This window comes from Anomalospiza imberbis, chromosome 4 (genome assembly GCF_031753505.1).
Source record: "Anomalospiza imberbis isolate Cuckoo-Finch-1a 21T00152 chromosome 4, ASM3175350v1, whole genome shotgun sequence".
In the NCBI taxonomy this organism is placed as follows: Eukaryota; Metazoa; Chordata; class Aves; order Passeriformes; family Viduidae; genus Anomalospiza; species Anomalospiza imberbis.
The window spans coordinates 26244907-27195188 of record NC_089684.1 but is presented as its reverse complement, the minus strand read 5'-3'; the positions used below and the strand labels follow the sequence as shown (position 1 = coordinate 27195188).

General features: G+C 38.2%; 5 protein-coding genes and 3 long non-coding RNA genes across 29 annotated transcripts in view; 6 read left to right on the top strand and 2 right to left on the bottom strand.

The window, feature by feature from the left end:
• Positions 1 to 8561: 8561 nt before the first annotated feature.
• GPRIN3 (GPRIN family member 3) lies at positions 8562 to 37947 on the bottom strand. Of its 4 annotated transcripts, XM_068187594.1 has the most exons (3): positions 37817 to 37941; positions 35530 to 35632; positions 8562 to 13701 (listed from the first exon to the last, which is right to left on the bottom strand). In XM_068187594.1, the coding sequence occupies exon 3, from the start codon at positions 13607 to 13609 to the stop codon at positions 11231 to 11233; it is 2379 nt and encodes a 792-aa protein (XP_068043695.1). In that variant the 5' UTR covers positions 13610 to 13701; positions 35530 to 35632; positions 37817 to 37941; the 3' UTR covers positions 8562 to 11230. The 4 variants fall into 4 exon arrangements, with proteins under 4 accessions (XP_068043695.1, XP_068043693.1, XP_068043694.1 ...); XM_068187592.1 differs by lacking the exon at positions 35530 to 35632 and having other exon boundaries at positions 37817 to 37947; XM_068187593.1 differs by lacking the exons at positions 35530 to 35632; positions 37817 to 37941 and adding an exon at positions 37357 to 37503.
• Positions 25290 to 26218, top strand: LOC137473377 (uncharacterized). Its single transcript, XR_010998739.1, has 3 exons — positions 25290 to 25395; positions 25635 to 25878; positions 26078 to 26218. It is a non-coding gene; the product is annotated as an uncharacterized lncRNA (long non-coding RNA).
• A 101120-nt stretch (positions 37948 to 139067) lies between the features above and the next one.
• On the bottom strand, positions 139068 to 202263 carry SNCA (synuclein alpha). Of its 2 annotated transcripts, none has more exons than XM_068187590.1 (6): positions 202096 to 202263; positions 200512 to 200657; positions 194416 to 194457; positions 186556 to 186701; positions 140661 to 140750; positions 139068 to 139697 (listed from the first exon to the last, which is right to left on the bottom strand). In XM_068187590.1, exons 2-6 carry the CDS (start codon positions 200630 to 200632, stop codon positions 139665 to 139667), a joined length of 432 nt encoding a protein of 143 aa, XP_068043691.1. In that variant the 5' UTR covers positions 200633 to 200657; positions 202096 to 202263; the 3' UTR covers positions 139068 to 139664. The 2 variants fall into 2 exon arrangements, with proteins under 2 accessions (XP_068043691.1, XP_068043692.1); XM_068187591.1 differs by lacking the exon at positions 202096 to 202263 and adding an exon at positions 201872 to 201994.
• Positions 202264 to 224453: 22190 nt separating this feature from the next.
• On the top strand, positions 224454 to 265057 carry MMRN1 (multimerin 1). Of its 2 annotated transcripts, XM_068187588.1 has the most exons (8): positions 224455 to 225126; positions 237954 to 238073; positions 240234 to 240340; positions 245529 to 245627; positions 249207 to 249380; positions 253851 to 255830; positions 261533 to 261679; positions 262800 to 263741. In XM_068187588.1, exons 1-8 carry the CDS (start codon positions 224600 to 224602, stop codon positions 263219 to 263221), a joined length of 3576 nt encoding a protein of 1191 aa, XP_068043689.1. In that variant the 5' UTR covers positions 224455 to 224599; the 3' UTR covers positions 263222 to 263741. The 2 variants fall into 2 exon arrangements, with proteins under 2 accessions (XP_068043690.1, XP_068043689.1); XM_068187589.1 differs by lacking the exons at positions 261533 to 261679; positions 262800 to 263741 and adding an exon at positions 264855 to 265057 and having other exon boundaries at positions 224454 to 225126.
• A 13629-nt stretch (positions 265058 to 278686) lies between these two features.
• On the top strand, positions 278687 to 291509 carry LOC137472474 (uncharacterized). Its single transcript, XR_010998203.1, has 3 exons — positions 278687 to 278979; positions 285694 to 285825; positions 291297 to 291509. It is a non-coding gene; the product is annotated as an uncharacterized lncRNA (long non-coding RNA).
• Positions 291510 to 300958: 9449 nt separating this feature from the next.
• CCSER1 (coiled-coil serine rich protein 1) lies at positions 300959 to 928699 on the top strand. 14 transcript variants are annotated; one of them, XM_068187579.1, is made up of 11 exons: positions 324002 to 324142; positions 390087 to 391445; positions 394033 to 394220; positions 436402 to 436495; positions 476676 to 476796; positions 564287 to 564497; positions 616689 to 616766; positions 658089 to 658172; positions 698841 to 698918; positions 810821 to 810866; positions 927804 to 928028. In XM_068187579.1, exons 2-11 carry the CDS (start codon positions 390131 to 390133, stop codon positions 927887 to 927889), a joined length of 2301 nt encoding a protein of 766 aa, XP_068043680.1. In that variant the 5' UTR covers positions 324002 to 324142; positions 390087 to 390130; the 3' UTR covers positions 927890 to 928028. The 14 variants fall into 14 exon arrangements, with proteins under 14 accessions (XP_068043676.1, XP_068043675.1, XP_068043680.1 ...); XM_068187582.1 differs by lacking the exons at positions 810821 to 810866; positions 927804 to 928028 and adding exons at positions 754307 to 754406; positions 754844 to 755087; XM_068187580.1 differs by lacking the exons at positions 810821 to 810866; positions 927804 to 928028 and adding exons at positions 703275 to 703383; positions 706136 to 706454.
• A 1687-nt stretch (positions 928700 to 930386) lies between these two features.
• On the top strand, positions 930387 to 931948 carry LOC137472475 (uncharacterized). The gene is made up of 2 exons (XR_010998204.1): positions 930387 to 931031; positions 931070 to 931948. It is a non-coding gene; the product is annotated as an uncharacterized lncRNA (long non-coding RNA).
• Positions 931949 to 938982: 7034 nt separating this feature from the next.
• GRID2 (glutamate ionotropic receptor delta type subunit 2) overlaps positions 938983 to 950282 on the top strand; it is an 812539-nt gene continuing 801239 nt past the window's right edge. For all 4 annotated transcript variants that reach the window (XR_010998200.1, XM_068187568.1, XM_068187570.1 and 1 more), the window contains exon 1: positions 938983 to 939190. The gene's annotated coding sequence lies outside the window, so the exon portion shown is untranslated. The remainder of the gene's footprint in view (positions 939191 to 950282) is intronic.

The following is a 950282-nucleotide window of genomic DNA, read 5'->3' as shown; positions in this document are numbered from 1 at the left end:
CAAACAGAACTGTTCTAACAGTGCTGAAATGCCTTTGCAAAAGATAGCTCATCTGCCTGGAAATATGTTGAGCATCCCAGGGAAAGGAGCATTTAAACCAGTCCATTCCTTTCTCCACAGACCTTTCTCTTTGCTATCCAAGCAAAGCCCTGCACTAAGGTTTTCTTTCTAATTACATTTGTTTGTTGTACATGCTGCATTCTTAGGCAAGGAAACTGAAACCAAACCTCTTTTTTCTCCTAGCATCAGGAAATGTAGGAGTTTTTGGGGTTGGTTGGGTAGATGACCTTTCAAAGAAATAGGTCACAGCACTGAAAGACTCAAATAATTTATTCAAGCAAAACTTGCCAAACAAGTTTAAGAAGTATGAAAGCTCTTCTGGGGCTGGTATTGAATATCTCACAAGAATAGAAAGTGTGTGATCAGAGCAGACTGCCAGGAAAGAGCAGTGTGTACATTGTGCCAGTATATGTGCTTGGACAAGTAGAAGAGACAAGTGTGCCCTAGTAGAAGGAGGATTCAATGAAGATATTTTTCCATTTTCTGTTTGAGCCTACACTGGAGACAGAAAGGACCAGCTGTGCTGAAGCTGGACACAACCTCCATATGTATAGCTATTAAAAAAAGCTATATCTATACCACATAGCTCTCCTTTTGTCAGGGGTTCTGACAAAAGCTCCCGCTCTTAGTTCCGCAGAAATTAAGACCGTTTACGGACTGCCTTCAGTTTTGGAGGCTCTCTCTACAGTGCCATCAATTAGCTTGCAGTAGTTATTCCAGCCTGTATGTGAGCCAAGTTGGAAAGATACACAAATGAAATGGTACAGATTTTCTCCCTGAAAGCAAAGGAATGGACATTATGAGATGGTCACTGCAGCTTTGTGCTTTTGGAAAGTGTGCCATCTCAGAGAACTATCCAATAGAAAAAAATAAAATAGGACTGCTTTCTGCTCCACCTGTGCTACCAAAAGGGAACAGGCCAGAGAACCTGGCTTTGGCTTTGCAAAGGCAGAGAAAGATGAGTGACAGATAGGGAAGAGGCTACTTATTCACATCAGCCCAGGAAGAAAAACCATGTAGTTGCACGTAGTTTAGTGATGTCAGGATATGTCCCCAAAGCACAGGAATGTATGTTAGGAAATGCAAGGCAGCTGCCAGTATCACTCACGGCAACGTCCAAAAAGCGAGGAGCAAACGAGAGTGAAAAACCAACCACTTCATTCTTCAGCTGTCCTTCATCATCAGCTGAGCCAAACTGGAAAGGTGGGTGAGTTTGGGAGGGGGGAGAGAGAGAGCACTGTCAGCTTCCAAAATAAAGCCCAAGATGACAATGCAGAGGATAGTGCTTTCAGAGGGCTTCAGCTACAGTGAGTGCATTATTCTTTAAAATGAGATGAGTGCAGGAAGGAGGTATAGTTAGTGCATAAGCTGTACAGCAGGAAAGTTAGGGTGAATGCCAGTGTCAATGCCAGGAAGATTTTTGCATCAGGGAAATATGTAAGCATTCAGAACCATGTCAGTGAAGGCAAAGAGATAAACCTGTAATAAAGGTTCATGTAATGAACCAAAATTAGAGCTTATTTTACATTTGCCTTATGTAGTTTGCAGGACTCGTTACAGGTGGCTTACTTAAACTGCTCTACATATCTTCGCTTTCTCAGCCAGCATTTCTCCTTTAAATAGCTGTAGAAGTCACACCAGCTGCAGGGAGATACTTGGATATGACTTGAGCAAGTGCCAGTCCTATTTATTCCCCATTTTTCCTCTCTTGCAGCCAGAAAAAAAAAGGAAAGCCTGTCCACCAGCCTCTGCCTACAGAGCAGGAACTCAAGGTATCCAAAACCCAAGGGGAGTGCAGGAGTTCAAGTAGGTTGAGTAACCCAATGCATGGAGACAGTATCTCCCTAGAGGCTTTTCGCTAGCTTAAGGCTTACTAAACCTAAGCAATTTCTCTCATTAACTGGCAACTCAGTAGCTGTTCTTGAAAAAGTAAGGGACACAAGAAAGGAAGAAACATGAGGAGCCCCCAAACTCCAGAAGGAGCAGCTTCATGGATAGTCTCACCTCTGCCGATTCCCAGGAAGACATGGTCTCTCCTCCTTCTCACGGCCAGGGTGACACAGTCCAGCAGTTCCTGGCTCAGCCCAGATGTGGGGGCTTTGTAGAACCCAGCAGACATTCCTGCCCACCAGCCATTGTCCACCAGGTACTGAGTGAAAAGGTGGGTGCCCAGTGGTTGTGCTCTAGCTGCCAGGGTGTTTTTCACCAGCCTGTGAGAAAAATGTCCTTAACTGCTCAGCTCACTTATGTCTTTCTGATGTTATGTAAGTGAATTGAGAGAAAAAACACTGCCATGAGCAGGTTTCTAATTAGGAAAATAAATAAAAAGAATTATGGAATTAAGGCAAAACCTCAGCATGAATGACCCAAATCCCTTCCATGTGCTGCAATCCACAGCAGGCTATTAGAAAACTTTTTTTTAAAAAGAAAGTTGATTCATCACTAGGATGGCACAGCAAAGTCAAATTCTTTTGTAGGCTGGCACCTGCTCTCCCAAGCAACTGATCCCACTTAATTTGTCTATTGTAAGTGCGAAGGACACTTTAGAAAGAGATGTACTTTGTGACACAAGCACTCCTACAAACGTTGCTGAAATATGAGTAACAACGGGGCATACCACAGAGTCTTAGAATCATCAAGGTTGGAAGACACCTTTAAGATCATCAAGTCCAGCCATCCACCCAACACTACCGTGGTGACTCCTAAACCATCACCCAGCACCACATCCAGACTCCTGTTCAGCATGTCCACGCATGGTGACTCCACCACCTCCCTGGTCAACCTAATTCCACTGCCTGACCACCTAACAGTGGAAAGTATTTTTCTGGTATCTAATCTGAATGTCCTGTGCCTCAGCTTAAAGCCATTTCCTCAGGTCCTCACACTGCAAGCATGGCAGAAGAGACCAGCGCCCACCTCACTGCAGCCTCCTTTCATGAAGAGAGCTGTAGAGAAGGACGAAGTGCCTCCTGAACCTCCTTTTCTCCTGACAAAACAATATGAGCTCCCTCAGCTTCTGCTCATGAGTTCTCCAGACTTTTCACGAGCCTTCTTGCCTTTCTGTGAACATGCTCCAGCACCTCAATGGACATTTTAAAGCGAGGGGCCCAGAACTGAACACAGCGCTAAAGGTGCACTCACTCACCAGCACAGAGTTGAGAGGAGCGATAACTTCCCTAGCTCTGCTAACCTTTCATATGATCACCATTTCCTAATTTGCGCTGGCAACTTTCTGTGGGTTGTTTGCAGATTGTCATTGCTACTGAGAGCTGCCTACAATGAGTTACCTACTATCACACTGGATACAGGTGTCTCATCAACAGTGGCTTGCTTTGTGAACATTTCAAGCATCCACAGGTCTCCATGACCTTAACAGAAGATAAGAGCACTCTACACTTCTCACCAATGAGGCTGTATTTCTTTAAATACTGAGTTGCAGATGTAAGTGCCTCAGTCACAGATTTAAGTGCCTGTTTTAAAACATTGGCTAGCCAAACTAGTAATTTTATGGTTCTCATAGGAGCCAGTAATTTGAAATTTGCTGAGGAAATCTTTTTCCCTCACAATAATGCCTATGAATGGAAACACCTGTCACAGAGTGATTTTGATGGCATTTGAATCCCTAAGGGCATGGTGGTTTCTCCAGCAGATTAGGTGAAGCAGATACCCCAGGATGTCATGTGCGGCTGTTTGGAAAGCTCACATCCTCAGTAAATCAGTTGATGTTTGAACAAGAAGCCAGACTTACTCTCTGTTTTTGAAGGCACCATCTCCCTGAGATTGCCGTGTTAGATGACAAAGTCTGCATCAGCCAGAAAATGTGCACTGGTCATCACTGGTTTGATAGGATGGTAGCTTGTTTTCTGCACTAGTCCTTTTTCTGTTGGGTCAGTCCCTTCAGGGTGAGGGATCTTTAGGCTTTTTCCTTACTGCAGCAAGGCTACAAGGATGAAGTACAAAAGGGAGACCTCAGCTTTCCTGCCTACTAAGAGACCTTGACAAATGCAGCACAGAGCTCAGTGAACCAAGCTGCCACAGGGAAGCACCCCACTCTGGCAGCTTGGGGACTAATGTTTGGCAGACACTGGCATGCAGGAACCTGAACCATATGACAAGGAATCCAGCAAAGCTCATTAATAAAATACCTTCTGCAATTGCCTGAAGGACTGGGCAATTAGTTGAAGCACCCTGACAACTACAAGGCACAAATAAACAACTATTTTGGGGAATAGACTCCAGCTTACAGTGAGCAGACAGAACATCACTGGTAGCAGAGGTACCATGCAACTGCATTATCTCAGTATGTTCTGCTCCTGTCCTGTCATCATAGGAAAGTGTGTGCCAAGGTGGGGTCCTCATGCCTTCTAGAAGATAGGTACATGGATATACCATATCTGTAACAGCACTGTGTCAAAATACTTGTCCATAATCTGTTGTCTTATGCTATTTTGTACCATGAGACAAAACTTCCCTTTTTTGTGTTGGAAAATGGTTACTGTGATGCTGATACTCTTGCCCTTGTGAGTGGTATGCAGGCTTGCTGGTGGGTGGTGGTGATCATCTGCCACAGCAGTGACACTGCAGGGTTAAAGCGCTGCCTTTTCCACCTCGGCTCAGGGGGGGCTGTGCTGGGTGAGTAATGTGTGGTTGTGTGGCAGGGGGCTGTTGAAAGGCTGAGTGAATTGGTGCCAAAGGGCAGAGCAGCAGCTGATGCAGAAAAGCCTGTGCTCCTGAGCAGCTGTGCAAAGGCAAGTGCACTTACACAGAAGGAAACAGACAGGTCTCTTCTGCGGCAGGGACAGCACATGGAAGCTTCCACCACCACAGTGAGCTTTGTAAGGTGCCAGATCTCAGGCCTGAATCCAGAAAGCCCTTCGTAGCTGCTCTGACCTACACACATCCATAAATTCTGGCAGAATGTTCATCCTTAAGTCCTTTCTTTTCCCACCTCAGCCTACAAACAGAGACCCAGAATAATTAAGACAGAGCTCATTTTATTGTACTCAGCATGGAAACCAGATGTGAAACAGCAAAACATTAAATTCCTAAGGGACTCAGTCAGGTGGGTAACATTGCTTTAGTATCACTATATGACTTTTCACATGCAAACTTTTGTTGGTATATCTCAAATGAATGCCATGAATGCTGGTAGCCTAAGACTAGCTTTTATTTTGTACAGTACATCACATTCAATCAGTGTAACTATAAAATTAATAAAGCCACAATAATATTAGTTGTTGTTAGAAGCCTCCAAGTTGGTTTTCTTCTGATGCTGGCTGGCTCATGGCCATAGTTTTTTGAAATTAAAAGTTCAGATACACTCCCTACCTTTACTTCTGGGCAGAAATTCCCAATACTTTTCGGTGTCACTGAGACCTTTACTTCACAGCTCAGACTCAGTGATTTTATGCGCCACAAACACACAAACAGTTCTCTTCTATTTTATGGAAATTCCTCAGTGTAGTGTCTAAACTTGCTTCTGATGCACTTGAAACTATTGATTGTGAACTGAGCTAAGGGAAGTGCCACAAGGACCCTCCAGCAGAAGGGCCACTCTTATAGCAGAGCTGCTGAGAAGTATCTGAGAGGTTCGTATTCTGCAGCAGACAACTACTGGAGACTTTGCAGGCAAATTTGTCATTTATTTCTACTCCAAGAATTATCAGCCTTAGCAGAAAGCTAACAAAAACTTAAGGTCTTATATTTCAAATGGGGATTAGTTGATGTAATTCTATTCCTAAGGAGATGAGATGCTTCCTATCACCCACAGTCTGCTTTTTAAAGACCAGAGAAGGAGAAGGATTTAAACTTGCCTCAAGGTTGTAGAAAATGTTAACCCTCCAGCATTCCATCAGAAGGGCAAAGAGAAAAAATCATATTAGAGCGTGAGTGATGCATGAGATCTGCACACATGTACTTGCCTTTTAAACAGGGACACACACATAAGCTTACCTACATCAGGAGTTTTCCTAGAGGAAAAAATATTTCCTTTCTGTGTGCTTTGGCTCAGTAATAACATCACTTTTCTTTAAAGAAGCATGAATGATGAAGAGTAGGTTTCACTTTGCAAAATCTTCTTTGCCGGGATTTGATGCAAAATCGCCACTATAAACTTTAGGAAGGAAGAGCTACTCAGAATAACACAAAGCAGAAAAAACAATAAATCTCAGAGTTAAAAAAAAAAAAAAAAGAAAATCAGTTTGGCTCAATTCAGCTGTAATAGTTCAGTCTTCCTTTTAAACATCTACAGTGACTCAAGGGGGATAATTTAGGCCCCTAAAAGAATAGTGAAGCTAGTTCAAGTTACAGAACCTGACCTTCAGGTCACACCACAGCACCCAATGTCACCAGAGCTATTTCGTAGTGTGCAATATTTGGGTAAGGATCTACCTTCATGTCTTTGGGACAACTGGAAATACTGATCACTCATACAGGCATCACAGAGACACCAAAAATAAACCAGCAGAGACTGGTTACTGAAACAGGGAGTTAGGGAAAAGGAGGGAAGAGTTTCCCTCAGACCACAGCCCTTAACTTTCTAAGCCCACAGAGTCTGACAATCAGTTGTCTGTCATTCAGAGTAGCCATTCCCACAAGATGTGTGCAAAATTACTCTGTTGTGGTAGCATTTTGTGTTAATTTTTAAAAGGTGTAGAAGGATAGACACACAACAAGATAATGGAGCTAATAAGTTAATAAAATTTGTACTTTCATACAAACCTTGCATATACTGAGCTAACTAATAAAACACTGCTATGGTACATTCCATGAAGTTTCCAAACTGAAAACCAGTGGCAGCCAATTTGAATTCCTCATCAATACTGATTGTCATTTGGATTTCCACCTCTAACTTTAACACTTCAACATAGCAATGAAACTCAAGAGAAAAGCTAGTGCTACCTTTAGAGCATATATTCATTTTTTTGAATACCTTCAATATACTTCTTCAAACGGTACATTTTACAAGCTCTTATGCTTTAGTGGCAGTAACAAACAGGTTGACTGCTTAGAGATTTTGTTGAATCCTATTTGGATATATCTGTAAATACTAGCAAAATATACAGCCTTTGAAAATATTCATTTTCCTAAAAGACATGGGATGCCAATAAATTAAAAAATACATGAGGTCAGAAAACAAGTGGGTAAAACAGACATAAGAATGGGAATTCATTGTGGAGCACCTACACCAACTTTATTTTACTTCTGTTTTAGTCCTCCCCTCCCCATGTTTCTCAGCAGCTTCTTCTTCTGTGTTCAAAATAATGTTTTCTTCTCCTGAAATGGAGAAGACAGATATTGCCCTTCTTGTCCCTTCAGCTCTTTCCCCACTCTTTTCCAAACCAAGTCAGCAGAAATGAGGCAGAACTTCAGCACTTGAGCCCAAATAACACAAAGCTGGCAGATCCCAACCAAGTGCATACAGACTGATATCACAGCCTCACATGAAATCCAGGACTATATTGCAAATTGCCTGCAATGAGATGTTCCTTCAACTCAGGTATTGTATTGGCAACACCAAAATGTGCTTATTCTCATCTTTGGATCTAGGGGGCATCTAGTGGAAAGCTCCCTAAGTGAAACTAGAAGTAAATCTTCCATTCTTATTCACTGCTTTTATTAATGGTTCTTACCCAAAATCTGTCATCTTGAAAAAAAAAAAAAAAATTGGAGTTATTTCAACTGGCTAGGCTGCAACACAGGTTTGGTTTTGGTTTTCTTTTTTATATAGATTTGTTCTTGGGAATGACAAAGTATTTTCTGTTCTGAACACTCTATTAGCCCAAATGGATTTCCTTGGTTATTGCCTATCTAACTAATGCAACATGATTCTGAGTCATTGGGCAGAGAAAAAAATGGGGTGGTGGCACACGGATCATCTCCGCCTACTCTGTGGCATATCCCTACTCCAAGCACATTTTAATTTTTGAGACTGACATGACACCAAGAACAGCCTTTCTTGGCTGCTATAAGCACACTCAAATGCGTAAAATTTGCTAATTACTACCCCCAATGTGGTTGTTCTGCTGTTGGTGAAAGATGTATCGTCAGAAATGATTCACATTGTCACCTAGACATTGTATGCAGGAGAAAGCACTAATCAGCAATGTCAAGCCAGCAGGTTGCCTACAGTCTGCCCTAGTAAGGCATAGTCAAAACCTAAAATATTTTCCATGAGATGTGCTGGTGATTATTGACTCATTTTTATGTGTTCGCTTTTGGCACTTTATTGCTTGGCTTCCAACACACGTCTGCAGGACTTCTGCAGCCACCAGACAGTGCCATGGACAATTTGCATCTTTGCACTCATATTTGCCCAGAAGTCAGGCTGAGCACTACATTTTGTTTCAGTTATACCCATGCAGTTGTTCAGGTGCATCCATGCATCCACTCAGGAACTTGTCCATCGGCGCTTTGTAGTACAAATGCACTGGTTGAAATTTTCCTAGAAGAAAGGTCATTTGGTGTGAGGAAGGGAGGGTGGACCAGCTACTGAAGACTCACAGCTGAAAGAAGCTGCAAGGAACCAGGGGAGATCTCTCATTCCTTGCAAAGAAGCAGTAAGTCCAGAGCTGCCCCAGCATTCTGCTCATTCATTGCCAAGCCTAGTTTGGTCCCAATAAAGCAACTCATACCCATATCCTAAAAATATTTTGCAGAGCTGACACTAAAGGATAAAATTAATGGAAATCAGTGAATGAGTGATAGCTGTTTATTTTCCTCTGGAACAAAAAATGACAATCCATTTGTATATTCAGACGGAGCATATTTGTAAAGGGACAGTTCAGAATAAGCTGTCTCACAGCTACAGCAAGGGGAGCGCAGAGGGGGACGCGAGCTGAGCCAAGGGACATGGCTTCACAGGAAGACAGGCTGGGCAGCAGCTAGCAAGTGAAGGGGCAGAAGGGAGGCAAAAGAAGCAGCACAGAGCCTTGGAGCTGGACAGAACACAGCAAGAACTGCAGGCAACTTGGGGAACCTTGTCAGGGCTGACACAGACACAATGTGGGAAGAGACACTGAACTTGTCAACTAACCTGACCTAATGATACTCTCAATATTAATCCCACACAGAATTTCACATGAAACTCACATCTCAGACACTGCTAGGAAGTGGGTGGAAACAGCAGTACTAACAGAAAAAACGTTGGAGACTTTCCTCCTGGTAGGCAGAGGTGGGAAGACGCTCTCTAACGTGGTGTTTCAGAATTAAAAACTCAGCACCACAAGTAGGAGAGGACTTGAAATAGCATACAGAAATTGAACAAAGACGTGACATAAAGCCCCCTGGTATATATCTGAGGAAAACTAGAAGTCAATTCAGTACTATGTTTAGGGACAACTCTTTTCATTGCACTGGGTTAAAATGTTGTATCTTACAGTATTTTACTTTTCTGCTGGGGAAAAATTGCCTCCAAACAGCTACTATGAAGGTTTGGCAGTTGATATACTCAAGAAGTCTGGCCTCCTAAATAACTGGGGGCCACTTCAGGTTCACTTCACAGAAAAAAAAAAAGAAAAGAAAAAAAGATACTAATACTAATTTACATGGTGTAAAGCCATAAGATTCAGAATAAATTGTAAGAGTAAGATCTACATAGTAAGTCAGGTGTGTGGTACTAGAGACAGAAATAAATTATCATCATGATTCATGAAAAATCTTTAATGGACTAAAAGTATCTCCTATTTAACTCTAGTACTCTGCAGGATTACAATATCCAAATCATCAGTGCTTTGCAGGATTGAAAAGTAAATTTCTACAAACTGCAGGAGTTCCCCAGCCTCCCACAATGAACTCTAGTGGACAAAATACAAAGCTACTGGGAAACACATTTCCCAAGTTGAAAAATATTATTGAGAAATGAGATCAACATATATTTGAGACATTATTGTATATCATACTTCTGAAGAAACAGTCACTAAGCTACCTTTTATTAGCAGTTTCTATAACTAAGTTCAGAAATACAGCAAAGATTGTCTCAAGATTTCAGTACTGCTGCAAATTTTTCAAGTTAACAGTATAATGGTTCATAATATAGAGTGTTAGGTAAAACAAAATAACACATATGCTAAATAAATTGTATTTAGGTTATGAAAAGCAGCAAGAAAAGCACCAAAATACTGAATAAAAACCCAGGAGACTTGGCTAAGGACTTAAAAGGGAAAAAAAATCAGTGTAACACACTAGACACAGAGGCTCATGGACCCCAATGCACAGGAAAGCCTGCTGCTATGGGAAAACATTACTGTGCATCTCTGGAGAGAGAAGAAAGATCCACATCACTTTAAAGAGTGATTTAGAACGGAGGTGCTCAGCGCCATGGGAGGCTGGGACCAGGGGCTGCCCACCCCACCTGAGGAGGCAGAACAACTCCCTGATTTTTAAAGACTTGGCAGGAGTACCAGAGAAAGGGTGGGCACCATCCTGCTGGGTGCAGGTCCATCTACCGATGCACTCTCCTGTGCCTCGACGCCTTATACCTTAAGAGTGGCCACTGCAGGGGACAAAAAGCATCTCTCACCTCCCCTTCTGGCCACCAACATCCCACTGACTTAGCTTCTCCCAAAGAGAGAATCCTTCAGTCTTGATCCTCATTCTTTGCCTGGTTCTGCATTTCAACAGGAGGGGAAGACTGGGGGCTGAGAACAGCGCCCCACAGTATCAACAGGAGTGAGGCTGCTCAGTGATCAATGTCCATAGCCTGCTCATGGACTTGCCTCAGCACAGGTAACTCACAAACTATGAAAGTAGTCTTGTGTTAGGTCTTTACAGCTGTTGAACCTTAATTCCACCTCCCTCAGCTTCCTCCAGTCCGCCCCTTTGAGTAAGACCTCATAATGCACATAAATAAATTCCCATAATTCTGACAATCCCTCTGCTTCCTGCTTTATCAGAAGGTGCTGCTCTCCCAGCAGCAAGGTGGCATTGAAATTTGTGCTTTTGCTAAGTGCCTAGCGTTTCATCTGACAGCAGTCAAAGTTGGGGCACAACGTGGAAATACACCAGCTGTGACAATAATAATGGCAGGATGGAGCATGTGGCTAGTCAGAAAACAAAGGGAAATAATTTTCCACTGTTGCATCACAACTCCAATCACACAACCAAACAGTAGGACTTGAGGTGAGGGATTCTCTTCACCACCACAGGTATTTAGGCACCCCTGCAAACCATGTCAGTCTAACACAGAAGAAGGAGCAGGTCGGACGCAGCAATTAGGACGCCTAAAATTCTGCAGCATGGACTGGAACACATTGTGCTGCCGCCCTTTCAGTTTTTTATTTGAGGATGTATCTGAGGAAATGGATTTCCGGGTCTGACTGTTCTGGGCCCGGATCAGTTTCTCGTGTTCCCGTATTTGTCTCTGTAAGTGGTTCTGGATGGCAATTCCCAGGGATTCTGGATCGAGGGAAGCACCATAAACCTCCCACGTCATTCCTTGCTCATCCCAAACAACATCCCTGACGTGTTTGGACTGCTTCACCTGTACTTTTGCCTCCATGGCTGGGGTGGAATGCTTTTTGTTCTCCCCCAGGTTTGGCACAGCCTGAAAGGAAGCAGGAATCACTTCAGTGTGGAGATCGTGTCCAGACTGCCTGGCCTGGAGGCCCTGTTGCTGGGGAGCTGCCGATGCTGCCATGGAAGGGGCAGCACTTGCAGAACTCACACTCAGCTCGGGCGTCGGTCCTGCCTGCAGGTTCTGGCCACCAGCCATCTGAGACTGGCCACTGTCTCCGTGGCCCCTGCTCTCCTTCCCACCTGCATCCTGTGGGCACACCTTTGCACGGAGGGCGGCAGGCTGGCTGCTAACATTCAGCCCTCCTTTAGGATCAAGCACCACCAAGTTTTCTTCCTTTGGTTTTACCACAGATTGATTAGGACTGGCCTGCCCTTGACTTGCAACCTTGCTTTGTGCAGGCTTTTGCTCAGAGCTGCCCAGGACCTCCTTCTGCTTGACTTCACTGTCCTTGCCAGAGAGTAAAGGTGACCGGCTGCTTCCAGCATGAGGGATGAGATCTTGCACGTTGTTCTGGGTTCCTGGGACAGCATCAGTGGAAGTGGTGCTTGGCTCACCAGCGCCAGTCCCAGACTGTGATGGAATTTGATTACTGGAGTCAACTCCAATCTGCTCAGCTGGGATGGGCTTTGGTGGGACTGGAGCATCCTTTGGCAGCTGAGCAGCATCCTTGACATCACAGGCTGTACTGGTCATTTCAGCATTACCCACAGATGTTCCTTGAGAGGTAACAGCTGCAGGGGAGCAGGGGAGAACAGGTTTCACATTATCTGCTGATACTGGAGATGCCACATCAGGTGGGAACCCCGGCAGTTTGACAAGCTGGGTTTGGGCTGAAGCAGTCACAGCCACAACAGTCGACTTTGATGTGATACCAGAACATGGAGACTTTTGTTGTGAGGATAAACTGTCAGTAAGTGCAGCCTGGCTCAGCCCCATACCTCCTTGGTAAATTATGTGCAGTTCTTCCTTCTCCTCTGGAGGAGAATTCCCTTTTAAGAAGGTTGCAAAGATGCTGGGACTGGTGGAAGCTGATTTGCTCTCCACAGTAGCCACGGCCTGAACCTCAGCATCCCGCCATGTCCTGCTTACAGCTTCCTGAGTAAAAGGGCTGCTCTCTGGCTGAGCTGTCATTGTACCTGTTTCTCTGAATTTGGAGAGCTGGGTGGGGTTTGGACTCCCAGGCATGGGGTCCAGGCTGTGTACAGGATGTGGACTCCCGTGGCTGGACTGGCCTGGTGCCTCGCTGCTCTGCACCACTTCAGTTTTATCTGGGGGATGCAACTGCGGCGTGTCTGCAGTCCCACTTTTCCCCTCCAGATTGGTCTGCAAGTCTCTCCCCAGGTCAGCTTCAGTTTGCCCTGCTGCCAAGGCTAACTGACACACGGCGGAACCATTTTTCTCTGCCTCCCTGTCTTTTTCCCCTCTTTGCAGAAGGTTTGCCTGAGAAGTATGACAGAATTGATTAACCTCGACAGGATCACCTGGGGAAGAATAATTTAACACTTCAAGCGCTGGCTGATCATCAGTTCCCTGAGGTTTCAAGGCAGAGTCATCTATTTGTGTCAGGGAGCTCATTTTGGCCTGGCTGCCTTGCACAAACTGCCGGGAGCTCTGGGGGGCTGGCATCATCTCTGGCCCTTGCCCCACGGAGAGGGCTCCTGTGACAGCAAGGACTGGCACTGCCAGTGCTGGGATGTCCACTGGCTGGGAAGAACCAGCTGGTTTTATATCTGCAGGATGCCCCTCTGCAGTTATGCTGGCCAGCCTGGGAGAAAAGGTTTCCCGCTGGCTGTCATCATCTGTGTGGCACTGCTTGCACCTCTGTGTGCTGGCAGCACCTGTGCAGGTCAGGTGGAACAAGCGAACCTCCGCTGAGCTGGACGGTGCGCACGGGAAGCCATTGCTGGCCCTCTCGCCACTGGGGGCTTGGGGCTGGTGCTTAGCAGGCTGCAGGTCTCCCAGGTGCTCCTCCTCTGCAGAAGCTGAGACCAGGGAAAGTTTGGCAGATCTCAGAGGATCTGGTACAGTCCCCATGGACTGTCTTCAAGATGTTGTTTGTCCTCAGCTTCTCCTTGGAGTTTTCTCGCTGGGCAGGCTGTCGGCGACAGGTTTCCTGTGAAGCTAATCTGTTAATGAAACAAACACAGTGTTAGCAGCAGTCAGATTTAAGAAAAAGTACCCAGAACTAATTGACTTTACAGTGTGAAGAGAAGTACTTGCAGGCAGGGGGGAAGTGAAGCACCCAATTCTGCCTGAAAGTCACAAAAGAAGACACAGATTTCAAGCATTTACCAATTCTCGGGTCGGGATGGAGAAAACAATACTAGGGACAAAGCAACAACAGCTTCTGTGCTGTTGATACATTAATGAAAACATTGACATGCCAAGAGGAAGGAAAAGAAGAAATATGAAATGAAAGAAGAGGTACAGACTTTGCATGGAAGTTTGAGTCACCAAATAAAATCCCTGTGATAATATTCTCTAGCAAGCCATCTGTGGAAGGAAATGCCTATGTTCCTTCTGAACAGATCCCTAAGTTTGAGTGGATTCCACATCCTCAGTGAGCACCAGTTCCCCCTTCTTCTCAAGAATAGCCTTTCTAGCTCTACTATCAACAAGGGCATGGTCACAGCAGGCAACAGGTCAATTCAGACTGATGTGGATGAACTGAAACCTCACTGGTAAAAGGAATATGAAGGGATCACAACCTGCTGGGTGATGCAGATAGAAACCAAGAGGAGGTACTGCACACCAGGTTTGTGCACATACTTACTGCTGTCACATTGATATCCTTTGAAATAATTACAAAGAAGCCAGCTTGATTAAAAAATGGAGGTACAGATAACCTAGAAATCAACTTACAAGTAGGTGGTATGAAATTGAAAGGGGAACATCGCAGCACTGCAGAACAGGAGGGGTTCATGCCATACCCAGGGAAATGTGGGGGAGGGATTTTAAGCAGGTAGAACAGAGTAATCCAGGTTGGAATCATGCCAGGACCGCAGAGAAACCATCCCTTCAAACAGGAGGTGATCTCCAAATGTGCTTGCTGGCTTTCCAAAGGGCTTAGCACTTCCCAGCCTGGATGCTGCTAGACATCAAGGACGGGATCCATGTCAGCAGAGTGGTGGTGGCCAGTGATAAAATCCCACCGTACTCTTCTTTTAAACTGCAGGCTATGTGTGCTTGTTTAAAAAGCTTTCACTGGCTTATGCTGCCAGCAAAACACAGGTATGAGACCTGGGAGACACTCTTGTTAACCTGATGACAAGAACACTGCTGTACCTGTTTGTGTGCCCCTGTCTCTGCAGGCATACAGCAGGATCTCCCTTGCTACATTACTAGGGAGATGCTGCTGGAAGCAGTGGAGCAGTCACTCAGCTGTTCCAGACCCTTCCTACCCACTAGCAAAATCAACAAAAGCTTTCTCCAGAAAAAACTCTACTCTCCTTTTCTCAGCCTGAATGGCAGTGGTGTAACTTCCTTAGTTTCTGTAAAATCAGTCCCAAATTTCAACACCTCAGGATACTTTAAAAGAATAACAGAAGAGAAATGCTCAATGAAGGAAAATTTTAGAAAATACAGCCAGTCAATTTTTTCTAAGAAAAAGAAAGTGCTGCAACTTATTACATATTCATTTAGCTTTCTCTCTTCCAGGTATTAAAAATTTATTACTTTTATACCTCTTCTTTAGTCTCTGTCCAACCACAGAGATAGAGGCTCCTGGGTTAAGCCAGCCCTGAGAAACTGTAATCCTACTCCCGAAGGATCCCAAGTTCCTTAGCTGTAGTCTGTGACAGCAGCCCAGCATAAACCCACGATGGCTTTCCAGGAGGGCTAAGGATTGCCAAGCTTTTTGGGAAGTACTGAGTATGTAAACCAGGTGGCAAATCAATGGAAGTTTGTGGCTGCCTACATGTCTTGCCTTCATTTTGTTCTCACTTTAAGGACAGACAATATAGTCCTGAAGGAAGGACAGACATTCCATGTTCACCCTGTTGTGCTATAAACATCTAAGGGCTGTGAGGAGAGGAACAGATGGCTTTGGGTATCTGTTGGACTAAATTCTGTTACTCTCTTCTTTCCTTTTCCAAATATCTATGCAAACCAAACCAGTTCGTATAACTGGGCAGGTCAGATATCTTTCTTCCTTATTTTTTAGATACAGAATTTATTTAAGAAAAATTAAGCAAATAATGGAACAAAATCAATCCCCATTTTTAGGATGAGATGTACTACTCAGCAAACACAGTCAGAAGAAATAAAGATTTCAGAGAAAATCTGTTTGGTTCTTCACTATACAAAACCTGGGCAAGGCAAACGGAATACTGGAGCATTATCTTTTAACTCATACCCACTCAACAGAGCAGTGATTCCTAATTTTCAAATTAAATGAATTAGTTCTGGTCTAAATTCGGCACGAATTCTCCCCATCTGTTTAGTGGCTTTTTACTAGAATCACCTGAAACACACAGTTGAATGTCTGCCTCATATGGTGATTAAAAGAGATTTTGCTACCAGCCCTTGATATACAACATCAACAGAAGAAATACCCCCCAGAAAACCTACCTGAACCTATTATCTGATGTGGGACAACTGAGCATAGTCCAGACGTTTTGCCTGACCCTTGCATACCAGTTGAACCGTGGATTATTATTCTGCCTGGAATGACTCTGCATATGAGTTAGTTTATGAGCATAAGGTTTCTATAAATACTTTTTTGTCAAAGTCACGGGAATTATTTTCTAGACTGTCACTAAACCATCCTAATGACAGGAGCCAAAGGCACTGAAGTAGGCTAAATAAGCATGGTAAGTTAAGAAAATATTTGAATTTAGGAATTAGTAAAAATCAGAATAAAAAGCAAAGTCTTATGAAAGAGAGCAGCAAGGAAGCCCTACAGATTACAGAATTGGAAAGGCATTTGTGTTATTGGAATCTCATTTATGATTATTGTCTCATTTTTATTACTTGAGTCCTGTTATATAGCAATGAAGAACAACGCTGGGACCTGTAGGCAACACTACTCAACTGCCAAGACAGTGAGGATTCAAACAAACAAACAACATTGCCTGCAAGCAAATACTTAGGAAAAAGAGAAATACAAAACTCAGTAGAAGGCCAAAAAACATGTCAAAACAAATCAAGATCGCTGATGAATTTTTCAAGTCTTGCATGCCAGACAGAGAGCAATCATCAAAAATTTTATTTTAACAGGAGGTGAAATTAGTATCTCTACAAAGGTCAAAATAAATTTTTAGTAATAAGAACAGATTTGTTACACCAACAGAGTTCTTATCCTTATTCTTGCAGATCAAATTAGCCTGCCTCACTGTGTCATTCTCATCTCAACAAAGAATTGTTCTGCACCTTTAGCAGCAAGGGGTTTGTAACTTTGGTGAAGTCTATGTTTGGCTCTAGTGGTCTGGGAGGGTCCCTATGTGGCCAGCAGACATTCACAGACTCTTGTAACTAAGTCGGTCTTTTTCATGGGCTGTTAAAAAGCCCAAAAACCCTCAAATCCCAAGAAGTCTCAAGGCAACTCAATGCTGACAATGTAAAGAATCTCCTATTTATTTCAGTCATAACCAACCCCCAATAAAACAGCATTGCAATTTTTACACTTGCGTCTTATGAGAAACTCAACAAAACCAGAAAGTCTGCATGTTCGCTAATACAAACCAATAAATTTTCAGGAAATTCCTACATAAGATTCTGCCTTCCATTCCCTCTGGAAGAAATCTGAAAATCTGCAAAAGCACAAATAAGACTTCCAGCATTTCCACCTACCCTCAACCATAAAAACAACTAAAAAGCAGCTCCCAAATGAATCAAACACCCCTTTCCCAATTCTGGATTCTCATCACCTTTCCATTTCTTGAGTACCGTACTCTTCAACCTTGTCTCTGCAAATAGAAGAGCTGAACACTTGCTCTTAATAGTTGTAATCGTACAAGATCTCTCAGATCATCACAAAAAAATCATTATATAGCCACATTGGTTAAGAACAGAGATAAACATCTGCCGAAGTGGGAATTCAGGCTCCGTTCTCATTTTCTCATCTGGGGAAAAAGACAATGGCTCACTTGAACTCATATCAGACCACTTAATACAAAGAAAATAAAATATATTTCTTTAAATTTTAAATATACAAGCATCCTTCTAATTCTGCAGCCAGTGGGGTTTTTACCCTCTTTTCAATGTCAAAGGATGTTTGTCATCCTGGGTTTTGTGAAAAATTTGCTTTATGAGCCATCTTCTCCTAATTATCTGTTGGATCAAAAAGACTGGCACTACAAATGAAAGACGGCACAAAACAAAGACACATTCATTAAAATACATAAGAGGTTGCCTGAAGAGGTAAGATACAAGATGCAGAGTTTCCATCTTCCAGTGTGTTTTGGGATGCTGATGGGAGACAAATTATTCACTGTGATGACAGGGAGGGAAGAGGTGGTGGGGATGCCCACAGATACCTTGCACACCTGTGATTCTCACCAGAGACGAGGCTGGCATTTCAAGCAGAGTGCTCCAAGTCCCAGCTCCCCTTCTACACCTTAGGAATGTATATGTTATTGCAGGACAGACCTGCAGACAAAGCAGGAACCTGTGCCAGAGACAGGCAGAGAGCTGGACAGCAGAAGCAACACGTTCAGCACCACAGGGCTGCGGCACCCTCTGTGCAGACATTAAGCCAAGTGGGTGATTGTGTGCACACAACAACACCAAATCAGCTGGAACTACCAACAGAGCCACATGAACAGCCCTGAGGAGAAACCAGATCCAGCCAGGACTCCTTACCAGACCTCAGAGCTCTTCCTCCTGGATGCTGACACACAACCAGCAATGTCTATCAGGTTTGCTCAGAAAGGTGTCATGACACAACGAAAAATGGAAATAGCAGAGGCAAAATTGGGAATTAAGTCCAAACACAAAAAAACAGAGGCTAAGTGCTTTATAGTAAAAATGTGGTGAATCCCGGATCCGGGAAGAAATGATGGTGTCTGGCTCCAGATCAGAAGGCTGAAGGATAGCTTTATTAAAACTATACTATGTTACATTAATATACTATTTAAAGAGATACTATACTATTCTACATACTTACTTCTTACTTACCTAAGGAACGCAAACTTGTGACTCTCTGCTGAGAGTCTGAGACACAGCTGGATCCAATTGGTCATTGAACCCAAACAACCTTCACCAGAATCCAATCAAGCAATCACTTCAGGTAAACAATCTCCATACCACATTCCACGTGGGGAAAAACAAAGGAGCAGAGATAAAGACTGTTTTCTCTTCTTATCTCTATGCTTCTCCAAGAAATCCTGAGAGACAGAATTATGTCTCTCTGTCCAGAGAATGTGACTGTCACAGTGCTTGTCCTTGCTTTGTAATCGTGGTAAACTAAAGAAAATCAAGGACAAGATGTAGTACCATTTTTAGCCAAAAAGAGATGGCTGCCAATCAGCCTGACACCTACAGAAGATTTATCTAGCAATATTTGTACATGCTGAAGAAACACATTTTTCTGGTTGTTGACTCCTCCTATCTTGCACCTCTCTGCCAAGTATAGAGGTTAACTCTGCAGAGTGCAGAGCATGGGAACTCTACTTTGGAAGGACAAAGCTCAGCTTAACCTGCTGCCCACAACTTACAGATGAGAAAATGTGTAAAGCCAGTCCTACAAATGGTACAGTGGCCTCTGGAATTAATACAAAGCAAAGCAAACTGCTTTGCACCTTCCTTCATATCTCTTAGCTTCTGGCAAACCTTAAATACATCCTGCCAAGAGCCCTGAGCAGGACCTTGCCCCAACATTTCAAAGCAGTCCAGGGACACATGGGCACCTCAGCAGTCACTCAGGGACAGATGTGTGAGAATATCTGCAATCAGCTTTTAATAGGCAGGCACAGAGAATAAAAACTGTGCGGTGATCAACCATGATTCAGCTCTACCATCCTGCTGGCAGTTACCCTACAATTAGAAAGATGTCCATCTAAAAGGAAATACAGATCTGCTCTGAGACAGGATGTTCCAGCCTGTGTCCCATCTGTTCCCTGTGGGCAGCACCCATCTTGCCCTGGCCAGGAGACAAGCAGCAACCCCCACATCCAGCTCTGGCACCTGCTGATGAGGCCCTGGCAAGAGCCCCTGCACTGCTCCAGTGTTAGCAGTGCTCCAGTGCAACTCAACCCCAAAAGCTGCTGAAAATGTCATTGTCCTCTGGCCATGGCCAAAGGCAGCAGGCTGCTATGTGCTGTGGATGTGCTGCAAGAGCATCTTGTTTGTGTGGGAGTAAGAATCAAGTGGTTATGGATTTACAGATGCAACATGGTTTAGTGAAATTCTTCCACATTTCCAGAAAGAAAATGGGTTTGCCTTGCACTCCAACACTTTAAAGCAAGAAAAATCAGTATTTAGAAGTGATAGGAAATACACTATCAAGAAGATTGCTAGAAGACAACATTTGGCAAGGAGATTGAAAATCCTGGTTCAAATTAGGAACTGTGGTATCATCTGCTGCCATTGAAGTTTTGAGCCTCCAAAGTTCACTCCTTTTGCATAGACTAAAAGCCTTTTCCAGGAGAAGCTCAGATCCTCATGTAACTGTAGCCTCTAGAATCCTTCCAGAGAGCCTCACACATCATCAGAGGAGGGTGGCATGGGAAGGAACCACAGGAGGGCTGGATGAGAGCCTGAACGTCCATCCCCTCCACATTCTTCTCCCATATCATCCTGCCCCTCTACTTCCCCGCTCAGCTCACCATCCCAAGCCTGCTCCCTGCTGCAGACAGGGCCCTTGGGCAGCAGCAGGGGCTGCAAAGACAGGCTCTCTCCCTGCACACCTCCCAGGGCTACAGCACCTGATAAAAAGGCTTTCTTCAGCGAGGCACGTAAGCACGCAAAAGCCCCTGAACACTGGGCTTGCTGCAGAGCACTGCAAAGAGCCCATCAGTCTTTCTCCTCCAAGGTGAAAGGGAAGGATAAATGGCTTTATGAAAACAGCTAAATCAAACAACAACTACACCGACTGGCAGCCAGCTGTAACAGTTGCATAAGCTACAGCGATATTCCTACCTCATATCCTGGGCAACCCTGGAGGGGAAAAAACATGTGGGTAAAACCCACAAGGATATACCTTTTTTTGTTTAATTGCATGTTATTATGTTTAGCCTCATTATTTATCAGCAGTTTTTTCTTATTCTAGCAGCTGACCCTGGAAGTAATTTTTAAGGAAATGCCGTCTAACTTGAAGGGTAAGCCATGTTTCAGGAGGAAGTCTGCATGCACACTCCTGACAGATGCACATGAGAGGAAACCAGCAACCTGCTGTCCACATCAAGCAGGTGACTCCACATAACTCACTGCCACTGCTTATTTTTCTTCAGCTTACTATTGTGTAAAAACAAGGCATGGTTTTTGAGAAATGTGAACAGGAGGGTCATGTGTACCTCTCAAACACCACTTTTGTATCTGGTGTTGAAAGCAATAGAATTTCTAACAACCAATGGGAATTTCTCTCCTTACCTATCCTGCTATCTTTCTGATAAAAGCGTGGTGAAATCTAACCCCTCATTAATGCATATTATGCAGCTGACTGCATTTGAATGTTGACAGCTGGCAAACAAAAGCCCTTCATGAGCTTTTTGTGAGAGCAGTTTAGCAATGACCAACAACAAATATATATTTTCCTACACAGCAATGCCAACATGACTTCATAAAGCAGAGTGATCATCTTTAGTGATGGATGAAAGCATAATGCTGGCTTGTTGCCCATGCAATTCTTGCAATTCTTCTTTGTTGCCCAGACAACTTGCAACAACCAAGATGATGTGGTTTACATGGATATCCATCCACTGGTAGCTAGACTAAGATAAAAATCACATTTCTGTGGTCAGAAAAACATAACCACTGCTGAGTAGGTGTGTCTTGGAAAGGGTGGCTTCTAGGGACAAAGGCTATGTACTTCTAACATGCTTTCAGGTCCTTAAAAGGAAGTTTCCTGAATTTCATTATGACTTCCTTAAGAGCATTCCCCCCAGGGCACTGAATACAAACATTCATCTTGTGGCTGAAGCATCCACAGGAGCAGAGTTACCACCCTAGACAATCAGGCCTGATGTGCTGCTGAATAACTATATTATCAGAGCCCAGAGAAACGTATTGTAGCAGCACTTCTTATTTTAAAACCAACTTTGCAAGGAAATTCTGCCTTGGAAGAGCTGACAGCAGGATCAATGTCTTTTGCATAAGGTAAAACCCAAAAATGATAATGTTTAACTCTCATGCACAGTCTGAAAAAATTAAGTTCTCCTCATATATCATATTATTTTAATGAAGATGCTGGGCTCAGTATTAGAGAGGGGAATAGATCTATACATAACAGGCACCTGGCAAGGGAAGTATCCATTGTCATTTACAGGTGTTATCCTAACTGAAAAGAACTACTCCAAATGGCACGTAATTAGAGAAGAAGGATGCAGTGCCTATCCAGTCATTACTGTAACAGAAATTTGCTGTACTGTGTGATTAACCTAAGAAAGGCATGATGATGATCTCACCATGTCTGCTCTTACCTCTTGGCTATCACAAAACACAACTCATGTGAATAGAGAGGCTAGCAGCTGAAACAGCTATCACCATGTTGTTTTTTTTTTTTTAAAAAAAAACAAACCACCCAGCAGTTAAAAATATCTTGCCTTCTTCCTGCTGCCACCTCAGCAGTTGCTTCCTGTTTTTTCACATTGCCACTTTGCTCTGCTGCTGGCTGTCATTGACAGTAAGAGCAGTGAAAAGAACAAAATAATCTCCTTAGCAAACTGCCTCCTGCTAAACACCTTCTCAAGAAACCCACAAGAGGAAGTGCCATGTGCTGGGACACTTTTTGTCTGATGTATTGAGGCTCTGCAGGAAACCAAATGGCTGCAGGTTGGAGGCCTTCGGTGTTCAGGGATAAAATCTGAGCAGTTCTGTGGTATCTTTACAATGCCAGTAAATGCTCTTTTGAGGGCAATGACTCAAACCTGTGTGTCCAGCTAAGGACTCTAAGCTGCTCACCTCAGTCACTCAAGCTTATGATGTGACTTTACTAAGACCATTACTTGAAAAGCTGCCATCTCAGCCTCAGCCTCTTCCTTTTTCTTTACTTGAGTCTATACACTTTATTGTGTTGAATGCTGACCCTAGTGGAACTGGACCACACCAGCACCTCATTCATTATTTGTATGTGGGATGTGGGGGAACCAACACTTGTCATGTACTGCAGATAATCTGTGAAACCACTGTTCTTTGTATCCAGAAATGATGGACCAGCCTAACAGTGTAAAAGGCACTGTAGGTGGGTGACAGCTTCCAGTCACCTGACTCTAATGAAGGTCGATGCCAGATGGGAAAATGGTGGTAAAATATTACAGCTATAAACCACTCCGGGTTTCCTTTGGTCTCCATCCAGAGCTGACAGAAGGTGTTGAAAGATACATCTGAGTAACCTCCCAGATGACAGCGACTGCCACTATGGCAGAGTGATCAGGTAAAATTGAGAGAAACTTACTGCTCTGGCTCTTGGCTTGAGCAAAAGGCAGTTCTGGCACTGATAGCAACTCAGCGTTGCTGAAAATCAACTCCCAAACCTTGCACCACTAACTTTGAAATTCACTATGTAGCCAGAGAGTTCTTTGGGATGAAGAGAGGCTCTTAACTCTTCTCCATCCTGCACTTAGATGTGCTTGAACAAAGAGACTGCAATGCTTCCTGCAGGTGAAGCAGCCAAATCAGTCACCATGCCATTCTCTCAATACCTCCATCTTCCTACAGCAAAGAAAAACACCAACAGCTGTACTGTATGATGGCTTATTTTAGGAACAACTCATTATTTGCAGTCTATCCCACAAGTGTTTGATGGCAATAACTTTTTAAAGTTGCCCTTGCAGGGAGCCCAGGGGTGTGAAACTCTCTTGTGCTAACAATTGCAGGAACCATCCTCACTTCTGTTAGAATTGTTTCCTAACAATGGCTTATACAAAACATGTATTTTTATCCCTACATTCAATGTGCTTTTATCCTTCCAGCCCCAAGAAGGAGGGGGGCTAAGGTATCCAACTGTCTGCCACATTTTATACTGTGATTCAAATATGATTTTCACAGGCTTAAGAATAATTACATTCTCTGCTTCTGAGTTCTTAAACACCTCACTGCTCTTATAAGAAGTCCTTATTTAGTGTCTGACCTGGGAAGTCCCATCTGTGTTGGAACCAAACTAAGCCCAGGACCACTTCCTCAAGACAGACAATATTTAAGAGGTAGCAGTGCAAAATCTGGAGATCAGTTCAATAAAACAGGCTGGAAACAGAGACACAGAAGGTGTTGTAAGCCAAAGCTTTGCCCACTGCAGTATGGCACAGCCATATCCATACCCTAGACCCCTGCCTTATCCATACCATGTTTATGGTCCAGTCCACACCTGGAACTCTGCAAAGCTTACACCAGGCCAAAGTGACATCCCCACTCCTGCCAAAGGCTGACATCTTCCAAGTTAGAGCTCAAGATTTACACTGAGCCTTTTGCTGGCACACATCTTGTCCTTGTTTCTTCTGCATTTATGACAGGGGGATTAATTTACATTTATCGGGTGACTAAAGTAATGCATGCAGTGATGAAGGCACTGGTAAAAAACATTGACTTTGACTTCAATCACTGTCCCTCAGGATGATTGCCAAATTGGTTAATGAGAATAATTAGCATTAATTAAAATGACAGCTCAAAGGAGTTATATCACATCTGAGTTCAATTGAGTCTAAGGTTTACTGGAGCTGGCTGTCTCAACCACCTGGCCAAGCCCAAAGCAGACATCCCCATGGGCAGCATGACTGGCACTCCCCTGGCAGCTATCACTCCAGCTCACCTTCCAGCTTCTCACACTACACACTGCAAGCAAATCATGCCCCAAGCATTCAAAAAAAACCAAATTATGTGGCACCCCCCCAAGCAATCACTGAGTCAGCACCTCCCATCAGGCTGCACTGCTTTTTACTCCTCTTAGGAGCAGTTTTAGCTGCTCTTGCTCAAGCTGCCAGCATATTTAACCTGCAGATCTTAGAAGTGATCTAAGGTCAAGCTGTACCTTGCTAGAGTAGAGCTGTGAGTGAGCAGGGCTGTGGGATTGCTTTGTCCTTGTTTCTAAGTCAGCTGGAGTGGAAGCTGGCAGGGTGTGAAAAAGGATCATTCACGGCTTAGGGTTTAATTACTGGACTCACACTGAACATCAATGCCCCATGCACAGAGGCACGCTTGAAAGAGTGAGAAAACACGTGGCAACCTTAGAGCCAATATGAAAATCGGACAAGATGGTTTATTTCCACACAGGACCTTGAAGATATGTACTAGATACTTCAACCAGTCATCTGACAGCTGTGAATGCACAGCAGCCTTCCGACCACAATTTATTTTTATTGACATCCTGTTTATGGATATAATTTGAATTACCACAAACTATGCATACTTGCATGATTAAAGACAGACATACACATAAAATCTGATATATGCTAACAAAGATAGTCATCTAGCCTAATCTGGGTGATTAAAGCTGGGCATTGAAATCAAAGAAGTCTGATGCTCAAAAGTGCTGAATAATCAGAAACACCAGTAAAGCCACTAGGATTCAAAAGTTGCTCAATATTTTTGAAAATACAATTTTTTTATTCCTGTTCTTGTTTGAGAAAGACCAGAAGGTTATAACATACTCTGCCATTTTGCTGGATGCTACATGTGAGCATAGAGATAACAAGCATTCACCACTTAAGCAGAAAAAATACAGAGCAAAGGTAGGAACCTCTACTTTTTCTGCCTCTTCAATACAATCTAACACAGATGAAGATCACAGAGAAAGCTGTGCAACAGCCAGTGTCTAATGCCAGTGATTTAAGTACAGAACACCTTTCTTCTACATCTCATCATCTACTACTAAAAGCTGTGCAATCATAAGCCCAGCAATTCAGGCTTCAGTGATCCACCTCTGCAACATTAGCGAAAAAATACTTAAATGAATTCCTTCCCTTCCTAGATTCAAGTCCTGAATCTACAAAGAGGGAAAGAGACCTCTGCTAAATGAAAGGCAGAAAACAAAACAAGTGTATAGAATATGCTGCTGCTAGCATTTGCAAAGAAAAAAACCAAACCCCAGAAAACCACCACCTTAAAGCTGAATAAGCAAAGGATGTTACAGGCCCAGGAAAAGTACTTGCACAAACTCCACCCAAGAAAAATACTTGCAACCACTGCAGATTCATAAGTGTTCATACAAGGAGGTAAGCACTTCTGGAAAGGGCTCTGTTATTGCTCTTGCTCTTCAGAAAGCTCAGTCATGGCATGGGATCAGATGGGGTATGAACATATGACAAGAGAGAATAGGACATCCAGTGCAAACAGGGAAGCAGCCTATGAGATACTGAGCCAGCAATTCAATAATCTTTTCATCTTCTTACAGATGAGCTGCTTCTCTTGCAGAGAGCAAGGCTGGCAATTTGTTCTGAAACACCTCTCCTATAAATCTGCAGCCTGTGTGCCAGAGCAAGCGAACTCAGAGCAGACCCAGAACAAATGGAAGTAGTATGTGGACAGACGCAGATTGTTTCAGAGGATCAAATAATGCCATAGCTGTGAAACTAAGAGCAATTTATCTGGTGTGCACCATATTATCAAACACCCAGGCCACACCCCAAGAAACTTGGCTGTCAATAAGGTGGGAAGCCTTGTCCTCCATCCCTGCTCAGCCAGTCAGCACAGTCCAGGTAATTACTGTAGCTTCATTTTCATTATCTCAGCTCTCTTCACTCTGGTCCCTCATCTATTTATTAACAATCCTGAGCCACGAGTGTGGGCAGCCACAGGAAAACTGTTAGGTTTGTTTTACTCCAAGTCAAGAGGAGAAAAATATTTTTGCAAATGCAGACTGCCATGTGAGGTGGTTCAAGAGAGACAGATGTCTGATTAGCACTGCAGATGGGCTGAAAAATCCCCCATCACCACTTCAAAACTCTCACCCTTTTCCTTTTCCAGAAGGACCGAAAATGCGTTCTTTTCCCCTTGTGTGGGAGCTTTGCCTTTATTTTAAGGCAGAAAGTGCAACACCTAGAAATTCATTAGGCCCCTGGCCTTCTCTCTGGGCAGCAACTAGATTAAATGGCTAGGCTATTGAATTTCAAGGTTAGCATGCCTCAGTCCTAAGTTTCTCCCACAAAACTAGAGTGTTGATGCTGACCTTTGGGGAAGACCAGCCTTCTCCCACATGAATTCAGTGACTTCATTCCATTTATGAGGCTGACATACCTCTACAGCTGCTGAGTGAGTTCTCCCTATGTAAGAAGGCAGGAGGAGATAAGGGGTGAAGGGGTGACCTGCTCTTTCAGAGAAAAAATGAGGATGTGCAGAGGAAAGTAAGTTGGTTGGTCCCTGTGAATAAGAGAAATTCTTTGGCCCTCTGCCTCCTGGACCTAGGCTTGAATGCTCTTCCAGCACTGATTCCCCATCTGTCTCTTACTGTGTACTCCTTGCCAGACCATTTCACAGCTTCATATCGCTCAAGGCCAGGAAACTGTTCATAAATGGTTATTTTAAAATTGTCTTTTGCACCATGGCATGGAATCACTTTTGAAAGACAGTTTTAAGTACTCGTGATGTTGATCATGTTCCTATCTCTTGCTGCCTCATGTTGCATGTTCAAGTTGAATAGTGTAAACATTTCTTTGTCTTTCTAAGCCTCTGATGAGCACTTTTTCCCATTTTCTGGGGTTTTCTTGGTAAAGTATTAGGTCTCTCTTTTAATGGTTGACCAATGTCAAACACAATTCAAAAGGCTGCTCTCTGATCATACAGAAAGTATTTTTCTGTGTATATGGACATAGAAGAAAAAAAAAACAAAACAAAAAATCCACACCAAAAACTTTCAGACAAACAAAAAACCCCAAATAGACTTAACTAAAAAAATTGTTTATATGCATAAGGGGGGAAAGCCCATTTTCCCAAAGACTGCCCTCTTTTCAGTCACAAACAGAAAGTTCTCTTTCAAAACAGAATTAGTCATTAAGCATATATAACCAATTAAACTTAAAAGTTTCAACAGTGAAGAATTTAAGATCAAGACTAGGTGACCTCAAGATCTTTATGCCAGCTAAATTCTGGTCCTGGAGGTCAGCTCAGAAGCCCATGAATTGAATTCCCCATGCAACACACAAATGTTGATCCTACATTAATTCAAAGGGCGGTGTATATTTCCATGTGCATTTCTTCTTCAAAATGTTCTCCAAATGTAAGCTAACAGGTTCACCCCAAAACACATTTAATTGTATCTTTAAGTCCACAGTGCAAAAGAGTCACCATATGGTCTACTAGAAAACAGACACTTTTCATTCATCTCTACCTCATCTGCCCTACATTCATTATGAATCAGCCATCTAAGATAGGATGACTGAAAGGATGATGTGGTTTGGCTTCCTGTCAGAATGGCAACTTTGGCATTTGGAACAATTTCATATTAGTTTAGTATCTCTGGTTAGATGCCTCTGGTAAAAGGCCAGATTTACCTACTGTAAACTACAAAGGAATTACAGCCTTTAACTGCAAGGTCAAATTTCACCCATCTAATTAAGTTTCCTGCTTTGAGCAGCATGTTAGCTACTGACTTTGATGTGATTTTTACAATCAGGTGTGGCTCTGATTGCCAACTAGTTGAACTCATTTGGTCATTAAAGACTAATTTTAATTGCTGAAGTCAAGATTATAGATCATATTGAAAAAGAAGAAGGGTTTCAACAGACAAATGAGACAAAATGAGACAAACTGAGGCTGAGTAGGTGGCATTCATTAGTCACTAGAAGGCAGGCTCTGCTCCTGGAGGAACCACCACCACATGAATTGTCCTGGAGCATCCACACTGACGGAACTGATGAGTAACAGCAAATAACACTTCTTACAGAGCTACGTTCTTGGGACCAAAATATTAGAGACATAATGTAATTGAAGCTTGCTTTCCTGGTACACACTTAAGGAAACTATTTTTAGCTTTGCTGTCCTTTTACTTAATTTTCCTCTCCTAAGGCTTTTTAAGGAACGGCTCAGACATTGTGTGGGTTCTCTCCCTGTCATCTACATGTTTGAGCTGGCTGCTGGTAGGAAGGTCTGCTCATATTCCTGCAGGCATGCCAATCTGGACACAGCAAACACAAATAGTCTGCATGCAGGAATCTAGTAGAAAAGAAAAACAAGAAAAAAACAAACCAAAACCCAACCCCAAACAAACAACAAAAAACCACCCCAAAACCCCAGGGTAGTATCTCATGAACACATTCAGTCCATTCATCTTCTCATTAGGGAGCAAGTGTGAGTGTGCTTATTGTCCATCTCTTTGGCAAGCATCCTGCTACCTTCGTGTCCCCTCCAGCATGGAAAACTGTAATTCTAAAATAGGTCATTTTATTATGAAAATTTGTTTTCCAAGCAATATTCCCTTGAGGCCCTTCATATTAAGAGCATCTTTGAACTGGATAAATACTGTTCTCCTATTTCCCAATATCAACTCACATGCTTATGTGACAATGGCCAAGCATGGTCCAGCTGGAAGCAATTCTCAAATAGACCATTTAATAGAAGAGTATTTCTAAGGGAAAGCTCCCAGGCTTTATGATAGGATATTATCTGCTTTTATTGCACTGTGGCCCCATGACTTGGGGTTTGAATTTTTCATTTTAAGTTGATGTGTACCCTGAACCCAGAGAGGAAGTAAAAACCTCTTTTCTCACCAAAGGAAAGACCATCTCTGAGTTTCTATGTCTGCTATATGCAGGAGGAAACTGCTTGTCCCTTCCACTTCCCAGGCATCAAGCTAATTGAGACTCAAAACAATCAATAAAGGCTGGATTAATTCCTGAGTGCCAAAAGCACACACAGCTAAATTAATGAAGTTAATCCTTTTGTAGTACCCATTTGTTAAAACTTCTCTGCAGCTCCTGATGCAGCTTGCTTGACTTCCCAGGAAATGAATGAACCACTTTTATTCCTCAGTCACAGTTTGCAGTGAATTCTCATGCATTTTTAGCACCACTAGCACATGACCAAAACTATGGGCTGAATTCAGCCTGTGTTCTCAGGCATGGGGTAGCAGCACAGATTCTGCACAGTCCCAACCTGAAGCCATCACATGCAGTGATGACTTCCAAGACCAAGCAGCTCTTGGCTGAGGTAGGTGAAAACATTTGCAGTTACTAATGCTCTCAGTTATGGCATGAACGGGTTTATTTGAAGAATGGGGCAGCAGACAGGGACCTGAAAGCCTGGTCACTTTATTCTGCCATACCATGCACTTGAGGTGACTCTTTGAAACACCTCTTATCCTTTCTGTGAAAGTGCCTTTGGTGCTGCAACTAAGAATTGTCAAATGTTACCACAGCTGACTCTGTAGATGGGATATCTGTCCCTATGGACAGATGGAAACTGATGCTATTTTATGGAGTACTGAAACAGCAGATCTTGTAAGGCTACTGCTTAGCTTGAGCAGAAATCTGGGTCCTCAAACTCATGCAAACCTTCATAGCCTCTTTAACAGCTTTTAACAGATACTCCCTAACTATTAACCTCACGGGCAAGATTAACATTTTAATTTTAATTAACATGGAGAGGCTGTGGTGTGCAGCAGTATTATAAAAAGTTCTGAAATGCCAACCTTTTGGAATGGAATAATTCTGTCATCTTGTTTCCATACAGTTCTTCTCAAGACTATAATCTTTCTGACAAGTATTTTATTACTATTACTTCTACCCCTTACAACATTCCCCAGAATGCTTATTCTATTCCATAATTTTCTTAATGAGTCATCTCAACCTTAATCTTTCAATTGTGTGAAGTTTTCATGAAACTGATACTTCAGAGGAAGGAGAGTGACTGTAATGAAAGTGACCCTGTAGTTTATTAAATGCTGAAGTGTGATTATCCTTCACCATTTCCTAGCCAAAGACCTGGCTAAGTCCTCAACAGCCAGACTGCTTCTAGGAGAGCTGAGCTGGGAAGATTTAGGTGACTTTTATACCTCTCCACTTTCTGAAGTTGGGACCTGGTGATATCTGACTCATTCCTCAGTGCCCAAAGGCCCTCTTAGAAGCTGCTCTGAATTGTAGCTCCAGTAAGTCTAAGAAAACAGGGACTTGCTAAAATGGTACAGTGCCCTGTCCACATCACCTTCTTTGCTGGAAAATTTCTTACCTGCTTTGTTATACCAACTTTACAGACTTAATCTGTTATTTGACCCTGTTTTTGGCAAAACTCCACAGAGTCCTGGGGCCTATGGAAGGGGCTGTTCTTTGAACACTCAGCAGACATGCCACTTTCTGGATTAAGATCTCACTGCCAATACATTGAAGGTAATGCACCAGTCCTTGCACTTCAAAACATTTTACAGTTTCTTTACTAAGACAAAATGACTGCCCACAAGTAGAAAATAACTTTCAGTCAGGCTGGCTTTAGGTTAAGGGACTCTGCTTATGTGGCAAACACCACATTTCCCTGACCAGAGAAACCACGTGCCAGCTCTACCAAGAGGAACACACATCACTTCCCAAAACCATGTAAAATCAGACTAGTAAGCCGTCTGCTGTTCTTTTCCTTTTACGTTTCACCCAGGAAAGGAAAAATCCATCCATCTGAAAATTATGCCTAACCACATAATTTTTTTCCCACATAAATGTTAATGAATTGACTCCTGTTTATGCAAATTTAAGGTAAACATCAGATCCTTTGTTATCTTGTGTTGGAAATTCCTACTGTTTCCATGATAACATCTTGACTAATTTTCACAGCTTTCTCGTGATTATTTCATGCATGTAAAGAGGGGTCCTGGAGTCACCAGAAAAATTTCTGAATTAATTCTTCACTGACTTCACTGTCATCATTTGAGATAAGCCATTGCTTTTTATAGTATCCTTTTCAGATTAGTCATAATGTAGCACAGTATTCATGCCCTCTGTCTCAATCTGTTGGGTTTTTGCATGAAGAATATTAAAAATAATTACACATCTTGTTTCATTTTGGTTTTTTTCTTGTTTGACTTCCCTTTTAAAAACTGAACTTTGTTTGTTTGCACATTAGCATCACTGGGAAAAAGATTTTCACCATTAGAATGCAGTCTGGGATTCCAACTGCAGTAGCCAATATTTGTTCAATGTTCTCCAAAAGAAGTAGGAAGGCACATGTGCATATAGAAAGCCATCCTGTTCATCTAGATAAAAATGCCAACTGGTGATAATTGCATGATGATTTTGAAGAGCTGACAATATTAATTATCATCACTGAACTACAGGAGAATCTCAGGATAGAGATGTTACTGTGAGAATTCAAGCAATCATTGATTACTTCTCAATATTTTTAGAAACACCATATCCATTTAGCAGGAAAAATGCACCAAACATTAAACCAAAAACAAAACAGAAAAAGGGAAAATAAGTTGGATCTGTCTTTCCAAAGCTAAATGTTTGGTCACTATATTCTGCTTACATTTGGTAATGGTTTTCTTCAGAAAATAAGAATACTCCTGGTTGCAGGCTCTCTAGGCAACCTCCCCTACAGCAGTTACTTCAGTCCTGACCTATGCTTCAGTTTATAGCTGTAGCTAACTGAAACACTAACATAACTCTTCAGGAATCATCCAGACTACTAATGCTTCAGGGAACACTGCTCTTCCCCCAGCTTGTGTGTGCATTAATGTACAGGCACACAAATGGGAGGGGATGTGTTATTACTACGTAACCACGATCAATCCACAGATGATATGAATGCTTTTAAACTTAGCAATGCTGCTGCTTCCTGGATCAGGAGGTCACCAGACCACAGTGAAGATTCCTGTCTAGCAATGTGCTTCATATCTGTTTTATCATAGTTGAATTTGACTATGAGGGTTGCCCGAGAGGGAGATGATAAATATCTCAGAACACATACTTCTTATAATCCTCTTCTAAAAAACTTCTCCTCCACTCCCTCAGCATAATATTTCTTCCCCAAAGCTAGACAACAGTGATATAAATTAGTTTGGAAAATGAATTGTTACCACTTGCCAAGCGATACAAGCTTTCAGCCTCAGCTGAGAGCTGGTCTCCGCTAGGTTAGACGCAGATACCAGCAGTATGTAGCCATGCTGATATCACAGATACTAACAGTTTAACAGACGACTGGGACCTCTGTGTCCCCCTTGATTAACTCCTTGTTCTTCTAAAAGAACTACTGTCAGAGGGAGGAAACAAGCAAGCTCAACTGTTACTACCACATTCTGCTAATAAACAATAAGTTGAGTAAAACAATCAGTAGAAGTAACACGTGTTGTTAACAATTACACTCGGAGATAAAAGAGATACAGACACTTTTTCCTGGGTAATTTAATAGATACCGTATCTTCCTGGATGTCTGGCTGATATTGGCTGTGGTAATAGCTTTCATGCCTGCCACCAAGCTTTGTTAAAAAGGATCACGGATTTAGAGGCATGGGGGAGATGAGGGGAAAGAACTGAATCTATCCTCTGTGAACACACCTATAGCACTCTTTTCCCACAATGCGTGGTAATATTTATCACTGTCGGCATTCTTCCCTCCACTTAATTATTCTCATCAAGTGCACCACTTGTGCACTTGTCCTGCTGACAGAGGACAAATAGGTGCAAAATGCTATTATGCTGGTTCCCTGTCATTCCTACTCAAGTGCCCACCTTTTTCTTTGCCTTTCTCCCCCACAGCCTACATGGAGTTGCAGGTGTTGGCACTGCATTTTCTTCCCCATTTACTCAGCAGCAGGCTGACACCTCAAGCCTCTAGGATCTACTGCCAATTTACAAATGTGAGGTCCTAGCCAGACTCCCAAGAGACAAATAACTCGATGTTAATATGTAACTGATCATGTGTGATTAAATTTTTAATCTGTACCCGTCTTTGTTTCTACAGAACTGAGTTCAAAGTCCATACATATAATAAAAGATATATGTAGACCTTTTCTATTTTTACTATTTGTAAAAGTAAACTGTATTTGCATATACTTTCAAAAACTTTTCCCATTGGACAGTAACTTAATTTCATTCAGAATATGTCCAGAACTTGTTTTCCCCTAGTAAAATTATCCATCATTTTTGTTCTGACTCTTAAGAAGGTGATGTTTACCTAAACTGGGCAACATCAGGTCTTAATCCAGGATTGCTCCTAAATCCACAAAGGCAGCAGATTCAGCCTGTATTCTAACTCTGCTTTTAGTGTAGGAGTTTTTAAATTAAGAAGTGATGTGCTGCTAGGAGCATAATTCTCAGTTACGAAATTTTATTCTGACTGTATCTGTGAGACTACAAGCAGATTGCTTGTACTCCTACAGCAGTGAGGATTTCACAAACTGGAGGCAGGATGTTGTTCCCCTTAGCTTTGGTTGAGTCTGACAGAGGGAGTTTATGTTCTTAAAGTAACGATGTCAGTTTCAGGGCCCAAATCTGACAAATTTTACCACTGCCATAGTATCTTGTTAGTGAAATCTGTCTAACCTAGTGCTCGCTGGACAGTCTTCAGCAAGTCTGAGACTCAAAAATACTATCTTCTGTCTGTTTACAATTAATTAAAAGCCTGTAGAATTAATTAACAGCCACTATTCGTAATGCTGGGCTGACTCTGGATGGGCTTCAAAATTCATAAATGTGTAATTTTTGGGACCAGCCACCCCAAGTAAACACACAGATATTCTTCTGATTGCAAAAGGAGCTGAAGAAAAGGTGCAACCACAAGAAGGGAAAGCCTATGTCAGAAAAACTCAGAGATATTAGTCCAATCTGGGGGACAGAAGGCAAGTTTGAATGGGTGAGGGAAAGATACCTCTCAGGTAGTAACATTTCAGAATTTTGTATTGGGGGCTATACAATTGGACAAACACGCGAGAAACATTTCCTATGATGCTGACACCAGCCTGTAGAAAATTCAGCAGAATTCTAGAGCTCTATTCAGTCAGATGTGTTATCTGAGCTCTGTGATGATTTTTCAGACCTTTTAAGGTCTGTTTATATTTAGTACATCACTGTCTATACTTCATGAAATCTTATGAATAGACATTTTCTGGGACTTGTAATAAAAAAAAATCTTCATGAAATTTCAAGAACACTCTTTGTCCTGACATTTAAGTTGTTACACAATCACAATGTACTTTTCTTAATTTTAACACTTTGAAGACAACTAGGTCATTCTAAAGGCTGAAACCTGCTATCATTCCTGCAAACAAACCTTACTCACGGGTATCATCATATCACTTACTCCATGGGATGGTCTGCATGTAAAGACCTTTAATTTCCAGACTTCTTACACCACCCTCCCTCACTGTGCATTAAGCTCATAGACAGGGCAAGTCAAACACACAACTCCCAAACAAAAAATAAAAACAACCTCAACCCAAAAAAAAAAAAAGTTCATTTCAAAGAACTTTGTTTTGTACCATCTCCCACAGAAGGTGACTTCAGACTACTCAATCTCATCATTTTGTTGAGATTCGAGATGCTACCTACATGCTGCTGGAAAAATTGACAATATTCTGTCAAAGCCACCTAACCTCTGGCCCATACTCTCAAATATTGTGCTTTCTAGAGAGCTGTAAGTCCAGGCTTTAGCACACTTCAGAGCAAGTAAAACTCACAATGTTCAGGTTAAAGACTCGCAAAATAATGACACTGTGTATGTCAGCCTAGACATCAGAGCCAGTAGTGGGATTTACAGCTCTTTGAGATAGGAAAGCAATTATTTTCTCTCACCAACACTTGGAGGCACAGCTGAACAAAAGCAGTTACAAAAGCAATTCACTCTAATGGGCCCTTTGCAGTTTGTATATTACTCAGTGTAACTTCTTAGTACCATTTACTCCAGGTGACCTTAAACATATTTGAAGTTGGCTGGGGGAGAAGACAGACCTTTAGGAGGAAGGTCCTGGGAAAAGAAACTCCTCTGACTTCTAGAGGACACCAGAGGGCTATTGTGATTCCTGAGCTGCAGACTCCATGGAAGTGAGGTGATCTGAGGAGGGAAAAAACTCTAATATAGGCAGATCCAAAGGTATACATGTAGAAATATTTAATTCAAATGCTCCTGACAGGACAGGCATCCAGCTTCTGAGAAAACCTTGGCTTCCAAAGAAGTTCAGGGATCACTGCCTTTAACTAATGGAACAGAAGTTCCCACCACGTAGTCGTGGGAAAGAAAAGTTTGTACCATTGAGTGAATAGACAGGGGAATACTGAGCACGAGGTTATTATCTCCACACGTGACATTAACAAGGGCCTTCCTGGAACCCACTGTGCAGCACCAGAGGCCGGCAAGGATGGTGGTGGAGGCTCAGAGAAGAGCAGCCCAGACATTTCTCCTGGGGAGCATCTGCATTCCAGGCAGAGACCAAGAGAGTCAGGTCTATTTATCTCATCAGGGACAATGTTAAGTGGCTATTTAATTACTGCCCTTAAATACTTGAGCAGAGAGAGATGATCTGAAACTAGATAACCATTTAATTTGACAGGCAAAACATTACAAGATCTAGTAGCTGGAAGATGAAGTCAGAAAAGTTCAAAGGGGAAAAGAGATGCAAACGTTTAACAAAGCGATTAAAAATTGGAGTCAATTATCCAGGAATGTAGTCAATTCCCATCGTTGGAAGTCATTTAATCAAGACTGTTTGAAGAGGCTGGTGGGCCAGACCTTGGAATCACAGGGGAATAGTCTCTGCTTTATATTATGGAAGAGGTTAGGCTATGGGATCATAATAACGTATTATGACTAAAAAACCCACCACTAGCATTGTTATCTTCCTTGCCAAAAAAAGGGATGAAGGAATAAAGCATTAATGAAGCCAAGGCCTGTATGGGGTGCAGAACGCAAGCTGAATGTGGACAACACAAGCCACAGACAAGGAGCTGACATCATCAGTAGTTTTGTCACCAACTACAGCAAGAGAAAGAAAAGGCCGTGAGGGATTCGTGCCCAGCCTCAACACCCTGAGCCAGGCAAGGGACATCACCTGGCCAACCCTCACGCCTTGATGCTCCTTGACCATGACATCCGTGCTCGAAACCCGAGCGGACCCTCCCGCTCTCGGACGGGAGTCGCCACACCACGGTCTGGGGAGCCCCGGGCTCCGCCGACAATCACCTGGGGATACCCCAGCTCACCCTCACCACTGCGTCCGCCCGGCTTCGGCCCGGGGGACGCCCCTTGGCCACGATCCCCACTCCGGGTGGAGGAAGGCGGCGGCGGCCGCCTCCGGGGCATCTTCCGCGCTGCGACATCGCGGCCGCGGGCACGTTGCCGTGGCGACCGCGCCGCGCATCCCCCCGGCCCGTCCCGACGGTGGGGGGCATCTCATCATTATTCCCTCCACCTTTTTTATTTCTTTTCTTAAGTTTTCCGCACTCCCGGACCACACCTGAGCCAAAGTCGCTTACAAGCGCCGGTAAAAACGAGCAGAGGCTGAGAGAGGCGCCCTCGGGGCCGGCCCGGCCGCTCCCACTCGCCGGTGTCCGCTGGCGGGCGGCCGCAGCCCCTCTCGGCTCGGAGCGGGGCACGGCTCGGCTCCCCGGGCACGGCTCGGACCCCGCGCCGGGCACGGCGGCAGGGCGAGGCACGCCCGCCTCGCCCGGCACCTGCCCGCGCACCCAGCCCGCTGCTCTCCGGCGCCGAACGCCCTCGCTGGTGTGTGTGTGTGCCGTGTAGGTGCTCACCCAGCCCGCTCCGCTCCCCCCGCCCCTTACCTCCGCGGCGGCGCCTGGGGAGCCGCGGGCACACCGCCGCCGCGGGCAGGGATGACCTTGCGGAGAAATCCATCATCCGGGCAGGAAAACAAGCCGTTCCTCGGGGTGTGCGGCGGCGGGAGGGAGGAGGGCTCCGCTTGGGCGGCCCTTCCCGCCGCGGGAGCAGGACGGAGGCGATCCGTGCCACCGCCGACGAGGCGGCGGCGGCGGGAGGCGCGGGCAGCACGGCCGGGCTCCGCCGCCGCCCGCGGAGCTGCGCCTCCGGCCGCTGCCAGCTGCGGCTCCCGGCCGGCTCGGGAGGCGGGGAGCGCCGGGGCTGCGGCGCCGGGCCGGGCTCCCCCTGCGGCCGCAGCAGAGCGGGACAGCTCCCGGGCCCCGCCGGCGGGGAGGGACCGCAGCAGCCCCGGTGCGCTCGGCCCCGCACCCCGCCCTCCCAAACGCGCAGGGCGCGGACACGTACCTGCTTCCAGGGAGACATTTCCCGCTGACGCCAGCCCCACCCCGGGCCTCTCCTGCCTTTTGTCGCGCGGGAGCTGGCGGCTCCTGGCCTCCATCAGGCGCATAGGACTGAGCAGGGGGCCCTCGGCAGCCCCCCGGGAGACCTCGGCAGCCGTGCCAGAGCCCTGGGCTCGCTCTGTATTGCCACCTCTGCCAGCCGGCTTCTCTCCAGCTCCTAACCCCAAACTGGGTGCTGAGCTGCTTCACGGTAGAAGAGGTAGAACCTCGCACCTCAAATCTGCCACTTCCATCCACCTGTGCTAGCCATGCATGTGTCTTCGGAGGAAGCGTTCAGCCAGAGGGGCACCTCCTGAGCCCTCTGCTTGCGGGGTGGTACAGGTTTGCGCGGGGAAGTGCAGTGGATGCCAATGCGGTTCAGCTCTTGTCACGCTTTCAATTTGAGTTGTTGTTTTTGATAGGCAAATTTGGCTTCCTGTGTGAAGCACTGCCCTGTTTGCCTGGGGAAAAAAAAAAAAAAAAAGTGGAGTCAAGCGAAAAGCAGCAAAAGAGGTTTTGGTTTGGAAGTCTTAATTATCCGGAAATCTTTGATCTAATTTCGGTTTATTCCCACCACAGTGGAATTTTATCTCTCTCTGCTGCAATCACAGGAAATGGTTCTGCAGTGCCCGGAGACTCAAGTCAAGTATAGGTTTTCAACCGGGAAGGTTTTAACTCTTCTGCGATCCTTTAGGGATGAACAGAAGCAGGATTAAAAAAAAAAAAAAAAAAACCACCAAAAAACCCAGCAACAAAAACCCAATTACAAAAAAACCCACACACAAAAAAAAAAAAAAAAAAAAAAACAAAACAAAAACAAAACCAAAAAACCCAAACAAACAAAACCCAACCAACCAAAAAAAAACCAAAAAAAACCAAAACTAGGACAAGCTGTGAGGAGAACTCTGTTGCAATATAGAAAAAAAAGAACGGGGTATCTGAAAAATTAATTTTTATCCCTAAACATTGTAGGCATGAGTGAATCATATGAATCATATTCCCTTGATCCTTATGAATGGACCTGTATTTTATTTACTGCTTCAAAAAACACCCTCCACCTCAGTTATTGATCCTAAATCTCCTTGACTCAAGACTTAAGTGATCATGAAAAACACCTTGTATTTCCTACCATAGCAAAAGTAATTTCTTCCCCAACAGCTGCCACTGAGATCAGCTCATATTTGTGTAGTAGCCATTCCTGAATGTGGCTTTCTGACAGTTATTTAAGCATGAAAAATTTAAGATACGTTTTCAATGTTCACCTACAATAACTACTTTTTCTCATATGCCAAAGTTAATCCAGCAGTACTCTTAAGAGCCTGAACAGCCCAAGTATCCATCACTGGAAGGAGATTGGAGAGAGCGTCACACTTTATCAGGAAAAGATTTACAGCATTAGCACATCCAAGGCTTCCCAGTAGCTCTTCTTTACTTTGTTCTCTTCACAATCTTGCTACTTTTTTTGGTGCTCTGGAGGGCTGAACAAAGCCTGGTCCTCCCCTTGCCCGTGTCTGAATCAGGAATACAAGGTCAGCTTGGCAAACTGAGTCAGTGTTCAACTCCTCTTCATTATTCTGCTAAATGACCTATTTTTAAAGAAACATTGCCGAACTTCCTAGAATTAATCCTTCTGCCATTAACATTATTACAGGGGAGCTTCCCTTTTTTTGAAAAAGAAGGAAAAAGGCTGGATGATGCAATTTCCTTTTGTCAGCAATTACACTTTTATGAGGAGATAGCTGTCAGCACTTACAGGCCTTGCAGCTGCAAGGACTTTGTGGGACCTCACAGGCTACTCAGCAAGGGACAATTACAATTAGTGTTGTTTCCATAAACTTTCCTAAACATGAGACTCCTTATCTGGATTCTTGAGAGACCTTTCTGTTGACTATCCAGCCTTGAAAGTCACAGCAAGAAGAGTTATATACATTCAGCTGGAAAGACTTGGAAGCTTTTCTATGGGCTATTGTGTCGAAACCCTCATGGCGGGTGAGGGACTCAGTCCCAGAACCTGTGGGAAATTGGCATTCTGAGGCAAAAAAGAGAGGACCTGGGAGCATTTTTTGCCCCAAGTCCCTGCATGGTCATGCACCTCATAACTAGTGTCCACATGTTTTCCTTCTGAGTTCAGCTAAACCTTTCTTCTCTTTGTACAGCATTGCTGAGAATCCCCACTCAACTCTCAAGTAGTCATAGCTGAGCACTGGGTCTACTATTACTATGTCTGATGTACAAGGAATTCCAAGAGAGTAGAAGACAGTAATATGACTGAAATACTGCTCAGCTGATAATTTCTTTCCCATGCCCAGTAAGGTGTGGATGCTTTAGCTCCCAGATGCAGTGATAATCTGGGAAGCTGAGAAGAGGTATTAAAGAGAATCATTGCAGAAGCTGGTTGAGATGATGCACTTTGGGCATGGCCTCTTTGTTTATGAATTCTTCTCACAAACCTGTTTTTTCCCCTTTGCTCTTCCCTGAACCAGTCTACCATGTAATGGCTTCATTTGGTACATAAGGCAATATTGGTTTTAAAGACCGCTAAAGGATTTTCTAAACCCTTTTATGAGCTCTCAAGTCTGCTAGCCACTGTTCCAATTGTCAAGACAAGTTATCACATCTCAACACATCAGCGTGTCACCATATCAATGCAAACTAAAGATTTAGATAATTCAGATTTATTTATCTGAATGTTTAACTCCCTTAATCATCTATGAGTCATGGCCAATTTGCTACTACTTATCCATCCTTTTTTCTGCTTCAATCTCCAGCTATATGCATTTGATTAATTTTGACTTTTTGTAGGTCTCAATGCAGAAAGTATTCATATGGAGGGCAGCACAAAGATGGTTGCTTAGCTTTAGGCACTGTACTTAGAACTTTAAATAAAGTCAACATGTTTAAAATTAAGTGTGTGCATAGGTCTCAATACTTTTGAGAATAACAAAGAATTCAACCTCTTTAACTTGCTAGTACTGTCTGAGGTGAAAGCATAAATGTAATTGCAGAGGGTTTATCTTTTGATATGTGTTAGACCAGAGCTCAGGGCAACAGGAGCCTGGGCTTTTAGGAGCTGTCACAGTCCAATTAGCCATCAGAATGACAGCCACACTTCTGCAGTGCCCTTGACTCTTGTAGCGTATTTGAAAATCTCATCTTCAAATTGTATCCCTGTCTGGCTAAAAGAAATTCCTTACTGTAGCTGAAAAAAAAAATAGATGTGGTGATTTATCAAGATGATTAGTGGTATAATATGTTGAGAAGATGTGCAGTTGGCCTGAACTAGTGTGCCTTCATTTACTTCAGTAGTGCTAGGCATATTTGCATTGCATTGGTGTGGATTGGGTCTGTTGTTATTGCGTTGTTTCTACCATATTTCTTAGCATATTTTGATGAGTTTTGATGACATTAATAACAAATTTAAGTTGTGTGGAAGCCTTTTTTTTTAATGCAACATCTTTCATGTCTTCTTTAGGAAAAGGAGTTATGAATACTTAAAAAGTAAATAGAAGCATAACTTTTCCCCAGCAAAACTTCCGTTCAAGATTGAGCTGAAAAGGGCAATGAAGAGCAAATTTGTGATTACAGTCATTTAACATTTATGTTTTCTTGAAGGCACTTACAACTTTACTTTCCATTCGTGTGAAAAACAAGTTGAATGCCTGGATGAATATGTTTATTTGGACCAGGAGCTGAGCCAGAAAAGGTGCAGGTCCTCTGGTATGATAGCTACAGTTGACAGCTGTATCATTAGAGACAAATGTATCAAGAAAGAAAACCCTACCACACACAAGGTGATGTGGTGCATGTGTTTTGTGATCATGCACTTTCCGTCTGACCAGCAGAGCAGAGTAAATACTCATTCCAGGTATTACACAGCATCTCCCTCTCTCTCTACCTCTCACACACCTAATGGGCTGTACCAGGCACCTCACAAATGGATGCACTGTTTGGCCACGGTAATAACTCTCCTGGATCATTAGACTGAGACTGATAGTACAGTTTATGATTAGAAATAATGGGTTCTGTTGGTCATATTTAAGAATGTTTCCTTTAAACATTTTGGTCTTTTAAAAAATAATAGTAAAAGGGATATAAAGAAAACTGCATTGAACAAATAGTATGCCGTTGTGAGGGAACACGATATTTGGGATGTTTTTCACAGTGGTCCTAAAACCCTATGCATCCATGAGCTAACTGCAGTACCTCTGGCACTTAGGTCAAATTTCAGTTAAAAATATGTAAGCATGTGAATTTCTACAGCATTGTGAAAATGTTTTTTAATCTTGCCATGCACTTCTTGACAGCTTTTACCTCTGTCTGAGCTGTGAAGGTCCTCATGGGGAACTTCAACCACCCCAGCATATACAGGAGGGACAGCACAGTAGGACATAGGTCCTGGAGGTCCTTAGAGTATGTCAGCTTCTTCATCCAAGTGACAGAGGAGCAGAGGAGAGGTGCTCACTGCACCTCCTAACTCACCAACAAGGAGAGCCATGCTGAGGAAGTGAGGCTCAAAAGCAGCAGTGACAGTGAGATGGTGGAGTTTGGGGTCCTGAAAGGATGTGGGAGAGTAAAAAGCAAGTCCACAACCCTGCACGTCAGGGCAGCAGATTTTGGCCTTTCCAAAGGGTAGAGTCCCATGGAATTAAGCCCTAGAGGAAAGAGCACCCAAGAAAGCTGGTTAATATTCAAACATCACCTCCTCCAAGCTCAGAAGCAATATATCCCAATGAGGAGGAAGCCAGGCAAAATTTCTGCATGAAGGAACAGTGAGCTCTCAGACAATCTCAGAGACAAAAAGGAAGCATACAAGGAGATGAAGTAAGAACAGGTAATCTGAGAGGAATAGTGATACATCGTCAGAGCATCCAGGGGTGAAGTTAAGAAAGATAAAGCCCAACTGGAATTTAATCTGTCTAGGAATATCAAAGACAACAAGGAAGGCTTCTATGGGTACATAGGTAACAAAAAGAAGATGAGGGAAGATGTGGATGCATTCATTGCTGAATGAGATGGGAGACCTCTTTACACACGATCTGGAAAAGTATGCAAGAATCCCCTCTTCACCTCAGTCTTTACTAGCAAGACTGACCTTCAGAAATTCCAGGTCCCTGAAACCAGGGGAATCTCTGTATCAAAGACATAGCATTGGTGGACAAGGATCAGGTTATTAAGCAAACTGGACACGCACAAGAAGGTCAGGAAGAAAGACCCAGGCCAGTAAGCCACACTTCAATCCTTGGAAAGTGATGGAGCAGTTAAACTTGGAAACTGTTTCCAGGCACATGAAGGATCAAACAGTTGTCCAGAGTAGTCAACACGGTTTCACCAAGGGGAAGATGTGCTTGGCCAACTTGATAAACTCCTATGAATGAATGGCTTTGTAGATGAGAAGAGAACAGTGATTGTTGTCTACCCACACTTCAGGGAGGACTTTGGCACTTACTTCTCTAAGATTCTCATAGTGAACATGAAGTATGAGCTGGACAAACAGCGAGCTGGATTGAATAGTGGCTGAACAAATGTGTCCAGAGTGTGGTGATGTGTGGCAAGAAGTGTAATGGTAGGCCAGGCACTAGTGGTATATCCCAGGGGTTAATATATTAACAGTATTAAATAATACTAAATAATAATATATTAAACATGTTCATTTGTGATCTGGATGATGGTGCAAAGTGCACCCTCAGCAACTTTGCTGGTGGCACAGATCTGGTAGGGTGGCTGACACAACAGAGGGTTGTGCTGCCATCCAGAGACACCTCAAGGGGCTGGAGATATGGGCTGACAGAAATCTGAGGCATTTCAGCAAAGGAAGTGCAGGGAGGAATAACCCCAGGCATTGGTACATGCTGGGGCCTGCCCATCTGAAAGGCTGTGAGGTTGACCAACAACTGACCCACTTGCCCAGAGAAGGTTGGAGTCTCCATCCTTGGAGGTATTCCAAAGCCATTTGGATATGGTCTCAGGCTTGATCTAGCTGACCCTGCTTGAACAGGGGTGTTGGACATGGAGATGACCTCCAGAGATCCCTTCCAATCTGTAGCAGTCTGTGATTCCGTGATTCCTTTGGTATGATGGGACTTTTGGCCAATGTGCTGTGACACTTCTGTTTTCACCCTTAGACTCTGAGGAGGACAACTGGGTATGATTCATTTCACATTCTGCCATTCCCATTTAACACATTCTTGTATTCATTACGGTGTTCCTACATGTGAAGTAGGCCACACACACAAAAAACAACCTTCTCCCTTCTCCTCAACAAATTAAAACAAATGATTTGATGAGTCAGTAATTTATACTGTTTACCTCCTTTTATGTCAACAATCCCAAGACCTGGAACAACACATAATCATAATGATTATAGACATAATGAGCTGATTTATTACGTAGACACCACATGGTATTCTGGTGCATATTCAGCTGTAATGATGTCAAACAATACGACTGGAAAATCTATCTGCTCAGACAACTGCTGCCTACTGGGAACAATAAATTAAGCTAATGCAGTACCAGACACATGGGTTCTCTGGACTCAGTGCTCCATCTCTACTTAAATTGTGTATATATCAAAAGCCTTTGACATTTTTAGAATTTCAGGACAAAAGAAAATCAGTCGGGCATCCTTTTAAGGAGTTGTTATGAGTGCAGAAGGTAAATGTAAATGAAATACTCTCCCAGTACAGTTCTGTGATATGGAATCACTCTCCCAGTTGTACATTTGCTCTGAGTTTAAGAAATTGTTTATTCTGTTAGCAAGTTAGTTCTTCCTATTTCCTTGGCTGTGTAAAGTGTTATTCCAGAGGGGAATGTCCTTCAACAGGGCTGTCACAGCTAGTTTCATACCTTTGCATTTCATTGCACAAGACAGAAACTGCTCCTCATGCTAACAAAAGAACCATTCCCTGGACCACTACAAAAGATGTTTATGGCTCACAGTTGCCCCCTACAACATGGATTTTTATGCTAATTCATACAACAGGTAAGGTGAAAAGCAAATGTAATAGGTGCTGCAAGGTGAGTAGATAAATGATGGATATGTGCAAGCGTGGAGGATAAATACCACAAACAGTAAAGAGTGGAGATAAAAAAGAACTAAAGAGAGCAGAGGCTCTTGTTTAAATATAAAGAATGTCAAAACCCCAAGAATATATATATATATATATATATATACCATAGGTCAGTGTAGAATCATACATCCAAAAAGAAAAAAAATCTGGATTGAAATCACTTGTTCATATGATCTCTAAACATGTCAGTGCTCCATTGGAACAGAAAGCCTTACATTAATTCCAGGCAGCTGACAAAATAAAATGCCAGGTGTTTCTGTTTCCTGGATATATTCACTAATTTTCATTAGAATCCCACTGAGATGTGGTCTTAACTGTCTGTGATGCAACTGTGTTTTGTGAAACAACATTCCTGCTTATCCTCTTTAAATTATTCCTGTGTTCTGTGTAAAAATGTCTAATTTACTTTCTTTTGGCCATTCTTCATGTTGTACCTGTATCATTATGATGTATCTATTAGTAATTAATTATTTTTTTAAGTCTAACATTAGAAGTCAAACTTTTACAGATTATTGCCTTTTCATGCATCTATTGCATCTCTTGCCCAGCTATGGTTCTAGTAACATTATTGGTATCACAAACAGGTAATAACTGGTCTATATATCTGAATACATAGAAATAATATCTTTGGCTGAAAAAGCTTAGCTGTAGTTCAGTTGTACTCTGTGCAGTTGTTTCTAGAAGCAGAGCTTGATCTTTTAAAAAAAAACTATTTTGTCTTTTTTCCCCTCCTTTTCTTACCATGGAAGCAATTACCTCCACTTGATCAAACCAACTGATTTTACAGTTTCTCAGTTTAAAGTAGGTCAGGCCCTGTCTTTTGTTTGTGAGCTCTCACGCATGTTGTAAACAGCTCACCCGCTCACACAGGACAGCCTCATCTGCAGACTCAGCCAGCCCCTGGAAATGGACACAAATGTGCCCAAATGGACATGTTGCACCTTCTACGTGGGCTCCTCTGGACCAGGCTTCACCACGGGGATTGCACTGGTTTAGTGTCACTTGAATGGACAAGGTCTGCCTGAGAGCTTCTCCCTCCCTCTTTGTCCTTGTAGCTCTTTCTGCTAGGCTGATTTTCCACTCTGCCTTGGTTATGCTCCCTTTACAGTCCTTCCTTGCTGCAGGGATCATCCAAACACTGTTCCTAACACCATGAAGATCAGTCATTCAAGCCAGGACTGAACTGATCCACTGGGACATGTGCAGGGCCCATTCTGTAAGATTTCAGCATCTTTATGACCCGTGAACCTAAGGAAAGCATTCTGAGAGAGGCTTTCTGCAGCACAGACCATCACTGTTTCCCACTCCAGTTCTACCAAAACACGTCAATTTTGTCTTTTGGTGAATTGTATTAGAGGTAGAAGTGTGATTATAGTAGTGTGTTTTGTCTGATTATTATTATTTAAAGATGGTTTTTCCTCTGGAGCTTGAAACCTCCATCCAGATCATGAGCTAGTCAAGGTTCCGTGATCTACAGGAAGAATGGGAAGATTCCTGTCTCACAGCTGCAGAGCAAGAAGACATTTTTCTGTCAGTGCTAAGAAAATGTCAAAAAATTGTCTCTGAGCTCAACACAACAGACACTGAAGTTTCTAGGTGACTTCTGATCTCAGTGGACAAGGCAAAAATCATGGAAGAAGTCACAGATGGCAGATGAACAAATGTTTTACTATCCCTTTAAAGTCAACATCCCTTAATATAATTTCAGAAGAACTTGACCTTTTCTTTGAGTTAAAAAAATCTTCAGACTCCTGTTAACCAGAGAAAAGGGCAGGGAGAAACAGCTGAAACTAATTCTAATAATTTTATATTATCTTGCCTACTGATAAGATATTTGAATAGATCTTAGCATGGAAAAAGAAGGTACATTTTCCATCTGCATCTAATGTCACATTGCTTTATGACAGGAACTTTGATTAATTAGCAACATTATAAACTCAGAAACTAATGGCGTGTCAGTCTAGCTTGTCTCTACAAGGTGGTTAACTTAAAAGCCACTAAGACTTTTCTTTTTAGAATCATAGACTCATTTAGGTTAAAAAAGACATTTAAAATAATCAAGGCCAAGCATTAGCCCAACACTGAGTCACTCCCTCTGTCCTCTCCCTCTAGAATTTGTAGAATGAGGTACCTTCTACTAGTGAAGATGTTCTAATCTGTTCTTCTGAAGACAGTATCAAGGTTTTTCTCAACTGATATTAATCTTCTCACCTGGCCATGAATACAAATGCACTTTACAGTGTAGCTTGCCAGAGGGGGTAAGAACCACAACATCTCTGTACTTGATAGCAGGGGCAAGGCTATTTTTGTACCTGTTCTGTTGAGTGTTTTAGGCATATTTCAGGTAATGGCACAAGGACAAAAAGTATTTTACCACTGACTTTGTGAAATAAAGTTAGACACTATGTCTGACCAAATGACTTCATGGGTTTGGTCCATGGTATAGCAGTAAGGCAAAAAAAATTAATTCTTGTTTTATACCTGACAGAAAACATCCCCAGCATGTGTAAATTTTCTTATATTGGTCTCAAGAAGTATTGTAGAGGTGGAATAATAGTGGTGAAAACTCCCCAGACTCCAGAAAGATATGATATTTTAGAAAATACACTAAATACACAAGCCTGTCTCTGTCTTTCATTTAATCCCTTACTATTGTTATTTGCCCTTCTTCTGAGCTGAATATAAAGTGCTACTCTGTGTAGCTGAAGTGTTAAGATCAATGCTGTGTGCTTAGCTAGAGATATTAAATGGCACTTGCTGACACAATCAACAGTGCTGACCCTCCACCACCCTAAGAGCAAACCCCTACCCCAAAAACTGTAAAGTAGAAACAAATTATCTAGATGACCATCTGAGAGGCTGAATATTTTAGAATAAATTTTTTAAAGATGCACTCATGGGTTTCAGTACAGTTTACAGATTAGTCACCAGAACATTCCCAACTGGCACAGAAATGTGAGTGTTGGAGCTGTAGGACTCTAAGTATCTCACTGTGTTTTGGGTATTGACCAAGACTGGCTTGGGTACTTTGGGAATTATTTTTTTTTTTTTTTTTTTTTAACAAATATGAGAAAGACAGAAATGGTTCAGTGGTTGGAGCACTGAATTCTAACATGATTTTGTATCCATTTGAGCATAACCCCAGATCTCCTTCATGGTGCCCCTTAGGGCCTTGGTTCTCTCTACTTTACAGTTGCTCAAGAATAGCATTGCTGAAGAATAACAGAATTGGGACCTATTTGGAGCAAAGGAGACAGCTCTCTGTAAAACAGGGCTGCCAGGTTTGTAGAGTTTTTTCCTTCTTTTCCAAGCTTGCAGTGGAGTAGGACATATCTGAGTACTGTGATCACCAGAGCTGACAGGGAAGACTTGGTCTAGGTTTGCTTTTTCTGAGCTAGTATTGTGTGAAACAGGAAGAGACAGAAAAATCAGTGGTAGCCATGTCATCAGTCAACAGTTTACAAAACCTGCAGATTTGTTATTTGGGAATAGCAACTGCCTGAAACCTGCATCATATACTAAAATGGCACCTTTTTAATGGATAATAGAGTTTGACAGATTCTCCTGGGCTTTGACATTTCTTTGCACAGGGTACATATGACAGAAGCCAGGTAGTTCAGGCCAAGGATCTCACACATCTCCATCACACCAGAGCAGCTTTTTTCCCCCTCATTCTTCCTGTGCAAGGCTGACTGATCTCCTTACCTGTGAATCCTAAGGTGCTCCCAAGAAATAAATAAACTACTGTCTCCCAGGAAATAAAAATGTTAAAAGCAAAATATTATGAAAGTGGATTTCTTTGGGTTTTATATTGATATAATCCTTTTCAGATTTGTTTGCTCTGTTGGCAGCCTGATGCTCTGGGACTTTGCAAAAGGAAATCACCCATTTGCAGATACAACAGAACAAGCATGAAAAAATCTGTCCTGCTGTGCTCTGGTGAAGCAGCTGCTTGGTATTATGGGATACATATTGACAGGGTGTTCCCTTGTCAAGTGGCACAGAACTGTTTCCTGGCTGACAAAATGCTCTGGACAGCCTAGTGGCTTTCCCCAGTCCAGTTGCTAATTCCTACAGTCTCCTACCTTTAGAATAGCCACACAATCTTCTCTTCTGACACCACTGTTAAACACAAAGACACTCACCCTTATCAGTCTCCACCAGATCACATTCCTCCATGCTCCCATTGGGAATGACCTCGGCCTTTATGTGATGGTACCCTTCACCCTCCCATCTTTTTCCTATTTGTGATAAATGGTTATGAGTCAGTTGCCATTTTTTCCCTCCTGTGATGGCATCCTGATGGGATGACTGCAAAATCAGGGGCCTGGGACTAGTCCTGCCTTCCTGCTCTTCATCAGATTTGGCTGACATGAGATCCTGGATGTGGTCACTGAGCAGGATGCCAAAACAGTGAGAGTATAAAGCAAATAAAAATCCTCTTTCCTCTCTTGCTTCTATATAATAGATGAAAAGCTGCAAAATTCTCAGCCACTGTGACCAATGCTTTCTGTGGTTATATACACAAACACACACACAGAGAAAGACATAAATGCAGAATAAGGTTTTCCACGCCTACATCCTTATGTTGTATCTTCAAAGGAGCTGGAGCTCTCAGCTTTTTTTTTAATGCTCAGTCCCCTAGATATAACCACATTGGATTCAAATGAGCAAATTGTACCTGCTTTTCTTGCCAGAGTGCTCTGAGCCAGCATCTTGATCAAAGTGAGGCCAGCTGGCAATACTGTAAGAAGCAATCATTATCAGTAAACTGAAATCAATGAATTTCTGGCAATTTATACCAGGTAAGGATCTGCCTTTAGCAAGAGGGAAAGCCTTGGAGCTTGTCTGAGAGGTATGGTAAGACAGAGCAATCCTCATCACCATAAAGCTGTCACAATGGGCCTAAGCTAAAAGCTCAGGGTTAAGTGGGCATCCTGGGACTCACAGAATGACACTGCCAGATACAGGAACCCCCTGTTTGATGCAAAACCCCTGAGAGTTAAAGTAGATGGCTGCCACAAAATAGTCGTGAAACTGCTTTTGCTGGACATTGAGAGCTATAAAGAGCAGGGGAACACGGTGGTGGCATGAGCCAGGCTGGGTCCTGGAAATACACATGGAAGTCCAGTCAGAAAAATTCCTCAGTTATCAAAACCAATTGTAAATTAATTAACTCTGTGTGTTACCTTTTCGTAATACTCAGAGAGGGCATGTTTCTTACTTCCAACAAAATATCATGTTTCTATGTCAATGGAATAACAAACATTTTTAATTTATATGGGGTTGTTTTAGATCAGCTCTTTGTTGAGTATAAATCACTTTTCCTTCTTCCAGGGGAAGAAAAGCATAAATATGACTTGACATTCTTATAACGTATCCATTCCCCAACTAAAAGATTTACTGTGTTGCTCTCTGGGAAACATTCCTGTAGTTAAGGGACTCGTGTAGGAAAGCTTAGCTGTGAGACAACCTTATGTGTCTGGGAGATGTAAGCCAAACAAAAGTAATCTCCATGAATCTATATATAAACCTCATTAGCTGCCAGATTGCAAAGGATGGATAAGACTGGTATTTTTCACTTGACTTTGACATAACTATCGTAAAAGCCATATACTCTACAAAACTTTGTGATGTATGAGAGGCTTGTGGCCATTAAAATTTACTAGATTATGGCTTACTATTCAAATCAGAATATCTTAAGGCAATGAATTCTTTGCTAATATCTTCAGTGTAATTGAAAAATTGATTTGAATATGGTGAATGTTATTTGACGCTGTAGTCATCACAGATTTGCTCTAATTCCTTTTAACCTGAATGTATATGCAGAAGCACTCTGCTTCCAGGAGAAACCAACATCCTCTTTCAGAAGGGACCACAGAGATTTTTTTTTTAGTCATGTCCCCAGTTTCCTAAAAGTGTGCAATTACTTCATATGTTTCTGCTCTCCTGGAAAGGGTCACTTTGCTCATTGGTATAGCAGCCTAAGAACTCTCTTCAGCATAGGAAATTTGATTGTGACTGGTCTTTAAGTGGCTTATCCTAGTGGGCACAAAGGCAGCAGCTCGTTACAGATAGTGTATTGCCATGTTGATAGCACAGCTTGTAATTAAGCCTCATCCTTGGCAGGCCCTTTGGAAGAAACTCTGCCCCCATGTAACTCCTTTAGAGCTCAGCACAGCATCACACTTTACCACATACAAAAATAAACAGAAACTTCAGTAATTAATGAAGAAACTCAGTAGTGCTAAGTCTTCTTTTTATCATTTTCAGTAAAGCAAATGAATTTGCTTTTGATACTGATGGCTGTAGGATCATCTTCCTGTACACTTCAACTGTTGTCTATTGTGCATATACCTATAAAGAATTCATACTTTGTATTAAGAAGGGGGAAAAAAAGTTAAAATTTTGTTTATCTTAGCTGAAGAGCAGTATCAGCTAGTCACACATGAAGAAAACTCACTTCAGATTCTGTTCACCTGACTCAGCCCATCTTTTTTTTTTTTTTTGACCAAGCTAAATCCTTTGCACTCGAATAAATGACAGGCTGCTGGGAGATTTTCTAAATGAACCCTGGAAATCCTTGCTGAGTGATTGAAAGCTGCTTCTTCCTGTGATCCATCCTTCCTGGCAGGGATTGCCATCCTCAGGCCTGTGAGAGCAAAGCATGTTATGCTTAAAGCCATCTTTCTTGTGATTTTAATAAAAATCCTTGGAGCCTCACACACCCAAGGAAACCTTTCTCTGTGTTGACTTCATTCTACATACAGTAACCTGTAGTAAGGGAGTGGAATAGGCAGAGGAGGAAGTGAAAAAAAAAACAGATAAGTGAATTCCTGCTTTACTTGCATCAGAAAGATTTGCAAGTCCCTTTTTGAATTTCTTGAAAACATTTGTGGGATCATGCTAAGAGCCTTTGTGCACATGTTAAAGTGGCTCTTTTCTGCTAGTGATAAACCTATGCCATGAACTTCTTAATTCATTCCTGTCAGACTCAGACATGCATTTGTCTATGCTAGTTTTAATGTAGGAATAGTAATTATCTTGCTTATCTTTGAAATCTGTGCCTGTCTTGAGTATTGCAGTTTTTTCTTACCAGTTCTCTTTTCTGCCTTTACTGGTTCCCTTTTCTCCTCCTGTACCAATTCTCTGCATTTACTTTTAGTTATGCCATTTACCTGTGTGTGAAGTGAACCCTGAATTTATCATCGCTGCAGAATATTTCCAAGGAAGTTTTGGGTTGCCAAGGTTTCTATCAAAGGTCACAGGGTAATCTACACCTTTTGCAGAAGATCTCCTTCTCCCTATGATGCCATGCCAGGTTTTGAGCATAAAACCCTCTGCTGTTCCTTCCTTTCTTGGCTTAGGTTTGCCTTTTGCTGTCCCAGTGTACTCTCATCAGGTGATTTTGGCAAGTCTTTTGATCCAAACAAAGAAGCATCGCTGTCACAACAAGGTGATGCTGACAAGAACTTCCTATGTTGCCTGTTTCCTCAGGAGTGTGGCCTTCAGAAGCATCTCAACCAACACATAAGAAGAGCATGTCCTGTACTTTCCCTTAGCCGCTGGTGACTCTTCAGCATCACTGCCCATGAGCTTGCACACATCCACCAGCAGCTAAATAATTCAATGGCTGCTGAGGGATATATTGGAAAAATTCAATTGGTCTTCTAAAAAGTGTATATTAATGAAGTGTGTCTATTTAAGAAACCACTTTAATAGGCAGCAGGAGAATTGTTGAGAATTCTGCCAAGGGCAACGGGTACAATTTATACTGCTAACAGAGGCTATTACTCACATCTAGAAGAATAAATTGGATATCTCCAATGCACTGAATTACTCTCTTGTAATAGAGGTGGGGAATAGAAGAAAAAATAATATCCCAAAAGCATTAAAGAATCCATCAAAGAATTTAGACTTTTTATTAAAAACTGTAATCAAAGCTGGATCCCATTGTGCTCTCACTGTAGCTTAATGGTTGGCAATGCTCCTCTGATCTCAGTGGCATTGCTAAGAAGGAAGTCAGCACAGCCAGAAACAGATTCTTTTTAGGCTAATTTTTGTAAGTTAAAGGTAAACTGAAGAGAAAAACCTATTTATTTACCAAGATTGATGAGAAGAGGCTAGAGAAATGAAAGCAATATTCTCTCCTGTGTTCAGCTGTATTTTAGAACTGCAGGGATTAACCATGCCACCTCCAGGGACAGTCCCCTCCTTGTCACAGATGTAAGCCTTTCTGGCAGCAGGGCACAGGAGAATTTGCACACTCTGTGCCTGCTTGTTTGCCCCATGCTACTGTGTGGCCTCCATTAAGTGGCACCACAATGTTTATCAGGACTCATCTCGGATAAAAAGGCTCTCAACACTGGCCAAAGTTGAAGTTCAAATTATTTTGGATGTTTTTTAATGGCTTGGTACAGGCTAGCATTGTAAAGGAAGAGTATCCAAGGGAAAAGAAGGTGCAAGATGCACCCCATGCTGGGGACAGATAAGGCAAAGTCAGCTCCTTTTCTGAAACTCACTGGGAGTTTTCTAATATTCCAGAAAGAGCAAAACTGAATCGCTCATAAAAAACATCAGCACCCCAACCTCTGAAAAAACCTCAACCAGTGAAATGTCTCACAACAAGGTTGAAGCCCCGAAGTTTTTCAAATGTTTAATCTTCTGGAAAATACAGCATAGCCTCTCCCATGTGCTGAGCACTGGTATGCCAGCTTTAGTTTACTGACTCCTCAAAAGTTTAAGAAAATTGTGTAGGGAATGGACACAAATGAGTTATTTTCAAGTCTCTCACACAGAAGAGATGTGTTATGTTTGTACAGTAACCAACATGTTGCTTTTCTGTGTAAGTCAGCAGTGTGTGGATTTTTCTCTTGTGCTGCATGTGCTGTTTACTGAGTCATTTTAATTGTCTTCCCACAGAGGATAACAATGTGCTTGCTATCTATAGCCACTGAACTCAAACTTAGCCCTTTCTCCTCCAGGACTTTTCCCTGGCTGAATGATACAGGAGCAAGAGCAGCCACTTTGGACACATAAAATAAAGGTGCAGAGGGGGATTCAACAGGAGCAATAATGCAGCTACCTGAGATAGTTTTCTTCCCTTATATGGATTTTCTGATCCTCATGCAGCCCAGAGGGCTCATACAATACAGGGCATGCAGCTGGACAAAATTTTTTCTGGAGAACTGAACAAAGTTCAGGCTCCTGGAGGGTCCAGGGGGATGATGTAAGCTGCTAGACCAGAGCATTGTGCCTTCATAAATTTCAGCACTTTACCAGGGCCAGCTAGCACTCTGCTGAGAAATTCCTGTGCTTGGCTGGCTGGCAGATAGGATGCTCCAAGTCTGTGCCAAATCACCTAGTTGTGGAGGACACAAAAATTTACAAAATTTGATGGAGCTTGCTCCATGACATTTGACTTCATCCTGCAGCAGAGGGGCCACAGACACAGTGTTTGCTTGAGGGCTGCCAGAAGGATGTGGGGGAATGTAGTTGCAGGGCAGTTTTCAGTGCCCTGCCTGCCTCCTCCTCACAGTTGCACCCTCCTGCCTCTCCTCAGACCAGCATAAACATTTCGTTTCTTCCATGGTGATCTAGAGGGCTAATGAAGGCAAAAAGTATCACTCTCCAAATCATTAATTTTATCTATACCAGCTCTCCAAACCATCTTACCACAAGTGTACAGGGACCTCTGGCCACCTCAAGGGAAAGGTAGGAAGAGAAGTAAAACCTCCAGATCACAGTCTTGGCCTAAGTTGTTGTAGAACTGTATTTAAGCTGTGGGTAAGGTCCCAGCACTCTTCTACCACTTCTCTTTACAATGCTGGTATGAAAAGCAAATGTTTCTTAATTCTGCTTCAGAAACAAAAGAAGTGGGCCTTTCAGTTTCTATAAATAAAACCTGCCCCTTTTAAAATAAGCCATCATAGCCCGAGGTTTAATTCAAAAGGAAGAGTGGCTTTTTCAAGGTTTGAAAGATTAAAAAAATACTTTAATGGATCTCACCACATAGTGGTCACTAATGAAGCAGAGAACTTATGAAAATCTGTGGACATAGAAACACAGTTTGTCATGGGCAGGCTGAGTGGTCCCATACCAGTAAATAACTTGAGATAGGTACTGTAAACTCATTTGGTGTGCAACATCCCTCATTCCATATTTGCATAAGGCTTTACCAATGAAACCTCATTCTCTGTTGCTGCATAAGTAATGCCATAATATGACACAGAATAGCTGAACAGGAAAAGTAAGAAAGTTTCCTGCAGAAATCAGGCAGATGCATCCAGGGCCCTGCCTACTTTTCATTGGACTGCTACTGGAAGGCAAGTGTCTGTACAGAATTCACCAAAGCTTTTCCAGCTGAGAACTTCAAGTGGGTCAGGCATCCCTGCAGGACAGCTCAGTAAGCTGAACATACCATTCAAATTTTACCCACAAAAGTAAAAGCTTTCCCATTCTTCCCTTGAGAAGAACTTCAGGTGATGCCTGGTTGGCAGCCCTCTAGACGTTAACCTTAGAAGCCCTAAAATCTCCAATTCCACAAGCAGTACATCTGTAAAGCATGCCTATTATTCACTGCTGTGCTACTCCAGCTGAATTCCAAAGCAGTTCTGTAACTGGTGCAAAATCTGACTAATGAAGTGCTAAATCAAGCCCAGCAAGTAGAAGGGTTCAATTCTTTTTTAGTTCAAAGCTTTTGCAATTAAGGATAATTATGATCCAATATTTAAATTGCTTCTGTTTCAGTTTTCCTGAAGACGAGATTTGGGTTTTGCACACATAATACTATTTTATTTCAGTAAATATTTTAGTAATAGTATAAGTGCTCTATTATCATGTAGTAAAAATCTGTTGTAACATTTATTTACTAATAGCTGTGAACTATTCAGAAATGGCCAAAAAAAAAAAAAAAAAAAAAAAGAAAGTAGCAGCCCAGTCTGGAAATGCATGAATGAGTTTGCAAGAGCACTGTTTGCTTTTACCCTGTAAGCTTCTATTGCTGCAGGGAAATTTGATTTATGAAGCCCTGAGTCCATGTCTGCTTCAGACCCTGGCCTGTTGCTTAATTTAGCAACAAGGCATTGGCTGTGGATTGTCTGCCTTGGAGCAGCACAGCAGTTGGGCTCACTCTCGCTTTCCCTTGTGTAAGGTCACTTTCTCCACCGGCTTGAATGTGTGATGTGCTGCATACAAATAGACAGGAAAAGGCAAAAGCCTGTTGTGAAAACTGTCTGGCTCTCTGGTACTCATCAACAACATTCAGCCTGTTGAAGCTGAAATGACACTTACTCCTCCCCCCTTATACCTAAAACCTCCCTGTAGCCCTACTCTGTTTCTGCTAACCTTTTCCTTCAATCCCCCGTGCTTCTTGTTTGCGTTATTATTTTCTAGCACCTTTATCCAAGAGGCTTTATTTTGCAGACATTTGGAGTGGTGACAGACCATCTGAGCTCCAGACTGTTCAGTTCAATAGACCAAAAGGAAGGTGACATGACAGCTGGAGTAGGTGTCATACCATTTAACACACATGGTGGGAGGTGAGGGACTCTTAAGTCCTACAACTTCACATGCTGGCTGGCTGTAAGATGGAGGTATAATAGGTAAAAAACAACTAACAGGAGTCCTAAATGGTTCAGCACATAAATTTTAGCTTTATTTTTTTCCAGGCATGTCTCGGTGTTTTCAGAACATGAAGTAAAGTTCCTTTCTATTTTTACCTTCTAACCCCTTGAGTGGATATTCTTTATAACCCAGTTTAGGTCTGGAAGAGCTGCAGTTGCTTCTGCAGGAATCAAATGGAGGATATGGTCCATTGTAAAAATTTGCATTTATCAGATAACGAAGAACAGCGATAAAGCAATTTTTAATGTCCTCTTCCAGCAAGTGCAGAGCTTATATCTCTAAAATTTGCTGACCACTTTGGCTGGATTAACCCTTCAGTTATTGACTCCAGGAGGTTTTCTACTTGACTCTGCACCTTGTACCTTTTTGGATATACATATTCCCATGGATGAAAGCTGTATGGAGCTTCATAAGTGAAGCAGAGACCACCATTCTATCACCAAGGGACAGTGCTTCTACCAAGCAGCAGGCTTATTCAAGCAAAGAAAAAGTCTCAAGAACCCTTTCTAATGAAATTTTTCACAGAATATAAAAATAGACATTTCTGTCAATTCCCTCATTAATAAATCACAAAGAAGAAAACACAATTGCTGTTTACACAGGAGAACAAACCAAATAATCTAACCTTTATTTAGCATTGGTTTCTGCTATGACTTTTTTCATAGTTGACCTTTTCTACTTCAAGAGAGATCTTTATAAAGAATAAGCATGGATGGGGGGGAGGAAGAAATGAAATTATCTTGCTGAAGTGATAATTAAGCAAGACAAGGACCGTGAAAATAATATATTTTCAAAGGTCTGGGCACACTCAGTCGCCTTGGGCAACAGGACAACATAAGTGATGGTCTGCCCCTCCTACAGCCCTTCCTGTCCCTGATATCAGTACATCACTGTCATTAAATCTGTCATAAAAAATAGACAGGGCTGATGGGCTGGCTGAGAGGAGCTATGACAGCTGCTTTGTGTATGTCACTAGGTTTTATCACTCCATTACAGGATAATGATAATGATTAGCCTTGCCTTGCTCTCAGAATGGAAAGAGGTATTTTTGATGAAAGGAACTAAAAACTTGGTTTGGGCATCATGGCAAGATTTCAAGAATCAACAGCATCTGTCAGTACAACTCTGAGTTATTCTAATCTACATTCCAATAACACCCGGATGGCAAGTGTATGATACAATTCCTGGCCTGAAGGTTTAAAGAAAAGGTTTTCATAGGTTTACAGAAAAAAGGGATACGGTGTGGAAAGAGGAGGCCATTTTTATATGTGTTAATGTATAGTACTGACTGAAATACATGCATATGTGCATGGGTATTTTGTATACCAATATAGGGCAAGCCAGTTTCTAGCACTGCCTGTCAAGCAGCTCTTGCTTGTGGGACACTGAGCTACCTTGTACTCATGCCAGGTTGATTTCCCACTCAGCAGGTGATGTGGGACAACTCATGCAGGTTCTCTGAACTGTATGGCAGGCACCAAACTCTTCCTGTTACCTGTATGTGAAACCAGGGTATCCTGAGTTAGCTCCTCTGATTCGCCAAGACAGTGTTTTGTTCTGGGCTGAAAGCATTAGAAAATGAGTAAGAGGCTCTGGGTAGTTGCAGGCTTCCTTGTTGATGCTAAGGATTTAACAAAAGAGATTTACACAAGGACCTAATTGCACAGGTAATATCAATTTCTGTATTTTCTGAGAACTAAAGATTTCAGTCCTCATGCTCATTAATACAGTGTTTGAAGCTCTCAAACAAATGTGAAATGTTGCAGGTCGTTATATCTGGTAGCCATACATACTGGTAGATATTCTCACTGTTTCTAGCATTCCTCTCTTCCTCTTACAAAGGAAGTGGAAATCTGGCTGCAAACACACCAACACTAAGTGACCTGAAAATATATCTGGTACACCAGCAAGTATTTTGTGGCTCTCCTTGGGCCAGGGTCTACCATCTTTATTTAATTCTGAGCAGTGTTTTCTCAGGAGACAGTTCAAATACAATTAGTTTTTCCTCTGATTTAAGCGTAGGGGAAACAGACTCATGTCTTTATTGAAGTGTCCTTTTCTATGAAGATGAAAATGGAAGTTCTCAGCACAGCAAGCACTTTAAACTGTATCATGGGACCAAGGGTTCTGAAAATTGTTCAAATCACATTCTCAACTTTCCTCACAGGGTAACATTGTAGGTTGCTTGTTTGACAGCAATTATCTCTAACCAGGCTTTAATTTTTCCTACTTTTTGAATTTTGTCTCTTATTTCAAATGGACACTCCTTGGACATTAATGATTTTTCTTATTTTTTGAATCTTCAGGAGTCTTCTCTGTTGCACATGCAACAAAGCCATGGGCTTTTAATGACTATTTGGGACAAAACAAAGCCAGTAAAAAAAAAAAAAAACAGAGAGAAACACAGACATCTTTCCCTTTAATCAAATGGCCCCCAAATCAGATTGCTCTATGGTGCATGAGACCCAGCTGTGCCACTGTCAGATGAAAATGCGACTTGACATCCCTTGCCACTCAGTAGTTGGTCTGTTCTGCTCCTCAGCTGGAGCTCTGTCGTGCTGGGTCAGCTCACACTTCACTGACCACAGGGGTCATGGTCAAGATGGACTCTGTGCCCTGTGGTTCTATCACTTACTGGCATGCAGGCCACCAGAACCTCAAGCTCTTACCTGGACTCATTCTAATCAGGTGTCAGTGATGCCGGAACCATCTGCTGATCTTGGGACAATGTATATTGTATCTCAGAATGTGCAAATGGAGTTTTCTTCATTTTGTATGGTAAGTTATTACTCCAGAAGAACTTTATTCTCTGTATCCCAGACTTCTACACATGTTCCAAGGTTGATATGTTATATAAACCCCATATACAGGCCATAGCCAGAGAAGTCTAAGGTGTCATCTCTTCTGAAAGGTTCATTTCCTAGCAAAGCTGGTCCATACATTTCCAGCCAAGAGAGAACTGTGGATAGGCTAAGCCATAAAGCAGGTAACTTGTGAGAAGGAGAATAACTGCAACTTCAGAATACACTAGCAATACAAGATCCTAGAAAGACCTATCTGTGATCCACATGGTGAGTGTAGGATCTGGCTGCATGCTGCTGGTATCAGTGGAAGCAGAAGCATTCATTCCTCTGTGGGTGTGTAACGAAGTCAAATATAGTTTGGGAGTAATCCAAAGATATCAAGTTAATTGCTCAGTGCTACGTCTGCATGCTGTGCAGAGGAAGGAAATGGCAATTTCATTAAGCTTTTAGTGCAAACAACACACCTCTTTGTCTTGCTTAGTTCCTACATGTTACTCAAGATTTGTTGTCTTCATCATATTTCATTTGTATAAACTGAACAGTCATTTTGCAAAGGAGACTCTGGCTTTCATTTAACAATCAATAACATTATTTAGTACATTCTGGTTTTATTCTTAACAAGATAAAATATATGTGGTCATCATAATTGGCCTTTTGGCTTACAAGGTAAAGGTATGAAGTGCAAAAAAGCATGGTACTTTATGAGTTCTGGATTGTAGTAGTCTTCAAAAACCACCAGCAAAAAAAAAAAGCACAATATCCTGACCTATAATTACCTGAACAATATAATTTGTGGTAGAAGCACAGAACATTTTGCAGCACAGTGACATTTTAATACCTGCAGATAAATTCCTTTAGGTACGCCTTGAGAAGCATCATTTTCAACAGCCAGACTCTCCCACTAGCAGAGTAGGCAGATGGTTCTGTCCCATGGAGACGTGGGGGAGGAGTCACAGCAGGCAGCAGAGGGACAGCCTGCACATTTGGACAGTCTGCTTGGCTCAAGAGCAATGTAAACACCTCCACCCTTTTATCCCCTCTTTGCCATCCTCACTCAAGGGAATGCAGCTCTGGTTTAGGTTGCTGCTGCTGCTTGAGTGGAATGTTTTTAACCTTTAGAGACACAGCACCAAGAATGACCCAGCTCCTTCTTGTCCAAGGTGGTCCTCTACAGCACCGGGACCTTTGCTATCCCTTCCAGGCTGATTATCTCAGGCTGTCCCTGCCTGCCCAAGCTCTTCTCCCCCCTCCCCTCTGTGCTGCACACCTGCAGTTGTTCCAAGGCTTTGCTGTCTCCATCAGGTGTCCATTCCGCCCTTTGCTTGGTTACTCCTGCCAAACCATGCAAGGGCTTCAAGGTCACCTCAGCATTTGACCAACACTGACACTCTGTGTTTGTCATTTACTTCATCTTCTCCTGCAATGGCAGCCCCACAGCATTTGTTTAGAGAGGCAGAGAAAAGCCTAAAGCAAAACTGTAAAAGCTGCCTCAGGGATTCCCAGTGCCTGTTAAAGTGGGTGGAACCAGGCAAAGCTATCTCTTAGACATTTCAAAAACCTGCTAGAGGGCCCAATCTGTCACAATTTCATGCACTTACACTGTCAAGAAGAGCATTAGGAGAGAAAATTGAAATGAGTTTCTAACCTGAGAATATTTTTAGTTTCCAATCTAAGCATTTAGGCATTCAGAATTGTAACTGCATGGAATGGGCTGCAATTTCCCTCTTCCCTGTACTCATGTGATTTCTTGCTCCTTAAATCTTCAAAACAATTTTTAATGGAAACTGCACATTTTCCATGTTTTTGAGCAGCTATCTTCACTCATGTAAATGGGAAGCTTTTTATGCTTTCTAAGATTATTCAAAAATTTTAAATATAGCATCTTAATAAAATTTGGCTATGAAATTATGAATTTTGATGAGAAGAAAAACTTTGCAAAATACTTCTTTGCTAAAAGCTCCTCAATTGCTTACAGAGATGCCTAATATTTTAATGTTCAAACAATGATGAAAAGAGAAAAGAAAATTATATGCTTTCTCTGACTACCTCTATTACTTGCTGTTGGAAATCTTTAGTGAAGAGTACATGAACTTTGACTCGGAAAACAAAATATCTCTACATGTTTTACCTATGCAGTTAGTCTCATATCATTGCTGGGGGCTTAGCTGGCTGATTTCAGTACTGGCTTCTTGATTGGCAATTTATCTTTTACCTAAATACCTTGCAAGGCAATTTTGAGCAAAAGGCCTAAATAATTTTGTTTGTTTGTTGGTTGGTTTTTAAAAATTTCCCCCAGATTGGTTCCTAGGGTGTGGTTCTACAATTCTTGATGCCATAGTTGTATAAATAGGAGCCAGCTAAATTAACTTAAACCGGATTGAGAGTTTACATGTGGTTATGACATTTTAAATCTGATTTACAATTGATAGTTCCTTCAAAATTAGACTTAATTCATTGCAGCCAAACTAGTTTAAAACTAAACAGCCTTATTGCCAGACACAACTGTTTAACCAAATGAGTAAAATCACACCTTAGCGAGGCTGTTGGTCCATGATAGGTTTCTTTAGATCCCGAACACGGGTAAAGAGAATCTCAGAAAAGCTCATTATGCAAATCATGAGTTACCTGGATAGTTGTTCTCACCGTTTCTGGTCTTTCTTAGCACAGCCACGCTGCTGCCCTCTCTCAGCTAACCCTGTGCCAGTGACACTGAGCTCTAGGACAGCTCCAGGCCAGAGGCACTCTTTATACCAGCTTCACTGCACTGCAGATGAAGAGGAGGCAAGCTCAGGCACAGCCAGAGCACACCTTTGGCAGCCATCAGAACCTTTGTGACCAGCTGAGTGGGGAGGTTTGGACACCCACCCCTCTGCACCCCGGCACAGGATGTTTGCAGCCCTGGCTGCCCATTCACCTTTCTTTGCTGCAGCTGGGGCAGAGCCAGACATCCACATTTTGACCAGATGAAATTACAACTGGTGGGTCCAGGGGCACATGGGAAAGGAATGAAATGGGTGATTTCATGTGTTGTCTCTATTGCATTTCAATTCCTTTAGCTCAAAGAATGTAAAAATGTTTTGTGATATCCTACATCACTGTGAGCAAATGAAATAGAAATAACAAGGATGTGTCTGATTGCAAGTTCTAAAGGAAACTGTGGAATGTTTCCAGTCATATTAGATTTAATCTAATCTAGCTTTTTCCTTGTTTTTATTTTTTTTTCCGTAAGATAGCAGTCAATGTTCCTTTTTCATAATTTAAAGTGAAAATAAATCACTGCTGAAATATATAACACTTGCTAGCATTCACCTGCAGGAAGTCCATAACCCTGACACGGACAAGCAATACATTAAAGCATGATGTTGAAGATGAAAATAAGGCAATGGATGCTACATAATCACAGATGCAATCTGCAAAAGGGGCTTCAGTCTTTTGAATGAACACCCTGTTGTCAGTCTCCCATCTCTAGGCATAGTAAGGGATACAAAAAAGGACGCATTACTTTGTTTTCAACTTTTTTACTTTGTCAAGTATAAGACTTTATCTTTTTCCTCCATGTCAGTGGCCTGTTATTTTTTGGCTTTGCACCAGTCTGTTAAAACAGAAGAAGAAAAAGCTTTCAATCCTAAAGGTCCACATGGAAAAATATCTTAATTTTGATCTCATTTTCCTTTTAACATTAATTGCATGTTTATTTTTTGTAGGCAGAGGGCCAAAAAGCGAAATAACAGCTTCCACCATGAGCATGACTAAGGCCAAGCAGCAGAATTTGAGGCCATTTTGTTCTTAGTGTTTCTGGCACTGAAAATCCTCCACTCTGGCTCAGTCCTTCTATTGCCATCTTGGACGTGTTACCGAATAACCCTGTGCATCTCAAAGTGCAGAATGGAACAGGAATGTAGGTGCCTGCAGAGATTGAGATTATCTACACAAAAATAGCAGCTTGTAAATACTGCAGTGCACCCTCACTGCTCTTCTGCTATCTCTTCCCCTTAGCTCTTAAGCTGCACCAACCTCATTCTCATTAAGAAATGGCACTGAAGACTTGATACACTTCTTATTTAATCTGAAAATGTTTGTTCTTACCCTTTGCATGTTCCAGCAAATATAACCACTCCACTTAAAAAGAGAGCAAGTCATTTTAAAGAGAACATGCAGGGAAAGGAAACATATTTTCATTTGGTTAGCTCTCAGTGCAAAAGAGATTTGGTTTCCATCAGTGGCACAATACAAACTGAGCTCAATAATCAGCTCTTCACACTTCAGGAGCTGGGCTTAAGTTCATAACTTGATGTGATCCCAATTAGAGAGAGGAATTCTGATACAAGATAGCCAGGACAGCAGACCATGAGGGTGGCAGGCTGGAGATGGGAATAAAAATTATCAGTGGAATAAAATGGCTATGGTTCCTTCTTCCCAGAATTGACCTGAGAATCCCAGAGTCTTTTGTGAATGCTCTGAGGGGCTTGATGAGGACAAGAAGATGCCCTGTCATTGCTCTGCTCATGCTGGAGCTGTCTTCGCTCACAGATCAGCTCACCACAATGTCCAGGCAAGTTTGGAGGACCCTGTGTCTCAACCTGTGTTTTCAAAACAGGACAGAACTGGACCATTTACAGAAGACCTGAGTTCACCTTGGTGTGCCACAACCACAGCTTCTAATGCAAGCAGGAACAAGCTCAGTCAGGGCTGTGTTTTTTATTCTCAGCATATTTTGGGTATACTTATTACAGCATAAGCTCCTTTTGGTGCCATAAGGATTATAATAATTTAATCAGCTGTCATCTACTGAACTATTTCCTTCTTTCTACCAACACTATTATTCTTAGGTCTAAATTCTTTAGAAAAAAGCAATTAACGACAAACTTAATTTAGTTAACTAAAGTGAGAGTTCTTTTTATTTGTTTGTATTTGTTGCTGCAATAGTAGCACCAGTTTTGCTGGTTTGTGTTTGCAATGACTTAAGGGGAAGCAAACAAATTATTTTAAACATGTAATAAATACCTAGAGAAAAATAACAATAATTACACTTTCAATGTCAAATAAGTTTTACCTACCTTTATCCTGTGTTTCACAATTTTATAGTGTTTCCATTTTTAAAGACTGCTTTTAAAATAAATGTCAGCAAGTGTTCCCCAGAAAATAATGTATTTGATGGCATTTCTTTTCTTCTGTGCATGAATGGCTTAGGGACAACTGTTGAGTTTTCAGCTATAAATGCAAATGTAATCTTAACTCAGTTTACAGTTTGAATGTGTGCTATTTGCTCCAGCTGTTCTGTGTTTGCAAGGTGGTCTGATTCAATCCCCTCTATCAAATGACACTTTAAATTCTCTGGTTGGAAAAAAACACTGAAAGGTGAAGAAAAGAAAGTGATTTCAAGACAGACAAATACTGGTTTTCTGGTTAGATATGCAGGGAAACCACTACCTGTCCAAAAATTTCATAGGGCTTTTAAGCACCACATTTAGAGAACAGAAAGAAAACAGAACAGAATTTTTGATCCCAGTGAGACTTCTGTCACCTGTGGGAGAGGGGATGGGGACGTCTGGGAGCCCGCTTCTACATCTTCTGTGGAGCTACACGCCTCTGCTTTTTCCTGGCCACTCTACCAGGGAGAAGTATATTTTATTTTCATGCCAGGAATAGGCTTGCTGCTTGCTATACAGAGTCAGGGACTGAAGGCATTCCCTGTGGGAATGGGTATCTCAGCACACTTAGATTTTGCAGGCTGAGAAATCCTGGTAGCAGAGTGGCTGAAATGGTGAAAAATCAATCCTGGGTTGGTGAGGCTCAACATAAAAGGCACTTACATGCTGGAGACAGGAATGCAGTGGAAAGGAAAATCATGAATGGCATGATCTTTTGGGGAGGGAAGAGTGTTCTTCCTGGCTGTGCCTATATGACATCCACTGCTTGTCAGATGATCTGTAATGTCACAATATGGCTTTGTGGGAGCAGCGCCAAGGCTGGCAGAAGGGGTCTAACATACAGAGCATGGATCCTCCTCTGAACCTGCCCCAGGTTCCCTGAGGTTTTGATTAATGCTCATCCCAAAGGGTTTCATCATTTTGTTTACCTTTTCAGCTTGGAGCCGCTGATGTTATTGCCACAGCACTGCACATCTCGAGCTGAACACACCTCCAGTTCCCCTTGCATATCAATTGAATTATGTAGGTTTCAGTCACTGTGGTGGATTTGTCTTGTGGCACAGAGCCTGTTTATTTGAAATGCTGCTGCATCTGTGCTCAGTCCACATTAGGGTTGTGCAACCAATAAAAAAAAATACATGCAAATTGCTCTAAGTGCCAGTTTGGAAGCATAAATGAAATCTGGTTACATGCATTGTCAGATTGATAGTCTCTGCTACAGGAAAGAATAACTTTCATTTTATGGTAGTATTTGCTTATGAATCTACTGGGAGACCATTTCTTTGTTGCAGTCTTTGCCAGCAGCCTTGTGAAGCTTTGGCGTTCCCAATGTTCTTTGTCTTTCTGGTCAAACTTGGTGACCAGCCAGGATTTGGGAGTGTGACTCTTTTTCTAGCTCTGCACAGGCTACAGAGGCACAACCTCACCCAACTGCAGCCAGATCAGCTGCAGAAGTGGGTAAATTCTACTTCCTTTCCCCTTCTTTTTGTCTGATGTTTAAACATTTGGATTTAGGAGCAGCCTCCAAAGGTACATCCCTGATGCCCCTTTGCAGTGGAGAGGGGAGGGAAATATCCAGGTTGCCCTGAAGAAGCAGCATGAAGCAGCTCAGTCCAGTCAGTGCCAAGTCCCATACCCTGCCTGGCATCGTGTAACCAGAAGCACAAAGCTTCTACAGCTCAGATATTTCCAGAAAAGATCCCATCTAGTTCAGTTATCTTTACATTCTGCAGTGTGCAGCCACCTTTCCTACATTTCTGCAGCCCGGTGACACAAAGGGTTGATGTTTTACAGTGGCTTTGTGATGTGGGGATCAAGCTCCTCCAGGACACTGTGGTCCGCTTTAATGTAATTGAGGTCACTTTCAAGCAATGTGTCAAGCTACAGTTTGTCTCATCAATACAGGCAGGAGATGGAGCAGTTTAAAGACTTTGAAGACCGAACAAAAAGAGTGTAGAATTAGATACCCCTTTTTGGCAGCTGTTCTAATAGAAGGTAAAAAATCATTGTCCTTGGCAAGCCCCTTTCCTAACACTCAGAGACATGTACCAACCTCAAAGTAGATGAAAATAAAATAAAAAGAGCAACCAAAAAAAACCCCATTTTCAGTAACTAGCAAGGTTCCTTCATCAAGCCCTTGCTTCAACAACAGCCAGCACTAAGGCAAGGAAGGCACTGGGATGAAAAGAAGTAAAAATTGTCTGCAGGAAGCCAGCCCATCATCTGAAGGGGTGCTCTCTGCTTCCCTCCCCACAGCTTGTTTCTCCTTACAGTGTACCGTATGGCTCAGCAAATCTGCAAATGCTGAGACAAGTGTGCTGGGGAGCAAAGAAATGTTTCCTTATAGCCATGCCAGGCTGTCACTCCTCTGCCTCCCCCACTGTTAGGAGCTGCTAGACTCTCTCAACCATCTGGTGCAGGATTTGAAATTTCCTGCTGCTAACCATGGCCAGTCCTGGCATTGCTGTGCACTTGCTGTATGGAGATGAGACAGGCTTGGAAGTGTTTCTACAAAGCAGTGGAAAGACTGGAGGAAAATGAGTGGGAAGGTGTGAGCTGGAAACAAGACACACTAGTGATGGAGGCCTTAGCACATATTTCCCTTTTGTGGGGGATAAAGGAGAGAGCTTTGCCCTTAGATTTTAGCAGTCATGGGACACAGCCATGGCAGAACAAATTGTAGATAGCATGCCCCTCTTTATTTCCTGCTGGGGAATGGAGATGCAGACAGATTTCCAGAGAAGCACAAGGACATGAAGGCCTTTGGATGAGGAAGGGTCTGAGAAGCCATCTGCCTCAGTTTCTACTGCCAGCTCCTCCCTGTGGGATGCCACTCACGTGTGACAGTTGGGAAGCTAAAGAAACCCTTATGAGGTGTATTTAGACTGGCGTGCCAGCAACTGGGATCAGGACCAAGCTGTGCCTGCACAGTCTGCATGGACAAGAGAGGAAGTCATTGCTGCTCTTGTGGTTCTCCCTGCTGGAATCTGCTCTGACCCCAAGTTACTCAGGTTTGCTAATGCAAAGAGCTGTAAGGCAGGTGTTAGACCACTTTGTTTATGCACTTTTTTCATTCCACTGGCATTCAGAAACCTATCACACTAAATGCATGATTAATTTGACCATGTTCGAAGATGTAGCTCCTTCCATACACTCAGTGCTAGCAGTGCTAGCAAAAGCAGAGAACATCCCTTTCTCTGACAGATAGGAACATCCACAGCTGTCTCAAATCAGGCTCTGTGATCCCAAACTGTTTATTCATCACTGTGCACGTATCCCTTGTAGTCACTGCAATGAGTTTTGAGCCGGTCCTAGAAAGCCCTGAAGATTCCCAGAAATTCATACAGGTATTTTTAAAGTATTAAAGAAGTGTCACAACTTCAATAGGTGTTATACCTGGGCAAGAGACTCATAAGGATGTAGCCTCTGGTTGGCTAGAGTGGGTGTGTTAGGCTATTCTTAGCCAACATGAATACCCAAAATAGACACTGCCTTGAGTGAAATATGGACTGGGTTTTCCTCTGAACATTATTACACAGCAGACACAGTTTCCATGCAAAGTGACTTGACTTTTTCCCAGAAAGAATGATAGGATGGTCAAACAGTTATTCAGCTATCAATATCTGAATTTTGAAAATATGTTTGTTCCATAAAATGAGAAATATCTTAGAGTGTTTAGAAAAACCTTCAGTTCTCCAGTTTTAAGCAACTCTCTCAAATATGTACTCTAATACTTGCAGTGTGTATGGTGGGTGTAGCAGTATTAGTGCAGGACTTCTAAGAAAAATAACCCATCTTCCCACAGGCCAGCATGCAACTGCTTGAAAATAATGAGCTGGAGATATTATTTTCTATTTCCCAGTGAATAGTTGCTGAAATTATTTACAGTCTTCCCACAGTTACAATTATTTTGCTGTGTGGCCTTACAGTCTCTCTCTATGTGCAAGGCATTTTATTCCTGTACCTCCACACAGAGAAGATAATTTATTGGCACAAGCTGGCACAGCCAAATTGATTTTAGCTACCTGCAGTGATTTTAAGTTGTAATAACTGAGGATGCTTCTCACACTACATGCACCACCCAACTGTGTGCCCTGAAATTCAACTAAAGGGTGCCCATTAATTTGAATACTGTTTTGGTGAGGCTCTAACAAACATACTACCTTGGTCTTGTTTAGGGCAACATGGCATGGACTTCAACATGAATTCACTTTCTGAACAAGGAATAGATAACATCTGCCCCATTAAAGATGCAGCTACACTACAGTGGGGTGGGTAAATGTTGGTGGCAATGAAGATGATGGTGATGGTGATGACCATGGTGGCAGTGTGCTCCCCAGGTGTCATCTCACTACTTAGAGCGTCTTCCATTTTGCAGGCTAAATGCTGAACGCAGCGGTTTGCACTGCCATGTTCTTCAGATTGCCCTTAAGCGTACAGGATTTAGAGAAGAGGATGAGCTTTGGCAAAGCTGTCAGTGCTCCTGTCATCAGCTGACAGTCATCAAAGGAACATTACAACCATGGACAAAACAAGGAGCAGCTTGGACCATAAACAAGCTGTCTACATACCAACATCTTATTCTCAAAGAAAACAGTTCTCTTGGATGTGTGCACAGCCTGCTGCTCTTTCGATCTTCAGAGCACCAAAAGCATATTTTTACCTAAACATCCACCTGAACCCATCTGGAGAAACAGAAGGCCTTGTGCCCCAAGCAGGGCCTGTTTCCTTTGCCCCCTACAACACACAATGGCTACAAGAGTGGCAAATCTTATGCCTTTAGCATTTTTTTCGCCCCAAATCAATGATTGTGGTGGGATGAAAAGAGCACATGTTTCTGACTGACGAAACCAAGACTGTCATTTTCACCTGTTAAAAGAAGTCTGTCTACTAACAGTCTAACATAGCTGAGCAAAGAGATTTGACTATATTTAAATTAATTAGTACTTTATTTATAATTAAATTCAGGAAAAATGGAACCATATAGAACTATATACATGAAGGAAAAAGTCATTATATCACCTAACCCCCAAAATCCACCTAAGTCTGTGCTGAGAAATAGAAGTACTCATCTATAAATGAGATCATATTCTTCGTGAGTGAGTTCTGTCCTGCAAGTTGGACAAATGCTGGCAGTCTCAAGGACAACAGAGAAGCACTGACTGCAGAAGATAGGGCAACAATGGGGTTGGCAAAATCAGTTGTTCTCTTTGCACAACCCGGAAGTAAGGAAATCATGTGTATTGGGAGGAAAGAATTTGAGCATGCTGCTCTATTGGCACCAGATGAATAAGACTAGGAGGATCTGAAATCAGTCTGTTACCATTAGAATAATGAGAGACCCACACATCTCCCGGTGCCATCTTGGCAAAGGTCTCTCCCTCTACCTTCACCACCAAGAAATAACTTTGGAGTTTCAAAGCAACAGCTGTGCTTCAAGCCAGCTGCACACATCATCCCAAATTAGCTGAGTTGCACAGCTCCCTCTCTGTTCCATTTCCTGTCCCACAAAGCTGAAAGAATGACAACATGTGGATCCTCACCTCTGAGTTTTCATCCACCCAAACTGGAGAACTACCACGACCTGCTGACCATGCGTTAGAGGGGAAAGCCTGCACATTTGGACAGTCTGCTTGGCTCAAGAGCAATGTAAACACCTCCACCCTTTTATCCCCTCTTTGCCATCCTCACTCAAGGGAATGCAGCTCTGGTTTAGGTTGCTGCTGCTGCTTGAGTGGAATGTTTTTAACCTTTAAAAGAGACACAGCACCAAGAATGACCCAGCTCCTTCTTGTCCAAGGTGGTCCTCTACAGCACCGGGACCTTTGTTATCCCTTCCAGGCCGATTATCTCAGGCTGTCCCTGCCTGCCCAAGCTCTTCTCCCCCCTCCCCTCTGTGCTGCACACCTGCAGTTGTTCCAAGGCTTTGCTGTCTCCATCAGGTGTCCATTCAGCCCTTTGCTTGGTTACTCCTGCCAAACCATGCAAGGGCTTCAAGGTCACCTCAGCATTTGACCAACACTGACACTCTGTGTTTGTCATTTACTTCATCTTCTCCTGCAATGGCAGCCCCACAGCATTTGTTTAGAGAGGCAGAGAAAAGCCTAAAGCAAAACCGTAAAAGCTGCCTCAGGGATTCCCAGTGCCTGTTAAAGTGGGTGGAACCAGGCAAAGCTATCTCTTAGACATTTCAAAAACCTGCTAGAGGGCCCAATCTGTCACAATTTCATGCACTTACACTGTCAGGAAGAGCATTAGGAGAGAAAATTGAAATGAGTTTCTAACCTGAGAATATTTTTAGTTTCCAATCTAAGCATTTAGGCATTCAGAATTGTAACTGCATGGAATGGGCTGCAATTTCCCTCTTCCCTGTACTCATGTGATTTCTTGCTCCTTAAATCTTCAAAACAATTTTTAATGGAAACTGCACATTTTCCATGTTTTTGAGCAGTTATCTTCACTCATGTAAATGGGAAGCTTTTTATGCTTTCTAAGATTATTCAAAATTTTTAAATACAGCATCTTATTAAAATTTGGCTATGAACTTGTGAATTCTGATGAGAAGAACTTTGAAAAAGACTTTTGGTTAAATTTGCTTCAATTATCTACCGAGATTGTTAGTATTTCAATGTTCAAACAATGATGAAAAGAGAAAATAAAATAATATGTCTTCTTTGACAATCTCTACTACTTGATGTGGAAAATTATTTCCTCAAACTGATTCCTAGGCTATAGTTGCATGATCTTTTTTTCATAACTCTTCAAATAGCAACCACCTAAATGAACTTACACTGGATCGAGAATTTACATGTGGTTCTGGCATTTTAAAATATCATTTACAATTAATAGTCCCTTCAAAATTAGACTTAATTAATTTTCCAGCAAAACTTGTTTAAAATAAAACAGTCACATAGCCAGACAAAACTGTTTAACCAAATGAACTTTTGCCTTAACTGGACTAACCTAGGCACCCACATGGGCCCCTGTACACAGGCAGTAACTAAAGGGTGCATTTAAAGTTATCCTTGGAACATCTTGAAAGGGAGTCAATAGATAAAATGTGTTTTGCCTTTTCTTCTGTTTCATCTAATTTCACATTGCTTTTATAATTCAGTTAGCTGTTGCTATAAAAATAACAACTACAATAGTATGTTGTCCTTTACCACCTTCATCTCATGCCTGGTGTTTAAGGCCAGAGGATTCAAAACCATGAGTGGAATTAATCAAAGTGCAAACTTCATATCAAAACAGATTCAGGTCTACACAGCAGAGCTGATTCTGGCCCAGTTATCCACGCAGATGTGCTGAATTAATACATAAGCCAGAAGCTACACACTAAAAATCCAAAATCTCTTTCTGCAGAGCATCCTAAATTGGAAGAATAAAGAACTTGTCTCTTCCAAAGGAGCATCTGCTTCTTAGAGCTTGGCTTGAAACAGAACACAAATGAGTATGACATCGGAAAAGAGCAGGGAGAGAGTAATTTCAGTAGAAAAGAAAATAAGACATCCTTTCCATGACATCAAAATTAATTTCATTACTTCATACAGTTAATGTATAGGGAGTAGCCATTCTATCATTGCAGGTAAGCATAAATAAAGGAAAACTTTCCTCCCTCAGGCTCATCTGCAGATTTTATACTCAGTCTTTTTTTGTTAGGCTACATTTCTTGCTATCATTCTTCCATCTCAGTAGTCATTTGCCAGTTTGGTCAGCAAATTGAGAAAAATCACCTATACACTCAGCACCTTCAGAAGCGATCTGCTTAGCTGAAGATATTTGCAGTAGAAAACAGAGGGTTGTGACTGTTCTAGCATTGCGCCTCTAATGCTGAAAGAAACATAATATTTTCATATTATTAGGAGATAAATAATCATCCAAGAGTATAGAAAAACCTTCACGTGTTGCAGAATTGCATGGTTGGAGACGAACTTCTAAAAAATCCTCCATAATTTACAGAGGTGAAATTGAAATAGTCATCTCAATTCATTTTTGCATTGTGAAAAGTTGGCTACACTAAATTATTTAAATATATATTTTTATTGACTTTGGAAAGGAAAGGGATTAATTTGTTGATATTTTCTATTTCTTAAAATGAAACCCCTGACTGACAGTGCTGGGATGAAAACTCCTGGGATGGAATGTAAGTGGTAAAATGCGACCATTTATTTGCCCCAGTGAGTCTTGGTCCCAGCTTCCATTCCCAAGTATGGTGGTAGATTGGACCCTGATCCAGAAATCCTTATTCATGCCCAGTTTGGATTAGCTGCTACTTTTTTTCCCCTAAAAGCTATCAATATATCCAGAAATAGGTGCATTTGCTTTCTGTATTTTTTCTGGAATGATAGTGATTTGTTTGTCTGTTTATTTATTTATATTGAGGAAAAAAGGTCAAGAAGTATCTGAACTTCAAAAAAAAACCCCACATCGGACAGTTCCTCTAGAGAACTTCCATTTCCTCAGAGTCCATGGAGATGGTGCTTTTACAGCTGGGGTTTGGGTCAGCCTGTTCTCACTCATCATCTCACTCCATCTTTTTGTGAGTATGAAAGCTCGCAACTTGACAGGCAGCTCAATACCTATAAATGGCCATTTGTTATTCATGGTGATTAGAAAGTGTCCATGTTTTCAGACCTATTACGTATACAGTGATGTAAGGCTTCTATTTTAAAGATAGTATTTATTTATCATGCCAGAAGGGGCTAATGTCTGGAAAGGTTATATCGGTAAAGTAAACATCGAGCACTACTGAACAAAGTATAACCTAAATGGCCTGTTTGCATTCAGTATTGAATTTTTAATCTCATTTCCCCATTTTGTTACAAACGGTAAGGGGAAAAACTGATACAGAATCCATAGGGAAAAAAATCCAGGGCACTGTACACTGCATGTGAGAGAAAAGTCCCCATGATATCCTTCTGCTTTGTTATTGACAACAGTTTGCTCCCTACCAGTAACAGTAAGAGCAGCAGAGCTTCCTTTAAGTTCTGATTTTCCTGTTTGTACCTAAGTAAGTTTATTAGGGATGAAAAAAGCAGGTGGAAAGGGGGGCAGGAAGGAAAGAAGGCCTTTATGGTGTGTAGGTTGCACACTATAGAATATTTAACACCCTGGTACCCCATAAAGCCTGTGTTCCCAGGCAGCTCTGTTCTCTTGGGATGCAGGCAACAGATAAGGGAACATACTCCACCTTCAAGTCCCTTCTTATTACAGTTCTGAAAGTCAAGGTGAATGAGAATTAGAAGAGCCAAGAAAAGGGCAGAGAGAAAGAAGATCCAGATCATTAGCTGATCTGGAAAGGCATGGGAAGTCAGACAATTTCTGAGTCCTCTGTGGACTCAGTGCAAGCTAAGACAGAGTCCTACTTTCTTAGAAGTTATATGAAAAGAGAGCTACAAGTCATGCTGACCATGCCACTTCAGGTTTCCAAAGCCTTTCCAGATGATCCTAGAGGGAGCCTAGGCTGTTTGAATATCTATAGAAACAGCTCCATCTTCCACTTTGACATGGTTTTATTCCTAAATCTTGTTGTGTTTTTGGACATCTGCTGCCACATCAGTCTTAAAAGAAAAAAGAAAGTCTCGTAGTTTATTATTGATTTTAGAATCAGTAGAAGGTCAGAATTCTGATATAATTTCTGTGATGGCACAAGGAAGATTAAAATGGCAGTTTGCCATAGAAAGCTCAAGAAGTGAAAATAGGGTGAAATCCTGAAAGGAAGATTTGTCAAAACCTTTCTGAACAAAGCAAACTTACTTGATTTCATGCACTCAGTTGACACAACCCTCTTAGCCTCAGTTTTCCAATGAGAGTCCAACAGCCAAACCCACAAACATTTCTATAAACAGTGAAAGCAACACAAAGTAGAAAAGAGCAAGGCAAATCAGAACTGACTTCTATTGATTTTGTGATAAAGGCTCCATGGAGACCAGCTGTTAATTACCTTTTCAGAGAAGACATTTATTTAGCTCACAGCCAGGGTTGGGGTTTTTTGCCCCTTTCCTCTCAGGTACAGTAGACTGTACTGCTAGGATTAGCATAGGATTGAAACTATAAATGTGTATTGGGACACAGTTTTAATTATTCATCCATTTTATTATGGTACTGCTAAAGACCAGGCAAGAATTATACAATATACAAAATAGACATGCCCCATCACAACTGCTTTGCTAGTGAGTAATATTTTCAGCAGTTTAACACCACTTTCTTTCTAGTCAATGTTATGCCAAAGCAGCACATACCTATCCATCTTGTTTTCCTTTCCACTGCTGTTTCTACATATGTTAGTGACTTATCCCTGCCAGGTAAATGGCATGAATGACTTAACCCTGACAGGTACAGAGCTTTTCTGATGCCTTCAGGGTGGGGGCAGAGGGGAGACAGTGCTGTGTCTCTGTGCTTAGCTCCTCTCTGAATAAAACCAGTGAGTCCCAGCTGTACAAAGGCTCTGAGCTGTGCGTTGAGGGGCAAATGAGGCTTAAAAACCATCTGTTCACTAACCAGAGCCTGACATGGGCTGATTCAGTGTTTGCTGCCCTGCCTGGGTGATGTGAGCTGTTCCTTACAGCAATAACAGGTGCAAAGCTTTCTGGTGTAGTGTTGTTTTTAAACCCCTGAGTCCCTTTAGTAATCCAGAGAGGCTGTGGGCTGAGCTCTCCAAAGCCGTAGCACCAACTTTGTACATGCAACCTGGGCAATTATGGATGCAAAATGAATCCTGCAAGTGAAGCCACACTGTTCCTCACTTCTCAGAATTACTGGGGATAGTGTACACAGAGCAGGCTTACACACAACAGCAGGATGACATGGTTAGACTTTGCAAACACATATGCTTTTCCTTGAAAATCGCTCTTCTGCTACTAGGGCTGATGCAGTTCTGCTGGAAGTCCTGATGCAGAGGTCATGGAATCACAGAATTTCCAGGGAAATGTTCCACAAGACTAGGCTAGACTCAAAGCCCCGTCCAACCTGGCCTTGAACACTTCCGTTGATGGGGCCTCCACAACTTGTCTGGACAATCTGTGCCAGTGCCTCAACATCCTCACAGTAATGAATTTCTTCCTAACATCTAATCTAAATCTCTCCTCTTTTACTTTAAGACTATTTTCCCTTGTTTTAACACAATCTGCCCCCTCTTTTTAAGACCCCTTTAAGTACTGGAAGATCTTCCATTTTTTTTAGCTAACTTGAGAAAGAAGGTCAAAGAGAAAGCACATTGGTGACTGCAGTGCACAAGAAGATGAGCATTTAAATTATTCATTTTATACAAAATCTCCTTATACATGATTGAAAACAGGTGCTGCCTGGAATGACAGCTCATAGCTGATTACTAATACACCATCATTATGTGGTGTAAGGAAAAGAGCTATAGCAGATGGGGCTCTCTAAAACCAGACAGCAGCAGACCATACAGGAAAATGCATGACTCTGTTTTAGCTTACAAGCTGTAAGTACAAATGGTAATACGGTTTTGACTCAGAGGGAGGCCTTTGTGTGGTAAAACTTGGGAGTCTTCAAAGCCTGCAACCACTCAAAGTAGACAGACTTTGGTTAGTCACTCTTCTCCTGCCTATCTTGAATTTCTTTTTTTTTCCTGTGCTTGTATAGAAGCACAGCTAGTGCAAAATAAGCAAACAGAGTAAACTAGAAACAATCAGCATGATGATCTTGGTTCACACTTCAGCTCACACATCAAGAGTCTCTGCACCTTAACAAGCTGCAACTCACAAGGAAGCCAAACTCAGTCACAAATTAACAACTTCTGCTTGGTTTTGATTCCAGATCTATTGTGCCTTGGGAAATATTACATCTGAAAATACTCTGAGTTAAGGTCCCCCATGTGCTTCTGGAAATGATCTATAACATTTTTCATGTTAAAGAACAGCAGTGGCCTTGGTGCAGAATACTTTGCTCATTTGTATTTATATACATTCCCAGACCAGCAAAGTGGCCAAGGTGACTTTGGGAGGAAAAGGCTGCTAGAGTACAACCAATGCAATTGGGGCCCACAACTTTCTGTGCATGTCAAAAGTCATTTGCATATTCATTATCTTTTGATGAGCATTGTGTGGTCAAGGGAAATCTACTTTCCCCTTTAGTGCATATCTCAATTTGATCAGCCTTCTGTAAATCTCCCATGCCCTGTATCAGTGTGGGTATAATTTAGTCCATTTGCTGTATGGAAAGATCCTTCCCCCAGATTACTGTGGTTTTAACTGTAAACAAAATATTTGGGAAGGCAGAGAGCCTTGCAGGGAAGTTTGCTGGGGGCAAATCAATAATTGCTAACTTTTTAATTAGGACCAGTCCCTAGAAGTTTTCTATGAGATAAAAGAAGTTGCATGCTCACCAGTGTTGAGCAGCAGAGGCACTAGGCAGGGTTACTTATAAAGACAAGAAATTTTGGCACTGGGATCAGTCCTCAGCTCAGAGGTTATAAAAACCCCACAGCTCTTCCGTTCTCACAAGAAGGGTGAGAATTGAAGCAATTCATGATCCACCCTTAAATATGAGACAGAAGCTACAGAAGAAAGACTAGGGACACAGCAGATGAGCTAACCAGTGCAAGGGAATCTGGCATTGGAGAGGTCATGTTATTCATGTTTTTAGAAGCTGGATGTGCTTGGTCTGACTGCTTTGCTCCAGTAACACAAGGAGCAACCTGGCTTGCAGCTCTATAGGAACAATTCTGTGTCTCCCTCTCAGGTCTACTCTAACAGGACAGCAATGCCACTTAGTGGCTTCATGAAATCTGTTTTCTCATTTAAAAATTGCCTGTATTAGAGAGCAAGGTGTTTGATTGAATAGCAGCTTTTTGCTGAATTCTGAGCATAGCTGCAGACTAGGGATGAAACACCACCCAAAATTTTTGTCTTCATCTTTTCCAGATGTTACACAAGGCATGACCTCCAGTGGGATGATATATCCCTGCCTGAATGCCCAGAGCTGGCAGCACAAAGCCCACGTGCCTGGGAGGCTGATGGGGAAGGCAGGACTTTGGGCACAAAAGCCTACCTTGCCTTAAGAAGGAGCTCCATCCTAAAAGTGGTATTAGAACAAATAACCACAGTTCAGCAGGAAAAGCCATTCTCAGGAAAGGAGAGGAGGCTGTATGGCTCTCACTGTCTGCCAAGCGTGTTCACTCCCAGATTTGTCAAGGTGCTGTGCCATCTAGAGGAATTGGAAAGGCATTTTCCCGTGCCTCTGCAAAGAGCTCATGGCTGCCCCGTGCTGGCTGCTAAAGCTGCACAGGGAACCTCGCATTGACACCTGGTCCTGGGCCAAAACCACTCCTGGCAGCCCCTGTGTCTGATGTTCCTGCCCCAACGCAGCACCAAGGCACAGAGGGGATTTGTGTGAGTTGTACTAAATGCCTTTAAAATGTGTTGCTTTAACTGTTGTGTTTTCTTTACATCCAAGTGTGATTTACAGAAACAAAGGCACATCCCTACCCAAATACCAGGCTACTGCTGACAGGGACACCTGTTACTAGATAAAACAAGGGCTTCACCCTTTCACCCCCCCTCTTTGTTCATGTACACTATCACAAAGGAAAGTAAAATCCAGCTACCAGTGACCACAGGCAGAGATGGGCTTCTTGGCTTTTGGTGTGAGGTAAATTCAGGGCACACTAATGCTAATTAACATGAAAGAAGCTGCAGCCTGCAAATAGAGGCACAGGGTAAATAGCTGGTGAACGTTGCTATTGACTGAAAATAGTTATTTAATCTCTAAAAGTGTTAAGTTGATGCAAAATATTGCCTTCATTCCTTTCTTGCTCAACAACACCTCAGGTTTTCTTCGCCCCCTGAATTGGCCATCCTCATCTCTTTCCTGCCCCATGTGCCTGTCCTGGATCACATTTGTCTCCTCTGACTGGGAGCCATCCAAAGCTGATGGGCTGCCTGTAACTTTCCTTTGCATTACCAGAATAACTCTGTGCTCTCAGCCATGCACAACCCTTTTAGGCATCCTAATTCCTTATGTGATTCTGACCATCAAAGAGATGAGCCATAAATTCATAGAAAAACTGTCTGTCCAATTTGCTGTAAGAAAAATTAAGGAATTTCCCAGGTTCTCATGAGTTCAAAATCATCAGATGAAAATTCTACAGCCCACTTCCTTTTTGACTTGTCTTTAGTGTTGATGCCCTCTGCCCTTGATTTTGTCTCCACCGGCCTGTGGGGCAGTGCTGTGTGGCTCCAGCAAAAGGGTCGCTTTTTCTGGCAGGAGGTGACTGTTAGCAAGTGACTGTCAGAGTAGGGTGTTTGTTGTCAGAACCATCATCCCACACTGTTTGTAGTCTAGCTACAAAAACCCTAAATCCAAACAAACAAAAAAGAGTGGAAACAAAAAAGCCTATTGTTACAAAAAGTAATCCATTAGCATAATATTCTCTGCTTTTAGATTAGCATGTGTGTGGGAGGCCCTTTGTAAATTTTACTCTGCTTTTTTACTCTGCTTTCTAAGCTTTACTTTGCTTTCACAGCAAATCTAGAGAGCTCTTCCATGTCACACTTTAAAAAAGAAGATGATTTTTCACATCCAGAATCAATGTGCTTTCTCCTGATTATCCAGAGGATGAGGTCAGGGTCTTACAGGTTTGCACTTGAGGTGCTGACATCCCCCCCTTGCCCATGTGTTCCAGGTGCTGGACCAAGATCTGTTTCTGACTGTCATTAACTTGCTCAGTAACTCTTAGAAGTCAATTACTTCCTTCTGCCTTTTTATCCATGTCCTGCGCAATAGGGCATACAGCAGGAAGGAGAGAAATGAGCTTTCACTGTATTTTCTTTCCTTTTGGGATTTCTGCAATGTGCTCAAAATGAATGGTTTGTTTTGCACCTTGTCCCTTGTCCTCACAACCTGCTGGGTTCCCCACCTCAGCCTCCTCAGGAGAAAAGAAATAATTATTTCAAGGAATAAGTGAAACACTGCTGAAACAGCAGGGCTTCACATTTTAGTCTGATCCTGTAGTATCTGAGACCTATAGAAAACAGAAGAGCATATTTTAAATTCTAAAGGATTAGATTAAGCAAGTGTTCCAACCACTATAATTGCAGAACCAAAGGGCAGATGATTTATACACATTCAGCTGATTTCTGACCTGAAAAAGATGATATAGCTCCTCTGGGTGTAGCTATTCCTGCCTTCCCCATGCCAAACCCAGTTGTGCTTATTCACTAGGATAGACTAGAAGAGCAGGTTCAGTCAGTGCCTGGTAAGAAATGGCACCGCTGTCTTGAAAGTCAAATCAAGTAGATAAGGAAAGTACATACATACATTTTGATTCATGATATATTTATCAAAATTACCCTGTGTTCTGTGAAAGATGATGTGGAAGATTATGTGTATGTTGCAAAACAAGAAGTTAAAATGTGGCTGAGTAACTGGGTAAATGTGTAGTATTATAAAGAAAGTAATAATAACAATGATGATAATAATAATCTAACATAGAGTAGTAAATGACAACACGTGTCAAGGGTCCCTGTTGGGGAGAGTCTATGGAAGTTAATGCAGTGGGACCACAAGGTACAAAGGATTTCTGGGCTGATTGGTGAATATAAAAAGGTTAAGGTATATAAAAGAGTTCATGCTTTGAGTCACACAGAAATTGTATGGTTTGAATTGTCAGACAGACCTAATTGAGCGACGCAGAGATGCTGCCCTAGAATACAGCTTTGAAAGCTGACCAAAGTCTGGCCAAAAACTACTACATTTTTATGTAGGAAAACCAGGAAAATTCTTACAAAGTGCTATTAAACCAGGCCCTTTAGCACCTTGCAGGAGTATACAATTGTCCAAACTGCTCTCAGAAAGGTCTTGCACGTAAGCAATGAACACTATGCTTGGTAGAGATCGCACAACACAGATGGGGATAAGGGCTACAGAATGCTGAGTGTTGTACAAACATGCAAGGCATCACTCACCTTTAGGGCTTTCAGGACAGGCAAGCAGTGGTGGAGAAGTCATTATTCAGCACAATGGAAAGGTTTGCCAGTAAAGCCAGGAAGCCTGACCAAGCTTCCCAAATCCCTATCTGTCACCTTACCCCTAACTTCCTTTGGATGATATGAAAGAATTTTTACTGCTTTGTGACTTGTCTTATAGAAGAAAATCATAGGAAGGAATTCTCACAGCAACAACATAAAAATTAAAGAACTAGACTGTCTCTTGAAAGAAATTTGGGCAACTGCACAATGTAAATTGCATGTACTGGCCTGAAATATCTGTTTGGATGCATTGATTTCTTAGAGGATTTTTGGATTGATATCTCTCTATTTCAGTTCCCTGAGGGTCCTGGTGGAGAACAAGCTGTCCATGAGCCAGCAGTGCCATGATGTCCAGTGCTATCCTGGAGTGCATCAGGAAAAGCATTGACACCAGGTCGAGGGAGGTGATCCTGCCCCTCTACTGAGCTCTAGTAAGGTTCAGCTGGAGTGCTGTGTCCTGTTCTGGACTCCTCAGGACAAGAGGCACATGGAGCTCCTGGAATCCATGTGGAAGGCAACAAAGATGATTAGGGAGTGGAGCATCTCTCTTATGAGGATAGGGAGGACATCTTAATCAATACTTGTCAATAAGTATCTGAAGGGAGGGTGCCAAGAAGACAAAGCCAGGCTCTGCCCAGTGGTGCCAAGCAATAGGACAAGAGGCAATGGGCAGAAAATGAACACAGAAGTTCCACTTGAACATGAGGGAGAACTCACTGTGAGGGTGATGGAGCAATGGAACAAGGTGACCAGAGAGGTTGCAAATTCTTTTTCCCTGGGGACACAAAAAGCTGTCTGGACACAATCCTGAGTAACATGCTCCAAGGGGACCCTGCTTGAGCAGGAAGGTTGGATTAGATGATCTCCAGTGGTCCCCTACAACCTTATCCATTCTCTGATTCTAATTAAATATCTGAATGTTGAAATCCTTCAGGCAGGCTTGGAATCTTCAAAATGAGATGTGATTTCCCCCTGTTCCAGAGAGTCAAGACAAAAATTCTGGCTTCCTTAGCAACAGAAAGTAATCAGCCCATACTCTTAATCAAGCCTATAAATGACCTTGTAGTGGACCTGTACTTTTTGAAAAATGTCCTCCAAGCATGACATTGTGTGGTGCTGGATCATAGCCTGCCCTCAGAGCTAATCAGCATGTGTCTTAATGTGAAACAACTGAACAGCACTGCTCTTGCTAGTGGCACTTTCCTCCTAACACTGTAGGTGTCACTGTAAAATAGAAAATCTGCTTGTAACAGAATCTGTTCTGGTGACTTTGCAGGGGGATGTACACAGTTAGAGTTTATGGGAAAATGTTTGTCCTCTGATGCTGGATTAGATGCTATCCTCTATTCTAACACTGTTGCTTGATCTGTTTCCGGTGGTCATCATGGTTCTCACAAGGAGAACAAAATATTGATGTTATAAAAGCAGATTTTCCCCTCTCCTATGATTTTGCCATTTGTGAGAGAAAGGCAGAACATCCTTGGTCTGCAAAGCCAAACTGTTGCTTCGTACAAACGCAGCAGAGTAGTGAAAGTGCAGCAAATTGTAAAAAAGAAATTTGTTTCTTGGGCATATGATTGTCCATGGAATTTTGTCTTTCAGAGATGCCAGAGTAATTCTTAGCAGAAGGAAGTTACAAATGCTTTAATTTGGATGGGTATATCCAGTCCAATAAGTGCTTAGGATGACATAATGAGAAAATCCACAGCAGGCTCCTGTCTGTTATATGTGAGCAGTATTTTAACTTTGCTTAGCACAGTTCCATAAGACAGAGAGATTGTGTGCTATCACAAAGGTACATTGTGAAGATAAATGTAATAAAGAATGTGAATCACTTAGATATTTTAGGTGTGAATCTCAGATTATATGCCAAATGAGATTCATATCTCACTAAGAAAAACTAGGTTTTGCCTGTTGTTTTACTGTTTTAACTCTCTGATGAAAAACCATAGTGTGAAAGCAATAAAAAAAATCACCCTAATGGATTCTCATATTGCAAGCAAAATTATCCAGTTTACCCACAATTATAAAGATGTTTATAAAGGAAAAAATAAGACACAAAATCATGATTTTTTTTTGCATTATTTGCAAGCATTTATGCCTTTGAAACATCTCTAAGAATATATTTTAGCAAAATGAAGTTTGGTACATTTAAAAAAGTCATTGACACCTCTTTTAAGAATGATGCAAGAGTTTCCAGAGAATGTGACCTTATCAAATGGCATAAAAACTGTTTTAATTATGTGGATATATCAGAGAAATAAACTAGTATGCTAGCATTCATATGTTAGTATTCATACATTTGAGTACATTAGGACATCTCAGCTCAGATATCCTGGAAGGAGAAAGAGCCTAGCTGTCTAGGAAAGTGACATCATCACCCATTTAAATACCAGTTATCCAGGAAAGCCAGAACATCAACATCTCCACACTCTGTTTCTCAGGTTGGGCAGTGATTATTCACAGTCCCATATTAACTTCTGCAACCTGAACTCTCCAGTAAAGTCTCATCCACTAGAGTTCTGCCACTAAACTAAACAGCACTCAGAACAGACACTCTGCTAGGGGAGACATTTCCCTTGGCAGCTGTGTGTGAGGGTAACAAGAGCATGTGTGCAGGATCTGGAAAGAACAAGGCTGTGAACCTGCAGGAAAAGCACCGAAGTGCAGCCAAGTTGTGTTGTGCCAATATTGCAGGAAGCTGTCTATGTGGGATAAAGGTTCTCACCTCTCCTGGTATTTTGTGTTGATTCTCTTTCTACAATCAGGAACATGGAAAACTGTTGCTGCTGTTTTTCCACACTTCAAAGAAAATGTTTGCTTCAGGCAGATTTTTACCTTTGGCTTGTCCTGGCTAGTATTTTAACAGTTCTGAGAAAATGAAAAAGATACATCCTGATGTCATTATCATTGCTGTGCAGGGATTCCTTCCATTACTAGTATGGATACAGCATACCACTTCAAATACTGTTGACATCTCATATAATCTTCTGTTTCCTTTACTCCTGCCCTGGACATAAGGATAGATTATTTTAATTTCTTTTATTTCTAATGGTGTGCTGTTCCTAGATACTACAGTAGAAATTTTTTGGCAACTTCCATTTACATTTAACTTATCATACTTACTTGTCATAAGTAGTAATTCTAATAAGCCTGTGGAATGACATTGTTTTTTAGAGATTGCCTTTAAGTTCAGGGCTATTATTATTATTATTATTATTATTATTATTATTATTGTTGTTGTTGTTATCATTATTATATCACATGATTATTATTCTTATTTAGGTTGGCACATGAAGGACAGATGGATATGTGTTAAAACAATTTATTAGATTGTCCTTTTTTTTAACTTACAGTGTTAGAAGTCAGTTATAAATTGTATGTATTAGCATGGTGAAGAAATGAATGTAAAACTAAATGTGAAATATATGTATATACACTATGCAATTCCCTTCAGGTCACAAGCTTCAGAATTAATTATTTTCGTTGTATATTTCATCCTTTCAGTGTCCTGAAATGACAGCCTTGGTTCTTAGCCAGGGTTTTGGAGCAAACAAATTAATTCCAAGAGCATAAGGTAAGTAGCTCCTTTGTATTCCTGGATTACTTTTGATCCCTACAGTTCAACAAGAATTTATAGACCGTGCAATGCGTTGCCAGAAAATTTCTATAGTCAGAGAGTTTATTATGTGTTCTCATCTCAGCTTCAGTGAAAAATCAATGAAAGGAAGATTTAAAATCCCAAAATTGTGCATGACAGCTATTCTTATGTGCCCACATTAGAATTATTTATTATTAGGATCAGGTGGATTTGAAAGCAAGAGAAAGAGAAAAGGAGGAAGAGAATAGGGTGGGGTTTTTAAGTGCTCTCAGGTGACTTAAATATTTTAATTGATTTAAAAATATTTAAATTCATTTAAATTTAATTAAGCTCCTGCTTCTCTTTCTGGTAGTCCCAGTGGGTACTCACCCATTTGGAAAACTTGTGACTATTAAATATTTCATCTAAGACAGCTGAGACTTTGGTACTGTGCTCTGTCATGAACACCTGCAATGCTGCAGAAAGAGGTGCAAAACTCAAGATGTTTTCTTTGCCATTAGCTTTCAGGAAAACCCCTTCCCAGTCTCTGGGAAAACACCTTGGACTGCTTCATATCCACAGATCAACCCTCTGCATCTTCATGTGTTGTAGGATCATCTGATTAAAATCCGATTCCTGTCACTGCTCTTGAGTGGATGCCCCTAACCTGAATTCTCCATGTTCCTTTGCTGGACTGGGTACTTTGTTATCCTTTATACAACAAAATGCTGATAGCTCTGCCCTTGATCCTGCAAAACACTTAAATACATGCTTAAACTTACCTGCACATGTGCTTTGATGCACAGCAGCCTGTGCTCAGCAGTTTTCAGGTCCATTAGCTGGGGGGAATAATTTTGAAATAGTCTGTGAGAACTCCACAAATCAGAATTCTTTCAAGCAGACCAACACAGAGGAAAATATTTCTGTTGGTTTCTCACTTCTTTTTTTCCTTGGGCAGGAAGGAAATGGAGTGGAAAGATAATAAAAGACCTGATGCAGAAACCACATTCCTATTCCTTACTGGCACAGCAAACTTAGGACACACATTCGGTTAATAAAGTATCCTGCACTGTGATCTTCTCCTTCTGACTATATTCAGACTCATCCCATAGCTATATGAGAAGCAGGGAACTGTAAGAATAGCATAAAAGGGGAATTCACACATACAATTTATCATTTCCATCTTATCTAGGCCAAAATAATTGGTACCTTTTACAAGAGGACTGGATAATTGTTTTAGACATGCTCAGAAATGTGACTCTTTCCTCTGATTCTGGATAAGAAAATATGCAAACAAACCTGATATACACATTTACACGATGTACAGTGAAATTTGCAAGAATAAATATTATGGAAGAAAATTATAAAATAGATTATAGAGATATATTACTCAGACATTATTTAGGAATGCACTAATTTACTGCCTTAGAAAATTTATTTGAATAAGGGACAGAGACATATTTTTTTTCCATCTACTGTGTGCAGAAATAGATAATTTTGTCCAGTTTCATTACAGGAGGTAATTACTCTCACACTCACATACATAGGCATGTACTAACAGAATTTCATATTACTCTTTGCCTCTCTTTTCTCCCAGGGCAGAATTATTGACTGTGAGATTTTCCTTTGATATTGTTTTATTTAATGAAGTAGAGGTTGCCTCACTCATTTAATTAGAAAAGTACATATATTTATTTTTCTTGTTTGGTAATCTTGTTTTAAAACTAACAAATGTAAGAAATTTTTTTTCACACCCAAGGTAGGTAGAGATGAGATACTAATTTGAAGACCTTAATATTACACACAGTGGCAGACAGCATTTAATATTAAGGGCTGTAGTTCCCCTAAATCAATTATAATAATGTGCCTATTATCCAAATAGAAATTTAAAATCCATTTCTACTATATTACTACTATTTAATGAAGCACTATATCTGCAAAATCACTTAGAAACTGTAGTACTGCCTAAAAGCCCAGAGTGAGATGAGAAGTCATCACTTCATTCTAGTGCTTGTTGATCACATGCCTTCCAGAGGTTTGTAAGGTTTCTGCAGATTAGGGCTTTCACCAGTGAAATCCCAGTGCAATTAAGATTCTAAAGTGCAGAACAGTGAGATGCTCCACATCTGAATGTTTTATTTCCACCTGCCTAGTCTTTGGTGTCAAAACTGGCATGTATTCGACAGGTTTCTGTGAAGGCAGTATGATGATCCTACTGCAACACCTCAGCCTTTCATCTACTGACTTGATAGTCTGGGATGCCAGAAGCTCAATTACATTTCCTTCCCTTCTTGAGGCAGTTTCACTCTGTTTATTTCCCAATCTCCCCCTGTAGCAGAATGGCCTTAGCTCCTCTTGTTGTTGCATTTTGTATATGGTAATTGCACAGTCATCAGACAGAGAGACTCACCATGTTCATTACTTCCTCAGGCATTAGGCAGGACATGGGAATTACGTGGTGACAGCAAGTCCCAGTGCCAGGAATGAATCGTGCATCTTAGCAAGTCTGCATCAACAGGGAATCCAATTGCAGAATATGTCCTTCTTGTCCCATCAGCAGCCAATTGCCTACAGAGCCATTCTTACTTTCCCCAGCCAATTTAAAACAATAAATCAGTGCAATTCATCATTTTCAGAAGCTGCTAAAAATCTTGGAGACTTAGCACCTGAAGAACTATATTAGACACAACTATTTGCATTCTCAGAAGTTCCCCTTAGAAAGTCTTAAGGTTTCATCTTGTACTGAACTGGCACAGCTTCACTTCGTTTTCTCACTATTACAAGTTGCTGTTAACAAAAAAAAACCCCCAACTTATAATATATTAAAAATATTGGTTAGCACACCTCCATAGAAAAAACAGCAAGAAAGATGATTTTTCCTTCAAGTGATTGCTGCCTGTGAACTTGAAAGTTTGTTAATTTTAGCTATAATTAATCTAGTGCAGAGATAGAAGGGCTAAATCATAGTGGTTTATCATGCTTTCTTTCTAGTAAATGAAAGAGAATAGCTATTGACCATTCTCCAACGGCAAAAAGAAATTGGTATAATCAGTCCACTGTTTATATGGAGGAAAGAACACAAGTGCTCTATAAAACATACTCACCAGCAAGTCCGACCATTCTAAGACTGTTGCCAACTTTAAATGCTAAGTTTATCCAAAGGTCCTACAGTGATAGGATTTCTTCACTAACTTTGGTAAAGCTCGAGCTGGACCTAGTTATTACACTAGTAAAATAATATCAATTTTCTGGGATGTGGAGTTGTCATCTATTCATGGGAGTGGGAGAAAGATGAAGGATGTGAGTTGTCAATTGGATGCTGGAACCCCTCCAGGGTACTGGAGGAAATCTCAGCTGTGGGAGTCAGAGACATGCACCAGACAAAATGTAGGTAGGAAGGGCACCTATGCAAGCAGGTGTACCCCTGCAATCTCTTAAAACAGAACAGTCTGAAGGAGAGACTTGGGGTGAAGAGGACGTCTCATGGCCTTGTTATATTAATCCTTGATTTATGAGAGGACCCAGGACTTGATAAATTAGTTACAGGGAATAATCTAATTAATTGTTTGATTTTTAATTCTGCATTTTTATGCTAGATATGGCCATGATTGAAATGGCATATGTGGTTTTATGTTCACTAAACATTCTCGACTGGTTCACTAGGAGTTTGACTTAGGAAGGAGTTTTGATTTCTTTATTTACTGACAGTTTTCCCTGACAGGAGGAAGGTATTAAATGTTCCTGTCATCATAGCGCTGCAAAACTAAAGGCCAGAGAATAGTTTGTCTTGTGGATACATCCACCAGAATACTGACTATTGCATAAATGAATAGCCTGACTAGTTTTCTATGCTTAAGAGTAGAGCTCAGCTAGGCAAGAGGATGATTAGCATTTAAGGTGTGAGACACAAGCTTTTGGAAGAAAAAATCCCTCTTCCCTTCTCCCCATAAAATAAAAAAAGAGGATATGGAGCAAACTTTTCAAAAGATAATGTTGATTTCTGGTAGAGTTGAAAAATAGGAGTTTTATCCATTTCTGCATTAACTTAAATGATGAATACTCTTTGGCAAGATCTATGAAGACCAGGCAGGTAGGGCTCATAGAAAAACTCTCACAGCATCTTCCCTTGCTTTGATCTCTAATGAGAGAATTGCTACACTGTTCATGTCAAAACCTATGTAAAATTTATTGTGCAGTGCCCTAGAGGCCCTTTAAAATGCAGAAAAAGCCATGAGATATAAGGGAAATGGAATGTAATGCCTTAGGTTTACAATTTGTACTTTCTTTTTGGTTCTTATGGTTTTGCTAAAATTAGAACCATAGGCCACTTTGTACAATTCCCAAGTCACTGCAGCATTACACTGGGGGAGTGTATACACAAGGTATATGTTATATCTTATTAAAAAAAATATATAATCTCCCTCTGTTATACATCCAATCTCTATATATATCTAAAATAAAAGTATGTATGGAAAAGATATATTCCAAAAAAGGAACAAAAGGAAAATAAATAGGGAAAGAAATCTGTTCATTGTAGGGAAACATGTTCACTTTCAATTTTGAAAGGTTGGCTGGTAGTTCATAAGGAAATTTAGACACATGTCACTAAATGTGATATCACTGAAAAGTGACCTCTCTGAAGTACCTGCAAAAACTCCCCAAAATCTACACGACTCAAATAAAAGACATCCTAAATACTCATCTAAACTGTCTCAAAATGGGTTTTTCTGAGTCAGCAGGTTTGTTGCATGTTTGTATCTGATAACTACAGCATTACTCCCTTACTTTTAATAGCTGTGCAGAGTTCCTGTTTCCAAAACTGAATGAGACGCAACCCTTTCCATTTTCTCTACCAGAATGATCAGCTAAATCATTAAATACTACTTTTCAGAGATATATCTGTGGAATCTCATTGAATCCTATGCTTCATCTGAGCAAAAACATGCTGGCAAACTGCAATTAATATCTATGTGTGGTCAGCAGTAAAATAAATTTGGCAGGCAGTGAAAGAAATTCATACCAGTTCTGTCAGAAAAAATATGACTCATTTCATAGTGACTAAAAGGCATTTTGCCCCAAACACCTCTCCTTGTAGATCATTGGGAAAAGCTGTGGCAAGCTGCAGTTCTGACTCACAGATTAAAGTGTGAGAGCAGGTGCTGTAAAGACTGGTATTATCCTTCAGAAGGGTGAATTAGTATTTGATGCTCTCTTTACATAGATCTCAAAATGTTTTTAAAAAAGCTAGAGAGTAATTTACTGTCATTCTCTAGTGGATTGATAATGGACCCAGGAATAGCTTAAATTCATTTATCTGGGTTAATATTCACATGACAGTAGAGAGAGAAACATAATTTAGACTGTGCTATTTTTTTTCCAGATGGCTAACTCCATATTTGTTGGCAGTGATGGAGATATAATAATGCCAGAACAGAATAAATAGGAACTCAAAGAACTAAGAACGAGTATTTACAGACATCAGCAAGAAAGATTGGTATGAAATATCCAACTCTTCTGTCCATTGTCACAAGCCATTTTAAGACAGATTTTCATTCCTACTTCTCATAGAGATGCATCTACGGACAGAGTGGCATTTTTTATTATAAAGCAAAATAATATGTGTCTGGTTGCCATCTCTGGATTTGTATTCTGTCACTCCGTTTCACAGCTTGAGTTCCTGAGCCAATGGCAGTGGCAATGCACACACATCAGTTTCCTCCAGAGGCTTTGTTTACTGCCATTTTTCTGTTTCCCCACTCCTTTCTCCCTGCTACCTGGAAAGCTAAATCCTGCTCCCAGCCCTACTTGTGTAGCTCTGCAGTTTCCCACTGGAGGGACAATTTAAAATTTGTATGCACTTGTGGCAATCTGCCCACCTTTGCTGGTCCAAGGTTGGTTATGAAAAATGCTGCAACCTCCCAAAGAACAGGTAATAAGCATCGAGTCTCATTAGACTCTAGAGGTTTTTTATGGATTTCTTTCCTTGCAGATAAAAATCCACATATCTATACTGCCTTTAAGGGGTTTTTTTTTGTTTTTTTTGTTTCATTTCCCAGTGCTTTTCTGGTGCTGTGAGCACTGTGGGCACACCAGGAGGCTCCTTTCAAGATAGAGGGCTCAGATGAAGAGCAGTTTAAGAATATGTAGAGCTTTTTTCACTGTCACAGGACACTGCACTTGTCCAAACACACGGCATTTTAATCACTGATTTTGCCAGCAACATTCAAGGTTGTATTAGGCCTTGGTCAAGTCTTAGAGCAGCTTTTCTACTGCTGAATTTACATCTCTGCCACAACACCATTATTGGGATCCTCTGTGAAGGCCTAAAATGGGAGACACAGTTTTCATCTTAGCACAGTTCAGGCACTGAGGTCACTGTGTAAGGCAATTGGGACTTCAGACACTTCATTTTCCAGTCAGGAAATTCTCTGCCTTGGTAGCAAACTTCCCTGGAACTTGAGCTGTATCATGCTGGTATCTTCCCAATGTCTTCCCCTGATCTAGGACATCGAGTTACACCTGGAGATGAAAAACCATCCAATGTCCATCATCTCTGCCACATCTAGCACTGAATCTGGATGTAATGCTAAATCTAAATAGCATGCAGAGTCTTTCCAACTTACTGGCATCATGCTATGGCAATATTTTGAATGTGGTGAGGATCTTCTGAGTTTTGCATGCATATAATTTATTTCCTGCTTCCTGACTCACAGCATGAGGAAATTTAATTATATTACTTGAACACGTAATTTAGCTTTTAAAGCCTCAGCACTGATGTGTGAGGTGTGAGCTCACAGCTTCTGTAAGTGAACAAAATCAGTCATGGGTCATGCAAGTTCCTCTCCCCAGTGGCACCACATCAGCCACAGCCTGGAATTTCATGGAGAGCCTGGACACTCATGACAGCTCGCCAGACACAGAGGCTTGGGCAGATGGCTCTGAGATGAAGCAGAAGTCAGGGTCACAGTATTGCTTGGGGTGCATTTAAATTAAATTGTCTATTGGCTTCCTGACAAAGGCTAGTTTTCTCCTTGGATTACTCAAGCACAAAGAAATATACTCTGTAGGGACATAAAGGAGTGAAAATCTGTAAGCTAGGATTGCATTAAGAGAAATTGCTGCCTCAAGAGTGTGTCCTCAAGACACTGTCTCAGGAAAGTAATTTAAGGGCTGTAGAAAGCTCTGTCTGAGTAAAGTATCTGTTTATTTGGGCTACTACCAACCCAGTGTTCTGCACTGGTAATTCTGTGGTGGATGTAACATACCACACTGTCAATTAATAGGAATTAATTAACTTTGTGCATAGTTTATAACAGCAGCATGTGCAGGAATATAGATTTTTCAAATGTAAGTTTTCAGGAGAAAGACAACCTGTCTTATGCCCATCACTGTGTCAAATTTTCAGGAAATTGCTGTTATAGTTCCCAGTTTATGTAATTTTATGTAATTATTATCAAAATGAGACTCAGTATTACATACACATTTTACCTCAACACTGAAGAATGTACATAGCTATAAGCAGTGTGCCTGGTTTTCCGTTTCTGTTTTGTTTGGTTTTTTTTTCCCTGGATTCTGTGACATAAAAACTTTTAAAAAATAGGTAAAATTGTAAAAAAACCCCAAACATCTACTGCCCTGATAGAAACCCAAACAAGCAAAAAAATCACAGGCAAAACCCCCAACAAAACAACATCATTTGAGAAGAGCCTCAGCTGTAGTAACTGATAATTAGTAGCATTTCAGCCATTTTGGCTTTGAAAGTCACTTTGAACAGAAAAGTCTGCTAACGTTCATGCAGATGTCTCCAAACATAGCAAATAATGTAAAATTGTTCTAAGTAGGTAAAGACAATCAGATTTATTAAAAGGACATGGGGTACAATATTAATGGTAACTCTGATAATCTCTGCCATATTCAGTGCTTTAGTGGTATTAAATGCTCTTAGCCTTTCCCCGTTCATGAAGGTCTCACTTCACAAATAATATGTATTTATTTATGTATTTTCATATTTGGTAGCAGGATTTTCAGGATTTTCCCCATGCTACTAAATATACTATCCTTTGGTAGCACTAAATTCCCTTCCTGGAGCAGACTTCCAGCAGAACATCAAATATAAACTACCAACAGTGCAGGAAAGCCTCTCCAGGCAGGCAAAAGAGCATTGCAGCAGCTTGTCCATGTGATCCTCCTCGTTTCTGTAACTGAGGATATTCATCATCTTGACAGCCACGCTTGAGAGAACATCTATAGTTTCTTTCTCAGCCACATATCTCTGGAGCATGTAGAATCATAGAATAGTTTGGGTTGGAGGGGACTTTTTAAGGTCACCTAGTTGAATCCTCCTGTTAGATCAGGTTGCTCAGAGACTTGTCCAGCCTGACCTTGAACATTTCCAGGGATGGGGCATTTACCTCCTCTCTGGGCAACCTGTTCAAGTGTTTCACCAGCCTCATTGTAAATTTTTTTTTCCTTATATCTTATGTCTTCCTTATATCTTAGTCTGAATCTATCCTATTTTAGTTTAAAACCATTTAAAGCCAAATATGTCCTACAGCAACAGGCCCTGTTAAAAGATCTGTGTATATGACAGCGCACAGTTTTCTTCTGCTTTCTGGGATATTACTGACATATGGAATTGATGTGCACCTTTAGCCTGATGGCTGCTCCACTAAAAAAAATTATCTCACATCAACTTTATTCACGTTATTTCTACAGATGAAGATTTCATAGAAAGAAAGGAAGGATCCATATGTCCCTATTTGCACAGTGAGTATACCAAAATACAGAACTGGAGATGAAACTTACACATAATCCCAGAGGGAGGATTTAAGTCATGTTTTCATTAGAAACCTAGAAAAGAATTCATGGACATGCTCAACTGATACAAAAATCAGTTCAGGTGAGGCTGGCTGTGCTGTGATCAGGATCTTAATTTCCCTTGAAAATGTGTTTTTCTTGAAACTGTGAAATTGCACTAATTTGGCAAAACAGTGCCTGAGAGTGAAAGAATTTTTACAATAATGCAACATGCCACTTTTCATAAGAACTTAATTTTAGGTGTTTTATTTAGCAATTTCCTGTGGTATAAAGGAATAAAGAGTGTTTAAATCGATTTGGTTTCAAGGTCATTTTTCTGTTTAGCATGAAACTTAATTTGGAAATCAGAAAAACCCCAGACAATCAGACTTTGCATTCTCTACCTCACTTCTCCTCAGATGATTTGTGTTATATTTTTCTAGGCTGCTTGCTTTCTTTACATTGATTGGTGAAAATGAGAATTTATAGAAATTGCCCATGTCATGGTTGATAGAAATCATCGTGTATGAGGTGCTTAAAAGCCTTTGAAAAAAATCTTACTTCAAGTCTCTATGGTATAATGTGGAGATGCATGTAGATAAGATTAATGAACACAAGTTGGGCAGAGAGAAAAACATAATTAGGCTGTTTCTGATGTTTATCAGAGAGGAAGGAGCCATGAATGAAAAGCAGGCATTTAATCAGGGTGGAGAGACGTGCTCATAGCTGTAGCTTGCTGCGAGCAAACCTCACCTTGCTCCTTTAGGAAGCTGTTTGTCGGGAGCCAGGGCGGAGCAGTGGGAAGGCACAGGGAGTGGAGGCATGTACAGAGCACACCTCAGCTCCCCGTCTGCTGTGCCAACACTCAGCAGAGGGGCTGGTACAGGGCAAGAAATGGCAACAGAGGATTTGATGTACCTGATACTGCCATGAATGCCCCCCTCTCCCATGGAGCTTGGGAAGAGGATACGGGAGCTGAAGCACCGTCATGAACAGTTGTCCTTCTTTAATTGCTGGTGGCACCACTGGGAGTCAGCAGAAGCGGAATGTTGGGTAAGCTGGTTTCCCCACTTGGCACCACACTGCGCTGTCGTCGCAGCCCCAGCCAGGTAATGATTAGCATTGACTCCATGATTCACAGAAAGCTGGTCAATCTCTTTATTTATTAAGAAACCCATTGCTTTTATAGACAGATACGATACAGCTAGACTTGACTGGTCCTCCAATCCAAGCACCATCACCACTAGCTAATTAAGAAACCACCCTTTGGTAAACAAATCTCCATAACATATTCCACATGTTCACAACAACAGATGTAGCAAGTTAAGATAAGAATTGCTTATCATTCTTTTCTCTGATCTTCTCATAGCCTTCCCCAGGACAATGCCTGGGAAAGTTGTGCTTCTCTCTGTGGCTAGAGAGCTGCTGCCACACTGTGCCACCCAGACTTCGGGTCACAATTTTTAGGGATTTTTTTTCAAAAACATGTAGGAAGAGAGGAAAAAAAAAAAAACCCATAAAAATTTTCTTCCACTCTGAAAACATCCATCCATCTTGTCAGCCTGGGGCAGTCCATAACATCCCAAGAAGGGAATGGCAGATTCAGGGTCTTGAAAGAACTCAGAGCAGAAGAGTGGACTGCAGACTAAATCAACTGCAGGGATGGTTCCAGTTAAGTGTCTGACCCAGTACACAGAAGCCAAGTTTAATAGCTTTTTTAGTATGACAGTAACTGAGCTCTGGCACAGTTTTCCCAGAGGGGTTGTGGAGTCTCCATCATAGGAGATTCTCAAAAGCCATCTGGATGTGATTCTAGGCAGCCTGCTTAGCAGGAAGTATTGGATCAGATGACCTCCATGTGTCCCTTCGAGCCTCAGCCACTCTGTGATTTGTTATTCAATGAGATTATTACTGTTATTGTTGTGTCCACTTGCTGTTTCTCTGTAGATAGCACGGCAGAAGCTCCTTCTTCCAGCCTCTGGGCTGTCTGCTTACATCTGAAGCTGCTCCTAAGGCACAGAGAACCTCTGGTTCAGTAAGGTTGTTGAGAAACCGGGACCTCAGAGGCAGCTTATGGCTAATATCATAATACTGCACTTGATCTCACAGCCTCCTCACTGAGGGGGAAGGAGATAGTATTTTCAATGTATTTTCACTGAGTATCTATACAGGGTGGCCCAGAGATGGAAGCAGGACTTGGCTGCTTATTCCCATCTCCATAAGCTAGAAACAAAATTAGCCTGAGGTGGCTCACACAGATATTATGAAATTGTTATTCACCCTTTAGTGTGCAGCATCTGTTTTAACTACAAAATAATTACAAGCAGTAAATTCAAGCAATTTTACATCCTTTAGTTCCAGTCCTAGGTTAATACCACCTTGACAACAGCTGTAATGAGTTTTGCCTTCTTGGTCATGCTCAATTTGATAGATGGATGGAAAAAAGTCTGAGCATTGGAAATGCACATTAATGCCACAGAACCACGTGCATGGGAGCACATCCTGGTGGTGCCAAATGTAGGTGTATGTTGACTCTCAGCATTTGGGCAGTTCTAGTGCTGCTAACAGATGCCTCATCTTAGCAAGTGAGCAGAGAGTGCACTGAGCATCACTCTGGCAGTGTTTCATAATCAAGATTTCCCTGAGATGTGAGGAAGCGCTGAGAGTTTAGGCCATCTCACACTGGTAGGTGGAGGTGGACATCGAGGTTGAAAACCAGCCCATTCCCCCAAGTCCTTTTCCTTTCCCCATTTTCATGAACTGCAAACTGCCATTTAAATGTTGAATTCTTCATCCCCTCAGATGTAGCTAGAACAGCTTCAGGGACTGCCACAGCAAATGCAGCCTTAAACACACAGGCAATAAACATCTGGAAAAATGTGTGCAAGCATCACTGCACAGCTCTAGATTCACAACATTCTTCCCCCTCACAGAAACCTGCAAGGCTGAGCCTCATCTGGACAGGGTAGGGGCAAGTGCATCCTTTCCAGGAAAGTTCATTGGATCAGTAGTGAGGAGGGCAGCAGAAAGATGGATACATTGCACTCTCCCAGCTTTCTGTGGTGTTAGACACTGAGAGAGGGAAGGCAAAATATGTCATTGTTCAGCTAATGCAATTTGAAAAGGCTGTACCAAATACTTGCATTTTTTTATTCTTCCCAGATACAGCTTGTTTCTTTGAAGACGGCGTGGCTCAATTTAGTCCAGGTGTATTTACAGTGGCTTCTGTTGCAACCTCCTTATAATCAGGCTAAAATTGTTCTTTTGTTCCACATTTCCTTTTTCCTAACCAGCCACAGCTCCATTGTCCTGGCTCTTAACACTTGTAGCAAACCAGCAATTGCTGCCTGAAGTGCCGTTGTTGTCCATTTGCAAGGGATGACCTTCCTTTTTTCCTCAGCACAAGTCTCCTGCTGGAAATGAAATCTTTCACAGTTGAGTGGCTTTCAATACACAAGCAAAGGCAGAGTGAAAAAAATTAGCACTGCTATTAAAGCTGCTCTCTGTAAACAATTACTTGTCTTTATAGGGATTAATATAAGAAATAAGCATTGAAAGAAAGTTAAATCACTGCAAAGTCTGTCTTGCAGCTATAATTTCTTTCTGCAAATAGATCTGTGACACTACTAAGTAAGGCATTCTTCGTCGAGCAGGTAATCAACAGAGTGGGTGCAGAAACAGACTACACTGGTAGCCATGGGAAGAAAACCTGTTTGTTTGTTTATTTGTTGTTAATTGTGAAGACTGCAAATACATGCTGACATACAGAAAGCATATGCTATAAGGAGTTTGGTGGCTTTTCAGCAATAGAAAGTTTACATAAGACTTCAACTAAAGGACAAACTAGTGTGTGCAGAACACTAGAACAAATAAAAATAAGCTAGGTAGTAACTTTTATTTGGTTAATTTTAATGCACAGTCAGTTCTTTAGGAGCCACAGCAATAGAGAACTAACTACTCAGAGATGCACTAGCATAATCAGCTAGATTAAATGCAACCTTTTGAACCACTAATAAGATTACATTTCAGTGAGCTAATAAATGCAATATTGTGATTACACAAAGTTAAAATAGATTTTTAGAATAGAAATCAGGCCAGTCATTTAGATGGAATTAATAGTCCACCTTTCCTTGTTTTTACATTTCTTAAAATTCAAGCTCAGTGCTAATAGCTTTACAGAATCCTTTCTTTGTTATGTTCTGTCTATTTGCCATTCACTGGAATCATCATGTTCAGCCAAGTGAAGAGATTAGTAAAAATCTCTTGCTTTGTTGTAATGTGTGGAAAAGGGACAACATCTGGGGAGATGCTTGTCTCATTTTGCTAAGGGATACCAGTCACACAAAGATGCTAACAAGTGAGCAGCATAGAAAAAGACTTCTTTAAATGCTGAGTGTGGACCCTGCAATCCATCTAACTCCATGTTCTGGTGACAGTGCTGGCCTGCTCTGTTTCAGAATAACTTGTGTCTCACCTGTCTCAAGACAGAGGCTGTTCACATTCCTCAGCTTCTCCATGGAGCTCAAGAGGTAGCTCTGAGCTTAAGAGATTGCTCTGGACTCAGCCAGCAAGTCCCACTGAGCTGTGTGGCTTCCCTGAAGAACATGCATGTGGCCAGTCGTGGCACTGCCACCAGAGAAGCCACACATGCCACCTGCCACACATGCCACCTGCATCTCTGTGTGCTGAGCACCTGGATGCTTAGCAACAATTGTCACGTTATGTGATAGCAGCTCATTGGCACAATCATAAAGGCCCACACACATCATCCCCAAACCTGCTCCTTTTTACCTCCTCAGCCAGGCTCTCTCCTGACTGCCCACTGCCCTGTGCCCTTTGAGCAGTTTAACTGCCTTCTGCCTTTTTTTTTTTTTTTTTTTTTTTTTTTTTTTTTTTGGTTAAATCTTGTCTCCCTCAGTTTAAATAGTGACTTTTTTTTTTTTTCTGGTGGTAGAAATCAAATACTGGGCTCTAAGGGTAAGTAGATGAAAAGTGTTCTACTTTCTCATCTCTAAAAAAAACCCATGTATCTTGATTCAATCTGTCATATACCACTGGTCAAGGCTTTAATTTTTTTTGTCAGGTTTCAGAATTCTGTGAATTCTGAGGTCAGATGACAGGATGCAATGTTTATACAATTTGTTTTTTAATGTTTCTCCTTTAAAAAGCCATTAACTTGCTTTTTGATGGTCATGGTATTTAATACATTTTGATTCAGTGTTCATTTAAAATAAAAAATTAAATCTTTCACATCTTCAGCCAGAGCTCTGGGATGGAGAATATCCTATATCCCTCTTTTTTAACCTGTAGAATCTTTTTTACCCAGTTCAATGCTCAACTATTTATTTCTATAGGTGAGAGAAGCCTCTGCTGCAATCTTCATTGAAAACTGATGCCAGCTGTGCTGAATTCAATCCATCTCTTTACACCACTGTCCCCTTTCTTTTTTTTCCTCTATGAGACACTTCCAATTTCCTTTACGTGGCTAATATCTGCCTGAGAAGCAGCAACTTTTACTTTATCATAATTCTATAATCTCCTAATATCCTTTTTAATATCCCCCTAGTGCAAGCTTTATTATCCTTTTTTACTAAAATAAATAGCAATGAGAATATTATTAGTATTAAATTTTACAAAGATCATACATTTATGAATTCTATAAAGAGAATAAGCAGACAAATGCAATTGAAATAAAAGGCAAATGCCAGATTAGTGTGACATTCTTGCTGTCAGCAGCCTGGTTTTCTCCAAATTACCAGTTTCCTTCAACCAAGAGTTCAGGTTAGGAATACTCTCCCCATATATGGATGGTCAAGGATTTTGTATTGTTCCTCAAAGTAGAAAGGTTGCAATGGCTTTCTTTGCTCTGCTTGACATACATTTAAGTATATGTTAAACAAAAGCAGTTCCTGGGTTTTGTGGTAAATCACAGAAGCTCAATATGCACTGTGAGCAAAATTCACACTTTTCCATCTATACCCAGCAAGCAGCTTCATGGTGGAATAAAATACTGTCTGCAAAAGGCATATTCAGATAATTTTGTTGCTCTCTTGTGAACTCTTCATAATAACTGCAGAGGAAAATAGCACATTTACAGAAAATAATGGTATTACGTTGATGCTGTCAAAAGAGCTACAAAAGATCTGACAAAGGTTGAATAAGCCATTGAAATGCAATTTTTATGTTACCTGTTCAAAATGCAAATTGCACTTGGTTAGTTTTACATTTGTGACACACCTTCTGCCTGGAAATATAAATTGCTTAAGAGGCAGTTAACTTCTGTGTAAAAACCAGAAATTTAAGTCGGAGTGAAATGGGTCTATTTACATGATATATTTACTTCCAAATATGGACTTATTTTTTATTTTGCATTTGTGCAAGCACTTTAGGTACTTTTCATCAAAAAAAAAAAAAAAAAAAAAAAAAAGAAAAAAAAAAAAAAAAAGAAACTACCTAAGTTTTCCTCTGTTTTCTTCAGGTTTTCAAGCAATGAAAAAAAACCCAGGTAACTCCTTCCTGATGATCCAAGTACAATGCATTATGAGAGGGCACAGCTTGAGTACAGGACCATATCAATAATTTTGGAAGCATGATATACAGAAAACCAAGGAGGGTCTGAGTCCATACTCTAGCCTGTCTGCTTTTAATTTGAGCCATACAGAGTTTTGCCACTTACCATTGTCAGACCTGGCAGCCCAAATGCACGAGTTCATGCACTTACACCAAATTACATCTTCAAAAAAACTCCAGGGACCTGCTGTGGAGTAGTCTGGCCACAGTACAAACATGGAGAGGGCAACTCCATGTTTGAACTGGTACTAAATCAGCTTGCTATTTTGTTTCCTGTGTCTGAACAATGGAAAGCAATCAAGAAAGCACTTCTGGTTTTCTATGGATAAAAAAATTAATCTGGTATCACATCAGAAAAGACATCATCAGCTCCAGCAGGGTCTGGAATCACAAGTTTGCCATCAGCACATCTGGCTGGCAGGTGAGTACAGGAATGATGGTGAAGCACAGGACAACAGTTTTCTACAAAGAAACAGCAACTATTTCTAATTATACCTGTATCTTCTTGTTTCACTGCAGTCTTCTGAGCAAGTATTTGGAAATTTGCTTTTCTCAAAATGGTGCAGAAGAAGCAGATCACACCTTCAAAGGTGAAAAGAAACAGTTCTTCACAATTCTGCATCTACCAATTTTATGAAGAATGGTTTATATATCAATGTTTAGCCAAATATATCAGCTGCACATTGCCTCATACTACTCTGTCCACATATTTTTGTTTCCTTTTCTCCTCTGTTTTTACTTCCTTTGAAACAACCCCTTCCACTCCTCTCTCACTGCATAGAAATTTTCTTTCTCAGTGTTTTCACTGAATTTTTGCTTGCAATTTAACATGCCTGCAAACAGCCTATGAGCAAAAAAATCAAAAGCGCATATCTTATCTAGCTAGGAAAATGAAACCTAGAAGAGGGTAGGATTTCTCCTCAGGAAAATTGCAGAATGGTAGCTGCTACAAATGGAGAATGCTGTTAAAACTACTGGACTGTACCAGCAGCAAATCAAACAGGCACCAACCTGTTATAAATTAATTTCACTTGGATGTTTTGAGGGTTCAGTACTAGGTCTGAGCTTCCAGAATAGTCTTCTAACAGAAGCATCAGGATAATTCACCAGAGTGGTATTACAACAGTGTTTATCACCACTATAGTAAAAAGTTCATCCTGGAAAGTTGTAACACCAAATGACTGGAGGTCTTCTCCAGATCTATTAGCTCACATTACCAGTTGCCCAGTTCCTTTTCCTGTGCTGAAATTTCCTATGATTCTACATGAAAATTCATGCATTCAAAAAGAAAAGACAAATAAAAGCCTCCACACTAGCATCTCTCCATGCAGCCTTAGACTGGCCACATGCACCAGTCACCTCAGTCACAAAGTGAAACTGCTAACTCTCTAGTGTAGCAACACTTTGTTTGCTCTAGGTCTGCTTACCGAAAAATAAAATGCATTTTATTTGCAACAAACAGTAACACAGGTTTTGTAATGCTGTTGTTGTTACCTCACAAAGTCCTGTCTCTTTTTGTGGGGCTCAGAACATCTGTGAGTCAGTCGCTTAGAGAAGATAATTAGCTCTTGATTAACACTTACACCTAATTTTATATAATTTCACATTTTCTAGTTTTCCCAGCTTAGCCTGCTTGAGTCTTTCTGTACTGAATGAATAGCTTTGTCTTACCCTGTGCTCCTCTCCAGGGAAGCATTCTGGTGCTCTTTTGCAGCCTGGTTCTCAGACACATTCTGTTGCACTGTTCTGCACCAGGGTGATTCTTGCTAGGGCTGTATTTCTCCATGTAAACACACAAACAAAAGCACCTTTTCTAACCTATTTCCAATGAACTTCAAATTAAGGCAAGAGCACCCCAAAACTATAAAGCGCTCTGAGGACACAGTAGGGGCTTGACTGAATATGCATGAGGCACCTGGTGTTGTACTTAATGGTGACCCAGCATGAAACCAGTATGAGTTCAGACCTATGCATGTGTCTCGTCTGATGGATGTTTCTTTTTTGTTCTGCATCCACCAGCCCAGCACTCTTCTGGCTTCTTAGATGTTACACCTGTGTGTGAAGTAGAAAGCTCTTGGAAAGTTCCCATCTATGAAAATACACCCTCCCTCAGAAGAAAGAAGGAGTGAGTTTCTCTCTTCAGCATCAACCACTTTATCTGGCAGCAGTTGAATAAATATTTCATTTTTCATTAAAGTTCTGTTACCTTTGGAAATCTGTAAAGCTCCTGAACAGGTTGTTTTGAAGACAACTGAAGGTCATATATTTTGGTTGGTGGCTGGAATGTGCTGGAAGAATCAAGTGTCAAATCAGGCTCTGAAACATAAACTTAGTTTGGCTTTTTATTGAGAACATACATTTGGGGAAATGTCCTGAGGCCAAATCATGCCTTATCTTTAGATTTGCATGCTTTTATGTATTCAGACAATTAAACCATAAACTCTCAAGGTAACAGGGAAATCATCACTATTGGACAAGAATATTAAATATCAATCTTGGTTAGTTGGTAGCTGAGGACACAGCTCAAGCTTAGTCTTATGTGGGTACACTTACTTCTGCCTGTTGTCTCACTGTATTTGTGTGTCCTTTATTTTTCATTGGCCTCAATGCCCACCAATTTGAATAGGAGTTGCCACTGTTAATAATATCTGGGTGATGATAAATTGTGTAACTCTGTCACTTCTGATCATACTTTTCCCTTCATAAATGTAGCTAATGAATGTTGACCTTGTAAGTCCTGTCCCTATTCACTGGCTCAAGGTAAACAGTTTTTTACTTTCACAATTTTTGTCAAAGCCTTTCTGACATGCTTCACACATAAAGTATTTTGCTGCCTTTCTTGAAACAAGAAAATCTTTGCTGCAAAGTTAGAATGACCTTGATTTTTTTTTCCTGCTAAGATTACACCCCTTGCAGGTACTGCTTCCCTTTGAATGGTTTGCTCTGAGTTCTGAAGTAATTTTACAAGGTCTTCTTTATCCCTTCATCCCAGACTAATTCATTATAAATGTCTACAGTCTGTCTCGGACATTGTCAGTACTTGTACTGCAGTGGCTTTCCCAGCTGCTGCTGCTGCCATTGCAGTTTGTGGTGTGTCAGGCAGCTGTTTCACACCCTCCACACCCCTGGCAATCTTTCTGCAGTGATCTGCCAAATACTGCTGACCACCAGGTTAGACTGGCTCCAGTTAATGTCAGCCATTTTTTTACCTGGCTCATTGCTCATACTTATTACAAGATAAAAAGCATTAACATCAGCAGAAACCTTTGGTCTGGTCACAATGTCATACAGTAAAACTTTCCTAGCACTATGTTTTTTCTCCCATACTGGTAATTGCTCAGGTCAGACAGATGAGGTGGTGAGCACCTTTTAAAAGTAACACTTTAAAGAGCTGTCTGTAAACATGCACTTCTATAGTCTAAGCAAGAAAAATGACCTGTTTATCTAAAGGAAGATATAAGCTTTTATCCCATCAGTACATGTGAAACAATTTTTTTTGTGGTGGATAGACATCAACCCATTCATATTTACAGTACTTCTGTGTTAATGACACAGTTAATGTCACAGCTTTCCTGCAAATATCTCACAAAGTCCTTGACATCAGAGCAGACCAATGTCTATACGTCAGTTCCTTCTCTTCAATGAAGAAATGTCCATGTAACCCTGTCCTAAACATTACAGCAAGAGAAATGAGTCAAGATTTCATGGCCTTAAGAGGCAGCTGCCAAAAGCAAATCATGGTGTGTACAAACCTGCTCTTATTTCAATTGCACTGGCAGGCAAATCCAAACCTCCCAAGGATCCTGTTTCTCTGTGTGCTAAGCTGGCAAGGACTTTAACACAACTGACATTGATGGCATGTCACCCAGTCTGATTGTTTTCTCCCCAGATTTACTCAAGGTTACCTCCCAAAGTAAGGGGGAGGTAGACAGGGGAAATATTGCAAAGTTTAGATTTGCAAAGTTTAGATTCCTTAACAGCCCAAGTTGTGTTTTCCAAAGGAGAGGGGATCAAGCTGGCCTGTGCAGTGACTCAAAAACATTTTCAGATGAGTAGCCTTTGGCTGTACTTCAGATGACACATGCTGAAGCAAGCACAGCCACCAAAAGAGGCAATCCTGCCCTAGTCCCCAGCTGTTTGTTTCCACACTGCTTCCTTGTGCCAACACAAGCTTTTCTGTGAATATTCTGCAGTACTGAGAGACTGAAAAATAAATATTTTCACTGATTTTGGCAAGGCTATTTTTCAGCTCCCAGAGTCACACCTGTCACCCGACTACACAAATATTTGTGCTAGCACAAAGATGAGGCAGGTTTGAGGCCACAGAAACTACAGCCTTCCTAGCTGTAGTAATCTGCTCAGACTTTAAAAAAGACAGATAATCCACCAGCTGTCCTTTGTCAGCAATGCTGTTTCTCCAGGTGAGGGCTGCAGGCCCTGTTCCAAGATCTGTGCCACACCATGACACAGCCATGCAATACTGTACCTTTGGTCTTTCCAAAAGAAAACTACCATGAGTAAGTGATCTGCCCACAGCAAAACAGCCAGACTCATGGGTCTGTGAATAGCTCAAATGGCAGTTTCTCTACACATTAAAATGAGATTTTTCTAAGATGCATATATTTTCACAGAGTAGCCCTAATTGCTTTTTGTGCAGGGTGGTGTTTTTGTTCTTAAAACTTTACCTTGTAGGAACCCCTTTTAGGAGACAACAGAAAAAAAAGAAAAAGAAAAGGAACTTCGTAGTCTCATTACTGAACAGCTATTTCATTCTGGTTTCGCTATGTCTTTTCCATTCCTCGGTGTTCCAGCAGTAAGAGAGCAAAACCCAATAACACTTAAAGTAAAGCTGTGAAATGAAAACAACTGAGAAAGCAAAATAGAGAACAGCAAGTGGTCTAGGAGAGCACATCTGGCTCTGCCCAGGGAACAAAAGTACCTTGCCACTTTGTTAGGCTCATGATGACTGGGCAATTGAGCAGCCAAAACTACCTGAAAATGAGACTGTGGCTAGAGTTAAGAGCAGAAAGTGCCCTTCTGTGTGCCATCACTTTATCTCCTCCTGGAGGAGGTGGGGTGCCTGTGTGCATGGATGTTTCAGCCACAGCACCAGCACCAGTGAAACCAAGGATTGGACAGGACACTGGTTACAGGGGGACCCTAACGGATGCTTCAGACTGGATGATGCCTACATTTTAGGGACCTGAATTGCATTCTGTCTTAATACAAATAAAAGATGGTACCCAACAGTACAAGGTGTCTAATGAATTTAACTGTAGCTACTTGTATCCTTACAAGTTTAAGCTGAAATAAGGGGAGGCAATATTGTTGAGTCTAGTGCTCAGCTGTTTAAATAAACTAACTTGCTGAATAAACTACATGCAGGAATTTTTGGGGGGTTTTTAAAAAATTTTTGAAACTTTTTTTTAAATTACTTTTTTCCTCAACTACTAAACCTCTGTAATGTTTGGAGATAGATCTTGAGGAAAGTGCCCTTGTGCAAGACAAGCTATGATGTGCTGGTGACCTTCACCCAGCTCCCTAGAGCCTCCCTGAGTGTGTGATCATCCATTCACTTAGCAGATTCACTCTTCATCATGGACAGGGTTCATCCCATTCACCTTTAATCATGAAAGTATCTAACAGAAGCCATTTCTCTTATTTTCTTCTGTGTGGAGGAAAAAAAGTGGTCTCCAATTAGTTATAAAAAGCAGAATTGCAAGCAGAAACAGAGGAGAGTGTAATTGCAAATACTTAACACTTTTAATTCAGTAGAGGCTGTTTTGTAGATATTAATCTTTGAAATTTAATGCTCTGATTACTTTAAGACTTGCATGTTATGGAATGAAAAATAATTTGGCTTTTTGCTACTTTTATAAATTGAGCTTATTAATTGCCATTAAAATAATGCAGGACATACAGAACTAAGAAGTACATGTACAAATTACAGTACTATGTAGATTTCTTCAAAAGCCAACTCTCTTTCCTCACTGCTCTCTCTACAATTATTTTTATTTATATAACCAGATTTTTGACCACCAATATTACTTGTTTGTGCCTCTAGGCAATGAACGGATGCACCTCTCTTTCAAGTAATAATATTCTTTACAGGTGATGGTTTCTTAGTTCATTTGAGTCTAGAATTAATCTCTTCCAAGAGTATCTTTCTTTTGTTTAGCACTGCACAATACAACTGTCTTCTGTTGTAGCCATGTGCTTATACAACTAGTCCAAACCGGTTTCCTTTGTTCTCATTTCCCAAAGGGTGTATGAAACATCATTGACCATTATTCTAAGCTTGTTCTGCAGTGGGCACTGAGCTTTGTACTAGCAGGTGTTTACAGGACCTTCAGCCAGATTAAAAGAGAGAAGATTTGCTAATATTGCACTTCAAGAAAATCCTTCCAGCTAAACATCTGTAGTCATAGCTAACTTTACCACACGTGAAGTTTTCTGGGGCACAGACCAAATTTTTAAAATTATTATTTACTTAACATAATAAATATTAATATTAAACTAATATAAAAAGTAAAATCATTACTATATTTTAAAAACATGTTGCTACTTGTTAATAAGACTTATCATGCTGATTTTCTAATTAGTGTAATTAATGTGCTCAAATTGAAGTGCAATAAACACCAGGATCTTTCATACTTCTTTTTATGTAGATAAAATCAATTATCAATGTATAAATATATTTTATACCCACAGCTGGTCTTCCAACAGGTAGTTACTCTACCCTAAAAAGAGTTTTTCCTTGATTCTCAAAGATTAGATACTTTTGGCAAAAATAACCATTCGGCTACTGTATTTAAGGTCTTAGGTGTCTTTTCTATTTATCCATAATCTCAGGAGTATTTTCTGGTTCTAGTGATTCCTTTAGACATCCCAAAGCTGAAATGATTTCTTTATTTAAATATGCTAAAGGGCTGTTTTTTATTTTTTGCTTGTTTGTCTTTTTCTGAACAAAGCAAAAATATCCTGAGTGTTTTTGGTAGTTGGAATGAGCCACCTACCCCTGTCAGACTGAGCATCTTGCAGTCAGATTGTCTCAATTCACTTGATGAATTGACGTGCCATCAATCTGTGATGCATGAGCAGAATGACATCATTTTTCTTAATTTCACTTGATTTCTTACACCATTTATGCCTTTTTATACAAAGGAAAAGATCGTGTAGGTGAAAATAAGGGATTTGTTCCAACATTAAGCAATGCTTCACCAAGTGCTTAAATATATATATATATGTTTATATTTCTCACATCACCAACTCCACTTTTTCCCTACATTATGAGGGAAAAACTAGATTTGGTGATACAGAATGAAGGTGGAGAAGACCAGCTTCAAAGCTAACAGAGGAAAAGGATCCTTAAACTGGGAAGACAAAACAGCAAACCCAGCACCAGTTTTGAGCCCAAGACCATCACCCCCTTAGCCACAGCTGATACCTGTAATACCCCTCGGAAAGTTATCCGGGCATTTTAGCAGCATTTCCCGAGGGCTCTCGCCCCCGGCTGCCGGGCCTGGAGAGGGACTCGCGGCTGCCAGAGGGGGGACAGCGGAGGGGAAGATGCCCTGGCAGCGACCAAGGTGGCAAAGACGGGTCCTAGGGCTCCTCTCCCCGCCAGGCACCAGGTGGCGATGCACGGCCAGCGAAACCCAGCGCTCCCGGCAGCTTCCCACGGGAGATGCTCCCGGCCTGGAGAGCATGGCTGGGGCCGGCACCGCCCTCCCCGAGCACCTCTGACAGCTTTAAGTTCGGGGCAATGCCGGGTAGTTCCTTACTTAGCTCTCCCTCTCCCCACTGCTCACGAGGTAAATCTCTACTTACCCATGTGAGAGCTGGCAGATCCTGTTCAGCACGGCACAAGATTTATTCCTGACGTTATTTGTCTGCCGTTTTATTTTCCCATCTATTTCTAAAATATAACCAGACTAAACTGTTACTAAATACAGCAATTTTTCCTGTACGCACCCTGTCTGAATATTTGCATGAAGTATGTACAGCTTCCTCGTCAGGGGAAGAGGAGGGGCAGGCACTGATCTCTTCTCTCTGACTACTAGTGACAGGACCCAAGGGAATGGCCTGAAGCTGTGTCAGGAGAAGTTTAGGTTGGATATTAGGAAAAGGTTCTTCACCCTCAGGGTGTTTGGGCACTGGAACAGGATTTCCAGGGAGCACCAGCCTGGCAGAGCACAAGAAGTCTTTGGACTCTCAGCCCAGGGTGTGATTTTTGAGACACTCCTGTGCAGGGCCAGGAGTTGGACTTGATGATCCTTGTGGGTCTCTTCCAACTCAGCTTATTATATGACTCTATGTCATCCTTTGGGCCAGCTGAGATATGGCAGCAAGAATATTCATGCCTAAGAATTCCTTTGGATGACTGTTCCATTCAGTCATCTGGCAGTGACTTGCAACAACCAGAGGTCTCCAGTACTCTCAGATGAGCTGCTTAGATTGTATTGGGTATTCCTTCCCCACAAGGAGATTTTCTGTCTGTGTTCTGAAAGGCTCAATGACCTCAGATCATATTCCCTATGTTTGGAAGACCTTTGAGCAATAAGCTCCTTTGAGAAAAAGGATGTATGAATTAAAAAATGTTAATGCAGATTCCACTTCTATCTACAATTGAGGACACAATTAATTTTCAATAGTCTACGACTAACACTTCTGTAGCTGTGTTATTACTTGTGTCAATCCTTTCCATCTCTTATAGCCCAAGTAATATTTACAATTCAGTTGGAACACTCAGAGCTGTTTCTTGGAAGGGAAGCGAGAAGAAATTTTCATAATATTTAAAAGAAAGTATTATCTAAGTTAAATATGGGCCTTTTTTTCTTGCATTCTCTAAGGCAGCATAGCTCTGCAGTACTTTCATAACCATAAGCCGCCTTCAAAACCACATGATGGGTGAAATTTCAGAGTTACAAGATGAAATATTTTTGTTAGTCATTTCAGTTTTGCTGGATAAAGCTCTGCAAAGAAAAATTCACAAAAGATGCACAATTTCTAAAGCTGCCCTGAAAAGATTTCACATTGAGCACAGCTCTGCAAAAATGTTACCTACCATTAATAAACAGTTGATTGAAAAGGCACCTGCAAGTTTCACTGACCTCTCCTGGCCTCTCACACCCTGTAATAAACACCTTCTACCAGCAAGAAGAAGGATAGAAATGAGAAGGGATGAACTGCTCAAACAAAGAAAGTCAGAGAAAATTTCAGGGCACTCAGATATGACAACAATAAAAATGTAGGTAGGTTTATTTTGGCAGGAAGGAGCTGTGACTAATCGTGCACAAAGGAAGCCTCTGTAGAGTGGGAGTTTGAGGTGCAGGTGGGGAAAGAAAAGGACGACACCAGGAGAAAGAATATTAACATGACAGAGAATTTATACTTTCAGTGTCTGTCTGGGTTTCTCTTCCTGATGCCTCAGTCTGTGTCAGTAGTATTCATTAAACCCAGAAGTTGCCATGATGGCAAACTTGTACCTACCTTGAAATTTTAGAGTTCAAAGAAGAACGAGCAGATGCTCATTAGATGCTGAGAGCTTAGATTCAACTGAAGAGGAGGGGAAGGAGGGAAACAAGGCCATTATCTGCCAAACCTACTAACAGAGCTGTATTCACAAGTACAGGTCTACTTAAAATCAAGCCTAAACTCTTCTCTACGTCAACAAAAAAGTAACTAGTCCAGGAGTATGCATTAACTCCTCCTGAAGTCTGTTCATGCCAGCATCTGGGACACCAGCAGGTACATCCAGCTCCTGGGCACTGTAAATGCCATCAGGGAGCATGAAAACACAGACCACTGCAACATTTTACCTCCTCAAGTTGTGACCCCCTGTGTAGATCTTGAAATTAATTAGTTGATGAAAATTCCCAAGTTTATTTTACCTTAAAGAAATGAGTTTCATGTGCCTAAACAAAAACAAGAATCACCCCCAAAAGTCCAGACCTGTCTGTCGGTGGATGGTTTTGTGGTTTTTTCTTTTTTTTTTTTTTTTTTTTTCTTTTTTTTTTTTTCTTTTTTTTAACCTGCCATTGAAGAAGTTGTCACTCTTCTAAGGACAACTGGGCTTAAAACCAGGACCCAGCTCTATATTGGCCTGGTGATATTGTGATATTAAAAGTGGCTGACTTGGTACATAAGCGGTTAAAGGCAATTTGTCTCTAGATCACCTGTGTAGACCACTGGAGAGATGCTTCCAGGGCCTAGAAATCCCAGAAGAGGTGAAGAGAGCTTATTCTGTGAGCCTCATCTGCACCTGATGAACACCCATATCACAACCCACTCTTGGTGCAAACTGAGAAACAACCTCAGATTTTCAGCATTCCCATGACTGAAATGTAACAGAAATGGCCAGAGCAGGCCTGAGTGGAAGGGAAAAAAAAAATCTCAACTGTTAAACAACTATTGGGAATTAGCTGAATACTGCATTTTTAAAAACCAACCAGACCTTACCTTATAAGAACTCTCTGGAGGGATTTCAGCTCAAAGGAGCAGCTTGAAAAGATAATAAGTAGAAGTGTCTCAGGAGAGAGAAGAAAATATTTAGCCTTTTCAGAACAATGGGAAATCATCAACCAGGTAACTGCTGCTAAGATAAAACTGGATACTGTGTGCTGAAAATCACAGAAGGACACAACACTGAAATGAAGGACTGAACACTGAAATGAAGGACTGTGTATAAAGAACAGAAAAGGAGCAGACACCCATCCCCTGTAGATTATTAATTAGTTTCTTGGCAATGTCTGCTCTGCATTGATAGCTTAGATGCATAAGCCCAGTTTAGCTGGGAAATCATACACAGGTGAGACCATGCAAAGAAGTCAAGGCTAGGTGTTCAAGTCCTTAGATTATATCAGGCTCATCAGGTTTTCTACTGGAAGATTGTTTCTTCATTTGTACCTAGAATCAAAATGAAAACTACCAGAAGATTAAGTGAACAAATATGTCCTGAGCCATGAAATAAAAAATATGTGGAAGATGTTCTTGCAGGTCTTGCAGAAATCAATCTGAAGTAGGCTTGCTAGCTGTCTTATGAACATTCTAGTCTGAAAAATAAAATTATATACTCAATCATCATCATCTGAAGAATGAGAATATGTAGCAGTTTTACATCATGGAGTCAACAGAATTCTTATCCTTAAGACAATGATTTTCCTTTGAAAATTCCAAAACTATATGAATGGGTCCCAAATTCATCAGAATTCAGTCCTATGGCATTTGCAGGCCTTATCTTGACATCAACAGAGATTAGTACTTTTATATCTTTGAGTCTTACTGTGTAGTGTAAATTCAGCTTGGCTCTATATCTAGATTTTTAACACACACAAAAAAAGATAAGTTCAGAAGCACATGAATGTAGCCTGAGGCTTAAAGACATATTCCTCAGCTCCGTAAAACAAAACAAAAAAAAAAAACAAAAAAAAAAAAAACAACAAAAAAAAAAGAAACCAAGACTGCAGTTCTCATCTCTTTGTAAGTTTCAATAGAAAATCTGAATGGGGATCATCCATCCCTGCTGGGCAATTTCTAAGAAAGAATCTGTTTAATTGTGGGGCAGTTACATTCCATATTGCATGCATCTAAATTAAAGTAGAAAAGCCTGTAAGTTATAGTCCAAGCCAACTATTAGTCTAATCAGTGTATTGTGCTTATTGTAATTCAGTAATGAGTTGTCAGAGAGATTGCTCTAAGCTGTACAGAATGGCCTGGAAAAGATCCAGTCACTTCACACATCTGAGAATGTCACCAGGAGGAGAGGAATTAGATGTACAATGTTATTGTAAGAATATGTTCACATAATTTCCAATGTTTTTTTAGCACTCTCACAATATACAAAGGTGAATAATTTGCAGTGACAACACAGGGACTGTGAGTAGTAACATTTAGCTCAGGAATATTTTTGTCAGATACCTGCAGCCTAAATCAGGAAGGAAAGCCCAAATAAACCATTATTCAGAATTACCCTTTAAATAAAAGTCAAGCCTGCTAGGCATGAGTTGGAAGGATTCAGAGTCAATACTGCTGTGTCATGTTTGGAGGCAATTGGTTTGTTTTATAAATCTCTCTGCAAATAAAAAGCTATGCCTGATATGTCTAAGATTGTGTAAACATTCCCCATTTGTTGCATCCAAATTCTGTTTCAAGCTAAATAATTTAAAATGCTGTCTGCAGAAACCTTACAACAAATAATGAAGAATGTAAGCCTGACATTTCACTTTAGTATAGTTACTTTGAGATTTTGATTTCTGGAACACTTTTCTGGGTCCCTGGGTACGTAGTTAATGAATTCAAGGTTCAGAACCTGACCACACTCTGCTCCAGCCTCTAGAGTAAAAACATCCTGAAAGAGGGCTCCTAAAAATGCCAGTGCTCCCATGAGAGAGCTGCGATGGAGGAGCTGGAAGTTTTGGGCTGCCCTGAAGCAATTTATACAGCAGGGATGCCCATAGGACAAACACACCAGGGACTCCTTTGCTGCTTCACAGACCTCACGGCCAGCAACAGGAATATTATTGAGTACCTCTGAGTAAAATATTTACTCAGTTCTGGAGTAGCTGCTGAGTAAAATATTTTGCTTCAAATCTATTGTATTGAGGTACTTCTGAAATAAAGTTTTCTTTGATTCTCATTCACAGATTTCTTCTTGAAATAGAAGAAATCAAATTAAAAGAATCAAATAATGTGTCATAAACAGTGGCTCCTGGCTGTTCAGTGATCTCCATGTGGTACTGTTCTCTAGAATAAAAGTTTATTTGAGGAAAATTCCCATTACTTTTCTGCTGGTGAATAAAAGAATAACAAGGATACTGGGTATAGCTGCACTGCAGCATGCTTTAGTTCCAAAATACCATGAAGTAACTGCAGCCTTAACATCTAGACAAGAGAACCATACACAGTTTTGCCAGAATCAATCAATACAAGAATCTTTAAAACAATATCTGAAGTAGAAAGAACTCTAGCTCTGATCCATCACTGCTTTCATTCAAATAACATACTAATTTAAAAAACATCGCCTGCAGCAATCTTTAGTAGAGTAAAGAAGGAGGAAGAGAATGAATTTAATCAATGGGTTTTCCCTTCAGAAGAGACTGGTTTGATAAACGTCTACAGGGATCGCCAACAGGCATGCTGCTGCTTTCCTTACTTTTTCTGAATGGTGTCCTAGGCCTGAAGAATATCAGCTCCCTGCTCAGTTGCACCTCAGTGAAAACTGGCACCATGGGCACAAAGGTGACTGGGAAATTGTGTTCTTTCCTGTGCTTCCCAAGCAGCAGCTGCAAACCTGCTGGTGGTCATCCCTTCTACTTGAATTACAGCTCAGATAAATATTATTTTAGTATTTAAAGCACAAGTTCTGAAAATGAGGTCAAGGAGGCATCTAGAGCTGAGTTTTCCCCTCTCCCACCATCCCTAGCACCTACCTTTTCTTTTTTGCTCTCTGGGCAGCTTAGTGGGCTGAAAGTCATCCTCTAAACAGCAGCAGTACAGTGGAAATACTTAACCAACAACTGGCAAAGTAGACTCTGTTTCAGAGAGGAAAGTGAGGTGGTGTGATTTTCATTTGCTGTCCTCTTGGGCACTTTCCAGCAGTTCAGCGCAACTACTCTCACCAGCAGGTAGAATTTGGCCAGTGGCAAGATGACAGCACCAGTGCCTCAAAAGAACTGGAAAAAACCCTGCTGTCAGGGGTATGCCCAGTGTTTTCCAGAGGTATTTAAGATATAAGATAGCAGTAGTGTTCTTAAGAAAAGGCTAGCTTTGGTCAGTTTAGGGTGTAGAATGGTTTTTCAGCAGGAAATACTCCAGAGGTCCTGGGAAGTTGGATTGCAGCCACTTAAACAATTTCTAGAATGGTGTCAGTCAGTGTAGACAGCAGAGACAATGCAATTAAGCACTGAGCCTAAGCAGAGGTCAAGACTGGGCTGCCTCTGAAACCACAAAACCAACTTAAAAACAAAATCAGTGACACATGCAGAATGACAGCTCTTCTTCTGCATCTACTGGATACCACTGCCCCATCTCCTCTTTAATTGAAAAGTATGAGAAAGAATCCCTGGAAACCCAGACCTTGAAGTCTCCACATTTAGGCTGACTGAACAGGAGGGGAGAGTGGGAATTGGAAATCACCTTCCTCATGAAATGGCTGAGATGCCCCAATACACAGTGTGGTGCTCAATCTCTCCTTTCCAGATGGGACCTCTTGCAGCCTAAGAAAGGGTAGCACACTCTTCCTGCTGCCAGCAAGAGAAGAGGCTCCCACTGCTTGTACTCAGAAAACAGCCTCTCTGATGAGCACCTTAGTGCCTGACCTCAGACTGTTCTCTAGAGAAAGTTTTAACAGCACAGTGCCCCCCAAAAAAATACAAATACAAGTGACTAGAGAAGGTCTGTGGTGAACACCACCAGCAATTGCTCAGAGATACTGAAGCCAGTGAAAGCTGCTGTGATGTAACACCCTTGAAGCCAGGAGGTGCCTGGACCCCTAAGCAAGAAGTTGATTCTGGCAGGAACATCACCCAGTGCCTTTGGTGAAGATTTCCTCCATATTTGGAGGCAATTTGGAGATGTCATTTTGAGTAGTGATACAACAAAGGACTAAATGAAATATTCATCTCCAGCTGCTTTAGAAAATTAGCTCCATAGGCATCTTTGGCATTATTTATTAGATCATTAAAACTCTAGTAAGCATTTGTTAAATTATAAAAATTGGAGGTAAGGAGACAAGTTGCAAACACGTATTTGCTCAGCCTTGCCTCCCTGTTGTCATGTCTGTAGACTATGATTCATCAATACTGTTTTGGGGTTGGATTAACTTTTAAGCCCAGAAGCACACTTACATGAAATGAACAACTTTGCAATGCATTTGCTCCAGATTGTCCAAGAAAAATTAAACCTGGTAGTTCAAGTTACCCCGGCTGTTGGACAGCCTACAAAATGTTTTTCTCAAAAGTCTTTGCACAGCTAAGACTGGTTTTGGGTTTATTTACTTCATTACAAAAGGCAGAGAGGGACTTGTAACATCACTCATATAAAATGTTTCCAAGAAAGAGTTAATATAAAGAAAATGAAGCCAAGAAAATTATGCTTTTATTGTTAATCCCTAAACAGGAGCTAAAAGGATGGAATAAACACAATGACATAAATATTCTGCCTATGTTTCAGCTTGCTTGCTAAATATTTACTCACCAGCACTGTGGGATACAAAAGGGGTTTTAGGATGGGTTAGTTTTTCTCCCATTTCATTATTCCTATTAATAGTTTAATTGAACATTTGGCTGTAATATAATTGTATTAATCTCAGTTAAGACATTTGCAATTTGTAATACTTTGATGTAACTTAATTGGTTAAATACACTAGATAATGTGTGTACCTTAGGCTGAAGATGGAAAGGAGGGGAAAGGGAGAACACTGGGCTCGCTGCAATGGGTGAAGTGAAAAATCACACCAGATGCATAATTTCTAGGGAAAATTAAGGAACATTAATATTACACTGTTCTTGTGAATGACAGCAAATATTGCAGACAAAGAAAATTATTAGTTTGAGAATGAAAGCTCTTGGTTGGGAAAAAAAGATAAGAAATCCAGTTTTCAACAGAATGAATAACACCATAAACTGCAGCAGGCTTGTCACTATGAAAAAAGCAGCAAGTGAGTTTAATTAAAAATGCTGCTTTTTCATGTAAGAACATGCAGTCTGAGCTGTGTCAACATGCTGCCTGCTAATCTGAATATAAAAAGAGCTGGTAGCAGTGAGATAAAGTGCAAGCCAAGGCAATGGTTTGGTTGTTTGGATTTTTTTATTTTCTTTTTTTTCCCCTTTTTTTTAATTGTTACTCTACCTTGTGGATTTTTTTTTTTTAATTCCCAGGCATTAAGCAGCTTCACCCTCTTTCTCAAGATCCATATTAAATTGGATTATTCAGTTTGGAAATGTAAAACACCAGAAGATGGATCTAGATTGCAAAGGGAGCAAAGACATCCCTCTTGAATGTTTAGATACGTTGGACCCAAGAAGTTTTGGAGTGCTCTTGGCCTAAAGACCTATGAACATTTTTCAATTTATTGCAAACTGAGTATTTGAAGAATACAAAGGAGGGTTGTGGAGAGGGCATGAAAACTCGGTAAGGCTCTCACATGCAGCAGATATACTGAATACACTCAATGTTTTCCTGATCTGCAGAGGAAGTAAATTTCTATGTCATATCCAAGACTCTTACTAACCTTTAAAACCATTTTGAGGAAAACAGAACATGACCCAAAGGTCTTTGCAAATGTTAGAATGGACTTTGAGGAGTTTTGGCTCAGAGTAAGAGGATTCTCACTGTACAGAGTATATCCAAACATGGAATCAGTCAGACTAGGGGAAAAAAAGAAACAAAGAAGGATTAAATTCCAGAACTTAAACACACACCTCCAGCATATTCTGACACACCTTCTCACCATTTGGGAATTATCCAAGAAACCTGAAGAGTATAAAAATCAGTCAAGCTCTATCCATTAAGCACCTTTTTAATTTTGCTAGTTGGTACGTTTGCATGCCAATGATGCTACAGTTTTCAAGTTATAGTTACTGTTAGGAAATAAAGATTTCAATTGTTTGCAAATTATAGCATCCATGTTCTGCAAATTTCAGACTATAGTTTTAGTACTATGCTCTAGTTTCTTTTCTGTATATATCTGCTTGTTAGGAATAAAAAAACTGAAGTGAAAAATTCTATTAATACAAGCACAAGAGACTTCAATTCTCAAACACAATTACAGCAAGTCAAAACCGAAGACCTGGAGCAGAACAAATTAAATGGTGTAAGAACTAATAATTTTTTACCTTTTATTAAAAAAAAAAAAAAAAAAAAAGAGAAGAATTGAGGGAAGAAGTTTTGAAACCCCTGCTCAGTCTCCAACGCACCACAGTCAGGAGTAGCCCAATGTCATCAGAGCACAGAGACTTCCAGTGGCAGCAGAATCAATAGGCAGTGTAAAGCCATGTATACATTAATGTTAAATGTTCTTAAATCTAAAAATAAAATAGCAATCTTTCTGGTGACTAAAAGACAGAAAACTGCTAAAATACACATAATTTTCATCTGCAAAAATATCCTTAATTTAAAATTAACATAATCGTTTTTCTTTTCCCCCTGCAAATCAAGGCAGCTATTGCTGACCCTACAGTGTCCTTGATTTTTTCCCTGCCAATATTCCTGGCAACTTCTGTCAAAGGACTACTGAAGAGAACAATATGGGCATACAAAAAAAAAAGACAGAATCAGGTGTCTAGCCCACAAAGAGGTTAATTTCCTTTCGGCTCCTAAACAAAATGCAGTGAACTTTCTCCAGCAGATGTAGCTTTAAACAAATAAACAAACATACCTCTATTGTTTGACTATCCAGCAACAGTGCTCATTTATATACATTTTCAGGAGAAGCAAGAAATCATCTGATGACTTTAAGATTCATGTGAGTAGTGTAAAAACTTATACCTGGGGAAACCACACTGGAAAAAGTATTTTATACATTAATTCCAGCATGCAAACTTAGTGAATTTTCCCATCCAAAAATTCAAAAAAAAAAAAAAAGGAAGATGACCTAGGGAAATTAAGTTAACACCAGTCCCAAGCAAAATCATGGGGAAATTAATACAAGACTCAACTGATAGCAAGTGAAGGATGTAATTAATGCCATCAACACAGTTTTATGGAAAATATCCTTAGGTATCTATGGTTTGTTTAATAGAGAAAATTACAGGTACGTAATGTAGTGTAGTATAGTATACACAGACCTTGCTGAAATGCTCAGTTAATCTTTGCAGTGTGTTCTAATAAAAACTGACTTGAATAAACGGATTTGATGAATTGACAGACTGGCAGACACAAATTTATTGAACTACCATAATTGAAATCACATTGTTTCTAGAGATTATTTTTCATTGAAGTAAATTAGATCTGAAACAGCTCAATAGTTTTCATTAGCGATCCAAAAGTATTTTTCAAAACTTGGATGATCAGATTTTCAGATGACAAAGATGAGTAGAATAAAAATACTAAGACAGACAAGCAGTCATAGAAAATGACAGAGAATCTTAGAGTGATGAAATTTTCATTTTAACAGGTTTCAGTGCAAAGCACTGTATTTAAACACACAGATTACAAAACAAGCTTAGAAGATGACAACACCCATCCTCGAGCAACAACTCAAGGAGGACTCTGCCACAATATTCACAAATCCCACCCTGAAGTCTCTGTGTCACAGTATGATAGAAAAACAGGTCCTGCAGCAGACTTCAAGGGCCTGAACACCTTATTATGTACTGCTCCAGTGCTTCATAAACACAGAAAAAAAGGCAGTATCCCTTATCCCCAGAAATTAAATAGCACAAATGCAAGAGATGCAAATTTACTGACAAGTGAAAATCAGCATTCCCATATCCCAGCAGCATTCACGTGGGTCTACTGCAGAGGCCAATTAAAACAGCAAAACAGGTAACAAATCAAACATCACATGGGGAAAAGGGCAAGCGTGACAGTCTGAACCCTGCTGCATTTCTCAAGTTGAGCAAGAAAAGAGAAACTGTGCAGACACAAAGGTCCCCGAAACAAAGCCCAGTGCTGGAGCCAGCTGAGGCTGTGTGATTCATAGCATTAATGATCCTGGCTTCTGGGAAGGTCTGGGACCATGTGCATAAGCAGCAATAGCTGCTTATGGACAAGGATCAACTCTGACAGCAACAGCAGCACGTTTCACAGATGGAAATATGAATGCTGAGAGGAGGTTTGAGGATTAAGTGCATGGCACTTTTTTATTTCTGCACCTCTAACCCCTTGGCTAATCCCTCCTTGACAAGATTTCCCAGTGTTCTTCTCCAGGGGAAGGTGCAGGAGCTAGCTCTGATCCTGACTAAACAGCATCTTAGCAAAAGTGCAGTGGGAGTCTTCAAGGTCAGCTCTTAGCCTGGCTCCAGTCCTGGCCCTGGCAATAAGTCAGAGCAATCTAGGCTTGTCCTAACCTGTGACAACCAATTAGGACCACCAAGGGACCACCGACCAGCAGAGATTTGACATCTGTATGAGACACTTCCCCATCCCTCTCTTACTCATCCTCCTAACATGCCTTCTCCTTGGAGTCCTACACTAGTAAGGCTATGCTGGCTCCAAAGGCCACCTTGATGAATGTAAAGGACAAGCAGAGGGTTCAGGCATGAACACATTTTGCTATTTTAGGACTCCTACCTGAGGGGTGGAAGGCAGCAATGGCCTCTTCCACAGACAAACACCACTGTGAAGATCTGCCTATAGCACAGGGAAAGATTGGGAAAGCTGCTGTCTCTGGAATACCTAGCAGGGTTTTGATTACACAAACTCAATTTTTGGTCAGCGGTTCTTTGCTAATGCAACAATTCTTCCTGTCCTGCCACGCATACCAGTGGGAGTTCATAGCCTCTATATACAAGCTGCTGAACAGAAAAAAATACTCTTGCCACCTTATTTTACTGAAAAAGCCACCAAAAGATAAGAGGCCAGCAAAATCTTCACTTTAGAAAGCAAGAATATTTGTAAATTCTTGTTTAAAATCTATACTCTTCTGTTTCACAAAGATCCAAGTTGTTACCTACTTCAGGTACAAAGAATACATTCTGTGGACAGTAAAAGAAAGCTGCTGTATTGTAAATAGGGTGCCACAAAATGCCTCCCAAACATCTAGCTCTAGCCTGCATTGGTCAGTGAAGTCAGCAGGGCAGCACTGTGCCAGGTTTGTCTGGAATAATGTTTGAAGGTGCCTTATGCAATCTCCCTCATGCTGGTGACAGTCACTGAGGGGAGGCACAATGCTGTCCCCCTGCTCATTTCTTGGCCCAGACACAGGAAGTACAAAGATGCCATATCCTCTGAACCCTGAGCTCTTTGCATAAGAACATCTCATCCCTTCTCTATACATATGATTGCATATGATTCAGTGAGAGCCCACATGTGACAAGTTAAGGACAGCAACCAGTGATACAGATACCAGTCACTTAGATCTCATAACACCTGAACTTCTAAGCAGATGACAGACCAGAAGATATTAGTGCTGATTTCAGATTTTCCCCCTCCACTGGAATTAACGAGGTTCACCGACACCAGCCCAACGCCAAATCCAGGCCTATGCCAGAAATTAAATATCAAGTGGGTTTGAAGCCTTTCCATAAATGTTGCATGAATGTATTTTTCTCAGTCTGAAGTATAAGAAGCCTTAACCAGACAACAATTACCCTGAGGGCCAATGTCTGCTGTAGGCAGAGAGCAGGAATGCTTTTCAGCAGGCAGGTGACCAGCACCTCCAAGGGAGGCATCACCGAATTCTGCAACACCTCCCTTTCCTCAGAGACACAATGAGCATCCAGCTTCCCAGGAGAGACAAAACCTTGACTTCCCGAAGAAAAGCTCTGCGGCTTTGTTTACACTTGACATTTAATATATTACACAAAATCCACTGAGCTTCAATAAATGAAACCAGGTGATCATTCAACTTCTTGAAAATTTCCCTCTACTGTGCACACAGACTGGTACAAAGCATTCCTTCCTTTTCCAAGTGTTACAAGGCAACAGCACATGGTAACACAGATTTGCCTTCAAATACAGTGAAAAGTAAACACCTGCCATTACCTGATTCCTGGTAATAGTGTAGCACCTGGATCTTCAAAAGATCTCTGTAAAATAAACAAAAACAATGAGCAAATTTAGGTATCATTCACCAGTACAATAACCCAAAGGAGCAATTAGAAAGCATTTGGGGCATGAAATGTGTATTTGTGACTGCACAGCACCTAGCACAAGAGAATTGTGAAGCCTGATTAGGCTGAAACCCTTAGACACTGCCACCCAACAATTAATAACCATATTAACACGAAAAATTAAAACACAAGCTGACCATGTTGCTATGGAAATATAAGAATATGGCAAGTACACCCTCCTGAATAGCAGCCAATAACTGGGAATGGCAGAATGGAAATGAGCCTAAAATTAATTACCAAAATAAATAGAATTTCTTTAAAAATGGAAGGAAGAAAGCCTTGCCTAGTCATACATCAGGAACCACAGGTGCATTAGTATTTGCACTGATCTTTAGCTCCAATAATATTTCCCATAGCATAGTTACAAAAAGGATGGAAAGAAGAAAAATGAAGCAAACAAATAGAAAGTAGATAAATACAGTTATTAATCTAAAATCTTTTAAAAGCATAAGCTTTCTGTCTTATAAGAAACAATGTCACATCCTTTTCTGGTTTGAAAAGGAAAGCTCTACTACAATATATCAAGATAAACAATTTAAGTGCCAGAAGACAACTAAAGTGCTGTTCTTCACTGAAATTTATACACCAGCCAATGCAGGGATACATCTAGACGAGAAAGATCCTCTTTGGACTTCCTTTTATCACCATATTTCCATCTGGTAACTTCAAATCAGAGCATGTATCCCTGTGCCTCAGTCTGCATTTCTCTTACCCCTAAGGGAGGGCAGCACCTTTCCCCAAGTGCTGAGTCTTTACAAACTCTGTGTCTGATTCCAGTTCATGAAGACACTGGAGTTGGTAACCGAGAATAGTCATGGCACCTCTATGGATAAGAGGAGCAATTTAAACAATATGTGGATAAACTTAATAGAAGGGCAGTGAAGAGGCCCAGGAATAGACAGTGCTTGTTCAGGAAAGCAATGAGCAAGAGGGGACAGAAGTGCTTTTGCTTCTCTTTCCCCATAAAGCAGTCCATCTCCTGAAAGGTTTGCTTTTATCTATTGACAGAAACCTGCATCCACAATTTCTCACAGAATCACCTTCCCTGAGGTTCTGCTGTGTTCATACCTAAGAGATCTCTGCTGGTTTGTGTTTGTGCTATTCTATTCTCACAGCTTCTGGAAATTTCCTCACATGTACTGGGAGTTATTTCCCAGCAGAGGTGATTCATTTTTCACACACAAAACATTCTGGTGATTTTGAAAGCATTTATTTTTTTTTTGTGCTCATATATTCTTGTACTGATTCTCCCTCAAAATTGTGGCTGAGAATATCATTCTGTCATCTTTATGGTGGAAAAAATCCGATAAATATAGGGACAAGGACATAACTCTGTTATCTAAATCCTGGGCAGTACACTGCCTTTTGAAATACTGATATATCACTGCTTGAAGACACTCTTCTGAGCTGGATTCCCACTTCAGTATGAGGAAGCAGGGAAGACATCCCCCCACCTTGAAGCACACATTTTGGGGCACAGGTACCCCCACTGAGAGCAGCGGATTCAAAAGCTCCACTCTTTCAGGATTGCCCTGGTCAGCACCAGATGACACAGAGTACATGCAGAGCAGAGGAGCAGGCTGGTCAGACAGAGATTTAAAGGGGAGGGAGCAGGAAAATATACACATAAACAATATCTATACACCACCTCCCCACCTTGCCCTGGGTAGAAGACTGCTGCACACAGCCAGGAGCTGTGCAAGCCCCCACGTGAGCAGTTTGGTGTTAAAAACAGATGCCTAGTAAATGACATACATCTATATCCACATCCCAGTAACAATTTGTACTTTTCTTTGCCCACAGACAGTACACAGAAATACATTAATAATAACTTAAATGCCAGAGGTTATGGAAATTTTTCAGTAGAATAAAGCCTTATATAACACAAGAGACACAGACTTTATGGACAGAAAACTTTTACACAGCAGGTAGGTGAAAAAAAGGGATTATTAAAAGCAACTTGTCATTTTTCATTTAAAGACATAACCATCAATAAAATCAGTTCTTTGCCTCGATGCAAGTTCCCTTAGAGGCAGACTCCATCACGTCACGTTGAAATTAGAGTTGTGTCTGAAGCACAAAAAGAAGATTGAAGACTTACCTGGAGTAAAATAAACAAATTGCAGTACAAAGCCTGTGGGTATCTAAATGCTGTCAGTCCCTTTGAAAAATGTTTCACTATATTAGTAGAGTGACAGGAAGGTCTGCTTCTCATTTCATTGCTCTGAATTGTCTAAGTATTTAAGGGTCATTGACTAGGAATATTTTTCACCCAAGACCAAAAAAGGAAGTACCTATGTGTTGATAAAGTACCTAGGTGTTGATTATTGAGCACAGAACAAGATATCATTCTTTAGTTCACAGAACTCAAGCACTTCCAAAACAATTGAAGTTGAGCATCATGAATAAACTGCTGATAAATGACTGGGTCTTAATTAGAAAAAGAAAAGAGCCAACAGTGAAATATATGCTTTTAAAAAGAAAAGAAAGGAAACGAATGATGACTGATGTTACTTCTCCCCTTATTTCAACTGATTAAGTTCTCTCCCATGAAAAAACAACACTAGAAAACAATAGATCCAGAAAGAAAAAATACCAGCAACTGAGACAGAACAACACATCAGCTAAAGAGGCAAGCAGGAGCACCATGCCAGTGCTTTGAACAACAGGCTCTACTCCACAGAGGCTTTGTCTGGAAAGCTGATTTACCATTTATGCTTTATAGGCAGTGTTCCAATAGCTGGTCTAATCACATCATTTTTTTTTCCCTAATATTTTCAGGAAGCCACACAGGTTGCAAATGTAATACAGTGTCTGGTAGCTCGTGAAAGGGCTGTAAATGTGAGCAGAAGGGACAGAAGACCTTTGTTTCCATCTTTTCTAAACTGAATTTCAGTGCAGGTATTGCTGGGGATTGGATACAATACTAAGAAGTCTGTATTGTATTGACAAGGCAACAACCAGAATTGAGTTCTTACACTGAACTGGAACCCAGTTTGGACCTGAGACATCAAATGCTCTATCAGCAAAATTTCAATTATGAAGCATTAAAAGGCAAATTTTTAATTGCAACTCTCCAGCCCTCTGCACCTGCTCTAGACAGAAACAAACTTGCTCACTGAAACTGGAAATAGTGATAAAAATGTATAAAGAGGGAGGAGAACAACAGTGCATCCATAAACAGCATCTGTCTTTATAAGGGAGACATAAAAAGCTGGGGAAGAAATAACGAGTTTTATGGAGGCAACGAGAAAACAAAGATAATTAAAGCCAAAACTAAAACTCTTTACCATTATGATGCCCATATAAAAGCTTCCCTACAGGAAAATAAAGGAACTACATCTGAATATACATGTACAGGGGAAGAAAGTTCTCTTGGCACCAGAAGTAAGTGACAAATCTTTTTTGTTTGGTTGTTTTGGTTTTGTTTTTTTTCTTAATTCAAATGAGCACTAAAGAGACTTGACCTCAGCTCCTGTAGTGCTAGAAACATTCTGGTGCCATTGGCCTCCAGTCACTGCAGGAAACCCAGCAGAGGCAGGATCACTGTCACCTTCTCTCTGCCTGTGCTCCCCATCTCCAAGTAAGAGGTCTGTTTCTGTAGAGAGGGAAACCTTTGCCTTGTCTATCTGTTCAGCTAAGACAGTAGATGTAACAATTAATTTCACTTGTATTAATCCTTTCCTACAAGTGCTTATAAATGGAAACATTGCCTGGCCCTACAGCAATGTTCTGGCCACCCTGCACTTCTGCAGCTCTCCCACCACCCAAGCTCCAATACTCATTACCCACCATAAAACATCCCCTCCAGTCACAAAACTGTATGTGGTGCAGACACCAAGCTGTTTTGAGAGCTAAAATGCAAATAACTACCAATAGTTACACTTTCCTTCCTGCTCATTAGGAATATTCTCCAATCTCCAATTCTCACATGTTTTTAGCTGCAGTTAAAAAACACTTTTCAGGAATAATACCACACCATAGCCAAAATTCTGGCAGAGAGCATCCATTCCCTGTTCTTGTAGGCAGTGATGGACAGAACTGTACCTATTTCTCCATCTCTCCAGAAACTCTTCCAGTAGGAGATGCAGGAAACCTCACCTAACACCCTGCAACCTCCTAGTGCAAAACAGAAAGGCAGCTGAAAGCACAGACTGCACATATAGCTACTGCTGTAGGGATAGCGAAGATTCCATTTCAAGGCTCATCTAAAAACCCTTCCCTGTGCATGGAAGTCTGCCAGTGCTTTAAGGAGGTGACTGTGTGCCAAAGGCCCATTTCAGAGTACATATAACCATGCATGCCAGGGTGTAAAGATTGCTTCCTCTTCTTTTACACTCTGCTATTGTTAATAATGCAGCTAAATTTAAAATAATGGGCACCCAAGGTCTCTGGTGGGAATCAAAGCCTTTGCAGATGAAGCAGCTTAAGCCAAGAGCATCCTTTCCTGCAAGTCCTGTCTGAACCACCAGCTGTGTCTGCTAGAGCAAGCCTTGCCTTAATTCCCTCTCCAGACAATAAGGTCAGGCTGGTAACACAAGAGTTTTCTTGGAACAAGATTATTTTTAAAAAGCAAACACAAAAACCAGCCCATTAACAGCTCCATGGAAGCCAGTGGAACTTTAAAACCAAGATTTTCAGCTCTGTCTCCACATTGCCTACGACTTCATGCCAGGGCCCACCCCTGCTGCTGCTTCTTCACCTCCCCTTCTTCTTTGAACTCACCAAGCACATATTGTACAGCAGATGTGTGAGCTGCCTTCCCTCCCACCTTCCAGCTACCAAAGCCCTTTAAGTCACGTCTCTGCTGAAAACACTCAGAGACTCTGTCATGCCCTTGACCTTTTCAGTTGTGCTCATCTCTGTACCTGTTTGTACCATGGAAAAGAAATGCCCCAAACACACTTCCTGTAGGATCTTTACCAGGCTTCATCTTTGCCCCTTTCCTTGCTCTCTCCATGATAAAACCGATGAGCAAATCCCTGGAGGTCCCACCTGCCCGCAGCACCTTTGCTACAGCGTTCTCTCACCTGGGGAAAGAAATACACTGCATTTATCCTCTGAGAAACAAGACTGACTATAATTCTGGTGCACAGCTGAGAAGTATGTAATCCTGTTTATTATTTGCAGTAGTCTGCAAGACATCAATCAAAATTAAAGCTTTTGGGTGCTAATTAGAGCAGGCTGGCAGATATTTTATGAAGTTTTCTTCACCTTTTTGACCAAATACTTAGCCAAGAATATTAAATAACAACAACAACCACCACCATCATCAACCACACAAACAAACAACACCCCAAGTTCAATAAACAATCACAGAAAAGAATGTTTTGGATTCTTCAGACTCTTAAAGAAGCATTTTTCATTAATTCAGCAATGCAGGTCAGGTTAAGATACATGCTCAAAACAATTTAAAGCTGATGCAAAATGCAACAAAAGCTCTTTTCCTCTGCTAAGGGCACCTATAAACAGTTTATTTGTTTGAGTCATCTCAGTTTTTCTGATGGCCTCAGAGGAGACAACAAGCCTACCTCCTCCACTAAAGCTAGCAGATGAACAATAAATTTAAGCAGAACCCATTCTTCTCTTTTGGAAGGATCTGCTTAAGTTTCTCAATATGCTGTCCACATCTGTATGCACAGAACTGAGCATTTACCATTCTCCTGGACTGATTTTCCTTCTCTTTAAGGAATACTGCAGGGCTGAGGAAGTGTCAGAGTGTTATGCAGCCCTTGTCACTGTCAGTATTATTTCATACTGTTTTCTTAGCAACTCCTGCTGAGATTCATAAACTGTTTGCACATAAGGATTACTAATGAAGTTCAGCCTCATTCTTCAGCCCCCCTCCAGCCCACAGTGCAAAATATAGCTGTACTTTGGATTTAGAAGACTGACTTATCATGCAAGATACCTGTCATTTATCTATGGAGAAGGCAGCAGTTTCTACAAGAGGATTCCTGCCTTTTTCCCCTTTGCTCAGCTCTGTATCAAGACAGAAGGACTATTTTGTGGACAGGGAGGTAATCAAGATATCTAATCACAAAATTTCAGAATAGCAAAGGTTGAAAGGGAGCATTGGTGGGGTCATCTGGTCCAACCTACCTGCTCGAGCATTGTCCCCTGGAGCAAAATCTGGACCTTCCCTCTCAGGGAGGGGATTGCATCCAGGTAGTTCTTGAATGTCTTCAGGGATGGAGACTCCACAACTTCCCTGGGCAACTTCTTCCAGTGCAGGGTCCCCTACACAGCAAATCAGAGCCTTCACTCCCAAGGGAACTATTAGCAGGTTTCAATACCCTACTCTTTAGGAAGACTGCTCACCATTAAGAGATAAAGGATGATTGATCTAGTATTTATAGTATGAATCTGGGAGTAAAGATGCACCTTAAAGTGCTGCCTTAACCTAAATTTTCATATCTTGGTACTGAGCAAATGCCCTAAAGTCCAGTTAAACTGATGATGACAGATATCTTGAAAAAACCTGGCTAACACAAATAGCCTTTCACAGATCAGGTAGTTATCCCTTCCAGGCTGTATTTTATAGTCCCAAAATACTCGGTGTTAATATTCATCCTCTATTAACAATATCAAAGCATCATAAAAGTCCTGCTACACTTTCATACATTTAACAATTTTCAGGTACAGAACTTTTTTTCAAAAGCCTTTGTAGATAAGGAGACAAAGTTTAAAGATAGGAAATATTTTTCTGTGCATCAAATATCTATCTGTGCGGCCTTTACAAAGAGCACATCTGGAACAGAGAGAGGAAGAAAAATCTTGCAGAAAAGCAGACCTGTAATAAATTGGTTGCATGTCAGAAACTGTCAGCAGTGTGACTCATTCTGTGCTCATTCCTACTGTAACAAATTATTGCTTTTCCAGGTTTGAATTTTCTCACTCGCTGTTTTGCTACAGCACTGCACAAAATAACCCAGCACTGAGCACCCCACTGCAGGAGTGCCACATGCAGTTTATCATTAGCAATATAATTTTGGCAAAGGATGGATAAGGGTGGCAGTGCAATGCATGAATAAAGCAATATTAAACAAATAAACAACGTGCAGCAGCAGGTGGATTCAAAACAAACAGCAGGCCATAATTACAGTAGGCTATTTTACATTGAGGCATCAGTCCTGCCGCAGTTTGTCAATGTTTCTGCCATCAAGCAGCCACTTATTTTCCTATTTCTGAACCTGGTAGTGGCCACAGTTGTTCTGAGAGGGAAGATCCAGATTTTCAAGCAAACAGAGAACACCTATCAGCACCTAAGAGCAGAGAAGAAGGCAAACTATCACTGTGTCCCTGTTCTCCCTTTCCACACAATAGACCTTCCCTTCAGCATTTCTCTTAAGCTTGCTCAGCTTCTCTACTATCCTCTCTGCATGTCTCCTCTCTTCTAGCCTTGGCATGGCTGGTAAAAAACCTAAAAACCATTCCCTAGAAGGCCCAGCAGAATACTGTGAAATATCAGTGAATTCTGGACTTTGCCCAAACACCCAAAATTGCCTTGAGCTCCAGTGGGGGTAAGAAGAGAAACTGGGAGTACACAAGCAGACATAAAATAAGGAGGGTTCTGGAGTGAAAAGAACAGACTGGAAGACATCCCTTGCTGGGCATTTCTATACTGTTTTCAGAGATTGGAGGAGAAAGAACTGGCTTCACTCCCACACCTTCCTTGGGGACTTGCCACAGGGTTTTTAACTTGCTGAAAGAATAAATTAAAAACTCAATTAAAAATTGCATATCAAAAGTATTCCCCACCTCAAAGCACATACCCTCAGTCTCCTGTAAATTGAGTGATGAGGTAGTCCAAGGTGAGTGTGACAGGGAAGAGGCTTCCTGAAAGTCAGAGTTGATGCAAGAAATATAAATTCACTAATATGAAAAGAGATTTATCTGGTACAAAGTTAAATGATTGGTTTTACAACAGCTTATACAGAACACTAGTAGATGTTCACTCTAGTAGATCTTTCTTCTGTTCTAGTAGATGTTTCCCTCCGTGTTACTTACTGCAAGTGACAAAAAGATGACTGGTAATCAATAGTAATTTAGAAATCAAGAGCAGTCTCTGTGGTGTGACTGCCCAAAAGCACTGGTCAGGCTACAAAGACAAGAACCTACTCCCAAATAAAAAGAAAAGCCAAGAAAATCTTCCTAATCATGTGCATAGCACTGACATCTGTTCCTGAAACAGTTTAGCTTTAGTTCTCTAAAGCTAAACACCTGTGAGGACAGATTTTTTAAAGTGTTTAGACAAAGCTTCTATTTAAATACAGAGGTGAAGCATTTTAGGTGTTAGCACAGGTTAGAACCCTGACTTCCTGGAAAAATTTTCAGACAATTTTCAGACAAAAGGTTGCATCTATCTGTAACCCTGATATTTGTATTTCTGCATGTCCACCAGCACACAATCTAAAGGCTTGACCTGGAAATTCCCCAGGCTTTATCAGCCTGTTCAGCTGCACAAGACACTTCAGACTACATCTGCACATGTGCCAAAGGAAGGAGAAAATGGTAGAGCTATTATCTAGTGAATCAACTGTTCAAAGGTCTCAGTTCTAAACAGACTGAATGCTCCTCAGCTCCTCGTCTGACAGCATAAATGGCACACTGTGTTTAAGAAAAGAAAAAACCAAGGGTGTTGGTGCTACAAACCAGATGAGAGGGTTTTGGTGGTTCTTGTATGTCCTTTTAAATAAGAATCCATTTGAAAACAGAGCATAAATGATGACATATGAGTAACATTCTTGGTAGGGTTTTTAAAGTATATTCAGACAGGGCCCCAAAAGGTCATGATGGTTTTCAAGATACCTCACAGCAAGGTTAGACTCAACATTTGGGAGGGTCATTCATCTAAAATAATAGTAGTGATAAATGTACAAATCACCAGAATTTTCTGGGGGACGGAGGTAAAGGGAGGAAGACCTTGTTGTGGCATCCTAACAAAGTGAGAAGCATGCTGAGTGCTGGCTTATCTCAATACCTGATGTTTAGCTGCCAACAGTACTCTTCAGTTTCCTCACCCTTTCACCAGCAAATGCAGGAACATTGCATTGGAGGGTCAGAATGCAATCCCCAGCAGGTCAGTCTACGAGCCGGGGTTTTTTCCCAATTGATTCTGAAAAATAATCTCCCTCACTGTCAAGCGTATGTGATTGGTGGCAAACAGAGGACTGCTGCCATTCAAAACAAAAGTATTTCACAGCCTTTCTTTGCAATGTTATTGTTTATTTGCATGGCACTGGGAACATGCCAGATGTTCTAAAAAGGCACAAAAACTCCCCTCCCTTTCAGCTTTGTAAATAGCAGGCAATGCATTTATAGTCCTTGTCAGGTTTGTTTCTCCAACCTGGTATTTTAGAGCCTCTTTGCCCAATCATGTCTAGGGCCTGAGGATGCTCTCCTAACACCAGCAACAAATAATAACTGAAGCCCCTGGGATTTCTGAAACTACTGAGAGGTGAAACAGGCTGCCAACCTGTCCAAAGTATTTATAATTCATAACACCCACAAAAATGACAACAGCAAGATGGCTGATAAACTGTACATGACAGTCACAAACACTTATCCTCCTACAACCAGTATCATTAAAAATGGCATTGGAACTACATCATTGTGTGAAACTGGGTGAAATTCAACAGGAAAGTGATAGGTCCTTCCATGCTGTGATAGGTGAAGTGATAGGTGAAGCCTTGCATACCCACAAAAATTGTAGAAAGTTACTCTGATAAGCATCAGCAAAGAGAGAGGCAGAAATCTGAAGCCCAAAAGCAGAAATGTGAAGCAGGAAGAGGAAATTACTTATTTTAGGATTTTTGAGTAGCAAAGTATTGTGCAAAGTGGGATTCAAAAGCAACAGCAAGGTGACTCCCCTTCTGGAAAAGGAAATCATACTGACAAACACGAAAATAAACTAATTGGATTTCAATAAGCAGATTAATTAAATCTAGCCTCTGAGGTCTGGCTGACTTTTAATTGTCCCTATAGCTGAAAATGGATTTTGCTCTTCTGGGCATGTTCACACCTGGACCATTTTTTCCAAGGTTCCCTCTTGGCTCTGCAAACCCAATCTCACTACATTGTGACATGTAACTAAAATCACTGATACAGAAAAATGCCTGTGGGGAAGCCATTGCACTGCTGGTTTCCATCCTCTATCTCTGTGACCCTATTTCCTTTCAGATGGCTAAGATTGCTACTTAATGTCTAGTAATGTGCCCAGAAAAATAAATATGCTCATAACCACCTGGTTTTGAAATAATATAAATGAGAAAGACAAACAAAAACAGAGCAGAATTCCTTTTTAAAAATCAGCACGTATCCATTGTACCCTGCACTTTCTGTACATTATGTCTCCAAAGAGATTCCACTGGGAATCAGGGATGTGCAAGGTTTTGACCTGATAGTCAACACACCTTGAGCTTTGTAACTGAACACTATAAGATCAGCAGGAAGACAAGGATAAAAGGTAACAGAGAAAATAGGCTATTCTTGGGTAAGAGTTTTCTGGAAATAATGTGTAAGTGAAATTCTTCCCAAACTCTGAAGAAACAGAAAAGTCTAGGAAGGGTGCACTCCAACTCCTGACACTTGGGCACACAGTACCAGAGCTCACACTGGAGAATTGCTGGCCCAATCAACAAGTTCAGAGCCCAGGTGTCATTGGGGTACAAACCCCAGTCTTGGGGTCAGCATGTGGCTGTGGCACGATCCCAAGTCAGGGAAGATGGAAAAACTATTATCTTCAGGTACCCTGGCTGCAAACTGATGTTGTGCAATGATATCACAATGATATCCATGTGAATATTCATGTTCTAGTTTATTTAATTAAAAAAATAGAGAATTGTTTGCATTTCACATCTAACTGAGCCCATTCCTTGCTTTCAAGGTAAATTAAGAAGTTGGAAGAAAAGACCTGCTGTTGCTGTTTTCCACCACAGAATTATTAGTGAGATAATAATAATAATAAAAAAACATTTGGGTAATGTTTCCTTTTAAAAAACATCAGCCATCTATAAATAGTATGGCTTGGTCATTTTAACAGGAACACATGCATGTAAACAGGGAAACCTGCAAACTCATTTTACACTTTCCAGTTCAGTTGTCTTGATCTTGTCCTGTGTTTCTTAAAGTCATGAGAACTATTTAGCTCTGGTAAAAGACATAAAAAGTGTGACAGGAAAAAACAGAGGAAAAGAAACATCAAACTATGGCAACTAGCTACAAATGAATTTCCCCTTCCTTATATTCCATTGCTATATTTTGTCCACATTATAAAATTAAGTCAGGGTAGCTTGTAATAACACCTCTCAGATCTGCAAGCACTTTGCAAGAACAGCTATTTCTGGTTTAAAGTTGGGGTCATAAGTTCAGTTGAGGTGACTTCCCTACCACAACATCATAATCAAATAGCAGAATTTGAATTAAAGTCTCTCTGTATCTTACATTAAAGGACGCCCTTGTCTCAGTGTTGTGGGATCTGTATTTGCTTACTGATTTAGTTTTCTGATTGTAAACCTTCCTGCCCATCCCAGACACACAAAGCTGAAGGCATAGCCCTGTATTGGCTGCACTGCTTCAGCAGGTACTAAAGACACAGCAAAGTAATACTTCCCACTTACCTCTAGAAACATCTGCTTTTTGCAACATTGCAGTCACACACTTTTCTTCCTTTCCTTCCCTTTTCAGTTTCTGAGATAAAGTAAATCCCACTTAAAAGGCAGCATCTTCTCTGGAACTTACATCCCTGTCAGCCAGGTGGAGGTGGAGCTGGCTGAGGCACTAAGCAGGAGATGGAGCTGGGAACACACAAATACATCATTTTAAACAATGCAAAATTCTTTGATGTTGGGTAAACTAACATTTTTTTCATGACAGTACCTGTGATTTGTCTAATGAGAAGCCTGGCAGGAACTTAGGCAACAATTTACAAAGGGTTGAAGTAACCCACAGGGACTGAGAGCTGAACTCTGCTCCAACACCACTCATACCATTTTCCTGAAGATTTCAAAAGGGTCTCCAGAGGCACCACACTTGACTCTGTTCTCCTGGCCTCCAGTTTAACTCTATTATCCTTTTACTTCACTTAAGTTTCAGTAATATTTAAGGTCCTATCGAATAAGGGAATGAACAGTCATGGAAGAGTCAATGACCTTTCCCTCCAGCAACCTTGTGACGTGTAAGACAAGAAAAAGTGATTAAAGAGAGAAAAAAGAGGCGCAATTTATCAATGTATTAAATGCATTATCTCACCAAATGCTCTCCTCTTTTCACCAGTTCTTGCCTTTCAGATCCAGAGGGAGTGAGTGCTTGTGCTCTCATTTCTAGACTGACTTGCATTAGTCAGCTAACATCCTCCCAAAGCTGCCTTGTCATCAAGCTGCTCCAGAGCAGAGCTGCTCTGCTAACACTCATCTATTCAGCTGTATAGTCAAGCTCAGGATAATTCCCTTTATTTAAGCAGCATAGCCTATCTCCTTATGAGAGAGAGAGAGACTACCTTGATTTAACATGATTGTTTCCATAATGGTCTACCCTTGATAGGAAGAGCTTGCTGGCAGTCACACAGGAGCCAGTGTCCCACTGGCACTTGGGTTCAGAAAAGCCATGCTGTTCTTAGGAGCAGTAGGTTTGCCAAAAAAAACCCAGTGTCTCACTAGGAAGTGCCAGGATTTCTGGTAGTTATCATCACATGCAGTTAAGTGGTACTGGCACTATGACAACTGCTTCAGAAAGAGCATTAAGCACAATGTGGGGGAGAAAAACCGTGGATCTCAACTGATGGAGCTGTATCATCAAGAACACCTGGTCCAGAGGTGTGGTAGCAACAGTGCATCTTTATTACACAGTGTATTTCACTGTAAAGGAACAAATAATGTCAGTAACACTGCACTGTAGGTAGGATAAGCCACTTATACAGTTATGTGGTTATACCTGCAAAGCTCTGCTAATGCAGCTGTGGGCTGTTAGTTGTGAGGCTTGAATTTGGCAGCTTTCAAGTATGATACCTAGTATTTATATTAAATGCCTTAAAAATTGATTGCTTGAATTTGGGATAATTCCCCCACCCTTGAAGAAAATTACTAAAATAGTATCCCTTACAGGATCTAGTGATAGTGCCTACATATACTGAACAACAATTAGAGCAAGAAAAGATTCATCAATCTGTGAAATGCAGATTTAGTACAGGAGAGCTGTCGCTCTAGTACACAGTAACTGCCTTTGCACAGACTCTACCAGACTGGAATTATCATCATATTTGAATTTGTTGAGCTTTCATAAAACTGAGAATGAAAATTGAAGGCTTTCAAAAAAGTCAATTTATTTCACACCTTGGAACACCCAGTTATTAAAAAAAATATATCACTCTCTTGCTGCAAATCTGGGCCAGAAAGGAACACCATTTTGGAATGAGGGAGCTGAAGAAATAGGAGGAATTTTTTTTCAAGGGTTTTGTCAGAGATGCCACCACCTTCCTCTGCCAAAGAAACTAGACATTTACTTAGTGGACTGAGATCACAGATTTCATTTCTTTTTGGCCTTATTATGCATTGCTTGTAAATCACTGTTCTTCATATTCTCATCATTAACATGTTTTCCTATTTTACACAACAGCACTGTTATTTCTTCTTGCTAAGGCTGCTTCTTTTGAGATTTTTCTGGTTTGGGAAGTAGGTAATGCAGCCATTTCAACAGAATGCTAACATTAGATAACCATCTTTGTTATTTTTGCAATGATTAATGGAATTTTAAAACTGAAATTCACATTAATAAAATGCCTGGCCAAACAACAGAGAATACAACCCTAAGGGCATTGTGCAGTTTCCTATTCTGTTCAGGAGACTGATAAAATCAGATTTCATAATTTGGGTTTTTTTTTTTATTAATCTAGTACACTCCTCAGTCAACTGCTTTTGTTTTTCTGGTACAGAGGACTTCAGAAAAATAGAAGAGGAAACTTAGCATAAAAAGCCAGGTCTCCTCAAACAGCACAGGAATTCTGGCTCATGGAGAGTGAAGCATCCCTCTTCTGAATTTACCTGGCTTCTCAAGGTGCCAGTCCCAGGAAGCGTTGTAAAGCCATGGATATTTTCTATCATTAGCCTCTGACACCAGAAGCAGTGCCTGGGGGAGGGAGGCAGGATGAATGCCAGCCAATTCTCAGCAAGGCTCTCAGCTCTCATGCCTGGTTTTCTTCCTCAGCCATCCCTGAACAGCCTCTGTGCCTCCCCACACCTCAGTGCCTTTGGGCACTGCCTCTGCCATGCCTTTGGCTACTGTAGGGATGGAGCACAGCAAGGAGGAGACAAACCTCCCCTTTTCAGAGGGAGGATCAAAGACCAAAAACCCCAGCTCTCCAGACATGCTTACAGCCTCATCACAATGTACTAGACACAATGGCTGGAGTAAAATTTTGCAATAAAATGGACACTCAGCAATGGGTACAGGGTAACAGCTGACCTGCTGAAAATGTAGCAGATTAATGGAGATAAAGAAACAAATGGGACAACGGTGAATAGAAAGAAAAATAAAAGGAGAAAAAAAAAGGGAACAGGGAAAAGGGAACAGGGAACAGGGAACAGGGAACAGGGAGGAGGGAGCAGGGAGGAGGGAGCAGGGAGGAGGGAGCAGGGAGGAGGGAGCAGGGAGGAGGGAGCAGGGAGCAGGGAGCAGGGAGCAGGGAACAAAGTTGAGGTATCCCAGCAGTTGTCTTTTCATAAAACATTATTCTGGTTAAATCTTACGTTTAATCAGAAGTACATGGGTGCTTCGGCTTCCTGTGAAGAACTCTCCTATGCTGCAGCTGAAAAACACACACTTGTAATCTCAGACATTCACCTTTTCTGCAGAAATGTACCCTACAAATGTATCAGTTGCTGGTAGACTCTGACCTATGCAAAGCTGTGAATATTAGTGGAAAATGATGAAACCCCACTTTAATGCATCCACTGGAGGAAGCATTTGTGAAAGCATTTATTCCATCATGGGAGAAATCTCATCTGACCTAGTTTCCTAGTCTGTTTGTTACCTCCTGGCTGTCTCATCTGAGGTTCCACCTGCTGTTTCTCCATCTGCCAGTCTTTTTTATATCAGAGGAACCTTCTGAGTTACACGTTAAATGTCAGGCAGGCTGGAGAAAAGTTGTTTATGTCTCCATTTAAGCAGATGATATTTCCATTAAAAGTGCTTCATGGAGACACTAAAGGCTAAGATGTCATTTACATTTGGTTATTGCAATTCACAGGCAGGCCTGCTTGTGTGAAAACTCATACTATTATTTCAGAACTTCATGCATCCAAGCAGAATGACTATACCCTGTGAAGTTCATTATTAGTGTCTTTTCTAGTAATATTGAAAGCCTCACACTAGGGGCCAAAAGTTACCAGATAATTTAGTTATAGTCACTGGAAACCAAAATCACTAACAGGGAACCGCCTGTTTTCTCCCACTTACCTCCTAAGCTATTTCAGAGCAGAACACAAACAGTTAGTTTGGATTAATGTGTGAATAAACATCAGTTACCTCAAAGAGTAATTAACTCTAAGGTTGCAATACTTAAGGACAACCACCCCATTCAAACCCAGCACTTGAGGCATATTTTGCCAGCATATAAAACAAAGCTATGCTGAAAATGCCTGGTAAGGACTAAGCTGTGGGATTATCAAGATATCTATCTCTGCTTTTCTGCTACTTTTGCTATTCATAGGTACTTTGCAAAAGACTTCCTTTACTTTCAGCAAGTTAGGGATCAGGGAGCACCACCCCCATCATATATCATCTGCCTGACAAAAAAATTACTGCACAGCCAGTGCCTCAGGAAATGCTAGAATCAAGGGTTTCAGCAGTTATTTCCTCCCCAAAAAACATGCAGAAGAAATGAAGTGGAAAATGACCATGTCAGTGCAGACTGCCACACAATTTGTACAAGAAGATCAAACGTATACTGGAGCTATAGCTGTCCTAACACACCTATGTGAAGCCAGTAGAAAGATTTTCACAGATTTCAGTGAACATTGGATCAAATCTTAGGGGCAATTAAGTAGTCCTGTTTTGTATATTAAGATTTTATGAATATGTGTAGGCAGACATTCTGTACCTGTCTTTCACTGTGCTCCTGGAATTATTTCAGCCTTTAAAAGGACAGCTACAGATCTTCCAGTCTCCCAGTTCTTGGAGGCAGTGGTCTCAACTTGGGAGTTTGCTGCAGCTGTTTGGCCCACTGTCCATGTCTGATCCTTCCACATGAGCATCCCTGGGCCTAGACTATCCATGCTATGAAAACCAGGATGAATAAAATCTGTGCTTCCTGTAGAGATACAGGCACGTTACTTTACTTTGAGTTTTTGATATTGCAATTTACCTTAATTTGCCTTCAACTGTCTTGAAGGAATGAAGGAAAGTCTTTGGTGGGGAGAGGAAACACTTGAAATTCATTATATAAGTGTCATGTAACACAAGTATTAACACTATGATTTACAGTAATAAAAACATTATTACAATGTGTTTAATTAGAAACCATTACAATTCCAATTAAAGTTGTCAAAATAGAACAAAAAAGCAACATGTGTTTTTCCCCTGGAGGAGTAGGATATGGTGAGGCTCATTATTAACTCCATTAGACAACAGAAGAATGCTTTTGCTTTGAGTTAAAATCCAAGCTCTTAGAAAAAAAGAGCTCCGAGTTATATTCCTCTCTGGCAGACATTGTTTAAAAAAATTTTTAGCACACCAGCAGAAGCACTTTTTAATACACAGAGTAGACACTTTTAAAAATCTGAATTCAACAGAATCTATTTAGTTCACCTTCGGCGACCAACACAGTTCTGACAATTGCAACTTGCATGCCAATATCCATCTCACTGCAAAAAATAAGACACAATGACACTTGGTTTACCTGGAAAGAATGGTCAGGCAGCCATTAATGGAATCTAATTAAAATGCAGCTTGTTACTAGAGCAGTGCATCACACTGTGCTGCCATAGTAACCAGGGTCCCATGGACTTTTGGGGCCATCTGAGGGCACATTTGCAAGAGGCACACAAGAACCAAACTGATCACCTTTGGTACATTTTAAATGACCTAAAAACTCTGAATGATTTGCTGATATTACCAATTCAAGAAATTAATTAACTCTTACATGTTCAAACAAGGGACCAGTCTCAGAAACTTATTACTGTTCTTTATGATATAACACTCCCCACAGATCCACAGCTTATTTAAGAAGTGCACTACTTACTTGCAGCATGTGAGCAACCAGTTTAAATGGATTCCCTGGTAAAGAAGCAATAGAGAAATCAAGACCTGGGCTGTGAAAGTGAAGATGAACAACAGAAATACATATTCTATTTAGACTGCTATTTCCAGTGCTATTTTCTGAAGTACCAGGCACAAGACTCAGCTCAGTTGCTTTTGGTGGTTGATTCCCTGCTGCCATACTGGAGGGAGGGGGGGAACCACACTATAGCAACGAGTTTTTCTTTCCAAGTCCTTCTCCTAGAACAGAAAGATCCTTAAACAACATATATAATAAAAGCAGTATCTTACATTGTACCCCATCCTGATATAATTTTCCAAGAATGCAATAGATTTGTAACTGAGGCATTCATTTTTCACATTAAACATGTCCAGGTCAAGAAAATCTTTTGACACGTCACCTGTGAAAGAGACTTCAACCCACCTGTTGGTGGGTTGCTACAGATTACCATGAAAGATTTCTGAAAAGAAAAACTCACAGGAATTTAGATTCTGTTAAGCAATTAAACTATTGATGAAAGTACCTGAAAGTTGGAAAATACCTGAAAGTTGTCTGAAATGATCAAGGGGATTTTTTCATTGCTTTGAAGAAAAATAAAAATACCTCGATAGCAATTCTTCTGAAATAAATCAAAGTCCTGAGAAATATTGGGTTGGGACTGGGGGATGACACGGGAAACTGAAGCACTGGTATTCTGAGCACCATGAAATCAGCATGTTCATGTGACTTTGGTTCACAGTACTACATCATCAGCTCCTACTGTCCACAGATGGAATGAGCACATAGTTGCAAACATCTATTTCATCTTGGGCATGATAGTACCAGAAAGGTTGCAGAAAGCCAGAAAGGAGCTCAGTTCACAAACAAGTTGGAGAGTTCATCCTTCTTGGGTCTGTGCCTCTTTTTGAGCATATCAGTAACATGCATTATGTGGTTGTGCCTAAGTCTCCCCACCTTCAAAACCAGAAAATTATATTTACCTGTTACCCAGAACATTGAAAAGGGTAGCTGCAAGTCAAGTTCAAAATGCTACTCAAGACTAGAGAATCTTAAACACAAAACCACTTCAGGTTAGAGCTAACACTTGATCCAAAATAACAAATAATAAAACATGATAGAAGTAAAACCATCTTGCATTCAAATCTTTATACTGTATGGAAAAATATCCAGGCAGCACATGTCTAAAAATAGACAGTAGACAGTACTTCTGAAAAATGGGACTTTATACAAGACAAATTCATTGCAACTAAGCCATCACTGTATATCCCAGCACTTTAACAACCTTGGAACAGTAATTCTTCAAAGGGCCTCATGATTTCCTGATAATCTGCTGCAGCCCATTATTAATGGCTTCATTCACTTTCAGGCTGCCCTTACAACAGCAAGTTTATTAGCCTACAAACAAACCTATCTATCAGCAAAGCAGCACCCAGCTCCAGTAGAAGCCCTGATTTTCTCATTCTTCATGATTTTTGTACAGACTGGGCTTACATTTTCTGATTTTGCTCCTCCAGTTCCTTCAAAAGAAGCAAAACACCTTGAATGCTTCAAGAGGGGCTTTTGGAAGGCAAAGGTGGTGTTAGAAATCATCACTAATTTAGAAATTAGTTTTTAATGGGTTACGTTTTATTTGCTTCAGTTGAACACCATTATTTACAGACACAAGTTAATAAAACACATCACAAAACAATAAAATTTCAACAGCTAATATTTATAGGTGCATAGTTCATGCTCAATTACTTTTTTATATGTATAATACATACACATATATATAAAGCTCTCACAATAAGTCATCTCTGCACAGAAATAGTCATAGGAAACAAATAAAAACTGTATCATAAACAATATCAAATTACTGACAGCCTATCAACAAAACATGTACAGAATTAGAAATAAGCAGTAGACACTTAGGTGTTTTTTACTTAATATTTTCTTTTTTAACTTTTAAACTTGAAGCCACAATATCCACAGCACAACAATGACTCTGCCAACCGGCTTTCATTTCAGCAGGAGGGAAATGCTGAAACAAGGTGGATGCAGTCACAGATACTCCAATCATTGCTGATGGAAGACTTCAAAATACACTGTAAAAACTGTAAAAAAATTGAACGACTGGGCACATTGGAACTCAGCACTCGTACAGGATGGGACGTCTTTAGTAGTTAGTAGATTTCAGGTGATAGAAAGGAAGGAAAGGACTCTCATGCTTCAGGTTCATAGTCTTGATATTCTTCCTATTGAGGGAAAGCAGAAATCAACAGTACTGGTATTTTAGGTAAAGACATCCTATTTTCTCTATTTATTCTACTCCTGGTAGATTCAATGCCCAAATATTATGGATTCTCATGTGACCAGGATATGAAATGTATTTGTATTTTGCCATATTTTCCAGATTCTGTACCTTACAAGTCATGGTACTTAGAGGAGAATTAGACTTTTACAGTGATAAACACATCATTCAGCTGATGCTGCCAGGAACTCCTGAGGCCACCCATGACAATTCACTTGGAGAGGAAGGAATACTGCTTCTGAGCTGAACAGCACACCATGTGCTGCAGATCCTCATATGAGTCAGTAAATCATTTAAAGGAGTTTTTAACTATGGCCACATGAGCAGCATCCATAATTTCAGTGATATTCAAGATGTTACACTCAAGCCTTTAAGTCTTTTATTGGATCATGGCCTAAATTTTTCATATCTCTCATTCTAAGTCTTATCTGTGCTACCATAAAACTGCTAGTCCAACTAACAGTGCATCATGCCAGACATTGTAGATAGTTGGTTCATATAAACCAACAAAATAATTTACTCCCATAATTGCATTAACTTAGGATTGTGCTTCACAAAGCATGATGCATTGATGAGTGGCCAAGCTACTAGAACCATCTATGAAGATGTAGTTTATCCTGCATTCCCTATTAAACATACAGAAAAAGGATTCCTCAAAACCCAGGCACAATTGTTTTGAAACACTGAAAAGAAATTTCCATTAACTTCCTTATTATCAAAAAATCAAATAATTTTCTGATTCCCAGCACCGTACCTCTGGCAGATCTTGGCCAAAGCCCCCATGTTTCTGCTGTGCCCTTGCAGCTCCCAGCACCAGCCTGGGCCAGGCTCATGTAACTCAAGCGTGCAGCCTCCTCCTGTGCCCTTCTCTTACATGCATTCACAGCAAACACCACAACAGATTTACCTCTGGAGGCATTTCGTAAGCCTCATTCTCAGGATCCACAGCAACACCTGTATTATTCACCATTCCCTCCTGCAGGAAACCTTCTTCATTCTACATTTAAAATAGGGAAAGAAAAGTGACAGCGACTGCTTGCCTCATTTCCACAGTGTGAGTTTCCTCCCCATCAGTGGTTGACTTCTTGGCCTGTCCTTTGGTTGTGGGATGTTGCCAGGGGTTATGGAGAGTGAGGGGACATGAGTTGCAGAGAGATCTTCCCTGTATTTCCAGGGGTATCCATGGGAATGACAACTATCATCTTTTTTGAATAGCTGAGACCTCATTTTTCCCTTGCTATAGACAGGCCAAGAAGTCAATCTGAATAAAAGAACAGTACCACCACATGCTTGCTGAATATCTTTGGAAAATACTTTACTCCCATGGAAATGCTTTGGATGAGTCACAAAGCAAACCAAAACAAGGGGTTTTTGTGCCTTAAGAAACCAATATGGGAAACAAAGTCCTGCACAAATAGTTTAGGTATCACATTAAGTTATCACATTAATTCATGTTTAACTGCTTTGGGGAACAAAGTGACAGGTATGCAAAAGTGCCTGTAAAAACAGGCCAATATCAAGACACACAAATGAAACAGTAATTAAATTATTTATTTTTTCAATGTTATGGACACATCCACCCTCTCATAAGACATTAATTTTAAAGTTTTAATCTTTTCACAATACATTGCAAAAAGGGGGAAACATGCTGGGTTTTTTTCTTCTGTTTTAGAACCTAACTGTATTGGAAAATGCTTTTTTCCTTTAACGGGTCATACCTTTACATGCTTTCTTATGTCAACCAGCATGTTACTCTATGCACTACTGGTATATGATACATAGTATGATACCTTCCACCCAGCTTCTTCCTTTTTTTTTCCTTTATTATAGGAGCACTTCTATTATATACAGCAATTTTAGTAAGAGGTACTTGGAATTAACAAGATGGCAATGGTGTGAGGAATAACATACTGAATAATATTATAAAAGGAAGATTATCATTCTCCTAGAACCACAGATACTCTGTACTATATGAAACAAACACAAAGGAAAAAACCCACAACATTTGAATCGGGCCAATCCTCTCTGTAGTTGTTACTCCAGAAGCTCACAGAGGAGAAGCATGAGCTCTGCCAGAGCAGAGGCTGCTGGCTTTCATCCTGAACTGTAAGAAAATTGATATGAAAATAGGCAGAGTGTCTCAATAGATCTATTGTGACCATGCTGACTTATAACAGGTGTCACTAAAACCAATTACAGACACTCAGGAAGGAATTAATTTTAAAAACCCCACCTGCAGGTTGGTAGAGTAGACAGAAATACAAAATTAAGTAAATCATAAACCAGACTAATGAGAATTCTTCAAAATCTACAAATTATAAGACAGAGGTGTTAAATTAAATTTAGGATACAGACAAAATGAGGATAAGAGAAGCTAAATCGGAAATTCACCTCTGAAAGCTTAACACAAAATAAAATATAAAATGCAAAAGAGGTGACACGAAACCCTCTAACTTCACACAGTATTTCTCGTGCTCCCATATTGCCACATATTGGCTCCCTCTGTTGTTTAACCAGGTGACCTTAGTCATAACACTCTGTTCCTCACTTTCTGCACCACCCCAAGCACCAACTGTGACTTCATCTGCCAGATACCAACCCTGTTCTTCCATGGAATCAGGCACATTTCTGATACATATGCAGGTACACATTTTTCATCCTCATCATCCAAGGTTACGACATGCAGAATTTATATCCATAATATAGATTCTTCTCTTCAGCTCTTATGTCAGACTTCAAAAGGTCCAGTATGAAGAGGTATCTGATCCTATTACTTCTCTATGCTTTTTCCTTCGGAGGTAAGCAGCAGAGTCTGTGCGGAGTCTAACTGTTCTGCCAAGTTCCCTCCATGCATATGCCTGCTCTGAGTCAACACCCTGAGCTGCTCTATGGCATAGACAAATTCCAAAAAGCCAAAGGACACCGATGAATAAGGTTGCAAGTACCCTTAGGTATCTAATAGGCACCCGTGTCTTCCAGAACTGCCAACAATTTGGGGTGTTCAACATGAAAGGCCATTTTTCAGGCTTGAAGTGATGAGAAAAACTAGGCCCACTTACATTTCTGCCTCATCTTATTAAAACACTTGAGCTCCCCAGATTACTTGATTTCAGTATTTACTTACCTTAGCTTCTAAAGAAAATTTTAATAGCATTTATGCCTGTTTGCTTTTACTAGCTTTGACTGAAATAGCCAAATAAAGTGTGCAATGCAAATTTTACATCTGTGACTGTGCCCTTGATCTAACAGACCAGCTCTAAGGACCTAAAGCTCCTGTTGCATGCTCTCCTTCTTAATCCAAGATATAATTTAATTTCTGCTTCCCCAGTCACTAAGGAACAGCTTCAGCTAACATTCAGTTCATCAAGTAAAATTGTGCCCAAAATCAGGCTTGAGGATGCAAAAGAAACATGCATGCAGCTTAATGTTACCTGTAGCAGGAAAACAGATGGCAAGTGAAGTTGCCAGGACCATTATTAATGACAAGGAAAAACACTTCCCATCTGTATTTCAAAAAAGAGCTTCTAAGTTTGTATGCTTGTTTTTTGTTAGGAACCTCTGCAACAGATCTGGACTGTCCATCAGGATTGCTGAGACACGAGGCCTAAAAGACTGAATTTATCATCTTTCAAAGTCCCTTCAGCAAGCTCAGGATGTAGATTTCTCTACAGCTTTAAATAAAACCATCAGCAGCACTAAAAAAACACATCAACCACCACATTTTTCAAAGGAAGTAAATCATAAACCATAACAAACCTCCAAGGGAACTCCTTGCCTGGGAAAGGTTTATTGCCTTTGCCCAGCTGCAAACAGCAACAAACACCACCTGCCATGTTGATGTCACTGCAGTTCAGATGAGGATGACATTACTCAAGGTCATCTGTTACATAAAAGTGTATAGCAAAGGTGACCACCTCATTTTAAATGGTGGCATGTTCTGCTTCTGCCCTCCAAAGTAAGGGTATCACAAAAGTAAACCACCATCCCCAGTAACACAGAGCCACCTAAGGTACACCTTAAATCATATTTTACTTCCTTTAAAACAAACAAATACAATTTTATGTTGTCACGATCTGTAACTCCATATCCTAATTCAGTTATGGAAGAGGAAAACTACCCAAAAGACCGATTCTTGTCTTGGTATGAAAGACATTTTCCCCTAGAAGCTGCAACCTCTCTCAACCACACTGAAGGGCATTTCCAGAGGGAAAGATTTTTTTATTGGATCATCTGAAAAGCTCAACTAAAGCTCCTCAGAGATGAAGTCAGTTTTTAACTGGGGAGCATGAACTCTTGCTGAAAAAACACTTTTAAAAGGGGAAATTGCAACTCACCCAATAAACAAGGTGTTAGAAGAATGGTGAGGCGAGAACTTCGGCTCATCCCCTAAGGATTCCCTTAAGGAGAAATAAATACCCGCTGATATATCAGTTTGTAGCATGGTCATTCTGGCTAAGTCTTGTATATTCACTCCAGAGAATCTCATGCCCTCAGATCCCACTTTACAGGAAAAATCCTTTTGTGCTATCCCAAGCAGAGTAGACCACACTGCCATTCTCAGGTGTTAAGAGGAGTGTCACTCTGTGCTATCAGCACTTCTGCCTGCCTTGCTTGCTAAAGGCGTGTGCCTGTGAGACCTGCACAAAGCCCATGTGCTGCCAGGCCACCTGGTAAGCCCACACACATTTTTCCCAGGAATATGTAGCTACGTTATACAGTGTATACCCTCTCTTCCAGGAGGTTCTCTCATTTCATCAAGCATCTTGTGTCCTTTTATAAACAAAGAGATGATGTCCCATCACTGAGAAGTGACACTTTTGCATGACCCCAGGCGCCAGTTCTGACTCCAAGAACAGGTATGAAGATAATTGGTACACAAAAGCATGAAGCAGAACTGCTGCAATGGCTCCAAAACATCGACTCCTCCTCTTTTACTATGCTAAGCTTTGTGCACAACAGTGGGAAATTACCTACTTAATAAAGAGTATAATAGCAATAAAAAATAGCAGTAGTATAATAGCAATAAAATAGTAATCAAACTAATGAAAAACTCCTCGTGAAGACCTGGTCCTGTTAAAATACAGAATATTTTCCAAAACTTCAGCACCATTCTTTTTATGTTATAAATGTCACCAAATAGGTTTTTCTTATTTCAGTGGTTTTTGGTGAAAAATCACACCCCATTCTTTCCCTTCACTCTCTCCTACCTCATATCACTCTTGGTGGAAGGGAACAGACTGTTGAAGATCCCCCACCCATGAAAAACAGACCAAGTGGTCGACTCCTGGTACTGCTCCTATGTCAGCACCATGTAGTGAAAGGGTCACCTTCAGGAGTCTGCATTCTGTCCTCTTCGTGACGTTTTGGTGATCCAATGCCAAGTTACTGCCATCAGAAAGAAACATTATATTTGTAATTTAGTGGCTGATCTAAACACTATACTTTGCCATCTCCCAGGTTAGTAATATGTTTTTTCTCTCCATTATGAACACTGATGAAATGTTACAGTCATGCATAATTCTCATGATTACTGGAGACTAATTCCTTCTGGAATGATTTCACATCCTGAGATAAATAAACCAAGCTACCAAACTGTCTGCTCTTAGAACATTTATACTGTCAAGAGGCAGCCATCCTGGAAGCCAGGAACCATAGAGTTCAGAAGAGAGCTCCAGAAATTGCCCACTTTGAGCAGGTTGCTCAGGATCACTGATCAGGTTTTAACCATTCCCACAGAGAGAGACTCCACAACCTCACTGGATAACCTCTTCCAGTGTTCAACTAAATACACAGTGAAAAACCTTTTTTCTACATTTAAGTGGAGTTTCCTGCTTTTGATTTAGTGCCCACTGCTTCCTGCCATTTCTGGCCAAGAATCTGGTTCAATCTCCTTTATCCCCACCAGGTATTTATACTCACTGATAAACTTTCCCCTGCCCCTACCCGCCCCCCCCACCCCCAAACTCAAATGCATGTTGTTTCATAGCTACTGCTTTTTCTGTCTGTTCTTGGGACCTCTATGGAATTTTCCATGCAGATATTGTGGGAGGACCCTTTCTCTAGTTGAAAGCCTTACTGACCACAATAAATATGGTGAGGCTTGCCTCAAACAACGAAAAGATTAATGTAACCTGAGAAGTCATAGCTAATCCCAGCAAAATAGATTATTAAAACTCAATGAGCATCAGCCACTATACCACTTGTCAGTCCGTAACAACATGTTATTGAGTGTTTTATAATGTAAAGCTGTGAACCAATTAAATTTGATTAAATTAAATCTGTGTAAATTAATCAAATTAAAACTGTGAATCAAAAAAGCTATGAACCAAGACAAGAGGCATTATGGAAAAAGCAGTGAACTAGAATAGGGGAAAAGCTGGTTTACAAGATAATCTTCTGGAAAGTCCTTTGAGACCTCAGCAAAATGTTCCATGCAAAGCAATTTTCAAACAACCCAATTTGTTGTACACACACTTCAGCTGGTACCTGTGGGAACTCAAAATAAGAAAATACACACCTAAAAGCATGATTACCTTGAAAAATTATCACATACTAATAGAGCAATGCCTGCCTACCAGCCATGGCCATGTATATCTTTGTGGGCCCAGATGCTGCTTGAAGGCCAGTGTTAGTGAATTATTGAATTTGCTGTTGTTACAGTCTAGATAATTGCACTAGTAATCTGTCTTTATTTAGGGATAAAATTGTTTATCCCTAAAGCTATTGGTCTCATGCCTGTTACCGCATCCCAAACCTGTAACCAGGCAGGGCTGCCTCAAGCCCTTGCAACTGGTAACTCCATGTCCCCACAGCCTGACTAAGCCCACTTCATTTTTGTCTTATCCACCTTGTGAGAGCTTTTGTCAGGAGCTGTCAGTCATTATATGGCAGAGCTTAAAGTAAAATTTTGGGATTCCTTTCTTATACCCCCAGTGCAGCTGTTATTGTTCCTGTGAAAATTTGCCTCCTGCTACAAGTTAAATAACAATTTGCTGTGCTTATGGGCTTAAAATTCCATTTTGAAAAGAAAATAATTTGCATTCCTTTTTCTCCAAAATATAGTCCACCTGGATACTGTACTGAAGTGAAAAAAAAAAACCTGTCTTTCCCATTTGGTAGCTCACTATTTACAGATATTTTGACCATAAAGCCCAACTTTTCTGTATGGGAGAAAGACCTGTGAGCAAAGAATCCAACAAGAGGCAAAACAAAGCTATGCTAAAATTGTCTCAATTTCCTTTCCTAGTCCTAAAATATTATATCCATGGAATTGACCGAGTCATACAGTTATAATTGAGGTGCCAGGTCAGGTTAGGATGCTTCAAAGCTCCTGCTCACTCACTGCAATAGTCAGTGCCTCCAAGACTCAGCTGTAAATGACAAAGCATCATCACCAGTCCAGTCCAAAGCATCATCAGCACTCCAGAGGTACAGAGATGTATCTGTGCACTATCTAGAAATAAAGCAAGCTGTTTTAATTATCCCTAAGCTGAACACCTAAGTGAAGAAAATGATGAGAAAGCATTATGTGTGAAAGAAATTAGCTGTTCCAGTGCACAACTCATTTAGAATACCAATAAAATGAGACTGTCTCCCTCCTTCTCTTCAAATGGAGAGTTGAGATGAAGAGACATTTAATTAAACAAATAAATATCAGCATTAGCACAAATCCAATGAAGGCTAAAATAGTGCCTGCAAGTTCAACAGGCTGCATTCTGATTTGCATTTTTATGCCTTTCAGTTGGCAATGACAAAAGTGAAAAGGAAAACATCTGAGGCTTACATAGAAAGGAATGAAGTGTCTGTGGTAACCTGTAACCACAGGTCCACCTTGGTGTCTACAAATAGCTGGAAATAATTTCTGTTTACAGCAATCTACAAACTGTTGCAAATGCCTTGAAAAATAAATTTCAGTACAACATAGACTGTGTATTTTTTTTTCCTCTCCTTCCTTTAAAATCCCCCAGTATTACTTGTACAGATGAGATGCCTTCAGAGTACAACAGGAACATTTCTGTGAGAAATCAAATTTGCTGAAACTCATTCATGTTTGCATTAACCAGGCTGGTAAAATTCTTAATTAGAGCTTCTGGAAGGTTGCTATTTGCTGATAAATTAGTATTACATGGAGAGCCTGCTCATTGCACAGGCCAGACCAGAAGTTCATAGGAGTTCTACAGCAACAGACATGCATCAATTCCAGGTGACAAAGTCAAAGGCTGCCTAAGGGCTGAGTCAATGTGACATCAGCAACATGTGAATGCAGCCAGGACACACAACCCTTTCAGCATCATCCTCTTCTGCTTCCCAAATCCACAGTGACATTGAAAACTCCATGGGTAGGGAAAGAAAAAGCTAAAGCACATAATTTGGAAAGACTGAAGTTATTTCTAATTGCGGTATAGTGGGGGTGATGCTAACTAGACATCACATCAGAGATGTGGCCCAGATCTGCCTCTCCTGCCATTCTGCTGAACAAGGTAGTAACAATAATTTAAAAAAATAGATCTGTGTCATTATACACAACAAATATCCACTATCTACTTTGTTATTTACATTGTCAAAACTGAAATTTTGGACTGCAGTTCCACAGAAATCTTCAGTCAAATAATATCACCAATTCCAGTAAGGATTTGGAAGAAGGGCTAAGTAGTGCACTGAACTGTTTTACTTGATTTTACGCAGTAAGAAGGAACAATAAACAGCCTGAGTTTATTTTTATTGTGTTTACTACATAACTTAAAGATACCTTGACAAAACCAAGTGACTGAAATAAATAACATGCACCTCAATAGGAAAACGTGTAAGTAGGTGTCACTTAGGCACTCACCAAATCAAAGAAGACAAGCAAAGAGTGCACAAAAAACAATTACAAAGTCAAAGAGTAACATAAGCCAAAAGTGTCACCTTAGTGCAAAGAAAGGGAAGCCATTCTCTCATGCACTAAAAAGGCCTCTCCAGGCCTAGGGGGCCTTTTCCTGAATACAGAATTCAGTCTACACAATGCACTTGGCTGGGGACATTGGGAAATGCCAAAGGAAAACAGCAGGAATGATTGCATCCTAGAACAGAGAGGAAAATGAAGGAATCTGTCAGGAGCTCCATGGGATTAGCTAAACCCACCTGTCCCTTTCTGTAATGGAGGATTCTCCATTCAGTGTGAGCTCATTACATAGAATGACCTCCAAGGACGATATCTGAACAGTACCTTCACTACATAAAACTAGAACATAACACATGACCTTGACAGATCACATTAACAAGAAGAACGGTACACATCAGCTTGGAAGTCAGCATAGAAATGAGCAATATTGGTCAGACTCGGCTCTACTAGTTCAGTGAAGATGATTTTAAATAGTGCAGTCTCAGCCAGAACTGCAATGTTATTTTACTTTATTTGAAACAGTTTGAATATCATAATCGCATTTCAATGTTAAATACATTTTTAGTACAAATAAACTCCAGAAGTTACTGCATAGATTCCATGAATTTATATTCTCTAAGAAAAAATTAAAGGAGAAAAATTAATTTCCTCTCAAAGAATGCTCCAGTTACACAAGCAGTTGATTCAATGCTGTATTATGTAAAACAGCAACCTCTAAACCATAGCTATTTCTCCTACTCTTAGAAGAAGTCCTCTACACAGAACTGCAGGCCCAGCCACCCTTCGGCACTAAGAACAGCATGAGTTCCCTCTCACATGGCCCCAGAGAGAGCACACATTCCAGCTCTGCACCCTATCTCCTGTGGCTGTAGTCACAAAGCACTGGAGCAACTTCACTCACTCCCAAGGAAGTTCTTAAAGAAAGAGGAAGATTCTCTCTTCAGGTAGTGGAAAGAGGGTAGGTTTTGCTCCCTTTTGCTTTTCCCTACAGCATGAGCAGACAAGCTACTGCAATCAGCACTGACTCATTTGCTTATACTCTCCAGCACACTGAGCTGTGGGCTCACAGGTGATCCAGTGGCAGGATGTCACCTTCAAAGGCTGGAATTGATTGACAAGACATGTATGAATGAAGCAGTCACCCTTCGGTTATTATCAGTGAGCATCTCTCTAAAGTATTCCTTCAATTCCAACCTATCACAGCACTTTACCCAGCTGGGGAATTTTAAAATATATTTCTTCTACAGGTAGACCAGCACTTGCTTGGAAAAAAAAAAACCACCTGCAACAATTATTTGAACTACAAAGGTTTCAGGAGTATATCCTGCAATTGTGATCTATTCAGCAGCAGATCAAACACTACAAAAGACTCGAGAGACAGCCTACATTTTAAAATTTATATTCCTGAAGCGATACTCTTCATCTAGAAGCAAGTACACAACTATTCCAAGCTTTCACTTGAATTGGGAAAGGTTACATCACAAAACACAAACATCACGAACATCTCTTTAGCTTATTCTTCTCCCATAGAAGAAGAAATAACTCCTTTTAACTAAATGGAAAGAATTTCTTAATACTCTTCTTAGTATGGTGTAGTACACATCTACAATACTTGAATATTTGTGCCGTCTTTCCCTCCTTCCCTGCACTGCTATTGTTATCTTTGCTTTTCACTTCTGGCTTAGATGCAAGAAAGCAGCAGACTGAAGTCTGCCATCCTCTGCACTGCATGACAGTGGACTTCAAAGCACCAGTTACCCAGGCCAAATTCTGTTCTGTCTTTATCAGTATAAGCCCAGTGTAGCTTTCCCCTCCACTAAGCCATTTCCATACTTACACCTGTATGTCTGAGAGCAACCTGGGTTTATGACCCCCTTTTCAGACACCTGCTGCTCTCCCAAAAGCGATGGACACTAGAAAAATCTTCACTACTACTTCACACATAAGAAGTCAAAAAGAGTGTAAGTTTGGATGGCCTTTGAGGAATCACCCAAACTGCAACTCTGTTTTAGGGCAGGTTCAGCTTTCCCCAAATCATTCCCAACAGATGTCTGGGAAAAGCCACTTAAAAGCCTTAACATAACAAAGGTTTGATACTGGAAAAAAACATTATCCTGATTCATTTCAGTCTTCTCTGGACTAACCCAGCTCTTTCTGTCCACACAACACAGTTAGGAAAAACCTATGAAGCATCCGCTACCCTGTACCTGTGGTGCTCATTTATGAGAGCTGCAGACAAGTTACATCTTGCCAGAGTTATGATGTGGCCACTTGGTGTTCGGAACAGAGTCACGTAGGGCAGAGATGCTGCTCACCATGTTGCTGAGAGGGAAAAGGAGGGCAAGCCCCAGCAGTGCCAAAAGTCCAAAAACTCCGTGAACCAGTGTGAACTGATGATGATCTCAGCCACAGATGAAACTTCAAAGGGGAACTGTTGCTGCACTCTTTTTACCATAAGGAATCTTCTATTAATAAACTCTATTAAACCATTTGACATTAAAATGCAGAGATGCTTTTAAAGGATCAAAGCATTAAATGCCAGTTATTAGAATTGTTAAAATGTCACTCTCCCTATGGTCCTTTCTTATTATTAATCACAGTAGCTCCCCAAACTTCACCAGCTAAAGCAGGGCTGCCCCTAGAATGCATTTAAGTCACAGTGAAATGATCACCATAAACTGCTAGCATTCACAGGAAGCAGTCAGTCCCACAGCCACTAGGAACAAATGGGAAATATGACTTTTCGTATTGACTGCTCTGATTTGAGAGAGGAAATTCTACAGTATGACTAGTATTCTAGTCATATGGTAGCCCTCACCCTGTTTATATTTAAGCATACCAGAGGAAAAAATTATGCATACACACCATAGAGGTAGCACACTAAAAAAAGTAGTTGAGATAAAAGAATTTATTCACAACATCCAGAATAGCACGTAAAACCACATTTCTGCCAGGAGTGAAATACTGCTTAATAATTGCACTCATTACACCATCTACTTTAGGGATAAATAGGAAAAACCAAACCACTTTTCTTCAATTTCATGGCATAACAGTCAGCTACATTTGATTTACGGAAATTCAGATGAAGCTGAAGAATAATTTCATGTATATCACATCAATGAGATTGATTACCAACAACGCTTATTCTATGAGAGACAAGAATGCTCAGTTAAAACACAGGAGGAGTGAGAGAACACATGTAACCAGTTGATTACAGTTGGTATAGCTCTTTCTTCTACAAGCCACATTTGCAGCTCCTTAACAACAATACGCTGCCTGAAGCAATACAACATTTCCTCCATCATAGTGAGAACCTAAATGCTGCTCTTACATATTTTCAGAACTGAGGATGAAACAAAGACTGGCAGGATGAGTCCATGCTTCAGAAAAAGATATGTACTTATCATATGACTCCCTGTAGTTTGAAAACAACATAAAAACCTATCTGCTACCAGCCATAAAGATTGTTTCTCTGCATGTGCTGCCTGATGAACATTTGGATAAGAATCAGAACCAGATCTTGAGAATCACCCATGCAGATCTGAACACAACTGACTTGAAAGACTGCCACAGCTGGATGCCCAAGTGTTTCTAAACACTCAAGCAGTATCAGTTAGGCACTCAGCTGGTGAGTTTATGGGCAAATGCCATTTTAGAAATTACCCATACTAGAAAATTCTTCCATGGAACACAAGGCTAAGAGTAAATGTACTTTGACATGAACAAACAAACTAAATAAAATTCAGCACTATGCTGTATCGTCATCTGTATCATCATCTTTTAATAAAGACCTCTTAGCAGTTCTGTTTCAGTTATCTGATAAGTATTTGTGCACTCCCTCAATAGGGGCATTGCAATGGCTCTCAAAGTATGATTATTTTTGTAGTTGTTTAGCATAAAGCCAAATTATGTGCTTACTGTTCCATAACAAACATTGTTCAACAAGCAGATTCAATGAGGAAACATAGCAGTCATTTCTCATACACATGTGTATCATTTCTGATACAAGCAGGCAACAAACCAACTGGTCCTTGCTCTCTGGTTTAGCAGCTCATCTGCCTGGAATTATCCAAGAAAGGCAGTGGCATTGGAAAAAGCAGTAGTTGACTGCTCTAGTGTTATTAACCTCTTTCCCATACCTGTTACATTTCAAACATATATATGCAAAGTGTGGATGCTTAGTGGGCTACATTTACCTAAAGTCACTTCTGTCAGGATGCTTTCTGGATCATCTAGCACCCTCAAAAAGCTGTTTACAGAATGTCACCTTAAGACACAGAAGAAGAACTAGTGTCTTGAGTATTCAGAAACATTTTTCTGAATATATTATTGCAGAAAAGAAGTTCAACATGTTCTTTGCAACAACAACAACAAAAGTAAATCATATTGTGTGGCTGCATAGCACTTGTTTGCCAGCTGGACTTAAACCATAGGAAATATGTAAGCAATCTGACAAGAGAAGCTTAAAATAACATTGCTACTGAAAGCTTAAAAGCTAATTTACTTCAACTTGAATTATTTTTAAACATTTAAATTCATTCATTTGATTCAGCAAAACATTTTCAAGTATTCACTTAAGCAAGTAGTTAGTTGCACAGAAGTCAAAGCTTTCACACAGGTTTAATACTAACAAGACACTAGCAAATCAAGATTCACCTTCAGAAATTCAAAGTTTTTTCAGAGCCAAAAAAATCTATTTAATATGGTAAGGTAGGACATCTTGGATATTGGATGCAAATCACTTTCATCCAGTGAAACAGACTCAGCATGTATCCACCTGTAATCTCCCTGGTTAAATCAGTGATAAATGAGCTCTTCCATTGTATCCTCATTGCAATCAGAGCATTAGGATTCAGATATAAAGAGACAGCATCCAAATGAAATGTGTTCCTAACACCACTTTCAACAACCTTGTGGAAACCAAGATTTAAGTCAAAGCAAACTTAGGAGACAACATTCTCCCAATGACTATTCACTGCAGGAAAAGAATCCCTTCATCACTTGAGGATTTTTTTACTGCTGCTGATTACCCTGCGCAGATGAAAAATGCTCCAGTGCTTTGTGTTGTGTGGGTGATGCTCCCATTTCCCAGCTGAGTTTGGTTCAACATTTAGAGAAGGGATAAAGCATTCTGAATTGGCTTCTATCAGTAAAATGACTCAGTGATCACTGTGCAAGTGGGAGGACTTCAAGCACTTGACATTGCTTCTCACATTCTTGCTGTCACAAATGCAAATGTTGGGGAATTTAAACTCATTCCTATCTTGTCATTTTAAAATCCTAAAGGGACCTTTGATCATTCAGTGGCCTGTTAAATATTTAGCAGTCAGGATGAAAGTATTTTTTCTTTCCTTCTGTAATGGTTTAACTGGTTTCAAATCTAATACAGCTTCCTTTATGTGAATACAATGTATCACAATTTGCCCACCATTTTCCTCAGAGAAAAAAAAATCCCTTCAATTAAAAATTGATCTGCCTTCTAAACTAATGAAAAAAGACAGAAGTAATATGAACACACAGAACATAGGGCTATGAACCCCACAAGCTACATAATCTGTATGCACAGAACACATGAACATCTTGGGGGCTTAAAATTTAATTACTCGGGCCCCCTTCAAAATTAAGTGCCTTGCAAATATTGGCTGGGGACATGCTCAATTTGTTGAAGGCAGCACTGCCACCACCCCCTTCAGAGGTGCAAGGCTTTGGTTCTAAGGGCACCAATACCCCTACTGCACTTGAACCTGTTAATCCCACAGAAGGACACCATTGTTTTCATCCTAATATCCATCACACTCCATGAGGAGAGGTGTCTCTGACCTAGGAGCTGAAATGAAGCACCAGGGAGCACTGAGCTGTAAGCAGCCCTGTTGTGCTGGCTCAACTTTGCTAGCAGCCTGAGGAGAGATGGCTGCTGCAGCCTCCCACACAAAGCCTCTCCCCTGCTTGTTAGCATGCCTGCTATATTAATGACTCATCTCCATCGTAAAGCACCAGCTCAGACTCCCATTAATCACCTCAAGTGTGCTGGCTCCTGCAGTTTGCTCGGAGTCCCCACTAATTCTGGCTTCAGCATTACAAACACAGGCAAGGAGTCTGTGGGACGAGCCCCGCTCTTCAGCGAGGACTATGTAACTTCACAGAAAACACCTTACGGTCAGGATCTGCTTTTTCCAACCCAGTGTTGGGTAATTCCTGGATATTTTTTATGAGCCAAAATAACTGCTTTTGAAAAGCAATACTTAAATTGCATGGGTGGCCAGCAGGTCACTGCTGGTGCATTCCCCGTGATAGGCTCAGACAGAGAACTAGCCCTGTACCACAGACCAGTCCACATTTCCTGCAGAAAAAAAACACTGACTAGCTTGTTCAACAGTATGAAAAACCCAGAGTAAAAATGAATGCACTGTATTGCCAGTTGATTTATCCTTCAGGGGAAGAGAAAAAAATTCTCTCCAAATATTCTGAAAAAGGCTCTATACATGTTATGAGAATGCGAAAGCCACTGAGAAGAGCTGCAGGTTGTGACGAGGAAGCAGTGACTTTTCATGGTCTGTGGGCACTTTCTCTTGTATCCCAGCCACCACTAGATTACATTCACAGCTCCTTCTTTACACTTCTTTGGATTTCAATTACTGTGTCTTCATTACTTCTGTAATAACTTCATTTTATTCCATTTTACAGATGACCTTTTTTAATGCTAACTAAAAAGTAATATGGCTTCCTACTCTAGCTTAAAATTGGTTTTGCACAAATAAACAGTATGGCAAAGTGCACTGTTAGCAAAAACTAACAGCCTATAACTGATGTAAATTTATGTCCACCCACTGGTTAGCCCATCAATTTCTTCTCTTATGAAATGTCAAAGCACCTGTCAATCACACAATGTGAGAGGCTTCAACACAGACTAAAAGAACAACTCTGCCTTCTAACTCGCCACACCATTTGATGGGTGAACCATTCTATGCAGAGGTCAGAGCCCAGACACAGTGGATATGTATCAGAAACTCGACAGATACGTAAGCAATGCATCAACGCTGCACCATTCCTTGGCACATCACTTAAAATAGACGCTGGGTACCACATATGGGGTATCCATCTAGAACCATGAGCAGTTGCACTGACTTTAGACCCCACGATTGATCACTTATCTATCAGGACTATTTGCATTATTGGAGCACCAATTCCCAGGTGGCTGGCTAACCTGAGTTCAAGAGCTGTGCTTCATTCAAGCCAAAAACACACATCTTCACATAGAGCTCTCTCCACAAAGGAAGGGGACAGCTTCTCCCCTGACTGGGACTGCAGATTGAACCTACAAAAGCCTCTAACACCACTAAGACTGGATGTAGCAACCTATGTGGATAACTCCCCAGCATTTGTATCCTAAAAACACCACTCAATTTCCTTCCACAGGACAAGTGTCTGCAGCGACCCTAAAGGAAGTATTCATTCCTTCTTCCCTTGCCTACTTAAAATAAATACCTTTCTGGCACAGAAAAAAACCTACTTTTAGACATGCTACATATGAGCAATACATTTTGCTGTAAGACAACAGACTGAGACCTGAGCTTACAGCAGCAAGGGGCAGCCCACAGCTGACAAGACTCACAGATCAGCTGAGCTCATGTCACAGGCAGCATTGTTTTTCTGCCTGAAATACATTTTGTTTCCCCTTCTGCTTTAGTTTTTTTCTTTTTTGGCTTTGCACTTTGGGATTAACTAACCGCAAACCCGGCAGCCATGTGTTGCTGCCCCTCAAAGTCCCAGCTCCTCTGACGAACAGCCCCTGTGTGAGGACCTTACCATCCTCATCTCACTGTGCTTTTCACCTTGGGTAAGAGCAGTCCAAGCCCAGTCAGCACCGACCTGTGTAAGGAATGGTCTCCTGTTACATGGGAAAATTTCCTAGATAAAGGGGCCAAACTTCTGGAAGTGGTGAAGTTTCTCTCCTCTACATGCCCAGAGGACTACCTGCCTTGCTCCGAGCCCTGCTCATTGCCAGATGGCTGTCAGTGCAATTCCAGAATGCTGGCCCAATAGCTGAAAACTGCTAAAATGCACCAGTGACCAAACCTCACTGAGCACTCCAGCTTGGGCAACATCAATGCTGTGGCTTCACACATGGACTCTATTATAATTGACTCAAACACCTGAAATCTCAGTAAACCATCCAGTGGCTGTTAAAGTCTCCCAGCACAGTAAGAGTACACATGAAAATACGGAAGGAGCGTTCCAGTTCAAATAAAGCAACTTTTTATTTCCTCCCATAATGCATTGCTTTGGTCAGGGCAATCTGACACTGTTCAAAAGCCCATATTTAATCAATAGCAGTTAAAAGTTGTCTTTCTACATGGGAACTTAAAAGTAATGAATTTCAGCTGCTGAGCTTGCTAAGGACACTTCCGTGTCCAACATTCTCACACCATTTGAGCTGGGACTGAGGCCCCTTCACAGCTACACCCCCCACACTCACACAGAACAGTTTTCCTCACCAGCTGGACCCCAGCATTCCCACAGCACAGTCTCAGACATCTCCGTCTTTTAAGAAACTTAATCATGGTATTTTAACAAAATTACAGCTCCAGCTGGTGCCTCTGAGCAGGGATTCAGACCAAAGGAGCCCCTGGGCTTTCATACCCTCACAGTGTAAGGGCAGGAGAGTCTGGAATGATCAGCTCCTGCTGTGTCCCTGAGTGTCCAGTCCCCTGGCTGAGCCACAGGTCCCAGGGCCCTCTGTTCTGCACAGGGGTGGCACTTCATGGCCTCTTGCCTGGGGCTTGGCCTCCTGCCCCCCAGAGCTGAATCTATAACTCTACAGTACTGCAGCCACAGCCTAAGCTACCTGCACTAAATACAAGCTTGCAAAAATGCTGAGTGAACTCAGTAGAAATTCCAGATGAAGTTTGCACTGGAAAGTTTTGCTGTACTAGTGGTACATGTTTGGACCATGAAACCAGTCTGTCTTTATTGATATGTCTATACCTACACCAATTATTGCAATGCAGTTCTTCCACCAGCATAGCATATTCTGAAAAACTTTCTCAATTTTTTTCCCTTTTACTATAAAGCTTTGTTGACATTTGGGATGAAGTTCCTCAGAGAGCTCTACCAGTATCTGTCTACCTTCTAAATATAATCTTTCTTCAGACATCTATCACATCCTCCCATGATACACACAGAATCTGTTCAAGCTTTTTGTTCAGTCAGTGACAGATTTAACTCTGCATTTGCCAGATTGGGAATAGTGTAGATGTGCCAGCACATCTTTGACAACCTTTCTGTCCTATCCCATCAATTATTAAACTGTATGTAGCTACCTCTTGTCTCCCAACACCACATAACTGCTGAGAAAGAGCCTATTTTGAAGTTTGCCAAGTGCACAAGCACAAAAAAGGCCCTCTGATCCTTGTTCTTTACAAACTGCACAGCAGGAACCAGCTCCTAGTCCCTTCCCTGGATAACCTCTCTCCATTTCCCAGACTGCTTCTTGAGGTTCACTTGGAAGGGAAAGCAAAATATTCCCAGAGGATTGCCATGGGTTTGAAGTCAAAGGAATGCAATGTTTACTTGTGATTTCTGTTTTCTTTGGGAAGCCTTGGAGAGAAAAGTCAAAAATAAAATGCTCACTGCTGATACAAAGCAATGCCTTCCAAGCACAAATGTTTGCACATGTGCAGAGGTACTCTAGGTACCAGATGTGAACATAACAGCATCTCTGTTTTGAAAACATTATGATTAGTCTCACTTTTTTTTTGTGAGAAAAGGAAAAGGTTTAAATCCAGGTAACATTCTTCAAAAGGCTGCATTAGAGATGCAAAGACAAGCAAAGCTCTCAAAAAATCATGAAACGCCATCTGCTCTCTTATCTTCTAATGTCTATCAGCATCACCAGTGTTGCTAACATTAGTCACCCTCCTCATGACATTGGGTGTTTTTATGTTCTCAGCTCTCATAATCAAAATTATACAATAGCAGCTTAAACTAAAAAAGGGTGATGGCTGAGAAAACTGGTGCAAGTCAGCAGCTCAGAAAAGCAGAAAAGATAGAGCTATTTACATAGAATTTAACTGCTGAAAACTGTAATGATATTAAGTATACTCCAGGAACAATCTTTCAGAGTAGCTTAGCTTCCACAGAGGTACCAAAGAGATAATCACACTCAAGATCCAGGGTAGCACACTAATTCTGAATCTCTGAAAAATCTGCTTTTAACTATGACCACAGAATATTCAAGAAATCCTGTTGCAAGCCACATTTTTACAGATAAGTCAGCTGACCTCTGTGCCTTTAGAAGCCAGGCAGTACTCAAACACCGAGCCCCATATTGATTAGTCTCATTATCTCCTCATGGGAGCATCCAGGAGAGCAAGTGCAGCCTCTGCCTCTCCTGCCAACTTTACACCATCAGGATTACATCTTATTCAGCTGCTTCACACAGCTTTTATTTTTATATAAAGTGAAGAAAGTTCTTGCTATTCTGAAACACAAAGTACGTCACTGCCACTACCTGCTGAGACCAGGGTGCAGCTCATGACAAGTGCTGTAGGCACTGGAGAGTCACCAGCAGACCTTGGCTGGCGGGTGCAGCAGGGCAGCCCAGGAAATGCTGCTCACAGGTGTTTTTCAATGACTCAGCACAGCTGAGCTGGGACCCAAATTATTTAGGTCCCTTTGTACGTATTACCTTTCCCAGCAGCTGGGAAATACGCATCCATTATGCCCTGCTCTCTTTCCCCACTGCATCCCTAGCACACATGCCAACCAAAACCTCAGCCTCATCCTTGGCATTTAATAAGATGCAAAGTCTTTAACCTCAGCTTCCTGCATCTCCTGTTTGAGCTGGAAAGGAGGGGCTGCACTATGTGAAAGTATTCTGTTCTCTGCACACATGTTACAGCCTGCATCTTTGCAGGAGGCTCTGTGACTCATTTCTGGCTCATGAGAGACCTGTACCACCAACAGCATCTAGCACAGCCAGAAAACAGAGTACTTGCCCTCAGGTTAGGAGCTATTATAATGCCATGTGCGTTAAGGAAGAAACAACCAAAAGCCAAGGTAGCTGGAACAAGGAGACTTGAAGGAAGATGATGCCCTCATCCCTACAACCCTCACCCACCCCAAGCACTGGGGCTTTCACGAGGAAGATTAAACTGACAACAGCCACCACCTGAACTTGAACCACAGCACCCTGGCATCCAAATCCTGCTCAGAATTTTCTGCATATTCCCACTTGAGTTCATGCACCTACACAAGAGTGAACCCAAGCACGCACTTGGCCTTTTACACAATCAAGTCCTGGTCTTCCTGGTACTGAGATTTATGCAATGCATTTTTCAAAGTTTCATGTCATTTCCTATCTATATTTTCCAATATGGAACAGCAAAGTTAATAATTTTCTTACTGTTACAGCTTCCCCCTGCCAAGAGAGGGGAAAACCAGGATTTCAGAACATTTGAATATTTCTTACAAAGTCACCTCCCTCGCTCCTTCCAGCCTCAATAAAGCAAAGCCATTTCTCCCCCACATTTAAAACCACTGAGCTCATTAACTACTTAATGAGTTTTGTGCTTTCCTGCTGCACAAGCAGCAAGCCTCAGTCTATTTTCCAAGTTACAACTTTTTGGTTTTGGTTGTCATTTCTAATACATAGTTTTGTGCACAGAGGTTTCCTGAGAGCCATGTGGACCAAGACATGGTTCTTCACAGTAGGAAATATAGAAATTAGTAGAACAGCAGCACTAAAATGAAAAAAATTATTTGAGATGTCAAACAAAACATACAGCACCAAACTCAAGAGTTCCTTATTATATTATGCTAGATTAATAAAGCGGAGGCAAAATATGTAAAGTATCATGGAAAGAGAAAATTTGAACACTTACAGGGTATATTATATTTAGCAATATAATTTAACAGCACAGTAAAGCAAAACTGCTTAAGCATTGGACATGTATATCATTATAGTTTACCCACTGCAAGTAACTCTGCCAGCAGAGATAAGAAATTGTAAGTTGCCTGTAGGGAATTCTTTTGGATGAATTATCAGAGTGTGGTTGAATATTCAGAACAAGAGACATTTTAGAACCCAATTTCTCAAATAATATCCTCTTCAATTAGTCCTTCCAGAAAACCAGGCTGGATTTTTAATTGTGCATCTGTCAGTGCAGATCATCTAAACCAATCATTTAAGTTATGCTCAGTTTTTAGACATTAGTTTTAAGAATGAGGAGAGGAGAGATCACAAGATGATCTGCTTGGTTGATCTCTGGCCACTTCTGCCAGTAGAGCTGCTAGGGGGAAGCAGACAGACACATGCAGGAATCCATCTTTTTAATCCACTGCAAATCAAATGACCACCTGGGCAGCATTCAACAAATGCCATTAACAGCAGTCACCAATACATGTCTAGAAGGCATCTTTGAACTTATCAGTCAACTTCCAAACAGTAACAGCTTTCCAACAAGAAAACAAACATCTCCTATATTGCCACTTTTTCAAGTCTATATTTTACCTGATCAAAACCATATAAAGCTAACATACTTGGCATTAAGCAAAAGGCTCAGATCCAAAGTCAGTGCCATAACTGCCAAAAGCGTAGTCAGTTTTGGATTGAGCTGTGATTTATGTCATAGGCTTAACAGTCTTGGATGCTTAGGAATGATAATAAAAAGCAAAATGAAATGCTGTTAGCCTTAACACAAGTTACCTGCATCATACAAACTGTTCTAGCATTACCAGAACTCTAAACTTGAATGTTAGTGCAGGTGAAAGCAGACAGGAAACAGCAGTGACATTGAAAATATCACAATTTCAGGAGGCATACAGTAGCTGAAGAAAAGGCCAGTGGCAGCATCTTTCTCCACATCCCCAATCCTTCAATTACCCTGTGGTGAATCATGGGGAAATCACAGCCTCGGTCCTGGGAGGGAGAGGATATGGGGTAAACAGGGAGGAGGGGCAGAGGAAGTGGTTTTTAGGAGTAAGCATGTAAGCAGAGTGCACAAATCACCAGCAGATAGCAATAGAAGAATGGCGAAAAAACCAAGAATGGGTCCCTGCCACAGGCAAAAAAGTATGATCCTATCTCCTTGTAGTAACTTTTCCTGTCTGGAAAAGTCAAGCCAAGTGTCCTGCTGCCTGCAAAGTGGGAATAATTAGAGATCCGACATAGTCATTGCCTAGCAACACCTGTCCAAAGAAAAAGTACCTTCTATCAATTGCATAAAAATTTTTTTAGAAGAAATTTATCCTGACAACCACAAGTTCACAGAATTATACCTTTTTCCTTCTTTAAAACACTTATGTACTTAAATATAGAAAATAATGCTATTTTGCATCTAATAATTTGGCATAAAATCAAAGAAAAGAATACATGTAAACAAAATGCTTCAATAGCACAGGAAATATTTATTATCTTAAGATCTTATTGGGTTAACTCAATATGAAAAAAGGAATGCAATAGCAAAAGGTATCATTACTCATCCAACAACCCTGGCATAATGAAAGGAAAAGTCTCACAGTAGGTTTGATGAAACTGTTAGTCCTTGATTTTGATTGCTCTGTTTCTCTAGAGATTCTGATAGGAAATATGTAAGTGAAGTGAGGAAAGATATCTCTCAACTACTCAAAACCCATAAAGAAGCAAAACCCCAAAGCTAGTAAGACAGCTTCAGACACCTTCTTACACAAAATATCCAGGCCTAACCTGTCTTGCACAGGAATGATTTATGGGAAGAATGGTGCTCAAGCTCTGTCACAGAGTTAAAGTGAGATCAGAAAAGTCTGTACACCTCTGTCAGCCACATCCAAGAATTTCAGCTTTCTGAATGCTTTACTAAACACTGTGCTGATATTACCTTTGCAGAAGTCTACCCCTTGCTTACAATGGCATGCCAAGCTCGTATTTTACACAGATCAAGCAGAAATATCCTACCAGCTCTGCAGGTAGAGAAACAGACTTATTAGATTGTCAGTGATTAAATGCAAAGTTGCAGCCAGTTTATGATAGACCAGAACCATTCCTCCTACTTCTCCAGCAGCCTCCATCCATCCATTTGAAATTTAGATCCAAGTACATCCAAGGCATTTTAAGCTCTGGAGTTAAGAGTTAATTTTGCCTAGCAACATGCCCTTACATTATCTTACTTTCACAGAAGTTGTTTCAGTGATCCTTTTTGTTACAGAGGCAGTTTGGGCTCAGTATCAGCCATTTCATTTACAACTGGTACTGAAAGAACCTGGAAAAAGCTTTACTTGATCCATCCAACCTTGAGTTTTCTTCCCTGCTTCCTGCACTAATCCTTAATTGTGTATCACTGTCCCCATTTCCCTGAACAACAATTCAGGGAAATTACTTGTTTTTTTACAGTACAACACAATATATTAATTTGATTTTCTCTTGACATCTGTGAGGATGCATGGAGTTCGCTATGGGGTCACCAGCTGCAAATGTCACCTCCCATATTTTTGTGGAGCTTCTCTGGACTACATGCTTGTCTGCCATCAAGGAAGTTACCCTGCATTCTTGCAAGTGTCTCTGCTGGTTTCCCAGGACAGAACATCTAATTGTAAATGATCCCATGGCCAAAATTCACCAGCTTCATAACTACGCTCCACATAACTAGCTCATCTAAAGATGCTTTGACAAAGCCTTCACATATTCCATCTTCCCCAGTTTCACCATATGAAAAATTGTCCTTGTCCTTTGAATACCTTATAGTCTTTGAAGAAAATCCTCCTGGCTTATGCTTCATACACACACAGCTCCCTCCCAGTCCTTAGCAGGGACAAGGCACATAAATCCTAAGCACAGAACAAAGTTTTCCTCATTTAAACAGGTTTTCAGTAGGAGCCATATGAAACTTTGTGAACCACCCAAATAATGTGGTTCAGGATGAACATTCCTTTTGTTAACTTTTTTTTTCTTTGGCCAAAACTCCTATTGTTTCTGAAGAAAAAGGAAGCCTTAAATTGTTTCTCGGCCACATTCTCTGCATTGGACACCCTGCCAGATATTTGCTGATCACTTTATATGCTGATGCTGCTTTTTTTTTTTTTTTTTTGCCTGCTGAACTATTTTTTTTTATTTTCACATGATGTTCTTTGGAAAAATGAAAATTGTTTTCCCAGTTATGCAGCTCCCATCATTACCTTAGCCAAAAGTTGTGTATGTCTGTTTTGGCTACATCCCCTCATTACTTACTGTGATTTATGAACTCTGATATTCATTCAGCTCCCATGTTTACAACGAGAGAAAACTAGCCCACTAAATGCTTGCAGGAACTACACTACCTGTCATTCCTTCTGTAATCCCTGGCACTTCTGTTCATTGTCCTTAGTAGAAGAAGAAAAATTAAGGTAGGAGAGCATGCAACATCAGTGGCCTCTCTTCTGCTGAAATGACCATTTTATCTTCTGTTCCTCCAGGATCTGGAGTTGGATTCTCAAGGTGTAGCTGAAAGTATCACCTGTGAATTGCATGTTCCTCCTTGGGAGGCCATGCCACAAATGAAAAGCTCTAGGGCCAGGCTTCATCAGGTAGCTGATGCTGAGTTCAAATTGTTCACAGTAGTGTTATGCTGGCTGAAAACACAGTTCCAGGTTTTATTGGTGCAGTGATTTCTTCACCAGATCCCAGCAGGAGTCATAACTCATCACTAGCATGCTCATAGAAGAGATTTTTGACACACTGTGGCCATTTATTATTTCCCTTCTACCTCCATTCTAAACCTCAATTTGTCTTGATTCTTTTTGAGTCAGACTCAGAGTTTCTCAGGTAATTCTCAAAAATGACCAAGAACCCTAATAAAACTTACAGAATTATGTATCAAATCGTATTTTAACAGGGAATAACTTAATTGAAACATAACAGGTGCTGAACTCCAAGCAATTGTAAGGAAAATATTAGGCCAACACAGTGAAATGTTGGCCTAACCTTCTCAACTTCCAAACCCACTATCATTCCTTTTGCCCTAGTGGCTACAGCCTGTAGAAGAACCTCAATTTTAAATGTTCCTTGTTTTCTCTCAGTCACTCTGTGGTGGTGAAACCATTAGTATTTAGAACTGAAGGCTCTGGATAACAAGTTTATCTTACCTAAAAGAACATTCCTTTTGACTAAAAGCCAACAGTCCATGATGGTTGCCACCCCCCCTTGTGAGCTTGGGTAAGACCAGAGAGGGGAAGATGCCATCTCAGTGCTCTCTCACTAGGGCCACAATAAATAAGGTTTCTGCCTGACTTGCCCTCATGTGTACTTGCACTATTATGCACTTGGAGTCCCCAGAGCCCCTGACAACTCTGCACCACATTTGTTTTGAACACAACAAAATCCCATCTTTCTCAGAGGCCCAAAAAAATGAAACCAATGACCTTGTTTCATTTCCTTTTCCCTAAAGGAACACTAATTTCAGTGCTGTATTGTAGCTGGCAGAACAGTATGTCTTACAAATTAAGCAATGAGAAATAGCATTCCCAACATCACATTGCATAATGCAAGACACTGAGATTTACTATGTTATTCTTGAGCCTTAACATACTGTACTCATCTATTCACAGAGCACTGAATCCTCCTTTTTAGAAAAGGCTCCTACGTGTCCCATGGTAACAAAGATGACATTTACGAGTTTTACCATGAGTCTTTTTTCTCCTCAATTAATTTTGTCATGGTAGGAGTATGTCACTTATTTATGGCATGCATTTGGGTGGAGTGCGGGGTTTGAATCACCAACTGGAGGAATTTTTGTTGTTGGACATTTTGGCCAAAGCTGTGTTAATTTAAGAGTGGTTCAGAATTAGTAACAGTGAGGAGCACTTTAGGAATACCTATTTCAGGATAAGTAATCTCAGATTAGACACCCTGAAGTTAGAACCCTAATTATGGGTCACTCAATTGCCTTGGACAGTGACCTAATCTTTAATGCTAAAATGATATCATCTGTTATATTGCTGCTGAGAGGGAAACAAAGTAATTAGTTGGTGCTTTTCAACAGGACAATCAGCAATTTAAGTTTCATTTACAGGGAAATAGTTGAAATTGCAGAGTTATCTGCAAATGAATCTTCACTGAATTGCTTCTCCACTGCCAAAAATAGGCCCCCATTGCACAGAAAGCAGAGGCTGATGGGAGAGAACTGCATCATTAAAAAGCTAAAATGTGTATGTTATTCCACTTTCTCATGCAAACATTGCTTCTCTTTCACAGCCTTAGAGCAAGAGCATCACATTTGAAGGAATCCTTCTTTCTAGTTGCTTTGGAAGGAGTAAAATAACCAGCACAAGCCCACACAAACAATGTAAAAATATCTAGGGGTATATGACTTCCCCCTAGAAGTCATATACCTTAAGACTTCTTGAAAGTCTGGTTATCCTCTGACCAAATATTCTATCAAATACTTGACCAGACGTTTAGGTGGTCCAAAATGAACACTGATGAAAGTCAAGTGAAAACCACTGGCACTTCATGAACAAGAAGCCAACAGTTTGGGTGGGCATTTGAGAACTGTACCAGAGGCATGAAAGTTGCTCTCACAGGGAAAATCAGTAACTCTTGCACTGACTGTAATGGTCAGCAACTACACAGCTGTAAGTCTTGCTCCTGGATGGAAATAGAAACACAGGCAATACAGCACCAGAGCAAATCTTGCCTGAGGACACTGCTTCTTTTGCACAGAATCATATTATTAATCAATTAAGGGTGCACAGTCAAATCAATCTAGTTAGATTTTACCCAGGCAGCTGGTGTTGTACCTCAAAAATCTTAATTTAAGAATTAATTCAAATTGACTTGAAAAAAACCACAGGCCTTTTGAATTTAAGCTGTAAAGAAAGAGTAACAATAAATGACAGTGTTTCAGTTTGAAGGAAGGTGTCTCATCAGTTACTAAAAGAATTTTTTAAAAATATCTTCCTTAAAAGATCTGTGATAAAAAAGACAGCATACTAATCACAGATTTAGAAGTGGTAATTAAATGGAAGAAAATCTGATTACTGGCTGCAGAACAGGAACACAAAATCTAAAACCTGAATCTCAAACATTAAACTCCCAAAATTTATCCCAGAAATAATTTGTTCATAAACTTAAAATCTCACTAAAAAAAAACCAAAAAAACACAACTATTTGTAGCAGGAAATCTTGAAAACCTGAGCCAAGTGTAACTGTTACATATATGTATAAAATCCCAAAAATAGCCAGATGACAGCTCAGAGATGCCACATCTACCCTTCACTTCTGGCTATTAGGTCAGAAAACTAAGAACAAGAGCTTAAAGGTCAGCAAAATTAACTAACTAGCTCAGAAAGTCTTGCTAAACAACCAGCAAGACACTGATGACACTGTCTTTACAGTGCCTGTTTTAAAAAGTATCCATGAGAAGCTGCAGTCACACTAGGCCATTATGAAATATCTCAGAACATTGATGCAAACACAATTCTTGTAACCATTTCAATGACACTCATCATTCCTTTTATTTACGTTCTATTATCACACATATGAGAAGCCACTGCAAATATGCATGCAGTAATGTATTTGCACAGTTCCTTCAAAAAAGGCTTGGTGAGCTTGGAAGCCTTTCTATCCAAGAGCAAGAACATTCAGTGCTATCAGTGACCAAATGCACACTTCAAATAACAAAATGCAAACAGCAGACATAGCAACTGATAGACTGAAACAGCCAAATAATTTTGAATAATGGGCAAATAAATGGAAATTGAAATCTGTTCACACATCATTTATGGACACAACAGGTAAAATCTCTGAATAACAAAGTTTTGAAATAAGTATTAGAAAATACTACAAGAAAGAGATGGCTACCAGGATCAAGACTGGAAGACAATCCTTTCCCTCTCCCCCCCCCCCCAGTTTCTTATAATCATTCAGTCTAAGACAAGAACAGCACAGCTCTACTGGATGAGCAAGTCACATAAAAATGTAGGATTTCCCCTTTCTCATCTTATTGCAAGGCACATATTTTTCAAAAAGTGCAAATAGAAATTCAGTTAACATCAAAAAACATCAGGATGAAGAGCATCTCAAAGAGCTCAGATTTGGTATTTCTTTGATCATCAACTCGACCTTTGCCTGCTAAACAGCACAGAGATAAGGAAGGATAGGTCAGCTGTCTTCACAGCTGAAAATTAAAGGACATCAAATACAGTCACCAGTACCACAATCAAAATTTTCAAGTGGGACACTGGCTGCAGAGGGTTACATGGATTCAAATAACTGCTCAACAAGTTGAAAGGTACCACAGAGAGACACAGCATTTTTCATCCAATGGTTCTGGCACCTCTGGTTAGGAAGTGCCTTAATTTAAAATCCCTCCTGGCAAGGGAGTAGTGAGACCATGCCGTGCATGTCCAGCATCTTTGAGACGAGATTTGCATACCACACCAATGTTTAACTCTTCTTAGGTTCTTATATCCGATGCATTTCTAAACAAAAGAACTAAGACATCTAATGCCCATTTTTTTCCTTCCAAAAATCAGCAAAATAACACCATAAGAAACTTCAAACATGTCAGCAACAGTTGTAATTTCAAGCTTAAATCTACATTGCAAATCTGGCCCAATGTTGAACACTGAAGCAGCAGTACCAAAAGGTGCAGCTCTGAGTCCGAACAACTCAACCCAGTGCCATATTTGAATTTCTTGTTGCTCTGTGCAACTCCCCTTTGCCTTGTATTAGAAGCTTTTAAATAAAAATGCTGATCAAAGAGATGCTACCAAACTTTGTTTTCCTGTTACTATAAGAAACTTTATCTTAAGAAAAATGACAGTCATCACCCAACTAAAAATTTAATTCATTTAAATTTAAGAGGACAGGCAATTCATCCGGGTTGAGCTGTGCCTGACTAGACAGATGGCATTAAAATTTCTTTCAGTGTTCAGAAACTGTAGAAAGCACAGTTTCTAAAATGCTTTAGGAGTGCTGGTGTGTATTAACCAGTAAATAGTTGCAGGTGAAGCCCCAGAGGATGTTCCAATAAACCATTTAAACACTACCTGTAGGTGCCTAAATCAATACTGTGACAGTGATCCTGTGCTTACAGGTCCATGTTTGGCAGAGAGTTGACCAATTCAGGTTCATACCTCTAACATCAACACTTCTAATAGGACTAGTTAATGTAGCTCATATCCTTCTACCTCTCAAACAGCAAGGGAAATCCAAGCTTCCTGCCTTGTATTTCCAACAGAGTAGAAGCATCTGTTCTGAAGATGGAAAGTGGCATTTACTTTAAAGTTCTTTGAAATTAATCGCCATGCTTTTCAGAGTGTAAGGACTAATGATTTTTGTCAGTCTGGATGTTTCAGGATCCTGTTCTAGTGAGCTAGGTTTCTGTCACTTTTTTTCCTGGATAAAATTCAAGTAAATCCCAATGCAACAAAGCTTGCACAGTTGCAAACCCTTGAGAGGTGTATTCCACTCTGCTCATCCAAACTACACTCTTGGATACAGTGTGACTTCAGACAACCACTACAGAAGTCATCACCCATATCATGTGCTACTTGCAGTTCAAACTGTGTGTGAGGACACTGTGGCTGCTTAGAGGATGACCCCTGTGACTCAGAAACATGGTTTCTGTGGGTCTGGTCCATGCTTGCAAGTACAGAAAGAAAAGCATTGACACAGCAGTTTCAGGCCAGCACCGTTCCATCTGTGTTCCTCTTCAGTGTGATCCACTAAGGCACAAGGCATCCACCTCCCAAGGCATGCAAGAGGTGAAGTGATTTACTCTCTACAAGGATTGGACTCTAAGGTAATGTAGTTGATGCTGAGAGACTGACTAGGACTTGTGGGCTCACCATCTTCTAAAATGGAGTAGGGCCATGCAAATACAGTTATTTCTGCAGCACCTATGTCTATCATGTCTGGACTGATGACTGCTCAGGTGGCCTGAATACATACTTATTAACTCTATCTATAAATACTAACTGGCACTGAAAACTGAATTCAGTTTTCCATCTCTTTTCTCCAACAGAAATAGACATTCATATGTGGCACTTGAGCCAATCCTGTCTAAATAATGTGACACAGAAGGAAGTGATTGAAAAAAAACAGAATGGTACTGCTATCATATCCCATGATACTGCATGTGTGTTCTGGTAGGAAACACTTCAAATACAGCCCAACTAAGATGAGACTTAAATCACAAGAAGGAAAGAATTAGTACATGCACTAGAAGGCATAGTAAAAACAAGCAAGGCAAAATTCTTCCCCTGAAGTTAAAAGTGTAATTATTTTGGTCCAAAGTTTTACACATCTCACAGATATTTTAAGAGCTGCACGTCTACTCCTCTGAAATGCCCCCCTGTTGTAAACACGTCTCCACCCTTGATTACCAGTAACAAAACTGAAAAAAAAAATCCAAACTCCATAGGAACCACAAAAGTCCCTCTGTTCCATTTCCACCTAAACACCTTTTTTTCCAGTGGTGGACATTGACAGCGACTAGAAGTCAGGCTATTCTACTATTCTGGCTTCATAAAGCAACTGAAGACTCAAAGGCCACCAGCCTTGTGATCACTAGCTCATAGCAAATCAAAACCTCCCATCACCTCAAAATAACTGTCTGCTTCTCTGGCCGTATGAAGAAGACTAATAACTTATCACTGTATTTCAGAGTCTAAGGCAATGAAGAACCAAACTGCTTGGCTTGGGAAAGGTGGAAGGGAAAGAGAAAAAAAAAAAATAGTTCTAAATTATTACTACTTATCTCAGAGTTAACACAGTGATCTTTCAGAAGGGAAAAGGAGCTATAAGACAGTATGTGCCATCACAGTAGACTAAATGCCTATAGACACAATAGTACTTCAGGAAAGCAAACCGATGACCGCCTGAATGACCTGTCCAAGAGCATAGCTAACATCTGTGCTATTTTTTTAATTGCAAGACACTTCTGTGCAATGCTTGACTGATCATTATTTCATATATTCACAGTTAAAGAAGCAGTTTCTGTGACAAGAATATCCTATTGCCTAGCATTTGTACTTTTTACTAATATCCCAATTATGTTACTACTGATGAGCAAGAAACAGAATAAAGTATTCAGTAAAAAAATATGGCCATGCACCAGATTCTCAGATGTTCAGTCTACACAGTCTTAAAAAACAAACCTATTTGTATGGCATACAGAAGTACTCCAAGATCAGAACAATTTTGAATAGAAGGCAAAATAGAAATCAAACACCAAGTAAATGGAACAAGTTTTCTGTTGAGTAGGTTTGACTGACAAGATCATCTTTACTTGCTGTCAAAGAATGACAGTCCACACTGAGGTGGCTGAACAAGCAGTGAAATAAAAACCTACTGTCAAAGGAAGTAAGAAAACTTAACTACCACCAGCTGTCACTGTACCAGCCTTACCCTCTTGTTCTTAGTAAATTCTAGTTGTTTTCAAACTTTGCCAATCCAGAAGGCATATCAGGTTGATCAAGAGTACAAGACACAACTGACAGCTGACAGGCTCATAATAGCCCTTCTTCATGCAGCCAGACAGATCAAATGGGAACAAGGGATGAATTTAACAGACCCCAACACCATTTTGTATGATAAGACTATGATGCTATTTGCTGCTCTGTACTATTTGGATATTATCCACCCACTGCTTGATGCCTCTGAAGAGCAGCTGCCCAGATGACTCCCACAAAGGAGAAGTCAACACTCCAGATGCTATGGAAGAACAATACAAGGAACAATGAAGAACAAAATATTTTCATGTCACATTTAAAGCCAGAAAAATTGCACATCCCATTTATTTCCACCTTCTAGAGAATTATTTAATCATTACTCAATAATGCCTGGGGGCAAAACTGTCAGGGTTTCGGTTTTTTGTTTTGTCACAGACAATTACTATATTTTTTCTCTCATATACAACTTTACCAGACAATGGTTGAGATTATTAACAAAAATTTCAACACTGCAGCATGCACTGCTCCAATCATAAAAGATAAGCATAAACAAGTCACTGCGACCAACTGCTCAAATACAGAGTCCAAAAAAGCCCAGATATGGCAACATCCCAAGGGCTGACTTTACTTAAAGAAACTATGAACTCCTTTTAGCTAGTACACTTGGACATCTGACTGAGAAAGCCTATTGTTAACCAGAACAACTACAAAATTATGTACTAGCATTGTTAAAGTACATTAGAGTTCTACCTCACCAGTTCTATACACGTGTATGTACTTTAGATTACTTTATGTTATCAATATGACCATTCACTTCTGCTTGTTTTTCCTGCAATCACCTGTTAAACCTTCCTGCATTCTTGCCCAGCCCCAGTGGCTGCAGTTCTGCTTACCTGCTCACCAAAGCACTGTTGGGTGGCTGAAGAACAGCAGAGTCTTACCCTTGATGCACTTTCAGTCTTAACATTAACGTACTAAAGCACTTAAGCCTGTTTAGCACTCCTGAACAAAGACAATCACAAGAATCATGCACTCAAGCATAAGCAGGTTTTTACAGTGAACGATTCTCAAGCACATCCCAAGTATTTCCAGTGCCAGTCCACAGCACATGCAAGTGTTGCATGTCCTTTGATTTTGGAACTGAAGCAATCTGTGCTTCTTGCTAATGACAGATCAAGTCATCAGCCAAAACAAGAGCTTCTTGGGCCATCTCCCACATTCCTTGCATAGCTGGATCCCAGTAGCAGCTCTTCCAAGCTTCTGTTAGCTACTCATCCAAAACAAGTGAGGAAAGGAACTTCATACAATGCCTCACTGTGAGGAAGATTGCTCCTCTTAGGCAAAGATAACTTGTATTTCTGCACTTCTTTGCCCCCACTTCTCAAATCAGTCTCAAATGCTGGCCACAAGCAGAATGACGCTTTGTGAAAGCACAGTGTGTTCTAACAAAGAGCGACCAACAGCTAGCTGGGTGTCCTGAAAGACAAGCCACATGTCTGGGGATGAGCAAGGGAAATTCCTGCCTCTCCTCCAGAAGAGATTTTAAAAATCCCAAAAAATCCAATGCATCTCGGATATCACAATCAGACATTACATGATGGTCTTACAATAAGGGACATAACTGCTAGATACTGCAACACAAAAGCTTTTAATAAATTGCTACATACAGTAGCTTGAAACAGTCATGATTTTAACAGCTACATTGAAATGTTTTGGTTTTTTTTTTTTTTCTTTTTTGCAAGTAGTCGACAGTTCATGTCAAAACAAAAAAATACAAATTATTTCAAGTTTTCTTCCTTCTGAAAAATGTTTGGTAAATGCTATGACAGGTTTGTTTCTCTCCTTGAATGCCAGATACATTCAATTAAACTTAAAGAAAACTCTAAAAGTCACTTTAAGCTCTTACTTCTCCTGGATCATCACTCTATTTTAACAAAGATGTACCTAGCCAAGCTGCATACTCAGTTTCTCCTGCATAGCCACTGTGGATAAAAGTCTTGTACCTGTTCACCCATGGACAAGCAAAGTAGCATTCGATAGATTTACAAAAGTTAAGCTGTGCGTTAGGGTAATAAAAAGCCTACCCTGACTTGCACTCTGATGATTTGTAAAAAAAGCAGGAAAGCACTAATCCAGTTCTGATCTCTTACCAGTCCACTTGGGATATCAGGGCAAGAAGTGCACATAACAAATACTCTGTAAATTCTTTATACTTTGAAAGTTGAAACAGTTGGCACTTTCTTCAAGTGTCAATATCACTGCCAATGATGGAGAGTCACCCCCCTTGCCATCCTGGCAAAGGAGAGACAGGTGTCTATCAATACACAGCAGTCATCATTACTCCCACAGGACTGCTGCAGAGATAATGGCAAAGGAGCAGGGAAGATAATGGCTGGGGGGTTGGAAGCAGACAATCTTTAAGGTCTCTTCCAACCCAAGTCATTCCATGATTCTCTGGTAGAACAATATGATGATGTACTGGGCTGATGAAATAGCTAGTCAAACACTGAGCATGCAACAGAAATCAAAAGGATATTGGGCTTCTCTACAGGTCACAAGAGCACTTGTAGGACAGACAGACCTAAGGCCAAGATTTTAACAAATTATAGAACTCACTGGACAGATTTTAACCCACTGGAAAATTTACAAGGTATTCTGATTTTATTTTTAATGTGATAATCAATAAACACAAAGCACATGGCTGTAGATTTTTCTTAAACTTAATAATCTTTGAGAATTCCTTTTGGTCTTCTTTCATGCATACAAACCCATCCAAATTCAAGATCTTCAGAATCTGATAAGTTTCTTTCTCCTTGGGGCAAGGGGTACAAATTAGGTGAGCTAGTGAGAGGTCAGCAATCAATCTAAGAACATTTTGGTGGATGTGATTGTTTGCACACAGTTCAAAATATACCTCAGGCACTGAAGGATAGAATATGAAAGCAGAAGTGGAGGACATGACATGATGGACCCTGTACTGATCCTTTCAGATAATTTGAAATCTTAGCTGAACCTATGTCCCTGTAAAACAACCACTCAAATGCCCTGCTTTTCCAAACTACTCCAATTTTAGATACTAGGAGAGATATTCAAAAGCAGTCAGCACTGCAGTCAGCTCTGCTACAAATAAGTTTCCTGGCAATTATCAAAGGGATCAACATTAGGTCAGAAGCAGAGCACTTAATAGTACTTAATAAAAAAAAACCCCTAAAATGCAATTTATTCTTCCAAAAAGATTCACATTTATTATCAATATTCACCAAAAAGGCAAAACATCAGGCTGAAATATTGAAGTTCCAGGGCAGCTCAACTTGCCAGGCACTATTTTGCTGGCAAAAGCTGGGTATAAGACAAAGGTGGAATCCATTGCACATCCCATATCACAGTTTGAGCCCTTCTTCTTTGTCCCCAGAAGCAGAAAGATTTCTGAAGAGCGAGTTCTGTGCCAGCATCCTATACCCCAAGGAAACAGGATTAGAGGTTACCTCATGGTGCTTGAATAAAAGGGGAATCAGGAACTACCTTGTCTCATATATGGCCACTCTTGTCTCCTCCCACTCATTCCCTAATCCTCAAATATCATCCTAATAATCAAATAGCCCCTACCCAGTCTTTGCATTCTTCCTGAACCCAGCTATCCCCACTATTGACTGTAATTCCACAAATAGACTTTTGCTAACTAGAGGATGCAGAGAAAAGTTGGGTTTACCATCTGTCCCAGTCAAATCAGTTACTGTTTCCTTAGGCCAACTTAAAATCCAAGATAAACAGAGAAAACTTGAAGCAACTGCATGTCCCTAGATCTCTATAGACTACATTAACCTGACACCTTGACCAGCTATGATCATCCATTTTACTTCAAGTACAACCAAGAGGTCTCTACATTCTCGCCATGTAGCCTGCATACCAGGATGAGTTCCCAAGTCTGATTCTCCTTCAGGAGGCCTGCAAAGGCTTCCCTTCCCATAATGTACCACACACAGTCTAGAGGCACAGAGCTGAGCTAAGGAACACAGAGGCTGGGAAAAGAAGAAAAAACAAATCCATCACTACTCAACTGTCATCAAGATGTTTACAAGTAGATTTCAAAGCAAGGTCTAAGCTTTGCTTTCTAAAGTGGCTTCATTACTTCTCCCAGCCTCCCCTGTTTCTCAGTTTGGACAACAGCTGGCATTTACAGCAGTCCAACCAGCCACATTATAAAGCGCACATCTGAAATTTAGCTCAGGGAAAAATCTACAGAGACAGCTAAGACTTCAAAACTCCATCTCATAGAATGTGTGTAGGTGGTAGAAAGAGGCACTGCTAAATCTGTTACCTTTCCTGTGAATGATGAGTACACCACCCCTTTCAAAAATAGACCACAGAGGAAACATTATGCTGGTGACTGTGAAAAAGCAAGCTCACTACTCTGGCTCAGACATCAGGTCAGCTGTATGTGAGCACATGCCCTCGTTCAAAGCTACTGGAAGAACTATTACTTAGGTTTTTTTTAAAAAGTAAACATTGGAATCTATTGAGAAGAATGGTGCTTAAAAAAATGTGCCCTTGTTTCAAGAAGAAAATTCCATGCTAACAAAAGGTAACAACTGACATGAGGCTCCTAGTAAAAGCTTCTATCTTCCACCTGTTGGTCTGACAACCCTGTACTGCATTCTATCAAAACAGCCATCACTAATCCCACCTGCCTTAACCTTCTAAATTTTTGCTATGCAAATATATGCTCATAAAGCCTGTCTCTATGCTGTGGACAAGGAAGAGAGTTTAGCTGTTAATGCATTGGTCCAGCATCATCAAATACAACAAACACACTTCAGAAAAAAATCCGAGACCTCGGTAGGGATGAGGAGAAGGGAGGAAATCTTTCATCTGAAGATCTGTGCCAAGCCAGTGACTTGACTCTTGACCTGTTAGAATAATTTTCTCCAGAGAGGGAAATTAATTCAGCCTCCAGCTCTATTTGATCTCTGACCTTTCTCTACAAAACAATTTGCATACAGTATGTCTGAACTCAATTAGCTGTATCTTGAGGGATTTGTAAGATCATCTGCCGTATGCACAAAATTAAAAATGACCCAGCCATTAAAACTGATGCTACTAGGAATTTGAACAGAATCATTTGTTCAGATTAACCATATGAAGTATTAGCTAAGTCAGACGGGTTAAACAAGCAACTCTGAGTGCAGTCCTTAAATGGCTAAGATATGCTGGTAGTTAAGTAATGAATTGAAGTGTTTGATGCCACCAGAGTAATGTTATTATTTTTAATTGACATAAGTATATTCATTAGGCAAAGTATAAGCATTTCATGCACACATTATCATCTTTAAACTGCATTATGGATATAAATTCTACCAAACTGGCCAGCAACTCCATACACACTTATAATTAAACCACACATTTCAATACCTTTGAAGTATTAACTAATTACAAATTATTAGCTTAATAATTAAAAACACTCCAAATTAGAAGCAATCAGAAGCTCACAGTGAGTTCTCAGCACCAGAGATGCCAACTGGTTTTACAGCTTCCAGTATCCTTCCTGAAGGCTCACACAAAATCAAGAGAACCTGCAAATCTTAAAAGTGCTCTGTAACCCAGCTCAATTGCCCTTGTCATTGCCTTCCCCAAGCACATTTTGCATTACAAGCTGTAAAAATAATTTTCTTTAGATGTGATAGTTTGTTTCAACTACTACTTCTTGCCTTCATCTTGGATGGACATTCCCTGTTAGAAACACTGTCTCTATGGATAAGAAGAGATTTCTCAGGACTGGCACACAACCCAACATCTTAACTGAATTTTTCACACCATTCCAGGGCAATGCATGTTCATTTAGACCACAATGAGCCCTTTGGGCCTTAAAATCATCACAGGGAATTCATAAAGAAAAAAAAAATCCACATATTTTTCTTACATATAGGAGCACAAGAAGACCTGTATTACACAATTAAAAGGTACAGCAGAGGTCAGCCAAAGAAGCCCAGAGCCTTTGCTTCATCCCACAGCCCCTGAGAAGAAATATGCATGGCTGACATAATACTGGCAGGGTATCAGCTGCTCTAGGTGATGCCCCTTCTACACAGGATGGAGTGGGAGGTGGGACAGAGGGATTAGGCTGCTTCAAAGGCACAAATCCTGTTTTACATGCTTCTGAAGGAAAGGCAATTGCAGACAGCTCCTCTTTCTGTTCATAGCTAACCCACCAAGCAGGGTAAAAGCAGTTCTGCACTGGCTGCATCTCCTCATTTTGAGCTTGATTTTGACTTTTCTGACCCAAGTCTGGCAAACCTCCAGGGCATGTGCTAATAAAGCAAAAGGAAATAGCTCTGAAAGCTAACACCAGAAGCTTGGAGGGCAATCATTATGTCCAATACACTTCAGAACCAGGCTTTCTGCCTGCTTCAGTCTTGCAAAAATGATGTTTTTTTGAAGGACAATTTTAGCAGCTTACACCTCCAGTTTCCTCACAGGGCATATTTTGCATTAGATAAGCCACTGGCAAAAAAAGATGTTTGCAATCTAAATGTTCAGATACATTTCTGAGACAGTCAATGCAGCTTTGTCCAGTAAAAAATTCCATTGTCCAGATATATCATGGAAACTATTGAAGCACTGAGACAAGTACTTAAAAATTGAAAAATTATTACCAATCATCCTTATCCAGGCCACTTAACTTCCTCTAGTAAACAAATGAACAGAGTTGAAAGCAGGTGAAAGCCTGAGTTTAATGACAGTTTACTGTAAGAAAGATGGGCCATCTCTTCACTTTCATTATGTCCTAGCAGCTTCAAAAAAGTCCCAGACATCTGCAGGCTCTGCCCAAGCTTTTATCAAATACTCCACAGATTCTTTAATTTCTATCAGTGGTTAAAATAGGCATGAAAATGGTGTGTATCACATAACATCAATATTTGCTAATCATCACCAGTACTCTGATAGAAACTTCCTTCCATCTGGTAGTAACAGCAGCACTGCCAGTAATTGGGTAGTCCCAATAAAGCATCCCACCTTAGTTCTTTCATCCTCCTGCTCCCTCTTAACCTACAGGATTTCTTCAGGAGGGAGATGACATTGGATTGACATTCTGAACACAGATTAATCTCTGTCTCCAGAGAGAGGTTTTTACTCCACATTTCAGTTCTTGAAGTTCATACAACCCTCAACATCACATCAATCCAAGACCCCAATTTGCTACTCATGCCTATTAAACACCCCACTGCATTGCTTTGCTGAACAGACTGGCAGACATAAACACACATTGCAGTGCTTTGCCAAAATGTCATTTCAGCACCATAAACTTTCACTGCTAGCTAAAAAAACCTGCCAGCTGCAGTCCTTGGCTTTTACAACATCAGCAACCAGCTACTATCACAAATCCTCTGGAGACAATGACTTCCAGATAGATGCAGAATGAATCACATTTAAGCTTCTTACCTTCCAAGGCTTATACACTCCTCCTTGGCCAGCAGAAGAAAGGAGGACTGAAATGTGGCAGAAGATGCCAAGGATACAGCTTTAAGCTTGTAAAACCCTTACCTTAAGTTGCACAAAACTGCCACTTTACAATTTGCCCAGCTATCATGGGTTACATGAAATTATTTCCCATCTCAAATTGCTGAATCTTTCACAGAAAGTGGGCAAGAACAGGAATAGCTGGCATGAACATATATCATCCCCAAATGAACTTAAAGTATTCCTCTCACCAAATAGCACCTTCCTGAGTATTTAGCATAGGATTGGCAACTATTTAGAACAGGAAAAAAATTCTGTGAGTACTGCATGAAATCCCATAGATGGATATGTAAGAAAAACAGGGACACTATGAAATGGAACTGGTTCCCTAGTTACCCCGAGAGAATTCCATAATGTAATGGCCATAGCTAAACAAGGGAGATCATCACAGAAGCCTGGAATGTGCTGTGGGGGCATATTAGGTAAGTTAGATAGAAACAGGAGATGGAGGCTATGGGAGGTGGAAGGGAGACCAGAGTAAATAAGAGGGAGGACACAGAGCCGACTGCAGACAAGCAAACCCTTATAATAAATGCAAAAGGCAAAAAGGCATCCTGGTAAAGGATAGGGAATGTCTTTTGTTTCTCTCATAAATTGAGGAAAAAGAAAAATGGTGTTCTATTTGTAGATTTTACAAATATTATCTCATTAGCATGACATGAACAATTCCTTGTGGAGGAACAATTCCTTCTATAAGATGGCAAACAATTCTTGGAGACCAAGGGAGATAGGCATATTCAGATTAAGATCAGGGCACTTAATTTCTCCACAGTCAAAGATCAATCTGAGGTTAAGCAACTGCTAGAAAACAAAGAACAATATGATGCCACCCTAAAGCTCCTTAACTCAATCTCTCCACAGATAATTAGGAATACATTATGGTCAGAAGCAGTGAAGGCAGCAGGTAGACCCTGAACATCAGTCTGCACTAAAGTGTTCTCACAGCATGGAAGCCATTAGGAAACCAGGAAAACTGGCCAGACCTTTATATTACACTGACATTTGCTCCTGAGTTAATGAAGAGCAATAACCTCCAGGATATTTTGATAATACATTACAAGTTTTCTTTCCTCAAGTTCTGCTTAAGTCACAGATATGAATGCATGGAAATGCTTTGACAGAAAGAACATGGTTTTCCTTCAAATACTATTTTGCCCTTTGATAAAAAACACCAGCAACATGCCCCACAGTAGGAAAAGTATTTTCTCTGCCAACCAGGGAGGTCAAGCACAAGTTGATATTCGAAGTTCTACCAGCACTTCAACACCCTCTTGAACAAACACAAAAATTCTAGCACTTCTATCTACAGTCACCCATCTTCCACATTCTGCTTTTTCTCCCCCAGTTATTATTTTCTGTGCACATTCATTTCTATGTTGCCCAGCCTAATTTTAAGTATTTCAAACACAGGTGTTCAAAGTGACAAAATTAATCTACTCACAGCCAGAAGTGCTACCAGAATGCGTACATACCTGCCAAGAAGGAAGTGACAGGTAAGAAAATCTTATAAAGCAAAAGAAAGGTAGAAGAAAAACGTTTTATCTCCTCATTGGCTTTGTGACTTCTGTACCCTTCCTATTAATCAGCTTATTTTCTGTGGGCATCATTAGCACATTTCATCACATGAAATCTCCTGTAAACATTGGAGTCTGCTTCACACACTCCATGCTGTTCTTTACTGTGCCATTAGGCAGTATCAACATATACTAAGCCTTGTATGGAGGTTTGCCCATGTGGAAACGCCAAGAGAAAATAGAACTGCATTAATGAAACTGCATCGAGTAGCCTCAACTGCAACTGTAATGTGCTTCAAAAATAAATTCAAATCACTAAATCAAATCCACTTGCATTCCAACACTCACAATTTATACTGGATTGCAACACAATTTCACAGGTCTACTGATATTCATACTCTGTACAAACTAAATGATTCATGAGCTTTCCCATCAAAAAAAAAAATACATGTGCTGTCATGAGAAGGAGACTGTGTACATAAAACAGATTCAGAACTTTAATATCACCTGCCTATAGGTGCCTTACAATTCATAACAAATCAGTTTGTTTCTAGAATATGCATTAGCTTTATAAAATGAATTTGTTACAGATCAGTAAGAAAAGCTCTACCAAAATAAATCAGTCCAGTTACACTACAACCAAAGATATATGCCAGCTCACTGACAGTTCCACTTCCTTCAAGAATTTAAAGAAACAGCTAACAAACAGGCGTTTCCTTAAGAGAAAGAATCAGCTGTGAATCAGCTCCTGAGCAGTGTGGATGCCCTAATGGGAAATCTATCCCTCATTCTTCCACTCTCAATCAATCTACAGACATTAAAAAAGGAGACACTGCTAACAGCTGCTAAATAGCCTCTTTGTTTTGCAGCAGTCACTCATACATTACACATAGATCAAGATTAAAATGATGAGGGAAAAAGAAAACCTACCCCCGACTATACGCTCTGCACATTATGATTCAAACAAATTTGAGAGCAAGTGTTGTCTGACATCCAGTTCTGACTATCTGAGCAAGTCTTCTCCTAATAAATCACCTAAACCACTTTGGCTTCCTTGAGGAAGACTGTGTGCTAGTTATCCCACCAGAAACCACACTATGCAAGCTTGCAGGGCCAGGCTGATGAAGAATTGAGCAACCTGGTCTAGTGGAAGAAAGGTGTCCCTGCTTGTGGCAGGGGGTTTGGAACTAGATGATCTTAAAAGCCCCTTCCAACCCAAATCATTTTACACTTCCAAACCATTGCTGTAATTGCTCCCACACACCAGGCAGGACTGTCATACCAGAACAAAGGTGAGGGCCACACTGAACAACCAGAAAGCCCATCTCTCTACACTGCACAAGACAAAGTGGCACTGCTTGCCTCAGGCATAAAGGGCCAGACCTACAACTGCCTGGCAGGGCTGCCAGGGAACTAGATTATTTAATCAAACTTATCAATTCTCTACTTTTATTAGAGCCATAAAGGGTAAGAAGTAGTTGAGTAGGGCAATTAGATGCTGTACCCCTAAAGCCCTCCTGCTCTACAGTCCTTACAGAAAATAACTCCAGAAGTTAATTGGGTGTAGGCTGTTTCTGCATTTGGCATGTCAAATATTTACTGAAGTTTCCTCACTTAAATCAAGGCTTGATGTTTTGCTCATACTAAACCCTCTGGGAGATCTGCTTGTTCCAACTACAGAACAACAGTTTCAGTCTCATGCAACTTGCACTTACCATCCTGCTTTTCACTGGGGTCTGTTCACCTTTTGGGACACATCTTCAAATAGCAAGAAATGGAATGCAGAGGTGAAAAAAACTCTAATTACCTTTCTGAAAAAAGAAATTGAACATCTCTGCTCCACAGCTTTTCCTTTGTGTTTTTAGCCAAGCTTTTCAAAATTAATTGACTAACCTATAGACTGGAAAGATGGGGAATGGTGATGCTTCAATAAGCCAAGCATCCTGTACAGTATATTGAACATTAAGGTGGTCAGAGAACCAGGAGATCTTCATATTCTATCAAAATACATAGTTCCACCTACACCCAAATTCTACAGTGATTAGACCTACTACAATTCCTACTTCTGGAATTTTATTTGCAACAAAAAAAGTACAATAAAATTAATTTTAAAACTTTCAGGAATTTTCCATGTGGCATGGCAGTATTATGGCACTGTAGCAAAGAAAATATGCTAAACAGATCTCAAAAAGATAAGAGACAAAACAAAATTCCTGTTGATGCTTTTCAATTACCAAGCTAGGCATTTTTATTGTATGCAGTTAACAAGGAGAGCACTAAAGCAATGTTGGGGACTTTAATGTTGGTATTCAAACTTTGGGAACTGATATCCAAGATAAGTTAAATAGAAGTTAACTCTGCCTAAGGTTTCTACAGAAAGGTTTCTAAACTGATCTGTTTCTAAAAATCAACGTGTAAAGTGCAAAACCTCAAGATTTCATATTCAGCTTTTTTGTTTCTTTAAACCACAGATGGTAATCAAAACTTCTTTGGGAGCACACAGGAATCTCAACTTGCAACAAGACAAATCAGATATCTTTGAAAGAAGTGGTATAACTTACGTTTAAGAAATTGATGCTTAATAAAGCAGAAAAGTATCCTTCCTTCTCCCACTGAAAGACATTCTCAGAGACACTCACAGGGTTTGCATTCCTTCTACTAGTAAGACTTCCCAAATGAACAAGTACCAGATGACTGGAGTACACTGTGATGTTTGGTGTCTTAATCAAAACTGAGTTGCTCTCACCGAAATTAAAAGGTGTTTCATCATGTCTTTAGTCTCAGCAATGCACCATGTCTCATGGAGCTTCCCTGTAAGAAGGATCAAAAAGGCTTCTACATATTTTTCTATTTGATTATGGTGATTCCCCAAAGTGGATTCATTCACCGTAGCTCTGAAAAAAGTATGATGTCTGTGGAAAATTTTGGTGGCTCACAAGATTAGCCGTTCAAGAAAAGTAGTAAGACAAGAAATACTCTAAATCTGTGGGTTCCATTGCACTGAACGTTTATGCTATGGTACTTTGAACTCTAAGGAGTGCCAGGAAATGCAAGGGGTGGGAAGGGGAGATACAGCAAACTTGCCATTGTTTTTACTCTTAATTATCATATTAAATGCAATTAACAAGGGCTTCTGCTTAATTCCCATTTTCTATAGAAGAAAACACCTAATGCCTAAATTGTCAGCCTTGACACAGAAACTTTCTCTGAAAGCTTCATAATTAAACCAGTGAGTTTTATTACCTGCTTGGGAAATGTATCGCCTACCTACTTGTTACCTGCTAGTGCAACTTTGTGTTTCAAGTGCTATTCACTGCAAATGTGTTAAATTAAGAGACACTAGGAAAAAAAAAAGGATCTAGCACATAGAGACAGCAAACATTATCCATACAGAGCCCAAAAATCTTAAGGATAAGACCTGTTCTTCTATTTACTTTAGTAAAATCTACAGCACATGAAATCCATATGACCATAGTATCATAGGGTACTCACAGAACCTTGACATTTCAGTTTGACTGGGAATTTTGGTGCCAGACCAGTAAAAACAAAATTACTCATCATGGAAATAATAGAACTTAGCAACTGTTTAGTCTTGAGATGCCAGGGAACCAAATGACATGGATTCAGTGAGGTTAAGAATTCAATTTGTTAATTAACTATCTGAAAACAAACTTTGTAATCCGTATTTATTTTCAAAATATTATACACTAGACACTCAATTGCTGGTACACCCCCTCCCCCCCATTTTATCCATACATTCAGGCTGGCTTGCAAATAGAACATTCATGTTCATCTCTGCATTAAATGCAACTATCAGTAATTTTTACTTTTTAAAAACTCATTTAAAAGACACACTGTACATAGAAATAAATCACACACAGGCACACAATAAATGTTTTGTCATTCAGTAAAATACTGCTTGCAGTACATTAGCCCTTTTATAATAAATTTGACCCCAGTAACCACCACTACCCTGGCTGTGTTTAGCAGTGAGCTGCTGCCAAAGCAGAAATCCCCCAGGCAGCCTCAGATGGGCACTCACAAGTCATCCCTGTCTGTCACTGTCTCAGCTGTCACTCCACACTGCCTGCTTACACCAGCTGCAGGGCAGGTGGGTGACAGTGGGGTGTCACAGCAGCCCTCCAGCCTGGCCTCACTTGGCTGCTGAAGCTTGTGCTTCATGCTCCAAAGCACACCAGTTTTAAAGGCTGCACTAGGCCAGCTTGGAGAAACTTCTTAAGAAAGAGTTTAACCAAGAATTTGCTATATATTTCCTCTGCATAAGTATCATTGTATCCACAGGTTAAAAAAAAAATAGTGTTTTTGATTAGTTGAAAGTCAAAATCAAACTTCCATCACAGCACAAGAAAAATGCCAGTCACCACAAGACAGCAGGCTTTCACACAGGCAAGCAGCCTCAACACACACAACCTCACAGAGAGAGATAAACGACACAAAATTATATTGATACTTTGAATGCCTGGTTGGCACCTTCTGTTATCTCAGAAAGGCCCACCCTGCTTCCTTCAAGGTCCCACTGCTACTCTGAATGCCCACACCTGCCCTACCAAACTGTCAGTTTACCTGGAAAATCCAAGCAAAATCTATCTCATGTGCCTCCAAGCTGCAAAGGAATGCAAACCCACCAGGTTTTAAAATAACTTTGTATTACTCAGTGTTGATATTAACATTTTCAAAATGGCTACTCATCCCTTGCAAAACCAATTAAAGACAGAGATGCAAGGCAGTCCAGGAGGAGCCACAGATACTCATCAGCTACATGGCCATACTGCATAGACGACTGAGAATCTCAGTCTAAAAACATCAAATGAATGATTTTACATATCTAAAGAACAAAACACCAGTTCAGAATAATGTTGCTATTAATAGGAATAATATGCATGCACATTATGGATGTTCTTTCATTTCACAGATGTGATTTTATTCTGTTACAGCCATCACAACTTCTATTTAAGATTTACAATACAGAGAACAGATTTAAATGAAAGTCAGCAGATATTTGCTTTATAGTTTATAATTACAGGGATCTCTCCCTATAGAGAGAGATAAAAAGGCATTAGTTATGGTCAGTACTAAAGGGGCAATTGTGTATTACAGCACTGATGACCCTTATTACACTGAGTTTCAAGAGCTGTGACCAGAAAAGAATATTCTCAGCATAAAACTACACAAGAGCTTTAGCAGAAACGAAGGGCAGAGACTACTGTGACCACACCATATTCATGTATCCCCTGGCAGGTCATTTGATTCTCCATTTTGCAAATCTTCCCACACAGCTTTTACAAAGATCCATGACCACATCAAAAGCACCATGTTACTTACAGCTGAAAAAAGAGGACTAAAAAATCCCCCAGGAATATTGATTTGAAAGAGAATAAAACTGCTTGTGAGATGTTTCCAAGACAATCCACCACAGTGAAATGAATGCCTACCACAACGTAATAGCCCTTTTTGCTCCCCACAGTAAAGCACCAATAGGATTTGTCAGACAGACAGGACTACACTTCAGTAAGGATAAAAAACCTCCAGTTTTTAAGGATGCAATTTTTACAGTTCCTCTGGACACTAACTGCAAATAAGACACACAACAGAACTTCATGCTCAATTCCATGACAGTCATATTTCTGTGTAAATACTAAACATTCTTCCTAATCCTATTTTTTTCTAACTCTTAAATGTTCATACAGAAAACATCACAAAAGGAGGCATTTGTCTCTTCTGGGTTATTTTTGTCTCCAAAAAAAAAACACTACACACATTTTGGAAAGCATTGTTACTGCCAGCTGGGGTCACTTTTCACCTAGTGTCAGTAGAAGAGTAACTACAGTGTATGAATAAAAATACTTACAGTGTTTTATAAGATGACCTAGAGCAAAGTTAATCTAAATAATTGAGGCTATTTGGAAGCACTTTTGTGATAGTGCCACTGTATTAATGGAAGACAGTGACTCTCCAGACAGATCTTGACTTTAGATGCAACATGTCTAACCAGTCAGTAGATTGGTACACAAACCCTCCTCTCTACAAAAACAGAGAATACAACTTGTGCTGTTAAACCTGAGATTTGCTGCTTGACCTTTCAGCACTAGCAGATTGCTTTTCAATCCCAAATATATGGGGAAAACAGTTATATTTCCACAAAATTATACAGCTATCCTACAGCAGCAGGCCTTCACTAGAGGCTGCTGAGTTTAGAACCACTAGATCACACTTCAAGCCATGATCCAAATTAACTAAAACACTTCAGATTAGTAAAGTTCCATGCCTAATCCTACTCAAGTTCCCAGATACTGCAAATCACTCAAAACACTATAAACAGCAGACATCTTTGTGGTTTGTTTGGCACAACACAGTTAATCCTGCATTCACACAACTGAGAGACAGAAAGCACTCCATCTGCCCCTCAGTTCATGAGCCCCTCACTGCTCACTCCATCTGGAAAAGACTGTAAATAAACCAACCTGTTTGGCCAACTGGTCCTTCTTCACCAAGCCAGTGGCTGCAGCGATGTTCCCTGCTCCTTCCACTGTCTTTTGCGCCACCGCCGTCACTCCTGTCACCACAGCTCCCCCAACATTGGACACCTGCTCTTTGGTCTTCTCAGCCACTGAGGAGAAGCAGAAGATGGAAAAACACATTATGCCTCTGGGAGCTGTAAGTTTTTCAGAGAATTTATCACTGACAGCCTGACATCATGAAAAGCCATAAGGCCATTACATTTTCTGTACCCCAAGTGGATCTTGAGAAATTAAACTATCCATCTGGTAATGCTGGAGCAGCAGAGGTAAAAATAAGCCTTAGCTGGGGCTCAATTTCTTTCATGTGAAAGACATCTGACATTTTCATTCATGTCTAACCGCACTTTAGGGAAGAAAAGTCATTATTTAGACACTCTTATTACGTCCATCTCACTGTATAATATATCCTAGTTTGGAATTGCATTCCAATTAGTCCACCAAACACTTGCTGCATGATACAGGGACTGGAAGACACGATTTTTTGCGTTACACTCAAAATACATTGATTATTACTTTTTTTTAATTTTCTAAGATATATATAATTAAAAAGCAGATCTATTAATGCTCAACCAGAGAATTTAAAACAGAACCTTTTATCTGACTCCCTTGAGATTTTTGCCCCAATGGTGATACACAATATACTAATTTATAAAAAGACTGAATGTCAAAGCAAACTGGATTTATAGCTAACTTCCAAGCCCCAGGGAAAAAACAACTCATTTAGCCTACATATACATCAGCAGTTGCCATTCTACCTTTCAGAATATCACTGGGGTTTTTCTGTTCATTCATCCCCAAGGGCTCTTTCTGACAGCAGCTTGAACTACAGTCAAACTGCTCTAAAAAAAAGGGATGGAATGACTTCATGCCTTCAAGTTACATTCCCAGATTTTTAGCAAAACACACATGTACTCCTCTAAACAAGGGAGTGTTTTTCAAAAACATCCATCATATCTTTTTGCCATTCTAACTAATCCTATACTTTCCTTCAGGCTAAATTCCATCTGATCCATAAAATGTATTCATAGCTTTATCTGCATCCTTTATGAGCACAAGATGGATTCTGCTTCAAAGTTAGGCAACCATTTCTGAGTCTTTTTTTGGGAAGTGCACAAGAAAATTAGACTTTCTGTGGATAAATTACATTTCTTTAATTCCTTACACAAAGAGCATCAGTTGCCCCTATCAAAGGGCAGGCAGCATGCATTACTATGAATGATAATAAATAGCAAAAATTAGGAAAAAGCTAGAAAGCTAAACATGACTAATATGCAACTTTTATTAAAGACTCAAATTATAAATATCTGCTGACTGAAAATGGAGGCAGATAATTTAATGCTCATTCTAGCTAATTTAAAGGGAAAAGTTACCAACGAATTAAGTATTATCTCTTATGACCAGAAGCTTTCATTATAGAGTAGAACAACAGACTATACATTGTCTGAAATTAGAAAAAGTCTGTTTCTAATCAAATATCTCCCACACTATATGAGACATTAATTACCTAAAAGTTCATGAGAAATTCCACTGTATACATTCACTACTCTATTGCCATGCTTGTTTTGGGGGCTGGGGGGGTGAGCAGGGGGGAAGATAATCAAAAGTGTGTTTTTCTGAAAAACAAATGTTGCCCTCAGGGAAGGTTTTACTTAACAGTAGCAAGTGCAAAAAGACATCTGTTAAGATGCCCCCTTTGATTATTACCAGCTACAGACCACAAAAAGCTTTGGATTTTATGCATGAAATTTATATAAGAAGTTTTCCAATAGTTCTTGCAAACATATACCTTCAGATGTGTGTCCTCATAACATGCTATATCTTGCAAAGCCTAGGGAGACCTGATTGTGCTTGGAGTCTTTCAGAAAGAAATTGGGTAATGTTATGAAACAAACTTATTCATGTTGTTCCAAATGGCAAAAAGAATTCTAAAAAAATAAAGTAGCAGCTTATAAAAGATGCAAAAATCCAGTTTTCCAATAAGTATTTAAATTTTAAAAAATTAAAAGAGAATATATGTTTTGTGTACATTTCAGTACTGCTTTTTACTTTTCCTCTGTCTCATTCATTGTCTGGGAGAGATCCTGGGGTGTATCCAAAGCAAGTCAAGCAAGTCAAGGGAGGGGATTCTGCCCCTCCGCTCTGGTGACACCCCACCTGTAGGGCTGCATCAGCTCTGGGGTCCCAGCCCAGGACAGACCTGGGCCTGATGGAGTGAGTCCAGAGGACACCACCAAGATGATCAGAGGGATGGAGAGTCTCTCCTATTAAGACAGAGCTAGTAAGACCCTAATTGTGGCCTTCCAGTACCTAAAACTGTACAAGAAAGGTGGAGAGGATCCTGTGATCATGCTGGGACAGGGCAGAAGTAGATTAGTTCAAACTAAAAGAGGAGAGGGTTAGATACAGAAGAAATTCTTTACTGGGAGGGTGGTGAGGCACTGGAACAGGTTTCCCAGAGAAGCTGTGGATGCCCCATCCCTGGAAATACTCAAAGCCAGGGAGCCACAAGAAACCTGGTCTAGCAGAAGGCATTTTTGCCCATGTAAGGGGTTAGAATCAGATCATCTTCTTGGTCTTTTCCAACCCAAACCATTGGGTTTGATTCTATAATTCAGGGTCCTTTCATTCTGTTAATTTTTTTTTGTATGGAAGTGCCACACACTGTTTTGAAAATTACCCTTTCCAAAAAATGTTGAATGGCAGAAAACATATATCACCACTGAGTCAGAAATTACATCAGAAGGCTGAAAAGGCTAAAAAGCAGCCCATTTATTGAATCCTCTTCTTTCATACCTTGGTTTGCTACAGGTGGACCTGACTGGTCATTTAATCAACACATTTCACATGACTGGCTAATTAAGAAGACACCATCTTTGTGAGAAAAACAACTTGTTAAAAACACCACCTGCAGATGGTTTAGTATTTGATTATCATTCTTTCTCTCCAGCCCCCTGAAAGTTCCCAGACCAATTCATGGGAAAGCTTATCTAGCTTTCTCTCCCTGACCACATTGTCATCCACATACGTCACGTACAAATTCAGTAGGCTTGATGCTGAAAAGGGCTCAGTTGGCCTTGAGCAGACTCATCCTTTCTGATAAAATGATAAAGCATGGTTGTACTGTGTTGATTATCACAGGCACAACTCATGTCATTATCTCAAGTTCTTAAAGCACCTACACCTCAAAGTATCAAGAAACAGAGTGGAACTGAGTGCACTGTGGATGCTGCAGTATAAACCACCTGATTCTCAGTGCCATTATTACACCCACGTCTCTTACACTGTGCTGTCATGGAAAGTACAATCACCTACCAAGAGCAACTATCCAGGGGCTGCTGTTCCCACTACTACAGGATCCTGGGAAGGCACTGTCTCAAGTACATTCCCTCCTCCCAGAAACACATTATCCTAGCAAAGGCCTAGTACATACAAACTCAAATGACAAAGGAAACAATCAGGCCACTAACACTGTTTCTGGCACAACAATAAGATACTGACAAAAGTAGTAACAAAAGCAGTATACTTAAGACTGCTTCTATTTCAGACAGCCATGGTTTAACCCCAGCTGGCAACTAAGCACCACACACTGGCTCATTCTCTTCTTCCCCCAGCAAAATCAGGAAGAAGAGAATTGGAAGGGTAAAAGTAAGAAAATTCATGGGCTAAGTATGGTTCAATTGAAATAAAATACTAATATTAATAAAAAATTATAATAAAAAGGAAAACAACAAAGAAAGAAAGCTATAAATCCCACAGGTGATGCAAATCCAAACAATTGCTCATTGCCAACCAACTGATGCCCAGCCAGACCCTAAGCAGATGATTCCCACCAACCTTCCCCATAGATTTACTCCTCAGTATGATGCCATATGGTGTGAAATATCCTTCTGGTCAACTGGGGTCAGCTGTCCTGGCCGTATCTTCCCCTAATTCCTTGTGAACCCCCAGCTCTCCCACAGGTGGGGTGAGGTGAGAGGCAGGAAATGCTTCCATGTGTAAGCCCTGCCCAGCAATAACTACAACATCCCTGTGTTACCAACACTGGTTCCAGCACAAATCCCAAAGAGCCCCATACCAGGTACTATGAAGAAAATGACCTCCATCCCCACCAAAAGCAGCACACAGACACAGCATAAGAAAGCTGACACAGGACTTACCATGGAAGATCTCTCACACACTGCTTCAGAAATCAGAGCCATGAAAATAAATTCAGCAAACTATATAAATACCACAGATTGGCAAAAGCAACCATAGTAAGGAGAGAATCTTCTTTCCTGTCTCTAAGGAATAACTAAACATCAACATCATTACCAGAGTGACTCTGATAATGAGCTTCAGTCCGGTGACCCTAGGGCTCTGAAAATCCCACAACAGGAGAAGAAAAACCAAAATAAGTTTCCAGTCTCATGTATTTTATTGCTTACACTAAGTAGTAATGGGGAAAGTATTAAGTGTGCACAAACAAATCAGTCCACAATACAGGGGGTCGATTCCAACTTATTAAATTTATCTTAATGCTTAATGATCTTAAGCCATTAAGACTTTGTAAAATTTATATTTGCTTTGCATCACAGTGTTGAGAACCAGAGTAGATCACCTTCTGCAGAGCTTTTCTGTGCAATGGCCTGATTACTTCTTTTATCTATGCAGAGACTGTTCATTCCATTAAATGACCCTGGGACAGTGTACAATGACCACAGCAAGGATGAGTTTAATTTCTAATACTGATTATAGCACTGTGCAAAAAGTACTAGCATTGAAGTTGTCTTTGCACTACTTATTACAGACAACGGGGTAGCATACAGTATCAGTGTAAAACCTCTGGAGCAATTCAAAATCATAACCAGTTACTTTCAAACTTGAACAATAAAAGTAGATTCAAACCACAGAATTTCCCTGAATTAAAGAACTTACTCTTACTGTACCAAATACACTTTTGAGTAAGTATTTCAAATAGCAAGTTTGTCTTAAGTGCTTGAAGAATTCATTTACAAAGATGCCATAAATATGGTGGTTCTTTAACTTATGCAATTTTCTGTAAGATACCTGATAGCGTTAAAGAGCAGGACAACCAATGACTAAGAATGTTAAGAAAAACAAGAATGAACCTGAATAAATAAATAATTAAGCAAAACACTTGACTATGTTTTGCTACTGTCAATATTGTATCTTCACTCACTTGACTGAAGGACTAAGAGCTTTTTTGCCCTGACTTACTTACAAATCGTACTTTATTTAGAATATCTGAATATATTCATCTTTGATACTGTCCATTTTTGGGAGATAAAGATGGGTGGATTATGCATTTACAGTCAAAGGCCAGGAGACACTGCAATTAGGAAGGCGAGTCTAAACATGAGCATACACCCCATAAAATCAATAAGCAAAGCTGCTTTTATCAGAAGTTGAGAGAAAGGGTGACCTGAAAATAACAGACTTAGCATATTCCAGTGAATCACAGCCTGGAATCCTCATTTCACAGTATCTTCATGTCACTAAATCTGGTACAATCAGGTCACATTTAAAGCACAAAATGTCTCAGTCTAGTAATTCTGGGTTTGGAAATTAACTGACTGAAGAATGCAATTAGGTTTTTCAGCCCTTCAAGATGTGTCATTTCACCAGCATAGGGGGTTAAATCACAACTTATTCAAAGACAGCAAAACTATCAAGATATTGCAACTCAGACATTAAGAGAAGACTGACTGCAAAACAGTGAGCACTCATTTTGATCTGTGACTCTAGACTGTTTCCAACCTCTCAAACCATTTTTATTTACATAACAAAGTGTTTATTTCACCTCAGGTTTCACATGATGCACTGGGAATTTAGTATCGTAAGACCAGCACAACTTGTGAACTCCCAGTCATATGAAAAAAGTAGGTCTTTACAAGTAACTCAAAAGGCATTTTTGCCACATCAACTTTAATACTACTGATTTAAATGGATTTGATTTCTACATCAACCTCACAGCATCTCTGTATTCATGTTACACCTCACAGAATCACTAGAGTGAACCCAAATCTGTTATATCTACCTTCTCTTCTTGCCAGAAGAACTATTTATAGGCTTGCTATTACTTTTTTGTTCTTAAAATGTGTCCAAGAACTTGCTCTGTTCTTACACTAGCAAGTCCATACTGTTTCATTTTGGAAGCCATGACCTGTAGATTTTGCCTGAAGTCTTCTCACTGCCATAGTTCAATCTGTTCACTCCCTGTTCATTTTCCATTTTCATGCAACAGCCAAACTCGTCTCAAACAGCTTGAAAGGCCAGAAGGTATCAAACTGCAGCACAGAACCCATTATTCCCAAGTTTTGGGTGTTTCACTTCATGTCACCTGTTTCCTAAAGTGTGTCAGAAGCAGCTACTGTTTTGCCTAAAATCAACAGTAACTTCTCCAAATTTTCTATTCACAGGCACAGCACATAACAGGTGTGTCCCCCTTATGTTTGGCTTTGCAGTCTGTTTTGTACCTTCCAGAAGAAAATGCAAGTTATTTTAAAACCTATTAAAAATTCTATTCACTCACTGAAAATTTCCTGCCTAATTAATTATATTGCCATCACATAAAGAGAGGCACAGCACTTGAGACCAGTAGTTTCTTTCAGGATGAGGAAGAGAAGTCCCCCACTGAGGTAGCCCACTAGAATCCCAGTGCTTCAGCATGTTTCATACATGTGCAAATGCCCTTGACTTAGATTCCACCACATCCCAGCTTGGTGAACATCACCTCTATTAACTTGCTTCCTAGTGCTGTCAGTTGCTGCTCCCACATCTGTGATGATATTGGATATAGGTGTCCCAAATCTCATTCTACTTCAATCCTCTACTGGTCATAGCAATGATCCCTCTGAATATTTCTCTTAATTGAGGTCTAATGAGCTGAGATTTCAAATCTCACCATAGCAGCACACATGCTCAGCCTAAACTCTGAAGAACTATCCTGGATATTCTGTTTTGTTACTAGAAATACTCTTGACTGACTTTTCAACCATTAATGTGGGTTATGTATTAAGTACTGACATTTGTTTACCTTCCAGTGTTTATCTTTTGCCTTGGCTTATGTGAGCACAATGATACACTGACATGTCAGCTGAATGAGAGACTGGCTGTACACTAAGGAAAAAGAAATCCTTTTCTACTATCTTATTTGTTTCTGACTTTGTTAGGAGAAAAACATTTTCTCTTATCTTATTTGTTTTCTTCTTTTCTACTATCTTATTTGTTTCTGAATTTGTTAGGGGAAAAATTTATTGACCATGCATTCTCTTCACATCTCCAGAGCTCCCACATTCTACAGCAGAAAATTATACATTTTATTCAATGCCCTACGGTCAACGAAGGCTTTTCTGCACTCTGTAGATATCAAAGACTTCCATTCATTTTGCCCCTTAAAAAAAATTATTGGTTACTGGTTTCAGTTCATACCTAACATGATCCCTGCAAATCAATTTAAAATGCAAATTTACTCCTTCTTGGTGTAGAAATGCTATTGTGAAGATACATGCCTGGCATTAAATTCCAAGTTTGAAAGTGCTCTTGCTATTGAGAGATTAGTCAGTTAAAAAAAAATTCAAAACACTCATAACTGTGACAAATTCAAATCAAATAATGAAATTTGTTTATTTCCTGTATGCCATTTCCATTCAGTCTTTCCATCCAACCAGATCTCTCAGTTTTCCTATGCTTTTCCATCTTTCATAAATTATAGTGCTCTCAAAAAAACTCAATTTTTAATAGCTAAATGGCTGGTTAATCTCATGCAGCAAAGAAGCTGAACTCAAGAGATAATTATCTTACCTGTTGTAACACCATGAACAACTCCTTCCTTGGTCCTGGAACCTAAACAAAGAAAAATATTATGTTGAAAATGCATATTCTTAAGTACTGATAAAGACTAGATAGATGATAAAGAGGGATTAACATGTAGACTGCATACCGCTGCACACTATTTCCCAAGTTTATTAAAAATTAAAAAGAAATTCAGCCTAAGGGAAGAAGCAAAACCATCAGGAAAGAACAACTGTATGGATGGGTATTGACTGTGGAAAGGTGAGCAACATTGGAAACACTTGTACAGTACGTATGGACTTCCTTGCCATTTTCTGAATAGCTGTGTTAGGCCTCCCACTTTGGCAAACTCACACAGATGACTGCACAGACACCATGTTAACATCCCAAAGAGAATCATGCATGCTTTTGTAGAAGGTCTGAGCCACAGTTTCCAGAAGATGCTTAAAATTTCACCTTGCCAGATCTCAGTTTGCAGGGCTTGACAATCTCTACTGAACTACAGAAAGGCCAAGAGGTTAAATTCATGGGGAGATGGAAGTGCTAGCCAGATTTAGATATTAATTAATCCAAAAGAACAGCAATAAGCAGTAGATAGGATTTCAACATGAAAATGCCCCCCAGGGCACACCCCAGGTCTGCTGCATCCACTGCCCTCGCTGTCACAACTCACAGGTGATTTGCAGGAAGCAACCTGGAAGTTGTGCTAGACCAAGTCATAACACAAGACCTGTGTAAGCAATGTAACTCTGCCACACTGAAGACTGAAAACTGGTTTCTGCAACACCCATGCAAAAAGACCATTACTTTTCACCATGCTGCAGGAAAGGGAAAAATCTCCTACATCTTTAAGGGGAAGAGAAACTAATTAGCACATACTGCTGTTTAAAACATAACTAGGTGTCTTTTTCCTTACCAGCCCTCTACTTGCCCTTGTCAGGTTCCATAATTTGGCTACATTTCAGGGATTAGTATCCATCTGTGGACTATGATGCTTAACAATGTACAATTAACAGAGTTTATGGCTCCTAGTTAATCATCTTACCTAGTCTGCCAGAGATAGGATGACATTTTATTTTTCTTACCAACACAGAAATGACCTTATTTGTAATGCAATTTTTTTTGCTGTCATTCAGTATTTGAGATATCATAATTTATTCTTCTGACTTTACACTTCTAACATAAAACAAAATGCACAGACAAAAAATATTAGAATAAAAGCAACTTTTTGTCCAAAATTCTTTGCAATAATACAATTAAACACAGAAACACAATATAAGCACATTCATCAATATGTCCCACTTGCTACTAGTGCAAATTTATGGAACTTTAGCCATGTAGTTTTGGCACTATTAGATTGATTGCATTATTGAAAAGGCTCTCTTACTGATGAGTAAGAGTAGAATAATAATCCATGATAAATAATAGGGAAAAAATACTGCATTATGTAAAATTAGATGTTCCTTTAGCTAATGATGAGGTTAAACAGCTGAAAAGTCTTTTTCCCACTTTATTCCAATTTTATCTTTCAAAAAGGTTTGCTTTCTCTCACAAAAATATTTACCATTGAATAATCAGAAATTTCACTATATGCAAAGTGTTCCCACCTATGGACTTGTTCTGGTTCTCAATTTTGTAGCACCATGAGACCTGAAGAAGCAAAGCACATCCTGGAATTCAAGCAGATGATGGTTCTACAAACTTCTAGTAACTAGACACCACTGCAGGCTTACAGTATTGGAATACTTAATATTAAGCACGTGCATTTAAAGGCATTGTTAGACCTGGCCAATATCTCATTCATGTTGTTGAACAGACTATTTGCAAGCCAAGCCATTAAAGACATGGCAACCTGTGAATAAGCAAGTACCCAGTTCCCTAAGGCCAGAAAGGGATGGATAGTATGGCAGAACTCCCTGAGGACCCATGCAATGCACACATCTCCAGAGCGACCTAATCCAAGTAGATTCTTACTTTACTCACTCAGACAACACTGCTATAACCATAACTCGCACAGAAATGCTGGTCTCTTTCGTGGAAGACAGACTATTCTTTAAAAAAAGCTCAGCTCACAGACCCATATGGAACAGGAGTATGTATAGCCAGATCCATTAATTGGCAAACAACCAGCTGGTTGGTGTTCCAGACCCTACAGCATATGTTAGAGCTCAAGAGTACTTGCCCCACTGCTGCACACTTGCATGCAAGCAGCTGTTCCTGCCATGGCAGCTACAACAGCATCTAGAAGCACATTTAGGATCTGCCAGAACAGGCCTATACATAACAACAGTTGAATTCTGTAGGATAACTTCTGGCTAGCCATGAAGGAAAGCTGGTTGTCCACACTGGTTCCAGGATAAACTAGCTGTCTTTCATCCTGGCATTCCCAAAATACTGACAGTCTTGCTCACTGTGCCCTGCATAACTAGGGGAACAGAGGAATCAGAGTAGGGATAATATAAAGGCCAAGGAACATGACTCTAATCTAAACCAAGAAGCAATAGTAGTATGTGGTAATGCTACTTTTCCTAGCTGTAGTAGACATCAGTGTGAGGGGAGGGAGAACACTAACCAGCATTTTTCATTTGTTTTTTTTTTTTAATTACAAAAAATACCATAGAGTCTCTTCATGATTTATTATCATGGCTGTCACTGTGCCAGAATGAAGGAGTGTACCAGCAGTTTGCAAATACACTCATTTCTGGATTATTTGAGAGACCAACAGACTACTGACATTGCCTAGTCAGAGCTGGCTACAGACTGGGAGACATAAACCCAAATTAGAGGAAAGGGTTATCTATGTTTAAGGAAAACACTTGCTTCCAAGTCCTGAAGCCCATTAGTCTACCAGACCAACCCTGACTCCCTCAACTACTCTGCTGGCTTTTCTACAACCAAAGGAAAAAAAGAAATATTATGAAAAAGGAGTGGAGGAATTTGGATGGCTTTGCCAAATAGGTCATGACTACTCTGCTCTACTCCAAGGCCACGTGCCAGCACAGGAATTGTAAACAACTGTCAGCCACCCTACTGCTAATAAACTATTCCTTTGTTCTGCGAGCTTATGACACACCAAAACCATCAGACTGGAAACTTCCATTCCCGAGCAGTGAACATGCACTCAAGAGTCAACTGAGCAAAAACCTGGGCTCCCTGGAAGCACGCATGAAGCTCAGCAGACATGAACACTGCACCACCAAGAGTGTGTAAGCACATCCTTCTTACTCAGCTCCTGTTTTCAAAGCAAGTGGAGATTAAGTACTGCCACTCACTTCCTCTCTGCTTCACACTAAAAGCTCTTGAAGGATACAGAAAGATGCAGTTTTAAGTTTACAGCACAGACAAGACTGCTGAGCCCCAGTCCTTCTTTCTAAACAATGACCAGGACATTCTTTGATATCAAGAAAGGCCCTGATGCTGTGCTTGAATGAGTTAGAGAACCACTAATTTCAGTCAGCCAATGCTGAAGCCCATTGGCAGAGAAGGTTAAAGGGAAAAACCCCCAATACTTGAAAGCATAAAAACACATTGTAGGGTATCACATTGAGGGTGATCTTGGGTACTTAAAAGGAAAGTGGACTGAGGGAAGAAAGTAGAGACTTCAGCATGGACAGGAAAACAAAAATCCTAAATTAATCCTCCAATACACTGCGCTCCTACGTAGCTCTAAGTTTCTCCCTTTGCCAAGAGAAATTTTCCTTGTGCCAAAAAAAATGCTAAAATGCTAAAACCAAAACAAGAATAAAAGTACTACAATGACCACATTTCATCCCAAACAGCAGTTGTCGTAAAGAGAACTCTTACCTGGTAGAATTAGGTTATAGTCTTACACTAGTAATTAAGAGCAGCTTGGACAGAAAGGTCCAGATGTTTTCCACATTTACATTAATTGCACTGATTTCAGTGGGAAACCATATCACCTAGGGGATCTGGACCAAAGACTCTGCCTCTTCTTAATTCTCCAAGAGCAATTGGAGACTGAATGTTACGAAACTGAAAATAATTAGCAGGTCCCACTCAGCCCAGTGTTGTTAGGTTCTTTTTTGCAAGATGTCAGGCAGCTTTCACAGTATAATCTGGCTGTGAATCTCAAATCTGAAAACCCAACTATAGAAAAAGGGAGAAGTCTTCACAAGCTCCAATCAATTGTGCTCCTTCTCTCCTCTGCTCATAAAGGGCCTTCACCACCTTTTGCACTGCAATCATTATCAGCCTGGAGAACAAAAGATTATCACACAGGCCTTTGCTAATGCTGCACAGAGGAAGAGACAACTCTGCTGAGTGCTTGGGAAGTCGACAGAGAAACACCCAGCTCATGCTTTCACTATTTGAACTTGCTGAAATAGCCTGCCTGTATAGGCGAGCACACAGCTGGACATAAGCTGCCAGAGCTTCTGCAGATAGCTTCCAACCACAGGCTCTTTTGCCTGCACAACAAACTGTGCACATAGCCCTTGCCTCCTGAAAAAGAGGCACCTGGTGGGGGAAGGATCCTCCACCATTACTACAGTCACATGCACAAGTCCCTATCATGGCTCAGGGCTTTGTGGCCCCCAGTAATTGCTTGAAATTCTTGCAAAAAATAGCAAGCCTGCCCTCGAAAGTTCAACCTCAGCAAAAACGTCTCTGAAGACAACAGGAAATCTGTTGCCTTTGGGAACAGAACTAGATTCAAATGTTATTATGGTCTGGAGAACAGGTCAGAAACAAAGATTAATTTAGCACACAATGCAGGCTTCTAGTACAAAAAAAAAAAAAAAAAAAAAAAAATCAATGACCCCAGAAGCATGGCCAGGACTACAAGAAAACAATAAAAGTCCTACCTCTGGAAAATAATTCCAACATCAAGCACAATATACAGTGGAAGAACATCTATTTTGCTGCCTTGAAAATGAGCAGATGCTCATTTTAAAATAGATTCATCCTACAATTAGTGTTCAAAATGACTGCCATCCCTGCTGGCAAGAGCACTGAGCTTTGCTATGGCTTAAAAGGGAGGGAAGTATATTCCAAATGAGTAGTCCACACTATCTGGAGCAGAAATAATTTCTTACAGACTGGCACTAGCCTGCAAGAGGGAATCCAAAAAAGGAACTAGTATACCAGAAACCTCAGTACTCCCATTGAAAAGAAATGCCTCTAGTTTTCAGCTCTGTTTAACTTCTCTCTGTTATGTGAGCACATATCCCTCAGTACACACAGCACCCATAACAGAACTGACCTGCTACAAAATCAACAGAATAGAAATGACCTACAGGAAAGGGTATCTTTTCCCCCTCCATTCTTTTGTAGACTAGCTTTATTAGATGAATAAGAGAAACAAAGCCATAATAATTTTTTTATAAATAACCACTTACTTATATAGTCTTGACAGATTGTTTTTCCTGTGAATTTTTCACGACAGCATTTGCAAGACACTCTTCTAAAGCCCAATGCTTGCTAAATGAAAATTACTATCCTGAATGAAAGTACCAGTCAGGGATCTGAAAAGAATTTTAACTCAGGCTCTATGCAATACTAGTTTGGCTTAGAATAAGCACTAACAACTGCTTTGCTACGTTGGGGTCTACCTGCCCTACCTCATTAATCGTAGAGGCATTTCCTTGAGAAGTCATAGAAAATTTTTGCCATGAATTTGCAATAGGAATTATACAACATGAAATTAATTTCAGAAGATAACAGTATTGTAATGTTACCATTAACGTACCAAGCAGTTGGCATGTCTACCACTCAAGTCCTGAGCTAACCTCTCAAGTGTCTTCTCCTGAAATCCTATTCAAGCCCTACATGCTCCGTAGAATGTTACGAAGCTACCTTCACTTCCAGCTTTTACATTTTTTCATATTTATTTTTACTGTACCAACCATCCCTTCAGCCTTGATCTGGCAAACTTCTTGCATGGAGTACCACCCAATGACCTGTACTGTAAGGCACTTGGCTTCAAAGAACCAGAGCTCAGGAAGGCACAAATTTCCTCTTGTTTCTTTTGCAATGGTCTCCTATGAGCAATTATACATATCTTTACAGAAGAATGGGTCTGATGAGGATCCAGTTGTGAATGTTGGGGTGCACCAATCAGCAGCATGCTCTCTGCTGCCCACCTACCCACATAGAGGACTCCCTCTTTCGTCTTTCCTGCTGCCTCTGCCACACCCTGCTTGGTTTTTTCTGCTGCTGCTACGACTCCCTCCTTTGCCTTGGAAAGCCCTTTCATGAACACATCCATGGCTGAAGACTTTCTTCAAACAGCTCTAGGAAAAAAAAAAATACACACTTTCAGTAAGGTTTTTTATCCCAGAAAGGGGAAAAATAGTCTAACTGAATGGGAGCACAATTACTTTTAAATTATATTATTTATACCCCCCAAATTGTATAGCTATATGAAACAGACATCCTGTTTCCACAGAATCCTATGGAGAGGCTGCCAATAATGCAGTTCTGACTGGAAGATGGTTCCATTGATATAAGTACCTTCCTTGCCTATCAAGGCATCATTTCTCCCAAAGGACAGTTCTGTACATGTGCTGAATGCAAAATTTAGTCCTGTGATTTGATGACACTCCACCTCTCATCCAGAGAAAAAAGCCAACTTAAATAAACATCAGCAACTTGAAAAAACAAACAAAGAGACCAAACTGAAAACCAATACCTCTCATAAATGACAAATGTTCACTTGTAAGAAAATGCCATTACAGCTCAGGACTGGAGAAAATAAAAAATGCTGCATTTCCATTAGTCCAGCATTTTACACACAGTCTACATCATTCTTTTGAAAACTGAGTTTTCCTGAATGGGTTCCTTGCATGCATCACAACTGAGAAAATATTTTACTAAAAAGCAAAAGCAAGAACACAGGATTTTAAAAGCACTGCACTAAAGCTACCAAGAGAGTCCTCTCGCAGGTACTACAATCCAGTACTACACCGAAACCACTTAAATAGTAATTAAAACCCAGAATCAGTATCCCTTCAACAAATCCATTATCAGTAGTCCTTTCTCTTCCTCCACCCACACAGACAGAAGTGCTGCCTGTTATCGTCTCATCTTTGCCAGAGGCTGAGTAGGAGGAATGGATGTCTAGGAAGACATCTGGGCTGTCGCAGCTTTCCACTAACTCGTGACGAGCGTGCGAAGAAAGGCAGCGTTTGTGCTCCAGCCAAGCTGCCCACGGTACCTGCCGCCCCGGGGATGGCGAAGGGGGGTGGGTGCCTTACACACAGCGCCGGGGGAGGCAGCACCGGCCGGCGGGACCCTCCGGCTCCTCCACCGGCAGGGTCCCAAGGCCCGTCCCCGGGGCAGCGCCGCGACCAGGTGCGGGAGCACCTGGGGACCGCGGGTGCGGATCAAATAGCACGCGGGAACCTGCGGAGGGAGGGAGCAGGGCGTCGCGCCCATATATATGTGCGCGTATATGTAGCTATACATACACAAACATATAAATCCATGCACACAGCGAGGCACCTACCAAGGAAAGCAGAGCGACGCGACCATATGGGCACCCACGGGCTCCCGCGGACACGCCGTCGGCACACGGCGGACACGGCGCCCGGCTTCTCCTCCCTCCCCCGTGCCCACACAGGAACGTGCAACAGGACAGATCTATCTAGCTGTCTTTGGTATTAGATATACACCTATCATTCCATGCAGACACTGACGCGCCCCGAGCAGCCCCGCCCTGCCCGCACTCACCGCCGGGCTCCTCCGCCACCGGCGAGCGACCCGTTCCGAGCAGGCGGGGGCGGCGCGGGCTGCGGGCGAGGCGCGGAGCGGCCCGAGGGAGCGGCCCCTGCTCAGCACATCCCGAGGCGCGGAGCCGGCCGGCTTTGCTGGCACCACCCCGGCGGCAGCCCCGCAGGCGGCGAGTGCCGGCGAGGGCGGGGGGCGGGAGGATGCGCCGCGGGAGGGAGGAGCGGAGGCTCTTGCTCCCTGTTGAGTGTGCGCCCCCTGCACCCAACCCTATCACGCCCTCCGTGGCGGTGAGGTGGGAGGCGTGATAAACTGGGAGCACCTGTTTGCTGGGCGCAGACCAAGAGAGAAGCAAGGGTAAAAGGTGGGCCGGACGATTTGGTTCCCCTGGGACTCCGCACAGTCACCACTCCCTCCAAAGGCTGGAGCGCCTCATCTTAGAAGTGTAAGGAAGCTGTTGATGCGGCACAGCCCTAAGTCACTTCACCAAAGCCTTAGAAAATCTCCCCCAGCTTCTAATTCTTTTTCATCTACTTCCCAATCTTCAACCTTGAATGACTGCAGTTCAGTGTCACTGTTCTCACAAGATTCATGATCCCAGCTCATTTTAAGCACGGGAGGTGGGGCTGGCTCTTGCAGGTGTAATTCGAGTCTTAACTCTATTGCACACACACAAGAATTTTCATCCCAAATGAAGAGCAGTACGGCCAGACTTGCCCAACCTTTACCCCGCTGCTTGCATCCTCCACCACACAATCCATGGCCACTGCCACCCGAATCTTAAACTCAGGCAGAGAAGTCACTTTATCTCCAGAAAGGGAAACCTATCAAACCTCTCTATTTTGGTCACAGAATTTAAGCATGAAAAGCCAAGACCAGTAGGAGACAAGGCACTAGAACAGATGGACCTTCAGCTTCAGTACATCAATTCAAATCCTGCAAGACTTACAAAAACAGCTTGGGTTTTATTGCACTTCAAAAGGAGAAACAGAACATGGTATCGATGAGATACAAGGTTGTGAGCTGAAAGTAGCATCTTTCATCCATCATCCCGTGCAGACAGCAGATGCATCCCTGGTTTTCATGCTGAACATGTAGTGCAGGGTCTTATTCTTGTCAGGTTTCTTTGTAAGTAGTATTTCTGTATTGTTTGGTAAACTTTCTTTTGCTTCATTCTACGAGTAGTTTTAATCAACCAAGCATTAGGCAACAGATTTTACTTCTTTGCACATGTTAACTGGCCCAATTTAATGCATCTTAGTATGTAAATTAGCTCATTGAAAACCCTTCTGTCAAGTCATTTTCTACTACCCTGAGCAGTAAACTTAGACCCCAAATTAGAATTAAAGTGAATCTCGCACTCCTTATATAAGTATTATCTTCCAGATTTAAAGAAGGCTTTTCTTTTTCCATGCAAGTGACTATGAGTATGAAATGTTGCTTTTTATTGCGCTGATATAAATCTAGATAGACTTATTGTATTTAATTATGTTTGGAGAAACAGATCATCCTGTATGATAAACAACCTTGTATATTTATGGCTCTGTTTCTGGAAACTTTAGGAAGAAGAGCTCAGATATTTGCAACTCCTAGCTTTTGCAAGCAGTCTTTTTTTGCCTTATGTTTATCAAAAGCAGGCATTATGTTCTGTTGTTAAACAAAGTAACAGCTTGTCCTTTAACAAAATCATACAGCTAGAAATAGAGAGGTAAAGGCAAAAAGGATCAGTTGCCACAGTTGAAGTAAAGCTTAAAATTTCAGCTGTAGTATTCAAACTAGGCAGCTGTTAAAATCTAAATCATTGGGTAAGAGGCACAGTAAGAAAAAACAGAGTACAAATGTTGACACAAGAAATTCTTCATTCTGAAAATGAATGGAACTTAGGTGGAAAACAGAATTAAATATGGCAGAGAATGGGCATTGTATCTCCAAGGCAATTCCTATTTAAAACACATTGTCTACAAAAGCTGACTGGGGCTTTTTTCAGGTTGTCTCTTCAGTACTATTAGTATCACAGTAGGTTCTCCCCTGAAGCCTTTTCTGTCTGAAGAAAGGATAGTAGGAAACAGATTGCCCACTGATCACATTTAAAACAAATCTTTATTTAATGATACTGTTTACTTCACATGAGCATCTAGAGCAAAAATCAATTAAACAGTACTAAAATCTTCTTTACTTCATCTTGCCTTGCAGGCTAACTTATTGGTTTAGTTGCTAGTGGTCAAGTATATCTACTTTATCACTAAGAAAAGAACAATTATGGACAATTGGAAAAGGTTGCAGAGTAAAATTGATTGGACTTTATTGATTTTGGATTACTGACTCACACAGACTCCCTGTGTTACCACAGAACTGATAGGTGATGCTCCTCAGAGGAAAGGTACCTTTGAAAACCTGAAAGCTGCAGTACCAAGGGAAGCTGTATCAGGGCTCTGTGTTCACAGTTAACATTGATTACTCCACTTCAAGGCCCTTCTACCGATTGCAGATTATTACAGCCTGGGGTTCTCGGAGTCCATCCGACCCCGGCTGCCGTAGGTGTCCCAGATAGCGAGGTAAAGCTAAGCACAACCTGTCCAGGTCCCTCAGGCAAGCTCCCAGCCACAGGCAATCTTAGCAAACAGCTCAGCTCTTAAGTGAGATCAGCTCTTTGGTGAATTCAGCTCTTCAGTGATTTTAGCTTTGCTTGCTAAGGTGCCCTGGCAGACGCAGGGAGAGAGAGGAGAAGTCTGTATGAGGTTCCACAGCGGTGTCTTTATTGGCAGCTCCTGGAAAGGGTTTCAGCGACAGCTCTTCTGCTGAACTGGGCAGAAATGGGGGTTTATATGGGGTGCAGGCGTTTTGGGAAATGGTCCAATAGTAAGGGTCGAGGTGAATATGACCTATGGTCTTACAGAGAGATAACGAGGGTCCGAAGGCAGAAGAGGGGCTTCTTTGGTCCAGTCATCATGACTAGGCATTTCTTAGGCAAGTGACCACCAGGGAGGCCTTGCAGGGCCTCTGGCTGCTACAGCAGATAATCTGAAAATGGTCTTCATTGGATATATACATTAACTGTGAGAAACTGTGAACACTTTACACGCATATAGTCCAGTCTCTGGATTTCTTACAGAACAGTTTACTATGTGGATTGTTTTAGAGGCAACTAGGAGTTCAGATCAGTTTCCTAGACTCTTGCATCACAGTGTTTGCATTTCTATTCCCATTCAGCTCCCTCTGTGAACCATTGATGGCTTTAATGACCATGCTGTAACTACCTGTGTGCATAGCCCCTTTCTGAGAACTCAAAAATATGCTCAATAAAAAAAAAAAAAAAAAAAAAAAAAAAAAAAAAAAAAAAAAGAGGATGACCTCATCTTTGCTTATAGGTAAGCCTGAGATTTAACAAAACATTATCTTTTTCTATTGTCGTAAGTGTTGTAATTTCATACTGCAGAGCAAGCATGGTGTTCCCATGATGTTTACTCAACTGGAAGTTAAGCACATGTATAAAAGCCTTCATACAATCAAGATTAAACCCATATCAGAGTTAATTTCCCAGGGGAAGCATTCGGTTTATTAATTTAAAATTAATATTCATTATTATGCAGCAGTCGCATTGCAAAAATTTCTGTTTGTGGACTGTTTTGATAGATATAACTGGGAGCTGGGTTATTATGGGCTGGGCTATTGGATGTCCACTGTCATGCAGCTGTTGCCAAGAGATGCAAATAGAACTGATCAAAAATTTTTTAACTGATATAGACATATTTGACATCTATATATTGTATTGGAGTACTTGGATGTATGTACACACCTACACACACAGATGTACATGTACATATGTTTCAGGAAGATTGATGTACGTCTCTTATCTGGTGGATTTCAGCTAAGCTATACTAATCTTGACGCAACTCTAACCACCAGACAGAAGGGTCTCACAGCTTTATACCACCTCTGTTACAGGCAGAACCTGCCAGACATTTACCTCTCCACTTGCAGTCAACGGTGAAGTTACAGAGCCATAAGCAATGGTAACATTTCATTAATTAATTCCTCTCTTTGGGCTAGAAATTCAGTCCTAAAACGCACAGAAACTCTGTCTGTTGCACCTGGAACCTTTAGCAAAGCTTTACTGTGAAAAGCAGTATCTTGAGTGCCAAGGAAGCCATCTGGTAGCATGTTTCTACTCAGAGACAACCAGTAGGTCAGATGAGGCTGACCCAAGGGTTCCTGGCAAAATCAGTGATGATTATTCTTTAAGATGTTTCCCACAGAATTACAGAATATGCTGAGTTGGAAGGGACCTCATTGAGTCCTTCTCTTAGCCCTGCACAGGAACATTCCCAATGTGCCTGAGAACATTGTCTAAAGGCTTCTTGAACTCTGTCAAGCTTGTTGCTGTGACCACTTCCCTGGGGACCCTGTTCCAGTGCAAAATCCCTTTCTGGGTGAAGACCCTTTTTCCCTAATATCCAGCCTAAATCTCCCTGTATCAGCTTCAGGCCATTCCCTCAGTTCTATCATGGGTCACCACCGAGAAGAGATCAGTGTTTTACCCCTGCTCTTCCCATCACAAGAAACTTGTAGACTGCAATGAGATTTCCCCTCAGTCTCCTTTTCTCCAGACTGAACAGGCCAATAAATTGATTTTACCTGAAAGAAACAATCACCTTCCTCACGTGTGATTCAATGTGTTATCAGCATCTCATGTAACTGAAAATGCTAATGCTAAAAAAGTGGAAATCACCAAGCCAGAGTCAGGTCTGATGCCCGTCTTGTCCCAAGTTCTGTTTGATTGAGAAGCCAGCATCAGATGTCTCCAAGGTCAAAGATAAGACAGCATGCTCTAAAGTAACCTGCTGCAAATATAGGCATCTGAGCCAGTGCAGGCACAGCACATTAATTACCTGGATGGCAGCATTTCTCAAGAGGTGCACCAGGAAGGCAGCAGCTTTAATTAGATACTACAGTTAGTTACCAGAAAACTGTTTGAACAGGTGGAAAACCCGAACAGGAGCATATTTCATTCTATCAAACTGTCTTCTTTCTGTGATTTCTAAAGGAAAGTAGACATCCCATAAAAGAAAAGTGGTGGTTTTCATTCAGATATTAACCCACAGGGAAAACCTAAAGTCTTATCTGGCAACACACGATTCTCTTCTCATTTCTCTGATTCCTGTGTTCTAGCTTCCCAGCCAAGTTGTCCCTTGGGTATTTTTGCTGGTGCCACTCCAATCAGCATAAACTCATAACACCGTTATCAGCTGCCAGCACTTTTTTTGTAACACCAACTACTGGTCCAATTCAATTCCCATTCATGCTGACATTAAACCAGAGATTGACTCAGGGGAACCAAAAATAGCAAAGGAAATATCACTATAATCACATTATTGTCTGTTATGGTTTCTTTGGCTCCTTTATTTAATACATGGAATCACTTCTTGGAATCCTATTGTAGTGCAATCTCCAACCCACGGGCCTGTACCTTCTTGTTGATGTTTGTATTACCACAAAACATAGAGGAACTTGTCTTGATCTAGAATTCTTAATTTTAAGGCAACACCCTGGGCTATTAACATTTATCTATATGGAACACTAAGCAGGGCATGGAATAACTGTGGGAAGCCATTTCAGATTTCTTCACAAGGGGATGTATATTCAGGCTTGGGCAATGTAGACATTAGGAAAACAATTACTTTTCCTCATAATTACGCACAAAATAAATGTACTTGCAAATTTAATTCAAATTACCATTTCAGTTACAGCCTCAAGCTCAGATCTTGGAAAAAAGCCCCTACCTTAGAAACATTTAATTTCTGTTATGCTCTCCAATTTGTTTCAATTCACAAACAGTTTGAAGCATTCACATTTGCAGTGATGCCCAAGAGGCAGGAGAAAAAGACTCAAATCTCACTTCAGTAAGAGACAAGGCAGTTGGGTAAGGGACAAGCATCAAACAAGGTGACAGTGGTCAAAATTAAAGGCCACAGCCAAATCCAAGTCAAATTTGTGTAGGTATCTCAATGAGGGGTTTATCCAGAAAGAAATTGCAGGTTGTCAGTGAGCTAAGTAGAGATTTATGGAGAAGGACTTTTCATCTGTGAAGATTTCCTTTTTTGTGTTTTGAAATACAGATGCAGAATTTGTGCAGAATCAGTGTCTCAGGAATTTACCTTCTTCTCATGGTACCAATCTACAGGAAATATACAAAATATTTAAAAAGTTAAATTCTTTTCCCCTATCAATATATTTTGGCATTCACTTTATTTATACCTGCTGATGAATGCCCCACTGAGCTTGATCTTTTATAGCCATGATCAGACAATTTTCTTGGCTCAAAGGGGCTTATTATCTTGGTTTCACAACAAGACACCAATAGGGGAATAAAGCACAGATGAAGAATTTCAGAAATAGTGAGAATGAAACAGATGAGCCATTCACAGTAACCCATAATCACAGATCACTGCCTTTCTAGGTACCAACTGCCCTGTGAAATGAGAATTTGACATTTCTTTAGCAGTAAATTCTTTGTACTTGTGATACATACTCATCAATAATATTTTCTGCTGGCATCCTCATACCATGTTACCAGGTGCTTATGAAGTTTCCTCCAAAAATAAACTCTTACAGAACTACTTGAAATGGGCATAAAACAGAATTTCCTCTTGCTATCCATGACTCAAATGCAAATTTCATTATTCTATGACTAGTCAGAATGCTCTGGTGAAGAAAGGCATTGCCAATCATCAGCAAACTTGAGTTTCAATTTGAAATATGTCTGATAACATGCATTTGAGCTGAACATTCAATTTCATAAATGAACTTTAATGTTCTTCACTTAAAATCATGGTGCTGATCACCTTAAAGAAATGTTGTGTATCATATATTCATTTAGTCATTCTAAAAGACTGTGTTTCAGTCTCTGCTACTTCTGTCTGTTGTGAATAATATAGCATTTACTCTGCAGGGGTCATCTGTGCTGCAAAGTACTAGCAGCATGAATGAGAAAATGAGACCTTGACACTTCATTAAGCCATCTCAGTCTGAGAACAGCATTTTCAGTCTCTTTAACATTTTTCATCAGTCAGCTGTGTTGCTCTCATCCAGTACCTTTTAATCACAATGTTACAGTTTTGCAGTTTTGACATATCTAGTGTGTAGTCACTGAAAACCACCCTCTCCTATTTCTTCCTTCAGTGATCTCCATTTGACTTTACCTGTCTGAATTGGGCTCCCATTTAGACCAGCTCTGTGGAAGACTGATTCCTCACAGACACCACAGAACTAATTTTATATATAGATGCTGAGTCAGCCAAAGCTATGAGAGGTGGATCTATCTTGTCCCTGTCTCAAAAGATTAAAACATTAAATAGCTAGGTATTTATAAAATAAACACTAGGTATTTATAAAAGAAACCAAATTTTCTAGTCAGGTTATATCAGACCAACTAATTAGCCCAACTGAAAATAAAAATATTTATACCTGACTTTGTCCCACATTGCCGTGTTCTGGAGCAGCTTTTGCTTCCAAACCAGCTCATTGTCTTTCTGAGTTGCAGCAAGTGAGCCCTGCATGTTCCACTTCGATCCTTTGGAAAGTCCTTCAGCCCCACCTGAGGCCAGGGAGCTGCTTTCTGCTCTTCACTGCCATTCTACAAGCTCCGTGAGCTGTAGGCTTTTGGCTGCAGGTGGTGCTGTGTGGCCCTGCCATAGGACCTTCCCTCCCTTACCACTCCACAAAAGAGGTTACAATCTCTTTCTGCCTTCTGGGAAGTCTTCCTGATCCAGTCTTTTTAGGCCATTTCTCATCAACCAAGAAAGCATTCACACCCTCTTAAGCTACCCTGAGATCTAAAACATTTGTTCATTTAAATGTCACATCCTGTTCAGACGGAGCTTTGTTGCAGAGACACAGCTGTGTTGCGCACCCTTGTAAATCTGGAGATACTATATTGATGGTATCAGATATTGAACTGCAATCCCACGCTGAAGATGGTGATGGTCTGAGCATGTAGAAAGCAAATGACATTTTAGCATTGAGCATTGACCCAAGTGCTAGTGGCACAGTCTGTTTGAGACTTTTTTCATCTGCTGTTGTGATTACAGATTTCAGACAGACAGCCTACATATGACAGAGGGAGAAAACTGTGACAGCCAGGGCTGCTTGAAAGAAGCGAGCAATGCATTTAGTATTCACTGTAGAAACGGCAGATTAGTGTTAATCAATAGATCAGCAGGATCCTGGTGCAGTATTCCTTTGCAATTGTAAGGAGAGAGAAAGATATTTCTTGCAATAAAACCCTATCTGTCTAAGTCCACAAAGACAGGCTTATTCTTTCTAGCTGAGAATATGGTGAGGATCAAATGTGTTTCTCTCAACAACATGTCTGCATAGGCACATGTAGGAAGACCTCAGTCTGCTGGAGGAAAGTGAGATTGTTCTGAGAGGCTGTACTAGCATAACTCAGCTCTACTGAGAAGCTCAGGGTGATGTGAAGCTTCCATTCAAAGTAATGCATGGAAACAAAAGGGCCCTCTCTAGCCAAGGGTATGCTGCCTTCGCAGGCTTAGCTAGCTTGTCTGCGTTGCTGCAGCTTCTGTAAAAATCTTAGTGACTCTCATTTATAGAGTAGATCAATACTTCAGCTTGCATGCTTCCTGCATGTTTAATCTTGCCAAGCTTTGCCTTGTTCCGTGGTTTAAGCTTGGTGATCAGCTTATCACTGTGCAGCTACTCACTCACTCCCCCACAGTGGAATAGGGGAAGAATTGGAAGGGTAAAAGTACAAAAATTTGTGGGTTGGGATAAAGACATTTTACTAGGTAATGGAAAAGCTGCACAAACAAGCAAAACACACAAAGTTCATTCACTAGCTCCCATCTACAAGCAGGTGTGCAGACATTTTACAGGAAAGCAGGGCTCCATCACATGTTATGGGTAGTTGGAAGGTCAAATGCCATAATTAGGAAGGTACATCCTTCCTTCTTTCCCAAGATTTTATTGCAGAACATGGCACCATATGGTATGGAATACCCTTTGGGTCTGTTGTGTTCAGCTGTCCCAGTGTGTCCCCTCCCAACTCTTCATGCAGCCCCAGCCTCTTTGGGGTGTGTGAGGGGCAGAAAAGGCCTTGATGCTGTGTAAGAGCTGCTCAGCAATAACTAAAACATCCCTGTGTAATCAACCCTGTTTCCAGCACAAATCCAAAACCTGTCCTTACACAAGCTACTATGAAGAAATTTCACTTTATCCCAGACAAACCAGTACACTTAGTTTCAGCTGAATAGGCTTTCGGTGTGGTTTGCAATCTTCCAGGCTTTCTTTCCAAACATGAGAGCAGCCATTAACATTAGAAGCTCAACTCTGCATCTGTTTCTCTGAGATGCTCTGCTCTGTCACTAGCTCTCCTATCCTGTTATACTATGTGAGTTACAGCTTTGTCTCTCTCTCTCTTTTAGATTCACACAGGGGAACATGAAGAACACGTCATTACGTTGTGGTTGAAGAAGAGGTTCGGTAACTCAAGCAGATTCATCAAATGTTTCTCCAAAGGATTAACACATCTCTGTATTTGACCTTTTGCTATGTTCTTTCCAGTTTTTAGATACTGAACTCTCTAGGCAGCCAGGATGTGTTGAGCTCAGTGAGAATTAGTCTTTGATGAAAATTTCTGCTGGTTCCTTCTTCTGTTACCTTAACAACCAGTATACGTACCTCTTCCACATACATTTCCACTCTGAATATTCACTGAAAAATTATGCAGGAAATCAAATATTACATAGAATTTGTATATTCCTGTGTCCTGGTTTTCCCACAGTAATTGAAATTGTCAGATAGAAAGCAACTCTTCTGCCAAATTGTGTAGGTTTTTCTTTTAAATTTACCCTAATCAAAAAGGAAAACTTTTTGCTTAAGCTATTGAACACCAAAGAAGAACTAATAAGAAGTACTCAATTTCCTCCTAAAAGATTCTGTCACATTTTACATTAAAATGGTGCTAGTTTTCAGTGGAGGACTGCAGATTTTTTTATATATATTTTTTTTAAATTCAACTCTTCAAAATTCAGTTAAAGCAACAAGATTCACAATGATTATACATGTCTCACCAAAGTCCACAGTATCTTTCAACATGATAAGGCTTAAAAAAATTTACATTCCAATATTTTTTTATGGTGATCTGCCTATATGAAATAATTTCTTTTTATGAGAATACTGGTAGTTCAGACTCCTCAATTCAATGGTGTACATCAGCATGTTCTTAAATTTGAAGTATGCACAGCAGCAAGCCAGACTTCACACATATTTAATGCTCAACTTGTAGACAAGAGTCCTGACATTACTGATCGTACTTTATACATTTTCTATAAATGACTATCTCTAGGACTTTTAAATTGTTGTAATACTAAGTTTTCCTTAAAGTCTATCATAAATGCAGTTTGAGGATGTAACTTGTTTTATGGATGTTAGATTTTCATTCTTCAGTATCATGTCCACATATTCTGTGCTAGCAATCCTTTTCTGACAAATCAGTCCCCCCAAGTCATCACACAAAAATGTCTTGTGATCACACAAATATTACTTTTAAAAGTTGTGCTTCAAACTTGTTAAGGTTACAATCAAAGAAAGGACTTAACCTTTCTTGAAGTACAAGTTCAAACACACTCTATCAAGCAAAAAAATAATAGACTTATAATCCATTTGAAATGTGTTTCAAGGTTTAAACAGGGGGGTAAAACCAACCCGACCAAAACCCAAAACATTTTCTATTATGTTTTTTTCTTTTTTTTTACAATTTCTTCTCTACACCTTTAAGAGAATCGATTGAGGATTTTTTTCTTCAATGTAATTTCCATGAATTTGTATAGGGGTTACATTTTTGGCAGGAAGTGTGTCTTAAGATTGCATAGTTCGGGTATGTACCTGACCCCTTTCTGCTTATTGAGTTGAACTCTTTAAATGTTTCTGAGCATCTTGCAAGAAAAACACAGATTACAAAAACAGATGTCATTAACCTCCTGTTTGTTACCTTCTTAGAGAAACACCCCTTAATTCCTTTGAGGTATTTCACTGGTGTTTCCCAATTGGCCTTTTTTTTGTTTCCCTGATGGTTCTTTACCTCAGGAACGCCTGACTCATCTCTGTAAGACTGGAAGTGTGCTCCAGTGTGGCTCACACATTGCAGAGTCCCTGGCAGAGGGGCCCCTCTGGTACCTAACCTCTAACCCTTTGCATACCACCCCAGGAACAGCCCTGACATTGTTGTGTGCCACATCTGTCACTCCCCTAGCATGCATAGTTTAAAGCTCTGCCAATTCCTGCTAGATCCTGAGCAAAGATTATCCTCTCTTGCTGAGAAAGGTGACTCCCATCTGATGCCAGCATGCCTGGTGCCGTGGAGGCCATTCCACTGTCAAAACCCCCAATGGCACCTAGGATACATGTTGCCACTTCATTGTCCCCTGTGTAGGAGATCAGTATTGGGGTACTCTGAGGGCTGCACCAGGCTAGGAATTTTCTTGGTGATATCCTTATCCCAGGTCCCAGGCAGGCAGCAGATGCTCCTGTGGGTTGGGCCTGGTTGGCTTATTGGCCCTCTGCTCTCTTTAGAAAGGAAATCCCCTACAACTTTAACCCATTTTTCCTTCTCTTGCAGGTGGTTGTAATACAGGGCATTGACCTTACTGATTGGTGTAACTGGGCCTTCATCCTATTCATCCTTCAGCTGGCCTCCCATGTACAAAACCTCACAGCTATTCTGCAGAGGGTGAGTTCAAAATTCCCTTGGAAACATACCAGTAATACAGAGCAATTTGTACTTCTGAGATTCCCCCTACTTCTTCTCTTTGAGTAAACAGACAGTTCATTGCTCTTTTACCAACATAAAGTCACAATGCAAAATGGGGGGAAAAACCCATGGAAATATAACCTGGTCAACCCAGAAAAGAGCGTTGATCTAGTCACCTCCAGCCTCCCCACCAGTTTTCTGGTGGCCCTAAGAAAGAAATCCAGCACTCAGGATGGGAGAGCCATGGTTCTCTGCCACCCCACACTTGATCTGGACAAGAGTGAGGCCGAATGCTGATGCACGCTAAAGGGAGCATACACAGACTCTGTCCATTAAATAGATTTATTACACACTTGCCAGTGTGGGTTACCCAGCATCATGATGCACCTTCAGTCAGGTGTTCACATATTTTTCTCTGTACCCTACAATGCCTTACTTAGTGGCTTTAGGAAGGCTTTAGCTGCTGCTACTCGAAATATACATATTTTCTTGCACAACGACAGCCACCATTCCAAACAAAAGTTATCTTTTCCACTCCTCTGACTCAGAAATGTATCATTTAGGGCTGTTTGAAACTCAGTAAATATAGCTGGCAGTGGCAAAACAACTGGAAACATGTAGAAATGGAAATGGGGCTCATAGAGAAAATTTTATTACTGCAGAGGGTAAGCACAGCTTGCATGCAAACATAAGCACTCATCTTAGGCCCTAGCTTACCACATGACAGGAAAATGTGTTGCTCAGTTCAAGCAGTTTGAAAAGCGAGGAATAAGCCATCAATCATTTCATTTCACTTCACTGTGCCTCATAAATTTGTGAAGTCTGTATTTCCCAGCAAACCATACAACCCATTTTATGGAACCATGGAGCTTCACAGGAAGCCAGGCACAGCTTGGCCTGCCCCGTTATATTATATTTTCTTTGGCTTTTCACCAGAATTGCCTGTCATTGACAGTGAGCCTTTTTACAGAACTTAACCTAATTAAACTCCCCCTCCAGTTATTGGAAACATCCCTGGTTAGTGGCCCAGGTTACTGGGCAAGGCTTGTCCTGGATTGCAACACACACTGATGGGTTTTCCTCTGCTACCTTCAGTCTGCTACTCACAGTACAGATTCTGCTCTGCAGTTTCATGCATCCATATCAAAGGTTACATTGCCTGAATCCTCCACCATTATACTCCAAATTCATGAGCAAAAAGGGGAAGACACCTTATATGCAAAACCAACAGCTTATTTTTAGTTTAATGAAACTCTAAGCCATGGACTGAAATAATTATTTTTGGTGCAGTAACAACGATATTTACACAGTTCAAATGAAATACAGTTAAAAATGACATATACACAGACTTCCTAAAACCTATCCCTATTCCCTGTTATTGTGCTCACTGTTGCACTGCCCCCCTGGGTATGAAAGCTGATACCTTCAGACCATGGACAGGGAGTTACAACACAGTCAGCATGTCCTCCCTGGGAGGGATTGGATATTGATTCCCCCTTCTCAAACCAGGACCAGTAGTTGAGATCAATATTATATTTGGTAAGAGCATCTACACTCTGCTCTTTTTTCTTTGGTCTGTGATACCATGCTACATCTTCATTTGTGAGCTTAGCATATGTTATATATTAATTCTTTGTTCTCTTCTCTTCCCACTAGAACTGATTATAGCCAGCTGCTAAACCTGCTTTCCTTTGATAACCTATTTGTATCTTCTTTCCAACAATTGACCAGTGCTAATCATGGGTTTGCTGATATGATCCCTTCCCTGTGCTTTAAAGCTCCTGCCAAAGAAGGCAGATTGAGAAGGAAGAAATCATGCTTATACACTTGGTACAAGGTTTTCCAACTCTTCCAATTGGAATAATTTGCTGGTGGCCATTATTGCCTGTTCTGACCTCCTTTGACACTGTCTTAACCTCCAGTTGTCCTCTTACTGGTGCAGGTAAGAAATCCTTCAAACACCTTTCCAACCCAAGCTCTCATTTGGCACTTACTGTGTCATGGCTGCTAGACATGAGCACACATGCGTATATTTAGATTTAGAACTTGCTCTCAAAGCTCTTTATTTTCTAAATGAAGCCACTTCTGGCTCCAGTCCAACTCTAAACTCCCAGCTGTGGCAACCATTGCATCACATATTACTCAACTGTCCTTCACTTTTTTGTTCCAAGGGAAAAATTAGTCACTACAAATAATCTACATTTGCTCAAATAGAAGATTACACGCAGAGATTCATGTTGCCTTCCCTTTGTTTTTCCTCCCAGGGCATGTCAAGGCTGCTAACTAATTTTCTAGGAATAGAATTAATCATGTGAGCCAGAGAAAACTCTCAAATTTAATTTCTGTATGATGGAAAAAGCTTCTTTGTAAATAGCAGAGGGCTCACTCCTAGAGCTTGGAGTAACATCCTTCTGTTGCACCATGAGAGGATTTTGAGAAGCCTTCAATGTAGATTTGCTTTGCCTATTATCAAGCTTTCCAGGAAAACAAAATATAGCTTCATATAGTAGCAATCTACACAGCAGCTGAATGTGAGGTTTTAAGTCTGGGTGAAAAGGATAATTTTTAAATACTTGTGTTGAAGGCTACATTGAAGAGTAAATATGAGCTGGTTTGGAATCTCTTTTCTGACAAATCCTTGGCTTCTCCCATGTGTATACACCATTTTCTGACTGGAAAATGAAAACACATCATCACCGGTCAATCTGGAGATAATTTGCCCTACCTTCAAATGAGGTCTTAAGGAACATAAATCCCCAAGTATCTCTTTAAGTAGGGCAAAAGGGAGAACAACATGATAAAGCAATTCTGTAAGAGAAACTGAGCAGGTTAAGTCAGTGTTGGAAATTGACTCCAGCCAGTCATTGCAAATCAGGTTATTCTCTTATACAGATATTCCACGTCCTTAGCTCTTCTACCAAACCTATTCATATGTAAACCCACTTGCAAATCCGAGACAAAACTGTCTGCCACCATACTGCTCCAGTCTTTGGAGAGATACTTGACATGAACTGGTTCCATTCTGTGACTTCACTTACTCCATAGTCATATCTAAAGGAAATAAGACACTACCATATCCTGACACAGTACACTTCAAACCACAGAGATGCCAGCTGGGAAACACCCAGAAAATCAAATTTTGTATCCTACTGAATTAGAATACCATGGTCATTACAAAAACTAGAGACTGACATTTTTATTCCTATGCATTTCATACACTCACCCTATGAACAGCAATAAGCTCCAGTCATGTATCCAACCAAACCTGGACAAATTTCAAGCACAGCAGCAAAAACTAGGAGACAGAATTATGCATAAACTTAAATTTATGTATACTGAAATGTCTACAGCAGTCTTATCACCTTCCCTTTTAGGTTTCTACCCCACTAGGCCTTTCCAGGCAGAGTTTGGCAACAGGCCATAGCTCATGAGTAATGGAAGAACTTAATGGCTATCTGTGTACTACCAGTTGCAATGCTGGGGCCTCACTGCTGGAAAAATGGGAAAAGGAATTCTGTGTATAAAATAACAAAAGGGAAATTGACCCAGAGAGGTCTCAGAAGAGCTAAATGCAGAAAAACAAAACATCATGAGCAGAACTCCTGTAGTCTTAGGAAATCACATGCAGCTTTTTATCTTGATTGGATCCATAAAGCCTTGTTCTTAGCATAACTTACACAGCGTTCATTCTCCTTAGTAGGAAGCAAATGGGTTCTCACTGTCCTTTAAAGAATCTATGACTCTCACTCCAGACTGAGCTGCTTGCAGGGAGAAGACATATTTTCCCATGAAATGCATACCTACAAGAAAAGTGGTAAAGGAGTGTGATTGTAAAAAGCCAAGTCTGTATATTTGCCATGGAAACAGCAGTTTTAACATAGTGATGGGAGGAATATCAACTATCACTTCAGTCTGATTTCCGCAGAATGCAGTTATAGCAAACTGGCTAAAAGTAGGCTGCTCCTTGTGCAGCTTGACAGACCCTCCAGTTTTAATAGGTGGGTGATGATGGGTCGTTTCTGGCTGCTACTTTTGAGAAATCCTAGGTTTCCTTTACTATATTCAGGAAATACAAGGAATGAAGTGGAAAGGGTGAAAAAAGCTCTCACCTCACTCTGAACATTCACCTCATATTTTGTGAGGCCAGGAGCAGCCTTGATGCATATTTCATTCACACATTTGCCTGTTTCTTTATATCCTAGCAGAGGCACACAGTATAAGGAAGGAAAGGGACTTCTTTGTACACCTCTTTGACCAAAGCAGTTCAGGTCTAATTCTGGTATTCTACTTTTGGAAGCTTTTTTGTTTTGCACATACCAGGAAAAACTTAAAAGCACTTCCAGGGTCTAACAAAGCTTAATTGGCGGAACAAACACAAATTTTAGTACAGGGTCCCCCTTCCAGAGCTGTCACTACTTCTGTAGTCATCACCTCTCTAGTTTTTGCCTCTTACCAGTATTCTTCCTTTTGATGCCCTGTTCCTCTTCAGTCACCTCTCTTTCCCTTCTTTATTCTGATCTTTTTGCTACCAAAGGTGTAGTGGAAGCATCCCAGTTTCCCTTCTCATTCCTACTGATGGGAATAAAATGCAGCAACTACTTTTGCCGAAGGAGAGAGATAAACATGCTCAATGCAGTCTCTTAGCCCTAGACACCACAAAACAAGTATGGCACACTCCAGAAGAATTCACAGCACCCGCCCTTAAGCAATGCCAAGGGGTATGGCTGCTCCCAGAGTTCAGGGAAAGCTGCTCTTCAGTCACTTGCAGCACTGCTGTTCAGGGGGGTTGATCACCATGTGGAGTTGCCTTCAGCTGCAGGAGAGCAGCCCAGCACAGACGTGCTTGTGTACTTCCAGCAGAGGAAATTTTTGCTCCTCTGGTCTTTTGTCACAGTCCTGGCTTCCTTCTAGTTTCCACAGAATGTTATTGATGGATACACTGGGGAATGAGCTGGCATGGGAGCTTGTCAGTAGCACAGGGTTTTTTTCTGCAGGGTGTTGCTAAGGAAGCTTGGTCAGTAGCAGACACGGGTGGGAAATCCGCACTACCAGACAGATGAAAAGTACATCCAGTAAGTTTCTGTCCTTCAGGCATCATTACTTAGTCCCCAGCTTGCCACATTTTCTTGAAGGTAAAGCCAAGCTTTTCTTAGTGTTGGATTTAAAGCATCTATAGCTAACTGTTGTTTTCCTAGGTCTCTTGCTGATTTCCTGTCTCATGGGAATGGTTTGGTCTCCAGAATAGTGTGAGCATTAGCTCAACTAAACTGGTTTTTAGCACCATCATCTTGAGGCTGGTAAAAGAGGCTGCAATGGCCATCAAAGACCAGTGACTTCATCACACTTGGGAGGCAATGCTGTGAAAAAAAGGCCAAAGTGAGATCTCTGCACCAAGTTATTTCTTTTGTTCTAGGAAAAGCCTAGTGTTCTTTGGTTTATTTGCCTATCGAAGTCAGAAGGGAAATACTAGAAATACTAGGAAGAGCTCACAGAGGGTTTTTTCTTTAAAGTAACCAGATGACTGCCAGTTGCCATTTATCAGATGTCAGCTTTGCTATAAGGATAGGCTGAAGTTAGAGCAAAGCAGACAGCAATCTCCTTTATCAACTGCCACTGCTCCTGAGTAAAAGAATACATAAATGTTTCTGAAGGCTAAAAACGTACCCACAGGCAAAGAAAAAGAATATATTGGAATACACTTTAAAAACACAGCTAGTACATGATACTTCAACAAAGGTATAATCAGATACAGTAGCATATTTTGTGTGTTTATTTTGATCAAGAGTGATGCTGAGGATGGAACAGGACTCTGTGCCTTAGCTGGATCCTGATCACAGCTGAGCCTTTAGAAACAATCATGCTGTAACCATGCAAACTTCACATCCTGACCTTTAACTGGAAAATCTTTCTGCTGCTATGTCCTTCTTACATAAAGTAATGATTTCTCCTGTTACTACTGTTCTAAGCAAACTAGGATTCAAAGGAATTTTTTTGAGAGGCCCACAGTGTATTATGAGGCCCACAGTCTGTATTATGTAATCAGAACAAACCTAAAGAAATCTCACTGATTCATTGAATCTTATTTTAGATGTAAAATTTGATCTTCCTAGATAGACATATAGACATATTTTTTTCTAAGTATACAATGGCTGTAATTTGTAAAATGTGGCCACCTTAAGTCTGATTACATATTTTGCAATGCATGCATTTAATTAATGCTAACCAGCCATATACACTTGATATGAGCTTTTCAATAAAATAAACTAAAACTAAAAGCAAACCAAACAATAAGTATGGGTATTGCTCAGGAGTCTTCAGTATACTTTTGGACCTTACAGAGGAAACATTATGACAAGAAAAAGATAGTTTTTCTTCTGATATAGAGGTATTTAGAGCTCTTCATAACTCTTCATAACCTGATAAGAATTTTCTGAATCATTGCGGAGTGACTGCAGAAGTGATTTCTTCTTCCTTATCCTGAGGTACCTATTTTCCTGTCTGAAGTGCTGCCCTGTGGATCTGTGTATGAGAGAGAAAAGCAAAGTGGCTTTTTCACTGGACCTTTCAGCTGGTACCAAGAGGCACTGCAGGAAATGTGAGAATTTATGTCAAATACAAGTGTGTTTGATCTGGAGCAAGGGAAAGCAAAATTCTCCCAGCAGTAAGCACACTAGTGGAATAAAGAGCTATTCAATAACATCTTTCTCACTCTTTTTGGCTGTAGTAGAGTTAAAATTCTTCCCAGTGGCTGGTGTGTGGCTGTGTTTTGGATTTGTGCTGAACACAGGGCTGATAATATTGAGATGTTTGTGTTATTGCTAAGCAGGGCTTGCAGAGAGCTAAGGCCTTTTCTGTTTTTTGTGCTGCCACACTGGCAGGGAATTTTGGGGTGTGTGGGAAGTTGGGAGGAGCTGTGGCCTTTTGGGACAGTTGACCCCAAAATTACCGAAGGGATATTACACAACATATGGCATTATGCTCAGTATATTAAGGGTGGGGGAGAAGGAGGAAGGGGAGGGGATGTTTGGAGTGATGGTGTTTGTCTTCCCAAGTAACCATTACATGTGGTGGGGCCCTGCTTTCTGGAGATGGCTGAACACCTGCCTGCCACAGGAAGCACTGAATGAATTCCTTGTTCTGCTTTGCTTACTTGTGTGGCTTTTGCTTTTCCTAGTGAACCGTCTGTATCTCAACACATGAGTTTTCAACCTTTTGCCTTTCTGATTTTCTTCCTGATCCTACTGGTGAAGGATTCAGTGTGTGGCTGCATGGGGCTACCGTGGCTGGGGTTAAACCACAGCACTGGCATAGAAACTCTCCTTTTTTACCATATAACTTGTGACCCCAGGTGCTGAGCAGACAGAGAGCCCATTGAATGAGCTGTCTTTTACAGCTGTTGTAGCTGCCAGCAGAGGTAGAGGAGATGTTGTGGCTGTTCAATCCTTGGCCTGAATAGTTCTGGGGTAACAAATCCCTATGGATCCAGATTACTCTGCCTAAGACTGGGAATAGGTTTTCTACTGGTGAAGTCTGAAGAATGACGATGACAGACTGTGGCTGTGTAGCCACAGTGATCTTATTAAAGTTGTTAAATAATCTGGAGGATCAACAGTAACTCTGCCAAGGTGGCTATGCAGTCTGGTGACTTAGGGGAGAGCAAACCTGATGCTCTCGTTACAGTGCTTGGGGAGAGTTGAGAGTTCCTGAAGATGGCTCAGGTTATGCAGGGATTTGTCTGAAGTCACAGTGTTGAGTGTGTGCTGTTAGCAAATGTAAAATATAAAAGTGTTTCTAAAATCACAATCAGCTCACTCAAGCATGAATAAAGTACTCACCTTGTATGAAGAACCACAGCTGTGACCCTGAACATAAATTGTGTTCTTCTGCAGTACAGAACAGGGATAACTCTTCTGTTAGCAGAAGGGTACTGCTCTTTTATATAATGTAGCCTGGTGACTTAAATGTGACAACCCCAGGAGTGCGTTTGCATCTTCACAATCCATTTCCACCTCCCAGAAAACTGCTTCTTTTACCATCTTGTGCTCTCATGGGAGATGAGAGACTCTCAACAACTCCTGCTGAATGTGCCAATACCTATAGATTTAAAACTCATTCAGGGAAAGAATATGTGTTCAGCATCACATATGAGTGTAGATTCTGATATGGAAACTTAATATGGATTGGAAACTTGAGATCCAGCCTCTGGTCCAAGTTCAATTTTTAAAATTTCCAAGAAAAGCCCATGAGGCCAGCCCAACATGCAGGTATTTCAGCAATACCAATACACAACTAATAAAAAAAATGTGTCACCTATGGATTTATGCTTACAGGAGTGGGCACCATGTTGAGTGGGATTTTTCAGGATAATTTTTAATCTAGTTCTGAGTTTCACCAAATGCATCCAAAGTGCTGATCTTTTCCTGGGTTCAGTTTACATCAAGACAAGCAGCACTTAGATGTCAGCTAATGCTGAAATAAGACTTATAATGAGCTTGGAATTCAGATCCAGCATAGAACAATCTGAAAAGGGATATCATGAGTTTCTTACAGTGCCAAGATTGTTTTGCTAAATAAAAACAGCCTTCAAACAATTTTATCTTTTCATCAAAAGCCCAAGCATGTGCTAATGAAGTAATATAACCAATAGATTTTCATTTTGGAGTATTCAGACAGGGAAATAAACACTGCTGTAGTGAAATCTACCAACCACCAAAAGCCAGACTCTTCTGCATTACTTTTTTCTCCACCAGTGAAAATCTGAAGTCATTTCTCTGAATTTAGAGGCAGAATTAACACTTGCAATGGAGTGACACAAAGCAGAATCCAAGGTTGTTTTGCTATTAGGCACTCTTATTGCATAAATAAACACAGTATGTAGCTGCTGTATTTTCTTTTTTTTTTTTTTTGTATTAAAGTCAGCTTGCATTTAAGTTGCAAATACAATCAACACTAATTTACCTTTCATTTTGCCTTGGGATTTCTAAAAAATATGGGATGCTAAATGCTAATTCAGGTAATGGTACTAATGCAAAATCTCAAATATAAAGCTCAAAAAGATAAGCACTCACATGGAATTGCTTGTGTTGGTCTTTATAATAAATTGCTCATTATTGCTCATCCTGTGTCCTACATTCAAAGGTCATGTACAGATTTCACTATGAATAAAAAGAAAGAGAGAGGAAATTGTCTCCAAAAGAAAGCACAACTGCATATCTTTTCTAGTGTGTTGTATCATACAATTGCATCTGCTTTACTTACACAGTAGAAGCCCGTGCTTTCCAAAACAATTAAACAGAAAAATAAACCATAAGAGAGGGAAATCCCAACCCTTTAGCACACCTAGTATTTTTCACCTGGAAACTGAAAGCAAGGCACTTTTATCCAAATCTTCTAAACAGGAACAATCATCACAGGGATTTATTTGCCTGCAACAAGAGCTGGTGGTTTATCCCCCATGTTTGGTGTTTTGCTCTTGGGTTTATTGATTTGGGGTTGGGGTTTTTTTGAAAGTATTTTCTGAAAAAATATGCAAGGAATTTAACAGCTTTTCCACTGTGTTCCTGTTAGTCACCAGATGTCCATGGAATGGGGATTTTGCATCTAATTTTGAGAAAAGGTGATTCTCAAATAACATGAAGCACACCCAGAAGATGCTGTTCTGTTAGCAGGTGTGTGAGCTTGCTTTCAGAGATATCGTGTCCATAGTCCTTAGTACAGCACTTGTGTCAGTGGCCAGAGGCTTTTTGAACTGGTGTGCAATAGTCTTTCAGATCTATATGGTTCCTGACAGGTCCATTCTGTTGCTGCTTTGTACCCACTTTAAATTGTCATATTATATTTCTCTATGCAATTTCTTCAGCAATTGTCTTTTCCCTTTCTTTTCCTTCAACAAGAAACTAAGCAGCCTTAGTCTCAGAGAGCTGGAGAATGGCAGAAGAGGAGGAGAAAAGCTTTCATCTCCTCTTTCCTGGCTGCAGCGTCCAACCTTGCAGCTACTAAGCATAATTTCATAGAGTGATATAGAATGGAAAGGACATCCAAAGGTCATCTGGTCCAGAACCCAACTCTAAGGAGGGCTGCGATCATATTGCTCTGTGTCTTGTCTTTGAGTTTTGAGTCAAGTTTTGAATATCTCCAGGCATGGGCATCAGTGGTAGATATAGTGTGAACCTCTTCCTTATCTCTGCACTGCTAGCAGCAGTGTGCATAAATGTTCAGAGAAAAAAGAGAAGACACAGGTAATGTTCAGCTTTGTGTAGCACACCAGTTTTGTCAACTCTTTTTCCAATAACAAGGTCATAAGTTTGAACTATCCCAAGGGCACATGTCATAAGTCACTTGTCCCTACATGTACATGTGAAAGGAAAATTAGCTAATAATTTCAGGTTTTATCCCTCAGGAATACTTCACAGTACATATTTTTCCACATTTCTATCATGCCATTAATCTTTATCCTGTGCCTTCTGCAGACTTCTTTTTTTCCTCCCACATAGGCTGCCAGGGTCCTGCTCTCCAAGAGGTCACAGGTTGCAGAGGGATCCACAGAAACAGGAAACCAGGCTTCCTTAGTCAGTTTTGAAACACCAAAACCTGTTTCCTTTCTACAGAAATAAAGCCTGTCAGGGCATCCTCTGGCTAGGCTCACTATCTGAACAGCAGCCCAGGAGGAGGGAGAAACTAGAGGATTTCTTGTTTAGGAAATAAATGTGAGATAACTTGTAGCATTTACAAACCATCAGAATGAAAGAGATCATTTTCTTGCTGCTCCTGTTGCACTTGCACTGGGGCAGCACTGGATTTAGCACTCTAGGAAAGCTCTGGACCACAGGACAAGGCAATGAAACCCAGACAAGTCACTCAGACTCGGCTCCATCTCTGACCACAATTAGGGGGTCACCCCATTCTGAAATTGAAGCTGCCAAAGCAAGTGCCTCACAGGAACCTTCTTTTGCATCTGCAGGCAAGACACTGGGAATGACAGCAGTGAAGAAAACTTCCAGTCCTACAATATCTACCCCTGCAAGTCAGTCAGATGGACATGATGATGGTGACTCTGTCAGAGACAAAATGGGAAGCTCATCTCACAGCAAAGGGACAACCCTACAAAGCACTGCTAGAGAGATCCCTCTCGTTCAAGGGGTCACTACAAGCCTGGATATAGCTACAGGGAACAGATCTGTCAAGCAGTCCTCTCGCAGCACTGGTATCACCAGGAGACAGCAGGACGCCAACTCCAAAGCATCCGGCTTTGAAACTACCAGGGGAAAGTAAGCTATGTATTTTTTCTTGCCTCCTATGTACTGCTTATTTTCCTGTTTCCAGTGTCATAATTGGCAAAAATCCTAGCAATTTCAGTAAAACTATTTTTTGGCCTTGAAAAAGACCATCTAAAACAAGCAAGGGACCAAACTGGCAGTATTTATTAAGGCAAAACCATTGTAACATTTCTAACTGAGTAAATGCTGCAATGTTTTATTCCTTAGGGTGGTTATCTCAAAATCAACAGGGAAGTCATCATCATATATGGGTAGGAAAGAACTACAATAGATGGCCCCCTGTTTTATGCACAGTAAACTACTGTTGATTTGTTTTCCTTCTTTCTTTTCTTGTGGGTAAAAGAAATTGCAAATGCACTATTTTATTTTGAATCTATTAAAAAATATTGTGTTTGTGAACTTCTCCACTAAATTGAAAATACAAGCAATTAAATGTACAAAACGTATCAATGTCTGACAATTTGAAACATCCTATTCTGTGATAAAAAACTTATGAAAAGTGATGTTGTAGATGTATATCAAACTGTACTGTCTAGTTTTATAGTTCTGGAACACTCAATTATTTTCTTTGTTCCCCAGTGTCTTCAGTTCTCAATGGGGATATTAATACTGACTTTGCAGATATTGCAAGTTTCCCTTAATTGCTGATATATAATCAGATACAGGTAGAAAATAAAAGATGCAAAGGATTGGTTGTTTTCCATAGTATTTATGTAGAGTGGGCTTTCAGAATATAGATTTCTTCTCTTGATAGTACTTTCCCATATGGTAGCATCCAAATTCATGGAAAGGAAAATAAATCATCACTCCTACAATTATCTTGCTGTGTGTGGCTGGGAGTTAATGTTCCTTCAAGTGAAAGAAAAGATTCCTATTCACCTGAGCATGTTTTGGATTATGTGTAAGGGAAATAATGCATAAGGACCCAAAGGAAAGGAGTCCTTTCCTTGGAAGACAGAGCCCAGTAAAAGAGCTGTGTTTCCCAGACAGCTTTCCTAGCATACTCCTTAAGTTCTGAAAGTCATCTGTTACACTACCTTACCACAGTGTTTGGCAGAGTGTCTGAGTTCACCTGAGCTAAGTGGAGTCTCTTTTTACATGAGTGCTGATAGCTGCATCTCCACTGAAATAAATCCTAATACATGCTAACCTTGGTCTTTGGCTTTCGCAGCTTTCTTCAAGAACAGTATTCCAATTAAATTAATCTTCAGCAGAACTCTGTGAATCAGCAGGTATTCTTTCTGTCTTTTATGTGAGATATAAATACAAGTAGCAAAAAATTAGTCTCTGGTGAAGGTGGTCACGTATTTTATTTATCATAATGACATACGATTGCAACTGCAGAGAGGCAAAAGAAGCAAATCTTGTATTTGCTAGCACCTAATTTCATGAATGGTCAAGGAGCAACCCTCTATGCAACATGCATATTGGAGTCCACTGATCCAGTGAGCAATAAAGCCAGGACTGAATATCACATTTACAGGAATGTGTAGCAGTATGAAACCCCAGCATAAAACTGAATGCTGAATCCCCATTTTCTTGCTCAAACTCCTGAGCTACATAGCCTCTCCCTCTCTAGCAAATATTTACAGTTTTAGGTGTGGCTCAGTCCTTTTCCCAATGATTCTTGTGCTACAAGGCTTGTCTTCACACTGTATATGAGTGTTTTTACAATAAGATGTGGTGTTTTGAACTTCCCTTCCACTTTTGTCATGACCTGAACTGTGACTTAAGTCACTTCACTGTTCCACCTTCCTTTCCTTATGGATTAGACCTGGATGAATAATAAACTTGCTTGTGACTCATTTTTCTTTTTCAGCAAAGACATGAGAAAATGTCTAGGGTGTTGAGTGTTACCAATCACTGTGAAACACCTGAAAAGCTACTGCTGAGAAAATATGCATAAGAAGACGAAAATTTTTATTTATTAAGTGCAGATGCCATTGACTACACCCTAAATAATTTGTCCTGTATATTTTCTCTTAAAAAAAAAGTATATATATCACAAATAAAGTGAAAAAGATATTGCAAGAATTCCAATAAAGACACAGTTTTCTTCAAGGTTTTACTAATTTGAAGCCTGAGCAGAGCATGATTAGCAGATTCCACAGCTGTAAAGTGTAGTGTTTCTGAGGAAATTTGGAAGAACAATTTGCTTTTCGAATTTACTTTGAATTAAAGCACCTTCTTGGTTATAGTTTGTACTCCAACCTGAATTCTTGAGTGACCTTGTAGAAACTGCATGACACTGTAATCCTTTATGGCAACCCATTGTGCTTACATATGTACAGAGATGCTGATGTTAGGAGGCTCCATATAGAAGAAACAATAGAGAAATCCGTGAGAGACAAGGAAGGAAAACAAGAAGGAAGACATTTATTTTTAAACATTTATAATTTAAAAAATACCAATACATACACTTTGTTAGAGTCTGCAAGGCTGTCAGATAGTCCACAAGGTACAATATGTGTCCATTGTACAAACTTAATTACCCAAATACTCCTTTCTGAAGGAGGTCATGTGCCTTACTGGCTTAATTACAAAGATAATTCCCTTTCTGTTGCTACCCTAGGTTATGTGAGGACAATATGCACCCATATCTTATCATATGCACTCTAGAACTAGGTTAGGCTTTGAACCACTCTCTATTACATCCTGATGTGGTATTACAAGGGCTAAATATTGGGCATATGCTTTTCTCTAAAAAAAAAATTAATCTCTTCCTTGTTCTTCACTGGTACAGAAATGTAATTAAATCCTGTTCCTTCACATTGGAACGATTTTATGATTAACCTTAGAATAGGTACAGGAGAACACAATTTGTTGCTATCTGCTCTCAAACCATTTCAGAAGAGTGTTTTTTGTGGTGAGGTATCCCTTCTTCAGGCAGGGTCTGAACCCAAGCTTTCATAAGGATAAGAAAATTTCACAGGAAGCACATCTGGAATGGCCTGAACTGAAGGAAAATTCATTTCTTCACTCCTAGTAATGAATTTGACTTACCTTCTGAAATGTGAAACTTAATGTCTCTACAAATATGCATTTTTTTCTTTTTTTTTTTTTTATTTCTACCTATCTTCAAAGTTTTATGCAATCCATATCAATGAATCAAGAAATAATGGAAACCTAGAGTGAGAGAATTTTTCTGAAATTAAGTGATGTAAATCTGAGTATCAATTTGGTGTGAAAGAAGAAAATTTATGATGCATTCTTTTCAATTGAGTTCACTTGAGAGACATGTTTTTCAGCCTATAGAGAGAGACAATTGCAGTATTTCACTGTGTAAAGCAGCTTAAACAACAGTGGTGCAATGGAGTAAGTCTCAGGTGGAGTCCTGAGACCAGCACACTCATATTTTCATTCTGAACCCGATTTTATTAATTACTATCCAAGGCAGCTCCTGAATACAGGAGACCTTCATTCAGGTTGTAAATTAACCACAGTATCCTCACATTGCTGAGTGGCTCTACATTACTCTTTTCTCTTATTATGTGTATAATACACTTTTTCCAGTTATCTTGAAGCCACTGAGGGTCTTTATAGACTTCCTTTACCATTACCTTGGGTAGTGGTGAGGTGACAGTATTTTATTACTAAGCACAGAAGGGTTTAATGGAGTCAGCACCAGGGACAGATTTGCTTAGCTGTCACATGTGATAGGAGTGCTCAAATATTTCATTCTCATGACCAGACGTGTGCATTTCTCTCTGGAAATTGCTTTTGCCTGTATCAGCTTGGTAGAAATCTAATGTACTGACAAATTAAAATGAATGGTTAAGATCAGCAGACGGTTCAGATACATGAGGCACATAGAAACCTGATTTAATTGCCTAGTTAATGCAAGGTTCACAGTCACTTTTCATCATGTCACTTTTTAATGGAGCAGAGAGAACAATTCTTGAATCAATTTCCTAAGATTTTGCATCACTGTGCATTTACAAAAAATACAGTCACACATGGCTTAGGTTTCTACCTCACTGGGTATATTCACTATGACCTGGAAGGAAGAAGCTCTTACACAGGCCTGAGGTTGCCTTGGTGGCTGTGTCAAGATTGTGTTTGACAATCTTTGTCCCCAGAATGTTGTACTACAGCTATGCAGAAGTTCTTTGCAATAAGTCAGTCTTATCCAGCAGCACCTTGAATGTATTTCTGATGCTCAGCTGTAAGCCCACAATCCAATTTTCCTACACATACTAACCTCAGTACTACTCCCATAGCAGTCCCAAGGCAATGATGGCCAGTAGAGTCAGGATAGACTGTTTGCAGCAGGACAGGAAACATAGCACTGGGGGAAAAAATCACTTCACCAAAGTTGTTTTTGAGACACTCACAAAGTACTTAGCTTGCTCAGAGTCTCATTGTTTAGTTTTTCTGTGATCAGATAAGGCACCACTATACAGATAATTTCTGATTCTTTTGTCAGGATGGTAAGGAAGGTTTCTGTTTGTCTCATTACACTAACTGTTGCATTAATGCTCATGATTTTCTTGCTCTTGTTCTTTGTTTCATCTGCCATGGGAACAGCAAGGATTAGGAAGAGACTGTTTTCCATCCCTGCAAGGTCCCTTCAACCCCCTGAATAGATTAGGATTACTGTACCAATCTGGACACCGTGTTAGGATTTACCTACTAGCCACTGCAATGTTGCACCCTTCATTTTGGGTAGAACAGAAACATCTGCTCAGGTATGCAGAGAAAATAGGCATTCTTACAAATCTGAATATAATTGACATTTTAGAGAACTGACTTTAATTCTAGAATAGACTTGGCAAGAAGAGGACAGCAACAAGGTGTCCCCATATGTTTTCCAAAGGCATTATCTGTATTGCCAGATAGAGAATGTAAGTGTTGCAAGTCAATTTTTTCTGCCAAATCTGATACAGAATATCTATTTTGTATCACATTCCTGGTAAGCAAAACCATTGGTCATGAGGAAAAGCATGTGGAAAAAAAATCACCTTGAATTTCATGGACTTTGGCTCAGATCCTTTCTGTTCAAGAGCCCCATAGGATCAGACAGTGACAGCATAAAGATATGTATCTGTATGATTAAGTGGCAAATCAGATACAAAGAAACTGACAAGGCTTTTAATCATTTAATGAAGGGAAACAAGAACAGAGGAGCTGCCCAAAACAACACTGTAAACAAGGACAAATTCACCCCTGAAACTGTAGTGGATCTTATTTTTTTATATTTTTCATTTTGTCACTTACAAAGGCTTTTTTTTAAAATAGTCAGTATTTCTCACAGTGGAGAACCCATCACTGACATACTGCAATCTCCTTTTCTTTAGATCACAAAAGCACTAAAAAAGTAGTGAACACCAATACCACTGAAGGTTACCTGGAAAGCACTGACAGTAGACAAGACCAGAACTACCTTAATGAATTTTGTACTCTGGGTCAATTAGAAGATAGAAAATAAATTTATATTCCAGAAGTAAAAAGGTGGAATTCAGACCTTTTAAAAGAGCAGTTTGTCTGCGTTTTCAGATGTGTTTTACTGGATAATTCTCAAAGATTTGAGATTAATGGATATCTTCTCCAAAGTCTAAATTCTATCTGGAAAAGTTTGATTGTGTTAAAGGGCTCTGAACATGGAGTGGACAGTCATGTATCAAAGAGGTGTTCTGATTTGCAGCAAGAGAACATTTTAAATGTTAAAACAGATTGATGAAGTGCCAGATAAGTGAAAATGGTGAATTAATTTTTTGCAGCATGCGGGAGAACAAACAGTAAATAAAAATTCAGGTGAAACAAAGGCTGTTGGCAGTCCAAGGCTTCAGTACTGTAATACAAAAAAAGGAAATGAATGATGAGAGCAGAATTTGTGTTTTGTAATAGACAGGACAAAATGTCAGGACACTGAGTCCTGAAAAAAAAAACATTGAACAAATCTTTGACACCTCATGCTTCAGTCACTGTCAACAAGTTTTACCTCTGTTTCTCAGAGGTAAAAACATATCCTATAACATATTTTACTATCACTTACTATTTTGTATTACATGTCACATGCACCTTTTAGTTTCTTCCATTCCAGCCAGCTTGTAAAACACATTTTCCAATTTGATTTGTTTATGGTCAATCCCTAGTGAGTACTGATTTTTTATTGCAGCTGAGATTCATACATTTCAGAGCAAAGGAAGCTGGGCACTGAACCTAAAGAATTAACTGGCTTTTGTTCAAGCTTATAATTTCTCTTTGAAATAGAGCTTATATTTTTGAAAGATGACCGACATTCACTTAAAGATATAGATTTACCATATAACAGTGAGAAGTCTCTGTGGTCACCTAGTGGAATTCAGAGGAAGTTGCTAAAGCCATTCTCCCATGCAATAGCAAAAAAGAACCTTGTGAGGGTGCTTGCTATCCTTATAATGAGTGCATACACTATGTCAATCAACATTATCTCTCCTCTTCCAAACTTGGCAGGTTGTTTAAAGCAAATTGAAAAGCCAGCATCTCCTGGCTCTAGATGCTTGTAGCATCTTTGTACATCCCTTTTTCTCAGATGTAAAGGACAATATAAAATTAAAACTGTTGTAGAATCAAGGTGAGTATTTCATTAACTATTCTGCAAAATAGAAATAGGCTGCATACAACATGAATGAGGCACAACCACCAAGCTGGGCATGAACTTTGACAGCAGCTCCAGCTCTGGGTCCTTTTGTATTCCGTCAGCAACACAGTAATCTCATTTTCATGAGTCAGTGATGTTCAGCTGGGCTGATTGAATAGCATTTCTATCAAAAGCCAGGTAATCAGGTTTACTCACAGAATAAAATCAGTCATTTTCAGGTACGATATGAAGGGGTTATGACTGATTCTATACCCTTTGTGGTCCGACTAGCACTGATGTTCCTCTGGGGGTGTTTTAGGACCATTTACAAGGGTCTGTGCTTACAAGCAGAGGGAAGGAATCACGTACAGGCGTTGCCGGCAATTTTTGTGAGGCTTGCTTTTTTCTCGGCGATGGACCCAGGAAATGTGCTGTGGAGGGGGGACTGCAGGGACCCTAAAAAGACTGGTGTGAATTGAACTTGGCTTTTCAGAAGCATCGGGTGCCCCAGCACCGGCACCTCCACGGGCTGCGGCCGCCACCTGCCAGCCGTGCCCGGCATTGCCGCGCCTGAGCCCGGCTTACCGCGGCTTAGGACAGGGTTTAACAGCGCAAAGACGGGTTTAAGAGCCTCCGAACCAGGAGGCAGGGATCCCAAAAACTACAGACAGACTTAAAGGCAGCGTCTGGGTGCCACTGATGGGTGGCCCGCTGTGGGCGATTTGTTCCACCAGCCTGGGCAGGCTCCGAGGCCAATTCCCTGCTCAGGACTTGGGACTGGGAATGGCCCTAAGGCCCAGAGGGCTCTGGCTGCCGAGGCTGCCGAGCAGCCGTGCTCACAGCTGCCATGCTGCTCCTCCTACCGTGCCCTGCTTCTCGGTGTAAGCGCTTCCTCACCCTGAGGGTGGGATGTCACATTTGGGTACAGCCAAACCACACCAAGTGCAGAGCTGGGCTAGAAATAGCTTGATTTCAGCTGGAAATACTGCAGCAAATACCACATCAAGGGGGCTGCTTCAAAGGCTGAGGACTCTCCCACACGTTGCCACCAGGGCATGTTCCTGGCCAAGACATGCAAGAGGAGGATGAAATCTGTCACTTGGGCTTTATGCCAGCTGGGCTTGTACCGCTCTCCCGGGCTGGATTTCTGTTGTATGTTGTGAGGGTTTTGGTTTGTTTTTAAATACAGCTTTCCTGATTGAAATCAGGCTCAATGCAAAAGAGACACTAGGCTTCTCCAGCTCTCAACAAAATCTGCATGTTAGAAGCCTTGTTGATGATCTGGAATAAATTATTCCAGGGAGGGTAAAGAGGATTTTCAGGTTTAAAGTCCTGTTATGCAAATCAGTTGTCTTCTGTTCTGCCTTTGCATTAACACAGCCTGTCATAGTTCTTCCGCCACGCTTCATCTTCTATTTCCAAATCTACATCTTTTCAGACAATTTGATTTCAAAATTATATTTATATTCTTAACGTCTCTTAATGAGCTTATTTCATTGGTAGCGTAAACTTAATTATGAGTCACACCAGGGGCTCTTTTGCTGTGAATATTTTCTCCAATTTAGCCTGATCAAAGATTGGTGGGCCGTGTGAGAACCACAACTTCAGACATTGCACTCACGTACATTTAGAATGAATTAAATATTTTAAATGGAAACAATCTGCTCAAGTTAGTTACATTTTTGGTAGAGACTAGTGGCTGAGTTCAGACTCTTTACAAAACAAGAACAGACCTTAACATTTGGGATGTAGTAGAACATTTTTTCCTTTGCAAGGCATCTCCAAATGGGCAAGTTCCAATTGCTGTTCCTCAAAGCTAGACACCCTTAATAATAGTAACACTACTACTACTACTACTACTACTACTACTACTATTACTACTACTAATAATAATAATAACAGTGTGTGTTTTTTAAAGGTTTGGGTGGGAGATAGGATTGTTTGTTAACTGAAAACTGTGTTCCAGTGCTTTCATATCTTTTGCAATTTTTTAAATTCCTGTTTTCATTCTTTTACCTTTTCATTGACCCCATTTGCTCAGGTGTAAAATGGTTCTCAGTTACTATGACATATACCCCAAACATGTGCACTGCAGAACAGGCTGTCAGTGACCATATTGCTGTACATCTTGTGCTTCATCTCTTTCTCTGGTGAACTGTCAGATCTGCATGCAGGGTTAAAGTGCAGGCTAGAGAGCCACAGGCCCAAGTCCCCACCTCACCCCTGCCTCACTGTAGCCCAGATTTTAAAATCTGACCCCTATGTTTGGCTTCTTTATTTGCAGAGGTGGGATGCTTAGCACCCAGCTGCCCAAGGCATTAGCTCCTCACTTCCTAGAGAACTAATGTGGAGCAGGAATGCACATGTGGTACTGCATAACAGCTAGAGATGGCATTATTGCTTCAGAGGTTTTCTGAGCAGACTTTGTATGCCATCAGTTAATTGCTGAGATTTATTTAGAAATGTAGATATTTACATTCTCTATACTTAGTTTAAATTATAAGCAAATCCCCATGCTTAGTCAGAGCTCCTCCTGAATAGATCAGTGTCAGTCTGGCCTAGAATCACTTCCTGCATTTGTTAAGAAATATTTAGTATCCCATTCATATGCTGAGAGAGGTGGGTTTTTTTTTTTTTTTTTTTTTTTAATCTCTGTGCTGCATTTCAGAGGGGAAAAAATTACAGGTTTTAATCTTGGGTATGAATTTGCAGAGCCCTCACCACAGCTGTGAAAGGGAAGAGATCTCATGCCTGCACTGAGCAGGATAACAGGCCTTGATGGTCCTAAACAGCCTCAGCTGTAGCTTGCACCCACACCCCTGTGCTGGGACTCCACTTAAGCCCAGGCTTGAGCTGGTGCTCTTTTCCCTATGAGGGTGCTTGTCTCTAGCAGTCTCCTGGACCTGGCTCCTTACCTGGGCCTGGCTCCTTACCTGAGCCCTGCTGGGCTGCTCCTTGACCTGTTCCTGGCACTCCACTGCTGCCCGCAGGTTCCTGGTGCTCTGGTAGCTCTGCTGCTGGTGAGGTCAGGGCCTGGCTGGCGTGGTTGGCCCTTCTCTTAGGAAGAAGCCCCACTCTTGTGCTCCCTGATGCTCAGAGAGGAAGCCCCCTGGAATAGCTGTTTTCCTTGCAGTGCCTCCAAGGGCACCAAGTCCCCTCTGTGTCTGGCTCCCATTGATCTCTTGGTAAGAGAGGATGCCTGTTCTCCCTTGCTGCTGCAGAGGTGTGCTGGAAGAGCTGCAGCTGCAAGCTCTGTCTGCCTGGCTTACTGCTGCTGGTGTTTAATTCAAATATCATTATTACTTGGTTCCTACTCCCGTCTCTGTGATACAGGAGACTCTGAAGGACCCACATGCCCCACCCAGAGGAGTGGGTAAGTAACTTCATTATTCCTTTGCAGAACTTGAAATACTTAAATTTCCTCTTGTTTTTGCCAATTTTATGTCTCTCAAACTTGCATGTAGCTGCTTCTGACTTCCCCAGAGAAAGTGAGCAGAATACCTAATCTTTATGCTCATGCTTGGTAGCTGCATTTGAGTTTTTGTAAATATTTATGGAGTCTTTAATTAATACACACAGATAAAAGGCAGTAACTAAAGGAGTGAGAACATAAAGGAAACATCAAACAAAGTACAGCCTTTTTATACCTAATCAAGAAGAAATACTATCTTAATGAAAACTCTCAAGCAAGTGGAGAGTGAGTGAGCAAAATCAGATCAAAGGCACTCAAAACCCATTTTATATGAGGCACATTATTCCTCAAATAAACAATGTGTGTTGTGAAAGGGAGTGCTGCAATATTGGCAGTAGAGATATTGTGAGGTTAAATCTGTTAGCTTTAGCATCTTTCTGGCTTATCCTGCTTTTTTCTCAGGAATCATTTTCCAAGTACAGCACTACTGAGCTTAATGTGCATACACTGGTGGGATCTCAGTAGACAAAAGCAATCGCTTAAGGATAGATGCTGATACTATTTCGTGTTTTGTGCTGTTTTTCATGTTTGAAGCACTGTAAATCTGTACTAATGCCACTTAAGTAAATGGAACTAATCTGGTCTTAATTGTATTTTGATTTCCACTCTAAGGAGTACATAGCAACGTATGATATCTGGAGTAAGTATATGTATTCATGAAACATGAAAACAACTACTTCAACTGGAAGAAAATGTTAGCAGCAAAACACAACACAGAAAGGTGAACTTTAAGTTGTCATATGCAAATATTGTTTTGAAGTCCTTGCAGCTCCACCAGTCCTACAACTGAAAGAGTGTCTAGTCACTAACTTGCCAAGTCAAAAATTAAATATGTTTCAGCATGGACAAGGGAATAACGTGATCATGAGTAAGGCTGCACTAAGTTAAAGATGAAAGAAGAAAGTCAGCACTAGGCTAAATAGGCTTTTGTTCCACCAGCAGAAATACAATAATACTTTCTTCAGGATGCTTTCCAGTCTGCAGCTGGGAGACTTTCTGAGACAAAGATTAAAGTTACAACTTAATGATTGCTAAAAAATGGAACTGATAATACCTTATTGGCATGTTTTTTCATGAAATAGTTTTCCTGCTTTTTAAAACCCCTTTTGGCTCCCAAATTCAGCACAGTCCATGGCTATGAAAATGCTGCCTGACCCTTCATTTATGTCTTCTTTAGTTTTAAACCAGTTTTGTTTTGATACCTATTTATAATAAAAAGACTAACTGAATAATGAATGTCATGACTCCATATCCCTCCTGCTCTTCATTTGTCTTTTTTCCACCTCTCTTTAGGGTGTAGCACCAAAGCTGAATTCTCTGTTCAAACTGTCTATAGACTCGTACTCAGCAACAGAGAATTGATGTACTTGAAACGGTGGTGGCTAGTTTGTTCTTTAGTCCTTCCCTAATAATTTCAAGTATTTGATTGCCTAGCTTAGTTAAGGCAAACCAATAAATTGGCCTATTCAGAGAGCCATTAGCAATGACTCCAAGATTATTTTTCCCCTGATGAAAGCTACTGTATATAGTGATACGATCTCTATAAGCCTGTCTTTGAAACTGATTCTGCATTACAAGACTCTTTCCTGACACCTACTTAATTGGAAAGTCAGTATCATGAGACTTCTGCAATTCTTCAAGTTGAGCTTTTTTTACTGCACAAAATGATTTTGTAAAATTCTGTATAACCCTGTCATCTCCCTATTTACTTACTTCCCCCCTAAATAATGAATGCAGTACCTATTACAGATTAATGTGGGATTATGTTGGTAAACTGCTTCTCAAAGAAGCAAACTAGTTTTTCATCTCTCTGATTTAATGCCTTATATATTTATAACAGGATCTGTCTTCTTACTATGTAATAAATTGCTTCCCCCCTCCCCCCCCCATATCTTTTGGTGAGTGACCTTGCCTAAAGCCTCTGAAAATCACACATTTATCTACCTGCCTCTGATTTAAGGAATACCAGTATATCTCTGGGGCATAATTTCCCTATACAAATCTGTCTTGAGCCATTATTCACATTATAATTTTGACTTAATTGTATTCTCTACTGTAGCTTCTACTGTAGCCAAGTTTCAAAATCTGATTTAACAGTTTGTATTTACTTGCAACCTCCTTAGAAACCTTTTCCAAAAAACCCCAGCAAGCCACCTCTTGCACTCACCAGCTCTGGCCCCCTGTGCTGCAGTGATCTAGAGTTTGATCATTCTGTATGTGACTGCTTTTTCTGGTTGGGCATCCAGAGGCACAAGTGTGGAGCCATAGCATGTGTTTGCTGTGTGTGGCTTTGACCTCACAGTGCACTGGAAAACAAAGTCTATCTGTACTCACAGTATTGCTGGGGCAAGGGAGAAATACTAGAAAGGCTATCCATGAAGTGAGAGCTGTGGATGATTAAAAACCTCTCTGAAAAATCCTTTGAATTTTGGATAAACAGTTTCTGTAGTCTGAAAAGTAGGTGTATTTTAAGACCTGTTATTACTGCTGTTTAGAAGAGCTTCTTTGTTCTTGGAGCACCACAGATGTTTACAAATTAAAATACAGATTTGCAATATGGATATATGTAGAGATGGAGAAATGATTATCTGTTTTCTTTGCTGAAGCACAAAGACTAAGTAATTGTCCAAGACAACATTGGCAGTTCGAGCAAAACAAACTTAATTTTTGTAACTTACTCCTATTTGTAAATTATGGGTTTAACTTTCACAATTAACTATCATAGATTGTATAGGGAGAAATGTTATTTGTACTTTTAATCATTTTACCTTCTCTGTTTTACAGAAACTGGTGTGCTTATGTCCATACCAGACTCATACCTACAGCTGTGGTGGACAACCTGGAAACCTTCTCATCAGGCAGAGCAAAGCCTTGCACTTGGCAAATTGGATCCTGTGCTCAGAGGTATGGAGAACTAGGAAGAAAGACTACTTGGAAGAACTTTAATTGCAACCAAATACACCATAAATGTGAATATAACTTTAAAAATTAAAAGGGAAACAAAAAGGGAGCATGCCCTCACTCTGGCACCCTCCAGTCAGTTCCAAGTCTTCAAGTCAAAGAGAGGTGCACAAGTACAAAGCTTTAAAGCATGCGCAGGGAAGAAAATCCTTTCTGTGCAGTTTTCCAAGCTTGTGCTCTGCTGAAGCAAAAGACTTCCCCTGAGAGGCATAAATATTTTTGTTATTAGTCTGTTTAGTGCTTATTTCTGGCACAGCTTTGGTCAGGCAGTGAACCTTAACAAGTAATTGGCCTGGATGGAACTTGTCAATAATACCTCTGTTAAACATTCAGGTTGTCCTTTGTGGTTTGGGTACCTCATTGTATTCTCTAAATGCTAGATTTCAGTTGTAAGTGAAATTGAATTTTAATGCATGAATTTGGAAAATGGCAAAATGAAACAGCACCAACAAAATGGAGATATTAGTGTATTTTTCCCTTGAAAAAATTTAAAAGCCTTTTAAAAGCTAGCTTGACTGTTATGAGAATTGTCCTCTAGATGGTATGGCAGAACACACTTAAAGCTTTGAGTTGAAACTGGGAATAGAACTTCTTTAGCATTTGGTGACTCTGAAATGTAGTCAACTGCACAGCAAAACTGTAGAGTGGACCCTGTGGTTGAAATGCTGCCAGTTTTGTTTTTTTTGTTTTAATTTTTTTCCTAATTCAATTGCTTTAGGTTCTTGTGCTGCTCCTATAAAAAAGGCTTTACTACATGAATTTCTGAGACTCATTTACATGGATTTTTTTTTATGTGGATTATTTTTGAAATTGCTATTCCTGATTAACTCCTTTCATGGACACTTCATTTTTATGAGTGGTTTTAGGAATGGATTATGCTAATACATAATAAGGTGTTTTAATAAGAATAAGGTGTTTTTATCATAACACCATCCATACAGCAAAATAACCAGGACATCTCCTGAATTCAGATCATCTTAATCTTTGAGTTCTTGCTGCTGAAAAAGCCATTTCTTAGAGCCAAAGCTGGCTGGGAACACATGAAAATCTTCTGCCAGCTGCTATGCGAATTTTAATATATAAAATATTACATCCCTTGGGAAGGGGTGACAACATTAACTGGAGTATAAAATATGGTGGCATTTTTTAATGCTTTGGGAGGATATTTTTTGGTCTGACAGCCTTTAAATTTGTCCCTTTTTCTGGAATGATTTATACAGGGATTGTGTACAAAACAATTCAGTAACTGTGTTTTATCATCACATTTTCTGAGATTTTAGGTGTCCTTCTAGTGCTATATAACTAGTCTTTCTAGTGCTTATAACTAGTAACAGCGTGTGATGTTATTTTTATTTGAACTTTGTATTTAACATCTTAAAAGGGCAAGGAGATTTGCTATAGTTTATTCTGTATGCCCTACTGCAGCATGTTCATTCTAAACTGACTTCTCTGTGATGTTAAGAAACCTAGGATAAGTGATGGGGTAGCCAGGACATGCAGAATCTGTTGGAACACAGAAATAATATTACCACTTCCTCTGCAGTTGCATGCTGTAAAAGTAATAACTGAGGCCTCACAATTACATAGAAAGGCCCTCCTTTCCCTGAAATCCAGAGTGGAATTTTTCAGACTTTATTGGATTAATGCTTGGATAAACTTGGTTAAAATAATCAGGAGGGAAGGTTTCCAGTGGCACTAAATGTGTGCTGATGTGGTGTAAATTTATTGTGAATGCATTTTTCCACCAATTTCAAAGAAAAGTGGTATATGAAAATTGTGGTTTTGGCTCCCTTTTTCAGTTTAGTAGTTATTAATTTTAATGTCTTCCATAAAAGATTGCAGTATTTGAATCCTGAGTAAGATATTCTGGGAAGAAATCTAAATAGACATCAGGTTTCTTTAAAATTCATGCAGTTAATCTGGAGGTTGCAATATTAAAGCTGTGATTGCTAATGAAACATCAAACCCTGGTTAGAATTCACTTTGAATTTCAAGCAGTAATAAAAGGATATGACAAGTGAGATAATGTAATGAAGTTATGCAGGTATCTTACAGTTCCTCTTGGGTTACCTAAAATAGATTTCAATTGTTCTCATTTCACAGGTCCCAGACAACAACACACCAGGCTTACAGAATCAAACATAAAATAGTGACATCGCTGGAGTGGAAGTGCTGTCCTGGATACAGTGGGCAAAACTGCCAGCCCAAAGGTGGGTAGAGTTGTAAGGGTCTGAACTATTCACTTCAGCAAAAGAAAAAAATGCAAGTTTGATCTGTGAGCAAATGGCTCTGTTGAAAACAAATGCAGTGCTTTCTGTTAAATTCAAAACCAGAAAAAATACACAGGAAACTAAAATGCTTAGGGATGTTGACTCTTCCCTGTATGTGAATTTCCAGAGCATCTAAATGGAATGTCTTTTCTGTTCTTCCACTCTAAATAAAGCTCATAAAATTTCCAGCCATATTTCATTTTGCTAAAATATGGAGTTTGCATTCAGTGCGTCTCTACTTTTGACCTTTTAGTTATTGAGAATTGCAGTGCTGGGGGAATTAAATCCAGGTCCTCTATTGAATACTTGCTGTAATATTCCTCTACAGCAGTGTTACTCTTTTGCCTTTTGCTTTCAGGCTCTGAGAATATATTTTGTTTACGATAAAATAATGTATCAACTTTTTCTTACGTCTCTGAATACTGTAGTTCTTCTGCTGTTCATTTCAACAGTGACTGAATTTTTCTAGGTATTACGCATTGATCCCTGTATAATTGTGCCCATTTTACCTCTGCCCTGGTGATCAAACATGTGGCATCATACTGTAATTTTACATCTGTATAAAAGCTCTTTCTTTGCTGCTGGCCTTAAGCAAGCAGTCCTTGAAAAATTAGATATGGCATCAGCATACAGGTTTTAAATGAATTAATATTGCAAGAAAGGCTATTAGATGTGATAGGGAATTCAATCAGCAGTAGTAAAGTAAAGGGCTGTGATTAAAAATTAATATAGAGGAATGAAGAAAAATCACTATTGTTCACAGCCAGGAGGGAAATTTCAGTGCCAAAGAGCTAGAACCTTGGCAGGCACAAAATTCTCCTCTGCACAGCAGTGTGGAGTCAGATATTAACAGATATAACAGAGCACAGTCAGTCAGCAAGGCTGTCCAGTGAGCATGGATCAAGTGTTTTAAATGCTTCCTTTCAGAAAGGAGCAAACATTAGCAAAAATAGATAAAAAAATGTTAAGGGTAGCATTGAAAGGGGAGGTCACAAATTGAAATGGCATCAAAATAACAGGCAAACATTGATCAGGAAGAAAATCTGTATAACTCAATTTGTAGTGGCATCTATGTAAAAAATAAGAATAAAGGGAAGTGATGTGAAGTGTTACAGGAGCAGGTGTTACATCTCCTGGGTTCTATTTTCAAACCACTTCTGGCTTGCTGAATTACTTGGGGAAGCCAGTTTTAATCTGCATAACCAAGTTTACCCATCTAGAAAATTGAGATAACACTTGTCTCACAGGGGGAACTCGGATATTTAATTAATTAATGCTTGTAGAAGTGCTTAAAGAGATTGGGATGAAAGGTGTTAGAGAAGCTTTTCTTCCTTGCTTCTGGAATCCTGCCTCTCATGAGGAGCAGACCACCAGCACAAGCCCGCCTGTGTTATTCAATTCCCATGAAGGGACCTGGGCTAATGAACTTGAACAGCTGGGAGTCCAATAGCCTTGTCTTCCTGTGCTCCACAACAGCAGGGCAGAGGCACTGAAAGTGCTGAGTGGGGCTCTCCTGAGTCACTGAGCCTCCCACTTGGCCTCTCTGTTGTTCAGCAACAGAATTGTTACTGAAGGGTTTCTGTGCCAAGGGAACTGGGGTGTTCTGACAATCCTTTAGATCCTGGAAAGGCACTGTTAGTGTGATGTGGGTTGCTTGTAGCAAATGCTGATTTAAAATTCCTTCTGGTTTAGCTTCTGTCTGACAGAGTGAAGTCATATGTATCTATTTCAGTCTGATAGTCTAAGCAGGAGAAACCACTTACCACCACCTGATAGCTATTACGAAATATCTCAAAGTCCTATTTGGTAGCCCTGTTGTAACTGTTTGGCTACAGATGCTTCTCAAGGTAGTACAGTAGTGAGAGAGATGGAAGTGGTGTGTTCAGATCACTATTTGTAGCCTTACCTCCCTTGTGGCAACACATGACCAAATTGGCTAAAACATGGATCCTATTCCAGCATGGACAATGCAATTAAAAAAAAAAAAAAATTATATGTGTGAAAAAATGTAGACGTAATTTTTATAAGTCTAAAGAGAAAAGTCAATATGGACAATTCAACAATTAAAGCATCATCATTTTGACCTTGGAATATCAAATGTTTAACTGGGAGCAAAGCCACTAAAACAAAAGGAGGCTTAAACTCGGAGTTGCAGACTTCATGACGTGTCCCTTTTGCTAAACACATCTTTATTTTAACTTCGTGTGTGTAGTAATGGAATGCCTGTTCCCCCATGCGCAGTCGGAACACCGAATTCTATGGTTTAAAGCCAGCAGCCGGCTCTGCCACAGCCGCTGTCAGCACGAAATTCCCGGGAGTGGCAGTGATGCCGTTTCTCCAGCAGATGGCCGCGCGATGTCCCATCCTCTGCGTGCCGTGAGCGGCACGCCGAAAAGGTGGGAATTCGCCTTGAAACACAGGGAACGGGAGGAAACGATCTAACCCCCACTCTGGGAAACGCCTTCAGCCACTCCTGCTTCATCAAAGATAAATTGAGTCAAAAAGACGCAATCTTTTTTTTTTTTTTTTAATTCCAATATTCCCTGAAATGGTTCTGAGTGCTGTGTTTAAAAATACATGGGACAATAAATTATACATCTAGGCCAATATATTGGATGATAGACACCTAATGTTAAATTTCTGTATGCATTGCCTGTTTTTCTGATACAACTGGAAGGACTCATTGCTCGGGATTTCGTATTGCTGCTTTTTTGGTTTTGTTTATGGTGCTTTATTATTGCAAATGGCACCTTTAAGGTGGGTCTAGGTGTCTCATTTGAATTTCTATTTTTTTTCTTTAAACTGAGCAAGGCATATCTAATTTTTAAAAGGTCTCAAATGTAAGTCATTTGATGGCTATTTCTACCCTAAAGAGGATGTGTATTAGGTTTTTGGTCTGGTGCTCCCAACACACCTGCTGTTATCCAGCATCTACAATGGGAAATCTCAGCTGGGGGAATAAGGGGCACATAAATGTAATCACCATATAATGTCTTGGAGTGATTCCTTTGGAAAAGGCCTGAGCCCTGCTGGAAGAATGATGTAGGAGAAGCTATATTGCCAGTGACTCCTCTGAATTTGTTTCACAAATGAAAAGCCTGAATTTCTAATGCTTCTTGCCAAGTACCTTTCTTGTACCACGGTGAAATGTGATAAGTGTAAAATATGTGACTGTCTCTGGGTGAGGCTGGTGTGTGTGCATCGCTGGCTCCAGTCCTTGCTGCTGTCAGAGGCGGTGCAGTGCGCTTTGGGCTTGCTCCATGGCTAGTTTGCTCTGACAGAGATGCTATGTGCTTGGTCTTACAGCCATTATGTTACCTGAACAATTTTAAAGCATTAGTAAAAGAGGCACACAGGGAGAAATATGTGTCCTTGGAAACTTTAAGAGTGAATAAAACTGTAAGGGTTTGGGTATTCTAGAATGTAGGGCAATTGATTTATTAGGGAGGATGAAAGATAAGGTGGATAGTGTATATATATATGACAAAAAAGTGGCATCTGTAGCACCAACAGAGTCAGTGAATGCATTTAGATCAATGGAAAGACCAGTGAATAAAACCATTGATCAGGTGGTCTTTATCACAGGCAAGTATCTGACTCCCTTGTCATAGATTGTATCACCACAACACCACCTGATAAATTCTGAATAATGTGTTGGGCTGACTGCAGGAATTTAGCTTCTGTCAAAAACCATGCTGCAGAAAGATAACAGAAGCTGTTGAAATTATAACCATTTGAGTATTTTGTATTTCTCATGAGGAAATTTCAAAAGATTCTACCAACTATTGGTCCATATGATAATTTCCTCCGAGTTCCTATCCTAATGTTTAAAGCATCCTTAATTTACAACTTAAACAACATTTATTGTCCTAATTGTGGTCTATTTATCTTCAAATGAACTATATGAAACATGGAATTTCTTGACTCTGCATTTTAATCCATTTCCCTGGAAACTTGCATTATGGCTGAACTATTATTATTATTATGGATTTTAAAATTTGAAGTGTAAAATAATGTCACCATACCCAAGTTATTCTGCTTGTACTGTACTAAAGACTGGAAATCACATTAGTGCCACATAAGTGGCATTACTTAGATATGCTCTTCCTGGAAGATTGACTTTAAAAATGTTCCACAAAATAAGTGAGTATATAAAAATTGATATCAGTTTACACTAGTAAATTTATTAGCTAATTTATACATATTTTGTTTTTCAAAAAAGTAAAATAAAACAACATAATTAAGCCTGATGGCTAGAGAATGTATGCCAGGAATATGGAAATCTCAGTTCTGTTCCCAGCTATCTGATCAGCTCATTACTTTTTGTGAGTGAGGGCACTTAACTTTCTGGACCTCATTTTCTGCAGCTGTGATGTTGAGTTAATAATGTTAGTCCAGCGATTTGCAAATTAATTTTGGATCTTTTGGGCTGAAATATAAAATAAGAAGAGATAATCCCATCTGCTATCACCAGAGAAAATATTTACAAAATTGCCACCTTTGTGAAGTTTTTTTTATATGTATACCAGTCATAAATGTCAGATGACATTTGTTGGAACTTAGAATTTGATTGTGTTTTGAAATTGTTTTTATTTTTTAAGTGCTGCAAAAATGTAGTATCACCATTGCCTTTAGTAGTAAGATTTCCATGGTTGAAGATCTGTGTAATTGGTAAAAAAAAAACCAAAACAAAAACAAACAAAAAAAATCCCAACCTAAAAATCAGTTTTATCAAACCTGGTTAATTTTGTAACCATTAAAAACCCCTAATTAATTTCACAGCTGACAATCTCTGTATTGTCTTTATACTGTTGTTTTATGTAGTTCTAAAATATTCCTCTAGAATTTTTAGCCCTGGGCGTTTAAAAATTATGTTAATTATACAGCATAATATATTTTATATTAACACCAGCCCCTGCCACTCTTCAGAAATCTTTTATGAAGCCAGTCACCACCTTCAGCAATGGGTCCCACACTGCACGAAGCAGGTAAGAGTCACTGCAGATGATTAGGCTTTGGTACAGCTGGTACAGAATAAAGAAAGAAAAAAATTGTTATGCAATCATCCAAATGATCATGTTCTGTGATTCACTCACATCCTTTACTTTCCTTTTTCTCCCTTCTCTAGCTCAAGAACAGCAATCAGTTATACACAGCAACCAGGCTGAAAGCAGCAGAACTGTTGGTGAGAGGACACCAGGAGTTCTTCAGGACCCCAGTGGGAGAGGTCAGTTGTTAAAATTGCTCTCACCTTTACCCAGTCACTGAGATCATTGCAAAAACAATTTGAGGAAAAGCTCTGCCTACTGAAGGGACTTGAATGCAATGTCAATTTCTATCAGTCATGGTGCAGTGGTTTGCTCTTCTGATAAAGATGGGCAGATACTGAATTTTAATGTACCAGCAGGTTAGAAATAACAGCGGGTTTTGTGCCTAAATTAAAACCAGGGAAGCATTTGGTATGGAAATATTTTAATTATGTTATTGAATGCAATAAATTAATTAATAGAAAGAAAAATAAAATTAAAGGAAAAAAAAAGCCAAAAACCCCAGCCCAAATACAGAAGTAGTACAGACTAGCATTGCACATAGAAGAAAATGTAATGAAGTTATTGACTACCTGAATACGTGATTATTGCTACGTATTTTCTTACAAATATTGGTTCTTTATTCAAAATCAGTTCAAAGATGTTTCAAACCTTAACAAGGGCAGCTCAGGCATGTTTTAAGCTATTATGTCCAGGATGATCAAATAACTAAGAAACATAGTGAGAGTTTAAACATTTATACCAGCGATGCTTGAGAGTATTTCTTATTGCCTTATACATTTGCTCATTATTGTGTTTACTTTATATAATCTGGATATTATGTTTTTGGAATATGATGTCAGTGATGCCTCACAGAAGTATGTACAGACAAATGGGAATTGTAAGAGCTGGTCAGTAACAAAAAAGATTTATTTTTTTGAGAACCTATAGAGAATCTATGTTAGGTGACTGCTGTGTGAAAAGCTTCTCCATGTTTTGGTTGCTATTTGCTAGAAGCTTTGTTCTGGGAGAAATCCTGTGATGTTTGCCATTTTAGGAGGCATCACCGCACTGTCAGCTACACTTGCTGTGACATGAATGGTGGCCATTTCTCATGGGGATAAAACCTTGTTGCTCCAGTGTCTTGGGGTCAGGTCAGAGTTTGGGGCTCCAAGGGCAGTGAGTGTCCTGGTTGATGGCAGCTTTGTCTTGGAGAAATACTGAAATGTTCACAATTTTTGGAGGCAGCAAGTGACTTTGACCATGTGTGCCTGGTCTCAATTGGTGGCCCTTTTCTACTTTTCATACTGAGGAGCCAAAAAATGGCCATGATGTAAAGGAGTGTTTCATGGAAGTATATTCCTTGAACTTTTTTTACTACCTTCCTTTTCTTTTGAATCTATTGATGCTTGTTTTTGTCTACACTGGCTTTTTGTATAACCATCATCTATTCCACGCTGTGGTGTTGTTGTCACTCACCTATTAGCCTATATCCAGAAACATTCTCCTGAAGCAAATAAATAAGTCAGGTTATATTCTCAGGTTAGTGTTTTGCAGTTTTAAATACCTTCTTTTGGGCTGTAATGCATGCTGAGAGAACAGGATGTCACAATTAAGATTGCTACAGAGATTTATGGGGATTTTACACATGCATGTGCTTATATGCATGTATGTGCTTTATTTTAGATCTTAACAGGAAGAAAAAGGGAAAGATTGAATCTGGCATGGAGATCTAGAGTGGTATTTTTGAAAGGGGTTTTAGGCTGTTGTACCTTGGTGGTACTGTGTGAGCAACCAAGTCTCTCAGGGCTGGAGGGAGGAGGATGTTTAGTAAAGCAGACAGGGCCTATTATGAAGAAGTGAGCTTGATCAATAGAGCACTGAGACCTTCTGCTTCTGTTAGTAGGAATTATGCTCTCAGAAATAAATCTGAAATTGGAATCTCTAGCCTCCATGTTAATTGCTTTTCAAATTATTTTTAAATCAAATTGGGTCAGTCTAGAAAGAGTGATATACCTGTTCTGGCTGTCAACCTTGCGAACACAGCCTGGGGCCAGGCCTGACTGCTGTGGTCTGTCATTCCATCAGCACCTGCTATGGCTCTACAAGCCAAATTCTGCTCCTAGCTCCCACTTTGCAGACGTACTACTTGCAGGCATAAAACCTTACTTTCAGGTTCATCTAACTTCTCTTCCTCCCTCAGTGGGGGCTGATAGAACCAAGCTAAAAAAAAGCATTTCACCCTGCAGGTTAGTTACCAGTTTGGGTGACTGTGTGTGAGCCGCTAATGAATTCAAATCCTTTTCTCATAGTAACAATTCAAGCACAAGTGTCCAGACCTGTTTGTCTCTCATAAAGCTGTATTATGAAGACAAAGGTCTATCAATGGCCTTTCTTTCCAGTACCAGTCAGAAGAATTGTCAGAGTCTAAACGAGGTGGTTAAGTTAGAAATAATTTAGTGTCTGTGTAAGTAGATACCTTGGGTAGAGAATACAACTGGAGATCCTAACATCCTAACCTAAAAGCGCCTTACTCTCCAGGCTGTTAATATTATGGCCTTTACAAGCAACATGACTCTACAGGAGAGCATTCTCACGAATGTTGGACTGCTTCATCTGCATCTGTACCTATCTTTACATCCCAGAATTAAAAAAAAATACAAATCATCAGAACAATATGCCCTTTTGCATATAACTTGCTTGGAGTTTTTGGAGCCTTTGGACCCCTGTACTTGGACAGGATTTCTGATTAGAACTGTTTGCTGCCATAGGAATAGACACTGGTGCTGTAATGAAAAGTGACAAAAGATCAACAGCAATACTGTAAACTTACACTTGTAAATATTTGTATGAAATGCTAAAGAATCTCACCCATAGCAGTTTATTAAGTCATAGTATAGCCCAGATCATTTGGGATAATCTATCATATGCTTAACATGGGTATTTAGGCTGAATGGTTGAAGGAGATTTTCTAGCTTTGCTTACAGGAATTCAAACATCTAATTTTGTCAGCATCTTCTGAAAATACCAGACTAAGTTTGATACCCGTCAAACTCAGATGGCTGGCTGAAGCCATGTGGTGTCCTAGTTTTCAACATCAAGGCATCCTTCACCATTACCTATCTTAAAAGCATTCATCTAGGCCTTTTTATTCCTGAGGGGATTTCAAGTGTCAAGAACAATTTGGGCAGGTTTTAAAACAAACTTGACTTTGTAGGTTAAGCTTCTATTTTTAATAATAGACTAATCATTATTCCAAAGTAATTTATCTATTAGCTGTTTTTCCGCCTTGCTGCTGTGTTGAACAAGTCTTTATTTTGACCCTAACAATGGAAAGATAATGTATTCCTTCCGACACAAGCCTAGCAAACGCATGAAGCTGTGTTATAAATGGTGAGTAAAAATGTATGCTTTTGTGATTGTTTTAAAGGACTAAATGAGAGTTAACTGAATACCCTGTAGGGTGCTAGGTGGAGGAAGAATGGCATTATGTTGATTAAAATAAGCTTACCATTCAGAATACTCTTGTAGAATCATAAACACTTTATAACGGATACATATGCTTTAGTAATTAGTAACTGCTGTGCTGCTGAATCTCACTAATACATGATACATGACAAAAATCAAGATGATTCATTCAAAACTAAAAATTCAGAAAATTTTCACCCCACTTTTAGCTAATGTCTCTCAGTCAATTATACCTTCTTCTATTTATTCACTAAACGATGTTTATCAATACTTTTTTGGGATTTTTTTTCTCATTTTGTTTCCTGACCAAGCACTTTTTGAAAAAATGAATGAGAAGATTAGCAGTCAGGAGATGAAACTGACTTTTCTACAGAAGAAGGTTGACAGCATTGCTGCTGCGATGAATGATGTGAGCAAGATGCTTTCTTCTCTGGAAGGCAAAATCAATGAAGATAAGGGCAGAGACTTCCAGTCTTTTCTAAAAGGTAAGAAAAATAAATTAATGTAATCACTCACCCTGTTAGAGGTGCCAGGGGAAAAAAGGCTTAAAATCTTCATAGATTGTTCTATTCTATTACTCAACACTTGTTGGGAGAACTCATTTTTAAAATTTAATTTCATAAGAGAGGAATTTATTTCAACATTCACTATGGTGTCTTTCATAATGACAAAAAATTATATTCTTGGGTGCTTCATCATCTACATGGCAGCTTAAGCCACTAACAAGGCGTTTTCATTTACTTAGAGCATCTGCAAATATTCTTATGTCTGTTTTTGTTTATCTGGCAGCTGCTAAAAGATATAATATTTGTTTTGCTACCGAGTCTAACCAATGTTTTTAATACATAATTCACACAGGACTAACTGTAAGAAATTATGTGGTGGTTTATAGTACAGCAAACATTCTGCTGAATAATTTGTCCCTGATTGTATTACGCTATCTTTGATAAACACCTGTACTCATGTTCAGTATATGAGAAAGACACAGTGATCAGGAACTTGGCCAGTTCCTCACCAGCAGTATTATGCATCCATTTGTTGTGAATCCTGCAGCAAGATCTGTGTGTTACCCAGCTTGAAAATGCTGTTTAACAAGCAGATTCAGACTTCAGGTTTCATTTCCTCAATGTGCAATATTTTTCTCATTTTTCAGGAATATTGCCCAAACCATATTTTACACTTAAGAATCCAGATGACTTTTCTACTATTTAAAAATAGAACAGAGGTTCTGGAGCTCCTTACATTGAGATAAAACTGAACAAAACAAGAAATGGTTTTGTATCTCCCTCAGGTTTATCAAGTCGTGTCCCATTTCTTGTATTTTCAGTCCTCTGTCTCCCGAGCTATTCCTGCAACATGCTAGATGGCTCTCTTGTATGCAAGTTCATTCCATCTCTTGATTGGTGACCTGCTTTCACCTCTCCACATATTGCTAGATGGCATTCTTGACCTTTGGGTGCACACTTGATCTGTCTTTGAATATTTTCTATTTCTCTTCTGCTGTCTCCTCATTTTTTTTTTTTTTTTCTCTATTTCTCTTGTTCTAGCTGTCATTTTCATGCTAGTCTAAGAGGTGTTTTTCAGCATCCTGTGTTTCTGTTTCGGCACTCCCTGTGTTTCAGGGTCTAAGTCTTAATTAAAATCTGCTGACCAAAACCCTCCTTCTTTGAAAATGCACTTCAAGCCTTTATTGGTTTTACCTGTAATGTTTTATATTATACCTGCTCAGAAAAAATCTCCAGCTGATATCCCTCTTTTTGATTTATCTTCTCAATTGATCTCCTAATCAAGGAAATATAGCACCAATGAAAAAGATGCTATCAACTACATTCTTTGGCTCTAATTATGAGCATTCCAACACAGGTTAATCTTGGCTTCTACATAGGTAAACAGCAGGAATGAGGAAAGGCGGGGAGAAAGAAAAGTATAGTGTGTCTGTTGGCTTTTATGTACAATGGCAGATGGCAACTGCAGTTTCTGTCCAGGAAATATCAGTCAGTTACAAATGCATAAACAGCATACTGAAGTAGCTGGACCTGAAAGGATCTCCCATACTATCCACTGTAACACTGGGCATTCTACCTTGCTACAAATTACTCTTAGAAGCTCACCTGAAGCAAACGACAACTTTCCCAGTACCATTGCCATCCTGAAGCAATCTGCTTTTGAAGCACAGATAAGTCTTTATGCTATTCAGGCATTTTCCTTCTTCACCTACTTTTCCATTTTCTTCCTTTGGTGCCAAGTCCTTTTCTCACAGTCCATACATCACCTTTTTTCTTATCACAGAAGTTTTAAAGTTCTGCCCAGCTTTGTATCAGGGTTTGTTAGAAGTGAGGTCTGGTTCTGTGACAAAACAACTCAATACAGTTTAAAAAGTCTTTAATTCTTGGTTTCATCTATGACTTCAGTGACACAAACATGTCATTTGCTGATAGAGGGCAACACTCACTGGAGTAACTGATATGCTCCTCTGTTTAGTTAATGAAACCTGTTGTGATTTTTAAAAATTGCTTTCAGCACTCAGGAAGCTGTTTTCATTTGTCACTTAGGGAAAATAACTTTGTGCTCTTTTTAATTTAAAAAACTCTGCTTACTTCCTGCTACTATTTTATTCCTCCAGTAACTCCATATTTAATACATACATTTCCTCTTCATAATTAAAATGTACATTCCTTTCAAAATGAACTCAGTAATGGAGTGTTAATCACTTCCAAGTCAGAAATGTCATTTGCAGCTGCATATATAACCTCAATTCAGTCTCCTGTGTACATAAATTTATTTTGCACATTATTCTTCAAATAATTGAAACTGCAAAGAGGGTATATGTTGACACAGAATAATAGCACCCTTTGGTTTTCAGCCAGGAAGCTAAAATTAAAATTTATAATCTCATAAAAAGTGCAAGAGATCTTTAACATTCACAGAAAGTTTAGACCTTTCTATTTCAAAATGAGCAACAGAGAAATTGAGTTACATCCATGAGTGCACACATGTATTTGCAGCTCAAGCTTAACAATATACCCAGTTGTCACCAAGTTTGGGTCAGGTCTTTGTGCGCACAAGTGTGCTCCCACAGCTCCTGCTGCACTTTGCTTACCAGCTACCCAGTTGTCCTAGCCAGAAAGCAGGGTTGAGAGAAATCCAAAGCTGTCTGGTTTAGCAGGCTCCACACTCCCCTGGGAAGGGGAAAGCCTGAAAACCAGAGCTGAGCTCCATGCTACACTCACTATCCAACTGCACGGGGCTGGAATAGCAGAAAGTGAGGCTGGCACCTTCTTGGCTGTCACAGAAAGAAAAGGTCGATATAGACCCTCTGGAATGCCTTTCACAGATCAGTGGTCTGTTATCAAGATTTGTTGCTGAGATGAACAAATTTAATTGATTCCTCACAGAAAGTTTAGAGTAACCCTGGTTCTTTCCACAGCAATTAATTTTTTCTTCACAGCTCATTGTGTATCTTGGAGCACAGAATACTTTTCATAATCAGAAAGTAACCTGACCAAATCATCCCTTTGGAATAGTTTTTCTACATGTCTTGGCTTTTCCTCTCAGCTGCCAGGACACCTTTATTCTCAGATATTTCAGTGTGCACATGCACGTACATGAATAGGCACACGTATCTGACTAGTCATTGACTTGCTCTTTAGGTAGTTAAAAGGAAGATAATAAAGGTAATCTCAGTATTATCACTGTTTATTATACTTTATGTAAAATTGCTAGGACATTTGGGACCTCAGGTGACAATAATGGAGTTTGATTCTTAGGAAACTTCATGCTAGATTTCTGATGTGGCTCTTTCCTGGGCTAGTAAACTTGGGTCTAATTTCCTGGTGATTTACTGTATTTGCTGAGAATGTGCCTTCAAATAAGTTTTGAAGACATGCCTCAGTGTTTTAGAGATTAAGAAATAAATTCCAGGTTTTAGAATTAATTGAGAATAAAATGGAAAAAGGAAACAGATAATTTCTGCCTTTATCAATACAGTTTTAGTCAGAGAACCTGTGGTCATTGAGGCATTGTAGAGGTTGAAGAGTTTAATCATTATATCACAGTCTGGCTGCAAATGTTCACAGGGTTTATGAAAATTGTGCAAAAAATGCTTCAGTGTTTTAGTTGGACAGAGAAGCTATCTTTGAAGAATAAATTAATTAAATTCCTTCTATTCTCACACCAGAGCAGAACTACTGCTCTAATTGACTGAAATATGTTATGCAGAACTCTTTTATGCCTGTCTTGACCTCTCTAAGGCTATATGGGAAACATTTTCACAGAATTCACACATTCACTTCTGCCTAGTGCTTTTCAGGATCAGAATTCCTAGGAGCTATTTAAGGAGTTGTAGTATGCAAGAATTAAGTTTCTACCTTTAAAATGCCCGCATCTTGCAGCAGTTGTTGTGTTACTAACTTTAGCTATTCAACAAGGTTATTTTTTTTATTTTGCTTCTTTCTCACAATAGTGTGTTACATCATCACCTAGTACATGCAATACAGTAGGAAGGTAGTAATCTCTGCTTTCATTTCTTGACCATCATCTTGTAAAACACATTTTTTTTGCCTTACTTTCCTGGTGGAGAAAGGACACATCATATTTTATGAGCAAGCCACAAAAGCACACAGATCTCTCCCTTTCAGTGCTCAGAAACAGCTTAGGTAAGAGGTCAAAGCTGGTACTACATGTAGAGTTTGAGTTTGTCCTTTCAAAATACCAGCAAAAGTTCCACTGATTTCAGTTGAAACAGGGATGAATCCTCAAACACTATAGCTGTATATAAACTCTAAGCATCCTCTACATTCTTCAGCTATACATTTTACTCTATATGTGAGTAAATTGGGGCAGGGATGTGTGTTTTTCCGCTGTGCAGCACTGTGTTGGCTCACATTGTGGGGAAAACTTGGATGTTACTAATGCGGTTGATTTGATTGTTTCCATATTTCTCCTTTCTCCCAAAGGTCTCAAATCCAGAAGTATCAATGACTTAGTTAAAGATGTAGTTGGAGAACGCTTTCAAGTATTTCAAGGTGAAATGCAAGAGAGCATGGCTCAAATTTTCAAGACTATGTCTAGCATGTCAGGTGACCTTGAAAATACAAAAGAACTAGTCAAGCATCTGAATGAAACCCAAAATAAATTTGCTCAGGAGAAAGATAGTGGGCCAACAGAGCTTGACATGCTGGAGCTGAAGAGTCATGTGGTGCAGATGAGAGAGGAAATGGCCCTCACTTGTGAGAAGCCTGTGAAAGCTTTACAAGAAAAGCAGAAGTCCTTGGAAGTTAACTTGGAGCATCAACAGTCAGTAAGCACAGTTTATTATCAATCTTTAAATAGGACCCTGACTGAAATGAAAGATGCTCATGAACAACTGTTATCAGCTGAACAGTCTTCAAGACAAAACCTTCCCTCTGCAGATCAAATAATGGAGTACAATGTTACAGAGTACATGATCACACTGCATGAGAAAGTAAAGAGACAAGGCATGATGGTGCTGGAGATCTATGATGACTTAAGAGTGCAAGATAGCAAGATCAGTAATCTCAGTGTTGCGCTGGAAATTCAGAGAGGCTCTGTTCTGGGGGTCTGTGATGACATGTTGTCAGAGAGCAGGACAGATTTCCAAGCACAGCTGGCAGCAGTCCGAGAGAGTGTGATTGTTCTAAACAAGAGCCTCTCTGATGTGCTCCTTCCATTGGGCAATAAGATGGACAGAATGAATGAGCAAATTAATGACTTGTGCTATGATATGGAGATCCTACAACCCTTGATTGAACAAGGTGTACCTTTTAGTCTAACTTCAGAGTATGAGCAACAAATCCAAGCTAAAGAATTGAAAGAGAAACTTGAAAACCTCACTGTTGTCATTGACGGAATGAGTTCTGCAATGAAGGAACTTTTCAAAACTCAGGAAGGACTTAAAAATGAATCTCAGGCTTATCAGGAACTGTTTGAGAGTCGTGTTAATGAATGCTCCATGGAAATAGAGGATGGATTAAACAAGACCATGATAGTAGTAAACAGTGCTATCGATTCTATTCAAGATAATTATGTACAGAAAGACATGCTACATGCTCTAAGAAATGTGACTGAAGTTTGTTGTGGCAGAGCTGAGGAACTTGACAGCCTCCTGGCATTTATTCCCCAGTTCCAACAGCTGAATGAATCCCTTCAGTCACTGCTTTATAACAAGAGATACAAAATTAATTCACAAGTAGCACCATCTCTTTCTGATCTTCCCTACAAGGAGTCTGACAAAGGCATCCTGCACAATTTCAGTAGAGTTTTCTCTATTTTAAATGATACATCATCAAAAGTGGAAAAGCAGCAGCAAGATATCAACCACCTGGAAGAAAAATTATTTGACTCTGTGGAGGGTTCAAAGGACCATGAGGTTCGCCTTCTGAATGTAGAGTCAAAAATTTCCAAGTTTTTGGCAAACAACTGCATCTCACTAAAAAATACCAAAGCTGCCTTAACAGAGAAAGAACACATGGTCTCACTTCAGCTCCAGGCACTGAGTTCCAGGATCAAGGCCCTGGAAGCCAAGTCGATCCGTTTCTCAAATGTCATTCCACTTGTGAACAAGACTGCTCATGAGGCCTGGGGGCTGTGCCAGGACACCAACAAGAGCATCCAGAAAGTGAACACAAGCATACCTGTGCTAATTAAATTGGCTCAGCCAGATATCCCCCTGCTGCAGAGAGGCCTCAAGGAGCTCATTGAATCTGTGCTTGAAGTAAAAGCAGGAACTATTTTGACAAATTTAACCCAATATGTCGACATATCGATGGTAAATGCAATGAACAATATCACCAAACTTCAGAAGCAGCCAAAACCAGTTATAAAGAAACCCTCTCCAGCAAAAAAAGTGGCAGGAAATGCTACCATGAGCCTGTCAAGCCGAAGCCAGAGAAACACGGATAATGCAATAGATCCAGGTAATGCATTTTACTCTGCTAAAAATCAAGGTATATTTTATAAAGATAATGTAACCATTGTGATGAACTGGGTGGCAGAACTTGACTGAGAATAAAAAGTCTAAAGATGGCTGTAAAGAGTGTTTCAGAGGATTCTGAGATTAGTCTCTTTCTTACCATAGAATTTATTTTGCATATGAGATTTTGCACTCAATTTAACTTAATAGATCCCCGTCTGATCAGTTTAAGATATATATACATGCACACACACTCAGCTGAGAACCTGACCTTTGAAAAGTTACAGTTTTGACAAAATCTAAATAACAAGAATTTTATGCCTGCATCTCGATTAGCAATTTCAGTAGAACAAAATGTATGCAAGCTGGGAGAGAAACATGGAGTTGCATCAGTACTTTGCATCAGTACAGTGTCAGCAGGGATGAAAGGTATCAAAAACCTGAAGCAAGTGAACAAAAATGACTGTAATGAGGCTTTTGCTGGCTCCTTCAGGACTTCATTGAGAAGTGCAGTGACAGCAGTGTGTTCCTGAAAAAGCAGGAATCCAGCCAATAAAGTAAATTTGGCTCCAGTCCACCTGGAGAGCAGCTCAGCTAAGCAGGAGCTGCCATTCTTAAAAGGGAAATTTTGAGTTTGATCTGCTTCTGAACTTAAATTCAAATGCCATCATGTGAAATGAGTTATGAATGAATTCAGAGAAGTACAAACTTGTAAGGTGTGACTTCTGCAATCACACTTGAGTGAAAATCACAAACACAAGATAATGTTTTATGGAAATATAGATTCTGGCACAATACAGAAAATGAAGAGTGGATGAGTGACTCGAAATACTGAGATGATTCTAATTCACATTAAAATTAAGGTTTCTTAATAACAGAGTCAAGTCCAGATACCCTTGAAGATCCAGACCTGAATATTTTCTGTAAAATGCTCTTAAATTTTATAACATTTCTAAACCAATACTTGGTCCCTATTGCAAGCAGATGTAGAGATAGTAAGAGCTATTACTCTTGTTCATGTTCTAAGGCCATGGGTAATTTTCTTTTCACTTTCCATGCTTTTTCCTTCCTTTCCAATTTAATTGCTCATCTCTTCCCATCCTAGGGACTGTGTTTCTCAATGATCAATGGAAAGGATCCTTTTTAAAGCCATAATCCCATGAGCAGCTTGGTTTCTGATGAAAGTCATCCCCACTGAAGGATTTCAGTCCTTGGTTATCTATTCAGTTAGAGAAAGGACACAGCTACCAGAGGAGCAATCACACTTAAAAAGGCACAAAGTAATTTGAATATTTTGCTATTCAAAATTGCAATTCTTTCTTAGTCATTTTTGGTTTATATCTGTTACTGGCACTGCACAGGATGGAAATTCAAAATCTTTATTCAAAATTGAAATAAGGAGAAAACGAGAGTTATCTTTGATCCTTCCCACACCATGTACTTTGTTGGAAAGTATCTCTAGTGCTACCTGCCTGGGAAGGTGTCACCTGGTCTGGTTTTCACTCCATATTGATGAATTAATATCTTTCCCATTTATTATTTATACTCAATTTTAACAAATAACTTGCTTGATAGCATTGGATATACTCACTTGCAGAAAGTGCAGTTCTTTGCAGATGTGGAGAAGCCTTATTTTTATATGATGTTTCTACATAGCAATGGTTATGCTGACTTTTCCATTGGTAATGAGATTTTGTACTTAACAAATTTCATGCCTAGCAAAGACATACATTATATTTCTGTAAGTTAAAGAAGCAAGACCATTACCCTAATTAACAAATATCCATCTTCTGCCTGGGTGGATTTTACTTCTCCCTGAAAGCTTTTTGTCGCAAGTTCTAGGACACCAGCAGAGATTTATGCTGCCTTGACTAAAATTTCTAGAAGAAATTCAAAGGCATAATTGGCTAATTATAAAATATATTTAATCTGAGATTGCCTTTTTCAACCTAAAAAAAAAATCTAGAAAGAGGTGAATGACAATTTTCATTTACTCCAATATGTTCAATATTTGAACCTACTCTAAGAGATTAGGAGTTTAACTGGCTTTAATGTGTTCAGAATTTGACCCTGAGGTAACACTTTCTAAAGCAATTAGTTGAAATCAGAAGAAAACAATGTGAGTTTGCATTGCATATGCAGGGACATAAAACTTTGCAGACTTCCCAAATTGTGGAATAAAGTTAAGAAAAGTTCTACGTCAAATAGAGGCTGCAATAACTGTATGAGGGTTGAAAGCACCAACACTTCACCTGACACTGACTGTAACAGCAACCCAAGATGGATAAAAAAGTTATTGTCTTAAGACAGCTTCATTATCTAAGAGGAGACAACAACATTAAAAAATATTTTTTTTTAATATACATACACACACAGTATGTATAATATACACACACTAAGTCTTAATTAGTGTGGGGTTTGGGTTGTGACTGGTCCTACTTTCCAATGCACTGTTCTCCTGCAGAAATGAGTGATGCAGTGTGAGGGTAGTTTAGCTCATTTCCCATTTTCCTGTTGCTATAAGTACTGCTCTCGAGGGAATCTAGAGGCTGCTGTGCTTTCCAAATGTGAATGTACTCTATTGTTGCATGTCTTGTATTAGTTGTGGGTTTTGCTTTATTCAGATTATGACACCCTCCCATCAACATGAATAACTGAGAGGCAAGGTGTGTTATATTTATGCTTTAAAACAGTCCACCTGTGTGAGAGGTAATTTCAATTCATTCTCACTTTCTTTGTCTTATTTCTGATTTTGTTTTCACAAGATTTCTAATTCCTATCAGAAATGCAAGCTTCCTTTGTTGCTTTATCATTCAAGCCATAATTTCAAGTGAAATATTAACCTTTTCTAGTGCTTTCCATCTTGTGTTATAATTGCACAAATGAGATGGTTATTCCAGTTCAGCTTGGTGACATATACTTCAAATTTGCATATTTACTCTTTAGACTAATGGGTTAATGAAGCTGTTGTGTTTTTAATTTGGTGAGTCTAAAATCATCACACAGGAATAATTAGATACCTCTGCTTAACAGAGAAACAGAGTTGCTAGAGTCCAAGTAGCTCAGATTAGCCCCGATACTCCGCTTCACCCAAAACTGGAGGGAGCAGCCCTCTCCTCCTTGCTTTTTGCCCACTATCAGCCTGAGGGTGCTAAGACAGAGATGATTAATAACTATAGGCTGGCAACCAGTTTGACCCTGTGTGAGCAGGGTGTTTTAGTAGATCCCCAGGCTCTTCCAGTCTCCTAGGGCTTCCTGAGAAGCAGGTACTGATAACTGAATATTGAGAATATGTTTTTAGGTTACCTCCTGGTCAGAAAAATTTCCATGCCGAACTACTGGAGTCAATCTCTTCCATAAGGAGACCATTAAATTGCTGCATATTTGTTTTGCTTCTAAAAAACCCCGGTAGATACTGACAGAGCTTCATTATTTGTTTGAGATTTGTTTGCCCAGCATTGGCAGTCTATTTCCCAAAAGAGCTTCTGGCTGTCTACCTTCCCTAAGAGTAGCAAAACTGAGCATTAACTGGCACTCCTCATTACTACCATACCAAGTGTAATTAGCAACTACATTTTATTCTCTGCTAGTAATAGTGACAATTTAAGCCTTTAATTTATAGTCTCTCTCTCTTTGACTGATCTGCACTACTAAGGTGTGAAACATTAATTAACAACAAAATATTTGTTTTAATAGGGGACCTGTTCCTAATCTGAACCCTCTGGTATCTTTACTCCAAGGAGATAAATTCAGACATGGTTTCTCAGGGCCCTCTTCAGCAAAAAAAGAGAAAATACTGGGCAGAGGAGCAGCTTCAGCAAGAAATGACTGCAGAAAGATGCTATTGTAGCATAGTTACATGGAGATTATTGGCACAGTGGAGATCTGCAGAATTTGCCTCTTGCTCTGAAAATCCTAATTTGACTCAAACCCGACACAACTTCTCCTATTCTAGCAAATGGAGGAGTTTCCCAGTTGCTGTTAAGCAGTGCTTCACAGAGAAGGTTAATTTAATGTTGCTAAAGCTGTCTGAATTTTAATTAACTCCAAGGTTAAGTTTGGGCAGAATCACCCCACAGCAGACTTCCAAAATGCTAGTCTCAATCTCATTATCGTTTCCTTTTAGTGATATTTTTCCTGTTTCTTGGGTTTACTTCTTGATAAGTAGAGGCTAATTAACAGAAAGACTACTGTGTTCTTACAGGAAACTTTTGTGTTTTGGGAGCATGACACAGTCAGCACAATCGGCTGTTTTCCTTCCTTTTCTGCTTTCCTTTGGTACTTGGTAAATATGTGGCCGCTTGGTAAATATCAGTAAAATGTTGTGGGTGCTTGGTGAATGTGAGTGAAAAATAACTTCAATGAAGGATGTAGCAAACGATTATCTGGGAAGAAAACCATTATTTTCTCATGTCCAGTTGCCTGTGCTGTGACCCCAGTCATGAGAGTCCTAAATTGCTGTATTTCAGGCATTAAAGAATAGACATTATATGTGAAAAGAATGACTGTTGTGTTTATAAATCCATATGCTATATTAGAGTAAATTTAAATGTGTACAATGTGCCTCAGCATTCTGCTCACTGCACTAAAATATCACACAGAAACAGTTTGCCTTAATTGAGCAGTCTCTGAAATATCTGGTTGGGAAAATGAAGATAACGCTGAAATGACTGAAATATCTATGTGAAATCCAGGTCAGCATTTTCCTGGCAATAACTAGATGCTGTTATGCAAGACTTTTTCAGTTCCTACCTGCCAACCTAGATTTACCATAACAGGACTGTGGGGAGTTCTCTTTCCAGAGTTCTGCTGGTAATTCCTGGGAAAGAAAAGGGTTGTTTTCGAAAACATCTGACTTTTATTTGACCAGACCAAGAGAAAACAAAAACATGTGGTTTGGGAATGCTTTGTGTTCAGAATTTTTCATAGCAATATTTATTTTTTTAATGTGACCTGAATTTTCTCCCTGCAAAACACTGCTATGACAGCACATTATTCAATTACACTCACTAATTACTCTCAGAGCTCAGCAGCACTGGCCTGACAGATTTCTCTGTATTGGCTGAGTTTAATTTGGCCAGCTCATACCTAATTGGCAACAGAGGCAAGGATATCCTCAGTGAGGGTGCTCTGCAAAGCCACCTGTTTGGTGTAGTTTTTCTTGCTTGCACTCCAAAACTTCTACAACAACCTTGAAAGATATACTGGAATTAGGGACTTAAATATGGACAAGTACTAGAAGTGGCTGGGATAGCATTTAGGACCTTTCATCACCAGGAGCCTGGCTCTCCTGCAATGTTTGTCACGTGCCTGGGTGAAAAATGTCATAGACAAGACAGTCCAACCGGTACACCAGCAGTACAAAATCTCTTCTGGTGCACCCAATGGTAAGATGGCTCAGTCCAAAAAGAACAGCCTGATCAAACTTCTTTGGAGATTCTTCTTTCTTACTGCATGTACCTGACCCTCTGAGACCAGCAGAATTCAGAATTTACAGGTAATCTTGAATACCTTGGAGGGTAGCTGCAGGTATGCTGTGTTCAGGTAGAAAGGGAGGATGGACAAGAACTGAAGTTGGCCTTCACAAAGAACTTCAGCAGAAATGGTGAATTGACAAAGAGCCTTTCCAAAATACTGCATACTTAGGAAGTGTCACTGTTATGATATTACAGCTGAGGCTGTTGGTTTCGCTCCTCTCTTTCGCAGGGCAGTTTTCAGCGTGTGTTAGCTCCCCATGCCAGAATGGAGGAACCTGTGTCAATGACAGACAGAGTTTTGTCTGTGCCTGTCGCCACCCCTTTGGAGGAGTCAACTGTAGTGTGAAGCTGGTGAACGACAACTCCCTGAGTGTTGGCAAGTACAGAATTTAGCAGTGCAATACAGGATCAGTCCAGGCCTCTGCCCCAGGGCCTAATTACAGAGCATTTGCTGGTCAGAGGTCTCACATTTCACTTTAATGAGTGACAACTCAAGCAGCAGAGTCCTGTGTTTTGGTGCTGAAGACATCAATTCCCATGGGTGACTCGTGATCTCTTTTCTTAATATGACCAGATGATGGGATTAAATTGGTTTGGGACCTGTGATAATAGCTGGAAAGCTCCCTGATGAAATGTGCAGAGTGGGAGGATATGCAGTAGATTTGTTTGAACATAATGTCATGGATTTTGAAGGGGGAGGTAAAATCACATCACTGGGAAATACTATCTTCAATGCAGCCACAAATGTTCTATAAATACCAATAGCTACCAGAATGTGTGGGACTGTGCCCTCAAGGAGACATTTTAGGCCTGCCTCTGGCTTCCATCAACAAAGGATGCAGCCCTTGAAAGATTTCAAAAGGAAAAAAAAAAAAAGTGAAAATTATGCTTATTCGACATAATAAATACAATAAATAATTTACACCCAGGCCACATGGAATGTGAGTTTTATGAATCTTTAGCAGTCATTTAGCTGATTTTTACTCATGACAGCATATGAATAGTGAATTAAATAATTTGTACAGAAGCAGAGAATGATAGTGTACAGGCTCAGCTTGAAGAGAAACCCATATTCTTTTATCCCCTCATTTAACATCATGAATGCTAAACCTCCTCACTGTCTAAGATTTGTGCTGAAAATCTTGGCTTCAGCTCACTTACATGAACAGTGAAAGAGATCCTGGAGTGGGGAAACTAGGAGGGGGGTGTAGGGTGGAAAGAAAGCTCCCTTAATGATAACATAGTATAGACAAACATAAAGTTCCCTTGCTGTTGCTAATTTTTTCTCTGGTGCATAAACCTAGCACTAATTGTGAAGAAAATTACTTTTTATATAAAATGATGTGTTTATACAGGAATACTGTGTTTCAGTTGCTCAAGTTCTGTCATCCACAGGATGATGTGACATCAGAAAATCTGCATTTGGTCTTCTGGCTGGTCCAAGTTGCCTTTCTACAATGTAACATCACTTAAATTTTTTCTTTATTTCTTTCCAGATTTTTCAAAAGGATCATACAGATATGCACCAATGGTGGCTTTTTTTGCTTCTCACACATATGGAATGACAACTCCAGGACCCATCAGATTTAACAATCTGGATGTCAACTACGGCACCTCATTTGCCCCAGCAACTGGGAAGTTCCATGTTCCATACCTGGGGGTCTATGTTTTTGAATATACCATTGAATCATTCAGTCCACGTGCCTCTGGCTATCTGGTCATTGATGGAATAGACAAACTCACCTTTCAGGCTGAAAATATTAATAACAACAAGTACACTGACAGAGTAATTACTGGAAATGCTTTATTAGAGTTAAATTACGGTCAGGAAGTCTGGCTCAGACTGGCAGCTGGCTCTATACCAGCCAAGTATCCACCAGTAACTACATTCAGCGGTTACTTGTTGTATCGTACCTAAGTCAGTCCTAAATGTGAGCTGTTAGTCAAATGAAGCAACCTGCAGATGAATTTAGTTTTGCACTTAAATACTTTGCTTCTTTAGGGGCACTAAGCTTCCCATGTAATGGCTTTTCTAGTGCCGGTCCTCTTTGGGTGTAGCCACGTGCACGACCCCAAGGAGTCCACAGGTTGGAGATGGGGGAAAACAAAGCATCTTCCTCATATTAATATGACTGGGAAGAACAAAACTAATGCTGTTCTGCTATTACATTGCATAGACATACTTACACGAGATTGCTGAGAATCACTTCTCAAGAGAAAGCTTGATTTAATCATTCCCTTACATGCTGACTGCAAATCAAAAGTGTTGGATAGATTTTGATGACTCAGAGGCTGGATTATTACTTAGCTCATTGTATCAATTGATAATTGTGTGTATATATTCTGTTTGGAAAAAATATATTTCTTTTCCATTTAGCCTACCACTATTCACTGCATATTTTGATATGGCAATATTTAATTAATTCATTATTTTTTAATGTAACTCAGTATGAGTATGAGATAAACTAGGTAACAGTATGAGACAAACTAGGTTTTTTTGATCTGGCAGCAAAAAAAAAAAAACCACAAAAGGAGTACATTCAGATTGGAAATAAATTATTTTTTGCAGTTTAATTAGTCATAGGACAAACACCATAATGGATTTGGTGGATTCTCTCTGCTGCTTGGAATATTTAAACCACGACTAGGTTTTCCTTGCGTGATATGTTTTAAGCAAACATTGTTATATTGGCTTCACACGGATTTTAGCATTTGACCTATAAAGTACACAAGATTAAATTATATAACTAAAGTATTTTCTAAGTTTGAGTTCTATAAATCTATGATATTGTTTGTTTCTGCATTATATTCACTAACTACTGAGGCAAGATAAAAATAGCTTCAGTCTGCATGTGATTTTTCAAGCACCAATCCAATAAAGAAATATTTTAAATTGATGTCTGACTGCCTGAAAAAAAGCCTTCCATGATTTTATTCTTATTCTTTACAAAGTCCCAGACTGCTGCAGTTTCTTGATATCCTACCCCCTAGTGTGACTGGCCAGGTTTGTTTCTGGTTATTGCCTCTGTTAATGATATTTGACCAGGTTTTTCTGTGTCTCTGTGTTTGTCTCACTCCCTTTTCTTAAAAGCTGGAAAAATCTAACTATGATCTATGCCAATCTATAGAAGCATAGAATATTTTGGAGCTCCCTGAATTATTTTGTTTTCCACCATCAGGAACTTTTCTTGAAAACACAAGTCTCTTCTTAGTATTACTTAATGTACCTTAGAATATCTTACGATGAATGTCTGTGAAATGACTGAGTTCTTGCCATGCTGTATGTGGATAAGAGAATCCACAATATCCTCCCTCAGATGCATAAATGTGCATTTTGTTGTTCGAAACAGAAATGAGCATTCCCCAGCAGAAGCAGAGGTGCTGAAGCGTGTGCATGTGCCTCTAGGTGCTGGCTACCTGAACTACAAAAATGTGCAGCACTCACGAGTATAGCTTCAGGGGGCATCTTATCATGGCTTGTGGTTAAGGACAGCAATTAAGAATGCATGAAAGTTTCCCATCCAAGCCTTTTTTTTTTTTTTTTTTTTGAGGTTTTTCTGAGGCTAGAAATCCTTTCTTCTTTGTAATTAATGGGTTCTTAATGTACCATGGACCCTGAATGAGTGTGCTACAGAGCTTTCTCCTGTTGCATACCACAATTTTTCTGTAAACACTCAAATCTTTGATATGGCACTAATTCAGCCTACTGTATCACTAAATGTTATCAAATATAATGAACACAAGCCTCACTCCCTCCTTGTATGATGTTGTCATTTTAATGTACTTAGTCCTCTTTATTCCTGCTGTGTTTATGGCTAAATGGCATGAAAATTACTCCGAAGATGAAATTTAAATGATCCACCGGAGTCTGCATCTCTGTTTTAATGTGACTTTCTTTGTCCTTGCAGCCCTTCTCTCTAAATCCTTCAAGCTGGGTCCTTATCTTCACAGGCACTGTTTTACCCCAGCAATCAGATAATTTCTGTGTCATTGTACTGCTTTTCTTTCCTCTTTTCTCCCCCTTGTTTTTTCTCCTCTCACAAAACAACAGATTCACTGGGGTAAGGTAAGAATTCTGATAAACACCACATATGTATGAGTAACACTTAGAAGACTAACTTCCCTAATAGAAATAGGACTGAAACAAATTATCATTTTACTATTGAAAACATGGGGAAAAATAATACTTTAAAATGATGATAAATGTATGCTTCCCTTTTTATGCTGTTTAACAATCCATTCAAATATTTCTTCAGATGTCTTCAAACTAATTATAGTTGACTTTGTCTATTTTTAAAAACTAAAATGCAGACTGTTCACTGTGAAGGTAGTTTTGTATCAATCACTGAAGCTTATTTATGGGCTTGTGACTGTACTTGAGCCGGCTCAACTCACAACACAAACCACTGAAAAATAAATGAGGATCAATAAAATCACCCATCTACCCATTATACAGAATAGGAAGCAATCAGCCTGGAATCCCAAGAGAACTTTTTAGGCATCAACCAGGATAGGTGGTTCCTGAGGCACTTTGTCGCCCCTCTGTTATCATCTTCATGTTGATTTGCATTCCCTAATGACACCAGGCAGCAAATCTGAATGCTCATCTCTGCCCGCAGCCCTTGTGAGGGACCACAAAGCCATCCTGAGCCTTTGTACTTCAGAGTGAACAGTGTTCTCTTTATTTGGTTGACTTAATAACCATGGTAATATTTTGTCTGGTCTGGCTCTGACAAGCCCATCCAATGTACTCCAGAGTTTGTTTTATCATTTCCGCACCTATACCAAGGGAGCTACAGCTGAACTCAGCCCCTGATGCACTTGGGATTCACACTAAGACCAGTGGCTGGTTTTCCTCACATGACATTTCTAGCTGCATAGCCAGCACAACTCCTGCCAAGCTCTCCTGCTAATCCAGGCCTGCCTGGGTCTGTCTCGTGGGTATTGCTGTCTGTCCCTACATCTGGGATGTTTTTGTTCAATTATTTTTTTTTCTCTGCAATAATAACATCAACAATGGCAGCAAGCAGGAGCAAAACATTATTTCTGAATTCAGGCAGTGATTGAAAGTGGCTATTAGGAGCAACACTGCAGCTAAATCCCACCAAAATCAGTGGGTACCTCGTGATTAAGTACCTTTGACTGTGGGATAAGAAGTGCATTGAGGCAATTGCAAAACAGAATCTACCTAGCAGCTCAATTGGGCAGGTGTGTGGGAGAGTGCAAAACAAAATAAGACAGCACACAAGCACTTTGTACATTTCCAGAGTACAAAAGTGTACACCATGGCTTTGCACATCTATCACTGGTGGCTGCTACCTAGCTGCAGAAAAAATTGCCTAGTAGCTCCATGCCTTACATTAACCCCTTCAGGCCATCAGATGTATCACACAATTAACCATGTCTAGATTTTTTCCATTTTAATTTTATTAATCCATACTTCTTCCTATCCTTAGCTGACTGCTGGAAAGCCTGAGCCAAATACTCCTGTTCCCATGCTAGAGCATTATCAACAGCAGAAGATGGAAACCTTCTTTACTTGCTGTGGAATTGTACTTACTAAACCATCTTGGTGTAATCATATTTTCAGCAGTTTTATAAGAAGTACAAATATTTATCACAATTTAGTTTTTTGAAATATACAGTAGTTCTACTGCAGTAATTTTCCCTTTGCAAGGCTGCCATTCTCCCTCTTTGTATGATGGCCTCGATGGCAGGAGAGTTCTCAAGGGCGAGAGAAAATAAAACACTGTTCAGATGGAACTCCAGTCAAGAGTGCATGGTAAGATAGCTTTATCAGCAAGCTGCTTCCTAACTGAAGTTGCTATAGATATGTTACAATCAACACACTGGCTTGTAATGAACTTCCTCGCTCTGCTTCCCCACCCTCAGAAATCTGTGGTGGCTGCGAGGGAAAAACAGTCTTCTGCCCTCGCATGTTACATGTAAACAAACCGAAGTGTTTCTGAAAACACTGATTGCTGCGGCTGCTGTTGAAAATTTTTATCTTAGAAAAAGCAAGTTGCAAACAAAACAGACCATGGCTGTTTACAAACAGTGAGCAAGTACTTCCAGAAAGCTTGCTATTCAAATCTGCAGGAGTTGGGCAATGCCATAAAAATGATCTGAAGTTCCCAGAAGTCCTTTATAAATACTATAAGCTTTCTAAATGTTTTTTGAGCTACTGGAAAGCAGTATATCTCACATCCACACAGATTTAGTGTGGTGAATAGCAAAGTCAAGAACGATAGCAACTAAAACAAAATCCTAAAATTACCGACTTGTTTAGATAAAGAATTATCCTCAGCTCTGTCTGACACCTCTGAATTCTCTGCAAATTGCCTTGGAAAGGAAAAAAAAGGCTCAGCCATCCATTGCTAGGCTACTTATTGGTACTTACTGAAGAGAAAAAACACACGTGAGAAAATTGTGTACTATTATTTCCTTTCAAAGAAAGGGCCATTACCAGCTTACTCAAGCAAGAGACAATTTTCAGGCTCAGCATTTAGACATATTCTAGAAGAAAGTAGACTTCAAGTATAGTTTTCATCAATAATTTTTAGGGTCTAAGTTGATCGCTGTTGTCTTGGCCCCAATACCTGGCATTATTACAGCTTCTTAATACACTATCATAAAACTTTTCATTCTGGAAAAACAGGAACTATGCTTACAAAAAAAAGGAGAGAGATTCACTAAGAGTTAAAATGGAGTAAAGGAAACTGGAATGCCATCAACAATGAATGACAGAATCATTTAGGTTGGAAGAGACCTCCGAGGTCATTATGTCCAATCTTTGATCAGCACCTTGTCAACCAGACCACGGCACTTCGTGCCATGTCCAGTCATTTCCTGAACACTTCCAGGGATGGTGGCTCCACCATCTCCCTGGGCAGTCTATTCTAATGTTCCATGAAATTCCTCCTGATGTTCAACCTGAACCTTCCATGGCACAGCTCGAGGCCAAGTCCTCTCATCCTGTATCCAGTTGCCTGGGAGGAAAGGCCAAATGTGCATTAAATACAGCCCATTTTGGGCAAAAATTGCTAAAGGTTTTTCCTTTATATGTGAAATTATTTGTGTGAACTAAACAGAAATATGATGACAGCAATGAAGAACTCCTAGCTTCTAGAGCAAAAGATACCACCCTTCAATTTGCCTGTGGGCTTACTTGTTTGTATAGGTTTGGACTTTGACTAAACTAGTAAATGTGGTCATCAAAGGAAGGTCAGATGCTTAAATAATTGTGGAAGAAAGATACAAATTGGGGAAATAACACAAGACATGTTTGTAAGTGTTAAAAAAATGCATAAATAACAATACATTTGCCTTCATAAATAAGAATGAAGAGGGAAATAAATTAAAAGTAAGAGACGGGAAAATGATTGTCTACAGTTAAAATGCCTGACTGAAAGGGATTGTTCTCCTAGGTCCCACAGCACTCATGTGCATTTGCTGGGACTGAACTACAGCCCAGCCTTTTCTCTGCCTTCCGAGTCTCCAACCCTGCATTTTTTTCTGCTTTCCTGCTGTTTGTGTGAATGACCAGACTGCGATGACCTTGGAAAGTGGTTATGATGTAATATCCTTGTACCACATTTCTTCTGAGCCATAAAAATAAGGACATATTTTTCTTTCCTCTGTTATTTTCAGTTTGCTAACTCCTCTGGGCATCCCAATTACTGCCATTTTAGTTTTATTATTGTACAGCACAAAACTCCAAAAAGCTAGTTTGGAAGAAGAGATAGAGCATTCTTTCAATCTATTTCTACACAAATACAGTATTTCATTGTTTCTGTTGGTGTGTATATCCTTTTTTTTGTTTTTTAGGCAAGAACAGGAAAAGCTGTTGAGGAGAAATTACTTTTCAACCAGGTGATATACACTCTAGTTAGAGAAAAAAGTGCACATGGATGAAAAGATGTCTAGTGTCCCATTTTAAGCTCCATTCCATGCTTTTAATTTTTTACAGGTGTATTTTCAATCTCTTCACTCATTTGGTAGCCAGTTTCACAGCTCTGCCCGCAGGTTGTACTACCTCAGGTCATTTTTCCAGTGACTGTGAAAACACGTGTATGTCTAAGGCCCTGTATCAGCAGTGAAAAACAATCCATCTGCTATGGAAATACTTGGAGATCCTTTCAGGTTAAGGTACACTGCTGGTCACCCAGCAATGCTGCCCAACAGGAGATTAGAGCCAGCAGGCAGACCTTGATCTGTCTTTTGAAACAGAATTAGAAGCAGGTTCAAAGATACAAAGGTAAAAGAGGAGAGCTAAAACCACAGAATAGTTAAAAACATTGCAGAAACAGTTAGGCAAGGGTTGGGATATATTAATTTGTTGCTCAGTGCATAGAATAGACTTGTAAGATTTCTTAACATTGCTAATAGGGAGATGAAAATTTTCTGTGCTGATCTGAAAAACTTCCTGTTTACTGAAGACAGAGAACATGTGGCAAGACACAGACCTGTAAAAGGAGATTTCATTGTAGCATTTAAACACAAGGAAGGTCTTGATGTTCACCTAAAAGGAGAAGGGATATACAGAATGAAGAATCACGAAGTTTCTGAAACTTGGCAGGAAAGCCATTGACAGGAGCAGCAAAACTGAGGCTGAGTGGGTCTGAACAGTGTGCTGGCTTTCTTACTGGGAACAACACTGTTAAGCTGGGGACATCTGGGGCACCTTGGGCCACCTCAGCTCTTATTGTGCCACCTCCAAGAATTAGATCAAAACTGGGTATGGGTATGTGACCAACCTAACCCCAGCTTGTGCATTGATGTGTATGTACAGAGCTCCCCTTGGCTTGTGAGCACTGATAAAAATAAACTCATTGAGTGAAGCGTCTATCTCATGTCAAATTACCTGGATGTGAGCTACCTGTGATTCTGAATACTCTTGCAGTAACTTACTGTGGAAAAAGATTGAATCCTTATCTGAATGAGGACCACTCAGTTGAATTTAAGCCAAGTAATTACAAAATGTTTAAGAAAATAATGAGATTACATTTTGCATTTAAAAATCCCAAGATAGACTTAAATACTTCAGCAAAGATGTCAAATAGTTGTTCGGTATAAATTGAGGGAAGTTAAAAATGTGGTGTTGGTTTTGCAGCCCTTTAGTTCTGCTAACAGTGTTGAACTTGCAGAAGGGAGGCAATTCCTCCTGCATATAGAGAGCAGTGCTAGTGGAAGTTTTAGTGTGGCAATTTTTTTTTTTTTAATTCAGGCTTAGGAGGTTATAGCAATGAATAAAGACCAAACTACATGTGTGCCACTCCTCCTACCTGATGGAATAGAGCTGCATGGAGAAACACGTGCACAGCAGGTATTCTATTGCACGAATGTAGAAAAGATCAATGCTTGACAGAAGTAAATTAATACTTAAAAGAGGCATATAAGAAGTTGTAGTAACAAAGAAGAAGTACCTGAGAGCATTAACAGGTTAAGGGCCAGGCTCCTGCTCAAGTCAAGTTTTTTTGCCAGTCTCCTGTTGTGTCTGTACCTTTTTGGCCCTCATGCCATTCTAAAGGCATGTTTGTGAGCCTTACAGCCTGCAACCAGAGCACATTTGAAGAACAGCAAAGTCTGTTAGCCATCTCTGGAGAGTATCACCAAACCAGTGGGCCCTGGTACCACGTCAAAGCCACTGAGAGGGTGGGTTGCTGATGTGAATTGAAGTCTATAACCACTTATGAAGGTGTCTTTGTAAATTGGATAGATCTTGCTTCACAACTACTGACTGAAATAATGATGTCTGGTGGGAAAACGACTTTCTTGGAGTAGTGTTTCATCACCATCTGGTTTACTACTTTTCTTTACAGAATTATTTTCCAAAGTTGGCAATGACAACACCTTTCCAGCTAACATCTTTAATGAGAAATTTTTGTTTGACTTTTGATCTTCCCTCAGCATGGTGGCTCTCCTCTGCAGAGTTACAGCAGCAGCCATGTGCTTGTGTGTACTGAGAACAGCATGCTGCAAGTGCTGATGATGTTGGGTCTGTCTCTCGAACCTGACAGGATTGATCACAGCGATTCACCTCTCAAATGCTAATACTTCTGCAACATTTCAATCTTTCTGTAGTGAATCCCATACAGTTTCATGTTTTTAACTTGCTTTTTTTCCCTGCCAGTTGATTCCAGACACACTGGAGACTCACAAGGGCTCAACTTTTACATCTGTGCTGTTTTGAGCTCTTATATTTCTTTGGAGCAGGCACAATGTGATATATTTTCCACTGTCATTGTTATGCTGATCATTCACTGTTTTATCTATCAAGTACTCACTTTGGGAATTTGCATTCAAATCGGATTACTTGCATAATCCAGGAGCGTTAAAGAAATTGCCTTGGGAACGACATCTTTCTCTCCCACTCAGTACACCTCTGTGTTTGGTTTTAAGGATGTGTGGTGTGCAATCGCTGATCTGCTTTGTCTTACGAACTTTAAAAACATGGCTGGTTCCAATGCAGCTCTTTAGGGTCTGGTCTGGACACATACCACTTCAGTTGCTCCCAAAAAGCTGATTCAGGTGGATCTTAAAAAATTAAACTCTCCTTTAGAGGCATCTCCCCTTCAAGGCTGAACCTCAATAAATTCCCCTTCACTGTTACTCAGGCAGTTGTGTCTCTTTCTGTGACACAGGGGTTGCAATTGGAAATTTTAGGCTTTCCTGAAATTTAAGGCTTTCCTGGCTTGAGGACACCTGACTAACCAAAAAATGCCACAAACACTCACAGCTGAGAATAAATGAGTGAGTGCTGTGTCTCTCAGCATAAAAAATTAACTTCAACAAAAACCACACTTTCTGATAACTGCAGAGGCTCTAGCTCCTTATTTGGCATCATACATGACTTCATGAATTTTGATGGTGAAAAGTAATGTAAAATATATTGATTGATTCTGTTTTACCCTTCTCCTGGGATGACTTTGATGTCCAATACTTTCTTCTTGGAGAGGGACTATTTGTTACAGCATTTCAAACACTTAGCTTGAAATTATGTGTTCTTCTGGAGTCCCCAAAACACTTGAAGCTAATCACTTCAGAATTCAAACAGAATTTGCTGAAATCTGTAGATATAAAAATGCTTTCACATAAACTGTTGCAACCCTTTTAAAAAATCCCCTGTTTCATGCCCTGTTTCAATGTGAGACTAACTCCCCTTTCAGCTGGCAGATCAAAATGGCACAGTTTGAAGTCACAAAGCTTCCCCATATTCTCCTAGGAGCTGAAACCAAATTTCTCCACAAAACTATCCAGGCTATAATCTTTCAGAAAATAATGACATTTTGCTTTGGAAGCTTGTTCTCATTTACTTGTATATTGTCAGTATTACATGAATTACCAGATATTCCTCCTAATCTAGAATCCTCCAAATTAAATGTCTTTATTGCTCATGTGTCCTCATGATCCTTTTATCCGACCATATGGAATGAGTACTGGCAGCAACTAATTTGATAATTATTGTATTGTGCAGATGTACAGAAGGGTAAAAATGCAATTATTAAAGACAAACCCAAAGAAAATAAAAAGAAAGCATGTTGCTTTGGCTGGCCTCTCCTTCCTTTGTACCAATACCCTCTAAAACAGTTTTCCCCATTAAGATTAAAACAAGCAGCTTGATTCTTAAGGATAGCAATTATTTTTGAGTGCTCTAGTGAGTATAATTACACTGTCAAGAGTTCACTCATGTTCCGCTGGTAGCCATGTGGATCTATTTCAAATTTCCAATTTCTGTCTCCTACAGGATCTACGCCCTTGAATGATTTTAATGCTGTACCAGCCCAATACATTTGTGCACGTGCTGTGGTGAGTCACACACCACCTGCCCACAACCATAACAGCACTGAGCAGAGAAATATCATAGTCCAGTCCCCAGAGGCTCCTGTTTCCTGCTTCCCAACAAGTGGCTGCACAACAGGATCCAATCCTGGGAATGTCACCAGAAAATGAAAGTGGGAGAGGGAAAAAAGGAGGAACTGTGTTGAGAATGTGCAACCCTGAGAAGCCTAGGTGTGAGATGAGTCCTGATAACAATGACGGGGATTTTATTCTTGGAGTGAGAGAAGTCAGCATTTGGGGAAATACCTCACAGAGAAAGGAGATATGTATTGTGAGCTGAAGGCTGCCATGCTTCTGAAGAGCATCCAAAAACTAGAAAGCAGCAAGAAATAAAGGAACAGTAGTATTTAACAAGAGAGATACTAAAACAGAGGAGAAACATATAGAAAAACAGGATTGAGAACAAAAGAAAATCAAGGGTAAAATGATTGTAGGCAGTGATTCATTAGATAACAGTCATGGGGTCTCTTTGATTTCCACTCAAGGTATGCTTCAGAATAAATTCAGGCCTTTGAAAGGAAGGCAGAATTAATCCATCTGGTTAGCAAGATAAAACAAAGAGCAGGACAGACCAAGAGAAATTATCTTTGTCCTACTGCTGATTTTGTTTCTGTGTGACTCAAGCTGCGTTTCAGGTAGGCAGCACCAGTGTACCTAGTCAGCACACCCCCTTGACCAAAATCAAGCATTTATATAAGGCTTGATGGTTTAATGCCAAATGCCAGATGGGGAAGAACAAAAATATTTTTATGATTTTTCTCATTTCTATGATGAACGGAGAATGATGCTGATTCTTTTAAGCTGGATCTATTTGTGTTTGTGTTATTCTGCAGAAATCTATTACAAATTGCTCCTGCTTGGTTTTTTCCCCATCAGTATATGTTATTATAGCTTGTGTTATGTGAAATAGGAGCGGGAGAGACGAAGTAAGTCTTGAGGGATTCAGAGTGGAAAAGGATGAACTTTCTTTAGAGGTAAAGCTTGAAAAGAGATGAAACACCTTGGGGCCCATGACAGTTGTTCTGAAAATGTGTCTTGACTCAAATGGGAAAACTTGGTAAGAGGATAAGCCCACCTGCTCTGCTTTGTCCCCTCCAATTTGCCACTCTCAAAGAAAGAACACCCCTCTGCCTGGGAGATGTGTGGGAGACTGAAGCAAGAACACTTTTTCTTGGTGTTTTGAAAGGAAGAGATGGCATCCCCTTTGGAGCTCAGAGTTGTCTGATCTCTCTCCACCTCTGTTGTAAAATGCAAATTTGTCTGAGAAACCCTGAAACCAGCAAAGGAAGTGTGAAGACTTAGAGCATGTCCTGCTCCCTGCTCCAAAGGGACAGGAAAGTCCCTGCACAGGAGGTTTGGGAGTGTTTGCCTGGGAAAGAGCCAGTGACTGACATGCCCTGGGACAGCACCTGCTGTTGATGTGTTAGTGTCGAGAGCCCTGGAGCAACAATTACTTGTCTAGGGGTGTGTTGGCTTTAATTGTTAAAGCTATGGAAGGAATAGACAAGGCACAGGGATGAACGCAAAATGTGTTTTGGACCATTTTTTTCATTTTGGATTTTATCCCTTTTGTTGGTCATGACTGTTGTTGCCACCTGCAATTTCTGGCCTTATCTTTTCCTGTGTGCAATTTTCTCTTTGTGCTCTGATTTAATTTTGTATTTTGTGTGCTATGATTGTCAACTATATTGTTGCGGAGCGTTACGGGGGGAGGGGGGAAGGACCCCCCGGGAGTGTCCCCGGGGGGGCCCCCCAAGGCTGTGAGTTCGCTGGTAGACTAAAATATAACACCACACTATATAATGAATCATTTTCTGCTGTTTTTCCCAGAACCTCAAGAAAGCATCATATGATCTGATTCAGCACTGTTCCACTGAATTCTAAACTGGTGAAGCAAAGCTGGCTTGAAGGGCTGATATTACAGTGCAGCAAACGGAAGAGGAATTTCCCCCTAACTTTACCACACAAAATTAATAGTGATAGATATGATTCCGTGTCTCATATTTTTGAGCAATGCTGTAGAATGAGAATAGATATTATAAAAGCTTTCCATTTTGCAGTCTCCTGTGATATGGCACTTTGTTGACAGAAAGATAATTTATTTGCTTTTCTAGTATCTCTGCACAGCTCATGCTTGTCACAGGGTGACAAGCCTTCCATTGGGTCTCTGTAGAAATATACATCTCCTTTTCTTGATTTTTATAAAATCAATACATGGGCTCCTTTCAATTTAAGATATTCTATGATTCTATTCCTTCCCTCCACTCCAATGCAAGTGATACAGGATAAGCATGGGATTAAGGTTCAAAACAAACAAGTGAAAACAGATGTTTATTGATTGCCTGGTTGTGGTGACAAAAATCTTCTCAGGCTCAATGTAAAGTGCAGAAGTTGCAGCAAGGTGCATCCTCTGTGGATTTGGCTTGTCATGGGCAGCACAAGGGTGGCGTAAGTATCGTCTGATTTTATGAGATTAAGCCAAAAACAGAGGAAGATGCAAAAGTCAGTGTGAAATTAAGGTGCATGTATGAATGCTTTTCCTTGTCAATAGTTGATTTAAAGCTGACAAACCAGTTCCTGCCTGTGATTTGACTCATTTCAGGAAATTGCTTTCACATTCAGGTGAGAATTCTCAGGGGTTAGAAAATGCATTGCACTTGCATAAAAATCATTAACTTTGGGATTTTTTCATTGGGATTTTATTTGCCTGATTTTCTAACTCCCAGTTCTTTTGGCCAAAAAATCAGGGATAGAAAACATGTGGAGTGGATTGGTGGGAAATGTCAGTTTTGAGTAAATGTTAAGGTTTTCATGTAAACCCTTGTTTTATGATCTGGATCTTCAAAAAGGGTCCTGTGAGACTGCTGGAAGCTCACCAGTATGTTTACTTTTACTGGATGTCAGGTTCACGTTTCACATCTGGTGAGTTGTGATCTATATAACCCATGTCTCGAATAGGTTTCCCATGCTTTTTTTTTCTTCTGACACAGCATTCGCAATTTTCCTGTTGCTATTTAGCATGAGTGCAACAATTATCTATTACAAAATTTAGGGATACAGCAACAATAAACCATCAGAAGAATCAGTAAGTGTGCATGTGCAAATATGCCACTTTTGTTACTGAAACTTGAGTACTCAATGCCCAGTGCTCTATCCCACCCAGCTAGCACTTTTATATTTAAATGTAACTCATAGTTAGTGACAGATGCTGAAATAAATATACAAATAGGGGTAGGGTATTAGTTTATATACAGTCATTTATCTTCTGATAGCATGAGCAAAGCTGAAGTCAGATACAGTTAAATGAACTGAAGCTGTAACAGAGCCTCTTGAACTGCTTGAATTAACAAAATCAATCCTCATAAATTAAACTATCATTGATCTATGATACAATTAAGTTCTATAATCAAAATACACTATTGGTGCATGCAGCGTAACCATACTTGTTCCAACGCTGAATTTTAACCACTGCTGGCTAACTGCTCCTGCCATGTTCTGTAAGGCTCCCATCTGGCATGGGAGATGCTAACATTATGCTACAGTTATTTCTTTTCCATTTTTCAATTTAGGCTGACATCTGCTGGTCTCTGCAAATGGCAGGAAAACCCTGCTGAATGCAAACAAATTTGAGGCTGTGGCTTCTCATGTTTTCCCTTTGTCATTTTTCCAGAGCTGGGAATGGCAACCAAGCCACTTAATTACAAAGGAAATTCATGCAGAATAATAACTCAGTGGAAGAAGAAAGGCAGGAACAATGCCGTGTAGAAGAAAATGAGTTTGACATGATAAATTACATGCATGCACGCCCAGTGCGCTGTGCAAGCACTCAGAGGAGCCAATGGCAGCCACTGTATATTGGCCAATTAGACCTACACAAAAAAGGTGTTACTTAAGGGCACCACACTGTGGGTTGTAATGAGGAGGCTGGGGATGCGAGTTCTCTCTTTTACACTCTCAATGAGGCTGAAGAGAGGGGGAGTGGTGTGATATTGGGCAATCAGCACTTGATGTCTGCCCAGGCAGACGGCAGTAGTCACAAGGAGCTGGGCATTGGAGGACATGAGACATTCCAACAGGAGCTACCAGTACTCCAGGTGATGTGCTACACACACCTGGCCAGAAGCAGCAAGAAATAAGAGGCTGTTATATGATTAAGTAAAACAAGAGGTACCTCCACATTCCCTGCTGGCTGTATATATTGTGGCTCTGTTTTCTAGGAAAACGAGTCATTTGGCATCTTACATTGACTGCAGCACTCCTCACCCTGGCAGCTGGCTGCACGACCGTTCAGGCATATCTCCAGTGATCTGGCTTCCACCCGCATGGACTTTCAGTTCAATTGTCACTCAGTTGTTATTTTGGATAGGAATCCACTCACGACCACTGCTTTCCTAGTGAGATTTTGAAACACTGAGTAAAACCAGTCACCTCTGAATGAGCTGTGAATCTACGAGGGTACTGATGCTTGAACTACAATGAAGATTTGGATAGACAGCATTTACTGATTCCCCTGTGGTGGCTTGTTATGCACTTTGAAGTCCAAACAGTTTTTAAAATTTTTGCTCTTGACATTTCTCATTTCCTTTTGGTCCAGCTCTTTGTTTGAAACAGCTGTGTGCCTGCTTACCTCAGCAGCAATATTTCCTACTTCAGCTACATCACTTTGTTTTTCCCAAGATATTTTGTAAGCAAATGGAAGAGAGAAGGGAAACATTAATTATGTGATGGCAGAGGTACTCCTCTAACTCCAGGGTGTTTCAAGCACAGGTTGCTGACAGCAGGTGTTGTCCATGCCTCCTACAGGCTGCTGCCCTTCAGCATGATACATGAGAGTTGGAGTATTATCCTCCTCTTCCCTATTTTTCCCATGGTGGCTAACCCTGCTTTTCAGCAGGGGGATGATATTGTGCTGCCTGTCTGAGCTAACATCCATTGAGACATTTCAACACTTAAGTCATTGCACCGGGCAGATTCACTTAAAGTCCTGCACTGCAGATCCCTGAGGTTTTTTGTGGGGGTTTTTTTGGTTTTTTTTTTTTTTTTTTTTTTTTTTTTTTTTTTTTTTTTTTTTTTTTGGTAGAGTGCTGAAAATACTCGATGTCAGTTGTGATAACTCATGACGATGACATTTATTCTTGGGAAACTGGGTTGAAGTTTCTGCTTGGAGGAGCCAAGAAAGCCTGAGCCGGTGATAAAGGAGAGCACTTACAAAGTTGCCACCTCTAAGAGCTGCCATGGCTGGTGCTGAGGAGCAGCCTTTCAGTACACGAAGAAAGGGAGAAAGGGTGGATAAGATCTAGGTCCTTACACCTTGTGAACACTAAGGATCCTCCAGCTGATCCTGCCCAGAAAAGCAGAAAGCCTCGCTGCTTTGCAGAATAAGGGGTAGTGAAATGTATGCAGTTTATGCACACTGCTAATATTTCAGCCAGGAATCTGAAGTCTAATTGGGGTTTGGCACAGGTTTAGTAATGGTTACCAATTACAATTAACTGTTATTGTCTGTTAAGTGCTGACAGACATAAAAGGAGGCAGTGCCACCCCCAAGCATGATAACAATCAAATGAATCAGCAGTTGCTACCAATAATCCTCCTTCCCGGGTGCTAAGGTGCAGCTGAGTTACAGATTTGGAATTGATAAAGATCCTACAAATAGTGCTTGGTTAATGTTGATGGGATGTAGGGGTCAGGAAAGTCCCTCATGCTTCTTTTGATAATACTAATGCTACTAGTATTTCTGCAGCATCTATAAGAATAACATACCATTTCATAGTGTCAGCCCTTTGGATCCTCACTAGAAATGTATTCAGGAAGAAAGGCAAGCCAGCTAGTAAGGTGAGTTTTTCCTCTTAGTGCTTCAAATCATACCAGTTATATGAAGTAGAAAACTACAATACTGAAGCTGACACAGCAGTTTGTCTTAATATTTCTGACACAAATCATATGGAGTTTAATCTGGTTGTTTGCTTTTGGTTTGTGGTTTTGGTTTTTTTTTTTTTTTTTTTTTCCTTGCATTTAGGTTATTGTTTAAAGTTTTAAATCTTTATAAAAATTGTATAAAAATATTAGCAAACTGTAAAGCAGGTGCCAGGGCAACCTTAGTGTAACTATCAAGAAAATCCCTAAACCACCTTAAGCCTTTAAATGACTTGTTACAAAGCAGTTTGGACTGTTATGTAAGTAACTGTAGTGACATTTGGTGCTTCTTCAGGTTAAAGCCCTCTGAATGCTCCCAACAGCTCTGAAATGTAGTTCAGATTGCTCTGTGTAGCTGCTTCCCAGTGAGATCGCAGGCATTTACCACTGAATGGCATTTTGACTGCTGGTGTTCATTTCTTTCACTCTGATTATGCAAACACCCTGTTTCACTCAGGTGTTTAATAGTGACATTAATATACTGATAGATACACCCAGCCATGTTGCAATTTACTGGAGCTGATGGGGAAATGTTCTCAGAGCTACACTTGCAAAATGGAGCTTTTTTTATAACTTTTGTGATTGCTATTCTTGAGAACTTCACCTCTCAGAGTGCTGATAGATAATTTTCATTTCCATTCTTTTCTCTGCTTATTGTAACAGATACTTTAAGCACAGATCAGTGAACAGAATCCTCAGCATTTCATACAGTAGGAGAGAAGCACCAGAGAATTCACATTTGTTACAAAGCTAAAATAAATTATCACACAGATATCTTGCTAAGATGGGTTTCAATTTCCAGATCTTCATCATCAGAGCAAAAGAAAAAATTAAGGCCAAGTTTTCTATTTACCTGCTGCTATGCTTTGTGTAATAGACTTTAAATGGAGTAATAGACTGGATGGCTGAATGGACCTATGAAAGTCTCATTTAAATGACTTCCTGTAAATGCAGAGTGATGTTTTAGTGGGTTGTGTATCCTCAATTCAGATAATGGCAGAGGGTAGAATCACCATGAGTGTATACACAGAACATTTGTGTAGGTATAAGGCACATCAGACTAATGGTGTGCCCAGAAATGTGTTCAGAATTTAGCCAAAAGCCAAACCAGCTATTCCCCAGCCATGCTGCATCTTAAATCATTAATGGAAAATTTTATTGTGGCTTTGACTTTGCTGCAGTTTCAAGCCACAGAGCAGACCCAAGACCCACTTAAGATAGGGCTATGGTAAGTGGTCTTTTACTATTTGTTCACTGCTTTTTTTTTTTTTTTTTTTTTTTTTTTTTTTTTTTTTTTTACTAACCACTTCTGCAATTTAATGATATGGCAGCAATGGCTTTTATTGTGAAAGTGAAGGGAGGCAATTTCAAATTTGTTAGAACTGTACAGTACTGCCTAAGTGTTTAGGATCTGCTATGATAACGTCTAATTTTGTGTCATCGCAGGCATTCAACTTGGATATATGCTGCCTCCCTTATATAATTTCTTTGACAGTGGCATCACTGCTAATGAACAAGGCCTGTAGATGATGATTTTCCTGAACTTTTGGTGTCATCAGGTCTAGAGGATTTCAGTTCATCAGGTTCTCATTTGTACTACCAGGTACTTTTAGAGTCTGGAATCTTACAGATGTGAGCATAGATATGATCCAGAACTGCAGCAGTTCAGCTGTGTTGGGCATTTTTTTAGCTATTCAGTTGACAAAGTGAATAATCTTTGCCATTTTAGTATTTCCTTAGACAATAATTTCCTGAGACAATAATTTTTTTCTTCTTGGAGCTCATTAGCAAAAACATTCACTGGTCTGAATTGAAGATAATAGTATCTGAAGGCTTTTCAAATTGCTGAGACAAGTAGAGTTGGTAACCCCTGAACCTGAAAAAAGACAGATTAGAATTCCTGGACACAACCACCTAGATGACCTTTCAGTTAAGTCAGAGAAAACTCTTCGAACAGTATGGGGAGAGGAAGGGAAAGTTCATTTTTCACAGCAGTGTCATGAATAGAAGAGGTTCCAAAGCAGTAGTGTGATTTCCTGCCTCTGAGTCTTTTTTTACAGACAATATAATCCTCTAGAGCAGCTTCTAACCACTTTAAAACTCCTCATCCAATTTCCCACTGCCTTCTGCTTTGTCCCTTCATGACAGTAGAAGTAGTTGTGAGACATTTTAGAAGAGCTCACATAGTCACACTTCATGCCCAGTTTGCCTCTGGTGGAGGCAACAGGGTAAAAACCATCAGGGACTCAAATATTGACCTGACAGAGGGATCTCAGAGGGGAAGCTGCAGAAGAGAGCAAGATGAGGACCTCTTTGCACAACAGAGCTCAGGGCAGCACAGGCCATGTGAAGCCACTCCTGAGGCATCCAGCTGGAAAACAAGAGTGGGATGTAAATTGGTGGAGCTGCTCCAAGTCATGCTGAGATAGCTGATCACAGACTGACTAGCTCAGGGGATTTGGGGGCTGCAGGGTGCATGCAAATCCTCTGTAAGGCTCAGCAGTGAAGAGCTCAGGCCAAAAAGCTTCAGGGCTGCTGTATCATCTCTGCCTCTGTCCTCATTCAGCTCCCACAAGAGTGCTTAAGCAGCAAAGCTTAAGCTTAATCGAGTTATGTGAGCCAATAAACTTTGCTGCATTTCTTATTGCCCTATCACAGATGCTTCTAAAATATTTTGCTTTAAATCAAGGCAGGTTTTTTATGGATTTCTTCTAGCACAGTGTCCCTTCTTCACCTCCTGGACTTGCTGGTCTGCAGCTCAGGTGGACTCAGGACTGCCTGGTGTGCATGTCTGTGAGGAACATTATGAATTGCACAGCTTTCACTTGACCTCGGGCTTCAGAAGGAACGCCAGGATCAGACTCTGAATATCTGAATTAAAGGCTTAACTTTGAAAAGCGCACCACCAAAGTGGTCAGAAGGTCTGTGGGGTGCACAAAGCAGTCAATTGTGCACTTGGATCCTTGTGTTAGCCTTCCATTTGTTGTTGCCAGCAATCAAGGCTGAAAGAACATGCTTGTATTGCAGGTAATGGTGTGAAAAGTAATAGTTCCTGTTAAAGTTCAGTTTTGCAGAAGCTGGCCTTTCTACCTCCTCCCCCCAGCTTCACAGTAATGAGGGAAACAGTGAGCTCTTCCTCATGATTACTGAGCTCACCCAGCTTCTTCCCTGTTGCAGTGTCTGCAATCCTTGCTGTATTTTAAAAGCAGAACCTGTAACAACTACAAAGTCCTAAGAGAGGCAGGGCTTCAAGTCTATGGACACCAGTGACATTCTCAAGGGTGCATCTCTCTTGATCCCAGCCTAAGCTTCCCACCTCCTGGCGAGCACAGGAGGAAAGGCTTGTGTCTCAAGGCAATGCAGCTCCCAGGCATCTTTCTTCATGATTCACACAGAAACGTTTAATTTATAGAACTGACATATTAACTCCAGTGGCCTAAAAGAATAAATGAATAATACTGTGGGGTCTTCCATTCAACCACGGGAATGTTTTCCCCGAGACCTCTTTTTAATTGAAGCCATTTGTCATTTTGAATGTCGAATGTATTCATTAGACAGCAGCACCTCGGAGGGGACTAGAGAGCTCAGAAGATTAGTAACAGGGTACAAAGCCTTTTGCCTCCAGGTTGCCAGTTTCAAATCTAGCCATGTCACTATTGATCAGAAGAAGTCATTACAGGCTGACAGATGTTTGGCTGCTTATATAGAAATGACCTTGTCAGATTAGTCAAATTCTTTGTTAAGAGATATGTCCCTACTCTCTCTCTCACACACACATGCAAAAATCCTCGCTAGCACCTTGTTGGTAGTGCTCAAAGCATCACTAAGGACAGGGCATGGTTGTTTATGCAGAATCAGAACAGAGGGATTTTTGAGCTATGTGAGGGTTGATTGAAGCATTTTCAAAGCATCTCATGATTCACTTTGAAATTTCCAAGTTGATACTGTGCTGCATAATTTAAAATGAACCCTTCTTAGAATATTTGCGGTGCTTTGATCAATATAAAATTTATTTTTTTAGGAATCTGAGAACTGAGTTTTTTCTATAGCATCTATTAGCAGTAAAGCATGTTCTTGGCAAAATAATAAGGGGGACATCTGAAATATGTGGGGAAAAAAAAGAATGGTAATACTGCATACATTTTATTCAGTAACTTTGAGACTAAGGCTGAAAATACTCTTAGTCCTGTGATGTATTTTGCAGATGGCTACTTAGGGAATAGAAGAATCTTACAAAATCACCCGAGGCACTTCAGTCCAGCCTGTAGTAACTCATATCTCTAGTTTGGATTAAACTCATGCTCCATGGACCACAATAGCCACCTATGGTAACATCAGACATCTCCTTTCACAAGGCTCTGCTACCTCTTGAGCATAACTCATGGCTTTCAAAATCGCCTAGGACAGGCCCTTGGGAGAGTGTACATGCAAATTTTCAAATACAGGCTCTTAAAGGGGTTCCTTTCCTGTGTCCCTTTGAAGACCCTATGAGGAAGATAATTCAGCTTGGGATGAAGCTTCCTCCATGGACCTCTAGCTGGGACTCAAGGGAAATTTACCCAAGTGAAGGGGCTCTGACAGAGATGAAAACCTCTACACAAATAATCTGTATGGGAGACTCCAATTCTTCTCTGAAATAGAGGAAAGAAAATGCCAGAAATCCAGCAGGACATCAGTTTGCCATAGGGAAGAAAATATTAGTTTTTTGTCAGCTTTGCAGCCCATGTTGCAAATTGAGTTTGAGACAGAAAAAAATGCTTTGGGATGTTCATATTTTTTACATCACCAGCAATAAATATCAAAGCTGGGCTGATCATGTTGGGGTGAGTAGTGCAGGTGCCGTTGGTCTGTATTGTGAACAGAGTAGGCGAAGTGCATCTTGATTAGGGAGTTTGGTAGGTGACAGTTTGTAACACTATGGTTTTGATTCCAGTCTAAACCCTGCTTTTAGAAGACTAAATCAAATTTTTACCTGAGCTGAACTTGCCTCTTACACAGGACTTTTGAACAGTTTTTTTTTTTTTTAATACAATTATAATCTCTGCAAAGGGAGGGTGGAGGGATTATAGGGTGTGAAAGCAATAAATAATAGCTTTGGGCAGGTCTGAGTTGTTTTGAGAAATGTCAAAGGACTGGCACATCTTATTATATATTTTAAGCAATCACAGCACGTGACTCCAGCTCTTTCTACGTCAAGAGCATTTGTTGTTAAATGCTGCAAGGATATGGGAAGGTGTGCCAAGGCTTCTGTGCACCTTCAGCTGTTCTCAAGGTGATGACTTCAAAATGGCAATTTAGCCTTTGCAGAGCACAGAACAGCACATGCTATTCAAGTCTTGGGCAAAAAGACAAGATAACATGTATTTTAGAGTTGAAGATTATGAATTGGATCTCTGGGTGATGGGTAGGGGGAAGGATGAACACTTCTCTACCAAACTTGGCGGCTGATTTGATTTTTCTTATCAGTGAGGAGATCTAACCTGACTGATACACCATTTCTTTAAGGTCTAAGTAATATTAGTTCTGCAAGAAGTAATATTTCAGTACGTGTAGCTTAAAACCTGGCTTGCCTTAAGGTCACATCAGCCATAACTAATACACACTGAGTACTTAGGATCCCACAGATGTGGCCTTCTACTTGTGTCCCAGTAATGAAGAAGGCACCAGCCCAGAGCAGGTCTATGGATTTCATAGGCATCTAATAGGGAAAACAAAAAGACAGAGGTTTCTATGTATTGTTAGGGGAGGGGAAAGGCAGAATCAACAAGAAACCCTAAATTAGTTATTGTGGTGATGAATGCTGTGTTATGGACCTGCATGTGTGCCTCTGGCATTTATGGGCTTGTAATTATATTAGGAGATATAGCTTTGACCTAGACATAACTGTACAGGTTATTTACTATTATTCTTTTGCTTGAGAGAAATAAAACCCAATACAAACTTTCAAATACTGCATGCCACACATATATATGGCAACATATAGAATAGATTCCCTGATGAGAAAAGAAACTAAGGTGGCTGTAGAAATCTATTTTAGGGTGGATCAGTGAATGGAAATATCAGTTTCATGATGGTAATTTAACTTGTGATGGTGTAGCTAAACTGAAGTTTGTTCTGCCACTCCCTGTAACCACTCTTCCCAGAGTCAACATGATCTGATGGACTAAAGGCACTTGGCCTATTTCAGGATAATGGGACAAATTGAGTCACCACTGAAGGCATTTTGGAACAACCCGGCTAATTTTTCTAGGTGGCCTCAAAGCCTTCACACAGCCTAGAAAAGCTGCTTAGCTGGGAGGTTGCAATAAAGCACTGTTCTAGAATAACCGTGAATGTTCATAAAGCAGATGAAAGCCTCCAAGTAGTACAGCCAAGCTGTATCAAAGGCTAAAGTAACAAGACACATGATTTGTTTAAGACTTTCCCTCTATTTGCACTATTTTTTTCTTTCTTGAATAAAAAAAGCTTTAAAACAAAAGGCTAAGAATTTTCCAAGGTCAAAATTAAGGTCTTTAGAAGTCCTGCAAAAGTGTAATATTACTGTTACAAAATGCACATAGAAACTGAGGCTATCAGGATAAAAATTTTAAAACATAAGGAGTTAAAGATACATCCTTTTTAATATTGCTTCAGCAAAGGTAGCCATGCAGCAAATTAAACAACAGTGGATATGAAGGATTCCAATTTCAAGGAAGAAAAGAAGAAACCTGTAACACAGCCTGGAAAGCACAGCTATTAAAGCAGAGAGACTTTCTGAAGGTACAGGTAGATGATATGCTTCAGGAGATACTGACACACAGAAGAAACTAATTGAGAATTTATGTACTGGGTGGCTTTGCTTGCATTTCTCATTTGTTTCCCACCAGATTTCTTTTTAATATCAATATATACTTTTCATATCCAAAGTGTAAAGGCCTCATTTTTTTTTCTTGGTGATTTCTTTGCATTGCTGCAAGGCTTCCAAACAATGAGAAAGATGTAAAATCTCTGTAGCATGAACTACAACTTCTTAAGGCATTGAAAGCTGTCCGTGTGGCCAAGCTGGACTTAGCAGGGCAAGCAAAGGGAGAAGAAAAGAAAGTGATTATTGTGCCATTGCTGTAGCTGCTGTGTATTGCTGCTTTGGGCAGTGCTGGTTTAAACTGTTTCTACTCCAGCTGCTCCCAAGAGCCTGTAGTGTCCCAGGGAAGCTTCCCCCTTCATCACGTGCTTTCCCTACTCCTTCACCCTTCCCAGGGGGAAGTCAACAAAAAAGCTTGGGCTGGTGGTCTCCAGGATCTGAGTGAAGCACTCTTTGCATACACAAACACTTTCTTGAACCACGGCTGCAAACAACTAATCGCTCTTTAATCCTACTAACCTCTTTGCCTCGGCCGTATGGTGGGGTTAAAATTCCTGCTGATAAGATTAAGTGCTGTCTTGGATTGGGGCCTACATAAATAATAATGCCATTTCCACAGTCGCACTCATTAGAATGAAATGTAAAAAGGATGTCTGCTAAAAAAGGTCTTCCTGCTGTGGGATGTCAACCAGCTGCTAATTGTTTGTGGTCAGAAAGAAGTTCTCTTCTGTCGTTCTTTAGGGATCTATGTGTGTTGATCAAAGTCCATTTTACTCTTGCACTGAGCTCAAGTGCGTTCATCTACAGTGTTTGAGCTAGATTTTTACCTTTAGAGCACTGGATAGCTGTGTGTAAGTCTAGGTTGTATTAACCACAGGTTTTTTTCTTTAGTTTTCTTATAAGGTTGTATTTTTAATCTGAGTGGCACCTACAGTAAAATCCTTTTTAATGGCCAAGACAGTCACACCTCAGATTTAATCCCCTTGTTATAAAGTGGATGTGTTTTCCCCATTGTCAGACCGGTTGTGACTCACTGCTCCTTTCTGCTAGCAAGAAATCCATTATAGTAATGTGAGTTTGAGAACTACAATGACATTATTCCGGTAATCTTTTTATTTTAAAAATTCATCAGCAAACAGAGTGGCTAAGTCTGTTATTTTACTGAACAATCTAAAATGAAACAGCTGTTAGAGGCTGAACAATGAATTTGTGGCTTTAATCTGTAGAGGTGCTCTGTGCCTTGTCAACAGCTTAGGCACAAAAAATATGAAGCACAAGCCTAATTTTAGGCACACCTGCAATTCTGGAGTGACTAATTGCTTTGGTTGCTTTAGCTGTATGTTGGCTGACCAAAGAGACCTTTGGATACAAACAGTGAAGTCTGGAAAACCTTCTGAAGGAAATCATGTATCACGATAAAACAATCACTCATACAGCATTTTAAAATTAAATCTTGGAATAAACCCATCTCTTTTCCCTTGAAAAAATAAAGGACACAAAAGAGACTCAAGAGTAGCTTTCCACCCAACAAGCATCTCATGTAGAATAATGCAGGTGTGGCTGAAACTACTCTTGACATAAAGTATACAATAATATGTGTGATGGAGACGTGTTGACATTCCCAGCACTTTTTGTCTGAATGCTTATTTTGAAAAAAAAATCCATTTCCTTGTAAATTTCTCTACTGGGGGTTGGGAAAAGGGTGGAGGGTAGGAGCACTGATATTTCCCATTTTGCTAGACGTGTGCAGAGATGGCTTTGAAAATGTGAGCTGAAATGGCTCTTATCACAAGAGGAATCTGGCAGGCTGGGGAGCAGGGCTTTGCCGAAGGAGCTATGTAGGGCACGCCTGCGTATATGTCAAATAACGCTTGTCTGTGATGCCGCTCCCTGTTGAGTGTGTCAGGAGTTATCTTCACTGCTCCTCAGCCTCGCACTGGTAAGAGGGAAATGCAAATTTCCTGATCTCTTCTGGAGGGCTATGGAGGCAAGAAAGTGAGGAAGGGAATCAAAGGGAATATATTATTGGTGACAGCAAGTACACTAAGTGAGAGATGGAAGCAGAAGCTGAAGATGCGGTTAATGAGGGCATGTGAGGGAAAGCAGCCCACCATGCACACTAAACCCACTGCGGGGGGGAGCGTGGGGGGAGACACTGGGGGAAAAGGACAAAACAGAGCTTGTCTGCTGATAGTTCTGATACTGCAACCCTGCCCTTCCAAGAAAGCAGCACCCGTCTGGTGGCATAGTCAGAAGCCCTCTAATGCTTTTATTCCTTTTGATGTGTTCCCCATCTAGAGCAGAGGTTCTCTCTCCCCTTTCTCAAAGCCCTGCTACCGTCCAGCTCTCCAATACTGATACTAAAAAGAGCAAAGCTTGGTGCCATTTCAACATTGCAAAATGAATTGCTGCAATTACTTCCTTCAGTTTTCAGTTCTTTATTAATGTATCTTTTAATATTTTTAGAATGAAATGACTTTGGTTTTCAAAAAAAAAGGACTTCCAAGTAAAATTATTGTCTTCCCAGAATGTTTCTTTCCCAGGGATTTCAAAACCACCATGTAACATTGTAACTCATCTTGAAGCCCAGCCAGATTTTGAGTTATTTTAAGCCTTTGCCAAATAATATTTTCATCCTTTTGCCAGGTCTGGCTTAGACTTGTAGCAAGACAACAGCCAGACAGACCTTGTATTATACATTCATCCTTATTACTCTTACACAAGACTTGGAAACTCGAGCGTGTGTCCTCATCTTGGCATGTGTATTCATTTTGCTGATGGTTTATTTTATTTTTGTGGCATTATTATCCCAGCCCTGCTTTTTCCCTAGGGGCACAAAAAAACACATGGAATCAGCACAATATCAAAATTCTGCAATTCTTATGGTAGGTGCTTTTGGAAGTGCTTGATCCCACTGCTCTGCAATTATCATACTAATGCAAAATTTCCAGACCTCTTGATTTATATATTTATGCTATATATATATATATATATATATATATATAAGCACACACATTACCCCAATCATTCTCTGTATTTAACTACTATTGGCATTCTTTCATCTATGATTAAGATGATCTTTCATGATCAATAATCTCCAGTGAACATTTTACACACACTGTCTTATTAGCATCTCTCCTCAAAGGTCATGTCTTTGTATTCACTACTCCATTGCATTTAGGGCTTCTTCTGAATTTGTAAGATATCCAACCAAGATTGCCAAAATTATCTTCATAAGAATTATTATCATGATGAAGATGGAAAACTAAATATATATAGCACATAGTAATTTTTTATGTATTAGGAATATTGCTTTGAATCTTGTGTTCTGTGCAGAAATTTTGATGTTTGAGTAACCTGAATGTGTTGCAAAGGAGGATTAAAATATTTTAGAATCAGGACAGAAGCAATGCCTGGATGTAGGAACGTTCCAAAACATAAATGAAAGTTCTAGTGGGTGCATGCAATGTACCATATTCAGGGGTGTTTTAGTTATTGTTGAGTGGCTCTTGCACGGTGTCGAGGCCTTTTCTGCTCCTTGTATCACCCCACCAGTGAGGGGTTGTGGTGCACAAGGAGCTGGGGGGGACATAGCCAGGACAGCTGACCCCAACTGACCCAAGGGATGTTCCATCCCATAGGGTGTCATTCCTGTATATAAAGCTGGGGGAAGAAGGAGGAAGAAGAGGGGATGTTTGGAGTGAAGACTTTTGTCTTCCCAAGTCACCACTGGATGTAGTAGGGCCCCTGCCTTCCAGGGGATGACTGAACACCTGCCTGCCCATGGGAAGTGGTGACTGAATGCCTCATTTTGCTTTGCTTGTGCACACAGGTTTTTCCTAACCCGTTTAATTGTCTTTATGTGAATCTGTGACTTTTCTCACTTTTACTCTTACAGTTCTTCCCCCCATGCCACCCGTGGGACAGTGAGCAAGTGGCTGTCTGGTGCTCAGTTGCCATCTGAGGTTAAACAACAATGGTGCTGAGAATAGTTTAACTCATAAATCCTCTCTAAATTTTGTTTTAAAAATGTCCACGGACACTTTGCTTTCAGATCAGCATATGTCAGTGAAAGTTCTTATTTTTCCCTCCTCTAGTAAGAAAAATAATTTCTGAGATTGTGTTTGACAGCACTTCTGACAAAAAAAGAAGACAGGTCAGTTGAAATGAGTTAGTATTTCAACAGAGAAACAATATAATCATTTTATCAGGAGACTGCTTGAAAAATAATGTTGGGAAGGAACGAATAACTCCTTCGATGAACAGATTTTTGAAGAGCAGTCATTCATTTGAAATATTACAGATTTAAATGAGTACACTTCTCTTAGTCTGATAAGAAATGAATGTGTGCTTTGTAACATTTTTAACACATACAGAATGAAATTATTAGATTTTTTTAAAGGCTCAGACCAAAATAGCTATATAATTTTTATCCACTTGTCCAATCCCAGAAACTTCATATTTCACATAAAGCTAAGATCAAACTAACTTGAGACTTTTAGGAGGATGAAATCTGTTTTCATAAGCACCCTCCTGCATTACAGGAAAATCCACAATTTAGGAAAAGCCAAAATCCAAAGACAAACCACCCTCCAGTTCTAGCAGCCTTATCCTGCTGGAGACACATGGTACCTATATACACTTTCTTCTCTGTAAACACATAACTGGATTAGAAGGACCATGAGGATGATCATTTGATTTGCCTCTTGCCAACAGCAGAATGTCTTGCTGCCTTATTTTTAATAAATTTTATAAAGAAAAAAGCATTTATACAAATAATTTTCCAGGCAGTGCATAAAAATCTTTTAAATTGAAATATTAAGATGCTAGGAAATGTGATTTCTAACTGGGACATAAAAAAATTAATAATTTTTTAATCCCCTTTTCATGTGGAAATATATAAACTTGAATAGAAATGTCTTCTTAGCTAAGGAATTGTCCCCTTTCTAATTAGCAATCACAAATCTGTCCATCAATTCTACATGTAAGTATTAAGCTAGAAAGGAGTCTTGTCATTCCACTTTCATTTGTGCATTTCTAATTTCAATGCAGAAATCCCTTTGTGTGAAAATCCCTGAAACCAGCATCAAAATATTTTGTTTTTTACACAGTATAAACCTATGCCCACAGAAACTGCAGTTTTGGAACTCACTGATGATGTGTGTCAAGAACTGCAGCTATTTTGCAGACTATTACGAAAAGAAACAACTACCAGTCAATTTCTACTTCTTTTACTGTGTTTTACCTTGATCAGCAGCTAATGGCTTCTGCTGTGGACACAGGGGAGGATAAATCCTCTTCAAAACAAATAACACTCATTTTAATTCTTCTGTTGTAACAGCATGTTTATGGATCTAGTTCATTCCTTCCCTTTTGGGAAGTGTATGTTGCAGAGCATGGCAGCTCCTGCACATTGGGTACCACCAAGTTAAAACTACAGAGTTTGGGAAGGTGGAAACACCAACTTCAGAGGGGGTCAGTCCTAAAATCTGCAGTGATACAGTCCAGGCTGAGTAAAGCACATGCTTAACTATGAGCAACTTCAGAATCACATGGCAGATAAGAGAAAAACCTCTGTACTTTAAATTTTACTGCCCATGGAAGTGATTTGTTTTGACAAAGTCCAAAGTGTCTCCTCTTTGCAGGACTGAGCACCCCACATGACCTCTTCAGGTCCAAGCCCACTACAGGCAAGGAAACAGTGTCTGAGTGTTCATGGACCCTGTTATCTGCATCAGCCCTTGAGTTGGGCCCTGTCATGGCAGCAGTTTTTTAGCTTTACTGAAAATTTTGTAGCTCAAATTTGAACAATTATGGAAATTTCAACGCACTTTTTTATTCCCATCACTTAACTAAAATGTCTTTCTAAAGTTTCCACAATATTATTCTATTATTTTTCAACTTGTTTTTCCCTATTATCTAGGTTCTCATTAATGCATAGTCTCTCATATCTCTTCACCATTTTCCTTTTCTGGGTGATATAAGACAACAGGTAATTAACCCCACCATTATAAAATTCTTGTTAATTTGCTGATCCCCCTCATTTTTCAGTGATCCTATTTTTCCCTGGTTCTTCTTTTATGCCTGCTCCATTAAACAGGCATTTATTATCACCCTTAGCTTTGTTAGCTAGGAATAGCTCATTGCCTTTCTCCACCTTGTTTTGTTCACTGCTGGTTATTTTCTGCTCTGTTCTTGTTTTCCCTCCCATTTCAGGACTTCCTTGCAGCTCTCTGTGAAGCAATGGCACGTGTATGTTTTTAGACACCCATCTGTGGTATAGTGGTTCTTTCCCTTTCTTTGGTGGCTCTGAAAGTATGGAGAAAAGATGAGATGCGCCCTGGACACATTCCTCTGCAGTTCTCCCTCACTCTTCCACCTGTCTCCCTTTGGAGAGGTCCAGAGCACTTTAGCTTCAAGACTAAGTTGTTTCTACTATTGACAAAATATGAACTCAATTCATTATTTCTGCTGAAAATGGGTTCATGCTATAAATCAAACACTGCAAAGATGAGATTTCAGAAGAGGTGCATTTATGCTGGAAGGAGGAAAGAAGAAATTCCCGTCAGTATCCTGTCACTATGTTTGGCATCATGTTTGGTGGCATATTACATGCTGCTGCACAAACTTCTTCTACAAAACACCTGCTTCTCATTCAAGTTAAATTGCAAAACTGCCATGAGTTTCAACATGACAGGAAGGCCTCGTGATCTTTGCTGCTGGTGGAGTCGCCACTGTGCTCTTCCTGAAGCTCCGCCACCACACCATCAAACAGGTACTGTGTACCTGCACTCTGTAATTTCACACACTTCTCTTGTAAGGGCATGTTTGAATTCTTGCCTTCCAATATGTTTTAACTGAGTACCAGTGACAGGTGATGCATAACACACATGGTGCAGAACTGCAGCTGCCAAAGCTTCCCTGCAGATTGGTCCCTTCAGTGCTGCTAATTCTTTGCTGTTAACTTCAGTGATCAGACTGAAATCTGGAAAAGAAGCCCAGCCTACATCACTCAGAAGAAATCTCCTTTACCCTCCCCTGATCTCCTACATCTGAAAGATTTCCAGCCAAGGTGCTGCCATTTGTGCTCACAAGAGGGAGGAGATTCTGTAGCTTACCATCTTTTGTATTCTTTTATGTAATCTCTATTTACGTGACCAAAACACCAGGATTAGAAGAAATACACAAAAGTATTCCCAAAAGAAATGGCATAAGCAATTTGATTGCTTATTTCTCAGGAGCTCTCATCATGTTTAAACCTCTCAATCTCTGAAATGAGTAGCTGGGGAAGAACAGATCATAAAAGAACAAACTAAGAAAAAAACCCACAATCATACAGCTGTTTCAGCTGGATTTGTGCTCTGGATCAGCTTTTGCTACTTAAATATGTATTACTGGCAAAGATTTCTTAGTGTTGTCTTTATTCAGAGAGTTACTCTTAGTCAAATTACTGGCTAAAATCCACGTAGGTAAATTCTCGATCCTTTAACTATTGAATGTACCCATTTCAAAGCACTTACTCTAATTTCTGCTGTATTTTTCTTTGTTAATTAATACCTTTCTATGACAGGACCCTGAAAATCCAAAATGTGCTATACAACTAAATAAGAAGCCACAGCTTGCAGTCCTTGGCTCCAGGCCATGCCACCCCTCCATACAGATCCAGACAGGCACAGGTATCCACCTTCACGTGCATTGGGTTGTAACCTAAACTGAGGGAAGATTGCAAGAGACTTTGACAAATGAGATAAAAATGTAACTTGGAGCTTGGGATTGATGACAAATATATAAGGATTGGATGCCTAAACTGAGGCAAGGATGCTACATGGATTTGGCATCTAGCTGGCATCTAATTCCAGAAGCCCATTTCCAGGAAAGTATTGGCAAATGCAGATTTACTTGATCTGTGGGTATGTGGATTGTAGAGAAAAAGTCACCCGCTTTTTCTCTGTAGATCTGTACACCTGGAAGAAGCCATAGGAAACATGGAAGCAATCTCCCAACCATGCTCTATCTCTTCTAAATGTTTCCATTCTGATGGCTGGAAACATGGACCAAAGACACTCAAATACACCTGGACTTTTCTTCACTGCAGCAACTGCACATTTGCCTCCACCAGTTCAAGGATGCTGCAACAAAACATGCACAAAATAAAGAATACCCCTCTCCCAAAACTTGAAAACACCATGAAGCTGATGTTTCTGTAATACTTGTATTCATCATTCACAGAGTACCATGGTCAGCAGGGTAACCTGGAATACACAGACAGCTCATTAGCACATTAGTTGTCATGGGGAATATAATTCTAGCTCCTATTTCTGCAAATTAAATTTTATAATTAGTTCTGCTCTTCAACACATTTTGTCCATCAGAATCAAATAATAATTTTATTTTGCATTGTCTTGTCAGTAGGCCTCACCTATATAGAGAAAATTTGTGTGGAGAAAAATTTGGGGAAAGTATGCTCCATAGAACACCAAACAGTTTTGGAGAAACTGTCCATATGAATGATTTTGACCCAAAGCTCCCACACTCACTTGTCTCTTATCAGAAATGTGTCCTGTTCTTTTAGGTTTTCTGGAGAGTACCATAAACTATGACATGGGTGCTCCTTGCTAACAACAGGATCATTATTTGCTTAATCCTCTCACTGTGAATTTGTTTCCTGTTTCATTCTCTCTCCCTTTTTTTTTAAGGGAGATCTATTTGCAAATACAAGGTTTCCTCTCAAACCTGTTAACTATTCCCACATTGTTCCTTGACTTTCTATCTCAGCATGGACCTTAATCTGACCTAAGATACCATATCTTGCCAGTGTAGATAGGTGGCTAATAAGCTATAACAGCCTAGATGTTTTAAGAGTTATGTATGGCTTCTGAACAGATGTGACAAGATAATATTTAATCACTGTAGCATTATTTAAATCCACTGTGCTAAATGTCGAAAACCCACCACTCATATCAGAAATGCATGATTGCAAAAGGAAAAGGGAAATAAAAAAATATTATTTGCCTTTTTCTTTGACTGCTGTGGAAACAGACATGCAGCTGTTCTTTTTCATTACTGTGTAGCAGACTGAGCCCAGTGTTCACTGTTGAGTAAAATAATTACAGGGAAAAAGGACAGATGAAGAGAGAAGAAAGACATGTTTAATGAAGATAATTTGTTTGGAACTGAGGAATCTGTAATCCTTCCATCCATGCCTATTGTTCACTTGCATTATATTTGTTTCCCCAAGGCTGAGAATAATCTTACAGGCTTTTTTTTTTCATCAGAGAAAACTGGAATTATTATTAATCTTGCATTTATGGTGTGTATTCTTCTGTGCTCCCTCTCAGATGGCATTGACATGTTATTTGACTATGAAGAAGCAATATCTGACACAGGTGTGGATTGGAGGCAGGGCAGGGAATTGACTTTTTTGGTCCCTGACCATGCAACCATATCTGGAACTGTGGGATGTCTACAATAAATCCCATCTCCTTATCCTGCATATGGAACATAACTCAGCTAATGACCATATGGAGCAGATTAAAGCAAGCAGTCTAATTTACTAAAGGCAGGGGCAAAAAAAAGAAATTTCTTGCTTAATTAACAAGGGCAGAAATACAGCAACAGACAGTATAACAGGAGGACCATATTTAAGGCAACTCCAATCAAATGTTTTAATGGCATATAAGACTCAAAGGAGATCTAAAAATGCCTGGCACTGCTAATGCACTTGAAACATTGTTCTGCTTTTAAAATCATTTTGGGTAACAGTTTAGAAAACAATCAGTTATTAGGAATATCTTGATTTTTCTGTCTGTACAACTTGCAATGCCTACCAAGGGGAGGATGTTTATGACTCTGTACAATAATTACATAATTATGACACAGCACAGCAAGATACACTCTCAAAAAATCAAGGCACCATGGCCTCAGTTGGACGAAGATACCGCATGAGCCGAAGGACAAGGCACATCCAGTGTCTACTTGTTCTCGAGTGATTCTCAAGAAACATTATCTCACCTGGGCCAGCAGTCTGTCATCATCTCAGCAGCTTTAAAAGCAACTTTCAAACATCATCCTTGGCCTGTGTGGGTGGTGCTCCATCATGTACTGCACGTCCTTGCTTTTGATTCCCTATCCAACCCAGGCAGTTCCTTTGATTGCTACCGCAGCCCTCAGAAGCCTTTTGTTTTCTCATATATTCAAACTAGTCCTGCGGATGACTACTGCATGAAAGGCCATGGAGTGTGTTTTTCCTGTTAAAGCAATAGTTTTTAACTGATTCTTTTTCAAAAGCTACTGTGAACCTTGTGAAGTTTGCTGTGCAAACACATAGGAAAAAGGCATTTCTTTTTCAGGGAAATATTTCTGTCTGAGAATCAAAGCAGGAGAAAAGTGATTTGTATAAACCTAGAGAGACAGTGAATATAATTTAAAGAAATTAAGAAATTTTAAACTTGAAGGACTTTGTCCTGCTTTTTTTCTTTATCAAGAAAATGTAACAATGGGAAATTACTGAAACCTGAAACATTTCAGATTTTTTATTTTGTTTTTACCTATGACCCTGGAATCTTTCAAAATGCAGGAAACGACAAACTGTATTTCTTTGTATTCCTGACACCCTTCCTTCAGCCTCAATGCAATCCCAACTTCGAAACCATTTTCTGTGTTGTCACATATGTGACACTGGATGGCTTGGATTATGTATAGCAAAATGTAATTAAAGATACATATTGCATGGGAGAGGTAGAGTCACCAAGGAAAAGAAGATTTGCCAACCCTGAAATGAGGATTAAGGAAGAAAGAGGTTTGCAGAGACTTGAATACATTAATTTTCCTAACAGCTTACATAGCAATTCAGTGACTTCTATTGTGCAGAGTGTAGTTAGCACCATCCCTGACCTGAAATCAAGAAGAAAGGGTGTACTTGTGTGGAGTTAGATGAAAGAACATGTTATTGCAGAGTCAAAGAACAAATATCTTAGTCTTGAAAGGAAAAGCTGATAAATTGTAGCCAAGGATTAAAGTGGCTATGTCCCCGAGGAAAAAACCATTCCACTCATCCTTTGGGACTGTAGTTAAGTGACAATTAAATGGTCAATGAGATTATTTTCCCAAATTGCTTTGTTTCACAGTATTTGTTGGACTTTTATTGCCTTGGACTCATGATGAACTAGATCTGGAAATAAGATTAGAAATACCAGTCCAGTGTTATCTCTGAGTTGTTCAGTCTCAACTCTGAAACCAGCCTCAGTGGTTGCACAGAGAACAAAAAAAAAAAAAAATTTTTTTGTGAACATCTGTAACAGAAGAAAATTATGATTTAGGAGCTATGCTGGAATAGGAAGGTATGTTCTCTGTTATTCTCCATTGTATGTGCTGTCCATCAATTTGCATATTTTATACGTATTTTCAACTTTTGTGTTTTGTGTTATACTACAGACTTTGCCCATAGGAAAATGAAATACATGCAAAGGCACAGAGGGAAAAACCACATCACTACAATGTGATGATTTTCATTATTTTAATGAGTAATTATTTAAATCTCTGTTGCTTTACTTACAGTTATATTAGACCTGTGAACAAACAAAAGCAGAGATGATGCACTGATCTGAAGATTGTGTGGCAGTACATTTACCCCAGCTTAGAAGCTACTGAGTAGAAGGTATATTACTGAGCAGCAAAGACACAGAACAAGGCACAGACCACTGTAAAATTTTGATGTCTGCAATGGGGAGCACTGTATTTCCCTCTGAGGCCACAAAGACATTGCTGTTATCAAATAAATATATAATCTGCTACTGCTGCAGCACAAAAATGACTCCAAAAGACAACTGAGCTGTGGTAGAACTTCAGGAAATTGAAACACTGATGTGGTTCACTAGAATAAACTTCATTTAGTTTTAATAGTAAAGGAATACTTCTTTCTAGCCTTGTTTCTCCAGACAGGCACAGGTCTGCTTCCAGCTCTGACAGGAAGCTCTGCACACCCTCGAAGGGCTGATTCTTTCTGAAGCCTTTCTAGTGCTGCCTTCCCAAGAGCTGCCCAGTCCATTCCCCAGCTGCTTTTGATCAGTGGGGAATCGCTGTCCCTGTGGGGTGGGTACAGAATTTCCTGCCAGTCACACACAACAGTCCACAGTGGTTGTTCATGTGTTAAATGCAAGCAATTTTGTGTTGCATTGCTCAAGTGTCTCAATCACAGGCCAGGTCTGTTTTCTGAAAATGCTGAAAATCCTTGCCTCGATTTCATAGGAACCTGCATGACGTTACACTGTTCTTCCTGGATAGGTTGAAGTTTAATTGTAGAGCCTAAGGAATTAAAAAGAAATAAGTGCAGCCAGACTGAAGTTCAATGAAACTTGCATTTTGTCCTGTCAATTGTGCATGCATAAGTGATTGCCTTTTGAATAATGATTAAGGGTTTTTCAAATTCAGTGATTATTATGAGGGCTGAACTTTCTTTCAACAGTGTTTGTAGGGAAAGTGAGAGCAACTCCCTCCAAAATTTGGCCCCTGCTGTACAGCCCATATGGGCTCATTTAATCTCATTCTACAAACACAGGTCAGTGGGAGACAGTAGATGATTTCTCTTTTTCCTTCTTTTTTTTTTTTTTTTTTTTTTTTTTTTGCCTAAAGTTTGCAGTAGTGCTGGTGGGACAGTAACGTGAGAATCCACAGAAGGAAAAGCAATTGATTTTCCTGAATTTCTGGTGTGGCCTGTAAGATATCTCCCCCTCAGCTTTGGCCATCTCCCAAGGAATAGCATAGCATTTGAAGTTTGGTCCTGCTGCTGGTGCATCTTCTGGGATGCTGCACGCCCTGGGGAGTTTGGTGGTGTTTCCCAGACACAGTCATTGGGCACTTTTGCAGCAAGGGCTGAGGCTGCTCTGCTGTAGCAGCCACAACCCCAATCTTACAGAGCAAAAAGCTCCTGTCTAGAACCAAGAAACTTGGATCCTTCTGCTTTTGCCTGTCTAATAGGAGAGATATTCAGGGCAGCCTTGCATGCAACAAACCTTTCCAACGCCTTTCTTTTCTCCATTGGCAGTTTTAGCCTGGCACACAGTCCTGTGGTCAAGCAGTTTAGAATGGGTAGCTTTAACCTGTGACACAGGTTTAAAAGGCCTAAGTATGGGCTCTACTGGAAAATGCAATGTGTCTTGGCTGAACTGAATAGCCTGGGTGTCTTGATAATACAGGAGATCATTATGTGTGGCTTATCAGAATAATTATACTATCAATGACCTTGACTAAGAAGGTCAGATCCTTTCTGCTTATCTCCCAATTTAGCGTTATCTATTTCATGCACCTTACACTGGCACTTAAGTAATCCATACAATCAATTAGCAGGGAATGGCCATGAGTTTTACCTTCAGAAGTAGGGAAAAAAAAGGTAGGATTTCTCTAGTACACTTGACTGTTCACTAATTAGCTCCTGTTGTATCATCAACATCAGATACTGGTCTCAGGAAATGACGGGCAGTTGACACTGGAAACAGACCACTCAGCTTAATTTCCATACAACCAATGCTATCTGCAAAAGTTTCTGTCTGTTCTTATAATGATTTATCTTATAAAGTGCTAATCATCTCAGGTGTTACAAAAACTATGAGAGAATTCTTAAATTATTATTATTATTGTTGTTGGTGGTGTTATTTATTAACCCTCTACTATTAACTGTTAATTCACAATTCATACTCTAGAATGAAATTGCTAAGAACATACTGTTTCAAAGAGCTGACTGGTCATGGTGTACTTACTAATTTTTAGAGAAATTGTGTGGAAATGCTGGACTTTAATCATACCAAGTGCTATGTAATACTGTGTGCTCTGAGACATCATGTACAACATTGATCAACCCAGATCCCCACGATGAAGGTGTCTGTGCTTCAGTTCCTTTCTGTATAATAGAGATACTATCTTCCCCTCAACTCACAAAAATTGCAATCAGAATTAATTAACTTTTTCAATGCACCCAGGTATTAGTGTAATGAGATTCTAGTTCTCACCCCCTCCCAACTTGCTGTAATCCCCGATTCCTTTCCCTTTTATTTATTACTGTTTTGATCTTAGAATTCACCCTTTTCAAAAAGGCACTTGTCCAAAAGTCCATAAAAAATTAAGAATAAAAATTTTGTCCAATATTGAGCAATTATTTTATGCAGAATAAAGATTTCCACTTTCAGTTTAGTTAACCATCTTTTGTGAATGAAATGAACATGTTATATTATTTTTAAATGGTCTGAAAACATCCATGTTTCTAAAAAACTTCTTTTCTATTTTACAGCAAATTGTGTTAAATTCAGCTTCAGGGGGAAAAACCCCCACACCTGAAATATGCTAAAAATGGTCACAGCTGAGTAGGCAACCCTGCCTGGTAATAAAAGAAAAGCCCCTGTGAATCAATTCAGCTGGGAGATTTAATGAGGGTTCTGCTTCAGGTGAGAAGAGCCTCTGGGGCTTGCTTTTGGGCATAGAAGGGTTTCTATTTTACCATTTGAGGGCTGCTGTGGCCTGACCAAAGAAGGGCAAGAAAGGCTAGTTATTTTCTTCTTTCTCTTTGTCTGCAGGTGCAGTTGTACTATTTTTCTAGTTAATCTGTGGAGAAAAGGTCTGCCTAAGTAAAACAGCTCTGGCATTTATTGTCCTGTGCTTGTTAAGTCCTGTAACAAATCTCAGGTGGAATGAAACAGAATAATCGGTCTTGGAAGAAATATGTCACCTTTTTCAGCTTGAGATGCCTGGAAAAAGTCAGGAGATCAGTTTGATTTCAACTTATAATGAGATTGTTTTTAAAATTTGTTTTCTGTTTTTTTTTTTTTTAATGGAAATCGAGTTTTAGTATTGTTTCTTTAAGGGCTCTAATGTTTTGATTACTCTTTACCAGCAACACATGGCTACATCATGAGTTTTTAATTAACAATATATCCCAGCTGACAGAGATTTTCCTTTTCTTCATTGCCTCATATCCTGTGCAGGAAAGGTGCCTTCTGTGAGTCCTATGGTGGGTGGTAAGAGTAGGTACTTCTTCTCGTAGGTGTTTGTACTTTCTGCAAGCAAGGAGAACATGTGAGAGAACTGGGAAGAGGCCCCCTATGAATGCTCTCAGCATCCAGAAACTACAATTCCAAACAGCCAAGTGCTTTGTCTCCCTGCTCTCAAAGTGTTTCTTCCAAAGGCTTAAGCAGTAAAGGTAAGTCTAGAGTGATGAAGAGAAAATAGCTTCTTTAGCTGAGCAGAAGGGGAATAAGGGAGAGGTGCTGAGTTTTCCTGTTTTGCCTGGACTGGGTTGTAACTGCAGTAAAATGACTACACCAAACAATCAGCCTTTCTGAAAGACAATTTTGTGTTTATTTATCTGTGTAAAATTGTTTTCATTTTGGAATGTTTGCAATGTTGCCATGCAGGCTTATGCTTATTTTCTGACTAGTCGTTAAATTGGTAATGACTGGGGAGATGTGAAACTTCACACTATATTCTCAACTAGATCCATAATATTCAAGTTATCAGAATATCTAATTAGGAAAATACAGAATTAAAATGCATTCTTATCTAGGAGAACTGAAACAAGACTAGAAAAGCAAACTAGAAAAGAGCCAGTGAGAAGTGTTGTCCCTTAACATCCTAGCCCTACAAACTGTTTTTGAAATACAAGAGATAAATCTAGGTATTAGAAAGTCAGCTTAGAGAACAGCTGTGCATTAAGAGATGTCTAAGCTCCTTTCTCTGCAGAAGCAATTAGAAACCTTTCCCATGAAGTTAATACTATTAATATAGCTGTAGTATATTTCAAAGTCTAGTCTAGAAAAATAAGTGCTTTGTGTCCACTTGTTGATCAAACAAATATTCCCATCCCAAGACAAAGTAGGGCGAATTCATGTGTTTGGGATCACAGATGTTTTAACTGTTCTCATAAACTACAATGCAAAGGAATGAGAAGATGGCTATTCGTTGATTCAGTTTTGTACACATATAAAATATGTTTGCTATGTAGAATGTATATATGTGTCGATTCTTGTATTTAATTGTATGCATCAATAGACAAAACATTCAAGCAAGGGTCTTTGCCCCAGGGTCTCCTTACCTAACTTGTCACTCCTTCCAGCAGAAGAGCTCTCCCAGCATTCAGGGCTTTGATGGATTTCTTTTGCCTTCCATGCTTCGCTTGTTCTCCTTCCCTGGGGTGTATGCAGTGGGTGATGAAGTCTGAAATGAAGGATGTGCATGGCTTTCTGAATATGCTTGTGCAGGAAACTGACAATGCAAGATGCTTGCTAGCTCTCTCTAAAACTTCCTCCTTACTGTTCTGTATTTCAGATGTGCAATGCTACCACCTATTAAGCTCTGTTTTAAAGACAGATTGTTTTGGGTAATGAAACTTCCAATTCCTTAAAATTAAGTGAATTAAGTATCTAGATCACACCTAGGGTAAAAAGGGGTATTTTTGGCTGAGATATGAGTATTGTATGATAGTGATGAAAATTCTTATTTAGCAGATACCATTTCTAGTAATGAAGGGGTCACTATTATCTATTATGCCTTTTGGGGAAGTTATGGCTGTCTTTCAAGATGATTTCTGCAGCAATATTGAAGAATATAACTTGCTGCCAAAGCAAAACCAGAGTTTACAGAATACATGGAAGCAGTTCCTCTGTGTTAGTGTTTACTGGAAGGTGCCACCTTTTTTCTTTCCAAGGACAGATGAGGTCTAAGTAGTCTGCAAATAAAGTGTCACAGTGCATGTCTTCCCATTTTCTGCCAAGGAGTCCTCAGATCTCAAAATTAATGTATTGCTGTGATGTAATTGCTCAAAGGCAAGGTTGCACTGGACCCTACTAGGCAGGGAAGCTGGATTTTTTTTTTCCTAGTGGTTTAAATTTTAGCTTATGAGCTGCTGTAGAAAGTACTAATTCTAAAAATTCTGGGCAACTTACTGTGTATGATGTTACCCACTTGCATCTGTTGTGCTACAGTCTACTTACCACAGAAGTTTCTTCAGCCTAACAGATTAACGATTGACAATTAAATATATACCTGTAGGTATAATTATTTGGTCTCACTAATTTAAGGTGACTTTCATGAGATGATAACTGTAGCGAGCGTGGGTCTCCAGGACGGTTTGGATGGATGAGAGATCTCTGAAGTCAGGTCTTAGAAGATGTGGTTTATTAAAAGGGGTGAAAGGCCCTGCTTAGAGTTGCCAGGCGCAACTTGTGGCAGGCCCAGGGGGAGAGGGAGCGAGGGTTCCAGATGAAGGTCCCAGGGGAAGGTCCAAGAGAGCGTCCGGTCCCTCGGGCACACCTTATCAGGGGGCTTCAAGGTGGGCTGGAAGAGGACTTGGGCCAATGGGGTCACAGATACCTGATACTTCAGGGGAGGGTCACAGGTGTGGGATGAACCATACATTGGGGGTGACACAGAGCATTTCATTTGACCCTTGGACCTATCTGCAGGTAAGGGGCATTGTTTAATCAGAAGGGGGGGTTGCTTTCAGCCTGGCTATACTATTGTTTTCTAGTTATTCAGTAGTCAAAGTTTGTTATTTCAAATCTAGTTCTCATCTCAATGTCTGTATTTTCCAAATCTTTTGCCAGGCAATCATATTTATAAGGTTTTCCTATTTCATCTTCCCCAACAGATAACTTAATTAGAAAGAAAAGATAAACTTTAAAAAAAGACCAGTTGTTCTATTGTCTTCATTTGAAGCCTGTTGATCCACAGTCAGACACAACAACAACAAAAAAAAAAAAAAAACAAAAAAAAAAAAAACAACCACAAAAAAACCCTGTGACTAAACCAATATATAATGTGAGACATACTGAGGGACTGATTACTTCAGCCTTCCTGAAAATTGAAGGCTTGCCACAGGAATCCAAGGGCTTACTGGTGTCAGCAAACTTGCCTCTCAGAGCACAGGGAATGTAAGCTGGGGACAGACGTTGCCACTGCTGCCAGGTTGCCCTTCTGGAGGCTGGAAGAGAAATTAGGTAGGAGCTAAGCAGTAAACATAAGATTTTCCTACCAGGTGGCTGGGCATTTGGATGATGCTATCTCTAAAAATCAAACTCTTTGTTTCAGGTGACAAACAGGTCATAAAATTGAATATCAAATATCTGTCTGTGCTAGAGATCTGTTAGGGTAATATGTGAGAAGGTATTCTTCTCTGTAGCCACAGGAAAAGAGGAAATAAGGTGTTGGACTTGACTTACGGCTGTGAATGTATTTTGTGTATTCTGTGTAGTATGAGCAAGAGTCTTTTGCCAATCTTAATGTCAAATTTTGACCTGGAGTCAATGTAAGTGATTCTTGGGAGACCCTCTCTGCACTCTATGAAGATATCAATAGAATAGGTTAAAGCTTTTCTTTAGACTCTGCTTAGATAGTTTGTCCTTTGACTTGGTAAGTCAACATAGAAAGATTTAAGCATTAAAAATAAGATCTTGTTATCAAGTGGACTTAATTGGTACAATTAATGAGCTAAATGGAGGTCTCTAGGTTTTTACATTGTGAAAATTTTTCCATTAGGTGATGGATCTGTGTTTTTCTGGGGATTTCTCATTTCCATCTCCTTTCTCCTGCAGAAAACATAGATTGCTTTCCCTCCCTGGCCCCCTACCTATTACTTATTAAATATAGCATGAAAAATGACTAACATAAAGGTCAAAGTAGTCTGAGTAATCAAGAAAGCTAATTATGAATTTTTGTATTTACTTTTAAGAGTAATTAATCATCAGAAAAAATGCCTGAAGAAAAATAAAATAGATTTTCCTTCATTTGGCATCTTTAGGTGGATATATATTTTACTGTTCCAGCAAATGCTAATTTTAATGTAGACATTTCTAGATTAGATTTTAATCTAGTCTAGTAAGCTAACTGAGCTCATACAAGGCATTTAAAATAACACCTCTTAGGTAGTGAATTTAGACCTATCACATTTTGCTCTTTGATCAGTGAAGGTAATCACCAGATTGCACTCTTGGAGAAGGATTAAATGCTGCTTCCTTTTCTAATGAAAATAGTTGTCAGAAAGGTGTAGTTATCTACTGTGGTCAGTAAAAGTTCATAAAAACCAATTATCTGTACTCAAGATTAAACAGAAAAAAAGTATCATGTGAGATGGCTTTGGTTAACACAGGAGGTTTTCCTGAGCTTGGGAACAAAAGGCTTTGTAACAAACTCTGAATTAGGTTTTGCAATTCAGAAAGGATGATTTAACTGTGTTCCCCAGTTGAAATAGTTTACTATTCCTGAGCCCTCTCTGGGCAATTTTCTTTTATTGTTATGAAATCCTGTTCATCACTGAATATCTGATGGCTAAGATGGGGTGATGGGCATTTTAAAGATACTTGGTGTTTGTCCCTGTGGAATGAGATGCAAAATATCCTTTGTCTTGTGTCACATTGTCACTATGCTATTTCATGTGCTGTTGACCTCTCTGAGAGTGGGCAGAGGAGAGTCAGTATTGAAATTCCCCACGTCCTTCAGTCTGTGCCAGTGCTGTGACAGATTTGTGGAGAGGGAGGACTTGGGGAGTAGATCTTGAGCTACAGGATGTGTAAATGATTTAGTTTTCTTTTGTGTAGACAAAATGCGCAATTTCTCTGCACATTTCTATCCAGCAATGCAGTCAGGCTCAGGGTGATTCTTTTGGTGCTTCTTTTCTATGCTGAATATCATCTGCTACTGAATGAACTGTATTAAGGAAATTTTTGGTTTATCTCATGATTAGCTGATAGCATCTGTAGTTAGAGATGATGTGGTTCTTTATTGACTGGTAGGCTAATGTCTGAATGTATCAGGTGAAATAAATCCAAGCCATGTAAATGCATATTCAGTGAGAGATGGAGGAAAGTGACTACTCCTATATGATAGGCTGGAACAGACTTGGGAAGAAGCTGAGTGTATTTTGGCAGAAGGGATGTAGCAGATGCCTAGAGCTCTTCCTCCTTTTTGATAGGCAGCAGAGAATTATCTCAAGCACAACACAGGTTCCCACTGAGGAAGCAGCTTGCCACTGGACCCAAGCATTTCTTACAAACTCAATTCTTCCCTGTCCCATGCATCTCCATTGCAGACATAAAGCACCATCTAAAACAAATTCTCCCAGCTTTGGTCTCTAATACAAAGAAAATTTCTATAAAGTAAACAAAAACTTATGCTTCTGTAAACTCTGCTAATGGGTGTTATCAGAATTACCTGTGCGTGGGTACAGCAATTACAGGAAGAAGTAAGAAATGCTGTACACTTGCATCTTCTGTGTCCAGCCTCCTCCCGTGCAGAGACTCTCTTGCAGTCTCCCAGCACCTTGTGCTGACTGTCTGCCAGTGTCTGTCTGCATCTCTTTCAAGGTGCCTCGTGCTCCTGCAGATCTGAGGGACAGCCTCTGGCTATGCCAGGGGTCACGCTTGAGGCAGAGCTGTTGTACAGTCTCCAATCTTGGTCTCTGGGAGAGCCCTGAGGAAGTCTGATGTGATAAAGGTGCTGTTTTAGTTTATTTTTTTTAACCTCCTTGGAGGGTTCTGGGAGTCAGCTTGCTCTGGGAAGTCCATGAATGACTGACATTGCTTAAGAGGAGACTTCTGCTCAAAATGTGAGGTTTTCTAAGCTCACTGTGATGTTCCCAGACTGCTCTTGGGTCGAGTCCAGAGTCAGGCAGCTCAGGATGGCTCACCCTGAGCTTGCTCTCGTGGGTCAGTACTTTATCCAGCTCTCTGTATCTGACAGCAGAGTTGTTCACTTTGGTTTTCCCTACTAAATTGTCTTGCCGTGGTCTCATAGTGGAGGTGTAGTAAGCACATCCAGAATTATCTATTGTTAGTGGGCACAGGGACTTCCAGACCTCTTATGTCTTCTTTGGATAGATAAAAAAGAAACTGCTCAGTAATTTTCAATAAACAAAAATGAGCTGAGGAAAAGACAAATTAGACTCCATCTTCTCTTCCTGCTCCTGGTAACACTTTCCAAGTGGTTTTGTACCATTACTTCAACTTGTTCAGTCTGTATGGTGGGGTATTTCCAACCCATGAGCGTGTGGGACTACCTGAGTTAGTAACACAGTGATCTAAACCTTGGCTGACTTTCTTGTATGCCATTTCCTACCTAAAAAGAGTAAAAGCAGAGGATTTTTTACTTTTTACTGCTACTTTAATTCAATCAATGCAAAATTTGCTGTACCAGAAGTATGTTTAAACATGAGGCAGTATCTTTGCCCAACTATAAACAGAGGTATGACTACCCCCAGTTCATGAAAACCACTGCCAGTCCAGACCTCTGGACCCTTTTTTGTGCTTGTAACCACAAATCACCCTGCAGCCATCTGCACCCATCAACTCATTTTAATAAGTATAAAATGGAGTGTGAATTGGTTAAGTGAGATACAGGCCCATCTTCTTATGTGCTTGAAATAACAATAGAAGCAGTAGACTGCATTTTCTGTGGATGCACTTGGTCTCTTTTATGTGCATTCTCTATTGGCAGTTGCTGCTCTGCTTTGCTAAAAAGATGAAATACAAAAATGCTCTGTCAAGTGTCATCTGATTTACAATGGATTGTTTGTGAACGAAGACAAACTGGGGGCTTTATGGAAAGCAGAATATTGAGTAGAATGAATCCCAAGGATAAGCTTTCATTTGTTTTGGGAGTTTTATATCTAAATCATAAATAAGCATAACAATTTAAATCTCCCTTCTGAATTAATCTGATATGGCTCTGAAACAGTACTGATAGTTATGATCTTTTTCTTTCCCTTCAATGCCTAGTTGAGCACTGTCTTTATTACCCTTTGTGCTGTGCAATTATCTAGTGGCATTAATCGCTGCACTTTTAAAATAGTTTACCATGAATCCACGTGTCCTGTGATTGGCTTATGTGGTAAATCCATACAGAGCTACAAGAAATATGAGTGTGTTTATGAGCACTTAAGTGCACACAGCTATTGACAGCGTATTTTAATGCAGCTATTACTATTGTTGTTTATTCTATTACATTGTGATTAGGTTCCACAATTAATTTTAATCATTACTAACCTTACATTATTTTTCTAAATACCTCAGATATTGGCAATAAATTTATATGGATGGATAGTGATCTGGAAAAAAATTAAGGCTTGAGCTTTCAGCAAAGTGACTTGAGAGGAATTATGGAAATAACCCCTCTTTAAAAAAAAAAAAATTAATGTGTGTGCAACATTTTCCTATTTAATAGACATGCAAATTAAAAAGTAAATCCTGGCACAAGGTACAGCCTTGCTCATCACGAGCTGGTATCTGCAAGATTTTTTTTTTTTTTTTAATATGGGCAAAACATTAGATAGAAGCAGCCACTATTTAAGATCATTTGAAGTTAGCTGGACAATAAAGGTCACAGGGAAAGGAGTGATGTTAAGTTCTAAGGAAAATATGGCTGGTACTTGAACTTTGCTAATGAAGCAATTGTTTAAAGTGTGGAGGCCAACACTAAAGCAGAAGAAAATTGGCAAAGAAAATGGAAACAACCAAGGCGTTTAGCACAGCTCCTGTATTTGTAAGTCAGAATACAAAGCAGCTCCTACTTTGTTCAGGAATGGGAGGAGATACCAGGGCTTTGTTTTTTCTGCAGTTATTCCTGCGCGTTCCAGGCAGGCATAAAGGATGTTTCAGTGGGCTGGGCTGAAGGGGGGAGTTGATAAGGACAGAAATTGTGCAGACTCTGAAACAACCATCACCTCCCAGGACCTGAAGCAGAAGCCAAGGGCAGGTTTGTCTCTGAGAACCTTAAATGTCAGGGAAAACTGAAGGAAGGATGTCATCTCTCTTGCTCCTTCTAAGCACCAGCTGAGTCAGTCCAACTGGCACAGTATTGAAGGCATCAAGAAGAGTCTCAGTCGTTTAAGTTATTCTTGTATAGACTGAGGAAGCCCATGTGTAATGTAATCATGCTGATGATTTAAAAAAAAGAAAAGATGAAACACCATTCTGAGCATTCCTCTTAAAAAAAAAAGTCTGCGGTACCTTTCTTCTTAATTTCCTCACGCTTCTTAATTTGCATGTCAAATAAAACCTCCCTGATTTTGATGACACTGCAAGTTTTTAGCTCTGAAGACAATCAGTGTAAATTGTCACACATTATCAGATAACCACTGACAAACTACCCAACCATGTGCTTCACAGCCTAATGTGTAATGATTTTTCTCATGAAATCAAGAAAAATCAAGATCACTAAAAAACTGTACCTTTTGTTTGTGAACACATTACGCACAGTGCTGGAAAATGAGAGTCGGGTCAGGGAATGTGACTGAGCTTCCTTTTCCCTCTGCCTCTAATGCCTATTTAGCCTTGAGACATTCACCATATGCCGTAGATTATTTTAACCATGAGTGTTCCATATCTTTATGGATATGGAGCTACCACTGGGCTTTCACTGTTACTGGACTTTCAAGGTTATTTTTCTGAACCAGTCAAAGAATTATGCTGATATTGCAGACATGTCAATCCTGATCTTAGCATTGTTTTTCCTTTTTTTTTTTTTCCCATGAATAAATTTAAGTATCTGTGAACAGCCATTTGTTACCTTGCAGCGTGAACATGAGGCAGAGAGAGTAGAGTGTTGCATGTATATATTGCCTGGCAGGGGGTAAGTCTTTCTTTAAACTATGGGAAATGTAGATATTGCATTTTCATATTAGGCACATTGAGCTCAGTCAGTTACCCTACTTGGTGAAGTGAAGCGATCCATACTAAAGGTATTTTTCAGCAATATCTTTGCAAATGTCATAGAAACCACCTCTTTATTGATGGCAATTATTTTTCCCAGTGGAATGGCATCCTGGTCTTATATGACAAAACAATAGGAAGGTACAAAATTTGCCTTGTCAACTCCGATAGGCTTGATTGAATGCACTGCAACAAAGAATAATTAAATATATATGCTTTCTTTTCCTAGGATATTTTTTGTTTGCATCATAAAACATAATTTCACTTTTCTCTATATTGTGATTAGCAGAAAGAGGGAAATATCTCAGATATGCAATGCTATTTTTAGATGTTACCTATTAACATGGGTTTGCATTAGTTTGATGTGCTGATATAGCATTTGTTAGAAATTTGTTTTTCTCCTAAGAAAGACATGGTCAGAACTTTTTTTTGTAAATGGGATTTGCTGGTGTATGTTGTATATCATATAAAAAGGAATGAAAAGATCCAAGGTCGTGTACAAGTTTTACGTCATTTGAAAGGTAAGCTTGAACTGCTTAAGGTTTGGTAACAAAAAAAAACACCGGAGTGAGAGCTTTTTTCTCTGGCCTGTTCCCAGGATTCTCTGAGGGCCTCCTTGTCTTGTTCTTCACTTGTCTGAGTCTCGGGTCACTTCCCCATGGCTGGAGGGCTCATGGAGAGCCCATCACATGAGACAGGAATGTTCCTCAACCATCCAGCTTTAGTACTCAGAGGGTATTCTGGCCTTTATCTCTCAGCTGCAAAGGGGCCAGGGAACAACTGAAAAATCATGTAAAATGTTTGCCAACACACTGCTGTCATTGTGTAAATAGAATGTTGAGCTTCGTGTTGCACATACACCTCTTCTCCCTGTTGATAAGAAATTATTTGGCTGCTAGTAACTTGCTGGCTGACTGGTGTTGAGAGCATTTCTTAACAGCTCCTACCCACAGATGTTGGTTTTTTGCATTTTGTTTGGATGCAAATACACTTGAAATACTGTGGAGGACCACAGTGAAATTTTGTTTTGGGGGCTTGCCTCAGGTGCTGCCTTCAACCTGTGCCTCAGGGTTGAAGGAAGAAGGGGACAGTGAGAAACAGTGCTCAGACACACTGTATCAGATGGGTGCTGAGGGGAGAAGACAAGCACTGAGACCCCATCAGGGCAAAGCAGCCTTCCAGCCCCTCGGGCTGAGCAGGACCCTTCTCTCCTCTCCCCACTCTGCACTCAGCCTGGCCTCTCCCACGGGGATGGGAGGCGCTTCAGTCAAAGGGATGGTGTTCACTTCCCCAGCAGCTGGACAAACTTGAATGTCTGGTTCTGCCCTGGTTCACACGGGCTGTTCACTGAGGAGATCAAAGCCTATTTATTTCTGGCACAAGACTTAATACAGATTCATGTGGCTGTATGGAAGCAGGGCATGGATGGACTCTGACCATCACAATAACCCCAGATCCACCAAAATGTCAACACCCCTCACCATACCTTTTGGGAAAAGTCTTATCTAGCAGATCAACTTTCTCTATCAAGTAGTTTTTAATGATCAAAGACATCAAATTCTCTTCAATTTTTTTTTGAGGTTTTATGGATTAAGTAACCTCAGAATTTCAGGCATCTATGTGAAATAGTTGTGAAACGAGATGATCAACTGACTCATTTAATGTTATGCCACAAAGCATGGCTTGATTCAGCTTTGAGTTTCAACTGTGTCTAGCTGTAGTTATAACCGAGGGGTGAATCACTACCCCTTGGTCACTGGCTCTTTTGGTGTTGCTTAGGATCTGTGTCTAGAAAAAAAAGGTTTGCCAAAGTTAGAAACTTCCTGTTGCTTGGTCCTAACCTGTTGTAGTTTATTATCTATGCACATACCATCCTAATGTTCAAATAGTTTTATTTGTTCATTTTTCTTACTTTCCTAAGAATTTCTGCCAGCTTGTGAAGAGGCTGGTTAGTTCACAGCCTATCCCCCACAGCTCTCTACCACATCACAAGCTCTGTCATATGTTAGGGTGACTGGCACTGAGTCACACTTTCTTTTAATGTACCTGTACTGTATTTTTTCTTCCATAATCAACTTTACTCATATTCTTTCCTGCCTTTTCTTTATTCAAGTAATAATCCACATGCTAATGGGATTTTATTTGATCCTGTTTCTAGAAGAGTAGCTCTTACCTGACATTTGTCTATACTTTCCATTGTAAAGATCAGTTTAGATTTGAGGGTTTTTTTTGTTTTGTTTTGTTTTTTTCACCAATAGCTGACATGGGTAATGAGCAAGCAGTGTGCTTCTCAAAATCCCTTGTGAAAAACTGATTAGGATGCCTATTGCCTAGGATGTACTAGTTGCAGTAGTTCACCAGAGATAAAAGAAATGTTAGAGTTTTAATGCTAAAACCATTGTTCTCTCCTTTGCCTCATGATTTTATCTGGCAATCCCCCTTTGACAGAGGCTGGTTTGACATCTTAGAGGGTCCACAGACAGAAGTCTTTTATGGTAAAGATGCTCCAGAATGCTGCAGGGCTTGCAGAGTAGCCAAGGTGCCCAGCACCACCATCTTGGGATTTCCACCTGTGTCTGAACACTCAGTGTGTATTCAGCATTCAGGCCTCAGCTGGGCATCCAGGCTCCTTTGAAAAAAGGTGAAGAAAGTTAGGGAAATGGATCTTCTCAAACCAGGAAAACCCATATTGCTTGTGATAGCTAGGAAGTGAATATTAAAAGAAGGAACTGGAGTTTACGTATGTGCTACCCGCCTCTTCCTTTGGGGTCCAAAGTGTAATCCTTTCCTGGGGGTTTATTCCAAAATGTGGCATTAGTTAGATGCATCTTTGGATGGCCTTGCTTTGACCAGGATTTGTACCAAGTGTCTTTCTGAGATAACTTCTGACCTAAGTAATTCCTGCCTTGTTTCCAGTGGTTGTGATTAGAGCAGCAGCATGTGAGAGGCCCAAGTTCACGTTCCTGTCTTGCCTGTTTCACAAAAGCATGAGTCCCTCTGTTCTACTCCTCAAGGGGCTGTCCTGACAAACAGGTTAATATGTACTCTGGAGAGCTCAGGTCTCCTTTGGTTTCTTTGTCTGGAAGAGTTCACCTTGAGAAAGAAACAACTGGATGTTGGCTCCGTAGGTTACTGCGATTCCCTGCACATGCAAAAGACTGGGTCAATAAATGTAGAGTTATTTGTGAAGTGTACACAGGGAAGAAAAGAAAATAGCTTTCCAGTTAATGTGCTTACCTGAATCAGACAGCTGGGTTGAGGGGGATCTGCATGTGGTTCTCTGGCTTCACTGCACCGGTAGATATTTTGGTATTTGCTAGGCCTTCAAAGGCTTTCTAGCTCCTTGGGGAACATTCATGTATATGTTGTAAACTGCATATCAATGTCAAAACCATGTTTACAAACCATGGTAGCAGCCAGCCCAGTAACAAGGGGTAATGGCAATCTCTGAATGAAGCTAAAAGGTGCCCTCCTTTTTCCTGACAAATCTCACCCTTAGTATGACAACCATGAGGTGCAGGAGGCTTTCTGCCTGCTTTTATTTTATTTTGTTTTGTTTTGTTTTTTTTTCCAAGAAAGTCAGTCTTACTCTACAGCATGAAGAGACTTCCTTCTATAAATACTGCAATTACGGGCACAAACATGTTTTGCAACCAGTGCTGAACATAATATTTTCTTTACCTGCTAGGTAAATACTAGAATCTGAGTTTCTAGAAATGTATGCTGCAGTAGGTGAGAGCATATCCCCACCATACGGTAAGACTGATCTAAATAATTCTGTATAAAACTCTGAACTTCTAGACACGTGCATACATAAAATTCTATTGATGCAATGGATTTTCTACTGCAAAGGAAAATGTTTGGTTTGGCTTTTTTCCACTCTGGTTTGCAGGAGTAAAATATTTCAGTATGCATTAAGAAACACGCACTTTAATTGTAAGTCAATTGACTAGTTTCTATAAAAAGTAAAACCAGTGTTTTCAGGCATTTCATTCGAATAAAAAGAACTCTTGTGCAAGAACAGCTTCAGCCCTCAGCCCAACTCACATGCTTGACTAGATGAATATGAGAGGAACTGAAATAAGTGAGTCTGGATCAAGTCCAAGTCAAAATTAGACTGCAGTGAACTCAACATGGAAGTCAAAGGTAATTTTCCAATTGATTTTGGTAGTTATAGGATGTTAGAGCCAAGAAAGATGCTGAAAAACATGACATTTCTGTTAATAGTGCTGTGTTGAGGATATACCTGTTTCAGATTTTGCCACCTATTTTCTGCACAGGGAAGGTGCAGGCAGCAGGCTGGGAGAAAATTATTGAACTCAGGATTTAAGGGCTGAAACTCTAAGGCAGCATCCTCTTAGAAGGCTAGGTATGGAATTCAAGACAAGAGCCAAACTGGGAATACACTGTTAAATACCTGATCACCCTTCTGATGAAACAACCTAGGTATTTCTATGCTAGAATACATCCAGTGGCATCATTTCCCTTGCTGTGAAGAGAATCTGTGAGGTCCTTTTAGATAATTGGGTTGCTGGGCTTTTTCACACTAATTAAACAGAAAATGTTTTGAAGTGAAATCAGTCACTCTCCCTGGCATGTTGCCACGTGGAATGGTGCAGGGGCAGATGCACTCACAGCTCTCTTCACTGGTTACAGCATACAGAAATTGGTAGGAAAAAGACTGAGTGGAAAATGGCCAGTTCTGTGGAGATGTAAGAAATAGCAACATTAGACCAATAAAAATCAACGGTGTGATTTTTTTATATGCAGCTGTAATTATTTTGCACTAAAGGAGGGGGGAGAGAAGTACAAAGCCCATGACTCCCGTTGGCAGCAGCCTGCCTAGCAGAATGCCTGCCTCCTCCTCACTGCCTCTCACAGACACACATCAAACAATTACATTAGCACTTCTGCTGCCTTTCTTCTCCCACCTTCTTTTTTCACACTATTTAAGAGCTAAAGCAGAGTGGTGTTCATAGTTGAGCCTAACAGTGAGTTTTGTTTGAACACATCTTATCTTATCAATGATAATTCAAAAATTTCTACACACATTTTGAAGGCAAGCTTAAGTAATTTTTAAAGATGCACTTCTCCATTTGCAAATAGTAAATTTGTTCTGTTTAGTGCTTCTTAAAGTGTGTCTTTGTGGAAAAGCTTGCTGTGGAATGTTGGAATAGGATAAAATTCTGGCTCTAATCACAGAGATGGGCTCTATGTATTTGTGGATTTAGAAAATGTAGAAGACATTTTTATATCTTTTATGCTCTTTTTAAAATTAAAAGGCCATCATTACAGAAGAACAAATTTTAATACTTCATCTTTATTGCCACATTTACTACTGTGGGAGCAATTTTAAAGAATGGCAGTTAGGTAACTCTAGGTGCTTTCTGCAGACAATTTTTTTTTTTTTTTTTTTTTTTTTTTTTTTTTTTTTTCCTTGACGTGTTTTTAACAGTTTCTGGATCAGGCCCCAAATATATGTAATTAGCTTTTTATAAAAGCTATTAGAATGTAATCATCCTTCCATCTGTTTTTTTTGTTCTGGCTATTAATGCTAGAGATGCTTTAAAATATGCAGCTTCAAGCCCTGTTCTGATCCTATTAGGTAAGGCCTAAATTCCATTTTATTTTCAAAGAGGCATGGAGAAATTCTTGGGATTTTAAAAATGTATTCACCTTACATAGGAAATGTGTTTAATAGTGTGGTGATAGATAATGCACCTAATAATATGACTCCAGTGCTGCTCCTACTAAAATTACTAGGACCTTTGCCATCAAGTTCAGCATATACAAGCTTGTGTTCTTCACTTAAGTATTAGCAAAATACATGCACGTTTGCTTCCCTAGCAAGCTCTCCCTTTGACTAAGTCAGTGTATCTTCTACAAGGGTTCAAGTGTTGTGGTCTTACATAATCAGACGATGATCATAATTTCTAAATAAAATCTGTGGACATAATTTGGTGTTTTGAGCAGTCCCACTTTTGCAAGAGGAAATACAGACTCAAAAGAAAGTGTAGTCTTGAAAAGAATGTTCATTTCAGATGGAATATTTGTGGAAGTCTGTGGGAGTTAGTATCCAATTTCTGGTATTTTAATAGGATTTAGGTCCCTAGCTCCTATATGGTCTCCGGAATCTGACTTATTTATTCCCCAAGATTTGCAATGAAGACCAGAATCCCGCAGGGCTAAACCACAGACTCAGTTAAAATTTCTGCCTGAAAGAATCCTCCATATATTACTTCAAACATAGGATCCGATCAAAGCACAGAAACCACAGGTTTGTGTAAAAATTTCCTATACCTACATTATAAAAAAAAATTTTGTCCTTATATAGTGTTTTGGGTTTTTTAAATAATCGCTTAATGACTAGAATTTTCTAATAATTTTTTTTTCAAAGAGTAATTCAGTATCTTGGAATTAACCAAAGGACATATGATTCCTCAGGTTTCATGACAGGTATGCAAGTGTTTATTGAAGAGAGAAGCATTTAGGGACCTAAATCCATGCTGCTTGTTGAGGCATAACTTACTGTTGCCCTTGGGAGGGAAAAACACACTGCACTTCAGTGTGTGTGTCTTAATGAACACATATTTAATATACTGACACGTTTTACTTACTGCAACACTCAGGTTTTCATTTTCCATTTTTATTTAATGTCATCTCCAATGGCACTAAGATGTCTATGGTCTAGGTACTGATGTGTTAAAGTAATCTGAAAAACTGAACACTAAATAGAGCTAGTAAGAAATATGTGTGTTTATTTCATAACTATTCTCTACATGTATCTCAGAAGGATCCTGTTTATTGTCTGTATATGGTTTGAAGATTGTCATGATAAATATAAAAGTATACTCAGGGAAGAGTAAATCAGGACATGAAAGTCAGAAAATGGGGTGTGTGAATTATTGTCACTACAGATTAGTGAAATAAGTTTTGTGTTTTAAACAGTTTTTCTTAATTATATGCTTGTGAAGGGTATCTATCTGGTAATATTTGGGCACTACTGAACACCAATTTCTGGTGCCTTTCTACGCACATCGTCTATGCTTCTGCTAAAGCTTTTGAAATCCATACTACTGAAAATGAGTCTGTTTAATGGCACAGTTAGCACATTTATGTGACTTTAAATAGCATAAATTAGGAAATTACCCAGGGTGATGTTAACAGACCTTTCTGGTGTCATCCTTCAGGTCATTTAAACCAATCACCAACTGAATAGAAACTTCCACAGGAGAAGTGCAGTAGGGAGCTGGTGCCTTTTGCTGAACACCAGACTTGTCCTGTTAACATAGATCCTCTTTTCCAGATGCATGTTTCCTAGGAAAGAATATGTGCTTCAGGGACCTGAGCCAAAACACGAGCCTGTTCAAATATTCAGTGCATGAGGCAACACTCGGCATTTCTATATTTGGGGAAGTGTGCTGATTTTTTTCTCATACTGACTATGATAGAGCTATACATCACGGGTGCTTGTGATGTTCATAAAAATAATACTGTGTAATAACAGAGTATGCAATAGAGTAATAAAAATCCTTTAGGATGTAAGACAAAGCCTAATAAATTAATTAAGCAGACTACATTTCCAGCCCCTAGCAGCAGACCTTGCACTTAAATCAAAATCACAACATGCATTTGTCTTTGATAGAGACTTGGAAACAGACTTGAAAATGAGATGTCTGAATAAAGAAAATGCCCTTGCTTTCATAAATACTAAGTATGAATCTAGGCATAATAGACATGAATGTGGGAATGGAGGATCTTAGCATGTCTTTGTGTCTCAGTTTGATTGCATGTTGTGAGGCCTGGTGGCTTGATGCCTTCTCTCCTTGAGCCTTGTGATCACACCAGCCAGTGCAGTGGCTGATGAAGCAAACCCATCCCTGCTGTAATAGAAACCCGAAATGAAATGCAAGGCACTAACTTCTTCTAGACTTTGGTGCCAATTTGGATATTTCCATGCAAATGACTGTGTAAATCTCACATTTACATAGACCTGCCTGAGACTGCATCATACGTGGCAGCAAACACCAAGTAAGGGTGGTGCTGTGGAAGGACAATGAGGTCAGGCTGAGAAAGTGGTTTTGTTTGGATTTTTTTTCTTCTGGTTTTTTTGTTTATTTGTCTTTTCTTCTCTAACTCCAGTTCAGCAAGGGACTGCCAATTCAATAGTCTCAGTTGTTTCAGTCCCATAAGTCCATTCTCTAGCTGCAGCCTCAGACAAGGCACAGGAATGTGCACATTGATTATTCAGATACACCATAGTGCAATAGTTCATAGATGGACTGCCTGCTGGATAAAAAAATTCCAAGTTTTGGTTAAGTCTAAAAGGCTTTAATTTTAACTTAGGCATATGTTTACTGTTGTATTGCCATTTCATGTCTGCCACAGGTTGGTTTGTGTGACTGCTAAAGGTGTAAAATTTTTTTTTCCTGTGCTTGGGGAAGTATGGAGCTGGTGTTTTATGCAAAGACTAAATCCTTTGCCTCCCTGAAAAAGCAATGTTGACCATCCAAGTTCAGCTTTCCAAACTCTTGCCATTGTGACCCATGGCAAGAACCCAGAAGTTATTGTGTATTTATTTCTAGCTGTTTTTAGGTAGATTCCTATTCCTGAACACCAAGCTGAAAGGCTGTGTGGAAGACCATCAGTAACTGAATGAGCTTAGACTTTTTTCTGGGTGTTGCCAAGATGCTGGTTATTGATCATACCAGCCAGTGAATAGAATAGAATTCATGACATGTTCTTCTGATTTTGGCATTAATTCTTATTCTTTGACCAATATTTGAAGGCTTTGTTCTTACTATGAGACAATTCTATTTTTTAATTTACCAGTCTGAAGAATTAGATAAACAAATGTTTTTCTTCTGTGAAGTCTGTATCTGTTGATAGGCACATCAAGAATATGGGTATTTCAGAGGAGAAGTTAAAAGTACAGCTGTAGAAGTGAAAAGGAGAATTTGGGAAGGTAGTGCTGGAAAGCTGGCTTTGCTTTGCATGGGTCAATGGTACTGAGAAAATCCTGTGGTAGAGAGTATCTGTAACAGCTGCAACAATAGACTTAGGACCCTGAAGCCCATCTGTGCTGGAAGCCTTTCCAGTAACTGGTCTTTTAGGTGTTCTTCTACATAATATATGTGTGCACCTTAAATGTTTTGGTGTATTAATGTTTGCAGCTGGATATTTTGCATTCCTCTGCATAATCTCAGATGCTGTCTACATCTTTTTTTTGGTCTTGTCTCTGGTCTTTTGTCTGCAAGCAGAGAAGTTGCTGCTCACTAAACACGAGGAAAACTTTAATAATTCCATGCTAACTGAACAACTTGAGGTGCTATTTTGGCCCAAGGCAAACTGAATTAATGAGACTTAAATGCAGAATTTGCTCAGCCCCCCCCCCGCCCCAGGTTCACTGGTACTGAAGAAAGCTCCTGCTGTGATGATGTATTGGAGTCACAGATACCATAAAATGCAGCACATATTATTATTTTTTAATCCTCTATTTTCTGGTACAGAATACCATGCTTAGACTATGTTTTCAATGCTAGTATTCAATCTATTACAAATAGAAATACAATTTTCCCTTTCAGCAGGTTTCCTTCCTTTTCCTATTTTGTACAATGGATAAATAACAAGGCTGGAAAGAATGCTTGTCAACTTCAATTTTGACAAACATGTAAATGTTATAAAAAATAACCTGTAAAAAAATCCATAGACAAACCAGAATATTTCCACAATTTAAGTAAGATTACAAAGATGAACAGATAATTTACAAATAAACCCTGTTAACCTGCAGAACCAAAATATTTTGTCAAGGAGATCCTCCAAGTGGAAGATTTCAGAATGAAAAATAAAGCCGCATTCACGCAGACTTCCATTGTTCAAATAAAAAGGCATGGAAACACACAAGGTAGCCATTGGAGGCTTTCATTAGCTGCTGTTTGTGAAAATACAATGCTCAAGTCCTTTAGAGTCCTTTAGGTTTATGTATCACACAATAGGAATTGTGTGACCAGCAAGAGCAGGGAGGTTATTCTTCCTCTGTACTTGGCACTGGTGAGACCGCGTCTTGAGTGCTGTGTCCAGTTCTGGCCCCTCAGTTTGGGAAGGATGTTGAGACGCTTGAGCGCATCCAGAGGAGGGCAACAAGCTTGGTGAGGGGCTTGGAACACAAGCCCTGTGAGGAACGTTTGAAGGAACTGTGATTGTTTAGCCTGGAGAAGAGGAGGCTTAGAGGTGACCTTATTGCTCTTTACAGCTTCCTAAAGGGAGGCTGTAGACAGGTGGGGGTCAGTCTCTTTCACTGGGCAGCAACTGACAGAACAAGAGGACACAGTCTCAAGCTACATCAGGGAAGGTACAGGTTGGATATTAGAAAAATTTTTTTCACCAAAAGAATAATAAAGTACTGGAATTGTCTTCCCAGAGAGGTGGTCGAATCACCATCTCTGAATGTGTTTAAAAAAAGACTGGACATGGCACTTGGTGCTATAGTCTAGTTGAGGTGTTAGGGCATAGGTTGTACTTGATGATCTTACAGGTCTCTTCCAACCTCATTATCCTGTGATCTGTGTGGAGCTTTGGGGATTACAATGGAGAACCAGAAGTTTGCTCACCTACTTCAGGATTAGATCCTCAGCCAGTGTGCACAGATTTTACTGGGGAAATATGCTTCTGAGTTAGAAGCATTTTTTTCTTTACCAAGGCAGTTTTGCCAGTGAAACACTGAACTAAATAAACAAAACTTCATTCTCCAGTTATGGCATGTTTCTCTATGGGCATGTAAACAAACTTCACCGCTAATCTAATTTATATGAATTTCAGACCTGATAAGATTTTTACGCTTTTGATTATACTGATAATGGTAAAGCAAGCAACTTGCATATTGACAGTGTTTGAAATCAGATTAACCAGAAAAATATATTCACAAAGCTGGTTTGTTAAAGAGAAATCTTTTGGTGCTCTTCTGTGGCAGTTATACATTCATTGTCATCACAATTTCCAGCAATGATAATATCTGCATTAACTGTTTGAAAGGAAATAGTAAAGCCAAAATAGATGAGCTGTTCTAACAGACTAAACAAAGAGAAAAGTACAGGAATGGGGATTAATCCTTTTTTAGTGCCAAATTGGAGATATTTCATCAAATATAAAAGTTATCTCCCCACTGGGAGTCAAATAACCTTTCTTTGTTCAATTTACTAAACTGAATTTTGAAGTGTAAGGGGCATTTATCTTTTGAATGAATATAAATTCTGTATTTCTAGTTGTAATTGTTCTTTCTGGCTTCAGTAGTGAAGGTGGTTATAGTTCGAGAAAGTAGTGTCATTTTTGCCATTGGTGCTGAGGGAGCCAAGAGAAAGAGTATAAATCAATTTACAGCCTGTTTAAAAGGGGGGAACAAAATGCATGAACCTTAATTCAGAAACGGCAGATTATTATTATTTTATGATTAACTAGAGTGGACTTCAACCCCCTTTGAGGTTTCAGTGTTAGCATGATGAAATTCATAGCTTTTAACAAACTGACTGGTTTCAGTATTTATTCAGTACATTATACATACATGGAACTACACAGCAAGGTCACTCGATTAATCCTTGCTCCAAAGGTCTAAGTGGATATGATCATATGCAATACAAAACTAATAGATATTGATTAGTGTGACAATGCTTCACTGAACAGATGTCTCTTGAAAGGAGAGTAAAAGCAATTTGGTGTGGGAGGCCTCCTTTGTCCTCTCCCCTGGTGGTAAGGTAAATCAGAACCTGGCCAGAGTGCTGCATGCTCACTGTGGTATGAAAACACCCCTAATGCCAACCTAGCTCAAATAGTACTGTAAGAGAAAAACATTTAGTGAAGTCCATACATCCCCTAGACCTCCCAAGATGTCTCAGTGTACCACAGTGCAAGGTGAGGTTGTTCTCCACCCCTGCAGTCATGAGTCATGGCTTGGCATACTTAGCTCCTCCAGCATGCCAGTCCTCCAAAATTGGTTCCTTTCAGGGTCATAAAATGCTCCTATAAAACAGAAATTAATCTGTTTTGCCCCCAAAGGCTATTTATAGATCTGGCCAGACCCAAAATTCATGCAGTTAGGCAGGTAACTACTGCGTGTCTGGTTGATTGAATACGATAGACTAATGCTTCTCTGTGCCTCAAGACTTATCTTGAGAATAAAGAGATGACTGTTTGGTCAAAGGCTGAGACCTTCAAGAAGGTCACACAGGGATACATGCTCAATGCTAGAATTTGGAAAAGGTGCCATTTTGCTGCACAACCTCTAGGTGCTGTCTCTGTTCGTCTGTCTGTTGTGTATCACTGGACTAATCAAAGCCTTGACAGCTTCACTGGAACCATCACTTGTGAGTGTGTCTGAAAATTCTGATTAAAGACAGGGGCTTTTTTGCCCTTTCAGGGCAATGGCAGGAAAGAAAACTGATAGAAACCAGACAGCCAACCATTAGGAGGCTCTGTGAATCTTCTGCTGAATACAAGGATGAAGGAGGGTAGGGAGATGGAGCTCCAAAATCATGCAAGACTCTTAGGAAATGCCTGATTCAGCAAAACATGGATTCCTCTGCCTCTACAGTCAAGGCTGACTCAGCCTAACAAAGTGGCTAAGTAGGCCCATAATTTTAGTTGTGACAAATACCGTCATTTTCACGCCCATGCAGTTGCTTAAATACTTTGCAGATTGTGAACCACCTCTCAGTAAAGTCATCTGGTTACTGTATACCCTCATTTGAAATTCCCACATTGTGAAGGTAGGTACTTTCAATAATGAACACTCTTGGGGCTGTGTCACATGAGATCTTTTGCCTTTTAAATGCAGATGACAGGCTACTAAAAATGCTTCTCTCCACATAGCATTTTTTGCAGTGCTGCTATGTGCTGCATATGCCAGAATTTCTTCTGTGACTGTAAAATATTTTATCTGGTTTAGGTTTATTATCTGGCCCAAGAAGAAAAGGAAACACCTTTGAATTCGATTATCACATCTCATTGAACAATCTTGTGAACATGTTGGACAGACTGACAGTTGTATATAAATATAATTAGGTATAGTGAACTCACTTGTTTGAAAGTTTAGTTTTGTAAAGACATAAGCATTCAGTTTCTTGTTACTTTCATACCAAGTATGACACTGACCTCTGCACTCTCAAAGAATTCTTATTCAGAATTTCAGTGGAACCTCATTGTTGCTATTAATTTGTAGCTGAATTTTGTCAAAATCTGTTTTACTCAAAATTCTTCAAAACTCTTTGACTCCATTCTGGATCTGCATTTTTCTGTAGCCTAATAGTTGAAAGTTTTTTAGGTTGCAGTTGCAGCATAAGTGTGAATGTTACAGAATGAACACTCTTTATACCTGTTTAGACTGAAGTCTGCGAAGTCCATGTGTTTCTTCAGTGCAAGGGGTCTTATGCGTGTTATTTTTTGGTATGAGAGGACAGGGCATGTATCTGCAGCCTGTCACTTATGAGTCATCACTCATTTTACTCAATTGTTCTTAATGAGGCAAGGTAGTTCATTTTGGTGGGTGATACAGCAGAGATCCTGTATAAATTGGCAAAAAAAAAAACCAAAAAAAACAGGGTATGAAAACTCAGTCATATTCCTTAGGTATTAGTCACAGACAAGACAGCTATTTCTTTGCTTTACCTTATCCTTCTGAATTGAATAAGGAACTTAATCCATTACATCTAAACGCCATGTACTTGACCTCTGCCCTCACCCGATATTCCAGGGAAATCATTCCTGCTCCTAGACCGGTGCAGCTGAGATCTGTCCTTGGTGTGGTGCTGCTTCGTAAACGTCGTTTCCTTATTCCCTCCCTAGGACCAGCAATGCACCGGGATGGCCACGGAGCAACTGGGAAATAATTACAAAAGACACCTCTGGAGAAGAGGACGAGGAAGTTAGTCAGAGGACTCTGCTGCCCTTCGGGAAAGATAAAAATACGTATAAATCCCTGAGCAAATGGTGAGTGCAAACACACCGGAGGGAGCGGAGTTCCTCCGGGGGGAACTCGGACTTTCTCCTCTCCGCTGCTCGCCTCTCGCCCGACAAGGCCGGAGGAGCTGCTCCGCCCGGGGACACACGGACACGGACAGACACGAGGAAGCGCACACACAGCCAGCCCACCCGCACAGAGTACACGCTCATCATCCCTTGCACACACACACAGACAGAGACGCTCACGGACACAGAGACCGAGGCAGCCCCGCTCCGCGCCGCGGGAACACGCGCCCCACACCGGCACACGCGCGAAGCGCCGCCCCGGACCGCCCCCGCATCCCTCCCTCCTCTCCTGCCGCCCTCCCTCCTCCCCGCCCGCCGCGCACACACACGCACACACACACCGGCCGCAACATGACGGGCGAGCGCACGGACTGACAGACCGGGGCACCGCCGCTCCGCACGGATTATTCTCCCCGCGCCGGGGCGTCGCGGCGGACCAGCGAGCCAGCGGGGCGGGGGCGGTGCCGCGCCGCGCTGCCAGAGGGTCCCAGCCCCTGCCGGCAAACGGCGAGCGCGTCGGGCGCTGGAGGAGCCCGGCCAGGTAACGCGTCCCTCCCGGGCGGTATCGCCGGACAGAGCCGGGCCAGGCCGCGGGGCGCTCCGGGGCGCGGGTGCCCCGGGGCGGCGGGGCCGGGTCGCCCCGCTTGGCAGGTGCCGAGGCGATCCGGAGGGTGTCGCCCCGGGGCGCGGGCGGCCCCCCTGCCTTGGCCTCTCCTTCTCCGCCCGCCGGGCGGCGGCCGCCGGGCGCCCTGCGCCGACCCGCGGCGCGGCTGCGGCGGTGGGGGCGGCGGAGGATCGGGGCTGCCGGTGCCGCAGCTCCGCGCTGATCCCCGGCAGCCGCGCTCCGGCAGCGCCGGGGATTTGCGAGGGCGGGCGGCGCGGGGACGGCGGCACCGGCGGCTTTGTGGCGGGGCGGCCGCAGGTGTCGCCCGGAGCAGAGGCAGCGCCGGCGGGGCCGCGGTGCTGCCGGGGTGGCCTGGGGGCATCGCGGGGCTCGTCGGGCCCGGCCTGCGGGGGGCACGGCGCCGCCAGCTGGTGCCCGGTGACCCGCTGGCCGTCGCTCCGACCTCGCTGCTGCAGGTGACGGGGAAGAAATCCCATCCTTTTTTTTTGTTTATTTTTTTGGCGTTTCTTCTTTCCGTTTCCACGCCTTTCCCTCCGCGTGTGTGTGTGTGTGTTAAGCAATCTGCAATTAACCAGTGAAAACGACAAGAAGTGGTTTCAGAAATGGCAATGAGTAGGGCCCGGCCACTGGCGGTCATGTGTGACCTTTGCCATGGATTTGGAGGCAGGAGATGGAGGATGCTGCATGTCCTTTCTAAAATCGTATGGCAAGCTTAAAAAGTGGAGCAGATGGTGATGGTAGCGCTTATATGGAAGAGGTTCATGGAAATCTTTTATTTCCTCTAGACAGTTTTTGTTTTGCTCCTCCTAGCTAAAGAGGTTGTCTTTGACTTTTGGCAAGGAAGGGATGTTACTGCAAGTTGTCTTGAAAAGGAATGGGGTTATTTTTCTCTTCCACAGAGAAGGGATTCCCCCTCCCAGCTTTATGTCTCTGTTTCTCCTCTGGGATAGACAGCAGTAAGTGTCTTGGCATAGACAAACTGCAGTATGCTTTATTTTCTTATTGCACACCTTTGTAGCTGAATGTAACTAGAAAGGAGACTCAGAGTATTCTCTTATCCCTTTCTATGCCAGATGTGTTTTTCTATCTAGTATATATTGCACTTGAAGTGTTAAACTCTCAGGGGGCACAGAGGTGGAGTTGTGAGGCAAGGTCTGCTAGTTACTTCAAACAATTCTCCTTGCTCATGCTTAAGAAGGAGAGAAAGGAACATGTTGTAAAAGCAGCTGAGGAATATATAAAAGTGAAATATTAATGAACTGAAAAAGCTCAGATAGCAAAGACATTGTACCTAATCATTCAAGTGGGTTCTTGTCCTCTTTACAACTCTTCACTGTATGTGTTCCTGTACTACAAATGCAGCTGGTATAAAGGATGGCAACGTTTGTATTTATATAGCTGGAAGTAGCAGTAGTTCATTTTGGGGTTTTTTTTTGGCATTAGTGTTCATCTCTGGAGTAGCTTCCTTTAGCTCTGATTTTTGAGGCTGCTCTAAGAAAGGGAATTATTAGCGAAACACTAAAAAATACTTCAAGAATGTTTTCTTGGAAATGTAAAGGGGAAGGCCTGACTCAGACCTGGAATAACCCAGAGGAAGAACTAGTCTTGGAAGGTCCTCTTAGAGACATCATGATGACGACTGAGACATTATTCATCTCTTGCATCCCAGAGAGCAATATCCCATAAATAGGCAGCACTGTCTCAGGAGAAGGTAATAATACACAACTGTCCAGGGTCTACTGAAAGTGAGACATAGAAGCCAGGGGTATTTTCTGCCAACTGAGGTTCCTTTACCTCTTTGTGTCTGGAGTGCAGTGGTCCCTGTAGTTAGATTAACTTCCCCAGTTTGGCTTGGAAGGAAACTAAGTGCAGCAGCTTTCTGCCATAGTTTGGTGAGGGAATTTAGTTCAGTGGGAAAGTCAGCACACAGGGTGAAGTCTTGTAACCCTGGCTCTAATCCTTGCTAGGACTTCTTGGAGTAGCTGGTGGCTTGATTGAGGCCTGCCTTCTGGAGAGCTTGGTGCAGGCCTGAGTAGGGCAGCAGGTGTATGGGGAGCTGTACCAGAAGGATGACCTGGAACAGCACACAGGGCATTTACCATATCTGACTTACATGAGTTAATGCTTGGTTTTTAAGTCTATTAGTCACAGAAGATGCTTAAAAAGCACCTTGTATCCTCAAGTCTGTGCATGTGGTTGTGTGAGAGCAAGATCTCTTGTGCGGCATAACCTACATGTGGTTGGATCTCTCCTTTTTGATTCAAATGTGATGTCACATGAGCCTTTGAAGTTGACATTGAAGAGGTGAGATTTGGTAGTGTTTTGGAGCTTTTTTTTTGCCTGAGTGTTTCATAAACTGAAAGACAGATGTAGAGAAGTTGCTCCACTGGGAAAAATTTCCACTCTTCCATGAAAGTTTGTGGAAGATACTATGGCTTTGTTGGATTAGCCCATCTGGAGTACTAGAAAGAATGTTGGGAATTACAGAGATAAAAGTAAGTTACTGAGAAAAGCATTTTGTAAAATTAAACTCTATGATAGTTTTTAAAAATCATAAATCTATCTCCATATTCTAGAACCATGGTACTTTAATAGTGTTTAATTGGATTGTTTTCACTGTAATTTGAGGCCTCCTAATAAAAGGAGGCTGTGTATTTACCCTCCATTGAGGCAAGGGAAGAACTGAATGTTGCACTGTGTTTTTTGTGAGGTTGATTGATACTACTAAAACACAACATGAAATAACATTCATGTGTCGGTGAACATATCAATGGATAAGGAACCCTATGAACACTTAGTCAAATTAATAGCTACCAGCTTGTTGTGGTGAGGAACTGAACTATATTGTCTATCTTCTTCTAAGAAGTTACTCTTTGTTGTAAGATTCAGTGCCTCAGGTCTTCCCCTTGAGAACAGTTTTGCTGCAATTGGAAGGGCTCATCATCAGGTAGGAGGGAGGGAAACAAAAGGAAATACACACATAAGTAATGGCAAATAGGGGCTGGGTTTGATTCCTGAAAAATGACTGCATGTTGTTCAGGTTTTTCTCTCAATATTGTATTTATTTGGCAGTTTTCTGCAGTGACAGTAAACTGGGTTGCCTTGATAAAGTAAATATGCTTTTGTATTAGACTTTAGCTATTCAATGTACTGGTTGTGTGAGTCAGCTTGTTAAATAACAGAACTTGCAAGTACCTAAAATGCATATTGTCATTTGTACTGGTAAGATTTCATATATATTCCTATGCTTTTGCAAGGGCCAGTAACTTTGAGTATGGCAGATGCAGCTGTATATTTTACAGGCATCAGTATTAAACCTCTATAGCTGTTTGCTAGTTAAATATGTGGTTACTTTTACTTGCTGCTTCTTGACTTGTTCTCACTGCACTACATAGTGGGGTGTGTCAGTTAAATAATACAAACTCACTCCATGACTGAAGGCTGTAGTATCATTTGTCTGTTGAATGGCAGTGAAATGCTAATAATAATAGTAGTAGTAATAATGTTTTCTATAGAGTCTGCTGCCTTTACCTGAAATGTGACTGTCCTATAGCAGATAGTTGTTTTATAGTAAGGGAAAGGAAGCTGCAGGCAGTAAGTAAAAGTAGATGTGGAAGAAGTATGATTTTGATTAAATGTGCACTGTAGTCTTGTTTGTGTGTGTTTTGTAATTCTGCACAAAAACTTAAACCTAAAAATGAAAAACTGTTGAGAGGGATTACCAGACCTGAGTGATGATGGTTTTGTATCCAAACATTTTGTTGCCTATACATGGTGCTATGTTTTTGCCCTGATTATTGCTATGAAGGCCCACATGAGTGGTGAGGTATGGACGTGTAGTTCTTTTCCTCATACTTGGGACATTGAAGCAGTGATGTGTAGAAGTAGCACAGCTGATTTATGATAAAGACCATTGAACTGGAATATGCATCCCAAGTCCCACAGTCTTATCTTAATGGATTAACTGCGTTTATATAGTTTGTTTGATAACGTGGCACAGATGTGGCAACTTGTTACAGATCCAATTACAGGATTGTGTGTAAAGTTATGCAGCATTTTATCAAAAAAGACTAATTACTATAAGGTGATTTTTTTTCAGTCCAGGCAGAAGAGCTTCTCCTGGATTTTTTTTTTGTTTTGTTGTTAAGTTTGAGAGAAAGCAGTTCTGCACTCGTAATGATGCTTTTACATTATTTAAGGAAATACCACTTAATTTTTTATAATGCTCTAGCATATCAGGAATTTGAGATCTGGCTCAGTCAGTAATGCTTCTGAGGATCACAGCTGTTTTCCAAAGAACCAGTTGTGTCAGACTGGTACAAAGCTTTTAAAAACACTCCTTTTTAAATTTTGGTAGTGCAAATCATTGCTTCTGAAAGTATATTGTTTGGTTCTAGGGCATATCCAGCTGTGACATTTTTTGCTTATTTCATGCTTGTTTTTGGGCCCCTTTACTGATCCTAGTTTGATGTACCATCTTTGTGTGATGTCTTTAAACATTTTAATAAGAAATAACAGCTCTCAGTGATGTACTGATTTTGTATAGGACAGTGGGATTTAAATTTGGGTAAGAGTACAGAAGTGTTCAACAGGTTTCTCTTCTCTGTGTTGCTTCTGACGTAGTCCAAACCTTGTAATTTACCTAAGAAGCAATGACATCTGTTCAGATGTCACCTCACAATGATGTTAAAATGTCAGTGTGTGCTGTGCCAGCCAAATATCACACTGTGAGAAAGATGGAGTCACCCAGCACCTCCAAAATGTGGTCAGAGAGGTATGCTGTGCTCAGGTGGCAGTGGCAGTCTCTGCTGCCTCTGCAATAACCAAATGAACCAGTAGTCTGTGCTTTGTGTTTTGTTCTGTGTGCTAGGTACTAATTCCAAATTCTACAGTGTCTTCTAGCTTTAGTTTAGTGCAGTGCCAATTTGTGGGGCTATATTTCAGAACTATCCTGCCTCATTTATTTATTAAAGTGTTATGTCTTCATTTTTTACTAAATGACTGGTAAGGAGAGAGGAGAAGAGCAAAGTTTTACCATCTATTCTTGAAGTTTTGGCCAGTGGCAGAATTGCTGCTGATTTGAATAGGAGCCTTGGTAACTGTTTTGTCAGGTTTTATGACTTTAAAATATGCTGGCTAGATTCTTGATGACCAACTGAACATGTTGTGGCACAGAGGCAATGGAAATAGAGTAACAGTCCTGCCAAGAATAGATTGCCTTTAATTTTTTTTTATTAGCTGTCACCACACTTATTTATTCTGTGCAAGAATATTTATTTCATTGTTAACACAGAAGCTTTAAATAAGAAATCAGTGTATATTGGAGGAAGGAAATGCTAAGAAGCTAATTTCATTTGGAGTATTCAGAAATATTAATAAACTGCCTTGGAAAGCTAATTCTGCAATAATACATTCATGGGGTTTTTTCTCTTGATTTTGCTGAAGGGAGGTGAGTGGGAGAAAATGGCAATAGGGAAAATGATGTGGCTTTCTCCGTATTTATTTCAAGTAAAGGGATGCTGCAAGATGATATACATTGTTTCACGTTCATTGAGACCTCTCAAATACCTTGAGTGCAGATCCTGCCTTCATCTGTGAGTGTAAGCTATCAGTTGTGCTTGAAGTGACATGGTAAGCTTTTAATATTTCTTGATTCTTAAACTGAGTGTGTTTTAAGTTGGGCCACCCAGCATCTGCAGGAAATGGTATGTCCAAGTTGATGTCACTTAACATATATTAGGTTCAATTTGCATGTGGAAGCACAAACATTGTGGTATAATAGAATCATAGGATCATTAAGGTTGGAAATGTCCTCCAAGATCGACTCTAAACTTACATCAAGTACCAATGTGCCCACTAAATCATATCACAAAGTGCTGTGTCTCATTTTTTTAATACTTCAGGGGCTGTGACTCCACCACTTTCCTGGGCAGACTGTTCCAATGCTTAACCACTCTTCCAGTGATGTAAGTTCAGTGTCTGAAAATAAACTGCTTTGTACCTGCAGGTATCTATTCCATACTAATGGTGATTAGGCAAGGGGACAACACAAGGCATTTAGAGTTTTTATCAAGTCCAGCTGGAGCAGAGATTCAAAAGACCAGGGTAGTTAAAATGATTGCCTAAATTTAAAATTTTCAGAAATAGATGAATGATGGGAAAGTAGAAGGAAGAATGTAAGATCTAGGAAAACTGCTTCAAAATAATATTGGCTGGAGAGTTGTGAAAAACATGCATATGGAGTAGATGAGGAGGAAATAATAGAAATATGAAGAAATTAAGTTTGTCAGGTGGTAAGAGCTGACACTACAAATGGCTTCTTTTTACCTGCTAATCTTTATTCTTTAGCTAGCAAAGTCTGGGACACGGGGAAGAAAAAGTCACAGAGGAGAGGTGGTGGGGAATGAAGGGGAAATCAGCAGTTCTGTTCTCCCAGCTCTCTAACTTTACTCAACCACAAAACGGGTGTTAGAAGAAATTTAGGGATTAGTCACATGAGCTGCAAGGTAATCTTTATTGTCTTTAAATCCTCATCCCAACATCCTGATCTTGGTCAATTATAGCTTTGGTGTCTGTCTGTGGCGGCATCTCAGCAAATTTCACACTAGTCTTTAGTAGTTATTCATGGCCCTTAATAAGGAAGCAATGTCCAATTGTCTGTTAATGATAGGTTTTGTTATAGATTGAACTTTTAACAGGCAGAAATTAGAACCAGGAGCTACAAGGCAGTTTTACACTGTCAGGTCTGCAGCGCTGCAGCACTTGTGTCTATTTTTAATAGTTTGCTTTGCTAGTTAGCTCTTTTCGTTTAGTATTTGGTATGAGCTAAGAACATGCAAATAACCACCTTACATGGCTTAGCTAAAGGCCTAATAACTTATGCATCTGAGTCTTCTTTGTCAAGAGACACGTATCTTTTTTACCTATAATAGTTTCAATTTCAGGCTGCTAGCAGGTGAAGACGACTAGAGTGTTAATATGACTTGAATGAAGTTTTTTAGCTAACCCATCCTGTGAGTTGCTTACAGGGGTACATAATATTCGCAAGATACTGTGGGGCTAAATTTTCTGGGGTAAATACTGCATAAACATTTCTGTTTGTGTGTATATATAAAATAAATGTTTTCAGTGAAAGAAGGTCAGCAGTGGTGGTTTCAGTTGAAAGCTATGCATTTTTAATATGGAATAGTGAATGGTTCAGAAAAAAAAATTCTTTCGTTTATTTCTTTACAAACAGTAAAATCAAAACAGAAATCCACTCTCAGATATGCAAGTAGCGGGCAGGGGTAGGCAGAAAATAACAAAAGCAAAAAAAATAATGTTACTTATCCTGGTTTTAAGTAGTTTATTTTGTTGTGGGCAAGATGCTTCTCAAAGCTATGTATTGCAATACCCACATTATTGGTAGCCTTGATTTGAGAGGGCTTAGGATGATACTGTCTGTTGAGGAAGGTGAGCAAGAAGTTACTGTTGGAAAAGGGTGTGAAAAATTTAGGTTTTTGATTATTTTCTCATGCTTTTATTTGAGTTTTGACATCTTGCATTGTGAATGTTTCATTGTGATTCTGGATGCTTTGAGAACAGTTAAGGGGGGAAAATGTATGTATAAAAGAAGCAATTCCCTAATCACAGTAATGATTCTTTTAGTTTGCATAGGACAGTGCATGTGACTTCCATAATGCTGAAGTTGAACACCAGAGAAACCGTAAAACACTTACACAGCACTATATCTTCTGCAGCATTTTCTAAATATAGACTAAATCCTTGTCATAAAGAGTTTGTAGAGTTAAAATAAAGACTTGACATGACACAGAGCAGCTTGAGAGAGGCATGAGAGCTGTAGGTGAGGAACTATGAGAAATTAAACAACCTTTTCAAGTGAAGGATTTTTGGAAGGCTTGGAAGGACAGTGACAATGCCCACCCCCTTCAGCTGAAAAAAAAAAAGGGGAGGGGGAGTTAAATTCCTTTTGTTGCCTAGTTTTTTTATTAGTAGGTTTTTAGAAACCACTATTTCTTTCTAATTTAGATAATAAAAACAGTAACTATATGAAATCTACAGAAGTTTTTTTTTGTTAATAAATAAGAAAAGAATTTAAAGCTGTTGTCAAATGTACACATGTGGGTCTAGATGCCCAGCTACAGTTATAGCTTCCTTCAGTGGAGCTCAATGCAGGTATTGCTTGGAGCTCCTGTTTGTATTTATTAGGCTGAGCAGTGGCTGCTGATGGCAGTGAAAGAAGAATGGAGTAGACAGTAAATGCAATAGCTTTTGATCTACAGTGCCTGTAGCACCCTTTTCTTGGTATGTTGTTTGTTCTCCTGTGTTCCTCTTGAAACTGGTTTTCTGTCCTAGTAAGTTAAAAATGAAGCTCGCAAAACTTTGGTAAATCATGCTGCTTGGACAAAAAATGAAAGTACATTACAGAGAAAACAACTTACCCTGGTTTTCTATGGAAACAATACTTGTTTATCCTAACATACAAGGATCCTACTGCACAAGCTGCACCAGATGTTTTTGAACTTCTTGGTTGCTTTCGGCAATGCTTGAAAAAAAGTTTGGAAGTCTTAAAAATTTTTTACTAAGTTTTGAGAAATTGGAGGAGAGACACTCGTGTAAAATCTCTGGCTGAGAGAAAGCCTGCATTTTATGATCAGTATCAAAGAGACCACCTAGGAGAGGAGTCTTGAGTGTGTCCCAGCTGCTGGCAGCTTCTCAGACATGGAAATGAACCAACCACAACATGCAAATCTGTAGGTAAATAGGCCTTGTTAAGTCTGCAAGTCATAATGGCACATGAGAGAAAAAAAAATCTGAGTGCCATTCTTAAGTTGTTTGTTTGGGGCTTTTTTTTATGGTCTTCCTCCCTTCCCCTGGGTTATTTAATATCACCTTTTTTGAAAATGTGGGGTGGAGCACTTATTTGGGATGTTGGACTCATTTTGGACTGATGCCTGCTTAATGAGAATTGATTTGTTTAAGCCCTTCTGTTGTGTCCATTTACAACAACTGAAGATGTGCTTCTCTTTTTTTATCACTTACCTGAAGTCCTCAAGCAAGTATATTGCAGCCATGAACCTTCTATTTAATTCAGCTTTTGATTGGAAAGATATCACGTATTGAGTTTTTTTAATTGGTCTGTTTACATTGACACTCAGCACATCTATTGCAGGAGCAAAGAAGGGCAGACTTCTTTTTGTTCTGTGGTGTCAGAAAAGAATGGAAAGCCCAAACAAACCCTGCTGTGAAGAAGGCACAGTTGAATTGGTTTTGCTTTGAACTAACCTGAGTGCTTGAAAGAACAGACTGAAATTGTGCCTTCTTAGTTAAGTGTGTATTGTGCTGGCTGGCCATAGTGTAATAACTGAGGAAAGATCCCACTTACAGATGCTCAGCTGAAGGTGGGAAGCCAGTAATTTATGTGTGCTCTGTTGCCATTCAGCTTCTCTCTGGTACCTCTGGTTTGAGAAGGTTTGGTCAACACAGGGAAGTAGGAGAAAACTTCAGAGGCAACTTCTTTTTTGTGCAGTAGCAAAACACTTAGCAATTAGCCGTGAATGCAAAATCCAAATATTTGTATTCAAATAGAGTGCATTTCTACTGAAGCGTTTTGAGTGGTTTGTTGCTCTAGTACAAAAGCAAGGGAGTCTTTGTGTCAAGAGAAACTTAATGGAACGTTTTTTCAGTACTTTAGTCTTAATGCTAAGATTTGGAAAGCATATTACTTTTCTGAACCGTACCTGAGCACAAATTAGTGAAGAACATAGAGAAAAAATGTTGAAGAGAGTGACTGTGAAAAATAATAATACTATGTAAGTAAAACCTCTCCTCATGTGTTTATTTTGGAAAACAGTTTGGGCAGGGCAGTACTGTGAATATTCAAGTCATGTTTGGCTATAAAATGAGCTTGGTTTGCTCTGTCAGGCAGGTGTTGCTGCATTCCAGTAAAAAAAGTTTGCTGACCTTGTGTGCAAAAAATGCACCTGTTTATGGGAATGACAGTTTCAGCTGAGATAAACTGGTATGCAGGGTACAGCAAAGTGACTCAAGGGTGAGCCATCCTTTTTTAAGCTGGGATTCTTCCTTTGGCACTGTGATAGTTTTGCCTTTGCTCATGTTAGTTGTGCTTCAGTCAGTGCTGGTTGTACTTCAGTTGAGCTCTGGTTACTGTATGTGTGTGTTAAAAAGACCTTTAGTGATTTATCTATTATGAATGATGGTTATTGAGGAAAGTTATTTCGTGGGTTACTTTATTATCTTGAATACAGCAGCTTGTAATACTTAGGGGTTTGCCAGAGGGATTTAATGAATCTGTGACAATAGAAACAATTACAGGGGTGTTAGAAAGAATCCTTGAATGTATTATTTTTATTTCCCTGGAGTTAATCTTCACATATCAAAGGAAATTAACCAGAATATGCTGTGTCGATGTCTTCTGGATTCCCAAGTCAAAAGCTATTATGAACAAAATGTGATTCTCTTTATTCCCTGTCCTACAATCCTATCTCAAAGTATGCTCTTAGTGAAGTCTGTATAAGTGAACAAAGTAATATTCTGCATATGTTCGTGGTATTAAGGGAAAGACACTAGTCACTGGGATATGTACAGGTAAAATTATTTCAGGAGTTATTTTTGCTTCCTGAATCTTCGGCTCCTGCTACCATCTCAGTCATCATCCAGCTGGCTGGTGTCACCCATCTTCATGCTCTTTGTTATCCCAAAGGTTGGCAGTTCATGGCCTCTTGTCCAGGTTTCCATGCAGAGCTCAACCTGCAGCTGGCAAGCCGAGCTACCTTTTCCAAGTATATTCCTCAACACTACAACAGAGTGTTTGCATGCCTTACTTTGTCCTTATAATGCCCTGAGGGATTGTCAGTGGAGTGGCATTTGCTGAGGAGGTCAGGTTTGATGGAAACTGAAATCGTAACCTGGCTGGAGATGAAACAGAATATGTTTTGTTTTTGTTTGTTTGCCTAGGAGTAGATACATGCAGAGATGAATTTCAGTGTAATCCTCAAACTGCTTACTGTGTTGTGCTGATCTCTACAGCTACATCTGATTACAAAGGAGAAAAAGGCCGCTGGTAGGCTTTAAAAGTTTCTGCCATCTGTCCTGGTTCTTACCCTTCATTCACCGTAAGGATGTATTGCGAGAGGCTAGACAGCCTCCCCTGTGAGGCTAGCAGCCTCTTAGGCTGTTTTTACCTTCTGTCTCTCTTTTGGACTCTGTTCAAATGGAGCAGCATGTGGGTCTTCTGTTTTACCAGGACAATGCAGATCCTCATATCCTATGCTTCAGCTGTTTAACCTAGCAGCTTTGGATTTAGGACCTTCTTTTTATTGTGTACCTCTTCACAACAGCTAGCAATGGAGTTATCACAAGGAGATCTTGTGGGTCTCTTCTAGCAAGAGGAACAGTGTGCTTTCCTGCTCCTTCAACCTTGGGATTTTCGTGCCTGTGGAATGGTTTCACACGGCATCCCCTTGTCAGCTGAGTGCATCTCCAGATCCCTGCCATGTAAATGACTGTACCCTTTGGGTGCACTCTGGATCAGACTCCTCCTTTGTCCTCATCTGACGCTTGACTCTTTCTCTCTCTTGGGGAGATCTGCCTAGATTTGAGACCACAGAAAGAAGGGTTACATAGCATGTACTTCTAGCAGGACAATAGCTTTCCTGCAGGTGTGCATGAGTTAGTGTAGTCAAAAGGAATAGGAAGGTGTGCATGAGTTACTGTAGTCTAAAGGAATAGGATTACTTGTGACTGTGTGGAGGAGCAGACCGATGTCTTTGGGAGAGCTGAGGAGGGTGCATTATTTACAACAACATTGTTCATGCTGAAGTACTTCCTTCACCTAAATCACATTTGATAATGTACTGAGTGCAAAAAACACAATGTTATTAAAGCTAGTAGCAACCACCCTGGATTTTGAGAAAATACTAATTTTACTGAAAAGCTGGGTTAAACTCTCCCTAAATCCAAAAGTAATTCAGGCTGCTAATGGGGTTTCAGGACTCTTCCCTAGAAAGTACAGACCAGGCAAGTGATGGAGAAGAAAGTAATAGACAGATACCAAATTTGAGAGCTAATCCCTGTGTTTTTAAACATTCAATGAATAATTCAGCAAAATATTTTAAATATTTAAAGTGTATTGAAAGCACCATTTCAGCAATTCCTGAATCTTTGGATTTTTCTTTCTAATCTTTTTGGTTCATGATAGAGGTTTCTGGTATGCTGTTAATTCCACCGCTTAGGCTATAATGAAATGAAGTATTAGTTCAAGATATGAAATTGTTGATGATACTGCTTGGGCACAGTTAGGCATGGAGACCTAAAATATTTTAATTTTATGATTGAAATCCATTATAATAAAGTTGTGGCTTTCAGAGAAAAGACTGGGCTTAACTGTAGTTAATCACACAACTTGATGGGAGGAGAGAGTGCTCTTAGAAAACATGAAACAATGATGAAGTTTTAAAGATTTTTGCCTCCACAGTGCATGCATTCTCTAGATCAACTGTAGTGTGAAAAAAGGTATTGATAAGGTTTTTTTATGCTTAAAAGATGTTTTTCTTTGTTTGCCACTGGGTGTGGCAAATGAAAGTAGCTGTAGCCAGTTAAAAAAATAAATTTAACATGCTCTTCATGCAGGTAGGTGTGTAAACTTGAAGCTTCATGCCAAAATGTGTGTTGATGGTTACAAGCATGTGTGTTCTAAAGGGAATGCAGAACAAGTTGATGTGAAATCCAATGAGTGTTACCAAATATGCAGAAATTCTGGCATTAAAATGGAAGGAGAATATTTTGCGGGGGGGATTGGTATTGTACCTTCTTCCTGGGGATAAGATTTTGCATGTGCATGAAATGGGCGTCTGGCCTGGCTGCATCATAGGAATGGCTGCACCAGATCCAAGTTCTGGCTTCACAACATGCCCTCAAAAGTGTTTAAAACTGTAGAAATGTAGAACTGGAAGTCTCTGTGAGAGCTGGTTATGTCTGCAGTGCCCAAGGTAATGCAAATTGCATGAGCTGACAATCTTATTCTGTGAGCTCAGGGAATGGTGCAGATGTTTTTGTTTTTTGAACTTTGATAATCCACTGTCCCACGTGGCTAAAAAAGGGAGAGAGATCTTGTTTACTATGTATCTAATGATGGCAGCAATTTCTTGGCAGCTGAATTAATTTCAGGTTCTGTAACATGACTTCAGATTAACATAAGATTGCTCATAGTTAATGGTGTTTTAGACTCTAAACTCTATTCACAGGAAGAAAAAATCCTCTCTCTAGAGGTATTTGTGTTTTACATGTGATCTCCCCTACTTTCTTATATAGTGTGTGTGTCAGTTTGACCCTTTAATAGATAGAGGTGTGAAAAGCACCATGATCATGACTAGCATCACTTCTTTTCAAAAATTAGTTCTTAAACTTGGAGATTCTGCATGAACAAAAAGGTTGTTGGCATATACATAATAAGAGTAATTCAATTCCAGAGTGATCTGTGCTGCATAATAAGATGAACTCACTTGTACAGGGTTCATTTTAATAAGATAAATGAAACATTAAATGAATAGGAAGCAAGATTTAGGTCACTCTTAAACTACATTAGAAAAACAGTGACTCACTGAAGTAGTGGGTCACCAATCCCCTTGTCATACAGGGGATGAGGTTGCAGTGTGTCTCTGCCTGGGGTGCTGCTGAGCAGAAATAAAGGCTTTTTTTTTGTGCTGTATATTTTGTTAGGGTTGCTGGAACTACTCAGTTTGGTGTCTTACATGGAAAAACAGGATGTCCTTTCATGGAGGATTTAAAGAAAATGAGGGAAGTTTCTTCAAAAACCAGAAAATATTTTACCCTGAGGGGTTAAAAAAGGTCTGCTTGTTTGACTTAACAGGAAAAAAAAAACTTGATAAATACAAATGTGGAAGTGCAAGTGCAGGTGAGAGGAAGATTCTTGTAATAGAATGGTGTGTAACAGTTGTAAGTACAAAAGGTGCTTCTATAAAATCTGGAATCTGAAGGAACTAATTTGTGTAGACTGTTTTATAGGAAGGATGTTGGAAACTGCTCATTTTGGTTATTCCTTCCCTAAAATCTGAGAATAATAGAACTATTCCTGGGATGCACACAATCATATAGTAGATTTTATTTTAAGACTCTGTGATGGATGGATTAAAAAAGTAATTATTTTAGGAGAGCCCAGGTATTTTCTGTTTAAAATATTGTAAAATGGAAGCAGTTTTCACTGTATGTGCTGATTAATCTGTTGGTTTTTTTTTCCTACCGCTTAGAATTGGGAAATGATCTAGCCTCTTCCATCTTCATGTTTGTACACATGAGGACAGACTTAATAGAAAAGATGATGGAGAGAGGTTAATTAATGTAATTGGTTTCCGTGGGACTTATAAAAATAAATATGGATACAGCTCATTTTCTCATAGAAGGCTATTTTCTATAAGCCAAATAGAGCGAGTTAAATTTGGCTTAAAATCTGTTAGGGGGAACTTACTTTGTGGCCTAAGGGATAGGATGGCTCGTGTTTTTGGGGTAAAGAGAGATCCAGAACCTGAAAAGTGCTTTCCTCCATGCTTGGCAGCAAATGTCATCCCCCAGACCACTGTACAAGTGGCACCTATGTTGTGTGCTAGACTGTGCTCGAGAGGAGGTGTTCAGCCCTGCGTGTGCATTCCCTGAGCAGCTGTTCTGCGTCTCCTGCGGGTGACAGGCCAGGTGGAAGTGTCTCCAGTGCCTGGTGCAGCCCACAGGCTGTCCTCTGGATGGTCCGCATGGCTGGCCAGTGCTCCTGGTGGCTTCTCTTGCTGGCATGAGTGAGTTTAACAGCTTGCAATGCTATTGGGTGTGAGTATGCTTAAAAGCCTTGCCTTGCTGAGAATGCTGGAAAAAGATCAGGCATCTAACTCAGAAACTGACTGATTATGGATTTTTCTAACCAAAAACTTATGTTTCTTCTCTGCTACTCATGACTGCAACTTCTCTCTGTGTTACCTGCTGGATTTTTTGCCTTTTACATCTGTGGATGCATGCAGTTAGTCAGTCCCTGTCCCACATTAGCATTCTGTGCTGGGAGGAGCCCTTGGAGACCATGGCTTAGTTCTGCTTAAGCTTTGCCGTACAAGCCTGTTGTTAGACAAAGCTTCACATTAAATTCACATTTTCATTATGAAAATGTGCCTCTGATTGGTTCTTTCAGCTAACTGAAATGAACGATGGGTGGCATCTGTTTAATAAAGTCCAATATCATCTGGAGATTAGAGAGGGAAATATTTATACTTGGCTGTATCTTAGTGTATCAAATCTGTGTTTCTGTAGGGGGTTCAGTGCTGACCTGGAATTGTAGAAGAAGCTTCATGCAGTCAATACATATCTTGAAACTACTATGAACATGTGACTATATTGATATTTTCTTGGACTCCAGTGGATATCTAAATACAGTACCTGTAAATTTGAACCCACAGAAGATGGAAGTGTGTGAAAGGTAAAAAAAAATTACCAGTCTTTTATCTGAGCTGTCCCATACACACATCCTAATTTAACCAGGTCTCTCTCATTTACTTCCTCCATGATTTTATTCTGTATTTTTAGGAACTTAGCATAGGATATTTTTTCTTTCTTTATTTCTTCATACTTTGAAATAAATTTTTGTGCTGAGAGTTTTAGTCAAACATTGATACAAACCTGGAAAAATATGTAGGTACTTGAGGAATACTGTATATTGTCCTTAACTTTGCTGCAGCTGGATATTTCAGAAGCTTGTCATGGAAGCATTTCATGGGATGAAGTGTATGGAGGACACATGGTATGTTTGTTTGCAGACTATGGACTTCGCATGTTCTTGTGTATAAACAAAGACATAATGCTTTCTTTATATAGGTATTGTGTGTTTGTGTGTGAATATGTATATATGTATATATGAGAGCTGATTTTATGCTGCACTATTTCAGAGTAAGTGTCGTAAGATATAATTAGACAAGCCATCATTAAACTACTACTGAGTTATGTAGTTTAGGATTATACATGGTTTCATTTTGGGTTGTGGCCATTTCTCTCATGTGGTTTCCATGTCTGTGATTTCTTGTTCTTCCAAACACAATTAAAGACTCAGCAGACATATACAGCTAATGACATAGAGAGAAATTCAACATTTTAATGAAGTGTAAAGCGCCATCCATTTATTTATTAAAATATTATTTAATACTTAATCTGTGCTTATGAAATAATAAAGATGTAACCACAAAATACACAGCATGTGTGGCAAAGCTGAGCTTGAGATATTTAGGATGTTGTAAGTAAAGGGTGTGTTTAAAGGCTGCCGTTTGTGCTTCAGCTAAAACTGCTGTTATGCCATGTTATGCCATGTCATAGCAAGAGACCACAGTGGGAGCACTGGTTTCTGGTTGAGGGGCTGCTTGTAATTGTTTTGGTGGCTGAGAGATTTTGGTGGGGTTCCCCTGCTCCAAGGACTGTCCTTATTTCTGCCCAGTCAGCTGTGGCTTAGGATAAATTCCAGGACTGGTTTGGATTATCTTCTTCAAAACCATAGCTCAGGTTATAGAAAAAGAGGAATTCTCAGGACATTGGTGGTGCCTGTGAGAGAAATGGAAATGTGCCCTTTTGGAAAAGTGTGGACAATGAGTGGTATAGCTATAGAGGGACAGCATTAAAGGGCCTGTGAGGAGGAAATGGAGAAATTTGGCCTCGAGGAAGAGATGTTTTGGGTGTACATGAACAGGTTGTGTGCTAGGAGCTTGATACTGTCTTTAGGGGATGACAGTAGAACTGCTGACTTTGAATGATGCTTCTTTTGCCACATCACAGCTGGACAGCTGTGCCTCTTTGGAATTAACCAATTCAGCTGGACACCTGCAGAGGCTTTCAGAGAAAAGGCAGTCTCAAATGGCTAGCTGACAGTGAACATTGCTTCTCTCCTCCTTTTATCAGGAAAAAATTCTGCACAAACATAACTCACACTGTGTTTGTGCATATATGCTGTTCAAAATGTACATATTTACATAAGCGTCAATCCTTTTGCATGCATGATTTCTGTGATAAAGGTATTTATTACTGCCTGGTGAGAATTGTATGTTCAGTTTGAATAAATGCTTTTGTCAGGATTTCTGCAGTAGTGATTTTAGAAATAGGTTTGCTTTTCTAAAATTTACTTTTCTCTGTAAACTGTGGTTTAGTTAAAGGTGGCTTAAAACTTAAGAAAAAATACCTGTTCTGCTATAAGAACAAACAATGCTTTATTAAAGCAAAGAGCATATATTTTTTAGCTACTTAAAACCATTCCCATCTCCTTACCGTAGCAATAACTTTTTAGTGCTTACACAGTGCTTGACTTTTCCAGAAGCAGTTCACAAATATTAATTATTGTTTTCCTGGGTTGGAAAAGCTGCACTGTGCAGACATATGGGTGGGAATGGTTGGGGACAGCCAGGCCAGCAGAGCGGTGTGTCTCGCTACACCTCATTATTTCCTGTTGTAAAGATGATTGTCAAAGGTGCCCGCCTTTCATTTTCCTTCCCTCTTGATAGCTCTTATTTGGAGGAGTCCACCCTGTATATTCTTAATGAATCTCTCCTCTAAGAACACACCATGAAGTCTTGCCTCATATATAATTTTAGTCCCAATAAGATTTTCACTGGAAAACAATTAGTACTGTGATAGTGTGCCTCAAACTAGCGGTGATTAGCGTTTGTGCGGTGCTTTCCAAATAGTGATCTCGAGGAGTCTAATGAAGTTGGCATTTCCCTATTTTGGAGATGTGTAAAAAAATTAAAGGTCAGAGAAGAAGGAATTAGAAATAGCATATTGGACTTCTGGCAAATGGCTTCTCTTAAAATGAATGAATAAAGTTGTCTTAATATGGTAAACAAAAGTGCTTTGAATTATGGGAAAATGAGTAAGATTACAGGAGTTGGGAAATGCAATATATTTCACATCCCACGCTTAAGTCAGGGAAAAGGAAAAGCCAATATCCATGCATGTTAAATTGTGTTCACAGTAAGATAGTGAGTGCATGCACCTGAGAACTTGTGTAGAAATTAATTGCTATTTAGTTTTCTTAATAGATTAATTAGCAATTAATCTATTGCTTAATAGTAAGTTAACCGAGTGGCAAAGTAAGTTAACTGAGTAGCAACAGCCAAAACTATTGTCGTAGTCCATACCCATGTACGGCAGTCGACTTTGTGTTGCGTTTTGGCAGTAGAGGAGGCAGCACAAATCTTTAAATCCCAGTTTTGTTACCAAGCACATTAACCTGTGTTCCTCCTGAGCACTTGAGAAGCACTGAAATGCTTCTTTTCTGTGCTCTTTTTTCACTGATAAATCAAAACCTGGACTGCTGCTGCTACAGAGTCTCCTCACCTCCAGCTGCCAATTACAGGCATAGCTTTAGTGTCTTGCTTCCCTATCTTTGGTGAGATGTGATTTTGATGTGTGCCCTGGATTCCTGCTGATCCTTCTGTGTTAGTTGCCTGGACTGCTTCTTGCAGGTTTGAGTGTCCTTTTTTTGGTGCATCGTGCCCCATCCTGTCCGAGGAGAGCAGGATGTCATTTCCAGTGATCCCACTTAGAGTTAAAAGATTGAGTAAGAAAGGGAAGAAGGAGGAAATTCAAATGAATTAAGGGCAGGAGATGAATATTCAAATGAGTCAGACTTTTTTTTTTTTTTTTTTTAAATCTGGTATTAGGTTTTTGAAGAGAAATGTCTGCTGCAGATTCAGGGAAATACACTGGCAAACAAAAAATGGCATTAGAGACTCCATTTATCAGTATTTTCTTCTTAACAGAATTGAACACAAATTTTGATCATTCTGGCCTTTACAACAGGTGTAGGCCAGGTATCTGCAATTCTTTTTACCCTCAAGAATTGAGAGCTGGGGGCATAAATCACTGTGCCATGAAGTACCTAAAAGTGTGCTAAAATCCTGTGGAATTACAGATGTTGATCATTGTGTGCAGCAAAATGATTACCTTTAAATGACAGTGATTTTCGGTTTTTTTCAAATTGAAAAGTCAGCTAGACTCTAACGCCATAATTAGCACAGATTATGTTCAATGTTGGTCTGTTTGTGCTTTTGCTTCAAGGTGCACTTAAGGTTGGATGAGTATTTGTTAGAGACACCTTGTTGTAACCAGGTGGAAAGTTAACTTATACCTACACAAATCAGTTGTAGATAAAAGCACACTTTGCTTTTTAGGTCTTAGTTTTAGTACTCCTCTTTGCTTAATGATGCTCTCAAGTTCTTTTCAAATCCTTTCCATTTTTGTGTAAAGCTTTCTCTACCATAGTACATCCTGATAGTTAGGAATTTTTTTTTTGGAAAAAAGCTGAAGCAGCTAATAAATTTTTTTTAAGAGAAAGACTGGTCTCAGTAGGTAAAATTAAATACCTGATTTGTCACCTCAGTAGGCAGCAATTCTACTTTTGTTCTAGTTTCTTATTGCACTGTGTGTGGTCACACTTGGTTAACATGTTATCTGAAGGCTTTATCTGATCTGAGAAATGGTGAAGTTCTTAAGTTGATCTTTGGATTTCTAAATTCATGCATTGCTTATATGAGTTTAAGCAATGCAATGTGCACATAAGCCTATACTTCTAGTCTTCTCTTAATTCAGAGAAATAACTCTGCTTTGTTTTCTGTCTACTTACACTGAAAAGCTTACCTTTGGAACAAAGGATGTTCTTTCTTTTTTTTGGCAGCTGAGGTTCTTTCTAGACTGCTAAGTCCTGTGATCGTAGAAGGAATTCTGAAGTTTTTTTATATGTGAGGTTCTAATTGCTGCTTATTAAGGAAGGTTGAATTTCCTTATTAGCTAGGAGGAATTAAAAAAATTCCTCCTATGCTGAAATTTTATTTGCAACCCTAAGCTTTTTAATTATCTGAATATCAGATCTGATTTGTTTGTACAATTTTTTAGATAATTATTGGAATAGTGGTGTGGATAGTAGCCCTAGAAGCTTAACAGAAGTTAACACATCTCTGCGGCCTAAAAATATACATCCCGGGATGTAGATAGAGTATCAGATATCTCAAAACACAGGCTTGGCCTATTGCATATACAAATCATGTTACAATTTCCAGTATCAAAGTAGGTATGATGTTGTTGATCAGTGGTCAGTCAGGGGCTGCTTGGAACACCTCAGGTCTTGGAAGGACTGATAATGCGTAAAATTTACGCTGTTATGAGCCTGCAGTAACTCTGCCAAGGACAGTAGGGTTACTCTGTGTTTATGTCCAAATAGATGATTATCCTATTAGTTCAGTAGAAGAGAGACTAGAAACCATTGAACTGAAAGATATTTGGCTTTACCAAGGATGTTGATATTTGTGGTTAAATACTAAAAATATAAATGAATATAGATAAAAGAGTGATAAGAACAACCTGTTTCTTCTAGCCATCTGGATGTTACTAAGAGCTTAATGATGAGATAGGTGCATACAGATTTTGCATCTGTATTGGGACATTCCTTGTGGAAGCATTGAGCATAAACACCGCATACCCAAGCAATTTTTGCAATTTAAATCGTGGGATGTTTTCTAGCAGGAAATGCCATTGCACACTGCCTGCTTGAGGTCAGTGAGTTAAATACTGGAGTTGGATTCGAACAGGGCTGGATAATTTAATAACACATAACAGCATTAGCAGTTAGGCATGCAAAGATAAAGGTTATTGTGCTTTGCTGTATAAGCTGATTGCTGTGGGACCTGTGGGGTCTCTTTCCTTCTCTGCTCACTTTAGGGCAGCCAAGAGCTGCTCTCTTAAGAGTCAAATCACCTTTGTAAAAAGAGAAATAGTCGACTTAGAAGTTCAGTCATCTCAGCTTATGCAGTGAGTGTTGCATCACACTGTCTATTCCAATAAGATGCTTGAATAGCAGAAGTGTTACAGGAGGGTTGGTGCAGTGCCATGGAGAGATAAAATGCTCTGCCTGACTAATGCCCAAAATGTTATTTAGGGTAAAGGAATAGAAGCAGCTTTGTGTAAGTTAGAGAATTTACAAGTGGATTAAGAACTCTTTGTCTCCATGTCAGTACAGATGAGTATCTCGATAGGAGGAATCTGGTAAGCTTTTGAGAAAAGATGTGCAGAACTGCCATACCAAGAGTATTAGCTAATCAGAACTGAACAGCTTTAATCTGTTTATTTACTGCTGAAAAAGTACACATAAGGAAAAACAGAATAAAAATTGAACTTAAAAGTGAGTAAAATGTTTATTTGTTCATTTGTCATACTTTTAAAATAAAATTGGCAGTCAATTAGTGATGTGAGAGAAAGACGCAGGATACCTGCACCTGACAGTCAGACTGGGAGTAAAAACCCTTCTGCTTCTTAGTATCTGCTTATTCAGGACTGGCTGCAATTTTAAAGCATGTTCTTTGTTGATCTGGACATTATGAAAGAATATTGCGCAGAAGGTACCAAGTTCTTTGGAGATTAATTGATGCTAAAACACACTGCTCCAATAGCTGAGTATGTGCTGAAATGTATTATGCTCTTATAACCAGTCTGGGCATGTAGAAGATTTCATTATAGTTAGGTTTTTAACAGTTAGGGAGGAGCTGTTGGCCTAAAATATAGCTACCTTGTCACGCAAAATATTTATTCTCCTAGTCTGTTCCCCTCTTTATGTACATTGCTACTGTTTTCCCCTCACATTTTGCTGCAAGTCTGTTTCCTTCTTTATATTTCCTTTTTTCTTCCGCATTTCTGTATTTAATGGGGTGATTAATGAATATTGGAAATGTTGAATTATTGTTTACTGTCTACTGACCTTGCAGTAAACTGAAATATGGACTTTTTACTAAACCAAATGAAAACTATATTCAAAAAACCCCAACTAAATGCTCATTTTTTTAGAGTTGAACTTTATCCCTCATTGCATATTTAACTGGAAAATTGGAACCTGCCTAGGCTGAGTTGCTTTATTGAAGACAATACCCTGACATGTGTGAGCTATTGCTCTCCAGCACATCTGTCTTAATCATTTGGTGCATTGGGGCTACAGACTGACCTTATATTACTCACTGTCCTGATCAACAGATACTTCAAGGAGACTTGGTGTGTGAATAAGATAAGCTTTAATGATGTGCACATTTAATGGATAAGTGAAAAAAAAGCATAAATTTTTGTTTTTTTCATTTTATAGAAGCCTAGTTAGAGGACTACAGAGGGACTTAGGGTTCCCCCCCCCTTTCCACCTTTTTTTGATCTTGTAGTCACAAAAAAAAAAGAGCTGGGGATGTGCAGATGTCTTAAGCTTGCCAGTAACAGGGATTCCCTCCCCCCTTTTCAACCTTAAGCTGCAGAGCAAAAAACAATCCCCTCATCTAATTGAGAATATAACTCCTTTTTCATGCTGGTGGTTACTGTAATTCTCACGTACTGAAATTGGTCTAGCGGTCTGTTATGGGACATAGTAAATGACTTCTTATGTAGCTGTGATTGATCTCTCAGAGAGTATGTAGTTAGTCTGGTGCCAATATGAAATATTAGTAGCAATGCACAGAAATCAGCATTTCAGCAAGGATTTTTACCTAAGTCTTTGAAATTGCAGAGACCTTTTAAGTCTGATTAGATTAGAGGCCTAGGAGACAGAAGAAAAGCTTGATTTTAAGTGTGACTGCATTGCTAAACACAATCTTCTGATACTATAAATATTTGCACTTTTTTTCTCTTTAATTAGTGAGAACTAGTTAGAAATAATGATTACAAAAACCGCTTTAAAAATTGAAAAGTATTTCATGCTCCTTCTGCCTCCTCAGGAAGGGCTAAACTGATTTACCCAGGAATAGTGAAGTTACTCTAACAAAAGAGTAGTATAGAGTAGCTTTGAAAAGAGCAAAGGACAGGTATAGCTTCAAAGTATGTGTCTTTTGCTATTGCAATTACGGTATTAATGCTGGTAAAATACTAAGTAGAACTTCTTTTAATTATTGCAATAGGTGATGGCATTCTCTTTGTTTATGCCAAATCTTCTTCCATAAAGAAGAGTAAGTCCAGTGACTTAGGTGAAGACTTGTGCAGGAGAAGCCTAGCAGCAGTTTTAAAATTTGGTGAGGATGGTTACTAAGCTTCCCATGTAAAGTTTCCCTTGGAAATTATATTGATGGCACATGGGCTAGAAGGTTTTCATATCTTCTAACCTGACCAGAGGTTAAAATGCCTGCCTGGTTGCCTCACTTGGAAGCAGCCTAGTTTGAACAATAAAACCTGTAATGCTGTTTAGCGTTCATTGCCAGGAAGAAAGACTGCCTGCCTTGTAGTGGTTCATATGATATGTGAATTTAGCATACAGGAATTACCATCGTGGAGAAACAAACTGGCTTCTTGAAATAGGTACAGCTGGTATAAACTCCATCAATTGCCAGCTCAGAGTCAACATGCAAGTTACAGTATGAACGTGGGCTTGAAAAATCTTGGTTAGCTTGTGTTTCATGTAAAATAAAAATAAGACACCAACTCTTTTCCTTTTCTTTTCCTCCTAAAGTATCTGTTGTTAATTTTTTCTTTAAAAAAAAAAAATCAAGTAAAATTGTTGCTTGAAAATTGGCATGCAGTTCGTCGTGTGTCGTTTACATAGAAACAGCCCTGGAATGGAAACCTTACAATTTTCTACCAAGGAATTCTGTTTCCTTGTATTTCTAAAGTTGTTAATTCAAATGTTTTGGCAGTAGCAATGTTTCATGTTAAAAACTTTACTGGAAATACTTAGTGTGGGCAACAATTCCAAACTTTTATGCAATAGACTGTACTTCATTACATTTATACAATTTTTTTTGGCACTTTAGACTGTTTTAATTTTTCTTATTGATTAAAAACAGATGGTTAGCTTAATGCCAGCTAAGCTTAATATGGCCAAACAGGTTAATTTTTTGGTTTTAGTCCTCTAATGTGCATCAGGAAAACTCACCGGAGTATTTTCTGCTACCCTCAAAATATGGTGGGCCATATTTGTAAGATTTCCAAGGTAAATCTCTGCATAGCATTGCATTATAGATAATAAACAATTTGACATTAGTTGAACAACGTCCTGGAGGTGATGTCTTCTCCATAACCCTTCCTAATCTCTGGTGTCAGTAAATACAGGTTCTGAGCTTGCACCTCTCTGGGGCTGTGGTGCTTGATTACAGCATGATCACAGCCAGAACAGCAGTGCCAGTGAGCTTGCTGGTGGTGTTTTAGCTTTATTGAAATAAAATCAAATTATTTCACATAGAAAGTTTGTGGAGAAGAGGGGGCTTCTTGTCATCTCTGCTGCATGTTCTGGTTGGTGGGAAGGGAGGAACAGGTGAGAATGGCATTTCTGCTAATGGTACAAGTGAGAGATGACTGTAGATAGTATAAAACTTATCCTGGGTTCCCTCCTTGGAGAAGGTGGTAGGGTTTTATGTGACAGCTGCTATCTTGGCTTACAAGCCATTGAGTGAACTGGTCTTGTGAGTTATTACAGTGTTAGAGAGCAGAATTGTGTACCTGCAATTGCCACAGGTCCTGTTAGCACTGATATCAGTGGGAATGCAACACCAGTTGGTTTTTAATTCAGGGAAAGTGAGACGTGACGTAAGGATTTATGTTTTCAGGATGTGTCTTCAGCTTTGCAAATCAAGCAGTAAGTAGTTGTATTTCACAATGTGTTTTGATTTTTAGGATGTGCATTTTTGAAGGGAAGAAGCATCCACATCTTCTGACTTCAGTCACATAACTGAGATTGTTCTATTAGAAGTCTGTTCTTCCTCTGTGGTCAGTGGACACTGAGAAACTTCTCTGTGAAGCAATTCAAAACATGTAAATTGGATTACTTCCTTGATTTGTTCCCATATGGAGCACACTGTTCTTCACAGAGGAAACTTAAGGAAGCTAAAGTCGTTATATACTCTCTCATGTCAGGTACGGTAAAACTCCTCTACCCAACTTCATTAATATTTACATTACATGGTGGAAAAACACCTGAAACTTGGTATCATTCCTATACATTTAGACAAACATTTCCATAAAAGATTGGTGATAATGAGCAACTATTGCAATTACTATGAAATGGTACTTTCAAAATGTGTTATATATTGTTTTGGAAAGTAACAAACTCCCGATGCTTTCAAACATGTCATTCAAGATGGGATAATAAAATATTGTGGTACATGCTTGTAAATACTTACTGCAACAACAGGGGACAAAAAGAACTTAGTAAATTGTAATGAATGTGTGATTATATCTCTGCAAAAATAGTCTTAATGCTGTCTGGGGCATGTGCATTTCAGTTACGTATGTTTTGCAAATGAGAGGGAGTTACGGTCAGAGATACTTTTTAAAGTATTATACATGTGCTTGGAGGTTTATAGAAAATAATTGACTGACTTTGAGTAAAACTTCTCTGTGTGTGGAGTTATCTGTCTTGCTAATACATTAAATTGGTAACAATTACAATGTACAGAAGTACTGCCTTTGGATCTCCATCTCTGACCTGCAAAATTGGCACACAATTGCAGGAATAATTGTGAGCAGTCAGGCTTTCTCTATGGCTGACAGTTAAGCAGATTTTTAGTAGCTTGGTGAGAGCTGTGTAGGATCACTTTGTGTACTTGAAGTTAATAACTGGCAAAGTGCTTTGTTGGATCAGGATCAGCGGTTCACTTCCTCAAAGAATCCCATCTCTACTTACCATAATCTGTTTTTCTGACTTTCTATAATTTTCAATTCAAGGGAGACTTGCTTTGGTGTTCGGTTTGGGTTTTTTTGTTGTGTTGTTGTTGGTTTTCTTTTTGTTGTTTGTTTGTTTTCAAAAAGAAAAATCTGAAGTAATTTCTTAGCAGATAGGCAATAAGGTGACTTCTCTCAAGTCTGTGTTCCTTTAAGTACAAGCAGCAAGTTCCTAGTCCTAGGGACTTGCAGTCTGATAGGGTGCCATGGGAACCAGGGAGGCAGTGTTCAGTTAGCCAGGCCTGGGAAAGGAGCCCAAAGGTTGCTTCAGTGAGACCATAAAGTTGCTCAATTTATGAATATTTGCATCTTGATTCAGTTCCTTTGGTGTGAGAAATGAGTTTCTCACTCAACTGAAATAAAAAATACTGCAAAGCAAAAATACTTTCTTGGAGCTTCTTACATCAGTGATTTTCATATGAAATAGGAAATGTTAAAAATTAGTCCCAAGTTGACAGTGTTTATACTATCTGTTGTTCCTATCTCTTGCAGTAGCATATTCTTAGTGCTCTTGATCAAACAGAGTGTTTTCATGGAAAAGAAATATGCCATGGTGAGCAGCAGAATGGCCAAAGACATTGTGGCTGACATTAGAGAACAGTGTTAAATAAGAAAATGTTTAGAATGATGTTGCTGGTTTGAAATATGTATGTATATTGCTTTATAATCCCATAATGAAAATAAAATCAAACATATAAATCTGAGAGTGCTACATTCAGTTGACAAGTCTGGCTTGTCAGAAAGGACATAAACCAGAAAAATATTTTAATGAACTATAACTCTTTCCTGGGAATATTTGGGTTTACAGTAGAGGGAAACATAAATAAAATAGTCTTGGAATAATTTATATGATGCTAGACTAGTGAGTGCAGTGGACTTGAAAGACTTCATCCCTTTGGAGAATGATCCATACATATATCTGGAGATAAAAATACAGTATTTCAGTGACTGAATTCAAGAGCAGTTCCATTGTCAGAAGCACAGGTATGCAAATGTAGGGAATTCAAACCAAGAAAGCTACTGTCTGACTGAGAAGATTGAGTTAATTACAGACTGCACAGGCTTTGGCATTATTCTTTGCATCCCTCCAGTCTGTGAAATAACTTGACACCAAAAAAATGAGGTTTATGACAGTGGAAAATGGCCTGAGAGCTCAGAGTGCAGCATGGCAGTGACTTGTAGCATCCTCAGAGCTGATGGAAGAGCCCTGCAGTGGGAGTGGGGCTTTACCTGGCCATCAGTGCTCAGTGAGGCAGCAACGCCCCTGCGAGCTCAGCTCAGCTCAGCACAGCCTTTGCTTGGCTCCTTTTAGGGCTCAGCTCCAGCTGCTGTGTCTTCTGTGCCCTGCTCCCCACACAGTCATAACAGCAGCTGTTAAAAGGTTACAAAACCATGTTTTTTTTTAAATTACTTGATAACGCAGTGTGTTACATGGAAACATGAAACGGGGTACAAGTTTGAGTTGCAGTGGTGTCTTTTTGCAGAATGTTTTGATGGAATCTGTATTTTTTTTTACAATTTTTTTTTTTAATATTTTCATCAATTACTTGAAGTGAAATTACTTTAAGTTAAAATGAAAAACTGTTTTAATAGAAATGAAGGCAAACTAGCAATCATCTCTGTCTTCAGATTTAAGACACTAGTATTTTCTTGGGAACAGGTATTTTTCTGCAAATAATTACATTTTGACTTTGAAACTCATTACTTTGAGAATGTTTAAGTAGAAATTTTTATCCCACATGTGGAATATTCTGTTCTGTTCATTATTTGCAAGCGTAGTCAGTCCATAAAAGATTCAATCTTATAGACTGCTTCCTATTTTATGCCAGTCTCTGAAGACAGAACAGGGAACGACAGGGCTAATTAAAATCTGTCATGCTTAGTCATCCACATACACATCTGTTTTCAGGGGTGAAAGTCAAACTGTTGTACGTGCATCTCATTACAGTCATTAAAGGTGTATTTTCCTGGAAATATTAAATAGGCAAATTAAAAAAAAATATTTAAAAAAAATCACAAGTAAAAATGAATTGGAAAATCACTCAGATTTCTCACTTGATTCTGTCTGTGGCATCTCTAAAAGCAAAAAGCAGGGAGGATGAAAAGAGTACAGGCTTTTTTACTGCTTTTAGTTTGAAGATCAGAGTTTTGAAAAGCTAGTGTCTTTTTTCAAGTGAGCCTTATTTTTTTTAATAAGATTGTCACAATTTATAAGAAAGCATAATATTTTTATTGTATTATAGATTAGCTGTCAGTAAGACTTTGGAATGCCCAGTTGACTATGACTATTCATTGGTAGAGATATTGCTTGTCTATGAAGTTGATGATTAGCGGAGTTAATTACATCCAACTGGGTGATCATATCCTGGTGCTGTGTCTTGAGTTCAACACATTTTTACAAGCTGTTGAATGAGTATTTGCTCTCTTAGGGAAGTTTTTAAATCATTTTTTCCTCTGTGTGAGTATGCTGTGTAAAACCTCTGAACTGTACTGCAGAGAGACAGGCAGTGAGATGAGTCCAATCTCCACAAGCACATTCTCTATGTAGTGCAGGACCAGACATTCCCAGAGCAATAGCTAGATTCTGATAAAGCCTGAATTATACTCAGTGTGAATGTTTGTACCCTGAGGGCATCTGTCCCCTACTTGAAGTGGCGTATCAGATCACATCTGTGAGCATATGTAGCCACTGTTGAGATTGAGAGAATTTAAAATGCAATTGAAAGTGATTTGTAATCCCCTTACTGGAATTATTTCTGAGTTTTTTCCCCTCATATTCATTTAGTTTAAAGCTGTGTCTCTAAAATTAAGTTGCCTTTTCTTCAATACTTTATTTCTAGCTTCTCAAGAAAATGAGTGAAAACTGAATGTCATGTTGTGTGACCTTCTAGATTTCTTTTTAGTGGTCCCAATCAATCACAAAGATGTACATGTTATATCAAATCTGTATTTAACATGCAATCTGAACACAGAGATGCAATGGTGAAATGGTGCAGCATCAATAAAAATCAGCTCCAGGCCTTGCTGTTTAGCTGCATTGTGTTTCAGCACTACAGGGACAGAAAGCTCGGGTCCTACCTTTCAAAGGAGAGGCACTGCTAGCCTGGGAGCTGTTAAAACATTCCTCCTGCAGAGCCCAGCTTGTGTTAAATATTCTGTTCATTCCCTGAAACTCCAAACCCATTCCTTTGCAGGATTCTTTGCCCCTCGAGAAGCATTTGCATCAGGGGATGTCAGTTCTGTTTGATATAACACAGTGAGGTGTGGGGGTTGATCAAATGTAGCTAATGACACAAATTCTATAGCCAGCTGGTGGGAGCACCAGGCTTCTCAAGCATCACTCTAATATGTTTATTTCACTGAAATTTTTTGACACAATTGAAAGGCGTTTCTTTGAAAGCAGGATCCTCCAATTCCTGCAATTCTTTGGTGTTACATTGACTCAGTTTCCAGCTTGACACAAAATGCCATTGTGACAGGCATTTTAGTCATGGGGCTGTTAACCCCCCCTCAGAAAGAAGGTGTATGCTAAAATTAAAGGCACTGTCACATTAAATGCAGCTTTTCTATACAAAGAAAGAATCTCAGAGGTGGAGAATTATTCATCTGCTGTTTAAAACACTAATTGTAATTGATACATATTTCTAGAGGCATTCATTGGCCTTATTTCAATATTCTGACAACTGGTCTCCTCCTGTATTCCCTGTTCAGAGGGAAATAGCTTCGTGTAAAATAAATTTGTTGTCTTATAGCTCTGACAAGAGCAGGTTCTTTTCCCCCTGCTTTCTGTGGCAAATGGCCTTCCAAAAAATTGCCTTTATATGTGCTTTAGACCCAGAGTCAGCACATAACTTGTCAAATGCATCTCTTACCAAAGTGCAGTGGAAGGTTGAGAAGGAGGGAGTTGTATTTTAGAATATATGTAAGAAATCGTTGCTTTTTTTTGTGGTGCCTCTTTTTCTCTAGAGAACTCATTTTCCTGGAGCACAAAAGTGATTGTTTTGGAAAACTAACTAGTATCATGTAATAAAGAAGTTTATCTATTTTGACTAGTGGAAATTACTGTTGCCAGATACAAAAATGAATGCAATGGACAACTTAAAATTAGAGCCTGTAGAGGAATTAATTTCCCTAAAACCTTTCCAGAAATATACTTTTTCTATGCAATGATATCTAGTATTAGACAATATATATTTCTTTCCTTCAAATCCTGAGAATGGAAATGCTCTGGGCAGTCTTTCGCATAGAGGAAGTGCAAGAAATGAGACACATAATCAGACTTGAAAGGTGCAAGTTTGTCCTGTGTTCATCCCTAAAAGATAGAAGGCATGTAATAATTATCACAAAGCCTCATATATTGGTTCTTAACACTGCATTTAAGGGGATACATACTGTTCTCTTGAGGTGGCATGAGCAGATACTGGCTAAATAGGAAATTATTTGAAAATGTGTGAAGTGTTCTCCTTCCCTCTCTTTGGAACTAGTCAGAGTGCTCTTGAGGGTGCAAGGTGAATGTAGGATAAGATTTGACAGAGATTAGGATGCTTGAGAAATATGAGGATGTGTGTGTCCTAGGTTTGGCTGGTGCTGGCTGCACATTTATTGTACCTGGAACAGTATCTGGTGACAGGGCAGCCTTCCTGTGTGCAGAGTTCTCTTTGCAAAGCAGCATAGAAGACCTTGCAAAAGTCTCTCTGCTGCAGAGCACATGTGAAGGAGAAGAAAGGTCTTTGTGCAGCCTTATGGTTACAGGAAGGAGATGGTGAGAGCAGTGTGAAAGCTTCCTGCAAAAATTAGGAAATATGTAAAGGTTAAAATGTTAGCCTTTACTCACCTCACAGGAGAACAAATTTTAGCCACTCATTCTTAAAGGAAGGAAGGAATAATTTGTTTGAAACTCTGCGGAAATGGTAGAGTTCCCTTACATGTACACAGGTGTTTCCTGGATATAATGTGATCTATCCATATATTAGTGTACAGTTATGCATATCTTTGAGCATTCTCTGGGGCCAAATAGCAAATTGAGCTTTTCTTGGGCATGAAGTTGGAGAAGTAGCGATCATCTTTTCAGCTATAGCGTGCACTATGCTGAACATGATTATTATAACACTAGCATTATTTATTTTGTTACAGAACCTTTCTTTGTCACTGGGTTAAGATGGAGCAGGATGCTTTCTATAAGGGTAGCAAATTAGAAGCCAAGGATATTGATAGTGCTTTTGACAAAGCCTAACTTAAGTCAACCCCTAGAGGATGAGAGTGAATGAACTATTTGAGACATGCTGTAAAATTAAACTGTGCAAAAGGATAACAAAACAGTGTACTGCTGCTTCATTTTTGAATACTGGATGTTATTACTTGTTGCAGCCTTGGCTAGAATTACTTAAATTCCTCAGACGTCCATGCTGCCACCGTAAAGATATTCCTGCCATTGTTTTTGTCCCAGGCCTTAGCATTCATTGTGTGTCTGGTCATCATAGCAGCATCATAATTAAGCTTGTGGAGAAATCACAATTAAGCTTGTGGAGAAATCACTCTGCATGTGTCTGATTAGATTTCAACGGTTAAATTCTCTAATTTGATTTATTCTGTGCTCTAACTGCACCCATCCCTGGAAAGGGTGGTAGTGCAGCAAGACCCAGCTGAGTGGGAGAGGAAGCCAGAGTCTATTTGCAATGTGAGGATGGGTTGAAGTGTCCCTCAGCTGTTTGTGGGGTGATTTGACAGGTCTGAAAACAAACAAAAAGCAAAACAAATGGTGTATTTTGTTTTTACTTTAAGAAAGGAAGTAACTAAAAAGGAAAAAAAAAGTTATTAATGCATTTCTTTTAATACTGAAAACAAAGATGAAATTTGTAGTGCTAGATTTGATCTGCAGTTACTATCCTTTTAGTTTCTGAATATTGCTGGGGCACACACATTTAGGATGGGGAGCTATCTTAATGGAAAGCAGCATGTCCAGACTGCAGTGTGACAGCCAGGAGGAATTTCCAACTGCTGCCAAATGTGCTGGTGCAACAGCCAAGTAGCTGAATTGCTTAGGATGCAGGTTGCACCTCCTGTCCCAGATGTTGTTCTGACTCCCTCTGCAATTCAAACTGGGCTGCGCCTTCTAAGTGTTGGTCTTTGCACTCCCTCCCTCAGCTGACCTTGTGTGAAGGATTACAGCAGAGGAATGTGAGGCTCCATGGGAATTTCCTTTTTTAACACCTAAGGGCTTGTCTGACTTATGCTTTTGTGTTTTAGGGCATTGCCAAGTGCATGGCTGTTCTGTGTGGCCAATGCATTGCTGACAGGTAGAATTCCTGTTGCTTAGTTTGAGGATTCTTTCAACAGCTCAGTGAAGTTTTGTAGAATGTATTTAACACTTGGTGAAGAAGTCCTTGAGCTAGCTCTTGTATTTTTCCAGTTAATGTAGTACTTTGCAAAGCACAGCTACACTGTCCATCTGGTATGTGTTCTGTATCTTTTTCTGTCAGTACAAATTTGAAAAGGCTTTAGCTAATTACAGTTCAGTAGTCCATACTTATTGCATGTTGAGAACACTGATTAAATTCTCAGAATGTGCATTAAGCTTGGTGGTAGTGCTTATGAATTTTTTTTCCATTGAAATTGCTACCTCTTGTCTCATCCATGGAAATGCTTTCTCTCTGAAACACAGTTGCATTATGATTTTCTGTGATTAATGTTAATTGATAAATGATAGTTGGAGTCTCTTGTTTCAACCTTATTAGAGATTCCAAATTAAAACTCAGAAAGCATGTTCCTGAATGCATGAATGGTACAAGGAATGAGGAAAAATAGCTTTTGGAAAACATGTAAAAGATTGCACAAATGGATAGGCAAAACTCAACATTTTTTCAGCACGTGAATGATTCTTGCATTATTAATCACTAAAGTGAGCACTAGAATGACTCCTTTTCTAATAGATTCAAGTGATACACCTAACAATATGTATTTCCTGTTCATTGGTGTATGAAAAAAAATCTTTGTTTCCAGCTTTTGTGAATGTATCTAGGAAGGAGGTGATTTATGCTCCTGCTAAATGCAGTTTTATTGTAACTGAAAGCTGCAGTTGCCATGTAAATTCAGCAAACAAAATCTCTTAAGGTTAAAAACAGTTTACATATTTGGAAATACAGTAATTCCTGAATTGGTAGAAATCTAGGAGTGATTCTAGAGAGCAGATCTCAAAATCATAACACTTTAGTCAGAAGTGAAATCTTTCTGATGTAGATTTCTGGTTGTATTCTGTATGTTAGCTAATATGTGTAACTTCATTTTGACAGGATGATGTAGCTGATGAATGTGAGGTCCATCCTGTCTCCCACCCAGATCTTTGCATGTTCATTACCTTAGGAACCTTGTAGTGGGATTACAGTTGCACCGTGATCGATTTAAGACTTAAAAAGTGATATAGCAGTTCTGATCTGTCAATCCAATTAATGATGTGTTGTCAGTGCAAGGAGGTCTGCTGGATTAGTGCGAAAGTGTACTTTGACACCACCTTTATTTAGGAAGGGTAGGAAGGTACATTTGTACCTATATATATATATACATATATATTTATATATATAAACTCTCCTGGTACCAGTCTCTTCTTTTGATTTAAATTTAATGCCATAAGTCATTACAACCAATTTCACACTTACATGTACAGTGATACTTTGTACTGAGAAGTGGAAAAGAGTGAGGATTGTTTTCTGTTTCATTAATATGTACACAGTACACGCAATTTTGCTAATCTCAGAGTTGATCTATGTCCATGTGTCAAATTTAAGATTACCATTTCTGTTACATGAACACCTGTCACTCTGCGTATTGGAGTCTGTTGATTTAAGAGTGTAATTGCATATGAAAACATCATATGACCCTTTCCACTTAATTTTATTTGAGAATTTTCTCCCTTTTAGAAAACATTCTTGCAGTAAAAAGGGAGTTTTGTGTCACAGCAATGCTGCTTCTAGTTTAATAGGGCTGCACTTACTCCATGTGTTAGGAATGTAATGCGTGTGTTGAACGTTTATGAATGTTGATAGTGGTTGTGTATTGTAAAATGAGCATTTTTTATTTTAAAGATTGGACAAGAGGACTGGTAGGTTTGAAGAATGAAGTGGACTTGTTTCTGTACCATTTGGTGCAGCAATGTCGCTTATTCTTCTTTAGGCTTCTTGCATCATTGTCTGCCTGCCTGTTCTCTTTTATTACAGAACGTCCTTCTTCCAAAAATATGTAAGTAAAAAAAAAAATTCTAATGGGCTGTTACACAGGTGGGATGTTCACCAAGTTATTGATGAGTCTCTAGAAAATATTTTATTATGATTCTTGGCCATATTAGAGTAGAAACAAAAGGTTTAAGGTTCCTGAGGTTTGCAGGACAAAAGATAGGACTGTTGATACTTTTCTTCTCCCTCAGGTGTCCTGATTTGACTTTTGTGAGATGGGTGACTCTGGGATCACTCACCTCAGTGGGACAGCTTCCTTTCTTTTCTCCTGCTGAGTGCGTATTTGTATTTAATATAAAACGGAGTTGGTTTGACAGGAGAGCCTGCTGCAGAGGGTCCCCAGGATCATTACACCCTGTCAGTGAGACACTGCCTGGAGAGCAGTCCTTGGCTCACATCTCTGCTTGGAATCACACAGAGAGAGAAACTGTGGGCTTGATCTTCTGTCCCTGGCAACTGGATTGGACCTTTGTTCATGGGAGGCAGTTGTAACCTTGCCAAGGGCCAGCTGGTCCTTCACCCTGTCCTAACACCTTTCTGCCTACCTGCCTCCTTTGGTTACCTGATCAGTTACACCTGCAGTATGACTGCATGTGCCAGGGAAGATGCTGTAGGAAAAGCAAGAGGGAGGGTGTAGGAAGCTCAATACAGACCATGGGTGAATTTTTATTGGTGTTGAAGAAGGTGGAAGATCTGTGAGGTGAGCAGTGCTTCCCGTTTTCCCTGTGAGGCAGTGGACAAGTTTTTAAAAAAGGAATATTGATCTGATTTTACTTTAAAGGATTACAACCTCCATAGCAATGCAGTTGCTGATAGAAAAATCATGCCTAGAAGACCACTGAGAATATGGAATTAAAGGGCGTAGGAATGAAAGGCTAATTAAAATTATTGGGCTGCAAGACATGGGTTTGGGATGAAGGGAAAGGAATGGGTATATTTGGCAAGTGAACAAGGAGGAGGTGGGTGATACAGAATTATGGAATAAGGTTACACTGTTTTAAAAATGTTTTAATACAGTTCTAGTAATGCCTTTCATGTCCCTGAAATGGATCAAATTACCGTGCCATTTAGAGAATGAATCCGGCTTCATTTCTTTGGTCAAATCTGCCCAGATGTAAAAGTGCGGTGTTCAGTTAAATTAGTGCAAGCTCCGTGTAAGTCCTGGGGTCTGTGCACAGACAGTTGAAATGAGGCAGACTGAAGATAGCTGGTCTTCCAAAAATAAAACGAGGAAACAAAAATTCTGCCTCTGCACTTCTCTTAGCAGTAAGGGGGATTTTTTCTGTCTCTCAAATGTAATAGTCTTTGTCTCTTCTGACATTCCCCACTCTCCTCTTTGTAAGCTTGCTTTCATCCACAAAACTTATTTTCCCTTATCTTTTCCCCAGTCATCTTCTTTTCCTCAGGGTTCTTGTAGGATTCTTAGCTATAACCTTTCTTGCTAACTCTGCTGGTTTTTTTGCCTGATGACTTGTGACTGATGACTGTGCTTCTGATGCTTAGCCTTCAATTTCTGCAAACATATCTGGTACCACCCAGAAGCACCTTTGAATGTCTGGAGCTGAAACCTCCATGAACAGTTCTTAGCTTGTTTGCCTTAGGGTGGCCATAAGGAGAACACTGCTGGTGTATCTTGTTCAAGAAATGCTATCTTTCATTGTAAAAAAAACTCTGCGAAATGAAGTGTGTGAACCAGAAATGAAGTAGCATAATTTTCCATGTCTTACTTCTTCATTTATTGGTATATTTTAAATTATATTTAAATTTAAAACTGATTCTAGGATTTTTTTTCCATGACTATTGTTTATATTCCAATTAATTTACTTCTTCATATACTATCCTATTCTGCTGAATTTTTAAGTAAATCCTGTGACAGTCTGCTTAACAGTACTTCTAAAATTAGTTCAAAAGCCATGTAATTCAAAAGTTATTTCATTGTCTCACGAGAATTTTTATCTTGAATGAGTGTCATATGACAGTGTTTACAGTAGAACTTTGAGGGGCTTTGCTCTTTTTTCTTTTTTGAGGTAGAATAAGACTTTGCTCTATGGTATTGGCTTCTTTGGGACAGTTGAGTAGTTATCATTTGTAGAAGTACGCAGCTTACACATCTGTGTATTTACTAAGAGAGAGTGAAGCAGTGTACAAAATTTAGCAGCTGACTACTGCCACTTAAAGATAACTCATTCTGCAAATAATTGGTTTATTTTCTTTCAGGCAAAAAATGAAGATGTAGTAAATTTTCACCTGGTTAAATCAACAGGGTATTAACTTTCTTTGCTGGTATGCATTTTCTTTATCAATATTGATTTTGGGGAGATAAACCTCTTACCTTATTTGCTTATGGGAAAGGCAAAGCAGCACATATTGACTCATTCCTTCATTCCATCTGCAGCTGTAATTTGGTAGTAAGGTTTGTAACAGACTAAAAGAGCTGTCTGAACTTTGAGCTCCCTTAATAAGATTCAGCAAACTCTTAGCAGTTCTTGGAAGAAAGAAGGTACTGAAAAATGGAGGTTTTCATGTACTTTGTTGTAGAAGGAGTAAATTTATTTGGAGATCCACACAGACAATTACAGATACTCTTTTTAACTTACTTTTAACAAGGAACAAATTTTATTCTAGAAATTACTATGTTTGTGGGTTTTGATGTTTGACTGTCAGTGAAAAACCTTGTATCCTTTGTTTCTGTTTATCCTTCTGTATTGTCACTGTGTGTATGATAAGTGCCGGGCTTAGAGAACAACTACAAACCACCACAGTATTTGTATGAAAAAATTTGGAGAGGTCTTTAAAGGATGAGGATTTTACAGTGTAGTTCCAAAAACAGCACTTGGAGGTTTGAGTGTTGTGTTTTTGTTGCTTTTGGGGCTTTTTTTGAGGGTTGTGATGGGGTTTTTTAAATGTGTTTGTTGGGGTTTTTTGCTTGGGTTTTTTTTGGTGGGTTTTTGTTTATTTCTTTTACATTTTAAATTTCTCTCTTCCTGAAACATTATTTAAAACTGTGATAAAATGTACTCTTCTGACCTCGCACAGTTATTTCTAGGTGTGTTTTCTTGGTAATGGTTTTTCTTGGAGGCTCTTTGTTGCTTGCCAGTTGCTGGGTCATCTTGTTTATAATATGAACTCTAGTGTTTGGTAAACTGTGTAAGCTAACAGCATTAAAGCAGGTAGAGAGAGACAGACTCTAATGATGTCAGCAAGAAATTACGTTGGCGGTTTGAGATTGTGTTGGTGCCACTTAACTGCAGGAAAACAAGGACTTTTCTTATTTGGGTTTATTTGAAGGAATAATGTAATTCCAGTAGTGGTGCAATGGCAATTTTTAATGTTTCCTGAAATTAAAACCAATACCATTAAAAACATATACTGTATTTTTATAGCTGAAGAGAGAGAATATGTGTACATTATAAATTGTACTGGTACAGTGAAGTGTTAATTTCAGCTATTTCACTTGTTCTGATTTCTGCTGTAATTTAGCTCATTTAAGTACTTATGGAGCAGCTTTTTAATGTTTTTAAGGATACTATTATAGTCTTAGAGAAGTAGTATTGGAAGTAATAATGATTGTGAGCATAGTGTCAGAGGATTAAAGCCTAAAGCTTTTTTTTCCCCTGTACAGCTATAGCAGTACCTTATTCTGGCCAGTATTATGCTGTGGATAGTGATACCACAATCCTCAATGACTGTGAATCAAGTCAAGCAGAGAAAATACGATGTAGAAGAGACTGATAACTGCAATATCTCTGTTTGCAAACTGCTTTGAAATTCTATTGATGGCATGACTTGCAGCATCAGACTTGATGTCTTTTGATGTGAAACCTTCTGTTTAAAAACCCTCAGGAAAGAGATAAACCTATGCCTAGTAGAGTTCATTTGTTCAGGGTTTTGAAAGTAGGGCAGTTCTACTAATGGTACTACTTCCAAGAGCTCTTCTGTTGTTGATTTACCTTACACGTATGAGGGATTCTGCTTTTGAGAAGTTCTTTAGAGTTTAAAAAGATGAGTTTTTACAGCACAGATTTCTGATGAGGTATGTGGAAGGAGATGGCAAAAGGTAGTACCAGCAGTAATAAGTTTAAAAATCTTGGAGTAAGCTAAAACTTCATTCACATATTTTCATGATTGATTATACAGCTTAGAAAAAATTCCTGTGTACAGTTAAGTGGGTAAGTATGCCAGTTAAACTCTCTAGACTCCTGCAATTAAGCCTTCAACATTCAGATGTAGTTAGGATCTAGAAAGTCTGATATTAGCCCTCAGTGATTATATGGGACAAGTGTATTTATGAAGTTGGCATCAGTAGGTGGCCTGACTTGTCGCACACACAGGATCTGTGTGGATCCATGTCAAGGAAGAATATAAAGTCTGCAGATGTGCAAGGGTCAGCAGTCATATATTATATGAAAAACGACATGGCAGCTACACAGCGTGTTCCTGAGGTTTCAGTGAGCGCGTTTCATGTGCAGATCATTACGCCCATTATTCTCCTTCCAGAGACAGGGAAGGTGAAGCACAGAGACATTACCTGCCTAAAGACACGAGCGAGTCCACTGGCTGGACTCCATATCTCATAAACCTCTTGTCCGTCTTATGTCCACAGAACCAAAATGAGACATTTTTATTGAATTACTTTTTAAAAATCTCTGGGAGGACTTCTCTGTTGTTATAGGCATTGTATTTCAGAATGCTTTTAGATGTTTTTATGAATTATAAATGATATTATTAATTGTCTGTATTCAGAGAAAAGTGGAAAAACCCTTTTTTTCCCATGCCATGAGAAAGGTATTCATACGTACTTACAGAAGGAGAGGACAGAGTCTTAAGCTGTGCCAAGGGAAATATAGGTTGGATATTAGGAGAAAGATTTTTATGGAAAGAGTGATAAAGTACTGGAGTGGTCTGCCCAGGGAGGTGATGGAGTCACCATCCTTGGATGTGTTTAAAAAAAGACTGGATGTGACACTTGGTGCCATGATTTAGTTGAGGTGTTAGGGCATGGGTTGGACTTGATGATCTTGAAGGTCTCTTCCAGCCTCGTCATTCTGTGATAGATGCAAAATTCCATCCCAAAGCAAATTTTACAGCTCAATTATTAACCCCAGATAAGAATTCATAATGAAAATGCTGTCAATTCTTTAATTACAGTGATTATAATAGAACCTGTAATAATAAGACAGCATCCAAGTTTTTGAGCTGCTGTGTCAGCTGTTGAACCCAGGCTTACAAAAATCCCTTTCTGAGTGGAAATGTGGTGTAATGCTATTCAAGGGGGTCTTGCATCTGCTTTTTTCAATGACCACATCAGCTAATGTATGAAACGGTCTTGCTATCATTACAGCTGCACAGAAAGCGCACTAAGATATCTTAGTGCATTTGCAGTTATTTCTGCTTCTTTAAAAGAAAAAAAAAAAACATTTCATTCTTAGACTGGATAAAAGCCACTGTTCGTGGCAATAGAGGAAGTATTAGCACTGTTAGGAATGGCAATTATTCTTTTTTGCTAAAAATAGCTTTACAGCAAACTTTAGTTTGAAGCATTGGTGTTTCATTTATGCATAGGTTATAGTGGCAAAGTCTTGCTAGCAATGCTTGCCCACACAGTGTGGAAGGTCATGCAGCAATGATTTATCAAGATCCGCCCATTTTCCATTCTGCTCCATCAGTACTAAAACACTTTCTCAACTTGTTTACTTCAGCCTACAGAAAACAGTTAATGAAGTTGAACTTGGTGAGAATAAAGGCCATGAACTGGCATTGAATGTCTAGTGCTGAGAGTTCATCTGTGGAAGAAATCCTTTCCTAGGTGAGTGGCCATCCAGAAGTGAGTAGTGGGTTACATGTAGGTAGGTGAACCATGGTCATTTTGAGTCTCCAGGAATAGCTCATATTTGGAGTTTATTCTGTTTCATGAACACGTTGCCAGTACAATACCTGATAATTACCATGGATATTTCTATATGTGATTATTAGCTATTCTGTTTATTTGTTTCTAAAAATATTTCATGTTGGGCTAGTGGTGAAACCTCTATTGTCATTATCCATCTCAGAGTTGATTTAATTGGGCTTTAACTGTCAGATTCATCTGCAACATGACTTTCAGAGCAGGAAAAAGATAAAAAAAGATTGCTGCTAAAGACAAACTTTTTTGTCTGTGATTTTTGAAAACATACTTGCAATATGATCTGAAAAAATACCTTTTTAGAATAATTTTGTGTGGTAAAGGAATTTAAGGTAAGTCATGATAGTATTTGTGTGTGTTCAAGGAGGTAATTCTCTTAAAAATAAGAGCTTTTCAGAAGACTCTTTATCTGGTCTTATTGATCACTTTGCTACTGAGACATATACTGTGGTTCAGTAACACTTGGGTTAAATAATCATATAAAATTAACTTCAGTTTTATTTTTCAAGTATTGTAGTGTCAGGAAAAATAAAGTCTTGACCAATATTTAAAAAATCAGTTTTATTTGTACTACAGTAATTATAAGCTTTTAATTGACATATACTTCATTAGTAAAAAAAAAAAATCAAAATTCTGTTTATTTTTTGTGGGTAAGAAGTTATATACTAAGTGAAACAATTTCTTTGGCTTTCTTGGAGGGGAAAGAAACTCATTGGTTTTTGCAGGTGGATTCATAAGCATGGCTCATGATGCAAAGTCTCCTTTTCTTTATGTTACTAAGTGACAAAAAGGCCACTCTCTGGTTTTGATGCTACCACATGTCCTTTGCTGCTAACGTTCATTTGGGAAGAATAATGACTGGAAAATGCTTAATAAAGATGCAAAGCCTGAATTCATAGGCTGCATTCTCATAGACAGCTGCTTCTTCAGGTCAAGTCCTTGAGGAGCCCTGTGAAGTATCTGCAAGCTGCCTTTGACTCGTGCCCATATTTATGCTTTTGTAAAAACCTGCAGAAAAGTGGTGGCTACCCTTGAGTCTGGCCCAGGGGCACAGTATGCAGTTCTTTGTTGCTAACCTAATTAGCAGTATTGGTTTTTAGGTGCCTGCACGATTTGATAGCAGTCAGTCATTTCTAGTGCTTTGATACCAATGCCATCAAAATAACAGATCACAAAGAGACATCAATGTGAAAACTACGCTGTGCTCTACAACCACTAACAGACAAGTGCTGTGCAGTTTTCTTGCTGTTTCTATGTTTGTCCTGTATTGATGGTTGTGATGGATGCTAGTTGCAGCCTATTGATAAAACCAGCATTAAACGAAGATGTTGCAGAAACCCACTTCTTTTGTCACCTAATCAGCAGATAGGCCATTGTGGTAATGGATAATGAACATCTTTGTTTCAGGTGGAGTCCACTAATGCCTGGCCACAAAACAAAGCTTCTCGAGATTTTGAAGTGATATAAAACCAAGTTAACGTTAAATGATGTGGGTAGATTGGCAAACGAGATATCATTGGGTATAATCTGTCCTTCCTTGTATAACTTCGTATGAGTTGTGCACTCTGTTATTGTGGGACCTGTTGTGCCTTGGGCAGTTCTGTCTGTGAGCTGTGTATTGTGTTTACAGGTGAAACTGAATCCTGTCAGGTTGATGGCTTTCAGCTGAGGTGTCATCTTCTTGTGACACAGTTGTGGCCATCCTCTCCTGGGAGCATTGTAGCTCTTGACATCTTTGTGCCATCACCGCACCTGGCCTGTTACGCTCAGACATTTATCAGGACAATAAATGTTTACTCCTTCCTCATATTAGGAAGGAGGAAATATATTCTCAGAAGCTGAATTGACTGCTTATCGACCAAATTAAACAAACACCTTCCATTTGATTTTCCCATGCAGTTTAAAGTGAGGTTATCAGAATAGGAGTTTGTCTTTGGGTTTTTATTTCTCTTGAGTATTTCCATCTCCCTCAAATGAAGACACAAAATATTTCATGTAGCCCAAAAGAAAGCATCAGGAAATTGTTTTGATTTACTCTTCTAGTTTTGCTTTGGAAATGCTTCCTCTCAGATATTGTACTCCTTTATAGCTCATTCCTAAATGGGGGAATGACTCAAGAAAGTAGTCCTGCCCAACCTTACAAGTCTTTTCTTCTCTCACTGAACACTGCCTTTTACTTATGTTTGGCAACAGTAACTTTGGAAACTATTAAATGGTCTTAGTTGTGTAAGACGATAGAGAAGACATTTTATAAAATCTAAATCTCTCACTTGATCTGCCTTATGTATTTCTGCACTCCTGTACACAGCACTGAGATTTGGTATTTTCAGAAGCTCCAGAAGAGTGGTATAAGCAGAATATAATGTTGTTATACTGCTGTCATCTGTACACAGTCCACATTGCCCTGGAATTTGTGTCTTGAGGCATTGATTTTTGCCTTGGTACAGTGCATTCTGCATTTACTGCCTTTCCAGAAGCTCACTGTGCTGCCTGATATTCTCAGCTTTGGAAACTGCTGAGGGAAACCTGTGTTTGTGCTCTTTGGTCAGTTCTGTTATTTCTGTTTGTCAGAGCTTGAGGATTATAGTTGTCATTTTGGCTATTCACTTGGGAAGCTTTTAGAGGTCTTTTAGATGTTACAGACTGAGGCTGGGGAATTTTGGAGCAGGTCCCCGGACATGGTGTGAGAGAGTTCTGCTGTCAGGGGTCAGGGCCAGACCAGGGGCAGCCATGCAAGTGTGTTCCTTTTGCTGATGTCCCCAGCTTGGAAACTTTACACAACATGTGCTACTGTTCTAAAGAGAAAAAGGCCAGAGCAGGAGTTGCGGAAACAGAGAGTAAAAAAAAAATATGGATTCACCTCTTCTTTCAATCAAGTTTATTCTTTCACAAAACCTGTATTGACTGCAGATGACACATATGAACTGGGTGGTCAGGGGCAGGGTTAGCACTTGATGATTTGCTCTTTCCATGTAACTTCAGCTGGACTGGATTAAAGAACAGATTCATGCATTGCAAGTACATATATGTGTAATAACTTAAAATTAGCTGTAATAAGGCTGGTGTTAGGCTTCTGGATTTTTTTGCCAGTATCTTTGGTGTGGATATTCCCAGGAATCCTTTGGTTTTTGTGGACTGAAAGTTTTGTGTTTGGCTGTAATGGGCTATCTGTAGTACTTTCTTCTATTATATAACTATAATTACATTTTCAGTACAGTCTGAATTGTCTGTCCATGCCTATCTCCTGTGTATATTAAGTAGTACTTTGTTGTTTGGTGCCACCTCCATTTTTAGTTACTATGTGCCTAAACCTCACTTTCCTTGTATTTTCTGTTTAAAATTCCTATATATTTTGCTCCTGGTATTCAGTCATCTTCCTGAGCAAAGTTTAATGGCTGAGTCATTAGGTGTTTTCTCCATTTCATGGGTGTGTCAGCATTTTGTTTGTAATTTTCTTCAGATCCTCCTTACGAACTGAGACTCTTAAAGCTGCAGTCAGAATCCATAAAGCTAAGACCATAATGGTTAATGTAACACATTGGCCTGAATATGTAAAATATTTCCTTGTATATGGTATCCCCATAACAGCCAGGAGTGAGTGTGTGAAAGTGCCTGAGAAGTATTTATGTAAGAATGCAACTAACTTTGAACAGGCACACCAGCATCTGAGCTTTGATCTGTTAATGACTTCCTCATTCAATAAAGTGTGGAATGCCAAATCCCTGTGCTTGGCAAATTCAGACTGCTAATTTGTCAAAGCCGAATAAGAGGAAAACGTGTATTTTGCAATTCATTGTAAGAATGTAAGGAAAAAAATAAGTCTTCCATCAGTAAGATGCTGAATATCCCTTTTATCTGCTGAAGGCAGATAAATGACAATAGGACTAATCCATAGTCTCCAATATTTCCATTCTCTTTTATGTCAGATTAGACAATTCATCTGCTTAAATACGCACAGGAGTGTTTTGTTTGGTGAAGAATGGGTGGTGGTCCAGAACTGGAGTAACAAGAAATTCAAGAAAATGTGAAATTGTTGACACTTACCTATACATTTCAAATTGGTTAATCTAACATAAATTACTTAGAAGGTTTTTTTATGGGTTTATTTTACTTGCAGAGATGGGTGTAGACTTCCAGAACAGATTATAAGTCTGATGCTGTCACCTGGGGACTATTTAAAAAAAATTTATCAAAACAAAGATAATTATGAGAATGCTTGCTTGCTCTGGAGTTTAGCCTGAGATGAGAGATATTCTTTACTTCTGAATAATTCGATCTGCTGAGTGACTTTGCATCCTACATATTTAGAAAAGAAAAAAAATACAGATACATAATATAGAACAGTTCAAAACATGGCTAAATAAATATATGCCCAAATCCTGATGTGCAATGAGTAGATAATGGACTGAGAGCAGCCCTGAAAAGAAAGATTTTGGGATGCTAGTGCATGAGAGGTTGGACATGGCCTATTAATGTGTGCTTGCAGTCCAGTTGTATCCTGGACTTCATCACGAACAGCATAACCAGCAGGGTGAGGGAGAGGATTCTGCCCCTCTGCTCCAGTGAGACCCCACCTCTAGTGCTGTATCAACTCTGTAGCCTCAAACACAAGAAGGACCTTGTCCTGTTACAGCATGTCCAAAGGAGGTGACAAAGATGATCTGAGGGCTGGAGCACTTCTCCTACTCATGCTGAGTGAGTTGGGGTTGTTCAGGCTGGAGAAGAGAAGGCTCTGACGCAATGGTACAGCATCTTCCAATATCCCGCAGGGGACCTACAAGAAAGCCAGAGAGGGACTTTTTACAAGGCCATGTAGGGGTAGGACAAGGGGTAAAAGGCTTTAAACTGAAAGAGGGTAGACTTAGATTAGATATTGGGAGGAAATTTCTCAGTGTGAAGGTTGTACCAGGTTGCGTGGAGCAGCTGTGGATGCCCCATCCCTGGAAGTGTTTAAGGCCAGGAGCTGTGAGCAACTTGGTCTAGTGGAAGGTGTCCTGGTCCATGGGGTGTTGGAACAAGATTACATTTAAGGTCTCCTTTAACCCATTTTATGCTTTTATGAATGGCAGAGCAACTTGTATGTGGTTAATGAAAGATGATGAACAATGCAAGTGCTTCTCAAAAAAAGTGCTGTATTCCCTTAGACAGCAGTTCGCATTACAATTGCACCATATGTTCTCAGCAAGCAGCAGATGTACAGTCTAACATTTAGCAATGAAATTTTCCCACTTGAGTGTTTGGGATAATACTAAAATAATGAATTTTTGGCATTTCTAAGGAAATTTCTTTGTGTTACTATTTGTCCCCACTTTGCTGTGTCTTTTTGTTTCAGAAAGTCTTGTCACTTAAAGATTTTAGGGCTCTTATGTAGACATTTCCTTATATCTCTCCACTAACCCTGAAAGCATTATCCATTTTAATGCTTGGATGACTAGGTGGCTTCCCCAAGATCACACCAGGCACCACAGAAATGCAGGGGGCATCACTGGTGTCTTGAAGACTGATGTTTCTGTCAAGAAAGCCACAGCTGCAGGGTCGATGGGGAGCTGCCAAGGGCATGGCATCTGGTAAATGACAAAGTGCCACCTTGAAGGCAGTGCTCAAAGACATTGTCTCCTCACTCTACTTTATCCCTTTTGAATATTTTATATTTCATTAATAAAGGTATTCATTCTAGTATTCTCTACTAATAGAAGGAGCTTGCTTTCTAGTACCATGGAAGGTAGGTATAAAGTTATGTCAGACCAGGGTGCAAGATAATTAAACCAGGAGAAAATGACAAGTTTCCATTGCAAGTTTTGCTATATCAGCTCATGCTTAAAGTAGTCTGAATAATATAATCTGAATTAAAAGCTCACTGAAATCAGCCTTGCTTTGGGAAGTGGAAGGTGATTTACTGGCTCTAATAGGATATGTTTTTAAATGTGTCAGTTAAAGTTGTTTTTCTCTGGTCATGTTCTGGTCAAAGCAAAACACTTTGTTTTTATTGACTATTTTATAACTGTAAAAGCTATTTTAGCAATTTTGTCAAGTGTGAAACTTGATCTGTTCCCTACCAAGAGGTGTTGTCTCTTTCTACAGTTTATTTACTGTTCATTAGAAGTCCATGATCTGGGTTTTTTTTCCCCTTTAATTCTGCTTAAGCCAATCAATAATTGTCAGATCTTTCCTTGGTAGTAATTTTGCAGGCTGATGTTTGACCTCTGTCCCTTATATAATTGAGGATGAGTCAAGGCTGAAGACTCATTTCTTTGTTATGCACAAAGTTATGAAGAGTAGAGTAAATAGGGACAAATGGCAGGTTTTTTGTACACAGACAAACTTGTCATAGATTTATTTGTTGCTTCTTGAATTATTTTGCCTTATGGGTCACTGCATTATTATTCATAGTGTCTTTTGAGAGTAAAATACAAGGAAAAAAGCCTTACTTCGTTCAGTGATATTTCTTGATGATCTGGTTGAGTGGTCAAAACAGAGTGAGTTGCATTAATATTCTGTACTTTCCTGGGATACAGACTGTAGTTCTGGTGGTGAAGCCTGGGTATTATTTTCTCTATGAAGGCAGTCATTAAGTGTAGCATTCAGCACATCTTAGCAGTTGGACTTGATTTTTAGAATTGAGGTGAAGGAGCAGCCACTCCAAGTCATTCTCTCTTTATTGTTGTTCCTGACACCATTCCAGACCTTTTCCAAAGGAAATGCCACCCTGTTAGCTTTTTTTGCTCTGGACCTTCCTTAAACTGCCTCTAGGGATATTGACCTCATTTTTGAGTTGTCCAGTTCTAAGATTCACCAAAATTATGGGGTTTGTTCTTCACTACACCTGATTTTCTCCAGTTGTCTACCGCTGCATTCATAGAATGATCATTTTTTATTTCTTGAAAGGTTGGGGTTTGTTTCCTTTATCCAACCACTCTGATGTCCCTCGAGGAGTTAAAAGTGCAAGAAATATATATGCAATGTGTTGCTGCTCTAAGCTTTCTTTTTGTTAGATGCAAACATGAAATCCTGTCCCTGCAGAGGTTTAACTCTGACCATTACTACAAAAGAATGCAGTTTAATGAAGGTCTGTTTCATTAAAAATGAAGTTGTGAGGGTGAGAAAGTTGCTCTGTCATTAACTTTTCTCTCTGCTAAAGACATGGTGTGATTCTTGGGGTTGTCCTGTGCAGGCCTGGAGTTGGACCCACGATCCTTATGGATTCTTTCTAACTCAGGATATTCTATGATTTTATGACAGGCATCTGCTGACTTTTGCCTTGCCCTACATTTTTTCAGGACAGTCAGGTAGCTGTGGCTCTGAAACACATCTCTTTTTCTTCCATGTCTTTTCTTCTGGGTCTAAATCACTTTATTTGATGAAAAAGTGAAGCTTCTAGGCTACAAATTTGAAGGTTATCAGCTGTCTTACAGGTCAGAAACCACTTGTCTTTAAAGTAATTTATTGAAGAAGTGGTGTCCCATCTTTTCTGCTGGAGTAACCTGCTTTCATATACTTAAGTACTTTGCTTTCCTTATTAGCACAATATACTTAACAAAACTCAAAACAGTTTTTCTGGCAGTATTTCTTCATTTGGAGTAGCAGGCCTCAGATCCTCTGTGTTCCTGACTCCAAATCCCTAGCTGCTGACCTCAAGTCTCCCCTGGTGCTTTCTGCCAGAGGCTCCAGGAAGCTTGGTTCTCTCTGACTGTTGTCTGCTTTTTACATCTTGTCCTGTTTAGGCTGGTCCAAGGGCTGCTGCATGGACTGTCACCTGTTTTGTTTGTTTCAAGGCTTGTTGTTACTCAGAGCCCCATATGAAATCGTTCTTCTGGGTCACTTGATAGAGAGAGCTGGCAATCAGACAGTCATTTGGAATGTGTATTTTTTTGGAAACCTACAATGCCTAAGAAAGCTTGTGTGTGTTTCTTACTAATTGGTGGATATGCAGGTGTGATTTTGTTGATCATACCCATTAGGATCTAACAAACTCTGTCTTACCATTTTATTTCTGTGCAGGTCTCATGACCTTACTTTGTTTAATGGCAAAACCAGCTTTCAGAAAGATTTGAGGTATTTTTTCTGTTTCTCAAAAGCATCTTCTGCTGTATTACCCCACATGATGGTGTCATCAATTTACAGCAGGTGTTCCTGAGCTTCTCCTTGTTCCAGTGCAGCTTGGATCGGTCCATGGCAGATGGTAGAGCTGTGTCTCTCCCCCAGGGGTGGGGGATTCTGGATGTACTGGGCACCCCTCCAAGTGCAAGTGAGCTCTGTTGCCAAAGGGATTGAGAAAAACACATTAGTGGTACAGGTTTTGGTACACCACTGGGCTGCCTTTGACTGTGTCGAAGTGTGTCTGGTATAGCAGCAGGTTGATTTCAGTCATGTCACAATAATCTGCTGTTAATAGCCATTCTTCATTAGACTTTCCCACTGGTCATATGGGGCTGTTAAAGGGTGAGCAGTTCCTGCTAATGACTCATTTATGATCCAGTTGGTGGCTCAGTTTATGGAGGAGAAGCATGGAGTCTTGGTTGATGTGACATTGCTGCTGATGCACTTTTGTGGTAGAGATCAGTACCTGTGGTCCTTCAACCTTCATTAATCCCATGAGAAGAGGGTCCTTGAGAGACCAGGCAAGATGGGCAGCTGTTTAATTTCCTTTGTCTCCAAAGCAGCTATACAACAAGCCCACCACATAGTTCAATGCCCTTAGGGCCCTTTGTGCTGGTATCTGGTAGAGCCTTGTACTCCTGTATTTCTGATGTTCCAAGCCACTGGATCCACACAGTCCAGTAAATCCATTTGTCCCTCATATCCTCTTGGCTGGAGGCAAGACCTCTCTAATACTCATCACAGGATCCTTCACTTAGATTTTGTAGAAATGGGTTAGAATTTCTTTCCATAGGATGAGTAAAGTCTGCTTTACCTCTCTGCCTATGAAATTGCCCACTGCAGACTGGAGCAGCAGCAGCTTTCCTAAAGGAACTCCCATTTCTGGTTGTTTTCCCCTGCAATTCATGTACTTTTGTCTCTAGGGTTGGGGTAAGTTTTCTGTCTCAGTTGCTCACATCTTCTCTGTGGTCTCACAGGTAAAACCATAGGGTACCCTGTGGTTATAACTTCTGTATCCTTTTTCTTGAGCAGGAGTTGGATGAGTTTTCCTTACCTACAGTGGAAAGTCTCAGTGATGGGTTCCCACATCCCTGCATTGATTTGTAGTAATGCTTAAATTGGCTGGAAGTTGTTCAAAGACAGTTACAGTATCTGTGACCTTGCTTGCAATGTCCTGCCCCCAACCCCAAGCCTTGCTGGAGCTGTGAATATATGTCAAGTAGAGAAATGTCTCTTTCTCGTCCTAGTCTTCCCACCTTTTTTTTTTTTTTTTGTCTGTGGAGAGTGTCTCCCTGCAGGTAACAATGCACAGGTGCCTTAAGTACATCTTTGTCAAGTCAGGGTTTTCCTTAAGCCAGATAGCTCATAGTTCCTGCAGGAGCAATCACCCTGGCAGCATGTTCCTGGAGAAGCAGAGGGTGTCTGGCCCATGTCATGGAAGGCACAAGGAAGTGAGCAAAATGCAAGGGGCAGCATGGTCTCAAGGGGCTGAGACCCCTCTGTCTATGCTTGGCCTCTCTTGGACAAACTCAGGCCTGGCTTGGCTGACCAAGGTAGCAGATCATGTGGAAGAGACTTGAGGCAGGCTCTGTCTTGTTTGTCAGCCTATCCTGGTTTCCTCTGCATCAGCTAAGACCCACCTCTGCCTGTTGGGATGGGGCAAAGGGCTGGGAAGGAGGCAGAGGAGCTTTGGTGCCTGCCCAAGCTTTTCATCCACGTGGGCTCTCAGCCCTTGCCCTGCATGTTGTTGACCCAAGGCCGTGGTGGGTCCTGGCTCGCAGCCGCCTGGCACCATCCCCACCTGGCTGAGCCCTGTTGCTCAGTGCTCTCGAGTGTCTCCTGGCTTTCCTGCAAAGGCAGAGATGAGCCAAACTCCACTGAGCTGCTCCAGCAGGCTGCCTGCCAGGACCTCCAGGTGACAGCTGGCTGGGCACGGGAGGACTGGCTCCCTGTGCCTGGGCCTTGCTGCTCCAGGTCCTGGGGAGGCACATCCTATCTGAGTGTGGCCCACACAGGATGGCTGAAAAGGCCAAGGCTGCTGGGGGAGAGAGTGGCTGTGGAGAGAGCTGTCCGTCCTACCTGACTTGTGCATGTCGTACCTGTCTGTTTTGCTGGACTTGTGAGGAACTCAAAGAGTTCTGAGTCGAGGATGAGACAGAGCACAAAAGCAGTCAACTGGACTCTGGACTTGAGAAAAGCCTGCCCTATTGCTTTAAATCAGAGGTAAATCTAAGAGAGACATTGAGCCTGACCATAGGAATCTGAGGGAATACATATATTTCAGCAGCATGAAGAATTGTATGTTTATATTTATGCCATGTACATAATAAAGGGAAAGTAACTTGTGAGGCTGCTGTTGGACTTTACTGAAGCTACACCTATTTTTCAGCTGGCCATGTCTTCTGAAATTGTTTGTGATAGGATCCAGAAAAGAGACTGAAAGAGAATGCATTGTTGTGACAGCTACAGCTGGCCTGTAAGCTGCACAGATAAATGTGCCGTAACAGACCTCACCTCAACCAGCCTCAATCAAGTGTGTAAGCATGGAACATTTGAAGCCCGTATAAAAAGGAGTGCCCATCAATAAACTTTGGCATTGTCACATGAACTTTAGTGCGTTCAGTTGAGTGCCTGTCTCCAAAACTGTGACACATTGGAGTATTTTACAGAGTGGCCTTTGGTTCACAGTAAAAAAAATGCTGTAAACCTTGACATAATTATTAGAGCAGTTATGATTTTAAGAGGTAATAGAGAGTGCAATCTCTGCCCTTCTTGATAGGAATTTCGGACTAAAGCAGAGGTGTTAATTTTATTGTTATCATTAAGGGAAAAGTAATACAGCTGTAGTGAAATTTTCCACATGGAATAGAAATTAAAGAACTCCATCCACTTTGCAGCTGGGTTGAAGACAGAAAGAGTCACAGATATGATAGATGATCTTTCAAAAACATTAATAAAAATTTAGAATTTCATACATGTAAAACAACTACAATATTTTTAAAAATTGATTTGATAATTGGGCATTAAATAAACAATGTAGACAAACCCTTTAGAAGTATGCCTGTTGGGACACTTTGAAATTCCGCAGGGACTGTAATTTGCACAGTAGATTTGGTAGGAAATGGCAAAAGTCAACAAGGGGAAGACTGAAAGGATAGTGATACTCCACTTCCTTGGGGTACTCAGTGAATGTGTATAGGAAAATTTAGACCAACAAGTGTGCTCACCAAGAGAAATCTCCTTTATTTTGTTAAGCCTTTTGCTTGACTGTGGAAGACCTAAAAAATCCTCATTTGAAATATAAATGATGACTAAAAACTTAATGTTAGCATGAAAGAAGAGGCTGTGGCTAAATAAAAAAGTTGCAAAATACCTTTAGTATCTCTAGAGTCAAGGCAGGAGAAGAAAAACCAATTTCTACAGACTTGCATCAAAGATCTATGTAATGTGTAATCTCTATTTTTATTAGACTAATTTAGAACCATACTAGAAAACTTTATACTATCACAAAAAACCTAGTTTCTGTGCTATCCTTTTAATTTCATCCATCAGCTTTGCTTGTTCAGATTTGTTTCGTATTTGAATTGGTAGCGTATTGAACATATTTTCTTAAATGTGAGTGTGATTAAATAAATAGGGTAACTTAGGACCTACAAGCATTGGTCTAATCAAAATAATACATGGCTTCTGAAATAAGAACCTCCTTTTTTCTTTAAATATAAGACATTTTTATCACCAGTTGAAGTAGAAAAACTATCTTGAAGCTTCTTGTGGCAACATTTTTTTTAAGAAAGGACTTCATTTCTATTCAGTGTTTTACTCTACTAAGTTGCACTGTCTGGTCGCTGTCAGATGCTGGAAGATTATTGCCTCGTTTCCTAGACATCTCCTGCATGTGGTACTTGCCTTTGTGACATATGTTTTTGACAGAAGAAAATGAGAGAATTTGCTGTTGTCATCGTCTGTCATCACTGAGCATAAAGACATCGAATGTAACACTCTGGGAAATTATCTCAGGAAGCTTATGCATCTTTTTGCTATTGTCTGTGTAAGTTGTAGTCAGATATAGTAGATTTTTAGAAGTCTTGTTTGTCCCTTTGCATAGAGTTGTGATTTTTCAAAAGATCTCAGCAAGAACTGACTAGTTGAGGCTGCTGTTCATCAGATGTTTTTATATATCTCATCCAAGCTGGTGGATGGCACAGTGCTGTCACTAGTTCAATTTCTTGGTAACACTTTGAAAGTTCTAGAACTTTCATACAAAATATATCCTGCTCTGCTCAAGCAGAAAGCTGGTTTAATGGCTCTGAGTCTGGCAGTTTGCTGTCTAGGAACAGACCTCTCCTTCATTACTTCTGATTATATCCTCTCTGTGGACTTTAACTCCATCTCTCTGTGTCATTTTGTTAGCAGTGTTTTTACAGTGTGCCGAGAGAGTCTGCAAGCAGGATGCTTGCTTAAATGTGACATTTACAAGTGCCAAGTGACTGCCTGTTGTCTAACAAGAGCTACTAGATTAATATACTCACCCTCCTGGTGTGGCTTCTAGACAGCGTGTGCTTGCTCCTCATTCATGCTATCCGTATTTGTGGCTTAAAAGTCCCTTAATGTACCTGTTGGTTCCAGTTTGAAAGTTTCATTATGTAACAAACAAACAAACAAAAAATAACCAAAAAAAACAAGGGAGACATGAGAATTAGAATATATGGCTATCAGTAGATGTTTCTGTAATCAGATGTAAATAGGCTGTGTTTTGGGAATACATTCACATGTTGTGCTGCAGTGTAGGAGGGCCTGGGTCAGCAGTTGTGTTAAGCAGTTGTAAACAGAAGAGGATTTCCCTCCTGGTGTGTAGAATCTTAACTGTGGTGCAGGCTCATTTTTATGTTGCTCATTAAGGGACTTCTCCAGCACCATCCATCCCAAAATCAGTTCTGAGGTACCTTTGTGGTTCACCTAGAATTTAGATTTGTCATTAGTATGCAAGGTCTCTTGCTTTGGAGAGTTATTTTAGCAGGATTTGTGTAGCTGACTGTTTTTAGGTGCCTTTCAAAACTGCAGCTCTGGCAGTTGGGCATACTCACAGAATGGTTTGGGTTGGAAGGGACCTTTAAATATCACCTTGCTCCAACCCCACTGCCATGGGCAGGCGAACTTTCCACTAGACCATATTGCTCAAAGCCCAACCCACCTTGGTCTTCAACACTTCCAGGGATGGAGTATTTTTTGAGCAACTTTTTCCAGTGTCTCACCACTCTCATCATAAAAAGTTTCTTTATGTTCAATCTAAACCTACATACTTCCACTTCAGAGCTGTTCTTGGTGTCATCCACAGATTTGTGGAGGGTTCACTTGCTTTCACTGTCTGTGTTAGTGATCAAGATACTCTGTAACACTGGTCCTAGTATAGACCTTGAGGGACATGACTGGTTAGTGGTGTCCATGTGGGCATTGAGTTACTGACTGTAATGAATAATTTGTTGGCTTCACTTTCAGGTGCAGTAAAGCTGACTGACATTTTTCACTGTAAGCAAGATACACCTAAGCAGAAGCAGCTAAAATGATGGACTGTGTCAAAGCAAGCCTTTAAAATGGGAAGGGCCAGTCTTTGTAAAACCAGCTGCAATAGGAATAATATTTACTGCCAGGAGTGAGTTTTGTTATCTAATCATTGAGGGCCAGGGAGAAAGATGGGTCTTGAATTACTGCTTTTGCAACAGCTGTGAGAGTGTACAGTGCATTTACAATATGCCTCTGATATTTGTAGGCCACTTTGAGAATGTGGCAGCTCTGTTGCTATTTGATACTGAAGAACTTAGGTGTGGTGGAGTAAGTCATGACTAGACACTGCCATGAGCTAAAACTTAAAGCTATCCAAAACTTTTAGCCGTGAGCTTGTAATTACACAGTTGTGAGTGCTGATGTAGTAACTGAGATGGCACAGCCTAATGTCCTGAATTTTCCCTCCTGTTTACTGGTATCTCTCGCCTGCAACTGTGTTCAGACTCACCTGGTACTACTAAAGCAGACAAAATATGCTTGTGTAAAATGAAATGTGTGAAAACCGCTCATCTCACTTACCTCAAAAGAACATAACTAAATCAGCAAAATTCCAGATTTATGTAGAATCAGAGATATACAAATGTTGGTGTCTCATAAGTATACATGCAGAAATGAACTAGTATGTCCCTCTGAATCAGTTTTTTAAAACCTGGTATTATTAGCCTTTAAACAATTACAGTGCGAATGGTTTACTTATTGAGGTAATTGGGAAATAACCATGGTTATTTTTTGACACCTCTTTAATGCATTCAAGGCTGGAGACCTGCTGTATTTAGCTGTCTTTTAATCTGAGTTTTGTGTTCACACACAAGTGTGTGAAATCTGCTCTTATGTCTCTGATTTTTGGAACTGAGAACCATATGGTATCTTGGTTTTGCATTCCTTAGATCTTCATAATTGTGCCTGCATAGCAATTAGGCTTGTGCATAAATTTGAGAAAATAACACATTCATTTGTTCTTAGTGTATGAAGCATACTGAGAATTCATTTCAGCTTCCACAATAACTATAAAAAGCATTCAGAAAAGGACAATTTGGGTTACAGTTACTATATATTTAATTTGACCCTTTAAGGCTTGCTTTACTTTGTTTTGGTCTTTTGTTATGAAATGGCAGGACACGGGATGTCCAATTCATCTAGTGAAGGGGCCTAAATTATGTCTTTGTGCACTGATCCAGCAAAGCATTCAGCACAGTGCTTATGTCCCATTTGAAGTCAATGGGATCACTTATGTTAGAGAAGAAATGTGTGCTTTTAAGTGTTTTACTGAATAGGGGTGAGATTATTCTCAAAGTCAAGCATGTGCTTAAGTGCTTGGCAGAACTGAATTAGTTAAAATCTATGAGTTAGCACAAGAAAAACTGAACCTTGTAGCATGCTTGTTCAGAAGATCTGTTTTCTAAGTTCCACTTGAGTTTGACTGGCTGTGAGAGAAAATCATTATGCAGTAAGTCAGATCCTGTGATGTATCTTTCAGTGGAATTAAAAAACAAACTGGGATGACTTTAGGACTCTCCCTCATTCAGATGTGGTTTTATCACCAAACTTCTCTTTTCAATTTTTGTCTCTTATTACCTTTTTAAATAGATTTTGCATTTTTGCCATTTTTTTCTTTAACTCCCTGTTCTAGGCATTTATCAACCTCTAGGTTGAGAGGTGAGCTGAATTTCTTCCTTGAGTTTCTGAGCAGTTGCATATCTCCATAGGTATCTCTTCTGTTGGGTGACAGGCCTCCAAATCGTTCACTCTGAATTGACATTAGAGGTTATTTCTGCTGTCATTTCTCCATTCCTGTTGGCATCCTTGCTGACCAAATTTCTGTTTCTATGTATTTGTTGATCTTTGTATGTGCTAAAATTGTTGGAAGCAAAACGCTGACTACAGATTTGTGTTGCTTAGATGTGAGGGGACATGCTGTAAAGAAATAGCAATTTGTCTTCCTACCAAACTTCTAGGCATGGTGTAGTAGTCACCTCTCTGTCATCCTAGCCAGGAGGCAGAAGACAAATGGATTGCACCCTGTTAAGAAGTTAATTATTTGATTGGACTTCCAGGACTGGCATAAAGAACATGCTCCTGTAAAAATGCTGTCACTTAATGTCCCTGATGTTTCAGGAAATCAGATTAGGTTTGAGAGTTATATTTGGTGATGAAGGGGAGCAACTGATACCAACTTGGACATAATGATGGATTCTGATTAAAGCCTTTTAGAGGCTGTACAGTGGTTAACAGTGACAAAGCACACCAGAGACATCCAGGAACATACAGTAAAAAAATTTTTATATCTAAGGACTCTAAAATCTAAACATGAAGTTAAAATACCTATTAGATTAAAATATTCCTGGTATCGTAATTCTGATGAGAGGGATAGGTTCTTGGTTACTTTTTCACTTGGTTACTTTTCCACTTAAAGGCCTGGATATTTATATAATATCTGGGGTAAATGGAAACTGTGATACACTGTCTTTTTGTAGACTATTCTGTGTTGAACTTGGGTTGAAAACTAACATAAATGGAAGTTTGTGTTGGCTTGTTGACTACAAGCTGTGAAGTGCCAGATAATTGGGTTCTTAAATCCGGAGAAACAAATGAAATTAAGTGTTCATTTTTTCTGGAATCCTTAGGAGCTTCCATGATGATTTTGTTCTCTTTAGGCAGCTCTGAGTTTAAGTTTGTTATACTGTGATATGAAATAACTTACAGATGCATTTTATGTAAAAGAGGGAAGAAAACTAAAAAAAAAATTTTCTACTTCTGCTATATATAGAATATCAAAAGTGGCAGTGAATTGGAGAATGAAATTGTCACTTCTCCAACCACACTGGTCAAACTAACAGTTCATCAATTCTCTCTACACACAAAGAAGAATGTAAAAGAATTATTATTTACATGATCAGTGTGAAATAAATTCAGTAAAAATATATAAACATCAGAAGGCACAAAAAACTTTTAGAAAAACTTTAAAACTCTCAAAAGAACAGGGCAACGTAAGTTGATTTTTTTTATTTCTTTCTGTGCTTGCTTTGTGGGCTCAGTTTTATGCTTAGACTCTGTTAACCTTCAGTTTTCAAAACAAAATGCAGGTCTTTACTTTGTGTGTAAACTTGCACATGTGGTTCTAGGCATAACTTGGTTATCTTCAAGTGTGCTATACTCAATGATACAGAAATGTGAGCCATTGTGTTTTAATGTTTGATTAACAACTTGCAATTAGAATTTAACTATATGAATATATTGAGTTGTCTGGAGTGTTCTTTTCTTTCATTGTTTATATTAGCAAGAAGACAGGTGGAAATTAGTGTGATAAATTTAATCTAGAAATAATTATAGTTTCAATATAACAGAAGGGGTCTTGCCTTAGTCTTTGCTAAGGTTCATGGAAGTCTTGGGTAGAACATGGTAAGTATCATGATTTAGTTCTAAATGTAGTGTGTTTGATTCCTAAAAATGTATTATTCTTATAAGTAGTGTCCAGTGGAGTATATTAGCATATAAAGAAATGTAAGCAGTTAGTTTGCAATTAAAATAATGGAATTACACAGTATTGAGGATGGTAATTAGGATTGTGCTTAATATTCATCCCCATGAGGCACACATCTTGTGTGTGGTAAAAACTGCAGGGAACAGGAATCGTGGTTGCCTTTCATTAGAGTTAGTAAGCTGGGAGTAGCTTGCCTGGAAGTTTTCATTCAATCTGAATCCTCAGTCTGAGTGTTATCAGTTGATTTTGCATCACCAGATTTCTTTCAAGGCATGAGTTGGCAATTGTTCTTTTCTGTTGAGCTTAGAGAAATTTTGAAAAGAGCTGTTACATTATTTTGTGGTAATGCAGTCAACAGCTGCAACAGTGATATACTACAATTACCTTTTTATTGATCAAAGGCCAGTCTGTAAATTAAACTGCCTAGTGTTAGCCAAAGTTTTCACATTTTATTTCATGAATAATAATAGCCACAGATACGTTGTGTTTTTAAAATCCTTTTACTCAAAAGCACATGCTTCTTTCAAGATGTGAGTGGTGCTGTTGACTTCCATGGGACATAAACACAGTGGATCCCTCGTAAGAGTTTTTAGCACCCTGCCTATTTAGCTGTGAGGATGTGAGATAAACCATGGATCTGTCTGTTTCAGTGCTCTGTTTTTAAAGTAGCCCTAAGCAGACACATAGGGAGAAGCTGGAATGGAACACAGGTGTATGGCTCTTCAGAACTGCATGATTAATTTATTAGGGTTTTATTTTTATTGTAATCCATTAAGGGATTCTGTCTTTGGTCAGCATAAAAAAAAACAAAAAAACCCAAAAAGAACAAAAAAAAAAAAAAAACCTGCTTACATCTGCTTAAATTACGAGTTTGTGTGCTGGGAGTGATTGGATCATGCATGTCCAAGTATTGCTTTTGCAAGAGTTAATGAAGAATTACAGATGGGATGATTGAGACTTATAAGGATGAAAGGCCAAGTGGTTTAAATCAGCATGATCCACTTCATTGGAGCCTGTTGAATTTACAGCAGATGAGGATTTGGTTCTTTTTAATGCAGTTGAGGTCACACACTGAACCAGTGACAGAGGTAATAAACGATCCCAGCCCTTGTTGTCACCAATTTGCTGGTTGCCATATACACAACAGAGGCAGGCGGCACTTGAGACTGAAAAGGGGCCAGACTGGGAAATGTGCAGGAAGCTTTATAATAAAAAGTAAATTGCTGCTGACATTGGAGCTGTGATTCAGGAAGGTAAGAGGAATGGAGAGAGAGCACCGAACAAAGACTTGCAGCTCTGCTGGGACTGCACAGTGCAGAGACAGTTGTGAGGTGGTTGCTTGAAATGAGCAAGAGACGCAGATTTAAGAAGGAGCACATTGAAGCTGAACTTGAATGGATTGCTAACTGTGCAAATCAAATGGATTATGCTTTAGAGACCCTGATGATGTTTTGTGGTCTTGTGAGACGGCAGAATATTTTCAGGAAGCTGTTTATTTTTTTGGTGTGTGGTTATTTTTGTGGTTTTGTTTTTGGTTTTTTTTGGGTGGTGTGGGGGAAGGAAGCACTGATAGAGATGCTTTGAAAGCCTTTGGGAGTAGTAGCCAATATTGGTGCTTTGCTTCACTCTACCAACAATTTTTATGCACTGAACAGCACAGAGCTAGGGCTGTGTTATTCTGGGTATTTTTCTCATGAGAATACCAACTGCCTTGTGCAGCAGTGATCTGTTCCACTCGAATTCCAGAGCAAATGGCTGTCAAGAAGTCTCTTCCTCTCTTTATGTTCTGGGCTGAGGCAAATGCTAGATCTGCTGTTTTTCAGTGTGCTCTAGTAGGCATCTTACACCTATTTTTCATGCATGAAAGAAAAAAATACCCTTAATTGTGTGTAGGTTGCTTTTCCCTTTTAGTTAAAATAAAGCACAGCCAAAAGTAAAATTACTGTCTATATATAAACACATTCTATGTTTATGACTAAATAGTGTTATTTAGTGTGAAGTCCAAATACAATTATTTTCCTTAAAATGTTGTTTGAACATGCTTTTCTGCTATCTCTAAGCACTGTAAAAACACAATTGTGGGCATTAAGAACGGGGGTAAGAGGAGAGAAAAACGTGAGGGAAGAAGGATGGCATCCTGTATCCTTCCCAGTCCCCACACTGCTATCTCTATGTCCACCCAAGATGTCTCAAAATTAGTCCATTTGTCTTTCCCTTCATGGTATAATTTCCATGTGTACTCAGGGATCTGTGTAAGTCCACTTCACTTGGTAAAAATGAATAATTCATTGTATGCAAGCATATTTGGGGAAGATAACTGGGGGAGCTGATGCCATGGCATTTGAATCACAAAACAAGCTCATGCTCCTTGATGCTTGGATTTCCAGGTTATTACTTATACTTGTAACTGTTTCTAATTAAACTGTTAAATATTGTGAATACCAGATGCTGTAAGAAATGTATTGTACACTTCTCCAGAATCCAGATAAGTGACAGAGGTGAGAGAGGGATGGTTTCTCCTCCATTAGAAAAACAACACAGCAAAACATGAATGGGACTACTTCTTCACTGCGGTATAGTCCTTACCCCATTTCTGACCTTTATGTCTGATTGTTGAATGGGTCAAAGTTTATATTCTTCACACAATCAGTATTTTGCTAGTAGCTCTTACTGAAGAGCAGCTGGCTGCTGGGTGTATGTAAAGACTAAGAATAAGATTGGTACCCTTCTGTCATTTTGTATATGATAATGAAGTGCTTTGAGATAACCTTTGCTGTGATACAGAGACATTTGAAATAGGGGGTGGCTCAAATGTGAGAGAACTGTGGCCTCTAGGTTTCTAAAGATCAGTACCCTGGTTGTCCTTTAGTACAGCCACAGTTCACGTGGTACAAGTGAGATAAATTTACATACCCAGTGATAATAAATGATAGAATGAGGTGTGTGTAACTTGTCTTATGCTAATGTTTGCCTTCTGGCTAACTTAAAGTCAAAAGAGGATATATAGATAGCTTACCTACAGTTGTTGTCTTTGAATGATGATTGCACTTCTAATTTAATCACAGCACTGGGAATATCAGTTATGGATATATGAAATCACTGTCTTCAACTAGTACAAGACCAGCCAGAATGGGAGTTGGGCTTTTGATGTATTTGTGAAGCTTCAGACTTCATTATTGCAAATTTATCTGCTTGTTTCCTCTCTCATTTCCTGAAAGCACAGGAGTATGTGAAGATAAAGATAGGCCTGGGCTGCAGAATGCAGGAAAATGAAAGAAATCTCATCTCCTGCCTTAGGGTAACTCAGTGATTGGATTCTGTGTTCTTGGGTTTTTTGTGTATGTTTTTTTTTTTCCTGGGTTTTGTTTTGTTATTTTTTCCCCCAGATATATAAAAGCTTTTTTTTTCCCAATTGTGTTTTCAGTACAGAGGGGAATAAGAGTGTGGAGCTCTACATGTGTGTATATATAGACATATGCATAACTTTTAAAGGTCTGGTGCCCTGTGTTAGGTACTCTCCAGTTGTTTATAAAAACTGTTCAGAAAAACTAACCTCCAAGCAGGTGTGGACATGGTAGGAGCTTATAAAATTTGACTGTGAGAATGACTGTGGCTACTGTTCCACAGAATACACTCCGTAGCTCTGTACCACGCTGCAAGGGTTGCATGCACAAGGAAGGAAAAGGGAAGAGTGTTATTCACAAAAGCAAGTGAAGCTGTTATGTATTAGAAGGAGTTTCATTCATTTAATTTGCAAACCCAGATTGTTTCAAACCCCCCTTTCCTAGCTAGTGCCTTTTAATTTGCAAACCCCCCTTTCCTAGCTAGTGCCTTCTATTGTTCAGGCATTTGGTTTTGCTGGTGTTTTCAATAAGATCCTATTAATTTGGTTACATTGTCCTTGGTAACCACTAAAGCCCTGAGTATTTATCTGGTGCTTGTTTGCTTTTGTTTTAAATGTAAACTGATTTTTAATGGCTTTTTTAGACTCCTGCATTGTGCTCATGGATGGGCTTGATCATACACAGTGACCTCTGGGAGCTGTGCAGGTAAAACAAAGTCATAAATGTACTAGAGAGACAAATAATATTAGAACTTTATTGAAGGCAGCAGTGCTTAAATGCTGAGGACAGTACAGTGCTGGAATCCAAATGATGGAAGCTTAACAATTTGGGTGGGAGCCACAGGCTATAATGTTACCCCATGGACTGAAGGACTGCTTCTTACAAGTGTATCAGCTGCATCAGGACTTCTGTTGACACACCGACAATTAAAACCATTTATTTTCATGTAGTTTTGTGGGTATTTGTAGTATCCTGGGGCAAATTCAATTTCTGTGTAAGGCTGGAGCCAGCTGGTCTATATCGACTGTGTCTGTGAGGTGGTCCTTGCCTCCTGCTGCATGGTAGTGCTTGTGTGAGGGGTGGGGGCAGGATTTTCGCAGTGTAAGATGCACATCTTAGTCCTGTGTGTTCTCCTTTATTGTACAGTTCCCAGTTCTAAGCAATAAAGAAAATGTATCATCATCCTTAAACTACGAGTGAAGCCTAAAAATCTGCCAGATGCTTATTGATACTCTACTCTGATTGAAGGTTTGAGGCATTTCAGCTATGTGTCGTGTCATCTCCCAGTTTAAACTTTGATAGCTAATTCAGTTTTGTTTCTTGTGTGGAAGATGTTGTTTAGTATTTCTAGGAATTGCATCTTTAAGGAGAACCTCTTTAGGAAAGCTTTGTTTAGAAAGTGTTGAGAGGTAGTAGCAAGTTGGTTTATTTATGAAGAGAGTGTTAGAACCCCCCTACACACTACAGTGTTGAATAAACATATATTGTCTTTTGGTGTGTACATGTAATTATGATAATGGTAAAATTCACAAATAATTTCAATTCCTAAATTTTGCCTCAGAGGCAATAAGAAATGTAAAAGGCACAGACTGTTGCTTTTTCATATTTGCAGTTATTGAGAAAGTAGACCCATGGCTCCATCTGCTGGGGTTCAAAACCAGAAGCACAAGGAATTGCTGTTTATTGAAAGTGCTGAATTCTGGCACACGTGTGAGAGTAGCTGCTGGGCAGAAGCTGAAATAAAAAGTACTGCATTTTATTTTTCAGCTGTTGAATTGATGGAGTAGATTCCTCTGGAGATACTGGTGTAATATTTTGACAATTTCGCCTGTCTTAACACTTGTGGTTTTTTTTTTCCTGCAGTTACATTCAGTGTCTGAAAGTTGAGCAATTTGTCTCTTTTCACAAGATTTAGTAATATATACAATACAGAGCTGCCTGTATAATTTTTACCCTATGTGTTTTTTATAGTCAGACAACTTCTGTAGGCAAGATAAAGGCCTGATATTACAGCATTAGCTGGATGGTTCCTCCAAAGATCTCCTGTGGGGAAAGAATAAGGCCAAACTATAAAAAACTTGACTTCTTGGTCTTCTCTGACAATTAAATACGTGACATTAAGATATTTTTGAGATTAAGTTGCATTTTGCCATGTCTTGGTGCAGACCAACATGAAAGGAAGCTATTTCCATCTGATTAACTTTTCAAGTTTCTATTAAGAGGCAAAATATTTTGCTCACACTTGGTTTCTCATTTCCATTGGTCTGAGCACAGGAGCTCAGAAACTCTCAGCTGTAGCCAAGCTCTTGAGGAAGAGAATATTCTGAAATAATCCACTAATACTCTGCCTGCAGTTGTTTGCAAAGCAGCTTTGTCATTTTGTGTCATTATATCAAAATCTGTCTTGTGTAATACCAGCTGCAAGAACACCTATCAAAAATCCATTCAATAAAATGCAAAAATTGTCTGTCTTGTTCAGCACTGAGTAAACACTTCAGTTTCAGTAGTAACTGGATTTTAGAATTCAAAAGTATTACAAAGTAATGGCTGTGTATTTGATCAAGAGTCAAACCTCCATACAGAATAGTGTGCCTCTTTTCTTGAGTATTCTCATTATGTTCTAGCATATTTTGTCCTAAACGAGGAGCCTAAACAAAGGTATCTTTCTCTGCTCTTTTCTTTTTACTCCGTTGAAGGTTTTAAGAATGATGCCAGTAGGGACAAATATTTTAGATAAATAAAATTAATGGTTTTGCAGAGAAGATGTAGCTGGAGTGAATTTCACCATGTAAGGGTTACTACTGTAAAGTTGCAAGTACAAACACTTATGTTAAATGTTGAGGAAAGGTGTGAAAGGAAACACCTCCTATTTAGTCATAACAGGACATATATGACAGTTTATAGATCCTCTGCTGTAAGCAAAAAAAAAATAATGGAATATCAGAATTCAGTAGTATCTGAAAGTATTGCTGTCTTGAAATATTTGTTATTTTTCCTTGTGTTGCAAGTAGAAAAATTGTCATTTTAACTTAATGATAAACTTTGACAGGTTAACAGTGCAAAATGTGTGTGTATATAAATTATATATAATTATTTTAAATCATTATTATTAAAAACATTTCTAGAACATTCACAACATTCAAACAGTGTATGCACATGGGCAGAGGCAATGTATTCTATTAAAATGTATTAATACCTGGAAGGCCACGGCTATGTTTATTCAGGGTCAATCTTTAGGAATAATCTCTTATCATTTAGACATAGTCTTTGTATTCCCAGTGCAATTTACAGAGTGCTTTTTTGCTCAGTTTTCTGCTTCCTTCTGCTTTCAGCTTGGAAAATTTTGTAGTTACAAACTAGGATTAGTTCTTCAGTGAAGTGACAATTTAAGTTGTGTTCAGGAGAGAGAACAGCAGCAGCAAATGTTTTATGCACCCATAAAATGCCTATAGAGGTTTAAGGTATTTTAAAAGTATTTTGTTCATCTACTGCTATTGTAAAACTGCATGATAAAGGGGTTTTTTTTCAGCAATTATAATCTCTCCTTAAAATACAGGAAAGAATCTTCACAATCTCTAAAAATCATGTGTGTATGTGCTTATCCATATGTACCAGTAAGCCAGCAGGTAGAGATTCACTACAGCAAAGAAGCCCCAACACAGTTAGGGTCTTGAAGTGGTTAAAGAAGCCAGAGAAGCTTGAAGGGGAGGGGATGAAGAGTTTGATGTGGCTTTCAAAAGCCTTTTTTTCTGTAGGCAGAGTTATGGACAGGTGAACAAGCTGGGATAACACCAGCTTCTGTGGGAGCTCACAGAGCCTTGTGTTCTCTGCACTGTCCCCCCTGTAGTTGCTCTTACGTAGTGGTCTAAATGCAAGCTTTCTTACCTATCAGTGAAATGGAACAACTGGCTGTGCTTCAGTTCACTGGTGGATGTCAAGTTTTTCTGGTAACTGTGTGGTTCTGCATTGCCAGTTTTGCCCCAGACAGACTGAATTCAAATTGGGGTTTCAGTCACAGAAACTGGGCGTTGCCTAGGTCAGGCTTTAGCTTGCCATCAGAGATCACCAGTGACTTCTTGCAATTAGTGACTATTCCCAAGGTGTTTTTCTCATCCTAAACTACAAAATTGCTTATTGATTCCTGATGCTTGTGAATAGTGTGACTGCTTGGCTCTGCATGTTCAGAGTGGAGCTGTACTAGCATTTAAAAAGAAATGTTAACAGCAGAAAAGTGCAGTTTGGTCTCTAGTCAGAAAGTGTCTTTGAGCTTGTTACCCATTCTTTCACAGTTATATAACATGTATGTAGTTTTATTAATACTTAAATATTCTGTTTCCATGTATATATATGTGTGTGTATGTATACACTACCTAAATATATATATTGCTGACAGATAGTTGCTGAGCCACATAACACATATTAAATTGCACATTAGATGAATTACTTTGTTTTTGCACTTGACATAGAAACATTGTCTAGACAGATGACTTGGGGTTTATTTTTATGTGCTGAACACCAGCAGCTCATTAAGTTACATTGGGGCATAATTCCTACAGCCTCTTCTGTTCTTGTGATTATATATTACATGTTTTTATTGCTGTCTCTCTGTGGTCCTGTCTTTCACAGTGGTAGTTTATTATAACAAGAACAAAAAGGAGATAGAACTGGTATATATTTCACAAAGATTAATATTCTTCCAGTACATCTACAGTGCTGATCAAAATAAGCTTTGCTTAAATATTTATTAAAAAAATGCCAAGTGCCTTTGCATGGAAGCACTTCTCACTAATTTCAAAAAACATGAAAAATGAGCTAATTATAAGCAAATAGAGGAGGAGGATTTCAGAAAGGTGTTAAAAGGAAACATTACAGTTCAAATCTAGAAACATCATCCCATATTTTGACAGTAAATTCCTTGAACTTACAGTTCTTTAGGAAGAATTTTTGGTGTTGCATATTTTGGCTGGACTGCAATGCCATCATTTTCTGTACTGGAAAGTGATACAGTCTTTAACAGAAGCACATAAAGTAATTAAAATCCAACTGGAAGTTCAATGAGGATTGAAAAATTTATATCCTCTTATTTCATGCAAAAATCTGGATATTTAGAAATACAAAATAATGATTTGTTCTACTCAGGTAATGAAAAGTCAACTGTCTTTGAAGAGCGCTTACAGTTTATAAGAAGAACTTAAAAACAAGGATGTTTGGGTGATATATTTGTATATCTTTTGGCATTTAGATTTTATACTGTTACCCAGTGTAACTGTATACAATACTGTTGTACAGTACTGTATATAAAATTGCATCTTTTGTCAGTAGAATATTTTAAGCCACATTTGCTCAGTTTGCAGTGCTGGCTATTGAACATCACTTTGAAATGCTACAAGTCTTCAGTAATGTGTGTACAACAAATTGATGTTGACATCTCATGTGTTAAGGCTGACTGACAAATCTGTTTGAGTGATCTTTGAGGCTGAATAATTTATCTTCCCCCCCGCCCCCCTTTATTTTTCTATCATCCCAGGTTATTTTATTGGCTGTGAAGAACCACGGACCCTTTGAGCCCTGATGGGGGACTCGGGATCCAGACGATCGACTCTGGTATCTCGCTTGCCAATATTCAGGAGAAGTGTTAGCCGAAGACACGACTCCCTTCCTTCCTCGCCTTCTTCTGCCAATGCCATTGGTGTCCACACCTCCTCCCCATCCAGCACGAACTCCAGCTCAGGGAGCACAGGAAAGCGCCGGAGTATTTTCCGCACTCCTTCCATTAGCTTCCATAACAAGAAAGGGAGTGAGCAGAAGCCTGACTCAGCGAGTCAAAATGTTAACATCTCAAATGGTGACCAGTCCTCTCTTAGCACTTTTCAAAAACTCAGCTTAGATGAGCACATAAAAAGCAGAGGAAGGCATTCAGTTGGCTTTGGCAGCTCACGTAACAAGAAGATAACAAGGTCTTTGACAGATGATTTTGAAAAGGGAAAGGAGCCCTCAGCTAATAAGAATGTCTTTATCAATTGCATAAGCTCTGGGAAGAATGAGGGTGATGATTCGGGCTTTGCAGAAGAGCGAAGCCGATATTCTGTCAAACAGTCCACACGAAAACTTCTCACCAAATCTTTTTCATCACACTACAAATTTTCCAAACCAGTTCCAGAGAGTCAGTCACTTTCCTCTGTGCAGCAGCCCCGGTGCTTGCTGGAAGTGAAATCCTATGTGGAGAGTGAACCTGTGATGGCCAAGTCATCTCCTCCCTGTTCGGCTGAGATGACGGAGTGCATGGGCAGCTCCCTGCAGTCCCCGCTGCTCTCGGCTGACCTCACGGCTGCCCAGACCCCCTCGGACTTCGTCGCTCTCACCGAGGACTCTGTTTCAGAGGCTGATGCCCTGCCCAGCAGTGGGCCTGGGGCACTGCTTGCAGAGGATTTTGGCCATGATGTCTCTACCTCTCAGATCTTCTTTAATCCTGCTGCTGCTCCTGTGAGGGAGAAAGATACTGTGCAAAGTGCTGGCCATTCTGCTGGTGTATCTCCTGTGAGTCATGCAAGCTCGTTCAGCGTGGAATCCAGTACCTTATTCAAAACCTCAGTTGCTAATCAAACAAAAGTACTGTTGCAAGCCAATGGACTATATATTAATGATGCCAGTCACATAGAAAAAATTAACTCAGAAAATGCACATTTAGAAACCTTGACGTTACAGCATAGTGAAGAACCAGTGACACTCTCTCCAAAGGCACGGGGGTTGAGTGGCAGCAGAGATGAAAGCACTCCATGCAAGCACACGAGAAACACAATTCCTGTAGTGGGGTCTAACACTGTTCCATGTTCTGAACCTCAGTCCTTTAAAAAACAACAGGGTTATGAATCAAACCATCCTAAAGGTATGTTTCGTGGTCTTTTCATTTTTGAGTTTGGTGGGTTTTGAGTGGGTTGGCCTCATTTCTTCTATAATGATTGTTTTGTCGTAAAGTGTTTTTTAGAATTACAAGTGCTAACTATGAAGTTCAGAAAGTAGAAATTGTGTCCTCCCCCAGAACTGTAGGAGTTAAAGGCAAAGTCTGTGTTTTTTTTTGAGTTTGTGTTTTAGAGTTTGCGAACACCCATCAGTGCTGTTTGTGGCTATGCTTTGCTTAATAGAAAATGAATTAAGAATGCAAATTCCCAGCTTGTGTTAGAGGCTGAAGCTATGATTCCTTGAGACATAGCTATTTTGGACTTGAGCCATGGGGTTGCATAATTTGGGATGGAAGCATCACCAGAGAAACAAATGATCCTGTAGTCTGACTATGGGGAATAATACAGTTTACTTTATATTGATCGGCGTTTAGAAATTTCTAGAGTCTTGCTTTCTCTATTCAACTGATGTTATAGAATAGCTCAGAGTGAATATTTTGTCAAAGTATGAGCTATCCTGTTTCTGCTTCCATCTGAAATAAGTGTCCAAATTCTCATTTTGTCATCTGTGAAACTGAGGGAATTAATTACCATCTAAATTTCACACTGGGTCTGTAGTTTATGAAGAGTAATTTGGAGTACTAACAAGATTAAGTGGAAAGACTGTGCCTAGAAATCTCAATCTATAGAGATACAGATAAATAAGGCACCAGGCCCTTGAGTGAAGGACACCTGTCAGAAGGCATTTATCTCTGACAGTTGATTTTCTCAAGCCAGCTTAATGACTGGTGCTTTCTTGCTTAATCCTGAGGCTCTATGGGGGGGGGGCAAAATTTGAGAGTTAATAAGACAGCATTCGTAGTGATTGTATTAGAAGATGAATGATGCTAAGTATAAACTCATATAAATTCACACCCATCATTTTGCTTGGATATTTATCTAGGCATGTAGATTATAAGCAATCAAAAGCAATTTTGCTTTTTGAATTATTAGTCACTGCTAGGCTTACTTGGGTATCTTGTATATAAATGGCAATAAAAAGTTAAATTAATCCACTGAATTAGCTTTCAGCAGAGGGCTCCTCTTTCACTCAGAACCTCAGTCACTTTGGGGGAAAAAATATTCCCATTTATCTATATTACTGGTCCTGAAGGCTCAGTTTGTCTTTCTTGCCACATTGTCTCATCTGTAAATAGCTTTTATTTCCGAATCTATCTTGCAAGAGTGTACTGCAGAACACCAAGTGAGCAGCTTGGAGGCATGTTTAGAAATACCCACTTCATTTCAAACTCATGCATTGGCAGTTTGATATTTAGTCTGTATTTCAGTAAAACAGCTAAAGGGAGTTGAAATCGTGATAGAGAGATTTTTGTAAATTGGATTCATGTTCACAGAAACACGAGAGCTAATACTGCGCTATATGAAAGTTTATGATTAATTGTTCTGTTTTTTTAGTGGTGTTCAAAATACTTTTTTATTCTGATGTTGTGAAGAATGTATTTCAAATCAGAAATTCCCCAAGCATACAAAGGAACCAGTGAAAATAAGACAAAAGCCTGCCATATGGAATGAGTCAAATACCGAAAAAGCTTACATGGCAATCAGCAAGATATGGTTATAAGTACTTATGCCTGTTGCAAACAGACTGGTTTGAACATTTGGTTTTCTAAAACTGTATTTGAACCTAGATGTAAATACAAAATACACCTGTGCGTTTTCTTTGGTAATAGATATTTTCTCTTCTGTACCTGGTCTCGTAGCTGATATCATTACAGATAGCATTGTGAATGCTACATTGATGTATGAGCAGGTTTGATGTGCTATATATTTCTTAGTATACCTTTATGTATTTTTATGTGATATGGATTTTTTTTTTTTGAGAACCTTTAGAGAAAATATCTCTTCTCTTGCAAAATGCAAAAGAAGGTAAAATTTTCTATATGTATGACATTTATTACGCTACTACTCTTTTATCTGTCCCCATCTCTAAATTTGCTCTGACATGTCAAAATGTATTTTTTCTCCTCTTTTCTGATGTGTTATTGTTTTAACTGGACTGGGATTTTGCCCACTGACTGCAGGCTGATGGATGGTGCAGGTGTAAGGCTAAACTAGGAATGCTGAACAGAAATGGAAACTGATGTGCATCCCTGTTATGCAGGGGTGACAAAGTTGTCACCAGGCCCTTCAAAAGCTGGACTTGCCTTTGGGCCTAGGTTAAGGCAGGTTGGCACCACTGGGCAAGTGATAGTTTCTCTGGTAGATTTTACTTTCAGCAATTTGGGAGTGTCCTATGTTGAAGGGAGAAGGAAAAAGATGGATCAGAGTCTTTCTGTATTCTGTGAGGAGCCCTGGACTGGGCTGTGGTGTGCTGAGCATGCCTGTCATTGGGACTGAACAGTGAATTGGGGGCCCAGGTGACACCTTGATCTAGGTAAGCACGGTCTGCTTTCCACAGAACATTTCTCATGTGATTTCAGTGTAATTATTTCAGGCAAAGCAGTGTTCTCATTAAGAAAATTCTTGTAGAAAACAGTTCCCTGTAACAATTGCTGATTGCTTCTCTCTTTGTAGTTGATCTTGCAAACAGCCTCAGTCCATACAGGGAAGGCAGATTTGTTGAGAAACGACTGAGGTCCTCTTCAGAAGGCACTGCTGGGGGCAGCCGGCTGATCATAAAACCAAAGGATGGAAATGCAGAAGAGCTTAACAGCCTAAGGAAGCAGAGAGCAAGCTCATCCTCTTCTAAAATGAACAGCATGGTGAGTTTTATTCCCACATCTATAAGTTTGTTTTTCTCTGGTTGGTGTAGCTATAGTGAGAAGCAGTGACCTCACAACTAACAGTAATAAAGAGGGCAGGAGCTGTCTCAGGCTTCCAAAATGTGATCCAGGCTCAGCTTCAGCTATTAAAAGTATTTTTTTGCAGGGTGTGGTGCTGTGAAAAGGTTTGTGTACTTTCTGGAAAGAGTTTCTTGCTGACATGTGTTAGTAATTTGGTTGTGTTTGGAGCTTTTCGTGTTTTTCTGTTTTTGCAGGAAGTTTGCATGCAAATATCAGTGAATAACATGTAATTTTTCCAAGTCAGAAAGAACATGATGATATTTAAAGATGCTGTTTCACGTGGGTATACAAAACATTATGCAGATGGAGTTCATGCCCTAAAATACTGTTTAATCCTGGCTCAGGCCTGTGAACCTTTCTTGGGTTCTTAGACCCAAGCTGTTAGGCAGATCTGTGTTTATTTAAATACTAGGCTACACTGATGCTATTCCACTTCCTACTGTTTAGCTCCATATTAATGATGGAAATTGGAAGGTGACAGTCCAGGCACAGCAGGAAGTTGGCAAAGTGTGGATGGGATTAGGTGGTAATCTGATCCCTTCTTTGCGTTCTGTTTATGAAATTTGAGCTTTTTTCCCCCACTGCCATTAGCAAGATTGTCCCCATATCTACATGATTTTTTTATGCTTATTGGTATTACAATCACAGACTTCTAAAACAAGATTGGAGAGCATGCTCATGAGGGAAGGTAAAATTATTCCTGCTTTCTCCCCAGTACATGTGGATATTATCTTCCTATCTTAAGAAAATAGAGCTTTTTTAGTAAAAAGTGATGTTTAGGAAGTAAATCAAACAAAACCAAACCTGAAAACACCCTCTGCACCCTCTCCTCCCCACAAACAACCAGAAGACAAAAGAAAGAAAACAGTTTTCTGGAAGCAAAATAAAAAAAAAGAAAAAAAGAAATTGAATGTTCATAATAATACATATTTGATCAGGAAAATTGCCTCTTCAAAATACTTGTCACAATCAATTCATGTTTGACACCACAGTAGCAGATGGCTACCAATGGAATGATGCTAATGAAGAATAAATACTAGGTAAAGAATTGGTGTTACTACACAAAGTATTATAAAAAAACCTTATCTTTCTTAAGTGGCTAGAACAACATGAGTCACACGGCTGGCTGGCTCATGACAACCTGAGTCACATTGCTGACTCATTTTTTTGAAAAATGTTCTGGAGAGAAATGAACCGCAGACATTTAAGGGATGGAAAATCCCTGGGTGAGAGCAGAGGCCCCTGTGGCAAGGACAGCATTGCTGTGCACTTCTGCTCTGAGGCACTGAGCAAGCAGCTGTGGCTGTGGATGCTGGTTTTCTGGCATCACCCAGATGTCTTGTTAAGCTGAAGAAACTGTCTACCTATATCTTTGCCCCTGTTTGTGTTCTTTTTCTTGTTGGCGGGCAGTGTGAACTGCTTCTGCTGAGGGACTGGGAGTGAGGAGCCAGAAAGTCTCGCTGAAGAGGTGCGAGATTTTTCACTGGAGGTAGGAAGTAAAAAAAAAAAAACAAAACAAAAAACAAACAAACAAAAAAGAAACAAAACAAAAAACAAAAACCCACACCCCAGCATCTGAGAAATTATTCTTTATGCTAAATGTCTTGATCAGCAGAATATTCTTGCATAATTGTCAGTTCTTGTTTTGAAGATGAAAGGTAAAAGCTTGGATAGATTGACCTCCTGAATACTGGGAATATGTATCAAACCTACAGACAAGACCACTGCTTCCCCTAGGAGTGGGCTTAACTAACTTGTGAGGTGCTGAAAGTAATTTATATCTGGCTAAGACCCATGCTGTTTGTAAATGAAATTTAGGGAAGAAAAAAATCTTTCAAAATAACTCTGCAAACGTGCCCATTTCATAGTATTGTAAATAATGATGTGAAAGAAATGCTTGAGATGGATTACCAATTATGGGTTTACAAAGCTGCTGTTCTTGCAGTGGCTGATTCCTGCTACAAGAGGGCACCGTTTCACCAGAAATGGTTTTGGAGAGCGATGACTGCAATTCAGGACATGTGTTTGAGCAGTTCATGTTATTAGCCTGTGCAGTCTAATAGACCCTTTTCAAATGAGAAGTATTGATAGTGGTGCAATTTAAAGAGATGGATATCACTCTAGTCATTCTAATGCTTCAACAATGAACTCTGATCAGTTAATAAATTTAAGTCTTTTGACATAACATACAGAGTAGGTAACTATGTCTCAGAAGGTTGGTAGAAATGAAAATGATGCTTCACCTGCTGTTTCGGCCTAGGTGGTTCTTCTTTTCCAATGTGTAAGAGAGACAAAAAGAAAGAAAAATGTGAATCAGCACAGGAAGAAGACCTGAATGGTGTGAAATATGCAGTCCTGCAAGACCAATGAAAAGAATGTAAACCTGGATAGTTGACGCAATGGGAATTAGATTTACCATATTAAAAAAAAAGAGATCACACCACCAAATCACTCTAAGTAAGTTCTGTAAGAGGTTTAGGAGACAGAACAGTAGGTGTAAGAGGCTTCATGTGTAGCAGAACTTGGAACTAAGGGAAAGTGACATGTGTGTGAGCAACAGAATTATCCATCACATGTCATAATCATGGTTAATGTGGAAAGTTGAGTATCTTGAATATCACATTTATCAGTACAGAGACAAAATATTAAATTTTCTTTATGTATGATAGTGATTTTTAAGTGCTAGCAAATTAAAGTCATTAAGACCAGATAGTCATGAAGGGTGATATGAATGGAAGTAACCGTGCATTACTTCAAGTTAAAAAAACTTGAGAGAATGGTGAGAGCATCTGGATCACACTGCGGAGTTCCAAGGCATGAGCTACACTGTGCTGTATGCGTACATGTGTTTTCACTCTGTCTAAAAATATGGCTGCATATGTGCAGTGGATTAAGACTGCCCACTTACTTGGCTCTTGCAAATCTGCCCTTCTGCCTCTCTGCTGTTCTTTACAAGGAAAATAGTTATTTGTCTTTACAACTGCTCCCTTGCCCATGCCTGTCTACCAGCCTATGTGCTACTTAATTAAAAAACCCTTATTTTTCAACTTCTTGTCTCAGTGGGTGAACACTGCAGGACTGTGTTTCTCTGGGCCCTATTCAGCATAGTTTTCTCTTCAGTTTCTCGTACTTGAGTCTTCTCTAAATGTTGCCTGTTTCTTGCTTCTTAAATTCAGCTTCAACTTTTCACCTTTGCAGGTAAAAACTTTTGTGCTTGCCTTCAGTGCTGCATCGTCAGCTTCCTTTGCCTGGAGCAAAGCAGCCTTACCAACCTGTGCCAGCCCAATTAGACCAGCACAACTTATTTTTCTGGATTGTTGCTTTGGCTGTGCCATTTCTTTCTTTGCATCTTTCCTGTGGTTCCTTTATATTAGATGTAAAACCAGGGACTTTTGAGGCCTAAGGACATCCCTGCCTTTTTCCTCTCAGCTTTAACAGTGACCCTGTTGCCAAGCTGTCAAATAATTGTATTCTTGTTTTCTCCCATGCTGCCTGTCATGCACTTGGATAACTGCAGTTACCTCAAAATTTGCTTAATTTCCTTTCTAAATTTTCAGTTTAATTTTTTGCCTTGCCTAAAGATAATTTTTCAAGATACATGCTGGTACTATATTACTAAGGCTGTTACTGAGCTTTTTTTTTGCTTATCTATCCAGTGCTGATGCTTAGCCAAAATCCCCCTTTTCTCATGCTTGTCCTATGCTTGTTAAGTGGGGATGCTCCAAGTACCGAGTATATCAGTAAATGTTGGTGTACAACATAAATTAGGAACAGTGATTGCAAAACCCAGTATCAGAATACAGGGCATTATTTCATGGGCAGTAATTCAATTTGATAATGGAATTAGTTGAGTATGTTAGTTAAACATTAAAGTAAAAAAATTTAGTGATTTAGTATAGAGAGGGCCATCTGACATTTTGGGAATATAGACTAAAGGTAAATGATTGACACAGAAATATGCTTGCAAAAGAGAGATTAACTGCAAACATTTGAGACTCCTAGGGAGCAGAAAGTCAAAGGAGAGGTCTCTAATTAAAGTGTGTTATGGCCAGAACATCTGTGGTAATTATCCAACTAGTATCTGGGGTCTAAACTTTGGCTGGTGTCCTGGATATTGTGTGTGTGTAACTCCACCTCAGTTTTGTTAGCTAAGTGACTTGGGGTGGCTTAGAAGTTAATAGTCAGGCTTCTAGTATACTTCAGAAATGGTACTTACAGTGATGGAACTATTATCCAAACCACTGTATTCAAATCTCTTCCTGTGTTTGATATTATACCTTACCAGGCCGTACCCAGATCTGTAGCTCATGAAAGTGTGCTTATTGCTTCTCACAGCTAACTTTACTTTTAATGTTAACTGAGCACTCTTATTTATTATCAAGCACCGGTTTTAATCCAGTTGCTACATCTTGACAGAAACAGCAGGATCCTGTGCCCCCATGGACTTCAGTGAATGTACATGAATAAGAGCTAAGATGTTTTTTATGTTCCTCTTGCTTATGCTGAGTTGTATGATATTTTGATGATGCATGATTAAGCTCAGAGTATGAATCAGACTAGGTTGGCTGCTAGTCTAGAGAGAATTGAAGTAATTTTAATATTTGCTTGAGGTTATTTTAACATTGACCTTCTGGAAGCTGTGACTTTTATGCAATGTGTGGCTAATACATGGGGTGGTGCTTATGTGAGAATAAACTTAGAATAAATACAGTATTTTTTGTCCTCAGGCTACAGCAATTCAGGGTAGGGTGCTTCTTCCAGGTCTTTGATCCTTTTGATTGAGGTGGAAGCTGCTATTGAAAATTCTTGAGTTGAATGAGTTTCAAAGGGTGACCAACGAGTAGATTTGAAAGTGGAGTTGAATGTGGCTTTTTTTTGTGACCCATAAATGTGACCTGTAGAGGTCTGAGAAAACCTTGTGGGGTACGCTCTCCTTCTACGGACTGGCATTAATTATTAATGCCTGAACAGCCTGCCCTGGAAAGGCAGTGAATGAAAGGTTAGAGGGAGTTCTCAGGGCTTCAGTTCAGGTTGAAAAAACCCTCAAACAAAACAGCCTTTTTCAGATATGCCAAGACTGTTACAAAAATATGAACTAGCTAAACAAAATGCACACAATTCTTTGTCTTCTGCACAACCTTCTTTACAACGAGCAGTGTTCTGTGTGCTCGGTATAGCTACAACCTGTTTTTAACTTGCTATTAGGGTGTATTATCTCCGGTATCTGTGGTGTTCATAAAAACTTTGTCATAATGAAAACAGATGTGCTGTTCTTTTTCTGTCACTGAATTATGGTATTTTGGCTTAATTCAAATTCATCTCTGCTATGCTGGGCTTCTCGAGGGAGAATATTTAGGAACATCAATTGTTACTGAATTGTTCAAGCAAACCCTGTAAGGCAGTGGTTCACCCTTCATGAGAAGTGGACTTGACAGCATTAATTTATAACTAGATTGATACTAAAGTAACAAAATTTCCCCTTTTGCAATGAATTCCGCATTGTGCTCCGTTCTGAAAAGAAACTATGGAAGCCACTTAAAGCAAGAACTGTCAGGACTGTTTTGGCTGAACAGTGCTATCTAGATAGAAGTAAACTGCTGACTAGAGGTACTTAGTGATTTGAGCCTTATATTTCTAATTTAGCATGGAGAAAGTGCCTTTCACATCCTAATAGGATAAAAAAATGGAAGAGGCAGATAGAGATTTAAGCATTTTGGCTGTGATTTTTTAGGTCAACTCAACTAGAAGCTTTTTGGGTAACAACCCTGTGGGAAATTAATGTCTGTAGTGTAATGTGTGTTTCTTAACAAATGAAGGGCTTGTGGAAATCAGATTGCGGTTGTTAAACACTTTGAATTAATTCTTGAGATCAAGTAACTAACAGAAATTAATTTAGATGTGGCTCAGTGCTTATGCTGTGATGTTCTATGCTCTTTAAGGACATAATCATGGCCCAGAAAAGGGTAAACTGTTAATCTAACATTGGAGTAATTATTTAAATTGAATTGAGTTACATTTATACAGGTAGAAGGTAGAGCTATTAGCAATTTTAAATCCCAGAATCATCATGACAGTGGGGGGATGTATTTGTCGTGTAGCAAAACTAGAACAGAATTAGTTCTTTCTGTGCTTTTATGGGTTAACTGCAGTGGGTGAACTGCACCCCTCAGCCACCGGCTTACTCCGTCTGGCAGCACGAGGAGGAGAAGTGGAAGGGAAAAAGTGTGCAAACTTGCAGGCTGAGATATGGGCAGTTTAACAGGGAAGGCAAAAGCTGCACACACAAAGGACTTGATTCAGTAGTTCCCAGGGATGGACAGGTATTCAGCCAGTCATCCATCCATCCCTGGAAATCAGGGCTCTGTCACACCTCGTGGGTACTTCAGAGGATAAATGCCATGAGTGCAAACATTCTCCCTTCCTTCTTCCTTCCCAGCTTGAATTGCCGAACACAGCATCCATATGGCTGGATCCCTTTGGTCAGGTGGGGTCAGCTGTACCAACTGTGCCCCCTTCAAATTCTAGCTCACTCCCAGCCTCTTCAGTGGCAGGGCAGTGTTAGGAGCAGAAAAGGCCTTGGCAACTGTGCAAGCCCTGCTCAGCAATAGCTAAAGCATATCTTGCTGTGTTGATAACACTGATTTGGTCACAAATCCACAACACAGCACCATAAAAGCAAGTGGATATGAAAAGATTTCATTCTCTCCCATCCAAAACCAGTGCAAATTTGGTATCTGGTATTGTTTTCTGAAGACTTGTAGGAGTATTTGCTCTAAGTGTCATTTGAACTAATTTACAGGACACTGAACTTTTAAAACTGCAGGTAGGTGTCCCCTATAATGCATTGTGTTTAATTTTCTGTTCTAATATTTTTTAGAAAAACATATCTATTTATTGAGAATCACAATAGAAGCGTAAAGCACAGGCAGTTGATGGATTTTTTAACAAAACACACTTTTGTGCTAGTCTTACTGTGTCCTCCAAATAGTTTTGCCAGTTCAGCTAATGTACAAGGTAGCTTGTTCTGAAGCTGCTCATCATTTAGAGTTGATATTATTTTAATGGATTTCTTTTTTACATGAAGGGAAAGATTTTTTTTTCTGCACAGAAATATCTGGTAATATGTTAAAATTACCCTAGTCATAAATATAGTTTAAATAGATATATTTATCAAGCAAAAGCAGCTTGGTTATTTTTCTATTTTACTATGACTTCTACATTTTACTTTCCTGTTCATGACCATATTTTCCATGTTCTGAATACAGGTGAGTGCTGCAGCAAGATTGTTATGCAGTCTTCTTGAAGTAAAACACTCATTCTGTTTGTGCATGAGGGCTACTAAAATCTTTGTCACCACCTATAGTGCCACCATCAAAGCAGTAACTCTCTTGTGGTGAAGATACTTACATGTATCTTCAGTGCCTGTCATTCTGTGGAGCTGTGAGAGAGGTCAGGGATTTACCAAGGTGAAACAATCCTGTGAAAAATCTCATGAATGCTCCCTGCCAGGTCTCACAGTATGTTAATCAATATTAAGAGAGAAACAGAGTTGCTGGTGCATGAAGGCACCTTTGGGATGATCTGGTCCAACACCTCTGCTCAAATCAGGGTCAGGGATGGCATCCCTTCACCTAGGGATGTGTGTAGTTGGATTTGGAGTGTCTCTGAGGGTAGAGACTCCAGAGCCTCACTTGTCAGCCTGTCCAGGTGTTTGTCCAGATTTATGGTTTAAAAAAAGAACAAAGCTTTTTCTTGGGTTTCTTGTATTTCAGTTTGCACTTCTCTATTCCCTGGGCAGCACTAAGAGGGGTCTGGCTCTGTTTTTATGACATCCATGACCATGTCAGATGCTGAAAGGCCTTTGATACTTGGAAGAGATAAGTCCAGTATTGGAGGACAGGGAGCCAAAGGGAATTATAAGCAGAGCTCCTTTGACACCTTCATTGTGCTCCCAACTCACTTGCTTTGCCTGTGGGCTCTGCCCAGTCATTCTGCCTGCAAATGTGCTGTGTTGGGCAGAAATTGTTAAGTCGCAGGAGCTGGGATTGTGCCTATGTGTACACACAGTCTCTTATATTTCCCCATCCTACTTCACAGATCAGGTGTGCCAGAGAAAGGAGGTGGTTTACAGGGAGTTCCTGTGATGTCCAGTGATGGCAGGTGGGAAGTAGAAGCATGAGAGGGTGGAAAGGCCACCGGGATTCTAACAAGTGTTTCTGAAAGTTGGGAGAGGTGGTAAAACCTGATGTACTCTGCTTGCATACTGGGATCTCTTCCCTGCACAAGGACAGGGTTCAGGGGACCATGGAAGTTAGTTAGCATTGATGGAGACAGGTTAGAGGGTTATCTGAGCTAGTGTGGCTGATCTAATGTCTGTATTTTGTTACACTTGATTTTTAAATAAAGGAGGGGCCTTCATGCAATGAGTAATAGTTAAGTGGAAACAGTTTTCTATCCAGTATTGGTTAAAAAAAGTACTTCCTCAGAAAAAGGGTAAATTACTTTAATTGAATATCTCCTGTGCCCTAGAAGATTACAGTCATGTCTTTTATCTTGGGAGATGCCCTTAGCACAGGCAGTATTTTTGCAGCTGCAGCATATATCTTCTTGGGTTAGCATATGCAAGCAATACATACAGTAGGAAAACTGAAAATTTTAGATGACTTTTCTAAGGGACACAGTTAATGGACAGCTAATTCACTGAACTTGAAATTTATGACAAGTGAATAGAAATCAGTATCTTGGGTTGATCATCCTTTAGGTCAGATGATTCATAGGTAGTTTACACTCTCTTATTTTTTATGAAAATAAAAAATGGAGAATTGCCCTGGCTTTGTTCTCAGAGTGACTAATTTTGCCCTTGTCCTTTCTTATGCACATCATTTCCTGCTGTGTGGGTCCCTCAAACAGTGTGTCCATAAATAGTTCTGTAGTACGAGTTCTGGAATGCTTTCCTATAAGCTGCCTGTTTGTATTCTTTTGCTTATGTGAGAATAAACTCACAGTAAATACAGTATTTTTTTCCCCAGGCTACATCAGTTCAGGGTAGGGTGATTCTTCCAGGCCTTTGATCCCTTTGACTGATAAAAATAAGGTAATGGGGTGAGAAATGGAAATTCTGTTGGGTCACTTGTTAGGTCATTTATATTTGCAGTCCTTCTTGTCTTGCCAGTGTGATGCTGGAGGCAATATTAGATTAACCCTGGATTAAGGATTTGGCAGGGCCTGGAAAACTAGCTCTAGACCCTGAAGCTTGCCATTTAGACCAGGAGATTTTTCTGGTTTAAAGTCAAGTGCATGCTAGCCCATAAAAGGCTCAGGATTGTGCTTTGTGATTTGATAAATGGAAATCAGGTTTGGGAATGTTTATCTAGGTTCATTCACCTTTTAGTGAAGGAGTAGGCAACAGTATATCATTCAGGAAAGGAATGAGATCCTAAACCAGATTTTGTTGCCCCTGAGATAATTTTGTGTATTCATACCATTCATTCACTAAAACTAATAAAATTAGTTGAAATAACATGTACCTGGTGAATAACTTAGTATCTATCTTGTAAAATTCTCTTAACTCGCTGTGTAGATGTTTTCATGAGCAAACTGCACACATCTCCCCAAACAACACAAACTTTCCAAAATTATTACACTTATAATGTGTGTTTTGTATTTGAATTCTTGATAAAGTAACAAACACTGTGATTTTTGTTTTATGAGAGGCTTTTTGGATTTTGAAGAATACTAGTGTTGGCTAAATGTGTAAGGTTTATATTTGCATTAACAGTCTGGATAACTGTTATGATTTGGAGCTGATTTGCAATCAGAGTTGGTACTTGAGAAGTAGTTGTTAGAAATAGGTGGAACAATTAGTTGCACGAGACAAAATGCCTTATTTGACACCAAAGAAAACCTGAGGAGGGAAATTATGATGTTTAGTAACAGACTGCTTCCAGATCTTGAAGATCTGCAACAGGATGGGGAGTTTTAATCAATTGAGAGCTAATAGAAAGTTGTTCACTAAGGTCTGTTTTTGTTGCTTAGACTGATAGCTTGGATAGAAAGAAGGGCTTCAGTTTTTCTTACTTGTTTTTTATTCATATGTGTTTTAGGTTACTCCCACATACCCACCCTGTTATGTCTGATGCTGTGGAACAGGCAGCACTGTAGCAGAATTCATGTCTCCTAAAAATGACTCCAACAAGATTCTTCACTGAATCAGTTTTTTTTTTTTAATATATCTAAGGAAATGAGGTTAGTTTTGACTGTTCCAAAAATCAGAAGTCTCTTGTCATCTTTTTTTGGCATCTTTTAGTTGATAAAAGTAAAACCCAACAGTTTTGACATAGTCACTCTAACCAAAATGATTAGATTGTATGTGTTGGGAGTATATTTTGAAGAAACTATCCCAAAATAAGCATTGCAAAACTTGTGATATGTGAAGCAACATGAGTAAATAGTGGGAGGGAACACTTAGCTAAATGAAGTTGCCTTTATAAATCTGTAGACTTGGCAGACAGTATCCTGGAAGACTTTCATCTTTCCAAATTTGCCAGCTTTTGAGATCAGTCTCCTTACTGGAGTGGAGGAAGTGTAGTAGGGAGAATGAGAACCTGATCCAGAGAGAAGCAAGGAGGATAAAGGGCAGGACTTAGTAGTGACTGGGCTGTGTTGCCATTAGAAAATGGGTAGGGTTATGAAGTGCTGATAAGAAAGGAAGAGTTAAATGTAAGAAAATTGTGATTTTGGATGGGATAGAGTTCACTGCAGGTGCTGTGGAAAAGGAAGAGATAAAACATTGGGAAGGAAAAAAGTTCAGGAGGAAGTTCTGACTAGGAGATCTGAAATTTAAGAGGATAGGGAGTAGTCAGTTAAAGAAGCTGGAAAGATGGGAGAGGCTATCTATATATTTTTATAAATTAGGCAGGAGTTGAGGGAGACGCTGGGAACTAACGAGGTCAAGAGCTTACAAAACTGGTTGGCAAGGGAAATTTGTAATCCTTCTCTCACCTGAAACATTGAAATTCAGGAGTTACTTTTATCTTCTATGGTTATTCCCTATAGGGGACGTTGTTCAGAAGAAAATACAGCAGCCTGTAAAGTAAGCATTGTTGGCACAAACCTGTCAGGCATTTCAGCTTGAAGAGGGAAGTAATGCATTTTTCCTGCTGAAAGTGTGGCAGTATCCACAATAGTTTAAGTATTTTTATTAGTCACATTTCAGCAGAGTTTTTCCTCCAGATGAGTATAAAAAATTGTCATTTTTGTCTTTATTCTTTAAGGACATGTGTGACATGGTGAAAGTAATTTGATCTTGTTATCAAAGCTATATCTTTTCTTTTGAAATACTTTGCCTTCTCTCAGCCTATAGAAAAAAAGGAAAAAAGGAAAAGGAATATTTTTGCATCTTTATGAATAAAAATGTATGCCTGTAACTTCTGTTCGTGTTGGCTCTGGTTGAAGTTAAATCACAAAGTTTTTCTGAGATGACTAATTAATATGCCTTATTCACACCTAACACTGATAAACTAATCATCACAGCACAGAGTCAGGACAATTTTTTTCCTTGTGTCTGAGAGAAGGTAACTTTTGCCAAACATTTGCTTTTCTCATAGCTCAGGATATCTTTTGTATTCCCCATTTCTGGTCTAGAGGAAGTATGTGCAGTCATTAAAGATTATGCAGAAAGAAAAATTAATAAAGGAACATAAGACGCAGTTTCATGGGGCTTCAGATATTGCTTGCTCCCAGGCACATGTTAAGGATGTGTGTTAAAAGTTACTAAGGTAACTTAGTTCTCAGTCTATCAAGTTATGCATAGGTTAACTTGTTTTTACACTGGGCCACTTCCAAAGTTTACAGAAAATAAGTGGATTATTTTCTGTGATCTAATCACAGTGGGAAAATTTCTTTGTCTATTAAACAAACCCAAATAATCATCATTGACAGATAACTACCTCTATAGATAAGCTGTCAATCTATTCATACTGCTTTTCAGGTCCTAAGAAGAGAAGAGATGCAGAAGTATAGTTAATTGCTCAAAACAGTAGTTTAGTAAGATGATATGACCAGGTCTAATAAGAGAATATTAATAACAAATAATAATAGGAAAGTAAAATGTCCTTCTTACTTTACTGTGCCCAGTCACAAAATCAAGAGGAAAATATTCCATTGAGGAGTAACCAATAAAGCTTATTTGTGCAAATGAAATTGTCAGAACAGACAGATTTAGTCTGGGAGTTTGTGGATGTCAGATTTTTCATTGCCAATTTTAGGCACTGATGAGATGAGACATTGAATCTCAGCATGTTGGTGTCTTTGTGAGGTTTTTATTTCAAAGAGATACAGATACGTGAATAAAAATCTTGAACCTAAGTGAAAGGAATAGTCAACCACTCAGCCATGGTTCATGAATCACAGTAGTTTGTTTTAATAACTTCAGTTGGGAAAGTGGATGCCAAACTATTATCTCTGGATGCTTCAAGTGGACTCGGCTGTCTACTGGAAAGACCTACAGGTGGAAGAGAATAGGACTGAATCAGGGATGCTATGCTGACTAACACAAGAAAGAAAAGCACTGTGAATGCATGGTTTTGCTCTTGGATAGCATTCACCCATCTATACAGTCTGCATAACAAAAGCAATTGTGGCATTATTAAATGGTATGAAGTGATACACTGATTTCTTGAGGCATATTTATTGCTGCTCAGTAGGAGGCCTGTAAGGTCTATTAACCAGAGGGATTCAGAGATATCTCTTGTTGTTTAATATTTATTTTTTAAAAAATTCTGTGCAGCAGGGTGTCTGTTAAAAAGATTTTAGGATGTTTTGTTGTCCCTCTAATATGCATTTCAGTTTGTTTAATGGAGCTCTCCATTTTGGAGCTAGCACATGAAACTGCCAAAACTAAATTGTTTGTGAGCCTGGTTGCTGTTATAAAGAAAGAAAAGCCAATGTTCCTAATGGTAAATAAAAACATTTTAATGATCAGATACTTTGATTATTGTTGTGTATTTTAATAGGTGATGAACAAACTTATCACTGTTTTTTCGGCCTCTGTGTTGTGATGGTAAACAATGTCTATTTTCCAAAAATAGACCAAACAGTGCAGAATCTATCAAGGGCTTTGTTTAAGCTTAGAATTGGTTGGCAAATAAAAGACAGTTCAATTTTCATTCATTCTGCATATTTCAAAGGTAGAGATAGAACATTTTTGCATAGATGTATCACAAGCTATTTTCATATTCAAGGTGAACAGAAGGATTTAGCAGATCCTAACATGAATTAGGAATTCATTTACGACCCGAGTTCCATTTTGATACTCTGTTGCTACATACAAGGTTTGCCCACTAGCGTTACAAAAGCCAATTAGCCTATTACTGCTCATAGGTATTTATAGGGAATAGCCATACATCAGATTTCAAACACTATGTAATATTGCCTGACTGTTGCTACATACAAGGTTTGCCCACTAGCGTTACAAAAGCCAATTAGCCTATTACTGCTCATAGGTATTTATAGGGAATAGCCATACATCAGATTTCAAACACTATGTAATATTGCCTGATTTCAAGAAACCTTTTATTTTAACTTTTTTTTTTTTCCTTAGACTCGCTGTTGGAAATTATTTTGCTGATACTATTTCTGGACCAAAACCAGGCTATTTTGTTGTTTCCTGTGCTCGTGTTTTAGTAGAGTGCTGGTGGTAAAATGGCAATGCTGTGTCCAAGCACTGTGTCCTCTGTGTGTTGAAGTAAAAAAATTGTTGGGATTGCAGAGTAGAGGAGAGCAGAGCATTTGCTTGTGTGTGTATGGATATTAAACAAGTTCCTGACCCGTATGTGCCCACAGGTTTCAATGGGAAAAAGAGCTTGAGAACTTTTTAGAACTAGAAAGGACCATTGGATTTTCTTGTAGACCTTTTTTATGCCACTTGTCATAAAAGGCTACCAGTTACCTCTGGTTCAAGGACAATGAGTTCTGTTGGAGTAAGGATATGAAAAATATTAAGAGATGGAATAAATGTGCTTCACTTACTAGGTTATTCCGAAAGTGTGAGATTTAAAACAAAACAAAACAAAACAAAACAAACCAAGCAACAGCCAATGGACCAAACCAGCAAAAACAGACTGTGGAAAAAATCAGGCCTGATTCCTAAATTAATGGCAACTGTGTTTTTACTTCCAGCCATTAGGCCTCAGTTTGTCTTGTGTACCTAGACATAAGTCCATCTTTTTAGTAAGTGGCATTTTTCTGTTCATTAAAGCTGCTTATAAATGATAAAGCTACCTTCTTGGTATTTCTTTTTATTTGAACAGATTGAGGTCTTTACATATTTTACTTTGCAAAATATTTTGGGTATTCTTATTGGTTTTATGAGTTATACTTGGCTGCATGATTTTTTTTTTTAGGGCGAGAAGGTTAAGCAAAAGGAAAAAAAACCTGTTTAATTCTAACAAAAGACGTGAAATATTTCTGAAAATAACTGGTACAGAAAGACAAAAATCACCATCTTGTTCTTGTTCTACTCTGTATAGTCTATAGCTTCAGTAGCAATGAATATTTTAATTCTGCACCTCCAAGGAAGATAAATTTTTTGCTGCAAGGTATACTGACTGCACCTGAATGATAACTTATGCAAATGATATGACTATCTAGTCCCTGAAAGCATTTTTCTCAGTGAAGAGAATGGCTCTTTGTAAATTTGTGCAAAATTGATAATTTTCCACTGCTGTTTCCTGTGAGGCTGATGCAACTATATATGTAAAATTTATATATATTAAAGGAAATAAAGTGTAGGCAGTAACACACATTTCATGTTATCAGTTGTATTCATTGAAGCAGGAGTCCTGTTGTAGCTCAGTGGGATGACATAAGAAATTATTCCAGTGTGCCATGGGAAATAATTTGCTTTAGATTTTCTTTGTTGCTGATGTTCTTAATGTTTTTTATTTGATTGAGGGCTACATAAGTGTTTTATGGAAGGGCTGTTGATCATAACTGCTTGTCTGTCAGCCTTTAGGTGAATATTCTTCATCTATCATCCACTTGCACTGAATTTTACAGATGCTGTGAAGGGATATTTATTTTTGTCAAAAGATGTGCTGTAGCATGGTGCAGAAAGATGTGAGTACAAGTAATGTAATTTATTAGTCTAATTGAAACAGAGGAAAAATGAACAAGCTTTTGTAACAGAAATCCTTTTCAGGGCCAGTTCCTTAGGTAATAGGTAATTATCTTGGGAGAAGTGTTTGTGTCTAGGGATATGTCTGATTTTTTTTTTTTTAGCTGTAAAACTGGTCTGGTAAAAGATACTGTTTCTTATAGTAAACTTTGTTTTTCATAGCTTTTTAGTCAGTCATGTTTGCAACAATTCTCTAATGTAGTTTTTCAGCTACATTTTTCAGCAGTGCATCTCCTTGCTTTTATGTGCTTTCAACCAACACAAGCGGAATGTAAACTATCTGTCATTCACATATTGAAAATTCTGGAAAAGTAGTAATAGATAGAAAAATTAAACATATATAAGTAGTTTATCAACTCTTCGCATATAGCTGCTTTTTACAAAGGTAATGCTGTTGCTTCTCTCCCACTGCAGCTATTCACTGCAAACTTTTATTTCTTTGTCGTTATTATCTGGATTTAAAAGAAGTAAAAGATGGTGCATTTCTTAATTTGGCAGCTTTCATCATTTACATTTGTAGGTGAAAGCTGCCAAGCCCTATTAGGGGGCTAAGCTCACCAGGGGGATACTTGTGTCATTTCCACCCACTTGTCATGTTATTTTCTCTACACTTGTTAACTCAAACTGTCAACCTGTAAAGTGCTCTTATCACATCTGCGCATGAGGTGCTGCAGGAGGTGACATAAGCTAATAGAAGGAGTTCATGGTAACAGAAAATCTCATTTGTACGTAGTGGGAGTGATGAGCTCAGGGACTTGCACTTTGATTGCATTGTAATTAATGGTGCTTTGTGTATCTTAGTGTGATAGCTGCAGAGACTGCTGCTGTCTCCCTGGTCCTGTCTGACAGGGTTGTTTCTCCCAAGAGGTGTGAACAGGAGAGAGCAACCAAGAGGTGCGTGATATAACTGGACTCTGATAGGAAGTTTCTCTGCTAATCACAGGTCTATCACTCATGATTAAGAACTGAAAGCCAGTCTTCAGCCTTATGTCCCAGTTGTGGATATGATGGCTGCAGAACTGTGTTTTGAAAGCATTTTTTTATTTATCAACAGTAGAAAGGTTATGTAGATATCAAGAGGAATAAATGCTAAGAAAAGAGAATAAGGAAAGAAAGTTAGATGATAGTACCATGTAAAAGAATGGGAAGATAAACTCCTGATGGTGAAGGTCCTGAAGATGAACCTTTCTGCACCTGATGTTGTTGAGAACCTGTTTGGTTTCCCTGTGCTGTTTCTGATTACCTCTTTAGAGAGCAAAAATATTATCAACTGAATATTATGCTGGGTTGCCATTTCTTCCCTTTCCTTAGAAAAAAAGGCTTGTGAAGGGGATGAGTAGAGCTGTCCCTGTCTGGTAGCTGCAGTAATCTGGAACCTGCTTTGGTTTGCCCTGGTGGCAGATTGCCTTAGTTCTCCCTTTGCGAGTCCAGAGGGGGTCCCCCCTTTTAAGATGATAAATGCCTGTGTGAATGCACAAGCCTGTTTAAGAGGGAACCTATTTGCTGTCTCCAAGTCTGTATTGGCCCCACATATTTTCCTTCTGATTTGTAATATCACTAACCCTATTGGTTCTTCCATGCTGAAGGACTGCTCATGCTTTAAACTTCTTGCAGGGCTTCAGACATTCAGTATTTCCCTGTCTGCTTTCACCTGTCTTTTCTCAAGACTTGGCGAATCTGACCTTGACCGAGTGTTTCAGGGAATGGGCATAAACAGTTTTATTCCTTCTGGGCCATCTTGCAATTAGCAAGCAAAGTTGGTTATATTTTGCCTAACTGCCCAACATTTTTCATTTATATATTGAAGATTACATCTCTGTTTTCTTACAGAGCAAATATTTTAGCCTAGAGCTAAAGGAAGAGAAACTTTAGCTAGCTCTTGAGAATGTTTTGTATTAACTCTCGTGTAATAAATAAATTAGTTATCTATCGCCTTATTTCTACTGCATATCTCATCTTCCTACACTGGACATTTGTCCTGTGTGATTTGGTATAGCAAGTATCTTTAGGACCTATTTGTAAAACTTAACTTTTATTGGATGGTTAATGTCCCAGGTGGATTTCATAGTCGGTGGAGAAAAAGACTCCTCCAGGAAATAACATAACAGTGGCTAATGTTAACATTCTTTCTAAACCATATGTAGATTTTTCTCACTGTTCTCCCTAAAAAAAAAAAAAAAACCCAAATCTGGAAAACCTGGCTACAAGGGTATCAGAGGGCATCACAAACAGTTGCAGCAAGTCAGTGGAAAGAATTCATTTGAGGTTTTTTTTTGATTTGCTGCCCTTGGAAGCCTTTTGGTAAAGGGATTAACTCAGGGAGCGGAGATGGAAGAAAAATTTACTGAGGAGTAGATTTCATCCAGATATTCTTGTGTTCAGAAGTAGGGTGCTATTCATCATTAACAGAAATGGTAGAAACATTATTTGGGTTAACCTTCAGCACAAATATTAAAAACCATGAAACAAATCACCAAGCTACAGCAGTTGTTTTAAGGACAACTTTCCTGCCTTAACTCAATGTTCCTTGAAGTCAGGAAACCATATTCATACCTGAAAATGCATTTGATTATAGTAATCTTATAAGTCTGTGGTTACTACACATTTACATACTGTTCATCCTGGCCTCGCCCATGTCAGTCAATCTCAATCAGAGATAAATATTTTGTTGCAGGCTTGCAAGATGAAACTGAGACTGGCTTCTACAAGTGTTGTTTTGAATTTCTTAGATTTGATTAGCATTTCCTAATAACACTCCAAACTGCATGTCAAGGAGATTTAGTTCTCAGTGTTATCTGAAATAAGATTCTTACCACTCTGGGAAAAAATACATTTTCCCTCTTTAATTTCCTAGAACATTAATGTATACAAAGTACATGATGTTTTGTCTTATGATGGTGTTTTTTATTAGACTAGAAGACATGTATTGGGGAACTTGTAAGAAAAATCAGTTACAATTTTGCATGAGGAAGGATGCGGTATAAATGATTGGATATAACCAAGATCATACCATTATTCTTTATAACATTAAAATATAAACTGCATTGTCAAAAAGTTGAAAATACCTGCAATTTAGATTGCTTAATTTAGACTCGATTTGATCCTCTTTTTCAGTATGGCATTTTCATTTAAAGTCTGGAAAAAAATAGTACGAATTTAATCAAAGGCTTCTTTTTAAGGAAGCTATATTTTTAGGAATTCTTACATGAATTGAAGTGATACTGTAGCCTCTTATTTTATGATCCTGGATTTGAAGACCTGAGAAGTTAGTGAAGGAGCACACTAGATTTTGTGGTGAGCAAATAAACCTTTAATATCATTAACATAGAAATGTCAATCACTGAACAAGTGGACTACTTTTTGCCTGAGAAAATAAAAACACGCTTTCAAAACAGTACTTCAAGTCCTTTTTTTTTTTTTAACCCACTCTCTAGGAAGACATGTTCAGAAAAAACCAAAAAGAAACATTGCTCTCAAAAGCGCCTGTGGTAGTACAAGAATTTTCTCTTCTCATTTTTGCGAGAAGACTGACAACTACTTGTAGTAAGTGCTCCTACTGCTGGGGAAAAAAAAAAAAAAACAGAGATGAAAAATGCTTGCTGTGTCAGTGGTCCCTCACAGAGGGTTGAAAAAGTGTGCAACAAGAATAGGAAAGAGATTATTGGAGTTGTAAACAGGTATTAAAATATCCTAGTAAGGCAAAGCAAATTTTTATCTCTATTCAGCCAATACATTGAAGATAGAGGTGGAGGTAGAAGCAAAGAAAATGAAAATAACAGATAAAGAGATAACAGGTTAAGATTTCAAGAGCAGCTATTACTCTTTCATTACCTGCTTCCCTCTGTTGAGTGATATATTATGATAGTTTGGTTTTCTGCTCTCTTTGGGATTTATTTCTAAATGCTTGCATATTATATAGCACCTTATCATCTACTCCAGTTCTCTTGCTTACTGATTCCAGGGTGAAATCTGCTTTAGGCTTGATGCACTACATTTCACTCATTACATTCCTAAGAAGGACAAATGGTTGTAGGCCTTTGCAAGTTGACAACTCATAAATAGGACCTTTAGGAGTTAGAGCCTTCTTCCTTCTGTCCTTCCTTGCAATGATATAAGCACTGTGTAAGAACAGTAGAAGAAGGATCAACAGTGCATTATAATGACAAATAATGAAAAATAAATGTACATTGATGGTTATTGTGCATAGCTGGCTCCCCCAGTAATACTCAGAGCATTGTGTGCAGTCACAGTTCACTTTTAGATGCAGACATTTGGCTCCTTAACACAAATACATAGGTTATAAATAGGAAGCTTAACATTGTGATAGAAAGTTTTGTAGCCTGGCCATTGAATTGTCCCATTTCTTTTTGGAAAATCCTGGAATTGCTCTGCCCTTGAATTCTTCCTATTCACATCCTCTTACCTGGAACCTTCCATCCATCCTCCATGATGATATTATCATGATGATGATATGGATGTCATCATGACTGATGATATCCATATTAATGGATATCATCAGTCATGTTTATTTTCCTTTTTAGTTTTTTTGTGTCCAGGACTGATGGAGAGCTCCATGTGTCTGATCTGTTTAACTTGAATACTCTTTATAGTCACAGCATTACCTTTATCTCTGTACAAAGCTTGTGGTATGCTTGGAATGCTGTACAAACTTTAAAATATTTGTGATAATTTCACCCAGATCTTTGGGTAATACAGGTTTGATTACCATAAGAGAGATTATTTCCTGTTGGTTATACTCTCTGTAGATAAGGTGGAATGTTGCATGAGTGTCTCTTGTTTTTCTGAGATAACACAGTGAAGGGTTATAAAAGGGATAGTAAAACCTGGACAGATTTTTTTTTTTGCGTTTGTGTTTCTTGGAGAGGAACTTTGATTTGTGTGCCTGGGACTGTAAAAAGATGAGGAGCTGGTAACTGTGAGGCTCTCTCACAGGCTCACTGGATAGCCTGAGCTAAGGTGCCTTATTTTTTCCCCATCTGGAAAAAAAATACAGTCATCTTGTTGGCTTTGAAAATGCTGATGTTATGAGGGGTTATCTTCCCTAGAAGCAAAAAGTGATAAAAGATATTTTACTGAAGGGTTTTGCTGTCTCCTAATCTGTGCTTTTCAATTTAGTGTCTGAATGTATGACAGAGCTAAAAGTCTGTATGAGCCTTGGATTTTGCTGTAATGAATAGTGTCAGAAGCAGCTGTGCAGATGTGCATGACAAAGGAAAGATAAATCTTTATGCTTGTAATTCTGAGGTAGCGATAAAATGTGATATTCTCCAGTTTATTATTGCTATAGTTCTGCTGGTGGTTTTGAGGCTGGAAATATATTTCAAAACATTGACTTAACTTACAAGTTGCTATTATTTTGTCCAGAATTAATTCTCCATTCATTAAAAATGTCATAGATAATTTATAGATATCAGTCTGTTTTATGGGACTATTGACATTTCAGCCTTGTGACATTTGTTAAAAGGAAAGTAATTTTTTTTCCATCTTAGCATTACAAGCAGTAAATAAAAATCACCCTTTTATGTCAGTGAAACATGTATTTCAAAAATTACTATTCTCATGGGAGAAGGAGGTACTTTGATGACTTACGTAAGGAAAATCTTAACTTTTTTCCTAGATTAAGGAAATTATCTTTGTGTCCTTCCTGTTGCACTTAAAAATCAACCAGCTGTCTCCCCAGCCAACCCTGTTGTCCTGGTTTTTACTGTAGTGCAAACCTCCATTACCTTACCTGGCTTTATTGCGTTTATATTACTAGAGGAAAAAAATGAAGTTTGTGGTGCATTGACTGGCCAAGCGCATCCAATCTTAGGTTGAAAATGAAAACTCTGACTCCCGTTAGCCTGCAGGCATGGCTGAGCTGTTACAATGAACCTAAGCTGTTTATCTGGTGTAGAAAATTACATGTATGTAGAACACATTGGATAAGAGAGACCTGTAATGGAAATACAGCAGAATATTGTGAAGATGAGCTAATAATCTACTAGTTTGGCAATTAGAGGCTTTCTCACTTGTGACAGAGGTACCCTTTATGAGGACACGGGTGTTTTGGTTTTTAAAACTACCTCCTATTAGGTTTTGCATTTCTTTTTTTCTGTATAAATATAATGCTAAAATTTGCCATTAATTCTACAAGTGCTATATGGAAGTGCATGGTGGTCACCTTAGACTGACTACACAACAATTTGGATGTAAAAAACCTTGGCATAAGAATGAATAATCTGTTCTGAAAAGAAGAACTGGGCCTTGCTGGAATGCTGCCTCCTGAGAAACAGTTGGAAGGATGGAGCTGAAGTCTTCTGCATTTTAAACTTAAGATATGTTTTGACTGCAGTTTGCTGGGACACCAGGAACTGTGATGTTCAATGGAGTCATTGGGAATATTCAGTCAGAGTTGGTTGAAGTATGAGTTTCGCTTTTCTGGAAACCTTGGAGTGTTACTTTGTCTATACGTCAAGCAGGAGTAGGAAAGCAGCTACTCATGGTAGAGGACTAAAGCTGTATCGCTTTAATAATGTAACTAAAAAACAAATAGCCCCCACTCTTACTTTTGAACTTTTTAGCAGCCTGTGTGAAAAATGCTGAGTTTAGGCTGACTTGATTTGTAGGCTCCAAGAGGAAGAGTCATTTTCTGCAGACTATTGGATAAAAATGTGTCCCCTTTTGAAGTGTGATCAGTAGTGATCCTGTTGCATGCAGTACTTCAGTGGCAAGTACAGGTGGTGGGTTTTGCTTTTTCCATTTGAAGTACTGTACTTCAATTGTTTATCTTTTGGTAATTTTACCTATGGACATGAAATAATGGTATCTAAATCTATTATAAGGACAGATAGGCAGAGCAGAGCATTTAAATTTCTCATTGCTGTGTACAGATAGCCATGGGTTGGTTTTCTTGACTTTTATGTATTTATTTATAAGAGGGAAGTGCATAAAATGTTAAAACAAAGGAAAAAAATTCCCCTCAAGTTTTCCTTGGAGGAATGGGGAATAATCTGATGTTAATTCTGTGCATTCACTGAGAGGTGCGCTTTTATATGGTTTTACTTGCTGTTGTGTGTTCATATGTTGCTTTTATCAAAATGGTTGCCCATATTAATACATTTTAGGAGTGTGCGTGTCCATGCAAGAGCTGCAACAGGCAGTTAATTAAAAGTTTACTTAATGCTTTAATACAACCCTTGATCAGTTTAACAAATTCTGCATCACCAGGGGAGCAATCTTCCCTGGCTGGGCTCTGCTCTAATCTTACAGATCAGCACAGCCTGCAGAACTGTGGATGAGAAACCCGAGTTTGGATTTGCAGTGCTGAGAGTACATTATATAGGGAGGTAGCTGGTTTCTCACTCACCAGTACCATAATAAAACACACTTTTATAGATTAAGAGATACTGGTGCTGAGCTCCATATAGCCTGTCGCGGGTAAATAAACTGCTACAAAAATATTGCTGCTTCAGGCTCAAAGCATGAAATAGTGTTTTGTGAAGCACAATTTTTCAGTTATATTAAACTTGGCCCACCAGAAAAAAACACATTGCTGGTGGGTAGTCTGGGCCATTGGAGGTTGTATGTCCTGAGTTTATATTCAGGAGAAGAGTCTGAAAAGCCAGGCCCAACTCTCTGCTTATTGCATCAGGGGAAGAGAACAGAGGAAATAAACTCCTCTGCTGGTACATCCTCCCACACCCACTACAGTCTCCTTTTGTATTGAAATATAGATGAATTTTTAGATACCTCCTTTTGTATTGAAATATATCTGAATTTTTAGATATTAATTTATGTTCATAAATGGCAGCATTCTTCCAGAACTAATAACAAGCTGGTTTGGTGTGTTATGCTAACTTGGGAAGAACTACCTCTAACTGTGAAAGGCATGGGCAAGTTACTAGTGACAGGATAAAAGGGTTTAAAATAGAAATAGTTAAAAATTTGGCTTTCTCTAGTGTTGTTCATGTTGCACTCACGATACAGATTCATATGTGGCAGCCCAGAAATACCCAGCAGAAGGCAAATACTTGGCTACTTTTCCATGGCTTTTTCCCTGTGTGTCTGGAACTCATCTTTATCATCCCCTTTATACCTCCATTTTAGCTTAAGTGTACTCTAGCACATCTGGTTGTTGGTGCCTTTGTTTCTTGATGAGGTTCCTCTTGATATTCATTTGATTTGCATTAAGGAGGGATAAGGAAGTATATTAGGAAATGGTTTCTGAGGGTAAGGGTGGTACCAGACAGTCTGACTAAGGGTATTGTGGAATCTATGTCACTGTGAAGCTCTTTAAGAACATTTGGGATAAGCAGTGGATAGAAAGTACTATTAGATCACCATTAACTGAAAGTATTTCTTCTGTTCAGTCTGTTATGTTACTAGACCCATATCTTGTGTCTGAGAGAGGTTCTGGAGTGTAAATCTGTGTGTGATGTTAATAGTTCTGTATTGACTCGTGTGCGTATATGTACGTATAACTACATGAATTTGTCATGAGTTCCAATGTCCAGAATGTGTTTCTTTGCATCACAGTTGCTCAGATAAACTACATTATGAGTGTCTCAGAGTTGTCTCAGAGTTGGCTGGTTTTTTTTTTTGGAGGGTTGTGGTGTTTTTTTTTTTTTTTTTTTTTTTTTTTTTTTTTTTTTTTTTTTTTAAACTTTGGTAACCAGTGTATTTCTATAAACATTCCCACAGTGACATTTTGCAAAATCCCCTCAGTTGCACATTCTGAGGTATGGTAACACATCAGCAAGCTGCTGGAAAGCTAACTGCCAGTTTTGTCCACCAAACTGATGTAATTTCCCTCTCTTTTTCAGGGGTGAAGTTCTGTTCTGAGCCTTCAGATATTTGAGCTATTTTAAGGATTCCACTAATTTCTTCTGCCTTTAGTGCTTCCTGTTGGCTACTGCAGATCCTTGAGACAAGCAGTAGTAGCAAATACTTGGTAGAGTGACTTTGATAGAATTGAAGCAATGTGAAACTGAAATGGTGTATGAAAATATTCTTACATAGTTTTATTAGTGAGGGGAAAAGGTAATAATTTGTCCTGTGTTCAGAAATAGAATTGAAATTATTTCTTTTCCCCAAAAACATTAAGCAACTCTTTCAGGGAACAGAGTATTGTTTTAAACCCTCCCACCTGCCCCTACACAAAATATTGCTGTGTAAGGTCATTCTCTTTATGCTAGAGAGTTGTCCAAAACTCTTGCAGCAATTAATTTATTATGTAACTTACATTTTACGTAGTTAAAAGAATGTCTTAGTATTCACTGAATGTATTAACTGTAGTTGAGAAGAAAAATATTCAGTATTTTAAGATGGAAGATAGCTCTCTCTGCTAAGGGTGTGCTGTCATTTTCCCCATTTACCACTTCATTTTCTATTCCCTTTCTATTTCTACCCTTGATTAAATGCTGTGCTATGGTGCTCATGAGAATAATTGGGATGAGCAGAAGCATTACTAACAAGAAAAAATTGCAGCCTCCAGCAAGTACTTTTTCTTATTAGTCAATGTGCCACCTTATAAGAATGTGATTAATTTCAGTTCAGAACTTCACTTTAATGATGTGCTGATGTAATACTGTATGTAGGTCATGTGTTCTTCCAGCCCCAAAAATCTGCTGGGCATCGAGGTGGTCCTTCTCTTATTTTTATATCTGTGATGACCACTGATGAAAGAATAGCTTTTTAAACTTATTCTGTGTCTTCAGTGGAGGATTTATCTTGGTCTGAAGCCTAACACTACAGAATTATTAGTAATACAGTAGTTGGAGGTTTTACTTTATTCAAGTAAAAAATTGCTGGTAGGCCCATTTTGATAGAAATGTACTCACGTGGAGAACTGGCTGTAGCACAGGCATGGAGATAGCGTTTCTTTTTTGACTGTGTGATGTCAGTAGGGCATTTGAGGAATGCAGTTTCTGCCTAGTTGTTAATTGTAGTCCATATCCTGAATTATCTTGGATCCTGAGATGAAAAATGAAAGAAGAGTAAAATATTGATGCTTGCTAAGCTTGACTTTGGTCAGGAGTGTTGATGATGTTGATACTGGGATTGGATGGTAACAAAATCAGCTGAGTTTGTTGTGGAAATTGTAAGGCAACTGTGTCTCTCTACAACAACCTTGGACGCTGCTAAAAATGGCAAAAATTTGATTCTTAATAATATGGAATTGGTTTGTGTTCATGCAAGATTTTCCTAGTATTTCTATGATTTCTCCTTTAATTGTATCAGACTGTCAGGAACTTGGGGAAAGAAGGGCTGAATGTCCAGCTGAAGTGAAATGGAGGTAGGAGGATTCAGAATTTTGTTGGTTTTAAGATAAGTTATATTTCACTGAATTTACATACTTCTAGCTTCCGGGACTTCATTAGTGCTTCTTTCACAAAAAAATCCATTTTGCTAACAGACTTCCCCTAAAATGGTAAGGAGAGGGCCCATGTAAAACATCTAGGAGAGGCAGTGATGTTAAGATGCTCAGTTACAGACTTGATTCAGAATAAGCACTTGGAAATAATCGCACTTATGCCCAGCTGTTAGTCACGCATTTCTGCCCACTTGCTCCTTTAAAGGTAGAAGTGTTTTTCACTGAAGATTGCACTGATGGGGAAGTAACTTCATTGGTAAGTGAATAAATTCAAAAGTGCTGTTTCTTGGTGTTCTTCTTGGCTCCTGTTAGTCAAGGCGCAGTTCCAGTTCAAAAGCCTTTCCTGAAATTTGATTAGCTTTGCATTTTAAGCTGGTAAAATGTAACCCTTTGTTCTGAGAACAACTTCCGTTTAAAGGAGCATGAGATAAGGAATAGTTGAAAATATTCCTGGGAAAGTGTTTGATTAATTGGCAAGTCTGTGGGATGGAAGGGCAGTCCGAGGGACAGCACATGTAAACTCACAGATGCGTTGTTCTCTTTACCAACCAGATGATTGCATGAGCTATCATCTTTGGATAAATTTGCAGAGCACCTGCTATGCTGTGAGCTTTTTGGGATTGAGCTCTTAATGTACATGTGGACAGATATCACATTACTTAGGTTTCACATAAAGAGTTTTGCTGCTCATTAGAGGTTACTGTTTAGAGACTGAAATTAAGCATCAAAATAAATTGCAAAAACCTATTTTTATTTGCTAGCTTTTATTATTAAAATTTAGTAGTAGCAATGACTACCTTATATGTCAGAATAAAATGTAATCCTCTGATATTTTATCAGGAGATGCCAATGACTTGGAAATTTTTATTCAGCAGTACTAAAATAAGAAATTGTGGTGTCATAAAGTAATTTCATAACTCATAAATTTGGAGTCTGACTCTGAAGAGGAGACTCTTTTTTCACAATCATAGAAAAATATTCAGTGCATGAAACAGTCACAGAATGGAAAAGATGCTTTGGTTGCTGATTTGAATGTTGTGTGAATTAACCTCTCCTTCTATACCATGTCCTCAGGGAAATAGTTATCATTTGTATTTATAATTGCTGTTGGTTGACCCCCAGCCATGAGCTGGGAACCAAGAACATTTACCAGCTGCTTGACTAGAAGTGAAGCTTTTACAGGCTTTACAGATGAGTAGAATAGGAAGGACTTCTCTTAAATGTAAACACAAGATGTGACTGATGATTAAAAGAGAAGTGTAACATAAGGAGTCTGGTGAGTGAAAGAATATGATAAAATTTGACAATGAGAAGATTGCAGATTCTTGAAGATCATTGAAAGTGCTACCTTATTTGGTAAGAAATCCCATTTAATTTGCCTTAATAAACTCTAGAAAAGTCTCAGGGTTTCTACAAATGTGAACCTCTGCTGTTACATGTATTTAATGTGAGAGTTGTCTGAGAAAAAACCCTCGTTTTATTACCTTATCACTACTAGAATATGATCACATGCCAGAAACAACAATGTAATGTCAAGTGATGGCAACTGATGAAGGAATAGCTTTTTATACTAATACTGTAATTCAGGTCAGAAGGGATATTTTGAGGTCTTTAGTCTGACCCCCTGCTCACAGCAGGGCCAGGTATGACATCAGACCAAGTTATTCCAGGTTTGATCCAACTGGGTCTTGAAAGTCTCCAAGGCTGGAGACCATACAGCCTCAAGGAAGGTCTCTCTTATGTCTTGTCCTCTTGGCCATGCACTACTGGGAAATGTCTAAATCTGTCTTCTCCTTGACATTATCCACACTAATGATGGGCTGCTTTTAGTTCCATTTGTATCACATTGTGTTAAGGGCTGTATTATCAGCAAAAGCAGCAAAGAATATTAGTTATACTGTAGAGATTAAATTAATAGCTCTTTTCTGAGTGCACAGGCAATCTCTGAATAGATTCATCTTGATGTGGAATTTCACTACCACCCAACATTCAAAAAGAAATGCAATCTTTAGCAACTTTTCTTTTTGCCCATTGCTGACTTGAGAGTACAGTAAGAATGCATGTGTCAGAGGCTGTTATTTTCTCTAACCTGAGTAGAGGCAGTTGCAGATGTACAAAAATAAACCTAAAACCACAATTTTTCTTTGCTTTGTGCTTGGATTGAAAGTATCAGCTAGTCCTGTATATCAAATGAGACAGAAAACAGTGTTCACTGCCCTGAACTGTTAATTTTATTGATAATGGAACAGAGAAATTTAGAATATCTACATGGTGTAATGCATTACCTGTGATGTAATTTATATGGATACAGAAAGTTGGTATAGTTATTGTACTAGGGCTTTTTTATATCTGTAAGAATTGAAAATGACAAGTTGCTACTTAAGAAATTGCACTGTGTTTTGTAGTTATCTTCAAATCAGCAGGAATGGGCCAGAGTTCCATAATAAGATTATGCTCAGTTTATGAGCTCCTATGGAGAAATAAGGACTGAGACAGATGATTGTCAATCACAGGTTGAGTTCTTTACTTTTTTTTTTTTGTGAAGGGGAACTTCTGAGGATTTAAAAAAATACTCTTTCAATAAAACTTGTCTTCAATTAACTTCTTAGAAACTTGTTTTCTTTGCAGTGGAATTTTGAAGTAAAAAGTTCATATACATCAAGGGCAAAAGGCAGTAAGTACCATATGATTTTGGTCTTAGTTTAAAAGGAAAGCATGTGTGTGTTTGGTTGGAATACAAGTGTAACAGAGAATGCTCTTGAAACTTTTGCACACAGAGTTCATTTTAACAGGATGCCAGCAAACTATCAAGTCTGCTGCTGATAACAACAACTATATTGTACTTCTTGCATTCTGGGTAGCATCAATATTTAAATGTATAAGCTTTTCCATTATACTCTAAATTTATGATATAGAGCTCTGATGCAAAAACTGAAGGTAATTATTCTGTGGTGCCAGTAGCCCGTTTGTCTCTTTCATAGATCCACGAAGTTGTCTGTTGATTGTTGTGCCTAGAAATTAATTTTTGATTACCTGATTTTCTCAACACAAGCAGACTGCCAGCTGCAAATCTAAGTCGTTCTTTTGGGAAATGTGTCTGTTTTCTGCAGATCAGTGCATTTTGCCCAGGAGCTAATTTTTCCACTTAGCCACTTGGTGGCACTAGGCTTCTTTAGAATGATGGACCCTGCTGTAAAATGTGCCCGGCTGCACTATTTCTTGTGTAGTATGATAGTTAAGCCTTTTGATTAAAACATGGTTTATGTTTTCCTTATTTTATACATATAGCAGTCAGATAATATTTGGAGAGCATTTAGGAGCAGCATGCCACTCTGTAATGTAGAAAACTGTGTTGAGGCTTTGGGAAGAGAGCAAGCAGGGTTCTTTTGATTTCTTGGCAGGTGAGGTCCGTGGCAAGGAAGCTTCTTTGAGCTTTTTATTTCTGATGATGCCACTGTCATAACCAGGGAGCTGTAACCCTGCAGTGCTAAGAAACTGTCAGTGCTTTGTCCTTGGAGTTGGGAAGGATATGGGATGTCTCAGGAGTAAAGAATCCTGACAGATAAAATACCATGGCAAGTGAAACCCTTATGCTGGAGCTCGGCAAGGTCATGTGCCAAGCTTCAACTTTAGAGTTCTGTGGTGTTGCCTTAAGGGGAAGAGATGCCTAAAGGCATCTCTGGCTGCCAGGCTGAGGAGTTCTCTTGTGATGTGGAGGAATGCTTTGAGTGAGATGATGGACAGGCCAGCTCAGCATGCTTTTACTCTGCCTCTTTAAGTATCATCTAGCTGTAAAAACAAATTTGCAGTTTTTGAGTAGCAGAGTGAGAGTATCTAATTGTTTAGAGCTGTTGCTTAGTAGCAATGCAGGTACTCTATGGAGGGGAAAATAAAATCCTACTGTTACTGTATTGAGGCATAAGAGAGTTTAGACTTGGTTTCCTTTTTACTATGTATTTCCTCAAGACATTTCAGAAAAGAATGATTTAATAACAGACATTGTACCCAAATGAAAAAAGGTAAATTTCATGCAGTATGACATCATGGAAAAAAAAGATATTGTGTGTATTTTCTTTGTTTAATATTGCACTAAATCATGGGGTTTTTGGGTTTTTTTAGTGTATAAACACTGCATAGAGATACTGATTAAAAGCACCTTTGTCATTCTGCATAGGCATAGATGCTGTAACTGAAGGAAGCCATTATGGCTGTGGCAGTTACAGGTCTTGATTTTCCACTTGGCTTTTGCTTGTAGCAGATGCAGTGCCTGAATCTTACCTGCTGTAGCTCAGCTTCTGCATTTTGCCTTTGAGACAGTCACTTTCCAATTTAGCGAATGTTGGTAAAGAGGTTCAAAATTTCCTAGGGACGGGACAAAAATGTTGTGCTTAGCCAATGGGACGGTATCAACCTTGTTCTTGAGGAAAGTAGGCTAATAAGTTGTTATTTGTAAAAGTTCATGTACTCTTCCACTGCAGAGCTGGGAATAATAGCGTTGCATAGTGCTGAACTCCAGAGGAGACTTTGTGCTGGCTTTTTCACAGTGATTGTGCTTGTTTTATGACTCCAGTAGGTGGAAAGAAAAAAAAAACAAACTAATTTTTGCTTAATCCTGTCTGTACATACAGAATTAAGGCTGCAGAAGGGCTTTAATGTTTGATCATATTTTTTTGCTCATCACATTCAGTAGTATCTAGTCTTCATGTAGCTTCTGCTGCCTGATTTGGGAACCTCTTTACTTCTGAACTTTTATTTTACACTAAAAACAGAAGCAAAAAGGAGAAGGAACTTACATGCAGAAAAACATGTTAAAAATAGGGATACTGACCAAGAAGGAACATGTCACTGTTTTGGATGTGTAAAGATGTCTATTAATCCTTGTAAAAAGTGATATTGGAACCTGTTGACTGAAGCGAGGTTAGAACCTGGTTGAGAATAAGTAGTTTGTAGTTTTAACATCACTAATATTGGTATAGTGGAAGTATTCCAGAATAAGATACTTGAAAGTATAGTACGAGTACTTGCTCAGTCTTGTGAACATTTCAAAATAATGCCAGTCTGCCAACTCTAAAAGACAGCAAATACTTGCTGTTTAATACTTCAGCTTATTCTTAAAGTCCTGGCTATATAGATGTGGAAGACTGGTTTCACTGAAGAGACTTAAGTTCTTTTTAGTATAAATTTGAAAATTGTTATACACTGAATAAGGTTTTGTGGCTGCCATTCTCTAAATGAGTTTATTGTGATGGAGCTACTGAAGCTTAGTCCATGAGGATTCATCTCATTCATGTTACGGGATAACCTGATGCGCTGAGCAAGTCTGGGTTTTTGTGGTGTTGCCTTAGAGTGGGAATGAAAGTTTGTTATCTGAACCTATAAATGCCACTATGCCATTCAAATCAGAAGACTGTGTTTTACTTAATTCTGAAAGAAAATGCTAACTTACCCTGTGATCCTTTTAAAGTCTAGACTGTTGACCGAGAGGCTTTTTTTAGGCTTCTTAGCAATTTGCCCTGAGCACCTAGCCGTTAACAAATAATGAGAGCATTGATTTGATGAAAGGAAAAAAAATCCCAAACTGGAGCACATTAGACTATTAAATTAAAAATTTATTCCAATTAGTAGTGGGGGACTGCTTTCTACTGTAGTAAATTAGGCAGCTGGGAATTAATGGCAAGTGAAAATCATTATAATGACAGTCTTCTTTAGTTAAGATTTGAGAAAGTTTCTGACAGTGTCACCATGACCTCAAAGAGTTTAAATTGCTCTCTAGACTAAAGATGCATAAATGTTGATTACTGAAAAAGGTCTTTGGAGTACTTCCTAGCCGAGCTGAGCCTTTCTAGACTGTCTGAGGTCTAACTCATAAGTGTAATAAGCCACCCATTTCCATTTGCTCAAACACCAGGCTTGTCACATTCTCAGGATGAAGACTTCTGTGACTTCATGTATGATATTTATATGGCAAACCAGAGAGCCTTTAACAACTAAGTTGCTGATTCAGTGCCTGTGTTTTTTCACTTACTGTCTTTCTAAGCCAAAAATGTGCTATTTCTTTGCTATTCTATATTACATGCACATTATTTCTGTTAAATTTATAGGAAGAATGGGAATTGTCAAAGAAACACACCAGATAGCATTTAAAAGCAAAGCAACACAGTGAACAGAAAGAAATGGAAACAGAATAGGGGGTAAAAGACCCATAAGCAGAGTGAAAAACAAGTTTTGTGCTTTGTCTTGTGGTAAATCCTATACCTAATGTTTTAGAACTTTGTTTTCTTCTGATCCAGATACTGATCCAATCCCTACAATACTTATATGACATTTGGACACCATATGCATGTATATATAACATACATTGTATGTGACATTATTGTTTGAACTTCACTGGTTAGAATGCATCATCAACTACATTTTCTCAGTGTGATAAGCCTGACATCAGTCTGGTTTTTAAGCTGCTGTATTGACTCAAATTACTGAAGGATTGAATGTCCTATGAGCAAATAACAGTGTGTGAGGCAATTAACATTGCTGAGGGTTATGTTGTAGTTGAAATGAACTCTGGGTTCATTGCCTTACAAAGGGAATCATCTTCAGCCTCTTCTTTAGGCTCTGAAGCACTGCTGAAGCTAGGACTGTTGTTGGGGTATGCTGGACAGATGGGGGTGCCCAAAAGCTTTAAGCTAGCCTAATTATCTTCCCTAGCCTTAGTTCAAGGTGTGTTATACCTCTCCAAGAGTGTTGTGCTCTCAAGCCTTTCTGCTTTGCTCTGGCAGGGAGATCACCCTCTTAATAGCACACTGTTGTTTTGGGGAGGTGAGTGCTGCAATGCAGCCAGGTTCTGTTGGTTGTTCCTAGTTGTGGTTGGCAAGGTGAGTGGCAGCTTTGGTGGTTTTGGTCGTCTCTGAATTTGGACATAACAGCCAGGTGAACTCTGATACCTACATATAGTGTTCTGTTGTTAAGCTGGGATGCCTGGCATGCTAAATTTTTCTGTGCAGCTGTAGTAACTGCGTAAATCATGGGAAAGAATTGGACACAGTTGCATACATCTTGAGGCTGTTCTTTCATTCTGTGGTCTAGAGCCAAATATTTGTTAGAAGATGATGCAGATGTAGATACTGAAAGAGATAGGTGTCTTAAGCATCAAATAATTTTGAAAGTACAGGGGAGACATAACAAAACCAGTCAAATGGCTGCATTGCAGGGTTTCCAGCAAGTGGCTGTGGTTTCTGTCTCTGGGATTTTGTTAACTCTACAAGATGGGATGTTGCATTTTGTATTGCTGCTGTTATTCAGAGTTTGTAATGCTTTGCCTTGCTTCAAGTTCCCAATTCTCTGCCCACTCAAGTGTGATAATAAAAAAAAAAAAATCTTTCTTCTGGACCAATAATTGACATTACAGTTTTTCTTCCAGAAGAAAAAGAAAAAATCTAAATAGAAACTGAACCAAAAAAAGTGGAGAAAAGTATGCAGTAGTGGAAAAATGCCATTTGCGCATAAGAATTTCTCAAAGAATGCAATAAACCCCTGTTTACCAGAGCCAGCTGTAGGCTGAAGTTGCCATGGAAACAGAAAAAATTCAAATATTATTAGCTGTAGCATATCTATTATATATTGCATTAATGACGCTATACCAAAGGGTCACTTGTGGTTTCCTCTACAAGGCTCACTTTTCAGTGATTTATCACCAATATTAGAGGCTAGATTTTAAAATTAGAAATTGAAGGTTCAGCCTTAATTGGCTTATTATAATATTGGGAAGGAAAAAAAAATATTTATTTAATCGTATGTGTAGAAGAGTTTTGAGTTCTTGATATACAGAAAGTTATTAGTATTTTCTTAGGAAAAAAATCATGCTCAAGACATAAAACATGTTTTTCTCACTTGACATCCAAAGTTGCTGACTCCAACACTATAGCTGATATAACTGGAACTGGAACATTCTTTTATTGGCCAGGAAAATCAATCAGTTCTTGAAGTTGGTATGTACCCGTTTGGGGAAAGGAGTTTGAATTCAGCTGTGTCTGCCAGATGACTGTGGCTGGTGCTGGATTGTGGCAATAGGTGAATTGTTCTGATGTAGTTTGTCAGAACAATGATATTCTTTAGATAAGAGTTTGACAAAGGAGTGGTAGGGTTTTGTCATGAGTATAAATACTGTGGTTCTCCCTCTTGTATCCCCTGATATGAATTTTTTTTCTTTTTGGCACTCAGGTTCTGACTAGTTCTATGGTTTTATTCTTTTTTCTTCCCCTCTCTGTACCACTGGTTGAGAAAAGGCAAAAACAGAACTGAAGATTCCTTAGGTGTCATAAAGCAAATTTTGACCCTTTAAATATTGACTGAAGCACTGACTTGGGTGCTTTCAGGACACAGAGCAAGTTTCAAGTGACAGAAAGTTTAGATGTAGGTTATGTTTGTAATTTGAGTGGTTTTGGAAAAAAATAACTGACGAATCCATGTGTTGAATAACCTATTGGACACTGTTAAGATGTACTCACATCTCTAAGGTATATACAAATAAGCTTCACAGAGTGGTCTAAATTATATCCTATATAAATGCAGGATAGAGATGCTCGAGGAGCTTTTTCTGTGTTTGGCAGAAAAATCTGGCAAGAGTGTAGAAAAACTACACAAAGCTGTGTTCTGATAATGACTGCACTAGAATGCTTGCATAATGCTTTGCCTATTACAAAAGCTGTAAAAACATTAACTAATCCATAAAGCAGATTACATGTTGCAGATACGTCCCTCTGCTGGAAGGAAACCATATGTGTGTGTGAGTCAGGAGGGAAAAAAGGTTATTAAAGGAGGCTTTGTTTGGTCCCTTTAAGCTTTATTGCATTTTTTTGACTGTATTTTCATACTTTCTTAAGAGTGTTTTTTCTTTTCCCCTAGGATTCTGTAAACGAAATTCCAGATTGTTGTATGAAAAATGTATACACCTTTTTGAACACAGAAAATCCCATTGTCTTGATTTTGTTTGCAACCAAAGTGAATCTCAACACTCTAAAATTATTTGAAAGAGTGGTGACCATTCAGTAAAGCACCTCTCTGAGAGTTTTTTCTTTTTTTTCACAGATATAGTTCTCAGGCTCTCTGCTGCATGGAAGCTTTGGCACATTTTCGGTGTGGCTTTTACTTGAAAAGTCTTGAAGTAGTGGATTCAGGGTTAGGTGACTGCTGTCTTTCATCAAGTCTGTCAAGAGCTGATATTTATCTAGGATTGACTTGAGCATGGATTTAGAATGCCGAGATAGAAGCTGAAAATTGCTTAAATTTGCTTAAAATTGTATAAAACTACAACTTAAATGCTGAGGCCACCTGTTGCCTCCCAGCTCTCTTCAGAGCTGTTGATCTGTGCCTGTGTTGCAGGTGGGTGTGTGCACATAGCTGTATATGTGTATGAATTAAAGATGGCTGCTGAACTAGAAAGGGGATTGTTTAGGAGATGTGGAACAAGGTCATTCTTGCTGGCATAGTCCTTGCCATCGCCCTCACTGGGTCTGGAGAGACCAGGCTTCTCTTTCTCAGGTGTTGGAAACTGGGTCCGACGTGTGCTGCTTCTTCCTTCCTCATCTTTGTGCTCTTGTCCTTGATGGCTTTGTCCTTGTCAGTCTCCACTCCAAAAGGAAAGGGAGGGGAGTCTCCCTTGTCTCTCTCTTGCCTGTCACATCACCTTGGTTATCATCTTTCTGAGGTTTTTTGGGTGTTTAGCTACACATGGCTTGTGCAAATATGTCATCACATGGCTTGTGCAAATATGTCATTGTTCTGTGTTTGAGTCTTTGGAACTATTCATATTCCTGTGTTTAGCAGGTTACAAAATACTTTTGTCTTGTTACCAGTTATACTACTGGTGGCTTTCCTCTGCTAGCAAAACACTATTGCCCCTCTATTTTTGACTGATACTGTGGCAGGACAGGAGCATGGGCAGGTCCTGTTCCTGCCACCAGCAGTGCTTGGGCTTGGTTGCATTCCCTTTGTGTGGCTCCGGGGAGCTGGCTGGGTCTGTGGCACAACGAGCCCTGCATGGGTGAGTGCCAGCCTGAGCCCTGTTGGTAGACTCCATTAGTTATAATCACTCAGGCAAGAGGACCATCATTGCAGACATTGATTTAATGCACAGAGAGAATCGAAAGGGCAGAAGCACCAATCAGGTGGAAAGTACTGCTCTTCCCTTACATGGCCGAAAGAGTGCACACAGAAAATATTTTGAAGAACAGCATGATGAATCTGAGCTCTGTAGTTAGACTGTTCCCTCCACTGATAATTTTCTGTCTTTGGTTCTTAAGGGTACATTAATTTATTTTATAACTGGATTTTCACATATTAGCTACAGAAGATGTTTTTACCAAACGTGGCAAGATTTACTTTTTCTTTTCTAAAGTCTTCAGTTTATTCATGCAGGGAATAATATGCTTTTTGGGTGGTGCTGTTCAGGAGAAAAGAACTGTTTTAAGCTGCTCTTGGTATATGAAAGTAATCCATAAGCTTTACACTTGATGCAAAGATTTTCAGGCTGTTGGCAGAGATTCTATATTTTTAAAAGTTTTTCTGTTTGCTGGATTTCATATACTTTCATTTTCCCTTTGAAGTGTGTGGGAGAGAGCAGAAGGGGAAATACTTCATTATGTCCATGAATTATTCAGGTACGGTTCTAGCAGCTAACATTACTTTAAATAGCTCAAGGTCTTTCTTTTTCCTTGAGTATGTCTCAGTTTTCATTCTTATACTGATTGTATGCCACGTTCCCTTGTTGAATACAATTTTGATGAAGTACTATCCTTCGGCAATCTTTAGAAATCATTTCAGTCTTGAAATAAGTATTTAATTCTGTTCTTCTCCAGCATCAGATATTCAGTGACCCTCAGTTGATACAGGTGAATTGTCATACATGTGACTTCACAAAAAATCAAATTATTCTCCCTAGAGTGTGTTTTCTATATACTCTTGCAATGGCATTGATCTCAAATAGCCTCTCACGCATGTTTCTGCCATGAAGAATAAAAGGGATCTATAATAATAGATATTAACATTTAGTACATAATTTCAATGGGAAGACATGCACATTAAATCATTACATTTTGGAAATATCCTTCCCTCTCCTACCAGTAATATATATAAAAATTTGTATTTTAAAAATAGTTAAGAACAGTAATACAGAGGAAGACAGAAAGATGTCTAGAGGCCAACATGAGAGCAAAGGAAAGCAAAACAGAATCCAAAATGTGTTTAAAATACTGTTCTTGTATTTCTAAAAATATCTTTGAAAATCCAGTGATTGCTGCATAATCACTTATGCAAATGAGACCCTTCCTATTATTTCTGGGGAGGAAAAAAGTGCTAAAAAATTATTCCCCTGAGATTTAGGGCTTACCTGGTACAATCTGAAGAGGCAGTGGGGCAGAATTACAGACAGTTGAGTAAAAATGTATCTCTGTATGTGTGCAAGACTCAGCTTTCCAAGATGGATGCCCATAACCAAATCTCAACCACTCAATTTAGTTACAGAAGCAGTGAGAATTTTGCAAGGCAAGCATCAGAGGAAGTGCAGTGACAAAAGAGTGTCAAACTGAGCAAAGCTTGACCAAAAGATCCATTAAAGATTGAAATATAGTTAATATGTTCATGACAGTAAGGTGATAGCAATGTATTTATAACCAGAGTTAACTTAACCAGTTTATATTTTCTTCAGCCCTGGATGTATTTGAGAGAAATGTTTTTGAACTGAATGACTGTGAACATGCCAGTGCTTCAGTCTTGTAGCTTAAGTTGCTTACTGGACCTCAGGTTCTCAAAACCCTTGAACAATCTCTGAACAAATAGTCAAGGTTTTGTTGCAGTAACACAAATACAGCAATGAAATGGTAATCTCAATCTGTGTAAAAGAACCTGGAAATGTGCTGGAAAATGCAAGGCCCCACATTCAACCTGTGTGTGGTAACCAAAAACACTGGTCAGAAAAAAAGAATTGTATCCCCTTGCTCAGCAAAGCAAGATTTATCAGGGCTGAATCTATCTCAAGATTACCACTATAGCACTTGAAAAATACACAAAAATTGTTTGAATATCATGTTGACCAGGGACTGCATGTTAATTAGAATGAAATTACAAAGTAACAGATACAGAATTCCAAAAATGCTGGTAATGACAGAGAATCTTTGTCTGCAGCCTTTGGGACCTTGTTGTAACTTGATTATTTAAATTGTTTAGGCAAGCAAGAAGTCTAGACTAAAGATGTGTGAAAACATTAAGAAATTAATCTTTTGATTGGTGCCACTGATTACTGGCTGGTTCAAATGGGAGCGTTTGTTACCTAAACGGAATTATTAAACTTGGTTTAATAGTTGTAAGTACTCAATTTTGCATGGGTTTAGCCTGCTTGGTTTATATGTATTGTGCAGTTAATACAGTTTTGCCTGGTCCATGTGGAATTGAATTACACTGCTTAACAAAATAATATACATTAGTGTATTTGCATATTCATATGTGTTTTATTGCCATTTTTAAAAAGCAGAGTAGTCAATTTTTAGAGGACTAGACTGTAATTCAGTAAGCAGTAATTTGAATAGGTATTTATATGTGTAAGTTAGTTATTTGGAATAATAATTAGAAAAAAAACACAGTAAAGAAGCCTTCATAAAGACATGTTATTTGCTTTTCGTTATTTAAAGCCCAATGGTAGATTTGAGACCTGTTATCTTAGGCATTTTATATATATTTATTGCTAAAGCTGCTGTTATTTATTCCAGCTTTTAGACTACTTTTTAGTGTTGTCCTCTTTACTGAAAAAATAATTAAGGTATAAAATAATTAAGATATAAAGATAATTAAATACTTTGCTATTCTGGAAAGGGACTAAAATGTATGTCTTAAGCACTACATTTCTTTTCAGTTTCTGTTCTTAGGGAGGGAAACTGTGAAGAGAGAAAGGAGATAGGGAGGGTACTACAGTGTAGGAAGGAAATCCTCTTCAACAAGCCTGAGTAAACTTACTGGCTGGGGGAACTGTGTGCCTGGTTACATCTCTATTACTAAAAAGTTTTAGCTGTTTCTGTACTGTACCCATGCAAACCACTGGGTATCTTTTGATACTAAAACTATTCATAGGTCATATAACTTAAGAATGTTAAGGAAGTTGTAGCTCGGCCCAGACTAAGCTGAATGCCATTGAATTCAATGAGTCCCATGTAAGATACCCAGTTGGATGAAAATAGCAGTTTGTATTTCTTGTGATGGTGTAAGGATTTTAAATCTGAAATTTGTTAATAAGTGGTTACTGATGCCTTGAAATATTTTAAGATTAGCATCCTGTTCTGCTTAATGGTTACCAATCACATCCTGAGCCATTTTATGAACCGCTGCTGTTCAGTCTGAGTTTGTAATGTTTAAATTATTACTGCTGAATTCTTGTGTGAGTAGAAACTTCTTAAAATAACAGTGGTAGTCCCCCAACTCAAAGGTGGAAAGTATGGTTGGCAAACTGAATTTAATAGTTTTTAAACCAATTGCAGGCTATGTTGACCAGAAAAATCTGAGACATGTGGGTAAATGATTGCTTGTGTTCCCATGCTCTTCTCACAGCTTATGATCAACTTCCAGATAGACTAGAAGAAAAAAGCAACATAATGTTAATTTAGAGTCTGTTATGAGTCTACAAAATGCTAGTAGAAGTCAAGCACACTCTGGAAGTAGGAAGTATGTCTTCAGGCTTCTGAAGGGCTTTTACAGGGTCAATAAAGAGCTTTTTGCTGCAAGGTTGTGCCTTAACTAAATGATTTGCCTGCTAAAATAAATAAAAGGTATGCCACCCTAAATAGACAGCAAATGGTTCCTTGAGACTTTGATGGAAGAATTAATTTCTTTTTCCTTATGTAGCAAAGATTTGAAACTACTCACTTGGAGTGCTCTTTATGGCTTGATCTCTTTCTTATTGCTGAGCTGTGCTGTGACATTAGGCAGGTCATTCTGAGAGCTCAGCTCTCCTATTTTCTAATTATATGTTTTCAGAAAATAGTACTTAGAACAGCCCTGGGAATCTAGCTAGTGCTCTCTGCTTGGGTGGGCTTTTTTGTGTTCCTGAGTTTATTTTTGGTTTGTGTCCATGGAAGAACTCTGCCCACAGGTGGGCCATCAGAGCAGGGAATCGGCTACACTGCCATCATTGACATCCTTGGAGGTGGAGCAGCCCTGTCAAGCCCTTGTTCTTGCCAAGATGGACAAGTAGCTGCTCTGATTTGTTTGGTCCCAGTCCTGTGATTGGTCCCTTTATAAAGAGCAAGTGAACTCCTGGGAACAGAGGGAGACTGTTTCCCTGGAGGAGGTACTTAAGAAAGAAAAACCAGGGGAGGTTTTTCTTTATCACTTTATCATTCCTGCTGTTGTTGGTGCAGTTGAAGAGGCTGTAGGAAAGGGAAGGCAAGGGGGTCACATGTGCTTTGGGAGGGCAGCTGGGAGCCCTCAGCTCAGGTGGTCGAGAAGAGGTGTTGCTGTGTGGAGCGGGATATACATCAGCCTTGCAGGACAGAGAGGGTAGATGGAGCATGGTTTGCCTCCACTCGGAGCCTTACTCAGGTGGTGAAGATCTTCCTGAAAAGCAGTAATAAGCAGGAGTTGAATACAACCTTTTTTTTTTTTTTTTTTTTTGGTCTGTCTTATACAGTTCTTCAGCTCTTCAGTTTAGAAAATTGTGGTTCTGTTTGTGTTTGTTAATTCCAAATCAAATGGAATTTGTTTCTTGACGAAGGCTGTGAGTCACTATGTTTTTGCAGGCAATCTCCCAGGATTTCAGATCACACATAAATTACTGCACAAGATGTAGGAGATGCTCAATTAGCATGAATTCATTGCTTCTTGCTAGTGTAGCTTATCAAAGGATGCTCAGCATTAATATCAATGTGGATTCAGTTGGTCAGCTGTAGTATAGACAATAATTTTAAGGTGGAGAACAAACCTGTGTACTCCAGCCTTTTTACCTTTTGCCTCTACTGGCATGAAAAGCTTTTAGCTGTTGCTTAAAAATTGCAGTGATTGTTCTTCTGGATGTTTTCATCAAATTCTTTTGTTACGTTGAAAAAACAATATATAAACAAAGTATGTTGTGAATTCTCTGAGTTGAAGATAACATTTGATTAAGCTTGAGTGCATAATTGCATCTTCATTTAAAAAGGGAGCAAAAATCTAGTAACGGCATTAGTAGTGGCTTCTGTATCTCATAAGAAGTGTCTTGTGCTGATGGTAAGTCAGGGAAAGAATGCAGGAAAAAGTCCTTGTGTTGCCTGTATGTTGTTTGTGAAAGAGTAGAAAACAGAATTTGAAGAAATAATTGTTCCAAGGGGTTGAATAAGTGCAAGTGGTGAATAGGAATAAGAGGTGACATCTATTGTGATGGGAAAATACTTCAAAGAATTAGAAGGAACCTAAAAAAATATGGTTGGAACTGAAGTCAAGAAGGGCTTTTACTAGTTTAATATATACTACTGTCATATTTCTCTACTTTCCATACAGCAGATTGCTATGCAGAGATCTCCCAGACAGTTCAATGCTTTGGGACAATAACCTGGCCTCTTTCACTCTAATTTGTTATGTTACATTAGTGTTGGGAGCATATGCAGTGCATAGGGCGCCAGCATCCATCCCATGCAGTGTCTAATGATTTACTTGCCTGTGGATGGACTAAAAAATTGAGCCCTGCAATACTGCTTGTTGATCAGCAAACAAAGTGCCAGCTGGAGTAGGCATTGTATTAGCTTTGGTTAGGTGTTGGTGTCTGTGGAGAAAAATCAATGTATTGCCATATCAAAAGAAATGACCATAAAATAAAATACACATGGGAAGAAGATGGAGAATTATTATCCCTATCTGTATACCTGCCTTATGTGTCTATGGTTAAGACGTGGGAAACAAATGGTAATGGGAACCTAAGCAGCTGCACTTAAGAGTCAGGTTTCTTCTCTGTCTATATAAGCGTTTGCCACCCACATAAGTACTTAAAAATTGACAAGTTGATAATTCATGCCTGAATTTCCTGTTTATGCTAAATTTGCATCTCTTTATCCTTTTGATAAAGAAAACAATAAATCTGTCTTCAAAGTATATTGGTAAGGGCAGGCAGTGCTCAGAATTCCAAAATTTAATAAAAAAACATGCACTGGTACTTTTATGTTGTACTAAAAATAACATTTTTATTCTTCATAAAAAATTATGCTTAAACTTGGAAAGGCACAAAACCATCACTGGACAGTAAAAAAAAAAAAAAAAGGTAGATGATATCACTTGTATTTCTGGGGTTTTTTATTAAATATTTGAGATCCTCTAAAAAGACAACGGTGACAAACACATTTCAAATTGGATAGTTGTTTCATACCGTTTTTCACTGATCTAATGTTAGCAGAAAGATTTTCTGTAGGTCCTCCTTAAACATGTTTTCCAGATCTGATTGGAAATCATTTTGAGTGGAGCAATTTGGCTAAAACATCTGTCTAAATGTTTCTCATCCTTCTTTTCTTCTTCTTCTTTTTTTTTTTTTTTTTAATCTATACTAGGATGTTTTGAATAACTTGGGTTCCTGTGAGTTGGATGAAGATGACCTAATGCTTGACTTGGAGTTCCTGGAAGAGCAACATCATCAGCGTTCTGGTAAGTCAGATAAATGCTTTCTGTCTTCAGTGAGGTAATGTTATTCTAGGAATAAAAAGTAAATATGTTCATTACAATTACTTGGAAATAAAAAGGAGTAATTTTCTTGGAAGGATGAGAGTGGTATTAATTTTTTAGAGTTATTTCCAAATGTGTTTGTAATTAATCAGAAAAATGCTGTTTACGCCACACTTGGACTTCATATGGTCAGTTACGAAATGGAAGTGATTTTTACAGCTACAGAATTTCAGTACCGAGGGCAGACCCATCTGTTTTTCTAAATACTTAAAATGATTGCTGCCTACCGCAGGCACTTAACAAAAGAACATCAGTGGAATAATCGCGATCACATTCTATTTGTGCCAGAATAATATTTTTTCAAATAAAGGAGGTTTGGCTTGAAACATGAGTGCAACTTGATGGTTTCTCTCATGTTTGGTTAAAGCCTTGTTGCGCTGCCTTGATTAATAACAATACACTATTGCTATATACTGTGTTTATTACCATTTTATAATGGAATTATGCAAGGTAAGTTGTGGGACCTGTGAAGAGCAATTTCCTTTGCTGGGATCTGGGACAGCAGGGCCTCGTCTGTGAACTGAAGTCCTGCTAACTCAGCAGAGTTTGGTGAGTCTTCAAACCGATGTAGGACTTGTGCATGATCCCAGGTAGAGTTCTGGGTTTGTGCTCTGCTGTGATGCTGTATCCTGACAGTGCTGTGTGTTGAAGCACGAGGAATTCTCACCTCTTTTACCTGCTGCTCCCTGATCCCAGTTTCTCTGTTCACTCAAACAGATGTCCATATTCTGCACATACTTGCAGACTTAAGTGGAAGTAGGGTTTTTGAGACATGTGTTGGCTGGTGTGGACCATCTTCAGTTCTGGTCCATTCTTAGATGCAAATTTAATAATTGTTGCAGATAAACTGCTTGAATTGTGCTCCTGTTTCTTATTTTCTCTGTATGATTATTCTGTTAGCGTATCTGAATTATCTCTATGATAATTCTGTTTAACCATTGTACTGTGCTTTTAAATCCGTTTGCATATCTACTTACAGGATGAAACATCTGTCCTGTTTGCTTAGGTAGATAGTATGGAGGGTTGCAGCAGTAATGTGTGCTTGATTATAGTTTTCTAAATTATTTGAAGCTGGAATGCAATAAATGAACTCCACAGAAAAGGCCCTTTCTAACCCATTCTGAATAGTACTACTAACTGTTTACAGAAAGTTGAATGATTGGTTAAAGAAATATGGTTTCAGAAACAAACATTGCATTTTATAAGAAACCATATGGGGTTCAGACTTATTTATTCCCTGGACTGGTTGGAAAGGAATTAACTGGCAGAACTGTTTTCCATAAATAAACTTCCTTCATGTGTTGCACTTGGCCTGACCTTTGTTTTCCTTCTTTTTTTTTTACAAAGCACTGAAATCACAGTGAAAGAAACGTTATGTCCAGTATATGATGACAAAAATTTTGTAGCAGCTTCTAGAACAGGGAAAATAATAATGTCTGAGCAACTTACTTGATAGAGAAGGAATTAAGATGGAGATGTGTTATGACACATAATCTCTCCGTTCTTGGCTCATTATCCAGAGTAAATGAGATGCTTTTAAAACAGAGATCTACATTGTCCTCTGAAGTATGGTGGTGATTTCTATTCTGAGCAATAATGTAGAGACACACACTGCAGAATGCACATTTTCTTTAAACACAGATGTGTTAAATTTAGTAATATTTGCTCTTCGGTTTTATTTGTTTGGTGGTGAATCTAGCTGCAAAAAATTTAGGATTTCCCTAGCTGTCACTCTTTTTTAAAGTCATTTGCTTGGAAGAACGGTTTGGAAGGATAGAGCCACAGTATGGAGTTGACTCAATTTCACCAAATAAAGCTGATGTCTTTATTTTACTTGAGGATCTGGCCCAAAATGGTTCATGTGGTTGTCAGTCATCACCTTAATTTGCGTTGAGATATTGAGGCAGTATGCTTGATTTTTAGTAATTCAGCATTTGAATACCACTGAAGTACATAAAAGCCTTGAACTAGATACTGACATTTCAACACTTTTAACAAATTCCTTTTCTGATTCCTCAGTTAAGTTATGGCCAACTTCCAGGATTTAAGACTTTTCAACAAAAATTCTTTTCAGCAATTCCAAGTCAATATGTTATCTGTTTTCACTTCTGGGTTTGTTTGTTTTTTTTTTTTTTTTTCCAAGAGGCATCTCTATTCATATGTAGATAGAATTCCAAACTTGTTCAATTAAATTACATTATCAAATATTTTGGTGCAATTTTTTTCTACAGGCACCGGAACACAAAAGTAATCAAGTGATCATGTTAAAAACAGAGTTAATTTAATGCAGAGCTTTACGTTTTCATAAATTCATCAGATTGAAATTGATCATATTTCTGGGCATGCACATATAAGCTCTTTCAGGCAATTGGGAGGTAATATATGCTTTTAAGATTTTTAATTCTGCCCGCTTCTGAAACAAGGAGACAGATTGCACATGGAGGATGAGCCAGTACTGTTACTGTAGAACATACTATTTTAATAGAATTTGAATTAAACCAAAGAACTGTTTAGTTCTTCAAGTATGTGACTGGCCTGAAAAGTAGATGATTTTCTGTAATTTTTGCCAGTTGCTGGTTTGTTGAACTCTTTGTGAAGGCTTCTTTAAACCAATGGGCTTGAGAGTTTACCTATGGCTCGCTTCAGTAAAATTCAGTCAAGACAGTTGCAGACTTACAGATTTGTGCGCCTCCTTTAGTTAGAGGTTAGATAGATGTGCTGTCTCTTCTATAGAGAAGATTCAGCCCTATATTATGTCAGCTTTACATATTTAATCCATTTTATTACAGTATTAGTTTACCTTCCTAACAAGTTCCTTATGTTTCTTTAATACTTGCAGGGGATCTGTGTGTCTTGACATTCACACGTTTCATACTGAAGTCAACTGAGAGTTAATGCATGTGTTCTTAGTCTTATCAAAAAAAGGTGTTCATGGGTATAAACATATTGTACAAAATGCTGCCTTTTTAATAGAAACATTAAAATTATGCTTTTCTGGAAGTCAAAGGTATTAGCAGTACTGTGACTATTTGTAGTACAGTAAAAATCCTGTTGATATTCTACGTACTGATGCTGATTGCAGCATTTATTTCGTTAAAGCCATCAGTCCTAGAGCTGTATTGCCATTCACCTGTGTTCCATTTGGCTTTTGATAAACAATTATGTGGGGAATTACTATGGGGAGAAATGTTCCAAGAGAAGCTCTGTTCAGTATTTTAACAAATAAATTGAAATATGAAGAGATACAATTGAAAAATTACTCAGTTCTTTCTTCAGTTGTTACAGAGGTATAGCTAAGGAATAGCTTGAGGAATAACTATTCTTTAAAAGGCTATGAAAATTTCTAACGACAAATTACATGAATACAAGAGCTAACATCACATTTCTAACTTGAATATCAAATATTATGCCTTGGTGAGGAGGCTGTATACATCAAGCTGTGTTATTCAGACTTTACAATTCTGAAGGGTACTGTCCCAGTTGATAAACACTATTGATGAGCTGATGAATGGCAAATTGAGAAATTCTATTAAATGCCATTAGGAGCTCCAGTTTTTTAGAGATTTATTAGTTAAGAGGTGATTTACAATAATTTCTGCTTTTAGCTGCTGTAGTTTTAAAGAACGGTATTTGTTAATGTGCGGATATGTCTTTGTACTGAAGCTTACAATATAATATTAATTTAACAAAATAATTGTATTGTATTGATCTACCATTGTTTTAGTGACCATTTATGAATAGAAAATAAAATTATATTGGAAAGATTTCTGGGAGAATTCTCTATTAAGGAGCTTTCAAGAAGAGCTACATGCTAGCTGGTAGGAAAGGAGATGTTGCAGAAAGTGGTATGCTGTGTTAATTAAAATATAGAGATAGAAGGGCAAAAGAGACAAAGATCTGTTACCTCTTTCATTGTTTATGATGTTGTTTGTTTATTTATTTATTTATTACTCCAACTCATTTTTTACTTGTGCTCTCGTTCTGCCCTCTCAGCTTTTCCCAAATGAGCTGGTTGCCCTCCAGCATGAAATGAGGCTCCTGCAAAAAGGTGCTATAAATCCTTTTGAGTACTAGCAAATTAAAAAAAATAAAACCTAACTTTTTCACTAACCATACAAGAGAAGATAAGGAGACACCTGCAAACCTCAGGCAGATGCTTCTACTTTGGACATAGATGTCTGTGCTTTGCTGGTCTTAGCACAGCTTTAGAAGTCTGGAAATCCCTCATTTCCGACTTTCTTTCTGTAAGTGAGCTTACTGCTTTAATTTACTACTTTTGCTTCTGTTTTAAAGGCTGTACTGTTGAGACAAAGAATGTAAGACAGAGACATTTTATTATCCCACCTAACACAATTGCTTTGAAATTTAATAAAATAATATTTGTATAGTACTTGGTGAGTGCAGAGCGCTACTGCATGCAAATTCAAAATATTAATCAATGTGATTTGCTGAGAGTTTTGCATACTGTTCTTAAGATAGAATGCTTAAAACGAAGCATAATATGACATACATGATGAGTCTTGAGGGTGCCTTTTTATTAATCTGAGTAAATTAGACTTTTAAAATATGCTGCAGCTTTGATTTCCGGTTGTAAAATAATTAAGTCAGTGGTTTCTATAGTGGGAAATTATTGCAGGTTTATAGAAAGTGGCAGCATTAATTTAACTTCATTCATTTTCCTTTTCCCTCATGAAACACAATGTATTTGATTCCAAGTATCGATTAGTCAAATGTATGAGGAAAACCTTTATATTCAGTGATACAAGCCGTGGGGGAATTTATTCAAGTGATGCACATTAATGTGCATGAGTTGTGTGCCGGTGTTGTGCTGTAGCCTATTGAAAACCAAATGATTTTGTGTGGTTGGTGTTGTCATTAAATCAGGAGTGCAGTTTTTTTTCTGAAAGTTCACAAAAGCACAGCTATCCAAGGGCTGTGGTAATTCCTTAAGTATTTGCCATGTGTAGCATGGAACAGGTGCCCTGCATCCTCCTACAAAGATGTGTGTGTGTAGCTGGGATTTGCAGCGAGTGGTCTGGCTGAAAGCTGCTGGACTATTTCTGGTGCTGAATATTAAGCACATGGTCCTGTCTCTTCCCCATCAGGCTCCACACTATGCAGTGACTATTCATGGGTGTGATATTGATTAGCTGGGTGCCCGTACTGGCCTGTGCATCCATCATGTTGCTGCTGGAATGCTTGCTGAATAGTTTTGAATAATGTAGCTTGCTAAAATTTTTAGGAGAGATTTGTCTTTGGCCTGTGCTTTAGCTGTTTTGGATTAAATGTCCCAGCCTCAGATGAAAAGCTGTGACCCAATGTATACTGCAGCATAGTTACTTCACTCAGCATATTTCAGAAATGAAATTATTTATCTTATTTGCTGAGGAAAAAAATGGAAATATGAAATTTTATATGAATCTGAAACTTTATAATCTGTCAAAATCCATCAAAATATTATTTAGCTCCTAAAAAACCGAATACTTTCAGAGATGGAACACATTTTGATCAAACCTAAGTTAAGACCATGTCTGTTAGAAGCATTTTAAGTGTTTTCTTAACTCTGTGGTAATATAAGTTTTGGTTCTTGCTCAAGGTTTATGAATGAAATGACAGGTTACAGCATGGATTTTGCAGACTGAGGGGAAGGCAGAAAGGGTTTTGAGGTGGATACACAAAAATACTTATGTAAATGTCAAATTAGAATAATTCATTATATCAGAATACGGTCTTTTAGTAACATCCCTACATTAGATATTAGCTGCCTTACCAACAAAAGCACAGTGTACTTGGTTTTTTAATAAGCAAAATTCTGGCATTTGAATTGTATTTCTTTTAAATCCAGCTACTCTGCAGATCAATTACAATCAGTACCCAGCCAAACTAAATTGTTGGTGTAATGACCCAGTGATATTAATTAGGTAGTTGCTGAAGTATTTTGAATGTGATGAACAAACTATGTGAAAATTCTGTGATGAGTTTAGAGTTCCTCCTGTGTCTTATTAATTCAATGTATTAATTATTTTTATTAATTTTTTAGTACACAATAGGAGTGCTCAGTTGTGATGAAATGCCTTTGGTCTTTTGGTGTTATTTTTTTTTTTTTTACCAGAAGTTTGTCAGTGCAAGGAGAGCAAAATTTCAAAGGTTTTAATTTGCTTTTAAATAGATAATAGGCAAAAAAGACCTAATGATGCATTTTAATCAAAAAGCTGCTTAGAACTAGAGCAGAAATACTTAACGAATTTGAATGTATTGCTTTCCTTATGAATGTGTTGTTGGCAGCAGATCATGATTCTGCATTTATAAACTATGACCTATTTTGATTTTTAATTGGAACTGGACACTCAGCTCCTTGAGCACTTCTGAAACCCTCATAATTGCCAAATGCCATCTTATAGAGTTGTATGTGTTACAGATCAGGCTAAAGCAGCATGCTAGAGCAGCACTTCTTCAGATTTCTGTTTGGAATAGCAGTAGGAGCAGTTTGGTTTACACTTAAAGGTTTTGAACAGAGTAAAGATTATGAAAGTAAAGTAATAGAGAGCTCTGTGTCACTGCCAAAGAACAGGTTTAAAGATTATCTAGCTAACTAGCATCTTGCCCTGTTACTACAAATTTTGGATAATAAGGTAATAAGTGTACTAATAATGAACAAAACAAAAAGTGATGTGTGACTTCACTACATTATTTACAGATATCCTAACACCAATTAAAAGGCAAAGTTCATGTTAGTTTTCAGTTTTGTGAGAGAAAATGTCTTGCTGAATAAATGCCAGCAATTCCTCCATCAAACTTCTTGTGTTGAAGGCAGAGCATCCTGAGCTACAGCTGTGGCCAGCCTGATTTCACACCTATGTCTGAATTCCAGCATGGATTAGAAGTATTGAGTGGAAAGTCACATGCCTCTAGTTTCCATATATCTGGAAAAAGTTATAACAGGGATTTTTATATATTTTCAGAATGACCTATTTTACTAAGCTGCACATTTTTCCCTGAAGCACTGTTTAATAAATATTGCACAGTAATGGAATAACTTAAGGTCTCCAGGGAATTAAATAAAACTTGGCATCTTCTAAACTTTTCTAACCATGATCTATAGCTCCTGAAAGAGGACTGAGCATGGAGGAAAGGGATTTTTGCAGAGCTTGCAAGTGAAAGTATGTGTGGCAGTATCAAATAACAAGAGCATATTTATGTTAGTCTCAAGTAACCATTGCACACTTGTGGCTAGGCCAGCCTTAGGACTCTGGAAGTGTAAACTGCAGAGAGTAAGAAGAAGAAATAGTGAAGTTAGTATTAAATTGGAATGGAACTAGTTAGAAATTATAGGCTAATATAAGGTTAGTCTTCTAGCATCCTGATCCATATTCTGGAAAAGAAATACTGGATTGAGCCCTGTTTCTATTCCCTTACTTATGTAAATGAATGGTGCAATCCTATTTCAATTTTAATTGAGAAAAGCAAAACACAACCTAGAACTGATACCAAATTAACTTTATCCTAAATATTTTTTAGTGTATTTTACTTTAAAAGTTGAGTTGTAACCAAACCTAGTTGATGAGGAAGCATGTAGGACTAGCTTCTAGCTATGCTTTCCTCAGAATACGTTTAAAACGTGTCTGGGATATAGATAATGTGCCTGTGCTGTGTGTTCTCAGTGGATCAAGGAGAATACTCAGTTTCCTGAGCAAACTGGTATTTTTATCTCTTTGTTTTTGTGTGAAGAGTGGTGAAGGACTGGTATATTCAAATGGGGTGTGTGTTAGATTCCTATCTGACTGTTACAAATTTTGTTAGTGATATGTACTTGTAAAACCCACTCACTTAAGTGGAGCAGTATCACAGAGCATCACATAATTTAGATACCAAGAGGTTTATTCATTAATGGACAAGAGGGGCAAAAGAGCACAGTTGTGAACTTCAGGGTCATTAAAGAATACTTTTGAGTGAGATGCATTTGTATGGTTATCGTAGAACAATTAGTTTCAGAGGCTGTATCTCAATTTCCTGCTCTTTTATAGTTACAGTGTGACATTTAGTAACAAATCCTTATTCATATTGGTATGCTCAACCATCATTTACTGAAAGAACCAGGACAGTAATTAAATTAGGCAGATTGCCTTTCTTCATTCCTTTGATTTTATACATACATTGAGATGAAACATCATCTTTAATAATATCTGCAGGCAGAAAATAAATGCAATAATAAACATTATGACAAATCAAAGCATAGCGTCCTATTTAAAGCAACTCTGCACTTCTAGATGGCAAAGTTTAAGTAGGATGCCAAGTGCTGCTTTTTTCTCCTGCTTTGTAAATTTACAAAGATCTGGACTGGATGTCTTGCTAAAATGAAAATGTGATGAAAACCTTGGAGGAGTATGGCCTGTATTCTTACTTTTATGAGAGATTTAGGGAGTAAGAAAAATAATTATGAGCTTATAATTATTTTACAGAACAACCATAACTCTGTTTATACTAAAAAAACAATTGCTCCTTTGATACAACTTCTGCAGGGATCGTACTTCAAGGTCTGACTGAAACTGTATGTGAGTTATTGATGGCTTTTGACCTTTTGAAATACTTATCTCTGGTATCATTGTGGCTTCACTCTTAGATAAAGAAAGAAATAGTAGTCTGACAGTTGAAACTTGATTGTGCGTCTCCTGGGTTGAACTGGATTCTCTGATGCCAATTTCCAGTGCTACCATGGGCTCGTCGCTTAATTTACTTGTAGTACATAAGTGATACTCCAGTAGTCATGGGGGTTTGGCAGTAAAGTCTGAGACATACTTATGATACCAATGGGATGGAGCTGCAGTAATAACTAGAGTAATTTCATTCTTTAGAGGCCAATTATGTTCTGGTTTGTGCCTCTTCATGTGTCATTGCATGAAGTGGAGCAGACCGTGCCATTGCTGTTGCTGGTGTATCTGCTACTGTTACTGCTCCTATGATTTTTTATTTTCTTCTGCAGAAAAAATGCCAAAGCATACTACAAGTTTCTTTATATAAACAAGAGGGAAAAAATATTGCAAAAGCCTATCATACTAAGCAACAAATGCCTGGGCTCAAATCTAAATTACTTTTAAAATATTTCCAAAATCTTTCATTACTCAAAGGTTGGGTCAAATCTGCTGTAGTATTTGAAAATATTAGGTGACTTTATTTTTGTATTTCTTTACCTGAATCTCTTGTGATGAGAGAGTCTGTTGTTCCTTCTTTTGTCCCTGTGAGTGTTCTGTCAAATCCTTCATATTGTTTCGATTTTGTTGAATTTAATTTATGTTTTAAGCTCCAACTTCCCTTGAGTGGGAAGGAATTCAGAAATAAATGTTGTGCAGGTCATAAACCCTGAGATTTATTACAGCCTAGGTTCACTATTAGGAGAGGGATTCAATAGGTAGCAAATGCTTTGCTGGTTGGTTGCGGGTACAGGATCTTCCTGAGACCTGAGAATGTTTTGTCCTTTTGGGGACTCCTAGAAGAAAGCTGTGCTTTTGGTTTGTATAGCCTAAGCCTGTCTAGTTTTCTGCACTAAGGACATTGTACACCTGTTTTTGCCAAGGGAACAATTTGAGATAAACTCTGAAAGGTAGCCTTGAAGAAATTTTCCAGTTGTCCCTTCTGTAGTTAAGCTTATGTTAGGAATATTTCATCTGATCCAAAGTGAGTAATGCCCAGTAATCTCCTTATCACATTCCAATTCTCAAAATTCTTCCATATAACCCTTCCTGTAGGGAACAGCTTGACAATGAAAGTTTGTCAAAGCAAAATTTGCCTGCTGCTGCTTCAGTAGCTTCATCAAAGGACAGTGCATTCCTTGTGCCTCCTGAGGGTACTGTCAGTGTTAGAGGGTTTGGGGGCTCTTTTTCCCCCCCATGTTTTTGTAATGTGATGTCTTTAGGAGAGAGTCTCTTTCCAGGTAAGATTTAAAGGGAAGTGTGTTTGCAGTGGGAAGTTTTCTGAATACACTTTTAAGAATAAGAAACAAGTGTTCTGTTGCAGGATGGGTAACATGTATATGCATGGATCTGCAAATGGCAAGTCATGCACAAAATGTTATTACACACTGCAGTATTACGGAGTCTATGGGTATCCCTATAATTTTTCTTTTTTTTTTTTTTTTTTGTTTGTTTGTTTTGTTTTTTTTTTTTTTTTTTTTGACAAAGAACTGGAGACACTGGCCCCATGCAGCATCCCTCAGTCTACGGTGCTCTGTGTGCATGTGCTTAAAATAGCCTTTGTAGAAATGTCTGTACCTAAGGACTAGCATGTATACAAATGTGAAACACGCCTGACAGACAAAGGCATTCCTCTGAGCTGTTTCAGTGTTTAAAATGCATTAATTCCTTACATCCAGCTTTTGATAGTAATGCTTGTTTGTAACACAGTTACTGCTGAATCTGAGAAATGTCAGAAATGAAACAGAAAATGGTTGGTAAATAATTGCCTTTTGGTTGCAGGATGGATAATGTGCTCATTTTCTCTTGCTTTCTAAATCTTTTCTGCCCTGCAAACACAGTTCACGTATGTTTTAGGAAAAAAGGACTACAGCAATGTCTTTGCAAAGGCTAAGGAAACCAGAGAGGCCCCAGGTCCTGAGAAACTATTATGAAAAAAAAATGTTGGTAGTAAACTTTTTTTATTACAATAAATTGATTTTGCTGACTATGAAAAGGCCAGGCATCATGATTAACCTGTTGAAGATCTTCCTGACTTGACCCATTTTTTTCTCACAAAGGTTTTTCTTAATAAAAAAAAGCTATTTACTATAAAAATATACTTATTTGGAGATTGAAAAGCAGGAAGTAGATAAAATGAAAGCACAGCTGTGTTGTAGTGTTATTTTTGTGCTTCTTCCCAAAGCTGTTAATTTCACAGAAAATAGTTTTGACAAGTCTCTGTATTTCTAATATATTTTCTTCTTTAATAAAACATGAAATAACTCTATTTCTAAGGTTCAATTTCATTGTTTTCCTCCCTACTTAATCTTTAATTTTTTTGACTCATTTGGAGATTTTTGCAGGATTGGGGGTACAGGAAAAAGTATTCTTTATGCTCCTTAATATAACATTACTGATGTGATGTACTTGTAAATTACGGGGTTTAAGCTAGAATGACAAATACATCGCTTAACCATCTTACTGTCAGCATGTGCTGGATTAAATGCAAATAGCTCCTGGTTCTGAGCATATTCAATCAAAGCCCTAAGTTTGCAAATACAGCAGACTTGTATTCACAGATGGCTGTGCAGAGCTGTGTGGAGTTACATGGAGAAACCGTTGGCTGTGTCATTGAGCATCTGGAAGGGGTGGGTTTGGCTCTGGGATGAGGCTGACCAGGCTAAAGCCATCGCCTTGTACTGAATTTTTGTGGAAACCCAGACTGTGATCCTTTGACACTGAGTTAACACAAGTAGTAAAGAGTAGGGGTAGGCAGAAAGGGGAAAAGAAATGAGTAGAGGTAAGAAGGAAACTGGTATGGAAAAAATGTCACCTTTAGCTTCTGGAAAAATAACATGTTTTGGAATTAAGTTTCTCTAAACTTCATTCAGAATGATCTATCACAAGCAGCTTAAAAGAATTTTTCAAACTCTCCCAGAAGTAGTATTCTGCCTCTCTCTTCTGCAAACAAATCAAGAGGTTGAAAGAAACCCAGGTGGTTTGTGTTTTTTGGGCTGCAGAGGCCATGAGCAAGGGCTCTGTGGAACACGTATCTTCCTCCTGTGCCTGCTGCTCCCCCTCATCCCCACGGCAGACGCAGAGGAAGGAGTGATGGAGACCTGTGTTAGCTGGTACATCTAGTTTCACAACAGCCTGCTCTCTTACCTCATCTGCAAGAAAAACTCTTGAGGATCTTTCCCCTCGGAATATAGGAGTAATGAGCTGTTGAATCAGCTCAGTGGTATGTGCTAGACAAGTCGCAAAGGATGCGCAGCAAGGCCAGAGGAGGTGACAGGAAAGACTGCACTTTCTTTCAGTGGGAGAATTTAGATTTCCCACATTTTCAAACTTCAGGTAAAGCAAGACACTTCCAGTTGTGTCACTTTCTTCTTAACTGGAAGTGAGGTTGTTTTGCTTCCCCATCCACAGTCACATTTAACACCTTTTCCTTTGTACCTGCCAAGCTTTTTGTACTTTGCTGAAATATGCAGGAGCCTGTGTTACCTTAGATGGCACTTGTATTTATTACAATTGCAGCTTTATAAAATCAGTTACCACTTTTGCAAATTCAGCTCATTTTGGAGTTGTCATGCAAAAAAAACCCCATTACTTTTTCATCTTTAGTCCTTCTCTTGATCTAATTCTGTTTGCTTTCTGTTAAAGAATTGTGGTTTGATGGGCTTTTTTCTATTGTACATTCTTGTCTGAATCTCATATTGAGGAGTGGGATGCTGACAGCATCTATATTTTGTATATTTTCAAACTTTGATTAGTGCTTGATTTCAGTTAAGTTTATTTAGGTAGCAGTAATATTTGAAACTGTAGGTAAAAGATAGTGAGTTTTGCTTGCTTTCAGGCTTAGAAGTCCAAACAGCTAAGTTTGACAGATTTTTATATCTGTAATAATGAATAATTCTGTCTCCCAGTAGCGTGTAGATGTAGAATAGAATCACCATGATTATTTAATAATGCTAGCTGTATTTATAAATTACAGTTTAGACATTCTGGAGTCATCAGAAGTCCTTGGAGATTAGAATACTTTCTAATTATGTGTGGGAATAAATTGTCCCTCTACTTACTGCTGCAAAAACATATTTGAAATGCTGGTATTTCATCAGGGCTTAGGTCATCACATTTACTGTTCTGTTCAACTTCCTGTCTATATGAAGGATGAGTCAGCATGTTTTACATTTACCACTTTTCCCTTTGATCTATCTTTTTAGAGTTCATTATAGATTCAGATTTATTCTATGTCTTCTCCCATTTGTTTAAATACATGTTCTCTACTTTTGGAGAAAAACATTACTAGTGTATCAATGATTTCTAGAAAAACCATATTTTTCCTTTGGGAAACAAAATTTTTTTTGATGCTTCAAGAACATCTCATCTGAGAATTAAGAGTATATTTAGCCTAAGGCACATAGCTATCTCTGCTGAAGTCAGGGGGATCATAAACTTCAGATTTAAGCTCATTCATAAGTGACCTCAGGCTTTGGAGCTTGGACTTGATACATCCAGTGCCTCTTGTGAGGCTGTTTTTTTTTTTTTTTATTTATATAGCTACTCAGTTTGTCATTTGCTGATTATGCTGTGGCTAAAAGTATATATGAGTACAGTATTGCTAACATACGGTAAAAGCATAAACTGTACAGGAAACTTGTAGTTAAAGCTACTGTATGGACTGGTTTATTAGCAACAGCAGCACAGTTTAGAGGAACAAAAGGTCATATTGTGTATAATTATTATTTTTCCAGTAAAGAAATTTGGGGATGCCATGTCTGTTTAATTTCAAGTGTTTTCTAGGAATGGATATGAAAGAAAACATAGCTAGATTTGAAGCTAGCACAGCATTTTTATTTATATTGCAGGGAAAATTAGAATTGGTAGCAAAACACAGTGTGCTTCCTTAGATTAAAATGTTAATATCTTTTTGTGGAAAAAAAAAATAGCCTTCAGAAAGTACTCCTCCCTAGTGAGTCTTAGTCCATACAAACTCTGCTATTTTCCCAAAACAATGAGGACATAATTGCTATTTCTTAATCATCCAAGCAGTGTAGAAATAGGTAGTAAGAAGGCTTTATTCCTAAAAAAAAGTTTTTATTAAACAGATTTAATTTTTTATAAGACTTGGTACACTCAATAGCCTGCTCAGACCTTGGAAGCAATTGTGAGGAGAAAGAAAACCCACAGCAAAAATAACTTCTTCAAGGTTAATTTAGATGAAGTTAAATTAAAATCTCAACATGCCTTTTAACCCACTGCAGCCCTGTTTAGAAGTGATGTGAGACTGGTTCTTTAATATAACATAGGAAGCTGATTAGGTCCTTTGCTATCTCTGATCTTAAAATAATTTTGTTCTCATGCATAAATATGATGCCTTGATATTTTCCATCTATCAGAAAGAAATATTGGGGTCTGTGTTACTTATTGTTGTAAGTAATTTCCACTGTCAGCATAACAAGTTGAATCGTCTGGATCTGAATTTGTCTTTGCTGGCAGCCTTGATCACATATGTAGGTTCCTAAAAAACTAAAGGAATAATAATAATAAAATCTAAATAGGGGATTCTTAATGAGGATATTTGATTTTCTTACCTAACCAAAGATCATAATCTCACAGTTTAATTTCTGATTTTTGTATCTTGAGCATGTATTTTCCGATAGACTTCCCAGTAGGTGACTAAAATGACTCTCTTCCACACAAGATTTTGAGCACAGGATTTTTATAAGCTTTTCCATCTCTGACATAATCTAATATTAACATCTAGAATACTCCCACTGGGAAAAAATTAGTCAAAACCCTGGGAAAGACTTGGAGTCTACTTTGTAAGAGGTTGTGTGTTATGGGATCAAATCACAATTTTGGGAAAAGCAGTTTCGTCTCAACAAGCAGAGGCTAAATCTACTGTGTTTTAATGACATCTTATCTCCTAGCTGAGTATGTAGTCTGTGCCATTAAGTGATTTAACCTCTGCTCCTTACCTTGCTGTTCAGGTACCGAGTAATCAAATAATTTTTTGAGCTGTTGTGCACTGATTAAAGTGATTTTATGGAGTTATGGAGCACTGACAATTCAAATATAAGGTGTTATGATTTGATAAAAATCATAATGCTGTCCATATTGTCTTTATTTATTACAGTGCATGCATACAGTAAGTAGGATATGCATGGATGTAAAAATAAAGGAGGTTAGGTACAGATTGCTTACAGGAAGGAGTTGGCCTATGAAGCCATTGTTCTTGAGGTTGTTAATTATGTGGTGAGCTGTAATTTCTCATATGCTGGTACAGTGGAACTTGGCCTTCTGCTCTTTCATGATCTCAGTAGTTTTGGTGGCTTTCTTTTTTTTTTTTTTTTTTTTTTTTTTTTTTGTGTGTGTGTGGTTTTTTTTTTTTTACCTTCTTCTATCTTGCTATTCATGTGGATTATTCTGTTTAGTATAGCTGTCCAGATTGCAAGAATAAACTAATAACTTTTCCTTAGTGTACCTAAGTATTTTAAAGTAATAGCCAGTGTGCTGTCTGAGCAGAGGATAGGATTTAGAAACATTTGTCTGTTTGGGGATTTTTTTTTTCAATCTTTCACCCTAGGATTTAATGTATTAGCTTAAAAAGTTGTAATTGTCTTTTCCATAGGAAGTACTATAATGAGTATTACAATGTATTCATTGTACAGCTTTGGACTATTTTCTATAATTTTTTTCCAACTCTTTTCCTGAACTGTTGCTCATTCTGAAAAATGACCATGTACTATCTGTGAAGATTTAAGCATGTTTGTGTGAGGTAATATTAGAGAAACAGGACTACATGCTGAAAATACTTAAAACTCCTTGTTTATTTTTTTAATTTTTGAGGTGGCAGCCACGGATGCTGCTGAGTTGTTACTAGTTAATACTTCCAGTTTGTCACTTGCAAATGGAAAGAAGCTGTCAGCTATTCTGGAGGTGACACAGCAGATGTTACAAAAAGGGAATTCTCATGGACAGTGTGTGGATTACATAGAGTTTCCAGTGAAGAGTAACCGTGAATTTCAATCACCTTCAAGGAGCAATTTTGGTCTTTCTGTTAATGTAGCAAATGAGGTTTTGTGGTTGTGATCTAGGGACCTCTTCGTGCCCTGTAGAACTTTTTCAGTATTTAGGGAATAGTTTGGAAGGGAATGTAATATTCAAGATGTCATTTATGTTAGATTGTTTCTTTCAGCATTTTTGGTAAAAGAAAGCATTGCTAAGATAGTGATAAACTTTTAGATGCATGTTGGCTTTGAGAACAACAGCAAATGTTTTCTATAGTCCCTATAATTCCATAAACAGATTTACTTCAAGGAAATGTTTGTGTTAGACACTTGAGTTTCCAAATTGAATGCAGAACTTTGCTTTGCTTTTGAAAGTAACCCTAGCAAATAGCTTGGTAAAGATGTAATTTTGCTCCAGTTCAAAAATGCAAATCAGCCTGATTATGTGGTTTTTTCAGACTGTCTTCCTTGGTGGTGTATGATGTTAGAGATGGTTCAGCTCTAATGAAATTGGGGAGGATCAAGGATAACTTGAGTTTCAAAGACTCATATCTTCTAGTGTAGACTTGTTAGCTTCCTTAGAGATGTAGTGTGTTTTAAATGCTAAAACAAAGCAAAAGTTACTTGTGAGGATTAATGGAATCAAGGACTGTCATTTTAAGTATGTGGCTGTTGAGTCACATGAAAGAATTTACTTACAGTGACTTTGCGGGGAGTGACATTTGAGCAATGATCCTCTTCTCATTTGCACCCAGTAGGGAACTGAATTCATCTGGTAACGAATGTGAGATCTCGTGTATCTTTCACATAATTCAGAGGAATTCTAGCAGAGGGATCTAACGCTCAAGGGCATTGTGCAGATTGGTGCATTCACTGCAGCACCTCTGGTCCAGAAGTCAGTAATTTGGCTGTCACAGAAATGTTGTGGTTTACATTTGATTTCTGGAATTTTAGAAGGGAAAAAAGGAAAGAGTCAGTGGAAAGGGGAAAAATATTTTTCTTGTTAGTTTTGACTTTTTTTCTTAAAATAAACTATGTACAGGTAAAGGCTATGTAAATATTATCAAAGAATTAATATATCATTAAACTAGTTTTACTTTATAGATAACCTAAATTAAACCATCACTAACTTCCCACTTAGATTAGTATTTTGTATACTGAACAGCTTTTTTTAGGGTATGTTTTATGTCCTTCCCAATACCTTTAATGGAATTACTGATGTACTGTAGACAAGCAAAAAGAAATCATATAGTTTACAGGAAAAGTGTGTAGTCTCACTTCAGGAAATTTGAGATCTGCTTCTGTCTGTGCCACAGGTTGTCTTGTATAATCCTCTACAAGGTACTCTGCTCATCAGTATTTATCTGTCACATAAGGATCATTTCGGGATGCATTATTTTTTTCATAGGTATTTATATACTGTGATTCCAAGTGCTATAATGTATCCTGCAATTTAATAACTTGCAGTAAGTGTTTTGCAAATAAGATTCTGATGCTGACTGGATTGTTTGAGGAATTTCTTGTTACAGCTTCTTTTGCTGTAATTTTGCAAGTGATGTTTACTCTTAACAAAAGAGAAAGTAAATAGCTTTCAGATTGACAGTGATGAAACAAACTGCTCCAAGGGAGCATGGTGTCTTGACTGACAGTGAATAGAAGCAAACAGGAAATTCTGATCTGGAGTATCAGGAATGAGGAGCATCAAGTGCTGCATCCTCAGGCTGTGATGACAAGTCTGTACTGAGGAGGTTGCTGGTCCAAGGGCTCCAGTGCCCTGTGCTATCATTCTGTCTTTGGCAGATCTGTAGTTGTGCTCTCATCATACGTATCCTGCCAATATGTGACGTGTATTTCGTTCACAAGTATGTTTTTTGTACAAGCATCTGTATTTTAACTGAAGCTCTGCATCCTGAAGACTCTCAAAATATTTTATTTCAAAATAACATTTTGAATTGCATTGCAGTCAATGCTAATGGAATTATCACACTAATTGTATTCTTGGTTTAAAACCCAATTTGGAAAACAAGCTACAACAAGGCAAAAACACTACAAACCACATGAGCCATTTTTGTAAACTACATTTACCAGTATGCTCCATACCAAATCATAGATGGGATTGTTTTGTGTCTTACTGCATCCTGTGGTTATAGGACCTTCTCTGTACTGTTTTCTGGTATCCACTAGTATTGAGAGTTGAGAGGCTTCTAGTGTAGAACTTACTAATTATGATATTGCTAACATCTGTTTACTTGTAGAAGCAGAGAAATGCTTTCTTTCAAAATTAGATGGCAAAATTTTGAAAGAACACGTAATTGACCATCCGTTCTTGTGTGAAAATATTTTGACATCTTTCATCCAGCCAACACACACAAATTTTAAGAGCCAATATGAATCACTGTAGTTCTGGAAAAAAAGCCAGTAGTTTGGCTTATGTTAATGAACGAAGCATCTGTCTTTCTGTGCTATAACTGTGAAAAGGCACAGTATGATCTTGTTTAGTATTGGGACAGGGAGCTAGTGCTCTTGTTGAAGAAACAACCCATCCCCAAGACACAGGTGTTTCCTGCTCTTCCAGTGCTTCCTCATCTAAATGCTGGTCAGGCCAGCCTGATGCAGTGAATGTTGTGGTGGGGAGGTTGCTGCTTGGAATACCATGCCTGAAAAATGATCAGTTAAATGCAGTCATACCAGTTTACAGGCAAATTGCCTGGTAATTGTTTTCATAAGTTTCAAATATCATTACTCAACAGAAATCATTAGCAGGATGGTATGGTTATATACATAATTCAGCATCATGGGCAGATCATTTTAATGTGTTATTCTCTTGGAGGAGATCTTAGTTTCCTCACTGTGTCATGGATTTTAGTCAGGAAAGCTGAAGTTCAGAGTGCCTACTGAATGTTTTCTGAGCCTCAGGTTGAAGAACCAAATGTGTTTGTTTAAAGTATAACCCAATTATTTCTGAATTATGCTGATCACCATAGTAACCTTCATTGATTGTATTTTGTATGAAGTAATTTAAAGTCATTTAGCTGGAAGAAATAAGTGATGTCAATTAATTGATAAATGAATGTAGCCTAATTATATTAATGTGAAACATTTTTGTACGATGAATATTTCTTCATGCACTGGAATTTCATGTCATTTTCATAATTCATGTCAGTCATTTATGTGAACTGGAATTCTGAGAGGTTTCTGGTTTTGGGATTTTTTTCTTTTTTCTTCCTTCCATGTCCCTCTTATACCATGTGTTATTTTCAGTATTTTAAAATTATTTCAGTTGCTGACTTTTGCTTGCAAATACAACTAGATTGTATTTGAGACATACCAGATGCCTGCTACAGAATATCACTTCTATTATTTGTCTTTTATTTTTTTTCCCCTGACGGAACATTATTGATGTGATCTTGTAAAGAGTTTTGAAGTTGTTGGGAAAGTTTACTTGATCCTGATTCTTTAATGGCTTTTTGGTTATATACTTGATTAATCAAACTGTTGCTTATTTGTTTAATTAATTAAATGCAGTGATGTTTGAAGGTTCAAAAAGCAATGAAATAAACAGTTCATAATTGGCTGAAATGGGAATTTGTTTGAAGAATTGCTGGAGAATCGAGTTCACTGTGTAATCTTAAAATGCAGAACAGTTTTGTTGTTTATGTATGCAGCTCCTGTTCATTATGCTGAAATGGAGCTGAAAATTGTTTTCTTTTGCTGCCATTAATTTTAGTTTTTAAATTCAAAGCAAATTAAGTTGCTAACTTCAGCAGCTATTGAGATGACTTCCTAAATACGAGATAAACTCAGTCTCCAGCTATGTGTAACAGTCCTCATTTTGCTGGGTTGTTTCCAAATACCTGCCATGAAAGCCAATGTATTTGAAATATAATTTGTCATTATTGCTCCAACTAGTGTAAACTGTCCAATGCCAACAGTAGGCAAACAACCCTCAAGCTTTACTCCTGAAATTTTACGTGCCAGTTTTGCCTCTTTCACTGCTAATCACTTCAGCAGTAGCATTCAGATGGCCTCATAGAGCTGGATAGCGCAGGAGTTACAGATGGGAAGAGCTAATTACCTCACCTGGCACATTTGTTTTTGTTGGGTTTTGTTTGTTTTTCTTTCTTCTGCCAGTGCAGAATTTTTCCTGCAGTGTATTTTCTATCAGCTTTCCATTATCTAAGTTATGAAACTACAGCCAGTTACCTGGAGTTTTCCATGTTTTGTCATATTTTAAATTTTAATCTAGCATTCATGGATCTAAGTGATGTGCTAATCAACTGATAGCTTAAACCTCATTGTAAAGGAGATTGAGTTCAATCTCTTAATACACACAGAGCTAAAAATACAGGCAATTACCACATTAAATTTGTTTTCATTCATAATTTCCCTGAAACAATATTATTTCTTAGTTACAGTAAAGAAAATGCCCACGTAAATGCCATCTTGTTCAGTTGCATATTCTTATTCTAATCTGCTCACTTTCTGAAAAAATTGAATATCTAGTCTTGTTCATTGCATTTGATCTTTTAAGTCATTAGTGGAAGAAAGAGTATATAAAGGAAGAAGTCAACTATTTTTCTCTCCTTGGTCCCAATCAACAGGTTTTTCAATCAACAGATCTGTGAGTTGCTTTTGATTTATATTAGTAATAGTTCATTAGCCTAAAAAGAAACTCAGAGACCATGTTAAGCATTCGGATGTTGCCAAGAGGGAGAAGAAAAGGTTATGGTAACAAATGGAACATAGCTGCTCTGGAATAATTTTGAGAATAAATGCAGGGCATTGCGAGACTCCCACATAGAGGCATGCTGGGATGATGTTTTCAGTGAATACATAACACCAGTCCCCAGAATAATATAAATATTCTTGTGTCTGAAACTCTCAAAGGTGGCAAATGATTTCACTTTGGTCAGTTGAAGTTGCACTTGAACTTTGAGATCTGCACTTCATCTTTGTTTGTCTGTGTTTGACCGTCCATGAATGCTTACAAGGTGCCTAAATGTGAGCTTGAATAGTACCAATTTCAGCAGATTGATTTTGGTGCTCGTGTCACTCTTAAAAGGTAACTTGTTCTTCACAGCCTGAGTGTCATTAAATGAAGTGTATTTCCCAAAGTGTTTCATGTTTACATGGAAAACAAATAACAACAGAGCTCAGTTCAGCTCTCAGTTTCTCCATCTGAGGGTTGAAGAAAAGCTTAGACTCCTGAATGTGCTATGACTGAGTAGTACCTGGAAGAGTGTATTAAAGGTAGTGAGCATTCTTCCAGGGTTAGAGGTGAAGATGTGTAAGGATGTCAGGGTCCCACATTTTCACTAAGCACGTGGACAGTGCTCTCAGGCAGATGGTATGATTCTTAGTGTTCCCCTTTGCAGGGCCAGGAGTTGGATTTTGGTAATCCTTGTGAGTCCTTTACAACTCAGGTTATTCAGTGAAATAATTTTTGTTTCTTTGCCACAATCCTCAGCATCTTCTCTTAGGTGTCAATTGCTCTGAATGAATAAAACTGCTATGAAATAATAAAATTATGATCTTTTGAAAGAAGAAATAGCTCCCTCCATTTTATATGTTTCTTTTTGTATAATCTTTGTTGTAAAAGAGAATTAGAATGCAGCTGAAGGATTTGCATTGACAACTAGAGTGTGAACAAGCTAGATTTTAGCAAACAGTGAGGTAAATTTCCTTTCAGATCATCAAGAGCAAGAGAGTTGTTGCTTTCAACTGCTTATGCAAAGTTTTTAGTGACAGAAGACTAAAGTTTTATCTGAGGCTCTATCCTACTACTGTGCATGATAAAATGTACCAGCCAGAATATTAGTTTACAAACTGGAGGAGCATAACTGCCATCATAGATGGAAATACAGTTACCTCAGTGTAACAGTGCCTCACTGCTTTATTTTAAATTAACTTTTGCTTCTGTTGTTGAAGCTCTTTTTCATATATAAGTGTCAGCACAGTTTTATTCTATCCTCCTTACCAAAGGAGGATTGCTCCAAAAAATAGGTTGTGACACCTTTTAATAAACTGCCTGAACAGCACAGTGTGGGTGGATTCTTGTGGTGTTCAGGTCTCCAAAGTCACTAAATTTGAACTGTAAAAGCAGCCACAACCATCTAAGACTCTTTAATAGTCTCTGAAAACTTCAGAGTAGCTGGAAAATGAGTGATGTATCTCCACTATGTGCAGCATAAATGATCTTATGACAGTGTTCAGTTGTTTGAGTGAGTACTCAATAGAGCCTCAGAGGCATTGAGGGAAGAGCTCTGGGGGTGTGTGGTCAGCTGCAGATAGCTGTTTTTTTGTGCCTGTCTCTGTGAGGTGTCTTCATATGCTTTGTTACGGTGCCTTGAATTGGTAGGATGAGTGCGGAGGACGCCAGTCTAATTGGGAGGAGGAAGAAAGTCTCCAAACGCTTTCATCTATGACAGTGTCTGTCAGAGAACATGAAAGACTATTCCTGTGGTACTTAATTAAACCTTAGGTCTTTGTAACGAAAACAGCAAACAATTAATTAATGATTAAAATTAACGGTGTGTCCTTTGTGTAGTGATTTATGTACATAATTAATACTGTAGCATTTTAAGGTGTTAGCTGTCCTTTACAGAGCTGCGTAATAAATGGTGGCTTCAGAGGGTGTTACTTAAAATTCAAATTAACATTTACTCCAAAAAATTCTCAGTGCCTAAGAGGATAACTAGAAGCAGAGTAAGCCTCCCCTGCCAATTTCCTGTGTGTGTGAAGAGACATCAGTCTTGGACAGGGACTACATTATTCTCCATACTTGCTCTAACTAGCTAGGCAGGCTCTTGCTGGTTCTAGGAAGATTATTTAAACTGCTTCTGTTCTCAGGCTAACAGAATGACTGATTAGACAGCCCTGTTGAACTACAGATATGGATACTGATGGACTGTTGAAATCAGACTGAAGTCCAGCATCCAAAAAGAGTGAGGTGTTGGATTTTGTGCTTGTTAAAACTTTTGAATCTATTAAAGCTTGGTTCAGTTAAGCCGCACAGCCTAAGCAAAGCAACATGCACATCTGTGTTAAAAAGCTGTGCCTTAGCTTTACTTTTGCACATGATGGACAAAATGGGAGGCTGCAATTCAGGAAATGTGTGCACATTACATTTATCTACTCACAGGAGTTTTGCTTTATTGGTGATGGATTTAGGAATGATGGCCATTTTTTGTTGTGTCCAGCCTCTTCATCTGCACCCCAGTTTTGTATAAAGAAGGTTATTTTAAGGTTCACACAAAATGCACGTCTAGTTTGACTGTGATACCTTGTACACTTAACTACTTTTAAAAATCTTTGAGCTTAAAATAGTATTTCAAAACAGTTTACTACTATGTAGAGGAATATACTTTTATGCTCCTGCAAATACAGTTTCATCTATGAGCATTGATTGGAAAATGAAAGGCTAAAGGAAAGCTGTGATTCAGTGGCTGTAAAATGCTTAAATTGAATATGTGAATTAAGAAGGAAGCAATTCACTAGATATAAAGTGCTTGAAATACCAGAATTTAGGCCACAAGGAAAAGGTACTGTAGAAGTATGCTTTGGTAATTTTTAATTATTTTATTTCTCTCCCTACCTATGATTGTAGTCTAGCTGCATTTGGGATAGTTAAGGGGTTAGATATTAATAATTCAGTACAAAAGTGATAATTCATTTTGTAAAAATTAATTTGTAAGTACAGGGGATTCCTATATATAGAAATTATTATAAAAAGGCCAGAGTAACATGGTAACCTGGGAGTTTCTGTTCTAGATCAGAACTGTGTCTGGTCTCATTCATTCTCCTGTCTTTACCTGAGAGACCTTAGCAACAGAAAAGAGAAACTCTTTTTTTTTCGTAGAAAAGATGTTGCAGAACTAAATATACTTCTATTATAATATGGCATATTCTCAGAACTTTTTTTACTCAAAACCACAAAGAAAATAACAGCACAAAATGCCGAATTCATCTCTTGTATAACTTTCTGAAGCCTGATAGTATTCTTAAGCATTAAGGGAAAATTTGTTCAGCTTGATTTTCTGATATATGGCAGAATGTGGAGAAATTGTATTTTATCCTTCTGCACCCTCATTTCCATGTCCTGTCTATCCCTTCCACCAAAATTGTTTTTTCTGTGTATCTGATGCTAGTGAATTCCAAAACCTGTTGATGGTACAGTTTGTGGTCCTGACCTTAGACACAAAGAGTGTTTTGTAGGTAGAATAATTCTGATAGTGTTTATTTGCTTATGTGACAGAAAACTTAATCTTTAACTTCATCTTATATAATTATTTTATAATCTTATATGACACCAGTAATTCAGCAGTAATTAGCAACTTGGTAAGAAGGTAATTACATTTATAGAGACTGTGTTTTCACATGTTTAGCAGTCTGCCTAACAAGCCACACCAATGAAAACAAAACCCAAAAAGAATATTTCATCTAGAACAATTACAGATTTACACCCATCACTGTAAATCAACACAAGAATTGAGAATACTGAGAATTTGAATGGTAATCTCTCTCTATCCAATACCTAATTAATGAAGATTAATCAGATTCTTAAGCAGCAAATCCTTCTACAAAGTATACCTCTGCCATTGTCCTCATTAAATACCAGAGTCATGGCCCTGCTTATTCCTTTGCGTAAAACCTTCCTGTGGGATATTTCTACAGCGTAAGGTCTTCATGGTATGTGCACTCCCTGTATCAGGAAGGCAATGGCCCATATCTGAAGTCCATAAGATACTTAGGCATTGAAAGGATTTGAAAAGCAGTTGACATTTAAGGTGTAATTGTGTTTTTTCTCTTACTGAACCAAAGTGCTTTTTGACATTAGCAGCAACTTAGCTGATCAGATACTCTGTCAACATGAAAATCTTAGAGGGTAGGACTCTAACCCAGCACCTGGAACCTTCCATCCCAGAGCATCACTGTAGTGTGTAGTGCCCATGGTCCCATTCAGTCCTCCTTGTCTTCTGGGATTTCTGCTGGGATAACTCTGGAAAAGTGCAGTGCTGCACCAGGAATGTATCTGGTAGTGTTGAAATCCCTAAACTAGAGGGTTTTTTTTTTGGTTTTGTTTTGGGTTTTTGTTTGGTTTTTTTTTTAAGTGTGAGTAAACTAACACTTTTGAGTCTCTGTGTAAGAACCTGAATAAATATGCTATTCTTAAAAAAGGAAAAAATACTCTGTTTCTGAGTGATACTTATTTGTTATTAAGCCCTTGAGAAACAAAACAGGATTCTTTTCTTGTGCCTTATATTGACTAGCAAATCAGGCAGGATTTATAGGTTTTTCTGCCTTTCCTTTCATTGGCTCTGCAAGCCAAAATTGTTCTGTTGAGATTTCAAGTCAGGAAGGTAGAAGCTGGAAGGCAGTACTAATGCAGAAGCTTCTTGAGCATGGTTAGTTGACACATTTACTGTGGAGCCTAGCAAGGAAACCCTTTCTCTTTCACATCAGTTCATAATTTCTTCAGTTGTATTTGTACTTATTTAGAAGATGTTGTGTAGGTATCTGTGTATGTTACCCAAAAATTCCAACAAGGTGGCAGTGTTTTCCCATTGTTTAAGGACATGTCACTGGGGATGTACTTGTCTGAGTGCTCTCCTGATGCTTGTGACCGTATTGCTTTTAGTAGTAGTAGTGTCTTGGCCCACAAACATGTCATGTTTCATTGTCCTGTGAGAAAGTATAAAACCCCAAATGGTTGTTACTTTCCTTGTTTTCAGTGTGTCATCAAGGCAGAATCTGGAGATTGCCTAAAAACATTTCTCTGTGCTAAATTTCAACTGGGTTTTGATGTGTTAATTTAGAAGCATTTCTTCATTCTCTTTATATTTGTGGCAAGCAGGGTATTCAACAACCCAGGAAGAGAGAGAGCAGAGCTCAATGTGTGTTGTGCTTGACTGTACAGTCTCTGTACATCAGCAGGACCTCATGGATGCTTAAGTGCCACAGCATGCTCCACATCTTCATGTTAGTCTTTGAGGTGTGGGAAACTCCTACTGAGAGCAACTACTGGGCACATCACCTGTTTCCTGGATTTTACAGAAGATTTTACATTTGATACACTCTGTGTACACCTTTTCACTGCAGGTTTTTTTTTGTTTTTTTTTTTTTTTTTTTATTCAGAGGTGTAACTGGGTGATTTTAACATTAGCCTGTTGCTGAACAAAGAAACTGAAGTAGAGATTGTATCAACTCACAGTTTCTTTCTGGTTTGCTAACTTCTTCTAGTTTACTAACAGTTCTCCTGCTTTCAACTGGAATACAAGCTACTTCCTCTGTGTTCTTCAGAGCTATCCCAACAGAAAAAACACAAAGGGTAACATAAGTGTGACCCCCAGAACTAGTAGAAACTTCCTGCCCCATAGGTTTTAGCTGCTAACTCAGACACCAAGCTGAGGGCTGTTAGTTCTGTCTGATAGAGCCAGAAATCCCGACTTGCACCATCCTGAAAATACACCACTTGTTGGCTGGTTTTTTTATTAATAGTTTAAATTAGTTACTAGTTATTAGTTAGAAACTTTCATGTATCCTGCAGTAAATGTGTGTCTTTGAGATCTCCATGGTCAGCCTTGAATCCCACAGTTGTCCTGACTCCTCTCTAACTTAGTTTTCAGTCTTTAGCTACTTGTTACTTGAATTCCAAGGGATTGAGGAGGAGTGCTGGTCCTTCTGTCATTCTTGACTTTTTTTGTGGGATGGAGGGGGGGGACACACAAATCCTGTGTGAAGCTGCAGTGAACCCATACTTGTACTGTGCAACCTTTACTTCCTGCTCTATCAGAAGGAGCCATGGCTATGTATAGTAATGTTTCCTTTATTTCATATTTTATGTTCTGACATCATTAATACTGACAGTACAGCTCAGGCAATCATTTGCTAGTTAGATTGAACAGTCTTTTGTCTCAGCATTGACAGGTTGCAAAATGTTTAATGTATTAACTTTGTATTACAAACACATTTCTGTAACAAATCCATTAGCAGATCTAAAAATCAAAATAGATGCTTGGAATTCAGAAGTAGGGTCAATCTAAAATTTTAATGTATTGCTCTTTTCTTAGCATTTTCATCTGTGGGTAGCAGTTTTGTACATAATCTTTGCTGTCTACATTGCTGAAACATTGGTTCAGAGGCTGATGGGGAAATGTAGTCAAATGAAACCCTGGTCATGTGTTTAATCCCAGGGGATTGCAGCTATCTTGTAACAGTGTTTTATGCTTTATATTCTTAGACTAGGCAGTACCTCTGACACCAAAGCCAGTAAAGAGGTAGTGAATATATGAAGAAAAAGTAAAAGCGTACAGTGAGAAATCTTTGCTGAGTAGAAAATGTGTTGCCTGCTTTTTACATCTAAATGGGTACTTCAGCACATTTTATGTGCGACTTTTACATCAGAGTACAGGAATTACTCTTTCAAATGCAATAAAGATAATTTAGATAACTGATTTCCCAGCTTTTTTATGCTGTTGAGTGTATAAAGCATCTGGCTAGTTCAAATGCCGCTAGTGGATACAAATTAAGTATATAGGGCAATTATAAGAGGTGTTTTTAAGGAAGATGATGTGTTAAGTGTGTTTCCTTCACCTTTTGGATCTTTATATTTTGAATGTTTTTGTAGATTAACTGTAGTACATAAAATTTATATTTAAGATTTTATCAGAAGTGAAGTTTTGTTTTGATTAATACATGTGATATTTAAAATATTGGGTGACTTCCAAATAATTATTCTTTTTAAATTTGAGGGCTTCTAGCAAATGTCAAGTGTTAATCTTAGGCCTGCTCTTAAATTCTAATCAGCTAAGAGCATAATTGTTCAGTAGAGAGTGAAGTAAATTTCCTTCTTAAATGCAGTGGCTTAGAGAACTGGTGGGAAGGAGGTTCCAGAATTGGGGGCCATGTGCTCCAAAATGCAAAGAAGCGCTCTGCATACTGAAGATCCCATTAGTCACCCTCCCTCTGAAGGGACGAGGGTAACCTTTGCGCCCTGGTGTCTGGAGTATTCTTGAAGTTAGTGGGACTCCTTCCAGTGAGTGCCAGGATTTAAAATTACATCATGCAGGGGGTGGCTGTTGACATTTGGATGAGAATGGAGCAGTGTCATTGAGTGCTCTACGTTTTGGAAACTTCAGAGCCAATGTGTTCTGATTCTCGGTGTAGGTTACAACTTTTCTGGAGCCTGGACTTCTTTGTGCATGTGTTGTTTCTGTGGGCCACCCTTTAGGAGCCAGCTGCATAAATATGCAGTAGAGTCTTGTCCCTTGAAAGCAAGCGGTGAAGGCTGATGGATATAGCTGAGTTTTTAAAAGGTCACATCCCGTGATACACAGTTGTAGGTAAAAGATCACTCCATAATCACTATGGATTAGGAAAAAGTGGTTTGTCTTAATTTTTAGGTACCTCTAGAAATCTGATCCACTTGCACTTAGCTAACTTTCAGCAGGATCTGTTGTACTTGACTGGTTCCTTGGATGCCTCTGGCATGACATCTGAAGTAAAGATGGAAGATTTCTCAAGGGGAACGTGGAACGTGGGGCTGTGAATGTGTTGTCACTATTTAAATAGTCATTAGGCCAGATTTTGCTGGATTCACAGATGCCCAACCAGTCTTCCATATTCATGAACACTCTTCATCTGCTTTGACAAATGGTGCTATTTGAGAATTGAGCTTTCAACTTTTTGCTTCTATTTAACCAGTTCACCTTGGGTTCAGAAATTCTGAGGCTGGTGAATCCAGAGAAAGCTCCAGGTCAATCTGGCAATTTAATTTTTATCGTCAGCTGGAGTGTTATTCACTGAAAATCAGTAATGTAGATTTTACTCCTACTTTCTATACATCTTCTGGTTTAGAACATAATGACTTTATCTGTGGAACAGGTTTTTGAGTTAACCTTCCTGCCAGCTCCTACAGAATTTCCCAGTATCCTCTTCTGTAATCATAAAATGTAGAGCTTAGTTTATCACCTGGTGGAGAGCAGGAGGAACATCATGTAGTTCTTTACTGTTGAGGGAGATACAGCTAAAATATTTAGTGCAGGTTCTAAATCATGCTTAGATTAAAACATTATTCTCAAAAAGACATTTACACTATTTCCTCAAGTAAAAACAACAGTATTAGTGACCGCCCCAATGCTCAGCATTTGCAATTCCCATGCTAATATTGTTAGTGTGCGCTACGGCGTTCAGTTTAAAAAGTGCAGCAAATCTACCTGACCACTAAATGGCACTCTTTCCTTTTCAGAGCCAAAACCAGAGGAAAGGTATCAGAGTTGATAGATAGTATGCAAATGTTTATTTTCTTATTATCTAGTCTCTAAATTGTTGTTTGTCACTAAAAGAAAACTGACTTGTTTATTCATTCTTTGCTTTGCATTTGGTATCACTGGTAGAATCCAAATAGAAGCTGATGAATTTTTAATGGCTTGGCTTTAGCTGTTGCATTGCTTCAAAGGTTTGTATGACTGACTTCTGTGGAGAACTTCACTCATAACACAAAGAGAAGCAACTAAATTTCTTTGCAAGTTCAAATTTTATATGATTCATGTTAGGAATTTGAATTACTCTTCTTTGGTAATTTTTTTGATGTTTAATGAGGTTAGAACAAATGTAATACCGGCCTGGGTGGACACAACTGAGTTCTGGTTATTCTGTTTGCAGCATCAGTCTGTATCAATGATGCATTGTTGTCCTGTGGTGGTCTGCTCTCAAGTTTTTCAGACATGTTCATATGGGAGCCAGTACATGGCCAGTTAACAGACATCTGCATGTTATTACCTATGCAGAGGAAAATATTTTTCGAAGAAATGAACCCCATGTAGTTTTATATCTCATTTTAGGATACGTGATTCTTCTTTCCTTCAAATGATTCTTTGGGGCTGTAGTGTAAATATCAATATCAGATTTGAAAATTAGGGCTAGGGGGACATGGTTTGGGTAACTTTCTTAAGGAAAACAGCCTCCAAAATTCATCTATATGCGCTAACGCTATTTTGCTTGCCATGACTGCTTATATAATTAAAAACACTGACTCAAGGGTTGGTACAACTGGAGTATCTATTTCACACCCTTGAAGTGTGACTTGGAACAACCAACATTTGTGACTCTAACAGATGGAGACCTCACTTCATCAAGTTCATTAAGTCCAACCTCCCAAATAGCAAGGTGATTATACTTTGCCAAGTTGTGCTATGAAGCTTTAAAATATATGTATTTGACAAACACACATCTTAGTTTTAATCTTAATTTGAATATGTCTGTAGACAGACAGTCACCATTTTTGTTTAGTGCGTGGGTTTTTTTCCCCCCCAATAATTTAATTGCTTTTAATGTCCCAGTTTGACTTCTGCTTATATAGGGAGGTCTGAAATTTTCACCTATACAGGATCACATACAGTGTAGTGTATCTTTCAGCCATCTTTTTGAGAAGTTGGAATGGTAACGGAGTTGAACCTGACTTCAGTGACTTCAAAGTCACCAATTCCATGTTTGTATATATTCCAGTGCTTATGTTGGACATTTTTGTAGTGGCAGCACACTGAGTTGCTGGTTTGCTCTGAACCAAAACTGCACCTCAGAGGCATAGTGATAGTCTGCAGTCTTTCTTTCTAGGGCTGTAATCCTGCATTGGGCTCCATTTAAACATTTAATTTTGTTATAATCATCTGGTTTAGTGGCTCTTCAAAATTGCTGAGCTTGTCTCACATTCCTGTCATTTTGATCTCAACCATTTTTGCCAAGCACAATCTATTCCTATTTCAATTTATTTGTCTTTAAGGTAAAATATATTGCTCTCAAAACTTGGATGGACTTCAAGCCCTAGTGAATTTGGGTTTTTTTTAAGAATAGTTGAGACTTTTAGAGAAAGTGGGAACAGGCATCAGCATAATGATGAATTGTTTTATTGCTTCTCAGAAAGATGCATATGTGTTACTTGGCATATGCTTTATCTGCAGCATAGATGTATGGCTAGAAGTCTGTACTTCTGAAAATCAATTGGAAAAATTATGCTGTTATTTTGACCATTAATTGGAAGAATTTCTCAGATCACTTACAAACCTGGCATAGCAGTGACCTGTACTCTTCAAAGTTTTGCATCAGGACTGTAATATTGAACTTCTGGAAGAGCCACAGGATGTGCCTGTGCCACATGTCAGATCAGATGATCCCAGTAGTTTTATTTGGCCTTGAAATGTAGTAAATCATATGCAGTGAGTACAAAGCATAGCAAAATCTGCAAGCTGCGCAAATGGGCAGCCTGTTAAAACTGCAGGTACATCAAATAATATTCTCTTTCTCAGTTTTCTTTGTGACATGGGAGGCTTTGTATCATTCCACAACTGCCGCTAACCTTTCTTGTCACCTAGCCAACTTGTGAACATGATTTCCTTGCTACTGCATGAATAGCTATGAGAACAGCCTAGGACATTGCTGTACCGATTTTCTGGAGTCCATCTTCTGCTTGGTGCCACCCGTGAAGAGTGACCTGTGAAGAGCCTTCACTTTGCAGCCCTTTGAACATCCAAGTGTTCTTGCTTCACACCCAGGTGTAGTGGGTGTCTGCCATAGGTGCTCACAGGAGGATGGTGTTGTGTATTCTGTCTTATCCTATTGTTTTACCTGCTCTTCCTCAAAGCCTCTCTGTTTCCCCTCTTGGTTCAGAGGTCTGTCACCAGGCACTCCTGCTGGCCTGTCCCTTTGCTGTGGCAGTACTGAGTGGTAAGACTGTGGAGGATGACCTAGCCACTTTGCTCATTTCCCCCCTGCTTTGTGGTTACACTGGAGCAGTCAGCTGGAGCAGTAGCCAACTGCTTGCTTGTGCATGCTGGTTTGCAGGATTGTTGAATGACTGCAGAGAGACACTTGGGCTGAATTTGCTTTCCTGTAGGAGTGTATCACCTTAAAGAGAGCAAAGATATAAAATAAATGGCTTCCCTGAGCAAAGAGTGAGATCTTCTTTGTTACAGATCCTCTATTTGTTTCAATGTCTGGTGTAAATTTCTAATATTTGGTATGTGAGTGACTTCTGTGAAGGCAGGAATGAGTGTGGAATGGCTATGACCAATGTGCTGTAGTAGGGACTGATCACTGAGTTCCTTATCACTGGGGTTGACAAAGGCTCTCATTCTGCAGCTGAGATGTACAACTCTACTGGCAGCTGTACCTGATGCTCCTGCTAGTGACTGCCAGCACAGCTATAATAGAAAGCCAGATAGCCTCATACTCCTGCAAAACAAAAATACCTCATGTAATTTTCCTGGTGAGCTTTTAAAATCTGCAAGGAAACCTGACGTGATGATTTTATTTAATAATTTCTCTTGGGAAACTGTACTTTTGGAGGTTTGTCTGTGTATTAATTGCTGAAGTAAATTTCTTGTGACTACAGCCATTCAATACAAAACACAATAAATTAATCATGCTAGCATGTCAGTCTTTATTTCAGCTAGGCCAAGAAAAATAGTTGAAGCCAGGAGACTGTGCTCCTGAACACACTTGCTATTGAGTTTTGACAGTTTTACTTGCAGTGAGTGACAGTCAAGGATATTGTTGTTAGAGTAGTCATTCCTTCAGGGGATTGTATTATGCCTACAGAAATGCCCTGCAGGCCTTTTTATATTCCTTCTTTTAAGATGTCAGTGTCACAGTCATTCCTTTTTCTCTCCTTTTCTTGAAGGCATAACATAAATAGAAACCCAAATGTGATCAAAAGCAGCACTAAAACTATTATTCTTCTTTTGGCTGAAAAAAGAACTTTGAGGCAGACAGCTCTTGCAGCTGGTGGCATCCCTGTTGGGATTTCCTCCATGTCCTGTAGGAAGAGATACAAAGGTTTCCCAGTTACTGGTACCTTAAGGGTATTACCAGAGCATGGCTTTATGCTTGCACCTGAAACTGGCACTTTCAGTACTAACTTTTCCATTCTTACTGGAAAACTGGAGTTTTGGGCTGTTCTGTTTCCTTCCATCACCCAGATCCTGTGGGTGTTTTTTTTTTTTTTTTTGTTCTTATTACCCAGTGAGGCAGCTTTGCCAAGAATGGCAGAGGCTACCAGAAGGGGGAGATCTGGGTGAGCCCCATGAACCAACCTGCAGCTGTATTCTACGGTAAATTAATTTAATGAATTTAAAAGTTGTCTTCAAAACTCTTTAGGAATAAATGGATGCACTTGTTTGGCCCATGTGGTGATTAGCACCACACATTCTAGACCAAATGACTAAGCCTCCACTTTTTATTCTAATAGAAATGCTGTTCAATTATGAGATTTCCTGGAATTTGGCAGAATTAGATATGATTGGTGGGATTCAGATCATTAGTTCTTCATTATAACCTTTCCCTCACACAGTTGTGTATTTATGCACACAGTTCTTATTCATGCTTGTGTCACAAAACAAGTCATAGACTGGAGGGCTAAAAATGCAAGCCTGTGACATCATCCTGACTGATAGTGCTGCCAAAGCTAATGAAAGTTAGTAGTCATTTTAGAAGTTCTATTATTAACACTTAACCAATGTTTTTTGACATTGAGAAGTGATGTCTGCCTACTGGATACAGAATATGCCTTTATTTTTAAAGGTTAATTTTTCAATTCCTGTGTAGGCTGCTTGGAACAATATTTGCTTTAAGTTGTTCACTGTGAATAAGAAAGTATCTCAGAAGCAGCCTCAAGCACAAATAGATGTACTTAGAATGTTTAAGGTGTACAGTAGTTACAGCTGAAAAACTAACCCACTTAATTTTCTGGAAATGCAGTTACAGTTTCTCCTGGCCTCACTACAGTGATCCATCATTGTAGGAACTTCAGCAGAGAATGGTTGGTTGTGGAGAGGTCAGCAGGGTGATCAGAGCTATGGAACAGGTTTTAAACAGGAGCACATGCAGATAATGCAGCCTGTAAAAGAAATGGCTGGCTAAGTATCCAAAAGAAGTCTGTAAAATGCAGAGTGGAAGATGAAGGGGGAATTTGTGCATTGTCTTCTCTAAGACTAAAACTGGGGGGGTCATATATGAAGCAAGCTGGTAGCAAGTCTAAAGTGGACTGATCGGAGTATTTCTTCACAAAAGCTATATTCAGCTTTGGAAATCTACAGGACATTGTGGATACTACAAGTTCACGCAAGAACATTAGTAACTGAACAAATTCATAAAATTCCTGAGGGATTAGTAAATACAGGCACAATCACCTTGTAGAAGAAAGTCTGCAAGTCACTGTAAGCTGTGGGAGGCTGCTTGAGATGACTGAACAGGAGTTAAGGTGCTACCCTGTGGCATCTTTCTGCCTCGGGAGAAACCAAACTGCAGTTGTTCTCTCAATACAGTGGATTTAACAAAATATGCAAGAAGAGGGTCATCAGTTTTGTCATTACCTATGTGATTATTTTAGGAGTTGGTGTTTCCATCACTTATTTACCATGTCTGTAGGATTGGTCCTTAGGTGATCAGGGCATACCCTTTCATTCAGCATTCCATTAGGCATGAACATTGAAAAATTACAGTTTAATTTCTTACGCATGAAGTACAAGTCACCAGACCCAAATTTCACTTGTGGCTCTTACTGTGTTATCACAGTGGCTTGTGACAACAAACAAACTTAGGACACAAAAGCGAGGTTGCAGATAATCACTGCAGAACTGCTGGTGTGTAAGAGGAATTCCCTGGCTTCTGCTTAATGCTGCATTTTGTACCCTTTATGTTTTTGTACCAGTGTAGATAGCACAAAGCAGATATGTGTGTGCAGCCTTTGTATAATAGAGCCATGAAACTTAAGAACCTGATAGAAAGTAATTCATTTGCCCATAATGGGTCTGTAATTGTTGCTATTACAAAATTTCTGATTGTGACTATGTTGTGTTTAAGAACCAGGCCTGTGGTTTTATTGCAAAATTATTACAGCAAACCCTTTGGGGACTGTGAGCATATGCACTCATTCTCTTAAGTATTCACTTGACCAGTATTGTGAAACGTAGCTGCTTCTAGGGAACAAGAGGCCCTAGAAAAACTGTTGAACTAATAAAAAATTGAAATTAATTTAGTTTCCTTTTTTTCTCCAAAGACCATCATCAAATCTAGGATCAAGGAGCAGGAAAATGAGGCCTTTTTATTATTATTTTTTAATATTGAGGTTTTTCTAATATAAGTAGATGGGCGAAAATAGCTTTCACATAAAGTACTTGACCTTTTGTGTTGTTTTAAAGAGACTGAAAGTCTTCTTGGGCTTTAGGGTTTAATAACAAAGAAGTAAAAGACTTTGTGTTTCTGCGGCTGAGAAAGAGGGTATGGAACTGAATTCATACACTTAGTTTTACTGAAGTGTTTCATGCAGCTGATGTTTGGGGTTGATGGAGAAACAAATCTGAATGCTGGTTCTTTTCTGAGCCCTCTGAGTGACCTAGGACTATCAGAGGCCATATCTGTGCACTCAGGAAGGGATTAACATGGTAGTTAGTCACAGTTCTTCCGGAACATATCAGAATTAATAGACTGCATTTCAAGATCGTCTCTTATATGCTATTTCTAATGTCAGCAACTTTCCTGACAAAATAACTTGAGTTGCCTGTTGTAATTTTTTTTTTTTTTCCCTCAGCTCTTCACTTTTCCTAATATACTGAAGGAATTTACAATGTATCCACGCTTCCTTTTTGGTTGGTTGGTGTGTTTGTGGTTTGGGTTTAGTTAGCTTGTTTGTTTTAGCAAAAGCTCTGTTTTAAGTGTAACAGTTCTTTGTCCTGAATTTCCCTTGTCTGAGGAACCTGTGTAGGGGTTACATATTTTGCAGCTCTTGGCCTTTGTTCGGAGCACCTCAGAGGGTGACTCATTTCCTGAGCCTTTTCATGGCAGAGAGGTATTTAGGAAACCATGTGCCAAAGTGTTCTCAGTGCCTGCAGTGAGACTTGGTGTTCCAGAGTTATTAAAACATAATGTCTGGCCTGGTAGTAAAAGGGGTGTGGGATTGGATACTTGGCATCCAGATGTTACTCCCTCATGCTCCAATCCCCTGTCTCTTACAGTGGCAGCTGACTGATCTTTCAGGGTAAAGCATTTAGTGCCTTACATGCTCCTGGCTGCTTGCTTAGTTTTTTACCAAAGCAAAAGGATTTTTGGTTTAAAACAGTGTCTGTTTCCAGATTTGATCTGTCTGTTGAATGATGAGAGCTGATAATTTTAAACTTCATAGGCATAAATGTAAATAATTTGGATTGTCAGGATAAGTGCCCAGATTTCTGAAATCCAGAAATACTTCACTGTTTTCATCTCCCTGTGTCATGATTCCCTTATGCTTCATTGCACACTGCATATGAACATTTCCCTTCTATTTTCTCTAGGCAGGTAGTACTTGCTGCTAATTTCATCTTGCATCGTGTCAAGGGAGACTTTTTTTGATAGCTAGCAGTGATAACCAGATTTTCTTTCTCCTCAGTTAAAAAAAAGGGGATGGGGGAAGTGTGTACAATTAAGTGTTTGAAATAGATGATGTAAATTACATCCTTAGAGCTTTAAAATCTTTTTATTCTCTGGAGAAACACATTCAGTAGCTGTTGAAGGCTTCCTATTGTCCTGCTATTTAGGGAATTAAAATTTTTTCACTGGTTGGTTCAAAGTAGGAGAAAAAATGTTTAATTAGTCATTCTCATTGTTCTTGAAAGAAGCAGCAAATAAAGAAAAACCTAATGTTTTTCTTCTCCAGATGTAAAGATCTGTTTTGATAGTGAATGATGTTCTGGGACTGCCTAAACCAGCTAGAGTAAATCCAAGCCAGCATTCCTAGTGATAAATATATGGGGTACTTTTAAAACACTTGGCGATGGAAGAAAACAAGCTGCATGCATCATTAAACCAAAGGATCTGGGGAGAAACTGTGCAGCTTCAAAAGTAGTACAGATCTTTTATAATAGTAGTCCATGAAGCTAAGACTGTTTGTTTTCCCCTTCTGTCCAGCTCTCCTTTACATGACTTGTAATTTGTAGGTAGTGTCTTTTGTTTCACTAAGAAAAATATGTTTCTGTAATGATAACACAAATATTCCTCTGGTTGTGTTATTTCACTACAGTTATTAGCTTGTTCGTGTAATGGTTGAATTGAGAATAAAGGACTGAAAAATACCATCTCACTTGCATGCAAATTGCTTTTCTTTTTTCTGAAGGTATTCAGTGTATAACACTTTCTGAGATACTAAATGTTAGTTTCTTAAAGAAACTGCTACGAGTAGTATAAAGCTGGCTGATTTCTCCCCTTGTTGATAACTTGTACAGTTTTTTCCACCATTCTGCATCAGGAATAAGATAGTAGGCTGAGACAGCTGATTACATTGATGATTTTGCCAAGCACTAACTCAGATGACTGAAAATTCTGCTTTCCTTAGCAATTTGTGTGGGAAGACTAAATTTTTAATTTCTTGCTGGAAGTTGAGGAGCAAGTTTGATGCGCGAGAAGATTTATGATTAAAAGGAGCGATCCCGTAGAGTAATTGTTTTTCTAATGTTTGTGATATTTTGAGGGTTGAACAGATTTCAATTCATAAAGACTACAGACATATAGATGTCATGAATGGTCTTTTTTGGGGTAACATAAGCCACTTGTAGATTAAAAAATGAAGTTGTAGAAATGAAGCTACATATAAAAGTTGAGTTTGGAATGTGAAATGCAGTCTTAAGTAAAACAATGCCCATGCCCATCCCCATCAGTGTTAAAGTTGAGTGTCCACATTCAAGCATATTCTCATTATTTTAATGAAGGTTATGAACAGATAGTAAGAGCATACACTTCAGTAGGTGAAAATTACTTGCTGCTGTGCCATCAGTACTTCATGACATTTTAGTTAATTATACTGTCCCATAACGACTTAAGACTGTGCACAGAGAGTTGAGATAAAAAGGAGGAATTGCGGTGATTTTCAAAAGCGAGACCAAAGAGTATTGCTGTCTAGAATGGGGGGATAATACATTCCATGAGCTGCAGTCACTGGATGACCGCTAGGTTTGTCTTCAGCTGTAAATTAGGGGATTATACAACACCTGTATAGCATTAATTATTAAACACAAGCAATTTCTCAGTTTTATTCATTAATGAATTTTCTGTAAAGAGTGGGAGACTTGCAGTGTCTTCTTTGTTACTTGTGAAACCCTCTTTTATCATTTTTTGTAGCTGCTCTGGTGGACAGTGCCTGATCTAAGGAAACCCTCCCCTGTGATGCTTGTCACCAGACCTTTTATGAATTCTGAAGTAATAACTTGATACTCTAGGATTAATACAGGTCTTCTGAAGAAAAATATGCATTTGCTTCATCCTTTATGCTCTGTTTTATCAATGCTTCTGATTAAAATTCAGGTGCTGAATATCACAGGTGCACTATGACAAGCCTATTTTTTGGCAATTCTTTGACTAAATAGAGAGACAGAGAGACATAAATGTTCGTTTTTGCACATAGTCACTGGTTGTAATGAGAAAATACTGTTTTGTAAATTACTTGGTGCCTACCAAACAGAATCGTGCTAGTAGATGGTGTGCTGGTTGTACATAATATAGTAGGATGTAAAAATCACCAAAAATTCCATTTTTCTTATGCTGTCTCTTTAGTTCAATGTATTTTGCATTAGTTTCATCTTACTCCGTTATGCATCAAGCTGTAACAGAAATCCTGCTTGCATGCCTGCAGTCAATATAGCAAGCTCTCTTTGTGTATGACTGTCTTTTGGACATGTGTGTCTATGATAGTGACAAAGTATTGAGTAATGCTGGTTCCAAAGAAAAAAGGAAGGTAAGGTAAGATACTGGGCATCTTAGGTGGCTTAGTCACTTAGCACAGTGTGTGCATTAATATTTAAAGCACAAACATAAACAATGCTGGAAAACATCAGATTAATTAAATGCAACTACAAGCACTCCCCAAAAGGTTTTCTTCCTGACAGAGCTGCCTGTGTTCCAGCCAATTGTGCTGCTTGCTGAATGGCTCAGAACTGCTCAGAAAGCAAAACAAGCCCTTTGTAGAAATAATCCAGCCCCGACATGACCTGTTCCTGTTGGTGTTTCAGGGTGTTTGTGGAGCACCAGCGTGTCCTGTTGGTATGTGCTGAGTATGAGCTGAAGGTAATTCGTGCCCTTGAGGTAAAATGGCACAGTTGGCTGTTCTTGACCCAGTCAGGTCAAGATGGATGGACTTTTGCTCCAGTTTTGCTTCTTTTGTAAGGGGAGGATAGGCTATGCCAGAGGTATGTTGTCCGTGGGCAATAAGGGGGCACGTGATTCAGAGAACGGAATAATAATAAATCAATTTAACAGTTCAGTGTTCCCAGCTGTGCCAGTCTTGCATAAATGTATGTACTTGTGATATGTGTTCTTTCTGGTTTTGAATTGCTCAGAATTTTCCACAGTCATTCTGGTTTTACAGGCTATGTTATTGGCTCTGTGGGCACGTGTTCACTATGTATGAAAGAGCTCTGTATGTTATAAAATACTGCGTGTCTTTCTGTTTAAACACAGGCCCCCACATTTATTCTTGCTTGTATATAATACATTAAAGTACCAAATGTAAGATAAGAAGCTGTCATGCTTTGTTCAATGAAACCAACTCTTAATTCCAGCTTTCATTTGTTTCATGCCTTGGCTGTTAATGAAATCTATAGCTTCAAAATCAGTAGGAGTGGTCACTGCTAAAAGCTGAATTACTAGCGACACTTAAAATTTACATTTTAAGAATTTTTATGAATTGTAATATATATAATTGTCTGTTCAGAGATCAGAAACTTTTAGATATTAATTTATTAGTTCTATTTGAGCCAAATGCTCAGCTCAAGTTCGTGATCATTCTTCTAGCTCTAAATACTGTCTAAGTTGTAACATTCAGCACAGTAATACAGATACAATTTTTATTAAAAGAAAGCATGAGTCAGCATATCAGATATCACTTCTAGACCGTTTGGATTTGGCCTTTTGGAGTAAAATGAGTCATAACAGTTAAAAGTGAAAAATAAATCACTAACTAGATTTTCTTACATCTATTTTCTTATAAAATTCTAAAATTTTTGAAAGTGGGAGGTTTGCCTGGAAACCACTTATTATTTTCACCCTTATTTTCAGTCTGTGATGAAAAATAAGTAAGAAATGAATCATACTCTGATGTCATTTATGAAATAGAAGTCCTTTTAGGACTGAAACACACCGATGAGCTAGAGTAGACTGACAGCAGATCTTGTGCTAGGTAAAACTTAGTGAATGATCAATCAATGGCAAAAAATGTGCAAAGTAAGCACGTTAGGAAATGTGAAAAATAATGTCATTTTCATTGCATGTGACCACAGTGAAGCCTAATTAATTATTTGCATTTGTATTTATCACAGTATGAATAGATTTTTTCTTCTATTTTTTCCTTCCTTTCAAGTGCAAACTGAGTTCGCTGTTTAACACTGATACTTTTTATCTTTGCAGTGTGCCGGGAAGATTCATGCCAATCAATAGTGTCATGTGCTGCTGTAGTACTCACCCCTGTAGAGACAACAGTGGATACAAGGAAAAAAGAACAGATGATAATGCCTGATGTGTCCAAACAGTGAGTTATTCAAATAACATGATCTTTTACAAGTGCATTTTAAGCACCAGGCCGGATTCCTTCTCATGGATATGCATATGCACCCTCCTTTCTCTTTCATCGAGGCTTTCATAGGTGTTTCCAAAAATAGAAACTAGCCTGAGGCTAAGCTGCTGCTTTTGTTCATTAGCCTACATTTTTTCCCAAGACTTTGGTGATGATATATATATAGAGGGAATGAGATATGCTTTATATGCTGAGAAACTGACTTTTAAACAGGTTTGATAAGCTGATTCTTTTTATTCAAATAGTCCTTTCGTTCTTGCAAGTAGTTGTTTTTTATAAAAAAGGTGATTTGTAAATGCTCAGCTCATCTGCTATATTTCAGTATTTTCCAGTGACCATTTTACCTCTGTAGCACAAGAGGCATCTTCAAAAGTGTGGTAGTGCGTTCTTCTGGGGACATTTTGTTTACTTAATTATAGTGTATTTTGTTATCTTGCATTAGATGAAAATCAGAGTGTGTGGTAACATTTGCCTTGCAATACCAGGCAGGATGGTTATTTCTTAATGATTGAGTCCTTGGAGAGTAAAAGTAATTGTGTTTTCATGAAAAGAAAGAAAACACAATTGTAAGGCTTTATCATAACACAAACTTGAGGTCTGTGCCTTTTAAAGTGTGGAAGGTATTAAAAATATGACAATGGATAACATGATTTTTGTTCATTTATGTTTAGTTTTCTGCTTCTCTTGGTATGTACAAGCTTAGCTTTAAAATTGTCTGTGGAGTCCTGGCTTACATGCCTATTACTGTAAGAAAATTAAAACATCCCCTCACATCCCCAAAATCCCCGAAACTTCCAAAACACCACTGGTGGATTAGAGTAGATTAGATGGGTTTTGATCTTGCTGCAGATCTATAACTTAAGTCTGTATCTGGCTGTGGTATCTTTTTCAATGTGGTGATAAACCCATTTCATCTAGACTACCTGCACTTAAAATGTAACACAGTATGTTACCTACTGTCTAGGTATTAGTGCAAGGACCTTGTGTTTAAAATGCTGTGGGCATCTAATTGTTGTAGTGCTTCTGTTGTGTAGTTCTCTGATTATCAAGAGATTGGAATGGCAATGGACTGTAAAATACTGTGCTGAAATCCAGAATAATCTTTCTGGTTAGTTCAAAGCAGCATAGAACAACATAGAACCTGCACTGTTGTTTGATTGGCTTTTTCATCAACTGTGATGAGATTCTCTTATGAATTCAAAGTAAGTAACTCTAATATCTGTTGAGCATGTGCTGAATGAAGCCACCTACCAGATTTTTGGTTTATTTAGGTTTTTTTTTTTTTTTTTACAACCTGATTAGTGTTACGTTCTAAGAACATAGACATAACTTTTCCTAAGCACTCTGAGGTCTCAGAAACATGCTCTAACCTCTGCTACTCTTCCAATACTAAAGTTTAAAAATACTACCTGTGGCTCTGGAATTCTTTCAATGAAGAACAAGATGGTGCTTAAACAGATTAAATCTCTTTGCACTTGTCCATCTGAAACTGTGTTAGTGCATAAGCGTCTTTAAGCCAACATTTATGACAAGTATATTTGAAATTAAACAGAACCATCTTGCTGAAAAAAGTTTGCAATTTTGTAGAAACCTTCAAAGTAATTGTAAGGAAGTGAAAATATGCAGCTTCAGGAAAATCTCCAGCATTATGAATGAAATATCAGCATACTGATCTTGTATGTCACCCTGTGCTTTCTACATGCAGATAGCTTTCTTCATATCCAGTTAATGGAAGCAAAACAGATCCTAATTCCTGTGGCTAAGTATCCCAGTGTCATCTGTCTCCAATGCAAACATGCCTTTGGTGTTTGTTGAATTCCATTGACTGGAATGCAGACTCCATGTATCTACATGTGTGGATTATAGTTATTGATACTCAATCATGTGGAAAACAACATTGATGCTTGGATTTTTATACTTATCTGTCGCCCTGATTTCTTAGGATTTTCTAAAGCCTTCTGAATTTACATTCTTGTAGAGAATTTTCTCACGCAACTTTCTGTAAACAACCTATTGTTTTGCATTCTTTCATAGAGGCGGAGAAATTTGATAGACTGGTAGTTTGTCCAGTGTCGTTTGGAGAGGTGGCATGTTCACCTTCCAATCCACTGGCACCTTTTGAGAACTACAAATGATTGGAGTCAGAAAAAATAAATTAGTCTCTTCATGGTGACCAAATCTGTGGTGCGTCGTTTTTCCTTGTGTCCTCTGGTGACACTTATCTTTGTGTACCTATATGGTTTTGACTTGCATGTCCAAAAAATCATGCATATCACAGAGGGCTAAGCAGTAGCCAGCCATCGAGTTCCTGTAGGGACTAGTTTCTGCCTTCAGGCCCTACAGAACAGAGTGTGTTTAAAATAACTAATGCTTTCTAAAGCTACATAAGAAAGTCTGTAATCCAAACCAGATAAAATGCATATTAATGGTAATAAAATGTTAAACAGTTACAAATAGCTAAAAATAATTCTCTTGTATGGCACAGTAAAATTACATCCAAGACATTCAGGACACAAGAAGCGGTGAAGACTGGGCAGGGAAAAAAAAGAAAAAGCTCTTAATGCTACTTGTATAATACTTGATTAATGATGTTATTTTGTTTTAGAAAGAAACTGTTTAGTGGCTTTAAATAATGTATTTGCCTAATGTATTTTTTTTGTAAGCAGCAAATGGTGCCAGAAGTGGTAGCAGCAAATCTTAACGAGATTTTAAGTGTCCGTGATAAGTTCTTATCAGGATTGCAGGAGTAAAGGGCCAATTTTTCCCCCCCACCCTGTATTTTTTCTTGGAAGCTCAAACTGTTTCATCAGAGAGTAATTTCATAGTGATACCCAGGTAATTGCTGACTTGTTGCATGTTCACTGGGCAAAATCCCTACCTCAATTATTCACCAGGAATGGATTTGGCAAGAGGAAGAGCACACCTTTGGTTTTTGCCTTTCCACTCCACAACAGGCATTGAGGCAGAAAAATCAATGGTCAGTGTGAGGTTAGGGTGACAAAAAGGAAATGTGAGCTCTTCCTTATTTTGTTTTCTCAGTCCTCCACTTTGTCTAGGATGTTGCATTAGCTTTGCTATGTTTTGTAGAAATAAAAGCCTTAAAAACCTCTTGTTGTCTTATTAGTTCAAATTACTGAGGCCTCTTTGTGTTGCCATAGTGATACATCAGTCAGTTGTTCTCAAAGGTGCCCAGATGCTAAAACAATTGGAACATTTTGAACAGTGAATTCTGCTTACAGAGTCCTAATTTTAGTCCTTCCTATCTGAATTCTAATATAAATAAATCAGATCTGGCACAGAGCAATGGCATGAGGAATCCTCAATTCAGTTTCAAGTTCTTACAAGGCAGCATGGGAGAGGATGCATGGCCCAGGGAACTGTATGTTATGCTTTAAATCAACTTAGCTTCTGCATCACTGGGCAAACGCCAGGGCTGAAAGGTCATCCTAGAAGGGGCAGTGTGGAAAAAGAAGTGTCTAAAGACAAACGAGTCTTGGAGCAGACAATGTTCTTCTGCTGTGTGATGTTCATAGGTAAATACAGAAAATCATTCATGTGCTACTAGTGCATGAAAAAAGTATAGTGAAGTTCAGGTGCACCATTTTTTAATCAGATTTAAAGTTAAGCTGATAGGTGTGTGCTTCATTTGATGTGTTTCTTTGGATATGACTGCCCTGCAGTTCAGAATCGTGATGGCAACATGCAACCCTCTGAGCTGGCTAATTTAGAGGTGGTTTGTGCATTAGTACTTCAGCTGCTGTCATATTTCTGATTTTGATTTTTACTTACAGGTATTATTTGCTGTTAAAGTGTTCTTAGAACTACAGATCTTGTTATGTCATGAAGCAGACACAGTAATTTGACAACTCTTTTTCATGTCAGAAATATTTTCCTGAGTTTTAGGAGAGATTTGTAGATGAAGAGCCTAGAAATATGATAGGATGAGTGGCAATGTTTTTAAACTGAAAGAAGGTAAATTCAGACTGGATCTAAGGAAGGAGTCTTTTACAGTGAGGATGGTGAAACACTGGAGCATGTAGCCCAGAGAAGTCATCGATTCCCCATCTGTGGAAACATTAAAGCGATGTTGGATGGGGCTCTGAGCAACCTGATCTAGCTGAAGGTGTCTCTGCTTATTGCAGAAGGATTGGATAAGGTGGCCTTTAAAAGTTCCTTCCAACTCAAATATAGTCAGTGCTTTTATTTTATGATTTTAAATGTCACTGATCATTTGACAGTTCTTCAGACTCTTAAGATCAAGTTGTTTTTTTTCTGGTAAACCTCTCAATGAGCCTATGCAGTGAGTCTTTTCAATATTCTGTCTGTGCCAAAGCTGTTTCACTTGTACCTTGTAACTGTACTTACCTGAGCAAGTTTCTTAAGTGTGAGATCAAATACATGAGAAAGCTTCTTGAAATCACAGTGACTACCTGGGTGCTTGCTGGTGGAAACAGGCTGCTAAGGGGGAGAGTCACAGCTCTAATGCCATTCTGTACAGCACTGTTTAGTGCAGATGCTAACCCAGGATTTCACTACTGATACAGATGGGAATCTAGGAAGATTTTGGTGCATATATATAGCATATATAGACTGAATTTATTAGCTGCAATAAGCATATTCCAAAATTTAGGAGCCTTTTTCCTTTCTCAGAATTTCAAGTTTTAGGCATATAATTGTTACATCAGAAGACTGGTAATCTTTTTTGACTCTTGCAGCCTTGCCTAATTCCTTTCAAAGGAAGTTCAAACCAAGCTGTTTATGTATTTTTCTTCACTTAATCAGTTGTGGATTTTCCTTTCATTTTTTTTCACTGTAATTTTTTTTTTGCATTTTTGATAAATCCCAGGGAAGATTTTCTTTCCCCTCAAAGCAAGTGATCTTATATTACATCTGTAATTTTTGATGCTTCTGCTTTATCCTGTTATTGAGAGATGCTTCTGCCTGAATTAAAGTGTAAACAAGGGGTTGAGGTGATACCAGCAATATGTGTACATGCTTCTCCACAGTTTGTCAGTGTTGGAACCCTTATCTGAATGCGTTACCTATGATGTGCCAGGCCTGGAACCAGGCCACCCTGCCACTCCATCCTGTGCTTATCTCATAGCAAAGTCCTTCTGTGGCCTTAAAAATCACATTTGCCTGTCTCAAATGCCATTTTAGTCCTTACAGCCCCTCAGTGATGATGTGAAACATGGTCTCTAAAACAGCTGGGTTGTCAGGCAGTGGTGTCCACATCACGATTCCTGTCTGCTGTGGCAGTCCTTTCAAAAAGGCATATTTCAGTGATGTGAAACAGGAACACTTTTCACGCTTGTTTGGAAAAGCAGATAAAAGATGAGTGTACTCTTTGTTTGTGGATGATTTGGACAATGGGCGATGGAAGCATATGTCACTCTTTGGGGGAGAAAAGGCAGAAAAGAATAGGAATGCCCAATGTTGCTCTGGAAAGACCATACTTCAAAAGGTGTGGTTCCAGCCCAGCTGAAAAACCTGAGACATCAGCTGGATTGCAGTATACTCTCCACCACTGCATTTTAGTGATAATAGGTAGGAGAGGTAGCATTTATATCCAATTTGAAATGGAGTAAACATAAACAGTGTGTTTATGCTGTCAGTGGTCTACTTTTGCATTCTTTTATCTATTTTGCTAGTTAGTTTTTAAGCTCTATATAGCAACTTGAAGGGGAACTGAAAATTTCTATCTTCTGTGCTGCCTGTCACATGGTCTCCTGTGCATCCTGTATTGCTTTTTGCACATAATGGGAAAAGAAGTTATTTTGCTGTATTCCTGTCTCCTTTGAAATGGGAAACTTTTTAGAAAATAGTAAAAATACAGTATTTACACTTTTTTTATTGTCTGCTAACTAGTTGAAACTACTACCTGACATTGCCTCTTGTCTGGGCTGCTCAAATTGGTAACATATTTCTTCTTGCTTTGAGGAAAAACAGAAAACGAAACCAGACTCTGTTGTTTCTGTTTTTTTCCCTGTGTTCAGCCACTGCAAAAATGTGAATGATTTTGTAAAATCAATTATAGGTAACAGTTGTGTAAAGGAAATATAATTGCACTGCAAAGTGAATATGGAAGAAACCTTACATCTGGTTATAGAATGGGAGTATCATCAGTTCTCATGTTCCTCTCAGTCACTGCAACCATCAATTTATAGGAGAGATTGACAGGAAAGCAATCTACAAATGAAATTTAAATATCTTAGGCAATTATTTGCAGCCAAGGGATGAAGCAGTTCTGTACAGCTTAATTTGATGAGATGCAAATGGTGAATAAGCTGGTTTTGGAGAGCCACTGACTAATTGCAGTTACTGTACTTAGTATTTTCAATATTTTGTAATTCAGCTCCTCTCTTTTCCTCCTGTGTGGTGGTGAATAATGCAGGAGGGAGAGGAATGATGGCAGTTGTCCTGTGATGATGAAGAATGATGGAGGGAAGGGTGCTACATAGATCTTATCTATAGCCCTGCCAAGGAAGCTTTGATCCTTTGCAAGTGTAGTCATTATTTGGAAAACTTCCTCTTTCCTATGACAAGAGATTTGGTTTCTAATACACAATCAACTATGAATGCTTCAATCATTTCCCTAAAGTATTACTGATGTGGCTGAACTCAACTTGAGAAAAAGATACAGGGGTGGAATGTTAAGCAAGGTACTTAATGAGGTCATTTTGAATCAAAATGTGGAGGATCAAGAAAACGACAGCACTTTCGAGTTGAGGTAATTGTAACTGCAAAGTAAGATGAGTGCATTGTATCATTGTGTAGCTAGTCTTCATTAAAAAAATTGAAAAAAAAGAAAAATTAAAAAAAGAAACTATAACTTTGCTGATGATGTTTCTAAGCACCAGATGGTGAAAATTTGGATAGAACTTTCAGAGTTAAAATCCAGTTACTGTAATGTACCTTGACAGAGTGTGGCCAAAGCTCATTTAAAACATTGAACTGCACAAACAAAGGACAGTGCACTTATAGTTATCGGGAATACAAATGTCCCCTGCTTCAACACCAAGCACTGGACAACATAACTGCATCTACAGCTACCGTTCCTGAACTAGATCTGAAGTTATCATAAGAAAAATATTGTCACCAAATCACAGTGACATTTAGAAAACAGCTTTGCCTACAGCAAGATCACTTTGTTTCATTGAGATACATTAAATTATGTACGTTTATGATACCATAAAGTCATTCTAGTTTTGGTCTTTAACCTAAAAAAGAATGTCCTTTGGAGTAAGATTATCAATTTATTTATCAGATCTGAGAAATTTTTTAAATTTGTAAATTAAATGAAAATCTGTGCATTCCCTTGCATCCTCCTTTTCTCTGTTCTCTGTGAATCACTACATTCTCCACTGGGTGTTTATGCAGTAGAGGAAGCTTTAATTACATTACTTGCTTGTCCTTCATGTCCACAAATTTCCCCAAAAGAAATACATCAAGATAAGTAATTTTTCACTATTTGGTTATAGAACTTACTTAAAAACATGCCTTTCGTATATACATACATAGCCAGGTGCTTAAGATAGACTGGGTTCCAGAGTGCAAGTTTTCTCCTATATGTTCTGTGGTGTCTGGAAGTGTCTGCTTTATTTGCATAACTGAGAATTACAAATCAGACCACAAATATCAACTTAATTCCAACATGGCAGTCTCACACTTGGCAACCAAGAACTCTTCTAAACTGATGGCCTTGAATATTGCAAAATATTGCAATATACATTGCAAAATATTCTTAGCAAGTACATTTCAATTAGAACAATAAACCATAAGACACAGTTTTGAATTTTAATTTTGGGCTGAGATTTTTGCTGTGTGATGAAATAGAAATTATTTTTTATATATATCAAAACTCTTTAATGTCTGGAACAATTCTAAAAGGAGATGTAGTTGAAGTAAATACAACCATACTTGGTTCAATCAACCTTGAAGAGGATGGCTACCATAGATAATGCAGGCAGAGATGTTTAAGACAGGCTTAAGAAATTGAAAATCAATTATTTTATCTGGACACCTCCACCTGAAGAGCTGGTATTGTAAGTTGTAGTGTTAGTCACTCACAGTGTTTGTTATTCTAATAAAATTATGGAGTTTTCTGCTATTTTACGTGGCACCTGCCTAAGCCCTGAAGAGCACAACCATCCTCTGCTGGGATGACTGCAAAGCCACTCAGGCATGATGTTCTTTAGAGGCAGGGCTACAGTGGGGCATGCAGAAAATCACTTCGGATTTAAAAGAAAAAACAGACTTCATTTTTTTCCAGCCTAAACTCATGTCCAACATAGACATGAACAGGACAAGCATTGCTATGCCCTCAGTTTCAGGTATTAAAGGAGATCTACAGCTTTTATTTACGAGGCACCTATTCAAAGGGATGGGATGAAGGCACTTGTATTTGAGGCAGCACAAATAGTCCTCAAAATAATGGCCTTACTGGACTTATTTTTTATTTGACAGTCTGAGTGTAAAATTAGATCATATACCAGTTTTTAAATTTGTATTTCAATAACTGGTTCTTGTAACATTCTGCACCAGTTGGGAGGGCAGTGTTAGTTCCTGTTGTTAACCTTGACGCCTGGTGTTGCCTAAGGAGAATTTGCTGTGAAGCTTCACCAAAGGAAGATGCTTTCAAAGTACAGAACCAAAGATTTGGGAGCAAGCCCACTTCACTCAAGTGGGGAGAGTGAGAGAAGCACTAGTTATGCCCATTTTATTAATTTTTCTTGTATATCCAAAATCTTGAAAGTATACAAAAATTATTTTGCTGTAAAATTGGGGCAAATATAGTTGTTAAACTTCTTTAACTCAGGCTTTCACTAACTTAAATGGAAGTGCTTGGTCTTAGGAACCACTCCAGAAGCAGAATTATGCTTTCTAGTCTGTAAAAGCATAGCCTGTTACTAAACTGTACCTGAAGTTGTGTTTGAGACCAGTGGTTTTATTTTATCCTCTTGCAAGGAAATTAGGGCAGGTTTGGGTCTGTACCTTTGTGCAGCAGAAGCATCAGTCTGGGGTAGCATTATCTAAATGCCGGAGAGATGAGGGTGGGGTGGTGGGGGAGGAGGGACCAAGGGATCATTTGTTTTTTAATTTAGAAGCCTGTGGTGTTTGTGTTAAGGTACAGCCTGAATTCTTACAAATTAGATTTCAAAGCATAATTGCAGCATCAAATACAAAAATTAATCAACTATGTTATTACTTGTGAACAATTAAAGCATCATAAGATGAAAAATATGAAGAAAATATGCTTGTACATGTAATACTAGGATTGCAAAGTACTTTATTTGGTTAGACAAATATATTGTAGATTAAAACTAGAAAAAGCAGTTCAAGTGCATAGCAGAAATGTATTTGTTTCAATTTCACAGTAATTTAATAATTTCTCTGAAGCATAACAAAGAACAGCATTTCTCATTTCTTACTGTCATTGGAAGTGGGGAAAGGAGGGATGTCACAGAAAAACGAGGTACATTGGCATTTATCATTGCGTGGTGTAACTATTGGACTATTGTGCTGTGCTGTTTCACAGCTCATTGTAGAAATCCAGTGAAAGCATTATCAGGTATTCCTTTGAGTCTAATGGGTGAAGAATACTGGTAATGTTGTGGTGTTATTACTGGCTTATTGAGAGGTTTTCTAAACCAGGTATTTTGCAGAACATTCCTGAAAACCATCATCCTGTGCAGTGGCTAAATTAGGGTTAGCTTTGTTATAAAATACACTACTCTTGAATCGTATTATCCAGGTATTTTGCAGAACAGTCCTGAAAACCATCATCCTATACAGTGGCTAAATTTGGGTTAGCTTTGTTAGAAAATACACTGCTTTTGAATCGTATTATCGTGACTTAAATAGCAATACCACTGCAGCAAATGTAAGTTCAATCAGCATACTGCTTAAAAATATGTAGACTGCTTCATGGTGCTTAAGGTTGAGAGATTAGCTGCATCCTAGAGGGAAGGAATTATGTGAAAAAAATATCCATACCTGCATGCTATGTTTCACATACTATCAGCGGGAGTTAGCTTTTTATTTAGAACAACTAAATGCAGAGGGATACTCCAGAAGTGTGCATAATCTAAATATTAGTATTTCTAAGAGCAAGATTTGGTCTGTTTTGCAGAGTAAAAAAGAGATATTAGAGAAGGGACAGAAATCATTTTAAGAACAATCTCCTTATTGCCACCTCTAGCTCCAGTTTGTTTTGTTCTTATTTATTTTTTCCTGGAGGTAACAAAGAAATAGAGGCAATATTCCTCTTTCTCTACCATGTACATTTTTCAATGTATCTATGAATAGCCCAGGTGCAGTACTTTTAATAACCTATCAAAACCTATGTTTGCAGTGAGTATTGAATATGGTTTTTTTACTTGCATGGATTTACTGATAGCAGATTTGGAAGACCATAGCTAAAAATGGAGAAGTGGTGCTATTGCTCTTTCTTTATCCCCTCTTCACCCTCCTGTTTTTTTACCAGTCCGTACACTGGCTGCATTGGCCACCATATGGGATGTATAAAACACCTACAGCATAAAAAAAACCAAGAAAAAGCAATATGGGAAATGGAGAGGTAAGAAGCAGAGGAAATAAAGTGAAAAGACTGTGCATCATCACACTAGGACACATGCAGCTTCAGTGCAGTTGGATTAGGACATAAATTTGCAATTATATTGCAGTAGCATTAAGCCGTGAAGACAAAATGTTGCACCAAGTAAGAGTGATTTTAAAAGAGCCAAATGCTGCAAAAACTGTTTATACAGTTACAAAGTGAGTACAAATCTAAGTTCTTCCTCCTGGGCTCCAGGAGCAGGATTAAGCTTTGTTATACTGAGGACATGAACTAGCCCAGCTGCTTTTTATCAGCAATAGCTGCTGTAGCCACCATCTAAAAATACGTTTGTGAGGGAAGAATATTTTTTGGTTTTCTTTTCCTATGCTGAAGCTCAAAGTATTTCATGTGCTTCCAGGTCCATTTACTAGTTCTTTGTGGATGAGGTAGGATTTCACTCCAATTGTTTTGTTTTGGTATTTTAATCCTCTCTTAATCATTACAAAAGGGAGTAGTATGTAGCTTTTGTTGCACATCAAAAAAAAATTGCTGCTGCTACATTGATTAAATGTGTAACAGAGTGTATTGCAGATATATCCACCTAATATTAGTAATAATCCAGATTTAGAGCTTTCCTCTCAGCAGCCCACAGCATCAGCTTGTGTATAGCTTTTATAAATGTCTTCAAAAAATAGAAGCAGGAAAAGAAAAACAGGCCAATGCTTTCATCGTAAGTGTGAGACGGTGTTTTCAAAAGCAAGTAGATATACATCAAAATATGATAGGTTACAACCCCTTTTTCCTCCCAGATCAGCTGTTTTATATGTTCAGTTCATCCCCCTAATCCCAAGAGAGTTCCTGTGATGAGCAATACATGCAGGAGACAGATAGGAGGTTACTAGGATAGGAGCTACTGAGAAAAATGAGTGAGGTAGCTTTGAGGTAAACTTCCCCATGTTTTAATTAGTCATGCTTATAAACTATACTCTTGATAAAGCTCTTTGTCTGTCTGTCTGTTTGTTCATTTGCTTATGCTGAAAGCCTATAGGGTATTCATCCAAAAATTGGTAATGTTCTTTTAATTTCTGTAGTGATCTACTGCTCCATCCCCAGCCCTTTATTCAGACTTTTCAATACTGATTTTTCAGGAGCATTCCATCCTCACTTCCGGTTATTATGTCCTTTTGTAAAATGGGCATATTTATGTACAGTTTTTATATGTGCCCAGATTGCTGCTTTAGAACATACAAAGTTAACACGGCTCATCTCTCCTGGCAGCCATAGGTGCAAAGTGACAGAGACCTTAAGTCAGAGCCACAAAGCAACCTGGAATAAACATTATGTGAACCAAGAATGAAAAGCATTGTTTTGTTTTAGAATACATTTCTTGATGTTTTAATTGCATTGATCTAAAAGGTCACATGCACACAGTTTAAAAGCAGAGCAGAGGAAACAGAATTCCTTTTTAACAGATGAACTAAAAGGTGAGGTGATGTCAAGTTACTTTGTCCTACGAGAGCCCCCTATTGATAGGGCTGTGTTGTGGGCCCTTTTTTGGTCATACCTTTTAAAACTTAATCTAATATTGTAATCTTATTTTTGTATTCTTTATCTGGACCGGTGTAAATAGAAGTGATTGATACATTTGATGGGAAAAATTTGGATGTGCTATATAAATATTTTCAGTCTAGATACAGTCTCAGATACAGTCTAGATAAACATTGCTATATTGATTATTTGTTGTCCGTTCTGACAAAGTGTGCTTCAGCACTCTAAAATAGGTAGATAAAAACCTCCTCATTTTCTTGTCCAAGTAACAGTGAACTCTGTTTGGGATAATTTATGGAGGAGACAGAAAATAACATTTATGGGTCAGTGAGAAAGCACAGTTCAACAAATGTTACTTCTGAACAGAAGTAAGATACCTATTTACTTTCTAAAGCCTGTGCTGGTGTTGTTGGAACAAATACACATAAAACTAGTGTTTGATATCAGATGGACTTCAAATGGAACTATGCAAGTAAGATCTGTAATAATAATAACAAATACTATCTGCAAGTTCTCTACTTGCAGTTCTCTTAACGATGCTGTAGATTCAAGTTAGAGAATTAATACAGTGCCAATACAAACCAGATTATTTAATAAAACTTAAGCAGGCAAATCATTATTCTGTGATTTATTCTCTCAGAAATTATGTTTTTTGAAGACGTCAACTAAAACCAGGAATACATTCACAAGGCTTGGAATTCAGTCCAGATATGTAACAGAAATGGATGACAAGCTGAGTCATAGTTCAAAAAGGGAGTCATTCAGGTAGGGAATTTTGATATGAGCTCTAGCCAGGCTTGTTTTTCCTCATATTTAAAGTTGAAGTTATTAAAATTCACCTGTTCAAAACAATATTTGATACATCTAGCTTTGTGCTACATCTACATTCTTCTTCCTGAATTATTTTATGAATGCAATACTACATACTTAAATGTAGTAAATGCCTTAAATTTCAAATTAATGAAAACAAACCTGAATTTATAATGAATGACTAATAGACTTCAGGGAATCCGTAATTTAGATGGCAAAAGAACACACTGATTCTAGCTACAAAAACAGATAATATTTGAAAAGGCAACAATTAAATACAAAGAATGGTTTTGGTTACTATGGGAACAGTTAAAGAAAGGTTTTTCAGCATTGCAAGCCACTGTGTGTACACAAGAGAAATGATGTTCTCTTGAGTCAAAGAAGCTACGAAAGCTATTACAAGGCAAAAGCTAAATAATAAGAAATATTTAAAGCAAAAGCTTTAAAATATCTCTGTATAATATGTTGATGGTTTTATAGTCTCTCTTCCTGCTTTCCCCCCATTTTTCTGCCACTAATTTTTGGAGTTAGAGGTTTTTTGAGTTGTGTAGCAAAAAGCGCTTTGCAAAGAGGATTAGTGAAAGAATGGGCAATGTGGATGAGTTATTTTATTTCTGGGTCTGTTTATAAGAGATCTAATCCTATCTCATAAATTTGCTTAGGTGAAGGCATTTGTACTGCAGATTAACACTTTTTCTCACATACTTTTCTATTTATTCTCGTAACCTGGAAATAATGAAGACAAGTTAGAGTAGGAAGAATTGGGGAAAATGATCAACTCTGTATTTCACTAAAGCTGAAGTGCTTTCTCATGGAGTTGCACAGTCATGTTATGTATGCTGTAATTAATATTATTGCTAAGGCAGATGTTAATATTTTCTTGTTTTGCCTTTTGTTTTACTTTAATAATTATCATTGTTTCATCAATTTTTTATATTTGCAAAAATAAAAGAATGTCAGGTACTTATTACAGCATCAACTTTGCAGTAGGAAAAAAGTTAAAATATACAATATTTATATATATATAATATTATTTAAGTCTTTTATACTTGATCTAAATCAGAGGGTTTGTTTATCTATTGAGGAAACTTAAAAAACTTAATCGTGAGGAATGTTCAGTCCTGCATGACAACTTTCTGAAAGACTTGGGATCATCTGAAATGTGGTTACTTGGAATAAAGAAAATAGTAATTCAACTGAATGAGCATATTTATTTTCATGATATGGCAATGAATTTTACATGGAGAAGGTTCTTTGATTCTTTTTAAAAGAAATAAACTGTCTGAAAAGCGTGTTATCAGCTATTATTTAAATATGTATTAAACAATACTGTGCTATTTCTGCATATCTTTTTAACTTCAGTTGTGGGAATGTGCTGACATTGAACTAGAATCCAGCAGTTATGTAAATTACACTAAATTTGTCATCTAATTATCTGTGCTTATTTGTGAGGTGGGTGCCTACCTTGTGGTCCTAAGTACCATACAGCTCTTTTATTTTTAATACTGAAGCAAGAGTAGATCTTTTGAGAAAAAGATGTTATGGGGCACTAAGGAGATATACTTAAAAGTTGCAACTCTCTTTGGATGCAAGATTTATTACAAGGTTGATGTGCAGCATTTTTTGCAGCTGTATATGAAAAAAAGAAGAAAGACTATATTGTTGCAGGAAGTCCTTCTGTATCCTTATTGAGAGACCTGGGAGTAACTAACATCTGTGTCATAGGTGAGGGGAAAGTCTCTAGATTTAGACCCATTTTTGCGTGTTTTGGACCTTTACTGGTGCTTGTGTATGCAGGTATTGTTCTCTTATAAGTCATCAATAAAAAAGGAAGGACGTATTCTATATCTTGCAGCCACATTTCATTTATAAAATCAACCTTTCTGGATTCTGCATTTTGGGGAAAACATATCTCTTCTTAACTGATTTTCACATTCACCCACATTCATTTGTTCAGCTCATTTAATAACTTGTAACTTCAGGTTGTTGTCAGGAACAAGTGGATACAGAACTGCTAGAGTGAGATAATGCTGGCTATCTCAGTGGCCTTCTCAACTTCCCCTATATTTATTGGCCTTGATATCCTCCTCCATGAAGAAGGAGGCCAATAAGTTGTGTTACAGATGGTTTTGTGCTGACCTCTGTCACTCCTCTGTGGAATCCCCACTGAGCACCACTGCAGGTGGCATAGGTTCCAAATGTGTAGCTGCCATGATTTTCATGTGCTGTTCCACTGCCATCCTGAGCCTTTTCATATTAAAAAGGTGATGAAATTGCTTCTAATGGGGACTGAGACAAATCTGTTGTGCTGTGTGCAGACAAATTGTTGCCAGGACTGAAATAAGTTTACAGCTCAGCGTTACCTGTTTGAAATCCTTGTCTGAGCTGTGTTTCCCATCATCTACGCTGATGGTCGTTCTGCTAAGCAGGGAAAAGAGCAGCAAGAATAGGCACAGCCTGTCCATGGCGGGAGAAACAGGCACGGATGGGCTCCTCCGGCCGGGCAATAACTTCAGCAGCACTGACACAAGGCAGGGGCTGTTTCTCTTTGTTTGTTGATGGCTGCTCCAAACATGACCTCAGAACATGTCAGGAAAAGTAATAAAAGACAGACAAGAAGCCTGGCTTTAGACAAGAAGAGGTAATGAGTACATTTTTATAGATTGCTTCTCTCGCCTGGGCCAGAGAAAGCTGACTCAAGGCTAGCCACTGCTGAGGCTTCATAAGCAGTGTTACAGGTACTCTGGTGATTTGGGGCAACTGATACTTCATAAAATGATGTTTCTTTTCGATGAAGTAAGAGCGACCTCGCATCCCTTAATCTTACAGGTGGCGTTGGCCTGATTGGCCACGTTTACCTATTTTCTTAAATAACCTTTGCAAAGTTAGCAAAGGGCAAAATGGATCATTCAGAAAGCTTACTTTTGTACCCTTTTTTTGCTAGAACTGACTATGGAGAAAGCATAAATCTGTGGAAAGTCTGGTAGAGTCATTCTTATTGGACCAGATAACTAATTAATTCTTTAAAATCTTGTCTTAAAAATAATTATTTATGATTTTCATACACATACTTGAGGGATAGAATTACTTTTGTATGCTGAAATTTGCCTAAAGTTAGGTGAAGTAAGCAGTGTTCCTTAATTTCAAACTAATTTTCCCAAGGCTCTGAATATTTTCTACAAAATTTTCCAGATATAGCTTCCTTATTATGTATAATGAAATAAAGTCAGTAGTAAATAGTCAAATGTAAGAGCAGAGATTATAAATGAGTTTACTTAATAATACATCACACTACCCTGTGATCATCCTCAGAGCACCAGCTTTTGGAGGCAGTAAGAATTTCAAATCTGTAGGGAAGACATATAGGTAATGCATTTTTGGGGGTCTTTACTTGACCATACATGAGATTCATAAAGGTCAGTTGTGTTGTCTCCTTTTTCTTTATATCAGGGCAAAACCAGAATAATGATACAGACTTAGAGAAGCCATGGTTATGCTGACGGAATTTTATTTACATCTTCGCTGCAACTTTGTTGGGGTGAATGGGGAGAAATAGTTCCCATGCAATGGGATGCCTGTTCCATCTGCTCCATTATTATTGGATTCATGTGTACCTTGCCAGTAAATCAGGCTGTCCAAAGCACCTTTGCTGCTTATCCTCAGAGGTGTCTTGTCTCATAACAAGGAAGCTGCATAGATATTTCTTGAATAAATATATGCAGTCATGCCTGTAGGTGTCAGTGGTTCAATACAACGCCACAACAAGAAACCTAAAATAGGTAAGCAACCTTCCTTGGATTCCAGAAACAACAGTTAACCTAATTTCTTCACTTGTTAACTTTAACATAGAACATTTTACCTTGAATGAAATGCTACCTAAAGTGATGAGAGTATGTCCAGTAGTTGTATACTGTCAACTAGCAACCTGGAAATAATTACAGATTAATTAGTTTTAGCAATTTCTTTTTTGGTTGATAAGAGTTAATCAGTGTAAGAGAGATGGTTTTGTCAAGTATGGTTTAGATTTTTTTTCCTTTGTTTTTATTGCAACTTTGTAGATTCTGTAGGAAAGAAGTTGATGTTTTCTCTGTTAGACTGAGTAATGCATCACATAAGCATTCTTCATTGGTGATGGATAACAGAAGAGCAAATGTTAATCTTTGTTCAATCATCACGCTTTTTTACAAGAGGAATTAGCCTTTGATCATTTTGATAGAGCTGTTGTGTTTTGTGAGGCATCTAATCTTGAATCTGTACTTGCTTACATTAGGACATTGTTTCCTGACAATGCTGTGTATAATGTGGTCAGGACTGCTGCTGAAAACATGCACTTCAGTCCTGTGTATCCTATGAATGCTGATGAGCAGGAAGAAGGATTGCTGTCTTGCTGTCTAGTCCTCAGGTTTCTTGGGGCTATGAATCCCATTGTATATTGATGACACAGGGATAAACTTGTTCATTCAAGCACACCTATGAAAAAGTAATGTCTGTTCTAAAGATCTGTCACTCTGGATGCGTATTGGTGGCTATGTGAGCACATCACATCGTGTATTGGTCAAAGGCTGTGGTTTTAAAAATCTTTTTCAGAATGGCTTTTTCCATCTGCCAAAGCAGAAATGAAGGAGAACATTTGGTCAGCCAAAATTTATTAGGAAAGTTTGATTGAAGAAGATCGTGCCTGTCATGAGGTTGCTACTTCCTCTAGATAGTGATGAATTAAGGTATTTAAAAGTAGGAACTTTAAACCATGAGTTAAATAGCTGGATAAATATAAATGTGGCAGCTGCTTTACTGTCTTCAAAAGACTAATTATAATCTCCCTTTTCATGTATTAATGAACATACAGTGGTAAAGAAGTTGAACAGTTGAGATTTGCTATGTAGAATTTAATTTCCTGACATTAAAAGTTTTATGTATTTTATGATAAAATGCCAGATACTGCATTATGCTGGATGTTTCTGCCCACTAATTTGTACTGGCCAGGAGTAGTGCTGCTGCTCTGCAAAAAGCTAGTAGAGAACATACCCTTACACGCATGTGTGCTTGTAAAATGGGGGCCTTCAGCATGTATGAATAACACCTTTAGAAATCAAGTAGCTATTGATTTTAGTCTCTTTCTGGAAATAGTAGAGATTGTTTTGTTGTGGTTTTATTTTTTGCTGAAACACAATGGCTATGTGTATTAGAACATTGTGAAGTCAACAAAGTTTGTGAGAGCCAGTTGGATTCATGCGCATGATTCGATGCTCAAACCCCCCACTGACAAGAGAGAAGTATAGGAGAAGATTTAAAAATTCTTTTTTTATTACTTCTTTCTGAAAGTCATAGGTTCTGATGTGTTGAGTTTTGCAGAACTGAAGTAACTTACCATAAATGCACTTTTATGTGAAATCTGAAAATGTCATAATGAAGTTAATATATGTTAAAAATTCAGCTACAGGACTATGAATATCTGCACAGTTATTCAAATTTAGGCAAATGACTGGTCCACTGAAATTTAAGCCTGTGCATAAGTCTTTGTGGGAAGCTTGTGCTGTTTTATCCAGTGTTCTTTCATTCAGCAAAGTAGCTGGGATGATACACGTCTGTGAAATGTAAATACAAGAACATTTGCATGGCAATAGTTAAAGAACTTTAGGAAAATAAGTACTGAAACACAGAAATTAAAGATAAAAGTATTCTTATTTCCAATAGAACTAGCCAGAAATTTTCAGCTATGGGAAAATACAAAGGACAAAGCTGTAATTCAAACAGATGAAGGTTGTGTCCTTGTAAAGAGTGGACCCTCTTCGTTTTGAATAATTTAAACAATTTCTTTCTTTTGAGGTGAACATAGTAGAGCGATAAAATCTCTTGTACCGTTTTGACCATTAAAAAGAAATTTGGTGATATCTTACCTTTTCTGTCCTTCATTACATGTACATTTAAAATTCACTTTTGATATTAATCATACTTAGAATTCAATTTGCTACCCATTGTGATTTCACTAGGGAAGACTCAAGTCTTTCAGAGTAATAGAGTTCTAAGTATTAGTTATTAGGTACTTAAGATCTTACTTTTTCCAGATGGCGATGCTTAATCTAGATCTTAGACACTTCTGATGGATAAAGATTCCAGATCATGTTCTGAAGAAGTAAAGAAGTTATTCTCCTAGTCCAGTTGAATTGGGGGTAGCTCTACACCTTGCACAGAAGTTTTCCCAGGCAAGTGTCACCTTCTGCAGGCTCCAAACATTGTTCATGGTGATTGGCACTGCACTGAAACCTTGCAGCAGTGAGGGAGGCTTAACCTGCAGTCTTAAAGCATCTTACCTGAGCATTTAGGGAGAGGTTTATACATAGTTGCACAGCTTGCTTGAATTGGAAATTGAAAACTGTCAACTGTGTTCTGAGTCCATGCAGCATTGGCTTAGGCCATAGTTATTCTCAGCTATGGATCATAAAAAGTAAGGTTCATGCCTGCCTTATTGCAGCATGTTCATTCATTCAAACACACTTTGAAATTAGGTGGGGCTGGGCTGAGCACCTGTCTGTTTGCTTCAGCATCACTTGGGAGCAGAAAACTAAACAGACAACTGAGGAAGAGGAGTGAATGTCTGGAGAAAATTTAGTGTGCTGCAGTAGATAGTAGCAGAAGTGGGACTTTTGTAAAAGCCCATCCCAGTCAAAGTCAGTGGCCTTGAATAACAAAATAGAATATCAGCAGAGTGTACTGCTCTTCACATTTATTTTAATACTTTCTAGGTAAAACTAATCCTTCTGTGACAATCATTAAAACAAATACCAACTGATTAGGAACAACCATTAAAATAACTCTTAACTATGAGCAAATCTCAATACTCATTAAAATAGGTCTCAGCTCATTAGGATTTTTAGTATATAGGTTGAAAACAGGAAGATGAGATCATTTTTTAAAAGAAAAATCAGGTATCAAGGCCTTTTCTGTTTCTCTTACCCTCCTCAGAATTGAGGAGACTGGGGGTGCACAAGGAGCTGGGAGAGTACACAGCCAGGACAGGTGACCCCAACTGGCCAAGGGGGTATCCCAGACCATATGGCATCTGCTCAGTCTGTGCAGCTGGGAGAACAAGGGATGTTTGGATTGTGATGCCACTTGTCTTCCCAAGCGACTGTTGCATATGATGGAGCCCTCCTCTCCCAGGAATGGCTGAACACCTGCCTGCCCATGGGAAGCAGTGAATGAATTCCTTGTTTTGCTTTGCTTGCATGTGCAGCTTTTGCTTTACTCATTGAAGTGTCTTTATGTGAACCCACGAGTTTTGTAGTTTTTGCTGTTCTGAGTCTGTTGCTTGTCCCGCTAGCAGAGCAGTGAGCAACTGTGTGGTGCTTACTTGACAGCTGGGGTTAAACTACAACAGTCCTGCAGGAACTGCTGGTACCACAGTGTAGGTACACAGTTTGTGGTAATTGGGGTGGGGCTGGGGCCAGCCTCATCCCCAGTGGGCTACAGCTGTGAAAAGCAGGTGAGCAGCATTGACAGCAATGAGCCATGGAGTGCCCAGGTGCATTGGCCATCACCAAAGGGAACAGAGGGCACACAGGTGCAATGCATGGACATGAGGGTATAAAAGGTTGGGCTGAAGAACAAGAAGGGCAGATGCTTGCAGCCTTCTGAAGTGACATGATGTTACTGCGTATAAGGCCTGAATCCTTCTGGTGAGGTAGGGTGTTACTCTGTATAGGTGAATGCTTAAAGCCTTCTGAAATTGTGTGGGGATACTCTGTGTATCTTGGCTGTCTCAACTGCAGCATATGCTGGGGAAACTACAGCTGTCCATAACAGTGTGCCTTAGCTGGTTTTCCATGATGCTGTTTGAAAGCGACCTGAGAAGTGTGAAGTCATACCAAAATCTTGGTGTATGGCTACAGGTCTGTACAGTGAAAACTTTTAACAGTTGCATGTGTATTTTCCTATTATAATGGATATGTTTGTCTTTTCTATTCAAAAAAGGTACTAATGCTGATAATTTATAGAGGTACATCTTTTATGACAGAAAATTGTTCATTTAAAAAAATTTCTATTACATCAGAATCCTAAAGTGTCTTTTAGTCACTCTGGAGCAAAATACTATCTGAAACAGGTTTCGTGTTTACTGCATGTTGTGTTTCTTCACTTCTGCCTCATATGGACTTGAACTTTGGTCATTGTTTGTTCTTCAGATTAAAGGAAAGTGATCAATGGGAGATGAAATCAGTGTCTCAGCTGAATAGGAGTTACCCATGCATACCTGAGGTCTGAGTATGAACCATTTATGTTTAATTAAATGTAGTGGTCTAAATGTAGACCAGATCTAATCTCTGTTTGTTGCAATGCAAGAATGAGCAAATGTAGTTAAGCAAAAGAATGGCAGCACTCTGTTGGATCTCAGGGGCTGGAGGCATTGTTAGAGGTCTAACACTGGTTCTTCATCTACACCTGAAATTGATTGTAAAGAAGACTTTAATTAAAGCTGACTTGTAGTTTTTGGTACTAATGACTTTCTAAAATTAACAGAACACTGTTGTAGGAAAGAACAGGCCTGTTCAAAAAGTGTCAGCCAAAGACAGCATGCCTTTGTATTAGCTCAGCTTTTAGATAAGCATTTAAAGCTATGCCACACATTTCTAAGGTTTTAAAAGCTTGATATCTTTCTTTTAATATTCATCAGCCTTTGTTGTGATATTTTCTTGGAAACTCACTGGTTGTGAGCACACTTATAAAAGCATGACATGTAGACTCTTTCTAAGGGATGCAAGAGGGAATGTAATGCCATCTTTTTCTCTAAAAATTATAGTGGTACTTTTAAACCCAAATATTGCAGTCTTTTTCAGGTGGTTCAAGGTTGATTTATTTTGCTCCAGAATAAAATACAGATTTTATTCTGAAATCTCATGGTCTAGGCTATTTGGCATAATATAAGAACAGAATCTGAGGGAGTGTTTATTCCTACTGTGCTCAAAGGATGTGGCATCTGTACCCTTAATGTTAGGGATAATCCTTCCTCATTTCCTCCCAAGACTCTTCTATGTCCTATTAGACAGATAATAAAAGATCAAGTTTTATCAGTCAAAACTATTTTGGCATTATTAAATAGTTTTTTTTTTTTTTTTAAGTTGCAGAAAAGCCACATTCTGTAGTTTCAAAATTGATAAATCTTCATCTGTCTGTGGTATATTTGACAAGACACAGATAAAAGCAGAAAGCAATCCCAGAAGAGATGGTTTGTTACTAGGGCAGAGACATCTCCCTGCTCCCTTAGCTGTTAGGCCATTGGTTATTTTCATTTACTGAATTCCATAGTATATTTGATTTATACAAATAACTGCTCTGATTTATACAAATAACTCTTACACTGAAACATCAGTGTAATAATATCTTGGGATTTTGCAAGGGTGAGATATGGCTGCCTTTTCTCTCAGCCTCTTGTGGAACATAATTTCACGCCAGTCTGCATTTCCACTTCTAAAATACCACTGGTTACAGGAACCATAGCTGTTACATTGTCTTTGCTTGGTGAAGAGTAGACCTATCACTCTTATTAATATTTCTTCTGTATAGGCTCATTTGTGACAACCTGGTCAAAGCTCCTGGTGATGTTCAGTGTTCCTGGCAGTAATGAACAAGTAGAATTTCCTGAAATATCCCTGCACAAGGAAGTAGAAATGTATAGTTCTATTTATAGAATTGAAATGTGTTTGGGAAAAAGAAAAATATAAGAACATTGATTGCATAGGTTTTTTTTTTTTTTTTTTTTTTTATGTACTCATTGTGATTGCCAGCTAAAAATGAATGTGGGGTTTGGGGTTTGTTTGTTTGTTTTTTTAATCCAGAATTCATGAGATGCTCGCTGAAGCAAAGTGATAAGGTTAAGATATTTTTTTCTGCTTGTTCCAGCGAACTCATGCTGTTTGAAGCCCAACAATATTGCTTTAAGTCTCAATTTTCTCACTTTTGCAAGCAGTTTATTATAAACACATTGAAGAAAAAGAATCTTACTTGAATTGTATCAGCATGCAAGAAAAGATGTTAAAATGTTTGAAAGATTTTAGTGATAGTACTGTGCAAGATCTGAGGAGCAGAGAAGTCATTTGCCAAATGCAGCAAAATATAAAAACTTAATTAGTTTTGAACAAGATTTTAGATGGTGTTTTATACATAAAAAATGATGAATTGGATAAAACTGCTTTCAGATACTTTTTGTGCCCCCTGTCCCTCCACTGGAAGTTGGTTCTCACAATGCAATGCCTTTAGTTTGCTTACATGCTTACACAAAGATTTTGTGCATTCGATGTAGGGTTTGGTAATCTGAGAAGCTCAGATGTGTAATCTAAACTAGCTCCAGAGAAAAATCGTGTCCTTTATGGAGAATTCTTTGTTTTTGTTCAGAGCAGGGCAGAGCTTATTTAGGATGTTCAAAGCCAATGTGGCGATGAACAATGTAAGCAGATGGAATCTCTGGAAAACTGAAAATCTTCTGTTCTGAGTTGTAGCTAACATGTAATGCAAGATTAAAATCTTCAAGTTTGTATATCTTGAATTTAGAAGCTGTGGGTGTATGATGAGAAGATACATCATGTAAAGAATGGCTTCTGCCTTTCGTCAGGCATGCACAGATACCTACACAGAAAACATTCCTTACTGTAAATTCTGCCTCTCTTTGGATATAACAATGTCTTGTAAACTGTTGAAGATTCACTTGAGTGATTGAGAGTTTGAAATGGGCCTCTGTTTTTCATCCTTATGAGTATAATGTAAAAGATAATCTCCTGTGCAATATTGTAGTTTCATATAAAGACATAAGCTTGGATATATTTGACCTTAGGGAATATCAACAAAGATTAACATCAGACAAGATAAATAAACCATTACTGTTTTTTGCTGTCAAATCTGTGATTGGGCAAGAAGTTTTATTTTGTTACGGAAACATTTTATTGCTCTTAAATTTATATCATATATTATGCTGCGTTCTCATGTTGCCTCGGTATTTCAATAGTACTGCAACGTTCTGTAAATAAAAAAATATGAGATTGCCAGGTAATTGAATATTATTTTAATGGCATATAGTGCAAATTGCCATGTGCAATTCGTAATACTTGCTATAGTCAAGTTAAAATGAATGAAAAATCCCAAGCTTTATCATAAAATATATCACTGAGCCCTCGATATGCATCTCTAACATAGCTAATTACAAGCTGTCTTCTCACTGCAAATACATAGCTGGATCTTTACCTCCAGGTGGTAAAACCTTACTGAAGATGAGAATCAGCTTGATTTCCTATTGACTAGTTTTTCCTGTTTCTCATAACTACTTTGGCCCCAGTTCCTGTCCACAGCCCTCTTTCTTGAAGATTCAGCCAGCTGTAGATGCAAGCACTATCGTTTTCCCCTTTATAGGTGCGCTAAACCAGAGTTTTGCTACCAGGTCACATTACCCATGACAGATGTAGTTTGTGTGAACTCCTTGCTCACACCTTTGCCTACTCGCATTCAGAGTAACCAAAACCATTGCTGTCACTCACCAGCTGTACATTTAAATCCCATGTTTGGAAGCCTTGCAGTCTTAGGTGCCAAGTAATCTTACACAGTTGAGTACCTAGACAAGTGAGTACTACCTTTGCCCAGCTTCCCTCTCTCGGCTCCTCCCCATCTGGGCAGGTCAGATTGCTGAAATTTAAGACTCAGGGAAATTAATTTATTCCCCAGGCGAGAATGAGGAAGACTCAGCTCATACAGGTCACTTTCATGTCACTGCGCATAAAAGGTGTTAACGGTGCGTGTTGGAGTGTGAAGGGTGGAAGTGAAACCCACACACTGAACCTGTGCTTTTGTTCTGGTAGAATCCCCCTCGGGACAGCAGCACCTTACCAGAGCTTCTGCCCTGATGAGTGGCTGAAGGAGGCTGATGCTGTGCAATTACACCAGCTGTTGTTATGTTTGCACTGAGGACCCTGGTTTCTAAAAGGATTATGTAGAATTTTTACCATTGATATTTGTTTGCTATTTCTTTTGCACTGATATTTATGATTTGTAATGGCAATTCAATTTAATCCTTATTTACAGATGTATATTTCCCTAGCTTTGAAAAAAACTTCACCAATAGTGTTTTGCTTGAGGATCAACATACTGGCTTTCATATTTCAAATTTTTCTGTATGAAAGCATGAACTCTATTCCCTGCACTGTAATCTTGAGTCATGCTAGGAGTCAGATGGAGAGCTGCATTCCTTGCCAAGTGACAGGATGGTTTCCCAGAGAAGCCTAGGAAATTAATTATACTGGGCAGCAACCATCCGTATGGTGTATGGAAGCTAAATGTGTAGCAAATGTTGAAGGGTGGCTCCTGTGGACAAGTAGATGAGAGCAGTTGCAGTAGCTGATTATAGGAAATGTGTGGGGACACAGCTGGGTGTGGTGGCACAGCAGGCACACAGGCAGGCCTGGGGGAGTGGTCTCTGTACCCGGAAAATCCTAAATCTGTTGACTTGAACATACTGGGTTGTTTTTCTCAATGATCATTTCTGTTATAATTATTTAAAAATAGACCCCACACTGTACTCTACACTGTTCAGGTGGGGTAGCATTTCAGGAGACGACAACAGGTGCTTTTGAAGTCAAACATTGATGCCACCCCTTTCCCCCATATAAAATGAAGTATTTTGTCTATACCTTTATGGAATATGTTTCTGTAGGCTTTGCCAGAAGGAATTAATGCTCTGCATCTGCAGTAATGTCAGATCTCCATGGTTTATTAATCTCACAGTAGGCTGGAATTTAAACTGTTTTCTTATGGTTCTCTCCTTCGTGTTGCCATGTAGTTCTTAATAGTAGAGAAGAAAGCAACAGTCTTTTATGCTGGAAAAGAAAAGAATATTAAAGGCCTCTGTCATGTTTTTTTAAGCACGCTCTTCAGTTACATGAGCCTGACAAAAGGAAGAAGTAACAAAAATTACCTCAAAAGCTGGGGAAGGCCCACAGTTCAGCACTGCTTTCATCATTATTATTCACTTGAACTGATAAACTTGGAATTTTGTAAATTATGTGCAATCAACAACCGGAGGGGCAAATCTGGAGTGAAATTTGCTTAGTGTAGCTTTTTAAATCCCTGTGTTCTGTCTCTTCACTTGATACTATGTTTTATGTGTTTTATTCAGCACTTTTTGTGGTGGAACACCACACTCAGTTTTGTGTCCGAGTTGCTGGCTGTGGTTTTTCTTGTTCCTATCCCCATTTTATTCATGGCAGTGGCTTTATATCAGCAATATTGCCACATTTTTTCTTGCCTCTACATCTGAAATAAACTTATGAAATACAATGAAGAATGCAAAAAAACCAACCAAACAAACCAGAACATGGGCAAAGAAAGGGAAAAAACTCTTGTTAATATAGAGTTGTTTAAAGCTAGCATTGTTTTCTGTTGCATCCCAGGTTTGGGTTCACATTATGGGTTTTTTCTTTTAGTTTTCCAGTTCTCTGTACCCTCGTTCATCCCCCAGGTTTTCCCCTACTCCTGTAGTTTCTGTGCCCGTCTCCCCGTTCTCACGGTCCCACTCGGCCCAGAGCCCCGTGTCCGCCCCTGCCGTGTTCCCATTGGTCGCTGTAGTACACGTCATCACCGCGATGTCTGTACCCATTGGGCGGGAGGGCTCCCCGTCCGCCCTGTCCCTTCCCTATTTGATCCCACTCCTCGGCATGCTCGAGGCCATTTGCGTCCGTGCGAAGCTGGGATTGGCTGCAGCTTTTCCACCGCAGCTCTCACAGCCAATAAAGCATCCAGCCACCACGTGGACAGATTTGGACGAATTCCCTGCCTCTTTGTTTCTTCCCTCGCGCGGACGGCAAAGCGCGGCCAACAGCCCACCCCGGAGCGCGACAGCAAAAGCGCCCGGAGACTGCGGCGATCCCCGGCCCCGACGAAAAGCTGAGATGCCCAAGCTGGGCATTCGGGAGCTGACCAGGGCAGACAAAAGTAAAGAGCAGCCACGGTTTTCTGCATCAATTAATGAGCAGTGACTAGACGAACTGAGGTTCCACAGAAAACACTGACACTTTTAAATGTATTCTCAAGTGTATTTGTATATATTGCTTTAAACTATTTGCTGTTCACATTCAAATTCCTGTGTTAAGTATGGCACAGAAATTTTGTGCTGAGTATAGATGGAGTTTGGAATGCCAGTTTATCATTTAATGTGCCTTCAGCTGTTTTGTCAGGATGAATGTGATACTGGAATTGTGCAAAAAGGGGGTTCTTGTCTACTTCAGTGCTGCTTTTGAAAGCCCTGCTTCTGGAGTATACAGTGATCATGCAGAAAGTATTTTGTCTTTAGTAACGATGAGACAGCAAATTAAGACTTAGGAATCTGTCTCTCCTGGGAAATTGCCTGATACCAACATTTCAGAACAGGCATTGGAGCTTCATGACTTGCATGCAAGATTGACTCTCTAGTGATGGCCTGTCAAAGAATCTTGCTATATTTCAGAGAGGGAGGGAGGAAAAAAAAATCCCACACAATTACAGTGGAGAGGATCCTGTTTTCATGTTTATTTATTTTTTAGTCAAATGATTAATTTTTTAGACCAATATGCTGCATTCACTTAGTTGCATAGAGGAGAGTCAAAGTTAGTAGTCAGATTGCAGGTTGAGAGATAAAAAACTAAGTCAGTTTCTGGCTTTCAGTTCCCTGAATTGCACATATTTTCACTATACTTTGGGGAAATAATGGAAGCTTCAGGCCTGTCATGTCTGTGATGACTTTTCTTATTGTATCCTTTGATAGGAGAGGTTAGGAAAGCTTTTGGGGTTTTCTAAGAATGCATACAGAATGAAAATAAAACACTGATATTGCCTATCTTCTTGCATTTTCTCCACAGAAATAAGTGTGGTGGGTATTTTTTAAATGGTCCTTAGCTATTGCTCAGTGCAAAGGTTAATGCATTCTTGAATACGTCTTCATGGTGTGAGAGACTCATGAAACTTACCTACTTGCAGTTACACACAAAAGCCTTAATTGCCTCCCTGGATATGGACAAGAGCTTAAAAAGAAGCAAAATATAAAAGATTAAAAGAGCATAATGACATCTTCTAGAGATGAAAGATATGATCTAAATGCTAAAATAAAAAAAACAAGGAGAAAAGCTTGAAATCTCTTTGTGTTTCCCCAATTTAAGTAGGAAAACTTTGAAGATGACAGTAATTTTCCATTGTGTTTCATCTTTTTCATAACAACATATTTTGAAATTTTGAATGAGTGTATCACCTAATAATGTTTTTAGGTCTACATAAGTTGTAGTACAAAGCACAATATAAGCAGGATTTTCTTCTACTTTTTGCCACAATAACTAAAGGTACTATGCTGTGTGGTTTTAATTAATTCTAATTGGATGCATACTTGGGTGAGGCATTCCTAAAGAAAAAGGAGATTGATGCTGGTGATTTATCAGGTGTTATTCTACAATTTGGTTGCAAACTGAGATCTTAAGCACTTAAAGTAACGCAGTCTTGTTTTTAAATGAAGTGTAAAAACATGTTTGTTAACATTTGTGGTCCTGAAAGATCCCATGGTGCTTTTGGACATGTACCCTCATGTCCGGACCAAATTCAGGTTTTGTTAGTTCCATGGCAATGTCTTCATTCTCCCTGCAGTTTTGGTTAGATGTGGCATTCCTTGCTTCCCATTCAGAATCCCTGGTATGAGTTGCTTTGATGTTGCTTAGCCTATAGGTTTCAGCCTGAAGGAGATTGTTGTTCAACACAGAGCTGTTTGCTATTTAGGTAAGAAGTTTCTGGATTCATTTAGAAAAAAACGTTTTTGCTAGGTAGAGATTACAATTTCAACACCAGCCCAGGCAGTGCGAATTTTCACCTGTTGGACAAATGTCTGACCTATTGTAATAGACACTGATGATGTATGCAATAATATGATGATGATGTCTGGTGATGTATATAATAATCTCTGTCAAGGAGGTGAAAAGGGATTGTATTTTCCAAATGCCACAAGTTGCTAGAAAATTCCTGTCTATTGGTCAAAACCAGTGTTGAGGTTTTTTTTTTTTTTTTTTTTTAATCTGAACATGGAAGTGCAACAAATGTAACAAATGTCAGTGTTTATGCATTTACCCACCCACTATAAGGGAATTGGTGTGCTATGACTATAGTAAATGGAATTACTACTTTTGTTTAGGTTGTAACAAGAGATCCTCTGATTTTAGAACACCAAGGAACCTGAAGTTTTCTGTTAGTTTTGACACTGTCTCTTTGTAACAATGTAGTTTGTTCAATTTTCCTATGCGTTATTTGAAAGGAGTGAATGTGACTAACATACTGATTATCAAGATTCTCAACTCGTTTGTGGCAAATTTCTTTCTGTGAAGAGATGCAAAATTATTCAACAGTGGAATGAAATGTTTCCCTTGTAGCTTCAGAGTCACAGTGTCAGATGGACTTTGATGGCACTTAGCAGAGAGAGTTTCTGTGCGGCTGCTTTGTGTTTTCAGGAATGTTTTTGCTGTACCTCTTATAGGAAAATACTACATCTTTGCAGTAAAATTGTGTGTCTTTGGGGTGAATGGTTTTTGGTATGGAGTGGAAACCATTTTTTCTTCATCAATATGAAGAACTTCAATCAACAGCCTTGTATTTATAGCTTGCTTAGAAGGTCTCTAGAAACTATCAGTCAATAACCTTTCCTACTTATTAGGTGTGTTTTTGTAAAGCATCCTGATGTGTGTGTGCACATAGGCATGCCTGCATTAATATTGCCTGCTGAATTTTTTGTGGAGTGATTTATATGTGATTTTGTGTCTGTCCTTGTAAACATGCAGGCGAAGATGGATCTGGTTGTTTTCCAGGAGTTTGGTGACAGCGCTAATTTGGCCTTGGCAGGAAGAGCCTGAGCTCCATCTCACAGCCTCTGTCTGTCTAGGCAGTGGGGTGGAATAAAGTAGTGTGCCTCAGCCGTCATGACTGAAAAACTGAAAGCTGGAGTCTCTCCTAGCATGCTCCAACCATTGCATTGCTTTGCTTTACAAGGAGACCTGGATACAGCAGGTACATGGGATAGAGGGCAGCTATACACTCTGTCACACAACACTCAGACCAAAGGTGGTTTTATTAAATACGTCTCATTCTTATCTCGGAAGAAGAAATGTTCTTTACCCTTCTCTTTTTGCACAAGTGGGTTTAAAGATGGGGAGAAGTAATTTGCTAACTTGGGAACACTGTCTTCAGCTTACTTAGGGTGAAGTCAAGTAGTTGACCCAGCACTAAGAAGAAAAGAGCTTGTCTTATCATGAACCAGCGATTTTCGAGAATTTAAGCTTTATCCCTAAGTTATGACACCTTAGGACTTCAAGTAAGATGTTCAGAATCCCCTTCTTGTAAATGGCATCTCTTTGTTTATGACAAGGAAGGGAGCACGGGCACCTGTCTTGGACCATCTGAGCTGTGCCAATGTGAGAACCGCAAACAGATGAGTTGCCCTGCCCTGAGTCTCTGGCTTGCAGGAGGAAGCTGTAAGGGTGCAGCCTGAGCTGAGGGAATGTGCCCTGAGAGAGCACTTCTGAGAGAGATTTCCATTTTAAGGATGCATTTTGAACATGAGGTTTTTGAGGTTAGCATTTAAATTGCCTTCAATGGATAAGGTGTAGTGTGCTTTGTTCTCTTCCCATCCTGTGATCTGCCTCAGGCTCCAGCTGCGCTTCGCTTCCTGCATGTCGGGTGTGTGACATTTCCTGGCCAGCCCAGTCCTTTCTGTCTTTCTCATGGTCTCCAGCTGGACCCCAATAAGATGAAGGCCATCTTTCTGACTAGGAGGAAGTTTGTGCATTAAAAAAATCAGGCTTTAAATGAGGCGTGAGCTTAAATCTTATCTTTGCCCAATGCACTTATCTTTGACCTTCAGGCTATAGAAGAGGAGCAAAGGTTTTGTGTTTCTAACAGTATTTGTGGCTTGAGTTTCTTTATCGGTTTCATTAGCATCTCAATACAGCTCTGCTTTTAAAGACACTGTGCTTTACTTAAAAAGATTTTAACAAAACAGCAGATGAAAAATCTCACATTTAATTGTATTGTTTTGTGAAACTGTTCAGCTTTTTTTGCTATCACATGGACCTTTCACTCCGTCTTAAGCAAAAATAATTGCAGGTCTTCTGAAATGAGTTACATGAAGAAGTAATTATCATTTCATTCAGATGTTTAGAAGCCAGATTTTAGATGCTGTTTGAGGTGCTGACATGAGCACTTTCAGTGAGCTACAGCAGCTGTTGTGTAGTTACTGCTCCTTAGCTAATGCTCTGCAACCAGCAGATTATTTATATTTCATTAACATTTAATTAGCCCTCTGTACCTATCCCTGAATAATTACAGATGGCTACAGTGAACTTGAGGACTATTAGGTTTTTAAAGTTTATAATTTTAAACCTGTTTTTCTGCTTGCCTTCCTTTTACCAATCTGGCATTATGGTAGATTTTATTTTGTTTTAATCAACTTTTAGATACTTAAACTTGGAGAGAGAAGTAAGCATCACCATAACACTAGCAATCACAGGCTGCTGTACTTGTGTGGCAATTTCATGTTCTTTAAGAGAATGTCTCAAAATACCTTTTCCAACAGATCATGGCATGGTTACACACAGAATCATTTGAAGGGCAGGAAATGCAAAAACAATGTCATCCATTTCAAAGGGATTACTCCAAACATCAGGTTATCCTTGAACTACTGAAAAAAAAAATCTGACTGATGTATTGTTTAAAGGATTATTTTAGTTATTTATATAGTCCTTTAATGGCATGAGAAACCTTCATGCTTTTGTGAGAATTAGTTTTAATTTTTTTTTTCTTAAATAAAAAATTTAGAAAAAATAACACATTTAGAAACATTGAATTGAAGTTATAGAAAATTACGTAGACTCTGCTTCTTTATATGGACTCCGTGCTGGAATATTAAAATGCAGAAAATGGCTACAGCATCAAATTCAGAATTAGTAAAATACTTTCTAGCATTAGGAGGGAAGTGGTGGAAAGGAAACACCACAAAATGAGGAAAAACTAGTATTGGTCTGAAATGCAACTGGTTTGATGTGAGACTCTTCACTAATTTTAGTATGGAAAAATAACAGGGCACATTATTTTCTTTTAATTTTCAGGAATCTGGTAAATATCCAGAAAAGTAAAAGAACAAAACCAAGAAACAGTATTATTGGCATCTGCAAAATGAAGCAGTCTTGTTCAACAGCTGGAAAAGCATGGCATGAGCAAAATACTCATTTTGTACAGTCACCTTCAAACTGAGAGGAACTAAAGAGAGCTCTTGACTCTTTTCCTTGTGTCCTTTGTTCTCAGAGGAAATTTAAATCTGCTTAGAGAAATATTGGTTGTAACTCTTAGGTAGAAGTAACTAGAAATAGTAGACCTTGCTTACAGAGTCTAGAACAGAATTGAAAGCACTGTTCCTCTGAGTTCCAGGAAAATCTTTGGTAAGCGTGCCTTATATCCATACATAACTTGTTGTTCCCTCACTGTTCAGGTCTGTAAAGTCAGATAAGCCCAATGGGAGTCATACTCGTTACCACAATTGCCTAAATACTAAATCTGATAGTATTTAGAAGGACAATGAGAAAGAGCTGTCATAACATTTGATTTTTATTTTCATGGCCTAGCTCAAGTTTATATTGGTGCCATCAATAAAAAACACCAATAAATTCAACAATAAAAATTACCTCTTCAGATATGGTCGGTGGTATCTGCTTGGTTAAAGTGATGACTGGTGACTCCTTTGGGATGAAAACCTATACAGAAGTCAGGTCAATATATTTTTCTCAGCATCATATGGCCAACAGGAGCACTGAGCCTATCTCAGGAAGGAAGAAAATTTGTCAAAGGAAGAAGTTTGCTAAGAACTCTCTAGCCTGTAAAGGTGAGGGATGCTGGAAGGACAAAAAGCAGTTTGAGCAAGGAAAGGTTGGAAAGACATATGTTGCCCTTACCGCTGCCTGTTGGGATCTGTCAGTCAGTTCATTTAATGTTCTTCTTTCGTGACTGAAATGGTTCACCTGGGAAGTTAGTAGTAAGAATGTCCTCATAAACCCAGAGTCTGCCTGGCTGCCCTCTGCCATACATCACCTCCGGGCTGTAAGAAGGGAAAGTTTGTCTGAAGTGAAGGAAGACATTGCAAGAAAAGCTGGTTTATAAACCTGCATCGAGTATAATGTGTTACTAACAGTGAAGGGTTATGCCAAAACCAGTTGTCTGTCATTTCCAACTGCAGGTGTAAAAACCAGGTGGTGACAGTGTTTTGTATGTCATGTGTGAGATTTGGGAAATTATATTTGAAAAGAAGCTAATATAAAAATAGCCATTTTAACCACCCCAGAATTCCCGCCTGGAGCAGCAGAGGGCATCACTGGTGATTGTGTCTGCCACAGTAGCTGTAAACTATTTTAATTTCTAAGTATGAAGCCAGAGAGAAATACCTGTCTTTTGGAAAGATGAATATTTTCATTCTCCACAGCAGACCATTTTATTGGTTGAAAAATTGAAAGTAACATGTGTGGTTGAAAATTTCTATTTTCAACCCTCAGAAAAGAGAGGAAGTGAAGATGAATACTTTCGGGATTAATTTTTTTTTTTTCTTATGTGTGCATTTTTAAAAGGATGAGCTCTATTTCTTTGTAAGACTCTTACAGCTATTCTTCTATCTTGTAAAATATCATTATGCAAACTGATGACTGCATACTCCTGGGCTTATTGCAATATAAAAAATCTGGTTTTGTGAAACTAATCTCTGTAAAATTGGATAGAAAACATAAGCAGCAAAGCTCATGAAGAAAATCTGTTGATTTTAGCAATTACATGTGCCATTTCAATGCTGCCAAAGGGTGATCACAACTCAAAGGTATTGTTTACCTGTAGAAATATATCATTCCCTCTGTTTAAAACTCTTGATCAACACAGTATTTTTTATATATTTGTGTTGGGCAACCACAATTTTAAGGGTTTCCTCTTCCTGTTCACAATTTTCATTAAATACCATAATTCGTTTTTCACAGTTTTACTTCAAAAATATTTTTAAATTTTAAAATTATATTATTCACAGAGATGAAAAAATGCCAGATTCTACACTTCCAGTTCCTGCCGTCCTTCATGGTGTCATGGGAGAATGTAGAAGAGGAACTGTAGGTGACTGAGCAAGACTTGATTTCTTACATTTCAGTCTTATGTAGTTTGTCTAATTTTTACCCCTCAAATTTGCCATTCACACAATGGTCTTTACAGTTAATACTATTGTGATATTAGATGTGAATTCAGGAATTCTTGTGGCTCTGACAGAATTTTTGTTTTCATGTGCTCAGATTAAAACGCATTAGGTGATATTTCAAATGATGAGGAAGCATATTCAGCTTTGGATGCTAATTCTAATAAAATTATAAGAGACTGATTTTGTGATTCTACTTCAAAAAAATTTAAAACATTCTGATAATAGACATTATTTCCAAACTAATTTTTTGTGCTAAGTATGAGTGGGGAGAAGAAACTTTATGAAGTTATTTGTATCAAAGTTTGCAAAGAGATTATCATACATATATTACAATACATTGGTGTCATTGTTTGGACATGAACTAAAAAATGAGAGCACAATGCTTTTTAAACAGCTATACAAAATTATATAACTGCTCTAAGAAGTAAATCATACTTGTTTTCAGGTATTTCTTTTTCAGCATATTAAGTCTCCTTTCTGACAGATAAAAGGAAATTACTGTGATTTAGGGAGTGAATCTTTATCAGTAGCTGACAGGTAGGAAAAAAATGTTAAGTCCATATAAACAGTTATTTATAATAGCATTTAGCTGGAAAATGACAGTCACTGAGCATTTGATTTATGTAATTTTCCAGGACAGTACAAATACCTTCTGGAGTCCACCAGGCACTTTTTATGAGCCGGAGCATGGAAGTCCGCCTGCTCACTCCAGAAGGAGCAAAATAAATGCAAACTGGATACCATTGTGTAGCAGATATGGTGTTTACAGATTCTTGTCCTGCTTAGAAATAATGATTCCTTTATCAAGTCAAGTTGGTATTTAAACGTTTTGGCTATTTTTAGGAAGTGCACACAGTGGCCAAACTGTGCCTGCATTAGTCTGCTGTGGTAAATGGGAGCTTGGCACAGCCATTGAGGATTTTCCTGGTAGAGGCAGACTAGTGATACTAACTTCACTCCCTTTTCCATCTTTTTTGTGTTTCTTCTGTTCCAGAGGAGAAATTCTTTGTCATGTCACTAGATGCTTAGCTGGTGTTTAGGGTGGAGGGATGAGTTCCCTATCTGTGTCATATGTTACTGAGAAACACTGGTAAAACTGATAATTTGAAAACTCTAAAACTGCTGTATTATGTTGCTTTCTAGGACAGGATGACAACTGCAAAAGCCAAAATGTGGTGTGGCTATATTTTCTTTTTGTTGATGTTCCTGCCAAATACTGAGGCAGAAAACACCAATGTGAGTCTTGACTAGAAATTCATCTTATGACAGAACTTTACAATATTGGAAGGATAGGAATAATCAGCTACATGTTTTGAGATTCAGCTGAAGGAGCTGTGATGCTTTGGGATCACCTCAGCTCTCTTTAGTTCCTCTCAGTTTGAAGGTGACTGTACAAAATGAGTATGTTGCTCATGCCATGCTTTTCCAGCTGTTGAACAAGACTGCTTCATTTTGCAGGTATTCAGTCAAAGTGGGTGGACCAGGAGAATCTCTGGGTTTCTGGGGGGCTGACAGTGTTAGCCCAGGATTACAGCAAACACATCCCTAGGGAATTCTTTAAGGGGGAAAATGTTTCAGTATTGATACAATACAGTTTCAAATATCATGATGGTGTGAATACACACAAGTCAGAGAGATGGTATCAAGCTTATTTGTGGAGGAGCCGTCCTGACCAGCATTAAATCCCTAGGAAAGAATTGATGAAAGTTGAAAACAAAAATTAATCATTCAGTAATCATAGCCAAAGATGACTCATTAGGAATTACTTTTACTGTCAACAAACTTGTTTTCCATTTTTTCCTATGAGTTTGCACCCTCCACCAACTGCTTTTGTCCACGAGCAGTGCCTTCTGAAGCAGTGGTGAATTGATGTTGCACAGAAAGGCTCATTGAAGAAGACAGCATTTACTTGAGGCCTTAGGTCAGCCTTATTGTGCCCTACAAGAAAACAACAGAATCCTAAAAAACAATTGTTATTCTTGCATTAAGGGTACAGAAGAAAATTGTATTTGACCTTTGCCTTTGCATGCAGATTTCAACAAAAAATGGTTGCTCTCATTGCAGGTTTCTTTTATCTGTTTGTTAAAGCCTTCCTCTGCTGTGCTGTTGCAGTTGATTTTACAGTGCTTTCCCTAGCAAGCACCAGTTAATCATAAGGTGCTTAGATTTTTTCCTTAAGTCTCAGTACAGAAATTTAATAGGGGTTTCAGTGCTTCAAGGAAGGAAAGTTAAGTAGTCTGCTAGCTGAGCTTCCTCATTATATTACCTTATGCTTAGCTGCTCAGATGAAATGAATAATAATTTTCTTCCTTGGCAGGATTAGATCTACAGAAGGACCATAAGCATCCAGTCAGGCAATTCTGCATGTTGAACCATTTTTAATTCATGTATTTGAATACCAGTTTAATGTGGTTTACTATGATTCTGCCATCACACATAAAATGGCATATCTTTTATCAAGTTTTTAAAAATTAATTTTGAGCTCACTATGTTTTAGGGTGCATATATGTAACTAATGATTCATGGAGGTGTACATCTTGCATCAGTTGTTTGAATAATTAGATAGAGGCACTGAATGTGGACTATCAAATAGAAATATTCAAGCAGAAATCCTTATCTGCCACAATAACTTAAAGAAAAGGTTTGTCGTTGCCTCTTGTAAGTACTGAAAAGACTGTTATCGTGCAAAGCCACAACAGCAGAAAATTTAACTTAGTGAAATAGAGGTGCTTTTTTAATATCCTGGGGTTCATCAGCTGTGGAAATAAGCATTTTGGAAACAATATCTTAAAAAAGTGCTGAAATTTTGATAATGGAGAGGATTTTTTTCTGAAATGTGTGGTGTTTCTAGTAGATGGTTAAAGAGATCTAGCAGCTAGGTAATAAGGTGGCAAAGTTCTAAATGCTTTGTCACAGGCAGTGCAGAAGATGTTAATATATTTAAAAATAATGAGGGAAAAAAAAAGTAATAGCTCCTCTTATTCTGCACACCTGTCACAATATGTTTCCTACCTCTCAGTTACATGGCTTTTCTGAGAATGAATTTTTCAAGACTTTTCTAGATATTTTTTCCTCTAATGGTTCAGTCTCACATTATGGCTTTAGCAGACATAGCTCAGAAAACAGAATGATCTGGACTGGTGGAACAAACTCATCCCATTGGATCAAAAATGCAGACCTTTTTCATATAAGTTGTTTTCAATCCCAGTTCCCAGTTGTACTTCCCTGTGGTGCGCAGCCCTGTGCTGTAGGCAGTGCCCCTGCTGTTGTCATCAGTATGAGCTGACTCTGTAGCTATATTCTGTTTTCCATATCAATAGATCACCTCTTGTGCAAGATCATGAGAGAGTTCCTTTGGACTTGAGACAGAGGGAAGTGTTTGTCATTTCTTAACTTCTTAGCATATCGTTGCGTGCTCATCTCGCCTTATGGCATCCTGTGATGGGATGATGATCAAACATGACTTGTCAGAGCCATGTGACAAACCAGTGCTAAATTATTGAGTCTCAATTGACAGCATTTAGTGGTGGAGAAGGTCTTTGAGTCATCAGTTTGAAAACATAAAGGTGTCAAAAGAAGGCATTCCTTGACAGGGAAAACTGAAATAAATCACTTTTGTAGGCTCAACTGGCTGGCTTTTGTTACATGTTGATTTGCTTTTCTGCCTCTTCCCCTCCCCCTGCCACTCCCCCCCCCCCCCCCCCCCCCCACAATATCATGATTTACTTTATTTGCAGTATTTTACCATTCTCAGATGAGCATAAAGAAATAACCGTGATAATAACAGCATGGTTGCTTTCTAAGATTCTAATGGCTGCAATCTCTGGTTTCCTTTCCTATGGTCAAAAGTCCCGGTGGAAGGAGTTAAGTTAATAAATTCCAGGATTTATAGGTGCTAGGAAGAATCTAGCTTTGTGTCTCTTGAATGCTTTTGTGAGCTAGGTAGAGTTTTCAGTACCTGTTGGAGAATGGCAAGGGAGGTTCATTTTTTGATTTGTGGAGTTTATATGGTGTGTTCCAGAGTTGTTCTATATTTGGGTGTGTTAACATGGTGTAATTTTGCTTTCTGTGAACTTCAATAAAGATTTACTGGTTTTGCTGAGTTTTCTTACCATTAAACTCACTTGGATGGAGATTTGGGAGAAATGACTGCATGAAGTAAGCAGAGAAAAGCAAAGGGAGTTACGGTTCTATTTTGTGTTTGTTTCTTTCTATTTTTGTGTATGTTTGTGAAAGAATTTAAGATATTCCTCTGGGCCGGGAAAGCATTTTGCTTCTCTGAATGAGAGCAGTTGCTTGGAATCAATGAGTTCTCTGTCATTGATACCAGCTGGAGCATTAGTCAACTTGTTGCAAGATTTGCCAGCACAACCTGGCCATGTTAAAATAAAATTAATAAATCTAAATATTTCAGATCTAGGACTTGTTGCATATATTTTTGAGTTCATACTGTTAATTTTTTTTGCTATTGTTTGAGAAATAAAGAGTCACTTGCAATTTTTTTCCCCAAAGCACAGTAGCTTGATGATTATTTATCTCTTCTTTGAGATGATATATTAAACGAATTTCTCCAAAAGCCTGAGCTTTTTTTTTTAATTTAGTATTTTATCAGGGTTATGAAACAAACAACACTGTAGATAAATAATTCAATTTTTCACATTTGAGATAACACTACTACACTGTATCTCTCTTAAACACATCCAGTATTTATCTGGCATTTAGTTTTATCCTAAGACAAGAATGAAATTGTATTGGCACATAGAATTTTAAACCTGTAAAACAAATTAATTATTACCTTATGTATTATAGTACATATTTTTTTTGGAAAGTATTCAGGTAATTGCAGATTTTAAAACTACAAGCTAGGAAGTTTTATTCACGTTTATTCAGGAAGGTTTTTATGTCTTTGCGTTATTGTATTTCTGTTATTATTGTAAGGATTATTTTTGCAACCTAGCAGTATTTCAGTGGTGTGTAAATTAATCTTTTTGACAATTTGGACTTGGGTGTCATATTTTAGGAGTTGTCTAGGATTCTTATTATGTTTACATATGGTGTATATGTTGCTGTTAACCAGTAGGCCAATCAAAATGCTTCAGTGAATATTCTCTGTTAGCAACTCAGTACCATATAAAATGTATTGAGTGGTTACCCCTTAATTTTTATCTGCTTTTATGTACTCACACAGCAGAAATCATTAGCGGCACAAGGAAGTAAGGAAGACATACTCTGACCACTCACTCTTCACTTGTCCTTCAGGAGCCTGAAGTTCTTTTGTACAAAGCAGTTTTTTATCTTGTCCGTGCCTGTGCTGTGTTGGTACCTGGTGTAATCCTGGGGACAGGAAAACAGCTCCATTCTTGCTTCCTCCCTCTGGCTTTTACTCATTTGTTAAAGTAAGGCTGGAGCATGTTCTCATGGCTTGGATGCCTAAACACAAGAAACAAAGTCTGACAATTATAATCTGTAACAGAGCAGGTGTTGGACAAGGCAGGTTATAATTTTCCAGTTTGGGATGTCTCTGGTATCCGATATAGTCATCGTAAATGGCAAAGATTTAAGAAGGTCTTCTTCTGTGAATGTTTCTTGTTGATTGCTTAAGGGTTTCTGTTCTGAGCCTGTTCTACTTTTAGGCAACTTCTCTACCTACTTGATAGTAACTTTAGGTGCCCACGTTAGGGCTGTGCTTTCTGCTCCAAGGAGCTGGGTTCTCTGCATCTGTTGCCTTGTTCAGTGTCACAACCTTTAAGTGTCTTTTATATCTTGCCACAAGTGACTGGATCACTGTGCATAATTTACTTGACATATTTAGCTTGTTTTTTTCTGGTTTAATGCTAGTGAAGAGAGTACATGTTAAATGAGTTATCTGAATAGCCCCTAAGAATGGCTTTGTCAGGTATTTTTAAAATCAGCCTTAATTGCGTGAAATTCATACCCCAGATTCAAAATGTTTGCTGTATCATTAAGTTGATCTTACTCCTTTTGTCATGGCTTTTGTTCCTTTTCCTGCACTGAAGTAATTTCCATGATAGCAAACTGAAGATCACAATCTAGCATCACATATTTCCCATGAGATTTGACTGATTCTTCATGAGAGTAAATGATTCTTTCTCTCTAGCAGGGCAAGTTACTGCCCATTATTCCTCACGAAAATATCACCTATTTGTTTGCACATATAGCTGGATATTTTTTTTTCTTTATAGTTATGTGAATGTGCTGGTGCATATGTAGAGCTATCAAAGGAAAATAAATATATTAAAAATCCAGTTGTTGCCATTGCTAGTGGAAAATAAGACAAAGCTGACTGGCAGACTAATAAACTGATGTGACAAGAATTATTTTGCTTTTTAGGTATTGACAGGTTATACTAGATCACGATTTATGTGAATAAACTTTGACTACCTTAGATCAGGTTTGCTGATATGTTTGGGTTTTTTTTTTTTTTTTTTTTTGTTTCCTGTTTAGTGTTATGGTGTCTCTTAATCTGTGTAAGTGCCAAGGTTATAGTTATAAAGCGATAATAGAAAGCAGATTTTTTAGGCACCTTGTTAGACCCTTCTGTTGCTGGGCATACTGAAATGTGCTTTGCATTTTAAAATCTTGACTTTCAGATTGTTTTTTTCGGGACTCCTCACTTTTTTTATTTCTAGTTTGGAATATAAGCAAGGTGTAAGAATAGATCCAAAACTGGAGCCATTAATTGCCCTTATTTTCTAATCCTACAGTAGGCTGAAGTGTAAGAGGATCTCTTAAGATTTATTTGGGTTAAGGAGTAGAGGGCTAAGCAGAAACAGTCTTTTGTATAAAGAGAAAGGGAAGCTTGAGAAGAGTGCAGTGTTAAGATTGAGTTTTTAAAGAAGAAATAATGAAAAAATACATGAACAGCTACTCCTTCCCTTGTCCTCCAGTGCACAACCTAAACCAGATAAAGCCCTGAGAGAATGAAGAGCCTTTTAGCAGCAATTGCCAGGAGGAGTGGTGTTATCTAAGCTGTCCCTGTTTTGAGTGTAGTAGGCAACCCAGGCTTCTCAAAATGTCAGAATCTACATCCAAGGGAGACTCAAAGGTGAATGGTGGGGTTAGCTTGTGGAGGGAAGAAGGTTGTGCTTAAAAGAAGGTGCCTTCCTGAGAAGGCTGCTCTCCAACTGTGCTCTCCAGCTGTGTCCCATTTCTTTGTGGATGTGGCAGCTGTGTACACATCGTCCTTGTCCTCCTGAATGTCCCATGGTTTTTGCGGAAATGAAACCTAAGCACGAGTGGTCCAGGACTGATTGCAAATGGCCTCTGGGCTGCTGTTTACACATAACCTGTGCATTTAGAGAAAACCTGAATGGTAACCAGTTAGGATATAGTTCATATGTCTGCTCCAGAGTGCATTTGGTCTATTTTTATTATTCATTGCCATCTTTGGTTGCAGATTAAATGTATGACTGTGAAAAATCTGAAAAGAAAATGTTTAAAAGAAGGTAATCTAGCATATATGAAGGTCTACTGCAGGCAAACTATTAAGCTGGCAACAGGCAAACCAGGCACCTTATAGTGGAGACTGAACCACATTCAGAAGAGTTTGCTCGATGCAGAAGCCACCCTATATTTTGTGCTGTAGGTTTTTTTTTTAATAGAGTAATGCTGTTTCATAGTGCTATCAGGTCTTTTAGGAACAACAGAATTCATGAAGTTGGTATGTTTTGTTGTGACAGATCCTAGCAGGATTGTCATTAATTGAAACATGTCTTTGGAGCAGGAGTTTTCAAAACTGGTAACCACAGGAAAATATTTTGATGAAGAAGTAACCTAGGTTAGAAAGACTGATTATGGTAGTAAAGTTACTTGTTTTATGATATTAGTGAAAATGGTGTTTAATTTTTAGATCTCTTCCTAGAAGTCTTCGTAGTCTGGCCTTATATGCATGTTACATGCAAGTATTATGTGAAAACTCCTTGTTCTTGGTATCAGCCAGCTTTGCATCTTCTGTATCACTAGCATTTTCTCCAGAAGAGAGTTGTTGTGATTGCAAAATCAGTTGCAGGAAGGTTTGATGTAAAAATATCTTCCAAAAGGTTGATGTAAAAATCCCTCTAATTTTCTAAAATATTACTAAAATCAGATGTTGAAATGAAAGGATAAAATGTATATTACATTTTCTAGAGGAGGTTTTTTCCAAAGTGCCTGGAAGTACAAAGCACAACAAATGTTTCTGCTTCAGATACTTGAGCTCTTAGATTTCACTGCACCCAGTGACGTGTACAGCTAGATGACAGCTCACTGTAATTCTTCAAGTAAGAAATTTTTGAGTTTGTATTATTAGGGTGCATACTAAGCTGAATGTGTGTTGTGCCTGAATGGGAGGTTACGAAGAACCCAGGCTTCTAGGTGTGTGAAGATTCTGTTTACTACCCTACTCAGGTACTTTTGGAAACAGGAGATCCATTTTCAAAATTTTTAAAGTTTTTTTGTCTAGTCAGTCTTATTGAAACATTGTGGAATTTTGATTGGTATAAAGGCAAACTTCTATGGAAAATACAGGATTTTTAAAATGGTTTTTTTGCTTTTTTTATTGTGGGCAATGAGTTAGAATAGTTGTTAGATTCTTTACCCGGGATCTCTCCTTTTTTAGGCACCAAAATACATATAAGGTTGTCCTAAGCCAGAGGAGACTTTGTGTCTCAACTATTTGACCTTTGCTCTTGAACTATTCATGTTTCTGGCTACAGTGTTCCAATGGAGCAATGTCTGACACTGCACTCCACACTTCTTGAATGGCTTTTGTCTTGATTCTGAAAACAAAAGCCTGTGCAATTGAAGGCAGGACATATTCAGTAGAATTTTTTTGGTTTATGAGTTCATGTCCCAGGTGGTTCAGGGGGAAGTGACTCTAGCATGACATGGGGCACAGTGCTTAGAGGCATTTGTGTGGCATCTTGCTCAATGATCTTTTCATGTGACAGTGGAACTGATGCCTTGTGAAGGCTGACCTAGAACAGAGACTAGACGGAGTTGAAGAATAAAATAGGTATTTATTGGAAGGCCTCAGTGGATACACCTTGGGCAGCACAAGAGCCCAGCCAGGGCTGCAGCCAGGATGAACCCAAAATGGTCACAAAATGGGCAACCAATGGTAGGGTCTCACACTTCTATAAGTTTTGGTCCATTTACATATTGGGGTTAATTGTCCAATTATAGCTTTAGCCCATGAAGTCCTATCCTTCTTGTTTTTCTCTTAGCCCACCTTTGTTTATGCTCTTGGGCCTGAAATTTGGCTTATTTGCCCTTGGTCCCCAGCTAGAGAAGGAATTGTTTTATCTACCTACCCTGTGAAGAGAGCTTACCATCCCCTAATATGAAGCTCAGATGTACACACTAAAGCAGTACAGAATCTGAAAAATATAAAAGCTAAAACCTGAGGCATCAAAACTCCTGTCTGTAAATGTACTCTGAGCATGAGAAAGGGGCCTGATGATTCCCCATTGCACCAGAAATACCAATTCATTGGGGAAGGATGGATCCCAAGAAAGACTTCAGAATATATCAAGCAGTCTTTTCAGTGAATGCTTACATTATGTATTAGATTAGAAAACATTGGTTTGGGTTGGAAGGGACCTTAAAGGTCTACTAGTTCCAGCCTTCCTGCTGTGGGCAGGGACACCTTCCACTAGACCAGGGACCCATCCAACCTGGCCTTGAACACTTCCATAGATGGGACAGACACAGCTTCTGTGGGCTGTCTGCTCCAGTGTCCCACCAGTCTCAGTGATGATTTTCTTCCTAGTATCTAACCTAAACCTACTTTTTCAATTTGAAGCCATTGCCCCTTGTCCTGTCACTACCTGGACTTCTAGAAGATCCCTCTCTGGCTTTCTTTTAGGCTCCCTTTAACTACTGGAATGCTGCAATTAGATCCTCCTGGACCTTTCTCTTCTCCACTCTGAATAACCCTAGCTCTCTCAGCCTGTCTTTGTGGGAGAGTTGCTCCAGCCTCAAAGTAAGATTGATAATATAGTGTCTATGGACTTTTTTTTGTTCCCCTTTTTTATGTAGTGACACAATTTAAGATTAGCGGTCAGATCACATTCAGTTCTCTGCAATATTCTGTAGTTTAGATGAAAACAAGTCTTCACACAGAAGAAAGTGAGAAGAGCATTTGTGCCAGTCAAGTTTAGACATTGTTCTTTCACAAATGTTCTTCCCCTTTTTTCTCCCTGTTGCTGGTAACAATTGTATCGATCATAGGAGAGCTATCAAGTTAAGCTTCATGAACCCCAGTGAAGTTGTTTCTATGCAAATATGGTTCAGTTGCTTTAGTGTCTCATTTGAGAGAATTTTTAGTAGGAAACCTGATAAATCAAAACTGGAAAGCAAGTGGATAAAGCAAGATAAAAAGAAACAGAGCTCTTTCTTGAATAAGGAGGATTCTTAATATTTGGGGATTAGTTTTGGGTTTTTTTTTTTTTTCAATTCAAAGGACATTGATTAAGTTTAGAATAACATAATTTTGTAACCGTAGTTTAAATGAAATATGAAACACTTTAAGATCACTAGCTATACTGGCATGCTTTGACTGGTAACTGGACAGACTCCCCTCACAGCTGCTCCTGTGCATTTTCTTTGAAGACAAGAAGTGCCCTCAAGGTTGCCCTTGATGAATTTGGAACATTGCATTTGTTCAGCAGGGGGTGTGTTCATTTGCATCTCTCTGCTTACTTGAGAGATTTGCATGTTCCCTAAAAGCATTTGTCTTAAGAGCACAGTTTCTTTCACTTCAGAGAGAAAACAGATACTAAATTGTGGTTTCAGCAAACAGAGCTGTCAGGCCACAAGGGCAGAGAAAGTGGGGAAAAGACCTGCTAGCTGGCACCATCTGATCTTTTACAAATTAAGTCCGACTTTTTACAGTAATTTTTTATGTGCCTGTGGGATTACACTTTCTGACAAAGATGGTTTTAACAACATGTAGAAAGATGGGAAACTTCAACATATTCTGGAAAATTATCACCAACACTTGGCACAATTCTAACAAGGAGCTTCCAGTAGTTTCTTCTTCAGCTTCATGCCCATTTAAAGCTAAGCTTTCATTCTTCATAGTTCTGTTTGTGAAATGTTTCATTTCTGTCCAGGAGACTGTAATGGGCTCAGGCATGTCATTCTGCAATTCTGAAGAATACAAATGTTCACTCTTATGTATGTGGGTCAGCAATACTTAATGCTGAGTTGATGGCTGACTTCTTACTATTGTAAGTTTCAGCTAGAGAAAATGAATAGAAAATGCATTTATGACTGAAAATAAACTTTTCAAGTACTTGGTGGCATTTCTTAATTAGGTTGAAGAGAGTCTGAGAATCACAGAGTAAATAGATAGGCTCTGCCATTTTGTATTGCCAATGACACAGTGTTAAAGTTTGTGTCAGCAGCATGATGGACCTTCACATCACTATATGTGTGGCATTCACATTCTCTGGACAGGGAGACATAATTCTGTCTCTCAGGAGAAGCACAGAGAGAAGAAGAGAAAATCTCTATCTCTGCTCCTTTGTTTTCCCCATGTGGAATGTGGTATGGAGATTGTTTACCTGAAGTGATTGCTTGATTGGATTCTGGTGAAGGTTGTTTGGGTTCAATGACCAATTGGATCCAGCTGTGTAAGTAAGAAGTAAGTATGTAGAATAGGATAGTCTGTCTTTAAATAGTATATTAATGTAATATAGTATAGTTTTAATAAAGCTATCCTTCAGCCTTTTGATCTGGAGCCAAACATCATAATTTCTTCCCCATCGGGGTTACATTTTTTACTACACTAAATGCATTTGTCTGTTGAGCATGAAAGAAGTTGTTTCTGCATGTGCAAGTGGTGTTCAGATTTGGCCTCTACATCTGGAGAAATTTCAGTGTAGATGGTATTGGAAAGGGCACTGGCTGGCCTAACACTCAGACCTGTTTTCCAGTCAAAGCCTTTGTTAGGTTGTGAAGATGGAGAAATTTCTTTTCCTTGTATCTTTGTCCCTATTTAAATCCAGAATCTTAGTATTTTGCATTCTTCCTGACAAAAATGACATCACTCACTGTTACCTTGTGCCTGTCAGTTTTAAAAGCAGGACAGCAGTATCAACAGCACCCTGGTGAACACAGATGAGAAGAGGCTAACATTTTATTAATACTGAGCCCTCTCTATTTTAATCAGTAACCTGGCAGGTTCTTTTTCTAGTTGTGTTCTGCATTAAAAGTTAGTATAAATTTAAATTTGTTTTTATTTGTCTTCATTGCATATACTTCTTCATTGCATATACTACTTGTATAGACTGAGAACTCATAAGTGATGTTTTCCTGCATCTAATACAATTTTGTAACTTCCATATGATGAGCTGACATGTAGCTTGATTTGTACAGCAATCTCAAATTTATTTTCCCTTTAAGAGCTCCAGTTTAAATACTCAAGTTACTTAAATCTCATTGATTTTTACAACATTCAGTGCTCTTCCTAGTTCAACTTGTAGTGTTTAAATAAACATTTCAGAAAGCTTGAGTATAATGCAATTGCATTATTACGGTTTAGTTACTTGGCAGTTTAAAACTATTTTCTTCCAATTTGGAATTAAAGCATTTATTGGCAGATGTTGAACAAAGTATAAGCTGGATATCCTCAAAATATTTTGCTTCTGTTTCAAACTTTTAATGGTTTCTCTTGTCATTTATAAAAGCAGAATGCTATTTTAGTAACATGAATTCCTCCCAACTGAAAATTGCATAATTTTTTTTTAATTAGAAGGACTAGCTGTATCTGTTTTTTCAAAGAATTTCCAGTAAAATTTGCTTGGAGGTGTAATTCTTTTTCCATTTGATAGAATCCATTCTGCATTCATGTAAAACTAGAGAGAGCAGTGTCTTTGCCCTTTAATTTTTTCTTTTTAATGAAGGCTGAGGAGGTAAATTGAGTAGGCAAAGAATGTTTTCATTGCAGTTGCTTTACAGTCTGCAGCAAAGAGCCAAAATTTTTTCTCCTCTTTATGTTTAGAATTCCTAGATTTCATGCTTCACCTAGGAATGTGTAAGTTTATAGGCTTATCTGTCTCTGTAACTTATTTGGTTCCATTGTGCCTTTCTGGGCATTGTACTGGCTGCAGGAGTTTCTTCCTTGAGTTCCTGGACCCAGAGCAATCCCCCTTCTGTTCTTGCATCAACCTGCTCAGTTATTCCTGGTTACCTGCAGCGGCAATGGAAGCAATTCTTGCATGCTCCTGTGATGCTGTTGGAGCTGTAGCAGCTCCCCTGCTTATTGCATCTTTTTTTGTTTGAGGAACTTGTGGACAGCTCTTGGAGAAATGGAGAAATTTTAAATTTTGCGCATGCTTCATTTACTGGACTTTGCCTTGACTTGTGAATCTGGGAAGTGATTACACAGTAACCTGGGAGGGACCTTCTACAAGAATCCCACAATGTATTTCTAGATACTTTCAAATTTCTAGAGGAGGAACTGGCATGTCTCACTGGAGACACAAATACTTTTTTATGTGATCAGGTATCACCTCCTGAAGTTGCAATGTCTGTTAATAACTCCTTGACTCACCAAAGTAAAAACTTCCTCCATTCCCTCTTTCTGGATGACTCAGTAAAGTCTGGTACTTGAACACTTTATTTTATATTCTCTTATAAAGAGAACAACTCTACATAACACAGACATCTATACTGGATTAATTTGTGAAGCCCATTAATAGCTCTGGACTGAGACCAGAGCCAGTGGTAATCAATGGCTTTGGGTTAATATGAAGTTTGTGACTGACTCTAAATCACATCATGTGGTGTTTCAGCTGCTGGACAAAATAAAATATTGAATGTAACATTCTTTACAGCAGCGAAAGTGTGAGGCTTTTTTTGATGAATTCAGCATTCTGTGAGAACGTATCAGCTCTAGTCAAGAGATATTTATTCTTCTTAAGATTTTAGATTTTTTTTTAATATTTAAAATACATTACTACTTGACACTCTCACTTTTTTACTGCTGTCTTTTCTACCAATATAGTTTTTCTCAGACAGACTAGTTTTTAAGATCTTGTAGGGTTTATGAGCAGTGGAGCTGCTGATGAACAGACTTTACCTGAACATGGATTTGACACATTGATTACATTTAAAATTTTACATCTTATATGCAGAAGAAAAATATTGAATGTTTTGTGTTATTTTATTTCTACTTAGTACTTAGAGTGATAAATAAGCTTACAGAATTTCAAGCTATAAGGAGATATAATTGTTGAAATTAGTTTATAGAATTAAAAACCTGGTTGTACTGAATCATTGTTTTTCATACTAGAACTTCACTTGCTGTTACTACACATTTGCATTTGACATGGAAGATTTCACAGCTCTGCTCAAAGACTGCAGCTCACTTTCCAAAAGTGCACCTTGACTGCCCCATAATTCTGTTGTCTGGCATTGGAGGGCATTGTCTTACTTGATTAAGTACTGTGGGTTTTCTGTGCTCTGCATGTGTTGGAAATCCACATAGACCGATTTATTTTGGTCAATAATCCAGAAATCCTTTCCATGTTGCCTTCTTCACCCAATCACCTCTGCCATTCAGAAATGGAGATTTCAGTAGGAAGAAAAGGGGTTACGTGCATTGGGTCAAGGTGGATTGATGTATGAGATGGGAAACAGAAGAAAAAAACCCTGTTTGATGAGGGGTTTTCCCCACTCTCCTATTACTCATCCCATAGAAGCCAGCACAAATTGTACAGAATTTTTTGTAAAGAGAAAGAAAAACCTTGAAAGTTATGATTAAAGTCTTAAATAGAGGGAAGTATTATGAAATTTATAAAACAGCTTTCAAGTAAGTATTTAGTTCAGTAGAAATAATGCCAAAATCTTACTGCATTCAGTAGAGAGGACTTCTAAACACTTCATAAGAACTTTTAAATGAAATTTTTGGCTTGAATTCAAAGAAGTTGATTTAATGTATATATGCTTGAGTTCATGTATATATTTAAAGTAGATTTTTAAATTGAATTACAAATGCCAAGTACATGTGAATTTCCTTGATAGTATACTGTTAGTGATACCACAGAAATGCATTTTTATCCTTTTTAGGAATCTTTTCTGGGTTTCCTCCCTGTTCCTGGAAGCAAGTCAGAGTACCAGGCCATCAGTCAGCCAGGAAAAATATCTTAGGAGAATTATTTTCACAGAAAAGCTGCTGTTGCTTAATCCACCAGACACAGCCCACTGTTAGAAAGTCCCTTCATCTGTTTTTTCTTTTGTTAAGGTATAAAGAAAGCAAAGGTGTAAAAAAAAAAAGATGAAGTTAGCAACCTTTTTTTTTCCTAAGGCTTCAGTGATTGTTATTATTGTTAATTCATTATTTCAAGATTTAGTAATTTCTTGAAGCAGGGCTTGTCCTCATGTGCTGAGATCAGCCACAGCAGTCTTTTAGTTGACACACCACCAGCAGTAACAGTAACTATTACTTAATTAAGTAATTATTTATTCATATGTACAATGCAGTGTTTGTACTCTTCAGTGTTATTACATACATGCACCTTACTGTCCACATTTATTAAGAAGTAAATTTGAGGGAGGGAAAAGGTAACACATTAATGTTCTATGGAGTTTAAATCTAGAAGAAATTTAAACAACATCACTGAGACAATATTTCACTAAAAATTTAGATGTAATACCCCTTCGAGAGGATTAGTTGGTAAATGTGATTTTGTATCTCCCTCTGGCCTTTGCCCTGAGTCTTCAGTTAGCTATTGTTAAATTTAGATTTAAAGACTTTGCAGTTTGCTTAAAAATGGCAGTGTTTGTCAACTGGTAGACATAGACTAACTTATTTCATAAGTGAATTATTTATTACATTTATGTGAAGGGCAAAAGTTCAGTTAAATTAGTTGCAAGGTCTTTTCACTGTTCATTCATCTGAACTAGATCCTCTGAGAGAAATAAGAATTGTGAGGTGTTAGATGCATTAAGCTACAGCAACATAAAGTAAAATAACGCCTTACTTTTTATTTTACTTAGAAGCTTTTTTTGGGCATGGTGATTCACAGGTTAATGTTGAACAAAAAGATGATATCTGGATGATAAAGCACCAGAGAATGAGTATGACTTCAGTACGACTATAAAGGTGGGAGGATGTAATTCTCTTGCAATATTGAAGTTACCCACACAGAAAAAAAAAAAAAGTAAAAGTTAATAAAGTCAGACACAAGCAGCAACACCCATTATGACTGACTATTAAAAGAGATGGGGAGCATATTTGAAAGTAATGGCATGCAGAATAGAACTTATTCTGACATACCATATTAAACATGGTGCTTTGCCTAAACTAGAGATGATACATCACCCACTCTTTATGAAATAATAGTAGGCATGCTTGAAATAGTCAGGAATGGTAGGATGTTTATATAGGCAGTATGCTTGAAATGAGGAAAAGTCAATGCTGTAATGGATTATGTAAATAAAGAAATATAGATTGTATTTGAATATAGAGGGGGACTAAATCAGCCTAACAATCATAAAATGGCATTGATTTTCTTTGCAAAAAGACAGGTTTGCAAAGTAATTTCTCTTTTCTTGTTAAATATGGTGGCTCTTGAGGTGAGATAGTTCTGTGGATTGTTCTTATATCAACTGAGATGCAATGAAACCGTAAAACTAATTCTCTCTTATTTATTTTAGCCGTGTGCATAATGGCATTGGTACTTCAGTCCTTATATAACAAGCTCTTTTAAAAGTGCAAGGATGGAGGAAATAATTGTTCTATATTAATAAAATGAGACTGATTACCTCATCAAAGTTACTTTTGACAAACTAGTTTTCACTTAAAAGTTATAATAAGAAGAATTCATGCTAGCCATTTCTGCTTTCTGACGAGTTAGCTTCCCTTCACATTTACTCTCCTGTAATGCTGAGCTTCCTGAATATTTTGGAATCCAGTATTGATACCGAGAGTACTCTTCTGAAAAATTTGATATTGAACTTGGTTTCTGGGGTCAGGTTGCTGGTCACTGTTAAATTGGTGGTTAATAGGTTATGCTGGAGTAGAACTGTGCACATGGGTATCCATACTGCAGGGAAGCCAGGGTTCTCTCTGGAATGGTTGCATACCGATATCTTCTTGCCATGGATTTATAGGTGTCTGAGACCCATACCTCTGAGGGGAGCTCCTGGCGGGCACGCACACAGTATTGTACTCCAGCAGTCCTATGAGATGTAGGTTCATATTTGGTTGACACAGTTTACAAAAGGCTGTTTATAACATACGCTGCTGAGAGCTTAATGATCCCCTACTACTTGTAATATTAGGAACTTTCAGCCAGATTAATTTGCAGCTTCCAATTCTCTTTGCTGAGGAGTAAACCCTTGGGGCTTTAGTTGCACTGCAAGAAATTAAAACTATACTTATGTTGTTGTGCTGTCAGTTTGCTTTCTTTTATCTAAATAGTGAAAGACAGGCCATGAGTACAGACTAGAATGTAAAATTCCCAGTGCACTAGAGTGAGGCCAGATATGAATGTTAGTCATTGGCTTGAGGGAAGTTGGCCAAAGTTGCAAGTAAGATCTGCTGTAAATTAAGTATTTCTTGTTGAAAAGATCTGTAGCTTTTTGCAGATGCTAGTGATGGTTGCAAGCATTGAATGTACTGGGATTCAATCAAAATATCTTAATGAATATGTCTTACAGCAAAGGAAATTGTGACAAGAGTGAATTTCCCTTACTATTGTAATTCTCATAAAACTAACTGTCTGTCTAAATATCAGTAGGAGGGCACACTTCCTGTTTATATTTCTGGATCTTCTCTAGAACTAAGAAGTTAGTTTTATGAAGCATGATAGGGATTTAATTGTATAAATAAGTCAAATCACATAATTTTTAGTCAAAAGTCTTGGATAGATCTTGTAGGTCAAGACGAAGCTGTTCTGTTTTTTTATGCTATCCTGTCTCTGCTTTTTCAGAAAAACACAAATAGAAAAATCTTGACTAAATGAAGCCTCTTTGGTGATTTCTCACACACACCCCACACCCTCCATGTGCATACACAAGATTTATGAATATTGATGAGATTTTAAGGTATAGGTTGATGACCTCAAATTACAGCAGAATTTGATTCCTATTTAGAAACATGACATCTGAACTGTTTGTCTTCCAGTGTACAGATTTTTGTTTTAGTCTATTGCTGCTCATGCCAGTATAAACTCCTGATACATTGAGTTTCATTTTTACGTACTTGGCATAAATAAGCCAAGGCCTACAGTAGAACTTGTGAAAAATATGAATTCTGATCATACAGTAAAGATAGTAAATAATTTATGGGTTCTTCAAGCTAGTTGGGATCAGCAGGTCCTCCTGTCTGACCTCTTCCTTAAAATAAACATGAGAATTTAATTCAAGTACTCTTCTACTAAGAATATTATAGCAAGTTTAATGTATTTGCTACTCCAGTTAAAGTGGATCTAGTCACTTTTCCTTATGTAAGGAAGTTGTATGTGAGACAGGTAGGAGTTTATTTCAACCATTATGAAACTTTGAACTGTAAGTGGGGTAAAATACATGCTATAGAGGGCCTGAGGAAGGCAAGATAATTAGGAGTACCCTGGCTGGGGCAGAAAAAGGGTTGGTGGAGGTCACAGATAGCTAGTAACAGCATCAAGGGTCATAATTTCTGAAACTTTGAATTAAAAATCCTGATTTCACATGTAGCTTGTGTATTTCATATTTTAGAAGCAACGATTCATGTTTTAGAATCAGTCATTAATGAAGTTTAGGATAAGTGTCTTATTGTCTTAAATGACAGAACATAAGAAAATTGTTTATTTCAAATAGCTTCTAAATTTTTCCCATGGTTTCTTACAACCTCTGCTCTGGGAATCTTGAAAATCATAAGTGATCAGCTCCTCTGTTTATTGAAATAAAAAGGATAGAGAGTAAAAATGTTCTTGAATTTTATTGTGGTGGTTCTGGCACAGGGATTCTCCTTCTCAGCCCCCCAACACTTTTTCATTATTTAATAGGCAAAGTGCTTTTCTGTATTTCTGGCCTTCATTTCTATAAACTACAAGAGAAAACGGAAAGTCCAAAGTGGTGGTTTTTTTAATACTGTGAATAGCACAGCCTCAGTTACTAGTTCTTTTCTGGCTTGTACCCTCTGAGTTTAGCAAATGTGCCCTAATGCAGTCTTTTCATCCCGTTTCACTCACACCTCCCTTCATCCCATTTCCTGCCTATCCCAAAGAAAGGCTGGAGAACACATCTTTTGAAGTGTGATGGCCAAATGGCTTGATGGCTTGATTCCTCTGTTAACACCAATGAAAGAGCTATGGAATTCTCAAACTTTTTTGATCAGGAGGTTAAGGATATTAAAAGCCAACAAGGTTACCTTTTCATAGGTGGTTAAATCTGAAGAGAACATTTGTCTTGTGGAAAATAAAAAGTTAAATGAAGGAGATAATATGGAGAAACTGTCATACAAAAAGTGCTTCTGCAACTTCTCTGTTTCTATATTTACTTCCGAGGCTGAATTACTCCATGAATTACTGAATTACTCTGACTCCAGGTGACCTAGTTTGAGTTGCCTCTCTGTGTCATTGCCATTTAGAATATCCTTGACTACTCTCAGTAACTCTCTTTTCTGTACACATCCCAGGGCAAGGGTTTCACAGCATAAATTCATTTCCTCATGTGTCAACAATTTAATTTTGAAGAACAAATCTTTCATCCTTGTATTCTTCAAAATTCTGCTACTAGCTAGAACTTATTTACTGTGCTGACAAATGATCTGGAGGTAAGGGAAATAGCAAGAGCTATTTTAGATCCTCACTTCTGATATGCTTCCATTCAAATTTGGATTTTTTTTTTTTCCCTCTGTATGATCAGTGATTCATATTTTTGGCGGAAATAAGGGGACCAGGCATCTGACTCCAATGGATAACACCACAAGTTGGATGGAGAATCCTAGAAAATTAGGGCCTGTATGAATTATACTTTGTTACTCAATTTTGAGTTGATACTGTCAAAAAGTCTTTTAACTTTGTCCTGTCCTTCCTCTTACCAATTTTTCTTCAATTATTTATGAAGTTATTTTAATATCCCACTGCTATTCCTCAATATTCTGTATTTTTTTAAGCTACAGTTAATTCCTACATCTTCTGGCCTGTATTTCCAACAAAGCTATTTGATTTTCATTGCTGTGAACGCAGGGTTTAAGACAGTGTACTTATTGATCTCATAGAACAGGGGCTAAGTCTATTCGTACCAGAAATAATGTCTGAAGTAGTCATCCCTTTTTTTTTTGATGGATATTAGATTTCATCTTGGGCTATCATTACCTGAACAAGTGTAGATAACCAATTTTTTTTCATGTGTAAGCAAATATTCCCTGTGTATATGAAAACTATTTTTTGTGAATTTTTCCTGTGGAAAGCTACATAAAGTAGCAGTGATGTGTCTATATATTTTTGTCTTTATTCTCTCTACCCTCAACCTTATTTTCCTTGTTGCTATTCCTCTGTGGTGTATGCATTGAGTCCCTAATCCCATTGATTCAACAACTATTCTTTATTTACTTGTATGGTTCCAGCCACATTTATATGTATTAAGAGCCATCTATTCTTAAAATACAACAATAATGTCATCTGTACTGCCACACAGGTTAGAAAGGATAACATTACACTGCCTGTTGCCTGTCACCTTTGTGAAATATTGTTCTGCCAGTAGCCATTGATTTTTGTGAATCATTCAGGGTTCATGGAGAATAGTGATTTGGGAAATGTCAAGACACCGATCACAAGGTGTTATGGAGCAGTTTTGTTCACAACTAGTAATCATTTTTACCAGTAAAACATTTTTATTGTGTAGTCCTATACTCCTGTCAGCTGTTGAAAAGTGTGACTGTGGAACATAGGTCTGAATGTAGCCTAAGCGCTCAGTGTCAGCAAGTCTGCCTTCAACTGGCACCTGCCACCACGTGGATTGTTGGGATTTTCCTTTGAAAGGACTTACACTGTACATTATTCATTTAAAAAGGTTGATGAAAATCTAGGAGCAAGTGAAGAAAGAATATAAAAGGATAACGCCGACATTTCAGTGGCTAATACAAATTTGAATTGTGGTGATACTGCTGTTGTCTACATCCCAGCAATGTGAGCTTTAAGGACAAAGTACTAAAGCATCATTAGTCCAGGAAAAAAAGAAACCACATTCATCACAGCAGTGTGCTGCTACTTTTAAAGGAGAAAAAATGGAATTTAGTTTGGGAGTTGGATTCTTACTGTGTGTATATATATATATATATATATATATATATTTTTTTTTTTTTTTTTTTTTTTTTTTTTTTTTGTGGGGGATTTCCATATTGTAAAGTGAATGATCTTAAAGCAGAATTCTAGGTATTTGAGGCCACTCTGCAGCACCTCTTTGCTCTGTAACTGCTGTTGGCAGTATAAAGTTAATTGTTCGAGCCCTGAAAGGAGACAGTGCTTAAGTGAAAAAAAATCCCTGTAGCAAAAGAGGATCAAACTCAACCCTACTGGATTCACCACCTTGCATAGAGCTGTGAAAGGAATTTGCTCAATTTGTAGTTCTCTAGACAGTATTAATTAGCTGATTGTTTTTTTTTTTTTCAGTGAATATTGTGGTACAGAGAAGCTCAGTAAGTGATTTCCCTAAAACCATTTAGAATTTAATTTCTTCAAGAAGAACCTGCATTTTTGAGTCCTAATATTGTATTTAAGGTTGTACTGCATATTTAAGAGAAAATGCCACTGGAGGTTTAATTTCTCTGTTACTATTTCCAGGAGACAAAGAACATAGGAACAGAAGAGTAGACAGAGAATAAAGATAATATTAACTTTATAGTTTGTATGTGTCCAGGGAAACACAGGAATCAATGGTGGAAGTTAAAATCAGGATATCACTTGTTATTTATGGCTGTTAATATTGTAGAAGTATTTTTAAAGCCCTGTGTTATTAGTAGGTGGCTGGGGAAGACATACAGTTTCATCTTTGAGAAAAAGAACTTGGTGTCTAAAGGTAGCAAAAGCCTGAGTAAGATAAGAGGGAGAAGTACTTGGCAATTAAATCAAAAGTGAGACGGAATACATTTGCAGTGGAACGAATTAGTTGTTGCTAAGGGTTTTTGGAATGCTGGAAACAACTCTTTTACAAGCGCAGTATTTTCTGAATGTCTTTGAAAATCTCTTTCGGAACTTGACAACTCATTTGGTAGATGTCAGCTTAAAGGTTCAAAAAGCTTGGCAAATAAAATTCAGCTTGGAACGGAAAATCTAGAGCAGCTTTCCTGGCAGATGCTCCCAGCAGCATCACAGAAAACGTCCACAGCATAGGTGATGGGGCTTTAATGCAGTTGTCTTAGTGGTAGATTAATTTGTAACACTGTTCCATAGTTACTTGGCATTAGGGCAAGTTAATAAAGGAGGCATCACGTTCACGTGAAGAGGTGTGTAAATCTTGACAAAAGGAGCTAAGTTAGAGCAGACACAGCACAAACCCACTCGTGCAATAGCACTCTGGGCTATTCTTTTAAGAAGAATATAGAGCTCTATTATTGTTTAGCAGATAGCCTCTTTTTTTTCCTTTTTGTAAAGTGAAAACTGTTGGAAGCGACTGTATGTCATTAAATCAGTGATAAATTTCAGACAGAGATAAAAATGTTCGGTTTGTCCGGTTATTCTCATGGAGAGTTCCACCCATTAGTGGGAGTAGAAGGCAAAGATTAAGTGCCATGTTCTTAATCTGTGTCTCTCTGAGGCAGTTAATTATTCTGTATATATCATCTTCTTAAATGTTAGAGAGAATGAAAATACCTGATGGTTGTTTAAATTGAAATGTGTATATTTTTTCTGAAGTTTTCTCACTATTTTCCAGTGTTCTTTATATGCTGACCATTTTTCTCAGTGCTGCTACCTATAATATCATATAATATTATCAAAGAGAAGCCGTATTTTTTGTGTAGGACATAAGTTATTGAATTTTAAGTTTGACTTTTTGACTCTTTCTATGCTCCTGGAAAGAAGATAGAAGATCTCTGCTGCTGCTCTCACTTCTAAATCGTGATTTATAATTCTTTTGGTCTGTCTGAGGACAATTTTTGTTGTCTTGGTACCGTAAGAGGTCACACCAGCAGCTCCTTATCAGAGATTAGGGCCCAGGTGTGCTGGCATGACACAAGCATACAAGATAAAGATAGGGCACATCACCACCAGTGGGTGGGTGTGTGTCTGTATTCTGTGGCTGTGATAACTGCAGGCTGTTCCTTTTGGTGGCTGTTACCTGTGTAGCCACCACACCTGGATTCTTATGGTAAGAGGAGGGGCAACTCTGTCCTGGGGGGCATCAGGCACAGCATTGCCTGCTGGGTGAGGTGGGGGGGGTTGTCCTGCTCTGCTCTGCACTGGGGTGGCCCCACCTCCTGTGCTGGGGGCAGTTCTGGGTGCCACAATGTAAGATATTAAGCTATTAGCGAGAATCCAAAGGAGAGATACAAAGGTGGTGCAGGTTCTTGAAGGGGAAGCCTTACAAGAAAAGGCTGAGGTGACTTGGTCTGTTCATCCTGGGGAAGAGGAGACTGAGGGGAGACCTCACTGCAGTTACAACTTGCTCATGAGGGCAAGCAGAGGGGCAGACACTGATCTCTTCTTTCTGGTGACCAGAGACAGCACCTGAGGGAATGGCCTGAAGTTGTCATGGAAGGTTTTAGATTGGATATGAGGAAAAGGTTCTTCACCCAGAAGGTGGCTGGACACTAGAACAGGCTCCCCAGGGAAGTAGTCTTGGCACCAAACCTGCCCTGCCAGTGTTAAAGAAGCTTTTGGACCACACACATGGTTTGACTCAGTGTGTGAACAGCCAGGATTCAGCCTTTAATGATCCTTTCTGGTTCTTTCCAACTCTGGATATTTTGTGATTCTGCACAGCTATTTCATTATGCATTTATGTAATTTCCATTGAAACATTTATGTTAGTTGAACAGGTATGTGTGATATTTTCATGCCATGCTGCTTCTAAGGCAAGTGATTTTTTGAACATAGTGCCATAGGATTGAAACTCTTCTATATTGGCCTACATGACAATGGAGGCAGCATTGAAGTCTTTTCAGGCTTTGAACTGAAGAGCCGGTAGGTGTTTGCACAATATTAGAAAAATAATTTAGTAAAAATACTGCAAAGTCTTTTACAAATCTACTGATAATATTTTTCAAGGTTTAAAGAATGTTTATCATCTCATACATTTGGGTGGATAATTCTGTGGAATTCAGACAAGAACTATGACTTTTCTATAGAATTAAAAAAAACACCCATAGAACTAAATAATGTTTTTTTGCAATATCAGAGTCGGAAAAAACGTATAGAAAGAAATACACTTGAGACAGTGACTAGGGAAATGTAGGTAGCTGAATAGCTTTAAAAATGTAAATAAGAACTTCCAGACACTTCCACTATGCACAAAATCATTATGTAATTTGTGGTTCCCAAGTTTATGCCTCTAGGTATGCTCAAAGTCAATTAATTTTGACATCTGGCTCCTTTTTTCAGCTCCTTTGGGATTCACAAAATAGGCATTGCCCTGACTTCTTCTCCTGTGGAACCAGATGTTAGAAGGATGCTAACAGTGTTCTTTCAAAAAGCCACTGAAAAACACATGAAGGAGCAGTTTCAGGTTTTATCAACTCTCTCACTAACACCTCTTCCAACTTGACAGAAGTATTTCTACCAGTTTCTCAGTGATTTGACTGTCATTGTATTTCTCCACTTGAACACTGTTTTTCTGCTGGAAAAGAAGGACCTAACTGGTGTGACAGGAAATTTTGGAACAGAATCTCAGACTTCTGCTTTATCCAATAGGTCAGTGTCTTGAAAACTGGAATATATTTGGGAAGCCTCCATTTCAGTCTTTCTGGCACAGCAGACATGAAGCCCTAGAACCTAGTAGAGCTTCTGAATTAAGTTAGTATTCTGAGGGTATTTTCATCAGTTTTGCTGGAGCTCTTCTGTTTAAATTGGTCAGAAAATCAGTGAAGCATTCAACACTTTCTGAAAAACTCCCTGTAGTTTTGTGATTGAATCATAAGGAGGAGTAGAAGCACGCAGGTCAAAAGTCCCTGAGGTAGATGAGGGATTTGAGTCCAGGACATCTGAATGTTCTCTCAGATTCTTATTATCAGGCTGTGGAACAGAGAGGCTTAGCAGTGCATAGATTTCTTTTTCTGCTAATGTGTAAAAGTGGTGATGCTAATGTTTCTCTAATGCTTTTAAGGGCTTTCTACCTTAGCATGCTTTTCACTAAAGCCATTGAAATGAGTGTTTTCCCAATAGAAGGAGGTGATTTTTACTGTTGCTGTGATATGTGCAACTTAGGATCACCATCTGCACTCCATTTCTACCTCACATAAATTGCTGGTTGTTTAATTTAGCTTTTCTCTTGTGTCATTTATTTTCACATACAGTGGTAGCAGCTTTACCAGTAGATAATAGGAAGTTATTAACTTGTTTCACCTTACATTCCCACAACCACATGCTGCTATTTCTTATAATAACCTTGGCTTCAGTAATGTGGCCCTTTGTGGGATCATGTGAGTGTGCTGTGTAATTATATTGCGACTACGGAATGAATGTAGGCTGTCATTCCATTACACTACTAATCTAATATGGTGATAGAGGTGTTTGCATGATACTTTCCCACTTGTCTCATCTGATAAAATTCTGTTTGAAATTAACTGTTTCCTTTTTCTGCTTCTGGGTTCTGCTCCACAGTTCAGCCAGTGAAGGAGTAAGGAAATAATGTCTGTGAAACTGCTAAAACCGAATTGGCAAAATTGATGGAAGTAATATTGATTTCCATGTTTTGGAGGAGCATTACCGGCAGCAGACTCAAGAAAATTTAAACTGTTTCTAGTGGTTTTAATGATGAAGCTTAAAATATTTTTTTCTCTAATGTTTTAACCTGAAACAATTACAAATAGTACTTGTCAATACTGCAAAAGAAAATAAATATGTTTATTTTCTTTTTAGTTATGTATTACTTGCTATATTCTTATAATTGCTGTTTTTTTTTTGTAAACTCCTAAGTGAAATAAATAGAGCATAAATAATTTAAAAATTTAAGGAGGAGAGAGGCTGAGACTCTGAAACTAGGGAATATATTCACTGTCTGCATTTAAATTCTTTTTGTTATCGTTTAGTGCTGAGTTTGGCTCCTTTCGAGAATTCCTGTAATTGGCAGATAATGGGACTCTCTGCAAGGAGATGGCAGTAAATGCAGCTTGCCATCTGTGGGCACATTTTTTTTTGTGGCAGCATACCTGTATCAAGAATGGTTATTTATCGTCATGCTGCGTTTTGGAGTTAATCTCCAAATTTTCTAGTACTTCAGACCAGCCTCTTCAAATGAAAATTAATGGAGTTTAGCTAATTAAGCCATGTGAGGTCCGCCCTGTTTTTCAAGATGTCCCCAATTATTTATAAAATGACATTCGTAATTGTTAAGAAGGACATGTTAGTGATTGTTAAAAACAAATGAGTTTCTGGAAGGTAAGAAGTAGAAAATTTAAACTCTAGTACCATAAAAAGATGGAGACCTCCAAGCAGATATTAACTTTCTGATCGTTGGAGTGGATCACAATTATTACATGCTCCCATTCTGGTTTCTAGTATTTGACTGTAGCCGTAACAAATTCTTTGGTATGCCTTAGAAAAGGTCATCATGTGGCTTTCCTCCTGCAGCACATTTCATACCATGAAAAAAACTCTCTGATCTGCCCTCTCCAATGGTTTTGTTTTTTTTTTTTTTTTTCTTCAATAAAATGAAGATTGTTTCTGTTGGAGATGAAGAGGATAATTTGTGGATCATTGTAATAGATTAATTGGTTTATGAACCAGAAGTTATTTAGAGGATGCCACAAATATTTATAACGTCCTTGAGTTCTTCACCAGATCTGTAAATTAGCTAAAAGATGTATAAAAATTCATGCAGACAGACAGCTCCCTCCTGGCTAAGCACATAAAGTGGCTGAGGAGCATAAATTATTCCTGCTGAGGTCAATCATAATTTATGCTATTTTGCTTCTGCATCTGCTCTTCTGAGAAGGAAGAATATAAAGAACATCTGTATTTGAAGAAAGATTTCCCTCTTTGCATCAAATTTCATTCACTTTGGGAAATCTTTTGGTACAAATGATAATCTGAAGAGCTGCAATTTGAATTGGCAGATCACAAGGGAAGAGTGCTTCAGATTGTATTTATGAAAAAGCTGAAAACATTGCCACAGCCTGTACAGTTGAACCTCAGAGATCTGTAGAGATGTTGTCACTGAGGATGCATTCAGTCAGATGATATGAAAGCAGAATAATCCTTTAAAAAATTGTGTCAGACCAAGTCCAATTTCTGTTCTGTAGCATGTAGTTGAAAACTGGATTTTATGTCATGGAAGTTTTATTTTGGTGAAAGAGTTGGTTCTGTCTTTATGGTGACAGTTGCCAGATTTAAAGCTTGGCTCTCTCTTTAGTTTTCACATTTTATGTTTTCTTAGCTCCTGAAAGGAACTTTTCATAATATACCTGAAGTATATTTCCTAGAGAATACCTGAAGTAATTTTAGTACATATGTTGATGCTACCATCCATGGATTAAAGGCGTTGATGGGGGTAATAGTAGCTTGTTGCCTGTAATTCTTTGGCTAACTGTCCTTACTTTATTTGGGTGTGTAATGCTTTGGTTTTTAGATGTCTAAAATGAATAAAATGAGCAGATAAGAGCTGTAGTAATACAGGTAGGAGTCAACAAAGCAAAATAAGAGAGTCAGAATAGTCCTACTAAGTAGTCTGTCTTCTGCATCTTCATGACAGTGTTACCTGAAATTCCATGCACTGCATGCTACATTTAATAATAGCTCAAATTGTAAATGAATTTAAGCATTTTTCCTAATTTCTTAGTCTCTCTGATATATAGCACTAAATAAGGTTGACGCCACAGCTATTATGAAGAAAAGAATCCAATTTTTCTTTATGTCACTTCCAAACAAAAGATGTCTCTGAACAAAGCAGTCAATGTAGTCAAGTATGAACAAGTTATTTACAAGACCTAGTGGCTGTCTTATCTCCAGTCCTTTTTTCTTTCTCTTGGGGAAAAAACAAGAACAGGATGAAAAAATAATGTATCAGCTCACAGTTTTGAAGTTCCCCCTTTTTGAGACATAATAATACTGGTGGTTCACATTAGAAATGGGCCTTGCAAGTTTGAATTCAGCGTGAGATATTTTTGTGTTATATTGCCATTTTACTATCTAGCTCTAAAAGCTTACTTAATTTCATTCTAAGAAGGAAAAAACTAGACTTAGCTTCCCCCCCCCCCCCACTTATGTTCAACTCTTTTTTATGGTCTAGTTAGCTGTCATAGGCAGCATATACCATATTTCATTTTCAAAACTATATTTGAACATGCTTCCTCTAGATTAGCAGAATTGTTGGGAAGCAACATGAATAGTAACAACTTCTGGGGTATTCATTTTGCCAGGCAGATGTGCTGTCTTAGGGTAAGGAAAGCCAGCAGCAGAGAACACATACTGTTGGAAAGGCATGAGGATGCCAGTAATCTAATCTGTAATGAACGGGAATGAATGGGTCAGTCTATATTTTTAATTTTATATTTATAAATTTTATTATATTATTACCTATTAGAGCCTCCCTGCAGACAGGCTGAGTGAACTGGGAGAAGATGAGGCTCCAGGGAGACCTTAGAGCAGCCTTTCAGTACCTAATGGGGCTTACAAGAAAGCCAGAGAGGGATTTCACAAGGATGTGTAGGGATTCAAGGATGAATGGCTTTAACTGGCACAGGCTAGGTTGAGGTTAGATATCCGGAAGAAATTCTTTACTGTGAAGGTGCTGAGGCACTGACTCAGGCTGCCCAGAGAAGCTGTGAATGGTGTATCCCTGGAAGTGCTCAAGGCCAGGTTGGATGGGGCTCTGAGCAGCCTGGTGTAGTGGGATGTGTCCCTGTCCACAGCTGAGGTTTGGAACTAAATGATCTCTGAGGTTCCCTTCCAACCCAAACCATTCTGTGATATTCTGTGGTAATCCTTGGAATGAGACACTGTGCCTAGTGCTTAATCTCCTTCTATGAAAAGTTAGGCAGCCTGATATCAGTACTGTGAAGTGCTAAACAACTCCAAGAAATTCTGAACTCCTTAAGCTGCAGAAACAAGCAATGGTATAATTAGAATTTCTGATGCCAGTACCATCTCTAATGAAGGACGTTTTGTGCTGAGATGTAAAAAATTTGCATTTAAAATTCTTCTCTCTTTTATTTTTAAAAGGCAGTTTATGTCTGAAGAAGTATCATTTGCTGCAGAACACCAAAACAAAAACATGCAAATGACACCAGAGTTTACCATTTTCATCATGAGTGTTGTTACTGCTTGTAGAATGAAGATTTTGCTCCTATTTGCACTCTTTGTTATGTATATTTGCCATGTTCAACATGTTTGATCCTGGTTTTCTTCCAAATTTCATTTTCTTCTGCCATAAATAATAAACAATGTTAATGAAGCAAATGTAGCCTTTTCTATCCTGTATTCTAATTGATTACAGCATACGACAGCATCCTTTACAATATATTATAGGAATTGCTTCAAATCATGTATATTCACTGTTTTAAGAGGTGTTTTAAGGAACAAAAATTGTGCATGCTACTAGCTTTAGGCTTTTTTTTTAGGGAAAAAAAAAGTATAAGTATCCATTTGAATATTGCTGCCTGGAATAAGTTTTGCATTCTTCTTGCTACTTAGAGAAGAATTTAATTCACAAATGTAAATTGTCACTTCTTTTTTTATTACACTGCTTTAATTATAATTTGATTCTGTTCTTCAGGGTTTCAGCTCTTAGTATTCAGTCTCTATCTGCATCATATTGGTGCATTTCTTATTTTCATGCTCAACCAAAGTGGAATTCTAAGGACAAATATATCTAATTATCTTTTATTGATGAGATTACTTACACACCAAATATCAAAACCAAGCAGATTTTACTTTGCAAATGCCTTTTTCTGTTCAAATACTCTAGTACTTGCAGAAATTTAACAATTTAACAGAAAAATTTGAGGAGTTTTGGAAGATTGTTTCAGAGTAACTGTGGCATGTGACAACTTCTGTTATTTTTAAACATTTTCAGTCATGTACACCTACATTTTCAGAATAAGAAAAAAAAAAACGATTCATAGTCGATATTTTTTTTTTTTTAAACTGGGGAATGCCAAAATCCATATGTTGCTTTCCAGTCTGTTAATACTTCAAACTTGCAATATGAAATGTGTTCTCTTTTAATTCACCCCAGGACAGATGGAGCAGAGTGATTCCAGCTTTGCAAAGCCATCGTTTTTTATCATTTCTTTGAACGGTTGTTTCTTAGGTACTTTCCTAAAGCAATAATTTTACTAATAGCAACTGAAAATTACTGTGTAATTTTAGCATTACATTTTCTGACCTTTTTAGTTGATCACACAGGAATTACAGTATGGTGCCTTCTGCACAGTAGATTATTGCATTACTGCCTGCGGTATCAGTCTCTTCCAACACCATTCCTCTTAGAATCATTGCTGTCCAAATCTCCTTTACCCCATGGCTTATCAACTCTACCAGGGGGTCAGTTACTGTTGGAAGTGGTAGGGGGCTGAGATATTCCCCAGTAGCTCTGGAGGCTTTCCTGAAGTGCCAGGTTTGAAAGCTGCGCCGTACATCCTGTACCTTCGGATCAGGTGAAATCTCTTTCATCCATAGCACTGGGCTGGGAGCAGAAAGACAGGGCTTTACCACAGGTCTGGCAGAAATTGCTCTTGGAAGATGAAGGGGTAAGGAGTATAAATTGACTTCTGGTGAGTAATTATCTGCTAGGAGTGGACCTTGGGGCTGTAGGACACCCCATGGAGCTGATGGTGTCCTCACCCTTCTCACTGCACAATAAAAGAAGAGAGCGTTGGCTCCGGATATCAAGAGCCGAGTTTGAAAGCACTTGAGCAATATGAGCTCTTCTCTTCCCTTTGTGCCACAGACATTTGAGACAGTTGTTGTTATGCTGCTCAGTAGCAGCAGTATGCTGCTACTAAGTCATCTTTTGGCCCTTATCATACCTTCGTAGTGGCACACAAATGATGTGTGAAGGCACAGAAGTTAACATGGAGATGGGGAAATAAAAGTCTCCATAACCCTTCAAGTTCTCCTCTCTTTAACTTCTGCTGTACGTTTCATGGCTGGCCCGAGATGTGGGCGAGAAAGGAAGTGTATCAAAATTTTTGAGCCAAAGGAAGTTAGCAGTTGTTCAAAAGCCAGCAAAAGACTGCTTTTCATGGCTTTCAATAGAGGAGGATGGACATTAAAAGGCAAATTGACACTTTATACACAGAGATATTAATATGGCTGTAGCCTTTTACTGTGCCAATAAAATGATACATGGCCCTAAATTCCTAACTGTGAAACATTTGGCTTTATATCATCATTTGCATGAAGATTTTTTTAAAACAAATGTGAACCATGCTTCTGCCATTTGGTTTAATTCATATCGTTTGACTAAGATTATGAAAAAAAATCACTTTAAATTAGATGGGCACTAAGATTGCTCTTTAAAGGGTTTTAGTTGTCACACAGACATGAGCCCAAAAAAATGTTAGGCAATGCAGTTCAAATTTTCTTGCTTCCTGATAAGCAGCTGAATAACTGAAAACTGCTTCTGTAATATTGATTGTCAAGTAACTTTCCAGTGCTATTTTCTCACAAATTGCTGATACAACTCAGTTTATGCTTCTTGCTGTTTAATTTCTTTTCACTGTAGAAAGGCCCATTTAAGAAGTGAACAGAGAGATCTTCCAAAATAAAAAAAGAAAAAAGCAGTAGCTGCATGGTGAGGCACTTCACATCAAAACTCATGAGTATGAAACCCTTCCTTGGTTAATTGATTTTCCCTGTGAGATGTAGTGTAATGAATTTTCTGTAGATGAATTGTATTCTCAGTGGCAGTGGCTAGTAAACCTTTTCTATTTTCTATAAATAGCTGGGTAAGTAGAAAATCAATATTGGAACCTATTTTTTCTCCTGTTCATAGAAAACAAGAGAAAGCAACTCCTCCCTGCCATCACCAGTATTTAAAATAAATAAATAAACAAACAGCTGTTTCTAAAACTTTGTAAAATTGCACACCTTACGTAGGTGTGCTGAATGAATGGCAATTCATACCATGTTTAATTTGCTCTTGTAAGCATTCTCCAGCTTTGCAAGGGTATACAACCATTTTAGCTGAGGTGAATGCTTTGAAGAAAATAAATATTGCCTACATCCTAGGGCCTAGACTTTGATAAGCCACTTTACATAGACAAAACTAATTGTCTGCCTGTCTGAAACCCCTGTCTGTTGACCGGTGACAGGGAACAGATTGTGTTGATAATCCATAATGAGTGAGTTTCCTGTGCACTCCTTTTGAGCTGTGCCTCTTAACCAATGCACAGAACGTAACGCTAAGATAATGCAGCGTGCCATGTCCCTAATTACGGAACCTGATACGGTAACTGTGGAACCCAGCACAGCAAGGTGTTCATTGCACTGCAGACCAGTGGCCTGGTAACATTAAAGCTGGCATCTGAAAGAAGCATAGCATTGGGATCTTAAAGGAGCTGCAGGTTTTCTTTGCCAGTTTCTGCTGTCCCCTTCTCTGCTCAAGAAATTTTGAGACAGGAGATGTCTCAGCAGAATTGCCTTGCCAAACACAATACGATACGGCGTCATTCCCTCAGCCTCTTATGATGCTGTGACAAGATCCTGCTGGTGTTTATTGTCCCCAGATAGTTTGAAGTTTATGAGACTGATTTATTGCCAGTTTGCAGAATGCATCCAGAAAATCTATGCAGTACTCTGGTATTGAGGTACTTCCTTATGACTGGTAGAGCTCTGTAGTGTTGAATTGCAAGGCTGTTATCTGGGAAAACAAAGGTCTTCAGAGAAGACTTTGGTAAGGGGAGTTTGGTAGAAGGAAATGTACAGGTTATCCCTGCAGGTAATTAGGAGGTAGGAGGAAAGTGTTGGTCAGTTATTCCACTGCCACATTTTGGGTCTTATCAGGCTTAGGGGAGGCTTTCCCCCCTACACTGAATACTAGGAAGAAAAGGCAGAGTAGTAAATGGCATACAAAGTCATCAAGTTATACTTAAATAATGTAGATATCTGGTAAATTTTGGAGTAGCAAAGCATGTGCAGAAGCTGGAGCAAGGAAACAAAATTAAAAGGAATGGGTATGCAACCAGGGCATATTAAGATGTAGAGTAGGAGGTTTTGATAGAGTCTAGAATGGATGCAGTGATAGAAGAGGGTTCAAGTTCAAATTGAAGGGTGTTTGTAGACTTTAAAGGTGAAAACTTTAGGTATGAGAAGAGCAGCAAAAGGTGAAATGAAAGGTTGCAAAAATCACCCAATGTTACAGATTCAGTCAGGCCTAGGATAATGTCTGGGACCTGATAGCAAGTCTGAACAAGTTAATAAATGTCTGTGGTGGTGTGTGTTTCTTGGCAAAAAATTGGCAATTGAAAAGAAAATGCTGTGGTTTGTGAGGTGGAGATGAGGAAACAAACTGAAGGAAGAAATCAAAAGGATATTGATGAAAGTAGACAATGTAGATTTGGTAGAAGTAAAGAGGAAAGAACCAAAGGTAAAAGAAATGAAACCACAAAAATACCTTAAAGCAGAGATGATTAATCCAAAAGGAACTAAGGAACTAAGCCCAGAAATGGATTTTAAACTTGGAAAGATAAGGCTAAGGATTAAACTCTTCCCTGGCACAAATTCATCTTATTAATTTCTTCTTCAGAAGGCTCAGAGTGGTAGATAGGATGTGACTGATTTGCTGCCTCTCACTGGGCATTGTTCAGCTACATTTGGCCATGTTCTCTTTCAAATCACTGCCTAATATCTCCTGTGAAGAAAAAAACCCCACAATTTACTTGACAGGGCGGGAAAAATAAAAGATGTAATAATTTTGAAGCTGCTGTTATTGTTTGTTTGTTAAAAGCACACAAACTCCAAACTTTTCATTAGAACGTGTTCAGATGCATTCACCTATGTAAAAAAAATTACTATTTTTTAAAAAAAGATAATTATTTTTCTACCACAAGCTAGTACCATAGTCCTGAAGGGAGCTGCTATAAATATGGCACAGACTTCATAGATTAGTCCTCCCTTTCTGGTTTTCTTTCAGTACATTTTCCTGCACTGAATGGAACTTCTCAAATTCTCTCCCACTTAAAAAAAGCTTTTGGACTGCAGAGTTTACGTGCACTGTGCTCTTCCATTTACATAAACTCTTGTACAGGAAAAAAATAGTTCAAACACCTGCAGTCATAAAAAGTCACTTCTGTCTCTTTTCTCTTGGATTTATTGTTGTATTATGTCATTTTGTCTGTGCTTGAGTAAATGTTCAATTTCTTACTTTTCCATAAATCTGAGGAAGTTACCCTTCCTGATAGGTGATAGAAATGGATCTTTATTACTTTTATTCTTGGAGCATCATGCATTGTGATGAAATTGCAGTAAGAAGTCCAAGGGCAATCAAAAGAGATGTTAGGGCTTTGGGATGACTGGTTAAGCGGAGCACAAGCAGTAAAGCCTCTGTCCTGCCAGCTGCAGAGAGTGATGTTGGAAGGACCAAGCAGACCCACTGACCAGTAAAAGGCTCTGTGACTGCTGTTGCCAGGAGAATTTTAGGTTCTTCACTCGTGGGTTGTTCTACATGACACCAGACCTGCTGGCAAGAGACAGGGTACACTAGTCTCAAAGGGGCAAAAGGATCTTCATGTAAGAGTTAACAGGGCTTACTGAAATGGACTAAAACTAGATTTGAAGGGGTAAGGGGATAAAACCAGGCTTGGTAGTGATAAGCCAGGGGATGACATGTCACTGACCAAGGGGCAAAATATATTGATTTTGAACACTCTTGAGAGTCATGAAGACAGGAGCAGCAGAATCCACACTGGTAGAGCTAAACTCTCTTAAACACACTCTGTGAGTGTGTTTCTGATATGATTTAGGTGCTATAAAAGTATAGCCCATGCCATTGACTAGAATTTAGACTGTAAGTGCAAACAGCCTCTAAAAATGTACTATCAAGGAGAGAGCCTTCCATTTAGAATATACCAACAGTTTTGTTGAGGAAAGAAAACACAGTCTCACTTTCTGCAACAAGCAGAAAAAAAAGCTATGCGAAGAATTTCAAGCTCTAAAGGGAGTTCCTTACTTTGGCTTTTCAGTAATGGCTTTACTCTAGTCCAAAGCAGAAACTTAGATCGTGCGTTTAAGTTGCTGTTTCCATATCACCAGAGCAATGATGATAATAGGACATAGCAGACTCCATTCATGGGTTGCCTTGAACTTTTCAATTGTTTATTCTGATTCAATACTGAAAACTTTTTTTTAACATTTCCAATGAAAAAGAGGCTCTCAAAAGTTAGCTCCAACTGTTTGTTTGCAGTGCTAATTGGAATGCTTGCTTTAACAGTGAAAAATAGAGAATTCAAGTAGAATTAAACAGCTGCTGTAAGAACTGAGTAATAAAACAAAATCTAGTGTTTAATTTTTCTATTTCAGGTATTCTGTATTTAACAGTGGTACACCTGTCATCAGAAAGCATACAAAGATAATGTCCTGACTGATAAATTTGACACACTGAACTATGTTGAAAGATGACCCCTTTATGTCAGTGTTTTAAGTGCACCCAGCATAGTAGATTTCTGGAGAACTGAGGTCTCTCAGAATGTGTTCTGTTGAAAATTGTTGCTGTAAAGGTGTCTGTTCATGGTGTGTTGCTGAAGGAGGGAAGGAGATCACCATAAGGAAGCCATTTCTTGTGTTTTGTCAACAGGTCTATCTGGCCATCATCCCATCAACTTCACTTTGGAAGAATTGCAGCAGCTTTGCCAAGCTTGCCTCAGTTTCAGAGATACCTGCCACATCTGATAGCTGCAGCAGTAGCTTACCTCATTCTTTGTCTTAATGATTTTCATGTATTCTATACATCTTAGAGTAACGCCAAATTCACATCTGACTTCCTGCTGTTTCCTTTTCCCCCGACTGCTTTCCTGTTGGTGTTACAAGCCCTTCTGGCACACAGTACTGAGAAGGCAATCTAAATGCAGGAGAACAAAGGTTCCACAATTTGAATTTTTCAGCTATGTACTATATACAGAAGAACATATTTGGCACATTTTCCATAGAGAGTGAACCAAAGCCTGCTGTCTGCTGTACATTATTGTAATGGGAAGTGTCCCTTTATGCGATCTTTAATATTTATTTTATAAGCTAACATCATGAAGGCTGAAAATCTGTCATTGCTATTTATACTGCATTTTTGCTTTGAGATAAAAAAGAAAAGCATATACATGGAAAAGGCTTATGGGAATGTTCATACATCAAGATTTTTCATCCTGGGGTATGAAATGCGTTATATAAAAAGCGCAACAAGAAATCTTAATCCTGTTTATGCTTCCAAAGATCCCTCTGGGCTTTAAATTTTTCTGACAGTGGAAACTGAACTCTTTATGAAAACATTAATGGTTAGAAAGAATTTTCACATTAAGTGAAATAAATATTTGGATTTTATTCCAAAGGAGATTGTATAGAGTGGCTTGATTCACCTATTGCTTTTATGCACTTTTTCTACAAGGATATAAATGGATAGGTGTAAATGTCAGGTCTGCAACGATTCTTTGTGTGGCAGAGAATCTTCCTTTAACTTCTTCATCTGATTAAAATATTTTACTGATCATACAATTAGAATTGCAGCAGCAATTAGGTAATATTAGAAATTTCTAAGATTATTATTTGGGATAGTCTTATGCAGAGCCAGGCACTGGACTGGATGATTCTTTTGAGTCCCTTTCTACTCAGCATATTTTGTGTTATATATCTATTTCTTCTCTTCTTTCCCCATATTACTTCTGTATAAAAAAATTCTCCTCTGCTGAGCAGCTACTTCTGCCCATTTTGCCCCATGTGCAAGAATGATTTGTAACATGTATTCCATCATTTCATTTCTACTATGTAGGAGGGTGTTTAAATAAAATAAATTTTTAAAAAAGGACTGAAGATTTCTAGATATGAGCTAAAAATACTATACTTAGAAGATTAATGTCATGGCTGTAATTTGAAAAAATTACAGCAAAGAAACATTAGAGAAGGAACCAGTCGTGTCAGATTTTAAGTCTGTTTTTAATTTTGTTTTCTAGACTAAAGCTAATATGTTTTGTAACCTCTAGCATGCGTAGTGAAATCAGATAAATCTGAGAGTGATGGTTTCATGAAAGTAATAAATATGGATAAATTAGTGCTGAATTTCATGATCTCATCAGGATTTTGTTTTTTTTTCTTCTTGTTAATGAAAAAGTATTAAAATGCCAGTTAAACTGTCCCTTTGTTTCTGTTATGCCCAGATACAAATGGGCACAATTTATGTTAAACAGTTTTTACAGATTAACTTGTTGCTCACTGAAATGCTTTGGTTTTTGTTTCGAGATCTGATATAGAAGTTCTTGTGCTGGTTTTGGGGTAGAGAGTTTGGTGGTTTTTTTTTTTTTGTTTTTTTTTTTTTTTTTTTTGTTTTTTTTTTTTTTGTTTTTTTGTTTTTTTTTGTTTTTTTTTTTCTTAGTTGCTGGTTTGGGGCTGTGTTTGGATTTGTGCTGGAAAGGGTGTGAGGGGTTGAGGGTGCCCTAGGAGCTGGGAGGGGACATAGCCAGGACAGGTGACCCTAACTGAGCAAGGGGATATCCCAGACCATGTGGCATCTGCTCAGCAAATACAGCCAGGGGAAGAAGGAGGAAGTGGTGAAGTTTTTGCTTCCCAAGTCACCATTGCATGTGATGGAGCCCTGCTTTCCTGGGAATGGCTGAACACCTGCTTGCCCATGGGAAGCACTGAATGAATTCTTGCTTTGTTTTGTTTTGCTTGTTTGTACATTTCTTGCTTTACCCATTAAACTGTCTTTAGTTCAACCAATAAGGGTTTTTTCACTTGGACTCTTTGATTATCTCCCCTGTCCCACTGGTGGGGGGGTTAAGCATGGTGCTTAGGTGCCAGCTGGGGTTCAAATACGGCCCTGCTTAAGTCAGTTTTGATGAAAAACATAATCTCTGCCTGAGATTTTCATCTGTGTGTGGGTGACAGTGATTCTTGGCTGTCAGTCAGGACTTGTGTGCAGCTGTATGCTTACCTCGTAGTTGATAGTCAGTCTGCTTGGAGCTATATATCATCACAGGTGATGCTAAACTGAAGTGGAGCTTAAAATACCTATATTTGGTCTCCTTTGTCCTATCATTTAGATGCACTTTGACTGCGGGACTAGGGCATTTAGTTGGTAAAACTGGGTTGTCATTCCCTCTTTCTGGATTTTGGATTGTCCCGAGTGATAAAGTAAGGCGCAGATGTGAGTGTTATACAACTTGCCTCTCATCACTGGGTACTCCAGATACTGTACATGTTTACACTTCCTTTCTGTTGCTCTTCAGAGCTGTCATTCTCTGTGTCAAATTGCTCTTATTGTAAATTTCCTACTCAGTTATTGATTTTTCTCTTCTAGATCTGGTTCATATTGTATTTATTTATTTACTAGTGCTTCAGTGAAGGTTTTATTTCAACTTCACTTCTTTATGAAATGCCTGTCTTGATGTTTGTCTTTCCAGTCATTACTGCTACTGGGAAGCAGTGATGAGTAGTGGATTGGTAATCTGGTGTGGCTCTTGGGCTTTGATGCTTGGAAAGATTTTCAAAACAGAACAATAACAGTTTGGAAAGAATATCAAGAATAGAAGTAGGACTTCCTGTTTTTTGCATTCAGGCAGCAAAAAATACTCTTTTTTGCCCTTCTTTGCTTCCAAGCAACCCTCCCTAAAGAGGAGGAAAAAATGTCATTTAGATTTTCAAACAATATTTCTATTTTCTTATGATTGCATTGCCCAAATGAGTTGCAATGCAGGAACCTCTTTGCCCATTTGCAAGGAGTTGTTTCTTGCAAGCAAGTGCAATGGGGGAAGTATAAATAAATGTTAGAAAACAGTAACAAGGAAAATTGTTCTTGAATGTCTTTGGAAGAATCAAGGAAACGAATAATAAGGCTTCTAGCCAGGTGTCTTCACCTGGAACCACAGAAATCACTCTTTGCCATCTGTCTGGCATTACTGGAATATGTTTCAAAGGATAGTTTGGGGGATTAGCAGCACAAAATGAGGTGATATTTTTTCTTTTATACCCTTTGCTTTAACACACATGTCCTTGAGGAAGGGAGTACTTTTGATTATATGTCCTTTTTCACTTGTTCTGCCTGTTTTCACCTGAGCCCCTGCATCGATTCTGTGGCTGAGAGCTTCCTCCTGCTCTCCTGTACCTAAGTGCAGTTTGTACACCTATGCCAGGAATCTTGGATCAGTCAAGAAACAGCATTAATTACCTCATGCAGTAAATCCAAGCAAATCCAATGAAGTAGTTTGGATAACATTCACACCTTCACGTCATTAATGAAAGTTGTTTTTTCATCTAAAATGTTCCCTTCATCAGCAGTAGTCTTTGTCACATCAGCTAAAGACCATCAGTCTGCTACATGGAGCTCTTTTTACATATCTAAAACTTCATCCTGATTTCTCCAACCACAAAATAAAGGGAGGCAAAATACACTTCTGGTCGTGATGTTCTGCAGTGTTGGGCTTGGCATTGCCAGGTCTATTGTGCCTTTAACACCAGGGTAAATGATAGAGCAACACTTGACCAAGCTGACCTTTTCTGGTAGTGATGGGCCCTACAGATCCCAGTGCAAGAGCTGCCCTACTCTTCAGTTTTTTTAGTAGAAGACTTTTTTCAAAAGTTCCCCTTTTAAACCCCTGCTTTTTCACTCAAATACTGATGGCAAGTTACCTGAAAATGGACTTTTTTTCCACTTAGATATTGAAACTTGAAATTCAGTGGAGGAAGTCAGGAGAGACCACAGCAGAAGTTGCACAAATAGTGTGATAAGCTCTGAAATGCCTCAGCAGAATATGAAATTGCTTTTGATCTCATTCTTAGCTGGAACATTCACAGGGATAGACTCTGGGAACATAGGTGAAATAGTGTCCTCCAGTCTGGGAAGAGGATGTCCTTCAGTACCTCCTTATATGTTCACTCTACATTATTTTTCTTCCTCTCTAAAAACTTCTCAAGATGTGTTATTACCAGTATTTGAATGTAGGACTGCCTTAAAATTACTGCCTCTGTAGCCAGTAGTGCTAATGAGAGGCTCAGTACTTTCTTTCCATATTCAAGGTTCATATTCAAGTTTAGTGTGATGATAAAATGTGCCAACTTAAGCAGTGATATAAAGTAGAATTCTTACCTATGTTATGTTATTAAGATGGCAAATATTTCTTCATATAAGAGCAATAGCCCCAGGTATTATTTGTAATTGATGCTTCTAAATTTCTTCTTTTAAACTGGACACTGTGCTGTTCAAAAACTTGAAGAGATTTTTCCTAATTTAGAAAGAGAATTTTGTATTTCAGTGGCAAATAGATTTGTCTTCTAACTTACGTGTCTGAAATAAGCAGTGCACTTAGCCAGGGCTTTCATTGTTTTTGCTGTCAATTTCAAGAATAAAAGAGGGAGCATGTACAGGTACTCACAAAATGACAGAACTTCCAGCTACCAGACATCTCTAATACTCATTTTGCACCTGTTTCTGTTGATAATCATATGGGCTATAAACAAAAACACTTGTGATTTGGTTTAGTTGGTTAAATTCCTGTAATTTTTTAGTAAAGAGAATGTATGTATTTTCTAAACTTCCACAGTTTTCACTGTTTTCAGAGATGAAGATCGATATAAAGAGATAGATGTAAATATATCAGTCAAGGTGTGGAATTGCTATTTTATCACTTCTGTTATTCCTTGCCATTTACAACTGTAGTTACCCACTGAGTGTTGCTATACTGGAGTTTAAAGCCAATTAAAATGGCAGACTTTTTTTTTCCAAAAAACTTGTAGCACACAAACAATTGAAAATAAAATAATTAAGTATAGAATGCTCAGCCTGTTGTTTTAGATGATGCTGTGGGGAAAAAATGTTGTCTGCACAGATAACATTACCGGTTGTCTCAGTCACCCAAGCAGGATGAAAACAAAGAGTGGTAGAGGCTAATAAAGATACACCACCTAAAACTTTCTTCCTTACAACTTTTATTTGTTTCAGTGGATGCCTCAACAGTTATATTGATACTGCAGTGTCTGCAGTAAATATGCAAGTGAATTCTCTGGCTTGTGTTCTGAAGGGATGATCATTTATTTTTGTATAACTTAATTGTCCTTGTAGGATGCACAGGGTTCCTTCCTGTTGGTAGTGAGCTGATCACAATTTGGAAAATACAAAGTCTACTCTTTCACTTAAAGGCATGAGAATTGCAATTATTTCTTTGGTTATCCTCATTTCATTTGTTCTAAAAATGAAGTTAATATTCCTGTTGCATCAGCTTTACATTTCCACATTTTTCCCCTCTTCATTATTGCAAGAGAACATGGCTTGTACCATGCATGTACCGAGTTTTGCATGTTAAAAACTCCACTAGCTTATGCTGAGGAGGAAGAGTAAAGATCTCCTACCTTTCACTGAGAGTTTTACAAATGCCAATCAGAGGTCCAGTAGGCTTGAACTAATTCATCTCTGTTTTCTGGCACATGGATAAAAGTGTTAGTCATCTAACTTATGGCTTTTGCCTGTATTTAAATGACTTCTGCACTCATCTCTTAGTTATTCTTGTGTCAGCCTTTATTCAGGCAAGAAAAATCTGCATTAGGTTAATTATTTCTTACTGTATTTTCTGTTTTCTAAAAGTAATTAGTAATATTACAGGATTTAGTAATTTAGAAGAGATTTTTGTTTAATCTATGCTCTGATCTTGGCATTCTCTTTCTTTGTTTTTTTCCAACATTGAATTTGTTCTTGAAAATGAAACAAAAAAACTTGATAAATGATGTTGTGTAGAAGAAATACCAGCCTCAGCCCATCAGAGTTCATTTAGTCTGAAAAATGACACTGAAATTTCAAAATGCTGCTTCTAGAACTAATAAAAATGTCTCTAAGGGAAAGCTTGTTTAATTCTCTGCTGCTAGGTTTTGCTGGCAAAATTTGTGTTTTGCTCTATGACTCTGGCCAAGCTGAAAATGTATTTCAGCAAAAGATGGACAATAATTTTGTTGGGAGGGAGAAAAGCTTAAGGATTATGCTTAGAGTTCTGTTGAAACTCTCATGGTACTGATGGTCAGTCACCATGTTGTCAGTGTAGTTTGACCATGCTTAATTATATCAGTTTATTGTGCTGCCTGCATGGAACCCTTCAGGGGAAAGCTGGAAGCTTGCTGGATGTGGGTGTAAGGAGAGAATCTCCTTGGTTTGTGGAAACAGCTCCTTAGCAGTTTTGGGAGGTAGCTGCCAGATGTTAAGTGTGGGAGATGCAGGTACACAGGCTGTAGGTACACGAGCAGACCAACCAAGTGAGATAGAATAAAAAATTTCAAGGACAGATATCCCTACTGTTTGATATTGCCTCAGAGGAATAAGAATAATTCCTGGCTACTCAAGGAAGTGACTAAAAATATACATTCTGCATTCCATAGGACTTCAATGCCTTCTTTCTTGTCTGAAGATTTGATCACACTTACCACCAACTTGCTGTTACAAGCCGTAAGAAGAGCTTTAGGTTATGTGGTAAAAATCTTCATAACTGGTTTAATGCAGACTAAAAGACATGCCATTTGGATTTTTGGGGCCTAAGAACTGTGTCTTTAAGTGAATGCTAGTGGTTTATTTTTTTTTTTTTTTTTTAAGATCAGGAGTTCCTGTAAGAAAAGTGAGACAGACTTTTTAGCAGGATCTGTTGTGATAGGACAACATATAATGTTAGATAGAAGGAAGAAGTATTTTAGAATAAGGGTGGTGAGGCACTGGAACAGCTGCCTTAGAGAAGTGATGGATGTCCCATCCCTTGAATGGAAACATTCAAGGTCAGGCTGGGTGGGTGGAGCTCTGAGCAACCTGATCTAGTTAGAGATAGTCCTGCACATTGCAGGTGGATTGGCATGCATGACTTCTAATTGTTCCTTACAGCCCATATCAATCTGTGATTCAATCAAAAGTGACTCAAGTCAAATAAACAAAGAAAAAAACACAGCATTCAGATAATAGCAGGCAACTTTCTTGTTTATCCTTCCTTTACCACTTTGACCATGAGTTGTGGCTCTTTTCTTTTCTGTCCGTGTCCAATGTGTAGTTTTACAACAGATTTCCTATTAATACATTCACATCCTAGCTTGTTCCTCAGGTTGGCTGTGTTAGATTTGGGGCACAACAGCCTAGCCAGTAATATGCATGCCAGTCCAAGTGGCTGATGGATCTCTGGTCCCCGAAAGCAAAGACAGGAGAATGCCCTTGCCACAAAAGGTTTGGACTCATAAGTCAAGCAGTATTCAACCTCACAGATTGTACAGTGTCTGTATGTGCAGAGGTGTATCTTTTGAGTGCTTTGTCTTCTGCACCCAAAATCTATAGGGTGAGCTTAGATCAAAATGTTATGCTATATCTGGCAGCAGTGTGGGCCAGAAATTAACATTTTGTGCATTTTATTTTTAAAAATGGAATTTATTCCAAAACCTGGAGTTATACTGCGAGGCGTCTTGAAAATAAATGAGGTGGCAAGTCCAGTTTTAATCTCAGTCTAGGTGGAGCTACAGACAGCAAGTGTTAACATACACTCCAACAAAATTTTAAGACTGCTCTCCTGGCAAAATCAGTAACTAAAAGTATTAATTATGCTATTATGTAATGTACATTTAGTGTTTCACAGAAGAAATGCTACAAATTCTATTATAAATTAATAATCATACTAAATTTTTAATAACTTCCTTAGTACAACTTTTACAAGTGTGTTTTTTCATTATCCTATTTGTTGCAAGCTTTAATAAATTAATGGCACAAGTTATTGCAGTAATGTTAAATTAAGAGAAAATGTGTTCTAAATAGAACTGTCATTTACTGCTTAAAATTTGAAAATGTGCAGTGTAAAAGGATTCAGACATCAGACATCAAACTCAAATCATGGGCTGTATGTTTTCAGTGAGGTGCAGCTTTTCTAAACTTGCATAGTTTTGTACAGTATTGCTCTTCATGTTGTTCTGAGTCTTAATCTGAAAACTGGCTCTGTAAAATAGAAGCTGCTGCAGTAACCCGATATATTCAGGTAATTCAAGCAGAGTCCCCAAACGAAAGAATGTAGCAACCAGAGAGTAAACAGCTGAAATAAGCATTGAATTTTAGTATGACAGTCTCAAAACCCAGTAGACCTGATGCCTTCAAAATGAAGCGAGACAGGAGTCATTGCAGAGAGAATGAAGCTTCTGATGGGACATGGTTTGTAGGCACTTACCTGTCAAGCAGTGTTGTATCAGAACAAAAATATTGTAAGCATGAAGAGCTGAGCTACTATTGAAGTTTTAGCATGCTTATTTTGTCCTCTATGCTGGTGTACAAATAAATATTTAGATATTTCAGTGGCTTCAGAGATCTGAGCTTGGGTCCTTCATAGTCAACCAAACCTAAAGCCATTGTCTTTTTCATCTGTCTCTGGCCTCAGTTTGACAATTCATTAGATTTCCTTTTTCACAGCAGGCCACATTATGGGGGAGGGGACAGGAAATGTTTTCTTCTGTAAAAGAACAGTATGGAAGCACTACTGCAGTGCTCTAGTCAAATGAAATTAAATATTCTGATTATTTTTAAGGAGTTATTTACAATCAAAAATAAAAACACAGAAGGGCCATACTGGCAAAGTCAAATAAATCTGTAGGTGGGCTAATTTCACCAGATGATAAAATAACATGTTTCTGCTGTGGCACTTAATGATTGATAATGTCATGTGAGAACAAAGCAATTAGATTAATTTACACATTAATTATGTTATTGCTTTCTTTTTGTTTGGTCTCTAATGCCTTTGTTTAAAAATTGAGCATGTGCTGTTGCAAGGCTTTAATTTCACTAATTAGGTTCCAAGTGCAGGCATTGCAAACACCTGCCTTGTAAGTGAAACCATTCTGTGTTAATTTAAGCCCTCTGGTTGCTTGAGAGGACTCTCCCAAGGAAGCAACACGGGGGTCTCACAACATAAAGGCTTTCATCCCTGTATGTAGCTGGGAATTTTTCTTAAGTTATTGGCCTCTGTTTGTGCTAGGGGCAGTTTTTGTAAGTTGGTGTCTGGAGCTGTGCAGTGTTCAGGGGAGGAGGAGAGATTTTGAACCTTTGGAAGGTGAGTGGTTTCTCAGAAATCTTTGTGTTTGTGAAGCTCTCAGACTTTTTTATTTCAAGATGATGGGGTGTGAGCTGTTTTCACTGGAGCAATAAACTAGCACTGGTGCTGGAATTCTTGTGTTGTTTTGTTACTCTTGTGTGGATCACACTTCCATAATGTTCCCCAAAAACTTTTAAGAAAAACACAATGTAACCTTGGAAAAAAAAATGCTTGTAGATTGGTATCTTCAAGAATGGGTATGTAGTTACACAAACGGTCTGAATTTCTTTATAAATTATGTTCCTGAATCCATTACATGCTTTCATTTATTGGTCATAAAAGAGGATTTAGGATAAAAGCTGTTAATGTTAACATTAGGTTGCAGCTGTTGTATGTGATAATGAAAAAGGATGGGTTTTAAAGTTGCAGTTTCTTCCTGACATATTTATATTTGCTACATACCATAGGTGGATGGTATCCTCTGAATTTAGATGCAACATACTCCTTATTCTAAAACTGCTAGAGGGAAGGGAGAAGGGATACATTGGTTTCATCAGATATTTTCACCAAAATAAAAGTCCATTGTGTGGATTCCATTGAAGAGTATTGAAAGATACTGTCACTCAGAAAGCTGTTCGTAATTAGTGAGTATTTTGGAGATAATGTTCTATTACTGACTTTATATTTCACTATATGAAAATACAGATTTAGTGCTAAATTTTAGGGTTACTAGTTGGGCTTTCCTGAACACCCACACAGTTTTAACTACCTAAATGTTGTACAGGGCATCCCTTAACTGTATCCTCTGACATTTTATTCTTCCTCTGAGTCTTTGCCATCTATTCCTGTAGGCATGGGCATTTTTGCTAATGGAGGAATGCCTGTGGCTGTAGCATGATAACCTGTAGGATAATTATTTAGATGTCTGTATCTGGTTTTAAGCCCTGGTAAGGTCAGAAACTTAGACATTTCTATAAGTGAATCCAATCCAGGAAGAGTTCCCTGAGTCACCTGATGAGGGGAAGACAGGCAGGATTTGGGATATAGGGAAAGACAGCAGAATGCTGAAGGTATTTTAGTAAATATTAATTGGACCTTTTTAAAATCTGTTATGCATCTCAGATGAACCTCTTGGCCAACACAAGCTATAATGAATTGCTTGCTTTTTCCACAGAAGTGTTTTTAATGCTTAATAGATCATCAAAAGACAGTATCTTGGGTTAGGCTGTGGTAATATGATTAGGTGCTTCCCAGGTATTTAAAAACCAATTCAAATAGGTCTGGAAGTGAGTGGCTTGTCTCCTTTAAAAAGTATATGAATTTTCCACTTAATTTTCTGGTCTCACTGGAAGTCTATCTTTGTCTGTCTTATCCATGTCTATGAATTCTACTTGGTACTAAGCAAATACAACCTTTCCTATTAACATACCTATCTTCCCACTAAAGCCTATACTAACAGTTCAATACCTTCTTATTGAGCACAGAATATTGCTTGCCTTTTTCTTCTTTCATTTAAAATGCACATAATTTTGATCAGGATTGCATAAAGTTTTGATATTAAAAAATACTACGTATAGTAGGAAGCATTTGATAATTTGTTTTTTTGTAATGAAACCTAGTTTGGTAACTGAATGAAAGGAGTGTACCGCTTGTGCGTCTTGGAAGGCAGTCATCAAATCCAATATCCATTGTGGTTTTACAGGTTTTTTTTTTTTTTTTTACACCTAGTAAAACCTTGAAAGTTTAATGTTGTATCTGCACATTTTCTAAAGGAAAGACTGAAGCATTTAGAGCAAAGGTGAAGAGCAGTGTTGTTCTGATCTAGAAGGTGACAGTGACAAAACTGATTTCGCCCTCATTTTTTCCCATTTCTCCCAATAGTATCAAGTTTTCTGGACACGTTTCAGTGCCTGCTGTTAATAGATTGCATCAAAATGTTGTGGTTCTAGTTCCAGGTCAGCTGAGGTGATCCTGTTGTGTGGAGTGAATTTGGAGTGAGACTTGGAGAGAGCACCAAGTGTCTTCAGCTTTAGTCTGTGCTGAGGCAGCACGCAGTCAGAAGTGTGTAGTTTTTACAAACACTGCAATGTCTGCAGGGAGATGTATCCTTTGTCCAAAGAAAAGAATCACAGGGTTGGAAGAGAGCTTAAAGACCATCTAGTTCCAACTCCCCTGCCATGGACAGGAATAGGCAATTTAATTTTTTTTTTTAATATCCTGTACAGAGACATTGTGTTAATTAATAGTTGTAAAATGGTTCCCAGAATCATCACCTGCTGATTGACTTTTTTTTTTTTTTTTTTTTTTTTTTTTTTTTTTTTTTTTGGGGTGGTGGGAGAGGGAATTAAAAAAGACTGAAGCTACCAAAGTCTCAGTGCCAACCAAGCCAGCCTCATTTACTTTTGCTGGTTTGTCTTTAATGCTTTACTTACTACTGCACTGTTACAGTTGAAAGTGAAAAGGCCCCACTGGTCTTATCCAAGTAGCTATTTTTTGAACATTATCTGATTATTCATTGCATTATCTTATTTTATTTTTTTACATTTAAGTTTTCCTAATAGGTTCCAGGAGGAAGAAAAGGGCTGAAGTTTGAAGTGTTGTGTGCTAGCTCAGGGGATATAAACAGAGCTCTTAACTCCTGTGGAGTTTAGAGAATAGAAAGAAATGCTTGACAGGCCCTTGAGAGCTGTACTTTACCAGCAGCTGGAAGATGGAGGGCTTTTAAAAACTTTTTTAACATTTTTTTAATAAAATTTGATTCTGTATTTTTTGATCACCATGTTCTAGCCTAAAGGATGTCTTTATGACTGTGATATAAACTTTGGAAAGAAAAGCAGTTCTAATGGAAAAGGTTCGCAGTCTCTTAACTTAGAGTAGCACTGGCCATTAGAGTTTGTGTGCATGCTTGTGCGTGGGTGGAGAGTTTGATAGTGACAGATACTGGACATCATTTTGCTGAAAGGCTGACCTTGAAAAATCATACCATCAATATAGGATACACAGCTCTAAAAGCTGTAAAATGTCAAACAACGAGTACCTTATGCTGTACATTGATGTACAAGATTCCGAGATCTTATCCCTACAGCTTCTGAAGCAGTTTCTGTTAGAACAGAAGCAATGTTGAGAAATTGTGTGAGTCAGAGAGAGGTAGAAATTTTGATAGCAAAGAATGCTAATAAGGGTAATTAGCCAAGTGTTTAAGTTCTGGTTAGCTTTTTATCTTAGTATTGCAAAGCTCAGTTCCAAAAGCTTAGTTTTCGGAACTGAGTGAGGAGTTTGCCAATTTTTTTTATCCTCCCTGACTTGGTCTTGAGAACATTTAGGCACCTAGCAGGACATTATTTTATATGTTCATTTTAGTTCTTAGGAAGATGCTTTTTAAAGTCTGTGCCTTAATTTTGCTAAATATGGTAAGGGGCCTTTGTTTTTATCCAAAATATGTCCCTGTATTTCAGTTGTGAACTGTCTGGGACAGAACATGTCTCTTTACTAGATGAGATTAGTAGGAGATCATTCAGAGATTAAGATTCAGTATGGGATGATAGTAGGGTTTCATGGATAATGTACTTCATTTTAGGAGAGCCACAGAGTGCTTCAAACTGAATATTGGAAGTGTTTGAGTTAGGCAGGTTTTCCTCTAAAAATCAGAAGCAATTGCATTTACCTGTCTTATGTGGTCCAGCTGAGGGATATTTATCAAAATAGTAAGTAATTAATTTTCTGAAGGAGGAAAACTTATTTACTGTTAGTGAGGAAAAAGAAAATTCTGGATGGGAGAAAGAAGTATGGATTGAAGACTTTCTAGATTAATATGAAATAGGATTTCAGGACATAACCTGTGTATGAAACTAAAAACATCTTCCTTCTAATATAAAAGGATGGGTCAAGCTACCCAAATAAGACAAATAAGAACTACTTGTTTTTTTGAAAAATTTGCAAAGGCCAAATTTTTATGTGTTTATATATATTAATGACTTCTACAACTATATATATACACACACAGAGAGCTATAAAAATACATGTGTGTATATACATGGTATCATTATGAATATATACACACACAACTGCACACTTAAACACTGCAGATTAGAGATTTAAGGCTTTTTCTAAGACCCTGCTTTAGAAGATAACCCCTCAGGGAAGAAAGAAGGTGTGTTCAGCTCTTCTCATATAGTCTGGGGTCTTCTGCTCGGCTTTCAGAGCCTTCCTGATGCCCGCAGTGTTACATGGGTTCTCCTCTGTTAAGCTGATATCAAGAGGAGCAGACTCAGGGGAACCAATTGTATTAGTTTAGGCTAATTCTGATTTAGCAACATCTTGAGCACTGCTGATTAAAACTAAGAAGATTAAAGTCCACATAATCTGCAGATCTTTATGTAAGTGAAGTTCAAATTACCATAAGCTCTTCAAATCATTGATCTGAGGATCAGTAAGAAGGGAAGAATGACTTAAGCAAGCTCAAGCTGCAAATCCATGTCTTTGGGTCCCCCCCCTTTTTTTTTCTTTTCCTTTTACCCTTTTCCCTTTTCCCCTATTTTTTAATAAAACCCTTTAAGAATTCTTTAGTATAAGATAATGGGTTTTGTTCTACCTTCCTAGGGAAAAGGAGCTTTCAAAGGATCTGCACAACTGTGTCTCTTACTCAGTTAATGTGTGGTTACATTGGATTGATGGAGGCTATTAAATGCTGAAAGTCACTGATTGATTATTTTAATGCTAGCATACTATTTCAATAAAAACTGCTTTTGAAATAGAAATCTGCCTTAGCAGCGCTACCATCTTACTGTCTGTGGATATTGTAGCTTCTAATTCTTTGTATCAATTAGAAATGAGGGAGTAGATTCATGGTGCTCAGTGGATATGTCCAGATACATAAGAAACAAGCCAGCAGGTCCAAAGTACTGTTGAGTTGTGCAAGCTTTCACTATATTTAATATTTACAGACTTGTAAATATTTCTGTGGATTTTCTGACCTTATGATGGCAGCAGTTCTACTAACATTGTGTCCTTTTCTGTTATCATTCATGGCTCCGTTGCAGTGCTCAGGGATTTGAGGTGACCTCTATTATATGGGATGGTACTTGAGTGTACTTCTGCACCACTGACATCCTCCAAAATGGAGTGGAACCATCCAATTTACCTGTTGTGACAGCCAAACCTTGCCAGGGATTCATTGGGAAGAGTGATTACAGGGTTGGGTCAAGCCATTTCAGAAGCGTTTTGAACCTGATTTCCAGTGCTTAGAACATTTTCAGGTGTGGTTTTGTTAAAGTGGGAATTTAGCCTGAGCATATGGAAAGTGAATTTAGAGCTCAGGCTGTAGCCATTTATTTAAAAGTGGCTAAATTGCTTTTCTGAAATACTGTATGTTGATAATATTATGTAGTTAATGTTGTCACTTAGAGGAAATGCATTGCTTTGGCCATTAAAATAGACCTTTTGAGGCTTTTTTCCAAGGACTTAAGAAGTTTATCACAGTGTTTGCTTGTGAAATGTTTTTATTATAATGAATTTATTGTTAGCAAGATAGAGGGGTCTGTAAGGAGCTCCTGCACTACCAGTCAAGCAACCAGCCATACTTGAACTTCAGAGGCTGAGATGTTTTATTAATAAAGTGAAACTTCTTATTGAGGAAGAATTGGGTTGTCTTTTATTTTACCTTTCTAAATGTCTGTTGATGCTTTGAGGTGAATTGCAGTGGATTACCGTAATAATAATGTAACAGACCACCTAGATGCTGTTAATAATGAACTTGATGAAATACCATTTCTGGAATGAAGTGTAAATGAGCTTCTTTTTTTCTGCAGCAAGTAGAATGAGTTGTATCAGAGAGTGCAGACTTTTTCTGTCACAGATCAGTTAAAGTACCTCTGAACTATCAGGAAGGACTGTATAATCTGAATGCTCTCTGTATACCATCGAACTCTGAGTTACTATTTTCAAGAAACAGTTGAGTCAGATTTAAAACTCTTAAGACTGTGAGTGGTAATATGTTATTACAGTGCTTTTCATACTTTAGTGCAAGATTCTGTGTTTGTAAGAATGGTAGTTTTGTGTGTTGAGCAGTGTGATAGCAATATGAAGCCCACTGAATTAACTGAAAATATTGTCTTTGTTTGAAATTCAGAATTCCTATATTTCCAGTACATCTACAGCTTATACATAAACAGTTTATCTCTTCCAGAGGGGAGGATAGTTTTCCAAGAATACTGCTTATTTCCTCCTCAATGGGGAGCAGGGCATGGCTGGTGATACCAGGTTGTTCTCCCTGATAATGGGCAGTAAAAGACTCCTCTTGGGAACCAGTACATGTTAAATAGGCCCTTTCTCAGGGTGAGGGTGGGACCCACATGGAATGCCTGTAGAGGAATATGAGAAAGATGAAACTTCAGTGAGACTTAGGAAGTGAATGTACAGAATATTCTAAGGAATAATACATCTTCTAGTCTTCAGGTGCTGGGTGGGGAAAAAAGAGAACCTTGTTGTTTCATCTTAATTTAAATTATCTGCTTTTCTGGATACATAAATCTTATGCAAGTGTAGATTCCAATAGTTTGAATATGGCTTCTTTTATAAACCTTTAAAAGTGGTCTATGTTATGATACTTCAGTTTCATAAGTTGTTTTTCTTTGCATGATTTATACCTGGGTCTTGTTTAAAAGCTATAAAACAGTAATGGTTTAATATCCTTCAATCAAAAGCAACTTCACCATCACCTCATATTTATATTCTAAAGGATGCAAAATGCTCCACTCAAAGACATTTCAATGCATTTTAAAATTAAAACAGACTAATTTTTGTTGTTTTATGAGTTTTGATGTGCCTGAAATTTTAGTTCCATTTGCCCAACATGAGGATCTGTCCATGTGTGTGATCTCTGTGGTACCAAAGAGTTTGCTTGATCGAACATGTTTTATTTACTGCATATTGCATAGCTTTCAAAATATAAAAATGAACCATCCATAAAAGATAGTTATAGTATCCTAATTTCCAAGTGTTTTAGTATGACAGTGGGAATTGTTTGTCCTAAGAAATCGCATTAAACTGGTTTTGTCTGTGGATCCTATGAAAACAAAGCTAAGGAAAATCTTATGTGGGAAAATGTTCTTTGTCCTTCCAAACTGTGGCAGAATCAGTTTTGTGTTGCATAAAAATTCAAATGGAACAGAAAATTGGAACAATATTTTAAATGAATAATAATTGTGATTTTCCTCACTGCTTACACTATCATCTTTAATTGTACTGAATTAATTTAGTATGACTTCATAATGGGAAAAATGGCTAGGTAACTTGTTCTGATATTAAAGTAAGATAATTTGTATGCAGCAAAGTAATGGTCTTTCATTACCTTTAAAGTCCATCACAATCTTTCTGTGTCTCTAATGGATTCTCAGCCACAACTTTCTGTTGTTTTGTTTCATGTTCTGCTTATATGGCTTTAGTAGTAGTTAAACCTAAGAGTGAGTGCAGATGAATTAAATTACATATTCCGTTTTATACAATAGCAGGTTCATCTTATGTCACTGGGCCAGCCCTGAAGGGAGGTTTTTTTTTTTTTTTTTTTTGCAGTTTTCTTTTCTTTCTAAGCCAAAGAACATGGAAGATTGTGATTTGATTTAGCTTCTGAAAGTGCATGACAGATTCATTTTTTTGTAAAGCTCAACTGAGATAAAACAGACACGTAGAAGTTTTGCCCATAGGATATTTTGTTTTAAGAAAATGACTTTCTTTTGTAGTGCGTGAGCTAGAACATGGTTTGAATTCCTGTAGAATATGGTCTTTTTATAAAGGTGTATTTTATTGCTAGCACCATATGGCTACATGTATGTTATAAAAGCTGTTCATGCTAGTGGGCTCTAAAAGCAAATGTTTAAGTGTCTTTAAGCTCAGAGGAATTACCACCCCCCATATTATTAGTTCTTTTTCATATTTTAGTGTTGACCTTTCTGTTTTCTCTCACAAGGAATCTATCCTTGAAGCTGTCGAAGGAGGTGGAGCAAGGAGAAGCCAGGTACCCTCGTGTCAGCCAGCTGGCTGGCAGCCCATCTGTGGAGTGGCCTTTCACTGGTCTGGAAGAAGGTGGAGGCATTGAGTCTTTGCCCTTCAGATTGATGCTCCAAGACTGCACGGCTGTCAAGACACTGCTTCTGAAAATGAAGAGGGTACTTCAAGAGGTAATCACCCACTTATTTGTTAGATTAATATATTTCAGCATGAATGAACTAAGAAGCAGAAAAGAGTCAGTAAAGTTTATGGACTTGATATCTTTTAATGTGTCTTGAATACATGGAATTGATGCAGAAGTATAAATAGTCATGCCTCAACATGGTGAAGGTCAGAAAGTTTATACTTAAGAAGAATTTAAATGATCCTGCCACCTTGGTGTCCAGAGTGTAAAGCTTTTTTTGAACTTTTACTAAAAAGGGGGCAGGGGAGGCCAACTGCTTCTGGGCAAAATACATTTTATTGTTTTCTTCCAGCATTTTAGAGCTTTTCCGTTTTCTTACTACACTTGCTATACTTTATGAAGTTGCATGCAGTTCATTTAGATGAGAGATGCAGAGGAACAAAAAATCTCTTAAGTTACAGTAGTAAAAGGTTGCCAGCTTGAGTTTGTAAATGATGGCTGAAATCAGATTTTCTAGGCCATTCACTTGGCCATTCCTAACATTTTCAAGAGTCCTGGCTTGTCTTGTCTTGCTATATTCTCCTGCTTCCCCTATGGACTGCTGGTGTTGCTTTGAAAATTTTCTTTTGTGTCTGTTTGTCTTTGGAATTTTAGAGAAATAAAATTATTTGGGGTTTTTCTAATACTTTCCAGCTGTGGAGCCTTTAATTAGGTATACGCTGTGAACTTTCATCTTCATTGTTAGTGAATTACAGTTTGCATTACATTTTGATCTACAAGAAGGTTTTATTTGTTGCTTTTTATCTATATAGTTCATAGAAATACAGAATAATTTTTGTTCAGAGGGCTTTCTGGAAGTCCACCATCTATACCATCTATACTCAAAGCAAGGCTGGCTCAGAAGAGGTTGCTCAGATCCTTGTCCACTTAAACTTTTGGTACCTTAATGGGGTCTCCACATCATCTCTGGGTAACGGTTCCAATATGTGACTACATCATCGTTAACTTTTTTCCTGAAGATGAAAACAGAATTTCTCTTGTTGAAGCTTCATATAAGAAAGACTGAAAATAATTTGGGGGGCAGTTTACTGCTCACTTCTAGGTCACCTGTATCTAAATTCAACTGTTGTCCTATTTGAAAAGATTTGTCAAAAGTTTAGCCATGGTAGTTTGCAATTAGTCCTCCTAAACCTCATGGTTGCTCATTGGCAAGCCCCAGGTTTTCCAGTTTCACGAGGAGCTTGATTTGTGCTATTCGGATCCTTAATGCATTTCTGGGTTACTGAATCCAGAATTGAAACCATTAATTCTCCATTAGTTGCTTTTTTATATAATGTAAGAATATAGAGTGAATTTAAAGGATTTATAACTTCATTTTATCTGGAAGTAAATAAGAATTATGATATTATATGACATAGCAGTTCTAACATTCAGGTGGTGATATTGGCAGCATTCTCTGTTGCTTCTAGCGTGAGTAATTCTATAATGCTCAGGGAAGGTCATCCTTACCAAGATGTTAAGTGTAAGAATTTTAATTTTAACTTAGAGTTCCATTAAACTTGTGTAAAAATCTACTGTTATTTTCTGTTTGGAAATATGTCGTACCTTTCAGTACTTCATCTTTAAAAACATTCACCAGGTGATCTCCACAGAAGAAACATAAGGTATTTCATGTGACTCACTGGAATTTCATGTCCGTTTACTAATACCTCCTTATGTAACTCATTGATCTTATTTTTTCGTCTTAATCATTCAGTCTTTTACTTACTTGTTCCTAATTTTCATCTCCCCAACTGGCTATAGCACAGTGTGTCTCTGTAGTTTTCTTTTTGTCTTGCCCTATGAATTCAAAATTACCTTTTCCTAATCCTATATTTTGATCTCCATATGTGCTGAAATTTACTTTAAAAGAACCTGATCAGCTACTTTGAACAATCAAGGACATGACCCTGAAATATGTTAGAAATTTATATTGAAATGACACAACTTGATTATCTTCAGATATTCAGACATTTATTTGTTGATGTAATTTTTAAATTATGATTGAAAAATTACATGAAAATATAATCCAAATAAAATTGAAATACTGTATTGAAGAATCTGATAAATAAGTAATCTGAGCATATTTAGCAGACAGTTTCCATGGAGAAGATCCCTTACTTCCATTGCAACTGTAATTTTTTCATCCAAAAATCACTTCTGCCCCAACCAGTATTATAAATCAAACCCAGAACAATACAGAACAAAAGACATAAAAGAAAAATTCTTTCCTTACCATGGAATGCTCAGGCATTTTTAGATGTAGTAAAGTGTAGTCTCTGGCAGTCTTTTATAGAATTGAAATATTCCGTGCTTGCGAGAGTGTAAAATAAGATTATATATTTATAAAAATAATATGTCACATGTTTTCATCCACTTCAAAAATACACAAAGCATACAAACTTTGTTACAAAATTACGTGTGTTGCCAGAAAAAAAAGTTGCAGTATTTCTGTTTTATAGCTGATATTACCCATAGAAGAAGGAATTACAGTAGTGTATACCTTTTTATTGAAATGTAACATGCTAATTGAGTTAAAATATTAGCCCTGTTATTCAGTGTAATCCTTCTTCTTAAGCACTGAATGCTGCTTCTAAGGAGTAATTTAATTATGATCTGCCAAAATGTAATACTAGCTAGTAAAATATGCATTTTTTTGCTGCAGTTGCTTTTAATTGAAGAACCTAAATGGAAAAACTGCACCCAATATTTGCTGTACTGTGCTGCAGACTTACAGACTTGTTATTAGTCTTATCTTGAAAAGGGAAATTGAAGACATGGCAGTAACTTTCAAGATTGAGAGTGCTATTTAGTAAAAGGCTAATGAATGATCGTTCAATTAAGAGAATTAATTACCATTTCACTTTCAGTGAAAAAGCCTTGAAAATATCTACTTATAATTCTCTATGGGTTTGGCCATACAAGGCTCATAAGGCAGATTGTTACCTAGGGTTTTGGGAAACCTCACTAAACAAAGCTGGATAGTCTGGAGAGCCCTGGCATGTGAGGAAACTCAGTGATTTTCCAAGTGCTCCAGAAGATCTCTCTCAATCTTGTCTGCAGCTTTTTCTCATGGATGTTCCATTTCTGACAGACAAATCTGTGATAAATTGGGTAACCAAAACCTGTGGGATGCATGATTTCATGAAAAAGTACTACCAGAGTACTACCTGTATTACCCAGCATGGGTCACTTGATAAAAGCCACTTCAGCACAGAGGACAGTGCAAGCTGTTTTGCAGCCTAGCCTGTCCATGGTTTTGTGGTTTCCCTTTTCTCTCCAGCTCTTGGATGTTTATTCTGACTGTTTGGTTTTTGGTTTTTTGTTTTCTCAAACTCTTGTAGTATAGACCTTTTTGTCAGTAATTACTCCTCTCATTTGAAAGAGAGAAGACAAGAAAATAGGAGTCAGATGGATGAAATTGGGAGCTTTTTCCACTCCAAAGAAATTGATTCTTTACATTCTGAGACTTGAGACAGGCCTCTCTGCTCTGAGTGTTTCTTCAATTATTCTCTGTGATTTTTTCTCCCCCATTATGGGGGCAAAGTATAGAACAATTGGTGTTCTATACTTTCTATGTTTTATAACCTTTCTGGCAGCTGATTGTGTTTGACCAATGAGCTTCTGAAAACTAGACGCAGCTTCTTTCTCACTCATTGCTATCAGCAGTAATGAATATATAACGCCTCTTAACCAAGCAATATGTTGGCTTTCCTGTATGCTTTCAGATGAGAATGAAATTATTTCCATCTGTTTACTTTTTTTTTTCTGGCTTGACTTATAGGTGGCTTAGGCAATATTGAAGTCTAGCTAATTGAGGGAACATTTAAGAGTTTTGCCTTTTTAAAAATCTTTGGTCGAATGCTTCAGGCAGAGATGTATGAGCAAAACTTGTATGGTTTTGGCTAGCAAGAGAAGGTCTTTATGCTGAAATAAACAGAATGAAAAATACTGTTGTATTGGGAAGGAATCCATGTAGTCAGTCATAATGGGGTTTTTTTCAAACTTCAGTTGTTGAGCTTGTAGATTAATTTTACTGAGTGTCATAATAAAAAGAAAGTCTTTACGGTTGTAGAAATACAGTCATATTTTGCATATATTCTTTATGAAATATATAGTTTTATCAGATGCATAATTCTACTTTTAGGTATTTTTAAGGGTCTGTCAGAAGCAACCTTACTGGTTGCTAATCTAGAGAACTAAGATACGTTGTATGTATGTTTGTGTAATTTGGAATATAAATTATTCAGCCCATGGTGGTTTTTTTGGGGCTCTGCAAAACACCACGCAGGCTGTGGAGTTTTAGCTAATTGCTACAATTAGCAATAGGACTAAGTCACTTTGGACATATATTGCATACTGTGTTTTACTAATTAATCATTTATTTTACTGAGGGAAATTGCAGCTGCCTGTGGCTGTCATTAAAAGTTAATGTGTCAGATAAAGTGTCTTTAGATTACACTTGAAAAAAAACAACTCAAAAAAAAGAGAAATGTGGAAAAATATGTCAAAATTGCTGTGAGATGGGCCATTAGGGTTGCCTGAGATTAGTGGGGCAGAGTGATACCACTCAGGCTGCAATTAGTCTGTCAGATATCACTGGCTGCATTACTTCTCCCCATGCATCTTTCACCTCATCAGTAAAATAAGCATAATTATAGAGTCCCTTTTTATACTGCACTTGCAATCCACTGATGGAAAGTACTGAGAGAAAGCTAATTGCTGTTTGCTAATTGCTGGTCAATATGGAATTGGCCTTAAACTGTGGTTTTTAGAGACATTAAGGCATTTCCTTCAGTCCTCTATGAAATGTATTATATTTGCTAATACTGTGTTAGCCATGCTAGGAACCAATTGCAAGTTGAATACACTGTGAAATACTGCAGGTTTTCTTCCTTTAAGTAACTTTGTGATTAACTACTGTAGCATTGCTGGTTTATTCAACAACTCCACATCTAACACAGTCCCTTTTATTAAGCAATTCATGCTGGAAATTTGTAGTTCCTTCATTTCGTGGAGTATAAGTATAATTTATAAGTATATTTTGACGCTACATATACTTATAAATTTAAATAACTAATAATATAAATGTACTAGATTTAGCAATAGAATTTAAATTTATCATGTTAAATTGGCTTTTTCACTTGGAAATATACATAGGAATACCCATAACCAGCTGGTTGCAAAGACAGGCAGAACACCCCATTGTTGCATTTCACATGATTTTTTTCTAGGAGTGTATCTCAGAGTAGTAGAGAATATTGGGAGCAAGTGGATATAGTCAAGAATTCACTCCAGCAATGAAGATGTTTTATTCTAAGATTGTCCATTATAAGGTATTTAATAACAATGAACAAAACCAATGTCAGTTATTTAGTTATGCATTCTCAAGGTACAGGAACAATTCTGTCCATTCCATGTGATGACACTTAAGCGTATCTGGCACAAAGCTGACAGGCCTGTAGATTCTGGGAGCCTCCTTCCAGCTTTTTTTGTAGAAGGGCATCACATTGACTAACCTTCAATCAACTGGGACCTCCCTTGTGAGCCAGAACAGGGGGTAAATGATTGAAAATGGCTCAGTGAGCTATTCCACCAGATCCCTCAGTACCCTTGGGTGGGTCCTGTCTGGCTCCATAGATGTGTGCATGTCTAGCAGGTTGCTGGCCATTTTGCCTTGGATTATGGTGGCTTCATTCTGCTCCCTGTCCCTGTCTTCCAGCTCTGAGTTGTACTTGAGGACAACTGATCTTACTAGTAAAGATGGATGGAAAAGCAGCATTAAGTTACTTATCCTTTGTCACTTTCTTTCCTCCCGCATCCAGTAAAGGATAGAGAATCTCCTTAACCTTTCATTTGTTGTTTATGTATTTACAGAAACTTTTTTTGGTTTTTTTTAATGGCAGTAGCCAAATTAAGTTCTAGTTGAGTTTCATCCCTTCTAATTTTCTCCCAGTGTAACATCATGAAGTCTTTGTGGTCCTTCTGAGTTTTCCTGCCTCTTCTTGCAAAGATCTTAAATTCTCTTTTTTTTTTTTTTTTTTTTTTTTTTTTTCCTGCAGTTCCAATCAAAGCTTGTTGTTCAGCCATGCTGGTTATCTTCCCTGCCAGCTTGTCTTTTGGCACATGGAGATGGGCTGTTCCTGTGCCATTAAGATTTATTTCTTGAAGAATGTCCAGTCTTCCTTGACTCCTTTTACCTTTGCCCTTTATAACAGATGTTCCTGGACAGTGTGTTCATTTGCTGGCAATCTTGGAGTACTTTAGAGTGTGAGCTTACAGGTTGGGATGGGCACACAGCTCTGGGCCTCTGTGGAGTCACACTAATCCTGGCTCAATAAAAAGACCTTCTGAACTGGTTCAGCTGAGTTATCAGTTTGTCATTGCCCATGCTGACGTTGAAGTTCTGTTGAAGGCTACATTCAGAGTGTTTTTTGAGCCACACTTTGACATTATCAGTTTGAAATGTACCCTTAATTTTTAATACTGAAAATGGAACATTTCTCTTTTTCTCTTCTGTTTGTTCTGCCACTGGCTTAGTGACTTAATCTTTGTAGATTACATGTGTCTATGTGCTGCAGCCTCACTGAAACCAGATTGACCATGAAACAAGTTCTCTTCCACATGTAGAGCTGCTGGCGATAGAAGTTTCTACTCTGTGTATACAGAAAGCAAGTGATGAGTTTTCTTATTTCTCCTTTGGTTTTCTGAGTGAAACATTTTCATATGGCATGGCACTGTGGTCCAGGTCAGCTCAAATTTGCATAGATTGTGCCCCAGCCTCCTCTACAAGCAGGTCTTAGCAGCACCTTGGAAAGAGGCATTAAAAATAGTAACCCTATTAATATGTAATGTTGCTACATCAGCGGTTGTGTGCAATTGGCTATGATTAACCTGTGGTGGAACACCATAAAATTATAACTGTTGCAAAACTGAAACCATTTTCTCATTTAGTACTTCCATGGTTTTGATCAGTTGCTGCAGATCAGTCAGGTAAATCCCACCAATGGAGCTGATCTCACCAGTTGCATTTTGTGATAAATCTACCAAAAAGTGCACTGCAAAATAATGAGCAAATGGTGGAAGAAATCCAGAATGTCAGCAAGAGTCTACAGAAGGAATTGATTATACTAAGTTATTAGGGCTCCTGAGTAATTTGAGTTACATGACAGTAGGTAGATGGAAGAATTTCTAATGAAAACATACATAATACTGCCAGGTCTAACAAATTTCCCAATAAGTTACCCAGTTATTCTGTTTTTTTTTAAAGAAAAATGATTGAAAATAGGAGTGGTATGAAAATGAGGGCACAGCATCTAAGCTTCATTATAAGTGATTTCCCTACAAATTTATTGTTGTTATGAAAATACTAACTCATCAAACAGTTTTGGAATTTACAAAGAGCATTTCATAAGAGTTTTATAGCTGATGCCATTACCTTCAAGTCAAATAGGTTAAAACCAAAAAGAATTGTCCTCATCTAAATAGTTTCTCAACTTCTGAAGCTGTACATTATATTCCTCTTATACATTAAGATTTTTTCTTCCTCATGATAGGTTTCAGAGTTTTCCTGGCACTGAAAAATGACTGGTTCTATAGATAAAGCAGTAAACCTGGTTATATGCAACTGTTGCTGTAAATGGATGTTCAAGAAGAATAAAAGGTAACAGATAAAAATGTAGATCTAATACGCAGGCATTGGAGTGCCAGCTGTGCATGTAGTTACCCATTTCAATATTTGTGTTCATATATGACCATAAGGATGATTGTGCAGAATTTAACTTTGATCCCTTAATTATCTCTATTACTTTGACCATCCAGAATTTCTGAAACAGGAGAAAGGAGTCACAGGAGAAATTCTCACAGTTTGTAGCATAGCTGGATCCTGGCATAGCTCTGTGCTGCAGATTTGTTTAATGTTTTCTCTGCACATTGCATTTAATTAATTTGCAGCCGAGTTATCAGAACAGTGCTGATCATTTTTCTAGTGGAAGAAAGAAAAGATATGAGAAATGCTGATACAGCATGCTTACAACTGAGCACCCTGATCTAGTAGATGTCATCTCTGCTCACTGCAGGGCAGTTGGACCGTTAGGATTTTATGGTTTTGACAGAAAATAATAGTGCTGATTTTGTGCAGTCTGGCTCCACTTTAATTCATGAAGATTAAGTGCTTTGTTTCAAGGCTTATGTGATGAATGCCAGGGACAGAAAAAGAAACTTTTTTTTTTTTTTTGAAAACAGTTTAGAAATTGCACATTGGGGACATATCCTACACCTGGTTATGTAATTGTCCAGAGCCACTTGGTAGGCACATGTATTTTTCACGAGCATTTGGTGTATCTCAAGAAATACTGCATATGTCCGAATAGTCTGTATTTTGCTCCGTTATGTACCCTAATATTGCAAATACAGCAGGTATCTGCCTCTGGTCAGAGCTTCAGCTGGGTGGGAAATAGCACAGGTGCATTTAATCCAGCTGGTACTTTGTGCTCTGTCAGAATGCTGCTCTCTTCATCTTTCTTTCTCCTTACATGTTGTGTTCATGGTGAGTTCCCTTTACAGAGACAATAATTATCCATGTGATGAAGAGTTCATGGATGTGATATGCAAAGTTATTCATGCCTAGCAATTGTTTTTAAATTTGAATTGAAAACTCTCCTCTGTTTTCCCTCCTGGATTTAACAAAAAGTACTAGAAAGTTGTCAGGTAAAAGCAATATCGTCATCTGCAAGCTGAAGAGGAAGATTCTTCTTTTAATCAACAGCTCTTGTGTCAAGTCTCTGTGAGGATAAACAGAATAGGAACAAATATATGTTCATAGATAACTGATCTTGCCCCAGCAGAAATTCAGCATGTTGTAAAGCAGACAAGAAAGTTGTCAAACTGTATCCTTACACCTCTTTTAAGCAGGAAAAATAGAATGAATGACTAGCCAAGGATCACTTACACCCTAGGAATTTTTTTTTCTCTTATGTGGCACTATTTTTCCTATCCCTTTTGGGCAAATCGGTATGGTGGGGTTTTCGGGGAGTTTGGTTTTGCTTTTAAACTTTTTATTTTGCTTTATTATATGAAGAAAACAAATCTCTGGTCACAGCTACAAACTGCCACTGTGGAAATATAGGAGCAGTTTCCATTACTTGCCATGCCATGCAAAAATCTCTTCTCAAGATTTTTCTTCATGTTTCATTTAAACTGTGGTATAAAATTAGATCAGTGGTGAAATAAGTTCTTAAATCTCCAGTGTACAGCCATGCCAGCCTTGCTCATCTATGTAAGACCTCTGCTGCTAATGAACTTCTGGTAGTAGCATAGAGAAAGAAGTCAGTATTTGGGTCAATCCTTTTGCTATGAAAATGAGCTTTTTTTCACAAGTCCCCGATCCCTTTTTGTTTTTCACCTCTACACTTTGTGATGCAGCTTTGGATCTCTTGGTGTCTTAAACTTGTACCCCTACTCTTATGCACAGTGCTGTGGAACGACAGTTGCTTTCAAAAGTAAGACTGGCAGGGTGCACGTAGAGAGAAACAGTTTAATGGGTCTGAATGTTTTATAGCTCAAAGATTTAGCTATAATCATCACTTAATAAATGAGCAAATCTCCCACATGAGCAGGACCTTTCCTGATTTGCCCCATCAGAAAGAAGAACTTTGTATTCCTTTTGTGTAGATTGCTTTTATATTGAAACAGAGATTAGCCTTTTTGGAGTAGTCAAACTGAACATTCAAGGTAGAGTTTTAGATAACCCATGATAAAAATATTGCTGATCATACTAACTTTTGTAAAACCAGTACCTATCATAAGTTTTGCTGTCTAGTTTTTTATTTCAGCAAAGCTCTTTCAGAGTTTGTTGAGACAGTAGAGAGCTTTGCCTTGATGTTAGTGAGCTCTGGACTCCCTGAATGAGTATAACAATGACATCAAAATGGATTCACACTCACAGGTTCTGTTTGCACGTGGTTGTCATTATAATTCACATTCTGGTGGGCCTGGCTACCTTTTTTCATTGTGATTGTGTCTGTGGGTGAAATGTGAGTATACAGCTGTATAGTATTTATACCTTTTTATAATAAATTACTGAAGAAGATACATGTGCTTTTGTAATATGTAGCTCAACAGTTCTCACAGATATACCTAAAATGTACCACTGTCTCTTGCTAGTGACAATGATAGTTGCATTGAATTTGCTGCTAGAAAGTGAACCCATACCACAAATCTGTTATATAATTTCCAATAGAAAATATTTTAGAATATGTTTCTTAGGCTGAGCTTTCCTAACCTACGTCATTGCATTGTTCTTTCACAACTGATTTTTCTAATGAATATGAACTTCCTCTGTATTTCTTTTGACTTCTGTGATGAAGCTCTTTCTAAGTTGTGTCTGTCTTTATTAAGATGCCATTATGTTTTGACAATGCAAACTTCATCAGTATATTTTGTAGGCCATATTTTACCATATGCTGTAGTTTGCTGATACAATACAATATTTTACTCTTGGTTTGTTTATTCATATAATTGATTAATTTTTTTCACAACTTAAGCATTTTTCTGATTATCATGGGTTTATGGCATCTTTTTCCAGCTTCTTGAACAATATATTAGGATGATTCACTGGCTGAAAATAAAATTATTTACTATTTATACCCCAGCTTTTACAAAAATATAATTACATAGTATTATTTGGATAAATTATTTTCTCACATTCTTGTCACTTCAGGATTTGGATTATGTGCACCTTAATTGGCTAGGATTAGTAAGAATTAGTATAAAATAGAATGCTAGTATTAGAATTAGTACAGAATATTCTTCTAATTATTTTAATATTATTCAGTTTCCTTCCCCTATATATTTGTATCTGAATATTGCAGAGGATCTTAGAGAATCATTTTTAAATATCTTTATAGTATTTAAATCATAGAAAAAAAAAGTTTTGTATGAGCTTTGGTCCTATAATATTGTCAGTGCATAGTGCTGTGTTCTCCACGGTGTTTAAGTGGGTACTGTTTATGAGTGATTTTCAGAACTGTGGACAGATAAATGAAATGCAGTGAGATCTTGCAGAGCCTACTGGAAAAAATTTGAGATTTTAGTACTTTGATACAGTGTCTTATGGAATATGTTTCTATCAGAGTTGGAAGGAGATGTAGAATGGTGGTAATTTTGAAGCCAGTGCTTACTTTTATTCATGTAGTAGAATTAGTGTATAAATAGATATATGGTGTGTCTTCAAGACCACATTATTCTTGTGCTGATTTCATTATTTTTTAAGATTTCATTTAGTTTTGTCTGTGCCATGGCTCCAATGCAGGACTTCATTCCATTTTTATGGAATACAGATAGGAATTAACCTTTTTGGACATTCTGGGAATAGAAAATACTTGTTCTTACGGAGCTGATTCAATGTGTCGGAATAATAAAAATTTACATACCTTTAAACGACTTTTTCATTCATATCTTTTGGGGAAATGCAATACCAGCAGTCATAGCTTTACTCCTGTGTATCATTCGGAAAGGATTCTCTGTGCAAGTTACACCCAAAAAAAAACCCAAACTTCCTTTATTACCTCTTGGTTTTAATGTTAAATTGCAGATTCCTGTGATTATCTGGAATATAGCTGCAAAAGGGAGAGGAAACAAAGCATAGATGCAAAAATAGGAAGAGGATAAAAATGGTGAGATAAAAACTAAATGTAGAAATGCTTTGCTGAATGGGGGGTGGTTGTTGGAGCTAGTCTGACACCCTGGCAGGCCTGCTTCTATATTTGGTATTTGCTGAAGCAAGTAATTTGTCCTGACAGTAACTTTGCAAGTACTGCAAGAATCCTATTTCACTACAATTAACAATTTCTCCCTTGTTTCTAAGGGCAAATATGCAAAATTTCTTGTTTCTGGATCTTTTTGTCATCTGTCTCTTCTGTGGTTTGTGTATGTATGCTTTAGCAAGTGTATACATGAACTCCAGAACTAAGATCAATACAGTTTGCTGTTGCAAGATTATGAGCTCCAGCCACAAGGGAAAGCAAGAGGACTAAGGTTTGGGGTAGCCATTATTCCAGATGGCTTTTGGAGCAGTAACATTAAATATTCATGTACTGTCTGATGAAATCCTCGTGGCTTTGGCCCATGATTTTTTTCAGAGCCTTCTTGCTCATTGCCACTATGGTAAGAAGTTCACTCAGCTGCTTTTGAATGAAAAAAAAAAAAAAAGAAAGAGTGAAAAGAGAGTGAGAAAAAAAGTGTTTATAATTACATAATTTACGGTATTTATTCTGACTTAGAAGGATGCTGGTAGTGAGATTGTGAGGCTTCTGCATTCCTACATTAGGGCTTTATTTAGAGAGCTTGCTGCCCAGCAAAAAGCATTGATAGCTTGTAATACTGGCAGTTAGAGAAGATATATTTTAACCTGGATACCAGCAAAGAGGGGGCTTGTACCAAAGCACTGTTTAGTTTCATGCCATAGTTGACAAACTACAGCTGAAATTAAAATAATGACATTAATTTAAAAAGAGTTATTTTTTTTAGAGTAAACTCAAGCACGAACTGTAGTTTGTGTATTTTTTTGATTTTTATGTGGAGTCATTACAATAATTTTAATTTTGACTGAAAGCAACAAATCTGAAATCTGCTGTTTTTTTTCAGTTTCAAGTGTCGATCCTCCTTCAAGACATGGTCTTGCAGCAGAAGTAATCAGATAATCACTAGCACAATTTTTGCCATGGGTGCCTGAATTCCAGTTTTCTACTTGACTCCAGTGCACAGCAGCTCAGTTTCATCATGATACACAATCCTTCACGAAACACATGAAGTCAGTGTGGCAGCTTGAATTTAAAAGACCCTCTATACAGGCACTAGTCACGCACTGACCATCTAGAAAGGCCCAGCCCAGATCAGCCATCTAAGCTGACATGAAATAATTGGGGTGTTGCACACAGTGGGCACTTGCAGGGACAAAACGTCCCACTTCTGTTCTTGTATATAAAGCCAAATGCAGGCATCAAAACTAACTTCTGGAAACAGTGACTTTTTCCTACACAGACTCTGTGTAGAAACTAATTTTTTTAAGCACATGGTTAGATTACAGTAACACTAAATAGTGGACTTACAGTGGTGATTGTAATACTTTAACTTCTGTTGCAGTAAATGACGACAGTATGATTTTACAGGCACATTTAGGGTCTAGTGGGGAAGCCATATGAGGAGGGGCTGAGATTACTTGGTTTGTACAGCCTGGAGAAGATGAGTCTGGGGGGGAGATCTAATAATGGTGTACAGCTTCTTCGTGAGGGAAAGCAGAGGGACAGGTACCGATCTCTTCACTCTCAAGACCCAAGGGAGCAACATGAATTGGTGTCATGGGTAGTTCAATTTGGATATTAGGAAAAGGTTCTTCACCTAGAGGGTGAAAAAGCAAAGCAAAAAAAAAAAAAAAAAGTACTGAAGGCCTAGATTAAATTTTGAGAGCCAGAGCTCTCAACAGCTTGACAGAGTTTTCACATACAAGGCCTTTGTGGGCACCAAGAAGCTTCTGTATCTCTGTGCAGCACAGATGTGTTCTGGTTGGTGCTAGGTTTATAACTCTGGTGTTCTGCATGCTGATGGGGAATTGAGCAGTCATCAGTTTAATTTTCAACGTCTGCCTATTGCAGTTGTTTTGTCTTTGACTAGGCAGGGAAAAGATCTTTAGCTGTGGAAATTAGAAAGCTTTGTTGTTGTAATTGTCATTTGATTGATTACAGCACAGAAGAGTTATGGTATACGTTGGTGCAGGCTAATTCTGTTTACAAAACAAGTAATTACCTGTAAGTAGAATAAATATTGTCATGCTTTAATGTAACCTTAAGACTTTTTTAAGTCAAATCAATTTCAGAAGTTAGGTGTTTGCAAAGGTGTGTTCATGATTGTTTCACCTGTACCTCCACTGTGCCATCTCATTCCAGATAGGCATTGGACAAAAGGCTCTTCAGGCCTTCTTTTAGACAACAGGGATGATGCTGTTCTTGATCTGCATTTGTCACTTGTGTTTTAAGCACTTGTAAGTGTCTTGTGAATGCTGCAAGATATCAGTATTTTCTTACTCCATCCAGGAGTTGATTAATTCACAGCAAATTTCTGCTGCTCTGTGTCACTGGCCTCTTGCTCTGTACATTCGTATCACTTTTTGCAATATCTGTCTTTCAGTGTGTCGTCCACCTCTGGATTTTCACCATCAGTCTACCTTATAACCTAATACGTGCTTTGCTCTTATTCCTCTTGGATCCCATCTCAGGGTTTTCATCTTATCATCATCTTATCACTTGCCCAGAATTTGTTTCCTAGTCAGGGAACAAAAATGTCATGGTTTGACGCTTGTACAATGCCAGTGCCCCCATGAAAATGCACCTTCCCCAAATAAATGATGTGAGATGCGATCAGGAACAGAGCAGAGCAAGCCCAAGCTTAGAAATAAAGGAGAAAGGACTTTATTAAGCTACTACTATGATAAAAGACACACATTAAATCCGGAATGAAAACCCTCCAAAACACTCCTCCTCCCCCCCTCACCCAAACTCCATTAAACCACAGTGAGACACAACTTGGGCCCTCAATCAAGTCATCGCCCTTCAGATAGTCAATACTCAGTCCATCAAGGGAGAGAGGAGTCTCTCTTGCACCATAGGCCCCCAGGAAACACAATTGCCACCCTTGTGTTTCTATGTCACACATGGCACCGCCTGGAGAAAATCTGCCAGTGTGACACTCTCCTTTCTATGTCACAGTGCTCTCACCACCGTGCATGGACAGACTGCTCATAGGGCTCCTTTAAGGATGCTTTGCCAAGGACCAAAAGAAACAACAGTTCACTTTCTCATTTTGGGACCTTTGGGACCATTCCCTTCCATTTTCCTCCTCCCCTGGGGCCGAGGGTCTCGAGAACAGATCATCTTCTTCTTTAGGACAGAGGGCATCACCATACCCTCTTCAGCTTTTCTCTGTTCACTCCATTCCTGTGCTAGTAGTCGCTGAAGCAGATTTCTTGGCTCACCATTGCATCCTCCTAAAAATGCAGTCTCTGTTGCAGGAGAAATTGGTTCAGTCTATGGCTAACAAGAAAAGTCCAGCCAAAAGCCATTCCATCATCTCCTCCCACTCAAAAAGGATTATTTTCCCTATCTTCTTTTGACATCTCAGGTCCCAGACACTCTCTTCTCTTTCAAACTGAGGAGGAGTAATATTTCACAAAACTTTCATTTTCCAAGAAAGGGTTAAAAGTCTCGGACTCTCTGGACAGCTGAAATCTTGGCCCAGAACTCCAACTCCCATGGCCGGGCACCTTTCCCCCTCCTTCTCCTCTGCCAGTAAATTCCAGGTGCGTTCAGGCTCTCTGTCTCTTTCCGTCTGGGGGTGGGGGGAACAAAGACATCTCAGTTTCTCTCCACCCTTCCGTCTGCAGGGGGCCCGCCCGGTTCCAGTCCTTCAGCCCCTGGCCTACCTCTCCCAGGCCACTGGCTTCTCCTCCCCCAGCCAGCTGGTGGCTGGGCAGGGGAGGTCTGCACTGCACTCTGACCAGAACCAAAGAGACAGCTCCCCTGGGAGTTCTCGCTTTTAACCCCCTGTGTTCTCAGAGGCATGTCCATGCCTTCAGTGGTCACTCCAAGTGCCAATATCCAAACCTGACCACTGATTGGTTTGACCCAACTTCCTGACAAAATTCACTTCCAAACCACGACACAGTGGCTATCTGACATAGAAAAGGTCAGTTCAACAAATGCCAGTTGAGAAGATAGTCCAAGTCTTTCCAGCTCCTTTTAAATAAATTTTAGAAGATTTGATGTGGAAAGATAAGTGTTTGTCAAGGGGTTTTATATCTGTTCTCTGAAAGTGATTAGATTACTGTACAGTTACTATAGAATTTTGTAGGACCTTAAGGGCTCATTAAAAACCTAGCATTTTCTGTGGAACACTATGCATTGGCTTTGTTATGTTTCCACCTTCATTTTTTTAAAGGACAAATATAAATCACTAAGGTCATACCGTTCTCTGTTTAGGGCACATGCATTGTTGTATTCCTAATAGTGCTACATCCTGTAAAATATTTATGATTTTTAGATTTTGCAAGCCCTATTGCTGAAATGTTTACTTATTTTTGTTACACAAATTTAGTGTTGATGGCATTCAGAAATGTAACTGAAGTGATTTTGAAGTGTATGCATTTATATGTTTATATATATATAGGCATTTGGAAGTAGAAACAAGGTCATCTTAAGTTCCAGTAAAAGCAGGATAAAAGCTTGTGAGTGTGTTCTGAATCAATATGTACTTTCAAATGAAATCATACCCTTAGTCTCAATCTTGAAAAATTTTAGTGCCACCTGAAATATATGCAGTTGTTACTTGTCTTTGTCTGCTGGTAGGGTTTTGGGTTTTTTTTTTTTAATAAATAAGGTGGCCTAATCAGATTATCAGAATCTATAGACCTGGGAAGAAAGGGCAAACACAGCTTTGGAAAGAAGGATTTAAGATTGATGGCATGCGGAGAAAAGGCTCCTCAGGATACCTGAGATTACCTGTGAACCATTTCTAGATGGGAATAGATTTGATTTTATTTTTTTTTAATGCATACCTGTGGAAGATGAACAAGTTGTGTGTAAAAATTCCAAGAGGCATTTTCAAGTAGATAGTTTTACATCCTTAGCTGTTCTTAAGCTGTGACATTTATTAAATGCCTTCAGGGAGCAGAAGCAGTTGTTTTAAAAACAATGTATGGAGTGGCAAGAACTTGGTGATGTATTCTACTTCTTTCCATTTCAAAACTTCTAGCAAATGTTTCTAGTAGTCTTAGTTTTTCATTCTGAAAAATGTGATAGAAATCCAGGAGATTTTAATCTGGCGCTTACTCATTCTCTTATATAGAATAGATTTTGCTCTCTGCCAAGGCTGCAGCACATGGATTGGGATAGCATCAGTCTTTCAACAGGAAGGAGCAGCTGCTAACTGCTGCTGTTAGAGGAAGCCAGAGAAGAAATGATGATTCATTTCCTGCCTTGCTGTTCTTTCAGGCAAGATCAGGAAAGATAAGGGAACCAACACAGTTCTTCCAAGAGGGCATCTCATTTCCTTCCTTGTGCCTGCTCTGCTGTACTGACAGCAGCTCAGGACAGCTAAACCTCTGTGTTCTTTGGAAGGATATTTTCAACACCTCAGTGGCAGGAAGGGAGAATCCATTGTGCAGTCACCAATTAGACCAGAGCAATTTCTGAGTAGGAGAAGTAAGGTTGGAGGACAAGGCAGTTTATTCTCCTGTGGGGCTGAGAGCACACTGGCAAATTCTGGCTTCCTTCTGCATTTTCCATGTATCAAAAAACCTGCCTTTATTTTCAAATTAAGCAACGTTTAGTGGTGTTTCATGAACACCTAGAGCAAGAAAGGAGTTGTTGTTTTTACAATTTACCTTTGAATGTGTAATATAAACATGCATGTGTGTTTTATGGTGCCTATGCAAATGTTCTTATATTTGTCACATGCAGGTTTACCTTTAAATATTGAAGAATAAATGAGCTTGAACAGACAACTAATGAGACCTTTCTTCCTACATGGAAGGCTTGCATTTATGAGCCACATATGTCCTACTTGTATTTTCAAATGACAGGCCTTGTCAAATGGTGAACTTGTTTTCTGCCTGATGCTCACTGAGATGTTTTTTGGTATTTAGAAGTACATTTGCAAACTGCAGATCTAAACCAGTTTCACAGAATGACAGACCAAACTCTAAACACTGTTTCTGAATGTAAAAAAAGATGAAATTATAATTCTAAAAATGTCTGTCAGTCATTATAAGTGATGGCAAGCTTCAATTTAAAATTAGAATGTAGTGGAATAAAAATATCTGGGAATAAAATTAAAAGAGAATGCAGTGAATCTAACCTCTGCATGGAATGCTATTTATAAAACTTTTAAGGAAAACCCAGAGGTGGAAAAATACATAATTTTCAGTCTGGAAAAAGATTGATAGCCTTAAAATGTGTCTTATCATGCCAAAAATAATCTTTATGCTAATGAACATTCCTCATATTACCTACAGTTAATTTGAAATTATAGAAGAGGGCAGGAGACCTTGAGTTCATGTTAATAAAGTAGTACAGTGAGGGAGGAGGGAGAGTAGCTAATGTATACTGCTGTCTAGAAGACAACATGAAAGATCATTGGAAAGAGATTTAATTTTGATACTAAATCAAAGTTGTGGTAGGAAATGGGAGATGAAATTTTTCCTTAAAAAAACCCAAATATGTAAAATTAGATCTTCACTGACTATTTTTAATAGTATGTTTGAGAATAGTAAAGATAATTGCAGCTGCAATTGTGAAATAGTTGCAATAGTAAAATAGTTGTAGCTGCTTCCTTCATTGAGAAGAGTCTCCCAAAGATATAAAGGCATTTAGATGTGGCTTTGAGTATAATAGTTGGTACTGTCCCTTTATCAGACAGACTGGAAAGGAAAATACAAGTTTGTGTGTGAGGGGAAGGAGAGTGTTACAGGCACTGGATAGGAGTGGTAAGGTGTGGGAAACAGAAAATTAAATGTATCCATCGGTAACAGAATATAAGGAATAGGAATATCCTTCCTCAAGGTGTTTGCTAATATGTGTACAAGAAGAAAATGAGAATACAAGAACGGAAAGAGATTTCTTTAAAGTGGTGTTAAGGTATAATAGGAACTGTGGAAATGTTTGTTTCTATTCAGACATACTACACTGAATTCTCAGGAGGACAACTTTAGGGGTGGTAGTGTGTGCCTTGAAGTTTTCTCATGTTATTTCTGTAAGTAAAAAGTAACATTGGAGTTCATTGGTGAGAAATGTGCTAGTTGTGCTAATGCTGCTTTCAGTCTGTGGTTGTGCTGTGACTCAGGTTTGGGTGGAACTATCATGGTTTACTGTAAACAAAATTATATAAACTTGAACAAACACCATGGTGGTTCAGCTGCCTTCAATGTCTTCAGAAATCCAGAGAGCCTTCAGTGGCTTCTGGAGTAAAATGTGAGCTTTGAATGAGCCAGATGAGATTTTTATGCTGTATTTTCATAATTTCATACATAGCAAGAAGTAGAAAAGGAACAGGTGAAGAAAAATAATAGATAAATTAATATAAACCTCAGTAAATATTATTCTTTTGGATAAACTATTCTTAAGGTTCCTCTTGAAGGTCAGGAGTTTTGATGAGGGCTTCAGAAGTAGCACTTCCTGAAGTACCTTATTTCATGTTCAGGGTGTTTTAAGGGGAAGAATCCAGTCTTCCTACAGGCATTCTTACAGACTTCTACCTTAGTATAAACTGCACTCTTCAAAGTTATGTACACTAGCAAATCATAAAGTAAATATGTTTAAGTATTGACAGGGCTCGTTTCAGATCCCTTACTGTAGATGTTGAGTGCCATTGAATATTCTGTATGATAATGTCATCCAGCTTCTAGCTTCAGCTCTAGAAGGGTCTCCTCCATGTCCTGTGCCATATCTGCTGGCCTCTGTATGACTTAAATACCCTATGGTGTCTCAGATACTTATATTTAGGCAACTGACCTGCTCCCGCAATCTCAAATCAGAAACCAAACAGTTCATAAGAACTGCAACCTACTGGAAGAAATTTTTTTACAATGAAAGTGATGAAACATTGGAACAGGTTGCTCAGAGAGGTGGTGGATGCCCCATCCCTGGAAACATTCAAGGTCAGGTTGGATGGAGCTCTGAGCAACCTGATCTGGTTGTGGAAGTCCCTGGTTATTGAACAAGATGACATTCAAGGTCCTTTCCAACCCAAACCAGTCTATGATTCTGTTGTTGCATTTTGTAATACTATTAAGTACAATAGAATATAAAGTGGGAGTAATGATAGTTCTAAATGTATTTGCTGTGCTAGGGCTACTTACGTGGGGGTGTGCATTCTGTTTTCCCTATTAAAAAAAAAGATAAACTGCTTGCATTCTTGTAGAATGTCTTTTTAAGAACAAGATTACGAACAGGTATTAAAATAAGACAACAAACCCCCCCCCCCAAAAAAAAAAAAAAAAAAACAACAACAAAAAAAACCCCAAAAAAAAATCCACAAGCAAAAACCATTAAATTCAGTTAATGTGGAAGTCTCTTTGCCTTTTAGACAAGAAAACATAAATCTCCGTTTTTCAGCATTATTAAGCATGCAAGAAAATAATGCTGTTACAAGACTTAATAGCAGTATCAAGCCCACACAGCTTGGCTCTATCTTTCAGAAGAAACTTTTCATGTGAGGCAAAAATGACACTAAAATACCACATCTAAGAGCACCATCAGTGCTTTTCTGCTAGGTTTAATTTCTGAAGTTATAGGCTGTTGCTTTTGAAGCTCAAATTTCAGCTAGAGTGTGTATTAGATTTAGTGAGCTGTTTGATTTCATTACAAGCCATAGGTCTGCTGCATTTCTCTGATGGCACAATCCACCTGCCTTTGCTGAGAGCGCTCCCGCGGGAATCAGAGTGTTCGTATGACGATGAAAAATTAAATCTTCCATTTGATGCTCCTTTTATTGAGGCTCTGCAAGAGGATGTTGAAATGCCTTCAGTGTAATGAGCAGCTAGAGTAAAGTATTATCCATCAGCGTGGGCATAATGATTTATGTGAATACATATTTGTCGCTGTATGTGGTGACAAACTCCAGTGAAGCTCAGAGCATTCCTTGTGGTTACCCAAGGAGTGTTATTACATTACATTTCCTGTTAGACTTTAATGCCTTTTTTTTCATTGCTTATTTTTATCAGTTTCTCTGTATGCAAGAGAAGGAGCACTGCTTTTGGCAGTTAATTTTTCTTTGTAGAGACTTAACCTTCTCAGAGCACCTCTCTATACACCCGAAAAATACAAACCTGTCTAAAGGAACTGTCAACACTGGGTTGGAAAGGAGCAAGCACAGGAAATATCTGCACTGCAGTGACTGCAGCTTGTATGGATAGACTTGGAGTAATGTGATGTGGCTGCCACACCATTAAGCACAACATGAACTTCAAAAGCCACCAGTGTCTTTTTGAATAGGCTCTAAAGCAACCTTAGTGCCAATGTGAACTCCAGGCTGCTCCAGCTTCCTTGCTGGCAGTGCCCAGTTTAGCTGGTTGAAAGCTGGGGGTGGAGGTGTCCTGCTCAGCAGCAGTGATTTTTGGAACATCTTTGCTATGGCTTCAATTCTGTATAGGTTTAAGGAACTTCCCTTTTAAATTTTAAAAATAAATATGAAGGCAAGTCCTACAAATTCATTGCAGTTGCTTCAGTTCTTTTGTGTTTTGGGTGGTGTTATTTGGAAGGCAGCAGATGCTTCCCACCTCCCCACCTTTGGTCTGGGTTTCTGCAGAATGTTGTTTCTTCTTTTACTAAATGCACATTTATTTATTTATTTATTTATCCAAAGAACATTAAGTCCGGTTTTAACTTGAACAGACTACTATTAAAAATTTCCTGTGTAGTGGTGCAAAGATCTTTTTAATGATCTTGCTCATAAACTCTGAAGCTATTAATTCTTTAATGAGTAAATTTCCTCATAATTTATTTCTGAGGCAACAATGCTGTCCCAGCTGTGTGATTTTTTCAGGATATTCCCAAAGAAGAAGAAAAAAAAATTAGCAACAAGGTCAAAAACCCTTAAGGATTTCCTACTAGCAATTATATTCATCACATGCAGCTCTCTGATGTCTTTTTGGCCTCACTAAGTGCCTGTATTGTGAAGTAATTTTATGTCTAAAATAGCTTATGTGCCTCTAGCTTGGGTGAAGTCCAGAAACCGGGCCAAAAGTTACAACTGTTAAATCAAAACAGAATCCAAGCTATTGGAGAAGTAAATGGGGCTGTCCCATCCTCTCTTAGCTGAGCTCAGATCTTTCTTCCACTGTTTTTTAAGGTGAATTAGTGATTTTAAACCAACCAGTTGACATTCTGCAAAGGAATGTGGTTTATCAGCTGCTCTCTGTGAGCTGGGGCAGAGTTCTGTTTCTGAGTCCTGGTAACATCCAGGGGGCTCCAGGGGAGCCTCCCTCTTGGAGCTACTGCAACTTAGCAAGGAACTATCAGGCTAGGGTGTGGGACATATGATGTGTTATTGGTGTGAGTCTGAAGACTGGGACATTGCCCGACAAAGTTCTCTTTTCCAAAATGCTCTGCTTCCCAGCAAGAGAGGTAGGCCGGGTTGTCACACAACGACGCTATCAGGCAGTGGGAATCCACACCCTACCTTCTGTGCGTACATCCACACACGTGCCCACACAACATGCTCTGCCACCCGTATTCCATGGGCAGTAGGGGAACCATAACTGCTTTCTGGCAGGGATTTTTTACACCGTTTAAAATATTATAAGAATTTGTGTCCTGGTTTTCATTCTGTTTAGTTAATAAAGATACAAATCCAGACCAAAACAAATATTCCTTTCTAATTTCCTCTTTTCCCTTTTCTTTCCCATTACCTGATAGGTACCTGGGAAGAATTAACAATCTGAGGAATACCACTGTTTGGAGTGATGCAAATGGTTGGTTTCACCTTAAATCAGTTCAGTCCCTTTAGAGTGATTTTGCTCCTTGCCTTTTTTTTTTTTCTTTTTTCTTTTTTTTCCATTCTTCTATCTCACAGCTCATACTATCCATGTAGCCAATGCAGACATCCTGAACAGTTTATTTTTTTTTTTTTTATGTTTCAGGGTAGCAGATCCTTGGGGATAATAGAGTGTTTCCCCATAAATCAAGTTAAATTGGAAGCATCTGACAACAGTATTTTCCAGTGTATGTGTATAGAAAAGCTTTTTCATCCTCCATCTGGGTGTTATGGGTAGAAATTACTGCAAATTAGAAGGTGCTGTGTTTCTGTGATGGCATCTTTTACTCTGGATCCTGAACAATCAGAATAATTTCCAATCATTTTTGGTGTTATGTTAGGATATCACATTTTCTTCACTAAACAAGGTTTGTTTGCTGGAATGAAGGATGAAAAGGACTCTCAGCTTGCCAGAGTGCCCTTTGCTATAATTCAGTGTGACATGATAATGGTTTGAGTGTCTTTTTCTTTGCCTGTATCATTTGCAGTATGGGAAAATTAAGAAATCGCGGCTTTAGTTTTGCTTGTAAGGAAGCCCTGAAACTGCCTGTTACCTTATACCTTCACTTTTCATCTTGTGCAGTTTACTAAAAGAGAGCAAAAGTGGTTTACATTTTGAGTGACAGTGTGGCATCAAATAGCACATAGAAAAATGACAGCAAAGCTTCTAAAATAGAAACATAATATATACTGTTTTCATGCTAAAGAAGATTTCAGTCTCAGTTGCCTCCTTAATTATAGTTTAGGAGTTTCCAGCAATGTAGGAGTCTAAACTTTGGATTCTGATAGAGCAAACATAGTTCAGTGGTGGTTTATATTTACTAACCAGGAGGAGGTTGCTAACTTTTTTTTTTCTGGCTATATGGAACATGCAGATGTAGATTTTCAGTATCTGTCTGTAAACTCACACTGTCTGCCTCACAGCTTCCTACGTACCTCTCCTCTTGCATTGTCTTTTAAATCTCTATGCTTACTTACTCTTTCTTAATACTGTGCAGAATTGTGAATTTAGGCTCTTCAGTTGAAAACATAGTCTATGTAGTGGAGGTTTTAAGTCCCGAAGACCCTTTTAGTTTGCTTCCTAAATTACCGACAAAGCTGAAGGTCATTCTGAATTTAACTTACAACAATCTATTTCATTGTCTTTTTGAGATGAGAGAATTAAAAGTCAAAGTAGCAGTGATAGAGTAAGCTAGTCTTGGAATAACTACTCAAACCCTGATTTATTCTCATATTTCTTCTCTGGAATTCATGGAGTTACATAGGGAATGATCTAAATACTACAAAAGTCAGTTAATTGTACTTTACCAGCTATATGGCCACATGTATATTCCATGCAATTCTCAAAGAAAGCTTTTGTTCAAAGTAGCATCTGAGCACATTTTAAAATATTTTGGAAGTCCATGGGATGCAAATGCCTGCATAGATTGAATGTATTTGTCTAAGTAGGGAGCAATGTAAACAATTATTTTTACTCTTATTCTGGAACAGGGGCCTTAGCTCCTGATTTTGTGCAGGAAAGGCCTGCCTGGATACCAAGAATCTGTTTATGTGAACATCAATGCTGTAAGCATCTCACTTCAGTTTCAACCGATAAGGATCAATATAACACAAGGAAGAGAGGAAGGACTGCTTATTGGTCTAATTACCTATCGAGAGCCTTGTATTTTCTTTTTCCCTTAAAGTTCAGAAAGTCAGGAGTGAACCATCTTTTGTGAAAAAAACATCGTCTGAAATTAAGATAAATGTGTTAATGCAGGAAAATCTGCCCATCTCTTAAAATTTCAAGTGCTGTCTGAAGATGTCAAAATATGGCATTGCAGTTACAGCAGCGACTGCAGTTTACTGTTAGGAATTTGTAAGTATGGAGAGGTACATGATGCAAAATTGATTTGCTTGGAAGTGGAGGGAGTTACACGTGGATAGTGAAATCCCCCAGAGAAGCAGGAAAAATTTGTACTAGCTGGTCACTCTTTCCAACAGTATATACAGGAAAGAAACCGAACCCTATCTTGTCTACCTTGAGGTTAATCTTTGAAGACAATGAAAGGTACTCTTAATTATGATGCTATATTCAGGCTAAAAGTGACTGTTCCTTTTCTAGCCCTGAAATGCTTCTCATTTTTGTTTCTCAAATAACTATTACTTACGTCATGGATTGTTCAGTAAGTCACCTGCTGAAAAGGAGGCAGATTTGAAGGTCTTTCTATTTGTCCAGAAGTGTCTAAAAATGATCTTTGCAGCCTTGTTCTCTGCAGAGCTTGATGCATCACACTGCTAATGAAGCCAGGAGAACGCCTCGGGCATGTTGTAGACTACCCCGTGCCCTAGAAGTGCTCGCTTCCTTCTGAACCACCCTGATAAAATATTGACAGTTGTAAAACCTGGGCTTTCAAATGAGCCAGGCTGAGCTTCCAACAGCTCACAATGAGGTCTCCATATTACCGTGGTGCCCTGTGGTGACATGGAGATGAAATTACCTTGACATGGCCCTCCAGGAGAGTGTAATTTTCATGAAGTTAATTTTAGCTGTGGCATTGTATGAATGATATGAACATGATGTGATTCCGTATTATCATTAGAAAGAAGACTTACTTACCCTCTTTTCTCATTTTGTTCTAAAGAATATAGAGTTCAGTTCCATTCAGGCTATTGATCAATGATCAACAAAAGAGTAAAGTCAGAATTTGTCTGCAAAAAGTACCACAGAAATTTGATGCAGATATGTAAGTAGGTAGTTACTTATCACAGAATGACTAGGTTGGAAGAGACCCTCAAGACCATAGAGTCCAACTCATGCTCTTAACACCTCAACTAAACCCTGGTACTGAGTGCCACATCCAGTCTTTTTTAAAACACATCCAGGGATGGTGACTCCACCACCTCCCCAGGCAGACCATTCCAGTAGTTTATCACCCTTTCTGTAAAAAACTTTTTCCTAATATCCTACCTATATTTCCCTTGGTGCACCTTGAGACTCGGTTCTCTGGTTCTGTCAGTTGCTTCTTGGAGAAAGAGACCAACCCCCACCTGCCTACAGCCACCTTCAGGAAGCTGTAGAGAATAATAAGGTCACTTCTGAGTCTCCTTTATATAAAGGAATATCTACTGGCCTGCCAATAAATTATTTAAATCTAAACTTCTTTCCATCAAATTAAATGCAAAGCACCAAATCTGTCTCTTGAGATATAATTCAATTACATTCAAAGAGTTTAATTAAATAATTACTGTTAACTTTGATTGCATCTGTTTTTTCTTATTGTTATCAGATGTAGCTTCAAGAAGTATTTCAAGTTTCTGAATTGTGTTAAAATAAAGGAACGTATATTTTTGGCTTATATATGGCATATGTTGAAGTCTGCAAAACATAGTTTAAACATGTATGTGCATTAGTGTGTGTAAATGGGTATATTAACATGCATTAACCATATGTGTGTATGCAAAATTATTAATGTTCTTAAAAATTATGGCAAAGAGCAATGTGATATTGCTTGCACAGTGGGTATATTAGAAAATCCTATTTTGGCTCCAAGTGCATTATCCATTTTAAGAGGGTAAATTTGCAACTGGGAGTATTACTAAACTTACTTTTATTACATACTTGTGTTTGAATTATGTAGGCATATTTTGATTCAAGCATGTGCCCTGCCAAATGGCTGGTGAAGTTTGCCAGTCATGTGGAAAAGCAAAAATCTCAATTTGATTAGGTACTGACAGATATTTACATATATATTTCACCATTTCCAAATATGTTCATATAGCTGTAAGCACTTCTATTTTTATAAAGCTAACTCTTACTGATCCTGCAGAACTGTTAATGATCCAGATTCAAAGAAACTTCAATCATTTAAGAGCGACTTGGGAATGTTGTTGCTGAAGTGCTAAACTGGAGTCTAGCAAATGCTGTCTGTTACGAGGTTGCCAGAATGCTGTCCTTGCTCATACAAGGTCTGGCTCAAGGCTGGAAACTGTCTTCATCTCTGTGCACTCAAGGGTGTCTTTTGTATGTGTTTTTGTGGTTGTGTATGCTGAATGTCAGTAAAACCAGGTATCCTCAACCGTCCCACTGATTTTTAGCAGGCAGCCATAGCAAGTGGGAGCAGCAGCACCTCCTTTTCACAACAGCAGTGGGGGAGGGGTGTTGGATTATGGTAGAGAAGGATTATGTTCTTCTTGCACCTGAGTAAATTCAGATCCACATCTGGCAATTGGGCAAGCAGCTCATGAAGGCAGAAGGTAAATGCTTCTCTGTTTCTTCTTCCAATATTGTGCCTCTGTGCAGAAATGTATCTAAGATGAATTGTCTTGGGGAGAGAGGAAAAATCAACAAGCATTATAGGAGTATCAGTGAGTGTGATTTGCATTGGTCTTTGTTCAACACTTGTCTAGAAAAGGAAGGGTCTTTTTTTCTTTTTTTCCCCAATTGGATCCCCGGACTATCTCTGTATTTAATGCAGTGCTTTTTTAATGAAAATTATGTTCTTGGGAATGACTAACACATCAAGAAGAGTTACATAATGCTGAAGTAATTTAAAGCATTGCAGAAATTATTTTGGATCACTGTGCCAGTCTAATGTGGAAAGCAGACAGCTGGCTTTAAGTAAAATGTTAATATATTGGTATTGGAAGTTAACAAGCCTTCTTCAGTCACTTGAATAACAAAAAGACAAGAAATACCACAGAAATCAAGTTCTTTGAAGAGGAGTTGAAAGTTCTCTGTTTCCTAAGCAGGGATCTTGGAAAATGTTATTTTGGTCTGCCTGGCCTTTCGGTTTTTCCCTTGGCACTTAGCAAACTGCAGGTCATGTATTATGAACATAGTCTAATACCAAAGTCAGGATCTTGGCTTCATTAACTTCCACCTAAGGAGAGATGCCTCTAGCTGATATGCTCATTCATTTGGCAGTTTCATCAATTCTGGGAGAATTACTGCTTTTTCTTCTGGCCTGAAGCACTGAAATTGAATATCTGGTTTTTAAAGAAGTGAAAAATATCGCATAATTTGCAGTTTTTGTATTAGCCAGCAGAAACCTTGTCATAGCCTTTGTTTTGATGTAATAGTGATATACAGGTTTTAGAAAATGGGCAGCATACAACTTGGCATTTTCAGGATCAGTTGCCCCCTTCTTTGTAATCCTTATAAGCTTCTCCATGATCAACTGTGAATCTCTAGAGCACTTTCTATTCCCCAAATACACACTACTTTTGTGGCCAGGTTGTATGAAGACTGTCTGGAAACCATCTTGCAATGCATTAATTCCAAATGCAGTATGGTCTGCCCGTGGAATTTCTAGGAGTGCTTGGCATCAAGAAGAACTGAAAAGAAGCAGAAAGCCTCGCTTTATAGTCTGCCTCCTGTGCTAAAACCTGCGATTTGAAGCTCATGATTCCTCTTACTAAGCTGATGTGCCCTGCCACGGGAACTTTTGTAGTCCACAATTCCTAGGAGTGCTTTTTATGGAAGTATTTGTTCCTATTTTATTGATTTCCCCCTCCTATTATAAAGCAGATCAGTGTAAAAATAATTTCTTGCATGTTTTTTGTCACTCAAAGCCACCGGCAGCAGCTTGACTCCTTCCTTCCTTCACTCCTTCACACTTTTTTCCCTCTTTTGTTCCCATAACCTAGAGGCATTTTCTTTTCTAATATATAGTTTTTCCCCCTACTGTCAATCTTTGATTATATTATTGATCATGGTTGTTAAGGTCACTCTCCACCAAATATTGACATGAATAAGTGGGTATAGATGTCCACTTAAAAAGACTCCTATGTTGCAGAAAGAAAATTTTGTTTTCTTCTGTTGGAAAATTGTGCCTTTGCTCCAAGTAAGTTTCTGGTGAAGAAATAAGGTGTTTTCTTCAAGTGAGTTAAGAAATGTTTGGGGAATTTGCACAATTGATAATTAATACTGCTCCACAGTTAGAGCATATTTAGATGTCTTTAAAAAAGTAGCTTAATTATAATTCCATCCTTCATTTTACGATCTTCTTTACAGGACATAGGCTTTAGTATTGTCAGTTTAAAAGTCAGAGAGAATGAAAGCTGACCTGCCTAAGACTTGGGCTTTATTGCTGTAGCCAGTAAATACTGGGAAGTCTTCCAGATGTATTGTACTTGAACAGAACAATTAAAAATAATAAACATAAGCTATATGCCTTAAGATGTACAATATGTAGCAGAAATATGGCAATAACAGATTTATGTGCAGAAGCTGGATTTTAAATGTGTTGGGAATGTGCTTATGTAAAAGAAAAATTAAGTGTAATTTTCATTATTCTTTTAAGGCAGAGTCAAGGCCATGTCGTATTATACATTAGCTTGGTCCCATTATTTGTTGGTATATGACTTATGGAAGTTATATGGCATGCAGCTGCATTTTGTCATGCATTTTGATGATGTATTATTTTAATGTTGGAAAGTGCAGGATTATTTTACTCATTATTAAAACAATGAATTTCTGAAATTAGACAGAATTTAAAAGCCTTCATTCATTTTTTTTTGCATTGTTTTAGTTAACTACTTGAGGGCCTGATCTTTTCATTCTATTATTATAGACTCCTGTAGTAATGTTGTGGTTCAGTATACAGTCAGTCCTTGTTGCCTCTCCAGTGACTCTAGCAAAGGAGCCTTGTAAACATGCGTTTGAGGGGCTGAGTTCTAAAAGTAGTTTTCAAGACTGATTTTATGAAGTATGCTGGTGGAAATTAGTTCAGTTGGTGAGTTATGAAGGTACACATTTATACTTTGATTCAAATGTCATCATTTTAATGTTTAGTTTTCACACATTATGCTTCTTAAATAGTGCCTTTAATTTTCATTTTTCATGAGAAGCAGTGTCTCAAGTCTTTGGAATTTTACCTGTATTATTTTTATGTTCCTCTTTACAATATCAAGTTGTCAGTCGATTTCACTCATGCACAGTCAGCCATCTGTCCAGATACTCTCCCTTGGATTGATGCTCAATATTGCATCCACTTTGGTCATAGTTCCTTTCAAATATTATTTTGTTGTTATCTGCTGTGTAGCTGATGGTGAAAGCAGACACCTGTCGTTTGTAGCTTTGTCAAAGAGCTTTCCAAATAAAGAGGGCCTCTTCTAATCTTTGCACAGCAAATCAGAATTTATTCAGCTCTGCAGGTTCCTAATGCTGATTTTTTTGTCATGGTGCAATATTCTTTTGTGTTAACCTTGGCTGACTGCCAGTTGTCCACCAAGCCACTCTTGGTCCCCCTCCATGGACATGCCAGGGATGGACATGCATTGAAAAGTTCATGGATACAAATAACGGCAAGGAGATATATTTCTTAATTACTGAAGGGGACAAAACAGGCTTGGTTAATTCCTTTTTTTTCATTGCCAGTTAATTGTAAAAGACTAGTATAGTAAGAAACATTGAAAAACTAAGAGCACCTTGGCCCTACCCTTCCCTTATTCACAGGCTCAGAGTCCTCTCACCTCTTCCTGTTCCCCCCATGCACAAGCCCTGAATGATGCAGGGAATGGGGAATAGGGGTCATGATCAGTTCATAATGCTTCATCTCTGCTTCTCCTTTCTCCCCATGTTCTTCCCTTTCTCCAGCATGGGGTCCCTCCTCAAGGATATACAGTCCTTCACAAAATTTTCTATCCTGGGTCCTTCTCGGCAGCTGCAGTGCTTCAAGAATTGCTTCAGCATGGGTTCCGGTCATAGAGTTCAGTCCTGCAAGAGTGGAGTGCTCAGTGTGGACTCTCCACAGGCTTCAGCTTCCTTCAGGGAACTTCCACATAGTCCAGTGTGGACTGCAGGTGCAAGTCTGCTCTGATGTGAACCTCCATGGGCTGCAGGGGCACAGCTGCTTTGCCAAGGGCTTCACCACAGGGTGTAGGGCAATCTCTGTTCCTGTACCTGGAGCACCTCTTGTCCCTCCTTCTGCACTGATGTTGGTGTCTGTAGAGCTGTTTATCTCAGATATTCTCACTCTTTCCAGATGCTGCACAGCCTTTTTTACTCTTTCCTAAATCTGTTATCCTAGACGTGCCACTACCATTGCTGATGGGTTCAGCTGTGGGCAGCAGTGGGTCCGTCTGAGAGCTGGCCGGCATTGGCTCTTCTTCTCACAGAACCCCCCTTAAAGTGCCCTTCTACTAAAACCTGGCCATGTACTCCCAGTACAAATATTAAAAATTGGGATGTATGGTGTAGGGAAATAAAGTCTTAATATCAGTATTAACAGCTATACATAACTGGGAACCAAGCTGTTTAATTAAAAGAATCAATGCTCTTCTTCCTTCTGGAAGCCTGTGTTTTCATAAGGAACTTTGTTGCAAGGCAGAAAATTTCTGAAACTTGGTTTCATTTCTTCTAATTTGCCTTTCTCTCCAGAGCTTTCTCCTCTTCCATAGGAATTTATTGTATAGTTTTGCGTTTAAGGACTTAATTTACACAGTTTGTTCTGAGCTTGTATCATGAGTATCCCTAAATATGAGAAAGGGATGGAATGGCTTGTGTAAATCATCAGACTGACTGCTCCCAACTGTGGGCTTTTATTGAATTTGGTATGGCACTCCTTGTGTGTGCATGTGTATGCTGAATTGTACTGCATTTATTCCTGATAAACTAGTGTCACATGTAGAGTGGCAAATTTTAATTAAAGAGAAGTTCATAAATGGCTTTAACATCACTGAGAAAGGAGCTTTTTAATGAGATATATCTGTTAAAAATCTCTGAGTGAAAGCATCTGTCCCAAATATTTGTACTTTTCATTTGCATCAAAGACACCTAAAACTTTATTTGATTTGCCTCTTGGGCCATCCTTGGAATTCAAAACAAATAATAAATGCTTTAGACCAGCATCAGCAATTGAAAGTACTGAAGAGAGAGCCTCAGGACATCAGAACTTTCCATAATGAAAACTATTTGCTTTTATTTTTTCTCTTTGTGCCCTTACATTTTTCAGACCTACTTGTGTCATGTTAAGAAGTCAGTAGAGTTTGTGGTTTTTATATATTGTAGTGTCTTTGTGTAAGTCTTTATTTGGGCTCTTTGGATTGGTTCTGCTCTAATGGTTAAGTACTGCTACTGTCTAAACAAAGAGGGATTTTTAAAAAATCTGAACTGCTTGTGAATAAGAACAGAGTATGAGAAAAGGCTCTGCTATATCCATGACACAGAATGCTGGGAACAGGGCTCTGACTGTCGTCAGGGAGAGGAGAACAGAAGTTTTACAATTTACAAGAAACAGGTGCTGGAGAAGAGACTGCCAAGCCCTGGGAAGAGCCATGCAGGAAGTCATGCCAAAGTCTGACAGAATTGTGCAATATTAATTTGGAAAGAGCTTAGGCTAACTAATCACCCTCTTCAAGTTAAGGCTGCACACTTCATGTTAGCTTTACAAGTATCTGGATTTGCTGAGATGAGAATCAGCATGGTCCTCCTTTACTGCTTATAGGATTATGTCTTTGAGTTTGGGAGCTCAAAATTTGTCACTCTTTAAAACTTCTTCACCGTATGTGGTGCAGAAAAATGCAACCTATCATTCATCATTCCCTAACTGCTTGTTTTGCAAGCTGCTTTGTGAGCTGAGCAGGAGATGAAGGGTCATAGTGCTTTATAGTCCCTTCCTTTTGGTTCTTTATGCTCCATGACAATTCAGAGGTAGATATCAGTGTTTTAGTTTTTCCATTCAGAGAGTGCCAACAATAATTTTAGTTACTGCTTTAAAATTTTGAAAATTCAATACAAAGCATCCCAATATCTTACAGAAGACTCTAATGCCATGTGGAGATAGTAGGATATGAAAGTATATTATCATCATAGTACCTAGTTAGCATGTACTGCTGCTGTATTTCTCTTTTTTTCCACCCAGCTTTATGGAGTTTGCTTTAATTCTCTTTTACTATTTCTTAATTTAGCCTGTAACCTCTGTGAAATAAGTAGTTTTCAGAATGCAAGTGTTTATGTTGCAATGATGTGTTTGCATTGCTCTTATTTTGCTTCATAAGCTCTTTCTTTTGTGGTCTGTGAGCAAGTGAATAAAAGTCAGTAAGGGTGAAAAAAGGTTGTGTGAGTGAAGCTCTGATTTGAGACACTGGCAAGCAGAAGATTAGTATTGCATCAGCAATGAGGCCTTTGATTTTTGGGCCATTTCTTTGCTCCTTTGCATCATAGACCTTTGTCAAAATGAATTAATTGGTATTTGGTTTAATTATCACAGTGATTTATCAAAATATGTGTCTATGCTATTGTCTTTATCCATAGCAGAGCAAGTGGGGTAAGGGGTGTTGGTTTTGAGTCTGAAAGGCTTGCACAAATCAGTAAGTGCTGGTTAGCAAAGCAGCAGAATGAAGGTGTTTGCTCAATCAGTTTCAGCAGAAGCAGCTATTACTCAGTTTATTTGAGTTGATCTGCACTGATGAGGATAATAACCAGTTTGGCATACTCTCTTTGTTTCTCTCTGGCACTAGCCAAAAGTGCTTGAATAACGTGATTGATACTTGAGCCTAAATCTTAATTTAGTAAATCTGAAGGGCCTGGAGGAATCAGTCAAAGCAGAGAGACTTGCAGATCTTTGGGCTTTGTTTGCTGCTAAACTTGCTCTCTTTACAAATAATTGTTCCCTGCAATTTGTATAGGGAAAAATATTAGAGCATCAAAAACTCTTCTGAAACCTGTGATTTGTGTTGGTTCACTTGAGGCTGCTTGCTTTGAAGGCTTACTGTACTAACTTGGATGTTTTTCCCCTTGACCTCTTTTGGTTCTGAAGAAATCCCCATAACTTCTAAGAAGCATGCAAAAAAATAAAGGAAAAGTTACACAATACACATACTTCCATTTTAATTCCAGACTGCTGTTAATGCTTTAACAGTTTCTTTCATTCCCTGTAGTTATCACTAAGGGGGCAGTTCATCGGGAATGCTTTTTGCTGAAGTGGAATTGTAATTTCAAGGCAGTGAACTATAAACTTAAAAAAGATCAACTTAAAAACTGTTGATTAGTATTCTGCACATCTGTTATATAGACCAGTTTACAGACATCTGCACTTAAAAATACATATGCATCATGTGCATAAAGGCTGTATATTTTAGCCTAATCTTCACAGATTCAAGGCTGATGGTTAGAGAGGCAGTATGCAGTGTTAATCAGATGAAATGCCATTGCCATGACTGTGCTGGTACCAGTAACCATTTCTAGCCTCCTTTGCAGTGAGTGGAGCCATGGCTTTAGCATACCTGTTACTCACAGACTGAATGCTTACATGTTGCTAAGTCTGCCTATGCAAACAAGCACATAAACCACCTCAGTGTGTGTGGTCTGTCTGTAGCTGCCTCCATCCATCTCCATCACTTTGCTGGTGCAGGCTTCCTTTCAGTGCTCCTGCATCTTGGCCTCTTCTCATTGATGCTTCCAGAAAGCTGGTCACTTTGGATGAAAAATTACTGTATCAAGTGAAGCTTGCTTTTCAGCCAGCACAGAGCTGAGTTACTGAGCCTGCAGTCTCATTCTCTGCCTTCAGATCAACAGACAAGGCTTGGTAGCAACCCCTTTCATCTTGAAAAGGAATCATAGGTAATCTCTCTAGTGTATTAGAACAAGGGAAGAACATTCATGGTGTTGAATAAACAAGCCTGCTCATAATTGCTGAGTAATGTTAAACTGTAATAAGAAAGCTTTATAGTAGTTTTGTGTTTTCACATATTAATCTATGTTTTGTGAGATCTTTTGAGTCTTTATTTTGCCCACATTTTGAGACTGAAGAACATTATCAGATAGTTGAGGTATCTTAACTTTCAAACACTTTTTTATTTGTGTAATGATGGCCTTGTAGGAAAAGAGCAGCAGAATTAGGACAAAAGTACTCTGTTTGCTGCAGTTGATCTGAGGGTCATCAGTAGTAAGGCACAGGGGAACTTCAGTGCATGGCTGCCTTTTCCTGGGCTGCCTTTCAAACTAAAAGCAACTTTGGTGTTTTGCCATGCCAACCCACAGGAGCTGTAGCACGTCATCTTCAGAGAATTTCCTCCCAAGTTTCCAGATGTGCATCAGAAAATATATTATATATCCCACCATATAAGGACTGATAACTCTGCTAGCAAGATACAATGGGCACATTTTGCTTCCAATGACCTGTACATGTCATATGCAATTCTCAGGATTTTCCTGCATCTCCTGCCTGCTCTCACAGCACTTGCCCACATGTCTATGATTGTCAGCTACATCAGCAGTCAGGAAGCACAACTGAATTGTCAACAGTTTGACAGTTTGAACCTGATGGAATGACTATCCTGAATATTTTCCTCATAAGTAGATGTTGCATCTGGTATGTGCTACTACAATTCTAGGTGATAAAGACCACATGTCAGACCATATAATCTAGGTGTGTGGTGTCTTAAAATTTCATTTTAAGGTTTTTTTTTTTTTTTTTTTTTTTTTTTTTTTTTTTTTTTTTTTGCGTGTCCATGGATTCCACTTTATGGGTCAGATCAAGTGGAAGTTTCTTTATTTCCTGGTAGAAATTGGTTTGTGTGGTACAGCAAATGGACAGTTTCCTCCCACTGACAGCTCACAGATATTCCCTTATGGATTCAGTAGAACACAATAGAATTTCAGTAGTGCAATGAACTAAGTATTTTGGGTTTTGTTTTGTTGGGGTAGTGTTCTAGGTAGACTGTGAACATTTTCCCAGGAAATGTGAAAAAAGTGTAGTGAAATTGTAGTTTTAAGTGGTTTTATACCTCAGCAATATTTCCTGAGAGAAAAGTCACTTCTTCAGTTCAAGGCTGTTTTCAGAACTAAATATAAAAGACCTACAGAGAAGGGGGGGTGCATGAAAGCTTAGAAGAAAAGGTCAGAGGAATTGTTTAAAATGAAAAACATTTGGCAGGCTGCCTGTAGGTGTCATTACAAACTGTCTTGTCTGCACCCGGAGGCCTAATCTTGGAAACAATAAAGTCCAGACATGTGAGTAACTTTAATTGTGTGCCTGCCAAATCAGTAAGACAAATGGAAATCTTTCAGCATTTGTAAGATCTTTAGTTTACATGTTTCCCCTTCAGCTTTTGAAACAAAACCATGTAGATCAACCATGGTAACTTGTCGAATTTAAGTTTAGTGTTATATTGCAGACAATGAAGAACTCTTTTACATGATATTTGCAGGTGTTTTTGGTTTTTTTTTTTATTTTTATTTTGTTTTGTTTTGTGCTCTTACTAGGTTTATTTTATTAAATACATCAATAACTATCATGGTTTCTACTTTCCATTTCCTTCTTGGATAGACTTCTTGATCTTAAATTGACATTTCACTTCTTTTTGGGATTTAGAGAAAATACTGTCTTCCAGGCCCATATGTGTTACAAACTAGGTGGTTTGCATATAATATCAGTGCATTATATGAGAGGAAAAACCAACGGTGAGCTCTTCTGGGAAAAGAAGTCAGTCTAATTACCTGGTTAATTGAATTTTTATTTCACTGTATATTGCACTGGGCACTGCAAAGTATCCCACAAGACATCACAGTTTATCTCTATTTTCATCTGTCTCATAGAGTGCTCCTGCAGGAAAGTAAAACCACTTATTTTGCTCAGTTTAAACATCGTTGGAGGGTGAAGCATAAGTACTTGAGTATGTGTGTTGAGGATGGATGGATAGATAGACAGAGACATAACCATAGTTTTTGTTTTTTCTTGGTGAAAAATATTGTTGATCAAGGTGAAGAATGCTTGCATTAATATATCCTGTTGTAATATAGTTTGGTTTGGTTTTATTTGTATTAATTTGTAAGCACATGAAATGATTTTATCCTTTATACTGGCTAGTGTCTCAGACTGATTTAAGAGCTTAATTTTTATTTTATTTTGCCATTTTTTTGTTATTTTGTTTTCAGATCTAGGACTACTATGGTTACACGCAAAAGCCGTATTAGAATGGACACATGAAATTGTACAAGAAATCTGTTAATGGGATAGGAATAGCAAGACTTCTTTTTCCTGTATGGGTTGTTTTCATTTTATTTTTTGGCCTCAGATTGTGTTTTGTGTATCACATAGGGAAACTGAAGAAGTCCATTCCTGGAACAAACCAAGTATTGAGGGTGCTGTGTTGCTTTATGGCTTTGAGTTCTTTGCCCCCTTTAGAGAAAAGAAATTGGGCAATACTTTTTTCTACTTCACTATTCTATAGAATTGCTTTCCTTTGTAACTTCCCTCGGGCTTTATGTTTAGGCCATATCAAGATCCTCACTTGTTCTCCTTCTTCAGTCTCCCCACTTGTCCCAGTCAGATCCTATATTTTGATTAGCTTTCTATAGAAAGCATACTGCAAGTGTTTTCTCCTACTTGTTCTCCCTAGCCTCTTCATGCCTTCTCTGTCACAACACAATCCTGTTTCAATGTCTTCTATAGTAACTGCAGATAACCCTGGGACAACTTTTATAGGCTTCTTTCAGATTTATGGAGAATCCTGCACTTAGACTTCTGCTTCTCCTATCAGCTTTTCCTTAAGTCCATCCTTCATTCCTTCACTTAAAAACCTTTGCTCCATTCCCCCTGTTTCAGACCTGCCAACCACATATGTCAGGATGTTCTTCTTCAAGTCTTGTCCTTTTTGGCATCACTGAGTGTTTGTCTCTCCTGCTTCGGACTCTAGAGTGGTTTCAGCAGTAGAGAATGCCCTGGCTCTCTCACCAGCACATTGTCTGATGCCATCAATCACATCAGTGTCCTTTTCTACTTCATTCACACCTCACTGAATTATCTCATCTGACTACATTAATCTGTCAAACAAAAGGTTAACTTGGCGATTTCATAATCTTCTACAGCCAATTCTTGTTTTGTTGAAAGTAAATCTGAATGGGCTCAGAGATAAACCCCCTGTATTAGCCGCATGTAATTGCTCTGATATCAATCCATCCTAACTTTACCTTGCAATGTACTTCTGGAATTAATTATGTGCAGTGCTCTGGAATCAATTACACCATTAGGATGCCATTGTATTTGGCTTCCTGAATTTTCACCTCTTACAAAAAATGTGCCAATAAAATAGTTTAGTTCTCAATTCTGGGTGATTCTTCATGTCAGGAGCACATCACAGCAAGCTGTTCAGGCATCAGCTGAACTGATAAAAATATAAGAAAGATTATTTTATTAAGTTTTTGCATCCTGAAATGTATTATTTGTCTTTCATAAAATAAAATATGTAAAATATACAGAATTAGTAATGAAGGTCAGATACAAAATTTGTTGTTGATGGTATACCACTGAGATGTTTTTCAGGAGCTGTGTTAGTGACACAATCCTTTAGTAAGCAGTAAAGTCTTTTTTGGTTCTTTTCATGTCAGAGAAATTTTCTTTTGAAGGCTTCCCTTCCCTTCTCCAAGTTTCTGTTGCTCAGTGGAAATTAACTGCAACTGATGTTGCTTTTTATGGAAGTCCCCGTATGTGGTGTGCAAGTGGATTTGCACAAAACCCACACATCAGAGTGCTGACTGAAACTACTGGAGTAGAGTAAATTGCCAGATAGTGCTGTCCCATTGTTTGTAAAGTCTTCTGTTGACATTTAACTGGGTGAAGGTCATGTCACATGAGACTTTAGTTATATCAAATGCTACTCTGCATGTATGCATTATTGTAGAACTGAATAGGTAGTGAATTATACAACTTGTTCCAAAGAAGTGTTTCAGCCCCTGTGCAATTATGCTCCTAAGTTTTGGATGGGCTAGTGGCAATATATTCTTTGTAAATGCCATTGGGATAGATAATTAGTGAAAATTAAAACTCCTCAAGTACTTTATCCTACACCAGGACTGTAGGTCACTGCAGGATCACTGAAGGTGTGAAACAGAAAGAGACATCTGCACATTGGTCAAATTCCTGCTAATGCCACTTTTCAAATGCAGTGATGATTCACTGTGTGAAAATGGTCTTCTGTATCCCCTAGCAACCAGAAACAAAATGTCTCTGTTCTTGTGTGTTGGCCTTCAAAAACACATATGAGAAGTGATTTGTTTTCATAAGACAATCATGCAGTATTAGAATCCTGCTCCCACCCATTCTTCATCAAGAATAAACACAAAGTAGACAATTCATTCTAGCTCTCGATTGAGTTGTAAGGCAAGTATTTTTTTGAGAGGTGTGTGGTTTTTTTCAGATTTGTTCTTTGACTTTTCAATGCATGAAAAATAATACTATACCTTATGCAAATTACTGCTAGTATTTAATATACTCTTGAAATCTGAGATGTGACTTTTGTCCTCAATTTCTGAGACTTCTATAGAAACACAGTATTTTATTATTTTTCACTCAGCATGCTGTTGAATTTTATTCTTTAGTATGTTTAGGATAAAAAAACCTGAGACTCCATATTTCACAAAACATGTAAAAATAAGGAATGTTTTCTTTAAACATAATATATCAAATGAGTGGTGTATCTTTGTGTAGGCAGTTGAAATTCAGCAAGTCAAGTGCTGAAAAGATTGTGTCAAAATAAGCACAAAAGACATAAGTTCCTTTTTTCAGGCTTGTTTTTCAGCAATCACACCCTTTTCTCTTTCTTCACAGCATCTAGCAATTGATGCTATTTTTAGAAATTATTCTGATAATCACTCAGCAAACCTTAGGCTGAATTGTTGAAAATACTGTACTCTTAGCTGGAGAATTGCATGATGATGTACAAAAGGCTTTGACCTTATCATATCTCCAGTTTCCCTATTTTGCTTTATAAATGTAAAGCACGGGGGGGGAAATTGGGTTTTATCCAGAGGAGGTGCTTATTGCACAGTTACAATTTGCATTTACAGAGCAGTGGGTCTCTTCCAGTTTTAAAATAGCTTGGTTGTATTTCAAACTAGCAATTGTGTGAAGAGTTTTCTTGTGTAAAGTTAGATCAGAACAGATCATTCTCTGTTTATGTTCATGTCCTGACTAACTGCAGTAGTAGCTCCCTGAGTGCACAATCAATGGGGGAGAATATTCTTCAGTCCTGGTAGAATTGGCTGGCTTTGGCTTACAGATTAATTTAGCCTTGCTTATACAAGTAGTATAAGATAAAGGTTAAATTTGTGTACCTGAGGCACAAATTCAAATGAGAAGCAGCTGAAGAAAAACATGTTTCTCTTGAAAAATATTTAAATTATCATAAGAATTGAAATTTGAATTCATTTTATACTATAAAGCATTAATCAGCTTTATTTATAAATAAATTCAAATTAGACTGCATAAGTGATCATACTGCTTGAAATAGAAAATAAAGTTATCAATGCTATTTTGATGTTCATGCATTTCTGCATTTTTACATTTTTTCCCTGCATAATTTTTCCTTGTATTTTTCCACTGCTGTTGATTCCATAAATTGAACTTTATTATTCACTATTTCAGGCCCCATTTATCTATGACACTCCAAGGCAGTACCCTTCATCTCCTTGAAAGGGCTTGCAGAACAGGAACATCAGTAACTTAAGTTTGTGACTGTTGGGCATATGTCACTGCTGCATAAATCTGTTGAAGGCCTGTACTTGTCTTTTTCAAGATTTGGAATTCTGTGATACCTCTGTTCAAGAAACAGAAAAAATCAAACCCTTTAAAGGTCATCTAGTCCAGTCTCCTGCAATGAGTTGAAGGGACATCGTCCACTAGATTGTGGTGCTCAGAGCTCAATCCAACCTGACCTTCACTGTTTGCAGGGATGGGGCACCACCCCAGTGAAACCTGTTCCAGTGGCTCACCACCTGCCCCGTTAACAACTTCTTCCTTATATCTAAGCTAAATCAACTCTCTTTTAGTTTAAAACCATTACCACTTGTCTTATTGCAACAGCCCCTGCTTAAGTCTGTCCCCATTTTTCTTACAGACCTTTAGGTAGCAGCATTTCAAGTCCTGGAAGGCTGCTACTTCCAGAAGGGAGTCTTCCTGGAGCTTCTCTAGGCTGAACAAACCCACTTCTCCTTTCTGTTTTATGTTGCTTCATTCCTGGCCTGTGTTGCTATCAGGGCTTGTCCCAGTCCAGGTGCAGCACCTTGGATGTGGCCTTCTTGAACCGCATGAGGTTCCCGTGGGCCCACTTCTCGAGGTCCCTTTGGATGGCATCCTGTCCTTCCAGTGTGTCTATCACACCTTGCAGCTTGGATCCTAGTGGCATTTAAAAAACACTAGTGACATTGTGAAAACAAGCTACTTCTGTTTTAGGAAACTTGCAGTAAACAGATGGAAATTAATAGTATTAATGGTGTATTTGGTGTGATTTTGTAAAAATCCTCTGGAAAATGTATACCTGCAAGTAGCTTCCTTGAACATAGTACTTTTAGTCCAGGTATCTGCCTAAAACCTTTTTAAAGCATTCAATGAGAATCCTATGAGAATTTTCATTTTCCTTCAGGAAAACCATACTTTAATGATGAGGGTTTTCTGTTGGATTTTTTGCTTGCATCTATCAAAAAGCTACAATATGGCTTTTCTTTTTTTTTTTTTAGCAAACAAATGAAAGGCGATGTAAAAGTAATTTGTGTTCATTGTTAATATCTTGTTTTTGAAAGCCATTAGTAAAAGTTGCAAATTCTTATTTTTTAAAAATGTGTATTAATGGGGTTTTGTTTGATATAAGATTTTCCAGAGCTCCTGGTACTGAGTTCAATGTCTCTGCTTAGGAGAAGGATTAAAACTGCTTCTGGGCAGCTGTCCATTGCCCTTCAATACAGGAACAATTTAGACTTTATAATATTGAAGAGTAATCAGAGCTGAGTGAAAGAAATGGAGGCAATAGGCTAGAAATGATTGAAACCTGGCAGCAGAATTTTTGTCTGATCATGTGGGCAGCTTCCAGACCCTTTGCAATATCCCAGTGCTGCAATATGAGTCCTGTATGTTAAAAAAAATACGGTGAAGCTTTTAAAGGCCATCATCATGGCCTGATTGATGCAGGACTTTGGGCAAAAAGGTCTGTGGCCATTAACTGAAAGTTACAATAAAATAGATGGGCATGGACGATATTGATTTTAGTATTTTCTCAATATTGGTTCCTTCTGTTGAAAATGCAGTGTTCCACAAGTATCTTTTTGCATCTTCGGTGTATGTGCCTAAAGTTTCTTATATTTTATCTGTTTCCTGTATTCCAGTGCAAAAAACATCTGCCTTTGCTCTCAGGCAACCTCCTTTTCAAGATTCTTCTTTGTATGCGAAATCTGATGCAGCCATAGTAAATTGCCTCAACTTTGAGGCATGACAAAACAGACTGGTGAAATGTTTGCGCTGAACTTTCCACTTCTGAAATGTTGAGACCAGCAGTAGGACAAGAGCTAGAATTCAACAGGAATAATTGTGAGCCGGGCTTTTCACACCAGATCTGCTGGTGGACATCATTTACACCCAGGGTATTTCTGCTACCTTGATCTCTCAGGGGATCACACATAAAGTGATTTTGGATGTCAGTTTTTTTTGGAGTTCTTGAGGCTTGTAGGAAGAAGATGGGGAACCAGCTTTTGCTTATCAGTGGGATGGCAGCAGTGACAACCACAGGGCCTCTGTGCAGCAGCCAGGAGGTGTTGGCACCTGCCGGCACCTCTATGGTGCCGAGCAGGGAAAGATCCAACGACTCTGCCAAGGAAAGCTTCTGTTTTTACCACAACTGAGCCTGCAGAGACTCTTGTAAGCAGTGGCAGCTGCTGAGAGCTAAAATCACAGTGGTGGAAGTGAGGGGAAAAGGAGCAGATGAAAGTAACTTGCTGCAGCCGTGCAGAGAGGCTGCCATCAGATAAGCCAGGGTGCCAACTGCTCCATGGCATAATGTGAGTATGGATAAACTCCTAGCCTGTAGCACAAGCCTAGGAGTTTGTTAACGTGTCTTCTCATTTCCTTTCTCTCCTGCTGATTTATTTTTGTAGTTTTACTAAAGCTGTTTCAAGGAACACTGATTTATCACATGGTGACTGAGCTGGCACCTTAACCTTGCTTTGTGAAATTACAGAACTAGAAAAAAAGAATAAAATGTATTAATACAGTAGTGGAGATCTCTGTAACAATTCCTCCAAAGAAAACAGACAGTATTATTATTTTTAAATTATTTTTCATTTGAAAGGCTCTTTATATTTTATTGTAGTTAAATGAATGTGAAAGGTGTGTTCAATTTTTCACCCTGGTTTCCCTATTAATGTTGAAGGGTAGGAAGAAATTATGCTCATTTGTATTCCTGGACATAATATAAATGAAAAATGAATATTTTATTGCTAATGACTTTATAAAATGCTATTCAGATATCTCAGCAAATTTAGTATATAATTCTGTCGCAAAACACAAAAATAAAAAAATGCTCAGCTGAGGGCTCTAAAAATAACAATAATAATTTTAATGCAATTCCTAAGTACTAGCACAGCAGCTTTTAACTCCTCTATTCCTTTGCAAATGGTGTTCGTTTCTCGAACAGATAGGCCTCCCCAGACTTCACAGAGCTTGAGGCTGAGAAATTGTGTCAAAATAAAGGGTTTTTGTAGCAAAATCTTCAACTTTTTCACACACTCATTATTTGACCATCTTCACTGTGTATGTATCTTCTCAGTAGAAAACTAATTGTATAGCAGCTACAGAAGGATTCCTTAAGTCGATTTTGTGTGTATTTTTGTATCTAAGTATATACATATACACTGTATTTACTTTAGATGTATTAGATATATTTTAATATACGAATTAGCCTCTTTACAGACTGAAAGGGATGGATGTTGGCCAAAGGAAGGGGAGAAGGTAGAGAAGGTGGGAATACTTTCAGGTTCAGATGGATGACACAACGGGGTGGTGATGGAATGGGTGCAGGAGTGGGAGAAATGGGAATAGGAGATGCTGTGCAAGTAAATTAAAAGGTAAGAAAGAGCAGACAGTCTTGAAGGCCGTCTTGGGGTGCTGCTGGATGAGAGTTGGACATGATCTGGCAATGGGCACTCACAGCCCAGAAAGCCAAACATGTCCTTGGCTGCATCCAAAGCAGTGTGGGCAGCAGGGGAGGGGGGGGATTCTTCCTCTCTGCTCTGCTGTGGTGAGACCCTACCTGCAGGGCTGCATCAGCTCTGGGGTCCCAGAACAGGAAGATCTTGTTTAGCACTGGAAAGTAGAAAGGAGAACAAGTGGAGCTGGAAGGACCGGAGAGCTTACTGCAGCTGGCGTAGTTTCTGCTGAACCTTCTGACAGGGTGGGAGAGGAAGTTCCTGTTGTGCCTTACCCTTAATCCTTCCCTTAATAATGAAAGCTGCTGTGTTAAGGTGAGAACTCAGCATAACATGTTTTTACAAAATCAAGGAATTTTTGTTCTGCCTTGACCAACTCCACTGTGGAATCTGTTTGTTAAACTAAAAAGTGGGCTTAGCATTCTAGAAACTGTCTGTGGTAATCAGAATTTCTACATTTCAGAAGATGAAATATTGCCTTGTATATATATATATATATATATATATATATATATATATATATATATACACCACATAAATTCAACTTTCAAATGTCATTAAAGAACATTACTATTGAAAACACTGTGAAGCAAATAACAGCAAAACTCACTAATTTTTTACCATTTGCTTCTATCAACATTATACAGAAGAAGTGCTGCAGTCAGGAAAAACGTATTTCAAATTGTAAAATGTCACTTGTTTCTTTTCATGTAGTGTGAAGAAAACACCCAGCCTGCTTCCTTGATTTAGTGGCAGATACTTACAGATGTTTAAACTGTTTCCTTTAAGCTGTTATTGGGTAATTCAAGATACATTTGAGAATGAAGCTACTGCATCTAAATAAGTTAAAATACCCTGTCAGGGGTGGTTCCATACTGAAATTGTAAAAACTCTTCTGAGAACTGATGAAGAAGTGAGAATAATTGCAATCACAACATTTAGGAAGTGCAAAATAGCTTGTTAAAACCTCAATGAAATGCATAGCAATTGAAGACATCTGAATGTTTTTTGGGAATCACAGAAAAATAAAACATAGCCTCAGATTAAAACACAGTTGTGAAACTCTGGCAAAGTTGTCCATGATGCTTACAAAGTAATATAAACTTAGAAAACAACTGGATAGTTTAGTAGAAAATTATTAATGGAAGTCAGGTTGGCTTCATTGCATTCAGATTGAAAAAATAAGTTGTGTCAATATTCTGAAACATTTTCCTCATTTAGATGAAAGCACTGTAAGTCAGGGAAACTGTAGTCAGTTAACTCATGAAAATATTGGAGGAGATACCACCTATATCCCTGTGTACTTATGGGCAAAGGGATATACTGGACAGTAAAGCATGTGTAGTTTTTGGATGCGAGTTTTGTATATGTTAAAATGTGTGCCTTAAAGAAAGATATTCATTAGCAGCAAGTACAAATAGATTTTTGTCTTGAAGGAATAATGTCTTTTGTAGACTAAAAAAAGACATTACATTGGCTGTAAGGTGATCACAAACATCTTTCAGAGCTTCATGGAGAACAGTGAATTTGAGCACATAGGAACTGTTGTGCTGAAACTGGCACCTAAATCCATGTCTGGCTTCAACAGTGGCTGTCTGTGAGTACTTCAGAAGTACTTGGAGAACAACCTGGTTTGGGGAGTATTTTTTCCCTAATCCATCAGGACAGTTGCTCCCCTATATCCAGCAGCAAATAAATGTATATTCTGTTTCTACTTTTTTCCTCTTTAATGTAATGGTAGTTGCATTTGTTTGTATCGATATCTGGTCCTTTTTAATTCCACCTTGTATCTTGGTCCCAGTATGTTACCTTAGGTAATGATGTATAACATGCCTGTGTAAGGAAGGGAGAGGAGTCAGTTCTGTTCTCTGATTTGACCCTTCTCAGTTTGATTAATTGATTAGTTCTGTTCTAAGTATTTTATCTGGAAGTGCAGGAAAACAATGGATCTCTATGCAGGGAAGATGTAGAAGTTTGAGAGAGCCCAGAGGTTCTCTGCTGATAGCCTCTTCTTTGAGTGGATGCCAACCAGACATTTTCTTTCAGATTCAGTTTATGACTGTGGTGTGGAGTATCAGTTAGCTACTGTGAGTGCTGTGATGCAGGCTTTGGAGAAAGTGTCTTTGTGACTAGAGTTAAAAAAACCCACACTCAACCTACTGTGAGAGACAACCATCTTTTTTTCTACAAAGCTGAAAGCAGTTTGAGGAAAAAAAAAATGTACATTTGAAAGATCTCCTGCAAGGAAAGAAAAGCAATTGAAATAGACAGCCTGCAGATTAAAATCCCTGGAGAGCACTTGGTTCTCTCAATTGTCTGCTGAAAGAGCAGAAAAAGCTGATTTTATATGATATTATTAGGGAGGAATATACAATAACAAAATGTCAAGGCTGGATAGTATAGTCAATGAAGTATGACAGAAACAATGGAAACTGAAGAGGGAGTAGAGTTTTGCTTAAGGAAATCGGTTCTCCACTGTGTTGTCAACAAAGCATTTGCATCTGTGAAAGCAGCCCCCTGGTTTTCATTAGGATAAAAATATGGCTGGAGTTGCATTTAATATCATGTGTCATGTTAGCAGTCCTAACTGAGAGAGTGACAGTCTCTGATGATCCCCCAGGTCTCCTCTCAAAGAGATGTTAACCCCAAAGTCATTGTCCAAATTAGTTTTGAAATTAGATTCTTCTTGAAATAGAAGTGAAGGGGATTTTTAGAGATTAACTTGCAGTGAATTTGCTGTTGGGAAGGTAGAAATGGTTTTCTCCTACATATTAATGGACTCTTCATGTAACCTCTCTGTGGCAGTAAGTTGTCTGACAAGGAAGCTTGTGTCTCTGTTTATTAAGAGTTGTGTGGAGGAAAGCAGAGAGAAAAGACAGACTTGGAGGATGAGCAAGATAAAATCCAGGTGAAGATAAAGAGCGGAAAGGAAGACATATTTGCTGTTAAATAAATGCATTAGTTATGTAATGACATACATGTCATTGTAAGAAATGTGATATTTCTGTTCTTATAAAAACAGACCTTTTCCCCCACTTTCTATGCACTGAATTGTAAACCAGCAACCTCCCATTCTCAATAGTTCAGCTTTCTACTTTGTTTACAAATTTTAAAACCTTTATTGAGGTGTCGTCCTTGTCCTAGCTACCAACTTTTTTATGTTAAGGCATTTCATATTGCCATTTTAGAAACTGAAAAACAGATAATAATAGTAATTTGTGCTTTGTGCTTTGGTGTTCTTACACTTTTTCAATTAATATAAGGAGAAGAGAGGTAACTTGGTAAATTTAAATATTTGATTAAATTAAATTTATATTAAATATAAAACAGTGTAAAAATATAGTCTGAGTCTAAACTATTTCAAACACAGTAGCCCTTCAACAAACTGTGTACGCTTTATGTTACTCGCTGTTTATGGGCTTTATAATTGATTTAGCCTAATTAGAAGGTTGAAAGAGCTTCTTTTCAGCTATTTTTTCCAAGTGGAAATAAATAACAGTCAACAAAATATTCTTCCTACTAACCCCTCCTTGATGGAAGAAAAATATGCTAAGTATTAAAGGGACTTCCTGAAAACTCAGACTCTTGTAAAAAAAAAAAAAAAAAAAAAAACCAAAAAACAAAAACCAACAGTACTGAACGTACAAATACTGCTAAGTGACAGATCAGTATCTTATCTTTTATAAGGTGGAATTTCCCAACTTCCCCAGGTGATTGGCTTTGCTTAGATTGTGAGAGGAATCAGGACTAATCTGTATGCCTGTATACTAATTGTTGATTGAGAATCAGTAGGTAATTGAACCACTGAAACCTTGCCCGGCCGTCTGTACCTCATGGAGCATAAAAAGTGGTAGCAAGACACAGTAGCAGCTGTAATTTAAGCTTCACCTCTGCAACGGGAGCTACAATAACTCAGGTCAGATGCAAGACCTATGCAGCCTTCCTAGCTATGGGAGCAGTAAACTCCAGGCAAATACTGGAAAATAATACTTAAATGTCTCAGCTGTTAATTGCATGCATTAGTAATTAGTAAGATACTTAACTGTATTTTCTAAGGAAGGAGGTATGACATGGATTTATAAACACCTGAATTGTATCCATAGATACTACAAAACACATTTTAAGGAGGCTCTCGCTCTGTTCTTAGTGAGAGTGATCGGAGATGTTGGGGGACGTTACTCAAACCCTATAGAGGGAGGGAGGTGAAAGCTTTTTTTGTGTATCTACTATTTTCTTTAATCTAAACCAATTTTCATATTTCCAACCTCAGTTGTTTATAGAAGATTTATTTGAAGGAAGTGTATATGTATGAGCAAAACCTCTTCATGACATTAAATAATTCAGAAATTACAGAAATCAGAGCACTCCAAAAGTATGTAAGAGAGCATGGCACACCCTGGATGAATAACTGGATGATTCTGTCTTTGTTTTTAACCTCCCTTCATAGCTTTGAGCAAATTACTTTACCTTCTTTTTCACTTCCATGGATAAAATGGGATAATGATATTTAAGTACAATATTTCATAAAAATGCAGTGCAGACCCATTAATAAATCCATTTGCAGGTCTTTGATTACTTCAGTATATCAAAATGTCACTACTGAGCTTGCTGACTGCACTTATTTAATTTCCTAGTTCTACTCAACTTCTAGATTATAAAATGATATTTTCTGACATAACTTATGATACAACTAAAACGATCACTCTGAAAGTCACTTCAACACTCATCCACTACCCCTTAGACAAAGCTATAAAGTACACAGATTGTCTTTCTTCAGTTATTATAAAGATTTATTGGATCTCTAGCTCTAATATCCACTGAAGGTTTTCTCTGTCAGTATTAACTCCTTAGATCAATAAATTGTGATACTGGTCTCCTGAGAAGTCAGTGTCTGCCAGCTGCCATTGCAATGTTTACCCCTGTTAAAAAGCAGTTGTAGCAAAGTAAATTGTCTTCTGTCGGTAGATGGTCCTTATTTTATGGCACAATTAACAAAGGCTGACAGGCTACCTCCTAATGAACATCAGATTAAAGGCAAGGGTTTATAGCAAGAAAAATCTGAATTTATGCTTTCATTTATAGAAGAGTTGCTGAAGACTGGAAGATGATGCTTCAAAAGAAGCAGTCCTTTTCAAAGGAGCATGTTTTTAACACTGTGCACATGCCTTATCTTCTGTGTTGCTGGAGAACCACTGACTACATTCTCTAATCTGCTGTTAGACAGTTTACATTGTTATGTAGGTTTGTGAAATGTTCTGCTTTGAAGAAGGTACAGACAAGTGGAATAAAACAAAACCAAGCCTGTAACTACTTTAAAACAGCTCTAGAAACAGCTCCTTTCACTTCCATCTAGCTCAAATGATGAGAATTTGTCCTCAAACAGGATCCTGACCTTGGATCTCCAAAATGGATGTAGCAATGGGAAAAGTTTGTTCTCTTTGACTTTTTTCTTCCTTTGCCTCATTATCAGGAAACTTCCTGATCACAGTTGTAACATTACTCTCCAAGGATAAATGATTAGCATGGCCTATCAGTGACTCCAAGGTACCTGTTCAACTGCACAATAAGGATGATGTATATTTAGACTGATTCTAGAAATTAGAATAAAACTTGAGTGTTGATCTTTGCAATCATGGAAGAGTTATTGACTCTTCTAATATAGACTCTTTTTCTCATTCTAATAATGTGAGTTTTCTGGATATTAGCAGACTGTTCCAAACAAAAAAAAAATGGCCTAAAAGAATTGAGAGAAATGCTCACTAGGTTGTTTTTTTTTTTTTTGTTTGTTTTTTTTTTTTTTTTTTTGGCATGGGCAAGATGGTATTTTTCTAAACTGTTGTTCTGAGAAATACTTGAATTGTTTGATATTCAGATATTTTGAAAATGTAGTTTAAGTAATTAAAGCTGTGCAAATTTTCTGCCCTCTGGTAAACTGAGAGTTTTCCAGTGGCACGTGGAAAAGGCTCAGTCAACAAAACCCATTTTGCTTGTGCATTTTGTGCATTAAAAACACATATTAAAATGATAGTTGCTCAGCAAAGTACTGCAAAATCAGATGTCATAATTTTGCCTAATAATTTGAATTAAGATACAAATTAGGTTTATTTAGCATTTGCGATGACGTACAATATATAATTATAGCCCAATGGTATAGCATCTTCTGGTTAATTTATAACGAAAACCTATCAAGTTTTTGCTGGATTTGAAGTGAGTGGCTGCTTTTACGAGTACACAATTGATTTAGACAACATCAAATAAAAAAAGTCCCCACTGAGTAAATTCCTCACAGTGATATTTTTTTGTTGTTAATATATATGGGGAGCTTTAGACTGCAAAGTGTGATTATGATAAAGACACCACAGAGAGCAAATTTTAAGTAGGGAGTGTGGTGTTGTTTGAAATTCTTAGTATATTGCTTCAGGAAGGCAAGCTATCAACATCTTTCATCGCAGTGATTAGTGTAAGGGTTTGGGTTTTTTAATAGCTCAAGAAACAACCCTTTTGGTGCTGTCTCACTCAGTTCTCCCCTATAATAAACTGTGTTAGTGTCACTGGGTTTAATTAATTTACACAGGCACAGATAGTGCTCTGCTTTCCTTAGAGAGGAAAATTACTGAAGGTGTTGGAGGGGCCACTGAGAGTATGTATATGTGGACAGCTCTAAGCTCTTCTGCCAGTGGTCCTGTCTGGCCAGACTCAAATTATTTTCAGTCCAGAAGCCAGGTAGTCGTAGTGCCCCTCCTAACACCCCCCTCTCTCCCCTCAACAGCTCTTTTAGTTCAGGCATGGCGCCACATCAGTGTGACACTGGACCTGGCCTGGCTCCTGTCCAGTCATCATGGAAGAGAAGATGTTTTTCTGAGGCCATCCTCTGGATGTGCCCTGAGATGTTTTGTGACAACACCAGCATCATCCTCAGGGCTATTAAACTTTCCTTGGATTCCAGCTATCCCTGAACAACATGCAGCTCACTCTTTGCAAATTTTCCTAGTGATGCTCTTTCAGTGCTTAAAGATGGGTCTGCTCTCCTGCACACTTCTAATTACAAATTAGGACATTGGATTTGGTTTGGAACTCAGATACTTGATACCCCCCCAGTGTTTTTTTTTTTTTTTTTTTTTTTTTTTTCCTATTCTATGTAAATTAAAAGGTGAATTGTCTTCTGCTGAGATGGTGGCATTTGAGGCAAAACATTTCCACAGAAGTTCCAGTTTTGTCTGCACTCTGTGTTTTATGTAGAACAGCTAAGTTTCACTTCATTTTGTAAATATTACTGGCCAGTTTTCTTGATGATAAGTGCAGGAGTCCAAGTTAAAATTTGTAATGTTTCTGAATACAATGGATTCTACAGACCTACTGGCTTTCTGACATGCTTCAATCTCTCTTTATTCCTCAACATCATCTCTTTGTTCTGCAGGTTATAAATTACCTGTCTCTTTCTTACGATCCAACTACCATAGCCCCCTTCTTTCTCATTTACTTGCATCCCTATTATTTAGCAAGTAACAGCTGTCTTTTCTTTCAGAAAAGAACTGTAACTGTAGTGTAACTGATAGGTGTCTAATTTAAGTCACATTTTCCCAGTGGGTGTTAACTTTGAAGTATCTGTGCCCTGTTTTGGATTTGACACAGGGATTTCGTAACCAAAATTTTGTCTTTTTTCATCCCTTACCAGTTGGCTGAGTAAAATGCTGTGTCTCTCCATAAATGTCTCCTGATGAATGAGCTGTTAGAAATTACTGGGTGGAGCAGTGTGCTTCATTTAATGAATTTGGGTTTATCAAAAGTCTTAGAGTAGATTCGTAGCAATGCAAAAGCAGGTGTTGAGTTAGACAAGTGCACACACTGAATTTATTAATTCATTCTGCATTGCAGTGCTACATTGTGAAGAGGAATGACTGCTAGGCCATGCAAACTTTTTTTTTTTTTTTATTATTCTTAATTTCTGTTTTACTGGTGGTCATGGTGGATTTTTTTTTCATTTTAGCACTTTCATTTTTCTAAGAAGTAGCATTATTGTAGTTTTCTCCAGAACAATTATGATATTGGTTTTATATGTTCTTCTATTATTATTACCATTCTATATTGTTAAGATTCACACATTTGTTTTAATAGTTGTCACATCTGTAAAAATAATGACCATGCTAACCCGCAGGTTATTGAAATATGATCTGAAGAGGGTGCGGTCCTAGGTCCATTGAAGTATACTGAATGATTTTGATTTATAACTTTGATATTCACGGTTTCTTTTATTGTATTAGTGCTTGTTTGTAAGGTATATTGACTCATGTGAATGAGATTTTTTTTTAAACATTGAACCTAATATTTTCCTGCAATATATTGCTTTCCTGTTAATTTTTCCTCTTAAATATACTATTGAGTCATCCAAGAATAATTTAAAATTTTATGTCATAGTTTCTTTTGACATAGATTAATTTTTCTATATGAACAAATATGAACAGCATATTTGTGTATTTGTGCGTACACATTTCAGTCTTTGAATGGGAGTTAATTCAAAATAAAATGCAAGTACTTACCCATTAGTGAAATACTTGAACTTATTGCAAGCAAATAAAGTACAGGTTGCAATTGTCAGTGTAATTCTGTTGGATTTCCAGTGCTGTTTTCAAGCTCTTTCTGTTGCCCTCCTCCAAAATGTAAAAAAAAAAATATCTGTAGAACTTGATTGGAAATGCAAACTCCTGTGTGCTTTTCTTTCAGAGTACGGACATGAGCCCAGCGGGCAGCACGGCCTCCCTCCCTGTTAGCCCCCTTCCTGAGGAGCCCTTGTTTTTCAAGGTACAGTCAGTTCATTTAATCATAAATATTGTCTATTAGTTATATCATGTTAGCTGCTGTGCTGTGAAGTGCTATTGTTGCTTCTTCCTTTTCTTCAAATTACTGTGATGTCAGCAGATGGTCTGTGTATATACCATGCAATTTTCAAGAAATACCTAGAATACTATGCTGGTTTTGAGTATTTTTCCAGCAGACTACAGCTGTGAACTGTTGTTTGTAAGACTGTGTTTTTATCCATCATCCCATTTGGATATGTGCATTCCTGTCTAAGTGTGTGTTGTCAACAGATTTCTCTTTTTTCTGTATTTCAGATATACCTTTTAACAAAACAAAGATTAGTTTCTCCAAAGACACAGGAGACACTAAAGGTCTGTCAAAGAACTGTTTTGGCAGAAGTCCAGTGTAAGCCACAGGCCTGGCATTTTAGTTAATAATAAATGTTGGGACAGTGTCCACAACTTCATGAGGTTTAACCTGTGAGGAGTGAGTTGCCATATGTCACTTTCAGCTGACACCATGGTATCCTTCCCTGGGACACAGAATAGCCTTAGGCAGATCCTCTTGGAAGAGGTCTTCTGAGGCCACCCAGGTACTCGGAGCAGTGCTGCACCATCTAGCAAAGAGGTCACCTTGGCAGTTGTTCCTTTAGGTAAGGAAGAGGGAACTTGGGTTTTCAGCACCATTCACTCTATTGGGTGTCATAATACAGGCTAAGTTACGCTCACAGGAGTATCCCTTTTAAAATTTTCCCTCTCCCAAGTAAGTTTCCACCTTCTGTGTGCCTACAATTAGTTGACTGGGTTGAGTTGTAGTCACTTTGTGATGGTGCTAAGTTAAAGCTGAGTAACTGGAATTAATGAAGTTTGATGATGTGGAGTTTGTGTCTCTCCTGCATGTTCTTCCAGCACAGAAAATAAGTGTCCTTCTGACCTGTCCAAGGCCAGAAAAGAAACTCCTTTTTTTTTCTCCCCATAATTTCAGTATCTGTGCAACAGTTGTACAACCAGCCAACTGATTCTTGCTATTAGAAGGGTTGTGGATTGTGCTTGCTCTGTTGTTTTATCAGTGGAGGTAGACATGGGATATCAGTGGTCAGCTATTCACTGATTCTTATTCCTCTTTTGGGATTTAACGCTTTTAAGACCCTGTCTCTCAATCCGATTTGGCTGAAATTAGGCAATGTTGTGCCCAGATACCAGGATACACATCTTTATTTCTTTGGACCACCATTATAAGTGCACATTAAAGTCTGCTCAACATTCTAATTCAGATTCAGTAGTTGAGTCTCTCTGTGCCTGGAAAACCACTAAGATATTACACTTAGGAAAAAATGGGCTGCTCAGCTCAGATAAAGATGGAAGAGGTAAGAAAATCTAACTTCTTAATTTTCATGCTTAGGTAATCAAACATTGCTCTCTTTGCATCGAGGCACTGACAAATACACTGTAGTGCCTTTATTTTTTAAGGAAATGGTGTTCCTATAACCCAAAATGGGTTGTAAATTACTTTTTTGAAGTGGAATAGTTGCTCTAATAAAACAGTAAAGATGTTTTTCATTTTAAAAGTCTAGTAGAAATGGCAAAAGAAACTGAAAAATCAGGCAGAGAGCATTACGAAATCTTTCATTTTCAGTCAATTTTCAAACCAGAAAACATTTTTGTTTGCAATTCAAGCAAAATGAATGGAGGTCAGATCAGGAAAAAGTTAAATGCATTTTGCAGCATTTAGTAGATTAGAAATAGAAATAATGTAAAATGTAACAGTTTCTGTTACTTCTCCTTGGCTCACTCCAAGAGAGAGCACTATTGTTCAAGCTGTAATGTGAATGACTGGTTTTACAAGCCATAACCCTCTCTGAATACTGTCAGTCGATAATATTGGCTTTTGATGATGGGATGGTGCATTTCCCTTAGCAACATGATTTCCCACATCCTTGCTGTAGAGAAGGAGATTGAAAAAGAAATTCCATTCTGTGGTTCGGCAAGCACAGGTGTGACGAAGCAGGGCCCTATAAACTGCCTCTCTTTGGGACAGTTGAAGATCTCTGAGCTAATGAGCTTTTATATTAGACTGTGAAATGAAACCAAGCCTGTGTTCTCAATCATACCTGGTTTTATACCAAGAAAGAGAACTGTCCTTCCTTGGATGTTAACAATTTGCCTTCAAAAGGAAGTCTGCATTTCTGCATAAGGAATGAATGTAAATCCTGTCACCATACTCTTCTTGTATATCCAACTTCACCAAAGCAGATGCCTATCATTTTTAGTCCCACAGGATATGTGCTGGGAAAATATGGAGAACCTAAGCTTGTACAAAACTATTTTAAGATTTTGAATTTAATCTAGTGAAAGTTAGAAAACAGATTTCCCTGGAAGTACTTTTAAGTTTCATCTCAGCTCTGCTAACACCAACCTCAGCTACCATTCTCCCAGTATATTGCACGTGTTGTGACTTGTAGCAGAAAGGTCCAAATCATATTAAACCCTGATCAGGACTCTTTGGAGGAAGATATTTTCCAGTGCAGCAAGAGATAGTCCACCTGAGTCCATCATATACCATTACTTTAACTGAGTCATTGTGCTTTACTTACATCAAGACAGTACCTTTAAAAGTGTATCACTGATACACAGCAAGAGGAGTAGAAAGCAATTGGGTAAGAAATAAAGCTAGCCAACTCCTGAGCTGTTGAATCCTAAAAGCAACCATGAGAAAATTACCAGATAAACATATAGTTAATGCCATTCAGCAACCTTTCTTCTATAAGTGTTGTAAATAGTAGATTTGGTTTTCCTTGAGGAAAGAGGCAACTTTGCACAGCAGCCAATACAGCCAGTTTTCTGTGTGCCTTTGGGTTCCTTCTCCCTGTGGAGTTAGCAACACACATATGTTCAGGGCAGTCTTCCTTAGCTGTGCTAAGGAAAAAATCCAGTTCAGCCATGTACACAGACACTTTGGCAAAATATTTCTACAACCTGTTTTGATAAAGCCATCATAGGCATTTCTTTTTAATGAGGGTTATTTTTTGTCTGATTCCCGCTTTCAATCCTCTACTGTTTTCCATGTGTTTAGAAAAGGAAGGTATTTTCCTATATTGTAGAAAAAGTTTATTTATCCTCTCAGAAAGGAACATCATCTTTTTTGGTGGTTTTGCGCTTAAACTTTCAAGCAGGTAGGATCTTCTTTTGAACAGAAGTTTTTTCTTCTCTTGCTTTATAATATTTCTTGAAGAATTAGGTCTTTGTCTTAGGGAAAAAGTTATGTCACAATTGAAATGTTCCAGAACTAAGAATTTGGAATATAATGGAGTAGAATGGTATTTGTCATGCAACCTTAAGTGTTATTCTATGTTAAAATAGCAAAACTGTAGCTGGCTTAAATGTGAGTGGCTTTTAATTATGAGTACTTATATCTGCTCTCGTTAGCTGGAATTAAAAATAATCCTGCCTTTCATTTAGAAGATAAGTGAAGGAGTGGGTATTTCTAAAAGGTCAACTTAGCAAGCAATGTCTCATCCATTTTTTAGAACCTGTTCTTTTCTCCTACTCATTATGCTGTGCTTTATTATAATAGTATCTTATTATAATAGTATCTTATTATTTTAAAATTATTTTAAAATATAGTGACAGTCTTTTAAGAAAAGATCTATGACAGCCATTTGGTTCATCAAATATCTAATATTAGCTAATTATACATTATCTGTTGTAACGAGCATCAGTCTCACTGGTTATTAGTCACAGCCAAGTTGTAAATAATAACCATAATAGTAATTTATTGTAGAGATGTTTAATTGTGTCTCAATTCTGATTAATCTCAACCATGCTTTACTAATTGGCATTAAATGAAAGAAAAAAATTCCTTCATTATTTCCTTTCTCCTTTGAGGGAGCTGAGAATTTCCTTCAGTATTTATTATCTTACTGTGTTCTGACTTCTGTAATAATACCCTTAATGCAAATTCCTTGAGTAAGAAAACAGAAGTGCCAGGTCAAGTAGCAAAAGCTGACAGTCCTCAGTAGTGTTATCACTGCTGTAGGTCTAGTGAAATGTAATCTAGACTAAATTATGTCTATACTTAGAGTTTTACTATTCTTCCTACAGCTTTACAGGCTCTGGAAATGCAAATCAGTGCAGTTCACAAATGGGCATGAGCTCTGGCAGCTCCTGACATTTGTGCCTAGAATTAGCAAGAGAGAAATTTTCCATTTGGTCTGTAATCACAATTTAATTTTACAGCAGATATTTGGAATAATCAGTATGAAAGGCACAGTAATGACTGCTGGCTAGCCCAAGGAATTAATCTTTCAGAGTGGGACTTTGTATTTCTAGGTGTCGAATGAAATCTTTTGTTAACTTACTTAGCAATGATGACAGCAAGCTGGTCCTGTAGTTCCAAAAGCTTCCTATGCTAGTTGACACAGCTAGCTTATTTACCCTCTCTACCTCAAATGGACTATTTCCAGTATTTTAAGTATTTGCTGACACTTCCTTAAATGAGAAAATTTCCATGTGTTGCTTTGTGTTCAAAACAGACTCTGAAATAATCACATGGGCATTGCGACCCCATGGCAGATAGAGCAGGCTAGGGTTCAGTGTTGCTCTCCAATGGGCTGGAGGCCTCATTAGCTCTTGTCCCTCTCATTCCACCCTCCAGCTGAATTTCTGCTTCTGCTGAGAAGCATCTGAAGCCTCTGTGGTTTTGGTTTGTTTGTTTTAGATAAGTTTTTGATATTTCTAGTAAAGTGAGTAGAGTTGTAGAAGTATGACTCACACAACCCCACCTTTACTCTTCTGCTGCCTCAGTCTCCATCCTATTTTAAACAAGTCTATCACCATTCTTCAGTGGTTTAATCAATTCCTCCCAGTCTTAATTGTTATCTCCCATGTCAGTATTTCCTTTCTTTATGACTCCTATGCTGGTATAGCACAGACTTTTAAAAGTCACATCATCACAGCAGCTTTCTGCCTTTGATGCAAGCCTTCCATTTTGTCATTTCTTAAAAAGATTTATACATCTGATTTTTTTCACTGTCTTTATCATCATAGGACATGAGATCTTGAACAGCACTGAATGTGTTCTGAAGGGAGGAGTGTGAAGTTGGTATTATGGGCCCTGTTAGAAGAAGCTTCTGTGCATTTATTCACCATCTTTTCCTTTCTGTCAGTAACTCTGTGCACATTTTTCCCAAGAAAAAGTGCTCTGCCAGCAAGTCTGTCTGAATAGAACCACATCACCTATTTAATGAGTAAATTAAACATTTTTTTTATTGTGGGGAGTGTAGGTACAACACTGGTAATTTCCCAGTGTCATTGATATATTTACTAAATACTAGCATATTTACCAATATTTACTAATGACTAAAAGGATCAGCAGTGAGACTGGGAGCTACACGTGTATTGTCTTAGTTCCTTCTGCCTCTATGCCTTGATCATAGTTGCCTTTCTTTCCAAATTTTATACACATGTATTTTTTAGTGTATTCTCCTTTGTTTTACTGAAGCTTTCATCATAGCTTGACCTCTAGTTCAAAATTTTAAAATTACAGCCTCTATCTTAAACAAAACTGATGATTTTAATGCTATAAATTCAGTTATTTACTCAGTGAGTCACATATAGGAAAATGATTAATTAATGTCTTATTAAAATCTTGAAGAGCAACCAGAAACACAAGTGATGCTTCAGCAAAGGCAAGCAGAAGGATCATCATTTTTTCAGTTAACAGGGTTTCCAGCATAACTTAACATTTTATATAATCAGCACTGCAAGGGTAAATATTGGGTTCATTCAGGTTCCTCCCGTCAGGCAGACACATGCTCACACAATGAATTCTGATGCATACCTACAAAGTAAGCCTTTCCTGCTGAGTGCTCTATATACAAGATTTAAAAGTCATAAAACTTGTAACATTATAGGTTGCTGACAAGATTTTATCACTAAGACTATGAAAAAGGATTTTCTTGGAACTCTATGGGAGGATTCTGATACACCCAGTAAGAACACTTAAAGTGCTAATCTAATCATCTCAATACAGACAGTAAATCCTCCTAATTTCCCTTGTCATGGGACTGCTAGGCAGAAGGAAATCTGGTGTGTTGAGGAATCCATTCAGTGCAGGCAGCTCGGGGTGCAGCTGGGGGGCAGGAGCCTGAGCCCCAGGCAAGAAGCAGAGCAAAGGTCCCAGGTACCTGTGGCCCAGCCAGGGCACTGGGCACACTCAGGAGCTGATGACTCCGGGCTTTACTGCACTTAGACTGTGAGGGTGTAAAAGCCCAAGATTTTTTTGTTTGGGGCTGCTCCTCGGAGGTATCAGCTTGAACTGTGATTTGTTATTTTGCTACTGCACCATGATTAAATGATATTAAGGATCTGGAACTCTGACACTACTCTGGGAAACCTGGTGTGACTGCGTGAGTGTGGAGGGTGTAGCTGTAAAAGGTCCTAAGTCCCAGCTCAGGTGCTGTCAGAGTGGCTGCCAGAGGGGCTCCTGGATGGTTGGAAAGGGAAGTTTCCTTATCAGGCATTTGTAAAATATAATGCATGCTTTTTTTTGTTCTTTGCAGTTTTTTTGTGTTTTTTTTTATTTTTGGTTTGGGTGTTTTTATTTGTTTGGGGTTTTTTTTTTTTTGTGGTGGTTTTTTGTTTTGTTTTATGGGGTTTTTTGTTGTTGTTTTTTGGTGGATTTTTTTTTTTTTTTTTTTTTTTTTTTTAGTGCGCAGACTCATTATAAAGAGTCTGGAATAAAATTTCATCTAAATCAATGGCACAATGCCCACTGACTATAGTGGCCATGGCCACTCCAGGCCAGGGATGGCATGGATTATGTCAGAGGCATCAATTACTTTAGAAGTGAAAATGTTCATCTGTGTTGACCATTTTATCCCCATTGATTATTTTAAAGGTGAAAATGTAAATCCATTTTGACCATTCCAACCCAAGAGTACTTTCTGTAGTTGTTGTAAATGAGATAAAATTCAAGTGCTTGCATGAATTATGTTCAATATAGTGAAAAGCTAGAACTGTTTGCTACACAGGAGTTTATTTAATGATGATTATTCACTTTCCAGCATGTGTTACAGCAATGAATGTTTTCTTCCTAGGATAAATTTAAAAAACTGGGGACTTGAAAATGGGTTTTCTACATCTCAGTTGTGTATTCTCACTGTAGCAGGTTCTCTCTCTTCCTTTCTGGCCAAGGACTGCTTTTTTTTTCATCCAGAAAGCCTCTGAAAATCATAGGTGTGGAAGCTTGACCTGTTTTTGACAAGAAGTTTTGACTTAGTGAAATTAATGATTTTAAATGGAAAACATCTGATCCTTGACTCTTCTATTAGAACATGTATAAACAACTTTCCCAGTACTGAGTAATGTTAATGACCCTGACCCGGCCACGTGTTTTCAAACATAATCCATTACAGTAAGAAATTGAGGGTTGGCATTTTGAAATCCTTATCTAGTTAAATGTCTCAAAAGTACAACATTAAAAATAACTGAGTGACTTTGAAAATGTTCACTGAGAGTTTAAAGAGGCAGATATTTTTGTGAGCAATTTAGACAGCCATTAACTGAAATTAAAGGCAAGATCTAATTGCTGACACATAGATACCTTGTGCCACTTCTGAAAGCTCTATCCTGCCTTTCCTCTGGCTAGCTTTCTAGCAGAGCCAGTTATTGACAGGTGATGAAAGCTGTTCTGCTGTAGTTTGATTTTTGTTGTCTCCCTGGTTTCTTTTCCATTTAAGATTGTGACTTGGTCATGCTCTGTCTCTTGGTAAGTTACAAACTCTTTTGTGAGCCACTTGTTTATAGTGAGCTGTTTAGTTTTACAGAGGAATGTGGCTTGTCTGGGAGGCTTTGATGGCCTGATGCAATGGTGACTTGCATTGTTAGGTAGGGTCTTCTAAAGTGCTGTTCCTGTTTCCACCAACTTTGCATTGTTGTATAACATTAAACCTAATTTTTTTGAAAAAAATAAATTTCCCCTCTATTTAAAGATTATAACATCATTATGGTAGTACTGGAGTAAATGTCTTGTTTTTGAAAGGTGTAATATACTCTGATTTTAATCCATAGCATGTGCGTTCAGTTTATTCTCTGCCCTTCTCCTTGCTCCTGGTATAGTTCAATACTTTGATTATTGGTAGTGAAATGTATTTGTGTGTTTAAGGTGACTTTTTAGTGCCTTGCCTTTTTTTTTTTTTTTTTTTAAGAATCATAAAGTTTCTTCTACCTTTTTGACTCACTTTTTTAAAATCAGGACAGGTAAAAGGATGTCTTTGTTGATTGAAATGTTCTTAAATGTGGCTGTATGAACTGGCTCTTAACAGTAGTCCAGAAAAAAGTTATGTCTCTTCATGTGTATAGAATAAAAAATCTATTTATTCAGGCTTCTTCATTTATCAGAGATTTTAATAAGAATCCTGATAGCCATTGGGGATGGAGACAATGGAAAGTGTCAGTTTCAATTACTTAAAAAATATTGGAAACCCAGTCTTAAGGCTGTGGGTTTGTTGGATTGTTGTAATGGGGAACACCTATAAGAAAATGCCATTCCTACTGTATCTCACAGATAACTTGGACAATTAAAAAAAAAAAAACACAAAAAAACTTCTAAGTTTTGGACCATTTAAATTTCTAAACCATTTCTTAATAAATGGTTGAGGACGTGATTCACTTAAAAAATTTTGGTAAAAAAAAAGTGGACTAAAGGAAAAAGAGCATAACCTTTGTGGATAAAGGAGTTGATAATGGGAAGGGGTGGAAAGCCCCTAAACAGACTTAATAGCTTCATTTTGTCCTAGTCAATAATGAAATAAATATTCAGCAGATTTTTTTTTAGATTTTATATTTTCAAGCAAGGCTGAATACTATAGATGAGAAGGAATACCCAGTTTTTAATTTGGATAATACTTGCTAAGCATTTCAAACTTGTACAGCTATGTGGTACATTGTTGTGGGCAGCCTTGTGATAATTGTATCATTAGAGTTATCATCTCTCATTAGAGTTCTGAAAGATTAAATTAAGATTAAGGAGGGTGCAGTGGAAAAAAGCTTTCTTTAGGTGAATATCTCATTACCATTTGTTGTAATCATTACATTTGTGGATGTTGTCAGTAGCCAAGAAAGGAATGAACAAGCCTGACTGATTGTTGTTTATTTTGGGTTTTTCTGCACAGTTTCATATTTAAGTGAAAGGGAGAAGCACATCATCCTCCACATGACTGTACAGAGTTATATTTATTTCTGGTTCTTCTAATAAAGTGCCAGTTTATTTCAATAAGTCAGTAAAAGGAGGTAAAGTTTGCAGGGATGGAATGTTGATCTACAGCTGAACCAAGGGAAAATTTTGGAACGGAGATGAAATAGTTTTTACAAACAACATGAAACGAAGATGTTTCCTGAAGTTTTTTGTTTACTGTTCACTAAAATACCTAAAGCCTTACTATTTTCACAGGCTGGTATGTCTGCATCAAATTTAAAATGTTTAGGAAACGTAGACGAACTGGAAATCTGCAGGGTATAATAACATATCATAGAAAAACAGCTGCAATGCAAACCATGAAAAAGGAAAAATAAGAAAACTGGTGACAGTGAAATTTAAAATAAAGTAGTTAGTTCAGCATGCCCATGTTACAGAATGTAGGAGATTCACACACACAAATTAAAATTTTTTTAGTACTATGAAAGAAGAAGTTTAAAGATATTAAATATTGCTTTCATTCTGGTATTGCAGATGTGAAGTAGGATACTGTGTGAGAGGGAAATTTGGACTATAAAGTTGACTTGCTAATGTTTCTCAGGGATTGTTTGGATTCCTCTAGGTCAGTTTGCTTTGATCAAATCTTCAATCTCTTTGGATAGAAATGTTCCTGCAGTTGCAAGCTTAATAGGCTGGCATCTTTGTGCAGGCAGTTCTGGGTTTGCTGTTTTGTCCATAGTGAGCTCGCTGAGCGGCACTGGGAGGAGGGATTTTGTCCAACCTGACCACTTAAGTGAGAGTTATCATATCAATACACAATTAAACTTAGAGAAGAAACAATTTTCCTGTACAGTTTTCCTGTTTCTTTTGGACAAGAAACAGTTTTCCTGTACCATTTCCTATTCCAAATATTTCAGGACAGTCTTGAACCTGGTATGAAACAAGCAGATCATAATCTGTGTCATTTGGTCACCCCAGCTCTAAGCAGCAAAATCTTAAGCTGTGGTAGTATTTGTCAAAATTAGAAATGGTCAGAATGGTACTTATGGCTTCTTGTATCTTCATTATTTTGCTTTATGCTTTGCTGTATTCCTGAGGATGATCTTTCAATTGCAAGTTTGTATATTTGGTGTTTATTGCCATGTTTATAAACATTTTGAATTAATAATATATATATAGGCTTTTAAGTTATGAATTCTTTAAGCCTTTTGCTTCAGTCTCCTCTTCTGAATATCTTTATCCTCTTTCCTACCACGACCACAGAATGGTTGATTCCAGTACTCTTCATTTCCATAATTATCCTTAGTGTTGTGTGAGGATGAATGCAAATTCGTTAGCAAAATGATAATTCCTTATCATAACAAGAAAAAAACCCACAGAAATAGCTGTCCATAAATTAAGTCAGCATTATATTGGGTTTAATCTATTTTATATAGTGTTGTGCACCTCTTAGACAGAAAGAGGTCCTTAGAGTAAATGAAATTAATTGGGGAAAAATTAACAAATGTTATGAAGCTGTCATTTTTTTTATGTATCAGTACCACAGTTATATAAATGCTACTCACATGTTAACTAGATGTCTTCAGCATGCAAATTTGATGGGACTGATCATCATAAATATTAATTAATTCTGAGGTGCAGAGGCTTTTGCAAACACTAATCCCTGTAACACTCCTATAGGGTGGAGAGGTGTTATCTTCCTTTCACAGAAAGAGGCATGAGCTGTTTGTATTGGTGATCCTGCATGCTGTTCTGCTCTTGGGCTGGGGAAGTGATCCTGCCTTTCCTGGCTTCAATTTCCAGTTGTTAGTAATTCCTCACTGACCTGTGTCTTACTCAAAGAGCTAATATTCCCACTCAGAAGAATAATTCTGGAACTCTTACTGCCACACTGGGAAGTGAAGCCCACTCTGCAAACAGATTTCCCTATTCAGAGTCTGGTGTAGGGAAGGATAATTTTTCTTTAAATAAAGTGGCATCTGAGGAATATTTATTATCTTTTAAGATAGCTTTCATTTCATTACAGCATTAAACAGAGAAGTCACTGGTATTGTGTGATGCTTCAGTTCTCTGTAGTATAATGAAATTTTTTTGCTTATAGGAAGGGAAAGATAACATGAACAATAGTTTGTATATACAAACACACAAATAAACACTATATTATTTGCTGGGAAATGTAGAGTGTTAAGTACTCCTTTATATAGTTATTTGTTTTCTATCTATAGAGTCCTTCTCATCTCATAAAGAAATGAGGTTTTTTTTTTTTTTTCTGTTTTTTGTTTTTTTCCCCATTGGGTGTCTGTACACCAAGGGCTTTAAGTGTGGAAACACCAAGAGCAGAGTAAGAAAATCTAATGGCTCTTCTGGCACAAGGAGATGAGGTATAAGTGTCCATCATTATTCAATCCCTCTTCTCATGTATTCATACATTTATTTTGTGGCTTATGGAAATCATAATTACTTGTACATAAGAATGTCCTGCACACCTTCATGAATCATTCAAAGCAACAATGCAAGCAGGCTTTGTGGATGCAGTTACTTTGAAAGAGTATTCCCAGAATGGTCCAAAAAGGCAAAATTGAAGCAAGTGCTTCCCTCAGCAGGGAAGAGTTTTAATTTACATTGACTTATGACAGTGATTTAAAGGACATCAAATGTTCTTCTGTGATGTATCTACATTTGACTGCCCAATTGCAGCAGCTTCATCCCTTCAGGCTCTATTGGCAGTTCAAAAAAAAACAAAAAACTAAACGTGAGGCTGTGAACTGGAGTGCAGCTGATGATATTGCCAAGTGCCTTTGTGCTTCTGACTGTGAATGGTTTGTCAGGAGAGAGGTAAGAAAGAGGTGACTGCTACCAATGGTGGCATTTAATGGCAGAATGAGCTTAATAGCAGATAAAGAAGTCAGCTGACTTAAAGAAAAGTTCAGAATCAAATGAAGCACCTGCTCTGTGTCTGGTTATTCTCTAGGCTCTTGTTGGCCAGCAGTTTGGGCCTTATTTATTTCACCCAGCAGGAGTTAAAGGGAGCCTGAACCCTGCAGTTTCAGGCTTTCTGAGGTGTCCAATTCAAAGGGGGTGAATGGCTCAACACATGGATGGATAATGTCAGATGGACCATGCCACTTGTTTCCTTGTTAATGAAAAACTGACTCTTTCTCAGGTCCATTCCAAAGTATCCTGTGTGCACATAGAGGACTGACCTATAGTTCAGTCCAGTGACTGAAGTATTAATTGAAATTACCATTCTAATCAACTTGACTAATAATTTTCTTTGTACCTGCATTAGTCTAAAGGCAGAATGATGTAGAAGAGATACTTGTATTCTGGCTTTTCTGCATTCCAAAACTTGAAGTGCTGCCAGGGAAATTCATCAAAGGCTTCATCTGAGAAGATATCCCTGCAGGTAGATAATATACATAAGCTGTACTGTACTACTTTTTGTACTTTTTGGCCCTACCAGGCTTTTCAGTTTTGTTTTCTCTTGGTTTTCTTTTCCAGTTGAGATTTAGCTTTCATAAAATGGAATTAAACTTAAGGAACTTGGGTTAAGAAAGTTCTATTCTTTTAAATGAATCAAGCAACACCTTCATTTCTTGGTATGTGGCTGTCATGAGGGTAGAAGAAACCCACCTGACTGTCACACTGTGGTTCATGCAACAGTATATTGTGGAGCATTTAGCAGCAAAACCAAAATGTTTACAACAAAGATATTTAAAGAACTGGCCCGTTGTTAAGTTCAATCAACAGAAGACATCTTTCTTGGCCCTGCAAGAGTTCAGTTTATCAAGCAGCTCTTTCCATCTGGTTGTGTGATCTCGTGGTCTTTTTTGGTTTGTTTTATTTTTTGTTTTGTTTGGCGGTTTTTATTTGTTTATTTTTTTGTTTTGTTGTTGTTTGTTTCCTTTCTTAAATAACAGCATGTTCGTAATTTTGTCTTCTTGAGTTTTGTCTCTGTCAATTCCTACAGAACAATGCTACTGCACAAAATATCACCTAGCTAACAGCAGAAAAATATCTCCTCTATAAATATTTTACCTAAGAGGTGTTTCAAATACAGTCTGTGATGTGACAGTTAATGTTAACCCTGATTTTAAATAAAAATCCTTCTGTGGTACATGATGAGAAACCCTGCTGATATGAAGAGAGGATTCCTCTTGTGCCATTGCAAAGAGATGTGAAAAAGATGAGCATCGTGGGAAATTTTACTGTGTCCAAGAAGCTTCTTGTAGATTGACTCTTTCACAGTCCTTTTGGCAATGGAATTTTTAAAAGTAAGGCTTTGGAGGCTGGTTGGGATTTTTACAGGGAGCTGATTGTATTTCCTGTGATTAGGAAATACAGCAGCACAGCTTTATCCCCAGTGCTGTTATTAGGAGCCTCTTGCAGATTAGGTTGATCGCCCTTTGTTACTCTGTTGATCAAAAAAGAACTCTCTCGATGCTCTTGGCATATGGTGATATCCTCTTCTGGCGTTAAATGCATTTGGCATCAAAATTAGTGTTTAGAGGTATCATGGAGATATAAACAAATGTAATTCAAAGAAACACAGAAATTGCTGACACTTACTTAAGCTACAACTTTAACTGTAAATTTATTTAAAAGCACTGTAAGAGTCTAATTGGTAAAATGACTACAAAACAGATTTTAAAAGATCTGAACTCCTAGTCACTTACTTAAGAATATGACAGTGTTGCAGCCTTAGCAGAATTATTTGCTTGTAAGTATAATATTGTTTGTATGACAGCTGTCATCTCATTGAATCTGTGTAACACTGGATTCTTGGTATTTGAACAAGGATCCACAGTTTTGTAAAAGGCCCGTACAGTTTTCCCACAGAGGTGGAATGTAGCTGCTTTCTTTGCTTAATTTTAGAGTTGTGTGAAAAATTCTGTGAACACATAACTATGAGAGGATAATGGATCAGTTATAACTTCAACAGAGAAGATTTGGTAATACAGAATAGAATTTGATAATCCAGAATGACCTAGTTTTAACGAAAGTAAGTTTTTCTAAGAAGGGATGGAAAATACATCTGTGTAGAAAATGACCTACAGAATGAATTGTATGCTTTTCAATCTTTATTAAATGTGTGAAATTCTTAAGATTATTTAAAAGAGTACTGCAACAATGTACGTAGAGTGCAGATAGGCTGCCACACTCTGTTGCGCAGACGTGAAGTTGTTGGGTGATTTTCTCAAGGTCATAAACCCCCCAGGAGGTGTGAACCTCCCTGATTCTCTTCTATAACAAGTTTATTATAATTTTTTTCAATTAAAAAAATAATGAGATTTTTCTGATTTGAAGGAAAAATAATAAGGGAGGAGTACAGCATGGAGACTTCATTAAAAAGCTTGTCAGTGACAGATCCAGATCTCATGATCTTCCACTTTGTTACCTGGTTCTTCTCTGGCTTAATCTCCTTTCAAACTTGGGATAGTGATAGGCTTCCAGAAGTAGTCACATTCCAGCTTTGCTTTTCTGTTGTCATCACATTTGTATGAGAGATCTCTGTTTTGGTTTTACTCTGCTTGCTTGCATACAGATGGGAACTGAGCTGAAGTTGAGGAAAGGGCAGTGAGACCTGGTCTCTTGGCACAGAACCTGCTGATTCTGATTAATTATTAATTGCACTATAAGATCAGTTACTTGCACTAAGTTCTATAAATAGTTTAATAAAAACAAAACCAAAAGCCAGCCAAGCCCCAAAATCATGACAATTTTTTTCCTTGTGTGACAAGCTAGAGCAAAATTATCTGAATGAAACAGCTTTCAGTAAACCTGTGGGTGACCATGATCTGGTCTGTTCAAGAACATGCAAGCATACATGTATGATTTATCTAGAATATGCTCCCACTGGAAGGATAACCAGTGGAAATCAAAGGTGCCTGGAATGAGGGTGGTGGTTTGGTACTTAGAGAAGCTCTACAAGACTTAACCCAAGATGTGTTACAGGCAATAGGAGTGAAATAGAGAATTCCATTTTTCATGACTGTGTGCTGGTTTTGGTGGGGGTAGAGTTAATTTTCTTCCCAGTGGCTGGTATGTGGCTGTGTTTTGGATTTGTGCTGAACACAGGGTTGATAATGTAGAGATGTTTGTGTTATTGCTGAGCAGGACTTACACATAGCCAAAGCCTTTTCTGCTTTTTGTGCTGGCAGGGAATTTAGGGGTGTGGGGGAGGTGGGAGGAGATGCAGCTGGGCCAGGTGACCCAAACTGACCAAAGGGATATTTCAGACCATGTGATACCATGCTCAGTGTATAGAGTGGGGGAAAAAAGGAGAGCAGGAAGAAAATTTGGAGTGATTCTGTTTGTCTTCTTAAATAACTGGTACCTATGATGGGGCCCTGCTGTCCTGGAGGTGGCTGAATACCTGCACTGGAAGCACTGAATGAATTCCTTGTTTTTTTTTGCCTGTGTGTATGGCTTTTTGCTTTCCCTATTAAACTGGTGGTTTTTTCATCCCACAAGTTTTATAGCTTTTACCCTTGTGATCCTCTCTTTGATCCTGCTGGTGAGGGACTGAGTGAGTGACTGTGTGTGTTTGGTTGCTGGCTGGGGTGTAAACCAAGCAACACACACGTTGCTCTTGTCACAGAGAAAATTCAGTTTAATAATAGAATGTAGAAGGTAGTGGGGTGTTATGGGAGATACTGAATCCAAGCCTGCAGAACAAGATAACTCCCATGGCAAAGGGGCAGCTGAGGACCGACTGTGGTTCTCTTCAGTTATCCCTAGAAAACTCAAAAGTTTCCTCTACTTGAAAATGTAAATGTTTTTGTTTTAGTCCTAGCAGACCTTCTGAGCTGTTAAAGACCATTTAGACTTCATGGAGTTTTGCAAAAGTTTCATATGAAGTGTATTTAATATAAGGTTTACTAGCAGGCTCCCTGGGGAATTGATTTCACTCGGAAACCTACCCACCCACAGATCCAGGTGTACATTTCTTACAGACATACTTATTGTAAACATGCTGTCAGTTTCTAGGTTTTTTTTTTTAATTACAGCTGCTGTTGTTCAGAGCTGCATCTTTGTAGCTCTCGACAGCAAACTATTCATCCTCTTTCTCCTTTGTTTCATGAGGAAAAAAGGCATTAAAAGAAAATGGGAAGAAAAATAAATCAAATGCCAATCAAAGGTTCTTATCAAGAGCCCCAGGAGAAGAAAGGGTTGAATCTGCCTGTGATTGTCCAAAAAGAATGCTGGATTTTCTTTCTCTTTCTGGGTGTACAAAAGACAGAATATTGAAGGGGTGGGAATTTCCATTTGTGAATTCCAAAAACGCATTTAAGTTGCAACTAGTGCAAGCTTTGTACTACATTAGTAGTTTATTTATAGAGAAAGATGGCCTTGGGTTTATGGTATGAAATTGAAAATCGGAGGATACGGCACTTCTGGCCCAGAAACAGCATATCTTCCTGGGGGAAATAATGTAGGTGATTTAAATTCTATCTGCAGAACTGCCAGAGTACGTTTATTCTTTTTAGTGGCATAGTCAGACTAATTTTATTAAACCTTTTAAATGCTCAGAAGGCAGCCATGGTATATGTGCAAAATAGTGGTTCTTGCAAGGGTTGTAGATGCCAAAATATGTAAGAATAGGGTAGTGAACATGATCCTGGAGGCTGCATTCTGAAAACCTGAGAGAGCTGATTGGTAATAGGAATATTAATTCACCTAAATAGTCCACGCTGACTGGATGACTTTTATGAATGCTATGATTTAATTACTGCTTTTTGGCATGTCCGAGGATGTTTCTTCGAGTTGGTAAGATTAGATCTGGTATCCATGAAAGGAAAGGACAATATCTTGCCTATTATAAAACTATCTGTTATGCTATGTCTTAATTAGTTTTTTCTATTATGAACATAACACAGCTTCAGAAAGGTAGACACCTTACATTACAGGAAACATGTTAAAATCACCTTGCTCTACTGTTTTTTAATTTCATGCATACGATGAGATTAAAAAACATATTTCACAGTTCCAATGAAAATCAGGTTCCCCTCTAAGTCACATTGTCCCTAATAAATAAGTTTGTATCAAGAGAGCTGTCATAAAAAGCATAAGATTGAATATATTTTGCAAATGGCTGCTGGTCTTAAAAATTTGTTTATTAAGTTCTTAGTTGTCATCTATTTCATTATCTACATAATGTCATAAAGTTTCAGTTAAGAACCTTTATCATTGAATTCTAAGTGGTATTCCATTACTGATTATTCTCTCTTTTAAAGTATTTTTCTCCTTCCCTCATACCACAAGAGGAACCAAACATGTCTTTCATGTTTAACAGATAATAAAATTGAAATTCAAATAATAACTAAAATTCCATTAAAGAAATAACTGGCTTTATCTCTCCATTCACTGCCACACAGGTGGATGAGAGACTAGGTCATGTAATGGAGTAAAAATGTCATGTAATTATAACTATGACATTACTATTTCATCTTTTCAGTTAATTAATTTAAAACAAAAAACTAGTCAAAGCCATATAATTTGGTCCTATTTGTTTTGGTAGAAAGTAAGTTCAGAGATGATTTTTCACTCATAAGGGAAAGGAAGATAAAATTTCTGAATGAAAAACAAGAATACAATTTCAGTAGACACTGCTTATGAAAGATTCATGTTCAAATTCTGTTACAGCACTAGTTTCTTACTCCTAAATATATCCATCAAATTTTTGTAGCTATTAGAGTATCACAGCAATGTTTCAATTAGCTGAAATTAAATTTTAGCAAAGCAGTTAACAGAATGGAGATAAAAGAAAACCTCAAATGCCATAATGGAAAGATTACAGGTGCCATGTGATCATACACCTCATAAAGCATGAACGTTTTTTGAGAACAGCAGAAACATAAGTCGTAGAAAATCCACATGCCAATGAGTAGTAGAAGATAGCTAAATTAGGGATAGCCACCAAATGGCTGATGGCCATACCCTGCCTTCAGGAAGAGAAGTCAAGGGCTTGATGCCTTCTCTACCTTGTTGACCAATCTGTATGAAAATGGCATGGCTTAGCAGTTTCGTAGTGCCAGCTTGTCCTGATGGACTCCTGGCAGCAAGGTTAGTTTTCTGATGCAAAGGTTATACTGAAAGTAGATGGCTTTCTGCTGCTGAATTCCCATCTGTCCGGAGTCTTGTTAAAGGGGCTGGAGGAGGCTGGTCAGAGCTGGGAGCTCCTGCCAAAGACTAGATTTGGAGAAGGGAGCAAGTATGAGACTGCTGGATGGATTGGAGATGCCTCCACCCTCACAACGGTGGAGGCACTTTTACTGTGGCCATTTCTGTGGAAAAGGCCGTGGCTGTGTAAGAGGATCATTCCATATGGGATCCGTGCCAGCACGAGAATTTACTCATGAGCAGAGGGTTGAGAAGAGTTTCTGTGACTTCACCGAGCTGTAGGTACTCCCACTGGTGGGAGTGTAGTTGCCACTACTTTCTTCATTATTTGGGGTGTGCCACCTACTTGGTATTTTGGGAAATGATAGGTTTTCCAAAATCCATCTGAACAGAAGTTGCCAACCCTGTTTGCAGCAATGATAGTTAAAGGGCAAAGGTCATTTGAAGTGGGGGTTTCAGCTTTTTCTGGATAAGTCAACTGCATACTGCAGCTGTCTTCTCTGTTCTATGTGGTGATGGAAAGGGAGGAAAAATTCAGTTTTTCCATTATATTCACATTATCCATCTTCTATTAAATCTTTCCAACAGACCGTGATGCCAAATTGTAGGTACAGAGTTTGTGGTAATTGGGGTGGGGCTGGGGCCAGCCTCATCCCCAGTGGGCTACAGCTGTGAAAGCAGGTGAGCAGCATTGACAGCAATGAGCCATGGAGTGCCCAGGTGCACTGACCATCACCAAAGGGAACAGAGGGCACACAGGTGCAATGCATGGACATGAGGGTATAAAAGGTTGGGCTGAAGAACAAGAAGGGCAGATGCTTACAGCCTTCTGAAGTGACATGATGTTACTGTGTACAAGGCCTGAATCCTTCTGGTGAGGTAGGGTGTTACTCTGTATGGGCAAGTGCTTAAAGCTTTCTGAAATTGTATGGGGATGCTCTGTGTATCATGGCTGTCTCAACTGTGACACCAAAAAATCTCTCCTCAACTTTTTGTCCAGTTCCACTCAAATTGCTTGAAATATTTTTTCTGCACTAAGGTAAAATCTTACTTAAGCTATCTTATGTATTCAGAAAGCAAAATTAATTCAGTGGCCCTTTCGAGGAGCTTTTACAGTAAGCTTCTGCAGAAATGCTTTGCTCTTGCTCCTGTGAAAGCATTGTATTTGATTTGTGAAATTTCGCCTGTGCGAAAAAGAATGCATCAGCAGCATCTAGGGAAAAAATAGTTCTGCCTGATCAAATTAAAATCACTAAATTTTTTTTTCTAATGTGAGACTGTACTTTTCTGTCATTGGAATCTCCATGGAGGAGGAAGGGGCAGAGAGACAGGAGATTAATTGGATATTTAGAGTCAAGTGTGCAGTTCAATGCTGAAATAAATTAGGACAATATAGCTGTGGCTGAAGTGTCAAGGTTGTCAGAAATAAGCAAAATAGTTGTTTTTCCCATTGTTTGGTTCTTCTTCCTCCCTCATCTGTTCCTAAGTGTCTGTAAAGCCAAAAAGCTGATGTATAAATGGTGCCATTTCAGGAAAGGCATTCTTTCTTAAATGTGCCCTTTCAGATGTAGTTATGATGTTATTCAAAACTGGCTGATTTTAGCTGAAGTTTACAGGAGCGCCTAGTGATGTAAGCTCTTCAGGTTTTATGCTTAGCATAAGACCTGAAAAGGAATAGTATTTTGTGCTCAAGTACCCAGTAGTTTACTCAAGACAAGTCTCTTCAGAGTTGCTTTTACCTAAAATTAAAGTTTCCTTTAATCTGTACAAAAATATCATCTGTACAAAAAAGACATGCTGCTCTTTAGAGCAGTTTGTGCTGGGTATGCCACAAAACTTAGTTCAGAAGTTTAATGTTTGGACATTACAAATAGAGCACCCATCTATGATGTTTAAGATTAAACTGATAATAGTTTATGTTTTATGTATCTTTTGACTTTATCTTTGATGGCTGGTCTGCAAACACAGTCTCAAAGGCTTCTAAAGTATTGCCAGTAGTTACAGTAAAATCTATTACTGATTCATTTGAATATATAAAAGTGCTTAATATCAGTTAAAAGCATTCATTGATGCTTTGATGACAATTAAAGTAGAGGAAAGCTTACTCTGGTCATAGTAGGTATTTATATAAGTGAAGTCTTTCTTTAAAAGGTAGGTGTCTCATTTACACAGCATGTGGCAAAATAAAGTTGCCTGAAAATAGAATTTTTAAATTGTTCACTATTTGTAAAATACACACCCAAACATACACGCAAAGTAATATACAAGGCACTTATTTTTAATACTTCTAATATATTTCTAGAAAAGTAAGGTGATAAAACTCTGCCTTCTTTTTTGAATACTTGTTCAAGTCAATGCTCCCTCTAGTATATATAATTTTCATGTTCTTTAAAGCACAATCTCTAAATGATCTCAACTTTTTATTTAATAAATTTATCAACTGAGTTTTAAGGTGGTGCAAGAAATGTTTATATAACTTAGATGCCTCTGTCATTATATTGATTTTTACAGTAGTTTTCCCAAAAGTATTTTTCAGTTTTCATAAAAAGTTCTTTCAATACATCTGATGTCTTGCTTAAAACAGGATTTGTGCATGTTGTCTTTCAAGACATTTTTCCATAGTGCACTCCTTGAATTAATAAATACTTTGAAAAACGTAACTACCTGCAACAACTTCCTTCAAAGAAGGTGTAATAGCATGTGCATTTCTTTGCATGTGTGCTTGGGTTCATTAATGCACATCCCTGGTATTTTCAGTGCTGGAGAAATAAAATTCATGAGTCATTAAAAGTGTACTTTTCAAAAAAAAAGCAGCCATACTGAACAGGAACATTTCCTTAAGTGATGATCCCAGCTGTTGGAACTCAATACATAAAAGCAGAATTCTGTAGCACTCAAACAATTCAACTGAAAATCTTTTGCATATTTATAATATAACAATATTCTGTTTTCAGGTGGTGTTGTGATAGCAATTCTTTCCTTTAAAAAAAACCTCAGGATTTATCTAGCATTCCTTTATTACGTGGCCATGTCAAATTCAGAATTAAATGTGGTAATCTGCTGCCTTTACTGTCTTTATGTGGGAGTGCTATTGTACAAACAGCTTAAAAATACCAGAGCAGAAGTGGTGTCATGCCCTCAGAGGTGTAGGGAAGTGGTTCCAGCAAACTTGATGTTGGGGATGAACAGCCATCACATGGCAATGAGGCAATTTGGATATTGTGCATCTGCCAAGTGAGTGCACAGTAATGAATGTCTGCTGAAAGAAAGCACGGACCTGTGATCCCACGAGGAATGTTTGATGAGTCTCAGGACCATCCAGTCTGTACTTGAGAGATAAATCTCTTTAACCTTTCTGATAGGCATACAGCTGCAACCTGGTATTTCAAAAAAGATACATGTTGCTTTTTTGTTTGGTGAAAAGTTTCACAATTAAGGGATCACTGGGTTATCCATTTTTCAAATAATATTATGTGTTTCACACCTTAAGAATATAGTTGTACAGATGAAAGTCAGTCAAATTATTATTGATTTTGAAAGATTTTCAAAGCAAAAAATTATATTCAGAAAGTGTTTGGAAAAACAGTCTAAATGAGCACAATTTCTTTCCATTAGTTGCCTGATGAGACTAAGATAACTTTGACTAAGTAAATATTCTGATTTTTACTAAGAGTCTTTGAAAAGAGATGAATTCCTGTTTGTTCACACACAGCGTACTGGCATTTCCTTGGTTTGATCCTGTGTTTATTATAGCTTTATTAGCTAAGGTTGCATAGCATTAGCACTTTCTGGGAAGTTGTAATTGCATATTGAAATTGTATATTTTAATCTAATTTTAATTTAAAATTCTTTATTGAGCAGCTGAATTAGAAATTGATTTTTTACGTTTACTTGAGCTGTAGCTCAAGTAATGATAGATCCAAGTTTTATGCCTGATCATAAACTTTTAAATTTTAGAAATTACTGCATGTGTTTTATGGCTGGCTGTGGCAGCATGTAATCTAGCACATTCCTCACTTTGAAATGGTGCTGTACTTCATCTGATGTGTGTAATATTCTCCCTCAGAAATTTACAGAAAGCCACTCCACCTTCAGTGGGACTCAGTCCATACACGCTCCTCACCTTCTCTCAAGGGTTGCCTTCCTGACTCAGTGGGCTTTATGAAGTAAAAGCCCCACCTTGGCTTTCAGATCCGTGCTGAAACAATCAAACTTCCTTGTCCTGTCTTTCTGGACTCAAATTCCATATCTTTGTAAATTTCTTATCCTTTTAATTACTGTAAAAGTCACCACATTTTTAGTGAGTGTCTCTCACACTTGCTGTGTTTGGGATAATTTTTGTTTTAGAAACCTGAATTCTCATTGCATTTCTTCCTGGGCTGAGTAGCAATAACCTTTTTTAGCCAGTTCTCTCATGAAAGTGGAAGTCACTCCTTGGATTAATGTCTTCTCCCACCCCATTCTTAGTTGCTGTGCATTTTTCAGACTGTGCACCCTTCGATTGCCCACCCTGTAGGCTGTGCTCTGGACTGCAGCATTCCCTTTACTGGCTCTCCTGTCCTGCAACAAGCTCTTGCTGAGTTTTCTGGTCATGATTCTCAGCTCTGATATATGCAATTTGAGTTCAGCAGCCTAAATGGGATCTCTTCTAGCCCATAAATGCTATGAGATTAATTTCACCATCCTCCCCAGATGCCTGGCTGAAACACCACAAACCACACAAGGAACGTGTTGCCTTTTGTTGCAGGTGGGAGCATTTTGTTGTCTGTATATAAATTAACCAGCTTTACAAAGTTATCTTGTCCTCTTACACTTACCCTTTAGTAAATTACTGATGTAAGTTACTTATTGGTCCATTTACAAGACCTCTGTAATGAACAAATTTTTAGTAATTTTTTTTTTGTACTATGCTTTTAAAAATGTCAAAAATGTTGGTGAACAGTAAGACAATGACTGTCCTGGCTTTCAGCAGTGGAAAACTGAAAAATGCAATGAAATGAGCTATAGTTTCCTTCTTGGTGCTTAAGCTCTGGATCTTAGTGCTATCCTCTGATTAGTTAGGTGTCTGTTCAGTCATTCTGTGTTTAAAAATAAGCCAGAACCTTTTTATAATAGTTTTCCATGCTTTAAAGGAGAAGGGAGGGAGTAATCAATATGACAACTCATTTTCTATCACAAAGATTTTTTTTTTATAGTGACATAAAGCACAGAGAATCATTCTGTCAGTGCAAAAACAATACCATCTGGTATTTAATTTGGATTATTATATGAAGCTTAGAGTAAATTTGTATGATTTTCTGTCAATTCTGTGTAGTGATATATACATTCCTCCATTAAATCACATTCATTATGATTACCATTCTGTTGATACTGGAATAGGTAGTATATAAAGCCATAAAACATTTATGGAATCTTAACTAGTGAAGCTTGCATGAGTTGGTGATCCTTCCTTTCTGTCGGAGGAGAACGAACCCAATGTGTGGCTATTTTAAGACACAGGTTGAATTGGAGAGGCAGAGATCAAGCACTCTGCCAGCCATGTGTGAGCTGGCTTTTATCTGAATCCAGAGACTGAAAATTATACCAAAATAATATATAATTATCATAGAATTGCCCAGGGAACAGAAAAAAAAGAAGCAACTGGAAAACGAGGCGTATTTGCCCTTCTATCAAGACCCACACTTTTCACCAAGCATCCAGAGGTATGATCTCCTGTCCTCCTCATGCCATGTCATTTGTTTTGTCCCTTTATTTTCTGTCTGTAATTCTCAGCTTCCCCTGGTGGGAAATGATTCTTAGTTTGTGTTCCTGTCCAGATGCACTGCCTGCTCAAGGTCCAGTTGATCTTGGTGGGTTTTTTCCTAACTCTAAAATGTTGTCTCTTATGGTCTGTAACATCAAACTCTTCTCTCTATCCTTTGCTTCCTTTTCATTGATTTGAGTCTCTTTTTCTGCTAGAACAGCAATTTTTCAATGGGTCTGCCTCTAAAAATTATTGATACATAGAATTTTTCAACTGTTAACATTTTTTCATGTAACCCCGACTTCCTTCCTTAAGCCATTATTTCTCCTAGATGATTTCTGCAGGATTGTGTGCCCTTTCAAGGCAAGAATGAAAGAGGAATACTGCACCCCAAGTCTTTCAGCAAATTACTTTCTTAGAACATCAAAAGTTCAGATATTTCATAAAGCTTTCATTTTGGATTCTTGTACAAGAAAATCAATTTCTGCTTATATATAAAATGAAACTATTTACATTACTGAATCCGTTCTGTTGCCAATTACTGTAAACTGGAGGAGAAAAAAAATTTCAGGTTTTCTGTAGCATATATTCTGTTTATCTTTTATTTTAATAGTATTTTGTTATCAAAACCTGTCAACTTTTCTTCCATTATTTTTGCTAACTTCCTCTAGCTTTCATGATTTTCCTTATTTGTTCTTTCATGTAATCTTCTTTTCTCCATGTCTTATTTAATCCATTCTTTTATTACAGTACTCATTTACCCTTCTTTCACAGCTCCTCTCCTCAAAAATTGTAGGGTTTGTTTTTGCCACTGTATACTCAAGCCTGGACACTTAATGGGCTTTCTGATGTTCTGGGTCTGATAAGCTGGGGACAAAGCATCACTTTGAAAATAAGATTAATCCTTTCCCATCCCAGTTTCAGCCAGCATGTTTTCTGGAGAAGAAACTGTGTCTGAGCTGAGATTGAGCTTTATGTATAAGTACCCTTTGGCAATGGTTCATGAACCTGTCACTGGACAGGTTTCTGCACCTCACATCAGCATCCAAATCCATGAATTTCTATTGTGCGTAACAGGCTGCTCTCTCTAGAAATTGTCTGGTTTATATAAATTTTCTTGTTCATTTGTGTCATACCTGTGTATTGTATTTTAGCATTGAGAAAGCCAGAATAAATTCAGCCAGCAAACTCCCTCTGCAGCAAATGATGAGTAAATAGCTCTTTTACTAATAGAATAGAATTTACTTACATTTGGTGACTAGTTTAATGTCTTTTGGTGTCATTCATAGTTAATGCATATAGACTGCTTTGCTTTTAATGGACTGGATTACAAAGGGTAATAGCATTCTTAAAGATACTACAATAGCTAATTAGTACCTGTGCTAAAGGATTGTCATTGTTGTGAGGTTTAGTAGAACACTGAAAGTAGGGTTAAACAGTAAATAATTCATCTGATAGTTTATGAAGAGTGAAATAATTTCATGATTTTGTCAACAGGTTTGACTACATACCAACAATGTTAAAAATTTTAGGGATGAGAGTAAAATAATTATAATTTAGCCAAGCAGTAAGATATCTAAGAGAACACACATTGCTCTTGTGGACAGCAAAATGGGGGTTGCCCAGATTGATCTTCATGATACCATAAACAAAGGTGTTTCTTTCCACTAAACCAAAAAAAAAATCTATGCCTCCATTTTAATGAAAAAAATTCTCCTTTGGGGTTTTCATTCTGTTTGACACCTCTGTGAAATCAGTCTGTGTTTTTCATCTTTCTGAAAACTATACTCATCTCTCTGCAGGATATAAAAAGTTGCTGTTCACTTCTGTAGGTGTATAACACAGGCTTTCTAATTTTCATAGCTCCATTAATTTTCCTAACACCTAGTAGTAAGTGTTAAGCCTGTTCTTAGGGGTGGGGAAAATATGTAGGGCAAATCAGCATCTGTCTTCATAAAACTATGGAGATATACAGAGGATGAGAATTTGATTACATTAATTTTGTGGCAGGAGCCTTTTGGTGAAGAGCCAGAGGATGAATTTTGTGCAAAAGTAGTTGTTTTGTTGGTGATAAAGCTTGCAGCCGTGTTCACCTGGGCACGATCTGCTTCGATTTACATGGAAGAAAGGCTGTGCTGCAGCTTCAGTGGTGTTATGTCTGGGTACTACATTTGTATTTGTTAAATACACAGGCAAACTTGTTTAACCTTGAAAATTCTCAAGCTTTCAACAACAACAGACTAAGTTTATGACCTTTGCTTGGTTCTGTTTTACTTAAGCCTGTCAAAATGGCAGTAAGTATTCTAATGTTTTGCAGTTTGCTTCAAGGTGTGAGCATGCCTCGCACTGGATGTGACTGGCTTTTTTGTTTTAGGTCACAGATGTGGTGTTAAGGTTTTAATTTTTACATGAGTTCTTGTTTTATATATGGCAGACAGAGGAGACAAAGCTGTGTCTCAGTATAGCATAAAGGAGATTTCTTTGGAAATACCTTTTAATGGGATGGAAACTTCCTGTGAAAATGAGTCATTCAATCAACAATGAAAGTAAATGTTACGATTTTCTTTGGACATTTAACCTATAAGATTGAGAGTGCTTAGTACCATCTTTAAAGATCAGGACCTCACTGGAACAGATGTTTAATCATATATAGTAGATATGGAAGCCACCCCTGTCTCTAGTTTATAGCTTTAATTAAACTACTTGTCCATTGTTGTGAAAGGTGCTGAAGGACAGTCTCCAGGACCTAAGTAATTTTCTAAGTCATTCTGTTACTGTTATCATAGGATTTTCACACACCTAAGCTCTGGGGTGGGGGTGAAGGCAGTCAGATGAAACCATGTGTATTATTACCACAGCAAATTTCACACTTTAATGATTTTTTTCTATTAGTTTTAGCGAAAACTTCTGCTCTTTTACTGCAAAATCAACCATTTTTTATTTCCGGGGTAGCATTTGACTTTCCTAGGACAAAGTTAGTACAAATGGTGTATAAATATAGCAGTAGCTGAGGACTAATAGTTGGGTCTAAATTCTGCTTGTTTTTCTGTCAGACTGGGAATCTTTGACAAATGTTTAAAGCATTGACAAAGGCACATAGACTCTCACTGAGAGCTTACCAATATTCTGTGTCCACCAGCTGGAGTGAGAGCCATCGTTTATTTAATTCAGATTTTCATTTCATCTCCAATCAAGAAATGTAACTGAGGAGAAGATAACCCTTTCTTCTCTTTCTGACTTTCTGACATAAGCTAATTGTTCTGTATAATTTGAATTGAGCGAGAAGACAAAGAACTTTGAAACATGAAAACACACAGCTTAATGAGGAGGAGTGTACTTGATGCTAACAGTTATTAAACATACATATGCTTGGAAAATCAGGGTCCAGGTTAATCGACAGAACCTGCTTTTTTATTTAAGCACATAAACATGTGATCTTTAATATTCTGTCCTCGTTTTGCTGCTAATTTTTAATTAATTCCCTTAGTTTTTTCTCTTCCTCATTTTTTTAATGGGTGGAGCTGATGCTGGGCTTCAAACTTTTTGAAAAATGTATGTAGAAAGTGCATGAATTATAGGACAGTAAGTACTTAAAAATGAATAAAGGTGAATAACTAAGATCTTGTACATTTTGGAAGTGAGACTCCTAAAGACTGAGTTATAATGTTGATTTTTACACATTGGTGATGTCATCTGGGTAAGTAATTTATCATGAACAGATTATACTGATGAAAAATTTAGCTAGTATTCTTGAAGAAGTATTTTCTTCACACATACTCAGATATGTCTTTGTGTACAGCATAGTAATTTTCAAAACATCTAAACAACGGGTTTGTCACAAGAATTTTATGTACAAATGGTGTACAAATGGTTTGGTTGCATAGCCTTATAAAAATAAAATGTGAACAATTGTCAGATGACTGCCAAAGCCAGCTCAGATCCTCCCACCTGGATGTGAAAGGGGCTTGTATGATGGGCTGGGGTTGTTCTGTTTCTACTTTCACTGTTACACATCTTAAACTGCAGAAAATGTTTCTCCTTACTTTGTATGATTAAAATATAAAATGTTTCTCCCTTCACATGTTGAATAGATACTCATAGTTAGTTGCTAGGGATACTGTTGACCCTCAGAAAGATTATATACAAGAGGGAGAAGCATACAACTTTTAACTGGTTAGGAAATCAGTATTAATCAATCATAAAATCAGATCCTAAAAAATCCCTTCATCTGTTTCAATGAATGAAAGTAGACCCAGGAATCCTGGGGTAAATAGTTTCAGTTCTAGGTTCACCATACCCACTCTCAATTGTCTGGAAGACTTTAAGGAGTATAAAGTCCTGGGCTCCAAACCAGCATGTCTTAGGAAAACTGTCAAGTCCCTAATTATGCCGGATGCAGGTGTAATACAGGATAAAGAGGATTAAGGGGTCTGAGAGCCATAACAAGCAAAAGAGAATTCACTTACGGTCATGGCAAGCAATGGAAAATAAAAACCTCAGTTTTATTCTGAGTTTTTTTGCATTGTCCTTTTTGTTCAGCTTCCTCTTCTCTAGAATCATAACCATGATACTCATGACTTATGTCAGAATGCTTTTGTAAGGCTCATTTAATTAGTTCTGTGAGCTACAGTGCAGTAGCAGCAACTGCCTTTAGGATAATGACACACAGAACTGTAAAGAAGTCAACCCTGAATGTGTGTTGGCTTGCTTTATTTGTTTTTATTAGTCCTCCGTTTGTGTTACTTACATGCAACATATTTTCAACAGGAATTTGAAAACATTTGAGAGTCAGGTGCTGCTGCCCTGTCAGTCCCAGTAGTGTCATACTCAACTAATAGCTGGTGGAGTCCCTTTCTGTAGGGAATGTTGCTAAGGAATGAAGTTCTAGGGGCAACAATTTTCATACAAGAAGCAAAATAAAAATGGACAGTTACTCTGATGTGAAGTCAGAAAGGTAACCTGGTCTTTTGCACTAGAAAATTTAAGAGTAACTGGTGTTTTGCTTGTAAAAATTAGAAAAGAAAGAATTGCTTTGAGGTAGTGAGTGTTTGGAGTGGCTCAGCAGCACAAGGCATGAAAATGTAATGGTATGTTTGAGAGCCGGGAAGCACTTCTATTGCACATTGTTTAGATACCTTACAGTGGTGGGCTAGGGGAGGGGGGAATCTTCCAATATGCCACTCTAAAACCACACCAGAATTATCTTAAAATGGAAAGAATTCCTATCACTAAAAATATGCTCAGCCGTAATTTGCCATACTTCATTATGATATGCTATTGAAAAATTTGATCATCTCTGATCTTATGAACTATTAATTTATATATAGTCTCATGATATGCCCTGACCATGAATAGAACAGGGGTGCTTACAGATATTTCCTTAACATTTGTATTAAAACAAATGCCAAACTCTTGATTAGATATAGAAGTTGATAATACTAAGCAATTTATGCAAAATAAAACTAATCAGGAAGGTAGGGCTCAGGAACGTTTATTGTTGCTTAGAGTGAAAGAGAGTGTAATTAAAATGATAAGGTAGTTATGATTGGAATAAATTATTGAGGTTACAGAGACTACACCTTAAAGCATTTGATTAATGTTCAGAGACCTTGATTGTGAATATGTTCTAGGCCTTTAAACATTGAAAAAGTAGTTCCTAGAACATAATCCTTTCTTCAGTGGGGCTTTTGCAGACTGAACAAAACTCTTAGGCTGATTTTTCTATTTCTCTCCTTCCATATCTTCTACAATTTTATCGAATATTTTTATCTTTGTGTACAAGTATTTTTTTACCTGTTGTTTACCTACAACTTAGAATTATCAGAAAATGTGGAAATGTATTTGCTAATCTGAAGCGTGACTGGGAAAAGAGGCTCACATACTCTTGAAGAAAATCCAGTTACCAATTAAGATTTTTCATTAAAATATTTGAGTCATAGTTAATTTGCATTAGGATTTATTATCTGAGCAAACCTGACCTATTAAACCTTCTAAATCTATTACTGTCAGTTAATGTCATGATTACAGGAAGAGCACATGGTGTGCCATGGAAACACAGCTGTTCCACCGAATTTTTAACTTGAAATCACCATTGTGCAGTTTATTACTGAATTATTAGACACAATATATTATTTTATGCTAGCCACTCTTGTGTCCATCTTCTTAATATTTTCCTTGTCATTATAAGTGCCTTTAGCCTTACAGGGTAATGAAAGGTTCTTGTATCAGGTTTGATTACTACTCTAATGTTTTCCAGGCATGCTTGGTGATGAGCTTGGCATATGAAACAATTTCCTACTGTAATAAAGCTAATTAAAGTGGGCAGTCATCCCCACATCACTCTTTAATGAATTATAATGAGCTCATTAATCTATCCAGTCTTGCTCACCACATCTATTGACTAAGCTTCTCTGGCAGTATAGGGTAGAACACATGCCCAGGAAAAAAAATGGACGCTGAAATGCATCTATTTTCCCATTTTTGGCACAGAAACAGGAGAAAGAGGTATGCTTTAAGTGGAATATGCTTTTTAGTAATTAAAATTGGAAATGGTAAACAGCTAAGTGTGTCCAATGGAGGTGAAGGAAGACTCATGCAGGACCTTAATGAGGTCTGGTATTGCACTGCAAGTGATAGAATAATTAATGCTTCTGTGCCACAAACATATGTAAAATATGACTTACAAAAAATCTTTTAGTAACTGGCTCTCTGGGGAAACTGCCTAAAGAAAATAACATCAAGCTCATTTTTGGCTGAGTTTCTTGGCATTTTTCTTTGTTTTCTCAAAATGAGCAAAGAGATTGCAAGGTTATTTCATATCCAATTTCATAATGACAAATATTGGAGAGTTAAGCAGTAAGATTTATGAGTGGAAAGAGATGATTGATGCAAATAAATATACATCTAGAAAAAACACATTTTTTTCTTTGATTCTAACCCCACAACTTTCCCCATCTGTAACATATAAAGTCTAGTAATAGCAAATCATGGCTAACTGATGGAGTTACCTGGTGCTTGCTAGCATTCTGATGCTCTTAAGTCAAATTCCACAGGCATATTTTCGTATTATTTTATACACAGAATTTTATCTCTGTTTGGCTTAGTGCATTGATAGAGTTCTTTACATGGTAGCTCAGAATCAGGGAGAGCAGTCCTGTGCTAGCATGTTTATTATGCTGGTGAGTGGTGTACTAATTAATTAAACTGTACTGTTTTCTATACTGATCAAACTAGGTAGGCATTTATACTTGGTATTGTATTGTCTGAAGAGACTTAAGTTTTGTAATATCTTTGTAGTTATGCTGTCAGAGAACAATTATCTTATGATAGCTGAGTTTTGTTTGTCTCAGTTATTTGACAAAGCCTTGGTTTTTGGGTTTTTTTCCCTCAAAACATCATAAAGATAAACAAGTGTTGTCTTTTGTAATGACCATAATGTCAGTCCAGAAATTTGATTTTCTGTATGTATGCAAAGTGGAAGGTATTTAAAGATTGCTATATCTGCATTAACTCGCAGCAAAATGTCCTGTTGGTTGAACAACAGTTTATTCTCAACTGAAAAATGTGTTTCCATTTAAGGTCAGTAAGTAATTGAATATGCAGTAGAGGAGGGAGTCACACTGAATATATAGTCTAGTTTACTGGTTGGCTTCACTACAGTGAAGTACATTTACTGTAATTCAGAATCTTGTCTTGACTACTGATAAGAAGATAAAACCTCAGTGGGTCTAGAGAAGCTCTGTGTGTCAGAGCTCAGTGTACTAAATGGCTGCAGGTGAAAGAGGAGATAGAAATTTTTTTATGTGGAGAAACAAATCCAACTGTTTTTGTCAAGTGCAATAAAGGCAGCAAACAATCTTCACATTTTATATGTGTAAATTTTACGTCAAGTGTAGCAAGGTATTCTAAAATATCAGCATGATTTACTGATTTTCTCACCAGCTGTGCATCATTTTGCTGTTCACTGATGTGTTCTTTAAAGGGTCAGTAATATTGTATAGGATGTTTATGCGACAGTCTTTAAGGAGTAGTAAATTAAAATTATTAAGTATAGAGGATATCATGTTCTCTTAATGCACCCTCATGATATAAAGAGTCAGTAGGACATCTGGGGTTTCATTTTATCCAAATATGAGGGTTTCTTTCTTTTCTGTGTCACCATGGTGGATCTAGGGAACCTTTTGGAATAAATTTGTTAGGCTGGTGTGGTCAAAGATTGTCAAAGAAAAGGTATTTGTTCTTTGTACACTATATTCACGCATGCAAGTATTTGTATATTTGATCCTAAAGACTTCCCTGGCATGACACAGTATTTTTATAATTATAACTTCATGCAGAGCTAGTTACATCTCTTCTCCTTTCTTACTCTCCTGAAAACATTTAATAAGATTACTTCTTTTAATTCTAATGTACTTGGAAGATCTAAAAACTTATTCATTGCTTTCTTCCCTGAAACATCCTCATCAATCAAAAATTGTTTTGATATATTTTTATTCTGATCCTAAAGAAAAACTTTACTTGGCTTTAATGTAAATGGTAATAATGGTAATGGTAAAGTGGTAATGGTAAAATAAAAATATTGTATTTTGTTCTTATTGTGCACAAGATTTTTTTTGTCACATTTTTCCTCAAAACTGGGGGCACCAAGGTCACTATTTTATAACGCTCCCCTTTCCTCCTGTCTGAAATTTTCTTGTGATTCCAGGAGGCAGGACAAAGAATATTTTAAAGCTGATGAATTGAATTCAGCATAAAATAATAAATATTGTGTCACATATACAAGCTGATAGTAGAAGACTACACTGGATTCAGGGGAGATTTGAGCTTAGTGGCCTGTGTTGGAGCTAGAAGGAACTTTTCTATTGATCTCCTCTTGGGGCAGCCAGGATCCAATTTGGACTTGTCTCCCTCTGTTTAGACAAATGAGGTTTTGTTTAGGACATTTTTGTCTGAATATGAAGAAATACATTTACTGGTATGGCAGTAATGAAATTTCTACAAAAATGCTGCAGGTTGGCAGATATTTTTACTTTACTTTTTTGGCCTGAATGTTTTTTGTCATGCTGCTTGTCAGAAAGAAACTGGCATACAATTGAAAAAGTGGCTGCATTTCAATTGGAAATTAAATTATATCTGCACACAGTTACAGATTTTATGGATATTCTTTCATGTGACTCAGTCTATATGTATTAACATGAATAATAAGGTTGTTTGCCTGTAAAAGTGTGAAGAGGTCTTGGTTTTGCTGATTTGACATAAGGGAAAAAATTGGTTATGAATATATTTATCCCTGATGGTAATGAGAGTTAATAGGACAATATTAAACTGCTAAAAATACCATTACAAACAAACAAAACCCTACCCTGATTACAGAAGGCTTTCATCAAATTAATAAGTGTGGTGAGGTCTTTAGAGAATTTGCAATGCTGAAAAAAAATGGTAGTTAAGGTAGTTCTCTTGGCAAAGAAGATTATCTTGAAGAAAAATAAAAATTATAATTAAAAATTGCTGTTTGTTTCCACATCAGTAGATGCATCAGGAGCATTGGGGGAACTGATCCAAAGAATGAGTCTTGAAATGCCAGTTTAAGATATCTGATAATAGTAATGGAACAGCAGAGAATAGGAAATATCTTGCACCGGCTACTCATTCTGAGACCGATATGAGAAATTGCTGTACTACTAACTTTTGCCTCTCATCTTTGCTCTCATGTGTATGGCTGAATGTCAGATGGAAATAGAAAACTGCTTTTTGTTTGTTGGGTTTTTTAAAAAAGTTCTTTTAATTTGAGGTTGTTACTGGTTAAATTAGTAGAAACTGTTCTGGAAAATGGATTGCTTGGATCATAAATGAATAAATAAAGGGGGAAGAGTAGAACTGACTTCCTGAGATTTTAATCAGACCTCAGAATTCTGCTGAAGAGTCATGCATGTGAATAAGGATGATCTGGTTTTGTGTAGCTAAGTCAATTTCCAAAACCCTTTCAACAAAGCCCTTCATCAAAGGCTTTTAAAAACTAAGATGAGTAGAAAAGTCTTCTCTTGGATTAATGGCAGATCAGGAGTACAGTACAAAAGACATAAGTAGCTGTTTATTAAAGGAAGAATTACACTTCTAGAAGGTCCAGAACAATCAGAATTAAAATGGAGTTTGAAATGTTGCAGAAAGATTTAATCATACTAAATGATGTAAAGATGGAAGGCAGAAGAGATTCAGTGTCAGCAGATGCAATGGAGTACGCAAGGGGAAGAACAATCCTGTTTTTCCATATGAGGAAAGAGAACTTTCAGACATGATGCATAGTTCCTTGGAAAGACCTCCTTAGTACTTACTAAATTTTTTTTTTTTAAAGTGACTTACACTGAGCATTTATTCTTAGTAGAATCCTGATTACCTGGTTCAAATGAATGACACATTCAGTCCAAGGGTGGAGGAAGGTTTTGATCAGAGATGCCGGATGCCTTATGTAAGGAGGAAGATATTTGCTAGCTTCAAACAGAGATGACAGTAGTTACACAATAAGCATGTGGATTTATAAAACAATGGAAGTCACAGAGGAGATGAATAGGAAATACACGTTCTTGTATTAAGAAAACAGGAACAATGGCATTGTTCCACAGCAGGTTGAAAACCAGAGGAAGTTTAGGGGGTTTTGTTTCACTTGTTTTCTCTACATTAATACAGAATTTATTTAGGGATATCACCAAAGGAGACATTGTACAGTATATGTGAATTCTGGCCATAAAGGGGGAATTGGTGGATTGGTTATTTTGGGAAAAATGCCTTCATATATTTTGTTATGCTCTTGGCTGATGTTCATGATTTCTGCAGGTTAGATATATCTTGGGCTACACCTGGTATAATCTTTCAGGTTTCATGTTCTGCAGTTTATTAATCAAGCTTCATACTTTTAAACTTAATGCTTTTTATTATCACTCAGAAGGAGAGAAAATTTCAGCTGGAGTTAAACAGAAAATCCAAATTAATTTACTTTATCTGTTTTTAAGAATTAACAGAATTTGGCTGAAGAAAACATTGTTAATTTAGCTTTGTGTTCATAAATGTCTGAAGTCAAAGTAGCATAGCCTATATAGTCTCTTTCAGTGTTACCTTCACAGTTGAATATCAGTTGAATTCTAGTATATAAATGGATGTAACTGCCCTAATTCACCCAGTAAAATATTTATTGACATGTTCCATGTAACTGAATTTAGAATATGTTACAGTATTGCATACATCTTTTTTTAGGATTAATCACCCATAAGAAGATCAGATCCTGTGCTCCCCAAACTCCATTTGATTTAATGATGAAGAAATGGTAGTTGTTGCTTTAGAACAATTTCAATACTGGAGCTGTGTGGAAAGATGATGTACAAAATGTCTTTTTCTGATACGATCAGGGTTTACAAAGTTGATTAAGGGTTTTATTTGTGTTTTTCCTAATGGAAAGATAACTTGAAGTGAGACTCTGCTGGGTCTAGATGGTCGTGGGAGTTGCTCTGAGCTGTTGTGTTGTGCTTTAATGGGAATTTCGGGAGCATGGGCTTGCTCTCATCCTTGTTCTGGGCTTCAGCAACAGCTGGTGGGGCAGTGTGACATGAGAAGCAGATGAGTTAAGTGTGACCACTGCCTGCAGTCAGCAGGGATGCTCTTTGGGAGTGCTGTTGGGACTCCAGCCAAGACTAACTGATTTGGCAAGGCACCAAAACAACAGATGAGCCAAAGGAATAAAATCAATGTGCCTTGCACATGTGAAGAAATGCAGCCAGCCAAATAATTTCTCTCTTGGTGTGATTGAAAGGGATTGATACAACAGATATGAAGTGATGCTGTAGGTAGAGCTAGAGAGAGCACAGAAAGGGAAAAGTCATACTTTGTATATGAGGTGCCATGGTGTACTTACAGCAGAGACCAGACCAGTGACTTTGTTTTGGCACATGAAAGAAATAATGCGGACTTAGTCTCTCTGCTAATGTTAGGGTCTTTAGGACTTTGATTAAAACAAGAGTAACAATAAACAGTGCAAGTACTCATGATCTGACGGAAAACTCATTTCTGAAAACACGGTCTGTAATATCCAGCAGTCTACTCGTGTAATCTTAAGTAGGTAGATGCTCTTCCTTTTGTAAAACATGTTAACACAAGTGGTGTCTCCGTTTGGAGAAAGATAGGAGCGCTCCTCAGAAAATTTCACTTAAGATCCACTAAACTACTTGTTGCTTTTCTGATGTCAGGTGGTATAAAGTGAACCATAGAAGACATCCACAATCCCTCTCTAGACTCCTATGCTGTTCGCAGAAAAATACTGTACATGTTAAACCTTGTGTTTTCTCTGAATGTTCTAGATAGTTATCCATAAATTTATGAATTTTTCTGCAGAGATCTGCATAACTGAGAGGAAGCTTCAACTGTTACAGCATTTGTGTACCTTTCTGGACCTGATACTCAGTTTTAAATTTCTTAGTTTTTTTGTCCTGGGATTATTTTCCTAAGACATGATATCCTGAGTAATTTTTGATTTTTGCAGTGCTCTAAGGTGGTAAACAATCCATTTAGCATCTGAAATTCAACATATTTATCAAATGAGTTTTACTGTATTCTAATACTATGTTATTTCTTTGGAAACATATTTGGTTTATTATCAGAGGAAAAGTAGTTAATTTATCTTCCAGAATACTTGGTTAGTTCTGTTTATAGGACTTGGACTACAGTAAGCACAATATGCCTCTGTGTTCCAAAGTATGAGGAGGTATAAAGTAAGTTTTCAAATTTAAAATGATTATTCTTTTTGGCACTTATGCATAACCTGCTGCAGCTGTCTTCACACACAGCACAATTTTTCATCTTGTGTGCTGATCTGAGGAGAAACAGATTTGCTACTATGTTTAGCATTTTCCCAAATGAGCAGAATTAAACTAAAATAGGAAAATACTGGCACAGAGACATAGCAATCACTGTCATAGCTAGCAACTGAAAATAAGTAAAAGGGTGATAATTTGAAGAATATTCTGACCATAAATGTATGAAATAATAGCAGGAGATTCATAATGAACTTGCATCTAAATCATGGAATTTTTTTTAAGTACCAGGGGATATAAGTGAAGAAAATGATAGCTTTTTGCACACAACTACTTTTACATTTTTATGAAATACACTTGGAATTTAGTCTGAAGAACTTTTTTTGATTATCTATATTTAATAAAAGAAAGTAGTTTGAAGATGTACTGTTTACAGATTATGCTGTGTAACAGTTCTCTTTAACAATGAGGTGTTAATTGACTTTTTATCAAGCATTTCCAGAGTCATGGATATGCGTACTACAATTGAGATCAGAATTGTTATCCTTTTTTTCATAGTAAAATAATGAATAGCATTCATAAAAACAATGAGAATAATAATGACAATGTAATATGTAGTATATATAATTTTTTAAGCTCTGCAAAATGGCCTCAAAACTGCAGTGTGTACAGGTATCTTATGAAAACATGCCTAGAGTGTAGATTCAATTATTTGAACTGATAATTTCATAGCATTCATGTTCTTACTGGATTTTTCAAACGTGAACATGCCCTATACACTGTAATTGGGCTTGTTTTTCTAAACACATTAATACATGGGTAATGTGTCTACTGGAATGGGGAGATAGCTAAGAGGCTGACTTTCACAGCTCCGGAGTATTCAAAGTGTATTTAGAAAGCCCTACTTTATGAGGGAAATGCTTGTTTTTTTTCCAGCTGAGTAAGATTTTGTATAGATTTAGAATACATTGAGTGCATGCTTTCCTAAAAGCAGGGCATCCTTTTCAAGTTATTTCTTCTTTAATATCTGTTGCTGGGACAATTCATTAGGAGGCAATACTGGGTTTTTGGGAGGTTTGGGCTTTTTCGTTGTTTTTTGTGCTATAAATTCCCGTCAGACTGTGTCTGCTATTTCTCATCCACCTTGAGAAGCTTTTCTCAGAAATTTTTTCGATCTTTACACAGCATCTTTGCCCTGTATTATAGTTTCTCAGCAGATAATGAAGCATTTCAGACGTCCTGTAGAGAAGAAATAGAGATAATCCATTCCTGAATTCACACCATCGGATATACATTGCTGTTTGCCCACAGGCTGATGAATAACACAGCATTCCACCAGTTTTTGCTGCCTTCCACACCTTTCCATAATATGGAATTTCTTTAATATCATTCATGCAATCCTTCACAGAAATATTTTGGTTCTTTCATGAGAAAAGGATGTTCTGAGCCTCTTCTCCTGCCATAATTTCAGTACTTACTTTCTGGAGGGGGACTATATTCAGTGTTTTGGCAAGTTTTTTCCATGACATTTTTTATTCTGTTAGTGCTATATTCAGTCAGGTGTCTGTGACGTTGAAATTGCCCGAACCTTTTTGCAGTCAACTGCTTGAGAATGTGTTTTCTTTCTTTTATTCACGCTCTTGCATTCGAAGAAAGATTGATGCCTCTGCAGATACTGTGCAGCAAAATGAGATTATAATACCCTAATTCTATTCTGCATTCAACAACAAACAGCTGTCTGCTGCTTCAAGAAAGTAGGTTTCTATCATGTGTAGCGGTGACTTGGGAAGATGAGCACCATCACTCCTTTCACTGTCTTTCCCTTTCTTTGTATACCCAGCACGATGCCATATTTGATGGAATACTCCTTGGATCAGTTGGCTGTCTTGGCTGTGTCCCCTCCCAACCTCTTTTGTGCCACTCCCCCTCTCCTCACTGCAGTGGCAGTACAAGCAGAAAAGGCCTTGATGCTGTGTTAAGTGCTGCTTGGCAAAAAGAAAATAGAATCTGTATTATCAACACTGCTTCCAGACTAAATCCAACCTGTAGTGCTGTACTAGCTTCTGTAAAGAAAGTTAACTCTACCTCAGCCAAAATCATCGCAGAGTCCGAACCTAAGAGTCTCAAGCATCCCAGAAATTACAGGGTGCTCTTTTACAAGGCTGCCGTGGCCTGTACAGGATTTGATAATGCAGGGCACTGATTTCCAAGCACCGTGTCCCGCTGGAAGGGTTAATCAGAGTTTGCTGAAATGAGGCAGTGCAAGGGAAAAACCTTAGCCCTACATGCTTTTCTCCAATCAATAAGGACAGTTATGGTCTAAATTTTATGAGATGATTGTTGCATGGAATGTGGAAGCTAAGTGCCTGGAGAACTGTGCCGAGCAGGAGGGGTCCATTTCTTGCATGCGTGGGGAAGATCCAGCTGGGTGCTTGGCTGCTTTTTGCCAGGAGAGGTGCATTGTGGGTTTTAAGTCTTTGGAAGCTCCCTGAGGCAGAATCTTTCTTCAAGCTCTCACTAGTCCAAGGGAGTTCTGCTTTGCCTCTTGGACAAAACCTAGTGCCAAAGCTCACTGCAAAAATCTTTCCTGCTGTGGTTGAGGCACTATGTTACAGGCCTCATTCCTGGATTTGCTTTCACGTGCTTTCCAGAAGATATTTTTGTAATAGTCATGGCTATGGGACCTTGATATTTTTCTTTTTCTGCTGTGTATTGTACTATTTTATTCTAAGTTTAAGAGGAGAAATACAAAAGGTAGCAACAGTGTAAAACTGCGCTGACAAAAAACTCAGAACAATGTAACAAAAATGTGAGGTACCATAGCTAATGCCATATTGTTTTTAAAACCGTTTTGTTAAATAAAGACCTTGCTTTGATAAAACAATTGTTGCTGATACTTAAAAGCATATTTTTTAGAAGCAGATACTTTTGCCAACAGTAATGTTAAATATCTACTAATATCATATTTAGTGCTGCGGGCTGTATTCTGGGATGCGTTAAAATTTTATTTTCAGCTAGTGTGCCTGAACATCAACCTGCTAGTAAATAGTAAAATGCTTCAATAGCATATAATAAAGAAAACTTCCATGACTTTTTCCCTAGCAGAGATAATGTGAGTTCTGGCTTTTTTATTAGTTTGGATCTTTCAGAAGATCTATAGTAGTACCGAAGTAGTGTACAGGTGGCCAGAAATGGTGTAGCTCTTTCTTTTGCAATTGTTTTAAATATTTGCAATATTGAGGCACATGTGTCTTGTTTCTTCTTCCAATTCTGTTAGAGCAGTATAATTACTTTGGAAGATTATAATTATTACCTTCTATGTGAGGAAAACGGGATCACACTCTTTTTTTTGTCCTGTGTTTTTGTGTTTATTTGGAAATACAAACAATTAGTAGTGGCAGAGTGCAAGTTTATCACACTGGTTATACTCTTCAGAACCTCTGAACTCTACACAGTCTGAATAATTTCTGCACTCTTATACTGCCATTAGCTGATAACTAGAGGTCCATTTTTTTTTATTTTCAGAATAAGTGTTGTGAATATACCACCAGATTTCCAAAAGTTTTCTTGTCATGTGGCTTGTGGTTTTCTAAGTTTTTTTTTTTTCTTTCAATAATAGTGCTCCAAATCAGTAAACTTCCCAAACAAATGTTTCCATGCTAGAAGGATGTAAAAATAGAGTTCTTCTGTTAAAGTTGCATAACCAGCTGGTTAGTTCACTTTTCAACAGTTTAGTCTATTAATTTTAATTTCTCCTCTGGGATGTTTATCAGAACAATACAGAACTTGATCTTTCTTCTTCAGATATGACATTGAGACTTATATGAACTCATGAGGTTTCCTGGTGTCAGCTTGCAGCCTGTCTCCTGGACATGAGTTTGGGTACAGTTTTAGATATTAGGGTAACTTTCATGCAGGTCAGACTGAGTTACAGTAGTTATTTCACAAAGTGGTAACCATATTCTTTCATCCCCCAGTTAATACCAGAACTGCTGCTGTTTTACAACAAAAGATGTATGGATAGGGAGTGTCCTTTCCTTTTCCTGTGGATGTCTGTTGTGCTTTCTTTTTCATCTCTCCAAGATCAAGAGCTCTGCAGTAATGCTCTAAATTGATATTTTTCTAATGTTGTTTTGTATTATTAAAATTACATTTCATAGCTGTTTCTCAAATGAAAAGGAATGCCCTGATAGGATCTTCAGTAAAAAGAGTTGAAAGATTCAGAAAACAATGAAATGGACTTCTGTGCAGGGAGCTATTCAAATTTCTATGCAATGTTTTTGGATACATTAATTTCTTTATGCAGCAACTTAGGAAATGTTATTGAAAATACCACACATGACAAAGAAAAATGGAGTTTCATTATTTGAATGTAATTATCTCACACTATGTGAAACAGCCTCTTCTTGTCATGAGCAAAATAGAAGTGTTAAGCCTATTATAACATCTCTTTTGATGTTTTTCTAGGATGGAATAAAAGATGAATGCTCAGTGCTGAAGCTGCAGCTGAAGGAGAGGGACGAACTCATAGCCCAGCTTCGTGAGGAGCTGGTAAGCAGGAGAAGCAATGGGGGATTTTTCTGGGTGGTTTTGGGTTCATTTCCCTGATAGTGTCACTCCAAGGCCAGATATTAAAGAAATACAATTTCACACCTGCAACAGAATTAATAGCCTAAGGCTATGTTAATCATTCAGATACACACTGATAGCACTGACTGTACTTTTCTAGGGACTTGTCAGCCTCTCAAGTGGCTACTGTCTAGATTCACTGCTTGTAAAAGTTTCTTTAAACACATTGTGTTGACAGTTGTCTGATCAGAGGCAGATAAGCACAGCACTGTATGCATATGCCAGAAATCTTGAAGAGCCATGCACATGCCTGCTAAATTGTCAGTACTTCTCCCCAACGGATATAAGGGTTTTTTTCTCTCCATAATAGATGTCTTTGCATAAAATAATAAATATTCTTGCACTTGCTGAACCTTTACTTAGCATATGAGCTACTAATGCTTGGCTACTACTGCTTTAAGGTTTGATAAAATACTTTCCAGTGACTGAAGCAAAATACATGATTCAGCAATTAAAAAAAACCTAAAGAGGTGAAAATGCATTTTATTATTTTGCTAATGCTGTGGTAACAGAATTTTCAGATTCCTTTTTTGATGGAATGTGATTAAAGCACGGATGTCTTCAGTATTTTCAAATAAATAAGAGGGAGTTTCCACCTCGTCTCTCACTGCGGACAAATCCTGTGGGGTCACCACCTTCAGGAGGACATTCAGCACCTCATACGTTCCCTTCCATGAAAGCTGCAGCTGTGTGGGCACCTAAGATTTTGTCTAAGCACCCTTTGGGACAAGAATTTGTTGCTTTAATTAGATCTTAATTTGCTGATCTACCTCAGGGGATTTTTGTGCCTTTCTGTCTTGTACCTCTTGTGCCTAGCTCAGAACTCAAACAGAATTAATTCAGGTCTAGCCATTACTGCATCTTTTTATACTCACTAAAAGCAGGAGTACACTTTTATAGCAAATAATTTGAGTTTCAAGTTGCATGGGAAAAATGTTTTCCTGCCCAAGAGTGAAATATTTCTTTGCTATATTAACATCTGCAAAATAAATACACATCATCAATATTCTTTGTTTTGTATTTGGCTACATTAAGAAATGATGTATTGTGTAATTATTATCTAAAATACATGACAAAATGAGACACAGGTTGCATCAAACTTCTCCACCATCCTGGAGCATTAATTTTATATCAGTCTAGTTCAGAACATATGCTGTTTAACTGGTGGACAATTTTGTCAGTGTAAAATTACCATGCATTGATGCAGGGTGCTGTAGCTCATTTGCTGTTAACTGTTGTCAAAATCCATCTGTATATACATCATTTGAAGAGAAAAAGACCCCCAGGGAACCATAATAATAGAAAAAAGTACAACTTCCCAGGGCCTTGAAATAAGGATTTCTGTATGACTGAAAGTATCATGGATTTAATCAATGATTAATTGACTTCAGTTTTGACACTCTTAAGACTTGTAAAGGAAAGCAGGTGGGATACTTGAGACCATGTTTAGTCATTGGAAATTAAGCTTTGAAAGGACTTAGTAGATCTGATTTACTCCTCACTGAGCTGACTAAAGCCAGGTTGGGAGGTGAACACAATAGAAACTATTTTAGTTTATGAAACCTAGAAAAAAACAAGTGGGAACACAATAGGAAAAAAAGTGTTTGCTTGTTTTTTGTGGTGTAGTTGTGGTGGGTTTTTTGTTTGGTTGGTTTTTTTGGGTTTTTTTATGTGTTGTTGTTTTTTTGAGTTGTCTAAGTACAGTCATAGGTGTACTTTTTAAATCTCTACTGGATCTTCTGCAACACTGCACATCCAGTCCCCTTTTTCTGGAGCTGCCCTGGGTCCTGCCACCACAGCATTGATGAAGTTGGCTCCTGATTGTGTGAGATGCTCTTAGAAATTTTTTTCAGTGTGCTCTTGAGGGAAAGTAAGCTGTCTTTCCGAGCTGTTTAAAATGAATTAAATTTGTAATGATTGCCAGGAAATTCTGATAATGTTTTCCTAGCTTGTATAAAACTCAGCAAAACATTGATGTGAAACATGCTTTAATATTCTGCAAATGCTGCATTTACTTCTGTGTTTCTGAGACTGTAAACATTTGGAAAATGAATGTTTACAAAAGTTAAGAGCAGTCATTTTTGGCTAATGAAACTGCGTGTATTTTCACATAGCTGCAGTTTTATTACAGACATAGCACACAGAAAACTAAAACTTTTGTTCTTGTTTCTTGGGGCAGACCATGTTCCACTTGTCACTCTTAATATGGAAATGTGAAATTTGGTAATGCAACTTTCCTGTCTTGAAATCATGGAATCCTGATGTTAATTCAGAAATAGCTCATAAAAATTGATTTGAGTAGGAATCAGTTTTATGCTTCTTGAGAAGTGCACGCAGTTCTGTACTTTACAGCATTCAAGTTGAATGTTTGCATGTAGATGTAAAACCCTTGCATAGATGGTTTTACTGCAAAACTCTTCAACTAACCTAAAGTGAATGTCGGGTAAATTTTGGCTCTGTGGGAGCTTTTGCTTCTTGCTTTCCTCTAGATTTGCTAGGCTTTTCTAGTAGTTTTCCTCTCTGATTTTTTCCACCTAATTTTTAAATACTTTAAAAAAGGCATTTCTACCTCATTTGAGTCCATTATGAAGGAAACCTTGAGCTGAGCTGAGGAAAATGTCAATGGAATGTGAGTTGATGAAGCTTCAGAACTTGCAATTGTTACATAGTTTTTTAAGGGGGAAAAGGCTAAATACTAGAGAAGTGAAAATAGGGGTTTAGATGCTCAGCTGCAATAACCAGGTAGAAAGGATAAAATACAAGGAGCCATCACCTACCTCCTAATAAACAAAGAAGAACTTAGAACAGTCTCTTGCAGATTTTTAGTTTGTTCTCTATTTTAGTGATTATTTTTATTGATTCCCTTTATTGCCAGAAGTGTGTCTGTCGTTGGAGAAATAAAGATAGGTAGGTAGAGAAGTGGAATTAATTCCTCCATGCTTCCATTAGCTACTGAAAAATGCCTGTTTTGGAAATGTCATGTACCCAAACCTGCTCTAAAGCCACCTGGAAATGGTAAACTTCAGCAGAAATTGAAAATTTGGGTGCAAACCACCACTTTTCTGAAAACTGTACTCATTTGTGAGAAAGTTCTCCAGGGAATCGAATTAAGCATATCCATTCTTCAGGGAATGTGTTCTTTTCTCTTTTCTTCTCTTTTCCCCCTTAAATAACCAAAATAAATAAATATCTTAGTTTTCATTGGCATGAAGATATTTGTAACCTCAGCTGTCTCATACCCAGGTCTGCCTGCAACTGCATCTTTCCATATATTTTCCCAAATTGATCTTTTTCCACTGAAGTGTGAGCACTTGCAATGACTTTAAGCAGAAAATATTTTCATGCTATATTGGCAAAAATAACTGACTGCTGTTTACAGTAACATTTATTCTATTGCTGTCATTGGTACAGCAGCATTCACACTGAAAAATGAGAGTTAACACTATTATCCTTTCAACCTTGATTCCCTGTGTGACTTAAGTCATGTGTTATGCCACTAAAATGAAAAATGTAGTGAGGCAGCTCGAGTGGATTCTGAGTGGAACTGGAGGCAAAGTTAGGTCAGGAAATTAATCCCCCTTATAGCCCAGCTGTTGAGAATACTTTCCTGCCATGGAGGTGGCTCTCTATCAAATGCTTGACTTTCTACATTTATGGAATAGCGAGGTACAGTGCTACCTAAGTGGACTTTACCTCCAGCTGTAGAAGTTACACCTTTCGGGTTAGATACTCTGGAGTTAGCTCAACAAAATATAGCTGCCCTATTTTTATTTTTTAAACTTTTTTCCCTTGTCTTATCAAAACATAAATAAGCTCTACCTCCCTGCCCGAAACTTAGGTTGAATAATTTGAAAGGGCATGGGACTTGTTCTGTGGTTTGGGGGGAGGGGGTTGGTGGGTGATTATTTTTGGTGAGGAGTGTTTTTTGTATTTATTTGTTTTGTTGCCGTATCCTAAATACAGTGTATTCCTGGAGGGCAAGAGTGATGGCAAGCTTAGCTGTTTTCTGTAGGTTGATTTCAATAACGGGCAATTAGCCAATTGCTCTATTTTTGAAGTATGGTGAGGATGAGTACTTTTTACTCAGCTTTGAAGTGTAACAGAAAACCTGAGATGCATTTGAATCCTGCTGATGAACTGTTTATGAAAAACACTTACATTAAGTGTAAAAATCACCTCAAAATGTAGTTATGCCAATTCAGATCCCTTGAATTTTACAGTCTTAGCATCACATCTTTGCCTTTGTCAGGCAGAGAATGAGTTTGGGATAAAAATGTCATGAGCACATGGGGAAAATAATTTTTGAGTTGTTTTGAAAAAGAGAAATTTTCATTAGTCCATGCTACTTCTAAAATTTTAAAAACAGTTGTCCTTGAAATTTTAAAGAAATTAGATCGTTCCCATTTGAAAAGGATAGTAGTCCTTATTTTTGGAACAAATCTAGGCTTTTCTTTACACTGATTACCAATTTGCTTTACATTCTGCTGGTTTGTAGTATTATTTCATGTTGGCTGTTTTTATTAGAGGGTGTTGCAAGACACATGGATAATTTACATGAGAACCAGCATTTGTAAGTAGTTTCAAATCCTCTTTCTTCACCCTATTTAGGCAAAATTAGGAGTAGAAAAGAAATAGATTAGGTGTACTTAAACATTATTAAAATGTCAGGCATCTTCCCCCTTTTTTGCAGGAGAATTAATTGCCCGTATTCCAGAAGAGGCTTATCTGAGCAGTAATTACTCTCTGAATCAGTTCCACAGGACAGACGTGGAGTGTGAAAATGGCAATATCCTATAACCTACAATGGGGATTGGGCTCCAACTCCTTGTCTCCACCAGTCTCTTGATGAAAAGCTGCCAGTCAGATAGGATCTTTAATATTCCTGGCCACTTGTAGAGGTGATTCTGCATATGAGTTTAAGTTCTTACTACAAAACATTGTCATATCATGGCGTTTGGCATAGATAAAAAAATATGTCACGATCACAGAGTGTGTTCCTGGTCTAACTGAGGCTCTGCTCTGGAGTATTTAATACACAGAACGCTGCAAAATGAACAGACCTGAAATACAGAATTTGGCTGAAGTCTCCCTTGAGACACAGTGCCAAGGCTTGCCCTCCTTCAATAATAATGTGCCATGTGTGCTTATCTTTGGCAGGAGTGTCACTTGTAGACAGCTGCCTTCATGAGTTGTGCAATGTTTTACTGATGGGCCTTCTAGTATAAGCAGGCAATTCTTATCTGGCCTTAGGCCAAAATCTAGGAAAATTTTACTTTTCGATCTATCTGAAGGACAAAATGTATGTCTCAATGTCACCTTTCCTTTTTTTCACTTAATATTTAAACTGATTTTTGCTCAAGTGAAGATCTAAAGATAGCTGAACATGGGTGAATTTTAGGACAAATTGAAATGGCATCTTGGGGATGTGCAGGGAAGGAAGACTCTGTGTTGCAGTTCAGCTTTGTAGATGTTTTCCTTTGCAGGATGAAAGTTGGCTAAAAAGTATTGAAATTCATTGTTGCTTGATTGTAAGTTTGTGATATTAGATAAATTCTCAAATAAATACTCAGGTTTGAGCTGACATGAAAATGACAGCTGTCAGTATAATCCAATGAAATACTATTGCCTATGTGTGTTTATAAGACAACAGAGAAAAGTAATGTTGCTTAAAAACAAACACAGGTGTGCTGGGAAGTTTGTTTTGCTTCTGAAGATCAGCAGTTTAATTTCTATGAATTAACAACTCCAGTATGTTGCTAAAGGCATGAGTATGACACATTTTTATTGTAGTCATCTGATATGGATGACTTTCAGATTGATAAACCCATTATCCTCAGCTCTGCACTACAGTGTGTAGCGTATCAACTGGTAGTGTTGTTTCTTCAAATAATTAATTTTCTGATTGGAGAATTATTTTTGCTCTTCACAATGTGGGGATATCTGTCTGTGCAATTTGCTAAGGACCTCATAGAAAAATAATGTTTTGTTTTGTTTCTCCTTTCTCCCCTCAATCTTTAGTGTTTAGTGTCTTGTCCAGTTTTCTTTGCCATAGCTTGACATAATTCACAGAAAAATCTGTACATGCACACTAGTATAGCAACCATCACAAATGAAGAATCATCTGTGTTTTAATACCAAAATATAATTTTTCTTTGCATGCTAGTGACGTTTTTTAAGGAAGGGTGTAATGTAGTGTTTATCCTCAGTGAATATTTTTTCATTCACTCTTAGTATATTCCAGAATATAAAGACATCAAATATTTTTTGTCTGTAAATAATGCATTGTTGTTCACACATGAGAATTTTTAGGGAAAAAAAAAAGAAAATACTTTGATGTTAGGACTGAGAAACTGTTAAGTCACCAAAAAGCTTAACTGAAGTATCTGTCCTTTCCTAAAAGAGTAAACTAACAAGAAATTAGTTACATTAATGTATTTCTTACATCTCACTAATATTGCTTCTCAGAGACTGACTCCATAGATCCTCTCCAAGTTTTGTATGTTTTTGTTGTTCCATTACTCAATTTCATTTTGTTATTTGAAATGCTCAAGATTTAAGAGATTTAACAAAGAATCCGTTTCAAATTCTGTTTCAAAGTCTGAGCACTTTCTCACTTAAGATACCTTCTGTACTTTGGCATCATGAATATTGCATGGTTCAAAAGATGCTCAAACACATCCTCAGGTGCTCTGCCTTCTTTGAAACACATTCTTTAGTGATTTTAAGTTCTGTTTAGGGCTGGAGTATGTGGAGTTTGAGTAGAACTTCCATGGAAAAGTTCTGGTTCATACCTAGTTTGTCTATGTGAGGCTTTAGCTCTGAAACTGGGAAAGTTGCCCCTTCCAGTTTTTTGGAGAGCAAAAATGCCCTTTGCCATAGCTGTTTCCCATGGTTTGGAGAAGTGAATTAAATAGAATAAAGTACTACTGATCTTCTAGATTTGAGTAGCTAATTATTGTACTGCATCCCCTCTCTTATCTCTGTTATTACCTAGGATGGGTGGGACTGATGCTGGGGCTGGAGAGCTGCTGAACAGATAATTACCTTATTGTTTTTTTTTTTAATTCAGAATAGCAATCTTACAGCAAGAGGTAGGTTTTGGTCACAGTGTCAAGCCTCTTTCTTCCATGCAGGTCTTTAATGCTCCCTTTGGATTCTTTCTTCTGCTGTTCTGATTTCCTGCATCTTTCTTCATCTTCTGAAATACTGTTCCCCTCTTTCTATAGAAACCACAGACAGTCTGCACATCTTTTAATGTCCTGTGCATGTTTTATCAATTCTTTATCCAGAAGCTTATTGATGCTCACTTCTGGTTTTTGGGTGGAAACTTTTTGCAAGCTTAGGTGTTTGTACTGCTGTACAGCTGTAATACTTTTGGCTCTGATGAGGTTTTATCAGTATCCCAGTGCAACAAGAAGGGAATGGGTTCTGTAGCCAAGCTTTCAGAAATTACCTGCTGATTACCCTGTATTTAGGCTGGATGTTTGGTGAGATAGGCAGTGGGCTGTACAAATGCCCTTCACTGCCCTGCAGGGAGGAGGCAGATGACTGAAGAGCTGTAATGCATTCTTGCCAAGTGGTAGTAAAACTTCCCTTGTGGATACCAAAGTGTGTTACAAGACTATGTACAAAAGCCTGAGTAGTGTCCTAGCAGAGAGCTAGCTTGCAGATTTCTACTTCCATTGGTAAGCTGTTTCCAAACATTATTGCTCAAGTAATTTCATTTCCTGTTTTGTGTCCTCTGATAGTATAACTGCAAGAACATTTTATATTCCTTTGTATCTTGATTAGAAGAAAATAAAACAATAGTGTATGGTCATTATCAAAAAATCAAAAAACCAATCTTACTGACTTTTAGCCACATATTACAGTTAAATTACAAGGAAAAAATAAGGTACTGGTTAATATTAAGTCAGCTTAATCTCACTTGTAGATTTATTTGGTTTGTCTGTTTACTCAGTACTCAATTCTGACTGTTTTTTCATTAGATTGGTCTGTATGGCTAGGAAAATAAAAGCAATGAACTGTTTCTTAATATTCTTTGTTGACTTCAGAATATAGAGTGAAAATATATCCTTTTTGTCTTGATTGGTGAGTTTTTTTCCAGAACTGTTCCTCATGAATAATTCAGTACATTTGAAATGTACTTAACGTATTTTAGCGTTTTCTGGTAATAATGGAAGACATTTATCTTACACTTCCCAATTTGACTTACAGATGATATTGTTTTTCTCAAAGGGAGCTCTTCTGATTTGCCAGAAGAGTAATAGAGTTTGCAGGCTATGATATTTATCAGAATTCACTGATTATTAACACAGGGATTTATAAAACCAGACTTTCTCCAAGTGTGATATTTGTGTTTCAGCTTACAAATGAGGGTTGCACTCAGCTATGCTAGTTGAGAAATAGGATGCTGTATTATTGTGACTTTAGAAAAAAAAGTGGAGCTATTGTGCTGGTAGTGTGGTGATGAGAAGGAATAAATATAAATTGTGTAAACTTGGACCTGTCTAGTTGGGCTGCTTGCAGTGGAGCTCAGGTTAATAGGCTGGAAAAATAAAAAGTGGTGCAATTAAAGGATGATCCAAAGCAGCTGAACATCTTGTGTTAATTTTTTAGCTGAACTGTGTGTTTATCATACTGCTTTCAAGAGCAGGGTGATGGGCTCTGAATGGAAGGGTGGTAGAGAGAGGACAGGATTTTTGGATTGTCCCTGAATATATACCTTTTAAGAACACTGCAAACAGAGGCATGTTTTGAGAATTGCTGTGCAAATAAATAGAAATTACTGTGCAAAGGATCCTCATTTAGCCAGTGTGAATAAGAAAGCTTTGACCATTTTCTGCAATTTTTTAGAAGTCATCTTGTTGCATCTTCTTTAATTTATGGAAATGGAATTGAGTATTTAAGGGACAAAGGTATTTGCTTTCTTTTGTCCCTCCAGTTCAGAACCACTGGGGTGATGAGGCTATACAGAAAAAGGTGATGAACTACAAGTAACTTAAGACATCTTCTCTAGTACTGTTTTGTCTTTATTTGTCAAATCCCAGTAATGTATATCTGTTTGTCTTGACTTTAATCTAAAAATTCGTGGACCATTCTGCTTAGCCAGCGAAATTAAAGAAATATCTAGGCAGAGAGCTTATTTCACGTATGTTACTCTGCAGAGAACCAGATTTTTGTAATCATGTAAGCCGATTGAGGGGGAGATGGAGAGAGTGAGAAAACTACTACTTAAACTGTAAGGTGACAATTAAGTGGCAAGTGCAATTGTTCTTAACCTGTAGGGAATCGGGAAGCTTTAGGTTGTGTGCATGCCTGTTTGTCAGCATAGAAAGAACCCTAAAATGGTGGCAAAAACAAGGTTATGACTTTGAAAATTCTTAGAATCAGTAATTAAACAGGTCTGTAGAATTTTTATCTTACTTCCATTTCAGCTTTATTTTTCGTTTTTAAACTAATTCTGATAATTTATTTTCTTTGTTACTAAAACCTGCCATACAGATGAAGGCCCTAACTTCATGGGAGGTTGGTCTGCTAAGGAATATGTAGAATTTGGCATGAGAAGTATTAGAAACAGCAAAGGCCTAGCAGTGACTATGTTGCCAGATAGTTGTTGATACAGGCACCACTTTTTTTTTGTTGTTGTTGTGGTTTTTTTGGGTTTTGTTTGGGGGTTTTTTTGGTGTTTTTTTGTAGAACCTAAGCAGGTAACTTAAGATGAGGGGTAATTTAGGAGTGAAGGACCTTAGAGGATGCCCTAGTCCTACATCCTGGCTCAAAGTATCCCAGAAAGGCATATATTTACATAAAAATCTCTATGGCCACTGGCATTTGAGATAATCATCAGTGTCTCAGTAGAAGATACTCCATAAAGCTAAGAACTCAGAATTGCCTCTGTTAAACTGAATGCTTAGGGATGCCTGAGAAACTACACTTAAATGGGATATATCTTTAGGGAACTAGGGTATATTTTTAGTAATTAGACTTTAAAGAAAAAAGATGTGTGGGAAAACATTTTTCTTGTCAAGGGCGGTAAAAAGCTAAAATAGATTAAATTATGGAATGCAAATGGATATGGGTGATTACAGCTCAGAATTTGAGTACTGCATGGAACTATGTATCAGGTGAGCACCAGGTGCACCAACTAGATGTTGCTGTGCTTTGCCTCAGTAAGAACAGGATACAATTACTCCATAATTGCTCTTTCTTCCTCAGATAAGGTATTGAAGGCATATAGACCCCTTTTCAGAAGAGACTTTCCACTTTCTTTTTCCACATCTTTGACCAAGACAGTTTGTAAAATTAGTTGTCATAGATTTTATTTTTGCCATTTTGCTTAGATAGGCATGCAAGCACTGCTCAAAAAAAAAAAAAAAAAAACAAAACCAGAAACAAAAAACAACTCTTTAATGGTTATGTGCTGCTTTTCTAATTTCCTTCTGTCCTTCTTTTGCACAGAATGCTTTGTACTTCAATTGTTTTCTGACTTGGTATAATACAGTTAATAGAAAAGACATCCCAGGCTAATAGACTTCATCAAGACAAATAAGGTTGTTTAGAAGGGTGAGGAATCTATTCACCCCTCCCTGGAGAGCTGCTCCCCAGGTTGCTGCTACTACACGAGAGGAGGTGTTTGTGTGTGGTGACTTCTGGAAAGCTTTTCAGGCTTTTATGTCTACTTACACTGCTGGTGTACACTGAAAATGTCAACATGAAATGTTGACAGAAGTTTGCTAATTTAGTTTGCTGATCATCTCTTCACAGCTGTATTGTGCCATACATCAAACCTATGGAACAGCATCTTTAAAGGGCTCTTACTGGCCTCACATTTACAGGCTACAGGAGCTTAGCTCTGTGAATGCCTTGTGTTTCTTGATCAGCTTTCTTAATAAATACATCAGGTTGCAGAATTAGAAATATTTATTGGTAAACAATGTTAGAGAGGTGTCAAACTCCATTACTTGACATGTCATCATGATTTTCACTTTTCTTTTAGTAGAGCTCTAATAATCATTAGCATCCCTCTTCATGTGTTGTGGTGCTGGAGTCCTTCTACCTATGGAATGATGTGAATAAATAAAACAGAATATTCCAGAGCCCAGTAATGTTGCTAGTCTCGTGCTGGCATTGGGTGAAGTAGCTCCTGAATTGTCCTATAAATAGTATTATATTTTTCAGAAGTCATGGGAATAGAATTTTATACTTATGACTAATGCTATTGAGAATAATCACATACAAGGTGACATCTTTCACAGCTCATCTGTTTTTATGCTAAAAGAAGTGAAAGTAGCTATCCTTCCTTTATCTGTGAAACATCTGCTTTGGTTTTTCATATGTAATTATTGTGAGAGATTTGCATGGACAGGCTTGTGTATGTTTTTTTCCTGTTAAAAGTAGAAAAAAGTGTTTATTAATCCCAGTTGCCAGCCATACATCAACGTGTATGTTGGACTTGGTTCTTTATTGTGTCTGCCTTGAACGTAAATGCACAAACATTTTGATGGCATCCTGTTCATGTCTTAGGGTTACAACCAGGTAATCTCTCATTCCGCTGGGGTAGTAACTGAAGTGATACTTCAGCCTTTTTCTCATTCACTTGCGCCAGCCCAGAGTAGCTGTTTTCTGTTTCTTACACAAGGTTGGGAAGTGCCTTAAATCATGCCATGAAGGCTCTCATGTGTAGGCTTCATTTCTGGCAACTGTAATGTTTGCATTAATACCCACACATGTTGTTTAGCAGAGGCAAAAAGTCTTTAAAAAAGAAAACCAAATATGCAAAACAAATTCAAAGTGAGGTCTTGTCTACCATAAGCACAATTAAGCAATTTTACCATGTAAAAAAAAAAAAAAGATGTTTTTGTGATGCTTTTTTTCTGCAAGACTTCAATGTGAAATAAGAGGAAAGAAAGCTCAAATTTCTCATGGAGCATTTCTCATGCTCATGGTGATTTATTTGTCAATAAGGGCTAGGCCTTTAGTGAGCATGTGTAAGTGTAGGTACATGATGTGCTGATGGGTTGTGCTGATTTACATCAAGTCCTGTCATTGTAAGCCTAGAGGGGAAAGTTGTAAATATCTATTTTGTAAGAGAATGATAGACTGGTTCATTTCCTTAACATGCTTTTGGTGGACAGGTATATTAATGTAGCACCTCACATGTAAAGATTGTTGGCAACTTTGCCATTGATTAGATCGGGTCGTGCCTTTTGATTTAAAGATGATTTGTGCACTGCATTGGAAATAGAAAAGTGCAAGACAGGCCAATGTTAACAAAGTTGATTGCCTCCCTTCATGATTTATGGTTTCAACTCCTTAATTAAATAACCAAAAAGAACAAGGTGTTATTTTTAACATCAGGATGGAAATGAAGAAAGGAAAGAGTTGACAGTACCATATGCTATCCCACATGCACACTCACACACCCACACAGCCTTATCTCAATAGAAAATTGAAAGCTTATCTTTCTAAAGTAAAATAGCAAGTTTTTCACAGACTTCATGTGATAAAAACAAAGAAAACAAGAGAATAACTTTGAAAGTCTAGTAATTCTTTTTGTTTTCTGAGACTTTTCTGGTTTATTGCAGCAGAAGGACACAATCACAGCTGTAAGAGTGCAATCTCAAAATCAACCAGAATGCTTCCCTGTTAGGGAAGATTTGAAAAACTTGAGTGCTAGAATGCTATAGAAAATCTCTGTTCACAAGGTCAGCTGTTGGAGGTGATTGTTACTGTTCTTTTCACTTAACTGCTGTGAATCCTGTAATATTTTTGCCTCCAAGAGGAATCAGAAATGCATTAAAACATGTCTAAGCTTTAATGAAGCATAGGAAAAAATGGCTTTGAGAGAGGCTTAGGCACTAGCCTCAGCTTAAAGAAGTATTTCCGTTGTTCTGGGGGAAAAAAAAAGGGTATTACCAGATCAGAATTACGTTACCCTTGACAAAAGATTAACCAAAAATCTACATATGATCTGAATTTTGTTTTTGTGAAAAGAAATTGGACACTGCTGTTACAGCAGACTCTTTTGGTGATGAAATAATAAGAGTTAAATATATATATATTTAAGTCTACCCTGCTTGGAGGAGATTTACCAAGAACAGAAGAAAGAATTTTTTTGTTCTTTGGTATCCCTTACCTTCCTTGGTCATCCAAAGGGAGCTTATCCTAACAGAACTAAATTATTCTCTTCATTAATTTGGTAAACCACAATTTTATTGTCAAAAGAAGAAAAGGCATTTTCTTTTCAGGCAGAGACAATTAAAGCATTACCAGCAGTGTACAGTTTTATAGTTTAATGGACAGGGCATTTTTTATACATATATGGATTATAATGTGATAAGTACCTAGAGAGATAGGTAGCTTTTAAGGAGCGATACACAACATAGTGTTGCAGGGGTTTAAAACAGTACATTATCCTTTAGGCTTTAGAGGATGGGTTTCCAAATGATCTTCTGAGAACCCCCTACAGTCTATTGAGCACAGGTTTTTTTTTTATTTGTTCCTAAAGTATGGCCTTGCAGGCCATATTTAAAATACTTTCTAAAGTTATGATCTCCATTTAAACCACTGTGGGGTCCTCTCTTCATCAGGAGTAAAAATACAGCAGTTTAAGGCTTTCTGCATGCAGTTCACCAAGGATTAATAATTTTTTGCAGATTACTTCTAAAAATTAAAAGTCTTTTTACTTCCTCTTGTCAGAATACTGGAATTCTAAAAAATGTTCTGCAACTTTTTACACAATACTTAATTTTTATTAAAGATAACGTTGGCTTTGTTGTTAGTTTTAGGGTTTTGGAAGAGCTTGTTTTCATTTCAAATAGTGACAGTAAGTATTGATACTTTTCTGAGCCTCCTTTAAAAAGCCATCCATAACAAACCAGGATTTTTTTTTTATTTTTTTTTTTAATGGAATTTTGTAACACTTCTGGGTGTATGCATACTGCACACGCATGTTCCAGTAACCATTAAAAATGTTATTGGGTATTTGAAAAAAGCACCATGAAATGATCTTAGTATTTTGAAGTTTTTTTTTCTAGAAAGTGACTGAAATTCACATAAATGCCATGTCTTTCTGCTTTTTGGTGACTGCGAGTCCCTTAAAGATACACAGATTGTAAGTGGGAAAAACAGTATTTCTCCCTTTCAGTGCCTAAACAGTTTATAAAAATCCTGCTATTCTCATTCTTGTAGCATTCATGCCAATGTGATATTTTTGGTGTACATCTAAAGAGAGAATGAGTTTTTGAGTGCAGGGTGATAGCATAAAATTTTGCAGTTTATGAATGAAGCAGTACAGAATTAATTTAATTATCTCTGATGATCTCTGAATGTTTCATTATATTAAAAACCTCTGCAGTTCTATAATTTCAGGTAAGCAGATACCAGTCACTTTGAGAAGTTGATGTCAGTTGATGTCAATTTGTTATGTTTGATTAGGTGAGATTTGTCCCATGTGGTTATGGTTACAAAGAAACTAAACTTGCTGAGGAAGAGGTCTGTGCTTCATTTTGAGGTGATTATTAAGCTTTTCTCACATTAAACTCAATTTCCTGTGGATATCTCCCTTTTCTCTCACTGGATGTTGTAGTCTCACTGTACATTTCCCCTAAATATATTGAGTAAAACATCCTTTGTATCCCTGTTTGTTTCTCCAAAAAGCTCAAAGCCAACATCTGATTTTTATATTTACATGAAGTGATGCTCACTTCCAGAATTGATAATATGTGTAGAGCATGTTGCTCTATAGAATGAACTTTTAAATCTCTACATCCATATTTTAAGCAAAAAGTAATGGAGAACCCCCCAAACATTAAAACCAAAACCTTGAATAGATTTATTCCGCTTGGATCACTTGGTCTTCATCTCATGGCACCTAAAGAGGTTTTTTGACAGTGTGGCTCTTAGTGCATTATCCATAGCTTTGGAATGAGAGGTCAAACCCTAGGAAGATTATGCTGTATCCTTGACCACTCTCTCAAACTTCAGAAACCTTAAATTATGGAGAAAGTTAAATCACTTTTGTTTTAGTAGTGAACAGGACAACCATGTCCTAAATGCTGTGCATGTCTCTTCTTAGTCCTTTTTGATAATTAGATGAAGACTCTGTGTAACTACTATCACAAGCAGGTAGTCTGATTTTTGAATTGACATTTAATTGGAAACTGTTCATATCAATTGATATAAAATAGGTACAGGGGTCCTAAATTACTGCAAAAAACCGAGTTGATGGGGTAGAAAATAGTCTTCCCATTAAGTGAGATTTTTCATTAAGGCACCTGTTACAAAACAGAGCTGGCTCTCCTCACTGTTTCAGTGTTTAGTTTATTATGTGAAGCATAAGATGGTTGCTTTGAGGTTACAAATGTATTTCTTTTTCTTTGAGTGGAAAGCAGATGTTTTGAAAGCTTTTAATGGACTGTTTTATTAAGAGTGAGCATTACCAGGATGTACCTATATTTTGGTCAGATTCCCTGAGCTGAAGGGCCATGATTATGGAGTTAAGAATAGCAAGAGCATTAGAGTATAATCTAAGTCTTCATGCATTGTATTGTGCTGATCTACTCAGCTGGTGCAGTCAATTTAAGTCCAGTCAGATTTTTTTAGCAATGTAGAGATGGTCGTTGCTTTGAAAATTTGTTGTGCCCTTACAGTTTCTTCTTTAAAATCATTAAGTGCAATTTTATGTAATGCAAGTCCCGGTTTGGATCTGTTCGACGCTGCTCAAAAGCTCTTAGGCTAGCTGAGATTGCTCTGTGAGCAATGTAGCATTCATAGCAGAGTTTATTTGTGGCAGTGTGAGCGTGCAGAAGTCTCTAAAGAGTAGGTCTGAAAGAAGGAGCAATCTACGGCCTCTGTTCTGAGGAATCATTTGGCTCCATCAAGGTATTCTATATATTTTTCAGTTACTGTGTTAAAGATTTACCTGGTGATGGAAGTTTAATAAATTACCAAGTGCTATCATTAGCAGGACCAAACTGATTTTTCTAGGGTGGTATTTCAATATCTCCTTTTTGTCCTATGAGGATAACAAAGTTACTGCCATGTAGGACAGTGTATAAGATCTTGAATGAGAGAAAAATGTATTTTGCCACGGAGATGTTGGTACAGAAACACACTGACATTATTTAGCTGTATTTTCTGGGTACATAGTTTTCTCACATCTCCATAACTCTGGTTCCATTTTCTAATGTGAAGGGAAATAATTTTAATATTCAAGGATGCATTATCATGGATCTAGCAAAATTCCTGCTTTGTAATGCACAAAAGGGAATATTTTTGCTACAGTAGCTTATTTCTCTTCTCAAGTGGAAGCACCTACTTGCAAACACACATTCATTACATATTGAAAGTAAAACTTCATTTTCATTAGGCTACATATGAGGTATTATCTTCCAGATAACCAGCCTAACACTGACATCTTTAAAATGACTATTTTAACCATATTAAAGCAAAATTATGCCTTTCATATTCTCATTTAATGACTTCAATGATCCAGCTTTATTTAAACATAGAGATATTATTTGATTCAGTTTTCAAAAGCATTTGTGGTGATGTCAGTATGTAAAGGTGTATCCAAACTCTTAAAACATTGACAGAGTCAAATGTATGCAGAAAGTCTTCTTTATAATAAACTGGAGAAGAGCCTATAGCTGAAAAGTTAGGCAGGGTATGAGCAATTCTGTACCATCCTCTGGGTTTCTTACTGCTGCAGCAAAGTATTTGAGCATTATATGTGATTAAAATATTTAGGGTTTTTTTAAAGTTACGTGAATTATTCATGATCTTAAAATTAGGCATGTGTTTAACTGCTTGGCCAAAAAGTGAGGCTTTAATTTTTCTAAAATTTCATTGTGAGCTCTATTACCTGTTCTATTGTAATGCTTGCAGATTTCTCTGTGAGGTCATAAAAATATAAGAGTATAATAACATTCATATATTTCCAGAATTATGAGAAACATCATCTGTTAGTTCAGCTAAAATATTTGTCTCATACCAAGTCTTATCTCTAATAGTAGCACATGTCTTGGGAAAGATACTACACTACTGTTTTGCTAATAAAGCTTTGCTAATAATTTTCTGTCTTTGAGCAGGTAAGTTGTATCTTTATGTCTTATAAACATTGATGGTGGTTTTTTTCCTTCTACAGTTCCACTTAATAAATTTCTAAAACAATTTACATTTTCTGCATCCACAATATGTTCTATCTGTGAGAGGCATTACTTAGCAACATAGAATAACAGAGTATCACCAAGTTGGTAGATAAAAAGAAGAAAAAAAATTTTTACTAACTAATTTGTTTTTCAAATTAAATATGAACAAAATGCATTTACATAAATATTGCTAAGGTGTTAATGTTTTATAAGCTGTATAAAAATTTAATTAGTTAATTAATTTTGTATCCTTTTATCTAATATACTACCTGAAAATATTTATTTACATACATATGCAAATGTTTTTAATATTACTTTATATTCCTATCCCAAGTCCATCAATATTCAGCATGACTAATTTATGTCACTTTCCAATTCCTTGCTTCCCTTAATGCAGAAATAAGAAAATAATGCTGGCTCCATGGGTAATGATATGTACTAATAAGTCTCATAAGTGTTCATATAATAAAGAAATTTTATGTCTTCCTTCAGATCTGTGGATGAGAATAAAATTTGTACATCAGTATCAGGAATTCACTGTGATACAGCTCTCCCAGGCTGAGGAGGCTGTGCAGTTAAATTAGGCTTGGAAATGTCTGTGATCCTTTAGCATGGCACTGTTGGGTGTGTAAACCCAATACTTGTCATAAGGAATTTGTGACTTCTGTTGCTTTCTCCCCCAGAAACTTGTGGAAGTCTCCTGTGCAGTTCCTGCAGAGCATGGAGCTTGTTCCTGCTCCTTTCCAGAGCATTTTTGTTCTCCCTGAACTATGCAAAGAGCAAGTGTGGCAAGCTTCACACTCTTGTCCTCAAGAACAATAGGTGCCCTCTATGTTTGATGTGTGTGTGTTTGCTGAGCCAGAGGTGCAGTGGCTTGCAAGTTTGATGTCTGGAAGGGCTGTGCAGCCATGGAAATTAAAATTAACACAAAGACAATGCTTTTCTTCAAAAAACATTCCCATACCCATAAAACTGTAGTCTTCCTTGTAATTATGAAGTCATTTATTAATCTCTTAAATGCAAATAAAGTGTCTAATGACAAGCAAAGCTTTTATTTTGGAGGGGAGAAAGTGCATTTCCATCATTCCATTAGACTCTTTATTGAATGTCCAAACTGCTTAAGTCCTTTGGCTCTTGACAGTGTCCTGAATCTTTAGGATAAAAAGGATAAAAGGAAAAAAAGGAGTTTTCCTCAAAGGAATTTACTGTGTGCCATACAGTTCTAAAGCTGTAAATCTATCATCATGTCTTTTTAAAAAGCTTGTTGACCAGTTGTAGATGAGAGCTGTTAGGAGTTTCTAGTTTTCTTGAGATTGTCTGGGGAAAATTAAAATGTGTAAAATATATACTTTGAATACATTGCTAGTGTGTTTTAGAAAGAGATTGCATGGGTTTTGGTATGTCACTTCTGTCCTGAATGTAGTATAGTCCGTGGTGAGAAAATTAAATGCTTTTCACACATGTTTAACGAGAAATCTTTGGCTGTATAATTCTTGGTATAACCAGAACTTAGATTTTCATGAGCCACCCCTTTTGTTTCATGTAAAGCTGATATATTCTGATTAGTAGAAAAATGAAAGCATTACTACCCTCTTTCCCCTGCTCCTTTTACCTCCAAAAGGGCTCAGATCTTTAATTGTTGATATTTAACAGTTGCCTTTGCAAAGTAGAACAACTTTTTTCCTCACTGATTTGTCAAAAAAGGAATACTTCTAAGGAATTTATACACATACCCTTAGGGAAAATAAACTTAACTTTAAGTTTTAAGAATTACCAAGAAGATTGTTTTCTTCTGAAATTTTTCTATCAGAAAATAATGTGTAGGAAACCTGTAGTCAGCAAAGCTGCTGCAGAATAGAATAGAGAACATTACTATTGTTTGATAGGTAATACTTCAGCAAAATATTACAGTAAGAGTTGCAGAATAGGAACTTTTTCTGGAAAACTTCTTTGCCTGTTTTTTCATGTTCCACAAGAAAAAATAGCAAATACTATTTTTCATACTAAGATTCTTGAAGGCATATCTCTTCCATTGCATTGTCCAGTCTTTCACACATGTGTCTGTTGATGTTGGCAGATCTAAATTTCTTCTGACAGAAAATGCCATTTTGTGCTATACAGTGCTGTTAAAAAATGCAAATTCAGGTGATATTCAACCAAGTGCACCATTTGTAAGCAACAGTTTAAAGTTACACGCTGCATGTATAATTTTGATTTACAGTAGTGAGGTAGTTTTACATATTTAGATGCTTAATCCTATAGGTTCCACCAATTTTGGTCATCAGCATATGTTAGGAGAAGATAAAATGAACTCCAGAATGAAATTCAGGTGGGACTCTGGCATTTGTTTCTTGTTAAACACAAACTTTATACCTGGAATAATAAAGAAATAATATTTGTAGGAACTCAATAGTATTGATTAAAAAAAAAAAAAAAAAACCAAAAAGAGCAAACATCTGAGCAAAACGTCATTGGGTTCCCCTTCCTGCAAGGATTCCAAATGAGTTTTAAAGATGCTAGTGACTCCAGGATGTCTCAGAAACAGCTGATTTTTAGAGAAAGAAATCAGATTTAATTTTTTTTTAGTACTTTTCCCTGGTGTTTACAAGACCACTAAAGAAAGTACTACTAAGTTTGAAATACACTTTGTTAGCTATTAATCATCCATTATTAAAATTTTCCTGGTGTTTCTTAATCATAATAACAAAATGCTTTAACTCAGGAGTTTTTATGCCCTGAAAGTTATAAACTAAGGATTAATTTTTTGTACTTTGGGTTTTTTGAGATTTTTTGGGGTAGGCTGGTGTGTTGTTGTTGTTTGCTTTTCTGTTTGGGGTTTTTTTTTCACAGATCTTGATATAGTGTGTTCTTGGTACAAAATTTAAAGCCTACTTTTAAAGACACTTGATCTAGTTTGCAGTTTCCAGAGTAATGTAGCAGTCTGACTTCAGTACTAGCAGGCAAACAAAGGAGGAATTGATTGTCGAAGTATTTTGTGCTTAAATATGATTATTATGGATCCTTATTTTTCAGGTTGGGGTTCTTTTTGTTCCTGAGTTCTAACTAGTGTTTGTTTGAAGGACGGACTCTAATAATTTGAAAATGCTGTATATATTAGAGTTATGACTTCCAACATCTTGTATATGGAAAATACTTCATTTTTTCATGGTTTTTATTTCTCTCTGGGAAATTATGGCATTGTTTGAGATTGTACAGATGACATAGGGTTTGCCTGAAATTTTATGCGAGTGTTTTAATGGTGGTTGTGTTATCATTGTGTTAATAAGGATCAAGCTAAGAATTTTCATTTAAAAATCCTTTAAATAATTGTTGACATCATTATAAAACATCCTCTGGCTTAACTTGGCTTTGTTCATTTTGGGGTTTTTTTGGGTTTTTTTCTGAATCTGAAGGAAAGACTTTCAAATTATGTTATATGTCAAATTTATGTTTGTACCCAGTTTTTCAAGTGTTAGTACAGCAGACTTCTGATTCTAGAGGGTAGTGAAAGTAACAGGTTCCACCCTCCCCTAGATGGTAATAGTTCTGTCATGAGGATGGTGGTATTGCAATCAGCTTTCAAGCAGCCTTTCTCAATTGCATGATCCCTTGATGAAACTGCCCACTGCAATCATGCGTGATTGTAATATGGCAGGGAAGCAGAATGGTGATTAAAAGGAATTTATGAAATAAAAATGGACATCTATTTTATTAAAATGTGTTTAAAATTACTGTGAGTATCTTGGTGTTAAAGGTGAAGAGTTGCTTATTGTTCTTGCAGTAATAAGAATAACAGGTGTTTTTCCCTCTGTTTAGTTGAGGCGAGTTTGAATAGATTTCACAGAACTGGTAGTAATTTTCCAGTTTCCAATAAGGGAAGCTGCATTAACCCAAATAGAATGAATCCACAAAATGCTTCCACATTGGAAGGTGCAGTGTCAGAAAGTTTTCAGTTTCCAAGACCCTAGCATCTTTCTAGTTGCAGCATGTGTGTTAAGTTTCCTATATTTATAAGCCACGACATGTGTAGGTTAAACTTTTTAAAAGAACAGCTAACCACCCATAGAACAAAATAGTGAGCTGGTTTCTATGCATGATGGTTTTGCCATATATCAATATTATTGCTGAGTCAGTTCCTTTCTAGATGGTTAACCTGAAGTTTCAACTTTCATTGCATTGATTTTCACAATTTTTGCATGTGATAAATATACATGTCATAGTTTTTATCTTCTTTATTAATCTCACAAGGCATTCCAAAAGTATTGGTTTTTAATCATTCAGAAAGTGTTATTCCTTTCTCCTTTTATACATTTCCATTGTCAAGAAAAATACAATAGTTTAACCACGGTTGGAGGGGATTTTCTCTCATGAGTGCTTCATAGTTAGAAAATGCTTGGCTTTGGGGTTTTCTTTATTGTTTTTGTTACAATTATTCAGCTCTATGTACTGTATTTGTTTGGACAAAATAACTGCTTAAAATGGTGCATTATAACAAAATAGTTACTGACTTTTTTCTAATTCTCTCTTTCTCACAAATGGAGAAAATCCATTACACATAATGAAGGATAAAATGTAGCCATAATCGAACAACACATTTAGACAGAAGGCTTTGAAACTGTGTTTTCAGCAAAGGCTAGAGCTGTTTGTTCATTTATTCTCTATAATATGCAGCTTTGACTGAATGCTTGTGCTGTTTACAGACCCAAAACTTTAATGACAATGTGCTTTGTGTAAAACGTGGTGAAGATTGTAACAATTTTGAAGTGCATTTAGCTTAGTAACATGAAATATAAGTTATTCCCTAAGGTATTGTGTAGCTGTAGATCATAAACTTTTAGCCTAAATTAAACATCACAGCTGGTTGCCTTAATTTGATGCATTATAGCACAAATGTTTCAACAGCTTGACTAAAATGAACCATACTGCAAATCCAAAAGAAGAGCGAAGGTCAATGCACATGATGCTTAGTGATTTGCATATTTCCTTTACTTGGGTATATTAAATGCATTTTGTGGAATTTAGAGAAGTGTAATTTGAGGAGAGGAGCATGGAGGAGAGGAATTTGGCAGGGTAGAACTGATAGCAAAGTATGTTCAGTCAGTTTTGCTTAAAAATAATGCAGTACAATAAGGAAGTCAATATAGTACTGTCTCAGATTTTCTGAAGGCAGTTAAAACTAGAATATCTTCTGGATAGTTAAAACTTTTGGATTCTTTTACACCTGTTTACATAGTTATGTTTTTCATAATCCTGATTTCTAATCTGTGTATACCTTTAAACTTCACTGCTTTTTAAGAACACAGTATGGTGGCTACATCATTCATGTTTAGGGGATTGCTTAGTTGAACAAGAGATATCTAGAGATACCTAATCTGTGGTGGTGTTTCTGATTGTCTAAGAAAATGCATCAGTCCATGTTCAAAAAGGTCTGGAATGCAAAGCAGCTGCCATTGCTCCCTATCTGTTCAGTGAGAGTGTAGTATTAAGAATTCATATCTATGCAATAGAAAACATTGGATTGAGCTGCCACAAAGGAAATGAAGGTAGTCTGGGCACATTGCCAAATACAGTATATTTAATGTTAAATTCTGTCATTCTCTTTTGAATTTCTTTTCAATATACACCAAAAATTCATATAACTGGTAATCTATCTGCAACTGCACTTGTTGTACATAGCTCTGTACAAAGTTGAAAAACCATGATCCAGCAGTTTTCACTCACCTAAGTAGTATGTAATTCTAAACTGTGTGTGCTTTAGGAGTTTGAAATGGTTCATACCAAAGGTAATGATTTGTGCTTTGAGGAACAAGCCCTCTGGAGGCTTTAGATTGAAAAAAAATGCTGGCAGAAATTTGTTGGTTGAGTTTGTTTCTCTGCATTGTTTTCCAACTAATACTTTTCTTTGTCTGAGTCAGGTTTATGCTAGTGGTATTTCTGGTAAGAAATGTGCTCTTACATGATTATATAAATCCAGAGGTTTAGAAAATCTAGTTGAGTTCTTTCTTGTTCTTCCTTCACCAAACCAAACAAGCTTTAACTGTGCCATTCTCATCATCTTATCTTCTGATCTAAATTGTCAGTGGTCTGGTGTCTGTGGTACCTGTGTTGACACACTGAAATGGGAACTCTTTGCTTCAAAGCACGGTCCCTACAAGTCCTCTTGCTGGGAGGTCTGTGCAGACACCAGCTGGTGTTCTTGGTAGAATGCCTTTGTGTATGCAGTTAATAAGCAGTGACTGTATCTCCTTCATAACCATCTTTCATTGCTCCCTAAACTCCCAGATATTTTTTTTTAATTTTTTTTTCAGGTTTTTTTCCCATTATATTAGTGACTTTTTTAGTTTGCTGCTTCTATACTTTATATCTGCATGCCTGTTTCTTTGCTCTTTGAAAAGCAAACATGGGTTTTATTTTTCCCCAGATATGCCATTTTATGTGAAACTTAAAAAAATATTAAAATCTCATGATTAGATTATTATCTCTGTGTAACAATGCGTAGCAGGAATAATTATTGAGAAACTAAAAACCTCTGACTGCAAAGTAAAGATTCTACTTAAACTGCAAGTGCTTTCAGATTTATCTTTCCACATTAGTGGTGTAATGGTAATAACATAGTATTAGGAATTTGGTGATAAAATTACTTTGTTACTTGTGTGAGATCAAATACAGATTTTTGTCCTGTTTTATACCTGAAGCTATGATGATGATGATGTAGCAATTTTGATTGATGTTGTTTGGATTCACACTGTGATGCTCAAGCTGATATGTAGTGCAAATTCAGTATTTATAATATATCAACCCTTATTGGCTTAAACCTTTGTAAATTCAAGACTTGTTGCCATAACTTGAATTAATGACCAAAGGCAGTACTGCACCGAAACATTTTCAATCTGATTCTTTTAACAATTTTTATCATGGAGAGTGTAATTGAAAGTTACTGTATTCATAAGAAATCCAAGGTACATTGATTAGGCAGTTATTTGATTGACTATTTCAGTGTACAAAAGAAAATAAATAATACCTGCTAAATATTTCCATAAATAAAAAGAAACAAACTGGTATGTTCTCTGGAATTAGTTTCATACTCAAAACACTCATTCTTCAATCTCCAGGATCTAGTTTCATAGTATTTTTTTAAATATCCTTAATTTTCTGCAACTTAATTTCTTGTATTTATGTTTATTTTTAGCCTTTACTTCTGTGCTGATGCTTCAGGTTTTCATTAAAGTTAGTTTTACTTGACAAGTTGACAGGAACAATTGTTGCTCACTGGCCTTTCAAAACTTAATTCAGTTGGTGAAATAATGTGTTGTTTATACATAAAGATTAGTTTAGTCAAATGCTATAGTAAGAGAAGTGCTTAACTCCCTTTTCTCTGCTTTTCTGGTTTAAAAGCATGAATTTTTCAGAGAGCCAAGTTTTGGAGACTAAGTGCTTATCTTGTTGTATTTTTTAATTCTCATTTAATGTTGGGTTCTGGGTCTTTACCTTGAAAGTTGCATAAGTCTTCAAATACAATTGGTATTTGAGTGCCTCATGGAAGCTAATACAGATAATTGTGTGCTTCCAGCATTTGAAAAATGGGTTATTTAGGGATTTAACAGCTTAATCCAGAACTGCACTGTAATAAAAAACATAACAAATCAAAACTCCAAAGCAAAAATAATCCACGCTCCTCCCACCCCCTGAAAAACCCACCCCAAAATTTTACAAATTTGTTTCACAAGCACGTCCATCAACCAGCTACATGAATTTCATTTTGATAGTCACTTTACAGTGAAGAAAGCCAAATTGTTCAAGTACCTCTCTTCCAAGGAAATATGTAAAAGGTATTTCTAAAAGAAATATTGGAAAGCAAGGATAAACTATTATCACTTAGCTCTGCTACATGTTTTTAATAAGTTGGCTATTACAGTGACAAGTGGAAAATTAAAACTTGCTCTTTTTGTGGGTTAAAATTAAGACATACCTAAGTCATAATATGGTTTATGTGACTAAATTATGGAAATATAATTACAAAACCTTGAAGGAAAATGAAGACTGCAAAGCACTCCCTTGGGAAGTACAGAAGATTGGCTTTGTTTCTGCTCATATTCCTGCTGGCAATGATAAAATTTCCAGTTACATGGGCCACTTTCCTGCTTCCCCTGTCCTCACCCCAGCCCTTAAAAAAAGAGAGAAAATAATCTTCTGAGGAGAGTTTATTTCATTTAATAATGCAATATTAATCATTGTATGCTATGTAGTTCAGATTTTGTTTTTTCTTTTCTGCCATATACAAAGTGTAATTCCTTGTGAGCTAAGCCTTGGAAATTTCCCCATTCATGCTAGTAATTGCTACTGGAAGATGGAGGCCTTAGAAATCAATTAAAAAGGTGTATTTCATGTGGATCAATTTCTTGGTAACAAATTAAGCACTTAACCCCAAAACAAAACAGAAGAATTCCCAAGATAAAATAATTAAGAAAAAAAAACTGGAGAAGGCTGAACTTGCTTGAAATTACTGTTTTGGGAAAACTATCCCTTTTGAGAAACAATAAATGATGCCCAGTGTTTTGTAAGGTTTTTACTATTAAGGAACAAATAAAAGGGCAATATGTTTATATGGTGGTGCTCTATTAAAACAAATGAGCAAAAACTCAAAAAAAACCTACTCAGGATTTAGAAAGCAATGATCTTTATAAGACTAAAAATTATGTTTGTGATGTACAAAATAAATTTTTTTGACAACTTCCTGCTATATAACTGAACTTTTTTGGTTGTTTGGGGTGTTTTTTTTTAATTTCATTTCATCTTTGGAACCTGATTCACTGGAATATTTTGTCTGAACTAATATCTGACTGTACCTGATTTCCCACAGGTTCCAAAGCATTTTAAGAAATATGTTTCTACTACCACATAGTTTCACATGTAGAAAATAGTTTCACAGTAGATTACAAGATCTAGACAACTAATTTCATGACATTCTGAATTGTATAAATCATAATATCTGCTCAAGCATGCCGGAGGATCTTACTGTTTTTCTACTGATTTTCCACAAAGGTATTTAGTTTGATACTCCACTGAAGTATTCTGTCATTGTGCTTGTGACTAAAACATGATGATGTGCTCATCATTTACTTTTGCAAAAGAAGTCTAAAGGGTATACGTTATTTTGGAGCTTCCTTTTTGGATGGGGGATGAAGTGATAAGCTGGATATGCTAACCTGACAGATTGTAATGACACAGTACACTTGAGGAAATCAGAATTACTGTTCTTTCAGAGTAGCATCCTGAGACTACCACTCAGTAACAACAGGGAACAGAAATTCAGAGATGGATAAAGAAACCACCTGTGTAAAGCAGTCAGCTGAAACACATGAACAGACAGAACAGAGGGGAGTATATGAACTGTGTGACCTGTACTGCAAGGCAATTTGGTGAGAATCATTGATATAGAACATTGAATTTCTGGTGACTACCTTTCTGAACTGCAAAATGAATGAAAATAGAAGAGGAAAGGGTATCTCGGAGAGAGGCATGGTACCTCACATATCCTTTCCCTTTTGACCTTGGATCTCTCATTATGTCCAATTTAAAGATTTCCCTGGAAGGGTAGCATCAAAGGCAATGCGATTTGGAGCTTTTTTTTTTTTCCTGCCTGAGAATGAATTGCTAAAAATGTATGTTAAATTACATTCAAATCCTTTGGGTTTTTCTAGAGTGCAAAGCAGCTACTTGCCCTCTACTAGGTATTAACTTCAGTAGTTGAGACTGTTGTAATACTGTTGTATTTATGAGATACATTATGAGATTCTGCAACATTTCTTTTGGACACTGTAACAAAGTTTTCCATCATTTTGCCCTTCAGCAGTAAAGGCCCAGTGCAGGGATACACTTCTGTGCTGCTGGTACATGCAAAATTTCATTCCACTTGTCTGGGGGCACATCTCTGCAGGCTCACAGTTAAAGTGTGGTGGGCTGACCCTGGCCTATTTAATGTCCCAGTTGGCTCAGTTTTTTCTATAAAATCTGAGCTGTGCAGCTGTTTTGCTGAAGGCAGACAAGTTCTGGAAGTGGGTGAGATGTAGGAAGATAGGGTGAAGACTGGCGCCACGTGGTGTGGTGGAGGCTGTGCTGCTCTGCTGTTAGTGTCACTGGGAAGTCCTGCACTCAGGGTGACTCTGTGGAGTTCCAGCTGCACACTCAGCTGTAGCTCCACTTCTGGTTGAAGGATAACTTCTCTGGAGCTTAGCCAGATGGAGGAACAAAAAGATCTTGTGTGAGGCAGTGGTTGGAAGAGGAAGAAGGAAGTGAGGGACATCACCTTGCCCTCCGAAGAGTTCACATTTAGGACATAATGTAAAGCAAATATACTCAGTTTGTAAAGTATCCTGTTATGGAGAAAACAGGTGCTCTCCTTGCGGGGAAAAAGAAATAAAAAGGGCAAAGAGAATAACAAAGATGCTGTGTTTGTATTTTCATGCCTCATGATGGTCTAATGACATGAAAATATCAGTTCAGAGATAACTTCTGCTGTGAAGTGAGCACAGTGATTTTTTTGTCCCCTCTGCAACACCTTTTCTTCTTCAGAAAGAACTTAGAAAAAAGGTGGTCCTTCAGAAGCCAGCTGTTGTGGCTGCCCGTGTACTTAAGTTATTGCAGTGGAGAGACACCTTGGATTTCAGGGTCACACGTATCAGAGACTGAAGTCTAAAGGGAACAGCGAAGTGTCTCAGGAGCAGAAAAAGAACAAAGGTTATCAGCTATTTTGTAGCAAGGAAAGAAGGGATCAGGACAAGTTACAAAGTAAAGGAGGAACAAGTCTCCAAGGAGATAACATGAGTGGAAAGCAAGGAGTACAAGAGATGGTCATCTCAAATCTAGTGCAGTTGCAAAGAGGAACTGAACTCAGATGAATAGAATTGAGAATTTTGTGACAGAATTTTAGTTTTGTAGCATTTGAGTCCAATACTGAACTATCCTGATCACTGATAATGAGGAAGCTTCATGTGCAGTTGTGGGGGGAGTGGTCTGTGTTACCTTTTTTCATTTTCCCTGTGTTTTATCAGTGGAATAAAATGTGTTATTGGGTCTCTTTAACAGTGTAAAGATCACACAAATTACACCAGCCTAAGAAAGCTAAGCTTGGATATTTCCACCTTTGCTGATGAGAAACGAGCTGTAGGACTAAAGATGGTCATCTGACGTTTTCTTATAACCCCAGTTTTTATATCCACTGGCAAATGAATGATTTGTGTTGCCCATTCCATGTGTTTTGTGTAAGTTCTTTGACTACACCTCTGCATGATGTGGTTTCCTTCTAGTTGTGAGTCTGTGTAGTGACCTCCACCAGGACCAGTAAACAAACAAAACAAACAACTAATGGAAACATTATATTCTGAGCAGCAGGTAAAACTTTGCATATGAATGTGGCTGAGTTAAATATATAGGATCAATTGTCATGGAACATCTCTGGAGTGACTCAGGAAAACAAGCTAAGGCTAGGATAGAAATAAAAGGCACTCAGAAAAACAAAGAAAAAAGAAAATTTACCTGTTCATATTGTCTACCATAGTGACTGTGGTAGAATTGAAGACTTAGGCTGCCAAAACCAATTAAATCTTTCACAGGTTGAGTGCAATTTGGGCATTTGAAAAAATAGTCACTTTCTTCTGCTTGTATGCATATTCTGACAGAAAAGCAAATACTGTCTCTGTAAGTGATGCTGGAAAAGCCAGTGTAAACAGAATAAACAGAACATCTCTTTTTGAGAATATTGAACACTACATCACTTTTCAAGCTTTCCGCTCTTGATATAGAGTGGTACTTGTGAATAACAAGTCCATTTTTTTTCTGCAGCATTTCTGAAACAAATAGGTAGAAGAACCTGAAAGCTTAAAATAATCTACTTGAGAAACTCTGTGGAACTCATGAAAAACTCGGCTAATTTTCCATCGAAGACAAGTTACATCTACCATATCTGTACTTTAAAAATAATGTTTGCTCAAGTAATTCTGTTTTATTTCCTGCTTTTGAGTTTCATTTTTTATGCAATTTGGAAATAGACATGTGACAGCCTTCTGTAAATGAGTCAGATTCGGAGAAATGAGACTCTTGGTTGCTGAGAATGGAATAACGTTAGTTTGGAATGGAATAATGTACCATAAATGCTCAAGACATGAAAATGTCAAACCTTCTGTGATTATCAAATAGGCAGCAATCTGAACCGGTTTATTCATATACATCTGACTCTGAGAGTTCAGTGATGTTCTGAGTTGTTGGTCTGTTGAACCAGTTTGAGTTTCAATACCAGAAAATCAGAAAATAAATGGATTGAATAATTGGATAGAAAAAAAATCCTCAAAACCCCAGAAAAACATAGTCTAATTTGGGTTCTGCAAATCCCATTTAAGTAACATAATAGCAAAATCAAGATTTTTACCTTTTTTGACTTTGTTAAATCATCAGTGAACAAAAATGGGCTTAGCTTTTTGCACAGATTGCACTTAATGATTATAGGTAATATTTGATACCTAAATCCACAGATATCTTAGAGGGGACAATGCAGAAAGTTGGAGAAATACAGAAATCTGAACCAAATAGCAATAATATCATGTAGAGACAGCGGTTGCAACTCCCAAGGTCTTACAGGTAAATGCTTTTGCCACTAGCTTTTGTATGCACCTTTTGAGGGTCTTTTAAAGTCTCTTTTTACTTCTGTGTTAATAAAACACCTGTTTCTTTAGTGTGTTTGATAACTTCCATTCAGCTTGAAATTTTGAAAATTGATAGAAAGCTGCCATATGGTTCCCGAAGAGTTATAGGTTAAAATAGTTTGTCTGGATTTCTTTTAGATTAAATGGTTGAGTTTTATTGTGTCTACACAAAGTATCTTTTAGTTATTAAGAAACAAGGAACAACTGGATGAAAAGCAGAGGAAACCAATTATCTTGTCCATTGAAACAATATGAGCTGGGTTCTTGGGAGTCTGATATTGCAGTCTTACAAAACCGAGTGGATTTGGGTTAGTCTTTGGAATATGAAATAAGAAAATCTGTACTGGGTCAGTGCAAGGGTTTATCCAGTCCTTCAGCTGTCTGTCTCCAGTGGTGGCCACAAGCAGCTGCTTTGAGAAAAGGTGGCATTTGAAGAAATTAAATATTTTCTTCAATGCTTTCCCAGTCCATCACTTTGCAGCTCAAGGGATCTCCTGAACTGCTTTTTACCTGCTTATTTATTAACCCCCAAAGGATTTCTACTGCTCACTGGTGCAATCCAACTGACCCGTGTTTGTAGTTTTATAGCTCTATTTTCTACTGCAGCCATTCATTGCATCTTTTAACCTGCCTAGTTTGAAAGCGCTTTTGTTTCAAAGCTTTTTTGGTTTACACTTGGATATCAGAGGGAGTCCCTGGTCTTTGGCCAACAGACAGGATTAATCTCTCTTTTGCATGTGTTGAGAAATGAGGCATCTGCCTAGGCAACAGTGGCTTGTCTAAAAGCAGCATTCACAAACAAATCCTTTTTTCATAATAGATACACACAATGAGCTCAGACAGCACTGGGACAGCATTAAAAAACACTTGTAAAAATTTAGCATAAAAATTGTTATCAACAATAGTCTTCCAACAGGCTGATTATGAGACAATAAAGATGGTTTATTTGAGAGTGAATTTATGTTCCAGTATAAACTGGCTATTACTGTTTTTCAAGTGCCATAGGTTCACCTTCATCTCTTTGTCACTTCTTATTTTCTGAGGTAAAATGGGAATTTATTCCTCTTTTGTCTGAAAAACACTATAAGAAGTATCAGGGTGTCTCTTTAGGCTTGTATAATGTAATTCTCTTGTTTTTATTAATATATCATAGTTTCAGTTGTGATTTCCCTGCTTTGAACAGTTTTATGTGACAGCTGCTTTATGGTCATGATTATAAGTCATCCTTTTTGGTTTGATTGCAGCAGCAATCTGGGGACCATAGCAACGTGTTTTGCTTATGAAATATGTCAGTGGGAAATACAGGTCTAGTCACCATTTCCTTAAACAATGACAAATTATAGTTTAAAAAGGAAGAAAAAAATACCAGATCTTTTTTCAGTACTCTTCCCTGAAGATCCTGTCATTCTTCTCAAAATAGTAAGAAGAATCCTATTTCAATGATTTGTGCAACAGTTGCCTTTTTGCATAGCCATCATAGCCAAAACCTGAATGTAATGGCTACTTTCCTTGTACAATATTGTACTTGTTATTATCATGTGCAGGTGCTTGGAAAGCTCCAATTTTTATATGATAATGAAAATACTTTGCTACGTATTTTGTTAGTTTTACCAGTTGAAGTCAAAATGTTATTGCTAAAATGCTTGACTGAGTTCCGGCATCCAAATTATTTGCTGTAGAATTTGTAACCATCTCACAGCTCTCACAAAGTCAAACACCCATCATTGGGGAAGTTGCTGAAATAAATAAAGACATGATTGAAAGAAGAGGAGAATGATATGCTCCTCTCTTCTGGATTGCTTTGGTATTGTAAAAGTGAAAGAAAATTTTGTTGTCTGGTTACAACTATTCTGCTTAAACAAAGTAATACAAAGCTGCTGAAAATTACTTATGGGCCTTGCAATGCTATTTGGAATACCTGATAGTGCATATTAAAGTGTATTGGTTTTGTCTTAGTGAATTGAATATGATGTACTCATACTTAATTTTCAGTGTGTCACTTGAGGTGGCTGGGTAAAAATGGAGGGCATGAATGATGAACCCGAACTCACAGTAAAAAGCTATCTACTTTAATAGCATTCCAGTGTCAATTACTGTCAAAAATCATGCTGTGACTTTCCCTGAGAGAAGGTTCACAAAGGGTAGAAGTGCCTTTTGGTCCTTGCTCAAGCAGTTAATTGCCCAGGAAAAAGTCTTTGCAGTGCAAGTGCCTGGTGTAGCAACTGAAGCTTTTCTCTGAGCTGTACCACTAAATCCTGTTCTGAGTATGTCTCCTTAGTCTTTTATTGAAGCTCTCTGTTTCCCTGTAATTCTCCATGCCTCACTTTCCCATAAAATCACTACAAACCCTTCTGGGCTCCAAAGTGTTACCTGGGCAGAAGGTGCTGCACAGCTCTCTGCTGTGGTTGGTTGCCTGTGGGCTGACTTGAAGCTCCTGCTGAAGCTACTTGCCAGCTGAGGCCTTTCTCATCCATCCAGACAGTGATTTTCATTAAATTCCCTCTGTTACTTGTACCAGTTAGTGTTGACCACTGTAAAAAATAATTAGGACAGGCAGTGTGATCATTTCCAGCATGTGCATTTGAATGTATACATTTAATGGGCTGCACACGAGTGCAGGACAAAAGCAAGTCAAAGAGTTGTTCTGGCCATGCTAAACCCAAACTGATGGTTCTGTCCAAAACACCTGCCAAAATTTGAGTTAATTGACATAAAGTCATAGGGACAGCAGCTCAGAGTGGCAGCTGTGGGTTGTTTTCAGTATTGCTGGATATATTTACAGCGATACAGGGATTATATATTGTTGATATCAATGAATAAAACTGCAGCGTTATTTAGCACAGTGTTTGGTCCAGGGATTTGTTGATTTCTATGGTGGCAGCAATTATTTGATTTATGTGATTATTTTTCTCTATTCATTTGAACAATAGATGATCAAAATCTGGCCTTCCTCATGCAGTTGCTGTTGGGAGAACTCAAAAATCACCTTTTCATTGCTTTTGTACTGTATGCTCCTAATACCACAATTGTGAATCTCCTTCCTCAGGGCAGCAATCTGTAAAATTGTTGCAAATACTTAGCTGTGTGAGGCTTAATTAATGCCAGAAGCCTTCGATAAACAACAGTTGCAATTTGGACTGTGATGATTTAATGATTCTTGCACTCTGTCTAATACATGTTTTGTTAAATCTCTGTGTCAAGCGACTGGCACTGGCATGAATCTCGTCTTTGACCAATGTCCCTGTGTGTGCAGAGGCAAAGGAAACCTCAAACCAAATATTCTGAAATATTTGATAGGCAATGCACGTAAACATCTCCTCTTAGAGACCTAAAGGATGTTAGCATTTCAGTGGTCGGTAGGGAAGAAAAACAGAACAAAAAGTTAACAAATGCCTTGGATAATGTCAGAAGTTAATGATGAAACAGCCTCCCGAAGTAAAACCTCATATTAGATGTTTTGCAGAAGCATCTGTTAATAATGCTACAGGATTCTGATAATGCTGTTACGCTGTACTGTATTTGTTTAAACAGAGAGTTTTTCTTTTGATGAATAGTGATAGTCACCAAAAAAAAACCATGAAAGAAATTACAAAAAGATAACTCCAACCCTTTTAAAACAGATGTTTTGGACAGACTGAAATTCTATTTGTGTACCCATGCAGAACCTGGCAGCATTTAAAGTCATGTACTTCATAAAAGTGATAAATGTGGTTGTTCTGAAATAGTATAAAGGAAGAAAAAAACCCAAAGTTATAAACAGTGCTTATTTCTTAACTAAATTTAGTAGGTTTATGTCCATTTACATGTTAGCTTTGTGTATGTGTGTCAGCACAACTCTGCCAGCTGAATCATGAGCATATCACCTAGAGGTGATGTTATTGCAATATATTTCAGTGAAAGCAGAAGGGCAGGAATAATCTATCTAATCCATGTTTTCCTACTCCAGGTTCTTAGTTAGTTCATGGTAGACTATGAGAAAGGTAATGTGCAACCCCCATGAGACAAATACTTGAAATAAGTATGTTTATATCCTTGTTCAAGGAGTACAATTTTCTAAGTTGCAGTTATTTCTGAAAAACCTGAACATGAGTTTGCAAGCAATTTAATTAGAGACTTTATCTCATCTCCATTTTCAGGTAGTAAATATAAGAAAAGCAGAACTGAAATGGATTTGAACTTGCTTTTTTTTGATGATCAAATACTTTAGACATGAAGGGACAAAAATTGGTGTGTATAAAACTGGTAAGTTGTTTCATACCTTAAGAGGGACTATTTAATACTGTTCAGTTAAGTAAATGAGAGCACTAATTGAAGAGAATTCCACTGCCAATCTGTGATGTCCATTTAGTTAAAAATGCTGTGTAAAAGTACTGTGAATTAGTGGTGTGCAAGTTGGATCTTCGAACCCTAATGTGTAATTCTCCTTTGCAGTAATCTTCCAATTCAGTGTTGTAATGAATACTCCTCTGCTGAGGGCTCTGAGAAGGCAACTGAGACCAGAAATTTATAGCTGAAGTGAGTGTGTTGAATTTAATGGTGTGAGGAAGTCTGCTTTTCCAGGACATGACATTTGGACTACATATTTATGCAGCACTCCATAACTCTTCATGTGGCTTCACTTGACCTTGAAAAATAAATCACTTATTGGTTATTTTTCTTCAAATATTTGTGGGATTATCAAGTCAATGGTGCTAATGTGGGGGTTTGTGTTTTGCTGCTGTGTATGGCTTAGTGTCCCAGTATCACCATTTCTGAGTTATCAGACTGGGGTAATACTGTCTCCTCATCTTGTCTGTTGGGTGTTTTATATTTTGGGGCAAAATTTTATTTGTCTAGGTGATCCTAGCAGTCGGTGTAGCAGTGATAACCCAAGGATATATGGGTTGAAAGAGATACTCTTCTCTATTAGATGAACTCCTATAAGACTTAGTAGTATCTTCTTGGACATCTGGATGCAACCACAACATGAATTAAAACTAACAACAGTGCGTATTAAAGGTTTAAGGCTATTTGTAGAGATAATTTCTACATGAACTCCTGTATTTGATGTGTCAGCCTTTTGAAGGGTTATGACTGCACAGCTGCTTGTGTTTCCTTTCCTTCCAATAACTTTCTCAGGTCTTGGTTTTTTTTTGTTTTTGTTGTTGGGGTGTTAAGATTGGCATCACTTGTTATGGTCATATTATTCACAGAGTGTGACCACATAAATTTTTTATTGCATTGCATTATTCAAAGCACGCATGGCCATGTATGGGCCATTTGTGAGTATGTGATTTGTGATTTTTTTTTTTTTTTTTAGAGATGTGATCAGTAGAAGAGTTCCTCTCTTTTTTAGTGACATGTTTACATAGATGTATATCTAAAAGTAGCCATGGAAGCTGTAATCAGTAAGGAAATAACTTGCTATTCAGTTTACTGAAAGACTGAGTGATAGAGATAAACAATATGCAGGTATTGCTTTAAAATATAAATCATAAATTCTAATAATAATGTAGCATTCTGTTGATGCAACAGATAGAACAGTAAGTAATTAATCAAAATACATCTACTGTCAAGAAATTTTCCTGATCCAAGAAATGCAATAGTGTTTTTTTTTTTTTTCACATGGAATAAACAGATACTACCCAGTGTTTAATGCTGTATTTTAAAGCATCTTCCCAGGATACTTTTGAAAAATAACTTAAAAACTCAGGTATATTTTCAAAATCCTTGTTCTGAAATTCTGAGATGGTCTTGCATAGCTGTAAACATTTACTTTTAATTTTGCAGCACATACATGAGTGGTAGTGGCAGGTTTTACAGTACTGGCACTGTCCAGTCAAATAAATGAGTCAGAACATACCATTTTACAGACTGTTTTCCTGTCTCTGATATTTGTCGGCTCAGTAGACTAGGAGATTCACTTTTTGTGTGTTTTTCTTTCTGGTTAGATAGACTGGGCTCTCAAAGTTTGGAGTCATCTTTTATTTTTAAGGTCATACAGCACTCAGCAAAAGAGAAGATTTTTTTATACTGCAGAACTTGAGGATGAAAAATTTAAGGCAATACTTGAGATTATAAGGATTTCAAAACTTAAAGCAGTAATAATCCTCACTGGTTAGGATCTAGTAAACCTTTGCAGTACTGAAAGGTTAGCTGGCATGTCTACAGCAGGACTCTCTGAGAGCTTTTGAACCTTGCTAAATATTGTTGATCTTCAAAGACCTATTATGAAGTGATTGCATTTTTACAAACTGTCTTTTTTCATTAGATGTATTCAGACTTGGCAGTAACTAATTATTGAAGTGTTGCAAATTGCTTGGAGACAGGTTTGTCTTAGTACTTCTTGATTCATTCCTGGATAGCATGATCTGATAGAAATCAAAGCAAAAGGTGTGCTGTCTCTCATTGCAGATGCCGTATTTACTGTATGCATAGAAATTTGCCTTATGTTTTGCAAAAGTCTTGTAATGTAAAAACTGGAAAACTGTTTTGGTTTGTCTAAGAGTCCTATGTGCAAGCAATGGAATGTTCTCTGAAATTCTGTGTAGTTTTGGTGTTTGTTGTTTACAGTGATTTTACAGCGCTATAACTCTCTGCGAAACCTGTATTTGTGCATACTTGGATGCATTCCCACCGAGTTTCTCGTATTTTTCTCCTGATCAATGGAATAGTCCCCCTGGGGATGGTCACACCTGTTTGTCACTGTGGTTCCAGAGTAATGCCTCTAAATTTGTTGTGGCTATTTAGCCCCTCAGTTCATAGTACATTTATGTGTGGATAGCTGAACTGAGTTGTAGCTGTATTCTCATGCTGTGCTCAAGAGACAGCTGGGCTTTTTGCTGGGCTTCACAAAGTGTTTTTGAGTGTGATGTGACTCAGCTGTACTGCAGCTGATCACTGGAGCTATGCTGGATATCATATGTTTTCTTCCCAAACTGAGACTCAAACCAATAGGGACTCAATTTCAATGGAAATGGCTGTCATTTAGTCAATTCTGTAGCTCATTGTAGTCTGTAAATTAGGTAGAATAGATGGTGGAAAGCAGGTTTTTTTCTACTTGTTATCCCTTTGCTCTCTGCCTAACTGCTGCTGTTGATTAAGTTTAATCCCAAAGCACATCAGAATTAAAAGACTTTGCATTTTTATAAGTCTTCCGATGAACAGCTTTTTCTCCTCAGTTCTATGGTGAACATAGGTTGTTATTCTCCATGGGGTTAATGCCTGAGTTAAGGGAAACAATCACATGTAAATTGTAAATCTGACTGCAGTGTTAGTGGCTGTTGGAAGCTTGTTTGGATGTATGCTGAGACAAAACACTACTTTTATTTTCATAAAGTCTTAGAAAAATCTGTACCAACTACAGCAGACAGAGGTAGAAAGTTAATTTATGATATTTTATATTTTAAATTAAGTAACAGTAAAGGTGAAACAGCCATTAGAAAAAATTCTAATATGCTATCTACTAGACAAAATATAATTCATGGGGATGAAAGCTACAGCTCTACTGGACAGTAGAGTTTTGTTTCCGTTAAAATAGCTGGAGCAGTAAGTTTTGCTCCTTGATTTAATGTGAACATTTGAAGTAATTGTCAAGCATTTTGTCTTTGGAATTTGCAATTAAACAGAGCACCACAAGTGGTCACCATGCTGTCACTGGTAGGAAATGGAACAAGAAAACAGTCACAAAAAAGAACTTTGACATGTTTGCAGTCAAAGCTGTGAAAATTGTTTTGATACTCTCCCATTCAGAGAAGGAATGTTTTAGAAAACCAATGTCATGTTTCAAGATGTATCAATGTCAATCCTTACTGACTCCCTAAATCTAGGTAACTGGCTACTTCTTTCCTACTGTCTGCCTTTCAGTGGAGAAGACTTTAGGTCCTTTTCTTTGTCTTACATTTCTTTTTTTTTTTAATCTTACATTTCACTTTTCTGTTTTATTTGAAATGCTTTTACTTGCATCAGTTATTAGCTGATGTTTGTTGTCTTCCTATTTCATCACCTTTTGGTGACTTATTACATAGTAATTAAATAGTAAGTATTCAAACCATGGCATTCTTGTACCAGAGCTAGTTTGAGATATAAACTGTCTGAACTTAATCCCGTGTGAAGAAATAGACAGGAACAGGATCTTTATTGGTCAATAATTGAAGCAACTGCAATGATTGAGAAAATGTCCTTCCATGTAGTTTTTCTCTCTCTCCCCTTAAAACACACACTGATGCACACATACACACACAAAGGTGCTTCAGAGAGAGGGGTGCAATGAATGTTCCTGGCAATGTTGCTGTTAATACAGCCAACAGCTCTTCCTGCCTTTTCACTAATTAGGATGAAGCCAGGGAATAAAAGTTTTTCATGCTCTTATCTTTGTCACCTACAAATTTACTTTTGTGCTGTTTATTTGAATAAGAAGCAATAACAATTCACAGAATGTTAAGAAAAGATGCTCATTAATACTCTCACTTTAAAAAAGTCACCTAGAAGTACTTTGGCTGATCCTAAAAATATTTTTAAAATAAATTATTTAGTCCCTATTTAGTCTTTAGAGAGACAAAGGTACCTATTTAAAAAAAAAGGATAAAGAAATATCTATGTACAGTCTTCTTATTACATAATATATTTGAGAAGGGGGAGTTGACTCTTCTTAGATACACAGAGAAAGGGCAGAAAGCAGGACTGGGTCACATATGGAAAAAGTCAATAATTATTCAATTTCACTAGGAAGCCTCTGAAAGAAGGTAATTTTTGTCTTTTAAAATGGCAAGAAGGTCTCAAGGAAATTTCAGGACTTGAAAAAACTTCAAAAATTACTTTAAAATGTTACCTTATAATAGTAATAATCCCTAGGAGTAATGCTGTGAGGGTAGTAGAAGGCTGCTGTGTGAATAAATGTCCAGGTAAATCACTTCTTGGTTCTGAATCAATATTAAAGTGTGCTGCCTGACTTGTAAAGATCTTTCATTTTCTATTTTGCTATACTTGAGAAGAAAGAAGAGGGTTTTTGTTTCAAACTTTCTTTTCCAGTACCTGGACATCTAGGAATTTTCAGTTTTTCCCATTTTGTTGGTTAGCTCCCTAAAAGTAAATAAAAAGGATTACTATGTTCATATGGAGTCAGAACTTGGATATATTAAAAATTAATCTCACTGCATGTGCACAGTTAAATGAGCAGCTCCGGGAAAGAAAGAATTTTGTTATTCCAACCTTTCTAGCTTTCCCGGTTTAATTTTTTGCCTTAATGAATATTTTGATTTTTTCTGTTTTTTTTTTTTTTTCTCTGCTTTTTCAGAATATGCTTTTTCTGTCTTTCCACACAGAAAGACAGAAATGTTAAATTTGATCAGATACACAGTTTAATGATGGTATTGCTCCAATCACTATGTTACTTGAACACCCAGTTCTTGCTCACATCTGTGATTATAACTTGAAAATTCATGGAGCTTCAAAGCAGTAAAAAGCAGTAAAATAAGACAGTAGATATATCATAATGCCTGTTTTTTAAACATATAAAAGTGAGCTGGGTAGTGGACTAGTAAATTCAAACCTCAAGAAGTCAAACAATTTCTGTCAGAACTAGGATTTCCTTTTCTATGAACTCAGTTTTAACTTGGTTGCTATATCAGCAAATTTGGGCTCAAGTGTTTTGTGCAAGTGAAGAGATCAGTCTGAATTCTCTTTTCCCCCAGCCTTATTTGAAGAGTTGAAACACTGGAGATAAGGATCACTCAGGTGTTTACTTCTTTCTGCTGTTTATTTGGTGTAGTGATGTGCATACCTTGCCTTGAATCAAATAGTATGAGAACTTGAGAGTCAATTAACCTGAAATTGAATTTAAACAAATTCTGTTTTATTGTAATACATACCTGTCAGTAGCATTCAATTATATTTTGTAGCTCTTGAGGAGTTTGAGTTCAAGGTAAACATTTTTTACAGATACAACTGACAAATTAAACTGAATCAGTAAGCAGGAAAACATAAATCAATGCAGTAAAGAACTTTGCATTCTACTTCTCCTCCTGTGTGCCTTTTCCTGCCTTACCCCACATATTTACAGTTGTTCTATCAAATTCCTTCTCCTGGAAACTAAAATAACTAAAACTAAATGCACAAGGGCTTGATGAGGATCAGCAAGCTTAGTGATCAGTTTCAAATGAAGTATCAGAATCTGGATTTTTTTGTGTCAAAGCAGCTAGATATCTTTGCTCAAGTCTGTCCTGTCCAGAGATTCCATGCAACACTTGCAAAAATTATTGAGATACAGAGGGACAAGGATGAGAAAAGCAGAAACTAATGCAATACACAAGAAATGCTTAAGATTTGCTAACATGTTTCTCTTGGCGAGGGGTGGGCGGGGGCAGAAGTCATCTCAGGCTTGTGATCTGCAAGTTTGCATATTCCTTAATTTTTTAAAAAAAGTAAATTATTTCTTTGCTGTTGGAGTGGTGCTGGTATTTGCTGGAGTCCCTGCAGCTGCTCAGTGCTTTGTCCCTTTCTGCCTCAGTGCCATAATTCTTGTTGGCCCCACCATACCACAGAGTCAGACTATCTGAGTCCAGCCTCTGTTTAAGAGAAAGATAAATTTATAAAAGCATATAAGAGGAAGGAAATCAACCTCCCAGTGTGAATAGCACCATAATAAATCTATTTATTACTAGCTGTCCATACACGAGTTTTGGATTTTTCTGGATGTTTGGAGCTGGGAAGCCCAGTGGGAAAAATATGACTCACCTATAAAATATTATTTTGTTTTGCAGGAAAAGGCCCAGTGCTTTCAGAAGGCTCTTGCTTCCCAAGCAGACAAATCCACACAGACAGAACTTGTAGGCCATGATGTAAGTAGCTGTATCAAACAGTATTTTTTTATCATGCTTGTGGGTGTTCAGACTTCTGTCAACTGGTTTGCCTCTGCTGTTGTTGTGTCCATGCATGGATTTGGTGATTCTAAAGTACCTTCAGAAACATGAGAAGATAATTACAACTGCCTGCCACACACCAATGCCCTATTAATTTTAGGCTTTATGAAGAGCTGAGAATTTGCATAAATGAATGTGGATGGTATGTATTAGTGCTTTGTAATTTTTTTTCAGTCTTTATTTGCACACTTACTGACAGTTAATGAGGTTATTATGTTTAGGATTGTCATATGCTGTCTAAACAAGATTTGAAATTTGAAAGATAATGGAATAAGTACAGTTTTGCCAAGTGATGTTAAAATTCTGTTTCCTAAAGAGCATCTGCCAGAATTTCTCCTAGAATATGTATTGATAATATGTGTCCTCATGCAAGAACACAGTCAATGAAGATTCTTTAACTGTAGAAATATTATTTCCCCAGTTCTTCTGACTGGAAATATTTTGTCTGTGTACGGCGTTGCTTGAATACATGTAAGAGATTCTCACACTTACATGAGCCTCTTGAATAATCTTTATGGAACATACAGCACAGCTCCATTCTGGGACTTGTGCAAAGTCTAACAATAATTCTTAACTGTCCTGCAAAGTAGTGCTATGGTTGTGCATTGGTATACATCAAAATGCTGGTTCAAATTTATGGAAAGACCTCTGGAATTAAAGCAGGCTTTGAAACCTTCCTTTTAGTTTTGTGTTACTGGAGCATTAAAGTTTTGTATTCTGAGGATAGAAACATCCAAATTTCATGTTTTAATATGAGAAGCTTTATCTGCACTAACTTCATTTATGTGGGTTACCAAACATGAACCCTTATGTTCTGCTGTGTCTGTGAAGTCATGTGTGGTAGAATTTACTGAAACTCTGAGGTGTGTATATATTACTGCTGAAAAATACAGAATATTTAAAAACATTTTTCTATGTTGCAATGCTACATCCACTTCTTCTGTGACCAATTATCCTTCACAATACTTTCGTATGCATTAGATGTTAAATAAAATTCTTCCACTGAAAATGGAAACAGTAAATATGTAAAGTTTGGGAGATGTTTTGGTGTTGTTTTGTTTATTTTTGGGTTATGTTGTTTGCTTGGGTTTTTTTTAAAGCAGATGTGATTTATGCATTTGGTTATTTTCTCCCAAATCAAATATGTGATACTCATGCTGCAGGGATTCTTGCTGTTAGCAGATTATATACTTTTTCCCTTTTTCCAGTCTGTGTTCCCTTGGAGTTTGGCGGGGAATTAAAAATAACATTAGAACTTCCTTTCCCAAACAGGTACAGTTTTCTGGCTGAGATTTGAGTGTTAAATGTCATAATAACAACAGTAAGTTAAATAAATTCTTTTCTTTAGCATCATTCTCTTCAATTAGTGGAACATATTTCTCAGACTTCCCTGGTAAAATTCCTACCTTGCCACAGTTTCAGTAATGTATCATCTCGTACAGGCTGTTGCAGTGTAAGAATAAAAGTGTTGAATGTTTTTCTATGGAACAACATTTTCTACTTCACCTGTATTTATGTGGTACAGAGTTCTTGTGAAAATTCTGTTGCAAGGGGTTGATAGAGAAATTTGAATGACTTTACAGAAATAACACAAGCCTGCTGTGATCACAATGCGGGGAACTCAGTGAAGAGGAATGTGCAAATAGTGCACTTTTTGTAATATTCTTTAAACTTCTTGCTTTTTTATCAGATTGTGCAGCTTTTCTGTGAAGCATAGCTGTTAGTGATTAATTCAGCTGTGTTTCTGATGAATCCAAGTGGCAATTACATTTACATTCTTTGCTTTTGCATGAGATTTTAAAGAGCAAGTTGAAACTGTTGCAAGTATTATCTGTACATCATTTTATTCAGGATGTCAATAAGTGTGTACGACTAGAAGGATATCATGCTAATATGAAATTCAATTAAATAGAAAAATATAAAACACATCAGAGAATACAAGATGTATTTTTCACCCCATTAGTTACATGTCCTGAGAATAGCATACATTGAACACTTCAGATCTGGTTTAAGAGGTAAGCAGAAAATTGAACTTCATTTCATCATTACAAGTTTGCTACTTTAATTTAAAAAAACCAAGCAACAGCAACAACAGCAAAGTCCTCAAATTCTTATTTTTCTTTAATTCAAATCTAGAATCTGATAGTAGTTGTATAAAAGAGGTACTAGGAATTTGCATAGCATTATTTCATAAATGTAGTACAAATATTGATAAACACTACACAGTGTAATGATTCAGAAATGCTTGAAACAATGGCTCTATGAGTGGTTTGGTTTATATTCTCATATATTCTTCTGTTCCACTGTGTAATCTTAAGTTAACTGTTTTGCAACTGAAAAAACTGAGACAGCTTAGTCCCCAAAATAAAGCACTACTTTTTTTTTTTTTTTTTTTTTTTTTTTTTTTTTTTTTTTTATTCTGGACATCCTCGAGTAGTTGAGACAGTTCTTTAGCCTTGGAGTTCATTTAGATATGTCATTAAAAGTAAATGGAAGTTCTGAATTTGACTTAGATGAGGAATTAATCCTTTTGTCCTTAGGGTGTACAGTAATGAAAAAAAAAAAAAAGCTAGAGGCGAGTCTATATTTAGGAAGGAATGGGTGAAGAAGGAGGAAATGCAGTGTTTCACAGAGAGGAAATGTTCTTGTTTTTGTGGACTCTTCTGAAAAGGCATAAACAGTATTGAATGAGTGTTTTGGGTAACTGCGTGAGCTGTTGGCAGAATGGAAGTAATTATAGTGTAGCTTATTTCAGGGGCTATAACATAATTACAGAATCTGACTGTCAAGGTGATCAGTAAAGTTTGGATGGTGTCGTGTCCTGCAATAGCTTTGAATTGTTGGATAATATTTCTGATAGAGCTCTGATTTTTTCCCCATACAGCACATAGAGATTTTTCAGCAGAAATTGCTTCAGACTACTGTTTTAGTAAGCAAGTAGAAGATAAAGTCTGTAACAGTAAAGATAATGTTTCTCATAAAGAACTGTTTGAACTGGAAAGCAAACTGCTTAATGTCTTTTCTGTATTAAAATGGTCTAATGTGAAACTTAATTACTGAATTAAAACATAAAGTTTAAAGTAATTTCTGCTAAGGATGAAAGAGGGTCTGCCATGATGAGAAATGCTACAGTGTCCTTAAGTGATTAACATGACAACTTTGCTACTTGAGGAAATTGAAAGTAAAATATCAACGTGACTATTGTATGTATACCAGGGAAGACATTGGAAGGAACTCAGGGTTTCTATAAAGGCTAGTTGCTTTCTAGTACAGCCTGTTAAGGAATCCTCATCTTATGATAGAACTAAATTTATTCTGTTTTCCAATGTATTTATTTAGAATAATTTAAAACATGTTGGGAGTCTTGCAGAAAGAGTCATGTGTGCAACAGTTTAATGTCAAGGCTGCTAAATAATAAATTAATGTGTCTTCAATAATCAATGCTAGTTTAACCTCCTTCAGCTTCCTGTGCTTGCAAAGTTTTCTTTTACTGAGAGATCAAGGACTTATGTCTTTCATGTTGGTCAGGTTGCTAAAATGGACCAGAGGAGGAATAGATGCAGTCACCTAGCACTGGGACTGATTGCAAGTTCATGTTAAGGGATACAAATGTAATAATGGCTGCCAGCAAAATAGGTAGTCTAAAGTATCATGCAGACATCACACAAGCAGTCTGCAGCATGAGCCACTGCTGATTAGTTTTGATTAAAATGTGTCTCAAAACAGAATCAAACAATCACAGGAAAATTCTTATTTCTGTCACCAAGGAAGTACAATTCAGCACCACTTTGTCAATTTTTATCAGCTTTTGGATTAAAAGAGTTTGTACATAATTTAATTCTTCACAAAGCAGAAATTCCTAAGAGCTAACATGATTTCTGCAATGCCTTTTCTGTGTTTGCCTTCTGCTGATGCTATAGGTTTCTTATCTGAGAACTGCTACTCTGTTTGTTCTTTGTCTTTCATACTGAGATTGAAACAGGCTTTGGACTGGTCCTAAACTTATTCCCCACTTAATGAGCATTCTTTCCAGTGTAGTGGTCCTTACATTTTGTATGATGCTTCTGATGTCTCAGATGACAAACTTGTGTACTCCTGCTGTGAATCTGCTGCAGTTTAGTTTGCACAGCTACAGAAAAAATTACCTTTGGTGATCACCAGCACTGTGTTTACAACAGTGCGGTGGGATAGATAAAATGCACTCTTTTATCACCTGTACCATCATGCAGTATTGAAATCCATACTGATACATATATTAGGGTATTTGTTTTGTAGCTTGCTGTGCATTACCTTGGACAGCATACCTCCCTTAACTTTTCAAAACCTGGGCACTGCCTTCTGCAGAGCCTCTGTGTTTGATTGGGAAGAAGTGGAAGACAGGGAGGTGGGTGCTCTAACTGCACCTTCCTGCTGTGCTCCTGTTCCTCCCCAGCAGCCAGCCAGCCAGCATGGCTTATGGATACTGCAAAGGGACTGCATTGCATTGTGACCTCTCCTTCAGGAAGGCTGGGAACAGAATACTGAAGTAGTTGAACTTTCTGAACTGTCCAGTCTAATCTAAATATTTTCCTGCCCTAAGTATTTGTGTAGTCTGTTACAGCCTGAAGTGAGTTGTGTTTTGCCACCTAAACTGGAAAATACCTCCTACTTCTGCCTCTGCTCCTTCCCTTGGAGACTGATGTCCATCTGCTGTTGTATTTTACTCCTAAGCTATTTTTCTCCATCTATTTATTTAGTCTCTGAGTTTGTAGTCTCATGTATACAGGGAAATAATAAAAGCTCGTGCATAATATACCTTTCCCTAATGCAACATTACTTTATAAAAAAAATCTTTAGAAATCAACCAGCCATACCAGCCATTAACCATTTCAGTATTTGCTTTGATTATATGTCTGTGTACCTATTCATATCAGGGTATCCAAGTTGTTCTTGATATGCTGCGTCCTTTCCTACAACTTCCTTTAGCATTCATTTTCTTTCCTTCTCATGTCCAATTTCCATTTTTTACTAGACAACTTCAAATATAATTTCAAAATCTATGTTTTTTGGGGTGTATTATGTGTGCAAATTATCAAATTTTGTTGATGTCAAACTAGGAAGATACAACCCTTATGATGAAGCACATTACTTCACCATCAAACCTCTACATACTTGGTGTTTGAATTACATTTAACCACCAAGTCGTGAACAAGAATGAATTGTTGCACCTGCTCATGACAGGGAAAAATAGTTCAAGTTACTGGTGCCAAATTCGCTGGAGGATAAATGCTAGTGCTGAGGTTGTGGTTGCTATATGAAAAGTGATAACAGGTTTTCACAGAAACTTCAGCAGTAAATGGGTTCTGGAACAGAAACTGAGGTGTGTCATATGAAAAAGACACTTTCATTCTGTGGCTGATTATCAGCAGGGTACCCTGCATTTAATTTTGCCATCTTCAGGAGTAAGGAAGAATGAAATTTGCATTCTGCAGTGATGCTTAATTGAGATGAATGATCTTCAGTTTTGATTTGTGGCATGCAAGTGGGCTTCTGGATGTTTGTATAGATAAGCTCTGTGTTGTTTAAATATTTGTAGTAATATGATGTTGATATTATAACTGAGTTTCCTCCCAGACCCAAAATTAATATAGTACTAGTAGTTTCTGGATCTTTAAAAACCACTGTTTTCTGTTAATATAATTTTCAATAACAGTGCAGTGTTTTTCTTGCATTTTAAGATTCAAATCTTTTTATTTATTCAATATTTTTCTGTCATAACCCTCTATCTTTGTATCTGCAGTTGTTCTGCTGCTATCTTGCTTTGAAAGTACAATAAAATACGAGGTACTTTGAAGTAATGACCATACTTACTAATTTTGCTTAGATGTCTTGGGGTGGGGGAGAAGAATAGGAGGAGAAGCAAAGGAAGATCTTTAGATATTCCTAATTTGTTATCCTAGAAGTTTTGTTGGGTTCAGACAGAACTCTTCCCACTTTTTCTCCTTTAGCTCCATCACTGTCTCCTCTTTAGATTTCTCCAGAAGTTTGCTTTTTCACTTAAATTTGTCCATCTAGACTTCTTGTCTCATTTCGTATTTTAACTTTTGTGCTGTACTTACGAGTATGACATAGCAAAATTTATTTGCAGTAGTGTACTTGCAGTATGTTCTAGTTGCATTATTTCTTTTGTAAAGAAAGCAATTCATGACTACTCTCAGTAGGAACTAAGTGAGCAACTTATTCCTAGAATTAATAGCAATACTTACTACATCCACTATGACCTTTTACATTAAAGATAGAAAGAAGTAGGACACTGTGAAACAGGATAGTAGAATAGGTTTATTTGATTGAAATAAAAAAAGCTGTCTACTAGATTATACCTTGCTGACTCTGTTGTTGCATACTAGCAGTTTCATATTTGCAAGGGCAGAAAATAGCACTAAAGATATTGTTCAAATATTGTTCAAAAGAATGAACTGGGAATTTAGTAAGATATTGTTCAAAATAATGAATTGGGAATTTAGTAAAATACACTCAATAACAATCAAAAATTCTAAAAAATAGCAGCATTTTATGATAGGTGTTGAATATATTTTCTGAAAAAATTAGAAAAATTTTATTTCACCTTGAAGAAAAGATCAACAAACAAAATTGAGAAATGAGGCATGGGTAACCAGTGCATTATAAGCAATGTGTATGGGTTTTGCTACATTAGTACATATAGGGTGGCTACTTTTTATTACAGGCTGATCTGCTTACACAGTTTTATTGTAATGTGGAAATGTTTTAATGTTGTGTGCATGTTGCATGTAGATTTCCTCTGTTAGCATAGTTTAGACTGGTGACCTTATTCCAGTAAAAACATGGCATTTGTTGTACATAAGGGTTTTCTGACTGGAATGGTGTCACACACAAGCTGACCAGTCATATTCCTGTTTTTCTCTGCATTGTCACTTTAATCATTGTTGTGTTGATCATTAGTGTGAAAGAAGCTTTATTTATTACATGCTGCCTGCATGACTGCATACAGCAGAAACAGTAATTCTTCATTTAGTTTATGTTGCCATCAAACCGTGCATCACTAAAATTTCATTTAATTTCATTTCTTTTTTCTTTCCTTTCTTTTTTTTTTTTGTTTGTTTTGTTTCTTTTTAAAGGCCCTGTGGAACTCTCCATGTTCTGAAGGCTTAGTTTACAAACCTATCAACATCCCATTGGTTCCATCATTATTAAATTAAAAAGCAACATCTGGACACTGCACTTATGGATATAATTAAATACTGCTGTATATGAAATGAGCTGCAAGTTACCATTGCTGGCAAAATTCTACTACTTAAGATAATATTTGTATTATGAACAGTCAAACATCACTTTTTTGGCAGTATCTTCATTATTAAATGTATCTATGAATAAATTATTAGTAAGCTATGACAGAGTTATTATTTGAAATAAAAATTATTCTTACCATTTTGTGCACTTAGTCATCCATTGGTGATTCACTGCAAGTGAGAAAATGTAAGAAAATCCTTTAGTCATGCCTGTCTCTTGAGATAGAAAAACTATGTCTTCAAGATCTGGAAACCTGAGTAAACCATTATTTTTTAAAACCTTTATTTTTCCTTTTCCAGTAATAACACTATTGCACTGACTGTGAATACAGGGTCAGGCCTTTCAGTATGTGGTCTATCTGATCAATGCTTATAATGATGTCCATAATTCTTACATGGGATTCAAGAACCCATGGGTATTTGGTAAGCTTTTAGAAAGCCAGAATTTACCAAGCTTTACCCCAGGAAATGGAAGAGCTGATTCTAAAAACATACACGGATTTTTTAAATCCATTAGAATCATAGCTTTACTGTACTTTCTATCTAATGTTCCCGTGGCTTCTAAGAGACATTGCTAAGAGAGCAATCAATGGGGGCAAAGTAAACACTGTGTTTGCTGGATGTGGCTGTGCTGCTTGAGTGGATGGTGGTTGTTGTCCAGAGGGGTGGGGTGGAGGTGGGTAGGGAAGGGCAATTCCAAGTTTAAGGCTTTATGAAGCAAGAAACTAGTGAAATTCACCACTGTCAGTTGCTTCTGTGTAACCTTACCCAGGAAGGACTTCATTCACCAGGATGTGCCCTACTCCCACCCTTACCAGGTAAGATAAGAAGGTGATTGTGCCAGCAGTATTCTTTACCCTTTTCTGCCAAATTACTTTATTACTAACAAGAAGCACTGCTTGAATCTTTTTACTGCACCATTTCAGGCAGGCCTTACAGTATATAATACTAACAGTTTCTCAACTGGAGCAACATTAATCACCTGTAGCTTTCATTTCAAACAGAGGACATACTACATTCATTCAAAAATAATATCTTACCAGTTATTCCTAAATGGAGCAGAACTGAAAATAGTGTTCAGCTAAATATTCATGCCAGTCTTGAAAGTGAATGAACCTTCTTCACAGGGGATGTTGCATTATTTTGGCTGATTCTGTACCCATTAACATGATGTTATTGTTTGTCAGTCTTACACTGTCTTTTCTTGGATCCTGACAGTCATCCTTCAGCATTCTCTCTTGCCCTTTCCATCAGGCTGCCTGGAATTTCTTTGTGTGTATAATTGTATAGTTCATAATGTATTTGTTGGAATTATCTTGTAAAAGCAATTAAGTAACAAATGCATAATTTAAAGAAACGTCAGAAGCAAGCATGTGCATATTACCCTGTTGAACTTCACCTCCCTTGTTGAACTTCACCTATTACAACTCTTCCTTCTTTCCTTGAACAAAAATCCTTTTGTAACCATTGGTAAGCATAGAAATGCCTACCTCTTGCTTCTGTCTTTCATCACTGTCTTTATTATGATAATATTTTCAGTCTTTGTCAGATACTGCACTTTGGAAGAGGATAGAGATAACATTTTTCATTGTGATTTTTTGGCACAGAGATCTGTTTTTCAATTAAAGAAATATATATATGGATAATGGAGAGTGTTGTGAAAAATTGTGTAAGTTAATGAAAGAAGAATAGTGGAATTAAAAAGATGTTTTCAGGATTCCAATGAGAAGGAAATAAGTTTCACTTTCAAAATAAAGAAGCTTTTCCCCTGTTCCTCCAAAGTGTGTGAAAGGGTGCTTTAAAATACTCAAAGAGTTAGTTTATTTCTGTATCTGTTGCATTATAGAGATGTTGCTAGGAGCCATCATTTCAGTGCAAAACTCAACCCAGCCCTTTGGCTTTTGGGTTGGAGTTTGAGTTGGGATTTTAACTTACCCATGAAATTACCCATAACTTCCAATACTTTTTTTTTTTTAATTTTTTTGGTTTATTTTCATTTTTCTATAACTTTACAAAGTAGTATGAACCAGTAAAAATTAATCAATTTGCTATTTTGCTCACCTAGCATTTCAATGATGTGGAAAAAAGACCATGACTGACAAGTACTATTTAGACTTCAAGGATACACAATCAGTACTTTGTATGCATAGGCAAGAACTTAATGCTAGTTTAATGAAAGTCTTAACAGTCTGATAAAAGATTTTTTTTTAAACTAATATTGCAGTAGAGAGTGATACAGAACATCTAATTCAAACAATCAAAAATTAAAAATATGTAATGTTCTTCATACCTGTCTCTTTCTTGGATACATTTTATTGCTCACTCTTGCACAGCCTTTTGTGATCTGAAGGTCAGTGGCTTCTGGTCAGTTGTGGGAGCATCAGCTGCTTGTAGGAGTCCTATAGTAACATTCATTTCTTTTTCCTCATTCTGGAATCCAGTTGTGATCTGTCTTATATGTTTGTTAACATGTTGTACACCTTGTTCTTGCCATTGATTTTAAGTGCATGTGACATCTGTTACCCTTACGACTGGTTTTTCCACACTGCAAAGATTTCTTTCCTTTGATGGTGAGTAACTTCATAGCCATGGAGTCTCTGGTGTCATGCAATGACTGTAATTAGTTGGACTGCTTGTTATTGGAAGGTCATTCACAGAGTAAGCGCTTGCTACTGGTATCTCTAAGATACAAACTTCTAGCTGACAAAGCCACTCCTGCTCTCCTCCCCACCACCAAAACCTTGGCAGGTAAATCCTATAAAAGGTGCTACACCACATAGCTATAAAAAACTGAACAGCTGGTGAAAAAAGGGTGATAGTAACTTGGTCATTTGGTAACTGCCCTGTAGAGCTTAACTAAGTTATCCTGTAAATATTCAAAATTAAAGTATTCTGTAAAAATCCAAGTAACCAGGCAAAAACAAATGATGCCCATGTCATTAGCTTGATCCAAAGGCTGTGTCTTGTTCCAAGCAATGGTAACACTGTGTTAAGAGAGATGCAACGCTAAAACACTATTGGGAAAATATTTTGTTCTCATTCTGAGCATTGGCATTTAACAGATGCAGAGGTTTGTTACATTAACCAGTACACGGTGTTTGTCTCCATTTGATACTTTTCAAGTGGTACCAGCTAACCTGAGTTTGCTTTCTGTGCTTTCCTCCAGGGACTTCTGAATGTGTGAGTTGCAAGGCTGTTTCATACAGCACAGGCGGAGGAGAAGTAGAAGTTGAGTGAATGGACTTAAAGTAACAAAAGTGCAAAAATGTTACACCTAGAGCAAATATTCTGTGATAAATGTTGAAAGGCTGAGAAGGAGCAAGAGTGATTTTAACAGTTAGGAGCAGTCAAAGGCAGACAAGTCTCAAAAAACCTGGGGTACTGTAGAGAAGCAGAAAGGTTACATCCTGCTTGAATTGAAGGCAGATATTTTTTTCAGATAGTGTTTTTTTTAGTTTTTTTTTAATCTTCTGAAGCTATTTCAATCTGGAAACACATAGAATATTGTGAATACCAGCGGAATTATTCTGTTGTAACTTGATATGCATTTGGGGCAATAAAAAAATTCCTGTAGCTTATTATGTTTATGAAAAGCATTAGCAATAATTTGCAGCATGATCATTAAGACTTTTTGTGGGCATAGGTACTGTGTGCATGGTGAAACAGCTGGACATGTCGTTGGTTTTGAGCAGATAGGAGATCAGTGGCTTATCTTCTGAAACTGAGTTTACCCAGTTTTAAACAGTAGTTTTTAGGTATATTTATGTTATTTGGTCACTTTACTAGTTTAAACTGCTCAGTATATGCTAGACTTCTAGGTAAGTGTTAAAACTTAGGAGGATAAAGCCAGTATATAATATGTTTTATTAAAGAAACAGAAAGTGCCATTTCTATTGTTGACCTATTACTATTTCTTCCTCAATAGAAGTGCAGTGAAAACTATATCCAGGCTGTGTACTTGGCCTCCATTTCAAAACAGTGCTCTCTTAGTATTCATTTATTCATTTTTAGTGATGGAAACTTCTACTTAAGAGTTAACAGAATATTAACATTAATGATAAAACAGCAAGAAGGAGCATGAAGGGAAAGGATTATAAATGAGATTTGAGAAGTGGTAATGTTTCTTTTGTATTGTACAAAAAAGGCATTGAAATGAAAGTAGAATCTACTGGATACCAGCAATAAAAGGAAAAAAAAAATTCTGTTTGGTTGCTAGCAAATACATTACAAAAAACCCCTTACAAAGATACATTTTTGTGTGTGCACCTATTAAATCATGCTGGAGTTAAAAGTGCATGAATTAGATACCATATTACAACTTTATATTCAGAACCAGCTTCATTACTTTCAGGGAGAATTTAATTTGTCTAAAGACACCAAGGAAAAGCTTGGTGGTGCTGTTAATGATAAGTTTAATGATGAAATTAAGTGGTAGTTTTGTATTTGATACTATGTGTAATGGTGCATGCATCCTATCAAGAATTTGGAGAAAAGTGCCAACACCTGCACTGACATATTACATTTTAAGCCAAGAATAGGGAAAGCACAACTCCATGAAACAGGTGATGGAGATACTAAGATCTTCATGTCTCAAACACATAAAACAATTTTAAGTGCACATGTAAAAGACATGAGCTTCCCAATATGCAGGTATTAAAAAGTGTCCGTATGAATATAACTGTGTGTATGTCTATTATTTCATTTTTCAGTCTGTGAAATGATTCAGGAGAAAAAATTAATGCAGAGATAAATCTACTACAGGAGTCCGTTTACGTTAAGAATAAATTCTGCCAAGAGAACCCCTAAGAAATTGCCAAATTTCAGATTACGGAAACAAAGACAACATGGAAGAAGCTTTTTCACTGGTTAGAGGTAAAATTTGCAAATGGACCAGTTCAGTGATTCTTTCAGGCTTCAACGAAGTCAGCTTTTGTGAACCTGTATGTTTTGCAAGCATCCAAATAGCCCAAAAAACCACTCAAGTAATCGGACAGAAATTTAACATGAACAAAAATCGTGAGACTAATAATGAACAGTTGGCTTTTCAGACATTTTCATGCATCTGCTCATACTCCCACCATCACAAGTTTTTTTGAAGGCTTGTTGTACTGTCCTCTGACGTTGGTTCATATATATCTATATATACATATATACATGCACACACACAAATGTATAGCAAAATAAATCCAGGAATTTTTAATCATTCTGATACCTGGACAAAAGTGAGCCCATTTTTTTTCTGTGTAAGAAGCTTGCTGAATTGCAAATGTAAATATAAAATGAGCTGAAGCCATAGGTAATGTTAGTTATGGGACTCTGGAAATGATGAGAGCATTTCAGTGAACTCAAGGCAGGGCTAAGGCATTGTGTCATTTGTGCTTTCCTGGTTTTAATTGGGATCTGGGACTGAGTGTCTTACTGTACTTCAGGAGATGCTTCAGTGTGGGCTGTCCATGGGCTGCAGTTCCTTCAGGGCATATCCATCTACTCCAGTCTAATTCTCTCCAGAGATTACAGTATGTATGTCTTCTTCAATCCCTGGAACATTTTCTCATCTGTCTTCACTGATTTGGAGGTTCACAGTGCTTTTTCCTCAACTTTTTCCTTCACTTCTCTGCATCCTGGTGTTCCTGCCCTTCAATATGTTTGCAGAGAGGTGACACCAGCTTTAGTGATGCTCATTGTGCCCTGTGTGTGTTCATTGCGGAGCTGCCTGGCAGCATATTTGTGCATGGAGTTACAGATCTGTTAACATGTGAGAGATGAGTATGATAAAGTGGCTGCTTAGAGGTGTGAATTTAGGTCCATAATAAATACAGGAACAAGTGGAACTGCATAACTTGTGTTCAAAATACCTAGATCCACTGAGACTGGTGGTGTTGGTGATGACTGCTGCACATACATCCATTGACTTCCACTGGTGCTCCAGGCCAAGAGACCTCTTTTTTTGTTGCAGGAGCTGGGCATTGCATCACTGTAGGAGGAAGGGAAGAAATTAGTTGGTTGATTCCATTCCTAAAGACCAGGTTTTTCTGTTTTCCTTTCTCTTGTTTCCATGTCTGCAAATTTCTCTTGCTGTTGGAAATATTTGCAAACCCTGTTAGTGGTGGGGCTTTTGTTCTGGCTCATTATTTTCCCCTGCTGTTGCTCCTTTGCTCATTTCCTTTTATCTTGCTGTATTGTTTTTATTCTCTCTCCACATTACAGTCCCATTTGGCTCATCCTCTCCTTTCTTTTCTATAAAACATGATTTTTATCACCCATAAAGCATGCTTCTAAAACTTCAACAATACTAAAAACCAGAAAGTCACACTTTTTCTTGTAAATGCTGTTTTGCCTCAGTCTTTTTCTTATTTTTAGGCAGAAGGAAAAAGAGAAGAAGACATTTAAGGCAAAATTACCCATACAGGGTAATTCTCAGGGACTAGGAAGGGATACCTTTTCTCTAGTTCTTAATGATAGTTGCTATGTTCAAAATCTACGAAAAGAAAATAATGCCATTTTCAATTCTTGGCAGGTGAAAGTAATTTTATTTATCTTTTTAAGTGCCTAGAAAATTATACTGGTTTATTCTATCTTGTACCAAAAAATAAATTCCTGTAAAACTTGTTTATCCACCATTTGGTTTTCTTGAACTATTTGTAACATACTCTGAAAGGAATATCGAGGAAGTTGTACAGTGTGCTGCCAGTTTGTATTGCATAGACAACAACCATTTTTAGCTGACCATGCAGATGTACAAATTAATTAAAATGCTTTTAGATTCTTTTTGGGATCTACAGAAAGATTTTTAGACTCCCAAAAGGCTTATTTTACATTAATACCCATAATATATTGGATTTTCAGCAGGTCATGCCACTGTTCTGGCTAAACACAGAATGATTTCTTCATATTGATCATATCACATGTTTATGGAAGGTCCTAGGATAGTAAATTGGAGGATACAAAGAGGGGGACTAATGTGAGATATTCACCATCCATATTACTGGCCTGAACTTTAGAAAAGATCTCACAGTTCTTGTTGCACAACAAGATTGCTTCAATTCTTGAAGCTCTTAAAAAGTCTGGATTAGTTACTTAATGTTATAGTGTAAAGATAGACAAATTTAATATCTTTACAACATCGGGCAGCTTTCCTTCTGAAGGCATTTCTGCTTCATTTCTATCCTGCACTGTTCCAGCTGTTGCTCCTCTTGCCCTTTGGTTGCAAATAGTGAATATAATATGCTCCTTTACTTCTGATAAAATTTATTAATCTGTGATTAGTACAAGTATTTCTGCATAAGCATAAAAAAACATGCTCATAGATTTGGGGCCATGTGTTCATAAAATATTCATCTTATTTTTGTATTAATTTGAGCAGATTATTGCAAGACCAAATAAAAATCTCATTAAATGCACTTGGCAAATCATACCCACTCAAGATTTTGCATGGAAAGATTTCCCCTCCTTTTTACAGGAGCCCTTTTAAAGACCAGATTATAGAACTGTCCTGTTGTCTAGGTCATTCTTGCCCACGGGAAGCCTGTGGCTGCTTCAGACTTTCTGAGCCATCAGACTGAGAAAACTACAGAAATACTCACAGTGTACAGCTCAATACCTGTAGCCAGAGGAAGCTTTGTTTTGATTGAAGGACAAGGAACTGTGAGCAGCCTGACTCAACTTCCTTGTTCATTTTGGTTTGCCAGAACATTATATTGAATTACCCTGAGGCTTTAGGGTGAGGCTTTCAAAATCTCTTGTGCACATTTTTTAGTTATTTGGGGTTTCTTTTGCACATAGTAAGCTTTTTTTTTTTCTTCTTTTGATAAAACTCATTAAATGTAACTCCAACAGTAATGTGAAATGTTATTCTCTAACCCTTATTTGCATACATTTGTTCCACTCTGAGTGTGTATGTGTGTATAACAGCTGATGTTGATATTTCAAATAAATAGCAGGGAAACCTCCCACGGTGCATGACATTTTTTTTCCTCTTACACCTCTTCCAGTACCGAAGTCCAGGTCAGTTCTCACAGGTTAAAAAATGCATTATTTCTGAAAAAGGTCTGCTGCCTACAGGAAACTATTTTCTTTTGGAAGGTGCAAGTGTGGGAGGCATTGGGGTGGGAATCAGGGATAAAAACTCTACGATATATTTCATGGTGTGTTCAATTAAAAAAAAAAAAAATATCTTTCTCTGAAATGTTATCTGGAAATTTCCAGTGCTTTCATTTCCTAGTCTTTTATGCTTGCCTCATTGACCCATTACAGTTCTCTAATTCCCTAGTCCCTGTTCCTCCCTGTATTTTTCTTTTCCTTTTTCCTTTTCCTTCAAGACTTTTTCTTTGTCAGCACTTTGGTTTCCATACTTCTCCTGTGATCATTTGTGAAGATTCATCTTCCCCATCTGCAGTTCTCATTCTTGCTCGACATCTTTCCTTGAAATATGTCTTTTTTATTTTCTTTGGAGTCATATTGATAGTGCAGAACCAATAACTTAAAGTCTTGAAATGCAAGTTTATATGGAGGTACCAATGAAGTCAAGAGGGAAATTTTTTGACTGTACAATAAAATTTCCACTTGGAAAAAGTTACTGTGTAATTTTTACTAACACTTTTTTTGCCTTACTCAGCATCTCTATCAGTTATTGCAAAATAGGTTGTATAGCCAGGTTAAGAAAATAAGTTACATCAAAGATTGTAACAAAATCCTTATTTTTTTTCCCCTCCCTCCTGGAATTCTGCAAGCTCTTGGTTAGTGTTAAGTTACTGCATCTGGTGTGGATTTCCCAAATGCATATTGGATTAGCACATCACTGTTACTGAGGCAAGTAAACTTTGGCTGGTACACAGGCACTCCAGAAGTAATAATGAGGATATTTAAATATTCTGACACTTTCTCCTGCTGCTGGCTGTCATTTTCACCTGCTTTGTGTTCAGAAGCCAAGATCTGACTGCAGAGTCAACATCTGTGGGCAAGTTTCAGCTGTAACTGACAACTGGAGGACCTACATGATGGACTCTGCACTTCCATCATAACCTTTCCTACAGATGTTTCTGTGTGTAAATCAGTGTTGCTTTGGTCCTTGCACCATGGGGAAAAAGCTCTGCCTGTTAGGCCTGGTTTTGATAACTGCAGAGCTGTCATAGAATTGCAGTAACCCTTGGAAGTGCAGGAGATTTTACTGCTTCCTTTCCTACTAATTTCTATTATTTTGCTTAACTTTAGTCAGAAATAAAATAACCAAGAAAATCCACATGCAGGGTTTCTTTTAAAATGTTCTTTTAAAATTATTTTGCTGAGCTCTATGGGGATAAGGGAAGTTTTGGGAGAGAGAGTATTTAATCCACAGGGCAGTTTAGATTCTCATGTTTAGATTCAGACTGTTTCCTGGAATGGTTAGAAAAAGGCCATAAGGGAGCCACAATGCGTCTCTAGCTTCCTTTATTTAATCACCAATTAGATAATTGCTATTTTCCATGTAAAACATGGCACACAGGCACTAGACATAGCATGATATACAAAAGCTGCCTCCTCTTTGTTACTGCTTTGAATTCAGTGCAACCTTTCCAAAGTAGTTGATCAAAAGATACATGATTATAAGAAGCAGTGTGCTGGTGTTGACACCCTCTTAATTTTAATTTACCAAGGTAGGAATTGGCCAGTAGCAACTCTGGCTTTTACAGGTTGATGAATAGCCAGGCTTGAAAAGTTTTTTGGTGTTTTCTTTTTTTTTTTTTTTTTGTTTTTGTTTTGTTTTGTTTTTTTTTTGTCTAGATTATTTATGAGGCCTGAGGTTAGGCAAAGTTGGCAAACCAATTTATGATTGTACATGAGCTTACGCATTGAGTACGCATTGTACTACTTACACAATGACTACAATTTCATCTCTAGCCCTAAATAGAACCAAAATCCAAATCACAGCATAAGGTATCAAAGGACCTCTAAGGTTTATATAAAAGTAAGATATCCAAAGGGCTTTTTTTTGGGTCTCTTTTAGTAACATATTTTAAGAAGGGTAAAGTTGCTTGCTGCAATAAATACTAACTTTGATAACTCAACATCTTCCTGTAGTTCTCTTGTTTCAGAAGAACAATTAGTTTTAGCAGTGTAATACACCACTAGGCTCTAAGGTAACTCTAAATTTTATTTAAGATCCAGGGCCTTCTTTTAGCAAAATATAAACTTCCATCTTTAACAATATCTTTGTCAGTGAATTAGGTCAGATCAGCACAGATTCTTACCTGGAACTTAAAAGGAGATATTTTTATATACTGAATTTTGTTGCACATCAGCCCAAGTTCAAAACTGTTTTTAAGTACCAGCTGTGGTTGACATCTTCCAAAAACCTTAATGATGACTGTTGATTTGTATCAAGATAGCTGTTGAAATGTTAAAAATCTTTGTAATGTAAATAACACAGGCACAACTTTTTATAAAAATATGAGTAGCTGGTAGGTTTGTAGAGGAAATAATAATTATTTGTAAGTCTAGAGGATGGGATTTGGTGTTGCCTTTTTTTTTTCCTTACTAGAGCGCTATTTCATTAGTGCAACTCTTTTTGTCCATCGTTGTATTCTCAATTAGCACAGTGGAGGTTTTCCAGTGTGAAGTTTTTGTACATGAAAGTTGCTAAAATCTTCATCATGTAATGATGAGTATTAATGTTGTGTCATTTTGTATGACTATATGTAACTGTCATGTTCTAGACATGGGGACTTTTCACTGTATTTGCCTGAAAGAGGGTTCACCATTGCTAGAATGAAAATCTCTTCTGCCTCTTTGTCTTTAAAAGGCTGCTGTGAAGGGTGTCAGAGATGGAAACCATCCTTCTTTATTTTTTTTTCTTGTAATTGGATCTAAATTGAATATGCTGTTCATTTATTTGTGTGAACATAAATAGAATAGTGTGATTTTTTTTTGTACAGTTCCTGTGAATGCATATGCCAAGATGGAAGTAAAAACTATTTGCAGATTTTAAGAAATGGGGGACAGAAATTGCTTGTTGCTTTTGTTGTTTAGCTCTCCAAATTCAAAAATTATTTAAAACGTATGCCTTGCTCTTGCTTTGTATGGCTTTTGTGCCTTATTGGAGTTTCTGGTCAGACCTCATTTTGTGATAAAACCATGCCTTACGTAGAGGGACACTGTGTGGGTATTCAGCTCTGTCACTTCTGAGGCAGAGAGAAGTGAATATTCTGTCACCTTTTCTCAGCAGTCACACCGAACCCTGGGATCCTGATCTGTGCAAAATGAGAGCACTCCAGCAGGGAATTTTGGTCCATAATAAGGCATGTGTATTGCACTGCCTTTTGTGTGAGCACAATCACATGCCTTTGGTATATTTTTGCTATGAAAGTTTCTGAACTGATATTGAAGTGTTTAGTTCTCCTTGTTGAAAAATGTTATTTTTCTTAGAAAAGTGGTGCTGACTTTGCTTAGTGTGTTACTTGAGCAAGTGTGATTAATGGTTAATCTTCACTTGCATATGCTTATTGCAAACACTAATTAATCTGTTTTGCAAAGACAAATTATGATTAATGCATATCCTTAAAATTTACACCTAATTAGTTAGAATATAATCTTTACATTTGTATAAATAGAACTTAACATTTTGAATGTTGTAGATAATAAGCAATTTTCTGAACTTACATTTGCACATGCTAATTAATGGCTGCTTCATTGTATTTACATTTACAAACAGTTTTTTTCTAATTACTTAACTTAGTGCTCTGTGAACAGAAGAAAATAACATAAACATTTCACATTTGATTTTATATCCAGCTTCATCTTTTGTTGAATTAAAATAGTGGCTGTATTGCTATAGTTTTAATTGCATTTGCCAATACTTAAAATGGAAGGAAATTCTGAACTTTCTTCCTTTTACTATATTGATGAATTTTATTCTTGGAAAGGTAATCCCTTATGTAGTAATAAACTTGATTACAGCATGCTAAAAATGCATGGGTCTGTATGCAATATAACAAATTTCTTGTGATAATAAATATCTTAGTAATAATAAATATCTTAGAATTTTTTTTTTATATGTACACTTTTTGTCTATTCTTAAATACAAGATTTTGAGATCTGGACAATCTATAATTCTGAAGGAAAAGAAAATTTCTCAGAGGCCTTAATTTTTGGTTCTGTTTCCAAAGGCAGACTAAAAAGTTCATATGTACATTGTGATGAAATGGGTAATTTGTACAATGTGGTAGTTAAAGTACTAATTTTCAACTATGATATGCTAAAAATAAAAGCTAGCAGATCTTATTTTTGCAGCTGGCCTTTTACAAACTACTACTTTCTAAACTAAAGCAAAACCCATAGCAGAAACCCAATGATTATCTTGTATTTGAATCCATTCACTACTTTCAAAGAATTTTAACTTCTTTTGGTTCCCTACCATGAGTCAAAAAAATGTTTTTTATAAACATTTACTATCAGTAGGTAAAAAATACATTTCAACCATCTCATAAAATCATAGCTATTAACAGTAATTGGTGATTATATGCTGCTTAGTGAAATATTTTTTTGTTTTGGTTGTTGGATATGCCAGCTGCAGTATAAATAAATAAACCTGAAATGATTGGTAAAGTCTTTAAATACATTTGATCTCAGACATTATATTATTTTAGTTATTATATTTTTTACACTACTAGTGAGAGTTTCTAATTTAAATAAATGGAGGATTCCAGGGCAGGTCTTGACACTTAACACTGGGCTTCATAATGTGAGCTGTAATGCAGGTCAGAGATGAAGCCTATTTTTTACCTCTGGTCACATAGTTCAGTGGTAGTGGGTAAATTATCTGCATTCAATATGTGGAAAGCTGCAGTACAGACTGATGAAAAGTTATATTTATAAAAACTCCCTGAAATACCTCAATAAGCCTAACTTAGAGCTTATTCAAATATGCAAGTGATAGCTTTAGTTAGACTATCCAGTGTCATTTCTCCTTGGACCGTTTTTCTGTCTGTCAGTCAGTCCATGGATTACACCTTTTGGGCTTGTAATTACACTTGGTAGTATTTTAAAAATGACCAACTTTATAATCTTTTTTTTGATGTTATCATGTATCTTATTCTTCTGAGTCAAAAATGGACATCAGTTTTAAGGAACAGTTTTGTGGGTTTTTTCATGAATGTTATAACTCTTTATATGCATATGCTTTTGGTTTGTTTATTAATTACTCAAAACAAGTATCCAGGGAAAGCTTCTGACATACTTCCTTTGGAGGGGGATTCATGACATGTCAGACACATGGGCCAGAAAATGAATTGAGCTGAGAACTACAAAAACTGTTTTAGTTCCTGAGATTTACTTGGTGTTTGAAGGTCTGATTTCTTAGTAGTGCTTGATCCATCTGTGACTATTGAGATGCAACCACACTTCTTAATGCACCTTATTTATTTTTTAATTGTGATTTATTGCTTGCGGGTTATTTGGCCGGAAAAAGACAAAAATTCTGTATTCAACAATGAAGCATTATTAAGAAAAAGGTGGAAGACAAGGTCCTCTCAAATGTTTTAATCAAATGTTTTCATTTATTTCAGCAAACTTGAACCTAATCCTCTTTATGCAAGTTTTCATTGCTAGTTGCATCTATTTACCCTTCCACAGACTGTTGCTTCCCTTCTTATAAGTTCTGAAATCAAGCTCTTTGGTCTTAACCTCCTATTTATTCTCCAGGTCTACAAAAAGCAGTTTAATTCATATTCACATGTTGTGACATTGCTGTGTCACTGAAATTTCAGCAGTTTTCTTTACATTTGCCTGCCTCACATTACATGTGTAATTTCCTCCAAGTTTTACCTTTAAAATAGACAGATCTTATTCACAAGTAAAAATCTGATCTTTAAGTTCTGACAGTTATTACTCCAAAATTTGTCTACTTTTGTCTGTTTAAAGATTTTTTGGACAAAACTCTTCAAAATCAAAGCACCCTGTAATATAAATAGAACAACTTTCCCTTCACTGGGATTCAGTTTAGATAATTTACAGTTATTCAGTTGGTCCCTGTTTCACAATTATTTTTAAACTTTAAACTGCATCATTTATGTGTTGTTCTCAAAATAATGTTGCTATTGAACTTCAAGAGCTGTCCACAAGTTGTGATCCAATGGTAATTTATGTAATAATGTTTGCCAGGGACTTGCAGGAGCTGGAAGTAATCACTGCTAAGGCAATTTGAGTCTCCACATGTGTCCTCATTTAGGTATTCACTTATGGTGTCATAATTACTTAAATGTCACGTTTAAGCATTTCATCTTTTTCAATGCCTTAAGAGAGGTGAGTGATTACAGTGGCAACACCATTTACCTGCAGGGAGGGAGTGCTACATTTTGTATATATGTATGTACACACAAGTGGATCAGAAATTTAACCCCAAGACACCCAAAATAACCTTTTTTGTCAACTGGGTGCCAGTAGTTTCCTGAGATTGCTGCTGTGTTTTGGGGCTGCATTGAAATACTGGAAATTATTAGCTGTGGGAGTCCAAAGGAACTACAAGGAGATGAGCAAAAGTCAAGAAATCATCTCTTTTTCAGAGAATTTGCTGGAATCTGAATAGCTTAAGGAAAACCATTCTAGAGACTGACATGGATCTCTAAGCTTGGAGTTTCTGCAAAAACTGTTTGTGTATTAGTTCTTTTGCAGCTTAAGTCTTGTATATAAACAATAGTGAAGTTGAGACAGTTAAAGCTAAGTGGGAAAGAGGAAAATATTGATAATTCTTTATTAATAGGAACCTGGGAAGCAAAAAATATTTATTAACAAAAGCAGCCTTCAGTGATTCAGATTTGAAGTTACCTGAGAAGGATCACCCTGGGATTCAGTTCCATCAGAGTGGACATCTGACTTCCTGCTGCCCTTTTCAGTCATGCTGAGCTGCTTGCTCATCTTATGAATTTACATGTTCACTTCAAAAAGTGAACGGTTTTCTACTGGCGGCCTCAGTTTGAGAGCTGCCTAAAGCCACCTCTGGCAGTTTAAAGAGCAGTATCATGAAATTGGGAAGAGTAGGTGGTTATGGGGAAGACTAAAACATACTTGAAGATGTGATTCACTCCAGCTAAACCTGTTGTTGATGGCTTGCCACTGAATTTGCACTAACTCTACCCAGACAACCTGGAGAGTCAATCCAGCATGATATTCACTTCTCTATCAGGTTTTGGTGCCACTGCCTGAGGTCCTGTCCAGGCTCCCTGGGGTGTGAGACCAGCCAGTCTTTTAAGAAAGGAGCAGCAGGAGACCCAATAATACTATTGCTGCAGACTGCAGCTAGCCTTGTAGCACTTAAGATTTCCATGAAAGCAGAGGGCCTAGGGACAAGACAGCATGGCTTTTTCCTTTCTCCTCATAGTGGACAGTGATTTTCTGGTGTTTGTGTGATCCCTTGTCTTACAGAGCTCACCATGACAGTAACCTGTGATGCAGTTGCTGCTGCTTGCATTGTTCTGGGCAGGGCTGCAGGACAAGACTATGGAGTCCAAACTTTGATTTATTGTGAAGTGATAGAAAAGTGATATCCCACTGGTGGAAAGAATTGAACTAAAAGTTAACCTGATACTCTGTTGATCCAACAGGTTTTTCAGTGTGGGGTTAGAGAAGTCATGGCTCTGAATTAAGAATTCACAGGGATAGGTGGAAATCGGTGTAAAGTTTAAATGGGGTAGAAATAGCTGGAGTTCAAGCCATAGCAAGAGTATGGGCATGCTCAGGCTTGTGCCTGCGGTGTAGATTCTTGCTAGTCTTCCTAAATGTTTTAAATCGTGAGTAATGAATCTCAAACTTCCACATAATGCAGTAAGTTGATGGACTTGCTTTTTTTTGAATAAATGGAAGTGAAAATACTAATTTTGTTAACTGTGTTCTCAATTGGGCCATTAAAAGTAGTTCAGTTACCATATGCACCATCATGCTGAAACCCTGAAGCTATTGAAAGGGAAGACAGAAAGATGTAGTTTTTTTTTTTTTTGCTAGGAAAACTCAATGCTATTAATGTAAGGCTGGTGAGAGATAAATATTAGTTCATCAATATTTCATTTCGACAAATTTCTTATAATGTTTTCAGAAGCACCCATCCTTAATATATTCCCCAAACTCAGCTGAAGTGTCTTTGTGTTCTATCCTTAATCTAGCATCCTTCAACCCCTGGAGTGTAGGAGTGAGAAGATGTTTACATAGTATATTAGCTCCAAATGTTGATTTCTTTATTTTTTTGACAGCTGTTCAGTCAACTGTTACTAGATCTTCTGGGACAAGATGAATATTTTTCTTCTAGGCTGGAGGAAGGAAGAGAAACAATCACTAATAATGTAGCTCTGCATTACTTATGGCACTCCAGCAGCAAGGTGCTAACTGAAGTGGTTTCAGCTTTCTGTGTAGCGTTGGATTTGGTCATCATGGGGCCACCATGCAAATCACTGGGCATGGTTAGAGGGCTCCATGTGCACCACCTTGTTCTGCAGCATCCTGATCTTTAGAGTTGGCATAAATGAGTGGAGACATGTAAGAACCCACTGACTTCCCTTTCAGTGCATCTTGCCCCTGCAGCACCAGGTTGGTTGTGGCAAAATGCACTACCTTGTAGTTGTGGGAGGGAAAACTATAAGTGATACAAGCTGGCACTTGGCTTCCCCCAGTGTCTGTGGGCTGTGAGTGTCCATGGAAGCACAAACAGGTGCTTCTTGGTGGTGTCATCTCGTATGGGCAGCTGCTCAAGATACGGGATGGTGACATGATGATTCTTTCTGAGAAATGGAAACATTTACATATGGCACTGAAAAGTGGTGCTTAAAAAACCCAACATTTACAGACCACCAGGCAAAGCAAATAAAAAAACCAAACAAACATGCACAGTATTACTTAAAAAAGGTAAAGTATCAAAATGAGGGATTCTGATTTTCATAGAATGCTGCAGTTGAAGTTGAGAGCATTTTTCTTCATCTTAAAGTGGTACAGAAGTGTAAGTTAATCTATCCAAACAGAAATAGTTCATGCCTGGGTTGTAGGTGCTGTGACTAAAGCATGAAAATTTTACTTTCTACACATTCACCACTCCAACCAGTTCATAGTGTTTGGAAAAAAATGCAGTAGTTGTTCTAGGCAGTCAGGGTTAGGGTTGAAGATCAAATGCTTTAATATCTTTTAGACCTCTGAAAGAAGTGATGAGTCAATGATACGTTAATATTGGTATTTTTGCTTTATCTTCGTTGCTATCTTACATGATATATGGAATTGTTATATCAATCTGTGTTTTAAGGATTGTTCTGGAATTTCTGTTTTACCTTTCTGTACCTGCATCTTTTTCTTTTTTTCTTTTTTTTTTTTCTCTTCTCTACAGCATGATTTAGCAGTGAGGCTCTTGAATTTAATTGTCAGAAAACCTGTTTTCTGACCTCGTTCTTCCACTGAAGTAGTGTATGATTTCACTTTGGTCATTTTTCCTTTCTCTACCTTGGTTTCCTTATTTGCCATTTATTGAAGTGCTTTGAATTCTCTGGATGTTCAAAATTACTCTTTATCATGAAAAGGTACCTTTTTTTTTGGTTGATATTTGCATAAAATATTTATATTTGCCTTACTGCATTTCTACCAGTTTAGTAGAGGTAAAAACTGTGATAGCTTTGTGTCAGCAATTCAAAGTAAAAACGATTGTTCATGATGCAAAATTTATTCAGTTTGTTATTAGCAGTTAAAATAGGCAATTTAAAACCCCTTTTCTGTCTTTACCTAACTTGAAAAGTAGTGCAGTGAGATTCATGGTGAATCATAAATTTTCAGTAATCAAGGAATGGAAGGATCAAAATTATTCTATTTTTTCCTTGTTTGGACTGGAATACTTACCAGAGATTCACATTCTTTAACCCAAGAAGTTTTGGATGGGTAATTTTTTTGCTGTTTATTATCTGTTTGTTTTTCAGGGGGAGAGGGGCTACAATTTAGATACTTTGCAGTATAGTTTATTTACTGCATCAGAGGTAAAATACTTCTTAATAAATCTGGAGGATTTTAATCTAAAATATATTCTACAATGCTGAGATTAATACTGATTTCTAAGACATAATAAATCTGTTAATACAGAAAAATGACAGAAGGTTTCTACAAATAGAATTTAGTCTGGTGAAATTATTGCCTATGTGGGTTTGAAAGCTTAATTTTGAATCTTTTGATTACTAAATAAGGTAACTAAATAAAACAAACAAACAAAAAATCCCTGCAAATTTGTCTCCTGTAAGTGCATGTGCAGAAGTAACTTTTGCACGCTTTGTCCAAAAGCTCCCTTGGTATCTGTGACACCTGTCCCTTGAGTTAGCACAAATCACAGTTAAGGCACATGGGAAGGATTCTCCAGTGGCATGTGTGGCGTTATTTTACTGAAGGTGTATGGGATCATGAAAAGGAGCCCTATTCTGCTTTACTGTGCCATGATGGAGTTAACTTCTACTGTTGTCAATGCTTTTTTGATTAATGAATCACAAAATATGGGCCAGCTGGACAGCAACCTATCCCATGAGCCTTGTGATGTTCCCGAATCCATCATTCTTGATGTGTCTCATTTTCTCTGTGGGCTGCTGTAGTCTTCTATTCCACAGCAAGGTTGAGCTTCTAATTTATCACGCTTTAGATGAAAAAGTGAAATACAATTCAAAAATTCAGAATTTTCTTGTAACCAGTGAGTTCTACTGTCTTTTGGATGATGAATGATCAGTCAATTGACTGATAGATCAGTCAATGATCTATGGATGATCAGTCAATTGACTTGCAATTTTATATTTTGCTCTTCTGATGGGTTGGATGTAAGGATGTGGCATTTTTTTTAGGTAACGTATCAGCAAAATAAACTGGTATGTTAATTAAATACTTTCTGATTACAGATAGACGTGTCTAAGGGTTGCTTGGTAAGCACTTCAGACCAAGTTCAATTTTGCCAGCCATTCTGTAGTGCTGTTTTGGGCATCTTTTATTCCTCCTAAAGTGTAGAAGAAATTGTTTGGTGTCTCCAAACACCACCAACTCAGACTGCACCATCTTTGGCTACTCTGTGAATTACTTCAGTAAAATGTAAACCCTAATTTGCATTTACCTATTGTAAATCCTAATGCCCGCACTTTTGTCTTACTGCCCACGTGCTTTCAAGAAGCCATTATATAGAGAACTGTAGAGGATTTGGTCCCAAGGAAAATATGCTCTGACAAAAAAAGTTATTTATACTTATGCATTTAAAAAATATTTTGTAGTTATACATGTCTTAATGTAACAACCAGTTCAGTGAGAATTGTACTGTTTGCTTGAAATATTACCTATCAAAGTGTTTCATTCAAGCAAGTGGTGACTTCAAATTTGACCTTCTGCAACAGAATTGTTAGGGATAAAGAAAATTTAAGATGCTGTGGGAGGCAGCAATCTCCTATTTATCTTTCTTCACTTGTCCTCATAGTTTTCTGTTGGTTTTTCAATGATATTTGCCTTTCCAGTAGGATGCAGATCCCATGAGCTGCTTTGTGGAAGCCAGCCTGCAAGCTGCAAGTAAACCGTTTGCTGAGGCAGCAGTTTGTTTAAACGGTGGGAGGTATGCTTAAAGATGGATAACATGGGTATAGCCAAAACCAGCTTGGGCTGTTTTTAGTGACTTCTTGTCTCTTTCCTCAGTAGTGGAAGATTGAGAAATACTAACATTTGTCCATGAGGTGCCTGATCAAGTTGGAGGTTTCATTTCTAAATGAATTACAAAAAAAAAAAAGGATTTTACTATGAAAAGAACAGGTGTTTTGGTTTTGTTTTTTAAAAAAAGCATGGCAAGCATGTGTCTTTTAAAAATTTAATTCTGTTTTGATAAGATATGAAAATATATGCCAACAGGAGAGGAAGCTTCAACTTATGTACAACTGTACATGGTACATAAGTAATTTCTGTATCATCTTTACAGAACTATTAATTTCTATAAAGTTGCTTTTCTCATCTGATTTACAGTGTAACCAGGACTGGCTGGAAATATAGACGTAAATGTGGTTTCTTGGTTAATTATTTGAAAGCGACAAGGTAAAATAGTAGCAGTAAAACAACATTATAAAATTTATTTTGCAGAAAAACTGATATATTTCATGGGTATCTTCAAGTTTGTTCATCTGAAAATGCACTCTGAATTTATGCCAGAATACTGCACCATTAATGTTTAATAGAGAAATAAATCAAGGTATCATCAGCATAACAATGCTATAATCTTTGGATCTGAGTAATATGTCTCATGTGGGTGGGCGTCAATGGCAAGGAAGATCAGATAAAATATGCAACTTTATGTAAGGCACTGTGGGGGATTGCTGAAGATCTGGATGCTATTCCTGAGTCACAGCATAGTAATATTTATGTATAAAAACACTATAAAATCAGAGTTAGGCCTTAAAAGAGACAGCAATGTTAATATAAAATAAAAGGAAAGAAATCTTGACTTTGCTTTAAGACATACACCAAAAAAAAAAAGTACAATCAAAACCCGACTGCAAAAAGAAAACTTTAACTTACAATTATCTTCTGTGCTACAATAATTAGGTTACTTAGATCCAGTAGCTATTATTCCATAAAGGACAAAACCAAACACTTAACTGATTTCCCATGTGAAAAGACAGCAGTTTTGATTCATGGTTGTTTATATTAGATCTGTAGGTTGTATGGAGATTTATAGAGAGCCTGTCCATATATCATAATGGTTCACTTTATCCTCAGAAAAAAATGCCACTGCAGTTCTATGAGTAGCATGGCATAAGCAGCAGCAGGACTTTCATAAAGCTTCATTAGTTCATGATAACAGTACAGTTTGTGATGAAGACAGAAATTTGAGTGTCAAATTACTGCTCTCCACCGTTTGTGTTTGACTATACCTTATGTGTCTTAAGATCCCCCCCAGGGACTGATAATCAAAAGTCAGTCTGTCTGAATTTGTTAGAGGAGGGCAGCCAATGTTTTTCTAAACTTTTGTCCTTCAAGCAGCCTGTAAAATAGAACCATATTTTGTAGGGAAGCTTATCAACATATTCCAAGCTACAAACAGAGGAGCAGTCTGCTAGAGAGCTTCAATCTACTTTTAAGTTTTTGGAATTGCTGTTGCAGATTTTGCAGTTTTTAATATTTAGGAGAGGAATGGGTTAGTTGTTGGTTCTGTTTTCAATCTTAGATCTTTCTATGTGTTGTTAGTGCTATTGTGCATTTATATAGAAACCTAAATCTAATGCCTTTTATGTACATAAAGGTTAGCTTATCTACCTTAGAGGTGCTAAGTAGCATTTTTTTATTCTCAATTTGGTAATTCTTATTAACGTAGGCCCACTTTTTCTTTTCATCTGTCTAGCACTTAACAATCTTCCCACATATTGCATCATTTGCAGGTTTAATTAATGGCTTCTTCATTTAATTACTATTAGTAGAAGTCTGGTGAAGCTTTAACACTCATCTAGCCACTAGTGGAGTAGGTTGTGTTCCATCTATACTTGGAGAAATTCTGTTACCATCAGTCTTATTAGTTGGCACTGGTTGTGATTCATCTAGTGATACATTAGAGCCAAATTAGTTCAATCTTGTTGTTAAACTTCCTGACATGACTTACCAGTCACATTGCATTGCTTTATTAAATGTAATAAAATGTCTCAGATCAAGAACATGAGTGGTTCCAGAGATTTTTGCGTTGGTTTAAGTGACTTCTGAAAATTAAATGTTTTGCAAACATCAAGTTAGACAGAAAGCAAATATAAAAATCTGATTTTGTAGATAAAAGTCTTCCAACAAAGTCTAAAGTCCAGTGACCCTGATCATTGCCTTAGGAGTATTTGAAGTGCAAAATTTTCTAGGCTATTACTGTTTTCTTAATACTGATAATCCAAGTATGTACCTAGGAAAATACAGGAAAATAGAGGATCTCACTGAAATGCTTATTTTCTATTGAAAGTGTTGTGCACTCGTGCAGCCTAAGCAGGTTTCCAGAATTTGTAGGACCTTTTTTCTCCTCTGAATAAAAGAAATCTGATTCAAATAAGGACAGTTGATCCCATGTCTATGTCTAGATCCTCTATTTAGTTGTTCCTGAAATATTTTTTGTTCTCTGTTTTTTTAAACAGCTGCAGCTTTCTAAATTTGAAACTGCAGTTTTTCTCTGACTTGCAGGTATGTTAAATGCTTGCTTTTTCTCTAAGAAAATGATTTTTCAGTTATGTATGTATGAACTCTTAGGTTGAGGGTGTTCATGTGTCCTCACTCATAATACCCTTAAAATGCCCAGAGAGGTAGTGGAGGTCTCTGGGAAGCAGAGTCTGTAATTCAGTAACGTATTTAATATATTTATAACCTGTTTTCATTTTCTAGAAACCTAAGCTAGGCAGAAGTGCATACACTCTGGAGTTTTGTTCAGTTGGAATGGAAGCACTAAACTATTCTTCTTCAGGCAGGAATGGGAATTTATAGCAGAGCTAGAAATGGAGCCATAATACTTTAGAATGTTATCTTGGCTCTTAAGAGATAACCATCATCCCTCCCATTTACTTTATTTATGGTTAACCAAGATGTACTATCTAAAGAAGAGAAAATATGTACTTAATTTTTTTTTCAGTCACTGTGTGTTTTTATCTTCCACTTGCATACTGTGACCGTCTCTCCATAAAACATAGTTTGATTTTGAACTATCTAGCTTTGAGTAATCATACTTGTATATCTGCAACAGTAGTAGATTATTTGGGATTTGGCAGTGAAGAAATTTCATTAATTATATATACTTTTCATACTGCACATATTCTCTTCAACATATTGAAATGATAGTAGTTGCTTAAACAATCACAGTAAAACCACTGCGTCCTTCTGACCTCACAGTCCATAACCCTAAAGCCATTGCTAGCATGATAGCCTTGGATTACAGGGCTTCAGATTCTACAGCTGGCCTTTAAAAAATTCAAGCAGTTGTAAAAAGAAGACCAAGAAAAACCATTAACAAATATACTGACTGGTCAATTTTTTTTTTTTTTGCCTCAGTTCTACCCACCTTTATGAGAATTTAAAATTTCGTAAGTACTTCCTGAGTTAATACCTATCATGAAGTTCTAAAGGCTATTAAACAGATTTAAACTCTCCTATTTTAAGTGAGAAGACATGTTTTTGCACACCATTAGCTGGAAGGTATGTGTAATAAAAATAATAGTTTATTGGGCAATAATGATGAAAGTCAAAGATATTTATTTTAGTTTCCTGGAGGCAATGTTCAAGCATGTGTTTGGCTTGTACCTGGAGCTCAGCTCATGTGAACTTTATCTCAGATGAGCATCCCTTCTCTGTGCTCTTGATGTTCCTACAATTTCCTTGTCACAAACCCATGAGTGAGTTTGTCACCACAATATATCCTAAAACCCCCCCTGCATAGATGTAGGACTTAGTGCAATTATTGACATCGCCTTCAGTGAACTGGTAAGTATCCAGTAACCCAGTATCCAGGGTTGTACTGCAATCTTTTATTGAAGTGCATCCAAACAGTGCTCTCTTTTATAATAAAAATTCCTATAATTGCATTTTCACTTCTGTCCTTTTAACCTACTGTGAAATGTGCTGGCAGTGATGCATCAAGCATAAGAACTCATGAAAGTAACATTCCTTCGGCACGGTTTTGGAAAAGGGTCTCTATTTCATTGTGTTTTGTCCCATTTCATGAATACATTTCAAAGAAAAAGGCAGAATAGAATACAAGCTGACCTCTAGAGAAGGACTTGAAATGAACAGAAAGGTTTTTTGTTTTACTGGGAGGAAAAAAATTAGTGCTTTTTTTTCTATTTGCGTTTGAGCTACAAATTTTTTAGCAACTACTAATAGTTTGTTAAAAAAAATTACCACACATGGGCAAGGCATATAAATATTATTTATTTATCTAGTTATTTATTTTATTTGCACTGCAGAAACCACATTTGGTACTGCAGTAGTATAAAATCCTTTTTCTTTTTTTCATATTCTTCATGCATGTAGTAGCTTTCTGATTATTTATATGTGCATAGCAAATAGACACAGAAAGCACCAGTTCTGGTGAATGTAATGGGGATTCTCTCCCAAGATATCTGATAATGAAATTGTCAACTTTGGTAAGATAAAAGTTTGATCTAGGAGGAATGAATTTCAAGTAGAAGTATCAGTCATTTAATCATCTTTAATACACATTTTAAGGTATTAGAAACAATTATTAGCTTAAGCAATAGAAGACCAAGATGCAGATGATGGTAAATCAGGGCAAGGCTTTCTTTACAGTTACTCTGGAACAGAAAAAAATTGAAATTCAGTACTTTTAAAAGCAGGAAGACTTAATTACTTGAATTGTAGACCTTGGTACAAAAGAAATGATCAGATGATTAATATGTTTTGCAGGAAGAAAAACAGTAATAAAAACATTTTTTTTGTATGACTCAGTTTAATTTGAAATTTATTGATGAGTGAGATTAAAAGAGTTATTTATTCTTTCTATTTGGTTTCTGCAGTTTTTTTTTCCTCCCAGGTCAGATAATGCTAGCAGATTAATACTCTAGCTAGTGCTTCTTTTTACCTCACTATACATACTGCAGTGTTGTTATAATTTAATGTGGTTGTTGGGTGGCAGGATGTTTATAAAATTTATGTTTGAGCCATAAACATGGAGAAATAATGTACAAGCAGTGACGATGGCGAAGGACTGAATTTTCCAATCGTGAGCACAGGAGTGATAATTAAAAACCTGAACAGGGAAAGAACTGAAGAGCAGGAGGTCACAAATAAATCTGTGTGACTCTCTTGTAGGCAGCAATGAGGTGCCAGCCTCCAACAGCCTCCATTCCTATCTGCAGGGCAAGGACAAGGACAGAAGAGTATGAGAAACCATAAAACTGTCCTTCACTTGAAGGGATGTGAAGGAGGTTTCTAATTTTTTTAAATTATGTTAGACTTTCCAAGATGAGATTTTTTTACCCTGCCATTCTTGTTCAGATTTGGTCTGTCTGTCCCCTAGTGCATCTTGTTTCTTTGAAGAGTTTGTGTGGGTGTATATATGCACATGTGTGCATATAAATATTCCCTGTAACACAGATTCTGTGTGTTTGTAAAGGACTGTATCACCCAAAGCTGAAAATTATGGTTTAAAAGATAAATTAGGCAGTAATTTCATTTCGGACCTGTTTCAAAATAAATTGGCACAGAATAGTTGTGAGCATAGCAAACATTATTTTTATTCTCCAAGATGTATTACAACATAGAAATAAAAATAAACCTCAGCCTCTAAAAGAGAGTATTTCACAGGCTGGTACTTGTCAGCCTTGTTCTGCTTGAAGATGACAGCATAGACAGTTGCATAAACATCATTTTTCAAAACACAGAAGACTTCTGCATCTTATTCATCCCCATTTGAGGGCTAAAGCCTTTAGTCTGTACACAATTGGTGTGATCCCATTAACTTAATGTTTTTATTAAATAATGCTTTCTGAAAACGATGGATTCCATGGCCTGTCATTGGATTGAGTTGAGTGTTGACACATCTAAGTAAAGGGAGGGATTGTAGCCCAGGTACTACAGTTTAGGAAAGCACTAAAGTATTAGTTCAAGTGACTTGATGAATCCTTTCCTAGCCCTATTCATAAACAAGGCAAAGGTTGAAGAAGTGTTTAACATGGAAAAATTAATGCATTTATTTGAGTTTTTGCATGTTCTGTTCAAGTACAAGTTGGTTTTTTCTTCCCTGGTATTTTAAAGATATTTTGTCAATTCTTACAGTTTATTGGCCTGGAGGAGGAAATCAGTTGTTAGAAGTATCTCCAAATTATGTCAAGGCAAATACAGGAGGGATTTCCAAAACTAAGGGTTAGATGAAAGGAAATTTGTGAATATGTACAGACAAACATTATTACAGATGGTTAAATAGTGGTAGAGATAACATAAATTACTTATCCTAGATCAATGACAGATGAAGAGAGTTCTTCATTTCTTATAAATTCTTATCTTTAGCCTATGGATCTTGTGACATTCTCTAATTCTCATCTTATAATCAGAATAGTCGTTCAAAAGCATGTAATGAAAGCTTAATCAAAGTTATAAGCATTTCATTTAATCTGATAGAGAAGTCAGGATTCTTTAGAAAAAGTAGATCTGTAATAAATTACTAATGAGGTTGGCAGTGAATCAGATTACTACTTTGAGAACAAAATCCATACTGAGAGCTCTACAAAAAGAGCATGACAAAGAAATACTTAGCTATGTTACTATAATTTGAGTAGCTTCAACATTTACTTTGATTTTTTTTTGATAACATACATTCAAGCTTTTCATGAATGATTGTATATAATATAACTAAATATTTTCTAACTTTTTTTTTACTCACTAAAAATGCAATTTATATTGTGTCAAGCTTAATAATCAATTGTGGTATAAGACAGAAACAATTTGAAATAAAAAATAAAAGATTTTTTATCCTGTTTTCTAGAGCCTAACTGTGCAGAAGAGGGTAACCTCGGCAGTGTTACTCAGTCTTCATAAGTGCAGATAAATCTCTTGTCAGATCATGTATCTATTCATGAACCATAGATATTTTTAGTGTAGAATGCTGCTCTCTTTATATATTTTCTACCCTCTCTCTTCTTTGTTTGAAATGAAACTGCTGCTGTAAGAAGATGCCATCTCTCAAACTACTGTCCCATAAGAAATTCTGCCACTTTAAAATAACAGTGGTGTGAAGAAAATGAGAGAAAGACTAGCTTAACTTTTAAATGTTAGTTTAAAAACTTAAATGTTACCTAGTTAGTCAGAGCCACCTGCTAAAGAAAGACTGATACATGTGTTAGTGAGAGAATTTCATTAAACTTCCATTTTGATGCAGTCAAATGCAGTCGTCCATTTTAAGAAATTGCCCTTTTCCTCTCAACTAAATGAGGTCTCACTTGTTGGGAATATACAGTACTTTATGTAGATGTCTTTGATAATATCTTCATGTGGAAAAAAAATCTGTAATGAATGGATCTCATAATAATTCTTTATTTTGTGTATCAGTGGATATCTGTTAGAACCAAGGAGTTCATAGCCAAGGCACCATCATGGGACCTCATATCAATCAATTGCTTTTTGTCTTTACAGCTACAGTGTGTTCTCTTATGAAGCTGATGATGGTGTTGGATTTTGCAGTGGGTTTTTGTTGGGAAATTTTCCCCAGTAAGGTCATGAAGCTAAAGCACACGTGTATTACGAAAGCCCATGGCGAGTCAGGTATATGTAAGTATTCCTGAAAGTTTAATCTCCTGAGTGGAAGGTATTTCATTTAAGGGTTTATAAAGTAAAATAAAGTAGGGTAGTTCACTTATGGATTGATTGAGGATTTTTTCAATCAGTTCTGGAAAAATCATGGGATAATAAGGTAGGTTAAATTGTCTGGGTTTTTTTGTCACAGAATCAGTCAAATGAATGCTGCCTGACAGAGATGTTCTCAATAGAGAGCATTGTTCCAGGTACTTCATCAAGGAACTTAGCCGTGGGTTAGAAGCATTATTTCCTCTGTTTTATCTATTCCATTTTGGATTAAGGAAATAATACATGCCAAAGGCAGGGGAGAGAGGAGTTTGAAATCCAGCAATGGGTGAAACATTTATTGTGTTAGATGCTAATTGCATTGCCGTCAGAGCAAGAAGAGAATTGGAGGGAGCATTACTATGGTGTCATGGTGAAGTGAGCATGACTTGTGTTGCTGATGCCTCTAAATGTAAGAATGAATTTAGATTATAATTCTGATTTTTGAGGTCTCATTCTTTATTTTCTCTACTGTGTTTTGTTCTTTGCCTTGTGCAAACACATTGTAAGATAGTATCTCTTTGCATGTGGGGGGAAATACCAATGAAAGAATGTATAAAACAACGAGAGCTAGGAATTCAAATTCTTGCTGAAGGATCCATTACTGTGGCTCTGGATTTCATGGCACTCTTTAAATTAATGACAGACTGTATTGTCCTAGTACTGAACAAAGGAATATCAGTTGATTACTTTTCAATTGCATTTGTCTTTCAAAATATCACAGGATGCTACCTTTTGGGTGTGTTTGCAGTTATCCCTAAAAGCCTGGTGAAGGAATTTGTCTTTCAGCATTCTAGAGTAATCTAAATAGTTTTCAATGTTAAGGTTCATGTTACTAATTTTTTCTTGATGTTCTTGTGGCTTCTCAGTGGACAGTTTCCGAAGGGTTCTTTGGGAGAATGTTGAGATGGTTTGCATGTTCTCCCAGAGGTAGTTAAGGACATGGATGCCCAGAGGGGGCAGTCAGAGGCAGTAAGGGTCTCAGAACCCACACCCTGAGGGGGCAGTATGGTGTTGGTTTGGGACAGGAGTGTAGAGATATATGGTCACAGCAAATAGGAGCAGGAGGCTATGTGATAAGGAAAGAACAGTGAGGACTGGGTAGTTCTCTACCTTATCTTCAAAATCTGCAGTCTAATACAGGGCCAGCTGCAAGTCCTACATATTCCTGGCTTCCAAGAGAGAGCAAACAGAGAGATATTGCTCCTACACCCCTACCCCTCCCTGGGCCATTATGGAGCCAGGGTGGAGGATTTGGGTTTGTCCACTTGCTACTCTGGACTAAAGGGGTTTCTCTCAGGTGAGGAGTGCCAAGGCCAGGTACAAGAGTGCAGGACCAGGGGCATGGGCTAGGATATGTGGGGGAGATGTGGGACCGAGCCAAGGAGGCCGGAGGGGAACGGCTTTGATGTGCAATGTAAGGTAGAGGGACCAGCTTTGGTATATGATGTGAGAGCGTGTCACCAAAGCCTGACCTGATAGAAAAAAGGATGTTGTTTGAGTCACAGTTGCTCTAAATTTAGCTTCCTGATTTCTTATGTGGAGCTTTTTTGCACCCCCAACTGGTGGGTTGGGTTTTTCTGGAACCAAGAAGTTGTATGTAGGTATATGTTTTAAGCAGTTTTTACGAACTTCGTAAACACAAAAATTGAGGGGTATAGGAGACAAAATTTTTTTGAGAGTTGCAAACATCTGACTCAATGGAATAGTTTTTCTCATGTGTTTGTTAATGGATGAAAATCCAAAATGGCTTAATAGTCGGGCAATAATGTATAAAATTATGAGCAATGGACTGTTGCAGTCCTCTTACAGGAGGAGGAGAAGGCTAGAACTGAAGAGTTCCTATGTCATTATGCAAGAAATCCCTAGGTATGGAGGTTGCCATGCACTGCAATACATTGTTTTGACAATGACATGCTGCCAGGTGTTCCATTTTTATTGTTTTCATAGGAGGAAAAAAAACCTGTGGGTCTATCACAAATGAAGTGGAACTGATGGTGCCAGCATAAAATTTCTGTTTAGAAAAGTAAATCCCAGCTGCTGTGTAACTATGGGTTAGGTAATTTGCTTCACTACAGAGGAAATACACCACAGGTTGAAAATGTTTGGCTCTTTTCTATTAAAAGTATGTTTCATCTGCTCACTTAAAACAGAGAAATTCATCTAAGTTTGTGAATGCAAACAGATTAGTTAATTTAAAAGTGAGAAACTTAGAGTGAACTTAAGATAAATATCTGTATCTTCCTAAAATAGATACTTAATACTTTATTTTAACTGTGTAAGGTGTGTGGTTTTTTTTCTGAGTCAACTGTTGTTCCTTAGAACAAGTAATTAAATATTTCTTTTGTTCCCTAATTTTGCTGTGAATCTATAGCATTACTTTTAAGTAAGCTTTATACAGAGAGAAGCCATGTCATTTGTTTTATGTTTTTAAAGGCTTACCACAAAATTAATACCAAAACATGCATGGTTATTGAATGCATCATTCTAGTACAATGGCAATCATGCATGCATATTCCTAGTAATATTGTATTTTATTTTTCATGAATTTTCTTAAATTACTGTATTTTTAAAGGGAGCATTGCTCTCCATAGCTTACACCAGTTCCATGCTGTTGTGATTTCTTCAACTTTGTTAAAGACCTATGAACCTATCCATAGCTGTTACTGCTGTGAGGTTTTTCAGTACACAGTATGGTATTCTAATAGTTTATGATGTAGAAATCCTGGAAATTTCAGTTAATTGCTGGGTTATGAGACCAGGATGCATGGTAAAAAATTGCATGTGCAAATTGTCCCTGTGTGCACTTATTACTGATCTCTGGGAGAACATGGCACACACCTGCTGAGCTCTGCCTCTGCTCTTCCTGTCCCTTTGAATATCTCTTTCATTTTTAGCTCCCTCCTGTGTGTTGCAGAATCCACCCAAACCAAAGTCTTTTGAGTACTTGCATATAAGCAAGGGCTATCAACCTGGCAAAATCTGACCCTGTCCCATCAGACTCTTTAGCAGAGAAAAAGTGGTCCTTGTAAAGAACTTCATTTAAGGACCATGGGAATGGTCCTAAATAAGATTTTGTGTGAAAGCTTTGTGTGGAGCTGTGGCACAACCTCATGAAGATTAAAAGCATGATAGTTTTTCTGCCATCTCTAAAGCAAGAGCAAATCACAGCTCAGTGGCCAGATCTGTTGTTTCATTCACCCGAAACAGCAAAATCTCATGGAGATGAAAGGCCTGCTGTCAAAATAAGTGTTGCTTCGAGGCCGAATTTTTGGTTATTGCAGATTTTTTTGCTGACACGGGCCTGAAGTGTTACTTACTTAGCCCTTCTAGGACCTGTTTTGTCCTTTAGCACTGATGATCTAAAGGGGGATAAAGCAAATAAAGCTGTTGTGGAGTTCTGCTAGGGGTTTTAGTCTTGTGGGCCTGGCAAGATACCAATGGCAACATGACATTGTAAGGAGTCTCATCCTTACTCAGATGAGCTCCCTGTCCTTGTTGAGGAGCAGGAGCCAGACGTTTCACAGCCAATGTCCCCACCTGTAGCTGTCTTCCCCTCAGAAACTTCTGAAGAGAGCCAGGCAATGCTCCTGCCTCATCCCTGTATTGTGATTTTTGTGGAATTGTATGATGTTTCCACCTTGAGCAATAGGCAGAGTGTCTCCTCTTAACTGTTGATAATTTTCTGACTTTAACAAGGATTTTAATAAAGGGTTGTGATTGGAATTACGGTCCCCTAATACCACTTTTATTTAAATTTATTACAATAATTGCCATGTGATTAATAAAATGTTAGTGCATTCATTGAAATCCCCACTCTGCTATCACAGTGTGGTACTTAAACACAGTAAATGCTTCTAATTAGTTAGTAATTGAATAACCTGCATTAATTTTTATTATATCACCCATAGGATGTTTAACTGTATAGTTGGCTATTAGCTGCTGTGAAATATATGGGAAGGGTTAAGTTGTATAATTTTCATCATTCAGGCCTTTCACTACTTCCCAGCTCCAAACATCAGACCAAATTCTTTTATTTCCTAAACTCACCTAAACATGAATTAAAATTCAAATTTTTAATACCTGGAATACCTTTTCTACACCTCTAAAACATACATAATGGGAAGCATAAGGACATATAAGAAATGCACTTAAGTAGGATGAGTTTGTCATGGGTAGAATGCCATCTGTTGATAATGCAACAGTCAACACTTTATAGTAAAGAACTTTTCTATCACCACTATTATTTTTGTGTGTGTGTCACTCTTTGCCTCCTTCCCCCGAGCCAGTTTGCTTTTTCTTGCATGTATAATATAAAAGAAGCTCACATTATCAAATTTCATTAAGCTTCTGGGTCCAGAAGAAGCACATGAAAGGAGGGAATTCTGGAGTTTTCTTTTAGAGGGGCATTATTTTGTAGCCAAAGACTTAAAATTTGTTGTATTAAGTATAAGAGATTGTAACATAATCATATCAATATCATAATAATAGCAGGAAAATAATTTTTTTGACAATTTGTCCTTTTGCCTCTTTGATTATCTTCCACATAAAAGAAAAAAATTAGGACATCTGGTCTCTCTGAGAATCCCCAGTTAGCAGTTTCCAGCTGGTGATACATCAAAGCAGTTCTACTTCACTATCTCTGGTTTTTCACAAGCAAATACTTAAAGAATATTTTAAAAAGACAAATAGTAACCCCACAGAAATAAATAAAAATAAAATAAGAAAGAAGTTACTTGATAGATATTATGATACTTTCTTGATTTGAAAAGAGTAGAAGTCAAGAATAGTTGAGAGGAATGCAATTTTGAATTACTTTAAAAAAAAGACTGGAGACATTCAGGGTGGAAGGAACCTGTTCACATGCTGAGTGTCAGTTATATGGGAGAAGAATATCTTGCAAGAGTTTTTTCAAATCACCAGGGTACTGGGTCCAGCTTTACATCTGAAATAAATGCTAGCAGGCAAACCAGCAAAGAGTCAGTTCCAAAGAACATCCTCCAGTTCCTGGCACCATTTGTAGGCAAATGTGTGATTTTTAAAGATCCTTTTTCCCATCTGCAGTCCCTTAGTGACTGATAAAATCTAGCCACTGTTCCCAGGTCCCACAGGTTATTTCTAAGAAGAAAAGATCAGCTGGTGGAGTGTTTCTTCTTGTTATCACCAGTCCTCCAACTTTTGTGTTTATCATTGAAATATACTCAGTTCAGGGCCAGTGTTACTAATGACACTTCCTTCAGAACTCGGAGTCTGAAATGCAGGGATGAGATCTCACTTCCAGCTGAGCTATGATTTCAAAAAAGCTGTGTTTCTTCTTGCCTACAAAGGACTACTGAGGATATTGATCAAAAACCACATACAAATCAACAAACACTCCACAGATCTGATGATGGGAGAATCTTACTACTCTTCTATTTTTTAGGCAAGTAAAAGTTTTTAAAGATGCTTTTAAAATATGTCTCTTTATGTTAACATTTCTTCAAAGTGATCTTTGAAAATACTATTGTGGACCTCTACAGAATATTTAATGAGAAAATTAAACACACACACACACACACAAAATTCTTTTTTGTTTACAGCAAATTTTAATTGCTGAGATTGTTTTTTTTTCATTTGTTCTCATCCCTAATCAGTTCTGAAAGGTTTTTCTTTCACTTGCAATGCTTTTACTTGGAATGTAGGCATATATAAAGGTAAAAACAAAGCTGGAAAACCTTTCTTCAAGTGATTCCAAGTCAGGCACATTGCAGAAGTGTGGGTTGTTGAGTTTCGGAGGTTTTGCTTTGGGTTTTTTTTGTTGCAGTCTTTCATATCATATTCCTTCTGCAGTCTCCACCTACATTTGCAAGAACTAATTATTTGAAGGTTTGAAGACTGCTGCTACCAAATGGTCTCACAGTTAGTGACCGGGTATAGAAATGAAACAGAGCACTGAACCTTGGGGATTCACCTGGCCTCCTTTGCAAGCCAGGTTGGTTCCTACAGTGTTGAATAACAATTAAAGGAGTTCAAGTTTGAAAGTGACTCTTCAGATGTCAAACTACAAAGCAAGTTTCACTTTCTTGGCATAGAAAAAGAAAATAAAACAGGAAACGCAGAGCAAAAGTATTAGTACATGGGGTGATATTTTAAAGTTTTACCACTGTATGCACCATGTTTGGTTATTATTTAAGAGATGTTAGTAGTTAATACTTGTTTGTTATAATTCCCCTAGGGCCCTACAGTTATGTGTGTGTCTGTATAATCCATACTGGTCAGAAGGGCTCCAAAATGAGAACCTTTGTAAACATGTAGTATGCAGGTTGCCTTAAGAAACAAAAAGGGTCATTGGCATTTATGCATCTGTGTAATGAATACAAGTGTCTCCTTTTATCTTCAATCAAAAGGTGTCAAACCATTCTTATATCCTTGGCTATGTAGTCCCTAACTGAAAAATTCAAACATTCATATCCTAAGATATCAAAGATTCAGGAAACCAAGTATCTGTGCATCTTTCTGCTTAAGGAGCTGAGACTACCCATCTCTTACCTCCCAGAAGGTGACCCACCCACCAGCCTACGGGGTGTCCCTGATGCTCCCAACCAGACCCTCTGTTCAAGCAGTTTTAGAGAATTTGTGGATTTTCAGACTAGATATAAGGAAGATATTTTTTCTACAATAAGGATTTTGAAACCCTGGAACAGGCTGCGTAGAGAGGTAGTAAGTGCCTAATCCCTGGAAACATTCAATGTTTTGTTTGTTGGGGCTCTGAGCAACTTGATCTACTTGATGATTTTCCTGCTTGCTGTAGAGATGATTGTAAAAGGTCCCTTTCAACCCAAACTTTTCTGTGATTCTGTCATTACAGCCACTGAGACACATACCTCGGAGAGGAAATGAGAGATGTGGTTTATGCTTTAATGCGTTTCAGGCACATTGAGCAGCCATTGGGGCAGGGTCAGGGACTCTTGTGTCTCTGCACAGTGCAGCTGTGGTGTTCCTGTTCTCTGAACAGTCAAATAGTTTTGGTGGGAAAGATTAAAGCTTCCCATTCCACAATAGGGGACAGCTTACTAATTAGAGAACCCTGCTGGGAGAATTGCATCTTCTGAGTCTGAATAGGGGAATCAAACTCCTTTCTCACATTCTGGGTGCATGTTCTAGCAACTTAAATTTTGATTATGAGTTCTTATAGCTCAGGCTAATGCCTCCCAGTTTCCACTGGGAGAACCATTTTATTCAGCACCCTGCCTTTTGTGCATTCCATCCTGATATTTGTCCTATTTCACATCCTCAGCAAAAAGCCTATAGGCTTACCCTGTTAGATTGCTGGCAACCACATACATCCTCAAAGGCTTTTTGAGCACTGCTGTGATCTCTGATTTTACTGGGAGCAAAGTACCTAAACGTTTTCAGAAGTGAGGCCTTGTTACATTAAAGATGAAATTAATTTCAAAGAGCTGAGCTTCTCTGTCCTGTGCAGCTTTAAATGAAGTTTGCAGTCTATCCAAAGAGTCTGTTGACACTGTCCAGTTCTCCTTGGTGTAGGATGGGACATTCCTCTTTTCTTTACACTTGCTTTGCCCTACTTATTAAGACTCTAGACCTCACATTTTTCATCAGCCTATAAAAGGGTGAAATAATCTGTTTTGAGTATGATGAAATTTAATTCCAGATTGGATTCAAAATGTGTGATGTTTGAGAAATAGTTTAATGTAATTTCTTACTTAATTCTTCTTAGGTTCTGGAAACACCAGTTGGATGAGATATTCATTCCAGGATTGGAGACATTAGGATTGGGGCAGCACTAAATGTAGGGTGAATAAGGTTGTTGCACATAATACTGAGACCAAAATTGCTGTTAAGCACTGCATGCTGTCCATGTTGTTCTTCTGCTCTGTTTAAATATTCAGAACTTTTTCTAAAGCATTTAGACAGAAAAGTTTAACATACAAGGAGAAGAGATAGCTAGCCTTGAGAGAGCTGCCATAAGAGGCTGTAAAGATTTTCATGACAAAACCTGTCTCTTAAGTAGTCCATTGTCCAGAGTGAGAAATTTACTTTTAAGATTTTGGTGGAGAGGGGTGTGAAACTGGGCTAATTCTTAGGCAGTTGTCCATATGTAAGGGAAAATTATATGAGATATTCTACACTAATGTTTCCACAATGCTGTGATAGTCTAATATTAAAATAAGTAGACCTTATTTTTAGAGTGAACAATTATTATCCACTTTGACCAAAAAGAGGTTTTAACTTTATAACTTTGAGAGATCTTTTCTACTTCTACTTCTTACTCTCAAAGTAGTCTTTGCTGATGTTTGTCTGTGAATGTGGATTGCTTCATTCCTGCATCTCCAATTCAGAAGAGAAACATTATTTTAAAACAGGCTGTTACTAACCATGATGGCCGCTACTGATACACACCTGGTTTTGCTGCCTTTGAAAAAAAGAGATTTGAAGTCTAATGTTACTCTTTACTGCATCGTGCATAGTTCATTTGGGCAATATTACTTGCTCACAAATCCAGAAAGCTTCTCACTTCTGTAGATCATGTAGTGTTGTATTGACTGCAGGCCAGTCTGTCAAATCCAACTCAAACCCTCAGTGCAGAAGAGGCCAAAACTTGCAAGGTAAAAGTTTCCGTGATAAATTCCTGTCCAGGATCTTACTCAGTGAAAAGTTCTCATCCTCCTGATGATCTTCTAGCTCTAGACAGGCAATGGAAATTGACCCAGATGTCTTTAAGGAAAGTCAGAGCTAAACAAAAATATTCCTTAAACTGTTTAATCCCAAATGATGAGTTAAGAGGTATATTTTTTTTTTTTTTTATTTCTTGCTGTTTTTTTCAAAGTAAATGCTAATTAGAAGGCACTTAGGGATCCTGGTTCAGCCAGCAGATGCCAGGGACAAATACACACATCAAGTGCATTATACATTTCTCACAGCATGAAATCTTTAGTATGATACAGTAAGTAACAATTTAAAACCTCAACACATATCTGCTTTCTAGAGAGATCTGCTGAAGAGGATCACAGCCTTCTTCGGAAGTGCTATGATAAGATATGCAGAAAAGCATTGAAAACACTAATTTTAAGATTTCATACTGTGATGGCCCTTAAGTATTTCTGGGGAATGGGACTGGGGGGTTGTCTGGTGCTCCACAAATGCAGTTCTGTGTTTGAAATGTATCATCGTGCAATTTGTACATAACTAGGAAATAAAGCAGAGGCATAAACAGGGCGATCAAAGCTGAATTTGATTTGGGTAAAATGCTTCTAAGTATTTTGCCACACTTTTTCTGATTTTTGGTTTCCTTTTTTTTTTGTTTGTTTGTTTTGTTTGGAGGTTTTTTGGTTGTTTTTAATTTTTATTATTTTAGTTATTCTCCAAAGGGTTTGCATTTTAAATGAAAAATGGTTGGGCTGGAGTACAGACTGAATTTAAAAGCAAGTATATAAGCTGTAAGTGCTGATTTAATAAACCATTAGCCTATTCATCTTGTAAACATCTTTGGAGAAAAACTAATGAACTCATTCTAGACAAAATTGCTTGGTGATAGAGCACCACTGCTGAACACCAGCAGATAATTTGGTGCTCTGAGACTGTGTCTACCCTGCAGGACAGACGCCTGCTGCTGGGCCACCCTTGTCTCTGTTTGCCTGAGTGGAGAACCTCTTACAATGATTTGTAACTCTCTTCCAACCTGTGTGCCCTGCTTGCCTCCCATGGGAATAAGCTGTCAGACAGATGGTGTGTTCCTAATCCTGTCCTCTAAGGCCAGGAGCTTATATATGCTTCAGGGCCAAAAAAAAAATCCTCCCTGCTTTTCATATTAGCTAGAGAGAAAGGGTGCAAGAGCTTATGTGGCTGAGGAAAACAAGAATATTTGAATCCCTCCTGGTTTTGTACAGTAGCTGTAATGCTGGTTTATAGTCTGTATTTTTTAACAATGGTTGGACTGTTCACTTTTTTGCCAAGAATAATGTAGTTATTTTAACAATTTATATCACAAAATGTCAATGACTTCAGAGATCTGTTACTCTTAGAAAACTATCAGGCACAGAAGTTATTCATTATGCCACACATGTTTTAATAGCTCCCAGTTGTTCCACAGATAAAATTAATGGGGAATAATATATATATTACACAGATATAATTAATGGGAATAAGTGGTTGAATTTTAGTTTTAAATTATTGTAGGCAAATGTCCTACTTGCAGACAAATTTAAGGATCCCTTACAAAATAAATTCTGCACAATTTTATACTAGTTTGAAAGTATTGGGATGAAGGTCACTGTGCTCAACAGACAGCAGCTGAAGGGTGAGGGGAATTGCCTTTGGGAGAATTCAGAGGCTGCTCTATCAGAGATCTATGTAAATTAAGTATCCTTATCATCTCTTGGGGGAAAAACCCCTCTTACCAAACATGTTTTCTAACATGTTTTGATACCTAAGTATAGAGGTTATTGGTCAGTGGCTGAAATAGGACTCTAAAGAATTTCAGCTCTTGCTCATTGGTGCAATGGGATTTATTTAGGCAACAAAGAGTAAAAAAACCATCTGCATATCATATGTTCAGACTTTTACTCAGACCAAATATTTCATTTAGCCTTCAGCTATGATAACCACAGACATACCCTATGAAATGTTATTTGTGCCCATACAGTACCATTAATTTTCTTTTAATCTTTCTCTGCCTCAGGAAATATTTCAATTGAATTTTGGTCTTCATGCAAGGAATCAAGAGTACCGAGAGCCAAACTAATTTCCTTGCATATTCCCTTTATTTCCATTTCTTTAATAGATTCACGACCCATAATGCTAATACTGTAGCTATTGTAAAAACATGGTAAATTAAAAAATCCGTATTTATTGTGCCCATCTCTCAATTCCCAACATATTTCTAGAGTTTATTGAATTTCTTGTCATCAGATCTCAGTTTCACTGTTTGGGCTAGTGACATTTTCCTGACTGGCAATTTTATCTTCTCTGCCCTTCCCATTGCTTCTCCCTTTCTTACAGTTTTACTCATCTTCTCAGGCTTCCATGGATTCCTTATGCTGCACACTCTATCGTTACTGGCCAAGAACTATCTCATGTTCCCCTTAAATTTATTCAATTGTCCTAACCTTCTCTCCAGCTTTATAATAATTTTTTTTTTTTTTTGCCTTCACCCCACGTAGAGGAAAGCTGCTGTATTGGCAAGAACGTTCAGAAACGTGGGTGTCATTTGTGTGAGAGCTTGAGAGAGAGGGTATTTTATTCAGTAGCAAATAGTGAACCACTCTGCATTTAATACCCTATTTCACTCAGCATTCTGGTGGCATATTTCTCTTAGATGCATTGAAGCAGCTGTTTGACACAGAATAATGCCTCAGCAGAGCTTGACAACTTTTTTTAAAGCAGGCTTTGGGTGGGTAATGATTATAAAATCAGGATCTCTGCTGAAAGATAACACCTCTAGCAATCTCAACCCTGAGATACTGGTTCAGAATTAACTCAGAGGGAAGTGTACCATCTGTTGCTAAAACCTCACACTAAGAGCTCAGGCAATTTCTAGCTTAAAGGGAAAACGTGGACATGAACCTAGCTAATTAAGGGAAGCGAAGAGAGGGATGGAAGCAAAAACTTTAGCTTCTAGTCTTCTGCTTGTGCCTAGTGCTGATTGTAGAGACAGTGGAGAGAACTGACACTGCAAAGAAAACAATCTGCACAGAAAGTTCTGTCAAATATCCAAAGCAAACAAACGGGAAGCAAATGTTGTTTCATTGCTATTTGATTTATAATAACTTTACTGTATTATGTAAAGCTTCTCCAGGCTCACTTAGGAGGTTTAACTGTTACTGTTCCTTCAGTCCTCGATAATCAGGACTAATTTCTGTGCCAAAAATGTATCTCCAGATAGCTTGTTTACTTCAAGACTGCTTATCAGCCAAACCTAGCAAGAGAATCAAAATTTCTTGTTGGTGCTTCTTTTACATGAGTAGCTTATTTTATGTCTTAATTATTTAATTTAATGGTTTGGGTGACCTGGAACACAAACCAAAATGATCTGTTGAGCTTTGGTTTTGGTTCTCCTAAGAGGGAAAAAAAAGAACATCAAAAAAGGCAAAATAAGAGCTGGAGGCCTCGTCTGGCTGAAATGAAATACAGTGCTCCAGCTTGCTTGCCCATGCCATATCTTCTAGATAATGCAGTGATAAATCTTCCATAAATGTGGAACCTGGGTAAATGCAGATCTGACCTTTTGTTTACAGGGTATCAAGGGAAATCTTTATGAGACCACAGAAGTGATTCAAAAGGTTTAGAAACATTATGAGATGGCAGAATGTGTCCCCTGTGGATAATTCTGACAGCAAAGATCTGACACTGCTTCTCAATGAGCAGTGCCCTTTCTGTAGAGCTTTGAACAAGCCATTTGGTAGTGATGTTTGAGAAACGTTTTTGGTAATACAATTCAGGGAAAAACTGATCTTTGCTGCTATAATTAGACAAGATTTTAATGTTATTAAAATATTGACGTGAAAATATTTCCTCAGTTTACAGATGTTAAGGGTGGTACAATGCAAGATAAAATAGAAAAGATAACATTTTTGGTTTAGGAAGAAAATTAGATTAAGATTTTATACTTCCTCTAATGTTCACTGGTTATGATGGTTTTTCTGCTTATAATTTAAATTGGGGACTTAAATCAGCTCGATTAAAAATCCAGATTGTGTTTTGTTCCATAAAGTGACTCTATTGATTAAGTAAATACAGAACAAAAAAGTTGTGAGCAAGAATGGAGCCATGCTGCTGAATTCCAGATTAAAGTCTGTTCTGCTGCCTGAAGGAGCTACCTTAACAGAATAGCAGTAGAAGGCTGGGACTTTTTTTCTGGGTTAAAACACCACTTCTGGTTTTGGTTTGGTTTTTTTTTTTAAGTTTAGGCATCTTCATAGCCTGTGATTTGGTTTCTGATCTGTACAAATGTACATGTTATGAATACATCCACTAATTATCCCTGTGTGACGTTGGTTCTCCTGGAAGTGGAGAGCAGTTGGATTCAATGATCCAAGAGGTTATTTCCAGCCTTTGTGTATTGTGTGCTCATACACCTGTGGTCACTTCAGCATTCCAGGTGTTCCAACAGGTTGCTACAGCAACAAGCTTCTGCAGGGAGAAGATTATCTGCTGAACATGTTTACTGGGAAGCTGTGGCAACAACTTAACAAACTTTCAACACTGCAAGTAAGCAAACATCTGGGATTGCTGTCTCTGGCACCCTACAGCATCAGGATGTTACAGTATTTTATAAAATGGCCAGAAAGCATTACCTGACGCTGAAATGCTTCTGAAAGGATTACTTAGTTTTTGCAATGCAGGCTGCGTATTTTTGTTTGTGGGTGTTATGTTTGCTTACAGTCTTATCTGTTGTTGGCCTCAGGCCATTAAATAAATACATTAAAATAGTCTAAATAGAAACATAACAGATCAGCAAAATGTGTAACCTCCACACCATAGTATTTTAAAAAAAGGCAATTCAAGAAAAAAAAAAAAATCTGTGCTTTTATATCACCTGTCAGCCTCATTTGCCCTAACTTATGATCTCAGGAATTAGATCATCTGAAAATGGAACAGATGGAGGCTCCTTTAGACTGGGTAGGTGTGGGAATGGGAGGGAGAGGGACACAGCTGAAGGCACCTTCCTGGGTGAGCAGCACTCCTTTAGCACCTGCTATGGCTCTGAGTTGTTGTTTGGTGACATCAGCCTCAGGGATATGTTCACTGTGATTCACTGGCTTTACTGTGGTCTGGCTGCATGAGGGGAGAGAGGAGAATGACATATAGGAGAGTAAATATCAGCTCAGTATATTGGTCAGACCCTTCTGCCAATATTGATTCATTCCAGAGTAAAACAGCTGGCATAATGCAGTTCCCATCTTCTGTCATGCAAGCAATGTGCAGAAAGGATTTCTGCCTGCCATCCCCCTTTCCCCAAGAAAGTGAGCTGAAGCCTGGTATGCTTCAGGCTATTAAAAAGCACTGAAGGTTTCTATTACGTTTGCCTGCATTTTGTTTTTCATTATGAACTGCTTTTGTAATAGGTGAAACTAAAATACTAAAAGTACAGAAACTCTCAGCTACACAAAAGTGCTTTTCTTTGGAAGCTGTATTCTCTATATTACCTAGAAAATATTTTTTTTTCACATAGAAATTCTTCATATACCAGTCAAAAATAAACCCAAATGAAAAAAATCCACTGTTGTGCTATTATGTTTCTCTAGAACCAAAACTTGTTTTAACCTTGTCACATGTTGTATTCAGTGTTTGATTAGCATTTTTGAGTGCATTTCTTAGTTATTTCATTGGTTTCAGTTCCCAGTTTTCTTTTTGGCTCTGTAGGTGTTTTTGGAACAAAGTATGTGCTTTTTTTAGATCATCCATTATCCACACTAGTGTTTACCTTTTTAATGTTCACAGTGAATATGTTAGCTAAAAAACAGGTTTTTTTTGTGTATATACATAAGTTTTTAAACACTGTCATTCTCAGTGTGGCTGGATCTCTTCATATGACTGACATACTGCATCTTTGATATTGATTACAGAAGGAACTGCAGAGTAAATAATAGACAAACTTTTCTTTGTGACAGTGGAAAAAGATAAAATGTACTTTATTTTCAAGATTAAATGGGAGGAGAGACAAGAAACATCTCAGTATCTGTCATTTCATCTAGGTAACTTTCCTGTCTCTGAATTATCAGAACTGGTGTTGTTCACAGACAAGACCTAAAAGTCATTTAAACATAAGCAAACACCAGTTTGCAGCTTTTATAATGAAGATTTAACTGTCACGCATACTGGATTACAAAAGTTAGTCTGTTGTATTTTCATTTTCCCTCTTTGACATATTTTTATAGTCAAGAAAAAGCATTTTAAGGAACAGAAGAAAAATCTAACCCACTTTAAAATTCACTGTTCAGAAGTATGTGCTTTTGAGCTGATGTAAATTCATAACACTTAAAAAGATCTGGCAATAGTTAGCATTCTTCTCTTTTTCCCATTGAATAACAAGTATGAGAAGTTCTTTCTGTCTGCCTATTTAAACAAGGAGCTAACAGTATCAGCTCAGGCAGGCTGAGTAATGTATCATTTTATTTTTTTCCACACTTAGAGTTATTTAATAATAGCCCTTAATGATCTTATTGGTTACAGTGGAAATAGACTCTCCTTGAAACAATGTTTTTAAGCAAAATAAAAGGACTGTTCAAGCAAAGCAGGATAAGCTGTATCTAATACTCTGTCCAGGCTGAGCTGCTCAGTATATGGTTTTTGCATTTCCTCTTAATTTAAACTACTTTTCTCAAGGTCTGCACAGGTATAAACTAAGAGGGAAGTTACACATGGTAGAGTAACAAACTGGGATTTGGTGTGTCTGTGTTAACATCTCAGGTTTGCTGAAAGCTTCCCACGTGGCCTTGTCATGTAGTTTAGGGTTTTGGAACCTCACTACATAGTTATGTTTATAAAAATGCAATATTAATGATTTTTTTCTTCTTTTCTTTGCGTGTCTCATTTATTGTCACTACTTTACTTTGCTGAGATGTGCTTTTTTCTGTGAGCTGAGTGCAGTTCGTGAAATTGTATAGAAGTACCACAGTCTGTATGGAACAGTGAAACAGTTATTTAATTGTTGGACATAAAGGCTTTTTCTTTTATTAAGAAAACACTCTACTTTTCAAATTGCATGAGCACTACCACATACATGGTATCAATATGCTGTATTTTAATATGCAGTGTCACACAAATCTTTCTTAGGTTATCCTTAGCAGAATCTAACTGCCCCAAAAGGCCACACAAATAATTAATTTTTTTTTTAACTTGGTGCTTCCCAAGCTTAGATTGTTTAAAATTGTTCTTGTTCACCTTAAAATTTGCTGTGAAACATTCTATGCTCCCTTTATCTTTTTATTTTTAGACGATGTCACAAAATCCTTAACAAATCTTAAGGTTTTCAAATATTTTTTCTTGCATTGGCTTTAAAACATGACACAGTCTGTGTCTTGTAAACAGAGACCAGTTGAGTTCTGTTCCATTTTATATGACAGACCAGACATCTCTGACTGACAGATTTGGAGCAGAGAGAACAGAGGAACTGACATTATAGCATTCCTTATTGTTCAGCTGTGCACTTACTTCGTGTCTAATTTTTTTTTTCTGCTAAGTTTAACCAAATGTCTTGAGGTGAGATCTGATTGTTTTGATGAAATAACTTCAATATTTAGGTAAGGCCTAGTTTGTCATGTGGCTTTCACAAAAGATGGTTCAAATGAGATATGGAATCCATGTACAGGAGAATTACATGTGGTAATGTTGATGCCATCATGAAGAGATGGATTCAAATGTATTCAGGCTTTTGACATTTTCTGGATTCATTTTTTACAGCTAAAATGTGATTGAAATATGGACTGTCATTGTTCTGCTGAAAGGTGCTTACTTACAGGAGATAGGTATTTAGAAGTTACACTTTTGTACAAAGTGTCTCATTATCACAGGTCAGGTTAGTTAAAAACCTGTGTAGGCACAGCAGGGTCCTGCAGGTGCTGCTTCTCCCTGGACTAAGCATCCTTTTTGTGCCACTGGTAAAGTGTTACAAATGCCTGTGATACATATCTTGGTAATAGATTATGTGTAGCTGTACAGGTAACTGAAACTTAATGGCAAAAAAGGCCAAAAATAGGTCAGGACAAAGGATAAGAAGAAAAATAAACAATTGGTTTGATTGGTGTTTTGTAGCCCATTACAGTCTTTTGTAGTATGGATATGATTTTTCAGCCTGGAACTGTATTTCAAATGATACCACAAATGAGTATTTCCATTCTAAATTTTCTTTTTTTATTAACTATAACATCCTCATGATTGGTAGTTATTTCATAGACTGATTTTTGAGTTTGATTGGGAAAAGGCATAATTGGAACAGCAACTCGGAAGAAGATATAGGACTCAATTATGGGAAATTAGCAGTGATTACTCAGATACGTAACATGAAGAAATTGCATAGTGATTGGGTAGATTTGCTGAAAGGAGTTGGAAAAGCAAATTACTCTGTTGCTCAGCTGGTAGGATCCTGAGAATTGCTGTCAGTTCTGAACCTCATCAAGGAATAGCCATTAGTCAGGTGTACCTTACTGATCACATAAACCAGCTGCAATTTGTAATCGTGGTAGCTGACAGTGTGGCTCACAATGTGAGTGGCATTGTGACACCCAAAAGACTCACTAGCCAAAGCCTTTCCAGGAGAAGCCTTGGCTGCCCATGGCCTGCTCTGAGGGAGGTCTGTGTGAGGATTTTCTTTGAGGACCCTGACTGGCTTGTAGGTTTATAGCTTGCCATCTGGATGTGCCCCAGGAGAAAATCTGCTGGAGGCATCCTGAGCTGAACAGTGCACGACTTTGGCCTGACACTTGGGCCAGCTCTCACCCTGTAGAACTGTGTGTTTCAGACTCAGAACTTTGCAGCCATAATTGCCTGTTGCTGTCCATGATGTACTCCAGTTTAACCTGCAGCTGTTTCCCAAGGGTATGTTCCAAAGCATCCATTACCAGGTGGTCTTGAGGTGAGTGCTGGCTGTGTCAATTGAAGAGGTTCCATCTACTTATTGGAGGGAATGACAACAGCTGAGGTGTCCTTGGGAAATAAAAGCAGACAGTAGTTTACTATCAGCTAAACATCTAATAAATACTCCTACAGAGCCAACTGCTAGACAGCAAATCAAATGCTGCATGCTGAGTACAAACATATATGAAGAAGAAAAGATTAAAATGTAATTTCATTTACTTTAAAAGCAGATAGCATTACATTGATTCATTGGGATATTGATCTTAGTAACCTTAAATAGTGCTTTCCATGTCATTTTCCTTAAGCTCCTAAGTGTAAAGATGTAACCACATATTACCAATGCCTTTTCCTAATAAGTATTACCAATAATATCATAAGGATCTGAGAGGAATTCTGTTGTTAGTCCATTATTGTACCTTCAAATGTTATTTGTTAAAATCACGCCATTTATATTGTGATCTAACTTACCTTTTCATCACCATAAAACTGAGTGATAGTATACTGCTGAATGCTGTAGTTTTCCTCATCTTTATGAGATATGTTATCCTTTTGCAGGGCTAATATATAGGCTACAGAAAATGTCTTAATATATCCTGTGCTTAAATTTGCAATCTATAAAAGGGTAAATGTAAATTTATGTCCAGACTGAAATGCAAGTAGCTTGCACAGTAAACATGGATACATTGGAAAGTAACTTCTAGTCCATTTCCTTGCTCATCTCAGCATTATTTCTCATCTGAGCTTCATTAAGTGGTGCAAACTGCATGTCTGGAGAATTAGAATATGCTTTTCCAAAGGGTTTGCATGAATATCTTCCTTAAGATGCTGTGAGAATGAACAGTGATTTGAACATCCAAATCCATAGAAAGCTTTTAAAGTCTCATCTCCAAGATAATTTTTTTCTAATATTACGTACGTCAACTTTCTTTCCTCCTCCTTTCTTCACCCCAAAAACTTTCCATGGGCTCTGGACACTAAATGAATCTGTTACAAGTGAGTAAACCAAAGTGAGTACCAGTTGTGAACTCTTGTCTTGAAGGGGAGAGTAGAGGCACTGACTTGAAATTGATAGCAATATTCTGATAAAGCTTTTTAAAACTCCATTCTAACTATTTATATATAAAGGAACAGCTAAAGCAGTGGAGAGAGACGTGATTTTCTTTGGCTGCTTACAGTATTTGTTCATGATGCGGGAGATCAAGATTCATTTACCTGTTCTCATGGATGCTCATTTACGTATTCGACAAGGTCGCAGGAGAAACTAGTACTCACCTTGTGATATCTGCAGCTGCCTCCCAAGGGTCTCCTGTGCAGTGTGGGTGGCAGAAAAGCCAGGGTTCATGTCAAGAAAGTAGATTTGGAACTGGGTTGTATTTACTAAGGATGTAGTGGACCTTCACTTCTTGCCTTTGCAGATTAAGCTGTTTAGGGTCCTGAGAAGGACTCGGTGCTGCTGGGTGAGAGGCTGGACACGAGCTGGCTATGGGCACTCACAGCCCAGAAAGCCAAATGTGTCCTGGGCTCATCTAAAGCAGCACGAGCAGCAGGGGAGGGAGGGGATTCTGCCCCTCTCGCTCTGCTCTGGTGAGACCCCACCTGCAGGGCTGCATGAGCTCTGGGGTCCCAGCACAGGAAGGACATGGACCTGATGGATTGGTTCCAGAGGAGGGTCACCAAGGTGATCAGAGGAATGGAGCACGTTTCCTCTGGTAGAAGGCTGAGAGGATTGGGATTGTTCAGCCTGGAAAAGAGGAGGCTTTTGTTTGACTTAATTTTGGCCTTCCAGTACCAGAGATGACCCTACAAGAAAGATGGAGAGGGACATCTTACAAGACCATATCATGACAGGACAAGGAGGAATGTTTTCAAACCAGAAGAGAATAGGTTTCAATTAGGTGTTAATAAAAAAAAATCTTTACAGTGAGGGTGGTGATGCACTGAACAGGTTGCTCAGAGTGGTTGTGGATGACCCATCCCTGGAAGTGATCAAGGGCAGATTGGATGAAGCTTTGAGTACCCTGGTTTAGTGGAAGTTGTCCCTGCCCATGGCAGAAGGGTTGGAACTAGATGGTCTTTGAGGTCCTTCCCAATCCAGGCCATTCTGTGATTCTTAAAGGTCTTTTTTTAAGCCATCTGAGTCAGGTCAGTACAGCTGGGTGATATCAGAGCCAGGGTCCTTGTTACACAGACAGCGAGGCCCCTGGGGTGTGTGCGTGTGTGGAACACACTTCCAGCAGAGTTACAGAGAGAAGGGATCACACAGGTTTGTGAAGTTAACCTTGCTGCAAATCAGTCTTGCACACATTCTCTCTTGAGGTTTAAAAAAATAACGAAGATGGGATTAAATCATCCGTAGTCTTAACAGCTGGATGCTTTATTCATTATAGGACACATCGACTTTCTGTTCCCTTGGGGAAAATACAGCTGTTCACTTCTTATCATACAGAGTTTGTAGTTCCTAAGAGTATATGATTTCAGTTCTCTAAATAAAACATTAGTTATTATATGAAAAAATCACTATTTACAAGTATCCCTATGCCATAATGTGAACAGGAACATCCCAGGGTGAGACTGTGCACCTGTTCCTGTGGTATCAGAAATTAATGGGAGGACTGTAAAACTACATAGATGCTTCTAGTTTTAGGTCCTAGGTCCAGCTGCTGTGCCTTTTGCCAAAGTCCCTTCAGAAAGGAAGGCAGAAGGATGCATCTGTGCAGGGGATTCTCTAAGAGTTGAGCAGGAATATTATTTTCCACTGTCATTTCCCAGATGGATGTAGGAAGAGGAGCCTGTGCTGTATGTTTGTTGTGTCTAATGGGATGTGTTGCTTTGCAGTGTCTTTGAATGTGTTTTCTGTGCTCAGGCAGCGCAGTATTTTTCTCTCCTTAGGCCACTTTGGGTTTCTGAGTATTTTACCTTTCATATTTTGAATTTTAAATAAGTCAGGACTACATGTTAGTATTTTTACTTTTAGGCAGTGCAAGAGGGGAAGAAAACCCTGGGTAAAATTTAAGCTAAAGTTATAAAAAAAAAAAAAACCAACAAAGTAATGATGGAAAATTATATTCTAAGCCCTTTTTTAGTAAGGAGTGATTGACCAGTTACTGATTTGGGTTACAGTATCCTTCACAAACTCCACAGTGTTCCATATTCCCATTGCCACAGCAGAGGTGAGAGCCGTGGTTTTCCTGAGGCACAGGAATGGGTACAGTTCTGCCAGGTGAGCCAGAACAAAGCCTGCCTCTGGCAAAACCAGCGGGGATTCTGCTGAGCTTGTCTCAACTTGGAAGTCATTCTGCATAACTTACCCTAAACACACAGGCATAATTTAGAGATGAAAATTAATGCAGACATGAAAAATTATAAATGAGAATTCAAAGCTTTGGTCGTATTTGACCTTCAAGTTTGGGTTCCTACACACACAGAAACATCTGCATATAGTTTATTAAGTCAGATTACACAGGCTAATGGTGGTCTCCATGGCAAGCTCAGTGGCTTTTTTCTTTTTGCTTGATTTGTAGATGTTCATTCTCTGTGATTTGCAAGCATTCAGTAGTTAATTAGAAATTTGAATTAATCAAAGGTGTTCTATTAAAGAGTGTCTCATTCGTACATTACTTGCTAGTTTCATTTTTATTTTTCCCACCCTTTTTTTAGATTTGATTGGTGTTACTGAATTACCCTCAATGAAATTATCTCCGAATTATGAGATTGTAAGTGTGCCATTAAAGTTTTAAGTTCAAGTATCAGCTCTTGTGATAAATCTCAGAAGATATTCAGAGCTCAAGTCATTTAGCAAAGCACATACAGTTTGAGAAATACTTCACAAGGAGAGGGGAAGGCAAGAGCGTCAGGAGAGGAGGCACAAACTAGAGGGAAAAGCAGTTAATTGTTTTCCTAGCACTGAGACTCATATTAGAAGAATGAGCTGAGGAAGCAAGACATTAGAAAGGACATTAGAAAATTACCTAGGCTTTTAGCTAGGTTTTAAACTCAGCAAGTAACACTTACAAAGCTGAAATTAATTTATTTTAATAGAGGAAGCTTTTTAATCCAAAATGCAGTATTTGGAACACTGTGTTATATTTGTATTATATGAGTTGTGGTCAATAAAAAGTGCAATTTAAGGTAGAACTTTTAGAATTCTTCAGAAAATTGAATATATAGAAATTAATATTTTTACTCCCTTGTGTTGACATTTGGGGGTATCTGGGGTTCCTAGAAAAAGTGATAATTGCAGGCAATTTCTATATTCACACCTTGCTCTGAAAATTGTTGGGCTGTAAGAGAAAGTGTTTGCTTGTACTGTTTCTAGGAGCTGCAGACAGATGATCTGCAGTGATTTAGCAGAAAGTAGATTTTTTTTTGTTCCCTGGAAATTGTATTGTCACATTCAGATGGATTAAGTTGAAAGTTTCCTGGGAAGCCTGTAGATTCTGGCCTAATGACCTTTTTGAATATTGCCAGTAACTTGCAGTATAATTGCATGATAAATTAGCCCAGCCAGAGGAATGACTACAGTCTTTGGATGAAGAGTTCTAAGTTAGCCCTAGAAGCCATCCTCATTCAGCAAAGACAGTAGACAATATCAGTGTACTTCCTGGTGTGGTTCTGGGAGCTGATACAAAAATATAATTTTTTTGTATTCCTTCCCACTAGTAAAAGATCAGAACTGTTGACTCATATTTGTGCTTTAAAGAGATCTCCCTCTCTGTATAAAATACTTACTTGGACTATTTGCAGAACATCTGGTGCCCTTCCACAAATAGGAGCCAAACTTAAGATATATTTTGGATTGGGACTGTCCATTGTTATAACAATTACTTTTTTCTATATCAACTGAAAGTAAAAGCAATTTTCAAATTAAAGCTGATGTAAAATAACTTTAAGGTTCTAAATAGCTGACCTTCTACACTGTAAATGCACAATGATATAATTTGGAAATAGAAGTTCAACAGCTTTGAACAGTGTAATATTTCAAACTGAAGGAAAGGTGCAATGTTCATATTTTGTACTAAATAAAAGGACAGCCATAGTAAAAGTGCAGAGTATCTACATGTATCCTTCTTTACCTAATGTGATGTCTGCCATGTTTAAAGTACTTTGATGATTTCAGAAGCTTGGCAGATTCCTGGGAGATTAAAATATTAAATAGGTAATAAAATTTTGTGGCACAACTGGTACTTTTCATGGCCATCTGTCTTTGCCCATCTTTAGTTATCGTGTCATTATCCAGTTCAGGATATCAATACCTAATTATACTATATTGACATTCTATGATCTGCCATATCAAAGACACTTAGAAAGGTAATAACATCATATCCATAGTTAGTGGAAGTGTCAGCAGTTTTTTGGTAGCAGCAGTATGGAATTTTTAATTGTGTATTTAAGAAGGGGATTATGCAAACAGTTTTCATAAAGCCAAAAACTTCCACGATCTATAGTACTTCCCATAAACACCAAGATCGTGATTATAGTGGTCACATTGGTGTTTTTTTAAATTTTAGAATTTTTTCATTTTCTGAATTTAATGACAAATATTGGCTCATCCAAAAGTCTCTTCGTATTTTAATTAGTATGCTGAAATTTTTTCAGTTAAAAAAGCATGAATTAAAATCTTTCCTGGAGTTCTTGTCAGAAGTACAAAATATCTTCATGTACCAGCCAGGAATGTTCCAAGTCTTAGGTTGTACTGAACAGCTCTGTCTAGCAGCAGTTGTGTGGGAAATAGTTGCTTTTCCATAATTGAGGAAGCTCCTTAGCTGCCAGTCTTTGGGGAATTGTGTGAGGAAGATTTCAGACTTCACCTGTCTCTTCCACTCAAAAAATACATTCTGTTAGAGGGAACACAAACTTTGATGAGCTGTGGTCAGCTGAAACAAATGTCTAACCACAGCCTTTAAAGAGGCTGCTGGATCATGCAAAGTTTACTCTTCAAGGCAAGTGGTTCCAGAGAAGGGGATTACTGCCTCAGTTCAAACTTGAAAACAGTCTAATCTTCTAGTGGCCTGAAGTTTTAACATTAATTTTATAACTGGATAATAATTAATTTTATAGCTATGTTGAATGATTTTGTCACCATACTGGTCTGAATATTAATGTTCTATGTATGATTGCAGTTTTCTTTCTCATCACCTTTGGTAGGGTATACCTGATGCTCCAGCTGAATTTGCATATTAATTTTTAAAATTGTATTTAAAATGTCCATTTTAAAGTGGTTTCATTTCTATGATTTTAACTTACAGTTTGGTATGCCTCTAAGAAGAAAAAAACCCCACAAGTTTATCTTGATTGATCACAATGTTCTGAATTGGCAGTTTTCTGACTGGTTTCTCTGTTGCTTCATTAATTGTTGTTTCTTGTCTTTTTTTATCTCCCTTGCCTATCTGCAATAAAAACACCAAAGAGTGTATTTTTGGGCTTGAAATTATATTCTCTTAAGGGGATATTATCTATTTGTAGAACAGCAAATATATCTTAAATAAAACAACCAAAAAATTCCACCCTCTATAAATAATCTTAATGCAATATCAGATGAATGACTAACCCTCATTTCTATATATGGTTGAAGTCAAACTTCATCTAAAAAGCAAAAAAAATGAAACTTTGAGAAAAAATAAATCCAGAGTCAAAATGTGTGTTCAGGACCACCATCGATAAAGGAAGTGTTTTGGCCATAGCATTAATGCAGAATGAGTTGGATGTTGAGCAAGCTGAGAAAGTTGGATGTTGAGGAAGTTCCAAGTTTTATTTTGGTATTGATTTCAAATCTTGAATTTGGATTGTTTGGATCCCCATTTGTTTGTCTCACATTTGAATGAAAATCAAGCCCAACTTTTTATCTTCCTATTTTATCATTAACAAAAACCGTAAGGTGACTTAAAAATGTAGTTAATTATTTCCCCTGCCCCCCCAACCTTAGGATTTCTTTCATCATATTTTGGCACTGTTTATTGCTCTAGAAAAGACTAGTGATTTTCTGGGACTCTTTCTCATTTTGTCCTTTTTCTCTTACTTGAAAGAGTGCTCCCTGGCCAAGAGATTAGCAAAAGGCAGGTGTATTCTGCCTTCATCTCCCTTCATTAGTACAGCAAGAAAATTCATTAATTTCCTGCTCATACACAGGTGATATGCTGTAAAGGCAGGAAAAGAAATTTTTTCTTGCAACCTCTGACATTTTGTCATTTATGCAGTGCTAAGTTTGGAGCTCTTGGGTTATTTGTCCTTCTGCACAGCTCTTGTGGGCAATGTAGGCAATGCTAGATGCTGCTGCTATGAAGACAATTTGTATATGCAGTTTATGACACCTAAAGGAGCTATTAATTCTATTGCCATTTTGTACTTTAGCAGAAGTTGTAGCTAGATAAATGATGTAATTCCTTATCAGCTTTTGGAAAAGCACATGAAAAAACTAATTTTTATTATTTTTCCTTTATAGGATTTAGTGTCAAGATGGATATTTTTCTCTTTTTTCTCAGTTAAGTAGAAATCATATGCATTTGTGCATGCATAATCTCATAAAATTTCTAATCAGATTACATCAGCCTTTTTCTGCTCCTAAACAGTCCTGAAGGCATGTTGATTTGTATAAAATTCAGTTTGCCAAAAGATAAACAATTACTTTGCTTCCATTCTGAGGCCTCAGAAGCGGCCATGCAGTGTTTTGAAAATGTTAGGTAGAGACTTCCTATATGCATGTGGAAACCTGTTGCAAAAAGGAATAAATTTTTTTAGGTTTATGGTGGCAAAACATTGGCAAGAGAGATGTTGTTTTTAGGTACTCTCTTAAATCCTTGTCTGCAGATTCCAGGAATATATAATGATGGTTGTATGAGGGGATATTATTAGAACATGCATGTATATCTAATATGCCTGGATTCCAAAGGTTAATGGCACCTTATTGTGTTTCATATGCTGATGTGTTCAAAAACTGCATTTGAACAGCTATACTAAAATATTATTATGGCTTGAAATTTGGTTAGAACTAGGGGAATTAAAATTCTTTCAGCCTCAACTGAGTCCCATAATGCCAGTCTGTAATAAATGCACCCAAACAGAATGGCTTTGTCACAACAATGTTGTATGCTTATTTCCCATGTGGAAAACTGAGACAAAGGGGTGCTAAGACTTCAAATGGTCAAAAATGCACAGTTGTTTGAATTTGTTTAGTATGTATTGGTTTTTTACTATTCTTTGGTTTTATTTTTGTAATTTTCAAAACATGTATCCAGAGGAGTTAATTTACAATCCTGGCCTTTCTGTACTTTGTCAAATCAAACCCTAAATACCTCACATAACCCTACAGATATAGAATAAACCCTACAGATATAAAGTTCACAGCTTGTGGATAGCTGTGAAAACTTGGGGGTTGTTGGCTTTGCTGCATTTAGAAACTTAATGGTGGAAGCAAGGAGCTGATTCCATAGGTACTGTTCAGTAACTTTATTGATCTCAGTTATTTAACTCCTTCCAGTTTCTACTTATCAAGGGTATGTATAGCTAGCAGGATCAGTCACTGGGTAGTACTTAACTTGGGCACTGAATCCAAGAGGCACTCTAGGGGAAAATGTGTGGTTATCAGGTTTTGATCTCTCTTGTCAATGTTTGAATGTGTTAACTTCAGTGAATTTTGATGAAACCTTTCTTTTTTCACCAAGGAACAAGACAGAGATTTGCTTGTGTTGAACAAATTCCACAGGTGATTGCTGAGACTAAGGAAAGTTGGTTTTATCCCAGAACAGGGATTCTAGTAGTTTTAGGCTTTTCTTTTCATGTTCTGTAAAACTTTGCAACTTTAGCCTGCAACTGATTTCTTAAAGTCCTCATTTACTGTGTCTGCATGTATATTCCTCTGCTTTTATTCTTGCCTTCTCTCTCTCTCTTTTTTCTCCTTTCACTCTGGGTCCTGTGGCCTTTCTTCCGACTTTCCCCTCAATTTCTTGTCTTTAAAACAGTTGCTTTTTCATTTTTCACAGAGCTTGAGCATCTGCCAAGTAAGTGGATAATTGGGAGTTAAGGAAGGGTTTGAAAGCCCTTTGGGAGCTGCAGACAAAAACCTGGACATGTGGTGGGAGGACTGAGTGCCAGTGAAGTCCTGCTCAGCTGCCTGCAGCATTGTAGGCACATTAGGGACTTGAGGAAGTAGGGTTTTTTTTTTGCACACAGGAAAAAAAAAAAATGTAGATGCCAAATGTCAACATGTCTTCCATGAAGCTTTGTGGAGAAGACTTTTCAGTGGCTAGTGTTTTTCCCAAGTTTAGATTCCTTTCTATAAGGACGTATGCAAGAAACAGATAAAAAGATTCTCCAACCTCATAACTCTAAGGAATTAAAATTGTGAAGTGAATGGTGTCAGTTTGGGAACTCTACCTTAGAGTGTTCTGCTTTGGCATCATTCTCAAACTTAATCAACTGATTTCAAGTTCAAATTTTTAAGAGTCCATTTTTTAAAGAGTTGCATTTGAGTTACAGGAATTACCAGCTCAGATTCTTAAAAAACATTAGCAAGTGATAAACATTTTTAAAAAGTTTTATCTAGGGAAGAATTCAGCAAGCAGAATAATACATACAACTGAGCTATCAGCTCATCCTATAATCTTTTTTATTCTGTGCATTAACAAAAAGATTAAAAAATAAAAATGAAAAGCCTGTATTGACTACAACTAACTGCACAGTTGCAGTTCTTCCAGAAGGAAAATATTAGAAAATATTTATTTCTTTTTTTTTTCCTAATAGAGTTGAGATCTTTAGGATATTCCTGTGCAAGATAAATGGTTTTGACTAACAGTCTTGTTCACTGATTGGTATTTTATTTGTAATTGTATCTGGGCTCTGCTCTTTCTCAAACTCCTCTAATGGTACATCATGATCTCAGAGGTGTCATTCTTCCTCTGTTTCAGTGGCAGGTGAAGAATGGTTTGAGATCACAGGCATTCCTATGAAGCCTGTTGACATCTGCATCTACCCCTTTGTTTTAGCTCACGCTCAGCATTATAAAATTCTAGTGAACTCAGTGGAAGTTAAGGACGCTCACAATGACCTCAAATCAGACTGTAATTGATGCCAGTCTGTATGGAAGAATACTTCAATATTTCACACTTCCATAATGGTGTTACTGTGCATGGATATTCTTAGTCTGACAGATGTTTAAGAAAGATAAGAGGAACTAGGAGAAGCAGGGATTATTTAATAAAAGAAAAATCAATTCTTTAAGCCTAAAGGCTCTTTGGGTTTGGTACATGACATTGGGCATCTCTGTGGGCTTGTTGATATCAGTGACAATGTTTTTGGCAATTTTACCCTTTTTGACCCTTACTTTGACAACTTTGTGTGTCAGCAATACTCTCAAGCATTCAGTAAAAGGAGAATATCAAGCATGAGAGAAATGGAAGTTACCAAGTAAAAGCCATCCAGTGAAAGTTGAGTGGGGCCACTTTTTATTTCATATATGCAAGAGTCTTAAACATAATCACCTCCAAAAAAAAAAAAAAAAAAAAGAAAAAAAAAAGTGAATCTTTCTGTGGTAGAGCAGTAAGATCATCTTGGCCAAGCAAGGTCAAGAACCTCTCCAATGCATGTCAAGAAGATCCATAGCAAATTGCACCCTCACTTGGAGTTATCAGCCATGAAATGAGTGTTCAAATCAAAAAAATGTGCAACTGTTCATGCTAATTTCAAATGTGTACGTAATTTGTAGTTCTGAGGAGTGCTTTCTGTCATGGTAGATTGGCTTCTTTATCTGCTAATTAGGGCACTTCAGTTCCTCTGCATAGACACCTAGAGTTACATCTGTAGTAAAGAAAACAGCTCATTATTAATCTAGTGATGAGGATGTAAAAGCTGAATCAAAGCACTTTCAATCAAACCTGTTGAATTTCATGTGTCTAAGCCTGCAGTTTAGTCATTAAAGTGAAACTTACTTTGATTCAAAATCTTTGCACTTATAGACAAGGCTCTCTCAGTTCACAGAGCTTATTCAGAGGAAGAAGCTGAGAAAAATGCTTTCTCAGAGTCCTAAATGGTTGATGGAACACATGCATTAATTTAAGCTGAATTCTCTGTATATTGAATGCTCAGTGTAATCAGGGTATAGTCTGAATTATAATTTCTTATTTTAGAGAGAATTGTCAAGCTGTGGTGGTGAAGTAGTAAATGTCATCTGCAGATCCATGCCCTGGTCTGCCACTGAAATTCTCCTGTTCCTTTTTGTCGCCAACTCTGAGCTTCTTTTCAGAAGTGTGCTGTGAATATTATATTCAGTGTCTCCACAAAGATAATCAACTAACTCCCATATGCAGAGAATTTTGTTTCAGTTTGTGTTTGGGAGTTTGTGTTCCCTCAAGGAAAAAAAAAAAAAAAGTTTCAAACAAATGCCTCTTTTGCTCTTGTTGGAATGTGACTAATTGCTATGACTTCCAGCTCTTTTGCCACAGTATTCTGCTGGGACCAAGTGAGAGGTATGATCCAGCTGCAGTCTGTAATTAGGGTAGAGCAAGTTAGCAAACAGTTTATGTGTTGATGTACTGTGTGCAAACTGAATTCCTGTAATACACCTGGAGAAACTGCATGAAAGAAAAAAAGAAACATAAAAAGAAAAATGCTGTCAGAAAACCATATTCAACACTGAATATGCATAGTGATGTGTGAAATTATATTCTGTGCTAGAAGGAAGGAGAAGGCTGTTGTTGTTACTCTTAGGGGTATGTATGGCTTTAAATATATTTTACTGCATAACAACAGCATACACAATTCAGTGCATAAATATATTCAAGTAGCAGCTTAACCTGAAAGAAATGTGTATCATATACTCAGTTCAAAGTTGTTTTTTGTTGGTCTTTGTAGTATTCATGTAGAACTCGTGAACATACACCATCAAAATTTGGCCACTGGAGACAACAAGGATTATTTGTTGGGTTGTTTTTGTTTTTTTTTTTTTTCCTCTGTAGTGCTCTGTATAGAATAAATAACACTAAAAATACCTAGTGAGCTGAATTGGTTTGTGTTTGCTTGAGAGAGCTCTGCAAGTGTGTAGGTGAACGTGCTTTGCCTGTGCTTTTTAAATTACAAGCATTTAAGCTTAATCACTTGCTCTTTCAAGTAATTTGCAATCATCTGCTTTTGTTTCAATATTCATACTTTCTTTATGCATGCTTTGGAAAGATTGCTTTCTCTCACATATATAATTATACTTAAATGATATAATGGTTATTACACAAATCAGAAAAACAGCAATATGTTTGGGAGAAGTATAAAAATGGGGGAGGTAGGCCAGACTGTCATCATGCCATCTTTGACAAGCAATACCTTTAATTAGTCATTAGCTGACTTTCCCAGTTTTCCAGCAATGATTGTGTCACTGACATTATAGAAGGCAAAAAGGAAAGTCTAGCCAACAGTGTCACTCAGAGCTGTTTTTAAATGGATGATTTACAGTCTCATGTCTCTTGTGGGGTTCTTCAGCCAGTTTTTCTCCCTCTTGGTGGAGACTTTCCCCTTAGCAACAAATTAGTGGCTGTATTGTTATATGCCTATTGTTTTTTGGTCGATTTGTTTCTCAGCAAGTATAAATGTTGTCTTAGCATTTGTTATGATACAGAAAAAGCAAACCTGACTACTAAAAGTGAACCATACAATTCTGGCCTTTTCACTGACTCAACTTTTCATTCTTGTGTATTGTCTTAGTCTAGAAAATTATATACATGTATGTATTTCTCCATATAGCTGCATTACATGTCATCTTAAGAACTGTGCTGGATTACAGTCTTAAGCAATATGTTCTTTGGCTTTAAAAAAAAATTAAAAATTATAATTGTGGTTTGGGAGGAAGAAGTTTCTCTGTGTCTTGATATCATCTGGGTGTGCTGATGGACTAAATTGCGCCTCCTAGAAATGTCAAGGCTTTCAACCTAAGCTGTAAACCGGCATCTTTTATTTCCTTCCTCTCTCGTTGTCAATACTGAATTTTTTGATTGTATTCTTCAGACCAGCAAGAAATTGGGGTTAACAGAGGAGTTGCTTTTCCACGGTTATACTGTTGTACCCTATGGACTTACAGATGACTGCTGGCTGGCACTGGCTTTCTGCCTGTTTGATAGGGTAAAGGGTAAACCACTCCTTCTCCTTGAAGAGCTCTAAATGTCTTAAGAACCCCTTCACAAATTCTGAAGTCTTGCTACCATGTTTTTTCCTTTACCTCTTCCACTATTTTTTTAACAAGTTTTTGTTGTGTTTTTCCACAATGAATTGTTCATTCACAGGTTATGATGCCAATATCTTAAATTTCTTGGAATCTCTTATTCTTTGTAGCATCAGATCCCAGTAACTCTGTGATGAAAGAGAGCACAGTCTTTATGTTGAACATGCCATTGTGATATTGGTATAATCATCCTTGAACTCCTGTAGTGTTAGTCTGGCTCCCTTTCTCCATAACCAAACCAACATAACCATTTCCGAGCTGCTCTGGTTAGACTCTGAAGCACCAATATAAGAGATAATATTCCACATTTGTGGGTATGGATTGGGTTCTTAACCCCTGTATCTGGTTCAGACTCCTACTTGAAAGCATGAGGGAATGGCATACATGAGCAGAGGTTTGCCTCATTTGTTCATGTCTATGTTATACTGCCAAAATTACTCTGATAACTGCTACTACAAAAGCAAATGCCTATTTATTGTAAAAGAAACCAATAACTTCTCTGGAAGAGAAATTCTCTCCCCCAAAAATTCTCGCTTTTCTTTGTGCTGTGGTTGTTGTCATTTTTAAGAACATTGCCATCTAATTGATATGAACTTAATTCTGCACACAATATTTGTCTCACAGTAGGGAATACCTCTAGCTGACTGTGGAAACTACCAAATGAAAGCCTCAGAAGATAATTTAATTAATTTCTTTGCCTTCGAAGCCTTGTAAAACAGTCAATATTTTGACTTTTAAAGCAAAGCTAGCACTCAAATTGGCATATTTTTAGTAGTGTATCCTTTATGTACATTCTATAATTTAATGGTAAAAAATATCAACAAATGTACTTACATACTTTCTCAGTCTTGTACATCAGTTTGACTAGGAACTGGCAAAGACTGAAATTACTAAGTGTAAAATAAATATATTTAACTTGACACTCATATATTAGTCTCTGCAGGTGAATATAGCAGATTAAGTGTCTGCATCAGTACATTTTTACTTTATATATTTACTAAGAGACTCATCTCAGTCCAAAATATTCCAGCTCAGTATAAAATGATTCATTTTTAGTGTTTGTTACACTCTGTATTGCATAAAATAAGTAATATTTATGGATTGTGGGGTTTAGTGGCTTATTTTTTTCAAAAATAGATTATTATACAGTTTAATTCAATGATTTATATGCCTCATGTTAAGAAAATAATGTTAAAAAGTAGCATAGAAATTTAAAATCTTGCTATTTTTCTCTTTTGCTGAGTTAACAGAATGTAATCATCTGATATGGTGACTGTCTTCAGAGGAAACAATGGTTTTGAGTCATTAAAAAAAACTCCATTATTTTCCATAATGGAAAATTCTCCCTCATATTTAGATATTCTTTTTTGACATCTAAAATAAACAGGCAGATGAGGTGATAGCTATTGCTACTCTCTTATCAGATTATAAAACATTTTCAGAGGTTAATCCAGAAAGATATTTTGCTTCATTTGAAGTCAAAATATTTTTTTTTTATTTATGATCCACAAAAAAGTTATTAAGTTGATGTTAGACATAGTTAATAGTTTTAATTATGTTAATTAATGCTATTTCTCTTCTCATTTATATGCATTATATGCAGTTAGTTTCTTTCCTTTGTTTTCATCTACAAGGATAATGAAATAGGTTTGTTGATTTCGCATTCTTTGATTTTCTGCTGAAATTTTAGACTTGTCTGTACCTGAAGATATATTTATTTATAAATATGTAGAACTGCTTCCTTCTGAATTTTATGAATGCTTCTTGCTAGTACCTGTGAGGGCAATCTTCATGCATTTACATTGATATTAAGCAATTTTAAAAAAATCAAGTTTGGAAACAAATTTGCATAGAGATTATCTTAACAAACTAGTTGTGGAATGGTCAAATCATCTTCTAGTGGAAAAACAAACTCAAATATTTTGGAGCCTGAGAGTGTTATGAAGCTTGAATAATGCATGTGTTGAAAATCATGCCAGATGAGAGGTGATATATAGGAAAGAAGTATTGTAACTGCATTGTTTTTCCTTTTACTCACACTGCAGACATGGTCCCTGTGGCTTTGGGCTGGTTTCATTACTTTTTTTATTTTCTGCATATGTTTTGTGGAAGAAGCTTCCCAGAACATTGCATTTTAGAGCCAAATGTTTGCAAAAGATGGAATTTTTCATCTGGCACAGCATGAGATGACCAGTGGCTGCATGTTGCTCTTGATCCCACTGTTCATGTCACTGACAGCGATGTTTGTCCCTACACCGACCCCTGAGGTCACCACTTGTCACTGAGCTCCACCCGGACACTGAGCCACTGATCAACTCTTTGAGTGTGACCACCCAGACAACTCCTTATCTACCAAGTGATCCATCCATCAGATTAATGTCTCTCCAGTTTAGAGACAAAGATATCATGTGGGACAGTGTCAAACACTTTACACAATTCCAAGCAGAGGATTTCAGTTGCTCTTCTCTCATCCACTACCACTGTAACTCCATTGTAGAAGGCCAGGAAATTTGTCACATGTGATTTTCTTGTAGTGAAGCCCCAGTGGCTGTCAAAAATCACATCCTTACTTTCTATGTGCCTTACCAAATTTTGCAGGCGGATCTGCTCCCTGATCTTGGTGGGCACTGAGGTGAGACTGATCAGCCAATAGGTACCTGGGTCTTGCTTTTTTTCCTTTTTGAAAATGGGGGTTATGTTTTCCCTTTTCCAGTGAGTGGGAACTTCAAGAGACTGCCATGACTTCTCAAATATCATGCATAGTGGCTTAGATCTACATTCTGCTGGTATATTCCGAAACTGTTTTGTTGTTATTGGTTTGTTTGTTTGTGGGGTTTTGGGGGGATTTCTTTGGGTTTTGTTTGTTTGGGTTTTTTTATTACAGTCCTGTGTGGTAAGAAACTTTTCCTCTTTTCTTATTCTGCCTGAAGGCTTAAGAAAGCTTTATTCTGGGTTGTTGAAGATGTAACTGATATGAATTCAGGATTAAGGAACTAATTCTCTTCAGTCTCTACGTGCAATGTGCTGGGAGTCCTGAAATGAATATTTGCTTTAGAGCCCTGAGTGTCTGTGTCAAGATTGTGTTTCTGCAGCTCTTTCAAAATAGAAGCCAACTATTCAGGGATTTTGTAGATGATTTCTGATATGGGATTTGCTTGAGCTTTCCAAGTATGTCCCAGTTGTGGTTGATGCTTCTTTCCAATGCCCTGGAAAGCAAGCCATTCAGTCCAGTGAACAGTACAGTCTAAAAAGTGTAAGCCTAATTTTGGCCAGATTAGCCTTACTTCTAAATCAACACATTTGCAACAGATAGCATCCAAGACAGCAAAATTATGTCTGTTTTTGGAGATTGTTTCACATTTCAGTGAACAATTACAGTTTTCCCAATCCCCTAAATTCATCCCTCATCTGTGCCATAATTTCTGTGTCTGTTCCTGGAGAAACACAAACTATGCTAGCTAAAATGAGCTACTTTTGCAAATATTTCTCTTAGATATTTTCCTGTTATTTTTTAGAACACTGTTGGTACTCTCTGTGATACACCTTATCTCTCCTTGCTGCTCCTGTTGGCTGTCTTTCACCAGAGATACCATCTCAAGAGAATCGGGAAAATAACAATTATTTTCAGTATGGTCTGTAAGAATTTACAACCCCAGGCCCCTTTTTTTCCTCTTACCCCTGAATCCAGTTGGCTTCAAAGTACATTAGTTAGTTCAGAGAGATGACTTCATGCTGTCAGGTAATCCTACCCCTTCGGCAGACCTGATGAGTTTTGCAGTGTGACAGGTTTGTCACTGTATCACAGTGTGAGCCCTACCCCCAAAGCCGAGCCATTGCAGGGGTCATTGTCCTTCACTGGAACTGAGCAAGTTCAAACTGAGAGGAGTTTTTCAGCCTGTGGAAGGTCCAGGTCTTGGTGCTGTTGAAAGCAGTTTGCAAGGGAAAGCAAACCGAGCAGCTAGGCTTGCATTTTTGGCCATGGAATGCAAGGTATCCATACCTGCATCATGAGGTCCTTTAATTTCTTAAGTGGAAGACTGTCGCTATAACCTTTTTTTTGGCTGTGGGTTGTTGCGTTTTTTGGACAGCATAAAATGCAATAGCTGGCTTCTGTGTAAGGTAGTTTATGTGTAGTGATAGAAACATGCCTTCAAAATTGTCCTGGTGCTGGAAAAAAGTCAATATACTTCAATTCCAGTTCTCTTGTAAAGGAGAAATACGCTTTCTCCAATGATTGCTTTTGTCACTATTCAATCCTTTTTTTTTTTTCAGAAGGAAATGAGTAAATACCTTGAAATAAATAAGTTTGGAACCCACAGAGGAATCAAAATTGCCTGATACAAGGGTGAGACAGGTAATCATGCCATGGTTAAATATTCAGAAATAATGAAATAAATTTATGGAAAAAGAACTATCTGTTATTAATTACATTTTCCACAGGCATTTCCATAATATGATGCAATCAGCACTAATTTTGAATAGGTACTATGAATTTGTTATAAATGTTATATTAATGGATATATTGGTACAGTTTCAGGAGCAAAACTGCAGAAAAAACCTAATTGTGGTGAAACTTTACAGTTATATCTTTATGTGAGATAGATTTCAGCTACATTCTTAAAAAATCAGGAATAATTTAGGATAATGCCTCCTTTTAAAGGAAATTAAGAAAGCATATTTTTACCTTGTTTATTTATTCCAGATAAACTTAAATACTTTCTGTATTCTTAGGGAAATAAATAAACATGATACACATAGAATAATAATCTCCTGCTCTCAGAGTACCAGTAGAGGAATGTAAATTTAAAATAAATTCACCAAATTCATGTGCTATATAAATCCAGTAGGATGTCAAAGAGCAAATTCTCGAAGTATTGATGAAAATAAGAATTTAGTGACAGAGTGCATTAGTTTTTGTACAAGGGACAAAGCCCTGACTGAAAAAAAAAAGAAGAATTAATATTTCACTATTCTGTCTCTCATCAAAAGATGGAGACACCCTTTGCCCCAAATAACAGGTCTGTGTCTCACATGTGCTTCCATTCATAGGAGTAGAGGGACTGTGTAGTCTGGGATATGTTTCTTGTTTCATCTAGGACATGGATTTAAAGAAAGATAAAATTCATAGCAGAGGTTCCTTGGAAAGCACAGATTCCACATGTTATAGTGTAACTGTGTCATGGTGCATGACCAGCTGATGTCATAGATGTTCCTGCACGTTGCTTGTGCAGAGGTACACACAAACACACACACAGAGTTGCAAATCCTGCTGCATTTTCTGAGTGCAGAGTGTTCAGCAGCCCCGAGGAGCAGCCCCAGGGAGTGCATCATTTAACCAAACACAGCCTTGGGCTTGACCTCAGTGGCTGGGGCTGTGTCAGGCTGCCTCAGGGAGAGGCATAAGTGCAGCAAGAGAAGCAGAGGTGAGCAGGGTCATCAAACTGTGGCTCCCTGTCAGCAGCAGGGCTGAAGACAGCTGCAGGTGGCTCCAGGGAAAGTCACATCTGTGATCTCCCTGTAGTGATATCAGAGCATATGAAGTGAGGCAGGGAGCTGCCTTTTCTTATCTATGCATCTTTGGATTTTTATTCCTAACAAGTGTACAGGATCTGCTGTGGTAAATCTGCATTGTCAATTACTAGGCACTGCCTGGGGACTGCAAGGGGTCATTTCAGTACTATTTCACATTTTAGGGTTTATCTCCAGAGCATTGTCTAGGTATACAGGCATTTGAGTGGGCTTAGGTAGCCTGTGTGGGACTTAAATGCTGCTGAGGTACCTGTGCTGTTAATTTCAAACTAGCTTGAGTGGAAATGAGCTTTCATTAAAGCACTGTGTGCTGAAGGGTTTATATTGTTAGCTTGGCAATGAAACTGCTTTCTTTCTTTCCTCCCTCAGAAAAACCCCAACAACTAACCCTCAATTGACAATAGAGTTCCTGATTCAAGCTCCCAGAAAAAGCTGCCTTTATAAGTGAAATATGCGGACCTCTTAAGAGAACAGTGTGTACAGAAGCACAGAGATTATTTAACAAGGAGTAGTTTTTATGTGTAATCTTGGGCACTGTGCTTTTCATACTTGACAAACGGCATGAGTGGAATCTATTTAACTACGTATTTAACACTGCAAACCAGATCCTTTTACCCTTTTATGTGCTGTTTACTATCTCTTCCCATTTAAATTCTTTCAGATTACATTGTGTTTGCTCAGTATAGGTTGAGCAGAACAGTGATTTGGTCAATGGTCTCATACATGATAGTGCTTCTATGTTTATCTTAGGGAGTGGAGTATATTCTCATGTTACTTTAATCAAAGCAGACAGCAAGTTATATTACTTTATTTCCTGTACATGTGGTGTTTAATTATTAGTAGGACTATGAAAGTTTAGTTGTCTTCATAGAAGGACTGCAAAACAATTGATAGGGAAAAAAAATACTTCAACTTGGACAGGAATCTTATATTTACAGCATATGTTTTTTCTTTATTCTCTGCATTTTGTAACGCCATTGTCTTTAGATTTTTAGGGTAAATTGTGTATTGGACTAAGGTTTTATTCTGGAACATGTCACCCTTTCTGAGGAGCATTGCACAGTAGGTACCTCAGCAGGCAAAGGATTGTTTGCAGTGTATTTGAAGTACTGGTCTGTTGCTGCAAGGCAAGAGGAGAAAAAACCTCAAGTATTCTTTCCTTAGTTCCTACGCTCCCTTTTTTCTTTCTTCCCTGCTGCTAATCCTTTGAGCTTTGACACCCGAGCTAAGAACTGAGAAGTATAGTTGTTGACCAAGTGTGGAAGAAAACAAGTACCAATCCATTTGTTCATACAGAGTCTAATTTATATCAGGAAAAGTTGTTTTGAATTGACAGTTTTCATTTACCTTTTATTCCCAGTGCCATTGAGAACCTCTGTGTTCTGTGATAAAGCTGGCTGACAGACTTGAGGCATTTGCCATGTTGTCAGCAAGCGTTTGGAAACACATTTGTAACTGCGTTGGGCCTGGCAGACTAATGCATTGAGTCTAACTTCTGCTCAAGTGCTGGACTAAACCATTACTTAACATGCAGCTCTTGGAGGGGTTGGAAAGGTGTGCTCATGGGCTGCTACAAAAGCAAATGCACTTTGACAGTGTCCCAGTGGTGGCTCACAGAGGTGTATGAGACTGCTTGTCGTGCAGCTGAGAACTGCCATCCTGCATCACATACTTGAGCACGTCTCTGATTTGAGCATCTTTCCAAGCAAATCTGAAAACTTACTACAACTAGTTGGAAACCTAATTTTGAATTATTGACTAAGAATTAGTGAATCATTCATATGTTGAAATATTATTTTACCACTGATATGACATCCTCCCACCATGTTTCTTCACATTGGAGGGAAGGGAGGAATTGCAAGGGATTTTGAGTTAAGACAGCAGCAAATAACAAAGTCTTGCATCAAAAGTTGTTAAAACAATGAACAAGGATTCAAAGTGACTATCTAATTAGTTCTTGAAATTCTCTGCTGGGTACTATACAGAAAATCTAAGGCGTAGTTAGAATATTAGATTGCCAGCTTAATTGGGCAGTATAATTTTGAAGCAGTATATAATGAGAATTCAAGCTAACAATTAATTCAGTAGTTCAGCTGGTAGAATTCTTAGGTTGCAGCCAGCTTTGCTTGTAACCTCAGTTACATCCTTTCTTTTCATCCCACCTTTCTCCTGAGGACAACTTGCTTTTCTACTACTTATTTTAAAAGGAATTTATTGTGAAATATTATAAGTAAGATGACTTGAAAATTCAATGCCATTCATGAACAAAGATTGAGTGTTTCATGAGGCAAGAGTAAAGGAAAAACAATATGTTAATAAATTATTCAGATGAAGTAAAACACTTCAGTCTAAACGCTATGCTCTGCTAAGAAAGAATGTTTTTCCAAGTTGTATGTAATAAATACATAAAGTTGTACTGAAAAAGAGCCTTTTGGAGCCTTCTTTATTCTCTTTCTGTCATGACTGTAGAATCCTTCACTGTTTTTCAGACTAAAGTATTGATCCTGAAGTGTGTGCATATAAACCAAAAATGTAATAAGTATTCTGCATATTCTACAGTGCTCATAAATTTGCTTCTGTTGGTTTCAAAATGCTAGCAGGCAGCAACCTTACCTCCTGATACCCTTCTAATGTGTTTTAGACCTGTGTTCTTTGAGGAGGAATGATAGAAGACATTTATATGTAAAATGTACATAAAATTAATCACATATTCAATAATTATGTCTAATTCAAGTCTCATTTACTTTTGTATAAAGATGAACAGAATTGCCAAGTCTACAAACTGTTTTCCTATTTGAGAAACACTGAAGGGTACTTCAGTTTGCTGTAATTACTTAAGAGAATAAGCCAGTGCTGAGGCAATTTAAATTATCAATTTATATTACATACAACTTTAAATCCAAGTGACTGTGTCTGAGAGCTAGAATTTAGGAGCAGTAGTAGAATTATTATTTAGGAATTTTTCAGTCCATTTTAGGACTTTTTATATGGGATTTTAAGTCTTTGTTTCATATGTAAACCTCGTGGTTTTCCCAGTCCAAAAAAAAATACATATTTTCATTACTCTATTGGATGCCCTAGTTAAGGAGGCAAATGCATATTCAAAGAAGTTGAGTAGGAACTGTCACTGTAAACAATGAAGATCCTTTCAAATTTTTGGTATTACTTTCAGTAAGCATGCTTTATGTTATAGGAGTCACAGTGCTGAAATGCCTTTTTAGAGATCAAAGTACTGTGTGCATGTCATTAAGACATGCTGTAATATTTTGTTACCTTTAAAACTGCCTTGTGCTAATGTAATTTGTCCTGAAGAAATGAGTTTAGGCAGTCCCATTACAGTTTAGTATTGTACTTTAGTAAAATAGTTGGATAAGAGACTTTGTAAATAAGTAAGACAGATATCATTAACAGAAAGCAGTGAGAGATATTTGCAAAAAAATTAAAACAGGGAATTGCTTTAAAAATATGAAATCACCTGAGAATTCACCAGGTGTAAACAGGCTTGGGACAGAAGAAGGAGCAAATTGTAACACTAATGGGAACCCTGCCAGGATGCAAATTCTCCAGCCTTCTTCCACATTTAACTGGTTAGTCCTGTATTCTGTATGCTGGCTATGTACTTTGTCTAAAATTAGTTTATTTTCCCACCTCGTTCTTTGTTTACCTATGGAAGGGACAGGAAGGGGAGAAAAGGTGGAGCAGTAGCATCCCATTGCATCTGGTCAGAGGTACCACTGTCAAAGGTATACCAAACTGTCCTGCTCCAGGAGAGACCAAAAGCCTCACAGATATGCTGCCTTCTGACAGTGAAAAAAACAAAAAAAACCAAAAAAACAACAAAAAAAAAAAAAAAAAAAAAAAAAAAAAACAAAAAAAAAAAAAAAAACCAAAAACCCAAATGAATGTAATTAAGAGATAATGGAATGCAAGTGTGTGTTTCTCCTAGTATTATCCAGCAATGACAGATGAATTCTGAGACAAAGCTGAGTTACTTATTTTTGAAGCAGTTGCAAACTATTTTCAGCAGGAAAGTTCACATCCTATTAACATTGTCGCTCTCCAAGCAAATGTTAAGCTTTTAAAGCTTAGATTTCCACTCTCCCAGAAGATAGTTCAACCTGTTACTTGGATTGAATACAAAAGTCTTTGCTGCTGGCATTATCATGGTGACACCCAAAATTTTTCAGTGCCATGCAAACAAAGACACGTACTTTGCTTCTCCAGAAGGCTTGCAGTGTCACAAGTGGTAAAATCTTGCTATCGAAAGCCATAGGAGAGTTGATTTACTTTGTGTGGCTGCCATTACACTGTTGTAATGCTGCAGTGTCCTGAAGAGCTAGTTCAAGATTTGTCCTATAAACTGGTATTCACTATATGGAAGTATTTTTGTAACCTATACCCGAGTAGCTGGTCTCAGATGTTGCTCCACACTCTCAGAATTTTGACTCAAAAATTAAGACATTTTTCCTAGTTTTAGTTGCCATTCTTTATTGTGCATAAAATTTACTAACCAAATGTACTATAAATGGTAAAATATGCAGGCTGCATATATTAATAGTTCTCTTTTTAAGATTTGAGTTCTGTTTTGGAAATTAAGGTCCTTGCTGTTGTCTCTTGCACTGTAACTTGTGAAATACAGCTTTCTGTTTCTTAGCAGATCTTCTCTTGTTTTTTGTTTTGTTTTTTTTTTCCCTAATAATAATTAAAAAGTCCAGCATTCATGAAATACAAATATGTAGTAATGCAGCATTTTGATCACAAATCCAGGTACTGTGGTTGCTCTCTTGTGCCTCTTCCTTGAAGTAATTTATTATTTGGGCAACAAGGAGGGTGAGCTGCTGATCATGTTGTTGCACTTGCAGCTTTTAAGGGGCTCTTCCCTTCAAGTAGACTCCATTCCCAATGATGTGCTTCATAACCTATTATTGATTAAGCAATCTAAATCCCATTTCAGTTCACACAGATGTGCCTTAGAAAATAAAAGGAAAAGCCAGCATTTTGAGTAATAGTTAAACATGCTCAGCCTGGAATGCAATTTTCTGTTAGAATAGATGCAGTTCAGCCAAAGACAGAGATATAGTTTAGAATGGAGAGACATATAAAGTTTTTACAAGTATATCAAGCTTGAAGGAAGAAATGCATAATCAGTCTTCTTTGTTTATGATAAAAAGTACGGTTGCAGGTGGGGTTATATCAGAGAACACAGAATTTCACAGAATTCACAGAATTTTTCTAGGTTGGAAGAGACCTTTAAGATCATCGAGTCCAACCCATGTTCTTACACCTCAACCAGATCATGGCACCAAGCGCCACATCCAGTCTTTTTTTAAACACATCCAGGGATGGTGACTCCACCACCTCCCTGGGCAGATGATTCCAGTATTTGACCACTCTTTCTGTGAAAAATTTCTTCCTTAAGTCTAGCCTGTATCTCCCTTGGCGCAGCTTGAGACTGTGTCCTCTTGTTCTATCTGTTGTTTCCCGGAGAAAGAGACCGACCCCCAGCTCACCACAGCCACCCTTCAGGAAGTTGAAGAGAGCGATAAGGTCACCTCTGAGTCTCCTTTTCTCCAGGCTAAACAATCCCAGCTCCCTCAGTCGTTCCTCATATGGCTTGTGTTCCAAGCCCCTCACCAGCCTCATCGCTCTCCTTTGGACACGCTCAAGCATCTCAACGTCCCTCCTAAACTGAGGGGCCCAGAACTGGACACAGTACTCAAGGTGTGGCCTCACCAGTACCGAGTACAGGGGAAGAATGACCTCCCTGCTCCTGCTGGCCACACTATTCCTGATACTGGCCAGGATGCCACTGGCTTTCTTGGCCACCTGGGCACACTGGTGGCTCATGTTCAGCCGACTGTCAACCAGCACCCCCAGGTCCCTTTCCACCTGAGCACTGTCCAGCCACACCGTCCCCAGCCTATAACGTTGCAGGGGGTTATTGTGGCCAAAGTGCAGGACTCGGCACTTGGACTTACTGAACTTCATCCCATTAGATTCTGCCCATCCATACAACTGTTCCAAGTCCCTCTGCAAAGCCCTCTGTCCCTCTAACAGATTGACACACGCTCCCAGCTTAGTGTCATCTGCAAATTTACTAATGAAAGACTCTAAACCCTCATCCATATCATCAATAAAAACATTAAACAGAACTGGCCCTAGCACAGACCCCTGAGGGACACCACTGGTGACTGGCCGCCAGCTGGATGCAGCACCATTCACGACCACTCTCTGGGCCCGGCCATGCAGCCAGTTCCTAACCCAGCACAGAGTGCTCCTGTCCAAGCCACGGGCTGCCAGCTTATCTAGGAGTATGCTGTGGGAGACAGAGTCAAAGGCCTTGCTGAAATCCAAATAAACAACATCTACAGCCTTCCCTGCATCCACTAGGCGGGTTACCTGGTGATAAAAGGTGACCAGGTTGGTTAAACATGACCTACCCCTCCTAAACCCATGCTGACTGGGTCTGATACCCTGGCCATCCTGTAAATTCTGTGTGATGGCACCTAATATAAACTGTTCCATTATTTTGCCAGGTACTGAGGTCAGGCTGACTGGTCTATGATTACCAGGATCCTCCTTTGCACCCTTTTTGTGAATGGGTGTCACATTGGCCAGCTTCCAGTCATCCGGAACCTCACCAGTGAGCCAGGACTGTTGGTAGATGATGGAGAGTGGCTTTATAAGCTCATCTGCCAGCTCTCTTATTACCCTGGGGTGGATCCCGTCAGGTCCCATAGATTTATGAACATCCAAGCATTTCAGTAGTTCTTTGACTGCCTCCTCTTGGATAATGGGGGGACCATTCTGCTCCCTGACACCATCAACCAGCCCAGGCGGACAGGTGTCTTGAAGTCAAGTCATCTTCCCACTAAAAACTGAGGTAAAGTAGGCATTAAGCACTTCTGCCTTCTCCTCATCTGCAAATACTAAGTTCCCTCCCTTGCCCAGTAAAGAACAAAGGCTGGTCTTACCCTTTCTTCTAGCATTAATGTATTTGTAAAAACATTTTTTATTATCCCTTACAGAAGTCGCCATTCTAAGTTCAAACTGAGCTTTGGCCTCCCTAATTTTTTTCCTGCATGCTCTAGCAGCCCCCTTGAATACTTCCTTAGAGACCTGACCCTCCTTCCAAAGCTGATACATCCTCTTTTTATTCCTAAGTTCCTCCAAAACCTCCTTACCCAGCCAGGCTGGACGTTTACCCCATTGACTTATCTTTCGGCACACAGGGACAGTCTGTTCCTGTGCCCTCAAGATCTCTGTTTTGAGGCATGCCCACCCTTCCTGAACCCCTTTGTTTTTAAGGGCTGCCTCCCAAGGGATGCTCTGAATAAGTCTCCTAAACAGGCCAAAGTCTGCCCTCCAGAAGTCCAATGCAAGAGTCTTACTGGTGCTCCTCCTGACTTCACCAAATATTGAGAACTCTATTATTTCATGATCACTCTGCCCCAAGCGACCTCCAACCACCACATCTCCCACCAGCCCATCTCTATTTGTAAACACCAGATCTAACATAGTCCCTCCCCTGGTGGGTTCACCCACCAGCTGTGACAAAAAGTTGTCCTCCATACACTCTAAGAATTTCCTGGACTGCCTCTTTACTGCTGTATTAAGTTCCCAGCAGATGTCTGGTAGGTTGAAGTCACCCACAAGAACAAGGGCTGATGATCGTGAAACATTACCTAGCCGCTTATAGAATAAGTCATCTACCTCTTCTTCCTGGTTGGGTGGACGGTAACAGACTCCCAGTAGGGTGTCAGCTTTGTTGGCCTTTCCCTTAATTCTTACCCGTAGACATTCAACTCCATCTTCCTTAGTTTCAATTTCTACAGCATCAAAAGTCTGCTTAATATAAAGGGCCACCCCTCCACCTGTTCTTCCTTTCCTGTCTCTTCTGAAGAGCTTGTAGCCATCCAGTGCAGCGCTCCAGCCATGTGAGTCATCCCACCATGTTTCCATGATGGCAGCTACATCATAGCTCTGCAGCTGCACCATGGCCTCCAGCTCTTCTTGTTTGTTGCCCAAGCTGCGTGCATTGGTATACACGCATCTCAGCTGAGCTACTGACTTCACCCCAACTTAGCCTTGCAACCCTCGGGCCTACTTCCAGAGAGCCCAGCTGCATCCCCTTCCCCCTTCAAACCTAGTCTAAAGCCCTAACACCTGATATCAGAATAGGCTTCAGCCAGAATAACCTTCCTGGAAAGAGCAGCTGGTTTGTTAGCCTGTTTATTGGTTTTTTGGTGACATGCTTTTTCTCAGAATCCAGAATGCTGAGTTTCTCTTAGAAAATGCACTTTAAAGTGTTTTCTCAAGAGCAATATAAAATTGTTTGGTCTCCCCAGGAATTTCTCCCTTTCAAAGTATAGTCCTAGAGTAAGCATTCAACTTCTTTAGGATTTTTCAGACTGGTTTGATACATTTTTAGTGGTTATTCTTTGCTACTTATTTGCATGTTATACCAGCACTGGGAATCTCCCGGAAATGGTCAGATGTAGTTGATGTATCTGCTGCCTGTGTGATGTACCTTCTCTGTGATTTTAGAAGGCATTTTTCAGCATCTAGAAATTAGAAAATTGTTCCTGTGAAGCATTAGTAGATTTGGCAAGTGCCTTTGTGCCACAGAAGCAGCTTCAATAATTTATTAATAAGTGCATTTTATGTTTTTCTTCCAACCTACTACTGCATACAACTCATGCTATTGTCACATCTTGGCATAATTGGTGTATTTATAGTGCAAGCACCCTCTGATGATTTACAGTGTCATTTTTGAAGGCCAGGAAGCAAGTAATATTTCATGAGCTAATTGTTTCATTTTCTCTACCAAATTTACAATTTTGTGTTGCCACTAAGTTTACACTTGTCATTCAGAATGTTAGGAGAAATAACATTTGTTTGCCTGCTTTTCCTATGATAATTCTGAATATTATTAAGATCCCTTTGCCTTCTATCCCAATCACATGAATTTGGGATAGTCCTGCTACCTGTACAGGGACTTGGAATTGAGACACTGAGAAGAAAGATCTGAAACAGTGTATAAATCCCTCCTACCCTCTTTCAGAAGAGATCAGGATAAAGGACAAATACAGAAAATTCTTTTAAATCTGTAAATCACTATTGTGGCCTTACTTGGAATATTCTAACAGTGATGCTTACAGATATAAGCATCAAAAAGATGACTGAAGAATGGAGGTCACAGAGGTGACATTATCATCCAGTTCTAATGAAAGATGGGAAATTCACAAAGTAAAGAACTTGAACATTGAAAATAATCACACTATAAAACTATTTTCATAGCATGTATTGAAGTTAAGGTTTCAAAAAAGATGTTGCAAGCATTTCCTTATTTTATATATGACGTGTTTTTGGCTTTTAGCAAATTTTTAAAACTCAATGTTAAAAATGGCATATTTGATACACGCTGTCTTTCAGAAATAAAAAAGAAAATACTTCGCTTCCAAAACTATAAAGCACTGAGTGATCATTTCTTTCAAAACAAGAAAGAATCTTTCCAGCTGTTAGTAGATCTATTTACATGATCTGTGTGATACCATAAGGTCGATTGATGATATAAAGTTCGTCTTAGTGTTGCTTTGTGTATTAATATTGGGTTTATGTACCATTCTCTTCTTTGGCAAGTAATATCAAGGAGTGTTTACATTTTCAAGTTCTTTTGTTTGATATTGTTAAGATGTGAGGGGGTCTGATCAGGGATTATTTTGTATACTTTCAGAGTAAGTGCCTGTTTGCTTTGATTATGACATCTATAACACTGTGTTTCCAGTAGTACAATTGGAGTTGTCTAAACATAAATGAGTTCTATTAAAAAACAAATTGGTTCAGTTGTACTTATATCTCAGCCTCTATGGCAACATCACAAACCACTTTCAGAGGTTGTGAACTGGTCTTTTCCAGTCTATGTAACATTTATTGCAAATGAAATGTCAAGCTTGATGACCAGCGTGTGGTGCCCAGAACAAGGTTGCTGTCTGTTACGTGTAGGGCTCTTCTCCAGATGATAAAAATCTGCATCTTTTTAGAAGAAAAAATCTTGCTTGTAGTTATAACACCTTATATCTCTATCTTTTCCAGGGCTTTTATATCTCCAGTAGAAATTGTAAAGATCAGCTGTTAAATGGGTTAAAGTCACACCTGCTGTGACTTAGCTGGTAAGCTGGTTGTATTAGAGGGAGTACAGACATATAATTTCATAGTCTTTGAAGGTGCTTAGGAAACTCCAGGAATTTTTTTTTTTCAAGATGAGGTGGTACAGTCTTTGAAATGTAGTTAATTAACATTAATTGCTCCCAAGTCTATATAGGTATTTTAATAGTCAATATAAATGTTAATATATCTTTCAATAGTGTAAAGTATTTAAATTTTCATGTGTCTGATACATAAGACAATTTGAAATGTATCTGAAAGGGCTAAATCTTTACATTTTTAAGGCAAGATGAATGAAACATGTCTGTGCCACAGACTCACTTTTTTCTTCCACAACATGCTCCACTTCAAAATTAAGTGACCCACATTACTGAAGCTTATTAACCAAGACGTTACTGGTTCTAGAAACTGAAATGGTTCTTCTCAAAAACTTCCAGGTCATAATGATGTTCAGTTAGCTTACACATTTTTAGAAATCATATTAGTAACAGTTAAAAATTTGAAGATAAACTGTCACTTGTTTAAGTGTGCCAAAATTTGCAAATGCAATTTCTTTTGTGAGAAGCAGTTTAAACAATCTGAAATCCAGCCCACTTATATACAGCTGTAAAATATAAACACATGTTTTCTTTGTTTATATATTTTTAATGTCTACATATGTATATATTTATAATCTAGAGTATGTACACATATAAAAATAATATGAAATAATGTAAAAATAATTGCATAGATAAAAAAATTTGCCTGCATATGTCCCTGTGTTAATATTTAAGTAAGCTGTATATTTAAAGCCATAGAAATGTAAATATTCTGTTGTAAATTGTTTCTTCTTGCAGACAATTACACATAAATGATATTGTGTATTTTACCTTCCCTGACAAGTACTAGTATGGCTTAGCATTATGTATGGGCCCATTCAGCTATACATGTGTGCGTGTATTTATTAGTATAAAAATGCCTTTCTGTAATAGTGAAGTTTCAAAGGTTAAATTACAAACTCTTACTATTATTAACTTGACCAATTTTCTGCTTAATATATCACTTCCTTGGCAAATGTTAGCAGATTATGTAGTGTGTATCATTAAATATACAGAAGCCATGATGTTGCTGTGTAAATGTCATTTATCTTTTCCCCTTTGGAATCTTAGTATCACATTATTACAGCTTCTGTTCAGTCTCCTCAGCTTAAAGTAGGAATAAATAATGGCTTGAATTGTGTTCAGTAACATTTCCATAACTAACTTGATGTTTAGGGCCCTTCAAGGTGAACATAGTTTAAAATGGTGTACCTCCCAAGATGCATGGCAGCAATATTGTTCCATGATGAAAGAGTCCCTGAATATACCTGGGTAAAGTTAATGACTTGATTTCTTTGTTGAGGTTGAAAGACTTGTACAGTTTATTACCTCTAAATATATTGTATTAGGTTATTCCCTGAAAAACAGGACATATGCTAACAGATGAAACCAGGAGATAGAATCTCAAATTGGTTTATGATACTCTGCTTAGCACAGCTGGGTGATACAGTCATATTTCCTACCCTGTTTGACACAGAGGCTTTGCGATACACTTCTCAGAGGATTTTATTTTCTTTCTACCTCTTCATCTTTCAAATGAAATGTAATGGGTTTTATCCTAGTCAAAGCTTCACCTGTTTATCTCCACCACAGTGGCCCCTTGGAGGGGTTCAGATGAAAAGCAAGAGTAGAACGATTAAAAAATAATTAAAGGGGGGAAAAAAGGTTTGAAGTCTTTTCCAATATGAAACTTCAAGCTTTTATGTTCAGAGTGAAAAAACAATGTTTCTGTTTAATTCCATTTCTTCTGCATTTAGTACAAAGAGAAAGAAGTAATTGCCTTGCTTGTAGAGCTGCTTTGTTCATTTTGCTATGTAAAATTGATGGTTTGAAATTTTTATAGAACTGGTACTTTCTAAGAGTATCATTTTTCATTTCACCCTTTCTATTATCTCAAATAACATACATTTTGTGTTACCATATTTTGCTCTGTTTATTCTTCAAACTCTTGGTTTTGCACAATTCAGTAGCTCTGAAAAATAGCACAGATGTATTCTTAAAAACAATAACAGTACTAGGTGAGTGTTCTGTAGAAAAATAAACTTTCCTTTGTCAGTTTAAAGCTCTGCTGGAATAAATGTAACGCTGTGTATTTTAACTACGTGGTATTGTAAAAATGATGGAATGCACAGTAGAATTGCAAATTAGCATTGGATGAGACCCACACCCTGATGCAATAAAGGAAGATGAGAAATTATTTGTTTGGTCTCTGTGGGGAGGTGTGCCAGATGTCCCTCTGTTCAAACAATCCCCAGTGATTAACCCCTGAAGCGATACTCTTTGTAGCTGAGGAGAGCTGCTTGCTGCTCTCAGCATCAGGTTAGGCATTGCCTCTGGTATAAAAAGATACTGCCCTCACAAAAGAGAACTTCCCACAAAATGTATCACATGCAAAAACATCAGGTTTTGGTGAAGGGCTTAGCCTTCTATAGGTTAAAATGTCTTACTTCCAGGCTATGTAATGGTGCAGTCCAAGACAATCAAGTACTGCAGTTTTACTATAATAGATCTGCATTTTGTTGCCTAATGGGCCAACTGCAAAAAGCAGAACTGCTTGCAACTTATGTGCAATTTTGAACACATTACAAATTAAGTTTCTCTAACATATCTTTACCTGGATGTGCCTGTATGCATACACATCAAATGTATCTAGCTTTCTCACAGAGTAGAAAAAGTATCTAAAAGTAGTGTTGAGATTGTGCATTAGTGATTTAAAGGAGGGGAAGTGTCACAACAAAGACCTAGGCATGCTGCTGGTGTAAATTGGTTAAACCTGGTAAGGTCAGATGGTAGGCTGTCTTTAAGAGTTGGCTTTAGTTTTGTCCCCTTACTTTGTTTAACTCACTGAAGACTGTAGTTGCGTGGGCAAAGTTTTTCGCAGTAATTAATAAATAACCATCTATTTTGGCAGTTTGCAGAATGAAAGCCTTGCTTTGTTGTGCAGTGTTGTTGGTTTGTTTTTTTTTTATAATACTATATAAGTGAACATTATAAGTGAACATGAACACCTAATAAGGTCTTTGCTATCTTTGTCTGCAAAATACAAGTACCCACTGACGGTTTGGAACTCTGGATATGCCAGTGAAAGACCCACCTGCTAAACCTCTGAGTTTACCTGGCAAAACCATCCTCCTCTTCAGTACAGTTGAATAATTCTTAAGTGTTGTGTGTCTGACACTTCCTTGCCAGTGGTCTTTTTCCTGAAAACATCATGTATCTTAGTTAAGGTAGCTTATTTGACTGCCTAAAAAATGAGTGCCTTCACTTTGCTGTGGTTCCAATGCAAAAGTGCTTCCATGCAGATTAGATGCATCCCAACATGAGGCACGATTACAAAGTGCCTTTTTACAGAGCAGAAGCTATTGTGCAGAGAGCACAAGGGCAAGTGGAGACAAGTGCAGCATGTCTTTCCTGATGCTCAGTTTCCTGAGGAAGTGTACCAAAGTGTGTGTATACTTTTCCCTTTGTGGAAGTTGTTAGGAGGCTGTGCCCCACGGTCAGTGTCTGGAGTCCCTCATGCTGCACAAATATTCATTATGGCCATTCCAGGATCATGAGTGGCAACGACTTGGACCTAAGCTGAGTTGACATTTTGACCCAGATTTAGCTGATTAGGGAAATATTTCCATTTCAAATTTGGCATGTGCTGTAGGCTACCGGGAAACTAGGGCACAGATTCCCAGAGGGTGGGGGTTTTGACTTGGATGTGTGTTTAAATGTATGCTTATGTAACTATGGCACTGCTAAATTACACACCCCTTCGTGCTTGACTATTAAATAATCAAAAGAAGACATCGCTCCCTAATTTTATTCTTATTTTCCCTGCCAAATTAGAAAATTTTGTACGAGTAACAATTCGTGACCAACATTATAGATGTAATTTTTCTATGCCTAGAGGTTAGCGTGTTTGGAGACACAGTAATGTTTGCAAAGTTCTTTATGGAGAATAAAGGGTGGAACTATGGTATTTGTCAACCCATCTTAGTCAGGTAAGCAAGAAATTTCCTCAGCATCTATGAGTTTTGGGATAGGACAGCGTGACTAAAAGTCGGGAAAGTGCTTCCAAAAGTGGGATTGTACTGCCTTGGCAACTTTATTGCTGCATAGGATAATGATTAAAAAAACTCTGTGGTTAGAAACCAATAGTTTTTCTTGTAGAAATTAATCAGGGCATTGTGTGTAACTCTGTGTAGGAATCTAAATGCTTGGAATACTGTTTACATTACATTTCCTAGCTGTTTGGTGTAAACAATTGTGTAGTACAAGGTAGCTTTTGGCTACCAGCTGCTTGTTTGTTTTTGTAAGGATTTGTCTGCAAGAGAACAAAGCAAAAAGGCATCTTTAATAAAGAATATAATGACCAAATTGTATAGCTCATCCCAGCTTAAATGATTGTCAGCTTACCAAATTAGTCTAATTAGGCTAGCAGCATAATATATAATAAATGTGATACCCTGAAAAGCTTCTGTGGAAGTATTTGTTTTAGTTGTTGTACCATTTAATTCCTAAAAGCTCCTTTCTCTTCTTCAGAAAAAGTGACATTTTTGTTGCTTAAATATTCATAAAATATAGACATGATGGACTTGGAGGGAAGAAGAAATATTATGACAAGATTTAAATGTGATCTCTTGTTTCAAATTGAGTTACTTTTGTAAAAAGTATTTTTATTATACATACCTCACAAAACTGCCAGTATTGGAAAAAGAATTAAACCAAAAGAACTTGACAGTATTTTAATATATCTTTGGTATTCAGATTTATCTTGCTTCCATAATGTTAAGCTTTCTGTCCTTTCAAGTAATTCAGCAGGATTTAGATCTTCTTATTTCAGCATCAGTGTTTGGCTGAGTTCCTGTAAGGCCCTTTTGCATTTTTTGTAGCTCTTATCGAGTCATCCATCTCTAGATTATATTGCAGCAGTAACTATTCCAATATTGAAGCTTGAATCAAACTTTTCATTATATCACTTTTTATTGTTTTTTTTTTAATTCAAGAGTCTCCTGCATTAAAATTACCTCCAAAATTGTAAATTATACAGTTTCCTTTCTGGACGAAGCATATTTATGGAAAATTATTTTAACAAGGAATTCTGAAGCACAAGGGTACCTTGTACCTGCCTTTTTTCTACCACTTTTCTTACCTGATGCCTTGGCTGAAATCACACTGTTTAGCAGATATCATCAAGATTTTTTTGATGTAAAAAGCAATTCTCGTATCTAGAAAATGTCCTGCCAAAATGAATGTTTATAAATTCTGTATATCAACTGGTCATTTGGAAATTTGTACTTCTGAAGTTAGAATCAGTAGTGGTGAATCCATGGGTGCCACTCATGTGTGTGCAGCTTGATTGTTCTGTTTAAAGGCTCCTATTTTTTAAGCAGCTCTGCTACTTGTAGCAGAATTTACTTTTCAGGGTAAACTAGAAGTGTAAAGTGAAACAATAGAAATTTTTTTCCTCTACTACTAAAAAAATTGAAAATATTTTTACTTCTTTTTTCCCTGTTTCTGGGGAGTCTCTCCTGTTGACATGTAGAACAAACATCATTTGTAGGAAGAGATCATTTATAGACAGGGAGCCAGGTGTCACGGTTGAAAGCTCCTCTCAAGAAAGCAGCAGTGGCAGGTTCAGAGGTATAGCCTGTAGTCATAAAATTCACACCTACATGTGAGAGTACATATTTACTCTAGCAGCACCTACAGTGTGCTAACTAGCTTTGGAAATTACAGGCTGAAGTTATTCCACAGAAATGTTTAAAATTAATTTGAGTGTTGTGGTTGCTTCATGAGGTTTACTACCCCTCCCCCTCCACACTTAAATTCACTGTTTTCTTCTGTTCAATGTAAGCTTCAATCTATGTTGGCACTTGATTCACCATCCTTGCTCGCTCTGCAATTACGCAAACCTTTAAATCATGTGAGTGACATTGTACTGCACATCTTTGGGTTGCTTCCTTTCCCAGCCAGTGTGATCATGGGATAGCGGACATCAGTGGCATACTTGGCAAAATGAGAGACTTTGTCATTTCAGTTATAGCATCTCTGTTCAGTTCTGATGCTTTACAGCCAGCTAAAGAGGTGGAGGAGCACCAGGAAGCTCTGCTGGGATTAAAGGAATTGGTCTTTATGCAGACCAGTGAATTGCAAGGGTCATTGGTTGCAGTGGCTCGTGTCAGCATTTTGGCAGGAGGCACCACAATGTGGTCACTGTCCTTCACAGTTGGAAAATGTCCTTTCCCCTCCTCTTTCCTCTGGCAAACATTCTTGTACTCCTCCAAGTGCCTCTTGTGTCCGTACTACATTGATCCCTTTTGCCTCACCTATGGCTCACTTGCCATCTTAGTGCTTCTCCAAGAAAAGGGGACATGACATGGACAAGAAAGCCAGAATCCTAACCTAGCAGTAAAATAACATATTTGGGTAAACTTTTAAAACTCTATAAATTCCTGTGCAAGCAGGATGTTTGGTCTTTGAAGAACAAGCTCTTGAACTAAAGTGGCTGTACCTCTATTTTACTTTTTAAAATTATTACTGATTTCTCTTCCTCACTCAGAGACTTTATAGTCTGCTTTCCCTTCCTTGGGTCCTGATTTGCTTTCCTCTGTTCCACTTAGACTGTAACACCATGACATGACGCCTTTTGACCTGCAGAGTGTGTCAGAGAGTTTTAGAAACAGAAAGGAAGCCTGTACTCCAGTCCTGGTATTATATTTTTTTAGTGGCTTGAGAAACCACTTAATGTAGATTTCTTCGCAAAATGGGAATGGGGGACAGTTATTTCTGCTTCCAGTACAGGCTGATGGCTCTTGACTGTGATATTCTTTTTTCCACTTTTGCTGGCAACTCATTTGGAAAAAATTCTGTTCAGATTAATTTGTTATGATTATGCTTATTTTTATTAAGGTATTTTTTCCTACTTGTCATGTTCAGTTGAGAGAAAAAGAAAAAAAAAAGTTAAGTATAATCAGTAGTTCTAACAGAGTGGCAAAATGCCCTGAAGACATTAGTGCTGCAGGAAGATGCAGCTATGTGCTGGAAGAAGCTGAAGGGAAGCCAAAACATTTAGCAAGGAAGCTGATACAAAAATTGAAGAAATTGGAGCTTAGAATCTAAATCAGTTATAGGTCTTGCACCAGAGAGAATCTAAGAGCAGTATCTCAAAAAGCTTTCACTGGGGAGTGAGGAGAGGCTTGCCATCCCAGACTTTTTGATAAAGTGACATTAAGTCTGGGTAAGGTATGTAAAATATAAAAAAAAGGGAATTCTCAGCATTACCAAGAGCTGAGACATAGATTTGAGGACAAAGCATTAATGCTATTAATACTGGTGACATGAAAGTTGCAGAAGACCATGGGAAGGAGGAAGGGAAGGAGAGATGGGCAGTTCATAAGAAATATTGGTCTAGAGTCAGCTTTAGGAAATGTGTCCAGAGCTTAGTCAGGTAATGAGACTTGTTTTTTCAATTATAATATGGATATGGAATTTGAGGTATTTCCACTGGCCATTGAAATTGCATTGGTGTGTTCCATTTGTTTTAAATGTTTTAGTATTTGAATAGTAAGTGATTTGTAGAATTGACAGGAGCTATAGTAAAAATGTAAGTAATGTAAATAGAATTGGCACAAAATCCAGCTAGCCTGTTGGATTCTGTTCTCAGAGGAAAAAGTACTCAAAAACTGAACTAATTCACATATATCTAGTCTGGTTTCATTTTGTCTTTTAATGAGATGATTCTCAGGATATATAAAGAAAGTAGAGAAATAGGGAGGAAACTAAGATGACTAACCAATAGTTTGGATGTGCTTAGAACTTGAGTTTCTATTTCAGTTAATGTATCCACATCATTAAGGTAGCCTTAAATGAGTAAAATAAGGGGGAAAAGAGTAATTGTCTACATACTGTTTCCATTAGAAGAAGTCTGCAGACTAGTTTTCTTGCAGGCGTTTTATTCAATTTGTCAAGAGGTCTCTAGATTTTTTTCTGCCTTTCTTCTTGATTGGTTTCCCCATGAAGTGTTTGGTTGATAGGTTTGTTTTATGTTTTGTTTTGTTTTTTATCATTAAAATGCAAGATCGTGGTCCTGCTATGATTTTGTCTTTGTTTTTGCTTTTAAATTGGAGGAAAGATCACTGAGTTATGATGCATTGTGCTCTATGAAAAATACTGAAGGAAAGGAATAAATGTAATTCTAGATTCCTTGAAATGTAAAATGTAAATGTGATTCCTTCAGCAGAAGGGGAGAGCTTCTTTATTCATTACTAAGGGGTTTTTTTTTTAAAGTGTCACCTTCCACTTACCTGAATCTGAGCAAGAGCTAAAAGCATAATCTCTTGAATACTCAACATTTGTCACACTAACCATCTCCAAAGTGCTGAAACCTGCTAAAGAAAATTGTGCAATCAAGTGCAGCGAACCGCCGAAATATAAATGTAAGTTTGAAAAATCTGCAGAGTTTTGATTTAAGAATTGGTTTAAGTTTTATTGATCTGAAATTCGTTTAAGTTCTTAACTTAAACGAGACAGTGACAGAGACATTTGCACTCTAAATTGGATATTTTTATTCCATCTTTGGTAAGTACAATTACTGTGCCTGGGGCAGTATCAAGATTGCACTTCTTGAACAGTGAACAAACCAAACCATGAATTATGGGGAAATAAAAATACTGTACTCAGTAAGAAGTTTTAGAAGCAGGAATAAACTAATAACTCCAGGTAATTTATGTCATAGACTACAGTTGTCAGTTTACATTCACTTGCCCTCAATTCTCTTACTCCAGTTTTTATATGAATCAAAATACTTCTCTAAAATTGTACCAAATTACACATTTGCACAGTTTTGGGGGGCAGAACCCTAGGTAAGGCAGAGACTAATGAAGCAACCTGTTTTGTCTCCCAGAAAATGTGTGGTTTATTGGTAGATGATTGAATGTGTTGTGGACTCTTATTCTACAATGGTACTCAGATTTGAAGTTAATCTAATCCCTTTCCAATTATTCCAAAGGAATCCTTCTCTGAGTAATGGCATTTTATAGACTCAGGTTGAGCCTTTGTGTTTCATCTAGGAGTTTAACTAGCATGCTAGTTAACAGCACTACCAACTAGTTAATGCTAATACCCCTTCTGAGACAAACAGCAGAAATTCCCTGTTTAGTGAGGTATTTTTCAAAGAATCTAGTCACAGACTGAGAAGAAAAGCAAGAGATTGGACATATGTTTTCTATGCAATCTCTGACTGAAATGAGGAGTAGTTCAGGATCTGGAACTTTATAGGACAAGGGTAGGGAATCTGGAGCCAGTTGATTGGCACCTTACAAATTATATTAGACCAAAAAAAAAAAGGTGCTACTAAGCATTGGTGCACCAGGAGGGAGAGGAACTCACAGCACATGCTCTATCCTAATATTCAATAATCATGCATGTTAGTTTCTCTGAAAAATACAGTTTGTGATAAGCTGTGGTGTTTGAAATGAGTTTCTGCATTGGTATAGGTTTTTACTTCTGTTGAGCTGTATGCAAGTGATCTTGCTCTTTAAATTGCACATTAGAATCATCATTGATCTAGAAATCTAGATAATGGTCCCTCTCCTTTTTTTTTTTTTTTATTTCTTATTAACTCTACCTCTTCTTTTGAAACAACAAGTGTGTTCAGGAAAACAGAATTTTTCTCTTATTTGCAAGGGATTTGAAAATGCTAGATCCAAGTACATGTAGCTGTAAATCAATATTCATTACTGCTGTGGAAGACTACAAATCCTGTTCCTCTGAACAGATCAAATTTTCATCTGGAAGCCTCTAATCCCACTTCCAGTTGCAACCAGCCATGAATATGCCCACAGTCTGTATTTTACTGTTTGTCCATGAGGTGGCAAACACTGTTGATCCTTGGCTTGCCACAGAGAGATATGTCAGTGTTGCTGATATTTTTTATGATCAGTATGGTAGTTGCAGCATCCTTTCTGATGTTTTGCAATAGAAGTGTTTTATATTTTCCAGTATATAGCAGCATCATGATTTCTCTTCTGGAAAAGCTGGTCGGAAAGGTTATGATCCCTTCCTTTTCCAAACTCTGCTTCTTGCCAGGTTCTGGTGCAGCTACAGTGGCAATTACTGCCTATGATTTAAATGATGCAGTGCAGGGAGTAGGAAGGAACTGGAACAGGGTGGACCTAAGAGCACATTTCAGCAGACTTTAAGGAAAAAAAAATATGTTGTAAAAGAAATTCTTGTGTGGATTTATACCTTAGTTTCCATGGGGAAAAGAGTTTATCTCTTGATCAGTTCATTTTTTCCTCTTGCATGGACAGTGCACCTGGGCCTTCTGAGTGGAGCTTGCAGGATTAAAGTCCTGGTGGTAAACAACTAAGAACCAAACTGTTTTAGTTTTTAGGAGAAACTCCAGAAGTAGTTTCTGTGTTGTATATATATATATATATATATATATATATATATGAGGATGCTTAGCTGCACTTCACAGATCTCCCCAACAGGATGTAAACAAAAAAGCCTCTTTCAGTTTTTTGCATTTATATAATGTAAAATCTGTGGTGATTTTTCTTTGCGGGTATTCAGCTAACTATGAACTCTCTTAGATTCAGAATGTTACTAAAACAAATTCTTTCTCTAATTAAATTTGAACACTCAGGAGTCTCTGACATTTAGCCTACTTAATAGCATTTCTTTCATTTTTGTAATTTAAAGCAGGTCTTCTACTGGCAGATATGTGACCTTATCTTTATGTAAGGTCCATTTCTTCTTGTATTTGGTTTGTTAATTCCTTAAGAAGCTCCATATTTAAAGAGTGGCAAGGTAATAAAGTGATATGAACCCTATAAAAATCAATAATTATAAAAGTAGACAATCACTTCTTCCCAGATTCTCCTGCTTACTAGCTCTGGGATACAGTGTTCTTCAGTTGAGCTCTGTACTGTTGCCTTTCATAAGGCAAAAATCAATAATCATGCTTAGTTATTTTATGGCAATGTGCTTTTGCCAGTTTTGTTATCTGTGTGTTACAAATGAGAAAATTGAGAGCAGCTGTGTGACTTGCTTGGGGTTGTACCTGAAACCTGGCAGGTCTGCTCATTTCCTGACTTGAGCTGAAACCATTAGACCACTTTACCTCGCTCTGGGGAATTGCCTGGAGACAATGGTGCTGATCACACAGAAATAGAAGTTGTGCTGCTGGCATCATTTAATCAGAATTTTTCTCATGTTGCTTAGATTTTCTTCTACCTTGTTTGTCTTTCATAAGTCTTTGTGTTTGATAGGGAACACATACCCAAAAGTTTATTGGAACAAAGGGCAGTTGCTAGCAGCTGCATTATGAAAAGAAGAAGAAAGCAAAAGGTGAAGCCAAAAGCCAGATTGCTTGGATCAGGGCCACAATTTACTGCCTCTATTGATGTACAAGTATTTTGTGATTTTTGAAGACTGCATCAAAAAAAAAAAAAAAAAAATCTAGCATTGAATGAGTAGAATTAGGGGGGGTTATTCACTTGGTAATACATGTCCTGAATAGAGAAGTGTAAATATGTTCTTGTTTTTGAGATGGTATCATCTTAGGGAAGGGCTCTTTGTTTACTATTGTTAGTAGCCCATATCTCGTGGGAATCTTGAAGTCTTAACTAACTGATCATGGTTCTCATAGCAAATAAAAATGAGCATTTTTTTCAGCTATTTCAAGTGCAGATTGAAGGGGGGGGAAATTACAGCATTTAAGAGTTGTAGTCTGATGGTACTGTTTTACATTAAATTATGAAGACATCTGCTTTCTTTACTGCTTCTTTTTTATGGTGTTTACAGATAGGTGTTTTCAGTGCATTGCTCTTCTCTAGTTATGGCAAGTAGTCATATTGCCACCTATTAAATACCATGTTTATACAACAAGTAGCTTCAATAATGTTAAAATTTTATATTTGTTCAATGCAGAAAAGAGCTAATTTCATAGGGTCTCATTTCTATAGAAAAACTAATCTCTGAGGGTGGAAAAAGTGACAGCTTTATTACCTTTGTTACTTATATTGTACATATTATAAATCAGCTTTTCCATAATAATTTGTGAGAGATCTTCCCTTAAAATGATTAAATACTTTGCTTCTGAAAATGTTTCTACAGCCTTAAATTCTTGCCAGTGCTAGGACATGATTGCAACTTAATGATTCTTACTGGGGAATTGAAGAGGGGATTAAGCCTGTTCTGTCTAATCTGGACCTGAGCATGGTCAGATACTCCTACGACTTCCATCAAGTCATGGAGAAAAGCTCTAATGCTTCTCATCAGGTTTATGCCTCTGGCCTTGCCTTTGACTATGACCCTAGTTAAAAAAACAAAGATGTTTTTAATTTTTTTGCCTTTCCAAAGAGAACTTTCTGTCCCACACTTTTACATTGAGAAGAACATTGTGTCTCTTAAACAGAATAAAATTGCCATTTTTGCTGTTATTTTGTGAAACGTGCAATATTCAATGAGCTTTTTCAGAAGACATTGGATCATGCTTTTTCTCCTTAGTACCTGTGTTCTTAGACAGCAATTATGGCACTTGAAATCTGGGCTGTGATTATGTCTTACATGGATTACTTCAGTTTGTTGGGAACAGAATATTCCCCACTTCTCTGTGTCAATTTATGTCTACTATAGAACAAAAACTGTTGAAAAATGTTCTCAAAATTATGATTTTGAGACCTCTAGTTCCTAGCTCCACAGATAATTTACCATCACTTACATTTAAAATTATCATTGGTTGGAAATAGGAGATGGAATTACTTCTGTGACAAACTGAAATGTTTTGTCCAAGTGACTGCTTTATGCCTATGATAAATCTGCATCAGTCAATAAACTCTATTTGCTCTGTCCTGAAAACCAGTTCCTCAGTGTAGTTATCAAAGGAAAATAATCACTTTGTGCACTGAACTCTTACCATCATTTAGATAATTATCCTTGGTAGTTGTATTTGTGTGTTGGATGTGATATGGTGCCCATCTGATTTAAGATTACTGTCTCTGTGGGGGTATAAGGAAATAAAAGGGAGAGTCTATTAAAACTTCTGTACATTTCATTGATTATTATACTTGTTTTAAAAAGCTTTTCCTTTTTTTAACCTTTCCATGAAGAAAAAAAGCATATTTTCATTCTCTTATTATCAGAAAACACATATTACAAATATGCCCCTCTGATTTGGCAATACTCTTACAATGTAGTTCTATTTTTATTGCAGCCAATTCATCATTACATTGAAATAACAGAATATTTTACCTCCTGATGGCTGGGGCTATAGCTAAATGTTCAAGGTCATTCTGTCTTGGATAGATTTTTTTTTTAACATACATAGCATTTTCATTTAGCTAATCCATGATCAAGCAGACTTTTTTTTTCCCTTTAGCTTCTTTGATAAAGCTTGCTCAGGGACTCATTAAATCTTAATTCACAGTACAAACCTTAACTCAGCTCATTCCTTGCAGTGTAGCCTGTTGTCAATTCTTTGTAGATCTGTCCTTTTGTGAAGTCCTTGCCTATCTTCTACCCCCTTCAATTCTCATGTTAGCCTGGGCATTTTCAGGGAGGACAATTCATACTTGTCCCACTGGAAGAATAAGATGTTAAAAAATACCAGAGATAAACAGTATGCTTGACTTCTTGAGCTGTTTTAGAACTGAGCCCATAATGTAAAAGCTGTGCACAGCCTGTGTGCACAGCCTGTTTAGTGTGTTAAGCCTCTTACCTAGAGGTCCAGTCCAGGAAAAAAATGTAAGAACATACTTAATCACTTAATTTTCAAAGCATGAATAATTTTATCGGTGTTAATGAGATTACCAGTGCTTAAAGCAAGTGGCCTTATATCCTGCACCAGTGTGAAGGTTCAGAAAACATTTCTGTTCTTTTACAGATAAAAATAGTCTTATAAATACAATGAGTTTAAAAACTGCCCCAAAAAGTTGAGTTGAAGGAGTTCTTCCTGCATTTCAAGCACACTGAATTTCCTGCCTGATTTACAAGTAGAGGAGGAAGGCCTTCTATGATAATCTGGTCATAAACTGTAATTACAGAGTATTCTGTTGCTGTGTAATTACAAGTAGGATGGTTTTGGTAAGATGGCTCTTCAAAGGGTTGGTTGGTTTGTTCTTTAGTCTACATGTTAGGCTTATCTACATCTGTTAGGCTTTAGGCTACATCTAGGCTTATAGAAGTCCTAGAAGGTGCTATCAGGATGAAAAGCCAGTTCTGCAGAGGCTGAAATAAATCAAGGAAAAAAACAACCCCTTATGCTGTTTAATGGAACCACTAAGGCTTTTCTTCGATCTTGACACAATTTTGCATTCATTTCAATTGTAAGATTTCCAAGAGTTTCCATGGCCCCTTATGGGCCTTAGTATGGTTTAAGCACATAACAGGAGCACATCTTATTTCTAAGCATTCGGAGTGTGAGCATAATTCATAATGCTGGAAGAGCCTTTATCACAAACTGTTATCTCAAAATGTATTGTTGTGACAGCATCTTTCAAAGGTGATGTGAAAGTGACTTGCTTAATAAAATAGTCATTTTTAGATAAGTGCCTCTATCAAAGATGCCCCTTTGGAGTTCAGGAATAATAACTTTGCAAGCAGCAGGATTTTTTGTAAAATATTGAAGCTAACACGTTATTTGAAACTCTGAAGCATGATACACTAGCATGTAACTGAGAGGGCACTTCTGTAAAAAGTTACTTAGATCATTTTTTTAAACAAAAAAATCCAGCTAATTTTTGGTAAGCTAAAAAGCCCCCAGGAAAAAAAAAGGTCTACAAATAGTTTCTGTTGGTCCCAACAGATGGCATAACCAGTTTACAAATGTAAATGCAATGAACAGTGTACATAGCTAAAAGTGTAAATTTGTCATTTATCACTGTTGTTCTCCTTTCCAGTTCAAAAAATAATTAAAGAAAAAAAAAGTTCAAATTCCGTTGTGGTACAGAAATAATGTTTTTGAGCCATGCCATTAAGTGTTTGTTAAAACTTATCTGTGTGAAACAACAACATCTGTTTGCTGCTGTTACTGCTGCTGCTGTTTCAAGAAGCACTGCTGGGCTTGGCCATTTGGGAATTTCTTACATTTGTTGGGAAACTTGCCTTTCTGATTAACTGCTTATGTTCACTCTGATTAGGGTCTCTGAAGAGGCTTAAGTGGGAATCCTTATGGGTGATTTTAGGCTCTTACAAGCAGGGAATTAATATGTGGCTGGTCTTTTACAGTCTGAATGACTGAATTGCTCTGCCATTATATGATCAATCATTTCACTACAGAGGAAAAAGTAGCACACTTTCTTCTACCTCACTGAAACCTGTAAGTACATGATTGTATAGTTGCCCTGGGGTTTAGTGTCTCCACAGGTGGAGAATGAGGGTAAATGTTTGAAATACAGAAAATTGAAGTGCTGGAAAACCATGTGCACTCTCATGGGCTGCTGTCTAAGAGTGGAAATCAGCATTAGATTTCTGACTTCAGTCCGGTGTGTGGGTGGGTGGTGGCTGATACAAAAGGGTGCTAAAAATCTCTTGAGATGTAACACAGAGCAAATGTGAGTCCCATTTCCATTGCCTGATCCCACAACTGTTTACTGTAGCAGTGCTGCATACCATAGCACGAAATGTACTGTGGCACTGCTGCTGCTGCTTTGCCTTTACCTCTATGAATCAGAGCATTTCCATCCTACAGGTGGTATTTCAGTATTGTATTCACTGCTTTGCTCTGCTTTGTAAGCTGAGTGCCATCTGGATTTTTTTTCCTTGCCTGGGAATATATAAGCACAGCATAGGTAATTAGTTTAAGACTTTAGGACACGTTCTTGGGGCTCCTTTAAAAATAAATAACACTTTATCTATTTGTATTATGTTACAGCAAAAGGAGAACTAGCACTTTCTTCTCAAAGGTCAACTTAAAAAAAGAGAAAGAAAAGAAACTTAAAAGCAAATTTTGTTTCAGAGACTCCCAATCCAAATGTATTTATGTTTTATGGCAGGTGTTTTAGCAATTATTACTAATTGGAAAATTAGATGCTGTTGCTACAGTAGCTTATTTGTTCACTAATTGGTTTTGGCACATTTTAACTAGCACTAGCTCAGCTAGACACAGTTTTTCAAATGAGACCTGTGTAGATTTGTATGGAAGTGGTGAGCCAGTGGTGCAAGTCAGTATATTAGCCTTCCACCTCTTGATCCTGGGCACAGCCCAGGTTCTCTGTGGGAGCACAAGCAAGACCTTGGTGGCCTCATCCATATTTGTAAAGCACAAGAAAACAGGAAATTAGTGAATTCTGAGCTACAGCTCTTCAGTTCCCATTCTTCATATCTATTTTGACTGTATCAGTTGCTGCAGGGTCAACAAACTCAAGTGATTCTCCTTTTTAGATTGCTTTTGCTTTTCTGCTGGCTTCCTTGCTTATATTTGAGTGGTTGATGTGTTTCTTTGCTGATCTCCAAAACCTTTGAACTCTTCTTTTCCTGACCCGTCTTGTGCTTTTTTCCTTTGGTTCCTGCACTGAATATTTAGTGGGGCTTTGGGGCTTTTGTCACTGAAGTTACCTCCATGTACCATGTAACATTTATTTTCTGGGCAATTCTATTTTCTGTTGGAGTATATATTTGCATGTGCTTCACAGTAGGATGGAGCTCCACTGACATGCTGCACAATGGAGATTTTTCATATTTTAATCACCTTAATTCCTTCTTGGGCTTTGAGAGGTACAGTTTGCTATGCAATTTTTTTTTTTCTTCTCTACCTCTCCTGAATTTTGTGAAGATTTTAAAGTCTTGGAGGTTAGTAGAATTTGAAAATCAACAGCACTTTGAAATCTGCTTGCTTGCCCCTGCCCTGTTCATACACTGTAGATGACCTTCCCATCCACCCTTCCTTTGTGACTGTAGGTACCATGTGGAGGGCAGAGAAGGGTTACTTAATAACTCTGGTTTCTTGGCAAGTGTTACCTCTTCACCATTCAATCTCTGCCTTTTCTATGTCAGAGTCTTTTTGAGTTACTGAAAAACAAGTTGAAGAGCTTTTCAAGGCAAGGATAGTATAAAATTTTTCCTGCTGTATGTCTGACTCAGGAAGGCATAGTGGCAGTGTGAGCAGGTGTTATATATTCTGCTGGAGAAAAAGAAAATTCCTGTTTGGGAGGCATGGGTTACCTTGAGAAGTCTTTTGTGTGTGTGTGTGTGTGTGTGTGTGTGTGTGTATACAAATATTTAAAGTTACTCAAAGTGCAATTAGAACTGCATCTCTTTTCCCTGGAGCTAATGATGGGGTTATGTGCCAAAATATTGAAGTGCTGTGTGCCATAAAATTGCCAATAATTTTTCATTCTCAAATATGTTTTTTAATGGATAGTGAAATAAACAGTCTTAGTTATGAGACTTTAATTTCAAAATAAGCAGTTCTGTTAAAAAGGGTCTCTATTTGAAGTTGCATCATTAGGACTGGATAATACATAAATGAGATTTGATTTCTAAATGTAACATTAGTTACTGTTAATCATGTCTTGGCAGCTTTTAAATAGTTCTTGCAGTGATAATAATTGTTTTGTCTATAATAGTAAATCACTTGTTTTGGTAAGATGCATACTGATAAAAAGTACTCAGGTACAAGTTCTTTGATGGGATGACAAATACACTTTACACAAATAACTTTTGAATTCTAAGGCACAGCGCATATTGAAAGTTAAAGGATGAGTAGAGGTTTTTTCCTTTGATTTCTTTTTTATTAATTTATATGTTTGTTAATTTGGGAGACAGAAAAAATATGCCCTAAACCCCCAGACAAGTGGTTGTGTTTATTCTTCTTGTTCTTGGTAATGCCTTCTTCTCATCATAGTAGACATTCTCTAAAAGAAGAGGGAAAGCATTTTGAAAATCCGTGTTTGTTATTATAACACTCACTCTAGGACAGTTTTGTTCATCATAGCTGATATTCTGTACTTAATAGCTGGTGAACTTTCCTTGATAGTAGCCTCAAGGCTAAAAAAAAAAAAAAAAACAACAACTTATAACTTCTTGCCTTGTCATTCAGATTTGAATTCTACAGTGTTTAATAACCTCCTTTCCAATAGTTGCTCTTTTTTTTTTCCATATCTAATCTCCTCTGTTTTGTAGTGGTTATCCCTGTGATTTGGGAAGTTATGAAATTTCAGTTAGAAGGCTTAACACAGCTTGAATATGTCTCTAGCTATGAGACATATGCACAGCCTTCTAATCAAATGAGAATATCAAAGATCCCCAAACCTTAACCCAAAATGTCTGCAGCAGTTTGGAGTTCCAAGTAGAAATGTCATCTGCCTTATTTTCAGTCATGTTTCAACCTACATTTATTAGAAGTAATTTCCACATGTCATCATTCATAAGCTGTAGCTGAGCTCTTGACTTGGCATTGTTATTGATTTTAATAAGAGAAGCAGACTCCTAGGCCATCACCTCCTCCCAGGTTTGTCCATTTCTTCTGTTTCTTCATTTTTATCCACACCTATAGTTTTCTCTTGTTTTATGCTTTGTTGATAAATCTTAATAAAATAGGTACTCTTTTTCTCTTCATAGCCTACTGTCCATTCAGTAAAAAGTTGGAATTTATTATTGCATATACGCTAGCAGCAAATCTAATGAGAGTAGTGAATTTTAATATATTAAATGCTAAACAGAATTTTCCATTTTGGGACTGCATAAAAATACTAGTTCAGTTGCAGAGTGTGTGAATGAAGAAATTATTTGTACCAAATTAGGTTTTGTTGTGCCACACATGCTTTGTATGAAGCATGCAGCATGGTATTCTCAGGAAAATATGCATTAATGAGATATCAGGGCATCTGACAAGCAACAGAGGCAAGGGGCTGAGTTGTGTTCAAAATATTTTAATGTAGTTACAAGCCATTCACTTGTTTTGAAAATGCTTTTGTATGAGATTGGAAAAAATAGTGTTCAGCTGATTATTTTTAGATAAATGTTGGGAAAGGGACAGACTCAAATGGAATAGACAGTGTGTCTGAAAGGTGTGCCAGCCGTCACACTGAAAAAAGTATAAAATCAAATAGGAACAGAAAAATAGTAATAGCACCACACAGGTTGGTGACAGCAGCTGTGTTGTGGGTTTGTGGGGTTTTTGCAATAAATTTTGTAAGCAGATAAGGTGCTGTTGAAACACTGTGCTAAAATGCCTCTCTAAAAAGCTGATGGGTAGCCCTATATTATATAGAATCATAGAATGGTTTGGGTTGGAAGGGACCTTTAAAGGTCATCTAGTCCAATTCCCCTACAATGAGCAGGAACATCTTTAACAGGATCAGAAGTTTCAACAGGTTGCTCAGAACCCCATCCAACCTGGTCAAGAATGTTTCCAGGTGTAAGACATCCACAACTTCTTTGGGCAGCTTCTGCCAGTGTTTTACCACCATCATTGTAAAAAAAACTTCTTCCTTGTATCTAACGTAACCCTAATTGAGACGCTCCTTCAGTTTAAAAGCATTACCCCTTGTACTATTGCAACAGGCCCTACTGTGATCTCTCCCCATCTTATTTGCAGGCCCTCCTTAGGTACTTGAAGGTTCCTATAAGGTCTCCCGTGAGCCTTCTCTTCTCCAGGTTGAATAAGCCAACTCTCTCAGTCTTTCCTCATAGGAGAGGTACTCTCCATCCCTCTGATTGTCTTGGTGACTCTCCTCTGGACCTAAACCATCAGGTTCATGTCTTTCCTGTGCTGGGAGCCCAGAGCTGATGCAGTCCTGCAGGTGGGGTCTCAGAAGAGCAGAGGGGCAGAATCCCCTCCCTCCCCTGCTGCCCACGCTGCTTTGGATGCAGCCAAGGACACGTTTGGCTTTCTGAGCTGTAAGTGCACATGGCTGGGTCATGTCCAGTGTCTCATCCCCCAGCACCCCCAAGTCCTTCTCAGCAGGGCTGCTCTGATCTGTTCATCCTTCAGGATGATACCAGGGACTGACTTGACCCAGGTGCAGGACCTGATACTTGGTCTTGTTAAAGTGAGATTCCCATGGGCCCACTTCTCAAGCTTGTCCAGGTCCCTCTGGATGGTATCCTGTCCTTCAGGTGTGTCAAACGCACCACTCATCTTGGTGTCCTCTGCAAACCTGCAGAGGGTGCTCTCAACCCCACCTTTGATGAAGATATTAAACAGTACTGGTCCCAGTATACCTCTAAGGGGTTCCACCTATCACTGACATGCCAGAAAAGATGAAATAATGTTTTAGTCAGGTGAACATAGGTCAAATTAACTCACATATATATATACAATTGCATGAAAACAGAGACAGGAAACAATTAGCAAAGCTAAGTCTGAAGCAAACTTTAGTGATTGACCATCTGTTCAACAAAGAATCATTTTTTATTGTATCAGTTGGAAGGTTCAGATGTTGGAGAAGTGGATCAAAGTATGAGCACATTAATCAGACTGTGGTTTAGATACAGGAATCATAAAAAAATGTTGTGGTTTTAATTTTCCTAATGGGATTTTTATAATTATTATTATTTGTAAAATTTAACTGTCAAGATACTCCCATCTACACAATTTGGAAACAAAAAAATAAAGATTTTCTTTTTAAGGGAAAAGAATAGTCAGAAAAGATAACTGTCTTCGGGAGCTGAGGAATTAAGATGTTTACTACCAAGCAATTGGAAATTAAATTCTGAGAGCTTGTCATACTGCCTGTGAAAAAAAAAATCAAAATTATATGTATCCAGAATCATGTCCTTTTTCTTGTGTAGGACGTGTTTTATTTATATTTTAATTTGCTTTTGAAAAGAAGCTGAATCAACAGACTGAAAAAAAAGAAGTCTTGTGTTTGAAGGTGATACAAATTAACATACACTCAGCAACAAAATCTTTCTCAAATAACAGTTTGCTTCGGCTTTAGGCATAAGAGAAGAACTTGTTTCCAATCTTTTTAATTTTTTTGTACTGGATAAGGATGATGATGTTTTCTACCTCCTTGCTTATCTCATCCCCACACCCCTGCAGCAGTGCTTTGTTGTAATGTGAGCATTTACCAGTTAAGTCCAGGAGTCCTGACATGAGGGCCATCAAATATTGATCAGTGGCAATGACTTTCAAAATGACTGAGATAGTTCATCTTCTAATAACCATTCCTTTTCTTTCTTGCCAGTCAGTCACCTTTGTTTGTGTGTAATCATATGATTACTTTCAATTGTAGATAATTATTTTTTAACAATAATCCACATTCCTAACAGAGCCGTTCAATTAGTTTAATAACTCATGTTATTTATATTAATGAGTTATTGGTGTAAGCTACATATATAATTTTTTACAAATAACATTTAAATTAATTTAATTAAATGGGAACTTTTACAATTAATCTCCTACCTTGTGGATTGTGAGTGCTTGCCTTCATGTGGACAAGTAATTGATACAGAGAAGGCTCTATACTGTACTTGAGCTTTCACATGAAGAATGCGATGAGAAAAACTTCCAGTGAGTTTTGGTCTGACCTGTAATGTAATCCTATTGAAACTGGCACTGGTAAGCACATTTATGGTAACTTGTACATGCTTCATATTCACCCCTTAAAAATAGGAAAATGAGTTTGACTTGCTGGGATATTTCTGACAGTGACAATTATAGGAAATAATATACCGAACTGTGGAAGTATTTATGTATGTGGAAGGATTTATGTAATATGGCAAAGCAAACATTGCAGATCTGTACTTTCTAGGCCTGTGAATACACTTGAAACTTGCAAGAGGGAGAAAAGTCCAAAGTTCAAACGTTGTTATCATGTTTTAATGCCAGCCAGCGGCCACACAGCCACTCACCCACCCTTCACCAGTGGGACTGGGGAGAGAATTAGAAGGGCAAAGATAGAAAGCTCATAGGTTGAGATACAGACAGTTTAACAGATAAAGCAAAAGCCACACCTGCAAGCAAAGCAAACCAAGGAATTACTCAGTGCTTTCCGTGGGCAGGCAGGTGTTCAGCCATCTCCAGGAGAGCAGGGCTTCAGCACATGTAATGGTGACTTGGGAAGAGAAACACCATTCCTCCAAATGCCCTCCCCTTTGTCCTTCTTCCTCCCTTTTTATATACTGTGCGTGGAATATCCCTTTGGTCACTTCGGGTCACCTGTCCTATCTGGGTCTCCTACTAACTTCCTGTGCACTCCAAAATGCCCTTCCAGCATGGCAGTAGGAGAATCAGAAAAGGTCTGTTTAAGTCCTGCTCAGCAGTAGCACAGACATCTCTATACTACTGAACCTGTGTTCAGCATAAATCCAAAAAGTAGTCCCATGCCAGCCACTGTGAAGAAAATTAACTCTATTGCAGCCAAAACCAGCACTGTTGTTCATTGTCATATATTTCTTTCTAGCATTAACATTGTTTTTTTATGAAACCATGGAGAGTTTTTTTTTTTTTAAATAAATGAGCTCTTGTCAAAGTATGAGCTGAGCTGAAAAGGTAGCTGTAAATGTCTGCTTCAGCATTATGTTCTGATTAAATTAAAATTGGAATATGAATCCCTAGGCATTTAGTTAAGATTTGTACAAACATTTACTGCAGCATTATTTTCTGATCTAGATATAATAATCCAATGGTCTCTGCCCTTACTCTATTGAAATTTTAATTTAGGGGTGTTTAAGTCAAAAATCATTGTTGACAAGGGGCTTTGAGCAGGAGGGGGAACTATGGGACCGGCAAAGGTCTCTTTCAACTAGAAGAATGGTGTGAGTTGTCTAACAATAAATCAATAGGATGTGCATACATCTATACCATATGTATTTTTGAAGTGGTTTTTGAATGTTCTGTATGCACCTCTAATGCATATGTATATATCTGAAAATAGGTGTATAGGCAAAAACAATAGTTAAAATGGGATGTGAAAAGAATTAATTTCACAAACAGAATAATTTGTCTTTTTGCCTCCCTTAGAATCTAGTGTAGAAAGTTTCTCATGGTTGATGCAGTGAATAACTTAATGTTAAATAAGAATAGTCTTCAAAAAAACAACCAACAACCCAGCCCAGTGTAGCCATGTCTCAGAATCACTGTGTCTGCTCCTGGAGAATATCAGATTCATCCACAGGGCTTGCTTCCAGATAGACTGTTCACATAAGGAATGGCATCCACTCCACCTGGAAAGGTAATGTGAACTGAGGAACCCAGGACTCCTTAAGCCATCTAGAGCCCTGTACTAAACATAAATCAGCAAAATGTATTTTTCTGACATGAAATAAATTTAAATGGAAAGGAGTTTTATTCTTCTGTGGCACACTATCTAATGTATGTGGCAATTTATAGCATTGATGGTCACTAATTGTCCTTTAAATAGACACCAAATTGACTTGCTATATAATGCAATGAATTACTTTGTTGTTTATTGTTGTTGTCAAACAGTGGCTGAACTTCACTTTGCAGAGTTGGATGTCATAGTTATGAACCTGGTACAAGACAAAGCAGTCTTGTGGTAAAATCAGTGGTAAACTTAGTTCACCTAAGAGGACCTAAATACATGGGATCAGCCTGTCAGCAGAAGGGTGGCTTTTGGCAGGAGCAAGGGGCTTAGAAGAATGGGAGAAGGGGTGGAAGTTGACTAGGTACTGAAGCTGCCCATTGGAAATTCCGTCTGAATTTCCAATGCACAGCCCTTCACTAAAATAGAAACACTTTTAGTGAAGTGTGTACAGAGGACATGCTTTACATGAAAGACGTCATAGGCATTAGTGCCCAACAGACCTGAAAAATCAAGTTCACAAAAGACTTAAATGAGTAAAGCAGAGTGGCTTTAAAAGAACTTGTGTAAAACTGAAGGCAGGGATAGTAAAATTCAAGTACCCCTTAAGTCAGATCTCCCAAAAGGAGAAGGAATCAGGAGATCAAGTGAATAAGCAATTAATGTAACATAACGTCTACAGTGTAAATGAGATGCCTGCAAATGAATTAATATTTTCCTATTTACTTTTTGTATTTTGTCTACAAAAAGTTTTCTTTAATTGTAAGAACAGTATTTTAGCAGATGTTGGGACATGCAGAGAGCCAAAATTTGTTAGAAATTTCTAGCTAAGCAATTTGAGCAGGTTTTTGTTTCTCATGAGGTAGTACAAGGAAACATTCAAGTTGGAGGGAAGCTAGCTGTATATACAGACATTCCTTGGATTATCCTTTTGAAACAGGTATCCTATCACTATCAGGTAAGGGACTGTAAGTACCCAGAAAGATTGTTGCTGCCTTGTCTGATTGTATCTAGATCTAAGGTAGTATTGTAGTTTGGCCTTTATGAGATTGCAATCCTTACTCTGGTGTGAAAATGTATTTTAGGATCCTTCACTTATATGTGGTAGCAGATTGCTGAAAAGTGCATGTAAATGTTGATTCAAAGTTGAAAGTGTGCCAAGAGACTGCTAGTAAAATATTTACTGATAACTTTAAGATGGAAATAAGTCTTTCTTATTGAGCTATAAGTTCAGTTTGGAATGTGTTTTGAGGAGGAACATATTAATATATCTATAGTCTGTGGAGACACATTTGCTCTTGGGGATATTTTCTTTTAGTAATTTTGTTCGTGCCTGGCATAGCTTTCAAAAAAATGAAAATAAATGTGTGTGATTATGTGCTATCATCTTCAATTGCATATACATTTAAATATTTTGGAATTGTATGAAGGCCTTACGTTATTTTATGCCACTGCAGGAGCGAAACTTTTTTTTCTTCTTTCTTTGTTAAAGGTAAAGCACATTATGATCTGAAATCAAATAAGGGAAAAAGACACAAATTATAAGTAGTTTGTCATCAGAGGGAATGTAAAGACTGAATGCTGGCCACTATTAAAGTTGGATAATGATATAGAGGAGATTAAGTTGTAAACAATTGTCTGTGAAAAATAATGGGGGAGTTGATTGAGGTTTTTTTAGCATTTTCTAATCCCGTCTTTCTAAAGAGTTGAGCTTGGCTTTAAAATGCTGATGTTCCTCTTTAATACTACTGCTTTGACTCTGATTTTTCATTTCTGTTTATGCAGATGATTTATTTTCCAAAGTCTTGAGATCTCCCCCTTTCTGTGTTCAGCTTGTCAAAATGAGCCTGTTCTGATTTTACAGGAGTCTAAAAGATGGATGGTTTCTACATAAATAGAAGTGGTCTCAGCACTTAAAATTTTAAATGGAAATTTTGAAAAATAAATTTTTAGGTTTTTTTTTTTTTTTTTTTTTAATTAGAAATGGAGTTAAGACTAAAAGGCAGTGTATGAATTTCAGGTAGAAAACAGGGCAAAGCTATTGTAACTGACATAGTCCCATTGAATCAGCTCACACAAAAAATAGGCCATGTGACAAAGAGCAGATTTTTCTATCAAGATGATTAAAATCTTGAAACCAAAATGAGTCCAGGTTGAGTGTGTACAGTGAAATCCAACGATCAAGAAGGTATTCATGAATAAGTTTGTTGCACCAAAACTGAAACTTTGAAGAGAGAACCTGAAGCTTGATAGAAGTCTGCATATCTTACATTCTGTGGCACCATATCTGAAGACATGCTCATGTCATTATATTGAATTAACTTACATATATAAAACCTTTTCAGAGATACTGCATTGGAAAAGTAGTAGATCCTTCTTCAGGCAGCCTTTACTGAACTCAGTCCTGAGCTCAAAATAGCAGCAGAGTATTTTGTGTGTCACTTCATTGACACACTCCTCTGGTGAAGTGCTGCATAATGCAAGTGAAAGCCATCACACCAAAGCACATTTTATCACTTTAATACTTATTCTCTTTATGAAAGAAAAGAGAGAAGAATGTGGGAGTGATGTAGCAAGTCTTTCTGTGTCTAGGAAATCTTACAGTTGAATCTTGCCATCATGTATTGATGTGAAATTACATTTCTTAACAGTTATGAGATCAGTTGACTTTTTGTTTATGTGGTAATAACTAAGACTTCAGTACAGCCTGTCTTCTAAGACTGTGGTTTTTTGTTTGTAGCAGTGTTCTGAAGCATTCTGTGGTATTGGTCTGATTTCTGTCATGAGAAGAAAGGGCTTTGTTCATATTCAAAGTTCATGCCAAACTACTATGTGCTAGGAAAACATCTAGGGAAAATGTTGTGTATCGTGAGTTGGCCTCTTTTAAAATCATAACATGAGGTTGGGATGGTTTAGAGCTTTTGAGTTGTCTTGGGGGGGATATCTGGTTTGTTTTTTTTTTTAATCTGCCTTTTAACCGTTGAGTATAGTAGATGGGTTTGTACTCTAAGGGAAGAGAGGGCATTTGTTGGAAAAGCATTCATTTGATGGGTAGCAAGCTCTTCTATTTATTTCTGGCATTGTTTGGTCTGTTGTCAGTACACATCTTTATGAAGATTCCTTATAGAAAGTGACAAAAAAGAGCAGCAATATTTGTGTAGTTATGCAGCAGAGGGGGTATTTAGCTGTATTGATTTGATTGTTTTGCATATTGCATTACTCAAGATTTTCAAGTTGTTTAAGGTGAACCCAGAGGACTTCAGTCACTATATTCAGTTAATAACAGGTGAAATCATAACTTTAGAGTTCAGACAGATGTAGGAAACATTAAATTGCTTAAGTATTTTTAGTAGAAAGCTTCCTTTGAACAGCAGACTAATACACTTTTGGATGTTTTGCTTCGTTGAAAAGGTGGAATTATGAACCCTTTTCACTTGGAGTTCCTTGCTACAGTTGTCCCAGAATAGCTACAGTCATAAATATTTAGATTGGTTGGTGTTTTCAGTCATTACTTTGAAAAGCTGACAGTAACTTTTGTTCAACGTGAGGATGTAAGAAGCAAAACAGCAGAGGGAACTAAATGCCATATTCCCTTACAGAGTTCATTGGAGTTTTCAGCGAATACTTAACTGCAACTTCTGACAGAAACTGTGTCATACTCTCACCTTGACAAGATTAAAAATTTATAGTGTTTTCAAAAAGAAGTGAGTTTTGTAACATTCTGATTGCATTTCTGAAAGCTAAATGAAAAGAAATTAGGAATGACTGACTGAAACAATGTAAACGGAACAACTGTATATCTGCTTGTCTGGTGCATAAAATCCACATTCATTTTAGAGCTGTCTTGGGTAATCAAACATTCCTGCATTAACAATGAGGGGATGCTGCAGATATGTTATATGAAGATAGAAAAGATAAAAGCCTCTCTTCCCTTTTGAGAAACAAAGACTGTAGCACTGAATTGCATGGCACAGGAATGTATAGAAAAATTAGTCTGTGCCTTTCTTCTGCTGGGAACATAGGAATCTATGCTAAGCACGAGTTAATTAGCTGGTTAGTGCTTAGTTCAGCATCTGATGCTATGGTAAATATTAAATAAATTAATCTGACTGCATAGAGTACTTAAGCCTTAAGCCACCCCAGCCCTCCCAGGCCAGCAATCACTTCAGGCTGAAATCTCAACATGTTTTATGGCAAAGGCTATAAGATGTAGGCAGGAATCAAGACCTAAGCAGGTGTATTTTCTTGTCATACTGTGTTCATGAGCAAAGCAGACCTAAAAACTGCCTTATTGGCCTTCTGAATAGGCCAGCTGTTATAAATGAAGCATCCTGACACTTTTAGAGGCTTCCAGATCTTGATGGGTACCTGAGCTCCAGCCTGTCAGATACTGATGGATATTTTCTCCTCACATGTATACTCAAAAATACCTTTGAAGTGCATAAAAGTCAGTGTAATTTGAGAGATGCTATTGTGTATTTGATCTCTTTGTTAAAATTAAAAAGCAAAAAGGTGGGGAAGGGATCACCATTTAAAACTTCAGATGAGTGTGCTAACTTTTGTAAACAATTAACTTAGTAACTGCAATGTAACTAGTCATCTACAATGCATCTACATTATTGATAACGTCTTTGTGTAAGGCTCTGCATTTCTGTGAATCACAAGACTTGGAAAACTTAGTACAGTATTGACCACTGAAAGTCCTAGACACTTTTAGGATTAAGCATTTTACCACATAGAGAGGACAGAAAAGAAGTTTTATATGACTGAAACTGTTAAACTGCAGTAAGTTCTAGCAGAGCCTGAATTTCCTATGGAAAATATCTGAAAACTGGCTTAGTTTAAAAAAAAACACTATTATTGGGCCAGATAATACTGAATTGAAACATTTATTTCTGGAGTATGTGCAGAAAAAAGGAAATGAAGGCCTGGTTAAAAGATAAAGGTATATATCCTTTCCCTGAGAAGACCAATTACACTGGAAATGAGAAATGTGAGAAAGTAATGCAGTCAAATTCATTGGCATCTTGCTTTTCAAAGGAGCATTATGTAATTAGAAGTACAGAATTCATGTCAGGAGTGATGATAGTAACCAGCAATGAAAATTAAGTTCCCTGTTCTTTGGTTGATGGATTTGTGTAAGATGGGGCTGTGTAAAGGTTTTCTTTTTGATTCTTGGAGGTAACAATGCAGATGCTACACATTCAAATTATAGGGAAAAAAAAAACCCTTTTGACTAAATAAGGAAGCAGTCTTTTACCATTGTCAGACCATTTTACTTTGTGGTTTTTGTTTTGTGTATATGATTTTATAAATCATTTCAATGTCCTTAAATTATGATCTGGAAAGTTACTTTTAGGAGGTACCTTAATATAAGGTACCATGGTGTACCTAAGCTTTTCTAGAAAGCTGCCTTTAAGCATCCCAGAATAACTTAGAATTCGGAGAATGGAGAGACAGTGGTACTGACCTTCTGCAGTGTTTTCTTCAGTATTTCTAGCTTTGATTTAGATAAATATACTTTGTATCTCAAATAACTGTATTTTGTTTTCAAAAAAGTTCAAGTATTGGAAATAGCAGCCACTGAAGAACTCATGTTAAGTGCTAAATGTACAATTGAATTTGGTACTCAAACCAATTTGTCCTTTGGCTACTCTGAGAAGTTAACTGTAGATAAAGGTGGGCTTTGACAGTGCTGAAATAATCCCATAAAAAAAAATCTGTGGGGCTGGGGGATAGTGCACTTGTAGAGCACTGCCTGCCCTGGAGGAAAGGGCTTTGAACACACTGCCTGTTCGCGTGTTTTGCTGGCAAGTAGGAGAGCTTACCACCTTTTCCTGGCAGCCTGGCAACCTTGAAAACAAGGGGTGAAGGTAGTGGGCTTTTTGCTGTCCCAGCACAAGTTAACCACAGCTTGCCCCCTTGGGTCCTTGTTGCCGTCACTGCGACCTCTTACTGCAGTTCCAGGAGGGAGTCTTGGAATGACAAGCTTGGGGTGTAGTGAGACAAATGGGAACTGCAGAGCTACCCTGCACTGCATGTGGCCACAGCGTGGCAAGCTGTAGTCTCAGTGGCCTAGCCAAGATATCTAAGTGAAGAATAATTCTAATTATTCTGGTTTTCCTTAAAATGTGGTATGAGTATCAGTAATGTAAAGGTGGCTCTTCTACATGGCTCTCTAGATATGCATATATATGCTTCACTCATCCTAGGCAAAGGAAAATGGAATTTCACAAGACTTGAAATGGAAAATTATCTCCAAGAACCAATGCCTAGCTCTGTCTAAATGTCTGGTAAATCAGTTCCCAGCCTTGACTTCAAAAAGATGATGAAAGTCAAAATGGAAGCCAAGATCCACTCAAGACTCATAAGTTTCAGGTGTTTGATCTGTTATTTTTTGAAGGCAATACTTCCAATGTAAATATTACTGTAATTAGTCATCCTTGACTACCTTATCCAAATGATCAATAAGCCCTTTTACACTGGGAAGAAGGATGCAGTCTTGGACATCAATTCAAAACAAAGCACTGATTCATGATCTAGATTCAGAATGAGACAATATTGATTTGAAGTGCTTTTCAAATTTAAATACAAGAGTTTCTCTTTACCTAGTCATCTCCTTTCCTTCTGTTATTAGTTTGTTTTTCTGGGATTGATTTGTTGGTTTGTGGGGGGAGTTTGTAGGCTGAGGGAGATTGTGGAAATAGGGGATCACACTGGGAGGAGATTTGCCTACAGATCTTCTTTGGTGTGACTTGCTTGGTATTTGGTTCATGTTTTGTTTACATGCCCAGCTGGTATTTCAGAGATGTGTGGTAATTGCTGGCATAATACACAAAAGATGAAGCACTTTATCTTTTGGAAGAGCATACTGTGTATATTGATCGGGGATTTAGTAGAGCTGCTTCCTGTCAGCTGGCATAAAACTGACCCAGTGAGGACATGTTAAAGAATTAAAGAGACAAGATGAGGAGGAAGTGGCAGGAGCCAAACAGTACTGCTCACACTCTACTTCCTACCTGTTTGAAATGTACCTTCAAGCAGTGACAGTATCAGCTAAGACATTGATGTCATTGAACCTTCTTATTATTGTAAAGGAATTCATAATAATATGTACTCTGTACATTGTCCTTTCCATCAAATTTAATTTTTGACAAGTGTAAGCATGCCTGTTTTATGCTGATACTTTTTTCCTGTCTTCTTTCTTTCTCTCCCTTTTCTCTCTTTTTGGTTCGTTGTGTTCACTTATGGGTGGATTACTCAAAGAACATTCTCCAGTATAATTTATGTTTATCTGAAAATAGGAACTGCAGTTCTTCAGTAATAATAAACTCCTCTCTATAAACAGTCTCTATTTCTATTCACTGCCTTCATTTTCTTCATGTCCTGTCATTTTTTTCATTTGCTGCTGCTGTTAATCTGACATCCTTTGCTCCAAAAAAATGTGTTTTATTTACAGGGCACAGCATTGGGAAGTGCTCCTGTACCTTCTCGCAGGCAATTATGTGAGTCTCTTAAATTCCCCTCTGTGTTGTAAAGATGACTATGTGTTCATGTGCTGTAGCATGGCATGCCAATCTAGAGTTAATGCCCTGAGGTCAATATTCAACCGCTGGTGTTGTATATTGCCTGTAATGTGTTTGTAGCTAACAGCTTCTATTGACCCCTTCTTTATTTCTTCGTTGTGTTTTGTTCAACACATCATGAAATGGGGCTGTGCTGTGCACTATAGACTTGCAAGCAGGGAAGAAAATACCATAATGACTCAAAGTCTGGAGGGGAATAAGAATAATGTTACCAGATCATGTGTACAACTTTGTAATGAGTAGTATTGTTAAAACTAAAGAATGTCTTTTTACTATTCTTCAAATAAATATCTCCATTGCGCAGATAAAAAAAAAATAATCTGGACCTCAAAAAACAAGGAAATGGAAAGTCAAACATGTGATATAAGGCAGACATTACTGAGGCCAGTTGTATTCCTTATAGGACTTCCCTTCTAATTAATTTGAAGAACAAGTCCGTCTGCTGAGTTGGGGAGAAAAAGGAACTTTTAGAAAGAGATTTCATTTTTTTTTTTTTCTGAAATCCATTGGAATTATTGATGATAAATAATCTTTCTTTTAAATTAAAATAAATTCCCCTGTCATTCACCAAAACCCCAAGAAATCACAAACAAAATGTGCTATACATTTTTTTAAAAAGAAAAAAATAAGAAGATAAAGGCTTGCATTATAATTCCAGATGATCTCTGCTGCATTAACAGTGTTCGCGTGTGAGTGTGCATATTGAATATGTAGATCCTCAGAATACCATCAGACTTTGAGATGAGGACTTTCTTATGTTCCTTATTTCTGTTTTCTCCTCCTACCTTGAGTTAATTTCCATCCTAAAGACATTGGTGTCTTCCATATGCATATAATGAGCTACAGCCATGCACTGCATTATTATAATTACTGTGCATTGCATCACACCGCTGAATGTGAAACAGATTCATTATAATATAACATTACAGGCTTATTCATAAGTACAGTGCAGTTTGACTGATGCTTCATTGTTGGCAGTCTTGAAACATGTTGCTTGCGTAAATTCACTGGTGCTTCTCTTGTGTATTCCTAGGAAAACATACAGCATTTGTCTATGAGTGTGGGTCTTGCAAAAGTAACAAAAAATATGATCTGTATATGACTGTTCTTTCTTTTGTGCAATTATCTATGATGTTCCTATCCAACTGAGTATATAAGGGAAAGAAAAAATACCAAAATGTAGCACTCTTCCTGAAGCGTAATTTGGCTCCTATTACAGTTATTTAAGATATGGTGGAAAGAATAAATATTGTCACTTTGTCCTTCAGAAAAATAATGCTGAAGTTATTTTTCATCCAATATGTATGTCACTTAACAGTCTCCTAAAATGAAAATTTGAATTTCTGTCTGGCTTAGTCTCATTTAAATTAGTCCTGCTGTTGATTTATATGATTATCAACCTCAGTGAAGACTTGGGAACATGCTTTAACATGCTTAGTTACAAATAATCAGCATGTCCACTTCCTTCCTTGTATGAAGCCCCTGTTTGAGGTGAATGATGAAGTATCACAGAATGAAGTGTGAGGTATTTGAATGTAAGGGAAGGTGTGGAAAGCACAGACCATGTTTTATCTGGCAAAGACAGATGTGTAACAAAATTAAGGTGCAGAGCTCTGAAATACATGGAGGAATGGATGATGGTTGGGTTAAGTATGTGGGTGGGTAGGTTGGAAGAAGTGATCAGAATTTCCACTCTTTCTTGATAAAATAAAACTAACACTGCTGAAATGGTGAGATGTGAGAAGTAAGTTTAAAGCAGCCTATATAGAATGTGTCAATGACTTAACTGTGAAGCAAAAAGAAACAAAAAACACCCTGTAAATAAGGGAACTCTTCATATCCAAGTGAATTGTTTCAACCAGCTGTTTCCTTCTTTTGTGTCTTCTGGTAGGCAAAGATTATATGGAACTATGAATATGATGTGGTAAAGTTCTAACAGGAAGCTAAAATTAGAGCTTGAACATCCTGAGCTTGTCTTCCAGTCATTGGGAATAACTTTTCTGGTACTTGCAAAGCATTGGATGTTACTGTTCATGTGCCAAAATGGGAAATGAAGATGTGTGGGAATCCAGAGCAGCAATGCTACTGAATGAGTGTCGTGTCCTATTACACTGAAGCTGAAAGGTAGCAGGAATGTGTTCTTCCAGGTGCTGTCACCAGTGATCCTACAGTGACTCTACTACAGTGGAAGAGGCAAGAGTAATCTGATCTCAGTTCATGAGAGCTGTTTTAGACTACAGGGCACTTGCGGCTGCTTCATCTCCAGAGTGATCAGGGGGTGCTCAGTGGTGGAGTTGGAAGTCACTGGGAATCCCCCTCTGGGCATCCAAAGCTGTTGTGGACATTGAGTGGCATCTGTGCCAATGCTGTGTTATGACATTTGCTCTTGGAGCTCAGAGTCCAGAGGTGAAATGTGGAAAAGCAGTGAGTGGTTGAGACTGAGTTGTTGTTTATAAGCTTTTTTTTAAAATAAATTTCTACTCATAGGACATTTGAACACTCTGGCTATAAACTCTGAGACACTGAGTATAACGATAGCAAATGAATTACAATATGGGAGTTAAGTCTCCACAAGATAAAAACTTGTCTTCTGCATTTGAATAGATTGCAACTTAGTTTCTATTTTACCATAAAGCCAGGAGTGGGGAAAAAAGGAAGGTACAATTCAAACTAAAAAAAATATGAGAGCATCTGTAATTAGCACCAAAATAAGATGTAGGGACAGAGGGTAAACTGAAAGGGGAGTCCAAGGTCAATATAGATGGCTTCAAAAGTCTAATGATAGCTGTCTGACAGAGCAGACATTGGAGACAGACATACTGATAGACATACTTATTGGAGTACTGCTGACCTAAAGGCAAAACACAGATTTGCAAAGTACAGTTATGACTAAATAAAATGTAGTATCAAAACAAAATGTAGCTGCAGATTTTTTGGCAGAATTGCACTACAATTGCCTTAGGGAGAAAAAAAGCTCTCATGTTTTCTCCTGTTGCTTGTTCATCACATGGAGTGGAAGCACAAATACACCAATGAAATAGATGGAGTAGAGTAAAACCCACAATTCTGAAAACACATATGTTTGTTGCAAGATTTCCTTCAAACCACACTCTTGTCCTGCAAAAGTATATGTTAGAGTCAGGATTATAGGTTTACATCAAGTGTTAAAGCAATGTGGATCTTGCACCAGATGAGAAAGCTTTAATATTTTTATATCTGTGGTCCTTTTTGTAAAGACTTTATTCCAAACATTCCAAATTGAATGTGACGGTGGTAGAACTTTTTAAAAATATATATTATCATTTACATGTAATTTGGGAAATGAAAAATGCTTACCTGCTTTGATTAGCACTATTTAGAAGAAGTCAGTTGGAAGAAATAGCATAGAAAGAACCTTGCTATAATAGATGTTCTTGAAACAGAGTAGGAAGGCATCAAAAATCAATACAGTTATGTGGTACCTGACAATCAACTTTACAGACAGAAAAAAATGCTTGAAAAAAAAGGTGCTTGAAATAGCCGTATTATCCAAAGAATTTCATACCATCTAATGAGAGGAAAAGCGCCAGAACTGACTGCAGCTAAACTAATCTTCTAGGCTTGGAATTTCATGCAATAAAAAATTAAAAATAAACTAACCTAACATCAAAATTAAGGGATTCTTAGTTGGTTTATAAATGGTACTTTAATGTTGCACTTTCATGAAGTTTAATTGAGTAGGACAAATATGAATACATCAGAGTTTTAAATTGTGGTGATTTTAATGACAGCAGAAAATACGTAGAACTGAAAGCAGAAGAGTTAAGTTCCTAATGTAGACAGTTGTCCTTGTCCACTGTCAAGTTATTTCAAAGCACTAGACAACTTCTTCGGTCAATCAGAAGGAGAAAACAAGGAAATAAAAAAATGCTGAGAAGTTAACTACTTTGTTGATTCATGATTTATTGCAGAGGAAGAAGCCTTTTTCAATGGAGTTGTTTTCTGATAAAGAGAAAAATCCAAGGTGATTGTGGTAAATGAGTAAGTTGTGAATGAAAAAATTTGAAATGTTTTATTTCAGAGTTTTAATGAAATTCATGATGAATAGGCTTGCATACTAGGGAAAACAGTGTCTCTTGGGAAAAAGCACTGGCAGTTATTTTCGTGTAGAGCTGATCAATATTATCTTGGTTAAAGCAATGTTTTATAAAAGCTTATTAAAAATACCTCCAAGTTTGTAGAGTCATACCATGATAATAAAGGTTTTTCTATCAGAATTCTCTTCTATGGATAAAAATTGTAAGCAGAGGAAAGTAGATCAGTGTATTTTGAGCTTTAGGAGGAAGTTTTATCCTCACAGAAGGATGCAAAACCCACCTTCTAATCATAGAACAGATGTGAGCTTTCCACACTAAACATCTGACTTAGAAAAAACGCTATAGAATATTAAGCTCAGGTATATATTCCATTACTCTTTGGCTTTAGCACAGAAATGTATCTGGCTAATTATGAAAACCTTACAGTCAGGTTTTCATTCACTTTCAAGAAAATTAAACAACAATATTCGAAATAAATTATGTAAATAGTAATAATCCTTAGTATATATTGGTTTAAATGTTTGGCTCATAATTCTTCATTGTACTATTTCCAAAAAAGGCCTCATCTGACAGTCACCTGCTAAATTAAATCTAAAACTTCATCTGAAAATTATCTATTTAACTGAATAATCTTTTGATCAGGTTTTTTATCTCAGTAATATGTTCTTAGCGATTTAAGCTTATTGTAATGTAACCAAAAGTTATAGCCCTATTAATACCAGTGAATGTAAGATCATGCTCTGCTTTTGCAAAATGAGGAAATCTATATTCTGAAAGTTATTTTATAAATATATTATTATTATTTTTAAGTCTTTCATTTGTGGGAGAGAATTCTAATTCTTTTAACAGCAGCTTCTGCTTTCATTCCTGTTTCCATGGAAACAACATTAGCACAATGAAAATTTTTTAAAGTGATTATTTTAAAACATTGGAGAGTGGAGATTTCGTTTAGCAAATTTGGAACCCACTAATAAAAACCATAGAACTTAGATATGAAATAGGAATAAAAAGTTTCTGTTGCACTGCAAAATAACTCGCGCATTCACTCAAGATGCAAAAGAGGGAATAAAGGAAGTGTTATTTCTGACCTCACAATATAGAGAATTTCAAAAGTGACAGTGGATTGTAGGAAGAAATTGCCACCTCTCCAACCACACTGGTCAAACGAACATTCCATCAATTCTCTCCTCACACAAAGAAGAATGCGAAACAATCATTATTTACGTGACAGTGCATGAGAAACTCCAGTAGAGATATGTAAACATCAGAAGGCATAGAAAACTTTTAAAAGAACTTTAAAACATTTAAAAGAACAGGGTGACAAGTTTATATGTGACAGCTTAACATGTGGGTTTTATTTGCCTTTGTTTCTTCATCGCATGATTGAAAAGGATAATTTTGTTATTTATCGATTTGTGCTTGGTGAGGGTGAGTAGTATTTATTGGACTTCTGTGTACAGTGGTGCGTTAAAAGCCAGTTTGATTTGCAGACTTAATCTGAATATGGAAGAAGAAAACAAATGTATTGTTGCTGTCTTACTGTGGCATTGACCATCTGGGCTGACTGATCACTGAGCATGGAAAAAAGGCTGTGGCCATAGTTTGATTAAAAACTAGATTCTGCATCTGGTTTAAGTACAGTAGCCCTTCAAAAACTTAATCTTTCATATTTGGAAGAAATAGTCTATCAGGGCGAGATTCACTAAATTCAGGCATAATTACATCTTCCTATCCTGCTCTGAATTCTTAGACTTGGTTACACCTCAGTCAAGAGAAAGTAGAGTACGGAAGCCATGAGCTTGAAGAATTGCTTTTTTCTGTTTGTTGTCCTTGCTTTCACTACCATTTATAGTGTTTAAAAATGAGATACATTGTTTTGCACTTATTTTGAAAGTTAAAAGATGAAAATTGAGGTAATCCATTGAAATTAAGGAAGCTCTTGCTAAGTAAATTTTGAACCACTGTGAGATTTAAAAAGAAAAACATTTTCTGGGCTTCTTGAACTGCCTCAAGTTCCTGTAATTGAATGTATCTGAAAATTTTATCTTCAAAACCTCCATAAAATAGGTAAAATTTTATTAGTAAAGACTTATTTTGAAGTAACTTCTGCATGAAACCCTTTAATATTTTAGGGGTTTGTGAACTCTTTTTTCCCATGAAAATAAGCAGAAATGGCAGCTTCCAGCAAATGTAGTTGACACTCTTACGTTGTTGGGTTTTTTTTTTTCATTTTTATAAGTAATTTCTGTGGTGACTATGTCTGTGGTCAATACAAAATGGAAGAAAGTCTGTAGCATCTCTTTCCATATAGCATCTCAGAAAAAAAATACGTAATTAAAATTATTAATAACTCCTTTCCTAAAAAGACTGAGCTCTATATTTTCCACAGAAATTCATTAAACATTTCCATGAACAGGGAGTTGACAATTCCATATCTCTAATGCTGGAATTTGTGTCTGTCACAAACAGAAGGCAGTGAAGGAAAACCTCTAGAAACCCCTTCTAGCCAAGGCTTCTGAGTCTGTAATTTGGGAAGCACTTCTGTTGATGGAAAGAAGGGGGAAAATGCACAGTCTCTGAAGCTGCATCTTTCTTTCAAGTTTATTTTCTGTTTTCCAATTCATGTGCAGTTAATCTAAGAAACTTTAGCTACTAAACCTGGTAATTTATCTTTTTAAGTGGCTAATGATTGCCTTCAGGTTTTCCAAATGAGATTGACTTTTCCAAGTGATGATATTTTTTTTTTAATTCTAAAAATAAGGTTAACACAGTAAATAATTTTTCAATTAAAGTAATATTTAATTTTAGGCCTAACAAAATATTTCTGATTGATTTGATCACTTTAATTCAGGCATCAAACTGAAGAGTCCCTTATTCACCTAACTCAATTTTGAGTAATGAAATTGAATCTCTCATAGATCTCCTTCAGGAGTAAACTCAGAGTTTCATTTATTCTGAATAAATTACATCTCAAAGTAATCCTGTTTCTGATTAGTCAGTTATCTAAAATCTGACAGTGATTTTTTTATTCTTTTTTTAGAGCTATATTTGAATTGTAATGACTTGTCAGTGTAGCCATGTGTTAACTTAGCCTTTGTCAGTGGAGTTACTTCCCTCATTCAGTGCTTCCCCTTTGCCCACTGTACTATTACTGCTGTTCCTGGACTTTTTCACACAAAAAAAGCATCTTTCTCCAGTGACCATCTACTCTGTTATAATAATAGTGATACATACTTTCAGATTGCCTATTGATAAATTTGCTGTGAAAAACTTGTCCTACTATCAGTTTAACTGTTTGTTTTTTATAAATATTCTGTTGATCACATAGTTACCAGATGTTTATATAAGAAAAGCATCAGGAAAATGAAGAAAAATTACTTGCTTTAGGTCATTAATGAGAACAATAGAGTGGAAGAAATAGAAACATAGACATTCAAAATAAGGCTTCCAATGAAAGAAACTGGTAGAGAAAGGATTTGATAGAATGAATGTGAAAAAGAGTGCACATTTCTGCTCAGAAAATATGAAACCTGAGGCTAAAAGACTCTTTCTCAGAACCTTTGAGTGTCAGAGACTTCATGGCTTGAGATACCAGTATTCTTATTGATGTTGGAGCAGACTTGAGCAAAGCAGTCTCAGGCAGAATTTAAACTAAGGAACATACTTACCCATATTTTTCTCATTTATATGTGCAGTCATGAAAAGAAATGATTCCAAGATATGAGGAGTTACAAAATCATTTTATGATGATTTGCAGCCTTGACACTTGTATTTTAGTTACCTTGGGTGGCATTCAGCATTTACAGTTATGGAGACTGCATTTGCTTTTTGGTTAATCATTATTAGGAATAGTGCTTTTCTCTCACGTACTTAAGTGAAAAACTGTTGTATTCATTGTTTTAGTCAGCAGTTCTGTATTCAGAGAATTAATGAAATTTGGGAGTGCTAAAGATGATTTCTTAAATTACTGAAAGGCTTAATAGGCAAGTCAGTGTTCAAAAGTTTCCAAGACATTCCCATTAGCATCCATTAAATGCAGTGGAGAAATTCCATGGAACTACACTTCCTGCCACACTGCTGTTGTTGCATATGTGACCAGAGATAGCAAGAATACGTTTTGTTTGGCATTGCTAAAGATATATATGTAGGCTGAATAATGAACTATGGCATTTTCTTACTCTTCTGATACAGCTGTTGAACCATTTAACAGTTTTCTGTATTGTATTTAAATCTATTTAATAGATTAAAAAAACACTGCCTTTAATCAGGATGGCATCACTTTTTGTCCCAGATTTCCCTTCTGAGATTTTGCAAGTATTATTATTGCAAACTCTATTGCATTTTATCAGAGTGGAAAAAGCAAAATGACATACATTTTTCTTCAGATGGTTGAAAAGAGTTAAATGTTGGAGTAAAAATATTTACCATTTCTCTGTGTCATACAAGCATGTATGTGAATGCCCCCTTTGCTGTTCTCTCCCTCACAGGCAAGAGACAGTCTGTACCTTTCCAGAGAGAAGCTGCACAAAAGAACTACTCTGTTGTTTTCCTATAAACACCATAGATTTTCTATGCTTCATATACCACTAATTAGAATTACTTGTTTTCAGTGTTTTTAAGCCATTGCTAATGCTTGAATTATCTATGGGTATTTATCAAGTTCATCCATAAGAACTATAAATACAGTGAATGTGGTATGGATTGCTAAAAAATAAATATTTGGCATCAATCAGTTTTGAGCAGCATTATATATAATACTTTTTAATATCAGCTCAATTTATTCCTCGTCCAGTTATTTTTCTAAGAAGACTTTTTTTCCTTTTCATCCATTCATTTCTAACATCTGCAAAGTATCTCCTGCTTTACTTTTATTGAAAAGTCAATTCATTATTGTCATTTGGTCATACTGCTGAAGTTCAAACACACAGGGAAAGAATGAGAGGCTTTTATATGCTTTGTTAGAGTCATCTATTGTTGGGAAATAAATATCTGCTGAATGTTTTCTGGAAGCTATTTCAAGCATTTGTTATAAGAAAATACAATAAAAGCAGTATAGAAAACCTCGTTAAGCTTTTCTGTAAAGTAACAATAATTTTTAGATCCCTTATCTTCACAATGCTAATAATTGCCTCTGTTTGGTTGTTAAAATAGCAGATTAGATGAACTTTGTTTCTTTCAGAACTTTTTTTAAAAGGTAAGTAATGTTGTTGACATTTCCCTGTGTATCTGATCTTTGGGGTTTTAGAATACCAAAAAAAAAAAAAAGAGATGTAAAAATGAACATAGTAAAAATGAACTCTACCATAAAGATATATGGTGGGGTTTATTACTTATTTTAAAATTACATGTTTTGGTAGTGAAAACTTATCCTCTGTACTAACAGTATAGCTGAAGAATCCCACTGGTAATTCCCAAGTGGAAAGACTTGTTCCGTTTTTCTTGTGGAGTCTGTCATACTTCTGCCACAGTTTCCTGCCAGCTCTCTGGGAATGACTCTAGACCTGGACTAGCAAACCAGGAAGTAGAAATGCTCCATGACTTCTATTGTGAAAGTTTCCCTCTTTCCCCTCTCTAGCAAGAGGATGCAGTATTGAATGTTTCTACAGGTAAAAACTGTAAGAAGAGCTAACAGAGACCATTTTTTGTTAGGATAGTGAGTATATGCCTAAAGTTGGCCTCATGCTAGCATTTACTATTTTACTCATCAGATTAGCACCATTGCCCCTGGGCTGCTTATATTTAGTTGTTATGTGTAGGCTCAGGCATTGAAATCTGGGGATCAGGCACTTAAGTGAACTGAAGCATGACTCCAAACAAGCAAAATGCCATCATGCACGCAAGCAGAGGTGTTTGGGAGACAAGCATAGGCAGTGGTACAAAGGTGTGATTCACTAGACAGACACAGAAACAGTCCAGAAGCACAAATTCATGTCCTTGTGTATTTCTCCCAGGAAGACTGAGGGTGGATAAGCCTGCAATAGTTGTGGATTTATGTACAGAACAATCCCTTCTCTTCCAGTGTTGTGTGTCCCTGCTTGCTTCTTGAGCTGTCCTTTCCACACAACCAGGTCTTGCTCAACCAGGTATTTTTTCTCCTGTAACATCAAAAATAGTTCCTGATGTGAAAAGCCTCATTATTCTATTTATTCATAGTGGTTTTTTTCAAAAAGAAATAAAACTCTGTGGAGGTTGAGAAAAGAGAACTTACTGCTGTGGGATCAGCTTGGTCTGTACTTGTCATGAGCTACTGTTTTGTAATCCTCACTTGCTTGCAGTTTCTGTCTAAATTTCCACTCTGAGTTACTGTTTTTGTAGATAAAACTTCGATGGACATGATCAGTGTGTTGTCATTTTTGTCACTGGGGCTTGGAAAAAGCTTCTGAGGTTTGAATTTATTTGGGTTTTGGCTATCTTGGCCATGGGCAGTGTATCTGATACTGTCAGCTTTGCCTACTCACCTGAATGAATTATAATCAGTATAATATAAGCTGTTTCTAATATTCATTTAAAAAGGTTAAGGAGTCCTCCCATGAAGAACACAGAGGCTGAGGCCAAACAGGCCTTTTTATTTTTTTTTTCTTTCCCTTTAATTTTTAGCTTGCATGGAGACCTCCTGTCACCTCACCTTGTTTTGTAGCCCTCAACTATGGCATGTGTGGTGGTGTCTGCACATGGCTGATGATCTTGCCTACCAGTTTATGACTGTAACTTAGTTTTACTTGCAGTCCAAGTTGTTATTTTAGCTTCATTGACTATGTGAACCTTTTCTCGGGCAATGGCATGTGAGCGTATACTGGATTCAGCTAAAGATTTCTGTTGGTCTGTTCACTTTCCTTGGCTGGGAAAGTCAAAAGAATTACATTTATTAGGACCATACAAAAGATGGTAAAGCTGGCCTGCTGTCACCTAGCTGTAAACCCCTGCAGTTCTGTCTTTCAGAAACAGTGATTGTTTGTAAGTTGAAAATTTTTATCTAACCTTATGAACAAGCTCAGAGTCACTTCTCTAAGCTGTGTTAATTAAAACAAAGCAACTGCTACTGTAGGTTAGGAGCAGTATGGCTGTTCTTTGGCATAACATAAAAGACAGTGCATAAACCTCCCCCTTTCTATTTTTTGTCTTCTTTTGTCTCATGTGGCAGGAGTTAATGATGTAGGTGTCCTAACTGGCTGACAATAGCAATCATATGTTTATTTTCTTCTAGTGGCACCCCTTGGCTTGACCTCAGGCATCCTAAGAGAGTCAGACACTGGGACGTGGGAGGTGGGATGTTCACCTGGAGGGCTGTGTGTCCCACTTCTCACCTTCTACATACAAGATTTTCTTTTCCCAAATGTGCCTTTCAGCCAGAGAGTTGGTTGTACATGCTTAACTTCAGGGGTGTGAGTAGGAGAAAGTGAGTCTGTTCCTATGTAGGAAAAAATGTTTCTCTGTTTGTGGAGCAGGGCTGGACATGTTTCCACTCCATGGCTGGTTTTGTGTCCTCTTGCCTCAGCACTAACCACACAGCAAAGGGATCAGGGCATTTAGGTGGGTTTCATGTGATGGAGTGAAGGAGTTTTATTAATTTATGAAACACTTAGAAAACTTTGGACAGTATCACATCCAGCTGTGAAACTTGCCAGCAAGCTGCAGATCCAAATGTTCTGTTAGGAGGAACGGAGCTGTTGCTTTACTGAGAGCTTTGAAGATGCAATAATTTCATTTAGCTATCCAGGTCAAATATGATCATGGGTCTCAAGATTTGAAAAACTATTTCTCTACTCATCTTTGTGAAGTAGAATCTGACTTTGGATTCAAAGACAATATCTTTTATTATTTATTAAATATTATGTTTATGGTAACATAAATACTTCAAATATTTTTAAATGAACTGTCAAATGCAGCCACAGACTAAAACAGGAGTCACATCTGGACATTTTACAGTTCACTTCTACTTCAGTTCTAAAATTTAAATGTAATTTGTACAATAAGTCATACAGAATAAAACAATAATGTGGAAAATACCCTGCAGTATTAATTTGTCTGCAAATTAATTTGAAGGAAAATTACTGAGTCTGAGTACTTCTGTGTGCCAAACGTGTGTTACATGGCCGTAAGCACAGGATGCATCACTCCAGATCCAGCATTTACTTTTACACTGAGCTGTTAAGTACAAAAGCAACCACTGCAGGAAGATGGTTTTTCCTGTATTTATAATGACATGGAACAAACATTCCCTAAAAAAACCTTAACAAAATAATTACAGGATGAGGTGCTATATTGTTACAGTTTTTCAGGTGTACTCTTTAACCAGTTGCCTTGCTTCTGAATTAGGTGGAAAATAAAGCAGGACAAATATGAAGTAATTATTCATACTGCTTATTTAGTAGCTGTTTGAAGACTGATTTGGAATTTTTTTCCCTTTGAAAAACAACAGGCAGGAGGCAATTTAAATACTGTAATTTATCTTTGATGGATGATGTATTTAAAGTAGCTGGAAGCAAATAATTGGAGCATATAGCAATTAACATTCTGATCCTGCTAAGGGAGCTGCATGTGCTGACCCTCACCATCAGAATGTGGCTCTTAACAGGTATGAGGTCTAGTGCTAGTTTCAGCTTCAAAGGGAAGCTGTTGCACTTTCCTGTGCTGATTTGAAATGAAATGCCAAATGAATCTACAAAGGGGTTTTTAGCCCAATCCAGATTAAGGTGGCCAAGTCTTGTGTTGCAAAAAAAATCTACAAGCCTTTGGGAAGGCATGAAAGGAGTCATGACTCGGTGACATGTCAAGCCCTGTCCTTCCTTAGTCTAAATAATATTAACTGAGTATTATCTAAACCATGATTTTTGTAAATCCTTCTCATTGTTTATGTGGAATCCCTCTACAGGTACCCTGTGTTTTTCTTACTCTGTTTTATTAATGCTTGGTGGAGGAGCATCAGTGGCAGCAGAGGAACTGATTCCTTAAATGATTTCCTTGAGGACAGTACAGCTTTAGTACAAGTTTGTGGTGCAGAATGGCCTTTGGCTCCCCTAGAATCAGCCACTGCCAAGGAAACAGTGCAGGTCCTCTCAGGTAAACAGAATACTTCACAATCAGACCTCTAAAGTAAAATACAAAATGGTTCATGAAATTTTACACGCCTGCTTGAAATCAGTGGTAAGAATGCAAATCTGTAAAACTAGACAGAGTTGTTACAATCCTATTTCCAATACATACTTTGCAAAGGCTTCATGGTGATTCACATTACCAAATTTTGCATCCTGGTTTCACCTTGACATCCTGACGTCAAAAGTATTAAATGCTTTTTTGTGCTTCAAGCAAACATTGAGAGCTTTCTTCAGACTTAGGTTAAATTTTCCACTTTTTTTTTTTTTTGTCAAGTAGCCTTGGAGATTTTAATTTTTATTTGAATTTTGTCTGTTCATTGTAAATTTTATTATAAACTGTAAATTTCTCAATGAGAAAATTTAAAAGCTTGTCTTTGTTGCTTTACCTCGACAGTGGAATGCTGATCCACTGATGTCAGTGATTTTAGTATTTGTTCCATTGACATTCATGATTTTGGCTCTACCAGCATTTTAAGTTTTGGGGGTTTGTTTATTTTTGGTTTTTGTTTGCCAGTTAAATTTTTTCCTTGGTTGTTTGCATTTCTGGGAGTAATTTTGAAATGCTTGACATTTATAAGTACATATTTCATAGGTTTGAAGTTACCTTCCTTCTGAAGACCAGAATCTCATAATAGGCAGTTTGATTAGATGTTGTTATCTTCTTATAATTTGGGATAGCTTACGATTTTAACTAAATTTTGATGTATAGGATTGCTATTAATATGTATTTTGTGTAATGACAGCACTGGGGAAGGACTGTTCTCTACCCAGATCAGTGAATTGCTAAATTGAAGGAGAGATACAGGTGTTCTTGTCCTGATTTAGTTGAAGAGCTTCACCAAATCCTATACAAAGTAGGGTTGTAAATAATTTGGTTGAAGTATGAAGAGTAATACATTTTAAATAATGTAACAGATATAATTATATTTGAGGCTTGACATCTTCAATCAATGTTACTAGGTTGTGCCCAGCCCTAGGTCAGGCCAAAAAGTGTGACTATTTTTATGATTTCTCTGGAAAATCTGTTGATATCAGAAATAATTTTGGAAGTTTCCTACTCCCTTATAAATCACTCTATATAATCAGATGCCATTAAGCATACATTACCCTGTAGTTTTTTTAATGGGATGAAAAGGCAGAAAAAAATATGAAAGACCATCTTTCATACCCTTGGTGCAGATCTGTCTGAGATAAAAGCCCACAAACAATTTTTGTGTTAGCAGTAGTGGTGTCACATCAAATAAAATGAAATATTACACTGAGTGTTCCAATTAAAGTAATTCCATTAAGTCGATTTAAGCCTTTGATGGAAGAAAAATTTCTGTTTGTCAGTAAAGCTTAAATAATTGACCTGAGGACTCAGTGTTTTTAGTTTTCTTGGTAATCCATCATAACTTTCAAGCCAGAGACATCATAGTCTCACGAAAATTCTGCTCCTTGCTGTGACTTATTTCAAGACAAGCTTTCTGTTGCATGTAGCAATGAAAAGTAAAGAATGCAGAATGATAAAATATATAAAAATTAATGGATTCCTTTATTGCACTCTAAATTGCACTACATAAATATTTTTGAAATGTATAATTTTAACCCCTTTAGCCCTATCTGTACCTTTGTTACCACTATTATTATTAGAGAACAGAGCATTGCTTGGAGGACTGCTTTCTGTGATTGAGACACCAGGCAAATATCAAAACCTTAAGCAATTATTTATACTCAGCTACTTCTGTTTGGACTTGTCTGGATGGGTGTTAATTCCTGTGTGCATATCTAGTTTGGCTCATTGAGACCAGCATTAACTATTTGCTTACTGATTTCAAGTCATCTGGTTAATTCCAACTGTTGCAGGCTGCATATTACCTGAGTATTCATATTTTTGTACCAAAGAACAACTACTAAACACTTTGCTTCCTTTGTTAAGTCATTTTTGTATGTCTAAGCATAAGGCAAATCTAGCAAAATCAGAAATAGTTTGTCTGCTGAGTCAACTCCCAGCTTCCACTTATCTTCTTCTTTCAGGTCTTATCCTAAATTTCAGGTATGCACTGTTTTTCACCTACTCCCTGAAAAAAACATGCATATTTATTCAAATATAGCAGACCTCATAAACACAGTGTTGCTTTGACCATTCATCTATGTTCTTCCATTTGCTCTGGTTTGCTGTTTTTAATTTTATTTTATTTATTTATGGTTTAAACCAGATACTCCTGAAGGTTCAAGTTCTATGCAAAACCTTCAAATATCTAGGCTATACTGCTGTGTTAAATCCATAATGGTTTAGGTTCCATTTATTTATAATAAGTAACCAAGTTGCTCACAGCATTCCTTTTGAGCGAAGCATAAATGAGGTTGTATCTCTCAGGTGATCCTTGAATAATTTCCTTACTTAAAAAGATATTGTTTGCATTCTTTCTTCTAAGAGCTACAATATGAGAAGAATTTAGGATAAAAGGAGGGAAAAATGTTGAAGAGGCATATTTTATTGTTTTTTTAAAGCTGCCTCCTAAGAAACAGCTCTCTTTTATATTTAGAAAACCTCAGTGTCTGTGGAACATCATTATATGTGCTATATAAGCTTTAATACACGAAAATTGTGGGTTCAGATATAATACAGTCATTAAGTTATATTCAGATATCATTGCCTAAGTGCTCAAAGGCTTCAAAGTCAATGCCAATCATTGGATCCTGTAATGAACTTACTTGATAAACTGCTGTGTTCATCATCTGCAAAGCAGTGGAGATTGCTGGCACTATTGATTTTAATGCTGGAAAACAGAAAGATGATCCTTCAGGGGAGCTTGCCCTTTTAAATAGCAGTGTGAGCATTAAAATTAGACTGTTATTTAATATTAGTTTTTGAAGGGAAACTTCAGAAGAGAAGTAACATTTATTCACTGTTTGAATCAAGGTACCTTGTCATAGGTGGCATCATATTCAACAACATTTTATAAGTCCATGAAGGGCTCCACAGATATAGCAAGTTTCAAATCAAAACCAACAGCTATGAGTTTTAGATGTGTATCCATGTATTTGTGGGAGTGGAACACTAACTGATACTTAATAGTAGATTATGTAGTAGAAGATGTAGGAGCAAGAGGGTGCAGTAAAATGGTGTGTAAGGAGGACAGAGACAAGAAAATAATATGTTTCATTCAGTATGGAGACAAGAAGCAAATAATTACTTTATAATTGTGTTTTACTATATATAATTGAGATTCTTCTAGGAGAAAAGAAAATAAGAATATGTGGGAAATACTTACTCCAGTGATTTATTAAAAGGGTCAACAAATTAGGCACATACTGTCTTACACACAGGAAACTATTCCTGAGGCATTGGCTCTCAGAGAAGATACTTTTGATGATGGGCTTAGTCAGGATTATGAACTTCTAGAATTATAGATGATATGTCTCTGGGAAGATTTTTTTGAATACTAATCATCTGGTGCTAGGTTTGCCTGTTAAGTGACTTTTGGTATAGGTACCACAGTAGGATGGTAAGTGACATTAAGTGACATCCAGGATGTACTGTCACCAGTAGTCTATTACAGTAAATTCCTGTGTGTTATTCAGGTAGTTCTTAAAAAGTGTGACCTGTTTCACTGTAGGTGAAGGTAGCTCTTCCAGGAACAGAAGTACTTAATACTGTGTATTTATTAGCATAAGAGTACCTAATTTGTTTTTGATTGAGCTGTAGGGTGGCAAAAAAAGTAAATGGCACCTGAAGTTTCATATATTTTTCACCACCAACAAATTTTAGTTTGTACAGCTGGGGGTTAAATATGGATTTTAATTTCCTTTTTTTTTTTTTTTTTTGTAGCTTTTATCAGTGCTCAGCTGGCGAATGCAGCAAGTACTCTTAGTTGGAAAAGGATGTTTTGTTCTAGGCTGATCAGGATAACATGATTTGTGCTTCTCTCCTTTCACAGAAGAATTCCTGTGAAGGATTAAGCATCTCTGCTGAGTTTTTAAGCCTGAAGAGTTCAGGACATTCCTTACCCCTCAGTATTAATCCAGTTAGTCTATCCATAGAAGAGAGAGACAAATGAATAGCTGTGTGCCCTGCACCTGCTGTGCTGTAGGATGCAGTTCTGCAGCTTCATATGTAGACTCTGTGTGTGTCTATGAAGCATCCCTAATATTGTTTCCTTTGTTTCATGGTTTTCCTAACCCCATTATGAAAATTTGTCATCTTAGAGACTAGAATTTGAGGAGAAAGTTATTCCCAGACAGGCTGTAGCCTCATCATTTGATTGCATCTGGTGAATAAAGCAAAGCACACGAGGAGGATGAGGGATAAGGTACCGTGGGAGCCAGTAGCTAAGTGAGCTCATGTGCAGAAGTAATACAACTCAACTTGTTCAACTGAGCATTAAAGTGTTAAGTCAAGGTAAGGGGCACCTGAACATGCACTGTGCCAGACACTGCCTGAACATGAAGGAGCAATACAGGAGGAGAAAATGGCATAGTCAGGGCCCAGAGCTCAGCTGGTTCCCTTTGAGGCTGTGTCTTTGTGCATGCGCAGGATTGTGTCTGACTCACGGAGGAGTCAGTCCAGCCCTGTACAATTATAAAGCAATGATAATTTTGTACTCTCTAACTTTCAGAATGTTGTGGTCTTTTGGAAGAAGCTTTTCATTATATTCCAGCAAATTTACTATAGATGGTGGTGGTGTTAAGAGATGAAAAATTTTTGACTACAAAAACAAAATACAAAATACGGAGATGAGATACTGCATTATAATGAACAAAAAACTTTTCAGCTGTCTTTTAAGTTAATTTAAACTGTAGTACCTTATCAAACAAAAGAAAGATGCTGCAATATTTTTGTAAAAAAGTAGAGACCTCTTAAATGTTTACATTGATTGGAGAATGCTAGTACCAGGTTTCTCAGAGGTAGCACAAGGAAACAGAAGTTAACATTTGCTGAAGTCAGTCCTGAGGGGCAGTCAAGAGAGAGGAAAGACCAGGGAGGTGAGCTGATGGCCTGCCTGATTCCAGGAGAGGCACATGAGCTGGTTTCTGCTCCCCACACAGTGCTCTCAGAGATGGAAACAGAGCCTGTGCTTGTGTCTCCTGGCATAAATTGGTTTCAGGGGATGCTGCTGCCCTCACTGCATCTACTGGGGGGATTAGGAGCACTACCATTTCTTTGACTTCATGGTCATTGTTTTTTTCCCTCCACAAGTGGAGCTATGTGTCTGGAAACACCTGATGTGTTTGAGACTCAAATAAACATCACTTCTGAATGTTGTGGTTTAGTTCTTCATAAGAACACAGCTGGGAAATTTTGCCTTCTGTTATTTGTGATGCAATTAATTAATCCCTAGGAATAATTTCATGATTTTTGGTCCAACTCTCCATAAATCCATTAATTCATTTGTTTAAAATAAGAGCATGGGCATGGAAGTACTTGATAGTATCTTTCCATTAAAAAAAGGAACTGCTGTCTCCCTAATCAAATTATGAACTAAATACTAATATGCAGTATGTGTTTCAGTTTTGCTGAATTGCTGAATATTCAAGCCTTGGAGAAATACTAGCAACTTAGCTTTTTTGCCTGGAAGTTGAGAATTTTTAGGAAAAGATTCAATTTCAAAAACTTGTAATAACTTCATCACAAATGCAAAAAGGAATGTGATAAAGTAATGGTTATATTTACAAGCCGATATTTTTCAGTGACAGCATTTCTTTAATTTGTAAAAAAATCCATTATTTTCAGGATGAGTATAATAAATTTCTTACAATATATTGAAAATAATAATTAATTACTGTAATGAATTACTATCAAGCTTACTGATACAATCAGTTATTGTAATGAGTTTTGCATTTTGAACTATAAATTATCCTTCCATACAGGATGAAAAAAGCCCACAAAGATAACCTTTTTGATTGAATATGTTAAAAGAAGCTTATATATTGTTATACAAAGAAGTCAGGAGTGCAAAAGCATTTTGTACAAGATCTCTGTATTTCTTCATGTCTTGGCTACTTTTTGTGAGGGGCTTAGTGACCTTTTTTATTTGGATCCCTGTAGCTCTGTTGCACTTTTTTTTCCCTGTTTTTTTTGTGAATAATTATAGGCTCTCTAAAAGCCATCATTTGAAGTAATCTAAGTTGCACCCACAATATCCAAATTACTGAAGAACATTTTGTTTCTGTGCTTGCCCAGTGTGTGCATCAACTACCAGCACACTGCCCCTCTCTGAGAGGTGGATCATCCCAGCCAGTTCCTGCCTGTGGCCAGTAAATGTTGGCATTATGGATTGCAGATAATTGAACCTATCATTGATGACTCTTAATGTCAACACTCTGTAATTCCATGCCTGTTTGGAGCAACGCCATGGGAGAGCATAAAGCTACTGTGCTGTATGGTACATCGACCAAATACAAATGAACCCACTGCTGAAAAGTTTGTTACATCTCTGTTATCCCAGACACATAATGGAGTGTGTTTTCCAAGGATGTCTCTGTGCAACAGGGTTCTTAATTTTCCCCCATCACTTTTAAGAATCAGCCAGGGTAACCATAGGACAGAGAAGGGGGGCTGGTCATAGTCGTGCTGTTGCCACACATATTATCAGTGTGTTGCTGATGCATTATGGGTCAGCAAAATACCTAACCTGTGTCTGATGTAGTTCCCTTTAGATGCAGAAGTGGACATTTTTGATTTTCTTATCTCTGGTGCCACACAGCAAATTGATATTTTGAATACACCTGAGGAAAAGAAAATATTAGTAATTACAGTTCTGAGCACCTGTGATGGAAGTGAAATACATGAGAAACGAAGAGACAATAACTCCAGAAGCTTACTCTTTGAAGGCTTCTTCTCATACAACTTGTAAAATCCAACAATTATTTCAGGTTTCAACATTTCCATCCTTATCTTTACTAGCAATGGAAGATAATTTAAAAATTACAGTTTGGACTTCAAATATTAGGACACTTAAACACTGTTCAAATATGCTTAGCATTTAGTTTTGGTTCCAGAATTTCCCTGATGTTTTGCTAATAGAATTTGGCCTTTATAAGCATTTGATACCTAATGAAAACCTCCTTATGCATAAATAATATTTCGTTTTTACAATTCACTTTTCAGTATTTGAAATAGGAGAGGCAGCAATATATGTCAGTGAGTTTGGTTAAAAGAGAAACAACAACAAATAGATCAATGGCGTGCTTAAAATGGAAACTACCAGTGCAGAGTGTTTAGGGCAGCTTGCAGAGACACATCGAAAATTTACCTGCCAGTTGTCTTGGTGAGTCATTGCTCTTACTGTGCAGGTATTTAGAGTAGCTTGTGTTGCTGAAACCTGATTTCATTTCACTGATGCACCAGTGATCAAGTACTCCTTATATCCCTTTGATCCACCAGATTGCTTCTTTCTATCCTGCCAGCTCCTTTACAACATTATGAGGCATAACCACTTCAGAGGAAATGATTTTTCAGATATTCTGTAGGTCATGACATACTGAAGTCATGACTTTACTCACAAATATTTTGTATATGCTACATTTCTGTGTCTTGGGGAGGAAAGTGAAAGCTTATCCACCAAGCAATTGACTGGCCCATGATGGCCCTGTCCAGATATTTTTTTCAGGCCCTAAGAGTAATTATTTCCTAATGATCTGAATAAAAACAGATGGAGTCTAGACAGAATAGCATTTTAAAAGAGCAAGAAGTGAGACTATAAGGATGGGTTTATGAACTACTGCTGCTTTTGGTTTACTGTACACTTGGAAGAAAGGGTTTATTTTCTAATGAATAAACTATACCCCAAGTATATTTAAAACTGAGCTTACTGGGATGCACTCCCACATTAACTCTGAGGTGCTGGGCTGGGCCATGCTGCTTGACCACCTGCTAAAATGTAAAGTTGTGTTAAAGCAACAAAGCATCAAAACCAGGCCACAGAAATTCATGATGCTTTAGATATATCGTCCATCTTTTGATTCAGTTAATTCTCTGTGCTGCTTCTCATCCCACCTTTTTAAATATGGGGCCAGTGAAGGCAGTCTCTTTTTTTATCATCAACATTCAAAAGACCACAAGAGAAATATTTTGTTGGCCAAGGTTGCTTTCAGTGTAGTTAGCATTCTACAGGAAAGCACAGATTAAAGCATGTGGCACAGCCTTTTAGTCTGATGTCTCAAGTCAGACTCATGGTCTCACCCATTTTTTGTACTGAGCATTGCTTACTTGCATTGCCAGCATTCTCTATGGTTAATGCATGAGCCAATTCATAGATCTTTCTTCTTTTATTACTTTTTCTGTGCTAGGAATAATGTGCCCACACATCCTTAGTGCTTTGTTTCTCTTTCAATCCTAGGCAAGAAAAACAGACTGAAATCACAATTAAATATTAATAGCTTAGAATACTCAGGGTTTGAAAATTACCCATTACTTTTATCTTAGAAAACAAAGATGTTTATTCATTAGTCACAACTTTATGAATCAGTTATTTAGTGGAACATTAATCTTTTTTTTTATTATTTGCAAGAGTAATTGTTTGACTTTTCTTTTGCTTCTGGTGAAATTTTCTTTGTGTGTATTACATGCTAACAGGACTCTAAAACAGCTTCTCACTGAAGTTATTCTTGGCCAAATTTGCTGCCTTCTTAAAGGAAGAGCTTTGCAGCAAGGTTAAAATAGTATTTGTGGCTGTGGACTGCAGAACCAAATATCCTGATCTTGGAATCCACACTCTTTCTAAGAAAAGAGACTCCAACTACAGGTGCTATCTTTGGATTTTTTCCTTAGACACTGATACTCTTGATAGAACAGTGATGCTCATACTTGGCACTGGCTCTCAGGTGCAATAAGGGATATTTGTGTCTCTCTCTGAAAGAAGGACATGAGGAGAAGCATATTTTATCCTTCTACCTACAAAAAACTTTAAATACCTATCCAGTCCTGCTGTTTCCATAGGAAATTCAAAACTTCATGTTCATATGAGTTCTTAAAAGTAAGCAGGCATGCCTGGGGCATTCTGATATACAATATAACTAGCAGTGGAAGGCAAAAAAACCCCAAAAAACTGTAATATAAAAAATTACCTCATAACCTTGCAAAGACAGTTAATATTTTTTGGCCACAAGTAAAAAGCCAGTTCATAACAGAAAGTCTGCTTGGGTTGGAAAAACTGGAAAATGCTCAAAAAGAATTATTTCTTCTCATCAAATAGATACTTTGTCATAACAGAGTTGTCATTTCAGGTGGTTAGAATGCTTCTCATATGGATTATTGCTTGGTATAGAGGCACAATTTTATTTTTCTCACCAGGAGATAGAAATATTATTGTTTGATGTACAATTGAGTATATACAAAAAACTTGTTTTAAAGATGACATGAGTTAAAAAAAGAAAATGTATGTGAAAGATGCTAACTAAAGATCCTACCATAATGTTTTCTCAATTATAGCAGTTCATGTTTTATTCATTTGTCACCCTTGGCACTAGATTACATCAAATTCTCGTTGGAAATACAAAGAGTGGATTCCCACTCACTCTCTTTCTTTGCTGGCTTTATTGTGGATGTGCTTGAAAAAAGAAGCATGTGTTCAAATTGATCTGAAGGTGGTGAACTTCAGAGCTCTCCAGACCTGTTCTGCAAATTAGTCACATTATGCCAAGTGAAGTGACCCATCTTCCATGATGGGGGCAGTGTTCCTCTGTGCTTCTCTCTTGTTAAGGATGTGCACTCAGGAAATGAAAAGCATATCCAGTAATTGTCTCAGTCTTGTAAGATCTTACAAGTTTCAGATTGAAATGAAGGTGTGGAGCTGGCATACATTAGGAACTTTAATAGATGGAAGAATGTTATGGATTTGGACAGTTGGTTTTCCTGGTGATGCTCTCTCTGCCTGCTTGGACAAAGGGATCAGCTATATGGAAGGGTTGCTGTGGTTTCTGTAATGTGAGATCCTGGTGGGGCTGTACATCTGTGATGGTTTTAAAATAACACTGCTGAGCATGCTCTAAGTGTACAGTATAGTCTGTGTGTGCCACAGCTCATAAAACTGACAGCATCATCGAGGATGGAAATGACATTTAGTTCAAACTCCTGGACATTGCCAATTTCTGAAACTTTCATGTTGAAAACTTTCCTGCCTAGCCATGAGGCTGAACAGAAGAATTAGCAAGATGGTACAAATCACAGTATACATATTGCCATAATTCTTGGATGATTTTCAGTAGGAAAACTAGAAGTAAAAACTTGACTATCTTTCAAAGTGTTTGCACATGCACTTTTGCAAGTATGTGCCACCTATTACTCAGTAAGTGAAATCCTAGTTAGCCTTCAAAAGACTTTGCAAAGCCAGATAACCTTTTTTGAAGTTCAGACATGAATGATAAAGTCTAAGAATGTGTATATGCATATATCTCAGTTAAAAAAAAAAATAGGGTGCCTAATATGACTTTCTGGGTCAGTGAAATAACTGAGCTAATAGCAGGGCATGCTGTTGTACATAAGACCATGCAGTTTGGTAGATTTAACTGATTGTCATGTTCTGACTTCCTCTGAGGAGAACATGGGGTGTGTGCATGGAAATTGAAATGTCATAACAATTATGGAATTATTTAAAATATTTATGCATGACACTTCCATCTTGCAATTGAATAATAGTATTTAGTCTTATGCTGGTTTATGATCTTCTGGAAGATATCTGCAAAAAGACATCTTTTCACTTTTGCCAGTAAACCACTCTTGCTTTTCATTCTAATACTGTTGTTCTTTTTTTTATATACAATTGTAGAGCTGTGTAAGGTATGCCTAACCATCCTTATTGTAAATTATTAATGCAAGCTCAATGACCAATACAATATCAAAACATCCTGACAAATTTTCGTAACTTAAAAGTCTTAAGTAGGATTCTAATGTATAGCAAAGATGCATAAGTCTGGGAATAGGAAAGCTTTCCAGAAGGAATTACATAAATTAAGCTAAATTTTCTGAGCAAGATTGGTTGTTTTTTTTCTTTTTTTTTTTTTTTTTTTGTTTTTTTTTTTTTTTGTCTGCTTGGTACCCTCAGAGAAAAACATGAGACACATTTTATTTCTAGGCAATATCTTTTTATTTACATCCGCTCAACTCATTAGCACAGAAAAAAAAAAAAAAAAAGAAAAAATTTGTACTAGAGCTGATGAAATAATTGCTGCAAGCTGCATGTTTAGACACATTGTACAAGTTAAATGTACAGAATTCACCCATTGGGATCCCTCATGCCCCGAGTTTGTCATTCACTCCCAATTAGGATTTTTCTGTAGAGCAAACAAACAAAAATCCCTCAAGGAACAATTCCTCAAGGCGTTGAGTGTACAAAGAAGGTGAATGTCCCTTGCTTGAACTGAAGTGATCTCTCAGAAGTTCACACCTTTGTTGAGGCTGATTTGCTGGAGTATACTGTACCCACTATAATCATTGAAGAGTTTTGATATTTTCTCTGCTCTCTTCATTCTCACCATCACCATTTTATTTTTTTAAATGTGTTTCCATTACATGAGACCACTTTTCTATGGTACAGAGTTGGTTTCTTTTTAGATATTTATACATGGTCTACTGATGGTCTACAAGTTCTGATGAACTTTTGGAGTCTATTAAAAAAGTTCAGGTTTCTCATAAGTAGATCTGCAGTAGATCCACACCAGTATGGAAGATGGAAGAGGTCTGTTGTCCTCCAGCTTCCCCTTTCCCTCCTGAGTAGCTCAGTGTATTAAGTTTATAACTACTGCTCTAACTTAGAATATTGAGGATACCTAACTGCATCTTTAATTATTTTGCCTATGTTCTTATTGCAGAAAATTGTAAAGAGTTTGCTTTAATTAACCCTGATGAGTCTCTAGCCACACTGTAAATTCTGAGCTTGTGCAGGAAATGGTATCTGAATCCCTTTCAATGTAAGGAGACTTTGGCATATGCTGTGCTCCATATGGAATCATAATGGCAATTTTCTTAGTCCTCTTTTCTACAGTCAGTCTTAATTTTGATGGTACAACTTCTTTTTTTTTTTTTTTTTCTTTTGAATTATAACAGTAACAGTTTGGAATGGGCCAGTGATAGATATGATTCTACATGTCTGTCCTCTGGGTTGGTTGTACATGAAATATTAGATACCATTTTGCAATTATGCTGCTGTCGAGTTTAGGTTTTATATGGTGAGAAGTGATACAATATTTCAATTGAAAAGTATCTACTACTGCTAAGAGGGTGCAGGGGATAATTCTGATGAAATGAAATCCTTATAAAAGTCTGTGTAAAACTAATTCATCCTCGTGAATAGCTGCAGCCGTGAATTTGGGTAGCAGCCTTGTTGTTTCAAGAGGAAATGAAAAGTTTGTTCTTTGCCCAGAAAAACCCCAGAGTAACATTGATAAAGTAGTTAAGCAAACTAAGGATATGGTTTTAGCACATCAATGTCAGAATACTCTGTGGCTTCCAACAAGGCCTTGCAGAAGATGTGAGATCCAGGCTCTGGCCAAAATAGTGTGTAGAAGACAATATTTGTATTCTTCTCTTGCCATTTATTGACAACCTGGCACCCAGCTCTTGTTTTGTAGGAGAGTTGGTTTGCTGTTGTGTTTTGCCAAGGACAAGACGGTGCGTAGCTGAAGGGTATCATGAATCTCAACATCCCAAAGTGCTCCTACTTCTATGAATAAAAAGCTAATTAAAGTAGGAAGTCAGTGAGTTTGGAAAGGAGGATTTTTTTTTCTAGTCAGTAGAATGACTGGAAATAAATGGATTGATTAATTAAAATCAGTATATCTACTTACAAAGTGAGGTACTGGAGCATGATTTATGTGAGAAGTTACTGCGCTGGACTCTTTGATCCCTTGCTTTGAGAATTAAATGTAAAAGTCTCATTCTCAGTTCGAAGGTTGAATACAAATGCTTGTGAGCCAGCCCCTGTTAAATCGTGTCCTGTCACTCTCAAGCATTCAAAACTTCCACCGAGGCCAAACTCACAAATTCCTTCCTTAACCTCCAATTTCCTTGCTGTTGCTACATGTGGAGTTAACCCCCATGAAAATTTACTAAAGTGAAGTTTTTTTTTCCAGTCTTCCTATAAATCTCTCTGTGTCTCTCATAGTGCTGTATAAAATTTGTTGATGAAAGATTAAATGTGCGGTACTTGCATGCTGGTTAGCCATCACAGGAATAATTAATTGTAACTATTTCCTTTCATGCCAAAAGACTTATTAGGCATGCTCCACTGGAGAGATAATATAAAATGTTTTACCAAATGTTAGATATTTACTTAAGGCTATGTCTTGGTGTTTTATTATGAAGTGTCAGGAAATCTATTTGTATCAAGGAAATATTTATAAACATTCATTTTGGAAGGTTTCCAAGTAGTTATTGGATGGTTCCAGACAGAAACATTTTTCTCCCCCAGTAAAGAGACACAGATAAGACAATTTTGAGCCCTTCAAATAAAGATATATCAAGAAATGTAATACTGATGATATTCATTAAGGGAATTGCATGAAAAAAAGTACAGAAAAGAACAAATTTTCTTTCTAAAACAGAACTTTTGAGGCAATCAGATTTTATGTTTTCTGCTGGAAATAGCTCACAGTGTGAGACAGTAGTAACAAGGATTCTGAGTAAAGTCCATAGGCAAACCCAGGGGAATCTATGTAAGAAGGGGAACTAACATTTGGATGTATAGAGTTTACCCAGAAGAAATTAATGAAAGAAATTGCCACCTTATGTGCTGAATGAGCTGAAAGGATGTCACAAAAAAACAAAAAAAACCCTAAACAACCAACCTAAATCTAAAAACCAGCCCTCAGAGAAACCAGTCTCATGGTGTTTTCAGTCCGTGTTGACCAGTTGCATGGGGAAATGTCCCACAGTTGTACCTGGAGTTGATCCTGCTGCTGGGTAGCTCTGCCCTGATCCTCTGGGTATTGGGGGCTTTGGTTGTTTTAAGTTTGGTTGGTTGGTTGATTTGGTTTATTTTTTTTTTTTTTTTTAGTTATAGGGGGTTTTCCACCTTAGGATTTTGTACATTTTCACATCAGTGTTTGCTTTTAAATCTTCTAGCTGCTAACTGCCCACATCAGCAGCGAGAACAGGTGTCTCGAGACTGCATAGGCCTGTGGGGAAAGAGGAAAAAATGCCTTCCAGGTCTTCTTCTGGACTACTACACTCAGTGATAAGCAGCAAAACATCTCTTTGAGTGAATTTAAACAGCAGACAAAACCCACCCCCTCTAAAGTACTGATATATCCATGCAGGGAGATGAGATAGATCTCCATGCAAAGGCTGGAGGAGTAAGGGAATTAGTGGTCATTTCTCTGTATTATACCCCAGTCTATCTTTTTATTGAATTTCATTAAAATGCAAGGTGGGAACAAAAGCCTGGGATGAGTATTTACATGACAGTGGGTTTGCATGTAGAATTGCAGGAATGAAGCCCAGTGGTTGAGGTAGCTGAGTGAGCTGTGGCAGAGCTTTGGGTGGCTTCAGCCGGACCACTTGCATTCAGCAGTTTGAATTTGAGCCTTGATTCTGGTAGTCTTTTTCATTTAGGATTATTTTTATTTATGGCATGGGATTACCTCTGTTATCAATCCTCAGCAGACTTCCTATCAATAATTTTTAGTTTCAGTTGCAGGCAACTTGGTTAAACACCATTTGTTTTGGGTCTTCCTTCTGATCTTACTGGTATCCAATTAGTAGTAGAAGATGTTTAACCTCTATCAGTTAACCATGGCTTTGCTGACCTACCATCAAAATTTTAGCAAAGTCTCTGTTTGAAACTGCTGAAAAGTTTCCCAATTTTAATGAAAATATTAGGAAGAGGTAGGATAACACAGTGCCTTTGCTGCCTGCATCAGTGGATTCAACTGCTTTTTCATCCTGGTGCCTTGAACTTTGTATGTTATTACAATGGCTTTCACTTCTTTGATTTATATGTGACTTTCAAACATAACTTTTTGCGTTTTAGTTCTGTGGTTTATTTTTAGATGTATTTTCTCAGTAATTGAAAGCTGTGATGGTGCGCTAAGGAGAATGGTAGCATAAAAGAATCAGCCTGCTGTGATTCAAACATTTCACTTTGAACCCTCAGCTGGCTCCATGATATGTAGCAATTTTGCTTTGAAACATGGGATTTCAGTCTATAATCTAATTATTTCTGATTTATAAGGTAATTTAAATTAATTTAAGTATAGTATTAATGATTTCTCAGATAAATCAACTGAATAAAAGAAAAAATTTGTGCTATTTTTCATCATTATATGGTTGCTTTAGTTTTATTTGATTTCTCAGTTTTATTAATTTGTCATGCTTTTCAAATTACTCTAGTCAAATATATAAACCAAAACCCCTAAAAGCACTTGAAGTTTCCAAGGAAAAAAAAGAATGCATAAAGTGAATGCAAACTCAGTTCTTAGTAAATAGAATTGTTTACTTGTTTATAATGAATTAATTGTTCTTTTGCTTTTCATCTTAGAAGACTCGTGTCCTAGGCTTTCCATTTATTTCCAAATTGTCATGGTTAGGTAGTTTTCAGAAAATGAACATAATCTGTGTACACACAAAATTTATCATATATACAATGTGTTTAGTGTACACTTACAATAACATATATTAGCAGAGGACATACCAATAATATTGGCAAAAAAGAAGTTCCAGTTGAATAAATTTTCACTTTTTGTACAAGTATGAGCAAACTCTTATTAGACATAGTTACCACTTTCCTCTAATAAATTGATATTTTCAGAATGAGAGATTATTCAAAAGATTCAGAGTTTCAGCACTCCAGGTAATACTAAAATCTTTAATTTCTCATGAACCTGTATCCTAATTAAAAAAAAAAAAAAACAACATAATGTTAACCTAGTCCTTATAGCTGTATTTCTTATTTCTAATGGTGAATCCAGAAATGCAGTCCCTCATCTCCTTCAATACAGAGCCCTACCTATGCGTAAGAGGGTATTGCAATTAAATTTGCAAGCCTTTCCTTCTCCCATAGTCAGCAATCTGACTATTTACTGTTACAGAAAGAAAAACCCCCAAAAATACAGGCAGTAACAACAGCAGATTTTTCTGTAGTAATTTTTTTGTATCTCCTTCTGTGAATGGCTTTTAGCAGTGATTACACCTTGCAATAGAATCTATTCCGTTAGTGGACCAATGTATGAGAAAATTTGTAATTCTGATTTTAGGTAATTAAAACACGAGATATAAATGACAGGTGAGTCCAAGGTTATCTTTATTTTTCTGGTCATGTATCACTTGAAAGGCTGAATATAGGAGTTGTAAGCAGTTGCTGCTGCTTAATGTTGCCTTGCTTTGTTGCCAACAGAGGTTAAAAAGGTCCCCTCCCTTTGCTGTCATCCATCTGCGCCTCCTCAAACCACAGCACATCCTTTCCCTTCTGTTCCATGATGGCCTTTTTCAGGTGTGGGGAGCCTAAGCATGTCAGTGAAGGAACAGACAACAGGAACCTCCTGAGCAGTGTTTCAGCACCTAGAAATATTATGGGGAACCAAATTTGCAAAAAATCAAATAGTGCCTGGACTGGGCTTTCTGAAAGCGGGTGGATCACACCACATTGTTTAACTCCCCTTGGGTACCCTGCTGCACCAGAGAGTCAGAGCTTGGTGTGGTCTGTACTTCTCTAACCCTCCATTTGTTTCTTCTTGTGGATATATAAAAACTAGAAGAAACAGTCACAGGGCGAAGTTTTAGTGGAGGTTGTTGTTATATATTTTTATATGTATATTTTACAATCTTTACTTTATAATCATCTAACCCTCTTTGGAATATGTCAAGATAAAATTTAAATGCTTCTTCTTTTGTTAATTTAACCAAGCTTTTTTCCCCTGTGGTTGAAAAGGTGTTAAACAGCTCACTCCATGTGTTTGTAACCTAAAGTAACACATAAGGTCAAGGTGCTCAACAACAAAAACCCAGTTGCACTCTGGTGACAGTGGTGGGACTTGTTTCCAGTCTGTAATACTCTAATAATACAGGAAGTTTTGCACTCAGAGAGGACCAGTCTTTCTTTGCTGCACCTACGAGCAGAAAGTAAGCAAAAATCAAGGTGAGATCTGTAAAGATGATCAGTTTCGTTTAGAGATCTGAAGTGAGTTGAAAGGAGTACTTCAGTATGTCCATGAAGTTTTCTAGGTGTTCATTTTTGTTACATGTGTTTGAATACCATTCTCATTCCTTCTCTCTTTTTTCTTTCTTTTACCTTCCATCCATCCATTGTCATGCATTGCATTCTTGATTACAGTCTGTGTAATCATTACCACCGTGTGAAGGCAACTTGCCACGTCACCAGGTACAGTGTCACATGTCAAAAAACATGTTTGTGTGTTCTCAAACCTATTCAGTGTTGTGATAGCCAATTTCTCCTACGTTAGCCTCTTTTCTTCCTCTCTTCCTTTCCCATTCAGTATGAAATAACATTGCTGCAGGAAACTGATTTTTAAAGTTAATGTCTTTAAAAAAATAGTTTCATTTTCCTGATCAAAGATGTACTGTCTTACTTAAGGGCTAAAAAGCAGTACTATACAGATTTTTGGTTGCATACAGGTTATGGCCTGGAACCTGTAGTCTTTTAAATGGATTATTAAATGCTATGAAGTTCCATTTTTGTAAAATCCTTGAGCTGCATTGTTCAGTTATGTTTTATTCTGATTGTGAATAATTAAAAGCCTGATACTCAGCTGTAGTTTTCATTTCTGTAATGGTAAATACAGATGGATAAATTAGTGCTTTTGTCAACGCTTATTGTTCTAGTTTTGTATCTAAACTGTCATTCTTCAGTGTTTATGTGGCCTTTAGAAACATGCTATTTGCAGGTTGCTCCATGGCTAGATGATTTTTGTGAGAAAGTAGTAAGATCCTGAAGGTGCTCATTTACATGCAAATTTTTATAACTTTTAATGATGTTTCTGAACATCACTGGCTGGTAGCTTGATTACTTTTGCACTTGGCAGAAGAAAATATCATTAAAGAGCTGTTGCAAGAAACTGTTTTTAGCAATAGTGGAAAACCGTGTCTTACGACAGGTTTTTCAGGGATTAAAATTAATGTAATTATTGTTCATGTTCATGAGCTTATGCACATTTATTATACCTAGACATGTGGAACATGAATCATGTCTTTCAAAGCATTCTTCTTACAAGAAATAAAAAGGAATAAGTGTTCTTTCTAAATTAAAATTACCAAATTCAAAACAGGTAAAAATGATTGCAACCCAATTGCATCTGATGTGACACATCTGATACACCATTTCTAATGCCAGTCCTTTCAATTTAATATTTATTTTGGATCAACTTACAGTTATTATGGCTCTCTAAGCTGCAATGTACCTAGAGGTATAACTTTTTCTGAACGAGGAAAAAAAAAGTTTTGAAAATTACACAGTGACTATTTCTAGGCTTTTTAGTTATATCTCACCTTTTCCATTCTGATATCCAGTGTCTCTGCAACAGCTTCAACAGCATAATCATTTCCCCATTTGAATATATTTAACTTACTGTATCAGTTCCTCTTTCAGTAGGACACTAGTTATTTTGTTTGTCCCTTCAACTTCAGACTGTAAAATGGTAATAAATTAGGTAAATGGTAATAAATTAGGAAAAAGGAAGTGGCAAGTACTTCTTTTTAAAGTAATACTCTGAAATAGCTGAATTTAGATGTACAACTTTTTCTTGTATTGAATGATAACAGCACTTAGAGCTGCTAAGTTCCATCTCAGTAACACATTGAGAGGCTGCATGTATTCAGGATTTTTTTTGGTATAAACAGGACACAGTTTATGGAACAGCTAAGTTCCATCTCAGTAACACATTGAGAGGCTGCATGTATTCAGGATTTTTTTTGGTATAAACAGGACACAGTTATAACCAGCTGCAAGCTGCAGCTTTGTAGCATGCAAACTGCAAGGCTCATTGTTGCAAGGTCAAATCTAAATGAACTGTTGTTGCTCCCTTGTTGTGTTCCAACATGTGTTGCACAATTACATTACTTAAATGGATTTTCCTTACTTATTAGTAAGGCAAAATATGTGGGATGTAAAATTATCTATTAACTGGCACAATTAAGCCAAGGGATAAGGATCGTGGTTCAGTTGTTCTAATCACGTGAGGTAATGGCATTGTTTTGGTACCTGCTGTAGAATCACTAAATGCAAAATGACAAATTTAACTTAAAATAATAAAAATTGATTTATTTCAACAGTGAGCTTCCTAAAGAAGGAATAGCTGGAAACATTGAGATAACTAGAGATATATGTAATTAATAGATGGATGAATGTTATATAACTGAGTCTAATCCCACTGGTGGGCTGAGTCATTTTGCAGCATTTTTGGACTCAGATTAGTAGAGGCAATTCCACATTATAAACAGTACTTTTGGGTCAAAGAAGTTCACAGTATACCTGTCATGCTTAAAATAAGACTTCAATCTGTTTGCAAATTGAAATATTCCACTTTTACTAAGGTTTTGCAATCTCAAGATCACTCCTGAAGTTCAAACACCTCTTTTGGTATTTGAAGACCATATAATTCCAGCACAGGTTGGTCTAGCACTTTTTAGATGTAATCAGTACTAAATGAAGCTAAGCAAGGAGTACTATTTCTATCTGGCCTGTTGGCCTGTGCTACTGAACTTTCTGTTCTGTGTATTTTAACTGGCAAAGCCTTTTTTTTTTTTTTTTCCACATCTTGGCAATTTGAACTACCTCAATGAGATTGTATGTCTGTGGCTATTGGCATTTAAATACTTTATATTCTTTATCATTTTTTAATTTAGTTTCTAAAACATATAATAAGTGTAGTATGGGATTGCCATGTAATTAGTACTGTGCTTTTACATTAGGCATTTAATAATTGATATTTCAGGTTATATCCAGGTGTTATTCTGAGATGAAATTGTGAGATTTTAAAGTATTCTTTCACCTAGATCATTAAAAGTCTGCTGGAGGATTTTCTTCTGAGTCTGTTCTGGTTTTATGCAGAACATATTAAAAACTGAAAAAAACTCCATGCTCCCAAAGACTCATGTTAAAGGAAATCTCTGTAGTTCCACTCACGAAGCAGCTGAAATTCTACACTGTTATAATTTTGTGAAAATGCAAGAAATCAAATTTATCTGTAATTTTATTTTATAAAGAAAATACTATTACAGTTTCTCTGAAAATGTGCTTGTGGGTATATTTTAAATGCACTGGGAATATGAATGCTTGATGGAATTAAGTGCACACAATGAATCATGGTGATCACATATTCTCTATTAACAAATATTATCTTTTAAAAATACTAATTTTTGTAACTCAAAACATCAGTCCCTTTTGTTTCAGATTTTCATTAAACCATTCAGTTTTGGCACACAGCTGTAATGGACAAATGCCAGAGGATGGAAGCAAAGGGCAGCGTGTTTCAGTAAATCTAAATAGATCGATGATATTCAAATTCAATTTTAATGTCATTCTTGTTGTTTTCAAGTCTAGCCAGAGTCCTTTAGAGATGTTAGTTGATGGTTTTTTCAGCACAGCCTGGGAAGATGAGTGTGTCCCAGTTTGCTTGGTACCTGCTGCTGTCCTGTGCTGCTGCAGTTAGGTCAGCTGAACTTCACACTGCTATTGACTCCTGCTGTTTTTCAGTGCTAATTTTAAGCAGTTTATTAAGTGAGGGTGAATTTCTCATGGCTCAGTATATTCCTCTGAGCCTTTGATAATTGGAATAATCACTTGATTTCCACTTGCACTCATCTAAGCTACTTAAGTAGACAGTACAGTAGGCTGAGGCAATGAATGATTTCTTCTTTCCAGCCGTATGTTGGTCATGCAATATAACTGCAAATCAGAGCTCGACAGCGTGCCAATTACTGCTTCCAAAATGTGTCTCTCCCACAGAAGTTATTTATGCACACTGCTAATTAGCCACTGAGATTTTTGTTCACTGGAGGAGAACGGATCCACATGCATGGCACCGCAGGAAGCCTAAAATATGGGCAAGGATATCTGTGTCCAAGGCCTCAGGCCTCCTGCTTCTCAGCAGGACGTTCTGACTTTCAGTAATAATTTACATTTTAAGATAAAATACTGCCACAGGTGTTTGTGGCTTGTAATTTCAGACCTTACCTGAAGAAGGGCACGAGGGACTTTAGGCAGGATCAATATGAATAAATGTTCAGGAAAGTGTACTCCCGTCTCCCATTTTCATCACTCAGAATTTTCTCATAGTGCTAAGGAGCCTTTGAAACTGTCTATATTTAGGGCTTTCCAAAATAGCAATTCACTCTTACTTTTGTTTCTTTTGTTTCATTTCTTAAGCATAATTTATTTATTTTTTGTTTCAGATACTTCACCCAGGAAAACATGTGCTTCTGCTATCTTGTCTAGCCAAGCCTTCTCATTTTCACCACTTACACATAAACACCCCATATAGAAATAATGTAACAGAGACATATCTCTGCTCAGAGGTATAGCACTTGTTTCAAATAAACAGCAAGTTGGTGAGAAATGGGTGAGAGATGTAACAGTACAATGCAGTCAACCATAACTGGGAATAATACAGAGGCTGAGGAGTAAGACAGTGAGCAACCATGATGGAAAAGTTGTTGTAATCAAGCTGACCTGTGTAGGATGCAAGGAAATTGAAAGCATGAGGAGCAAAAGGAAAGTTGTTATTAAATCAGTTACAGGTAATTTAATGATTATTTTAGGTAGAACCTAGATTTCAACCTGTTATTGAACTTTTGCTCCCTTTCCTCTTCCTGTTCTCTCCTTTTTTGCATGTAACAGTGGTGGCAGCTTCACCTTAAACATGGTTTCTTGTTTTAGTCAGTTGCTGTTCTTTGTGATGTCAGTTTAGGAGTAATGTCTACTGAGTGCCCTCACCTCAAAGATCTTCAGTTGTTCTTTATACTACTTGTGTTCTTTCTGAGCCCATAAATCTCCCCTTCTACAGTGGCACAGCATCATTAGGATGAGCAGTGAGTACTCTGCTCTCTGTGGTCCTCTGCCACTGTGGGGGCCTCTTAGAAGGACCTTAGAGGTAAATGAATTTGGCCATGCAGCTGAGGAGGAGATGAAAACAATACTGTTTTAAAAATTACCCCCTAAGTACCTGCCTTCCCCTTTTGCACTAAGAGTGAGAGGCTTCTATCCTTTTCTCCGAGATCTGATGGGGCCTCCTTGCCAGGGAGGATGCCATGCCCTGGGGTGCCCTAATAGGTGCAAATGTTGCAGTCCTGAGTCAGCAGCATAAAGATAATATGTGTATTTATATACTAATTTAGGAAGCTTCAGCTTTATGGAAACTTCATACTATGTTTAAGGGACAATGATTTATTAGCCACTGTCAGGAAAATCTCTATAAGCAGGATGGAAAAATTGCAGAAGTTGTGAAGTAGATGAGGCAATAGAGGAGAAAAATAAGGCACTCAATCTCACAAGTGCATATTTTATTCCAAATGTTGGAGGCACAGAAATTATGGTAAGGGTAAATTAAAGCATTCACATAACAGAGTGAAACTCAGAATGTAATCTAAACTTGTGATAATAGCATCATCTATGAAAATGGTATGCTTTCAGGTTGTTTTTATATGTTTCCAGTGTCAAATAAACAAAATCAAGAAATTCACATTTCTACTCCTAGGAAAAGAAGTATGGCATTAAAATAGCTGTACAAGTTAACTTTGAAAAGCCTACAGTGGGATATCTAATTGTTGGCAGTAATGCTTCTCTGCATTCTCTGACCAATGTGTAAAATTTTAAATATGAGTTACTATCTGTATGAAACCTTTCAAGAGAAGATGTAAGTAAAGGTAAATGATAGTCACTCATTTATCAGTGGCCATAGTAGAAAGTGGCAGCCAGAAGCTTATTCATTTTGATATTAAAAAAATGCTGTCACGCTGTCAAATATGCCAAAGCAATGCTTTCTGGATTATTTTTCATGTCTGTTTTCCATTTCACAGAAACAGCACAAATTGAATGGGTTAACTTTTAAATAAATTTCAAGTTTATTTTTAATCAATAGCAAATTAGGGATTTAGTTTATTGAGCAGCTGTGCCATAAATTACAACAGCACAGCTCAGGTAGAGAGAGATTTTGACATTCCTGAAGACAGGAATGAGCAGTCAAGGGACAGACAGATGGGAAACTTGTTTAAGCAGCTTCATTGTCAGTCACAAAACCAATGTGATTTTAGGTCTTCTGAGAGGGGAAGAAAAAGCATTCCTTTAGTATGTTTATACCAACTTAGAATAAGATTGTGCAAGCACCATGGAGGTATGTGATTTAGGTCTAAATGAGAGTTCAGCAAAGGGGCCCAGATTAAAACATGCTAAATAAGATGGAAATAAGAGTGTCATGACAGCACTGCAGCTGCCAGTGCTACCACCCCCTGCAAATCTGTCTTGCTGGGCTTGGTAGTCAAGACCAGTTGTGGGTTTGTTTCCTCTTATCAGAGGTGTAATGCAGTTTTTGGAAAGAAGCAGAAAAGAGGGACAAACATAATGGTATAAAGATTCATGGAATTGCAATTTTTTGGTAAAAGCTGTAGGTTTATAGGACAGTCAGCAGTAGGGAATGCAATGGAAATGGCTAACTGTTTCAAATAGTCAACATTTTTTAGGCTGTCCAGTCGGTCAAGTTTTTTAGAAAATCTATTAAGCTCTTAAAAGAGCAGTGAAAATATTATTTTTATGTGAAGCAAAATATGCTGAGATACAAACAAAAATGTAATACGCAATAACTACAATAGGCTATTTATTAGAAAAATGGTTAAGAATCGCTTTTGCTGTAAAGGAAATTCATTATACACAGCAGTGGTGCTGAAGCTGTATGCTTCTCAAATTAGGTTTACACTTTCAGATTAGAAAAATGAGTAGAAAATGTGTTGGGAAATGTAGAACTTTCCTTGGGAGCTTAATGGCTTATTTGCATAAACTACAAAATAATCAAACAAACCTGAGGCGGCCTTTTAATATACACACCAAAGAAATAATATACTCTATTCTTGTGTAATTTTACCAAAAACTTTAATTGACCTCACAGTGTGGTGGTGTAAAAAGAGTGTGATATAGTTAGGTATTGAGATAGGCTGTTTAATAAGACATTAAGAAATAAATAGCAGATGTGGTAATAAACAGAATCAGTGTAAAACAGGTGAAGAAGTGTCCTTAATGACTGATGCACTGCAGCATGTCATTTTATACTTAAATTAATGATGCAATTTAAGAAAAATGCTAATATACTAGTAAAAGTCATATCAATTGTATTGCTAACTTAAAATTTTATTAAAACATGTGTGAGTAATAAAATATTTTATTATTAAAGTCTGGTTTTTGTGTTCTTGGGGGCAGTTTGGATTCGCAGAGCTTGATGGCACACTAATCCTCTATGAATTCTGATCCAAATGAACTTGTGCTTGTCCGTGTTGTTGTTTAGATATTTCATGAAGTCAGATAATCCAAAGCTGAAGGCAAAGATTTCATAACATAGTTCCAAAATCAATCCATTGGAAACAACCATCTACCTTTTTCCCTATCTTTAGTTAAAGACACATTTCTCATGCCCTGCTCTCACTTTTGGCTCTTTCTACTTGTTTCTTTTCTCTGTTAAATGAGCTGGAGGGAAGAGTTGTAATTGTGCACAGTTCAAATTTTGCTCTGCCCATTTGCTGCATTGTAAAAGGCATGGGGGTCATGTATGATTGCAGAAGAGCTCAGAAGGGTTTCTTACCCTCACAGGAATAAATAATTTTGTTAATAATTCTATACTCTCTGCTGTGTTTCTGAATGCTCTAAGAAGTGACATACTGAGCGCACACACTAAATTTTCTACCCCTTCACTACTGAGTTACAGTGAATTGGGCTTTTTTCTTGGCTTGAGCTAACATTTCTGTTTTCACAAAACTGCCATATCTCTTTATGCAGTTTTCAGCTTCAAAAGCAAGTAAGGTTTAGGAGTAAGAATAAATTAATAAATTATTTCCAGAAGCAAGAGACAGAACTTTTTGTTGCAAAGATACTGGGAAAGTCTCCTCCAGATTTTAAAACAGTGCTAATGCCAAGATGTCCAACAAGAAAACTTTATGTCAAATAAAGTTAAGCACGAGTTAAGCACCTATTCAAAATTAGTCTTGATGGTAACACTATGAGGACCTAGGGGAATAATTCTGTAGCCATATAAAGTTGTTTATGGGTCTGTAATTAAACAGTAATCAGTCAGTACTTGACATTTTAGCACTTCAGCCGGCTGCAATACCAAAGTACTAACTTCAACTACAAATCCCTCATTAAACTTCCAGTAAAACAGAATTGCCAACTGCTATGACTGTCAACGTGTATTTTATTTTAAATAGTAATCAGAAAAATTATTGTAGTTCATTCTATAAATATGCATATTTTTTTCTCTTCTTTTTTTAAAGTTTTTAGCTGTGACAAATTAAGTAGGATGAGGTCATGGAGCATTTTGCTTCAAAATAGTACACAATTCTGTGCCAGTTTAAATCTTCAGCTTCAATTATAAAGAAAAACTAAGATGTGCTCTGGAGTGAAACTACAATGGTGAAAGATTAATTAGCTAATATTTGTGAAGCTGTGAAGATAAATCAGGCTATGCAGCGTGTGTGTTAAGTACTACTGTAACAGGGTTGCTAAATGCACAGTTGAGAGTTAGTTGGAGGGATGAATTTTTTCCCAATTCACTCACTTGTTCTCAGATCTTCCATATTGTGAGGACTTTAGGTGCTCATAATAATCTCACTGGCACTGGTGGATCGATACTACTCAATTAGTTCAGCCCACACTCCTTTCACAGTCTATTAGTGCCTCTACATGTCTCATCACACTAAATCCTTTGGGGGGAGCTGAATGATGAATCATTCCTCATTTGCAGTTCCTCATCTATGGAAGACAGTTTACCAACTTGGTTGTTTTGGGGGCAGCAGTGAACAGTTAAGTAAAATTTTCTTTTGTAAAGTGAATGATGCCTGAACCTAAATGTTCCTGCCCAAGCAGAACCCAGACTTCTCGACAGATGAACTGTAACAGTGTGTGTGAACCTCTTAGTACACAAAATCAAAAATGTCACAGCCATAGCAAATGAAGTGCCAGTCCAGTATAAACTCACTCTAGCTCAAAAAATCTTGACAGGTCAGTTTTGTCTGGAAGAACTTATGTGAGTTCAGGCCTTAAGTGCCATAAGGCCAGCATAAAAGACATTGCTTTTATTCAGATGTGTGAGGTGTTACCTCTTCTGCTACCATTGGATAATCTGTAAAAGTGAGGTTTGATTTAATAATAATAATAACAGTGGTAATAGTACTACTAATAAAAACTGGATCTGTCCTCCCACCTAAGAAATAGTAGTCTGAGCCACTACTCAACAGACCTGTAAAAGGAACATGCAGTTCTCAGTATTAACCCAGTGATAGTTTATTTTCTTAAAAACCACTAACATTATATTTTCAGTATTTTCATGTAATTTGTCATTAAATTTGACATGTTCTTCACAACTTTTTAATGAGTCTTTCCTATAAATCTGAAGAATATGTTCTCTGAATTTTTCACTTAATTTCATCTAAGTAGCAATCTGTTTTGACAGTGATAACATAATTTTTTCATATTAATTTCATTAGTGTATCTTGTAGGCATTTACTGAACCATTCAACATTGTCCTGGTAGGCACATTTGTAGCCTTAATTTTATTGTCTTCAAGCTTCTATATTTACTTTATATTTCAGTATCAGAGTCTCTTTCCTGTTTAGCAGAATTCTCTTTCACCTCTTTCACACACAAGTTGGGAAGGGTAGTTGGTTTTCTGCTCTATGCAGAAGTAGGAAAAAAATTGATAGGGCTTCCTAGTTTTGCTTAGCCCAATGACAGTGTCACGCTACCTGGTGAAACCAGAGGAGCTGGAAAACAGCTGGGCAGTGGTTCCTTTGTGGAGAGCAACCTGGCTCTGATCCTGCCTTGCTAAGGCTTCTATGAGAAACCAGCAGAGCTTGGCTGTAGTTGTAGTTATTCACTACAATTGTAGTGAATATTGAAAACTAGGACATTTGTGAATATTTTAGTTACTTTTCTGTAGACGTCAGAAAGAAGTTCCAGGTTGCTGCACGATAAATAATAGAGACTGTGATTTATTTACTATTTATACACTCTGTGTTTGTCAGAAGTAAGAGCGTAAGTGAAAAGTCCTGTGTCACCAAAAAATTTTCCTTACCTCATCACAGTTAAGCTGTAGCTGCAGCATAGCTTTTTGCTCAAGAAGGGTTTGCAGAATTTTAGTCTCTAGTTCACTTAACCTCTGTAGAGCTGTGCAGCGCTGTCACACTTAGAAATGAAGGAGAGAGGATATCAAGCTCCTTTTGTGAAACAGCTTGGAGAGTTGTGTTTTAGTTTTGCTGTAAGGCCTGGAAATGCCTTCAAGTGCAATATGAATTAGTATGCCCAGTATGAGTTATATTCTTTGATTTTTACATTTTTAACAACTCTGGTTCAGATGTACAGTAAAAAAAAGGAATCTTTTATCTGTTCTTTAATTATTAGTGAGATGGATGGTGTAGTATCATGTTATGTAGTTGTTCAGTCAGGAAAATTCTGCAGTTTTGTCACTGCATACAGGGAGTGGACTTCTTTTCTGTTGAAAGAAAGCCTTTGTCTTCCTGGAGCTGTATCATTTCACTTAAACAAGCTCCTGAAACTCCTAAATTTTAAATATGCTCTCTACCATCCGTCTGTAAGTGGTCAGTACAGGCAAATTTGGGTGTAATTACAGATTTTCTAATTTTGAAATGTTGTGCATTGATTTACTGCACATTTATTCCTGTTGCTGGAACCCTGAAGGTGTCTTTTTCAAACTCAGAAATACTAAAAAAAAGTTACCTGATTTTTTTTTTCCTAAATAAATTGAGTTAATTATAAATCAGCATTTCTGTAGATTCCAGTTACATATTGATACAGAAGGTATTTGCTATTTCCTTCTGAAATTTAATAATTTTACTGTTCATTAGTAAGAATGTTTTTTTTCCCCTTCTTGATATTCCCATGCTTTTGCAACTACTTTGAGTGAGTAGAGCGTGGCCACAATGTAGACCAGCAAGTTTTCTTATCTACTAGGTTCAATGTTTCATTTATCTTTATAGATATTGTTGTTATTGTTGAGAGATGTATTTTTGTAGGAATGTGGTTGGAGTGTGCTTTTTTTTAATCTGCAATTATTTGGATTTTCCAATTTCTGTATTTTGTAACAAATTTTCTCATTAGCAACTTTATTCATCACTGGATACTTGGATTCTATAAGAATGGAAACCCTGGTATTTTTTTACCTAAGTTTATGTCATGCCACTTAGACTTCAGGTTAGGCAATTTTCTGATAGGAAATAACAGCCACAACAGCAATCATGCTGCATCTGAGTATTTTGGAACTGGAACTGAGCTTGTGACAGTTTTTGGTTATTTTTGCCTCATTAAAGTTCTTGCTCTAAAGATATTTTGCTGCTGTTGACTGGTCTGCAGTCTGTGATAGACCAGGCAACTTACATATGCCTGGAAGATCTTTGTCACATCTTTGCGACGCTTCTCAGGTATACATTTGTTATTGTTGTCACAATTACTACATGTTGGTGTTTTTTCTGGATTAAATGAAGTTGTATCTTATGTTGATCTAAAGCTACAGTTCATGTACTGCCATTCTGCAAAGTGATGACTTTGTAAAGTGTTTTTTGATGCAGTTACTTGAACTACTCCTTTATTTCCCAATAGATTTAAGAGTGCATTTAGATTTACCACATCTGTTTGTGTAGCCCAGGGCCCACCACACAGCAGTGATGGGGGCCTGGAGTTGAAACGGGGTCACCTGAGAGGTAGCAAGGCTTGTGTGACATTCAGGAAGGTGTTTGATGCACACCAGTGGCACCCATTGGGCAGAGATGGTGGCAGATGAGAAGGGGCTCACATGGAACCTCTCTGAGGAGGGTGGCTGGCCTTGTCTTCACCCCTTACCATCAGCCCAAGAGAACATTGTTTTCTCCACATCAGATATTCTCTTTATTTCTAATGCAATTCACTTGCTGTTGAATTCCCACCTAATTCACACTTACTGTATTCCCTTTGTCCCTAAGTGTGCATGACATTAGACCATAAATGCTTCAGCCTCTCTTAAATCTTAATGAGAAGAAAACTGGCTTGAATTAACCAGGTCTGGCTGTATCAATATTTTAGCAACATAATTTAAGACTATATGTAGAACGTGACTGGTAATTCAGAAGATTATCTACTGTTGTATAATGAGAGGAGGGAAAAGAGATAACATTTTAATGCTTTTTTAAGGTTTTCTGAAATTAAGTTCTCCCTTGGTTGTACTTGCAATCAAAAGGATTTTTATATTTTTATTTTATTTCTGTTTCATCTCCAAGCTTTACAGGAAAGCCCTCCAGACCAGTGGAATTAAACTGGGATAAAATAGTGGGTTATTGCTGAAATTAAGGACCAAATTGTCATGCTTCCTCTAGAAGGAAGCGAGTGTCTGTTAAGGCTCCCTTGTTTCCTGAGATTTACATTTAATGGTGGAACTGCTTCTGTTTCTTTTCTTATTGACAAGTTTTTGTAGCTTAGTAAGAGTGATGTAATCACTTTAGTTTCATTCCTGGGAGGGTCATAGCTAAACTGTTTTGAGCCATAATTTTTTATCTCCCCTCAACCCTTAGCTCAGGGATTGTGACAAAAAACCCCAGCCCAGCGATCACAAACAAATCTGTGCTTATGTGACAGTTGCTGCCACATATAATCTACCTTTTATATAAATTGTGTATCACAAGTATAATACTTACCTGACAAGAAGTGTGGGATACTTGAGGATACCTGTAGCTTTTCTTTGATATTTATTTGCCTAGAGCTGGTTTGGAAAATATTTCCTTACCCTCATGTAATCTCTCCAGTATATTTTCCGTAGTGTTACTGAAAAATGTTTTTAACAAAAATGTCAAAGGGCATATCTGCACCCAGCCTTTGTAATCTGGTATCTACCAAGTCTAGGCTTGATTGCTGCCATCTTACCAAAATCGGATGTACTGGCAAAGAGGGAAAACAAAGTCTCTCTATTTTCTTCTAAGAAAATGCCAGATACATGCACTGTCCAGAGCACTAGTTGAGTTTACAGGCTACCCAGAACAAAAGTAATGAATTCAAATGTTGAAAAAAATTATTTCCTTTCTCAATTGTTTTCATCCAGTTATTTCCCTATATTAGAAGAGAGCTGTTCCACCTCTGTTTACTCCAAGTGGCTTCTGAAAGCACATGTAAACCATTGTGTCGCATTAGTAGTGTAGCATTTTATCCAAGCCATGAACAAGGAAATTGTTACTGCATATGACAATTGTGACATCATGTCACCTTCTTTTGGCTTTCACCTTGGTGGCTGAGTTATGATGCCTTTGACCATTTGAGTCTTTGTCAAAGCACAGTAGTCAAAGCAGAAATTTTACTCTCAATATGTGTAAGTCTCTTTTTCAAACTGGACCTAGGCAGAAGTTTTGAGGTGTCTAGAGCACTGGTTTTCCAGAATTTGTAAGGTTCACGTTTGGCACTTGGCAGGAAACTGGGCCAAGTGTGTTTAAAGCTTTTTGAAAGGCCAATTTCCTCACTTACCTTCACAGTGTATAACTGATACAATGGACTAAGTCTCGAGAAACCTGCTGACAAACTTTTCAGATTTTCACACTCAGGTTCCCATCTCCATGCAACCACAAGAAAAAAAAAATCACAAGTGCAATTATCATCAAGCATCATCTGCAATCCTATTAAGAATGAGAGAGAGGCATCATTATTTTTGCATGCAGTCTGGAAAAAAAATTAATTGCTATTGCTTTGAAAAAACTTTTTTCCTAAGTATTGGGATTTACATCAGCTGCTTACAAAGGAGGGGTGTGATCTGAGCTCAGCAAGAAAAATCCACTCCAGTCTGTGAGCTTTTTCCTCCAGAGTAAATAAAAAGAATGTATGTGAATTGATTTTTCAGGAGGTTTGTGGAACTTTGTTTGGTTTTGTCTCTTTGGAAGTGCTTTGTTTTCATGCAGTAAGCGTGAGTCACTAAGCAGTCATACACATTGACATAAAAAGTATGAAATTCTGGTTTCTGGTCCCAGAGACTCAGTTATTCATTTGCTATCTTTAGTTCACAATATATTGTTTGTCCTGCCTTATTTAATTTGTAAATTCAAACTTAAAATATCTCAGAGTTTGGCTGAATACATGAGATCTAGTAGCGAGAATCACTATTTTTCCGAGCTACTTCTGAGGGCTTGCAAGATCTCTTTTTGGGCCAGCTTCCTTTTCCAACTTCTGTGTTCATTAGTAAAGACCAATGTGTTTGTGCACTCTTTATCTTTCTTAACTGGTAGCATGTCAGATAAGCAAAACTATTAAAAAATGTCATCTTTCAATGAGTTAATTATATCTACCAGAAGCAGGACCAAAAATATTCCACATTATCATGCTGCAATTGAAATGACTGTGTTAGGAGTTAATGTTGTTTCATGGTCTACCAAACTCGAGTTTCTGAACACTCACTTCTTGTTTATTGAACTATTCATTTTGTGGACCCATTGTTACTTTATAAAATTACCAAAAAATTCTGTTCCATGAGTATTAACAGTATTACTAATTAATATCTTCTTATGAACTGAAAATCTGCTGTGTTGCCAGTTAGTACATTAGAAAAAATTATAATACAATTGACCATCTGCTAGTTATACTCTATGATATTAGCTGGCTCTATCAGTAGAGGTAAATACTGCCTTAAATTGAAAAGGCTGTTGTTCATAGTATTATTAAATTTTTGTTGTTTGTGCTCTTTGTACAGCCCCACAGTTTCTTTTATAACTTCTGTTAAGAAAATAAGATCAATTACTTGGTATAAGTGCTCTTATTTTTATTAAGAGAATGTGAATCTATGAATCCTATACACTGACAACTCTACTTTAATATCTTGGCTCTCCAGTAGTTTAATTAATAAACATACATTCACTCATTTTATTGGAGCAAGTTTATTGGTATAATGTAATAATGTTTTACTGTTGAATGAAACTCTCCAAATCTTCAGCTTGATTAATTTCTTACCATGAAAATGAAGTGTATTTCTTAAAAAGGTTATTCCAACATAAATTTAATATAGCTGCTTTTTTTTCCCCATTAATACATTTCCATAGAACTTTCCTTTTTTTGTCTTTCAAGTAGCCCTTTGGAATATTGCAGTTGGAAACTTTTTGCATTTTTAAAATGAGATGATCTTATTTTCTGTTTTATGTGAATTGATTCCATTGTGTTCACAGACATACTGAATGTTGCTCAGAATTGTAAATATGTAGTTGAGTTACCTTTACACCTTTGCTGCAGGTAGCTTTTGAATGTTGCTAAAAGAAGCTTTAGAATATTATTTAAAAATACTGCATTTTGTCCTTTGGATGATACATCCTATTTTCCCAGTTTAGATTAATTCCTTTAACACAGAGCTAAAACAAAAGTGGGCCTAAAATGTTTATTGAGTCTTAGTTTCTATAGGTAAACTATGAAAACATGTATTTTCAAGTCTAAATATATATTGAATTACATTAAATTGTAATTCATATTATTTTTATTCCTCTGTATGTCATTTTCTCTCTCCGGTTTCCAATCCGTTTGGTGTTTGGACACCTAAAGAAGCTAAAAAACTCTATTATTTTTTTTTTCAGAACCCTAAAGGGGAGTTTGCTTTTGTTACTCATTTCTGGGAACACCTGTGCACTGTTGAGTTTAATTGGGCTACAGCTGGTGCCACTGATGTGTAGAGTGAGCAGGGCTTTGCAGCCCGACTGGAAATCTTGACATTGTGTGTCATTGTCTGGTTCCTAAGCTATTGCTGTGCTCAGGTAAGATAGAAGGTGATCTAATTTTTAGGAAATTGTAATCTCTGTGGACTGGTGCAGTTGGTTTAGGAAGATCACTGTGAATTGTGAGTGCATTGCACACTTGGGCAGGACAACTCTGCTGGACACCCACAGGGTTGGGTTGCTGTTTGCAGAAGTTAGGTGGTCATCTTGCATATTTAAAGTGCTGAGGAGAGTTCTATTAAAAAAAAAAAAAAAAAAAAAAAAGAGAGAGGAGCTAAGGAGCTACACGTTTTATGGCTTTAAAAGTGTAATAGAAAGCAAGCTACCCATCTCCTGTACCAAGGAGATTCTAGAGGACTGGTACAGTGCAAGAAAGGAGGAAATAAGATGGAACTAATGCACCAGAAATGGTGATAAGAGATTATAGCAATATGAAAACAAAATCTTTTTATGATTAGTTTTTTTGTCTATGGAATATAATGAGTTTAGATGATGATAAAACAAGTAATACTGAACCTAAATTATAAGAATTCCTCTGCTAAAGGGACAAATAAAACCATCAAGTAAGAAAATCGGGGTATCATTCCCTGCATGTGAGAGATGACCTAGTGTTCATTTTCTTACACACTTGATTTCCCTAGGTTTGGTGGCTGTTTTATACAGGCAGTAGCACATCACTGCATGAAGAAGTTGCAGACAGTGGCTTGACTAATAAATCAAGTTCACCAACTTCTGTGGTTTTGTTAAAATTGGTTCAAAGGACACAGTAGCCCCATGTGCTCCCCTCACAGAGAAGAGATGGACGGGGTATGTGATAGAGCAATGGGTCTGGCTGCTGGCTCTGGTCTGCTGAAGAGCAAAAGCTTGGCTTGTACAGCTGAAATAATTTCAGTATAAAATTCCTGTGGTGGCCTTGAATTACCACAGACAGACTTAGCCATTGGCACTTTTTGAGGACGTGCTGCCAAAGGACCAGCTGCTTCCTGTAGGAGACCTGCCATCTGGAGCTTAGAGAGTGATCTCTTTGATAGACATCTCTGGCAGTGGATGGTTTGCCACATGCAATTTTTCCTCTTTTTCTTTTTTTTTTTTTCCCTGAAGTTTTGGAGGATTTCATACAGTAAACTTTGCAGAGAGATGTTAAAACATTTCTCTTCTCTCTGGGTTGACAGTGGGGAAATTTAACTGAATAATTGGTTGGGATTCAGCCTTAAATAACTACAGCTCATAGTTAGAAAGTATGGCAGAGGACTGAGGGTCATGTAACAGACAGAAAGTATGTGAGTGGATGCAGTTTCATACAGGGGGGGTTTAAATGATTGTGTTCCTGACAGGAATCTATTAAGTAGCATTTTGTTTGGTATGTGATTAAAGATTTAAGAGAAAGAACTTGAAACATGATGAAATCCTCTGTTGAGCTGGAACTGCTGAAGAAAGCAATGAAGTAGGGAGTGACTTAGACAAGCTTGGGTTCATGCTGGATAGATGGATTTCCAGTTACATGTAGAGAAATATAGAATAACAGTAACATAGGATAAAGGATGTAAAAGGGAACCTGCACTGCTAGCCAGAAGTCAGTAAATATTGTACTGGATGTCATTCTAGAGAGAGGAGACAGGACTAGGTGGAATTGTAAAACTCCTGTGATAAAGAGTAATGTGTAATGAGGCTGCATTCTCCTTGTGAGGTCTAACTGCTGGCTCAAAAGATGTAAAGATAAAAGATATAAAAACAAATCTTACGCAGATTGTGGATCCACTTTAGCAGAGCAGACCTGTGATTGATAGATTTTGACCTTTGATCTTTTCCTACAGTTTAGTTCCTACTCAATTTATTGTGGAAGTGTTCCTAAGGCAAAGCAGGGTCCACATGGTGACCATGAGCTGTGTGCTGTGGTGGTCGGTCATTCACACCCTTCTGCAAAAGCAGAGTTGGTCCCTGGGAGTTTCTGCTTCAGTCCTCTTAATTGTTATAATAAACATTCTTAAGACAATATAATCCTGAACCATCTTCTTGAGCAGCAGGCAAATGTCTGGGGAGAGCTGGTCCTTTTCAAAGCAGCTCTGGGCTTCCTAGTGAGAACTAGAAGCAGGAGGGCAGCACATCCACCATTCCAGTGGATGCAGTGGTAAATCAGCTGTTTGTGAAGATTTTGCCCCTGATTGCTTTATAACTTTGCTTTACACTTTTGTACGTCTGTCATCTTGGCTATCAAAGCAGAATTTTTTCAGATAATAATGGTCCTTGCCGTGACTTACACAAGTCCTACAATAAAAAGACCCTCCTCTTGCTCATGATGTCTATGTACTACTCACATTTACAGAATCATTCAGCTGTTTGTTTTCACAGTGGTGTCAAGGAGTTCACAAAACTTGTGCCAAAGGCATAAGATTGAATTAAATGAAAAGCTTTGTTTTTTTTTTTTTTTGTTTTTGTTTCATTTCATTTTATACATAGCTCTCATTCCTTCTAGTACAGCAAAATAATAAATAGTTGCTGCAGATAATTAAAAGTGAAAGTGCAATCTAATTATTCCACTTTCTGGAAACACTGTTTGGTGTGGACTTCAAGACAAGAGAGATAATTTGTTTTACATAAATGTTATATTATTAGGAAATAAGAGGAAAATTCATCACAATCTAGTTTTACTTTTTGAGAGTTTCAAACTCTAAATTTTATTTTATGGTGGTATGTGGGCCTGGCATAGGTAAAGCACACGTGGATGTTTACAAATGATAACTCATTAAGGAAATTAATTTTGTCACATGAGGGAAGCTGTGCCATGCTGGAATACAGGCGATGGTTTTGGAAATGTATTTTATGAAGTGATGCAATAGTCTTACTGCCATGTCAAATGTCACGGTCATTTCTGCTGTGATTGCTGCAGCTATGAGAGATTACCAATATGTGTTACCCACCCTTTCTGGAAGGATTAGTAAAGCTACAGCAGGAGCAGTGAACAGAAATGTGTGTCTGGACAGCTGTGCCAGTTCTGTACTCCCAACAGTGAGCTGCATTTGCTGGGCCTGCGACATGCTTTTGTTTCTGCTGCAGGTGCATTGGTTTTTGACAGCAGCAGCAAGCAGGGCTGAGTACATCCATCTTGTACTCAAGCATCTTTGTGGTATTTGGATGTGGTCTGCAGGAAAGAAAATTCCCATGCCTTGCTGTCTTGCTTTTGTTAACAGCAGCAGCAGTTCCTCACTCATTCCTATAAGACAATCTTGAAGAATCACAAAGAAAATCCAAGGTAGAAATCTGTGTGCTCCCTTCTGAAGGCTGGTGGAGCAAATTTGGGAACTATGAATGTGCGATTGCCCAGAGTCTTTGACCCTACCCTGAGCATTTGTTCTTGCCTGCAGTCAGAGGTAGGATGCTGGGTTGCCACAATTTTACCTATTTCCTTCTGTGTTTTCTGTTTCATATACAGCAGGCAGAAGACTTGCAAGCTCTTTATGATGAAGCAAATGACAATCAAAATGAAAAGAAAAAGGATAAGATTTTAACTCACTGAGGTGCAAAACAATAATAGAATAGATTTTACAAATTTATTTTCTTTTTTTCACAAATGATACTGCAAGTGGTCCTTTATAAGATATACCAGTGATCTGTTAGGATTAGGCCTGCAGCAGATGAAATTAAAAAAAAAAAAAACAAAAAAACAAAGCATCAGAAGCATGAACACTAAAAGCTAGTTGAGAATGAGAAATGTTAATGTTACTGGATCTGTTAAAAATGCTAAATGGTAAAACTGCAACATAAATACCAAAAGTTAATTCAATCTGCAAACAATATTGCATCTTTTTGTGTAATCCGCTTTCCATTTGCATTGTTACAAAGTTTTGCAGCCACCTGACTTTATCAACAGAGTGTTCCAGATTTATCAATTAATTGAATAGCTCTCGCCATACAATTGATCTCCTTACAGATGTGAGCATAGAGAAAAAAATATATTCTTTTAAACTTTGAATACCTGGAAAAGTAAGAAAACAATTATTTAGCTCAAAGATAATTTTTGACTAAAAGGATTTGTTTGGGAATGTTATCAGAGAAGTGGAGCTAGGTATGAAAGCTGGAATCTAAAAGTAATAATTTGCTTGTCTTATAGTATCTGTTATATATTGTTATATATGTAGTTTGTTAGGTGGTGTTGACACATTTTCATTTCTTATACTAAGTTTAGGCTAATAACAGCTGAGTTATGCCAACACTATGATTGCTTCATTAGAAAGGCTTTTCCTTCTGTCAGTTTTCATCAGTTTTTATCTTTTCCTTTGAAGCTGATACAGTAGGTACAGTATTCAAGATTTTATTGTAAGTAAAATTTAAAAAAAAATTATGCTATGTACCTTCTATAAATAACTTGGTAGTCTTATTTCTTCTCCAAATTACTAATAAGAAAAAGATTCAGTGGTTGAATTCTGAAAGGACAGGTTTTGTAATATCCATTTGCTTTTATCTGTTCACTTCAACCTACTGTTGCAAAACAGGCATTCTTCACTGTGCTATTTGTTGATGCTTAAAGGTTCAATGAATAATTCAGCCCCCTTACCCTTCTTGCTTTGTTGCACACCTCTTGAGCTCCCAGATCACAGTTGTATCAATAAATTCTGACTTATTTTACAGCACCAATTTCATGCCTGGCCCTTCCTAAGATACATACAATCAAAAATAAAAGAAAGAAAATATCTGTACAAATTGTTTTATGAAATTTCATATGCATGCAATAAGCCTTTGTCTCCTGAATTGAAATGGATTTTTAAAACGAATTTGCAATCCTTGGATCAGGCAAACACTGTTGTGTTACAGCTCTGTCCACCAGTGTGAGGCTGAGAGTTTAGAACTACAATGAAATTGCAGAGCACTGAGGGTGTAGACTTTAAAGGCCGTGAGCACATCAGTGTGTAAGTGCACAGATAAAGGATATTATATGGTGGGAAATAGAGCTATTGAATCCTGCATTTAGGATGCAGGTCTCCATGGGTGCACTTCAGGGTGGTTGCAAGAAGGTAGATCATCTGCCTCTGCTTCTAACTTTTTTATTGTGACAAAATACAAACAAACTCACCCTACCTTAGCTTTAATTGCCAAGAGTTTTTTCAACTTGTTCATTCACTTATTCTTTATGTGCAAAAAAAAGCTAATTATGTGCTGATGGGTCAGCACAGGGGAATCAGGTGTTTTTAACCTTCATTGTAGAGGTATTGTCTGTGTTGGAAAAGTGAGGCCTTCTTCAATAGCCATAACATGAAAAGTGATTAATACCTTAGTGTAGTCAAGATATTCAGAGCCTGTGTTAGAATAGAAGGCAGAGGTTTCTCTTCACATGCCAGAAACATTTGGGAATGTGAGTACCCTTGCAGTCAGTAGGATTTAGGGTTTCATTATGACCCTACATTTAATTTTTCTAGAAAGGTGAATGAGAGGATTAACCACAGTCATTTGAAATAAATCCCAGTGAAGGGTTTTGTTGTCCTCAATAACTCAAAGGTGTTTATGAACATGCTACTTAACCTTGCCTTTAATTATGAGTGTTTATTAGGAGTTAATGCCTGCAAAGATTAAATAAAAAAGAAGTGTACTCCTATGCTGGAAGAGATTATTTAAAACTTACTTCTTGAGAGCTTCCTTCCTATGAATTTGTTCCAGTGGACTAATCATCTGGACTCTTTTAAAAATGAAAATCTGTTGACATTTAAATTAGAATTTCTGCTTTTGCTCAGTCACCAACTTATGAGACAAATATCTTAGAGTTCTAATTGTTCAGGGGAGGAAGAGAATGTCCCTTTTAAAAGGGCTGATTGTCTGTGAAAAGTAAATAGTAACAATAATTGTGGAGAAAATATGATATAAAGTACTCAAAGTATAATTTAAAGTCATATTTTTCCCTGTGATGAAGCAAAGGGATTTGATTCTCCTAAAGAAACAAAACCTCTGGCTGCAGATGAGCTGTCCATGGTGTCTGCAGATTTGTGAGAAGTTCTGTTTTTTCTGAGTAGCAGTAGAAAACCGTGGCTGCTAAATTATTTGCTAGACCTCAAGGCATATTTAAATACAATTCTGTGTCTCCCCTTCCACATGAAAAAAAAAATATTGTTGACAAAAGTTGCATAGAAAAATATTTTCTGAAGGACATTTATAATTTAAACTCTAGCAGTGCAACTACTCCCAGTATGCCCCAAGGGACAAGTCTTTAGGAATTTGCTAAATGGAAAGACTCATGCAGGGTGAGATAATGTGAGAAACTCACTTATTTAGTGTATGTTTTCACAAAGTTTAGATGTGCTCATTTGGGAGTAAAGTGTATTTAATATTTCTGAAAATGGTGGAATGCTTTGGTTTGACAGGTGTTATTTTCAGTGAGGTCTTCATGGTCTTCATTTGACAGCAGTGTCTCTACTGGCTATTACAATGGATAATTGAATTGTTATTTAGATTTAAAAAAAAAGGGTTGCATGAAAAATAAGTGGTTCTATGAGGTACACATAAACACTTTAAAAAGTTTTAATTGTTGCTCAGATACTTCAGGCTAGAAATGAGAACAGCTGTACTCTCATCTTGTATCTTTTTCCCCAGACTCTTAGTATCATTGTCTAAATATTATCTATTATTAAACTTGCTTGCTGCTTGTCTTAGTAATGTATTCATTTGTGGATGGCAATGCTGAGATATTAGTCTTCTAGAGCTCTCCAAAAGGGAAAAATATTCCAGATAATATTCCAAAATTTGTTAAAGTCTTCTCATTTTATGGGTATACCTAGCACATAATGTCAGGTTGGCATATTAGTATTCTTTTTTTCAGAGAGTATTTTAGTGAAAAGTGCCTGTACATCACTCACATTGCCTAATTATATTCTGCTGTTCATATCTCATCAAGCATGCAAGTTGTTGGGACTGCAGTTCCAAGTTATAGCAGATGGAAGTCACTATTTTTATAACTATAAATAGTTAATTTACTGATATTCTTTATTCCTCCAGAGGTAGAGGAAAAAAAGGAAGTCAGTTGATAGGGTAATAAAAAGACATTTGCAAGGTTTTTACACTGGCTTTACTACTGGCTTTGTGTGATTGGTCTTTTTAGATGTTTTGTTGTTTAATGACAGTAGTGGGAGCATAATACAATTTCTGTTATAAGAGTTGTTTAAAATTATTATCCTCCAAGTAATGCTATCTTTTTGGAGAGTGACATTATCGCAATGATCACTTGTCCTCTCACAGTTTGTGTCATGTTACTGACCATAGTGCCCACCCTGCACGTGGGTCAGTGGGAAACACATGCCTGCAATAAAAAATGCAAACACATGGATATGGTGACAGTCAAAAGTGATTCACTGCAATGACTGCATGAATTCAATTTGTACTCATGCCTTTAACCTTCTCTGAGGATTTTTTTCTCCAAAACTTTGTATACATGTCTTAAGTGTAGCTTTTGGCAGAGTTTCACTTCTGCTGATTGCAAAACACTACTGTGGGTAGATTTGGCATCCCTGCAGCAGTGAGCACACATCCACAAATTACCAAATGTATTGTTGCATCCTCTGTACTGTCATCCCAAGATCACACGCAGGTGTAGCAGCCAGGAAGCCTGTGGCATGATCACTGTTGAAAGCAAGAATTGCTTTTCATGTATTTTCAATTGTTTTTCATATGCAAACAAACCTTGATTTTATTCTTTTCTTCCTAATTTAAGAATCTGAAATAGTTTCTCTGCTATAGGAAAAAGGCAGTGAGCAGTACATACTATTTTTTAACATTTAGAAATAGAAATATTGGAATTACTTTTCTTTTTCATAGCTTTTCAGAATTTGTTGGTTCTCTTAGTTACAGGAAGGGATGTCTCTAGCCTTACCAAGGGGTCGTTCAGATATTCTGCTTTGCAAATAATTTTCATGCAAAAGTAGTTGGAAGGATTGCATTTAGACTCACTCAAAGAGTTCAAGTTTTGGTCCTCATTGCCTGCTTTGGGATACAGGATACACCAGTCAGGTGTACAGATTTGATCCTTAGTGTGTGTATCAGTTTCCTGATTGCACCTGCCTGTAACAAGCTAGGATTTGCACACTCTCACAGATTTTTCTGTAGCTTTCCTTCTAGAAGGACTTGTTTAATACAAAGCAAGGCACAAATAAATGGTCTAATGGCAGAGTCCTACTTGGCTCCTGTACTCTGAGAAGAAGATTTCTCATTAATTTATCAGACTTAAATTCTCCATCCCACTCACAAGCTGCTTGCTTGTTGCAATAAGTCATTGAAGAAGTCCAAAATTTATTGCATCTGTTTTCCTGTGTAAACTGTGCAAGTCTAATGACAATCTCCTGAGTTAAAAAAATTCTGATGGGTACTCAGAAAATTGCTGCAGATTCAGTAAGAGGTGCTGTGCTGTCTCAGTGGATGCCTTTACGTAACTAAGTACAGTAAAATCTGTGGCCAACTACTGCAGCAATAGAAAGTTGTAATGAAGAAAACTTCTCATGGTATGTTGAACTGTACAAATAAGAGAACCTCAGCATATAAAATCAGAAAATATTTTTTTTCTTGTTTTGTCACAACTACCAATTTTAATTTAAAGTGATTAAAGCACTTGTGATATTTAGCTCCTTGGGTTAACAATGAACAGAGTAATTTAAGCTGCACTGAAGGGCAGATTTTAAAGGTTAACATCTTCTGCATGCTGTTTTGATGAAAGCTTTGATGAAGATACAGTATTCAAAGAAATGAATGTTTATTAATTAGGAAGATTCATTGGCAGATGTAATGGGATTTAAAAAAAAAAAAAGTGGGGAGAATTTTTTCTTGCTTTTTCTTCGCTGCTACAATGCTACAATTTGTACTGAATCTGATTATGAATAATTGAGGTCGGATTTCCAAATTTCAGCACTGACCTAAATCAACTCCTTCTGAAATCACTAGGAATTCTATGTTTTGAGACAAAGGTGACTCTTCTGAATCTTGTATGTATAGATTGGGGTGGAGGTGGGGGGTGTGTCAATGAATGAACTGAGTGATCTTTGGTTTTTTAGTTACTCGGGTTAATTTAAACCATTTTAAAATATTCAGAATATCATTTTAAAGATATAAAAGACAAATTCCAGTTAGAAAGAAGTGTGCCTTCTTAGCAGCATCCTAGGATAAATCCTCCCATGTTAACAGCTTTAAAGCAGTAAGAGCTGATTGTTTTCAGTTGCATTAATTGTCAGAAATCATCATTTATTATGGAAACATTTCTCTTAAAGATATAGGTAATACTATAAAAGTAAGTGTATGAGATATTAAAGCCCACTTACCTGAGGCAAATATTCATGTGTTTCACTATCTGCCCTCTGAGTTACAGTATGACCTAATTTCTTTCTAGAAAAATTGTAGGCATTCGGAATAATTAATACTCCCTATTGAGACCCCTAGTAAGTTAGTGTACTAGAAGAAATAAAATTATTTATTTCCCCCCTCATGCCTAGCCTGATCTGTAACTACAAATAGCTGTTGAGTCAAATTTTGTTTTTCCATATGATAGTGATCTGCACTGCTATCAACTCTTGGGGGAAATTCGTTGTGACCAGTCACTGAAGTGCACTAGAAAAGAATCTTTTGTGTCTTCTGACACTCACTGTTTCAATTTTCTGACAGGGTTTTTGAAGGATGCCATAGAAGTTTGGTATAGCTGCTGCTCATTTCATCGAGATTAGGATGTGGTGATCACCAGGCTGCTTTGAAAATCTAGCCTTTAGAAAGGATTTACAAAAGCAATTAAGTGACCTGGAAGCAGTACTTATCTTACAATTCATGGACAACAGAACAAACATGAAGGGGAAAAAATGGGGGGGATAGGATAAGCATTTATACATGTGTGTGACTTTGAAAATTCCCTTATATTTAGGATCAAAGATTAGACTGATCTGACAGTTCTTCTGGTTTTCTTCTCCTGTCTTTGAATTGCTTTGGACTGTTCAGGCAAATCCTGGGGATTTCTATGGCTCCTTGTAGCTTGTGAATGTACAGTAGTTAAGATGGAATGGAATGAGTAATTTTTCATGAAGTTTAATGTTTTGAATTATATCTTTATTTATGGTACATATTATCTTTCTTGAAAATAATCTTAATAAATTGAGCAGAAATCAACCTGAGAAATAGCCTGCTGTAACTCCACTAAGAACTTCTGATTTGAATTTGATACAAGACTATAGCAGCTTTACACACTGTGGAAGCATTCAAAAGCTGTTCCACCCAAGGAGTCAAAATAAGAACTGCCATTTGTTTGCCTAGTTCTCCACAGTTCTCCAGATAAGTCTGTTATTTTTTGAAAAAAATACTTATATTTCTTTTTGTTTTGTATGAAAAAAAGGATGTCTCCCTTTCTTTGATTTCAGATTATGTATGATGATTCTACATTGTGATTTCCAAAATTTCCATTGTGTGTGCAGCAAGCCTGGCAGTCTCCTCTTGGGTTGAGCAGGTTTTTTGATTCACATGCCATTTTGCTGAGCTCTCAGGCTTATGGGTTGTTTTTGAAACATGGAAATAGGTGAAAATACAGCAGCAGTCAGTACTCAAAAGGAAAGATATTTGGGTGTTGGTTGTATTTATGCATTTTACTGGAGCATCTCTAGTTCAAACTTTGTGAATGTTTGAAGCTGCAGCTGTAGTGTTGAACTGCAAGTCTAAACATGGCTGGGCAGAAAACATCTCCATATTCATGACACAGCAGAAAATTGTGCCAACTCATTAAAAAAATTGAGCTGAAAATTCAAAGCACATAATGTTTTCAGAAGAAACCACTTTATTTCAGTGTTTTAAGAAAAACTCAAAGGAAATACTTTTTTTTAAAAAAAAAGATAAGGCTAACTTTTCCTTGGAAAAAAGCTTCCAAAATATTCATTTGTCTTCATTTTTATGAATCCATTACCATTGAGTGCCTTAAGATACTCACTTAATTTTGTCTTTTTTCCCCTTCTTTATAGGCAGCGTAGTGAGATTTAAGTGCATCAAAGTATTGTGAAGAATCAGAAAACAGCTGAAAGGAAGTATCTTAAAAAGTAGTAAATAATATAACTTGTTTTTAAATGTCTTCATGAAGTGAAAAGCTCAAGTTTCAAAATGACATTAATTGTTTAATTTTTTTTTTCTGCAGGCATAGGCTCAGGTAAATCATGTAGCTAAGAAAGCAGTGTAGGAATGGTATGGAATTAAAAATATAATTCAAACAATAAGGCAAATGAGCAGAGTGAATGCATAGAGGGGGAAATGCCAATGGCACAGCCTGAAACTGTGTCATGGCATTGGGCTGTATTAATGTAAATGGTATGACAGCATGATTCGAGCAGTTGTAGTGCTGCTAATTGTTTGTGTTCATGGCTTAATGATGCTCCAAAGAAATGGTGCATTTCTCAGTAAAATACATCTCACTGACACTTAAATCAGCATTATGTTCAGCACTGAACCGAGTGACTGTGAGTTCTGTGTCACTTCTTTGCAGGAGTTTGAAGCAATGGTAACCTTTGAGATTCCCTGAGGGAAAGAGAGTGTTATTCTCTTGATTTAAAATGTATTACAACTGTTCACATGCTAAGCAACATATGCATTAGAGAGATTGCTGTAGGCTTGCAGGAAAGTTTGCATGTCTTACATGATAATATTTCCAAGTGCCTTTCTGAGCATACCTGTGCATTTTGTCCTCTTTGCAGGACTTCTTTTGTAAATGGGCTTGGCTTAATGGGGAGAAGAAAGCTTTAAATATTAAATTTTCTAATGTGGATAAGGATTTCTATTTCAAATGTCCTTTTTAAAAAAGAATAGAAACATTCAGCAGCAGCATGCACATAATTACCTTATGTAGGACTATAGGACAGAAAAATTGATGTATCTGTGACTGAACGTATTGCCATGGGAAAAGGCTGGTGATACTCACACAGTCCTAACCCCAAACCCCGGACAGGTGCAGCTGTCTCTGGCAGTCTCAAAATCTCTTGGAAAAGGCTCAAGGCAGAGCCTTTAATATGTCCCTAGGTGAGAGGACAGTAATGCTGCTGATGTCCCAGGTCTCTGCATTTGTGTCAGCATTGAGTAAAATTCCCTTATATAACCCCACAGCACATACCAAAGCTCCAATGATGTTAATGACCTAATGGGAGCAAAGGAGTCCCTGGTGTGCCCAAAACATTGGTTTACTCAAGTCTGATACACACCAAGTACCTCAGAAATGTTGACACCACTAACTTACACTAATTTACCTTGCTTTACATCCTACTTGCACATGCAGCAGTGGCACAGTTACAGCAATATCCGCACAGACAATACAACAGAAGTTATCTCCTTGATTTTCCACCACCAAGATACTGTGTGCAGACCAAGAGACGAAGAACACTTTTTTCCCTCCATTTGTTTTTGGGTTTTTTTGGTGGGTTGTTTTTTTTTTTTTTTGTTTTTTGTTTTTGTTTTTTTTTGTTAGATTTTTAAGTTGGAGACGGTGTTTATTGTGGGCATGCGCTGATGGGCTTTTGAACTCTTTTCCCACTTAATACCCATGGAAAGGGAACCAAGGACCAGTTTCTTAAAAATTAAATTCTCACTGAGTCACATGGATAGATTTCAGGATAGGGATTGTTGCTGATACTGGCTCACCTTGTCTTGCATAGAATTTTTTGCTGTATGTGTGGTTTTGACAGTTGTTTTGTAGGGTGAGAAATGGCTCCATATTTGCATTTTTAACATTCATTATGGAGAAGCTAGAAGCCTGTGGTTTTCAATTGCCTTTCTAACAGTGGTCAGATGATGAAGACAATCTGTTTAACAAACTGGCATATAAGATAGCTCTCTCCGTATGTCATACATTTGCCATTCCATCTGCTGGGTAAGAAAGCCAGCAAAAACCCAGCCTGACCAGCCCCTTAGGTAATCTTCTCATTGTCTTCCAGAAAACACCAGAAAAAGTGACAAACTCATTTTAACTTTAAGATATTTTATTTCATTTAGAGCTTCCTGTTGTTCTTGATACTACATAATGTATTAAACACATGGTATGTATAAATCAAGTATTTGAAGTAAGCAGTACTTTTTGACCTTAAAGAGGGAAAAATAGGGGGTTGTGAAAACCATTGGTTCTCCTTACCAATGATGTATAATTGGAAAAATAAGCTAGTGCTTTTTATTTTTTTAGGTCAATTAGTGTTAGTTAAGAAGAGTCAGACTCACAGTATTGGAAGGGGATGACCATGGTAGGTCACAGCATAAGCAGGAACAGGGCCAGACAAAGGGACAGTTCTCTGTGTGACAAAGTGAAATTAAGCAAAACACCAGTTTGCCAAACCACATCTTTAATATGCACTTTGAATGTAATGGAAAATAGAAAACTTTTTCAAGAATTGATTAGAACCAAGTTTTTTAGCTATAGTCCAACTACAAAGCTGGACAAGTACAGCAATTAAGGTAAAGTTCAGTTTGTAGCATTATTAGGAAGTAAATACTATTAGAATGCACCATGGAAATTTGAGCTTTAAGGAAGAGTATTTTCGTTAGTCAGAAGTCTGCCAGAAAACCCCTTCAATTTTTGAGAATTATTTGGGAAGTTAGAGGTGATAGTAGCAGAAGTTGATGATTTATTAGATGATAGACTGTGTTTTGATGATCTCAAGTCAAAAATGTGATCACTAGCTCCAAAATCGTTACTTGCATCCTTAATGGAGTTGGTCTTCTCTAACATTTCAGTTTTATGATGTGGTTAGAAAAGGGTATAAAAACACAACACTGATTTGCTTTGAACCTTTTCAATTAGCTCTTGCAGAAGTCTTCAATAGTGCACAGAAATCTGTGCGTCATTGCAGTCTATGACATGCAGCCAAAGCTCTTATCTCAAGTGACAAGCAGGCAGGTACTGAGAAGTCCTCGATGGATACATTGTCCTTTGTAGGGACATCTGTGTGTGGCATTGCTACCATGCCCTGATCTAATGTCAGAAGTCCAGGTACATGCTGGGGAAGTACACTTTTCTGCTTGGTGAAGCTCCTCTTCCTACAGACACCGAGTGGCACAGCCATTTATTCTCAGTTCACAGCTCCGTGAAAGGATGCTGTTTCTATAGCCCAATTTTAATTTTTTTAATAGGAGAATAAATACATTATTCTTGAGCCAAAATTTATCCTTTGACAGGCACAGTTGTGCAGCATATGTTAGCCACTCAAATCTTAGTGCCATGAAGACCACATAAGAGCTTTCAGAAAAAAAGGCACTGCCAGAAAATGAAGTATTGCAATTTCCTTCTGTTGAAGAAAAGGAACTTACCATTCCTACTTCTCTGCACTGATACCCTGGAACTGAACTTCAGTTTCTGTGCTATTTCCAGTTTTTATCAGTGCTTGCAGAAGTCTTCAAGTAGTAAGAGCTTCTCTTCTGTCCCTGGCTAAGCTACTTGAAACCTAACTCTTATGAAGCACTGAAGAGAATAGAGAGATGGCTTCTATTTTTTTACCAGAAGAGCAGGTGTTGCTGAAACAGAATGTAAATATGGATTGATGTTGCGGTGATGAGAGCTTTATAAAAGTACGTATGACACAATGAAGGGCTACTTCTGCAGGGAAGACTGGAGTATGTTGTTTAAAACCTGGTAAAAAGGAAGAGTTCAGCTTTTTTTTTTTTTTTTTTTTTTTTTTTTTTTTTTTTTTTGTTAACGCAGCATAAAACTACATGGCAGGCTATTCTAGGAGTGATTATTATCTACTAATTGTTGATTGTATTTTACAAAGTATTATATTATGTTAGCAGTGATTATATTATCTTGAGTATTACCCCAGAGGAGAGAATTTTCATTCCCTCCCTGCAGATCCCTAAGCGAGTGAACTCTTTTAAAGAAGCATGCCTTAGCACTTTCATAGACCTCCTTAAAAATAGATAAACACCAGCAGATTGCTTGAAGATCATTTTAAGGTTTGGGGAGTAAGAAACTATGAACCAAAGAGTCCACTGTGTGTTACAATTCAAGTTCCATTTAAGATGTACAAACAAGTTTGATAAATAATATTTCAATTTGAGATTGAAGTTTATATGGGAGAGATTGGTAGTTCAGGACTTGAAAGTTAGATACTACATTATTCACTCCTTTACTAAATAAAGATTGAATTTTTTGACTTTGCTGTATTTTTCTTACTCTTAAGGTTCACTTAAAATCTCATATTTATGTATGTTTTTATGTGTGTAATTGTTGTTTTGTCCATTACATCTCTGTGATGATCTGTCTTTTTATGTTGTAAAAGCATGTCCTTGCAGTTACTTCAGAAATTGTTCCAATGCCTTCTCAGTTGCCTTCATAACCTAATGTGAACTCTTTTTTTCCTCCTCTGGGAGAAAACCTGGATTGAATTTTTGTCTTGACTAAAGAATTTGAAATCCCAGTTTCCATCTCTGCCCTAGACATCGAGTTATCACATATTAGGAGGTGACTTACTTTCAGGCTTTCCTGTTGATTCTTTTCTGTGTTGTGTTTCAAACATGTTATGGGCTTTTTTGAAGTGGAAGAATTTTAAAAAAGGATATATAGGTGGCTGTGAACATTTGGGAAGGCAATGCCTGTATTTTAGTCCCTATTTCAGTACATTTTCAAGTTTTCATAAAGAAATATGAACAAAAAAAGTGTTGGGTCTTATCTCAGTATGTTATGAAACCCTGTGGTTATGACCCTTGCTCAGATAAGGGTCTTCGTATTAATTCTTTTTGACATAAAGATTCAAATATTTTTTGTCTTCAGCTGGAGATATTTGATACTCTCCACCATTCTCTGAATGAATACTTTGTGCTGAACAAAAGGAAGAGTGTGAAAGTTACCTTCTCCTAAAGGAATACATAGGGTTGTTTTATTTGGTTTTAACTTTAAACCACTTTTTTCCCTTTCTCCAAGGTTGAAGGATGAATATTGTCTCTGATAGGGACCCTCATGACTGCAGTTTCTCAAATAAAAAAGGCTACCATAAAAATACATACTTTATAGGGTGTCTAACATTTTCTGTGGTGTGTATGTCTCTTTTCACTAGTGTATGGCTAAATTAGTTGTGTGTTTTGAAATTCTAATGGAGAATGGGAGAAGTTAAGGGTTCGTAACATAAGCTTTACTAGGTAGAAAATATGAAATCAAAGTGAAAGGTGGGTGACAAGGTTTTGACAGATTCTGTGGTACATTCTGTGGTAATAAATATTTGAAGCATTTCCTTTCAGAAGTTCTTCAGGTTCTTAGAGAATGTTTCATTTTCTGAAATCTTAGTATTTATTTCGCTTATTACAGTTATTTGATATTTGTGCAGCATTTTTCATAGCTTGTGCAAAACAAATTATTCCACTATATTGGATCTTCTACTTCCTGGAAGAAAGGAAGCTTGGCTTTGTGCATTGATCCATCCATACATAATGTACTTGTGTACATTTGGAGTGCTCTGCTGCAAGTTCAAATGCCTAAAGCTGCCTACAGGAATAGATTGTATGTAATGTATTGCATACTATAATATAATAAAATGTATGCATAAGCACCTTTTATGCCAGAAAATGTATTTTTAGCTATTGCAGGAGTTCTTTTGTCATTTCCATCTCTTCACCAGGGGCTCAAAATTGATTCTAGCATTTATGCAAATACCATATTCAGTACTTTCTCTGCGATCATAACTTATGACCTTAGTCTTTAATCTTTGTATGCAGTCCTCGCATACTTAGTGTTCACATTATTCATGTCTACCATCATTGCAAAGTCATCCAAGTTGTATTTATGGAGTTTATATGTGCCTTGGTGTACTGACAGTTTTATGGGGGAAATTAATCAGAGCATCTAGAGATAAGTTTGTTACTTGCCACTTTCTTCTCATCTTTCTGCCCCATTATAATTAATCAGGTTTTTTTTCTTTTTTTATAGCAGGCTGACATAATTTTAATGATGTTTCTTCTGTGCAAGCTTTAATTATATTTTATAATCTATTCTACATTATACTTTCTCCTTCCTTGTGCTAACAGGGTGATAATCTGTAAAATGATGCTTGTCTTCATGCTTGTGCCGACAATGAGTGATGAACAATATAGACACAAGCTGTTTTTCTCTTAAAAGAAATGTCAGCCATCAATGTAGCTTTACTTGCTCTCAAGCTGATGATATTCTTGATGAAATTGAATTCTTCTCTTCAAGTAACATGTCCTGAAGTGAAAGGGAAATAGTATACAAAGGCTTATTATATTTAATTATTGCAAGTGTGTCACGTGAAGTAGAAGACGAGTGTTCCATGAGTAGAAGAGTGTTCCTGATTTGTTTGCCATGCTGCATGTTTTCAGTAGTAGGATTTTAGCACTCATGTTGCTCTGAACTTCAAATGTTTTCCAGCATGATGACATGAGAAGGCACCTCCACTGATTCAGTGTGAAAATGGATTCACAAAAGCCAGTGATGTAGGTTCACTGCTGAACATAGTAGGCATAGATTTATAGTTTAATTCTAGACAGCTTGAGTGTATTTAGTCAAAGCTCAAAGGTGTAAGTGACATTTTTATACAAGTGTATGACCAGATTTTGCTAAATTAATGGTCTCACCAATACTAGAGTATTCACAATAATTTGGGGTTAATACCCTTTTTCAGTCTCACATGGTTTTGGAAAGCAAGATTTTGGCGTCAGTGTACAGCAGCATCAATACTTAACAATCTGTGGTGGCTCAAATAGGTTGGATACTGTGATTTACAAACCAAAGTTAAATCTCTGGTATCTAATGCCCAGCTGAACAGTCCAGGTGCAGAGTGCCTATTATTTGCTAAATTAGAGGTAGACTACATTTAAGGGAGGGTCAGCTTCTTTTGACCTTCTAAAGGAATACAGCTCAAATAGAAGTCCTACTCAAAACTAGCTACTCAATGTAAAAGCGCTGCTAGGATTTCATTTCTTTTCAGAAAAGAGGCACTTTGTGAGCATTGCATCTAAGTTCTGCAGTGTCTTTTGCCTTCAGGGATATGCAGAAATGTGTCAAATCAGGTCACTTCTACCTATTTATCTATTTAAAATTAGCACATTTCTGTTCACTGGGGTTGTGAGAGCAAAAATATGTCGAACTTCACATACAGGTTTTAAAATAAAGGTGGAGCAGTAATCTGCAGAAATGTAGTTTAACTTTTTATTCATAAATGCAGCGTTATATTTTTACAATTCTAAAAGAGAATTTTACAATTATAACAGAGTTATATTTTACAATTACCTTACTGAGATTTCAGTAAGGTAATCTCATTACATAGCCTGGGATTAAAAATTCTTGTCTTGCTTAGGCTAACATAAATCAAGAGAAACAAAAGTGGTTTCCCCAATATCACAGAAAGAAGATGCAGAGTTTCTGATAAACAACTAGACCCCATATTTTTAATGAATGATGAAGATAGAAAGATTATTTGTCATTACTGGCATATCCATTTTTAACTTGCTTTCCTCTCACCTCACATATGAGTGATCTTACCCTGACCTTTCTTTTTGCCTTTCCCCTTTCCTCCTTTCACACAGATACCTGGCTTCAGTTTACCCTTGTGTCCTGGTTTGACACAGGCGCGATGCCAGCGCCCCCATGAAAATGTACTTTTCTAAATAATTGCTGTGAGATGTGATCAGGAACAGAGCAGAGCAGGCCCAAGCTTAGTAACAAAGAAAAGAACTTTATTAAACTACTACTACTATAAAAACTACAAACACTAAATCCTGAATGAAGACTTTCCAAAACACCCCTCCTCTTCCCACCTAATTTCTAAACAGACTCAACAGTGAGACACCACCCAGGATCCTGATCAAGTTGTTACCCTTCAGATAATCAAATACTCAATCTTTCAAGGGAGACAGGAGTCTCTCCTGTGCCACAGACCCCCAGGAAACACAATTGCCACCCTTGTGTTTCCATGTCACACATGGCAACCGCCCGGAGAAAATCTGCCATGGTGACACTCTCCTTCCCATGTCACAGTGCTCTCACCACCGTGCATGGACAGACTGCTCATAGGGCTCCTTTAAGGATGCTTTGCCATGGACCAAAAGAGACAACAGTTCAGTTTCTCATTTTGGGACTACAGTCTCCCCCATTTTTCCCTGAGGCTGAGGGTCCAAGAACAGAGGTCTTCTTCTCCTCTTCTTCTTCCTTGAAGATAGAGGGCTTCTCCACACCTTCTCCAATTCTCCTCTGTTCTCTCTACTCCTCTGCTGGTAATCACTGAAACAAGTCTCTTGGCATACCAACGCACCCCCCTAAGTGCAGCTTCTGTTAGGAGAATTTGGTTCAGTCTATGGCTAACAAGAGAAGTCCAGCCACAAGCCACTCCATCATCTCCTTCCAACTCAAGAATTTCTTCTTCCATCATCTCGGATCCCAGACTGTCTCTCTTCTACTTAAAATCAAGGAGGAGTTATATTTTACAAAGCCTTCATTTCTCAGGAAAGGGTTAAAAGCTCAGACTCCCTGGACGGCTGAAATCTCTGCCCAGCAGCCGATTCCCAAGGCCAAGGCTGGGCGCCTTCCCCCACCTCCTTCTCCTCCGCGCCGGCAAAGTTACAGGTGCCGTCCGGACTCTCTGTCTCTTCCCTCTGCTGGGGGGAATGACAAAGACATCTCCGCTTCTCTCCACCCTTCCGTCCACAGGAGCTGGCTCGGTTCCAGTCCTTCTACCCCTCGGCTCACCTCGACCAGGCCGCATGGCTTCCCCTCCCCCACCCAGCCCCATGGCTGGGCAGGGGAGGTCTGCACAGCACCTTGACCGGAACCAAAGAGAGCGAGCTCTTGGGAGTTCCTGCTTTTAACCCCCTGTGTTCTCAGAGGCATATCCGTATCTTCAGTGGTCACTTCAGGTGCCAATATCCAAACTTGACCACTGATTGGTTTGACCCAACTTCCTGAAAAAATCACTTCCATGTCAAACCACGACACCTTGTTATTTATTTGCACTGACTCCTTTTGCCTATACTTTTTACTTTCCTTGTACCCATTTATGTGACCATTTGCATTCTTTGCAAGGGAGAAGTGGTGCTTTATATATGCCTGAAATATCAAATGCAGAAAACTTTACTTTCCATTCCAAACTTGATGAATAAGATTAAATTTTCTGCAGAATAAAACTTCTGCATATTTTAATATAAAGCAAAAATGTTAATATTTTATGGGGTTTTGTGTTTTTAACAAAAACATTTAGAAAATGTTTTTTTACATTTATATTTTTCTAAAATCAATGTAATATTATATGTGAATACCCTTTTTTATAGCTGTAAAGACATCTGAATGATAATTTAAATTGTGGGATGTTAGAGCAACATCAGTTACTGTACGATTTTCTCTGAGGGTTTAGACTGTTCATAAAACTGATCTTACTTTTCTACAGCAAGAGTTAGTTGCAAACAGTTTAGTCAGTCTTTCCTTAAACATTTCACAGAACTTTAAAGGATGATGACTGAAAATCATGAACCTTCTGCAGCTTTTTTTTTTCTTTTGTTGCTTTATACGTTGTTTTCCTTCTCCTGTCTATAAAGCACTGAAATTTTTGCTGTGCTTGAAATGAAGTTGAATTACAGTGTGATTTAAAACTTGTGGAGAAGATTAAAAAATAGACAGGAGACTTTCAATAGCCCTTGGCTGTGCATGTCTGTGAGATATGAACACAGCTTTAATTGCCATGTTCGTAACCGTGATACGGATCAGTGGGATGGGAGCAGCTCAAATTGTGGTTCAGGAATAGTGGCAAGGCAACTACTGCTACTCATTCCAATTAAAGCTACATTGAACATATTAAAGCAGGCTACACCCAGCACAATGCTTCAGTTGATCATTCCATAGGAATTCCATAGGAAAGACCACACTCTGTAATACTTGAGTCAGTTGGGAATAATTATCAGTGTGTGAAAGTTGGAGGTGTATATATGTGTGGTTCTTTGCTGGTTAATAACTGGCAGATATAAGATCATCTTACTTATGGTACATTTTAGGTTATCTTTTGAAGAGGACTTTCATTGTTTCTTCATAAGTCACTTTGTCATGGATGCAGTGACACACTTCACTCTTAAGAGAGAAGTAGCAATATGTTTATTGATGTAAAACAGTGATTAAACATGGTTTGATAGTAAAATGTGGCTGTGGTTTAACAAGATTAGATAGCTTCATGGAGGACAAAGTCACACAAAACTGCCAGGGAGACCCTCCTGTTGAGTAATGGGGTTCAGAAAAGAGACCCTTGCATTCTTACTTTTTTTCTGGGGAGATTTTAGGTGTATATTTGGTCAGTGGTTTATGTCTGAAGGATTGGACGTGCACTGTCTTACTTAGCTGAGATTTCAAAGTCTCAGTGAACTTATTCCCAATTCACTTACCAAGTACCTGGCACAAATAAGGATTCTCTCAGCCTCAAGGACCAGCCTGGAGGGGAGGTCCATGGGAGATCCTTGTGTGCAGCCCACTGGCATGCAGGAGAGACCAGCAGGCTCTGAGCTGTCAACTATTCATGGAGTGAGATGATTGAATTATACTTGGCAATACCAGCTGTAGTTTGGCTGGTGCATGGTCAACCAGCTTTAGCTGTTGAGGAAGATTGACAGCCCTCAGCTTAAGCCAGATGTGACCGTCCTGACTGCCGTGGGTGGCTATTGCTAAAGTAGAACAGGGTGAGGGGACATGTGGCCACACTCTTTTCTTACAGTAGTTATAATTTTCACTTTACTGCACACTTCCTTGTGGGATCTATCACCTGCATATTAGGATAGTTAAGAAGACACTTTCAGTTCACCTTTTAACCATGCCTTGCTGATGAAGTTATTTCATCTCCATCTTGAAAGTATTTCCTCTGTTCCCTTGTACTTGGAAAATGTTAATGGCCCTGGATACTCATACATAGAGAATAAAAACCTGAGCCCAAGACTAAGCTTTGTGGCACAGGTAAGTTTACCTTTTATCTACTCCATTTTTAGTAATTAATTCTTGCTAAGATCTTTTCTTTTGTCTATAAGTGGGCTTTAATTCATTTCAATAATTCTTTTCTCCTGTGGCACTCTGGCACAAGCAATCAAACCTCACTGCAGGCATGAATCTTAGACTGCAAGACAGTTTCTTACTTCAGACAAATCATATCCATTACTTCACAATTTTGCTTCCAAGTTCAGTCGTGTGCTTGGAGGATCTCAGGAATGTCTGACAGGTGCAATCCTCTTTTCATGGATGTGGGCTGGCTGGCCCTTCACTGCATATAGTCTTTCTCTCTTATTAGTGGGTCCTTACACCTGAAGACAAAACCATTTCTCCATCTTGTTATTTTTTACCTCCGGGGATATCTGCACATATTGGATATCTCCTGGAGTTTGTTCAGGATGGTGGGTATGACAAATCCACTTGCCAAAGGTTTGCTTCTTTTCCTTGTTAATTTCTGGGCCTGTGACGTTCTAATTGTTTCAGTGCATCTTTCACATCTTGGCTACCAGCACAATGAACTCTCTAATTGATTCCAGGATATTAAATATTTAGTCCATGTCTAAAGTCATGCCCCATTATCAAGTGTTCTTTTACCTTGTAGTAATCAAAATAGTAAGTAAAGCACTTCTCCATCAGAAACATATCTCTCTCAGGGGATCACCTTCAGCTTTCACTGTTTAAAATACTGGCAGAGACTTCAACCTCTCTGCAATTTGATTTCATCTGTCACCATAATGTCACTCTTGTCCCTTAATGGTCCTACAGTCTCTTCATCATGCTGCTCATATCCTGCATTTTTGAAGACTTGCTTGCAATCCATCTTTATCTTCTGTGCTATTTTTATTTCGCTGGCTGCTTTTATATCTGCTCATCCATGCTGAGATTCTAATTTAATTACTCTTTGTATGTCTTCCATTCAGCCTCCTTCACTAATACTCATACATTCCAGTAAAGTGTTTTCTCAGTCCTTTTGTCAATCTGCCTTTCCAGGCAAATGTCACAGACCTGTGGCATTGCAGAAATGTATTATTTGCTTTCTAACTCCTATAGTCAGTGTCAATACTATCTTGTATGTTCAGTTAATCTTTCCCAATTCCTCTCTTTTCACTTATTCATACTTTTGTGCCTCAGTCTGTTTGCTTCCACATGGTTTTAGCTGTACCCAGCCTTGACAGTATATGTCTTCTTCCTGTCGTAACTACTACTTTAATAAAATGTATGTTGCTGAGATTCCTCTCTGCCTTAAAACTGTCATTTTTATTCTATTCCCTTGAAATTTGATGTACATGTTGAATTTAGCCACTTTTCAGCTATTCTGCCCACTGGTCTTATTACTTCAAATAGGTCCAGTCTAGTCTCTATGTCTCTGGTTAATTCAAATTTTACACTGCTATCATTTCAATATTTTTAAATGCTAATTTTTTATCATTTTTAGGCCAATTGTTCTTGCTTCTGAGAACAGGGCCAACAATCTATCCGTCTAACATCTGAAGCTTTTTCAGCCACCATCCATACTAGCTCTTTTCTGTCCTCATTTCTCTCCTGGTCATTTAAGGAATTCTAAATCCTCCTTGATAAATCAGACTCTGTCTTTTTCTTTGTTGTTAGCAATGTAGCATATATCCATATTCTTATTTTCTGGAATATAATACCGAATATCTTCCAGATGGTTTGTTTCATCATACATTAAACAGAATTCTATACCATTTGTCATTGGGAGGTAAACAGGAGTAGGAATTCAAGTATCAACTGTTCTTCAGAAGACCTAGACTAATTGTGGTGAGTGGAATGAGTGGAAGCACAGATCATCTTGCATTCTGTGGTGTACTAGTGTAACCCTCAAATCATTGTCCAACAGCCTTTTTTCATGTAGAAAATATAATGTAAAGCAGAGTCACCCATTCAGATGTTTCCATCTGTGATACTCATTTAGGACACCTTCCAGGCATTTCAGTGTTGGGACTTCATTGAACCTTCAGCTGTCTCACTTGTGTCCCCTCCAGCTCCAAGGCCAGAAAAGGCCTTGATGCTGTGCAAGCACTGCTCAGCAAGAACTAAAACATCTCTTTGAGTCTTGCCCGCACTGCTTTGGTCACAAATCAAAGCCCAGCACAATACAAGCAACTGTGAAGAACTAAAACGCTGTCCTAGCCAAAACCAGTAGAACTAGGGTAAATGTTTGTTGTGCTTTAATAAGGTCCTGGCTCCAGAGCTGTGGCCCAACTATTATGTGCAAGTTGCATGCTGTAGTCTCCAAAGGGACAATGGAAATGAAAGAGACAAATTGAGCACATACTGGAGCTCAGAGGCAAGCATCTTCTGTAGCAAAGCTGTAGCATCTGATGCTTCCATTAAAAATAAGTATAATTATATACTGTCAAGTTTGAAATTACTTTTGATTGATTTACTTATAAAGCATAATTTTAAGTAGAATTGACACTTGATATTTACTGCGTATTAACACTTCTTCTAAGTATGGTTGCACCAGCAGGCATAATGTGAAGCCCTATGAGGAAAATTTGTGCTTGACAGGACTCAGAATGGGCTTATTGTTAGTAAGGCTGTATTTCATAAATGATTCATGCTGACCCAAGGATATGCTTGTGTACAAACAGAATGTGAACACTTCTGTCTAAATAGGTTTCCTTGGATTTTATAATAGCCTTTTCTTTTGTATAACCCAGACAAGAGGTTTAAAGAACCAAATATGCCATGTTTTGGTTTTTTTTTAATGTTTTGTTTTATTAATTCTATTTACACATTTGCTTCATTCTGTCTATCCCTCTGCAACCACACAAAATACTTGATTTGTGTCACATTTACCTGTGTTCATTTCCCTGCTGTTAGTGCTTAAGATGATGTGTGTGTTTAGCACTATCAGAACTAATCAGGGTCTACTCTTAGTTTGGTTGCAGCAAGGCTGCAAGAGGTGTAACTCTTGGAAACAGTGATTGAATTCATTTCTAGAGTTTATAATGTTTCCACTTTGGTGTATCTGCAATGCAGTGTCACCCCTACTCTCTCCTTATTTTCACCTCTCTCTTCAAGTTGCAATTTCTATTCCATTCTGGGAAGCTAAGTGCGATGCTTTAGTATAGTTGTTTTGATTGATTAAACTCAGCACATGGATATTCTTTATTCATTTTTTAACAGAAATTGAAAATGGGTCCACTTTATATCCAGTTAGGGGGACACATTAGTCTTGGTATGGATAGGAAAAAAAATAGGGAATGGTTTTATCGTAATGATCCTTATTTTTTTTTTTGTATCACAATTACTCTCTGAGTTGCAGAAACGTAGCTCTCTAATTGTTTGCTTATTCTGTCCTTCCATGGAAGTGCTGTGAGTGAAAGTGGTATGTAGGCTCCTAGGAGGTTTTTTTTCATTTTGTTGCAGGAAACATGGACTAAAATAAACTCAGTACTGACGCACACAACTACTTTTTGCATGAACAGCATTAAGTCTATCCATGGGATAGATTAATCTGAGTCTGAATCAATCTGCCCAACCTTAACATACCTTTTTTTTCCAGAGGATATTAGGCTAGAGAGAAAAAGCCAGGAAAGTTGTGTTTTAAAGTTGTGGGTCACACTAGCAATTCTAAACTTTTTGTTGTGGTAGCATGAGAAGTAGATGTCATCTTCTTCTCTCTGTATAGTGAAAGTAGTGCTGCATATGTAAATAAAATGTTCAGCTTACTTTGTAGCAAAGAAGTAAAACACATTGAAATTCAGTATATGTTTAAGATGAAGTGTTATTGCATATGGGCCATTGCACAGCATGCCTTTCAGAGATTGCTGAGAGTAAAGAAGGATACTGCCTAAATGACAGGTCAGAAGAATTGTCAGGTTGCAGCAAGTCATCATTTAGAATAAATGAATTTGGCATGTATATTTTATATAGCTTTAAAGCAATAGCGGAAGGAAATTATGTTCCATATACAAGATTTCCCAGTCAGCTTAAATAGCCTTGCCTTTGTTATAGGCATAATAAATTTGCTGAATTGCAATTAATTTAACGTTTCACAGAAGGAAATTGTTCATCTGAGCTATTCTTTGTACTTAACACTTACCTGCCTCATTTTTTATAACAAAAACCTGACTCGGTGGGAATTTATTTGCAGCTCAAAGACAAAATTGAACATTTGTTTATGTCTTACATCTGGTTTTATAAAATAAAACCTTAAGGAAGCTCTTACTGAGAAAATGATTTTTTCTAAATGTTTCAACCAATATTGGTAGGAATAAAACAAGTTGTGTGTGTGTGTGATAACATCTGGAATAAAAATGGTTAAGAATCACATTACAGTGCCTCTGATTAAGGGTGGTAGCTGTATCATTGGTTCCACAAACCATACAAGATCAGGTAAAGCATCTGAAGTTATTTTTCTGCTTTACTTTATCATAGAAATTACTTAACATCTTATAGATTATTCATTTAGAGAAAGCTGCCTGCAAGAAAGCTCCTTTTTAAGAAAACCTGGCAGCTCAGAGTTAATTTTGCACACACTTCATAGCAGCATTATTAAAATAGACTAGCTTTCTGCATGTGAGTGTATTATTATTCCTACTGAATTTAATATGCATTTGTTTTATTTTTGCAAGTCTCTTGCAAGAAACAGAATTATGATATTCAAGCATCAATTCTTGTTTATCAACAGCTTCATTTTCTAATTGTCCATGTGGCAGTATTGGATTGCAGATAATGAATAGGATTTTTTTTCTCATTTGACAAGCCTAACACTAAAAAAAGGTATTATATATAATTGTTTTTAAAATTGCTGTTTCTTCATGTGTACAACTTAAACAATTTCTTCCATAATTTCTGGCCAAAGCTTACTTGTGACCAATAGGACTGCAGAAGAGCAATTCAAAATAGTATTTATGATTGCCACGTTTGGGAACAATCTTTGCATGTCAAAATATACCAAGCATTCAATTATTTTCAAAATAAAGAAAAATGATTGCTAATTAGATAAATTACTTAATGGGTTGTTAACAATTCCTTTTCCTTTGAAACACTTATTGAAAACATAATAAAATATTTCTGAGTCTTAGATTATAAAAAACCCTCTTTTTCATTTTATCTCTAATTTTGTAAAATTTTAATTCAAGTTTACCTTTGAAACCATGTCAGATATACATCTTCAAATCAACATAAAGGCAATTACTACTAATACTTGCAAGTAATTAGAGAAATTAGGTTTTTTAGCAGCAAGACTCATTAACTTTGAAAGTGTTTGGCATGTTATCAGCATGGAGAGAAATTGCATTCAACTGGCACGAATACAGAAGCAACTACAGAAATAGCTGTATATAGCTAAAAAAAGACCATGGTTTCAGACAGGTGTTGGTGCAAACGTGCTTTTCTCAGCCTTGTAAGTATCTGTATAGAAAATCTTTCCTTTCTATACTCTGCAGCACTGCTTATCTTGCAGCAACTTTTCACCTTTCTGGGCACCGCTGCTGAGGCAGGTTTGTGAAAGTTGATTGAGGTCTTTTCCTCAAGATGCAAATTCCTCTTTTCTTGAATCAGCACTGTATAAATTGTTTCTTCTCTACCCCTCCCCATACTCCCAGCCACCATTGTTCAACTCTGCAGATCATTTTGTGTTACAGAAGTGTTTCTGTATGTGTTCTTTTGAGCTTTGTGAAAACAACATCGTTTTCATGCATAGGAAGACCTTCCTAATGCACCTGAAGCATAACATTATGGCAGTTCATCCAGCTGGATTTACCCTGCCTTTCCAGAGAACAAAAATCTGTAGTCGGGTACTGTAATTGTCATTATTCCTGTAAGCACTTCCCCAAGAAATTACCCTGTCCTGGTTTAGGGCAAATTTGGGAGAAAACCTTTGAAGGGTTTTTTTCTAGAAAGCAGACTCAAGCAGCCCCTCCACCAACTGGTTCGGGAAAATATTTCCTTGGAGAAAAGTGGAAAATAACTGTTTATTTAACAGGCAAAGCATTCACTAGCACAAAAAAAAGGAACGATATTAAACAATAAAACCTCTCAGTGCTCCGAAGAGATGACAAATTCAGCAAGTCCCCTTCATGTGCTGTAGCTCGGCTCAGTCAGTCCCTTCTCAGTCCCTCCGGCGCTGGAAACGCCGCGGCCCAGGCCCGGCCCCGGTGGGCCACAGGTGCGAGCTGACAGTGCTCGTCTGGGTGTTCAGTCCAGAGCAGGTTTAAACAGGTCTAAGGAAAAGAAAAACCACAGTCCAAGGAACTTCTCTGCCTCAGCTAGCTAAAAACTGACTAAAAGCAGAGGAGAGCTCTGTCCCCCTGTCCGTTCTGCAGACAGCACAGTCCAGGAGCAGGATGTGGGGGAGCGAGTGCAGTTTCTGATAACAAACTGCACGCTGCTTCTGCCACCCCCTTCGCTCTTGGAACCAGCCTTAAAGGTGTAGAACTTAATACCCAGCATAAACAGAACAGATGACTGGGGATACAAGCATCATAAAGTCACCCAGGACATACCCATATACTGACTTCCCACTGGCAAGTAGATAATTTTTTTCCTCAGTGTTTGGGGAAATAAAAGATCAGGCTGAGTTAAATGGTGGGGATGTCTCATAGAGGCTAGCATGCACTATGATGGGACATGAGGTCCCTTACCAGGGATTCTTACATTGTTTTCAAGGGAGAAGAAAGCTCCCAAATTTCAAGTGGTTTGATTTAATAGTAGAAATTCTGGGATAGATAATAAGGTAGTTTTAATTTACATTCTGTTCTTCATAAAATAATGCAGAAGTATTTATTTTTTCTTTGAAGGGTGTCTTTTCCTGGTCTCTCTCTTTATCACTGGTACTAGATATGCTGTGTTTCTCTTAGTTGAGGTTTAAATGTATACCAAATCATTGGTTTGGGATTTTGTATCAGGTTTGTATCCCCAAAATACAGAAGGCATGCGCTGGCTTGGTAAGGAGGAATAATATGTTTTAAGGGTGGAGAGAAAACAAGTGAAAGTTAATCTGCTAGCCACTGACAAAAATGATAAAAGCAATGTCCTGAATCCACCTGAAATTAGGTGAAGCGGAGGTACCAATGAGAAAAGTCCAGGCTAGCAGCTTGGTGGAGCAGGCTGATGTGATAGATATTTACAGAGATCTTCCGGCAAGTTTCCTGCCTTGCTCAGTTAACAGAATCAAGCCTAAGAGCGCATCTTCATTTCTAAAAAAAAAATGTTAGAAAATAACATTTTTTACTAATGGACATGAAGCATTTGGAGTGGTTCAGGGAATAAAAAGTATCTATGCTCTCTTACCTCTAATTTCATATTAGCTTCCATTTGGGGCCTGTACCAAACTTGTCAGAATAATGAACACGCAGAAAAACTGGAACACCTGTCAGTCACTGCCCTAAATCCAACCCTCAGTCTCTGGGCTGTGTCCTGCAAATCCTTATTCCAGAGTGAGTTAAGCAGGTGAGGTACAGCAGTGTCAAACACACCACCAAAACATTCAGCAGGTGTTTGTGGCAGGAGCCTTCCCAAAGGTGTGTTTGGCAGACGGAGCCTCCCCAGTGCATCCAGCTCAACCTGCCAAGAGCAGAGCTCAGGGTGCTCGGGGAAGGAGGAAACTCTCATGGATCTGCTGCCACCTCTTAGAAAACGAACACTATGAAGGAGGCTTCAAAAAGGATACAATTAAGGGAGTGTTAGAATACACCAGGAAGCTCCAGGCCTAAAAGGTAATATGGATAAAGAGTATTTTAAAAGAGAGGGAACTTATCTGAAGGAGGAAGCCATCACTGTGTTGGAGATGGAAGGAATACAGAAGCTCCTGGGAAGCTGCTCAACTCCTTGCTGGAGACAAGACCATAAGCTAATGGAAAGATTTGAGAGAATAAGTAATGCAAACAGAAGCAACATTTATTTTCACTTCTGAGGAAGGAAATTCTTAGAGATATGATTATTTTAAATACAGTCTGCTTAGCATAAAAGCAGTTCAAAACAGTTAGCAGTAATGGTAATAATTGTGCCATGGTTTAATACTGAGTAATAAAAGAACAGCATATTTTATAAACATCTTCACACAAATACTTCTTCAGGATTTACAGTAAAGTCTATATGTATTTAGGAATTCTGCTTTTTAGGAAGCTGTATTTATTCACTTAACTAATTTTCATAATATTTTGACAAATTTTGTCTTTAAAAACGTGTATTTTTAACCTCAGGGTTTTTCGCAGTCCATCTTGAGGCAAATTGTTAAATTGAACTTATTGTTGGGCTGTGTTGCCACAGGTTTTCAAAGATACAGTGAAATATGTGCTGCTAAAGGATTGACAGTGATCAAAAAAATCTTCTCCCCATCCCCCCTGTCCCTTGGAAGTTTAATGCTTAATCCAGATCTGCTGACAATATGTTCAGGAGAGAGCATTGGTAAATCAGTATAAGCATCAAATGCTCGCCCTATGAAGAGGTAGTTTCTCATGTCTGTAGCGACACAGCTTTTGAGGGTTACCTGACCCACAGGTGTGTAAAGAATGTGAGGGTGGGGATCCGAGATTCTGCAGTACACAAAGACATGGGATCCAGGTTTGTAGTAATTATTACAAATTACTACAAAACTACCATTAGTAAATATATAAACACACTAATATTCCGAAACACCCTACAGGCCACTACAAAATTACCACTAGAGAGGCAAATACATGTACTAAAACTCATTATAGAATTCCAGCTAGTGAAACACGTATATCATTACAAGCCTTTACCTGTGTGTGCCTATAAATCTATTATGTGAGGTGTTACCACCATGATGTTTAGCAAACCACTCCCAGCAGTGGGGCAAATCAGTGGCAGAAAAATCTCACTTCAAAGCTGACCTAGAGTCAGGTGTCCCTATCCAGGGTCCCAGACTGCCCAGGAAATCTTGTGCAGAGAAGTTCATTTCAAGTACATAGCAGTTCACTTTTTATCACTTTTGGTGTAACTGCGTGTCAGGCATCAGTTCCCAGGATTACTCTTGCTGCTTTGTGTTTACCTGAAAGGTCAATTCCTTATCACAGTTTCTTTGTCCTTTAACCTTCAAGGTTTTTGTCCTACACCCATCAGGTTTTCTTTCTTTGTCCTTCGCCCATCAAGATCTCTGCCTTACACCTATCAAGGTTTCTTTGTCCTGCAACTGCTCCCTATCAGGGTTTCAGCAGAGCTTATCAGGGATGTCTCAGGGCTCCCACTAAGGAGATGTCCTTTGTCAGTTTGTTTCCCAGTCTCTGTGGCAGCTCAAGATATTATACTTTGAGATAGGAGTAAATTTGCAGATGAAAAGTAAAACTGCTGTTTTTAGGGAAATATTTACTTAGATAAAATATCTGCTTTTTATGCTAATTGCTGGTCTTTGTGACCTGCAAATTTACCTGTAGTAAGAAAACCTACCCTAGGCCTTCTGAAGCACCTGCTCCCCCAGAGTCCTGTGTGCTTGAGAAAGGTGCTAACTGAATATCCACAAAATATGCTGAGTACACGGCCCTCTCTATACTAATTAATCTTTTACTTGCAATACTTCATATCTTTCCTTTCTTTTTTATTTTTTGCTTCTTCTTGGCTTTTTTTTTTTCATTTAGATTAATGCATTCGCCTTTTCTGGAAACATAATTATTCATCATTGGAACTACCATATAAAGCCTTTTCTGCAAGAGTTAGTAGAAGCCCTTCAGAATGAGTAGTGCTGAGTAATGCTGGCTTGAGGTGGGCATGGAGAAGGCACCTTGCTCCCTTAGCAGCAAACTCAGTCATCTCAGACTACCAGAACAGTGACTCATTTGCTGTGATCATTGGTAAAAAGGCACCTGTGTGAAAAGGAGATTCAGCACCCTTTTGTTCGCCCAACCGTTCCCATCTCAACTTCTGGTACTTCAGCTTCAGAAAGTCTGTGTATTGAGTCACTGTGCACTTTGTAGAGTATTCAGTTGGCAAGGTGACACAGCAAACAGCAGTTTGATGAGGTATATGATTCTCTTTTATGTTCAGCTTCTTTCTCTGCTCTCTCAACAGGAATGACAAATCTACCCTTTTCAGGATGCTTTCCCTTCTTCAGACATTTTTGACTAGCTGGGTATGGGTTGTGGTAAAATGATGTTACTGGATTATAGTTTACTTGTATTCTTATACCCCCTTAGTCTCTGTGCTGTGGCAAATTTTATTTATATTTTATTGAAGTGCTGTTAAAATGGGTTGGATTGTCTAGAGGTAAATTTTGAGGTCTTAATCTAGTGTCTGGTGTTGTCAACGAATGCTGTAAAGAATTAAATTTAAAAAGGCTGCAAATACTTCCAGAACAGCTCTGTTTTGATTCTAGTTACTTTTCACAAATTAGTTGCAAGATTGATGCTTTTTGGTCTTTTTGTTTTTGGTCTTTTTTGGTTTGTGGGTTTGTTTCAGGTTTTTTTTTTTTTTGCCATAAAGTAATATGTCTGGCAGTGCATCTGTGAATTTTATTTTGCACAGTTTTAGGCATCACACCACTTGTCATTTATATGTCTCAATCTATTAGACAGAGAGAATGAAGGAAAAAGAACAATTCTCATTCAGTCATTTTGCTTGGTTGGAGGATGTAAACCAGGTGTAAAACATCAAGTTTACAAAAATTAATGGAGGATCTTCCAGTCATTAGAATAGTAGTCCAATCCACTCAAAGAACAGCACAATTCTCAAAAAGCAAAACTCTCTGTATAGTGATTATGAAATGTGGAATACTAAAAACTGCTGAAAAATGGTGTGGATGCAGGAGGAGGTAAGAAGGGAATTTAGGAGAAGTGAAGCATAACACAAAAATAAGGGGAAGATTTTTGCATTTTCATGGATGTGTAATAGCAGAGGTAAAAAGTCATTTAGGGTTTCACTAATGCTTGTGTGTTTGCATCATCTTTCATGTTCTGTATAAAAAGGGGAGAAGAGCCTAAAGAGGTGGGGGTTTTACTGACACACAGACTGAAGTTTTGAGAAATAGAATATGTTCTAGTATCTGTCAAGAGAAAAGAGTCTTAGGGAAAAGGTTATCAGCATTGATTCTTTTATTAGAAAAAAGGAAACTTGCATGTTGGAAATCTAAAGTGAGACAATTTCCAAAAGGCTGAAGTGAGATGGCAGGACACAGTGCATGCAGGAATGGAATGCTGCCTCCACTTTTTGCAAAGCCTGGAGTATATGTTGAAAGCTATTTACAGTTTTGACTATTCAGATGGACACATCCTAATGGTTTGCCTTTGACAGGGGAAGCACATGTTACTTCATTGGTTTTGTTCTACCAAGAAAGAAGTAGAGAATCTGCTGTCATTTCCTCAGTGCAAAGTTGATCAAAAACACATTATAAAATTTTACAGCATTTTGGAAATGGAGGAGCTGCTAAAGTAGATAGTTACAATATCTCTGAGAGGTATTACATATGAAGCAGATTTAATATCCTGACTTATATTTAGCTTTATCTTATTCTGCTGAAGTTAATAGTGATACAGAAACAAAAGTTGATGGTGTCAAAGAGAAAAATACTGTATTCTTTTCTAATGGAGGTCTTGATCTGCCTCCACAGAAGGCAAATCATGGAGTCTTAACTTCCATGAAGTCATAACTGACATCCCATTGCGTAAACAGAGATCTCATCCTAATTAGGATTCTTGCCATGAGCACACAGAAGACTTTTTTTTTTTCTATTTAAACTCCAGGACTGGACTAGAAGCTGATAGAAATTGGATGTGTTTTCATTAGCAAGCACAGGTATGTGTAGGCAGGCTGCTAGAACTGGTCATGAGAAACACTGACACTGTATTCTGATGAGAGAGAGGACAGTGCCCAACAGCAGGAAGGTTCACTTAGCCAAAGCTTGAGCGCCTTCCCCCAGATGGAGCAAGGGGAAGATTTGATTGAGTCCCCTCCTGCATATGCACTCATTAATCAAATGCTTTGAAAGTACAGGTAACAAGGGCATTATGTAGTAGACTGGAAACAATGGGGAGTTAGGATTAATTTGTTGTTTCTAGATGATCTAGAGACTTTCAGTCTACTCTGAGTTGGATTCGTCTTCTGTCTCTGTTTCCCTAACAAAGAGTAACAATATTTACCCAATTATTAAAAGCATGCTGAGATATGCTCTCTAATTCTTTTTGCCAGATTTTAACATGACTTTAAAACTTAGATTGCAGCCTACTATACCTAATTGACTAAGACCAAAATGAAACTTAAGCTTAGTAGAAAAAAGGAACATTTGCAAACATGAAGGTAAACAGTCTTGAGACAGAAATCACTTGTAGTTGGCTTGCATATTTCTTTATCTGTTTTAAGGATACTTGTCAAAGATATGAAGATACGCAGAGAAGATACAAGAACTTTCAGTTTTCACTGGGTACACAGAATGATTTTGAAGGAAGGACTAGTTAGTGGAAGTCATTCTGGACACAGGCACAAAAAGGGAGAGGGGTGACTGGAGAGCAGCCCTGCAGAAAGAGATGGGGGTGTGCAGGTTGACAGCAGAATCCATATGGGCCAGCTGCATCCTGGGGTGCATCAAACACCAGCTGGTCAAACAGGGAGATTTTATCCTGTTGTATTCAGTGTTGGTGTGGCCTCACCTCGAGCACTGTGTGCAGCCCTGGGCCCCACAATTTAAGAAGCATGTGAAGGGTGCTTAAATGTGTCCAGAGGAGGGCAGGTGGGCTGGTGAAAGGGCTGGGAGCCCTGTGAGCAGTGGCTGAGGACTCTGGTCCTCTGGTCTAGTTTGAAGGGAAGGGGGCTGAGGGGAGACCTCATGGAGAGCCACAGCTTCCTGAAGAGGGGACCTGGAGAGGGAGGTTCTGAGCTCTTCTCCCCAGTGCCCCAATCCCCTCTGTTCCGTTCCATTCAAATGAAGTTGCAGCATTAAGAGGGTCTCTTCCTTGACAACCAAGATAACCAATGTTTACATGTTAATAGCAGAATCAGCTACAAATCTCTTGCTCATAAATATAGTATTAGCAGCACAATGTTTTCCTTGATGTGATGTAGACATGAGTGCACTTTTATAAGGACAAGAAACAACAGTTGACATTAGCATCATTTTTCTTCAATCTGCAGGTGGCTCAGCTTCACAGGGAAGGCTAAAAGAACCAGTTAATGCAGTGCAGGTAGAGGATTTTTTTACTATATACTCTAGTTTGATAGAAATGGGGGAGAAGAATAGGAAGTGATAGCAACCCAATAATCAGATTATCAGCTCTACTGTCATCACTAAATGTCACTGTCATCAGGAGACATTGTTCCGGAATACTTCAGAGGACAAAAGGATGTTTTGACAAGCTCAGAAAAGCTATGGATTGTGGAGGAAATGGGAGAATATTAGAAGGAGTCAATTTATATACCTGAATCATGACAAGTTTATAGTTTAAATATTTCTGCATAGTAACTTATAAATGTGTCCCTTTTTTGTTTGCTTCTTTGTTACAAAATGATAGGGGAAAGTGAAACTATATTTTCAGAAAGCCATGGGCAACTCTAACAAATCCATTTTTAATGCATGAGGAAGGAGAAAATACAGTGCACTAAGGAGGATGGTGTACTGTGCTTTCTTACTGTACAGTGACTCTTAAACAGTGCAGTAACAAGTAGTATCTTTGCCTTTTATTTGGTGTTTTGGAAGCAGTTTTATTTGCCACAATGGTTGCCATCAGTAAAACCATTCAACTCCTATATATATAGCAATTAATACATTATATAATTTTATTTCACTGCAAACACACATTCTGTCTTTTCCTAAATATCATTCACGAGAAGTTAATTTTTATATTCTTCTACTGTTCTAATATTTATTTATTACTATATATTTATGTGGCTTCTCTTTAAATAATGGTGAGGGGTCTGTTTAGCAAGGAGACAATGGAGACGGGCAAGAGTTTTGTCATATATAAATGTGTAAGCTGTAGACCAGGTGGTAGTGGGGATACTGAACAAAATGTTAGATATGGCATTTCATGTGTGATTATGAGGTTTTCAATTGCAGAGAAAAGTTTTCAGTTCCCCTGTCTGCTTTAAGCAGGTTGCCTAGCTATGTGCTTGAGCTGGGGTTCCTAGACTTTGAAAGGATAAAAGGATCACCAGAGAATTAATTTCACTTCAAAATTCCTGTGTTTCTCTTCAAGAGCACTAGAACAATGGAATTTGCTAAGTCATTTGGAGCTATTCTGCTTTAAAATGTTGTGCCATAAATGAATGCTGTGCCACCTGAAGTTGAAACAAGTCACAGCTGTAATCAAAGGAGAGCGCATCAGACAGTTTTTAATTAAACTCCATTAGAAATAACTCTTTGAGTGAGAGACCCTATTGTTTTTGCAGACTTCCACTATCTTTGCACTGAAAATTGTTTGGCTATTAATAGGGCTTGTATTCTCATAGTTTGCTGTTTTCCATTGAGATTTCTTTCACTTTGTAGCAATATTTAAAAAAAAAAAAAAACTCTACCTTGACTTCTCATAGCTCCTTTCCAGTAAGGCATTAGAAAGTTTTGCTTGCTAGCAACAGCAGCTTTTAAAATGCCAGAGGGAGGCTGTGGTACCAAGGGCATAATAATGGTACAGCTACTGCAATCATTAGATACCAAAATTGCTACAGGATATTCTTCTCTGGTGAATAGGACAGGAAAATGCTCCTATGAAATGTACATGCAGACCAATAAATATACAAGGAATGGTAAAAGCCATAGGTGCACTGTTCTGGCATGGTAAGTAAGTGGTTTATTATAGAAGTAAATGTTAACAAAAAGTTTTGGTCATTTTGATTCATGTCTGTTTTTCAGCTGATTTTTCTGATGTGGAATTCAGTTAATTTATACAAACAACTTAAAGAATTAGCAATACGAAGGACAGGATATTTCAGATTTCATTTCCTGTATTACAGAGGAATCAAAGGATTTTGCCTTCTTTATGAGCTGTCACTGACAGAAGTTTAATTTAGGAAGAGCTGAACTCTATTGTAGGGCAATAACAGTGGTTTAGCACAGGGATAACTCCTAGGCAAGCTGTAGGTTTTCTCTATCCATTTCTGACTTTTTTTTTCCCTGTCAATTAGAAGCAATAACAGGAGTTGCCAATTTTGATATGAGTTTTAGGAAGAAAATACATTTTTATTGTGTTTTCTGCAAAGAAAAAAATCCCCAGAAGTTTGCAGTTCATCTGTTCTTTATACCACTATAATACTGAGCACATAAGGAGTCTGACTGAAGTCAATGACAGTTCCTAAAGGCTTCAGTTTCAGACTCTTTTTTAAGTGCTTTCCTAGATGAGAACAAGTCGTTACTAAATTGCATTACATTACATCCATCAAACAAACAGTAAATCTTCATAGTTTTTATGCCATGGGACAGCTGAAATAAAAGACCCTTGCTGACCAGTAAAAAGCAACAAGCAGTTGATAACTGCTGTACTTTTGTATACTTTTAGGAGCTAGAGATGGGGTGGCAACAATATTCAACCTTCATTTTGATTTGCCTTTACTTGAAAAGTTCTTCATTTGCAGTACTAAGTACTTGTGGAAAAATATTTTTATGTCTATTTATTTTTAATAATTTTTCATGTATCAGGAAGGAACTGGTTAAACAAATGTGTTTTCAGAAGAATGGAACCAAAAGAGGCTACAAGAAGCATGCTACTTTCTCAGCAAATGATCCAGCTTAATGTAAAAACCTTATAAGAAGTAGAACTTAGCAAAATGTTAGTGAGCAAGTTCAGCAAATGTTCACTTCATGAAGTTAGATCAAATTCAATGAATACAGTAAGGTCAAGGAGAAAAGCTGCCATGGTATGCAAATAAGATTATTCTACTTGATATTGTATTAAAAAAATTAAGTAGTAGGCAACTTTTTTATTATTTAAACAAAAAAAAAGAAAACCACTAAGTTTACAATATTTTTCTGTCTTTTACTGCCCCCTGCACACAAGAAATAAATGGCTTAGGACAGATCTAATGTGTGACAGATCTTGTGTTGTAAAAGACAGTAATAAATCATAAATTAAATGGAAACACAAAGCTTTTTTTTTCTCAGAGATTCAGAAATGTTCTCTGAAGCTGATTATCTTACTATTAAATCTCAGGTATTGAAAACTGGAATAAAATTATATCACACTTTTAACTCCATCCTGCTCTGCCAGTCCCCCTTCTCTCTGTAGAAAGATGTAATGCCACAGTAGGCTGAACCACAGAACTGTACATCACATGTGTATGTGGTGTTCCTGTGAAACCCTGGCCTTGCTATGCCCAACGTAGTGCATACATTGTCCTACATGCTCAGTATTTTGGCCTTTTGTTGTTGCTGTTGTCCTTCTCTTTTTTTTTTTTTTTTTTTTGAGGGGAGAGGATTGGGGTTTTTGGCCTTTCTTCAGATTTCTTTTCCCTTTTTTTTTTTTCCCAAGTTAAGGAGGTGGATTCTGTTTATAAGGGTTGTGGCTTTCTCTGTTAAAGTAGGGTGCAGATGTGTTTTTTTCTTCTGCTTTCCAAATGCTGCTTTTAGTTCCAGAATTGGATGATCATAGAATATTTTATAAAACCAATCATACAAACTGGTGTCTATATTTAGTTACTTAATGACCTGTTTATTTCTTAAAAGAAAATGGATCCCTTTTCCATGTTTTCAGTGTTCATTACCTTTGAGAAGATAATTATTTAGCAGATGCCTGAGATAACTGTAAATATGAATGTAACAGTTATGTATATGGATATCTCCATTACATCTGTGGAATTCATTGGCTTTATTCTATCTTGTTATAGATTTAGCTTATTTGCACACCTTGCAGATTTAGATTTGCTGCCAGGAGCTTGCCAGCTCTTTCACCTTGCTCTTAATGTTTTTGTTCCAAATGGTGAAAGACTCTATTTAGTCTTCCCATTAAGCAGATGGTTTATTATGCCATGTTATTTTTCTTCAGCAATAATCTGTTGATTCCCTAGCATTGTGAGGTTCGCAGATGCTGTCACACCTATCATAATGTCTGACTAAGTTGTCTGATTTTTTCTTCCCCTCACCTATTTGCAGTAATCTTTGTCCAAGAACGCGTCTCTAGCGTAGCATTTTCTACATGATACTCAGAAGCTGCAGTGGCCTGGTGTTTTGAAATCATAAATGTGTGTTTTCCTTTTTCTGTATCAACTCAAGATTTGCTAACTTCTAAGAGGAAAGGTACGTTAGCAAAGGTGGCAAGCAGACAGTGGTTTGACTTGAAATTTTTCCTCTGTACCAAAGGGCTCCCATCTTTCTAGGCAATAGTCAGTCTTCATTTTCCCCAAGCCACTTTTGGCTGTTTCTAGTGCTCCACAAATGTCTTCCTCCTAATTTGCAGACTAAATCAGATTTGAAAATGAAGCATTTTGTTTGACTACCAGCTCAGGGGACGTTTACTTCCAATTGCCAATCTCAAGCTCCTGGTCTTGTTTTTCTAGTCATTTTACCTCTGTTACTGGGAAGCAAGACTGCCCTGGTTGGAAGAACCAGTTAGAAGAATCAGTCGGATGATACCAATTCTCTGAGAACACTGCTAACAAGAGAGACCCTCTTTGTATTGGCCCTTTTTACCCCTAGATTACTCAGTCAGCTCTTCAGGAATTTGCTGAATTCCCAGATTGATACATTTCTAAATTCATACATAAAGCTGCATGGAATTGAAAATAGCATGTAACTTTAATCCTCTATTATAATGAAACAAGGTAAAGGAAAACAGTGTTTTGTGCAATTATATTTACAAAGACAAAGTAACATGCAAATTTTCATCCTGTTAGTTTTGAATGAGGCTGGAACCTGGACAGGGTACTAATAGGAATCAGTGCAAGGCAGCAATTGATTATTGCTCTTGATCTCGTGGCTAATCAAGCTGCCAAGGCAGTGTGTTAGGCCTTCGTTACAGTCCACTGCTTTTCTTCTGAAAACCCATTTCCCAACAGTCATGCCCCTGCAACAAAATACTGCCTTTGAACTAATGAATCCAGCTGCTGTGTTTTAACACATCCTGTTTGCAGAGCAAAACTAGGTGTGAGTTGGAGTTTAGAGCTCAGTTTTTGAGTTTGGATGAGGATTTAAATGTAAAACCTTTAACAAAGAATGCAATTTTCACTAAAAATCTCTTATTAACTCAGTCTTATCTTTAATACCGGTTGCACTGCAAATTTGAAGTTACCCCTCTAAAAAAAGTTTTGTAGAGGGTTTTTTTCCCTGCCTTCATTTCCTTCATTTTAGAATTTTTTTAATAAGTCATTAACCTAGCATTCTGCTGGGGTCTTCTCTGAATCACAGAGTCCCTTTAAAATAAGCAACATCTGTTAATCTTGTAGATTAGCTGTACAGGAGGTTCAGCATCTGTGGATGTTTGCCCCAAGTTTACACATTTTACAGGACAATCCAAGAAAAAACCTAGATTTCTATGCAACACTTTTCAACAACTGTGGACATTTGCCAGGGTATGTTAAGAACAAAATGCAGCTTTTGCTTTGTGAAGAACACAGTATCTGTACTGTACAATTCGATGTACCATACTGTGTATCTGCTGATAACTTGCTGTCGCGCTGATCTTCTCAGAGCAGCTCTCTATTCCAGACTATGTGTGAAGAGCTTGAAGGATAATGGGTGGGACTGTGCTGTCTGCATAGTTGCAGCTTCTGGCACACAATGCAGATGCAATCCTTTTCTTACAGTACAAAAGATTTTAATCTAAAATCACATCCAGTCCCTGAACAGCTTATCTGCACCAGTGCATTATTCCTGGTACGTGATTCTAGCTAGGTAATACCTGGGGAATGATCTGATTTTCAAGTTTCCCCCAAAGTGAACTTTTATGATTGTAAAAGCTCAGCTCTATGTCTTGAAACTGTGATTGTCTTGACTTTCTCTTGTTCCTATTTCCCATTCATGCACTTTTTCCTGGTTGGCAATATAAGATCACCTTCTCCTGGCTTAAATCCATTATGATGTCCCCAAGTGTTCTCCTTGTCTTACCCTCCATGAGTGCTGCCTTAGCAGTACTCATACACTTTCCTACATTATATATCCACTCTACAAATGCCATTCTAAAACACCCACTAGTTTTTCACTCTCCTGACCAATCCCTTACTTTCTGCATCTCATCTTCACAATGATGTTCCTGTTGCTTTTAATTTGCACTCATCACACACAATATATGAAATCACTTCCTCACTTGAGTCTTCCCATTTATCCCACCCTTCTGAAAATGAATTCAAAATTTAACTATCTTGTCTTCTAGTTTGGGTTTTGTGATGTATATAATCTACTATTTTAAGTTTTTACAAGGTGGTTATCCAAATGTGCATCATCCACTTTTGGAGGAGGTGAAAGTGAAAAAACTTCAAGTTTCAAGGGAAAGAAAAAAAAAAAAATCCACAGACAGCTTTAGCATCAAACTGCCTGTGAGTAGCATGCTGGAGCTTGCTGTAGGGCAGAGCCCTGGTCATGGCAGTGTCACTGAAGCTGCTTGGTGGTCAGAGGTCACAGATCTCAGTTGCCAGAAGGCTCTTGCTGCTGAGTGTTCTTATGGAAATGCCTACAGAAAGGATTTTTACCAAAGGTTTCTAGCATAGAAAAGGCATTCTGTAGGCATGAAGGACTCTTGTGCAGTCTGCCTAGTAGAACTTTAGGGTTTTTTAAGTGAAAATTTTCTTTGTAAGAATAAACAGGAAGAAGTCTAGTACTTTTCTCAGCAAGTGCTATACCATCAAAGAATGGTTATTTCCAGATCTGAGATAATTACTGTGAATGCATATACAATAAGGTCCCTTTCACGTCTAGATACCTATGTACATGCACATATGCATGCAATATAAAAATAACATTTTGAGGAGCATACTTGTGTTCCCATGTGTAGGACTCCTGCAGTTTGTCAGCTTGTTCTCATGCTTGCATCTGGAATGTGCTGTTTCAATGCCACCCTACTGGGATAATTCCCTATTTGCAGTACTTAACATCAAAGATTATATTCATTTTTCAGTTGGCACTCTTTTTGGTGTTTGTTGAGTAATAATAATAAATAAATAACTGAACATAGAATAGTGAGGGGAGAGAAAGTGCTTGTTGTTAGTGGAACAAAAAAGTTATATGAGAATTGTTAATGATCTTACCCTCAGGAGTACAAAACTGATGTAACTTTAGCTGCTTGACTATATCATTGTCAGTGTTCATCCCATGAAATGTATCAGATCATAGGTGACATCCCCATCTGTAGAGCCTTTTTGTGTGATGGATCTTCTCCTTTGTGTCTTTGTCAGCTGCTAGTACGGTTGTCTGCCTCCCTGTATGTTACAGGAGTGCACACACATTCCTCTGTGTGAACATCCATCTTAGAACATGAAAAGAAAACCTAAACAGAAAAGAGAAAAATAAGGAGAAACCTTCATTTATATAATGCAGTACAAATCACCATGTCAGTGACTGACTTGTTTGTCGATAGCATTAGGTGGGATATTAAAGGAAAAACAATTTAATACAAATAAAGAGAACTACAGCAAAATTTAGAGTATTATATTCAGTCAGTGAAACTAATTCATATGTAGCATGGTGGTCTGTGTGGAGAGTATTAGTGGAGAGCATTAACGGCTTCTATCATCACATCTCTCATTTGAGTTGTTAAGATGACATATTAAGTTGTAGCTGTACATACGGCTGGGATTGAAGTATGGAGTAGCAATTCAAGAGGTCTTCCATAGATATGAAATGAAGAAGAATTGCTAGAGACTCCTGTTTCAATTGTCAAACAATTGTGGCTTTCTATTTTTTTTTTTCACTTCTTTCTGCTGGTTAGTATGTATTTTTGTGGGGTCACATGTCCTGCATTTGTCCCGTGTACCTGAAAGGAAATCCTAGTGCAGAAAACTTTGCTGCAAGGGGTTCCTGTTTAAGGTCTGCATTACAGGATTAATTACTTAGTTGAGACAAAATTCTACCTGCTTGTGGGAAATTCTTTGTCTTCAGAATTTTCCTTGAATATTACTGTCTTTATTTCTTCTTGGAGGGCACTTCCTTATTCCATTAAAGTGAAGGTAAGAAAGTCTGTGGATGTGAGTCCTAGCATTTGAGCATATAGTCATCAACAGGTGTTAAGACAAGACTGAGCATATTTTTTTTCTGCAAAATACAAATGTGTCTATATCCATAGTGCTTATTACTGGCTACTAAGAAGGGCCTTGATTGAAGACCTTCAGATGTGACAGGTAGGATACATGAATAAACTCCTTCCTCATAATGTCTATATTGTCAAAAGCCAGGCAATATCCTAACCTGATATGCTTTTGGAAACCTGATAAAATTTTTTAATTATTAGAAGTTTTCATATGCTTTTGCCTTCAAAGTGTAAGCAATGTTGGCAAAAAACTGTGGCCCAGAAAGTTTCTCCTCTGTGCAACTTCGATGGAGCATCATGAAATCACTGGAGCTTTATGAGACTGTTTCTTGCGAGACTTTTAAAAGGATTGGGAAGTGCAAAGAAAGATTTCATCAGAAAGTGTCTCTAGTCTAGAGATTATTCTTGAAGGCGGCATCAAACAGTTGAATTATCTTTGTTTTGAAATATGAAATTGTTAAATTGCTTTGATCAGTTTTATAACTAATGCCTAAGCATATACTATCTATTTTGCTTTCTGATGCCTTTTTAATTGATCCTAGTCATGAAAGAAATCAGTTGTTCAGGTTTTGTATTTAAAGAGAGAAGTAGCTACTCCTTGTGTGATATGCCTAAGCAAACAGTTTTAAGGAAGAAGTGTACAGAAGAAGGGTAATGGCTTCCTCTTACATTACTTCCAAAAACTAGAAAATTTAGTTTTTACTATTATCTGTAGATTACCAAAGGCAAAAGAGCTGTTGGTGGTGGGGAGCAGTAGTGGCAGCCTCTTCTTAAGATAAAATGTTTGAAGTGGAAACTTTGTGGATATTATGGGAAGTAAGAGAGAAAGTCTTTATCCAGACAAGCTTCTAGTAAAAAAAAATGGTAGTTCAAATGCTGAATACTCCCAGTAACAAGAATACATATTCACTACACTGGTTAATTTTTACCAGGATATGGGAGGAGACACTCAAGCAGTGTGGAAGTCCACTGAGAGCTTTCATGAAAAAAAAAATTAGAAGTACTGATTATGACTAAAGTACCAATGGATCTTCCAAGGCACATAGGTCAAAATGGTCTCTCAAATCTTGCCATTTCTCTTTCCTCTGCTGTCTTTTGCTTATATTATCAATGTACACCACCCATCATGAAGTGGAATGTATATGATTTACATTGGATTTGTTCCTATACTAGTCAGAGGAGAGTAAATGCAGGTAGAAGTTATGCTGAAAGTTCAGAAGTGATCATTTTGATGTAACCTTACCATTAAACAGAGTTCATTTGGAAAGCACGGAGTACTCTGTGTGCACTAATGGAAATTTTTCATTAAAATCCTTCATGTTAAATGATTATTTGCTGAAGGCAAAACCCCAGTCTGTTGGGTTTATCTCATTTTCCCTAAAAATGTTAGAATTTGAAAGTGTGCTCATCCTACCGAGTCCAGCCCCATATATTTCAGCCTAGTCCCAAATAACCTCATGGTGTAATCTTCCAAAATAAACATTACATTGCACAGAAAATGCAGATTTTTAATAATTTCTCCAAAAAAAAACGTGTACTTGTATTCAAGACATTTTCTTTGGATTCAGGATGTTAAAATTACAACTAAAATATATTAAATTAGTATTTCTAATTCTACTGAATGTGAAGAATCTCCACTACACTGACCTTACAGGTTATTGTTTTTAGTGCACAAAACATTTCTTGCTCAGCAGCTTTGTGTTATATAGAAAAGAGCTGTTTCTTTCAGGTTTTCTTATCTGTAGCATTATTGCTGTGTTTTTATGATGTGTTATCAATTGAGCAGTTCTTTCAGCAGGTTCTGAATTTGTACCTTGTTGTCACCCTGCAGAAAACCCTGCAAGTTTTTTATCTTTGCACTCACAACAAGTGTTTGAGAATTTACAGCTTTCTGCCATTGGAACTTTTTCACATCGTTGAGAGTCAGAGCAGCATGGAGCAGAAAAACCACTGGCATTTGTGCAAGTTTTTGCAATCAGCCTTTGCAAAATACAGATTTTTGGGTTTTTTTTTGGAGAGGATAATGTGGCGTTTCAGATGAAAAGCTGAAGAATTTGATATAGGATAGATGCTCCTCTCTTTCACCCTTCCAAAAGGTTGAATCAGTAGATTTATCCATAGATCAAAAAATAATTTGTCAACCTATTTAATTGCTGCTTTCTCTTTTGATAATATGAATTCTTGTAATGCACATTCTGCAATGCAAATATCATCAGCTGTATTTCCAAATAACATATTTCACCATTTCTTATTAATGAGCTTTTTTTGTGCATCAGTATAATTGCTGGTACTGCATGGTAATGCAATACTATTTTCTCTGCTAGAGTTTTGGTTTGTAAATGCGGTTGCCACTGCTCTTGATGTATTATGCGTTTTCCAGGGTAATTTCTTACATAAGTCTATGATTACATTTTTTTAAAAGGAAAAGGAAGGAAGGAAAAAGAAAGGGAAAAAAAAAGACTTCCCAATGTCCCTGTGACTATTATTGACTGTTAGACTTGGGTTTTTTTTCTCTAGAAATAGACAGTGAAGAAAAGTCTATGTGCAATTTAATTTTTTGTTAAGGAAATATTATAGCTCACACACATTGACAATTGAATGGGATGAATCAATTCAGTATGAGAAACTGGAGATAAAGTTCTGAGAAACACCCGAAAAGCTGTTCCAGGTGCCCCATCTCCCTTTGTGGCATTTAAAAAGCATCATTCTAACAGTTTTTAAAGCAAGATTATATAACACCTCTGGCACTAGGCTAAAGTAACCCCAGGTTTTGTTCCCAAGAGTTTCATCCTGCAGTGACAGTTCTGCCTGCTGTGTCTTGAGTGTCACCTCTGAGCTTTGGTGTGTTTGAGGTTTCTTTGAGCTGGCTTTCCTCCTGGTGTAGCTGCATCCAGCTTTGCCCACAAGAGCAGTTTGCCATGCGAAGGCAGAGTCCCTCTTGCTCCCACTGTGTGTACACAGCTGAGTAGAACCAGCCTGTGGTGTGAAGTTCATTGCCTGTTCGACAGGGTTCCCTAGCACAGCAAACCAAATCCTTTTATAAAAAAAAGGGAAAAACCCTAGATTTTGGTTACTAATTGTGGCAAATTAAATGTCATCTGAAATAAAATGAGTCTTACTGTTCTTAACCCATCAGTTTAAAAACTGTTTGTTCCAGTGAGATTATTTACTGCTATAAGCATGCACTATAGTTTATCTGGTTTTAGTATAGCTTCCCTTGGAGGCAAGGAACTGGAAAGGAGGAAAGAAAAATAAAACAGATAAAAATCAGATCTTGTTGAACACAGAATAGAAATGAGGAAAATCTCAAGCTGGAGCCTACTATTCTGTTTGCACAAAATAAAACCTGACTGAATATGTGTTCTCGTTGAATTAAATAACACTCATTATAACAGGAAAGAAGTTAAAAATTCCTACAAAAAGGATTTTTACATAAGGAAGAATAAGTATAATAAAAGAGTTATTGATTTGTGAATGATGTCAAACCATAAAAGCCCATTCAGATGATGATGGGTAAAAACCAAAATAAGTGAAGACAGCTTTGAATATAATAATTTAGAATTTATTTAGGGCCATGAATAATAAGTCACATTAGTAGTAATTCATGTCTGTGCTGTTATGGGTCACTAAAAATGTCTTATCTTTTTATGTATTTATCTTCAGTAAGAAATATGTGTTAATATGCCACATATGTAAGTGATAAAAATGTAAAATTTGAAAGGGGAAGGTTTGACTATTCTCGAATAGACATTTATGATAGAACAGCTGGATTTGATTCATTATTCCATGATTCTTTAAAAAGCTTTTAGTCTTCAGACCAATGGTAAGGCATAGCTGGCATCTAGTACAAGTCATAGTTCTGTGAGGTGAACAAAATGTGGACAGAAATTTCTCAGGTTTTTCCTCACCTATCATGTGCACTTTATATTTTTTGCCTTATTAATGTTCTTGGTTTAAAGGAGAAGGGGAAGTGTATGAAGTTCAACTTTTATGGCATAGATGGTAGAAAATCACTTTTCTTCTAAAAGAGATCTAGAGTAGTTGCACAAATCAGCCTAGAGGAGATTTTCAGCTGCAGAAAATCCCCGTATGGGTGAGCTCACCCAGCCAGGACAATGCAGATAGGGGCACTCTCCTACTGTTTCAATTAATCATGCTGTGCTAGTTTTGTACTGCAGGGGCTGCAAGCACTACAGATTTGCTTATCAACACTTGCTAAGTCTTTTGTGGCTTTCCTCCACCAACCTCCAGTGGAACAGATGCCAGAAAAGCTGAGAAGAAAAGTCAGTAGTCAAGGAATCACATGCTAAACCAGAAATAAATAAGTAAACAAAAGCAGAAAATGATGGCAGAGTTTTCACTGATTCACTGATTTCACTGATTTCACTATTCAAGCATACAAGGGGTAGTACTGGCGTTCAGCTCCTTCAAGGGAATGATTGCACGTTATGGAGTTAGAATTGGAGAACTTCAGTTATGCAAATCGGGATTCCTCACATGAGGAAAAGTCACATTTTTCCAGACTGGTGAGAAGACAAAAGCTTACCACTAAAATTAAAACCCAGTGAAACTCAAGTCTCTCTTCCCTTCTACCCTTTCCTACTTTCTGAAACTTCCTCCCTTCCCACTTTGATTTTTTTTTCCCTCTCAATGTTCAATATCAACAATACTTCCCCTCCGGCTTTCAAAGGAGTATTTTCTACATTATGCAGATCAAGAAAAAGCAAGTGCCGAGCTCTAGATGCACATTAGATAGTTCTTTCTAAAAATAGGTGGTCTCTATGGCAATATTTCACAGTGCCCTTGAAGGTGAAAATTCAGTTTTGCTAAGCAGAAGTCTTTCAGCAAAAATGACAGATCTCACTTCTATAAGGAGATTGCTATTGTCAAAGCTGTATATTCAAAAAGTCAGAAGTATTTTTTAAAAAGCCAGGAACTAGACACTCTTCCTCTAGAAACTGTTGCATGTTACTGTTTCATTACTTTGATACTATTTTTGTCTCCTTTTGTTCAGCTCTACAATATTTCATAGTTTGATTTTCTCAATTTGATGACCAAGACCTTTATGAACTGTCTAATTTATTATAGAAATTAAACACTCAACTCTCCTTATCACTTCAAGAATTGTGTTTGTAGAAGGTGCCTGAATATTGACTATATTTGACTAATATTGCTCTGTAGTCTAGCTTTCATTAAAGTTTGGCATTAAAGCAGGACCCCTGCTTTCAGCAAATGACATTACAAGGATAAAGTAAAACATTTGTTCGGCTCAATTCTTAAATTGTGGGAATTGCTAAGATTAGTAATAGTGGAATTTTAAATTACACTTCTGTCTCCTGGAGTTTTGTAGCCAGTAGTTTGGTATTTGTGTGCATTAAACACCAAAGTGACACATCCATGGGCAGATCCATGCACATGGATTCTGTTGTAGATCGCATACAGGCAATAAACAAGAGATTTTATATCACCTTATCAATTGTTTATCTCTTTGTGTTTTTCATTAGAAGACACTAAGAGAGCTGTGAAATAAAAAGGAACTGGAGAGGGCAATAAAGAAACCATCAAGTTTGGTTATGTACTGATTTTCAGTGTGCAGTACATATCTGCATATAGGCAGGACACATGTAAAGTTATAATGTTAGTGAATTCTGGGATGCTTTCCTAATAGTAAACATGGAGTTTGAAGCTTTGAGAAAGCCCTGAGAGTCACACATAAGATTTTCAGTGTCATGTCACATCACTACCTAGTGTATCAGACCCTCATAACATCACCAATCATCTGTATTTGCATATGGTCCTGCTGTACTGGAATTAAGTTAGCAAAAGTGCCTTAAGAATCTGTCATTATTTAATAAAACTTCTTGGGAATGTGCTATTGAAGTGAATGTGAAGCACCATAGAATCATATAAAAACTAATATAGAAATACACAAATGTGACACATGAATGTGAATTATTTTTATAACATTTGTGTTCATTTTGGCTTTATTTTCCATGAGCATTAGATGCTTAGGTGTTGTGATGGGACTTATCATGATAATATTAGAACCTGCAATGATAATTTGCAGTGCTGCTCCTGTAATTTCTTTGTCTTCAAAACAGAATTGAAAATAATCTATAACGTGACTCAATTTAGCAAGTTTTTTTTTTTGGGTTTGTTGGTTTTTTTTGGTTTTTTTTTTTTTTTTTTTTTTTTTTTTGGTAGAGGATCAGAAAATCCCTCTTGGAATGTGAAGCTGCCAGAGAAACATGATAATTATTTTATCTGTTACTGAGAATGCCATTGCTTGATTTTCCTGGTCTAGGCTAAAAAACAAAGAGACTTTTTAATGAATTTTACTTATGTTCCCTTTCCCATGTCACATGTTTGAAACATGTTCTGAATATTAGTATTGACAGAATGCTTTGTAGATATTTATTTTAAAAACACATAAGAGAGCAGTGAGAGGGAATTTATTTACTTTTTGTATGTATATTTCATCTCTTCCCTGAAGCATTTCATATCCCAAGAGCATTTTCCTCTCCATTATGAATCATTTTCATATCCACTGAACATTGAAACTGCTTTTCAGATTAATAATAAAAATACATTTTTAAGACAACAAAACTGGAAAACAAAATCCTGTGCACAGTACTTACGTTGCTGCAAGACTTTCTTTCTTCTATTACTATGAGGAAAAACTCCACCAAGTCAGGAATAGAAGGCTTATGAAAAGCTTATTTGTTCTTTTGTTATTCACACTGATAAAGCAACCGTGAGGTTTGAAGTGCTGCTATCCTAAAAGATATTTGTTTGTTGAGGTGCTAAAATACTCTTCAGGTTGTATTGAATGGCTCTGGTAATAAATCTGAAGGTAACATACATCAGTGAAATACAGTTTGAAAATACCTCTGAAGGAATTATTTCATGCTAATAGTTTGCTAACTTCTCTAATTTCAAGGAGTATATGAGCCAGTTTCTTCTCTGAATGTTATTGTTGTGTCCAAGTTAAAGAAATAGAATTTAGAGACACACCCAAAAATTACATCTTGTTATTCATTACAAGTGCTCAACCTGTCCAGTTGATCAGCTTTCGGCATATTTTTGTGAACCATGTAAACAGCAAAGCTATGCTAAGCACATTACTCAATGGCTTCATGAACAAACATAGAGATGGAAAAAAGTTCTGTTGAATCTTATTTCTTAATGTACACATTAGGTGCCTCCCTCCCTCCCTTTCTTCTTTTTCATATTCCTCCCTTCTACCCTTTCTCTCTTCCCTCCCTCAAGGTTATTGAAGTTTGTATCACAGACCATATATGTGGGTTTTCCCCTCATCCTCTCTCTGCCCAGCATTTTCTGCCTTTTCCCAAACACACTTTGCCCCAGGCACTGCCATTCTGACTGAGGGGCTCAGCTGTGCCCTGTGGTGTGTTGGTTGGAGCTTCACTGCCTTCTCCTTTACTTCCCCCCGCCCAGGGAAGTTTCACTTTATTATTAATCTGAAAATAAAGTCAGGTCAAGCCCTGCAGGCAGGGGTCCAATAAGCCCTTTGCAGTTCACAGTGGTGTAGCCTTTTTAGCTAGAATAAAATTTGTGGCATGGTGAAAAGCACAAAACCTGGGGATTGCTGAGTCACAGACAAATTCCCCTCATTAAATTCCAGAATGCAGTGTAATCTTTACTGTTATTTTGCTAGTAATGCATTATTATAAGACTGAAGATGGAGAATAGTGTGCATTATATAAAGTGACCGTTTTATTACACATCATAAGATAACTGGGGCTTCTGTTCCTTTTTGTGAATTGTTCTGAGCAAGATCATTACAGAATATTGATCTGTCGTAAGAATTACAATGTTTCCCGTTACTATCTGACAGTGCAAAATTAAGAAAATAGCAAAATAAATTCCTGTAGTTTATAATTTGTCTTGTTGTTCCTTTGAAAACACAGAGGTTGTGTTTCCATCCTTCCCCTGGCAAATGTGAACTACAGTGTTAAAGTGGAAATTTGAATGTTGCTTTTCACAGAGCTCTGTGAGCTCTAAGTTGTGAGTTTTAAACAAGTTTGGATCCAGATCTGATTTTGGCTCCCACAAGATGATAGGTTTGCATCTTTACTGTTAAAACAGAGTAAAATTGTATACAAACTCTGTCATTAGATTCCATCTTGTTTTCTTTTGAGGACTGTTGATTGTGCTACTGTACAGTCAACAGTGTGCCTTATCAACACAGTGAGACACTTTGTGTGCTTGCTGAGAAAGAAATGGGCTGAAAATATTCTGTGGTGGTTTCAGAAACAAATCTTAAAGTATCATCTGCAATTCAGTGTATAGTATAAGGCTAACTAAATTAGTACTTCATAAAGCAATTTAATGACATTTTAATTATATCTCAAAAATATGTCATATGGTTTTGCAGTTTGTCATGGGAGTGCTACCACATTTATTAGTCTGCATTTTTTCCTTCTTCCAATTTTTTGTCATTATTGCCAGCATTTTGTAGTCTGAGAAGTTTCAGAGTAAAATTTCTTACATTAAATCACTTGACAGTTTTAATGCTAATAAATTTTACCTCTTCAAGAGGGAAAAGAGTGAATTTGGATTCTTGTCTGTAAGAGAGCGTGTTGAACACAGGGATCGGGTCATAAACCACAGCAATCCAAATAACTCCCCATCCCATGTAATGTGGGTGACAAAGAATCTCAGTGGCTAAGATTGGCATTATTCAGACATTGCATAATTGCATTACTAGGACAGACAAGCAGCTCTTTTCAGCTTTAACAGAACCTCTGAGGTAGATAGGTGTCCCTTCCTTGACAGCACAAACAAGAGTTTTAGCATCTGAGATATCTAGACGTATCTAATTTTAAAGACATAATGATATCCCAACTCCTCCGCATTGCATCCCAAAGATTGAATGTGTTCTTCATGAAACTGTTTTTCTGTATAAAACTTGGTGAACTGAGTGCTGTGTGTGGTAAAACTAGAGAACTGTGCCTATTTTCAGTGAACTGACAATCCCAAATTTATATTGAAAGTACAAAAGATTATTTTCTTCTAAGTTATATACAGTCATTTTCCTATTATGAAGGAGAAGGAAAAAACAAAGACCACAGAATTAGAACAACCCACTGATGTTCTCACTCAAAGAGCAGTGAAATAAAATGAAGTTTTTGCCATTTGTTTCAGTGAGGACTGAATTAGCTTGATTCTGAGGAAGCAGCTTCAGGAATAAAGTTAATGAAAATGAAATGGCTTTCTGTTAAGGAATAATTTGCTTCCTTTTTCTTTATCAAAACAGCAGGGTAAAAAATCGTGGAATACCCTCTTTGCTTAAGTACTCCCTAGCATCTAGTTTTCAGACTGAATTTAAATATTACACCATTACATTTTATTGTGACTTTTCAGAAAACTAAATACCATGTTCTATCTTTCAAAAAAGGTCAGACTTAACTGAAATTGCAAAAGGTCCTGTATATTTCCTCCAGACATTTTTTAAGGATTAGTGCAAAACTTCAACAAAGCTCAAACCTCAATCATTAGGCAAATCTTTTGAGATTTTTCTCCTTTCCTGTAATTAGTTTTACTGCTGTTCTGCTGCATGATAATGGTACATTTTGGCCAGACTACTGGAGTTAATTTGAGTGGAGGAATGATGTTTTGGTTATTTCCATTTAAGCACTCAATCTTACTTAGGATATATCACTCATGACCAGAGTAGCATTATGAGCTTCTCTTTTAAAATGTCTACTATATTAATATAATATTAGGGATATTTCTTTCCAACAGCATACTAATGTGCTACCTCTGCACACTAAAACATACAGAAGTAAATTCCAATTTTTAAGGGCCGATTTTGGAGCTTGCTAAAGTTAGTGGGTTGATTTGTAATTTCTTACAACTCTTTTTCTTGGTAAGAAACACGTAGTTATATCATTTAAGGGCTGAACTGAAGCTCTTAAAAATGTTATAGAAGTGCACCTGGGAATATAAATTAGATTCTTTCTACATAATTTTTAAAGTTAATATATATGATGTAGTTAGCAATCCTGGGCAGGTAGGTCAGAAGTTACCCTTTTCAGACAGGAAAGCAATCCTGAATGGGTGAGGTGACAGTAAAAGTAGCAGTGAATTTATATTAATCATTAAAAGAAAGACGGGGAAGAAAATAAAAAAATACAAAGAAAAAAAATTAAAAAGTGGAAAAATAAGATGAGTATAAAGAAGACCAGAAATTTGAGGTAGGATTAAAGACGTTTTCAACAGATATGTTCAGACCACTGAGGGAGGTATACACTGGCTTCAAGCAAGGTTTTTAGAAAACTCATCGCCTAAACTTGTGGCATTAAAATAAATCTGTTGGATTGTTTACAAAACACTATGTGCAATGGATGGAAGGATATATGCAGGGAATGCATGCACCTTATACAATTGTTCTTGGCCTCAGGAAAGGTTTCCACTACCTTTTGAGCAGAATTCAGAGACTTGACATAAAAACAAGGAGCAAAGGATTCCTGTATTGCAGCAAATTCTCTATTGCAGTGCCTGAGCTTCCATTATAATGGAGGAAGTGGGAGGTAAAGGTGGATTTCCCCTTTACATCCTTGTTCTAAAAGCTCAAAAACTAGGGTTGTGTCCTTAATGGTCTTAAAAATATACTTAAAATACGTCCTTAAAATATACTCTGACAGCAATAGCTGCCTCTAAAATCTGATCATGCACATTTCACTGTATACATAACAAAGAAGAAAACTAGATAACTTCTCAGTTATCTAGTATGCCATCTGTAAATCCAGGGACAGAAGGTTCTCACTTGATACTTCTGGGAGTTAGTATCTCTCAAAATTGCAGTTACTAAGATATGGGGGGGGGGGGGGGGGGGGGAGGGAACAACGACACCAAACAACCAAACAAAAGATCCTTTTAAGTGTGCTCCTTAGAGCCCCAAACCTTCAGTAAGAGTCATGTTGGTGTATGCTCAGATCCAGTGAGCAAGTGCTCTTTGTAAGCAGCTGGCACAACTGCACCCAAAAGACTTAAATCGTAGCGAAGTTCTATTTTCAGCAGCAAAATGTTCTGGAGACCTTACAAGGGCTCTGTATAAAACAGAATTTCACCTGAAAGCCACAGCTGCCATTTGTCTTCTGTACAGCTTTATATCACCTTCTGCAGTCGTTTGTCTAAATTCAGGATCTCCTCCCAGAAATCTGTAAAGAAAAGAAAGGTTTAATTAAGAAAAATGCTTTGTCTGGATCATTACATCACTTGGTTATGAGCAATGTGCATAAGCAAAAGCCCTATTACCTTCACTCTCAATATAGAAATATCACAGTAATTCAATGTTGCAAAATTTTTGGAAACACCTTTTTCAATATATGTAACCGGGCATAGAAGTGATTCTGATTTATTTATCCTATATTGAATAGTGTGTTTGAGAATAGCAGTAATGATGATAAATAACAATCTGATAAAGAGTCTCTCACATTTTAAAAATAAGCAAATGCCTGCCAGACCAGAACAGATGGACTTTGGGTGTTGCAGGATAAGAGTGCATTGAGAATTTCATTATCTCTTCTGTAAGGACAAACTCTGAACCTTGTATTTGCTCTGTGTAGAAGCAGGTACCTTTTACAAGCAGTGAAGGTGTAAGAACCATGTGTTCTGGACTGGAATCCAGAATGCCTGAGTCAGTCCTAGGGTTGAAAGATTCTTGTGTGAAATGAGAAAATCCTTCTCTCTGTCATGTACCTATTAACTGATATTTCATCCTTTTTTCCCTTGACTGTAATCAGAATAATTGTATTGATACTTGTGAAGTGATTATGTAGTGGAGGACAGTATCTGTATGAGTGAACATGTTAAAATGAGGGAAGTGTAAATGAAAAGGAAGTATTTAAGCTGAACTTCTGAAAGATGAAAAACTCAAGAACTTTAGACCTGGCGTCATTCTTCAACTGGCACATCCATAATGTTTTACATCCTCCTATGACCAGTAGGATTTCACACCAGCATTTACTGAATCATTTTATCTCCCAAATTTAGTAATAAAATTTGTCTTTACAGCTTCTTTTTAAAACCTGGAAAATATACATACATTACACTTTTGCAGATAAATTTTTAAAAATGTCATCCTACAGAACAATATATTATGTCTGGTTTTAAACAAATCTGATCTCAGTGGAAGTCAATTGACAGCTAGTGCTTTAGGATGATGTAGAGTCCATTCAAATCCCATGTAAATTTGTTTATTCCCATACAATTTTTATTAATAATTTTCATCCTGTAAAGAATTATGAAAGGGTCAGTATATATTTTAGGTTTTGATTTGGGTTTTTTCATCATTTACTTGAAGACATGACATTTACCATGATGATGGCTTTAATTTAATGGCCTAATAGGAACTGAGATATTTGGATGTTTATGGCTTTTTCCTACTGAAACAGTGAATATGAAGTTCCTGAACAGCACAGTCATGTTAGATGGTACCCTTGGGAAATACCAGATTTGGTGACTCCCACTGATGTCACACAGAGAAAAGTTCAGGCATTCTTAGTAGAGTATGCTAATAATGGGTGAATTCTTGTTCTTACAAAGTATCAGGGGAAGACAAGGAAATGAGGTATAAGAATGAAATAATTTAGAGAAAGTTCAGCCAGTACTTGCAGCTGCTTCCATGCCTAGACAAACCAGAACCAGGAACAAGTCTCAGATAGGAATATGGCAGATCCAGTAGCCGTGAAGGCTGGATGGAGGTGGCAGGGACATAGGACTTGGAGTAGGAAGGTTGTAGTTATGAACAGGGAAAACTGCAGATGGCTGGGACATCCCAGCACTGCAGGTAGCTGGGATCCTGTATAATGCCCTGTGTCTATAGGAATCTTCCCTTCAGGTGCAAATGCCACTGGTGCATCACAGCACAAGAGAAGCAGAAGTGCTCTGCATCTGGCAGCAGAGTTCAGGCAGGGGAGGAGATGGATTTCCACCAAACTTTCTTGCATAACCTTCTTTCACTTTCCACATCACTGGCCTCTATTAAAAAAAAAATAAAATTTCGGTCTCCCTCTTTCTCTTCAGCTGATTGTTCTGGCTTCTTTTCTTGTGTGACTAAAAAGCATCTGATCAGTGAACTGTTTTGGTTGAAAAATAACTTTCCACATAGAGAGAGGCTGGAAAGATGTAGTTTTCATCCACACCAGCTTCCTTATTTAATTCACTGCATAGCCACTCAAATGCTGACACTGGCACAAGGGAATTAGCAGGGATGGCTGCAGAAAGTTAAACACTAAAGGTACAAAGCTTAATGCAGCAGGGTGAGTTTTGCACACAGAGTGTTCTGCCCCATATTGGCTAGCACAGCAGTGACTGGTTTAGTTGCTATAATTTTAAAAGGTGTGGTTCCCAAGAGAAATATCCTGTAGAGAACCCCAAGTCCCCAGAGCAGAATTTTAAATAATGCTGTGTGGATGCTATGCCCTGCTTGAGGCGATTCCCTACTTGGTAGATGTCCTGTTACAGCCTCATGTTTGAGAACAAAGCAATAACTACCACTGTTAAACACAGCAAGTACAGCCTGAACAGAGACACAGCTGCTAAATATGGGGCATTTCTGAAACAGGCTTTGGAATGCACTGCATCTGTCAAAATACACACACCAAACTTGGCAAGATAGGGACATTAAGGGCTTTTTTTAATACCTCATTCTTATAAATTATTTCATTCTCATACCTCATTTCCTCGTCTTCCCCTGATAATTTGTAAGAACCAGGATTCACCTCTGATTAGCATACAGTACTAAGAATGCCTAGTTAAAGACTTTGCTGACACAGTACAAATGAGAAGCTGCATATATTTTTCTTTAATGTGTCTTTTTCAGATCAAGCATTTTGCGTGCTAAAAAGTCAAGCTGTTGTTGTTTTCCTCTAGTAATAACCATAAATGTTAAGAATAAAGTGAAAATAGCTTAGCAAATTACCATATATTTCTTTCCCAGGAGAATGAAACAACATATAATAGGTGTTGTTTATGGCACTGTAGACTAGTTAGATTTAGTGTGCTTTTTATTTCACATCTACACTGGCTATACATATATATATATAATATAATATTTCACATATACACTGGTCAAATCCAGACAGTACATCATTTCAGCATTTCTAGCAACATTATAGAAAATATTACCTGTGCAATGTGACCTGACCTGTTCTTACACTTCTTGTGGGTAGGAAATTCATCAATTTTTTGCTAGGGTAAAGGATTTTTTTCCTTTCTGCATTTTGGTATCTGTGTGAGTTTTTTCCTTCTCTGCATTCATGAGATTTGTTCTAGGCAACATTGTTTGAACACTATTTAATATTAAAAGCTCGAAGGAGGAAGTAAAGTATTTTTATTAAGCAGAATCTTAAATAACAATCAATATTTTTTCTGTGTAAATATCTACTAAACCTAGAGAGGGAATTTTGAACTATAGGTATAATTTTTTTTTCTTCATCTTAACATACAAGTCTGCTTGATCTTATTTTAAGGTGATTGTTACCGGGTTAAAAAAAAAAAAAAAAAAAGAAAAGAAAAAGAAAATATTATATGTCCTTATTAGAGGTTTTGGGAGCATGTGTTTTAATATTAATGAAAACTTATAGTTGGTCATTTTGGTTATAGATTCTCATAAGGGTTTGTTGTTGAACTTACAGCATAAATTTAGATAAATCCACCATTATGATTTCAAAGCAATGGTGCTCTTATCTCAAAATCAAATTTGTTGAATGCAGACTATTTTTCAAATAAATAATTTCTGAAGCAAAGGGAGAGTCTACGTTTCTGCTATTTAGAAGCAGTTTCATTTTTGCATTGGCATAGGATGTATTTTTCTTCACCTTTAAAGATTTGTATTCACATACACCTTCGGCATTGCTCTTCAGGTACTAAAAAGAATGTTTTAAAAGCACTTTAAAAGTGTTTTACTTTCTCCACAGCAGCTGCTTATTACTTGCTGTCCTATATGCTTTTCTGAATTTAAAGGAAACAGTTTGAAAAGGTAAGATCCCCGTTTCAATTCAAACCCATTTTGCAAAGGAGTCAGTCTGAGGGTTTTTTGGCAACCCAATTTACTCCATAGATCACTGCATCTCATGGAAGGATTTCAAGTGTCTGTGTCTTTCCCATATTTCAAGAGCAGATAGTTCATGGAAGGGGAATCACGGTGTCATGTCCCTGGTCAAGCTTGCAGAAGGAGCATGACTCCAGCTTTGATAGTCTGCTCCTCTTCTGGCAGGGCTGTTCAAATTCTTTGGAGCTCAAGGCAGGAGCAGCTCTCTGCACTGGAGCCTGGCACTCAGGCACATTCAACATTTTCTGTTGTCATTACTCGACATATTGTCACTGTGACTGTTGGACAGATTGATTTTTGGCATAGAAACAACTGCAAGCTGGAAGTTCTTCTTTCTTGTAGCTGTGCCTTCAGAGAAATGAGGAAATAGAAAAAGAGAAGGGCAAGGAAGAGAAAGATCAAACAGAGATGCTTCTTGGACCCGAGTTTTCCCAAAGCAGCAATGTACAGTGCATTAAGGGGTAACTGATAGGGGTAGCTGGGCTGGGTTGGAGGTTTGTGATAATCAGGCTTGGTGTAGAGCTTCTGCATTTCATTTCCTTCCCTAGCACTATGCAGGCAGATGTCAGCATGGCAGTTTGTCTGCTGAGAAGTGTGTAAGTATTCCTCTCTCCATGAAGAGCCAGGAGTCAGCTGTTAACCTGTTTGGCCAGAGGTGAGCTGTTGAGCCTGCTCTGACAGGGTGCCTGGGAGCTGTTGATTGCACGTGGCAGGTACCAGTGGGTGGGTGTCCTACTGCTTGCCAAACTTCCTGAGGTTACTCACGGCTCTCTATGCAATTGCTCAGCCAGTTGGAGGGAAATGTAATCTTGGGACTATCCTGGCAGATGTAAAATAGATATATGTTAGGACAAATAGGCTGAGTTGGGTTCCAATGTGCTCCAGTGCCCCAAAACTTGATTCATTAAATTCTGGTTGATAGGAAAATGTTTGCAAATTGCACTTTACAAAATTTCTCCTTGAGATTCCTAAGAAGACACTGGTGCTTTTTCAGCACACCTAGTTGTATAGTCATCAGCATACTTGTTTTTACTCCAGGACACCCTGCTTAATCAATCTCTATTTCCACTGCTGAGAAAGGCTTTTACTTTGGGACCAGAGCAAAGAATTGTCAAACTAGTGCTTAAACATCTTCCACATCACAACAGAGATTGTGTTGAAGAGACCAAAATGTAGGTGACATGCACTAGCTGAATGTCTGGAGACAGCAGAGTGGGTTTATGCCCTGAATTAGAGAGTATTCCCGGTTTCCTGCCAGGTTTACAAAAGTGAGGGGAGTAATTTTCCAGTGGCTGAGAGGCAGAAATCCAGAGGTGAGATAGGCAGCTTGTAAGATATCTGCTCCCAAATAATCATCACCTGTGCATGGTAAGCATAGCCTACAGAGCCTGCTTTGGCTTGGAATATTCTGGGAGTTGTTTGTGTGTGCTTCATAAGTTTTTAGGAGTTGGTGGATGTCAGTCAAATATGAGACTATCTTTTATCAGTCCTCAAGGTGTGTGTTGAGTGTGTGCACTCACAATGTCCTCCTCCATGAATTTCAAACATTGCTCATCTTTTATCTCTCCCTTACAGTTAATTGGAGGAGTCTGGAAATGTTGCCTTAGACAGCTTTGCTGTCTGTGTGCAGTTTTCTTATCCAGCTTGTAGCTTTCCTGAGCCGAAGCACAGTTTTGGCTATATTGACTCAGTTTTTAGCTGTATTGGCCAAATTTTTATCCAGTTTAAGTATTGTTGGTACCTCTCAACCAGAAGACAGGCTCGTTGCCTGTGGATTACATTAAACGGAACCTTTGTGGGTAAGCAGCCATTTAAGAATATGCTGTTTTGGCTGGTGAGGGAAAATGAGAATATCTGCAACAGTAATAACACTGCAAAATTGAGGAGTTCATCTTCAAAGGGATTTCAGTTTGCAGCAGAAAATCTGATAGTCAGGTCAGAGATCTCTCCTCTAGAGAGTGCTTTGAGAGCTATTTGTTGCTTGAATGGTTTGACTGCAAACCATGCAGGTCATGCCACTTAAGCTGGTGAAAGGACTCACCCCTTGGAAAAGTTTGTATTCCTTGCTAGATTTAGCTGTAAAGTCTTCTGGTTTTACTTAGGACAAAGCACTATTTCTGAGATTCAGCCCTGGTGAAAGTGGTGAGCAAATAGTCTGTTATTTTTATTCTCAAGTGAAAAACTAACATAATGGGCTGTAAAGAAAAGAAATTGTAAACTTTTACAAAGAAAGGGTATACTGTAACAGGCAGTGCCTTCCTATGTGCTTCATTACAGAAGTTGGAGGTATAATATGAAATATAATCTTGCTAACTTTCCCTAGGCTAGGCACAGGAATAGAGAAGCAGGAACCAACAGAAGTATTCCAGTATTTTTTGCCAATTTTTTAATGTCAGTTCTCCTAGAAGGAAAGGTAAAAATTAAAATTTCAGTGGATGTTTTTGTTTGGTTTTGTTTTCTTTTGTTCATTTTCCCTTGCTAAGTTTGTGTAATATAGTTTTGCTGAAGGAAATAAGGAGCTTTTATGCTGAATTGATTGAAATAACTGCCTTTTTTTTATTTCCCTCATATTTCCAGGAAAGTAAGATAGAAAGGAAAGTTACTTTTCTAAGTAACATGATCTTGGTACTGTAAGTTTGGGGTTTTTTTAAGTTTTGGGTTCTTTCTCATTTGAAGGCTGTACTGGGTTCCTCATGGTCATGCATCCTGTATAATCATTTATGTAAGAGAATAGGGCCTTCAAATCATAGATCTGACTACTTAAATGACCAAAAATGTCTCCAGACTGGCTTAACTCCAAATCCAACCAGCACTTTGTCCAAGAATTGCATATTCCCAAATGTTTTAGACAGTAGTCCATAGTCCACTCTGCTCTGTAGGGACGCTATCTCCTAGCAGCAGTTTTGTCAGCAGCAATATGCATACTTTTTCTTGTTCAAATACTAATGTAGGATTTGTCACCAGAATAGAGCAACATTTCCAGTAAGGACCTGGATAGCATTGTTCTAAAATTATTTTAGTGGATTAAGAAGAAATAAAATGCATTCTCCATAACTTCTGCTCTTCTAAATTATGCTGTAATTCCACCCCCTCTTCTACATTACCTGATTTCACCAAGAGAAATCTATGGCTCCCACTGCAGAGAAGGGCAAACAAGATGATTATAATGGCATTTTCTAGCCTTAAAATACATGAAATACATGAAATAGTTTTACCTTGTTAGAGTTCATTTTCCTGGACACTGAGTAGCATGTCTCATAATGAACACTGTCCTGCACTAGCTGGGTTAAAGAGAGCTGAACTAAATGGATCCTTAGAGAGGTATAGTAAAAATGCTATGAAATATTTTTCTTCTTTTGTGTAAGCCACTAGTATAGGCAAAAAGAGGTTATTTGATGCACTTATCTGATGGGTTATTTTACCTATGTGAAACTTGGTTTGTCTGAAATTACACAGTAAGGGAAATTTTCTATCACCACCAACTATTGACAATTTAGAAATGTTAAGAAGATAAGGTTTGGGATATTTTTAGAACATAATGGATTGATGACAGCCAGCATGGCTTTGCTAAGGGCAAATTGTGCCTGACAAATCTGATGGCCTTCTACAACAGGGTTGCAGGTGGTTTAGGGAAGAGCAAGTGACATAATCTATACACCAAGCTGTGTGGTGTGGCTGCCACGCTACAGGGGAGGGATGGCATCCAGAGGGACCTGGACAGGCTGGAGAGGGGAGCCCACAGGAACCTCAGAAAGTCCAACAAGGCCAAGTGCAAGGTGCATGTGGGTCAGGGCAATCCAAAACACAAACACAGGCTGGGCAGAGAATGGATTGGGAGCTGCCCTGCCCAGAAGGACTGGGGGGTGCTGGTGGATGAGAGGCTGGACATGACCCAGCACTGTGCACTCACAGCCCAGAAAGCCAAACGTGTCCTGGATCATGTCCTGGATCATGTCCTGAATCCAAAGCAGCGTGGGCAGTAGGGGAGGGAAGGAGGGGATTCTGCCCCTCTACTCTGCTCTGGTGAGACCCCACCTGCAGGGCTGCCTCAGCTCTGGGGTCCCCAACATAGGAAGGACATGGACCTCTTGGAGCATATCCAGAGGAGGGCCTCAAAGATGATCAGAGGGTTGGAGCACCTCTGCCATGAAGACAGGCTGAGAGAGTTGGGACTGTTCAGCCTGGAGAAGGGAACATTCTGGGGACACCTTACAGCTCATTCCAGTACTTAAAGGGGAAAAAAGAGGAAGAGTGACTTTTTACACACAGAGATAGTGACAGGGCAAGGGGGGAATGGTTTTAAATTAAAAGAGAAGAGATTTAGACTAGATATTGGGAAGAAGTTCTTTCACAGGGTAGTGAGGCACTGGAACAGATGGCCCAGAGAAGCTGTGGATGGCCCATCACTGGAAGTGTTGAGGACCAGGTTGGATAGGGCTTTGAGCAACCTGGTCTACTGGAAGATGTGTCTGGCTGTGGCAGGGGGGTTGGAACAAGGTGATGTTTAAGGTCCCTTCCAACCCAAATCATTCTATGGTTCTGTGATTACATCATTCAACTGCAAACACTGTTTTGTTAAAGCAACTTCTCTTTCATGTAAATCAGTTGTGTGGAATCCTTTACAACTACTTAGACCTCTTGTCTGGGAGTTCCTTTCCTCTCTCTGACAAGATTTTCTTGCTGTAAATATATTTGATGGTGACAGATAGAGATTAGAGAACAGAATTTATATGGACCAATTCTGTACCAACAAGGCCAAAACATTCTCGGGTCAGTGGTTTAACAGAAAAAGAAAAAAAAAAAAACGGTAGAGATATTCCCTATTCCAAGAGAATACTACTTATTCTTTTGCTATTTCTAAGATTGCCAATGCTTTAAAAAAAATAGGCATGGAATGATTCACTCAGCATAAATTTATAACCATCATAGTAAGATCTTTGAAGAAAATATTTTTAAGGTCAATTTTTCTATTATGAATGAAGTCTCATTCACTGAGTATTGTCCAATGGTGCAAAGTTCATACAGATTTTTTCCTGACTGAATCCTACAGCAGTGAGTCAGTATCTTTCTGGAATAGTAATGCTTTATCCTGTCATAGGAGTCTGTTTCTTCATCTTGTTCAACACATTAAACCGAACAAGTTAAGGCTAGGGATTGACTATAGTTATGTTATCATTTTTTGGTCCAGCCACAAGGAAAGGCTTAATTATAGAAATATACTTTTGGAATTAAAAAAAATCTGGCTACTCTGTGATATTTCATTCCTAAAACAGGTGCCCTCATATACAGATATTAGAGTAAAAAGAATATTTTCCCTTTCCCCTCAAGAAGTATCTTGGTCTCAGTAATCTCATCATACAAATAAAAAGTCAAGTAAATTTAAGGTTAATTAGGATTTCTTTCCTTGTCATCAGGATAAAATTTGCCCTTTGTATTAGTCTGCTGATTTCGCCTTTGCAGACTGTTTATTGACCTGAGGGGCAGTGTCGCTGATTAATAAAACAGTAGCTGATCATCATTTGCCAATGTATGCAATTTCCCCTGCTGTAGTGAGTTATAAGTTCAGCCCTTATGGCTTTCAACAGTAAGGATGCTAATTTATGGAACTCATTTATGAAAATTTAATAGAAGGAATTTTTATTGTTGTTAAATAAGGTAATGAAAAAAGATGAGTGTTGGCTAAGTACAATCCATCTGGGGTTTGTGTGTTCTTTTATGAAAAAGCAAGTAATGCTTACTTCAGAAGGCAGACATTCATTAGAAATCTGATTTGTGGCATTCACTAATTGAAAGCTAGACAAGAAAATCCTGAACTCAAAGATAAATATATATGATTATTTTCTTCACAGAAGATATGATATAAAAAATATACAGAGACACAATTTGAGGCCCTATAATATGCCCAGCTATTAAAGCAAAAGCCTCACATGCCAAAGTATTAGGATTCTTATCCTAAACATAGGGTCTTGAGGAAACACTAAGGGAGTTTGCTCTGAAATTACTAGCATCAGTTATGCCACAGAGCACCTTGACTGCAGACACCTGTGGCTTTTTATATGACTGTAGCTAAAAGCATGGCATAAGTGGCCCTAATTTCTCTTGAGTTGCACAGAATCGGTGAGACCCAGTGTGCTGGGTGAACATGGGGCCTATCCAGTCCCGTGGAATACAGTCTGGTCCAGGGGCAAGTTTCACTTGGGCATCTTATTCTAGACTCTGCTACCTGTAACCAAAGGTGGAACCTGTATATGAAAAGAGCTAAATGAAGAGATTCTCCGCACTGTTGGCTGATACAGCTATGTCTGCCCAAAGAACCTGAGGGTATACAAGATCCGTAAAAAAGATGCTAAAGCATCTGTAGAAGCAGAAGTGTTATGAGAATTGCTGGAGACGGGGGAGGTAGTATTTGCTAAAGACAGGATGTTTTCTAATATTAGGGATTTAACAGATTTTTTAAATGTGTGTAAAAGTTCATTGCATCTACAACAAAAGAAATGTTCATCACCTTTTCTGCTTTGACTTTGTCATCTTGGGTAAGATCTTAGATGTAGACTGAGAAACATAAAATTTGTTATTTAACATAGAATGTCCTGCTGTTTGGTAGTTCTGTCACTGAAAGAGCCACACTATTTAGTAACTTTCTTTTTCATTAGTATTTGTGAGTTATTTAAAATTTTTAACCATAGTGTTTAACAAGGTGTGCTTAGTATCATGTAAATGAATTCTCTAGTATTTTTGAAGAATGTGATTAACAGCTCCAAAGTTCCAGTTGTTTTATTTGGAAAGTGTGATAAACAGCTGTAAAATGCAGAATCTTCTCCTTAGCTTTCCTAATGAGAAAAATCTTCCACTTAACCCTTGAAATGCAGTATTGAGAATGCAGAGCAGTGATTTCCTGTTACTAGAAATTAGTGGGAAATTCTTTGCTGTTTTCTTCCTGCTTTATAAAACAGCACTACGTCTTTTACACCTTGATGTCTTAACTGTGTATTATTACTCAGATAAATAAAATTTGTCAAGGATAATTCCATGTTGTGAGAAGATGAAGATCTTTTTTAAGCACTCAGTCTGTTACTTATCATATTGTATCCTCACTACCATAAAATTCTTTTAGGACTATAGTTAACTTTTATTCCATTTGCCTGTTTGTTTAAATGGCCTTATGGCAAAGAGGCAGCATTTTAGTATCTCATAATTTTTGCTTTCAGTAAGGAAATGGAAGTGTTTAAAAGGCAGAAAGAAAAATGTTTGTGATTTATGTTGACTGCATTCATTTTATAAAGGACAACAATACAGCTGACAAATTGATCAGCAGCTGGTTCTTACCCATAACATGTTGATACAAGTCCATGCCTTATTTTGCCATGCTGGACTTTATTTCTTTCATTTGTCCTGTGTTGCCAGAAGGCAGCATCATATGTACAATAGATGAAGGTCTGGATTGTAAAAGCTACACTCTCAGTCCAGGTGCTACTGAAATCAATAAGAGTGAGTGATTTTTAAGAGACTTGAATGAAGAACAATTACCTGCTGCAGCTAAATTACATTTTGTGTTGAATCATCTCTAGGCTGGAAACTGGTAAGCAGAAAAGTGAGGAGGTGTAGAAATTAAGAAGCTGACATAGTGACAGATGTGGCATATCAAAGCACTGAGTTAACCTGTGTTTTGGTAAATTAGATCTGCACTTTTATAAACTGCCAGAACTGCAAAAGGCATCTGAAGGTGTCAAAAGCATCATGAAGGGCTTCATCCTTCCTATCCTTAAAAGAAATATAGAGCTATAGTACCTTGTTTTGTGTCCGTACTCCTTTATGTTGCTTTATGTTTTAAGAGTTCTGGGCTAGGCTGCAAATTGGGACAGTTCTGCGGCAGGTGCTGCAATCCAGCTGAGACCTCACAAGGACCAAGGAGGCCATGCTGGGCCATGTAGTAAATATTACATTGGAGAACACATTTTACATGCCTTGTGTATCAACAAACACAGAATAATTAAGCAGTAGAAAACATGACGGAATCCAGAAAGTCTTCAGGTTCCTGTCAGAATAATTGCTCTCTATAGTGTGTTTCCATTAACACCTCTGAAAGTGTAAAATCCTTTGGCGTGGTAAAACCATGTTCTTGAGCTACAGCATTGTTTGGTTGTCAGGGTGCAGCAGGTACACTGACGAGAGCGTGTTTTGTTTGGTTTTATTCTCTATGTCTGCTGTCACGATGATGTATTTAAGAAAGTTGCTGTACTTGGAAAAATTACATTATAGGCATCTAAGACTTCCAAATGCCTCTGGGCACAGACATCTTAAAAATCTGCACCCTTTTTGGGGTGTTTTTGTAATTCATGTAGTTTCCTGTCATTTTTTATTAGTACTTAATCACCAGACAGTCAGAAACAATATTAATTTTCAAATGTCCTGCAGCAGTGTTGTCTTGTTGTTAACTCTTGTCATATTTCAGTCATTGGCTTTGAAAATGGAAAGTGATGAATGGCTGCAGTGTTTTGTTCATAATGTCTCATTCTGGAGCTTTCTATAAAAGTAGTACATTTTCATTACTTACCAATGGGTCGTTGAAGGGGCTTGGGTTTTTTCCTTAATATAAGAAAAAGTTATTAGACTTAAAATCACAAAAATAAACCCTCAAAAAATTATGGAAAAAATATTTTAAGAATATTAAGTTCCCATTTTGGTCCAATCCTAATTTATTTAGCGCTAGTGTGGAATGATCAAACCTAAATTATTTTGAACTTTCTCACACGTATGTACCTTAAAAGAGAAGTGATCATGATACAAACTGACTAAAATTGCACAGCCAATCAGATTTTAATACATTTTTTTTTCCTTATTGAGAACTTGACTCAGCAGGAAGGCATGCACTTCTTGTGAGTGTGTTTAATATGATCAGGAAATTCAAATCCAGATGTTTTCTTAAAAGTTAAGACATATTTGAAACAACAAAGGAGGCCTTTTCTTTCTGCTGCATATATTTAAAATGGGCTACTTCTGAAAGAAATTTCAGAACCCCATTTGCATCCTAATTGCAGCCCATTTCCTGAGTCCACAGTTAGGCAGACTATTATAGAGTGGCACTGGGGATTTCTGGGCAGAGAAATTGTTGGTTCTAGCTGAGCTACTGAAAAATAAAAGGGAAAAAGATGAATGGATTTTTTGCTTCAGCAGTCACCAGCTGGCAGTTCAGCTCCTTGGAGCTCCGCCAAGCAGCAGTTTACAGCAGCCCTGCAGCTGCTCTAGGCTGGGCTGGAGCACGACTGGCACCAAGCCACCTTCAGCTTTGGACAAGGACTCAGCCTTGGACTTGGCCAACAGATGCACTGGGATTGTGGCTTTGCTCGCTCATGTCTAATGCTCAGAGAATGCAGTTGGTACCTGAAAGTTCAGTGCTGGGAAATTTGCATTGATTGTGTGCAGGAAGATAAGGAGAAATAGGTTAAAAATAAATGTTTAACTTTGTCCAAAGTCAGTTTGGTTTGGGAGTTTTTTGGTATGGCACATGTGGCTTTTACTTTTGTGTGATATTTTTCTTATTTTGACCAGTTCATAAGGATCCTAAATAATTGTAAAATGGACCAGCAAGTAAATTTGGTTGCACTGCATTCTTTCAAACTAAATTACCTGAATTCATCAAAAGAAAATTCATTTCAATCCTGTACGTTGCAATTTTTATAAAAATGTTATAATCCTACCAAAAAGTAACTTGCATGAAATCAAAGCAGCACTGGACTTCTTATTGACAATATTTTGGAGAGAGAACAGTGTTATTGGGATGAGGAGAGGGGAGAGGATTTCTTGTTGATTCTGACTCCCGTCTGACAATTGTTCTCTCTTTTCCTGATTAGAAGCTCTTCTTCAATCATTTATCATAGATAACAACAGGATTGGGTTTTGGCAGTGTTTCATTAAACTCTCTGCTCATTTGATGTGTAACTATGCATCTGATATAAAGAGTCTGTCTTTCCTTGTTAACCATCTTATTATCTTATGGCTGAGGACAGGGCCAAACCAATTTCTTAAAATTCTGATAGCATATTCTGAATTTCTGTTGGTGTTTTAATGTAGGTAGATTAGCTCTTAATTTGTCACCACCTGGTAATTGTTTAAGTATTCAATAGGAGGGGAATTTCAGCAAGTTACAGTTTCACAGAACTAAGACCTTCCCTAACTACATGCATATTATTAAACATTTACTTGTGTATACACACATATTGTCTCCTCCCATCGGCCAACAACCAGAAGCCAATATTTCATAGACCTACAAACCAAGCATTTGTTTTCTAAGTTGAAAATACTTCATGTGAAATAAAACCTTGATAAGGAAGAGGAAAGAAACACTCCAGTGCTAGATAGTCATAACAGCGTTTCATCAAGTTTAATCAAGTTTCATCAAGTATAGGTGACAATAAACAGCTGAATGTAGATATAATTTTGCATTAAAAAATCATGAAACCATTGTGGACAACTAGATGAACACGAATTAAAAATTTCAAGCTGTTGCCAAATAAAATTACTAACCTCCTGCTGGAGTAATTAATAAGAAACAGATGAAGTAGTCCTTTATAGGATTAATAGTGTTTAATCTGCTTCATAATGGTGGGGGATTACCTTGAGTATTGTACTCCTGAGCCTTCTACTTCAAGAAAAAAATAGTGACATTACTGAAGGGGATCTGTAGGGAAGAGAAGTGTAAATGACTCAGAGTCTAGCAGATGAGTCCTATGAGAAAAAAATCAATGTGCTATTTTTTTTATTCTAGAGCAGAGAGGATTAAAGGGTTGCTTGACAGCATTCTTTGCAGCCATAACCACGTATTCAAGATCAAACAGCAATTCCTTCTTAATTTTCACGAGAGAGAGAGAGAGAGAGAGAGGAATGGTCTTGAAGCCAGAAAGATACAGTTCAGACATTAGGAAGACCTTTTCTAAAAGTAAAAGTAATATAGTGAAAAAATCTTAGAGGAGAAGGCTGTACAGGTTACATCAATGAAGGTCCTTAAACAGATGATTACGGACCATAAATGTCCAGAGGGATAAACTGGAGTTAACCAGAAGTTCAGGATAGACTGGAGGTCCCACCATAAAGTTCCTCTAAGGTTCTATAACAATCTTTAGGTTTTCAAAGATACAGGGTGATATATGGTAACTCCTGAATCATTCCCTTACAATAAATGCTTGGATTTTTGACAGGGCATTAAATTTGACTCTTGCCCCAGTATGAAGATTATATTTACTGGCATGGAAATAAATGATAGATAGATAGATAGATAGATAGATAGATAGATAGATAGATGATAGATTAAAAGTGTTTGAACTTACAGACAGGTCCTCCCAAGAATGATACCCTAGGAATTAAATGGAATTTTATTTCAATACCTGTGTGCTGCAGATGTAAAAACTGAAGTCATGTTTTCCAGAAGTGTTCTGCTCCCATTTATGAGTCTGTGTGCAATCAGCCCTGAATAAAGTGGGAAATAATTATGTTCCAGTCCTAATAATTTTTTTTTAATATCATCTCCGATGCTTAAAATGTACTGCAGTCCTTATACCCAAACCTGCATATGGCTCTGCATGGAATCATGACCATTAGCCTGCACTAAAAAAAGGATTTAAGCTATGGCTCTGCATGGAATCTTGACCATTAGCATGCACTAAAAAAAAAGGATTTAAGCTATGAATACTGACAATATTATTCTTCTGTGTTGCTTAAAATAGAAATGCATGTGAAGTGATACAAATCATTCTGAAACAATATATCTGAGTTTCCTGTGGAATCATGGAAACACCATGAAATATTTTTACCCAAATATTGTTGGAAGGCTTGGTAGTATTTTTTATTCTCTCAGCTTTGTTCTGCAACATCAGAGCCCATATGTCAATGTAAATGTCGAGAAGCTACTCCTGTGCCTTTTCAGAGTTCTGTTGCAGAAAACCTATAAGGAGTCAAATTGGACTTACGTTTCAAATTAACCAGTTGCTTTAACCATTCCCTGGGAAAGGGTACCATTATCTCCTCCCCAGTCAGGTGTTCTAGGGACAGTATGAAGCATCACACCAGGTACGCAGTGAAAGTCTGCAGTGATCTGATTTGCCATACACAGATAAATTACCATCATTTCAACAAAATCAGATGCACACATGCTTGCATAGCATCTGAAGTTGGTAACTTGCTGGAATCCTTCTTACATTGTATTTTTTTCCAGGCAGCTGAAATAAAATATATGCTCTTCTGTAGAATGTATTTGACTTGTAAATACACAACAAAACACCTGGATTCAAGGGACAGTGAAAATTGAACATGTTCTGAGCTTAACCGAGGCATGAAGTTATTTACAAAATATGTTCTTTACATTTTGTAAGGATTTGAGAGTATTAAGTGTTGAACTCTTTGCAATCAAAATTCTCTTTGTTTCATTATGTGAAATGCTTTTGAAAATCTGCTTAGAATTAATGGAAACTTCTTATCCATTTATTACATTCTGGAAAAAAAATCCTCCTTTGATTTAAACTATTTTTTTAAGGAAAATGCCCAAGTCATTACCTGTAGCAAGCATTTTTCAATCCTAGTGCTATTAAATGTGAATAAAGTTTTGGAAGTTTTACCATCAATTGGAATCATCTTTCATTTTAATCTGCCAGACCCATGTGCTGTTCATGTGTAGTGAGGAGTGGTTTATGTACTCCACACCATTTCTCTACTGTGCTCTATTGCTAATACTTTTTGTTTTGTCTTCTTTTGTTTCCCCAGACTACATATCCAATCAGAATGGTGAGCCAAAATCTCAGCACAAAGGACAGAAAGTCAGCACTTACTCCCACCGAGGACCCTTTTAGACACCCACCAGGCAGCCAAACAGCAGCATATGAAAGCAAGAGCTGTCAGCTGTCTAATTTGTGTCTGAGCAGCCTCCTGAAGGAGAAGGAGATCGTGGAAGCCATCAAGCACACCCAAGGCACATACGAAACCCTGGCCTCAGAGGCCACCCAGAACGGTTTGGCTGTCACAGCCCCCAGCACAGCAAAGCCAGCATCCAAGGCCGACAGCTTCCCTGTGTTCTCAGGAGCTCCAAAAGACCAAAGTGCTGTGCCTCGGCAGCACACCACCTTCACAGGGAGACTGGGACAGCCCCCGAGGGGACCCATCTCTTTACACATGTACAGCAGAAAAAACGTTTTCCTCCACCACAATTTACACACGGCAGAGCTACAGACTTTAGGTCAACAAGATGGCTAACAAGGTGCTTATTTTCTTGCCATGGAAGGAGAGTTGATTAAAGAGGGATGTAAGCTCACCTAGAGCTCTGTCTTCAGTTCTCATCTGCTGCTACTTTCATGTAAAAAAAAAAAAAAAAAAAAAAACTTTTTCTGTAGGTTCCATATTTTCCCACCTTGGACTGAGGCAAAAGGATGAACGAGATTGTTAAATAACTGGGCTGATTTGTCGTGCAGAAGTTGCCATGAGTTTAATAAATGGGACCATTTGGCTGGCACTGCTAGTCCAATATTGGCTAAATATATTTTACCCCTCTGTACGTCAGTATAATTCCCTGAAGTTCTGGAAGATGGTCTTAAATAAAACCTGTATGTTTAATAATATTACTGTTAAAGTAGATGTGAGGAATAAATAGATAAGTAACTAGTAAACCCTCTTGAATTTCATAGAGATTAGGGAAATAAGGAGTCAGAAATCTTTAAGGACCTTCTTTTTACACATTTCTTTTTAATACAGTGAAATTTGGTAACTTACAGAGTGTTACCACTTCCTGCTGTATTTGTTTCATGAGTGCCTCATGCTACAAGTGGAGGAAGTGATTGATTTTCCTCTAACAGGTTCATAGAGAGTTGCCAGGTATTTGAGTCAGTAAATTGGGTCCCAGACTGAGGATGTCAGCTTGTTTCCTCAACTTTCTCTTCCCTCTTCACACTTCTATTTAACTACATTTCTCTGAGTGTTTCTGTTCTATGAGGGCATGTCAAGTTGTGGTGATCTTTGTGCTTTACAGGCACTGTAGCACTCATGATGCGATGTGACATTCTGCTGTGTAATTCATCCTATAATTTCATTCCACTTCCCAAACCAAAAATGTGTGAAAGCCTAAAGTAAGAGAAATCATCATATTACCCAGGCCGAACAACCTGCATCAGTCACAATTTCTGTGGGCTGTATCATCTGCACTTAAGGACCTGTTGGTTTACACCAGCTCAGTGGGTTTGTTAGTCTTGACATGTTACAGACAAGTGAGATTAATTTATTGCCTGGTCTCATGGGAGTATGAAATCATCTAACCATGCCAGAGAACTTGGAGACCTGTCAGTTGCAAAAGATCCGGTTTTCCCCTCTCCGAGGCTTGGGGGCTCAGTTATTCCAAACATGTGGCATATGTGAAACATGACACTTGGTCTACAACCTCTCTGATGCAGGGTAATCTGTTTGAGTTGTAATGGCACGTGCAGTTAATAGTTTAAAAATAATTTGGCACATTTAAGTACAATTGAGGCAGATCTGAGTCAAGTCACTTCTCTCTTTAACTGGTGATTAATAAGGAAAGACAAGCGTGCAGCACATTCTCACACACAGAAACAAGCCATTGTGACTTGAACAGATAGCATATACTGAAAAATAAAGCTTCTGTAGCCACTAAAAACTTGCAACTTTTAAAAGTTAAGTCACATAGAGTATATGAATTGAAGACAGAATTTTACCTAGTGTTAAATATATCTGCTTCACTACTTAATATTTGGATTAATACAAGGAAATTGTATTAACAAGTCTTGCTTAAACTAAGGAAAAAATAGACCATTATCTTGGCAGATAGTCTGTAAAGTAATTTCAGTAGTCTGAAATTTCAGGCTTCTATTTATTGAGGATTTTATTTTTATTAGAGCAGAATTTATTACATTATCTGATATTGAAGAGAGCAGGTTTTTTCTAAATATTCTGTAGTGATAATTTTGGGTATCCAGAGATGGATACATAAGAACCAAGACAAACATTTGCCAAAATTCTTCATGTTCATGTGTGCATTGCAACTGCCAAAACAGAATGTGCAAAAATTGCAAACACAGCTTTACCGAATTAACTGTGGCTATTCAAGACTCCCAGTCCTGCATTGAAACTCATCATTTTAAGCCTACCAAGCAAGTTCAAAATAGTAATAACATAATTTTGCTACTCAGAATCACTTCTTCTTCTTAGCAATATGTTAAAGTCATGGTAGATTGAAAGGACAATTAATTCTTACTACCAATTCATTTCAGTATTGCTCATCTCATGAGCTGATGTATACAATTCAATTTCAGATCTGTAAATAAACAGACACTGTAATCAAGGATACAAATGTACTGTACTACGTTAAAAAACAAAACAAAACAAAACAATACCCTCTTCAGTTTTAGGTTATGTACTGTATCTATAGTTGTTTTTTTCCTGGGAAAATGGACTTTTGGATTACACTTTATTAAAAAAAAACATCTATAAACTTCGAAAATAGCATTCCAAATGCTACTATTTTCTTGGAGAATCTTTTATAGAGCTGAAACTTTAAAAAAAACGGAAAAAAAGCAGTTCAATAAAAGTGAGGGATATTTTTTAAATGTCATCTTGAAGCTGTTTTGTATCAGTATTTTCAGCATTGTTATGTTATTTGTAATACTAAGTATAAATCTCACCCAGAGAAGGGTATTAGCCACATGTTAATGTACAGTGCAGCAGTAACTGTAAAAGAGGTCCTTTCTTTGGTCCTCTCGTGTATATAGGAAATCATAAAGCAACAGCATGTGGACATTCTTGCAGTGAATTGAATCCTTTGTAAAAAATCTCTAGTTTTTTAAGAGTTCCATGTACAAAATGATTTATACATTTCTCCAAGGATGTACATATCCAAAGACATGAAACCAGGGGGAAAAGGCATTTATTATTTTTTTTCCATGGATGTATCTTTCTTCCCTTCTTTTTTTTCTCCTTCTGTACAACAAGGTGTAACTGCAAAGTTTCTACTTAAAATGACTTGTTAGTTCCATGTCTTTCACTGTGATAGAGGGCATTTTAAGGAGGAGGAAATCCCCAAAGAAAAACTGTTTCCACTTGAAGCAGTGTCTGTCCCACTTTCTTAGAGCAGTCATTTGGCAAAAGAAACCTTAGATCTGTGCCCTAAATATTTTTTTAAAATTTACCAGAGCCACACCCAAAATGTGCTTTTCATCGCCTCTAGACTTCCCCTGACGAGGACATGTTCATAAGATACAATAAAATGCTAGGGCCAGCTCTGGTCATAAATTCTTGAGACGGAAGGAAAACATTTGTCCAATACTGTTTTTATGTTTGGCTTTCAGAGCAGTGGATAGGGTTTTTTGTATACGTTGTGCATGTAGATGAAGCTCAAGCTGTGTACTTGTGCATACTGGAAAAAGAAACCTTGCTACAAAGCTCTCCTCTATTTAGGCTATTTAGCAGCCTATGCAACATCCAGCAACAGAAATTTCTGTCACCTTTCCAGGCATGCCAGCCCTCTCTAAGTAAAATGAAACAGCCGGAATAGATGCCTTTACTTCAGTCCACACTCTTACTGTTTTTTATTCCACACACCTCCACATGAATGTTAGAAGGGCTTTCCTTGTGTGGCTTTTTTTTCTGGAAATTGTGAAAGGGTGTATATCCAGACTAAGATGTTCAAATGATGTTTAGATAATAATTTGAAAGCTTACCAAAATGTTCATGTTTGTCCTACAGGTTCATTCCAGTCATTACAGGTTCCTTACCAATAAAAATTGGTGGTTTTCCCTTTCCAAAAAGCCACTTTGGAAGCAATGATTTCTGTCTGTGCTGATTCACTTTATACTGTTAAATACACAGTACACTTTTCAGACTAATAAAATTAAGGTGTTTACAAATCAGTACTGTACTTTACATGCCCTAAGAGTTGTGCCCTATCTCCCACGGTTTGCTTGGTATGACACTGACTTCGATTAGGTTCTACTGAGTTAAGTCTCTGATGATTGGGATTGTGGCCTTTAATCCATCTAGTCTCAGTTTATGCACAGGAGATCTCTAAATCTGGAAATATTTCCTGGTTCACAAAAAAGACAAGAAACTACTTAATCTAACAAAAACATCAGATCATGGTCTATGGTGAATGCACTTCTTTTTCCCCTTCACATTCAAAAGCAAAAAAACCCTGCAAACACCTTTGTACATCTACACAGTTCACAAATGAAGTAGAGTAACATCTAACAAAATGCAACATCTTGAAATAAATACCTGGAGAAAAAAATACAGGGGAGTCTTCTCACAGATGTTTGTAAAACTGGTAAGTTTGTCAAGATACTGGGAAGTTCTGTACCTGAGTGCAGTAATGAAATATGTTCTGTGGCCTCTACCACTCTCACTCTGATGAATTTTTTTGAAGGGAGAGTTTGCTGTTTCAAGCTTGCTCTAGACAAAGTAGGCACTACAGTGTGAGAAAGTACATTTAAAATATCTATGGAGGTCTTCTCCCAGCTGGGAGAAACACACAGCATTGTTTCCAGGATGTATCTTAGTGTTCTTCAGCCAGCAAGAAGTTGACAGAGATTCCTCCAAAGAACAGCCTCAAATCATGCAGACCACAACTGTCTTTAAAGGGACTTTACTTTAAAATATCCCGTATAAGGCACTTCTAAAATAATATGGAAATTTCAGCAACTGAGAACACACCTTGCTAGGGTTTTTTTTTGTTTGTTTGTTTTGTTTGTTTGTTTGTTTGTTTTGTTTTGGTTTTTTTTCAGATAAAAAGGCCATGTGCTGGTTTTAACATTGTAAACTCTGTTTGGAACTTGCTTGCTCACTGGTGATCTTCCCAGGATGTGAGAGTTTATCCACTGTAATGGGTATGATCCTAACTCCTCACAGTATAAAGACATTGGATATCCTCCCTGAGGAGCTTGACATTTGCAATGTATTTTCAGTCTAGGAGAACTATCTGGATTTAATTATCTTCCTTCAAGGATCTTCAGTTGTTGCAAAGACAGTAGAAAAGAAACTTACTTATTGACGTATTTTGGAAAGATTTTGTGGTTAATTTTTATTTAAAAATACATTTAAAATTTATCTCCATGTATCTAAAGATGAGAAAATAAAAAAGGAAAAGAAAAAACTTTTATCAGCATATGTTTCCCATAAATCTGTGATTCTCACTAGCCACAGCTGTCACTTGCATTCCATACAGCTGTGAAATATTTTTGGATTTGTTGTTTTTGTTGCTTTTTGATTACCTGGAAATCATTACCTCTAGTTCTGAGGATTTTTTTGCCATCAATCCAGTACTTGAAACACACAGGGAGGGCTGTTGAGGATTTCTGCAGAAGTAATCCTGCTACTCTGAAAGCAGCGCAACAGGAAAATACCTGGAGGTCGCTGTGTTTCCTGGGGATGGAAAACCTATTCTGAGGGATCTTAACTATGAAGGATTTGTGAGAATCTGATGGAGGTGGCAAGTACCACATGTGCTTGGTTTCTACATCCACATAGAGGCTGTTGAACAGAAAATACTCCACTGAGAATATTTCTCTAGTGGGCAAATACTGTCTTCTTATATTCTGTATCATGACTCTGTCTCTCTGGATTTCAGGAATGTTCCCCTTAGGTATGGAGTTACATTGACTCTGTGAGACAGGTTGCAGCACGGTGTTGTTTCTGCTATGAGAAGGCTCCACTGTTTTTTTTTTTTTTATTTCAAATATCTCATCATTAAAATATTTTAACATTTTCCCCCAGAACTGCTGTGCTGCTGGGGTAGTAGAAAGCAGTGCATTCACAGAAAATATCCCTTGCCCATCTGGGTAGGCTGCTGGTGAGATGAGGGGACAGCTGATTTGCATCTACTCAAAAATTGTCAGACTTACTTAGGCACCTACACAGACAAATACATTGCCAGGTTTGACCCTGCTTTTTGTCACATTGAAAAGGCCCTAAATGCATATGGGTATCAACAGTAGTATTTCAAAGTAGAATATATCAAAAAGTAGAATTTTAATTTATTTTGAATTTTCTATTTTATGTCAATGCACTTTATATAATGGTTTCATATGAATTACACAAGGGCTTTTATTTTTTTCTAACCTAAACTTGATTTCAACAGGATTCAGAATTCTCTACTTAAATTTAAGCATGTAAGCAATCCCATAAAACAGTCAAATCCCTCTTCTTTAAAAGCTAAGAAACAAATAAATATTTTTTCTGACATAAACAATATCATTCATGTTTATTGTTTGAAAGGTATGATGTATAAAAAGTATTTTTACTTATATCTAAATATAACTACTTTTCAAACACCACATAAGTAGAAAAGACAAGAAACAGCCTTCATACTAAAGTCACTTGTCCAACTATACCATTAGGGTTTGTTTGCCAAAATACTATTTGCTTTTTAAAGAAAATCTATTTGTTTTCCATGGTTAAGAATGTGAAAAAAATAAAATCTTTTAGGACATGCTCTACAGAATATGTGGAGAGATGACCAATATTGCCAGGAGAATATAAGCAATCAAAGTCCTTAATCAGTGATGCATCGGACGTGTTTTAAGCAAGAGGATCAACAGGATATAAAAAAATCTGTGTAGGAGGAGAACAGATGTTTTGTTGCTCAGAAAAGTCTAATGGAAGGGTGAAGGCTGACAGATTAATAGCTCTTTTTCTGTTCAGGGCTGGTGCTGCAGAGCCATTTGCTGTTAAATAACACTGAAGTAATATATTTATGAAGTAAATCTATTGGAATAACAAGAAATGAGATAAAATGGTTGTGTAACACTCCAAAGTATGGCTGAGGGTACTTCCATAATTTGATCAAACAGCATCTGAGTGAATTTACATCCTTTTATTACCAGGGTATTATCTTTATCTGAAGGATAAGTGTAAGTGGAACAGTGCAATTTGCATTGTAACATAGAAACAATTCAGACAAAAAGAATAAATGAAAATATTCTATCTCTGAACTCTTGCACATTGTACAGTCTTCTCTAACTATCTGGAGCAGTTTTATGTAATTTTATTTCACGCAGCTGTGGTAATGCCTTTATGTTGGGCAACAAGGAGAAAACATTGAAGAGAGTCATGACCCCGACCCTACATCAAGAGCTGCACTTGGTTAACAGGGTCACAGTTTTGGTTTCCCTTTCCAATAAGGGATCAGGGATCTTGTGAGAAAACTTTATACAAACATCCCCACAAACAGCTTGGCCTATGTGAATTTTAAACTGGTTAGGGGAAAATTAAAATTTTAATTTTAAAAATTGATTAAAATTCTGGCTATTTTTGAAAATATGTTCTTTAGTATTGCTGAGGGCAATTAGAGAGCTTTGGGCATTTTTCTATAAACAAAGGTGTTCTGTTTCATGTATTAAAATTGGAAATTTTATCTGATCATTTCCTTATTTTGAACTTGTCTGTGAGTGTCCTGCTGTCCAGGATGATATTTTTTAAAACTACTGACCACTGTAAAAATTTCTTAACTAATAAGACACTGAATTTTCTATTCTGTGCTACTAAACATCCATTTAATTTTAATAACAGTACACAGCAAGGCTATTTGTTATATACTTTTTAATTTTGTTTTTTTTTTAATATAATTGGCAATACTGTAGAGATTACTTAAATTAGAGACTTTAAAAGAACAACAGAGATGGGAAAAGGGGGAAAATATAACTTGAAGGTAAAGTATATGTAATGCACTGTTAAGGAGTGTTGAAGAGTAAAGTTCTGTGGGAGATAAGGTAAAGCTTTTTTACTGAACACACTCCAGTCAGTCCAGGCTCACTTTGCTGATTTAGATGGTAACTTAGATTTAAAAGGAAAGAAATGAGAATATTTTTGCTAAAAGACAACATACTTAAAAATCAACTTGGAGCAGAATTTGCAATAGTGAAGGTATTTGCCTCAAGGAATGGTCTGAAAAGAAAGCTGTAAAATGTATGTAAATTCTGATTAAACAAGTTCATTAATGATTTTAATGGTTTTACTCTACAAAGCCATGAATTGGTTAAACTCACTTATCTAACAGGCAAATACTTTGTAATATTTAAGAATTGCCAAGGTATAACCCAAACCTTTGACTTTAGTACTACACATCCTCTGATTTTTTTTTTTTTTATTTTCTGTTGTTTTTTTTAATTATTTTGAGGTTTTGTTACTCCAGTGCAGTAAGAAACTGATTGTTTCAAATTCAGTCATTTTGCACTGACTAAAAACAGATATGTAGCCTTTAGGTGAGAGCACTGTTGTGTTTGAAGAATATCAAGCAGCATTCTGTTTTTTAAAATCAGATTATTAGGTAAATAATTTTGCAGATTTCTCTGAAGAGTTATGGCAGTTTGTAAAACAGTTCTGTGGGATTGTATTGGTATTATTTAATGGTCATTTGTTTGTTCCTGGTTTTAGTTGGCATTATTTTTCCTTCTATGTTTTATGGAAAGAAATATTATTTTTGAATATTTGTAGAGACTTTTAACTTTAAACCTTATTGTAGAGGTTCACATTCATATATTTCCATATTTGAAATGAACATAAAGGGCTCTTACAGGTTTTTTCATTTCATGCTGCTGAAATTTTATTTGTTAATAAAAATCCTGTGTTCCAAGATAAGCCTGTTGGTTTTGGTTTTGTCTTTGAAATAGCTCATATTTCTTTGGCATTTCTTTATACTTTTGCTGGGAAATACATATTGCACTGTAATAAACACTAATTATTTTATGGCTTAATGCTATTAGCAATCTGTCACAATCAAGAGATGTATAATTTTTTCTTGAGGTTCTTAATCGCTTAATGAGAACTCTAGATTGAAGATATTTGATACTGTTCTAATAATAAAGTACAAACACCTGTGAAGAACATTCTATAAAATCTAAAGGTTATATACAAAAATTCTACTGTTTTGCAGGAAAAAATAAACATTCTGCCTTGGCATTTTGCAAATTCCTTATTACACTATTTCCTGAGTGTCCAAATAATTTTGCTTACAAAACATTTCTCAATTCCCTACTCCACTTCTCAGTTGTTTTTAGTGTGAATATAGTAATTTCCATAAATAAAATTAGGCTTTACTTTTGGTTTTCTTCTCTTTGGCATCTTGTTCCACTATCTTCTTTTTCTTTTACAGTATTCTTTTACAGTATTTTACAGTATTCTTTTACAGTATTTTATTTAGTTTTCAACTAAGGACGTTATAAAGCACTCCTTCACTTTGTTTCATTTTTCCCCATCTAAATGATATGTCTTCACCTTCAAAGACCAAAATCATTCATATTACTTTAATTCAAATATAGAAAAAATAAGCAAACTTTCACATTTGCTAGGCTATAAAGTATTTTTCATCACTAGCAGCAGTATATAAATAAAAGAAGCAAAGACAACCAAAGTGATTGCTCATTGTGTCATAACAGAGTTCCATTTCAGCTTTTCCCTGCATGTAAATAATTCTTATGGGCTGCATTGCTGCATTCTCAGACAGGAGGTTTATTTGTTGGGAGAGGTTCTGGTTATTGGTTTGGGTTTGTTTGGGTTTTTTTTTTTTTTACATCACTACCAGTGCACAATTTTCAGTGCCTGCTTTGAAAGCCTCAGCTCAGCCTCCAATTCTTCATCTAGAAATGGCTGCAGCTCATTTCACAGTACTTAGATGCCTACTACTCTCTCAGTAATACTGTTTAAAATATATGTCCCACTCTAAGCTGGTTCTTCCTGTTGCTATCCACTCTTGAATAGCTGCTCCATTTCAGTGCTGTTTATAGGAATTCTTTGCAGCTTTTGGGTCCCTGGCAGGAATATGAAGCTTAATAGGTTATTTGACTTTATAGCTTTATACATAATCTTCTAAGGAAAAATAAAACTGAAATAGTAGAAAAGTTTTTAATCTGATATTTTTCTGTGAATTTAAGTTACTGTATGATCAGCCTTCTACTAAATGAAGCTAAAGAAACATCAAATTAGATGCAAGTGCTGGAAAGTGGAAGATTCTTTGAAATTAGCACAGGTTATGCAGAGTGCTTGGGAGCGAAGGCAGCTTTCCCACATCACTTCTGTGAAACTTGATTGTGTCCAAAATAACAGACAGCTTAGTCTTTGTGTTGTGATGGGCTTTAAAGTGCCTGAAAATGTTTTCATAGTTACATTATATATGTTTTCTTACTTCCTTGTAAAGTGTTCTCTTCTTTCATGAAATGACAGAACAGCAATTTATTCCCTATCACAAAAATACCTCAAAAGCTACTGATGACTGAGTGAAACAATATTCATCAGACAGCAAAGTAATTCCTCAATTAGCTTGTATGTATTCATAATATTTTATGTTGGGCTATCTCAAAAAATAATATGAATGTTGCTTTAGGAAAACTGCATATCAGAGAATGAGCTAAGCATTAAACATAGTTTCAGATTGAAAAAAATACTACTGTGAAATTAAAGGAAATTGATCTCTGATTTTTCAAGTGTTGGAAGCACATTAATAATCAGCATAGCTCGATTTCACTCAATGACAAACATGAAATACTTATTCTAAGCATTAAACGTCAGTCAGAAAAATATTGCATACAGTGACTAAGTGCAAGTCAAAGTAGTAGCTACATCTCCATGCAGCACTCTTGCAAGCACCCTGATGTTGTGCAGAGTAGTGTCAGAGGAATCAGCATCTACCCCTAGGCTGCTGTATTCCAGCCCTGGTTGCAGCATGGGCTAGATGCAGATACTGCTCCAAATTACATCAGTTATTGTAATCCATTCCTCCTTCCACCCATATTTCCCTCTATTACAAATTTCTAACTGTACTCCTAACTATCCTGGCCCCTCTAAGACACTGGGAACACTAGGAACTGAGTTCCACCTAAGCTTGGCCTTAAAAGGTAAGGGGGTGGGGTGGGGGGGGAAGGCAATTATCATCATTATCAATAGCAGGTGGGGTAGCACCCAGGAAAAGGTAGTGGCAGTGTGTTTTGGGGTAGGACACTGTAAAGGCCTGTGAGCAGAATAGTCTTATTTAGGTGGTTATTTTGTTGTTTCTTAGTTTGGTTTAAGACTGTAATACTTTAGGCTCTTTACTTGATTCAAATGCACAAATTCAAGACTTGTCTGTATGAAGGATGCTACAAGCAACCAGCTGAACAAGTGCTTTAGTAAGTCCATTCATTCCTATGATTTAGTGTTCTGAAATATTTAAGTGGCGATGGTTGTGCTGTGGAGTCTGGTGTTTTTGCACCCATTAAATAATATTGGGTTTTGTTTAATCCCTTATTTTGTTACGCTTATGGGCCTATTTGTTAGGCCAGTCTATCATTACTTACCTGTCATATTTCTCCTATTAAATTGACTTTCATGTTGAAACTTGAATGGTGCCTACTAAAGTTAATGTGATATTTCTTCTATAAATTAATATGGTTTTGTGGAGAGAGCTGTGATTGCAAATTAAGGTTGTATGAACCTGTGTTGCTAATTGTGCTAGGTGTGTGTGATAACTTGGTGTGTAATCCCGGGGCAGTTATTTCTTATGTGTTACTGCATTTGCTTTTGGCCTTTTTTTTTCAGACTATAATAGCTTAAGGCCCAAGATTCTTGATCTTTAAGATATGAGTGTGAAAAACATCCAGATTTGTGGTCTGTTCTAACCCATAGACATGCACACACACACATAAAATCTGATGCAAACTTTCATAGCTGAACCTACTGCACATTTCCCCTTCGTGAAGCCTTTTTGCCTTCTTGCTGCAAAGGTACAATTCTTCCTGTGTCTGTTTGATTCCAATATAAGATTTTTAAGCAGACCCAACTAGATAAGAAGATGGGAAGAAAAATACTGGAATTAGGAGGAAAAGGAGTTTGCTCTTACAAGCAAACAGGAAAGTGTGGACTCCAAGAGGGGAACCTACCTGTGGGATTTTCTATGCATTACACTTCATTAACAATAAGGGGAGCTAAGGCACCTCAGTGTCTTAGCTGCACCAAGACTTAAAAAGTATGAACTAGAGAAGCATCAGATGAAGTGCATATGAAGTAAGCAATTTAATTAGTTTCTGTGGTAACACACCACTACATAAAGCTAAAGAAGTAGTCCACAAAATGCAGCATTAATTCACCCATGTGAGCAGGGTTACTGTTTGTCTGATGTGTAGAGGCATAAGAAAACTGTAATGTGTAGTGGGAACAATCTAACTGTTAAAATAAGAGCCTGAGTCTTGGAACCATAGCACTGCAATATATTACTGTGATAAAGCAATTTGTATGGACTGGGAGGTGGGACTGCTAGATATTGACCCACATTTTTTTCTGAAAAGACTTATACCCTTGTAACAGGATTGATGAAAGCAAAATGAAAATAATCTTTTGCTGTGAAAGGAAGGTCTTTAACTCATAACCAGTGGAAAAGCTGCTAGAATGGAAAAGGCAGCGCATCATGCAGAGTAAGTGGGGTCCTTTTAAAAGGTTTTCACACATCCAAATTAAGTTCAATGGGACTTTGGCAGCTCTGATATTGCTTTTAAGTTCCTGAACTGAAAGGCAGTTCTCCAAAGGGAAAAATTCAGAACTAAATTCTAGTGTCTCTTTACAACAATCTGAAAAACCCTAAAACCCTCCCAGGTTATGCCTTGATAAAGAACTTCATCTGGTAGTTCCAGCAGGCAGTGCTGCCTCAGTGGCCAGGTGACCCTTGACACTGACATTAAGGCTGAATTGGCTGCTCAGAGATTAATTGCCCTTCTGCTTTCTGCCAGTGATACAGGTATTTTTATATATGAACTTCATCTCCTTAAATTGCTAATATCCTCCCTCTATTTCTTAGCTGTTATATTATAGTCATCTCAAAAGCCTGATATCTTGTTTCAGTGACAGTTTTGCTGAATTGCCCCACTGCTTCATGGAACCCCAACTCTTTTTCTGCCCCACTCCCCATTTGGACTGTTTGCTTGTACCAAGTGTCTGTGTGGGCCCAACAGCTCTGCCGAGGGATCTATATGAGATAATGAGGTGAAAAAATAAAAGTAAAAATCAAGACTTGAGCTCCTTCAGAGCAACAACCAGAAGCTGGATGTGGTATACTAGGACATCTAAACTAATAATGGACATCTTTGAGTAAATGATTGTTATACTCTATTTCAAAAGTGATTATAAGTTAATTAGAAATTAATTTATAAATTCAACATTCTTGTCCTACCATTTCAAATATAATTAACTTTCTAATTGTACTAGAATGTGGAAATGTAATGCTGATATTCATAAGCATTTGTATATACTCAGTAAAGGAAATCTCAGACCCAGCAACTTGCTGACATTTTTTTTTTCCTTTGGAAATTCCTGGGAGTATATTCTAGTGACCGTTTTTCTGTTTTGATTGGAAGAACAGAAAAAAAACTCAGAAAATGGTCATATGTATTGGTATAACATTTTCTTAGATCTCTTCTGTGGCATCCTCCCTTTTGAAGATTTACAGACACCTGATGGGATGCATTTTTCCCAGAGGGGAAAAAAGATTTTACTACAGGAGTTAGCATGGCTCTTTAAACTAGCTTGCAAGGGGGAAAAGGACACAACCAGGCTTGTCAGTGATAAGCAATGGGATGGCATATCAAAACTCTGGGGACTGAGTGCTAGTGAGATCCCTAAATCTGCTGCATGAGGTCTTGGTGTAGGTATCTGATTAATAACTGGGGAATCGTCTCTCCTGTCAGCAACATTTGCTGTGAAGGGTACTTGAAAAAAAATTCTCTGACTCATGGGTGGAAGGCACTAAAGACTTCAGAAAATTCAGATATTTGCAGTGTATGGCTCAGAAGTGAAAAAATAGTCCCTTCAGGACACTGATGCTTGAAAGAAAAAAGCACCTTACCAAGTATCCTTTCCCCCCCTGAATCCTGCATTCTCACATTTAGGTGTGATTGTGTAAATTGGTATTGGTAGAGCTGGTAAGGTAAATGTCTAAAGCAAGCTGTTTGCTATGGCAGTTCTTAGGGAGGTGCAGGGAGTGCTTGGCTTGTCTGTGTTACCCTGGGAGCAGTGGCACACTCTGGTCTGTTCTGTTCTCCACTTTTTACACACTGGTGTTTGCTGGCAACAGCTGACATATTTTTGTTGTCTTTTTTAAAGGAATTAATATATTCCAAACATGGAGTTTTAATCTACTGGAGAATGTGAGCCACAGTAGGGCTGGTGTCATGGTTCAGCTGGTCAATAGGAAATCAGAAATTGAAGAACTTCTGATTCTACCCGCATCAGCTTTTGGATGGTTTGTACTTAAATGGCTTTCCTGTGCTGGTTTGGGGATGAATAGGTTCAATTAACCAGTAAATGTCTTTCACTTGAAGAGGGCTTCTATATCTTGGTGGTTTTCAGTGTAAATTCTCTCCCTGTGTTAACTGTTTTGTGCTTTCCATAGGGAATCCCTTGATGGACTGTTTCTGTAGCCTGTTTTCTAGAAGTTACACCACCGAGGATCCTTGTCATGTAATCTTTCTACATATCAGGAAATCCTGCCAGAGCTGGACATAGGTTGCCTTCTACAGTAGATAGCTTACAAAATCAGCAAAGAACTTGGACAGTGGAAGCTGACCACTAGGAGACCAAGAAGTGGCTTTTTTCTTAGCAATGCAAGCTGAATCTTATTTTCTTTATCTGTAGTTTGGAGCAAAATTGTGTATGGGGACACAATCAGCTGGCCCTTAATGCTAATTTCCCCATTGAGGAGTACTTTTCTATTTCTAAGAAATCAAAATTGCAGTGTTTTAGGCAGGCTACTTCAGGACAAACCTATTTCCTTCACTCATATTTCAACTGTGCACTGATGTGGTTCTAAAGCCTTTCCAAGAGGTCGCCTCCATACAAATTGGAGGGCTCTTCTTTAAACAAGACACAAAACCATTCCAGGTTTAAAAATTGCCCTCCCCCTTTCTTTAAGTGTCTCTTTTAAATACATGTCACTCCTAACTGAAGTCTAACTGAAATAGTTGCTGTAGAAGTGCTGCTGAACAAATAGGCAGTAAACCCACAGGAACACACAGGGAACCTATGTCCTGACCCATATGGAATGCGTGCTCTGACCTTGGTGCTGTGGTATCAGGTCATGTCAAATTGAAATAGCTGCAGCTTGTTCCACAGCAGCATGGGCATGTGGCCACTGGGTCACATCGTATTATTCGGACCTGCCATATGGCAATCTTAGTTATCCAGGTGGTTTTAGCCTCCTGTCTTCTGACATAATGAGAGATTCTTGCAGACTCTGTGCAGCTCCCAAACGCCACTCATACATGTGTCATAACTTCACAGACACCAAGCCTTTAGCCCAAAAAAGATGAAACTCACTTTGTGCTGTATCACAAAAACTGAGATGTTCTCCCCAGTGCAGAACCTGCTGGTGGTAAATACATCATGGTGTGGAATTTGCATACGTGCAATTAAAATCTGGCACGTAGGAAAACCGGAGCCACAGCAGCTTCCTGTTTGGAAGGAATAGTGTGAAGGGTGCCAAGTCTGTATTTTGTTTTCTGTTGTCATTACAGTCAACTAAGAAAGTGAATTAAGGTGTTTTCAAAGCAGAAAAATATTCATAGAAATTGTTTAAGGTCCTTTAAATATTGATACAAATAATGACAGTTTCCATCTGTCACCCTAAAATGGTGCTGATGATTATTCAAGACCTGCAATACTTGAAAGTAGCACCCTGAAAAGGGCAGGGAGAGAAACCATTTGTTTATTTCCTATGTAGGTAAAGAAAACTGTGTATATAATTGTGTATATGTAGCAAACCAGGAAATATTTTCTTTGACTTGGGAAAGCAAGCTTTTTTTTTTTTTTTTAACAAAAAAACCCCAAATCCTACCTTAAGCTCAGTAAGTCTTTCAAACATGTCTCTTGTATTTTCATAATGTAGAGTCAAAATAATCAGTATGCAAGACAACCTGGGTGAGTCTATTAATGCCTAATCTTCTGGGAAAGGGATGTGATGTGTGTAGAGAAACAGCTGCAGGAGTATTTTTTCAATTTGGAAACAGTGCCCTATGGTGTAAAGCTGCTGCCACAGAAATGCTTTATCAACACCCCTTCTTGTCACACATTGAGTCAACTCCCCTGTTATCAGTGCTATGGGATGGTGTGGGGCAGCCTGAGAGTCTCTGAGCTGTTTCTGATGTATCAGGCAGTGGAACCTCAGCAATTCCTGGACAAGTTGCTGAGGGTCCCAATTACAGCCATTCTTTCAGGGGCTCTGTAGCTCAGCTGTAAATGCATCCTGAAGGACTGGCAGATAGATCTGTGCTTGGATTTACTTGAGCTATGGAATTGTGCTGCTTTTGGTGCTAATAGCAAAAAATGGTCTTGTCCTTCAGGGCAAGTACCTGGGACAAACTTCTGTAATCTCTGAAGATATCTGGGGCTCTTCACATTTCTGTGGGGCCCCACATTTCTCTTCTTAAAAAAAAAAAAAAGTGATTTCCTTGATGAAAAAGTATCATTGAAGTGGATTCTATCATTTTAAGGCTGTGTGTGTTGCTCTTCTATTATGCTGCTCTTGCACTTTTAGCAAAGATGGTTGCTTTTTCTGAGCAGTCTAGAGACCTATGTTCAATGTGACAGCAGATTTAAGAATTTCACACTGTATTATTGTGTCATATTGCAGACTAACATGGTGATGGTCCTACTGTTATTAATTAAACTACGAGGTTTTTTTTAAGCAACTGAGAATTTGACTTGGAGAAATCCTGTATTACATCCAGCAACAATACTGTTTTTACAGTACAATAAGTTTTTTGAGGCACCACAGCCCAGTCAAACTGGTAATACTCAAGGCTAAGAATGAAGTTTTTGTTTAACAACATGGCCATGTTTTGCTAAACTAGGGAGAAAAAAGGAAGCTTGATTTCAATAAGTAAACAAGTTATTTGCATCTTACACAAAACAAGCAGTCATAACACTTTTAGTCAAAATTACTATGTATTTATGCTTATTGTTGACTAAGTACAAACTCTAGCACAAAAATGTTGCTGTGGTACTTTTCTCATCTTTCTCTCATCAGCCTCCTTCCCAGGTTTTGGCTAGTTTTTTAGGTTCATCCAGAAAGCAGGCTGGATAAGCTAAGTGAAGCAAGTTACAACATAGGATGGGGGAAAATGGTCAAGTTTAGTTTAAGGACACCAGACATGGAGCCAGGTATTGACCTGCATGATTTTTCCTCTTTCTACTCCCATAATTCCCATCAACTGGCTGGATAGAGGAAAACACAACTTGTGCTCCAGATGCCTCAACCAGTAATCCCAAGGTCTTGAGGTTGCTTCCAAATGTCCTTACTGTTCTTGTTGGGGTTACATGTTTTGCCATGGGCTGTCTGGTGGCTCTGTTGGGCCCTCTGTCCCTCCCAGAAGGGAGTCGCCAATACCAACTGCTCTTCTCATTCTCTTAATGAGGTGGTCATGATCTAGGAGGTAGAACTGGCTCACCCTTGGCAATTCCTCCAGTCTTCATGATGGATCTTCATGTCTCTTGTCATTTGCCTGGTCCCCAAGTGCCCTGTTATGTCAGAGCACCTGGGTGGGTGGTGTAAGCTGGGAGGCATTTGCCAAACCTTCTCCTCAGCAGAAACCTGTCTGCATTCCCCTTGGTCCTGTCTGGTGGTGAGAGGGCATCCCTGGCTGATGGTGTGTTTGTCTCAGGGATAGTGGACTGTGGGAGGCATTTTCTACATCCTCAGAGTCCCTGAGGCTCCTCAGCCTTTCCACCCTGCTTGTTCCAATCTGGAGGGGCTGCTTTTGTGTCTCTGTGGGTGGCCACTATCACTCCTGTTATCAGTGTTATTGTAAAATATGATCAATATCTAATGACAGTTTGCCTTGTGATTTCCAAATATTAGGCTGGAGCAATTCTTGATCCTGCCCTGTCAGTTTTAATCTTTGATGGTGAAGAACTTTTCAAAGTGTGTCCCTAATGGAAGTAATGGCCACTGTGTAAAAATAAAAGCAGGTTGCTATATTGGGAGGTAAAAGCAATGGAGTTGTACTTGCCCTTGTCTCTTCCACTTTGCTGTTTGGAATTACAAGGATGTTGCTTGCCAATGATCAGGCTGACAGTCACCTTTTGAAGGTTATTTCTTCCTGATAGCCGGCAGAGAGCCCAATAAGGAAGGAGAAATATATAACTTCCTTCTTAATTTGCAAGGACATCTGCTGAATTTCCAGCTTTAGAGAAGAAAATTGAGAAAAGGAGTGGATGGGAACAAGGGCTAAGTACTAGGCATCAAAATATCAGGCAAGGTTTTGAAGGGGGGAAAAATGATGGATACTTTGAGATGCTGAGAAGATAAGGTACCTTTGACCCTTCGTTAGCCTATCAGTGGTGTTGACAAGTGCTTTCTGTCTGTGTCAGGAGTGTTATTATGCTTTCCCTTTCATTTTTCTAGGTACTGATAAATACCATTAAAATACTTTCTGCTCTGTACCACTATATATGTCATTATGGTGACAGCATGTCAGCCTGCATGACAGGCTAAGGAGTAATAGATTGCTGAAAATTATATGTATTACTGTTAAAAGTAACCTTTTCTGTGTGACATGACAGCACAGGACCCTATTACCTCTTCCAAGCTGCCTGTTTTGAGTTAGGGTGGTGTGTTTTCTGTATGGTTACCTACACCATGCAAGGGTCATCTGGAATGGAGTTATTCCTGCTCCAAGCATGGGATTAAGGCACTATATTAGCACATCCTTCTGTCTCAGGGAACAAAACTACATTATGCAGGAAAAGAAAAGTCTTTGAAGTTTTAAATGCATCCGAAGTGATGCATCACAGCAGATCACAGTTCGGATACTGAGCTGTGTGAGAAATGCTACGAGCTCAGTTTGGGCTAATCTCTCAAATATTTGGAGATTTCTTTATTTCCCTAATTTGATATTTGAACCACCTCCTAGCAAGTTTTTGCAACTTTCCCAGTCCATATAATGTCTGAAACTTTGAAGTGCCCATATTGGTGTTGTAGGCAACAGTGTAGACTTGTTCCTTTTAAAAGTATTTTTGTCATGAGTAAAAAGTGCAATCTAGTTCTGCTCAGGTTAATGAGAGCTTGTTTCTGATTTGAGTGACCAAAACCATGAAAGCCAGTTTTAATACTCAGGCTTGCATTTCTTGTATTTAAGAAAATATTCACCTGTTATTTAATATGCTTTTGATTTCTGCTGCTAGAAATTTACAAAGGAAAAGCTACGTGTTTTCAGAAAAAAATTTCCAAGATCAAAGGTATATTTTTGTCAGTAAGACAGCCCCAGAAAAAAAGACCTTTCCGTGATAGGGGGCTCGGAAATTTTTGGTGGCATTTTAAATCCCAAAAATAGTTGTAAGACTCATGCCCATTCAGTTAGCTAAATGATAAGTTTTCTTGGGAGGAAATAAAGTCGGGCCAGTTAAAAGATACACAAAACCTAGTATGGATTACAAAGAATCCTGAACTGTAAACCATGTAGTTCAGAGATGATGATAGTCTAAAAAACTACTAAATTGTCAAGGTTACAATGAGAGAGTAAGGCAGCGACACATATAATAATAATTTAAAATAAGTTAGTTATTTAGGTCAAACCTATCAAAAGCATAAATGCAGTGCCTTGCCAAGGAGTTTAAATCGATCCCCATATCTCATGTCCAGGAAGGACAGTGGTCTGACTTAGAGTAATTCAACTCCGATACAAGTTTAGCACCTCTTGGCAACAAATCTGTGCATCCCTTATAGCCATTATTTGCGTTTGTGGGGTGGGGATTTTTACTGGTATACTTCATTGACTACAAGTCTTCAAGAGCTGGGTGTCACTTTCAGACCTTGTCTAAGAATTGAGTCCTGTCTAAAAAAATATATAAATTATAATATAGGTAGGATGTACTAATCATTGATTCTCCTGTGATGAAGGTAAGCTGTTAATGGAGGCATAGGAAGCTTAAATTATACAAGGAAACTCCTGTAGGTCTAAATGGTATAGATTTAAATAATGTATTTCCTGAAATGTTCTCAGATCAGCACAGAAAAAGCTACTTCATTACACATTCAATTTTCAGTTGGTTTTTTTTACTTAAATTAATAAGTTTAATTCCAAAGACAGTTTAATATCAGGAAAGAGTCTAAATATAAGAGAGGTAACAGTATCTTCAGTAGGACAGTTAAAATGAGTACATGACCGCTGAAGGAATTTAAGGTTGTTATTACTTTTTCCTTTACCACGGAAAAAAAACCTACCCCAAAGACCCAAATTCCAACATGCAATCTGAACATAAATCTTGCCATCTGGGAAATCGGAAGTACTCCAACAGTGCCGTGGCCGCAGAGGGATCTGGAGAGCAAACTGCTTTCTGATGAGCTTCCATGCCTCCAGGGCTTAACTTACTTTGTCTCTGGCTAGGACAAAGACTAGGAGAAGGCCCCTGGAAGAGGCTGTCCCTGACTTCAACAAAGACTGCACTTCACACGATGCTTAAACTGATCATCTTTAACAGGCTTCTTCAGTAAAAACCATGTTTCAGGGACAGCCAGCAGGTATTCTACTGGCACAGTGTTAGCCCCTAAGCAAGGTGATAATTGAAGTGCAGCTTCCCATGGGTTTTTATATGAGTGGAGTTAGAGGATGTTGCATTGTTTTTAATGAGATGTTAAATGTAAATCAATTTTCAATGCCAGAAGCTGCTGTTCACTTAGAGAAGTGTGCTGTGTGCAGAAGCCAAGGGTAAAAAAACTCTAATTACGTGTGACATGGCTTTAGTTACCCACAATAGACTTTGAGGATTAGAATGCCAAGGTTGGGGTGCAAATCTGTGACCCCAAATGTTTAAGTATTTTTACCGACTTTAACCTGCCAAACAATGACAGGAAATCTCAGCAGCAGCAGGGGTCCAGCAGTGTTTTTCTACTGCTGTGCGGAAAAAAAAATGATGCTATTTAGTTTGCCATTGTACCGTTTTTGTATTTTGCCACCAATGTGAGTCTCAGGGGAAAGAGAGAGGAAAACTAATCTTCACTGCATAAAAAGGCCTGTAAATGAGTTAAATCAACAATAACTGTAAATAACCCACAAATGTTCTATGAACAGCTTTTTTTTTTTTCAGAGGGTCTACAAACAGTAAACCTATTAATGTGTATCTGTCTTTTGAACAAAAAGATAAATAGTTGAACTTTTTTTTTAATGATATTTCAGTAAAGGAATTTGCCACTGGTTGCAGAGATGAATATTTCACTCATGTACCTGGTGCCATTTCAGAAAATATATTTTTAAGAACATCATTAGTGCCACTTTCATGGCTTTTTCCTATACTCTGCTGATAAGACATGGAAAAAGTAGCAACAGCAGTATGTGATATTGTCATCACACCTGAACTCACACTGATGAGCCCTTTACTCCCCAGATATTCAAGCAGAACTAATTTAGGAAGGAAGATGTTCCAATCTGATCTTGGATGATTTCTTGGTTTATGTAAACTAAAATTTATGCAAATATATTGGAGGAAGTTCTACTTCTTAAGCAATGCTGCATCAAGTTTATTCCAAACTTGTCCTTCCAAAAGCTTGTTTTCAATGTATGTGCTTTTGTGTGTGTATTCCAAGAAGAGGCCAAAGCAGGAAAGTTTTTGATGAACCTTGATTTCACTTAAAGAACTGACACACATACCTACCATGTATGTATCATTACTATGGTACAAATGGTCTTTGAGAAAGACTGGTTTTAGCAAGCTCAGATGTGGTGGTTTGTTGTCTTATAATTGTTCCTTGTTAATCAGTTTATAATGGTTTGTTCCATGTACCCCATTCTGTTCCCCTAATGGTTTAGCCCTAATTGTTTACTCCAATATTTTCCTGCCAAGTGCCTGTCAATCCCCATGTCAGTCTCTCCAGTCCCTCCCTTGTACCTCCTTTGCTTCCTTATAAGTCCCTGTCAATCCCCACTGCACTGTCCCCTACCCCTGCCTGTCAAGTTGAACACACCCTGTTTGTTCTAGAATGTTCCCTGTCTTTTGCCCTTTTCCTGGTATCTCATTGGATTGTTAAACCTGCTCCCGCCTCTGGATTGCCCTCACTGGACTGCCTTTGGTTGTGTTCTCTTCCCCTTGTGCTTTCATATTGGAAGACAGTTGTCCCTCATACATTCCCTCTTTATAGTGTGCTGCAGCCCTCAGTCCTGTGCCTACTTGTTCCTGAACCCTGTTTGGCAGTAAACTGCCTTAGAATTCATACAAGTGGCCCCTCTCTGTTTCTTTGCTTTG

Bases quoted from the DNA above. Each gene is read 5' to 3' on its own strand.
- GPRIN3 (XM_068187592.1), bottom strand. From the start codon at position 13,609: ATGGGGACTGTACCAGATCCTCTGAGATCTGCCAAACTTTCCCTGGTC.
- SNCA (XM_068187590.1), bottom strand. From the start codon at position 200,632: ATGGATGTGTTCATGAAAGGGCTTTCCAAGGCAAAGGAGGGAGTCGTA. The intron at 194,458-200,511 runs GTAGGTGGGCAG...TTCTTTGTTTAG, and splicing joins AGAGGGAGTCCTCTATGTGG to GTTCCAGGACCAAGGAAGGA. The intron at 140,751-186,555 runs GTTGGTTTATTT...TTTTAAATGTAG, and splicing joins AGGACCAGTTGGCCAAACAG to AATGAAGAAGGTTTCCTGCA.
- MMRN1 (XM_068187588.1), top strand. From the start codon at position 224,600: ATGAAAGAGATCATTTTCTTGCTGCTCCTGTTGCACTTGCACTGGGGC. The intron at 238,074-240,233 runs GTATGGAGAACT...CTCATTTCACAG, and splicing joins ATTGGATCCTGTGCTCAGAG to GTCCCAGACAACAACACACC. The intron at 245,628-249,206 runs GTCAGTTGTTAA...TTCCTGACCAAG, and splicing joins TCAGGACCCCAGTGGGAGAG to CACTTTTTGAAAAAATGAAT.
- CCSER1 (XM_068187575.1), top strand. From the start codon at position 390,131: ATGGGGGACTCGGGATCCAGACGATCGACTCTGGTATCTCGCTTGCCA. The intron at 394,221-436,401 runs GTGAGTTTTATT...AATCTATACTAG, and splicing joins CTTCTAAAATGAACAGCATG to GATGTTTTGAATAACTTGGG. The intron at 698,919-927,803 runs GTAAGTAGCTGT...TTGTTTCCCCAG, and splicing joins CAGAACTTGTAGGCCATGAT to ACTACATATCCAATCAGAAT.